Source organism: Vicugna pacos, chromosome 3 (genome assembly GCF_048564905.1).
Source record: "Vicugna pacos chromosome 3, VicPac4, whole genome shotgun sequence".
In the NCBI taxonomy this organism is placed as follows: domain Eukaryota; kingdom Metazoa; phylum Chordata; class Mammalia; order Artiodactyla; family Camelidae; genus Vicugna; species Vicugna pacos.
In genome coordinates, this window is record NC_132989.1 from 76,780,924 (window position 1) to 77,874,267 (window position 1,093,344).

The 1,093,344-nt window shown below is 36.1% G+C and overlaps 12 protein-coding genes, 2 long non-coding RNA genes, 1 other non-coding gene and 1 pseudogene across 48 annotated transcripts; 8 read left to right on the plus strand and 8 right to left on the minus strand.

The window, feature by feature from the left end:
- Positions 1–1,552: 1,552 nt before the first annotated feature.
- ERBIN (erbb2 interacting protein) lies at positions 1,553–103,178 on the minus strand. Of its 7 annotated transcripts, none has more exons than XM_031675499.2 (27): positions 102,909–103,178; positions 69,719–69,766; positions 65,615–65,812; positions 63,090–63,207; positions 53,330–53,408; positions 51,577–51,666; positions 49,397–49,453; positions 45,585–45,648; positions 43,664–43,738; positions 42,697–42,841; positions 41,319–41,391; positions 40,867–40,996; positions 40,431–40,546; positions 38,921–38,990; positions 33,002–33,101; positions 27,477–27,598; positions 26,283–26,444; positions 25,285–25,470; positions 20,806–20,920; positions 18,644–18,827; positions 15,312–16,857; positions 11,028–11,171; positions 8,417–8,536; positions 6,678–6,887; positions 5,496–5,588; positions 4,935–5,009; positions 1,553–4,149 (listed from the first exon to the last, which is right to left on the minus strand). In XM_031675499.2, the coding sequence occupies exons 3-27, from the start codon at positions 65,801–65,803 to the stop codon at positions 4,042–4,044; spliced, it is 4,371 nt and encodes a 1,456-aa protein (XP_031531359.1). In that variant the 5' UTR covers positions 65,804–65,812; positions 69,719–69,766; positions 102,909–103,178; the 3' UTR covers positions 1,553–4,041. The 7 variants fall into 7 exon arrangements, with proteins under 7 accessions (XP_031531359.1, XP_015100599.1, XP_015100595.1 ...); XM_015245113.3 differs by having other exon boundaries at positions 6,678–6,806; positions 26,271–26,444; XM_015245109.3 differs by having other exon boundaries at positions 26,271–26,444.
- Positions 103,179–153,002: 49,824 nt separating this feature from the next.
- Positions 153,003–255,406, minus strand: NLN (neurolysin). Of its 5 annotated transcripts, none has more exons than XR_012071424.1 (14): positions 255,182–255,406; positions 222,203–222,462; positions 218,909–219,057; positions 210,056–210,163; positions 207,694–207,796; positions 206,912–207,072; positions 202,538–202,673; positions 200,054–200,420; positions 192,755–192,956; positions 182,302–182,488; positions 181,832–181,960; positions 180,534–180,670; positions 169,340–171,930; positions 153,003–153,063 (listed from the first exon to the last, which is right to left on the minus strand). XR_012071424.1 is itself a non-coding variant. In XM_072958580.1 (14 exons), exons 3-14 carry the CDS (start codon positions 222,432–222,434, stop codon positions 171,796–171,798), a joined length of 2,046 nt encoding a protein of 681 aa, XP_072814681.1. In that variant the 5' UTR covers positions 222,435–222,462; positions 229,327–229,510; positions 255,182–255,406; the 3' UTR covers positions 168,833–171,795. The 5 variants fall into 5 exon arrangements, 4 of the variants coding, with proteins under 4 accessions (XP_072814681.1, XP_072814680.1, XP_031531382.1 ...); XM_072958580.1 differs by lacking the exon at positions 153,003–153,063 and adding an exon at positions 229,327–229,510 and having other exon boundaries at positions 168,833–171,930; XM_072958579.1 differs by lacking the exon at positions 153,003–153,063 and having other exon boundaries at positions 168,833–171,930; positions 192,809–192,956.
- On the minus strand, positions 166,810–166,916 carry LOC140695746 (U6 spliceosomal RNA). Its single transcript, XR_012071599.1, has one exon. It is a non-coding gene; the product is annotated as a U6 spliceosomal RNA (small nuclear RNA).
- Positions 255,407–255,494: 88 nt separating the features above from the next.
- On the plus strand, positions 255,495–298,287 carry SGTB (small glutamine rich tetratricopeptide repeat co-chaperone beta). 5 transcript variants are annotated; one of them, XM_072958591.1, is made up of 12 exons: positions 255,496–255,682; positions 256,975–257,096; positions 264,979–265,082; positions 268,120–268,189; positions 271,953–272,052; positions 284,279–284,383; positions 289,531–289,669; positions 290,184–290,246; positions 293,372–293,409; positions 293,648–293,731; positions 295,087–295,164; positions 298,025–298,287. In XM_072958591.1, the coding sequence occupies exons 2-12, from the start codon at positions 256,997–256,999 to the stop codon at positions 298,029–298,031; spliced, it is 888 nt and encodes a 295-aa protein (XP_072814692.1). In that variant the 5' UTR covers positions 255,496–255,682; positions 256,975–256,996; the 3' UTR covers positions 298,032–298,287. The 5 variants fall into 5 exon arrangements, with proteins under 5 accessions (XP_031531407.1, XP_072814692.1, XP_031531411.1 ...); XM_031675547.2 differs by having other exon boundaries at positions 255,495–255,682; positions 295,087–298,287; XM_031675551.2 differs by having other exon boundaries at positions 256,953–257,096; positions 295,087–298,287.
- Positions 298,288–299,321: 1,034 nt separating this feature from the next.
- TRAPPC13 (trafficking protein particle complex subunit 13) lies at positions 299,322–330,274 on the minus strand. 8 transcript variants are annotated; one of them, XM_006197524.4, is made up of 13 exons: positions 330,134–330,274; positions 320,286–320,354; positions 319,624–319,723; positions 318,531–318,615; positions 314,028–314,155; positions 311,091–311,163; positions 310,033–310,077; positions 306,924–306,941; positions 304,898–305,031; positions 303,438–303,636; positions 302,277–302,377; positions 299,710–299,857; positions 299,322–299,586 (listed from the first exon to the last, which is right to left on the minus strand). In XM_006197524.4, exons 1-13 carry the CDS (start codon positions 330,177–330,179, stop codon positions 299,479–299,481), a joined length of 1,254 nt encoding a protein of 417 aa, XP_006197586.1. In that variant the 5' UTR covers positions 330,180–330,274; the 3' UTR covers positions 299,322–299,478. The 8 variants fall into 8 exon arrangements, with proteins under 8 accessions (XP_006197586.1, XP_006197588.2, XP_072814686.1 ...); XM_006197526.4 differs by having other exon boundaries at positions 299,710–299,860; XM_072958585.1 differs by lacking the exon at positions 330,134–330,274 and adding an exon at positions 329,055–329,136 and having other exon boundaries at positions 299,710–299,860.
- On the minus strand, positions 325,992–330,270 carry SHLD3 (shieldin complex subunit 3). Its single transcript, XM_031675557.2, has 2 exons — positions 330,134–330,270; positions 325,992–327,227 (listed from the first exon to the last, which is right to left on the minus strand). The coding sequence occupies exon 2, from the start codon at positions 327,110–327,112 to the stop codon at positions 326,360–326,362; it is 753 nt and encodes a 250-aa protein (XP_031531417.1). The 5' UTR covers positions 327,113–327,227; positions 330,134–330,270; the 3' UTR covers positions 325,992–326,359.
- Positions 329,263–358,476, plus strand: TRIM23 (tripartite motif containing 23). Of its 3 annotated transcripts, none has more exons than XM_072958584.1 (11): positions 329,263–329,333; positions 334,702–334,864; positions 336,314–336,435; positions 338,388–338,666; positions 339,260–339,442; positions 342,057–342,272; positions 345,855–345,989; positions 351,737–351,866; positions 352,388–352,498; positions 353,757–353,881; positions 356,139–358,476. In XM_072958584.1, the coding sequence occupies exons 1-11, from the start codon at positions 329,316–329,318 to the stop codon at positions 356,316–356,318; spliced, it is 1,662 nt and encodes a 553-aa protein (XP_072814685.1). In that variant the 5' UTR covers positions 329,263–329,315; the 3' UTR covers positions 356,319–358,476. The 3 variants fall into 3 exon arrangements, with proteins under 3 accessions (XP_072814685.1, XP_072814684.1, XP_031529292.2); XM_072958583.1 differs by lacking the exon at positions 329,263–329,333 and adding an exon at positions 330,848–330,995; XM_031673432.2 differs by lacking the exons at positions 329,263–329,333; positions 334,702–334,864; positions 336,314–336,435; ... (2 more) ...; positions 342,057–342,272; positions 345,855–345,989 and adding an exon at positions 349,889–351,179.
- A 1,323-nt stretch (positions 358,477–359,799) lies between these two features.
- Positions 359,800–380,330, minus strand: PPWD1 (peptidylprolyl isomerase domain and WD repeat containing 1). Its single transcript, XM_006197520.3, has 11 exons — positions 380,120–380,330; positions 376,840–376,942; positions 375,723–375,823; positions 375,468–375,588; positions 372,875–373,322; positions 369,246–369,436; positions 368,226–368,415; positions 364,008–364,189; positions 362,574–362,655; positions 361,461–361,643; positions 359,800–360,447 (listed from the first exon to the last, which is right to left on the minus strand). Exons 1-11 carry the CDS (start codon positions 380,307–380,309, stop codon positions 360,304–360,306), a joined length of 1,935 nt encoding a protein of 644 aa, XP_006197582.1. The 5' UTR covers positions 380,310–380,330; the 3' UTR covers positions 359,800–360,303.
- On the plus strand, positions 360,346–361,400 carry LOC140695671 (uncharacterized). Of its 2 annotated transcripts, XR_012071426.1 has the most exons (4): positions 360,346–360,476; positions 360,663–360,721; positions 361,129–361,217; positions 361,357–361,400. It is a non-coding gene; the product is annotated as an uncharacterized lncRNA (long non-coding RNA). The 2 variants fall into 2 exon arrangements; XR_012071425.1 differs by having other exon boundaries at positions 361,129–361,400.
- A 122-nt stretch (positions 380,331–380,452) lies between the features above and the next one.
- On the plus strand, positions 380,453–436,374 carry CENPK (centromere protein K). 7 transcript variants are annotated; one of them, XR_012071427.1, is made up of 11 exons: positions 380,464–380,522; positions 387,096–387,245; positions 389,118–389,174; positions 392,545–392,617; positions 396,394–396,440; positions 404,870–404,952; positions 405,047–405,145; positions 405,852–405,978; positions 408,608–408,661; positions 417,414–417,639; positions 424,168–424,213. XR_012071427.1 is itself a non-coding variant. In XM_072958597.1 (11 exons), exons 2-11 carry the CDS (start codon positions 387,129–387,131, stop codon positions 436,302–436,304), a joined length of 708 nt encoding a protein of 235 aa, XP_072814698.1. In that variant the 5' UTR covers positions 380,464–380,522; positions 387,096–387,128; the 3' UTR covers positions 436,305–436,374. The 7 variants fall into 7 exon arrangements, 6 of the variants coding, with proteins under 6 accessions (XP_072814694.1, XP_072814698.1, XP_072814697.1 ...); XM_072958597.1 differs by lacking the exon at positions 417,414–417,639 and adding an exon at positions 436,300–436,374; XM_072958596.1 differs by lacking the exon at positions 417,414–417,639 and adding an exon at positions 433,339–433,397.
- A 188-nt stretch (positions 436,375–436,562) lies between these two features.
- Positions 436,563–690,785, plus strand: ADAMTS6 (ADAM metallopeptidase with thrombospondin type 1 motif 6). The gene is made up of 24 exons (XM_015245058.3): positions 436,563–436,678; positions 438,838–439,202; positions 448,540–448,708; positions 454,320–454,531; positions 454,962–455,045; positions 455,560–455,705; positions 530,982–531,025; positions 535,186–535,291; positions 570,938–571,084; positions 579,180–579,321; positions 594,852–594,959; positions 605,532–605,677; positions 607,753–607,816; positions 624,399–624,501; positions 630,732–630,865; positions 632,390–632,513; positions 633,014–633,094; positions 640,948–641,111; positions 641,528–641,666; positions 657,130–657,259; positions 663,853–664,057; positions 671,343–671,519; positions 673,976–674,132; positions 687,598–690,785. The coding sequence occupies exons 1-24, from the start codon at positions 436,582–436,584 to the stop codon at positions 687,705–687,707; spliced, it is 3,354 nt and encodes a 1,117-aa protein (XP_015100544.1). The 5' UTR covers positions 436,563–436,581; the 3' UTR covers positions 687,708–690,785.
- On the plus strand, positions 610,624–615,369 carry LOC116278346 (ribulose-phosphate 3-epimerase-like; annotated as a pseudogene).
- A 29,416-nt stretch (positions 690,786–720,201) lies between the features above and the next one.
- On the plus strand, positions 720,202–815,256 carry LOC107034240 (uncharacterized). The gene is made up of 6 exons (XR_012071428.1): positions 720,202–720,544; positions 726,460–726,631; positions 791,817–791,992; positions 795,042–795,129; positions 799,492–799,597; positions 815,105–815,256. It is a non-coding gene; the product is annotated as an uncharacterized lncRNA (long non-coding RNA).
- CWC27 (CWC27 spliceosome associated cyclophilin) lies at positions 787,752–985,226 on the minus strand. Of its 2 annotated transcripts, XM_006197516.4 has the most exons (14): positions 984,952–985,215; positions 973,491–973,587; positions 968,637–968,749; positions 966,289–966,432; positions 964,551–964,649; positions 963,813–963,916; positions 962,056–962,125; positions 951,638–951,717; positions 950,632–950,665; positions 947,416–947,573; positions 882,277–882,380; positions 831,502–831,611; positions 827,184–827,287; positions 787,752–788,181 (listed from the first exon to the last, which is right to left on the minus strand). In XM_006197516.4, the coding sequence occupies exons 1-14, from the start codon at positions 984,991–984,993 to the stop codon at positions 788,019–788,021; spliced, it is 1,422 nt and encodes a 473-aa protein (XP_006197578.2). In that variant the 5' UTR covers positions 984,994–985,215; the 3' UTR covers positions 787,752–788,018. The 2 variants fall into 2 exon arrangements, with proteins under 2 accessions (XP_006197578.2, XP_031531458.2); XM_031675598.2 differs by lacking the exon at positions 827,184–827,287 and having other exon boundaries at positions 984,952–985,226.
- Positions 985,227–985,444: 218 nt separating this feature from the next.
- SREK1IP1 (SREK1 interacting protein 1) lies at positions 985,445–1,020,405 on the plus strand. Of its 3 annotated transcripts, XM_006197515.4 has the most exons (5): positions 985,445–985,624; positions 995,412–995,459; positions 1,002,869–1,003,012; positions 1,013,573–1,013,645; positions 1,016,017–1,016,811. In XM_006197515.4, exons 1-5 carry the CDS (start codon positions 985,612–985,614, stop codon positions 1,016,204–1,016,206), a joined length of 468 nt encoding a protein of 155 aa, XP_006197577.1. In that variant the 5' UTR covers positions 985,445–985,611; the 3' UTR covers positions 1,016,207–1,016,811. The 3 variants fall into 3 exon arrangements, with proteins under 3 accessions (XP_006197577.1, XP_072814700.1, XP_072814701.1); XM_072958599.1 differs by lacking the exons at positions 1,013,573–1,013,645; positions 1,016,017–1,016,811 and adding an exon at positions 1,019,729–1,020,405; XM_072958600.1 differs by lacking the exon at positions 1,013,573–1,013,645.
- A 1,309-nt stretch (positions 1,020,406–1,021,714) lies between these two features.
- Positions 1,021,715–1,039,377, minus strand: SHISAL2B (shisa like 2B). The gene is made up of 3 exons (XM_072958601.1): positions 1,039,028–1,039,377; positions 1,034,539–1,034,696; positions 1,021,715–1,021,909 (listed from the first exon to the last, which is right to left on the minus strand). The coding sequence occupies exons 1-3, from the start codon at positions 1,039,216–1,039,218 to the stop codon at positions 1,021,773–1,021,775; spliced, it is 486 nt and encodes a 161-aa protein (XP_072814702.1). The 5' UTR covers positions 1,039,219–1,039,377; the 3' UTR covers positions 1,021,715–1,021,772.
- Between the last annotated feature and the right edge of the window lie 53,967 nt (positions 1,039,378–1,093,344).

Genomic DNA, 1,093,344 nt, shown 5'->3' on the forward strand with positions numbered 1-1,093,344 from the left:
GAATCACAGGGGCAGGAAGTGGGGCAGAAAGGCATAATTTTATAGCTTGTATTTCTTCATTTACCAGGGATACATGAACTTCTCATATTTCATTCTGAAATTAGATTGAGGGCTGATTGAGAAGTTAGATGGGCGAGTCATAATTGTCCCTAGGTGTTATATTTGGAAAAAGAATTGTAACAGTAGGATCATTTTTCAGCCTCTTTCTTAAGAATTCTATCTAGAGGCTTAGGATTACCTTAATCGTCCTCTAAAAACCTGAGGACATTCTACTGAGATATCCTCCCAACATAAAAGAGTTTCAGTTTAGAATGGGCTTCTCAGGTGCTCAGATGGTAGGCCTGTACATTTTGGAGACCACGTGTTTTAATTTTGCAAATTGCTTCATGAAGTCCTAAAAGGAAAATAACATTTTCTTAAGAATTACCCCAAACTGTAAATGACTGTGTTTGCTAACTCCTGGGCTTAAACATTCTGCAGAGGTAAAGAAATGGTAGCCTTAGATAGAAGATGGTCAACCTTTTCTGGATTTCTGCTAGAAACAAGGGGAATAACTACAAGTTTGAGCTGGCTGTTTATATAATCTAGGTTACCAAGTGTAGTATCTTGTTCCTTTGTACATCATCAATTATGAGTATTCATTAATGCTTTTGATGAAACAAAATTTTAGTTTTGATCTCAATACCTTTCATAAAAAATCTATTTACTGTACATTAAACCAAACGGATAAACTAATAAGAATTTCAACAAAGAATGAAAAAAATACGCTTTCAAATATACTTGACTGATCTCGAACTAAAAAAATTTCTATCCTAATGGCTTCCTTCAGAAGTAAAAAAACATTAATTTAAGGTAAACTTACACTTTCTCCATACCCAGAAATACAAGGGAATAAATGGTCCAAGGAAACAGTTGTTTATCTTTCTTTGACAATTCTTCTCACCTTGAATTTCATAAAACAAATCACACATCTTTAAACAGCATTAGTTTATTACCTATTTGCTGTTACTTTAAACAATCTAGATTATATATAACAAAAATTTGGAATGTTTTATAAATGCCGATTGATAAAAATATTACATAGCTGCTAAATGGATTTTCTCTTAAGCACAGCAATTACTTAAAAAGTTTAGCTCTGGTCATGGCAATGTTTGTATTTAAAGAATTTTCAAGTATATACACATCTTCAAGTCTAACAAGAGGTCAGAAAAATATTTATAAAATAAATATGTAGGGGGTTTTAGAATTTCATGGACTTAGAGAAACTGATGATTCTTTAATGAATCAGCTTAAAACTTTAGTTTGTGTAAACAACTCTGTACTGGACATATAATTTTTAAAGGCTTAAAAAATATGACAGTTTTGGTTTTGATGGTTTGCTACATAATACTTATTCAAAATAAGTACGTCAATCATCGGTATGGGCCTTAACTACAAATTACTCAGTAATATAGAAACTAAAAATGTCTTCTCTATTTCCTCAAAAGATTTAAATTATTACTTTTATTCAAATTTAAAAATTTTATCATTACCAAAACAAAAATCCTAATGAAGAGTTCTTATTGTTTAATTTTAATTTTCCAGTATTTGAGATGAAAACTCTGGCTATTAGTTTAAGAGAAAGCTATTTTGCTATTCGTTTTTTTATATCATGTGTCACTTTACTCATCTTGGTAGCAAACTTTCTTACTTGACTTTATGTGTTACGAGAACGTTAAAAATTTATTTAACTAGAATAAAATACTAGTGCATTTAACACTTGCATTACTTGCAATATTTCACTATAATATGCAGACAGCTAACTAAAAGGTTAGATCACTGATGAATCAATTGTTCTTTGTGGCTTATTTCCTTTTCCAAAATTATAGTCTGTGTATCTGATTCAAGGTAAGAAATTTGAAAATGTCATAATTATACGTATTTGATATATTCCTTGCTAAAAGCAGAATGTGACTGTGAAAAATTGATTAAAACCAATAAAAAATGATGGGAATAATTTTAGAATGTCAAAGTTAATATTTTAAAATAAACTATGAATAAAGGGAACACCGAGGCTTGTCTTAAAGAACTGTTTGTCATTCTTTTTTTAGAGATTACAACACACATACAATAAATGAATTTTATCAAAATACAGCACATTTCATCTACTATATCTATAAAAATCAATTCCTATGTAAATAGTAATGAAAATCAACTAAAATGAGTTAAAATTTACAAAGAGTTGTTAAAGGGTTTCAATCAATATTATTAAAACTATACAGTACAATAACCAATTGATAACATCTTGAAAGAAGTGCAATATTTGAGTTCACATCTTTTTAAAAGTACTGCCTGTTTACTCTGACTAGCAAGAAACGAACGAGTCCAACTCACTTTCGCAAAAATAACACAGATTGCTGTTTTTGCTAGTCCTATAAAAGTCTTAATTAAAACAAGGTTGAAAAACAAAGCATAACAGACTAAAATTCCAAAATTATATTTCTTAGTAATTAAAAATGAATTGCAATAACCGAATATTGCTCTAATGAAAGGCTCCAGACTAGCCTCGACTAAAAACAGTTATTGGTCTTCTATGGCACTTTGTTCTGGTCCAAATAACCATGCATTAATTCTTACCATTGCATGTTACTCAAATTTTATTTGATTACATAGACAGAACAAAAACAAATAAAATTGATGGTCTGAATAAACAAAATTAATAAACCTCCATCAAATATTTGTTACACTAACAAGGAACGAAGGCAGTTGGTGGTAAAACACTATCACACTGATACACTTAGAAACCCTTTAAAGACTCTGAAGTGTCGAGTTCACATTTAATGTTACCTCTAGGAACAGCCCTTTATTCGAACACCTTTACACACTGGTAGGCCTCAAGGACCCATCCCTTTGCTCTGCAACTCTCCACAGCAATTCTCTATCACTGTGCCAGTTTCACAAACTTGCTTTGGTTTCCTAGCTCCATGCGTACTGTTTCCTTTTACTTTACCAAGGCCATGTGAGGCCAAACAAAATCAAGAGGCTTTCCTAAAACTTCTTACATTTTGTGTTACAGCAACACAATCCTAAAACTGGCCATTTTAATTTCATTCGTTGCTTAAAATAAAAATTAGAAATTAAGATTAAGATGGAGTTCTAGTTATAAAACAGATCATAAGTACCACCATTTGCGAAAAAAATCAAGGTGGATTTCCATATCACAGAAAATGCATGGACAAAAGAAAGAAAAAGAAAATGCATGGATATGCACCTACGGTAGTTAAAAATTTGTGACTAAAAAATTAAAAATTGAATCATAGTAGCAAATGTAATAGTCAATGGCCATGACAAGAACAGATCCTGTGGAGCTCCTAAAATGCAAATTATTGTCTTTTTTTATTTCTTTAAAAAGACATTACATTTTTATTGCATTATTCTATTCATAATACCACAGTAAGAGCTCCCCCCCCCGATTTCTTTGTTTCCAGATTTTTATAGGAAATAACTGTTTTAATCTGGCCTTGGAAAGTGAACCCACCAGCACCACCTTCACCTACTCACTCTTCAATTCAATATGCACATAGCAAAAGCCAACGCTTCAAATCTCTTGCCCACATTAAAAAAAAGTAGTTTTCAGCAGAAAAACATTAATACCAGTTGAATAAAAACAAAGGCATAAAAGCTATGAGATAGACAGCTCTGCCATCTGTCTCTGGGCTACAACCAAGGCTAACTAGAGCCTTGCACAGAGTTCAACCATGTGTATGAAATCCAAAAATAAACCTACAATCTATACAAAAACAACATGTTTGTTTCTGTAGCCTTGATTGCTATGTTTAAAAACCTAACGAGAAGATTTATATGGTATGAATTCATAGTATCCCCTATACACTGTACAGTGGTTCTTTCCCTCTAACCACAAGTTCCATTACTTCATTAATGTACAAATTTGAACATAATTTGAGTTCTTCTTTATATATAAAAATAGTCAAAATATTACTTTCCCCCACAAGTATCTTCCAATAAATCTTGCTGACTCTCCCGTTTTTCAGTCCACAGTTCTTATGAGGAAACCTCTCGTACAATGATGAGTTCTACTGTGTTCTGGAAAGTTTTTAGCAAGGACACTGCTTGTCCATGTTCGATATTGATAAAACTGTAGCCATTAGCCTAGAAGAAAGAAGAAAACTGCTTTAAAAAACCCCAAACATTTCCTGGTAGTTTATTTGCATTTGTGCATTTAAATTTCTGCCAGGTAGTCCACAAACCTGGAAGGAAGAAAGAATCATTTTGGCAATTTAAAACAACATCTATATTCCTGAGCCTTACCCCTGTCTATGGAAATAAAATCTCTGAAGGTGGGACCCAGGAACCTGTATCTTGCCCACATTTTCAGATGATTCCTATATAGCAAGCTGACATTAAGAAGCAATTGTCTAAGACACAAGGTCAGACATGGTGGTGTGTGTATGAACCAGTGTGCAGTGGAGATTCCACGCTGTTAAGAGTAGCTGAGGTCAAGGCCTTCCACTGTCCAGGAGCCACCAGACTAAGAACACTACACTTCTTATCATTGAAGCTTGACATTCATTGAGGTCTTACTATACACCAAACACATTGTTCTAAGTGCTTCTCATTAATTAAATCCTTCAATTCTCATAACACACAAAGGAGATTCTTTCATCATCATATTACACCACTCCTGAACTTCAGCGAAATGCTTAGAGGTATTAAAAAATATCAGTATGACTTTCTAAGGTACAACGGGGAAATATTTTAAACTCTGAAAGCACTAGAGAACAGCTTGTAAAAAATGACACTGTTTTCATTCACAAATATTTAAAGTTAACTTCATAAACTGCTTACTTTCAAATCTGGCATTTAATAATTCCTTGATGAGGAGGGCAGATGTTATAAAATGAAAAATAAAGAAAAAAAGATGTATCTTTAGTTACCTGAATAATTTTATCACCTGGTTGCAATAATTTTGATGCTGGTCCTTCAGGCTGTACTCTTGTTACAAATATACCCTTTAAGAACAACAAAAAAGATAATTACGTAATGGAAAGCAGTATGCATAAATAAAAGAGCACGAAAGAGTAGTCTTTCTTTTTATAGTACACAAATACTTGAATTGTGGTACAAGTTTTCTCCCTGTCTTCTCGGAATAATATTGTGACAATGCTATGTTATTTATGCTTCTGGTAATTTCTTTCTTTCGTATAGTGATTTCTGTTAAAGTGATAAATAGTTACTTATATAAGGTGTGAAGAAAGTAATAACAATTAAAAATCACTTCACAATATGAACATTTACAATTTTTGGTTAAATTTGTATTCCTCAATCCTAACTGATCACATTTCAAAACAAAAAGCTAACCAGTATTGTGGGAAATCAAAAGGCGATGTCTGTCTAGATTTATAGGAATATCTGTAAAGTTTCACTTATGCATAAAAGGCATTAAATTAGTAAATAAAAATTAATGGATATTTCAAGGATATATAAACAAAACTCACATCGTCATCAGGTCTGAATGGGTTTCCTCTTCCCCCAACACCTCCTGATATGCTGAATCCAAGCTCTGGATCCTTTTCAATTCTCACTCGAATCTGAGTTAATATGAAAATAAACTTATTCCTATATCAGAAAAAGCTACAATAACATCCATATTTAAATACCGGTAAATTAAGTTCAAGAAAACACAAATATGTAAGAATTCACCTAAAATATATATTGGGCAGATGAAATGAAGCTACAACATGAAATATTATGTTAATGAGTTAGTAAGTTAAAGGCACAGCTGGGATTATAAAGCACAGCTCCTAAATTAATCTACTGCTATCTTATGAAGATAAGCAACCAATTAATGTTGACTTCATATTTTCTGGACATCACGAACTTGAATGACATAGATCGTACACACAAAACACGTATTGTATTACCAATTTCCATTTGTGAAACACTTAGATTACATAGTATTTCTGACTATTGCATGATTCATAAGTCATCTAAAAGATCCCTGGGTGGTTGCTGGATATTAACTCATTTCCTCAATCTGTTTATATGCTTCAAGGGAGCTGGGATTAATAATCAACTTGTATTACATTTTATAACCAAGCTACAGAAAAAGATGCAAGAATGAAACTTCTGTTATGTATCATTTTCTTTTTCCTCAGAGGACAAACAAACAAAAAGAAGAATGAAGCATTTGCTCTCTGATTCCAATAATATTTTATCAATAAACTATCAAAGTATATAAATATGTGACTGATGACTTTTTAAGTATTCTGTAAGATTTAATTCTCTAAGCAGTTTGGAGACTATAGCCCAGTTTCAAAAGCTGAGTGTCACATAACAATTAGTGAACTATAATACACCATTCAAGTTTAATGGTCTGTTAGGTATATTCTTGAAGAAGGTCTGATTACTGGAGTATCATCAACTAGTTTTAGAAAAACAACCACCTTAGGGAACAAAAATTATGCCCCCAAAATACTACATCCTATGTCAATTTATCAGAATGTGGGAATCATATTGTCAAAGTTTATCACCATATAAACTTAACATGAAAGAAGACCATTAAACAAAATGGTAAAAACTATGTTAAAATTCTATATGGATTTACTGGTAAAGTTAAATAACCTAAAAAATACATTAAAAGCTAGTCTCATATTTCAAATATTGTTGATTATTCTTACCTCTTGCCTTGCCAGTTCATGGCCTTGTCTAGCAGAACAATGGGGCTGTGTGTATGGAGGTTGATGGGCCACTTTCAGCATCAAGTAATCAATTAGTTGTTCTCTAGAGGGATGCCTTGCCACAGATGCCTGAGGAAAGGGGTGATGTATCTGACTATAATTTGCCTGAGGCCTGAGAGGCTGGCCCATCTGTCCATTACTCAAAGGCATCTAAGAAAAACACGAAGTGTCTTAAAATGACCAACAATAATGTCTTATTACAAATATTTGGCTCTTCTTGGAGCATTACAAAAGCACTAGAGTTTAACATTCTAAATCACACAATATCATGCCACGTATACTATTTTCTAAATTTTACACTTTTAAAAGAAAAAAGCTATTAATGTCTTAATTCTAAACCTGAGTGCTTGCTGTAGAGTCACTCTTTAAAGTCTTCAAATGAAAGTTATATCTGTATTTTAAATTATTTTCTTTTCTGTAACCATAACCAAATGTTAAAATGGTAAATAGTATGCTAAATTAAAATTTAAGTAAGCCCATTAAAAGGTCATCTTTCCCCATACTATAGTTAATATCTCACACACACACTTGCTGTTTTCTTCAGAATGAAAGTAACAAGTTTTGGGGTAGAATTTTTTTCACAATCTGAGTATAAATTTCTTTCTTTATTCCTTCCTTTCTAGAGTTAAAAAAACCAATCCATCAATGCAGGAAAAAACTGATTTATTCCTCATGTATCTGTATGTGTTTATCAGTTTGTATTTTTAAAACTCTGTAGGTATTTCCAGAGAATGTTAATCACAAAAATTAAACCTTGACATTCTATTTTATTTTTCACAAGCTAAACAAAAAACTCCAGATTATTCTGTTGTTGTTAAAGGGTTATATCTTTGCTTTAAAGCCTCTCATTTTTTGAGATTGAATTTTAGACTTAAACATCACCTTTGCGGAAATGTGATGATAGCTTATTCTGTTAACCCAAACTACAAAATGGATATTAAAAAAAACAACAAAAAAACCCCCTAAAAACTGAATAGCAGAGCTCAATTAAAAGAAAAATAGTGGAAAAAGAGTAAAATAAGTAGATACGTACAAACTTACATGGCTGGGTTCCTACTCTCAAGAACAATGTAAATGTTTATATAATAACCTAACTGTATTTCACAATTTTATCTGGTTGTATTAGAGATATGGGCTTAGTTAAGAGAAAGAACAGCTGAGGAGAATACTACAGAACTATGTATCTGGCATTGGTGACAAAAAAAAGTAAACTCTAAATGAGTGATGCTTTAGTTATAAAAGTAATGAGAATACAACCATCATTCTACCACATACAAGTCTTTCAAGGTAATTTCCAATTGCATTGAAAGTATGTTAAATGTCTTTGGTAATCATAAAACATCCTCCAATGAAGAATTTAAGACAGGTTCATATTTAACACTGCAAATAGTTTCACTGTCAAGAATGCCAAAAAGCCTTTGATTCACATGACAAAGTAAGTAAGTGATACTACAGAAATCCAAAAATAACAAAATGATTCTTCAGTGTGAAAAAAATCAGGGAATAACTGAGGAACAGCAGAGTGAAATTTTATTTCATATTCCTCAATTATTTAAAAAAGAATCTTAGTAATCAAGAGGGAAAAGTCCTCAAAAAGTATTTTCATACATGATACTTCTAGTCAAAAGCGATACAACACAGTATGCTCACAGATACTACTTGATTTCCTGAGCACCTACTTTCATCAAGCTGTCTGGAGGAACATCTTTGTGACTAAGTGTAGCTGACGAGTAGTTCTGCTGTCCTGAAATGAATATATCATCTTGACAAGGATCTCCTGGACAGGATGTCTGGGGATGCTTCAGATGAGGAGGAAATAAAACAAATAATGATCTTTAAGATGTGAAAGGAAAATGATGATGACACTTGCGAGGAGACTAGGAAAAAATGTTACTAGATAATGGAAAGATGAAGAACTAAATCAAACATTACCATCATAATTGCAATCAATATTTAGTACCTTTATGATGGATGTTAACGAAACCTATTGTGGTAATCACTTTGCAATATATACATATACCAAACCATCATGATGTACAACTTGGACTAATATGTCAATTATATCTCAATGAAACTGAAAAAAAAAATTAGTACCTTAAACAACTTTCCAAAGTTGCATGGCAAAATTTGTTCTTATAATGTGTGAAAAGTATATAAGAATATACTATTAAGCTATTTCTTTATAATGCTTTTAGCTTTATTTACAGTAATACCTAGCTTTTAACATTGTGAACAATAAATTAAGTTATTAATCCAAGTTAAGAGTCCTAATAAAATACACATACTCCTGTTGAGCGCTACAAAAAGTTTTTTGGTAAAAAAAATTAACCGCTGTTCTTTTAACAGCACACTATCACCTGGGAATTTCTCATTAATGATGAGCAATATCAATGAACATAAGGTCTTATAGAACTAGCTTTAGCTTAATTCTATTATACTAATATTAGTTCAGTATTTTCAAAAGCACTGGTCTGGTAAAATGCTTTTAAATTTAATTAACTAGAGTTCGTATTTTTAAAGATCAAATTATATCTTTATATCATAGTTTGTCTCACTGATACCTTTAGAGGACAAAAACAGACTCAATATCTCATTATCTCTGAATATATCTTTTAAATATGTTGGGAAATTAGATGCCTATTTTTCATCTTAATTTAGTTCTAAACACATCTAAGTATATTTAAGAAAACTAAAGACATTGTGATAAATAGCACGATTGTTACTTTCAAAACTGAATATGGCTGGCAACATAGCTATGCAAACAAGATCATCATGTTGAAAAATAATTCGAGATCTACTTCATTATGATATGCAACAGGATACATACATAAATACATAAATCTAAGGGTTTATAATTTAGTCTTAGAATCCACATCTGCAACAGATCTATCACGTGCAGTTTGTTGCTAGTTCAAACCATGGCTTAGCATTTTTAGATGTAGTTTGATCTAATTTGGGTGTTTACACAATGAATATTTTATTTTCCTTCTCCATTTTTGAGAATGCATAATAATCAACTTAGCTCACAGCTTGAAGTTTAAACTCAAGCCTGAATGTACAACTATGTCTGTAAATGCACAAGTCCATTACAAATGAAAAAGTGAAACGCATCAGACACAAAGGTTCTGAATTTAAGAATAACAAGCAAAAAATATTACTGTTCAAGAACTGGGAAGAACAGTTATTCCTGGTGACTATAAAGGTTATCCCTGAGTTAATAAAAGCCCCTGGTTTTTACCCCCACTCCTGTTTCAAACAACTAAGTTATGAAATGATTGCTGCCACTATTACATAACATGGAAACTAGGTGGTGGCAGGTGACAGAGGGCAGAGCAAGACAGGTGAGGCCCAGCCAGAGCAAAGGGAATCCGAGAGGCTGCTCCTATCCTACAATACAACAGAGTAAAAGCCAGGAATGTATTAAAAAGTAGCAGGGATCGGGGGTGACAGGGAAAGGGATGCTCAGGAAAAAGCAAAGCACCCAGAAGTAAGCAGAGTCAATATGTAAATTAAAATATGAGGGAGAGGATACAATAAGGCTATGTAAGGGAAGAAAGAACGAAAGGAAAGGGGCAGAGGAAATATTTATTTAGAGGACATGCTACCACCTCAAGTTTTGTGGAAAGAAAAATAGTAAAACAGTCTTGCAGAATTATTCTGTTCTTCCTCCTTCCCTGTCCATATTCCGTACCCTTAACTTTCATTAAAAAAATTAACTTTTCTTCTTCCCTACTGATGATTATGCTGAATTGTGGGTAATAAAGGATTTTTGCCTTTTCACTGCACTTACTGTAATTTCTCCAGGCTCACATTTAATCATATTCAGGAAATAGTGATTAAACTTAGTTCCAGGTATTTAATACGCCAATTCTCAATCATTAAAGTGAAAATTATTCTTTCCCACAACCCCTCTGTGTACTACGGCATGGCACAGCCTTAAAACCTTGAGTTAGTGAGGGCAAACTACTTTAATTAAGGGAAAACACTGCCAAGAAAAATAATTTTTAAAAAAATTTCTCAGGTGGTTATTCCTCTTGCTCACCCCTTTTTACATAAGCAAGAGCTCTGACTACATCCCTAGTTATGACAACAGAAACTTGATAAAGCCTAAATCAGCTCTGCAGAAAGTTTCAGAACTAAGCCATGGAAGAACTGGGAGGTAATCAGGATTTCTAACCCACAGTAAAAATGTATTCTCTAGAACAGTTAAAACATTAAAATGTGGGGTTTTGTTTTGGGGTTTTTTTTTTTCACTTTTACTGAAAGTACTGGTCTACTACAGGTACTCACTCGAAATATGTGCCCACCAGAACCTCTTCCGTCTGCAACACTCAAGGCAACACTGCCTTGGCTGCCATGCAGATCCCTAGAGCTGCCATAGTGAAAGCTGCTTACAGCAGTAAAATTGGAATTAAAGGACCTTGACAGCATGCTCTGAATAAAGAGGGGATAGATTTAACAGAGATTAGTGCAGCATGCAAAATTCACAAGACAAGTTATATACATAGACATGTATAAAAGTAACCCCAATACCACACAGAAATAGCATGCAACACAGAATTTCCAGTGCCACTGAGAGAAATTGGCACTATTTACCAAATATTTATTTACATGACAACATACATATACACACACCAATTACATGTAAACCCAACCAATCACCTGTTTAAACACCAAATAAGAAAGTACAAACATATAGCTGCTTTTATATTGCCATTATTTCTTTTATTCCTCATATATCTTACTAGAAGTTTGCCAGAAAATAGGAACTAATGTATTTGTATGTATATAGTTATACACAAAGCACAAACTAATTTCTTTATAAAGAGATTTTACCAACAAACAGTTATTAGTCAAAATGGGTTTCTGGAGAGTCTGCTTCATTTAACAGAAATTAATTCTGTCATATTAAATGAAGAGTTCAAACACAATATAGCACAAAAGTATATTTGCAAAAAAATACCTGGCTCAAAAAACAAAACAAAACAAAACAAAACAAAACAAAACCTGGCTCTTGGCTACTGCAATTTTTGATAAAAATTTTCTTCCACATTTTGAAAACTGTCTTACATTAGAGAAAATGTTCACATATACGAAGAGTTTTAGGATATAATATTTAAAAGGCTCCTACTGCTCCACAATTACCAGGAAAAAAAAAAACTAGAAAATGCACATGTAAAAATTTTTTCTCGTTCAAATACAGGTATTATATTTTAGAAGTTAATGGTGGCTTTACTACTTAAACTTGAAGAACCACTGACAGAATCCTTCCACAGACTGATTTTACATAAAAGCCTAATAGCTAATTTCAGAGATGCCTGAAAAATGTACTCCAATAAATGCACTGCCTGATTATCATTGTTCCTGCTTGTTTATTCAGTTAACTGCTCTTCTTCCATGTGGGTTTTAGTCATGTCCCTGAACACTGAGGGTCTGCGGGTCTGAGGGTCAAACTGAGAGAAACAATATTTTGGTCATGGCCTGTTATTAAGAAATGCAGAAATGCCAAAACAATTATTTCTATGTTATTCTTAGGAAATACATACTTTCTCCAGATTATGAAGTTGATCTCTAACACCAAGAAATATTAATGACATTCTAGAATGAAAAGGATCTGTGAAATTATAACGTACACTTACAGTTATTTTGTGGATTCTAAAGTAACGACTAAAGAAAAAGCTAAGTTAATAAGGCAGGCCTGTACTTCCTTAAACCACTTCACAAAGTGTAAGAATTTGGCAAAGGCAATTCAGAGGTTCCACAAAATTTGATTAGAATGTAAAAGTAAATTATACACGTAATCACACACACCCAGAAACATATAAATAACACACACTCATGTGTTATACAGTTTCAACATGTGAACTTGAGTGGTCTGACTGACCCTTTTTTAATGATATGTCAATCCTGGAACAAAGCTTTCTCTGTCATCTTTGAAAACATATGCGATTTTGTAAACATTCCTCTGAGAAAGAAAGCTTAAGCTCAGAACAGGTCTGAATTTGAGTTCAGGCTTGTACACAGACATCCACATAAAACTGCACCCTGTCACAATACAACAACACTTTGTGCAAAGCTCAATTAAGTGCTGGGCATATGTCTTGGGCACTGTTGTTCATTACATGCTAATGGCTGTATAAGAGCAATATTATGGAACATGGCCGAGTGCTCCCTAAGTTTTCAATAAGGAATATTAGCAAATGCTGATATTCTAAGAACTCAATTTTGAAATAAATTTTTATTCTTTCAATATTTGCTGATTAGTTTAATTAAATAAGTCTTTAGAGTTCTGTTTTGGGGCAGGGGGGAGAGGTAATTGAGTTTGTGTGTGTGTGTGTATATATATATGTATATATATGTGTGTGTGTGTGTATACACACACACACACACACACACACACATATATATATAGTATATATAATGGAGGTACTGGGGATTGAACCCAGGACCTTGTGCATGCTAAGTATGTGCTCTACCACTTGAGCTATCCAGTAAGTCTTGAGAGTTCTGAGGTGAGCTCTACTTTATGTTTGTGTTCTAGGTACAGTTTATTAGAGGGTTGGGAAAGAGGGGTTACTACCACAAGGTTAAAAAACCAAGTAAGCTTCAATAACTTATCTCTTCCTGTATTACTACTAAACTCTCAGCTAGGCAAAGTAGTAACTTTTTTTCTAGACGTAGGACAGGTTTTGTGAAATCCCCTAAGGAAGTTTTTCAAATGTCTACCATGCCATTAGAATTAGGTTTAGAGGAGAGTGGAGGAAATGTAGAGGAGCAAATAAAGATCTTCCATCACCCTCCACCATTTTCAACCAATGCTTTCAAGTTTGGAGTCTAAATCATGTTGCCCTGTATCCTCAACAAGGCTTTTCCTACTTTTACTGAATTAATTTTCACCTCTAAATTACCAGTGGGCACAACTGGGTAACTGCTCTCATGTACCCTCCAAGCAATTGTGTGGCAAATTTCTAAACATAAAAAACAGAGCAGTACAATGAACAATGAGATGGCTGCTACTTGCTTCCTATTTACTGAAGTCCAGGCCTATCTCTGTCAGATAAGAAAGCAGTGGGAGAACAGTCATCTGGGATGTCAACTAGTAATATGATATAACCAAACTCATCTCTTTGTCCAAATTCATTATTCCTCCTCAAAATCCAGTTAATGGCATTCCTAACAACCAGTTATTCAAGGCACCAATCTCAAGCTTAATACCTTTCACTCAATGAATGATTATAGGAATACTCTAATTAGAAGTAAACTTTTATAAAGTCTATTTCAGAACTGCCTCTCAAATTTGTTCCTCTGTATTAATTCCACTGAAACATTTCTCATTCCATTTTGTTCTCTGGACCATTAGACAGCCTCATAACTCAAACAATTTAACCACAGTCTTTTCCTCCTCAAATCCATTTCCACACCATTGCCAGAAATTTATTTACAAAACATCCATGTTACTCCTTTGCTTAAGAACCTTCCGAATTCCTTAAAGCACACAGTTCAAAGAGCCTCAACAGTATGTACAGAGTTACTGTTGAAACAAAATGGATAGATGAGAATGAAGTCACCTAATGCTACAGATGATCAGCTATTTAAACAGCTAACAATTACAGAGGTTCAATGTGAACTGATATAAGGTATTATTCATCTTTTAGGCAATGATTTCTGAAAAATTGGACTAAAGGAATTAAAAAAAATAACGATCAATTGAGACTGTATATAGTCAGCTGTTTTTAAAAAGTCTTATATTCAATAAACAAAGTTAAGATAATTCTTAAGGTAAAATACACTAAGAAATATGAAGCTAAACCTTAAAGAATATGCCCGATACACTTGGGCCACAGAACTGTGGCACTAACATATCAGTTTTATAGAATAATTTAAAAAAATTATTTAACTCTTTCTAAAAATGAGTATCTATGCATAAAGTTATAAGCTGAACATGAACATAAGTTATTTTACCAATGACTTCCAAACTACATACGCTAGAGCCACAGACATCTCAGTTCAAATAGGTCAGAAATGCAATTAGGGAAAGTCAAGAGTGAATGCCATGCCAGAAGTCATCTCAGTCAGTGACAGCGTTAGTCATATAACACGAACTGGGAAAAAAATCTTTTAGGTAAAAGATATATATTTACAATACATTTCTGGTTATTCTGTTAACTATATAGTAAATTGTTCTTTTTGTACACATATTTACATAATCAATTATTAATACATGAGGGGAAGGTGGTCAAAATACTAAACAGAGATAAACATGTATATACATGTATTAACTGTCGTATTTGTGGCACAATCTAAAAGAGACACACACATAAATATGTAAAATGAATGTAAGCCCATCAGAAAACACTAAGGAGTAAGTGAAAGAAAGAAGTTTATACTATCATCTCATCTGGGTAAGTCTAAACTTGGACGTCTATTCTCACCCAAGGGAAAACTTCTAGAACATAAGCATATATTCAGTAATTGGAGTATTTTGTTTCACCTTGTTTAAAAAACAAAGTATCAAATTTTTTAAAAGAAAATTAGTAAATTCATAAAGAGAATGAAAAATTCATGTTTAATTACCTTTTCTAATTTTTTGGCCTCAATGTGTCGTAGAACTTGTTCTCGCCAATCATGGGGAACTTTACTTTTTCCTGGAGGATCTAACAATGAATGCTCAGAACCAACCCTTGCATTTGGTCTTTTTGAAGGACTAGTCCGTGAATAATTGAAATCACTAACTGACATAGTTCTCTCTGGTATTTCACTAACAGAGGGTCGAGCACTCTGAGGTCTCGATGCATTTGGACCATCAATGCTGTATGTTCGTGCAGAAAGAGGTCGCTGTGATCCTGACATCATTGGAGGAGTTCTTCCCACTGAATGTAACTCTCTGTATGATAAATAATCTCCTTCAGGAATTTGAGCCCTCCTCGTGGGACCTGGATCACCAAGATTGACAGAGGCTGTGGAGGACACACTACTCTGTCGCTGAATCGTAGTTCGAGTTGCTCCAGGAATGAGTCGGTCATTTGGTGAGATGGCCCACATTTCCCCATGTCTTCCTGGACCAAGTCTCTGATGTAAATGGTATCCAGTATTAGCTCGGACGTTGTTATGATTAGAGAAATTCATATTGGCAGAATGTTTAGCATAACTGTGATTTTCTGTACTCTCTGATCTAGGAAGGCGCTGAGGAGGAAAACTGACATGATCCATTTGGGGGTTTTGTTTGGAGTGCCACAAAGTGTCCTTAACTGCAGCACTGCTACTGTACTGGATATTATATTGTGGAGGACCATATATTTGAGGTGCAGACTGTGGGCCACTTGTTGTGGGGCCTCTTATTATATTTGGCTCTTCAGGATTATGATTTGAATCAAACTTGAAAATTGCCTTTGTACCTGACATTAAATCAGAAGATGAAGAAGAACCAGTAAATACCTGCAATGGTTGATCACACAAAAGCGTAGCTGACTTGCTCCTAACTATATTTTTTCCATCAATAGATGTTACTTTACCTGTTGCACTTGGCTGCTGAGGTCCATTATCACTAAGAATGTCATAGATTTTTAGCCCTCCGGTCTCCATATTAGTTATGCTATGAGATTTCACAACCGATCCAATCGGCCCACTTCTCTGAGGGGAGAGATCTTCAGTGCTCTTGGAAAGACCCATATCAACAGAAGAATTGGGATCATGTGGTTCAGTCCTCCTAGGAGACTGTGGAGTTTCCTCAGAATGTCCATTCACCTTATTTATGCATTCAAGATTAGGGTACTTATTTCCATTTTCCAAGTGCTCAGCTTCTCCTTTAGCACTGTTGCTTAAAAAGCCTGTTCCAAGAACTATATCCTGTGTCTTTGATCTTTCTGCTATCTCAGGTTGAAATGTATCATCATTTACAAGCTTATTAAGATTCATATTGATATGATCTAATTTGTGAGATTCATCAGATGTGGCTGTTGAGTCAACACCTTTCTCAATAAGAACTAATCGCTCTTCAATATTCAACTCATATTCAGGTAAGTTAAAATCTTTTTTATCGGGAACCTTGAAGTTTTCCTCTGTTGAATGATTTAAAATATCTCCATTTTGTAAAAGGCTGTTAAAATTTTCATCTTCTTGCCTAAAACAAAGATAATTTTATCACAAACATCATAAACCCCAGTTTTCTTAGTAATGGGGAGCATTACTAGCTCATTAGCTCATTAGCTCGTGTGTAGGTATACAAAGATAAGTGTTGATGGGACTCACAGATAAAAGGCATTTATTTATTATCAAGCATGTAATTTTAAAAATATTGTAAGAGTCAAATAATATATATTTATATTAAGTGGAGACAAGTTAAACACGCTAATTAAAATTTATAGATAAATTTTCATCAATATCAACCACTTCATCACAAATAGGGCTAAACAATGAAAAATACGAGATTATGTAATGAAATAATTCTCTTCTATTGCTGCCTCTTTTCATTAATGCACTAAAACGTGAAATCCTTGAAAGATGGGCAGATATATGAAAGAAAAGCCAGTAAGCTAGGCACTTGAGTAAAGAGCATGGGATATTACATAAATAATTCCAAAACTTTACATTATTAATCAGAATTAATCATGTTAACTAAGTAGATATTATTACATTCAAACATATATATATATATATATATATAAGGAAATTATACAAAGAACTAAACAATCGCCCAAGACCTACAAAATATGAAGATCAAAAAAGAAGCTGAATGTAATCATTCTATTTGACTACACTGTATTTGGCAAATATTTATAAATGCAGCATTCCAAAATTAGAAGAAATATTTCTACTAGGTGATACGAAAACATATTTGTGTCCTCTCGTGTAAATATTCGAGTTATGTTTCAACAAATAATCTTTAATATTGATCTTCCCATTAGGTAACAGATAATATTATTAGAAATACACCAAAAAAAGGTATGGCTATATCCCTTTCTTAGCTTTTATTTCATTACAAAAAAACCATGATTTAAAAAGTACTAAACTATTTCCCTACAGTATCAGTAAAATTTTATTACTCAACAAATCAATCACTGTCTTAATATCTAAGGGGGTATAAAATTAATATTTTACCACACTGGATCTCAGCTTCAAATTCAGAGGATATAAATGATTAGTTATAACTATAACCACATAATAGTTAAGCTTATTTTAAGACATAAAATCCATCTTCTTTTTAAAGCAATGCAAATCAACAACAGAAAAATTTGCCTGAAATATGCCTGGAATTTAAGAACAACTTAACTCTAAAAAATAGTTAACAATATTCATACAATAAACTTGGGTTCAGTAGTAACCCAGATCTTTCTTTCAAGCACTCTAGCTGATAAATTAACATCAAGGTCAAATGGTAATAGTGTAACTTTGATAACAAAATTTCTTGAGAGCCGTATGACAAAATTGTTTTTACTTCAGCCAAATTCAAGCCTACAGGAAGTAAACCTTGTTTCAGAGAGTTTGACCTACAAATTTAAGTCTAAGCCAAAGACACAGCACTACACAGAAATATCTGACTGAACCCTTTAATGGTATCCCCCAAAGTGACTGCATTTCTAACTCTAAAAATACCCACTTCAACTTGAATCATTCCAAACAGGCTGTTTATACGGTAATGACCAGAAAAATTATAAAACTGTTCAATCTTTTAATGAAGAGAATTGAGTAGATTTTAAATCTTTTCTCCCTCATTTAAAAGACTAATTTAAAATGGAAATGTATAAAAGCTAAATAATTAGCAGTAAAATGGGGAAGAAACCACATAATACCTGAATCACTTGTATATTAATTTGTGAAATCTTTTATGTTTTAGTCCTATATATCTATTTGCCTTACCATCTTTATTTATTATACAAATAAACTGTTTTGTTAAGATGTTCACAAACCTGATTTTGGAATTAATACCAATATGAGTCTGTTTCACTGGAGAGCACAGTGAGGTATCTTGACTGCTGTCAGTATTTAGAGAAACTGAATCAGACATCCGAGATGGAGAAGAACAGTTGCTGTTATTCTGATTGCTATTATGTGTAACTTCATCTGATAAAGAATCTGTATCCTTTGTATCATCTGAAACAAAAAAACCTTAGCTTTGATAAAGCCACGAAGAATTCCCAGTGATGACGAATGGCATTTTATACTGTCCTGGTTCAATATAGAAGGTAAAGAATTATAAGGATAATAAGATAACCAGAGTGCACTCTCAAAATTCAATTCTAAGACATACAAAGTTTAAAAAATTTTAAAAGTGATACCTTTAGTGGTTTTTTTTTTTTAGTGATACCTCGTTTTTTAAAAATATGACCAATGTGAGAGGTACTCAGAATTTGTTTAGTTTTAACTACTGACAAGATGATTCCACACATTGTTTTATAAGGTCATCAGTTAGTTTTAGAAAATATGCTTTTCCACACATTTACAGTGTTAAAAAGTCATAGTACAGTTCACAGTGTTGGTAAACTTATCTGGGGTAGAAATTATTTCATACATGCATGGAATCATTTTCATCTTTTCTGACAATCAAAATGAGCAGTGCAGTCAATCAAAGAACAAACACCAAACAATTCAAGAAATTTTCACAAAGTCAATTCTCTTTAGTTTTTAAGTCATTTCAAAGAATGTATGTAAATAGTGAACTGAGTGAACTCTCAATATGTTAGATGGTTTCATAATAACTGAATAAACAGAAATAGACAATACTCATATTCCATTATAGGTAGGTAGTATAAAAAGTACTATTTTTTAAGTACTGATAAAAAGATAACTTAAAATCTTTACCACACTAAAAGCTATTTTTAACTCAATTCTAGCCAAATCATAGGAATACTACATAAAGACACAGTCAAAGGAGATTCTATGAATCAAGGATATTTTTGCTGTTCCAAATATCTCAGTTGAAGTAGTCGATTGTGTCTACACAACTGACACAACTGTGCTACACAGCTGAAAACAGTAGCTCCTGGGGCTCTGTAACTTCAACTTTAAGGTATTTGGGTCTTGGATTCTGAATTCTTTTCTTTAAATTCATTTTTTTGTCTGTTTTGTTTTGGGGGGAGGTAATTAGGTTTATTTATTTTTTATTTATTTTAATGGAGGTATTGGGGAATTGAACCCAGGACCTTGAGCATACTAAGCACACATTCTACCACTGAGCTATATACCTTCTCCTACCTTGGATTCTGCATGCTTAAAATACTGTTAAGTAATATGGCACTTAAGTTCTTTCCTAGATATATTCCTCTTCTTCTACCTCCTTATCATGGGACAATTGTGACAATTAGATAATAACATGTAAACTCTTAGTGAGTAACAATTAGGAAGTACTCAAAAAATATCACTACCATTATTCTTATGAAACTCCAAGCTATCCTTTAAAGACCAACTTGACAGTAAGTTTCATTAATGCCATAAAGGCAAAGGATAGATAAATCTCTGGTGGAGATAATGTAGATATGTTCAGGCATTTGGTGGGAAGGACTGAGGGAAGGATAAAAGGAAGTGATTGATACTCTTCAAGTTTTCTTTCATTTCTAAGAGTCTGAGATTCTGTGGTATGAGTGGCTGGGATAGGGGAGGTGTGTTAAAAAAAAAAAGTTCTGGGATAGACAAGAAAACAAGCATCTGCACTACATCAGGTACTGTGCTATATCTGAATACACTGAACAATCCAATACATTTAATATTCACAAAATCCTGCAATGGCCTCTCTGCATGTCTAACTAGACCTACACACATGGATAAAATTAAGTAGCTCAAAGATCATATAGCAAACAAGTGGAGAGACAGAATCATAATCTAGGCTGATTTGCCTATAAAGTCCATGCCTCATAAGTAAACTTGCATGAACGAGGAAAGAGAAAAGATCCACCAAGATTTTTCTTTAAAAACACAAGCAATAAGGAATAGATCTTTTAGAAAGGCATGTTTTAGAAATTATTACTAAAAAGTGTTTTAAATAACATGACGACATTTAATGAAATTTATTCTAAAAAATTACTAAATTTTATTCAGGTTATTTCTATTCTTAGTGCTTTCCTTTAAATCTAACCTTTTTTGTTATTACTAAGTGCTACCACTTTGGGTTGGTTAATAGAACTTTCAATTAATGGTGGCCGCATCTCTGCCATTTTCATCTCTTCATCAGAAGACAGTTCTTCAGATTCCTAATTTAAAGAAAAAAGAAGGAAAATATTTATAAAAATAAATTTTGGTTTAAGTGAATAAATATTAAGTCCCAAGAATTTCAAAGAGAAAAGAATACTTAGAACACATATAAAACCTTTATTACAGTAATAGTGACTAAAACTAGCACGTGATTTAAAATTTTCAAGACACTGGAGTAAAAAAACTATGGAAATTATTAACAGTACGCCAAAGTACCTAAGGTATAATTTTCTGTGGTGGTCCTTAATTCAACTGTATTAATGATCAGTATGTGCCTGGTACTATGTCAAATGTCAGAGAAACAGAAATGAACAAAACATAATCCCTGCTCATTGAAAAACTCAGTTTAGCAAAGGTACTCTAACAAAAAGTCTATTCCTAATTCTCAAACTTATTTCCTCAAGGATCTCTGGGTTCCAAGGAATCACAAGGACTGAGGCGTTCTTCCACCAAGTGAAATAATGTCAATTTTTGCCCAATCTGAAGACAGAATTTTTAAAATTATTCTACATGATTTTTTTTCTCTGATAATTTGGCAATTGTCTTGGGTTATCTACCATTGAGTGCTATTAGACAGAAGAAGAAGGAAAAAGACCCCATGGTCAACAAGTGTTAACAGAAAAATTTTAACACTGTATATATTGTATATAAAAATCAGATCTTCTATAGGTTAAATTATTCCTAGTTAATATGATGAAAATAAAAGGTCTTAAAAAGGTGTTCTATTAAAAGTACTAAGACTTCTACGTGCTTTATCTGCCATAATAAATAAGTGGTTTGGAGTCAGAAAACTATCTCAGTTAGAATATCAGACAGTAAATATTTTAACACTTTGCGAGTCAGACAGCCTCTGTTTCAACCAACCAATTCTGCTACTGTGTATACAAGTAGCCAGAGACAATATGTAAACAAATTACTATGGCTGTGTGCCAGTAAAGCTGGATTTCATCTAATTTTTCACATTTCACATAATACACTTTTTCTTTTGACTTTTATTCAACCACTTAATAATGTAAAAGCTGTTCTCAGCTTGTAAGCCATACAAAAATAGGCGGTGGGCCAGATTTGGGCCACAGGCCAGAGTGTGCCAACCCTGTTCAAGATTGTGTTACAAAAGAAAGAGTTAGACTGTTAAGTAGTAGATGAGGGAAAGAATGTAAATGGGGTTTAGTCTTCAAAGGTGAGTTAAGAGGGAAATGACATTCTGAGTAGAGGAAAACATGGAAATAAGGTATGGCAAGTCAGCTTCATGCAGCTGGAACTTGGGATAAAAGAGGCAGGAGAGAGAGAAAAGGTAGACTGGATTGCAGGGTAAAAGGTTATGCTCTGGGTACGAGCTCATGTGTTGGCCTGAAAGTTGCCAAGCCAGGAACTCACAAGATGGGATTAACTTTTAAAATGTAACTCTGGTATTAAAAATGTACAGAAAGAGAAAGAGACTGCTGGAAAGCAATCTAGCTATGTAACAGTTCTGAAGAAAAAAGACTCCACCTGTCCTTAGGCAGTGGCAGTGATAGCCAGTAAAGAAAAAAAAGAATCAGACAGAAAATTTGCAATTAACAAGACTTGACTGACAGAATGAATGCAAAGAATGAGATGACCGGAACGAAGAGGGGCAAATGGTCTATCTTAATCGTTGATACATCTGCAGCATTTAAACTGCTGACCAAACTTTCTCCTTTGTGAAGCCGTATTATACCTGGGCTTCTTGGAACTTTAGTCTCCTAAACCTCCTCCCACCTTTCTGTTTCCTTGCTCATGTCAATTAATCTTCTGCAGTTAGTTCATGTTTTTTTTCCTTTCTCCGTGATTTTGTTTAATGTAGAAAATTCTCCAATTTATAAGCTAGCTTTGCTTTACCTTTTGAGCTAACGATCCATATTTCCAACTATTTATTGAATGAGTCTATCTGATGGTCTTTATCAAGTGTTCAAATTCCACATATCTAAAAACAAATTTGTCCTTCCAAGCCTGTCTGTTCTCTTAATACCACTATTTCTGTTAATGGCATCATCATCCTATTCAGGCATAGTTATGTAATTGTTCCCTCTTCTCTATTCCTTATAGTCAAGGACAGTCGCATCTAGTATCTGTAATTTTCTTGCAACTAACTTCTAGTCCACGATTTCTACTATTGTTATTCAAAAGCCCTCAAACTTGGGAGAATTCAGCTGCTGTTGCCAGATACCTCTAATACATAGCTCTATCACAAGTAATGCTCGGCTACAATGTTTTCAGTGGCTCCCTAAATGATATAGTATAGAACATTAAGTCCAAATGTCTTACCATAGCTTTTAAGGGCTTCAGAATCAGGATCTACTGATTTCATTAGAATTAGTAGAATTCAGAATCTACTCTACTAATTTTATTTCATATACTATCACCCCTGACATATTCAGTCAGAGTGAATGTACTCTTTTCCATATTTTCTAAATCCTATTCTTTGGCTCTCATCATTTCTCATTATTTCATTAAGTTCTCCAACTTCTACTAATACAAACATTTCAAAACACAGGTAAAATGCCTCCTTCACCTTAAAGCATCCTTAGTTCTTCGTAGCCAGAAAATATCTCTTTTCTAAATTGTTGTAGCACCTAATGTTTTTATTAGTACCTTCTTACATACTTAGCACACTCTAACCTTGATTATATTCTATACATTCATTTATCCATTCTGCCACCATAGCCCAAAAGCAGGGCCTTACAATATAAATTACACTAAAGCAGTGTTAGTAAGTTCACTGGGACAATCCTAATAACTTTTTCATAGACTATATTAGGTTCAATGTATATATAACAGTGTATTGAATGATGTGATTCATTTAGTACATTCAAAACCCACGAGTTTTTTCCTGTAGTAGAAACTAGCTTACAGGATAACCTTGAAGATAGATGATATACTCTGAATTCTCCAGAATAAAGATGCTATTATAAACCCACAATACCACTCTTTTTATACACCAGTGCTCTCCAGTATAACTTTCTGTAATGATGGAAATTATCTGTGTAGTTCAACATGGTAGCCACTAACCAACCAAATGTGGCTACCGGGTATCCAAAACATAGCTGGTGTAACTTAGCAGCTCAATTTTTAATTTTATTACTTTAAAAAGCCACTTGTACCTAGTGGATACCATAGTGGGCAATACAGCTATAAATAAAAAACACTTCAGAATTGCATTTTCAAAGGTTATAGCTTTACCATTTTACATTACCTCCAGCAGTGTACGAGGGGAAGGTAAAAGGGTACAATCACTTTTGGAAAACTGTCTGGCAGTTTCTCAAACACTTAAACATAGACTCACTATGATCCATAGAGTTTTCTCTGACCTAGCAATTCTACTGAGGAATACACCCATGAGAAAAGAAAATATACATCCACACAAAAACTTGTATACAAATATTCAAAGAAGTCTTATTCATTACAGCCAAAATGTGGAAATAAATCAAACGTTCATTATTGGTGATTACAATGGAATATTGTTCAGATATTTAAAAAATGGATGAAGTACTGATACATGCTACAACATGGATAACCTTGATGACATTACACTAAGTGAGAAAAGCAGTCACAAAGACCACATATTGTATGATAACATTTATATTAAATGTGATACAACACTGTAAACTGACTATACATCTATAAAAACAAAAACATTTACATGAAACGCCAAGAAGAGCCAAACCTATGGAGGCAGATAAAGCAGATTACTAGTTGTCTAGGATTGCAGGGTAGGGGGTTGGAGAAGTTGCAGGGAGACAACTGAGAAAGTACAGGCTTTCTTTTCAGGGTAATGAAAATGTCATAAAACTGACTGTGGTGAGGGCTGCACAACTTTCAGTATACTAAAAGCCATTAAACTGTACCTCTTATTTAAATGGGTGAATAATATAGTATATGAGTTATATCTCAATAAAGCTGTTTTTTTTTAAGTTAGTTTTTATTGATCCACCAGAAAAATCTCTTTAAAAAAAAGTCTCAAGATAGTCAGGAAAAAAATACTTCACAATCAATGATAAATGCTTAAATAAGTCAAATAATTAAAGTACACCTATGGCAACCTTTTCATTTTCTTTTTTCATTTTTAAGTTGTAGAAATAAAAGCAATTGCTATTCTGTAGTTTACAGAATTAGAAAAGAACTGCCACAAACCAATTTATACAGTAAAAATCTTATACCCATTGTACTCAAATGTTTAAGCTTAAAGTGATAAATGAGTAATATAGCAATTATAAAATTTCTCAATGGCAAATGCATTAGCGTATTTTCTATCAGTATCAGGTTTCTCCTACCTTGAGAACAACAAATGAAATATTAAATTCTTATCAGTTATGACTGCCCCAGAATAATCATGAAGCCATACCTCAAAAACATCATCATGATTAACAATATGCTTCAAGTTCTCAGAGGCTTTCATATTTGCAGTCACTGGTGGATTCCCAGGACTGATCTCAGCTTCAGGTTCACTGGTCTTCTGATTAGAGTTTCCTATCATATACTTTTCTCTTTCATCAGCCTTGCTTCTTACTGGAGTGGTACTTTCTGAAGTCTAAGTAAAAGAAAATAAATCTTGTATTAAAGTTTAGATGAAAATTTAGAAGTAATTTAGTATTTTCCTAGTCTAGATAAATTGAAGAAACCTGAAACATAGAAATGTCTAGCACTCACAGATAAAATGCTCATTTGGGGAACAGGTGGTCCCAAAGGTCCATGAGCCACATTAAACTTTACAATTCAGCTGATTAGATGAAATTACATTTTATCTTAAAAGTTGCAAAGCTGATGTTTATAACTGAGTCAGCTCAGCATGCTCAAACTCAGGTTAATTTTTTTTCTGCTCATTATAGAATGCATAATGACTCTAGCGACATGATAAAACTTCTGTTTCTGTGACACAATGTGGTAGAAAAAGTCCATTAAAGGAACATACAGTTTAGGGGTTTGTGTAAATTTCTGAAATATTCCAACGAAATGCTGATGATCTGCCACAGCAATACATTTAAAATTAGAACTGGGTAGACTAGATCAATATTACCAAGGGAAAAGGCATTTCCAAAACAACGAATTTTCTGGTATGTGTTATCTAATTCTTCCTTCAGACAATGGTTTTTCAAAGTACATGTTGACACTCCCACGCCCATCTGGATAGTCTGTAACTACACTGAAGTGGTAATAATAGCCAGTTAGGGAGTTACTACAGCTTTTAGCTCAGGTATTGGAGAACATCCCCTTAAATGTGGGAGTACATTTTAGTGCATACAAAAAGGATCACTATATCAATTATCATTTTAAAATTTTACAGAACTTGAAATAGGTTTTGGCCAATGGTTTTGAATTGAGTTTTCTAACCTTTACACCCACATCATTATTTACAACTTGCTGATCTTCATGAGGTTTCAAATCTTTCCCAGAGTCTTCATTACTCTCTTCATCTTTTAATCTATGTACAATGGTTTGAACAGTTTTGACCATATTTTTAAGTTCATCTGGGTATGGGGTTGGATATCTCTTTAAATTTCCCTCCTAGAAAAAGAGAATAAGTGAAAATTAAAATATAGATAAATACTTCTAATGTCAACCTCAAAATTTAATCTATAATCCATCTTAATTACATTGCATATCTAGTGCATAGGAATAACTGTGAAGATAGATGATAGGCCTCTGAAAGCATTTTAAACTCAATAAAAGTACGGTTTTATTGACAGTCAAACTTCACAGTTACAGATTTTTAGTGTTTTAAAACCTTTTTTTCAGCTGACTTAAACGTATTCCATTTAGAGATACATGGTGTGGATATTGGCAACATTGTCACCTGGTTTTTAAACAGGTATGTGTTTTCCAGCTAGATAGTTATCCAAACACATAAAAAATGCCTGCATTATATCTTTTTTAAAAAAATTTCTTTGTACAATTTATTTTTATTTACTTATTTTGGAGGAAGGTAATAAGGTTTATTTATTTATTTATTTTTAGAGGAGGTACTGAGGATTGAACCCAGGACCTCATGCAGGTTGAGCATGAGCTCTACCACTGAGCTATATACCACCCCCCCTTGCCTGCATTATATCTTATGTGTTAAGAACCAGACACTTCCAAGGTCAGCCTAATTGTCATCTTCTGGGATTCAGCTAGTTTTATTATATAAGGGGAAGATAATCACATCCATAAGTAACTTGGAAATGTGTACTTGCTGTTTCTGTCACTGCGACACAGTGTCTTCATAAAGAAACAAAACATTCCTATCAAAGAGTTCTTTATCCCTATAGTACATATAAATAAATCATTAAAGAAAGGAAAGGCAGAAAACAATCATCTGTTTTTCTCTTATGTTTACGCATAGTATGAAATTTAACTTTTAATCACACAATTTTATATTGTTCTCAAATTCTTTCACATGATAAATGTATTGGATCAGTAAAATTTCAAGTGCATTGAAGGCAAGGAATGAAACCAGTACTTCTTTGTATCCCCCAAAATAACACAGACTAGCTACACAGTACCTAATAAATACCAGCAGACCTCTCTCAAATCTGAACGAAAAAAGGTCAGACTCACCCTGGGAGGTGCCTCTCTCTCATCTTTGTCTTCATCACATTCAAATGCCACTTGAGCCCGCTGTTTTCTCTGTTCCTCCCATAATGAAGGGTTAAAACTTTCATTATCTGATATGAACATAACTAGAGAAAAACAAAAAACAAAACCCCACTATATTTTACTGTAATTACATATGAAAAACTATTACTTGCTCATAATTTTCTTTATGAGATATGTTCCTTTAGGTAAATCAAGACTGGTCAATCCCAGCAGCTATAAATTCTGTACTAACAGCTAGGCTGTGTGTTGAACATTTCTTTATAATACCCATCATGTATCTTTTCTTCCCTAAAGCTGATTTGTCTTGTTTTGTTACCAAAGGATTCCTGAAGAGAATCCAGCAATCAAAACACTATAGATTAGTGATTTTGTGCAGTGTCCTACAAAAAGTAACACAGTAATATATAAATTATTTCATCCAAGTTCTGGCATTCAGAAATCTTCCTAATTCCAATATTGTTCATTATGTATTGGGATGAGGAGGGTAATTTAAAACAGAAAGAGGGAAATAGTTTGGTAAAAAATGACTATACTGATGGCATGTAATTACATTTTTGCATTAAACATGACATACAATATAGCTTTACTAAGTAAAATGATTATAAGGTATCTTCTACATCAAAATTAATGAAAATTTTAAAAAATAACAAAAATTGAAAATTTAACATAAACTCAACACTTACATATCCTATCTCTGATATAATATTAAAGATTTAACAATAGTGAGTTTTTTGCTTATTAGGTAACTAAAAAGAAAAAAAAACAACAAAAACCAAAGCTTAAAAAAATTAACGCATTTGACTATTATATATCACCTTATAGAAGTCTGTAGAGAAAACAGAAAAAAATCACAACTTATTTTCTGCCCATTGAAAGAAAACAAGAATACCTACTCAAAACAAAAGGGATTAAAAGTACCTAAAATTAGCTAATAGAAAACTTAAATTCCTGGAATACCCAAATATGGTCAGTTTCATTACTTGTGCAAAAGCAGCATAATTATCATTTATTTTTAGTCCTTGTTTTGGACTTCTTTCTCTTTTTTAATCTCATATCCAAACTAAGAATGCCATGAAATGAAATATTATCAATGGGAATGAAGCTTTAGATTTGGCTTTTTCTTTGTTTTTACTGCTAGGCTCAAGAACTTTTTAACTGATTTGTGGAGTTGCTTAACATTAAATGAATTAGTGTTTTTGTTTGTGCAAAGTGGTTCAAATTCCTGGGTAACCCTACTGACGTACTTTTGTGGTATATATGGAAATGCAAGCAGGGCAAAGCAGTTCCAACAAAGTCTACTTCCAGGACTAAGATGATTTCCCCTCCCTTCTTAGGCTTGCTTTGTTACCAGAAGGATTCCTAAAGAGATCTAACAAAAAAACTATAGATATGTGATTCTGTGCAGTTCCTCACAAAAAGTAACATGGTAATATATACATTACTTCATTCAAAATTTGGCATTCAGGAATAATCTTCCTAATTTCTGATATTGTTCACTATATACTGGGGCAGGGGGGTGGGGTGTACGGGTAGACCCCCAATCACCAGCCTAGCCCAGAGATCTCTTAAGAGTTTTTTAGATCATGTCAAAGCAAATTTGACACTAGAAGTTTCTCAGAACCCCAAGGTAACTTTTACCATGCCTCTCACTCCTGTCAACTTTTGGTCACTTGCACTTTCTTCCATTTAGTATAAATCTCACAGATTTTAACATTCAGGGCATTAGGTAATAATATCCTTTTTTTTTTTTTTTTTTTGTATTTTGGGTGCCACTCAACCTGATCACACTGGCATATTCCTTAAGGACTTTACTATTTCCTAGAGTGTTTCCCTCTACCTAAGACCTGGCAATATCTTGAATGATGACCACGTGTGATGACCCCCCCTTGACAGTGCAATTTCATAGTTCTCGATGCCCTCGATTCCACTGTCCAGCTGCACTACACCCATGTGATTCACACCATGGTAATACTCAAGACCTTAGCTTCTGTGATACTTTTCCACTTCACTGACCACTACCCTTGTCCTTCCAAATCATTCACTTCTTTTTTACTGCTAGTAAATACTGAGTTCCTTGATCTCATTTCTTTTTCTTCCTGTAAAACCACTGTAGGTTTTATTTCTCTATTCACCTTAGATTTCATGATGTATCATTTTTACCACTCTCACATTTCTTGTCCTTTTTCCTTAAGTCATACCTATCTCACAAATCCTGTCATGTGGTACTTGAATCATCTACCTTCTTTGCTCTGGAATTCTATCAGAGAAAAATGACATAACCTTGTTGGTTAGAACCACCACGAATTTATGCTACTGCCTCCTCTCTGCTCCATCTTCAATGCTGCTCAGGAATCCTATTTATCCCTACTCAGTCTTCTTGCCCACTTCAAATCACTACCGTTTCCCTCAGACACCTTTCCCATAACCTTTAGAGGCAATTTTTCTCTCTGACTGCACTAAGAAAATAAATGTAATGAAACCCTTAGACTGACATTACACCCCAAAATCTGCTTTGGGCAGTTACAAACTTATTATCATATGAATTCATACTTCCTCTTTTTCCTGTTTAAGACTGATTCCTGTAATGAGGCCTTCTTTCAAATTTCTACATTATTATCCCCCTTTTATATCATGAGCTTCTTGAAAGCAAGGATTTACGATCTTAAATACTTAGATCTAACACAATGCCTGGCACACAGGTGGTAATAAAAATGGAATGAATTAAATGTGAACTAATGTCTACTTTCAAAGTGTTACAAAATTCCAACTCAAGAACATTATGTTTTCTGACTCACCTATTTCTTAGAGGCATGTGATAAAGGAAAAGCTTTTCTTGCAGTTGAAAAATTCACCTCCAGGACCATGATGAATGTAGTTTCTGATTCAGTATCAGTGTAATAGTTACACCACTCTCCTTATAATACCATAATACCCGTAGTGAAATACTTTTAAAAAATAAAAAAGTCTAAGAGGATTCAGAATATTATAAATTTATCTCAGACTTTTCTTCTGACTCTAAAATGCATCTACAAAGTCAAAAGTTAAAGTGGCAGGGTTTTATTTTGCTACTTCTACTCTTCATATCAGAAATAAATTTCTTACCTGAACTATGATCACTTTTAAGAAGAAACAGTAAGAGAATAAATTGAAATGATAGAAAAAAGGAGGCCATGTGAATCATGAAAACAGAAAACCATAAAAAGATCAAGATATATGTATACCAATGATTAGAACAGTTTAGAGCAGGGGTCAGCAATGTTTTTTCTGTAAATGGTCAGATAATAAATATGTTAAGCTTTTGTGAGCCAAAAGACAAAATCGGGGATATTGTTATATAGATACCTTTATAACATGAGAAATCAAAACTCCACAAGATTTTTGATAAATGTAAAATATATTAATAATTGAGTAACATTTTTTGTACTACAGCTGTACTAATGCAAAGACTGAAATTCTTAACTGTTGGAATAACATTTTGCTTAACTGGGGTTCAACATTAGTGTTCACTATTATCAAACTGATGCAAATATTCACCTGCAAAAATTACAAATGGTTTTGAGTTGTTTTATACATGTTTGGTTACTTAAAAGTCAGTATAAAAAAAAAATCCTGAAGTCTCTATATGACAATAACAAAACCAGGGAGGCAAAGCACTAATAACACATTAATATAATAAAAACATCAAGATCAAACATGTCCCATGGAGACTGGTTCAATCACAGGGAAAAAATAATTTTGTTTGTATGGTATCTATAGTTGGTTTTTTCCTAGTATTTTTTGTTTTTATTATTTCTCTGAAACAATAAAAGCAGCAAAATAAAGTATAAGAATTAATTTCCCAAGTTTCCCTTTTCTAAGACAGGGGACAGAAAACTATTAAATGTGACTCACTCCCTATTTTGTATATTATTCACAAGATGCTCACTCTTACTATTTCCTATTATCCAGAAATCATCTTTAGAGACAAAGAAAAGTAGAAAATTGTGATACGAATCCCAATGACCAAAGCAAGCAAGCAAACAGACCACCTACTGACATATCTAACATTTACTAAAATTCCTAACACTGCAAGAGTAGGGGCGTATGTCCGAGTTGGTGTATCTATTCTGAACTTCCTAATTTCTACTGTACATAGAAAGTACTTGCATAAAACAAACACTGACTATCTAAAGCATAGTATACTGTATTCTGTTAGGGATACACATATGGAGATTAGAGGGTAGACTTAAATACATAGAAGAGAAATCTTGCTTATAAACCTGTTTTCTAAGCTTTAATTAAATACCCTCCAATGAGTGAAGCGATTTCTGTTTACATCTGACATCTCTCAAGTCTTAATTTCTAATTCAGTTCTAAAGCTAAACAGTTTTGCTTCATCCAAATAAATCTCATCAAATATACCCAGGAAATAACAACTTACCAGAGCAAGTCTCATTCCTTCTTGCAAAAAGCAAAAAATAATTAGCATAGAAGTAATGAGTTTCTAATTATTTATCATTAGTTACCGAACAAAAGTTAAATATCAGTTTTTAATCTGTTTAAATAGTTCAAAACTGTTAGCTAAACCTGTCAAAACAATGTAAGAATAGTAACAAGCAATTTGATTCTGTCTCAGTGCTAAGCTCTTTATATCCAGTGTTTCTCATGTTAACAAATACTCTGAAAAATAAATACTATTACCATATTTCAAGATAAAGAAAGTGGAAACTCAATAATTTAACCTGCATATTGTGTATTTTAGAAAAATTAAAGTGAATGATTAATTTCAATTTTTTCTTCTTTTTATATGCTCAGTTTTAACTTAAGGCCATAATGACTTTCATTGGTTTCAGAAAAACAGACACAAAAAAATAAACTTTAAGTGTAATATATAATACATATTACACACCCACATCCACATATAGTACAACAAATATTAGAAACAATTTATTCCTTAATGTAAAAGGCATTCATACCATACATGATGAAAAGCATTTGTGGCCAATAGTAAAGGGTAAATTCCCCCTTTTGGCAAAAGGTAACAAAGAAATTAGAAGTAACACTTACAGGCAGAAATCTAGTGATAATTGTTATCTGTTGTGTAGATCCAAGGGCAGTATTAGGTTTACAACAGAAGCAAACAAAATATTTCCTGGCTTAATAATAGTCTTAATTATAGAACACTTAACATGCATTCCTAACATTTAGTTAAATGAGATTTAGAATAGAGAGATCTGTAATAGATAAAGATCACTGTTTAATTTCAAGGAAGCATTTAAGGAAACGCATGAGACAGACAGACAGACAGACAGACAGACACCTGTAAATTCAACTATCTATAACCCTGGATGTTGCCTCCCATTGTCAGAGAACTTTATTAGCCAATTCTCCAAATTCTCTTCAAACTAGTAAAAAAAAAGTCTTTGAGACTTAAAATTCACTTCACACCTTTGCTGTGATTTGCCAGTATTTGGTTTTTAAAAGAAAAGAGATTCTTAAATTCCTACCATCCTCAGTCCTTGGCTGCTGAGGGAACATGTAGTTAGTAAGCACCATTTTTTGGGTCTCTGAATCAGTCTCTTTTTGAAGAGGTATCAGGGGTTTGGACTACGGAAAGAAAATAAATGTTTAATTTTCAATAATCCTAAAGCAAATACATATCCAACAATTCCCCTGAGTTAAGTACTCACCATTTTTTCTATAAAGTATCCATGTGTAGACTACAAAAATATTTTTAATATACATAATAAAACTTTAAACACTGATTTAAAACCTTAAAAACATCTAAAAACTTAAATTTTAATACAAACCAAACTCACACCATATTGTAATTATCAACGATTATCAACGATTATCAACATAGTTTTAAAAGTTCTCATGTACTAAGTATATCCACAGTCCAGTTAATTACTTACAGTGATTTAATAATGCTATAAACTAAGCCTTTCCATTTTATATTACTGTGCCCCTTCTAGTATTCCCCTTTGGGAAGACGCTTTTGCAGAAATGATTGAGAAGGTTTAGTCTTATCTGCAGGTTTATTTTAGCTGGAAAGAGAGTACTTAAAGCAAACATTAAGTTGTAACCTTCTCTCTTCTCCCCTGTGTCTTCTATCTCCACAAGTTACTCAGTGGTGGAATTAGTATCCCAATTATTTCAGACCTCATTCTTCCTTAAGACTTTTTTCCTAACTGGTTATTAAGTGTTCTCAATTTATTTCTTACTTTAACTTGTATTTTTGCCAGCCTACTGACCCAACATCATACCAATCCAAGCCTTGGCTGACTCCAGACAGGCAAGAACTGCCCAACCTTCTCACTCGTCACCCTATCAGTTAGTTCTTTGGACTTACTCTTGTGAAAACCATATAGCTAGCTAATGCCATCCTATAACCTTACTCTCCTTCAAACATTTCCTCAGGGCCCCTGTTCCTGTTCCACAGAAAAGATACTGCACTGCATCTCAAACACCTTCACTGAAAGCTTTCCTTGACCTTCGTAGACGACGGGAACAGTAGATCTACCCCTTTCCCAAAGACAGCACTTCCCTGAAGCCTTCCCAGATCCAGGATGCTTCTTCTCTCACACCTTATAAACCTTAAGTCAGGAGGCAGAGTTACTGTTTACAAATGCTATGAGATCATCACTCCTCTCTCAAGTACAAATACCTCTTCTTTTGAGGAAGATTAAGCCCTGCCCCTATCATTCTCTCTCCTTCCCTAAAATCCACTGACCTCCTGGTAGCACCCAACAATTTTTGACTCTTTTATGCCAAGTCTTCCCACAGTCAGGGGTAATTCAACAGATACAAAATGTAGATGACATAGCTATACTTTTATCCCAGGAATTTCTTAACAGATGAGGAGTGTATGGGAGGAAGAAAGAAGTTCACTTAGATGGACAAATCAAAATTATCTGGGAGTCTTTTAAAAACTAACCCCCCCCAAAAGATTCTAAAATTAACTGTGGTAATGGTTGCACAACTCTTGAATATATTAAAAACCACCAAATTGTGTGCTTTAAAGTGAGTGAAGTGTATACAGCGTGTGATTTGTATTTCAATAAAGGTGTTATAAGAATACAAATCATCTGTTAGAGTGCAAGGCAGAAAGCGACTGAGAACTATTTCACGAGCCACTCCATTCCCTTAATACTTCACTCCAATGATCTTTATTACTATTTCATTTTAGATACTCATTCTACTTCCTTGCCATAATTCCTACAATATAACCTGTTAAATATTCTTCCTCTGAAATCTAAAATCATTCATTCAACAAGTATTTACTAAGTGTCTCCTATATGCCAAAAGCACTATGACAGGAACTAGGTGTAGAGTGGTGAGCTAACCACCTTCACTGATTTTGTAGAACTTAACAGTATATGAGAAGAGGGATAGTATGAACAAGAAATTACAGTCACCCCAATCACAACAATTTTCCACTGAGCTTGAATATAGGTTAGAATACTTCTAAAAAATAGTAATTTATCAAAGTTGACATACAAGATGAAAAAAAAATGTTTACAATCCTCGAAGCATAATGCAAACTCCCTTGCACGGCACACAAGATTCCCCATGCCCTGGTCCCTGTCCACCTCTTTGGCCTCATTTCCTACTCTTTCATCTCACAGGTTACGCTCTAGTCACAAAACCACTCGTAGAGTTACCAAATATACTACACTGCTTCGGTGCTTAGGCTCATGATACTCCTTCTAACCAGAATACTCTTCCCCTTTCTTTGTTTAAATCCTATGACTGCCTTGAGAAGATTTTATTACTCTCTTAGGCACTGCAGGCACCTCCTCCTCTGGGAAACTTGCCTTACTATCCTCAAGTTATGTATCTTTTCTTTGATCCTGAAGCCTACAGTCCTAGCAAGTTTTTAACCATACTGTATTAAAACAACTTTCTTAATATCTGTATTTGGCCCTCCTTAGCCTGCCTGGCACAAAGTAGTTGTTCAATAAATAGTTCTTGACTAACAATGACAAAATGAATGAGGGAATGAACAGTCAGTTATTCTCTTTAAGCCTTCAGAGGGACTTATGAAAAATTATGTCTTTGTATGTATTGCCTATAGATATATTCCCTACACCATCAGTGAAATGTGCAGGAACAATTTATTTTCATAATTCATAATTCAACTATTTTCACATACTTTCTCTCCTACATTTTGTTCTTTTATAGTGAAATGACTACTTCATACTGTAAGGGAGGTTTTATAGCTACACTGTATTTGTTTTAGTACTTTCTACATTACTATTTTGTCAAACCAAGGAAAACAGTGTCCCATTACTACAATTTTTGCTTTAAAGACAGGTGGCAAAACACTGCAAATATGAAGAAGCTGTAAAGATACTAAAAAATTTCACTAAAATAAGTCATTTTTAATCCACATTTATCCACAATAATTTATCCACAGCTCAGGAGATATATCTCATTCATACTGTTTTAAGTACTTGGCATAAGCCAGGGCCAAGCAAATGTTTTGTGAATCCAGCTGCTAAATTTCAAATCCAGTTTCAAAAGTAAATACTCAATTAAGAGAGATGAGATAGTCAAGAGTTCCACATATATGAATTGACACATATGCAGTAATCACTTGTGTTCAAGCTCTAATAAAAGCAAAAGTATCATTTTAATATTTCCTTCCCTAATTCACAGAACAAGTAAATACTACAGTCTGATTTATAAGTGTGGATCAATATCAACTTAAGGCTTTTAAGACATTATTAAGAGTTAGGTGGAAAGGGGCTCTCAGTTAAGTTCAGAGAATCCTGAAACACATACAAGAGGGTTTCTTTACTGTAGTAACATATCAGAGTTGTTAATAAAATCCAAGAAAGGGATACAATCCTGTCTCCCAAGCAAATCTGACTGTGGAACTTAGGACTATCACATGAGACAAGTGCATCTTGAAAAATATAGCTTTAGATAAATTATAAGATAATTTATAAGTCAAATACTAAGCATTAATTTATTTAAAAGATCTGCTGTGTTTAAAAAAAATTTACTAGTAAGAAATACTGAGAATAGATATGGAGAAAGGTTTCCTCATAATTACAGATAATAAGGTCACCCTTAGTTTTTTCTTTTCTTTTTGTTTAGGACCTAGAATCCATTATTTAGGTGACATTATACAGGAGATTTTGTATCCATTAAAGTAGGTTTACAACAGCCTACACTGTGAATCCTAAGACTAAGAATTGGCCATTTCAAATCATACCCAAAGTACACATTTGCAGATGTTTTTTTAACCAGTTAACTATAGCTACTATTTACAACTATGAGACACTAACTTTTAATTCAAACACCAAGGCAAATACAGAAATACATTATCTATGAAGTGTCCAAATGAAACTTAGCTAGAGTATATACTCATCATCCTGACCTTTATCCTTCCCAGGCGCTGTCATACACGTATACCAGGCTTCCATCACCAGCATTCCACTACAACCCCTCCTCCTCCACATCAGTAATTATCTCTATCTTGACAAGCCCAATGACCAGTTAGCAGTCCTCATCCACCTGACCCACCAGCAACGTCTGACACAGCTAGTCTTTCCTTCAGCACTTCCTTCAGATGGCTCTCTGGATAATACACCCTCCTCGTTGGCTGGTGTTTCTCAACCTCCTTTCGGGTTCCCTTTCATCCCTGAGTTCAATGTTTGACGTTCTTTACTTTTCTCTTGCTCCCTAGTAATTTCATGCACTCCCATGTTGTAAAGTCTCTTTGTACAATATTAACTCCCAAATTTTATCTCCAGCCAATACCTGAGTTCCAAACATAAATACTCAGCTACTGTTTTGACATTTCTACTTTAATATCTGATAAGGTTACTAAAATTTTAAACCAAACTATTAACTTCATCCTCAAACTTACTTCTCTCCCATCTCTCTTATCTCAGAAAACAGCAACTTCAATACTGTACTTCTTCAGATTAAAAATTTAAATCATACTTGCTTCTGTTCTTTCTCTCAAGTTCCACATTGAGTCCCTCAGTAAGTCCCTCTGGCAATATTTTAAAGATGCACCCCAAAATCTGAGCTCTTCTCACCAACTCCACTATTACCATATCAAGAGCAGCTGGGAACATTTCCTTCTAAACTAACTGCAACCACCTCCTTACTGAACTTTTTGCTTCCAGTAGAGAGCATTCCACCCTCACTCCCAGCACTCACAGCTCATTCCTCACGTAACAGCCAGGATGATCTTTTACAAATGTAAACCACATCTTGTCATTTCCTGGCAGGAAATACTCTAGCAGATTTTCACCTAACTCAGTAAAGCCCCAAGTGACAGCGCAGCCTGCAGGGTCCTATGTCTTCTAGTTTGTCTTCCTCTCTGATTTAAACGTATACCATTCTCTCCCTTGCTCACGATATTCCAGCCCTCTGGGCTTTGCTCTCTGCCTCAGCTACACAAAGCTCATTCCAATATTAAGGCTTTTACTCTTAGTATTTTTCTTTTTTTTCAATCTGTTTTATTGTATAAGCCTAGAACTCCTTTTCACCTATAAACAAACTATTTTTTGCAGTTTATTTTTTTTTGTGGGGGGTGTAACTAGGCTTATTTATTTATTATTTATTTTTAATGGAGGTACTGGGGATTGAACCCAGGACCTCATGCATGCTGAGCACCCACTCTACCACTGTACCCTCCCCCTTAGTATTCTTTAAATGCCCTCCCTCTCCGAATTCACCGTATGCCTCAGTCTTAATTTCATTTGAGAATCTGCTCTACTCTTTCTTCTTCAGAGACTTCCTAAATCACTCTATTTAAAATATGATATTTACCACAACCCTGCTACTCTTGCAATGCCTATCAAGCTTTATTTTTCTCTGTAGCTCTGAAACATTATTACACAGTTACTTATTTGTCTTTGTCTCCCATGAGGATATAAACTCAATGAGAATGAAAGATCCTATTTGCTTCATCAATATAAAACCAGCTCCCAGAGCAGTTCACGGCCTTCTCTAAGCTTTCGATAAATGTTTGTCAAACAAGGAAAAGTCCAAGGAACAGCTCTTAATTCCTTAGAAACAAAGACTCTTTAAGGTTTGTGAAAGTTCTTGATTAGAAGCATAATTTAAATTAATTATCAACTTTCTATAGACACATGCCACAGAGGATCGGATCTCCATAAAAACTTTAAAAAGTTATGGAGCATTTTGTCTGATTTCCTAATCTATCTTTTCACAGACTGAAGAGAAACTAGACAAGCTCAATAAGACTTACTGTTCATGAATCTACACATATTTCACAAAAACTATCTGTCTAAATACTTCCAATATTTTCCTTATATATATAATACATTTTTACATGTGTACCATAGTAGAATCGCTCTTAAATAATCCTATGTAAATCAGTATGCATAATCATACAGCACAACTGGAATTTTGTTAATGTACAAAATCAGAATGCCTACCTGATTATCGGAGAGCCACATAGCAGTCAATTGCTGTAGCTTTGTAAAGCTAAAGGGCAAATTCTTTAATCTGTGGGAAAAAATACGAACAAAAATTAAACTTTAAGATGAGAAATGTTAAAATGAGAGCTAAATCTGATGGTTTTCTAAACAATGTTGTATTACTGCATATGAAAATAGGAAAAAAAATAGTTAATTCAGAAGAAAACACAATATAGGTGTCTGAACAGGACATAAGACAAACTACTACCCAGTTTCATAGGAATTAATTTTAAATATATAATTCTTTAATTGAATCAACTTGGTTAGGGGGTAAAATGGAAAATCTAGTATCTTCAAAAAAAATTATCTGCTCAGTAAAATTGTTAACTATCCCTACCTCAATGCAAAGGAAAGAACAAATTAAGCAATGTCTCATAAAGTTGCTTTGGATATTTTAGTTGCATTTAAAGAGAACAAACTGTTACAGGAAGCACTCTTAGTAAGAATTTGTTATAAATACTTCATCCTCTTTATTTCATCGTGAGTCAGTACGTTCATACTCAAGAAGACTATTTTAATACCAAAATGAATAAAAACAAACAGGAATACATAGTAGAACACTGAATTAGAATAGCATCCAACTTAAAACAGAACATCTACTTACACCCTCTATCTTATGTCTATCTACTCTTCTATGCCTGACTTTCAAGGAACCTAGGGAATCTAGGTCTCCATAAACCTAGAGTGCTAGAATTTAGGCCTTAGTTTTGGGGTACAAAAGACGGGCTGAAACAGGGATTTAATTTTTAAAAGGCAGGCAGTGATTCTTCTTAAATAAAAGTCTGAATATCCTAACTAATCAGAAAACTGAGTTTAAAGTTCTACCTTACAGGCTGTGTGAATCATCTTAAATCTGAGTCTTAACATTCAACTCCATAAAATGCTAATACCCATTTCATTATTTCATCGGGCTATTTCGAGTACTTCATAAGATACTATTAAAGCAAAATATAAAAAAGCTCTATAAATGCTCTTTTATCATTATTAGTATTTTTACATCAGGAAAAATTATGGACGATCTCTTCTTAAACACTGTTTCAATTTAGCATCCTTACTGATCTATTCGCTCTGCACCTTGGATGTGCTGTCCAGGTTATTTGAGTGGGTGTCTGTCTAATCACACCTCTGCCCTGATTAATACAAGGAGTAGATTAGATTAAAAGTTGTTCTATTCAACAGGATTACTGAGTGAAGATCTGACTTCAGGAATAAAGATGGCTACTGTAAGGAGAGAACAAAGACTGTATGGCTAAAGTCAACACACAGCGAACTGTGGCAAATAATCCCAGTATAATAATTAACTTCAGATAAAATCAAATCATCTTCTCAAAGGAAAATTCTACCCAGAAAACAAACATTTATATGAAAAGAAAAACGTGTATTGTATTTTCTATCACATAAAATGAAACTGAATTTCATCTAACAGGTATCTTCTATAAACCAACTGATGAGTTACATTGTTACAAACCTGTTGTCACTCAAGTTAATGACTTTTAATTTTTGCATATCACCCATTTCCTCTGGAAGTGTCTCAAGTTTATTGGAATGGAGAAACAGCACAGTTATATTTTTCCAGCTTCCAATCTGAAAGAAAAACATAAAATTGGGAACTGAAACTTTGGCCTACTGCCTAACAGACAGTAAGTATCATTTTCAAAAGTTATAAAAAAAAAAAACTCTCCTCATTTATAAACAGAATTATATTTTCCCTTTTCAATTATTAACTTTCATGTATGAAGAAAAGTATTTAAGTATCTCTTGCAAATAAACATAGTTAATTATTCAAAAGTTAAATAACTTAGTTACATAATTATTTCTGAAAGAAAATGAAGAAAACTACACTGGATAGCTATCATAAATAATTGGAAAAAATAAAAATTCAAAACAAATTTAAAAAACTGTACCTCTGGGGGTAACTGTTGTAAGTAATTATGATCTGCAGCAAAGGTTCTTATATTAGTAAGCTGCCCAATAGATGAAGGCAAAGCTTCAACTTCATTGAAGCTACAATCCAGTTCTTCTATTGATATTAACCTTTAATTAAAAAGAAAACACAGTTAAAAAAAGATTTCCTGTATATAATGCAAAACTTAAGAACATACAAACATTTGAATCTGACTTTTAACAAACCTAGAAAAAAATCTATTTCCACTAAGCTAAGTTTCACCAATAAAAATTGGCCTACTTTTACTATAAATTAACCCAACCTGCAACCAATTGCTTATTTAAATGTTTTTGGAATTTCCTTCACATGCTATTTATGCAATTATCTGAAAAACAAAAAACAAAAAACAAAACATGGCATGATGAACTAAAAGCAAAATCTTTTAGTTCTATTAATTCACAAAAATCTTACCCTCCTATAGAATCTGGTAGATACATTAACTGATTTTCATCTATTTTAAGAGTTGTTACATTCTTCAGTGAACCTATTGAGGAAAGAAATAATATACAATTTTCCATCTTGAACTAGAAGCAAGTCAATGAACAGTCAATTTGAACATATTACATTTGACATGAATCATAAAAAACATTTAAAAAAAAAAAATCAGCCTATCTAGGAGATACCACCCCAACCCATCAACTCTCCATTCCCTTACCCTGTATCATCAATTTTCACCCTTAACATATCACGTCTTAACATTAGTGTATATTTATCTATTTAACCCTCACTAAAATGTAAGCCTCAAAGAGTATGGACTTTTTGTCTCCTTTGTTCACAGCTGTAGCCCCGCTCCTTAAAACAATGCCATGACAGCACAGTGAAGACAAACAATACAAACTTGTGGTGTTACTGGATTAAAGAAGTAGCAGCATGAAGGTAGCTTTCACAAGTGTAAAACCAACTATTCTAAATATTGTATGTATACTAAATACTTAAAGAATAAAATGGAGTTTAGCGTAAAGTTAAAAGTGTTGAATAAATTACGGTAGAATTTGCAAAATGTAACCTGAGATAAAACAGTTGTGTAAGTCAACTGAAAAATATGTAAAAATATTTTTGATTCTTATATTCAAAAATCATGCAGATGGCAAAGAATTTAAGTTTTTGGTTCTTTAATAAAATAATTAAATTCCCCTGATGCATCACCAGACAAGCAGCTACACAAATATAGCTGGCCTTTGAACAACACAGGTATGAACTGCATGGGTCCATTTACACGTGGATTTTTTCAACAGTAAATACTACAGTACTGCATGACCCACAGTTGGTTGAATCCAAAGATACAGAACCACGGATAGGGAGGAACTGAATGTAAATACCGAAGTCCAACTATAAGTGACATGAGATTACCAGCTGTGCAGAGGGTTGTCCCCCTAACTCTCTCATTGTTCAAGGGTCAACTGTACAGACTTACATAGGATTTGTTGAATTGATCTGTCTTCTTGTCTATTAGTCTAAGATGAAATCAAGACTGAAAAAGTTACTAGGTAAGGGCTATGTTCAATAGTTAAATCAATTCTGGATAAATTAACCCTTCTGAAGAATTTAAATTTTACTACAGGGATAAAAATAAAATTTTCTTAAAGAAAAACAGTAATATCAACAAGAGTGACCTATATAACTGATTACATCAGGAAACTCAAATAGGATCTGTTACTGCAGAGTACAGTAAAACTACCTCATAATAAATAAAATGATATATGGAGGTTCTGAACCAAGCAACGGCAAAAAGTTTCTTAGATTTTACATTAGTAAAAATTAATCACATGAATTAGAAACCAGTACAAACCAATAGTCTCAGGCAGTTGCTGAAGTGAATTGCTTGATAATAGGAGGTCTTGAAGGTTTTCACATGCTGAAATTCCTTCTTCAATCATTTCAATATTGTTTTTAGAAACATCCAAATAAGTAAGCTGTTTCAAGCCACCGATAAACTGTAAGTAAAAAAAAAAAGGAAATCTAATGACTTCAGCCATAAGCTGTCAAAAGTTTAGATAATAAACCTAACACCAATTTACAATTGTATATATGTGAGAGCATTCATAAATTTTTTAAAAATCCCATTGGGACTGTATTCAGTAATAAAGCCAAGAGCTCCTACTAACTTAAGCCCAGCAGAGTGATGACATATATTTTTCTTTGGAACTTTGCTGACCATCATTGGTCACAGAGATAGCACATACGGAGATTCATATGACTTAAGGTCTGAGAGTGAACAAAATGTCAGCTGCTAAAAAAGCTACATGGAAAACAGCCTACTTTAACAACGAATTCGGATATAAATCAACTGCAACTGCTGCGAAGGACAAAATTCACAGCACTAAGAAGAGACCATAGCTGACCCATGAACAACATAGGTTTGAACTCCACATGGATTATTTTCCAATAGTAATTGTTACACTACTATGGTTGGTTGAATCTGTGGATGCAGAACCTCAGATCCAGAGGAACTGTGGATAGGGAGGGCCAACTGTAAGTTATACACAGATTTTCACTGTGCAGATGGTGGGTGTCCCTAACCCGTGAGTTGTTCAAGGGTCAATTGCATTTTACCAAAATTTATGGAAATTTTCTGATTTTAATCAAGAATATGTTGACAGTTAAAAAAATGTAATTTGCTTCTATCTGTCAAATAGTATTAAGAATTAAATAACCCTTTTTAAACTAATTAAAACTTATATGAAAATGTATAATTCACAAAAATGCAAAGGATAGACAGTAATAATGGAAGTTATTTAAAATGTGAGAATACATACCCCTGGAATAAAAGTCAGTCTATTACCATCCATCCAAAATTCCTTCAATCCACTTAGCTGCTCAAGTACTTCAGGCTGTTTAGATAAGGGGGGGGTGGGAACCATTAATTTACTTACTTACATTTAATTACTAAGAAACTCAAAGATAGACATTCCATAACAGTAGATTGCATAAAACTCATTTAAGCTTTTGATGACATAACAGGGTCAAGTATTTATACAATTAATAAAGAAAATAAGACCCAGTACTTTCAAGAGTACAATAAAAAGTTACTCTCAATCATTATTTGTAGAAAGATGCAGACTTTTAGAAAACCTTAAAAGAACATACACACACATACAAAGATAGTCCTTGGTGACTGAGAGAGAGGAAAAAAAGAAATAAGGCAATATACATTTTAAATGTCCAATATCAAGGGAAAGATAAGTAAACCAGGGCATAATCATACAATCAGCATATTGTCCTATGTTACGCTTCTAGTAATTACATGGTGGAATATTGCTTATAATCTGATGTTGAGGACCAAAAAATTAAAGAGTTGTAGTGGACCTTGGTATTCAAGCAAAATCTGATCCTGGGCATTCATTCTTGGAGGCTCCCCTGAATGTGTCCTTCGAAGATATTTCTGTCACCCCACAAATTTGTGTCCAAACACTGACACTGTGATGGCATGGAGTGCTATCAGCTCTAATGACCATAATAACATGAATAATACAGAAAAAGGTCATTCAGACTTACTGTTAACATATAAATATAGGTAAGAATTCTAGGTGTAACTTGGATTTAAAATAATTCTCTTTTGTGCTTTACCTGTTACAATTCTAATAATAATTTTTTTAAATGTGTAATGTTAGATCTTGATATAAAAATAATAATTCTGATTCATAAAATTAATAATTTAGAATTTTCCAATAGTTAATACAGAAACAGATTAATACATACAAAACAAATACTGAGAAAGAATATGACAGCTGGATAAATTTACAAAGCATAGAATATGCATTTTTTTTCACAAGGAGTAAAAATTTGTACAACACATAGTAAAATGCACCACACAAAATCTTCAATTAAAATAAAGAATATGAAAGAGAATATTTTAGAAAAACCACGAGATACCCAAAACCACTTCTTCTCCAGTGACGTCAGCTGAAAACCTGTCTACTTTGTGAGCAAATATACAATTCAATACCCACAGGGTAACCATGCAGCTGACAGTGATGAGAAATTCTGTTCTTAAGACTATCATTTGAAATTTACCACAATTTAAAAAAACAAATTTGAAAATATAATGTAAACATTCTAATGATGATGATGTTCAGGTTAATGAATTCCTCTTCAAAAAACAATCTGGCTTATTTTCTGAGTTCTCTTGGAGAAACAACTGAAGACCAAAAAAACTGCTTACGTACCACTACTTCCCTTTTTGATTCAGCATCAAGGTTCACTTTGCATACAAAGTAAAAACACCACACAGAGGTCTCATTATCAACTCACAAAGTAACAGCTGTTTCACTCAGTGTTTTCCCTGCTTTTAAGTAAAATTATAAAGAAGTGTTTTATCACTGAATAAATCCCTAAACAATACTCCTGGAGTCATTTTTGACTCAAAAGTATATTTCCTGATGCATTTTAGTTCGATGGAACTTTTCCCCTTATTTTTACTTCTTGTGCTTAAAAACTTTTATTACCTTTACCATGGGTTTCTCATTAATCTTACATTTTTACCCTCATTCCTGTTACACGTTTTTATCCGTTTTATTTTCTCTATTAAGAACCTTCATACCTTGTCTCTCCAAAATATGTGTAGATCTTTACTCAATTTTATACTTTAACAATGCAGAGAAATAAATACATTAGTTTTCACATTTTGTTCTTGGTCAAATATAAGACTTAAAGATGCTGAGGTTGGTGAGAACTTACCACTTCTGTGAATTCATTACTTCCCAAATCCAGTCTTTCCAGCTGGGTCAGTCTATTCATGGTTCTATGTACAATGGATGAATAAAGAATTAAGTATATATATAAAAACATCAATTACATGGAAGTTTTTAAAATTAATACCATAAAATATTCTAATGTATTATCTGATGATGCAAAGGCTTTCAAATGGTAACAAAGTAAAAATAATTTTCTAAGAAAAAAGTCATATTTAAGTTCTAAATAAAATAAAGTAAGTTCTTTAATTTTGGCTTTTCATCAGGTTATTTCTATTCTTAAGTAACTGCAGTAATTTAAACCCACAGGCCAGAATATGAGTAACAGCTTTTCATTTTTTCCACAGAACAAATTTTCAGATATAATAAATCAACTAATGATTAGACTGTTTGGCAGCTTCATATTAATTACTACCATTTTTCAAGACTGGTCATATATTTGTAAAACTTCAAGGTAACACTGAAAATTAAAATTCAGAATTTTAGTAGACATTACATTGTTCGCTACGTTTTCAAAATAAATTCAATACAATACATAATAAAGTTTTATACAAATGACAAACATAATTAGTAGATGGTATTTATTTTAAATTTAAGCTACAATACATCATTTTTAAATTTCCAACTCAATACCAACATTTCTCTGCAACTACAGAAACTTAAAAATGTACAAATTGATTTCAAATGAAATAAACCAAGTTGTACCTTTATCTCTCATCAATAAAGGCATTTTTTAAACTAAAAAAACTGCTCATTAATTCAAGCACATATTTATACTTCTGAAATTTTTTATAAAAACCTATTATTTAATAGATTAAAGTACTACCAGTTTCCCAGATAAGGAATTACATTAATTTTATTTTTAGGATATGACAGAATGATAGCAAAATACAAGCATATTATCAATATATTGTTAATAATTAGGAAATAAACATCATTAAAAACCAACGGGTTCCTTAAATTATGACACAAGAATACAGACTTCATATCTTCTCTTGAAATTTAACAATTTAAAAATAATAAGTAAAACTCACTTAAAACATTTTTCTGCCTTTTCAGAGAAAAAAAGTTAAGAATGTATATCATAACTGTAATGTCATTATGTTACTGATCTAACAGAGGAAGCTAATTTTCCCCACTCCTTCCATTCTATCAACACTCCTTTAATTTAACTGATCCCACAACACCAATTTTTTTCAAAGCTTCTTTATTTAACTTAGGTTTACTGAGTGGCTATTCTCGGGTTCTATGAGGTACTATAATTCTTCTTCCATTATTCGTATCTGTCTTTGTCCAGAAAACCTGTAAGTCAGTTCCAGTTTGCTTCATAACAAAGCAAAGATTTTTCTAGGACCTTTCCCAAGAAAAGATTATAGACACTATGATATTAAACTCCTATGTCCATAATACTATACCAGATGGACATTTGAGAAAGATAAAAAGGGTTGTGAGGAGGGGTAAGATTGAAAGAAGAAAACATAATCTTGTTTTTTTTAATTCAATATTCTTATAACGGTAACAGAAAAATTCACACGCAGCAATTAAGCATTGCATCAACAAAGGTAAGTTATTTTAAAAAGGGTTCAAAAAGAAAAGCAGTGTAATGGAAAATTCAATACAAACAACATCCTTAGAAAGTTAAGTTTTAAAACTGATTTCAGAAAATGTGAATGACACAGATATGTAACAAAAAAGAAATATACTGCAAAACCCTAAAGCATCTCCATCTCAACTTGCTGCAGCTAACATTGGCAACTTTGGTCCTACTCATACACCATAAAAATCTACCTAAGACACAAAATTTCATCTTTTTTATTTTCATTTCACTTTCACGCCTTTTCATTTAAGATCCAGCTCCCTACTTCAAGGAGAAAGTAAAAACAATATCCCTCACATTTTCTCCTGTTTACCTCTAAAATTCCTCTGTACTTAACTCATTTTTACCTTTTCTTCTCCTGTTTCAGAGGAAAAATATGTATTCTTGGTGTTCTTAGTATTTTCCCCTTCAGGATTAAGACAGTATTGAATTTTATTTAACTACATATTTAAAACAGCTTTCCCACTGTTCTAATCTCTGATCATAAAAAGGTCCACTCACATAAACTGAATGCATATGACTTTCCTAACATTTAAAACTATGGCTTCTTTCTCGTTTGTGAGCCCTCAAATATTTTAATCATAAGTCTTAAAATGAAACCAGGAAAGGACTTATGTGTAAATATACTGACAGAGCCCAATCTGTAGTTAAAATGTAAGAAGCTAAGACAACTGAATTACCTATAATATCAGAGACATCACATTAATTGTAGGCTTATCTATTTCAGTAAACAATTTACATTTTAGTTATTCAAATCCCTTAGCAGCCAAATTCTGAGCTAAGAATCAAACCTTAAAAATCTTAACCTTTTTTGAATTTTAATACAGATAATTCCCATTTTAATTTATACTCACAACCATCACTATAAATTCCAATCATCCCAGTCTTTGGGGAATCAAAACTAGATATGCTCTTTGCCCTCAGACTTACATTCACGGTGGAGAGAGAAGGAAGGATCAAGTACATGTGCATATGTTAATACATTATGGGTCAGGTAGGAAGAAAGCAAAGTGTATTTTAAAAATTAGACTAATGTGGTTAATGTCATAATGGATATAAGTAAGATGCCACAGTAGTTTAATAAACAGAACAACCAACTACTGGAGAACTGGAGATGCTTCAATAAAGAGATGCAACAAACTCTTGACAAATAAATTATAACAGGAATCTGAAAAGTTTTTTATACAGGTAGTAAATATTTTAGACTCTTCCCAAAGTCTCTGCACAACTCCTTGACTCTTACCACTGGAGAGCAAAAGCAGCCACAGGCAATATGTAAAAGAATGAATGTGATTCTAATGAAAATTTATTTACAAAAAACAGGTGGTGGGCCATATTTTACCAGTCTGTAATTTGCCACTGCCTAGTCTGTAAAACTGTAGCAATTAATTCAGGGTGTTTTAAGACGTTTCTTCAATAAATGGACAGAGTGCAGTCAGTGCATTTAGAGTTTGTAGATCTGCTCTATCTTACTTGCTCTTGGACTGTCAGCTCTTCTTGACATTAGCTTACCAGTAGGGGGCCCTCCACCCCACTTCTAATTTACAACAGACTACAAAACCAGGCAAGTTCTTAGAATTACGGTCATTAGACTTCACACGAAGACTTCAGGAATCTCTATGTAAGAGCTCTAGACCTTTATTTGAGACTCAGGTGAGCTTTATCTACTTATTGTTTTGACTTTTGTCACACAAGACTGAGTTCCAGAGAGCTATGAAATCTCTATTAAATACCAACAAATCTATAGATTTTTGTACTGAACACCAGTAACTAAAATATATGACCATGGATGTCAGTTTTTTAGAATAATTTGCACTCATATTTTAGATATTAAAATGCTACTATTCCTCTAAGGATTTAAGAATTTAAAATTCTGTATGTAAAGTAAGCACAATTTGTCCTTTATGATTCGATTATCACATTCTGTTGATTCTTATTTTGTGGTTGGCTACATTCCTTTGATAACTATGTTAAGTTTAAAAAGCTAAAGCTCTAATCTGTTCTAAGAAACAATGATCAGTACACATACATAAACTAAAAAAATGTGCAATATTATTATATATATGTATTTACATGCAATATAATGTATAAGTGCAAACTGTAATAATTGAACATAATAAAACTGAAAAAGAAAAAAATTTTTCAAGAAAAAGAATTTAAAATTCTTACCTAAATTTCAGAAGGAAAGCACTATTACTTACTTTGGCAACATTTTCAACTGGTTTTCTCTAAGTTCTAGTATCTGGAGTTTAGTTAATCTGCAAAACAAAGAAAATAAATCATCTATGACAAAGATGAAGAATTTAATTAACAAATTAATACCATACTCTAAAATTTTAAAGCAACCAATATTTATTGTGTAATTACAATGTGCAGAATACTATATTAAAAATTACACAGGAATACAAAGAAACATAAAGGAAGACTCCTCAGAATTGCCTGGAGGGGCAGGGGATGGGGGGAAGAGGTAAACACTTCTAGACATATTCAAAGCACAATCCTAGTGCATTTCATGCCTTTTTGTGAAAATGCCTCCCCAAATTATGAGTCATTAGTACACTAGAGAACAATATTTCAACTCAAGAGTTCAGCTCTGAGAGAGAAAAATAAAAGGGCATGGAAAAGGAGAAATCCTCTGGCATTCCAGTGATACACATTCCAATAAAACTACAGGATAATTATGAGCAGATTAAGTGATCCAGAGGTGCTAACTAATGCTACAATGGCAATCACATTACAATATATAAATGTATGAAAGTCAACATTTTGGATACTTTAAACTTATACAATGATATGTGTCAAGTATATTTCAATCAAAAAAAAAAGTGGTCTAAATGCCAGATACAGAAGAGAAATCTGAAAAGTACATGAAATATATACACGTGTATACACATACATATAACATGTGTGCATGTACACACACATATATGTATATAAATATACAAAGCATGATAATGTGACTCCCGTAGGACTGTCACTGGGCTGCTACAATGCCCAGAATTCTTTTTTCTTCATTGAAATATAATTGACTACAACATTATATTAGTTACAGGTGTACAACATAATCATTCAATATTTGTATATGCGGTTGAATCTTGAACAACATGGGTTTGAATTGTGCATTTCCACTTTTACATGAATTTTTTTCAGTACTAAATATTACAGTACTATACGATCCATAATTGACTGAATCCACAGATTGGGAACCTCAGATACTGAAAACTGTGGGTACAGGGGACTGATTATAAGTTACGTGTGGAATTCCAATGGTGCAGAGGATCAGCATCCCAACCCCTTCATTGTTCCAGGGTCAACTGTGTTGTGAAATGATCACCACAATAAGTCTACTTAACATCTGTCACCATGTATAGTAACCAAAATATTTTTTTCCTTGAGATAAGAACTTTTAAGATCTACTCTCAGAAATTTTCAACTACAGTCACCATGTTGTACATTACATCCCCACAATTTACTTATTTTTTTAAGTGGAAGTCTGTACCTTTGACCACATTTTTGTCCCTCATCCCCCTGCCCCCACCACCTCTGGCAACCACCAATCTGTTCTCTGTATCTGTGAGCTTGGGGTTTTTTCATGCTTTTTCAGACTTCACATATAAGTGACATCATGTGGTATTTGTCTTTAAGACAAAAAGATGACTATAATATTAGTATATTCTTGGAAAGCACTTTCTCTAGTAATTAATTTAAATACAAAAATAATTTGATACCTATTGTTCATTTATTCAATCATCTTTTCATTATAAAGGTTACTCAGTGACTATATATTTTTTATTTCTTTGTTTGTTTGTTTGTTTGTTTTCTTAGTAGAGGCACTAGGGATTGAACCCAGGACCTTGTGCATGCTAAGCGTGCACTCTACCACTGACTTATACCCTCCTCCTTACTCAGTGACTGTAATATAACAAAAACAGTTCTCAGTAAGGTATTGGGGGTGTGTACGGGTTGGGGAGCAATGGGGTGAACCCCAGAAACACATTTTTCTTTCCTCCAGAACTTTAAGTAAAGGCAGATAAACCAGTAATTAGATCATTTTCAAAAGTGATAAAGTCTAAGAATAAAGCATTCTATCTCAAATATACAGAAAGCATCCCCATTTAAACTATTTTTATGTACTTTAAAAACCAATTCAAATTTTAAAACACTTTTTTCTTTTAAATTTTCACTGTTTACTGCTTACTTGGGAAAATAAATTCGAAGTCAAAACAAGTTCTGAAAGAACTATAAAAACCACAATGCTTTGAAATAATTACAGAACAAGAGCCTATGAAACTGTAATTAATAATGTTACTAAAGGAATTTATAGTTTTGTAAATTTTACAGGAACTAAAAAGAAAAGGTTTTAGAAGAAACTATAATTTACCTGCCAAAATTAGCTGGCAAGAACTCAAGGAAAGCATCATTCAGGTACAACTGGGTTAGGTTCAACAGCTGAGAAAACCCGTCAGGAAGCCTACATAAAACATACCAGAATTTAAATTAAATTCATATGCAGAATTTTAGTTTCTTATTAAAAATCTGCCTAAGAAACTGTCTAAGCAACACATGTTCTTAACAAGTAATAGTCATCTCTTTACTTTTATGAGTGATCTTCAAATTTAGATTTGCCTTTTGTACTAACTTACCTGTTTAAAAGTTTACACCTTCACCTTTTTGTAAAAACAATACTTGTCTCAATAAAATCTACACAAGAGAGTCAACTATGAATGAGCCACAACACACAGAAATGTATCTCAGACATAACTATAACGTCAACAGGAACACTTAAAATTCTCCTGATCTAACATCAATCCAAAGGACTAGATAAGGAATTCTAAACTTGTACAGTATTGACTTTTGGGGCTGGATAACTCTTTGCTGCTAGGAGGCTGTCTTCTGTATTGTAGGATGTTTATCAGAAACCCTAGCCTCCAGATCACTAGAAGCCAACAGTACTGCCCACCACCACAGGTTGTGGAAACCAAAAACATCTCCAGAATTTATCAAATAATCGTTAAAGGCAATATGGGGTCCCCACTAATTTAGATCATTTTCAATTTTAATATTCAGCCTCTGAATATTGTACAATTTTATAATAAGCAAATGAGAAGAAATAATATTAAAAGCTGAATAACATTTTAAGGTCATATATGAATCTACAAATAGCTTTAATTTCCTCTGGCTTATAAAACAAATTACAGATCTAGAACTTGATGCTAGACCAGTATTTTCAGATGAAGGTAAAACATTATCTTTCCATGTTTGTCTTGGATTTTAACAAGTATAAAAATGTCTTGAAGTAAGATAGATAAGCCTTTGACTCCTATTCTTTCTCCCCTCCATATTCCCTCACAAGCGAAATGGCTGTATGCTTGGAAAAACTCATTAAATACAGCATTATAGTAATGTGAAAGCTGGTTTCAACTTTCAACTTAGCTATACCAAACTATGCCTCACACTATTCATCGGTTGCTTCACCATTCCATTTTTGCAAAATTTAACAGCTGTGATGCCAGGAAAGTGTTGTTTATAGTCATTATCATCATAAAAGGATATATACGAACACTGGCATATGGTACAACCAATCGCATGGCTTTTCCCTTTTGCTGTTGTTTTTATTTTTGACCTTTCAGTCTCTTTAATTACTTTCAAAAGTCTGAGTGTGCAACACATCAGATTTGCAGGTGAAGACTCACTTATATTGTGCAAGTAACACTGAGATAGGAGACCTGGATTCTAGTCTCATTTCTGACATTAACCATCTGTGAGACCTGAAGAAAAACACTTTCATTATCTGTTTGGATGTCAAATTTATCTTTGTAAAACATAGGGTTAGAAAGATTAATTAAAAAGCTCCATTTTAACAAAGCTAAACTTTTGTTAGACCTTATGGGAATTGAAATAATCCAGGCTATGCTGTTTAAGGCCTGAGGGGGAATGTGTTTCTATGCACTCATTTAAACACCTTGAAACAGATAAAAATATTTCAAGCATTAAAAAAAAACCAAACCACTAAAATTTTGTACAGATTTAAGACTGATACTAATTGTTCATTAAAATGTAGAAAGTAATATTCTACTATTTCATAGTTGCTTTATTCACGAAAGTAGCTTACAATTCAACAGAGAAGAACTTACTTGGAAATAGGATTTACACTGGCCTCCACAATTGTCAAAACTTTACAATTTTTTATATTTTCTGGGAACTCCTGTATTCCTAGAAAATGAACAAATAGTGATCAAATGACAAAGGACACAATCATAACAATACTAATAATTAACATACACCTTTAGATTTGAAATTTACTAACTAAATAGAATCCTGATAAACTGACAACACCAACATCAACCAAACAGAACCACCTCCACAATAAATTTCTCTTTTCTCTTTTGGCACTTTATGATTACCAATTATCTTTTTTCTTTATTAATTTTTTGGGGGGAATTTATTTCTCTCTATTTTATACACACACACACACACACACACACACACGGAGGTACTGGGGATTGAACCCAGGACCTTGTGCATCGAAGCACACACTACCACTGAGCTATACCCTCCTCTCTCTGCCAATTATCTTAATTAGTTTTACCTTCCTTTCCTTCTCTTAGCTGTTCTGAAAAATCAGTGCCTTCTCTATGTGGTGTTAAGGACACAAAACACAGAACATTTAGCATTCTTTTTGTTTTCCTTAAGTAAAAAGCAGCATTACTTTTTAAATGCTGGGCTCCAGATTGAGCTGGCCTCTAATACATATAATACAGCTGAAAGCAAAGCTTAAGATAGAAGAGGCAGAAAATACGCATCAGATATGCTAGTGGATATGCCTAAGGCAGTTATACACCAAAACTTTCATAAAGTACAACACAAATGTGACAAGTTAAATTACAGTAGTTTCCAAGTACTTACTCTTATTTCCTCGACTTACCTCAGCAAAAATACAGTTAACAATAGATTGTGAACTAGCAAAAATCCATAGACCAACTTTAAGTAGTACTGTTATAATTTAGATTAAAGGAATGCTAACTAATGACTTTAAAAAAAGATTCCAAAAGTTCTGTGTTAACACCTATTCCTCCACTAACACAATATGCTTATCCAACAGGGTTGACAGTAGGGGAATCACTGAAAGGTCTTTCATCTTCATCACTGGATGATTTTAAGTAAGCAAGTTTGCCACAGTGCCAAATATAGAATTTCAGATGATGAAAAAATGAATGACAAAATCATCAACTGGAAAATATTACAGTAATAACTGATCAGCCCAATGGATGTTAATTAGAGGGTAAAACAAAGATGAGAAATAATATATTAATATAGTCTCAAAGTTTCTCCCCAAAGGATAGTTACTAAATTCTAAGAGGGAAAAAGTGAAGACATCTCACAGGCACCACTTAAACTGTTTCAAATCTAGTATCAGCAGTTAACAGCACCATTATGGGCAACTAATGTGAGATGCACTGAGAAGGGGTGCAACATCGACTGTCAAATTCCTGCCCAAAATACCCAATCTGAATTTAATCATAAGTAAACATCAAACTATTCCAAATAAAGGGAAATCCTGTAAAATTGGCCAGTAATCAAAACTGTCCGGGTCAAAAAAGACAAAGGAAAACAAAAGAACTACCCAGGTTAAAAGGAGACCTATGAGACCTAACTCTGATGAATATCTAAACCTACTATACACAACACACACGTCCACTTAAACTGGAAAAACCTGATTAAGAGTGGAGGACTGTATCGATGTCAACATCATTTTGTTCTATAATATTGCAAATACTACCACTGGGGGAAATTAGGTGATAAGTACACCACACCACTCCATAATGTTTCTTAAAACTGCACGTGAACCTACAATTATCTCAAAAAATAAAAAACAAAACAAAACAAAACTAGGCTCAATGATTCCTTAAGGGACATTTTTATCAATGTTGTTATTAAATTCAATTTCCCTAACAGTTTCCAGATAATTTGTTTTTTCAATTTTAGTTTAAGGAACTTTTGCTGGAATGTATGGAGTTCATGTAAATCTTCAAATCAGAAAATATAAACACTGATGGATATCTAATGATAATAAGGAATTAATGTCAGCTTTTATTTTTAAGTGTTATAATAGTAGAGTGGTTTCATCCCGAAGTACTTATATATGAAAGAAGTTGTCTGATTTGCTTTAAAATGATCAGAGGTGGCGAAGTAGGAAGTAAGATGAAACTACAACATACTGATAAATGTTGACTTTGGCTGGTAGGCATATCAGGTTTAATATGTTATTCTTTCTATTTAGATAACAGGATTAACCAAAAACATGATTTTAAAACAGTTGTGGTACTTAAAGGGAAAAAATGAACAAAATACTGGGGAGGAAAAGATTAAATCTAAGAAATAAATGGAAATTTTACAAATGATAAATATAATACCCAAGTGAAAAATCCACGACAGGACTGAAAGACTAGACACTGTAGGAGAAAATTTCATCAAGACAGAAGACAGAAACTAGCAATTCTGAAACACAGAGGGGAAAAAATGAAAAAATATGAAAAAACCTAGTGATACATGGGACAATGTTTAGCAGATTCACATATATTTACCTATCTTTAGAAGTTTGCTTACCAGGCACCACTAAGAATACATGCTCTTTGAGGGGAGAACCTTTGCCTCCCTGTTTGCTACGGGAATAAGATGTAACACATAGTTCTGTGTCACCAGATACTTCCAAATTCTTTTCCCAGATGGCAATACCAATTTTCATATTACAGCACTTATTTACATTCTTGTAGACATTTGATTATGTCTTTACTTTTTGCCAATATAAAGGGTTGAACCTCATCAGAAATAGAAATATTAATTAAAACGAGATATTTTCCTGACATTTTCTAGAGATGCTGGAAATACTTTCATGTCTTTACTTACCTACTTTTTAAATTGAAGTCCAGTTGATTTACAATATTATGTTAGCTTCAAATGTACAGCACAGTGATTGAGCATTTTTACAGATAATACTCTATTACGTTATTACATAATAATGGCTATAATTCCCTATGTTATACAAAATATCCCTGATGCTTATCTATTTTATACATAATACCTTGTATCTCTTAACCCCATATCCCCACCTTGCCCCTTCCCCATCTCTCTCCCTGCTTGTAACCACTAGTTTTCTATTCTGTTTCTGTTTTGCTATGTACATTTGTTTTATTTTTCAGATTCCATATATAAGTGGTATCATACAGTATGTCTTTTTCTGACATTTCACCATGCATAATACTCTCTAGGTCTGTACATGTTGCTGCAAATGGCAAAAATTTCATTCTTTTTTACAGATAAGCAATATTCCATTTTATGTATGTATGTGTGTGCGCACGCTCACGCGCCATGTCTTCTTTATCCATTCATCTGCTGATGGGTACTTGGGTTGCTTCTCACTGATAATTTTTATATCTTCTTCGAATTTCATGTTCACTCTACACTTTTACTGGATTACCTTTTAATTACTGGTTGTAAGCACTTTAGAGAAATACTACTATATCAAATGTTTTCTCACAGCCTGTCATGTATTTCTATTCTGTATTTTGTCATGTAGAAATTTCATTCCTTTACTGCTGTGCTTTATGTATTTGCATAAGAAATATTTTCTATCCTGAAATCATAAAAATATTTTCCTATATTTTCTAATAATTTTAACTTCTTGCTTTCTTATTACCTAACCTATCTGCAATTTATTTTAGTATATACAGGTTAGTTCTGTTTTTACTATTTTCCATATAAAAACACTGCAGCAACACTAATGAAATATTTGTTTTCCTTATTCCACTGATTTGAACAGGCATCTTTATCATATTCCAAATTCTCACATGGTAATGTTTCTGGACAGTCTTTTCCATTACACTCTTCTACTGATCTATTCCACAGTTTTATGTTCTTCCTCTGTTTAGATCATACTGCAGATTTTCTGCTAAGTTCACTTCTACGTATGTGTGATAGACTGATTGTATTAACAATCTCAGTCCCTATACCACCCTCCGCAATGTGATGCACCAGCTCCTCCCCTCAAAATGTGAAGTGTAATTTCCCTAATCTTGATTCTGTTCTGTTCTGGCCACTGAAACATTAGCACAGTTGATGAAATCAAAGGTTTAAAAAAGCTCCCTCATTTCCACTAGCTTTCAGGTTCCTCTTGCCGTCCCATGAGAACATGCTTGGGATGCCTGGGCGAGCCTGATGGAGGATGAAATCCACAACAGAGCTGCTCCTGTCATTCCAGCAAAGGATTCCCAACATTTACATTTAAACAGTTTTTATCTAGTTTTGTTATTAAAGTTTTATTACCCTTATAAACTGAGTTGAGTACTTTCCCCCTTCCTCATCTCTAGAACAGTTCTTATAAATTAAGAGATTTTCCCATTCCATGAGGTTTTGCCAAAGTTGTCCCTAAAACTAGGTGAGCAATTTTTCTCACTACTAATTTGTTTCAGTATTTTCAGTTTTCTACTTCTTCTTGAGTTGGTTTTGGAAATTTTTCATTTCATCTAAGTTTTAAACTTTAGTGGCTTTATAGGATTCATTTTCTTTTGAGTGAAAAATCATTTTTAAATAAAATTAAGGTAATAGGGATGTGAGATGTTGCTTTTAGAGGGAATGAGGGACAGGAATTTTCTTAACAGTAAAATTAAAACTTGACAACCCTATTACAAGTCCCAAAAATGGAACTACTAAAAAGCATTCCTTTTACCTGGACATTAAACATTTCAAATGTATATTTTAGGGCACTTATTCAATGAATTACTTAATAGTATCTATTTGCTTCTTATATTACTGGTAATAGGTCTTATTTAGGCAGACTCAAGTCTCTGTTCTAAACACATGTAACTGTTTAGTACACTGTACTTTTGTACAACAATGGTTAAATTTGACTTACCTGCCAATAATAACATCTCTATTATTTACACTAATTTTTCTTCCTTCTTTTCTTCCATTTATGTACATACAAAATATTTAATGTTACTGAATCTTACAAATTTAGGAGTTAATTTCCTATCAACTAACAAATTATTTGTCTCAAGTGATAATTCTACTAAGGATACATTAAAATAAACCTCCTAATACACTAAAATAGCACCCTTTTGCTAAACTGGCTACACATATTTTTAGGAGGGTGACTGCCAGGCCTAAGGGATATATATTTGATGGCAGCAGGGCAGATGTGGCAACAAAGAGAAATAGAGTAAAAAAAGGAAAAGGTTTGGAGTACTATGAAAAAGGTGCTATGAACACTTTTTGAAAATTACTATATTTAATTTCAAATGGTATGTATTTCATTTCTCTTGAGTAAACACCAAAGAATAGAATTACTGAGTTTGTCATATGCCTGCTGATGTGGTGAATAACACTGATTCATTTTCAAATATCAAACCAGCCTTGAATGCCCAGAATGGGTCAGTCCCACTTGGTTGTGCTGAATAATTCTTACCACACTTACAAAAAAAAAAAAAAATCCACACTTACAGGGAGGGTGGGGGAAGGGCATTCTATACTGTTCTCATTTGAGCCACATTTCATTTTAAAAGTTAATAAAAGCCAATAAAATGAGCTATATAGCAAAGTCTATAATGTATCTTGAAATAGTATACATAAATCCTATCATTCCAAGAGCTATAATAATTTCAGTACATGATAAAGTCTATCTAAGGAGAAAAAGACCAAACACTATAGTATGTTCTACTGACCTAAAATTTTATATAAAGAAAGAATAACCTTAAGAGTTCTATGTCAAGACTTCTACAATTTTAATATTTAATGGAAACTAATGCTTGCATCATCTTCCATAAATACAAACATATACTTCATTATTTTTCAAATTTTAAAGTACTTTATTCCATAGCATGTGGTTTATAAAAAGTAACCAATAAGTATCTGTGAAATTAGTAATTCTAAATCATCTTCACTTCCAGATAAGTAGTAGTAATTTTGTCCTAAGGAAGTAGTTTTGAAATAATCATTGGTTTTCTGCTTTTACAAGTTGCCAGCAATGTATTTACTATGAGTTCAGTTCTTACCATACATATGTTCAGGTTCCAAATCTGTACCTCCGACTCCCTCCCCTCTCCTTAACTCCAGGTAACAATTTTCAAATGCCCTTTAGGTATTGTTCAGGTACCTTAAATAAAATATATCCCAAACTAAAATTACCTAGTCTCTGTATTATTTAGCAAATATGTACCAACTAATACACACACAGTGCCAGACACTATGCTATGGACTGTAGGTACTGAGACATAGTTCCTTTTCTTGAGAGCTAAAATGTAGCAAGGAAAACAAGTATTTTCCTTCTAATGGTTTCCTTCCTTCCTCAGCAGTGTTCCTTCTTAGTATCTTCTGAAACTTTCTCCTTCCTCCAGATCTCTTTAGGCCTCGTTTCTTTCATACTCACACCCTTGATGATTGTATCTAATCTCAGGCTTTATATACCATCTATATGCTGGCAACTCCCAAATATGTATAGCTAGCACACTTTCCTCTTGATTGAACTCCAAACTCCTATTAACATTTGGATATCTTATCTTAAATGTAACATGTCCTAAAATAAGCTGATTTTTTCCATTAAAAATTACAACTCCCATAGATGCCCCCATCTCAGCTGGCACCAGCTCTATCCTTCCACATGCATGATAGACCAATACCACTGAGATCTCCTTGACTCTTATCTCACATCCCACATCAAAACCAGCACGAAATCGTGCTAACTCAATCCTCAGGTGTTTCTAGAGTCTGTCTACGTCTGATAACTTCCACCACTATCACCAGAGGTGACAGAAGAGCACCTAAAGTGGTTACTTTTCACCCTTGTACCATAGTGCTCCTGCACAGAGTAAATCTTTAAAATCCAAGTCCAGCTCATGCTCTAAATGGAAGTAAATGCCAAAGTACATGTATGTCATCTTCAATTTCTTTCATTAGTGTCTTATAGTTTTTGGAGTACAGGTCCTTTGCCTCCATGGGTAGGTTTATCGCTAGGTATTTCATTCTTTTTGGTGTGATGGTAAATGGGATTGTTTCCTTAATTTCTTTTTCTGTTATTTCGTTGTTACTGTTTAGAAATGCAACGGATTTCTGTATATTAGTTTTGTATCCTGCAACTTTACCAAATTCACTGATGAGCTCTAGTAGTTTTCTGGTCACTTCTTTAGGGTTTTCTATGAAAAGTATCATGTCATCCATGAACAGTGACAGTTTTACTTCCGCTTTTCCAATTTGGATTCCCTTTATTTCTTTTTCTTCTCTAATTGCTAAGGTTAGGACTTTCAAAATTACATTGAATAAAAGTGGTGAGAGTGGGCATCCTTGTCTTGTTCCTGATCTTACAGGGAATGCTTTCAGCTTTTCACCATTGAGTATGGTGTTAGCTGTGGGTCTGACATATATAGCATTATTATGTTGAGGTGTATTCCCTCTATGCCCACTTTCTGGAGAGTTTTTATCATAAATTTATGTTGAATTTTCTCAAAAGCTTTTTCTGCATCTATTGAGATAATCATTAATTAATTAATGTGGTGTATCATATTGATTGATTTGCAGATATTGAAAAATCCTTGCATCCCCGGGATAAATCCCACTTGGGGAAGAAAACTGAATTTGAAAACACACATGCAATTCAATGTTCACAGCAGCACTATTGGCCAAGACATGGAAACAACCCAAATGTCCATCAACAGATTACTAGATAAAGAAGATGTGTTTACACACACAGAGAGAGAGGAATACTACTGAGTCATAAAAAAGAATAAAATAATGGCATTTGCAGCAACATGGATGGACCTGGAGATTGTCATTCTAAATGAAGTCAGAAAGAGAAAGAAAAATGTAATATGATATTGCTTATACGTGGAACTAAACAACAGGATACAAATGAACTTATCTACAAAACAGAAACAGACTCACATAACAGAGAACAAACAAACTTATGATTACCAGGAGGTAAAGGAGGTGGGAAGGGATAAATTGGGAATTAAAAATTCGCACTTCTTGGGGAGTGATGGAAGCTATCTTGATTGTGGTGGCAGTTTCACTGGTTCATACATCTATCAAAATTCCTCAAATTGTACATCTGAAATATGTGTAGTTTACTGTATAGGAATCACAATAAAAGGTGTTAAAAATAGTAATAAAGGCTAGTAATAAACAGTACAGAATATAACACTGAGTTCCAGTGTTAACAGGAACTGTATACTCAAATGATGATACTGGCTAGAGGTTAAGAGCTGTATGATACGGACCAGGTATAATACAATGAGTGGTAGTGTTTATCCTAAGTCTTTTGGTCATATACAAATTATCTATAACTCCTCAAAAACACTCATAAGCTGATAGAATTGTATAAAGCAGATACAAGCAACAAGGAATTGCTGAAACTAGGACAAAAAACGGGGGGGGGGGGACACTACAGTGCAACAGGCTGTCATAGCTTAAACACATTACTCTTTAAGAAATTGCATTAAAGTCTAAGATATTAATTTAATGATACTGCAGGGCCATAATTATACCATTCTCAATTCTGAGTAATAAATCAGGAGGATATATTGAGCCAAGTAATAGTTTCATACCATGAAAACCAGTGGCATGGTTTACTAACCTTTCCCAGATGCATATAATTTTATCAATAATACCCAGATTCTTTCATGTTTCTTTCCTTACACCTTAACATCTCTCATTTAAAAAGGACAAAAAGTAGAAAAGATACTCCTTTGGGGTAGAACATTGCACTTGATGATTTCTATTGTCACAACAACTCTAAAGTTCTGTAACACTACTTAACTGTCAGCATACAAAGATCTACAATGGTAATGAATCAAGTCCATTTGCTCTGGAATTTATCAAGCAGAAATCATCAGAAGAAAACTCACACAAATTAAAAACCAACTGACCTGAACTCTACAAAAACGACAATGTCATAAAAATGGGCAAAGTATTCCTGATCTTTAGAGATCAAAGAGACACAACTAAATGCTTACAGGAATGCTATAGGTGATCTTTAACTTGAAGGTGGGGATAGTGTGGGCAAATAGTTAAAAAGGACACTACTGGGCAACGGAAAACGAGATGTCAAATTTCTTGAGAGTGATAATGACACTGTGGTTATATATAAGGATTTCCTTGTTATTGGGAAATGCTTATTCCAATTTTATTCCAATATAATATGTTCATTCTAAAATTTAAGTTTCTACTTCTCTCTCCTTCCAAGGTAAGCACTTAACATTTTCGGAATATATCTACCACACTTCCTTCAATGTTGATCAAACTAAACAAAACTAAATCAAGACTATATGCCCCAGGGGAACAGTGACCATATCCTTTTACTTCTCATAATTAACTGTAATTCCAGCTCCTAAAAATGTATCTGGCACAGAGTGATCTCTCAATAAATATTTGTTGTTCAATTCATTTACATTGTACAACCTTTTTTTTTAACCTTTAATACTACACTGTAAATATTTTATGTCACTATTGAGGGAGCTACACTACAGTCCACTCTTATGGATGTATCAAATTATGTAATGAACAAGGGTCATTACAGTTGTTACCAGTTTCTCATCATTATGAACAGGGCAGTGACTATATATAAATACAGAAATTTAAAGATATATATACCTATGTACATGTATGTATCCACAGCATTTTAATTAAATGGTCATTTTAAATTGTTTATACTTACTCTCTACCTTGCTTTAAGCTCTCATTGATCATTTATAGATATAAATATATATGAAATCTAATAGGACAATACATTAATTACAATCTGACTTTCTAGTTTCATCTTATTATTTGCTAAAACACAGCCGAAATTTTAGTAATATAATATAACATGTTCCTAAGTACAAAAAGTTAAGGGCAAAAAAATCTTACCATTCTTGCTGACATCCAGTTCCCTGAGATTAATGAGATTTGCAATAGATGCTGGTAATGCTGTTAAATCATTATCAGGCAAACTCAGCTTGTGTAGAGACTGACAGTTAAAAAGTTGCTATTAAAAAAAGGTGAAAAAGGATTTTGATTATTCCTTAAGATTCCTTAAATATTTCATTTATTAATCTTTTTGCAAATAAGCATTATAAATGTCATTAAAACTGAATGAGTTATACCTACACAAATACCAGAAAAGATCTCACTGTTTTTTGCTTTTATGGCTCTGAAGACATTGGACTACTCAGAATGATTTATATCCTCACACCTCTGCCCTGGGCAAAATGCATTTAGTGAAAATAAGTATATGGTATATTTTCTGTTGAGGTCATAAAAAATTAGTCGCTGTTGAATATGGTGAACTATGGAATATATATTGCAAGCATCCTTATTCCAAAATGGAAGTTTATATAAATTAAGTTCAAATATGTACATTTAAAATGACTCAAAATATAAAATTCTGATTTGGAAGGACAAAATAAATAAGGGAACAAATATACTGGTATGCTAAAATCACAATAATGAAATGTGACCTAAACGTACTTAAACAAAAGCAGTAAGTAAACAGGCCACTTCTAAGTTTCATACCAAAAAAAAACTGTATGGAACACAGAGGCTGTTCAGGCAGTGAAAACACTCTGATAGGATAATGATGAATACATGTCATTACACATTTGTCCAAACCCACAGACTATACAACACCAAGAGTGAACCATAATATAAACTATAGCCTTTGGGTGATTATGATTTTTCAACAAAGGTTCATCAATTTTAACCACTCTGGTGAGTTAACCACTCTGGTACTACTCTGGTGGGGGATATTCATGATGGTAGAGGTTATGCTTGTGGCGGATAGGGTAGGTATTTGGGAAATCATTATACCTTTCTCTTAATTTTTCTGTGAACCTAAACTAATCTAAAAAAAGGGAAGTCTTTAGGAAAAAAAACTTTTGTTAGGATGGTACTATTCAGAAGTACCATCCTATTTAAGAAGAGCATTCTTCCAGAAATGGAATATTCTTAGGCATGATAAGTGATTCAATTAACTGCACTATCATAGTAAGCCTCTCTCCTCTCAGCACAGTCCCCAGACTGAGACCCTGGTGGTGGTGATTAAAGAAAGGGATGAATTTTAGTCTTTCATGTTCTCTGGGAGAACTAGATAAAGAAGATAAATTACCTGATGAAGAACAACACACAAGGAAACAGTCAATTACAAAGCACTCTACCACAGTCTAGGAAAATAATTCATAAACATGCAAACCACAACCTTTAATATTTTATCCTGGGCACACACAGATTTCTTTATAAGATAATCCTGGATGGCACTGTCTTTCAAAATGTTTTTACTGCTGGCCACTGAAAGAAAAGCCTTTTTCAAAACACTGCCAGCCAGTTTGTATATATACACATACACAAATTTAAAATATTGTTACCACTGATACATGTTACACTCTCTATTTTCTACTCTATTATAGTTAGGGTTGTCAGGTAAAACAGGATGACTGATTAAATTTGGATTTCAGATAAACAATAATTTTTTAATAAAATGATGTCATATATTGCATGAGATACACTTATACTAAAAAAATTATTTTTTATCCAAAAATTGCAATTTACTTGGGGAGCTTATAATATTATTTTCTAAATCTGCCAGTCCAAATCATAGTTCAGTTTTTGGAAATCCCACACATATTAAATTGACTTTTATAAGCTACTAAGAAGTCTCCTCCACCCACAGCTTGAAAAACACTGCTGTCTGGGTGGTAAAACTCTCTGAACAAATTAAAACTATGGCAGGTTTTTCCCTCTAAAATAAGAAATTGAGTAGAGGATGAAAAGGGATTAGAATTTAAGAAAAAAAAAAAAGTAGCCACTAAAAATTTTTAGCAAAGATGGTGTCAATGTGAGAAGATGCTTCATGGCAACAAACCAACTTTCTCCTGCTAGTTGTTGTTACATTTCAGAAATGTCAAATCCTCCAAAATCTTTCCAAACAAACTGAAATGGGGCAAACACAATACTACCTCTAAAAGGCTGTTTAACAACAAAACTATGATGTGATAACTAAAAGGAAAATTTATTCTCAATTACAATAATGCACAGATCGATGGCTCATGAAAATTAGAAAGAGAAAACACTAATTTCAATTCTTTGTCTAGTTAAACTGACTGGCTGCAGAAATTGTGTAGTCTTATCTACCCTAGTGGCTATATAAAAACTGGAATTCAATATAACATTTTAAATTATATGCACAAATATTCAAGCAATTAATTTGAAGAAATAAAGGTTAAAAATGCTATTAACAAATTTTGAATTGTGCTGCATACTCTAAGATGAAATTAAACAAAAAAAAACGTTAACAATGCACACAAATGTATCTGCAGCATTAGGGTAATGTTAGGAATATCATCTTTCTAGGCATAAAAATAACCAAAGTCAATTCTTGCAAGAAAGTATTAACATACCTTTGGAAGCTCTTCAATCTGATTAGCATCCAAATAGAGCTCCTCCAAAGTTTTTTCAAAAGTAAAAATCTCTTTGGGAACCTGTTCCAAACTGCAATGAGAATAATCAAGAGTAGTGACAGTCTCCTCTTCTCCACGTAGACAACGACATGGTACCAACCGCACAAACAAACTTCGTTTTGTAGTCATTTTTAGACACTGCAATATTCAAATAAAAATAAACTTACTAAAAACATATGTATTATAACAATGTTTCAAAATGAATCACTCCAATTCAATTCTCAGTTTACCACAGATAAATATCTTCTCCCCTACACACTCAAATGGAATGCATTTATCATTGCTTTGCTATCAAATTCTATATACAATGAATTTGAAATAAAACTCAAGCATTTTAGGACTTTACAAAATGATTCATAAAGTAACCATTTATATACTTTTGTAAGAACCATGCCTTATGAGTCTGCTCACCCTCAACAAGAAAAACTCTAACACAACAAAGATATTTAACTTCTGACTAAGCTGTTTCTTAATTAAGAACTTGACTATATGCAGTTCTGAGTAGAAAGTGGGAGTGCAAAGATATTTTCAGGTCTTCTAACCAGCCATTAACTTTCCTATAACTCTCCCACGTCAAAATTACAATCTATGCCAAACATACTTTGTTTCAATTAATATCGGTGTTTTAATTTTTCTAAAGAGTTTATAGGTCTTATATTTGTTTAAGGTTATACATTAGAGAAGAAATTTGCTTCAATAAAATGCAGAGTTCATTTTCAATCTAATTGAAGGAAAGGTTCAATTCTGAATTAGTGAAAATTCTCAAGGCTAATTTTATTAAGAACACAATGTACGTACATAGGTTAATTCCAACTAGGCTAATGTATCAGCAAGTCTATTTCAATAAATAAGAATGACTGCTAATTAATGTTATCAATTCCTGTAAATAAATAATAGATTCTTGAGCTCAGCAGAAGACTACTAGAATATTAGATTACTTCTAACCAGACCCAAGATCAGGTTGAAGTTAGTGAGGCAAATGCCTCAGGCACAAAATGCAAGAAGGCACCAAAAACACTGAGTAATCAAATTAAATATTTTAATGCAATAACTTTCTTAAGAAAATCAAAATCACTGAAAAGTATTCCATTAATGAACAAAATGGCTAATTTTAAAATAAAGACAGAATCAGTATTACTTTTCTTTTGCCTCAGGCTCCAATGTGGCTATACAAGGCACTGCTTCTAACTCTTCTAGTTCAAATTATAGGATGTTCTTAAAATGTCTGACAATATGATAAATACTTCCCTTGCAATTAAAAAAAAATCTGACTATTCTTACTCAATTACCATAAACGTTAAATTCTTTATATAAACTGTATGCTTATTCTCATTTCATCCTCATGTGTCTTTCTAAGACATGTACTATTATTATCCCTATTTTTCTACAACGAAATTGATTCTGTGCTCCTAAGTGCACATTATATACTGCATTATATACTGCTTCTCAATATATAATGATATACTTGAACTGAGGTTCACGAAATAATTCAAATATCAATAGGTCTTAATCTGGGGAGTATTTATTTTATTTATTTATTTAAATGGCAGTACTGCGGACTGAACCCAGGACTTCATGCATGCTAGGCAAACACTCTGTAACAATGAGCTATACCCTCCCCAATCAACAGGACTTTACTACATACTTCTCCTCTAGGGTTTACAAAAAACAAACTTCTGATGGGATTCAAGCCCAAAACATGGCACCTTGGCATATGGAATATTCTCAAGTGAAGGAGTCTGAGGAAACAGCAGAAGCAGGAAGGGTCACTCTGACCTCCCATGCCCTTCTCCCCTGAAACAGGTCATAAAATCCTCATGTGAAATGTGCCCTCCCTATACCAGGAGGAATCTCTGAAGATGAAGGGACAAGAATCCTAACAAACAGGCCTTACTAAATTTCCCCCAGTTTACTACAATTACTTCATACACTTTGATCCATCATACAGTACACAACTGTCCACTCTTCACAAAACATTGCATAAAAATACTCAGGTTTAACTGTTTCTTTGGTACTTCACTTACTTACAAAGGCTTCCTGTGTCACCTAAAACTTGTATTAAATAAATGTATATACTTTTCTCCTGTTTATCTGTCTTTGTCCATTTAATTTTCAGACCCAAGTCAAGAACCCTAGCAAGGTGAAGGGAAAATTTTTCCTTCCTTACACTACGATGTCAAAGATCAAATGTTTCTACCTAAAATTTTTCTGTCATGGCTATGTAATGCACAGCATATAGACTATAGTTAATAACACTGTTTGGCATATTTGAAAGTTGCTAAGAGAGTAGATCTTGAAGTTCTTACCACAAGAAAAAGAATTTTTGTTACTATGTATGGTGACAGATGTTAAACATACTGTGACACAGTTAGACATACTGTGAGGATCATTTTGCAATATATACAAATATTGAAACTTTATGTTGTATACCTGAAACTAATATAATGTAATATATCAATTATACCTCAATAAAAACAAAAAATTATTTTGTCAATAAAGTTTACTGAACATGCTTTATCTATTTTTATATGAAGCTGTGTTTTATTGATAAGAATAAGAAGTTTTAATGATCTAGTAAGAATTTAATCACTCAACGGGAATTTAGTTTATATTTGTGTTTATGACATAATAAAAAATATTCTGGAGGAGAGTATAGATCAGTGGTAGAGTGCACGCCTAGCATGCATGAGGTCCTCGGTTCAATCCCCAGTACCTCTATCAATAAACAAACAAGCAAACAAATAAACCTAATTTCCTACCCCCACAACCAAGCAAAAAAAAAAACAACCATAAAAAATTAAAATAAAATAATTTTTTAAAGATTCCAAAAATGAATACACAATTTCTTGTTCAAGAGACTCTTTTACTTCAACTGATAATGAGTTAGGGGGTACTAAAGAAAAATGGGAAAGAACTCTATCTGCTCTGTCCAATATGGTAGCCACTAGATACAGTGGCATTTTAACCTTAAAATTCAAGTTAAACAAAATTTTAAATCTGGTTTCTCAGTCACACTAACCACATTTTCAATGGTCAAGAGCCACAGGTGGCTAGTGGCTACCATACTGAATAAGAAAAGATACAGAACATTTCTTTCACTGCAGAAAGTTCTAAGAAACAGCACTAGTACAATGTTTCAAACTATTATTCTGGTTCATATTATAACTACTGTCTGCTTATTTTTTATATGACAGTATCCAGTAATTTGGAAGATATGACCTAAAAACATCCATTTCCCAGAAATTACAATGAATTTGGGAGTATAATTCCTAGCTGAGAATAAAGGACATGAAATGTTATTATCACTTATATGTGATTTAAGAGTATATTTAGTTTAGTATGTTTAAATCATCTGTGCATGGCACTTGATGGAAGGCAATTTACAGGGCAGAGTAACTGTTATCGAAGGTAAAACAACCTCCAAGATTTTCCTGCAGAGTTAATCATAAATACATCAAGTTGCAGACAGACGGTCAGAAACTGCCAAATTTCTCAGAAGAGAATGAATTCAGAGGAAGATTATTAGATGCTTAGCTCTAGGAAGTTGCAAAGAGTTTACATTTCAAATGAAAACAGCAAAACAAAACAAAAATCAAAAAACAAAGAAACTTCCTACGGGCAAAGGTGTGAAAAGAGCAACTTAGACCTCTGATTAAATTCTGTGGTCCTTGAGCCAATATAAAAATGAACCCCCATTTAGCAGACTAAAAACTACTGACTGATGAGAAATGAGGGCAGAGGAGGGAAGTTCCATATGAAAGAGAAACAAATGAATAACAAGACCCAAAGAGACCCTCCTTTACACAATACTACAAAGAAGGAAATCAAAGGGGGAGACACTGGCCTGATCTGAACAGGAAGTGATCAACCACAGGGACTACTTGTTAGAATTTTAGTGTTGTGATAAGAGCGAGCCATTTTATAAACCAGGCTAAAAACAGTAGACATAAAAACATTCTGGTCAAATGGAGGAAGAGGAGCCAATCAAGAATAAAAGTACAATAAGCCGAACACTTTCTAACAAAAGAAATTAAAACTACTTACCACTAAGTTGAATTTATCTCCCTGATGTTTCTTAATTGAGCCAACATTCTATGGAAACAAACAAACAAAAAAACACCAAATTAACAATAAAAACAGATCTTTAAGGGGGGTAGGGTATAGCTCAGTGGTAGAGTGCGAGCTTAGCATTCACAAGGTCCTGGGTTCAATCTTCAGTATCTCCGTTAAATAAATAAACCATATCCCCTCCCTCAAAAGAACAAATTCCTTTAAAAAAAACAAACAAACAGATTTTTATCACTTTAAGAAACACCTCTTCTTATTTACCTCAAAATGTAAATTAAAATTTTCAGTAATTCAGCAGCATAAACTGATGCACACAAATTTACTAACTTTAAAATACGTGGCTACTTTCTTAATCAGTCACTTGATTTACTGTTCAGAATAAACTGGTAAATATTGAGAGCCCTCATCTGTATCCTACAACAGATACCTCTCTATCCACCATTAAAATCCCATTTATTTGCATTTACTAAGAAATAATAAAGTTTTCCTAAGCGAATAAATCCTACTCATCAATTATATTTAAATTTAGTCGTTTTTAACGGTTCTGTGTGGTTTATCAGATTCTGTTCCCCCTTTCTAGAATTCTTCTTTATTCAGGGTGTTAATGGACCCAACTAAATACCCACTTTGGAGCTTTCCAAAAAGGGTGGACAGGTGATGGACAACACAGTTAATATCAATGACATATACTTAGAAGTCTGCTTTGGGGGTGGGATGGGGTTGGTTCTCGGAAAACATTTGCTTTCCTTATCCAGGGACAGATGTGAACACTGTATATCTACTGTTGCGACAACCATCCTATGACCATGAGTTAACAAGCGTGAGGATTAAAAACCAACCAATAAGGGCTGACGGTGTAGAAAGACCGAACAACACACTGGGGGTCTCTAATAGCACTGCTGCGTAGCTGAACCAATGCTAACTACAAAAGTATCAGAACTTCTTGGTATATAAGAAAACGAAATCTCCTATTTGCTTAAACCATTGCTAGGTTTTCTGGACCAGGAGAACAAAACAAAAGAAACTTTGGGCACAATGGTGTAACTAGCTGAAAGAAATTCACTTAGGGTATTTTTCAAAACTGCTGTAGATGACTGTAGCTTCTCTCTCAAGATTCTGATTTAGGAGTTTAGTCAGAAAACTCAAGACTATTTATCATAAATAAAACGCTTATGTGATTCTTTTTTCTAACAGTTTCAGCCATAATCAATGCATAGTCAATATTTCACCTAGACTCAAATCACCATCTTTTCTCTTTCACCATTCTCTACTATTTTTTTGATATACTCCCGGTTGGGGAATTATTATAACAACTGAAAAGTGAAATTACTGCAAGAGTTGTTTAAAATGTAGTATGTTACACTTCCTTAATGATTATGAAGAGATCACAAGTTATACTTGGCTAGATTTAAGAGAAATCTTACGTCAGAACAATCTTAAAATCAGCTCAGAAGTTAAAACGCACAACAAAGGCTCCTTGGGCATGCCCATAGTTGTTAGATGGCATTTAGTAGTCGTGTGAGTTCATTTTAGTTTACTTATGGCTCCCACAGTATTTGCTACTCTGTATTTGGTATATTTGTGCTTAGTTCTGAGGCACTTCATGGATGTTATTAACCCATTACTGTTAAGTACATGAATAGGAAACAATGAAAATAGTTCTATGCAAAAGAATAGGAATAAAAGAAACCTATGTAATGAAAAAAAATGCTGTATAGGAGCATCTGATTCTGAAAGACAAAAATAACGGAATGTATAAAATGCGCAATGCCTACAACATATATAGCAAGAAATGAAGGAAGGAGGCCTGTGTAAAAAGCTAAATTTCATACTTCTAAGATCAATATCACTGTCTGACCCCTACTAGCCTAATTACTAATTCAGGAGAAAGCTGAGAGTTTCTTCAGTCAAACTTTCATATCAAACCATGGTTAGCCTACACATGTCTAAACAATTCTTACTGTGGAGTAAAGTAGTAGAGTGAAGCACACTGAAGTTATAAAGGAGTTTCTACACTTGCAAAAATTTCCACTTTTATATTTTTACATTTTTTACATAATAGCTTATAATTTTTACATAATAGATCCTTATAATTTTGCAAAATGCATACATCCATACAAACAATAGCAATCAAGATACACAGTCCTTCTAACACCTCAGAAAGTTCCCATGCACTACTTTCCCGTCAACACCCTGACCAAGGCAACCTGTCCTGAGTAAGAGTGCTGACACTTGGGTACAAGGGTTATGAGAATGCAGGCTTTGGTTCCTGGGGGTAAATACAGGGGAGTGAAACTGCTAGATGCTAGTCTACATGTGTGTTTAATTTTATTTAAAAGCAAGATAAACAAGTAGTTTTACAAAGTGGTTTTACCATGTAACACTCCCAGAGTTTCAATTACATCCTCACCAACACCTGATGTTCTCAGTATTTCTTAATTTTCACATAGGTAGTAGATGCACATTAGTGTCTTAGTATTTATTTTTATTTAAAAATAGTTGATTTACAATGTTGTGTTAGTTTCTGGTGTATAGCATAGTGATTCAGTTATATATATATTACATATATAATATATATATTTCTTCTCATATTCTTTTTCAATTATAGGCTATTATAAGGTACTAAATACAGTTCCCTGTGCTATACAGTAGGACCTTGTTGTTTACCTTATATATAGTAGTTAGCATCTGCAAATCCCAAACTCCTAATTCATCCCTTCCCACCCCTTTTCCCCTCTGGTAACCATAAGTTTGTTTTCTATGTCTTAGTCTGCTTCTGTTTTGTAAATAAGTTCATTTGCCTCATTGTTTTAGATTCCACATGTAAGTGATACTATACGGTATTTTTCTTTCTCTATCTGATTTACTTCACTCAGTATGACAATCTCCAGCTCCATCCATGTTACTGCAAAATGGCATTATTTTAATCTTTTTATGTCTGAGTAGTATTCCACTGTATATAAGCACCACAACTTCTTTATCTAATCATCTGCCAATGGGCATTAAGGTTGCTTCTGTGTCTTGGCTGCTGTAAATAGTGCTGCCATGATCACTGTCATCCTGCTTTTGTTTTGCACTTCTCTAGTTACAAAATGGCACAGCAGAGCCTCATCTGTACTTGGATCTCATTTAAGTGATAAGATACTGGTCTTATGTCTGACAGACACTCTAGTGAGATGAGACTTTTGGAGAAAAGAGTGATCAAATTTTGTATATGAGAGGAAAGTAAATTACTGTGCAAGAGGATAGACTATTAGAAAATAATTTTTCATGAATATCTCGCATTTCTGCATGGTCTGGGTCCTCTGAGAAACGACATTTATAGCCAACTTGTTTAAATAAAAAGATATTCCAGATACTAACACTAAGCAACACTGAGACAGTTTCATATACTCTCTCCAGAGAAGATCTGTTTAAATTCCAGAGTAAAAACAAGGTTTCTGTCTCTCACTCTCCCGAGGAAATAGAAGACAGGTCACCAGTGGTCCTATGTGAGATCAGAGTTTCCAAATTTGGGTTTCCTCTTCTGTAATGCACACCACTACTTGTGTAGGTACCATCTGACTCTCAGTTTGAAGACTGAGGCTCAGGTAACTGACACAAGATACTGCCCTGGTTGCTGCTTTTGTACTGAGTAACAAATTGTCTCTGATCTGGAGGTTTTGTGTCTTCCGACAGGTTAACATGTTAGCTTGTAAGTGGGGTAAAATCTCAGCACCTTTACTGTTTCTGATTTAACCACTGTAAATTAAGAAACATGGCCACAACGTTTTCTTATACCATCTAAAATCAAGAGATCGAATCTATTTTCCCACTCCTTGAACTTGGGCTTACCTTTGTGACTTGCTTATACCAACTCAATGTGGCAAGTTTGATGGCAAGTAACAGCGCCTATGACTCAAGAAAACTTACAACTTCTGCCTTGCCTTTCTTTGAATGCAGCCCTGAGGACATGACACCATAAAGATGCCACACGTTGATTCACAAATTCAAGAGCAATATAAACTGCTGTAGTTTTAAGCCATCAATCCTAAGTTTATCAATTGTATTGATTTTTTCAAAGAGAAAACTACCATTTGCTTATTTACTTGAGGTATATTTTACATTTCATTGATTTCAATTTTCTCTATGTTTTCTGCCTTTTATTTATTTTGAATTTAACTGCTCTCTTTTTCTGACTCTTAGGGTGAAGCTTATTAAATAATTGATTCTAATACTTTATTATTCCAGATTTAAAGCTATAAATTCTGAGATGCATTTAAGATTTGATATGTGTCTTTTTGTTGAATGTGTTTAAAATGCTTTCTAATTTCCCATTTAATTTATTCTTTTACCCATGAGTCATTCAGAATAATTTTAATTTCAAAACATTCAGAGATCTACTAAACCTCATTTTGTTACTGATTCCTAATTTAACTCCAACGTAGTCAGAAAAAGTAATATTATGATTTCAAGTCTTTCTAGCTTGTTGAAGATTTGACAGTCTCACATAAGAGCTACCTTGGTGAGTGTTTCGTGTACATTTAAGTGTCATATTCTGCATCTCTTGGGTGTACTCTTCAAACTATGTCAAGTTAAATTGATTGATAGTGGTGTTCAGGTCTTCTGTCCCTTACTAATTTACAGCATTCTTTTCCTACTAATTACTGAAAAGTACTGAAATCTCTAACCATAAATGTAAAGATATCTATTTCTCCTTTTATTTCTGTCAATTTTTGTTTCATGTATTTTGAATCTGTTATAAAGTGAATATACACTTAGGGTTCTTCTTGATGAATGGATCCTTTAATTGTTATAAAATGTTCTTATTCTCTAATAATCCTTCTCTTTAAATATATTTTGCCTGATACCACTATAGCCATAGGAGCTTCTTTTGGTAAGTATGGTATGGGAATACTTACCAAAAGAAGTAATAGATGGGAACAGATATAACAGATCTGTTCCCATCTATCACTTTAAACCAAATTTATCTTTAAAGTGTCTATTTGTATGAAACATAGTTGGGTCTTACTATTTTATCCAATCTGACAATTTCTACATTTTGAGGGCAGGCTTAGACCCCTTACATTTAATATAATTACTGGTGAGACTTAAGTCTATTATATTGCTATCTATTTATTTGTTCTTTGTTCCTTCTTTCCTGCCTTCAAATAGTTTTTTTCCCTCCTATGTTATATTATTTTATGGCGTTTAAAATATATATATATATATATACATAGATAGATAGATATAAATTGTCCTAGGAATGTAGAGTATATATTCTTAATTCATCATAGTCCTCCTTCAAACAATATTATACTAATTATACTATATAATATTACATACGATCTAGCAAATGTATAACTTACTTATGTTTACGCTGTCCTATATTTCATGCTATCGTCATAAATTTTACTTCTACATATTATAAATCCCACAATATTTTTTTGCTTTATACTATTCAACTGTCATTTATATATATTTAACAATGAGAAAACAGACTTTTATGTTTATTCACATATTTACCATTTCTTGAAGTCTATTTCTTACTACAGATTCGCTATTAAGCCCATTTGAACACTTTTTAAGATACTGTATTTTTCAGTTCAGAATCTGCATTTGTTTTTCTGCAAAGTTGCCATTATTACTCTTCTGAAATACTCAATCCCTCACATATTATCCTGTAAATTGCTTTAAAATCACTATCTCTTAACTCTAATAACTAGGTCATCTATAAGTCTGCTTTTGTTAACTGTTTTCTCTTAATTATACAATCATATTTTCCTATTTCTTTGCATGTTTCATAGTTTTTCATAGTATTTTAGGTGCTTTTTTGTAAAATGACAGCTGAGAATTGAGTGTAATATTGTTAGGTTTTACTTATTTCCCAGAGAGTCTACACTCTTCTCTCAGCTAGCATGAGTGACTGGTAACTCGGATTCCTAGTAGTGTCAATTTTAGCTGGGGACTGGCTGCAGCTTTAGAGTGAATTCCTCTTTGATCAACTCAGCTCCCATCTTCCCATCCTCAACCACAGCCATATCTTTTTGATCTTGTCAAAATGTGAGATAGGAAGAATTGTGTTACAGTTCCAGATATTTTTGGTTTGGTTTACCTTTAGATTCAACTTCAGCAAGGTCCCATAATTTGAACCATTAGAATTTGCAGGACTATACATTTCTCTAGGTTTTTCAACTCCTCCTCTACTGCTCTTTATGGCAAAGTTCAACGTGGATAAAATTGTCAGGCTTAATGATTTCATTCTTCCTTTGCGGTTCTGTCAGATTCCCATCCCTTCCCCACAGTCCACGCTGTCATTTGAAGACTGAATGATTTATCTTCATCCTTTCCGTCTTTCTATTTATAGCAAGTCCTGCTTCTCCATCCTATACTGAAACCACACAGGGAAACTGCCACACTCTTGGCTCAACTATGAGACGTTCATGTATCTCTGGAAATCAGTTCACTTAGGATTCCTTGATTCCACTGATTTTTTGCTAACTTTTTTTTTAATGTGATTTTTATCTTTTACAGGTTTTTCTTATTTTGAACAGGTCTCCTATATGCTAACTAGAAATATCAGGAGATTTCCAGTGTCGATGAAAAGGTTGTTTATAGAAAAGATAATCCCATGGAAGATAACCAGTCTGACTCATCCCTCTATGAAGAAAATTTGGTCAAGGTAGACAAAAAAAATCTTGACAGTTCTCCATCTTAGTTTAGGAGGAGTGACAATTTATGGAACAAAAAGCGGGCCTAATTATTTTTACAGAGAAAAACCATGCCACAATTAGAAATAAGTCTACAAATGCAAACAATATAGAACTAGTTTACTTAACTCTATCTAGTCCTAGATAGAACTGGTTTACTTAACTCTGAAGGCCTAACATTAGATCATTCTATAATCAGAGGGAAGAAGCAGAGGGAGAATGAGGAAGGAAAACAGCTCAATATGGCACACAACCAATCTTAGGGAAGGTGAAATTGTGCCAAAAAGGAATACTGAAAGTCTATGAGTAAATTTCAACTTTTTCTAACACATAGTTGGTTCTGTTATTTTCAACAAAGGTCAGTAAAAGCTGTGCCAAGAGACATTTGTGGCAATATGTATCACAACGTATATTCACAATGATGGTGCTTAATATGGTAGGGAAATTAAATCTTGGTATTATTTCAAACCTAGAAACACGTTCTCATACAGTCTTGACTGGATTGGAAACTATTCCCATAACACAGTTCCATGGCAGGATGAACCTTCTTATGTGTATTCCCTTATTTCTCTTTACTTCCAAGTATTCATCTCTGCGCCAGAGTAACTCCCAATCTTCCTAGTTTCTGCTAATATTTGTAACAACTTCTTTTCCTCCTTGAACTCATTACACATGATCTGGGGGAACCTTGATGGGAACAGAAGAAGATGGTCAAGAAACCAAAGAGAATCTTAGTTTTCCTCTAAAATAGTCTAAGGAACAACTGATTTTGACCATATGCAGCATGCCAAACCAAGCAGGTGTATTTTTCCTCCTATCTTAAAAAGGACCTCTCCTGAAGATACCTCTCCAGGTAACAATCTCTGCAAGATTCCAAACAAGTTGTCTATATACATTGTCTTAGGTTATTTCATTAATTGTTCTCAAACCCACTCTAGTCACACTTTTGTCCCCACCACTTCAATGGAAACTATTCTTCCTAGGTCATTAATGGCCTACATTATTACCAAATCCAACAGACAACTGTAAGTTCACATCGCACTTGACTTACCAGTAGCATCACTCACCACTATTTTATCCATTTTCTTCACTTAGCTTCCAGGACACGACATCCGCCTAATTTTGTCCCTACAGTACTGGTCACATGTCAGCCTCCTTTGCCATTTGTTCCAGTTTATGCCACCTCAACAGACCATAGTGACAGAAAACACAGACGCTGGCCCTCTTCTCTATCTACACTCAAACCCTTGGTGATCACCAGTTTCAAGTCTTGAAATATTATCAATTCTGTAAATACTAAGTACTCTAATGACACCTACCTTAGTTTGAGTTACCCTAAAAACAAAGGCTGAAGTAAGGACTTGTGTGCAGGTAGGAATGACCTGAGGGAGCAGGAAGATTTTGAAATATGAAGGAAAGGTCAATATAAGTCATCCCTAAGGAAAACAGGGGACTCATTCTACTCAAACTCCCTGAGAAGCACACAAGACTCCCTGAGAAGCATACAAGAGGTCTCAGAATTATCTGTCTATAGTATAAGAGGCAAGCTGTCATCCATCTGCTCAGGTCTCCCACTGATTAAGGACTGCCTCTATGGACATTAGCTTTTCCTCACTACCAGCCCATGCTTGCTTTCTGGTCTAGATGGTCTCCCACAGCAAAGAAATCACTGGGGCTCACTTCCACTAAGAAGGTCAGCCTGAGGTGACTCTGAGCTCTCATGGTACTGTTTCTTTTAAACAAGGGTTAAAATTAGAAGTAAGCCAAGAGGTTGTGATGCTAGACACCAGAATGACCTGCTGCACTGAAGACTGGACCGCTCACATTAACCCCAAATTTGCATATCCAACTCCTTGTTCTATGTCTTCATTTAATGAAGGGAATTAAAGGGGAAAGCAGTAATTAATGATTTAGAAAAAGGAGTAAAAATGGCAAATGAATCCAAGAGCTGGTTCTCTTTTTGGTGGGACTAGAAGCATATAAACATGAAGAATTTCCCAGTAATTATAAAGATATAAAACACCAGCAGGAATCAGAATGGGAACTTTACAGCACAGATAAAAACTATTTTTGTATTTGGGAGTAAATATAGACCTTTATACACCATACAGCAAAACAAACAGGCATTTAAAAAAAATTCTGTTCAAATATATAGTGATGTGTTTTAACTTTTGCATGATTTTTTATATAAGTATAAACTTAAAAACTGTCTCAAGACATTGAAAATCATTGGTGAAGTTTAAAGGTTTATCAATAAATTACTTCTTTGAAAGACACTAAGCATCTGAGCACTTGCAAACTTACAACGAATGAAATTTGATCACAAGGTTCAGGACTCCTAAGAAATACGGAAAACTTCCCAATTCATGTTAATAAATTCAATATAACTGATACCAACACCTATCAAAGTTAGCATAAAGTATCCATATACTATTCATGTTGAAGGATACTTCAAAAAATCCTAAATTATACAGAATAAACTCAAATACAGTAGTATACTACTAAACATGACTAAAGAGAGTCAATTCTAGGAATGCCAAGATTAACAGACACAAGAAATATCTATTAAGAGTATATCAAACAAGCAGATGGAAAAGAATGGGGGGAGGGAGATGGATCTTGCTGACAAGGTCAAAAGGGAATCTAATAAAAGACAACATTCACTCTTGACAAGAATTTAAATAAACTAGAAACAGGTTATTTCTTCAATAAAAAGCCACCATCAGCATCATGTTCAAGAAAATAAAATACTAGATGTTCCTATGAAGATTAGAACGAATATCAGCGCTATCAAGAATGTGAAAAAGATAACTCACAGAATGGAAGGAAGTATTTGTAAATCATATATTTGATAAGGGACTTGTATCCAGAATATAAAAAGAACTCTGAGAACTCAACAATAAAAAGACAAATAACAAAACTTAATAACAGGCAAAGGATTTAAATAGGCATTTCTCCAAAGATATACTAATGGCAAATAAGCATATAAAAAGCTGCTCATTATCATTAGTCATTAGAGAAATATAAATCAAAACCACAAAGAAAACAACAAGGACCTACTGTATAGCACAGGGAACTATATTCAATATCTTGTAATAACCCGTAATGGAAAAGAACATGAAAAAGAATAAATATATGTGTGTGCAACAGAATTATTTGCTTTACACCAGAAACTAATACTGTAAATCAACTATACTTCAATTTAAAAAAAAAGGAAATAAAACCACAAAGAGAAAAATTTTACACCAACTAGGGATGGCTATACTAAAAAAACAGGTACTGGGACAAATGTGGAGAAACTGGAACCCTCATACATTGCAGATGTAAATGTAAAACTGGTGTAGTCACTTTTGGAAAACAATTTGGCAGTTCCTCCCCAAAATTAAACATAGTTACCACAGGACTCAACAATTCCACTTCCAGGTATATAAACAAGAAGACCGAAAACAACTGCTTTCAGAAAAACTTCTAACTAATGTTCTTAGAAGCATGATCCACAGTGGCCAAAAAGTGGAAACAATCTAATATCCATCAACTAATGAATGGATGGACAAAAGTTTTACATCTATATAATAAAATATGTATTATTCAGCTATAAAAAAAGAGAGAAACTACTGTAACATGATACAACATGAAAGAACTTGAAAACATGCTATAGTAAAGAAGCCAGATACAAAAGGCCAAATGATGATTCCATTTTTATGAAATGTCTTGAAATTTATAGAAACAGAAAGTAGATTAGTGGTTGCCAGGGTCAAGGGGCAGTGGGGAACAGGAGTGACTGCTAATGAGTATGGGGTTTTGGGGGGGTGATAAGATTTTTTTGGAATTAGATGATGATGGTTGCAGAGCCTTGTAAATGTACAAAAAAACTGGACTGTACACTTTAAACAGGTGAATTTTTCTATGTGTGAACTATAGCTTGACTGAAAAATATCTTAAAGAAGAAAAAAAGAAAACGACCAGGACACTAGTTAATACCCCTATGGTGAACACAATAGATTCCAAACCGATTTCCTAATCCTGTTCAGTTGGCACCTGACTTTTTACTTAAAATTATCTTTTTCTTTCTCACTAAACAGTATGCTTTTTTTTTTTTTTTACAGGGGAGGTAATTATTTATTATTTTTTTAATGGAGGTACTGGGGATTGAACCCAGGACCTTGTGCATGCTAAGCATGTGCTCTACCACCTGAGCTGTATCCTTCCCCCTTACTTAAAATTATTTTACTACATTTCTTTTCCATTTAAAAACTTAAAATATTTTAAGTTACTTACACCCCAAACTCCACAATCCAATCCCAATTTACAACTTCACTGAGTCAAAGGACCTTTGCTCAGGTGAGGCCTTATAGCTTACTACAGATTCGTTCTTTCCACCTGACACTTCAATATGCTAATTATTTCTTTGGTTCTTTCAGTGGTGTTTTAAATGAAGTTGTCTATAAATAAAATGTTTTTATGCAGTGTGTACACTGCCCTAGAAACTGAGCCAAACCTGTTGAAAAGCATGACCTGATTTGCAAATCCTGGACACAAGTGCCATAGTGCTTGAAATTCCACCATTAGCTATTTATTTTGGACCCTCTCCAAACAACCTCTATTAAAACGCAAATCTACCTCGTGAAGACAAGGCCCTGATTTCTTAAGGTGAATTTCTTTATATTTTTTCCTAAGTTCATGAGAAAAGAAGCTATACGGAAGAAACCATGAGCAGATGAGAAAAAGTTAGAAATCAGCAAACAAACAAAACAAAAAACAAAAAACCACACAAACGAGAGGCCAGGTTGAAATTGCTATGTTACTGTAAAACTAATGTGTTTGTTTTGAGGTTAACTTAGCCTAAGCATGATTATAAACATCACAAACATTCTAAAGAAAACCAGATCAGTCTCAATGCCTTGTTACAAAAGGATTTTAAAAGTTATTATTAACAATTATAAGTAAAGCTTAAACATAATACCACCACTTGATTAAAGTCTTTATGTATTACGAAGTATCACTTTTAGTAGGATTCAGATTAATATTTTAGCTATATTATTTATAATTCTATTTAGTCACCTCCAAAATCCTTTAGAGATAAAGACATTTAATTTTTAACTAAAACAGCATCACATATGTAGAGAAAAACAAAGAAAAACAAAATGTTAAGCTTCTTCTACTACTAAACATCCCACCTAAACTTAAAGCCTCCTGGGCTTACCTAATTCATAATGTGTGGAATTAGCCTTGATTTTTCAAATGTTACTGTTGCAAGTACTTTTTAAAAATAAATTTCTTTAAAATTCTCTGTAGAAAAGAAAGTGGTAAAATGTTAGAGCAGCTAAAAACTGCCAAGTGCTTTATACCAAGTTCATTCACATACTGAACTCTGACTCCATCTAAATTAGGTATTACATACACATTTAAGTATAAACAAAGGTAACAGGACAAATAAGAGGCAAGTCTCAAGACTGGTATAACAGTGTTCCATACTAGCAATGACTCTCAATGAATATCAGGACAACTTAGATCCAAAAGTGTCAAGGGCCAACATGATAATAATTACACTTTCAATATTTCTGTTGAGAAAACATTTATATGCATATGAGTTTGAGAGTCTTTTGCAATAAAACCCCATGGCCTATGGGTGGAAACAGTTCTAAAATTTCAATACAGATATTCTGTCTATACCAAAATGGGTGATAGGAAAAAAAAAACATAGCAGACACCTTTAGTATAACTTCCCAATTCACAATGACCCCTACCTTCTCTGAGAAAAGATGATCACAAATCCATAAAATATTACCTCCATGCAATTTAAAAAATATAGCCTTTAAGGCAATACAATGGAGCAAAGACAGTTGTTTCAATGAATGGTGCCAGAACAATCAATCACAGCTAAAAATATAAACCTAGACACAGACCTTATATCTGTCATAAAAATTAACTCAAAATGGATCATAGGCCTAAACATAAAATACAAAAAACTATAAAACTCCTAGAGATAACATAGGAGAAAACCTAGATGAGCTTGGATATGGTGATTATGTTTTAGATACAACATCAAAGGCACAATCCATGAAAGAAATAATTGATAAGCTGGACTCCACTAAAATCATAAACCTGCTGTGCAAAAGACAATGTCAAGAGAATGAGAAACAAGCAATAGACTGGCAGAAAATACAGCTGGCCCTCCATATCCACGGGTTCTGTAACCTCGGATTCAACCAACACAATAAAAAATATTTGAAAAAAAGACAGCCACTTCAAGCGGTATTGGGAAAAGTGGACAGCAGCATGGTAATCAATGAAGTTAGAACACTTCCTCACTCCATACACAAAAATAACTCAAAATGGCTTAATGATATAATGTAAGACAAGACACGATAAATCTCCGAGAAAAAGACATAGGCAAAACATTCTCGGACATAAATCTTAGCAATGTTCTTCTAGGGCAGTCAACCCAGTCAATAGGAATAGGAGCAAAAATAAACAAATCGGACCTAATTAAACTTACAAGCTTCTGCACAGCAAAGGAAACCCTAAGCAAAACAAAATGACAACCTACGGAATAGGACAAAATATTTGCAAAAGATGAGACTGACAAGGGCTTGATTTCCAGAATATATAAACAGCTCATACGCCTTAATAAGAAAAAAAAACTCAATCCAAAAATGGGCAGAAGACCTAAACAAGCAATTCTCCAATGAAGACATATGAATGGCCAATAGGTGCATGAAAAAATGCTTAATACCACTAATTATCAGAGAAATGCATATCAAAACTATAATGAGGTATTACCTTACACCAGTCAGAATGGCTATCATTCAGAAGTCCAAGAACGATAAATGATGGAGAGGGTGTGGAAGAAAGGGAACACTCCTACACTGTGGGTGAGAATGTAGTTTGGTACAGCCATTATGGAAAACAGTATGAAGATTCCTTAAAAAACTAAAAACAGACTTACCATATGATCCAACAATTCCACTTCTGGGTATTTATCTGGTGGGAACACTAATTCAAAAAGATACATGCACCCCAGTGTTCACAGCAGCACTATATACAATAGCCAAGACACAGAAATAACCTAAATGTCTACCAACAGATGACTGGATAAAGTTGTGGTATATGTATACAGTGGAATACTACTCAGCCATAAAAAGAATAAAATAATGCCTTCTTCAGCAACATGGATGGACCTAGAGATCATCATTCTAAGTGAAGTAAGCCAGAAAGAGAAAGAAAAATACCATATATCACTCAAATGTGGAATCTAAAAAAAAAAGAATAAAAAAAGGACACTATTAACTCATCTACAAAACAAACACTCACAGACACAGTAAACACTCTTATGGTTACTGGGGTAAGGGGGTGGGAAGGGACAAATCTGGGAGTTTGATGTTTACAAATGTTAGCCATTATATATAAAAATAGATTTTTTTAAAGTTTCTTTTGTATAGCACAGGGAACTATGCTGAATATTGTAAAATAGCCTTTAATGAAGAAGAATATGAAAATGAATATTAAGTATATATATCCATGACTGGGACATTGTGCTGCACACCAAAAAATGACACATTGTAACTGTACATATGTAAATAAATAAATAAATAAACAAATTTGAAAAAAAGTTCCAGTAATTTCCAAAAAGCAAAACTTGGATCTGCTGCAAGCTGGCAATTACTTACACAGCATTTACATTTTATTAGGTATTATAAGTAATCCAAGATGATTTAAAGTATATGGGGCAGATGTGCCTTGGTTTTATGCAAAAACTATGACATTTTACAGGAGGAACTGAGCATCCTCAGATTTGGGGACCTTGGAGCAGGGGAAGGTCCTGGAATCAGCTGCCCCATAGATACTGGGAGGACTGCATTTGCAAAAGACACATCTGATAAAGGACTGCTATCCAAAATACACAAAGAACTGAAAACTCAACAATAAGAAAACAATCCAATTAAAATATTGGCCAAAGATCTTAACACTTTCACCTCACCAAAAAAGATATACAGATGGCAAATAAGCATATGAAAAGATGCTCCACATCATATGTCATCAGGGAAATGTAAATTAAAACTAGATACCACCGTAAACCTATTAGAATAACCAAAACCTGGATCTCTGACAACACCAAATGCTGGTGAGAATGTGAAACTCATTCAATGGTGATGAAAATGCAAAGTGGTACAGCCACTCTGGAAGACAGCTTGGCAGTATCTTACAAAACTAAATATACTCTTACCATACAATCCAGCAATCATGCTCTTTAGTATTTATCCAAAAGAGTTGGAAATTCATGACCACAAAAAAACCTGCACATGAAGTTTTATAGCAGCTTTACTCATCACTGCTATTACTTGAAAGCAACCAAGTCCTTCAGTAGGTGAATGGATAAATAAACTGTGGTACATCCAGACAATGGATTAGTCAGAGGTAAGAAGTGTGTTATCAAGCCATACGGGAATCTTAAATGCAATCTGCAAAGCAGAAGCCTGAAAAGACTACACACAAACTCAAATATGATTCCAACTACAAGACATTCCAGAAAAGGCAAAACTATGGAAATAGTGAATAGATCAGACGTTTCCAGTAGTTGGGGATAGGAAGAAGATGAAAAGGCAGAACACAGAGGATTCTTAGGGCAGCGAAACTACTCTGTATGACGCTATAATGATGAATACATGTCATTACACATTTGTCCAAATCCACAGAATGTACAACACCAAGAGTGAACCTAAAAATAAACTAAGGACTTGGGTGATCATTACGTGTCAATGTAGGTTCACTAACTGTATCAAATGCACCACTCTGGTGAGGGATGGTGATGATAGGAGAGACTATGCATGTGTAGCAACAAGGGGTCTACAGTAATCTGTATCTTACGCTCAACTTTGCTGTGAATCTAAATATGCTCTGAAAGATCAAATCTATTTTAAAAAAGAACAACTAGTCCTGAAATTTTACTTATTATGAAAAAAGAATGGCTGTACATTAGCTGAAGAATTACAGTATGTCAGCAGTACTCGTATTCCAACAGGCAACCCCTGGTGTTAAGTAATACCTCACTCTAAGTCACCTCTTTCAATTACCTGAAAAATTTTCTCTTTTTAAAAGCTTAATCAGTCAAGCAAACTGGGACACTACGCTGCCCAAAACTTGAAATTTCTTGAGATTACGAGGATTTTTTTTCTAATAGCAGACGTGATTGGTTATACTATTGGAAATCTTAAAAATCCATTAAGCCAAAATCATGTGCATCATATGCTTTGGTGTTTTAGTGGTCTCAGTAAAGCTTGTACATTAGGTGCCAGAAGTAGCTCTAAATCCATCTCCTGAGGCAACTACAAGCTTTACAACAGCAAGTACCCCCTGCAGAGAAGAAATGGCCATCTAGTCAGACATAAATAAATACTTATCAACTTTCTTAATATGATGATAAACATACCATTTCCTCAACTGATTTTCAGAGCATCAGTAAGCAAAAGAGAATTCTGATATGCAATTCTTTCACTAGAAAGTGAAATCCTGAAATTGTCTGCTACTCAGCTTGCCAAAGTCCATATTAGAACAATGATGGTTAACAGGGTATACAAAATACTGTTTCCATCCATGTCTATTTTAACCCTCAGATCAAGTTAGAGTACCAAAACTGAAAACACACACACAAAAATCTATTAATTTTGAAGCACATTAGCCTAGATCCATTTTTGCTGAGTTTTTCGGTGTATTATATTCTTTTTATTAAATATGTGTATATTTTTATGTGATGACATGATGTGGTACATCTTTTCATATGTTTATTTGCCACCTGTATATCTTCTTTGGTGAGGTGAGAATGTTGAAATCTTTGGCCAGTTTTTTTGATTGGATTGTTTGTTTTCTTATTGTTGGGTTTACAGAGTTCTCTGTGTGTGTCTGTATAATATATACACACACACGTATGTCTGTGTGTATGTGTATATATTAAAAAGAGCCTGAGAGCTACAGAATGTGTTGTTAAATTGTTGTCAACAACACTGTCCATTCATTACTCAATAGCTCTTACATAAGGGAATTCATATCTTATAAATCAATTAGAATTTAATGTAAAGAAAATCTTTTGTCTCTCTTGGAGAACTTGTGACATATTTCTTTGTTTACGGTAATGAGAACCTTGGCTCCCAGGAAGCTTAGCTAAATCTGATGTTCTACCACAGCAATAATGTTAAATTACTTTAAAGTTATTTATTTCCTCACTGTTTTCATTGGATCTGATTCTCCTATTTCTATTAACCAGTACTCACATCCTATCAGAAGTCACCTCAAATGTTATTTTTAAGAATAGTGAAAAACAAAATCAAATTGAACACACAGGGATCTTCATAAATAATTCTGTCATATGGTGAAAAAAGAAAAGAAAAAAAAATTCAAGGTTGCCCTTGAATTATCATTTGACAAGCTCTCCAAACAGACCCCTAAAATGCTTAAGTTATACAGCAAATGGACTGCATAAGAGGCTGAATGACACAACAAATCCTGGCAAGAGAACACCTACGTGCCTCAGGTTATCTGTTTACCAGATTAAAGGTAGAGCTACTCAAAGATGAGGAATATAATTTAAATAGGGCTTCATATATTTGTTCCTTGTCGTCTCCCGAGCCTAGAATAGCTCTTAGCACAAAGTAGGTGCTTAAATGTTGTTATAAATAACTTCTAAAGCTAGAAAGGAACAGAATCCAGATTCTATATTATCCTCCAGAAATCCGCCTCAAATCCTTGCTCCTACGTGGTAAGCAGACTATATATAGGTGAGACACTGTAGTGCAAGAAAAACCTGCACTCCATAAACTGATACACTGAAACCTCTTCACCTTGTATACAATCAAAGGAATAAACACTCTAAGAAAGTGCCCAATGTTAGTAAATACTCCAATGCATGGCAGAAGATAGTAGGTTAAAAAGCAAAGCAGAATTTTTGTTTTGTCTTTTTAAGGTAAATGCTATCTATATTCCACATAAGTAGGTCTAAATTAATTTATCAAGTATAAATCAAGAATCTGTTTAATTATGTTTTATGCTATAAAAATAACAGGTGGAAACAGTATAAAATTCCATCAATAATAAACTATAACAGAGCTACATTATAAAACCATTAAAATGGTGTCTTTTATGCACAAATGGGAAATTGCTCATAATAAAAAGGAAAAAGCTAGGACCAACTTTTTTTTAAACTATAAGTATATAATCTCAGGCATACAAGTTTAAGAAAAAACTAGAAAGAAACACAACAAGCATTAACAGTAATTATCTCAGAGAGGGGTAACTACATGTGATTTATTTTCTGTTTTGTACTTTTCCTCATGTTAAAAAGTGTCTATACACACAAATATTTCCAAGTGATTTTCAACAAAGATGCAAAACAATTCAAAAGGGGAAGAATACATTCTTTTCAAGAAACTGCTGGAGCAACTGGATATCCAGAGGCTGAAAAAAAAATCCTTGACCTAAATCTCACATCTTATACAAAAAGTGACTCAAAATAGACCACAGATTTGAATGTAAAATGATAAAGCTTTCAGAAAAATACAAAGAGAAAATTTTCAGAATGGGTAAGTAAGCATAGAGTCTTAGGCACAAACCATAAAAAGTGACAAAATTGCACTTCATGAAACTAAAAACTTTTGCTCTGCAAAAGATCCTGTTTAAAAGAATGAAAAGGTAAGCTATAGGACACTGCATTCGCAAACCACATATCGAGAAAGAATCAGTATCTATAATACATTAAAACTCTCAAAATTCAACAGTAAAAAAAAGAAATCAATTAGAAAATGGAAAAAAGACATGAACAGACACTGCACTGAAGAAACATACAGATGGTAAAAAACTACATAAAAGATGTTCAACATCACTATAGCCATTACAGAAATGCAAAGTAAAATACGATACCTGTTAAGACTACATACCTATAAGAAAGGCTAAAATAAAAAATAGTAAGAAAGACATGATAAACACATCAAATAAGGATGGCAAGGATGTAAAAAAACTTGATCTCTCATACACTACTGCTGAGATTAATGCAAACCAATACAGCCAGTCTGGAAAACACTGATAGTTTCTTATAAAATTAAACTAACACAGCAATTACACTCTTAGACATTTATTCTTGAAAAATGAGAACATATCTCCACACAAAATCCTGTACAAGAATGTTCAGAGCAACTTTATTCGTAAAAGTCAAAAACCAGAAATAACCTAGATGTCCTTCAAAGTGAAAATATTAAACAAACTGGCAGTACATCCATCTTGTAAAACACCATTCAGTGATAAAAATCAAAGAGCTATTACTATAAACAAAAACTCTGATGAATCTCCAGGGAATGAGGCAATTTGCCAATCCCAAAAGTTACATACTACACGATTCCATTCATAGTTTTGAAAAGACAAAAAAAAAAAAAGGGGGGGTGGAGGAGAATATGGGAGGGAGATGGGTACAGTAGTAATAAAAGGGCAACAACAGGGATTCTTGTGATGATGAAACTATTTTGTATATTGACTATCAATTGTAATAGCCTGGTTGTGATACTGTACTATAATCCTGTGAGATGCTGCCTGCATCTACAAACCAGAAATGGACTCACGGACAAAGAAAACAAACTGGTTATGGCGGGGAATAGATTAGGAGTTTGGGATTAACAAATAAACATTACTGTGTATAAAATAGATAAACAACATGGACCTACTGTATAGCACAGGGAATTATATTCAGTTTCTTATAACAAGTCATAACAGAAAAGAAACTGAAAAAATATATATGTATGTTTATGTGTAACCAAATTATTTTGTCTTACACCTGAAACTAACACTGTAAACTGACTACACTTCATTAAAAAATAAAAATTAAAAAAAAATTTTTTAAAGATGCTGCCTACCTCAAAGGGAAAATCTCACTGTATTATTTCTTAAAATTACAGATGATTCTACAGCTATCTCAGAATAAAAGGCTTAATTCCAAAGAGAAACCTGAAACACTTATAAACTGAAGGAAAAGAGAAGAGTGCTAGCATTTTTAGTTTTATTTAAACAAGAAAACATTTAGTTTAGCCAACCAAAATATCCAAAAATAATTTAAAAACAATACAGTTTATATTTAAGTTTTTTGTTTAAGGGGGAAGGTAATTAGGTTTACTTATTTTATCTCTTAGAGGAGATACTGGGGATTGAACCCAGGGCCTTGTGCATGCTAAGCATGCACTCTACCACTTGAGCTATACCCTCCCTCTATATATTTAAGTTTTAAGTTAAATAGCTAAGCACTTTTAAAAAGTCATAAATCCAAACTAAACTCTTAGAAGAAAACAGGGCAAAAACTTCATGACATTGGATTTGGCAATGAGTTCCTGGCTATGACATCAAATACAGAGTCAACAAAAGCAAAATTAGACAAGTAGATTTCACGAAAATTTTTTTTAAAAAGTACATCAAGCCACTATCAACAAAGTAAAAAGGCAACCCACAAAATGCGAGAAAATATCTCCAAATCATGTACCTGGAAAAGGGATTAATATCCAGAATAAAAACTCCAAAAGCTCAACAGCAAAACAACCTGATTCAAAAAATGGGCAAAGACACTTCTCCAAAGAAAACACAAAAATAAGCACATGAAAAGATGTTCAATATCACTCATCATTAGGGAAATGCAAATCAAAACTATAATGAGAGATCACCTTCACACCCATTAGGATAACTATCCAAAAAACAAAGAAAAACAGAAAATAAAGACTGGCAAGGATGTGTTGAAATTAGACTTCTTGTTAGACCTCTTATGTACTGTTAGTGGAAATGTAAAATAGTATAGCCAACTGTGGCAAATAATATGGCAGTTCATTAAAAAATTAAAAAATGAAATTATCATATGATTCAGCAATTCCATTTCTGGGTATATACCAAAAAGAATCGAAAGCAGGGTCTCAAAGAGTATTTGTACACCCATTTTTATGGCAGCATTATTCACAACAGCTAAAACGTGGAAGGAACCCAAGTGTCCATGACAGATGAACAGTTAAGCAAAACGGTATATACAATGGAACAGTCAGCCTTAAGGAAATTCTGTCATATGCTACAATACGAATGAACATTGATGACATTATGTTAAGTGAAATAAGCCAGACACAAAAGGACAAATATTCTACGATTCCATTTACATGGTGGCTGCCAGGAGCTGGGAGGAAGAGGAATGGAGCAGGGAGTTATTCTTTAATACATAGAGCTGCAATTTTGCAACATGAAAAGAGTTTTGGAGATGGGTGGTGGTGACCAATACATAACAATATGTACTTAATACCACTGAAATGTACACTTAAAAATGGTTAAGACAGTAAATTTCATATTATGTGCATTTTATCACAATCTAAAAAAAAATGTAAGTTAGAAATCCAAAGAATGGATTTCTCAAACATTTGGGGAAGTTTCAGCAGAAACAATAGTACTTGAACTGGGCTGGATGGGTGAGTAGAAAGAGGCCAAAAAAATATTCTTTTTAAATTCTGAAATTACAAATTACATACTGCTTTAGGATTAATCTTTCCATGAAACTTCTTGGCTCAAATATTGATGCTAACATTCTTTGTAAACTGAGCTGTATTTTAGTTATTTCTAAAATTAAAAACAATCATCCATGACGAACTGCCATGTACTGGGGATGAGGGGATGTGTATTAACCCAAGGCGTTCTCATCTATGTGAACTCAGAACTTTTTTTCTATAATATCTGCTAAAAATATCTGGAAAACAGTGCTGTTCTAGCTTCCAGATAGAAATATAGTTCTGGGGTGGAGTGAAACACAAAGGAAGGAAGGATTCAGTTTTGGGGATCTGATGCACAGCACTGTGACTGATTACAGTTAATAAATATTATATACTTGAAAGTTGCTAAGAGTAGATCTTAAATGTTCTTACCACAAAAAGGATGTGAAGTGATGGAGGTGCTAGCTAACTCAAGGTGGTAATCATATTGCAATATATTTGTATCAAATCAACTCACTGTACATCTTCAACTTACACAATGTTACACATCAATTATATCTCAATAAAGGTGGAAGAGGGAGGGGGCAGGGAAAACGAGAATTGAAAGGAGGCACAAAATAAAATAAACCTTTGGCATATTAAAAGAAAAATAGTGCTATTCTAAAGAGACCGTATACTCCACAACATATCTAAGAAAATTCTGGTATAAGGGAAAAGCCACAGAGTCAGGAAACCTGAATTTATTTTTTGAACCTAACTTTCATCACTAACAAACTAAATGACCTCCAGGATTTCACTTCCCTCTCTAGGCCAATAGTTTCCTCGTATGTTAATGAAAAAGAAAAAGCTGGTTACCTTGACTAGACTATTTCTAAGTTAGTCATAAAATCCACTGAATCTGAGGGAAGTATCAGCATCTGGAGGAACACCTTTCACTTACACCAAATTACCTATTAAATATATTACAAGGAAGGATAAGATCAAGGTCAGTGAAATATGTAAATTGACTAGAGTAAACCCGGGGAGGGAGTGAGTAGAGGCAAAGATCTCTAAGGAAACATTTACATAACTGGAGAGTTTACTATTATAATCAAATAAAGGATCAAAATAACTGTCATTAAAAGATATATACATAATTACTACTGTGTATCACACTAAATACTAAGTAGTTCAAGGAAAATGCTCATAAGTAGTATTATTTTTCTCAGAAGTAAATCAAAAAGCAGCTAAGGAACATCAAGGTTCACGACGCCATTCTCACAGCACTGAAGACACCTTCAAGAGGCACTTAAGGAGCAGAACAGTAGCAGAAGGGACCACCTTCTACTTAAATCAGCCCAAGGACTTTTGCTTCTGTAACACAAAATACTCAGAGTTTAGTAAGTTTTCTTCTTCTCCTTCCCATTCCCACAGCCAGACAATGCTAGAAAAAGAAAATACAGTATGATTAAATGGAGGCTTCTGGGTGACGATAAAAATCTCCTATCCCCTTACTGAAGATTAATCAGGCTGCAATACTAATGGTGGTGGATGATCTCACAGACTGGAAAGAAATGAGGGAAGAATTTTATAGTTAAAAGGATGGGTCATTAAGTACTTGTTAGTATGCATATTAAATTATAAAACATGAGACTATACAATTAATATATTTAATTCAATCAATTAATATATTTACAATTCAATTAAAAAATAAGAAGTGCTATTACGAGTGCATCTATAATTATATACCTAGAAGATCTAAACATACCATCTAAAAATCTATTAGCAATTTTTTAAATCTTCAGAATACAGTAGGTAACACAAGAAAAATCAATCTCCTCTATTTATATATCCAGGTAACAATACAATTAAAGAAACAGCTCCATTCATAAGAGCAGTAGCTTTCACCTTTGCTCCATTAAGATTTTTGGAACTCAACTTAACAAAAAAATACGTAATTCTTAACAATAACAAGAAATACGCATGCTATTAAGAAACATGGATATGACAAGAAGAAAACCATAAAACCCACTGAAGGGCATAAACTATTAAGTAAATGGAAAACTTACTTTCCTAGAAAGAGATATGCTATTGTAAAGGTATCAATTACTTCTTAAATTAATCTATAAATTCAAGCACTCTCAATCAACAAGCCAGCAAGAATTATTTTTAGAACTTAATGATTCAAGTCCACCCGGAAAAATGTTTCAAAACTAAAGTAATAAACTGACACTTTCAGATATTATGCATACTGTGAGGAGGAGAAAAACCAAGACAGCACAGTATTTTCATAACAAAAAAACAATAAATAAAAAAGAATATCTTGTCATAGATTAAGTGTATTTGGGAATTTACTACCAATAAAGCTACAATTTTTGAAGTAAAAAGATGAAACAACTGGTTAGAAATTTGGAGAGAACCAATCTAGATGATTATTTCACTTCTTAAGCCAACATGAGAAAATTTAGGTTATTACTTTTATAATCCTTTCTAAGAATATCATTAAAGCCAAAAATGCATAAAGACTGAAAAATGTAAAGTTCTGTATGGCAACACCGTAACCAAAGCATATAAGCAACAAATCAATAAATCCATGTGGAACACAAAAGGCATACAAATATGCATAATTCCTAAAAGAATTTTTACATTTAACTTGCCAACATCACAACTAGTAAGTAGCAATGTGACTCTAAGCCCTATATTATTAGATACTAAACTACACTGTCTGTCTCAGATTTGCACAAGTACTTTAGGACAGCTGATAGCCTATCTGTTCAAGAATGCTCACAGAGAGGTACTCTTACATACTATTGGTAGAAGTATAATAGATCCAAACTCTTCAGAAGGACTTTGAGTCTGTCTATCAATTTCAACTATACATATAGCTAATGTACTCTGGGTACCTGTCCACCAGAAAAAAACTCTTAACAGTGTAAAAATGTTATGCAAAGAGTACAAGAATAAATCTATGTTCTGTAAGCACTGTCTTGTATAACAACGAAACAATCCTAATGCTAATTAACACATGTACATACCTATTATATTCCCTTATATATCATATATATGTATCTCCTATTTTTATTTGAAGATACTTATACATGTACGTACATGCACACTTACATGTTGGAATATATATAGAAGTGTTCAGAAGAATACACAACACACTGAGTATCTCTGGGAGATGGGATTATAGATACTTTTTACCTTCTGTATTATAAATTTCTGCATTTGAATTTGTATAACCAAAAAAAAAAAAATTAAGAAAACTGTTTTAGCCCTTCCCTTTTGCCTATCAAAAGCTCTCACTGATTGCACCTCTAGCCTTCCAAGCCTACACTCATGTATCTCATTCTATAGATACCTAAAAGACAGAATTGACAGAAATGGTATTGATTTCAATAACCAAAGTCAAAAAGATAAGGAATAAACTTCCTAGGGTTCCTGTCTCGGGAACAGTTTTCAAAACAAAGCCAACAGAAGACTATGCTGGTATCAGTTATCTCTGATACATTGAACTGCATCTATTATACATGGCCTCCCATATTCCAGTTAGCCCCAGGACAATTAACTAAATCTTTTGAAGTTCCCAGAGATTAATAAGGCACCCAAAGAATCTATTTGCTGCTGCCAGGATCCTCATCTGTTCCTAGAAGACTGAGTAAATCTAGTCTAGTCACAAAAAGATATCCCAATATGCTTCTTACATCACTTCCCAAATCTCCAGGAATGGGGGAAGTCAAACCAACTTATTCTAGGCTGGGTGACAGCCTTCACATGGAGATTCATTTTTAGATTACAGTTTCTTATGCTGGCCCTAATACAAATGAAAACCTTCTCCCACCCCACCCCACAAGATTCTGGAACTGGTCTAAGGTTTGAAATTCTAAGGGCACCATTATCAAGAAGATAGACCTTGCTCCAAACTTTGGGATCTTTATATGGAATATGAATATATGAATTCATATTCACATAGGCTCCATATGGAAAAATTCAATTGCATCAAAATCACTGCATTCATACTGAAATCAAGCCCCAACATTATCTCTACGAGGAACTTATCCAATGTAGACAATAAAAGCATTAATTCATTCCATCCATCTTTCACATAATAACCTGGAATTACTGAGGAATGAAGTATTTCACCTAAATGTATTTTACCATGTTAATTTTATCCCTTTAGAAATACTTTTGAAATTCATTAGATTATAGAGACTTCTGGCTGAAAATCTTTATCTGAACAAATGTTTACCTCATCTCCCTCACTAAAAAATAGTACAGAAACAAAACTAGTTTTCACTATCAGAGAAAAGTTACAAATATGGAACAGGAAAACACTAGAACGAACCCTGTGGTACTGAATTAGAGTTGGACATATCAGCGAAACCATTTTATATTTATAGAAATACAGGTGTAAATGTGAATGTGTACATGTGCACATAAAAATATCCCCTATTTGTACACTAAGGAGGCATGGAGCAGCGATACTTCAAGAACAACAAGCACAAGAAGTGCCCCGATCTTGGCTTCTAAGTACCATTTTCCACTAAAAATAATCGGAGCAAGTTTGAAGGTTAAGTATGGAACATTATATTGTGATAGATACAAAAAAAGTATTCAGAGATGTATGTCAAAATGAAAATAAACCAGCTGGAAGGGGTTCCCATTAGCCAAATCAAGAACAATATGAGCACCAAAATAAATGATAATGGATTATAACTCAGTGAATATAACAGGCAACCATGAATAGCTGTAAATAAATGAATAAACTAAAAAATCTGATGAGGAACAAAACATTTAACATTTACCTAGCCCCAAAATATTTATTAATTACAAATGAGGAATAAGTACCTTGACATATAACCAATTCCTATTAGCAATGGGACAACTGACATTACCTGACACCTGATAAAACGCAATGAGATGCATGCAAGATCATTTTCAGAATACCTAACAAAGATCTAATCATGAAAATCTAATCAAAGATCTGATCATCAAAATGTCAGAGAAATGCAAATTACAGATTATGCTACAAAATAACTAGATCTATAATCTTCAAAAGTGTCAAGCACCTGAAAGTAAAGATAAAACCCGTTTCATATTAAAGGAGACGAAAGAGACACGACAGCTAAATGTAAGGCATGATTCCAAACTGGATTCTTTTGCTCTAAAAGGCATTAGGATAGTTTGTGAGGTTGTATTCTTGTTAGTAATGTATTCTTGTTAGTAATGTATTCTTGATAACTTCCTAATTTTGATAATAATGATGTTATTACAGAGGAGAATGCCCCTGTTTGTAGGAAATAAACATTAAAGTAATTGGGGGTTATGAGGCATCAGGTAGGCAACAAGGCATTAGGATAGTTTGTGAGGTTGTATTCTTGTTAGTAATGTATTCTTGTTAGTAATGTATTCTTGATAACTTCCTAATTTTGATAATGATGATGTTATTACAGAGGAGAATGCCCCTGTTTGTAGGAAATAAACATTAAAGCAATTGGGGGTTATGAGGCATCAGGTAGGCAACTTACTATCAAATGGTTCAGGAACAAAAAAATTCTTTGCACTATGCTTCCAACTCCTCAGTGTATTAGTCACTGTTACAAACTTTAATATACAAAAAATAAAATTATAAAAAATCTATAGCAGTACTAAAAAACCTGGGAGGGGTATATCTACAGATCAGAACAGAAAGGAATTTGCAGACAGTACAGAGTATGGTGGGGGCTGGGGATGGAAGAAATGACAACAAACATACCCGAAGAACCAGATACACAAAACAAGCATAAAGTGGGATTTCCAAAAAGGCTAAGTTTTCTTAGCAAGAAGGATTGGGAAAAGTGTGTCCCAGGCAGTCTGCCAGGTAATAAAACCACAGTAGAACAGCTGCATGGCTAAGGCCTCTAGCATAGCTCTCTATACTGTGGGAGATCTGACACTTGGACAGTATAACCTTGAAAACAGCGGAATGTTATCTCCCAAGGGACAGGAAATACATGTAACAGGACAAGCTACCCTAAGAAGAAACCCATTAGCTAAATATACCAAAGACATAAGAACAGGGATTCACTTGGGCTGGAAAAATACACTTAAATGACCAATACACTATAGTCTGGACCATAATATAAAACTTCAACTACAATGAAAAAATCTAACATTTGAGGAAAAACCAAAAGCATGATGGATATACCAAACACAATAAGAACAAACTTCCTATATTGTTAATCTGGAAACAGAAGACAATGTAAACACAACATACAACTCAAAGATTCAAGATGTAACTTACATGTAGACCAAAAATACAACTAAAAAATAAAAATCAATGTCTATGGAAAAGTTCTTAGGAACTCTACTTCTCTCCCCAAAAAAGTAATAAAATAATTGAAAAGAACTGATGACCAAATTAAGGAGCTGAACAATCAAGCCTCAGGATTCTCCCTGAATGAGACAGGACAAAAAAAAAAATCAAAGGAACAAAACCTTCACAAATCCCAACATCCACCTAAGTTCTCAAAGTGTGGTCAATGGGCCCTGGATGGCCTGAGACACTTTCAAGGGGTCTTAAAGGTCAAAACTATTTTCAGCATAATATTGAACACCATTTGCTCTTTCCTACTATATCGACAGTGATGGTGCAAAAGCAATGCTGGGTAAAAGTGCTAGCACCTTAGCGCAAAGGCAGTAACATCAAGCTAGACTGGCACCACTACATATTCCCAGATTTCTTTTTAAACACCACTTTCAAATAAAAATATCTTTAATGAAGCAGTAAAAAGTAATTTTATTACATCTCAACTCTTCAATACATGTCTTTTTCATATTCTATGTAGAAAACGGCAATCTTCAGGAAAAGCAGTTGGGTAAATTACTTTGAGTTATGGAACACTATTTCGACCATAAAGAGAGAGTGGCAAACTATGGTTATATAGACTTAGGAATGTGGCAGACATTTTCTCAAAAATAAACCAAGTAAGCCTGCAATTTCAAGGGGAAAACATGATCAGTATTTGTTACCAATGATTAATATTTGAGCTTCCAAGTGAAAATTCAGAACTGCAGAAAATTTGTATCTGCCACCCTGAGCTTGACACCTTCATAACATTAAAGACTTCTGATGAGATTACTGGTGATGTTAACAATTTTTTTTTGTTTCTGCATAAAGAAATGTGTCAACATTTGGTAAAAAAAGTGTAATTCAATGGGCCAGTATTTCTCAAACAACCAATAAATGATGTTACAAAATCATAAAACAGGTAAAAAAAATTCATTCAAAGTGCAAGATATACCATGGATTTTCAGGTAACAAGAAATGAAAAACTCATTGATAGGGTTTTAGATTCAACACTGCAGCTCTCCTTAAAAAACTACCATTTGTTAAATTTTGGTGTGGTATCAAATAACACCCACAATCATCTAAAAGGGCTTAAATATTCCTCCCTTTTCCAACCACCTATTTGTATGAGACTGGATTTTCTTCATATACTTCAACCAAAACAATATATTGCAAGATTGAATGTAGAAGCAGATGAGAATCAAGCTGTCTTCTATTCAGCCAGAAGTAAGACCTGCAAATATATGTAACAATGCCACTTTTTGCTAAAGATTGGTCTTGGAAAAAAGTTATTTATTAAAAAATATTCTTTATTATCACAGTGTTACATTAACATGAAATCACTTATTAGTTATTTTTTAAATGTGTATTACAGGAAATATAATAAATATAACCCACACAAACCAAAGCCCTATGGGGTTCTCAGTAAATTGTAAGAGTATAAAGAGATCCTAATAAGACCAAAAAGTTTGAGAACAGCTGCCTTAGGGCTATTACTATTACTTGTAATTATGCTATAATAGAGTGAATCGTCCCAAGGACAAATGAAATGTAGAACGCCCAAAGCAAGCTGTGTGAGACCACCCTATTTTCTAAGTTGGCCAGTCTTCTTTCCATTCTGTAACGTCAGAGACCATCACTTCATGATGCTGTCAGTGTGCTTTCTCACCACTTCCAGTACATCAAAAAGGCAGGAAACAGCTCAATGTGATAAAAAATAAATGGGCTCTGAATAAGGATGTCCCTATGAATGAAGCCCCTAGATTTTACTATATCCATTTTGATTACTTAGACGTCTTTCTGATTATGTTCTAGTTTTTCTACTACATTCTATATACTGAAAGTCATAGATAACTTCCAGATAAGGAGAACCTTCTTTTATTACTTAATGTTTAGGTACTCTTTTCTATTGTCTTACATACTATCAATTACAAAGGCTGGCATGCCTTCATCCAATGGTACCTGGAACCAAATTTCAAGTGAGAAGAATAAAATGAGTGATAAAATTCAACTCTGCTTATTTCATAAAAACAGACAAAGGAAGACAATGACACAATGTTAGGGACACTGACAGAGAAGACATTTAATTTGAGAGATAGGACAGGAAGGAAAGGACCAAAATGGAGAGGGGAGGTATAGAGATATAAGCTTGTGTGTCTTAAGAGGCCAAAAGCATAACAAAACAAGAAGGCATGGGGGTTAATTAATGTAAGAATAGTTAACAACCTGATATTATCTTCACAAAGGTAATTGTGGAGATATTAAAGGGAAAAAAAGAATTGAGAAAACAATATAAATAGAAACAAAATATATTCATGAGTACTAGGTTAAATACTGACTGGCATGTAAACTGCACTGGAATGAAAAGGGATATTCAGAATTCAAAGATGACGACCAAATAAATTTTTCTACTCATGTTTTTAACAGTTTTGAAGTAATAAGCATGGTCTAGTAAGTTTAGAAAGAGAAGAAGGGCAAAATATAATTAAAAAATAAGAGCTGAACGTGGAGAAAATAGGGGAAGTAAATGAAGCTAACTCTAAAAATAGGAAGCTAAAGGAATCAGAAGAAAAACGTGAGTAACAGTGAGATTTCTTTTTTACAATTAGGAAACAAGACAGAAAAAGTTAGAAGTATATCTGAAAAATGGACAGAGAATGACTTAAGAGTTAGTGACAGGCACCAAGAAAGAAACAAAAAATAATGAGGAGTAAATCATAGAAAAATGGAAGACAGAAGTGCTGAGCTTATTTCTTTAGACAATTCAAAAGTAGATATTATAGAGCATAATTTATGTGCACATCTTCTATGGTAAATAGTGTGAATTCAAAAACTGAATAATCTATTATGAACAGCTAAACAGAGGTAAAATATGTTGTCAGGAAAGGAAAAGAGAAAGGAATCTTTAGGACTTTATAACAGGTGTTCCCAGAAAAAAACAAGGCATGTGACAGAAAAATGAATGGGCAAGGAAAAGAGACAAAATAAAAATGCAAGCAACAAAGTCTTTAAGAGAATCTAAGCAAGCAGCAATTACCAAAAAAAGAAAAAAAAAATTACTTTCCTATCCAACATCACTACAATCTGCGTAATCCCAAATACTTGGTAAACACTGCCATGATCCATTTCTAAACCAAATAGCTTAAACTCTGTATCATGTTATTTAAAATAAATTCCTAAATATGCACCTAATTTTCTGAAATATTCATGTGTTTCTTAAAGTGAAATATTGTTTACTACCAAGAGCTCAACACCAGTATCCCTAAAATAACTGAATTTTAGAGATTTACCAATGATACATCCAAAATGTCTCGTTATAACTTCATCAGGAAAATAGGTGCAATAAAAATTTATTTTCCATATTTGAACCTCTCTAAGCTTTTTATACATGAAAAGTTTGTAACAGTTTGTTCTCTACCAGCAGGCCAACTTCATAACATCACATCTGAATTAATTAGTTGAGAGATTAAGTTTAACACTATTGAAAACTCCAATAAACAGTGCCATTAACTGCATTTTGTACACCTTGTAAGTACTCTAGATCTGTCAATTTAGTCTGAGAAAGCCCACACAATATTACGAGTATGTAAAATTTGATGTCTTTTAAAAATATTTTAAGTATCATCTTTTTAAAGCCTCATTTCAAGCCACTGTCACATTTTAAACAAAACTTTGCAAATATTTATAGTTTGATAATAGTATAAAACCTAAAATTCCTTAAGTAAGCTCAGTGCTAAACTAATAAAAGTCTAAGTAAACCATAGAGCAAATTTTGCCTCTTTGAGAGGGAAAAAAGGAATGAAAGGCACCTACAAAGCTGAACATTCCACTTTTAAAAATGTGTAGTTTGCTTCTACGGCTCCCACAAGAAAAAAATCAAAAACCGTATCTAAAAACAGGGATCTAAACAGGTATTTTGTAGGCATCTCTGTTAACGACTGAGGTTAACTATAATTTTTATAAGTCAAATTTACTAATGCAGAGAAACCTTTTCGCAAAGTGGTAACTCTCTATAAAAGACTTGCTCTATTAAGGCTTTGCTGCTCTGAAGCCAAGTATAAACCATATAAGGAAACTGAAGTTCAATGCCATTTATTTTGTTCCCCTCTTTCAGATGCCCAAGAATAACCTCTTTCGTTGCCCAATGATATGCTCCAAAATCATAAAGTAGATCAATTATGTACTTTAAATTCCTTGGTAAAGGTGCTTTAACAGGAATTACTTGATAGTTCACAAATCTTACCAAGATTTTAAAAAATTTAAAAATTTTTCCAAAAGGAGCTCCAAAGACTAAGTTCTGGGAAAACATACCAAATCAGTAAACAGTAATAAATAGTTAATTTAAGATTCCTATTTTGAAATATACTTAAAGTAACAAAGAAGTTGTGGCATAATTTGATCCTGTCCTTTAAAATTTACCTTTTCTTTGTACTAAAGAAAGCCAATTATATTTTTCTTGGGGTAGCATGGGCAAATAAAATAAATGTCAATTTATATTTAAGATACACCTACCAAGAGAATATCATATTTACTTAATATTTATTCAGAAGCACAGCATTATCTTTAACCTCCCTTTACCACAAAAGTACTGGGGAAAAAAACCAAACTTAAAAAGGCACAAACTAAAACACCACTGAAGAAACCGCTTGTGTTTGCTGCGACCAAAACTAGTTTGAGCCGTAAAGACCACGGATTGGTTCAGAAGTGTTTATATTTATAACTCTGACTGGTGGAATGTCTCTCATGCTTCACTAATCCCTACCCCCACGGTAGACACTCATTACTTATTAGGCAGCACCGGCCAAAACATTTGGGCCAACAGAAAAATGTAAATACTGTACTATTCCAAAGTACAGCTGTTTATCACAATCAATGTGATTCCCATGAAAATCGTTTTAAGCGTTTTACTTCCCTTCTCTTATATTCTGTTCTGAATTGCACAGAACTCCCAATGAACCAAACTACTTACAGGTGTTATTGTTTGTTTTTTAATTATAACTATCTTTATCCATACACTCCTTTCTTTTTCTTCCTACTGGGCCAGTTACAAGGAAAATCCAGCCAACACTTGCTTTCAATTAATTAACCAAATATTATAGAGTTCTGAATGTCTAAAAGGAACACGTTATTGAAAAAATGTATTACCCACTTAGAAAAACGGCAAAGGTTTTTTGTTTATACAACCCAGTGAAATAGATTCACAAGGGCTAGAACTAAAAAATCTCTATATACGATTAAACGCGAAACCCCAATAATCGGTGAGAGTATAAACAAATGTGGCAGCCATCTCAACAGCAGCAAATCGCTCTCCGCAGCGACCTAACTTTCTTCACAAACAAAAGTTGCCCGGTTCAGCAACTTAATACATAAAAAATATACATTGTATATGTCCCGGGAAACTAACACTTCTGGACCTTGTGCTGAACAAAGGCACTCTTTCTTCCCATTGCTTAAAACTTTTCGTCCCACCGCACTCTTACAACCTCTTCTAGAATAACCAGAGTCCAGATGGTAGAAGGGGCAATAAAATCAGTTCTAAATCAGTTCTACTTAGCGCTTAAAACACCTGAATATAAGAAAAGGCGAATTTAAGGCAACTTGCGAAAAAGTGAAAAACACTAAAGTTTCCTCTCTTTCCCGGCCCAGGAGCTTTGTGACCTGTGGACACATTTCTTGAAAATTACCTTTCGGTCGGGCAGTGTCTCAGGGCAGCTTTTTCAAGGCTTCGCCTGACATGATTTCCTTCCCTTCATCAGTCACTTCGGATCCAGCCGAATTTCTCTCTCTGGTGAGAGCGGATGTGGAGTGGCCTCCCGCAGTAGGAAGAGTAGGTGGCTTTGGTGGGGGTTGGGAAGCGGGCTGATTTCCTGGTCTTGAGTTTTGCAGGAGTTTCCCAGCCCCAACTAGGATCTCCGCCGAAAAAAAAAACTTTTCACTCGTGACACCGCCCGGAATTACAGTGCGAAACTCACTTCCTGCCTGGGAGAGCAGCAGGATTCAGCTCGGTCCAGGGGAACCCGGAAAACCAGCTCCACGCGCGCCCGGGAGGGGGAGGGGGAGGGGAGGGGGCGTCAGCCGCGAGCCCGGGACTCCGGGCGACCCGCGCGTCCCGACACCCGACGGCGGCGGAACCCGGCCGGCCGAGGCAAAGACGCCGCCGCGGCGCTGGGCGAGCCTCGGCCGCGCTAGGCCGCCACCTCCTCCTTGCCGCCGCCCCCGGAGCCGGGCAGCGGGGTTATTGTCTCGATAGCGCCTGCCGCGCCCTTCGCTCGCGCCGCCGCCGCGGCCGCCCGGAGCTGGAGCCGAGGGGCCGGGCAGGCTGGATGGCGGCCCGCTCCCCGGGCCGTCCGTCGGGCCGTCCGTCCTTCCGTCCGTCCGTCCCTGTCCGCCTTCCCTCTTGCCCTCGAACCCTCTTCTCCCCCCTCTCCCGTTTTCCCGCCGCCGTCCCCTCGCTCCCCTCCTCGTTCTTCTTTCCCGGCGGCAGTGGCTCCCCCGGGAAGCGCAGAGGGTGGGGGGAGGCGGCGGCTTGGTCCCCTCACGAGCTCGCGGGGCCGCGGCAGGGGCCAAGGCTGCGTCCCGCGCCGCCGCGCCACATTCACTCGAGCGAGAGACTGCGAGGGGCGGGGAGGGGAGGGAGGGAGAGGAGAGAAAGGAGGAGGAAGGGGGCTGGGGCGGAGGGGAGTTACAGCCTCCCAGGCCGCGGCCGCAACAGCGCCACCGCCCCGGCGGCGAGGGGGGGAAGAAGCTGCGCGCGGCGGCGGCTCCGCGACGGGGGCGGGGCGGCCTCCCGCCAGCTTCGCCCCAACCGCCAACAGCCGGGCTGGAGGCCGGCGCGAGCCAGTCACCGCGCGCGGGGGCGGCGCGGGCCGACGTCGGCGGCGTTGGCGGCGGGAGGCCGGGGGGCGGGGGGCCGCGGGCGGGGCCGCCGGCGGCCCGGGGTTCGTGTGCGAGGCGCGGCGTGAGGCCCGCTCGGGCCCAGGGCCCGGAGGCCTGCCTGCCGCTCTCCAGCGGCCCAAGGTGGGGGACGCGGATGACGTCGACCCCGGCTGTCCCGCGCCCAGCCTGGGAGACGGAGAGTCGCCAGGTCTCGGCCACCCCGGCCGATTGAGTTTCTTTGTGCGACAGTAATCGGGTGCGAATGGTTCCAGTCCACCGCGATTTTAAGGCCGCAGGTATCTCAACTGCAGCACTCCAACTTCCTCTAATGGCAAGCTCAGTTTGCAGGAAACCACAGCGGTAGCTCGGAGGAGCTTCCCACGCCGGCCCTTGCTCCGAGCTTGCTTGCACAGCAACGCCGCTGGGGCTCCTCCAAGTCTCAGCCTCACACCAACGGGGAGACAAAGCTGGCGCTGGGAGGGGGAAAATGGCCCGCGAAATTGCCTCAAGATAGTGCCTTTGTTAGAGGAAACATTGGATACATTCCGAACGCGACGTAGGCTTCCAACCCTGGCGGTTTCGGTGGTGCAGTTGTTGAATTACGCTGGCCCGAATGATTCAGCCTGGCAGGGTTTGCGTTTATTGCGGAGAGAGCTGCTTAGGCATTCTATCAACACATATGGCATAAAACGCTTCAACCATAACATTGCACAGTTTTTGCTATTACTGCTTTAAATATGTTAACAGACGAGACGGCCTTGTTTTACCCTAAGGAATGTAATCGGTACGGAACACACCATTCCCCGCCCCAAGTCTCTGCTGTACTTAACCGTGTACGAGGATGGTAATTAGTCTCTGTGTCCCTGAAGTCACTGTTTCAGTTCTTCCGTCTGTGTTCCAGAGATAATTATTTATTACCAAGTTTGAACAAAGAGCTGTATGCCCTACAGATGATTTTTGGCTTGCATCCGAAGAGAGGAGTTGATAAAGTCCATCAAAGAATTATCTACCAAAGTGAGTCGTAAGCTAGTGACAGACACTTGAAATAACTCCAAAGATATTCAAGACATTCTATTAGGGATGGGAGCTTTCGACTACTTCCAGAACTGCTGGAAATAACACGGGTAGTTCCTTAGCGTAGAGTAGAACTGAAGGTTCACAATACCAAAGTGTTCGGACTTACTACCTGAACTGGAGATAAAAGCATTAAACTGGAAGTTAGGGAACGAAGCAGCAGCCAGGCATACTATTGATAGCCAGCTCGTTATCCATTATAAATGAATATGAATCTTGGTCATTGTATAAAAGTTAGCATGTTGTATAACCTATTTTTAATCGTCGTAAGAAAGATTTCCTACTCCACTTTCAAAAACTGCTTTGAGCCTGACCAGACTCTGTGGTATAGTTCTGAACTGAAAGGGTCACTCTTCTGAAGCATCCCAGGATGGCGAGTCTCCCACACCAGCTGGAGACCAGATGGATTTTGAAATTCCAGTGTTGCATTTAGTCTCAGGTTGATTCAAGGCCACTTTAAATCTGGCGTCATAGATTAAACTAAACCCTATACCGCCGGGAGCCACCCTCACCCCCACCACCCCACAGCCCCACTCCTAAATCTAAATAAATAGGACCAGACCAGTCCCTAGGCAAGAACCTGGCCTGGCCCTAGCTTTTTTTTTTTTTTTTTTTTTTTTTTTTTTTAACTTAGACTCCTACTGGGGATGTATCTGGCTGATTACCATTTAGGCTGGAAAAGTACTTATAACCAAAAACCCTTCCTCCGATTCACCTGAAATTTCATCACTAGAGTTTAATCCCTTTGAGTAGTTTATTTCTCTAGCACAAAGCCATAATCCTGGGAAAGGTAATATTTTAAGCCTTTTTAGTCATTTATACCAATTCATCAGATTGTTTCCCCAAAGCAGCTTTTGATGGCAGGGAATATCCAGATAGCATATGCTGATGCCGAGTAGGTAGGAGAGAGAAATGTGATTTCATTCTTGGGGCAATCTATGGAAAGTAGAGAAGTACAGACAATAAAAGTGCCCCCCATTTGATTGTTAAATAAGTCCTACTTACTCATACTGTAAGAATGAGCCCCAAGACACTGGTCTTAAGAGGGTGGAAGCCAGGATACACATCAATATTATCTTTTTTGACAAATATTTGACAAAAATTTATAGCCCCTTTGTAAAATATCTTCAGCAGGGATTCTATGTCTGTGCCCATAAACAGAAAGGTGAAATGACATATGATGAGGGTACTCAATAATCAGAAAAAATGATTCATCTTTATTATTCATCACTGACTACTTAGTTCTAACTCATATGAGCAGCACATACAGTTATAGCTAAATCTTCCATTTGTTCTTTTTCAGAAGGCATTGCATTACAGATTAATTTCCTTTGAAAATCCCCCCACAGTTGAACTAAGATGTACTTAACGTTTTGACTATGATTAAAAGGAGAACTAAAACCCTACTTGAAACAAGACTGCCTTACTGTGATTCTGTAATGATTACCTGAACTCCAGGACCACCTTAGAGAGTAAACTAATAAATATTTGCTAATAGTATAGCTTAATCTCCCCCATTGTGATTCTCTAAATCTCTGTGAAAGTCAGAATTCTTTCTTTGGGATTCCCCCCTTCCTAATGGCTGGGCTCAGGAAAGATCTACTAAAGATAAGCCACATATCTGAAGGAAAGTTTTAAGACACAGCACACAGCAGCCATTAGGAAAAAAGCAGAGAGCCTAGCCACTTTTTTAATTTAAAGGGGTCTCCCTGTCATTTCCCCATGCCTGCCTCGCAGCTGCGCAGAAGCACTGTGGAGACCAAGTTAGCAGAGGGCCAGGAAAAGTTTAGGGTAGTCATTCTCCTTTTCTCCCGTCTCAACACCTAACAAAGAATTGGTTACCTAAAACCAAAGTTTTTATCATAGTGGTATTTGAGGAAAACTAATCTTTGGACTAGAATTCAGTTAGATTTAAAAAGAAAAAAGGTCTAGAATCATTAGATTAATTAGATCAAAATGCATTGTAACATGTATTTTTATTTTATTTTATTTTTTATTTTGCCACTATTTTCTTTAATCTTTTTTTAAACATTTTTATTGATTTATAATCATTTTACAATGTTGTGTCAAATTCCAGTGTAGAGCAAAATTTTTCACTTATACATGGACATATATATATATTCATTGTCACATTTTTTTCTCTCTGAGTTACCATAAGATCTTGTGTATATTTCCATGTGCTATACAGTATAATCTTGTTTATCTATTCTATGTAACATGTATTTTTAATAGGGATTCACGTTCCTATTTTCTTTCATCTTAGCCTCTTGTTAAGGAGAGAAAGCAGGAAGTTAGGGTGGCAGGTGTGTGGGAAAGGGACACTTGGGCTTAAAAGAGGCAGTACATGCAGGAATCAAAATTAAGGATTTAATATTACATTGGGGATGAAGTCATCCCTCCTGTAACATATTTCAGACTTCCAGATATACTTTCAGTAATATTTTATGAATCACAGGGATGTCTGCTTCCATTTGTGAAAACTTCATTAAAAGTTTTGAAGTTTTGCCCCCCTACTATATGCTTGATAATTTTTTTCTGTCCTATACGTTTTGTAGCCTATTAAAGTTAAATTTCTTTCAGATGTCTTACAAATTTTTTTAAAGTATAGAGAAAATAAATAGTGCATGGTGATTATTTGTGTGACCTCTGAAACAATACTGCTTGAATTAGAAATAGCCACTGTATGACCTTGGGCAAGTTCCTGAATATCTATAAACAAACTTGAGCTTCCTCATCTCTAGAATGGGAACTATAATATTTTCCCATAGATTATTGAGAGGACTTCCTGGAACAATGCTCATAAAGTGCTTAGCACAGTGCTTGGCAGACTCAAAAGTGTTAGCCATCATTAGTAGTGCAATTAAGATGCACTGAAAATATGTACCATGCTTCCATCCTTTCTAAGATTATCATATAATGTACTATCCAAAGAAGAATACTTTTTTTTTTTGGTTTCTTTTTCTGGGAGGGGAGGTAATTTAGTTTATTTACTTATTTATTTTTAGAGGAGGTGCTGGGGATTGAACCCAGGACCCTGTGCATGCTAGGCATGTGCTCTACCACTTGAGCTATACCCTCCCCCCAAAGAATACTTTTGAGAGTGAATGCAGACATTAATAATAATTACACAGGGACAAGAAATGTAAAACCAAGACTGTCCTGGGCCAATTGGGGCAAATAATCACTCTAATAATTTCCAACTTTATTACCATCTCCTGTTTCTCTTCCCCACTCAAATCTTCCCTGATATGAATCATACTCTGTTTCAATCATATTACAATACACACACCTTTTTCTAAATCATAACAGTATTAAATCAACAAAACAAAAGTTTAAACACTGCTGTTTATTACTCTTCACAGGCTTTCACTTAAGAACTCATTTTCTTTGAGTAATAACACTGCTGTTTTCCTGCTCATTTAAGCCCACAGTTAGCTACATTTTTCTATAGTATTTGGTTTAAAAAAAAATAAACTGTTTAACATCAAATATGCCATGAAAATAGCCAATACATGGGCGTTAAGCATAATTTGAGATACAGTAAGAAGCTAAATGCCCTGCTCTAAAATGCCAACTATGTTACATAAAAACTTTTTGTTTTTAGTTAAGCAGCATATCACTCCTATTACAAAGTAAGAGTAAATCATCGTTATTTGTTGATGATGGCCATATCATAATCAGAATACTGGATAAATCTCACCTAAATCTGGTTTAATCAGTATGCGGAAAATGGTATTTCTCAGCTGAATTTTCTAAAATAATTGTGAAATATACTTTAACACTCATACCTTCTTTTTTTATTAATTGAGTTATAGTCAATTTACAATGTGTCAATTTCTGGTGTACAGCACAATTTTCAGTCATACATGAATATACATATATTTATTTTCGTATTCTTTTTCACCATGAGCTACTACAAGATCTTGAATAGATTTCCCTGTGCTATACAGTATAAACTTGTTTAGGGGAGAGGGGATGGCTCAGCGGTAGAGCACATGCCTGACATACATGAGGTCCTGGGTTCAATCACCAGTACCTCCATTAAAAATATAAATAAATAAACCTACCTCCCCCTCAAAAAAAAAATTAAAAAAAACAAAAAAAACCTTGTTTATCTATTCTTATATATACATGTCAGCATCTACAAATCTCAGACTCCCAGTCTGTCCCTTCCCACCCTCCTCCCCCCTGGCATACTTTCTTCCCTTGGAAAGAAATTTATTTTCTGGGAACTGACTGCAAATATCCTTCAAAAATGCTGGTCTAAATAATAACATACTTTTCAATGTTTGCTGTCTCTTCTGTATTCCGACTCTAATCCCTTTGTTTTTATGCCATTAAATTTATGCCAGCCATCGGATCAATCACAGTGTTTTAGTTCTCTTAGTTTTGGGTTACTTTTAATTTTCTTGTTCTTCCATTTCTCCTTTAAGAAAGACGCTGAATTTCTCTTCCTTCTACCTCAGGAAACTCCCTCTGAAGGTTTTTGTTTTCTTATATAAAACTTTATATAGTATATTTTTCATATTTCCTACTACATAGCATACCAAACTATTAATAGAAATGTGACTTTCTTTCCAAAAGGTTTGTACTTCTTTACATAAAAAAATATGTAGAGAAGAAATAGCTTTCAACTATTTTATAATTTTCAATGTAATTTTTCTTTTTCATTTTTGACATTTTATTTCATTTACCTGATTTCCAGCCACCCTACCTCACAGAAAACTGATTCTATTTCGTCTCCTATAGTAATGAAACCTAATTCAGACACTGGCTAGATTTTACACTATGAAAATGTTGCTAGGCAAATTAGAAGTGTTAGTTTCAGGAGGAATGTTTGGCCTACTTAAAGAAAATAAGCTTTCAAAACTCTAGAATCTGAGAATTTTCAGTAGTGGTTAAATAAGCAGGAAGTAGACATCAGACATCATCTGATGTCTAGTCCATCTCCATTTTATACGTAAGGGAACTTAGATTTGAAGACTAGTGGCAGAACCATAATGAGAACCCAGTACTCCTCCAGTTCCTTAGGTATTCAGATATACCACATAGCCACCATACATTAATCCAAACATGGACCAACCATCAAAGAAAAGTTTGATAGAACTACTTAACTTTTTAAAACTTTATTGGTAAAAGACACCATAAACAAAGTTAAACAGCAAATGACAGTTTGAGGGGAAATATAACATATATAAGAAACAATAGCTAATATCCATAATATATAAAGAGCTCTTTTAACCCAGAAGAAAGTAACAGTCCAATATAGAAGTATTTACAAAAGCTTTAAACCAGCAATACATGCACACACACAAAATATGAAGAGCCAATAAACATTTGAAATGTGTAAGGGCCTTTAAGATCAGGTGGGGAGCAGCCCATTTACAAACCAGGATAACTGAAACTCTAGCCAGGTTTTGTTGTTGTTATTGTAGTTAGGGTAGTAGTCTCTTTTCAGCAATCTCAGGGAGTTAAAACAACTCCAGTGGGGTATACCAAAGGGTGCTCCTATGACCTTGACAGGAAGGGGAATGAGCCAGTCTGATGACAAGTAAATTGGATTAAACTGACAGAAACCTGATCCCTGAAACGAGACACAGCCTTTCTGGAGCCACTTGCCATGAATGTCCATAGGGAAACACAGCAGCACCCCCAAAAGGGTCAGGCCTGACACAAAGGATGGAGCCCCTCTGGGCCCATTCCCCTATGTCAGACCACCAGGCTTCTGGACATGTGTCTGCTATAGTCTGTGGAATTGCAAAGACAATATACCTTAGAAGCCATGGATTTTAAGATTTTTGTTTCATCAAATAAAAGCTGAACATGGTGAGATGTTAGTAATTTGTCCTAGGAAATCAAAAGTGCTGTTTGTGTAATAAGTTTAAGGCCCTGAAAGGAATTAACTCCCCAATTCCCTCCAGATCCATGAACAAGGTTCCATTGGCGCTGGAGAATCCTGGGAAGGGTCTAAGGAGACAAATGAAGGAGTAGCCACAGGCCTGAGGGAAGAGACTCAAGGAAGCCCCTCTTCTTCTGCTTCTGTAGGGGGAACTCTCTCCACCCTTCACACTTCCTTGGACTTGTTTGCTGACAACTATTACAAAGACAAATAATAGAGAAAAAATATGGGGTTAGATAGGAGAAGACCAGAAAAAAGTAGGCTTAAAATACTTTCTTTAAAAAGACTAATGCAGATGTAAAACTAGGAATAGAAGGAAAATATTTTAATAGACTAAGATAAGTTTGTAGGAAACACAACCAATTAAAGGAGAAAGAAGCTGAGAGTTAAAAATCATTAAAAAAAAAATCCACAAACGATAAATGCTAAAGAAGGTGTGGAGAAAAGGGAACACTCCTGCACTGTTGGTGGGAATGTAGTTTGGTGCAGCCATTATGGAAAAGGGTATGGAGATTCCTCAAAAAACTAAAAATAGACTTACCATATGATCTAGCAATCCCACTCCTGGGCATATATCCAGAGGGAACTCTAATTCAAAAAGATACATCCACCCCAATGTTCACAGCAAAACTATTTACAATAGCCAAGACATGGAAACAACCTAAATGTCCATCGGTAGATGACTGGATAAAGAAGATGTTGTATGCATATATAGATAGATATAGATATAGATATAGATAGATATACACACAATGGAATAGTACTCAGCCATAAAAATGAATGAAATAATGCCATTTGCAGCAACATGAATGGACTTGGAGATTGTCATTCTAAGTGAAGGAAGCCAGAAAGAGAAAGAAAAATACCATATGATACCACTCGTATGTGGAATCTAAAAAAAGACACAAATGAACATATTTATAAAACAGAAACAGACTCACAGACATAGAAAACAAACTTATGGTTACCAGGGGGAAAGGGGTGGGGAGGGATAAATGGGGAGTTCAGGATTTGCAGATACTAACTACTATATATAAAATAGATAAATGTATTATATATATATAAATATATATAAAACAAATAACAAGGTCCTATTATATAGCACAGAGTCCTACTGTATATTCAATACCCTGCAATAGCCTATAATGAAAAAGAATATGAAAATGAATATGCATATGTACAACTGAATCACTGTGCTATACATGATAAATTAATACATTGTAAATTGATTATACTGCAATTAAAAAATGAATAAACAAATAATACTTACTAAAAATCACTAAAAGGAACGAGTAAAGAAAAAAATTTAAGTTTAAACTCTCCTAAAAGCCAGAAAATCAGATTCATTTCAATATATACATGGCAGGTGGCAGGAGTGAGAAGTAAAAAAAAAAAAAAATCACTTTGGCAGTAAGAGGAGTATATAAACTAAAACAATCTATACTATGTGTATATCTATGTGTCTATCTATCAACAGTTGTGAATTAGCTAAAAACAAAAGAAAACTGCTAGAGGCCATTCAGTTTCTGAGTGAGCCTGCTATCCCCAGGAAATGGGATCTTACTGCACCAAGAATCTCCTGGGTAGAAAAGTCATGAAACCAAGGGGTACTTTAAACCTGCCTTGGGACACCCAGAGGCTCATGGGTTCCAAAGGTCCTTTTTAGCTACCTGTGGAAGCAAATACACTCAGCCCTGATGGTCCCATGTCCTTGGATAGGGATGGCTGACTGTCCTATGCCATTATATATACGGGGCTTGAGCATGTACGGATTTTGGTAACCAAAGGGTTCCTGGAACCAATCCCCCATGGATACCAAGGGATGACTATATCTGACTTCTACAACAGATCCAAGCAGCACAGTCTGGCATCCAAAAACTTCTCTCCCAAGCTCTCCACTCTCTCCTCTTCTTCAGTACATCCTTATCAGAATACTAAATTATGACCCCAGTTACTAGATAACCTTCTGCACAAGATCGAGTAGGCAGGAAGTTGTAGAGCTGGAATATGAACCCAGCAATCTGAGACCAAGGCTAAGTGCAAACCAATAAATTCTATGCAGACCTGTAACTACTTTTAATACCTCTCTCAGCAGATTTTCCACATCATATATAAGCCAACATTTTCACTTTTAGTCACTGGGGATCTTTTTTTTTTGTAATTTATAACCTTCTCTCAAATAAAAACAAAAGCAGTCTTAATTTCATCTTGAAATACTTCCTGTTTCTTTGTCTTCCTCTTCCTCTGCTCTTCTAAAACAAAAGCTGGTCCCTTTCTTTTCTTCTCTTTTCTTCTTTCTATCATAAAGGCAATGTGCATCCATTGTAGAAAAGCACACGAAATAAGAGGGAAATAGTCTATCAAGTACAAACAACTGCAAATAAAACCCTGAAAAAGGTGTTATTCAAGTGCCTGGGTATAACTGTAGAGACTAGGTGATTTCAAAGCCTTTTCTCCAGAACATAATGCTCATTTATGAGTAGCAGCAATTAATGATTGTGCTAGATCCACAACTAGAGTTGCATATTCTTTATTCATGGGATTCAATTTAAAAATGAGCCATTCCAATTTGGTACTGCAGTAGTTTACCTTAAAGTGATGATACTGTGTTTTCTCTTAACCTCATCTATAATCATCCCATCTCCTTTTACCAAAAACCATTTGTATTGGAATCTTACTGATAATCATTCTTTACATATGTCTAATGCAGTATAACATAAACAGAGTAAGCATGGCTTCAATATTGATATGTTAAGTGTTGTCCAACATCTTGGTATTCTTCTGTTTTCCTTTCACGTATATATGACTTGTTGATGCTTCTAAGCCACTAGCAGAGAAGATAATTTAAAATCATTACCAATGTAAATTTCCATCCACAGTCTCTACCTTTTATCCAACCACCTCATTTAAAGTCTTTTGTATTTAAAAGTATGTAATAGCCCTAAAAGAAAGTATTATGTGTTTCATCTGTTACTCAAAAAGAAGCAAAAAACTAGACTATTAACCCGCTGTGTAATCCCTGCGCAGACTACAACGCCTTTCAGTGGGAAGCCAGGCTCTGCCAAGAGCAGGGAGGATTGCAGTTTAAACATTACAGGGTCAAGTTCAACATTTGTTCCATTCACAGAACTCCCACTGACATCAATGAGAGTTTTGTGCAGAGTAGAATTTCTTCCTCAGTTAAATGATTTCTGTAATGCCTTCTATTTTGCCAGAACATATTCCACAAAGAATGTAATAAAGAAAATACACGTAATACTGCTCTTTTTTTTTTTTTAGGTCTACTTGTGATTTCAATAAAATGTCATCCACAAAAAAAAAAGCATTTTTCTTATAGAACATGATTTAAAAGGTAAATAAGCCATTTTGCAGAGAATATAAAGAGACTTCCAGATCATTCTAGACTCATCTGTTTGCAATTATATATATATAAGTATGTATTATACATATAGTTTTGCCTGCAATATAAAAATCACAATTGAATTCTGTCAGGAGGCTTTGAACCCCTGAAATTTTATGCCCTATGTTATGTCATCAGCTGATTGGGGACATGGAGTTTCTTAAGCTTATTAGACCAAGGTCTGTGGAACTACATATCAGATCCACAAATATCCCTTGGTAAATAAAGGCTGTTAAATAATAGAGAAGGCCCTGAATTTTTTATATAATGGTTGGAAGGATAAGCAGGGTATACTAGTGAAGAGTTTGAACACACAAAGTAATTTTATTGTTAAGTGATAAAGTAACATCAATGAAAATTAATAAAGTATTTTAATAAATTAATATTCATAGTTTATAATTAGCCCATTGTTTATGTGACTTGTAATTTTAAGGGACTTTTTAAGGGAAAAGAGAATATTAGTATATTAAAATATTAAATTTAGGGTATAGAGAACATTAGATTTTCTTTCTTTGAATAGGTAGAGGAATTATCTATAACATTTCTATCGGTTTGGGAAATTACACATTGATTTACATTACAAATGAATTTCACCCTAATTTAAGATTATCTTTGACTTTAAAGATCTAAAAAGAAAGTCTGAGGCTTCTTACAGACACAAAAATCTGGTTATGTTTTGCTTAATCTTCAGAAATAATTTAAAGCAGATTGGAGTCTAAACATCATTAGTATTCTATAAAAAGCTTTGGCATGACGCATTCTTACTTCACATAAGGGAGATGCTCTTATTTTCTGTTGCTCAGGAAAGTTTTTAAAAAGGCAATCTGGGGAAGAAGAAAGCTGATAGACTTAAAAACAAAATGGAAAATGAAATAGGCACTCTGACCTATGCTACGACTCACTCCCTGTTACCTCCAACTATTACCCAACTGCAACATTTTAGAATGAATTTTAGTTTCTATGGAGGTTCCATTCCTCCTTTCAGAGGACTGCAACTATGTCAAGCCTTTCAGAGAATCACGAGGTCACCCGAACTACTATTTATTAATGGTGCACTCAGCATTAATAAACACAATAAAAACTTCCAAAGAATCTAAATGTGTATCAGCTATCACCATCATCTGTGGACCCAGTACTGGGCTGGGCATTTCATGCGTGAAATCTCATAAAGTAATTTAAAAGATACCAAATTATGAAGCTTTAGATAAATCTATAAACTGCATGGAAATTTCAGAAAGAATCAGTTGATCCATGGTCTTTGAAATCAGCAAAGTCCCCACTTATCAGTAAGCGTGATAAATAGACTGCAATTCTTTTGTGGTCTTTTGAGTCGAGGGCTGTTCACCAGATGTGTGGGATGATGTGACAGTTTTCAAATAAGTCTGCAAAGTCTTTGACATTCCTCTCACCAAAAGTGCAATCTATGAACTCTCTCCTTGAAAATGGGCTGGCTTTTTCTTTGGCTTCGACCAGTAGAAAACAGGAAGTGACACTTATGGGACCTCCCAGGTGAGGGCATAAATGGCAATGTGCTTCGACTTTGTTCACTGGAATACTGGCTTTTGAAAACATCAGCTACCAAGTAAACATTCTGTCTCTCTGAGGCCATTAAGTGTGAGAAGGGTCAAATTAGCCCACATGGAGAGACCACATAGACAGGCCCAGTGACAACATATAGGAACTGAGAAACAGCTGCCTGGCCAGTCTCAAGCTGTCCCAGCCCCTCTTCCCACCCTGCCCTGCCCTGCCCTGCCCCTGCCCGCCACCCCCACTCTGTTACAGCTCTAACTAGCACACAGTAAATTTCAAGAGCCCAGACTACTCAAACTGTTCCCAAATTTCCCTCCCAGAGAAAATATGAAATATAATATAATGATTATTGCATTTAATCAGAACATCTGGGGGTGATATGTTACCTAGCAATAGTAACCGAAACAGGTACTTTTTTTTTTTTTTAGTTTGAAACAATTTTTGTGTTGAAAAATTTCAGATGCTTTCTAGAGTAGAGAGACTATACAATGAACTCTCATGTACATTACTTAGAATCAACAAATTCTGGCCACATTTGCCTCATCTGTTCCCTCTTTTTTTTCCCCTCTGCTGAAATATTTCAAACTGCATCCCAGCTGGTGTGTCATGTCAAGTATCATAGGATGCTTCAGTATGAATCTCTAAAAAAGTAGACAAAAATGACAAAATGTCATTATCACACTTAACAAAATTAAAAATAATTCTCTGGCATCATCTAATATCCAGACCATAATCAAACTGCCTGATTGCTTCAAACATGTGCTTTTACTGTTCTTGGAATAAGGATCCAAATGATGTCGACATACAGGATTTGGTTGTTGTGCCTCTTTTTGTCTAAAACAGTCACCCCCCCACGCCACCCCACCCTCCTTTCCCTTCTGCCATTAACTAGTTGCAGAAACCAGGTAAGTTGTCTGAGGAATGTTTGTTTTCTTACAGTGGCATTTCACTTGCTCCTTTATCCCCTGTAGTTCCTGGAAATGAAAGTTGGATCAAAAGAATTGATTACATTCAGAGCTACCTTTATGTCCCTCTGTAGGGATACTTGATAAGGGCTGTGTGCCTCATAATGCATCACAACAGGAGCTATATGATATCTGGTGGTTCCACTTTCAGAGATGCTAAGATTGATCAGCCATGTGCTTATGGTCTTATTATCCCTCATGGTAAACTTCCCACCCACCTTTCATTCAAGGGTGATCACTGCCTGAACCAAGCATTTGATCATTGCTACTGGGTTGCCATTGCTTCTTTGCCTTTTCAGTAGACAGTAGTAGGAAATGTCTATGTTTGAGAAAGAAAAAATAGACCGATAGTAATAATATTTCTAATCAAATATAATAATGTAAAACTGTCGGATTTTTTTTCTTTACTTAGGCTCTTTGCTTTTCTACCTATTCTCTTACTGAACATTTTGTTCCTAACATCAACATACTTACTTATTTACATTAATCTATAGTATATTTAAAATAGTTTCAGAAGAATAATAGCAATATTGCCTCTACCATGTACATATGGAATATAGTTTATGATTCCTTTGTACTTCTGTTTGTTCTTAGAATAATCTCTGGTAAGGTGTACCCTTGAAATAATCATTGTCTTTGTATTTCTTTAGTTGTGTCTTTTTGTGCTACTGACTTGGTATTGAGTTTGTTTGTTTTAGTTCATTAATTTATTTCAGTTCAAGTTAGGTTTCTTTGTTTCAGTCTCTTTAATTTTTATAAATTGATTTAATTTTTTTATTTTCCCACCACCCTGTTCATTCCTTTTTGAGATAGTCATTATTAGTTTTGGTTTGAGTGTTAGATTTTTAAAAGATTGTCATTTATCTATGGCAATTAAGCTTTGGGCTGAGTTACTACAGTAATTTTTGGGATCGTGACAGCTGTAGATTGAGGAAGAATTAGTCTTCAGATGAAGTGGTCTTCATAAAAAAAAAATCATTTTGGTCTTTCTCTCCTCACTGCTTCTCTGTCAAAACCTTTTTTTTTTCAATTTAACTTAATTTTTTTGTCAAAGCCTTTTTTTAAGTGGAGAAGTAGTTCTCTGCCTCTCTTCTTAATGGTTATTTGCCACATCTGCTGAAATGTGTATTATCTAGGTAAATGATTTGGTTAACGGTTAGAAAACAGAACTCACAACATAGCATTCCATGTTACATATATACGGTTGCAAGAGGAGAACTAGTGACATGATGTACCAAAATATTAATGCTGCTGATTTGTGAAGAGCGAAATTTCACATGCTTTAGTTTCATTTGTATTTTTACCTATATTTGCTAATTTTCTACAGTGATGATACACATATTTGCATAATACTAAAGAGAAATGTGCTTTGCATCATGTAAAAAGATAATAAAATAATCACTTCAAAATGACTGCATGAATTATTGTTATGGGTGTAGAATTTTTGTTTGGGATGATGAAAAAGTTCTAGAAATGGATACTGGTAATGGATGCACAACATTGTGAAAATACTCAATGCCAGTGAATTGTACTCTTCAAATTGGTTAAAATGGTAAATTTTATGTTATGTATATTTTACCACAATAAAACAATAGATAAAGGAGATAAAAAAAAATCACTCCAGATTATTCCAAGTAGTAACTGAAACTTACTAAATACCATGATCTTGCCATACTTCAGTTATGTTCTGTAAAGTGGTATCCAAACATTATTATTTGCTTGGTGTCCAGGAATAATAAATACAAACAAATACAAATAAATAAATATTGAGGGGCTGAACAAGGATTTTATACCCCATGTGTCATTTAATATTCCCAAGATTCCATGAGATAAGTACCATTAGTATCTCCACTTTGAATAGGAAGTAAAGGCTCAGAAAGTTTAAGTCACTTGTCAAAGTCCACGCAGCTAGTAAGTGGCAAAATCAAGGCTTGACCCAATGTCTGTTTGACAGCAAATCACTGCTCTTAACTACCACGTTACAGCAGTTTGACTATACCAGTTCTGTATTGCATTGTAGGGACTTACAACACAATATCTTTGTGGTTATAAAAGTCTTTCAAAACTTTCCAGCTATGAGTTTGCTTAAAAGTCTGCCATGTTTATTTTTAAGCTTTTATGTTTCTGTTATGCTTAAAATTGGTTAATTGAGCTTTCATGGAAATCATTTCTGTGATTATTGTTTTTACAATCACGTTGAATAATGATAATCATGGTACATTTACTCTATTTCAGCTAGAGAGACAGTCAACAGGAAGGTACAATTTAGGATGCATTTTTAACATGTTTTTCCAAGGTGAAGTCAGCAGCTTTCTGGAAATGCTAAAGAAAAAAAAAATCACATAATTATATTTCTAAACCCAGTAACTTCTGAGTCTCCAGGGTCTGGACCAGGGTTCAGGTTAGGCCTGAATTTAAGAAACATAGTTACCTCATGCATTCTTCTTTCAAAAAGGAGGCTTAATATACTTCGTTAGTGTCCTGCCAGGCAGCACACTGGTCCTAAGACCCACTCCCTACTTCTCCTTCATCCTCCCATCAGAAGTGAGTTGGTAGAATTTAGGGCCCCCTCTTTTTTTCCTGGCATGACTCAGAGCTCCTGCAAAGGTCTTGGAACCAATCCATTGCCTTAGATGCTATTATGAGTTTCAAATCTGAACCCGTCCTAGATGGACTATTAATAGGAGCACATTTCTTTGGGCCTTTCAGCTGACCCTTCAGACACTGAAGACTGAAGTTTGGAATGCAGTTAAGTTACCTTGGGTTTAAAGTGCAGATGAACAGCCACAAAATAAAAATGTGTCTGCAGGGAGCCTGCTTATAACTTTGCATTGTACTGAGTTAATTTTCCCTAATAAAATTGAATTTATTCATTTAAAAAAAGAAATGCTGTTCCCAGAACTGTCAAGACAAATGTAAATTTAAGAGCACTACACACTCACTCCTAATGTTAAAAGCAATTAAAAATGATCAATATGAACAAAACTTTTAGAATGAAGAGGAGAAAGTACATTTCATTCCAAGAGCTCGTCCAGTCATGCAGAACTGAAGTCTGAGCATGCAAGTAACTCAGTTAATCAGAGTGAAGAGAGATGACTGAAAAAGGCCTGTAAGGGATAGAAAGAATATATAAAAATTGGATGAGCATGCAGAAACCAAAATATCCAGAGGACTGACGCTTTTGAAGTCCAAAAGATTTGACATTGAGAATATTTTCCATATTCTTGGTTAAGAATCTATGAAATGTTCTCCCACAAATGTCTATTGCCTGTAAACATGCCTCAGTCATTGTGCAAATGTCCGGCACTAGACATTCTCATCTGAAAAGAAGGAGTGCCTCCCACTGTAAGGTATGCACAAGGATTAGTGAGTGTACACTCAACGTCCATTCTCCTTGCTCCTGGAGGGAAGCTGTGGAATAGAGAATACAGAAAAACAGAGGAAAACCCCTAAATCACTGATACTTCAGTTTGAAACATATTTGTTACATGTAAATCACTTGCCTATTTTTATCCTTACTGAGGCCAGGATTTCTCAGTTTCAAAGTTACTGACCTTTTGGATCTGATAACTCTTTTTTGTGGGTACTCTGTGCAATATAGGGTGTTAACAGCCTCCCTGATTCCTATCATGAGATGCCAGTTGTGACAACCAAAAAGTTCCCTGAGGAGGCAAAATCAGTCCCCACTGAAAAGCACTGATTTACACCAGTATCAAAATTAGTCATTTAGTGGGGGAAGGGATAGCTCAGAGGTAGAATGCTCGTTTAGCATGCACAAGGTTCCGGGTTCAATCCCCTCCATCAAAATAAATAAATAAATAAACAAACAAACCTAATTACTTTCCCCTCCCCCCCCCAGAAAAAATAACATGAAAAAAATTAAGTGAATAAAAAAAAGAATGTACTGCAAAAAAATAAATAATAACTAGTCATTTCTGCTGGCACATAACAGCTAGATGGTAGAGAAAGTAGTTTAAGAGATTATAAGAAGAATCTGGCCCAGGAAAAAGAAAATTTATTGCAGATAATCTACAGTGTAGATAATCAACAAGTAATTTAAGGAAATTAAATATAGGGCTGGGAACATCTTATTAGAAACAAGGTTCTCAACTGGTACACAGTGAGTGATTAAGGCTGATATAAATACCGGACACAGCTATAATCACCTTCCGGCCGCCAGACCCCAGCCACTGAAGATCAAATCAAGCATTCCCTTTATAGAACTGAATGACTTGCTACACATTGTGCAATTGAGAGTTCGCTTGTTTTTCATTCATTGACAGCTGGTCTAGCAGAAAGGCTGCCAGACCCTTGGGTCGTGCAACCAAGTCTCAAAAAGCATATTGGGCCTGAGGAGATGAAATGGTGTTGAGAAAGGATTTTGAGAAAGAGGCAGTAGTCACTTCTAACTTAAACAGAAATTTGATGGTGCTGCCGACACATTTAGGCAAAGTATGGTTTAATTTCCTTTACTGTTTTGTATATATTTTATGGACAAAAATCTTTTTTCTATCAGAAAGTCTTAAGCAGGCTGGCATATGAATTAGTGCTCTGAAGACCAGCACTACAAAATACAGGCTAAACCTCCTCATGCCCCCTTCTAGTCACCACGTCCCCCAAGGATACCACTAGACTGATTTCTAACAGCAGAGATAACTTTTACCTTTTTTTGTACTTTATTTAAGTGGATTAATGCCTATAATTTTGTGTTGGGCTTCTCTCACTCAACATTATTTTGTGAGATTTATCCAGGTTGTGGTGTGTAACTGTAATTTGTTCTTTCCATTGTCATGTATTATTCCAATGAGTTACATGCCACAATTAATTTCTCTCCTGTTTGGTTGTTTCCAGTTTAGGATTATTAAAAATAGTGATTCTGGGAACTCTATTCAATATCTTGTAGTAACCTATAATGAAAAAGAATATGAAAAGGAGTATATGTATGTATGTGTGTGACTGAAACATTATGCTGTACACCAGAAACTGACACAACATTGTAAACTGACTATATTTCAATTAAAAAAGAAAGTGTTTCTATGAGCATAACATAGGCTAGAAAAGGTACATTCTTTAGAAGAATACGTATGTTAACACATCTCTTCTGGTTCTTCCGTTAATCACGCTGACTGGGTCCTGAACTCTGTTGTCTGCCCAGTGTGTAGCATTTAACAAAAATGTTGTACAGATGAGCCTGTGGACTAGGAAAACGTGTACTCAGCTGTATTTATATCATATTCAACAACCACACTCTTTGCATGTTCAGCAACAGATTTCTATTTACTTATCTACTTGGAGGAAAAGCTAGAGTTAAGGGATATGTCCAGGGGTTGGTCCTTGAATCTAAGTGTATGTAACAATTTTATTAGTGAATTTAATGAAGACTTCCAGAGAAGGCATTTATTGTATACTTAACATAGTGCCTGGAAAAAGGAAATCACACACTTGTTGAATGAATGAGTAAATAAATGGATGAATGGCAAAATGGATGTTACTTGACTAAGTCAGGGACAAAATCAATGTAGTTTGTAAGAAAAAAAATCACTTAAGAAAATAATAACATTAACAAGGTATAGTAGTTTGCCCAAGAAAGAGAGCCAGAAAATGAATGAGCTGGGTTCCAAGCTCAGGCTGTCCAGCTTCAAAATACTTTACTTCTGAACCAAGTAGAATGATCAGAAAAGAAAAGCTAATAGGGATGAATGTAAGTCCCTAAATTTAAGAGGAAAAAATAAATTGCACAAGTGCAGAATTGTATACTGCTAATGGCCACAATTCATAGAAGAGATCTGATGGTTTTGGTTGATCACAGTCTCGGCTGAGCCCACAGTGTTTTGCTCTACTAAAGTGACTGCCGATGGCATTATTTCATTCTTTTTTATGGCTAAGTAGTATTCCATTATAAATAATGCCATTTGCAGCAACATGGATGGACCTAGAGACTGTCATACTAAGTGAAGTCAGACAGAGAAAGACAAATATCATATGATATCACTTATATGTGGAATCTAAAAAAAATGACACAAATTAACTTATTTACAAAACAGAAACTGATTCACAGACACAGAAAACAAACTATCCAAAGGGGAGAGGTAGGGAGGGATAAATTTGGAGTTTGGGATTAGCAGATACAAACTACTATATACAAAATAGATAAAAACAAGGTCCTGCTATATAGCACAGGGAAATATATTCAATAGCTTTTAATAACCTATGATGAAAAAAATATATATATACATATAACCGAATCACTATGCCGTATGCCAGAAACTAACACAACATTGTAAATCAACTATATTTCAAAAAAAAAAAGGAAAAAAAAGTTACTGCCATCAGAGGCTGCATTAATTAACATAAAATATTCCATTTGAAGCAGGAAAAGTCCTGTTCAAACCAGCTCAACACCTTTCATTTTTCTCTAGCCAATGTCTTGGATAAGATGTTATAAAAAGATTCAGCACCTTATCCCTGTGTTTCTGTGTTTTATGGTCACTGAAAACATACAGGCTTTACTTCATATGGACGAGAAACCAAGAACAGATTAAGACACTCCTATGTAACCATTCAGGATTACTGATCTCTTGTTTCAGGTCCAGTTCTTGCGCTCTAACTGTTCCCCTTACTTGACATTTTGGATTGTCTTTTACTTCTGGCCCACACTTACGTGGGAAGAGGCCATCAAATGTCTTTTCTTATAGCTCACAGACCCAAGCCAGCAAGGTTGACTCTCACAACCAACCTAAAAATCCTGACCTGGGTCAAGCCCTGGGCACTAGTAATTTGGAAAGGAGATTTACTCTAGGTGGAACACTGAAATGGGTTATGGCAGTCTTGTTAAGACAAATACTGATAAGCTAAGGACATAAGATAATCAAAATGATCAAATATCTTGAAGCCATATCACACGTGCACATTTGATCTTAGCCAAAAGACTGAAAAAGAATGTGTCATACAAGGAAAGGCTGAAGAGACTGGAGAAGTATTTTACCTGGACAAGTAAAGGCAATGGTGTGTGATGAACATGAGTGTGTTTTGCATGTGACCAGCTGTTACCCAGAAAAAGAAAGAGTCTTAATCTCATTTTATAAGTAGGAAGTGCAAATGCATGAAAGCTTTAAGGGGGTATTTTGGGTTCATGGGAGGAAGATCTGAACCATAAAGAGGCATCTATTGTAGTCATGTTTACACAATGAAGACAATGTACTGTCCTTTGAAACTGAAAAATTCCGGGGGAGAGTTGGCTTCAGATTTGAGAGGAAAATGGGGGCAAAAATACAACAGAGGTAAGGAATCCACAACATCCATGAGTCACTTTAACTTATCTCTAAAGGTTGGAGAGTTTTACGGTCAATTTCTTGGAAGAGGTTGGTCTTTCAAGTATTCTGAAGAATAGAATGGAGATGATTTTCAGGGAAACAATGGAAGACTGTTCACCACAGTCCAGCTGGGGCTGAGAGAAGAGAATAATGGATGTAGTAAGGGGCTCTCTGACTAGACTGGAATGAGACGTGTGCAGAAGAATGAAAAGATAGGAAATCTGAGATAGTGGCAGAGCAGTCGATGAGTAAGTTCTATTCCAGCTCTCGTGGTATCTATGAAACACTCTAGGTCACAGACTCCTAAAAAGTTCTTAAATGTTTACCTAAATGTAAAATGAGATCTTCTTATCTAGAAAATATAATTATGTATAAAAATATATCACTATGTTATTAAAATATCATATCATTAGGTAATTTGCCAAAAAGTCTATGAGAATATTTACAGGCTATTCCTAAAGAAAATATCAAAGTAATATATGAAATGTTGAGATACTATTCTATAACATATGTTTCTATATTTGTAGCATATCTCTGGGAAAAGATACAAGAAGTTGATAGTAAGTAGAGGCATCTAGGAGGGAGATCCGGGCAGGGTTTGGGGGTGAGAAGGATAATTTCATTTGATACCTTTGGAACTACTTGAAATTTTATGTTATATGTGTAATTACCTACTCAACTGTAACTAAATAATTAATAAAATAGTAATCTTTTATTCCTGTTTTCAATGTCAAAAGTTTGAAAGATGCCATATACATTTTTCCATTGATCTGACTGCTGCTTTTAATCTCCCTCCCTTTCCACATAATTTAGATCCTCTTTTAACATGTTCCTTTTGACAAAGAATATGGCTGAATAAAAATAGGTGTTTGACCTAACTTGTTAATTTGAGGGCAAGCTCTTGAACCAGACTTACCTTCTTTTCCTTGCTCTTGGTCATTGTGGCATCTCGGTAGGAAAATTCCTGGGGTGGTAATGGCTAGAAGTGATTTAAGTGATCACCTCTCAGTGTGTCCAATTCCCCCCAACCCACTGCTACTACTGTCACCTGGGACATCAGATAATGTCTCCTGGCTACTTCCACAATCTTCTCAGTGGTCTATCTTTAGTCCCATCTCTCTCCAATTTACTCTCCACATCGTGGCCAGAGATCTAATCATGTCACCCTTGGTCAAAACCCTAGGATGGCTCACCACTATCCTTAGGAAGAAGTCCAGATCTCAGCCTTTCGGGATGTGCACCCCCTCTTCATTATCGTCCCTTGCCACTCCCCACTTCTGTGCTCCAGTCTTCCCATCCCTGGCCCTCTCTTACTCCTGAAACAGTCTGATACGCCATCTTTGCCTGGCTAACTCCTATCCTTGAATTCATGTAGAGATCACATCTCTTGGAAAGCCTCTCAGCCCCCCAAATCTGGGTTACAAAAACCTTTGCAGGCACTTCCAGAATACCCTGTGCTTTCCTTTCATTGACTATGACTTCTTTGCTCTGTACTCACTTTACTTTCTCTACTTTCCACATGAGACTCTCACCTCCATGAAGACAGGGACCATTTGCGTATATGCCCAGACCTGAGCACAAATCTCAGAATGGATTTAAGCTTAAGCCAACTGGAGGTATATTCAGGAGGAAAGAACTACTCTTCCTCATGTGTCGAAAAATAAGACTGTCATATTTGGTCATGGAGACTCGCCTGACAGGAACCTCAGATAAGAGGGATCTTATCAGTTTAATTCATTAAATTGTGTTAATATAGTTTTGTTCATGAATATTGTCTTTGCTGAATTCCTGGAAGGAAGGCATTAGAATGTTTCCTTTGGGTTGAGGGTATATTTATGTCCAGGACACATATTAACACGACTAGATCTGCTGTTAGAGAATTCTACAGTATAAAAATACCTGGACATCTAATTTTATTTGATTTGAACTTTATGAAAATTTCCTGAAAAGTCCCCTTTGGCTTGCCACCACTCTTATTCTTACAGCTCCTACCTTTTTGCAAAATACTCCTAAATAACCTCTTTCCAGTTTATAGTATTTTGCCCTACTCCGAACACATGCTTTTTATCTCTGAATAAAATGGTTGAAATTCAATTCTTACAAAATCATACGTTTGTAGTTTCTCAATTTTAAGATGTCAGCGTTTTTTGGTGGTTTTTTTTTTTTTTCCTTTTCAAGGAGGAAACAAATACAAAATTGAATGGAGCCAACAGTTTTAAGGCTTATCACAAGTTCAGCTATGTTATGACATGGAAGAGTCTGTGCCTTAAATAAACACACACACACACAAACATGCATTCATTTGAAGATGAGAAGGAAAGAAAATACAGCAAAATATTAAGGTTGGTGGGATTACAGTTTTAAGGCTTATCACAAGTTCAGCTATGTTATGACATAGAAGAGTCTGTGCCTTAAATAAACACACACACACACAAACATACATTCATTTGAAGATGAGAAGGAAAGAAAATACAGCAAAATATTAAGGTTGGTGGGATTTGGAATTATGATTAATTTTTGTTTTCTTTGTTCACTTTTCCCCAATGTTTCTATAGGAGGGAGGACTGTATTTTTTATGCATAATCAGCAAATAATGAATAAACTTTAAAAAAAGGTATGTTGTATTTAACATGTCTTTTGCTTCTCTGCCAGATGCTTGAGGTCTCTGAGTTCTCAATTTATGAAATGAATTTATGGAGAAATAAGATACTCTTGTCTTAACTTTGGGCTACATACTCTATCCATTTGAGCCTAGTATTAATGCCTCTGCTTGTGGTCTTCTCACAGGAATGCCATTTTTCCTTCTGGATGTAATTTCATGCAAAGCTTTAACATAGTCCTCAGCTCACTATTCCTTGCATGGCTGCCCATTTTTGTCTCCATCTGCGTTGCATGTTTTAGGACATTCACAAAATGAATTAGGGCCTCTGACATAACTGCACAATGTGAAACAAATAGGACATTACAGCAATCAGTTACCCAGAGCCTACAGACAATACTAGATTTTGTGACTATTTGATCAAATTAGTTAATGGTGGAAAAATTGCTTAGTGGGTGTTCAGTAAATGTTCTTTCCTTCTCGTGCTCATGATGCCTGAGACAAGAACAAAGCAGCTGAAGAATAATGTTTCCTTCTATTTCTTTTGCCTGAAACATTTCTTGCCCAAACAATCTGTAGATTTTATGGATCCCTTTTCTTTTCTTTTTTTTTATTAAAGTACAGTCAGTTTACAATGCTGTGTCTATTTCTGGTGTACAGCAAAATGTTTCAGTCATACATGAACATACATCTATTTGTTTTCATTATAGGTCACTACAAGATATTGAATATAGCTCCCTGTGCTATACAGTAGAAACTTGTTATCTGTTTTGTATATGGTACTTAGCATAAGCAAATCTCGAACTCCCAATTTATCCCTTCCCACCCCCTCCCCTACCAGTAACCACAAGTTTGTTTTCTATGTCCACGAGTCTGTTTTTGGTTTATAAATAGAATTTGTATCATTTTTGTTTTTAGATTCCACGTGTAAGTGATATCAGAAGGTATTTGTCTCTGTCTGAGGTACTTCACTTAATGATAATCTCTAGGTCCATCTATGTTGCTGCTAATGGCATTATTTCATTCTTTTTTATGGCTGAGTAATATTCCATTGTACATATACACCATAACTTCTTTATCCAGTCCTCTGTTGATGGACACTTATATTTTTGATTTCATGTTTTGGCTATTGTAAACAGTGCTTCTATGAACATGGGAGTGCATATATGATTTTGAATTAGAGTTTCTTCAGAATATATGCCCAGAAATGGGATTGCTGGATCATATGATAAGTCTATTTTTGGTTTTTAAAGGAATCTCCATACTGTTTTCCATAATGGCTGCACCAAACTACATTCCCACCAATAGTGTAGGAGGCTTCCCTTTTCTTCACACCCTTTCCAGCATTTATCATTTGTAGACCTTTTAATGATGGTCATTCTGACCAGAGTGAAGTGATAACTCATTGTAGTTTTGATTTGCATTTCTCTGATAATTAGTGATATTGAGTGGTTTTTTTTATGTGCCTATTGGCCAGTTGTATGTCTTTTTTTTAATTTGGGGGAGGTAATTAGGTTTATTTATTTATGTTTAGAGGAAGTACTAGGGATTGAACTCATCACCTTGTGCTTGCTAAGCATGCACTCTACCACTTGAGCTATACCCTCTCCCCTAGAGCTTTATTTTTTTTAATAGGTTTTTTTTGGAGGGGGGCAGTAATTAGGTTTACTTATTCATTTTAAATTTTATTTTATCATTATTACTTTTAACAGAGGTACTGGGGATTGAACCCAGGACATCATGCATGCTAAGCATGCACTCTATCACTGAGCAATACCCTCCCCTTTGTATGTCTTGATTGGAGAAATGTCAAAGCATTTTTTAAAAAGCTCATTAGGTAGAAGAAACATGGGGAGAAGCATGAGCTCCCTCAATTAGTAGTGCAGAGCTCCCCCAAAAGAAAATTTTTTTGCTGTCTAATGATTTTTTAAAATTGAAGTATATTGATGTACAATATTACATAAATTTTAGGTGTACAACAGAGTGATTCACACTTTTTAAAGGTTATACTCCACACATTATAGTTATTATAAAATATTGGTTATATTCCCTGTGCAAGAAAACTTTCTTACCTACTCACTACATACATGGTCATTCAATACTTGCCCAATCTTGGGCATTTAGCCTCCAACTTAAAATTCATATTGTTTTAGCCATTTTCATGAAAGAAATCAGTTGCTTTTTAAAAAATTAACTTCTTCTTTTTTCCATCATGCATCTATGAAGAACCGTAGCGCCTACCCACTCCCGTGGCTCCAGCTACCATCTCTATGCCAGTGGCTTCCTGTTCTCCATCTCTTGCCCAGATCTCTCTCCTGGGTCCAAGATGACCAACTGCCAGCTAGATACTTCAACTTGGATATGCCAGCAGCATCTTGTGTACTATACATTCAAAACATACTTAGCATCCTCTTCTCAAACCCTTCTCTCATCTTTAATTTCCTACGTAGGTGAACAGCCTCACCACCAACCTAGTTTCCCAAGCCTGTCATCTTTGACCCATCCCTGTCCATCGTCCCTCATATTCAAATACCAAGTCTTGTTGCTTTTACTTGCTACACCTATCTCAAACCCCTTCTCTCCATCACCACTGCCGCTAACAGTCCAGGCTACTAATATTTCTCATCCCAGTTAATGCGTTAGTCTTCTAAATCATGTCCTTGCCTTTGGTCTCTATCCTTGAAGATCCAGTCTGTTGTGGTTGGAGGGATCATTCTAAAACAGAAACCCAATCACGTCACTCTCCTGCTACAAATAACATACTGAATATCCCCTGCCCTCGGAATTAAGTCCAAATTTCTCAACCTAGCTTTACAAAAATTTCATGATCTGGTCCCCACTATTTCTACAGCTTCATCCCCTCCAATCGCCCCTTCTCCCAAACCTTGCTGTAGCCACAGTGAGTTTCTTTTTTGTAGCTCTATCATTTCCTGGTCTTTGTGTACACTATACTCACCACTTGGAACACTCTGCCTTCTCTGCACCACCTGATACCGGTTATCAACTACACTTAGTCTCAGATTCAGTGTAAGTGTTCCTTGGGAAGCCTTACTCCCGCCCAAGACTGAGTGAGGTGCCCCTTCTTACTCCTGACACCCCATACTCGTTCCTCTATTTTAATTTTTTGTTCCCTTGTCTGTATCCCGCTGCTAGATTGTTAGCCCACTAAGGACAAATACAATGTCTTGTTTACTTTTATATCTCTTGTAAAGTGATCTTGTCTTGGAGAGAACCCAGTAAAGTTCTGAGAGCAGTAAGCTCTCAATGAACACTTGTTGAGCTAATGAATAAAGCAGAAGTACCAGGTTTCCTGGCTGCTCAAACACCGATAAATAAAGCTTGGGTTACTTAGACTGCTTGGATTAGCAGGTGAACCTTCAGACACGGGCCAGATTGGGGAAAATCCAGACTCTGACTTTTGATGGAAGACCTGGTCTAGATTAAGTTCTTTTATCAGTCTGAGACATGTGACTTAAAAAGCCCTTACTCCCTGATTCTGACAGAAGAAACTTCACCTTAGAAAGTGGGTTATAAACTAGACAAAGTGAATTTCCTACTCTCTTCTCTGGAGCATTTTTCAAAAGATTAGATGGTTTCAACCTTAGATTCCAGAAAAGCAGATAGGCAGAAGATGAAGATTAGTGCTGGAGGACAATGCAGGGGCTGAGGTTCTGAATGAATGGATTGAATAGTTGGAATATTTTAATGGGGACGTACCAGAATCAGAGGTAAACAAAAGACAATGTCCCTGCTGAATAGAAGGGAGGGGTCAGACAATGGGCAACCAAATAAATCAACAAGTTAAGAAAGTCACCGATGTTATGATGTCAACACAGGGGAGGGAGGGTGGGGGTGGGAGGTGGCTGCTGACTATAGAGGGTCAGCAGAGGCCTCTTTGAAGGACATTTGAGCTGAGACCTAAATGGTGAAAGGGGGGCAGGCATATAAAGAAATAAAGGAAGAATAATCCTGTTGGAAGGAATAGCAAGTGCAAAGAGTAATCTGCAAGTTCTAGGAACAGAATTAAGAGCAATGTGAACAAGGGGACATGGGTGCAGATGAAAGCGAGGTGGTGGGCTGGTGGGCATGGCTGGCTGAGCACCACCTTTAGCTTGTGCCAGGGAGTTTCGGTTTAATTATCAGCTCGCCAGGAAGCCACCAAGGGTTCTAGCAAGTAACTGACTTTACTTAAATATCCTTGAATTTCTAGACTGAGGAGGAAGGAGTTAAAGGTGAACAACAAAAAGAGTATTTTCTAAACCTCTTTTACTTAAACGAAAACCATGCATGTATGTTTTTCAGTATTTTGGTCCTCGGAATGAATTCCTGACATATTAAAATGAATTTAATCTATATTTTATTTCCTTAGTTGAAGGAGAAGTCAGAAATACCCCTGCCATTAGTGACTCTAGCTGAAGAATTAATACTTCCTGCACATTTTTATTTTTTCACTGTTCCTACCCAATGGGAGATTAGAAAGTAATTTTGTCTAAGAACTAAAATTAAAGTAATTACTAATTTTAACCTATTCTGCTCCCATGTGGTTATCACAATTAAAACCAGAATTTATAACAATCACATCCAACCAGAATCCAGGTTTCACAACCTTTCTCTCTAGACCTTTAAATGAACAGCTGATGACTTGCAAACCTTCTCTGCTGAAAAAAACTATGAGATTTAAAGGTGAATTGAATCTGGGTGCAATTAAAAAGTTATTTGGACAGCATTCCTTGCTAAGAAATATTACCTACATAATGTTTGTTGACGATTATAAAGTGTGGTTTGTCATCTATAATTCAGAAACTTTCTGTGGCTCTGTCAAAATAAAAACATAATATACTGCAGTCCTGAGAAAGTATTTTTTTCCTGAGGAGCTCAAAACATTTCACCGATGTTTTCTCATTCGTCCTCAGCATTTCCCTAAGGTAAGTAGATGGAAAGTGTTATGCACATTCAATAGATGGGGGAACAAGGCCAAGAGAAATGAGTGAACATGCCCAAGGTCATGGACTACGTCAGAGGCAGGGGAGGGATGAATCTCAGGTCTTCGAATTCCCAGGGATCTGGTATTTTGTAACGTAGGGCAAGGCACCAAACCAGTTCTTGTTTGGTCTGGTCCATCTGTATCCCCATGTATACAATTACAGGGATCTAATAATCAGACATCTGTTCTAGGGTATATCTCTGTGTCTGGTGTTTACATTGGCAAAGGGTTTTCAGTGTTATTTTTAAATGAATACAGTTGAAGGATCTAAAAATGCAGCAAGATTAAAATATTTATTTCATATATTGCATGTGGATGGTCTGTCTGTCTACAAACCTATCTAGCTATAGGAACTTTATCATTTTGTTAAAGACTAGATCTGTTGCTTGCTATGTATAGGAATTAGAAATATAAAAATACACAACCGCACAAACTTCATTGTATCATTTTCCCACGGAATGTTTTCATCCGTAATAGGATATTTGAAACTTGCGAGCTGCTATAAAAAGTTAAAGACGCTTAAGCTGTGGTTTTAGGTTTTATATGTCCTCTCATATTAGTATATATTCTTGCTTCTCTGCCTTTTTCTCTCTCTTCCCCTCCTACATCTGAATCTTGATTGTAAAAAATTTCAGACACACATAAACATAGCAAGAATAGTACAATAAACCTCCTCCCATCACCCTGATTACAATTATGTATAGTTTTCATTATAAAAACTTTGCCACACTTATTTCATTTTTCCCGTTTTTTGCTTTTGCTGAACTTCCAAAAAGTAAACCTCACACATCATCTCACTCCTATATACTTTCTCTATGAATCTCTAAAAATAAGAACTTTTAAATCACAGTCCTAATGCCACTGTCACACCAAAAACTTAAAAATAGTGCCATTGTATTATCTAAATTCCATTCCCTAATGACATTTCTCAGGGTGTTCAAATCAGGATCCAAACATGTGGCATTTGGTGGCTGTGTCAGCCCCTTGGACGCCAGCATTTCTCTCCCTTTTTCTCCACCCACTGCTGTTAACTACAGTGGGCCTTCCATGTTCATGGGCTCTGCATCCACGGATTCAACTAACCACGGATCAAGAATATTCAAAGAGGGGTGAGGATATAGCTCACTGGTAGAGTGCATACCTAGCATGCATGAGGTCATGGGTTCAATTCCCAGTTCCTCCATCAAAATAAATAAATAAATAAATAAGAGAACCTGATTACCTCCCCCTAGAAAATAAATAAATAAAAATAAATATAAAAAAACTTAAAAAAAAAAAGAATATTTGAAGAAAAAAATTCTAGACAGTTCCAAAAAGCAAAACTCGAATTTGCCACCAACTGACAATGGTTACATAGCATTTACTTTGGTGTCCGTGGGGTTCCTTGAACCAATCCCCTGTAGATTATGAGAGACTATAGTTGTAGTTGCAGGAATCCGTTAAGTTGCCCTGAAAAACACCCCACATTCTGAAATTACCTGTTTGCTTTTTTGGTATTATTCCATTTATTTCTTTATTTCCCATATTAACTAGCTCAGAGACTTGTTTATATTCAAGTTCATTTAAAAAAAAACTGGTGCTGCAAGAACACTTCATGGGAGGTACTGTGCGCATCCTATTATATCATGTGAGGAGGCCCACAATGTCTGATTGTTCCACTCCTAGTGATGCCAAGATTATCAGAGGGTTCATATGGTGACATCCTGATTCTTCCAACGTAAAGTTCCCATCAGTCTTTCGACTAATGTTAGCAACCGTAGGTTATCTTTGCCTCAATCGATTATTCATGGGTTTCAAATAATTATTTCCTTCCACATTTATTAGTAGAAATTCTTCTGTAAAGAAGAAACTTTCCTTATCAACTAAGCATGTTAGGTTAAAGAAAGAATTAACTCTTAATTCTTTCTTTTTATTTGACAAGGGGTTGGTATCCTAGTTACATTCATTGGTGTCCAGTGAGATAGGTTTCAATTAATCGCACTCATGGTTTTTCTTGATACTCATATTCATGCACTGAATTTTTATTTCTAACAACAGCAAATAGTGGAAGAAAATAATATATAATAAATAATAAATCGACACATAGATCTTTGGGGAAGTCAATGGTACAATACATAGACCCCTGTTTCTAGTACAAAGTACCTCCTCATCTCAAACAAACAATTTTTTTTTCCTCCTTGGGCTTTCTTCTGCTCATGGAGCTGAAGGCGATGTAGAAACCAAAGAGGAGGGAAAAGCAGGGAAAAGGCCAGGTGGAAACAAGAGGGGAAGAATTGTGACTCACGGTCCCAAGCCAAGCATCTTGGAAAAAATAAACACAAATAAACAATCATTCCAAAGGAATTAAAAAAATACTTATACACCATCTCCAGCCTTAAAGGAAATGAACAACTGCAGAAGGTTCTTTATACCTCTGTTTAAGGCATATACATTGAGCTTTATCAGTCTCTTGCCTTAATAATTGTATTATTAATTGATGAAAACAGCTAAAATGGGGAGATGCTGATGACCAGGACTTCTTGCAATGCTGAAATCTTTCATGTTGTACATGAGAGCAAGATCCCTAGGAAGAAATACCTTTGTAAACACATAAACCAAGGTAGGTGATACTTTCGGTTTTCCTGTGAGCCCACAGAGCTTGTGGGATGCTAACATTAACAGAGAACATAGCCTAGTTTGCGCAACAACCACTGGCCTAACTGGTTGGGTAAGTTCTTTCTAATAACAGCCCTTTATTCAACAACAGGGTATTTTTTATTGTAGGTATCAGAAATAATTTCATCTTTTGCTCATTTACATGAGGTCAGAGACTAGCTTTCAATAATGAAATTTATAACATTTTAATATCTGAGTAGGGATTGCCTGAGTGTATCCAATATGTAAAAATTCATTAAACCATAGATTTAAAATTTGTATGCTTTATGTATGTTATACCTCAAAAAGAAGTAGGAAGAAAAGTATTTATTTTTAACCTCATTTCTCTTCTTTTCCTTCTACCATCACACCCACACACCCAGACACACACACTCACTCTCACATCACACAAGCTATATGGCCCAAATACCCTGACCAGTTTACATCTGAGCAACTCTTCCTCAGGAAACAGAGTGTGTGTGTGGGGCAACCTTGTGTTTCCCCTAGTGGTTGGTGCCAGGGATACAGTGGCACATAACAGCCCCAGACAAGGGGGCTGGGTATGGTTTGAACTTCATTTCCTGAGATTTGGGAGTGAGGAGGGGCAGATCTGGAACCCTAAAGGAAAGGATATCTAAAGAGATAAGACTAGGTTCTTAAAGGGACTAAAGAGACTTGCCCACAAAAAGCTAGATCAGAGTCCTTTTCTACCCAGAAGTTGCAAGAACAAAAGAGGATCAGAAACAGCGATGATTTTGTGGAACACCACAGAGCTAACAGCCCAGATTCTGTGATTCCGCTGCTCTAAGAACAGAATTAGCTCCAGAATCTGCAGTGGGGTTAAATGACAGGTAAGAATTGTGTGGCCCCATTTCTCTGAAAGGAGTCTGAGCAATCATTAGAAATACCATCTGAGGCCAGAGAAACCAAAGGAAACTAACTCTTACCAAGGGATTAACCTGAAACCTGAGGCTCATTAACACTGTATTTTAATCAAGTGTCTTCCAAAGAGTTAACAGGCACTCAAGACAAAAGCAATATTGAACCTTTTCAGGATATGAGACCTTGTTCATTACCTTCATGGCTTTCAGCTTTGAGAAAAATGTAACGTGTCACTGGCATAGGGCACATAATAGGATGGCGGGATAGAATCTCTCGCTGCAATCAGTAGATCCAGGAATATAAGTGTAGCTTGTCTAAGATCAGACATAGATGCTATTGTAACCCGAAGGACCGAGCAGCTCTCCATTGCAGTCATTTAAGGACAACGTTAGCCATTCTAGCATGCAGAGAACGCTGTCAGAAACGACAGCTGCATCTGAGAATGCACTGCTCATCAGAGACCAGCCGTGGACTGGGTGATCAAATGGAAATCCCGTAATTAATTTAGAGATTGTCCCAAGCTAGCTCCTGATCTTATTGGTCGTTGCCGTTTATTAGAAGCTTTTTTTTTCCAGCCAGGACAAGAGTACAGTTTATAGAAACTACTCCTCCCAAGGACAGGAACTGCTGCTAGATTCCCCTTCCTGAAATGCCATTTCCAGGACGCTGCTCCTCTGCTCACAACTGTTCCCGGCTCTTCTTTCCAATGTGTCAAATATGCATCATTTTAAGTGGTTTTCAAGATAGTCCATTTCTGGCCTCATTCTGTGTAGCAAAAACTTTTTCTAACTGCTTGCATGACTCCTTCTGCTTTGGCCAGTTGAGAAAGCCTTTGCTGGTGCTGATCCCTCACCTGGACCACGCTCTCAGCTTCCCTCTCACCTGTTCAAACCATGAGCAGGCTTCAGAACCCACTTCTAGACCCCCCTCTACAGACGTGCAACTCTTCTTGGCTCAGTCAATCTTCAGTGAGCTCATCCTCAAGTCTCTCAGCATGAAGCCTCCCCAGACAAGTTAGCCCTTCACTTTACAGAAACAATCTTTTAGGTTTTGCTCTTATTTGAGATCATTTAGTCTTTTCTGGGACCTCAGAAAGCCCCATGTGGCACCTTCCTGTTGACATCCAATCTCCCCCACCTAGAAGACCCCTATTGTAAATTTCAGTGGAAGAATTTCTCTAGGGTCCATACCTCAGAATGGAATTGTAAGTTGTAAGGTATATGGATCTTCCACTTTACCAAGTAATTCCAAACTGTTTTGTAAAGTACTCATATCAATTTACATTCCCACCAGGGAAGTAGACTCTGAGACAGAGATTTCATGCTGCAGGTTTACTAGGGAGTACTCTTGGATCAACAGGAGTGGAGGGGAAGCGAGAGAAGCTGGACTGGACAGAGGGACTGCTGCAGTCTCAAGGAAAGCCTCAGCTCGCAAGGAGCCCTGAAGCTGCGACACTCTAGAGCTGTCCTACTAGGGCTGGAGGGCCGGATCTCTGTATCCCCTTTGCCCACTGGTTACGTGCAGGCTGCTCTCAAGGAGAGCATGTTTCTTTGGACAAGACAATTCCTTTTAGCTGTTTTATGATGTTTTCTCATAGATCCAGTTTCTGTAATGTGTAGTTTTGTTTCTGGGCTCTCCACTCTGTTTCACTGGTCTACTTGTCTGTTCCTCTGCCAACACTACATTGTCATAATCACTATTCCTGCATTGTGGCTGTAAATCAATTTGGTGAGAATATTCTTAAAATATTGAGTCTTCCTATCTAAAAAGATGGCTTATCTCTCCAGATACTGGAGTCTGTTTTAATGTCGTTCAATAAATTTGTAATCATCTCTCACATAGGTACTTACACTTTTTATTGCTACTGTAAATGGTGTTTTCCAATAGCTTGTTGCTGGTATTTAGAAACACAATAAATTTTGGTTTTTATCTAGCAATCTTACTAAATGCTCATATTAATTCTAATCATTTTTCTGTAGATTCTTTTCAGTTTTCCAGTAATCATATCTATTTTGCATTCTGGCACTGGCAACTATATGTTTCTAATAATATTTCATTACCAAACAAAGTTGTCTAAAAACAAAGCTAATTATTGCCCCCATCCTCTGTCGCATTCCACATTGTGTGTCTTCATCATTCTGAGTTTACCAGTGTTAACTGTTTTCTATGCTGTCCTCCTGGTTCACTCACCATGTGTACCCATTAGCAGGGGGAGAGGGGGTGGGTCATTGGCTTTTACTGGAATAGGACTATAACTAACACGTTATTCTGCAACCTGCTTTTTTTTCACCTGCCTGTTATCAAGTTCCCTAACTCCACCATTTTTCCTAATATCTTTATACATTTTTAATAAATAAATGCACAAATGATCTCATATCATATATGCTGGCTGTTTCTTGATTGGTTGGTTGGAGTGCCTCGCTCTTTAAAGAAACGAATAATTGATTAAAGAAACAAGTAACAGATGAAATACGAAGGCTTTGACCCTCCATCAAAAGATTGCTGAACTAGTTACACACATAAGTTTTAAGTTTAAACAAAATGCTTAAGGCATCTATGTGTCTTTTGTTTGTTTTGAGGGGGAGGTAATTAGGTTTATTTATTTATTTAATGGAGGTTCTGGGGACTGAACCCAGGACCTCATGCATGCTAAGCATGCACTTTACAACTGAGTTATATACTCTCCCCACTGTGTCTTTTTTAATGACTTTGACTTCTTTCATTTTTGGACACAATGAGAGTTACATACTGCTGAGGGACAAAGTGCTTTTAACCCTAAAGTAGTGAGCAGACACATAAACCAAATAAGAAGCCATGCTCAGCAAAATATGTTTTAGGCCTCCAAAGACAGAATAACAATCTGACTTTATTTGTTCTGGGGAAATGGACTGTATCAGGTGACTCCAGTTGTTTCAATGGCACTTTGCCGGGCCACAAAGATCATATCTGTCCGGTGGGATTAAGTGCAAACAGAAACTGTTCCAATCAGGCTGCCAGTACCTTGACGGAGATCTGAAAGCTGTCATCTAGCAGTGATTTGAAACTGGAACAATGTGAGGAACCAAACATGACAAGACTTGGTCATTTTTGCTATGTCTTTGCAGTAGAGTATTCTACTTCTATGACAGCATAGAAAGTCCCATTATGTCAAAATTCTAGGACACATGGAGACTTTGGTAGAAGCATGACATGTTATCTGCCAACAAGCTATTAAACCAAATTCATCTGCTGTTTTCTGTAAATAATTCACTCTTATTGTCTAGCATCTTGTAAGTATTGACTATGTTTGTGAAAATAGAATTCAAGGAATGACCTCTCCTATTTTCTGTGATTTCACTGAAGAAAGAACCTGTTGTTATTTTTGTACATTTCATGTCAGCAATGTTTCACTATTATAATTCCATGTTAATATGTTATTCTTGGTAACATGAAGTCATAGTATTTTCTAAACTAAGTGATTTGCTATTCCTTTGAAAGTTATGGTATGTGTATTTCATAATCTTCATTGTCAACATTAACAATAAATATTAAAGGCTGAGCTTTAAGACCTGGGTGCACGCCACTCTGTGATCAGCTCTGGCCAACCGTCCCATTCTCTGCCCATCCCTTCCTTCTGCACACCCTACATTACAGCCAACTGAATGGCTCTTGGACACACTGCAACATCCTGTAACCATGTCCTTGCATGTACTGTCCTACCACCTTGCATGTTCTTCCTCCCTCGTCCAAACACAACACTTCTTTTAAACACACACACATGCACGCACGCGCACACACACACACACACACACACACACACACACAAAGCCCCCAACAAATATGAAGTATCATATAGAGAGCTCTACTGCACAGACTCCAGAGAAGGATGCAGGAATATACAGTGTGTAATTTCTGCTATCCAGGATTAGACGGGGAGGGAGGTAAGATGTCAAAAGATGAATAAAAGATAATCACGATACCAGCTTTTTGCACTATGAATGACTATGTTCTGATGTTATGCTAAGTGTTTTTCACAATCCTCACAATGACCCAATATGGTGGGTAGTATGTCTCCATTTTACAAATAAGAAAGTTCAACTTGACAGAAACTTGAACTTGACTGTGAAGATTCATTCCTTCACTTGATAATGATCCCTTCTTGAGTATCACATATTACATAATACAGGAATTCAGGAGGGGGAGCTGTACTTGATCTGAGCTTCACAGCTTGGTTGGATGTTAGTGAATGGAGAGAGAGAAACAAAGAGCATCCCAAGGAAAAAGGCACTTCCAGAAGTTGAAAGCATGAAATTTGGTGAGAACAGTTGAACTCAAGTGAGTCATAAGTAGGAGAGTGAAGGTGAAACTCAATTCTATCTTCAAACATTTCTTAAAGACTGGCAAAAATAGTTTGGGGACAAATTGTTGAATGATTTAAGTATAAAGCTAAGGAGTTTAGGCTTTATTTTATAGAACGTGGTGAGTCAAAAATGATTTAACATGTGTTTAAATTAAGTTATAATAGTCTTGTGTGCATTTAAAAAAATTCAAACAGTGCAGACGTATAGAAAGAATAAGGTAAAAGTTCTCCTTCCTCTCACCATAACATAATTTTACTTCTCAGAAAATATCACTGTTAATAGTTTGGGTATTAGCTTCCAACCCTTTAAAATTAATAAAAATATAGGTTTATTTTTAAACTTAAGTGGAATTATACTATGCCTGCTTTTTGGCCACCTATTTTTTTCACTGAGTAATGTGTCACCAACACTACTGCATGTCACTACATGCTGTGAAGACTTCTGTACAGCCTTCAGCATTTCAAAGCTTGGATGCACTAAAATGAAAGAAGTCTAGAAAACGCACATTAACATAACCAATTTTGCAATAAATATCTTTGTACAATCATTCTGCACTTGTCCAATTATTTCTTTAGGCTAAATTCCTAATATTGAAATTGCTGGACATGCATATATTAAAATTCGATATAAACTTTCAAATTGTCCTCTGAAAAATTATATCAGTTTATGCTCTCAAAGAAGGTTTTTGAATGCTTTTTTTTCCCTGTACCTTCAGCAATACCAGATCTTATCAGCAAAGAAACTTTTTGAGTGAGAATGTGACACTCACAGCTGTGCTATGTGAAGAAGCTGGCCTATTGCAGATCATTGTCTTTAATGCATGATTCATTGTCTATTTAAAGTCTTAAAGCCAACAACTGGGTGAGCAGACACTAAGGAAATAAAGATTTCTAATATATTAGGAAGGTGACTAAACAGAATAAATCTCTTCTGGCAGAAAACTAATCTCTTCACTTTAAGTCAATGGTACTGAAACCTGAATGCACACAGAATCATCTTGGGAGCTTTAAAAACTATCAAATGTCTGGGTGCACACCCCAAATTCTCATTTTATTGGTCAGAACCTGAGCATTGAGATTTTTTTTTTAAAGCCCTTTAGGTGATTGTAATATGAGCCACGATCATGAATTTCCATTTTAAATGTTAATTTTAAAAGCTCCTGAACTCCAAGTCCACCCATTTCATAAAGGTGCCTGATTTAGCTTCCTTTTTCTGAGGCTCCTTGAAAACAGGTTAAGGGTTCCGTGTTTGGGGGAGAGCTCACTAGAACTCTCTTAATTTCATTTCTACCCCTTGAGTCACAGAGACTAGGAAACGTAAGAATTTGCGGGCTTGAGTCAGACACCATGTTAGGCCTCAGGTGAATTAAATAGAGGCCTGGTAACTCCGCAGAAAACAAACAAAATAAACGGACATAGTCCTTAGAATATTCCCTGGAACATGAAATGTACAGGTTAGAACAGCTCTGGCCTGGCTGACGTACAGAGAAGGCAGGGTTTACACAAGGCAGTATTAGCAGATTAATGAGTGACCCAGTCCTGTGGAGAATTGTTCTCAGGTATTTCAGCTGTACGAGATCTCATTTCTCCCATCTGATTATAATATAATCTTTAAACATATTCATTGTGATGAATAATATTGGGAGGAAAATCCCGTAGTGTTTTGAGGGGTGAGTGTCCCCTGACTTTGGTGACCAGGAGAACGAGTCACTCCCTTCCCACAGACCTCAGGATATTTCGGGCTCCACGTCAACCCTTCGCTGCCAAGCGGCAGCTGACACTTTCACGTCAACTTCTGCCCATCAGAAATGGAAGCTGAGCTCTAAGTATCGGTATTCGGAGTTTCACACTTGCCTGGGTCGGTGACTTTCTAGGGACAGTGAGAAACAGGGTGCTGATAAGGCAACAGAGCATCAGGCCTGGGGTGCTTTTCTTGACATCTCACCGGAGAAACAGGCAGGATGGCTCGATCCAGGCTGTGATGGCAAGCCAGCTCTCGGGGTGGAAGCCAGGTGTAGGGGGCTGATGCGCAGCATTTGCCAATTTCTGGGGCGTAAATACTCTCATCACGGCTGACTTTAGGCTACCAGGTTTTAAAAATCAGCACTCAAAATCCTGAAAATTTAACAGTTGGCTCTCTCCAGCTGGCTCCAGCATGACATTGGTTCTCCCTCGCTAAGGACCAACAGTCCCGGTTTTCTGGTGGGTGATTATAGATTGACAGCTAAAATATAGTAGACTTATTACATGTGATCCCATTTTGTTGTTCACAATTCAGCCAAGGTGAGAAGCAAAGCCCAGCTCCTACAGAGACCCCAGGTATCTCAGCATCTCCTTTCAGAGACTCGCAGGGTCTAGCAACACAAGAGCGCAGCCATTAGCCCTTTGGAAAGATTTATTTATAAGAATTAGAGTCTAAAGAAAAACAGCTCTTTTGGGCTGGGACCATGGAATGTATTGAAAATTAGAAGACATTGAATCTAATAACAGAATCGACTTCTCAGCTATAATCGTCCCACACTTGACTGTGCTCCTCTCTTCTCATCAAGTTCAAATGCTCTTCGAGGAGTGAGCAGCTGTTCCAGATCCCGTTTTATCCGACCCAAATAAGAGTTGTAATCTCTTTGGAAGAAAGGACTTCTCTGTTTTCCTTGCGAAGGCCTATGTCCATCAAGTGGTTGGCTTCTAGAACAGAAAGAGGCACTGGTTGGCCTGGCTCCTATTTGGAAAAGGAACCCGTGGACATCTTCCCAGAAAATAATCATTTTTAATGCACATGCTAAATTTTTTATTTAGCGCTGTTCCCTTAAAAATATCAGAAATGTGTGTGTAAAACGTGTAGGTAAATGACAATTTAAAACAATCACCTGCATGTTCTTTCTAACCACCATATTGTAAAACCCACTTATTTTATTACCATACAATAATAATAATAACACCTTGCATTTGTAGAGAGGTTAAGAGTAGTGTGGAGTCTGAACAGACGTTAGTTTGTATCCTCAGTTTGTAAATTAGTATCCTCATTTGTAGAACAGATATCAAAATATGAGGTTCAGCATCTGAAAAGAAAAAAAAAGTATGTATCTGTATAACTGAATCGCTTTGCTATACACTTGAAACTAATGTTGAAAATCAACTATACTTCAATTAAATTTTTTTTAAAGAAACATGGGGTTGTTATGAGGATTAAATGAGGTAATTAATGTAAATAAAGCCCTTAACATTGGCTTGGCATTTAGTAGATACACAAAAAATCTAGAAATTATTATTTTTATATTGCTATTCTTTTGACCTTATGCAGAGTTCTTTAACTAACCCAATTTCATATGATCTTTTATTAAAGTCATGTGAAGTATGTAAGATAAGCATTATTATAGCCCTTTTAAAGATAAGGAAATGGATTAAGAATTTCCCAAGGTGGAATAGCTGGTGACAGAGCTAGGCTGTGCTTTTCATCATGTTATATTTAATATAGGGTTAAACTAATAAATAGCAGTAAAACTGGTATTCTTTCATTCACGAATAAGGTAAATATTGCGAGCTACTGATTTTGGAAATAGTATTATTCCTTAAAAAACAACCAGAAGTTTTTTCTTTAGTAGCAGCAGCAGAAACTATTTCTAAATGTTTTCTATGTGCCAAGTATTATGTTACACCCTGTATGTGTTCCATCCTTCTTGGTCCTCAGGACACAGATAATCATAACACTAACATTTATGATCACTTCATCTGTGTTAGACATTGTGCCAAGTATTTCACGTGCATTCACCTCATTTTAATCAACCCAACCAACTGCTGAGATAGAGAGCCACTATTAATATTATTCCAGTTTGCTAATGAAGATAATATATAGACAAATTTGCTGTTGGAATTACAGAGCAGGAAGCGTTATTAGACGTTATCTCTGTGTAATTATATAGTGTAAGTGTCCTGCTAGGATTATCCTGCTCGAGTCAGTCCCATCAAAAATAATCGTTCAGGTAGAGATTGGAAGGAAAACAGTTGTTGGGGCAAAATTATGTTCAAAGTGTGTTTGTGCGTTCCTTTGACACTACTCCCTCCCCTAGAGCTGTAGAATAAACAGACATGCAGTGAAAAACTTGAATTTGAGGGAGTCATTTGAGGGCGTTTGAGTAGAAATTAGTTCAGTTTGGCAACTGCACACTGAAGAGGAAACTATTCTTAACACTCAGTAACACACCATAGCCTTTCCAAAGATAAAAACGGTATCGGGGTCAAAGAAGTATGTTGTTTCAGGGCATACGTTGCTAATAATAAAACAGTCTCTCTGCAGGAAGTATACACAGACAGCTCACAAAAACAGGAAAGTCACTCAGGAACCTGCTGTAAAACTCCTGGTCTGAACACATGAAATTGCCCACAAGTCACAAGGAGTGGATACATCACACCTTAGAAGTAAAAGGGAAGAACACAGGTTTCCTCATCCTGTGACTCTGACAACACCGTATTTTCAATCCTGTGGAAACTGATCTAGATGGACTAAGGGAAAGAACTTTTTACATCAAACCCATCATTTTCCAGATAAAGACACTAAGATCACAGTTGGATATGATAGACATCTAGTGTTTTTGCCTGCCCAGAGTCCATTTCCCCTTCTCGTAACAACCCGTCCCATGGGATTTTCTCTGGTGCTCCCCCTGACTCATGATCTTCCGGTTTGGAGAGGGCTGGTCACACCCCCAGTTCCAGGGGTGGGAACAGAGCAGGGATGGCCAAACGGGGTGACAGCGGAGCATTCACTGACAGGCACGAGGCAGAATCTGAGTTAATTTAGTACAGAGGTTAAAGTGAACCCAAGACCACACAGTTAATGCCAAAGCTACAACCACATTCCAAGCCCGATGCTCTTTTCATGCTGCAATGCCACAGCACCTATATAAGTGAAAAAAAATTCTTAGCAATTTAAAAAAATAGTTGTAGGTTCCATTTCAGTGCTAATAAGCCAGACTGTCTCAGAGTCTAAGCTACTTCCTGTTTATAAGGTACCTAGAACATATGCCCACATTTTGTTCTATTTCCTTAACAGTTTATACCACGGTAAGGAGAGGACAATGATAATTTGCTTTATAGTCAATGTTCCTCTAAAGCCATTGAAAAATTTTCTCATGCCTCTAGGATACCATGATATATTTTATTCCATTAATGATTACACTATGGTTTATAGCCATGTTCTCATAGCTCCTTTTTCAAAAGGGGCTGGGAAAGAAATGGAGAAAGTATAGTACTCCAAGATGTTTATAGTGGTTGCATTGGAGTGACAGGGTTATAAATAATTCTCTCTGATCCCTTAATTTTCCCATTTTTAAAGTAAAATTATATTTCAAAAATAAACAAGTTTCTATTTTTCTAAAAATATAATTATTCAAAGATCAATTATCTGTGCTTCAAATTATTTTTCACTTTTACAGCTGCATCTTGCTGTTTCTATTTTGACTATTAATTTCCTTCTTAATTCTGCTGAGAGAAAAAGATGTGAGTCTCAAACTAGACAATATACTGCCTGTCTCTGCATGTAATTTTCCTAAGAGCACTGCTGTGAAAGTGTGGGTGGATCAGGACTGGCTGTATCAGGGCTCCCAGGAGAGCAGCCTACTCCCAGGTTATCAGTGAACAATAAAGAGAAGGTTTAGGAATTATCCAAATCAGTTTTAATTAACTGTATCAACATGGTTTTTCATTACCTCAGAAAACATGGAGTTGGCATATCTTAAAATTACATTCAGGAGTCACACACAAAATGTCTGTGCTAAATTCCTTATCTTTCCCTTTCCAAAACAGTTATACACTCTGCACACCCATACCTCTTAACTCTTCTTCACTGCCTGCATTTAGAAGTCATCAAGTCCCAATGTGTTTTCTCCACCAAGATCATACTGCTGCATCATCATTTGCTATTTGGCTAATAGTTTCTCAGCCATCATTCTCCTCCTCCTCCTCCTTTTAATCCTTTATGATGATCTTTTAAATACAAACTCAGCCCTGCCGTTCCCCCGTTCCCCATCCACCCCGACTCAGTATAATTAAATGGTTCTTTATTTTCTTCAGGATAGCACCCAAACTTCCTAGGACAGCTTGCACATCCCTTCAGGATCTGGCCTTTGGCTATCATTTCAGCACCCTCTCAGGCCAGCCCCTGTACACTCACTGACTTCACTCAAGTCACATCAAACCACCTGAAAGACCTAGCTGCAGCTGTACAGTTCACTCTGCACAAATTATTGCCTCTCTCTGGAATAGCTTAGTGCTTCTACCTGGGGTTAATGAATTTACAGTTGTTGATAAACGAGTTTGTATGGTGTTGTGGCTTTGGTGTAAAACAGACTATTCATACATATGCTTTCACATACAGACTTTGTTTCTGGAAGAATACACAAGAAACTGGTCATATTGGTTGCCTCTGGAAAGGAGAACTGTGACACTGAGATGTGGGGATAGGAGAGAGACTTTGCACTGGATTCTCTTTTGTGCCTTTGACATTTTGCGCTGTGTAAACATACCAACAATTTGATTAAAGCTAAAGATATGTCCACTCTGGGTTCCAGTGGGATCCAGGAATTCTGACCCCTGGTAATATACCCAAAAGGAATGAATGCATATGTCCACTAAAAAATGTATGCAAGAATACTTGTGGCAGCTTTTCTCATAATAGACAAAAACTGAAAACAACCCAAAAGTCCATCAGTGGGAGAAAGAATATATAAATTGAAGTATATTTATTTGATGGAATACCACATAGCAATAAAAACAAAGAAACAAACTATGATATAATCCATCAGTGAAAAGATATAAGATCCAATGCAAAGGAGTAAATACTAGATGATTCTAGTTATTTCAGGTTCAGAAACAGGCAAAATTAATCAACTGTGGTAGAAGTCAGAACAGTGATCACCTCAGGCAAGGGTCGGGCAAGGAGAGCCAGGAGGGTCAGGTGGGAGCATACTGACTGAAAGGGAAAATTAGGGGGTTGTAGGACGCTTCTGTATCTTGAGGTGGGTGGTATATGACAAATGAGTATGTACCAATGTAAAATATACATAGTCAATGGATATATACATATGTAAAAAAGAATTGAGTTTTATGCTATAGACTAGCATATTTTACTGTATGTGCATTAATAACATTTTTTAAAGTTTTAAAAAAGCATAGCAAATATATGTAACCAATTTGAAAAAAGTAGATAAAATAATTTTTAAAAATCTCACCCAAATGTCAAGTGACTTCTACCTTTTCATTGATAAAAGTCGATGCAACTCCCATATTGAGTCATTTAAAAAAAAAAAAGCAGTAGGGAAAATACTAAGAATTTCTTTAAAGAAAGAGAAAACTTTGAAGCAAATATTGATTGCAAGAATAAAATTTTGATTAAGCAAATCATAAAACAAAAACAGAATTTTCTATCTTGACCCTACAGCCTCAAAAACTGTAATGAAATGTTTCAGGCCACAGGGGCAAAAAGGTTTCTTTTACAAATGTATTAAGTAACTTTGAGAAATATAAGTGAGATGGAACTCAGACTGTCATTTTATTAGCGAACACCATGGTAACCGGGAGAGAGAATTCAGTTTGCGGAAAAGTGGCAGCTAGAAATGGAAGTGACAAGGGCGATATTGAGTAAATGAGGTTTACCTGGTCCACAGAGGCAGAACAATGGTGAGGTTTGTAGGGAGAAGGACAGAAGAACCAGGTGGTGAAGAGAAAGGGAAAGAAGCAAGGAAGAGACAGAGCTCTAGGCATCCGGAATATTTACAAGTGAATTGTAAAAGGTGCGTGAAACTATAAAAGAAGCTGCTTTAGAAGATACCAGATGAGCTCAAAAACAAGAGGAGGGAAGGGGAGGGTCACCCAAAGTGAAAGCAACATGGGCTACTTTTTAAAAAGACTCCTTTTTGGCAGGGTATAGCTCAAGCGATACAGCACATGCTTAACAAGCATGAGGTCTGGGGTTCAATCCCCTCCACCTCCTCCACAAATAAGTAAGTAACCTAATTACCTCCCCTCCCCAAAAAACTTAAAAAGGCTCTTTTTTCAGTTCAGGAGAGGCAGTAAGACGTCAACAGGAAGTGTTTAGGTCAGCCCTCCCCACTCCCGAGATTTAATACTTTGAACATCTAATTTGTCAGGTTTTTTTTTTTCTTAAGTTTTTTTTTTTTTTTAATGGAGGTACTGGGGATTGAAACTTTTTTTTTTTTAATTAAAAAGAGCTTCATTGTAGAGCATTTGGAAAATACAGAAAAATTTTAAGGAGAAACCAAAAATCACTCGAGATGTCCACTGTAGCATTTCAGTGTAGGACACTTTCCAATAGGCAGAAAGTGGCAAAGCAAGAGCAGGGTCAGAGTTTCTTCTCCCCTAGGAACACAGTTTATCATTGGAGATTTGTCATTTTCATTGTATTGGTGCATTTTTCCACTAGAAGCTCCGTGAAGGTAGAGATTTTTGTCTGTTCTTCACTGCTGTAACCCGGTGCCTGGCACATAATAGATACTCCAGAAATGTTTGTTGAATTATCTACTTTTTTCACATCTACTTATAAAGATTAGCTGCTACTTCTTATTTTTTCTTTAATCATTAAAACCTTTAAAAATCCTTTTTGTGTTCCATTTCATGACTTTATTTATCAGAACAATCTAGTCATTAAATGAAAATGTCTATTGAAGTTTAGGAAAATGTCAAATGTAAGCAAAAGCTTCATGATTCATATTAATACCACATTGTATTTCTTCTGTGATGCCTGGCTGCACACTCTCCCTGAATACTTGTAGAAAGAGTTCCTTCCATTCCTATGTTAATCTATTGCCCACATAACTTATTAAATAGAATTTGAAAACCAATTTAACATTTAGGGCTTTGTAGCTCCTTTCTTCTTAAAGACCAGGATTTCTTTTTTAAAATTTGAGTTGGGATATTATTTTTTTCCCCCAAATTTAAGACTTGTCTTTGAATAGTGAAAAATGATGGAGAAGATTCCATTATGTTTAGAAGTCTCATAAAGGAAGTTAAAAATATTGAATATTCTAGCAGTAAAAATTTTCAGGGAGGGCAGATGGAATTACTCAAGCTTGAAATGTAGCCAGAATTCTGTAGGCAGCATTACTACTCTTGGAATTAAACAGGACCCTGGGAGTCTTCCATAATAAGAGGTAGCCAGGACCCTTCAACCATTCCAAGGCAACCAAGCCCCGCCAGGGGCTACAATACAGTTATTTTGGAAAAAAATATACACCACATAGTTGAGCAAAAGGGGGTTTTATTGGCTTACATAACTGGGATGTCTAGAGGTGGAATGAGGCTGGGTCCAGGGGCTTTCACAATGTCAGGGTTCTCTCTCCCAGGATCCATGTGATCAAATCTAGGAGACCTATTGGTCCTGCTTGGATCATGTACCCTGGATCAGTGACAGTGACCAGAAAGTAAGATATTTGAATTGACAGAGCATGGGCAAGGCCTGAGCCACATACCCATCAATATACGGAAGAAAGTGAATGGATCTCACCCAAACCAAGTGAAGAAGTGGATTCTCCACAAGGGACGTTCTGTCACCACCTGGAGTGGCAAACGGTATTGGAGGCAGTGTTGAAATCCCCTGAGCCCTGTTCTTCTGAAACACAACCCCATCATACACATACTCACTCACTCACCCTTTGTGTTCCAGGAAATGGCTCACTGCAAAAACACTTACCCTTATGACTTAGAGAAGACTCCGAATGACCTCCTTTTCTACCTATGATGAGGCCAGACATAGATTCTCTAAATTCCCATTCTTTTTCTCAAAATGATGAGCTGAACCATTGGTTCCACTGATCAAAATGCTAAGTTGACTTGAATAAGCGTTAGTCGGGCTTCTCTCTCTCCCCTGACCGTGGCCTACCTTTGAGCATGAGAACAAGGAATAACTCCTCCATAACTGCCCCCACCCTTTTTTTCTAATTGAGGTAATGGGCACTGAACCCAGGACCTTACACATGCTAATCACGCGCTCTACCACTGATCTATACCCCTACGCTCCCTTAACTGGCCCTTCTGACAATCAGCTTTCCTCTAGGGGAAGCATTCCCTGATCAGCTGCCTGGTAACTCCACCTACCACGCCAATCCCCCCACCTGGTTCATTCCATCCTTTTTTACTCCTCCCTATAAAAGGACCCATCTGTGTGCTCTCTGAGATGCTTGCAGATCTTATGGCCTATGATCATAAATCACTCTCCCTATTGCAACAGTCCTCCACCCCTTGTTGCAAGAATCCTTTTGAATGAAGTCTCTCCTTACCTCAGTTCATATCTGTGTTTTATCTGGCACTGGCCAGACAAAATAGCTGTCTGCCACAACACTCTCTTATCCAGTCTGATGGATCTCGAAGGGATGAAAATTCATTATACCACTTCTTCCCACTCTAAGTTTTGAATCAATTGAGAAGTAGAAATGGAAGCCCCAATCAGGCAGGTAAGAATTCAAAATGTCATCTTAATTGAAGGATAAATGGATAAAGAAAAGGTGGTATATACACAGATTGGAATATTATCTAGCCTTAAAAAGGAAGGAAATGTTAACCCATGCTACAGCATGGATAAACCTTGAGGATATTAGGCTGAGTGAAATAAGCCAATCATAAAAGAACAAATACTGTATGATTCCACTCATATGAGCTATCTAGAGTAAGCCAGTTAACAGAAAGAGAAAGTATAATGGTAATTGCCAGGCGCTGGGAGAAGGGGGAAATGGGGGAGTTGTTGACTAATGGCAGTTTTGCAAGACAAAAAAAATTCTGGAGATTGATTGCACAATAATGTGAATTCAGTTAAAACTACTAAATTGTACACTTGGAAATGGTTAAGATGATAAAATTTATGTTATATGCACAATAAAAATAATTTTATAAAAAGCTTCATTACTAACAACGCTGGTTGGAGAATGTGACATAGATCTCTGGTCAAGCAGGCTCACTAATACTCATGTTGCTGAATTAAAATATCAACATCAGTAAGCCAGAAAGAGAAAGAAAAATACCATATGAGATCACTCATATGCAGAATCTAAAAAAAAAAAAAACCATAAATACAAAACAGAAACAGACTCATAGACAAAGAATACAAACTTGTGGTTGCCAGGGGGACGGGGGGTGGGAAGGGACAAACTGGGATTTCAAAATGTAGAATAGATAAACAAGATTGTACTGTGTAGCACAGGGAAATATATACGGGCTCTCGTGGTGGCTCACAGTGAAAGAGAATGTGACAATGAATGTATGTATGTTCATGTCTAACTGAAAAATTATGCTCTACACTGGAATTTGACACAACATTGTAAAATGACTATAACGCAATAAAAAAAAAATGCTTAAAAAAAAATCAACCAGGCCTTCCTGTAGGACGGGGCTTACTCTAGTAAGGTTATCACAAGGTAAGTCTTCATGGACAGGCCACTCTGAAGGAAGGAAGGAATAAGTGACACATTAATAATTCCTTCCCTCAATCTTACCAAAGAAGATGTTTATTCCCCAAGTAGAGAGTGAGCAAGGAGGAGAGGCTGGGGTGTGAAAGGGTTGAATTTAAAAAGAAAACTTTTTTCTTTCTCTTTGTACTTTTCAAAGAGAGTATGTTTAAATATATTTTTTTCTTTAATTTGTGGTGAAAGAACCAACTTAAAAAGTTGCAGTTATTTGCAGATTTTAAAGAGAAATAGAATTTATTCACATTGAGTGTAAATTATACCTTAATTTAAAAATTAAAAAAACATAAAACAAGGTTAGGGAAAAAAATTCCTCTGTGAGAACTTCAGACAAATACATGACTGCATTCAGAATAGGCTGTGGTGTAACACTTTGCTTAGTATAGCGTGAAAATAGTTTGCTTCTTTGAAAGAAAGATGGATGCTGTTATATCAAAAGAAAAATGTATATCCTCTATCAAGCCAAAGCACATTTGGTTTGAATACTTTCTACATCCTTAGAGACATTCTTTCTCTAAGGAATTAATCCATTTAGGAAATTACTTCGTAGAACTTGTACCAAAAAAAAAAAAATGGAGAGGCCTTATCTATCACATGTGCTTTGAGGGGAAAATGGTGCCCCTTAGATAAAATATTACAGTGACCAAAATACTTCCCATCTGTCAACTTTATATTCCTCTCATTTAGTTTCACATCATGCACTTTGGCAGGATTCATAGGGGAAAAGCAAACAAAAACCTATTTTTACCATTGTTGAAAGCATGCCAAGTTGGCAAAGGTGTGGGACAATGGGCACTCCATACACAGTAAGGATGACAATTGCTTCAGCCTTTCTGGAAGGTAATTTCCAATATGCAAGTTATCAAAATTTTAAATATGCATATCCTTTGGCCCAGAAATTCAACTTCTGGGAATTTTTCCCAAGTGAATGAATTGGACAAACATATAAGATATACATAAAGGGCCTTCAGGAAACATTGTTTACAACAAGGATGAGTTAGGAACCACCTAAATCTTTTATCACTAGTGGACTAATTAAATACATTATGATATAGCTATTCAGTGGAGTACTTTGTGGTGCATTAGAACAATCATGTATACCTGTGTTTATTGTTAAAAAAAAGTTATAAGGGGGAGGTTATAGCTCATTGGTAGAGTACCTGGCATGCAAGAGGTCCTGGGTTCAATCCCCAGTACCTCCATTAAAAAAATAAGTAAATAAACCTAATTACCTCCCCCTGCAACAAACAAACAAACAAACAAACAGTGTGTTGCAAAAAAAAGGAAAAGTTAAACAGTCTGGGTTGTAAAAATTTTTCCACATGCATAGGAAAAAGCCTAGAAGGATACATAGCAAAATAATGTTTTTACCCCTGAGTTGTGGGGTTTCAAGTCATTTTTACTTTTTTATTCCTTTTATTTATTTATTTTTTGGAACTATGCAGTGAGCATGTGTTCCTTAATTAGTCATAAAATACATGTGTTCTGACTGGAAAAAAATTAAAGCATGCCAACTTAAACAATTGTTTTTCAGGAGAAAATATTTACAAATCTTGTATCTGATAAGGAATTAATATCCAGAATACGTAAGGAATTCTTACAACTCAACAACAAAAACCCCGAACAATCCAATTTAAAAATGGGCCATGGACCTGAATTGAGATTTTTCCAAAGAAGCTATATACAAATGGCCAGTAAGTGCATGGAAAGGGGCTCAACGTCACTGATCATTAGGAAGATGCAAACTAAGCCCGCAGTGAGGTACCACTTCATACCTGCTAGGATGGCTATTGTGAGAAAACAAACCAACCAAAAACGGCAAGCGTTGGCGATGACGTGGAGAAACTGGAACCCTTCTGCATTACTGGTGGGAAAGCTGCTGTGGAAAACAATATGGCGGTTTCTCAGAAAATTAAACATAAAATTACCACACGATCAAGCAATCCCCCTTCTGGACAAATACCCCAAAGAACTGAAAGCAGGAAGTTGAGCAAACATTTACACACTACTGTTCATAGCAGTATTATTCACAACAGGCAAAAGGTGGAAACAACCCAAATGTCCATTGACAAAAGGAATGGATAAACAAAATGTGGTGTGTGTGTATGATATATATATGTATATATATACACATATATATATCAGTCTGAAGAGGAAGGCAATTCTGATCATGCTATAACATGGAAGAAATCTGAAGACATTATGCTAAGTAAAATAAGCCAGACACTAAGAAATACATACTGTTTGATTCCACGTACATGACCTATCGAGAGAGGTTAAATTCTTAGAAAGCAGGGTGGTGGCGGCTAGGGGCGGGGGGAGAGCAGGATGGGGAGTTGTTTTGTGACGGGCAAGTGATGGTTTCCCCGCAATACGAATGTACGAAACACCACTGAACTGTACACGTAAAAATGTTAAAATGGTAATGTTTATGCTATGTATTATTTTACCACAGTTAAAACATTATTGATTGTTACTATTTGTTTAATAAATTATTTATTATTTATTTATTTTCAAGAAGGTACTGGGGCTTGAACCTCGGACCTCACACATGCTAAGCATGTGCTGTACCACTGAGCTATACCCACTCCCCTATTTTACCACAATTTAAAAAAAAGCAGATGTTTTCCACATAGAAGTATCTATTTCTACCATGAGTAAGAAGAATCTAACTCATCCAAAAAACATCTATAGACTTTAGACCACAGAAAACTTATATTCATCTCAATCCATATTCTCTCACACATGACCTGGCCTACATTGGAAGATATAAGTGACGTTAATCCACATGAATAGGAATTGAGTTAATCCTCTTTATTTTTCCCTCAATCCAATTAGGTTTATTTATATGTGACCCCTATTTCTCCCGACTGTACCAGGTACCTGAACGATAAGGGGAGATTGTGGGGTAACCCTGGGCAGACTTGTACTCCAGACGTGTCAGCTGTTTCCGCCCACCTGAAATAGTCTGGCTTCTAAGTGGTTACAGCTCTTGGGGTTCTTAGAAATAGACTGGGGGCTTCCTACCTTTTGCTGAGTCCCTTGTGGGGGTCCTCGACTTGGTTCAACTCCTCCCTGTGTTAAGGCAGCTGCCAGCGGGGTAGCCTGTTGTTTATTCTCCATTGTTCCCTTTTCTCCTGCACATGGTCCCTGCCATTCAGAACTTGGAAGGCAATTTCAACACGTTGTGACACAGGCATCCCTAAGGCCCTTCCACTTTCAGCAGTTTCTTTTGTACACTGGGGCTCTCTGACCAATAAAAGTCATATTAACCGATTTTAAATTCTCTGGGGCCTCAGGGTCTATATCTGTATATTGCCTATAAGCTTTAAGGACGCTTTCTAGAAATTCTGAAGGATCCTTGCTGGGTTTCCGCCACACCTCCTGAACTTGATTAAGGGGTTTTTGTTCTGGCACCCCTCTTGCAGTTCCGCAAGAATGCAGTCTTGATAATGCTCAAGTTTTGGCCTCTCTCCAGCATTCACATCCCGATTCGGCTCAGCTGGTGGTATAGCTGCGCTCGCTGCAGCTCCTATGGGGTTGCTGGGGGTTCCTGTGTGTAGCTGACCTGTCTCCTCCCCAGCTTTATCCAGCAACGTTCTACCTTCCTCTGCAGTGTGGAGGGTATTTAATAAATTCTGAAAATCTGCCCAGGTTGGTTGTGTGTTGCAAAAAATCGGTAAAAAAAGATTTTCTATTCTCTTTGGGTCATCTCTATAAGCTGGCATATTATTCAATTAACTACAATCTGAGCTTGTAAAAGGGGAGTGGACCCAGATCAATCCCGTTGGCTGCTGAGTCTCAGCATCCACACTCACAGTGGGGACTTGCCTTAATGGATACTGTCCCACATGAGTTTGGTTAGCTCCCTGTTCTCCCCATACCTGGTGGGTACAAGAAGGTGAGACAATTCCTAGTTGTCATTCCCCGAGGTGGGGTCTGAGCCTGAGGCTGTTATTCAGCAAAGGAGCAGCAGCACCATCGGAAGGGGGTGGAGGAGGAGCAGTTGGAGTGTTTGAATCAACAGCAAAGTCATCCTCCTTTTCATCAGAATCAAGCAAAACCGGTTTCTTTACCTTCCCTCCTGTTGGACCATAACCTTACATCTTCTTTGCACAGGTTTACTCTGATAACAGTAACATAAAAGACCGTACATAAGGTATTTCATCCCATTTTCCTTCCAGTTAACAGAATAAATCTAGTTGCAAAATTGTATTGTAATTTAAGGATCCGTTTTCAGGCCATTTTGCTCCAGAGTCTCAAGGATATTTTGTCCATGCAGTGTTACAAAAAATAAAATCTTTTTGTTTTCCACGGATTCGTAACTGAAAGTCACCAAATTTTGGAGAATGCAGCATAGAGGACTACAAGACAGAATTAACATTGTCATTTTGAAGAGGCTTTGCTTCCAAGTAGTTGAAGCAACAAAAATCTCTCTACAGATCCTTTCTCCGGGCACCAAGAAGTTCAATCTCCAATAGCAAATTCTTAACAATTAAGACAGTCAGACATAGAGGGACATAGATAAACGAGACCAAAAACCAGAGTTCAGGGTCTCTAACCCAGGTATGAGGTACCTTAGCAGCTGTAACCTTTTATAGTGTCTGCCAAAATCCCCCCAGGTTGGCCTCCAACCCACGATTTGGCCAGGAGTGCCAAAATCCCACCAGGCGAGATCCAGTTGGAAGGCTAGCGGTCCTGTCCAGTCTTAACCAGCTCAGCTCAAACCTGATACAGCTGACTTCTAGTTCCTGGAAAACAACTCCAGCACACATCTTATGGTTTAGGCTACGGGTCTCTTAGAAGACATGCAAGTCTTAAAACGACCTTGATTAGTGAAGGCAGGTGAATAAAGTTGACTAACCATAACCCTTGGTTTCACTCCCCTGTCTCATGGCTATTTAAGTTCACAGAATTTAGCATAGATTTGAAATTAACTATATGAACAGAAAGGTTAAGAACTACAGATAATACAGCAAAATAGCTAGTTGGAAAATGATTTAATTTCTGAAAACAATCAAAGTCACAAAGTTAGGCATGTACACACACAAAGACAATTTTTTTCAGTCTCAGCTTTGGAAAATTGGGTCTTACTTGCTTTTGGAAAAGCTCATATTCTCTATGGCTCAGCCATTCATGGTTAATTGGAAAAGGTCTTTCTAACCATCTTTTATAATTTATGGCATGAGACTTGGAGGCTTGATGCTCTCCGGTGGCTGCATGGAGTTGGTAAGGTGGGAAAGGTTTAGGATCTGCCCATGACAGTTGGATAGCAAGATGGACCGGCTGCAAAGGTTGACTCCAGAAGCCCAGCCAGCTACTTATGAAGTGTCCAAAGGACACAATCATTTCCATTCCAGAAATGGTGACCATGGAGCTTCCAACAAAGCAGGTTGGGCACAGTAGTAGGAAATTCGGATAGGAAATTTGGATGGTGCTCACTGCACAGGACTCAGATGAAAGGGGAAAGGAGCGGCACGAGTTAGAAGGGTAGGGAAGGGCTTAAGTCTAGTATAATTTAGGTATGGAGATCAACACAAAGTCCACTTCATCATAGACATGAGAGGGAAGAGACGGTAACATATCCATAATCATTCAGGGCTCTGGGTTCAATCCCCAGTGCCCCTACTAAAAATAAATACATAAACCTAGTGACCTCCCCACCCTGCCAAAAAAAAAAAAAGAATAAACATAATCACTCAGGGCTCATTCCCATAGACTCCCTAAGTCCAGCTAACAACATGAATACCTAGGGATGAATTAGCCCCAGGGGTCATCATTAGGACACTAATAGTTGGAAGAATTCACACTCATTTAGCACTCCTGCGTGCTTTTCACATAACACACACACACGCACACACACAAAGAGAAAGAGATTTATTGCAAGTAATTGGTTTATGTAATTGTTGGGGGCTAGGTAGGCAAGTCTGGAATCTGCAGGACAGGCCATCAGGAAGGGTAGGCTGGAAACTCTCAGGAAGGAGTTGATACTTCAGTCCACAGGCAGAATTTCTTTTTCTTTAGGGAAACCTCAGTTCTGTTCCTAGGACTTTCAACTGATTGGATCAGGTTTCCCCAGGTGATGAAGTATAACCTCCGCTCCTTAGAGTCAACTGATTGCCGGTGTTTATCACATCTACAAACTATCTTCACAGCAACACCTAGATTAGTGCTGGACTGAATAACTAGGTACAGACTAGCCAAGTTGACAAATAAAACTGGACCATCATACCAGTGAAATATCACTGAGTAGTTGTCAAATGTCTATTTTAGATTTGGAATCTGAGCCTCTGAGAGGTAATGACTGTGGGTTTTTTTGTGTTATACCATGCCTCACAGAGGGAGACATATATATTCCAACTTCTACTTGATTAATGTTTCTAAGACCTTAAAAGTGTGGGAGAGACAGAACCAGAGATGTACCGATTATGTCAGGCAGGTATAATCTGGAAACAAGTGAGACCGAGCCTTCGTGTGAAGAACTCAGCAGGGCCAGTTGTGGAAACGAGGTAGGGCAAGATCAGGGGAGGTGGCATAGCTTCATAAAAAGATGATAGACTTTGGAATCGGACACACCTGGTTTGAATTATAGCTTTACTACTTTACAAATGCTGATACCTTAAGCAAATTGCTAGTTAAAAAAAATCCCTTTATTGAAGTATAATTTACATACATTAATAGTGCATCCATTTAAGTGTATATGTCAACGAGTTTTAACAAACTCATATACCACTAGTAAGGTGTGTTTGAGCAAAGATCTGATGGAAGTTAGGGCATGAGCAATGTGGGTATTAGGACAAGAATGTTCCACATAGAAAGAACAGCAAGTCCAATAGCCCAGAGGTGAGTGTTACTGGAATGTTTGAGAAACTGCAAAGAATCCAGTGGGGTTGGAGTGAGGGGACAGAGATGGAAAGCAGAAAAAGATAAGAGAAGAGGCCCAGGTAGGAGAAGGCTTTATAGTCCACTGTGAAAACCCCAACTCTTAGTGCAACAGGGAGCACTACAGGGTTTTGAGCAGAGGTGTGACATCATTTGACATATTACAAGGATCACTTTGGCTGCTGTGCTGGGAACTGACTGTAGGGGACAAGCTCAGAATTAATGTAAAGTGCCTGATACCCAGTACATGTTCAATAAATTTTAGCTATTTGGGGTTATTGATTTCTTAGAACAAATGATGCTGTGACCTCTTTTTGTTTGTTTCTTTTTGTAGATTGCACATACAGATTCATTCATTTACTCAACAAATCTTTGAAGCATGATTATAGTAGGTGCTGGGGAATACAAATTGAGTTAAGAAAGATAAGACGGCTGCAAATTCATAAAAACAGAAAGTAGAATGGTACCAGGGATGAGCATAGGGGAAAATGGAAAGTTGTTTAATGGGTACAGAGTTTCAGTTTTGCAAGATAAAAAAGTTCTGGAAATCTGCTGGACAACAATGTGAATATACTTTGCTGAACTGCAAGCTTAAGAATGGTTAAGATGGTAAATTTTGTGTTGTGTGTGTTTTAACCACAATTTAAAAATTAAAACAAATTTAATATAAAGAATTGAAAGTTTTATTTTAAAAAGCAGAAAAAAGGGGATGAGTATAGCTCTGTGGTAGAGCACATGCTTAGCATGCATGAGGTCCTGGGTTCAATTCCCAGTAGCTCAGTGGTGGAGCACATGCTTAGCATGCACGAGGTCCTGGGTTCAATCCCCAGTACCTCCATTAAAAAAAAAAAAGTGGAAAAAAGATACCACTATTGTTAGGGAAATCAAAAAATTAATATGAGAAATATTAGGTAGGGATAAATATGATGAAAAAATAATGGTGATGTGCTGTGACCGAAGGGCTACTTTAAATTAAAAAAAAAATAAAGATCAATAAGAAAGTATGACTCTGTTTATATACAAAGTTGTACTTAGATATCTGCTACCTGACTAGACCCTACTCACTTAAAAGAATTATCTCACTATGAAAAAGTTTTACCTCTTTTATCCCTTAGGATGTGGAATCAATTATATAGTTTTAAAAATAATGCCATTTTTCCTTTTTGTACTACTAAAGATAGATGTGTACATATACGCATATAACATGTACGCAGGTGTATCTATATACATGTACACACATGCACACATCTATATGCTTGTGTACATGTATGTGTACATATGTGTACAGGCCACATTAAACAGAGACGTGCCTGGTTGCTTATCCAGAATCCATGTCATAAGAGGTAATTTGGGGGTGACTTTCGTTTTCATTCCTGTACTTTTATCTGTTGTTTGAATTTTTAAAATAATAGGAATGTAACATCTTGAGAAGAATGAAGTTATTTTGAAAATTAGACCTACCACTATGCAGCAAGACTGTTGTGCTGTGGGCATTGATGAACGTGGAACGTAGTAACGTAGCAATGCTACTTCAGAGTTGGCTGTTGTTATTCTGCTTGTTACTATATGGCAGGTCCTGTTCGAAGTATTTACAGTTATTTTCTCCCTTAACCATTGCAGATACTCCACATACTAAGACCCAGACAGGTTAGGGCAGAGATCACATAGTTTTAAAGGAAGAAGGCCGTATTTTACAGACAAATGTCTTTCAACTCCTTTAACATAAATGGCAGTTGACAGTTCCTTGGCCCTGTACTCGTGTAAAAACTCATCCCTGAAGATGTTCTCAACCGATACTATAATATGTAAGTGCTTTATATGATTCAAAAGAATGATGTGTACATGCTCATAAGGTTTCTGGAAGGATCTATCACTTTTAAATAAAGGAGTTGAATAACTCTACATTCTAAGACAAACAAAATTCTTATCATGAAAAAAAAATTGTACCTCAAACTTTATAGCAAAATTAGTAACGATAGTACCAGTTTTCCCTTGAAAGGTAATTTTTTAGTTTAAAAGCACATTCACATACATTGGCTCATCTTGATCTCCAAAAACCACTGAGTGAAGCAGGAGGGCGGAGCAGGCATTAATACCCCTGCTTACAGTTGAGGAAGCTGAATCATATACGTGTGCATCATTCAGTAAGAATGTCTTTGGCCACAAGTAACAACCACCCAACTCTACCTGGTTTAAAGAATACGGTAATAAATTGGCTTGCTCACTTGGATGCCCAGAGGTGAGGTGGTCTTCAGGGATGACATAATCTAGATGCACTCACTCCGTTCTCTTTAACTCTCTGATTTCTGCCCTTCATCCCATGTTGGCTTCATCTTCAGCCTGATAGTTAAATGGCTGCTACTGTCCTGGATCTCAAATCTATACACGACATTGCCGGAGGAAATGACTGTTTCTTTCCGTAGCTTTATCTTGAGAACTAGGGAAGTGCCCTCAGAAGTCCTCAGTGAACTTCTCACTTTTTATTGGCACAGATTAATTTATATGATGATTCCCAGATCAATTATTGGCAGGGGTCATGGGATAACCTTTAGATAAATCTAGATACTTGGTGAAAATCTGGACTCTGTTAGGAAGCAGGAAGAAAGGGAAATTATAATGAATACCGGCGGAGCACCACAACCTGGGAAGGAGCTGTGCAGGAGTCTAACCCGCTCTTTTAGGGGAAGCCTCGGGGCCACTGAGGCCAGGATGGCAGGACTCAGCCCCCTAAAGCCCATGCTTTTCAGATAACCACCTCAACCACTTCAGATTCTCATTAGATTAGGATGTCATTTTTCTGGCTTTTATGGGGGCACCCAAGGGGCATTCTTAAACAGAAAGTTTGAAAGTGGGAATCCAATTTTTTTTTTTGTAAGATTGAAATTGGATGGCCTGGGAAAAGTTTGCTTTGAAAGCTACATTCTGACAAATTCTCATAAGTATTGTTCTTTTTTATTATAAAATATTTCAAGGAATAAAAAACAAAGCTTCAAAAAATTTATTGTATTAGACCACATTTGCATTGGATTTTTGAAGAAAACAAATTGCACTTACCGCTGAACTCCCTGAGCATGTTTCCCAGATCGCATTCTTCCTTTCTCCCTCAACAGAGGGAATCACAGTCCTGAACGTGGTACCCATTTTCATGTGGACTTTTTTTTTTTTTAGAATTCTATAATATTTATTCTCTAGTCAAAAAATAAGTATAATTACTTACAACCAACTCTTTTATTTAAGTTTGGGAAATTTAATCATTTAAAATACAACATTAAACAAAGCCAGCAAGGGTCTTCCTTCATTATGGGGTAATAAAAAATGGTTCAACTTTTCTGATGGTAGTTGGTCAACCTGCATGAAAATCTGAAATAGTTATAGTCTGACTCAGGAGTTTTAATCATGTGAACGTTTTTATATTTTTACTGCTATGTATAGATCAAAGATACAGAATTTTGTTTTGAATATATATATCTATAGATACAGACAGATAGATAGACATTATATTTATCATACCCTGAACAGCTCCTTCTACAATGGGTTATATTTATCATACCCTGAACAGTTCCTTCTACAATGGCACTTTTTGCTCAGCATTGTTCTCGAATGATATCTGTATTGATATATGCAGCTTAGTTCACTCACCCTGATTGTCATATAGCCCATTGTTCAAATACATCCCAGTGCATTATTCACTCTTTGTTGACAGAGGTTTGGGTGGTGTTCACAGTTTTACTATTCCAAACAAAGATATTGTGGACACTTTAGAAGATACCTCACATGCACAGGCAGAAGGGTTCGTCTGGTGGCACACATTCTGGAGTGGAATTACTGCATGTGCTCATCTTCAACCTTAAGAGATATTGTCAGGTTGCTGCCAATCTGATGGCTGTGAATGGAAGTATAATAATTTCATTTTTTGGTGATATTCCCTATGAATTTGAAACTCTCCAGTTTCTTAAATTTAGTCCCATTTTCCATATTGGTAATTTATTTTCTTTCCTTTATCATGGGAAATTGCAGTGACTATTATAAATCGCTTCATTTTGATACAGCCTAAGTTAGCCTGTTTTGTCCTTTGAAATACATTGTACCACTTACTGGACAGAGAAATGACACTGAAAGAAAAGAAATAAGCACATTTATACAGATACTTGTCATTTTCTCTCCGAATTGTTATTTAAGATGAGGTAATCTTTTCCTGATAATTTCTGCTCAGTTGACGAAGCATATAATGTGATTAGAATTTCTGTAAGTTGTGTAGGGAATGGAATTTAGCCCCTTCTTCTCACTGGAGAAATCCCAAGATTAGAACATTTAAGAATAGCATTGGTAACCAATTAATGTGATTAGTATTTGGCAACTGTGTCTGGTAGAATCCTTGGACTTGCACCTGGAGTGTGACAATGACACTATTGAGTGATGTCACTTTAGCATCTTAAAGCACCAGTCTATTTTTATACAGTGTCTACCCAAGAGATTCAGCTGAACTTGGAGTCACTTTAAGCAAGCTCCACGAAGAGCTTCCCTGTATTTAGGGGAAGAAGTAATGTCAGTAAATCAAAATTTACACCCTATTGACCTAGGAAGTGCAAAGGCAACACAAGAAACAAACATGAGATCATATTTTCATTTTGGTTGAGCACAAGGGGAACATCTAATTCTGAGCAGAGTGAGAGAGAGACAGGAGGGAACAAATGCACACTGCCTGAGACTGGACTGTTTTCTCTTGCAGTTTGCTTTGCAAAATCTAGATGGGAAAGGAATAGGCATTTATTTCTCTCATCTTCCATGCTTACCTTTCAAGCATCTTAGCATCAAAAGAAGTATCCAACCTGAAACTGTATTTTCTTTCCTCAAAGAATATGGTGTAAGTGAGAAGGTACATGAGAGGGCAGAGGTGCAGCGTGAGCTTGGTGGGCACAGAGAAATACTCAAGATCAAATCATGATAAAAACGATAATTTCCAAGACATTTCCAGATGCCTTTGATTTGGGAGAGTTCTTTTATGTTGATTACAGGTTCCTAGAGGGTTGAGCAACACCATTTTATCCTTCTGTTTATAGATCGGCTGTTTAGAAATGTTACAAACTGTTGTCAAGTTTGCCCAACAGCTCCTGCAATGCTTCCTCTGGAGTCCCCAGATGACAATAAGATTTTCTGGCATGCACAGCAAAGGTCACCTCTGGTAATGTTCTGTTAAAACATGACTTCAGGACTTTTATACCTAACAGGTAATAAGGAAGTTTTTAGGAGTTTCCTTTTAACTCATACCTTTTATTATTAAAGGTTAGCAAGTCCTGAAAACATTTTGAAAGTGATTTATTCTCTTGTATTGTTTTTAAAAAGTAAAACTTCCCCTACTCCTCTTGAATTAAAATAATAGTTTGTTAATCAAGCGGGTTTTTGAAACACATTTTCTTCTCTTGAATATTAGTGCTCCCCCTTTGATTCTTAAGACAACCCTGGTACATAGTCAGCCCTTCTAACTGTCAAGTTCTCTGCTCTCCATTCGAACACTAACACATTCTAACACTCTCAGCATTTCCCTTCTGATAGACACGTTTAAACTTCAGCCTCCACACCAACCACTGTCATTACCCTCTCAAATAGCATAAACCTCAATGTTCCTTAAGTGACACCTCTGCCTCACCAGCTCCTGGCTGCTAGGACGCTTCCAGCTGATGGACTAGTGATCTTGGCCTGGGAGAGTCAGTGTGTTCAGGGTGAGAAGTGTACTCGTGGGTACATGACTCATTTTCTAGTGTAATGACTTCATTTCTGTTATCCCAGAGGAATGTAGAAGGCATATTGACATTTTGTCTATTGGCCCCACAGAAACCTGTGTTGTTGAACTAACACGCCCAGGCTGGGTCCTGATTGGGCCCCAAGAAACCTACTAGGTGGACAGAGCAACTAATCAGGTCTTTGAGACTTTGACACAAATAGACACCACCCTTGTGACACAAGTTAACTAGGGAAAAGTTAAACTAGGGCTTAAAAATTTAACCAGGGCTTAGCAATTTTTTCCCCCTTAATCTGAACTTAAGTACATAAAGGTCAACCAGGTAGCAGTCTGTTTGTCTGGAACAAGCTTGTAACCTTACTTAAAATTTTGTTGATGAGTTATGAAAAAAGCCATATCTTTGAGAGCCCTTAGGTATTCTACACAGAGTTTTAGGACATTTCCCCAACCAGGCTCCCTCTTCCCCAAAGGAAGAAATATACTGGGATGTATAAGGGCTTGAGAGATGAAGTGTGAGAGATTTTTCTCTCGCCACCTGATCCCAGTTGGAAATTCACTGGCTAACTGTGTTGCTGATGGAACAAAAAAGAGAATAATAGCCTCTGGCTGAAGATTTTATAATTGAAGCTGAGACAGAGTGGGCCATGTGCATGTTCAGAACAGTGACTGCATTGTGAATTACAACAGAAGTCCCACTTGTCAGTCACACAGACGTTTAAGACCGCAGAAAGGCATCTGATTTGAGACAGGGATGACAAAATGGATCTTTTGGTTTTCTCCACTTTGCCCTGAATATAAAGAGACTGATGACGGCTTTGTTCTGGGATAAAGTCTTACATTCCTTTTAGGACCTACCCAATCATTAATAGAGAAAGAAAATTCCTATCTGGAGTCCCTCCTACAATTTTCTGGAAGAAGTAACCTTTAGTCCTCATCACCCAGTGGGGAAAGAAAGCAATATAAATGATACCACGCCAGATATTTTGCTTTGTTTGCTAATCACTTTTCCTTCTTTATCTTCAGCCACTGTCTCAATGTTAAACGACTGTAATAAACAGTGTAAAGAAACATGGCTCTAATTTGACAATCTGCCAACATTTAAAACGCCTCTACTCTGAACCAGGAATTACACTTTTAAGAATTTAACAGACAAATTGACCAAATGTGGAAAACAACATATTTACAAAGATAATCTTGGCAGCATTGTTTTTCTTTAATATCCAAAGAGTGAAAACAACCTAAAAGTTCATTGACAGTGAACTGATTAAATAAGTTACTGTACCTTTATACAGGGAAATAAAGTTAAATAAGGTTAAGTTTAAAGTCCACTTTCAGTCCTTGTCACGAACCCTGGAACTCTGAAGTTTTTACAGTCCTTCATTGATCTAACGTTTAGTTGATTGCTGTTCCCATATAAGGAAGTTACAAATAATAGGCACTGAGGTATTGCAGAGTTCAGTGCTTTCCCTTTGGCTCTTATTAGTAGTAAAAGAACATTAACAACACTGATGGGAGAAGGAAGTAAGGAATCTTGACTAATTCCGGACCTTCTCTAAGCAGCTCAATAATCATTTTAACAGCCTGTTTTCTAGATTAATAGGATGTTCCAATGCCTCTTGGGTATATAATACTTAACCAGGTCAAGAAGAGTCATTCCTCTAAAGGCTAGAGGTTTATAACCACTTGGTCACAATACATAAAAATAGTTAAAGTGAATATTTTCATCTCTTGTTTATGAGTCTTTTAACCACAGGATCTAAGAAACCCCTGGATGTAACAGATAGAAGAACACCGTTAATCCCACTGCTGACACGCTGAAAAGAGAAAATCGACCATTTTGTTAGAAATAAGCCTACGGTGGCAGGTGGATGAGAATCATAAAATTTTGTGGTGCCAAGGTCTAACTGCACAATGGAGTCAGCCAGCGTTGGGGAAAAACAAGAGAAGCTCTGTACGCATACCCTTCTTTGATAATTTATCTCAATGTATTATGAACTTAATTGCTATCCTCACTACACTGTGAACAACCTATGTTCAAGGCTGTTTGTCATTTTTGTGTCCTCAGCACCAGGCACAGCATTTTATAGTCTTCAAGCTGAATTCAAGAACAGAATTTTGAAAACAAATTAAGGCAATAGTTCTTAGATTTTTCTGATTAATGCTAGGGATCCTCTCCCCAGAAAAGCTGCACACATCCAGAAATTTCAATATAATTTCAGGGCAGTCATGGACATCTGCCCTCCTCCTCCTTTCATTGACTTTCTAGGGAACCAGAGGTTCTAGATTAAGAGATTCCTAGGTTTAGAATACATAATCACAGAGAGAAGTGGAGGAATCTTTAGAAACATTCCCCATTCTCTCTCTTTTTTCTTTTTTTACAAAAAGTATGTTTCTTCCATTACTTCACACAGAAGCTTTTTCAGTACACCAAGGAAAAGGGCCCCTTCTTGCGGAAGATGTAAAAACAGTTTATCTATGTAGTTTTAGATTCATTTACAAATTAGATATTTTGCAGTTATTGTAGAAAAATGCATCCTTAGAGAAAAAAGGAATTTTCAAGAAGGCATGTTCATTTAACAAACATTTATGGACTATTCCTTATGAGTCAACAACTGTGGAGGACAGGGGCTAGAAACAATGACCCAAAGAGACCTCAATATGGTGGAGTGCATGCATAATAAAGTGGGTATTTGAGTTAGATTTTTGTCTCTGTGTATGTGCAGTGAAGACAGCGGTGGGTGGAATGGACAGAGAGCAACTGTAAATTCTGTAAAGGAAGAAAAAGAACCTTTATTCATTCTGTAAGAGCCTTTGGCTTTCTTATGGTCATATACAGCTCTTAACCTCCCATTCTCAGTTACCAGATAACCCACAAGAAAACGGATGATAATTTCTGAATAAATACTGGCTGATTATGAGGTCTAAGACAATGCTTAAACTATATTCCTACAGTATAAAGGAGTTGCAGCCATTTAAACGCCATTTCTTTTCTTTTTTTTTTTTTTAAATATGGAACGCTTCACGAATTTGCGTGTCATCCTTGCGCAGGGGCCATGCTAATCTTCTCTGTATCATTCCAATTTTAGTATATGTGCTGCCGAAGCGAGCACTAAATGCCATTTCTAAGAGCCAGCATTGTAAACATTTCTTTCATCTGAGTGATGTATTTTTCTTTTTTTGTGTGTGGGGGAGGGTAATTAGGTTTACTTATCTATTTATTTATTTAATGGAGGTACTGGGGATTGAACCCAGGACCCCGTGCATGCCAAGCAGGCACACTACCACTGAGCTATAACCTCCTCCCTGAGTGATGTCTTTCTGATATTATGTATTTGCTGCATCTTAAACTTTGGAGGAGACCTCAAAGCTGATTTGGTATGAACATCTACTCAAAAGAGGAATTCCTTCTTAAACACTCCTGGCAGCCACAGGCTTTGTTTGAACACTAACAGCAGCAGGATGTATTTGTGATTAACAATAATTATTAGAAACTGCTTCCTCATACTGAGCTAAGCCCTCATATTTTCCAACCATTTCTCTAAAGCTTTGGCTTCTGAAGCAATGAAGAATAACCCTACCCTCTCTTTCACAGCCTCCAAGTATTTGAAAATAGCTGCCATTTGGATGTCTGAATTCATCTCCAGAAAGAACTTTCTTAATTCTTTTATGTATTCCTCTTGAGAAGTATTTTCAAAGTCATCACCCTCCTGTTCCTACTCTTTCAAACGCTGTAATACTTGGCCAAAGTCTGTGACACCTGGATTAGAACACAATATTCTAGCTGTGATTAATCACAATGCATCAGAGTCCAGCGGGACTATTCTTTTGATCTGGACACGTCCTTCCATCAACACTCTTACAAGGCTTCAGTTCTCTCCTCCTGTCCCTTTGCCAGGTGTGCTGTACTATGGGTTTATATTGGAATTTGGTCAAATAAAAATGCTAGGTTTTTTTTTCCTGAAGATACCACTATGAAGGCAGGTTTCCATTCCTTTTACCTTTGCAACGGAATGGGTCCAATTTCATCTTAAATTGGTCTCAGCACTGAAGTAGTTTTAAATCTTAATAATGTCATCATATTTAAACATTCCAGCTCTGTTACATGCAAATTTGATAATACCTTCCATAGAATTCTTCATGTTTTCATCCAAAGGACTGGAAATTTCCTCGTTTAATGTGAATCATTATTCAACTTGCTTAGGAGTTTCAATAGCTAGGAATCCACCTGGCTAACGATTTTCCCATCATAGCCTCCACCTTAGCCTTAAAGATGTCAATAGGGCTGTCAAGTGCCTTGTTGGACTCAGTGAACACTGTACTTTTAAACCTTTCTAAGCCATACAGTTTCTCTGATGACAAATGCTACTGACATTTTATCATGGCAGTAAAATTTTACATGAGCTTCCAAGCTCTATGAAATAAGCAGCTAGAATGGGTGTCAGCTCACAGGAGCAGAAATAAGAGAGCTTGGGTCATATTCACCTATAGTGAACCAGATCAATGGTTCACTGGACCTATGTTTTATGAGGAAAGGAAACTACAAGGTAAATTCAGTGAAATAAAACTCAAGAATCATTCACTGGAGAGGGGTGTTTAAAGGGTTGTGTTTATTACCCCAATTTTTCAAAAAAATTTTTATGAAGTATCCATTTATACAACTTTATTGTGGGTATGTTGAAAAAGGCTACATTAATCTAGTATTTAGATTTTCTAACCTTCACCCTTTGTCTTGATACAGTTGGTACTAGATAATTATTTAGGCAGATTTGTTTCCAGTGGAAATCTCCATTAAAAATAAACTGAAAAAAAAAAAACTTTGGATATTGACTGTGTTTTAAAGAAAATGAGAGGGGAGGGTATAGCTCAGTGGTAGAATGTATGCTTAGCATGTATGAGGTCCTGGGTTCAATCCCCAGTACCTCCATTAAGAAAGAAAGAAATAAGTAAACCTAATTACCTCCTCCCACAAAAAAAAAAAAAAAAAGAAAAAAAGAAAATGAAAGCATGTTTATCTTATTTTGCTTTTATTCTCACCAAACAGTCATAAGAGAAGGTACATTCAGTTTCGAGGGGCTATCCAATTTCAGAAGAGATACATAACTGTGTAACAGTGCTGTGTTGGGGAAAGAACAAAGCTTTGGTCGTTGCATCTAGTCAGAGGGGATAAGGTTTCTCTTTTAACACTCTTTGGGGCTCAGCTAACTCTACCTAAACCCAATTTGGGGGATTAGTATTTTAATGCAATTTTCTCCAAGCATGAAAAATACTTCTTGTGCATGATAGAAAAGGAAAAAAATGAAAAATGCTAGCAGGCTCACTGGTGGGGAGCAGGCAGGATCGCTGTACACCCTCATTCATACACAAAGGCCAAAGGCAAAGCGGCAAAGTAGAAAGTTAAGTCATTCCCTACTAATTAAGGTAAATACAAAGTGCAAGTACAAAATCCTATCATTTTTTTTTTAAGAGCTATTTTCTTGATTTTGGTTTCTTACACAAAGCAGTTTGTCAAGTCCAAAGAGCTGCAGATACCTACCTGTCACCGCAGAAGTTCAAAAAGGCAGCATTTTGATGTAAATAGCTTGGGTGATAATTCTTCAATATAATTTTTAGTTCTCTATCTAGGTAACATGCAACACTTATACTAGAGGAGAAAAAAAAATCTGTATTAGACGGCATCACATTAGGACTTCTCTTTCTCTTCTCTGTGGCATCTTAAAATTAAACCTTTAGGAATCAGGCCTACTACATTTTCACCTAAGATGTTTAAGAACTTGCCCTCAGTGACATTAACAACTGCTGGAAAACCAGAAACAGGCCCAAATCTCCTGGATCGATAACCAAGAGAGACTTTACTATATGCATCTTAGTTCATAAATCTAAAGTGTAGGTTGGTCAATTACAATTTTTTTACAGTTATTTACACCATTCAGAACAGCCACCAACACTCTATGCTCTGATCTAGAAAAAAGGAACAAGCAGATGAACGGCCCATCCAAAAAGGCTTTAAAAAATAGGTCCTTAGTTTTGAATTACGGTAGGGAATGTTTTCTTGATGACCTCTTGATATTGTTGCTCTTCTTTGGCAGATTTTAAATATGGGATGTGGATCCTAAATACAAAGACCACCACAGCACTTCTGTTCTGTTATGCATTTCAGTTTTAACACTGAAGTATGAAAGAAATGTGAATTCATCCTTGTGACAGTAATGTAACTTTATTGTGTGCAGTCTTATTCACATCAAGTATTAGTTTTCCCATGTGAAATAAGTTAAGATTTAAAATGAGAAAGTTATTGTTAACGAGATGCACCGGGCAGTAGAAAAAGCTGAAGAGAGTTTTTGTCTGAAACTAGAAAACAGAACATTCTGGGAAAAAAAAAAAAGAGGAAAGTACCATTAGTTGCTAAGACCAAAAAAAAACAGTTTTAGGGACCCGAGGTGGTGATGCTGATGAGTGTGGGGGAGAGAGGGCCAGGCAACTGTCTTGGGGATGGGTGGGTGGGGGGATTTTCTGTGATGTTTAATAAGGTATTTGCTTGGCAATAATAATCTTTGAATTTTCTTCTGCATCGCTATAGCTCTTGGTTTTTCCTGCTGTTGACACTTCTGCTCCGCAGCATGATATTTTTTTTAGTTAGCACAAAGTCCACTTTGTCCTGGAGAGGGAAAAGGTTCTCATTTTGTCCCTGGCCAGCAAAGTCAAACCTCAGGTACACACGGGGGAACAACTGGAAGTCCTATGCAGAATGCATACGCTCAAAGTTAGTTTTTTAATTAAAAAAAATTTTTTTTTTGATTATCCTAGTTTGGTTTCCTCACTGAGTAGACTCCTAGAGAGAAAATAAGTACAGCGAGTTTCCTGGGCTGCTGCAGAACTGGAGTTTAGGCCCACAGTAAACAGTTAAAGAGCTCCGAAGGTTCACGTAAAATCACCAGACAAGGTAGGCTGCGGCCGAGCCTCTCCCCAGGGCTGAGTGTGAGCACGCCTGACACTTTGGAGCAGCTGTCCTCCCACATGTCTGTGCAGAACCCACCCCTCTCCTGGGCTTTCCGCATTCTTCACGCCCAGGGTCTGCTGCAGCTCTCTTCACTTGTGACGTATCTACCTGCCACGCGGGGTGAGGGGGGCAGCAGAGGAGGCGAAGTCCCTACCACTTATTAGAAACATGAGAAGAGAAAAACATCCTTGGACTTGCTTTCGTGTTCTAATTGGCAAATATGCGGAAAGACTGACAATCTTGTATGCTGAAGTGGAAATGAACCTCCAATCCGAGAAGCAAAATTCTCTAATACAAGATGTAAAAACTTGCAATATCCATTCGACCGTTTCAGCTAAAACTCATAATTTTTTGGTACTGTCTGACTGGAAGTCAGACAGAAAAGACAAAACCAATTGGAAGAACATCATTTAAGTGTGGCAGAAAGTTGGGGATCGTGAGGCCTGAAATACAAAGATAAATGCATTACTGAAACATAGTCCCCTGGCCCTGAGGTGTGTGGGCAAAGAGGTCACACTTTACTGGGAGATAGTGGCAAAGTGGATGCAGGGCTCCAAGAAAATATTTATCGAGGAAAGTGATGATTCATTTATCAGTTCAGAAATCCCAAGTACAAAACTTCAAGATATAAGAAGGATCAAATTATATAATGTACATGATTCAATTAAAAAATTCTTAGCCCTCTTACATTATATTATCTAGATTACAATAGTAAAAAAATCAAATTACCTTCATATGAAACTTTTATAAAAAGAAATCAAATCCATTTTTATGAAATTTTATAGTTACAATTATTTTCTAATGGGTCTTTTCTTAGCTCACAGTATTTATAATTCCATTTACATCTGTATAATTTTTCAAATCAAAAAGCAAAAGGAAGTCAATGGAAACCTACATTTTCATTTGCAAAACTCCCTTCAGTTTCCAGGCCAGTAACACATGGTGATGTCGACTTGTCCTCCAGACATGGACTGCTCCCAAAGATCCCACGTTTATGGGGCATGCAGGCCTCTGCTCATTAGGAACGCTTTTTGGTTTGGCTCACGTTTCAAGAAATTCTGGAGCATGTCCATGCCGTCCAGAGATCCCCCAGGTTTCAGGATTAGGTTTCTGTATTTCATTCCAACCTAATAAAATAAAACATGCCTAATAATTCATGGTTATAGCAATTTTCCAAATCTCCAGATGCAAAAGAGAAAAAGGGACTTTAGCTACACTGTCCGTCTGGAGGCTCTCCTTTGCCGAGACTATAGCTCTGCAGTATTTATTTATTTTGGTAGCTAAGAGATCTGGAGCTTAGACCTCCGGTCTTCCACACTTCCCTCTATTACTGTCTTGTCTTAGATTCTCAGCAGCACACTGGGAATGTAAGTAAACAAACAAAACACAGTCAGATGGAATATATAACAGGTTCCTAATTTGCTACCTCATCTCAAATGCAATTTCAAAAGGGTTAGCAAAGCAAGCGTTCATTGAGGCTAAAAACAGGGGTTCTGTGCTGTCAAAATGGCTTCTGCAACGCTTTTAGGAGGGGCTTATAAACAAACCTTCCTTATGGACGGGGCAACAGCACACGTCCCACGGTGCAGGGTAAGACATTTTTGCGGGCCCAGCATGGGGAAGAGGGACCTTTGTAAAGTTTTCTTTGGGGACAAGGTCTGGAATTTTAAAACGTATCACAATTCCTCTGCCTTTATTTACACAAACAGATGAGCAGATAAAGCGAAAGGGAACAACTGTAATTCAGTATCAGCATTATTCAGTATTTTCACTTCCTTTTCACCGTCCTTTTAGGGAAGTAAGGCAAGACAATTCAATGAAGCATAACTCTAAACCTATGCATAGGACAGCTCACAGGGTAACACTTAAATATACATCCATTGTATCATTTGAGCAATCACTGGTAGTCCTTCTGAGTACAAGAATAGCTTGAGAATTTCCAGAGACAAAAGTAACCTCATTTTTCACTTATGACAATGATTCTGCCTGGCACAACCATCTGAGGTAAGGCTAGTCAAACCGTTGAGGAGAATAAAATGTTGAGGAATGCAATCTACCAGGGAAATGTCTTATAGGGGTCGTAAAATCAAAACTTTTGGGGTTATCTTTTAGCTATAAACAGAAATCTTCTGTACCTTACTACTTATCTACAGGCTAACAGCTAACTTTAAGATGAGCCTTAATCAGGAGTAAACAGTTAGTCAAACAAAGTTACCTTCTGTAAACTCTGGAGAGCACTGTCCAATAGAAACACAATGTGGGCCACATATGTAATTTAAAATTTTCCAGTAATCACATTAAAAAAGTTAAGAAAATAGGTAAAATTAATTTTCATAAAATATTTTATTTAAACCAGTGTATCAGTAATAGTATCCTTTCAGCATACATCAGTATAAAGTTACTGAGATTTATTTTTCGTTGTATGTCTTCAAAATCATCATATCTCACTTCAATTCTTCAGCAGCACTGGCCACAATTCAGGTGCTCAGGAGCTACATGTGGCTGCTGTACTGGACCGGCCTGGGGCCTGGAACACAGACCGTCCTTAGAAGGGCTTGGAGACAATGCTCTAGTTTAACACTGAAGAGGTGAGTAGCAATCTTGTTGCCTTATTTATAAGTTTTGGGTAAAATTTTTTAAAAAGGGCGGCCTGTAATCACTGAGATTGGACTTCTTGAAAATCCTGGTAATGAGGGCTTGGAGGTACATTTATTTTTCTTTAGGAAAAACAAATGATGCGTCATTTTTCGCCTGGTCTGCAGCAATTCATGACTGTTACAGTAGTGATCTAGAACCTAAAATGTGAGTGATGGCCATCACAGACTCTATCATTCTAGCAAGTAGCAGATCAGAGTTCTTGAGACCAACACAATTCACCCCCTTCCCTGTCATTCACTGCCCAACATTTCTAAATTGGACCAGTGTTAAGTTAGTGGGTGGGGCAAGGAAGGTCTGTGCTCTCTGGGCATCGCAGTAGAGGAAAAACTTAGAAAATGAGAATTAAATTGATCTGAATGATCAAAATATTATAAACCACTTATTGTGGAAAAATTTTAAACATACACTAATAATAGAGACAACAGTATAGTGAACCCTCTCATACCCAGCATGCAACCTCAATGACTAGCATTTATCTATGGAAATTCTTAATGCTTGAGATCTGAGAATCTTTTATTTATTCAGAAGACATATTTTGTTGCACAAATATTATAGGAACAGTAGTAAAAATTTAAATAAAGTAAAAAAAAATCAGCAACATGCTAACATCTGCCAGGTATTCTCTTATCTTGTATGGAGGGCTGTTATTGTAGGCAGTCAAGAAAAGCAAGCATTTGGGAGCTGCATGCATGCCAGCTCATGCCTCCTCTGACCCGCAAAGTCACTGCAGAGCCGGGCACTGTTCAGTCTCACAATATGCGGCTCAGTGCAGCGCAAGTCCTCCCCTGCTTATAGCTCCAAACAAGCTGATTCAATTTCCTGAATTACAGAGCAATGGTCTTTTAATAATTTCATTTCCTTTGCAATGAAGTTTGGAGAAGAGTTTAAGAGTCATTTTGGTAATAGGATCTTGTTTTCTTAAAAAAGAAAAAGTGAAGTGAATTTTTCTGCTTTAGGAAGGATCTGGGCTCTCTAGGTGACAGAACACGGTCTGGGAGACCGTGTTTGCAGGTGGCAGGAGTCTCTGCTGTAAGTCATTCTACTCTGTTTATATCATAAGGGAACCTTAATTGTGAGCAAAGCAGGAAGAGAAGCGCTAAGACAACCGCTAGAATTTCTCATGCTAAAAATCCTCCAGGAGGACCTGCGTAGAATAAAAGCTCCTGTTAGCCATTTGATGGAGGAATATCAGCATCGGTCACCTCTGTGGTTTTTAATCCCAGAAGATTAACATGTATCTTCTGGCAGCTGTGCAGGTCCTCCCTAACACTGATGTTTTCTAAAGCAGGATGAGGAGTTCTGGAATGAGGCCCAGGTTTGAATCTCAGCTCCATCCTCAGCTATGTGACCTTGGGCCTTGGTTTCCATACCTGTAAAATGGGAGTCTGCCTACCTCCCTCAGTTTATGGGGAATTAAAGGAGATGATTTCAGTACCTTGTCTGCTCCCTAGAATAATTCCTGCCATACAGGGGTATTCAATACCTCTGAGTAGTCATCCATCCTCCTTTCCTTTCCTTCCTTCTCACACTGCCTCAAAGTGCAGTTACTTATACACAGCCAGGGAAACAAATGCACTCCTGATTCAGCACTTCCTTAAAATTAGTTCTGTCTCCTAATAAAGCAAGAAAAAAAGCACAGAGACTTCATCTCCACTATTAGCATAAAAAAGAATACATAATTTGTAGGAATATTAAGTAAGAGAGACAAGGCACTCACTTGCAAGAATATGTATGCTTTATCTGAGGTAATATTTTAAGAGCAAGCATGGTTACCTGAGTGAAGGATGTCCACCATCCATCAGTACCAAGAACATATAAATGGGAAACAGACTGCGTCTCCTGCCATCTCTGGAGGAGCACATGCAAGCTCCCTCCCTCCTCTGTGACTGACCCTGGGCAGTGGAGCCAGGCGTCTCCTTTCTACACTGAGTTAACAGGCATCAGGGCAGAGGGCATCCACCCACGGGCAGGTACTGACAATCGGGCTTCTAACAGGCCCACCAGCCCGCTTTAAAAGTGGACTTTGAAATCTTTCCTTCCATAGCTCATCAGTAAACTCCTACCCAGCACAGCACACACTTTGTTTTCTACAAGTGAGGGTGGGGCGTTCGTGGGTGGAAAAAGACTACCTTTGACCACAAACAGGAAGGAGGGAGAGAGTGCAGGTTGGTGCTGGTAGTCAGGGAGATACAGACAAAGTACAGTGGGAGGAATCTTCCCTTGATTGGAAGAGGTCTACGGGAAACCTTGAGCAAAGTTTCAGTTTGTGAGGACGGAAGAGTAAATTTAAGGCGTGGGAGGAGGTCTGGAGAAAAATTGTACCTTAGGTAGAAGTTTGTATTAGGATGAAAGATGAGTGGAAGCAGATGGGGGAACTACCATTTGGGTCCAGTAATCGGTACATGTAACAGTTTTGAAGCAGAGGACGAACACAAGGACAAATGAAACAGTTCCGATTAGAAGGGCCTTATGATCTACAAGGTGAGATAAAGGAATAGACAATTAACAAGGCAGATCATTAGGGCCCTAAGAAAGACAAAAAGAAGGGCTGTAGGAGCACAAAAGAAGAAAAATGCTTCCAGTTGGTTGGGATTCAAGGCTAAGAAGGTCTGGTGTTGTAAATATTCAAGAAGCAGGTTGGAAATCAATCCCATTTCCTTCCTTTGTCCCTTAAATCAGGCAAAATTTAAGTCTGTTCGAAAAGGCTGAAGTGTAAGACAAATCAGCTGTGGGGTGGCAGATCAGGGGAGCTGACGCAGAACTTAGTCCACCTGTAAGGACCCTCAGGAGGGGAAATCTCACATTCTCTCTTACAACACATTACAGCAGGCACTGGGCCTAGGATTCTGTTTGAAGAGCTCTGGGATACCGTGCTTTATAACACACCTTCTGTCAGCTAACTCTTTTTCATGTTTAACCAAGACTCTTCATGTGTGTCGCATGTAAGGTCTACTTCCTCATGGCTCGGGGCATAGTCACACTTAACTATCTTGACTTTCTCAGTACTCCTTTCTGCCTGGAATCCTTGGTTGTATTTCTTCTTCACTGATGGAAAAAAAACAAAGCTTAGCAATTACTCTCAACGCAGAAGAGGAGGACATAATTCTAGCTTAACAATATAATTGCCTTTGAATCCACAATGTCTATTACCTCTAAGGAAATTTTCCCACAATGAAGTCGCTTTATAAAAAGAAATGATCCTAGTTAAAATGCCCTCATTCTTTCAACCCTACGATTAGCTGCTGGATTTTGAAACTGTTTGGGAACCTTGAAGGGATCCTGAAAGAGTGCCTACAGTTTGCTGGGAAAATGTTATTGCCAGGCAGTTCCTTTCCATGGTTATTAAAGAGATGATTTGGAAAAGTGAAAGATATGTCTGATAATGACTTCTCCACGTTTACTTAGATAATATTTAACAAACTAAACAGCTAAGATGTTAGCTGTTTGCTATGAAGAATATAGAAAACTACAGATAACACCAGAGCTGGCAAACTTTTAAACTATTAAAGGTAAGTGGCCAGTTCTAACACTTTGATAGAGGCCATCAAAACAGAATGAAAACGACTGTGTGTAAGATATTCTGTTGCTAACATCTGGTGTCAGAAGACTGCAGGTTTACACTTGACCCTTCCTGTTACTGTTTTCCCAGTGAGTAGCGCACTTTCTACAGTTCTGCTTGTTAAGATCTGAAATGGTTCTCGCCCAGACCTGGGCTTTGCAGGATGGCAGGAGGTGACAGAGGGAAGGCCTGGAGATGTTCCTTTGTTGATCCCAGTGACCATGACCAATTATGTCAACAGTATGTGACCTTTCAGCCCCAGCCTGTCTAGAGCTTGGGGACTAAGACTAGCAGGCACTGACTCTGTCACGGGCCATCTTGCTATCTTCTCAAAATCTCCAAATACGTACTAGGGAGGCTGAGGGGCCTTGAGACAACAAAGTCTGCATGATGTACTGTGCCTGCTCTGAGTCCCTTAACTTCTGATCAAACTCAGCATTTCTTTATACCATAAAAATTCTTTCTCTTCATCATAACACAGTTGTAACAATGATCTGTTTCTGTAGAACAGGATTGTTATTCCAAAGTATTAATTTTAAAAGAGTATTTGAATTGTGTAAATCGGGTGTTTATTTTAGAGCAAATATCTGTAAAAAAATAAATAAATAAACAAAACCAAACAAGCAGTACACTGAAGGAGTGAATAAAATGGCTATATTAAAAGCTACTTCCGTATCTGCCAGTGCAGTGAAGGGTGTGAGTGAGGGTCAGTGCAAAGGAATTCTCCTTGGCCAATGGGGCCAGATTAACTATGGCTGTGATGGCAGGGAAACAGGAAATGACATGATATCCAGAATATTGAACAGGAAGGAAAAAAAAGGGATTAAAGCCAGTTTCATGGCATAAGATGAACAGTAATATAAAGCACTGCTGAATCCAGAATTTTACTAAAAATGAGAACTGTTTTAAACATCACAAGGGAACAACTCAGAGTTGTGGGGAATCCGGCTTTCTCCACATTCAACCCAGCCCTTCTGTCTAAGTCAAGAGTAGTCTGGCTGCCTGCCAAGCTGAAAAGCTCGAGAAAAGAGGAGGTACGTAGCAGCATAATAGCAGGGGTGACTCCTGCTGGACTGGCAAGTTCCTTCGGGTCCACTGGGATCAGTATTTTGGCTGTGACCTTGACAGCTGGAAGAGGAGAGGTGACGGGGGAGAGGGTCCTGAGGGTGTGGTCCTGTGAGTGGAGCACAGAGGAGGTGAATGATGAAGCTTCATCGAAAGAGGTGCCTTAGCGTTGATGCCCGGAAGCCTCACCAACTATAAGAGCTAGTGGGAGGTCAGATGGTACCTTTCTATATTTGGACCTTGTATCTCTTTAAAAACTGTTTTCTGATTTCTATAACATACTCCATGTAAAAATAAGGAAAAGCCCCATAAAAAGTGCAGAAAAATATTTAATAATCACTCATTAACTTACCACCCAAAGATAACTTTTGGTAACACTTTGATGTGCTTTTTCTCTAAATGTATTTTTGAAAATAAAAGTTTGCATCCTATGATGTAAAATATTTTATAACTTGATTTTTTTTTTCATTTTGTAGAATAGTTTTGTTGAACATTCCAGATGTTAAGAAGCAGCTTATTGAAACCCTTTCCCCATGCCTAAAACCAAGTTCCCTCTTATGTTTAGAGGATGGACAGATCACTTTTGGTTTCGAAGATCTGGAAGACTTCATAAATGAGTGGCCATCTGAATAAGGGCCTTTACACATGGTAGGATTTTGGAGCAGCACAGACAAGGAAGGTGTACATTTTAGGTGGAAGAAGTAGAATGAATAAATTTGTGAAGGAGGAAAGACCCAAGGGGAACACACAAAATTGGCTAACACGCTGGGTGTTCTGGGAAGTAAGGAGGGGATGTGTTTGCTAAGCTCAGGGCTGGGACAAAGAGAGAAATACCAAGAAGCAGGAAGTAGAACAAAGGTAGGTGAGGGCCTTTGGGACCTGGCAACTAGATTGTCAGAGGTCACTCTGGAGGGCGGGTCACTGTCCAGTTTAGCTAGTGGAGGCAAAAGCCAGGAAACAGAGGGGTGCAAAAATTGTTTCTTGTACCAAGAGAGTCAGCTGTGAAAGGAAGAACAACTAAGTAGGAGCACTGAGAAGATCAGAGTCAGTGCTAAGTTGTTTCCCTGAGATGGCAGACCAGCAAGTCTCAGTATTACAGCCATCTCCTCTGAGACAGGAGGAAAGAAGATAAAGACTGAAGTATAGAAAGAGAAAAAGATGCAGGTACTGACTTTCAATGATCTTAATGTTCTTAGTAAAGAGGAGAGATCACCTGAGAGGTGGGAGGGGTGGGAGGGGTGGGGAACCGGGGACACCCAGTAAGGGAAGGAGGGCAGGACTGCAGAGGAACACTGAGGGTCCAGTGCAGGTTCGACAGGGTGACTGCAGTGGGGCAGGTAAACGGAGTCCCACCATCTTCCCCGGAACACTGAATCCCAAGGGCACTGTCTCTCAATGAGATGGCAGAGGACTGGGGCTGGGCACCGGCTAAAGGTCATGCTGAAAACAGGGTATTTATGAGAACAAGTCAGTGGCTGATCATTGTAAATGCATCGGCTAGGGAATGGAAGGAGACCCAGAGCGACCTAACAGCCTGGGTAAGGTGGAATGGACGATGCAGTAATTGGAAAGGCTAGTGTACACCATGCAGGTACCCTGGAGGGCACTTTCTTGGGGGGAAGGGTTGGGGGAGGGGGTGGTGATCTAAATTACACCAAAGTCTTCCAGTGCATGTGTGTAAGGTACTAGGAAGTCCAGAAACATAAAGTTTGGAGAACAAATCAGTTGGTTGCAATAGGCACAGAAAGCCTGATTTTGATATTGATAATTTTGTTCTTCTAATTTCTGAATCAAACAGAATGAAAAACACACTGGAAAACCCATCAGCCCTAGAAATAATCTGACTGCTGACTCTTCAACAAGAGTGGAGGCTGAGGGACTGTAACACAGGAAGGGTTGGCTGGCAGCCACCTGGCAGTCAATTCACTGTACACGGAAATGAAGCACTTAAATTACTTAAAGGCATTTAGGTTACAAACAATGCAGTAGGTGGGATATGCCAGTCACAGAAAAAAGGGCGCCTTCCACAGAAAATGTATGATAAAAGTGTGTAGAGTACATCAAAACATAGGCAGACCATTTATATCAGGAAGGAGTTCACCTTTCTTTCCCAACCTCCTATAAAACACTTACGGCACATGTCAAAACTAGCAGCTATAAATGCTCAAATGCATAAACAAAGCTTTGAATTTTCATTATGCAATGTATTGGAATGTTAATAAGCAAGAAAATGCAGTAGGTTTTTTTTTTAACTTATAGAATTAAGAGTTAATCATTTGTACACTACACTTAATAAGGTATGATGATGTGAGAAGATGCAAGACTTTAAAGCTAAAAGTTGTTACCAAACCTCTTCCTCTAAAATCGAGCTGTCATTAACATTTTACACTAGGTATTAAAGGGGAGGGGGCAGCTACAAAATTAAAAGGAGGAAAAAAAAAACAATACCTCTGGATTCATTATCCCTTCTTTCTTAAAGCAGCTGTAAAACATGTCCGTGGAAAATACTTCACTCCAAAGGTATCCATAATATTGGCCATCATATCCGCCTGCCAAGTGACCAAAAGTAGCCGGCATATTTGTGCCTTTAAAGAAAGATACTTTTTAATTACAGTGATGGCAAATAAATATCAGATTATCAGCTAGCCAGCTTCCCCATGGAGGGGCCAGCCGTGGGAGGAGTGTCAGGATCACCTCTAGTACTCCCGGGATTTACGCGTGCCGTTGGCTGACAAGTTTAGAAACTTCTCTCCTGTGGCGGCTCCACCTAGGAGCTGGTTTCGGCCCTCAGCTCTGGAATGCCTGACAGTAGTTTCAAAGGCTTTGTCCACACCCATCACACAGCTCAGTCGTCTTATCCCTTAGACACACGTGTGTCTTACAAATACTCTAATATTAAGCCTACTTGTTGTCACACCTATTTATATCCAAAATACATCAGAATGGCTCTTATTCTGGGTTCATAATTACTGGAAAAAAAACTCTTTCCGTGGAAAGCTAAAAAGGTTTTTACCAAGTCAATCTACCTCTAGGGCTATTTTAAAAAAGGATTTCATCAAGTGGCCTGAGGCACAAAGCTGCTGTTCGGCCAACTAGAAACAAATCACAAAAGGAGCCTGGATGGACTCAACTGACTATTCTGACCTTTATTATCTCCATAAATGTGACTGATTCAATGAAGTAACAATTTCTTTGGTGGAAAAAAAAGTCACCTTTCCGTTCCGACTACATGTCTGCATAAAATCTGTAAATATAAATGTAAATGCATTATGGGTGAGCATCCACCCACCCACTCTCATGAATCTCATAAATAATACTAGGTTAGAAGCTGCTAGTCAAACTGCCTTAAGTGACCTCAGGAACAGAATCAGAAGCAAGTTATAAGTCCGTGCCTCTCTAAAGCTGCCCCTTCCGCCAGAGTCTCACTGAAATACTAGGGAAGTCATGGTGCATACAGGGAGGGCGGGGCCAGGCCGGGGCTGCCAAACGTGAACGGCTTTCTCTGCTCTGGGGTGGAGGCCAATTGCTCATGCCTGATTACACTAAAATGCTGCAAAGCTGGAGCCGCCTTTCCTTCAAGCCCTTTTGGACAGGATAACTCACGAGGACATGGTATGCCTATTTGAAAGTCATGGCCTGATTATAGAAATCAGCCCAATAAACTGTACCTTCTCTGGCAGTGTTAGTAGTCTACCCTGTGTAGACTTCACAGGAAAAAGGAACTTACAGTGATAGGATTTACATACCTGGAGTAGCTGCAACACCTAAGATTTCTGTGCAATATTTGGCATATTCGTTTGCAGCATCCAGCGATGTGTTGGTATGGAGAGACTGATCAACTTTGCTCAAAACAATCTGGCGTAAGGTCAGGAGACCTAATAACATAAGAATGTTTGGGCATGTTTTGAAGAGAGAACAAATGTGTTCTAACATCATGGACCACAGATTTCATCAACTGATTCCTGTAGTACTCATTCCAAAATCAGAGCGAGGCATCTCATTCTATTTAAAATTTAAAAGGAAATGTTTTTTTTTTCCTTAGACATAACTCCAGAGTTCAGTATTTAAATATATTTAGCGGTCCTCCTTCCTCATGTTAACACTCTAAGGGCACTACCGTTACAAAAGGGGAAATAAGTTCTACAGAAGCAGAGGCTATCGATTCTCCATGAAGAAGTTCTCATTTATTTTCCTCTTCTAAAATTGTAAGTCATACCTGTGTTGACCAGTCTAGAAGCAACAAGTTTTTCAAGAAGATCATCCGTAATAGGGCTTCCATCTTTATAATGTTTTGACAGTCTTCGGAGGGAATCGATGTCCCACACCCAATTTTCAAGCATTTGTGATGGCACCTCTACAAAGTCAGTTTCCACATTTGTTCCACTAAATCTTGCAAAATCCGTCTAGAAAGTAAACATAAAGGTCTTTTGTAAAAAGCACTGAATGAAAACTACATATATGATGAATTATAATTAAGGCTCACCAAAACTTAAGTCAGAATTAGGGTCAACTACCTCTTTGAATGAAGGGTTAGGATAACCTCAAATTTAAATGAAAATAAGACAGAGTAACCAAGCAGCCTGAAAAAAACCTCCAAATACTCTATATTAAAGTAATATTTAATTCTTCTGAATCACAAACTTGAAATAATCATCAGGAAATCATAAATGAAAAAACATCAGTGTAAGTTAAAAGAAGCCTTAAGCTTTGAAAGTGAAAATATTTTAAAAGAATTTCCCAGGGAAGGAGGGGATAGTTCAGTGGTAGACTGTCACGCATGAGGTCCTGGGTTCAATCCCAGGTACTGCCGTTAAAATAAATAAGTAAATAAATAAACCTAATTACCTACTGCCCCCCCCAATTTTTCCATTAAAAATGAAGAAACCCATAATCTGAGACAATCTCTTCCTACCTCCCCTTTCTATTTGCATACTTCTGTTTATTCAATACATGCCTTTCTGGGGCATTCATCACTCTATTACTTAATTACTCAAGTTTTCATCCAAATCAATTAAAGAGTTACATTACAGACAGATACCCTTTTCATGTGTGTGATGCTTTGTGTTTTAAACTTTAAATAAGTGTTTCTAAGACAACCGTGCTATAGAAAGCCTGAGCTGTACCTCTCGGATTGGGTAGAAGATGTTACCTTAAAACAAAAAGCCACTTCAGTGGGAGTTAGTGCTGTATATTAGTTGGCAAATAAGGTGAGTTAAATGCAGCTATAAGAGAACAGAAACAAAGGATATACTCAAGAGTTAAAGCACCCCTCGTAAAAATAAAGGATTTATTCTGAGGACGTGGGCTAAGAGTGAAAAAAGTTTTTTGTTTTTTTTTTAAAAGGGAATTTTAGTAAGTTGCTGAGTCAATGTCAAAAAAGCTCTTGAGCAAAAAGATGAGAATTCACTAAACAGGCTGGTGTTTTTCAACCTTCACCCCATCCGGAGAACTCATGTAAAACTGCCACTGGCAGGGGAGATTCAACTTTTATCCAACTGGATCATCTGCAGAATAGGGGTTATCATTCTGTTATCTTTCCTGACCCTCTGTCCTGTTTCTCTCTTTAGATGCTTCACATCCTTGTCTCCCTGACTTCATCATCCCCGGGGCTCTAAAGGGAAGGAAGGGAAAGGAAGAGGGGCTGAACCACTGGAGAAGGTAGCAGATGGGATGTTGAATCAGCAGCAAATAACCACTCTGCTTTTGGCCCAAGGCAGAGGCACAGATGTCAATGCCATCTCACACACTGCCTTTCTCTCTTTATGCAGAAAAATGTTTTGCTTGACTTCCCATTATGATTGTACCAGTTCTCGATGTGAAGAGCTGCAAATACTGAAGGACCAAGGGAAACTAAATTCACTATGTACTGGAATTATGGAACCTCCCAAAAAACTCTTATAGAGAAAGCCTCAAGGGTTCCAGAAAACTGAATATTGTGACTCTTTCTTGTATATTATCTTCTAAAAATAACTACATTGTACATTACAGATAAAATAATTTTACACAGTAATTATAACAGCCAACATCTACTGAGACTGTTTACTATGTCAGGCATTTTGCTAGGCTCTTGACATGGATGATCTGATCTAAATCCCAAAACAATTGTATGAAGCACTGTAATCTCCATTTATGAGATAAGGAAATTGAGGCATATGGAGATTAGTGGTAGACCTAGGGCTTGAAACCAGGTAATCTGACTCCAGAACCCCAATTTTAACCACAAATGCTATATAATGCTTCTCTATTTTACAGAAAAATGGGGAAAAGAAGGTTAAATTACAATGTTACAAAATGATGAGATCTTCTTGTAAGGGATCTAAAGCCATTATCAGACTTGCCTTTATGTGAAGAGTAAAAACCAGGCTTCGGTGTGCTTCCTTAGAAATCTGATTCCCTTTATATACTTGAAGCATTTTCAAAGATCAGACATGAGATTGAGGTGTAAAGGCCAGCCTTGGTAGCCGTCTATCCTGGATTTGGGATTCTGTAATACTAATGGCATAATTTTCTAAAGATTACAGTTTTAAAATAAGTACTAACAGAGCAGATAAAGGCAGAATCACACCATCAGCTATTTTGACAAAAATATAAATTTTGATACCCTGCCTGTGTGAACATTTTTTGGTTAGTATTTGCTGTTGAGGGGGGAAATCAACCCCAAATAACAGCAAAATGTGTGTGTATTTGGTGGTGGTGGTGGTGGTGGTGGTGGTGGTGGTGTTTCAGAACCTAGGAAAAAAACATGAACAAATAACCCATGAGTTAAAATTAACTGAGAATTAACACAGTTCTGTCATGCAGAGTAGAGAAGAGAGGGCTCATTCTAGCCAAAGCCACCCTGTAGCGGGGGAGAGAGAGCACAGCAAATGAATGAACAGATCAACAATGTCTTCTGAAGAACAAAAGGAAATGTTTGCAAGGAGTAAAAGCTAAAAATAACTCTACTGCTTACTAATTTCTCGAAAGTCAGTCACGCTGTTTCTCTGGGTGCCCTCTGGGCAACATCATTTAAATATTTTTCAAATGAGGGGAACAAAGAACTTACAAAATCCAAAAGCTCCATTTCCAGCAAATAACTGAATTTGAAAGGGAAAGGAATCCACAGTCGGCCACTATGTGTATGTCCACAGAGAAACTCTGGGCAAATCTTTGGATCCAGCAGCCTGACGGGGCCTGACACACGGAACAGCGTGGCTACTGAACTGCATTACTCATTGTTGACCAGCCAGCAAGTACCACTTCCCAGTATCGAACTGCAGGTTCCAAAGAAGCCAAGAAGCACTTGATGCAGTTTTCAACACGAATAATTCGACAATGCTGAATATAGTATCGTATGGGCATTATTGCTGCAGGAAATATTCTAACAATAAAAACCCAGAAAACAATGTAAATTTAAGATTCCTGTTTGGTTAGAAGTTCTTGAGAGGACAGTGTCTAAAACTATGAGATTTTTCTATATTATCTTTTTAAACAATCAAATACCTAAAATATACTCCGTTATAGATTTTTTCAATAGACGACTTGATGCTACAGAGATTAGCTTCTCAGTTCATACAACACAGTGAGAGCTGGAGCAAAATTATATAAACTAAAGTTCTAAAAGTCTTGTGAGCTTTTGTTGTATTGAGAGACCAAATCCCATGGGTTGTTGTTCTAATTAAGAGACTGGCTGCTCTCAGTATTTACAACTAAAGTGTTATTTTCATGATAGCAAACCTCAACTCAAAAAAAAGGCAGTTGCTGAAATCAGGAAATGCATTGTGTTTAAAGAAGAACAGGACTCGGGAGAGCTGACCTTGCCTGTCTAAGACGATCCCCTATTGATTTCTTAGCAGTCATTCCATGTCCTGACCTGTCCGATCTCCCCCTAAATCCAGAGATGATGAAGATTAAGTAACAAAGCATTAAAAAAAAAAAAAAAGAAAGAAAAGAAAAGTGCCACTGTCTCCTAGGCTTTGCCATAAACAGAGGGTTAAAGGTCATACTTTTCACTTCACATATCCCTAGCAATCACTGGAAATAATAACAGTGATAAAGAGAACCTGAATAACACTTCATTGCCTTTCACAACAGCCCTATAGTTCAACAGGTCAGGATCCACCACCACCATTTAAAAGGCATGTGAGACCACACATTATCTGCAGAAGCCTTGAGTACTACACCTTAAATTCACAGGCTTACCCCCCAAACTGGCTATACCTTCCTGACTATTATTTCTTACATATAAGTTACCTTTTTTAGATGAAAACAAATAAAAGTACTATTCAAACTCAAGTGCTAAGAATAACCTTATATATACATATACCTTATTAACAACTGTACCTCCAAAATACAGCACATGCCGAGAAAGCTGTAGACAGTCAATTAATCTTTGTGAAATAAATGAAGCTGTGAGGAAAATGTTTCTGTATGAAAACCCAACCCTGAATAACTTGAAGAGATTTTCTTTTTATCATACTTGACCCAACCTCTTAGCTTCCAACCTAACATCACCTCTCTACTCTGTCTCCTTTTAATACTTAATATTTAATTTGTATGATTTTACTTAATAATATTGTTTTTAATTTTTTATTTGTTATATTTCACATCCTCAAACTTTAAACATTCAAGATACTATCTCTTTTTCTTTTGAACCCAATGCTACCATATCTAGTATATCATGTCAGACAATAGATAATCAATAACTCTGTTTCTAAGGAATTAACAAAACATTTCTCTTTTAAAAATATCTTTCTAATTATATTAAAAAAACCCACATGGAAAATACAAAACAGAAATAGACTCACAGACATAGAATACAAACTTGTGGTTGCCAAGGGGGTGGGGGGTGGGAAGAGATAGACTGGGATTTCAAAATTGTAGAATAGATAAACAAGATTACACTGTATAGCACAGGGAAATACATACAAGATCTTGTGGTAGCTCACAGAGAAAAAATGTGACAATGAATATATATATATGTTCATGTGTAACTGAAAAATTGTGCTCTACACTGGAATTTGACACAACATTGTAAAATGATTATAAATCAATAAAAAATATTAAAAGAAAAAAGAAAAACAAAAACCCACATGGACAAAATGCAGTAAGAAAATGAAAAGAACAAGTCCCCAAACAGAAATAAACAGTGCGTAGGTCATCACATTTGGTTTATGACTCCAGCATTTAGTCTCGGTATATGTGTGTATGTGCTTGTGCATGTATAAACAAATAAACACAAGAATATTAAAATAACAAAAATGAGACCTTGAAAGAAATTAATTCCGACCCTGACACTGGAAACTAAAACAGTGTGCGGGGTTGAGGGCAGGGAGCAGAGGCTACAAGGCTGTTGATAGGTGTTAGCTGTACTTCAGGACTGAAACCTAAAAGGTCACGTTACACAGAGGGACACCTGGAACTAGATAAACTCATTCACTCCACACAAGCTTACAGGAGATTGACTTAGAGGGAAGGTCATTTAAGAAACTTACGGGAAAGAAGTCCACCCAACAGAATACAGACTTGGGTCAGACCACCTGACGTAATGCCGTCTCCAGTGCACGGACTGGGGGCTTAACGAATGGTTACAGGCAATAAAGTAGAGTGGTGAGGAGCAGGGTGGTCAGATCTTGGGGGGACACTTCACCTTTCTAAGTCTCAGTTTTTTCCACTAGGAAAAAGGGAGCAATAATAGTATAATAGCATAGTAATAGAAGCAGACTGAAGCCCACTTCAGAAATATTGTAAGGATAAAATTAATGAATTTAAGGCACTGACTGTAATGCCTGGCACATGGTCAGTGCTCAGTGACTCTTGGCCTCTGTCATTCTTCTCAGTCTCCCCAGTTTGCCTGACCAGGGGTGGTCTTGGCTGGTCTGACCAAGCCTGTCCTCAGCTTCCTCCAAGTATCTATTCCTTGGTGTTAATACTGAAGATAAATATGCCCACATTTCTCTTCAACTAAACTGCTCATTCTGCTCCAGCTCCAGAAATCAAACTTCAAAGCAGGCAGTGGTCATTAAAACAAAACAAAAATACCAACGTGGTTTCCAATCACCTTCCACAGATCTCCACCCTAAATCCACTGAGGATGAGCATCTGTGAACTCTTTGAAACCAGAAGTGACAGTGCTCTTCCTCCTGGCTATCCTCTCCCCACCTTAAATTCTGACCTGTGTGCTACTTATTGATCTCGAAGGGCTGAATTATATATAAGCATAGTTACAAGAACACTTCAAATATGCATGGCATTTTATGCTTCCCCAAGTACATTTTCACACATTAGTTAATCTCCCAGCACTCCAGGGAAGTAGGTCTCAGAATTGTTGTTGTCCCCACTTTATGAATAAGAAAAAGAGCTGGTTCAAGGAGGTCAAAAAACTTGCCCAAAGTCACACAGCCAGGCTCACAAGTACACGGGTGATTTCTAATCCAGGGTTCTTGTTATAACCCTAGGGTGCCTTCCTGACTGATATAGGCTACGTTTATTTAAAACAGTATCTAATTCAAAATAGTTAAAGCAGACAAGATGATCTACGAGTCTGTAGGCCAAATTAATAGATTATTTGAAATCTGAAGTTTTTTCACCCTTCTATCCCTTTCACTTTAATAAGGCATTATGGTGATTCTCATGTGTTGCTTTAAAATAATGATCTCTAACAGTCCAAATGAGTCCAAAACTCATTCCTGCTTTTAATGCACAACCAACACAGACATCACATGGAGGCTGTTAAGAAGCGTTAGTCTTGTCTTCCATGTAAGTTCAAAAGGCCAGTGGTTACTGAGAGCCCAAACCACAATAAAGCCATGAAACAGGAACAGATACTGGAGATGCCATCTCTTGATTGCTATCTTCAAAATTATCTACTCTGAAGTGTAAACACAAAAAAATATGAGTGAAACTCAGCTCCTGAATGATGAGATGGTAGACACCTTGAACCAGTGCATCTACATGTTTGAAAACTGGCTGTTCCTGCTGACACATTTAAATATTACCATGGCAAGGTCCAACGAGCTCTTCTGGTTATCAAACTTGCAAATTGCCATGGTGGTGAACTCAAACACTGGGCTGTCATATCTTAAAATCAATCTACTGAATATATATGGCCAATTTAAAATTCACTACGTATTTTTCAGATAAGTCAGAAGTTTTACTGAACACAGAGACTATTAAACTCCTCATTCACTGCCATCTAGTTTAGGTCAGTACAAAAGGTTTTGTAATTATTATAAAGCTGCAAATATATGGATCTGTGTCTACTACTTTTAAGACAAAAGCAGAGATCACTGGTTTCAAATGTGTTACCTTAAAAGATCTTAAAATGTTACAGGACACTTGAAAGGATTAACAGACAAACAAAAGATTTTTCAAAGATAATCTCATTAACAGATGACCAGCAAGGGATTGTACTAACACACTATTCATCCGTAAGACACATTTTATGTTCATGAAGGAGGTTAGGCAAATTCTAGGAATTGAATATAGTCTACTGTTTAGAGAGAGAGAGATATCTTCATCCGTTTTTCAGCGTATACACTGATTCACATATATATATTCACATTTTCAGTCATCTATATAATTATACACTGATATGTATAGTTTATTCATATATATGTATATATATGAAATATATATTTCATTCATCAGTATATATACTAACAGAAGTATATCAGTATATATACTGATTCATATATATTCATATATAAAGTTCAGTCATTTATATGTTCAGTCATAGATATACTTATTCATATATATAGTTCATTCGTATATACATATATAAAGAGCAGTCATGAATTACAGAGCTTTAAGATGCCATAGTACCAGGAAAGTTATTTTCCAGTACTAAAATGGGTATTTCAAAGGATCAAAATTAATATAGGAATAACAGAGCTGCAGAGAGCTATATCATGAATGCGTGATAAGCATATGACATTACGGTTTCAGGAGAGCCATGTTTGAAAATGAGAACATGCATCAAAAGCACTGAAAACCCATTTGAGGATCAGTATTATTTTAATAAATGTGATTAAGACACCAAATTACTTCCTCATGAAATCTTTAACTGATAATTAACATCCAACTAAGGAGGAAACTGCTCTAACTCAGGAATTCTTAACTTGGAATTCGGTATGGTCTGGGCTTCAGGGGGTAAAAGAGCTCTTTGAAATTCCATGTAAAAAATTTGAGTGTGTAAGTGTATGTACATTTTTCTGGAAAGGGTATCCATAGCTTAAATCAGATTTTTATACGTTCTCAGATACACAGAAGTTAAGATCCACTGTTCCAAAAGCAGACTATTTGTTTATCTATGTATAGACACATAACTAGATCTCGAATAACCTAAGTAATATCCTTTAAGTCTGAAATTAAGAAAAGTATTTGACTTTTCTAAATTATTCATAAACATACTTTAGAAAAATGAAAACTAAACTTATCCTAATTAAAGGAAATGTCATCCATAGAATGGACACTGATGGAAAATAAGTTATTTCAGGAAATCTATTGCTGTAAAAATAGAATTTTAAAAATTATCTAAGAAAGAAAATTTAGGTTATTTTGAAAGATTTATTTTCTTTGGATTAAGCAGAGGGTAGAAATGGCTATATCAGTATACCAGGATTTATTTGTCTGAATAGATTCATATCTTATTCCCCTTGGTTTTTAAAAACAAAACATGGAAGCATCAGGATGTAAAGATAAAATGTTGAAAGAACTAAATAGCTTTTAAACAAAAATGATAGTAGTATTTTAGAAATGAGTGGGTGCATTTTTGGTTATTTCAATGATTAGGGGCTACTCTGGGAGTGGGATGCTGGATATCCAGGACTGAACTGCACACGTCAGGACCACAAAAAATTGTCCCATATTCTGCTTGTCATTTATATGTCCTACTGGACATGCATATAAATGAACAATCTTTAATTAAGTGAGCCTAGAAACTAATTCCATTGCACATATTTTTAAAGTATTTTTGCACACTTACAATTTCCAAGACTCTAACTACTAGGATGAATCATGCAAATCAAAGCATGATTTTTTGGGGAAGTTTCCCAGGAGGTGTTCACCACTTTGTAAAATCATGTCACCATTGATGCTACAGACTGAAAATTTGTCTCACACCCAAATTCATCCGTTGAAACCTAACCCCCCATGTGATGGCAGGAGGTGATAATTAGGTTATGAAGGCAGAGTCCTATGAATGGGGTTAGGAACTTACAAAAGAGATCCCAGAGAGCTCCTTTCCATTGTGTGAGGACATAGAGAAGGTGCTGTCTCTGAACCAGAAAGCAGGTCCTCACCAGACATCAAATCTGCCAGCACCTTGATCCTGGACTTTAGCCTCCAGAACTGTGAGAAATTTTTGTTGTTTCTAAGTCACTCAATCTATGGTATTCTGTTATAGCAATCCAAACTAAGACAACTGGTTATACCATTCTTGGACTTCGGTTGACAAAACAAACCACTTATATATTAGTGTGTAGTTTTTGCTGCAAGATTCACGGTTATTCTCATATAACCTGAATACTTCATTATGTCATACTGCACAGTCATGCCAGGCATTGCCATTTGAAAAACATTTAAAAAAATGCTTTCTTTTATGTTCAGTGAGGAAATTACATAGACTTAAAAAAATTATCTGTATAGAAAAATACTATCAGGGAAAAACTAGTAAATTCCAAATACAGTGTGGAGTTTAGTTAGGAGTACTGTACCAATGGTGCCTTCTTAGTGGTGGCAAAGGTACTATAATAATGCAAGATGTTAACAGTAGGGAAAACAGGGTGTGGAGTACACAGGCAATGGCTGTACTATCTTTGTAACTTTTCTGTAAATCTAAAACTATTCTAAAAAACATATTATTTTTTCAAAGTTTACCTGCAGAGGTGCATAGAGATTTCAAATTGGGAAAACTGTCCCTCTGCTTCTGTAAATATCAGTCTTTTAAACTGTTAGGCTGAACTACTGAACTAGATGTTTTTATATGTCAATAGTGGTTAAGTATTAGCAAGTTCATATGGTTCATCCTAAAATAGTTTCAGTCTAGTTTACTAGACTGTGTTACAAAGTTGAGAATAAATGCATTTTTTTATTGTCACAAATAAGGAGAAATTAGTTGCAATTCATTGCACACATACATCCTCTCCCCAGTCAGTTCTCCACGTGGTTATACCATGTTACCTGTGATATAATTTAAAGCTAGTAAAGGAAAGTGTTACACAATATTTATTATTAGAAAAGGAGTATAGGGTCTGGACAGTTGAAAACTATTGAACTAAACAAAGCATTAATAAGCAGAAAAGACTATTGAACTAAACAAAGCATTAATAAGCAGAAAAGACAGAGTGAAGCACAGTTTATCTCTGAAGCTTACACCAAATTCCTATGAGAAAAAGAATTAAAAGGAAAAAACAGAGTTGTGTAACCCTTGTTTAATGATAGCCTTCTTTCTTCTTCCATAGGGTGGTATTCAATGGAGTTCTTTCATCAGCAAATTAACCGCTGAATAAAAATACGTTGTGAAAGAGGACCCAGTAAGAAAAATTTTGTGTTTTTGCAGAAGGCCTATGAAATTCCCGAACATGTTCAGCTTCTGAGAAAACATGTTAAGGGTCTCAAACCTGATAGCAGCAGGAAAAAAAAATCTGGAAAAGAAATTGGTAGGTTGACCATAAAAAAAATCCACTCACCTGTGCACAGATCTGATGCATGACATGCCCAAATTCATGGAAGTAAGTCCTCACCTCATCATGCCTCAGGAGAGAGGGCCGACCTGCCAGTGGCTGCGAGAAGTTCACCACAAGGGCAGCCACGGACATCATGCGGCTCCCATCAGGCAGGAGGCAGCCGGGCTGGAGACCAAAGCAGGCTGCGTGGTTGTATTTCCCTTCCCTGGAACCAGAAACACAGCTGGTTAGGTAAAACACTCTTCTCTAGCAACAACGGCCTCTCTCTGTCACCGGTCATACATGATAACAGAAGATGCTCTGAAACATTTAAGTCACCTTTTATACAGTAGGTCTATGCTTTGCTGAAATGAAAACTAAACAAAGAAAAAACCCACCATCACTTGATCTGAATGATATTTCCAAGGTGTCTTTTTTGAAAAATCTTAATGTAAGAATTGAGAATATACAGCACAAGCAGGCTACAGTGGATGTCCGATTTATTTTAATGAGCTCCTGCTTCTCTTCTTCAAAGACGGGAGTCATTAAATGTTAAAATACTGTTGAAACAAATTCAAGATAAAAGATACAGTTTGATTCATTAGGCAGTTTTTCCTTAAAATTAAAATTGATAAAAACTAAATCCCAGACAGCAAGGCGGCTCCTTTTATTCAAGGAGGGAAGACTCCATGCTCACAATTAAATGAGCTCCTTTTAAACTAGATAGGGCTTTTTGGAAACAGAATCCTTTTAGCTACCCTGGGAAAAAGCATGAATTTTACTATAATAAAGGCATCTATTCTAGGACAATGTGATATCAGTGACAGTCTCTCCAAAAGCTATGGGCCATTAGACTGTATCACAGGAAGAGGTTTTCTCCTTTTTTTTTTTTTTTGGGTGTGTGTGCTCAGAAGACTAAACTGTTCAGTTTTGGTGTGGATTTTTTAGTTTGATGTGTTTTGATTTATATATCTTTTTCTATATTATCTTTTCTTGGTGACTTATTACTGTGTTTTTTTTTTTCCTGCTGTTGCTATTCAGGTAAAACAAAAACAAAAACTAGTCTTTTTACAGCTTCCTTTTAAGATGTTGAAAGCTGAAAAGGGCATTGCTTTTATTCTTACAACATGATGGACAACCTGCAAATCACAACTTTTCTTGAATCCATCAGAAAGTGAAGGTTGAGGGGCAAATGACGTATAATCTAAGACAGGTGCCTCCAAGGAAAGAGGGAAAAGAAGAAAGCATTTTTTTTTTTTTAAACCTGGGGCAGACACTTCAGACACCAGTAAGACTACTTTTTAACAAACTGCTGAAGACTGATGGTGGACCAGCAAAAAGAGGAAACCACTAAAAGTTGTTAGATAAGGTTAGATAAGGGAAAGTTTGCATCCATTTGCAGGGTCATCTCTGTGGACCTCACTGGCTGCACATAAAAAAGACAGAGGCAGGGTGACAGCCCAGAGAAAGAATCAGTGCAGATGCAGGCCTGGGAGAAGGGAGTGTTGCCTAGATCCTTCTCAACTCTCCCCTAGAGAACAGCAGCCTTGAGCTTCTAGGGGAAGAGCAACACACCCTGCTGCTCTAAGAGCACTGGTGAAACCCACTGCCAGTGGAGGGAGGTAACAGGAAGAAAACCCTTCTACCCCAGAAGGAAGGACAGGAATACATCCTGGGCCCAGACCTACAGCCAAGTGTGAGGCAGTGTCACTGAATACGCCCACTCCTAAGATCCAGGGACTCAGACCCTACCTAAGACTGAGACGTACTCAGAACAACGAAAAAGACCCTCCCCAAACCAGGCTAACGGGCATCCAGTAACAATAGCAATCTACTACCGGGAAAGGAACAAGAGCATGCGAAGAGACCTCCTCTAAGGCGTAGCACAACTGGAAGACCTCAAATTGAGGGTGGGAGAGACACTGAGAAAAGCTCTGGCAAACCAGCTCTCATCCTAAACACAGAAAGGAATCTGAAGCTTTGGGTTCACTGCGGGTAACTAGCAACAACAAATCCCAAAGCCAGCTCACCTACTAAACAGAATGAGTCAAACACTCACATTAAAGGCCTAGCAGAAGTAAGTATGCGCCCATTGTCAGGTATGAGTAGCATTTACCTTAGTCTTTACTGTCTTACATAAGATGTCTGACTGACTTTCAAAAAAACTGTAAGGCATAGGGAGATGCAAGGAAAACATGAATACAATGTCAAGAGGCAAAGAAAGCAAGAGAAACAAACTCAGATATGACAAAGATGTTAGAGATACCACAGTAAAATAACTAAAATTGTTAAATGTTAAAGGTTCTGGAGGAAAATGCAGACACCATGCCCCATGCACAGTCAGATGCATAATTATCACAGAGAGCTGTAAACTATGAGAATGAAATGAAAATGCTAGAAATAAAAAGCATAGTAACAGAGTAGCAGGTAGCAGGTGAAGAATGCCCTTGACAGTCTCATCAATACACTTGCCACAGCCAAGAAAAGAATCACTAAACCAAAAGATAGGCCAACAGAAATTACTCTATCTAAACACAAAGCTTCTAATTTATCTAATTTAATTTTTTATTAACACAAAGCTTTATAAAAGAGTGCAAAAAAGAACAGAATCAGAGCTGTAGGATAATATCAAATGATCTATTATACACGTAGCTGGAATTTCAGGAGAACAGAGAAGAGGACAGGAAAAATATTTGAAGAATAGCTGAGAATTTTCCAAAATTAATGATGCTAAATCATAGATCCAAGAAGTTCAGAGAACATCAGGGAAGAGAAATACAACAAAAACAGACAAAAATAACACAAAAAAAGAAGAAAATAATCCTACATGTCTAAGTGTATGGAACTATTGAAAAGCAGGAACAAAGAGAAAATCTGCCAAGCAGTCAGAGGAAAAGAACACATTACATATAGAAGGACAAATGTAAGAATTACAGTGGAGCTCTTGTCAAAAACTATGCAAATTAGAAGACAATATAATACCATCTTTAAAGCACTGATAAATATACCTGTAAACCCAGAATTCAGCAAAAACATTTCATGAAAGAAAAAGAAAGATTTTTCTCAAACAAATAAAAACTGGTATTCATTACCAACAGACATGAACTACAAGAAATTTTAAAGGAAATTCTTCAGGCAGAAGGGATATGATATCGCTCTAAACATTTCTACAAAGCAATTAATGCTGAAAATATAATAAATAAAGATATATATTACAATTTATTTATTTTGAATTGCTCTGAATAATAGCTACTTAGATCAATAATATTAACAATGTATTGGGCCTTACAGCATATGTGAAAGTAATATGTAGGCCAACAACAACACAAATGATAAATATAATGTAATATAATATAATATAATATATAATATGATTTGAAGGTAGGCCCTGATTAATTAAAGATGTATACTTTAAAGCCTTAGGCAACCATTAAAAAATTAAAAGGAGATACAAATAATAAGCCAACAGCAGAGAAAAAAAAATCAAAACAAAACCTATCAACCCAAAAGAAGTCAGGAAAGGGGGGAAAAGGATAAATGCGACAAATAGTAAGATGGTAGACACAATCATATAAATAATTATTTTAAATGTAAATGTCCTAAACACACCAATTAAAATTATTATTATTAAGATTATTAGCATGGATAAAAAAGCAAGCACCAACTACACTGTAAGAAATCCATTTTAAATAAAAAAGACAAAGATAGGTAAAAAGTAAAAGGATGGAAAAAGAGATATTTTGCAAATATTAATCAAATGAAAGCTGCATGGCTACAGTAATAGTAGACAAATAGAACAAGGGATATTACTAAAGATAATAAGGGCCATTACACATCGATAAAGGGGTCAGTTCTCTAAGTAGATGTAACAGTTCTACATGTGTATTTACCTAAAAGCAGAGCTTCAAAATACAGGAAGCAACAACTTATAGAACTGAAAGGAGAAAGACAAATCTGTAGTCATTTAGAGACTTCAATTCATCTCTTGGTAATTGACTGAATAGGCAGTCTGGATATAGAAAGTCTGAACAACACTATTAGTCATCTTCACCTAATCAACATCTATAGAACCCTCAACCCAACAACAGAAAGCAAATACTCAAGTGCACATGGAACATTCTAACAAGACTAACTACATGTTGGCTATAAAATGAATCATAACTGTATAAAAAGAATTGAAATGATATATAGTAACTTTTCCAATAATAACAGAGCCAAACTAGAAATAAAAGAAGGATATCTGGAAAATACCAAAATATTTGGAAGTTAAAAATGTACTTTTAAATAATAATCCATGAGTCAAAGAGAAGATCACAAAGGAAAACAGAACACATTTAAATTGAATCAAAATGAAAGCATGTAAGGAACAAGAAAAGGATGTCCTCTTCCACCACTCCTTTCAAAAATTATATTGGAAGTCATAGCTAATGCAATAAGACTAGAAAAGGAAATAAAAGGTATACAGATTGGGAAGCGGGAAATAAAACTGCCTTTGTTTGCATATGACATGATCATCTATGTAGAAAATCCAAAAGGATCAACAAAAAAACTCCTCCTGAAAAGAAACCAAGAAAGAAAGAAAGAAACAAACAAAAACCCCCAAAACCTTCCTAGAACTGATAAGTGATTATAGCAAGATTGCAAGATACAAGGTTAATATAAAAAAGTCAATCACTTTCCCATATACCAGCAGTGAACAAGTACAATTTGACATTAAAAAATATTACCGTTTACATTAACATGCCCCCAAATGAAATACTTGGGTCTAAATCTAATGAAATACTATAAGATCTATGTGAGGAAAAGTATAAAACTCTGATGAATGAAATCAAAGAAAAATTAAAAAGTGGAGAGATATTTCATGTTCGTGGATAGGAAAACTCAGTATTATCAAGATTATTTCTTAAAGTTAGTTCTTCCTAACTTCACCCATAGATTCGGTACAATCCCAATGAAAATCCCAGCAAATTATTTTGTAGGTATTGGCAAACTGAGTCTAGAGTTTATATGAAGAAGTTTATATGGAGAGGCAAAAGACTCAGAATAGCCAACTCAAAATTAAAGAACAACATCAAGGGATTGATACCATCTGACTTTAAAACTTACTGGAAAGCCTTACTAAACCAAAACAGTGTGGTACTGGCAAAAGAATAGACAATAGATGAGTGGAACAGAACAGAGACTTCAGAAGTAGACTTACATAAATAGTCAACTGCTCTTTGACCAAAGGGTAAAGGGTATACAATGGAGTAGAGACAGTTTTTTCAAAAAGTGGTGCTGGGACAACTAGTCATCTACCTGCAAAAAAGTTAGTCTAGACACAGACCTTACACCCTTTAGAAAAAAATAACTCAAAATGGATCACAGACCTAAATATAGAATGCAAAACTACAAAATCTCTAAAATATAAGACAGGAGGAAATCTAGATGACCTTCAGTTTGGCAATGCCTTTTTAGATGCAACACCAAAGGCAGAATCCATGGAAAAAAAAAATCAAGAAGCCGAATTTCATTAAAATGAAAATTTTCTGCTCTGAGAAAGACACTGTCAAGAAAACGAGAAGACAAGCCACAGATTGGGAGAAAATATTTGCAAAAGACACATTTGATAAAACTGTTATTCAAAACATACAAAGAACTCTTAACGCTCGCCAATAAGAAAACAACCTGATTAAAAAATACACCAAAGACCTTAACAGACACCTCATAAAAGGAGATACAGAGATGGTAATTAAATATATGAAAAGCTGAAAAGCTGTTCATCATATGTCATCAGAGAAGTGCAAATTAAAACAGCAATAAGATACCACTACACATCTATTAGAACGGCCAAAATGCAGAATACTGACAACACCAAATGCTGACAAGGATGTGGAGCAACAGAACTCTCATTCATTGCTGGTGGGAGAGCAAAATGGTACATCCACTTTGGAAGATAGTTTGGCAGTTTCTAACAAGACTGAACATACTCTTAGCATACAATCTAGCAATTGTACTCCTTGATATTTACCCAAGGAGACTGGAAACTTACATCCACATAAATACCTGCAAATGGATGTTTATAACAGCTTTATTCATAATTTCCAAACCTTGGAAGGAACCAAGATGTCCTTTAGTAGATGAATGAATAAATAAACTATGGTACACCTAGAAACCAGTTATATCTTGACAGAGAAATAGCAAGATGGGGTGGCAAGAACTGCTATCTTTGAGCATGGAATGAGAATCTGGGGACTGGAGACTCCAAGGTTGAAGGATTTCCTCTGAAAGAATTCTTGGCCTAAAACTGTTATCCCGACACTATTCAATTAAAAACAGACTTACAAACATTTGGCACAGATTTATTTTTGGATAACATCAGAGATGAAAGTAAGTCCATAAAGCACTAGGATAAGACACTTCTGCCCCCTGTCTGGTTGGCAGCAGCTATCCAGCCTCCTTCCTGAAGTCACCCCAAATCAGTAGATTACAAACTTACATGTGCTTCTGATACAGGGAGATGCTATCATTTCCTTTGGCCTATTTAGTAAAATGGATTATTAATTGCAACAGGCTGGCTTTGTTTTAGAAAGCAGCCTACTGAGAAAGTAATCCAAAGCCTTTCATGTCTGATGAAACACTGTGGAGTCCATCGATACCACGTCTTACAGAGACACTACTAACAGCATTTTAAATTCTTGCCACGGACTGAATGCCGAAGCTGGGTGATTACCATATGTAGTCTAATGCACAAGGGATCCCATAGTACGGAGGTGGAAACAGAGACTCGTGAAAGGTTATGTCATGAGCATCCCAACTCGAGTTTGACTGACAGCCAGGATTTCGTTATTCCTTTGTACTGTGCTGCCTTTCAGCCAGATTGAGGGGAGTGGCCATAGATTTAAAAGTACTGGCAGACAGATTACCTGAACAGTAAACATTTTGAGGTCAATGTTAAAGTAAGTAAATGCAGTATACAAACCAGATTTTGAGGATAATGATGATAATAAGCAACTAACATTTACTAAGCACTTGCTATGTGCTGCATAGTCTTCTAAATGCTCTGCACATAATTAACCATTTTAATCCTTACAACAACCTTACAAAGCAAGTATGATTAGTATTCCCATTTTACAGGACCTATAATATAGGTAAGGAAACTGTGGCACAAAAAGATTAAGAAGCTTGCCTAGTAAGTAATGGAGACAGACGTACTGGCTTCAGAGCCCATGCTTTTAAATCTCTTTACTAGGAACCACATATGAGAATTTTGGAAGACAAGAGCCTTAACGTGGGTAGGAGTTGAATCCCTAAGGTCCCTTACAACAATGTGATCCTCAGTACCTTGGATAGAGGTCCAAGTAGAACTGTCCTAATACTTCTCCTGAAGCTTTATCCTTCACAGTGTAGAGTGTAACACTTTGATTCCAAACATGAGCATCTGTCACCTGCTCAAATGAAAGTCCCAACAGCTCCTGGTAGATGTTCAGTAAGCCTTCAGTGACCACTTCAATTGGGAAGTATTCCTTGAGGATCTCTTGGTCTACAGAGTACTTGAGTTCTTCTGTCAGAGTCATGTAGTAATGGAGATCCCAGGCATTGATTCTCCCATCGTATTCAAAACCTCTCTCTTCACATTCCTTTTTCTTCAAATTTAAAATGAACTCTCGTTCTGCCTCACCCAAGGGTTTTAATTTCTGGCTTAAATCATCTGTGAGGGACAAGGGAAAAGTTTTAGCCATCCATCACTCTTGGGGGCAAGCATATTCATACATACCACCAGGATTTTAACATGGCGCTTCCTCTTTTTCATACCCAATGCAGACAGATAGGAGAAGAGGAGGAAGGTAGGAGGGAGGGAGGGGAGAGAAAAGCAGGCTTTATTATGACAGCACTGCTGTTCTTTTCGGGGAAATTTTTTTATGGCTCCCCACGCCCACTCTTTTTTCAACACCCAAACGAGGCCACAACTTCCTCAGAGCATCAACAAAGCCAGAGTTTACCTCAGAGAACTTGGACTCAAGAATGTTATAATTCAGGGAACAAAGCAATAGGCGAACTAAACTCACGTTCGTGATTATTTTTCAATGAGGTCAGGCTCCTCAGAGAGTCAGGGAAAACAAACCAGACGTGACCAGTGGTTAGGATTACTAAAAACTGCTCAACGCCTTTGACAGCCATGGGTTTAATCTATCACTACCCTGTTCCTATGGAGAAGGCCTATTTGGACACAGCAGTTCCACTTTTTAGATGCATACCATAATTTTTATAGTTTGGTCAATTTTTGACTGTTTCACTGTATTTGGTTAAATGAGTATGCTTTTAGCATGTATTTATTCTTCACAACTTGTAAACATACGTCAGAGAAAATGTGTTGGCTCTGTAAGGGGTAAGGCAGTTTGAGAGGCAGCCCCATAGTATGCGGTGAAGGCAGCAGCCTGAGGAAGGCTATGAAATGAAAGAAGGAAATCCATGGAAGATATAGAGATATAATTCTGATCCTATCTATCTATCTATCTATCTATCTATCTATCTATCTATCTATGTATATATACACACACACATATGTATACATACACACATACATACATATATGTACACACACATATATATATATATATATATATATATACAGTCACCACTATAGGAAACATTCTCATCAAACCCATTAAAGCCCTTCTCTTGTATAAGACACATCAGAATATATAGCAATTGCCTCTTCACATCTCTGTTGTTTCCACTCAATGGAAAATTCACTGAAGAAAGGACCTTGTCTTATTCCTTTTTAGAGTCCAACTATGCAGCATTCTGCCTATTATAGGGCAGTTGTTCCATAAATGTCTTATGAATGAGTAAATGAATCGTACAGATTGAATAGCTATCCTTTATGGAGCAAATGCTAGATGCCGTATGTAACACCAGCATATACATTCATAATTCAAGGTAAGGCCACTGAGAACACAGTGGAGTAAACTTCAGGCTGAACACTGTTTTTAAAACATCATTAGTCATCTTTAACTTAGTTAACCTACTAAAATTATACACTATTGTTAAAGGTGAAAAAAATCTGAAAGGGATCAGTGAGAAAGTAAAAAAAAATCATACTCGGGTAAACTCTGATTAGGGAAGATTAAAACAAAAATTAGTGTCTTTACAATGGCAATGTTATTCAAGCATTCTTACTAAAATGAAAGAGTAAAGCAAAGTGACTGCTGAAACAGTGACACCAAGACTGAGAACGGGGTGTGGAAGGGTGACAGAGGGCCAATGACTAACTCTCATGGACATAAGAACCATGGTTTTAAAAAGATGAATAAAAAAGTGACTTTAAATGAATGTGAAGATAGTTACTAGACAGTTTTGATGCACATTATTTTGTATTTTATGTATTAACAAGTGGTTTCTGGAATATAAAATCTTTTTTTACATGCTCTATTTTCATTTATATCCTATTTACCACCTTATTTCATACAAATTCGTAAGCAGCCAAACACCTAGTAACAGTTGAACAAAGCCAGTGGGCTAATCCTCTGTGTAGAGCCCTAGCTGTCTAGTTAGGAAATAGTATAAAAATCCCAATCAAGATACAAGACAGAATGAAGCAAGAACTAAAACAGTAATACAAACAACAGCAACCCTGAGGGCTAAGCATAGTATCTAACACATAGTAGATGGTCAATAAACTTCTTTTGAATGAACGAAAAAAAGCAGAATGTTCTCAAAGGCGTATGAGGTCCTGAGGCCCTCTATCAAATCGGTATCACGTGGAAGAACAGTCATAAGGAAAAAAAAGGAAATACACCAGTGACTGAGAAAAGGAGACCTAACCTAGAAAGGAGGTTACATGGCTTGTACTCTTCGCGGTGTTCATTTCAAGAACAAAGTCAGCATGCGTGCTGTAGCCCAGCAGTTCGGCTACTTTGGCTCGCAGTGGAAGTAGCTGCTGCAGGATTATGGTGTTCTCCTAGTAACAAACAACAACAACAACAAAGACCAAAATGAAGGTTATTAATTAATTGCATCCAAAGCACTCAGAAGATTCATTACAGTATTTTTATGCTGGTAAACCTGTCAAATATTTTTAGACTTTCTCAACTTCTAGTAAGTCATTCCATTTCAGTGTTACACAATTTTATTTCTGAAATAATGGACTTTTTAAACCTCAGGGGATAGAGACTGAAGTCTTAACAAAATTTTAGGTACTGTAAACTTAGAGTACAAATACTTTATTAAGGACTAGAGTGATTCCACATTTAGTCTCATTGAGAGAACTGCACCAAATATTGGTATTTACATTTTTATCTTATTGGTATACACAATACAAAATTTACCACTTTAACATTATGCCCATAAGTATGGCTATTTTTTTTAAGGAAAATTACAAGTATTGGCAAGGATATGGAAAATATGGAGCATTTGTGCATTGCTGATGAGAACATAAAATAGTGCAGCTGCTGTGGAAAACAGTATTATGATCTCTCAACAAATGAAACCTACAATTACCATATGATTCAGTAATTCCACTTCTGGGTATATATTCCAAAGAAGTGGAAGCAGTGACTCAAACACATATTTGTACACCCAAGTTCACAGCAGCATTATTCATAATAGCCACCCCAATGCTCAAAAAGAAAATGTGGTATGTATATACAATGGAATATTATTCAGCCTTAAAAGGGAAAGAAATTTTGACACATGCTAAATCATGGATAAACCTAGAAGACGCTATGCTAAGTGGAATAAGCCAGTCATAAACAGATAACTATTGCATGAGTCTACTTACATGAAGCTCCTAAAGTAGTCAAATTTATAGAGACAGAGAGTAGAATGGTGTGTGCCAGGGGCTGGGGCGTAGGGAGATTGGGGAGGGGGGTCAGTGTTTAGTGCGTATAGAGTTTCAGTTGGGAGAGATGAAAAAGTTCTGGTGATGCATATGGTGCTGCACCACAATGTGAATATACTTAATGTCACAGAACTCTACTCTTAAAAATGTTCCAGGGATTTTTCTTAAATTATTACATTTTCTATATTTTATTTGCATCAAAATGCAAAAAAGTGACATTGTTTTATTAACAATAAAGGAAAAATTATGTAGAGAAATGAAATAAATATTGAGGCCGAAGAAAATGTACTTGTGATGATTAAACCATCCAATTATTTATAGACATGTTCCTAAGGAAAAATCACACAATGAGGTCAGACTACTGGGGTTCACAATTTTGCTCCACCCTTTACTAGCTGTCTGACTATTGGTAAATCCCTTAGCCTTCATAAGCCTCAGTTTTCTCATCTGTAAGACGTGGATAATACGAATAGCTACATCATAGGGTGATCATGAAGATTCAAATAAGAATACAAGTACAGCACATAGAACAATGCCTGGCACAAGAGCAAATACTATATAATTACGTGTTATAATTAGTATTATTTTAAAACTAGAATGGAAACATAGATATAAGAAATGCATAATTCTATATAATTCTACATAATTTAGAACTAAAGTTTAAAGTTTTCTAGTTTGAGTTTTTCTTTCACATTTTTCAGTTTCCTTAGACATTTTCCCTAGACCACCAATTTTCTCCCAGTATCTATTCCCCCATCGTTGTTTTTAGTAATAAAAGAATTCCTCTGAGCTTTTGCTGGACACATGGTCACCTGGACACACTACCTCTCCTGGCCTTCTTTAAAGCTAGTTGTGTAGTTGGGGGAGGGTATGGCTCAGTGGTAGAGTACATGCTTAGCATGCACGAGGTCCTGGGTTCAATCCCTATTATGTCCATTAAAAAAATAAATAAACCTACTTACCTCCCCCCCGAAATAAAAAACAAAATTAAAGAAAAAAAGCTAGTTGTGGCCATGTGATACACAAGGGAGCAAAGGAATGTGAATGAGGTCTTGAGTGAAATTTCTGGATCATCTCTTTATAGATGCTTGTCTTGCTAGCTATGAACTGAAGATGACAACAATGACCTTGGAACCCATATAATCTGAGGATGGCAGAGCTGTCTTCCAGCTCTGGACCACTCACCTCTGTACTGTTAGTTGCAAGAGATATAAACTGTTTTTTAAAAATTGTAGTATAACATATGTAACATAAAATATACCATTTTAACCATTTTACATGTACAATTCAATGGCATCAATTACATTCACACTGTTGGGCAGTAACCTTTACCACTATCTGTTTCCAAAACTTTTCCAACATCCCAAACAGAAACTTAGTAACCATTAAGCGATAATTCTGCAGTCTCCCCAGCCATCGGTAACCATTAATCCTTTCTGAAGAAAAATGACTCACTGTGCTTTTGGTTGACTTTATATCATTCCTTAACCTGTACCCTAATGTCCACAGAGACTAATATTACACATAGGATGTGGCTATAGCAAAAATGAAAAAGGTACAGGAATGGAAGGTGAGGACGCAGACACTGTTGGCTGGGAAGCTGGTACTCCTCACTATACCACGGATAACATTTGTTAAAATTGTTGCTTGCCATAACTTGGAAGGCAGGCCAACCTCCTCCTCAGTCTTAGCTCTAGGCGGAGTGTTTGGACTAATAATGTTGGTGTGTTTGTCAGTATCTGTTGCTTTTAGAAAGATTATGTGAGTGAGATGAGCTCAACTGAGAATTAGTCACTTTGCAAAGATGGAAGGAAAAGAATTTTGCTAAGAAAGGTTCTGTCCATGGCCCACAATCTGGGGTCTCAGAAGGCTGGAAAAGCCAGTTGCTCTGTATTCCTAACGTTGGGAGAAAACATTGTGACTTAGAGTTGCTGAACTGCAAAGACAGTCTGAGAATGCTGCCCTCCTCCTCAAGCCTGCCATATCAGAGGGTCTTGAAGCAGATGCCACTACACGGAGGAAGAGTAGGGTGGACACCATACAGGAGTCACATAGAAGTATACAAGAAAAGACTTGGTAGTTTTAGGACCTAGGACCAAAAGTGGCATTTGGGGGTAGTTATTTTAAAATAAATCTGATTGGAAACAAACAGATGAGAAACCTACTAAATTTCTGAGGAATTTTTATTACCAAAGATATCATAAACATGGCCTAACATGCTTGTGATGATTTGACCCCTAAAGCAACCCTCAGGCTGTAAACTGGCACTAGTAGGAATGTACACTAGCAGCTGCCAGGTTATCATCATGGAGGGTAATGGACAAGAAAGAATTCCCTGCAGGCAGAACCATGGGGCATGGAGTACAGTTACTAAAGGAATTCCTGCTAGAAAGGAGATCCAAATAAGTCCAACGGGCTATCCCAGGGACTTCGCCAGAGCACGGAATCGTCACAATTCTTGACAAACTGTTTCTGAAAATTGGTATGGGTCTGCTATGTCTCTTCTCTTTCCTTTTCCAAACGGGAGTCTTCAGCGTGGTTTTTCTGTTCCTATCTTATCACTGGCTGTGCGTGTTGGAGGTAAGGGGGCCAGGAAACCTGTCTTCCCTTCCATTGGTTTCTAGGTCATGAGAAGTTGTAACAGGGGAGGACTATGTACCACCTAGAGACACTGGTCTTTGAGCTCAAGGCAGTAACTGGTTGGGATCTGATATATGATGAATAGATTTTGTCTGCTGGGGGGAGGGGGAAGAAAAGGTGCCAGAGAGGCAGACTGTGGTGGAGTTACTAGACTCCTGGGTTCCATTTCCAATTCTTCCTTTTTTCCTTTTAGAAACAGGATTCCCTCAGCTGAGCAAATGGCTGTCAAATGGAGACTACGTTTCCTAGCCTCCCCTGTAGCTAGACATGGTTATATGATGGCCTTTGGGGTCAATGGGATGTGAATGGAGTTCATGCATGTCATTTCTAGGTCTTCTCCTCAAAGATGCTCCCTCTGCATTTTACCTTCCCTCTCAATGGGTTGGAAAATGGTGACAACTGGAATGGCCTTGGAAGTCACTTGCTGAGCAGAGAGAGGTACCCCATCAGCCTTGGACTGTTGACTTGGGAGGAGAATACAACTTTTAGTTTATTTAACCCATTCTATTTGTATTAGAACAGCTTAGCCTATGGTCATACCAAGCAGGTTGCCAATGAACAAGGAAAAAGCTGTCTTACAGGCTGGAGGGATTAGGAGACAGAATGCTCACACAAATGGGAATATCAGTCTCCGAGCTGATTTCAACAGTAGCAAACAAAGCAAACCCTTTCCCTAAAGTCCTCCATAAAAACAAAAGGAAGGCAAACATTTATAGTACCTCTTTGCATCTTGTATTAAAAGCCATTTCCATCTTCCTTCTGGTTTCAGGGATACAACATTTCTTCATGACAGGAAAATAGTGTGGGTATTTTAAAGTAATTTTATACTTGTCATCATGTGTCTTTTCTAAACTGTCAATGAAATCATCAGGAAGAGCACCTGCAAAAAATCATTTTCTCACACATCAATTTTCCCACTCATGATTGGCTTATTTAGCACTGGCATGGTGCCTTTAAGAAGCTCTAGGAATTCTGTGGAGTAACTGAAATTAAAGTAAAATAATGATAATTCTTATAATAACGTTTTGATGTTACTGGAATGGGGGTGGTGGTTAGAGGACAGGTGGCCTAGGAGATGGTAATTTACAAGATGAATAGGCTTCAGTGCACTTGTACAGATGGTGTTTTGATGGAGACCAGGCAAAATTAAGCCAAGAAAAACTCATAACAGAACAAGAAGAGACTAGTTTAAGTTACAACGTAGAGGACACTGTGAGGCAAAAAAAAAAAAAAAAAATCAAAGCACTGAAGGGTGTTAAACATTAGCATAAGTTACCATGAACGATTATGAAATTTCTTCTGGACTGTCTCCAGAAATCGTACACACTCCTATAGCCTAAAATCTAGGCATGGTTTGGTTGGGTTTTATGTAGAAGAGGTGGTGGGTTCTGTAGAAGGTATGTTTTTTAAAGAACTCTTTTAACTTTGATTTGGCAAACAGTGAGGTGACATTATTTGCCTAAATTATATGATCTAATCCAGAAAAATAACAAAATTTTACCAAGTTCAGCCTTGGAAAATACAAGGAAGGTATCATCCTCATTGAGGTTTTTGTTAAAGTCAATGCATAGTTCACTCATTCTTTTCTTCATTGCTTTGATTTCCTAAAACAAAGATAAAAATACAGGACATTAACAATAAAATGAAACTTTCATTTTTATCGCCATCAGTGAAGTAAGTTTCACTTTTATGTGAAGACTGGGTTTTGTATCCAACCCTCAGGAAGCACTTTCTAGAGATGTGCTTGATCAAATAGTTTTCTTCAATCTTCTATGTGATGTCAATTAGCATCTGCATGTGACATGTACAATAAGGCAGTCCTGGCAATGTGTTAGAAATTAGGCATAAATTTGTAAGAACTAAACACATTTAGCAGATGTAGTCAAAGCAGAGTCTGGCACATAGTACATACACAATAAGTAGTTGCTGAGTGAGTGAATGAATCTAATAGCCTATTAATAATGAACATTTCTAATCTTTCCCAATTCAGAATTTTAATTTAGCAAATCAATGTTGGGTGCTGAAGTAAGCCAAGAGATAAGAACCGAGTAATTAATTCTATGGTTCCTTTGGAAAACAGGATATGCCTTAATTTTATAGGGTGCTTGCAAACAAACGCAATTTATGGGCCCTAACATTTGTATAGAAAGTATTAGGTGGGAGAGCAAAGGAAGAAATAAGAAGAAAACCACAAGAAAACACATGAGATAATTTACTAATCTGCCATACTCTTCTAAAAATGCTATATAATAAAATTTATGTAAACCACACTCATTCTCAAAGTGTGTACCTGACCAGAAGCACCAAAATCACCTGGGAACTTGTTAGAAATGCCAATTCTTCGCTTTGTTTTGTTTTTCAGGGGGGTAATTAGGTTTATTTATTTATTTTTATTTATTTATTTTTTAATGGAGGTACTGGGGATTGAACCCAGGACCTCGTGCATGTGAGGCATGCACTCTATCACTGAGCTCCCTCATAGAAATGCCAATTCTTGAGACCCACACCAAACCTACTGAAAAACAAACTCTCAAAGTGGGGCCATGTATAATCAGGGCTTTAATAAGCCCTCCCAGTAATTCTGATGCACAGTAAATTTCAGACTACTTATTTAATACACAGTGTCACTTTTAGGCACTCTGCTTGTCTCCCCAAGCCCCCTTTCCCCTTCTCCCCCACTCTACAGTAGCCATGTAGTTTAGGTGGGACCGGAACCCATCTGAAGGTCCATGCATGTGACCTCTACACCAGTTAGGTAATCCCACCCTCACTGCAGCAGTGACTGGTTCAAGTAACCCTGGCACTCCCCTGACTAACGGTGGATTCAGGATTAGGCATACTATCCAGTCTGGGCCACAAAGACATGAGGGGAGGTTTCCTGGGGCGCCTACTTTTCAGTGGTGCCCTCACACGTGTCTACCGTGTTGACATCACTCAGTTTGAATATCTTTCAAACTTGTTTCCAGTTCTCCTGGCTAGAAGAACAACCTGGAAATAAATCATGATTATATTTCCTGTGCAAAAGAATGAGCTAATTCTGCAGTCAAGTTTATTTCTGAAACTGGAAGCTCTCTATGGTATTAGACAACAGAGAAAGTTTGAGAAGCAAATCTCTCCACCTTTAAGGGGCATATGTTCATCATAGGGTGTTCCATTCCAAAATGCTAGTTTTACAGAAATAGACTCATAGATATAGAATACAAACTTGTGGTTGCCAAGGAGGTGGAGGGTGGGAAGGGATAGATGGGATTTTAAAATTGTAGAATAGATAAACAAGATTATACTGTAAAGCATAAGGAAATATACACAAGATCTTATGGTAGCTCACAGAGAAAAAAAATGTGACAATGAGTATATATATGTTCATGTACAACTGAAAAATTGTGCTCTACACTGGAATTTGACACTACATTGTACAATGATTATAAATCAATAAAAAATGTTAAACAAACAAACAAACAAAAAACACAAAAAACAAAATGCTAGTTTTAAAACTCTATGTCCTAAGGATTTTATCACCAGTGCTCTATTCTATGAACAAGGGAGCAAGAATACAAATCAAGTATTAAGATCTGAGCTAGCTATCAGAGAATGTACAACAGAGAAAGGAAAATAAGCTTAGCATATGTGAAACAAATAAAGCCTGGACAGGATTAAAACTAATTAAGCTAACAGTTGTTGGTCAGTCATCATGAGGTTAATAGGAGTTGCAGAATGTAGTCACTACCGAAAACACTGTACGTGGATTCGTATTATGGGCTATTTCTCATGTTATAAACATGTGTTTCCCTAATTCCTGTTTTTTGTTGTATTGTGTTTCATTTATTCTTTAGTTCTTTAATAAGAAAAGGAAACAAACTCACATTTTGTACTTGTTCTGGAAGATGGAGCCCATTCCTTCTTCCCATTTTAACTGATTTTTCCAAGTATCGTCGGGCTTCAGGCTTTATCTTCCCCAGATCACAGGTCTCCTGAAATTAAAGTGTGACAATCTCTCTCATTTCTGTTACAACAGTGCATGGGTAAATCATAAACTATGAAGCCAAAGCAAAATTTATTCATCATCTCTCCTGGGCTATGAAGCACACAGGTGATTATGAGGCAGCCCTTTTTGAAAACCTAATTCCTTTTATGCTTTACTGAGTTTCTGCTCATTTAAAACAGAAGAATAAATAAAGAGCTGACCAGAATTTCCTTGCCTTGCATCAGAATCAAGTGTGCCTGTACCACTTGAAAATGTGACTAGAAACATTTGCATAATCTCATTCTGAGCTTTCTTTATGACTGAGTGGTCTTTTTCACAAAACAGGTTTCTTATCACAAATCATCCGGATTTAATTTTCTATCATTTGCTAACCTGGTTCCACTTGAGAGGCAAGAATAGAAAGAATGGGCCAATTCTACACAAATGGAGAGGAGGATTCTTTTGCCAACATACCCAACATGGACAGCTGGATTGAACGCCAGCAAAGGGCTTCCAATACTTCAAAAATGCCTTACTGTCATTTGGCAAGCGAGGTCAAGGGACCAAGGCAAGCTGCATATGAACAAGCATCTGGGGAAAATGAGTCAGCACTGCACACAGAGGAGGAACGCTGGACAGTATATGCGAGCCTGCAGGCAGCCAGGCAACCACACTTACTGAAAAGGACGAGGGCCCTGGAGGAGAGGGGGACGTTCCCCTGGCCACAGCAAGGCAATAAACACACCAGATGTTTCTTTAAAACAGATGGCAGAATACACATGGCACATCTGGGTAGCGGGTCAGTTCGTAGTCCCTGGGAAGTGGGCTCCAGACAGACTCAGCAGGTGTAAAGGATTCAGTCTGGCCGAGAGCCAATGAGGGACTCCTGTCTCTAGAGGCTTCGAGCCCGCTCAGCCCTCGAGCTCTACCGCTGGCTGCACTCTCTTCAGGAAAGACTCGGGCCGTTCACCCCAAGCTTTATATTTTCCCACTAATTAGATCTTTAAAAGGACTGTGTTTAGCTCTAGGGCCTGCATTTTAGATTGTTGGTAAAAGGCTCTTGCTGCAATAGTTCTGTCATTTTTTACATTCTGCTGCAGCAGGTAAACAGAGTCGTATTTCAGCTGAGGGTACTACCTGATACAACAATCTGTATCTCCCTTTACCTACCAGTAAATAATTCTGAGTCACAGCACTAAAGCGCTTATTGTGCATCCATTACTCACAGTTTCCTCTGACTTTATCCTCAGTGGAGGCTGAGAACAGTTAAGACTCCTTTTTCCATAATAACCCGTTTTGTGTCCTTGGGGAATTTCTGAGCAGGCTGGCATGACTGGAGGTGGAACCCTCCCTAGCTGGTATTGGCACATACTGGGGTCCCAGCAGCAGGTGCCTGCAATGGCAAGAGACCCAGGATGGCTGGGGAGACAGCCGGGCTGTGGGCTGACTCCCTCAGAGAGGGCCAGCAGTTCAAATCACAGTGTTCATCCGGATATGATTAACCTGGGTTGACTGAGCTTCCACAGCGCCAGGAAGTCTGTCCTGAGGCATGGGGCATGGCAACAGGAGTCCCTAGACAGGACAATACCGGAAGTTGTAAGGCTGGGGAGAATCTAAGCAGCAGCTACGTGCAGTGGGGGAGAGGGAAAAAAAATCCCTGGTGAGAAGGGCCTGACAAGGCAGGCGAGCAGGCTGAGACCCAGAGCAGAGAAACCTTCCCACCTGGGCAGTGGGCCAAGGCAGAAGCAAGGCACACAGCAGGACAACAGTGCGGGTTCCTGGGCTTCACCTGGTCACACGTGGCCCTGAGCTTAGCAGAGAGGCTCATCGCAAGCCTCGCCAGCTTATGTACGGCGGATTCTTACTCTACCGCTTGATCAGGATGGGCTCTCATACTAGGTGGGCCTGGACCTGGCGTACCTGGGAGCATCAGGGCTGCTACTTGAGAAAGCCTGTAGGTATACTCAGCATAGGAAACTCACCACTTCTGGTCTAGGTTAGGTAAAACTACTGACCTCCCTAAATAGGTAATCTAAGTGTAAACAGGAAGAAGGATGTTCTGAGAAAAATCAGCCCTGAATTAGGTCTAATTAACTATGACTAATTACCTGTCCTGAAATAGCTGACTTACTACAAAAATGACACTTATCAAAAATCTGATTCAGTTATAACGAGATACCTTGTGCCAATCAAACTCAGGGGGTCGGGAAATCTCCGGAGGCCTCTGGAGGGAGTAAAGCACTTCTAAAACGTGCTTCTACAGCACATTCCTGTCCCAAAGCTGATCATAATAATATTCTCCCTTCTAATCTTCAGGCAAGGTCAGAATTACTGCCCAAGGATTTTCTAAGAGGGAATCAGCCAACACTCTAGAAGGCTCTGCCACAGTTGCACCTTCCTTTCCTGTAAAAGAATTTAATCCCTTGAATCTGAACAAGGTCTCAGGCCTCTTTGGGTAAAGTTTCTTCTCTTTGGGGTTGGGGTGGGGGTACAGGTAGGAGCTAAAGTTCTCTGAAGTAATTTTCAAATTGATATAATCTGACAGCAGGGGATGGTATTTTAATCTATGTGGTGATGAGATTTATTTTTCCCCAACTTCCTCGTATAACTAAGAGCATTTACATAAAAGTATGAATGTGTGCACGTGCGCACACATGCGTTCCTACACATATGCTCATATGCTAATTTTACAGTCAGAAAACTGAGGTTAAATGATTTCTCTAAGATCACACAGCTGTTTAGTGGTACAAATGGGGATAGAAATAAATTCTTCAAAATCTTAGTTTATTACTTTCCCTAATATGCCACACTGCTACATTACCATCCTTAATTCATTATCATTCTTTAAAATTTCATAGTGAAAAAATGAAAAATTGTCTTAAATCGCCCCAGTGCTCTCCACCTTCTGACCCATGACTTTGTCCTTTTCTTTACAAGACTTTCACATTTCCAGTTTCTAAAATATGAAAAAATATTTCAGTGGGATTTCGTGTATTGTGTATCAAACTAGAATTTACAGTTTGTTAAAAGAATGCTGAAGATTAAGATAGTATATTCCTCTGAATATCATTTAGAAAAGCTGATCCATGAGCTCTGAATACACTAAAGAAATCTAACTGAATAACAGTATGATAATTTAGGTCTTACTGCAAAAGCTAAAATAGAGATACAAACTTGTTTAACTCAATGTGTTATATATGCAGTTTCTTTCCCCTTTTTTCTGTGTTTTTTCAATCATTTACTGTCAGGTTTCTAACATTTCACTGTGAAGAGGACATTCTGAGGCAGCTGCCTGCACTCTGGACAGGAGGGCTGCAGAAAGGCCTGCTTGCTGACCACTAACTCAATATGCTCGCACAAGATTCTCTGCTTCTGTGTGGGCCTCGGCAGGGCAAGGACCCGGAGAGGGGAACCACACTACATGGAGACACACTGTAACTGGGACCAGTTCTGTTCCATTCAACATCCATTTACTGAGCTCCAATTTATGTCAGGCACTGGGGAAACAAAGGTGAATATCCTGGAGGCTCCTTAAGTCACAAGAAGGAAAAAAAAACATATATTAGCAAATAATGTTAATATCATGCAGTGAGTGAAGAGAGGTAAGTACCTGGGAAGCATAAAACAGGGGCATCTGGCTAACAGGGAAACGAAGGCAAGGTAGTTGAGGCTTCATAGCAGATCTCTAGGCTTTTAAGAGCCTGACAAAGGTACAAGCTTCAGTAGTATTATGACTGACAATGAGACTTAAGCATTTCAAAATCAAGAAGGCATGGTAAGTAAAGAAAATTACCACCACCATGCTGAATTTTGGAAGTGGCTTTTCCTCTTTAAAAAGTTTTTCTTTTTGTTCTCTTCTTTCTCTCTCTCTCTTTTTTTTTTTTGGTCATAGTTTTAAGGCACTACTTTTTAAAAAAATTTCATTTATTTTAAATTAATTAATTATTTTTTATAAGGCATTGGTTCTTGTATTTTAATTTGGCACTGGGTCTCCACGGCTCAAAGTAGATCACGTAATGCTTAAAAACACTGATATGCAATCTTGTGACTCATTCAATTGCACTAGAACATTAAAATTCTGTTTAAATCACTAATTGGCTAAGATGAATTGGCAAGACCAAAGTCCATAGCTCTGAAAAAACATAAATATTACAATAGGTAATTGTATTTCTCAATTCAGCTTGTGTAATTCAGACTCAATTTCCTTAAAGATTTCTTTTTCTGTACTTACTACTTAGCAGGCTACTGGCATAAAATATTATCTGCCTGGATTGTTTTATAATGAAGACAGTGTACATTTTCTCACCAATATGGCCTGAAAGAGTGTCTATAAAGCCTTTTTGATCTTTGCTGGCTTTTCAGCCAATGATTGAGAAGCCTTTGTCAGGCCTGGGAAACACCAAGACTTGAGGCCACAACTGCTGGCTTTTGATATCTGAACATTTTTCAGCTAAAGGAATAAGGACATCCTTGTTTTCATTTCTTTTTCTTGTTTTTTTTCTTCTGGTAGAATTAGGGATAAATTAAATGTTATATTTTTATGTAATATTTGACATCTACAAATGAATATAACTACATATATATGTTATGAAGACAAATTGAATCCACTCTCAAATTTATTAAATAGAATATTAAAACACTGCTATGAATTATGTGTTAAGCAATTTTTTCCAGTTTTACTACTTACATGTACATTGTTTAGTTATGCTTCTTTTTGACTTTTTAAAATTATATATTGTATGCAGTGTTCTGCAACTTTGTTTTTTCTTTCCTTGTTACTAAAATTTAGCCATGATGTTGCAAGTTGCTGTAGTTTATTTCCTTCATTTGTATAAAATATTTCATTATAAATATACTACAATTTATTGATCCATTTTCTTATTGATGGAAATCTGAGTTGTTTCAGTGTTTTCCTATTATAAATAATGTTGCCATGAATATATGTCCAATTTTACCTGTGCACAAATACAAACGTTGTTTCTAGGTAAATGCTGAGGTGGGAGTGGGGAGGATATGCTAACTTAACGGAGAATGTCAGATCCAACTTCATAATACTAGATTTCCCCCCAAATTAGTTATTACTATTATTTTAAAAATCAATTTATACCTTCATCAGTGGTGCACAAACATTCCCAATGATTCACACCCGCACAGACACTTGGCATTGTTAGATTTGTTAATTTTTGCCAATCTGGTGAGTGAAAAATAGTATCTTATTGCGGTCTTTATTTACATTTCCCTGATTCAATGAGTGTAAATATTTTTTCATATGTTTAATTGCCATTTCATCAGAAAAGTGTTTCATCTGAAATATCTTTCCATGTCACTTCCCCATTTTTCTATTGGGATGTTTGTCTTTTATTGATTGTAGTAGCTCCTTATATATACTAGGTACTAATGCTTTGCTAGTTTCATGTTTTGCTAATTTCTTTTTTTAGTATTTGAGTATTTTTTAGTATTAATGTGTTTTCACTTTCTTTATTAATAAAAGTTCTTTACTTTAATGTAGTCACGTTTATCAGCCTTATATTTTATGTCTTTTTAAGAAATACTTCCCTGCTCAGATGCCATAAAGGCATATTCCTATATAAATTTCCAGAAGCTTTAAAGTTTACCTATTTAAGACTTTAATCCATTAGGAATTGTTTTCACTTGGCTGTGAGGAAGCAATCCAATTTTTTTTCCCCACGTGGATAACCTATGTCCCAGCACCAATTACTGAAGGCCTATTTTTCAGATCTGTCATAGTTTCTCACTTTACTTTGATGAACATTTACTAAATGTTTACTGTACTTTGTACCAGGCACTCTGCCAGTGATACAAAATAGAATCAAACATGACACCTCCCTCCTTTGAGGGTTTTAACATAAAGTCTACATGACTTCTGGCAAGCATTTACCAGCTACTTCTATGCTGAAAAGTTATGACTTCTAAGCCTCAGTTCCTCCACTTATAAAAAGGGATACCTCTGAAGATTGGTGTAAAAGTTAAGTTAGATAATGATAGTGCTATACAAATATAAAGTAGTATTACTAGCCACACTTGGGAAGGAGACAGGAAGACTAGAAGCACGCTGGTTAGTCTCGTGCTCCACTGTGATTTCATCCATCCATTTAGTCAACAAATTGCTATGTTAAAGGTCCTGAAACGTGATTGCAAATTAGTTGATAATCCCTATACTGAGAGGTGGTGTCCCTTGAATCCAGGCAGATCGCAATGACTAGTCAATCAATATAGTACTGTGGAAGTGATGGTATGTGGCTTCTGAGATAGGTCATAAAATGCAATGCAGCTTCCATGTAGTTTGTTGCAACATTTGTGCTGAAGCCCTCTGGCTGCATGAAAGAAGTCCTACCACCCTGATGCTGCCATGCTGTGAGGAAGTCCAAATTAGTCCACATAAAGAGACTACATGGAGGTGCCTGGCAGGGACTTGAAGACAGAGCTGCCTGACTAGCCTCTACATGCTCCAGCTCCAGCCACCACTGCCCACAACCACATGCGAGACTCCAAGCCAGAACTGCCCAACTGATACCTTTCTGAATCCCTGATCCACAGAAACTGTGAGAGAAGATAAAATGATTGTTGCTATTTTTAGCCACTAAGTTTTAGAGTATGCTGTACATCAGTAGATAACTAGAACACTTATTTATTTTGCCATAAAGAACTGTGAAAGGTAATCTCATATTTCTGTTCATCAATCTTAAGTGAAAAATAACGTAAGAGCTAAAATAACACATTCTGTACCTAATGAAGATAATACAGTTGATTATCATCCACATTGGTGGTATCTTGAGACTTCAGTATTATTTTCAGCACCCTCATTTTTGTAGAGCATGCCTGAAACTGATGACTCTACATAAATTTACGATTCTATTACCCAGCCTAATGAAGGCTTTATGTATCATATCATGGTTGCCCTATTTTACTTAGTGTTACAGAGAAACATAAATGTAAGATTTAGATATATTTAACTTTGTTTTTTAAGTATAAATGGGATGAGTCCATTAAAGAGTCCATCTCTAGCAGAAAACTGATACTGGTAGTTTTAGATTTTTAAAAATATTGACTAAAAAATTGTAACTATTTGCCAAGAAAAGTATTTAAAGGTAACTAAATTCAATCACCAAATAAGCTCCAATGCACAAACAAATACAGTGGCTACTTTTTATTATTCTGAAGTAGACTTAACATTGTAAATGTTCTTAAAAATGTTCACACAATAATCCACATGTATGAGAATAAACTACTTTGGAAAGAGGAAAAATCATGTAACCAAATCTGAAACTATTTTAAGTTAATATAATAAATCCTGAAGTGAACGAGCTCAGATAAATGAACAAATCTAATGAATACAGTGGTGTTTATCAGGTCACTTATAGTGTGCTAGGCTACTGTCTAGTCTACTATCCAGGCAGCAATTTTTTTTCCAAATTTAGTGGTATCAGAGCCCAATATATAAAAAGTTGAGAAGTATAAAAGAGAAGTCTAGAGTGACAAACCTCCCATATTCTGATAACATTCATAATAATCAGAGAAGGTGGAACAGTAGCAAGAACATTGAACTCAATCAATAACATTAAGACTGCAATACCTTTTTGAGGCAAGAAAACCCCAAGTGAGAACTTAGAAGTCAGGATGAAAGCAGAACTAATCAAAGGAAAGTAGAAATGCTGAGGAAAAGTTCTAAAGAACATATATAATATCCATATGGAAAAGAAATTAAATTATTTGGGGATGAAATAAAAATAGGAGACTATAAGGGCCATGATTTGAATCACATAGAATAACTGGGGTCAAAAGGAGAAAAGAGAACAATTTACCTAATAAAGAATAACCATAGTTATTTTAACTTAGGTTATTTTTATAGAGCCAAAGATGAACGATTATGAACCACATAGATGAATATCAATTATAAGGTGAAAAATGTCTGACATGAGAAAACAGACAGTAGGCACATCTTACATGTCTAAATAAAGTCTTGATTACATATTCAGAGTGAATTACAAATAAAACATTTGAAATAAAACTGCTTTTTATTTCAACTCTTGTTGTAGTTTGCTGAAAGGAACACAGTTTTTGAGATTTTGCATGTTTTTATGCAAAATTAAACAAAAATGCCTATGTGAAACATAAATTTAAATTGCTGAGTGCCATGACAATAAAAAAAAATTTAAAAAAAGTCAAAGCAAAGACATGATGAAAATGCTATGGAGCAAATTAACATCGGTGATGAAAAGACCAAAAACACACATGGCAGGCCCACCTAGAGCATTCATTATCCGTAATCTCTGAATCCTGAAAAATGTGAGGATGACAGATAGGAGATCCTCTGGCCTGCAGCATCAATACTACGTCATCAATATTATGGCCAAAACCACACGATTTTTACAGATAATTCAATTTCATTTGCTTCTAGTTGATCTGATCTAATATAGATCTTGCAATATTTTAAAAATTCAAAGATGTTTTTACATTAAACCAGTAAGTTCATGATGGTTAGAAAGCCTTATATTTATGGACGTACACTCTTTTATACTTAGTCTTAATAATTTTAAGTGAATGTAATTAGCAATTCAACATAAACCTAAGTGGTATGACAACATTATATAACACTGTGCTGCACCCATTATAATAATTAGAAACAAAATCTAGGAACATTCAAATACTTTTTATCGTTGGTTAAAGGTTTTTACTTTTTTATTGTCAGGTTTTTTTTTTTCCTTTTAAAAGGATTTATACCATCATTTACCTTTAAATGAACAATTCTCAGAAAGATATCTTCTCTCATGCTCATCTCGATATCAAAGCGAGAGAGTTTTTTGTCCGCTTCTGTACTTGCTGCTCGTACTTCTTTGTCAGAGGAGACGTGCTGGGGAAAGTCTAGCATGGTTCGCTCCACTGTTAACAGAAGAAGACACCATAAGGACTCATCAAATCAGTATCAAGAAAAATATCTCGCACCTAGAGGAAATATTATCCCAATATAAGTTTTTCATTTTATACTTTCTGTAAAGGCTCCTGAGGCTAATGAGAAGCAGTCTCTAATGCAGGACTTGGCTATTCCAGCGGCACTGTAAGGAACAATAAGGGTGTGCATGGAGTACTTACCAAAGTATGTCTAGCGTGTAATTTAGTAACTGGGAATGTAGATTTAAAAAGATGTGGTTCTTATACTGAGGCATTTTATAGTCTGGGAGTCGGGGGTAGGGAAGAGTACTTAAAAAGATAAAGAACCATACAGGACAGACCAGCTTAGCTGTCAAATGAATGGGACAGTAACTCAAAGGCAGCAGCATGGAGGACTGGAGCACTATGCGAAGTCTGAGGGAGAAAGCGGAACCTAGAAGATGGGCAAGAGGAAGAGCTCCGTCAGGACTGGAGAAGCAGAGACTGCAAGCCTAGGGACTCCCAAACACAGAGGATGTTTAAGAAATGAGCAGACCCATTTAGTGGGATGGGGTTTGTTTAGAATAGAAGTTCTCAACTTCTATGACAGATGTCTTAGAAAATCTAATCTAAGTCATGGACCCTCCTTCAAATGTTAACATTCATACAAATATAAAGACTTCCATATAATTTCAGAAGATTCCTAGAAATCTCAGTGGACAGATCCAGTAAGCAGCTGAATATTGGGGCTATTCCTGTTAAATGATGGTGGTAATGTTGTCCACTCTCATTTTCACATATTAAAGTTGGTTGTTGGATTTTTCATACATTTTTGGTTTTGACTTCAATAAATCAGTATCGTTTATAGGTATCGTTGGAGTTAAGCTGTGACAATGAATAGATTTCAACTTTAATATCTTTAGCACTTTGAAGGTATTGTAAATAGGTAAAATGTACACACATGATAAATGGTTGGCAATAAAGCTATCCTTTACATACGAAGAAACTACCCAGTTAAACAAGCTACCTTACTCGTGTCAGTCCTCTTAAGACACTGTTACAAAGAAAGCTGAAAAAAAAAATCACCACAAATACCTGAATAAATTCATAATACCTGTTTAAAAAATCAAATTAGATCATTATTATTTTAGGATTTAATACATCATTTTTTGTTCCTTGATTAAAAAAAGAATGAAACATAAGATTTAAAATTTAATATATACAGCACTTGTTTAAGTGAGTTCACTACAGAGTTACAATTTCTGTTTACTTTTAAAAATTAGCTCCAAAAGGTATTAAGAAGGAATCAAAATTGCTCAAGAATGTAAATGAGCAGAACAACATGCAGGAGTCTAAAACTGGAAACATATTCTTAAACAAACAATAATACTGAAAACCATTTCCTTCCTTACTTTGCCACAAAGACCTGGAACCAGACTTATGTTCTCACTGCCAAACTAGAAACAATGCTGGTGCCTGGTACCCGACACTAGACAAATGGGGTTTTAACAGCTACTGCAGGAGAGAGATTGAACTCTGAGAACATACACATAAAGTTAGTCTTTAAAAATCTATTCTGAAACTCAAACATTTTTATGAATACCCCACAAAGATAAATTTGCGGGAGAGCAAGAACGAATGTCACAAAACTAAAGGTATACTTAAAAGATGAATGATTGGGAAAGAAACTGAATTTAAGATAATTCTGTTTTAAAAGGTTTCATTTTTTCCCCCACCAGTTTTTACATTTGTTCAATGCACAGGCTACCAGGCTGGCACACTGTCTTAACCATAAATGACTCAAGACGTGAGTGAATATATGAACCAAGGGCAAACCACATACAATCTGGGAGCTGCACATGAACCTGCCTGCTGGGAAAGCTCTGCTGAATGGGGACCAACCCCATCCTTTTGACACTGACTATGAGATCAACCAGACCTTTTTTATTCAAGAGTTTAAACTCAAGGCTCATAGCAAGATTTAGTGGCTAAAAATGAGAGGGAAGCAGTGGGTAGCAAGAGGCAGAAACAAACAAAAATGCAGAGATAAGAGAAGGTAGCCAAGCTCTGCTATGGTAAGACATAGGGAAAGGAACTCTTAGTGAGGGTAAAGAGTCACTAGGTCATTAGGGCTGTGCAGGATTCCGGACAACCTCCCAAATTCCAGAACACATGCAGATGTTTACGATATCCAGTTCTACAGATAGCCTTTGTTCTTACAAAGCCTGGGTACACAGCCAAGGTTTAGCCTTAATTATCCTACAAAACATATCCAATCCTTTGAAGTAACTGGTATGAATCTTCATCCCTTATTATTCAAAGGGTCTTATATTATAGAAATAATATATTTTAAGGGGGAGGGTATAGCTCAGTGGTAGAGCATGCACTTAGCACGCATGAGGTTCTGAGTTCAATCCCCAGTACCTCCATTAAAAAATAATAATAAATAAATAAACCTGATTACCTACCCCCCGACACACAAAAGCAAAAAAAAAAGAAATAATATATTTTAAGTGTAGGAAATATGGAAAATAGAGAAAATCTTAAAGAGTAAATTAAATATCAAGTATAAACCCAGGACCCAAGATACCGGCCTTTATTAAATTTTTTTCTTCTGATTTTCTTTCTCTGTGCTTTAAAAAAAATGTTATTAAATACTGTCCCTAAACATGATTTTAATGGCTACATAATGTTACAGAATGTGAATGTATTATAATTTATTTAGCTATTCTACTGACTGCCACCTGGGGGTTGTTTCCAAGCTTTTGCTATGGTAGAGTACCTGTTTATACATAAACTTATACATGATTTTTCCTATATCTGATTATTTCCTTAGATTATGTAAATGCCTAGATGTGGAATTAATTACTGGGCTAGGGTATGAACTTCTTACAAATTTTGATATATATTGCTCTCCAGAAAGCAGTTATAAAGAGAGTGTACATTTTATAGCACCTTTGCCACATAATAACAATTTTTAATCTTGGTAATATAATTCTAAGCAATTATGAATCATTAACCATTTAAGCAGTTACAAATCATTATGCAAAAATCAATGTCTTGTAAAATTGGAAAATGAATTGCCAAGGCAGGAAGGATAAAATGGTTTATGATGACCACAAAATGAAATATTGATGTGCTTTTGCATCCTACTCACCTATATACTTCACTTCCACATCTGCTAGGGCTTGCAAACAGTTCTCGTAAGTTACTTCCTCAACGTCCAGCATGCCAATAGAATCATACACCTGTTTGGTCTGTGCAATGAGCTCCTCAGTTCTTGTTTTGATTTGCTCTGGTGAAAGATCCCACCTTAAAACATTTCTACCAGCTGCAGTGTAGGAAGACATTGCCTGAAGAGGAGACATCACTTCTCTTCCTAAAGTCATTCTCAATAAAATCCTGGAACCACCAACTCTAAAAGGAATCAGAAAAAAGGATAAAAATCAGGCATTTCTGTTGATCCAAAGTTAACCCACAAATGTATATTACCTAATTAAATTTTAAATTAAAAAGAACTTTTTAATAAAATTAAGCAAGTTTCTTTCAGGGGAACACATATACACAAAACTAAATGCACTTGTATTTTCTTTTTTTCTTGCATAGTTACAGAGTTAATGGAATCTGTACTTTCCAAACACTGAATTGTTTATGTAATTAAATCACACAGAGAAAAAAAGTTAGGTGCCAAAGACATAACAACTGTCCTTTATAAATTAAACCAGTTATCTTTCTTATTTAAACATTTTTCCTGTGCTAATGTCCACCTACTATGTATGTAGACTCAAAAAATATTTTGAGATTCAGCAAGGAAACATTTTCAAAATTCTCTTTTTATATGGAACAACAATTTTAAAAATGTTTTACCAAAATTTCAAGAGAATCAACTATGGCAATTTGAATTTAAGACTTGGAAAATAAACTCTGGTATAACTATGGTATTATCCTAAAAGAGAAAAGGAAAAAAATTAAGAATCATGATACCCTTCCTTTACCCCCTTAAAACACTGAAACTAAAAATTGATGCCGTTATGTGTGTACATACATTTATAACATATAATTATGTATAATGTATGATTCGAGAGCTTATAAATAAAAATATTATAATTAATAGGTAATATTTATTGTGTTTGGGCACTGTACTAAATGCTTTCTATTTACTAACTCAGTTCTCACAACAACCCTATGAGACAGATACTGTGGTTATTCTCATTTAACCAAAGAGGTAACTAAGGCAGAGAGAGAAGTAATTTGCTCAAGGTCACACAGCTGGCTATATGGTGGAAGCTAGGATTAAAAACCAGGTAGTACAGATCCAGAACCCACTCTTCTAACCACAGTGCTAAACTTACTTCCCATTATTGTACAAGACCTCAAAACAACCTTATAATGTAGACAGGACAATACTCTCTTTTAACAGATGATGCAATTGAGGCTCAGAGAGGCTGTGACTTGTTTAATGTTATTTGTTTTGCAAATAAGTATGCACTGTGTCTGGTCATTGTAACAGGCACCAAAGGTTAAAAAAGGCAAATTGACTGGGACCCTGCTATTTATAATATAGTGGAGAAGACAAATTGATAAACAGGCAATTGTACTACATTGAGATGAGTGTCATGATAGGGTAAACAGGGAGGACTTTGAAAGACCACAGAAGGAGCGTTTCTAGAAAGATTTTCTAGAAGGAGTAAAGTAAGACAAGATCTGCACAAGATGCAGGAATTATCCAAAGGCCAAAGGCTGTAAGGCAAGAGAAGTCTGAAAAGGTTAAGTGGGACTAGAGAATGAATAGCTTTGGGAATCATTTAAGAGTTCAGACTTACTTTGAAGGCAATGAGAGAGCTACTAAAGGGTTTTAATCAGGTGAGAGATGAGAAAAGATATGCATTTTAGAGAAATCACTCAAATTACAGTGAGTTGAAATGTTTAGAAAACAGGGATCATTTGAAAGGAAAGCTCCAAGTGTAACTGGGGAATAATATTATAGTATACCTAATTAGGAAACACAGGGAATTGGAGTGATGTGAAAGATATTCAGGAAGTAGCATCAGTGTGATCTGGTACTGAATGGATGTCAGGAGGAGGTGAGAGAACAAAAGATGATGTCCAGGCTTCTATATTGGAACTGGAGAGATGGACAGAGGCGCTGTTGCTAAAAAAGGGAATTTAGATGAAGGAGGAGGCTCTTTCGGGGGGGAGGGAAAGAAAAATTCAAGTTTGGATTTGTCAAGTCTGAAGCAGCTGTGGTACATGTAAGAGGAATTCATTAATACTAAACGGTAATTGGAGTTACATGGGTGGTTGAACTGGCCCAAGGGAATCTGCAGAGTAAGAACAGAAGAACAACTGAGCTCTAACTCTAGTTTAATCATTAAGGTAAAAGGAAAACCAAGTAGGATGGGCTCTAGGAATTGTGAAAAGTAAAACTGAAAAACGGAGGGAGTGAATAACAGTATGAAATGCTGTACAAATCTCAAAGACAGAAGACTCTCTGCTGAATTTAGCAGCAGGAATGTCACTGGTGACTCTGGTAAGAGCAGTGTCAGTGGGGTAGTTGCAGGGGTAGAAGTCAGATTTCTGTGGTTGGGGGCTACAGAGAAGTGAAGAGCTGGAGAGAGCGTAGCTCAGCAATTCCCCACAGAGCTGGCTGTGAAAACAAGGAGACCTAATGCAGTATAAGAGGCTGAGACACAGGAGGGTGCATTTTAACACAGGAGAAACCAGAATACTGACCCCTTAACTGTCTCCACAATAACTGATGTCCCCCATGTGAAACCTACTGGCTGATGGTTACACTCAAGATTGGCAGACTATTTTCTAATGCATTTCCTCATTTTTCCTTCAACCAGTTTACATATTTACCAAGAGTTAAGTCTTTTTGTTCCTAAATCTGTTTATGCCTATTACACTTGTTGCCATGTAATTTAAATATTTAACTGATTAAATGCATGCAAAAAGAATGATCTGTTGTTTAGGTAAACCATATGGGGAATACTTTTAAAACGATAGTTACTAAAAAGCTAACCCCACCCCCCAAAAAAACACACCAAAACTGCTGTTACAGAAGATTGAGGAAAGAATTATGAAGATTCAGAAGACTTCTAAATTCAGATTACTTATATATGTCTGGAGTGCTCTTTTTCTACTTTAAAGAAACTGAAATTGGAAATGAAAAATTTTCAGTAGAGTTTATACAAGGACAGTGAGGAATGCCAATCAAGTGATTCACACTTAACAAAAAGGCCTTGGTCCTACATTAAAATATATGAAAATAATTACACATTTATATCTTGTGTGAATACACTGTTTGAGCTATTTATCTTTTTTTATGATTCTATTTGAAACCAATTTTTAAAATTAATTATGAAATGACATACGGAACAAGGTCCTAACAGAGGTCGGAAGAAACAGTATATAAACCATGGGCAGAGCAAATTGTTTTCGACAGGAAGATACTAAACTGGGTAAAATCAATGAAACAGGTAAAATGGAAGCAGTTAGGGTATAGTAAAAAAGTGAGATGTTTGAATTTAAGAAATCAGAGGTTAAGCCTGACAGAACCTAGATATTTTTCTAGAAGTGGATGGTTGATATAAACGAGTTGAAAAGAGCAAAGAACCGACAGCCTCGTATTGGACAGACAGTCTGTGTGAACACTGGAGTCAGCAGCTTGACAGCTGGGCCTGGGAGTGGAAAAGACTGAACCTGGAACCAAAACCTTCAAAGAATGAAGAGGAAAGACCAGGTGGGTGGGAAAGGACACATGAGCCGGGGTAGAGAATGGTAAAATCAGACAATGGGCCTCGAAGGTGTTTTACACAACGGTGAACAAATGCTGGTCTGGGAGCACAAGGCAGGAGTCTGGGAACTAAGATGCAGATCTTTCCTCCTTCTTTGTGGTCTGGGGTAGGGAAGAAAGAGGGATGTGGGGAAATATTTTCCTCAGGGTTGAGTCTATTTCAGGAAAGGGTAAGAGAAGAGAGGATCCAGAAAGTATGGAAATGGAGGGGTTTGCTTACTAAGCTACAAGGGCTCCAGAAATAACAAAGGAGGAGTCCTAGAGTATAACTGATAGATGAGGACGTGCTGGTTGTCCAGCCATTACCTCCTCCCCCATATGATTACCACACTCTTTCCTCCCCGTACTCATGCATCCCCCACAAAGTTCATGGTCTGAAGGTGGCTGCCCCTGCCCTTCGAGCTCCTGTGAGAGAAAGGGGCCTCGTTCCTACCGAGTGTAACTAAGCAAACTTGTGTCCTTAGTGCAGCTGGCATCCACCTTATGAGAAAGAGTGGAACCTAATTTATGATGAACTAAACGCTGTGAACAGAAGAATAAAGGAAGGAAACCAAATATTTACTGACATCACTGACCCCTTAGCTCAACTAAGTCTGAAGCCTGACCTAGAGCTAGACTTTCTAGTTATGTGAGTCTATTGTTTATGCCAGTTCAAATGTGGTTTTATGCTATTTGCTTCATACAGGATCTTAACTGACAAAGGAATAAAAATTGATAAAGGAATGAGCTCAGAAAAAACAGAGTATGAAGGTCAGGGTATAAGAAATGATGGCTGACTGGAGGGTCTTACATGCTTGGTGGTGGCCCAGCGTAATAGGGTTATGAAGTCCAGTGTGTGGAGTTGGCTGAAAATTTCCAGAACAATTACTCCCTTAACCCCTCATGGATACGTATGACTGAGGCCTTGGCCATGACTGGTTCGGCTTCCAAGGAAGTTCCAGTGAAGAGGCTGGCCACGGGATTACTGAGGTAAGGAATAGTGACAGGACGGACAAACAACATAAGATTTCTGCATCTCAGTACCGTGCTCTTGTCACCATTCCTCTCAGTACAAACCAGTTATTCTGGGCAAATTTTCATTACTGTTAAACAGCTTTAAAAGAAAATTACATCAACCATTTCACTGATAAGATAACCTCCACTGGTCTTCATTTACTTCCTGACATTTATCAAAAGATTGTTATGTCACAGCACCCCTGATTTCAACTCAGGCAAGCTGATAAAGACGTCAGCACCTCCATTTCGGCTAAACAGCTATACCCATAACCACACTTGCACAGTTTCTGTTGCAAGTACTGAAAAGCTACCACCCCTTCCTATAAGTGGTATTATTCCTAAAGTGTGGAAGGGGTAAAAAGAAAGGGACAGAAGTTAGAAATCATGATTTCATGGGTCATCAGAACACATGGAAATTTTTTATCTTTAGCCTTCTGGGATTTTGCCTCAATTCCTTTCAGGACTTATAATTCTTGTTACCAAAGAAAATGAATGGAGACAGAAGGATTTCCTTATACTTTTAACTAAAATAGTTTGATTTATTGAGAATTTTTGTCTCTGCATCGTCTCTGCTTTTCCTCTTCCATTTTATTTTGCTGAGGATCCCTCCTCTTCTCTTTTATTATGATTTCAGGCTCATTCAGATGCTGGTATGTTTGTCTCTTCCTCCTGTTCAGGCTCTGCAGCCCTGGAGAACCAGACTTGGGGGGAAAACCAGTGTACCTGCAGTCATTCTAACAACTGTGCTTACACCCTTGAGAATCTGGTGAGGCTTTTTTATTGATTTTCTGCAACTGAGAGCTACAAAATTTGAAAGCAGGCAACATGCTGTGATCCTGTCTTTCTTTACAGGAGTTCTTACGTGCAATTATCTGAACATGAAAATCTAGATTAAATCTGAGATTCCTACTATCTAATTAAACACTAGGTTTTTTTCCCCTACAAACTTCCAGGCTCTCTGCTACTTCAGTTGCAACCACACTGTCTTCATTCTCTCCTTTGTCTTTAAAGCACTTTTCAACATCCAACTCTGAAATTTCTAACCAAGAAATAATACAGAATACCTCAGTGGAATTGACAGGAAAATGCATTTGTTACGGGTCTGGTCTCCTGTGTCTAAAAAACAAATAAAGTACTTAGCGAGAGGAAACAAATGGGGCAGATTTTGATAGAGATCACCGGGTTACAGAATTTCATTTGGACAAATGAGCACGCCACAGTTATTCTGAGTTAATTATTGTCTTAAAAAGTTTAGCAAAACACTTTATGGAATGTCTTAAAAAGTTTAGCAAAACATTTTCAGAAATGTTCTGATTTGCTGGATTCATTTTCTTTTGAAGCATAATTTAAAGGCCTCCACTCCCTCCTACCAAGGTGTCTTTGACCATTCCAGTTCATACAGATCTTCTATCACCTTTTATCTGTGCCATTCATTTTAGACACTTAAGTAACTGTCATCCACCTGTTTCACTGTTTGTGTTGTATTAAAAGTTAGACTAGGACTTTCCCCCACAATAACCATTGTACATTTCTTGTGTCACAACCCTGGAACACTGCTGAGCACACAGCAGATGTTTGATATATCTGAAATGAGATGGCGCTGACATGGCTAAAACATTACTGCCAACACCATCTCTCTTCATCACCACAAATAAACATCCATACAGGGAAGTGTTTTATCAGAGCCAGGATTAGAGAGAAACTCCATTGTGGTAAATATTATAACTCCCATTTCCTCAGAATTTACATTTAATCCACGTTCCCACTCTTCCCTTAGAGTGTTACTGTGTTGTAGTACATGGTTCGCATGGCGTTTCCTGAAATGGGCCCCAATTCTTTGAAATACTTAACAAATATTCCTAGAATTTACTTTGGAACTAATGTTTCTCTGCAAGCTGCTGTTGAGGGCTGCATTTCATCAACCCCTCCCTCATTCCCCTGACTGGAATGCCTTTATGTTCCTTTTGGGGGGGGGCAGGGTAATTAGGTTTATTTGTTTGTTTATTTAGTGGAGGTACTGGGAATCGAACTCAGGGCCTCGTGCGTGCTAGGCATGCATTCCACCACTGAGCTATCCCCGCTCCCCACCTTATGTTTCTTTTAGTTATTTCTCATCTGGCTGTTTTGTCAGAACCATTCCTTTCTAATGTTGATTCCTAGTGTTCACAAAGTTGTGTTTTTCAGCCACTGACTTAACTAAGTCACCCCTCTCCTTACAACGTACAGGCCACAGCTCAAGTCCGGGCTCCTTTCATCAGAGCACACAGGGCTCCTTAATTTCGGATTTCACCACGTGCCTCCTCCAGGCTTACCTCCTCCTTCAGGCACTTAGCCCACTTCTACCATGAAGCCTTCAGCCAAGCAGCACTCTGTCTGCTGCATCTGTGCTGTCCAGCACAGTAGCCACATGTGGTTATTTAAATTTAAAGTAAACAAAATAGAAAACTCAGTTCTTCAGTTGCAGTAGGCACATTTCAAATGCTCACCAGCCACCACGGTAAGCGGCGACCACACTGGGCAGCACAGACAGAGAGCATTTTCATCACTGCAGAAAGTTCCAGTGGACAGTGCCGCAGCAGACGATCTCACTTCAGGAAGGAGATGTGCGCCTGTTCCCTCCTATGGGTATCCTTTCTCCTTCCCCTCACAAAGCAGCTCCCTCAGTGTCTTCTTTGGAGGAAAGAAAGAACAGAGCAAGTGAGGAAGGGAGAACTCTTTACTAAATAGTTCCTACGTACCAGGCAGTGTTAAAAACACTTATTTAATCCTAACACCATTCTGAGAAATACGTCTGTTTTCATGAGCATCAGTGTAGTAGAAAAGACTTTTAGTTCTTTCCACAAGAAGCAGGGCCAAAAGATACCAACAATATAATTAAAATATAAAAAAGGCTTTTCTACATGATCGTTTAAATTTTACAAATCTTTTTTTTTTTTTTAAATAACCGGGAGTTAATCTTAGCTGTGCTTACCAAGATAGAGGTCAAGTTACAAAATTTGACCTGCAGGTTCCTGGTGCTAGTCCCTCCACATATCAAAAACTTACTGTTTTCTCTTGACTGTAAGTGTTCTTTTCTCTCTCATATTCCTGCCACTATCCCAAAGGTTAAAGCATCTCCAACTGGTGAACCACTCCCGTAGTCCCAGTCTCTCTCCTGATACTCAAACTTCAACTTTCTCATACCCCCGGTCTCTTCACAGAGCACTCTCTTTCCCACTCTGTCTTAACTGAAACCTCCCTGGAGAACATCACCTCCACTATGAAGCCTCTCCTTCTTTCAGGCTCCTCATGCTACTGGGCCTTGTGACAGGGTGAACTTTCTCCTAGATCCCCAGCAGTTTCCAAATCACTACTGTACCACAACCCTACTCCTCTGAGGCTGTTGCCTTTCTGGACCACTCACTGCCATCAAGTGATCTCTCTGCTACTCCCTCACATTTATCGAAGATTTGGCTCTATAGCCTTTCCATCTTAAGCTCCAAAATCATGCCATGGAGACTCTAAGGGTAGAGGGATGAGCCAGACCACTCCCTTAACTTCAGTGTCTTGACCCACTTCACTCCAAGAATCTTACCACCACTTGCAGATGCTCCTAAGAAATGACAAATTCTGATACTCCACTCTCTGACCACAACCTAACTTTTTAGCTTCCATTTCGCTATTGCTATGAGACCTTTTTTTTTTTTTTAAACCTCATTTCGATCTCAGGTCCTTTGATCCTTCCCTTTCCTCACTCTAACAAGCCTTTTCTGCAGCTCCACTTAGACCTGGGGAATTTCCACACTTTCAAGGGGCCCACCCTGGCCTTCCTCCATCTGCACTCTGATCAAAAGAACTAAGAGGAGGTGCCCATGCAGAGCCTCGCCCCTGCCCACCACACAACTATGCTTTGAGCAGCCAGGGCTCCAGGACTCCTTGCTCAAATGGCTCCCAGAGCCTATATGGGCTCCTTCCCTGGGTCAGCACTCCTGAGGTTGAACTGCACCATTGGTGTGTACACCTGTTGGACTGAGGGGTGTCATAGGTAGGAGAGAGTGTGGCTGGAGCTTGAACTTACAGGTGGGGGTGTCCATGCACATATGAGGCCCCTCAAGGTACAGGAGGGGGCCAGGGTGGACTCCCGATTGGACTATTGTCCCAGGTTACATAAATGTGAGCAGTGAGCCTTATGTATTAATCCAACATCCTTCTCTAAAACCCAAACTGCCCTGCTCCTAGTCCTTCTGCTATATCCATCTGCCCCAAACCATTTTAACTTCCCTATTCTTACATCTAGATTACTGAACAAGGTGGTAGATTTTGATGCATTTATATCATGGTCTCTGATTCGAGCTGGACTCTCAAGGCTTTAAGAAAATCCATCCATCAAGATCTGCCTCTCATTCCCCACACCACTTATTTCAAACTATGACCAGCCTCCCAACATTTCTCAGAGCTCTCACTGCTGCTAGCTGACCTTGCTGCCTATGTTACTGAGGCCATTACACAGAAATTCCCTCAATTTCTCACCTAGAAACATAGCTACATTGATAATCACCCTTTCTTCTTTTCTCCTAACTAGTAGAGGAGGCTATCTGTCTTGTCCAATTTCTCACTCTGTGCTTGGGTCCTCTCTCACCTCTTCTGGGAAGAGAAGAATTTTAAGTATCTCCTTTGTATTGTCTCTTTACACACATACACATGCCTGAGTCCTTAGTTTCCTCATCTAAATAAAGCAAAACAGTAACTTCCTTGATCCTGGGTCTCTCACTAGAAAACACCTTCTATTTCTCCCCTTCCCTTCATCACCAAGATTTTTCAGAATGGTTGAGCCAGCCTTGCTGTCTTCATGTTCTCACCTATCTTTGATTCTTCAATCTACTTCAGTCTGGGTCTTGGCCTCATAAAAAATGAAAACTGCTCTCAGAGGGTCCCAATTTCTATTAAACCCAACTGATGTACTTCAGTACTTACCTATCTTGACTTTTTGTGGTATTTGACAGTGTTGCAAGCAATTTTTTACTCCCTCTTTTTTGCAGTTTTCCCTTCTCTTAGCACCTGTGATAATAATTCTTTTCATTCTATGTCTCTGGCTGTATCTTCACAAGTTCCACCATCTGCTCTTCTTTTATCTTCTTCTTTAGGATTCCCCAGTATTCCTCAGGATTCAGTTCCATGCTCTCTTCTCCTCTCTTTTCATTTTATACACCCTTCTAGGTGTTCTGGTCCCCTTGTGTGGCTACATATGCAACCTACAGCTAAAGACTTCCACATCTGTATATCCAGCTCCAATCTCCTGAACTTTAGACTCACATATCTAACGCCTATTGGATAGCTCCACCTGGATGTCAATGGTCACCTCAAATCTACTGTGTCCAAAAATAAAGTGACGACCTTCCTTAGTTCCTAGAACCAAACCTGTCCTCCTCCTTTATTCCTTATCTCAGTTCAGATCACCAGCATGCATTCAGTTGCCCAAGTCAAAAACCTAGGAGACTTTCCAGATGCCTTCTGACATATCTTCCAGATCGCCTGCAGAATAATTCTTCTAAAATGTAAATCTTGTCATGGCACTTTCCTTCAGTGCCATGGTTCGGGATCAAGTTCTGACTTCACTGACTTCAGGATCAAGTTCAAGCTACTTACACAAGGCCCACTGGATCTGCCCCTATGTCACCCTTCTGCCCTTGAATCTATGCTCTTGGCATAAATAACTACTTTCACATCTCCCTAAGACTGTTAGGCTCTCTTCAGGCCTTTCCAATGTCTCCCCCTCTGCCTGGATACCTTTCCTCTCCCTTTCCTGAGAAACATCATTTCTATCATGTCTTATTTACCTTTTATATCTCAGCTCAGATTTCATTGGCTCCAGGAAGCCTTCTCTAACTACTTACAGCTGTTTTATTAATTCTTCCTCTGTGCTCCTAAACTATCCCACATGTACAGTGATCAAAGCACTTATCACACTGCATAGTATTCACTTATCTACTCAGCTGTGTCTCCAACAGACCCTGAACAGAGACTGCGTTTCAGTGATATTAGTAGGCCCTGAAATTAACATAGTTTGTGGTATATTTATATTTTAACAAGTTTACTCCCCAAATTCCACTTAAGGTTATTTGTTTAATACTTTTCTTCCATTATCTATATGTCCAAAACACAAGTTCCATCTGAGAGCGTTTAACTTCCATGGAGTATTATATAAAGTCCTGATATCCAATTAGGGAAGATGACACAGGTTGGATAGAATGGCATATAATGGATATGCAGGCATTCTGAACGTTGCCAAAGGTTTTTCTTGTGAATGAACTGCCACGCTGGGGAATCAGAGTCAGGAGCAGTACTCAACAGTTACTGAGCCCTCCGCTTTGGGTACTTACAGCCCTTAACAAAGGAAAGCGTTTGGTATTCAAGTTACTAGAGTTCCAGACAATAGCTTTTTCATTTGTGGGCCTTTTAATTTGGCTTAGGATCCAACTGTTTTATGAACAGAATGTTCTAAAGTTAAATGCCTAAGAATAAGTCAACTTTAAAAGTAAACAGAGATTTGCATTTTTAGCCAAAATTGTTTGTTTTGATGTTCTTTAGTGGAATTAATGTCCAGAAAGATCATTCCAGCTTTGTTTCTAAGTTTACAGAAAATGTAATTAAGTATGATCAAATGTGTTTATATCTCTCCTTATTCCCATTTTATTCCTGAGTTTTAAAGAAAAATGTGTGTCCTCCAACCTATGGTCTTCAGCTTTTCAGTCCTGCAATTTTCCCATTTACTGTCTTCAATTCCTTGCCTATCACTAATTCTTCCACACTAGTACACCAAAATTGCTCTGGCAAATGTCATTTTCCTGCTTTCCTAGTACTTCTTCCACTTCTCTGACCATTTCTTCTCAGACTCCTTTGCTGGCTCCTCCTCCTGTAACCATTCAAAAAAGTTGGGTGTCTCGCAGGATTCCAGCCAGATCTCAAGCTGGAGCTCCAGATCCACAGACATCTCAAATTCAGCATGTGCAGAACTTGACCTTTCTCACAATTCCCAATCTCAGTTTACCACTCTTCATCTAGGCTAACTTAGAAACACATCATGAATATGAATGATGATTATCATCATCAACCCTAATATATATTAAGAGTCTGTTCATGTGCCAGGTACGACATCAAGAGTTTATTACATGCCTTTCCTTATTCTATCCTCCCAACAAGCCAAGAGGCAGGTATTATTAACCCATTTTTACTGGGCACAGAGAAGTAAAGCAGCTTGCTCAAGGTCACGCAGCAGGGGCGGAGCTGGGATTTAAACCCAGGCCTGACTACACAGCCCATATTCTTAACTACTGTGCTATACTCCCGTTGCACCTGCATCCTAGAAAAGGAAAACATCAGGTTTCTTACCACTTGCAACTCCCTGATCTTTCATCCTGCTTGTAACGAGGAGAGAATAAGGTAGGCAGTTAAAGCATACACATTGACATCACTTATCTGATTTGTTACCCATTCTGCTCCCTGAAGGACTGCTGCAAGGGTTGTGGAGGAGTGCCCCACTTCAGCTTTCATGCAGCTCTGAAAAACAGGCTGTGTAGGCATGGGCAGCTTTTAGTCACCCATTTCCAAAGAGTAAAACAACTCAAACTGGGACAACCTGATGGCTACCGTTTGTACCCAGGCCTCATTTTTTTCCAGACTCCTTTGATTAACTATTTTTTTTTTAATTGAAGCATAGTTGATTTACAATGTTGTGTTTTTGGTCTAAAGCACAGTGATTTAGTTATACATATATATATATAATTATTCTTTTACAAGATAATGAATATAGTTCCCTGTGCTGTACAGTAGGACCTTGTTGTTTATCTATTTTACATATAGTAGAGTGTATCTGTTAATCCCAAACTCCTAGTTATCCCTCCCCTCGCTCTCCCCTTTGCTAACTTTATTTTCTATGTCTGTGAGTCTGTTTCTGTTTTGTAAATAAGCTCATTTGTATCATTTTTTAGATTCCACCTATAAGTGGTATCATATGATATTTGTCTTTCTCTGTCTGACTTACTTCACTTAGTGTGATAATTTCTAGGTCCATTCATGTTGCTACAAATGGCACTGTTCCATTCTTTCTTTTTAATGGCTGAGATGACTAACTATTCTTAGGTAAGCAGTGAACCACTTTTGATAAGGCACTCCTAGAAGCTGCAAACACTTTCTTGAAGTACTCATGCAGACAAATAATCTACATTTCTTTTAGATGAAGTTTAGCTGAGGCATTCTAAGAAATTTTCTATGCAACAATTGCTACTTCTTTATTCCCTGGTGATTTCTCAGATAAGAGATATTGACTTGTTACTATCATCTATGATTATACCTAAATTGTAGATTATATTCCCCCCTAAAAAGGCTTGTTATAAAGGGATTTCTCATAAAGTAAAATGGTTGATTCAGTCATTCCTTCAGTAAATATTTGCTGAAGTTACAAAGGCAAGACATAGTTATTGCCTTCTGGGAACTTACAGACTTGTAAAGAAGAGACATAGAGATGGATGAGAATCCAGGCAGCAGATTTTATACAAATAGAGCAAAGGGGAATTTAGAAAACAGAGCAAGTAACTACCTCAGGGAGGTTCTTAAATTTCTCTCTCTTTACACACACACACAAACACACACACTTTAGAATTTGGTTCTTCTCTTTCTTTTATATCCTTTGTATAAAATACTTTATTATTATTATTAGTTGTCAGTAAACAGCTAATAGAATTGATAGAGAATATCTTATTTTTATTTTATTTCAACTAATGTTTGTGGAAGGCCTTCTATGTATATTTCTGGAAATGTTACTCACGTTAGCTACTTCTAACTTCTAAATCCTTCAGTTTAATATTTTACGGTTTATGTCAACTTTCTCTATATAATCTGTACTGAGAAATTTAAAAATTAAAGATAATTCTGTGAAGAGTGTTTTGATCTTCTAAAAGAAAATCTGTTAGAAAAAGAATATGTTTATAAACTAAGCCCCTATATAGTACCTAGTACTCGGTAAATATTTGTTGCATGAATTAAAAACTGTGTGAATACTGAATGCCGGCCATAGGTTAGTTGGAGGTACACTAGGAAGGCTGAGTGGTATGTTATCCTAGGCCAGAGGGGAATGAAGAAGACAGCCTCCTTCTAATTCTACTAGAATGTAAGCTGTTTCAGAATGCAGATCAGGTCTTAGTCATCTTTTTATTTCTTGGCGAATGTGGAAGAATGTATCAGCACATAGCATGTGTTGTAAATGTTTAATCGAGTACAAGCAATGAAAAATCTAAATTAGCCTGTCTTAGAATGACTATTAAGTTCAGCCTCAGACACTAAGTAAATAAGCTGATAAAGCAATCAAGAGACAATTGCTAAGACAATAAAGTTGTTGAAGAAAAGTAATTAAAGTGAGGGATGTATCATAAAGATACTCTGAGTCATGGATAGATTATCTACAGGACATGCCAGTGTACTTAGAAAGCAAAGTACAATTTGACTGCTCTTGCTTCCACCTGCTGGTATGGGAAAGTAATTTTTAGAATTGTTTCTAAACAACAGAAAATGTTTAGCAGCTCTGGAAAAAAAAAAAGACTTTATGAAAAGATGGAACTTTCAAAGTACTCCTGCCAAGGTAACGCAGTGTATCTCACATAAACAGCCATTCACATAAATGTACACCATGAACTCAGCTCCAAATATTTTGAGTTCAGAGCAGAACTACCCTAAACATGGAGATATTCCAGTGGCCTTTATTCTGAGAAGTCTCCAGCATCTGATAAAGTTAAAAGGATTACCCACTTTCATTGTGCCATCCATTTTTCTGTACTCAAAAATGTAGCATTTAAATTTGAAGACTAAAATGATCAGTGCAACAGAAATGGTCCAATCTTGGGCTTATATCATGAAAACATACTATTTTGGAAACAGTGCCACATACAATCTCAGTTGTGTACAACTTCCTCTATAGATAAGGCTTAAAGGTAGGACTAATTATATCATACAAAGGCTCCTCTAGGAATAAATGACTTACTTTCAACTCTTTTTTAAAATGTTAGTGATCCATTTTAAAAAAAGGCAATTTTATTTTAGATTTTGGAATGTAATGGAAATAAGCTGTTTCCAAATTTCACTGTAAATAAATGAAAAGGACTATTCAAAGCCATCTTTTCCAACAAATAGGAATGAAAATTTAAAATGTTAGAAACTGCTTAAGGTCAAGTGAAGAACTATGTGACACTAGAAATATTTATAATATTTCTGCTGTAAAAAACAACTTTTAGAAAAGGCTCATATTACTAAGGTTATAAAGAATGAAATAGAAAATCTCAGGTTCTGAAAAATAAGAAGCAGAAGAAGATAGTAGTCTAATTGATTTTCTCCTAACTTTCTGTACAGGACAAGTAGTTTTATAATTACAGTTTTTAAAACAAATTTATTATAAATGGACATGAAAAAAATGACTCTTCTTATTAAGTCATTTGACTGGATTAAGTAAAGCCACCAGAGACCACAGAACATCTAAAATCAAGTGCTGTGTCACAAATGAAATCAAGGCTTCTTTAATAATTCATAAGTAAAGCGCCTACCACATACATGGAAAACCACAACTCAAAAAAAGACATTCTGCTTTTATTTTTCTCTAGGAGGATGAATAAATTGCTTCTGGCACATTTAATTGGTGTTTGGGGCATACTTTCTAGAATTGAAATTCTTAGTAAATTATTCAGGAGAGACTTCTCTCCTCAGTACATTATTTAACACTCAGGCTTTTTTTTTTTTTTTTTTTGGGTCATTGACATGTGGATATTTTGTTGAGTGAATGATGATGCCTGGGGGAGGGTATAGCCCAGCAGTAGAGTGCCTGCTTAGCATGCACGAGTTCCTTGGTTCAATCCCCAATACCTCTGTCAAAATAAATAAATAAAACTAATTACCTCCCTTCCCTAAAAAAATAAAAATTAAAAAAAAAAAATGATGACGCCTAAATCCTCATCCTAGGCCTGGCTAATATCTCGTTTGCTTTTCTTTTTAAAGACTGGTTCAACCACAAATAGGTGTTTATTATTTTTACATGTGACAATGGTGCTGTGATTATGTATTTTTGGAAAAAGAATTTATCTCTTAGAACTATAGATGGAAATACTTACGATTATACTTATGATTCAAGTAATATAATGTTGGGCATATGTTTCAAAATAATTAGTGGATGGAGAGGTATATGAAAAGAGTCGTGAGCTGACAATTTTGAAGCTTGCTAATGGGGAGGTTCATTATACTAATTTCTTAACTTTTATTTATGATTGAAAATTTACATAATAAAAAGTAGAAAAAATAACTGTTCATGTGCTTAGCTCCAGTTGCTATTCTAAATTCAGATATGTGGTTTAAAAAACATACAAACTCAACATTAAGACAACACTCATGCTGACAAGCATATTAAAAGGGATCATAAGTGGAGCCAACCCCAAGGGGAAACTAGAGCACAAGTGAGAATAAAAATATTTAATCAAAAAATGAAGATTTCATAAATTCACAGTTGAAAGGGGTCTAAGAAACCAGCTAGTTCAAGTCCTATAATTTAGGATGAAACTCAGTGATGCTAAATCACAAATAATTAACTAAAGGCCTGTGCTTAAGCATTTAACTTTATTGCAAAGACAGTGAATGTTCTGCGATAAATGGATTATAAAAGAAGATTCAAAGTGATTCTGCTTTCTAGATTCTAAACCTTGAGGCTGACAACTTTAAGCACAGCTATCAAATACTTCAGCTAGTTATGAATAAGCCTCTAGCTGCTGTTTGGCCACTGCCAACCACCACCACAGCTACCATCAATAATAACAGTGTGAGCCATTTACACAGCAGGTGTGGCTTTACATATACTAAAAACACTGCGATATAGACTCTATTACTATCTCTACTATCAGAAATGATGAAACTGAGGCACAGAGAGGTCAAATAACTTACCCAAGGTCACACAGCTAGAAGTGGTAACGCAGGCAGTCCAGCTCTGGAGTCAGTGCTATTAAGCACTATACTGTATCACCAGTCACACTAATCACTGTGGCAGTTCTGCCGTTCTCTTCAAGTTGTCCACAGCTTTTAATCTAATACCTCATCAATGTCTGCTACTTTTCTTTATTCTCTCTTGTCCTTACTGAGAGACAGACAGAGACAAAATCACAAGGCGCAGCCTATATGGCTCTGTGAAGATCCTTGCTGTGTCCCAGTACTCCCGCTGGTCTGGCACAGCAACCCCCAGAAGACAACTGTCATTAACTTATGTAAGGAGTGAGTAAATCCACAGACTATGGTGAGAGAGGAAAACACCGATGCCTTGCATTTCTACAGTACATAAGCATACTTAGCAGATTTTACTTTAAGATGACAAAAATGATTTCAAATTCTTTGCCTACATATCAAAAGGCTAATCTTCCTCACCAATAAAAGATAAAAGACAGGTTTTCAAAACATTTCCTAACGAAGATGAAAGACCAGCCTTAAGTCCTTTAGATTTGCAAGTCACAGTGAAAGCAGGGAAAGCATCTACTTGAATATAAGGCAGAGTTGTTCACGCACTTATGAAGTGCTAATTATGTCCACGTACTGCACTAAGTGCTTTTATGCATTATCTCATTTAATTGGCAGTCTATAGATGAAGAAACTGAGGGATAGAGAGGTTGAGTTAATCATGCCAAAGTCACACAACTAAGTTAAGTGGTAGATCCAGCATGTGAACAAGGCGATCTTAATCCAGAGTCTGAAATATTAGCTATTTACTAAGCTGCCTCTTTCAACCTAAAAATGTTCTATTATTTTGTATCAGCCAAGCTGTTGCTTACCAACAGAATAATAGCATTTCAGAACTGGAGGTCATCTAGATTGAGAGTCCCTTCGATAGCAACCCAGTAAGACCTGGTGAGATGAAGGTGGGAGGAGAGGGGGAGGCTATGATGATGACCATGTTTCTGCTTTGTGTGGATGGCAGTGACAGCCAAAGGGTTCAGGAGGAAAAGCAGATTAGAATGTTTCTTTTTTCTTTTTTTGGTGGGGAGAGTGGGAGGGTTTGGGTGAACAGGAACTTTACATACATTCAATTTTAGACACACTGAGTTCCTAAGGCCAGGAAGACATCCAAGGAGAGATGCATAGTAGGCATTTGGAATTCAGGAGAAAGTGAGCACAGGGCTACTTGCTAAAGGGAAAAGATGAATAAGGCTTCGAGGAGCTTACCGGCTAATATGGCAGAAAAACACATTAGAGTTAGTGGAGCAGATACTTACTGATTTTCTGTGTACCAAAGATAACAACAATATAGTGGTGTAAATGCAACTACAGAGTTACATACAAGAAGCTACAGTTGGACAGAGAAACAACACTCAGACTGGGGAGTCAGAGCAAGTTTCCTGGAGAGGGAGCATGAATAGGAATTACCTAGGAAAGGAGGCGGTGGGGTGTGTGGAGAGGTGTAAAGAGCAAGCCTGGGATAGAAGACAGGACTAGCAAAGAGCCATTTTCAATCACTGGCAGTGTATTCCAAGAATTACAACCAATTTGGAAGTTAGAAATGGAAATTAGAGAAGAGACATGGCTGGAGAGGATGACAAACAAAATTCCTTGGGCTACTTATGTCATTCTGGTGACCTTAAACTTTGTATGGTAAGTCATGGGAAGCCCTGAGTGAGAGGGTAAGATCTATGTTTTAGCCAGGCACTCAGAGGGGAAGTGCGGAAAGTCAAATTTAGGAGGCAATGGAGATCCTTTAGGAGGCTTCAATAATTCAGATGCACAACTAGAATTAAAAGCGGTAGCTGAAGTGGGAGAGGGAACCATGGATTCAAGAAATGCCCAAGAAGTAAAACTGGCAGGACTTTATGAAAGATGGGATGCCGAAGTTTCTAATTTGTGTGAGATGGTGGTGGTACTACTACTGATAAACACAGCAATACTGAAACAAACAGAAAGTGCAAGAACAAGGTCAGGTTTGGAGAAACATTACTAGGTAAGTTTGGGCCATGTCGATTTTTCAGTGCCTGTGAGATATGCCAGGGTGTAGAAGTGTGGTGATCTGGCAACTGGATATATGAACCTGGAGGCAAGGAGAGGGCGGGCTCCAGGTAGGTGACACAGATGCAGATGTCTTCAGGTGTGTACAATTCTTAGAATAAAGTGGGGCATCTAAGGACAGTATGTAGATAAGAACACCGGGGAAGTCTGGAACAGTAGGGAAAGGAAAAGAGCATGCTAGGTGGGCTGAGGGAAGGTTTCAGACAGGAGGGTGTGTGGAACAGACTTCAGCATGTACGTATGTCAGCTCAAGGAAAGGGGACAGAAAAGAGACCGAATAGACACTTGAGAAAAACCAAAGCTTGAGAGGCAAGTGTCAGGAAAAGGAAGCTTGAAAGAAATTTGAGGAATGCTCATAATAGAGGAAAATTAGGAATTTATTTCTCTAGAAGTTGAGCAAATGTGTCTGTTGGTACAAATGTAAATTGGTGCAGCCACTATGGAGATCAGTACGGAGGTTCCTTAAAAAACTACAAATAGACTACCATATGATCCAGCAATCCCACTCCTGGTTATATATCCAGAGAAAACTCTAATTTGAAAAGATACATGCACCCCAGTGTTCATAGCAGCACTATGTTCAATAGCCAAGACATGGAAACAACCTAAATGTCCACTGAAAGATGACTGGATAAAGAAGTTGTGGTAGATACACACACACACACACACACACATACATATACATTTCAGCCACAAAAAAGAATGAAAGAATGCCATTTGCAGCAACACGGATGGGCCTAGAGATTATCACACTAAGTGAAGTAAGTCAGGCAGAGGAAGACAAATATCATAAGATACCACTTACATGTGAAATCCAAAATATGATATGAATGAACTTATTTGCAAAACAGAAACAGACTCACATGCATATAAAACAAACTTATGGTTACCACAGGGGAAGGGGGTAGGGATAAGTTAGAGGAGTCTGGGATTAACATATATAAGATAGATAACCAACAAAGGCCTACTGTATAGCACAGGGAACTATCTTGCAACAATCTATTAAAAAAAAAAAAAGGATCTGAAAAAGAAAAGATTTATATAAACATGTGAAACTGAATCACTTTGCCATACACCTGAAACTAACTTAACATTATAAAGCAACTATACTTCAATAAAAAATTAAACTAAATTAGAAAAAAAAAAAAAGAATGTCTGGCCAACAGTGTAAATGTCACAAGGACACCAAGCAAAGTCAGGACTGAGAAGTATCCACTGCATCTGGCAACTAACACCCAAGGATTAAAGTGTCATCTGATCAGTGGCTCTTTCCTCCCTTGTTCTTTGGCAGCCACATCAAGCTGCTAATTCACACTGAACCGGAAAACAACTCAAGTTTCTAGTTTTTCCCACGTGCTGCTCTTCCAGCATCCTGTTCTCAGGCAGGTGATGTGTGTAGCTTAAATATGAGACTTCATATTTGATACTCCTAAGAATCTCCTCCTTACTAGAATGGTGTTGCAGCGAGCTGAGAGCCTCTGGAACTTTAATTGTTTCCCCTTCACTTAGAGTCACCTAAAAATTTCATCAGTAGGTCACTTCTATCTTCCCCCAGTCACTGATAAAGCATTCGTGAGCTTCAGTAGCCACAAATACAGAGTGTCCTCCACCGATAATTGCTAAACCTAAGAATTTTCGGCTTTATAATGCAAAAGCTATATGCACCTTCTAGAAGCCATACTTCAAATTGTTAATTTCATCTTTTCCTGGGCTAGTGATACCCGGGACGATCCCCTGCTATGATGCTGGGCGGCAGCAGCAAGCTACAGCTCCCAGTCAGCCAGGCGATCACGAGGGTGAACAAATGATACACTTACTATCACTCCATACCCACACAACTGTTCGGTTTTTTTACTTTCAGTACCATACTCAATAAATTACATGAGGAGTTCAACACTATTCTAAAATAGGCTTTGTGTCAGGTGACTTTGCCCCACTGTAGGCTAAGTGTTCTGAGAACACTTAAGGCAGGCTAGGTTTGGTTACGATGTTTGGTTAAGTTAGGTGTATTAAATGCATTTTGACTTATTTTCAACTTATGATGGGTTTATCGTGGCATAAGCACACCATAAGTTAAAGAAGATCTGTACTCAGTTCTTAATTGTACAAGTCCTCAGGACTACATTTTTCTTCTACCTTGAATGGAAGGGAGGAAACTATGTCACTATGTACTTAACTTGGTATCAAGCGCCATGCTAGACGTTCTCACATACATTAGTTGCTGCAATCCCTACAAAAATTATGAGAGATGGTTAATATTATCTCTATATTAGGTTTGAAGAAACTGGGACTTAGATTACACAAGCATTTGAAACTAGATCTGCCTCTAAAGCTATTCTAAGCTATATGGTTTGCACATCCTCTTTTCTTTTTTTTTTTTTTTTGTGTAAATCTTTACATACTGAGATTTGAGGGTTTTTTTTTTTTCAGGCTTTATTGAGGTATAATTCACATATAAGATTACATAAGTTTAAGGTGTAGCATTTTCCTTCTTGGAGTCATTTCATTAATTTCTAGCATGTTTGCCTTGGACATTGAACTTACTCAGTGTGCTTATTTCTAAACTTGGGTAAATAGTCTGAAAATCCACTCCCCTGATCTTCACATGTCCAAAGCCTTCCATCCTGCAGTTACGACCTCACCCCTCCCTTTTATCCTGAAAGTCATCTCTTGCACCCCGAGCTCCCGTATCAGTTTCTCTGTTACTCTCTGTGATAATTATCACCTCTAGCTTGTATTCTAATTACTTATGTATGTACCTTATCACCCTAAGTAGCCTGTACTGCCTTGGCCTTTTAAGAAAAGTCAGAATAAGAAATATCCTTTATAAAGTCTACTTCTGCATTTATCAAGTAAGTGTTCTTGCGACTATTATTCATTGCATTTACTCAGTTTCCTCTATACAATGCATCTACATGATAAATTTATCTCACAAACAGTACCAGGAAAAACTTTGTTCCTGATCATTTTTAACAATATGTTTTCCCTTTGCCTTTATTGCTAGAAAGCTCACAGCAAAATTCTGAACCCAGTTAAAACGACTAGACTGACCCTAACGGTTTAAAAATTTTTTGCCTAATATACTTTTCTTTTTATTAACTGTAAGGTATATTTTTAAGTAAGCAATCAAACATTAATTATGGTAAAGAGGGGAGTAAAAGTAAATTTGAACAAACAAATAATAGCAGCCTAGGTGCCTTGCAAACAGGGTCTGAGTTTGTTTTACATCCATCCTCGTGATATTTAGCACAGTCCCTGGCATATAGTAACTGCATTCAGTTAATATTTGTGGCATGACTGAATGAAGATTTACAAGTTACACATATGTTTCAGCCACATTCTACTACTACCATTTCTGTAACTTCACAATTTTTCAAAGTCATTAAAAACATTTTTGATGAGCTGCTACACACCTTACTGAGCAGCCTTGGGTCTTTTTCGCCATTCCGAGAACGTTTCCTTGTTTTCACTTCCCTTTAGCTACTTCGGTGCAGTTATGGGAGTACAGTTCTGATGGCACAGAGATGTGTTTTCAGGATATGAATTCATCATCATGGCTTTTTTGGGTTCTTCTGGGTACTTTTTCTGCTGGGTAGGGCAGGCTGCATGTCATTACCTTCTTGGTGTGACTAACAAGTATTTCTGCTTTCCTTAGGATTATGCTCTGCGCGAAGTTATGTACTTTCCCAGTCTCAAATAACTCCCACATCATACTAGTCCAGAGAGTCTGGTTTCCCTGCCCTGAGCTGGCCCAAGGCCCACTCATGAGAAGTTCACCTTCTATTCTTTCTCAGCTTGGTTCCTTCTGACCCAGTAATTCAGAGCCTGACGCCTCCTCCAGTTTCTTCCGTATCCAGGTTGTAATATATGAGATAATATATATTATAATATATTAATATAACATATTAACATATAAGAGATAATATACATTATATTAATATATTAACATATATTAACATATAGAGGATTCATTAATTAGACTGCTACTCTATAGATCTCCCAACTAGGTCTGTGGGGGTACCAAGTCACTATTTGAATGCTCCCAGTGATGACAAGGGAATATGACAAAGATCATGTCTTTTAATATATGGTTTCTCTTTTGCCTCGTATACCTTGTATATACACAAAATTCCTATAAATCTGTTGGTTAAGTTAGCTTCCTACTGCATATTACTCTACTCTGTAATTTTTATTACACAACTAGGTATAAATTAATACTTAAGACATAGTCATTTCCTCTGGCAACTTTTTTTTTTCACATAAAGAAATTCACAGTGAGCTATTTCATACAGGATTTGAAATATTTACTTTCTACTGAAAGTTATACCTGTCATTGTCAATATAAAAATGCCAAATCTAGGCCTTACTCCTTAAACATCAGGAATGAATGCTGAATTTTCAGTTATTATCACAGATAACATCTTTTTATCCAGCCACTCAAAAAATACATTTGTTAAGTAACTACTCTAGGAACAACTCCATGCTAAGTGCTGAGGTACAGACATGAACAACCACCAAAAAATTGGCTCCTGATCTCAGAAAACTTGTGAACTAGTGAGGAAGACAAACACTATTAATAATAATATGTGTGCTATGAAAGTCCTTGTAGCTGTCAGAGGAATCAGATTTAGCAGGAGTTCAGTGCAGTGGCAGGCACAGGCAAAATACACTATAAATATGCATTTCTGAATGGAAATCAAATGAAATGTATCTAGAATATATAAACAGTACTTAAATTCAATATGAAAAAAATAAACAACCAAATAGGAAAATGGACAAAAGACACAAACAGGCATAAAATACAAATCGCAAATGAACATGAAAACATACTCAAACTCATCAGTAACAACGGTAATGCATAGAAAAACCAAGATGTACCATTTTACAGCCATTGGATTGGTAAAAGATCTGACAACACCAGGAATTGCAAAGGACAGAGGATCAATGGCTACTCATTAATGCTACACAGGGAAAGGGAGTAAATTAGGATCGCCACTTTGGAAAAGGACTGGACATCATTTGGTAAAGTTGAGAATGTATATAAATCCTACAAACCCAGCAATTTTTCGTAGGTGTATACCCTTGAACATATATCAGGAGAGATTACAAGAATATTCACAGCAGTACTGCTTATAACAGCAAACAACTGGGAGCAACCCAAATATTCATTGACAAGAAAATGGAGAATAAATTTTGGAATGGCCATACAGTGAAAGATCTTACAACCATAAAAATGAACCACAGCCATGTCAAATTAGTTTCAGCATGTGAATCTAAACCATATATTGTTTTGGGAAACATACATTTGTGGTTACATTTTAAAGAAAAGCAAGAGGATGATAAATGTAAATTCAGGACACGGATTATCTCTGGGATGAAGAGGAGAGATATGGTTGGAAAGGGGCTCACAAGAGCCTTCAAAGATACTAGAAATATCTTTTTGGATATATAGATACCTTTGTTCTATTCTTTTAAATATATAGATACAAGACATTTTATGTACAATATTTTACAACAACTTTTAAGATGAATGACAGGTATTAGCCAGGCTGTGTAAAGATAGGGGAAGAGAAGAATGCTCCAAGTGAGGGATTAACATGTGTAAATTTAAGGCCAGGAGATGAGGATATGGACTCCGGCTGAAACCCTGAGTTCATGGAGTGAGAGAAGCTGGGAGAGCTAAGTCAAGGTCAGAATGTGTAGGGATTCTGTGTAGGGATTTATAAACCATGTGAACGAGTTTTGATTTTTTCCTAAGATTAATGGCAATCAAAAGAAGAATTTTAAACTGGAGTGTGACACATCACATTTGCATTTCATAAGGATCCCTGTTTTCATAAGGAAAGTGTACTAGGGGGAAGCAAAACTTGAGGCTGGGACTCATGATGAAGATTTAGATTATAGTGGTGGTACCACAAATAGAGAAAAGAGAAAGAATTTGAAGACTTGGCAGTTGATGGAAAAAGCAGAGAGAGGAAAAGGCCAGGAACAGCTTTGAGGCTTCTGACTCGGGTAAACAGTAACGTTCAGTGAGACAGAAAACAACGGCAAAAGAGCAGATTGTTAAGGGAAGGCTGTAAATTTAGTTTGGGATAAGGTGGCATTGAAATTGAAATTAAACAATAACATAACAGGTGCTCAATAAATATCTGTAAAATGAAAAAGTGTCTGAATATGAGTTCTCCAAAAAAAAAATCTGTTCAATTGGTAGCTGGAATCTAGTATCAGTCACCTACTTCATTTTTACATAAATAATTCGTGTTTCTCTGTTGTGCCTTGGCAGAAAAGAATTCCTGTGAAAACCATAAAGTTGTATATATGTAAAATCTTCAGTATTAGAACAATAAGCTCTAACAATGTAGCCCTTATTGTATAGATGTTACGCATTGCAGCAAGCAGGCTTCACCTGAAAGCTGTGATTATTTCAGTCACTACAATTCTGACTACGACATGAGGCAGAGAAAAAAAATAGGTATCAAAGATACCAGCTAAATGTGGTTGGGAAATAAGAGGGTACCTTCTGAATGCTATGTAGGAGGTGTAGATAATCTCAGAGTAGGTGAAATAGGACAAGTCTTCCAAACTGAGCTACGGTGAATCAGAAACCTGTATTTTATAGGCTGAACTTTCTCTTATACTTACTGCAGCTTCTGTGTTGATTTTCTTTTTGTTTGGCATAATAATTAGAAAATTTCTTTCAAAAAAAAGTCAGTCTTCATGACAGAGAAAGGGTTTAATAGCGAAAAATGAAATATAACAGAAGAAATCTAGCTGATTTAAAAAACATAATCTTGGGGTAGGGCATGAGACCAGAGGGAGAAGTCATAAAGGAAAAAAGAATGATATGCCCTATTGCAGTAAAAATTTAAACTTTTGTAGGGCAAAAAACCAAAAAGCAGTAACAGTCCACCTCAAAATTCAAAGACAAAAAAAAATTTGCAACATCTACAAAAGGCTCTTACAAATGAATAATCTCAATTTGAAAACCTCCGAAATACAACTAGGCAACTCACAAATATAAAAATAACAGCTAATATTTATTGAGCTTTTAGGTGCTATTGTGGACTAACTGCTAAAATGGCCTCTGTTCTCCATCCTTCTATGTATCTATGCCTTCTGTTAATTTGAGTTTGCTGTCCCCCTCATCAAAAACAGGGTCTATTTCCTTATTTTTTAAATCTGGGCTGGCCTTAGGACTTGCTCTGGCTGGTAAAATGTGGCAAGTTGAGGGTGTTCCAATGCTCAACCGTGGCCTTAGGAAGGCTTTGTATAGTCCCACACTCATGGAATCCTGCCACCGCCAACAGAACAAGCTAGGCGGCCTCCTGGAGGAAGGGCGATGATGTGAAAGAGAGCCAAGCGGCCAGAGCTTTGGCCACCCTAGAGCCTCAAACACGTACGAGAGCTCAGCCAAGATCAGCAGAGCTGCCTACACAACGCACGGCTGATTGGAGGTGCAGAATGAGCCCAGCCAAGATCAGAAAAACTACGTTAACAAACATGTAGATCTGAAAAATATTTATCATTGTACTCTACTGAGATTTATTTATTATACAGCATTCTTGTGGCAATAGTAATTGATTAAGCCAGGCAATGCTCAAAGTGCTCTATATTTGTTATCTCTCAATCTTAAAAAGGTGATATGAGTTAATAAAAAATATATATATACAGTGGCCTCTGCCTTTAGTTTCTGGCACAGAGCTCCTAAAACCCTTGTAATTTCCCAAGTGATAAGAGCACCAGGAACATATTTTGTTCCAATAGTTGGTCTCTGACCTTGGTTCCTGACACAGGACTCCTGAAATCCTTATAGTTTCCTGGGTGATAAGAGTGCCTTTTGTTCTACTGATGTGACCCTGAGTGGGCTCCTGGATGGGAGCTGGTCAATGGAAAGACCAAGCCATAATTAAAAGCTGGGCATTTTCAGCCCTGCCACCCCCCACCCTCATCATGCCTACCTGGTGAAGCCTCCACAAAATTCCAACAGTATGGAGTTTGGAGAGCTTCCAGGTCAGTGAACATATCCATACCCACAGGATGACACACCCCAGCTCCACAGGCTCCCACGCTTGGGATCCTCCCAGATCTTGCCCTATACATCTCTTCATCTGGCTGTTCATCTATATCCTTACAATATCCTTTAATAAACTGGTAAATGTAAGTGTTTCCCTGGGTCCTGTGAACTGCTCTAGTAAATTAATCAAACCCAAGGATGGGGTTGTCGGGACCCCAGATTTATAACCAATGGGTCAGAAGCACAGGTGACAACATGGACTTGCAACCGGCATTTGAGTGGGATGGGAACAGTCTTACAGGACTGATTCCTCGAGCTGTGGGATCTGATGTTATTTCCAGATAAAAAATGGCAGAATTAAGTTATAGGACACTCAGCTGGTGTTGCAGAGAATGTTGTGGGGGAAAAACCTACAGACGCTTGGTGATGAGAAGCGTTGGAAGTGAAAGGTACTGTGTGAGCAGTAAAGGAGACTCACAGGAGAAGGGAGACTAGGGTTTTCTAGCATAGGTGAGTACAATTTTCCCCTCTCTTGTCTCATCCCCTACTCACCTGTCTGATCTCTTCCATTCTAGTCACAGTGCCCTCTCCGCTTTCTCAAATACACCATTTGAGGCACAGCATCAGCTTAGCAAGCGCTTTCCTGTCAAATCTTTAATTATGTTCTGACCAACATATACTAAGTACACCCTTTCCTCCTTCACTTTTGCTCCTTAGCACATTTCCCCATCTAACATACTCTATATTTTCCTTAGTTGTCTCTTCTTCAAAGGTAAGCTCCATGAACACAGGGATTCTGGGCTGCTTGGTCCATTGCTGTATCCCTAGATAGAATACCGTTCGGCACATAATACTCAATAAATATTCGGTGAGTGAAGGAATCAGCCAAATTTACTGATGAGGAAACACACAAAGAGAAGCTAGGTAACTGCCTGAGATCACAGTGCTAGTCAGTGGCAAAGCCAGCATTCAAACTTAGACAAGCTGGCTCCAAATTATTGCAGCCTACCTGTCTAGTCCAGACGACTTTGCTACATGTCTTCCTAACGCAGAGCTTAGCATACACATATGTACCCAATAAACATCACCTTCCTTCATTCTTCATATTTTAATCTAGGTGCTTCTCCCCATGGAAGTTCCGTGCTTTTTCTTAACCAAAGAGGCGACAGAACAACAGCAAAAATAAACCCTCCTTTACAACTTTCTAAAATTCATTTTTATAAATAATTTCAGTCTAGCATCTGAAACTTGAAACTTAACACCTTTTCTTCTTTAAAAAAACTTTATTAGTTTATTTTTCTTTTTCTAGCACTGTTGTTCTAAAAATTTGGGGTATATAGCTACTGGATTTGGTGGGAAATTTTCAAGTTTATTTAATTACAGTCAGATACATAAACATTATTACATTTATGAATGACTGTAATTTAATTTGTCTAACTTTCTAATATTTCTCATATAAATAATTTCTCACATCAGAAAACAAACAACTTTCTTGGTTTCTAAATCACAAGTTCTTAATTTTTGTTAAGGAATTATAGTCACCAAATAAACCTTCAATAATATAAGTAAATGCAAATTATAATAAGAGGAGTTTCCACTTATTAAATTGGTAATGATAAAAAATATTAAAATGCCTGGTGTTGGTAAAGGTGTAGGAAACTAACATTGTATATTTTGCTAGTAAGAGCATAATTTGGTAGAAACATTTTGAAGAAGGGTACGTAGTAAGTACCAAAAGCCTGAAAGATGTGTGTACCTTTTGATGTACAGATTCCATTGCTAAGAACTCATACTAAAGAAATAATTAAGGATTTAGGAAAAAATTTAACAGCAAAAACGTTTATTTAAGCACTGCTACGCATAGCATGAAGTTGGAAATAGATGACACATCCAACAGTAGGCATAACTTGGATTGTCATCCATCCCCAGATAGACTACATTATAGGTGTTTATAGTATGGAAGGATGTTTATATTACATAAAAATTACAATAGAATGGATTATATAATCTCATATTTATTAAAAAATGTCTGTACATGGAAAAGATTTTGGAAGCTATTAGTAATTGGTTCTTCTGGATGGGTGGATTGTATATATTTTCTTTTGCTTCTCAATATTTTCCAAGTTTTCTACAAAGAACATGCATTGCTATTATAACTTTATAAATCAAACTTCCTTTTCTAGTTGAAAGAGGAAACTAGGGCTATTCTAGATATAATTGGACAAAATACTGTTGAATCATCTCTCTCATTTCTTTGACCATGCCATCCATCCCTCACTCTATAGTACACATTAGATTTTGCTTGGCTCGTATGCTGTACAATCTGGCCTCAAGGAGGGGACATTCTCCTGATTTAATTTCTGTGGCAATAAGAGTTGAAAGAAACCTTAGATATCATTTAGTCTATTCCTTTTCATTTTACAAAATAAGGAATTTGAGAGAAATCCAAGAAATTGGATGATTTAACTAAGGTCACAAGGCTACCTAAGCAGCAACTAAAATCCAGTCTCCAGATTCCCCATCTGCTTATTCCCAAGTAATTGGCTTAACAGCCCTCATCAATGATCCTGGCTGCCAAGTTGGCTTTGGGGAGGGGGTACACAGCAGCTCCACCAACAGGAAAACCCAAAAGAAATCATAAGCCAGTTGAACAAAAACCTAGTTACTCTTATAACACTAAAATGAACTCCCAAGTGTCAGAGGAACATGAAAAATATATCAAGAGTACATAGAGGTTCTTCCATGTTGTCAAGTATTGACTCCTTTAGGAAGATACAGATGTTGAAACAAAGAAATTTTGTGATTAAGTCACTCACGAACCACGCGTTGATGACTGCTACTACTACTGTAGGAGTTGATTAACGGCAATATATATCCTTAAGTAACAAAATAGTTCATATATTTATGGTAGATTGTTAGTGTCTAAAAAAGCAATAATTATATGGCTTTTAACATTTATTTTCTTCCATGCATAAACAAAGAATATGAATAACACATATCAGTGGTTCTCAAAATGTGGTCTGCCATCCTGGGTGGGTGTATGGGGAATAGTTGTTGAGACTATTTCAGTAAGTATGTGAGGCTGAAAGTATTTCGTAATAATACTAAGACATTATTCACCTTTTCACTTGGTTGATGTCTGCACTGATGGTGAAAAGCAATGGTAGATAAAATGGTTGGCACTTTAGAACAAATCAAGGCAGTGGCACCAAACTGTTCTAGCAGTCACTATGTTCTTCACTGCCACTCCCTCAGGCTAAAAATAATGTCAACTTCACTTTAAAATGTCCTTGGTGTGATAGTAAAAATTATTAATTTTATTAAATCTCAACCATTTAATATATATGTGTGGCAAAGTAGCCATAAAGCACGCCTGCTGCATACCTGGGTACAATGGTTGTCCAGGGGCTCTGGCTGTCCGAATAAAAAGCACTTGTGCAACTGACTGAACTTTGAGCTGAAATAGCTGCTTTTTTCACAGAACACCATTGGTACTTGAAAAAAACGAGTGGCAGACAAACTACGGTTACTCAGACTTAAGTACTTGGCAGAGATTCTCTCAAGAAAGCATGCCTGTCACTTCAAGGAAGACTACTGAAAGTATTTGTTACCAATGAAAAAATGCCAGCTTTCAAATGAAAATTAGAATTTTGAAAAATTGTATCTGCCACCATGAGCTTACCAGCTTCCTAATATTTGATGACTTTTGCAATGGGATGATGATATTAAGGAGTATGATTGCTTGATACTGTCTAATGAAATGTGTCAACATTAAGGAAGATCTGTGTAACACAGTGAAGACTATTTTCGAAATGATCAGTGTTTGATATTACAAAATCACTCAAACTGTAAGACAGATCTTTGGATTTTAATGTCACAGTAGGAAAAGTACATTGATAGTTTCATATTTCATGCTGCAATCATCCTTTAAAAAACTACCACTTGTCACACTTTGATGTGATATCAAAGAATACCCATGATGATCTTAAAAGATCTATTAAAATACACCTCTTTTTCCAACTATATATGACAGGTGGGATTTTCTTCATTTTCTTAATCCAAAACTAATCAGTGCAACAGAGTAAATGCAGAAGCAGTTGTAAGAATCCAGCTATCTTCCATTAAGTCACAGATTTGTTTTACAAAAGTGCAAAACAATGCTACTCCAAGGGTGATTCTTATTTAAGAAAACAAAACAAAACCCAGAAAACAAGTGTTGATGAAGATGTAGAAAAACCAGGACTCTTGTGCTTTGTCAATGGAGTGTAAAATGGTACAGCTGCTGTGGAAAACAGTATGGTGGTTCCTCAAAAATTAAACACAGAATTACCATATGATCCAGTAATCCCTTTTCTATGTATATACCACAGAGAATTGAAAGCAGAGACTTAAACAGATATGTGCACATCAATGGTCATAGCAGTATTATTCAAAATAGCCAAAAGATGGAAACAATCCAGTGTCCAAGGATGGATGAGTGGACAAATGAAATGTGGTATGTCCATACAATGAAATACTATTCAATCTTAAAAAGGAAGGAAATTCTGACATATGCTACAACATGGATGAACCTTAAAGACATTATGCTAAGTGAAATAAAACAGTCACAGAAGAACAGATACTGTACGACTCCACTAGCATGAAGTACTTAAAATAGTCAAATTCATAGAGACAGAAAGGATAGTGGTTACCAAGGATTGAGAGAGGGGATAATTAGGAGTTATTGTTTAATGAGTTTGGGATGATAAAAAAAGTTCCAGAGACAGATAGTGGTAATGATTACATAACAATGTGAATGCACTTCATGCCACTGAACTATGCACTTAAAAAAGATTAAAATGGTAAATTTTGTGTATATATTACAATTAAAAAAAACTGAAAAAAAAATCTAAGGAAAAAAAAAACCCATGTCACTCTTCTCAGACATTTTTGGAAACATTTTGGGAAATAGTTATTTTCCATTAAAAATGTTATTTATGCATGTAATGAGTTTATTATTGTTTTTAAAATAAACTAATAAATACTTAAAAAATCTCCCTGGTTTCATTTCTAATATGGTAAATATGGAAATATACAACTCATGTAAACAGAAGCTCTTAAGTCTTCAGTAAGTTTTGAGTGGTAAAGAGGTCCTGAGACTAAAAAGTTTGAGAACTACTGTCTTATTTGAAATTTATTCTCTTTTTATACCTGCGTTATATGAAGACATACATTTCTTCATTTGTTGGTTTAGCTTCATTTGACAGCTATATCACTTGTAGCCTGCAGACTAAAAGGACATCCTGGAACATGGTCAAAATCATCACATTAACTCTTTATGATTTCTATTGTTCCTGCATGCACCAAAACTACAAGGACTGAACAGCAAAAAGCTCCACAGATGACTGGAAGCATACAACAGGAAACTGTTAAAAAGCTTACATGCTGATTGGTATGTTCTAAAGTAGTTTTATAAGGATCTAGCAAGAAACACACATTTTCCTTTTTCTGTTGGATCTTCATTCGGATTTTCAGTTCAAGGCTAAATTTGGGAATCGGGGTGGTAGTGGCATTGTTTCCGAAAACCACTCCATCCAGCGAATCCGTGCTAAGAATTTAATTCTCTCACCATCTTACTCCTGGTCTATTGCAGAGGGGTGTGGTTAGGGAGCTAGGAAGCAATCCAAATCAGCAGCTGAGGCTGCCCCAAACCCTGTGCAAGCAATCATTTCCTCCATTTTGGGCCAAGTCAATTTTCCCCGGCAAGAGGCAGACTGTTTCATGCGGAAGAATTAAATTAAAAGGAAACTAGAAAGCATGGGCAGAAATAAGTAGCAAAACCATAGCGGCTTTATCGTGTGTGGATGTTAAACGATTTGTAAGCCAATGGTATGCATGAGGGGCAAATGAAAATTGTTATTCAAGTCTATAGCTGCTGGCACTTTTAATGACAGATCTGCAGTTCCGGGTGCGGGAGAAAGTCAAATGATTTTCTTATCCCGATCATCTTTCTGCATTCGTGTGGGGCCGGCCTGTGACCAGTCTCGCTGCTTGCGGCTGAGGCAAGTCCCAAACAAAGAGGAATGGATGCCCTCCCAAGGGAGCGGAGGAGGGAAAGGTGGCCCCAAGTTCCCGCGCCAGGTGTCCTTTGGGGTAGACTACGCGGGCCATGGGGAGGGAGGGTTCCAGGAGCGTTGTAGGGTTGCTGCGGTGAAAGGCTGGGCCGGGGCGCCCGGCACTGACCGGGCAGAAGACCCCGCCCTGCCCACGGTCAAGGTTAGCCCGCGCAAGGGAGGTACCTGTGGAGGCCTCGCACAGCCGAAAGGCACTGGGCGATCATGGGAGCGCCGAGAGGCGACGGCGGCGGCGAGCGCGTTGTCCTCGGGTTTGGTGAGGGGGGAGCGGGGCGCCGGGAAGCGGCGTGGCGGCCTAGCGGAGGCGACAGCAGCTGCGGCGGCCGGCTCTGCCCGCGCCCTCCCACGTGCGGCAGCCCCACGCCCGCGCCCACTTCAGCCCCGGTCCCGCCCCCGCCGGAGCCTCGGCCCCGCCCCGCCCGGCGCCCCGCCCCGCGCGGCTTGTACCGCCCCCGGGGGCGGTTCTGGCGAGACCCAGCAGCCGGGAGCAAAGCGCACAGCCGGGTGGGCTGAGGGGCGGCGGCGGCCTGGGAGCCGGGGAAGTTTGGGCCACCGCTGGCAGTGCTGCGAAACGGAGGCAGGCTCAAGCCCGTGGACCAGGGGGCAGGAGGACCGGCTTACGGACGCCCTCGGGACCGCTGCCACCGTCTCGCGTCCTCTTGCCTGGTAAGGGGCTTCCTTCTGGGAAGGGTGCGTCTCCCGCCGCCCCAGACTGGGCCTGCACCACGCAGCCGCAGCAAACCCCGTCAGGGCCAAGGAGAGGCCGGGGTACCGAAGGGAGGGAGAAGGAGGTCGATGTGCTCTAGGGAGAGGAAGAGAGAAAAGCCCGGAGGAGGTTGGACTTCTCCATTTCCCCTTCGCACTCCTTTCCCCCTACCCTTCCATTCTTTTTTCACCCTTCTGCCCTGGGGCCTTATTTAGTACTTGCAGCCCCGTAGCCTATAGGCTGGACTCGCCTTTAAAATAAGCACACCAATAATAAACATCCTAGCGGTGGGTACCACACCCTGGCTTTGAATTAGGGAGCCTGGGGCACAGATGGATGATGCGATTTAGTGGAAATAAGCCATTAATGCCGGCTGGCCCTGCGCCACTGTTTGGATGTGATAGTATTCCATGTGAATGAACACGACCCGGAGCTTCCAGGTTGTCCACGAGAGCATAGCTACTGCAGAGAGCACTGGTCGGTTTGTAGTATCATCCACTTAGGCAATGATTCTCTGACATTGTCTGTTGATTAAATAGAAATGCCATTTTTATTAAAACTGACATTCAGTGGTTGAACAACATTTCATTAATATATTTCCTCTTCACATAATTTTCTCCTTCAAAAGTAGGTGGAATGCAAATTATGCATACATTTAAAAAATCTCATGAAATAGAAGAAGATGCTCAGCGTGGATCAGCTTCTGAGTCAGCAGTATGAAATCTCCCTCAACTTAGTACTAAGGCCTTTGGGGGATTTCTACACTGTATCTATACCCCTGGCCTTATCTGGATCTGTACCATATATATAACGTTAAGACACAGCAAGCTATTCGATGAGAGTCTCAGCTTATGTTGTACATGTTTTGAGAAAAACTTTGCTTTTGCAAGTTTAACATAACCTAATATTACTGGGTATAAATGAACATATGTCATACATTTCCATATGGATACTTCTCTAGAACTCTTTAAAAAGAGGAAGGAGTGAAAGTAATACAGGTTTTTGTTCTTGCTTTTTTTTTTTTTTTTTTTTTTGGTTGGAGAAGGTAATTAGGTTTACTTATTTTATTCTTGGAGGAAGTACTGGGAATTGAATCCAGGACCTCCTGAATGCTAAGCATGCACTCTACCACTTGAGCTGTACCCTCCCCCCTTGCTTTTCACTTTTAATGTAGCTTATGATCCTTGTTATTTATAATCTTCACTGATTCTTTAAAATTACTCAGTTCAGTGTTTTCCTTTTTCTTATTGAGGAATAGTGTTTACGCTTTTAAAATGTCATCCATCAAGCACCTGGTTTATGCAGTTATTCGTTTCTTACGGGAACAAAGTCAGATGGATGCTTATACTTCAGATGAACAAGAAAGTTTGGAAGGTAGGCCCTGTTCTCTGTTCACTTGTGTTATAAGTATAAATAAAGACTAAATTAGTTATAACACTGACTCTGTGATCTGTAATGTCAAAATCAGAATATTTTGTTGATTTTTTTCAAGGAGAGAGACCTAACGATAAGGTTATGATGTTTTTATTCTCTGAGGCTTGTTTTGTTTGTTTCAATTAACAACAAGAGGACTGTTATTTATTTATTGAACAACTGTTATGTGTCAGAACTATGCTATTCAGATTAGATGGAATTTTTTCTCCACAGTGACTGTTAGTACTTAATAGATCCCCACTTAACAGATAAGTAAGTGAAACTAGATAGATTAAGTAACGTAACACAGCTAATATGTGGCAAAGCTGAGATTTAGATCCTGGTTCTTACTCTGAAGGTCTTGTTGTCTCTTTCTGATAGGAAAACATCCAGTTTAGAATCAATATGGAAAAACACTTTAGTCATCATAGAAGCACTATGTAAAAGTCTAATAATTATATCATTATTAAGCTCTGATGACTTACTATTGGGGAAGAGAAGATTTCACTCTTGTTTCATGTGGGCTTTAAATATTCGATTCGATAATCTGTAAAGTTGAGCAGGATTTGGGTGACAGCATCACGTTTCCTTGACACCATTGTTTCTGCTTCATGTTTATGCATTAGAAAATTTAAATTCAGCTGAACCATAACAAGAGAGAATTCTGCAGATGGGCTTGTGGATGTTCGATTAGCCCAGCTTCCTTGTGGCCTAAAGACTTAATTATTACAATGAGACAGTGCATTTGGGAGAATTTAATAAATAACAGTACTATTTGAATTTCCCATCTTGGGGACATGTCTATCAATTTCAACAAGGAGTTCCCTTGTGAATATGCTTTTAGGAAGTGGAGATGAAAATTGGGCATTTGCTCTAAATCTGCTTGCAATCTGGTGAGATGATATCTTTCCAGGTGGCAGTGAGAGGAGCAGGTGACACACAGTTGGAGAACATTGCAATCAGTCCATTTAATCAGTCCTTTTGTCCTCCTTGATGGTTAGACTGTGTGAAGACAAAGGTGATTGGTTATCTAAAGAAACTGTGTATGGTTGCTCGGTAGCAAACAGATCAATGAAATCATTTAATAAAAGATGTTTCCTTTGTAATTAAAGGCATAAAATACTTTCAAGGGCCAGAAAGAAAAATGAGAGTTTTTAAAAAACCAAGATGTTATGTCCTATTTTTAGGATGGTATTCAGCCAAAAATGTGTGCCTTCAGCTGTGTGTTATATATGGCAGTCAGAAATGGTGCCAGTTGTTTTTGACCGACCCCTATTTTTGACTCTGTGAGTCTAATTTAATTGAATATGAAATCATGTGAAAATGTCTGCCCACCTTCTAGACATTTAAAAAAGTCCTGGGAGAGGAGCCTGAGTTTTAATACCAGCTTTGCCACTATGGTGAAGCTGGTATATTATCAGCTTTGAGCCTTATCATCAGACTATGTCTGTCCTAACTGTTGTCATCTACTGACATCTGCTTCATGTTTTGACTGCTGTGGCTCCTGTTCACTGTCTCTCTAGCACTACTCCTATTGTAATTGTTGGCAATTGCAGTACACTCATACATGATTCTTCCCGTTCTCTCAGCACTCAGTTCCTTAACTTTCTCTCCTCTAGTAATCTCAACCATTTACTTGCTTTGTCATACCCTGGACCAGTGGTTCTCAGTGAGGGGCAATTTTGCAATATCTGGACATATTTTTGACTGTTACGATTGGAGGGCTGGTATTACTAACATCTAGTTGTTAGAGGCCGTGGATACTGCTGACGATACTACAATGCACAAGTTGGCCCCCAACAACAACAAATGGTCTACTACAATATGCCAGTAGTTGCTGTGATTGAGAAACTCTTCCCTAGATCTTGTCACTATCCTCCATAATCTCTGTCTTAAACATTTCACTTCCTGACCACTACTGCCTGCCTGTCCAGCCCACTTCCTCTAGAATCCCTACCCCAACAATTCTTTGACCCTACCAATACCTCCGAGCTGTTGATCCCTTACCATTTCACACCCCTCTTCCTACCCAGCTTAAATTCCATGGTTGATCATTAAAATCATGACCTTGTTTATCTCTCCCTTTCTTGCAGAACCCAACCTTGTTTAAATCTAGCTCTCCACCTACTCTGTACCCATATCCACATGATTATGTATAGATGAAGCAAAGCACACCACTTTGCTAACTAGCCCTAGTTTGAATTTATGACCATGAGCCTCAGGTGGACCTTTAATGCTACCCTCTGTTCCAAGTTCATAGTTTTGCTTTCCTAGATGACCACTTTAACAGTTTCTTTTGTCTTCTAAAAACCCCAAACGTCCTCCCTTGTACTCACTTTTAGTTGATGACCTTGCTTCTTCACCAGAAAAACTGAATTAATAAGAAAACAACTTCCACAGACTCCCCCTGCCCCATCTGCCCACTCACCAGCATCTATGCTCACATATTCTGCCTGCCTGCCTAGCTATTACCATGTACTATGGACTAAATATTTGTGTCCTCCCAAAATTCATATGTTGAAACCTATTGCTCAGTGTGATGGTATTAGGAGGTGAGGTCCTCACGATTGGGATTAGTCCCCTTGTAAAAGAGACCCCAGAGAGCTCCCTTTTTTGTACTGGGTGAGGACACATCAAGAAGGTGTCATCTGTGAACCAGAAAGCAGATCCTCACCAGCCATCAAATCTGCCAGCACCTTGATCTTGAACTTCCCAGCCTCCAGAACTATGAGAAATAAATTTCTATTGTTTATAAGCCACCCAGTCTATGGTATTCTGTCATAGCAGCCCAGACTGACTAAGACACCGTAGATAATATACATTGTCCTTTCTAAATGGTACCCTCTGCTAGCAGACTGGATCCCACCCTGTCTCACCTACTCCAGGCTCTCACTCTAATTATTTACCTTCCTTGTCTTACATCAGTAATTTTTCAACTTCTGCTAGCTCATTTCCATCAGAATATAAACTTTCCATTATTGCTCCCTTCTTAAAACCATCAAAAACAGCCATTGATTACTCTTGGCACACTACCACCCCTTCTCCTCCCCAGACATTGCCTACCTTTTTGATCTCCCTTTTGATGGGAAACTCTTTGAAAGAGTTTATACTTGCTTCTGCACTCTCTCTCCTTCTATTCATTCTTAAACCCACTCCAGATAGGCCTTTACCTCCATCTCTCCACTATACTGTTCTCATCAAGGTCATCAGTGATTTCTGTGTTATGTAGTTCAATGGCCCGTTTTCAGTCTTCATTTCGCTTACTAGTTGCCATTGATAAAGTTGACGATCAGTCCCTCATCCCCATCCACCTGTATACTTTATTCACTTGGCTTCCAGGATACTTCATACTCTCTTGGATTTCTTCTTATCTCATTGTTTTCACCTTCTCCGTCTCCTTTGCCGATCCCTCTTCTTTTCCCTGACCTGGAGTACCTAGCATCTAGTGCTTGATCTTCTTTTCATTATCTACACTCACTTTTTTGGTGATATAGTTCAGCTTCTTGGCATTAAATATTTTCTGTTTATATGCTGTTATCTGTCAAGTGTGTACCCTCAGCCCTTTCTTCTGAACTCCAGACTCCTATATCCAACTGCTTACTAGCTACCACCACCTGTATATGTAACAAGCATCTCAAGTTGAACATTTCCAAAACTGGACTCCTGATCCTCCCAGCAAAATCTGTCCTATTCCATGACTTCCCTAACTCAGTTGATGACTTTCCTAACTCCATCTTTTCAGGTGCTCAGGCCAAAAGTTTTGTTACCATTCTGGACTCGTCTCTTCTTAGACTCTGCATCTAATTGTTTAGTCAGTCCTGTTGGCTGTACCTTCAAAATATATCTTGGCTCTTACCCACCTCCACTGAGCTCACCCCTGGATAGAATTAAGTATTTCTCATCTGTTTTACTGTGATAGCCTCTGATTGGTCTCTCTGCTTTGATATTTGCTGCTTCATTGAGTATTCTCAACACAGCTACTGGTGACCTTTTAAAACAGAGTATGTCAGATTCCATCATTTTTCCACCCAAAATCTTGCACAGACTCTTCATGTTACTACATTGTTTAAGGAATCTGTATAATTTGGACTTCTGTGATGTGTTGTTTACAGACTCCTCTTTCTCATTTGGCTTTAGTCAGATTAGCTTCCTCACTCTAAATGCACCAAAAACTCTTTCCTAAGGGCTTTTGCTGTTTTCTCTACCCCCATCTCCTTCCAGTACCTGCCAAACCTCTTTTCTGAATGAGGATCCATTAAATCTGCAGCCTGCTTCCCTGCTCTGCTCCCCACACTCTCATCCTCTTTGCACTGTTCTCTGCTCTTTGCCTTTTGTAGTTTACTGGCTACAGTCTACCTCTCCATCCCCCACTAGAATGGCAGCCCCAAGAAGTCAGGGATCTTTTCTGTTTTATTCACTGGTATACACAAAGCATCTAGAAAAGTGCCTGACACACGGTAGGTGCTAAGTAAATATTTGTGGAATTGAATTGATGAGTCGAGTCAAGTGATCTTGAGCATCTCACTTAGTTGGTCTGTATCTTTATTTCTAAGTCTATCAGGTGGAGCTCTCTGCCCCCCTCCTGCTAATAGATTTGTCAAGAGAATCAAAATCAGTGATAGCAGGTATATAGTATATGGGAGCTTTGGTATAAAGTGCTATGCAGATGGGATATGGTGGTATTGACTAGAATTCTTCACTTGTCTTTCTCTTCATTGGTACCAAACAAACTATTATTGTCTGGTGTTAAAGTGGAACAGAATTGTATACAGAATTTCCTTAGATTTTTATGACTTATTCCTGAGTAGAACCTCTGAAAGGAGGATCACATGTAATAATCCCCATTTCGTAAGTGAGAATCTTGAGGTAAAAGCAAGATAAATTATAATACCGAGGTTATTTGTTTTTTTTTCTCTCGATTAATAATGATAATGAGATAGTCCTGAGTTCCAAGGCTGTGGTGGTTTTTTCAGTAAACCATATGTCTCTCTAAATATGTGTTAATGTTGAACACTAAACAGTTTGGCAGCAAGTTCACTTACCAAAACAATGGTGTTTACTTAATGAGGAATCTAAAATAGTCAAATGCATAGAAGCAGAGAGTAGAATGGTTGTTGATACAGGCGAGGGTAGGAGGAAATGGGAGATAATGGTCAAAGGGTTCAAAGTTTCAGTAATGTAAAATAAATAAGTTCTAGAGCCCTACTATACAGCGTAGTGTGCTATAGCTAACTGGATTGTATACTTAAACTCTGATAATGGGGTAGATTTTACGTCAGGTATTCTTAACACACACACACCCACACACACACACACAGCATTAGAGGGGACAAGAGGAAGTGTTGGGAGCTGATGGGTATGTCTGTGTCCATGGCCTTGATGGTAGTGACGGTTTCATGGGTGTGTGTGTATCTGCAAGCTCATCGAGTTGTGTCCATTAAATATGTACAGATTCTTTCATGTCATCATACTTCAGTAAAGTGGTTTAAAAACAATTGTGTTTAAAACAAAACAAAACAAAAAGCAGTTACCTCCTTTAGTGATACTTGATTGTGTCTAGAATGTGCCAGATCTGTGTTTTCAGGTTAGTGGCAGCAGAGATAAAGGAGCTGGACTGGATTACTCTGACAAAATAGCACGCAAAAATCCCCCCGAGTCCCCCCAAGGACTTTTCACCTGTCAGTGTGTAGCTCTGAAGTTTCATACTCTGGTTCTGGTTAAAGATTTGGTGGGGTTCCATCCATCTTTAACAAGGGTATTAATTAATAATTTTATTAATTAATTAATAAAAAATTAATCTTTCCCACAGATTTTATCACTTTTATTTCCTCAGAAATTAAACCGTTACTTCCACTGTAAACAAAGAAGTAGGATGTACTGAGCATCTACTATTTGTCAGATTCTATTAAAGTCAAAGATGAAAAAGAAGTCAGTCTTATCCTCAAGGAGACAGTCTAATATGAGAGACAGACATTTAAGTGCATATAATATAATGTGTATGATATGTACAAAAATAGAAACATGAAATGACGGATCTGATCAGGGAGGAAAGATGCTGATACAGAATAAATAGATACGTATACATACATACATACATACACACATACATACATACATACATACATTAATTGTTTTTAATCAATTGTCTTCATGGCCACAAGAAAATAGGATGAGAGCCTATTTTCTTGTGGCCCAGTGTTTTTAGTGTAAGTACAAGAACACCTGCTTGGTGTAGGGATAGAAAGGGAGAGAATGAAGGATGGGTAAACAGTGGATTATTTTCTATCGAAAAGACACTTTTGACTTTTGGTAGTTGCTAACTTAGTTGCTTATTCAGTGTCTTTTCTAAGGAACATTTTTCTGTGAATAGTGAAAGTAATAATATTTCTTTTTATTTTCTCAGAACAACAGTGAATGCATAATATATCTTTTAAAAGTCATACACAAATGTACCTGAATCTGTAAGTAACAGATAGACAAATACCCTATGATCTCTCTTATATGTAGACTCTAAAAAATAAATACATAAGTAATCATAAAACCAAGCTCATAGATACAAACAACAGATTGGTGGTTGCCAGAAGCAGGGGGTGAGAGATGGGAGAAATGGGTAAACTGTTTTTGGTTTTGTTTTAAGTAAACCGAATTTTTTAAAAAAGTCATATACAAATGTAAGTGAATCTATTCCACACTGTCTGGAAGTACACTGGATATTTTGGCTACATTCTCATCTTGTTGAGCCAGGAGAGAATTCCTTTTCAAAGGAGAGCATTCCCAGGATAAGAATCTACCTCTCTTTCCCTCACTGAATACTTGCAGAAAGGATGGGATGTGCTTTATTCACTGCTCCTGCCCTAGTTTAGGCTCCTTGTCTGTTTAGGTCATTGAAGTAGGAATCCACTTGGTTTTTTGCTTCCATTTTCTTCTTCAGCTTCCCTCTGTAATCCATTCTCAACATTCTTAACGAGACTTGTAGATCTAAAGACAAATCCAGTTATGTTCTTCTTCATGAAAATCTTTAATGGCCCTCCATTGGCCCAGAGCATGAAGTCCACATCCTTTAAAAATCATATTCAAGGTGCCTTATCATCCAGTGAGGCACGTCTTTCTACCTGGTTTGTACCCAAGCCATACTGGTTATCTTGTCCTACACCAAACGTAGATGAGGCATGTGTCACCACCTAACATGCCATGGATTTTACTTACTGTGTTTGTCTGTGTCCTATGAAGTGTAAGTTTTATCATGTGGATCCTGATTTTTGTGTTAGGTTAACTGTTGTATCTCTACCACCTTAGAACAGCATCTTGTACACAGTAGGTACTTGATAAATTTGCATGCATGAAGGAATTTTTAAAAGCCAACCTATTGTCACATAATTAAGTACACCAGGATTAATATTTAGTGCTTCCTGTGTGCCAAGATTGTTTCTCTTACTATTCTTAATCAGGTTGAGAATTCTACTTCCCACCTTAGAAAAAGATAATTGTAAAAATTTTAATTCAAGACGTTAGGACATTGGTGGTTAATCAGATATTGGTAATGGGGAATGTGGTGTTAATGAGTTCCTTTAACAAGAATATGATGTAATCCATAAATTGAGAAGTTGTATTTTAGGTAACGTTTTTCTTTAAGTGAGGAATAAGAAACCAAGCTCTCTTCCCTCAATAGCTGGTCTATAAACAGAAATCTCTGCAGCTGAACCGTTTAGTTTTCCTTATGTTCTGTGATCATAAATGCTGAATTACCACAGATTGCACAGTACAGAGTTCTACCAGGAAAAAAAAAAGGTTGTTTCTTTTTTAGGTTGCTAATGTTTTTTTCACTATTAAAATTTATTTCAAGTTGCGATCCAGTGCTTGGAGACAGTTTTTAAAATCAGCTCAGAAGATACACATCTAGCAGTTTCACAGCCTTTGACAGAAATGTTCACAAATTCCTTCTGTAAGGTAAGCTGTCATTGTTCTCTCATTTATCATCTGATTATCTAAGTAAAACTGCAGTATTATGTTGGATTGTTAGTATTTGAGGGACCAGGCCTATAAGTAACTAACTTCTTCTTGGGTATAAGATAGTTTGCCCACATGGATATTATTTGGAACCTAAAATATAACTTCTAATATGCTTTAAATTTTCATATTAGTAACTCTTCTCATCCTTTCACCCTCTTATATTTAGTATGTCTTAGTTGACTTTTTAAGTCCTTTATATTATCTGGGTGTTTTTAGGTTTCTTAGATCTGAATTAATATTCCCCTAAAACATGACATAGAAAACAGAAGTTTAAATGTTTAGGAGAAAACCATATAGAAAAAGATTCATCAGGATTTGAGTCATCAGTTAGAAACAGATTTTATCAAGTTTGGCCACTGATGGGGATCTTTAAAACATGGAAAGGTTCAGGGTCAATGTGCAAAATCAAGACTGAAACCCAAGTGTTCTGATCCCTGTTGCTGACCACTGCCTACATGATCTCTGGTTTCTGGCCTTTTCAGGAAATATGGACTGTAAGACTGAAAAATTTTAAGGCTAGTGAGTTTAGGGCCTCAGGGGGACCTCCCATGTGGGTTTTCATTACATTTCGGTGCCACGTGAACTTCTTTGATTATTCTAGCTCTGTATTCATGCTTCAGTACAGAATGAGGAGCTCAGGAGAGGAGCTGCAACAGGCAGGGTGTCCTTCAGCCTGGCAGGGACATTGCCGAGAGTGCTGCCATGACTGTTTCTAGAACTCGTTGGGAAGAGGTTCTTAGAGTTGCAACGGAGATGGTAATTTGGCAGTAAACTGCTTGCTCCCTCTTTTCATACTGGGAAAAAAGATAATGCAGTTGTACGTGAACTCATCGAATAGACAGATGAAATGTATGTTTGCGACAAGATGTAAGGAGACAGTGGCATGTCTCTATGTTCCTTATCAGGGAATCCCTTTTTCTTCTCTTTGGTTTCTGTGGTTATTTCATTGTCCCAGCTTGTGGCCTCCTTAGGGAGTCCTATTTCAGGGGACTCATGGTCTGGCTATGGCCAAAGCCGACCTTCTTTACTCCTTGATGCCCGAGACACCTGTGCTTGGGACAGCACTTGGATTTGCTCACTATGTCTCCTGTCACCACTGACCTAGTACTGCAGAGAGTGTCACTTTTTTTTTCCTCCCCACAAAGCTCAGATTGACTTATTGACTGTTATACTCAGTTTGAATAGAGCTCCTTTATTTTTCGGTTATTTCTCTCTGATTGTATTTAATTGTATCTAAAATATAGTTTCTTAAGACTGGCTCCGTAGTATATCTACCTAGTTGTATTTGTGGTGTCAATCCTTCAATAGTCCTTAACAGCTATGGCTTCGTGACATATGTTTGTTAGCAGATTATGGCGGAGAAAGTCTAAAACTTGGTTGAAGCAGTATCACAACTGTTACAACTAAAGAAGTTATTGACTTACCAGTTGTATTGGGCTGTTATATTGGGCAGTTTATTTCTGGGATACTGTTTTTTCTGCCCCCGCCCCCCCAATTAAGTTTATTTGCTAAATGGATTCCTTCCTTTTATATAAAGTGGCAAACACTTCTCCTCACGTCATGGGCTGCTCAAAAAGGTGTTCAGTGAGTATGAGAATTAAATTTCAAAGTTGTAAAACTGTGGCAATTTCATTAAAATAATCCAGAAGGATGTAGAAGACAGAATGAATTATAATTCATTTTTCAATATGCCATTTTTCTGACCTCCAAAAGTCACTTTTTTCATGCATAAGCTGTCTAGGCTTGTTAAAAGATTTGAAATAGATGGAACCCTGGAAGCGAGTACTGCAGGGCAGTAATGTGTCTTTGAACTACACTTACATCCTGAGTGACAACACAGTCACTTTTAAGTAGTGACCTCTGCTTATTAAGGTTCTCATTTTTATTCTATACCGTTTAGTCTAATACTTTATGGTTGATAAAGACTTTTTTAAAGTAAGAACAACTCTATACTTTATCAGTGAGCTTGTACTTGTGAATGTTTATGTGTAACTAGCACAGTGTATTTCCAGCGTTAGCGCTATCAAGTTTATTGAAATTTTACTCAAGACAAAGATAATGGTGGATCTATTTTAAATATGGTACATAGGTATATTGGTTACAAACCATGCTTTCTTGAAAATTATAAACATTCATGAACTTTAAAGTCAAGTTTAAGAACAATGCCATTTTAAAAAGAATCTTTCAAATTGGAAAAATACATTGTGTTCTCAGTGCCACTCAAGACATTTCTAAATTTTTATTTAGCTTTCCTAGATACCTTTAGTTTGAACCTTATTATTGCAAAACAGGTTTGAGGATGATAGTAGGTGCTAAGAACAGGAGTGTTATACATTTTTTTTTGTCTTATGGGGAAATAAATATATGTCCATCATTTTAAATAATTTGGACAATATGGAATGAGAGAAAGAAGAGACTGAAAATCCTACTTCCAAATATTTCTACTGTTAACCTTTTTTGTATACGTTTCCCATCTTTGATTTTCAGCCTGTGTGCATGTGTATGTATGTGTGCACATATTTACATAATAGGATCATATTATAAATGCTTTTTTTGGTACCTGTGAATTTGACTTAGTAGACTATCTCTTAGGATATTAACACTATGTTTGGAAATGATCACTAATATAAACAATCCCTTGAACATGTTTCTATTACCATTCTTTATATACTGATTCCATTTTTTACTTATGAAGTAAGATTTCTTGGTATGGGGAAAGCAAATAAAAAAGGTTTTGATTCACAGTTGCCCATTTTTTTCTAGAAAATTTCCACATAGTCACTCTTCTAATAAAAGTAGATGAGAGGACTTCCCCCCTTTTTCTTGCTAACATTATTATTTAGATACTTGATTTCATGGCATGGAATTACGGGTGATTTGCTATAGTGATGGGTAAGTCATGATTACTTAATGTTCTCTGGGATGACTCTTTATGTATCTAAATGGAAGTACATTGTATTTTATTTAATTTCAGAATGACATTCTGCCCCTTTCAAACTCAGTGCCTGAAGATGTGGGAAAAGCTGACCAATTAAAAGATGAAGGTGAATATTTCATGGAAAAATTACTTATTTAGTAAAACTTACTGTAACTCTGGAGAAAGTGACTCTGTCAACTGGTAAGATTCTGGTTTACACTGCCAAGACTGGATTGTCATAAGTCCACGTGGCATTTGTGAAACAGAAATGAATGTGATAAGGAAGAAGCCTGGAAATATAGAAATGGCTTGGGGACAGTATAGGTATGGCTTGCTTCAAGAGGAGCAGATCTGTTGTGAGTAAAACTAATGAAACGGGTAACTGAAAAGGTGATTGTGTTTGCTGTGTGTACTCTAGGATCCTAGATTCTTTATGTTTAATTAAAGACATGAAAATGATTTTCAGTATTATTTTAACTTTCGTGTATTTAGTGTTTTTGAGTTTTTTGAAATTTGTTAATGTATGTGTATGGCCCTTGACTTAAGTGTTTATTAGCCAGCACGTTTGATGACTATGTTATTAAATTTTCTAACAGTGGTTATTGAAGCCTACTTGGTTTTAATAAATGAGACCATTGAGGATCTGTATTCAGGTTTTCCATCGTGTCAGTTATGTTAAGCTATAGAGGCAAGCCAGGTCAGGCCTACGAGATTTGTACTAAGAAACTGTAGGCAGAGTCCTGATCGTTAGCAGTGAATGAGAACCGACAAATACCCTGTCCTATAGGCAGAGAGTTACTAGGGAATATGCGATACTCAGAAGCTATACAAAAATGGTTCACAACCATTTTCTAGCCTTTTCTTTAGTGCATACCTTGAAGAAAGCAGTTGAGTTAAAAAAAATCATTTGTTGTCCAAAACGGTAGATATCGAAAGAGTATACTTTTCCTATTCCTTGAGGCTGGTCCTCTCTATTAGGCCTATAAATGTTCACTGTATCACTACTTTTAATGGCTGTGTAGTGTTCCACAGTACTGAGACCATGATTTTCTTACCCAGACAAATAATGTTGTAATTCTAAGTAACATTGTCTTAATGTCTTTGTCATTATTTATTTTCACTCTGGGGTGATTATCTTCTTTGGGTTACATTAGAAGGTGCTGTGTTTCCAACAGACAGACTGGCTTCAATTTTCAATTGTTTATTTCCTCTAAGAAATGATACCACTACAATGACTTAAATTTTACAATTATGACTTTCATAAATTACATGCAAAGTAAAGTAACAACCAGATCCTCATTGTCATTTGAGTTATAGTATTCCCTGAAAAATTTGGATTTAAACTATCCAGAGACAAATGCATTTTTCATATAGTAGTTCGTAGTGGAAACAATTGAATTGATTTTTCTTCCTTCCACTCAGATTTCTGCAGTGGTGAAATCCTCAGTGATGCGTCAGATGCTCCACTACCATTTCACTTTTGCAGCTGTCTTGCTTTAGCTCTGATCCTAAACGGCAAATTGAAATTTTCTTTTTGCCTTTCATGTTTACTCCCACTGCATGGCAGAACACTGGGAGACTGCATTCCCTGTAGAGTTTGTTTTGATGAAATGAACGTCAGTAAATCTAGGATTGGAAGGTGCAGAATGAGACTCCTTTACTGTGGCAGCATGAGTAGACTGAATTCCTTACTGCTTTTGCCTTTAACCAAAAGCTCGAATTCTTTGTTTTCACCAAGACATGTCACATGTAAGACATGCTACACATAAAGTTAAAGTAGTTGACATTTAAACAGGTGTGCTGTTCATGTGAAAACGGATGGCCGGGTAGACTCTCAAGCACAGGATTATTCCAGGCTGCGTGTTATACTTACCTGTGTCAATTAAGGCTTCCAGCCAGCTAGTACTTTCTGGTACACACAATATTTTTGTGTGCTTTGCTTCTGAAGTGCTGCAATAAGATCAGACAAAACCAAGAAGGATTCATTGCTGTCATTCCCTGACATGTCACAGAAATGCAGGCATGTCTCATAGGGTTATCTTGCTAATTAAAGGAGACAGGTGAGTACTGTGTATAACTGTAAAGTGCTCTGCACTGCTTAGTTATATTTATCTTCACAAATATCTGTGTCCGGAGCTTTTGTATATTGAATATTTTGTCACTTGAAGCTTTTTATCATTAATATGTATCAATATGCATATGTATATATACATACTATATATATTATAGTATCTATACATTTGATGTGGTTTACAGGAAAATACATACAACAGATTTTACTCCTCCTCGTCCTCCTGAGATGCCATCCCAAGATAAAAAGACTCAACAGCAACAAGAGAATAACCCCCAAAATTTAAATTTTTTACAAGGAAGAAGCAAATCTATTTAAGTACCGAGGCTAATGTAATTTCTTGCTCAAGTCATAAAAATTATGTAATCCTTTTAGCTTCCTTAGAGGCGTTATATCTGTTTCTTTTTGGAGGTGGGGATCTAAATTATTGTTTTAACTTTTAAAAAACGGCTTCATTGAGCTGTAATTGACATACCATGTGATTTACTCCTTTGACATGTACGAATTAATTGCTTTCTAGTATATTCACAGAGTTATGTAGCCATCACCACAAGTACAGAACATTTTTTATCATTCCTGAAAGAAATCGGGTAGAAATTGCTTTTTATTTTCATTTAGCAAGCACTCTTTATACTCACTTCTGCATCCTAATTTGCAGTAACTTTCGTATAATGTTAAATGCTTTCACCTACCTGTCTTTCCTTTAACCTTCCTATTCCTGTTCTCTGCAAATTTACACTCTTCTTCTCTCATTAAGTAGCTAATGATCTATTAAAAAAACAAGGCTAATAGGAGAGCTTCTGGTTTAGAGAAAGCTGGAAGGAATGATAGAGGCTTTTGTGATATAAATCCTTCCTCCTAATTCCAGTGTTTTAAAAATTTCAATTTTGACCATTGGTTCTTAGAAGCAAGCATGACACTTTTTTCTGTTTAATGGAATAGAAATGATAACTACAGGAAATCACTTATCTTGCTGACCAGTTGTTAACGTAGCTGAATATTGCCAGATGTATCTGCAGATGCCCTTCCTGAAGATCAGTACCCTGTGGGCTAGCTGTGGTTATCTGAAATTCTTTCTAGAAATTAATCTCCAATAATCCCCCTTTAAAAAGAATCTGTCTCCAGAAGGGATAGCACATAAATATATTATCTGCTGGTAACATATTAACATGATTAGCTTTACTGGCTTAACCACACAGCATGTCCTGAGGGCTTGGTTGTCAGCAGGTATACATTTTGACAGGGAGGACCAGGTCCAGACTGAGATGGTGATTGAGGGGGGTGTTCCATTTGGAACAGGATGGGGCAGCTCTAAAAGGAAAGAGAGATGCAGATAAGGAAGGTAAGAAGAGATTAGATTTTGCTATGAGATCATCATCATTGTTGCATTTACTCACTTATTGAAGTCTGGTTTTATAAGATACATAAACATTAATTTTTAAAGACTGCACTGTTAAAATAATTCAAGCACACTGAAGGCTAAGGAGTATCAACTCTATAGTACATATAAAATTTATCTCCAGTGTGGGGAGGGGAGGGTATAACTCAGTGGTAGAGTGAGTGCTTAGCATGCACGAGGTCCTGGGTTCAATCCCCAGTACCTCTGTTAAGGAAAAGAAAATTTAAATTAAATAAATAAATAAACCTAATTACCTATCCCCCCCGCCAAAAAAACAAAGAATTTATTTCCAGTGTGACTGAAAACTCATGTTGCTGACCTTCATGTTATTGTGGTTTCTGTGATTAAAATTTATCTTTCAGACCTTGTATTTTTTCTGTATATTATACCTACTGTGCCTATTGATTACTTCTTTTTTAGGCAATAACCACATGAAAGAAGAAAATTATGCTGCTGCAGTGGATTGTTACACACAGGCAATAGAACTGGATCCAAATAATGCAGTTTATTATTGTAACAGGTAAACTGGCACTATTGTGACAGAGTTATAGTTCTTAAACATTTGCACTAATAGCTCTGAAGGAGAACTGTAAAATTTGTTTTTTTATTTAGGAAATTTTGAAAGTTTGGAAAAGTAGAAAGAAGGAAAAAAATAAACCCATAAACTTACCAGTTAGAGGAAGCCACTGTTACTAATAACCTTTTTGGCATATTTTATTTGATGTAACTGTAATTTCAGATTAATCTTTATTCACTAGGCATATCATAAACATGTCCTTATTTTACTGAAATCCGTCTTAAACATTATTTAAATGGTGTAAATTAGTCTAGTATCACCTCTTAATCTTTTTTGTCTTTCTAGCACCTATCATTACAGCTGGAAAGCAGTACTATTTTTAAATAAATGGATAGATGTATCTTAATTTGCTTAACCCTTGACCTACTGGTGGACATTGAGGTTGCCTTTTTTTTTCTTTCTAATATTATAAAGCTGCAATGAACTTCTTTGTTTCTAAAATGATTTTCTGGACTCAAGTTTTTCTAGACTTTGGATCTATCCTTGGAAATGCACTTAATTGGTCTCACAGTATAAATAATTTAAAAAATTGGTTGATGCTAATTTCAAAATTGTTCCAACTGCTTTGAAAATATTTTGAAAACTAGTTTCCTCCCAAGCATATATGAGTATATTTGTTTTTACCACATCTTATCAGTGCCAAGTACTTGAGTTATTATTTATTATTGTTAATTTAATATTAGTCTTATTTTGATAGTAATTTTTCTGATTTACATTTAATTACTATGAGGTTGGGCATTTTTCAAATATTGGCCATTTGTGGTTTTTTTCTTTAGATTATCTGTTTGTACCTATCCCAGCCCTCAGCCTATTTGACCTCAGACTCATTTCTTTTCTTCCCTGTTGTGCCCCAGGGTCTGACTCCTATAGGCTGCATTTCCCAGGCTCCTTTGTCACCTGGGATTTTTCTCTGTATTCAGCCAAAGGAGGTGCTGGCAGGAGATTATAGGGCAGAAGGAAGGGAGAAGTTGGGTATTTCTTCCCCTCTTTTTACATCCGAGTATTAATTCAGCAGGGACTGCTTCTCCTCATCTCCAGCTCCCACCCCAGACACCTGCTGTGGTCCCAGCTTTTGCCAGGCAATGTGGGGTTTTGGGCTCTGCACTCTGTCCCGTCTTAGGGATGGTAATGGCTTCCTGCTCTTGCTAATCTCTGGACTGCTACACAGCCCCCTGTTTGGCATCTCAGCTCTTCTATCAGCTATGTAATGAAGTCCCTGTGCTAAATTATTCTCTTTTTAAATATTAAAGTTCCAATTGAACTTTCTGCGGTGATTGACATGTTCTATATCTATATTGTCTGATACAGTAGCCGCTAACCACAGTGGCTGTTGTGCACTTGAAATGTGGCTCGTGGAATGGGGAAACTAAATTTTTAATGTTTAATTAATTTAAGGTCAATTTACATAGATTAATTTAAATTTGAATAGCCACATGTGGCTTGTGGCCACTGCATTGGACAGCAGAGCTCTATGTTAAAGATGGGATCTCTGTTCTCATCACAGAGCTTATTGTTTGACTTTTAATGTTTTCTTATGTAAAAGTTCTCAGTACATGTGTAGACAAATTTGTTTTCCTTTTCTTTTGAATTTTATTACAGGATTTTTAGGCTGAAATCTCTCCCCATTTATAGACTTGGCAAATAACTTCTGTTTTCTTATTTTTCCTTTACATTTAAATTTTATCATCTTGTCTATTTTGGTCACTGGTGTGACTATTTTAATCAATCTGATGCTTTTTTATGACAGATTTATAAAGATTGTATTTTATTATATAGTAAGTTCTTAGATTTGAAAGAGATCTTTAAGTTAATTTGGTCCAATCTTTCATTTAGTTTTTTAAGGTATGTTCATATGCTTCTCCCCACCTTTTCTTTTGTGGTTATATCTGTTAGAAAAGTCCTCCTTATGTTGACATTGAATTTGTTTCCCTGTAGCTTCTGTAGCTTCTCTCAGTTGACTTTATTTTTATTCTTAAGAGCAATTACAGAGTAAGTATGATTCTTCTTTTTCATGACGAAACCTTACAGTTTGAAGTGTGCTACTTTGCTCATTTGAGTTCTTTTCTCTGCATTAAGTATTCACAGCTTCTCCAATTATACTTTACATAGTTCAGCTTTAAATCTTGCGCTTGTGCTCTACACTTGTTCCAGTTCACCTGTATCCATTATTGTGTAGCTCCCACAAGTTAGCATGGCGTATCTGGCCTTGGTCCGAGTAGAGCAGTCTTGTGGTGTGCTCATTTAACCTACCTCTAGATAACATCTACCTCTAGATTAGTGTTTTTTTTTTTTTATTGAAGTATAGTCAGTTTACAGTGTTGTGTCAATTATAGCTTAGTGTTTTGTAGCATTATTTATTAAATTTATATTTTGCTTTCAGTTTATTAAAGCCTGCCCTTCTTTTTCACACACTCTGTCCATCCTGTCGCTCAGTCATATATTCATTTGAAGGTTCTTGCCCAACACCTGCTGTGTGGCAGTGTTGTCACAGGAGGTAAAGTGGGTTGTCTGGACTCAAATGCAGGATCTTATATTTTATCCCTATAGAACTGTATCTTGTTACTGTCTTTTATTCATTTGTCCCTTAGTTGTTTGGAATAATTTGTAAAGTAATATATTTGCTTTTGCTCCTAGTTTCATGTCCTCCACAAACTTGAGAAGAGTACCATATGTTACATTGTGTCAGTGTTATGAAGTCGACAAAGGGAGCAGTCATGGGGAAATGGTGAAGAGCAGGGGTTCTGACCCAGGCTCTTTGGATTCTAATTTCTGACTCTTTCACTTAGATCTGTGTGACCTTGAGCAAATTATCCTAACATATCTTAGTTTCCCCCATTAGTAAAATGTGGATAATAGTACTTATCTCATAGGATTGTTGTAGAAATCAAATAGTTAATACATACTAAGTGCTAGGAAAGTGTCTAGTAAAGAGTGTACACAACAATAGCTATTATTATTGTTATTATTATTATTTATGCAATCTGGGTTTTTATTGCCTTAATCAGCATATGAAAAGAGATCCAAATTTATTGGGGTCCAAATATGTTGTCAGTTGTTTTTCTCTGAGTTACCAGTCTGGTGGTAACACTATTAAAATAGAAAGGAAATGATGTTAGCCTGATAGGACTTGTTCTAGATTAATCTACTGTCATTTTTCTTCTTTTCTTGATCTTGTAACATTTTTTAATGAAAATTTTCAAAGTAGAAGGCAGTTCACAGTGAATATGCATATACCCACACCAGGACTGTACCATTAACATTTTAGCATGTTTGCTGTATCACGTTTATTCATCTCTCTGTGCCTTTCTATTCATTATTCCATCTTATTTTTGATGCGTTTCAAGCTAAATTGCACGCATCAGTACACTTTCCTCCTAAATATTTTAGTACTCATATCATTAACTAGAGTTCAGTATTTTATAATTTTTCTTTTGAGGTAAAACTTACCTGCAGTAAAAAGCACAAATCTTAACTGTATGTATGTTCACTGAGTTTTGACAAACGTGTACACCTATATAACTCAAAACCCCTATCAAGACAGTGAAAATCACAACCAGCCTAGGAATTTCCACCTGCCCCTTCACAGTCAGCTGCCTAACGCACTCACCAGAGAAAAGCATTGTTTTGTTTTGTTTTGTTTTTCCACTGTAAATTAGATGTTAGAATTTCATACATTAGGAATCATACTATATGTACCTTTGTGTGTGAGTTTTTTTGGCTTAGCATAATTGTTTTGAAATTCAACCATGTTGTTGCATGTTTTTTTTTTTTAAACTGCTTAGTCATAGTTTGAATGTATCACAGTCTGCTTAGCCATTTTCCTCTTCATGGGCACCAGGGCTACCTTTAGTTGTTGTTATTTTTGTATCTTGTACACAGTTTATAGTTGTTATTTTTGGAAGAGTTGGATCCATAAGGAATTTAGTTGGCCATATTGAAAACCTACATTTTCTTTTATCACAAATAAATCTCTTTATTAGTCTCAGCTCAGAAAAATAGAAAGTACAGATAATTTGTGGAGAATTAATTCCCCAAGCTGTGCTTTTATGTTTGAATTTTATTCTCTATAATCATATGAATATGCATGCTTTAATTTAGCATATGAAATCTTGAAATAAATACATTTAATAGTATAATAAAATGTTATTAGCAGATAATGACTGCTACCAGAAAATTGAATATTTACAGAGCTCAGTAAGCCATATACTTCTAACTATGAATATGATAAATCTGAGCCTAAATAAATCATTTACTTTTAATGAGATTAAAGTTTGGTAATAGTCTTATGTCCACTAGTCCTGTATTAGAAGAGGTTTTTGGCAATACCCATGCTTGCTTTTCGTTTATTGTTAAATTGAAATGAATAATTATGCTCCTTTTTTTTCATTTAAATAGTATTAAATAGTATCTTTTTCCCTGAGGAGTTCAGTAATAGAGCATGCAATTTAATATTACATAATTAGAAAACTTTGTTTGTGTATTTAATACAAATACTGAATAAAGCTTTAGGATATGTTTTAGAGTCTAGTGGCTGTATCTCAATAGTCTATAGTCTTGCCAGCTACCCCTTGCCGTTTTTCTTAGCCAGCTGACTGCCAAAGGTTTGGAAGCTCAGAATGGCAGATCTCAATCTTTCTTTTGATATTCATTTGCACAGTTTTATTACTAAACAAAATATTGGTCACATATTAAACTTGCTAGGATGAACCAAAGTTTATTTTTCGTAGAAGTGACTTTTTTTATATGTTATAGAGTGGTCACTTGGTACATTTTTTAAGCATGTCTTTCTTTTCTAGCATTTATTTCTATTTTGACCTTTTAGGATCCTAATGATGCTTTAGGCTCAGCGTAGAGCCTAAAACCTGAGTTCTTCCTTGAAAACCTGGGTTCTTCCTTGAAAATCTCTTATTTAGTTTTGCTTCTCTTCTGTGCTCCTAGTACTTACCACCACATATAACATTTGTATGTTTATTGTATTTGTTCTGCCTTATTTTATAATTATATGCATACTTGTTTTATTTCTTCTGTGGAGGGCAGAGATTGGATATTGTATCTATTCATATTCCCTATGGTACCTAGCACTGTGCCTCACAGGAGTTCAGTCAGTTTTTGCTGGATGTCTGGAAGACTATAGAAGAAATAAAAGAAATTTCCACTGATGTTGAAGTTATCAGACACTCTAACACTTTAATACAACAAATGATTGAATATAGGTCTAAAACATTTCCAAGTCTTTTATAATATGAAATGACATTTCATATTGAACTAGCTAGTTCTGTGACTTCTGTCCGTAAACAGTACAGATCTCCCTCAACCTGTGATGAGGTTACATCCTGATAAACCTGAAAATGTCATAAGCTGAAAATGCATTTAATACACCCAACCTACTGAACAGCATAGCTTAGCCTAGCCTACCTCAAATGTGCTCAGAACACTTGCATTAGCCTCACAGTTGGGCAAAATCATCTAACACGAAGACTATTTTATAATAAAGTATTGAATATCTCATGTAACTCATTGAATATTGTACTGAAAGTGAAAAACAGATTGGTTGTGTGGGTACAGAATGGTTGTAAGTGTACAGGTTGTTCACTCTCAAGATCGCATGGTTGACTGGGAGCTATAGCTCGCTGCCACTGCCCAGCATCATGAGGGAGTATCATACCATATATCACTAGCCCAGGAAAAGATCAAAATTCATAATTTGAAATACAGTTTCTACTGCATAAATATTCTTTCACACCATCATAAATTAAAAAAAAATTGTAAGTCAAACCATTGTAAGTCAGGGACCACCTGTATTTGAAATGAAATCCTTACAGGTATCTCTTTTGTGCAGCCTCATTGCTGAGTACATTACCTTACCCAGAGTCTTCTGATGTTTTGGGGATGGACAGATGGTTGAATGTCTGAGGCAATAAGTGGAATTAAAAATATCAGGAAAGAGAGAGAATGTGATGGAGGGAATTTGTCGGAAGGTCTCTCATGTGATGTGGGGCATTTGCGCTGAAGGTGGATTTGATGGACAGGTGGAGCTGGAATAAACAGAGGAGAGGGGAAGGCATTTAAGTTGGAGAGCATAGTTTGCAAGGCAGAATTAGGAAGCAGAAAGGCATTGTACCAAGGAATGCTAGTGACAGTGTGAGCTCTGAGAAGGATGGGAACAGAGATCACATTGTTTTCATTTTGTTTTCCTCCACCTCCGTAAGCAGCATGTAGTCATTAGGTTCACTGGGATTTGAACCTGGTTTGTTGAACTTGGAGTTGAATCTCAGTTCAGCCACTAACTAGCTATGCGACCTTGGGAAGCCACTCAACCTTTTTAAGCCTCAATTTCTTCACTGGTAAAATAGAGAGAATACTAACCACTTCACAAGGTAGTTGTGAGCAATAATGAGATATATATAAAATCCCTAGCATAGTTCTAGCTTTTCAATATTTGCTTCTTTCAAAAAACGATGTAATTCCTAGTTGTAGGAATAGATTTTTGTTATAATTTATGCGTAGTATACAATATGGGAAATGTTAGGTACCTGTAATTTTTTCTGCCTTATTTTTCATAAAAATGGAGCACAAGTTATATTCATGCTCTTGCTCTAACAAAGTAAAGAAAGCGAGGGTGTCTGCAAACATGATGACTCTGACTGTTTTGTTCTGCTGGAATTTCATTAGTTCTGCCCTGATAACCAGACAGCAAGGGCAGAGAGAGCAGACCACATTGTTATTCAGTTCAGACATTGGCGTGTTTGGCTTCATCTCACAGTAAATTCAAATACAGCCTGACTTCGCTTCCCTTTCCTAGACACAGATCCAGACGCCTCTCCTCTTTCTTTTGTGAGCCACACAAATCTCCTTTCATCCCAGCTTGCCGTTTGAGATCTTTTAAAGCTAACGCCAGCACAATTGAAACATAGTTGTACTCTTTCCTTCTGCCCACTCTTCTTTCTGATCTGAATTTCCCTGCTTTATTCCTTGTCTTATCAGTATCTGAAGCTAAAGATCAGGGAGTCTTCCTCTATGATTCCCTTTTCCATATATCTCCCAGATAGCTCATTTGTTCTCTCCTTCATTCTTATCGCTACTCCTTAGTCCAGGTTCTTAATTTTTGCTAACCTAGTACCATAGTAACTTCAGTTGGCTTCCCGTTTCTACTTGCACTCATTCCAGTCTTCTGTCAGAAGGATTTTTCTAAAATGTGAAATTAATCATTAACTCTTGCTTTCTGTTCACTAGTTCCGAATACCTACAGGACCAAATTTAACCTCCTCTGAATGATACATAAGATCTTTTATAATCTAGGTGCTCTCTTTCTTTTTAACTTTATTATCCTCACTTTTCTTCCTACCCGATTCCTCTTCTCTCTGCTCTCTATGCACATGTAATGTGAAATTTACTGACTTCCTGCAAATGCCATGTTGGGACATCGCTTCATGCTTTTATGTGCTCCTTCCTCTGCCTAGAATATTTTCCTCCCTTATCTAATTGGTCAATTGCTAGTCATCTTGCAAGATTCTGTTAGGTGTTGCTCCTTTTAGGAAGACTTTCTTAATTTCTTCTCTCCCCAGCCTCCTGACTATGCTCCCTTCCCTGCCATGCCCCATGGAGAGGTGCTGCCCCCGTAGGGTAGCTCCTAGCCACATGTGGCTGTTTAAATGTAAATTAATTACAATTAATAAAATAAAAATTCAGTTCCCAAGTTGCACTAGCATATTTCAAGTACTCTTTAGTCACATGTGGCTAGGGGCTGCTGTGAAGAACTTGTCTATCACAGAAAGTTCTATTAGACAGCTCTGCATAGGATTAACCATCCCCTTCTCTGGGTTGCCTCTTCCTTTGGTATTTCCATTGTTGCACTTATAATATTTTTTATTTATTTATGTATATGCTTCCCTATCAGACAGTGAATGTTAGAGGGCAAAGATGTATCCTCTTCATTTCTATATATTTGGTTTTGAGTTGGGTTTAGTTTATTATAGGTATTCAACAAAATTTTAAGTTGAATTGATTCAGTGAATTTTAGAAAGGAGAATAGCCCCTACTTGAGGACTTCTAGTAGTGAAACAGCCACATGGCAGCATGTTGCATATGTATATATTCACAAATAATGTATATTTAGTATATGTACTTTTTGTATGACATATATATTTAGAGAAACAAATTATTTGTGTATGTATATATACATGTTTGTACACACACAGACAATTTTCTTGCTGACCCTAAATACTTTAGTTATATTTCCTAAGAATAAGGATATACTTTGCATAACTATCTTACCATTCACATGTAAGAAAATTACCATTAATATGAAATTTCTCCAGTTGTTCTTCAAATAAGCAATCTAACCTTACACGTAAAGAAACTAGAAAAAGAAGAACAAACAAAACAAAAAGTTAGTAGAAGGAAGGAAGTAATAAAGATATAAACAGAAATTAATGAAATAAAGACTAAAAAAAATAGAAAAAATCAATGAAACTAAGAGCTGGTTCTTTGCAAAACAGTATGGAGGTTACTCAAAAAGATTAAAAATAAAACTACCATACAGTCCAGTAATTTAAGTTCTGAGTCTTTATCCAAAGAAAACAAAAATAGTTATTTGAAGAGATATATGCAGCCCAGTGTTCACTGTAGCATTATTTACAATGGCCAAGATATGGAAGCAACCTAGGTGTCCATCAATAGATGAATGGATAAAAATGATGTGGTATTTTTATATAATGGAATATTACTCAGCCATAAAACCCCTGAAATCTTGCCATTTGTGACATGTATGGATCTAGAGGGTATCATGCTTCATGAAATAAGACAGAAAGACAGATATTGTATGATCTCACTTATATGTGGAATCTAAAAAACAAAACAAATAAACCCAATGAGAACAGATTCATAGATACAGAGAACAAATGCATATTTGCCAGAAGGGAGTGGCATGGTGGGTTGGATGAAATAGATGAAGGGGATTAAGTGGTGCAAACTTCTAATTATAAAATAAATAAGCCAGAGGACATAATATACAGGATAAAGAATATGGTTAATAATATCGTAATAGCGTTATATGGGGACAGTTAAATACTAGAATTGTTGTGGTGAGTTTCATAACAAATGTAAATAATGAATCACTATATAACTTACCTGAGACTAACATAAGATTGTACATCAACTGTATTTCAATTAATAAAAGGAAAAAATTATCTTTACTGTCAGATCATGTGAATAATCCTGTTCCCCAATAATCTTTTACTCACTGTTTTATCAACCATTAATGATCTGTCCCTGAATCATTAATACACTGATGGTTACAAAATGGTAATTTTCTAATTTTATCATTTTCTTAATATTTATTTCCTCTGTATTTCTGTACAGAATATTTTCTTTCCTTTTCTCCCTTTTCTGCTTTCCTCTTCCTGTGTCCTCCCAAACTTTTTGAGTATTTATTGTATGGAGTCATGAATTTTAAAAACTTCACTATCCAGTGTGTTATCACCATAATTATTATTTTATGCCCTTAAATCATATGATATTTTGCTAGTGGGAGCCCCTTTAAAGCTGGTGTGTGTCCTTTTATATACCTTTATTTGTTTTTGCACACTTTATTGCTTTCTGGGACAATAAACTATTCCAGATTTGCCTTGCGCTGTCTCTGCCCTAGACCTGGGCTCAGCTATTTCTGCAAGGAGCTCCTGTTTCTTTTAGTGGAGAATAGTTTCTAGGAACCAAGATCTGGTTGCAAGACAAGAACATTGCTACTGAAGTGTTACTGCTTCTAGGTTCTTTCAGAGGACAGAGCTAGGAAATACATTTTTTGAAAAGTCATCAGGAGGAGGAGGAGGAGGAGCCCTCAATTTGTGTCCAGTGTCACAGAGATCTTCCTTACCTTCTGCCCTTTTATGTTTGTATCTCTCTTCTGCCAGAGGAGAGCCCTGCTTTCCAACAGCACCAGTGTGTGTACTCATTAGCTCTGTCCGTCAATTGGTATTACAACACCAGTGTTACACCACGAGCAAGCCTACTAAATAAACTTCAGAATTCCTTTGCAATTTATTTTTTTGTCCTTGGAACGCATCTCACCAAGGATATATACTCAGAATACAATACTTGAAAGTTATGTAAATTCTTTCTTTTTTGATACACAGTTAGCTTCATTTGTTTCCGTTTTATTCTGTTTTAAGGTTTACCTTTTCATCTTTTTGAAGTGTCATTCCCATTTCAGTCCCATCTGCCCCTGTCCAACCATCCTGTAGAGGATGAGAGTGAGGCTTTTAATGACTTCTGAGTCATGTAAATCTTTTTCATAAAATTAAACTAGAAAGGATGATAATAAGTAATGACTCTCACTATCCTTAGTAATGTTCTTTGCCTTACATTTGATATTAATATTTCTACACCAGCTTTTTATTGCTTGGTTTTCAGTTTGCCTGATTGTCTTTTTCTATCCATTTAACTTCAGCTTGTGTGTGATTATGTTTTAGGTGATATCTTATGTATACAATTTGAGAATCTGACATTTATCTAAGCAACTTTATGACTACTTATATATTTGAATTACTTTTTGTCTTATATTTTGTTTTCTTCTCTCTCTCCTCTCTCTTTCTTTCTTTTGTATTGATTGTTATTTTTACTTCATTTTTTTCTTTCTAATTATTTGGAAGTGGTACATTCTATATCTCTACTTTTCATTGTCATTTTAATGCACAGTCTTGTCATCCTGTTAGTTTTGTGTCAAGTATTCAGTCAAATAAACCCATACCTCTTTTTTGCATGAACTTCCAAAACAGGTTTGTTCAATCCTATACTTTCATATTTACATTTTTTAACTCAAGCAAATAAGACCATGTGTTTATTTTTCCCCCACATTTTATAGTCTTAATCAGAGAAGTAAGGGTCTCAGTCATGCTGTCTAAAGAAAGGTTGACAGAAACCTGGACTCACCACAACCTTTTCTTTACAGTCTGGCAGCCCTCAGCTGCACCCCTATCCCCCCACCCCAGGAATCTAAGCACGATTGAGGCCAGGAATATTATTTTGATTACTGCTCTATCCATTATATCTAGAAAAGTGCCTGTGCATTAGCTAGCCCTTAATAGATGTATCAGTTGAATGAATAAAGTGAAATACTTAGTCTGGACAAGAAGGAGTGAGGTAAATGGTGGATGCAGGGTCGGAGACATTATGGGAACTTTTAGTCTGAAGGACTTGCATGTTGAACAGTAAGTCTGCTTGTTGAGTGAAGCCCTGAGGGTTGAGGTGAGCATTACTACAGAGAAACAGAGAGCTATCTACTATCTGGGTTGCGTGGAGGGGAGTAAGTGGCTTCATTATATTGTCAAGTCCCAGTTTTTCTAGGAGAGTTTTGCTAGAGATAACTTGGAAGGAATTAAATAGTCCTTAGTTGCTCTGAGAGATTCTATGCTAAGTAGATGGAATACGTTGCCATACTTTCAGGCAAACTGAAAAACAATCAATACAAAAGAAAGAAAGAGAGAGGAGAGAGAGAAGAAAACAAAATATAAGACAAAAAGTAATTCAAATATATAAGTAGTCATAAAGTTGCCTAGATAAATGTCAGATTCTCAAATTGTATACATAAGATATCACCTAAAACATAATCACACACAAGCTGAAGTTAAATGGATAGAAAAAGACAATCAGGCAAACTGAAAACCAAGCAATAAAAAGCTGGTGTAGAAATATTAATATCAAATGTAAGGCCAGATTTGGGCACCCAGGTAAATTTCATTTTTCATCTTAGATTTGGAGATTATCTTAACCCTGCTAGTAAACTGATCACATAACAGTACAGCACTGTGAGTAGCCATTCACAGCAGTCACTTAATTTTTGTTCCTCCTTCGTAATCCCAAACATCCTGGTGTTTTCCATTTTCTGTCTGGGAGAATTAGGAAGCAGTATGTAGGTAGATCAGCTGTAGGATTCTCATATTTATCTTGTCTATAGCAAAGCAAACTGTGAAAAGCAGCCTGCATATTTTCTCTGAATTGTGTTTCTGAGTTGTCTTTTTATTTGATTATAGAATTATCTTGATTTGATTTAGATATTTACTGGGAGTGATATACAAATTGGGACAAGGAAAATGTAGTTTTATTACCACCTGAAAAAATCTAAATTAGTGCCTTGAATGCTGCTTGTATTAAAAATCTCTTCTTTTTCTCTTAGGGCTGCTGCTCAGAGTAAATTAGGTCACTACACAGATGCAATAAAGGATTGTGAAAAAGCAATAGCAATTGATTCCAAGTACAGCAAGGCCTATGGGAGAATGGGGTAAGTTCTGGGAGAATGTTCAAAATAATATATCAAATAGTATCAGATATGCTGTTCTTAATGGCTTGGTTGTGAATTTCCTGCTTAATATTGTACCCTCTAAACTAATAAGAAGATAAACATGACATAGAGAGAGGAAATAACTGCAATTTCTGTAACTTGAGAGAGAAGATTAGTTGTGTGATGAATGGTTGGTTGCTGGAGAAAGTCATACAACCATACTGAGTAGATCCACTTCATATTCAAGGCCACAAATCTCAAATGAACTCTCAATATTTTGGCAGATAATCCTACTACACTTCCTTCTAAATTCACCTTACCACTCTCTGAGTTGACCATTTCATACCTACTCTTCTCTTCACATTTCCCCCATACATTCCATGGTGACTCTCAACCTTTTAAAGTTGAAAAAATAAATGCGTTTAGAAGAAAAGTAACTCTTCTTACTTGTAAGTCCACCAATCTATCTGCATTTGTATCTGTACAGATTGCCTTTTTTCCTGTTAAAATGGAAGGGTAAGACCACTTCCCTTCCCACTCACTCATGCTTTAGGGCTCATCCCTTTGTACCTTCTCCAGGACGTTACACTTGTAATCATCTCCTTTGTCTTTACAGCATTAGTTTTTTCTGTCTCTAACAATGATAATGACTGCATGTAAAAAGATCATCAGAAATCATCGGTTAGAACCATCCTTTTACTCAGCTACATAATTTCCCAGTTCCTGTTTCTCTGCAAAGGCCCTGATAGTTGTTTGAACTTGCTGTCTCACCTTCACCATCTCTTATTCTCTCTTCAGCTCACTCTCATAGGACATTTGTCTGTATCACTCTGTTGAGAGCGCGATTCAAGGTCTCCAGTTGTCTGTATTTTCCCAGGGTCAGTATTCAGTTCTATATCCTTACCCTACTCTATCTCTTAGTATTTGGCATGATTAACTACTTTTTGAAATACTTCATTCTCTAGGCATCTGTGACACCACACTTCCTGGTTTTCCTTCTACTTCACTGGATGTTCTTTCCCAGTCTCCCTTACTGGCTCTTCCTCCTCTCCCACCTCTAAATAATAGTGTGCTCCAGGGCTTCTTCCTCTGCTGCTACAGTTTTTCTGTCCATATTCTACTTTTGATTCCAATGTGTCCCATGCTTTTAAATTCCATCTTTAGTCAATATGCATTATTCATGAATTTCTTTTTGTGAATTCACCTACTTGCTAAAGCTTTTTTTTTTTTTTTAATGTAACCCCAAATCTGTACTCACTGTGCTTTTGTTGTCATCCACAGAGTGGTGAAAAACTTGAGTCACCTGACGTGCAGGATCTCAGCTGAGGTCAGATAAAGCAGTGCTCTGCCTTTTGGTTTCAGCTCTCATGCTGTAAAATGAGTGTCTTTCTCACAGTCAGTGTAGTGCTATATTGCATTTTTGTGCTTTTTGTTGTTGATTTCCCATTTTACAATTGCCCCCGTACATAGGTTGAAGTATTATCTTAGTGTTCCTAAGGGCAAGAAGGCTGTGATGTGCCTCACCGAGAAAATAACATGTATTAGATGTTTTGTTCAGGCATTCTTAGTGCAGTTGGCTGTAAGTTCAATGCTAATGAATTAGTGATATGTATTAAATAAGGCTGCTTTAAACAGAAACACATGTAAAACAAGGTTGCATATTGATTGGTTGATGAAAATCTTGTGACCAGAGGCTCACAGGAACATAACCTTATACTTCTTCTAGGAGCAGTTGTTCAGTGTTTGCTAATTCAGTGTTTGCGGTGACTTTGTAGAACATAATTACTGTGGATAGTAAAAATAAACTGTATATGTTGGTGAATCTCTGAAGTTATACGTCTGAACTCCATACTCATATATTCAACTACTTTTCATCTCCACTTGGATGTTTCATAGATATTTTAAACTTAACATATCCCATACAGAACTCTTGTTACCTTCTTAAATCTCTCTCATCTGATTAAATGTACTATCATTCCACCTACCCAGTGTTCAGGTCAGAACCTAGGAGTCATCCTTCATTCTTACTACACCGACACATCTAATCTATCAGCACATCCTGCCAATTCTAGTTTCCAGATACTCCTTGAATTCAAGAATTGATTGCTATCTTGTTTATAACCCTAGTCCAAATTACTGTCTCTTACTTAGGCTATTGCAATAGCTGCTTAACTGGTCTCCCTGCCTTCACTCCACTCTCCCCACCCTTGTTGGTCCTTTGCAGAGAAGTGAGAGGGAGCTTTATAAAGCATAAATCAGATCATGTCATTCTGTTGCAACCAGAATGAAATCCAGACTCCAAACCATGGTCCTTTATTGCCCTGACGTCATCTCTTCCCACACTTAGTTTTCTGTGCTCCCTCTTCCTCGCCCTTGTCCTGTTCCTTAAGCATCCCAAGCTTGCATTGTTTTCAGGGCCTTGGTGTTGATTGCTGCTTCTGTTTAGAATGCTTTTCCCCTAACTTTCATGACTGCTTTCTTTTCATTGCTCACATCCCTTGAATGTGGCTGCCTTTGAGCAGCTCCCCTATTTATCCTCTTTAATATTAATCTTTTTTATTTGCATGTTTATTGCTTTGTCTTTCCAGGTAGAATGAAATTTTCTTAACCTCAGGAACTTTACCTTTTTCATTGTGGAATCTAAAATAGTGCCTGCCACACAGCAGGATTCCAATAAATATGTACTGACTGTTGAGTAATTGAGGATTCTGATGAAGTATCTTTCATGGTTGACTGGTAGGAAACTAATTAGGCTCTGAGTTTTTTTTTTCCTATGGCTAGGCGTTGTATTTTATCTAGATCAGAAATCTGTTAGGTAAGTCAGCCAAAAAAAAAAAAATAAGAGTAATGCTTAAAAATAAACTAAGAATTTAAAAAGAATTTAAAAAACCCTCAATACTATCTTTCCATGTGTACCATTATTGTTTCATTCTCAAGTAATTTTCCAATAAATAAATTCTAACTAGGTAGAGGAAAACATCAAATTTGGTAACTCACTCTTTGACCTGTTCTTGGGGTAATAATGTGTTATTCGAGTTGTAAAGGCTGCTAATTTTATCTATTTCACAACTAATGTGTCTTACCCAGTAGTGACCAGCTAACACCCCCACGGCCTACTTTGTGTATTTATTTAAATTATTTTTTTAATTGAAGCGTAGTTGATTTACAGTGTTGTGTTAGTTCCTGGTATACAGTATAGTGATTCAGTTATATGTTATTATTGGATTATTATAAGTTATTATTGGATATTGAATATAGTACCCTGTGTTATAAGTTATTACTGGATATTGAATATAGTTCCCTGTGTTATACAGTAGGACCTTGCTTTTTATCTATTTTATATATAGTAGTTTGTATCTACTAATCCCAAACTCCTAATTTATCCCTTCCCACATTCCCTTTCCCCTTTGGTAACCGTAAGTTTATTTTCTTTGTCAGTGAGTCTGTTTCTGCTATGTAAATAAGTTCATTTGTATCATTTTGTAGATTACACATATAACTGATATATATGGTATTTGTCTTTCTCTGTCTGATTTACTTCACTTAGTGTGATAATCTCTAGGTCTATCCGTGTTGCTGCAAATGGTATTATTTCATTCTTTTTTATGGCTGATTAGTATCCCATTGTACATATACCACATCTTCTTTGTCCATTCAGCTGTTGATGGACATTTAGGTTGCTTCCGTGTCTTGGCTATTATAAATAATGCTGCTTTGAACACTGGGGTGCATGTGTCTTTTTGAATTAGAGTTCCCTCTGGGTATATGCCCAGGAGTGGGATTGCTGGATCATATGGTAAGTCTATTTTTGGTTTTTTGAGGAATCTCCATACTGTTTTCCGTAGTGGCTACATCAAATTACATTCCCACCAACAGTGTAGGAGGGTTCCCTTTTCTCCACACTCCCTCTATCATTTATCATTTGTGGACTTTTTAATGATGGTCATTCTTACTGATGTGAAGTGATACTTCATTGTACTTTTGATTTGCATTTCTCTGATAATTAGCGATATTGAGCATCTTTTCATGTACCTGATGGTCATCTATATGTCTTCTTTGGAGAAATGTCTCTAAGTTTTCTGCCAAATTTTTTTGATTGAATTGTTTTTTTGTTATTAAATTGTATGAGCTGTTTGTATATTCTGGAAATTAAGCTCTTGTTGGTCGCATATTTTGCAAATATTTTGTCCCAGTTCATAGATTATCTTTTGGTATTGTTTATGGTTTCCTTTGCTGTGCAAAAGCATCTTCTTTGTATGTTTGGTAGAATTCCACAGTGAAGCCATCCAGTCATGGACTTTTGTTTGCAGGGAGTTTTTTTGTTTTTTGTTTTTTGTTGTATTACAGATTCTGTTTCACTTCTAGTGATTGGCCTGTTCAAATTATCTATTTCTTCTTGTTTCAGTTTCATTGGACTTGTTTCTATTTTTTGATTTTTAAGGTAAATTGATATGTATTGTGGCTCAGTGTCTCTGCTAGCAAGGAAGAAAGTGAGATATTATGAAGTACAAATCTAGCTCAGAGTTCTTAAAACGGTTTTAGCATCACAGTGTTAAATGGCCATAGAATTGTTAGTCAGCTCACATCTTTATGGAGCTTAATCATTCATAAAGCAAATTGTTTCACATATTAGGCTTAAAAATGGAAAGATAATGTAAGGTTCATTTCTAATCATTTAGTCTTGATTCATGTAGGAGAGCCAAGGTTATCACCAAGCAGAATTGAGAGAGTGCAGATTTACAGAATCTTGGAATTAGAAGGAAGTGATACTCCTGTGAACTATGGTACAATTGACCCTTGAACAATGTGGGGTTTAGGGGTGCTGACCCTCTGCACTCGAAAATCCACGTGTAACTTACAGTAAACCTTTTGTATCCACAGGTCGTCCGTATCTGCAGTTCCTCTCTATCTGCAGATTTAACCAACCTCAGATTGTATAGTACTGTAGTATTTACTAATGAAGAAAATGCACATATAAGTGGACCTACACTCTTCAAACCCATGTTGTTTAAGGATGAACCGTACATTGAATAAATTAAGTGTAATCTGGATTCAAATTGAATACAAATTAGGTGTTTGATTACATTTATGATGTCCTGATATTATTTAATTATATATCCTACACTCTTACACTGTATTCTTTTCAGGCTGGCCCTCACTGCCATGAATAAGTTTGAGGAAGCAGTTACAAGTTATCAGAAGGCGTTAGATCTTGATCCTGAAAACGACTCCTATAAGTCAAATCTGAAAATAGCAGAACAGAAGTTAAGAGAGGTATCCAGTCCAGTAAGTTACTAATGCCAAATGAGTGACTTTGTCATTCACAATTTACTGTAATCAACTTGTAGTGGTCAGACCATATTCTGAAGAGAAAAAAAATCTCACTTTTAATTGTCATAGGTTTGGATTACTGTTTTATACTGAATAACTTCTTCAGCAGAATAGGTAACATTTATTATGTTCTAAAGGTAATGTTACAAATATGCTAGTCAAAGTAAGAAAAATAATTCTAGTCAGAGTTAATTGCATGAATAGAATAAGGCAGGGAAGTGAGATAAAGAGTCTATATTTCAAATCCCTCCTTTATTAATTTTAATGAGATGAAAATTCAGAATGCTGCAAAAATTTCAGCTTTTTTACCATGTCTGAAGTTCTCAAGAAAAATAGTAATAGTTCTTTCTATGGAGAGGTCAGCTTTTTCACAGTATTTTATAGAATATTTATAAATATATATATATATTAGTTTAAATTAAAAAAATTGTAGTGGTTAGTATAATTCTCAGATATAATTGTTTTACAGACAGGAACTGGACTGAGCTTTGACATGGCTAGTTTAATAAATAATCCAGCCTTCATTAGTATGGTGAGTATATTTCCTTTTCTGCTTTGCTGGCTCTATTTTCCATTAGAGCTGTATAGTTCTAAACTTTTTAGAAACAAACAAGAGCGCTTTTGTGATGGTGGTGGCAGGAGAGAGGTAATATAGTGCTGTGGCTGTTGTCTTTAACCTGCCCATGTACTGCTTTGTGGAAAAGCCAGGGGTGGACTTCAGGAAGGCCATGGAGTCCATGAAATTGTACATGAAAATTTGTGTCCACGTGAATATGTGCATTTTTCTAGGGAGAGAACCATGTTTTTCATCAGATAGACAGAAGGGTCTGGAAATCTACAGAAGTTTAAAAACCACCCTCTTACATGAAAGTGACCCTAGGAAAGTGTCTGATAATCGAGGTCTGAGGATTCTGGCTATTGTGGTTTCCTAAGCTCTCCTCTCAGCATTATTTACTGCCTTTCTATTTTGAGTTTATTTGAACTTTTAGTATAATTCTCACATCTATGTATTCCATCCTTCAAACCAGCAAAATTACCTATGGATCTTTTTGAAAATCCACATGCTCTGGTCCTATAAGTAGAAACTGATTTAGTGGGTCAGGGATGTTACCTGGGCATATAAAGCTCCTACAGTGACTGCATACTGGCTGAGAAGCATTCTGCAAATGCTCTGCCCTTCAGGGCAGTACTACTTCTTACTCATTTTTGTTTCCCTCAAAAAAATGGATCTGTATTCACTAAATCTTCAGTTGAATTGAAATGGACTGATGGCCCATTCCCAGTGAGATAGGAGTGCTTTTGAACAATTGGTAATTTTGTAGCAATTGGTAATTTAAAATTGGTAGTTGAACTCTTTGTAGACAGAAGTCAATTTTTGAATCACTGACTCTAAATGAGGTATTGGCAAAGTCACCAGTTGCTTTTATTACCAAAGAAATAGTTATTTGACTGACTTGCAGATAATTCAGGAACTCCTTGAGTCTCATTTAGGATTCACCAAATTTAGGTTGGTCTTCCTACCTAAATGCCAGGAAATACATGTCTCTTTGCAGGTGTTGTGACGTTTTTAAATACTGTTACCCATTTCCAGGCCTCAGGCTATCCTACTGTAGCAGGATATAAAAATGGGTTTCTCTTAGTTTCAGATTTGGCTTAGCCCTCAAGGTGCTGCTGTGTACACAGATAAGTACCATGTAGGAGCTGCAAAAAGTGGGGATGAAAAACATATTGTGTGACTATTAAAAGGGTCAGGTTGACAGAAATTAGAAGAGGATTTTTGGAGAGAGTTCTTGGAGTTACAGAGCCCTGTTCCATGTGAGAGGGAAGTAAAGGGGCTGCCCTCCTCTCAAGCCCACTGACAGTGGGCCCTTCATGCCCACTCAAAGAGCTTTCTATATGACCTTCAATTTGGACGACAATAGACTGGTGTCTGACCTGCCAGCTAAAGAGGCCAGTGGCAGAATTAGCTATGTGGTTTAGGAAGTAACTGTACTGATGACAATGGAGTGGAAGTGTGTTTCCTGTGGACCAAGGTAAACACATACGCTTGTAAGATAGTTTGAGTCTAAGTCTGCACAAGATGGCCTCCTGGAAGGTGTCAGGAGCCCAACACGTTGTCTCCAAAGGAGAAATGCTAAGAACCTGGGACTCAACCAAGAGGCATAGCATCCATCCAGAGTAAATTACCCTTCTCAGAGGAGAAGTGGGAAATGCCCGGAGGGGCTGGGTGGAAGTGTTTGAAGAACAACAGAAGGTGCTCCACAAGAGAACCAGAGTCGTTTTAAACAACTTGCACACCTGAAGAGCACCAGTGCAAACCACTAAGATAATACCAGTCATCAAATAACATTCCTGTTCCCTTTATTCTCCTCCCTCCGCTTCACCCTGACCCTGGAGGCCAGAAAGCTGAGGGAGGAGGAGTGGAAGCACTGTGGGGAAAGAACCAACTATCCCCTCATTTCTGGTGCAGCTGGCTCATCTGTCACAGGCCCGTGCCAGGGAGAGGAAAACTTCTACCTGGAAATGCAGTTCTGTGTACTTGGTACTGCAGTGAGCAAGGAGTTAAGTACTGAACTGGAGGTCATTTTCTAACTTAAAGTGACTGCAGGACTGCTTACTTAAAGAGACAAAAAAGCAGTAAGATCTGCTCTACATTTCTTCTAGGTCCTGGGTTCTAGGAGAAGAGGTAGAGCTACTGCAGAACAGATTAAAGGGATTGTGAAGCAGATCGCTTTATGTTTATAGCTCATAAATCCTGCTTTTTCTGTGTAATGCCCATAGACCATATTTTGACTTAGAAGCACCGATCCTAACCAAGACCCAAGGGAAGTTACTGAATTATTTTTAAGTCAGTCAAGCGGTTCTCTTTATGGTAACAAAAGCAAGTGGTGTTTTTTTCCCAACACCTCATTTAGGGTCAGTGAATCAAAATTAACCAATGTTTTACAAAGATTCAGACTAAATTTAAAGTTTACATGAATATTGTTAACAGTACCAATCTGGGGCCAAAAAATTGTTATGCGTTTAAAATAAAAAGTTTTAAAAGTGTATGTGTGTATAAAAACAATTCCCCTCCCACTGTGAGCACGGGAAGGAGTGAAACTACTAAGTCCTATGGAGCAAGGTCACGTCTCTTACTTTTTTAAAGAATTATTTATTTATTTGTTGGTGGCAGAGGCAATGAGGTTTATTTATTTATTTATTTGGTGGCAGTACTGGGGATTGAGCCCAGGACCTTGTGCATGCTAAGTATGCATTCTACCACTGAGCTATACCCTCCCCTCTTCTCTTACTCTTTTGAAGTGGCCCTTCTCAAATGTAGGAGGTTCTTTATGCTTTACCAGCTTGTAAAGAAGTTTGTAAAGCTTCTGTTTTCACTTTTGGCTTTTACTGGTCTGATCAGTAGTTAGTAGTAAGTAAACTGCTGTCAATATCCTTAGTCCATAGTGTTACTTGTAATCTCTTTTTCCTTGAAACGTATTTTCAATACCATTTTTTCTAGTAACTCCTCTTTTTTACATTCCCATTCACTTTGTGTAGCACACTATAACTCAGCAAAATGTTAGGAAATACATGGTTTAGCTTTCATTCCAATGCTTTTAAAAAAACTGTTACTATGAACTGCCTTTAATGATAGATGCCGTTTTTCAATTCCAGGCAGCAAGTTTAATGCAGAATCCTCAAGTTCAACAGCTGTAAGTATATAGAAAGAGCATATTATATTTCCCGCTTCCACTTGTCGGCCTCCTAATTTGAGCATATCAGCTCCAAAATGATAAAACTGGCCCGAATGCTGGTCAGTGGGAACTTAAAGTCATACCCATTTGGTCCAACCTACACAATGTGTGTTTATTTACCTGCTTTTCTTTGGCCAGTATCCTACTTGCCAAGCGTATATGCCAATTCCAGTGATACATCTCTTGCCCACTGTAGAATGTCAGGAATGATGACAAACGCTATTGGGGGACCTGCTGCTGGAGTTGGGGGCCTAACTGACCTGTCTAGCCTCATCCAAGCGTAAGTATTATTTAGAATAGAAACAGTAAAAAAGTATTTCTTGTTTTATAGTTTGTGTCTAAGGTGAGGGTACCAAGGCTTTCTTTTAAATTTTCATCTTTTACTGTTAGTATCAGTGACCTCATTAATTATTAAATCTAAAAGTAGTTCATAAATTGAAATTTTCTGATTGAAGGGCAGGAATCCAGAAGATCTGGGTCCAAGAAACATTTTTTTCAGCAGGTTTGAATAGCTATTCAAGGATGTATCTGGAAGTCAAATATCTACTTAAAGTATGTGTGAATTTAGGTACACAAACATATATATACTTTAAGAATTTATTTATTAAATTAGGTTTATTTATTTAATAGAGGTACTTGGGGATTGAACCCAGGACCTTGTGCGTGCTGAGCATGCGCTCTACCACTGAGCTGTACCCTCTCCCCAAGAATTTATTTTTTTAATTTTATTTTTTGAGGGGTGGTAATTAGGCTTATTTATTTATTATTAGTTTTTTTTTTTAATGGAAGTTCTGGGCATTGAACCCTTGTGCATGCTACCCACTGAGCTACACCCTACCCTTCACACATACATATTTAAAAATCATATATTATAAATATGAATGTTTCAGACCACTTAGGAAACTTTTATTCACTTTTTCAGTGCCCATCATTACTAAAGGAACTTGTTTCATCTTCTTGAGCACATTACCTTTACCTCCAAGTTGCTTAAGCTACTGTGCTTTTTGAATTGCTTTTTGAATCTGTGTGATGCTGCCAGTGGAAACATATGAAGTGAGAAGTACCATTTCCTGTTTGTGATCATAACTATGTAATCCTACTTGCATTTTTAGAGTGATCTTTAAGTGGCATGATTATAGTGATACCTAACACTTGCAGTTGTGAGTCACACAGAGGAATTTGGATTAAATTTCTTTACCTGTTTAAAGATCAGTGCTGTTAGGTGACTTCATAAGCATCCCCAAATGGGTGTAACACCTGCCACACGAGAGATGATTAAGACTTGACTACAGTAACAAATACCTTGCATTATATTTGCAGACCTATAAAAGCACATACTTGTTAGCCATTGGCTCATTTGTGGTTAAGCACTTGGGGATGGGGTGGTGGAATTCACCTCATTCAGGAACTCACTTTTTAGCTTGGGTGTCTCATTTCTTATAAAGAACACTGCACTGTAATAATGCTGTATGGAGGCATTGGTAAACTTGCAGATACTAAATTTATGAATCTAAAACTTGTTTCTATACAAGACGTTCCCTTTGGGTAGTATCCATATCTTTTGCAGTTCTTTTTGCATGTGTATTTTGTGATTGGAAATTCCCTAATTCATACTACTTTTCCTCTTTACTATAGGGGACAGCAGTTTGCTCAGCAGATACAGCAACAGAATCCTGAACTTATAGAGCAACTTAGAAATCACATCCGGAGCAGGTCATTCAGCAGCAGTGCTGAAGAACATTCCTGACTTAACCAGAATGCAGACAGTTATGGCTCTGAAGTGTTTGCTGTAGATAGTGGCCAAAACAAAAACAAAAACAATCTAAAGAATATATCTGTCTAAACAATAGGTTTATCACAAACAGACCTGCACATAACATGATTCCTTTGTAAATGAATGATCAGTAGCCTTGTTAAGTGCTAGTATAGCACTTAACTGGGCAGGGTTCCATTTTCAAATCTTCATCATATTTGTATATTAGACTTAATAGCAGAGTATATTTATTGAACCATAGGGCTGTTTATTGGTGAGTTGAGTTCTCTAGCTTCAAATTCCCCTAAGCAAACTTTTTGAAAGGGGACCAAAGAGGAAGGGTTTCTCATTCTGATTTAGGAGAAATATACTTGCCACTGAGCAGCGTATCTGGAGAGAAGTTTGTTACCTGGGTTTAGCTTTGACAGCTATTGGTAATGAATGTATGTCATGGGGGCAGGTGCTATCTTAATGCTGCTTATTCTGATGGGTGATGAAATCTTAAGAGCTGGTGGAAAGCAGCATTTGGTGCAAGGGCTGTTATTTTGAAAAGAAACAAATAGATGCTGTGAATGTATAGAAAGTGGAGGTAGGATGCTCAGGTTTTCTGTGTAGTTCTTAACTAACCTCGCCTGCAGTTTGGTATTGGTAACATTAGCATGGCCAATTATGCTAAGTACATAATAAAATACATTTAGAAATCCTTAATGATTCTGGTTAGGTCAGTAGTATAACTGTTCGGTTTAACTATCACAATTTCCCCAGTGGTGACTTTACTGTGGAAACATTCCAATACATCAATATTTAAATAAGCCAATGGCTTGGCCCTTAAGTTAAGGATTTTCTAAGTGGCATTTAATTATGTGCCTGTAAACACTGATTTTTTTTTAACTCAGTACTTATTTGATGGGTTACAAAAAGCATCTATTGCTAACATTGCTTGTTCATGTAATCCTCTGCTATAATTTGGCTTGGCATGTTGCTTTTATCCTTAACCTTACTTTGATGCCACTTAAACGTAACAGGGGACTTGAAATATTTTATTGGAATTAGGATACATATTAGTGGAGAGAGGTGTTAAAGTACCATGGGAGTGGCTTTAACTACAGTGATGGATGAGGCCATTCTAATCGCAACTGGAATTTCTTTTGTTTATTATGAAATTGGTAAAGTTGGCAGACACATAATGATTTCACAAGTGTTGTGAGAGAAAACTGAAATAGAAAGTAATATAAAATTAAGTCAGTAATACTGATGATCAGAGCCTTACTATAACTGTCCTCCTCAGAAGGCTAATTACTTGGTATCTTGAAATTTAAAAACCAATTTTCCCTTTGTGAGATTACAACAGAGGTTCTATAATTTCATTGTTAAGAATAACCTGGAAATTCATTAAAAATGCAGATTCAGGGGCACAGCTTCAATTTTTATTTAGTAGGCCCTTTAATAAGGTCTGGGAATCACCATTTTAAATAGCACCTATATTTCTGGCCAGAGAGAGCAGGACTTAAACCTAAGCTAAGCCTTCTGAATTAAATCTGCTGTATTGCATCTAAACCAGCTTCATTTTTCATGAAGTTAAATTCATCTCCTAGAGTTCAGTGTTATACAGAATGAAGTGCTAACTAACCAAAGGAAAATGATGACTGCAATGGGAAAAAAAAAAAAAAAAACCAACAAAAACCGCAAAGTTGATCCTTAATAAAAAATTAGTCACTCCTACCCAGTGTTGAGTAAGGAAAAGTCCCCAGCATAACTATCTTGAGCTTATTAACAATGCTTTCAGATCAATAAAATTGATGAGCCTCTAGCTGACTGACTAGGAAAACAGAGAAAATAGGTATCAACAGTATCAGAAGTGAAAGAGGAGATACCATTACAGACCCTGTCGACATTAAAAGGATAATTAGAAAATAAATACTATGACCAATTCTAGGTCCCTATATTTAACAACTTAGAGGAAACAGACAAATCCCTTGTAAGGTACAAACTACTAAAGCTCACGGAAGAAGATAACCTCCAGAAAAGACAGCCACAGGCCCTGGCAATTTCAGTGGTGAATTCTCCCAAACATTTCATATGAGTTCTACACAATCGCTTCCAGAAAAGAGAAGAGGAAACGCTTCCCAACTCTTTTTGTTTAGCCAGTACTCTTATACCAAAATCAAAGACATTATAAGAAAAAAACACTTTAAAACAATACCTTGATTTGCTAATATCTGTAGTTAAGGTAGGCATTCTTTTTACATGAAGTAATGGGAATTGGGCTATTTCTTCCATTTTACCTTCTGGTTTGTTTGTTTTCTAATATATCACCCATTATAAATTAAATCTAGGTATCTGTCCATTTACCTGGATTTCCATTCTATTCAAGCCGTTTTTCCTCTTTAAGTGCTTTCACCACTTTGGAATCACTGCATTGCATGCTATTTCAAGAAAGTTTTCTCTGAAAATTATAAGTAATGCTCTAAATGTTACTTAGCTTGTCTGAAACAAGAGGATGTTAAAGAATATCTTTATATACATTCTACCTGGGAATGACTGACTTCTATTAACCACATTTCATTATAGTAGCTGTAGCTGTTATACTACTGTGTAAAACTTATAATGTCCTTTTTATGCAAATGACATTTTCATTTAATGTACCAAACTGTTTATCTAATTTTTATTGTATGGTTTAAACAGATCCTTTCTAAGATGACATTGTCTAACCTTAAAGAATGAACAATATGTGTCTAGGTTATTGCTTATAAAAGGATACTTTGTAATTAAATCAAATTATATAGCAGATTTTAAGTGACTGTTAAACTTTACTTTCAGAATTTGAAACAGAAGGTTCAGTCATGAGAAGATGCTCGGAAATCAATAGAAGTATCCAGTGCAGTGGCTATAAAGTTTTATTTCATCATTTACTCAATTGTGCTCATTTTGGAGGAAAGGCAGACTTCAGTTTTACTGCTTGCACTTTATTTTCATTAATTACCTCTCCAATTTAAGGGCAAATCTCATTCTGAATATAGCTTTCATTTTGGACCAAACAATTTGTCATGGCAATAAATAATTATGCATTTAAGAAAAACCAATTTCTGTATTTGACTTACTGCATTCTTACATTTAAGCAATTATATATACATGCTTGAAATTCAACTTACCAAAATAAGTCTTTATTTAACAGCATTAGTTTTTGTTTTCAAAATATTGAAACTTTTATTACACTCATGTTGCAAAGTTGTATACATTCTTACCATTCTCAGTTTTGTTTATGGTGTAAGTAAATTAGTATGATTACATGCAGAAATACAAAGTTTTATAATATCAATACATGATTTACAGTTCAAAATTAAGTATCAGAAGCTGGAAATCCTGTAAATATGCCTTATGAAAATAAGTGGCTTATTTTTCAAAGGGAAAAAATCCAGGACTTTTTAACTTGGAAAATTATCAGGCTTCTTAGTTCAGAATTAACAGAGTAATCAACAACTTAAGAAATAAAACCAATTATGATCTACTGTAACTGAAACTTAGACGGGCGTGTTTGTATGTACACACAAACAAAGATAAACACCAATACAATAATTTTGAAAACAACTAGAAAAACTCATACTGTTAGCAAATACAAGGTTACAAGAGGACTACCTAAGTTGTTTTAAACGTTTTTGTTACTGACCAGCTAGGGGAAAAAAAAAAAAACTGGGGTTAACTGAAATATTTCTAAATAAAGTATGATAAGAATTCTGAAGTTTTAAGAAATGACGGTATCTTCTAGATCGAGGCCGGTACACTACGGCCTGCAGGCTGGACTGGCGGCTGCCTGCTGTGAACGGACAGCTGTGCTCGGTCTGCCTGCTGGCTGCTTTTGCCCAACAGCAGCAGGGTTGAGTATTTTCAACAGAAACCACACGGCCTGCAGAGCCCAAAGTATTTAGTACCTGGCCCTTCACATGAAAATTTTGCTGACCCCTGTTCCAGATACCTGCTAGGGACAAGTGGTCTCAAATATAGACCTCTTGGGGAATAAAGTCCAATGGTCATTTAAAACGAAACAAAATAGCATATGTGTAGAAAACGTACAAATGTTCATTTAGAATATAACTCACAAGATAAAATCAGCAGATGGTTCTTTTCAAAACAAACATTTAATATTTAACTGCTTTACACGAAAGAAATTTAAATAATACATACTTATTTTTGCGGTTGACTTGATCATTTTACAAAGGTGACGGAAGTACACAAAGTTCCTGGAAACTCAATGAAAAGCACAATAGAAATTTTCTTCAGCTTTCCACTTTAATGGCCGAAGATACCACACAGACTTGGGCGATGTCATCGTATTCATATGTTCTCTTTAAGAATGTGTCTGTGAGTCTTAAGCCGGAGACGCTCTATTGAGACAAAAATATAGATCGAAGTTTTCATTCATTGGTAATAACCAGAGAAAATGTGGGTTAATATTTTCTAAGGGTTAACAGTCCCCAAATACTGAAATTACTGAAACGAGAGCATACTTGCAGTCCCTGTACTGAAGACAGTAGTGTAAGTGCAAGGCAGAGGGAGGAACTGGGATGTAGTTTTCCAAGCTGTCTTCCTGAAATGCCACACCAGTGGATGGAATTGGTATTGCACATCTCCAAAACCAGATCCATAGTCCTTTCACTGCTGGAGGAATCAGAAAAACAGGAATAAATCTTGTTCCTTTCACAAAGGGGTACTGCGATATTTATTCCACTCTTGCCAGTGAATTCCTTTTTTGAGTGTCCAGTAGAAAACCAGAAACAGAAATGAAAAGCTATCATTTCATTTTCATTTCACTTAAGATAGAATCAGGAAAATGAAAGGAGACAGCATCTTCTAGGATGCTCAGAGGCACTGAGACTAATCTGCCTGTCTGGATGCGGGCTTTCCGGTTCTGTTAGCAGACACTGGCTCCCTGATGCTGATCGGTTAACAGTTTTGCCACTTCTCTGAGAGACTTCCAGGCATCTGTGTTTAATCTTATTGCTATATATTCTTCCTATTTTTGTTAGGTACTCTACAAGAAAGAAAAAGAGAAACGGAGTCTGGTCCAGTGCTTTTTCTGTTTAATCTATGCTCCTTACCATTCAGATAATATAGAAAATGACCAGCAGGATTAATAAGTAAAAGTATTCAAAATTGTAGAATAGATAAACAAGATTATACTGTATAGCACAGGGAAATATATACAAGATCTTATGGTAGCTCACACAGAAAGGAATGTGACAATGAATATATATATGTTCATGTATAATTGAAAAATTGTGCTATACACTGGAATTTGACACAACATTGTAAAATGATTATAAATCAATAAAAAATGTTAAAAAAAATCTTACATTAGAAAAAAAGAAAAAAAAAGAAGTAAAAGTATTCAGGTGTTCAGTGTTAACATGAAAAGACTACTTCTGTGTATAACTGATATCATGAGTTCAACTTAAACTTATTAAGTTAAAAAACTTTTAATGAAAGTATGCACATTAAAAAAAAATAACCAAAAGCTCATAATGAAAAACAGTCTGCTACTCTACCACCATTCATGACTACTTTCATCTCCTAAAGCTCTTTTCTTCTTCTCATAGTTGGCTCTACATTTTTCAATTTAAACTTGATTTTTAGACATACTGATTTAATTTAGCTTTTACATGCCTGTCTGCCCCCAACAATTTGAAATGTCCACTGTGTGCCCAGACCAGTGTACATGCACTACATGAATTTTCTCATTAAGTTTCACAAAAATCCAGTAGGTGTATGTTGTGTGTGTATGTCTGTGTGTCTGTATGTGTTGGGGGACGGTAATTCAATTTTTATAGATGAGGGAACTGAAGATCTGAAGCACAAATGCTTTTTAGAAAGCCTATTTGAATCACCAAAAGGTAAAGTACTCAAAAATAAATAAAATTTCTTTATTTATTACAGCACTTTGTCATCTGGTCAATAACTGATTTGTTATAACTTGAAAAATGCAAAACAAAAAATCCAAAAGTACACCTTATTAGGTACAGGGTCTTTTATCTTGTGTGTGTTATTGTTCATTGAGCTCCTATGATGTGGCAGGCACTACATTTATAATGCTAGGTAAGACATGGTCTCTTCTCTTGAATTAGTTGCAATCTAGCGAGGAAGAGATTAATAATTATAGCAATATATGAATGTCACTAAAAAACTGCATTAAAATTTGCTAGACAGAGAAAGGGATGATTGTACATGGGAAGGTCTAGTTATCTTCACAGGGAAAGTAGGTATTTTTATCATTTTGAAGGATGTATATTTCCTATCTCCCTAATATCACAAAGTCGGGATGGATACAGAATTGAAAAGGATTATATATTCAGACCATGAGGACTGGGATTCATCACTGCAATATTATCAAAGTGCCCCAAGTAGTAATACAAGTAGCAGCAAAAGTGACAGGACTGGGGTTTAATTCTAGGTTTTTCTGGCTTCAAAGCCCTATCCTCTTTGCTTCCCAATAGCTAGATTATACTCTATTATCAAAGCCTTATTTTGAATCTATGATTATTCCTTATATTAAATTCATAACCAATTTTTACTTTCTTAATACTAAAGATACAACTTGGGTATAAGTATGCCTTAGAAAAATCTATCTTATTATAGTAAATCTATAATGTACTGTTCTGTAAGAACCTAGTGGTTCATGTTTTAGTAATCTGAAGTGTGAAGGAAGTGTAAACAAGGTAAAGAACATGGACTTTGAAGTCAAATACACCCAGTTTCAAATTCTAACCCTATCTCCACTAGCTCTCTGAGCTTGAATAAGTCACAACCTCTCAGTTGGCTTTCTTTTCCATAGAATGTAAATAATTAATATCTACCTCATAGATATGCAAATAAAATACAGAAAATGTCTAATATTGTAGGACCTCTAAAAAATTTAATATACAGCTACGAGATGGAGAACTTCACAGTATTCAGTGTCAACATCAGAGATGGATATATGGCAAGAGGAAACTTAAAAGGAGACAGTGTGTTTAAAAGATTTAAAAATTCTCTCTTAGATGAAGAAGAAAGGACATCCATCCACAAACACTGGCATTACCTGCAGTTTGTTATTTTACAAGTAATATGAAAAGGTTCTTCTAGGTTTACAGTATCTGGAATTGCCTCCAAAGACAACCTAACATCTCCATAACCTGGAGCCTAAGAGAAAAAGCAATACAGTTAACATACATCTATTACAAAACCTTTCCATTTTAATGAAGGTATCAGTCATTCTGATGTTCTTCATTCTAACTTCTTTTGTTGCTACTACATGTAGAATAGCACTATAGCTCCTGACATTTTTGTTATAATTACTCCACGTTTAGGAGAAATATAATGAATCTCACAGGTAAACAGTAAAGAAATTTTAGGGGGTTTGATCTTAAAGGTATGCTTTCTAAAGATACTGTAGCTTATACATACTCTATAAGGTTACTGCCTGCACAGAAAGAGGAAATTCACTGAAATGATCCTGGAGGAAAATCATGTCTGTTCACAAGATACACCGGCAGGGACAGACCACAGAATCAACATGCCATGGTGGGGAGGGAAACAGCTCAGTGGTAGAGCATCAGAGATGATAGCTAATGGCTGTATCCAGAGGTAATCCTTTTTCCCCAATTATTATCTCAAATAGTATAAGAAAAATAAATTTTAGAATGTATCTCAGTAGGTACTATTCAGTATAAAGTGAGGATTCTGTAGCATATTCTCACTAGCATAAGAAAAGGAAGACTGGCAGCCGTCCATACTATTCGAGTAGAAATCGGGCCAAATATCCAACCAATGTCTACAAGATAACTTGAGTGGGACTCACCTGAGTTTCAGATGACCTAGACCTAAACATCTTTAAAAAATGTAAGAACTGAGTAGGTAAATGTAGTGTAAGTCCAAGAGTTCCAAGACATTGCAAAAAAAGAAAATGTTAGTACAGTGGAAGTCAGATGAACAGCAAGCATGAGTTATCACATTCATTTAAATTGTTTGGAAAAGTAAAAAATCATGTATTATGGACAAATTAACACGTGAACATTTCTCCTCATCTAATACCCATTTTCTACCTAGAGAGCACTGTAATAACTAGTCTTTTATTCTCTAGCAATATTAATGCTTTTTATAGTGCTCTGATTTTTAGTGACAGATCTAGGAAAATTTAAGCTGTTCTAACTATTTGCTCCCGACATACCAAAACCCCCACCAATGTTTTTTCTAGACTCACCATTCTTTGAAGTTGGCTGGTCTGCAGTCTTCCTCTTTCACCTAGATTTGTTTTCCATACTATATCCAATTTTCCAATTACTGTTACTCCCTTAATGATGCCTGCTTTTTCTGCAAACTCCTTCTTGGGTTTTAGGCAGTACAAGTATTGGCGTGTATCCATTGGCTGCAAATACGCTCTTGACCCAAATGTAGTTACACTGAGGGGTGGAGACAGAGATGGAGACAATTCTCTAGAATCTTTTAAAAGAGAAACCATGGCTGTGATTGTTCCTTTGAATATGAATTGAATGATTTACCATCCAAAGATCTAGAATAGAACAGGTCATTGGTTTCGATACAAATGAAAAGGACTTGTACTGAAAAGACTTATTTTTCTTTAATTTGTTTTCAGTTTATATGGAAAATCTTGAAATTCTCTATAACAGAATGTAATATACTACCTAAAGTATTGGACATGTATCAATTAATTGAAAAAATGCAACAGAAATCAGAACCTTAAGTATCCTGTTCCTTTTCTCTAAAACTATGAAAGAAAATAGTTTAGAATAAGAAACATACCATTCTAAACTAAGTAATCATTTTCAAAATGAATTAAAAGATCAGGAAAAGAATGGAAGATTATTGTTTTTCTCTGTGGGGGTATGAGAGGCTAAGAACTCTACTTTAGCCACCATAATAAGATAAAAGTAAATTTTTCTTTCTTGGTTAATAAAATCAGGTACTTTCTACAGGTATTATCTTCTTATCCATGTAAATGTCAAACCTACAATTTATTCTTCTTCTGAATTACCTACAGAAACACATGTGTATCTCATTTTCATAAAAAATTAAATCCTTTATTCTTATGTTCACTCTTTTTGATGCTGAGAGAATATTTCTTCTGCAAACTCACTGCTTACTCTTACCCTAACTTCTCCATCATCATTTCCTTTATCATTTGCAGCATAAGGATGAACTGTTCATACTCACCTCACTGAAATATTATGAAAATTAAAAGAATAAATGCTTCAAATAAAAATGGCTAGTACCTTTTTTTATGTGAAGGGAGGGACGAATAGGTGGACTACAGGAGATTTTTAGGGCAGTGAAACAATTTTATAAAAAAGTCATGATGGCTACATGTCATTACATCTGTCAAAATCTATAGAATGTACAACATAAAGAGTGAACCCTATGTAAACTATGGAATTTTAGTTAATAATAATCATTATTGGTTCATTAATTATAAAAAATATGTCACATTAAAATAAAATATAAATAATAGGATGGACACTGTAAGTGGGGAGGAAGGCATGTGGGAACTGTACTTTCTGGTCAATTTTTCTGTGAATATAGAACATCTCTAAAAAAATTAAGTCTATTAATTAAAAAATATATACAAACTAACCAAGAGTAACAATGTTAGAAAAAGTTCATGTCCTTCAAAATAAAAACAAACACTTCATAATTCATATTTACCATTCTCCAGCTTGGTTGACTGAATTTAATTCTGCTACATTGTACATTATAGATGGTTCCAGTGAAACTTTCTCCATAAACATGGGTGAGGTTGTAATATTCTGAATCTGGGCTTCGAGAAATACTTCATCAGTCTGAAAATATGAAGAAAAAATCCACCAAAGTATGATGGTGTTTAAAGTATTTACCTCAACAATAATATCTAATTTATATGAAGAAAAAACATTAACCACAAATGTGATTAGTTCATGCCTGCAAATCAAAGTTATCATAATTAATACAAGAAAAGAAATCTTCATCCTACCATAATTAACAGGGGTAAAGTCAATTGTTAGTCAACTGATAGCTTTTCAAACAATGGATAGGGGATAACTATAATAATTTTTGTATTAATGTCCAAAAATATTTAACTGGAATTTCATTTACATATATCTTAAATTTTCTAGTAAGTTATTAAAATGTTAAAATGCAATTTAGTATAATGAATATACCTGTGCACCTATCATTTCAGTGCTATGTTAAGATAATGGGTCTTCATTAAAATATTCCTGCATAATTTAGCCTCAATTTTCATCTTACTTCGATTTAGACAGTATAGGGACCACTAGTATAGTTGAATGACCCATTTTATAATCTTATAGAATTTAATTTTAATTAAAGCAACCTTTTTAGTGGTCATTAGCTGGATTTCTTGGTTCATTGTAAATGTATATTTAGGGCAAAAGCATCTGAATTATACTAGATAATCTTTGAGTTTTTAAGTCAAACAAAAAGTACTATGTAGCCTTAGTGACAGATTTGAAAACTAATGCTATACTTCAGTCAGTGGGTAACTTAAATATGTACTTTTTCATAATTTTTTCATTTCCTGATTATGCTAAACATCTTTCGTTTTATGCTATTTAGTTTTTTTTGTGTGTTTATAATTAAGGATAACAAACAACTTGGCTCATTTTTGAAACAAACCTATATACAAAATGGTACACTAAGGATATTTAAGAATTATTTTGTTCAAAAGTTTCGTAGTAATAATATAAACAGAAATAAAACAAAATCAACTACGACCAAAACCAAATTGGCTCTTACTCAGGAAAATAGAAATCATTTGCAAAATTATAATGATAAAGTTATAATTTAATGTATTATTAATCTAAAATGAAAGAGTTTCTTTAGTCTTTGGCACATGTGCTCAAATGAAAATATAAATACAATGATTTACCAGTTTAAAAGAATGTACACATTTAAAAGCATTTTTCTGTTACTTTTTCTCAGGAAAAAAAAAGTAAATATATCCCATCGATCCATTGCTTTAAAAAAAAAAAAAAAACCACAGACCCACATTTCAAATTTTCAAATGCAATTTTCTGCATAAGTTTAGAAGCGCTTAGATAAAATGAAAGAAAAACAAGCAGCATAATGGAAAATTAAGTTAGTCTGAACAGTTAGTATGAAGTACTTTGACACCTGAAAAATTAATATAAGAATTCAGTGCTAAGGCAGTTGATGTTATAATATATGTAGTGTGTTATAAGCAAATGTTGCTTATATTTAATAGAAATTTGAAAAGATTTTAGCCAACTTGGGAAAATTTAATTTTCTCCCATTTACTGTTGTCAAGGGGCCATCTTTACCTGACCCAGACTTAAAACTAAAACCACTGTGCATTTGAAGATGAATTTCAACTACATACATAGTTTATTCAAAAAATTATAGTATGATATTTTATATTAAGGCTATTTTAAAAAATGTTAACATGCCTCTTTTAAAAAATATCTACAAGAAAAATACTAAAAATGAGAATATAATTGTTTCAATATGATCATTTTTCTTTGGTTTATTTTTTTCCCACAGAATAAGACAATCAATATAAAATAAAAAGTACAAATCGTATATATTTTTTTGAAGTCACATAGGTAGTATTCACAACTAACTTTGTTTTTCCACTATGTTTTGTAAAGAGATTAATTAGGCAGAGTCAAAAAGTGGTAAGAAAAGCATATAAATTTATAATAAAAAATCAAATTACCACAGAACTGAGGTCACTCTAATGGAAAAATAAAAAAGAAAAATTAGAAAAATCAGATTAAATGTTAAAGAAAAGGAATAACTTTAAAATAAAATGCATTTCTGCATTTTAAAAAATTTACTAAACAAGACAGCATTAGTAAAACAAGGAAGTAAACAGAAAGTAACATAAAGAAATATGACAAATCATTTTTCTAAAAAGGTGAAACTGCTAAGGTTAAATGAATAGAGAAGAACACTATATGTGAACACTCAGACAGGAGCAACTATTCAAGGGCGTATCTTGGGGAAAAGAGGTACATCCCATGCCTTTCTAGTTCTAAAAATTCTTTACCTACATGGTAATTCTTCATGGATTGCATAGGATGGATACACACGATCTGCCACATTCAGAATATATACTGTACGCCTTCTCCTAAACTTATCTAATTAATAAAGGAATCATTTTATCAAGGAGCACCTTGGATGATCAGAGTTCCATTGATCCCACTTTAGGGAATGCTGGGCTAGACTACTTTAGACAACTAAGAGTTTATTCTCTTCTTACTAACAGATTTCAGTTTGTTTTTTTCATATATATTTCTAAAGCAACTTATTTATTAAGGGCCATCTCAAATGTCAAACACAGAGCTGGAAATCATTTTTCACCTTTTTATGTTCCCAGAGTATAATAACACTTCATGATTGTGGTGGGGGTGTAGTGCTTAACTGTAGTTATGTCATGTTGTCTCCTCCACCAGATCTAAGTACCTTGAGGATTGGGAGGAGGTTCAGTTTATATTCATTTCTCTTCAGTACCTGGCATGGAGCTCTGTACCTAGCAGGTGACCAAGTGTTTGAAGTGCTTCTAATGTTACCAATTTTTTTTTTACAAGTTTTTTCTATTTTAGAAGACTATAACAAAGTGTCTCATGAAATTTGTTTTCCTTTAGGTGATTCACATATTAGAATTATTAGAAGCAGCATAAAAACCATGTTTGAAACAAATGTGGGCTAATACTAGTCATCGTGTAAAGACTCTGGCATAGAGTAATAAACATAACCTATGGATATTACTGTAGTTTACTAACTCCTACAATTTACCTGAATTGGGGACCAGAGATTCTGCGTCATGCTATAGGCTGAACAGTATTTGTTTGTCTAATTAGATAATATCAAATATTTTAGAGAGACACTAAATGCTATTTGTCCACTCTTCACTTTAAAAGAAATGTCTATTTTCAAAAGTTCAGAATTTTAGTAAAATTTTTTTAGCTGAAGTTCATTAGCAAAGTTGAAAGATTATGTCTGTATTTAATGTTAGCTGAAAAGCACAGCCAATAAAATTGTTACTGAGTATAAAAACAGAGTATTATATATAAATGAGTAAAGACTGAAAGAGGATATTGATTAATAAAAAACCAATTATTTTTTGGTGTGGTGGAATAGTGGGTTTTTCCCTTTGTTATGGGGGAGTGTGCTACTTTTACAGTATTACTCATGGAATAACCAGCAATTTAAAAAATGGTTTGCAACTCACTCTGAACATCAGTGTGATAAAACTACTTGATAAGCATCTTAATGTACCACCATATTTCAACAAAGAAAACCTAAAATAGCTTAATATATACTCTCCTAGGAGCTAAATAGAAAAAAAAGACCCACCTACAGTCCTGTTTGCTTTCAATTTTCCAATATATCTATACCAGCAGAATAGTTAATCAATTTCGCCTCTCACTATGAATGAAAACTTTCCCAGTAAAGACTTTAAAATTCCCCAAGCTGGATAGCTGTACTATAATTAATCAACAGTACATTATTAATAACAAAAAATGATAGAACAAATATGTAGTATCTCAACTCCCCTATGCCTCAAAAAGAAATGTCAATTCTTTAAACATCTAGTAATCTCCTTGATGAGACTGTATCCTCCCATCAAATACGTATACTCTTCATTATGTAATCAATATTCCATGTGCATTTGCAACTCTGCTTGGAATGGCTTCACGGCTCTGACACTTGGACATTTTTAACAGACTTCTTCAGACTACTCTAAAATCTCATCCCCACAGTTCCTGTAGCACACCTTTTTTATCATCCTCTTTAGTTTCACTATATACTACTCTAATTACCTTTGTTATATTATGTACTTTTTTCTTTTCTCCTAATAGGTCTTTACTGCAGGTCAGGTTTCTTATCTTAAGACATCTCAGTATGGCCAGTTGTAGCACAAACTTTATACTGAATAAAAACTCAGCTGCTGATGGTAAAAATATGTATCAAATTTGACATGTGGCTGCAAACTTCTGGTCATCTGGTTTTAGAGTAATAAAAATATACTTTTAATTTCAAAATATTGTATCTGAATATCTTCAAGTTTATCAATGTGTTATGAAACAAGTGAGTTTTGGAGGGGAAGAGGCTTGCTAGGAAATCTGCTTTTTCTGGCGCTCTAGATGCCAGGATAAAATGGAATTTTGTAAAATAAATTTAAATAATAAAACCTTTCTCCTATGGCAAATTCCATTTTTATCTCTTTTGTTAAGATACAAGATAGTCTGCCTTCTATTCTAAAAGTTACTTCTTTCTATATTTTTGCCAAATTTGTTTCTGCAAAGGAGCATTTCAAGCCATTCACCAAATGGCAACCTAACTCTGGATGGCACAATGACTTCACAGGATAAAGAATTTAATGAGCTGAGCTCTATTTAATATTTTTCTACATGAATATTAAATTTTTCCAGGGTTAGATCTACTACTTTAATTTCTGTAATATTAGAACCACATTTATAAATATATTTAACAGACTGCTAATGCTTTTTGACAGTAAAAACCACTATTCAGTGGAAGCATAGGGCAATCATTTAATGAAAGGGATTGAAAGCCTCACAAAATTAACAAGAATAAAAATCAAGGCATACTGATTCCATGTAAGTTGAAAACAGCAGATTAAAAGAGATCTACAATGAAGTTATTCACTTTTGATTGAACTTTATGCTCATTTTTCACAAGTAATTTGTAGTCTTGTCAGCAATTTACTTTAACATGAAAAGAAACATAATAAATCAGAATGTTGGTCAAATAAGATCTTAAGGTTGAATATGAAATACCATTAAGTGCCCAACACTTACCTCTGCATTGTAAAATTTGGTTTTCACATCCAAAGGTTTGAGAACCTAATTGAATAAAACAATCAAAGGAGATTATTATCATTTGACCATTTATTTTTGTTTATTTGTTTTAAATCATAGGGCTTAAAGTTGTCAAAGGCATTTTCCAATTTTAACTTTTCTAAGCCTTTTCTACTGGATATTTAATACTCTTGTAAAAACAAACAAAAACAATCCCAAATGCATTTTTTACAAAGCAACCATAATTTTTTGACTGGGTTATAGTTAAGTTATAGAAGTTATATGGGTTTGTAGTTCATAGTATTTTGTTAAACGAAACATATTTTATGTATTTTTCTTTACATATTTCACTAAAATGTTTATCAAAATAAGTAATTAAACCTTTCATTTTCTTTTATAAGGCATACAAAATCTTAAACAAGTAAGTGATGCAGCAAGACAACAGCAAAATTTATTTTCCTATTGATAATGCTTTTTCTTCCACTTACAAAGAGGGGGATAAAAAATACATATAGCATCATATCTATGTAACTATATATGGTCATCTCATCTCCCCATCCATATGCATACATGTGTTAAACCAGGGGTTTCTGACATTTTTTTGATATGGACTTTGAAAATTGTGTATAAATACAAAATTCTAACTACAATTTCAGTGATTTACAGAGTCTCTGAAGGCAGCTTGGTCCAGTTAGCCCAGGTCAATAAACTTTCACTTCATACTTCTTTAGAAATTTGACATTATTTACACTTAGTTTGTCTAGAATTTACACTCACTTTATCCCTCTTCTAGATTCTTGTATATTTAGTTAAGGCATGAATAACAGTTTTTTTGGATAAAAATCTTCAAGTAAAACATTACACTGGTGATGACAGTTTCTCTGCTTTTATTTAACTTACTTTTGTATGACTTTAGATTGCTAGTAATATGACAAATCCTAAGATATTAAGCTATTTGCTTTATTTGGAAGCCAGTTTTCACTGCAGATAAACAGGAATAACTTCCTAAGGGGGGGAAAAGGCATCTAAAAACTATTTACCATTGTCATATTCAATACCTGAAATTTGAAGAATTTTCTAAAATACATTTTTTCTCCACCCTGAGTTGTATAACTCACTGCACACACCAAGCTGAAACAGAAAGACGTTTTAATGATTTTGAATTATTTTCAACTTTGTTTCTTAATAGTTAAAAATTCTATTCACAAATTTGGAAAATATTTATGCCAATGATGCGAAAATGTAGCCAAATGAACCTAGAATAGGAAAAAAGGAGTTCCAGCAGAGATTGATATAATTCTATGAAGAAGAAAGCTCTGATTAGTAAAGGAAGATATACCAGTTTTAGAATAGGAAGTCAATAACTTTTCCTTCAAAAGGTGAAGTATAATCCAGTATGTATGCCAGAATAACGAAATAGCTGAATGAAATATAAGTTCATATAAACTAGAATATAATTTTTTAGAAAGACACCAGAATAGAGAAAGACTTTTTAATATAAATACACTGGAAAGAAAAGGTCTCTTAAAAATGTATAAATTGAATAAATCAAGAACACTAAAACAAAATTAAAAAACAAACTGGGATAAAATATTTCTAACAATACGAAGAGAAATTCTTGTAAGCAAAACTTTAATATCTCATTCCAATCAGGACAAAAGGATACACAGGTCAGTTGAGCACCATAATCAGCTAACAAAAATGTAAAAGTGTTCAGCCTCACAAAGCAGTCGAAGAAACAAATTAAAATAATGAGAGAAGATTTTTCCATTTCTTAAGATTTGAAAAAATTCTTTGTAAGAGATGTCAGGGTTGGTAAGGAAAACTGACTCTCTTTACACTGCTAGTGGTTTTAAGAAATTCAGAAAACAATCTGTCAGTAAAAAAGTCTTAAAAATGCTTATATACTCCTATACTAAACCCATTTTAAGTAATCTATCATAGGAAATATTACAGTGTTAACTATTGTGTTATTTATAATAGTGAAAGACTAGAAATAATGTAAAGTCCAACATTAGGGTAAACGAATTACAGTACATGGTCCAAGTGTATAAGGTAAAGCCATTTTAAAAACAGTATTTTCAAATAATACTGACTCAAGGAGGAAAATGTTCACAGTGCATTGAAAAAGATAAAACCATGGTAATATAATTAAAATTTTATAAAATATTTTAATATTTTAAATATATTTTATCAAAATAAAAATATTTATTCAATATGCTTTAGTATTTTGATTTTTATTTTAATATATTTTTATTTTAAAATTTCAAATATATTTAATATTAAACTATTCATACACATCTGATATATATATATATACATAAACAAGATTAGAACATAATATACCAATATTTAATAGTGATTATAGTAGGAACACAATATACCAATTTGCTTAACAGTGATTACAATGGTGACCAATATACGTAATTAAATTTCTCCTTCATACTTGTACCTAGTATTAAAACAGGTGCTAGGGACTTAAAAAGTTCACCAAAACTCGTTACTTGCTCTCAAAGTGCTCACAGTCAGAAGCAGGATAGCAAGGTATTGCACTGGTTTTGAAGCTAGATTAAGATTTGTATTCTATGTCATCATGTACTAGCTATTTAATTCTACAAGAGTCTCATTTTCTGTAAATGGGGATTTTACACGTTTAATATTATTTCAATAAACTCAGTTCCAACAGATACTAACCACTGTTCTCTGTAAATCCTGGAGATACAGCCAATTTTACAGAACTCACACTTCAATAAGGACAACAGGCACTCAGTAAGTAATTTTAAGTACAAAAGATGCAGAAAAAAATGGCAAGTTGTGGATGCTCCAGAATGTGCAGAAAGGGAGATTTAATCTTGTCAAGGAGGTCAAAAGAGCCTTTTTGAGGAAGTCATGCTAAATCTGAGATATGAAGAAGTAACAGTAAACTAAGCAAAACGACACGGGTATTCTTTGTCAGGGAAGAACACATTTTAAAACATGGGAGAGTTCAGAGATAACAGAAGACAATATGACTGCAGTGCAGAGAGGGAGGGAAGCATGATGAAGGGTGAAACCTAGGGTATGTTGCGCAGAACTTTGGAAAACCTACACAAAGTCAGAATTTCCTAGGGCTTGCGGGAGATCAGTCAAGTGTTAAGTAACTTATCCAAGATCACACAGTTACATAAATAATTGAGCTGAAATTTGGACTCCAGAAAATTTGACTTCAAAGCATATACCAACCACAGAATATATATTAAAAAGTGTCTGCAACAGAGCTTATTATCAAAATGAATTAGTTAAATAATAGCTAACATTATATACTTCTTTAAGACAAAGAAGAGAAGCAAAAATGGTGATGTAAGTGGAGATGAAGAGGGGATACTGAGAGACGGTTAATAAGAACTAACAGGACTTTGTGAATCAATCGGATGTGGGGGTGGTAAGGCAGATAGCGAAGTCTAAAATTACTCGAGATGGCTCAAATTTTTATATTTGCCTCTCAAAGAGAAATAGAGCATTCACATTCATATACATACAGAGGTTCAGGAATACAGAATTTGAGATTATTTCCTCATAGCTTCTCTGACTTTGGTTCTGTATTTTTTGATCTCTCAGGGCAGAGTGTATTTATACACTGTTAAATACAGAACTGAAAATTTTTGAATTTCAAAGTAAATGCTATTAACACCAGTTGTTAGCAATTCAAGGGAATAAAGGTGCTTTTAGAGTGCTACCTGGGTTTTAAAGGTTTGCATGGATTTTGATTTTTTAGGTAAGATTTTCTGTAGATGCAAAAATGAAACTAGAGATAAATGAGGGTAAAATACGTTTTTTTTCCCTTACAAAACAAACACTTGTTTGAAGTTTGTTTCTGGCAAGCATGTTAATGTGGAACATAAAATTCCTTCTGAAGTAGGTTCTTAGGCTTAATAATACATGGAAATAAAGCAAAAACTTCAAATAAAGGCATATATAAGTAAAAGCCTCTGAGATATAGTAAAATTAATTCTTACATGTGTGTTCCAATCTCCTTTACTTCATGGTGTATGACATCATCAATACAACAATCAGGTTTTAGTTCAGCCACTGCAGAATTGGAGGCTGACAGATTTAAACGCTGAGAACTTGTCTGAAGATCAGCCTTGAAAGAGAATAAAATCCAAATGAGACTGGTTACCTACTGAGTATGGACAAAGTATGGGTGGACAAAATAGGGGAACAGGAACAAGGAAGCAGGGATAAAGGGGGAAAAACACTTCTCTGTGTAAATCTTTCTGTATAGCTTGATCTTAGAACCATGGTAATACCTTTATTATATATTCTGTCTCTTACATATTCAGTTATTAAACAGTAGTAGCTCACATTTATTGGGCACCTTTCTACATGCAAGGCCATGTTCTAAGCACTCATTTAATGCCCACAATCCTGAAATAAGTAGTTGCACCACCCCTATTTCACAGACAAACCAAGGCACAGAGAAGGAACAACTTACCCAAGGTTATACAACTAAGTAATGAAGCTGAAATTCAAAATTCTTTAACAAACATTTTAGAAAGTAGAGAAGAAGGGAAAAATAAGAAACTAAAATCCACAGGCTTTCGGCCCAATATATTTTCCTATGTGTTATTTTTTAAACCATAACTAGTGTATATATTATATGTAGCTGAGCACTTTTACATTTCTCCTTTTTCATGTTACAAATAATGCTGCACTTAACATTATCTACCAGGGTTTTTCCAGGAGCTGGAGATATACTAGTGAACAAAACAGACTAAAATCCCTGCCCTTATATAGTTCAAATGTTTGTGGAAAATAAAACAGAATATAGGAGGAATGGAGGGTTAGCTTGAGGTAGGGGAATACAATTTAAATTGTAGGGTAGGCTTCATGCTGCAAATTCGTTCTTGGATGAGTAGAATTAAAAAAAAAAAAGCCAGAGAGGAAAGGGGAGAAAAGAAATCATGCCAAGTAAGTTAAAAAGAGCTAGCAAAGCACCTTAAGTGTAAAAGCTCAAGATGCATCAGAGGCCATTAAGAGTTTGGTATAATTAAGCGATTCATGTTAAAAAGTAGGGAAAAAATATTTAAAAACATCTAGAATAAGCTTCAAGAGAATAGAAGCCTTGTCTATTTTGTTTCCTGCTATAACTCTAGTATCTAGAAATTCTTCATGCCTAGAACATGGACTTGTTGAATAAATGAGCAAATGCCTATTATACACCATTCGTTCTCAGAGTATGGCTCCCAGACTAACAAAATCAGCATAACCTGAGAACATGTTAGAAATGTAAATTCTTGGGTACCATTTCTGATTGATTAAATCAGAAACACTGAGAAGTGAAGCTCAGCAACAGTGTTTTAACAAATCCTCCAGATGACTTTAATAGCTTCTAAAGTTTGAGAAACAACGATACGGACCATAGGAGTTATCTACTATTTTTTTTTTATTTATAGCACACTATACTGTTTTTTGTTTCTAGAACACTTTATTTTTTTTTTTTGTAGCATGCCGATGTTTTCACACTTACTGGTGAAAAATTCTTTTCAATTAAAAAACAAAAAACCACCCTAGTAGTTTCCAGTTAAATATAATAGATTATACAGCATTTTTATTCTCAAAAGGAACAGTAAGATATCAACGAAGGAATAAAAGAAAGTAAAGATTCATAATCTGTTTTCCACATTCCAAAATTTTAAAAGCTATAAACAAAGTTTTGAGGGCAGAATTCTGAGTAGCTGAAGTAATGGCAGTAGAGTAAACTGTGAATCTCCTAAGTAATCCTCAAATAAATCAAATAAAATAATTAACCATACAAACCCTGTGTTAGCATAACTAGAGGGCAGCAGATGTATGAACTTCAAATTACCTGTAAGGAGATAAATAACAAATTTCTGCAAACAAATTTCTCATGCTCTTGCCATGAGCCTTCACATCGGACAACAGAAGTTCAGGAAAAAATTGAGCTTAAGAGAGAAGATGAGAGTAGATACGGGCCTAAGAATGATCAAACCCACTGCCCGAAAGACAAAATCTAACCTAAGCATGAAAATACTCAGAAAGTGCATTACTGGAAAATGAGAGCAAGTCTACAGGGAAGAGACTTAACTGTATGTTTGATTGTGGAGAGGCAATTTTGGAAAGACAAGACTCCAGGGGAAAAAGAGAGTTAAAAAACTCAGGAACCTTTTGCAAACTGTCAGTGAAGAGAAAAAACAGCAAGAGGAAAAACATTTAGGATGCTGCCGTTCGTAAGAAAAAAGAAAAACTGAGGAATATTCAACCTTTTCTTCCTCCACCACTGTACCAAAAGCCACTCAGTAAAGAAAACATACTTTGCTCACAATGCTGCAAGAGGGTGTATGTGAACTAGGAATAACAAAGCATGCCAAAGTGCATTTTACAGAATGCGAAGCCACCCACAGTCGTCAGCTATACAAAAATACTATAAAAAGAAAACACAATGATAACAAATAATTCATTGATCAAAACTGCTACCCAAAACCAGTGGCGAAACAGAAGAAAACTGTATCACAATATTCAAACTGAATTAAATATCTCTTTAAAAAAACTGGAGATAATTGCAAGGCACCCAAGGAAATACAGATCTGAATGAAAATTTACTAAGGAGAACTAAAGAAAAGCAGACAAAGAAGAACAAACTTAGATGCAATTGCAGTTTGTAAAATGACAAAGAAGAACAAACTTAGATGCAACTGCAGTTTGTAAAATGATAAACAAAATGCAAGTTCTTAGTTGAAACTAAGATGACTCGGTGGCCTACCGCACTGCTCAATAAACATTAGCTATTGCTGTTACTATTCCAAATCGCACTGCCTTTATAGAAATTAACACCAAGTAAAGCCCACGGATACATAAATACATATTTTATAACAAATATGTTCTTGTAGTATCTGCTTTTTAAATATTGACTTAAATTATACACATTTGCTGATTTATTCACCTTATGAAAATAAATTTAACATTTACTGAATGCCAACAGTATGCCAGGAAAAAAGTATACGTTCTCAAAGTTCTAAAGTCAGACTTTTTCATAATTAAATGCAGAGGTCGGCAAACTTTTTCTTTAAAGGTCAGACAGCAAATATTTTAAACTTTGAAGGTCATACAGTATCTCTTGCAACTACACAATTCTACTGTTGTGGCCTGAAATTTGCCACAGATAATAAACAAATGATTGAGTGTGGTTGTGTGTCAATAAAACTTTATTTATGGACACAACATTGTAAAATGATTATAACTCAATAAAAAATGTTAAAAAAACTTTATTTATGGACACTGAAACTTGAACTTGATATAACTCTCACTTTGCAAAATAAGCTTTTATTTCCTTTCTATCATTTGAAAATGTAAAAACAATTCTTAGCTTAGCATTAAATTGCTTTACAAAAACAGGCAATGGACCAAATTTGGCCTGCAGGCTGTAGTTTGCCAGTCTCTGATAATGAAAAGCAGAAATTCCAACCACAGTATGCGAACCATACGCACATGTATGCAAAAATGTGCATCCAGTTTCTCCAAGTTGGGTCCTGTATGAAATTTGGAATATTTGCTCTCTGAGGTCCTTTTCAATTCTAGTACTTGATGATCATGTTCATCCTCATTCTAACTGGACTTCCCTTTTGGCAATGCTCTGGTGACCTAAACTTCACTTGAAGACAGTTTTGACAAAGACTTCTTCCCTACATACAATGATTTTTTACTTTCTTTATACCCTTTCTCCTTGTGAATAAATTTCAAGTTGTTTAATTGAGTTAGCATATTCCGTCTCTTGATTTCTAAACTACTACAGGAATTTTCTTATTGATCTATTTCCTACAAACCATCTTATACAATGCTTTCATGTTAGTCTTCCAACACAGTATGACTACCTCTGCTCAGAAGTCTCCATGGACTGTCCACTGTCTTAAAATATCCTTAGCCTTACCTTTGCTTTTAAGATGCTCCACTGTATGGCTACTACATATCTCTGCAATCTTCCCGACTCTTGTCAAATGAATTTTGTTCACTGCTACAAGAACACATTATATATTTCTATGTCTCTTCCAATTACATTCCAATTACCAGTTGCTTCCAATTACCAGTTGCTTCCAATTACCATGACCCTCTTTGTCTTCTTCTTTAAATCCTGCCATTCTTTCAAGATCCTCTTGTGTTCCCTCTCCTTCAATAAGCCTTCCTGAATGATGCAGTCCCCTGTGATCTTTCCTCTTCTTTCAAATTTTATCACGCTAATCACAAATTATTAACAAAATAAAAACAAAACACTATTTACCTTTGGTACATTTTCTCACTCAAGCCATCACAAAATTTGAGGATAGGGAAAAATGATTCTGTGCTTAGCATAATATTTTATTATTTTAGATGTTCAATTAGTGCTTGTTATTAATGACAATTGAAAGCCTAGTATCAAATGTGGATTTTAATGAAGTTCCAAAACATAAGAATAGAAATTAAAAAGATTTTTTAAAAAGTCCCAAGTTAAGAATGTCACTTACTTTTACCAATATATCTTTTACGACTTGATTGCTATCATTATGAACGCTGATATAACTGGAAAAGGTCTCTCCCAAAAATATATTCCTGTGAAATAAAATTAAATTTTAAGCAGAAATCCATTCAAGTTTGAGCAGCACTGTGAACTTCAAATGGAGAAGTTACTGAAAGATCGAGATCAGGTGAGATACTATTTCAATATTTCTTTGTTTACACTAGGCTGGTCATTCATTACCTAGTGCAATTCAAAATACTAATTTAATCTATAAAACATGTCACATATCTTGGCCCCCAACTACTGCACAAACTGCCTGTTCTCCTAGAAATAAGTCACTGAAATCAGATCCATCTTAAGAGTCTTAAGATTTGTTACTGAAGAGGCTAGACAAAGGCAATTTTTGAAATAACTTATGCTCTGAATCTACAAGAGACCCAAGTTATTGATGTAAGAGTATTTTTTACCAATTTATTTTATTTTTCCAAGTTATTCTAATGAAAATGACTAGTGACATTGGTTTATATTTTTATAAGTATATATTTTATACATATAAATACATAAAGATACAAATATATATAAGTGACCACATTCTATAAACCTTTTAAAAAAACCTGAAAAATTCCTTTCGGTATTAAATTGTCTCAGTTGCAAACAGAGTGGAACCAGGAGCTTCTACCTCATTAACAATCTAGAATAAGAGAACAGTTAAGAGCAAGAGAAGGAACAAAACATTTACAGCTCCTAATTAGCTGACTGGTCTGATAATTTATATTGGGAGAGGGCTCTGAAGATGTACAAAAAAAATGCTTCCGAATGACATTTAGACTAAGTCAGTTAAAATAAAAGGAATTTGTGGGCATGAAAAAAATATGGTAAGGTTTAAAGAAGAAAGTTAAAATCCTATCATCCTAGGAACCACTATTAGTATTTTGGAATGTGTCTTTTTTAACTAAAAAGACCCAGAATCCCATAATATAATTTTTGTTAAGACTTATTTTTTAAACCACTTAAATTGTATCATGAGCATTTTTCCATCTTATGGTTATTTTCTGAAAACATCATCTGTAATGGCTTCAAAGTATTGTTGCATTTCTTACCCAAAATTCTGTGGTAATGTCAACATTTCTCCCAACATTAAAATTTCTGCACCATTTACAGTTGAAGGATCATCTCTCATAAGCTGGTTAAAGAGATCTCCTGTAGAATGAGAAAAACATCAAATTTTAACATTTACCTTATAAGTAACTTTTACTGACCTAAAGAAATAGCTGGGAGAAATATTTTAAGAAATAATCTCTTAACAAAAACTGTATTTTAAAAAATCCAATTTCTAATCTTTAATACAACAATGCATGCCCCAAATTCTGTTTCCACAGAGAATGAACACTCCAGAAACAAAGAAAAATGTAGGTCATGAGATATAAAATACAGACAGCTCCAATAATTTAAATAAAGGAAATGCTAACATATATTGATGGAACATTTGATGATAAATGAAATTTTTATAGTGTCATTACGAGGAATGTATTTTTATCAAAACTAAAATAAAAGTCTCTTGCTGCCATGAGGTATCAATAGTATCCTGAATTATAGATATGAGTGAGACCTGTTACTCAGGTAACTACCACTCACAGAACAGGCCACAAAGAATGCAGCAAAGAGCATAAAATTGGAAAGGTTAGGCTTATTCCAAGGAAATACAGACAATCCAGGTTTCAACTTTTCCATAGGTGCAAGTAGAATAAAGCATGTGCCATACCAGGTAAGTCTTTCTCTTCACATGTTACTGGAATATTGGTGAATAAAGTAGGTTTAGTCAACCGCATCACTGTGATTTAGGAGAGGAAAAAAAAAAAACAAAAAGAAAAACTTAGATGCAATAGCAGTTTGTAAAATGATAACAGAATGCACCTAACATTTATCTAGAAAAACAAATAAATTGCTTAATATGTGCCTTCGTAGGAGCCAAACAGGAAAAAAGACCCACCTACAGACCTGTTTGTTTTTAATTTTCCAATATATCTATACCAACAAAATAGTTAATCAATCTCCTTTCTTACTATGAATGAAATCTTTCTTAGTAAAGACTATTTAAAATTCACCAAGCTGGATAGCTATACTATAATTAATCAACAGTATATTATTAACAACAAAAAAAAGATAGAACAAATATGTAGTATCTCAACTCCCCTATGCCTCAAAAAGAAATGTCTATTCTTTAAACATCTTTAAAAAAAGTCCTAAGTGACTTCACTATAAACAATATCAGGAAAGTATTATCCAATATTAGCCTAAGAGGAAAAAAAGTTTAGATGTACCATTTTGAATATGAACAATAGTTTTATTCCAAAAAAATTCCTTGTAAGTTTTATCTCTTGGTTATAATCATGGGCCACTGGAAGTTCAGTAAGTGGCCCTTTACGTAATATTAATTCTATGTAAAATTTATGAAAGTATCAGTTAAATGTATAGGTTTATAGAAGTCCAACCAAAATTAATATTTGTTCTTGGACTATAACAGAATGTATCTAACATTTATCTAGAAAAACAAATAAAAGTAAGCTAAGGAAATTAATGGGAAAAAAATGAGAAAGAAATGGACTAACATATATTACAACATTTCGGCCCATAACCAACTAATTGGCTTACTAATGCAAGACCATACAGATATACTAGGTAATTTTAAAAAAATTATTAGGATGCGGCAAGAAAAATCAACATTACAAGGTGCTAGGACAAGTGGTTAGCTATCTGGGAAAAATAAAATTAGTTTACAAATTCATTTCAATATCAATTAAATTGTATATACATCAAATTAAAATAGACAAAAATTAAGCTATAGAAAACTAGAAAAAGTACATGAATGACTGAAAATTGTGCTGAACACTGGAATTTGACACAACATTGTAAAATGATTATAAATCAATAAAAAATGTTAAAAAAAAGAAAACTAGAAAAAGTGAAAATTTATTAAACATAGTCTAGCAAAAATAGGACACTCTAATTAAAAAAATCTTTTTCAATTAATTATAGATTAACATTTTGATCACATCAAAATAATATTAGACAACATACAATACAAAGACAAAAATATAAAATTTAAAATCACACAAACTTGTAAAATATTTCAGAAAATGAATCTCAGAAGACTCTCTTTATGCTCTACCAAAAATGCTCATTTTAATCAAAACTAATATCTTTAGATTGACCTAAATAACCAAAGCACAATATGTGGTATTCATTACCATGTGTAAAATTGTAACACCTAACTACTAATTAACTAGCTCTATCATTCATATAAAATTTAGTGCCTTTTTCATCTTGAGCTTAGCTTAAATGTCATCTTTTTCAGAAAAAAAGTCACCCTGTTTCTCTCATAGCACCTTGTATTTCTCATGAACTGTGTTTACTAACTTACTTGTTTATGGCACTCCTATCCAACTCCTTGAGGATTAGGATCATGCTCGGTTTTGTGGCCTCGGTGCTTGACACAGGTTCTGGCACATAGTATATTCCATGGATCTTTGTTGAAAGAATTAGCACCTCACCAAAATCCTCAAGTGGCATTATTTTGAAATTAAAGTTTTATGAACTAAGACCATTAAATAATTTTATATTAAATAGATGGCTTTTGAAATAGTCAAAAGTGCTAATGTTAAACTTTCTGAAGTCACTTGGGTAGCTGGAATCTACTGAGCATTTACTAGTGCCATACATTATGCTAAATACTTTACAAGTATTAACACAATTAATTCCCATAACTTCAAGGTTGGTATTATTATCCCCCTTTAACAGATAACGACACTGCCTACGGAGGGTAATTTGCATATGAAAGATTACACAGCAGATAGATGATAAAACTAGATTTGAATTCAAGTGATTTCCCTCTGTTTAAAAATAATTTTCCCTATTAACTATAAGCCCAGGGTCATAAACCTGGAATCATGCCTTATCAGAAACATCCCAAGGGAACTCAAAGTAGGACTCTATCTCAAACGAACATTAACCATCAACGGTGTGGCAGGGAAGTGGTTAAGGAGGCGTTTCTGACTTTCTACTTTATTCTTATGTTCAACTAGGAAAACAGATTAAAATTAAGTCCAATCTGAAGGGGATAAAAAGATGTTCTGAAAATGATATACAGGAGATAGTTCTTCTCAGTTTAAATATCTGACTCTAAGCTCACTTTTAATACCAATTGGTGTTCTCTAGTCTCCATTTTTTTTTTCATTTCAGATGAAACCAAATATTAAAGAGGAAAAACACTCTCAAGGGAATTATGAAACACTCTTAAAAAACTATTCTTGAATTCACTCAAACTGTGTAGTCAGCTTATTTGCCTACTATATGCTCAAATTTCCATTATGTACAAAAGTCCTATAAAGCTTAGTTTTTGGTGATTCCATGGTTTTCTAGGGAATGGAGACAATCGAGAGTGAATAAACAACAACCCTCCATTACAAGTAAAAAGATCCCAAACTGGTACTTAAAACACCTGTTCATATTTTCAAAGAGGGTGAAAATTAGCAGAGGGGATAGCAGTTTATGTAAAGTACTATCATCTTGTAGACTCAAAAAAAATTACTATAAAGCACCATTTGTCATACTGCAGACATTTAAACACACACTGGGAAAGCCAAATTAGTGACATAAAACTAACTCACTGCTTGAATGATAATACAAAGTATGCCCACATCAAATATAGGTTTAAAATTCAGTATTTCCTGTCTTAATATGAATTAACGGACCTTAAAAATTAAACTGTTGGAAAAGAGCAAATATCAATAAAAAACAAGGTTAAAAAACTGGCAGAGGAACCATAAGAAAGCTCTGGTTATTAAACAGTGAATATGTACCCAATTTTGAATGTTAAAGCAACTTTTTGGTCAAAATTAAAAACAGAATATGTGTTTTTAGTTGAGTGACAAGTATTCACACACATTGCACAGTTAGTGCCATGTGTAGAAACGCTCTGAGTGGAGCTTACAAAACAAAGACATTTGATTTACTTATGAAATTCAGGTTTCATCTAAAATATTCCAAAAAGCTTTTTAAAGTCTTCAATAAAGGTAAAGATAGGCCTGAGGTTACAAACTAATGAATTAGGCCAAGTTCATCTTGCATGTACATTTTGCTTGCCCAGCACATTAAAAAAATATTATGGAGATTTTCTCCAGAGTTTCATAGTTTCAGAGTCCTTACCACAGTCTTATTTGTCTAGTCCCTGAAGGCATTCAAGTTTGTGAACGTTGAAATAATTTAGGGCATTTTCAGCAGATTAAATCAAAGTGAATCATTATGCAGGAGCTCATCTTAAAATTTTTCAAAAAATGTTCTTTAAGATATTTGATAAGTCGGCAAAGTTAAATTCGTGTGATGCCCTCCACACCTTTTTTCTTAGAATTTGAGTTAGTATTTAAGGTAGATAGCTTGTCAGGGAAAAATAAAATTATGGTACTGTTGCTACTTTCCCAGAGTAAGTGCTTTGGCATTTTACCAAATGGTTTCAGATTCACCTTCCTGTATACTTCTTTGTTCCCCTGATTTGTTTCCTTGCCTATGACTTAACAGTGGAACCCAGAAATACTGCCGAGCCCGACTGTTAGCTAGTGCTAGAATCATCAGTCCTAAGGTTCTAAATACTCTAAAAGCCTCAAAGATTCTAAATTCTTAGGTCTTGATTACTCCCTAAGTCCTGTCTAGATAGATAAGAAATGAACCTCTCCTTCCTTTTAGATCATAGCACTATTTGCAGTAAAACTCAATCTTCATATTGTCAGTTTAAAAAAAATACTTATTTATTGTTTACTTGTCTTTTTTTTTTAGGGGGGAGGTAATCAGGGTTTGTTTGTTTGTTTGTTGTTGTTGTTGTTGTTTTAGTGGAGGTACCTGGGATTGAACCCAGGACCTTGTGCATGTTGGGCATGCACTATACCACTGGGCTATACCCCCTCACTTCATATTCCCAGTTCTTAATCACCTTTTCATTGTTTTTCAATGGGGTAGAAAGTAATTTATATAGAGTAAATTAGAAAATTTTTAATCTGCCACATATGAAGACAAAGAAGCTCTTTTTAACGTGAGATTCTTAAAAAGCTACTCATGAGACTGTCATATAAGAAAATATTCACAAGAATATTTTCAGCTCCATATAAAATCATTTCAAAATAATAAAAATGTATCAGAAAAACCTCACTGTGGTCTATGTAAATGACCTTGACTTAGGATTACCAACTTTTAATCCTTGATTAGCAACCTAAATGCTAAGTAAGACCTAACAATAAAAATCAAATCCACCCTTTATGACTGCACAGTAATATTAACCAACTCTTGTTTGCAAAGCTCTCTGGCAATTATTCTGCATTCTGATTTTTCTTCAGCAATCTTGAAAATTGAGATGACTTAAATGAATGAAAAGAGGAAGTAATGACTGAAAAAGTTATCTTGGAAACTCCCTCTACACCTGGTGATTTTTTAAAGACTTCTGGAAGCATTCAAGGACATGATGATTATTTTCTACACAGCAGTCTCAACTGAGACAATAAAAAGGTACTCAAAGTCGTTAAAAATAAAACAATGTTTGGATAGTGTGAAACCTAATTAGAAAAGATTACCTCTTTAGTTAAAATTGGTAAACTCCTTGTGTTTTAAGCAAGCTCAGCCAGGTCAGGCTATGAGAATCCCTCCAAAGGGCATATTTACTATGTATTATCAAGTCCCTACAACGCCAGGCACTGTACCACAAGGCAAATGTGTTTCTGCCTTCCTAATGAGTACAGTTTTAACCGGTTTTTTTCAGGAATGTGGTTTTACTTAACAGTAGTGACTCCATGTAAGCTCTGTGAGGGCAGAGTCCATGTTTGTCTCCTTCCTTACTTTATTCTAGCACCAAGCTCATATGAGGCATTTAAATTTGTTAAATAAATATAGTTTTTTAAAAATAAAACTTTTATCATATAATCACTCTGGGTATTTTTATGAAGTCATGTATAAACCCAATTTATAACATTTTGCTATGGGGAAACCACAGTGACTCCAAGAACCAGAGAACTAGTACTCAGCATTAATGGTCATTAAGACTGAATTACCTATATTAGATTAAATAAATAACAACTTGATCTCTTACCTTTATTTCATACTTTACTTCAAAAGAGGCTGCCTTATTGCCTTAGAGATACATTACAGTCCTAGGCAAATTATATATTTTGTACTTGTGTTTCATAACAACATATCAACTATTGTCTATTACATATCTGTGGAAATATCAACAGAATCTGGGCTGGTCTCTCAATCTGAACTACATTCATGCCACTTGAATATCATTCATGCCACTACATTCATGCCACTTGGAGACCATTCCCAACAGAATTGGTTTTAGTTTTATCTGGGATAAAAAATCATTACATTTTAGGTGAGTAAAGAACAAATACTGTAAAATTAGATTTTGGGGATTTATCAAAATTCAAACTATTCACTATATTTCACTATAATTTGACCAATGGAAAGATGAACAAAAGGAATAGAACATTTTACCTCTAAATTCAGTATAAATAATAATTTATCACAATTCACTTAAAAGAAGGCTGCTCAAAGTGGAACCCAGAAAGTTCATGACTTAACTGACAAGCCTATGAATTCACCTGATATTTATTTCTGGGATATAAACTGCACACATATTACCATACAATTATTTTTCACAATGTTAGGAATAAATAGCTTATATTAGAAAGGGGTCAAATAAAAAAAATTAACTCATTAAAATTTATCTCATTGTTTCAGTTCATAATCAGATCATTCAGAATATTAATTCTTTTTGACAATCAGTGGAATTCATTACATACTAAAAATAACACCATATTTATTCACAAATAAACTTATTTCCCCAGTAAGTGCTAATCTTCCTTTAAGAAGATTTCCTACATATTCACAGTACATAACATCACAGAACACCCATATCTCGCCTAAATGTCTCTGAATTGTAGCATTACAAGACGGAAGTTCATTATGCCTGATAATTCGATTGAGTTTTGCCCAAATGTCTTCCAGACTTTGGCTGTTACAAACAGTGTGTTCTATTATCCATCTTGCTCTATAAAATGAGTGCAAATTTAGTGCCTTTAAACTATCTTGCAGTTTTTTAGACAAAGGAAAAATATTTTCAGTACAATTACTGCTGGGAAGTGAAACACTCCAAGACCTCCTCTTGTGTTGTCTTCCTTTCTCTGTTCGTTCGTCCAGGTTTCCAGGATTAGTCTGTTCACTCAGTGTGTGTGATCGGATTAAGTGCCTCTTTTTTGTCAAATTAGGTTGAAACTCCAATAGATCTACTGTGCAATCATAACTCTGTGATTTAACATCATGTTCTGAAATGGTTAAGTATTGTCTCATATCTTCAGCTGCCTCTTCAGAAATCACAGGTGGTGATCTTCTAGGTTTGAGAAGTTTGGACTTGTCATGAGGAAACCAAGGAATAAATCTTGATAGTGGCCGAGTAGGAAAGTCTTGAATTGCTTTCTCTGCAATTTTTGGCAGTTGTGTGGGATCCCTCTCACTTGGTCGATAATGTATTATTACTTCTGTAGTCATTCTGCAGTAATCCAGTTACTCTTAATGAAGAGAAAATTTCTTAGCTGAGTTCCTCAGAGCTAGAATGTAATTTATAATTACAAGACTCTCTTTCCAAATCAGAGGGAAACAGGACCTAAAGTGGAAGTATTGCAAAGAATAAGATATGGTAGGGATAGCCTATATATAGATAGGCAGAGGAAAAAAGGAAAATCAAAACCAATCTCAATGTATTTTACCAAAGGGCTACTGGTAAATGTGAATGTAATCCACACACTGGAAATTCTTTCTCTTACCAAAATAAGGGATCTGGATTAGATGCCCTATAAGATCCTTTCAGCCTAAAACTGCTAGTAGTCAACATGTTTAACTGAACAGATATAATGGATCTGGGAGTATTGATATTAATATATTATACAGTAATGATCTTAAGACTATAGCAGAAACAAAGAGTAAATTAGTAATATTTAAAATGCTAAGTTCATAAGAAGATAACAAAAATGTAATAATCCTTAAAAATGTAAGACATCTGAATTGAAGACAACAAAAATCACTGTACTTTTTAATCTCTTGAATAAAATGCATATTATATGTTACAATTATATGAATTCTACCAAACAAATATACAGACAGAATACTTAATGATTTTATTTCATTTTTAGAACACTGAAAACATGAAAATGGTTTAACTTTGCATTTTAACAGGCTAGGAACTGGTTTCGTGACAGTCTCGTCTGTATAATTGGGGCACTTAAGCACTATCAAGACCTTAGTAGCATGGCTCTTAAATTCCAATTGGGAGGATGAACAAAAAGCCTAAAGTCTTATTTTTTTTTATTTCTTTTTGCTCTTAGAACAAAGAAGCCCTCAAGTTGCCCCTAGTTAAGTCACTGATAATAAGTTCTAGCACACAGTACACAGGCTCAAGAATGGAGCCTTCCAGCATCTGCAAGTTAGGCTTCCTAATCAGGCCCAAAGCTGCATAAGCTGTAATGCAGGCTCCTAACTACTGGAGACAAAAACAAGTAGAACCCCTTCTCCCATAAATCATTAGAGAACTACTTGATGGGGGTTTTTCCTTTGCCAGGACGACTGTGAGTGGGGATTCCTTGCCATGATGTCACAATACTCATTCGACCAGATTCTGAAGAGTCAAAAAAAGTAACCAATCTCAAAATGATTCTTTTCATCTACTGTTAATGTTCGCTGAGTAACAGATTTGACAACTCAAATTCATAAATGACTGTGATCCTTAACATCCAACATTTTTAATATGAATCTAAATATAGATAGTACATTCTTTCAAGAAAATAATGCTTTTATCTTTTTCTTCCCTCTTCCTTACATTTTCACATTTTAAGATATGGCATTGAGAATTCTTTCATTGTTGTCTGAACTTAGTTGTATTCGAGGGACAGTCAAGTTGTGAGAGCACCTTAGTATTTTACATATATAAAAAAGCAAACTTAAATGACCACGTATTTGGCATCCAACATTGGTAAAATTAAAATCTGTGAAAATTCTTGGATAACTATGACAACAGGGAAGAGTGGTATCAAAGAGTTTTAAGAAAGCTGAAACTATCAATGATTTTGAAGCACTTGTCCTTTTAGGTTGCTGAAATACTCTTCCCAAGGAATCTTCTATTTTGGAAAACAGAAGATACCTGGGAAAGACTATTTTATCAGCCTTGAAGGACAATGGCAGTTAGCTTCCACTCTCTGGAATTTAACTGTGTTTAATATCTTCCAATTTGTATAAAATGACACCTAGAAGCTAACGTAACTGTTCCAAATTCCTATCAAATTGTAAGGGAATGATGTCTGAAAATGCTGTTTCCTTCATTAGGAGGCAACTTGGAGTCTTGGAAAAATGAAGACTTTGTGTTAAAATATTACCTCAATCACTTACTAGCTTTGTGATCTTGAAAAAGTTTAACTTCTGAATTATCTATTCCACATACTTGATGTGAGATGACCGATAAAGAACATGACAGTTTCTTCTTTCCTCAGAGAAAACCCATTTCAGTCCAGGATATTTGCTCAGGATAAATTTACAGGTCCTACTGCTGTATCAGTTAACATTTCAGTTTCTTAGTTCTACAGTCAGAGACAGTTTTGATAACCCCAACTATCAGAATATGATTTTACGTTACAAATGGAACTGGTGAGCTTCTGGAATGTTTGATGCTTACACCACAACTGAGGGGTAACGGTCCCTCAAAATGGACACCACAGGGAAGGTAAGTGCAATTCAACTGAATTCACATGTCTAACGAGTATTTTCTCAGCTCAGTGCAAGAAGATAATGGTAACCACACAGTGGTGCCTCAAAGAAATAAGTGCATTTGTGGTAGTAGAAAACAAATGAAATAAACTGAAAGCATTTCAAATAAAAGTATTAAGAAAACAACAGGAGTTCCAAAAAAGTATGCCCTGCTGGTTTTCCCACAATAATGATCCAATTAAACCATCAAAACTGTTTGCTGTGGACAGAAAAAGAAAATTGACCTGAATTTTCTCATATACACACAATACTTTGAAGTAAACGGCAGTGCGTTTTAACAAATCTAAATTGTATGTTGTACTACTATGTATCTGTAAATTCTTGCCACGATACTAGAGTAATTTCACAGATGAAGCGGAAGACTGGTAACTGCCATTGCCGCAGGAAGAGACGAGACAGAAAAAAACCACTTTAGATACCCGCTGTTAATCATACTGGTTTACAGGGCTCTCCCCGGCTTGGGAGGGGACGCGAGCTTCTGAGGCTAAAATCTGTCTGGTGACTGCAGCAACACGTAACAGAGTAAATAATTCACCAGTTATCTACTCCATTCTATAGGGAGGCTCTCAAACCTAAAAAGCGAAGAGAAATCCCTTTCTTCCGCTCAGCGCCAAGGAACAGAGCAGTAGGAGAGTACTGACAGTGTTTAAAAAGGACGAGGCTTATATCCCAGAAGCCAGGTCTATGTGCCAAAGGCTTCGAGAACTAGTGAGAGAAGGAGGGAAATTAAGGGGAGTTGGGCTCGCAAAAGTTTACCTTTCAGGGCCAGCAGGTGCTCCTGTTTGGGGGGATTCACTTCCATTTTGACCGGCACTTTTGACCCGCTGGCTACGGAGGCTGAAGAGGTTCAACCAGCAAGCATGAAAACAGAAAAGCGCACGTTCGGGAAGACAGGGCATCAATTTCTCTCCGCTGCCGGTGGTGCCTTAAATTCTCCTCTTACCACGTCCTTTACGGACTCAACGGCTTTCTTTTACCAAAGCCATCTCTTGCCTCTTAGAGACTATTCGTAAAATACTTCACTAATTTCCAGCCACAGTCAACACACCGCGACTTCAAGAAACCACTCCTCGGGAACTACACACGGCCTCCCAAGTATCTACACTGCGGAGTAAAAGATGGAGATGGGGCCTCCTGGGATTTGTGGTCTAAAAGCCGCACGGCATGCAGGGAGATGTAGTCCCCCGTCCCCGGTCCGTTTTACTGTTGGGAAGACTATATGGTTACTGGAGCGGGAGTTACCTTCGTCAACTTTACTTCTGTTTTACCCCTTCTTTTCCTCCTTAACTTTATTCCTTCCATCAACTTAAGACTTCTCAATAATAACAAGAATAGTAACAAAGGCCCCACACCCATGCCTGTGAAGCCAAACATCTAATGATCGGCGGGAGGAGGAACGAAGAGGCTGGCCGAGCAGCATCCCACGTCGCACTGCGCCTGTGCGCAAGCGGCGAGCGCAGAGGCTTCTGGGTGGCTCTGCCCCCGGCCTTCAGGTGAAGGCCGTGAAGGCTGCTTCTGCGGCACCGCTCCTCCTAGGATGGCTGCCCTGGTTGTAAGCAAGCCTGGAGCGGGACTAGACAGTGGCCGTCAGGGCAGCCGGGGGACGGCCGTGGTGAAGGTGAGGGACTTTGCGTGCTCTGTTCTCCACCATCGGCCTCCCGTCGTTTCATTCCCGGAGATCTGGCGGCAGCGCCGCGGCCCTGGCTTTTTTGGGCGGGATGCGCGGCCTCTGGGCCTCCTTCGGCATTACAAGGCTTGCCCTTCCCACCTCGACCCTTATAACCCCAGGCCTGAGGTTACCTGGTCTTCTGCTCGTGCCAGTCCTCTGCTTGGAGTCGCCAGTGGGGACATTTGTGTATCCACCTGCAAGAATGACCTGGGCTTGTCTTTCCCCAGGTCCTTTGCTTTTAGTTAAGCTCAACAGGCATTTATTAGCTTATTTTTTGTTAAATTGAGCCATTAGTATTGTCAGATGTAGTTAGATATTTTAACTCGTTCATGTCTACTTATGAGAAAGGTTAATTCCCGTTTTACAGGTGAGGAAACTCAGGTTTCAGTTAACGCAGTGTGTAGCAGAGCCAGAGTTGGCTGGCTCTACAGTATGCTTTTCGCTGTTGCACTGCTACTATAATCAGACCTGTATTATTGCTTGACCTGCTCTTGGTAGGACAGGCTGTCAGCACTTTTGAGAAGTCTCCAACAGCACCACAAATGCTGGGGGATGTGAATTGCCCTATGCTTGAAGTCTGAAATTCTACCGTATGTAAATGCTCTAAAATGTATTTACTGAAAAATCAGTTGAAATATGAGGAATTCATTTTCCCTTTGATTCACACATACACAGCAAAGATCTGGAAGGGTTAACTGATCTCAGTGGTTTGTGAATAACTTTTCAGGATCATCTATAATTTGAGATATTAGTAATTCTTGTTCTTTTTTTTAAAAAATCTTAACTCTTTATTACATATTAGAATCACTGAGGACTTAAAAAAAAATCTACTTAATCCCCCAGTTCTGATTAAGTTGAGACCAGTATGTTTTTTGCATTGCCAGAGTGATTTTAGTTTGCAATCAGGTTTCAGAACCACTGGACCAAATATCATAAATTCTTTTAAGATCTTAAATAATAGGCACCTATGATTTTTCACCTAATTTTGGTTTTATATGACAATAAACAATATATTTCTGCTCACAACTGTATTATCAGTCAGTATTGGTGGTGGTTGATTCATCTGACCATGAGGTATTAATGAAGTTATTCTGAAGGTACACAACATATCTGAGATGCAGGGGAGCCCTCTTATTAGGCTTGTTGTAAAGTTGAGATTTTATTTATTGAATTTTTTCTAAGTAGAGACTTTTTCTAAGTAGAGACTACCTGAAGATTATTTTGTGAATTTACTTGAAGCGAAGTTGTAATTGGAATGGTTATTACTCTGTAACTACTTTTCTTTTTTCTTTTTTTAAACTTTTTTAGGTTTATTTATTTATTTATTTTAATACAAGTACTGGGAATTGAACCCAAACCTCATGCATGCTAGGCAGGCACTCTACCGCTGAGCTATATACCCTGCCCCTGTAACTAGTTTTATTATCCTATTTGTCTTAAAATCTCAAAAATAAACCAAAGCCTAATGTAACTCCAGTTTATTATAGCACAGAGTTTGATATATTAGAGGATGATTTTGTTAATTTTCATTTTTGGCATATTGTGAAGTTTATAAAATTAAAAGCTTTTTTCCCTACCTAGGACTTAATTTCTTATGCTGTTAGCCACAATTTCTATTCATAAATACTGAAGAAAGAATTTCTTCCTCTGTTATTTACTGCATTGATGCAAAATAGTCTCATAACTATTTTTGGACCCATGTTTGGTTTACTAATCAGTGGAATTTTACTAGTGCTTTTGGAAAAAACCTAGGGTAGCAACATGAGGAAGTTATTTTATCTTGTGTAATGATGGGATCAGAGATATAAGGTATGAATGAACAAAGTAAAATTTTAATTTGGTTCTTTGGAGTTTTTTGTCATGTAAGTTTAATGTATTATGGTGTCACTATAGTGAGAACATTTATTTAAAATGTTGCATTTATTTTATAATATCTAATTCTTTTGTGAATACCTTTTCTGTATTTAACTGAATTTGTTATTTAAGTGAGGATATTTAAGTGAAACTTTTAAAAAAAGTAAGATAAATTGAAGTGTGTATTATGTATATATGTAAAATTTATGCAGAGCTGTTCCCCGCTTCCCTTCCTTATCGAGAAGCGCAATTCCAATGTAATGTTTCCTGTGTATCTTGCCAGAAAGATAGTATGCTTGTAAAACAATATATATAAAAATATATGCTCTTTTGCTCACCTCCTTTATGAAAAAGTTAAATATTCTATATGTCACTTTCCACTTTGCTTTATTAATATGAAATCATTTTGTGTGTGTACATAAACCATCCTATTCTTCACTAGACTGCATAATTTTGCAGTATATGAATGTGTCCTAATTTATTTTCCATGTATATTTGCTTTGTTTCCAATCTTTTGCTAATGCAGAAAGTGCTGTAAGGAATAGCATATAAATCTCACACACGCGTGATATATTTGTAGGATAAATTCCTGGAAGTAGAATTACAAAGCTACTCAAACATTTGATGGATATTGCTAAATTGCCCTCCATAGTGGCTGTATTAGTCAATAAACATTTCACAGCAACAGCAATGTATTTGCTCTCCCACATGTCTACCAGCACAAAGTGTTACCAACCTTTTGATCTAATCTGAAAAAAGTATACTGGTGTAGCTTTAATTGCATTTCAAAATGTTTTGGGCGAGGTTGAACATCTTTTCATATAATTAAAGAGCTCTTTTCATTTTCTGTGAACTGCGTTACATTTAAGCTTCTTTTGAACCATACTGGGATGCAGGCCAGTTATGAATTATTTGAATTATCTGTTTACAGTGAAAGATGTTTGCATTTTAAACACTGACTCCAAATTAATTGCAGAGTTAAGATTAAAATTTGTAGTAGGTCATGGGTGGCAGGCACAGGAATTTGTGGTACAATTGAACAGTTCAGGGTGGGTATTTTTTAAAAAGTCAATTTGTGAAACACTTAAGGTATATTAAGACGTAAGAGTACCTTTGGTATTTACACTTTGTTGACTACTTATAAAACAGACTCATGAGCCTGGGGATCAGAATATGCCAATTCCTGTCACCTTTGTTTTTTGACTGACTGCATGACCTTGAGCAAATCATGTACTTGTAACTGTAACTAGATAGACAAAATATTTTCTAACCCAGTGGCATATCTATTAATTGAGAACAAGGAATTGAAATTTAAGTCCAATTGTATTCTTACCTTTATATTATATAATGGAGTGGCTACTAGAAGATAGTTAAAAATTACTTATTTTCTTAACAAGTTCTTTATCATTTACAAGGTAAATTGTCATCCTAGCAAATATTTCAGATTACTTTTATCCAAAGTAATGATGATTCTTTGAGAGTTAAGTAATTGCAGATAAATAGTTTAAGAATCCAACTTTGGTGGAGTTATATTTTGTTACGGATTTAAGTATAATGAATCAATTCATAATTTTCAAAAGCTAAAGATGTTAATATACAATGTTGTCTTGGTCCCTGACACTTAGCATTTCAAGATTTCGCTATGTAGAGTCTGTCAGAGAAGGTGATAAAAAAGGTGATTTAAAGTTTTACACCTAGACAGTTTTTTTCATGGAGAAATAAAGTAACTTAACAAGATTAATTCATTAAGTTATGCTTTTAAAGTCATTTAAAGATCACATGTTTCCTTTCCAATTATTAGGTGCTGGAGTGTGGAGTTTGTGAAGATGTCTTTTCTTTACAAGGAGACAAAGTTCCTCGCCTTCTACTTTGTGGCCACACAGTCTGTCATGACTGTCTCACTCGCCTGCCTCTTCATGGAAGAGCAATCCGTTGCCCTTTTGATCGACAAGTAACAGACCTCGGTAGGAAAATTTACAATTGTTCATGTAATACAAATGTTATAGAAAACAATTTCTTTCCATTGATTTTTAAAAATTTTAAATTCCAAGGAGGTTTCAAGTCCTGTTAAGGCTAGTAGTCTTAAAACTATAAACTAGCTCACTTTTAGGTACTAATTTTATTTCGCCTTCTGAGATGTTTATATTCAGTGCTTATAGATGAATAGTTTTAAGATACCTGAGAAGAACATTCTAACCTTATTCATTTGCCTAAAGCTATTAGTCCAGGAAAACAATGTTTACCTTAGAAATGAATAGACCAATAATGGAAACACAAATAACTAATTTGAGTCTCAGCGTGTTGTTGACTGATATCAGAGACAGAAGTGTTTGCAGCTTGTGATAACTACTCCTTGTTTTCTGTTAAAATGAATTTAAAGGTCTGATGGATTTTTTTCAGTTTCTTGCATACTTTTAAAACTTCACTGTATTTCAAAATGAGTTATTGCTGTGGGAGATCAGATTTGGAAATAACAACATTTATTAATATTTGAACAGTTATTTTACAAACATAAATTCCATGTTTATTCTTCTCGATAATGGAATTTTCTCCAAAATTAATAGTTTGAGGTTGTCATTTTTTTTCAGGTCAGTAGCACTATTTGTTTTAAGCTTGTTTCCATGTATTCATACTGTATGTCAAGTGGAACACATTCAAAATAATTTAGCCACCAAAAAAAGAAAGCAGAAGTGCCCAGATTTTTAGACTGTAAAGCTTTAAAATGCTAAGAAACATGATTGTAAAATGTTTTGTTGTAGGGGATGAATAGGTTTCTTAAGGTTTTGGTAGTCTTTGAGGGTATCAGTCAAGACCAGATTTCCAAGCTAGCTAAATTAGGAGATGGCTGTGTTTTTCAAGAGGGCTTAAGGCAGCGTCCCTCCCCGTGAGGGCTAGGAAGGTTGATGTGGGAGGATTCAGAAACTGTTCCATTACCTTAAGTGAGTCATAAATCCCTGAGGCCTGTCTGAAAGTAGGAGGAGGAGCCCTGATTTCCGTGGAGGTTGCTTTTCTGTCTCAGATGGGGAGGAGTAGTCTCTGAGGACCTGAGGAGGGCGTCCCGTCAGCAGGGCCTCCTCTGGGGCCTCCTGTGGGGCCAGGAGGCTGTGGGATCCTCAGACGGAGGCATCTGTTGACTGGGCCATACAGGAGAATAGGATTTATAAAGTTAAATGGTAGAAAAATATAATAGAACTTTCAAGTGTGTTTCTACTTAGAATGCTAAGGAGTTATGTATTTTAGAGAGATTATTAAGACAATTGTTCTAACATAAACAGAAAATGGAGAAATTTTGAATTTGTAAAATTTAGACATTAATAATTATTAAAGTATGTGACAGAAATTACTATTGAGTTATGAGGTAGAATGAATAATATTCCATTTTGTTAGATTTAGTTTTTATTTTTATATTCCAGGAGATTCAGGTGTTTGGGGATTGAAAAAAAATTTTGCTTTATTGGAGCTTTTGGAACGATTGCAGAATGGACATATTGGTCAGTATGGAGCTGCAGAAGAAGCTATTGGAATATCTGGAGAGGTATTAACTGAACCTGGTGAAATATTTGTTATGAGCATGAATTTTGTCTTTTAATTTAAAATACTTGCCATTATAAGTACAATATTACCTCACTTACCTAGCAGGTAGGATTCCAGAAACACAACTTTTCACTGCATTACAGTTCTGAAGGCAGTGATACCACCAAAAGAACACAAAACTGAAACTTGAATTCTCTGAAAATACTATACCCAAACTATGTTTTAGATTTATCTCCTCATCATCATGAGTTCTACCTAAGGATAAAGTGAAAGAGTAAGAAGATTGTGGAAGAATAAGAAGGCTGTGTAAGCTCCAGTAAAGCAGAGGTTGCAAAAGTGAATCATTCAACAGTAAAGCACAGAGGAAGAAAGAGGATCTCCATGAAAGAGGCCTTTAGTGTAGAGGCAGGATGCCTTAAAGATAGCAGTAGCTCCTGGTGGATTACTATTAAATATCTTCTTGAAAAGGTTAAATTGTGTGTAGGTATAGTCTCTTTATCCAGACATGTAAATATCCAGTAAATATTAGAAAAACCATTAACACAAGTTAAACTACATTTTTAACACTTAAAAAAATTGTCTGTATAGCTCATAGACTGTTCTGAGCATAAGAATAATTGTAGTAAATTACTTAATAATTTTAGTGATCAGCTTTTTTTGGTTTATTATTTTTATTGACAAGGTTTATAGGAACAAATTAAATAGTTAAAACCAAAGGCCAATTCTTAAGTCTCATTTAGTTGTTTATTTCACTCATTCGTATTAAGTATACGTTTTTCTAATATGTTAACTTTATCAAGAAACAAGTCAAATCTGTGAAAATATTTTAAACTTTAAAACCACATCTTTAGTACCAAGGGAGAAAATGTCAGATTGGTTTTTTTTACTGCTCTTTGATTAGATCATGATTTCTTAATAAAAAGAAAGTTAGTGAAATGAATTTCAAACTGAAACACTGTTTTCCAAAATTTTTGCAGTTCCTTTATGTGATTTATCTTTTATTTTGAAAGACATTAGAATATTATCTAATGTTGACCTTGTAAGTTATTTGCCAGGTCTGGGAAACAAGATGCGACATTTCTATTTTACATATATACATTTTTCGTAATTGCAAATAAAACTGTTTAACTTTGGCTTTATTTTTTATTTAATATAATATTGAATGACACCACTGATGTATTTGCTAATTTTTATTTCTGGAAGAATTTGTACCAAATCTTTCCCTTTCCAGCTATGACCTTCTAGTAATCAGTGAAAGTTTTCAAAGCATTCTTGATTATCTGACATGTAGAATTTTCCATCTCAAAACGCTTTTTAGTAATTTGTAAAAATCAGAAATAATATTTAAAAGCTTATATATAACATGCATTTTATTTTATTTTTTCCCCCTAAATCAAAGGTTTTCAGCCAGAATAGTGCAATGTGGAGCTTTAGAAAAAATACATAGCTCAGACTTCATCTACAACCTATTGAGAAAGAAGTATTTCTCAGGTTGAAGTCTGGGCATTTATGCTTTTAAAAGCTTCAAGTTATCTACATAATGTTTGTGCTTCTTTTCTTCTACATATCATCATGACAAGTAATATTTAAAGCAGTGGGGAGCTATTTAATATCAGTTTTTTCAGCCATTAAAAAAAGACTTCTAACCTTTATTGTCAGTTTCTTGTTTGAAAAGTGAGGGGATTTAGTGGAAGATATGTTTTCACTGACTGAATCAATAACGATAGTTTTATTTTTGGCCTCAAATTCATAACATACACTGATGATTTTGGAAATAGTTTCTCTCTTATCCATAGAAATGAATAGCGAATGAATTTTGTATTTAATTACTGGTATATTTTTATATATAAAGGCTGATAAGTTAAAAAAGAAGTATGGACTTTTATATTTCAAAATTTTGCATGTTATAATGATTGGGGTTTAGTTTTAATATAAGACTTTTTTGTTTATCAGAGCATCATTCGTTGTGATGAAGATGAAGCTCACGTTGCATCTGTATATTGCACTGTATGTGCAACTCATTTGTGCTCAGAGTGTTCCCAAGTTACTCATTCTACAAAGACATTAGCGAAGCATAGGAGAGTGCCTCTAGCTGATAAACCTCATGAAAAAACCATGTGCTCTCAGCATCAGGTGCATGCCATTGAGTTTGTTTGCTTGGAAGATGGCTGTCAAACTAGCCCACTTATGTGCTGTGTCTGCAAAGAATATGGAAGACACCAAGGTCACAAGGTATGTATATAGTTAAAGTGGGTAGCTCTGCCTAGTTTACCAGCCCACCATTCATTTTCACTGACTTGGTTCTTTATGCTGGAAGTAGAGGTTGAAGGAGAGCTAAATGATGAATGAGCTGAGCTTGGTAGTGCGAAAAGAAGTGAGAGATTTATTTTCTGAATGTCATAACAAGTTTCAGAGAGGCCTCGCTCTTGGGAACGAGCCTGATTCTTTCTTTACTCAAAGATGGCTTTCCAGTAGGAAACAGAAGTTCTTTTCTTTGTGTGCATGTTTTCATAATGCACTGGATTGTTTTGATAATATTTGTGTCTACTGATGAATTAATGCTTGTGATAAAATTTTAGAGAGAGTCTTTTGGATTCTTGTTTAGTGATAAATGGACTTCCAAATTTTAAAATATTTCTTTGAAGCATAAATAGTTTTGAGGTGAAGGTGAATTAGTATTTCTTAAGCTCTGCTTTTTGTAAATGTGTTATAAAAGCTGCTTGCAGCTGATGCTTTTTTTTAAGTAATAGGAATGACTTAAATAGCATTTTATGTCATTAGTCACTACTGTGCATTCTTTTCTATAATTATGTTGCATCTTATAGCATTCAGTATTGGAACCAGAAGCTAATCAGATCCGAGCATCAATTTTAGATATGGCTCATTGCATACGGACCTTCACTGAGGAAATCTCAGATTATTCTAGAAAATTAGTTGGAATCGTTCAGCACATTGAAGGAGGAGAACAAATAGTGGAAGATGGAATTGGAATGGCCCACACAGAACACGTATGGATGTTTTTCTTCCCTACTCTTTTCCCCTCATCTTTTCACCTGCTAGTGTTTGTTGAGCAATTACATTGTGCCAGTACTGCACTAATCATTGGAAATAAGTTTCTAAAAAAAGTCTGTCTTCATGGAATTTATAATCCATCATGGAAGAGAGACAGTTTCAAGGGTGGTAACTGTGTACTTTGTCGGGGAAGTACAAGATGCCCTGGCAGTGGACATTTCGAATGGCAATAATTTAGGTGAGGCAGGGAAGGCTTTCTAGAAGCTATGACATCTAAACTGAGACTTGAAGGATTTTAGCCAGGGAGAAGAGTAGGGTGGGGAGTGAGTTGTCCCAGAGAGGGAAGCATATGTTAAAATGCCTGGCAGGGAGAATTGGCCATACTGTAGACATTTAACTAAGTTCACTATGGTTGAAGCTTTGAATAGGGTGGGGCATGGCAAGCAAAGATGTTTGAGTGTTAAGGGCCAAATCATGCAGGATCTTGTTTGCCATGTTAAAGAGTTTGGACGTTATCTTGGGGGCAGTAATGAGCCATTAAAGAACTGGCATAGGAATAACATAATCAGACTTGCATTAAGAAAGTTTGCTCTTTAATGTAGAAAAGGAATTGGCAGAGCAACAGAATTGGAAGCAAGGAGACCTATTGGGAGGTTGCTGAAATTATCTGGTTGAGAGACTTGTATGGCCTATAATTCTAGAGTGGTGAGAATGGAGAGAAGGAGGTGGATCTGAGATTTAAAGGAAGTAGACTAGGTAGGTCTTAGTGACCAATTGATGATACTGATTGGATAGGTAACTTAGAGGGTGAGGCATGATGCCTAGGTTTTTACCTTGCTTAGCGTGGTGGATGGTGATATCAGACACTAATGGAAAAGAAAGAAGAGTTTGGGGAGGGGAAAATGGACCAAGGCAATAAGTTTAATTTGGATGTTGAATTTATTATTTCTGTGAAATAAGGGGAGATACCCTCCAGGGAATTAAAGGGTAGGTGGTGTTGGGAAGTGAGTGTGTCTAACTTTTAAGAAGTTTGGCAGTGAAGAGAAGAAAGGAACTAAAGTGGTAGTGGTAGTTGCTCTTTAAAATTGTGCTATACAGGAGAAAGGGATCTTTTCAGATGGGAATATAAAACCCTGGGACAGACAAAATGTAGTGTTTTTCTTTGGTAAACGAAAAGTTAAAGCTAAATCATTGGGGAATAATGCTAGAACTGCTTTCTGTCAAATATAGTAGCCATTAGCCTCATATGGCTATTTAAGTTTAAATTATTTAAAAATTCAGTAAATACAAAGTTTAATTCCTCAGTCTCACTAGTTACTTTCCAAGTACCTTTTAAGTAGTATAGCTAGTGGCTATTATATTGGTCAGCATAGATGTAGAGCATGTCCTTCATCACGGAAAAGTATATTGGACATTGTTGTGCTGGAGTGGAAATATTTTATTTATTCCTTCAGCAAAACATACTAAATGCTAGACACTGTTCTAGCTAAGGAGGCACCACTGTATAAGTCAAAAATACCTGCCTTTGCAGAGTTTACATTTTAATGTGGGGGAGAGAGACAACACATAAGTAAAGTACTTATGGCAGAAATATGTTAGGTGCTTTGGAGAAAAAGAAGGGAAAGGGGGTTGTGCCTTTTTATGTCGTGTTTGAGGACAGTCTCCCTGAGAAGGGCCATTGAGCAAAGACCTAGAGGAGATAAGAAAGGGAACCATGCCTAATATTTGAGGAAAGAGCATTTCAGGCAGAAAGAAGGCAGCACAAAGGCTTTGAAATTGGAGTGTGCCTGGTGTGCTTAAGAAACTGTGAGGAGGTTGAGTGTAGCTAAAGTAGAGTGATTGGTGGGGACCATAGCAGGAGCTGAGATTAGAAAGGGCCTTATATGCACTTGCTCTTCTTTCTGCCAAGAACGCTCTTCTTCATGATTTCTTCAGATTCCCTCTCTTACGTCCTTTCAGTCTTTGCTCAGATGTCTCTGTCTCAGGGAGTCTGTCCTTGAACATCCTATATAAAGGATTTTGGCATTTACTCTTAGTGGAATGGGAAACCGCTGGGGAGTTTGAGCAAAATAATAATTGTTTTTCTGACTTAACATTGAAAAAGGGTAAGTTTGGCTTCTGGGTGGAGAATACATTATAGAGAGCAGGAGTAGATCTAGTGAAGACTATAGAAGACTGTTACAGTAATCAAGTGAGAGATGATAGAGGGTTGGATCACACTGATAGAGGTGGAGAGGCATGATCGGATTCTGGATATATTTTGAAGTCAGCAGAATTTGCTGAAGCACTAAGTTGTGGGATACAAAAGAGAAGTATTAAGAGTAACTCCAATTTTTTTAGCTTGAACAACCTGAAAGATGGAGTTGCTATTTATCGAGATGGAGGAAGCTAGGTTTGGGGTTGGGAGAGACTGGAGAGTAGGTATTCCATGTTGCTTGAGATGTTGTTTAAACAGTTGGACGTCCAAAGGCTATGGTTAAGAGGAAAGATCTAGTGTGGAGATACAAATTTTGGAATTCTTAAGGGTTTAGATGGTATTTCAATTTTCATTATTTCACATATAAAATATTTGTTAAGGTTACAGTTTAAAACTTATTTTTATTTCCTTAGGTACCAGGTACTGCGGAGAATGCCCGATCATGTGTCCGAGCCTATTTTTCTGATCTACATGAAACTCTGTGTCGTCAGGAAGAAATGGCTCTTAGTGTTGTTGATGCTCATGTTCGAGAAAAACTGATTTGGCTCAGGCAACAGCAAGAAGATATGACTATTTTGCTATCCCAGGTTTCAACAGCCTGTCTCCATTGTGAAAAAACTTTGCAACAGGTAGGTAGTTTAAACATGTTAGGACGTAGTTTAAGAAAGAGGATTTGTGAGCTTAAGTAGGTAGTTACCAGAGGTACACACCAGTCTATTTTATTAATTTAATAAATTTTTTGTATTATTACTGTATGTTACTGCGGGCATTAACGCTGTGCTTAGGACGTGGTCTCTAACCTCAAATTGCTGCACTCAGCCAAATCAGTGTCTGCTTCTTCACATGTCCTCCCCACCATAAAACCGTGGGTTGTAGAACCTCTCTAACTTCTTGTCTATTCTTCAGTCACGCCAAGCCCTGTGACCCTTCTTTGCCAAGCATGTACTATTCTTTCTGCTTGGTGGGCTTATATCTCCCTTTTCTGACAGGAGAAATCTTTCTTCAAAGTTTAGTGTGAATGTTTGCTATTCTTTGAAGCTCCTCTTCATTGTTCTTTTTTTTTTTTTGGGCGGGGAGGGGAGTGCCTCTCTAGCATGTACTATATTTCTGCTCTAATTTAGTGGTTCTTAATTTTGATGTCACACAGCAAAAGTAGGTTTTTTGATGGTTGAAGTAGCATAAGCAATTTGTTACCTAGTTTGCAGATGTTGTGCTTTTAAAATACATTAGATTTAAGGCTATTCTAACAAAAAGTCAGTCTTTCTTGTTACTTTTTTGAATCTGTCTTCATGAGCATGTGATATAAGGCTAATTGTTGCCCTGGGAATTTCCAATAAGTTGCAGTCTATCTCATCTTTACTCTGTTATTTCTAATGATTGTGTTGATTTCAAATCATTGTAGAGCTAAACTTTCTACTATTATAGAGCTTTTCCACTTAAATATCTGATTAGACTTATATGAATGTAGCCAGGCTGTAACCATATCAGTCTTGAGTCCTTTAGTCCTTATCACATTGAATTGTAATAATTGATATTTATGCCATTTATTAAGTTGTCTTTGAGCCCCAGTCCTATTCTTCCATCCTCTGCTTTGTGATGTTGGGACTGGAACTCTACCAATCACATACCTACTTTGCCAGCTGACTCCAGGCTAGTTTAGTGAAGTAGAGGGAGGCTGGAAGGTGGGAGACAGTTTCCTGTGTCTGCTTGAAGTTCTTGTGGATGTCACTGCTCACACAAAGACCGCTTTTCTTAGAGAACAGACTTTCAGCTCAACGTGTCCCTCCTGTAAGTTTCTAAGTTTTAATAATTCTAGCATCTCTACTTTTTCCCCTTCTCCCTGAGGGTGGTAGCTGTTTCCTCCACAATACCTCAGAATTCTTTTTACGCTTTCTGTTACCTAGTTAATAACTACACCTAATTAACAGGTCTTCATATTAATTTTTTTTTTGTTCATGTTACTGGTGTGTTTTTTGTCTCCTCACTTGAACCTAATGATATAATATACACATTTGTCCCTCTGATTGTTGATAGGATATATCTTTGTATCTCTAAATTCTTTGTATCTGGATAGAAAGAGCTTCATACTTGTTCGGCTCATGATGAATTATCAAGCTATACAGCAAAATCAGAAATGGATCATGTCCTAAATCATACTTATGTGAATATTTCAAAGTATTTTTATATTTATTTTATTAAAAAGTATGTTCATAGTTACTGAAACATTTAGAAGTATTATTAAGAGTTTCTGAAGCATTTTGTCAGAGTGAACAATAATTAATGACATGGTATTATCTCACTATGTTAATGCAGATGAAATTGGGATCTTGGATTCATACAGACCTGTTAGTTTTGTTCTGATTTATGGTCACAGGACTCTAACCTCAACCAATAATCCTTAAAGTTCCTGGTACAGGGACAATTGAATGGCTGTAATATCACATGTTTATTACCAATTTTGAGGACAAAACTTAATCATCCTTCCCTCTTCTCCAAAAAAAAAAAAAAAAGAAGATATATCATCCAAGTTCAAGGTGTGATGCTGAATGGTTAGGATTTGTTTATTTATTTAGCAAGTATTTGTTGAGGGTCTACTACGTGCTATGTATAGTCTGGGTACACAGAATATGTCAGTAAACAAAACAAGCCAAAATCCATAATCTTGTGGAATTAACATCCTAGCAAGAAGACAATGAGCCATAACCATATCTAAATAAGTTAATTATATAGTGTGTTAAAAAGTGATAAGAGCTAAGGGAAAACACAAAGTGTGGGGATACTGCAGATTGCATTTTTAAATAGTCAGGGTAAGCATCATTTAGAGAAGGTGAGATTTGAGCAAAGACTCAAAGGAGAAGAAAGTGAAGGAACTGGTTCAAGCCCTATTGGAGGGAAGAAGATTTCAGCTGAGGAAATGGTTAAAGCAGAAACCCTAGAGTGACATGCCTGGTGTGTTTGAGGAACTGCAAAAGAGGGCCCTGTGGCTGGAATAGAGTAAGCGGCAGAGAGAGTAATAGGAGCTGATATGAGAGGTAACAGGGAGTATATGTAAGGAGGGCCTTGTGGGTAATTGGAAGGACTTCAGCTTTTACTGATTGAAATGGGGAGACCATTCTGGGGTTTTGAGCATAAAAATTATTTGGTTTTACTTAAAAGAATCACCCTGGCTGATGTGTAAAAAATACATTGAAGTAAGGCAGAGATGGAAGGAAGGAGTTCAACAGCGAGGAGACTACTGTAGATTCCAAGTAAGAGAGAATAGTAGCTTGGATAGTCGGGGCTAGAAGTGCCCAAATTCTGAATATCCAAGAGGATTTGTTGACAGATTGTGTGTGAGGCATAAGGGAGGAGAGGGCAAGAATGACTTCAAAGTTTTTGTTCTGAGCTATTCAAACAACTGAATTGCTGTCAACGAATGTGAATGTGCAATAGTGAGCAAAAACTGAACACCACTTCTCTCATGGAGCTTACATATTGCTGGGAGGTCTCTGTCTTATGATGAATGCATTAGTATAGAATATCTCTGGAGTAATATTTGAGAAACTGGAAAGTGCTTGACTTTGAGGAGAGGGAGACATCACAGTTTAACCTTTAGTCCTTTTTTTTTTAATCCAATACATGTATATCTTAAATTATTTAGGAAACTTTTCATAGAAGTACAACATATACATATAGAAATACGTGCATAAGTGTTCAGCCAGCCAAATTTTCAGACCGGACATTACTGTGTAATCAGTGTCCAGATTAAGTTACAGAACATTTCCCGCACTCCAAACCCTTCAGACGCCCTTCTAGTAACTATCTGTCTTTCCTCCTAAGGATAAACCACTGTCCTGATTCTAATGCATACTTTGTTTTTGCCTGTTTTGGTTATTAATATAAATGGAATCATACAGTTCAAACTCTTCATGTCATTTCTTTTTTTACTCTACATTATGTTTGTGAAATTCTTTCATCACATGTAATTGTGGTTCATTCTCATTGTAGTAGTGTTGCATTTGTGAATACACAACAATTTATTTATCCATTCTTCTTTTGATGGGCTCTTAAATCATTTATTAATGCCTGGTTATTATTATCTTAGTGAAATTTACATATAAGTTAACTCTGAATACTGTAATGTTGAATGAGTTTTCTTGAGTTTTGGTGATATCTCTTTTTCTTGTCTGTCTTTAAAAAGTTTACAAGACATACTGTCTTCTCTTTTCTAGGATGATTGTAGAGTTGTCTTGGCAAAACAAGAAATTACAAGATTACTGGAAACATTGCAGAAGCAGCAGCAGCAGTTTACAGAGGTTGCAGATCACATTCAGTTGGATGCCAGCATCCCTGTCACTTTTACAAAGGTAATATACAGTACTTCATTTTTAGGTGTGTTTTCTGACAAATAATAATAGTTTTACATTCCATGATAATCTGCTTGAAGAGACAACTAAGAAATTAATGAACCATAGATTAAAAAAAAACTATCAGAGGGAAATAGAAAGTGGTGTAAGAAGTTCCCTGTACTCATCACCCACTTTAACAGTTAAAAACTTTTTATTTCATCTGCTCTTTCCCTCAGTCTCTGTCTACCTGCAGCCTCCCAGGTTGCTTTTTTTTTTCAGATTTTAAAAACTTTTATTTTTTTTAATTTTAATTTTAATTTTTTTAACATTTTTTATTGAGTTATAATCATTTTACAATGTTGTGTCAAATTCCAGTGTAGAGCACCATTTTTCAGTTATACATGAACATACATACATTCATTGTCACATTCTCTTTCACTGTGAGCCATTCTCAGGTTGTTTTAACAGATTCTGACATTTTTCATCCTAACATCGTATCATTCCATCTATGTAATATTTTTGTGTGTATTTCTAAAAGGTAAGTTCTCTTTTTAAATGCACAACCAGAATACTATTATCACACCTAAAAATTTTAATAATACATCTCTATTATTTTCTGTTATCCAGTTAATATTTAAATTTCCCAGATTGTTAAAAAAATATTTTTTAGGTTTTTTTTTTTTCTTTTGAGACAGAATCCACACAAGGTATGTATTTGGCATTTTGGTTGATATATTTTGGTCTCATAAAGTGGATTCTCCCTAATCTAAAAAGGCATATGTTTTCCATTTTGCTTTCTATTTTTAGGGACTGATTTTTTTAGATTTTAATCTTGTTTTATAATTATGTGAAACGTTTACATGATCCAGAGTCAAATCTACAAAGCAAGGTTCATTCAGAGAAGTCTAACTTCTCTTCCTGCTGCCTCCAACCTTTTCCTTCCTTCTCCAAAGAAAATCATTAAGAATTTTTCTTAGTTTTATTCATCATTTAAAAAAAATAGAAAAATCTATTTGTATGCACACTCCCCACATTTAAAGGTAGAATACCTTACACACTTCTTCACCTTGCACTTTTCACTTGGGTGTTCATCCCATAGCAGTATATAGTGACGTTGTCTGTTCCTTTTTACAGCTGCAAGCTGCTTTATTGTGAGGATGTACCACATTTGTTTTTATTGTGGAAAAAACACATAATATAAAATTTACTATCTCAACCATTTTTAAGTATATAGTTTAGTATCGTTAAGTATATTCACATCATGTGAAACAGCTCCAGAAATTTTTCATCTTGAAAAACTGAAACTATACCTTATAAACAATAAGTCTCCTATTCTCCCCCTTCTCATCAGTGCCTATAATTACCATTATACTTTCTGTTTCTTTGAATTTGACTTCTCTAAATTTCTCATATAAGTGGAATCATATAGTTTTTTTCTTTTTGTGACTGGCTTATTTCATTTAGCATAATGTCCTAAAAGTTCATGCATGTTGTAGCATGTGACAGAATTTCCTTCCATTTTCAGTTTAAATAATATGCCATTGCTCGTTTATGAACATTCTGTTTTTCCATTCATCTATTGGTGGTTATTTGGCTTACTGCTACCTCTTGGCTATTGTGAATAGTGCTGCTGTGAACATGGGTGTACACATACCTCTTTGAAACTTTACTTGTAATTCTTTTGGATAAATACCCAGAAGTGGGATTATTGGCTCATATGGTAGTTCTATTTTTGATTTTCTGAGGAATTGCCATACTGTTTTCCATAGTGGTTGCATCATATCATATAAATCCCACCAACTGTGCACAAGGGTTCCACTTTTTCCACATTTTCATCATTACTTGTTATATTCTGTTTGCTTTGTTTTTGATAGTAGCCATCCTAATGGGTGTAAGGTGGTTTTGATTTGCATTTCTCCGATGATTAGTGATGTTGAGCATCTTTTCATGTACTTCTTGGTAAGTTCTTCAGAGAACTTTGTACATGTCCTTTGCTTGTTTTTTAATTGAGTTATTTTATTTTTTGTTGTTGAGTTGTAGGAGTTCTTTGTGTATTTTGGATATGAATCCATTATCAGACATATGATTTGCATATATTTTCTCCCATTCTTTAGGTTGTTTCTTCACTCTGTTGATTGTGTCTTTTGAGTCACAGAAGTTTTTAGGATTGATTTAATTCCATTTGTCTATTTTTGCTTTTGTTGACTGTGCTTTTGATATGATATCTAAGAAATCATTTCCAAATCCAATGTCATGAAGCTTTTCTGCTGTTTTTTCTAGGAGTTTTATAGGTTTGGCTCTTACATTTAGGGCTTTAATCCATTTATTTATAATCCAAATATTTGTAATTTTTATATATTCTTTCTAAATTTACCCTTTTATCATTATATAATGACTATCTTTGTCTTTTATAACAGTTTCTGACTTAAAACCTATTTTGTCTGATATTACAGTAGCTACCCTTGCACTCTTTTGGGTGTGATTTGTATCCCAAAAGATCTGCATCTTTTTCCATCCTTTCACTTTCAGACAATGTGTCCTTAGATATAATTTGAATCTTTTGTAGACAGCATATTGTTGGATCTTGTTTTTTTAATCCATTTATTCAGACTAGGTCTTTTGAGTTGTGAGTTAAGTCTAATTATATTTAAAGTAATTATTGACAGGTAAAGACTTACTATTGCCATTTTATTCATTGTTTTCTATATAACTTGATAGTTTTGTTTGTTTGTTTCTCCTTTCCTCGGTCATTGCCTTCTTTTGTGTTTTATTTACCTTTTTATAGTGTCATGGTTTGATTCCCTTCTCATTTCCTTTTGTGTATATTCTATGGATTTTTTTGCTTGTGTGTTTACTATTGCTATTACATAAAACATCTTAGTTATAACATTGTATTTTAAATAACAATTTAACTTCAGTTGCATTCAGAAAGTCTACTCCTTTACAGTTCTACCCCTGTATTTTGTTACTGATGTCACAAATTAGGTCTTTATATATTGTATACCTATTAACACAGGCTTCTAGTTTTTTAAAAAATGTTTTTATTTCAATTCTATGAAGAATTAAATTTATGCACCCAAATTATAATAATACAGGTTGCTATTTGTCCATGTAGTTTTCATTACCATTTTAAATTTTCTTCATGTTGCTGTCTAGTGTCTTCATTTCAACTTGAAGGACCCCTTTAGCATTTCTTATAGAGCACATCTAGGGGTAATGGCTCCTTCAGCTTTTGTTTTTCTGGGAGAGTCTTGATTTTCCTTCACTTTTGAAGGACTTATGCCATATATAGCATTCTTGGTTGACACCTTCTTTCTTTCAGCACTTTGAATATATCATTCCCACCCCTGAGAAATCTGCTGATAATCTTATGGAAGCCCCCTTATATGTGATGAGTCACTTTTCTCTTTCTGCTTTCGAGATTCTGTCTTGACAGTTTGATGATAATGTCTCAGTAGGAGTCCCTTTGGGTTTATCCTAGTTGGAATACATTGAGCTTCTAGAATTTTTGTGTCCATTTTCTTTCCACAGATTGGTAAGCTCTCAGCCATTATATCTTCAAGTAATTTCTCTCTGCCTCTTTATTTCTGTATTCTCCTTCTGGGACTCCCACTCCTGGAAGTCTCTTAGGGAGCTTCACTTTTCTTCACTCTTTTCTTTTTCTTCCTCTAACTCGATGAGTTCAAATGACTTGTCTTTGAGTTGCTTATTCTTTTCTTCTGCCTGATGAAGTCTACTGTTGAAACTCTTTAGTGAACTTTTCAGTGCAATTATTTTATTTTCACACACAGATTTTGTTTTTTTTAAGTTTCCATCTCTTAGTTGACATTCTTATTTTGTCTATTCAAAGTTTTCCTATTTTGTTTATTTATTTGTGTTTCTTTTAGCTCACTGAACATCTCTGTGACAGGTTTTCAAATTCTTTGTCCAGCAGTTCATAGATAGGAATTTGTTGAGTGTCAGTTACTTGAAGTTTATTTTGTTCCTTTGATTGGGCTCTTTTTCCCGTGATTCTTGGTATGCCTTTTGATCTTTTGTTGAGATTTGGGCTTTTGAAAAAACCACTGCCTCCCCCAGTCTCTATGGGCTGTCTTCGTGCCTGGGAAGCCTTTCATCTATAAGCCCAGCTAGAGATTCTAAGACTTCCCAAAACTCTTCTGAGGAGATGCCTTTGAGCTTTTGTGTGCTGCTTTTACCTCAGGTTCCCTGCTCAACTTGCCCCTGTCTTCTCAGAAGCCAGTAATCTCTTGCTTCCTCTGGTGTTTCCCCAGGGAACTACAGCTCTAACATGCCATGTCTTTGCCTCTGTTTCCAGTGGCTTCCGAACTATATCACCAATACTAAGAGGTCCAAATCTGGTGAAACCGAAACTAGTGTCTAAGGCCGCCCCCAGATAAGCCAGAACACTGGGCGCTCAGGCCGCTCTCTCTGTTTCTGTCCGGAGGAAGGAGCCTGGTATGAGAGTTTTCCTCCCTGTCACACCATGCTATGCCAGGTAGGGGGAGGGCCACAGATGGGTGTGTAGAATTCGGTGAATTTTCCTAACCCTTTTGGTGGAATCCCTCCTTGGTTTTATGGCCTGGGTGCTGCAGCTTCTCAACTGGTCTCTAGAGTTCTCACAAAGGTATTCTGATCCACATATTGTTTCTGAACAATATGTATTTCTGAAGCTTAGGACTGGACTGAATTGTAGATTTGGGAATCGGCATCATATAGATGGTAATTCAAGTGCATGGAGCAAAGGAAAACATGTAGAATGAGAAGGAGGCCTCATATAGACTCTGCAGAATGCCAACATTAAAGAGGTGGATCAAAGGAAAATGACAGGGAGCATCCATAAAGGTGAGATGAAAACCAGAAAAATTTGTATCACCAAAGTCAGAAAAGAGTGGTCAAATGAGGAAGGAGAATAATTTCTGACACTTAAATAGCAGTTACCATATCCCAGGGACTGTTGTGAGGATTTTTAGAAATCTTATAAAAAATTAATCCTTGCAGAAATCCTATGTAAGTTAGGTACTATTTTTATCCTCGTTTTATAGGTGAGAAAAGTGAGACAGAGAGGTCATGCAGCTAGCAATATATACAAGTATGTTCATTGCAGCATTGTTTATAATATCAAAAAATCAGACATGACCTAATATGTATCAGTTGGAGACTGGTTAAATTGTGGTTCATGGAACATAATGAAGCAGTTGAAAGAAAAAGGTAGGTCTGTATGTTTTGAAATGAAAGGACTCCATAATGTACTATTGAGTGTAAAAAGTTAGTCTCAGTGTAATGAGGGTTTTTTTTTTTTTCAGTATATTTTTGTATGTCAACCAGTGTGTGCACAGGGAAGTGTCATGGAAGTGTCATGAAATTGTTAACAGTGGATATTTATGGGAAGTGAGCATCTCTTTTCATTTTTAATTAATATATTTAGCACAGCATAAAAAATCTTAAAGAAGATTCAGTTTAGCTATAAAATCTGGGAAAATTAAGTGGGTGAGTGTATTTTTTTAACTTACATAAAAATGAAGTACGTAGTCAGTTTTCCTAAGCTGAGATTTAGCAAAGCAATAAGGAATGATTCTAAGAAGATCAAGGGTATTTTATTTTATTTCTAAAGGTATTTTAATAGGGAAATTCAACTCAGATTTTAATGGGTTAAGGAATGAATAGGAGACAAATAATTTAAGATATTTTGTAAACAAAAGTATTAGTGCTGATACTTTCTAACTCCCTGTCAAAATAAAAAGATTAAAATTTTTTTAAAATTATAGGACAATAGAGTTCACATTGGACCAAAAATGGAAATTCGAGTTGTTACGTTAGGATTAGATGGCGCTGGAAAAACTACTATTTTGTTTAAATTAAAACAGGATGAGTTCATGCAGCCTATTCCAACAATTGGTAAGTATGAATATTGCTTTTTACCTTAATGGACATTTTACAGACAAACCCTAGCTTACAGCTAAGTTCTTGGGAGTCTTATTTCGTGCCAGTGTGGTGGGGAGATAGGCTCTTAAGACAGCAGCATTTCAGAGAAAAAAATGCAAGATTCGTGGCTGTGGGATGAAATGTGGCTGGTGGGATAGTTAGAAGGAGCAAAACATTGGTTGATGGGATAGTTGGAAGAAATAAAGGATTGGTGACTCTGGCTGAGGTTTAGGGGTGAGGAGGTAGTAGTGGTACAGAGATGACATTTGGGTGCTCAAGGTCCTAAGGACTCTGATGGCTTAGAGGGCTAACCCTGGTTACAGGTATATGTTTCCCTATGTATGTTTATTAGGAGTGGAATCAGTTGGGCAGCAGTAGATACTGCTGTATGAAAATAATTTGTAAGTCACATTTATAAATGGGGTTGCCTGTGTTTGGTGTGTCACTTATTATAAATATACATTCAGTATTAAAGTAACTTTTTTTTGAAACAGGTTTTAATGTGGAAACTGTAGAATATAAGAATCTAAAGTTCACCATTTGGGATGTAGGTGGAAAACACAAATTAAGACCATTGTGGAAACATTATTACCTGAATACTCAAGGTAAGAGTGTAAAAATGACATCTTAATTTTTCACATTATTAGGATGCCAGTTTTCAGTAGTTTGGCTTATAAAGCTGATATTCTAGCATTGATTAAATATATGACTATACTTTTAAATATAAAAAAACTATACTTTTAAAAATTGGTAGCAAGCCCCACATTATTAGGAAAATTAAGGTGGAAATCCTGGATATGTACTCTGGTTTATTTCATGAAAAATTATAGCATTAAGGTAGTATTTAAACTATATATGTAGGCAGTTAACAGTATTTACCTCTTGTTGCTCTTAACACCTAAAGTATGTTATTACTGTTCATATGATTGATCGCTGGCAATATTGTGGTGTAGGGTAGAATTTGTGGTGTATAATTCTGTTTAATTCAGTTCAGTGCAACATTTATCTGATTATAATCTCTCAATAGCTCCACTTCTTCATTTCTATTCACAATTACTTGCTACCTGCAGAAGAACCTATAGTAGTTTGCTTTTGACCAAACTTTGTTATATCACATATATTCCACCTAGCATTTATTCACATTTGGGCTCCATTCTACACCTTGCTTCCTTTATGCCAACGCAAATGTTATGTTCATGCTGCCTGTTCCATATGTCATCCTGTTTTCTACCTAGAAGAAAGACTAGATAATTTTTACTTTGGGATTTTTTATACTAAGTTTAATATGAGCCAGTGATTAAGGGGGAAAAATGAAATTTTGAACATAAGGAATGCTTGAAAAGTCTGGGATGTTTAGCTACAATAAGGTAGCTGGAAAGATTTCAAAACAAAATTAATTCAGTAGATATTTATGAAGTTTCTGCTGGTATTTTGAGTACAGTCTATGGAAAATGCTGTACTAGACACCTAGAGAGAACACTCTGGAGAGATACAGATGGTGATCTATTTGTTTTTAAAAGACTATTTTTTGGTAAAGGCAGTAGTAATTGAAGAAGTAGCATCCACAGGTAGATCATGAGAACTACATTTTCATTTATTAAGAGAAAAATATTCACACAGCAATATGTGTTTGGAGAGCAAGTGTTGTAAATATTGTTATTGATGGGGAAACAAAATTTGAAAGTTATGTGAACTCTTTGAGATCATATTATTTCTAGGTGATCCTATAATAATAGGCAGCCTTTCTGTGAAAATAATGATGGTAGACTAACCATAATATAGTAATTAGAACATTAAAATATTTAGTCCATTCACTGAAACTTAATAAGTGACTGAATATTTTTGTTGTCTTTTTTTTGGTAGCTGTTGTATTTGTTGTTGACAGCAGTCACAGAGACAGAGTTAGTGAAGCACACAGTGAACTTGCAAAGTTGTTAACGGAAAAAGAACTCCGAGATGCTTTGCTCCTGATTTTTGCTAACAAACAGGTAACACATTTCAGAATACTTATTTTAGCATTCCACATGAGGTAGCTGTTACTATTTCAAGAGAAATAATTCAGTAGATATTTATAAATTTTCTGCTCTTTATTTTGAGTACAATCTATATGGAAGGTGCTATACTTGGTACCTTGGAGTTTAAACAAAAAGAAATAAGGTAGTTGATGTCCATCAGAAACTTTTATGTACATAAGTAAGCCTGTTAAGTGTATTATTTCTAATACAAAGAAAACTGGTAACTTCAGTAATATTAACAAAGTATGGTGGGAAATTAGAGAGTAGTTCTAAAGGTGGAATTCTAAGATTTATAAAAAATTTGAATTGAAATTATGATGAGTTGAAATTAGGGGTAAGACTTTGAGTCAATATGTGAAGGAAGGAACACTGCAGGCAGAAAAAATAAAAGCATGAGTATTTTTAGGGAGCATCAAGCAGATCTGTATGTGGGGGAGTAGGCAGAGGATGAAAAAATCTAAGAGTAACAGATGACGCCATGTCGAAAAGGCCTGACAGGGTCTGACTGAGAAATTTAGGTTTTATTCTGTGAGCAAAGAACCATCAAAAGGTTTTTGGGCTAGTTGGTGATAAGATCATATCAGTGTTTTAAGATTGTAATCCTGGGGGTATGATGTAGAATTCATGAGGGTCAAGGGAGTGGAGACAGGCAGATGGAGTAAATTGCTGCAGTAATTCAAGTGAGAGTTAACAAATTCCTGAATTAGAGGAATAGAAGGGTAGAAGCAGATTGAAGAGACTTTTTCATTGAGATAGAATTGTTAGAATTTGGTGCCTGAATGGGGAGGATGAACAGGAAGTAGCTGGGTTGCTAGATCTTGAGCCTAAACTTCTGGGATGAGGAGAATGCTTTTCTTTAGTGTAGTAAGGGGGGCTTAGATATCATAAGAAGGAAGAACAGGATGAACAGTAAAGGATTTTCCCCTTAATTAAAAAAAAAGAGGCAAACTATTAAGAGCTGATATACTTTATTTATGATTAAAAACATGCAAATAAGGCAAAGTGAAATACCATTTTCCACTTACCGTAATTGTTAAAGACAAAATGTTTGATAATCCTCAGACTTGCATATACTGTTGGTGTATTAAACTGAAACATTTTCTTGGAGGACAATATAATACTTGTCAAAGTTTTAGATGTGCATGCACTTTACCCTGTATTTCTATCTCTAGTAATGTATCCTGCAGGCAAATATCCTAAGGTTATTCTAGGGACAATTTTGCAAATGTACGTATGTAAAAAATATATACGTTTGCATCTATTTGTATGTATTTGTAATAGCACAGAAGCACATGACTTCAACCTACATATACAGTATAGGACTGGTTAAGAAAAGTGTGTTCCAACTAGTTGGCCATATAGCAGTTGCACTGTGCAATATTACAATAAGGACTGGGAAAATTTTAATGGATGTAAAGTCTATTACGGTTTGGGATAGTATTTCTCTCTAGTTCTCAGTGATTTAAATGTGACCAAGCCTTCTGTACTTGGTCACAAAAAGCGGGTTTTCCAGGTGTCTATTTTGGTGAGTGTCAAAATAAGAATTTATGGTGTATTACTGTCAATTCACTTTGAATTAAAATATATATATTGCAGCAAAAAAAAAAAAAAAAGAAAACTATGTTCCACCTACACAGTGGAAAGCAACTCAGATGTTAAAAATAATGTGGAAAATCTGCTTGTCCTGATAATGGAAAGATACCTATATCTTCAAGATGTGTATTAACTAAAAAAAAAAAAGAAAACTAGAGTATGTTCCTACTTATTTTGCATGAATGTGCATGAAAGTTTTCTGGAAAAATATGAAATAAATTGTTACTGATGCTTGCTTCTGGGAAGAAGTAGGTATTCAGTAGTGTTAGGAGTGAGAATTTAATAAACTCTTCTTATATAAACCCTATATAAAAGCCATTTTTTTAATGATATACATGTGTTAATTTCTTTTTAAGTTGATGCCTTATAATTACCTAGGCAGTTTCGTTCATTTAGGGGGCATGGCCTTTACTGATTTCATTGTGAGGCTCTTCTTACAAACTATATTATAACCAAAACTCTTAATTTTTTTCTATTCTCATTAATCTCAGGATAATTACTGAACGGTGAATTTAGGTTTTAACTTTAGGCTTTTGTTAGAATGGTACCAACAGAATTCTAGATAGCAATAATTACAAAAATGATAATTTTGATGGGCTGATTAAAAATAAAATTCTGATGTGTATATATCTTTCAGGATGTTGCTGGAGCTCTGTCAGTAGAAGAAATCACAGAACTTCTTAGTCTGCATAAGTTGTGCTGTGGACGAAGCTGGTACATTCAGGGCTGTGATGCTCGAAGTGGTATGGGACTATATGAAGGGTTGGACTGGCTCTCACGGCAACTTGTGGCTGCTGGAGTATTGGATGTTGCCTGATTTTAAACGCAGCAGCTGTTTATAGTTTTGTGATTAAGAGTTATTTTGCACACAGTATGTTGTAATAAATTCTGTATCTCAAAGATAATTAGTTAACTTAGGATGTGTATATAAAAGGACTCTTGGATTGGAAATTCAGTACAATATTGCTTCTAAAATATTCTGTAGTGAACTGTATCTGATTGAGTAGATTAAATTGGATTAAATAGGAATTCACTGAGTATACTTTTTTGAGACATAATTTGTTATTTAAAATTTTCAGATTATATGTGACCCATATATTGGGAAAGAAGTAATCACAGAGAAAGGGTAGGTGAAGGTTTATTCTTTCAATGAAAAAAGACTATCTAACTGAGTGCCTAATGGAACCTCTGTATGAAGCAAGCGAAGCATGGCTTCTTCTTTAACTTGCCTTTTCACTGGGTTTGGCAGTATTAATTTAGTGACAGTGACTTAATGAAATAAAATCCAAACTGCATCTTTGGGTAATAGGATTAATTTAATGTTCAGTATAACAGAACACCTTTAATGCTAAGAACTATAAGCTATTGAAAATTAGTATTTTATACAGTGTTTTACTAAAAGTTTCTTGTAAAACCTTTTGTATAAAACTCAGTGAGTCAGAATGAAATGTTACCTAACTAGGCCTGTCAGATTAGTACTACACTGAAGAACAATTCATAACAGAACTGTGAACGTCAGTTATATACTAGTTGATCTTCACTTATGAAAGACTCATTTGTAGGGCTGAGCCTGGATGTAATAATTTCCTAGGTCAGACCTCTAAATTGGCCCTTATATTTTTCCAACATATTTAAAGTACTTAGTGTGTTTCTTTTTAACATAATATTGCATCTTTAGTGAGAGTGGCTACAGGTAAAATGTAGTAAGTTACACATAGAAACCTGGGTTGGTTTTGCATAAAAGGTAGAGATCTAAGTAGCAAACTGCCTTTACCTCAAGAGAAGTCATTTAAGCAGTGGAGACTGCTTATTACCTTACTTTAAAATGTTTTCCCAAAATAAGTGCATTTATCTTGACAATAAAACATGATCAAGGCTTTTCATGACAAGGCCTTGGAAAGTTGTTTGAGAGAGAGAACGTGTAGAGGAAGGAAAAGAAATGTTCAAAAAGTTTATACCACATTTATTATGCAGTGTTCGAAGTAAAAGTTTAAAACTTGTGCTCTTTACTGTTTTTCATTTTTTAAGGAAACTCCCTTATTATGGCAGTACAATTTATATTTAAACATAGCCAGATTGGATTTTATGGGTTTTTAAAAAATGCTCTTTATATTTTAGGATGAAGTTGAATCCTAAATCTTATTATTTGAATTCCTATAAGGACATTGATGTCTGATGACAAGATGACTTTTCGGTGGCAGTGTTCTAGTTCAGTCTCTTCAAATGTATTTTTGTTTAAAACAAAACTTTGAGAAAACAATGCATTAAAAAAAGTCCATCAGTGTTATGGGCAGTGTGTAAATATGTAAATATAATATTTCATCCTTTATTTTTCAAGTAAAAGGTCATGCCATTACACAGGTAGCTTGTGCATATAAGTCATTCTTCTGAATTAGTATTTGACTGATTGCAATAACTGTGAAAAATTTAAAACATGCTACCTTTACCTTGAGCCCTTGAACTGTTTTCTCTACTAGGTAACTGAAAAAAAAGTCTGACACTAACATGTAAACTTGCTTTCCTTGTAAATTATTTCACCAATTTAGCTAAACATTTAAATTCACGTTCCTAGCATATTGTTAAAACATAATTTAAAAATTGCTTAGAAGTGATTATAATGTACATAACAGTAGTGTTTGCGTGTGAATTTTTTTTTAAGAAATATTTTTCTCAGGTTCTTATTACTATTTGTGGTTGTATTTTTTCACTAATTATTAGTTAAGATTGTGTTAGTTCCCTCTGGGAAATGTCAAATATAAGAATAAGAGAAAGGTTTTAAATACAGCCTATTAGGATTTGTCTCCTAGCTCTGAATTTCTGTATTAAGCCTTAATAGTATTGTATGGTTTATGAAAGCAGGCTTTTTTAAGTGTATAGCCCTGGTCTGTAATTCTGGAATGCTTTATAATCACCAGAAGCCATTATTTGCATTACATATATGATCAGTATAGACAGCAATAAAATATTGAAATTATTTTAAAGTCCTATCATTATTCTAAAAATTCTGTTTCTTGAACTATTTATCTAGTACTATTGCTAGTAACCAGTTAGTCATATTTCTGCTGCAGTTAAGAAAACCAGTAAGACAAAAAGGGGAAGGGATTGACTTGCATGTCCAATTTGAGATGCAGTTTATTAAAAATTTAGAAATAACTTACTATTTGCAATTTAGGTCCCATTACATGTTTTATAAATGTAGTGTTTTGAAAGTAGAGCTAAAATTTTGCACTGAACAAAGTAAAACTTGCTTTTTAAATTTAACCTTGTTTCATGCTGCATTTTAAGTAACTGTTTTGAGAAAATGGCTTGGAAAACTTAGCTATATCCTATAGGCTAATAATGCTAAAAAAAAAAAAAAAACTTTTTCTGTAACATTGAGATACTTCTCAATTTTCAAAGTGGTAATGAGGAAGACAGCTGTGCTTTTCCCTAAAAGAATAATGAATGAAAAGGACTAATGAGTATAAGTATCAGATGTTATTTGCTAATAATTTAAAACACAATTAAAAAAAGACATCTGGCAGTGTATGTTTTTAGGTCTACTGATTAAATCTGTGATATAGAATAGAAAAATTCATTAATCAAAGTATTTTGGGGAGAATGAGGCATTACCACCACCACTTGGTGGCAGTATTACCAAAAATTTAGGATTTAGCGTTTAGGAATGATTAAGTTGCTAGGTAGGTAGGTCAAAACACCTAAAATTAGGGAGAAAAGGCAAATGTCATAGTGAAAATCATCTTGTGTCCAAATTTTAGTTCTACTTTTTAAAAGGAGGACACAATATTAATTTAAAGTAGAACAGTTTTGCATATTCTTCTATATCACAGTTTGTGGTACAAAGTGGGTAAAGGAAATAATATTACTGATCAATAGAAAAGTCTAAGTTTACATTTACAGCATAAGGATGCGAAGTCTATTGAACATGTTCCTCCTAAATGTTCTTAAGAGTCTGGAAAGGAGAAGCAGTGGTTCTGAATAGCTACAAAGTAATTTATAAGGGTAAGTAAAGAAGAAATGATATCAATGTAAGATTGGACTCATTGTTTTATTGCTCAAATTTCTACTAATCTATTATTAGATAATATTTTTACTCAATATATACTTTCTTGACTACATTTAGTAAGGTAAGAAAAGATATACTATAACTTGGAGACAAAAATTGTTTAGCTACATTAGAAAAATGATGTGAAAACAGTAAATGAATCAGTATATAAAACCAAGGACTCAGGTATTCATTTATTCTGATTCTTATATTTGAAAGAATATTTCACAATTATTAAGGAATTTAACACTTCTGACTAAAGGTACTTCCTATTTATTTATTGAAGTTTTACTCCCACTACTTACTACTTAACTAATCAAAAAACAAAATTATTTGGCATGACACACAAACCTTGTAAGAGAAAGGATATAGTATATTACTATCAGATCCTGGTATGCTTTTTTAGTGGATCTAAAGAAGCATATGAGGGCATATTTCTAAAAAGCTAAGGAACAAATACATAACCATTCTTATCACTTAATATGGTTTTAAGTCTCATGAGAAATACATGTAAAGAGTGCTGTGTCTCAGTTTTAGTCCATTTCAATTAATCACCTCCTAGGATGAGAAATACTGCAAGAAAACTCAAAGGCAGAATTTTTTTTTTTTTAAATAGCCTTTAATGAAAAATACAATACTGAATCCTTGAAACATGATTTGTATATTCAGCAAATCTTAAGGGCTTCTTCGTGTAAAATAATCCTATATTTAATATATGTGTATTTTTATTTACACATACAATGAGACAAATCTTATCTTACTTGACAGTAATATTTATGATGCTGACATCCTCATAGGGCTTATCTGTTTTGGGATTGACTTTGACGTTGGAGATCCTTTGTACAACTTCCATTCCTTTAGTCACTCGTCCAAATACTGTGTGCTTATTATCAAGCCAAGGCTGTGTTGGAGGACAAATGGAAAATCTTGGTAAGCCCAGATTTCTTTAAACACACCCTCTGAGCAAATTAAAGAGAATTTATACTTTGGCTTTGCTTTTTAAATATAACTTAAAAGAATACTTCCACTTAGCATCTTTTAAGAGTGATTTCCATGTTTATATGACAAAATATAAAAGCAAAGTATAATGTCTAACTAAATATCTGCATCTTTCAGATCAAAGGGAGTTGGAAGATGTTTGCTAAAGTTTCTTCACATGGTTTAAAGAATTATGGGTAAGGCTTTAAAAGTTCTCTGCAGGAATCCTACCTGCACAGTTAAGAGGCAGTAAGGAATAGTTTATGCAGCATGTTCTTTGGTATCAGACAGATGGGAGCTCAGACACTGGCTCTGCTACTTACTTGATCTTTGAAAAGTTAATCATGTCTCATTGTTTCTTCATGTAATTTTTTAAAACTGGGTATACTGATATTAGAACTACTGTGAATATTACATGACACCATGTGCCTGGCAGATAGTAGTTACAAATATTTTCCCTTCATTGCTTGGTGCTTAATTCCAAAAATAAAATATAATTTTTATAATTTGGTGGGACTGCATAGTGATGGGGAGCTAGATATTCTTACATTGTATTTCATCAAATCTACAATGTCATTGATTATGGGTTCCACTCTGATTTCAGAGATAGAAAAATGTGGAAAAGAAGTGTTAATATCAGGAATTCTTGTACTCTAATCCTCCCATTCTAAAGATGAGGAAACAAGCCCAGAGGTAAAATAATTAGTAGTGGCAAAGTTCGCTTAAACTCAAGTGTCCTGAATTACAAAATGATTGTTATACAAAGTTAAATCTGATTTGTTAGGTAATTTTAATTTTTTTCTAAATTGTTTCCATTTTTATATTTTGGCAGATACAAATAATGGTAGAGAATAAAGCAGCTCTCTCTTCACTGAATTCACTCTCTCAGATCATAACCTATAAATCTTCAGCTTATAGCAATGCTGTTCTACTTACCGTTGGTACTACTGTTATGAAAAACTGGGATCCATTAGTGTTTGATCCAGCATTGGCCATGCTGAGTGTATATGGTCTGTCATGTCGCAATGTTGAATGAAATTCATCTTCAAATTCTCCTCCCCATATGCTTTCTCCTCCCATACCAGTACCTGTTGGATCTCCTGTCTGAATCATGAAGCCCTAACAGAAAGTAGACAAAACTGTATTATACATATTACATATACGTATGCTTTGGAGTCTGTTTGTCAAGTGTTTTGCAGTCAGTGAAATCTTAACTTTATTAAGTCATCCTATAAAGTGATTAAACCCATAGTTATATTTTAATTTGGGTAATGTATTTCCATTGCTTAACTAGTACACTACTTCAGTGACTGAAACAAAAATGCAGAGGTCTTTCCATTTATAAACATGTAGTATCTTGCTCATCTAGTTAAAGCCAATTATTAGTGTAAATGAGTTTTAGGATATTGTATACCATGTTAGGTCTTACATAACTACCCCACTCTTCTATCCTCCCTTTCCCTACTCTGGATTTCCTAGTGAGTAATTTCACCACTTCCTTCAGAACCCTGAAAGCTGATTTTTACTTCCAACATTTTTCCTGCCATTTCTGACCTGCAAGTAACCAAGAACTACATCACTGCCCCATCCATTTTACGGAATGCTGCTCAGCAAAATCCTAGGCTGAGTTCATTCTGCTCTTTAGGTATTAACAGTTGTTTTCACAGATAAAATGGCAACATGGCTCTTCTATTATTTAATCTTATCTTCTAGATCTAGACCTTATCTAACCACTAGGAACATGTTACCCTGGCTATAGGTTTTATCTTAGCAAGACACTTTACTCATTATCTGACCCTTTGATTTAGCTGCTGACAAAAATATTGCTGCATTGTTTCTAAAAAGGTAACCATGCTACTATCCCTATATCCTTGATTCTGGATCTGATATTCATGACCATCCATTTTTCTTTGGGCTTCGATAGTCCGTTTCTTCTATTCCTTTCTAATAAACTCCTAAGTGGGAGAGAATAAGATTCTTTACATTTAAACCTCTTGTTATGTAATAACATTACTATTCCTTAAATCATATAAAATTTGTATAACTTACCTTAATTATACGGTGAAATGTATGCCCATTATAATAACCATTTCTGCTGTGAACACAGAAGTTTTCCACTGTCTTAGGGCACCTAGTAAGAAATATATTAAAAATGTGAAATCTATTGGCAGCATCTTAGGACAGTTTCCTTTGTAGTTTGGCTTCCTAATGGGTGTTTGCAGTATCTTTTGAATGCTTCAGAAGGACAGGCTGTTTTTCGTAACTTCTGATTTCAGGACAACCAAGAGTTGGAAGGGCATACAGGCAGTAGCATATTCTTATAGTTTAACATTTTATCTTTAGATATGATTGCTTTTTACAGTTGAGTTTTACAGTATTTAGATTCCAAAGTCATTCTGCAGTTAAAAAAACATAATCATAGCACTATATGTATATAGTTAACTGCACATAGTGGGGTTAAGTTCCTGGGAAAGGTAATTTTCTTAACAATGTCATAGTATGGTGACATATTCCTGACCAAGGACTTATTCACTGAAATGACAGCTTCTAAATTTAACAAACTTTAAATGACAGTCACACACTCACACACACTCAGAGTATGAAGTTTCTAAATAATATTAACTAATCTCATAAGATGATTTAATATAGTACATTATCATGTCGTAACTCCTAAAGCTAGGAATGGCAGACAGATTCAAAAGAATCTTGCACCAAACACATTAGGGAATAGGCTTAATGGATGCATGGGTTCTGAACACTTAAAAATGAGATGGTCCAGGAGTCTAGAACTGCCTAGTTTTTGGTTCAGTACCAAGGTACGGTTTGGATATAAAACATTCATGTCCAAAATAAATAAATGCTTTCAAGTCAAGGTGTTGTAAAAGATGTCCTCTTTCAGATCAAGAACAACCAGTGATATTGTACTGTATTTGGTATTGCATATTCACTTTGCAAACTTTTAAACTGTCCAGAATACTTTTCTGCTTTTTCAAATGGAAGCCCTTTTTTTTTGTTGTTGTTGTTGTTGAAATTTATTTTTAAAACATCGCTACTGGGACTAAAGAATAGGTAATATATGTCTAGCAAATGTCAGGAAGGAAAAATAATTATCATTCCTTTTAAAGATGTGCTTTGAGAGGAAAGCTACTTACAACAAACAAGCCACAAAACTTACAAAGTGTAAATTAATGATAATGGTGGTATACACTTGTATAACACTTTATAGTTTACATTCAGTGCTTTCACAGCCAATATATTTTGATCTCATAATAATAAACCTGTGAAGTATGTGTATATATGTATAAAACTTTCCCATTTTCTAGCTTAACAGTTAACAGAAAGCTCAGGCTAGATGCTCAAACATTTAAATTCTTCAAAATTCCTTAAGTCAAAATAACAAGAACTTTTAAGTTGTATAATACGTTTCTTTGAATATACATATTTACGCTTGTGTGTATTCACAACAATGAAAATAGTACATACTCAACAGGAAAAAGTTTGATGTGAATGTCTCCCATGCTTGTGTGGATAATGGCACTATCTGACACTCGTTTAGGTCCCTCAGCTTGGGTAGCTGCCATGACTTCTTCTTTAGAAGGTTTCTCATTAAAAACGTCTCGGTCAGAATCTGCACTTTTTGTATCTTCTGGTTCTCGTTTAGTAAACTCAAGGAGGAAAATAAAAAGTGAATTAAACTTTTCATCTGGTTAAAATTTAGGACAAGAAAATTTCACTTCTAATGAAGTATTTGAGGAAAGTAAGAATTCCCATCAGAATAAATCCTTATTTTAGTAATCACTTCCTATCACAAGCTGTGTAAGGCAGTTAAATTATTTCTATACTTGTCTAATATGAAAATTCATATATTGAAGATATATGATTTCAAATGGAATTCAACTTTTTGGGGTGGAAATTTTTTTGAGTATACATTTGACAAGATGCAGTTTTATTGGAGTAGTTCTCTGCTTCTGCCATATAGTACATCCTACCTAACCTGCCGCCTGTTGCTTATTCTTCACTATTTAGATTGTCTGGGCTTGGATTCTGGCTCTGCCTCTTACTAGTTACGTGACTTTGGTGAAGTAAATTAATTCCATTTCCTCATTCATAATGGGGATAATAATAACTCCAAATGGTGCCTGCTGTTAAGATTAAATGAAGGAGTGGAAAGTGCTTAGAGAACAGTGCCTAACAGAAGAAGGTGCTATATACACATTAATAATTGTTATTACGATGAGCAGGACTGGCTGCTGGTAGGATGAGGATTCAAAAATGAATCAGTAATGGATCTTGACCTTCCACTTTTTTCTTCTTTTTTTTTCAGCACCCTATCGATCTATCTAAATCCTAAAATGTACATTTTGAGTGAAGTTGTGGAAATCTCAAGATCTTCATGTTTTAGGGTGAATTGAGAAAAAATTTTTTAGTTGTTAAAACTCTGACTTCTCAAGTCCTGTTTCTTTTATTTGACTCTTAGTAAGCAGAAATCTTTTTCTCTAAGACAGCTCTAACTGGGTATCAACTAGTGCCCAGGCCCTGTCTTGCCCAATGTCATTCCTCGGTCCACCTGGATAGATTCCAAATAATGGAACAATCAAGCTAGGATGTTACTGCCTTAACATCTTACTCTCCAGTTGTCAGAGGAATGGCATGTCTGTTGTACTATTTAATTATATGAATTTTTAAATAGTTATCTTGATTTAGTTCATATATGGAACTATTAAAGTTCAAACTTTATAAAATTTTATTTCATGATACTTCATTTGAAAATTTTAGTTTTGCTAAAGAATATATATGCCTAATAAAACAATGAAAATTCATGAAAATGTTAGCTGTATAAATACACAGTGAGTGACAATTTTTGTTTTTCTATTTCTTTGAAGTTTATAGGAACAGACATGGTTCAGTCAACATAAAAATAAACTCTGGGGTCCCTCACACCATACACAAAAATAAACTCAAATTGGCTTAAAGACTTAAAGAAGACATGATACCATAAAATTCCTTGAAGAGAACACAGGCAAAACATTCTCTGACATAAATGGCAGCAATGTTTTCTTACATCAGTCTCCCAAGGCAATAGAAATAAAAGCAAAAATAAACAATGGGACCTAATCAAACATAAGCTTTTTGCACAGCAAAGGAAACCATGAACAAAATGAAAAGATAACTTACACACTGGGAGAAAATATTTGGAAATGACGCAACTGACAAGGGCTTAATTTCCAAAATATGTAACAGCTCATACAACTCAGTAACAAAAGAACAACCAACCCAATCAAAAAATGGGCAGAAGACCTTAATAGACATTTCTCCAAAGAAGGCATCAAGATGGCCAATAGGCACATGAAAAGATGCTCAACATAGCTAATTAGTAGATAAATGCAAATCAAAACTACAGTGAGGTATCACCTCACACTGGTAAGAATGGCCATCATCAAAAAGTCCACAAATAGCAAATGCTGGAGAGGGTATGGAGGAAAGGGAATCTTCATAAATTGGTAGAGCCACTATGGATAACAGTATGGAGGTTCCTTTAAAAACTAAAAACAGAGTTATCATATGATCCAACAATCCCACTCCTGGGCATCTATCCGGAGAAAATTCAAATTGGAAAAAGATGCATGCACTCCAGTGTTCATAGAGCACTATTTTCAATGATCAAGACATGGAAGGAAACTAAATGTCCACTAACAGATGACTGGATAAAGAAGATGTCATATATACACACAATGGAATATTAGTCATAAAAAAGAATGAAATAATGCCATTTGTAGCAACATGGATGGACCTAGAGGTTACATACTAAGTGAAGTCAGACAGAGAAAGACAAATATATGATATCACTTATATGTGGGATTTAAAAAAAAATGATACAAAGGAACTTATTTAAAAAACAGACTCATAGACATAGAAAACAAACATAGTTACCAAAGGGGAAAGGTGGGAGAGGGATAAATTAGGAGTTTGGAATTAGCAGATACAAACTACTATATATGAAATAAACAAGGTCCTACTGTATAGCACAGGGAACTATATTCAATATCTTGTAATAAACTATAATGGCAAAGAATCTGAAAAAGAATACGTATGTGTGTGTTATATAATTTTATATATATATAAAATTAAATCACTTTGTTGTATACCAGAAACTAACACAACATTGTAAACCAACTATACTCTAAAAAAACAAAAACAAACCCTCTGGGGAAAGAAAAAGTAAACGTGCTAATATTTTTTAATAGAGTGGATGGAAAATTAGTACATGTGTTTTTAGTGTATATCAAAAATTATCATTTATGATTTATTTTTACCTTCAAAATAGTTAAATTACAGGTAAAAACAAGAAAATTATTTTCCTTTAACATGTATTAATAAATTTTTAGTAATGAGTTTGAAAGTTAATAACAAAATCCTCATCTTAAAAGAATGTACCCATTTTAGGTTAAAAGCTTGGTTGGGGTAGGTAAACTATTTCCTACATTTACCAAATGCTGGTAACCTTTAGAGCATCACAGCTGCTTATAATATATAGCTAAATGAATGATTATACTACAATAGGCCACTTTACCAAATTCCATGGATTCAACAGTGAAGAAAACACACTGCCCTTTATAGATTTCATATCATCTTGAGGGGAGAACAGTGTCAGAGACCAAAAACAAACAAAAAAAAACCCCGAGCAAAAAAACCTCAAAATATAAAAAACCAAAACAGCAAATTATTCCAACAAGTGTAACACATAATACAAGGAGGCACACCTAATCCAAATTTGATGTCAAGAGAAGGCTTCCAAGCTGAGACATCAAGTATGAGTAGGAACTGGGGAGACGTGTGTGTCTGGAAGAAGAAATAGCCTGTGCAAATGTCTACAGGCAAAAAAGAACATGCAACTATTGCAAATGGGATCAAGTTCAGTATGGTCAGTATAGCAAATGAACTAAAAATGAAGAAAGATAAACTCAAAGCGCAGCTATTGTAGATAGCTGAGGAGTCATTAAAGGATTTTAGGCAGAAGAATTATCACCCGTGGGTCTTAGAAAGTCTCTTCCTGGGGAGTGAAGGACAGAATACAAGCACAGAGGTCTCTATACTTTAGATTTTTCTGCTTGGCTGAACAATTAGAATGGCGCTATTCCTAGACAGCTTAGGAGTTTGATTCTGACCTCCATCGTAGGTCAGAATGTTTTATTTTTACGTGCAAAGTACTTCTCATTCTCCAGAAAAAAATTCTTCAGGAATTTACTATTCCAGGGTAGCATCATTACAGTGGAGTCAAAAGGTAAAAAGAGATGTAGTTAGAGAAGGAAGTATGCAAGTTCAGGGGAAAGAAGTTACGTTCAAGAGTAAAAGGTGAAAAATACTAAAACTGAAGAATTTTAAAATCTTCACAGCAAGAACTATTTTGGATCCAATTATTACTACAACCACTTACTTCCTATCATCTTAGACAACACAAATAGTTATAGAAGCTGGGCTGAAAGTTTTTCACTACAGGATGGAAAACAGTACAGAAATACTTAAAATCAAGACCTAGTTAAAAATTCTACAGTATTAATTTTGTAAAATGGTACTATGGTTGTTTAGAATGTCTACAATTATTGCCAACATTCTCTTCAGATGAAAGCACAAGCTAAGAAAATAAAACTCCAACCAAACTGGAAGAAATATTAAGGTGTATCTCCTAGTACTTCCACATACCATATAAAATCTGTTCTTTTTGAAAGAGGTACACACTATTGTTGGGTCAGCTTGAATATTCTGAAGAACTGGATTTTCAGAAGCTTTCATTTCTATAGTAGTTGCAGCACGATGTTTTTTGGCTATTCCCTGAAACAAAGCCAATTGCATCACTCTAATATTCTCTTGCTTGCCTAAGATCCGCACACACCTGGAAAATATGTTTTATACAATAAAATTATCAGGATTCACTCCAATTATAACAACTTTACAGATTAAAGTTCGGAATCAACTATCCTTTATCTTTGTACAAAATAACTAGTAAAAGGTTTATAAAAAGTGTTTCTTTACCCCTCCCACCACCCACAAAAAGTTATTTTAAATTGGTAGGTATCTATAATTTTCAGGTTAAAAAAATACAATCATTCATACAGTTTTAACCTGTCCCTATTATCTTAATCTTCCTGCAACCCTTCAAAGATTTTGTATTGCCAAGAACTACAGAATAAATTTGTTTATATGTGAGAATGTACAGCACAAGATTTTTCCTCCTTTAAATATACTGTAAGTTCTTTTCATTTACATTCAGTGATAGTATCTGATTATAGCAATTTTGTTCTAAGACCAAATGGACTGTTTGCACAAAAGGCTTATTGTGGTTTCATGCATTTTAGCTTCTGATTTTATGTCTAGCAGGATGTAATGCTGAATTCTGTGGTTAAAATATTTGGCAACATTTAACATGAACCAGGCTAATTTAAATCAATAAGCAGGAGACAGACTGAAACTTGTTAAAAAAAAATTGCAACTATGCATATCTTCCTTCCATTTCTTTTACAAACATGAGTGGAAACTTTTTACATAAGATTATAAACAACCAAAAGACCACAGAAAAATCCAGTCAAAACATTTGGTTAAGTTTAGACGTTTGGGACCATTCCACTTGTCTTGGAACAAACAAAACTCCCATTGTTTCTCAGAAGGAGGAAATGGTCCTCCCAAAATGCATTTTTAAAAAGCACACATCATATTAAAGCTTACCGGTTTGTTTCTACATTTATAACTTTAATGCCCAGCATTGTTCCATATAGCACGAAGTGTCCAGTTTCATCAAAAACTATATTAATTAATCTTACTGCATCCACCTTCTCCAGTTCACGTTCTACAGCCATTCGTCGGCCAAATTCCATGTCTGGTAGCTGTTGCCTCATCTGCTGCAGTTCAGTAAACATCTAAGAAACAAACCATTTATTAACAAAAAAGCTACGTGATAAAGGGAATGAGAATTTAAACAGAAGCAGAGTATACATTAAGAGCCACTGACAGGATTCTAAACACTACAAGCAGGAAATAAAAAGGCATTAATAAGTTCAATTATTAAAAAAACCCAGTATTTACACTAACTAGTTCTTCTAATGAAAAAGATACATAACTATTGCTTTCTTTACAGAAACATACCTGGTACTTTTATAAGCCACAGACTAGCACTTTCCAAATGAAACATAATGCAAACCACATATGTAACTTTAAATTTTTTAGTAGCTCCTTTAAACAAAGTAAAAATAATCAGGTAAAATTAATCTTAATGTTTTTTTCAGTCCAATATATACAAAATATTATCAAAAGACCTTAAGCAATATGAAAAATATTAAAACATTAAGCAATATAAAAAACGAAGTAAGTTATATTCTTTTTTTCCTTAAGTCTTTGAAATCCTGTGTGTATTTTATACTTTTAGCCCATCTCACTTTGTACCAGTCACATACCAAGTGCTCAACAGCCATATGTGGCTAATGGCTATTAAATTGGACAATGAAGCTATAGATTGTGAGGTCCTTGTACAAGGATCATGGGCCTGCCATATTTTTGTTGAATGAATGATTCAATTCATTTTGCTGAATGAATGAACTCTCTAATGATTTCACTAATTTATTAAAATTTGATGATATCTCAGAAAATGTTTCAAGTTGTTTTGGTGTATCACTACAGTTATATCATTAGGTAAATGTGATTTGGGATAGATGAATATTTTTATGAGTGTCCTTTAGTTTGGACATTTGGTTTACTTTTATTGAGATATTTAATACACCACTTCCAAGATAGGGGGTCACATCTTAATTACTATGTACTACCACACTCTAAGTCTCTCAAAATATGTAATCTTTACATTTAGTTTGCCAGCCATTTAGAGCAACAAACTGGAGAAATCAAAAATAGCTCTCCACTGCAGATGAAAAGAAGCCAGGCTTATGTCCCATCTATTTCCTATTTTCATGCCTGCATTAATAAAATCTCCAGTTTTTCTAGGTATGGAAAGAACAACAATATACACAACTTTAAAAATGAAAAAGCGCCACGTGTATTAGGGAACAACATGAGGCAAAGGTCTTCTAGGAGAGCTAAAAAGCCTGGTCATTAGGGTTTCTTGTCTCCAGTCTCTGACACTGATGTGCTGCTTCACTCTTTTGCTGGAAACAGCCTAGATGCTGGACTACATTTTTGTAGTGTGGGACTCCGATTATTTTTGCTAGAGAGAAGATTCAGTTTCAAGACTTAAAAGTTTGCAGATGGCCATCTGCTCACATATAAATATTTTATAAATGTTAATTCAGCCTTTTAAGCAATCAGTTGTCTTTTTACAGTATTCAAGCTTTAATAGCAGGGCTTCTATGACTTCTATTACTGCATGGTCACAAGCAGTGATCCTAGTTAATAAAAACTAGAGGATAAAACTTTACATCATCCAATTAAATTTGTCTATTTTAACTAGGACTCTAACCAGCTAGAAGCTCCCTCCCTTAACATGGAACTATGGGATTCTAGTCATTAACTAGTCACTAGCATTGTCACTTATTTGATTGGCATTTGGCCTTTTTTCCTGCAAACTCTCTCATTCTCAATCTCAACTTCTCTCATATGCTTTGCTACTGACTTCCTCTTATTACCCTAGTCCTGTAACTTCAACTTGTTGAAGACAACAATGAAGAAAGAGTGGATTAAACAGCTCAGAGAATAGATTTTAAGTATTTTTCATAAGGAATCTTGTTAGACTTGTAAGTTATAAAGAGTTTTAAAAATTACATTTAAGTTGAAACTAATATGTAGTTACCAGCTACCATAAAGAAGAATACATCATAAGAGAAGATCTTCCTTTAAAGCATAATGGAAAGCTATCTTGTTCCATCAAGAAAATGAGTCATGAGGATGACCTGACTAGCAAATGAATTTTTCCTTTTGTCTGGATTCATATTACTTCAGGTAGATAATCCACCCAACTTACAACCACTTGCCACCTACTAAGAGTATCACCTGAATGGTAGAATTTTTGAAGAGCTTAATGCAGGAACCTAATGTAAACTGGTGACTACCAAGACTGTAGAATTGACATTATTATATAAAAAACACTATTGCTACAAATTCAATCCACAGACTTTCAGAGGATTTGACATACCATTAGCAGTTAGAGAACCACTTGATGGAAACAGGTGATGAGACTCAAATTTCCACGAAACCTAGTTACCTTTGTGTGGATAAAAACTCTTATTCCACAACTACATGCTCTAACAAATTCTCATTAGCAGTAATTATGTATTAGGTACTATTCTTAGTGCTTGAAATACAATGATGAGCAAAACAGATACAGGGCCAGAGATCACACTCAGTTGAGTCTATTGGGGGTGGGTATACATTAATCAAACAATAAGATCATACAAAATACTGTAAGAGAAAATAAACAGAGTGATACACAGCCACATAAAAAAAGTTCTCCTTTCACTATTGGATGAATAGTGAAAGATTCCCAGGGGAAATGACTCTTTGAGATTTGAAGGATGAGTTCAATAGGTAATGGGAGGAATCACTCCCGCCACCAGGAACAGCATATGCAAAGACCCTGTGGTGGGAGGCATATTCAAGAAATTAAAAGGCCTAACTGGCTAGAGTAAGAGGCAGGGAGAAAGGTGATTTACCGTAGGTTGGAGTGGTAGGCAGGGACACAACACGGCAGATCTTAATCCTAAGAACAACAATAGGAGAAAGCAGAATAGATACAGGGAGCAGGAAATGCAATAGGCCAGGGAAAAGATTATGAACTAGGATAATGACAGCTGTGCTAGAAGGAAATGGATGGATTTAAAGTACATGTAGAAAATAAAATCAACAGGATTCATGATGAATTAAATAGAGGGGTGAGAAAAAGAGTTAAAGATGACTCAGGTTTCTGGCTTGTGCAAGCAGACAGATATTGGTGTCATTCATGAAGACAGCAAAAAGAAAAAGAATAAAAGAACAGGAGACTCAGTCTGTTTATAATAGAAAGCTGGAGAAATAAATTTGGAAGCAGTCATACAGACAGACAAGAATGAACAGCGTAAGAAGAAAAGGAGGCCTAGCATGAATTTTAGAACCTCAAAAGAATGAGTTTGCAAACAAAACTGAAAAAACAGCCACATTAAGTGTAAGTGGCTCAGAAGATAATACATCCTAAACGTAGGGAAGAAAGTTTTACAGAACAACAATGCAAGACAGCAGACAGCTGAATAATATCTTTAATATCTTAAGAGAAAATATCAATCTAAATGTCTGTAACCAGAAAAATATCTTTAAAGAAATGGCAAAAAATAAAGACATTTTCAGAAAGTAAAATTAGATTAAATTTATATTGCACTTACACTTAATGATTCATCAAAGACTCTCATGAGTTTTCCAGTTAAAAATCTGAAAATTCTAACTTTTCTATCAGAACCAATAGTAGCTATTTTCTTCCCATCAGGTGAAAAACATATGCTGGTCGGATAAGACTTGCACTTGGCAAATTCATATAAATCTGTGTCAGTTTTATATTCCCAGTTCACATTTTTGGGGAATTTATACTCATGAGGAGGACCAGTCCAGTATTCAATCATTCCAGATTTGTCAGAAGACACTATTGCTTTGTAAACTGGGTTTAGCCGTATCTGAGTAAGAGGTGATGCGTGGAGTTTGTCAAAAATATGTAATGGCTGGTTATCTCCTCGACCATCGTAAATGAAGATTTTTCCTGTACTCTTCTCAGAAGCAGCAACTGAAGATATGGCATCCCCTGGGCAATAGATCCACTCACATTGTCCCGGAAAATAGCTAAAATAGTAAAGAATTGAGGGGGAAAAAAGAGGTCAATACAAGTAAGCAACCCTCCCCACTCTCATCAGCAAAAAATATCCTGGCCAATGATTTAGCTTGTTTTGGATTCCTTGCTCAAAAGTAGCAGAGAGACACAGAAAAACAATGAAGAATAGCCTCTGTTTTTTCTCTTTCTGATCACATCAATGCAACGATAACTTCTGAAGATCTATCAAACCACAAGAAGGGAACTGTATACAGCAGATCATTTATAGGGAAACCTAACCAGACCTGGGCCCTAAAATATTCTGTGGTATAGTTTTTTAGATCTCTGTGTCTTGATCTATGTATAACTTACTTTTAAATAGGTTAGCATGTAACAGTATACTTTATAAATCCATTCTTGAAATATTTAAGATCAAAATATTTTAGTCATGACTATGCTCCAAAGAAAAACATTCTGATATTACATTCTCATTATTGGTAACTTGATCTTAAAACCATGAGCTTTGAACATACTACCTGATAAACTATACAAGAACTGGGACAGATTTAATCAATGCACCAAACTCAAACTCAAATGTTTGTTGTCTCCTTCAAAGTAGTCAGCCTGAGAAGTTACACAGTTATTCCAATGATTGAGCTAAAGCTCATAACTTTTTTGGGGACTCTCAGAATTCCTACCAAAGGTTAAAAAATTACAGGCACACCTTGAAGATATTGCAGGTTCAGTTTCAGACCACTGCAATAAAGTGAAAATCGCAATAAAGAGAGCCACACAGATTTTTTTGGTTTCCCAGAGCATATAAAAGTTATGTTTATATTATCTGTGGTCTATTAAGTGTGCAACTGCACTATGTCTAAAAAAACCAATGTACATATCTTAATTAAAAAATCATCTGAGCCTTCAGCAAATCATAATCTTTTTGCAATAGTAACATCAAAGATCACTGATTGCCATAACAAATATCGTAATAGTGAAAAAGTGTGAAATATTTTTAGAATTACTGAAATGTGAAATAATGACACAAAGTGAGCAAATGCTTTTGGAAAAATGGTGACTTGCTTAACACAGGGTTGCCACACACTTCAATTTGTAAAAAGTACAATATCTACAAAGTGCAACAAAACGAGGTATGCCTGTACTCTTTCAACATCCTCAGAGGTAGCAAATGTTCAACATTTATGAATAGATTTAATTTTTTTTTAAATAGGTAAACCATGGGGGAAACAAATCTGGGGAAAAGGAGATGATCAACAGGTATTTCTACTTGTAGTCAAAAAATAAGTTCTGATCATACATAACAAGACTGATTTCCTTTAGTGGCTCATAAATTGGTTTTGGAGGAAATTCCAAAAGAAGTTCTGCTACATACTGAATAGTGTAGTTACATTCCCACCCCTACCCCTCACTGCTCCCTTCACACCTTGAAGCTCTAATCCCTAATCCCTTTCTCTGGAGAAAAGGTCTTTAAGAGCTAATTAAGGTTAAACGAGGTCATAACCATAGGGCCCTAATCCCACAGGCCTGTGGCCTTCTAAGAAGTGAAAAGCAAGATACCATCCCTGCCTTGTTCCCAATGATGATAAAGTGTGAAACCCAGAAGAGTGCTCACAGGAAACTACACCCTGCTGGAACCTCGGTTTTGGACTTTCCAATCTCCAGAACTGTGAGAAAATAAATTTCTGTTGCTTAAGCTACCCAGTCGATGGTCTTTTGTTTAGTCTCATTCCCATAGAGTCTAACCACAGAGTCTGGGTATCAATGTACTTCAAAGTTCAAAATCACTAACAACTCCAAAAATGTGCATAAGCCTTATAAGAAAACAATCCCACATTACTGAACTAAGCACAGCAAGGACGTTGATTCCAAGTGCTAATAAATTAGACATGAAGGATCCTCATTAATTTACTAAGTCGTATTAAGTGGATATAACGACTCCTTGATGCTGTTTGGAAATTTCTGCTGTGATTAACAACAAAAACCACAGCAGAAGTTTTCAAACAGCATCATAACAAGGATTCATAATATCTAATTTTTCTGAGTAAAACCTAAAGGCGCATTTTCTAATGGAATAGTAATATATTCTGTTCATGTAATGGTTAAGTTCAGTTTAAAAATTATTTCACTAAGTAAAAAACTATACTTTAAAAAAGACTTACCCAAGCTTTAGCATATTGATCATGTCAAAGTTCACTACATCAAACACCTTCATTGCTTTATCATCACCCACAGAACAGAACAATGCTCCCTCAGAGCTAACTGCAATACTCTCGATAACTCCTATTTAAATAAATCAAATTAAAACAGTCTAGTAAATACCAATGAAATAAATGGACATGATTCAAAAAAAATTTTTTAAAGAAACTTCAACGAATACAATTTAAAAAGAGAGAAAAAAAAAGTGAAATTCTTACCGAGGTGACTACGAAAATGTTTAACAAATTCAATCCCCTCTTCTATTTTTTTCCAGAATTTAACATGTCCATCATGACTGGCAGTAATAATAAAGTCTGTCCTGCATATATAAATTGTGGGAATTAATTTCTAATGCAGATATAAGAATCACTTAGCAACTGCAAAGCAATCATTCACTGAGAATCTTGGACTCTTTTGTAACAGATTTGTAAAAAACCCCCAAAAAACCCAAAAAACTTTCTTTATGCAGACCACTAGATTAGGGTAGAAAGAACACAGCAAAATCTGAAGCTTTTTTCTGTCTATCATAACAACTGCTGCTGCACTAATTTCAACCCTAAGAGCTAGGCTCAGAATTGACCTAGGACTTGACATTAAAAAAACAAACCAAAACAAAAAAAACCTCACTGGGAATCACTAGATTTTGGGAGTTCTTTATTGCTAAAATTACCTTATAGGCAGTTTTTTCACAGGAAAAATGTACCATTTTTCCAAAGCTGATAAATAATTAAATTGCAATATACTACTTTCATATACAGCAAGATTCAATGTAAGTGTGTTTTGTATCTTATCCCAAGTATTTTGATTGTTGGTATGAAAAAGATTTTGTACAGTATAGCTTTCTCTGTCAGCTATATAAAAATAGAAACCATTTATTGAAACGTGGTATGTAACTAAGATAATGTGTACTATTATTATTATCCTTCTACAAATCCCCATTTATCTATTTTGAAGGTCCTGTGACATTTCCACAACGTCTTAGTTCTCATCATTTCCCCCTTGAGTACTGAGGATGTCAGCTACCAACTACTCCCATCTTAACTAATACACCCTTCTTCTGGGAAGCTCAGGTACTACCTGGATCATCCTCTTTTGGCATTTATCTCCAGAAGACATATACACAAAATAGGGAATTTTATCTTAGAGAAGGCACTCCCTGTATGATACAGAAAAGAGCATGTAGGTCTTTATTTAACTTAAACTAATACAAAATCTATGGAATTGAAAAGAAATCCATTAATACACTAAAATTACTTCTACAAATCCACCTCAAAATTGAAGTGTTTAAAACAAAATTAAACTTTTCATAAAAAGATGAAGATGTGATAGACTTACTTGGTGCACACCACATGGGTGATAACATCTCTATGCATGTAGCTCCGTTCATACATGGACGCACTGGGGAGATTATCAAGATAGACTCTTTCAAACTCTAGAACTAAGGGAAAAAAGTAAAGAAAAAATTTTATTTTTTAACAACTGGAACTAAACACTATTTTGTATTTTCTTCTAGATTTTAATTTCTCTCAATTCATGTGTAATGAAAAAAATGTCTGTTATGTCAGTTGTAACTTTTATTATTTCACAGAACTGAGTAACATCATTATTTAATCAGTCAGGACAGGTTCTCAGGCATTATATAGATGTTTAACTGTTACCAGAACTTAAGAATTGAGTGGTTCTGGCTTAATGTAAAGCTTTCATTAAAAACAAAAACCTTAAAGTTTCATGAAAATATCACAACCATCTTTCTAATCACGTAGATTCAATTTTTGTGCTAATTTAAATAAATAATGAGGTCAGTGGTCATCTATATTTCTCAATTTATCTTGAAGGCACTGACCCTCTTTGAAGTCACTGATACCAGGTTTGAAACAAATAGACACAATAAAAACTTAGATTTTTAGAGCTGAGAAAGTCCTGGAGAGTATCTAGTTGAGTGCGTCTCAAGCTTTTTACAAGAACAAAATATTTTTAAAGTGGCAATCTGAGTAAATATTTCATTATATGAGCTATGAAAAATTTTTCCAGTAAGAAATAACATTTTATGTGTACCTAATAAAACAGTCCAATGATGGCCAAAGTTGCTATAATAAGTTGCTAAATGAAACACAAGCTGTTTCATAGTTTTTTCTAATTACTAAATAGCAGACTCAAAGTTGTGTCCAACAAGCTACTTTTGCCTTTTTAGTAAAAGAATTCCCATTTTTGTATGGGAATATTGACATCCAGCTATAAGAAGACCTTCTCTACAGTTACATGTGACCATGTGCCAATGAGATAAAAGTGGAAGTATTGTATAACAGTCAAGAAGTCTCCTTGAAGAGATGTGCCCTTCTTCCTTTCCTCAACCTACAGCTTGGAACCGGGAGATGAGCACTGTAATTCTAATAACTGCTAAGGACAAAGATGAAGTCCATACACTAGTGATGTTAGGGCAGAAAGCTGGAGAGAGCCTACGTCCCTTTGGAGCCTCCACACCAACCTTAGATTGTCTATTTTAGGACTTTTACTCATGAGAGAAGTATACCTCTATCTTTTTAATGTTACTGTCATTTTGGATTTTTCTATAATATGTAGCTAAATTTAATTCTATCTGATACACATTCTTTTTTTGCTGTTTGTTAGTTCACTTGTTGAACAAATATTTATTGAAAACAAAATAGGTCACAAAGCACAGGGACAAAAAGAAGAGTAGCACATAGTTTCTGTCCCTGAGAAACCATCAGTTTAATTAAAGGTAGTGCCACATAACTAAGAAAAATGTCTTTCTGGAAATGTCTACAGAAGCCCAATGTCCAAAGGACATATTAAAGGGGATGTTTCCATTTCTAGAAATTTAAATATATTACTAAACCCCTGTCCTTTTAGACAAAATCTTCTATGGCATTTTTCTAACATTTCATATGTGTTTTTAAATTACAATTCTTTTCTTCAAGCTGAATACACTACTGACTGGCTTAACTACAATAAGCATCTAATTGTCTCAACTGTAATTGCGTTTATAAGCTCTTTGTCTCCTAATGCTAATAACAGCACTTTAATATTTTGGGATTTTTTTCCATTTCCTCCACTCTTTTCCATAAAAAAGGACATGGAAAAATACTGTAATACAATAAAATAATTAAGAGCATTAACATCGTAATATTCATTCATTCATTCAATACTTACTTAGCACCTACTATATACAAAGCAATGGAGCAAAATATGCAGTCCTTGTTTACATGCTCAGTTTTAACAGTGGAGAGAAACATTAATCAGATAATCTCATGAACAAATATACAATTATAGAATGTAGCAAATGTATTGAGGAAACAATTTCTATGGAAGATTTAAAAGGAAGACCTAGAAGTAAAAAAGGTAAGGCACTTCAAAGGTGTTAATGTACAATGTTCAAAAAAGTATCTTCTTCAAATTCGGATACATAAAATTTGAAGGCTACCTATAAATTCAGTGTGATAAACATACCTCAGAATTATGATCAGTGTGCTTTAGAAACCCAGCTAGACTGGAGAAATCACAGGCTTCCCAGATGAGGGGTGATAGCTGAGCAGTGCTAAAGGTTGAATAGTTAGCCAAGTGAAATGGGTGAGGGAAGTTACTCCAGGCAGAGACACCATGATACTCACCTCGGCATCCACAGGAGAAAAAAGAGCATACCCCATTCTCAAGTGTTTTAGTATGACAGGAGCACAGAGTAAGGAGTAAGGGTTTGGGAGAGAGAAGTAATGGAACAGTGCTGAGAGATGTAAGGAGAGATCCTATCAAGAAGGGAGGGCCTTGTATGCTATGTTTGGGAGTTTGGAGTTGTTTTGAAAATAGTAAGAAACCACTTTAGAATTATAAGCAGGGAAAGTAATAAAGATTTGAGCTTTCAGAAAAGTCACATGTTAATGGTCTTAAACGTTTAAGGAAAACATTTCAAAGAACTTGAAAGATAAAATCTAATCTATCCCTTTCATCACTCTTTCTATTCGATAAAATTCTGTCACTATTTCACGCCATTGGCAAAGTGCTGCGGGCCATGGTATCCCATAAGTATGGTTTGAATACCACAGATCTCTCGGTTTTTAGATGAGAAACTTGTGATTCAGGAAACTTACATAATTTTCCCTAGGTCAGAAAACTCATCAGTGTAACAGTCAGTACTGAAATGATTTTTACCTATTCTTTACGATTCTAAATAGGCACCGCCTACCCCGGCGGCCCAACACACTAACACCACTCTTGAACTAAAAGCCTTAAACAGAAGCAGTATTCTTTTCCACATCTATTGAACGGAGTTAGAAATTCCAACCTCTATAGTTGCTGTACGGATTAAGTGCGAGGCGCCAAACGCGTTAAGTATCGGCGTAAGTTACCTTTAGTGTCTGTTATAAGAAATCAGCGATTAATAGTGTTAGATACCATCTAAGAGACGCTTTACTCCGACCAAATCACTATTTCGGGAGGATCTACAAGTACCGAACGGCCAGAAGTGACAAGAGGACCCTCTGTTCCGAGGGCACAAATCCTCACAATCACACACCCTCCGCTCTGGGGTCCGGCTTGAACTCTATCAGTACTAGGGGGACGCAGCATTCCAACTCTCCCCTGTGCCTATCTCTGTAGCTACCTTTCCTCTTCTTAGCCAACGTTGCCTCTACAGGTAAAGGCCCAACCCAGCGCTCTTCATTTTCCTCGTCGTTCTCTTGGGCCACCGCCACTGCCAGCTCTCTTTCGCCAAGTTCCGTTTTTTCCGGTTCCTCCGCATCCCGGCGCCTTCTCCTTCTCTGCTGAGAATCACTACCACCCTCGGCGGCCATGTTGTCCGCATCGTCAGAAAAAGCGCGACCCTTACAGCTGGGCTACCAATCCTGAAGCAGTGGCGCAGCCTGTTCGTCAGCGGCCGAGCGAGTTCCGGGATTGGCTGGGGTTGGTGGGAGCAGATCCAATCAGCAAGCAGCGCGCGCGTTCCTGGGCGGTGGAGCCGCGTCTCGCGTAGGCTGAGGCGACCTGAGGTCCGTACGGCTGTGGTGGTAAGCGGTGGGCAGGGGAGAGGCCTAACGGTTGAAATTTGCGGTCAGGGTTGGCAGCTCCCGAGGTATGGAGGGGGCTGACCTCGGAGGAACTGGATGCCAGACGTCCAGCCAGGTCTTGAGTCCCTCTCTTCTCCTACTGTAGAACCCCGGCCTGTTCGGGGAGAAAGAAGGGTGGGGAATTGAAAGAACTGCTTAACTTGGCGGGCCTCCTTTCAGGTGCTCCAAACATGTCTTTTTTTCCTGAGCTTCTTGGTTGTTTCACACTCTGAAGAAAGTGTGCCCGCTTGTTACTGTTTGGCGGGGGGAGGGGCGAGGCAGAAAACGCCTGGTAACCTAAGTGGCCGGGGCAGGACCATTCTCCCTTTTGCCTTCACCCTGGTCTAGATTTCAATCTCTTAATGTCCATTTGGACTTAAGCTCTCGTCTTTAAAAACATTTTTTAAAATTGTGGTGCGCGCACGCACACGCGCGCACACACACACACACACACACACACACCAAAATTTACCATCTTAAAAAAAAACAGATTTAATTGACGTTATATTAGTTTCAGGTGTACAGCATAATTTAGTATTAGTACTGGGAAATGATCACCACCGTAAGTCTGACATCCATTACTTTACATAGCTACAGAATTTTTTTTCTGTGTGTGAGAACTTTTAAGACCTACACTCTTAGCAGCTTTGAAATATGCAATACAGTATTATTAACTATAGTTACCTTGCTGAACATTATATTCCCATGATCTATTTATTTGATAACTGTAAGTTTGTACTTTTCAGCTCTCTTCACCCATTCCCACCCCGCCTCCTGCCCCCTTTTCTGGCAACTATCAAACTGTTCTATAAGCTTAGTTTTTATTTTTTCTTTGTTTTTATTTTTAGATTGCACATAGAAGTGAAATTATGTGGTATATCTTTCTCTCTCTGACATTTCACCTAGCACAATGCCCTCAAGGTCTATCCCTGTTGTTGCAACTGGCAAGATTTCATTCTTTTTTACTGCTGAATAATATTTATCCATCTATGTATTTTACATTTTCTTTATTCATCAGAGGATGGTCACTTAAGTTGTTTCCGTATCTTGGCTATTATAAATAATGCTGCAGTGAACATGGGGCTGCATATATCTTTTTGAATTAGTTTTCATTTTCTTTGGCTAAATAACCCAGAAGTGAAATTGCTGAATCATTTGGTAGTTCTATTTTAAACTTTTTGCAGAACCCCGTATTATTTTCCGTAGTGGCTTTATCAGTTTACATTCCCACCAATAATGCACAAGGGTTCCTTTTTTTCTACGCCCTGTCAACACTTGTTTCTTATCTTTTGGATAATAGCCATTCTAACAGGTGTGAGGTGATACCTCATTGTGGTTTTGATTTGTATTTACCTGATGATATTGTACACCTTTGCTTGTAACTGTTGGCCATCTGTATGTCTTCTTTGGAACAGTGTCTATTTAGATTATTTTTCATCTTTAAATCATAATGTCTTTGGTATTGAGTTGCATGAGTTCTTAATGTATTTTGAATATTAGCCTCATTTCAGATACATGATTTTCAAGTATTTTCTCCCATTCAGTATGTTGCCTTTTCATTTTGTTGATGGTGCCCTTTGCTGTGAAGAAGCTTTATAGTTTGATACAGTCCCAGTTGTTTATTTTTGCTTTTGTTGCCAAACCCCCAAAAATCATCACCAAGACTGATGTCAGGGAGCTTATCAGTTATGTTTTCTTCTAGGAGTCCTATGGTTTTAGAGCCTACATTCAAGTCTTTAAACCAATTTGAGTTAATTTTTGTTTTGCATGTGCTCTCCAGTTTTCCCAACATCATTTTTTGAAGAGCCTCTCCTTTCCCCATCATATCGTATATTCTTGGCTCCTGTGTTGTAAATTAACTGACCATATAAGTGTGAGTTTATTTCTGGGCTCCCTATTCTGTTCTGTTGATCTATGTGTAAAATTTACCATTTTAATTTCTTCTTTTTATTCATTACATGTAACTTGTAAAATGCCCTTCCTAAAATGATGCTTTCAAAAGCCTTCTGGTTCCCTATTTCAAACCAGTAAATCTCTACTTTAGTTTTGAGGTAGACACCAGATACAAGGAAAGAACTGCCCATAGGAAGCACTTGTTAAAGGTTTTTATTTTTTCCTAAATTTTAAAGACTCCCATTTTTGACTTACCCTACCTACTCAGTTTCTTTTGTGTCTCACAAATTTTCCATGCTCATACTTGCCTCCAGGCTTATTTTTAAAGCCTTGAGAGCATCTCCACAGCAAATGCAGCTTTCACTTTTACAGCTTCTCATCTGTTGGAGCCTATGGCAACATCATGAGGGATAGCATTGTTATCAAACAATGATAATAATGATCATTATCATTTCTAGGGAGCTGGTACTGTGTACCAAGCACTGTACTAAGCCATTTGTTCTTCCAGGTAGCATTCTCTCACCTTCTCTATCCTCAATTCTGAAAGCACTTGTAGTTATGTTGTAAAATTTACCACATGATAGCACTTCCAACTACCTGAAATCCTGTCGGCTATTTAGTTGTGCATTTGTTTATATTGTCTCTTCTCAGTGAGAATGTAAGCTCCATGAGGACAGAGACTTTTTCACCTACACTGCTATAGCCATAGTGTCTGACAAATGGCACACATTAAGAATGAATACAGCTTAGAATTACATGGGTACTTTCTATTACTTTATTTCGTATATATTAGTCTTTTTCCAGTAATAGTATGAGGTTCTTTAATTAGTGTTAGATCTTTTAAGTTTGTATGCCATAGTATCCCTAAATATAGCAACAATATTGTTCTTCAGTAAGTGGCTGGAAATTGAAATACTAACTGAGGGCCTCAAAAGATTGACTTGTTCTCTTTCCGGAAAAGTAGTTTAAAGGGAAGGGGTAAATTTGAATCCTGAAATGTTTTTGTTTATTTATGTTCTCATACTCCACTGAGCTGCATTTCAGCTAACTTGTTGAATATATTTCCACATGCACATACAAAGTTTCAAGTTACTTTTGTGTACTGATAATGTATTTTATTGGTTAGTATTCTACAAAGTGGGGAAAGATCAATTTGCACTTAAATTCTAAACTAAGATATATTTAAAACAAATATTTATGATTAACTTTTTTGCTTAAAAATATTTTGAAATTATTCATGACTGTTTATGGCTTTGTGAACTTCACTATATCTTTTGTGTACAGCAAGTAAGATGTTTAGTGTTAACATTTTGTATAATAAGTTTAACAACTGATGGGGCATGCCTTCCCATCTTATTCTTCGTGAGGATCTTGGCTGTTTTTTGCCCTTTGCACTTCTGTATAAATTTTAGAATTAGCTTGTCAAGTACCACAAAAACAAATAAAAACTTTTAGAATTTTGAAATAGATTCAATAGATTAACTTGGAGGGAATTAACATCTGTACAATATTGAGTCCTCTAATATATGACATAGCTCTCTTTTTATGACTTCTTTAAAACCTCTCTGTTGATAAATAGTTGATTATTAAGCAATATAAAACTTAAGTTCCATATAAAAAAAATTTCAGGGAGTAGGTTTTTCTGGTTTGCATTTCATGTTGTGGGATAGATGTCCTCATTGTTTTTTATTTGCTCTATTCATCTCTTAAAATTACCCAACTTTGAATCTTACGCCACCAAACTCTATCACCTGTCATTCCTCCTTGCAGCAGTTATCTATCTAACAAGATTGTCGTGCTTCTTCATTCCTTGAAGATTTTTAGCTCCTGACTCACTGTCACCCTCTGTCACACTATTATTGTAAATCTTGATTTTAATATCCATGTCTTTCTGGTAATGTGGCCTCTCTTTTTCTTGACCTCCTTTCCTCCAGTGATTATATTCTCCATCTTATCTTAGCTAGTTGGTCCTATAATCATACCTGAGAGACTTTGTCATTCTTTCACTTTGTCTCTGTCTGCACCTATGCTCCTACACTGTAGAGGAAATACACATCCATGTTCTAGTTTCACTTTAAATTCATGGCAACTAATCTCAATTGGGCCTTTAATGCTACACAGTAATCCTATTGTTTCACTCTCTCCCACTCTCATACATCTATTTTATCCACTTTTATTTTCTGTTCTTAAAACTCCAGTGCTTTTTCCCCACCCTCATTCGTAGCTGATGGCTTTAGTTACCATTTCATTTAAAAAAAAAGAGAAGCAATCCAAGCAGAACTTCCACAAGTTGCTACCAACACATGTACTCACCTACCTGTATCTGTGCCCCTAATATTCTGTCTACCTTCTGTTAACTGTATATACATCTGTCTTAAACCAAGCCCTCTACTTGTGTACTACATCCAATTCTTCTCCTTCCTCTTCTTTATCTCCTGCATCAGCATTATTTCCTTTTCTTAGTGTTTCATATTAAATGCTGTATTTTCCTCCATCTTAAAAAAAAAAAAACTCTTGTCCCAATATCTCCCTCCAGCTGGTGACTAATTTCTCCTTTATGGAAAAAATTTTGAAAATGTTATATACTGGATTGCCATAGTTCCTTGCCTTCTAGTCTCTCTTAAATCAACTCCAGTCAGGCTTCACTTCCACCATTCTACTGAAACTACTTTATAAAGGTTAAGAATAGCCTTCACTTTTGTGTATTTACTTTAATGAAATTGTGTGACAAATTTCTATAAAACATTGAGGTATGAAACAACCATTTATTATGCTCAGTGATTCTTTGCATCAAGAATTCAGGCAGGACACACATTGTGTCTCTGCTCCACAATGTCTGGGTCCTTGTCTAGAAGACTCAAAGCCTGTGGGCTGAATCATTGGAAAACTTCACGTGCGTGTCTGGTGGTTGATGCTATCTTTTGTCTGGGAACCTCAGTTCCTTTCTGTGTGGGCTTCTCCACTTGGAGAAGGGCTAAATGTTAGTTAGCCCTAACATCTGTGCTAATTTGGGCTTCCTCACAGCATGGTGGGTGGGTTGCAAGGGTGAGTATTCTGAGAGAGAGAGAGACAGATGTAAGCCTTTTATTACTTAGTCTTGGAAGTCATGTGACATCACTTCCATTGTATTCTATTCATAAAAGTAGTCAGAAACTCATTCTCAGATTCAAGGCTAACAGGCTCTGCCTCTGAATAAGGAATGACAACCTGAACTATTGTTGTGACTATTTTTGGAAAATACAGTCCCCTATCCATATTGTCAAGTAAATTGTCAATTCTCTATTTATCTTATTGACCTACTTATCACTAGTATTTGATAGTTCATTATTCCTTCCTTGGACACTTGTCTTGGACTTCAGGCTATCACAGTTTTGTTTTTCCTCTTACCTTACTGGTCATTCCTCACATTATTTAGGTAGTTCTTACTCATCTCCTTAATCTCTCCAGGTCTGGAACTCTTTTCATTTCTATCTGTACACTCTTTCTTTTCTGATCTCACCCAGCCTCATGGCTTTAAGTATCTGGATGGGAATAACTCTCAAATTCTAGCTTGAAACTTTCCCATGAACTTCAAACATATATATATATACACACACACACACACATACATGCGTGTGCGCATACACACACAAACACACACACACACACACACACAGTTACCTAATTAGCAGCTCCACTAATAGACACCTTAAATTTAGCATGTCCTAAACTGAATTCTTCATCAGCACTCCCTCATGTCTTGTTGAATCTATTTTCTTCTGCCATCTTCCTCATCTCAGTAATTGGCATCTTCATGTTTCTAATTGCTTAGGCCTAAGCTTTTAAAATAATAATCGATTCATCTTTTTCTTTGACACTTTGTATACAGACTGTTAGGAAATCATGGTGACTGTATCTTAATATATTTACACTTTGACATTTTGTACCACCTCAGTGTTATTCTGGTTCCCATCTTACCTGGATCATTGCAGTAGCTTTCTAACTGGTTTTCTTGCCTCTCTCTTTACTGGCTATAGTCAACCAGAATTATGTTAAAGTGTAATTCAAATCATGTCATTTCTCTGTTCAAAACCCTCTAATCACTTAACATCTCAGCCTCAGTTCTTAAAATGGCCTGTGAAGCCCACATGATCTCATCCCTATTGTCTCTCTGACCTCATCTTGTATTCTCTGACTTTCTTAGTCTGCCCTGATCACAGTGGCAACTTTACTGCTTTAGGAATACAGCAGTCATATTCCTACCTCAAGGCCTTTGTACTTGCAGTTCCCTCACCAGCATCTCTTTCCCTAAATATCCATGTCTTACTTTTCTCTCTCCTTCATGTTTTTGCTTAGTTGTCAACTTCTCATTGACCTTATATGACCACCTTATGTAAAATTACATTGCCCTTGTCTCAGCACTCCCTATGTTTTTCTTCCCTGCCTTGCTTTTCTTCACAGTACTTATAAATTATTTGATTTACAATGGTATATATATTTTAATCTTTTTAATTTATTGTTTTTCTCAACTAGACTGTAAACTCAGTGGTAGGAGGGGTTTTTGTCCACTTTGTTCACTGTTACATTTTTAGCTCCCAGGTGAGTATCTGGCAGGTCATGGGTATTCAACAAATACTGTTAAATGAACAATTTTTACTTTAGGTTTTCTTATAAGGTTGAGAAAATCACAAGCACATGTCATTGAATCAGCAAGATCTAGATCCAGATAGTACTACAGATATGGAAGATGTTACAGATGCTGAAGAGGAACTTATTAAAAAATGTGAAGAAATGTGGAAAGATATGGAAGAAGTAAGTATCAAGAGATGAAAGTGATATATTAATTACTATAAAAATTAATTCCATTTCAGTAATAGACTTAGGAAAGAAATAATAGTGCTGGTTCTTGAAAGCCATTAGATTATGATATATATTTATATAGTTTTTAGACCTATATGCTTTCATTCAAGAAACATTATAGTAGGTAAGCTGTAGAAAGAGAAAAAATTATGGCAATCCTTGCCCTCAAGGAGATTATCATCTAAGGAGGCAATAGCAATTATATTAGAAGTATTGTGTTAAAGTGCAAAGAATATGTGTACTTAGGAGAAGTACCAAGCCTAGACTGAGAGTCAAAGATAGCTTTCTAAAAGCTATCTAAATGACTCAATTCATTTCTAAGGGATAAATAGGAGTTAGCCTGTGAAAATGAGGGAATACAAAGCAGAAAGGACAAAATATATAATGGTTGGAAGAGGTTAGAGAACTCTAAGTAGAATAGTTTGATTTATGTAAATTAGGACTCATTTTGTTGAGTGGATATTATGGTAAATTAGTAAAGAATTATAAACATGAAGATATATGGTGAGGTTTGGGAAAATCACTCTGGTGATTTTGGAAAAGATGGAATATGGAAGAGTGAGACTACAGGTAGAGCCTTCAGGAGGCTCTAGTAGTAGTCCTGGTCAGAAGTACTGAAAGGCTCAATACTGTCATTGCAAATAGAAGAATAGATTCAAGAGATATTAAGACAGTTGGACCAAAAGGACTTGAAAGTTAATTGTTGTGAACTGAGGAGGGGGAATTACAGATAGTTTTAGGTTCCTGGTTTGGGCCACTGAGTGGTCAGTAGGGTTATTTCCTACGACAGAGAACACAGAGGTGGGGACGGTATAGCTCAGCGGTAGAGTGCCTGCTTAGCATGCACAAGGTCCTGGGTTCCCAATAAAATAAATAAAATAAATTTAATTACCTCTACCAACAAAAACTAAAACAAATTAAAATATATATATAGAAAGGGGAGAACACATACTTAGGGAGTTTAAGTGGAAGTATGATTTAATTTAGAAAATGTTGTGTTTGAAAGGTGTGTACATTTTCTAAGTTAATGAGATAGAGTCACTTCTGGTACACTGTATGCTGGTAAAAATTTGTTGTGCTTAAAATAGTGTAATGTATGATATAGGCCATAGACATTTTTTGGATCATATTCTTCCCAGTAAAGTTAAGGCAGGTTAGTGGGTTTTTTTCCTTTTTTTAAAATTATTTTTTAACATATAGCCTTGGTACACTGGATCATGACTGTATTTTGAAAATACTTTATATAATCTTGTTTTTTTACTTTTGAAAATTTTTTTAATACAGAAATTTAAATTTAAAGGTAACAAATTTTACTGCAACTAAAAATAAACACAAAATTTAAATTGTCCATATTTTTACACAGATATAAATCACTATTAACAATTGTGGGTTTTTTTTTAATGGAGGAGAAGCAATGTGTCCTGAAGGCTTTATTTTCTTGTGATCTTAACTATCTTCTTACCTCTTTTCTTATTTTTCTATAGTGCTTTCTCTCTTGTTTTTTTTTATATTTCCCATTTTTCCATTGTATAGTTTCTAATTCACTCAAGTTGTTAGTTTTTTTTTTTTTTCAATGCTCATTTTTTCATTCTGTATTGAGTCTGGTATCTACTTTTACTTTTGATGTATTCACCTTGTTTGGCTGCCTTCCTGATCTTCTTGCTTAGGAAGTGAGGAATTTAAACAAACTCTTCTCTTACATCAGATATTTGTGTATTGTTTTAGTGGAATATTACACTGACTGATATAAAAGGACAGGGAAAGGAAAAATTGTCTGTGGGTTATATAGTGTGTGACTTGTTTTTCTTTACTTTTTAAATCAAGTGTCAGAATAAATTATCACTTGTTGGAACTGAGACACTCACTGATTCAAATGCTCAGGTATGAATCCTTTTGTTCTTCCTAAAAAATAGGTAAGTGGAATTCATTGTGTTTAGATAAGAACTGTGTCCATCTATATTTATCCCAAGTATAATAGCTTTGTTAATACCTGTATGCCTAATGATTTGGAAGATTTTCTACTCTTTCTGATTTAAGAGAAGTATTCTAAAAATTTTGAATAAGATGTTATAAATAAATAAGGTAATATTTTCTTTATTGTTTATCTAACAACCGTATACATTTAACTTTGAGTGAATTGCTCATTGGCTGCTATTATGGTACCTTGTTAAAAATTAGAATGAAGACCATCCTACTTTATGTTAGATGCAGTAGCCAGTTATTTTACTGTCCATGTGGAATCTTAACTAGTTTTACCCTAAGCTTAAAAAAAAGATTAAGATATTCACTTTAATAATCAAAGACCTATGGAATTAGTTTTGGAATATACTAGTGGATCAGTGCAACAGATTAAGAATTTAGAATATGACAAGGGTGATAATTCAATCTTTGCGAAAGGGATGAATTAGTTGATAAGTGGTGGTGGTACACCTAGGTATCCTTCTGGGAGAAAATAAAATTAGACTTCTCCCTTTCATTATATAAACGTAAGTTCTAGATAGATTGCTGTAAAAATCTTATAACAAAAGCTTGAGACTATTTATGCAATCTAGGTAGGTACAGGGGAAAACGTCTTGGCTAATAATAGAAAACTAGATATTGTAAAAGTAAACTTAGATGTATTTGACCAAATAGATTAAAATGTTTTCGTGACTAAACGTCTAAGAACAGAGTACAAATAATTCCCATGAAAGTTCTCCGAAACTGGTAGGAGCATGTCAGAAGACAAAGGAACCAATTAAAGGGACTCTTGCAGTCCAAATTTGGTATCCTTTGAGCATCAAAAGAAATAATGGCTTCAATTGATTATAATGATATGAAAACATAAAAATATATGAGTGTAATAATAGTAATAAATGAGAATGAGAGAGAAAGAGAAAGAAATGGGGGAAAAACCTACTTTGTCACTTTTGGAAGTGCCTATTACACCAGATCTTCAAAAATTGGTGATAAAAAATTAAGCTAGCTTTTGTAAAAAGAAAAAATTGTATCTATCGATTAATAAAGTGTTCTGTTATACCAGGTAAAACTAAATATTGTATTTGGAAAAACATACAACATATTAATTATCATCTGGTTTCCTTCGGAAATGTCATTCTTGTAGAAATTGAGACCTACTGAATCAGAATTAGAGGGATGAAGCCTGTAAGTTTCCTGAATAATTTTCAGGCAGTAAGCCAAACACTGGTTTTGACTCTATCGCCTTATGTAGTTGTGAATAATCAGTATCCTGAGATAGTCAATAATAACATTATCTAAAGAATCCACAGATTGTCTTTTCCTACTGTCTTCAGTGTCCCCAAGATTATTTCCAGGTTTAATGATTCTCTAGGAGTACTCATGGGACTCAGTTTATAGTCATACTAATGGCTGAGATTTATTATGTTGAAATGATGTGGAGTAAAATCAGTAAAGGGAAAAGAAGCATGGGGTGAAATCCAGAGGAAACCAGGCACAAGCTTTCAGGAGCCCTCTCCCAGGGGAGTCACATAAGATATGCTTAATTACCCCAGGGAGTTGTGACAAGTGTGAAATGTTGTCTAGCAGGGAACCTCATTAGACACTCAGAGCCCAGTGGTTTTTGTTGGGGGTAGTCATATAGGCACTCTTTGCCTAGCAGTTGTCAAAATATCTGACTCTTGGAAGGAAAGCAGGTATTCAGCATAAATTAAATTTTTGTACAGTGAACTACTCTTATCAGTTAGGTTGGTGGGAACCATCTCAAGATCTAGGTTCCCAGATGCAAGCCAGGGCCCAACGTTGCAAGCAAGCCTTTACAGATAATCTCAGGCTTACTTTTTAACTCTTTTCTGCATACCTATTAACTCCAAAGCTTCCATATTAAAACTCAATCCATTTTCTAAAGCAAGAAGTTAGATATTTAAGTGGGAAAATGGCAAGATTAAAAAAAATCGTGTTTAAATCATTTTAGAAATACTACTGTTATTTTCTTCTTTAGAAAGGGTTGAATTTTATAGCAGGGTCAGAAATAATTTGGGTGTTTGCTTTAGCTGGGCTTTAGCAAGGTAAGAGCTGTGTTTCATCGGTATAGTATGAGATTAAACTGAAATTACAGTTTTTTAATAGGTTAAAAAATAAGTATCAGTAATTTTATATATTTCATTCTAATATATTCAGGAAAAGTGATGTAGATTCCTTTTCGTTGTGATAGTTTTGCCTAGTTTAAATACTGCTTTTTAAGAATTTTTTCTAGTAATAATAATAATAAACATTTATAAATCACTTTATAGTTCACAAAAAACTTTTTTACATTCTTATTTAATTATCTATAAGAAAATAATGTTAAACTCTGTTTTGTAAAAATTTTAATGCATGGAAATGCATTTTTATATAATTAAACCTTTCAAAGAGACTAGGTTTTTTTCCTCTGACTGTTCAACAGACAATATTATGATCGGGAGGAGGGTCTTAGAGCTACCTGCTCTGTATCATAAAAATTGGTTAAAGAAAGACGGGACTTGGTGTCCTTTTAGTGTTATTACAGAAATATTTACTGCATTTCTGAAATGTGAATTTTTGATCTGTTTTGCTACCTATAAGAATTACATAGAAGAGATAAATGTTCTGAAATTTAACTTTAAGCATACACAGATTTTAATTTCATGGTCTAATCGGACAACAGATATATCACATAGGTTTGTAATTATTAAATTACAGTGATTAGAACTACCTAATATCAAAAACGTTTATCCTAATTTATCTTTGGCTAAAGGGGTACACAATTAACAAACTATTGTGCTGTAAAACTGGTTTTTATATGTGACTTGTGGAACCAGTCTCATTTTATAATTGTCTCTATGTATGTGTTTAAATTTATTTTTAGCTACTCAGATAAATGTATTTGCAAGTTTTCTGAAAATGCATAGAGAGGAAAAAGAGCATCTTCAAACCAAATTTGTCTAAAAAACATTGGCAAGAAATAACATATTTTTAAAGAATATTAACATAGGGAATAAACTTAATGTACTCAGGTTTTTTTAGGTTGAATGATGAAGTTAGAATTGATCATTTTTAATACTCTCTCACTAGCATAATGGCAGTTGATGAGCTATAATTAGTGTAGTTTAAAGCAAAAATTCTGTTTGGAGTGATACTTTTTAATAGTTTAGATGGCTGTTATATTAGCCATATGTGCTAGGAACTTGTATTAAAGAATTAAGACTCTACACTTTCTTCTATGAATACATGCAAGAAGTGACTGTTTTATTCCCTTGTTTGTTTTGTTTCATAGCTGTCATTATTAATTATGCAAGTGAAATGTTTGACTTCTGAACTCAGTCAATGGCGGAAAGAAACTCCTGAAAGTAAGATTCTTATTTTTAGGTTTATATTTTTGTGAACAAATTAATGGTGAATTAATTTAATGGTCGCAAGAATTCAAGATCCATTTAGCTTTCTTGAAATTACCTAAATTCCATTGATATTAGGAAGTCACCTTAATTTTCTCTTCTTACATTTATTATTTTATGCTTATTTTATTATTATAGATGAATGTATCTGTCTCACATTAGAGTATAGTAATCTTCATTATGGAGACTTTATTAATAGCCATCATTTTTTTATATGCTCCAGTAGAAACTGTAAATTGTTTCTTAATGAATGAAACTTACCTAGTGGAAGAGAGAAATTCTTTTAGATGCTTATTTACATAAGGGCCACATAGATTTTATGTTGCCTTTTGACTTGTCCAACTGAGGCCAACTATATTTTTGCTTTTAGTTGAGAAAAAAAGATGACTTAAAAATTTGTAGTTACAATAATAGAAGATATTTTTGTCTTATGAAAGCCTACATTTCTCTGTTGGATTTTTACATCTGTATTTGATCTTCTATATAGATTGCACCCTTTTTTTTTTTGTATGTCTTCCTTCTTTCTCCTGTCCCCTGTCTCCTTTCCTTTAGTTCCCCCTACTTCCTTTCTTAGTTTCCTTTGTAGGCTTATCATTCTCTATTCCAGTTATTGGAATTCTTTTCTCCTCATTCTCTTCCTAGACAATTTTATCTGCATTCTTTTTTTCAATTACTATATTCATGCCAATGTCCAGCACTGTTCTCTGTCTTCACTGCCATCTAGTAACCTTTTTAATTTTAGCACTTCTGCTAGGTATCTATATACAATTGTGATTTTAATTTGCATTCAACTGTGTATCATATTGCCTCCTCTAGCATTATATTGACCATCTCAGTGACTACTCATACTCTGTTGTTAAAATGTTGGTGTTTTCCAAATGACTACATTCAGCTTTTTTCACTTCTTTCTTTTTATGCTCTTTCAGGATTATGTTTTCTGCTTCTATTTTTATGTGTTATATTTGTATTAGACTTCTATATTAGCTTGCTAGGTCTGCCATAACAAAGTAGCATGGACTGGGTTGCTTAAACAACAGAAATTTATTTTCCCATTATTGTGGAGGCTAGAAGTCCAGGATTAAGGTGCTGGCAGGAATGATTTCTTCTGAGGCTTCTCCCTGTGTCTTAACAGGGTCACCTGTCTGTGTTCTAATCTCTTTGTATAAGAACACCAGTCATAACTGAGTAGGGCTTACCATGATGACCTCATTTTTACTTAATTACCTATTTAAAGATCTAGCTCCAAATGCATTCACATTTTGAGGTACTGGGGATTAGGATTTCAAATTATGCACTTAGACAGGGTGGGAAAGGGTGGAGGAATGGGGAAAGGACATAGAATTGTTGTAACAACTCTCAAGTCTATATATCCAAATCAGACTTCTTTGTAACATCACACTTTACATATCCCTCTACCTTCTAGATATCCTTTCCGAATTATTCTACAGATGCCTCAGATTCATGAATTGATCTCCATTCCTTGACCCACTGAATGGGATCTATTTGATCAGCCATGATTTTAAGAGTCCTTCTAGATACTTCTAGATTTTTCGTATTTCACATATAGTCTGTAAATATTGAGCCCTACTGCCACAGATTTACTTTAGGCCTTTATCACCAATCCACTACTTTATTATAATAAACTTTTTATCTCTTGATCACGTTTTTTTTTTAGTTATAGAAATGTTCAAACTTAAAAGTTGAAGGTCCAACTTCATTCTTTCGCGTATGTATTATCTAGTTTTCCCAGTACTTTTGCTGAGAAAACTGTTCTTTCCCGTATTGAATTGTCTTAGCACTCTTGTCAAAAATCAATTGATCACACAGTGAGAATTATTATTTCTGGGCTCTGTTCTTTTCCATTGGTCTGTATATGTGTGTCTCTATGCCAGTAGCACATTGTTTTCATTACTATGTCTTTTCAGTAAGTTTTGAAATGGGAAATATGAGACCTTCAACTTTGTTCTTTTAGGAAGGATTTCTCTATTTCTACAAAAAACATTATTGGGATTTTGATAGGAATTTTACTGACTCTGTATATTGCTTTGGTGTTGACATCCTAATAATATTAAATATTAAATCTTATAATCCTTGAACACATGATTTTTTTTCTATTTGTTGGTGTGTCTTTAATTTGTTTTGTCAGCATTGCATAGTTTTCAGTACACAAGTTTTTTGCCTCCTGAGTTAAATTTGTTCTTAAGTACTTTATTCTTTTGAATGCTGTATGTCAGAAAATTTTAAATTTTTATTTTTCTAACTATCATCACCCCTTACATACACACATTGTACTGGTAACACTGAACACATTGATCTGTTGGTCAAATACCTACTGTGCTTAGGGTTGCGAGTCCCATAGGCTACCATACTGGAAAGACTTCTAAAATCTTTATATTCTTAGAGCCTGCCATATTGTACTGGTTGAAATGATTGAATGAATATTGAAATGCTACTTTTGGCCACACTGGCCAAGAGGGAGATTTTTAAGCTTTATGTTCTTAGTATCCTTTTCATTGTATAGCCTTCCTGGGGCTGCCTATAATTAATTCAAATATAGGGCCTATGAAGCACATAGCTTTTTCCTGTTAAAAGACCTTCTAGAATAGCAGATAGCTTAGAAAGTTTTCAGTAACGTATCATTTGTGAAATTTTCAATAACACTTTATTAGGAAAGGTAAACTTTTTTAAGTATAAGGGTTGAACTTTTCCAAGTGTAAGGATTTGATTTTGCTACCAAAATTACAATGAACTCTTAGTTCATGCTCATAAGACTGGCAAAAATTTTAGAAGTCTTTATAGTATCTTTTGCTGTTTCTTATTTATTGCTCCTAGAAAATTTTAAAACAAGAATCCAGCATCCTGTTTTAAAATTCAAAATACACATTTTAATCAGTGAAATTTCATTTCTGGGAATCTGTCCCACAGAAATGAAGGCACCAGTATTAAAGACACAAATAAAAGAATGCTTCCTGCATTATTGTTTTTTGTTGCTAAAAATTAGACACAAAGTCATAGCTCAGTCAACAGCAGAATTACATAATACATTATGGTATATTCACTCTGTGGAATATAATGCAGCATAAAAAAGTATGAATTAGGGGGAGGGTATAGCTAAGTGGTAGAGTGCCTGCTTAGTATGTGTGAGGTCCTGGGTTCAATCCCCAGTACCTCCATTTAAATAAATAAATAAATAAACCTAATTACCTCCCCTTAAAATTTTTTTTGTTTTAATTTATGAATTAGACTTTTACCAAATGAACAGAAAGGATTCCCATGGGGAGTTTTGTTGAATGAAAATACAAATAATGTGTATGATATGATCCTATTCTTAAAACCAGCAATGACAAAATTAATAACCCTCGTATGTATATGTACATATATATATATGTATGCATAGAATCATATGACCACAGAGAACTATTTAAGCAATATGCTATAGATTATTAATTTTTTTTGAGGGATAGGGAAAACAAAATGGGAAAATAAAAAGGCACTAAAAACAAAATGCATAAATGTCACATTAAAATTATATTTAAGTTGGCTATATGTGTAAAGATGTTAAATAAAACTAATTTCATAGAAACTGTACACATTTTATTAAATGTTCTATAATATATAAATGGAAAGAAAAGGGGGTATCTTTGAAACTACAAAATCAAATTCTTGGTTTTTGAGAGTTAACTAAGTATATGTATAATTTTGTTTCATTTTGTTCCATTTTGTTCCTGTAGTGATTCCACTGAATGAAGAAGTTCTGGTGGCATTAGGAAAAGAAGAGGTAAGTCACTTAATGAATTTATAGTGATCCCAAATAATTTGTAAGCAGAAATGTTTTGGATAAGTTCATGCTGTGACGAGTAAGATAAAACCATTTTAAAATCGTATTGTTTTATTGAACAGAGTATTTTTAAAAATTTGGATTTTGAATTTAATATGTAAATTTTACTCTTGTGTTCAATTTTCAGCTGATTAAACTCTCCATAATAAAAGCAAAAAGGTTAAACATAGCTATGTGTTCATACATATATCTGTCCTTCTCAAAAGTTAACATAAATGTTGATAAAGACATGTTTTTAAAGTGTAAGGTTTTTAGACCAAAGTGTAGGAGGGAAGATAGAAACAAACAAGAATTTTAAAGAAGGTTATAGAGCATGGAAATAGTATCTGTGTGCCTAGAAACAGAAATAGGGATGATAAGAGAGATTATCTACCCTACAGAACTGAAGAAAGTCTTCGGATTTGAAAGAACTTGGTACTTCAAAATTCAGTGTTTAAGTGCGAAATTAAAAACAAGGACCATTTGCAGCAACATGGATGATCCTAGAGAATGTCATTCTAAGTGAAGTAAGCCAGAAAGAGAAAGAAAAATACCATATGAGATCACTCATATGTGGAATCTAAAAAACAAAAACAAAGCATAAATACAGGACAGAAATAGACTCATGGACAGAGAATACAGACTTGTGGTTACCGGTGGGGGGGGGGTAGAGGGTGGGAAGGGATAGACTGGGATTTCAAAATTGTAGAATAGATAAACAAGATTACACTGTATAGCACAGGGAAATATACACAAAATGTTATGATAAATCACAGAGAAAAAAATGTGACAATGAGTGTGTATATGTCCATGAATGACTGAAAAATTGTGCTGAACACTGGAATTTGACACAACACTGTAAAATGATTATGAATCAATAAAAAATGTAAAAAAAAAAACAAAAAAAAAAAAGGAGATTTCTTTAAAGTAAGAACAGACTATTAGACCCCGTCTCCCTTTCTCTTTCACTGTCTCTTTTGCGATCAAGCAGCTAACTTTTACCCACAAGCCTGAAAACTGGAAGTATATGGTATGGAGACATTAAAGTATTGAGAATCTGGACTCAGTGATACCAGGTTGGGTGTTTAGTAGATGTGGTGTGAGGTCAAAAATCAGAAGGTTCAAGTCAACAATTTTATACTTGTATGGTGTAAGTACCAACTCCTGATCTGTCTCTTGAGGCCCTGCAGTCCGGTATAAAAGAAGCCTCAGACTGGAGATAAAATAATCTTCTCTGAAAAATCTAAATGGCTCAAGGGAAAAAAGCCTATAAGTATTAATGTATGGGGGTTCCCAGTGAAAAGCAAGGCGGCTATACATCAGAAGCCTCACTCATAAACAGAGTATGTTTTTGAGTTTTAAATGTGAATGGCCAACTTTTATTCAACTTAGTATTGGAATTCCTAGCCATAGCAATCAGACAAGAAAAAGAAGTAAAAGGAATCCAAACTGGAAAGGAGGAGGTAAAAGTGTTTTCAGATGATGTGATAGCATACATAGAAAATCTGAAAGTCATTACCAGAAAACTACTGGAGCTCATCAGTGAATTTAGTGAATTTATGGGTTACAAAATTAATATACAGAAATTTGTTGCATTTCTATACGTTAACAATTAACTATCAGAAAGAGATATTATGGGAACAATCCCATTTATCATTTATCATCACATCAAAAAGAAAATACCTAGGAATAAACCTACCTAAGGAAGTAGAAGACCTGTACTTGGAAAACTGTGACAGTGATGAAAGAAATTGAAGACACAAGCAGATGGAAAGGTATACTATGTTCTTGGATTGGAAGAATTAATATTGTTAAAATGACCATACTGTCCATGGCACTCTGTAATCCCTATCGAAATACCAATTGCATTTTTTTCACAGAACTAGAACAAATAACTTTTAAATTTGTAGGGAAACACAAAAGACCCTGAATAGCCAAAATAATATTGAAAAAGAAGAACAGTGCTTGAGATATTACACTCACTGACTTCAGATTATACTACAAAGCTACAACAACCAAAACACTATGGTACTGGCACAAAAACAGACACATAGATCAGTGGAACAGAATAGAGAGTCCAGAAATAAAGCTACAGACTTATGGTCAATTAATCTACAACAAAGGAGACAAGAATATACAATGGAGGAAAGAGTCTCTTCAATAAGTGGTGCTAGGAAAACTGGACAGCTACATGTGAAATGATGAAATTGGCACATTCACTAATACTATGTATATAAATAAACTCAGAATAGATTAAAGACCTAAATATAAGATTCGAAACCATAAAATTTCTAGGGGAAAGCATAAGCAGAACACTCTTTGACTTAAATCATAGCAATATTGTTTTGTATCTGTCTCCTAGAGTAAATGAAATAAAAGCAATAATAAACAAATGGGACAATACCAAACTAAAAAGTGTTTGCACAATGAAGAAAACTATCAACAAACAATAAGACCACCTATTGAATGGAAGAGGATGTTTGCAAAGGATATATCTGATAAGGCGTTAATATCCAAAATATACAAAGAACTCACACAACTCAACATCAAAAAAAAATAAACAAAGCAATTAAAAAAAGAGTGGAAGATCCGAATTAACATTTTTCCAAGGAAGACATTCAGATTATCAACGGGCGCATGAAAAGATGCTCAACATCACTAATCATCAGGGAAATGCAAATCAAAAACCACAATGAGGTATCACCTCACATCTATCAGAATGGCTGTCATTGAAAAGGATACAAATAACAAGAGAGGATGTGGAGAAAAGGGAACCCTTGTATACCATTGATGGGAATGTAAATTGGTGCAGCCACTATGGAAAATGGTATAGAGGTTTCTCAAAAAACTAAAAATAGAACTACCATATGACCCAGCAATTCCACTCCTGGGTATTTATCTGAAAAAAGGAAAACACTAATTTGAAAACATATTTGCACACCAATGTTCATAGCAGCATTATTTACAACTGGCAAGATAGGGAAGTATCCTAAGTGTCCATCAACAGATATGGATAAAGAAGAGGTCACGTATGTATGTGTGTGTGTGTGTATGTACACACACACACACACACACACACACAGGAATACTACTCAGCCATAAAAATGAAAATTTTGTCATTTGTAGTGACATGGGTGGACTTAGAGGGTATTATGCTAAGTGAAATTAGTCAGATGGGGAAAGACAAATACCACATATCACTTATACGTGGAATCTAAAAAAATATGACAAACTAGTGAATATGACAAAAAAGCAGCAGACTCGCAGATACAGAGAACAAACTAGTAGTTACTAGTAGGGAGAGGGAAGAGGGAAGGCAGGGTATAGGATTAGGGGTTTAAGAGGTACAAACTATTATGTATAAAATAAGGATATATTGTACAGCATAGGAGAGATAGCCAATATTTTATAATAACTATAAATGGAATATATCCTTTAAAAATTGTGAATCACAGTGGGGAGGGTATAGCTCAAGTGCTAGAGTGCATGCTTAGCATGCATGAGGTCTTGTGTTCAATCCCCAGTACCTCCTCTAAGAATAAGTAAATAAATAAACCTAATTATCTCTCCCTACAAAAAAAAAATTGTAAATCACTATATACCTGTAACTTATATAATATTGTACATCAACTATAATTCAGTTAAAAAGAAAGGCCAGCCAATGATATTGACATTTGTGAAATACCTCCAAATAGAAAGGCAGAAATCCAGAATAATTGACAAAGATGAATCATAAGGAAATAGAGACAATTCAAGGAACAAAGAGAACTTAGTAAAATAACATCTTCAGAGAGATAAAAAAATTTTTTTAGTCCACTAAATAACAGGATGTAAATTTTAAAAAGGAACAATTTTACACCTCCTAGGAGGACTATCATCAAAAGACAGATAATAATAATAAGTGTTGGTGAAGTTGCAGAGAAATTAGAGCACTTACACACTGCTGGTGAGATTGTGAAATGGTGCAGCCACTTTTGATTACAGTCTGCTAGTTCCTCAAAAGGTGATAAAATTATTCTTTGAACCAGCAGTTTCTCTCCTAGGTATATACCGAAGAGAAATGAAAATATGTGTGTCCGCACAAAAACTTACCCATGAATGTTTATAGCAGAATTTTTCTTAATGACCAAAAAGAGGAAACAACCCAATGTTCATAAGCTGGTGGAAGGATAAATAAAATGTGATATATCTGTACAATGGCATATTTGTCAATAAAAAGAAATAAAGTATTGATATAAGGTCATATATATTGATATGGATGTACTTTGAAAACATTATGCTTAATGAAAGAAGCCATTCAGAAAGGATCACGTAAGATTCCATTTATATGAAAATTCTATAGAGACAGAAAATAGATGTTACTTGTTGATTAAGGCTGGATATTTGGAGAGGAAACAGGGAGTATCTGTTAGATATTAATGGCTACTGCTAACAAGTGTTCCTGTGAGATGATAAAAATGTTCTAAAATTGGTTATGCTGATGTTTGCACAACTCTATGAATATACTAAAATTACACACATTAAATGGGTGAATAGTATGGTATGTGATTTATATCTCAATAAAGCTGTTACTGTCAATCAGAGGGGAAAAAAGAGCCCTCTGGGTTTTTTTTTTAATGGAGGTACTAGGGATTGAACCCAGGACCTTGTGCTACTAAGCATGTGCTGTACCACTGAGCTACTTCCCTTCCCCATTTTCATGTTAACTATTACAGATAAAAATAACAAAGGAGTCAGATAGTTATCTTGTCTCTCTTTATTTTGCATTTTCTTGTGCATCCAGTGAGCCAACTTTCAGAGAATTGTTTCTATTATTTTTAACTTTCAGTGATAATTTCTTCCTACAGTAACTGACCTTAGAGCAGCTGATGCCTTAGATCTTTCTTGCACACTTCTTTTTATTCTCTTAATGGTGTCTTTTGAAGGGTTTAAATTCCTAATTTGATTAACCCAACTTAATCAAGTTTTTTTTAAAGATTTACACTCAAATATAAAAATATTTGCTCAACTTGCAATCACAGATTTTCCTGCATTTTTTTTCTTTTTTTAAGAAATTTTAAAGTTTCACATTTAGTATTTGGATCTGTGACCAATTTTGAAATAATGTTTATATGTGGAATGAGTTATTGATAAAGGTTCTTTTTTTTCATATGCATACTAATTGTTCCCGCACAAACTGTTGAAAAATTGTTTTCTTGCTTTTGAATTTTCTTTGCACATGCATTGAAAATTAATTGACCATATACATGTGGATCTATTTCTAGACTCTCCATTTTTCTTCCATTCTGTGCTGTGGATGTTTATCTTCCTTTGTTCTCTGCTTCTGTCTTTAGGTCAAATACCATATTGTTTTGTTTACTGAAGATTTTTAATGTCTTGAAATTAAATAGTATGAGTTCTAACTTTGTTGTTCTTTACCAAAATTGTTTAGTATTTTCATATAAATTAGAGTTGGCTTGTCTATCCCATAAGTAAGCTAACTGAAATTTTGACTGAGATTGCCTTGAATCTGTAGTTTTAATCGAGGAGAAGTGACATCTCCTACATACTGAGTTCAGTTCAAATCCATGAGTACTGTATGGTCTCTGTATTTATTAAGGTCTGCATTTATTTGGTATTTTGAAAGTTTATCTCACCAATGTTTTGTAATTCACTGTATCAACAGACTAAAAAAGAAAAAAGCATTTGATGATCTCAATGAATTAAAAAAAAATGACAAAACTCAATATTCATGATTTTAAAAAAGACTTTATAAATTATAATGGAAGTGTGCAGGTCTTGTACATGTTTTAACAAATTCATCCATTTAGTATTTCATATTTTTATGTTATTAAAATTGTATTCCTTTTTAGAATTACAATTTCCAATTATTTATTGCTAGTATGTACAAATACAGTTAATATTTATATATTAATCTTGTCTCTAGTGTTCATGATAAAGCCCTTTTTCTAATAGCTTTTTTGTAGATTCTGTAGGATTTGCTATATTAGCTAGTCATATCATTTGCAGTCAAGGCAGTTTTATTTATTCTTTTCCATCTGGATGCTTTTTATGCCTTTTTTTTTTTTTTTTTGGCTTTTTGTACTGTCCTAGAATATTTAGTAATATATTGAATTCAAGTGGGCAGAATGGACATTTTTGCCTTATTCCTAATCTTAGTAGATAGCATTTGCTCTTTCACCATTAAGTGTATGTTAGCAGTAAATTTTTCATAGATGCCATTAATAAAATTGAGAAAATTACCTCTGTTATAATTTATGAAGTCTTTTTTAAAAATCATGCATTAATATTGAATTTTGTCTCTCTATTTTTTCTGAATTTGAGAAGATTTTTTTCTTTTTCAGTTTAATATAGTAAATTTCATTGATAAATATTTAAAAACTGACTTCAACTGTTTAAGTTTATTCCTAAGGATAGACTCCACTTTGCTGTAATGTATTAATCTTTTAAATTTATGGTTGAACTTAATTTGCTAAAATTTTTTAAAGACTTTTGTATCTATTTTTTGAGAGATACTGGTCTGTGGTTTTCTTTTCTTGTAACATCTTTGTATCAGGGTAATACAAGGCAAATAGAATGATTTCAGAACTAATCTCTCTTCAAAAGAATTTGTATAAAATTAGTATTACTTACTCCTTAAATGTTTGTCAGAATTTATAGGTGAAGCTGTCTGAGTCTGGAATTTTATGTGTGTGTGAAAATGTTAAACTGTAATTTCAGTTTCTTTATGGCTAGTCAGGTTTTCTGTTTTTCTCTGAGCTTTGGTAGTTTGTGACTTTCAAAGAGTTTGCTCATCTATTTTTCAAATTTATTGACATAAAATTATTCATAGCGTCGCTCCATTACCATTTTAATGTTTATAGTAATGCTAGTTTTCCCACTCCTGATGTTGGTAATTTATGTCCTTTTTTCTCCTTTCATTAGTTTGGGTAATTTTATTGACCTTCTCAGAGAATCAGCTTTGGGTTTCATTGCTTTTTTCCTATTTTTGTTTTTCTATTTCATTGATTCAACTTTTTATCATTTTTTCTTCAGCTTATTTTTTATTTTATTTGCTCTTTTTCTAGTTTCTTATGGTGGAAGCTGAGGTCATTAAATGACAGCATTTTTCTAGTATAAGCTTTTAGTAGTGTAAATTCTCATCTGAGTACCTCTTTTGCTTCATCCCAGAAATTTTAATTTTATTTTTATTTTCAGACAGTGTATAATACTTTTTTATTTTCCTTCTGATTACTTCTTTCATCCACAGATTATTTAGAAGTGTATTTTCACTATCCAAATATTTGCAGATTTTTCCAGGTATCTTTCTATTATTGATTTTTTAAAATTACATTATTGGATCATATTTAATGTAATATCAACATGGCTGCATTAAAATTACATGATTTTTCTTTCCTATTTGTCCTACCTTTTCTCTGTTCCTGTTTGCCTCTCTTCTTACTTTCTTGGATTGTGTATTTTTAAAAATAAGCACATTATTTATATTATTAGCTTATTAGTTTTATCTCTTTTTTCATAGTGACTCTAAGGTTTATAATATACAGCCTTATATTACCACTGATTTAGATTTATAAAAAGCTAATGGAAACCCTTAACATCAGGGGAATGGAACTAGCTAATGTATTCTAGAAACTAAAGGATTCTTGAAAATCTAGAGCTTATTGTTAACCCCCTATAGCCACACAGCCTTCTTTTGTGTTCCTCAGATACCTTCAGCATACTCCTGCCTCAGGGCCTTTATACTTACAGTTCCTTTTGCCTAGGACATTCTTTTGCTAGATAGTGACATAGGTTACATTTGCCTTCTCTCTCTGCTACTAAACTGTTAACTGATTAGAGAGGTCTTTCCATATCATCCTACCTAAAAAAGCCATCCCTGCTCCTCATTTCTATACTCTTGTTTTGACTTATTTTTACTTCATGGTACTTATCCCTCCCTGGACTTACAAATTTGTTTCTCTGGATTCCTCTCTTTGTTCTGTTCACCTTTACATCCCTTTACATCTCTGACTCCTTCAACAATGCCTGGTGGTCAAAAACTGATCAATAAATGTTGACTAAGTGATATTAATTTGTGTCTCTTTTGTATAGTCTCCTTAGAAAAAAGACCTAATCTTCCTTTTTACTGAAAATTCACCATTAAATTGCCTTTCAGTATGAAATTAAAATTTATTGCTCAAACTCCTTATTTTTTTAATTTAACAGTGAAATATTACAAAGAACTTAGTACCTGCTGTATATTTCCCTTTCAAAGACTTTCTCCTGCGCTTTTTTGCTGTTGATGTCTGAATATATATTCTAGACCAATATGTAAATTTCACCATTGTTCAGAAATATAATTATTTATAGGATTAAAGACTAAGCAATTAATTTTAATTATTTCATTTTAGTTCCAAAAATCGAGAGGTGACCTTGAATTGGTACTATCTACTATTCAGTCAAGGAATGAAAAGTTAAAGGAAGATTTGGAAAGGTATATTTAAAAGTACCATTAATCATTGATATATATTGACTTGTATTAATATTTTATTTGACTATTGTTTATTTTGTTTTTCCATGTTTTAAAGGGAGCAAAAATGGTTGGATGAACAGCAACAGATACTGGAATCTCTTAGTGTACTACACAATGAATTGAAACATCCGGTTGTGACATTTTCTGAATCAAGGTATTGATTTTGTGTTCCAGGTTTTTAAATTAGGAGAAATTACTTCCTTTTACAAACTACATGAAACATGTAGATGAAAAAAAAGGTAAATTTTACCAGAAATTGTGAGTCTTACTCTAACTTTTGCTAATTGTTAGATTATGTAATCTTTTAATAATTCTTTGAGTAATTTGAATTTTAGTTTTCCTACACATTAAGTAGAGAATATTTCTCTCAAAAAAATGATGTAAATGAACTTATTTACAAACTGGAAATAGACTCATAGACATAGAAAACAAACTATGATTATTACCAGAAGGGAAAGGGAAGGAAAGGAGGGATAAATTAGGAGTTTTGGATTCACATATACACACTACTATATATCAAATAGGTAAACAATAGGACCCACTGTATAGCACAGGAAACTGTATATTCAGTATCTTGTAATAACCTATAATGGAAAAGAATCTGAAAAAATATATATATACGTGTAACTGAATCACTTTACTATACACCTGAAACTAACATAACATTGTAAGTCAACTATACTGCAATTAAAAAAAAGCCAGTTATTTGATTTGAAAGTTTTGGGAAAAAAACTGAAGTTTGAAAAAATATTTTGAAGTTTTAAAAATACTTTTTGATCAACTTTATGAGTAACCAGTTGCATATACTTTTGTATTTTATCAGTGAAATATTTCTCTTAATTTATTTTGAAATCTGTTAGAATCTTTAATGAGCTGAAAACTAAAATGCGTGACATAAAAGAATATAAGGAAAAAATCTTGGTTACCTTGGGCGAGTTTCTAGAAGACCATTTTCCTCTGCCTGATAGAAATGTTAAAAAGAAAAAGGTAAGTTTCAAAGAAGACATTAATGTAGATATTCTTATGTGAAATTGTTTCAGATAGGTTCAAGTGTAAATTTTCTGATATATTTTTGTACATTATACATTTCAAAGATGTATACACATGGATGCATGTACAGAAATATTCAATGTACAGAAATATTCAATCATCAATCATATTACTGTATTTGTTGAAAAATTAGAAGCAACCTAGTTACTCAATAAAATAGGACTAAATACTTTGTTTACATTGTATCCATATGATAGCAAAAATGCAGCTTTTAAAAATAAGGTATCCAGCACTATCAAAGGAGTTTATAAAATGCTCACAGATTATTGTTAGATGGGAAAAACTCAGATGATTGAATTGTATGAGTCTAATTTGTACCAAAAAATGTAATAATGCTTGTGTCTGGGGCTAGAATTGTAGGTGAGATTTGTTTTTGTTTTCATTTTTCCTTATGTTCCAAATTTTCCATAAAAAACATATGTAACTTTTAAAATCGGAAAATATCTGTTAATTAGGGTAAGTTACTAGCTATTTTAATAGTAGTTATGATGGAATAAACCTTTTCCACAAAAGCAAATGAGTATTTCATTGGGTGACAGAAGATTGGGAACAACACTTTAATTCCTTTTTTGAAAACAGTAAATGCACAACATTGTAAACTGATTATACTTCAATTAAAATAAGTAATTAATTAAAAAATAAAACCAGTATATGGTATAAATAAATGGAACTTGTAGAAATGAAATAGACACAAAGGATATCTTTGGCATATTTTTTAAAAATCTCAAGACTTGGTGGGGGATTTCTCCATTCTTCTGGGATGGAATGTTCTCTGTAGAAGTCTGAGGGCAGCCTGTAGATGTCTTGTTGCTTCTGACTATATGCCCGAAGAGTTCTTTATCTTTGAACTTCAGTAACTTAACAGGGATATGTCAGTGTTGATCATTCAATATCAGTTTTGCTTTGAAGATGACATTGTTTCCAGGGGCAGATTTAGAAATCATTTCATGGAAATTTTATTTTATTATATCATATTCTTACGTTGAAACATTTTTTCTTTGTCTGCTTTCATTATATTTTTCCTCTGGATTTTCTTGGATTGTCTCAAAGCTTTATATTTTCATTTGTGCCTAGCTGCTTCTTATTTCTTTATCAGTTCTATAATTGTGTTTACTTTCGTTACTAGTGAATGATATGCTGCTTTTTGCCATTTTTTCATTTAGTAAGGTATTAGGGGACAGATTTTGAGATCCAGCTTTACTGTCTTTAGTCAGGAATCGCAGTTATTTTTTTTTTTAACTGTTTCTTTAATGTGTTTGTATTTCCATAAGACCTTATAAGGACTCCATGGCAGTCTTTGACTTTTGTCAGGAAAGTACTAGATGTCCCCATACTTGGAGACTTTGCAGTTAATTGAATAATTGAACTTAAAAGTTAATGATTAGGTTTATTATTATCCTGGGAGATTTCTAGCAGTTTCCCTTAGAACCTTGTCCTAATGAACATTTTCAACAGTAATTTGGATAAAGAGGTAGAAGACATGGTCATTAAAGTTTACAAATGATGTGAAACTAAGAGGACTAGATAGTAAAGTTATTGGATGACAGAATTAAAGACTATGTTTTTCAACTGGCCAAAATAAAAGAGGATGGCCCAAATAAAATTGGATGATACTTAGTGGAGATTAGAATATCTTTCTTGGGTTTAAAATGTTCAGTAATGAAGGAGACATATCTTAGCTAAATATAATGAAAGAGACTTCAGCATTTTAGCTGATGGTGTTCTTAGATAAAGGTCGGCAGGGTGAAATAGATGTCCAGAAGCTAATGCAATCTCAAACTTAATGAATAGAATTCCAACATCTACAGGTATGGAAATGAGTCTTTTCTTTTCATCTTTGATTTTCAAATCATACCTATACCATTGTGGAGACTGGATGTTTTTAAAAAGGCAAATGAGAGCACATTCAGAGAACAACCATGATATTGAGGAGCTGCAAGTCTATGAAAAATAATTGAAGAAACTCCTGAAGACTAATATGGAGAAGACATGGAGCTCATAACAGCTGTCCTCAAATATTTGAGGAACTTTTGGATAGAACTGGAATGAGATTTATTCTCTGTCATTCCAAGGAAAAAATAACTACTGAGTTGAGTTAACATTAGGAACTGTCAAAAACTATAGAAAGATGAACAAGCCTCCCTGGGAAGCAAGTTTCCTGTCCTGAAGCTATGTAAATTTAGCCTGGAATGTCATTTGATTGAGATATTTTGATTCAGAGGGTTCAAACAGTTTCTTTCAGGTGTGTTATAATACTTATAATATAATTTATCCATTATATGTTTATAGATAGACAGCCTGAATTGTGTCTTCTGGTAATTGCAAAAGATTTCCCTGTCTTAGAGGTTGTTTCAACTATATTTTTATGAACCTTACTATTTAGTATAAGCAGGTTGCTTTTTTCAGAATTCTTAAATCATATAATTATAAATGCCTGGTTTTAATATAACTTGTATCATTGTGATTGAGAAATATAATTTAAAAATTTTTAAATAAATACAGTCTAGTATTCTGCCATTGGCTGAATCAAAATGTTAATTCTTTGTTATTCGTACTTCTCTCAAAGAAAAACATTCAAGAGTCAACTGCACAGCTGATAACACTGCATGAAATTTTGGAGGTAAGCGTTTTGTGTGGTTGTTTTGTCTTTAAGATGTCTCTTAATTAGTGATTTGTGAGCAATTATATGTAGGCTTGAAAATGAAAAAATGTGGCTTTAGTTCTTAAGGTATACACCAATTTTTATTAAATATGTGTATATTTATTTGTCTTTAGAGTAAAATTAGTTTCTATTTTCTATAAAATACTAGAAAGAATATTATTTTTTAAAAGAAGATGAAATTGATGCTTGCCCTTAATCATATTATCAAGTTTATTACTTTAAGAACATTTTAATAATATTATTTATTATCTACACAGTGAAGCCCTATGGTTTTACATTGATGTAATCTTTAGTTGGCAACTCTGTATTCTATCTAAAATACGTAAGTTAGTTTAAGGATTCTTTCCACAAAGTTGCAGACATTTGTGCACAAGTTTTCCGTAAATAACACCACCTCCTTTTTTTCATAATGTTAGGACTGAGTAATTCCAATTTCTACTTCACATTTACTTTTTTTTTTTACCAATATCTTGGACCTTTTTAAAAAAAAGTTTTGAACTTCAGCCAAATTATTAAATATATTAAATATTTTAGAATATCTTGATAAGACAATCTATTGCAAATTAGACAGACAGGAAAGTAAATAGTCTGTGAAGAGCTATTTAATGACTAATGTAGCTTTTAAAAATCATTGGTAAGTTTAGAAGAAAGTAGTTTTAGAAAACTTGTTTTATTATAACTAAATTGGATGCCAAAGTTTCTAGTTTTTCCAGCTAAGTGGTTTTGATGCTTCAGGATATCTTAATATAAAATATTGCTTTGAAAGCAGAATGCAAATATTTATTAGATTTGTGGTTAGAATCTTTTTAACATATTTCTATTTGCTCCATTTTATACTGAAACTAAAAATACTACTATTTCTCATGGATGACTTAACTTTTTAATAAAGATTGTCATATATGTGGCAAATATTGACAGTTATTAACTGGGAAGTACATGTGTGATTTTTCAGTAGTGTACTATGGGATACTATATAAAACTTAGAAACCATTTTTGTCTCTAAGGATTATGTTATCAATGATAGAAGGAAAAATTTAAACTGCAGTCAATGAAGAATGAAACAATATACATGTTCATCTTAAAGTAGAATTTTTAGCATTTAATTGTTTCTGGCATCTACTATAATTTTGATTAAAATAATTGAAGATAGACATGAAAAGTAAGAAAGATTTTAAATCGTGTTAAAATAATCAGTTGCTCTAAAATAGGACTAATATTTAATTCTTTTATTGCCATACCTAATAGAAATGAGACCAAAAGCTTTTTTATCCAGGATGTGGTAGTTGAAATAGCTAAAGTTAATGACAAATGAAATTTTATTTCAAGAATTGAGATATTGATATTATTATGAAATGTCATTGAGATGAGAGCTTTATAGTTGGTTTACCATTTAATTTTCTGTGGAATTTTATATTTGTATAAATTGTACTTTTCCTTTTCTGTGTTTCTTAAAATAATATCTTTAAGTTAAAGCCTTGGCCTGGCAATTCAGAGATACAGAGTCTAATCCATAAATCTGCTATTACTTATGTGCCCTTTGAGGAATCTTTTAACTCTTTTGAATTCTGGCTTTGTAAATTATGAAGGCACTGTGTGGGAGCTGAAGAGGTAGAGTAATAATTGATATACATTTAGTATTTTTAAGTATGTTTCATAGAATGTCAGTGTCCAGAGAATTTAAATATGTCCCCTTGGAAAAACTTCTATAATGCCAGTGGATCTGAGAAAGACGGGTGATTCTCAGTGCACATTAGCAATCTTTGCTCAGCTTGTTTAACCACAGAACCCTGTTTCTCAAGACTAAGAGAATTCTCATGGAGACCAATTCCATGGAATGCCCTTTGGGAAGTGTTAGTCTTATATAATTTATACGAATACTCAAAACTTCTCAGTTTGTGGTTATAACCCCTCAGTATCCTCAGTGAAAAAAATCAAAGGTATTTAAGATGAATTTGAAGGAAATGATGATGATAGAATTATTGTTTTGAGGATTTATGGGATGAGTCAGTGGTTTTTTTTTGATGTGAGAGGTGGGGGAAGGGTTGGTGATTTCTTTCCCCCAAACATTAAGACATGCATGCTGTGTTTTTGAACTCTATGTGTATTTTGTTGAGTATTTAATTTTTAATTTTTATTTTTAAGAAATTGTTATAACCAAACTTCTAACATAAACATAAACATAACATAAAGAGAAGTGGGAAAATTGTAAATGCCTTTTAACCAGTGTTTAGGAAATGTTTTTAAAAGTTAAGATGCAGCGGTTCATTTTAAAGCTTTTTCTATTTACTAATATTTGCAATTAAAAAATCAATAATTGAGTACATAGAAATGATAAAAAGTTCAAAGAGAAAAGAGACCAACATTCTTTGGTAAAAAACTTAATGTTTTATTATGGCTATATCAATTTTTTCCCAAGTAAGGTATATTTTGAATGATATTTTTTCCTAGATTCTTTTAAATAGATTATTTGATGTTCCACATGACCCATATGTCAAAATTAGTGATTCTTTTTGGCCACCTTATATTGAGCTACTCCTGCGTAATGGAATTGCCTTGAGACACCCAGAAGATCCAACCCGAATAAGATTAGAAGCCTTCCATCAGTAGAAGGATGGTCTTTTTTCACAGTACTTAAAGAATCTTGTCATTCAAGGATAATGGAAACACTGAGGGCTACTTGGAGAAAGAACATTATTTGCAAATCAAATGATATGGTTTTGAAATTTTAACCATGTAAATGTCATTACATATTTTTTAAAAGATCAAAAAGTGAAGAGCAAATTATGAAATTCAAAATAAACTGAAACATGAACCAAAAAAAAAAAACATTATTTGCAAATCAAAGTACATAGGCCATCTTCCTTTTATGCTTAAAATAACACATGCTGCCGTCTACTATTCATTTAAAAATGGTCCTTTCACATTCAGTCAGTGCTTTGGTGTTTTCAGCTGGATGGACAAGAATGCAAGTAAAAAATACTCTAGAATTAATCATTATAAAACTTTAAGTGTACTTTACGTCTATGGAAAATTCTTTGTTAATTTATAATATTGTTAATGTAACATTATTCTTTTGAAATTCATGAATTTCTTTCACACATTTTGATTTCTATTTGGTGCTTACATCCTTTAAATTTAGAATTATAATGGAAAGTCCACTTAACTTGCAAGATGTTCAAAAATTGACTTAGTGTCTCACGTAGAAGGAAGTATAATTTAGAATTATTTAGTAAATCTGTTCCATGTATCCTGCCATATTTCTTGACTTGTTAAAAATTGGAATATAAAAGAACTAATGGATAAAGGTAGCATGAAAACTATATTTTAATGTGTATTATATTACAGGTGATACTGTGTATTAAACCATTCTTGATTCTGTTAATTGTTTCTAACAAAATTGTGTTCATAAAATTTTGTTAATCCTCTGTGACTGTTCTGGAAATAAAATTCTCATTTTAAAATCTATCTTTTTTGGTGATGTGGCATGATATTTTAGAAGATTAAACAGACTTTTTCATAGGTTGATGAATGAAGATATTCTAGAACTACATACAAGCTAAACTAGAGAATTCCAAACCCTTTTTGTACTAATAATTTTCTAAGAGGACTTAGTACATACTTTTGTATTTGAAATGCTTTCTACTGTAGTATATTATCCACATTTCTTGCTTACCTTCAATACTTTATCTTTTCCAAAGTAAACAAATACTATTCCAAGTATACCATGTCCCTTTTTTAGCAAATACAAATACTGTTCAATATTTTAGAAAATGTAAGTTTTTTTATGGGGAGATGACACATAAAACCAGCTTCCTCGAATACTCCAGGTGGGAGTCAAAGGAATGAGCAACTTTATTCCTTGAAGCTGCCGCAGAAGGGAGAAGTCTGGCATGAATTCTACAGAGCAGGTAGTACTGTTGTCCGTGAACTTCTCTGTATTGCAGGTTACAGAAAGAAATAGGTAAAGACAAAAAACAACTTGATGACTTATTCAGCAAGCCTTTATTTCAAATAAATTTATCGGTTAGGATCTTTTTACTACAGAATTTCTATAAAAGTTTAAAGAAAACTACGATGATTGCATCCTGCTTCTTAATTTGTTAACCCAGGCTTCTTATGTAACAAGATTTTTGTCCGCTTTTGATCTCAATCATAAACAAGTTAAATTGTAGTAGAATGAGTCTTAACTTGTATTCCATCTAAGCTTAGAGCCCTTGAAGCTTTTGTGGCTTTGAGTATGTTGGAGAAGATGTTTCAAGTTCTGAGGACCTATACGTAGGAGCCATCAATACTGATGACAGAAACATTAAGAGTGTAATAAAGGAGTATTACAAGTAACTCTGTGCCCACAAATTTTATAACTTGGATGAAATGGGCTAATTCTTTGAAAGACAGAATCTACCAAAACTCACACAAGGAAAGATAACTACTCTCCAAAAGCTTTTATCTGTTGAAGAAATTGAATGAATAATTAATAAGCTGCCACAACAGATAACATCAGGCCCAGGTGGTTTCACTGGTGAATTTTACCAAACATTCAAGAAGAAAGTAATGCCAATTCTGTATAATCTCTTCCAAAAAATAGAAGAAAACTCATTCTGTGAAGCCAGCATTACCCTAATACCAAAATCAGAGAAAGACATTTTAAGAAAGGAAAGCTACAGACAAATATCTTTCATGAACATATATAAAAAAAAATCCTCAACAAAATAATCAAATTCAACAAGAAAATCAAATTTAATTCAACAAATAATCAAAAAAAATTATGCACCATGGCCAAATGGTATTTATTCCAGGTATGCAAGACTGGTTCAGCATTCAAAAATCAATGAATTTAATCTATCATGTCATCAAACTAAAACAGAAAAATCATACCCATGGATTACAGAAAGGCTATTTGACAAAATATGATACCCATCCATGATGAAAACTCTTAGCAAGCTAAGAGTAGAAAGGAACTTCCTTAGCTTGATAAAGAACATCTACAACCTTATGTTGTTATTAAAAAATTCTACAGAAAACTAAGAGCTAACATACTTAATGGAAACTATATTCTTTCTCTCTAAGATTAGGAACAAGGCAAGAATGTCTCTTCTCACTACAGCTAATCAACATTGTACTGGAATTTTCTACCTAATCCAGTAAGGCACAAAACATCCCAAGAATCAACAAAAAAATCTCTTAGAACTAAAGACCAATAGCAATATTGCAGGATACAAAGTTAACATAAGAAAGTCAGTTGTTATCTGTATACCTGAAACTCAAAACATTATTACAATAGAGCAAAAAATATGTACAAGATTTACATGAGGAAACCTACCAGAGTTATAAAAGAAATCAAAGAAGATCTAAATAGATGGAAAGATATTCCATGTTTATGGATAGTAAAACTCCATATTGTTAAGTCTTAATTCTTTCCAAATTGATTTATAGGTTTAATGCAACCCCAATCAAAATACTGGCAAGCTACTTTGTGGAAATCAACAAATTAATTTTAACTATATGGAAAGGCAAAAGACTCAATAGCTGCCACAGTATTAAAGAAGAAGAACAAAGTGGAAGGATTGACAGCAACCTCAAGACTGAGTATAAAGCTACAGTAACCAAGACTGTGATATTGATGAAAAAGCAGATCACTGAAACAGAATATAGAGCTCAGAATTATACCATACAAATATGGTCAGCTGATCTCTGATAAAGAAGCAAAGGCAATCCAGTGGAGAAAGCTTACACTTTTTCAACAGATGGTGCTAGAACAACAATACCTTGACATGCAAAAATGAAAAAAAGAAAGAAAGAAATTAGACACTAACATACTGACATTACATCTTTAAAATTTATTTTATTTTCATTTTTTTGGAGGGGAAGGGAATTAATTTATTTATCTTAATGTAGGTACTGGGGATTGAACCCAGGACCTCGTGCATGCTAAGCAGGTACTCTACCACTGAGCTATACTCTCCCTTTCTGACATTACATCTTTAACAAAAATTAACTCAAAATGGATCAGAGACATAAATGTAAAATGCACAACTATAAAACTTCTAGAAAGTAATATAAGAGAAAATATAGTTTGACCTTGTGTTTGATGAAGGCTTTTTAGATAAAACACCAAAAGCACAATCCATGAAAGAAAAAAATTGATAAATTGGACTTTATTAAAATTAAAAACTTATGATCTGTTAAAGGCACTGTTACAATGGAAAAACTAAGCCACAGGTTGGGAGAAAATATTTGTAAACCATGTATCTGAAAAAGATAACATAGAATACATCAAAATATACAGAGAACTCTTAAAACTCAACAGTAAGATAACAGAAATCCCAATTAACATGCACAAAATGTCTAAACAGACAACTCACCAAACAAAATGTACAGATGGCAAATAAGCAGATGCAATGATCTCCACATTCATAGAAATGTAAATTAAACAACAGTGAGATACCACTGCACACCTATTAGAATGCCCAAAATCCGAAACATTGACATCAAATGCTGACAAGGATGTGGAGCAACAGGAACGCTCATGTATTGCTGATGGGAATGCAAAATGATACAGCACTTTGGAAAAAAATTTCGCAGTTTCTTCCAGTACTAAGCATACTTTTTCTATACAGCCCACCAATTATGCTCCTTGATATTTACCCAAATGAGTTGAAAACTTATGTCCATACAAAATCCTGCACACAAATGTGTGTAGCAAGCTTTTTCCCTAATTGCCAAAGGCTGGAAGCAACCCAAATGTTCTTTAATAAGTGAATGGATAAATATACATCCATAAAATGGAATATTATTCAATCATGAAAAGAAATGAGATATTAAGCCACAAAAAGACATGGAGGAAACTTAAATGCATATTGCTGAGTGAAAGAAGCCAATCTGAAAAGGCTACACATACTGTGTGATTCCAGCTGTATGACATTCTGGAAAAGGCAAAACTATGGAGACATTTTAAAGATCAGTGGTTGCCAAAGGTGGCTTCAGGGGGTTGGTAGCAGGGAGGGCCAGGAGAGATGGAGTAAATAGATGAGAGTATTGTGAATATTTAGGGCAGTGAAACTATTCTTTATGATCCTGTAATGGTGAATACATAACACTATGCATTTGTCAAAACCCATAGAACTCTACAGTACAAAGAATGAATCCTAATGTAAACTATGGACTTTAGTTAATAGTAATGTGTCAATATTAGTTCATCAGTTGTAGCAAGTGTAAAACACAAATAGAAGACGTTAATGATAGTGGAAACTGTGCAGGGGGAAAGGGATCCTAGAACTGAAAGTGTATGTGAGTTAATGTTTTAATGTGAAACACTTTATTATAGCACTGCAAATAACAGGAGCATCAACATTGTGCTGGGTTTCTCTGTACCAAGTCACACTGAGCAATAAGGTGGGTGCTACACATGCAGTGGGTTTTGCCATAGCTAAGGAAGCCAGGACCAAAGAGTACTTAGCAACCTCTGTAGCAAGCAGCAAACAAGCCAGTCCTCCTTAGGGGGAGCAAATACTTAGGTTAGTCATGCAGTGGTTACCTTGACACATTTAGTTGTCTATGTGACTAGTTCCAGAAAGTGCTCAATATTAGAATATGGGTAAACCCTGTAGTTTTGCACTTAGCAAAAGCATGCAGGAATGCTCTTGGCCCAAGGAGGACTGCCTCTTCTAATATATATACCAACAGATGAGACCAAACATTTTAATTATATCAATGAGAATCCTCTTAACTCGCATACCAAAACCCAATTACCTTATGCAAGAGATATACCCAAAACAAAATAATTCAGAAAGGTTAAACATAAAAGGATAGAAAAAGTCTATAATGCAAATGGAAATTTTTTTGCCCACTTAAAAATTGAATTGCCTGTCGTTGAGTTTTGAAAGCTTTTGTGCATTCTGAATACAAGTCCTTTATCAGATATAGAATTTACAAATATTAGATAGGATTTACAAATATTGGATAAGAAAAAACCAATACTGGAAAAACTACTGAAATTTGAGTAGGGTCTACAATTTAGTTAATAGTATTGTACCAATGTTGGTTTACTGGATTTAATAGTTTTAATGCAGTTATGTAAGATGTTTATATTAGGGAAGCCACATGAGGGACAAATGGAAACACTACTTTTGCAGCTTTAAAATTACGTTAAAATAAAAAGCTAAAAAAAAGACTTCAAAGTGATACAATGAGTTCTCACATTAGTGTACTCTTCTAAGATATGACATGTACAGGTAAAATTTCAAAGAGCAAAGATGAGGAGAAATACATAGAAAGACTTAAGAACTAGGTAAACATATTAGTGGATCAGAAATCAGAAGAGAAAGAGAAAGTTGTGAGTGGAAGTGATGCCACAGTCATATATGCCTCTGGATTTAGAAGTACTTACTGTGAGAATTTGGTTCTTTCCTGGTAATGAATATTAAAACTTTTCTAGATGAGAAACAGGAGTAGAATCAAGGTCACTGATTGAAGCTAAGGGCTTAAGTGAGTCTTTTCACACCCAAAACCTTGTGAAAGGAGGTTTAAAACAAAAACAACTACTACTATGGCTTATAACGTGCTGTGGTACTCACATCCTTGAGTAGCCCCACGTACACAGATTATGTCTGCATTAATCTCTGTGACCAATAGCATTTGGTGAAAGTGACAGTGTACAGCTTTGAAAGTAAGATCATAGAACACATGGCCTCTTCCATCTTGATCTCACTAGGACTTTTGGCTCTGGGAGAAGCCTGACACCATGTCATGAGAACACTCGAACAGCTTGAGTTGATGGCCACATCAGGAGGAACTGAGATCTACCAACAGCCAGCAGCACTTGGTCAGCTGTGTGAGCGAGTCACCTTCAGCCTTCAGATAACCGTGGCCCGGACCAGAATCTTGACTGCAACCACGTGAGAGACTGAGCCAGAACTGCCCAGCTAAGCTGTTTCTCGGTAAATGACGCACTGAAACTGTGAGAAAATAACTATTTGTTGTTTTAAGCCATTTACTTTTAGATTATCTTATTATATAGTCACATATAATTTTATCATGCGAATGTTAAAACATCCTAACTGGTTATGGGTTTGAGGATGGGACAGACTAAAGCAAGGAAAAGGAGTCAAAACATAGGGGGAGAAGGAGAATAAAAATGACAAACCATAACATAAAGCACAAAACACTTTTCCTAGGAAAATGATCACACAAATAGAAATGTTAAATAAGTAAAGAAAATTAATCAAAGATAGCCAAGGCACAGCAGATTTTGTTTTTGCCTCTGCTTTTCCTGATTTCTAACAGAACTAAATTTTGTTTGGGTAACCCACTCTTCTCTATACAACCACGCATTTAACTAAACCAAACGTGGTTTGTGTGAATTCCCTTCTTAGTGATTTATTTAGGAATACATTTGCTGCAATATTGACTTAATATATATGTGTCTACTGAGGAACTTTAGGAGAAGACTTTTCTTACTGATTAAAATAATATATAGGAAGAGATGGCTTCTCTTATTCTAGTGGATGTAATTGGGACTGCATGGAACATCTGGAACTCTTTAACCATAAAGAGATTGCTATGGACAAATCTGGCATATTTAGTATGGCAGAGTCTCAAAAAAGAGAACAAATTCTGATAATGCTTTTGAGCCAGGGAATTAATTGGCCCTAGAGCTACTGTACTGGGGAACATGATATACAAGATAATAAATTTTCCTTCTGGTTTAAGTCAATTGTGACAGGTTTTTTATGTTACTTGAAACTGAAGACATTCAAGCTGGTAGCAATAGTCAATAAAATCATCAAATGAAACTCTCACTCAGGATGAAATTAATTTTATGAAATAGTCTGAAAAAGACTTTAAAATGCATATTTTGGGGTTGTTGGAAAAATTAATTTCCTTTTAAAAAGGGATAGGCACTGTAACACAAAAATAGGAACAAGTGAAGTAACATTTGGTTATGAAAAGGAATTAATTACAAATCCCATATCTGCTTAAATATAATAATTTAAATACAAATTTTACAAGTAGGATAAACTCTTGACTGGATAGTAAAAGACTCAATTAAAGAATTAAAAGATAATTTGAAGAATTCACCCAGAAATATAAAGAGATAAAAATTATAAGAGCAGATAAAAGATGCAGAGGACAAATTGAGGAACTTCACCAACATAGAAGTTCCTGATGAAAAGAACAGAGGGAATGATGGATAAGTAGTATTTGAATAGATAATAGCTGAAAATTTTTCTGCAGTAGAATAGAAAGTCTCAGAAAAACATGTGCACTGAATACTGTGCAGGATAGATAAAGCTGAAATTACACCATGAAACAGTTTAGTAAAACTATAGAACATCATGGAGAAAGAAGAAAAAAGAAAAAATCAGTGCAGAACTGGTCCTGCAGGGAGGGAGTGGCATAGGAAGAAAGGCACCCTCGTGCTAGGACGCCCCCTCTCAAGCCAGGACGTCATCAGGGACAGCAGCGGAGCTTCCGAAGCTTGGAGGAGAAAGTGGCAGCTGCTTGACAGACAGAACTAAAACAAACTGGCATGGAGGGACCCTGCGATCCCCAGCCCCAGACATGAGCTAGCAGGGATGAGCCAGGACTGGCTGCTGGAGATTGGTGAGGAGCCCAGGCAGAGGGCTGGAGCCCACTGCACAGAGGCAGCCTCATGGGACTGGAGGACAGTGTGAGCTCTGGCAGGGGGTGTGTGTGGAGCAGAACAGCCTGGGACCCCCATAAAAAAGCACCACTGCCGTTTTATGTGTGGGGAAGGGGTGCGCAATGCAGTCACGCCATAGCTGCTTTCTCTGCTTGGCTCCGTCGTTGGTGTGTTCTTGTGAGAAGAGAGGTGGGGCTTGGTTATAGCCATCGCTGAGGCGGAGTTGAAAGCTGAATCTATATCCAGCGGCCCTGCAACTTCACAGGCAGGACTGAGATATGTTTACAGCCCTAGGCAGAGAGGGTGGATTTGCTCTCTCTGGACCCTTTGTGGACCCACGCCTCTGCTCACAGGCAGGGAGTGGAGTTCTGGTGCACAGTTGGGCCAGTACGGGTATTTACAACAGGCAGGTGAAACTTACAGTACATGGAGGTGGGGCTGAGGTCTGCACTAACCCAGTGGTGCACCACGGATTGAGGCTTGTAACTGCACACTCACTACGGCAGGCCCTAGTGCCTGACTTTGGTGGATCTGCCCAGGTGGTTCCTGGGGCCCAGAACCTGGGGGACACCAGAGTGGGTGGCCAACATTCCCACAGCTAAGGCTGGGACAAAGGCAGCATCAACAAAGAGTATTCTGTAAGCCACATAACAAGTGACAGACAATACCATTAGGGCACTTCCCAGTGGACAACTCCTGCCTACTCTTCTTCCCAGCTGAAGCACTCCAGCCCTGCCTATTACACATCATAGCTCAGAAACGGGTCTAGAAGCCTCTATTCCAGCAACAGGGGAGCAGACCAGGCCCCTTTCAAGGCTGTGACAACCATAGAACAAAAAAGGAAGCCCTGCTCAATAACAACAATCAGAGCATGCTCTGAATAAGACAACGCCAACCACATTCCCCAGTCAAAGGGATAACAGCCAACACACACAGAAGGAAGACAACCATCCATACTAAGAACAGTTATCACAACAAAAGTATCAGATGCACACAGTCTACACAGGAATGCTCCCATTTTAAATAAAAACAGATAAAACAGACTTTCAAGACAACAGTAGAAAACTGACACTCCTAAATCCATACAGTGAGAAAATATAAGTAAGTGAAGAAGCAGAGGAACCACTCCCAATTAAAAAAAATAAAAGAAATCCCCTGAAAGAGCAGTTATTGAAATAGACCTCAATAATCTACTAGATCATGACTTCAAGAAGGGAATGATCAATGCACTGAAGGAACTACAAGAGACTGTCAATAGAGATAGAGAATACTTTAAAAAAGAAATTGAAACTATAAAGAAAAGCCAATTAAAAACAAAACTCAATGACTGAGATAAGAGCCAAGCTAAAGGCAGTCAAAAGCAGAGGAGATAATGTAGAGGAATGATTAAGTGACTTAAAGACAGGATAACAGAAGTCACCCAATCAAAACTGCAGACAGAAAAGCAAGTAAAAACCAATGAGAGCAATATAAGGGACCTATGGGATAATATAAAGCATGCCAACCTACACATAATAGGGGTCCCAGAGGAGAAGAAAGAGAAAAGGAGATTGAAAAGGTATTTGAAGAAATCATGACTAAAAACTTTCCAAACCTAAAGAAGAAAACAGTTATCCAAGTACAGGAGGCACAGAGGGTCCCAAACAAGAAGAACCCAGCAGACCTACACCAAGACATATTATAATTAAGATGGCCATGGTTAAAGATAAAGAAGGGATTCTAAAGGCAGCAAGAGAAAAACAGTTAATTGCAAGGGAACCCCCATAAGGCTTTCAGCTGATTTTTCTACACAAACAGTGCTGGTCAGAAGGGAGTGGCAAGATATATTCAAAGTCCTAAATGAGAAAAGGCTGCAACCTAGGATACTCTATCCAGCAAGACTATCCTTTAGAGTAGAAGGAGAGATAAAGAATTTCACAGACAAGCAGAAACTAAAAGAGTTCAGCAATACTAAACCTATGCTAAAAGAAATATTGAAAAGTCTACTCTAAATAGAAAAGAAGCAGGAAACTATAGAAATGAGAAAACCATCATTAGAAATGTGATAACTACAGGGAATTGCAAGAGAATAAACATGAAGATATGAAAAAAAAAGACATCAAAATCATTAAAGGTGGTAGAGGGGAGCAAGAAAATAGATTTTTTTTTCCCTTTTCTTTTTTCCTTTTTTTTCTCTTTTTTTTCCTTTTTTCCCCCCATTTTTTTAGGATGTATTGGAGCCTACATAACTACCAGTCTAAAGCAAACAGATATAGTAAGGGGTTAACACACTTGAAAAACAAGGTAACCACAAATCAAAAGCATATAATAGTCACAAAAACTAAAAAAAAATTAAGCTAATACAAAAGAAAATTATTGAACCAGAAAAATAGCATATGATACCACTTAAATGCGGAATCTTAAAAAAAAAAAAAAAGGACAAAATAACTTATTTACAAAACAGAAACAGACTCATGGACATAGAAAACAAACTTATGGTTACTGGAGGTGGGGAAGGGAATAGGAAGGGATAAATTGGGAGTTTGAGATTTGCAGATATTAATATATATAAAATAGATAAACATCAAGTTCATACTGTATATAGCACAGGGAACTATATTCAATATCTTGTAGTAACCTATGGTGAAAAAGAATATGAAAATGAATATATGTAGGTTCATGTATGACTGAAGCATTGTGCTGTACACCAGAAATTGACAACATTGTAAACTGACTATACTTCAATAAAAATATATATTAAAAAAAATAAAGAAGCCAATGTTTTTTGCTTTTTTTGTAAGAAAAAATTATAGGAAGTAGGCAAAAAATTTCTTTAAGAGAATGCAAAGAGTCTAAAACATAAAAGAACAAAGAGTTAAAATTGACTATGTTAAAATTAGGAATTTCTGTCTATAGCAAAGGAAAACACCTTTAGAGAGCGTTAGAAGGCAGCCCAAAGAATGGGAGAAATTATTTACAGTATCTATATCCAACAAAGAAGTCAAATCTGAGATATATAAAGACTGTCCCAAAATCAATAAATAGAAGACATTCATTCCAATTAAAAATTATACTGGTAAAAAAGACTTAAGAGACACTTCATAATAGAGAAGAAGTATCTTGAAAATATTTTTAAAATAAAGGAGTAAGAGTGTCTTAGTTTGTTTGGACTGCTATAAGAAAATATCACAAACTGGGTAACTTGCAAATGATAGACATTTATTCTCAGTCCTAAAGGCTGGAAGTCTTGAGATCGAGATGGCAGCATGATCAAGTGAGGGCCTTCTTCCTGGTTCACAGTGACTTCTCCATATGTCCTCACATGGTGGAAGGGATGAGGGATCTCTGTGTGCTCTCTTTTATAAGAACACTAATCCTATTTACAAGGGTTCCACCCTCATGACCTAAGCACCTCCTAAAAGCCCCATCTCCTAATACTACCACACTGGGCATTAGTATTTCAACATATGAATTTTAGGGGGACACAAATATTTAGACCATAGCAGAGAGGAATTCTAGTTTCTGACTAAGATGGAATAGACACACTTCTCCCTATTCCTCCTGCTAAGTGCAGCTGAAAACTTGACACGTTATGAAAATATTAAGAAAACTGAAAAGTAGACTGAAGAGGGCACACTGGCTAAGGAGTTCGTGAATTGCAGTTCTATTTAGTAGATGGAAAAGACAGAGAAATAAGCTGAATTCTGTTTATGTCTCATGAAGTTTGTATTCCCCATCAGATACAATGAAATAGACATTTAGATGGAGGAGCTGTTGACATATAGATGATTTTTAAAGCTGTGGAAAAAGGGTGCATTAATCAAAGGAAAAATTAGTTGACAGGGAATAGAATGGGTATCAGGAATGGGCATTTAAATATTTAGTGATTGAATAGAGGAGGAAGGACCATTAGGGGAGGAGGAAAACTAGAAAAGTATAGTGTCAAGATCCTGAGGGAAGAACATTCAGCATTTCCAGAATTTGAGAGTGATCAACTGAGTTGGATGTTGTTGGGAGTTCAAGAACTACAAAATTGACAAGATTTGGCAACATGGATGTCTGAAAAATCATTATTTAGATTTCACTGAGTTCCCTTATTTGAAGCCCATAGCACTTACAAAATATGTCACTAAGTTATGTAACTTATTGCAATTTTTCTGTAACCTTATTGAGGAAAGGAACATTGCCTTATATTTTTATACTTCTTTGCCTTTTACACAATGCTGAAGAGCAGGCATTTGTTATTGGCATATCAGGGTCTTTGCTGTTAGCTCAGTGATACTCTTTGCATCTTCTCCTCCTTTTTGAATATTAGATATTTGTATAGTAAAGTTATAAACCATTGATTATACCCACTCTTTCCTTCTCAAGTTTTAAAAAAATTCCTGCTATTGATCTCATAGTCTTAATAAGAAAGTAAATAAGGAAAGAGAGGTTAAAATGAAATTATTTTTTGCCCCTATCTAAGGTAAAAATTTTGGGTATAAAGACTAAAATTGTAAGGTAAAATTTAATACATGAATTTTAATTTGCTTTGCTCACCTGTAGTGTATCATTATATTGGTAATTGCAAATTTTAACTCTTTTTGAAATTGCCAGATGAATTGTAATAACAAATCACAGTAATCTTTCTTTTTTCGCCTTTTTGTAAAACTGTAAATGATACCAACTATACAGAGATTAAAATAATAGATACCTATGTACACTTGATACCCTGAATTGGTAGATGTTAACATTTTATAATAATTTATGTTGTTTTGTTTTTCAAAGAAACTTTTACAGATTTTGTTGATGCCCACTTTGTGCTCTTCCTTAATTCCATCCTCTCCTCTTTCTCCCCTAGGTAACTGACCTTCAAGATACTGTACGTTCTCCCTATGCATACTTTGGTAAGTTTGATATATATATATGATGTTAAAAATAATCATAATTTTAAAATTTTATAAATTATACATTTCCTATCCCAGTATCATGTTAAATTTTATACATCGTACCCAGTTTGAATCATAATATATCCTATTACAGCATTTCAACTTAATATGTAATTTATCCACATTGACATGTGTAGATGTAGTCTGTCATTTAACTGCCATATATTATTCCATTGTAGGAATAAATTATAACTTACTTTTTTCCCAATTGATAATCATTTAGGTTGTTTTCAATTATTCACTGCTACAAATAGTGTTGCCATGATTATTAATGTGGATTCTCAAATGCAAGAATTTCTTAAGATTAATACTTAAAAGTGAAATGGCCAAGTCAAAGACTATGCTATTCACATATTCCTCTTTATTAGATGTTGCCAAATTCTTCTTTTTGATGCTTGCCCTTAATTTACACTCCCGTCAGTGGTATATCAGATGTCCAGTTTCCCCAGTCCTCCCAAACACTTGATATTTTCAAATTTTAACATTTTTGCCACTCTGATGAAAGAGAAACATTTACATTTCCATGATTCCTAGCAAGACTGAACATTTCATTTTTCATTTATTGGTCATTAGCTTTTTTCCTCTTGTGACTTTCCTATTTATGCCATTTTCCTTTTTTTTTTTTTTTTTGGCCTGTCCCTTATAGATTTGTGAGAGATCTTTCAATATTCTAGATATTCATTATGTCTCAGTTATATGTGTTGCAAATTCTTCTCCCACTTTCTGGCTTTTGTTTTTACTTTTTAATAGTTTTAAAATTTCCATTTAATAAATTTTAACTTACCAGTCTTTTCCTTTATGCTTTGAGCCTTTGCACCTTAAGATATCCTACAATAGTCCTTTAAAAGATTAGTAAATATTTCACCATATCAAATTCACATCCAGTCTCATTGAAAGAATAAAATGTTTTGTGTAGAAAACGTATTGAATTTGGTTTTAATGTGTTAAATCTGGTTTTAATGTCTGGGAGGTAGAATTCAAAATTTATCATCTTTAGAGATAGTCACCTGCTCCAATTTAGTAACGTCAAGCAAGCATAAAATCAGAATTCTTCATCTAATTTTTTCTGAAAATACAAGCCAACAATCTAATTTTAAGAAATGCCTTAATTTTTAACTTGAAAACATTAAATTTCATTCACTTGCTAATATATTAAAAATTATAAGGTAGAAGTTTATTCTTATCTCTGAAAGTTCCTTAGTCCCTATTCTTTGGCACTCAAACTCTCCTGCCTTTCTGTTTTTCAGTTTCTGAAATACATACACATATACATGCATACTTACAAATTCATTCCTCTCCCAAATTTCCATTTTTTCCTTCTATGATTTTCTGAAAGGGCCTGTCCACTTAGATTTAATTAGGCTTCTAAAGACTGATAGCAAAGCTCTTTTTTAGATGTAAGTAGTGGATTTGCTATTTACTCTACTTTGCACATAAATCTTCATCTCTTAATTAAACAGAAAGAGAAGGAAAGCTGGAGGGAAAAGTTTTCAAAGAGTAAAGGACTGGTCATATCAACTTAACTTCTCTCAGGGTTTGATTTAAATTTGTTTCATTTAATTCAATTTCAATCCCTGGTACCGCCTCTAAACAAACAAACAAACAAACCCAATTATCTCCCCCAACCAAAAAAAAAAAAAAGAAAGAAAAAGAAAAAGTAATAATGCCTGGATATTACACTAAAGCATGTACATGCTAACAGAAGTGCTACACATAGTATTAAGATGGCAAGATATTAATATAGTATTTATATTACAAGATAAGAAGTGAGGAGAAACCAATAGATTAAAAGAATTACATGGTTACATGGGTAGGTTCCTTTGTGAAAATTTATTCGACTAAATACTTTTCATCAAATTATATATTTGTGTACTTCTCTATATGAATATTTTACATTAATAAAAAGTTTTTTTAAAAGGAACATACAAGATAGATCAACCTAATTCAGTATATAGATCCTGGTTCCAATAGAAAGTTTTTTAAAATCTGTATTTGCAATTGAGGAAGTCTGATTTTTGATGAAATTAAGGAATTATTAATGTTTTAAGAGTAATAATAGTGGTATAGTAGTGGTTATTTTTTAGTCTTTATATTTTATAAATACAGGTAAATATTTAGTGGACTCAATGAAATGCTACCTGGGATTGGTTTCAAGGTAAACCAGTGGGGTGGAACAAGCAACAGGGTTTGACACTTGTTGAAACTGGATGGTGGATACATTGGGGTTCATTGTACTATTTTTCTACTTTTGAAAGTGTTTGCATTTTATGTAACACAATTAAAATGTACACATACGCACAAAAAGTTATTAGCCCTTCATCAGTTCTCATGCTAATAATTTTTCACCCTTACTCATACTGTTTTTCTTACCTCAATCATTTGAAGGAAAGGAATCTGTTGGAAATTTTTCATTACTCTGTTTAGACGCAGGATGGCACTCTTTGAATAAGTAATTAGCCAAAGTCCACTTCTCATTGAGTAAGCTCCTTTCCTTTACAGTACTGCTATTTCCTAGGGCAGTTTGTCTTAGTTGAGAGTAAAAACTTTTCAGATGGTTTATATAGATGATTACTACTCATATCTTTACTTTAGTTTTCTCTTCTGGCTGTATCTATCTACTGCTAGTTTTTAAAAAATTAAGGGTAAAGTTCAACAACTATTTAAAAGGTGGTTTGATGCAAAACCAGCTCTGTGCCCACTGTATTTTTGCTGTTTACAATTATTGCTAAGAAATTAACCATCTTGTGTATTTTAATGCAAGTATCTATCTATGTATCTATATCTAAATAGCCCCATATGAATCATCTTTATTTAAAACTGTCAATTCCAACCATAGGACATATTTCTACGTTTTAAATGGCACTGAGCCAAATACTACTGATTAAGGTCAAGATGAGGACTATTGACTGTGGACAGATGCTTTCCCCTTTCAGTCCTCAAAGAAGAATGGAAATAACTCTATTCTTGGATGTCCTCAGTCTGATTCATGCCTTCTTTTAGCCAACTATTCATGTATTCACCAGAAGAATTACACCTACTACCTCCGGTGTAGGAAGGAAAAAAAAAAAATCGAATGAGCAATAATGTTAACAGAAGCTTGAAACTTAAGAGCTGGTATTCAGAAAGGTCCTTCTCCCCACCCCCTTCCCTCCGGTCCAATTCCCCTTTCTGGTTCTGGCCATCGGAAATTGACTTGGCGTTAACTGCGGACTGGAATTTCAAGGCGTCAATTCCCGCCCCCCTCGGGCCCACCACCCCCCCTCGGAAACTCTTAAACCTCTGCCTGCCCTATTCTCTACTGTAGAGACAGATAAATGATGCAGCAGATTACACCGCTGAAAGGCAGCATTTGTCCTGAGCTATTTTCACATTTTTTCCTGTTTCCGATTTGTGTGCCAAACTTTTGTTTGCTTGCTTAGGACATGGATAACATATTTGGGTATGCTCCCCACCGTTTAATGCCAGTGGCTTTCTCCCAGCAAATGAAAGTGAAAGTGCGACGTTGTAGCTGTGTTTTATTCTTAAAGTATGGACTGGCAGCTGGTGTGTATGGAGTGGTGGGGAGGGGGCGGGGAGGGTGGATTTAGGAAGCTTGAAGAACCAGTTTTGAGGTTTTGTTTATCTTGAGATCGCAGCAGGATTCCTGACCACCCCCCTTCCCCTTTTGGGGTCTGACTTCGGTTTTATTTTCATTTGGGCAGTCACTGAAGTTTCTTTTCATTCAATGTACTGACTTTAAAAAAAAAATACAGTCCTCTTGTAGCTTTCCCCGGTTGCACTTTAAAACACCATCCAGTCTCACCCTCATCTGGAAATAATGCAAGCTTCTCTCTCTTCCCCCGCTCCCTCTCCTCCCCCACTTATTCTTTTTCTCTCTCTCTCTCTTTTCTTTTAAAGCTCCACATAACCTGAAGTCGGTAATCAGATGGAAAATGTGCTGGTCTTAGTTTATTTTAGTCTACTCTCCCTTTTGGTGACAATTTTATTTGTTGAGATATATAAAGACAACACAGGCATTTTGTGCACATGTAGCTACCGAGCCTTGAAATCTGCCAGTGATCGAAGTTTGTTGTAGTTTCCCCAAAGACACTGTTTATGTGCAACTTTTAACATTTCTGTTGCGTTGATTTTTTGAAAAATACATGGAGAAGGGCACCAGAGATTTTAGCAGTGACATTAGTTCATCTAAAGCCATTCATCCTCCCTCCCCCTTCCCTTTACTAAGAAACTAATCACAAACCAGGCTAGAATTTCTAAAAAGAGGTTAGAGGAGGAGGAGGAGGAAAAGAGGCGGAGTGGGGAAGGGGACTGAGGTTAGAAGGGCCAGAATTTCTCTCATTCACAGGGTGGAAAAGTTGACATTGTCTAAGCCCTTCTGAATGGCTGGTAGTTGGTTACCCCGATTGTACCTCTACCTCCCCTCCCCCTCCACGTGACGGCCCAGGACACATGCGCACCCGACGCAGCCCAGCACATCTGCAGACTGACGTCAGTGTGCTCTGCCTCCGAGGAAAAGCTGCCAAAATTTTGCTGCAATTCAAGTTGGCTGGGGGCCGGTAGTGAGATCTAGGGCTACTTCAACAAAACTTTGCTGCCCTTCCTGCTCCTCTTGTCTTCTTTTCTCCTGATACCTTTTGATGCTCTTCACATGTTATTTGCATAGCAAAGGCACTAAAGCTGTCCAGGAAGAGAGGGCACCACTTCCACCCCCATTAAGCCTTTTTTTTTTTCCCTTCCTTCCTTTCTTTTTTTTTTTTTTTCTTTCCTTTTTTTGGAGGGGGGTGCGAGAGAGAAAGGGGGTTTTGCAAAGGCAACATCTCAGGATGATAGCCTGGATGTATTGAAGGCATCTCTTTTTCTGCCAAATCGGAAAGTCCGTTCTCTAAAGCCCGGGTTAGTCAGACTATAGGGTTTTATTCTGGCTGCAGAATAACTAACTGACTGCTGTGGCTTTGCAAAGGGGGGCAGAAAAAAAAGTTAAAGAGGAGAGGGAGTACGTGAGTCGTCCAGTGCAATCTCTATTGTTTGAAACTTACTTTTTATCAGAATTTGAAGATGAAAACGGTAAGGAAGACTTCACAATATTCAATGAAACCGTTTTTTTTTAAATTAAAACTTGTGCTTTGCTTGTCTTCCGAATAACGCGTAGAAAACTTTTTTCTGTGTCTGTTTTTTTTTTTTTAATGGCAATGAGTGAGCTTGACTGAACTCATTTTACAGATAGAAATCTTTTAACTCCAGACTAGTCGGGGGATGGAGAATTCTGGGTCTTGCAAATATTTTATGATGCGAAAAAGATACGTTTATTATACAAATAGACGTGTTTTGTGAAGTGTGACTTGATTATGATTTTTGTGGTCTTTAATCACCAAAAAGTAATCGGGAAAGTAATAATGATGTGTATTTGAAACTGATTTCCAGTTTTCTTAAAGAAAAACCTTCTGCATTTTATAGTTTCAAGTCAGTGTCTTAAGTAGTCAGACAAGTGCATATTTTATGCCTGGGCTAGAGGGCAGAATTAATGTGCTAGCTATAGCCTCGATGCTCAAGGATATGTTAAGCTCTTAATAGGCTAATCAAAGAGATGGAAATGTGTGTTTTTGATTTACTTTTGGTCACTTGGGACGTGCTAGAGTCATAACCCTCCGGAGCCTTGAATATGGGGGTATGTCTGTATATATGGTATATGAGATCAAAGTTCAGAGATTGGTGGGGGTGGGGGTTGTGCTGGAGGGGTTATTGGAAAGCTGCCTTGTGATAATGTATACTACAATTCCTGTCTTTGGTAATTTCTTTCCTTGTTGTACTGGAGGCAAAGAGAGCGAGAGAGTGAGAAAGCGCACTGAGAGGGAACAAGAGAGTGAGTTTCTTACTCTTGTTTTTATTTGAGCTGCCGGTGCAACGCGTTTGGGCCAAATGCCAACTGTCTGGGTCACACGCGTTTTATCCAAATAGATTTAGCGCTGCTGTCTGGAAATGGGCTGCTGAATGTTAACTTTAGGATCAACTCAACCAGGGCAGCTCAGACTGTTACCCTCTGTCTGGGTGAAGTGGGATGGGGGGGCGGTGGGGGGTGAGGGTGTGCAAAACGGGGGCAGGAAAGGGAAAACTGAACCATTGCTTGGAATTTTTAAAAACATTCTGGAGTGTGATTTTCAACATATTCTTTTATGTTCAAATTTCTCATACAAATTTTCTTTTCTTCCTTTTTCTTTCCTTTTTAAGCTTATATTGATTAGACTGAAATTTAGATGTGTGAATGACAGTTCTCAAAATTCATGACAGGAAAAGATATGTAACATAAAACTGGTATAGTTGAAAGGAAATTGAGAAAATTATTTTTGGAGATAATTGTTTTCCTGTGTTTCACCAAAGTGGTAGCTGCAGTTCTGGTTTATATTAATTTAGTGTTTATATGTGATCACTGGTGTTTTGGATTTTTGAAAAATAGCTGTAGAGGCAAATACGTTGATTTCAAACAAGTCCAGTTTCATTCATTTCTCACAAATGGCAGCAAATGAAATATATGTTGTGGTATTAATATTTTTGTGATTCTCAAGGGGAAAACCTCTAACCTCAAGACCTTAAATATTTTAATACTTTTCATGTCTGGGCCAATACGTGTAAGATTAATTGCTACTCTTGTCTACTCTTACCACTTCCTCTTCATTTCCTTAGCAACCATTGGTAGCTACTAGTGGTTTAGCACAGGCCTCTATGCCAGATCTTACCCTGTGTATGCTTTTTGTGAGAGAATAAAGAGAGGTAACATATTAAGAGAGTTAACAGCACATTCTTTGGAGCATTTTTTGGGGGGAAGAGTAAAAGATGGAAGAGATGGATAGCTCTTTTGGTTCTACCAAAAGGCATAGTTGATTATCAACATTTTGAGCTAACCTCAAGAGAAAAATGTGTTTCTATTTTTCAGGAGAGAAGTTTTAATACAGATAACATATATTTAACTTTCCATCTGGAAAAAAAGTTTGGGACTACATTTAATTTAGGGCTTGATTTTTATAGAATAATATTTTGTAATTTTGCTTTTGGCTCATTACCTTTTCTTGTTAGGTAACTTTTGAGTGTCTTTAACTACATCCTTCCTTGGTAACCAATCTCACAAAATTGATGAATGACCTGGAATCCTTTGTACTTCAAGCCTTGGCATATTGTGGGTGACAATAAATATTTGTTGGGAGAATAAATGGAAAATGAGATGAGAAGTTAATTTTCACATATAAAAATTAAATAACCTGAAGGAAGCACAGTATTGTTGCTTCCTCTGTGAAAAAAACGAATCAGCTTTAAAAGAAATAACCAGACTTAAGATGGATGAGAGAAGTTGAAAAGGATGTTAGATGTGTTCTTTAGCTCCATAATAATAGTTCATGGGAGGAAATCATTACCTTGGCTACTCCTAGATCATTTGAGTGGGAAGTAAAGATGATAGAGGAAAAAGACAAGTAAGTACTCTTCAACCAGGGCAGACTACTGAGGGAGTCACTGAAGCACAAGTTGTCTGATCTTATTTCTACTTAGCTAGTTTAGCTTTGATTCATGGAAGCAGGTAAATGATCCCTTAACTTACCAGTAGGTGCATTTGTATTAGGGGAAAAAAAGCATATGTGAAATCAAAGTAAAATGCAAGTTCTGATTCTCTTTTCAAATTTTAAATAGTTGTAAGCCCAATTATCATGACTTTTTCTTTACTGTTTGCTCTGAAAGAGAGTATAACCTAGTTGGTCGATTGATTACATCATCATATTCAGCAATTCCACATTTTTAAGGGAAGGAGGAACATGAAGCTATTTTTTGAAGGAAGGCCTTTGAAAAGTGATGACTCAGATAAGCAGAAGAAGGGGGCTCATATTTATGTAGCCATTAAAATGAAATGTGTGGACACTTTACATCATGTGTAATCTAATTTAATCTCTCAACAAGTCTTTGTAAGGTAGATAACATTATCATGGTTTTAGAGATGAGGAAGCAGATCCAGAGAGGTTAAGTTGGAGTCAAGCCAGGACTCAAAGCCTTTGTGCTTTCCGCAGCATAATCTACCATACTATTTAAAGAATTAATGCATTATGATTTTGGGACAATTGTGTAGTATTTTAATGTTCATCTGAATTTTGGAAACCATATCTGGGAAAGCTAGTGCCTATGTATATTTATTAATGATGTCCAGATTAACCTCACCAGTAGGTGCGAGAAAGTAGGTTCTCCCACTTATTTTTATTGTGTACATGACTAGCAGTGGTTAGATATGTTAATTGTTATGGATTGTAATTGAGCTTAAGCCAACTCATTTTCTTATTGTAAGTTTCTTCACTGACACTGGGGCCCTGAAAAATGTGGAGTGGGAAGAGGGTAGTGAGAAAGGAGAAAGAAATTCAAATTTCTTGAGTGCCCATGTGCCAGGTATCATACATAGTGGTGGAACCACGACTGTAGCTCTGGTTTGCTTAACTTCAAAGCTCCTGCTCTTTCTATTATACATCAATGCCCTTCTTACTACAGGTCCTTAAAAGAACTGTTAGTTTACTTCTGGCCAAGTAGTTACATACTACTTTTCCTCTCAATGCCACTGACTTACTTATCTTGAGCATTTATAGGACAGTTCTAGTAATGGTGAGAGTGGGAGTTAAAAAACTGTGAAGAGCAGAAAATTTCTCAAGGGGAAAAAAAATTGTTCCCTAAACCCAGCTAACTATATTGTAAGTTTGTCAGTTTCAGAGCCCAGGAAAATTGGAAAAAAGAATGAATGATTCACTACAAATCTATCATCACTACTAGAAAATTAACTCAAATGTGTTAATTATATATTCCTCTTTAAGTGGAAGATTAAATTATATGAGGGGCTCACTCAATGTCAGACAGTTTTATGCAAAACATTCAAGTAATCTGATAAATATTAAAACAATGAAGAGTAAGTGTTTATGAAGCAACAATTATGGAGTAGCAGATTGTAGGTAAGTAGGTTGGAAAACAAGATAACTGGATTATTTTCTTTACAACTGACACTTGAACAACACAGGGTTGAGCTGTGCAGGTCTACTTTTACAAGGATTTTTTTTTTTTTTCAATAGCAATTCTGAACTACTACATGGTCCTCAATTAGTTGAATCCCCTCTGAAGGAGCTATTCATGTGGAGGACCAATGATAAGTTATATTCAGATTTTTGCAGAAGGTCAGTGCCCCTAACCCACATTTGTTCAAGAGTCAATTCTACTGTTATTAAATAATGGTGTGATTTAATCTCTTTAGAGTTTTTTTTTTTCCTGAGAAAGGATATATAGTGTCTGTTGTCATTTCTAAATCATCACAGAAGTAATTTTGAGATGAAGTAATTTTTTGTATCAAGTTACTTAAAACTGTTCATGTTAATTAACCTGTGTCATTTATGAATATCTGATTGTATGCAATTGCTACTAAATATTTAAATTCGAGTAGCTAGAAATGGAAGTGTGATGTAATACAAAGAATTTTGACTTTGGAGCCAGGTAATCTTATGTATGAATTTGGGCTCTGCTGTTTTTGAGCTGTGTGGCCACTATGGGCTTCAACTTCTTTATTTGTAAACTGGCAGCTGTATTAGTTATCAATTGCTGTAAAAAAACCAAAAACCAAAAACCAAAAACAAAACCATGGACTTAGCAGCTGAAAACAACACACATTTATTAACTCACAGTTTCTGTGATTTCAGGAGTTCTGTGGTTGATGGCTTAGCTCTGTGTTGTGTTTCAGGGACTGTTGCAAGGCCACCACAGTCAAAGCGTTGGCAAGGACTGGGGTCACCACAGAAGGCTTGAGTCGGGAGGGTATGCTTCTAAGTTCACATATTAGCTGGCAGGATTCAGTATCTTGTAAGCTATTGCCCTGAAGGCCTCAGTTACTTGCTAGTGGTTATCTGAAGGCTGCTCTCAGTTCCTTGCCTTGTGAGCCTCTCCATATGGCGACTTACTTCATCAAAGCCAATAAGGAGAGACTACTAGAAAGGTGGAAGTCGGAATCTTTTGTAATCTTATCATGGAAGTGACATCCCATCAGTTTGGAGGTATTCTATTGGTTAGAATCAAATTACTCAAAGAAAGAGGATGGATACAAGGGCAAGGATATCAGGAGGCAGGATCATTGGACCATTGTAGATTCTGCCTGATTCAGGGGCAATAATACCTACTTTACAAGATTTTTGTTAATGTTAAAAGAAGTAACGTATATTTAAAGTTCTCTTTATTTTTGGTCTAACCTTAAACTACCTTTCTATTACCTGTTAGTCTTCTGCACAATGACCAAACTTACTATTACTACTTTTACTGATACTATTTTCCTTTTTTTCTTGCTATCTAGACTTTGTGGAATCTGTTTCTTTAATTTGTTAGGATTGCCCCCAGCAACTGGACTTGCGAAAGTACTTCCATCTTCCAGAGCCTATCTCAAATGCTACTTTTTTTCATGAACTTTCTTCACTCATTCTTATTTGACTTACAACTTATCCCCCTCATCTGATCTCTAACACCTTTCATAACTTTATTATGGCATATGTCGGTCTGTCCTAATTTTTCCTTTGTTCCTTAGATTATGAGCTCCCTAAGGACAACGACAGTAACTTAATCTTTTCTTATCCCCATGTTGGCATAACATCATTTAAAAAACATAGTAAGACAATATTTGTTGATTAATGGATTAGTTTTTCCAGGTTGAGCAGTTTAATAACTTGTAGAGACAGACATAAGAGACTAAATGATTGTGGTTGTAATTACCAATATTTATAGCACTATAGGGAATGAAGTATTCCACATTTGTTAATTTTACAATCAACCTTAAATATCCTTTAATATACCTAAAGTGACTGTATTTTAATCACTATTTATTTATTCATTTACTCATTCTTTTTTTCAACCAACCAATATGGGATTATTATATGATAATACTATATATTAAGGATTTGGGATGAAAATCTTTCTATAATATCTTTTGTGTACTTCTCTATCATAGCAGTAAGTTATCTTATTAGTAGTAATTTAACCTTTTATTCCTGACTCAGGCATAGTGTTTAGAATATCAGATATTGAACTGTAACACAGTCATATACACAATATGAACTGTTAAGCTATATAAGGGCCATTTGCCTCTATCCCAAACTGTATTGCTTTGGGGTTCTAAAATTATTTTCTAGTTTTTCCTCTTCTTTTGTCACTTTAATGCTTTCAGAGAGCTAGTTTCTAATCCCATTATTTTTTTCTTTTAAAGTGCTGTATGCTGGGAAGTCAGGTAGCCAACTACGCTACTGTTTTGTATAAAATGTGAATTCATGGACTCTGAGTGAAGTTGTAAGTCGAAAGGAGAGTACATAAAATCTGTTGTGATACCTGAGATGAATTTTTAAAAATTCTTTTCATAAAATTAATTTCTTTTTTTACAGTTACATTCTAGATTAAATTGTTTCATATGTGTTGCTTATGACTCATATAAGACTTCCCAGATAGAGTCCAGGGTTACTGTAAATATGCTTCAACTTTTTAGAAGTTTAGTTTATGCTACTGTGTGAGCTTTCACAGACAGCTGCTCAGTGCCACTGTGTATTTGTAGATGTACTCTCTAAGAAAAAAATGATAAGTGCCTCATAAAGCAACAAGTCAGTCTCTGGATAGGAGAGTACTGAAAAGCATGTTAAGGAATGAGATCACATACTGTTTATCACTTTCATAAAATGAACTCTGTGAAGTCAGCTTGTTTTTTATTTTATCAGAAGGAGGTTAGATACTTGTACAATATCTTCAAAGTTCTAAAAAGAGAATTTTTATGATTCCCTTTCAAATTCCATCTTTGATTATTAAGTAGCTCTGGCATTATCCTGCTAACCATTTAGTTTTCTAATTCTGTGTTTAGTCTTGTGAATGTTTATTTAAATTACAAATCACAACATTGATCTGATTTAATTATATTATTGTATAGTATATGTCCTTTGGCAAGCATTCAGCAATATAGATCTGTCCATTCAGTATATTTTTCATTTACCTTAAACTTTTTTTGTTTGTTTTTCTAGGTTAGAAAATGGCCGTACTTTCATAGCTAATCAGCTTAATGCTCTGCTTATGAAAATTTCACCATCTTTTTTTTTTTTTTTCATTTTGGATTGAGAAAATGAATCCAGATATAGAAGAAAGTATGGGATGTTGGAAAAAAGTACCTGTTAAATAGTGGAACATCTAATAACTCATTCTCAAGAAGTTTTAAAGAAATAAAGTTGTTATGCTTCGATTTTGGTATGGTATTGACTCTCTAGCACATAGGTAGCCCTCTAAAAAATCATCCAGTTTTCTAAATTATGGAAATTTTGTGGAAGTCGTTGACCTGGATTTTGAGCCTCATCATGGCTTCATCGGAATTTCATAGTGACCACAGACTTTCATACAGTTCTCAAGGTAGGATTCCTGCTTTTGAAACTGACAAAAATATTGCTATTAATCTGACGAGAAAAGACTAAATATTTAGGTTGGGTGAATGTCTTCTATGGGATATGCAGTGGTAGGAGTAGAGTCCTACTGTGTCAATTCAGTGCTAATTTCATAAGTGTTAAAGGCTTTAAGAGTCTGTCTACTAGTGTTTCACATCCACTGCAATTTAGGGTTGACTGGTCTTTCTTAGAAGATAGACTCAGGACTCTTCTTTTGAATCCTAAACTTTAGTAGGCTCACTCATTCCTAGGGTTTATAGGCAAGGTATGTTCAAAAGGAATCCAAAGGTTTGTCCTGTAAAAGCAAGAAGCCAGACAAATTCTGATACAATATCCTTCTGATATGGACCTTTAGTGAAAAAAAAAAAAAAGTCTCCAAACTTAAGAACTCTGATCTAAGGAGTAAGAGCTGGATTAAAGAGTAAGAGTTATAAGAAGTTTAACTTTTCGAATTTGAATCCATAAATCCCTATAATTTTAATACATAGAATTGAACTTAATATCATAGAAAAGATCTTAACAGAGGTCCCAGGAAGGGAAGGTCATTTTGTTTTCCTAGGTCAGTCTAATTACAGAATTATTGAAAGCATACCTTTTGGATTTTCCTCTCATGAATGTATAGTAACAGATCATTTTTTGGTGCTAATGAGCCAGATTTTCAAGGCTGTTACAGATTGATGTAGAAATCCAGAAGTCCATGTGTACAAAATGTGGCTCTCAAGGTAGATCAACAAAGTCAAAGCATTTAGTATGAACTTTTATTTATAAGAAGTGAAATAAATATTGTCTTTCATTTTTTTTCCCATTTGATCATGGTTTCATGGGAGTTTATATTTGTGGATGAACTCCATGTATAGATAGTGAAGTAATTTGAAGACATTTGGTTCTTTTTTAATGGTAAACTTAGGTAAAGGGAGATGTGATTAAGGAAGTAGACTGGTAATATTTAGTACGCCTAAGTGAGGAAAATATATTTAATAGTACTTTGAATTTTTTTGTCAATGTGATGATTTTTAAACAACTTTATTGAGGTATAATATACATACCATATAATCAACCATTTAAAGTATACAATTCAAAGGTTTACAGTAAATTTGTAGAGCTGTACAACCATCATCACAATCAATATTAGAATATTTTCATCACCCCCAAAAGAAACTGTGTGCTCATTAACAGTCACTCCCAATTTCCTTCTAAACCACCTTCCCTGCCAGCCCCAGGCAACCTCTAATGTATTTCTGTCCATAAAGATTTGCCTATTCTGTATATTTTATATAAATAGAATCATGTGACTGGTTCTTTTTACTTAGCATAGTGTTTTTATAATATTAGATAATGAGTTTTGGTTTTGAAGGCAGTTATTATGGAGGTTCATTCATGCCATAGCATGTATCACTACTGCTTTCCTTTTTATTCCAGAGTAATATTCCATTGTGTGAATATACCTCATTGTATTTATTCCTTCATCAGTTAATGAGCATTTGGGTTATTTCCTCCTTTTGGCTATTATGAATAATGCTGCTGTGAACACTCACATACAAGTTTTTGTGTGGCTATATGTTTTCATTTCTCTTGTAAAGATACCTAAAAGTGAAATTGCTAGGTCAGATGGTAGGTAGTTCCATGTTTAGCTTTTTGAGGAACTGCCAAAGTGGCTGCTGTATTTTACACTGTGACTGATAATCTAAAAAAAAAAATCACCAAGGCTATAGAGATTCTATATAACCTCCTTTGGATAGCTTTTATAAATATATTTTATCTGAATGAAATTTGTTCTTTTACATGTGTACTTTTCACTGTTTTTTATTTCAATATAAAATATTCATATTTACTGTAGAATTTAGCCCTTAGAATTAATGTTTTTAAAATAAATTTAAAAAAGAAAAAAGCCTTTTAAAATAATATTATTTTAAAGAATGAAATAATTGGAGCTCCATTCATCTTTAGATTTTAAACTTTTACTATTTCATTTTTATTTTATGTAACATGTTTTGTTCATACCTCTCATGTAATGATGCATAGTTTTAACTGATATATTTGTTATTTATACTGCTACTTCTTTGTTCTGTTAAATTTTCTTTTCTTCCATGTGTTTTTTTCTGGATTCTCTGCCTTGTGACTACAAAGAGGAATTCCTGACTTATCTAGAACACTACCAGCTAACTATTCCAATAAGGGTTGATCAAAATGGAGCTTTTCTCAGCTTTACTGTGAAAAATGATAAACACTCCAGGAGAAGACGGAGTATGGACCCTATCGATCCACAGCAGACAGTATCTAAGTTATTTTTTAAACTTTCAGCCTATGGCAAGCACTTTCACCTAAACTTGACTCTCAACACAGATTTTGTATCCAAACATTTTACAGTAGAATATTGGGGGAAAGATGGACCCCAGTGGAAACATGATTTTTTAGACAACTGTCATTACACAGGATACTTGCAAGATCAACGTAGTACAACTAAAGTGGCTTTAAGCAACTGTGTTGGGTTGGTAAGTAGATGTTATATTTTAAATTTCTGATGGGGAAATAAATTCACAATGTAAATGTCTTTCTCCAGATTAAAAAAATATAAATGGTTTACCTAGGGATGGTAAAATTATTAAAATTATTTCTGCTGCCTTTGCTCTTAAGCTTTTTAATAATGTTTGCATTGACTTTTCAAAGTAAGAACTCTTTTTAAAACTCCGTATTACTGAGTAGAAGAATGAGCGAAACTTCATGTTTCCGCTTAGATTTTACATTTTTCTGTTCAAATACGATATCCTTAATGCATAAACAAAACTCAATCATTGATGAAGAGCTTAAGAGCATATGTATATGTATGTGTATTATGGCAGGAAACCATGGCACCGATTGCCTCCTTAGGTCTCTTTCTATAGTATCTTTCTCTGGTAATTAACATAGCTTAAAACTACTTATGACCTACTTATGTTTATAAATTCTTGAAGAAAAACCTTTTATACCAATGTTTCTTTTATGAAATAATTTTCCTTACATTTATCTGAAGATTGATAATAAATCTTATTTTATTTAGAAATTAGATTTCAAAAGTATAAGGTCTATGCTGAGCATTTGAGTTCATTTAATGGTAAATACACAGTTCAAGGTTGCACATAGTAATGCTTGTAGAACAAAGCATAATCTTCTATTTCCTCTACTTTTTCTACTCTGCACTTGTGCTACTGCTTTACCCTGTTCAGGCTAATGTAGATGTTCCACTGAATCTTTGTGTAAAAGAGTACAGACATTTTGATGCTCAGCTCATATTTTTCAGAAACTGTTTTTCTTCTTTACTCTGTCACATCCGTATCCTCATTCCTACTTCAGTATAAAAAACACTTAATTGGATTTGGGTTTAAGTAAGTTCTAAATTTGAAAGGAGTAAAAGAACCATAGAGTGGAGAAAAAAATTTTGCTGTAGATAATGTGTATAAGAATTTGCTCAGATTGTCTGTTTTCTATAACTTAAACAAATTTTTTTATTAAAGTGTAGTTGATTTACATCTATGTTGAGTCAAAATGATTACTTAGATTTTAATATTTAGATTTAAAATAGGTACATTGAGTAAATTTATCACTAGCTTGTTTCTCTGTAAGCAATTGTTAAGCGTTATATACAATAGAGACTTATCTTTGTGAATAAAGATAAATTATTCAGAATAAATTTGTTTTAAAACTTCTTATATGTTAAAATGACATTTGTTGTTAAATATCATAGAAAAATACTGCTCCTTGTGATTGACCAAGCTCTTTAAATTTGGCATTAACATTAATTATGCCATTGATAATCTTAACAGCGTGGTGAAATGAACAGATTTGAGATTTAGGGAGAAAAAAAAAACTAATTCCATTGTGAGATTTGAGGGAAGAGGAGTGATTGGAGATATGAAGATGAGTTATATCATGTAGGAGATAATGAAGGCCTTTACAAAGACTATGGCACTGGGATTGGAAAAGATAGGATGAATTTGAACCATATTTTGGTGAGAAAATTTATAGGATTTGTGTCTTATTAATCTTCTCTTCCCTGGCATATAGTATATAGTAGATATTTGGTAATATTCTAAAAAATTGACGTATTAGTGAACTCAGTGTGTGAGAGAAAGAAATTGAAGATAGCTGAGGTTTCTCTTTTGGATGAGGCTGTATATGAATTTTGCTAGTTGAGAAAGGGAATCCTAGTGGAATGTTGGATTGGAAAGGAAGATACAGAGACTGATTTTGATACAGTAAATGTGAGGAATCTGAAGAAATAAAGGTTAAAGGTGTCTAGTTGACATTTGGGAACTATAGCTCTGATCAGAATTTAGAAAAGAATTTAATTCTGGAAACAAGTAATTTGAGAGTCATTAATATAAGTGACTACTGATGAAATTGTGAAAGATGTTGTTGATGAGTCAAAAGTGAGAATAAAGTTGAAGCTGGAAAGTTTTCTTTACTTAAGGTGATAGTAGAGTGTCACCCAACTATTCTTCATCCTCATTGAGACTTTCTGTGTCTCTTGTTCTTGTTCCTTCTGTTTGTTAACACCTGTTTTGCTTTGCTTCCTATTGAAACTGCATGGTCCATGTTTACTAACTTTGATTACTTGATTAAGGTGTGTGGTCTGCCAGGTTTGTCCACTAAAGTTACTATTTTCCCCTTGGTAACTAATAAGGAATTTGTGAGCAGATACTTGGAGATTATGTGAATATCCTATTCATCATCACACTTTTACCCACCAATCTTAGTAATCCTCACCTTCGTTCTTATTTTATATCATGTTACATTTTTAATCAAGTGGAATATGTAAACAAGTTTTTTTAAACCCCACTTTTCTTAGGCTCCTTTTGACCAATTCTGTTTTTAATTGTTTTATATAAAATAGTTTTTGATATTGAGATCATAGTGTTTTCTAATCCTATTTCCTTTCCCATAGTTTGTGTTACAACACTTGCACCATTCAAAAAAAAAATTCCTTGTGTTATAGTTTATCAGTTGTTCAAAATAATGTCACATTTTAGTTTACTTTATATTTGGACCATGGCTTCTTATTCAGGTTTTGTTTTTCTGGAGTTTCTAGTTACTTTTATTTTTGTCTTATTGAGAAAAAAAAAGATTTCTTTACCAACTTGTCAATATTATCTAGTTCCTTAGTGCTTATATCTATTGCTTGTAATATATTCTGTTCTTCTTTGGAGGCATTTTTCTTGGAGTCTACTGGTTAATTAATTTCTTGAGCCACTGCACATCTTTCATCTTGGGATTTCTTTTCTCCTAGGTTAGTTCCACATCTTCTTCTTTCTGAGTTTACACCCTGGTTTTGTTGGAGAACATCTTCAAGTAATTACCTCAGAAAAGGTGCCTGAGAAGTAAAATTTCTAAGTCCTTGCCTATTTGAAAGTGACTTTATGCTACCCTCATGTTTGGTTAGTAATTTAGCTAGATATGGAATTCTAGGTTTAAAAATAATTTTGCTTCAGAACCATGGATGATGGAATTGGGAAAGGAAAATAGGAGACATCAAATTTATCTATATGGTTTTATATCTTAGGAAAAGATTTAAAGATCTTAAAGAAATAGCATTGATTCATCTGGGGTGACAGATAGAAGATTGCTTCTTGTTCTTTTCTTCTTTAAAAAAATTTTTTTTCAAAATGGTATGAGTTTTTCTTTACCCTTCCGTTTAAAACATAATAATGTGGTGAGCTGTGGGTCTTCTATCCTGATCCCTACTTTGTATTTGATGGGCACTTTCAATTTAAAGACCCTCCTTCAACTTAGAGAAGTTTAAAAAAAAATTTCCTTAATAATTTTCTCTCCTTTCCTACCACTACCCTGTTTTTTAACTGGTTCTCTGCTTCTCTTATCTCTCTCTTTTTCCATACTTTTCTTTTTTTTGTTCTAAGTTCCATGGGATGTTCCCAATTTTGCCTTCTTTTTCTTTAATTGATTTTAAAATTGTGACATTCATATTTCTAATTTTCAAGAGATTTTTCTTTTCTTGATTGTTTCTTTCTTTATATTTTGTTCTTATTTCATGAAAAGTGATTTTTAAAATATCTCTGTAGATACTAAAGACTATATCTCTAGTTAGAAAAGACTAATGACCCTATTAGACTTTCTAGTCACTTAGTTATGTCCACACTTGCCTCTCTATGTTTTCCATTATTCATTCATTCATTCACCAAATACTTCAAAGTACCTATCATATAATAGGCACTGTTCTAGGTAGTAGGAGAACAATAATGAACAAAACAAGAATCCTTGTTATCATATAGCTTGTATTCTAGTGGAGGAGATACACAATAAGAGAAATAAGTAAAAACTATAATGTGCTGGATAATGATAAGTTATAAGGTAGAAAAAATGTTGAGTAAAGACCTTAAAAAATGAAGAAAGGAATGCTGACATCTGAGGGATAAGATTTTCAGGTGGAAATCTTCAAGGACAAAATTCTGATCTGGGAGTGTTTGAGGAACAGCGAGGAGACTACTATCATGACTAGAGCTGAGTGAGAGAGGAAGAGTAATGGTAGGTGAAGTTAGAAAGAGAACTGGGGGCCAGATGTTAGGTTTTAGAGGACGCAGGATAAAATCAATGAGGACTCCAGGCTTGGGGCCTGAGCAACTAGGATAGTATAGTATAGCAGCCCGCAGTTTTGATGAGAAAGACTCAGGCATTAACTGAAATGCAAATGCTGTAGGGGGAGTAGGTTGGGGAGTGGTGTATATCATAACTTCAGTTAGACATGTCAAACTTGAAATGTGTGTAGGATGCTGGATATGCAAGTCTGTAGTTCAGGAGAGAGATGTAAATTATGAAGTTATAACTTTGGGAGTCATCAATGTATAGATGACATTTAAATCCAGGAGATTATATGAAATTGCTTTGAGAGGATTATATATAGAATAATGAAGAGGCCTAAGGACTGAGCCTTTGGGCTCTCCAAGGGCTTAGGGAGGTCAAAAAGATGTAGGGGAGACAGCAAAGATGAGCAGGGTAAGAAAGTTGAAGGAAAACCAGACAAATATCCTAGAAGTTAAGAGAAGGAATTATTTCAAGGAAAAACTGCTGCTGCGTAGAGCAAAATAAGAGTAGGACTGAAAACTGACTATTGAATTTATTAATGAGGTGTTACTGATGACCTTGACAAAAGCGGTTTTGGTGAGTCATAGTGGGATTTGGAAAAGAGGCCTGATTGGAGTAGATTTAAGAAGGAATGAGAGAAAAGAGTATATAGACAATTACTTTGAGGACTTTTGGAAAAGCAAGAAATGATCAGTTGCTGCAGGCAGAAGTAGGGTCTTCATCATTTTGTTTGATAAAGATGAGAATCATGATGTAAAGAGAAGGGAAGTTTCTTGAGTGAGTTTTTTGATAGGTGAGAAGGGATGAAATTATCCATATAAATGGAATAACTGTTCTTATCTTGAGAATGGACAGTTAGGAGGGAAGTAAGAACATGAAGTGGATGGAGGACAATGAAAAGGTGATGGGACCACTGGGGCCTAGTGTGTGTGAAAGAACTGTCTCTTGGAGTTAGGATACTAGAGGAACAGTACTAGAAAGACAAAAGAATGAGATATTTGAAATTGACATTATGGCAGAGTTACAAATATGGATAATGTTGAAATCTAGGGTTCATAACTCTGGGTATGAGTAAGGTCAGGTGAGGGACAAGATATTTGAAGAAGAGGAAGCCAAGGAATTGAGAGGACAGGGATTGAAGAGACCATGTATGTTAGTAGTTCCTAACCTGGGGTCTATGGATGGAATTCAGGGGGTTTGTTAACTGGAGTGGGGAAAATTTCATCTTTATCTTTACTAATTCTTATCTGAAATTTAACATTTCTTTCATTTAAAAATATAGATAGATAACAAACCAATAAAGTAATAGCAGTACCTGTGACTTTGTCTCTAATAGAAATTATAGATATTTTCATATTATGTTGCAGTTTTTGCAGGTCCTTTAAAATATTGCTGTTAATCACTGTTGTTAAGTTATGGTAGTTACTAGGTCTACTGCAAAACTTCTTATTAAAGTGTTATATAATGTCATATGTGTTACTATGTTACATTTAAAAATATTTTGATAACTATATTTCATTACAATTATTTTTTTAATAATCCTGTATATTCTTTTGCATTTAAGATATTATTCTGAGAAGTGGTCCCAAGGTTTCACATCTAGACTTCCAGAGGGGTTCAGGGCACATGTACATACACACAAATTTTAAGAACCAATGGTATAAGAAGATAATGAAATCAGCAATTATTCAGGAATGGTTTTGCAGAGAGTGACTGTGATCCAGAAGCTAAGATCTCTGAGTAATGAAGAAAGTGACTCTGGGTCAGTAGATAACAGCAGCTAGCAGAGGGAGAAAGTGATGCTATGAGATTCAAAGGTGGTGAGGTTTCTTCTTTTCTGTTTATTTTCTCTCTCTCTCTCTCTCTCTCTCTTTTTTTTTTTGAGAGAGAGGGAGAGTTGTTTAGAAATGGCATGGCAGTGAGTCACAGGGACTCTTACCTTACCTCCAGGTCCAATAGGAGGCATGTAGAAGAGAAAGCAGCCACCATTCCAGAGGTTTTCAGGGAAGAATGAATGTTATTTAGGGAGATTCAGGTTTTTGTTTGAGCAAGATGAAGTGAACATTCTTGGATGAGGCTGAGGGTATAGGAGATTTTGTAGGTAACTGACCTTGAGTTTGAGAGGGCACAGTAGAAGCATTTTAAATAGTGAAGGGGGAAGTAGGAGATGGGATCAGAAAACACGATGTGCATAACCATACAGGGAATAGCATCCAGGGGATGTGTCTTGGGCTTCTTGGAGGGACTAATGTGGTAGGGAAAGGGGGCATGATGAGATTAATCCTGATGATCCTGAGGCCAACAGTATAGAGATGAGTGGGGACACTGAGGGAAGTGAGAGTAGGACACTTGCTAGGCATGCACGGATTTCTGGGACTCCCCCTTAACTCAGGTTCATCATCTGGACTCCAGTACCTTTCCAATCTTAACATCATTTTCCCCTTCTCTCCCTTTAGCCGCAGTAGCTCCTTGCTTTCCTCAAATACTGCACGCATATTTCTTCCTGATTGCCTCTGCACTTGCCTCCTATTGTCTGATCTGCTCTTTCCCAAGATATTTGTTTGGCTTGCTCCTTCACCTTATTCACGATTCTGTTCAAATATCACCTTACTAGACAGGATGTTCCTGACCATCCTAAATAGTTTGTATAATTCCCTCTGTGCTCTGATTATTCTCTGTCCTCTTATGGCTTTGTTTTTCTTCTTAACATTTCTTATTAACTAATTGATTATTTATTTATCTAATGAGTTCTTTTTTTCCTGGCTCCTCCCACCAGAATGTAAGCTCTGTGATAGAGCCAGAACTTTGTTTTGTTCACTATTGTATTCCCACCTCCTGAAACAGAACCTGCTCTGTGATAGGCACTCAAAACATACTTGGTGAATGACTAAATAAAGTTAGAGAAGCAACACTCAGAGGATGAGGGAATTATAATATAGTGGCTAAGAGTCCAGGCTCCGAATTCAGTTGAATGAATTTGTTACTTAACTTTGCTCAGTATAGATTTCTCATCTGCAAAGTGGAACTGATAGTAGTAACTTACTTCAAAGAGCTATTATGATTAATGAGATAATGTGTGTAAACATCTTACAGAGTACCTAACACGTCAAGTCTCTGGGTTTTCTTCCAGGGTCTTTCCATTCTTGAAATTAGAGATTTTGTTTACTTACGCAAACCAGGTGTCTGACTCTGGTTTTCTCCAACAACCTACTCAGGTTGCTGTTGGGGACTTTTCAGCATCCTTCTGCCCACAGTCCAGCATCACATGACTTTAGTGCTCTGCCCTTTCTTGGCAGCACTCTAGACCCTGCTTCCTACACTTCCCTCTTACCAAAATTTCATGTACAAGCTCTCTTCTGCACGTGCCCTTCTTTCTTCAGAAACCTTGCTCAGTTTACTATCACAGTGTTAATGTTTCCGGTAAAGTAATTCATGATCATGTATTAGAGTTTGTTAGTGGCATATTATATTACTCCTGACAATATTTGCATGTAATTTCAAGACCGATATCCTTAAAGTAAAGCAAACAATGGTGAAAATAATGTGAAGTGACTAGGACTGCTTTTTTTTTTTTTTTGCGTTCTCAGGAATGCTCATTTCATGTAGGTGGTTGCCAACTTCATCTGTAAGTTAGGGAGCTCTGATTATGTCTTATTTTTCTTTCTAAGCATGTGGTACTTAACATGAATTTCCCTAAACACAATCATAGGAGTTTAGATTCAAAGGGATCTTAGAGGCTATCTGAACCAGAGGTTTTCAGCAAAACTCTATTCTCAAATGAAAATATTATGTGGAAACTTAATATATAAATTAATAAAAGCACAGTTGATTCCTAAGCCCAGGAATCCAAGACGTGTAGGTCTCCCTTTGTTGTCTGGAGCAACCCCTGCAGGCACTTTCATGGAACCCTTATGGCTCCCTAGAGTGCTGTTTTGAAACCACTAATTTACACCAACTCTTTCATTTTTCCAGCTGAGGAAATACACCCAGAGAGTTTGTGTTTTGTCCAGTGTTATAGGGTAAATTACTTGGATTAAGAGCAGTCCTCACATGTGCCATTCTTGGGATAACAGTATTAGAGAAGAGAGGAAGTTCTTACTTCTGGTGCATATAACTTTTACTATCTCATTTCTTTTAATCAGCAAATTTTACTTGATATATATACTGCATATGAGACACTGTCTATGGCTGTAACTGATACAAAGAAATATGAGACATAACTCTTTGCCTTAAGAGAGCAAATAGTATGGTTGGGAAGATGAAACATGCAGTTGAAGTTTACCAAATTTATGGCTTTTTTCCTGTACTTTATTATTATAATTTTTTAATTGAAGTATAATTGGTTTACAATGTTGTGTTAATTTCTGGTGTACAGAATAGTGATTCAGTTATACATATTTATATATATATTCCTTTTCATATAACAAATTTAAATATAGATGCAATACTTGAGATGCAGCAAAGCAGTGTAGAATTAATTAGAAAGAAAGGATACCAATGATATGCTTTGCTGGATCTGAGAAGAGGGTAAAGTTGCTCCAGTTGGGCTAGAGAAAGTTTTAAAGAGGAGCTATGGCTGAGTGAAGTAGGACTTGGCTAAGTAAATAGGTGTGAGGCAGTATAATACTGTGAATAAGAGCAGAGCTTTGTGTGAATACCTGCTCCTTCACTTAATTCTATACAGTATTAGACAAGTTCTTAACCTCTGAGCCTATTTCCTCATGTGCAAATGGGGATGTGTGGGATGTATATTAATTCAGGACATACTAATTGATGTAACGCAGACCTTAAAATGTGAGTAGTTTATCAAAATAGAAGTTTACTTCTCTCTTGTATCAGTGTCTAGATTGGACAGCTTTCCATGAGGTCACTCAGGGACCCACGTTCCTTCTCTTTTGGCTTCCACCTCCCCTAGGTCTTTTCTCAGAGAGAGTGGAGAATTCCACTGGGGAGATTCTCAGAGGCTGGGCCTGAAAGTGGTATATGCTCTGCCCATTTTCTGTTGGCCAAAACTCAGTTATAAAGCTATATCTAAACAAGGCTTATAGGATGTAGAGACATTTAAACATGCTTTTTAAAGAATAGGAAAATTTATATAATATTTTTCTGAGTAAAAATAAGTCACCAAATTTTTATTATCATGTGTTTTAACCTCCTTTTTGAAGGAGTATCAAGTTATTTTTGACTCCTGATAATAAGGTAATTAATATTTAAAAGGATTCTTCTTGGTAAATTCTTTGCTTTGTTTTCTTTTAGCATGGTGTTATTGCTACAGAAGATGAAGAATATTTTATTGAACCATTAAAGAATACCACAGAGGATTCCAAACATTTTAGTTATGAAAATGGCCATCCTCATGTTATTTACAAAAAGTCTACCCTTCAACAACGGCATTTGTATGATCACTCTCATTGTGGGGTTTCGGGTGAGTGTGTGGTTTTAGAAACTGTAATATTGTATTGCCATTCTCTTTTTTCTGGCATGTATAAGATTAATAGTTAAAGTAAATATAAATTTGAGTAATTAGAATGATGATGTCCAGAGTCCTCTTAAAAGATTTGACCTATCTATAGTTTTAAGTCAATTCTGGAAGCTCTTTAAGAAGTCCTTAAAATACAAGTCTGTGTAAAATTTGATTTTCTTTTTTTTCCTTTGAAGGGGAAACTCTATTTTATCCAGGTAATAGTTACAGCTTTTGTGCACAGGTGTCCCATAGCACTCTGTGCTGTTTAGTTCGCCTGATTTTTATGTTAGTGGTAGGAATCTAAACCCTTGAATAAGACTTGAAGAGTCTTTAGGTAGTATTCAAAGACATTATTGGTTAGGGTACTATAGAAATTCATAATAGGGACAGCAAAGCCAGACTTCGGTGGCCAAAGAAGGCTTCATGGAGATGACTTCTGAGCTGAGAGAGCAATGGGTAGAGTGTTCCATATGAAAGAAATAGCATTTTAAACATTTCTGAACCAAAAGAGAGAATGTCACATTCTAGTGCCTGACAGTTCATATAACTGGATATTAGAATATGGATTGGAGAGAGAAGGGTGAGATTCGTAGTGTTTGGGGGCTGTGAGGTGAAACTGGAGCGATAAGAAGGGACTAAATCACGAAGGACTTGTAAACCATGTTGAGGAGTATATCTTTAGTGTACTGGAATCCCACTGGAAGGTTTTAAACAGTAGAAATCACATGATCATATTTGGGTTTTAGAAAGAGTACTCTGGCAGCCATTTGGAGACTGAATTAGAAAAGAGGAAGACTAGATGTAGGGGGTTAGATGGCTGTTTAGTCTAAAGATTAGAAGGCTTGGTGAAATAGAGGGCATATAGCATAGCACAGTAGAAAGAACATGGACTTTGGCAATGCTGTGGACAAATTACCCAACCCCTCTGAGTACTCCTCTCAGTACACATTAGTTACTCAGACCAATTGTAGCTGTCATTATTATTGGGATGATTGTTTCTAGCATTTAAAAAACCACTATATTAAAATAAAAAGATTAGATTTATTCTATGTAGTTCTAGTAGCTGGAACTAGGAGCAGAATATTTCAGAGGCAGATTTCAGCTTACTACAAAGAATTCACTAACAAGTAAATTTGCTAAAAAATGGAATGGACTTCAACAGGTACATCTGTAAAAACGGAATGTGGATTAGTGAATTCTCTTGTTTCTTCTCCATATCCTTCATGGCCTCTTTTTCTTCTCTATCAATTGTAAGTGTTCTTTGGAGTTCTTTCCTCAGCTGACTGTTCTTATTTTACATACTCTCTTCTTGGGTAACCTCTGAGGCTTTTAATCATGGGAGGTCCTTGTTGGGCAAGAATAATTGATTCTAGAAAAAGACCACTTAAAGTGAATCTACTTGAGACACTAAATAAAATTTCATAGTAAGTAATAAAAAAAAGGTTTGATTTGTCTTTGGATTGAGTAAGAAACTAAACATTATGGAAATAGTTTATCTTATATTTAGCAAAATTTAGGCTGTAAGTACACTATATATAAATTCTTTGAAAACTAGGATTCAAATATTTAGTTGTTTATTGTGATATGATTTCCCCATAATTTTTTCCATAACATAACATCCTTCATGTCATGATTGCAAAGATCACTTTTTGCAGAAGTATTTAAATATTTCATCATATTCTGAAAGGTATCTCTTAACCATTTGATGTTCAAATTATCCTCTTTTTGAAGTGACTATCTTGTTATTAACTGGTATTATTAACTGGTAGTTCCCAGGCAGATTCTTATTTTTCAGTGGTTTAGGCATGAGTCAGGCAGTTCTCCAAATCATACTAGCCATTTCTACTAACCCTAACACCAGTCCATTTAGTTCAGACCCTCATTATCTCTTGCCTAGAACACTGTAATGACTTTCTACCTAGTCTTCCTGTTTCCACATTTGTCCTTTTGTCTTTTGTCAAGTCTGTCTCCTAATTCTGTCTTATATATCTTCACTGGCTTCCCATTAGTGGGAATGTAGTAATAGTTCTCTAAGTTCCATGGGAATGTCACTAGATGTTATTGGGGAAAAAGCATTTTATGTTTAATATGTTTGGGAAATGTCTGATTAAAAGAAATACTTATCTTAATTGTGATACTCTTTCAACAGTGTAGTTCAAGTGATATGTGCATTTACAGGCATACATTGTCAGTTAACTTGTTCTCAGGAACTGAAATTTATATCCGAATATAAGATATAAAAACTCTTTTGACAGAGGGTGTATTTATGTCATATTCTGATATGAATGTTCCCATTTTGATTTTTCTTTAATGGAGGAACTGAGGATTGAACCCAGAACCTAGTGCATGCTAAGCACATGCTCTACCTCTGAGCTATACTCCTACCCCCTGAATTTTCCCATTCTAATTAGATTTAAGCTACTGATTAAAATTTTTTTCTGAAAACATATCTGTTCTCTGTAGAAATTTTATAAAATACAGGATAGAAAGAAAAAAGAAAATGAAAGTTGCTCTTATATCACCACCCAGAGATAACTGAGTGTTCTTGTATTCCATTCTTATAGGTATTATTATGTCTTTATATCTGCATTATCTACTTATGTATTTATTAAATAAGTATTCATTTAGCATATATATGCAAGACTATTCTAGGTGCTGGGATGCAGCAATAAGTAAAGCAAGAAAAGTCCTTACTCCCAGAAGTCTTACACTGTAGTGAGGGGAGACCCTTACTAAATAAGCATTTAAACAAACACATGGCCAACTATCAAGAAGTAATAAGTGAATAATGAAAAATAAGGCAGATCAGTGAGATAATGTTGCATGGCCATATATATATTAAGAATATTTTGAGATTGAGATTGAGCAAAAACTCAAAATAATATTTCCGTTGACAAAGAGCCATATATTTGGTTTCGGGGAAAAGTTCTTTTTTATATGTGTTTGTAGAGGAATGTTTTCTTTAACATTCTATTCAGAATTAAACTGAGCAAAAGCACACGTAATGAGTATCATTTGAAGAACTACTAATCTCTAAAACAAGTCAATTGTGTATTCTATTTTAAACTAAAAATATTAATTATATATCATTAAGCTTAATGTTAAGCAGTCAATTGACAAATATAAAATGTAGATATTTTATAATGATCAAATCATGCATTAAAGATGTTTAATTTAATCTTTGAATTGAAACTGAAGATACTCTCTCTTTAGATCTTATTCGTTCATTATGCATGTGTTTGTATTATATATATTTATTAGACTACAACTTTTTGTGTATAGGGATTATACCTTTTTCGTTTATGAATGTCCATCAAAGACCCTGTATTTTATATCTGATAGAGCAATAGCCAAAGCAAACTAACAATTGAAAACATAAAAAGTTGAAAATTATGAAAAGGGTGTTAGTAACAGCAGCTACCTTATACTAAATGCTATCAGATGAGAAGCACTATTGCTAAGTGTTTATTTTGCCCAAACGTGTCTAATTCCTTTTACAATACTTTAAGTAAAAATAAGGAGAAATTGAATGATTCAGAGAAGTGAAAATGATCAAAATAATGGAAATTAAAACTTATATTTAGACATTTAAGCTGTCCAGTCAGAGGACGAGAAGACTAGGCATGATTTGAATACATGAGTAGTTTCATGATCACAGAAGACTGAGCAAGAGAAATTGAAGTAATGTTAATTCAGAAAAGATTTTGGCCGTCTCATAATGATATTACCACAAACCCAGTGGCTTAAGCAATGCACTTTATTATCTCATGGTTTCTGTGGACCATGAGTCTGTACCTGGATGGGTTATTGATTTAGCCTCAGCCAGGACTGGGTTCTTATCCAGTCTTTATTGGGGAAGAATCCACTTCCTCATCCCCATAGTAGTTGGCATCATTCAGTTCTTTGTTGTGATAGGACTGAATGCTTTAGTTTTGGACTGATTGTCTTCCAGAGGCCACCTGTAGTTCCTAGCCAATTACGGTTCACCAGCTTGGTTGGTTGCTTCCTCTACATCAGCAAGGGAAAAACTCTAGTAAGAGAGATGCTACGATAGTATGTAACATAGTTATGTAGTCATATACATGTGATCATGTACATTCATCATCTTTGCTGTCTTCTGTTGTTAGAAGCAAGTCACAGGGCCTGCTCATACTCAAGAGGAGGAGATCAGGAGGCAGGAGGTTATGGGAGTCACCTTGAGAGTCTGTCTGCCACAGTGGACATAGGGGAATACTGGCTGTCTTCGGGATATGCTGTTAAAATAAGAAGCAGTATGTTTCTGCCTCTCTTGACCATTAGGAAAAAAGACACTCATTTAATTTATCTGTGTTTCAAAAGTGTTTGATGCTTCTTATGGTCATTTCTGTCTTATTTCTTAAAATTTGTAACTTCTGTCAAAGTAATTTTTAAAAGGGAGAGGCTATAGGAAAACAGAATAGTGCCACTTTCTGTCAAATAAATTCTATAAATTAGTCTAATTTTTCCCTCACTAAGTTTTTCAGTAAGAAGAGGTTAGAAGGATTTCCTGTTCATTATAAGAATATGAAAGTGGGGTATACAGAGGACCTGTACCTGCTCAAGTTTATTAAATGAAGATGAATATCAATGAGGCAAATGTTTACAAATACCACAGTACTAAAATGTTTCCTCTGTCGTAAAAGACCAAATGTCTAGAAATCAAAGGATAGATCTACAATCCACCCTAAAATGTGATTTAAACTTAGTCATGCTCATTCTTGGAGTCTGCTTTAAGGTAGTCAAAGTAGCCAGTGACTCTCTTTTGGCTTTATATAAAGGCATGAAGGAAAGATCAAGATCATAAGTTTTGATGGTGAAAGCATGACAGTAAACAAATTTTCATATGCCAATAAACAAACAAACAAACAAACTTAGTCATGCTTGAATCGTTGTCTTTCAATCCTCATGCTAATGCCATTTACCTCTAAGTTTTGGAAAGGGAATACTTTGGGTACTTTGTCAGCGTGAATAGTTGTAGATTGCAAAACTAAGTGAAAAAGATAATTCACAGCCTTTTAGAATTGAGATTTCTAGAGCAGTAGAATTGCCCTAATTAAGATAGTTTAATAAAAGCATCATACTTTGCAATAAATGTGCAAAAGCATTTTAAGAATAGATTTTTGCAACATTAATATACTTCATCAGAACTGTCTTAGGCTGTTTAGAAAGTTAATGCTCTAGTTGCTTTTTAAACAACTTTAAATGATTTTTTAAAATACCAATTCTAAATTTAAAAGTATTGTGACATAATCACTCACTAGAATAATATGAAACGATTATTTGAAGATTCTTTTTTAAAGATAATTTATTAGATTTATTTTGTTTTGTTTTCATGAGCAGTTGGAAGTTATTAATGTTTAACTTTTTAAGATAATATGATTATTTTGAGAAATTTGAATTTAATTTTTTTATTACTGCATTTCCTCATCTCCTTCCCTCACTTTGAAAAATCTTAGTACATTAAAGAATTTATGAGAAGTATGTCTACATGAAAGCTCTATAAAGAAGTTTAATTAGTGAAACTATCTGAATGAGTTAACTGTTTTTATTGTAGATCTCATAAGAAGTGGCAAACCTTGGTGGTTGAATGACACTTCTGCTTTTCCTTCTTCGCTACCGATTAATGGCACACATATCCGCCAGAGACAGAAGAGATCAGTAAGCATTGAGCGGTTTGTGGAGACATTAGTAGTGGCAGACAAAATGATGGTGGGCTACCATGGCCGCAAAGACATTGAACATTACATCCTGAGTGTGATGAATATTGTAAGTTTGATCCCTCTATGTAACTTTTTAACTTAATAGTTTATTGTGGTTTTTGACTATTAGTGTTTCAGTTCCATAGAACATGAATTTAAAAGTGACCTTATTGTTCATTTTCAGATATTATGACTTTCTAATGGATTATGGTAGATCTTATTTAAGAGGTTTCCTTTGACTTGAAATATCAGCTCACCCTCTTAATTACTATGTTGTAGTTCATCTTTATGAGAAAATATTTCTTAAGATAGACTTGTATAGCAAACCTTTTACTGAAGCATCTTGGAGGTAGAATTCTAAGTGATATGGGATAAAATACCTTTTAGTATACACAGTGGTTAAATTGATGAAAAATTGTTTTACCACTCTAAAAAAATATCAATCACCCTATGATTTTTGTCTGACTTTGTGTCTTTTCTTATTTTCTGGAGGTCAGGTTGCCAAACTTTACCGTGATTCCAGCCTAGGAAACGTTGTGAATATTATAGTGGCCCGCTTAATTGTTCTCACAGAAGATCAGGTAAGAGTGAATTTAGTTTATAAATCTAAAACTCTTAACAGAGAGGCTATAGAATTATATATTACAAATAATATACTTTATTATTGCTTCTCTTAACAAAGTTCTAGTTGAATATGACTTTCAGCTCTAAGCATTTAATATTTTAAGCAAATTTTAAATAGTTTACAAGAGTATACCTTATGTCATGTTAAAGCTATATATGTATATCAGCTACCCGTTTCGATATAAAGAAGAGCATTTGCATGACAGACCTTATAACAGTGGTTTTGGTTGGTTTTGTGTGCTGATAATCATATATATTCATGTTACCATTAAAGCTGGAACTGGGAGGAATATCTGTTCAATAATACACTAAATTAACTCTAGGTCAGATATTACAGAGATAAAAATTGGCAAGAGATTATTCCTAGAAACCACTACTTCTAATTATAGTCCCACTTTAGCCTTCAAAAGTTTTAACAACTGACCTTAGTAATTTGTTTGGAACATTTCTGGTATGCATGTTGTATTGCAGCCAAACTTGGAGATAAACCACCATGCAGACAAGTCCCTCGATAGCTTCTGTAAATGGCAGAAATCCATTCTCTCCCACCACAGTGATGGAAACACCATTCCAGAAAATGGGATTGCCCACCACGATAATGCGGTTCTTATTACTAGGTATGGTTTGTTGCAAGTATTTTACCTTTGATTGTTGTGTTTGATATTGTAACTATATTTGGTTCTAGCTAAAGCCTCATTCAGGTAATGAGTATAGAGAAAGCAAAATAGTAATTTATTATTCACCTTTAAGAAAGAATACCTTACACTATTACTGTATTTGCATCAAGTGAAGAAAATAATAGAAAAGATTTAGAGTTGACCTAGAAATTTAATAAGTATCTTTTCTTCTACTAAGATCTATTCATAAGTTTTAATTGGAAGCACATATATGTTTTATTAATTGAACAAAATACATACTAAAAGCAAGATTTAAAGTCTGAGAAAAATAAATTTTAAAAATAAAAATGAGTCATCACTCTTAGTTATAAACTATATTATTCTCATCTCCAAATTGTTAAAAGTGAGAACATCTGTAGTTACAGAATTTACTTAGTTGAAAGTTTATTTAATTAAAAATATTTTACTTAAGAAATGTAAGTATAAAAAAGCGGATTTATGTTAAACATCTTGTCTCTCAGGCAAAATTATTACTTGATGATTACCTGATGAATATTTATATTTCTTTCCAGTTTTACAAAATTGTATTCAGATTTATTGTTTTCCTTTACTCGCCAACAATTCTGTGAAATAGATAGTGTTATTATTTTTCCCATATAGAAAATGAGGAAATCAATTCAAAATATTTAAGTGAAAGAACAGGGCTCAAGCCCTGGTGATCCTGTCTTTGATTTTACTATGCTGTCTGTCTTAGTTTTTTTAATACTCTGATTATGGTTGATTAAAAGCATGCCTAAATCATTTAAAAATCTTTGTCTTTTGACTTCTTACCAGTATTTAAAAATGAGAACAAAATTAATAATTATAAATTAACAGTAAGCAAAATGGAACATTATTCTATCTTGGCTAAGTGAAATGGCCTTTGTTATCTCAGGTATTTCTTTTAATTTGCAAGGCAGTATTTAACATATGTTTCATCTCTGTTGAGCCCAGTGGCTCCACACTAGACTCTATCGAGGGGGAGTATAAAGTATATGGAATCAGAATCTTGAGATCCAGTAAGATCATGTAAATTTAGCTTTTTGAAGACTGTTCCTGTTAACTTAGAATGTTCCTGTTAAACATTCAGGGAAACATTGAGTTAAAGTTTCTGAGTTGACTATTTTTTTTTTCACAATTATACTTGTTTTAATTGACTGCATCTACCTGGCATCATAAGCCAGAAAATTTTATGATATGCTTGCTGAATAAAACTAACATTGTAAGTTTCTATATTCAAGTGTGTTGACACATCAGTTTGACAAATTCTACAATTCCTCAGAGTCTTGTGGTCTGGAATGATTTCCAAATATATTTGAGGAGTTAAAAATATACTAGAATTTGCAAATATAGAAACTTTTTTGTTAAAATATGTATGATATGACTAGTGTCAATGAAATTACTAAAGGAAAATATCTCTTATATATGGTTAACAGAATGGTCACAGATATTTACATTGGCTTCTGTGTTTATATTTATAAAACCCTACCTCTCCCTAAAAAAGTAATCCCCAGTGGGCCCCTGATGCTTCCCATTTTTGTTATTGTATCTTCACTGGATTTTTAACTTTTGCATCAAATGACAGGAGTTGTACTAAGACTACACATTTGTAAATATTCGATTAGTGAAATACATCTGGGCAGTTAGCTATCTTTTCTTTGTATTCAGCTGACTGACTTGTTTCTCTGACTTGGCCCAGATATTTTTTTGATCCTCTGCAGAGCTCTTCTTTGCCTCTGTAAACTATTTTGAGTGCCTTTTTGATGTCTGAGATTTGAACATAAAATTTTCTTTTTAAACTTATCTCCTAGTGGTCAGATAACACTAGAAATGATCTCAGGATTTAAAGGACAGTACTACAGAGAGTTCTTACCTCAGATCATTTTAGATTGATTATGTAATGGTGGTTAGAAACATGCCTCTTTGGGACAGCATAGAATGCCTTTTTGAATTGTTATTAAAGTCTCAAAGTAACTCTTAACTTATTTAAAAGTCTACAGTTATCTTTGAATTATTAGGGCCAAAGAGGACTTAACTAAATGAGATGACTATCTGAGTATTATTTCTAATAATTAGGTGTTTTTTTTTTTTGGTTGAGGTTTTACCAGGGCTCGGCTCTCCTTTACATATTTTTGATTTGTGAAATTGAACATATGTTTAAATCATACTGCTACTTTTAGTAAAAGTAATTATGAGAATTCCATAAATGATTTTATATCAATGTTGAAAATTATTTCATATAACTCACTTATTAACATGTTCAGAGTTGTGACTCCACCTTTTAGAGGTAAGATAATGATTTATATTTGCTGGAAATGTCAGCTCACCAGGGAGAATGTATAATGTGTTTATTGAGAATTTCGGAGAAAAACTGATGGATATGTTTATCTCTACTAGGCCAAATTTTGTCCTAGGGATTTAAATGTTTTAAGCAGAAAACCATTTGGAACTGTAGTTACTTAGGTAATAATAGTTACTTTTGAAAAAAAGCATAAAAACTCAAAATATTACCTTCTCTTAGCAAATGATATTTTGTTTTATATTACTGATTTAATTTTAAACAAACTGTACCCTACAAAACTATCAGATCACCATGACTATAGACAGAAAGAAAATAAAGAAAATTAAGTCCCCCTTCGAAGAAAATGAAGACAGAAATGTGTCCTCAGGGGCAGCCTGTCAGGTTTTCAGGAAATGCCAACAATATTAAGGAAGAGGTGGAAATGAACTGGGACATAATACAGGTATGCATAGCCTCTTTCTGTCACTTCAGTTCATTTGATTCCTTTTTTGTTGACAAGGATGGCAGTGGCAGTGGCACTGGCTAGGGAAGGGCTGGGAGTTTTCTGTTCTCTTTTCACTTTTGCCAGTGGTTCCTTGAGGCTTTGGCACCTGATTCCTTTCCTGGGTATTCTCTCTGGTATTTTAGCTTATTGTCATCAGTTGTTCAGCTCAAAGCTGTGACCTCAGGCAGGGTAGGTCTTCGCTGTGGTGTTCTAGTGAACATGCACTGTATCAACAGATTGCACTAACAGATAGGGCCCTCATAAGTTTGTTGTTAAGTTTTTGCTTTGAACTTGGACTGTATTTCACCATGAAAGCAATGCAAGTATATCTATTTGTATATCTATTTAACTCTTAGTGTAATTTTGTAATATACCACAAACAAGGCCTAGTAATTTCTTTTTCTTTTCTTTTTTTTTAAAGGGAGGTACTGGGGATTGAACCCAGGACCTCATGCATGCTAAGCATGTTCTCTACCATTGAGCTATACCCTCCCCACAAGGCCTAATAATTTGTTAAAGGAAAATTCAATCCCAATTCCAATCTTAGCTATCATAATTATATCTCTTACTGCAGGAGAAATTGTTACTTCTCCCAGTTTTTTGGCCTGACTTTGGGGATGGTGAACAAGACCTGAGGGGTGACTCTTAAATAGTGGTTGGTTCTCAGACTTTTGTCTGTTCCAACACACTCTGGGAACATTTTGCAGTCATAGCAGTGCCCCTTATTGTAGATGCCGTAACCTCCCTCCTTATTGTCTGTCCCATGGTGATTCTGAAGTATACTCCTTTGTCTGCTGTGGATTACTGCTCTGGAGCCCAGGACTTCTGGATCCTAATACTTCTTCTCAGTCTGGGATCATGTGTGTGTGTGTGTGTGTGTGTGTGTGTGTGTGTGTGTTTGTGTGTGTGTTACCTTTTCCTTCAGAGGAACTTCTTTTTACCCCTGCTGGGTTTTCTATTACCTATTAGTCCAACATTTCCAGTAATTTTTAATTATGATTTTTCTTCTCTGTGTTTCACTAAGGAATAGAATGTTGCCTCATAGCTTTCTTCTCATTCTTGTTCCTGAACTAAACAGTCCAAAGTTTCTTGGAGAAGCACTGTGTAATAAGGCTCCTTTCTATGCCTCTTTTTCTTTTTTCATTTAGACCTACAAGAAAATGTTTTAAACGTGTGGTTCAGGGACAGCCTGCATCAGGTTCACCCAGAAGGCTATCTTAAAGTGCAGACTCCCTGGTTCTAGTCCAGACCTACAGGGATAGGTGGACATGTCCCACTTCCCTTCTCTACTTTACTTTTTAAAAAAATTTTCATTGAAGTATGCTTGATTTACAACATTGTGTTGATTTTGAGTGTACAGCAAAGTACAGTTATGTATATATGTATTTTCAGATTAGTTTCTATATAAGGTATTACAAGATATTGAATATAGTTCTCTGTAAAAAAATTAAAATTTTGTTGTTTGGTATCAAAACTATTGGATTAACACCAAAGAGCATACAAAAACAATTAATATACGTATATATTTTAATTTTTATATATATTTATGTTTATTTTAATATATAATATATAGTGAACATCTGTTATAAATCAGCTAGCTTTAACTAACCTTTTTTTGAAAAAACTGAGGTATAACTGACAAAATTGTGTGTTTAAAGTGTACAATGTGATGATTTAATGTGCATATACATTGTGAGCTGATTGATCTAATCAAGCTAAGTAACACATCCATCATCTCATAGTTATCTTGTTTTTTTTTTTTTTTCTTTTCTTTTTTTGGTGAGAATGCTTCAGATCTATTCTCTTGACAAATTTCAAGTATACACATAGCATTATGATTAGTCACCATGCTGTATATTAGATCCTCAGAATTTATTCGTTTTGTAACTAAGTTTGTGCCCTTTGACTAATATCTCCCCATTTAACCTACTCTCCAGCCCTCGGTAACTACCATTCTACCCTTGGTTTCTATGAGTTCAACTTTTTTTGCTTTTTTTTTTAAAATACCATGTATAACTGAGATGTCTTTCTCTATCTGGCTTATTTCACATAGCTAAATGCCCTCCAGGTTCATACATGTTGCCACAGATGACAAAATTTCCTTCTTTTTTATGACTGAATAATATTCCTCTGTGTGTGTGTGTGCACGCGCGTGTGTGTGTGTGCATATTTTGCCTTTTCTTTATCTCTTCATTCATTGATGGACACCTGAATTGTTTCCATATCTTGCCAGTTGTGAATAATGCTGCAGTGCATTTAAGGGTATAGATAATTTTACTTCCTTTGGATATATACTGAGAAGTAGGATTGCTGGGCCATATGATATTTCTATTTTAAATTTTTGAGGAACCTCTATACTTTTTTTCCATAATGGCTGTACCAATTTACATTCCTACCAGCAATGTACAAGGGTTTCCTTTTCTCCATGTCCTCAACAAATTTGTCTTCTCTTATCTTTTTGATAATAGCTATCCTAATAGATCTGAGGTGATATCTCATTGTGGTTTTGATTTGCATTTCCCTGATGATTGGTAATGTTGAGCACCTTTTCATGTACCTGTTGGCCATTTATGTATCTGCTTTGGAAAAATGTCTATTTGAGTCCTTTGCCCATTTTTAAATTGGATTATTTGTTTTTTTATTCTTGGATTGTAGAGTTTTTTTTTTTTGGTGGGAGGAGGTAGTCAGGTTTATTTGTTTATTTATTTTTTAAATTTTTGTTTTTTTAAATGGCAGCTCTGGGGATTGAACCCAGGACCTTGTGCATGCTAGGCATGCATTGTACCACTGAGCTATATCCTCCCCACTAAGTTCTTTATATATTTTAGGTATTAATCTTTTATCAAATGTATGGTTTACAGATATTTTCTCCCATTCCTTAGATTGCCTTTTCATTTTGTTGATTGTTTCCTGTACTGTGCAGAGCTTTTCAGTTTGATGTCCCACTTGTTTTTATTTTGTTGCCTATGTGTTCTGCTGTCATATTAAAAAAAAAAAATCATTTCTAAGGCCAATGTCAAGGGGCTTTTCCTATGCTTTGTTCTAGGAGTTTACAGTTTCAGGTCTTACATATAAGTTTTAAAATTCATTTTGAGTTTATTTTTGTGAGTGGTTTAAGATAGGGGTCTAATTTCATTTTTTTGTATATGGATATCCAATTTTCCCAACACTATTCCAGAGACTCTGCTTTCCCCATTGTATGTTCTTGATGTCCTTATCAAAGATTAGTTGGGCATATATGCATGGGTTTATTTCTGGGTCCTTGATTCTGTTCCATTGGTTTCTCTGTGTCTATTTTTATGCCAGTACTGTGCTATTTTGATTACTTTAACTTTGTAATATAGTTTGATATCAAGATTTGTGATGACCCGAGCTTTGTTCTTCTTAAAATTGCTTTGTTTTTTCAAGATATTTTGTGATTCCAAATGAATTTTAAGACTTTTTTCTATTTTTGTGAAAAATACCATTGGAATTTTAGTAGGAATTATGTTGAATCTGTATATCACTTTGGGTGGTATGGATATTTTAACATTAATTCTTCCAATCCAAAAACAAGTGATACTTTTCCATTTAGGTGTTTTGTCTTCCATTCCTTTCATTAATGTTTTATAGTTCCCAGTATAGACCTTTTACCTCCTTGGTTAAATTTATTCCTAAGTATTTTATTATTTTTGATGCTGTTGTTAATGGGATTAATTTCTGAATTCTTTTTTAGATAGTTTATTGTTAGTATATAGAGATGTGACTGATTTTTGCATGTTTATTTTGTATATTACAATGTTAGTAAATTTGTTCATTAGTTCTAACAGTTTTTTGGTAGAGTCTTTAGTTTTTTTGTGTATAAGATTATGTCATCTGCAAACAGACAGTTTTACTTCTTCCTTTCTAATTTGGATAAATTTAATTTTTTTTTTCTCGCCTAATGACTCTGTGTAGGACTTCCAGTACTATGTTGAATAGAAGTGCAAAGAGTGGGCATCCTTATCTTGTTCCTGATCTTAGAAGAAAAGCTGTTAGATTTTCAGCATTGAATATATATATAATGTTAGCTGTGGGCTGTCATATATTGCCTTTGTTTTGTTGAGATACATTCTATTTTTAATTTTGAGGGAATTTTTATCATGAAAGTCTGTTGAGTTTTGTCAGGTACTTTTCCTGCAGCTGTTGAGCTGATCCTATGATTTTTATTCTTAATTCTCTTCATGTGGTATATCATATTTTTTGATTCATGAATGTCAAACAATCCTTGCATCCTAGTGATGAATCCCACTTCATGGCGTATGATCCTTTCAAAACTCTGTTGCATTCAGTTTGTTAGTTTTTGTTGAAGATTTTTGCATCTATGTTCACCATGGATATTGGCCTATACTTTTGTTTCTTGTAGTATCCTTATTTGGCCTTGGTATCAGAGTAATTCTGACCTCTTAAAATGAGTTTGGAATTGTTCATTTCTCTTCAGTATTTGGGAAAAGTTTAAGAAGGATTGGTATTAATCATCTTTAAATGTTTTGTAGATGTCACCAGCGAAGCCATTTGGTTCTGGGCTTTTCTTTGTTGGGAGATTTAAAATTACTGATTCAATCTCCTTACTCATTACAGGTCTATTGATATTTTCTATTTCTTCATGATTCAGTTGATAGGTTGTATATTTTTAGTGATTTATCCATTTCTTCTAGATTATTCAATTTATTGGCATGTAATTGTTCATGTAGTCTTTTATGATCCTTTGCATTTACATGATTCAGTTTTAATGTCTCCTCTTTCACTAGTCATTTATTTGAGTCTTCCTCTCTTTTTTTCTTAGTCAGAGAGCTGGTGGTTGAAGTGCTAGTGCTTGCAGAGTGACAGCAGCAGCTTTGGTGTTGGTGTGCTGGCTGTCCCACAGCAGCAATAATGTATGAGTTGCAGGTATAGGTGAAGTGGCCATGAGGATGAAGTCTGATTCATGGGCACCTAGAGGGCAACAGTAGCAGTTGGGTCTTGGTGCTGGCTAGCTTGAAGTGATAGTGGCCCTGGTTCTTGAAATGTAGGCATGTGTGGAGTAGCCATAGATCTAGGGTCTGGAGAATGGGTGTCACAGAGTGGCCCTACATCCAGAGGCTGGAGTTTGGGAACAAGTGTAACAGCTGTGGCTCTGGAGTCTGGGACGTGTTCAGGGTTTGGGAATGCTGGCAGTTCCATTTCTAAAGCAGCACAATAGCCACTTCTTCTTGGAGTGGGCACAGCAGCATCTCCTTCCCCAGGGTGTGTGGCAGCAATAGCTTTTGGTTACTTTGGTGGTGGATGCTGCCCGTCTTCTCTGGAGCAGGCTGCTGGGCCCTGTGCCAACCAGCACTACAGTATCCTCCACTGTGAAAGCTGTGGGGAGTCCGTGGCAGTTGTGAGGACTGTTGAGGCTTGTTCCCACCCTTCCTCTTTGTTCCTGGTTGTCTCCAGACATCTCTAAGCCAGTCTCCGCAGTGATCCTTTCTGTGCAGTTATTCTCCATTTTTTGCTGCTCTATGTTGCTCTAGGTTCCCAATTGGACTCTTGAGCCCTCCCAGAGCTATTTTCCTTTGTGGATTGCTATCTAAATTGTTGTTTTCTGTTGGGTAATGAAGGTTGGTATCTCCTACTTCACCAGGTTGCTGATGTCACTCCCCTACCTTTATCAAATCTTAACATTATGCCATACCAAAGAGCAGTTTCATGTCACTTTCTAAAGTGATATACTTTAGAAACAATGGTTACTTCTTGTAGTATACTAACTATCTGACATTTTAGTTCTGAATACCTGAGTTAGTGCTATAATGTATAAATTTGTGGAAATATGGCGATATGAAATAAGTCAACATTAATGGTGGTATATTGAAACTGATCTTTCATTTTTATGATTTGTTTTTAGTTAAAATATCAGTAGTTGTAACTTACATTGATTGCTTCTATAGGCTAGCTCTGTTACAGTTATCTGACAAATATTAGTACTCATCTAAATCAGCTTGACTTGACATCTATTAACTCTTTAAAATAATGGAATATGACACTATATAATTAAGTCAAAAAATGATTAATATTTTGTACTTGATACTTTAGAAACAGAATTTAAGAAGATAAAATAGGACTGTATGTATATACTTAAAATGTTACACTTGCTACAAAAGTTTTAGATTACCCTCGTTAAACTTTATACTGAGAAATTAATGAATTGTATTAGTTAATAGTTACTTAGGGACATAAGTCTAAAATTTTTCAGATTATGTTGAAATTATTTATATTTTCACATGAAGTCAGGAAACATCCACCACAAATTTAAAGTCTAAGCCAATTTCTAAATTTATTTTGTTGCAAAAACATTCAAGAAATCCTTTTATGTCTGAAAATAAGTAGGAATTCAGTCACAGAGTGTACATGCATCAGTGTTGAGCAATTAACATGAATAGACGAATGTGTGCATTTCCTTCCTGGCTTTCCATCCTATCAAACATTGGAATCATATTTTCCATCTGTAAGATATTATTATTTAACATACATGTTTTGAATAAGAATTATAACCTGAGTTCTTCCTTTTGGTAACAGCTTTATTGAGATATAATTCATAGACCATACAATATACCCATTTAAGCTGTAGAATTAAATGGTTTTTAGTATATTCAAAGGGTTGTGCAGCCACATATAATTTTAGAACATTTCCATCATTCCCAAAAGAAATCATCCCCCATTCCTTTCATCCTCCCCACCCCAGCCCCAGCCTTACGGGTAAGGCTAATCTGCTTTTGTCTCTATAGCTTTGCTTATTATGTATGGACTTTTCATATGAATGCAGTCATACAACATGCAGTCTTTTGTTACTGGATTCTTTTGCTTTGCATAGTGCTTTCAAGGTTCATCCATGTTGTGGCACGTACCAGGACTTCTTCCCTCTTACTAGCCTAAATTCTTGAAAATTCAAGGAATAGATCTTTTAAGAGTGTCTCTGTTAATAGGCTATTGTTCAGTAATTATACTTTCTTTTCAGTTTTTCATTAATGAAATATACAGGGCCTATAAATACAACTCAAAATACAGATGCAAAAATGCACACAAAGTCACATAATTTAGTCTTTAATTAAAATGAGCATATTTATCCTCTTAAGGGATCATGACTATTTGCTTTGATGCTGCTGGATTTTAAAGGGATTAGAATTTCCAAAGTCAAACAGTGTTTTCAGGTGGGAGATTAAAAATAGCTATAAAAATGGTTTCTTGCTAAAACTTGGCCTGTAGTATGTAGATTTAAACAAGTTTTTAAAAAATATTTTGAAGAATATATCAGAATTGTATGTTGACTTCATGATCATATTTTAAAACACAGGAAAGTAAAATTAATTATGGTACTTTATGTGGTATTCATTTACAGATTTTCTTAATCCTTAAGAAAATGCCAGTTAAATTTTTTTTATGAAGTATTAGTAAGCTTTTAAGAATATGCTCGGTTCACAGGCAGCAGAGGAACTTTGAATTCAGATTTTGGGTGAATTGATTTTGGTATTTGGACATTTTGTAACATTTATTATTCTCTTACCACTCTGACTCTACCATTCTTTCTTATCTCCACTGCCTATACCTTTCTCCTTCCTTTTTCAATTTTTTTTTCCACTTCATCCATTGTTTGTTGGTTCCTTACTCAAATATGTTTATCTAGATTCAATTTCCATTCCAATCTAGGATTGTGACACACTTGAGTGACCTTAACTTCTTGTGCAATCTGGGTCACTTTAAGAGTGAAAGAGGGTACCATTGACAGTTAAACCTAGACAAAAGGCGCAAACTAGGACCAGGCAAAACAGGATTATAGTAATCCCAGGCATTGCCTATGTTTACTTGTTAAATTTTAATTAAAAATAGGAATAAGAAGATACTTTTCCCTCAGTGCCTAATGTTGACTAAATAACATGTAATTTAGTAAATAATCTTTGTACACACCTGGACTAAAACTGTACTTTATTTGTGATGGGCATTATTAAATAGTTAAATCCAAGAAGGGTATGTTGTAATCAACACTTAACTTTAAGGAATAGTAAGTTAAATATTTATGTTGGTTTTATGGATGTATTTATGTTGTTTATTATGTGCCAAAACCAGATATTTACTCATTTAAACCTCACATTAACTGCATGAAATTGGTTCTGTTATTATCTCCATTTTATAGAGGAGGAAACTGAGACATAGGGAAGTTAAATGATCACACATTAATTAGAAGACTGAGGACTTAAACCAGATAATCTGGCTCCAGATTCCTTTTGGAGGAATTATAAGAATGTTCAACAAAAATTAATGTGGAAATACTTTACTAATATTAGTGCCTGTGGTAGACAGTCTTCTAAGATGGCTCCCAGTGAGCTCTGCCTCCTGGTGTTCATGAGTTTGTGTCATCCCTACCTTTTGGATTTGGGCTAGAACGAGTTAGTTGACATCTTAACTGTTAGAATTCTTCCTACCTACAACCAAGGTGTATCTCTCCACTTATTTAGGTCTTTAATTTATCTCAGCAATGTTTTGTGGTTTTCAGTATTTTCACATTTGTCCTTTTTTGATGTTATTGTAAATTGTATTGGTTTTTTAAATTCATTTATAAATTATGCATTACTAGTATATAAAAATGCAATCGATTTTTGATATTAGATGGGTAATATTGACCTCACAGAATAAATTAGAGAATATTGTCTGCTTTTCAATTTTCTGAAAAAACTTTAGTAGAATTGGTATTACTTCTTCCATAAATGTATTTATTTATTTATTTTTTTACTTGTTTATTTATTTAAAATTTTATTTTTTTTCATAAATGTTTAAGAGAATAAGTGAAGCCATCTAGACCTAAAATTTTCTTTGTGGAGTGATTTTTAACTGCTATTCAAATTGTTTAGGAGATCCAGGTACCTGGTAGGGAGGCATGATAATAATTTGGAGCTATTATTAACTTTATGTTTTGAGAGCAACCAGGTTTTGAGAAGAGAAAGTATAGTGGGATCATAGAAGTAGCACCTGATTTTACATGGAGGTATATTTGATCAGAGACCTCAAAATTTCATAGATATTTGGATAAACTATAGGTGCTTATTCAGGAAGGAGACAGTGCATATGAAGGATGTTGAAAATATGAAAGAGAAAATTTAGATAACCAAAATCTCAGTATTTTGGGGGTGGAAAGTGAGTAAGGAATTACAGGAGCTGAGGTTAGACAGGTAGAATGTCATTCATTGATTTATTCATTTGATCTTTATTTATTGAATTGAAAATATGTCATGTGCTGTTAGCTGCCAGGTATTCAGTGGTGAATGAGTCAAAGACTGAGCTTGATGGGTATGAAGAAAAGAAGTGAAATGTAGTGAATAAAGTGGAGAGTGATATGCAGTAATGTTAGAGATGTTGCAGGGGCCCTAGCATGAAAGGTTTTGTATGCCATGCTTATAGGTTGAACACCATAGATATAGATTTAGATATGTAGATAGATAGCCACTTCCCCTATTCATGAGTATTTAAACTGATTTCTTTTGTTTATTTTTTAGTTATTAAAAACAATGTAATTCTTTTTGTGCGCAGGTACAAGTATGTCTGTATTATATGAAGTGCTAATTAGGAGTATATGGAAATGGAAAATTCTTCAAGACATAAAATAAAGCAAACAAACAAAGCCACAGAATAATACAAAAAATCATTATTTCTTTATTTTTTAAAGAATCAACTAATAAAAAAAGAAACTTAGCTTTTATTTTCTTTACATAATGGGTGACATTGGAGAAATTTAAGCGGAAAAGTGACATGATCAAAATTTTAAAGTATCCCTGGCAGGGGTGTGGAGGAGAGATTGTGTGTGTGTAATTAAGTGCTAATATATGCAAAGCAGTGAAAAATGAGTAGAAAAAAATCAATGCCTCTTTTCTTTCTAGTTCAGAAAGGCTTTTTAGAACCCTTTGAATTAGCATTTCACTTTCCCTTTTTTTTCTTATCCCAAAGAATTGGATGCTAGGAAAAAATCTTTGAGTTCTGATGCTGGAAGATGAGGACTTGTTGATGAGTGAGATAAAAGAGAAAAGGGAGATTTGGGGCTTAAAGAAGGGGGGAAACTCCATTTAGAAGCAGGTATTAGAAGTTCTTTTTTGGTTAAGTTTTTACACTGGGTTCTTTTGGGACAATATTTACTAAATTAGCTTTACCTTTCCTCCCTCACTCCCCCAAATTTATCAAAAACCAGCATTCCTACAAATGATATCTTTCTCACTTCATAAATTCTCAGACCTGATAATATGCCATTGTTAAAGAAATATTGATAGAGATAATTCTAGAAAGTCTTTCTAGAAGAAGCAAAAGCAGCATTTGAGTAACTTACCCACTTCTTTCACAGTCTTTTCTCGACTTACATTTGCGATTAGTGACCTCATTCATTTTCATGATTTTAAATACCATTTATATGGTTAGGTACATTTATCCTTAAGTACCATTTATATCTAAATATACATCTTTAGCCTGGACCCCTCCCCTAAACTCTTTATTTGTATATCAAGTTGTCTAATTGACATCTCCATGCCTCTCAAACTTAGCATGTCCAAAACCAAATTCCCAGTCTTTCCTTTAAACCTGTTCTTTCTGCAGCTTTTCTCATTTCAGGTTCTCCCTGAATGGCAATTACAATATATTTTTCTGTGATAAAAAGCAAAAGAGGCTCCAATTAGGAAACTAATTATGAAGAAATTAATAAGTTGATACTTGGAAATTAATATATATTAGATTCAGCTGTCATAGAATTCTCAAGCCTTTTCTCTGTTTCCTTCCTTTACATTGATTTTTTGTTGTTGTTAATCTCCCATATCTTTGGTCTTATCTCCTAATAGTTAGCTTACATATGTCATGAGCTATTTTAGCAAAACATACATACTTAAAAACACTATTAAGAGGGAAGAAGAGGAATTATAGTGCTTGCAAAGGTATGTGAGGTATTTAGAAGATCCTGCCAATCAGTCCATTTTTCTGGAGTTCTAGGTTTAACATTCCCAATGGGTTTAGGGGCCTGAAAGATACACTTAAAGTAATACAGCAACTTTGTAAAAGTTCCTTTAAAAAATAAATTGTTCCTCCTTTTCATCTATGATAAAGGCTAATTGAGAAAGCAAAGACTAAGAGACTTATGTAGGGCTCTATAGTGCTGCAGTGGAAATACTGGAAAAATAAATAGATAAATGATTAAAAATAATCTTGAGATGTACAGAAATTGTCATCTCCTCTAAGAAATATTGTAAAGCTGCATTCATTCATTCACTGAGATATTCAGCAAACATTTATTTATTGAGTGCTTACTATGTGTAAATTGTTGAGATCACAGTGACCAAAAGTCTGAGCTCTTAGCTTTCACTCTAGAGAGAGAAATAGATTATGAAGAAGTAAACAAAGAAATACATACTTTCAATGTGTGATATGTATGTACAGAGACAAACTACGTATAGTAGATGGTAGAAAAGTGTCTTTAATAAGGTGGTTTGATTTAAAAGTTCTGAAGGTGGAGGAGAACATGACAAGGGCATGTGTTTTAGGCAAAAGAAGTAGCATGTGCAATGATTTAAAAGTTCTGAAGGTGGAGGAGAACATGACAAGGGCATGTGTTTTAGGCAAAAGAAGTAGCATGTGCAAATAATAAACACTAGGAGGTAAAAGAGATGGGGAAGAGTTTGGCTTGTATGAGAGTATTTGATACAAATGCATACATATGCACTCTTCCCCCCCCCCCCGTTTGTTTTTACTTTCTCTTTCTTTGAGTACTCTTGGCTGTTCATTTTGAAGAAATGCTAATTGGGAACATTATTTACATTAGATAGGACTTGTTGACTAACTTTTTCCCTTAAGGTGATTTCGTATTGGATGACTTTTTTCATGGGAGCGAAAGTGTCAGTGTCTATGGGTCTTTTCTGTGAGACCTTTCAATTTATCCAGAAAATAACCTAACAGTTTCCTATCTAATTACATGTGTTCTGAAAGATGGGGGAGAGGTGGAAAGGTTTCCTGTGAGGACATTGTCACTTTTTTCAATTTTGGGCTTTGCTATTGCCTTCCACTGGTTAAGATGTCCTTGAAACTAAGCCTCTCTAGTTTCATTTCTTCAGAAAACAAAACTGGAGTTCAGCGGTATGGAGGGGAGCTGTTTTCTAGAATTGCAGAGAATTATCCAATCTGTTGTATACAGATTTTTGAACCAATCCCTGTTTTTAGCCTCTCGTCTCCGTCCTTTCAAAGGTGGTTAATTCTTAATTTTCCACTTCCTTTTAGCAAAGATAAATTTAAATCATTCAGAAATACAGAACTAATGTTGATAGTGATAGCCGAAGTTAACTATCATAGTGATAGTTGAAGTTATCAACTAATATTGATAATGAAGTATGTGGAATAGACAAAATTTTGTTAAATTTAAGACAGATTAGTGAGTGTGGTTTTGTGACTTCATGTAACCATAGTAACATGTTAGTTGCTGAGTAATAGTTATTAGAATATCTACTTTCTTAAAATCTGCTTATAAAATCAGACATGATTGGAGTACATAGAATGTAATAGTTTCTAATTTTGTATTTAAACTCTTCATTATTAAAATAGAATTATTGTGTATTTTTTCTACGTAGAATGTATTAATTACTAGCCTTTCATTTTATTGACTTTCTTTTAAAACATCTCCAAATTAGTGATTTAATTTTGTTATTGCCTAGGATTGGTTAATTCTGATTCATCACTCAGTATTATATTTGTAAATAATGTTATATCTATAGTAAATTTGTTTTCTATAAATTTCACTTTCTCATGTTCACTTTGTCTTTCTCTTTTCCCATTGACCCTGTACCTCCCAAAGGCAGTTCTTCACTTCCTCAGTTTTTTCTTAAGTAGTTTGTTTGTGATCCTTAGTCTGGTTAGAAGAAAGCTTTGATTTCCTACTTTTTGTACAAGTGTCATATCAACACAGACTGAGCATCCCTTTGGACTTCTCGCCACTAAACTCTTTAAGAAGCCATCAGAATTGATAGATATCGTGGTACTTTATTGCATAGTAGGGTCCTCAGGAAAAGTCAGACATGTAAAATAAGTTGTTTAATAGTTTTCAGAAAAAAGCAAGTAGTTTTCTACCCAACTTGAGTGTAGAATATAAATTACTGAGTCATTTCGGTGCTTAGTAGGCATGTACTCCCTGAAGCCCTTTAACTCTGCTCTGGCTTTCCTCCATTGCCATGTAAGTATTATTTTTTTCCATGGAGTTTGTAGAAGAATAATGATAATGTTTGCTAAGTGAAGGGTGACTAAAAATAGTAATGCTTTCTCAGTGTGTGCTTAGTGAAACTTTCTAGTGGGAATAGAGGTAATGATACAAGTAACTTTCAAATCATGGATTTTGAGCTTTTGAAGTAAACCTGTTACATTACATCTCCTTTTCCATAAATAATTTCTTAAAGGAAGAGAAGTTTGTAGTAAAAATTCTTGTATTAACTTAATTGTGACTAGAGTTTTGATTAATTATGTTTTCTTGCTTTTAAAACTTACCCCTTTTTGCTAGAAGTATAGCTGTAAATTAAAGAAAAAAATCTTTTCAAATATTCTGAGTCATACTGGCATTTGACTAATACGTGCATTTAGCTGTGTTTGGTTATCTATCTCCTCTTATTCTAAACTTTGGGGTTTTTGTATTCCAAATATGTATTTGCACTCTCAGTAAGCTCTCTTTCGTACCAGTATTGGTTTTGTGCTTTTTTTTAAGCCAGTTACGTTTGCCACTTGCTATAATCAGTCCCAATTTTAGGAATCAGTGCATTTATGGAAAAAAACCAAAACATAGTTGTATTATTTCTCTGGGATTGAGCTTTTTTGGTAATAATTTTATATAGATGCAATCCACAGACCATATAGTTCACCCATTTAAAGTATACAATTCAGTGGTTTTTAGTATATTCACAGAATTGTGCAATCATCACCACAGTGTATTGATTGAAGTTATTTCAATTGTATTTTTTTAATGGTTACTTTTGAAATTTTATCAAGCATATGTAACAAAGTAAAGTTAATTAGTATTATTTTTTCCTGAACAAATCAAATATATTAAAACATTTAAATATGACCACTCCTGTTGACTTCTGTGGTATTGTTGTTCTGTATTTTATTTCAAATTTTTTTCTAATTCCACAAACTAGACACCACCACCACCATGCCACCATCACCACTACCCCTTCATTATCTTTGCAATTTTTGTATAGACAACAGTTGTTTTCATTCATTTCTATATGCGTCAACTCCTTTCTTGACTGTATTTTCTTGCATATTAGGGATCATTTTCCTTCTTTCTGAAGTGCATTTTTTAGGAGTTTCTTTAGAGAGTCTGTTTGTAGTAAACTTTCTCTGTTGTTGATCTTGAAATATCTTTATTTTGGCAGAGTTCTTGAAAGATAATTTTGCTGGGTTCTCAATAGTAGATTTATGATTACTTTCTCTCAACATTTTGAAAATAACATTTTGTTCTCTTTTCGGTCTCGTTGGTAATGTGTGAGATTAGCGTGATTGTCAGTCATTGTATGTGTAATCTATCTTTCTAGCTACTATCAAATTCTTCTCTATATCTTTGCCATTCTGAATTTCTCTTGAGGAATATATTTCTAAGTATTTCTGTTACTTAATATAGAATGTGCCTTTTGTGCCTTTGGATTCATATATTTCATCAATGCTGGAGGTTTATAAGGTATTAGATTTGCAAACATAGGTTTTCTTCAGCTTTTTGTATTTCCTCCTGGGTCTTTTTAGGTGTACGTTTAACCTTATTTAGCCTTCTATTCTCTTAATCTTTTTCCCCATAATTTTCATCTACTTGTGACTTTGTGCTGCAGCCTCTGTGATTTTTTCATATCGACAAGTTTCTTAATTCTCTCCTTGATTCAGTTTTGGTGGACTGTATGTTTATAGCAACTTGTCCATTTCTTTTAAGTTGTCCAGTCTATTGTCATATAGTTGTTTGTAGTGTTCTCTTAGGAGTTTCTGTATTTGGTGTCGGTTGTAGTCTCTCTCATTTTCATTTCTTATTTTGTTTGTTTGTGTGCTCTCTCTTTTCTTCTTGGTGAGCCTGGCCCAGGTTTGTCAATTTTGTTTACTCTTTTAAAAAACCAGCTCTTGGTCTGATTGATTTTTTCTATTTTTTTAAATCTCTATTTTATTTATTTCCTCCCTGATCTTTATTATTTCTCTCCTGCTGATTTTAGGTTTTGTTTCTTCTTCTTTTTCTAATTCTTTTAGGCTAATTCTCTCTTCAGCTGTGATTAATCTGCTATTTAAGTCATTAATAGATTTTTTGTTTCAAAATTATACATTTTTTCTTTTTTAGAAGTTTTGTTTTTTTCTCAAGTCTGCCTAGCCATTTTGACAGCTCTTTTTCCTTGTTTTTATTTAATTTCATTTTTTTGTTTTTAATATTTTACATTCACTTTCATTTTGTTCATGTGGCCAGTTCCCTATATAAAATAAAAAGTGGATTAATCTTGGATCTAACTGAACTCATGTAGTAAATTTGCCTTTCCTCTTTTAAGTTTATTTATTTATTTACTGCTTAATAATAAAGAAATGATATTTTAGGACGATATAATAATAATGGCTAAATTACACTAGGGACAGAGTGACCAGTTAGGAGGTATCTACATGACATATATATCGTATTGTTGACTTAGAGAATGGGAAGTATATGTTAAGCAGAAACATTGTAAAGACAATTCTATGTGAGAACTAAGAAAGATTAGGCAAAAATAACACCAAGTTTCACCTTCTGGGATGAGAATGATTTTTGCATTTACAAGTATGGAAAAATTGAGAAAATTATTGGCTTTAGAATGTAAGAATGATGATGGGACATTAGGATAGAAAGATCTATTTGAAGAAAGTACAGATCTAGCATTTAAAAAGTAAAAGATTGTGTATCATGAGGAAAAAGAGAGCTGAAACAAAGAGTATAAGTACCTCCAAAGGAATTAAATTTGGAAGAGCCTGAGACTTCTGTGTAACCGGAATCAGGTCCTAGAAATAGATGTGGAGTCCATTGAACAAGACAATTTGTGTAATTAAGAAATCAGGTTAAATAAAATCAATGAAACAATTGATACCATAAATTTTACAGTATTTTTCTATGGAGGTGACGAGATTTTGGGGGTGTGCATGTACTTTTGTTTTTTTTTTCTAAATAGGTCAATTTCAAGAAAGCCCAAGAAAAGATACTCAACATCACTACCTTTAAGGAAACACAAATCAGAACCACAATGAGATGCCACTACACATCTATTAAAATGGCTAAAATTAACAAATAAACAGCTAATAGCACCAAGTACTGACATATACCTGTCAGGGGCAACTGGAACTCTCATACATTGCTGATGGGAGTTCAAATGGTACAGCCACTCTGGAAAACAGTTTGGCGGTTTCTTATAAATGGACACTTACAAGTGACCCAGGAGTTATGCTTCTGGGTATTTATCATTGTTAAATGAAATTTGTGTTCACACAAAAACCTATATGCGAATGTTTACAGGAGCTCTAGTCACAGTCATTTAAAAGTGGAAACAACCCAGTTCTTCCACAGGTGAATGCTACCCAGCAATTCAAAGGAGAGAGCTATTGACACATACAGCAATTTGGAAGAATCTCAGAGACATTATGCTGAAGCTAGTCTCAAAGATTAGGTACTACTACAATTGCATTGATATGACATTCTTAAAAAGACAAAAGTACCGTTTTGTAGTCACCAAGGGTTAGGGTTAGGGAGATGGTGTGAATATAAAGGAATAGCAAGAGGGAGGGTTTTTTAAAAAACAGTAATAGAATTGTTTGTGGTAGTGGTTATACATTTATATATGTGTTAAAATTCATAGAGCTTTATATAAAATGTTAATTTTACTGTTTGGTAATTGTTAAAATAAAAAAAAAATTTTAAGTGCCTTTAAGAAAAAGGCAATTTGGCAACAGTCATAAAAATTTAAGGACATGCTGTTTTAAGTAGTTCAGCTTCTAGGAATGTATGTAACCGATACTGTCCATATGGTAGCCAATAGCCACATTTGGTTAATGAGCACTTGAAATGTGGCACATCTGAATAGAGATGTAATTTAAGCATAAAATAAATGCTTGATTTCAAAGATACACTGCAAATAAAGGAATGTATAGCATCTCATTACTAATTTTACATTGATTGACATGATATAATGATATTATTTTGGATATAATGAATTAAATATAATATACTTTTAAAATTTTTAAAAGGCCATCTTGTGCTTTATAGAGGCAATCTTAATGCTTATTTGATCCTTTACTGTTTTCCAAATGCACTGTCATAGAATCATTTGTGGAAATGTCTTCTCAGAGCTTTAATCGGAAATGCAACTATAATGGAAATGTCTGCTTTCCCAACAATGCTTATTTAGCACTGTTAAATGTATAACTATTTACATATTATTCCAAGAGTTTTGATATAGAAAGATCAAGAGACTTTGTTAATTTCATGCACCTATTCTCTAAAGCATCCATCGACAACATGATAAACTAAGTTTGTAAATTCCTAATTTAAAAACAATAAATTTGGTTCATAAGTGAATGACATTGAGTACATTTAGTTGTTACATATAAATTTGATTTTCCAACTAAAATTGCCCACTTAATTGCCTACTTCGAGTTCTGCAGTAGATCCTTTGTGGAAAAGACCGTTTCAGAAAACCTTTGATTTATTCTTTTTTCATGATCTGTACTTCAAAGTAGAATTTTTCTTGCTTGATTACACTTAGGGGAAGGGGGTTGGGCAGAAGGAGGAAAATCAAAGTAAGCTATACTTTAAAAAGAAAAGAAAAGAAAAAAAAGAAAAAGCAATGACAACCTGGAAAATGAATTTGCCTCTTTAGTTTTATATTGTTTCAGCTAAACCCTGTGATGAGGTAATTCCTGGTGAACTACTTTACAAATACTGCTGTTGTCTTGCTATCTTCATATTTAGGCAAGAGCAAATTAGGATGAACAGTCAATGCATATCTGATGAGTTAGATTTATTCATTGTTCTTAGATGTGAAATGTAGAATGGTTGTGAATACTGGGCTTTGAGATTCCCTTTTTTAAGTAGCAGCTATTAAAGTGTAAAATAAATACTTAGTAAAATGGTATTCATAGTTTCATGTTGTGTATATTATGGTTAAAATTGGTCAGGAATCTGAAAAGATGTATAACTTCAAATGCATTAATGTCCTATTTTTGTTTATTCTTTGACGATTTTTATCCTAATATGAATTTGAGTTTAGTTTTGCTGAAACAATAATAACAGAAAAAATCCAAATAAAAATATTTTATCTTAAACAATAAATTTTATATAGACTTTTGCTATTAACTGCTATTGATTATCAGCTGAACTGTATAACCTTAACTTTAGGAAGAGGGCCTTCTCAACTTTTGTTTTATTTTAAACCAGCAATGTTAAAGTCTTGCCCTGGAAATAAAAATATTACATTATCAGCTTCTGGAAATATAAATTATAAGATAGAATTTATAAAACTCTCTCCCTTTTTTTAAGTTAGAGACACTGCAAGTTGGGTTTAGAATGCTTTTCCTTTTTTAGAAAATAGTCTGATATGTGTTTGCCTCTATCTAATTAGTTGATAATTTAATTTGAATTTGGAGTATGTATATAGAGATCATATTATTATGTAGTTTGTTAATATTTTTGAATTAGTTATTTTACAGTAGAAATGCGCAGAACCTTTTGATTTTGCATGCAAACACAACACACACAGTTTTAAAGAAATTTATATTTCAGACTAATCCAAAAGTGGGGTTGAGGTGTCACTTAACATATATTTCTATATTATTTTGTGTGTGTGCCAGGAGGATATTACTTGAGAAGAAAGAAAAACAATAAAAAGACATTTTTAAGATAGTAATTTTTATGGGTCTTACTACAAATGTGCTTTTCTTTTCACTTTTATAGTAGCTTCTAAAGGTAGATTTTTCTATTCATTTAAGAAAAATATGATGCACAAATACAGACTTAATAGTTTAAGACTCATTATGTTTTCTGTGTTGCTCTCTTGCAAGCTGCTGTATATTTCTTGCTATTTGCTCTGATTTCTTAGAAATCATTGTTAAATGCTTTTATTGTTTCTGTATAATTGACCAGCCCATAAAAGAAACTTATTATTATTATACCATCTTTTTCAGAGCTTTAATTTTCTATTTTTCTTTCTGATAACATGCTCACTTAATTGTAAGCTGCCACTGATCATTTTTGGAAAGATAATAAATGAATGATTAATTACTCTCCTATGATAATCACACTTATGGGATATAGAAGTTTCTTTAAAGTATCTAATAAATTTAGAGACAGGTATCCAAACTGGTATTGAGGAGTGAAATACAAAAATTTATATCTTGTGACATTCATATTGACAGCTTGGAATGAGAAAGAGTTCGAAGTCTCATTCTCTTCACAATTGTTGTATCAATTATTATCATTCATGCTCATAAGTGTGTAATATTAATTTATATCTGACCAAAGAATTGCCTTTACAAAATTGTCCTTGAAATTCAGTAGAAGTGACCTAAATAGTTTTCCCCTCCAATATCAGAATTATTGTCCAAAAATATCGAGAAATGTTAAGAGAGTAAAAAGAGAATGATTGCTGTTGGAATATTTATTTCAATTATGATTAAAGATAATATAGCCTAATTTTATTGCTAAGTAATAAATGCTTCCTACATGTAAAAGGAAATGCTATCTCAGTTCATATTTAACTTGTGGCTCTAAATTGAGAATATAAATTTGTCTAAGAATTTTAACTTTAACAGATTTCCAAGGAAAATTTTGACTTTTATTTCTAACTTCTGAATTACTTAAAATGATTTTATGACAGGAATGCTGAACAGTGGAAACTGATATGAAGAAGATGCTTTAAGATTTCATGTAATGTTGCACTTTGCCTTTTAAATTATTTTTTTAAAAATTGATTTATAATTTGGCTTTGTGAATGTATTGAATCCTAGTAAGGGCTCTACTGGAGCTTCAAAAATTAAGGAAAGGGACTGAGAGAACAAGGTCCATAAAGAGTGAGGATTAGATTTTAGGGGCTAAGAAAGACACAGGAGACTTGAGATAGAAAGGAGGGGAAAGGGGATTTAGGATAATTTTATACCCATGAGTTTTTGGTAGCATCACCTTTGTGGGAGAATGAGGGAGACGTTGAGGGAGACAAGTCAGAGACCCTGAGAAGTGTGTGTGGAAGAATTTTATGAGCATGATTGGGCTGACTCATTTGGATGGATGGAATTTGAGAGGTGATATTAGGGTAGGGGGACCAGAAACAAAGTGCTACTTTGGAAAAAAAGATTAGTAATGAATTTCTAAAACACTTTAATTTGAATGTAGAATGAATTGGTGATTACTGTCTGATATTAAAGTACAAAATAAAGAGTTTCCCTAGATTTGACACTAGATATTCTTTAATCATTATTATCATCAGCAGAGACAAATATCTTTTTGAGTTGTTGATTTTAACTTTGGTTAAAACATTCTTTGGAGATTGGTTTAAGAGAAAATAAAAGCCAAATGAAGTTATCAAAGATTTAAATCTAAAATACCAAATTACAGGTATTGTTTGTAATGTTAAAAATTTACCAAGAACTACATTATAGTTGGATTTTATCCAAATTTTGCTTTATTACTATTAATGAAAGTTGGGGAACCTAAACAGAATTTTATCTTTACTTCAATAAGTCACCCAACTTATTTGATGCTTACTTAGAGGGAGCTTTTTAAATAGCCTATTGATTTTTCCTTCCTATAATTATTCTTCCTTACTATTACTTTCACTGGTACTCTTTTGCTCTTTAAACAGTATTCAAACTTTACATTAGAATTTAATTAAGAATTGAATAAAAGATTCAATAGACAGTTCTCTAGAGAAGATATACAAATGACCAATAAGCACATTTAAAGATGGTCAGCATCATTAGTCATTAGGGAAAAGCAAATCGAACTACAGTGATATACCACTTTGTACCCACAAGGAGGGTGGTAATCAAAAATGACAGAAAATAACAGATGTTGGTGAAGGTGTGGAGAAATTGGAACCCTCATATATTGCTGATATAAATGTAAAATGGTATAACCATTTTGGAAAACAATTTGAATTTGATAGAAAACAAAACAAATTGGCAATACTTTAGGGGTTAAATGTACAATTACCTTATTATTCACCAATCCCATTTCTAGGCATAAACCCAAGAGAACTGAAAACATGTGTCCACACAAAAACTTCTACACTAATAATAGCATTATTCATAATAGCCAAAAAGAGGATACAACCCCAGAGTCCATCAACAGATGAATGAAAACTAAAATGCAGTATCTATTCTTATATTATTCAGTCATAAAAAGGAATGAAGAAGTGACTCATAGTATCATATGGATGAACATTGAAAACATTATACTGTGTGGAAAAATGTCAAACACAAAAGGCCATATATTATATGGTTCCATTTATATGAAATACCCAGAATGAGCAAAACTATAGAAATAGAATATAGATTAGGGGTTGTCTAGGACTGGGGAGAATTAGAGTGTGATTACTAGTGGGTAGAAACTTTCTTTTTGATATGAAGATGAAAATGTTCTAGAATTAGATAGTGGTGATGGTTGTATGTGCTGAATATAATAAAACAACTGAATTGTACACTTTTAAAAGGTGAGTTTTATGTGAATTCTATCTCAGTTAAAAAAAAAAGAATTAAAAAGTGGAGGAAGATAGAAAAGTAGGCTAGAGTCAGATGATAAAATTTTTATTGTTGATTTATAATATTTCTTTATATATTCTGTATACTAGACTCTTATCAAATATATGATTTGCAGATTTTTTTCCCATTCTCTGGATTATCTTTTCATTTTCTTGATGGTGTTTTTTGGAAGCACAAGTTTTCAAATTTTAATAATTCTGTCTTTCCCCTTTGGTTCTTGTGCTTTTGATATCATAGCTAAGAAACCATTGCTTAAAATAAGGTCACAGAGATTTAATTCTGTGTTTTCTTCTAAAATTTCTAAAATTTTTTTTCTAAAATGTTTAGGTCTTACATTTAGCTCTATGATCCATTTTGAATTCACTTTTGTATGATTAGAGGTAGGAGCAAGGGGCTCTTCTTGTCCTTCATTCCTACAGAACACATTTTCCCAATTTTTGCCTTTATTTAAAAGTGTTCCTGCACTTGGGTTAGTTTTCTTCTATTCTGAATCATCTCTAAATTCTATCTTTCCTTTATGGCCTATTTCACTTGCCCAGAAATCCTTTAAAAACTTTTCCCTTTTATCCACAAGAAAACAGGAATAATCATATCTCTCATATGGCTTTATCTGTATTTTTCTTACAGCCCCTTTGTCACTTTCCATCTAGTACTATAGTTATTTATGAAAATGTATTAGCATTCCTCCCCTTAGGGCAGGTTCATAGTTTGATTTGTTTTCCATAGTTTAGCATTTAGTATATATATCTGTTGATTGAATTATATAGTGAATATAGAGGAGGCAAAAGGAAATTACAATTGTTTAGAGAAAGAATAAAATTAATCTCAAACACCAGTAGTCTAATAATCTTCAGTGACCATTGAATTTGTAGAATGTATATTGGTCCTTTATTAATTTTGTTATTTTAATGTGTAAGAAAAGGATATATACTCTTATCGTAAAATGACTTTTTCTTGTGGCATCAAGTTACAAACGCAATTTTTTGTGGGATTAAAAATGAAAGTCATTCGATGAAAATGTTCCTTGGGAATGGAGAGGAATCTTTCATTATTTAGTTTAACTGGCCAATTAGGAATAGTTAATAATATTGCTTATATTTTGTCTTCTTTTAAATATTAATCTTCTTTTACAAATGGTCACTTATAGATAATAGTGAAAAGTTTACTTAAAAAATATCCCTGCAGTGCTTATTGGAAATGTTTCTGGAAAACCTGAGTTATACATTGCCCTACTGAAGAAAATTGCCTGGGAAAACTGTGACTGACAGCTTATGCTAAGGTTTGCAATCTTGCATAGGTATCATGCCAAGTTTTCATTTATTCATTTTCTTGAAAGTGGAAGGAGACTTAGGAAAATGTAGGCTTACTGCAGAGTTCCTTTAGAGAAACCATTGTCATCTGAAAGGATGTCCCACTGAGCCTGCCTCTAGTTGTAATCGGTGATTCTTTAAGAAGATATGGAGCCTCTTTCTATGTTTTTTATAGGGTCATTTTGAGAGGATATAAATTGATCAAAACTGCAAGTTCTTCTTTCAGTGCTTTGGAGAAATAAATGCAGTTCCATGAACTTTGATTTTTGATGTGTAGTTTAGAGCAGTTTATTAGCAAACTACTAAGCAAGGTTTGCTAAAACTTGATATTCATAAAATTAATCAACATATTAGAAAGTACTGAGATACATATGATTAGGGACTTGTAAACTAGTACTAAACAGTTTCAGCTGGAAATAGTTGGATTTTCAGAAAAACACTTTATCAATGTTGTTTTGAATTAGTCGTGGTCTCCAATAACTTCATTGTTGCTTTTCAATCATACTAATAATTTATGTTTATTTAATTAGGTTTGTTATTTGGTATCATATATATATATATATATATATGTATTTCAAATATATATTTTGCATAAGCAGTCTTTACTGTTTGTTTTTGATGTATAATATTCGAATAACTATCATATTCTCAGTATGAATCATCCATAGCTTCACTGCTAAAGCATATGTACATACATTATCCTCTTCTCCAAATATATTTGTATAGGCATATATTATTGGTGATGTATGCTATGAGTGTGTAACATGTAAATAGCTTACAACATATTGTCAAGGTATGAGAATAAGATTATTGCCTTAAAAATATTTGACATTGTTTTATGATATAAAATCATGTATATATGGTCAAGTGATATGTGTTTGTGTATGTATGTTTGCTTCCACAAAAAATGCTTCTACATGACTCTACAATCCTAATTTACTCTTTCAAGGACTAACTTTGTTAATAGGTAAAATTCTGCATTCATGTTTGCCATTCTACTATTACAATTTATCATTTTGGTTCTTAAAGGCTTTTAGCATTTGCTGTTTCCGTTTTTACTTTTTCAAATAAATGTTCTTGTAGACTATATAACATCTTAACCATTTGCTGCATTAAAGATCTTTATTATTGTTATTTTTTAATTAATTAATTTAATTTTTGAGTAAACAAAGTTTATTCTAGGAAGAACAACTCATTGAGAGCTAAAACCGTTTTAAAATTTACATATATGTACTGTTCATTGTTTCTAAGGCTTTATTTATTATCTGTCTTATTACTTTCCTAACTGTATCCTTGGGCAAGTTATTTTACTTCTTTGTAATTAACTTTTCTTACCTATAAAATGGGGATTATCATAATGACCTACCTGATGGAGTGATTATGAAGATTAAATAATTCTTGTAAATATCTTAAAACAGTGCCTGGTACAAATTAACACTCAATAAATGATAGCTATTATTAATATGTAGTCCCCTTGTGGGATTAATTGACTTGATAGGAGATTTACAAGTGGAATACATAGTAAGAAAGGTCTAATTTCCTACTTCCCCACCTTTTATGGCATAGGAAAGTGACCTACAGGAGAATCTAGAACTTTTAGCTTGTGACAACCTTCAACAAAAGCATAATGTCTTTCAAGAATTCTGTGCACCTGTTACTCCATAAAATATACCTATGTTTATTTTAATAATAAAAATTTTCAGTTACCTTTTAAATTGTTTTTCTCTTTTCCCCCTCCTCAATGTACCTCTAACTTTTAACAAAATTGAATCAACAAGAAGATGCGCCATATTTATCTTATGGTTCTACCTATCTTATGGCAACCTGCCAAGCACCTCTAGTTACTCATACTCCAATTTGAAAAGTACAGGGACCAGATAGACTATGGGGAAGAACTGGCAGCAAAAGATGGACACAGCTAGAATAGGAAGAAAATGCTGATGAAAGAAATCATAGGATTGTATTAGAGTTATTTACATATTTGGCTTTTAGACATTTTTATTTTCATTTCAAGTTGTCTCAGCTGAGGCTGGAATGACAAAATACCACAGACTGGGAGGCTTAAACAGCAGGAACTTATTTCTCACAGGAGGCTGAGAAGTTCAAGGTCAAGGTGTTAGTCTATTCTGGCTCCTGACTCTTGTCCTGGGTTGCAGACAGCCACTTTTTCACTGTGCCCTAACAGGGGAAAGAGAAGGAGGGAGAGAGAGAGAGATGACCTCTTTCTTTTCTTTTAAGGACACTAATCCTATTATGGAGACCCATCCTCAAGACATCATCTAAACCTGATTACCTTTGTAAGGCCCAACTTCCAAATACCATCACATTGGGGGTTAGGACTTCAACATAGGAATTTCAGGGAGGACACCAACATTCAGTCCATAACATAAGAAAAAGAAAGCTTATAACTATTATTAGCTGTAACTTGTATCCATAATTTATTCAATTTAATAAATTGTGCATAGTTATATATAAACTGTTAAGAATAACATGACTGAATTTGTATATAATAATTTATAGATAAATAAATGCTATTTTTTATAATACACAGACATATTGCTTAGTTGGTTACCTGTACTACCTGGGACTTAAGCCCCTGTGACATGGCCAAGTTTGTAATTGGGATTCCCAGCTTCTCTTTTTGATGCCGTTTCTCATTCTTTCCTTGCTCCCAGTATTGCTTGGGAGCCTAAGTATGTATTTTGGAAAGAATGTGATAAATTCAGTCAAATGAAGTTGTAAATAATTTTCTGAAATTACAAATACTATGTTTTCTCTTCTAGAGTATGTGACTTTCATAGAGACCAAAGCCTTTGAGTAACTACGCTGCTTATGTCAAAAGACTCAGTCAAATATAGTTTCTTAATTCATTGATGAATTAATATCAATACTAAGATGTGAAATTTTATTAGAATTTTTCCAGGATTTGATACATTACATCTGGATATAATGAGCAACTTGGATAAAGATTCTTAAGCAGTGATTTTTAAATTGGGATAATGTGTAATACTCATGAATTTATTTTTATTGAGCCCTTGTACACTGTGCATTCTAAGAGCTGAAGTACAGCAGTGAACAAACAAAATTCCTGCTCTCTTTGGGATAGCTTGCATTTAAGTGGGAACGCAGATAAAAAGCAAGACAAATGAATATAGAGTAAGCTAGTGATAAGTGCATGAAGACATTAGAGACTGTAAAGTCACAGTGTGTGTTTAGATATGTGTGTAGTAATTGCTGTTTTACATAGTGTGATCAGGAGGCTTCTCTTAAGGTGATACTTCAGAGACTCAGTTGAAATGACAGAGTAAGCCAGGTGGATTTGGGGAGATATTTATGAGAAAGGCATCTGGTCAAATGATACAGGAATAATAAAGGCCTTGAGGTAGGAGCAAGCTAAACATATTCAAGGAAAATCCAAGGGACTAGTGTGGCAGGAGTGGAGTAAATGATGGTGAGTGAAGTAAAAGGTAAAATCGGAGAGGTGCATGGACTAGATCAGGTATGACCTTGGAGATCATGATAAAGATAGTATTTAACTCTTAGTGAGAGAGAAAGACAATGCAAAGTTATTTTGACTTCCAGGTGGATAACATGCTGTATAAGAGCAAGTGTGAAAGCCAAGTTACCAGTTAAAAGTTATTCAGCATTTCCTGTCAGACATAATAGGAGCTTGGACCAGTGTGGTGGAAATACAGTCGCATTCTAAATATATGCTTAGAAGGCAGAGTAAATAGATTTTTGCCATTATATTGGATAGGGGCATGAGAGAAAGGAGTAAATGAAAGCTCTATAGTTTTAGACTGACTAACTGGTTGAATGGAGTTGCTTTTTACAAGAAATGGGGAAGCATGCTTGAGGAGCAGGTTTGTAGAGGAAGATCAAGAGTTCTTGGTTATTAGATAGCCCAGACGAAATGTCAAGATACATGAGTCTGGATTTTAGTAGGCAGTATAGCACTGTAGTTAAACATTTGAGAGACATCAGTATATAGGTTGTATTTAAAGCCCTTGAACTAAATTAAATCACTCCGAAAGTAAGTGCATGTAGAGAAAAGAAGTCATCCAAAGGTTGAGTCTAAATTACTTTAATGTTTAGAAATCAAAGAGAAGAGGAAAAATCAAGAAAGGAAACCAAGAAAAACAGACAGTGGGGTAGAAGGAGAACCAAGAGAGTATGGTGTTCTGGAAGACACATTAAGAAAGTTTCAAGGAGGAGACCATGGTCAACTATATCAGATGCTCTTGACTGAATAAAATGAGGTTCTAGAAATCACCATTAGATTAGGAAAGATGGAGGCCATTGTTAATCTTAAAAAGAGCAGTTTCAATGGAAGAGTGAATTGAAAACCTGATTGGAATGGGTTCACAAAAAAAAAATAAAAGGAAAAGAAGTGAAGATGGTGAATGTACAAGAGGGTTTTTTTCAGTGAATTTTGCTATAATCAGACAAGAGAAGTCAGACAGCAGAAGGGATCATGGAGTTCATGGAAATTTTTGTGTTTATTTTTGCTTTTTAGGATGGGTGAATATTATTACATGTATGATAGTGAGAATAACCAAAGACAGGTAAAAAATTGATAGTATTGAAGAAAGAAGGGAAATCTCCAATAACAATGCCCCTGAGAAGGCTTAAAAGCATGGGCTCCAGTACTCAATATGAGATAGAGTCCTTGGGTGGGAATCTGTTGAAGTTATTCCTTGTAACAGGAAAGAAGGCAGAGCATGTACATCAGAATATTGTTGGTGAGATTTGGTGTGTGAATATCTGGACATTTTTTTCTGGTTCCTTCTACTATCTCAGTGAAATAGGAAACAATCAACTGAGAGCACATAAGAGGAAGAAGAGGTATTGAAGATTTGAAGAGAGAGGCGTGTGAAATAATCATTGATGAGAAGAGTGGAATGTAGTAGCATTGCTGAGAATTGCTAAGGCCTTACTTGAGGTTACTTCTTGAATTTAAAGTGAAATCAGTCACCATGATAATGTTTCTTTTCTTCATTCAAATTCTTCTGGTTGGGTGTAGGCATAGCGTAGAAATTTGAATTTCTTTAGGATTGGACGTTTTGCAAGTGGGTACCTTGGAGAGAGAAAGAGGAAAGGAACATGAAGGTTATAAGCAAGAGGGTGATGATAATGTGTGACCATGGTGTCTAAGCCTATGAGGGAAGTAATTGCACAAAGGTGGTGAGGAACAGTGGAAAGTGGGAAGAAGCTGGGACGACAAAAGATGGTGGTCAGAAAGTAGAATGCTTGAAATTAGCAGTGACAAAGTCTTGAATATGACCATGGGATTAGGTGGCTGAAGCAGAGGGGGGACAAGACTATTAGAATTAAAACTATTAGACAAAATTAGAATGTTGAATAAATTTTAAGAGGCCAGGATATAAGAAAGATTTTAGTTGATACTGAAATTATTAAGAGTTATGGCAAGTGACAGTGAAGACAGTGAAAGGAAGAGAGGGAGGGAAAAGTAGAAAAGGAAGAAGGGTGGGTGGAAAGATAGAGAGTGATCTAGAAAAGTGCTGTCTTCTCTGTGAAAATTATTTTGTTAGGTATTATAATAATTACAGAGAAATGTAAGATGTAAGGATCTGGGCAGTGAATTTTTTTCCTATTATTTTATTTATTTATTTTAATTGAAGTACAGTCAGTTACAACTGGGCAATGAATTTTTATGTAAAAAATACTCATTCTAAAAGAAGAGGTAAGATGAAGTAGTGAGATTGTCTGACAGGAGAATAGAATAAAGATTGATTTAGTTAATTATTTTAAATACCCAAATGACATTTGAGTGTGGGGTGCTAAACAGTTACTTTCCATTTTCATATAGGATGGAACATGTGTTTATGGTTTATGTTTCCTGATTTAACTCTGCTTTAATGCACAGACATGATACTAAGAAATCTGCAAAATAGCGTGTATTTTTATTCTTTTGCTTTTTATGAATATAGGAGATTTTTAGCAAATTGCTGTAAAATGTTACTTCCATAGGGAGAAAAGAAAGTTCCTATGAGAGTATCTAAAAGAGATTGAAATTATCCTATTGAGAAAAGATATTATTTTTTTCTTTTTGTATAAGCATATTAGAAGTTACCTAACAAATTAATTGGTTAAGACGGAATTGTGGTGGAGAGAAGTTAAAAATTTTATGTGTCTGAAACACCTTCATAATTAACTTGGAAGATTTTAATGAATGGAGAACATTTTTAATGAAGATCTCACAAGTTCTTATAAATTATGCCAGTAAATTAATTAATTAAGTATGTGGTTCTCCTGAGTTATCCATAGTCTCACAGTTTTATACTTCTAGAAATCCTTCTTCATCTTCCAATTCACCACACAGGCAAAGTGCTGGCAACATCACTGAAAATCATTTAAGAACTTGAGCTTGTAGGAACATCATGGCCCACGGTGAAGATGGGACTTTGAAGGTACAGGACTTTCATCTGCCTCAGTTGTTAATAGTTTTTTTTCCCCCTTTGGAAGTACTACATTTATTATTTAAGATATCTCTTAGTATTAGAAGTCTCTTAAAAATTGCCTTGCCCAATTTTTGCTAGTATTGCAAGAAACTAAGGGAAAAAGAGGAATTTTACTCAGATGCTAATTCAAGGGAGTGAAATCTGATTGAAATATTTAGACATGAAACAAAAAATTATGCATGACCTTATGGAATCAAAGTGGTCTTCTGACCACTCAAAATAGTCATCAAGTGTACAGGAAAAGACTGAATCCTCTTGAAAATTGTGGAACATGACTACCATAATTCATATATATTTATATTTAATATATAAAATTCATATATGTACAATTCATTAACAGTATGAATGAGATGGGTTAGGTGAAGAGTGACCAGAGGAGAAACTGGGTGGCTATAGATAGGAAATGTCTGTTTTAATCAAATAGTAGTGTAATTTTCTTTCTTATCTTATGATCAAGACATTTTAAGCCCTGTAAGTTTTATCATAATGTTTCTTTTTCTGAATTTAAATGTTTTACTTAGTTAAGACTGTTACCGCTTTCTAATACTTGGCAAGAATTCTTAAAATGGCTATGTACACGCATAGAAACAGGGTGGTAGTAATTGAAAGTGACATCATCTGGGCTATTTAATCACCTTCCAAAAACAGAGGGAGGAACAAAGTGTGTTTAGAGTTCTAGTTTGCTTTCTTGAGATAACTAGTTTACCTTATTATTTTTCATCGCTGTAAATTTTCTAAAGGGAAATAATCCTGTTGAACTCTCTTGGTATATTACTTCGATTGTGTTTGTTTGTTTACTTTTTAGACACCGAAGTGCCATTCTGGTGATTAAGCAAGTGCATTGTGGCCTGTGGTGGGCTAATGTGACAAGTATGTGGCTTGAAGCCAGTGAACTGTCTGAATCTTTCTAACCATATTTAGTTGTTTTCAGATATATAGCTGTCATGATTACTGTGCTATACTATTATGATTGTGTCTATTGTAATAGTACAACTTCTCTTTAACTGTCAAAATATAAGTTGTGTGATTTCTTTGTACCATCAGTTGGAAGATTTTTTTGGTATATCTTTTCAATGTTGCAAAAGGGACCAGGGATTTACAGTAGAACTACCGAAGCTTTAAAATATTAACAGCCCATTAAGTACAGGATATGGTTCATGAGGTTTAATGGAAAGTTGTTAAAAGGAGATGGAACTATTCCAGTGGTTGGGGAGGGTGGTTAGTGGCAAAGAACAAGGCAAAGAATAAAAAAGCTTGCTTTTCCTATAAATAATCAATGTTTGTAGATGAACAGCAACAGCAACACAGCAAGCCTCTTTTGATCCTGATAAGCAGTACTAGGAGCTCACTGAGAAGTCCACTTGGTTCGTATGTTAACTTTCCTGTTCAGAGGATATCCAGCAATGTTGTATTAAAAAAATGTCCTGTGGATTTGAGATGCTTGGCATTCATTAAATCAAACATTTGGACTTTGAAATAGCACCTACTTTGTGTAACATTTTAAAAATTACAAGGCTCCTGAGACTACTCCTTGGAATAGACTTTAGTGATTATCAAGAGAATAATAAAAATGCAAGTTTTTCCGAAAAGGATATTTTTAAAGCAAAAGAGTATAACACTTAAGAGCATAATATTTAATATACACCTGAGCCTTTTTCCTTGGAGAGTGGTACACTTCTAGTGTATATGTGACAATTAGAGTCTAATATATCATTTGTTTCCCATGCACATACTTAGGTCTTGGGTCCTAGGTCAAGGTAGCAGGTCTAGTCTTCTACTTGCTTGAATTAAATACACTTTTTCCCACAGCTCTTCAATCCTGAGTAATTTATGTAAATTCTCCGCGTCTCAGTTTTCTCTCTCTGAGGCTCTGCTACTTAACAGGATTATTTATAAGATCTAGTGAAATCATATACATGAAAGCACTTTGTAAATTATTATTTACTAAGTATATATAATGAGTAGGTAAATCAGAAGCTAAGACTCTGGAACTTTGGAGATAGATCCAATTATTGAAATCATAACTCTACTTAATGCTGCTGCTAACTCTTTTCAGCAGACCAAGGTTAGCTTTACCACTTAGGCTTCATGGTTTTTTTTCCTTTGGATTTTATATTAAATCAGTGTTATTGAATGAACTTTGAAAAAACTGAGGGCCCTGTGGACACTTGAATGACAATTACAATGAACATTCAGCCCCACTTTCATACCTTTAATTCTTTACCTGACATTCCTTTTCAAACCAGTCCATGGTATTATTGACTGTTCACTGTCTGGAATGCCAACATGTTCTAGTTGTCTATGGCTGCATAACAAATCACCCCAAAACTCAAGGGCTTAAAACAACAATCATCATCATCATTATTATTATTACTCACATATGCTGTGGGTCAGAATTTGAGAAGGACTCAGCCGGCAGTGCCAGCTCTTTCTGTAATGCAGTTGCAGTTAGACTATGACCAGCATTGATAAAGGGGGCTGATGCAGCTTTTTCTCTTCATGTGGTTTCTCCATGTTGTCTAGTTTGGACTTTCTAACAGCATGCTGGCCTTAGGGCAGCCAGCCTGCTCACAGGAGGCTCCAAAAGACAGTGTCCTGAGAAAAACAAGAGGAAGTGTAATGTTTTTTATGACCTTGATTTTGAAGTCACAAACCTGCTAAGACTCTAAAGGGAGAAACAGATCTTACCTCTTGAGAGAAGTGTCAAAGTCACAGGTGCATGGGAGATGTTATTATGACCTTCTTTGGAAAAAACAATCTGCCACATGAATGATGATTGATTCTGTCACTTCATATATAGCACTTGTTCCCTGTTAACCTGACCTCTCTAGGACCACAATATGGAATGATTTACTTTCCCTTTTCTTTTGTAACTACACAATTTTCCTGCTAGACATGAACAAGGAAGCAATAAAAGCTAACTAAAAACAATAGAACTAATCTTTATATACTCTTCTTGAATCTTAAATCAGCCTCGTTTTAGAAAGATTATTTACCATATCAAATGAAAAAAAAACCCAATTATCTCTGGAGTCATACTTAAAAAAAGATGTGCTACTAAATTAGCATTAGTTTAGAAAGTGCATTAAAAGCATGCATTATCACTGATTTGCATTAAAACTCCAGAAACTCTTGTTGGAAGAACAGTTTGTGCTATGACAGATAGTGAGGATGTTTATCCTTATTTTATTTGGCACTTTTATACACTTTTCTTATCAAATTTATCACTTCACACTACATTATAGTTATGTGCATATCCATCTTCCTTGTATGTTGTCATCTCTTTAGGGGGAAAATTTGTTGCTGATTTATTACTACTGTAGAGTGCTTGATAAACATTTGCTGAATTTGAGAAAAATAATCTATATGTTCAGGGAGTTGACAAGAATGGCTTCTGGGATGGAGATGATCACCCTGTTATGTTAACATTCCTCTCCAGCCAGCAGTGGGTAGCCCTAGGTAGTTACAGTTATTCAGTATTAAAAAACATTAGTTATTAGCACATTTCTGGTGTTGAAACCCCAACCTATTAAATCAGGGATTAAGTAATTCGGTAATTTACCCATGCTAAGTGATACTCATTCTGTTTCTTTCTTCCCCCCAGATTTATTGTGATGTAATTGACATATAACATTGTGTAAGGTTAGGGTGTACAATATAACAGTTTGATATAGTATGTATATATTATAAAATAATTACTAGAAAAAAGTTATTTAACTCATCCATCACCTCACATAGCTACCTTTTTTTTTTTTTTTTACCTTTTGTGGAGAAAACTTTGAAGATTTACTTTCTAAGCACCTTTCAAATTTACAATACAGTGTTAACTATAGTCATCATATTGTACATTAAATCCTAGAACTTCTTCATCTTATAACTGGGAATTTGTACTCTTTGACCACCTTCATTTCCCTCCTATTTTTCTACTTCAATCTCTGCCACTCCCTGACAATCACTGATCTAATCCCTGTTTCTATGAATCAGGTTTTTTTTTTGGACACCACGTGTAAGTGAGGTCATTTGGTATTTGTCTTTCTCTGTGTTTTTTATTTCACTTAATACACTTATTTCACTAATCACAATATCCTTAAGACCCATGCAGATTGTCACAAATGGTAGGATTGCCTTCTTTTTTATAGCTAAATAATATTACACAAATACCCACAACATTTTCTTTATCCAATCATCGCTCACCTATGTGTTGGCTATTGTAAATAATGCTGCAGCAAACATGGGGGTGCAGCTATCTCTGAGACAGCGATTTTATTCCCTTTGGGTATGCACCCAGAAGTGGGTGTCCTGGATCATATGGTAGTTCTGTTTTTATTTTGTTGAGGAACCTCTATACTGTTTTCCATAGTGGTTGCACCAATTTACATTGCTATCCAAATTGTACAAAGGTTCCCTTTGCCATCACTTGTTATCTCTTTTTGATAATAGCTATTCTAACAGACATGAGGTGATAACTCATTGTGGTTTTGATTTGTATTTCCCCAGTGATTTGTGATGTTGAGGATCTTTTCATGTGCCTATTGGCCATTTTTATGTCTTTTTTTGTAAAAATGTCTATCCAAGTCCTTTGCCCAAATTTTAATTGAATTATTTGTTCTCTGCTATTGAGTTTATGAGTTCCTTATATATTTCGGCTACTATCCCTTATCAGATATATAGTTTACAAATACTTTTCCCATTCTGTTGGTTGTCTTTTCATTTTGTTGATTGTTCTTTTGCTCTACTGAAGGTATTTAGTTTGATGTAATCCTGCTTGATTTTCTGGCTTTTGGTGTAATATCCAAAAGATCATTGCTAAGACCAATGTCAAGGAGCTTTTCCCCTTTATTTTTCAGTTTAAGGTTTTTAACATTTACATCTTTATTCTGTTTATTTTTTTCTGTTTTTATTCTATTATACCTTTATTCTATTTTAAGTTATTTTTTGTGAATGGTGTAAAATAGGGGTCTAATTTCATTCTTTTGTATGGGAATATCAAGTTTTCCTAACACCATTTATTGAAGAACTATTCTTTCCACATAAATTTCTTGGCTCCCTCGTCGGGTATTAGTTGACTACATATATGTGGGTTATTTTAACAAATTTAACTCTTCTCATCCGTGAACATGGGATATCTTTTCGTTTATTTGTGTCTTATTCAATTTCTTACATACATGTCTTACAGATTTTAGTGTATGAATCTTTATCTCCTTGGCTAAACTGATTCCTAATTTTTTTTGATGCTTTTGTAAATGAGATTGTTTTCTTTATTTGTTTTTTAGATAGTTCATTATTAGTATATATAAATGCAACTGATTTTTGTATGGTGATTTTTTTGGTATCCTGTACTTTATTGAATCCATTTATTAGTTCTAACCATTTGTTGGTGGAGCCTTTAGATTTTGTATATGTATAATTATGTCATCTGCACACGAGGACAGTTTTACTTTTTCCTTTCTGATTTGGATACTTTTAATTTCTTTTTCTTGCCATATTGGTCTGGCTAGGACTTCTAGTACTAAGTCAAATAGGAGTGATCAGGGTGGATAGGTCACCCTTGACTTGTTTCTCATCTTTGAGAGACTGTTGTCAAACCTTTCACTGTTGACTATAATATAACTGTGGGATCGTCATATTTGTTATATGGGCCATTACCATATTGAGGTATGTTCCTTCTATACCTACTTTGTTGAGAGTTTTTATAATGAAAGGATGTTGAATTTTGTCATATGTTTTTTCTGCATCTACTGAAGTGATTATATGATTTGTATCTTTTTTATTAATGTGATGTACCACATTTATTGATTTGTGTATGTTGAACCATCTTTGAATTTCAAGGATGAATTCTACTTTATCTGGTGTATACCTTTTAATGTGCTCAGTATTTTTGTTTGCTGGTATTTTGCTGAGAATTTTTGCATCTATATTCATTAAGGATACTAAAAGGAATTTGTAACGGCATTTTCCCTGTAAACTTCTTTAAGCAGTTTTACAAATTGTCAACTATCTGTAGGTTCAGTAAGTGTAACATTGTAAGCAAAGAGAGTAATAAAAAAGCATTCTTTTTATCTTACTACCTATTTGTCTTCTGGAGAAAGGATAATTTGTTAAGTACTCTTTGACTTCAATATTTGAATTAATTTTCAAGATTGCCTTTAAATGAACAACTATAAAGTAATACATATGTCAGCACTTTTTGAAAATCAGTTTTTAACAAGAAAAATAAAGCATTGCCAATTTGAAATGTTGATAAAATTTGGTAGAGTTGGCAGGAAATGGTTGTAGTATACTTCTCACATCCTGAGATTCTAAGTAAGTTAGAAAGAAATATAAAAATCTAATGTTTTTAAAATTGCATGATTATCATGTTTTAGATGGCTCTAAAGTTACTTGATAGTTGAGACATTTAAACCTTTAAACAATCAGAGAGTTTTAAATTTTTAAATCACTGGGCAGTTTTATAATGTTGGCTTCTCCAGTGTTTTAGAACCTACTAAAGTAGATTGATCTTTAGATTCCAACAATAAAAATATTCTAACTTTGCAAAGAAAAGGAGGACTTAGAGGCTCCTCAGAGAAATGGCTGATTTCAGGAGTAGGTTAGGATCAGTGTTAAAAAAATGATAGCATTATGTAACAAGAACACAAGAGCCCGATTGAAGGGGTTCACATTTGCCAACTTGGGACCAACTGGGCATCAAAAGAATTAATTACAGTAATAAATTATAAACCATTGAAAAACTAGTAATTGATGTATCCATAAATAGAAAGAGAGGGTCTTCTAATAGAATGCTGAGGGTTGACTGTAAATATAGAGGACGTCTGAGTTGGAAAATCATCATGGTAAAAGTTAGATCAGGCAAAGATCATGTATGAATGTTAAATCTAGAGAGAAATTTTGATGAGGATCAGGGCATTCGAGTGACTTCAAGTAACAAGTTACTTATTAGGTTTCAAAAGTGGAAAAAAAAGTCCCAGAAATTATGCAGCGGAGAAATCAGGCAACAGCTTGATTAGGTAATAGAAGTGTACAGAATGAATGAAGGACAAATAGACCTAGTATATCTCCAGATGTGATATTCTGGTCAAGAATGCCTGATTTCATCCTAATCACATTAGACAAATGCAAAATGAGGAATGTTTTATTTAAAGAAAGGAAGAAGGAACATGTCCTTTAAAAATGTCAGTGTTATAAAAGACAAAGTCTGTGAAAATGGGTACATAAAAAGATATTGAAGAGACATGACAACTAAACATAACACATGACCCTAGACTGTTTTTCCTGCTGGAGGAGAAAAAATAAGTACTATTTAGGGCATTATTAGGTCAACTGGCAAAGTTAGAATATTAGATAAAAGTATTTTATAAATGTAAATTTATGTAGTTGATATTCTTTGTGGCTATACAAGAAAATATGCCTAAGTGAATTTCTTAGGAAATATACACTGACATTTTAAGGGTAAAGTTTCATGATGTGTGTAACTTACCATCAAATGGTTCAGAAAGAGATTTATGTGTGTATATAGAGAGCAGGGTGTGAATAATAATGCAAATAGAAATTGTTAACAGTAGCTGAGTCTGGGCTAGTCCCTATGATTTTGGCAGCTGGTATAATCAAAGCTGTGAGAAAGGTTGTTGTAGTAAAGATAAAAGAAAAATAGCAATGAGCTTATTGTTAATGTCCTCATCTCTATTATTTTGGTGTATTTAGGTATGTAAGTAAGAAGGGATGCAAACTATTATCTGTTCTTTTAGCATATGTACAGTTAGAGAACAAACAGCATACTTACTTTCAATGACCTGAGTGACTATGAATTTTACCGTTACTTGGGAAAGTATTTGCCAATCTGTGCTTGTGTACTAACCATTCTTCTGTTTATACCTTACTTTGAAAGTTCCCTTTGCTTCTGTCCTGCAGCCCTGTAGCTAATCTTCTAATCTACCCTAATTTTCACCAGTTTACTGAAATCTCTGGCAGCCTATTCTCAATCACTTCTTTACTTATTTTCTCTTCTAGTCTTTGACCCAGAGTTCCTCTTATGAATTAGTCAGGAGGATTCCTGACCAATTCAAACAGTTTTAAAATGCTTGACTAAGCAAGTCACAACACCAGGTGATCTCTCTCTCTGTAGTAGACCTGGTCTCTGATGAATTTTGTTGTATTTGTGTCTTTGTTATTCTTAATATGCTTGTATCAAACTATTTATGGAAAGAGTTTATTAATTAAATGAAAAAACTACCTTGTTTTCAGTGACTTTCTACTTCTTTCAGGATTGTTGGAGAGGGCTAGAATTATTTTATAACCTGTTGAGCCCTAGCTACTTCAGCTTCTAAGAAACTTCATGATTTCAAGCTTTGAGGGTTCTCTTGAATACCTGTTCAATAGAACAGGTTCTCTTTGTTAGAACCTCCTGTTCTCTTCATTAAATCAAAGAAATACATTTCTAATGATAAACTCCCAAGAATGGTCATTAAAGGTGACTTTTTTTCACTCGAATGATGCCACAAAAATGAGTATTAAATCTGCCAATCTCTACTCATTTGTTAATTTCTGCTATATCAAGGCTGAAAATGGAAATCAAATCATGCCCATCAGACCACCCTTCTCCACCCCCCAACTATTACCATGGACTGGGAAAAACAAGCACACCTAGCGAAATGCCAGATAACTATGTAATAATAGATATGTACAAGGAAAGGGGTGGGTACTACATTTTAATGAGATCTATCTTGGACTAAGCACTATTTATGCATTATCCCAGTTTCAAAAAAAAAAAGAAAAGCACTAATTCCTTTTAAAGAAAAAAATATTGTCTCAGATACTCAATATGAAATCTAAATATTTTATTATCATTGTTATTTAAATATAAATGTGCAAATATAAAACAAAGTATGATTTTCTTATGCTCATAGGTCTTATAGAATCATAAAACCAAAATGAATTATAAATATAATAACAAGTACAAAACCAATAAAAGTTACATCACCTTCAAGGCAAAAAGTATTATTGGGGAAAAGGGTATACCTCAAGTGGTAGAATGCATGCTTAGCATGCACAAGGATCTGGTGCATGTACCTCCTCTAAAAACAAACAAACAAACAAACAAACCTAATGACCTCCCCCCACAAAGACAAAACTATAAAAAAAAAGTATTATTGATACTAAATTGCCTCTCAAAGTGATTATGACACATGTTCCTGTGAGTTCAGCATGCCTCTACCATTGTGTGATGATGATTCTCCCGCTATTTTTCTTTATTCAAACTGTTAGAAACCTTCATTTATAGAGAATTATGACCTCACTTGGCTTTCACTTGGCACAAATAAATTTTTTATGCAAGTTCCTCTGCTGGATTCTCATTAAACTATGACAATTAAAGTAGTCCTTATGGAGGACAATGTAACCCAAAACACAAATGTGAAAGCAGTACTTTAAGAGCTGAAAGTTCATTCACTCTATATGCTTATTTTTATCATACATATGTTCATTATTTTATGAAAGATTGTCATCAGAATGAAGATCTAAAACTAAAAATAATAGATCATCCCTGACCAGGGGGAGTTTGTGCACCCCCTGGATGAGAGACTGCATTATCAAATTTAATCCTTGTAACAACCTTAATAGATTGATATTTTTTTCTCCATTTTACAGATGAGAAGACTGAGGTTCAGAAAAATTAAATGCTTCAGATCACATAGTAGAAAGCATATTTAGGAGAACACTTAGGTGCATTGGACTAGAGCAGGGTAGTAATGGAGGAGCGATAAGGGTTAGGTTGCATGTTATACTTAGTGTACCAGTCTTATAACATTTATTGTACAAATTTTATCATTTATTTTTTTTCTTTGGTCTCACACCTTATATAGATATGCTAAGGCAGAAGAATGCTATGTTAAGTTCACTATTGTTTCAATTCACTGAGTAGTCTTTTGTATATGGTAGCATACGGTAATCAACAAATTTTTTGGCCAAAAGATTAACCAACAAACCTCACTGTGGAAATTTTCAGGGTAACCCATGAGTTTAATCCAATGAGATGCACATCAAACAACTTACTGATGATCTCCTTCATCACCTCTGAGACCATACATAAACGTCACTACTATAAAACTGTTGATGATTACCTATTTGTAGAGTAAGAAACTTATTCCTGAAGTCAAGTGCCCTGTTCCATCACTCAGATATCAGGTTGACTTGACTTAACCATGAATCTAAAGTAACAGTGACCTTACTGTTAACCTGGCAGACATTTTAAAGCCTTCAATTTAAAAGTTACATTGTCACCATGTATAAAGTATAAAATTCTAGTCCTGTGCTGGAGGTAGAATTATAAAATTTGAAAAGTGTTAAAAAATGTATAAAATTTGAACAGCTAGTTATAATAGTTTAATGATGGAAATAAGGGATGGTGGAATTAGCTAATCTGTGAGCTACCTTTTCTTTCTTATTCTGAATGTGCTTTAAATGAAGTGACTATGAATTTTTTTGTGTGTTCAAAGGTAATTACATATATGTGTGTGTGTGTGTGTGTAACTAGTTTTCTAGCATTTACACTAAAATTCAGACTAGTGGTGTAGGCTTTATTTCTTAGTACTGAATATTTTTATTAAAATAAATAGATTACCTATGCTGGGATCAATAAATGTCAATTATCGTGCATATTTCCCCATATTTTGAACCGAAGAATGACTCTACTGAAGAAATTTCAAGTACCATGGAAGGCCAATATGAGGTAATTTTGAAATTGTATGTTATCCAAATAATTAAAATAGAAACCGGCTTGCATTGTTGTTCTTCCTTCTTTAACAAATCAAATGAAATCATCTTTGTTTCTCAATAATTATTTTGTATTCATCAGGAGCAAAAAGTTAGTGCAAGTTAATGGTTGTTAAGATGTTGATTAAAGAAGCTAATAGCAGTGCTTGTTAAGGTCACAGGCCCTCATATCCCCTGTGTTTGGGTAAAATAAATTGATATATCATTACTGAAAGGCATTTTGTCAATACGAATCAACAGTCTTAACATTTATATACACCTTGGATCCATCAAGTGCATTTTTAGGAATCCCTTTTAAGGGCATAGATAGATACATCATCAAAGATTTATTTATAAGGATATTCATTGCCTTTTTTTTCATAATAGGAGAAAACTGGATGCAATATAAGTAACCAATTAAGGAGGATGTTTAAATATAAAATTTCAAATATATACAAAAGTAGAATAGACATACTCATTAACCAATGTCAATAAAGGCACTTTTTTAAAAAAAGAAAAATGTGGGATGTTTTCAGTGTTAGGCATGATGTCATAATATATGGGTTTAAGTTCAGTTAGAAGAAAAACATCTAAAGTGTAGCTGAGAAACCATTGCTATAATTCTTTGTTGAGCACTCACAAACCTGGTAGAATATAACTTAATTAGTAAATTACAATCTTTGTTGTTAAAATATTCAATTATCAGGCTAGAGGGGTTCTGATTAAATAAACTAAAATCTGATTACCATAAACACTTTTTCTTTTCTCTGACCATAGAAGTCATCACTGCCCCACAGGTCTTAGTCCTTCCTCTATGCTCAGCCAAAATGAGAGTGGTAAATTGTAATCATCATGTTGAACCTTATGTTTGGGCAGTGCTTATACTCTGAGATATTTCACATACTGCACTATTCCTTTTGATAATTTTTAAATTCCTGCAACCACTTCTTCTCAGGTATTATAAAATTGGCTGTGTTTGCTCCTTTATAAAACACTCAGTAATTGGATACAATATTGTGCTGTAGCAAATAGGAAGGACAAGCATCCTTCTATCCTGATGCTTTTAAAATTCATTGAGAATCAGATTTATTTTGAGAAATTGTTTATCGTAATATGGAAAGGATTATTCAAAATATAAATAATAGTATATGAAATACTAAAAATGTAAACAATAAACATAATAATAAAATGATAATTTTTTTTTAAACTAAGTAATACCATGAGCCAGTCCTCTGCTAAGTACTTTATACATATTAGTGGAGTTTTTTTTTTTTTAAGGGGATTCACATGTTGAAGAGAAGTGAAGAAAGTGGTATATACAGAGTGGATTGCTTGAATGGGGATACATTAAAAATAGGGAGGCCAATTCAGAGACTGTTGGGACAAATCAGACTTGAAAGATTAAACTGAATTAGCACTATCTTGAAAAAAAGATTGATAGAATTGATGGTTAATTGGATATCAGAAGATGAGACGGATAAGCTAAAGATTATTCAAGATGTCTAGGAGCATAATGATAGTATAGAAAAATTTGTTGGAGAAAATAATGTATTTTGTATTTGATGGGATAATCATACATCTAATTTGAAATGCCCATTTGTCAGATGCTGTATGGTTGGATTGTATCTCCCTAAAAAAAGAAACTTTGAAGTCCTAACACCCAGTACCCCAAGTGACCTTACTTGGAAATGGAGTTGTGGCAGATCTAATTATTTAAGTTAAAGTTATGTCATTACTGGAATAGCATGGCCCTTACTTCAGTATGACTGGTGTCCTTATAAGAAGAAGAGAAGAGACAAAGAGACAGAGACAGAGACACACAGGGAGAAAACAGCCATGTGACTACAGAGTCAGATATTGAAGTGATGCATGTATAAACCAAGGGGTCCCAGGGATTACCAGCGAATAAGGGAAGCTGGAAGAGGCAAGGAATGATTCTCCCCTATAGGTTCCAGAGGGAGTATGGCCCTGCTGACCACTTAATTTAGAATTTCTACCCTCCAAATTGTGAGGCAATGAATTTCTGTTGTCTTAAACCACCCATTTTGTTGTACTTTGGTATACAGCCACAGGAAACTAATACAAATGCTAATGCTATTGTTTGATTATTCTTTTTAACCATTCTCTTTCCCCAGCTTCCTCCCTGGGAAGAACTTAAAAAAACAAAACATAAATAAGTAAATGAAGTCAAAAGTAGAGAGGAGAGTTTGTTAAATTTTTAAAAATATCTTCGCATTTATTAGTGTTTTATTTTCTTATCATTATTCTTAAATGGAATTTTAGTGTGGGCCAAATCATCTTGTTAAATTATGCAGGGATAGCTCATTAGAGTGTTCTGCATATGCTTTCAGGAAATAAAGATAATAATGAGTCTTTCCAGCTTGTTTGGCAGTTTAAAATCCCATAACCTACATTTTCAAGAATATCAGATGTCAGAATGAAGTGGAAATTTAGCTATATGAAATGGGAAGAATATGGAGATAACAAAGTAATCAAAGGAAGCATGGTCACAGGGCATGTGGTAATGACATACGCTCAAACGCTTTGAGGACTTGCTATAATAAAAAAAAATTAAACAGGGAGAGAGTAGTAAATGCTTGTCTTTGTCACTCTCTTTAAAGAGGTCCCATTTAAGTGCTTGTATTAATGCTGGTGTCTTAACTGTCAAATTCGGCTTTTTTAATGATTGAAAGGATATCCAGGTTGTGTCTAGTTTTAGACACTTCCTTTTCCCCTTAATAGGCTTTTCTGGCTTGGTTTCTGGTGTCAGTCTATCTGTCTGTCTGTATCTATCTATCTATCTATATATCTTTCATGCAGGAATATTCCTCTTTTTATTTTGCTTTTTAATTTTTGAAGATTGGTCAGTTAGGCTACCAAATATCTGACATAATTTGGGAAGAATAACTCTTTTAAGTGCATGGAAACATTTGATGTTTTGGAACTCACCATGCCTAGGCCACAAGTTTTTATTCTTTTTTAAGTGAAAATATAGACTGTGACTCTCATTGACCTTGCTACATAATTTCCTTTTCCCAGATGGTATACACTATCCATTTAGTTTCCATGCAAAATTCTCCCTTTGATCATTTTAGTAAAGAACAGTCTTTATTTCCCTAAGTTCTATTATCGACTGTGAAACCTGAGTGACTCTATAGTTTTGTTGGTTTAGATGATTTCTAGAATTGTTATCTTGCTGCAGAATTAATCATAGCAAGAGAAATTATGCCAATGTGGAAAACTGTAGGCTGAAAAGTAGCCAGGTAACTCATATTTGTATACTTGTTAATATACCTAATTTATAGTACTTAATATCTTTATTCAGTTACTAATTTGATTAAATAAAATGCAAAAAAACTTCAATATTCACTCTTAATAAGATGCCATAGGGTTGTTTAAGTGGATACTTAAAATTTTTTTGAGGTATTAGTTTTCTATAAAATATGATTTGGCTGTAATCATAGTTCATTTTTGCTTTATTCAGATTCTACTGTTTTGTTTTTTAAAAAATGAATCATAATAGTGATTAATGGCTCAGCTGGCTAGGAACATAAGAAGATTTGAATGTTTAGCCTCCATCAAAAAGATAGTTTGTCTGTCTGAATTTGTATATTTCATAGTTTGAACCATATGAAACCGCCATGTTGTATGTCCAATAGAGAACTTAATATGATTCAACTTGTTACTTAGCTTAGAATAATAAAGACTGTGGTCTGTCCTGCTTTTGATGCTTCTTCGCAAGACTGTAACACATGAACTATAAAGCAACAGTTTATCCCACTTAGGCATCTTTTGGTACAATTAGGATAGATGTTCATATTTGAAAGATAGTCAATTTTTTAATCCAGTACTTTAATTATTTTACACTTTAAGATCAATTCATATTTTGAAATCACGGTTCTACAGCTGATGAAACTAGTACTCTGTATAAAAGTAAAAGTCCCCTCTTACTGCTTAAATGGATATTTGATTATTTAGTTACAACAAATGAAACAAAGACAGAAAACCGAACTATTACCACTGGCTTCATTATGGAATTAGATTATTCAAATAAAACAACGTTCTGGAAATGTAATATTAAATTAACTTTATTTGAACAGATACAAAGCTGCTTCCTAAGGGGAAATTCTGTTTTTTCCTTTATCACTGCATACGTATGATAAAGAGTTTTGTTTTGTCAGCAACACAGAACACCTGCACAAATGACATTTCTTAGTAACCCCACTCTTGCAGAGTTAGAAGGGATTATCCAAAAGGAAATGTTACCCATTCATTCTTCTAGGATAGCCCTTATTGTAATCAAATTAGATTACTAAACTAAGTGATACACCTTACAAAGACTCAGATTATAGCTTTGTGTCTCCTTTCAGTTTATCCCTGGTTCAGGTTCCTTCTCTCCCTCCAGCTTCTTCTTCCTTCCTTTCGTTCATTATTGTGCCGAGAGTTGGTAAGTATTGTTCAGTCCCAGACAGCTCTTAACACATCGTCTAATTCAGGGAAACTTGAAAAGAAAATGTTATTCAGTGTCCCTGTGTAAAAACTTGGTGAAATTCTTTGTATACTTAATGTTAGAAGAAGTTTGTTTCTGTTAGCACACAAATATGCATCCTGTAATTAAATAATGAGTATAATGGAAAATTAAAAGTAAATTATTTACTGGTTTAAATTATTTCTTTGTGTGTAAAAAGAAGAGTGGAGGTAGCCAGTCCAAGGACAGATATAGTGGCTCCCTCTAGATTTCCGTTCTGCTGTACTTCGCATGTGGCTTTTATTTTCTTTCTTCAGACTCAACATGGCTGCTGCATTTCCAGGCATTACGTTTACTTTCCAGGCAGGAAGAAAAATAAAAATGGTCTTTTTCATGAGGCTTCCTCCCACTCTCTACAAAGAAGGGGAGTTCTCACCAGGGAATTCTACCTGCATCTCATTGTCTAGGATTGTGTTACATTCCTAAGAGTATTTTTGCTTTCTAATTCTATAGTAGAGGAAGGCAAGGGAAAGTGGCATTGAAATGGGTATTGAGTGACACCATGAAGCAACAAATGATAAACCATTCCAGACTAGTAAATTCCAGGCCAAATGAGTTGATCTTTGCATTCTTAAAGCAGATGTGCTTTGAATAGCATCAGGATCCAAAAGAAATCTTGTTATAGGTGAAATGATAGCTTAAATAAACAAAAGGAGTTTCTCCTCTTAAACATAGAAAGACAAATTGATTTCTGATGATCATATTTGCTAAAGGAAAATGTAAAATTAGAATGGGGAGGCAAAACAGACACACTATGATCAACTCCACAAAGTTAATTGACCTTAAATCTTATCTTTATGGAATCTTTCATTTCAAAATATAGCCCTCTAAAGCTTCTGAATTTCATGGCTTTAATGAAGGTAGATTTTCATCCTGTGATTTTTTTACATCTGTCTGTCTGTCTATCAATGTGTCTATCTATCTATCAATAAAGTTGACATACACTATTATATTAGTTTTATGTATACAACATAGAGATTAGACGTTTATGCACATTATGAATTAATAACTCTAAGTCTGGTAACCATCTGTCACCATACAAAGTTACTGCAATATTATTGATGGTCTTCCCAATGCTGTACGTTACACTTCCATGAATTAATTATTTTATAACTAGAAGTTTGTATTTCTTAATCCTTCTCACCTATTTCACACCCCCCACCTGTGGCAACTACCCATTTATGCTTTGTATATGTGAGTCTGTTTTCATTTTGTTTTATTTGTTTTGTTTTTTAGATTAAATATGTAAGTGAGATCATATGGTATTTGTCTTTCTCCATCTGTTTTATTTCATTTAGCATAATACCCTCTGAATGTGTCTTTTAGCTTGTGTTAGCCTGCTAGTGGGCAAGGCCAGGGCACTGGGGGTCCTGGGGCTGGTTCTGGCTTCCTGATGAGCTCAGCAGGGTCCTAGGTTCTCTGACTGCAAGCCCTGGGGGCCCAGGAGTTGTATCAGCCTGCTGGTGAGTGGAACCATGGCCAGGAGCATTCTAGGGGGGCCTGCCCACTGGTGGGCAAAGCTGGTCCTGGGCTAATTCCTAGCCTACAGGTGGGAGGAGTCAGGTTCTGGGGACTCTGGCTGCAGGGCCCTGGGAGTTCTAGAGTTGGTGTTGCCCCACTGGTGGGTAAGGACCTTCTTAAATTTACTGAGATTCATTTTGTGGACTAACGTGATTTTTTCTGGAGAATGTTCCATGAACTTGAAAAGAATGTGTACTCTGATGTTTTGGAGTGGAATATTCTAAATCTATTAAGTCAATGTGGTATAACATGTCATTTAAAGACCTATATTTCCTTGTTGATTTTCTGTCTGGATGATCTATGTAAGTGAGGTGTTGAAGTCCCCTATTACTATTGTATTAATGTAACTATCTCCCTGTATGTCTGTTAATATTTGCTTTATATATTTATATGCTCCTATGTTGGGTGCGTACATATTTTAAAGTGTAATATTTTCTTGTTGCATTGTTCCCTCTATCATTGTGCAGTGCTCTTTGTCACCCTTTACAGTCTTTGTTTTAAAATCTATTTTGTTTGATATTTATATTGCTACCCCAGCTTTCTTTTCGTTCCTGTTTACGTGGAGTATCTTTTGCAATTCCTTCACCTTCAGTCTGTGTGTCTTTAGATCTGAAGTAAATCTCTTATAGGCATCATATATATGGGTCTTGTTTTTTTCCTCCATTCAGCCACCCTATGTCTTTTGATTGGTACCTTTAGTCCATTTATATTTAAAATGTTTTTGATAGGTGTGTACTTATTGCTTTTTTGTTATTTGTTTTCTAGTTGTTTTTGTTGTTCTCTGTTCCTTCTTTTGTTCTTTTTTCTTGTGACTTGATGTCTTTCTTTAATGTTAAGTTTATATTACTTTCTCTTCAGTTTTTTGTATGTCTGCATAGGTTTTTGGTTTGTGGTTACCATGATGTTCATGTATAACAACCTGTTCATGTAATAATTGATAGCTGCTTAAGTTCATGTGTATTCTAAAAGCACTACATTTTTAATCCCCCCAACATTTTATGTTTTGGACATCATGTTTTACATCTTTTATTTTGTGTATCACTTAAGTGATTATTTTAGATATAGACACTTATGATGCTTTTGTCTTTTAAGCTTCATACTAGCCTTATAAGTAGTTGATCCCCTACCTTTACTATATGTTCGCCTTTACCAGTGAGTTTTTTTCTTTCATAATTTTCTTGTTTTTAGTTATGGCCTTTTCTTTTCCATTTAAAGAAGTCCCTTTAACATTTCTTCTGTGGCTGGTTTAGTGGTGATGAACTCCTTTAGCTTTTGTTTGGAAACTCTATTTCTCCTTCAATTTTGAATGATCACCTTGCTGGGTAGAGTATTGTTGGTTCTAAGTTTTGTTTTGTTTTTGTTTTAGTCTTTGGGTATACATTGTCAGACCTTTCTGGCTTGTAAAGTATCTGCTGAAAACTCAGCTGATAGTCTTTGGGGGTTTCCTTGTATGTACCTAGCTGTTTTTGTCTGCTGCCTTTAATGTTTGATATTTTAATTACAATGTGTCTTGGTGTGAGTCTTTTGGGTTCACCGTGTTTGGGCTCTCTGTGCTTCCCAGACATGGATGTCTGTTTCCTTTACTAAGTTAGGGAAGTTTTCAGGCATTATGTTTTCAACTGGGATTTCTGTCCTTTTCTCTCTCCCTTCTACTTCTGGGACCTCGACAGTGTGAATGTTAGTATGCTTGATGTTGTCCAAGACGTCCCTTAAATTATCTTCATTAATTTTTTTTTTTTTGCTGTTCCCATTGGGTGATAATTCACTACTCAGTTTTTCAGATCACCAATCCACTTTTCTGCATTCTCTAATCTACTGTTGGATTCCCTCTGGTTTATTTTTCATTTCAGTTATTCTATTCTTTAGTTCTGATTGTTTCTTTTTTATATTTTCTATCCCTTTTTGAAGTTCTCACTGAATTCATACATTCTTCCTTCGAGTTTGTAGAACATCTTTATAACTATTTCTTTGAACCCTTTATCTGATTTTCTCCCTGGAGAAAGTTCCACCAGATCTCTACCTCTGGTACATGTCCTAAAATTAGTCAATGAATATCCTTCTTGTATGACCCAGCTGCTTATCAAGCTGTTGGCTCTGCACTGGGACTCGGAGCAAGTGAGCTTGTGCATGAGCCCTTCAAGAGTTGAGTCTCCAGTACTCACAGCACTCTGGCTCTCTTGGACCTAAGCCCCACTGGTTTCAAAGCCAGATATATGGGGACTCCTCTTCCTTATGCAAATCCTCCATTCTGGGGAGCCTGATGTGGGCTCAGACCCCTCACTCCTCAGGATGACCTCTGCAGTTGTGATATCCCTCCTGTTTATAAGTTGCCGCACTGGAGGTGTGGGTTCTAATTAAACCGTGTCTCTCCCCTTCCTACTTGTCCTGATGTGGTCATTTCTTTATATCCTTAGTTGTAGAAAATCTGTTCTGCTCATCTTCAGGTCCTTCTCAGAGATAGTTATTTTATAGGTAGCTGTAATTTTGGTGTGTCTGCGGGAGTAGGTAAGCTCAGGATCTCCTTACTCTGCCACCTTCTGATAGTTTTTTTAAAAAATAGAAATAAAGCCTGAAGTAAGAAAAGAATTTTGTGCAGTAGGATATGATATAATAGTATGATCTTAAGTAGAATTTTATGTGATTGGTTATATGTGTAGTCTTGTTTGATTTATATATAATTCTATTTGATTTATCTACAACAATTACAGGTTGGTTCCCCAGGCGGCAGAATTAATATGCAAGGAGGCAAGAAATCTTTCATGATGATAGTGTAACAAGGGCTGAGTTTCAAAACTCCAGGGGGCATACTCATATTGTATTCTGTATGAATGTTATCCTCAGGAGTTGTGCGACACGACAGTACTCCATGATATATTAAGAATACTAAAAGAGAGTAGTTATTCAGTGAAGAAGCTCTGAAGACTGAGAGGTCTTTTATTCTGGCTAACTCTGATTATCAGTAAGTCATTTTCCCAGACAGAATCTTTTGGTCTTAAAAGGCTGAGGTCAACTCTCACAGCTGCAGTTTCTCCAGGGAAAAATAGTCCTTGTACTTCACCACAGGACTTTCACATCAATATTTGAAGAGAGAGAACCATGTCCTGCAGTCAAATTGAGGATATTTATACCCCTTCCAAACACAGAGAGGTTGGGTTTTAAGATGGTAAGCTGTTTGGCAAGATGACAGGAGTTCAGAACACCAGAGTCCTTGTCACATCTTCATGTGATTTTTGCACTTTAATCTTTTCTAAAGTCAAACTGGATTGTGAAGATAGCTCTCATTTGGCTCTGAGAACTTTAAGTTATGGTTTAGACAAACTTGAAATATCTTGGAATGATTTTTAAATGATTCATATTTAGGTACAAGCTTTTCACGATGTTAACATTTCTATTTGTCACAGAAAATCATTCTTTTTTGAATAGTTGATGATTTATTTTGATTTGAAATTATAAATCCCAAAGATAATTTTCTTACCATGAACATTGTATTGTTTGGCCAGTGGCTCTCCCTAAAGATTTTTTAAGTCTCTTACCTTTAATTGAATATGTAACACAGCATAAAAATTCACTAAGCAATGCTTCCAAAAGTTATTTGGTTTTAGTGGATTATGTATAACCCCCTTTCAAATTTGATGAAAGGAGTCAATAATAGTAAAATGAATTTAAATACATTTTCAAGATGTAGAAACACTCGTTGCCAAAGAGAAGAATGAGTATTGGTCTGAAATGAATTAGTAATAAACTCTGTATCTTATACCAGAAAGTATCACTTTGGAGGGAGGGAAAAATAAGGATTTTAAAAATTCATGTTAATGCTAAAACTTTCTTTTACTTTGCTAATGCTAATTTTTAAATTTGCCAAAGTGGCATTATTTGCAGTCTAAACATAAAGGTTACGTAATTTTCCTAGCATAAAAGAGGTTGAAGCTCTTGTTACATCCTTGTTGGCCATAGATTACTGTCTTGGAATCTTATCATATTGACTTTAAAGTAGAAAAATAGAGAAACCAGCATTTGAAGCAGCTTAAGCTGAAATTACATCAGTAACATACTATCTATATTCTCTGGTTTTTTCCTTCAAAAAGGAGAGTATTAAGTATTGTATCTATATGAGAATTATAATATTTTATCTATGGATTAGAACATAGAACTAGGCTACAATAAATACTTAATATGAAAATTACTTTAACTATATTTTAATACATGATAGATCAGAAATACTGATAGACTCCTGCATTGTGTTGGGTACATCTTTATGCATTCTACATACTATATAAGACCATGGGAAAATGTTAGTTGTTTTAATTTGATCTTTTGAATTTTGGGTAAACTGGGGTTTGTTATATATTCCTTCTACATTCTCTGATGTCAGATATTTAGAAACAAATTATTTTTATTCAATGATATTTAAAATTTTCCTTTTTAAAGAAGTTCTTTACTGAAATAGGATAGTACTCTTTAGTTTTAAAATCACATTTATGAATGACTTCTCTCCTGGAGTGAAAATTGTAGACTGGGCTCTATTTGTCTCTACCCCAACTGAAGGCAGAAATCTCTTCTGGAGTCAATCAAAGGTTAGCAAGATAGAAATAAAATAAACGATTGGAAGAATTGAGTCCAGTGGTTCCTGCTATTATGGTAACTTTCAACTGAAACGTGGAATACTCTTCAAGCTCTATTTCCCATTGTTAAGTTAATACACTAAATGTCTTTAGAATATGATTGGGACAATGTTTACTTTTCTAGATTTATAATTTGATTTTTTAGGAAACAGTCTCATAAAAGTACTTACACTTGGATAATTTGTTTTGGAGAAGAAATAATGTTCATTGACAGAATTCTCTCTGGGTTAAAAAAAATAAAATGAGATGATTTTTATTCATTTTAATTGGTTAGTTTACTAAGCTCATTAAGTACTTTTCTATTCATGTGGAATATTTTCATCTGGCTCTCCTGGCAATACCATGAAATTGAGAGGGTCACTATGAGAAAATTATGGCACAATGAGATGACTTGCCAAAGGGTATATGCTAGTTACTAGTAGTTCCAGGACTAGAACCCTGACCTGACAGGCTAACTTCATGTTCTCTTTAGCCAACCACTGTCTTGTTTTATAGCCTGTTGATCACTATATGCCGATTTTAACATCATAAAAATGAGCTCTTTAAAAAAAATCTACTGAAATGATTCTTTTGAGTACACTACCATTACTTCATACAAAGCATGTTTTTTGAGTGATAAATACAAAATTACCATGATTAAATAAAATAATTTTTTACTCATGAAGACAGAGAATGGAAATAAGGTGATGCATTGAGTTGAGGCATCAATTTCTAGCCCAACCGACTTAGATCTTTATCCTGGCATGAATTTGGTGGCACCTCCTAGTCCCTCATGGACTTTTTTCCACATCAGACAAAAACCACTGGATGGTTTTGTGCAGTCTGGCAGGATTGTTAGTTGCAGTGGTGTAGAAATGGAAACAATTTGGGAGTTGTAGGTTGAAACTGAGGTGCCTGGTTCTATGAAGTGGTATTGGTACTGAACTTTGAGTACCAAATTTATGTATATATTTAAAACAGTTTTTTTTAAGATGGATGCTAGTGGTGACTATTTGAATGTCTTTGGAATACTGAGACAGTCAACATAATTGTATATCTTATAAAGAAGAATTTTGGCACAGGATGGCTTGTAAATTCACTGCAAATTTAGAATCCAAACAAAATTCATTTCATGTTTGTATAATCTATTTTAAGCCATCTTGTTCTTACTAAAAGTTTTTTTTTCTCTAATCTGTAGTTTTTGTTTTTAAGGCCTTTTTCACTATGGGATTTTATATTCATGAGCCTGCTGAGTCACTTCTAGATGGTCCCCAAAGAGATTGATGCTGCTCAATTTGCAAATCTTTATTCGCAAATCATTTTCATGGATTTACAGATTTCACCAAGTTCTTGGAAGAGTTTACATGGTAGAGATAGGATATGATCAGTACCTTCCAAAAGCTCATTTTCAAGGGGCGTTAGACTAACATAGTAAACTATTTTAAAATGTGATACATTTTATAAAAGAGATTCAGCATTAAGGTTGTATTTTTAGCAACTTCTTTATATGAAATAGATAAATTTGGAGATCTTTCAAGGACATAGTCTCTTTCTCCTTTGAAGTCTCTTAACATTCACTATCTTAGATCTTGGATCAAAGGACCATTCACAGTGCTTTGTAATGGTAGACTTTCAATGTATGAATGAAATAAGGGAAACAGTTTTGAATTACAAATATGATACTGTCTTAAAATCTACAATTTCATTAATTTTTTACAAGATCATCTTATCTAATTGCTGCTGAGGTAGTTATAATACATGCAGTAGTTTTTGTTTTAAGTCTTTTGGTTTTATTGAAGTATAGTACAATGTTGTATGTTACAGGTGTACAATATAGTGATTCATAATTTTTAAATGTTATACTCTATTTATCATTATTATAAAATATTGGCTATACTCTTTGTGTTGTACAACATATCCTTGTAGCTTATTTTATACATAATAGTTTGTACATCTCCCTACTGGTAACTAGTTTGTTCTACCTGTGAGTCTGCTTCTTTTTTGTTATATTCACTAGTGTGTTGTATTTTTTAGATTCTACTTATAAGTGATATCCTACAGTATTTTTCTTTCTCTGTCTGGCTTATTCCTCTTAGGGTAATACCCTCCAAGTCCATCCATGTTGCTGCAAGTGATAAAAATTTCATTCTTTTTAATGACTGAGTAGTATTCCATTGTGTATACATACTACTTCTTTGTCCATTCATCTATGAATGGGTATGTATCTTTTTAAATTAGTATTTTTGGTTTTTTCAAATATATGCCTAGGAGTAGAATTCCTAGGCCATATGATAGTTCTATTTTTAGTTTTTTGAGAAACTTCTAACTGTTTTCCAAAGCGACTGCACCAATTTATATTCCCACCGAACAGTGTATAAGGGTTCCCTTTTCTCCACATCCTTGCCAGCATTTGCAGTTTGTGTTCTTTTTGATGATAGCCATTCTGATGGATGTGAGGTGATGGCATTATGGTTTTGATTTGCATTTCCCTGATGATTAACGATGTTGAGCATCTTTTCAAACGTGCCTGTTGGCCATCTGCATGTCCTCTTTGGAAAAATGTCTGTTTAGGTCTTCTGCCCATTTTTAAATTGGGTTATTATTTTTTTTTTGATGTTCAGTTGTGTGAGCTGTCTATGTATGTTGGATATTAAACCCTTATTGGTCATATAATTTGAAAGTATTTTCTCCCATTCAGTAGATTTTCTTTTCATTTTGTCTATGATTTTCTTCACTGTGCAAAAGCTTTGTGTTTAGTTAGGTCTCATTTGTTTACTTTTGCTATAATTTCCTTTATTTAGGAGATAGATTCCCCCCAAATATTGTTATGACTCATGTCAAAGAGTGTTCTGCATATGCTTTCATGTAGGATTTTTATGGTTTCTGGTCTTACATTTAGGTCTTTAATCCATTTTTATTTTATTTTTATGTATGGTGTTAGAGAATGCTCTAATTTCATTCTTTTACATGTAGCTGTCCAGTTTTCCCAGCACCACTTATGGAAGAGACTGTCTTTTCTCCATTGTATATTCTTGCCTCCTTTGTCATAGATTAACTGACCATAAGTGTGTGGATCATGGAGTAGCTTTATACCTAGTTTTGAGTGCAGTAAATTCTATTAATTATGCTTTTACTATTTGCTTGACACTCTTCTTTTTTACCTTCATCCCTACCCACACCTGCAAGCAAACTCCATACCAAACCCAGTTAGTGGCTCCCTGTCTGAAGTAGTGGCTATATCACTATTAATCTTATCACTCCTAAAAAAAATGTGACATCGTCATTCAAAATTAAAAGCTAAATAAAAGTGAGTTGAAATATGGAAGGAAAGCAAAGATGGAGAGCTGAACACCTTCAATGTTCATTCTCCAAAATACACGATTTGAACATTCTCCTAAGACTTTAGGGAGCAGCTGCATCAATATTTGGTTGAAACTTAAAATCCCTAATAAATTCCAGCTTCCCAGCAAAATAGAGTTTGAGCAAAGTGATAAATGTTAATATAGTGTTATTCGCTGGAGTTAATTTGAAGAGACATTCACAGAGGGGATCCCTGGAAGGGATAAAAATGCATGTAAACAAAAGACATAAAATGCTAAACGAGAAAGGTGTAAGATGTTTTCCCTAAGACAAGAACTGGAAAGCATGGCTCTTTGGGGCTAGCCAACTGCTCTCTGGATCCTGGGGGATGGGGTCCTGTTGTTCAGTGCTTCCTTCATATTGCATGCTTTCCATTCTTATGCAGGAAAAGAATAGCAATCTTCATTTGACATAATTGTGGAGAGGTTCACCGACACACCACAACCAAGAACAGGATGCAGTTCTCCTTTTGCAGAGATCAGGGCGCACGCACTCTCTCTCTCTCTCTTTTTTTTTCTGAGGAGAGCTAATTAGCATGAGACCTACAAAAATGTTTTACTTTTCAAGATAAAATATTTATAGCTGACATTATTTCAGTGAATTATTATTAGAAATGTCTGCCTTGCTCTATTTTATTTTTGTGATTCCTTGTCATGCTTGCAAAATAATTATCATATTGATGAATTGGATGTATGAAATACATTGACAAAACCTAAAATTACATACATTTTTTAACTATTTAAATGTAAGCTAAAAATATGTCTATTTAAAGTAGGAACCCTGGTACTAAAAAAATTTCATTCAAATATGAATGGTTTCTTAGCATCACTTTATTGTATGAACGTATGTGTTTGTGTTTGAGCTAGGAGTCAGGAATGCAATAATGAAATTAGGGGATGGAAGGAAGCAATTTAAAAAATAAAGAAACAGAATTAAATATATATAATTTAATGTTATGACAGTGATGATCAATTCCAGGCATATTTTCTGAAATAACTTCATTCCTGAAGAGTATGTATTTTTAGTTTTATTAAATGTGTTCCTAGACCTATTTTAATACTAACACAAATTCTAAAAAATTAATTTAAATGAAGCTGATAATGTTAATGTTATTAAAATAGCATCTTTACCATGCTTTAGAGAGAGTATTTCATTTCCTTTTTACTCATTTCCCATGGGTAGGGTAAACCCAATTCTGTTTATCCAAGGTCGTTTTGTGTTTTATCTCTCAAGTGGTCACTATTTTGAAACCTTAGTGGCTAAGTGCCATGACAGGCTAAAGATGGATTTAGAGAATTCATTTGATTTGAGTGGGTAAAATACTATCTTTACTTTGGCTGAACTTTTTTTTTTTTGGTTCAGTAATGTTGAATATGGGTGTCACAGTTTAATTTCCCTTTTGCTATTATAATTCCTTTATGAAAGGAGAATCATGTCCTATGTAGCATAGGAATTGAGTAAGTTCATAATGGAACTTGAAACCTTGGATGAAGATAAATTTTCCAACTATTTTGGTATTTTGAGGGTCAGTCTGAATTCTGGAATGTTGTTCTTTGTGTCTAAAAAATTTCTACCTGGGGTTATTATTGCTTTGCCTTTGTACAGTTTTAACATATCATTGTCATTATATTTTTAAACTATCTATATAGACTCATTTTCATGTTATATTCATGTTGATGTTCCCATCAATATGATGGTTTTGTGATAGAACATTGCAACACACCTTTGTGTTATGATGAATCCATGAATGGACATTAGGACTTTTGCTCAGAAAAATTTTTAGTCTTGGAAGCAGTGTAAGGGGCAAGAAACAAGAGGAATAAACTAAAAGATATACTAGATTTCGCCAAAAAACAGCAAGAGCACTTTGGGGATTTAAAATTTGATTTATAACTATTCCAAAAAAAAAAAAAGCTGACCACTTTTACAGTGCTCATGAGACTAGAAGAATAGTTGTTTTGGAAGAAAGGTTAAGGATTCTTTTAATTGGCAGATCGAAAATATTCACCAGCCAAATAGGCCTTCATACTTGCCACAAAACCTTTCCTGACAATTCATTTATCTTAACTACATTAAGGCTAGTAATTTTTTAGTTTGGCAACCTCCAAGAAAACCTTATTGAAGATTCAAAATAAATTGTGAGGCAGTTCCTAGCTTGTTCTTAGTTTCATTATAATTCTACAAATATCATCTTTTAGTGTCCGTTTTGTGAATTTAATTGTGACTCTACAGAAAGTAGGATATTGTTAATTGCTTCATTATGTTTAATAAAAAAGTTATTGTTATTTCTAAATTATGCAGTTTACTGACGTGAAATTTGGAATTTGCGGTTAAGTTTTAATAAAGAGATGAAAGAAAAGTCAGTTAAAAAGTCAGTTACTAGCATTGTCAAACATAACTGCAAAAGACCAATTCCCAGTAAGTACTGAATGAGACTAACCTAATCAATTAGTTCACAAATCTTATTAATATTAACTAAAGCAATAATAATTAAAATATCAATAACATTTATTTTAAGCTCTTAGTGTCCTAATATGGACAGTACATATACAATACCTAAGTTTATCCACAAAGCAATTCTAGAAACTGTAGTTACTATTTTTCACATTTTATAGATGAGAAGACAAGTTATTCATATAGATGAGGGATGGGGTTATTCTAGAATCTGTGCTGGAACTCTGTTAAAGAAGATACTAGGGGAGGGTATAGCTCAAGTGATAGAGCGCATGCTTAGCATGCACAAGGTCCTAGGTTCAATCACCAGTACCTCCTCTAAAAATAAATAAACCCATTACCTGTTCCCCTGCTAAAATGAAATAATTAAGTAATATAATAAATAAATAAAATATTTTTAAAAAATAAAGAGGATACAGAAGCAATAGAAATCATTGCCTTTTCTCCCATAGGCTTGCAAACTAATTGGAGAGATAAAACTAAATGGAAAAAAGAACAATGAAAAATATGAGGCAAGATATAGTTTTTGTTTGTTTTTGTTTGGAGGGGGGAGAGGTAATTAAATTTATTTATTTTTAGAGGCAGTACTGGGGATTGAACCCAGGACCCTGTGCAGGCTGTACATGTACTCTACCATTTGAGCTATACTCTCCCCCTACAGGATATAATTAATCAATAATTTAAGTGCAACTGGAGCTTAAAAGAGAGACCACCAGAAGAATCAGAAGAAAATTCTTCCTGGATGAGATGAATCTTAGATAGGAACATAGTACTGTCAAGATAGCACGGTCAGATCATTTAGAGCCGTATAGGCAGTGATATGTCATGGGTTTTTTTTGTGAGTGTAATATTACCATTATGCTTATTTGAAATACAGTACTTGTCATCTGGGAATGGCAATGTTACCCTTTTTTTTCTTTTAACTGAAAGAGGAATCAAGATAAGAGATCTTAAATTTCATATATACCCAAGAAAATAATGAGAAAATAGAGATTATATATATGCCTGGAGATACCCTGCAAATTTTTTTTGGCTAAGAAAAACCATTAATGATTCCCTGTGATTATTGAATATTCTGTTTTATATTGAAATGTATTTGTATCATTGTCATCTAATCTGTTCTAAATTTCTTTTAATCATGGAATGTGTTTTAATCAAACTTGTGTAGAATAGAATTTTTTTCATTAAGTTTTTTTAACATCAAAATAATGTATTATTATGGTAATAAACAATAGTGTCTTGCCCCATTCTTTGTCAGCTATTATTTCTGGGAGTTAGTACTCTATCTATAAATAATATGATTTCTATGACAATTTTTGATTTGTCAATTTTATATACTTTTTGCTTCTTTTACAGATAATAATTTCACTGATTCAAACCACTGACTGTATGCCCATCTTCTTAATATAGTTAATCATTTTTAATTCCTCTTTTGGTTACCATTTTCACTTTAAACAATGAATTAACCTTTATTTCTTATTTTATCAGTTATAAACATCTTTTGCTTCTGCACTTTGTAGAGGACAATATTTGTGTTCACTTAATATTTTTTAAAGTTGACTAGAAGCTTTGTTCAGATGGAGTACAGAACATCATGATTACTTTTCTTCTCCATGGCAGTTAAGCACTGATCTTTATCTTTCATCTCTTAAGTACACTTACTCTTGAATAGTATTTAATATATAATTCATGTCTTTGTGATAGCAATAAGTGACTTGCTGGACTTTATATATACTTCCATGTTAATAAGTTCCTAATCAGTGGAAACCACGTCAATTTAATTTTCTTGGTATTTTATCTGATGTAGCTCCACAGATAATAAGGTCATTATGAAAATACCTTTTTTGATAAACTTGTTCAAACAAATCTTTTTCAGTTAATGACAGAATAGAAGGCCTAGTGGAGCAAGGTAACCCAATAGTTATAATGTATTGTGATCCTGCAAGCTTTTCATTGTTTTCTGCAAAAGAAACTGGTCAATATATTGGGAAATTTTTAATCTAGCTTTTTGAAATTATGGCAGCATTTTGGTTTTTCCGATCTTCTACCCACTAGCCTCTGAGACAGTGAGTGTTGGGCTGAAGGTGATGGAGCAAATTTGACAAGGCCTCCATAATCATATTTCTTCAAAGGATGATGAATTTTGGCATGTTGGTTTTTTTAAGAACACTTAAATTCCAATTATAGACTTGTGATGGTTAGGTGTTCTAATATTCTTAATAAATTATTGACAATTAAAATTAGAGCAAAAAAATAAAAAAACAAACAAACAAACAAAAACAAAGCATACAGACTTGTGGTTACCAGGGGGGTAGAGGGTGGGAAGGGATAGACTGGGATTTCAAAATTGTAGAATAGATAAACAAGATTACACTGTATAGCACAGGGAAATATACACAAAATGTTATGATAAATCACAGAGAAAAAAATGTGACAATGAGTGTGTATATGTCCATGAATGACTGAAAAATTGTGCTGAACACTGGAATTTGACACAACATTGTAAAATGATTATAAATCAATAAAAAATGTTAAAAAATAAAATAAAATAAAATAAAATTAGAGCAAATATGGTAAGAGACATCAGTATCTTATATCACAGTATAAAGTGGTGTTAGACTAAAATAATTTAGCAAATTGGAATATTGGTTAGAAACTAGGATAATGAAATATTGTAGGGAACAAATATAAAGCAATATGGATAAAGAGGAAAAATAGCATAAACTCCAGAGGATGAGTAACTGACTATATTTAAGTTGAAAAGCCCCTTAGTAGTAAAGGCATATAGTATTATTATGGGTTAACATTGTAGTGCCGTGGTTAAAGCAAGCACAATACAAGGTCACATAAGTAATAATCAAAAATGTAGGAAACTTGAGATTATTTTCCCATTGTACTTGGTCAGACCCTTATGAGAGCATTGTTTCTAGTTCTGGGCTCTACCACTAAAGAAGGACATGGAGAACTTGGAGAAAGTTCAGAGGAGTACCACAGAGATGATTAAAGGGTTGAAAAAGAAACCTAAAAGAAAAATGTTAAAGTAGCAGGGATTATTATTATTCCAGAGAAGAATTAGAGGTATTTAATTTATGTGTAAAAGATGGAGAACAGATGTTCTCAATCTTCACTGAAGGTTAAGCAAAAAGAAATCAATTTACCCTGTGGCATGAATAATTTAGATTAGATATGAGGAAAATTTTACACGTAGAATGTTAGAATAAGTGACTTTGGGACATACGAAATCTTCTGCAACACTGTAGATTCTTGCTGATTACATCAGGCTGCTCAAAGGGCATTTCAGGCATTTATTACCCTAGTAGCTCATTAGGTAAACCTACGTATTTTTCATTCTTTTTTTTTCTGACTGAGAAAAACTAACAGTTAATGGAGAAATTCTGACTTATCAGTTCTTAAGGAAAATTTGTCTACTTGACTTGATAGAGGTAATGTAATTAAAATTGTAGTCAGTTCTATTAATAAGACAGTATAATATGATGTTCCTATAAATAAGAAGGGTAATCAATATGACCTTTTTCCCCACTTTCTTTAACTAGACCATGCTTTAGAAGACACATGGCAGTTGTTCATTATTCATTGGTTTGATGGTAAATATCAATAAAAGAGAAATGATTGGGTTGAAGTTTAATTATATTTCTATTTTATATTTAACTTTTATATATATACTCACAAATGATAAAGTGCTTGATGGTGGTTTCTCAGAGTCGTCCTTTCATATGCATTTTTAAAACACAGTCAGGCTTTTAAAGTCAATGTTGTTAAACAGTTTGCTGACTGACCATAAATAAAAAATTGTTTACCTTTACAAATCAACTACTAAAGTACTGACAAGCAGAACTAGACTATTGGTTGCTTGTGGCTAGATTTTAAGATCCATATACTAACAATAGAAAAATTCTTCTCCCTATTGAGCAATGCTTTACATGTATATTATGCTTTTCCTTTTTTTGCTTTAAATAGCTTCTTTGGTTTTGAGGTTTTTGAGGAAGAAGACAAAATAAGCTGTGTACTTTACTTTAAGGCAAAGAGCTGTTGTGGTCTACCATGTTCTGTAAGACTGAAAAGATGTTATAGTAACAATTTAGAAAGAAAAAAGTTTTAAATGTAGTAAATTGTAAAGTTATTTGTATTAACCATCCTTATATATAAATAATATAAAATGAACTCATCAGTTTTTATTGTTTCTAAAGCATTTCCATTTTATGTTGATGTCAAATATCGTTTTTTCTTAGTATTGAAGGAAGTTGTAGTTTTTTTAATACGTAGGTAATTTGTTTTCTAAGCAAAGAGCAACCTGTTAATTATTTTATTTTTAGAAAACCAACCTTTTATTTATTTAACAATTTTATCCATTTTTGTTCTAGGTGTAATGGTTGTAAGTATTTTAATATTAAAAGTACGTAATATGTTTCTTTATGTAGCTGTGAAGGAATATTGAGATTCTTGTTATTTACTCCCTAAAGAAGAAACTATATATCTCAGGGTGGCATTTATTAGTTGGGTGAATTTAGTATACTCTAGAACCTGGCCCTAACCTTACAGATTAAAAAATCTGATTTTTGTCAGCATGGAAATCCACTTTTAAAGATATACTCACAATTACCCAAACTCTTAAAACTGATCTATATGAAATCAAAATGCCCCATTCATTGTAACTTACAGGGAGAAATATGACTGACAATACACTAAAGTCCATTAAGTTAACATAATCAGTGCTTTTCTTCCTTGTGACTAAACCACATGAAAAGCTTAATCATAATCTGAAGACCATTTAGGATTTTACAATGAGAAATATAAGTATTCTAAAGGTAAGAAGCCCATAAAACTCTCATAGTCACTGTCTTCTGTTCTGTATTCTCTCTCTCTCTCTGTTTGTTTGAATGTTTGGGGGGTGATGGACAGACTACATTATATCTCTACTTATGTTAGTATTTGGGAGGAAAATGACATTATTTATATAAGTAACAGTGGTACAAAACAAAGTGTGAAACCCAAGAATGCTGTAATAATTACAAAAGGGATAGGTCACTTCAGGCATAATGAAGGATGAGGTATTTGAACTGGGGCTAAAGGTTGTCTCCAATTTCACAGTAGAAATGGGGAGGATATTTCATGATCAAAGTGTGGGGTGTAAGAAAGTTCAGGGCATTTTTAGAGAGTAATGAGTATCTAGTCAGATTTGGCTAGAGTAAAACACGTATGTGGGGAGAAGTAAAAGATAATTCCAGTAAGGTAAATTGAGATTTTTGAGGGGTCTTGAACTCCAAGCTAATGTGTTTAGATTTTTGGAGACAGTTGTATTTCTGAGTGGGTGAATAGCATGAACACATCTATGCTTTGGTGATAATATATGAGAGTTGGATAAAAGATACTTGCATTCATCCCAACAGGAGATACTTAAGGATGTAAGCTAGGAGTTATAAGTAGAATTAGAACTGACAGGATGATGCAGCTACACTGGGAAAAGGTTATCCAGTTCATGTGAAAGAAGAAAAAAAAGGAGGGCACAAAAATAATTCTAAAGTGACCAAAGTTGAGTCCAATAAATTGTACTCCAGTGGTGTAAAAGAGTGAAAAACACTTTCTCTTCCTGGTGATGCCTGACTAAACCTTTATGATCTTAGAAAAGTCCTAAGCTTCTTCAGATAAGGGGTATGTTAGTCTTGTCCTTGTTTTTCCTTACCCTATCACATGGTAAGCTCTCAGTAAATATTTGTTGAAAAAAAATTTTTAATTTTCTAATTTGTTAATATGAGAGAATCCTTTAGCAGATAGATTTTTAAGGAATCAAACTTATTCCATTATCTACTTACCAAGGCAACACTATGTTAAATGTACCTTTAAAAAATTTCTGTTTCCCAGGTGATAGAAATAAAAGCAAAAATAAACAAATGGGACTTAATTAAACTTACAAACTTTTGCACAGCATAGGAATCCATAAGCAAAACAAAACAACAATCTACAGAATGGGAGAAAATATTTGCAAATGATGTGACTGACAAAGGTTTAACTTTCAGAATATATAAACAGCTCATACAACTTAATAACAAACAACACAATACAGGAGATGGGCAGAATACCAAAACAAGCAATTCTCCAATGAAGACATACAAATGGTCAATTGAAAAAAATGCTCAATATTCCTAATTATCAGAGAAATGCAAATCAAAATTACAATGAAGTTTCACCTCACACCAGTCAGAATGGCTATCATTTAAAGGTCCACAAACCATAAATGCTGGAGAGGGAACCCTCTTACACTGTTGGTGGGAGTGCAGTTTCGAGCAGCCATTATGAAAAACAGTATGGAGATTCCTCAAAAAACTAAAGTTAGACTTACCATATGATCCAGCAATCCCACTGCATATATCCAGAAAGAACTCTTAATTGGAAAAGATATTTGCACCCCAATGTTCATAGCAGCACTATATACGATAGCCAAGGCATGGAAACAACCTAAATGTTCACTGACTGATGGCTGGATAAAGAAGATGTGGTATATTTATACAATGGAATACTACTCAACCATAAAAAGAATAAACTAATGTCATTTGCAGGAATATGGTTGGACCTGGAGATAGTCATTCTAAGTGAAGTAAGCCAGAAAGAGAAAGAAAAATAGCATATGCTATCACTCATATGTGGAATCTAAAAAAAAAGAAAGAAAAAAAGAAAAAAGATATTAATGAACTTATCTACAAAACAGAAACAGATTCACTGACATAGTAAACAAATTTCTGGTTGCCAAGGGGAAAGAGAGTGGGAAGGGATAAATTGGGAGTTTGAGATTTGCAAATACTAACTACTATATATAAAATAGATGAACAATAAATTTTTTCTGTATAGCACAGGGAACTACATTCAATATCTTGTAGTAACCTCTAATCAAAAAGAGTATGGAAATGAATATATGTATGGTTTATATATGACTGAAACATTATGCTGTACACCAGAAACTGACACACTGTAACTGACAAAAGAAGTTTTTTCTGCTTCCCTGACACAAACACACAAGAACTTCATTATTTAACTTTGTTTCGACCCCTTAAAATAACTTTCTTCTTAACTGGTGACAAGGGTATTGGGAAATGGGCTTGTGGAAGCATAAACTGATATGACTTTTCTAGAGGGCATTAATTGTATAAACACTAAATACTTACTGTGCTCCAAGCATTGTGCTGAGTTCTGAGATACAGTAGTGAGCAAAACAGCCCAGTCCCTAATCTCAAAGAATTTGCAGTCTAGTGGGAAAGACACTTACATGAAAGTACCAGTCTGGTAAGAGCTATGAAGGAAAATTTTAGGGAGTTTGACAAGTATTTATTAGGGGAACCTCATCTACTCAGGGAAGGCTTCCTTGAGGAAGTACATTGACTAGGAATATGTAAGATTAGTAAGAGTAACTTAGCAAAAAGAGTAAGGTCAGTAAAAAAGTATTTTAGAAGACGGAAGAGCAAGATCAAAGTTCATGAAATGAGAGGAAACCAAAAGAAGGCTAATATGACTTGAGATTGCAAAGAGGTGGAAATAAGGCTAGAGGAGTGGGCAGGGCCGAGATCATGACCATCTGAATAATAATCCTTAAATGTGTTTCGTTCCTAGGAATTTATGAGAAAATGGTCAGACAAACGTGTAAAAATTTAGTGATGTTCATTGTGATTAAGTTTCTATCAGTGAAAACCTAGAGTCTCAGTTATATCTGATTTAGATGATATTCAGGTAAGACTCTGGGCTTTAGAGTTGATACTGGAATGAAGTAAGACTATTGAGGCTATTGGGATGGAACAAATGTATTTTGTACATGAGAACGACATGAATTTGGAGGGTAAGAGTGAAATGTCATGGACTTAATGTTTGTCTCCCCCACCTCCAATTCCAATGTTGAACATCCCCAATGTGGTGGTATCTGGAGGTGGGGTCTTCGGGAAGTAATTAGGTTTAGATGAAGTCATGAGTGTAGAGTCCTCATGATGGGATTAGTGCCCTTATAAGAAGAGGAAGAGACACCAGAGCTTTCTCTTTTCATGATCAAGCACCAATGAAAGACCGTGTGTGTGCCCACAAGGAGAAGGCAGCTCTCCATATGCCAGGAAGTGAGCACTCACTAGACACTGAACATGTGACCACCTTGATCTTGGAATTCCCAGCCTCCAGACTTATGAGAAGTAAACATCTGTCATTTAAGCCATCTAGTCTGTAGTTTTCTGTTATAGCAGCCCCAGCTAAGACAGGTCATTTTATAATCTTTTTCATTTATCATAAAGAGCAGTATATATTCTCACATATATTGGGTTAAAATAATTTTTCTCTTCATTATTTTATTACAGTTGTCTTTAGAGGTGAAGTCAGTTTTAAAATGCTGCTACCTCAGGACATGTAAAGAAAGCAGGAAAGTGCTGGGTCACTATCATTTGGCTTTTGCCACCACATCTAAGAGATCAAAATGGAACAGCATAGTACATAGGACATTCTGTTTGGAAGTTAGTCTATGACTTAGTGTTAAACAAATGAGACTCAAAGTTTAGATTTTGGTTCATTCCATTTTCAAAACTAAATCATTGAAAGGAATGCTTCTTTGCAGTGATTGTTTCTCTTACATAAGAATGGAATGGATGAAGAATGGAATGAAAAGATTTTAAGAACCCATGTAGGTATTTCATCATTGTAAGGTGGTGCTATATATTGCAGGCCTTAAAATGGAATTTAATCATGTGGTTTGGTCAGTTTCTCCTGATAGCCACACCTAGCCAAAAATGATTAGGAGATTAAAGAGTTGAAAGTACCCACCACAGAAAAGTATACCAGAGTTATAGTAACAGATATTTAACCAACTGTGGTTTCGATCTTGCTCAATCAATTCAACTTACGAATTTAGGGTAAGGAAATGACGTGTATGCATTCATCTGCTCATCCAAAAGGAACCCTGACTTCCCTTAGGTATCTAACTTTATGTCAATTTCCTATGATCACATTTCTTAGCTCTTTTCCTTCTGTCCTAAGCCCTTTATTATTCTTTCATGAAAAGAACACAAAGAAAAAAGCACCACAATGATAAGGTAATGTTTATCTATCCAAATTCAGAATCCAGAGAACTTTTTCTAATAATATTTCAGCTTTTCTCTCACTACTTGTACTCCTTAGCCTTGCCTGTGGCTTAGACCAAAGGCTGAAGTTTAGGGGCTCCTGCCACAATTGGTTTGGTCAAGAGTTAGCAGAGATTGATTTGTTTGAAGGGTGCTGAAAGTGGGTAAAGGAGAACTCCTTCTCCTTGGTCTCTTCTTTCTTCAATTTGTGTGACAGCAAGATAAGTCCTAAAAGTACACTGATTATACCTCTGGGTTAAAGCAAGATTCCTGCAGTTTTTTCCTTTGCAGTTTTCCCTGAAATGGCTCAGGTTTGGAGGAAAATAAGGCAAAACCATAGTATGTTAGAGAAGAGTTGACAGAGTATAGAGTGAATTTGATGTGAGGTAAAAATGAGAAAGGAGAAAGGGTGCAATGTGAAGATTCTTATGGCATAATGTTGAAAAATGATGTTTAAAGGTAACATGTGAAAAGACTGAGGGATATATATTTAGAAGCTGAAATGAGCTGGTTCATACTTGGCCTAATTTGAGAAGTCATGGTTTAAGTGTAGCATAGCTTGAATTAGATAACTCCTCAAGACCCATCGTCTGTTTCACGGGACTGACAGCAAAGAGATTGTCAGAAAGGAAAGAATCAGGAATTTATGCATGAAAAGGAAGGATAACTCCTCAAGACCCATCGTCTGTTTCACGGGACCGACAGCAAAGAGATTGTCAGAAAGGAAAGAATCAGGAATTTATGCATGAAAAGGAAGGAAGAATAGTTATGAAATAACACAAAAAAAGACATTTAAAAGGTAAAATGTGAAGGACGAAGTTTACAAAAATATGGAGGTAACGGAATTAAAACAATTTTTAATTTTTAAAAATACCTCAAATGATTACCTTCACTCATACTGAGCCTTTTGTTATGTACAGGTTACACAGTGTTGAGCAAGCACACACAATCAAGGTGTGGGAAAACATTTGTATTTATCAATTCCGTGTTGAAGTGGAAATTCAATATAGTTGAAGTTTACCTTGAATAGAAACTTAGGCTTTTCAAATTTATCATTCCCAATTTTGATACAAACGTGATTCTATATTATGTAATTCATGGATAAGACTGTGTAAAGTTTTTAATCCATGGCTGAAGTCTTCCTTCTCCTCACAATTACAATAATATCCGAAAGAAGAGAGATCTTTTAGAAGTATGTATCATAGTGTATATAGCTACATGTAAATTATTTTTTCTTATTACTGTATCACCTCTTCCTTCCATCAATTAGGAAATTTTATTGTTTCAAATAGATCTAAGCTAATATGATGAGACATACTCTTTAATTAGGTTTGTTTGTTTGTTTGTCTGTTTATTAAATGGAGATACTGAGGATTGAACCCAGGACCTTATGCATGCTAAGCATGCACTCTACCACTAAGCTATACCCTCCCAGCATTGTTATCAGTTATAATGAAGGGAAGCTTTATATCAAATTTCATTAAGCATACAAATGTTTATTTAAAAAAAAACGGGAAGCACAAAATAGTTTATGCTCCTTTTTTTATAAGCTTGATAACATTCCAACTGCTATTTCGGTGCTCTGACAATACTTTGCATGAAAAATGCACTCCGTATGTATGTGAACATATTTTAGGGACAGACTTCTGTCCTTATAGTTGTCATCTGGCACCATGATCCTTCAAACCAATGAGTGGACAAAGAAGACATATCTCTGATGCTTTACCTAAGTGTATAGCCTACAAAGTTTGCTGGATTCTTTTAAGTATTCATGCAGAGTAGTGGAGTGCTTCTGAAATCTTTTGGCCAGTCTACAGATCTGGAACATCACTAACTTTTTTCTTTAATGAAAAACACATTTTCAACATTCATCAAACGTTAATTAGGCTAATTATCAATTATCTTTTCTGTTGATCATCAGAGACTGGCATAGATGAAACGCTTTCTGATTAAATGTTGGCTATACAGAAATCATTATATTCTTCCTATTCTCCTACCTTTTCCTCAGATAACCCAGTTATCCTCCCAGGTTTTTATCTGTATATAAACTAAATCTGTATACACATTCATGTAAACATACTTAAAAAAAGTTTCCTACTATGCAAACATATTTTCTAGTTTCTTTTGCCTATAGAAAAAAACAAATCTGGTTTGGTATTTAAGATACCAAATTCTGAATTCATATTTTGATATTTTGTCCTATACATTCAATGTTTCAGCCTCTTTGAACTTTTCATGGTTCCCTGTATTTACCATATTCTTTCTACACTCTATTTCTTTGATCTTTCTGTTCTGCCTAGAATGCCTTTACTTTTGTGTTTTCTCTGGCTAAGTCTTTAAAATCTGTTTCAGATGTTATGTACTATACGAATCTGTTTCCTCGTTTTCTATTGTGGAGTCATTCCTCTGTATTTCCATAGTATTTGATATATAACTTGACTATGACAGTAATCATAATTATAATAGCTAACAAGTGTTGAATCTATTGTGTGTAAGTAAGTTTAACTGTTAAAAATTTTTTTATTGAAATGTTTAGTTGATTTTCAGTGTTAGTTTCAGATGTACAGCAAAGTGATTCAGTTATACACATATATACATATATATCTATTCAGATTCTTTTCCATTATATGTTATTATAAGAAATTGAATGTACTTCCCTGTACTATAGAGTAGGTCCTTGTTGTTTATCTACTTTACTTTTAGTAATGTGTGTCTGTTAATCCCCAACCACTAATTTATCCCTTTCCGCCCTTTCTGTTTTGGTAACCATAATTTATTTCCCATGTCCGTAAGTCTGTTTTTGGTTTATAAGTAAAATTTGTATTTTTTTTTTAAGATTCCACATGTAAGTGATATCATATGATGTTTGTCTTTCTCATTTGTCTGACTTACTTCACTCAATATGGTAATCTCTAGGTCCATCCATGTTGCTGTGGATGTTTATATTTCATTCATTATTTTTATTTATTTATTTATTTTTAACAATATAGCATTTTTTATTTCAGTCATTATTATGGCTGAGTAATACTCCATTGTATATATAAACCACATCTTCTTTATCCAGTCATCTGTTGATGGACACTTAGGTTGCTTTCATGCTTTGGCTATTGTAAATAGAGCTGCTATAAACATTGAGGTGCATATGTCTTTTCAAATTATAGTTTTCTCCAGATATATGCCCAGGAGTGGGATTGCTGGATCATATGGTAAGTCTATTTTCAGTTTTTAAAGGAATCTCCGTACTGTCCTCCATAGTGACTGCACCAATTTACATTCCTACAAATAGTGTAGGAGGGTTCCTTTTTCTCCACACCTTCTTTAGCATTTATTATTTGTAGACTTTTCATAGATGGCCATTCTGGCTGGTGTGAGATGATACCTCATTGTAGTTTTGATTTAAATTTCTCTAATAATTAGCACTATTGAGCATCTTTTCATGTGCCTGTTGGCCATCTGGATGTCTTCTTTGTAGAAATGTCTATTTAGGTCTTCTGCCCATTTTTGGATTGGGCTGTTTGGTTTTTATGATATTTTGATTTTGATATAAAATAACTTTTATACATTTATTTTATATAATAATTTTTTCACATTATTTTGTAATTTTTCTGCTTATCTGTCTTTTCCCAAATAGACCACAACTTACTTATCCATCTTTAGATTCTAGTATATGGCACTATACCTGGGCATGATAGGTGCTCAGTAAATCCCTGTTTGAGAGAATGAATGTAAAAATGTTGCTCTTCAGTACTTGGTTTTAAAGGTGAGGCATAAATCAAAATTGTTCTCTATGAATATTGAATAGAGGAGGATACAGTGTGAACTCAATGCAGAAGCCACTGATGAATGGTATGTCTTTTCCCTATAGAATGGCTTGTAGAGGATTCTGTAAGTATGTCAGAGGATTGGGTAAAGCTAAAGAAAAGGCAGGTAGAATTATCTTAGTCTAAGATACTTTAGCTTTTGTTATTTGTTGATGGCTTTAGCTTTTGTGCAGGTATTTTGGGCAGTCATGACAGAATGAAATAATATTCATCATGAGCATAACATAAAGGACGCAGGCAAAATGAGAACAAGGAGAGGAGATGAGAAAGGACTGCTGTCAGGTGGAAATATAAGTTGTATTTATTTGTGCTCTTCAATTTTTTTTTGCTTAATTTGCCTCCTAAAATAATTTTTAAAAGTGATGTACCTCTTTGCATATTTTAAAGCTGATATCTAAAATACTTCTTATCATAAGTTTCAGGCTACAGAGACAATATTTTTAAACATTTTGTACTGTATAAATTTTTTCAAAACTTTGGAGGTGCTTGTTTCATTCAGTCTTGAAAAATGTTCACCATAAAATCTAATTGGCTAAATCCGTCCTTTTTGCCAAACTACTTAGCTAAGTCAGACTTACTGTCTGTCAGTAACAAGCCTGACTTCACCTTTTAGATCAAATCAACCTGGTAATACACTCCACGACAACCATTCTCACTTCTGAATTCTAATTGTGAGATAGAATTAGATGGATATTTTGATTGATTTGTAAACAGTCAGATAGACTGATAGACACAGGGTCTTGTCAGGATGAAACAAGCATCATCCCCTTCAATTTTTGCTGCTTTGTTTAAGGGATTATCCTTCAGGATCAATGAATTATTGAGTTTCCCCTTTGTATTATGCTCTGGTGACTTACACCTGGGAAGACAATGCACCATAATAAGGTTTGCGGTGGGTGAGAAGTATGTTTTCTTTTTTATAAAGGAGAAAGAGGACAATTGTGAAAGGCAAAAGAGAGACAAAATACTGGTGACTTGAAAGTGCGTCCTCAGGCAGATCAGTTTTAGGAAACCGTACATATGAAAATTAAGGATTTAGAAATGGATTCTGTTTAAACATTTATATCTGCATTACCCATGAGAAGACTTTATTTACATTTTCTTGAGGACTGCTGGTATGGGTTGTTTCTATGTAACATCATAGGCATTACACACTATGATCACAAGATAAATTGATTGTGACACCCAGAATATACTTTCTGTTGCTTTGAGAAATACACCAAATACACTTTATCTTACATTCGAGAGTATACCAGATACTGCAATCCTGTGGTTTACCAATTACAAGAGAATAGAGAGGATGAATGTATGAATAGTCAAAAGAGAAAGTTATGCAGTAGGAGAAGAAATCCTTTTCCTCAAATGTAAAGTGAGCAAGATGAAGATTTTGAAAAATTCAAAAATAGGGAAAGGAAATCTCCAGGTATTTTAATGAGCATAACCAGTGGTTGTAATATTTGTTTCTTGAAAATACATTTTGATCTGATGAACAAGAATGGGATTAGTTGTTAACCCCTTCCTCCTGTAATATGACTAATCATTATGTATACACAATGAAAGGGAACTTTTGCAACTTGAATTTTCCTGTAGTTTGTGAAATTTTATTTTTTACCCAAAAAGTTTTTCATTCCTAGCATAAAACATAAATAAAAATGTCCAGTCTTTATTTTTCCTTTTTTTAAAAATCACCCAGGCCCACCTGACACTGTAAGGTTAGTGCCTTTGATATCACCAGCAAGAATTCACCAGGTACAGCTTCACAACCTCCCAGTGTGTGGTGGGTAACAGACTTTACTGAAGAAACAGTCCAGAGACTTGAGCAGATACACTGTGTGGGTTTTGGAGAGTAGGGCACTGCCCACTTTGCTCTCTGTCCTATGGGACAAGTGTAGGGGAAGTTTTGTGTTCAGTCATTAAAAATTTTTTTTCTCACTTTAAAACTCTGATTACTTTTTATTTTAAAGATTAGTTTACAAGGATATTATTAAAATACTTAAATGTCCATATCAATACTTATTTAGCATTCTAAATGTAATATATTTTAAAATCTGCAACATTACTTTATGAATTCTAACTTTTGTATTAAGTTATAATGCAGTACAGCATTAGAATAAGTATTTGACCAACGTTACGAAAGCTTCCTATTGAGCTGTTTATTGGGCTGTTTGTGAAATATTTGTGTTTTAACCACACCTTAAATTGCTGGTGTACAATTAGGAAAACTGTATGATATCAATTTTATTCCCATTGCCGTATTGCCCTAGTTTTTTTTTTCTTTAATAACAACCTGTGTTAGAGTTGAAAGGACTCCATATATTGCTTATAGCTCAGAAGTATAAAATACAGTCTGTGGCTATAATAAGAAACTATTCCAACAGGTCCAAAAGATACTGGGAATAAAAAGCCACCCATTTTCTTTTTGTAAAAGCAGTAGCAATCTGCAGACAAGCTATTCTAGCTTCAAAACAGCATGGTAGATGGTTTTATGGAACTCACAATTACAAAAATCCACTTTAACCTCTCTTTCTTACTGGCAGGTGTCCCATTGGCTTGCAGCCAGAGGCTGTGAGTGTAGTACAGCCGGCGTGTCCCCCAGAGTGCTGAAAATGCCGACACTCCAGCTGGCTGCTCATAATTGCACTGATTGTGGTCTGACAACCAGAGCTCCATGAAAGAAATGTGATGAATATACAAAAATATTTTACAAATTTGATCAGATTACAAATTTCATTTCTCTTTTTTCTTCTCTATAGATATGATATCTGCACTTATAAAAATAAGCCCTGTGGAACACTGGGTAAGTTTTTTGTAAAGGGAGGATAGTTCAGATTGTCTTTTGGTTCAATGGCTTTACTCTTTATTATTAATAATTTTGTAATTTTCCTCTCTGGCACAGTTGAAATTATTCCTATAAATTGTTAATCCTGACCTTTGTGGATATGTCACTTACTGGGAAACAAGTAGAATGATGATTTAAAACAACTTAGAAGATGATTCAAAATCATCAAACAGTAATGATAAATCAGAAGTTACCACTTATTTTCATATAATCTATCTCTACAATGTTTTTCTCAAATAAGGAGTTTGAGAGCAAATTAAAGCAACCAGCAACTTCAAATCTCAGTCTAGGAAAGAGAAGGAAAAAAAAAACTTGGAGGATATTTATTGGAGAGGCATTAAGAACAGTACTTTTGGGCCAATTTTGTGGAAGAGAATATCCCCATAAATAAAGATATTATTGGAAAATTTTATTAGCTGAATCGAAAAAAAGCAATTTTGTAGAACATTGAAGCCAGAGGTGGAGAGAGGACAGAACAATAATTCTGCCCCCCAAATATCATTTGTTTTTTAAAAAGCAATTTTGTAGTATTCTAGAATTTAAAAAATCATATTTGTTGTAGAGCATAACCTCATACTGGTTAAAAATTAACTGCAAATACAAATGGGGGAAAATTGTAGCTTTCAAGTAGACTAAATTTTAAGCAACTAGAGTTATTTTAAGAAACAGGTGCTTTTTTTCTATGATAATATTTTTAATGTCATAGAGACTTTTTACAGACTCAGAAGTTAAGCAACTGAAGATGAATGCCTTAGATTTTCTGACAAGCCTCACTTTTCATATCTGTAAAGAAATAGTTATGAAATCTGTTCCTATGTACCTCATGAGAATTTTAGAAGATCAAGTTTAAAGTAGAGGTGGGAGAAAAGGTGTTACCCAACTTCCTGGGGGAGTTCAGTGAACCATCTCTTCAGAAATTAAAATTTCTTTTAATGATTTACCTGCCTTCCCAGGCTTCTCCTACCCCATTTCCCTCAGGATTTATGGCTAAGGAAGAAACCCCAATTTGCCAGTGACAAGTATTACGGTGGAGAAGTTTGCTATTTAAAAAGCAGAACAGAGAAAGAGCTCTTTGCTGAAAGAGCTCACTTCAAAGAGATTTCTTTGTAGTGTTTTAGGTTAAAAAGACCAACAATAATCCAAAGGAGGGAACCTGAACTGTAAACCAACAACTGGCTTTGACAGTTTCAGTGCATTACCTTTTACAGTTTATTTAGCTTTTTCTTCCTTAGTTTCCTTATCTGTGAAGTAGGAGTAATATCTGCCCTTATGCTGCAGGGATATTGCTAAAATCATTTAAGAAAATATAAAGGTGTTTAGTAAAGAATATTGTAAAAATAAACTGGTATTATTATTTAATGTAGAAATTATCTGTACTGTTTAACTCCCTCCCTCACTCTATTTTTGTTCAACTTCTATAAGCATTTACTAAGTACTCAGTTTTAGATACAGTATTCACTAAGCCTCAAAGAAAGTACAAGCTAGAGTTTGTATATTCTAGTGTATATATATTTGAGGAAATATGTATGTAAAGATATACACATGTATACATCTATGCAAGTTCTATTCTGTCTTTTGAAAATAGATTATTTACACTGAGGTATGTTCTTCATAATACTGCCTAGTACTTTTATTGTCATTTTTGTCAAAATAGTATTTTCTTATCTTACCTCTCCTTTTATTTTTTTTCTAAATAATGTGTTCCAATTTTGATTATTAATTTCTAGAATCAATACGTTAATACTTGGGTACCTGTCAATGCATTTTCAAGCCTAATACACTTCAAATTTAAAAAAAATCATTAATTATTTTTGTACTCTCTCTTACTGGGAAAGCTGTATGAACTGTATTAAATATACTTGTATTAATTTTCGTATGTGGAAAATATATTATCAGCACAGAATTGATCAGGTTGTTTTCTTTTTGAGTGGTCTTTCTAGTAACTTTCATATTGGTTTTCATGCTGATTCTTGCATATTCTCTTGCTTAGTACTTCTGGTGACCAATTGTAACATGGCTAAATAGATTTAAAGGTGCAAACTGTGACCATCAAACTGAGGAAATCTAAATGACCCGAATAGTAATCAAACCCCTATTAACACAATCACACATAAGAATTTTGACAGCTTCAATTTTACAGGAATATAAAAAATGGTGGGGAGTTGTGAAAAATACATTAACATCTAAATTATTCTTTTACTTTTAGTTATGATTTACCTTTGTATTCTCAACAAGTAGTAGTTATTTCCCAAATATATTTTTTCTTAAGTTGCCCTGTTAGTGGAGCTAACAGTTTTATATCAGATGCAGAGGTAAATCTGTGTTTGCAGATACACCTTGGGGAGTCATTGAGAATTCTCAATTAAAAGTACAGCCGCATGAAAACACACACACCAAACAACAAGAAAAAGTTAATCCATGGAGTAATATATTTCAGGAAATATAAGAAATGTTAATTTAACAGTAATTATTCTTAGTAACCATTTTTTAAAACCAAATTTCTTAAAGCTCAAAACAGAAACAGTGTTCAAAGAGTGACTTTGTTCTTTCCATATCATGGAACATATTGAATCCAATAGCTTAAATGCAGATAATGTACTGCAGACTTTCTTGTATTCTCCCTCTCTTTGTGTCTAAGTGGAGTTCGGAAGTAATACTCATTAAATATATTTGGTTAACAACAAAAAACTTAAGTCATCTTGCCCCAGCTAGTCCTTCTTTTTTTACCTCCTCTTCTTCAGGTCTCAAGAGTTCTAAGTGAATGGAAGGGCAGAACAAGGGTATCAATATTTATGGTATCTCTGTGAGGCAGAAATCAACCCTTTCCTCAACTCCTGCCCCTCCCACATAAAACAGTAGGAAAAGCAAGCAATCTATTAGCAAATCCAACACTAACCTCAACTCTGTTCCAATGTAGTTATTATGTTGATATTTCATATTAGAGGAAACAGAGAAACACAATTTTTAGAGCTTGTCAGTAAAAATATGAATTCAACAGCTTTTACTGTTCCAAATTAGTGCAACTGGGACATTGTATCTAGCACAGAACATTGTTTATTGCATTCAATAAATACTCATTTAGTTGGATTGAAATCACTTTTGGTGGGTAAATAACTATTAATATTCAGGTGATGAAAGTAGACTACTAACATGTAAAATATTTTCCTTACATTTCTTTCAATTTCTTCTAAATAATTTTAGTACATATGTGTGTTAAGTATGATTTGGCATCTGTTTCCTTATAACACATGACATTTTATGTTTCTCACAAAAATTCTTTTTTCTCAGCCCTATTTTAAAGCTGTGTACTAATTCACAGAGCATGATATTCATTTGGAAGTATATATTAAAGCTTTTACGTACTAAAATTCCCAAGGGAAGAATACCTTGAATAACATAACATTTCACTAGAATCAGTGAATTAACACCATAGTTTTTGCTTTATTACTAAAACTCAAATGCATTTAAGGGGGATGGGAGAGAGGAGACTCACACTGAATGTGTGAATGACTTTCCACCCATTAAAATACTTAAAGAAATTGCTGCATCACTAGCAGGACTAATTTCAGAAGATTAAAAAAATGTGAAAACCTCCCATCTTTAACAGTTTTCCTTTTTCTCTTTTGAATCATTCATTTTTGTTTTTATAAAAATGTCATTTAAAAAAACCATTTGGGATTCCCTTTTTTTGGTAACTCAAAAGTTGCTTGTATATTTTTATGAACCCACTAAACTTAAACAGATCTCTTTAGAAAAATAATGTGGATATATTTTGCTTTCTACAGGCTGAAGAATGTTAAAATAGAAATGCTTTCTTGAATTCCCTCTTCTGGCTCAAGTTACTAGGTGGTCCCAAGTTACCAGAAGTAAAATTTATAAATCTAACCCCTAGTCTAGACATTTTCCAGCACTGACTGCAGTTCAAAAAATATTAATGTCTAGCCGGCAAAGGGAAACTCCCCCCAGTGATTTTGCAAATGACTAGAAAGTTAACCTTTTGCCAACTGCTCCTTCTGTGCATGGAGGTTATTAAAAAGAATCCAGGCATTTATAAGTATGGGCTTTTTAAGACAGAAACACCTTGGCTTGACCCTTTGTGTCTCCTTCTGTTTATTCAGGCTTGGCCTCTGTGGCAGGAATGTGTGAGCCTGAAAGGAGCTGCAGCATTAATGAAGACATTGGCCTGGGTTCAGCTTTTACCATTGCACATGAGATTGGTCACAAGTGAGTGAGTTTAAGAAAATCAAAATAAATTTTAGAACTCCACTCTTTTGAGCAACTCATAACTACTGTGTGGAACGCCTGTGCTCAACCATATTTTACAGGCTTTTTGCCTGATTTCAGTAGAGAATGTTATCATTTAAGATACTGGGATAAATCATCTTAAGAATTGGAGACTTGTTAAATAATTTTTTTGATTCAGTGACTAGTGTCCTTGGAGTGGTGAATGCACCACACTTAAATTTTGTTATAGACATTTAAAATAACTTAGCTTTGCTGTGGTCCACTCAACACCCAGTTTTTCAAAGTCAAAGTGTTTAAATGATCTTTCTTTTCCTCTAGTGACAATACATACATATTTTAAAATCATCATTGACACCATTACCATAAAATGTACTTTGAATTTTCACTCTTCATACAGCTGTGAACATGCCTTTTCCAAGTTTGTGTAATCATTGCTTTGCAACTTGTATTTTCAGGTGTACTTGTGAAAAAACAAACAAACAAAAACTAATGTTACAAGAGTAATGAGCTATCATCCTCACTAATTTTTAGGAGGATCTTGAGTTTTTAATATTTCTTTTAAGTAAATCTGTGTCCCAAACTATCCTATGATTTCCCCTTCCCCCAATACATCCCTCCCAATAGCAATAAAACCCCTTCTTTCCTTCAAACAACAGGCAATACTAAATGTAAAAGCTACCTTATATGGAGGGAGAGAAGTTTGAAAACTTTAAAAACATAAACATTTTTAACTAAAACAAGCAGCCTATTTGTAAGAACTTCTGCTGTTTGTATGATTTAAGTTTTACAATTTGCTTTTTTGGTAGAGAAATGGATGGGAGTAAAAACAGGACAAGTAAAAATGAATGTTTATTATATACCTGCCTCAGAGGTCATTACTGAGATAAATCTATAGTTTAGCTTTTTTTTTTTTTTACAAAGTGGAGAGTAAAACTGGATCAGTCTGTTGCATTATTATAAAACTTGCGATTTAAGTTTTACCAAACTGGTATTGATTTATGTGTGAATTCAAGGAACCAACAAGTTTCAAATCTGACTTAATTCAGACATGGGGAAAAATCAGTATTATACTTTTAATGAAGTCCTAACAATATTGGTAACCTAGTTTCCATTGCAATAAACAGCAGAGGAATAAAAGGGAAAAGGCCTCTTAACCACGCAGTTTATCTTCAACTCACTTAGAAACCTGACTCATTAATGACTGTCATAATCGTATGCAACCAGACTGGATTTAATTGGTTCTGTTAGATTCAATTAAACTGAAAGTTTAGGACAAGTAACATGCAGTGGATGAATAATGTGTGTATAAGAGCACCATTACCTCATGCAGCCACAAGTTAGTCCATGTCAACATATGCATTATAAGTCGCATCCTTGTATATACTTACATAGACACGGTAAGAGTTTATCTTTTTGTATCTTTTATTAGGATTCTAACTGAGCTACTCTCAGGCTTCCTATGTTTTCTTGTTGACCTTGTGGATAATCCTTTTTAATTCCTTCTAAGATGAATGGTTTGTACCTTATGTAGAAGACATGTAAAAGAGAAGTAGAATATACCTCTTAAGATTGATGTGCCTTAGAGTAACTTTATTTCACAGCTAATTCGTGTTTGATGATGTGAGGGTTAAAAATGAGGGGAAAATCCACAAAACACTTTATATTGAAAGCCAGAAGAAATGCTTCCATTCAAAAATGTTATTTAGCACACTAAAAATCAGCTTTCTTTCTGTGTTGATTACTATATCACTATCCTCCTATCTCCTTGTCCTCAGACGACTAGGTAGAATGTGTTTAACACACCATCTTTTCCAATATGTCGAATTATTATCAGTCAGTTAAGGGACATCTAATTCATGGATGAAAATCCTTTTCTTGTTTTTATGATCTTAGGGTTTAGCTTTAGGAAACTTAGGAAGCCAACTCTGGTAAACTCATGTCACCATTAAAATACAGAGCTCTCTATTTTTCCTGAAACAAAACAATAATCATGGTAGATGTATCAAGTATTCTCTAGGTAGAGTATAATGTACTCTGTACTCCATGGAGTATAAAACAGACGTTTTATTGAAGTGACACGACTTCTGAGATTTGCTTTTAAAAGAAAGAAAAAAGAGAAAGATAAAACAAAAATAACAACATCTTTAATTTTATAATGTTGATGGTATGTAAATGAGAGTTCATTACGCTACTCTCACTACTATTGCATCCTGATATTTTTCTCACAAAAAAAAATAGGTCCTATGATCATAAATCTTTTAGATTGGACTTAACTCATTTATGAGTTAATAGTGATTGAGTGAACTATAACTCTAATTTTGAAAGAATTAAAAGAAGTGTCAACAGTTGTATTGAAAGCTATTTGGGTATATCATTCTTGCTTTTAGAAAACCAGTATCAATGTTTGGTCTCACAAACAGGGATATACTTTCTATAGAAGATTGGGTAGGAGATGCATGTTTTTTCAAAAAGGAGAAATTTAGCAAGACTTCAGGATAAAATTGTAAATTAGGTTACCTATGTTACAAGTTCTTATTACTCTTTCCTTATCTAAACTTTCCTTCTCCTGCTGTAACTACCTAAGTGTCTTTAACTGCTTGATCAGTGCTGTGCTTTCTTAATAGAAGGCTAGTACTAAACGTATACCAAGGTAGTTGGAACATTTATCCCTTTGTTTCGTTTTGGTATCAAAATAATGTGAGTCTTATAAAGTGAGTTAAGTATTCTATTTTCTGGAAGAGTTTGCTTTTCTATGAGTATATTTCAAAACATTTGGGTATAATTTCCATACGATAAATATGCATACATTTTGTGTACCGTTTGATGAATTCTGACAAATATATGGAACCATGTAACCAACACTATAATCAAGATATCAACATTTATATTATCTGAAAGAGTCCTCTTGTTCCCTTTTACAGTCAGTCTTCACACTCCTCTCCCATTCCTTGGCCCCAGACAACCACAGATCTGCTTTCTATCTTTATAAATTAAGCTTGTCTTTTCTGTAGGTTCATTTAGGTGGACTCGTAGAGTGGTTACTCTTGTGTCTGGGTTCTTTCCCTCAGCACAGTTGTTTTGAGATTCATTCATGTTGTTCTTGTGTATCAATAGTTCTTTTTTTTTTTTTAAGGTTATTCCATATCATAATAATACGCATCAGATTTTAGGTTGTTTCTAGTGTGGAGCTGTTGAGTAGAATTGATGTGCACATCCATGTACAAGAATTTGTATGGACTTATGCTTTCTTTTCTCTTAGGTAGTACTACTGATACTGTGGTATGGGTTAGTTTCACTTTATAATAAACAAGCTTTTTTAAAGTGTCTTTTTTTTTGCCACTTTTTTTTGCATTCCTACTAGAGAGTTCCAATTATTTCAGATCCTTGCCAACATTTATTATGTCTTTTTGATATGACTATTATTATGCATTTTAGTGATATCTCATTGTGGCTTTAATTAGTTGATTATCTGTTTTCTGATAAATAATGATGTTAATGATGATGAACATCTTTTCATGTGCTTATTTGTCATTCATTATCTTCTTAAATGTCTATTCAAATCCTTTCCCATTTAAAGAAACTGAGGTATTTTCTTCTTATTGAGTTGTAAGAGTTCTCAGTATATTCTGGATAGAAAGTCTTTATCATGCACACATAATGTGAATATTTTCTCCAAGGCTGTGGTTTGCCATTCACTTTTTTTTTTTGCGTTTTTTTTAATTGAGTTATAGTCATTTTACAAGTTTGTGTCAATTTCCAGTGTAGAGCACAATTTTTCAGTTATACATGAACATACATATAGCCATTGTCGCATTCTTTTTTGCTGTTAGCTACCATAAGATCTTGTATATATTTCCCTGTGCTATACAGTATAATCTTGTGTATCTATTCTACATATGCCTGTCAGTATCTACAAATTTCAAACTCCCAGTCTGACCCTTCTCATCCTACCCCCCGCCTCCCCCTTGGCAACCACACCATTCATTTTTCAATGGTGTCTCATGAAAAGCAGAATTTTAAAATTCTGATGAAATCTAATTCATAACTTTTCTTTTGTCATTTGTGTTTTTTGTGTTTTAAGAAATCTTTGCCTTCTTCAAGACTGTGAAGATTTTCTTCTATATTTTTAACCTAGATGTTTTGTACTTTTAGCTTTTACATTAAGATCTATAATCCATTTTGAGGGCTTTTTGGTATGCTATGAGGTAAGGGTTTAAGTTCCCTTTTTCTCATATGAATATCCAGTTTTATTTCAATACAATTTGTTTAAAAAATTGGTTGGTTTGCAGTTTTCTTTTAATGTCTTTGTCTAGTTTTGGTATCAGGATTAAGTTAGTTTTATAAATTGAATTAGGAACTGTTCTACTTTCTGTAATAGTTTGAATACATAAGTTTGATATTGCTTCCTTAAATGTTTCATAGAGTTCATGAGTGAAGCCATCTGAGCCTGGAATTTTCTTTGTGGGAATACTATTATTAGTTTAATTTTTAAATTAGATAAAGGATAAGATATTATCTAAATCCTTTGAGTCTTTTGGTTAATTATATCTTTCAAAGTATTAGACTATTTCAGCTAAATTGTCAAATTTGTTATATAATTGTTCTTAATATTCTCTTATTGTCTTCTTTAATGTTTGCAATATAATGTTCCATCATTCATTCCTGATATTTGTAATTTGTGTTTTCACCTTTTTTCTTTTTTTTCCCGGCTTTATTGAGATATAATTGACATATAACATTGTATAAGTCTTAAGGTGTACAACGTGGTGATTTGATACATGTATATATTGTGAAATGATAAGGTTAGTTAAAAGATCCAACACCATATAATTAACTTCTTGTGTGCGTATGGTGAGAATATTTAAGGTTAATTCTCTTGGCAACTTTTAAGAATACAGTACAGTATTATTAACTATAGTCACTAGGCTTTACATAAGACCCCTAGAATTTATTCATCTTATAATTGGAAGTTTGTATACTTTGAACAACATCTCCCCATTTCCCCCAGTTCCCAAACCCCTGACAATTAGCTTATTCTGTTTCTATGAATTCAGCTTTTTTACATTCCACATATAAGTGAGATCATACAGTATTCATCTTTCTTTGTCTGACTTCTTTCACTTTTTGTAATGCCCTCAAAGTCATGTTGTTCCAAATGGCAGGATTTCCTTCGTTTTTATGACTGAATAATATTCCACTGTGTGTGTGTGTGTGTGTGTGTGTGTGTGTGTGTGTGTGTGTGTGTGTGTCTGTGTGTGTATCCGTCCGTCTGTCCATGTGAGTGTCTGTGTGACATTTCACTTATCCATTCATCCATTGATGCCAGCAAGGTTCTTTTCATATCTTGGCTGTTATGAATAGTGCTGCATTGAACAAGGAGGTGTAGATATCTATGTGAAATAATGATTTTATATCCTTTGACTATATACCCTGAAGTGGGATTGCTGGATCATATAGTAGTTCTATTTTTAATTTTTTTGAGGAACCTTAATACTTTTTTCCATAATGGCTACACCAATTTACATTCCTACCAACAGTGCACAAGGGTTTCCTTTTCTCCACATCCTAGTCAGCACTTGTAATCTCTTGTTAGCCTTTGTAACACATGTAAGATGATAATCTTATTGTGATTTGTTTTGCATTTCCCAGATGATTAGTGATATTGAACACCTTTTTATGTACTCATTGGCCATCTGTATGTCTTCTTTAGAAAATCATCTATTCAAGTCCTTTGGTCATTTTTAAATCAGATTTTTGTTGGTTTGTTTTGGTTATTGAGTAGTATGAGTTCCTTTATATTTTGAATATTTACCCTTTATTGTATGTGTGGTTTGCAGATATCTTCTCCCATTCCGTAGGTTGCCTTTTCATTGTGTTGATTGTTTCTTTTGCTGTGCAGAAGCTTTTTAGTTTAAAGAATCCCACATGTTTACTTTTGCTTTTGTTGCTTGTGCTTTGGATGTCATATCCAAAAATTCATTCCCAAAATCAGTGTCAAGGTGCATTTCCCCTGTGTTTTCTTCTAGAAATTTTATAGCTTCTGGTTTTACCTTTAAGTCTGTTAACTATTTTGAGTTAATTCTTGTGAGTTGTATAAGATAGGGGTCCAATTTCTTTTTTTTACCATGGGAATGTCCTGTTTTCCCAACATCATTTATTAAAGAAACTGTCCTTTTCTCCTCGAGTATTCTTGTCTCCCTTTTCAAATATTAGTTGACGATATATGTGTGGATTTTTTTCTGGATTCCTCATTCTGTTCTATTTGGTTTATGTGTCTATTTTTAAGCCAGTACCATACTGTTTTGATTAATATACCTACTTGCAATATAGTTTGAAATCAGGAAGAGTGATACCTCCAGCTTCATTCTTTCTCAAGATTGCTTTGGTTATTTGGGGTGTTTTGTAGTTCCATACACATTTTAGGGTTATTTTTCTATTTCTATGAAAAATATAATTGAAATTTTGATATGAATTGCAGTGAATCTATACTAGATGGTTTAAGTAGTATGGACATTTTAACTATTAACTCTTCCTATCCATTAATATAGGATATCTTTTCATTTGTTTTTGTCTTCTTCAATTTCTTCCATAAATATCTTACAGTTTTCAGTGTATAGCTCTTTTACCTCTTGGCTAAATTTATCCCTAAATATTTTATTTTTGTGCTTCTGTAAATGAGATTGTTTTCTTTATTCATTTTTCAGGTAGTTCATTATTAGTGTTTAGAAACACAAATGATTTTTGTATGTTTATTTTGTATCCTGCACTTTATTGACTTTATTAATTCTAATCATTTTTGGTGGCATCTTTAGGTTTTTCTATATACGAGATCATGACATCTGCAATTAAAGATACTTTTACTTCTTCCTTTCTGTTTTAGATGCCTTTTATTTCTTTTTTGTACCTAATTAGTCTGGTTAGGACTTTCAGTCCTATGTTGAATAATAGTGGTGGGAATAGAGTGGGCACCATTTTCTTTTTCCTGACTTTAGGGGAAAAGCTTTCAAGTTTTCATCACTGAGTATAATGTAGATATGGGCTTGTCATAAATGACCTTTATTATGTTGAAGTAGGTTCCTTCTGTACTCACTTTGTTGAGAGCTTTTATAATGAAAAGATGTTGAATTTTATCAAGTGCTTCTGCATTTACTGAGATGATCATAAGATTTTTAAATCTTTCATTCTATTAATGTGATGTATCACATTTATTGGTTTATGTGTGTTGAACTGTTCTTGCATCAGAGATGAATCCTAGTTGATCATGGTGTATGATCCTTTTAATGTATTGTTGAATTTGTTTTGCTAGTATTTTGTTGAGAATTTTGTGTCAGGGATATTGGCCTGGAGTTTTCTTTTCTTGTAGTGTTTGGTACCAAAGTACTGCTAACCTTGCAAAATGAATTCAGGAGTGTTCCTACAATTTTTTGGAAGAGTTAGAGAAGTATTGGCATTAATTATTTTTTCCTAAATGTTTGGTAGAATTCACCAGTGAATATATCTGGCCCTGGGCCTTTCTTTTTTGGAAGAATTTCGATCCCTGATCAGTCTCCTTACTTATTATTGGTCTGTTCAGATTTCTACTTCTTCATGATTAAGTCTTAGTAGATAGTATGTTTCTGGAAATTTTTTCTTTTCTTCTAGGTTATCCAATTTTTTGGCATATTATTGTTTGTAGTAATCTCTTATCTTTTTATTTCTGTGGGATCAGTTGTAATGTCTCCTCTTTTACTTCTGATTTTATTTAAGTCTTTTTTTTTTTTCTTCTAGTATTCTAGACATAGGTTTGTCAGTTTGGCTTATCTTTTCAAAACACCAGCTCTTGATTTCATTGATCTTTTCTATTATTTTTCTAGTCTTTGGTTTACTTTTGCTCTGATCTTTGTTATTTTCTTACTTCTCCAAAATTTGACCTAATTTTTTTCTAGTTGTTTGAAGCATAAAGTTAGATCGTCCATTTGAGGTTTGTTTTTTTTTTTAAATGTAGGCATTTATTGCTCTACCTTAAGTTTTGGTATATTGTGGTTCCATTTGTATTATTTTCAAGGTAGTTTTGATTATCCTTTTGATTTCCTCTTTGACTAGCAGTATATTGTTTAATTTCCATATATTTGTGAATTTTCTTGCTTTATCCTGTTGTTGATTTCTAGTTCCATACTATTGTAGTCAGAAAAGAGACTGAAAATGATTTCAGTCTTCTTAAATTTGTTGAGACTTGTGTTGTGACCTATTATGTGATCTATGTTGGAGACTGTTCTATGTACACTTGAGAAAAATATGTATTCTATTACAGTTCAATGGAGTGATCTGTATATGTCTTTTAAAATTATTTGATATAAAGTGTAGTTCAAGTCTAATGTTTGTTTCTTGATTTTCTGTCTGAGTGATTTACTATTGTTGAAAGTGTTGGTATCATAGTCCCCGTCAATTATTGTTTTGTAATTTATCTCTTTTTAAAAAATTTGCTTTATATATTTAGGTATCCCATGGTTGGGTACATAAATATTTACATTTGTTATATTCTCTTGATGAATTGGCCCTTTTATTATTATATATAATCTACTTAGTCTTATGTTGCAGTTTTGATGTTAAAGTCTATTTTGTCTGTTGTAAGTTTAGCTACCCTTGTTCTATTTTGGTTAACTTTTTCATGAAATGTCTGTGAGTGTCTGCACTTTGAACCTATTGGTTTCTTTAAAGCTGAGATGAGTCTCTTGCAGGCAGCATATAGTTGAGTCTTATTTTTTATCCATTCAGCTACTCAATATCTTTTGATTGGAGAATTTAATCCATTTACATTTAAGTAATTATTGATAAGAACTTAGTAATGCCATCTTATTTTTTTGTGTGTGTTTTTTTGATTCCTTCATTACTTTCTTGCTGTCTTTGTGAACTGATGATTTTCTGTGGTGGTATGCTTTGACTCCTTTCTCTATCTTTTGTGTATCTACTGTAGGTGTTTGCTTTGTGGTAACCATGAGCCTTGCATAAAACATTATGGATATAGCATTCTATTGCAAGCTGATGACAACTTAACTTTGATTGCATACAAAAAACTACTCTTTTTTACTGCTTCCTATATTTCATATTTTAGAGGTCATTTTTATTTATATTGTGATCACTTAATAAATTATTGTAGGTATAATTTTGTATAATTGTGTTTTATGTGTTCTTTAACTTTTATGCTCTAGTTAAGTGATTAGCACTACCATATTATAATATTGGAATATTCTGAATTTGACAATATATTTGCCTTTACAGTATGTTTTATATGTTCTTATGTTTTCATATTACTTATTAGCGTTCTTTCTTTTCAGCTTAAAGAATATGTTTCAGCATTTCTTGTTTGGCAGGTGTAGTGGTAATGAACTCCCTCAGCTTTTTTGGTCTGAGAAAGTCTTTTTGTCTCCTTCATTTCTGAAGGAGATCTTTCCCAGTTGTCCATTGTTAAGTGTGTTTTGTTCATAGTTCATTTCTTTCCACAGTTTAAATATACCCATTCTCTCCTGGTTGCAAGTTTTCTGTTGAGAAATCTCCTTGTAGCCTATAGTATGTGAGTATAGCCCTTGTATGTGAGTAATTTTTCTCTCTTACTACTTTCTATAAATAAGTTTGCTGCCACATTCTCCTCCCTCCTCTTTCTCTAATAGTGTATAGATAGCTTCTTTTAAATGATATTGCATAATTCACATAGGCTGTCTTCACCTGAAAATTTTTTTTTTTCTTTTTGCTCCTCTGATGGGATAACTTCCATTGACTTTTCTTCAAGTTCACTGATTCTTCTGCTTTGTCAAATCTGTTGTTGAAGCTCTCTATTAAATTTCTCCATTCAGGATTTCTGTTAGTTTTTTTTTAAATGGTCTCTATTTTTTCATTGAATTTCTCTTTTTTTTTTCATGCATTTTTCTCCTAATCTCATTTAGTTATCCATCTGTGTTTTCTTGTAGGTCACCGATTTCTTTAAGAGAATTATTCTGATTCTTTTTCAGACAATTCATAGATTTCTGTTTCTCTGTGGTCAGTTGTTGGAGCTTATTAGTGTCCTCTGATCCTGAAAGTTTGCCCAATTCTTTGTGATCTTTTTATCTTTGAGCTGGTATCTGTGCATTTGATGAAGCTGTCTCTAGCCTTACACAGCAGTTGTTTGGGGCTACTGATGTGCTTCCCTGTCATGACTTAGTATCAGATGTGCTACACAGCTACCTGGCATCACCTGGTTGGGTGGGGCTGGATGTGGTGGTCAGCAGTTGAATAGGACCTTGCTTTCCTCTGTGAGTGAGGCTCTAAAATGGATCCATGGCTAGGATAAGTCAATAGCTGGGGACTCATACCTGGAAAAACTGCCAATCATGTTACCTAGCCAGAAGGAAACACTAGCTCGATTCTGCAGATAAGCTGAGCCACTGTTTGGGAATCTCTGCTCAGGTATCACCTCCACCAAGAATGCAAAGTGTTCAGTGCTGTGAGCCTCTGTCTCCCTTATCCCATCTTTATCTGATTCCCAGAGTGATCCCTATGAGGCAATAAGTAAGTGGTTCTCCTGGTATATGTCCTGGAATGCTGGGAAAACTGGATGGCCAACCTTAGGTCTCCCTTTTCCACTAAGGAAACTATAGGCCTAAGATTACCCACTTGGTGCAGTGCTGTGCTGGCCTGGGACATTTTAATTGTCTTCAATAAGAGATTTTTAAAACATAATGCATAAAATTTGAATCTCAAAAATCCTTTATTGTTGTCATAGATTTTTACTTCTTTGTATGTTGCAAATCCTACAAGTCCTTGTTATTTTTTGCTTTAGATAGTCAATTATATTTAATAGAAATTGAAAAAAGTAAGAAACAATGTATTTTATATGTACACATGCATTTACCATTTCAGGTTCTTTTTTAATTCCTTGCTGTAGATCCATCTATTATGTTCATTCTGCCTGAAAAACTTCCATTAGTATTTCTTATAATGCAGTTGTCCTGACAACTTATTCTTTTACCTTTTCTTTGTCTGAAATTTTAAAAATTTACCTATACTTTTGAAAGATATTTACATTGACTTAAAATTCTCCGTTGGCAGTTTTTTTTTTCTTTTTTGAGCAATGGCACTTGAAATATCAAAGAACATGATGCTTCATGATGACCGTATGGAATTTAATGATGATGAATGGTGAAATACCTAAACAAGAACTTGTGAAATGAAACTGGTGAGGTAGACAAGAAGTAGATGGCAGATTGCTGTATATACATAGTAAGGAGCTTATATGTTATCTCTTTGGACAATGGAAAGCCACTGAGTAATTTTGAACAGAGATGGCATGATAAGATTTTCATTTCAGATAGATCACTCTAGAAGCCATATGGGTTATGACTTTCACGTAGGAAACCATGTAGCTGCAGTTGTCCAAATTAATACTACTCATTATTTGGTGGGGGGGGGGTTGCCATGTTCCAGCATCTGTTAAACACAATGGCTGCATACAATAATAAATATTTTCCCCACTATACAGGTGAATTAATTGAGACACAGCAACATTAAGTGGTTAAGCCCTCTGGCTCTAGGATGGCTCCTAAACCTTTCTACTGTATAATTTAGGGATAATGATGATTGGAACTAGGATGGTGGCATTTAGATGGATTAAAGACATGTTGAAGAGATAAAATTAGCAGGATTTGATGACAGAGGGAAAGCTGAGGGTTAGTCTCATCTTTCTACCTTAGAGGGACGCTGGTCACATCAGTACCACCCAGTTGAAATAAAGATGGAACCCATTTAATTGAAGAACTAATAAGTTCAGTTTTAGATGTTTAAATTGAGATGCCTGTAGGATATATAAGTGGAAATATACAGAAAGAAATTACAAGGTTAAAATTAATAAGATAGGTGTAGGCTGAATATAAAAATTTGGGAGTCATCCATAAAAGTAAGGCTCTAGAGAACTGGCATAAATCAAAAAGGCAGAGGGCTCAGAACTGCATACATAAAACCTTATTTTATTTTAAAGTTTAAGAATTGCTGTAAGTTGAGAAAATTGTTCCTCTACTCTAAGAATCAAGGAATAGTGATTTCCTTAATGTATCCTATCTCTGTTATTTTATTACAGTTGTAAAACATATAGCTTATGTAAATAAGAAAATACTTTATGACTTTGGTAAAAAGGATTTATTATCAACACAGACTAAAATATTTCAGTTTTGAAGTTTGATATATCATGAATCTAGTCACTGTGATGTAATTTATTTTTAACCCTTTATAAAAGTTATTTCTAAGTTTAGCATTACATGATTCTTAAGTCAGTAGTCTTATATTAAAAAATCTGTGTTCAATGAAACAATACAGTTTTAGTGCATCTTATTAAAAGCATAAAAGATTTGCATGTGTGGAGGTTAACAGAAGAGAGAAACAACATGCAAGTTTTGTTCATTTTGGTTTCATGTTCTGAAGAGAACTTTTATAGTAAATCTTATTTGTTTCATTATTTGAGTAAGTACAAAATTGTCTATTCTTTTTATCAAAGATCAGTTCACTATATTTGTGTGCATCTATTTCTGGGTTCTCTACTGTGTTCCCTTGGTCTAAGTGTCTCTTCTTTTGCCAATACTACGCTGTCCTAATTACTGTAGCTTTATAGTAAGTATTGAAATTGCTAATGTGAGTTTTCCAACTTCATTTTCTTCAATAGTGTGTTGGCTTTTCTAGACCTTCTGCCTTTACATATAAACTTTAGAATCAGTTTTTCAATAACTGCAAAATAGCTTGCTGGAATTTTAATTAGGGTTTAATTTAATCTGGAGATCAAGGTGGAAAAATTGACATCTTCAGTACTCAGTATCAATATTGATTGTTCCAATTCATGAGCACAGAATATCTCTCCATATATTTAGATCTTTGTTTTTTTTTCTTCAGAATTGTGTTGTTTTTTGTATATGAATCTTCCACATATTTTGTTAGATATGTAGCTAATATCTTTTTTGGTGCTATTGTAAACTATGCTTTAAACTTGTAATTCCAATTATTCTTTGCTAGTATATTGAGAAGCAGTTGACTTTTATACATGACCTTACTTTCTGAGACCTTTCTGATTCATTCCAGAAGTTTTTTGGTCTGTTTGGAATTTTCTATTGAGGCAGTTGTCATCTGTGAATGAAGACAGTTTTATTTCTTTCTTCCCAATCTCTATAACTTTAAAAAAATTCATTCATTCATTCACTCATTTATTTTTGTCTTGCTGCACAAGCTAAGATTTTCAGTATGATGTTGAATAGAAATAGTGAGAAGATAGAACTTCCTTGAAAGTCTCAGTCTTAGAATGAAAGTATCTAGTTTCTCACCATTAAATGTAACTATAGTGTTTCTTCTTAGATATTATTAATGAAGTTAAGGAAATTGCCTTGCGTACCAAGAGTTTTAGCATGAATAGGAGTTGGGTTTTGTCGAATGGTTTTTCTGCATTAATTTTTGGATTATTTGATTTTTCTTCTTTACCCTGTTGATGTGATAGAATACATTGGTTGATGTTTGAATGTTAAACTAGCTTTAAATACCTGAAATAAATCCCACGTGCTCTTAGTATATAATTCTTTTTATACATTGTTGGATTTGACTTGCTAATATTTTGTTAAAGACTGTTGCATGAGAGATATTTCTCTTTATTTTCCTTTCTTGTATAATATCTGTCTTCCTAGAATGAGTTATGAAGTACTCCCTCTGCTTTTATTTTATGGAAAACATTGTGGAAAATTGGAATAATATCTTCCTTAAATGTTTGATATAGTTCATCAGTGAAATCATCTGGCTCTGGTGTTTTCTATTTTGGCAGGTTACAAATTATTTAATTTCTCTATATGCTGTGTGAATTTTCGTAGTTTGTGTCTTTTTTTGTATATATATATATATATTTATTGAAGTATATTCAGTTTACAATGTTGTGTCAATTTCTGATGTACAGCACAATCCTTTAGTCATACATGAACATACATATATCCATTTTCATATTCTTTTTCACCATAAGTTACTATAAGTTATCGAATATAGTTCCCTGCGCTATACAGTATGAACTTGTTGTTTATCTATTCTATACATGTCAGTTATTATTTGCAAATCTTTAACTCCCAATTTATCCCTCCCACCCCACTCCCCCTGTAACCATAAGTTTGTTCTCTATGTCTGAGAGTCTGTTTCTGTTTTGCAAATAAGTTCATTTGTCTTTTTTTTTTCAGATTCCACATATAAGTTGATGTCATATGATATTTTTCTTTCTCTTTCTGGCTTATTTCACTTAGAATGACAATCTCCCAGTCCATCCATGTTGCTCAGATGACATTATTTTATTCTTTTCTTATGGCTGAGAAGTATTCCATTGTATAAATATACCACACAGCTCCTTTATCCAGCCGTCTGTTGGCAGTTTGTGTCTTTCAAGGAATTAGTCCATTTCAGCTAAGTCATCCAATTCGTTAGCATAATATACTTTTATTATTGTTTTTCTATGTCTAAGGGATCAGCAGTGATAACCCACATTTCGGATATTAGTAATATGTGTCCTCTCTCTGTTTTAGTTGCTTATCTTGGCTAGAGATTTATCAATTTTATTGAGATATTCAAAGAATCAGCTTTGGTTTCTGAATTGTTTTCCTGTTTGCAATTTCTTTGATTTCTGTTCTCATTTAGATTATTTTTTTTTTCTGCTTGTCTTAGGTTTACATTGGTCTTCTTTCTTTATTTCTTAAGTGGAAATTTAGATGATTGATTTTATCTTTCTTCTTTTTTAAACATACGCATTCATTGCTATACATTTCTTTCTGAGAACTGCTTTTGCAAAAGCATCACACAAGTTTTGATAAGCTGTATTTTCCTTTTCATTTAGTTCAAATTATTTTTTAAATTTCTCTTGAAACTTCTTCTTTGACATGTGTTATTTAGAAGTGTGTTCTTTAACCTCCAAATATTTTGAGATTTTTTTCAACCATCTTTATGTTATTGATTTCTAGTTTAATTCCATTGTGGTCTAAGAACATATTTTGTATGATTCCTATTCTTTTAAATCTTTTATTAAGGTGGCCTAGAGTATGGTCTATCTTGGTGAATATTCCCTGCAAGCTTGAGAAGGATATGTATTGTATAGTTGTTATATGGAGTATTCTGTAAGTGTCATTTGGATCAAGTTGATTGATAGTGCTGTTCAGGTCAACTATAATCCTTACTGATTTTTTTTTCCTGCTTGATCTATGTATTACTGAAGAAGAGGTATAGAAGTCTCCAATTATAATTGAGGATTTATGTATTTCCCCAAGCATTTCTATCAGGTTTTCACTCATATATTTTGACATCGTTATTAAATGCATACACTCTAAGTTTTTTGTCTCCTTAGAAAATTAGCTGCTTTATTGTTATAAAACTAATTCTTTATCCAGAAAAATTTCCCTTTCTAAAGGCTTTGTCTGAAATTGATATAGCTACTCCAACTTTTTTTTGATTCATGTTAGCATGGCATACCTTTTCCAATCCATGTCTTACTTTTAGCCTAGCTGAGTCTTTATATTTATAGTGGATTTCTTATATTCAACATATAGTTGGCTTTTGTATTTTTATTCTTCTGATAATTGATGTCTTTTAATTGATGTATGTAGACTATTCGTATTTAAAGTGATTATTGATATAGTTGAATTGGTATCTACCATGTTTATAACTGTTTTTGTTGCATTTTGTTTCTTTTCCTTCGCTTTTTCTCCCTTCTCTATTTTTAATTGAACATTTTATATGATTCCATTTTATCTCTTCTCATAGCTCATCTGTTAGTCATACTTCTTTTAAAAATTTTAGTGGTTACTCTTGAGTTTTACTATAACATTTTTACCTTAAATATATTTAATAGTATAGATACATATATAAATGATTATATATATTTATAAAATTTATATATAATAACTAAACTAAGTCCACCTTCTCATAGCAGTATCCTCCCTCATGTTTAGTATAGGGGCCTTTATGACAGCATACTTTCAATTTCGTATTCATGTCTCTGTGACATTGCTGTACTTCATTTCACTTAACCATTTATTATAATTACCAATATATTGCTATTATTTTTAACAGTTATCTTTTATATTAAGAAGAATAAGAAAAATATATTTTATTTTTGCTTTATTTATTCCTTTTCTGATGCCTTGCTTTTCTTTATGTAGGTCCAAGTTTCTCACTGATATAATTTTACTTTTCCCTGAAGAACTTCTTTTAACATTTCTTTCAGTACAGGTCTGCTGATAATAACTTTCCTCAGTTTTTGTTTGTTTGGGAAAGTATTTATTTATCCTTCACTTTTGAAGAATAATTTTACTGGGTATAGAATTTGCATGGTGTCTGATCAAAAATTGCTGTTATTCCTCCCCTTGTTCGTTTTAAGACTTTAACATTTTCTTCTTTTAAGATTTTCTTTGTGGCTTCCATAGTTTGAACTGATATACATAGGTGTAGGATTTTTTTGGCATTTTTCCTGGTATTCTCTGAGCTTCCTAGGTCTGTGGTTTGGTCTGTTGTTAATTTTGGGAAATGCTTGGCTATTATTACTTCAAATATTTGTTCTGCTCCATTCTTTCTGTTTTCTATTTGTAGTATTCAAATTACATATATATTATACTCTCAGATATTGTCCCAGAGTTCATGAATGTTTTATTGGTTTCTTTTCTTTTTCTTTCTTTTTTCTCTCTGCCTGTCAATTTGGGAAGGTTCTATTGTCCTGTCATCAAGCTCACTGATTCTTTCCTTAGTGAACACAGTCTCTTGTTTGATATCTGAACGTAGTTTTGATGCTTGTTTTGTCTCTTTTAATTGTGTTTCAGCATGTCTTGCCATTTTTTATTTAAAGCCAGACATGACGTATTGGGTATTAGGAACAGAGGTAAATAGACCTTTAATATAAGCTAATAGGCATTCTGTCAGTAATTGTTAATGAATGAATGAATGAATGATGAATGTTTGTATTGTAAGGTCTAACTCTTAAAATGAAAGTTGTGGTTCTTTTTAGGTTTTATGCCCTTTGGAAGAAGCAAACGAACTTATTCTTTTCTGCTATGGAAATATTTTTAGTCAATTTTACATTGACAGTTGATTAAGCTTTAAAGTTGTATAGTGTGGCGTTGTTATTTACCCACACTAGTGGTACCATACATAATATTATTTCTTATTTCTTTCCATTAATATTAGATTTATTAATCCAGTACAAAATTTTATATATTTCATATTAGAACAGATTGTTATTATTATTAAAATACTACTTCATTACTATCTTTTAATAAATATTGCCTTTTGGTCAGGACAAGGACAATGCCAAAATTATGTTACCTATCTGTCCACACACATATATGCACATACATACACATACATGTGTATGTTACATATACAATATGCATTTTCATATATAGGCAGTCACATATGCAGCCATGTTCCTAGTAGATAAAGCAAGTGTTTTTTAAAAAACAACTGTTTTTTTACAAAAGTTATTATAATAAAGTCTGACAATTAAATTATTTCAGTCATTAACTATTTCCCATGATATGCAGTAATGACCAAAAAAATAATCAAAATGAGGTAATTACTGAATTAAGTATCTGAATTACAGAATGAAGTAAGTGTATGGATGTATGTATGTGTTGTAGAAATAATAAACCTACTAAAGTAGAATTTAGTTACTATCATCTTTAGGAACTTTGATAAGGCATTCCTTTCATTTTGCTGGAAAAATAGAAATGAATTCGTAGGCAGACACCACTGTATTTGGTGATATGAATTTCAGCTACAAGAAACTAATTCAGTTACATTTTACCCATCGTACAAAAAAGATTATAATAACAGAGGTTTCCCTGTTCAAACTACCTTACATACTTTTGCTATGATTTCCTTATCTTCCCTGTCTTTTTCCTATACACACACACACAGAAATGCACGTACGCGCATATACCACATCTAAAATATTAACATATCTCAAATAGCTTGTTTCCTCTGGTCCCTGGCATCTTTGCAGTTAGATGAATGGAAAAAAGTGTAAAGTAGTAGTAGAAAAGTTGTAAATGGATTACAGGGAATTCATTGGCTTTGGAAACCTAACTTTCAAGTCAGAAATATTTATACTGACACCGCTTTTTACACATGTGGAAAGAGTCTAGGTCCTAGATTTTGCTAGGCATCCCCCCTCATTAAATATCTTTCTAAATAAGTTCAGAATCTTGAGTTCACTTAGTTTAGTAAATTGTATATGAAGCCCAAAAGTAGAATTGAGTTCCAAACTCTGTTTCAGAAAACACATGAACAAATTGTAATAACTATCCTAGTGGGTAACTATTAAATCTAAAATGTTTGCCAGATGTGGGTATAGAAGTTTCTGAATACATCCTTTAAATTTCATCTTTGCTTTTTTATAACAAGTGATTCATTACCAAGATCAGTTATGAATAAGAACATATCAAAGAGATTATAAATGGAAAATAACTGTAAAGAAACATGTCCCTTTGTTCTTTTCTATTTTTCTGCTACAATGAGAAAACTTTAGTCTTCAGATTTTATGGTTGTCACAACTTAAAACTGTATCTCATCACTTCTTGAAGAGAAATTTAACCATATTTTAAAAACATTAGGAAACTATTCTTTAATTTTGCAATTGTAAATGTGTTATCTTTTTGAAGAAGTGAGTGATCTTTTATTTATTTTTTTCTTTTGGTGGCAAAGTTTAAAACTACATGCTTAATGTACTAGTTATCATTTAACAAAATGCAATACAGGGCTTAAAGTACCATAGTTATCTAACAAAAACAATGATGTTGATACATTAGCCATATGGTAAAATTAAGATTGCTTAGACATAAAAATTGAATTAAGCATTTTAAGACTTTGCTTACCTATACAAATTTCCTGTTAGATTTGAAAACATTTGCTATATTGTAAAAAGAAATACAGACTAAATGCATATTTAAAAAATTTACAAAGTAAATGCATATATTATACTCAGTAGTTTACGTTTACTCTATTTTAGTTTTACAAGTCTTCCAAAAGAACTAGTAAGAACTGTGTACCAAAATCAAGGGAGTAAGCTATTATTTTGTGGTACAACATACACTATGTTACTTTTTCAGTGTTAAGTGGTCATATAATGTATGGTGAAATGGCGTCAAATATAATTACAAATTAGCTGTCTCTTATATATCCTAAAAAATAAAAAGATATAAGAAATTCTCTCTCTCTCTCTCTCTCTCTCTATATATATATATATATATCTCCTTATCTATCTACCTATCTATATATCTATGTGTTTATTTCAAATCTAACTGAAAATCTTACACTTAAACTTTTAATCCATTTGAGTTTATTTATTTTTTAAACTTTTTTGGCGTGAGGGGTTATTAGGTTTACTTATTTATTTATTTTTAGAGGAGGCACTGGGGATTGAACTCAGAACCTTGTGTATGCTAAGCATGCACTCTACCACTTCAGCTATATCCTCCCCGCAAGTTTATTTTTGTATACGGTGTTACAGAATGTTCTGTTTTCATTCTTTTACATGTAGCTTTCCAGTTTTCCCAGCACTACTTGTTGAAGAGACTGTCTTTTCTACATTGTATATTCTTGCCTCCTTTGTCATAGATTAATTGACCACAGGTGTGTGGTTTTGCTTCTGGGCTTTCTATCCTGTTCCATTGGTCAATATGTCTATTTTTGTGCCAGTACCTCACTGTTTTGATTACTGTTAGCTTTATAGTATAGTCAGACAGCATAATTCCTCCAGCACTGTCCTTCTTCCTCGAGATTGTTTTGGCTGTTCAGAGTCTTCTATGTTTCTTTACAAATTTTTAAAATTATTTGTTCTAGTTCTGTGAGAAATGCCATTGATATTTTGATAGGGATTGCATTGAATTTGTAGTATAGCCTTGGGTAGTATGGTCATTTTAACAATATTAATTCTTCCAATCCAAGAATACAGTATGTCTTTCCATCTGTTTGTGTTATCTTCAGTTTCTTTCATCAGTGTCTTATAGTTTTTGGAGTACAGGTCTTATGCCTCCTTCGGTAGGCATATTCCTCGGTATTTTATTCTTTTTGATGCAATGGTAAATGGGATTGTTTCTTTAATTTCTCTTTATGTTGCTTCGTTGTTAGTGTATAGAAATGCAACAGATTTCTGTGTATTAATTTTGTATCCTGTAAATTTACCAATTCATTGATGAGCTCTAGTAATTTTCTGGTGGTGTCTTTAGGAATTTCTATGTATATGCAAACAGTGAGAATTTTATTTCTTCCTTTCCAATTTTGGTTTCCTTTATTTCTTTTCATTCTCTAATTGCTATGTCTAGGACATCCAAAATAATGCTGAGTAAAATTGGTGAGAGTGGACATCCTTGTCTTGTTCCTGATCTTAGAGGAAATGTGTTCAGCTTTTTACCATTGTTATGTTAGCTGTGGGTTTGTTATATATGGCTTTTATTATTTCAAGCTATGTTCCCTCTATGCCCACTTTCAGGAGGGTTTTTATCATAAATGGATGCTGAATTTTATAAAAAAAACTTTCTGCATCTATTAAGATGATCATTTGGTTTTTATTCTTCAATTTATTAATATGGCATATAATATTGATTGATTTACAGATACTGCAAAATCCTTGCATCTCTGGGATAAATCCCACTTGATAATGGTGTTTGATCTTTTTAATGTGTTGCTGGATTTGGTTTGCTAGTATTTTGTTGAGGATTTTTGCATCTATGTTCATCCATGATCCTGGCCTATAGTTTTCTATTTTTATGATATCTTTGTCTAGTTTTGGTATCAGAGTAATGCTGGCTTCGTAAGATGAATTCAGAAGTGTTCCTTTCTCTGCAATTTTTTGAGATAGTTTCAGAAAGATAGGTGTTAACCATTTCCTAAATGTTTGGTAGATTTCACCCATGAAGCCATCTGGCCCTGGACCTTTGTTTTTTGGGGAGTTTTTAAATTACTGATTCAGTTTCATTACTGGTAATTGGTCTGTTCATTTTCTATTTCTTCCTGGTTCAGTCTTGGGAGATTGTACTTTTCTAAGAATTTGTCCATTTCTTTTAGGTTGTTCATTTTATTGGTGTATCCTGTTTGCAGTAGTAACTTATGATACTTTGTATTTCTGTGGTGTCAGTTGTAACTTCTCCTTTTTCGTTTCTGATTTTATTGATTTGGTCCCTCTCCCTTTTTTTCTTGATGAGTTGAGCTAAAGATTTACAAATTTTATTTTTTCAAAGAACCAGCTTTTAATTTCATTGATCTTTTCTTTTTTTGGGGGGGTCTCTACTTCATTTATTTCTCCTCTGGTATTTATGACTTCTTTCTACTAACTTTGGGTTTTGTTTTTTCTCTTTCTCCAGTTGGGTTGGGTGTAAGGTTAGGTCGTTTATTTGAGATGTTTCTTGTTTCCTGTGTAAGCTTGTATCACTATAAACTTTCCTCGTGAAACTGCTTGTCCTGTATCCCATAGGTTTTGGATCATTGTGTTTTCATTTTCATTTGTCTCATATTTTTTAATTTCCTCTTTAATTTCTTCAGTGTTCTATTGGTTGTTTAGTAGCACATTGTTTAAACTCCATGAATTTGCATGTTTATTTTTTTGCAGTTTTTTTTTTCTTGTAGTTGATTTCTAGTCTCATAGTATTGTTGTCAGAAAAGATGTTTGATATGATTTCAATTTTCTTAAATTTACTGAGGCTTGTTTTCTGGCCTGGCATGTGATCTATCCTGGAGAGTGTTCCATGTGCGCTTGAAAAGAATGTGCATTCTATTGCTTTCAGTTAGAATTCTCTACATGTATCAATTAAATCCATTTAGTCTAATGTGTTACTTAAGGCCTGTGCTTCCTTATTGATTTTCTGTCTAGGTGATCTGTCCATTGATGTAAGTGGAGTGTTAAAGTCCCCTACTATTATTGTGTCCCAACAGTGTACTCCCCTCCAATCAACCAAGCTGTATGCTCTTGGGGTTTCCGCTAAGAGAGCGGCATTGGTCTTTCTGTTGCAGCAGGCTGACTATGTTGGTGGTCTGGTAGGTTTCAGTGGCCCCTAGCCCAGTTAGTTGGTTGATAGGCCATGCTTTGTGTGGATGCTGCTGGCTACTGTCTAGTGGGGCCTGGTCATGAAGCAACTGGCTGCAGAACCCTATGAGACCCAGAGCTAGTGCTGGCTCACTGGTGTGTGGAATCAGGGTCCCAAAGACTCTGGGGCTGTTGCCTGCCCACCAGCAGGTAAAGCCAAATCCTAGGGTTAGTGCTGGACTGCTGGCAAGAAGAGCTGGTTCCTAGAGTCTGGCTGCAGGGCCCAGGTATCCCAGAGCTTGTTTCAGATTACTAGGGTAGAGGTGTTCTTGACATAGCTGTGTTTGGGGCCCAGCTGGTCCAGGGTAGGGTCTTGTGAGCTGTGAGTGGGCTGGATTTACAGGCTGTTGTATCACAATTTTCTTGCATCTGTTGTCTGCCCTCTGGTGGGTGAGGCTGGACTAGAGGCTAGTGCAGGCTTCCTGGAGAGCAAGGCTTATACCTGCCAGCTGGTGAATAGAGCTGGGTCTTAACCGTCTGGTGGGTAGGGTTGTGTCTAGCAGCAGTTGGTGGCTCAGGAAGTCTTTAAGTAGTCTCTCTGCTGATGTGTGGGGCTGTGTCCCTGCTCATTTAGTTGTTTGGCCTGAGATGTCCTAGCACTGGCACCAACAGGTTGTTGGGTGGGACCAGGTCATGATGCTAATGACTCAAGATGGCAGCTGCTGACAGCAGTGTTCACATGGTAGAGTGTTCTCAAATATGGCTGCCACCATGTCTGTGTCCCCAGGTTGTGCCACAGCCACCCCGACCTCTCCAGGAGACTCTCCATGACTAGTGGATGGGTCTAGTCCAGGCTCCTATCAAATTACTTCTTTTTCCCTGAGTCTTGGTGCATGTGAGATTTTGTGTGCACACTTTTAGGGTGATGTCTCTATTTCCCTCAGTCCTGTGGGACTTCCCAAATTAAACACTGGCTTGTTTTCAAAGTCAAGCACTCTGTTGGATTGTCTTCTTGGTATAGGATACCCAGGCTGGGGAGCCTGATGTAAGACTCAGAACTCTGACTTTTCTGGGAGAATCTCTGCAATATAATTATTCTCCAGTTTGTGATTTGCTCACTCAGAGGGTATAGGATTTGATTATATCCCGAGTCTGCCCCTCCTACCTGTCTCATTGTTGTTCCTTCTTTATGTCTTTAGGTGTAGAAGGTCTTTTCTGGTATGTTCCTGTCTTTTATATCACTGGTTGTTCTGCAGATGACTATGATATTGGTGTGCTCATGAGAGGAAGTGAACTCAGGGTCTTTCTACTCCACCATCTTGTCTGATCCCCTCCCAATTTTCCATCTCTTGGTCAGTTGCTTCAAGAACATCTTCTAAATCACACAGTTTTTTGGGGTTTTTTTTTGTATTCTTCTTTTCTTCGTTTTATTGAGATATAATTGACATATAGCATTGTATAAGTTTAAGTTATACAGCATAATGGTATGACACATACATCGTGAAGCAATCATCACAATAGGTTTAATAAATTTCTATCATTTCATATCGGTACAAAATTAAAGAAATAGAAAAATTTTTGTGTGTGATGAGAACTCTTAGGATTTACTCTCTTAGCAGCTTCCATATATAACATATGGCAGTGTTAATTATATTTATCATGTTGCTACATCCCCTAGTACTTATTTATCTTATAACTGGAAATTTGTATCTTTTGACCACCTTCATCCAGTTTTCCCTGCCCTTCCCTCTACCTTTGGTAACTACAAATCTGATCTCTTTTTCTATAATTTTGTTTTTGAAGTGTGATTGACCTCCAATACTATGTTAGTTCCTATTATACAACATAGTTATTTGGTATTTCTATATATCCCAAAATGATCACCACAATAAGTCTTGTTATGATATGTCACCATACAAAGATTTTACATAATTATTGACTATATTCTCCATACTGTACATTTCATACCCATTTCAAACTCATTTATTTTGCAGCTGGAAGTCTACCTGTAAGCCAAAAAAAAAGGCAAAACTACTAGGCTGAGGTTATGTAGTGTTCATGGTATATCTTTATGAGGGAAAGTAAGAAAAACACAAATTTTTATATTTAGATATAAAAGAATCAAAACCATTTACCTACAGGACTTTTTGATAATAGGTACAAGTGCCTTTTAGAACTTCAGTAACTTTTACTTATCTTTTTCTTTGATAAACCTGCTCTTCTTCAAGTATTATTAATTCTACAGAAAAAACTTAAAATATATTCCATTTTGCTTGTTAATTCCAACAGTGTTGTCATATACTATTTTCTATTTCAGAGGCACAGATTTAGTCTGTAAAATAGGTTAAATAGGCTTATGTAAGTTATCCTGGACATATAGTAATAATTTATACCATTATTTGTGAAGTAAAATGTTTAAAGGTACCCAAAATTAGCTTCAGAACTATAGAACTAAGTCATTGTACAAAGCTGAGTTAGCTATCTTATATAATTGGTCTGAAAGGAAAATTTAATTGCTGAGTTTTAGAACAAAGTATTCTTTATATATTCAGATACATGTAATTAACTATATAAAGATTTTCTTTTAAAATGTTTTACTTTGAAATATTCTGTGTGTGTGTCTATGTGTGTGTGTATTGTAACAGACATCCATGTGCACACCATTCAGATTTAACAAATGTTAATATTGTTCCATTTTTATTTCATACCTTTTATTATTGTTATTTTCAAAGATTCCCTGTGTGAGGACATGTTGCTTTAATTACTTTAGTTTTATAACAGATATTGAGGTTATCCCCTCCTTCTTCAACACCCTCTTGGTTTTTTCCTGAGCCTTTACTTTCCTATGTTAATTTTGGAATCTTAATGTCAGTTTCCATAAAAAATACCTGATAGAGTTTTAATTAGCCTTTATATTAAAATAGCATTGATAAGTTAACAGGCAATTTTTATGATTCCTGATTGTTTCTCCATGCACTGAATGAACATCTGTACTCACATGAGGTGAAGTCAAGAACCTTGGTTGAGCTTTGGAGAGAAGGACCATCCAGGAAGTACTATGCCCCACAGAAGAGAAACTTTGCTGGATAGGGTGGGTGATGAAATCAGGCCAAATGAATAGAGTGCCTTTTTTCCCCCTCTAATGACATAGTTGCAGTTGTTAAGATTCTGTGTTATTTAAAATTATATTTAAAAATATTATCTGCATATGAAAAAATTGATTAGAAGCCAGATTTTCAACTCATTATTTCAAAATCATTTTTCCTACAGAAATTAAACTACTGAAGTTTTTGATCAAGCCTGACAAACAAACCTAATCACATCAACTTTTTCCTTTTAACAACACACCATAGCTATTGTCTTTTCTGTCTCATTGGCCTTGACCTTATATTTCTGCTGAGAGCACAATGCTTAAGCATCAGTAGTTCTTAACAAAAGCACACAAAACCATGGGTAAAATAACACTTGAATAAAGCAACTCGAATAAATCAACTATGTGTTCCTATGCTACAGTCATAAGCTTTTATTTTCTAAATTGGACTAGTTCCCAATACACCCTGCTGTATAACCAACAGGAGTCTATTTAAATTATGGTAACTAATTAAGCACATTATATCCAACTCATGTTGTGAGAACTTTACTAGTTTAGTCTGCCAGCAGTGTTTAGATAAAAATTCAGTCAGAAAATTGTCAATATCAGGGAAGTCCTGTGGATTTCTATAAGTATGTATCGCAGAGGGTGAAGCATAAGGCAACCTGAGTTACATACCTAGGGCTTTAATACCCCGAAGCCAAATTAAATTCCTCCTCAAAAAGAATTGGAATACTGGTCAGGGTCTCAGAATTTCAGGAGCAGATGAAATAAACAAGGATCTCAGGTGTAAGATAGTGTTTTTTTCCACAAGAAATAGGACCAGAGCCCAACAACTACAGTTACCTAAAAAACTGGAACTGAACTGGACAACATGCCATATTTGATGCTGTTCCACAAGTCTATTGGCTTCAATCTCTTTAAATTCTCAGTGAATAAAATGGATCCCAGAACCCATAAGCAGAGTTGAGCATTCCTGTACTTATGAGTTACATATCTCTAGTTACAGTCATTGCAAGAAGTGCAGAAAAAAAGTGAAGTTCATTGTGGTGAATATGGAGTGTCAAATTCTATGTAGTCCATGCTTAATCAGAGAATGTTTATTAGATCTGCATTTTAACCTTGTGAGTCTCCTCAGTTTATGTGAGTTAAATGTCAGCTGTAGATTTTTCGTTCACTAAGCCTCTAAGTCATCATCCCCAATTATTAAACTCTGATCATATGCTTAGGATTGTGAACCAAACAAAATATTAAAAAATACTTTCTGCTTGGTGAAGTAACATGTGAAAATGGATCCCTGTGTCAAGCCATACATAACCTTAGGATTTATTATTAACAGTCACTTTGGAAGACAGTTTGACATTTTCTTATAAAACTAAATATACTTTTACCATAGGACCCAACAATACCTAAATGTGAAAATCAAACTATTAAAGGTTTTAGAACACATTGTAGAGGTAAATCCCCATGACCTTGGGGTAAAGAAGGATTTTTTTTAAAACAAGACATAAAGATCACTAATCATGAAGTATATGATTAGCAAATTTAACTACATTAAAATTGTAAACTTAATCAAAAGATACCTTAAAATGAGAAGATAGGACACAGCATAGGAAAAGATGTTTGCAGCTGATATAGTTGATATAAGGAATTCTTACCACATAAAATGTACAAGGTACTTGAACATTTTACAAAGGAAGAAATCCGAATGGTCGATATATGTATATATATAAAGATATTCAACCTGATTAACAATCAGGAAAATGTAAATTATATCCATCATGCTTAGTCTGACAATACCAAATATTGGTGAAAATGTGATACAACTGGAATTCTTATAATACAGGTGAGATTGGTGCAACCACTTTGAAATCTGTTAGATATTATCTAGTAAAGTTGAAATTTTATATAACTCATGACCCAATAATTTATTTTCTACATATATCCTAGAGCAGTGATTCTCAAATTGTGGTCAATAGACCCTGGGATTCTCAAAGAACTTTCAGATTAAAACTATTTTCATAATAATACTAAGACTTAACTTGCCTTAAAAAGAAAACTGTTGATGTTTATACTGATTGTGCAAAAGCAATGATGGGTATGTACTGGCACTTTAGCATGAGTCAAGGCAACCATACTAATAGTCGTATTTTTCCCCATCTTGCCAGTTTCACTTAAGAATGATGAAGCAGAAAGATTATTGACTTTATTGAATCATGATCCTTAAGTACATCTTTTATCAAATCATCTATATTACAAAATGGAAAGTATGTAAAGCACTTTTCGCTCCATATCTTAGTCTGATGGTTGTCATAATGAAAAACACTTGTACAATTGTTTAAATTGAACTAGCTGATTTACTCCTGGAACACACTTTTTATTTAAAAGAACAAACGAGAATCTATGGGTAGTTGACAGAAATACACTTGAAAAGTGAACAGATGAGCTTATTATTCAAGGAAAACAACTGACACTGTATATTGCCAGTGACTAAACTGGAACTTGTGAGCAGAAGTTCAAATTTAGGAAAAGTTCTGTCAGTATGAGCTTGACAGTTTCCTCATACTTAAAGATTTTTCCAATGAGATTGGTGATACTAATGAAATGGGACAACAAAAGATCATTGATAATGGTTTCAGAACCCACACTGCAGCTAACCTTTTAAAAATAAACTACTAGTTGTCAAGTTTTATTGTAGTATTAAAAAATTTACAATTATCTGAAAGGGCTGTGAAAATACTCTTGCCTTTTCCAACTGTATATGAGTGTGACTCCATATTTTCATCATATACTTTAATCAAAACAAAAACCACCCTAGATTGAATGAAAAAGCAGGTATGAGACTCTAGCTGTCTTCTAGTAAGCCAGAAACTAAAGAGATTAGCAAAAATATAATTAAACAATATTACTCTTCTCACTGACATTGTTTTATTTCTGAAGATTTTGAAAATTTAAATGGTTATTTATGGGTTTATTATTACTTTAAAAGAATTAATAACTATTTTTAAATTTTCTCAATTTTAATTTTTAATATGATAAATATCACTACATACAGCCTCGTAAACAAAAGTTCTTTGGGGTCATCAATATTTTTAAGAGTGAAAAGGATCCTGAAACCAAAAGTTTTAGAAACTGTTCTAGAGATACTCATATATATGTGACTATGAGTTATGTTTAAGAATGCTTATAGCAGCATTGTCCGTAGTTGCCCCCTACTAGGAGCCACCCCCAAATCTTTCATCACAGAATAGATAATTAAATGGTATGTATATGAGGAAACCTATATAGCAGTGAAGATGGGTTATGTATATAGCTAGACAGCTCAGCACAGATAACAGTTTCTAACAAGTTGTTGAATAAAGGAAGCAAGTTTTCAAAGACTGTATACAATGTGATTCCACTTTTATAGATTTCAACATCAGGTAATATAGAGGTTTGGAGGTGCATAGGGAATGATTACCACAGAAATCAGGATAGTGGTTCTCAGAAGAGGAAGAATATAATTGTTAAGGCAAATATAAGAGGCAAGGCTTTATTCTGAAAATGTTCTATTTCTTAAGTTGGTAGAGATAACAGTTTTTATTTCCTTCTAATTTTCTTATAGCAGTTTTTGTAAGAATGATTCATATGGCCTCTATTTCTTGAGTTCTTGTTCAAATGATTTTATACTCAGTTTTGGCTGGATGCACAAATCTTCCTAGGCACTACTTCATGGTATGTTGGTATTAAATATCACCATAGAGAAATCTGAGGTTAATCCAATTGTTTTACTATTACAGGTAATTTGTTCTTTTGCCCTGATTCCCCAGAATATATTTTATTTTTGATGTCCAGTAAGTTTACTAGGATTTGGCTCAGGGTGGATTCATCTGTGTCAGTCTTTCCTAGGACATAGAATAGTTCACATTTCATAAGATTTTAGCAGTTTTTATTTCCTACTACTTTTCTTGTATTTTTTAAACCACTTTACTTTCTGTTTATTATTTTGATTCTTCTCTTTGGGGACAACAGTGATCCATATATTGGATTCCTTTGATCCTTTTAAACTCCTTGTCCAATTTCATTTTGCTTGCTCTTTTCATTTGTGAGGAATGTTTTAGCAGTTACCCTTTTTTTTTCTTTCTTTTGCCACCTGAGCATGGCCTTTCTCCTGTGATGGTTTTATTCCCCCTTGCCTCCACCCTCCAAGGGATTTCCTCACAGTTCATGTTTTCATCTCTTCCCTGATTACTTGTATCTCTGCACTGAATTCTCATTTTTATAAAGTGATGGTTTCATCAAGTTTGTTCAACTTCATTTTTGTCCAATTATTATCTTTCCTGTAGCAACATTTTTTCCACTGAGTGCCCCTCATTCTAGTTGTATTTTCCTATTCTTTAAAAAAAATCATTTAATACATTAATAGATGCACCTCTTATTCCTTTTGAATCACGTGTCTTTGAATGAGTTTGATTTTTCTAGGTGAACTGCTTGTTAGAAGGTTTATGTTGGGTAGGGGCCAGAACTACTTTCTCAGCAGATATTTGTTAGTGATATACAGTATTGTATGTGATTCAAATTCAAATTCTTTAACACTACTGTATCTCTTTAAAAAGTACTGATAAGGTACAATCTCTCTTTCACCTTTCCTCACTGACAGACTGATTCCTACAAATATGGTTTGTATGGCTCCCCAGTTAGGCCAATCTACTCTTCTTCTGACAATTATAATAAGAGTGTATATTTCAACAGTTTTTGCACCCTTACTCTGTAGGAAACTACTGTTGATTTTGTTCCTCAGATTGTTGCACTTAGCTTTGGAGAACATGCTTGGCTTGTTTTAGCTTTAGATCAGTTACTGTTGTCCCCTCTGTGTCTTTCTGCATTCCTCTCTGAGTTTTCCGTATTCAGCCATCCTCCCACATATATTATGATATTGTGGTTTATAGTTTTAGAAGTTTCCTACCTTTCAGTAAATATAGATTTTGAATTTCTGTTTCTTATTTTTCTTACTGCTTTTTGGTGATGTCTTAGAGAAAAAAGGGGGAGAACTTTTTACTGAATAACATAGAAATAAGAATATCCTTTAAACTTTTGAGATAGAATCAGAAATACTAAGATATGAGAAAGGAATCTCTGGTCTTTTACTTGTATCCACTGTGAGGTTCAGTTGAAAATCTTCAACTTACAATTTATCTTCCAGGAAAGAAACAAAACAAAAAGCTTACTTTGTTTTAATAGTTATTTATTTTTGAAATTTTGGGCTTCATTTCCTGAAATATTAAGACTAATTTTGAAGCCTTTAGGATTACTTAGCTTTCCATAATTCGGTATGAAATCCTAATCAACTACAAACTTCTCACTGGATTTGAGATTTGATTTTACACTACTTTTAAGCTAACAAGTTAGCCTATTACTTTTGCATGGATGCTAACAAAAGACATGAGATTCCTGGGTCAGAGACAAAGGACTTCATTAATTCAGCACAGCAAGCAGCATGAGCATCAGCATATTTATTTTGGTTCCTTTTGGCCTCAAATCTCATGTAGGCAATACAATACGGTTTGGATAAATGCCACACATGCAGTGGGTTTGCATCAAAGCTGAGAAACACTGAGCTTGGGCAATCTACTACTTTCATAGCAAGTAGTAAGTAAATCTACTCTTGTCCAGGAGGAGATGTTACCTCATTTCTCAGAGTTATCTGGAGGAATGGCCTGGGTTAACAGCAGAGCTTGCAGGACTTGGCATGCTCAGCAAAACGTGGGAAAATCACAAGAGGCCTAAGGAAGACTGTCTCTCCCAATCTCCCTCTCTCTCTTAAGTCCTCCACAAGTGAGAATCATTACCTGATCTGAAATGTTTTCTTAAATACATAAAACGAACCATGGAAGTATTCTCTTGTTACCACTGTTCACTTATCTCGGTGGACCCCAGGTTTACCAAACTCTCTTTTATTCTTTCTTTTTTAATTATTATTTTTGAAACTCAAGAGTAGAGACTTAGGAGTTTATATTACATTTAGCATCTATCTATTTATGTATCTATCAGACATCTTTATCTTCATCTATCTATCCATCCTTTGTTCTTGGTGCAACGTCACTATCAGTCCCAGCAAGGAACCTTCTTGTTTAACATGTGTGTGTGTATATATTTTATTTTTTCATTTATTTAATTTCTATATTCCCATTCCCTACTTCCATGTCTTCCCTCCCAGATAGTTCATTTAATAAATATGATATTTATATTTGAATTCATATGTATCCTTGCAAAAAATTGCAGGTTGTTTGTATATATATGTGTTTATTTGTTCACTTTTTAAGTTTTGAGACTTACGGAAAATTTGGCATAGTAGACAGATTTCCTATGTGCACTTGACTCAGATTAAAAAATTGTTACTATTTTGCAACATTTCTTTGTCTCTTTTAGTATGTGTACATGTATTTTTTTCCTGAACTATTTGGAAGTTGTAGACATACCTCTTATCCCTTATTTTCAGCATCTGTTTCCTAAGAAGAGAAGATAATCTCTTACATAACCTCGGTACAATTATCAAATTAGAAAATTTAACATTGATATACTACTATTATCCAATATACAGGCCATCTTTACATTTCCTAAGTTGTCCTAGCAATGTTCTTTTTAACCTCCCTCCCCCTCAATTCCAGTTCCCATTGTATTTGGTTATAGCCCTTCAGTCTTTAATCTGGAACAATTCCTTGGCCTTTCTTTGTTGTTAATGTGTATGTAATTTTTGTTTACATGTGTGATCTACTGCTATAAATCTTGTTCCTTTTCTTAATTTTTTGTTCACAGTTTTTAAGATCTAACTGTATTTATACATGGACATACATCTTGTCTGCTGCTTCCAACTTCTGCTTAGTATTTCATAATAACACATCTGCCAAAGTTTTCTTACCTATTCCCCGGTGTCAAACACCTAGACTGTCTTCAACTCTTTGCTATCATAAACAATCCTGTCATGAACATCCCCATACATGTTCCCTCTGGGAATGTTACTGGGATATCTCTCCAAGAATAGGATTGCTGGGTCATGGTGTATCTCCCATTTAATTTAACCAAATACTGCTGAATTGTGCTCTGAAACAGCTGCCTGACCACACTAGAACTGTTGTGTACTAAGATTACAGTTTCTCTACACCACTGCCAACACCTAGTCTTAGGTAGCATTGTAATTTTCCAGTATGATGGTTTTAAAGTGGACTCTTGTTTATTTTCTCTGACCACTAGTAAGTTTCACTTTTTTTGCCAAACTCTTCACTGATTGAGTTATCTGAGGAAGGAACTTATCTTTAAAATATATGTATATATATATACTCCAACCTAGTTGGCCTACTATAGGGATCTTTTGAAGCTGATGTCGTGAATGGTAGTTGTAAACTCCCATTTCACTATGTGTTACTGTCAGTGAACTAATTGACATTGGTTAGGTTATTTCTTGGATTTCTTATGTTTTATATATAAGCTGCAAATGTATACATTCTTTTAGACAGCTGAAACCTAAATCCTTATGACAGCTATCTGCATCTGACACCTAAACTATAAAGATTACAAGTATAAATAGAATTTAAGATTTCCTCCTTCAAATACTTGAGTTCATTAGTTTTCAAATCTTTTCTCTCATGTACTTCTGAAAGAATTTTTAAAAACTATATACCCTATTACTTATTTTTCAGTTGAGGTCCAAAATTTTTTATCTTATGCCTAAGTAATTTCAAAGGCTGGAACTTTGCAAAAGTTTGTATGTAAATAAAAACCTCCTTTAAGTATGCCTGAGCAAATCTAATTGCCATAGCAATTTGGTAACTGTCATCATGCATTTAAAAATTACACAAACAGGTTCTTCTTTTATAGTTAAAATTTACATCTTTTTCCTCCTTCTTTAATTCAATATGTATGTACCTCTTTCCCTCCAGGAATATTAATCTTAATGTATATTTTAATATTTCTTAATATATTTTAAATGTTTTATGCTTAAAATTATTTTAATTATATCAAATATCACTATAACAAAAATATTTAAATTGCAGTTGCATTTTTAAAATTTCCTGTGATCATAAAAAATTTTTTTTCTGGATCATATGTTCATTACATTATAATCATTAGTTAATGAATGATCAGAAGAGCATGTAATATTACAAATTTTAATACACAATTAAAGTTTTTGTTAGAACATGTATATTTAGATGTATGTTTTCAATTTTTGCAGTTATCTCTGTATTGCTAGAATGAGGCAGAATTTTAGCACCAATTTGATTTATTTTGTTCCTATAGATGTGAATGCTAAGAAAATTTATTCACATAAATAAATAGATAGATGGAAGAAGTTTATTATAGAAATATCGCTCAGTTCTTTGAACTCCTTTTGAATTATTTGTCCAAATATAACCATTATGATCTTCCATCAGAATTTGTAACAACCTATTGGTTATTAATTTGACTATGCCCTCTTGTAAACTTGGTGAAAGCAAGAAACTACATTTGTTATTCAATCATTAAAGCCATTCTTTTTCTCATCCTGACTCCAAATGTTTCCAATTGCTTTTTTCCTTAACACCCATATTCTTATATCCCAAGGCAATGAACTATTATAAAATTATGGATGGGGGAAAAATAAGTTTTTCTTTTGTAAGATGGGAGAAATATGATTTCAAAAAGAAAAGCTTTTCTTTTTTTAGAAAAGAATACATAAGGAAGTTGAGGATCTCAAAAATGATTTTCTTAAAGCCATCTGTGCCTGCGTACACCTATCTTAACATGCCTCAGGGATATGTATGAGACTGCTGATAAAAGGAAATAATATTCTTAAAACTATCATCATTTGAAAAGAATCATAGCAGTATTCATACAGTAACATTAACTTTTGAGAGAAATATAGAATATTGTTTATTGAATTATAAATTTACAGTAAGGAGCTTTTTCTGTAAATATGTAGCTGATTGTTTTGACAGAATATGGGTCTAATTCAGCAAACAGTGAACTCCACCACTGTGTTCCTAGAAGACCCTTCAGAGATGTTGATTTTAGTATATTTATGTCAAACAGGAGAAGACTAAGTATTGATGTTCTTGGGAAGTTATTTGGTATTTTAATCTAGGAGGTCTCATATACTTCTCTTCCTTTGCTTATATTAGTTCCCACACCTGAATTACTAGTTCCTTCTCCCTGCTCCCCATATATGGATATATCATGTATCTTTTTTATAGCTCTTTAGTATTGTATTTATGTAGGCCAATTCATTCAGTTTCCTGAACATGTCTCAAATCTAATCCCACTTCTCTATCTAGTGCCCTAGTCCAGACTTACATCATTTCACAATTGGTTATCATCTTCTATCTGTGCTCCCTGGCTCCATTCTCTTTCCACTCCAGTGTCTCCAACACAGAATTACTATAATGACCTGTCTAAAATACAGATCAGTTCCATGTAAGTCAGGTACTCTTACTCTTGCTGAAAAATCATCGAAGTCTGTACACTGCCAAAAGTATTAGTATTTATTTGCATTTATTATCTTGTACTTATCTGTTCTCAACTATCCTTCCAAATTTTCCTCCAGCAACTATCCTTATCTATTTTATCCTCATGTCACATAAATTACTTATTTCTCTGAGCACCTATCATGGTGCATTTATTAGAATGACACAGTGGAGACAATAGTGATGTTTTTAAAGTGATTTTCAACCTAAACTTTGGCTTCTTGTGAAGGAAAGCTGTAATTTATTCATATGCAGTAGGTGTATCCTTTACAGAAAAATTTTGTAATTTGTCATTGAGATATGTTTTCAGATCACATTGATAGTACTAAGCACAGCTACAGGACACAGGAAAAAAATTACAAAGAAAAGCTTTGAAAAACCAAGGGAGACTGTGGTAGAGAAAGGGATTGTGTGATACATAATTCTTAAATGTATCAAGATTTTTTTCAAAAGGTGTTTTGTAAACATATATACACACAAACATAAATTACATATGTATTTAATTCTTCTTTACCCATATTAATAAAAGAACTGTGTTTGCCCTTTAACTTAGAACTCTGTGAATCGTTAACTATCTTTTCATTATTCCCTTTTGGAGTCAGCATAGGGAGGTAGCTTGAACTCTAGCATGTTAAAGGTAGATTCTACTAAGAATTTCAGCACTTACTAGCTGTATGATCTTGGACAGGTCAATTGTCTTTACTAAATCCCAGTTTTTCTCATCTGTAAGTTGAGAATTAATGTGAATCCCCTGTCTGTTCAAGGAGAGATTGTATCATATGAGATAATATGTGAGAGTATATGATACATTTAAAGAGAGTTAGAAATATATTGCATCATTAAATTATTCCTTAGTCTCTTTAACTTTAATCCTATATTTCCTTAGAGGATCTGGTCCATCCTGATGGAAGCCATATGTTGATAAGGCTAATAAATGATCAAATAAGAAAATAAAGGATGTATTGAGGGTTTATTTGTTTTACTTTTTTCTAATTTTTTTCTTTTATGTTTCTTATGTTTATTCCTTGTTAAAACAGTTTTGGTATGAACCATGATGGAATTGGAAATTCTTGTGGGACGAAAGGTCATGAAGCAGCAAAACTTATGGCAGCTCACATTACTGCAAATACCAATCCTTTTTCCTGGTCTGCCTGCAGTCGAGACTATATCACCAGCTTTCTAGAGTAAGTAATCTCTGGAGAGTGATGATGAATTGCTCCAGAAGCAAGCCACTGATAGAAGCCTAGTATGTAGTGCTTTAAACTTTGCATAATGAGTAAGTTTTATAGGGTCCAGTGATATTTCAGGCTGTTCCCAAAATATTTTAATATATCATTGTGGCAAAGGTTTTCCTTCATACTCAAACAGAACACAAACTGAACAGATTAGAGGAACTGGAGCTAGGTTATAAGAGGGGTTGATGATGTGAGTGTTAGAAATGTTCAATAAATGGGAAGCAATGTCATAAGAATTTAGATTTACATAATTTAATAAATAGAGCATAAGCCAAACTTTAATTCAGTGATTGCATATTTCATTTTGTTGTTAAAAAACTGAGTTCTATAGGAAGGCCAAAGTATCTAATAGTAACAAACAACAACAACAAAAAAATCAAACACCCAGGAAATGAACATGAGAAAATGAAAATTTGTCTTTGAAAATTTATTAAGTGACTAATCTTTTCTACAGTTTGGGAACTTCTTTGCTGGTCCCATAATCTATATTCCAAGCATCTGGTTGTTTAAATATGAAGAATATAAATTAGCTCAGATATAACTATGTTTAGGAAAGCAGATGTTCTTCCACTTCTCACCTGCATAGCATAGGGCTTCAGGATTGAACTTCAGAAACTGGTCGACTTATGTCACACTTTCTAACTGTGTGACATATAACTTTACCTTTCTAATCATCAGTGACTCCATTTGTTAAATGAGTTTAGGTAATAATACACACATTATCTGGTTGTTATATAACTAATTATGTGTAATGCTATAATTTATAAAAAACACTTAATAGACATTTCATTAAATGGTAAATATTATTATTTTAAATAGTATCAAGGTTTCAAGCTTTATTACTCTATCATTACCTTCAGCTGTTTTGTGCCATTTTTTTCTTGGGGAGAAGAGATGAAATACTCTGTGAAAAAGTGAGTTATATATAAACAGGTGAGCAACAGAAGTTCTCTTTAAAAATTGTCTTTGTTCAAGTTCACCTTAACATGATTGTAATGTAAAATTTTAAAAATTCAGATAGGTTATATAGTATAACATTATTCACTAAAATTCTGGTTTATATCTGCTAATAGCCAGATCGTATTCTGAAAACTTATAATTACATATTTTTAAAAGCCCCAAGCAAGAGATTTTAAATTACCTAGCACAAATGCTTTGCTCAAAGATCAAAAGATAAATGTTTAAAATGGGCTCGTTTGAATTAATTACTGTATTAGTGAAACTGAAGGAATTTGAAATTTATTTTAGGATGTAACTCTTCTGAATAACCATACTATAACCAACAACTTTTGATCTTAGTAATAGATAAATTATAACACTGTACTTGATTAGTGCCAAAACTGAGTGAAGGGCTGTTAAGATAGATAGACCACAGAGAATTTGTTTGACATCTTTTGGTAGTTTTTAACACAAAGCACTAGCAATATCATTTTCTAATATGTTTTTAACATGATCATATTACTTAAATTTTAAACATTGTTGAAGATCTGCTCTCCCCAGAAGTCAAGCCAGATCTGGAATTTCTCCCTTGACTTGGCTCATGTTTTTATAATGGAATCTTAGTGTCCATCATATGCATGCTCAGTACTTCTGCGCATTTTCAAAGGCTTTCCTCCTTTTTTTTTTTTTTTCCAAGTACCATTTCTCTCTCCTCTGTCCTATTTGTTAGGACTGTCTCTGTATACTGTGTACTAGGACAAACTGTGATCTCTTGCCAGACCCTGCCTAGTTGAAACAGTATTATTAAGACCATTAAAACACTCCAAAGGGGAATCCCTAAATTGCTGATAAAATACAGTTAAGAAATCACCACTGGTTTGGTGAGAGATGTAAAATTATTACTAGTTGCAATAAACTGTTCCGTTGAATTAATTGAAAGAATTAATCCAAAAAGCATTATGTAAGCCTTATTGCCTCTTTGCATTTTCTACGTGTAAGCATGATTAGTGTTGACAGGGTTCTAATGGGCTTATTTATCCGGTATTTTATCAAAATGTTTCTCTTGTGTGTCCTCCTGGGAATGCTCATAAAGTTAAAACAATTAGTAAAAGATAGATGTGAAAGACAATGGGTAGAGATTTGGGAGAAGATTGGGTATTTTTCCCCCCTCTCTAATAGAAAACTAAACAACTTTGATTATAATCTGACCAAGCAATAAAAGTTTTTTAAACACAAGGCCCTTTAAAAAGGTCAGTTCACTGGAGCACAAAGACATAATAGTAATTTTCTTGTATTTCTTTGTTCCTTTTTCTTAATGCAGTGGACTTAATTGCTTTAACAGCTATGTGTGATATTTTTAAAAACCCTGTGATATTTTGATCAGGATTGAGGTTACATTTATGTTTTATAGTTGGCTCAAAAAGACTCATAACATTTTATTCTAGTTTCTCTTCTCAAGAAAAAAGAAATCTTGAAAGATGAATTGTTTAGGAACTGCAGCCCAGCCAACAAAATGCATACTTTTCTCTACTTAGTGACTGTATACGCCAGAGATGATGGTGGATTTTAACAATGAGTTTCCTATGATTTATAGAGATTCACTATTCACTATGTTCAACTGAAAACAATTCCATGGCCTTTAAATGCCAATAGAGTAAAAAGTCTCTCATGTCATTCTGAAACACTAGGTGCTATTGATCAGTCAGGAGATGGTGTTTACCAACTCCCAATATTTTTTTTCAGATTTCTTAAACTCGGTGATTCAATAAGTGGTTCATGAATCGCCCCGAAGCCGTCCTGATTAAATAATAAAGAACCCATTTCCGTTTAAATGGACGTGTTATGCCAGCTTCTGATGTTTTCGACGACGGCTTTGCAGGTAGTGTCCTTCCTATCTGCCTGCGGGACTTACTTATTTATTATTTATTTATTTAGAAATTATAGAAAGATGAACCTGGTATGATGGCTCACACTCACTGATGTCTATGGGCTAATTTACCAGGCAGTGGAAGGCAGCCAGAAGTAATGTAGGCCAGTTTTTCATACATTTTCCACCACTTAGTGGTAGTACAGAGTAATTTCATATAGTCTTCAAAAATTCTGGGGCCTCTGTGAATCAACTCTTGTTCTATTTAAATTAAAGTCTGTTAAATTGTTTGAACTGTCAGAGATCTATAGCAAAATTTCCTGCAGTTCCAAATTAAATACAGATTAGCTATTTTCACAGATAGAATGGATGCTAAAAAGAGACAGTTATAGTTGATGATGAACTAGGAAGAAAGGTGAGCGTAGAATTCAAAAGAAGTGATAAAAGATGAACAGGATTACCAAGACACTAACAGATCCTCTGTAGCAATTACCTTTGAAGATCAATATCGATAATCTATTAGAAAACATTTTATAGATGAGGTTGCCTTTTTTATGGGGAACCCAAGAAACAGCTTAGCAGAACAGATTTCTCCTCCTTCTATTATGTGATATGTTTTGGGGACTTCACTCTAACCATAAATATTTTTGGTAGGTTGTAATTACATATGGAGAAAAAGAGCATAACTTAGTAAACATTATCAGTATAGTGTTTGTGTATTGAAAGCCTCAAGTTGAATTGTATTCAGGTACACAGAGGGCAAGAGAGAAAGGTCTGACTTAGAATGACTCATTTTAGAAGGTAATATATTATTAGTTTTGTAAAGATTGATGGAGCAGTTTATGAGAATGTAGACACTTGATTTGCCATAGATAATACAACATAGTTCATTTTTACTTAATTTAGATATATTAGCACAATTTTGTGGGAAAAAGTAGGAGATAGTATTATCTATTAACTTTTTGTTGTTGTTGTTAAGAGACTGTTAAGATATGTACAAGGTTATATAGAAAGATTTATTTCTTAAATTGACCTACTGTGTTGTAGACTAAAGGTCTATACTTTATAGTATAATTGTTTAAGTGAAAAATAAATCTTAAATTACAATTAGGAGTACATCTGTATGTATTCTGGAAACAAAGCCAAGAGAGCATATTTTACATAGAGATCTGTAAATTTTAGTTGAAGACTCAATTCTGGCGCATGTTCCTATTTTCAAGGCTAATTTTTGAGCTATGTAAATAAGAATTTTCTAAATTAGAAGTAGAATACATAAAATATGACTTTGCTATCATGCTGCAAAGATTTCTGGAAATGTAAATATACTTTGATTTACTGAGAATATAATCGAGGGAAACACATATTCTTAAACTAATATACATCTTTTTGCCTTGTCTTAGAAGTGTAAACAAAAGTAGAGTGTATTAATTCAGTAATTATCTATATTGCTGTAGGTATTAACTAGGATTGGGCTTTTAGTTGTGAAACATATGCTGCCAAGGAAATAATCATACTTCCACTTTTTGTATATACAGTTTTCCACAGGACAAGTATATCTATGCCTAACAATAGTAAGTTGTAATAGCATCTCATAGATGGAAACTACAGTGTTTATCATTTCATTTATTAATGAGTGAGGTTTATGATTTCTGAGTGAAAAAATTCACATATTATACAAACCAGCTATGCTTAAAAGTGGCATTTAATGAGAAAATTCAAGAAGACCTATATATAATATTACCCCAATTATTTTTAAAATAGTAGCATAAATAACACTAGGCTCAGCATCATAAGAATTGTATACTTGTATTGATTGACTAGAAACCTAGATTAAATAAAAATTACCCATAGATTCCATTTTGTTAAAAGAAAACAATTGTAAAATAAAAGACAATACCTTATATCTAATATTTTTGAGAAAAGAAAAGCATTTGTACCAGAAGACTATACAAAAATGTTTATATCAGCATAATTTGCAATTTCCAGAAATTAGAAATAATTTGCATGTTCATTAATAGAAGAATGAATAAATAACTGTGGCACAGTCTTAAATGGAACATCAAAGGACAGTATAAATAAACAGCTAACAGTTATTCTCATTAACATGGGTATATCTCACACTCATAGTAGTGAGCAAAATAATGTCAAAAAAAAAAACCTTTCAGCATGTCTCCTTTATATAGAGTCCAAAAACAAGCAGATAATTACTAAGAAGACCAAGGGAATTATTATTTAAAAAATCATAATATTAGTTACTTCTTGAAGAGATAGAAAGGGATGTGATTGGGGTATGCACTTAGAAATTTTCTAAGGGAAAAAAACAAAGAAAAGCACTTCGAGGGTTAAATATATATTTCTTGGATTCATGTCCTCAACCTTCTATACGTATATCTGTGATATTTCATAATGGTAAATAATGATGCAGAGGCATGAGAATATCTGGAATTATCTTCTAAGAGTTAATTAATAGTTGTGATCTATAGATCTAACTTACATGAAAGTAGCAGGAAAGTAGCAAATTTAATAACATTATGGGGAAAGTATTTTTGTAGCTTAACCCTCAGTTAAGAATTAAAGTATGAAAATTGCCTCACTCCTCCACCCCAAACACTTTAATCAAAGTTTTTACTGTACATAATGTATATGGTTACTGGGAGGAAATAGGTAGTACATTTTCTACCCAAAATGTAGAACCAATTTACATCAGCCTTGCAAATATCCCATACTTGCTTTCCCAGAGCCAATACTAGTAGGTAAGTCACTTGCAAACATTGGTAATTTGTACAGATACAACCAAATCCATTTTAAAAGGTCTTTGTTGATGCCATATTCCTAAATATGTATTCATTAGTTAAAGATCTATATGATTTTTCACTTACATTGTATTTCATGTAGTGTTTTATTCTATAAAAATATACTGGAAAAGAGAATGAGACGTTTCTAGATATTTAATTAGACCACATTAATACAAAGCAATAGGTACTTCCAAAGAATTGAGACACAAATCACTTTTGAGATAAACTTTCTTAGAAAAATTTGTCCACAGGTGACCACAGTGCATGGCATTCTTTGTTGTCTGAAGTTTCCTGCAATGGTCATCTGATTTGATATTTTTTAAGGATCATGAACCATGACTTGAAGACCACTAATGCCTGGAAACAAGAACTTTAAATGAAGTAATTATTGTTGCTTCCTCCTAAGTTAAGCCAATTTTCAGTTTGCTACAAGAAAGAACTTTTGCCTCAGTGTATCTGTTCTTAAACTTTTTTGAGGTCCACATATTTCTAAATTTTTAGGTTAATTTTCTGTATTCCTAAAAGTAATTGTGTCTAATAATTTTTAATCGACTTTGAGTTGGTGCCACTTAGTTGAATATATCTTATACTTTCTTTTGTTACTCTTTGGACAGATATTCTGCCTATAGGATTCTGTGCTTAAGTAATTCAGGAAATTTAAAATTCTCCCATTGATTTATAGTAGTGCTTAGCTTTATATTTTTTTGTTATATACTTAGCTCCCTTCATAGAAACTTTTATCATTTTTTTGTAGATAGAGGTAAAACTAATATTTCAGAAGGGAAATTAGGAAAGTAAACTACTAATGCAATGATCTCATAAATTCTTTTTTCATTATACTTTTCACATTGCCCTCTTTATCATTAACCTTAATATAGAATTTTGAATTTACTAGTAGAATTGCACTTGCCTAAAATTTGTATACCCATATGAAGATATTTTACATAATAAAATAGAACTTTCTAATTTAAAAATTCAACTAAAATAATTTTTCTTATTGAGTTACACATCAATTTCTAAAAGTACAGTAAGCAAAATAAAAAGCATTCTGTCATAAAATCTAGATAGCTGGGTAAAATAAAGTTGTTCTCTATTAGTTAGACACCTTGAGCAGGGACAAGTGAAATGATAATAGTCAATATAACATCTATCTATTCAGTACATTTAATATTCCATCTGATTATTTTTATTGATTAAAAAATTAATCAAGAGGGACATGAATGAAAGAAAAAGGGCATAAATATTTTGTCCCTTGGGTCTTTGAATCTATCACCTTATTAATAGTATGGTTCAATTTTTAAAAGGTATGAATTTGCTACTGTGTAAATATATATTTTCATGTAACAAATTAACTTTTGCATTTTAAGGATATGATAAAATTTTAACTGCATATGAAACTCATTATTATGCATGGTTCTTTCTTACTTATCTATAAATGAAAATTTGTACTGTCCTAAATAATAGTTGAGGAACTTCTACTTGTGAAATTATTTTGCTTTGGCAAAGTGGATGGAAAAGATTTGGAAAAAAAAACACAAGTGCTGGCACAATTGACAGGAATGTTGGAAAAAATTTTTAAATGTTGGCATAGGAATTCTTTAAAAATTCTAACTTACTCACATGTGAAATGAAAGTAAAAAAGCATCTGTCCTATTTTATGCACACTGGCTAAATAAAAATGAACAATTATATTTAGCAAAGTATAAAGCTCTTTAAACTAAGGTATTCTGTCTGGCTTTTGGCGATCTTTATGTTATTTGTTCCACTGAATTAAAATATTATGTTTGAGTGCAAGCATACTTTGAAAAGCAGAAATTATAAAGAGAAGAGAACATTCTCTTTTCCAACTCTGATGACCCTAGATGAAATATGAAATATTTGAGAGACTAAACACTTCTAATATACTGGAGAGGAGAACTTTGGATCTTGGCCTCATCTATCATTCAGCCCATTTGTTATTGAAATATTTCAAGAACCTTTGGACATGTCTTACCAGAGTATCTATTGTTCTGCCCAAGATGGAAGTATATAGATTAGGTCTTTAAGGATTACAACCACAAATTTTTTTTCACATTTTGTGTTTTTGATTCTACTACCAGATGTGGTTATATTTTCACTGAAAACAAACAAGAAGCTGAGAGCAATATGAAAATGTTTTGATTCTTTAAGAAATTAGTTTAAATCAGTGTTTAAAGGCCAACATGACATTTTTAGGTTGTTTTGTGAGATTCTTTTATTGTGTCTTGGTGCTGGAAAAAACTATTGGAGCTCTTATTTAAATTTTAGTAAAGCAATTCTGTTTTGCCATATGTTTTTTTTTTGTAGAAAGTATTGTTTTTCATGCATCAATTATTAAAACAAAGAGCTTAACACATGGTTTCATAATTGTGATTGAAACAGTGCATAGTGTACCTAATTTCCTTTGATGCTTTATGTTGAACAGTTCAGGCCGTGGTACTTGCCTTGATAATGAGCCTCCCAAGCGTGACTTTCTTTATCCAGCTGTGGCCCCAGGTCAGGTATATGATGCTGATGAACAATGCCGTTTCCAGTATGGAGCAACATCCCGCCAATGTAAATATGGGGTAAGAAGTCCTAATCCTTATGTTTAATTATTTATATGTGTGGTTATGACACAGCTTTCAAGATGCAATTTTGATGAATGTACTCTGGTAACATCATTAACACAAATACGGCCTTTGACACTGCTCTTTTTCTGGTATCATTTATATAAAATTTATTATACAAATATTTACTTCTAAATGTTTGAGTAATCAAGTAAAACAAGTTTCAAATGTCTTGTGAAGGATGCAGGTAGAATTTTTAATGTTTCTAATTATTTCTTTTTTAAGTTCTGATTTTCTGATGCCAACTCTTTGTTTGTCTTAGAAATGTTATAATTTTGAAACCTCCCCCTACTCCCCGCCTTTTCTGGTACTCTAATAATTGGATTAAGGGCATTTTTAACATTGGCTAGGAGCCTTTAATTTATACTTTTAGTATTGAGTAATTTCAAGTTACTTTATCCACTGACCACATTCTAACGTAATAACTGAGTGGGGATAAGGTGACGTTAACCCAAATACAGAAACAAGGAAAAGTGCTATGGAAAAAAAATGAAGGTATTATAACTGACTCTTCTCATCTGCCTAAAAAAGTCTCAGTGTCTATCTCAGAAAATGTAAAAAAAGAAAAAAACAGTTCCATAGAGAAAGATTTCAGAGTCTAGTATAGAGAGATGTTCATAGTAGGTACACAGTATAAGCATGTTGAATGAAAGAGTCACATTTTAAAATGACAAGTTGTTTGTCAAAATAATTCAGATTTTAAAAAGTAAATTTAAGGCTTAGTTTCTATTTTTATGTAAATAGTGTGTTTAAGATCCCTTTTTAAAAATAATAACAATAAAAAGAATAAAGTTTTAAGGTAGTTAAGACCAAACAATATATACATTGTACTGTACCAGTTATTCATCTTGGGTGCAGTACAAAGGAAAGTGATGTTTTAAATAGCCCTTAGTGACAAGTATATTATTATTCCTGGTAGGGTTTGGCAGCACATTTTGTGCACTAGATTTAAAGATTGTGTGCAACCATCTGAAAATCTAGAGCTTTGAGTAAAACTTTGGCATTTCTTGTCTCTCTGTAAAGAGTCTTTACTTCTATTCTTGTTTCTGTATAGTTTTAGTTTCTTTTTTACCTTGGGTTGCTTTTTGCCTCAGAAAAAGTCAGTCAAACTTTAACCACAGTCTTTGATATACTTATAGCTTACTGAGTTGAAATTCATGATCAACTGAGTTTACAGATTTTCTGTTAGATTTATTCTTACCTATGGTCTCTCATTTCTTTGTTAGCAAGTAAAAAAGTTCATCTACATTTCAGTTTTTCTATGGGGAATTGGGTTTAACTCCACCGGTACATTTCCCTATTAGATAGTTTATATTATCAGTTTTGCAGGATCTCTGGATGTTTTTTTTCCTTCAGTAAATTAATTAAAAATTTGACCTGATTTTTCTGTCTCAATATCTGTATATCTCACTCATTTCAAACTAGCTGGTTTGAAGTGCAATAAATAATTGATAAACTGTACATTTTCATTCTATGATCCTTATGTGCAGTTTTTAGATTCTATTTTTGTGTTATGTTTATAAAGATTTTTACAATAGTTGTAAAATGAAATTAGAAAACTTGGGGAAAGATTTTAGCATCTTACAACCCTATACAATTTCATATATTTTATTATGAATTTTTTTGCATCTACAATCCTATATAATTTCATATTCTTTCTGGTGAATATTTTTCACTTTGATTTGTAACAAAATGGTTTCCTTAAACTTATGTACTATATGAAAATGCTTTTGCTACTTTTTTATAAAGTGCTATACATTACTAACAGTTTCTTGGGTCATAACAGATTCTTTATAACCACTCCCACCTCTTACGCTTGTGCCTGAAGAGTTGAGTTTACACAATTGATAGCGCAGACCAAAACTCGTGGGCTTTATCTGGATTATCCCTAAGGTTATAAATTATTCTAAATGGTACTTGAGAAAACAATAGTGGCTTTGGAGGTGAAAGTTCAGTCAGGTAAACAAATCATGCTTCAGATCATAGTTGAAGGGAAAAACAAACCAGTACTGATTTAGATAGCTACCTGAGTGTAGCATCCTGAGATGAACACTAAAATATAAGTAGTGGAGTTTTAAAAGAGCACGTAGCCTTTTATGGAGGAGATACTTCTGATGTTAAAGCATCATGAAATGATCCTCTTTCAACTATCAGGGAAGATTTTAAACAGTGATCTACAGGATGACCCATAACTGCAGCAGTGATCAGCATTCCATCTCTTCTACTTTGGTCCCCATGTGGTCATTGTGGGGATTAACAGTGATTACATCTGTAGTTATGAAAAATCTTGCCTGAATTCTTTGTAAGTACGTTCATTAATATACATTTTAGATACATTTGGAAATTTAATTTACCAATGGAACAGAATAGAGACCCAGAAATGAACCCATGCATAAATGATCTGATTTTCAACCAGGGTGCCAGGAATACAGAATGGAGAAAGGATAGTCTCTTTAGTAAATGGTGTTGGAAAAACTAGACCCTTATCTTACATCATATGCAAAAATTAACTCAAAGTGGATTAAAGACATAAATGTAAGACTCCAAACTAAAATACTCCTAGAAGAAAATGTAGGGGAAACGCTTTTTGATTTTAGTCATGGCAGTGATTTTTCAGATATGACTCTAAAAGCACAGGCAACAAAAGCAATTATAGACAAGTGGGACTACATCAAAATAAAAAGCTCTACACAGCAAAGAAGTAGTCAACAAAATGAAAGGGCAATTTATGGAATTTTGAAGAAATATTTGCAAACCATATACCTGATAAAAGGTTAATGTCCAAAATATATAAGGAACTTAGTAACAAAACCCTAGAAAACCCAATTTAAAAATGGACAAAGGAACTTAATAGACATTTCTCAAAAAAAGGCATACAAATGACCAACAAGTATATGTAAAGGTGCTAAATATCACTAATGGAAACAAAAGATAGCCAGTGTTGACAACAATGTGGAGAAAAGAGAACCCTTGTACACTTTTGGTAGGAATGTAAATTTGTGCAGCCACGGTGGAAAATAATATGGAGCTTTCTCCAGAAATTAAAAACAGAACTAGCATGTGATCCAGGAATCCTACTTCTGTGTATATGTTCAAAGGAATTGAAATCAGGATCTCCAAGAGTCATGTGTACTCTCATATTCATTGCAACATTATTCACGATAGTTAAGACATGGAAGCAACCTAAATGTTCAATGGCAGACAAATGAATAAGGGAAGTGTGGTATATACTTACAGTGGGATATTATTCAACCTTAAAAAAGGAAATCCTGCCATTTATTACAACATGGATGAACCTGAAGGACATTATGCTAAGTAAAATAAGGTAGACACAGAAGAACAAATACTACATGATACCATTTATATGAGGATGTTAAAAGAAGAGATTAGAGAAGTAGAGTGGTGGTTGCCAGGGTCTGGGCAAATGGGGAAATGAAGAGGTATTAGTCAAAATGTACAAAGTTCAGCTATGCAAGATGGTTAAATCCTGGACATCTATTGTACAGCACAGTGCCTATAGTAGACAAAACCATACTGCATATGTAAAAATTTGCTAAGAGAGTAGATCTTAAGTTAAATGTTCTCATCACACACTCAGAAATAATAATAATCAATAAAGAGGATGAGAGGAAACTTTTTGGAGGCGATGGATATGTTTATTGCATAGTTTGTGGTAATGGTTTCATATACATATCTCCAGACTCATCAAGTTGTATACATTAAATATGTGCAGCTTTTAGTATGTCAATCATACCTCAAGAAAGTTATTTTTAAAAGAAAGAGAGAGATGATTGTTCATCCACAGGTAGATTTAAGCCCCAGGACAAAACCAGAGAAATTTTTCAGACATGGCTTTGTTTGGCTTATGGGGAATTTTTATTATCTATGAAATTTGTCACTTTTCTGTTTACATAGACTTGAGTTAGCACATAATTGCTAGTATTTTGTACAATAGTTATTACTTAATCCAGTGTAGAATTGAGCAATGTTTCATCCATGGACCTTATATTCTGAACCATAAAGGGGAACACATGATCTAAGATGTGGTTCCATGGTAAAATGGAATGTCTCTTAACAGAATACTTTGAATAAAAGTCTGCTTGCCACTAATTATTACCTATGACCTCAAATTTACCACCAATAGATTTTACTCAGCCACTTTTTTTCAGTGGATAGCAGCTAACTTGTTCTTGTAAACTTCAGATAGCTAAAGAATATGACAAGCATGCAAAGTACCTGGCACATGGGAGACATTCAATAAATGTTTCCTTTTCCTCTATGAATATCTATGTCATCCATGTTAGCATTCCTACATAGCTGATATGCTAGTCATGCTTTAGAAGCAGCTGAGCCATCTGCACTTTGGGGAGCATATTAAGATACTCTAATGGTCACATTTTGACTCATTCTCATCCTTTAATTTCAGCTCAAATGCATTTCTCTTCAGACAGGCTTTCTGTCTGATCCGTCTGCAAAGGCTTCTCTCGGTTACTTACCTTTATGCTTTCAGTTAAAACATAAAGGGAATTATGCCTTTTATTTCTTCGTAACACTTATTGCAATCCATATCATTTCACTTGTTTGATTACTCGTCTAGTTAAGGCCTTCCCTAACAACCTTACCTAAAATTGTGCATGCTTGTGTGCACATAGGCACACACACACGCTCACTTTCTGTCATTTTTCCTTGCTTTATTTTTTTGTTACCATTATTACTTTGTAACATACTATATATTTTACTTGTTCATCTTGCTTACTGCCTGCTTTCCCGACTAGAATCAGTTTTCCTTAGGGGCAGAGATTTTTGCCTATTTCATTCACTGCTCTATCCTTAACACTTAGAACAGTGCCTGGCTCATAATAGGTGCTCAGTAAATATTTGTTGAGTGAATGAACTGATAATTATGAGAATGTAAGTTCCATGAGAGCAGGAATTCTACCTATTTGTTCATGGTTATTTATAAAGTAAGTAGCATAATACCTACCTCATAATAGGAGCTCAGAAAATATTTGGTGAATAAATGAGTGAGAAGAATTATCTGGTAAAGAGATAGTGGAGGGGTTAGGGTATAGCTCAGTGGTAGAGTGGGTGCCTAGCATGCACAAGGTCCTGGGTTCAATCCCCAGTACCACCATAAACAAACAACAAACCTGATTACCTTCCCCCACCAAGTAAAAAGAACCCTGACAAGAAAATATTGAAAGAAAAGAAAAGAAAAAAAGATAGTGAAGCAAGGACCTTTGTGAAGACCCTGAGGCTGTGTATTTGAAGAGCTGAGACTCTGAAAGCAAGCATCATATACATGATGCAAGAAAACACTAGGAGCCAAATCAGACTGCACTTTATAGGCCATGTGAAGAATTCTAGGTTTTTATCTTAAGAGCAGTGGGAAACTATGGAAGGATTTTTAATGAATGAGACCAAGAGAATTTATTGATGTGTGATCACAGAATTTTGAAGACACATTATCTTAAGAAACAAATATAATTTTATAATCTAGGAAAATCATATTGGGAAATTGGAGATTTTTGTAAAGTGATCTGTGTCCTCTTACCTCCCCTGTTCCCTTCCTCTCCAAACACACCCTACACAGAGTACTAAAGCATCTCTGCTCTGCCACTGATGATACTTCCTTGTGCGATGCCCTTGCTTTCCTGTATAAATTCAAATGTACTTTTTGTACTGGAGGGTACAGCTTCATAATTCTGAGATGAAATGAATGGAAGTGTTTATGTGTAGAAGTGTGTGGGCTTAATAATTTTGACTTTAAGATTGCAGAATTCCAGTATATTTTGGTGGAAATAGAACTTACAAAAAGAAAATATGACATAACTTTGGAGACTTTAAGACTTCTCATTCATTCTTAATCTTTCCAGGAGAAATGTATTTGTGGCAAGGTCTGTATTTTACTTACAGATCATTAAACTTTTTAATGTTTCTCTTCTGCATACCTCAATTAAGTGATTAATGATAGAATAATCTATAAATGGCTAAGTGTACCATATTTGCAAGACACTTTGTTATAAGAGACTTTTAGAATCTAATATTAGATATGAAAGGTCAAAGGGAATATATATTTCTATATAAAATTAGATTTATTAATTTATAGTAAGAAATATAGCCTCTCAGTTTATATTCAGTCAACTATACTAAAATTTGAACATTTTATTACCTAAGGAAATCTACTCAGTAGATCAGTTTATTATCAAAAGTTAATTTGGTAAACATAGAATTAAAATACAGGACAGCATAAATTATTTTTATTCACATGTTAATTAATGACTATAATAAGTATGCCATCAAGCTATGTCTGCCTGAAGTACAGCTCTTTGCATTCAGGGTAACTGACTTGAGATAAGATAAATTTGAGTTCTCTAATCAGGGTATTATCCCCTTAGAGAGTACTTAATAAAGACTGACCTATTTTTGTCTCTTAGACTCTAGTTTTTAATGTTTTTTGTGCTCACTCAGTTTTGTTTATTATTTTATCATTACCAATTAGATAAGATTCAAGTCATCATTCCAGTAAAAATATTTTATTAGTCTTCTTAGGGTACTGTTGGCTATCTATTTTTTTTAAGAGATGCAGATAACTTGGGAGAGGATAATAATGAAATACTTAGAAGTACATATAAGGGAAGTTTAAAGAAATTGAGTATGAGTAGCCTGTGAAAAAGAAAGCTAAATGTTGGCTTCAAAATCACTTTCAGACTTTGGAACATTTATTATGGTTTGACTGCTGGTAACAAATTGTTCTCCTTACCCACCAAAAGCATAAAAAAACACAATTGCCTTAATTTTTACAGCTGGAAGGCAGACTGTAGATTAGGTAGTAGAAAGAATTTCAAGTTGTTAAATATTGGAAGTTTGTACTCAGGGAGGTTGTAGAATCATTTTCCTTGAAGATTTTAAGATGGTGTAAATATTCTACAGTATGGTTTAATATGGGTTTAGGGAATAAAAGGCATGGGATTATTTTAACACATCAGTATACTTTTGGAGTCCAGACATATATATTTATCAGGCATATACTCGACAAGAAGTTGATTTGACTTTTTTTCCTTAAATTTCAAGCCAAAATCTTAAGTTCATAATCATTTATATTCTTAGAGATCAGTAGTTTTTACTCTGGGTTTGCTTCTTAGAAGTATTTTTTAAAAACCTTTTAATAATTTTTAACCCCTTCAAATTGATGATTAGTTATTTAATCTGAATTTCTAGATTAGTTTTTATTTATATATGTATTATATCTGTGTATATATAATACATATATAACAAAAATATGTATAAAACTTTTTTTTTTTGCCTTTCTAGGATCTCTTATACTTAAATTACCCACATAACAGGATTAACCTATTTAAAGCTGAAATAAGGGTACATTATTCTCTTTCTTCAGATGGCTACCCAACACCTGGAGCCAGGCCACAGGGTCACCATATGTTGGTTTTCAATTTTCCTTTGTGTGATACAATGATAAGTAACCTTTCTAATCACTGATGCTCCTTCTTGACCTCTTCAGTGCTCCGCTCTCCCCCTTGGCTGTCACGATCCTTTATTGCAAACAGCTGTTGAAAGATGTTACTGATAGGATAATGAGGATGAAGAGAATGTTTCATATCCACAACCAAGGACCCAAGATGGCATAGGGTTTAGGGTTTCCCAAGGGCAGAAAATCTGTGTGAATCTCTATTGATCTTTACAATTGTTTAAAAAAATTAAAAAACAAAAACCATCTAGCAATAAAGATGCCATTTTCCCTTCATATACTGTTTTATTTCCTTAATATAGCAATTATAAAGTGGTTTTGTACTTTTATGATATCACTTTCCCCCTTATGTAAACTGCTAATTTTAATTTTTTCAGGTAAATCTAAGAGCTTGTCTTCCCAGTTTTCAGTATCATTTAACAGCTACAGTTACTTTAAAAAGGATGGAAACATTAGAAAAAATAGTTCCAATTTCTTTTATTTTCTTGAAAGGGTCTTTTACTGTAATCAATTATTTTATTCTGATCAAAGGAGCCCTAGTTCAATTCTTTACAATGTTATTTTCTTAATATAAGTTTTATACTAATTACTTTTATTTTATACTAGATAATTAATTTAAAACTCCACTCTCTCTGTATATTTTTATTATGATTCATACTTGCTAATATTTTTTATTGCTGTTAATGTTCGAAAGTTAAATAGACTAGAAATCTGGAAGTTGATATTAATTTTAAATAAGTAGGAATAGTTTAAAAGTCTTGTATTTTGGAAAACCATGTAATACTTTTGAGGAGTATATTAACACTATTTTTATGTGGTGTTGTTACATTCAGAAGTTCCAATAATGTATGAGTTGATGCCTAAGCTCATACATTGAATGAATATGTTATGAATTAGTACATAATAGTCTTAATTTTGAGATATCGTCCTTTAAAATACAGGTAAAGGGTAAGAAGATATTAAGAACATTTAGTGGGATTTTGTATTATATTAGAATGCAAGTAAACCTTTACTAATCAGCCTTAATTGGCCAGTGACTTTATTCAATTCTGATACATTTAAGAAAAATGGAAAAGTAGCTTAACTGTGTGGAGATATTTTGGACATTGCTATCAGACAGCTGATTCAAATCTAGATTTAGTTAGGATTAAAGCAAATTGCTAAGTCTTTCTGAACCTAAATTTTCTCACACTTTCTAAGAGGATTGTCATGATGATTAAATGAAAAATAAAGGTGAATATGCCTGGCACAGTAGTTGACAGTATACCCTGAAAAAATGTTAGTTCCTTTCTTTTTCTTTTCTGCCTAAAACATTGCTGCTAAGAAGTCATTTAAGTGTATGCTGGAGTATCTCCAGTGATGGGAGATTCAGTTTTATTTTATCATTATTCAGCTCTGACTTCTGGAAGATTTTTCTGTACATTAAACGGAAATCTGCAGACTCCTCAGCATTTAAAAATTTTTTTTCAGTTTTATTGAGAAATAGTTAACATACATCACTGTATAAGTTTAAGGTGTGCAGCATGATGGTTCAATTTACACATGTTGTGAAATGATTACCACAGGTAATAGGTTTAGTTAACATCTATCATACTGTATAAACACAATAAAAAGAAAAGAAAAAAATTTCTCCTTGAGATGAGAACTCTTAAGATGTACTCTTTTTAGAACTTTTCTGTGTTTCTCTTAGCTTTTACCCATTGGTTGAACTGAATTCTAAATTCTAAATTTTGTCTCCAATCCTTTATATAATTGGCTTTTTAAAGTCTTGGGGAAAAGTTTCAGTTTAAAAAACATGACAGAGTAAACACAATCACTTCTTTAGGTATGAAAACAGAATATGCTAGATAAATAAAACTAACAACATACAATTGAATATAATTTATTTAGCTACAACATGTATTTCTGTGATGAGAAGATACATAGGTAAAATAAACAAATTGTGGATTGATTCCAGTGTAATACATAAGTCTTATTTGTTCATTTATGATTGTTCCCTAGTGCATTAATGATGTGAAACTATCAGCAAGTTCTCCCAAAGAGAAAAACTATAGCAGTATATAAAGACCTATAGAATGGTCTTTCTTTGCTGGACATAATGGATAGCTTAGTGCTTTCATCTCCAAAACACTAAGCTATTGAAGTCATGAGGGCAGGTTAAGAATCTGTGATGATGCATCTGTTTGTGTTATTTTTTAAAAGTTGATTGATAACGAAGCTGTACCCTGAAGCCACTTCTTAATTTTTATGAAAGTGGTCTCTGTTAGAGGCAGATACTCTCAAAGACCTACATCTCTAAAAAGGAAGCATCACAAGCCACAGAGTTTAAGCCTACAAAGGATTGACTGATTGGCATGCTGGGAACAAATGCCAGTCAAGATTTAACAGTATAAATGTTTAGTACTGTTGGTGTTTTTCTTTGTTTTCTGGCTACAAGTTTACATAGGTTTTGAGTGGTCTTTTTTTTTTCATAAATCCTATTTTTTTCATAAGTGGTATAATATTGATTCATGTATCATTTTTCAGTAGAAAGCTTGTATATATCAAAACCAAAAGATGGAGAGGTAGGGATGTGCCAGAAATGAAGGGGAGTTTTAGTTCAGGTGGTAAACTAGTGAGCTGATACTGTTCATGTTGGGATAGGAGATATCACCTTGGGCACGAACTAAGAAATTGGAAAGGAGACCCTTTCATACAGCCAGAACTTGAGAAGAGTCAACTTTCTGTGAAGAAAGAGCTAAACGAAAATGATAAGTAAGCTTGTCTGCCCTTTGCTCTGGATAGGGAATAATAGTTCTCATGAGAAATTGAAGCCCTAGGCTTGTGGCTCACATAAGAACAGGGTAAGACTTTATACAGTCTACGTACATGGTGTGACCAAATAAATCGACAATAAAACCGTGAAACCTTGAAATTGAAGATGACACAAAAAGGTGGAAAGATATACCATTTCTTGAATTAGAAGAATCAATATTGTGTTAAAATGACCATACTAGCCAAGACAATCTACAGATTCAATCCCTATCAAATTACCAATGGTATTTTTCACAGAACTAGAACCAAAGAATCTTAACTTTACATGGAAACACAAAAGACCTTGAATAAAACAGTCTTGAAGAAGATGAACAGAACTGGGAGAATTATGCTCCCTGACTTCAGGCTGTACTACAAAGCTACAGTAATCAGAACAGTATGATACTGGCACACAAACAGACATACAGATCAAAGGAACAGTATAGAAGCACAGAAGTAAACCCCCACACTTATGGTCAATTAATCTATGACAAAGGAGTCAAGAATATATAATGGAGAAAAGACAGTCTCTTAAATAAGTGGTGCTGGGAAAACTGGACAGCTACATGTAAATGAATGAAATTAGAACATTCTCTAACATCGTATACAAAAATAAACTTAAAATGGATTAAAGACCTAAATTTAAGACTGGATACTATAAAATTCCTAGAAGCAAACATAGGCAGAACACTCTTAAGATAAATCACAGCAATATTTTTTTGGATTCATCTCTTAAAGTAATGGAAATAAAAGCAAAAACCAGAAGAGGGGACCTAATTAAACTTAAAAGCTTTGCACAGCAAAAGAAACCATAAACAAAACAAAAAGACATCCTGTGGAATGGGAGAAAATATTTGCAAGGGACTAATTTCCAAAATATACAAACATCTATATATAGCTGAATTACTTTGCTCTACACCTGAAACTAACACAACATTGTAAATTAACTACACTTCAGTTGTTTAAAAAAGGGAATAAAATGGAAAGAAAAAAAAACCTGTGAAACCTTGGAATGTATGATAGAAACAAATTCATGAGGATATAACTCTCCAACTCAGGAGATACAGGATGCTCAAAGAAAAAACAATATTCACTGAGGATAAGCTCAAATACAAAATAACAAATAGTATGAGGGAACAATACACCATGAAGTCAACAAGCAGAAAGATTAGCACTCCGTGAGAAAAAGATACGGAAAATATGAAGAGAGGTTAAGAGACATGGTGGTTAGAATTAGAAGGTTCAATACAAGTTGAGTAGGAGTTCAGAAGAAAGAATGGGGAAGAAGTATATTAAAAGAAATAATGACTAATAATTTTTCAGAATCAAAGAAAGATACGAATCCTCAAGGTATGGATCCCAAATAGAGAAATAAAAAGAACACCCAGGTGCAGTGGTCAGACTGAACTAAAAGAAAGACAAAAAGAACTCTTGAAAGCAACTAGAAAGACTTTATCACAAAGAAACAACAATTAGACTGGCAGGTTACTTTTCCTCTGCTCTCTAAAGTCCAAATGTCAAGGGACTTAATACCTTCAAGTACTGAAGTAAAATAAATAGATTAGAATTCTACATTCAACTAAAATAATATTTTTATAGTGAAAGTAAAATAAATATATTTTCAGACAAATAAGAACAAGAGTCCCTTGCTAAATTAACTGCTAAATAATGTGTGTCAGGAACAAAGAAATTGAATTCAGAAGTTAGTGGTAAGATATAAGAAGCAATTAGTTATTAAAGGCATTGAGTAACACATAACTACATCTAAATAGACAGTGATTATCAAGTTTTGGTCAATGAGTGGTTCATAAACTTTTAAATTTTTGTAAGCTATGAAAATTTCTCTCCAAAAATTAATGCACCAACATAGGAATGCCAACTTTTACTTCTGCCAAATATTTCTATTTGTGGTAAGCACACACATCTTGGCTTTTGTAAAACCTAAAAATTAAAAATAATAAAATGTAATGAACAAAGACAGTTCATTAAAATTTTGTTTCATGAAAAAAATTAATCACATAGACATCATTCTTCTAATTTCATCACAGAATATATCACAGAGCATTACCAATCCACGGCATTTGGAAATATGTGTCAAATTATACACTGCCTTCTTTCTGGTTCTCATAAATTCTAAGTGATAGTGTTATTTTTTCATAACACTAACATGTTGCCTGATGTATAGTAGATGCTCAACAGATATTCTTGGATCAATGGGAAATAATGCTATTACTTTTGTTTTACTATGCAATCCTCCTAATTGGTTAGAAGTTGACCCCATGAAATAGGAGATTCTATTTCCAATGGCTTTGTGTCATGTAACAGAAATTTTCCTTAATGGAGATTGTTGTTGATTTCTCTTTTCCTCCTTAAGTTTAAGGGCAAACATCAAGACCCAGATTTCTCCTAGAGAATCTCTAAAAAATGAATTGTAGGCTTAAGAATGTAATTGATTGCCCTAACAAACAGGCCATGATTTATTAGTTCATAGAGGTCATGAGACTAATCTTAACCAATCTTAACTTCTCCTGTAAAGAATCGTGAGTATGTGAAAGGCAACTATGGTCTACTAGAGCTAAGATGGTGGGCAGTCAAAAAAATCATCAGTCCCTCTCACTAATTATACTTCATCACTTTATATATTTTATTTAGGGAAATTAATCCACCTACTATGATGGTTATACAAATTCCCCAAGAGGCAAAAAATTTCAGCATACATTTAACTTACTGAGAGATTGGGACCTACCTTAGGGTGCTTATTCAGCAACTGATACACATGTGCAATTAGAACTAATATTCCTTTGCAAATATATCAGCCATGTTCTAGGACCCAGCAGTTTAGAGAAAAAGGAGTAATTCTGAAAGTGTGAAATTGTTCTCAAATCTTTCAGCAAGTGTATCTCTTGCTTTCCTGGCATAAAATAAAATTTTCTTGGTTTTTATCTTCCAAGAGAGTATTTTTTTTATCTTGGGAGATCTTAATTGGAATATCAAGATCTTTCTTACTCAAGTTGATATTCTAGATGAGAAGTCTATCTGAGAACTCTTTAGAGCCTTCTCCAAGACTGCACTTGACAATACTTGAGAGTATTTCCCATTACATAGATTTCCAGGCTTATACTTTAAACAGAAGTTAATGCCCTAGCAATTCAAATCCCAAGGAGCCTGGATAAAATCTTCTTAAAAGTGGGAATCAACCTTTCAAAATATGTCATTCCCTAAAGGAAAAGAGGGCTCTGTCAGAGGACTCTAATTGTGAATCTTGAGATTAAAGTTTCAGAAAGAGGATCTTGAGCACTTGCCATTTTGGTTAGAGATTTTCAAGGCACTTTTGGAAAATAGTTTCTATGACTTGACTAAATAACTCTTTTTCCTAATAGATGCTATGATTATTGTCCTTTTCAATGATAGAATTTTCATTGTGTAGTTCTGTCTAAAATAAACCTTAGGCTCTTATTTTTCACTTCTGTCTAAAGTAAGATTTAGACCTAATAAAAATCATAGAAGATCAGGAGTATGATCCAGGATTATGGATTTTTTTTTTTGGTAATTTCTTATACATTGTTCTAGCAATGCTTCTCTATTTTTGTGAACACATTTCTCTTTGACTATGGGTATTTTTGACACATGGGATAATATTTTAAGAGCCTAAAATATTAGTCCTACTGCTTTTAAAATAAACTAGAATAATATATTTAGGAACATATAGTAAGAAACCATCTCCTATAGAAAAGGAAGAATAAAGTAGTATAAATATCCTTCTCTTTAAGCAGAAACTGAAGCTTTGAAAGAAAGTAGAAAGTTTTATCTTTGTATTAAAATCCACAGCACATGTTTTTCTTTTCTGATGTCTTTTAGCTTTCTTCTAGCTCAGTATTTCTCCACATGGAGTTTAAAGTAGACAAATAAATTAGATATAATACACAAATTTTTTAAGTAGTTTAAAACATTAATTTTATATCTTTTTCTCTGGTGGAGGGGGGCACCCTAAAGAGGGGCCAAAGAGTTACCTTCTTTTTGCTGTATTCTGTGGGGCATCTCCATTTGTAGCAACGGATAACCAGTGAATTAAATGTTATCACTATATTTCTGAATTGTGTTTATGTGACATAAATTATTTTTTAAAATCTTTATTAAGATATACTTGATATTTTATATTAGTTTCAGGTGTACAACATAATGGTTCAATATTTATATATATTGCAAAATGATCACCGCAGTAAATCTGTTTAATATTCATCACCATTCATAGTTTGTAATGATATGTGGCATAAGTTCTTACAATTATTTTGAGAGTGAAAGGGCAGTTGGGGAATAGTAACAATAGAATTGAATGTCATATATAATGTTACATACAAACGTTATCTTTGCATTCCAGAATAGTATATTTTTATTGCAAATATGTATTTTATACTAAATGGTTCTAGTTTAAAAACTTTTACTATTAATAATGATGTTAGTTGGTGATCATATATATGAAAAGAAATGAAAAAATTTGGGTATTTCCTTCAAAGTAAGCTTGTTTTTTTGCTATTCAAACACTTAGGGAAATGTTGGACAGCTTATTTTAAAATTTGATAGATTAATATGTGTGAACAAAATGAGGTATTTTGTATTGCCAACATCACAGTAAGTGTAGTAATTCTCCCATGCTGAGGTGGAATAATGAGAAATTATAATAAAGAAGACAGGGCACTCCAAACAACATCTGAAATATGTCAGTTATGAAAATGGCACATAAGTAGCAACATTTTTTGAAAACCAAATTTCCCTTTCATGAAAGTGTACTATATTAATAAACTGCAAATAACATTGCTAGATTTTTTCTTTAAGCATATATGAATTTTAGAAATTACTCCATGCACATTCCCATAGTCTCTCTTTTTTTAAAAAAAAATCTTTATTTGAATATTACAATAGGTCTAGGAAGTCATCCACCTGTCAACATGCTATTAGTAATTGGAAAGTTTGTGCTATTGTGTACTTTGAGGAGTAGTAAACATGTATTTCCTTTCTACATATTCATTCATTCTCACTATTTTTTTCTATTAATGAAATTTCTGCCCGTTATTTTAAAGATTCTAATCAATCACCAGCAAGAGAGAATTAATGCTGAGTACTGCTTATCTACTGTGGATATATTTTATGGACTAGTAGACATGATTTTAGTTTCTACTTCTGATCAACTTGCTTTTGCCTTCTTTCCTAGGAAGTGTGTAGAGAGCTCTGGTGTCTCAGCAAAAGCAACCGCTGTGTCACCAACAGTATTCCCGCAGCTGAGGGAACACTCTGTCAGACTGGGAATATTGAAAAGGGGGTAAGCGCAAATGATTTATTAGCTATTTGATGTGTAGACTAACCTGATAAATTTCTGGTTTTGATATTCAACTACTAGGAAATCAAGCGTACTAATTAAAATGTACTTGAAACAGTAAATTCCTAGGCTAGTGAATTTTCTTGATATCTGCAAATATATATTGTTTAGGAAATTATATTGAATGTTTTCTGGGTCAATTTCTCCTTCTATACATGTATGTTTGAATTGTATTGAACAAAAAAATCCAACAACAAACTTACGTAATAGACTCTGTTTAGTCATATGTCTGTTTTTTTCTGACAAATAATTTCCAGGAAAGTTATGTGATCCTCAATAGATTTTACAGCTATAATCTAATGAGTCATTTTTAAATTGCAGTATGAGAGAAAGAATTAATAGTAGAAGAAAAAAATTAAACAATATATTGAGCATAGAAATTGTTGCTAAATAATTTTAGTTTCATCAGCCTAGTTTTCAACAACTATAATTATTAAGAATTGTTCAGCAGATAAGAATAATTTATGCTATTCCTGAAATTCTTTAGGAATTGCTATATATGTGGATTCTAGTATTTATCGCCATGGACTAAATTTACAACAATAACTACTACTATCATCTGTTCTCAGTTCTGACTTCTTCCATGTTAGTTGGGCTGGTTTCAACAGAGATTACACTGAATTTCAGCTTGCAATCTGATGTTTAAATAAAAAGAATGAAAGCTTTTGGGCAGCTGTCACAGTTTATTAATCCTTGCTGACGGCTTCATTCAGGACCCATGACCTAGTGCCGTGTTGATGGCTTTTCCATTCTGAGTTTGGAAATGTTGGTAAATTATGCTAAATGTATGAATTGATAGGGTCATTTTTAAAGGATTAAGGATCTTTTTTTGAAACTTTATAAGTAGCCAATAAAAATACAGAGACCTTTACACACTACCAAAAAATTCCTTCTTTTTTTCACAAAGGTAATAGAAAATATTAGGAACCACATTCTTGAAACAACAGTCTGGGTTTCTTTTGGAACCAACAACTCTTGTCAATGACAAGTAGCAATTTACATCAATCTGTACTTAGAAGAAATACACAACTGTAAGGGGAAAGTCACAGTGTGAATCTCTCTCTTTGTTTACCGTTGATTGATTATTATTCTTGTGATCTACACCAATGGGCTACTGTTTCTAATTGTCTATAATAATACTATCATTAGGCCTGATGGCTTTTTTTATTTTACTTTATTTTTCAACCCAAAGCATAAAGAACTCATTCTTTTAAACACCTCAGAGCTCTCCTAAAAGCATTCTGTAAATTATATAATCACTCTAAGTTAACCACAAGTAGTGGCTATCTGAGAACATGTAATTCAACTCAGTCATCTGTCTGATAAATATATTTAATACCTTATCATTTGTGCTTAATAGCAAGACTCTCAAATGTCGTATCTTATAGCTTATGTGCATATATTTGATAAAGATCAAATTTTCTTTCAAATTATAGTTTGAAGGTTACTTAGAAAATACTCTAAATAATATCAAAACTAAGAGTATTGAATTTAAATTTAGATAAGCAAATAGAGGGAAATATAATTACATCCAAGCATAAATAAGAATAAGCACAGACAGGAGACAGTGAATAAAATGGGGCAAAAATATATTTGATTTCTAAAGATTTGCATTCTTAGTCTAGGTTAATGGATGTCAACTTTTTGATCCTTAAACTCTTCTTTAAATGAATCTACATAACTCTGATATATTACATTTGAAAAAAATGGGTATGGTCAAATTAAAAGAACCCCTTGCCTGCCTCCTTACCCTGTCCTTAGAGTCTTGTCAGCTTCCAGCATATCTCAGCAGAACATCTTGGGCTCCATGAAAATCTATTTAAAGAACTTGTACATGTAGCAAAGTTTGTCTACCAAGAAGTCGTTGATATTCACATTAGAGTGTAGTTTCATAAAGTCAGTATGTTGGATTTCATTATCTAAAATTAACCTACAAAAAAACCCTTAGCCATTCTTCCATAGACATGAAGGCCAATAGACAGCTTTAGGTATAGCACTAGGAAGTTTTTAAATGAATGAATGAATGAAAAAACATACACATGCAGACTCCTAGAAAGAAAAAGACAGAGTGCTAGGCAAAAAGCCTCAAAATATCCCTATCATTAATACCTCTATCACTATTAATTTATGAAGAGACTTTCAAAGAACTAGATCACTCTACATTTTTTAAAGGAGAAAAGTACCAAAAACTACTCAGTGGGCTGAGCACTTCTTTAATTTATTTTTTTTACTAACTGCATTTGCCATGTTATCTATTTATGGATTGTTGTTGATCATTTCAGTTATTTTCTCCTTTAGGGAGAAGCATGTTTACAGTTGCCAAATGCAGATTTTCCTCCTAAGGCTATACCTATTTGGATATTAAACCAGAGTTAGAGTTCAGAAGTTTGACTCAAATCAAAACAGCCATGCAAACACCTAGTGACAAAATTAAAGTGAAATTTTCAATTGGTGTAGTCAAATTTGTGTGGCCAGACTATATTCTTGCCATAAAAAAATAATTGACATTATCAGTAACAATGATGATGATAGTAATGAATTGTTTTAAAATGTTTACACTGTGCCAGGAACATATTTGTTCTGTTTGCTATTGAGAAAAATCCTGGGAAATGGGGACTATTTTAATTGTTTTAGAGATGAAGAAAGACTTGAAAGCCTAAGATTACACAGCAGTTTAATAGAGAGCTGAGATTCCAGCCCAAATTTTCCTGATTTCAGAGTGAAATCTCTTTGCTGCTTCTGATCATACTTTACTTTCAGATGGGAAATTTTGCAGAGAAAAAAGAAAATTTTCATTGTTACACTGAGCCTGAGATGGGTGGTAACAATGTATTTTACCCCTTTAATACTAAGTTGATTTTTCATTTATTTACGTGTAACAGTTTCTTATCTCAAGACTCACAGTAAAAAGGCATCTAGACAGAACATTGAGCCTAAGACTATATGATAGTGTTACAACTGGCAAAAATAATGAATCTCTACTTTAAAATGAGAGAAAATCTATATCTTTCATACAAGTATTGTGAGGATGGAATGAGAGAATATCTCAGTGACTTTCTGTGGGCTTCCTCAGAGGTGCTAGTATATATTACTAGAGCATCATCATTACTTTTTATTATTATTTGCCAATCTTAGATGATGGTGGGCAGAAAATTCTTTGGCAGACAGTCTTAACTGGCAGTAACGAGCATCACAGACTATAAACATGAATTTATGTGTCTCAGAAGTATGAATGGAATATCCACGACCTCTGATCTTAACTCTGAATTTCAAAACTACTCGCATCCGAAGGAACAAAAAAGAACCTACATCCTGTCTAGCCAGCAGGATAAAACCAAAGCTGCTCTTAGTTTTTTTTTAATAAATCTTTTTTTAAAAGGTTGGAGGAGGGGAGAAATGTGGCTCAAATGATAGCTTAGACATATCCAGAGGACTGGATCCACAATGATCTCGTCAAACTCTGGCTGCAAAAGATATGGGATCTTTGCCCGGGGGCACAGTTCCACAAATGTTCCATGTAAGTATGGGAACTGTTCCATGCACATTTAGCAGATGGAGTAAGAAATATGGCCAAAAAATTAAAAATTGATATTTGCATGAGTCCTGGGGGGTCTGACATCGCTATTACAGCCATTGGATGTTTGCCTGAATAAGCCATTCAAGGACTGAATAAGAACCATATGGTCTGAATGGATGTGCTCAGGGACAGTAGCATTAACCAAAGGAGGAAATTTGATGAGCCCAGACAGTGCTCTGGTACTGTGTGTCCATGGGTCAAACTCCTACAAATCAATCAATATAACTTTCAGCCAAAAGAACTTTCCTTAGTCGTGGCATCAGCAATAGCCTTGGGACAGAAATCAGAGATATACCATATTTGACAAGATAGTAAACAAAGATTTAGACTATAAAACTCTGATAGTAGCATTGGCATTTTTACTGCACAAGATAGTAAGGGTAATCAAAACCCAATCCTTGCAAGCCTGATGGTTACCACAAAGAAGGTTACAGATACTTGGTTTATTGCCAAAAGATTGATTTAATAATTCTACAAGGCCAAATCAGAGACATAGCCCAGCATTTGGGCTTACATATACATGACATTGATTCCTAATATTTTTGCATGAGAAACATAGGACAGGATTAGAATAAGATTATTACATGCCCTTCTGAAAGCCCTGCATGTATAATTGGACATTTACAGCCTTAGATCTTAATTCATTTAGAGTAGAATGTAATATGTTTTGACTTGGTCCCAAACTATAAACACAGAAAGTGGAGAAGGAATAGCTCTTCCAATTGCTCTAGAAATTTAAATTGTACAAGATGACAATTTCTGATTTAGAATTTGGGCTGAAAGAAGCTTTAGTGTTCCTGCACCTGGACAGCAGAAAGATAAGGCTTTTAATAACACTGTGCTCGAACTCTCAGCTTTTCTGATTTGGGAAGGATGTTCTATATTGCATCACCAAAATGACTTCCTTTAAAGTCTTAGCTTTCCTTAGAGGTATCTCATTCCAGATGCTGGCTAGACCCAGTTGCTGGCTATGGTGCAAGATCTACCATACACATCTGAAAATATCTCTAGATTAAAAAAATGTTGAAATACTCTGTGTATATGCATTTCAAAATTTTTCTTTGTAGAATTTTGACAATTTTTCAAAGTTGGATTGTTTGATTTATAATATATCTTGCTTAAGCCAATTCCCATATGGAGATCATGAAATTCAGTGGTCTAATAGCAAGAGGTGTTGTTTAATGATGAGTAAGTGTTTCTTAAGAAATATTTTAAAACCTGACTGGAATATATCATCTTTCTAGATAGTTTTTAAAACATATTTCTTTTATTTAGAAGGAATGTGAAAAGCAAGAATGAACAACTTGGGATTTTATTTTTGGAATGTGATAGTTTCACTTCATTCACCTTTCTGAATCTGGTTAAATACACCTGAATTAGCAAAAAGATGAACAAATTTATCCGATTTATCTGGATAATTTAGGTTGAAGTAACATGACTGATATTTAGAATAGTTCAAAATCACTAGATTGGCTATTACCCTTGGGAATAAAGATTTAAACCTGGTTTTCATCTGAATATTTAACTTTTCTAGTTTAAGAAATGAAGTAAGATTCTACTCCTGTGGAAATAGAGCTTTTACAGTTTTGGCAACTTCAGGTTTAAAAAGATAAAAATAGAAAATACAACTCTAAACAGATCAGTGAGCTAGAAGACAGATTAGTGGAAACCACTATTGCAGAACAGAAAACAGAAAAAAGAATGAAAAGAAGATAGTTTAAGAGAACTCTGGGACAACATGAAACACACTAACATTTGCATTATAGGGGTCCCAGAAAGAGAAGAGAGAGAGAAGAACCTGAGCAAATTTTTGGAGAGGTAATAACTGAAAACTTCCCCAACTTGGGAAAGGAAACAGTCACCCAAGTCCAAGAAGTGCAGAGAGTTCCATATAGGATCAACCCAAAGAGGAACATACTAAGGCACATAGTAATCAAACTGATAAAAATTGAGGATAAGGAGAAAATATTAACATTAGCAAGAGAAAAGCAACACATAACATACAAGGAAACTCCCATAAGGTTATCAGCTGATTTTTCAGCAGAAACTCTACAGGCTAGAAGGGAGTGGCACGATATAATTAAAGTGATGAAAGGGAAAAACTTACAACCAAGAATACTCTTTCCAGCAAGGCTCTCATTCATATTTGATGGAGAAATAAAAAGCTTCACAGATAAATAAAATCTAAAATAATTCAACACCACCAAACTAGCTTTACAACAAATGTTAAAGAAACTTCTTTAGTCATCAAATCATTAGAAAAGAGAACAAAAAGAAGAAGAGAAAAAAAAAAACCTACAAAAGATTGCTTTGAAAATTTGGGATCTTTTATGGTTCCATATAAATTTTGGAATTGTTTGTTCTAGTCCTGTGAAAAATGTCATGGGTATTTTGACAGGGTTTGTGTTGGCTCTGTAGATTGCTTTGGGTAGTGTGGCCATTTTGATACTGTTGATTCTTTCAATCCAAGAGCACAAGAACTCTTTCCATTTCTTTTTATCATCTTTAATTTCCTTCATCAATGTTTTACAGTTTTCAGAGTATAGGTAACCTCCTTGGTTAAGTTTATTTCTAGGCATTTTGCTCTTTTTGATGCAATGGAAATGGCTATTGCCAGTTATAAAATTCTGGTTTTTGAAGTGAAAAAAAAAAGTGAATGAAGGGCCACAAATGGCAAAAAATTAAAAGAAAGAAAGAAAAAAAGAGAAAATACAACACTAAAAACTCTCACCTTTATTGTGCTTACTGGATTTATATACTTCAAGTTGCTTTATTTGGTATAGTCTAATTATATTATGACTTTTGCACATTAATATCTTAGTATATATTGACTAATATAATCCTCTAGAAATTAGCTCAAATAACTTGATCCACATGAATTTCTCTATAGACTTCTTAAAGCACATATTATGAAGTTTCTTTAACTTACTTAACTTTATTTACCTTATAAATAAGTTTCTTCTCTTAAAACCATGTACTACATCAAGATACTTAGTACTACTACTACTACTGCAGGAGAGAAGTAGAAAAATCCCAGAGAGATTCTTTTCTATAAATACAAGATAAGGGGAAACTAAATAAGCACAGAAGAACATTGTGCCAGAGAGAAGTTAAACAAGTCCTTTGATAGATTTTTAACTTCTTTGAAGGTATGTTTGCATAGAGCTAATTTCTTAAGTCATCCTAATCCAACTATATTATAATTGAAAACTAAAGGTAGTCCCCATTTTATAGTTAGAGAAACTAAAGAAAAGGAACAAATGACTTTCTTTGGACCAAAAAAAGATATTGCTATAATGAGAACTCAAGTTTGTAACACAGGCTACACACAGACTGAAGTTGTCCCTACACAGACTAAGTTGTTAATTAGTTGTTAAACTAGACGCTAATCTCTTGTCAGCTGCTAGATGGCTGATACTTATATTATCGTTATGAATTCTTCATTCTTTACCCATTAATCTGTGTTATTTAACTTTCTGATATAATTGTCTATTATGTCATAACTCCATGGAATAGATATAATCAGTATCATGAATTTATGTAGTAGAAGGTTTTAGCCAACCACTCATGAAATATTATTGTCTTGTAGATGTTAATTAATTGTAAGAAATGAGCAATATTTAACAGACTGAATATTTGTATTTATCTTTTACCTTAAGAATAAGTTTTAAAAGGAAAACAAGAAAATTTGTGTAATTTCTTTCCCTGTTCTACATGTTGTGAGCATGCAGGAAACGTATAACAATATTATTAAATACTTTAGAATCTGTATCTTTCAATATTTTTGTGGCTTTCACAATTTCGTCCCCTGAAAAAATGCAGAAAGTGAAATTTTTTCTCTACCAATTATAAGAATACTTAAGGAAGTATGAAATAGCCCGTGGGTGTATATTTGCAGCTAAATGGGTTTAAAAAAAAAACCTCTAGTGTTATTTTGTACTTTATGTAGTAAATACAGTTCAGTAAAGTATATTAGAGTATTTTTTAATGTCTTCAAATGTATAATCCTACACCTCCAGTTGATGTTTTCCACTGATTTTTGTGTATGTTTGGACAGATAATCCTTTTCTGCCAGTGAGTGGCCCTGGGCAAGTCAACCTCCTTCAGGTTCTGGTTTCCTTATTTGAAAAAATGAAATGCTTAGATCCCATAAATACTAGAGTCCCTTTGACTTGAAGTGCTGCTCTGCGATGATATAAAATAAATGTTAAGTTAAATTTATTGTTATTTGAAATCAATAATGCTAAAAATTCTAACTTAAAAAAAAACAGGCAGATTTTAAGATTTGGAATTTTTAGTGTTAATTGTCACTAATTGAAACCAAAGAAAAAAAATCAGTAATTGCTGGTTAATACTACATTGCTCAGTTACTCTTATAGGAAAATAGGTGCAGGCATAAATATTCTTATGCACAGCTATTTGTAATAATAAAAATGAAAATCAGGAGATTACTTGATCCACCACTGTGAGTTTATATAAGTGAAGGTCTGACACAATTAGCATATCATTATACAGATGGTTGGTCTTCAAGATCAATTCAAGGTAAATCATAAGCTGGCAACTGGAATGTTCTCTTCCTCTCACACGTGCACTATTAGCAACCCTGCTCTCAGAGCTGATACTGTATTATCGGTTCAGCTAACTACCTCAGCTTTATCATCTTGGACAGCTGATTTTTTTTCTTAGTGGTAATTTTCATTGTCCAAAATTCATAAACTTTTTAAAAGTCCTACTTTAATATTTATTTTATTTAGGATCAAAATGTTTGGCTTTATAGCCAGCCACATTTTGACTTCCTCTTGCCTGATTTTTTTATGGACAAATGTTAATTGCTCAGCACTTCTGTAAAAAAGTCCTTTATACTGTTACAATTACTGAAATAGTCACTGAATGCCAACCACCAGGAAAACAAAGATAAATTTGACTTTCTTTACCCTCTAGTATCTCCAGTTCCTTCCTGACATATAGTAACCAAAATAAGACACAGAATTCTATAACTTAACTAATTATTCATTCATTCAATAAAGTTTTGTTGCATATTTATTATATTTTAGGCACTGTTCTAGACATTCAGCATTTCTAATTAGAACATTCTGTGATGATAGAAATGTTCTATATCTACTCTGTCCAATGTTGTGGCCACCAACCACATGTGGCCATGAAGCCATAGAAATGTGGCTCGTGGGTCTGAGGAACTGAACTTTTAATTTTAATTAATTTAAATTTGAATAGCCATGTGTGCCTCTCAAGGCTTTTGCATACTAAGTAAAGGAGACAATAAAAGTAATAAAGAAGTAATTTGAAAAATAAACAGAGTAAAGTAGTAGTAAGTAGTAAGAGGGGACTGAAACAGGAAGATGAATCTCTGTATATCCTGGAATGGGCAGGAAGGATAGTGCAGTACCATAGTTTCAGAATAAGGATGGTCAAGGAAAGACCTCTCTGATGAAGTGACACTTGACATGAAACCAAATGACGGGAAGACAACAATATGAGGAATCAGGAGAGGAGTCTTCCCAGGAGGACTAGCAAATGCAAATATCCTAAGGACAGAACAAGGTTAGTGTACTGAGGAAGAGAAAGGTCACTGTGTCTGGAGCATTCCATACAAGAGAGAATAAGTTCAGGGAAGGAGGTAGGCGCTAGATCACAAAGGCCACAGTTGAACATAGTTGAGGGAAGGAGGTAACCACCAGTCTTTTAAGCAAAACAGCAAAACAGTGACATGAAGCAATAGTATGTTTTTAAAAGAGCTCTCTGAGAGCTTACTGGAGAATAGACTGATTATAGGCAGAAGAAAGTGAGGCGGGAGGACCAGGTAAGAAGCTATTCCATTTGCCAGTTTAGTCTAGAGTGGTAGCAGTACAGACGGTGAAAGTGACAGAATTGTAGATACATATAATTAGTATAATAAACTGATACATAACATAGTATAGAGTAATAAACTTTCTAAAATCACATGGCATACTCCCTTCACATTTTAATATAAGGGTTGAAATTTTATTTAACAATCTGACATTGCTGACAGTTACTCAGCTCTAATAATGTTCCCTATTATTCATATAAAGAAATGACTTTCATAGCATCAGTATGGTTCATCAAATTTTTATAGCTCAGAAAAATGCACCAATAAAAGCCTAGAAATGCTTGTTTTTTAAAAAAAAGTTTCATTTTTACCATATTCTGCAAATAAGATTTATCATGTTAGAGTTATGAGCTGATTATGCGATGTCTGCGTCTCGATAAATTATTCCTGGCTTTCTACTTATGTGCAGTATGTGTGGTTTATTGCAGAGAGTAAAGCTGAGAAGAATTCCAGTACACATGTTCATGCAGGGGCTATACACATGGCTAGTCATTGTATATAAGGGTTTTTTTGTACCCTGTCCCTAGTGTCTTGGCATTACTTTTATTATGTCTGCAGTACTCATGTAGATGAAATGCCACAACACATTCTTTTACTATTGTAGCCTCAACCAGGCTTTTTTTTTTTTTTTTTTAAGAAAAAGCAATTACCATCATAAAAATTCCTTACTGGGGAACTTTCCATATTGCGTTATCATTCCATGAGTCTAATAATAGTGGGATATAAAGAAAAAAAATTTTTTTAATACTGAAATATCTAAAAAAGACTTTTGAGGTCTCTATAATGAGAAACACTAAAAGTCTGGAGGAGGAGAAATAAGAAAAAAAGAAGTAAAGTTTTTTAGACTCCTGGTACTTGTTACAGATTTATAAAGCATTGCCTAGCTAAAGATAATTTACAGATCACATGCACCTTTACCAATGTCTAAACACAGTTAAAGAACTCTCAGTCTGTCATCTGTTGGGAGATTGCTAATGCCTGTAATTGGTCATTGCCTGACCTTTATGTATTTCTATCCTGATAGCTCTATCTGCCTAAAAGCTAATTCTGTGTTTTCTGTGAAATCTTGCAGTGGTGTTATCAGGGAGATTGTGTTCCTTTTGGCACTTGGCCCCAGAGCATAGATGGGGGCTGGGGTCCCTGGTCACTATGGGGAGAGTGCAGCAGGACCTGCGGGGGAGGCGTCTCCTCATCCCTAAGACACTGTGACAGTCCAGCGTAAGTAGCTAAAGTAAGCCGGAGCCAACAAAAAGACACAGTTGGAAATGATTCAGAGCTGTGGTTTCACATGTTATCTGTAAAAACGTTTCACTAGTGAGCCAAGTGCTTGTCTTCAGAACAAGTACTAGGCATAGGAAAGTGGAGGAGCCTTGTTAGACAGACTTTCTTTTTTTTTCCCTTTCACCTTACTATGTAATCAAAAATAAAAGAAAAAGAGAAAAGCAAAGCATAGTGTATCTATCCCAGGTATAGCCAGACTTTCAATCTAGTAATAATCAGATAGATTTCCTCCTGCAAAGACTACTGAATTATGGATGGATCCAGGTCTGGTCTTAGCTACATTACCATTATTCCCAGGAAACCTAAGTTCTTTTCACATGTCACAGAAAATTATTACTGCTACATTAGTATCAAAAGGACCAATGAGAGCACTTCAAGGTTTGAAACGCCCTGATTCACATCACAAATCACAATGAGAAGAATACTGCCCATGTGTTAAAATAGTTTCCATTCACATGCCCCCATTAATCATCTTCCAGGGCTGCCGCCACTTTTCTCCCTGTGACTGTTTTATGTAGGTCAGACTGCTCCTCTCCCACCACTCCTTTTCGCCAGCCAGAGTCCCCCTGGCATAAAGCCAGCCCCATCAGTATTCCTTGCTAGCTGTATTACTTCTCCCTCCCACCAGTGCCCACTGCAGGTGGACAATTCCTCTGGTTGGTCTTTCCTGTCCTCCCCGGGCCTGAACTGCTCCTTAGCTGCTACAGGTCAAGTGCTCTCATTTTTGTCTAGAGCTCAGGTCGAGGGCCTTCCTTCCTGACAAATATTTGGTACAGAATAATGTTACAATATCACTTCTTTTTTTCCCCTTTCTGGGGTAAAAGATGATCTATTTTAATTTTTCACTTTTTCTCATTTTAACTCAGGATCCCTCCCTTTGGTTTCTCTCTCTAATGTCTCTTTTCTTCATTTTTACTCTTTTTAGCTTGAAATTGCTTCCCTTTATATTAGTTCTTTGTTTCCATTCTCCCACTTTCTATTCGATTATTACCCACCTGCTATATAGACCTCTCTGTCACTGACTCATGAACCAGCCTTGCCACCACCACCCCCCTACCTTGTTTTTATCTGACCAACCCATTTCTCCCATGCTGGTTCAAGCTGGGCCATTTTTTCCCCTTCCATAGAGTCAGCATTCACTGGCATTCAAAATATATTACAAGTGTAACTTTGATTTTCCCGCTGATACCAGTGAGCCAAAATTATAGTTTAGACAATCTTTTTTTAACAGTTACAGAATAATTAACCTAAGTTCAACTGCAGGCATAAAAGCATAAAACCCTATGATAATAAATTATATACCCAGATACTTAAGAGAATGACCTAGACCTCTCTAAGAGAACAAGTTATTTTTTTTCCATTCAAGAATAGCATGCCCAAGGAATAATACATGGCTTTTCCTAATGTTAAATACTTATAAATGAATTTATGTAAAGCAAATATTTGACATCCTAATTTAAGTGTAATATAAAGTATTATAATGCAGGCCCATCTCATGTTTAGATTTAATTTTTTAAAACTTCATATAATGTTTGAAATGAGATATAAATTTATTTCTGCATTTTATACTTTAAACTGAAGCTATTCCCAATCTGGAAAAAAAGCACTTTCCATTTCCTACTTGGTGAATATATAGCATCAGATTATGTGTTTTGTTGAATATGATTCAAATGGCTTTTTGTTATAAATGATTTTTAAACTCGTTGCATTGAACTGAGCACCTATTTACTATGATAATTAGAAAATACATTGATTTAATTGTATTATCTTAAGAATGTAAATCATCACAATTAAAAGCCTTATAAAGTTACAATAAATTACCTTAGTTTTTGTGCTCAACAACCGTAATCATTATTACTATCACCAGCATGATTATTACTTTAATAACTAATAAAGTGTCAAATTTTGTATTTTCTTAAAGTAAATGTTAATATGTTTTCATCAAGCAATTTATGTACTCTTCATGTGGTTAGATATATTATATTCACATGTTAAACAAAATGTGTTTTCAGACCTTCAGGAGGTGGAAAATATTGCCTTGGGGAAAGGAAACGATATCGCTCCTGCAACACAGATGTAAGTAAAACCAAATTCTGCTATGAAAAATTAGCTTACATTTCCCCTAGAGCAGGGAAATATTTTAAATTGTAAGCTATTTGATCAGAAATCCATGTGTGTGAGGGTCACATGAATTTTTGAAATTGAATGGAACCAGCCTCAAATTCATCAGTTCCATCAACAAGAGTCAAGAGGAAACTTCAGTACTAGAAGCAAATACACTCTCCTGCAACAGAGGCAAGAGAGAGACACACACACCCTGAACTTTCCTGACCCTCCAGCACTCACAACTTTGCCCCCATTATCTTTCTTGAGTTCAAGAAACAAGGATTAATCTTATTATGCCCTTTATTCCATTTTATGTTTGCTGTGGCAAGAAGTCCCAGACTCCCTCATCACTCCTCATCTCTTGCCATCCACGCCCATAAATCTTTATATCCCCACTTCTGTTTCCTAACCCTGCCGAACCACTGGAACTCTTTTGTGCCCTCAGAAACTCACAACCCATCATCAGCAAAATCCCTCATATCCTGACATCTCTGAATTTTCCTTCCCTTCATCTTCTTGTTCTCATGGAAACTAGCTCTGTGATACTGCTTCCTCTGCAGCCCTCAAAAGTTGAGGACATGTATTTTCTCCCTTAGCTCTCGAATGACTGGGCCTGGAAGTGAATTGACTGTCTTCTCTATATCTCATTACTCTTTCTAGATAGTTTTTCCTTCCTTATATCTAAAAATTACAGCTTTTAATTTCATGTCATCAGAGTAATACCCACACTTCCGTACTATTTCTCACTCTTATGCTCTCCAACCCTATACTTATCTTAATTCTTGATTATTCATAAATATGTAGATGATTTTTCCAACATCTTCTCTTCTAGGTTTTTCTGTAAGCGTACAAACTTGCTGTTATTTGTATCTTGAAAAAACCTGCCATTTAGTTTTCCACTTTTTTGCTCCTTTTGAAAGAAAATTCCTCAAAAGACTATCTATACTTAGTATATCTAATTCCTCTTCTCATTTTACCCTGAAATTGTTCCTCTCAGGATTTCACCTCCATCATTCTATTGAAAATGTTTTTATCAAGTCACTGATGTCTTCCATGTTGTGAAACCCAATAGTCAATTCTGAGTATTTATCTTACTTGATCTTCACTAGGTTTCCATGACACTATAACTTTTTGGTTGTCACTCTATATTGCTGCTTATTCTCTCTCATTCTTCTTTGCTGGTTCCTACTGTTTTCTCTGACCTCTTAATGTTTGGGTACCCAGGACTCACCCTTTGGCCTTTTTCTCTGCCTTATCAATACTGTTTTCTTAGTGTCCCATCCAGTTTCTTTGCTTTTGATACTATTCATCTATTACTGACCCCCAAATTTATATTTTCAGCCCAGACTTCTTCCATGGATTTCAGGCTCATATCTTACCATTTATTAGACTTTTAATGGACATGTAATATTTAACATGTCCAAATGTTATCTCCAAAACATTTCCGCAAACCTATTCTTCCAGCAGTTTTCCCATCTCAGATGTCAACTCCATCTGGCTCAAGCTAAAACCACTCTATCTTTCACTGGATTACTTTTAAGAACTTTTTCAGTGGATTTCCCAATACTACTCTTGCTCCCTGCAGTCCTCAGTATAAGAGGCAGAGTGATTCAGCTGGAGTATAACCTTTACTCAAGACCTTTCAATGGCTCCCCGTTTTACTTAAATCCAAATTTCTTACAAAGGCTTGCAAGGACTACACAATCTGGTCTTCCATTACTTCTCTGAGCTTATCTTTTACTGTTTTCCTCCTTATTCACTCTGCTCCACACAGGCTGCCTTCCTTGTCTGTGCCAGGTGTACTCTCACCTTAAAGGCTTTTGCATTGGCTATTCCCTTTGCCCTGTATACTTTTCCACTGAAAATATCTACATCACTAGCTCCCTCACCTCACCTTTACTCAACTGCCATCTTCTCAATGAGGCCTAGCCCAAATGCCGCAGTTAAAATTGCAACCCTCTCTACTCCTTATAACCCTGGAACTCCTAATCTTCCTTCCCCTTCTCTATTTCCCCTCATACTACCTCTAACACACTCTATAGCTTATTTATCATTTTTACTTCTATTAAATTTTCATGTTGAAGTAATTGCAGATAGCTTCAATTACAATGGTTATTTTAAGTTATCGGTATTATTCATTCACTCAACAAATAATTGAGTGCTTACTTGGTATCAGACTGTGCTAGAGTGAAAAAGACAATCTCTGCTCTCAAGGATTTTATAATTTCTTGGGAAATCTCAGAAAAATCACAATATAGCAAAATATGCTAAGTGATATGATATAGTATGATATGATAGGATAAGTATGGGGTGCTATAAAACACGTGGAATTGGCACAGCCTGATTAGGGATTTAAGGAATTCTTCCCATTGGAAGCTAAAGATCTGAAGGGCAAATTGGAGCTGAACAGAGAAGAAGAAAGTAACAATGAGAGCATTCTAGGCAGGAAGAAAATTAAGTGCAAAATGTGGTGGTTAAAAGATTCAGCCTCAGATTTATGCTTTAGATGAAAGTGGATTAGAGAAAGTGAGATTACGACAGAACAGTAAACAAATTAAGAAGAATTTGAGGATACTGGTGAGAATGATTGAAGTGCTGAGCCATGTGCTATGCACTAGGGAATGATAGTAGAGTCTAAAGAGGGCTAACGGGGAGAAAATTAAGGATCTGATTTTGAAAAGTCCACAAAAATTAAAGAACCAGTGTTGTAGGAAAAACAGGGTATGAGAGACAGCAGTTGAGGGGATCAGAGAATGGAATGTAGTTGAATTTTAGATATGAGAAGTGAGGCCATTCTCGATGAGGACAAATCTGAAGTGTGGCCATGGCAGTGCTTGCCTAACCTCGAGTGGAGGTGAGGGGGTTCCGGGAACATTGAGGCTAGGGAGTTTGGGGAGTCTTCCATGTGGAGGCTGAATTCATTCAGCATGTTATTAGGACTTGAAGTGTACAGTGAGACTGTTAAGAAGCAGGTATCAAGCTCTTTAACAAATGAGGGGAAGTGACCATCATGAGGTTAGCAGGAAGCAGTGATGAAGCCAGATAGTGATTTGGATAGATAATGTGAATCTCAGAAAAATAGAAGTTTGTGCAAGGGTAGAAGAATTGAATACCTACTGTATGTTAGACTGTGTTAGGTAGGAATGAGAAAGCCAAACCCACCTCTCAGTTCCTATCCATTTCCATTGTTACATAATTGTAGGGATGGGCACACATTTTGGCCCTAATAACACAGGTGGTATGTAATATGAATAATATGTGACAGGTAACAGAAAAAGAAAAAACCATGCCAGCCATTTCAGGCTAGTCACGTTTTACCCATGATCTGTGCTTTAGATGCTCAGGTTGTAGAGCTTGCTATTGGTGGGTTGCATTTCTGTTACTATCTTTGTCTTCTGTTTCAGCTTTTAGCAAATGTTAAGGGGGTATATTTAACATATCTATATCATGGATATACAAATAATTATGTTTTTTCATTAATCTTGACTCTACTAGTTTAGAATTTGAGGCAATTCAGTTACCACACTGAAATTTCTTTTCATGCTATCCAAGTTAATAAAGCTGTCTAAGCATTAGCTGTGTAACCTGGAGCCTTTTAAAATGTAATGTAATACATGAGAATTTAAACTTTCAAAACACATAATCTAGCCCAATGCTGTCCAAGAGAACTTTCCTCACTGATGGAGATATTCTGCATGTGCACTGTCCAGCCTGATGACCAACAGCCAAATTAACTATTAACCACTTGAAATGTGTCTAGTGCAACTGAAGAACAGAATTTTTAAGTTTAGTTCATTTAAATTTGAACAGCCACGTGTGACTATTGACAACCATATTGGGCAGCACAAAGCTAGTCTAGCAATGCAGTAGAAAAATAATTATAAAGAAGATTGTAAATATTATATATAAAATCCTTGAAACAAGTCAGTATTAATACTGATTTTAGAAACAAACGTGAGACTTCTATTTTTGGTAATGACATTATTCTGAATTTTAAGTTGCTGAATAAGATTTCACACGTTAAAATCAGCCAAGAGCTAACAGGTAGTGTGGGAAATGCCCTAAGGTCGTACTCTTTGAAGGTAAACTCAAAATATAAGTGGAGCATCAGAGCAAGTAAGGCACTTTTACCCTGACAATATTCAGAGGAAGAGAAGAGATAAAGATATCTCCTTAAAGACAGAGATAAAAATCTAGTGTCTCTTTTTAAGTATAAGGAAAGGTGTTTTTTTGTTTTTGTTTTTCCAGAGGTCCTCCCCTGCTACCTCAGCAGACTTCGTTCATGTTTTGTTGGCCAGAAAACCACATACCCACCCTTAACTCAGTCATAGGCAAAAGGAATGGTGTTACCATAATTGGTTTAGACTAATCCAGATATGCCCCCTAAAATGGGGTTAGAGTCACCTTCCCTGAGAGGTAGATTCCTGAGCAAAAATCAGAATTCTGTTGGCAAGAACGTAGGGAGTAATAGATATTGAGTATGCTACAGATGTCTGCATCAGCGCTCTTTTACTTTCCATCTTTGCTAATGGAAGCAGCAACAGAAGGAGTAGTAGCTGCTGCTAACATTTATGGAGCACTTACTACATACCAGACCTACTGTTTTAACCATATTTTCTTTCCATACTGAGAGTTCTCCTCAGTTGTGAGTTGGCTTGCTAAGATATTTTTAATCTCTGTATGTTCAATATAAATCTAGAAAAAACAATGCTAATTTAAGGTTTTGAGATAATCTGTTCTATAACAACCTTGTTTCTGCAACACAGATTAGTTAATAAGTGATTGAGCGATTTTGTGCCACATTTGTGCCACTGAGTAATATAGCAGTTGAAGTCAAACTGAATTTTGACTTTATACAGTTGAACAGGAGACAAAAATTGTACATGATGACCATTCACCCCACATTCTTCTTTTGGTTCAGTTTAGCCTCATGCTCTGTCATTTCTATGTATGTGTTATTGTGTGTTTCTGCCTGTTCTTTGCACATTGGCCTTTTGTCTCTGTAAGTCAGCAGTCTCAGCCCTTTCTCATTAACTTATTTCACTTTTTTTCTTTAAAGATAAAGTGTTATGTTTACTTCAATATTTCTTCGTTAGGAATTTGCCATGTATTTTTTAAATTGTGCTGTTATTTTATTAGAATTATCACTGTTTGTGTTAGTTTTCTGTCTTTGAGTTGTCTGCCTCTAACACTGTTTTTCCTGTGTGCCAATTATTTTTAGTGTGCAATTTTTGCAGAAAGAGGTTTTTCAGCAATGTATGTATCATATTAGAGCAGAAATGCCTATACTGTAGTTTTAAAATCTGTTCTAAAAGTTTCTATTACATAGACTACATTATGGGACAGATAATTTAATTATAAATCACGAAGGGTGAATTGATTAGAGTTAAGACTGACTAATCCAAATGCAAGCAGCATTTTAGTATTTTCCAGTTAGCATATAATGGGTGTTACTATAGGAGCATTATAAGGTTATTGTGTTTGTATCCTTTAAGTTAACCTTGGTCCTCTTTTCTAAATGTATAATGGTTTAAATGTTCTTTTTCACTATAATGACTATATGTCTATTATGTACAAGCTAATTTAAGGGATTCAAAAGAGTATTATTTGTCTTTTATCATGTCAGCCTCCTGCCATAGTGCATGTTTTACTTAATTTAATCCTATGCACATCATATTTAGTGACCCTTTAAATAAGAACTTAGAGAAACCTTTCCAATTAGTTAGAATCACTTTGACAGTCGAGAACTAGAAAAAAAGTCATAAGCATTTTTGGCTTGGTCATTTATGATTCAAGAGCTTTTCTTGACACTTAAGTAGGAGTAATACAAAGGATAAATTCAAATGATCCTGGAAGAACTTTTAATGTCATGAATCTCTGAGGCTTGCTCTCTGCTTTCTAACTTAAGCTCAAAATGCACATTACAGTAACAAATAGAAAATAGAAAACCTAGGAGATATCAGGCGGATTCACATATATTTAATAGGTCCTACTTGCATTCCTTTTAAAATCTTATGACTCATTTCACCCATCCTATCAGTTTGCCATATACTATAGCAGCCTTGACCCTCTCTTTTCTGTGATTAACCAGCTGGTACTATGGATTATTGCATAGTTGTCTTGCTTTTACATACAATAATACTCATTATTAGTTGTAACTCTCTTATTAGAGTTGAAGTAGCTTCATTAAAATAACAACAGAAAAATAGAATAAATCAGAAAATCAGAGGAAAAGGAAAATGATATAAAGCTGGGATTAGTACCTAAAAAATGTACCTCAAGTTCCTTTCACTTACTAAAGGTGGGCCACAAATTTTGCTTTGAGTTTCCTAGTAACCTAAGTAAAGAGGCGAACACTATCAGTTCTAAGATTCATAATGTCTGGTAGCCATGACAAAAGGAGATATGTCCACAATGTAACACTTCATTATTCTGAAGCTTTGATACTCCTCCTTTGTGGATCTCTACACTTGTGAATCAGATTGAAACATATAAGGTTGACAGTATTCTTCTTGCTGAGGTTTGAGGAGGAATTGGACCTAGAACCAATGTAGACCAATCTTAAAAAGTGGCAAGCACTAAAACAAGATAGCCACACTGTCTCCCTAATGCTGGTGTAATTCCCACCACGGACATTTGAAGGGTATAGGAGTGGTGCTCCATTAACTCCTTGTCCCACTTTCCCCAGTTTCAGAGAAAGAGATCTACAAGAATAGAAGAGACAACTTATAAAGAGAGAATCTCAAATCTTTAAGATTTTCAAATAAATCAGAAAATAGCCAGCTGTAAAATTGGCCTGACCACTCTCAGCAGCAACATAATCACCTCAAGGCCAGATAATCACACGCTAGACCCTGAGGCTGATTATCTGTATCAGGATGTATTGGATGTGCAGTTTGTTCAATACATCACCATTGGTCACCCTTAGAAGCCTTCAAAAGCATCTAAACAAGGACTCCTTCTTTGACATCCATATGATGGTCTCCAGGACAGAATAGCAAGTAAAGATAATAGCTGTGGCAGGAACAAATGAATGTGCTTTTCACTTTGAAGTTGCTGAGAAATTGGGAGCACCTATTAAAGACAGGATAATTGGATGAAGTTTGGTCTCACCATTAAACCAGGAACTTCAATAGAATATTTGGGATCATAAACTAATCTAATAGATACCATCTTGTGGAACTTGTGTTTGGAGAGCAGAATTTCATGCAGGTCATGAGGCCTGGGGTTCGTTGGTTGAGGACACAATTCCCCATTCTGGACATAAAAATAAATAATTGATAAGGTCCTGACAGTTTTTATAAATGTGAAAAGTTAGGAGCTAACATGATTATCAGGTAGTGTCATTATGAGACATAAAAACCCCAGATCTGTGCCCAAATCTTCTAAAATGTGTTTGCTCAAGAGCTGCTCAAAAATACTTTATTATGTATATGGAATCTCCTTTTAACTGGCATAAAAGAATTTTGACTATTAACAAGCATTTTGGCTTTCCTGAGCAATTTTTCACTGCAGTGACTTAAAATTATCATGCAAAATGTTCTAAGAGGGTAAAAATTGTACATAGTGTAAGTATTTTAAGTAGCTGAATATGTAGGTCAGTGTTGTGAGTACTTTACTTGAAACTTGATTTTTTTTTAATAGCACAGGGAACTATATTCAATATCTTGTAGTAACCTATAGTAAAAAAGAATTATGAAAACGAATATATCTGTGTGCACAGTTTTTCCTGGAAAGATAAAAAGCATCAATAAGTTTAACATAGGCTCACACAGGCACCTCTCGTCTGTGTGGCTGCTGCTATCTATGGCAGTGTACCCTGATAAACTCCTTTTCTATTCTCAAAAAAAAAGAGGTTTAATATAGACTGAGAAGGTTGATTCTAAACCCTCTAATTACTGAACCATCTATATGTCTTCGGGTAGGAAAAAACATACACATTAATGGGATAATTGGAGATCACATTGATAAATGAAGGAAAATACGTGACTTTTTTTTTCTTTTAGACAATGTACGGTAAGTTTTCATGAAAAAATATTTTATTCTTTAATAAATATCCAGCAAAGTGGCTGAAACAAATGAAAACTTGATTTTTGTAAAGAGTAAAAATATGGCCATATTAAGGTTATAAACCAAATTTTATATCTAAAGCTAAGGAAGTATTAACTACCATGAAAAGGAATTTTCTACATTTCTAAAAAGACTGTCTGGGTGTTGCTTAGCTGTTTTCCAAAACCAAGAAAATCCTTGTGTTTTTCCTATTCCACATTATTTGCGATTTGTGTGTCTGCTTGACAATGTGACTAGGATAGAACTTCTGGTGAAAAGCCTAAGATCCACTTTGGCTGGGATGAAATCACATTATTCTTACATCTTAAACATCTCGTTTCCTCCTTTATTTTATTCATCAAGACTATAAAAAATTGTGGAGACAAAGGGTTTTCCAGGTCATCTATAGTCTATTCTAAAATTTAAGCATAGACTGGGTAGTACCTGGGTATTTTTTCAGTCAGCTTTGCTAGAGGGGCATGCTATTCTGCAGTCTTTTTCTTCTTCAGTCCATTGCTTAAGGTCATTAAACAGTGTTATTGCCTTGATTGTGGTACACAGGAAAAGTATAGTCTATATTTGCGGTAGGATTGTACTGAAAAAAGTATAGACTTTGGATTTATATTGACTTAAATTTAATCCTGACTATAGTAGGATTGGTGTTAGCTGACTTTGGCAAGACACCTGGCTGCACTAAACTTCAGCTAACTCCTATATAAGTAGAGTATAATTATATCAAACTAGGAGGTTTATTTAAGAATTAAAAGAAGTAACACATTAAAACATCCACTGCCCCTCCTAGTACTGAATCTATACTCAGTACAGTGTAGCTATCATTGTATCCATTGATGTTTTATAGATTACAAAGTACCTGTATATATAACCTCATTAAATCTTCAAATCACTTTTATAAAAGGGAAGGGCAAGTTTTTTTTCAAGTATTTTAAAGCGAGAAACTGAAGTTCAGCAATAGGCCAGTACCATGGAGGGCACTCAGTAAGGCATGGGATTTCTGAGTAGCACTCTAGTCCTCATATAACAGATGGAGCCTTTGGGAGGTGGGTGTTGCACAGTAACCTTCTCTGAAAGAGATTGGTCACCTGGGACATTGTCTTACTTGTGGTCTAACCTTACCCTGCAGCAGAAACAGATAACTGAAAAAATTATGAAACTTACAGACTTTGCCCCCAGGGTAAGGTGTGGGATAAGTGATGACAAGGTACAAAGGGGATCCATTAGCTAACAATGTTACAACTGTGCCCCAAGTTATAATTAGAAAACAAATATGTATCAACTGTGTTATTCTTGTAAATATACTTTAATATTAATTTATAAAATATATTTTCATATACATTATAAATGTATATATGTACATGTATAATGGCAAAAGATAACAGGAGCAGTGCCATTATCTTTAGATTAGTATGAATTTTATAGTGTACATCTTGTTTTGAGGAAAAAAGACTAACTTTTAAGCACCTGATAGAGCTTGCTTATTTATTTTGTTTTTTAAAGAGACATTTAAAAAATCACAAAGTAAAAGTTTGTTTCTTAACACTTTTATAGGCTATGGGGAAAGGGTCCTCCTATGGATAGATGGCATTTTCATTAAATTTAGACTAACAAGGCATATAGAAATAGCTTTAATTTTGAAAACTTGCATAGAAGATTATGGTATCAGACATGACAGCTAGATTCAAGTTTGTTTAGACAATGTAGGTTTATCAAGCTTTTGTTTTCTTTTTCTTTAAAAGTAGATGTACAGTGAAACTACCCCCCCCCAAAAGCAGAAAGTATTTGAGGGAGAAAAGATGAAAGATTTGCTTCAAAACTGTGAGATGATTCACAACATGCACTGAACCTTGGAAATGCCCTTGTGAATTACTTCAAAGGGATGATAAGAAAGTACCTGATAATTAGGAAATCAGGAATTTTGTTTGCAACTTGTAAGAGAGAGTCTGGAAGCATGGCCTCTGTTAGCCTGTGTGGTATCTTTATGCAATTTTTAAAAAGACACCTGTCTGGGTGAACAAAAAGAAATAAGTCCCTTCTTCACAGCCCCATGTCAAGTGCATGACTTGCTAAGCATAGCAAGGTTTGGAGTCCAACCTCCACTTGTGTTCCCTCAACTAACAGGGTATATCTGGCTAAGAATATGTTGCTATCCTGGAGAGGAAGAACATTAAATTTGGGGAGTGTAGAAGGTTGGTCTAATGTAACAGTGAAGAAGGAAAAGTCCATTGGGCATGGAAGTAAAAAAAGAAGAAGCAGAAGGTTGGAAAAAGAAAGAAAAGGAGTAGAAAAATAAAATGCCAGTTTTGCTCATTTTGCTGTTTCCCCCAAGCCCAGAGAAATCCTGGTATCTTCCCAGCCTGCCCATCTTTTCTAGGAGAAAGAGAGGAAAGGAAAAGGGGAAAAGAGTTTTCATTCTCCACCTGCTTCTCATTCTTTATTACCCATAAGACATAGTACAGTATTTGGAGAATTTTCCTCATTTGCAAAACATTTTGAGATATGTTTCTCTTAACGATAAGGGCATATTTTGCAAATGAAAGAAAGAAGGCACAAAGCGATTCCAGCACTTTCCAAGGTCACCCTATTCTTTCAGACAAAACCAGGATTACAGCTCTGGTAATAGAAATGCCACTGCACAGTTTATCAGCGGAAACTGGGATTTCTTTCTATAGCAGTTTTTATGCCCCAATAAATTATTCTTTTTTATTTTAGATTTATCCACCAATAACAAGCATTGAGTTTAGTCAAGAGGAGATTCTTTAAAGCTATCAGTATAATTGAAAGCATAAGGTAGCTTATAGAATGTGCTAACTTACACAAATCTCTGAAAAAAAAGTGGTGATAAAGGTGCCAATATTAATTTTTTTTCTATCTTTGAAAATACTAAGATCAAAAGATGCTGAGACATGTAGTATTGCTCTCTGGATTTATGTGGGGCCCTGCTGGTTGCTTTTTAGAAGGAGAGGATGTTTGATTAGTTTAACACTAGGAGGCTGAAAACCTGTCAGGCTTTACATAAAAGTTTTGTTGCTTATGCCTACTGCTTTCTGTTAGGATTTCTGCATAGTGTCAGCATTTATTTTACTTAAGTAATTTAAAAAGCATTACTCCTTAAATTCTCCACTACTCTTAAACAAAACAGAAATATATTTCATGTAATTTTTCCTTAAGAAATTCCTGTTTTCTTTGATCTCTCTCATTCTTTGGAACTAGAATATACAACTCCTACTGAATTTATTTCTAATCAACACAGATTCAGAGCATTCACTGAAGGAAATATTGAAATCAGAAGCATAAAGCCCTCACTGACATATTCTAGAAACAGGCATGGGATTGAGTCCCCAAGTCTACTATAATTTACACTTTAGAAGACCTTCCATCCTCCATGCCACTCACTCCTGCCTCAGGGCTTTTGCATTTAATATTTCCTGGAACACTCTTTTCAAAGTTATGTACAGAAGTCACTCCCTCAGTTTCTTTTAACTCTTTGCCCAAGTACCACTTTATTGGAGAGAATTTCCCTTACCCTACCGTTTAAGACAACTCTCCCGACCCCCACCACCTTACTGTCAATTCCATACCTGCTCTATTTTTCTTCCTTCTCATTTTCAACTAGAGTGATCTCCGTGGAAGTAGGGACCTAATCTATTTTGTTTATTGCATTACCTCCAGAGCCTAGATCATATGTGATATAATAAACATTTTATATTTATTTGCTGAATGTAAGAAAGACATTTAAAGCCAGTTCTTGGTGCCTGGTTTTAAGGGGACTAATGTCAAGTTATTATGTTCCCATAGGAAAGCCATCAATGCCTACTGCCTTTCAGTTAGAGATTAGATTTGTTTGGTGTGGGTCCAGAAGGGGCAAGACCACTGGGTTATGATTTGCGCTGAAAGTGACTAAGTTCTGGTGACTAAGTTCTTGTCGCAGAAAGAATTCAGAGATGGGACATGGAGGTTAAGAAAGTAAAGTGGGGATTTATTATTTATTAAGGGATGGATCGTATACTCTCGAGGGGAGAGTGGGCAGGCTCAGGTGAGCAGCTGCCCTGAGTCTCTTTGGCAAGTTGGTTACCTACAGTGTGAAAATGAATGGGCCGAATATTCAATGGGAAGGGAAAGGTATGAGATTATATTCCCTGATTTCCACCCCAACTCCATCTTTCCAGAGGGAGGAGGGATTTTTGTCCTTATTTAGTCTGAATCAGAAGTGTCATGGCATCAGTGCATGATGGGTACTTCTAATCTACAAGGCTGATTTTATTGTAATAAGGGCATAATGAGCAAAAGGTTACGTTTGGAAATTGCCTTTTCCCACCTTTCTTTGTTGGCTTCCAGGCCACTTGTCAGTCCAAAACGTATGACCACTTATCATCCCAGAGGTTCCTGCTTTTCTCTCTCTGCTGAGGGACTCCTGTTGTTTATATAGTATATGGTTTCCTGGATTTGGCCTGTGCCCCTCCTTTTTGCCCAATTCCTGCCATTTGGCTTGTGTCCCCCTTTCTCTGCTCACATCTAGCTATCTGCCTGCTCTAACAAAAGTGAGAAAGAACCTGATAATAATTTCAGCTGTCTGAAAAGTGACCTGTCTTTCTATAGATGTTTATACAGATTGTGTGACCACTTTAGAGAGAATTAAAGAAAAAATATAAGCATCTTGTGCAAATTATATTCTGACATCAGTTCTTAGAAGTATATTATTCTGTACTGACTCAAAAATTAGCAATCGAGCTTGATTCTTCTACAAAATGCTGCCAGACAGTTGTATCTATAACACCCTAAAATCAAGGGGTGGCAAATCGCACCTCCTGGGTCAAATTTGGCCCATCGTCTCTTTTTGTAAATACGACTTTAGTGGAACACAGCCCTGAATGTTCATTTGCATATTGTCTGTGGCTTCTTTCACACTATAACGGACAGTTGAGTAGTTGTAACAGAGACTGTATGGTATCCAGTCTGAAATATTTACTATGAGGCCCTTTACAGAATAAGTTTGCCAACCTCTGCTCTTAACCAGTAAATTGTAAAACATAACAAGGAAATGTATCTCTATTCTCTAGTCTCCCAAGTACTACTATTACTTGTACTACCATTTTGTCGATCCTCCTCCTTCTTCTCCATCATCATCATCAACTGTTGTTACCTGAAAAGATCCAACCATGATAATATAAGCCATTCTGAACATTTAAATAGAGGGGATTTAAAGCAAAGAATTGATTACATGGATAATGGAAGAGGCTGACAAGTCCGTAGATTAGCATCAGCAGAGAGATGCCACCACTCCTATGAGAAAAATGTAGGAAGGGAGTACTTTTATTTAAGCCTAGAGAATCTGGAAGCATAGGATTGAAAGTGGGTAGAAGTGGCTGTTGTCCGAAGTTGGAGCCACAAAAATATTCTGCTTCTACCTAAGATGCTGCCTGCGATAGAGAGGAAATGAGAGAAATACCCTGGCTTCTCCCACTAGTGCCTTTTATTGCCTGAACTCAACCTGAAGTCAACTGACGTAGAAACCTAGGAAATGGTCCCAGCAGTGTTGTTTCCCTGAAGTAAAAAGCAGAACAAGAGAGGGGTGAGGATTTAGTCTAAGGGTGTCTAGACCAAAGACCACACAGCTGCTAATAGTTATTAAGTGCTGCCATGTACCAGGTACAGAGCTAAACAGTTTATACAAATCCTCACCTACAGGGTAAAACTAGTGTTATCCCTAGTTCATAGATGAAACTTGGAAAATTAAGTACATTGCTCAAGGCTGTGAATTAAATAAATAACTAAATTAGAATTGAATCAAGGTGTGTCTTACTCCAAAATTCTTACTTTTAGCCCCTCTTATTTTGTAAATCAGAAAATAGTAGCTTGGAGCAGATAAGAAACTTGCAGCTGGTAATGGCAGGGCTAGGTCTAGAATGCAATTTGCTCTTACTAGGTTTTTGTACATTTTAACAAAGCTAAAAACCTATGCTGTTATTGTAGCATTTAAAGAGTCCAGAGGTGGCTCCCCCTCAGATGAAAGAAGTGTCTTGACCCTGAAACTACTACTAAGCAGCCTTTCTGTATCCAGTTTACTCAGCTGTAAAATGGGATTATTAATTATAATTACCTCTTAAGAGTGTTGAGAGTTAATAGATCTAGAGCCCTCTGAACAGTGTGCTGTGGAATAGGTACTTACTAAATGCTTAGAAAATGGTAAGTAGGTTTTGTTATTGTTAATATTTTTACTATGCTAACCCTGGGAGTGGTTATCACAGGAAAAGAATAGATCAGAAATTTTATGAAGTGTTATCTAAGTATTCCATTAAACAGTATAATATCTTCCTGTTGGACCTTTTACATCCCTTGTATTTTGAAGACAGTCAAGAATAGGACTTTTGTTTGTTTTTAAGTGAGTGGTTCTCAAGATGCCTTAGTTTATTAATTCAGGGCTTTTTTTATTTACCAGTTATTATCTTATCTATGAAATGTTATCTCTTATACTTCCATACAGTTTCTTTCTTTTAGCCAGGATGGCCTTTATCCAGCTACCCCCAAAATATGACCTTTTCCTTCCTGTCTCCATGGCTTTACTTGGCTTCATTCTTAATAGTTTTTCCCCTTTAAAGTCATTTTTATTTCTTAATCAGCTCAATTCCTATAATGCTTTATAATAGTGTAAAGAATATTATGATACTTTTATTATAATTCTTATAATACTCTCAAGATTTTTTTCTCAACAAATACTTCCTTAACTAATCACATGACACATTGATCATTTACCTATATACAGCACCTAGAGACAACCTGTAACATGCTGTCATAAACTTTATTGCCTGAAATAGAGCTATAATTTTTCTATTTTTATCTTGTTTCACCAAATAGATCAAAAGCCATGCTTGGGTGAACTTTTAGGTGGTTGGTGCTTTACAAATACGTAGGTATTATGAGAAAACTTGTAGCTAGAGTTCAGATTACTTGCATTTTTTTAAAATTGATAATATTTTCTTAAAAACTAGTCTTGCTACATGGCAAAGCCACTGACCACCTTGGTCCTTGTGTGAGATTCCCTGAAAATGACTTGTAAAGGAAAGCATATACTTTCATCGAGATGTACTGTGTAGCCTACGATAAATAGTTGTTTTCATTTTTTTAAAGGCAAGAAAGAAGGATAATTTGGCAAGAAGAATCTTTAGGTTTAGCATTGCAATGTCATATTTTAATGTGCAGAAAATATTTTAAAATGCAGGGTTCATAACAAAATGCTGACCTGCTGCCACTATTTTAAGAATCTGAGACTTCGGACTTGATATGATAGAAATTTGAACCGCAGTATAAAAGAAGTAGTGATGACTATACAGATATTTGCACATTGTGGTCTATTATTTTGCACATGCTTCAAGGGACCGTTTGCAATGTACTGACCTCAGGAAACTGTACAAAGTAAATGTAGAGATCCAAGGGAGGGCAGTAAAATGTCTTCAGAATGATCTCTGACAATGTCTGTAACATACTTGTCATTTATTCACAATTGAGTATTTTATCTAAAGACTTGTTCCATTCTGTCATATTTAAGAGGACTGTTTCCCCATGAGTGTTTCAAAAGCACTAAAAGATAAGTCAAATTAGGTCATATTGCTCAAACACTATGAGAAGTTACACTTTTAATTCTTTGTAAACTTAAAGATTGAATTTTGGATGACCCTGTGGTATTTGGAATCTAGGCCTAACTAGATTGGCAGAATTTTCTTCTTTAAAAAATTTAGGTAGAAGAAGCATTCCAAACTTTTAAAAACAAATAATCCTCTCTTCACCCTCTCCACATCCTTCTCTCCTCTGCCACTCGATTCACGTACATATTTTGAAATTTTGGTATTTTATTTCCTGTGATGTCAAGATTAAATGTAAATCTTAGTAAGTCCAAATTTCTTGAATTTTAAGGTGTTTAGACTTGAGGCCTAGCATTTTGCCCAGTTCATTCCACATCTTAAAATATGTTTTTTGTCAGGGCTAGACAGTAAACAGCTATGGTAGTTTGGATCCAAACCACAATTAACAGTGCTGAATGTCATGTAACAAACCTGCCTCTTGATTTCTTAAAATAAAGAATTGGGAGTAGCTGTGGCAACTGGACCTCAAATACTGTTACCGAAAAGGATTTTGTGTTTTGGTTTCTTCACTAAGTTTTTATGTATGTTTATAAGGAGATACCTGATGGATTGATTGCAAAGTGGACTATGACATGCATCTGAGTGTAAATTTATATGGAAACTGTCTAACATTTAACTTTGTTTAAATTACTTCAGTTATTTCTTCTGTGGCTAAGATTACAACTCAGACACGTCAGTCTGAATACTGGTTATAAAACAGTAAAGCAAATGCCAGAAAGATAGCCAGAGAGCAAGGAAGGGAGTGAGCTAATGTGATGGAGTTCAGGCACTTTTAACTTTAGGGACATTGTTCCTTGGTTTTGGTATTTTTCAACAATCACACCATTTATGATTTTATTTTATTTTAGCCATGTCCTTTGGGGGCCCGAGATTTTCGAGAGAAACAGTGTGCAGACTTTGACAATATGCCTTTCCGTGGAAAGTATTATAACTGGAAACCCTATACTGGAGGTAATGTATAATCTGGCAGAGCATTCATCATACTTGAGAGCTTTGCAAATATAAAAGAATATGTAAATACATACAAACACACACATACATTCATATATATACTTGTAAAAATTAGTGTTTGCAAATCAAAGTAGGAAAGGACTTATAGTACTATAAAGGTCTCATGTTTTAGTTTCCCTATAATTAGTGCAAGTGATCAGAAATCATTTATTAAAACCTAATTCTATTTTACAAGGAATATATGTCTTAGAAAAGATACAAATTCAAATAATATTTCTGAGTTCTTGAGACTTCCTTGGGGTCATATGGACATTATACTATAATAATAATTTATAATCATTGACTATTTGGAATTATCATCCAAAAAAACAAAATATAACGATGTAAATCAATTCAAAAGAGGCCAGGAAAATCTGTTATTTCTTGGTCAAAGGCCAAGAATCTTTCCATAGATGATTATTGTTTTTTTAGGGAAACATTTTTTGCTCTTTAATTTGGCCAAGTATCAAACACTAACTGCTCAGGAAGCACAAGTAGTTTTCTTATGCTCCCAAAATACAAACTAAATCTTGTTAAAATTTTCTCTTGCAAAAATAGAATGTACTGTTTAAAAACTTGCTGTTTGGTTTTCCAACACAGCCAATAATGAAACAATTTTTCAGTAATAACTGTATACCCACCACTAAGATTCTATCATTAATATTTTAACATACTTTCTTCATTACATGTTTGCCCATCTCTCTATCCATTCATTAATTCATTCTGTTTTTTACGTGTATAAACTGTAGTCATCAGTATACTTTCCTCTAAATACTTCAGTGTGTATAACATTAACCACAGTTTGATATTTATTTACCTTTTTGTTTTGAGGGAAGTTTATGTACAATGAAATGCACAAATCTTAACTGTACTTTCCCTGACTTTTGATAAATACATCCACCTATAAAACCTTATTGAAATACAGATCATTATTATCATTACCTCCAAAATTCTCATAGTCCTCATAGTTCTTCCCAGTCAGTGGCTGCCTCTACCTACTTCTTCCAAGAGGCAATCAGTTCTGATTTTTCTTTCTTGACATGTGTTCCAGAATTTCATATAAATGAAATTATGCCATATTTACTCTTTTGTGCAAAATTTCTTTAAGCGTAATGTTTTTGAGATCCTTCCAGGTCATTGCACATGTAATTAGTTCATTCCTTTTTATTGCTGAGCAGTATTCCATTGTACTAATCAGTTTGTTTTTCCATTCTGCTTTTGATGGAAACCTGGGTTGTTCCTAGTTTTCATCTGTTATGAATAAGCTGGTTTGAACATTTGTGTGTAAATCTTTTTGTGGGCATATGTTTTCATTTCTCTTGGGTAAATACTTAGGAGTGGAATTGCTGGGCAATAGGGTAGCTGTGAGTTTAGTTTTAAAAGAATCTGCCAGATGTTTTTCCAAAGTGATTTTACCGGAAATATACACAAAATGTTATGATAACTCACAGAGAAAAAAAAATGTGACAATGAGTGTGTATATGTCCATGAATGACTGAAAAATTGTGCTGAACACTGGAATCTGACACAACATTGTAAAATGATTATAAATCAATAAAAAATGTTAAAAAAAAAAGTGATTTTACCAGTCACACTCCCACCAACAATGTACGAGAATTCTGCTTGCTCCACATCCTTGCCAACATTCAATGTTTTCAGTCTACTGGTGGGTGTATAACGTTGTCTCAGTGCAGTCTCAATTTGCATTTTCTGATATTGATTATGTTGAGCACATTTTCATGTGCATATTGAGCATTTATATATCTTTTCATGTAAAGTGTTTGTTCAAATCCTTTGCCTATTTTTAAATTGGCTAATTATCTTTTTATTCTCAATTCGTTCATTTATCAGTTTCCACAAATATTTTCTCATAATCTGTGGCTTTCTTATAACTTTTTTAGTGGTGTTTGGATGAATATAAACTCTCAATTTTGATGAATTCTAATTTTTCAATTTTTTAATATTTTGTGATCATTGTGTTCTGTCTCCTCTCTTAAAAATCTTTTGCCGATTATAAATCAATAAAAAATGTTTAAAAAAATCTTTTGCCTACCTTAATTCAAGAAGGTATTTTATGTTTTCTTCTAAAAGCCTTATGGTTTTGGTCTTTATATTTAGATCTACAATCTAAAACTAATTTGAGGGTATGGTATATATTTGTAGTGTATTTGTGGACTCTATTTTTTTCATTGATCTATTTATCAATCCTATGCTAATTTTTAGGTTGATTTTAACTATATAGTTTTGGACATAGGTAATGTAAGCTCCCCCTACACTTTTGATCTCTTTTTTTTTGAGATTTATTTGAATATTCTAAGTGTTTTGCATTTCCACATAAATTTTAGAATCAAGTGTTAATTTTTATGGAAAAACATCCTGGGCTTATGACTGCTGTCATGTTGAATCTATACTTCAATTCAGAAAGAACTAATATACTAATAATATTGAATTTTCCAATTTATGAACATGGTATATCTCTCCATATTTTTCTTAATTTCTCTCAGCTGTGCTTTGTAGTTTTAGATGAAGCTCTTGAAAAAATTTTTTAAACACTTTTATTGTGGTATTGAAAATCTTTTGTTCCATCTATTTCTAGCAATTTATGGCTTTGACACTATTATAATACACGTTTAAAATTTTTCATTTTCAATTATTTGCTCTAATATATAAAAATAAAATTGATTTTTGCATATTAACTTTGTATTCTATAACCTTTCTAAATTCCCTATGAGTTCTAATAGTTGTTTTGTAGATCGTTAAGAATTTTCTTGCTAAATAGTCATGTTATCTGGAAACAGATTATTTATTTCAATCTTTATGCCTTTTATTTTATTATCTTGCCTTAATTCCCTGCCTTGGCCTTTCAGTACAGTTTGTGCATGTGTTGACTGTATGTGTTTTTCTTCTTTATTCTATTACTATAGTGACATAGTTGATAGTTTTATAATGTGAAACCAACATTTTATACCTGGGATAAACCCCATGTGGTGATGATTTATTATCTTTTTATGTGTTATTGGATTTAGTTGCTAATATTTGATTAAGGATGTTTGCATCAATCTTCATAAGGAATACTGATTTGTAAATTTTTTTCTTGTTATATTTTTGACAAATTGTGGAATCAGGGTTATTCTGGTTTCCAGAAATAGAATTTTTATTTATTTTGAAAGAGTTTGTAGGACTGATACTATTTCTTCCTTAGGATATATTTTAATAGTAAAACCACCTAGGCTTGGTGTTTTCTTTGTGAAAATAACTTTTTATTATAAATTCAACTTCTTTAATAGATAGAGAGCTATTCAGAATTTTTTTATACTTACATCAGTTTCTAAATCTGCGTCTTCAAGAAATTTATGTTACTTCTATGTTGTACAATTTATTGGCATGAAAACTGATTATAACATTCTCTTATTATTCTATTTAATAACTGTAGGATCTGTAGTGATGTATACTCTTTAAATTCTGATATTGATAACATGTATTTTCTCTTTTTCTTGATCAATTTTGCTTGAAGTTTATCAATTTTATTATTCTTTTCAAAGAATCAACGTTTGGCTTTAGTACTTTTCTCTAATTTTTGTTCTTATTATTGGGGGTTTGTTTTGCTATTCTGCATTCCTAAAATTTTATGTATTCTTATTTCCTTTAGTTCAAAACATTTACTTACTTCTGTTACAATTACTTCTTTGACTCATAGGTTATTTAGAACTATGTTATTTTTATTTCCCAGTAGTTGACATTTTCTAGATTTTTCTGTTATTAATGTATAATTTAATTCTTTTATGATCACAGCATACTCTGTATGATTTAAATTGTTTTAATTAATTGAGATTTGGTTTATGGTATAGCTAATTGTCTATGTTGTATACTTGAAAAGGATGTGTTTTCTCCAATTATTGGATATAGTGTTCTGTATAATAATGAGGTCAACCTGACTGATAGTATCATTCAGCTGTTTTAAATTCTTTCGGATTTTTTTCTGCTCTGATTTTTCTGTCAATTCTACAGACAAATGTTAAAATCGTCAACTATTATATGACTTTACTTTTTTTTTGTGTGTAAGTTTTTGCATCATGTATTTTGAATTACTTTTAAAGGGTGCATATACATTTGGGATTGTTTTGTCTTACTGTAGGAGGAGAAGTAAATTTCTGAAATAATTAACATATTTAATAATTAGCATCTAGATAATTGTATACTTAGTAAATTAACCCTGGGTTTATAATAAGCATTAACTGAAGGTAATCAGTAATGTGACTTCCCTTTTAGGGAGGCATCTTAAATCCCTTCTGGAAATAATAGTGGTACCTCTTCTGAAAACTTATTGTAGCAGAGGAAGCTGAACATATCTTCAGCTGTAAAAAAAAAAAAAGAGAATAGATTTATTTCTATTATTATCACATAGAGTGGGCTAAGGAATACAACCATAGCATTTATATGTCCTGCCTATCAAATACCATCTTACAAAATTAATGCTAAAATTGAATAAGTAAAAGACTCATGTTCTCTTTTTAAAGCTTGATACATAAAAAGTTACATTAAATTTCAAAACATTACAATAAAAAATGGGGAAAGAACTATACTGTGTAGCAATGAAAAAAAATCCCAGTAAGGTCTGTGGAGATTTAGAGCAATTTTATTCATGAGAATCTTATAAAAATAAATATAATACCTTGATTATCAGTTCAGGAAGAAATTATTTTATTTATTATTTGTTATTTCTGTGCTCAGTAGAGCAAAATTTATCGTTAATGTAAGCCTAATAGTAACGTTATAAGTTATATAGATGTTCTATAGCCTGTAGACATTGAAAATGGAAGAAAACATGGACTTCAGCCAAAAGTTGTAAACTGACGGTTTAGGAACCATTTTTACTTATATACATGTTTTAGCCTCCACATTTGAAAACTTTAAATGAGTTGCCAAGAAGAGTTTATATTTTTAAAATCTATGTTTTTAATCTTCTGAAAAAACAGGCTGTCTGACAACAGTCAACTGTAACAGGAATCTCCTTTAATGGACTATTCTTTCTCTAATTTATCATTGTCTCCACCACTCAGTTGATTTCCCTTTTACTTCACCCTACAGAAACCTAGTTTCCACCTTTACTAAGACCTAGACATGTCATTTCATCTTGCTGCATAATTTTCCTCATTAGAGGTGGTCTTTATTTCAGAGAAGTTTTATCAGCATCATTAGAGTAAGGACAAAGTGTTCTTCATGAAACTTCATGAAATTAAGGTTCACAGAAAGTATTTTTAAGTCATAATTTCAATCAGTAATTATATATTTATAAATAGCTTTATATGTGCTGTTTTGAATAAAATAAATCTATGTTTATTGCTACTTTTCCAATATACTAAGAAGTTATGATACAAACTCTGCTTGATTTTTTTAAATTGCTACCATTTATGCCTATTTTTCACATCAGCCTTAAAAATACAAATTTCAATGACAAAATGAAAATGCTCAAGTTATTATATGCATTTATTCACAATATAAAATTAGATGTTTTAGTTATTTGAGTTTATTTTTTAAGTTTTTATTAAATTATTTCAGCTAAAAAAGTAACACTATGTAATATTTATCTTTATTAATCTCATAAGAATTATTCAAATTTAAAGCTATAATTAATTTTGACTTTGATTTGCTAATCTTATAAGAATTTATCTCCATGATAAAGCCATGTTCATGGAATATGAGATGTTTAAAGCAAGTACAAGTTTAGTTTTGTTTTACAACTAGCATATCTGCTTGAAGTAGCAGTTTTCGTATCATCTTCAGTAACAAGTGACAATTTGCAGAAATTCCTATTTGTCATACAAGGTCATTCTCAAGGCCTTCTTAAACTGTATTTCCTTAGTTTTTTTTTTTTAATAGCTTTTATTTCATTCATTTTTTCAACATTTAGTTACCTCCACTGTGATGCCTTTTGTCTAAAATACATTGAAAATATATATGGGAAATACCTGAAAATTTCAAACCTTAAGATTACTCATTGGGTCCTCCTTCCATTTGCATAAGCGATGAAAATAAGCATGAAACTTAAGCAAAGGAGGAGAGAAACCTACACAACTAGGTTTATAATCAGGGAATGATGTCTGCATCAATTGTAGATTTGCCATGGATAATGCTGAATCACTGTTCCTTAGAACCACTCCATTTATTCCTCTATTACTGTATTTGTCCAGGTGGGGTAAAACCTTGTGCACTAAACTGCTTGGCTGAAGGTTACAATTTCTACACTGAACGTGCCCCTGCGGTGATTGATGGGACTCAGTGCAATGCGGATTCACTGGATATCTGTATCAATGGAGAATGCAAGGTTTCTCAGATTATGAATTTCATTTCTTTATGTTGGGGTTTTTGAGACTTTCGTCTTTTTTCTCAGATGGTAGCTCCTAATTAATACTATGCTTATTTTTAATAAAGAGAGCTACATTTTAGAGTAATTTAATTTTTAATAAAGAAATATACATAGTTAAAGATAGAATTATCCATTCATATTCAAGCACCATGTAAATGTGATTTATTGTGGTGTTTTAGTTATGTTTATAGTGATTGCTAGAGCTATGAAAATATTTTGGACTTTAATTTCTATTATTCTTCCGTTCTGTTTACAAACAACATGCTAGAAGACAGAGATTCAACTCTTACTTCATATGGCTGCCATATGTTCTTAATGAAAGATTATTTGATATATTTCATAGCAAAATTTTTCCTAGAAGTGTGAAACAACTATGCTTCTCCCACTTTGTCTTCTTTTGAAGCATTTATAATGCTTTTCATTATAGAGTTAGTCTTTACCTTACCAAAGTGTTTACTTCAGAGAATTAGCCAGACCGGTTGGGAATTGCAGGAGCAAATCCATGCTGTTTTTCTAGACCTGTGTATGAATCTTTTCATAAGAAAAGCCACAAAAATGAAGATTACCTTAACTTTTTGCCTTGCTTGTTTTTGTCTTACCTTAAAAAGAAGCACAATATTAAGTGCCAGAAACTGAGAAAGATGAGATAAAAACACTATTTTACTTAGTCTCATAATTTCTTGAAAGTTTCTATCCTTCTGGTTAACTTGCTTCCAAATATATCCAATGATCCTGTGTGTGTTTGTGTTATTTCTGGGACAGTATTAAACTTTTTTCAGATAACAAAGATCCAGGTACATGTTGAATTCAGCCATTACTTGCCTAGTATCAATGGCTAAAGGTCAAATTACATATGTAAGTGCCAAAGTATGTACTTAAAGTATATAAAAATCCACATTTCTATGGTTAAATTTAAAATTGAAAGGTAGAATTTCAGCCTCTAATGTTGCGTGTTTACATCTCCTTTTTGTTTATGGTAATTTTCTTCAGCTAATGGAAATAGGTATTTAGTTTTAGAGATACATCCAAGTATGAATTTCGCATCTAATCCTTGACACTAACACTAACAGTTGGATATCCAGTAGAGCCAGTGGTCTAGAAAGGGCAAACCATAATGCCCAGTCAAGACTCTTGTCCTTACAACCCTCAGTAGGCTCATACACCATTTTCCTTAGTTCTTGCATTTCTTGATTGAGGGCATAAGTAAGAGCCCACGTACAATATCTATAAATGAAGAAGAAATCTAGGTTAGAAATATAGGCATGCATAAGTTCCTGGGGAATCAGAATTTTTTTTTCTTTAAACTAATGAGTTGAGAAATGTTAACTAAATGAAAGTGTGAATGTAAAAGTGGAAAGAAGAAAGTATTTCCTGTTTTGATTTCCTGTACTGGAAAAACAAATAAACAAATTATGTACTTGGTTAATTATGGGTTCAAGAGTTCCTCTTTTTGTCACACTGAATATTACTCTCTCTTTTCAGCATGTAGGTTGTGATAATATTTTGGGATCCGATGCTAGGGAAGATAGATGTCGAGTCTGTGGAGGGGATGGAAGCACATGTGATGCCATTGAAGGATTCTTCAATGATTCGTTGCCCAGAGGAGGTGAGTGTATAGAAAGAACTCTTCCTCAAACTGCTGGTATACTTGGAATAGCCAAAACACTTGATTTCTCCTCTTATTTAAAAAATTTCTTTCTCTTGGCAGACAATGTTTTTTCCCCAAATTTCGTTCAGTCCTTTAAATATTAAACGCGGCTTCCTGTAAGATATTTTAAGGAAGTCCTATTCCCTTCCTACTTGATTTCATTTAGCCACGTTTCTTTAAGATGAGAATTCCCACAGAGCATTGATGTGGAAGCCAATATTATACATGTTGAGACTTTAATGATCTCTTGAGATAGTTTTAGAGAAAAAGACAAATATTGTAGAAATATTCTTGAACCCAGAGGCAAACTTGCTTATTATCATAGTTTATAAATTGTAAAGTCAAGGATAGTGTGGAAAAATAAGGAAACTTATTAACAACTGAATAGTTTACTAAATGCTCATTTTCTGACAAAAGCTCCAGAGGCTGCTTATCACTGGCTCTCTTTTGTGTTCCAGGCTACATGGAAGTGGTGCAGATACCAAGAGGCTCTGTTCACATTGAAGTCAGGGAAGTTGCCATGTCAAAGAACTATATTGGTAAGCAGCATATTTTGCTAGATTTTAAAAACTAATGAGGAAAGGAGCACAGTATCATGAAGGAAGACATATACTACCTTGAGGTAAAACACTTTTCAGGCTAAAAAGAAGGAAGTTCTATTTGAAAGAACTAAACAAAAATATTAGTAGTTTATAGCTTACTCTTCACTGGGTTGGTTATTTGATTTTTTAAAATCAATTTTATTGATGTATATATATATATTGTATGTATATATTTGATTTTTTTAAATCAATTTTATTGATGTATATATATTATTGTATGTATATTGATGTATATATATATATTATATATAAATATATAATTTATATATAATAAAATATATCCATTATGAGTGTACAGTTCAAACTGTATTTACAGTTCTTTATCTCTATATATCCATATAAATACCACAACCAAGATGTAGAACATTTCTGAGTCTAAAACATACTCTAAATACCCTTTGCCATCAGATACCCTGAGCTTTAGCCTCAGAAAACATTGCTCTTTCTTCTGACATTATATTATTATTTTCTGACATTGTTATTTTACTTTAAATTATTCTGGAATTTCACATAAATGGAATCATACAGTACATACTCTTACATCTGGCTTTTTTTTTTTTTGGTTCAGCATAATGTTTTTGATATTCATTTGTACTGTTGAGTATATCTGAAATTCATTGCTTTTGACTGCCGAATTGTATTCCATTGTGTGGATATACTGTAGTTTCTCCATTCACTTGTTGATAGAGATTTGGATCATTTCCAGCCTCCATTATTATGAATAAATCTTCTATGAATGTTCATAGACAAGCTTTGTGTGGACATGTATTTTTATTTCTCCTAAATAAAAAGCCTAGGAGTGAAATCAGTGGGTCATATGATAAGTACATATTTAACTGTATAAGAAATTAACTGTTTTGCAAAGTGATTTTATCATTTATATCCCACCAGTTATGTGGGTTCAGTTGCTCTACATCCTTGTCAATATTTAGTATTGTCAGTCTTCTTAATTTTACCCATATATATATTTTTTTATCAAGTATCTAAACAAATATTTTTGCCTTTTTATTTTTTTCTTTCTATCAAGTTTTAAGGGTTCTTTATGTATTCTAGATATGTCTTTGTTCAAATATATGTTTTATGAATATTTTCTTCTAGTCTGTGATTTGATTTGTTTATTCCTGTTCTTAATGATTTCTTTTAATTTTGATGAGATCTAATTTATTAACTTTTTATGGTTTGTGTTTTCATGTCCTACCTTAGAAATTTTACCTACCCCAATGTTGCAAAGATTGTCCTCAGTGTTCCTTAGAAAAATTGTGGGTTTAGCTTTTACATTTAGATATGTGACCCATTTTGAACTTTTCTGTCAGATATACATTAAAAGTTGATTATTTTAATTATTTTCATGTGGATATTCAATAACTATAGCACCGTTTGTTCAAAAGACTATTATTTCTCCCATTAAATTACCTTGACATTTTTGTTAGAGATCAATTGCACATGAACATATGGATCTATTTCTCTTCCCTCCCATTGATCCTTATGGCTATTCTTAAACCAAACCACACTGTATTATAGAGATTTCCACTAGGTCTTGAAAACAGGAAGCCTTAGGTCCTCAAATTTGTTCTTCTTTCTCAAAATTATTTTTGCTTTTCTAGGTCCCTTACATTTCTATTTACATTTTAGAATCAACTTGTCAATTTCTACAAAAAGATTATATGGAATCTATAGATCAATTTGGGGAGAATTGACATCTTAAACATATTATCTTCTAGTATGTAAAAAGATTTACCTATAGATTTATGTAAGTCTTTACATGTGTTCACTAATGCTTATTTTTCCATGTACAGTTCTTGCACATACATATTTTAAAAGATCTATCACTAAATATGTCATTCTCTTTGATATTATTGTAAGTAATATTGATATTTTAATTTCATTTTCAAATTATCAGTTGTTGTACAGCAACACAATTTATTTTTGTATTAGCCTCATGTCCTGTGACCTGGTTATGTCACTTATTAGTTCTAATACTTGTTTTGTAGATTTCTTTGGATTTTCAACATAGATTATCATGTCATACTTGAACAAAGGCAGTTTTACTTCCATCTTTCCAATATTTATGTCTTTTATTTCTTTTTCTTGTCTTAAAATAGTAGTCAGGATTTTCAGTACAATGTTGAATAGAAATGAGGAGACTGGACATCCTTTCGTTGTTACCAATCTTAACGGGAAAATACTGTTTTTTTATCATCAAATATGTTAGCTAGAAGATTTATATAGATGCCCTTTATTAGGTTCAGGAAGTTCCCTTCTTTTTCTAGTTCTGGGAGTTTTCTTCATGAATGGATTTTGAGGTTTATTGTGTGATCATGTGTTATTTTTCTCTTCTTTTCCCTGTTAATATAGTAAATGCATTGATTGGTTTTCAGATGTTATATCAATCTAGCATTCTTGGGATTAAAAATCACTTTGTCATAAATGTATTATCCTTCTTATATATTGCTGCAATTGGTTTACTAATATTCTATTAAGAATATTTGCATCTATGTTCATGAGGGACATTGCTCTATAGAGTTTTCTTGTAATATCTTTGTTAGTTTTTATATCAGGATAAACCTGGCCTCATAAAATGCATTGGGAAGTATTCCTTTCTCCTCTGTTTTCTGAAAGAGTCTGGGTAAAATTGGTATTATTTCTTAATGTTTGATAGAATTCTACTGTGAATCCATTGGAGCTGGAGTTTTCTTTATGAGAAGTTTTTAATGAAAAATTAAATTTCTGTAATAGCTATAAACTTGTAGAATTTATTGGCATAATGTGCATAATATTCCTTTACTATCCTTTTAATGTCTGTAGGCTCTGTAGTGATGGCTCTTCTTTCATTCCTCACATTGGTGATTTGTGTCTTCTTTTTCTTGATTATTATAGTGAGGGGTTTGTTAATTTTATTGATCTTTTCAAAGAACAGGCTTTTGGTTCAAAAGGCTTTTTTCTGTAATTTTTCTGTTTTTCATTACATTGATTTCCTCTCATCTCTTTATTATTTCCTTTTTTGCTCTTCACTTTGTGTTATTTTTCTAGCTTCTCAAGATAGAAACTTAGATTATTGATTTTTAAAATCATTTCTACTCTAAAATAAGCATTTTACACCATTAATTTCTCTCTAAGCACCACTTTAATTTCATCCTATGTATTTTGATGTGTTATTTTTTCATTAACACTTGAATTAAAATATTTTCTTGTTTACCATGCGGCTCATGGCTTAGAAGGTATTATTCAATTTCCAAATACTTGAGGGGTTTCCAGATGCTGTTACTGATTTTTAGTTTAATTCTTTTATGGGCACAGAACCTTCTCTGTATGATTTTAGTTCTTTGGTTGAGGTTTGTTTTATGACTCAGAGTATTGTCTATCTTAGTGCATGTTCCATGTGCACTTGAGAAGAATGTATATTCTGATGTTATTGTGTTTAATATTCCATAAATGTCAATTAAACAGGTTGATAGCTTTATTCAAGTCTTCTATATTCTTATTTATTTTCTGCCTCCTTGCTTTAGCAAAAATTGAAAAGCCATATTCAAATCTCCAACTAGAGCTGTGGATTTGTTTATTTCTTCCATTAATTTGTAAGATTTTGCTTCATTTATTTAGAACTTTGTTGTTAGGTGTATAGACATTTAAGATTGTTAGATTTTCTTGATATATTGAGAATTTTATAATTATCAAATGTTCCTCTTTATCTCTTATAATATTGTTTGATCTGTGTCTATTCTGTCTGATACTAATCTAGCTATTCAGATAACTTTTAATTAGTCTTTGCATGGTAAATTCTTTTCCATTCATCCACTTTTCACGTATAAGTGTTCCTGAACCTAAAGCATATTTATTTCAGACAACATATAGTTTGATTCTTATTTCTTATTTTGTCTAACCATCTTTGCTTTTTAAATTTCAATCTCTAGTAGCGGAGGGAGTTGACACACCTTTTTCTGTAATGGGCCAGAGAGTAAATATTTTCAGCTTTACAAGACAAGATATCTCTATCTCAGCTATTCAGTTCTGTTATTATAGTGTGAAAGCAGACATACATAATACAAAAATAAAAGTTTGTAAATAACTTTATTTATAAAACAGGTAGTGGGCCATAGTTTGCCAACTCCTTGTTTGGATCATTTATATTTAATATAATTATTAAAATCATTGGGTTTAAGTCTACCATTTTTGCTATTTTTGCTATTTTTCTGTTTGTTCCATGTGTTTTGTCCTTTATCCTCCTTTTATGTCTTCTTTTAGATTTGTCAAATGTTTTATAGTATTCTATTTGATCTCTAGTAATGGCTTATTAGCTCTTCTTCTTTGTTCTGCTTAATTAGTGGTTGGCTCTAGAGTTTACAAAGTGCATCTTTAATTTATCACAACACACCTTCAAATAATATTACACCATGTTATTTATAATGTGAGACCCTTAAAACAGTTTACTTTCATTCTTTGTGCAATTTTTTTAAAAATACATTTTACTTCTTAATATGTTATAAAACCCATAGTACATTATTTTTTGTTTTAAAGAGTCATTTATCTTCTTAAGAAATTTAAAAATAAGAAAAATTACATTCTATTTTCCTACATGTTTACTGTATCTGGCATATATTCTTTCTTTATATAGATCTGAGCATCCATCTATATATATCTTCTAGTTTCTCCTCACTATATTCATTTTTCTTTAAAATCCTATTTTAACTATTTAAACAGTTAGAATAGCTGCTTGAAAATTATTTTCTGCTAATTCTATAATTTCTGTTATCTCTGAGTCTGTTTCTTTTACTTGGCTTTCTTCTTGGTTTGGACCATATTTTCCCCCTTCTTTCCATTTGTAGTGGTTTTTCATTAGATGTACAGTGTGAACATTTTTTTATTGAGTGTATGGATTCTGTTTTTTTCCTTTAAAGATTGTTAAGTAACTTGTAGATGAGCTTGATCCTTTTGAGGTGTGTTTTTGAGCTTCGTTTGGGTGAGTCTCAAGTGGTCTTGAGTTTAGAGTTTGCTCAGCTCTACTAAAAAGGCATGATTCTCTACTTAATGCCCTTCTGGTTGAATCTCTCTGAATTCTCACTCTCGAAATTTTTCTGCTTATGGCTCCATAGCAGTTTTTTGGCCTGGCTTCATGGAGTTGTATCCTATGCATACACAGATTACTATTCAGCAACAAATTCCCTCCTGTAATTCTCTGGTTCTACAAATTCTGGCCATCTTAGCCTTCCCAACTTCTGATCTCTGTCTTCTAACTCATTGAGACCACCATGCTCTGCTTGGGTTCTTCTGGTCTACACTGACAGAAAGTGCCTCCAGGCAGAAAGCTGGAGAGATTATATGACGCACCTTGTTTCCTTTTCTGCATGTCAACAGTCCTGCATAGTCTTATAGCCAATGTCTAAAAACTGCTGATTCATATATTTTGTGAGTTTTCTAGTTGTTTACAATTAGAGGAGAAGCTAATCCCAGTTATGTTACCATGTGAAGAAGTGGAAATTCTGTTTATTTGATTTTTGATCCCTTGAGGTTTAGATTCTAGAGACTGTTATGAAATCTGGATGAATTCTTATTCCCCTTAAAATATCATTCCTTTTTCCTTATATGTTTTAAAATTAAGACTACATCTAGAATGCATATTTAGATAGAATACCAAGAAGACTCCTTTATTTTTATTTAAGAAGACTCCATTATTTTTATACCATAATTTTAGACTCTTTTCTGCATCAGCAAAACAAAAATAAGGTTTCTAATGTCAGATTTTTCCCTTTGATAATTCTCTGTTCCTAATGCCACATCCTCCTCCCTTATCAAATTCTTATTCAGCCCCTCTTAAATGCTTAGTGTTTTTCTAAACTATGTTATGGTACCAGCAAGGGTGAGTTAGGATTCCTTCACTGAGTAGTTAAAAAAATGGAAAGTGGGAGCTTAAATTGAAGGAGAATTCAAAGATGCTAGAGATTTTGTTTTTATTTTTGTTTTTACTATTCCATATTATACATGCTCAAATGTCCTTATATAACCTAAGTAATTCTGATGTTTCAAATGAGACAGAGAACCACTGTAAGAGTTGAAAATAAAAATTTTGAAATACAAGACAAATTTAAGACTAATTCTTAAAATTGGTTGACATGTTCCTATTGCAAAAAGTTAATTAAATTTATTTTTGACTATTAAATGGATTTCACAACATATCTGAAGTAAAGAAAGTACAGGTATATTTGCCATGCAGATGGGGGTTGGGGAATGAAAATGCTCTATATTCTTAAGGACAAGTGGTAGAAATCCGGAGAGTCAGACACTCTCTCCCGTATGACACTTTGGGACTGTTTGTTCATCTCACCTGGTGAAGTTTTTGAAGAAGCTAGCATACTAACAAAAAAATTAAACTGACATTTTTGTTACTGGCAAAGTATGGTAATCATTATCAAAATGATCACTCCTATTTATTTATAGAAGTTTTTGTGTAGTAGTGCTAATAGCCCTTTTTCTATCACATATTTTAAAACTTTTTAATGTATTTTTCCTATAAAAGTTTTAAAATTATGCATACGTATCTATTAATCTTTTTCTTTATAGTTTTTGAGGGTTTTGTCATGCTTAGAAAAGCTTTTCATACCCCAATTTTTTTTAAAGTGCTTCCACATTTTCTCCTAGCATTTTATGATATAACTATATTTACATTTAAATATTTACTCATCTGGCATTTATTCCTTTCTCTCTTTTTTTAAAACTTTGGGTTGTTTTTTTTTTTGAGGTAAGATTGAAATGCTTCAGTCACTTCAAACATTTTAAAGTGAACAATTAGTGGCATTTAGTACATTCCAAAATATTTTAATGACCCTAAAAGGAACTCGGTGTCCATTAAGCAGATACTTTCTCTTCCCCAGCCCCTGGCAACCACCAATATGCTTTTTGTCCCTATGGATTTACCTATTCTGATATTTCATATAAACAGGAACATATAGTATGTGACCTTTCCTGTCTAGCCTCTTCCACTTAGTGTAATGTTTTTAGTTTCATCCTCACTGAAGCATGTTATCAGTACTATTCCTTCTTATGGCTGAATAATATTCCATTGTGTTGTATGTACCACAGTTTGTTTCCTTTCATCCACTGATGGACATTTGGGTTATTTCTACCTTTGGCTTTTGGAAATAATGCTACTATGACTATGCATGTACAAATATTTGTTTGAGTACCTATTTTCATTTCTTCTGCATATATAACTAGGAGTAGAGTTGTAGTATTTATTCTTATATAAAGAATGAGACATAAATTCAGCAAATTTTTTTTTTGCCAAAAAGCTAGTCTTTTGTCTTAGTTCCATTTCTTGTTATCTTTCCTTTACTAATTTAAGATGCTTTCTTTGTCACATAACTAATTCTCAGATGTACTTGGCTGTTTGGTTCCATTTTTCTATCAGTCTGTGTGCATACCACAGATTGTTCCCACCCCGTATTTATGTGATTACTGTTTTAATATTTGCATAGGAAAGTCTGCTCCCTACCCCCACCCCATCCCCAGTTATTCCTTTGTCATAATTTTCCTTGCTAGTTACACATTTTTATTCTTCCAGATAGGCCTTTCATTCCCTCCTATCAATAGCATTATAAATACGTAATATCTTCTTGACAGTCACATGGAAAATTACTATTTTAATTTGTATTTGAGAAAATGGTCAAGAATCCCATCTCTAAATGGAAGTGGATATTTGTTGTATACTTGAGTGCAGTTATTAATCTGTGACATTGTGTTAAATGAAGCTTTACATTTTTAGGTAGATAGTGATTTAAAAAAATTTTATTTTTTAGCTTTAAAGTCTGAAGGGGATGATTACTATATTAATGGTGCCTGGACTATTGACTGGCCTAGGAAGTTCGATGTTGCTGGGACAGCTTTTCACTATAAGAGACCAACTGATGATCCAGAATCCTTGGAAGCTCTAGGTCCCACCTCAGAAAATCTCATCGTCATGGTAAATATGTCTTTGCCACGTCATTTGTACTTTTTAAATCTGCCCTGTGAAGTAGGGAGGGGCAGGTTTTATTATCTCTGTTTGACAGGTGGTGAAATTAAGATAAATAAGGTAAAATATTATGCCCAAGGATATAAAATCTAGGTAGTGTTAAGGCCATAGGGCTCTTTCTGTAAGACTGTTTGGTCTTTTCAGTGCCTGCTTGAATAATAGTTTTGGAACCAAACAACGCATGTGAGAGAAATGGCTCCAAAGTACCCATGAAAATGGAAGGAGAAAGTTCAATATAAGTGCATGTGTTCTAAAAGTTGTAAATTTCCTATAAAACTTACAATTTCTTCTTCAAAAAAGCCCCTAATATCTGAATAAAGGCTCATTGTATTTTAATTATCTTCACCAGTTGTTTTCAATGGCAGGTTCTGCTCCAGGAACAGAATTTGGGAATTAGGTATAAATTCAATGTTCCCATCACTCGGACGGGCAGTGGAGACAATGAAGTTGGCTTTACATGGAATCATCAGCCTTGGTCAGAATGCTCAGCTACCTGTGCTGGAGGTAAGACACCCACTAGGCAGCCCACCCAGAGGGCAGGATGGAAAGCAAAACATTCTGAGCTATGCTTTGTGTTTGCTAAAGAAGCTAATTGGAAACATTTCTTGCAGGTTTGCTTCAAGCTGTAATTTAGCAAAAGAAACTTTGCTTTAATTATATTATATTCCGTTTGTTTTTAATCTCATGTAATTTGTACAGATTTGTTGGTAAAATACATCTTGGCACAATGAGTGTCTCTGCTGGTGCTTCTCCCAAGACTATCTTGAAGGTGGGCTGTTTGCTTTTCGTGAACACATTCTTGGTAAAGAACATCAAGAGTTTTAAATAAGAAAATGAGCAAGAATCAGACGGCACAGATGCAACGTCTTGTAATGGGGGATGAGAATGTATGTCTGTGTGCTTGTGTGTTTGTGTTTGTGTGCTTGTGTGTTTCCCGCAATCCTATTCAAACTCCCTTCTCCAGCCATCAAAGTTAAGGGGCTATATACTGGGATACTACAATAATTACTGGTGTCTGGGTCTCTGAGTTAATGGTGTATGCAGACCCCATGATAGTCCCTCAGAGAGGTAGCTGTAGGCGGTGGTTGGTGATGTGTTGGTTGTCCCATGTGCGTTTTTCATGGGTGCCTTTTCCCCACAATTTACTCTATTCCTAATCCTCCTCCCTCTAGTGGCCACCAATGCAATTCTTTACCTCTGGCTGGGAGAGCAGGACAGTTGGCTTCCTTCAAAGCCAACACCCTTGCTGCTGCATGGACTGGTGAGTAGAAGTGCTGTGCAAGCAGCATCTTCCTTCTCTCTGGAGACTAAATGCATCGCCTCCACCGTACACCTTGATCCCAATAGGCAAGGAAACAACTCTGTCCCTCAGGCCTAGGCTGGACTAGAGCACCTCACCATTCCAAAAGCAAAGATTAAATTTTGAGTAGTGATATTTAGAATGGAAGAAATGGAACTAAAGTGAATCATCCCATTTTACTTCATATTGCCACGTTTTGCCTACTTTTCTTTTCTAAACTACTCAGAGACGTGATTTAACATGGACTTTATCCTATCTTGTCCTGTACTCACTAAGTCTCTAAACATTTCTGATTCTCAAGGCTTGAATCAGAGAAATTATTTTCATGGAAATGATTATCAGATAATAGATTCAGTTCCTTTAGACTCATACAGAATTAAATCATGAATAAACTGCAACTCCAACTTCAGTAGTGAACATTGTACAAAAGCAAAAACAAAAAAAGCAAATGAATAATAATAGTAATGTTTTCCTCTTGGTGAAATGTCATGAAACATGGTTATGCGTAATTTGTGGCATATTTAAAAAGATCTCGAATTCCCATCCGTTTTTTGTGTGAAATGGCTGGTGATTTATAATGTAAAGTTTTTAAAACTATAGGGAATTAGTATTTCTTTTAATTAAATAGAGGATATTTGAAATTAATTGTTCAAGTGAATGCCATTTTATTTTAGTGGCATTTATACATATATATATTTCTTTGTTCCAATTAAATTCCTTTTTATTTAATCTATAAATTAACTTTCCCCTTTTCACATACCAAAAAGAAGTTTTTATGATAATAATAAATACATAATTTGGGCCCTGAGGTAAGGTGGGATAAACTTATTAAAGAAGAGTCAAAATAATTTAAAATTAATTTAAAATTAATCTTAGAAAATCTAATGAGGAAAGTCTAAATGTTGAGGTTGATTAGCTTGGAGAAGAGAAGGTTAAGGAATAGGAAACTGAATAGGAAATTCTTAGTGCCTGTTCATGTTTGTACTGAAATGTTTTATATTTGGGGGTGGTTTAGATACAGTCTTATCTGAAGCCAAGGAAGGATTAAGTGAATTCTCTATATTCCTTCTAACTCTATGGTTCTTTTGTTCAGAAAGGAGATAGTTCAAAAAAGAGCTTGGGAGGGAAAGGCCATGAGAGCTGAATTTAGAAGAAAAACTCTGATTTTATTAAAGTAAAGAAATATGAAAAAAATCTGAATGTGTGTTATTCTTTTCCATAACACTTGTACTGAGAAATCATAATAGAAAAGTGATTTCTTATGATGGGGGTAAAACGCAAGAAAAAGAAGGAGATAGCAAAGCCCCTGGAAGGAAATTTTTCTCTACTTTGTTATTTGTACTTCTTTCTTCTCTACTGGAGCTACTGATCCTAGATATTTGAAGTGGTTCTAGGAACCAGAATTCTGCTCAATTGTGAGTGATTATGACAAGCCTTTATAAGGCTATTGCCTCTTTTGGAAGAGAGATGTACAATGTTTGAAAGGCGGCAGGTACGGGTGATGAGCTACCATTTCTCGGTGAGTGGGTCTCCAAGTGTGGTCCCCAGATCAGCAGCATCAGTGTCACCTGAGTATTTATTAGAAATGCTAATTTTGGGGCCCTATCTCAGACGTACTGAATGGATGGATACTCTCTAGGTGGGGCCCAGCCACCTATGTTTTAACGAGCTCTCCAAGTGATTCTGAAGCTCACTCAAATTGATGTAGCACTGGTCTTGGATGACAGAGAAATTGAAACCTAGCACCCTAGACACATAGAGTTCATATCCTCATCACTGAAGTCTGTGCATCTCTCTAGACCCATTTTGCACCTAGAGCAATGTCTGGAACATACCAGGCACTCAATAAATGTTTATAGATAAGTGAATGAGCAAAAGGAACTAATTATTTTGGCAATTATATAATCTGTGTTATTCTTTCCAGTGTGGAAAATTAGAGTTTAGAATTGCTATTTTTCTTATGAGGTGAGGCAAAGCAATTGCCAGGGAAAGACAGTATAATTCTGATTAGCATGCATAAGTAAAACCAAGTTCCTCTCTTTTGTTCTCTTTACCTTGAGTAGGTTGAAAGTATTTCCTAGGGTATAGTGATTAGATGTCAGTTATTAGAGTTATTCTTCCTATATGTACCCCCACTTTTTAATCCCAAGTTCTTTAAGTATAGAAAGCTTATGATTGAGGAAGTGAAATCCCTTAGGACTCAGGAATCTTGATCAAAGAGAGAACCAGAGTCATCTGCAGGTAATGTTAATGAAACTTCATCTATAGTTAAGGAATCTTTTAGGAAAAAGTCACTTCTTAGTTTTCACTCAGGAACTAAGGATGAATACCAACATGAGTTCTATACTCTAATCTTTGTAGGGTAGTGCTAGGTATCTTGAGGCTGCCAAAACTTTTAAAATGAAAAAAGAGAAAACAAGAAATCTCAAAGAACTTTCTATTGTAGTCTCAAGACTCCTCAGTGTTCTCGCCTATACTGTCCTGCGTGTGTCTTATTAATGGCAAGACCTTTGGACTTGGAGTTTGGGAGCAATGTTGATAGTTTTCTCTTATGAGATCTTTTAAGATAAGAAGTTTTGAGACTGTTTTTCTGTTGCTTAGCAGACCCAATGACAACTGCAAGGCTGTAGGAAACATTGCTGGTGATTCAGTCCGAGTAACGGTCTTTTCTCTGAGTCAGTGATGAAACACTTCCTTAGCCTGAATAAGAACATTGAGATGCTGTGGGGTGTTGTCTTCAGGATAAATGCGATTTTTAAGATACGGTTGTGACTTTTCCTCTGAAAGAAACCCAAGCCCAGTGAATTAAAACTTGACCATTTTCTAAACTATTGTTTCTTTATTGCTTATTCAAAGTGCTGTAGTCTCTATAATTTATCTGACTCCCAAATTTATATACTACCATTGTATTCATGATTAATGTGTCAACTGATAAATCTTGGCTGGGTAGTGGGAATTGTATTATTTTAAAATACAAAGCTTTAGAAGCTTTCTTTTTAAGTGGTAATTTATGCTGGTGTGCCTTTGCACTATGACTTTTAAAGATTTAAATAATAAGTAATGTATATTCATCCTTTGATTTTAGTCATACATCTCTTTTTACTGATGTTTGGCTAGATGTGTGGTTTTCAAGTTTTAGCATGCATAGGAATCACCTGGAGGGTTTGTTCAAGCACGATTGATAGGTTCTGCTGCTAGTTTCTGATTTAGTAGATCTGAGGTAGATTCCAAGAATTTGCATTTCTAACAAGTTTCTAAGTGGTGCTGGTGATACTGATTCAGAAACCATACTTCTAGAAACATTGGGCTGGACACTTGGATTTTATAAAGCAAATGTCTTTTAAAACAAAGTGGCAAATCTTTTAGGTGATAATCCATATTACAGGTGTAATCCACATTACAGCTAGTCTTTTTAATGATAAATGGTTCTATTGCTCAGCTATGTTATAACAAATAAAATTTTACAGCTTATGAAACATTCTTTGGTACCCTGTTTCATTTGCTCATTCTCAGAAGCACCATGAGATAGGCATTGCTATTGTTATTCCTGTTTTACAGGTAAAACTCAAATGAAGTTAACTTGCTGAAATCAAGACTTAAAAATCTAGTGATTTTTCTAATGTAGCATTTTCTCTTATATTAAAAGTTGTCCTTTATCTTGGACAGAGCTTTTTCATCAGTCGTTATCCTCAATAGAGCAACATGATATATCCCCACTCAAGAATTTCTTCTTTACTACCTTGAAATTTCACTTTTTCAAATGCTTTCCCTAAAGCAGTGGTTCTCAGCTTTGGCTACATATTGGAATCACCTGGGAAATTTTAAGCAGTTTTGATGCTTGGGCCCGCCCCCCCAGAGATTCTGATTTAATTGCTTTATAGTATGGCCTGAGCATCAGATTTTTAAAAGCTCCCTAGGTAATTCTAATGTACAGCCAAGGTTGAGAAGTATTGTCTTTGAGGCTGATTGAAAAGTTTATTTAGTCCTCAAGTAAATTTACATTCAGATGCAAATATCTCTGAGAACTCAAATCTCTGTTATTAACCGGCTACAAGTTGAATGCAAAGGTCACTGAGATTTAGGTATATGTATCTGGCGTGGGGAAGTAGCTAGGGACATCAGAGAAGGGAATGAAAAACGTGGTAGAATACCAATTAATTTCATAATTTTGTTTAGTGTGGCCATTGACCTTGGACATGCCTTTAGAAAACTTTTATTGTAGTTTAGTTTATTTACATGCTTTTTTCTTTACCTAATGGATCATTTATAAGCATCTAATTAATACTTTTAAAACTGGCTGAAATTGTGCTAAGTAACAGTTCTTGGCCTTTTGGCTAAGATCAAGTGAAATTGTGTTAACAGATTTTCCAAACTTTCTTCTAATTTCAAGTTTCTGTGGTAATTAGGAAGCTAAAATGAATAAGTGGTTATATACTCAACCAACTTTAATTTAGACCCACAAGTCAGAATATAAGAGGCATATGGCCCCTGTTTTTAACTCAACATTTATAAAAAACTGATAACAAACTTTTTTTGTCTTTGTGGCATATAGTTCTAATCAGAGAAGGCCTTTTATTGTTTTAGGAAATGGTTGTTTTTGTTAGAGAATGAATCTTTGCAAAGTGCACATTCATGATAATTTCCTACCCTATCTTTCTGGATGTGCTCTCATTTCCCACTATTCAAACCATTCCCTTTCCACCTTCACCATCCCCCTAACTCCTCCTCTTATTTAATACAACCCTTAGACCTAAAGCAAAAGCTTCTGAAGTCAATTAACTGGGAGTTGACACTGTACTGTTACATCTGTTCTGTTACAAAAGAAACTTTAAGGATGCTTTAGTTGTGCAAAGGAAGGTCAGAAATACATACGGATGTTGCATATATTCATTCTCTAAACATACAGTCTTTGTCCTGCAGTCGAGTCTATTGACACTTCTGATTACTTTCTTCACATTGTTCCTTCTAGGTTTTTCTTTCTTCCTCTTTGTGTAGAAGTACACAAATTGCATACCAATTTGGTCAGGTTTCTACTGACTGAGGCATCTTTTTGCTAAACATTCATTGCTTGGCAACTCAGAAAAAGAAAGATAAGCTAAAGCTATGATAAGATGGAGGACTAGAAAGGGGAGACATGTTTATTTTTAGAGGCAATTTTTATTTTGTTTGAAGATCAGAAAGGATAGATTTTTCTTATATGTACTATGGAGTGTTTCAGGAATGTTTCTGATCAATTGTCTTTGACAATTTAAAATGTTATCATTACCTTTTCTCTTACATTTACATACCTTAATTAATTTTTGTTGTATGTTTGATGCCTAAACATGTATATGGATGCTTATTTTATTTGTTTTTCATTTTCTTCCCTGGATGTCACCTTAAGCCTAATTAATGTGTGTGTGAATGTGTGTGAATAGTATATGAACTTGAAAGATATTCTATGCTTTTTTTCTAACTAGGACACATTCTTTTTATTTTACTTTTTGTGATTTCACTTAGTTCACCTGGATTCTTATACAAATTGGAACTGATTTCTACTCTTTAAGATATTTAAGATACTTTGTGTAGTTTCCGACTAGTATTTTGTATTTTCCTGATTTACGGCCATATATTTCACACTGCACCGCGGTACCCCAGGACACTGCAGCAGATTCACAGAGGTGCTGCAGACTACTGTGTGTTTCCAGTGGAAACACAGTGACACAGGTCATGCACCACACATAGTATTGCTATTGATTTGTTTGAACCTAACTACTTAATAAATGAAACTCTTAGATTTTTTTTTTTCTGCCTGGGAGGGCTCTGAAAAAATTACTGAGATACTAAGGGTGCTATGAAGCCAGAAAGCTTGAGAACTCTTGATTTAGGGTAAAATAAGTATCAATAAAGTTGGATAAAAACTAGTAACCTCACTTTCTTACAGTAGATGGTGAATTCTATTTCATAAGAGGGGGAAAATGCATGTAAATTTCTTACTCAGAGTCCTGGTGTTGTTCAGAGTTTAAAAATGGAGACTCTTCCGCACTTCTATTAAGAAGCTAGAGGTTTTGAGGAATATATACATTTCTCCTTCATATCTGTATTAAGCATTTCTTCTAGACATGCTCTCGTGAGTTCCTGTCTCAGTTCAGTTTCAGGTTAGTGGGTGATTAAAGCGAAAAAAGAAAGAAAAAGAAGAAGAAAGGAAAAAGAAAAAGAAGCTATGTATTTAAAAGAGCCCCTGATAGCAAATATTTCCTTAAAGTTTACCGCCTAGCAAGTTAGTGTAATAGCCCACACTATTCCATTTACTAATAATAGAGTTTAAAATTATTTAGTGAATCTATCATGTAAATTACCTAGTCCCTTTAAAAAGTAGGATATTTTTACATTATTTCTATGGAAATATTATATGTTAATGTCATATATTTCATTGTTTTCAGGAATGATACAACACAGCCATAATGTGTACTTAAATGTACAGTAAGTGCATTCTAAAATAACAATTAAAAAATAATTATTAGAAAAATATAATGGGATCTTTAGGCCAGTACTAAAATCTGGCTGAAAGAGAACAGTTCTCAAGGTACTAGATAAAACAGAGGCAAATGCTTTACACTTTTCCCAGGTCTCTCTTTAATTTCTATGCTAATTCTAACATGTTTAACATATTAAACATTACTAATAATGGTCATTTCACATTATTAGTGGCCTAACAGAATGTTAAATAAGGATTTTGAGATTTGACTGTTACAGGTATAATAACAATAGTAATGACTCGCACTTGTATTGTAGCTTATGAAGGACATATACACTGTAACTTGGACAGAAACTCAAAGTGAAGGAGTCTCAAAATTGAGCCGAGGAAAACAAAATCTGGTTGTTTTTTGAGATTAAAAATAGACTTGATTAAAATTAAGTGTGAAGGATGTTAATAAGTCAAATTTTATAATTCTTTGCTTTTCTTTGATTTAGGAATTACCATCCAAATGTTACTCTCAGAGTTAAGTAAATGCCAGTTGATAACAATTGGAAATTTTAGTTTGAATAATTAAAAGCCCTTTAGCCATTGCCAATTCTTTCCCTTTGACGAAATACTGTTTTTAAGAAAAATTCCCTATAGCAGATATTTTCTGTGTGAGGTTGCACGATGTACTATTGTTTAAAGCTGTAGGCATCCTTTTACTTTGATTCCTGTTATATACCAAACTTATCACTGTGATATCACTGATCACTGTGATATTTTTACTGATACAAGTCCTTTGTAAAAAGTGACTTGAGTTTACAAGGAATGAAGATTCATATTCAGCTTTGTTTGTTATTCCCTAATCTCTCTTTGGCCTTTGAAAAATAAAATATTTGTAAGACTAGCAATAGTCTGTCATTGCATTGACCGTGGCATTCCCTTATTCACTCTCTCCCACCATCCCCTTCTTCAGCTCATTTTCAGTGTTGGGAAAGAAGAGCACCTTTAACATAAGGGATTAGTTGTACCAGGCATCACAGCAGGGCACCTGTGAACATCACAGCTCCCAAAAGCATATGCTGTGTACCCATCAGTTGCACCTGACTCAGTTCTCAGATAATATGCCCTTGAGAGGAATAACTCCTCTAGGTAAACTCATGCTCTTGGCTGGTTCACACTTCTGTAAGTTATTCTTTTATTTGTCTCTAATAATTATTTTTGTTTATTTTTTCCTTAAGTATATGGCTTCCTGTATAGAATATACTTTAAAAAAATTCTTTGAATTGTCCTGTATATTTTCAATATACTTTAAGCTTTCTAACTTCTTGTAAAAAAATCTTACATATAAAAGTTTAGTTTGATATTCTGACATTTTTTATGGTTACCCCCTGCATATTGTGGCTTAAGTTTTCTCTAATGTTAAGGTATGTAACTGAAGGCAAAAAATCTCTGCTAACCCAAAACATTCCTCCTAATGCTATTCTCCTTTCTCTCTCATTTTATTTCTATTGCTTTAGAGATTATATTCTTCCCTAACATAAATAGGGCCTAGGTTCATTTTCACTCACTGAAAAGCCTGGGTAGAATTTTGATGCATTCCAATTGTAGTAATGATCTGTGTGTCACAGGTCATGTTCCACTTCCTGAAACTTTTGTCCTAAATCTCGTTTTTGGCAGTCAATAGCATTATGCACCTTTACAAGATATTATGCATAACATACTTTTGGAAAAAATAAAATCTCATAATGATAAGCAATATCATCCCAATTTTATAGGACCTTTTGATATTACTATTCCCTGTTTTTACCTAAACAAAATGAATGTTTTAGCTTAAAAACTATAGACCTTGTTTATGATTGTGTCCTTGTTACTCTTTGGTTCCAAGAAAAAGGATTTTATATATAATTAAAGAAAAGCTTCTTTATTAGTAATAAGTCCATCGTGATATGTGGAAGAAGATCAAGAACTCCTTGTACTCCAACATCATTCCTCTAAAATTTTTAATGAAATAATCCAAAACAAGTAAGCTCCTACTTCCTAAGTTCATGGAAATTCTTTTTTAGTATAATATGAGTTAATTCTTTGTATTAGGAAACTTGCCTCTCACAAATTCCTATTTCCACTTAGTGTTTTGCCTTTTGACATGTCTAACGCTTTTGATATGTACCTCACACTGGTAAGAACTGAGGCACTGAAATAAGACTACAAAACCTAATGAAATCTAACAAATGCCTGTTTTCCAGACTTACTATTTTGTAGAGTACAAAGGCAAAGCAGACAGAGGAGAGGAAAAATGAACACTTGAATTCTGAAGGAAGAAAAGACAACTTTCACAGAATTTTCAATCTGGAAGAAACAATTAGAAATCATCTAATTTGATTGTCTCATTTTACAAAAGAGAATGAAAGCTTGCCTTTACCTAACTGCCTAGAATTCAAAAAAAGTTAACGAAACATGGCAGAAGTTGGAGTGAGAAAAGAACATAGTAACAAGATAAAGTGAAAGGGAATGACATCATAGACTTTTGGCTATGAAAAGAGTTCTTAAGATCCATGAAGATCAAGGAAAGAGAAATCAGACAGAAACATAACAAAATGGAGGAACTATAAAATTAAAAATATTAGATCTGAAAATGCATTATTTTATTAGGTAAGGTAGCTTCTATAATATAACTATAATGGTACTTGCCTTATCCCCTCCCCCCATTTTAATGTAATCTCATTGAGGTCAAGTCTGTCTCACTCATTTTCACCCTTATGATAACAAAAACCCATGGCTTAGACATAGTAGGAATTCAATGAGTCAAATTAAGTTAGACACTTTCCATGGAAGAGATTACTGTTAATATATAATGAGTAGTACGAATTCCCTCCAGGAATAGTGTGATTTTGAATAAACACAGTATATGTATGCTCCACCCTACTTTACCATCACTAAACACAGTTGCTCTAGAAAAATAAATATTTTTAAAGCTTCTTTCCTTTTCTTAATCCTGCTTCCTTGGGACACTTAATTTTACTTCAGACAGAAGGGAAGACACTGGAAAGACAGAGAAAGAAAGCCATTAGAAGATAAAAAACTAGCAGGAGTCTCTTCAGAAAAAGGAAGCATATGGGTGGAGCTGACTGGTACCCTGATGCCAGCTGTTAGATCCAAGGCAGATGGGCTTTGCTCTGCCCTACAAGTGCTTATGTCTGGCCAATAATCACACAGCACAGCAGCCAGATTCCAGCCATGAAAGGCAGAGCAGAGAGACATTTTTTTTTTTCCTGGCATTTGTTGTTCTCTGGATGCTATCTGTACTGAAGATTTAGATTAAATTAATATTGTTGGCCATATGCTCTGTATACTGTGGTTATAGAGCATTGTCTTGGTTGCTAACTACTTTGGATGCTGTGGTTAAGCAAATTGTTGCCCTAGCCACCGACCATATTTTTACTATCAGCTCTGACTTACTAACTTTTTCTCCCCTCTTCTTCAGAAGACTATTTCTTGAGTAGATATGATGTGCTTTGCTCCTAGGTTAAATTATCTAGATGTTAATAGCCCACCAATCCCAAAGTTACATTTTCCTCTTTTTCTTTCCCTTACTGACTCGCTCATATGTGGTTAAAACTGCTCACTTACCAATTGAATGGTCTAGGGCTGAAATGCTGGATCTTATGAGTAGATTTGGGAAGACTTAGATGGACTTCCTCATGCACCTAACCTCTCCCACATCCCTCTTGGTTTATACATATTACTCTTTCAAGTGAAATTCAGGTGGTAATTTCTGTGCATCTGGTGCCCTTTCTCTACTTTTAAAATGGTGAACTGCCCTAAGAAAAGTGATAAATTACTAAATATTATTACACATGGATTTATAAAATGATGCTGTTATATGAAAGAAAAGAAGTGAGACATAGAGGAGGAGCTGAAAAGGAGGCAAGAAATGAAGAGGAGTTATGATCTCTGAAGTCTTCACTCATGACTGATCCTAGGACTGCAGCTAACACACAAAAGACGCTCTATTCTTGAACCATCATCACCCTTTCCTAGAGTAAGCACAGCATATGAGGGATTCCACACAGGACTCACTTGCAGCTTGGTGGACTTCTTGCTCATTTTCTTATGGAATATGCTATTTCAAAATACTAAAAGCCATTGCTTCAGATGTGGCTAGAGTAAGTGTTTCAAGTTAGATATTCCTCCCAGTGGACAGCAGAACCTTTGGTGGGCAAATAGATCATCTGTAACTTTTAACTATTGGAAAAATTTAACATAAGACCTCACAAATTTAAACTTCCAGGCTAAAAATAAGGGTTATGTTTCCATGTTAAGAATCATCAGATTTGATGAATAAACAATAAAAGCTTCTAAACAGGATAGTTTAAAAGTAAATTTATGTTGGTGATTTAAATATTTAAAGTAAATATATATTGGTGATAGCATTTTTTTCTTTAGTTTTATAATATAAAACCATTCATTTTTTTAAACATGGAAGTGAGTTTGTATTTAAAAACAGAATACATATAGAATTTACATCCCATTAACTTTAGGTGTTTAAGAATAAAATATAATTTTAAATTTGACCAATTAAATTCTCCTGAACATTTGTATATCTCCACGGGATATGGACGCTGAACCACCAGAATTTTGTTTTTGATTAGCTGTGTACTGAAAGGTCATGTGGACGTTTTATATTTGGGGTTATAAGCTGTAAGTCTTCAGATTTGAAAACATAGTGGCTTTGTGTAACTGGATGTAATTATTCCCAACAGGGTTTAAATCAACTTCTTAGCAGTGTTTTACAGATTACTTTAAAAGAAGCTATGTACAAGAGGCTTGGTCATATAAGAAGATTCTAAACTAAATCATTTCTCTTGTTGATTTAGTTTAGATTATTTCCAGTTGATCTGTATTTTCTAATTTCTAAAGCTAAGAGCTGTATTTTCCTTAATCCAAAAGTATGTGTTGAAAAATTCATCCAATTAGGTGCACTGGCTTAGACAGTTATTCTCTTGCTACTGACTTTTAAAGAAAAAAAAATCTGTAAACCTGCTAAGAGTGGGAGTAAAAGTTGGAAGGAGATTTGTATGCTGTTGAAGGAAGATAATCCATAGTTTAGGAAGATTTGGAATAGATTACCAGCATAGTCAGTTCTTGAGTGTGAAATATACCACACTGTATAATGTAACATTTTAGAGGAAAATTAATAAAAGATGAATGCAAGCAAAATGCATCTCCATAAAATTATTTCAGCTGTTTATTCAAAGGCTTGATTTCTTCTTCATTAAAAAATTGCATTCTAGGGGAGGGTGTAGCTCGAGCGGTAGAGCTCATGCTTAGCGTGCGTGAGGTCCCAGGTTCAATCCCCAGTACCTCCTCTAAAAATAAATAAACCTAATTACCTCCCCCACAAAAAAAATTTTTTAAAGCATTCTGAAATTATAACACTGAAATACATCCCCAAATACCGTAATTCCTAGTTTTTAAGGAGAATGACCAAATTAAATCAACTTGTAATTCTTAGCAGTTAGCTTCGTATCTCTTGAGAACTATAGTGCCTTGTATTTTGTAATTATTCTCTGTTGAATGAATGAATTGATGAGTGAATGAATGAATGACCTGCTAACCACATTTAGATGGCATTTTAAGTTAGTGTATTATGTAATTGTAAATTAATTACTGGATCCCACCAAAACAAAATAGCCTTAAAATGAAGGTCCAGAGCAAAGATAAGAGATTGTGGATAATTTTTATTTTGTTCTTTCTGGTTTTGTGTATCTTCCAAATTTTTAACAATAAATGTTATGTAGCTAAATTTTTTCAGGATCATACATGGCTAGCATTTGTCTTCAAATCAAATATCAATCTTACCTTTAATAACTGATATCTCATCTGTGGTTCAAATTTCAGAGCCCTTGCTTTTACATTAAAGGCTGTTTTTTAAAACTAATGTCATTATTACCAAACAACATTTCTAAGATTAATTTAAAGGAAGTACAATGTTATGTTAAGCTGTAGAAATTGAATTAATGTTTCTGCCACTGATATAAAGCAGCATCAATTCCATTTTGTAATGTTTATCCTCCCTCAATAAAAACAAAATAAAAGAAAAAGAAAAGGTTTATCTTTTTCTGAAAAACAATCAAGCTACTAGACTGAATGCCAACTTTACTCTTGCAAGTGTAATCATATTTTTTAAAATATTAAAACATATTTATAAAAGTTGGCTGAAGTTGTAAGTTCTTTGTATAAGTGGATGGTTTGAGTCTCCCTGCCAAGTATTATTCTATTTGAGAGACTTAGAAAAAATAACCATGCTAACCTGTAAAAACAATCCCCAGCTCTTCCTGATAGGAACAAAACATTGAACCTGGGGTGGACGGATATTTTGAGCCACTGTGGCAGTTGGTAGTTGAATCCTGTGACTAATGGTAGAGATGTTTGTCTAGGTGAATCACATGGGCTTAGTTATCACTGAAATGACACAGTGGGGTGATATCTGGTGAATATTATGGAACATCTGTGAATGGCTCACAGCTATGCCTGATATGAATCATTCTTCCCTCAAAAATCTTAAGTTTAGTAGTTAAAAAATTCCAAACTGTTGTCACATAAACTGAAATGCTTGGCCTATTCAGAGGTTGAGAAGGAATGAATACAATGCATACTCTGAGACATTTTGCCAGTAAGTTGTTCGGCTGTGTTTTAAACCCCTAAATTTAGGAAAACCTAAAAATTGTTGAAGATGAGCAGTAAGAGCCTTGGGTCACTGCAATGAATAAAATATACCTTCTTCAACTGTTTGCCACCATCATGGAGATTATGTGACTTAATGGTTTTCCTCATCAGGGAAGTAGATTTCTCTGTCTTTTAAATTCAGAGGGCTTAGTTTAAAATGCATGTAACGTGATGACTGAGGCCCTCCCACCTGCAGAATTCCCATGATTCTTAAGGGACCTTGGGATGAAGGGATGAAGCATTTGGTGCTTCTTCAGGTGATAGTTTCCTTCACTGAATGATCCTGTTTCACATTAATTTCCCTAATTTGGGATCAAACTCTTTTCTTTAGGATACTGTTAAAACTGAAAAAAGAAAGAAAGGAAAGCTGAAGGTTTGTGTGGGGCTTAGCTGAGTGTGAAGTTGTACTTTCCTGAATACTGCTAATGCTGGGTTTACAACTGGTTCTGGGTAATTTAGCCATCCTGATTGCAGAGATGGGGTGGGTGAGTAGGGGGATAGCTTAGTTTGTGCTTTTGTTTTCAATTCCAGGAGAAAGCTTCTACTTCTGCCGGATCTGAAACTTTTAGCATTGTCTTGTAGTTTGACTTTTTCTCTGAGACCTTGATATACCTATCTTTGCTTATTTTGATTCCTTGACACTGAAGAGAAAATGTATAAAGCCTAATCACTGGGCATGTTTACAAATAAGAGTGTGTTTGTGTGTGTCTTTGTATTTTGTGAAATGTGAGCAAGTTGTGGTGGATATATTTGCCAATAAATAATAAACAAACATTTAGAATTTTACAAATTTTACAAGAATATGTTTAGCTATGGCAAACAGTTCACACAGACTAATTTTTAAGAATGAGATAAGTATTTTGTAAGTCAATATTTGATGGAATCTGTGTAAATCTGACAATGGTGTCATCAACAGAGGCCGACTCTGTTAAAGCAAACAGACTACTAATGGGTTGCAGTCCAAAGAGGCTCACTGCCATCTTTAAATTCTAGACTTTGTGTGGGCTTTCAGAAAAATAAATCTCTAAATGGAGGGAAAAAAAATGTCATGTGTGAATGTTATGTGTTCCTAACAAAAACTAAATTGATGGGATTTGTTCTACAAAATATTAAAAAGTAAATTTGTCCCTAATGTTTTGTTTCATACATTTTATCTGATTATATTTTGGGAAAATAAAGTTTTTGTTTTTGTTTTTTTAAGGAAAGCACGAAGAAGAATATACAAATGGGAGTGCTAATTATTTAAAATGACCAATAGTTTCTTTTCTGAACTTGAAAACAGTTATGTTTCTAAATATGAGAACAATAATTTTGCCTAAATTTGCAGTATAATGACCAGGACTTCTCTCCTTTTTAGAGAAGCAGTCAAGTGTTTCTGGAACAGATAAGACAGCAGCGATCCAGTGAGGTTGATTCCCCACAGAGGAAAGCTATGCATACCTAACGTACTGGAAGGTAAACTACTCTTCAATTAATGATGTCCTCCTTTTCTCAAGGTGTCCAAAGACAGGAGGTGGTCTGTAAAAGGTTGGATGACAACTCCATTGTCCAGAACAATTACTGTGACCCTGATAGTAAGCCACCTGAAAATCAAAGAACCTGCAACACTGAGCCCTGCCCACCTGAGTAAGTAAGAGAAAGAAGTGAGAATTACTTTCTTCAAGTACAAAGAGAAAAAACATTAGATATTCATATTTACAAACATACATATTCATACAATATGAATACATTAGGCTGTGAAAAGGGGGTAAAAACATCACAGAGGGTGAAGTTTTGATTCCTGTTTATCCATAGGTTTTAGTAATTAATTCCTTTAAAGCGGGAACTTCAATAGATTGATCCTGGCACAGTGCTGGAAATGATCATATTTCATCAATTCCAAGGCATATTTCTTTTCACATTTTAACATCTATGAAATTGGATTCATTTTGTAATTGATGGTGTCTTATAATAATAATTGGCATTATTTTTTCTATCTTCATGTTACCTAAGATAATGGTATCTTAGATTCAGTAAAATACAGTCAATTAGCGTGTAATCATGTCTTTTCCAGATATTTATCCTAAAGGCCTAAAGACTTTTTAAATAGTTTAGAAATGTTTTGTAATGGAATATCTTTGCTTTAATTTGCTGGCCCAGTTTCGAGTTCTATCACCCTAAGGCATCCTATCTTCTGAGTGTTGAGCACAAGCGTAGAGGTACACTTCAGTCCCTTTCTGTTGATTAATGTAGCAATTACAATCCACTGTAAAGGGAAGCACAAGAAGAGAGCCCATCCGTCTTAATGGTGACTTTTGAAAAAGTAAAATTTAAAAATATGAGACCTGCTGTCAGTGGGCCACATTTTATAATCTGTAAGAACAGAAAGTTTTCTTGATTGAGCAAAAGGCAATGATTATGTGAAAAAAAGACAAAGATGCTGAGTTGATCTTGAAAATACTGATCTTTGTAGGGATTTTGCCTGATTGTGAATGGCATTTCATTCTTGGTTGAGAAGTCAGAGTAACCATTACCGCCCATGTTAGCTAATTATCCCAAAAAGAAATTAATATAGACAAAGAAAGTAGGCCAATATATGTATATATCCCAAGCTTTCTAGAGCTGGCAGGGAATGCTCTATAATAAAAGTGATCCCTTTTTCCAAAAGTAGAGTCACAAAATCTTGAGACTCACAGTGAATAAAGAATTTAGATTCCTAATATGGCTGGAGCAAAATGCATTTCCTGATACTTGTTCCAAAAAAGTAATAATGCCTTATGAACTTTTATTATTCAAAATCACTGTCTGCCTGAATGAGTCTTAAAGGGAGATATTCACTCCTAGTCTCTTGAAAAGATTTAAAGCAAGTAAAGAACACATGGAATCTGGATTGATAGAAATTTTTATTCTAAGACTTAAAATTTCATAACTCTTCTTTTTGAAATGTGATCACCATATAACTAACTCCTTAAAATGCAAGCACAGGAAAGTACAGAAATACAACCTATGATATGTATTAACAAAGATAAGATATTTAGTTGTTTTTTGATTTTCCTTTCATTTGTTAATTATTTTTATAAATTTATCTCAAGAGAAGCTGAAAAACTATATAAAACAAAATGATGCTCAAAAACTATGGACTAATTTTTGGCGTTTCCAATAATTTCAGTATATTTTCATATAATCGTGAGTCTCAGCCTATCAAGTTAATTCTCTGACTCTGTATTGTAGGTATTATGTTTGGCATGATCAGCCATTTAAGCCATCTGAGTGGGCCTGGTCACACCTGTTCCATTTTGGCAAGCTTTTTTATTTGTTTGAATTTAAATGCTATTCAAATGTCCTTTGAAATTTCAATGGTTGGTCATTTCATCCCATATATTGTGTGTTTGGATATTATGTGGGATTTTTTTTTTAACACTTTAAGGATAATTGACATATTTGAATTAACCTATGTGATTAAAACTAAGTTTTCTATTTCCCTTCCTTTTGTAGTTCTGAAATAAAAAGTTATTTATTACCTTTCTTTTTAACTTTGGAGAGAATGGAATTTGAAAAAGAGAAAATTTAAGCTGACAGTTTTTTTTGGAAAGTGCTAATGATACATATTTAAAATATTACTCTTTATTAGTCCATTTTTTCTTAGTTCCTTTTTAATTTATCCTTTATTCCTTCAAATTCAGACTATGAATTCTTCAGAATTGTTAGTGGTATTATAGAGATAAAACTCACTGAAAGACTACTGAATTCAATTAAACTTTGAGTGTGGAAGGAAGGAAAGGAAATAAGTTTTTTCAGATGACAGTGTGATAATTGTACTTGTTTTTTTGTAATACATATTAAAGCATAAAGGTTTTTAAATGCAGGTAAGTAGAAAGAAGAAACACAAAAAACACTTAAAATACTTGTAAAACCACTGTTAACATTTTGATCTATATATTTCATCTTTTTTCTGTCTACATAGACACGTGTATATAACAAAATGGTATTATACTGTTTATGATGCTTTGTAGTCAGTTGTCAACACATTGAACATTAAACACTGTCTACAACATTTAGTGGATATGTCACTGTTTATTTAAATTAGTTTTCCACTGTTGAACAATTTTGGCTGGGTCCTAGCTTTTGATCCCTTTCTATTCCACAGTGTTAACCATTTTTGCTACTAAAACTTTGCTGTCTGTAATTATGCCCTTATGCTAAATGAATAGGAATAAAATATCTGTTTCAAATGGAATTATATTTTAGTCTTTGAGACATATTGTCGAATTGTTCTCCAGAAAGAATATATGAATGTATTTTCCCACTGACATTACATGTATAAGACTGTCATTTCTCTGAACTGAACAATGCTGGGTATTACTATTTTAAAAACAATCTTTAACTATTTTATATTTCTATAAACACAGAGTTTACATTTTATAGAAATGTTTCTAATTGTTGTTTAATTTTATATTTCTGGAATTGCTAGTGAAGCTGACCATTTAAAAATCATGTTCAGCAGCCATTTGTATTACTTTTTTTTTGTTTTCCTCTTCATGATCTGTCTCATTTTTTTGAAGTATACATTTTGTTATTGATTTGTATGAACCCTTAATGTATTAAGAATATCAACTCTTTTGCCTATGTTGCAAATATTTTTTCCGTGTTATTTATGGTGTTATGATCTATTTTTAAATATTATATAGGAAAACTCAAACTTTTATGCTCTTCATTCATGTAATGTTTAGGAAGATCTAACTCACTCTATGATTATATTTTCAAAAAAATTTTTAATGTAAACTTTAATCTATCTGAAATATGTTTGCCTGCTTTGAGGAAAGGATCTGTATTTATTTTCAAATATTATTGTTTTCCCAATACCATTCATTTAAGATCCTAACTGGTATTTTTTTTTTATCAGAAATTGTCTTTTCAAACAATGAAATATTTTAAATATCTTTTAGTCATACTGGAGACTTCGTAAGTAGAGTATGGAAAAATAGAGGACAGTAAGATTTATCCTTGTGTGTTATTGTTATTATTATTTATTTGGAAGACCTTGGAGAGCCAGTGAAAGCCTTGCTGGGAGAAAGCAGTGTGCTCAGAGCAGTAGCACTTTCATAAGAAAGAGAATGGTTGTCAAGATGGTGAAGTGACTAAGGACAGGGAAAAAAATGAGAATTCTAGAGGCGTTGAATGAAAATGGTGAGATTCATGCGATAGGCGGGAGGAAGCTGATAGGAAGCTAGTGCCCCACCTTAAGAAAAGGAAGTAACGCCCCACCATAAGAAAGGAGAATCCAAGAATTCAGTTTTGACCATGCTGTCTTTTAATAGCAAGAATATTTCTACATATGACTGTAATGATTCAGCACTTGATGTTTTCAGAGAAGATTTTTGTGTTCATATTTTTACCACTGAATCTAGAGGAGGAAAAAAAATGAGGAGAATGTCTTCAGAGGGTCAAATGCATGGAGAATGAAGGTAAAGGAAACAGTCTATCTTAAACTGGACAGAAGAGTGGTGAAACTGGGGAAAGCAGAGGCAGTGGTAAAACTGCAAAACTATTTACATAACTAGATGGTGACTTAATCCTTCAGAGAGATATGGAAAGGGATGATTTGGTGAGCAATAAAGATGCAACAGGGACTAAATGTGAAGCCTGAAATCAGAGTTAAAGACAGAAGGGTAACTGGGAGGGTAGTTAATACTTTTATACATTCTGAGTTAATGCTATAGTGATACATCTAGTCTAAGAGGTGGTTGGCAATAAAAGAGAGGAGAACAAATGAGAAGGCGGAGATAGCCCTGACCTCGTGCAGCAAAGAACAGCAACACCTCCTGAATCACTGCTGTTACTCTGGGCACCTGTGTTTAATTTGAAGGCCTCCATCCCTCTTACATTATGAGACCTAATGAGATCATGGCTGGAGGTGGTATGAGTGAACTTTTTGTGGATGAGTGACACATATTTCTGTTTTATCCCATTATGCTGGTGATGAAATCACTCTTGTGCACTGAATCAGAGTTTCACTATGGCTGGCATGCAAGTATTATTCTCAGTACGGGTTTTCCTCTTTACCAAAAATGGTACTAACAGCTTGGGAATCCATGTTCATCTGTGGAAAATAAAACAGAAAGAATTATGAAAATCACTTTAAATCTCCCCTAGAAAATGACCTAAAAAAAGAACATATAATGTCAGATTTTCAAAATTCAGGATTAAATTGTCATTCTTCAAATAAACTTTAGACTGAATTTTTTAGATTTTGACAAAATATATTTTAAGTCTGAGAAATTGATTGATTAATTAATTGTAATTAATTATAATGTTTCTACCTGTAGGTTTCCCGCTGTAAGTAAAGATAATACAAATAATAATGAACAAAGGCCATTGTGATTTATTTGGCCAAGTGTATGCTCAAATTTAGGATACTAGTACTCTGACTTTACTAAGGTACCATCTTCCACATACAAAACTGGCACAATGAGCTAAGCTCATGAAAAGAGTTAGAAATTTGTTCCTAAACTTTCATACTCTCCTATCTGGATAGTCTCCTCCCCAAGAGCATAAGCATATCCATTTAGGGTAGGTGCATGACTTATAATCATAGATTGAAGAAATTTTCTGACTTTGTGCTTTTGATCTAGGTTCTACTATTTGGCAAAGTTAAAAATGAAATTCAGTAGATGGCAGTTGATGGGGATCTAGTCCTAGCTCCATCATGGCACTTTTCATGATTTTGGAGAATGGGGTCTTACTTTCTTCTATAAAACACAGTGCCTTGGGTTCAGTAGGCATGCAGCATGTATTCATTACATTAAATACAGTAATACATCAGTCAGGACTCTGGTTGGAAGTAACACTGCTTCAACTTTAGCTAGCTTCTGCACTTAGGAGGATTTATTGGTTTATATAACAAAGCCGAGGGAAGTACAAGAGTGGACCCTTCAGGAATGGCTAGAATCAAGGACTCAAATACCTTCAGGACTCTGTAGCTCCTTTGCATTCTTTCAGATCAGCTAATTCCACTTGACAAGGACATGGCCACTTTATATACCTTTGTGACCAGAGAGGAAAGGGTTCCTTTTGCTCTCACTGAGATATAAAAATTCTAAGGCCAAACACTTGTTGGTCTGATTTGGATCATGATTCACATCATTGGACCAATTAATGTACCCAATAGAGTGAGTCCTGCAGAAGTATTACACACACAAACGTACTTGTGCACACACATACACAACCCTGAAATTATATATATGAAAGTTTATTGATGAATTTAGGCAAAAGGAGTGGTATACCTACAGACTTGAGACATGTTCATTTATTAAGACATTTCAGTTTCTTCCACATTAGCTGTGTAGAAGCTGTTTACAAGACTAAAGGGGCCAAAGCAAGGAATTTCCATTTTCAGGGAGCTGGCTCAGGGCTCTGCTCTTGCTGCAGGGTTTTTAAGACTCCTGTCTTCAGGATGGATACCTGGGCTATCTCTATCCCTATAAGGACAGTAAAGTCATCCATCTTATACAGAGCCTGATGTTTATTTCTGGGAATCAGCAAACAAATCCATAGCTCCTGTAGTGTGGCTTTGTCACAAAATTCTCAATTGTAGGAGAGCCTGTCTCAATGTAGTAATAAAAATAGCTACTGTTTCTTGTTTGTTATGTATCAGACACTGTTGCAAGCTTACCAGCTGTGTGCTGAAGCTGTCTAGGACTGGCTCCTCAGACCACGTTAACTAGTGTGTCTTCTCTTCTTCATGTTCAATATGTCAAGGTGATAGCTTGAAATTGGCCATAGTGAAGTATTTATACCATAAAAATTGGCAAATGCAACAGATCAGAATTCCCTCACTCCCATGAGGAGCCAGTTGTTAAACATTTACCAGCACATGACTAGGAACTTCATATATGTTACCTTGCTTATCCTCATGACAATCTCATGATTGATATTGTTATCATTTTAGAAATTAATTTAAAAAAGGAGAAAAAGAAGCTTAAAAACATAGTGCATTGCTTACTTGAACCTGGGTTCTGCCTGCTCCAAAGCCCATACGCTACACTCTAGAAGGCAGCTGGCAGTGAGTTACCTCTTCCTTAAAAGATCTTCCATTTGTCATTTGTCACATCAACAGACACTGAAATGTTGGCTCTTCTGGGAAGAAGAGATAGTCCACTGATAATCTGCCTTCACTCAGCTGCAATCTCTGGCTGCACTGAGGAAATGCTTTTCTGTGTTTCTTCCACTTCTTGCTGCAGGTGGTTCATTGGGGACTGGTTGGAATGTAGCAAGACTTGTGATGGTGGCATGCGCACAAGGGCAGTGCTCTGCATCAGGAAGATTGGACCCTCCGAGGAGGAGACACTGGACTACAGTGGTTGTTTAACACATCGGCCTATTGAAAAAGAGCCCTGCAACAACCAGTCATGTCCACCTCAGTGGGTGGCTCTGGACTGGTCAGAAGTAAGGAAATCTGAGGCTGTATGTTTTGAGATGTCTTAACTATCAATACCAAAGCATTTAATATTAAGGACACCTGAGCATGTGAGCATCTTAGAACTCAACAAGTAAGGACTGCGTAACAGTGAATTTGGCCATGTTGTATTTTATTGCTAATTGTCAGTGAGTAAGGTTTTTCTGGGTCAGGGAAATCAATGAGAAGCTAGTCACCAATTTGACTGAAAACAAACATAAAGTGAATTTGAGGCAATATCATAGTGAGTGCTCCTATAAGAGGTTTTTCTCCTTGGCTTTTCTTGAACAGCATTATAGGCTCAGAATTAGTGTTATAGTGTGTCTTTTTTCCCAAGTAATGTTCCAGCTTAACTATAGAACTTTTGGATATGAGCTTGTTAATGTATTATCACGTGTTATTTGTCTATATATGTTTTAATTACCTCTGTTGTGTCTGGGGAAGAAACTTGGAGTTGTGGGTTGTAACATATCAAAGAGTCAAAATCAGATTTTATCATTACCTCACTTACATGATCAGTGAGGAAGATCTGACTCAGATAGTGTTCTTCTGGCACACATATATATTAAAAAGCCTAATATAATCCCAAGGCCTCAGAAAAATGGCCTTATGAAAAAATGAGGTAGGAGGTAGAGTAAATTCTTGACTCCTCATTCTGCATGAGACATACACAAATACGCACTATGTCGTTCTTCACATTTCCCGAAGAAGACCTGAAACCTTCTGTAGGGTTGGTTACTGTTAGAAAGAATGAGTACCTGGATATATAACTACAGGTCATTCTTCCAAGTAGCAAAACAGGATGCATTTCCTGCTGGAAACATTGTGGTACTTGCTTTAGGTATTTCCTGTAGACCTCATAAGTTTGTCAAAAACTAAACAAAAACCAAATTAAACATTGTTCTTTAGGAAACTCTGGATGTAACTTTTCTCCCTTGTGAATCTTTCTGCCTGAATAGCCTTATTTTGCTAGAGGCATGGGGCTAAAAGAGGGAGTGTGTTTAAGATGGTGCATGGAAATGGAGCTTCTGCCCAGTTGTGGTTATCCGTGGAATCTGGCAGGAATTGGGAGTGTTCTCCCAAGTTTCCTGGCCATAGTCCAGCTTCAGTAGTTACATTCTGCCTACCTCACTTTTGTTTGTGTTTCAATCAAATGTAGAGATATTCTTGGTCTTATCACTCAGTGGTTATGAAAAACAATATGAACTCTTCTGTTCCCTAACAGTGGGTGTATTAGCTCCTAAATTCACTTGGAAGATAAAATCCATTGATAAAGAATAGACATTTTACATAATTGTACATGTTAGTAGTTATTTTACTTGCAGTTCAGTGCCCATGACCCTTACAGAAGTCCATAAGTAGTCTTTGATAATGATGACAATGTTGTTATTGGAAAATCATAATGGGAGACCTGATGATTGACTGCAGCATTTTTAGGATTTCAGGCCAAGTCAGTAAGTATAATTGGGTGCTTACTAAACACACTGGGATAGGCACTATGGAAAATACAAAAGAACCTTGTAAGTTTGGGAACATAAGAACTATCCAGGAAACAGCTAAAGCATAACATAAGACAGCGTTTAATAAAATGGTGGATTGTGAGGTATAAATGTGTAAGTAATATAGAAATTCAGAGCTGAGAAGGTCACAATAGACTGGAGTAGGATCAGAAGGCTTTTTAGTTGGTGGAGTTGAACTGAATGTTGTAGGAATATAAGATTTGAAGTAGGGGAGAGAATAGGGAAGCTAGAGAAGTATTTCCCATAAGAGAAACAATGGAACAGAAACAAAGTTCTTGTGAAAATAGGGTGGGAGAAAAGGGTTTGTTTTAAAGAATAAATGGAAGATAAGATTGAATAAAGCAGTGATAGTTAACAAGGAGGCTTGAGTATAAAACCCTATACCACATCATCTTTCTAGAAAAAGTGGAGAAAAATAGACAAGTTCAAAAAGAGAAACTAGAAAAAATTTGTGCCAACCACTGAAACACCAAAACTTCTTCATGTGCAGACTCGTTTCACATTGGTCTCTTGACCTACATTTTTCTGTATCATTGTATTTTTAACATAAAACACCAAGTATATATTGCCTTGAGGAATAGATTATATATATTATTGTATGTTTCCATTCCAAATATCATTTTCAGATTTTCTTCCTAATTCAATCTCATACAGATTGTTGTTACCCTACTTTTAGCATTTGGATTCTTTTTAAAAAACTTTTTTATTGATGTGTAATTGATTTATAATTGTTAGTTTCTGGTGTACAGCTAAGTGATTCAGATATATATTCTTTTTTGGATTCTTTTCTATTACAGGTCATTACAGCATAATTGAATATAGTTCCCTGTGCTATACAGTAGGACCTGATTTATCTATTTTATATAAAGTAGTTTGTAACTGTTAACCCCAGACTCCTAATTTATCCCTCTTCTGCCTTTCCCTTTTGGTAACCATCAGTTTGTTTTCGATGTGAGTCTGTTTCTGTTTTGTAAATAAGTTCATTTGTATCATTTTTTTAGACTCCACATACAAGTGACATCATATGGAATTTGTCTTTCTCTGTCTGACTTACTTCACTTAGTATGATAGTCTCGAGGCCCATTCATGTTGCTACAGATAGCATTTTGATTCTTATCTATCCAGGCTTAGAAGTGACTTGCTCAAATGGCTCTCTGAGGCTCTTAGGCTCTCCTGGAAGCTGCCTCAGGAGATATGTACAAACTAAGGGGACTTTTAATTACATTTCTGCTATCTTCATTAAGAGAGCTGAGTCAAAACTTAGGGGAAGGAAGTGGAGATGAGGGCATGGAGTACACATGTTAAGACTATCACCTCAAAAAAAAAAATTAGTGGATGTTGTTGTCTCTCCACAAACAATGCAGGAAGACTCTTCTGGGGTAAGCATGAGTCAAGAAATGCTGCCGTCACTGTCTCAAACATTCTAGTTAAATATCATCTGTACCATTGTCTTCATCCTTTGTTCAGGAGGAAAGAGATGATTTTTGTCCCATACAGTCTCTCCTGTTTATTTTCCAAAGGAGAGGGTGTGCTCTCACACTTCCGGCTCCTTACTTCACCACAAAATCCACCGCTTCTCTAGATGAGTTGAAAATAAGTAAAAGTAGATAGCATTAATTGAAATAAATGTCTGAGTAGCTATGGAGAACAAAGTGAGAACAAGGACCCTGTTCTTCCCAGAGGGATAAAAGCTCTCCTTCTAATGAAAAGAGGAGGCCCCAGCAGAAGAGCAGACAGGGTGCAGCCTCTTTCGGTTAACTTTTACAAAGATATTTCACACAATATCTTTTTGACACACCCATGAAAACTTGCCTTCTCTTTCTGCCCCATTCGCACTTCCAACTATCTGCTGTCTGAGCTCTGTTAATCAAAAGGTGAGGTTCAACTGGCGAAAACATGTTGCAGCAAGAGGAATGTACCCTCTGACCTTTTTCTTTTCTTTGCCGGCTGCTCTAACATAAAATTTCTATTGTTGCAAAGCCAGGAACTGTTTTCATTTTCCCCATCAGTGAAACTCACCCTGTGCTTATGGCAAAAAAAAGAGAGAGAGAGAGAGAGAGAGAGACCCAAATTAACTTGGTGGAAAATGGGTCTTTTGCTGTCTTTTGTGAAACCAGCGAAGCCACGGCTTTCCCATTTCCTACAATCTAGTCTCACTCTTGGGATCACCCTTGCTATGGCTTTCTGTTTTTGCCCTCTCTTGGCATGTGACTCTTAAAGCATTGCCGTGCACTATGGATGAGCTCCAGCAATTCTTAGCAATTCTTTTGATGTACCGGAATGGTTTCTTTTGACTCCCACAGAGTACCCATTGGAAAAGATATGCTTCTTGTGCTTACCCTTGGACAAGTGGATAACTGGCATCATACTCAGTTGAGTTTGTGGGACTTAACATTTAGGTAGCATTCCTGAAGAAGGATGGGGGCGGAAATGTACCTACCAGGGGACTGGGCTTTGTTTTAGTAGGCAATTGTGCTACCACCTTGTTTACTCCTGGGTTCTACTCTGGTACCATAACTAGGTGAATTAAACCCCTCTCTCCAGAAAGAATTCAGTCTAACCCCAAAATGTTAATATTCCTATCCTTTACAAATGAGAGCCAAATTGTTTTCCCTGGTGTGGTTTCAAATACTTTTTTTCTGCAAAATATGTTTTTGCTTCTTAATCATAGAGCATTAAAGTATACGTGTATCTCTAATAAAAATTACCTCCTATATCCCACTGAAATGAGAACAAAAAATAAAGGGTTTGGTCAGGCTGTAAAGAATTTTAAGATTCTGATTATATGAATAAAAGAAAAATAAATATTTATCTGCAATAAGGGAAAATAGTGAAAAATAATTTTACTAAAGAATGACTATTTCCTGAAATAATATCTTCCACCCACCTACCTAATGGTTTACTATGAGTATGAATTGAGTGGATTTTGGTGTTTATAACTATATTTTAATCTAAAGAATGACTTTTTATTACTGAACTAAGTATTCAATTTCTAATTATTTCTAAGAATTTTGCTGCAAACTCAAAAATTCTGCAAAAATATATCCTTTACATGGGTATAGACTAATGATTGTCTCTGAAGAATGCTCTGAAGCCTTCATGATTAATTTAATGCCTATTAGCCATATAAATAATCACAGTTACGCCTTGCTTTTCTGGAATTTTTTTAAGATAATTAAATAAAACTGCAGCTATCATATAGATAAACATTTATTTATCAGAAGGCTAAAGAGAGGCAAAGATGAAAGGTAGGCTAAATAAAGCAGAGGGAAGAAGTAAAAATAAAAACGAGGTGAGGGCTGTCCCTGCTTGAACACCGCTGACATAAGGTCAGAATTTGCAGGAATGGAGTTCTACTCGGAACTAGGCTGGTCTGAGGGGCATCCTTGTGCCTTTACTATTTTTTGCAAGCAATTTCTAAACATTTAATTTTACAGTCACCCTTAAGAAGTGCAATATTTGCAGAGACCAGAGCTGAGATTCCAACTATTGACATGTAATATTTGTGGCTAAATCTGCAGGGCTCATGGCTGGTGTATTCATTGAATCTGAATGTGGCAGAAATGTCGCTTTCAGTCATTTACTATTTTGAGAATCCAGTTGATTATCTCTCTACTTCCAGTGCCGTAGGATAGAATATTCCTGGCTTATTAAGTGGAGCTTGGGCTTTAATTTTCTAAAATTATTTCTTGCTAGTAGAAGATGTCACTGTATGTTCGGCTTTGCATGTAACTTCACATTGTCCCACAGAGGATTTGTGTCTTTTTAGATTTGTCTTTCAGAGCATTATCTTTTACAGAGCTGCCATCTGAGTTTACCTGTACTTCTTAGTGCTTCAGTTTCCCACTAGTAACATGGGTGTGAAAACAGCACCAGTGAAGTTTCCATGAAGTTTAGGTAGATGATGACATGCAAGGACTTAGAACACCGTCTGACACTTAGTAAACATTAATGTTGCTTTCTCTTTTTATTCTTCTCTGTATTATTATCAATCTTTTTTTGTTTTGTCTTGTCTTTGGCCCCCTGGGGACTTCTCAGACACAAATGAATGAATTGTCTATCTTTGCATTGTCTGCCTCCCCTAATTGTAAAAGTTTTCAGGACTTTGGTATAGGCTCTTAGGAAAGACTGCTAGATATTACCACAGTCTTCAAATAACAGCAGAAGCTACTTGCTACTGGAAAGAGGTGTTAAAATAAGCAAGAGACATATGTCCCAGGCTTTACTATACATACATGTGCTTTTAAAATGTGAAGGGGGTAAGAAAGTGGCACAAGTGCATTTTCAATAAATGTTCCCAATGTAGAAAAATTAGCCTCAAAATACTAAAACTGAATTCCCTATACATCCTGTGCATTTCTGCCCATATCCCTAAAGTCTGAGGTACTCTTCTATTCTCTTGTACTTTACCTCATTTGTTTTTCATAATAATACTTCTTATGTATTCTCAAGACTGTTTTTGTCAATGCTAAGAGCTAAAGTGTGGATGGGAAGGCTTAAGATTTAGTTCCAGCTCTAACACTTGCTATCTGTTTAAACTTAGATTAAGTTGCTTAAGCTTTCCTCATCGGTAACAAGACTAAAAGCTTGTATCAAAATAATGTATTGAAAGCGTTCTGTGAACTATCAAGCTCTAATGGAATATAAGGTAGTAGTGTTGTTATTATAATCAATAATAATATTAAGCATTAAGAAAGTGACAGAAATCCTTTAAGGCTGTGTCTTCTAACATTGGTGGACAGTGGAAGAGATTTAGTGTGAATTTAAGAGACCAGACACAAGTGGAGCAAACTCAAAAGACTCGAATCAGGGCTTTATTCATTCTACGGAATGCATGATTGCAAAATAAGATTGCACGTCTTGACTTCTTGAACCATAAAATGACAGTGGTTGTGAGGATTAAATGAGATAATATATGCAAAGTACAAAGTGTAGTGCCCAACAGCCAGGAAACGCTCAGGAGTTAGCATGAGGTCTGCCATTTAATCACTGCATGACTTTCTACCAGTCACTTTACTCTCAGGTTGTTTCTTCATTTTAAAAACAGAATAATAATTGTCATCTCACAGAACTTTTGTGAGGCCTGTGTGAACTACAGCCCACAGCACAACACTCAGTGTCTACACTGTTTCTTGGATGGCCGCTGCTGCCATCATCCTTATTAGCAGCAGCAGCAGAGAAAACTGGAGGGCTTCAGCCAGCCACCATGTTAAACAGGTGCCTCTGGAACAGAGCACTCCAATTAACTTGAAAAAGAGGTCAATCATTGACTTCATGATATAGGGAGAAGCGTCTTTCCCTCGGTATGAAGAACAGACTGGTCCAACTGAAGAACAGTCAGACCCTAGCTTGCTTCAAAAAACAACTTCTCATCTAGTAACATAAGTATTCTTTTCAGAAGACTGTACCTAGCAAGTAATAAACCAAGAATTCCATGTACCAAAAATTAGCAGAATCTTTTCATCGCTGAATATGGCCAAGGATAAGGAGAAATTGAGGAATAAACCTACCCACAATCAAAGAAAATATGCTGCCAAGAAAAGCAAACTTTGGATTTAGCTCTTAAAGACTTCAGGGAAAAAGTAAAAGTTCTTCTGCTTAAGAACTTAAGGAATCTTCATATCTGAACGACTTTGCCTAGAATTTAGTGTGTGTGTATGTTTTATATCCAAACACATATTTACTTGAAGAAAGACTTTCCTCAAATTTTCCTCTTTAGACTGTTGTTATTCATTAGTATTTCTTTTATTTACAGTGCACTCCCAAATGTGGCCCAGGATTCAAGCATCGGATTGTTCTGTGCAAGAGCAGTGACCTTTCTAAAACATTCCCAGCAGCACAGTGTTCGGAGGAGAGCAAACCCCCAGTCCGCATCCGCTGTAGCTTGGGCCGCTGCCCTCCCCCTCGCTGGGTGACAGGAGACTGGGGCCAGGTAAGGCAGCTGGACGGTGGGCTCCTGCTGAAGCAGCACCTTGAGACACTTGAGGTTCCTAATTGGGTCGTTGCAGGGGCTCAGGAGATGAGTAACAACGCACAGAAATCCAGGTGTAAGATGTGAGTGTGAGGCAGTGTACAGGCAGCCCCAGTCACACACAGACACATAGCCATGTTTCTCCCACACCTACACACTTCCCACTGTCACCTTCTCCTTGGATCCTAACATTTTAACTTAAAATTAAAAGAGAAATAGTTTAGATGCCCAGAGATTTGAACAAGCTACCAAAACTTTGAATTCTAGTGCCAACTCTCTCCACTAATTTAAGAACAAATCAGTTAATACTGTTGTCTTAATTTTCCCACTTGCAAAATAACTCCTCTTAACCTCATAGAAAATATGTGAGGTTTTAATTAGCTTGATAATGACTGACAATCTTTGAAATATTATTAGTATTTATTCTTTAGTGGATTTATCTGATGGAGACTGAATAGGGAAACAGTATATAGGGCTTTTGGTATGTATTTTTGTATTGATTGTAATCATTTCTATTTTATGTTCCAATTCCTATTTTTTCTTTCTTCTTTCTCATTTTTAAATTGTGTTATCTTTCTGAAGGTCACCTTAAATTCCTTTAAAAGAAAACTGATGTATTTGGATAGAAGGAAAATTAAGTATTGTTCTTTTGAATGTCAAAAATCAAATCTACTAGGTTATATTAAAAAATAATGCTCCAGAAAGTAAATTTCTAGCCAATCAATACCCTTTCCCTGTGGTTTTATAATTAAACTTGTAGATGGCCATTTTTAAATATGAGACCCAAATAAATCATAGTGGCATATAACTACACCAGCATGATTTTGTTTGTGCTCTGAGCCTGCCATTACTTATTAAAAATGGCATTTCATAGAACTAGTTACCAAAACTATGGCCAAAATTCAGTATTGCTAGAGTTAGCAGTATCCACAGAGCTTTTAGGGGAGCAGGCAAAGATTTTGAGTCTCCACGAAGGCAAAGAAATATACTTGCTCTGTGCTCAGCCCTGTGAGGGAAACAAAAGAAGTGTGATCATAAAGCAATGAATATTTGCATTTGTATAACAAATAGGTAATAATTTGCTTTTGTTTAACAGTATTTAGTTTAATTTACAAAGTGCTTAAGTGGAATATATATACATCATAAGCTTAAATAAACACTGAATGTAATTACCTCCCTGTAGAAGTGTGACCATTTCATAATTTATAATTATTATGCTATTAAGGAATCAGTACAGACATGCTCTCATAATTTTTATTTAAACCAGATAGGAATTTCCTTTTTTATATATTCTTTGTTGCAATGCACTCTTATATAAAGATCATTTAAAAGTTTTTGCATATTCATAATTTCACCAAATTTACAGTTATGAATTTGAGATTGTTCCTAATGTTGTCAAGTCCTTTTTTTCTCATCTATGTTTTCAATTCAGTTTTCTAAAATTGAAATTAATCAGTGCAAATACATTTTCAAAGATGCTTTAATACATCTTTAAGGTGCACTTATTTGTCACTCTGTACTTAGAAACTTAAAAATAAAAGTGTCTGTGAATATCCTTGCAAGTCCTAAGTGCTTTGAAAGTTGTTGCAAATAAATTCAACAGAGCCTCGGTCTGTTTACCTTGTAAACATCACCATCACCTGTCTTCCCACCATTAGCTCCTCATCCCTTTAATCCCAAATCTCACAGGCTTTCTGGTATTCTGGGCACCGGGCCCAAAGAATAGATGCAACTTCATTCTTCAGCCTGGACAGCGGATCAGTCCCAGCTGAAACTAAGCCTCTCACACAGTAACTTCAGTTCTAAAGTATCTGAATCTACACATAGATGAAAAAGGAGAGGGAGACATGCTAACTGGCTGACACCAGACCTCTTTTCAGATTTTTGTGACTTTCACTGCTTTACAAAACTCAAGATACTTACTGAAACTCTTTTTTTTTCTCTTAGCTGGCCCCATCACCAGGCCCCACAGCAGTCACTGCTGTTATACTGAACCAGGATTTTCTTCATTTTCAGAGCACTCCAGTAGACCTTCAGGTGGTTTTCCCACAAACCTGTGATAAATAGGGAGCAATAGTGGAGTCCCAGCCCTAGAATCTCTGATTATTTCTACTTTGTCATAAAGATTTCCTCATTATACTCCTGTTAAAGTTCACCAGCACTGCTTGGGACTGTTGGAATAATAGCCCAGGAAGTCTCCATTTGTTGTCTTCTGGAAATTCTACTGCTTCTATTTTCTAGAGCAATAACATGATCCTTGAATTTAGTAGAATGACCTAATCATATACCTCTCCAAAATGAGCTACATACAGGCTTTAAAAACTAACATATATGTTATTTGAAATGACATAGTATCTTTTTTACCTCCTGAAAATTGTTGAGATCAGTATTTTGTTTCTCCCTGTCTTTCGGTGTAGTGTTCTGCTCACTGTGGCCTTGGACAGCAAATGCGGACTGTGCAATGTCTCTCCTACACTGGACAAGCATCGAGTGACTGTCCGGAAACTACTCGGCCTCCATCAATGCAGCAGTGTGAAAGCAAATGTGACAGCACCCCCATTTCCAATGCTGAAGGTGAGTTTCCCGTAGAGAAGGGGCCCGTGGTCTCTGGTGACTCACCTATGCTGATTCCCAGAGTTCGAAGAGCCCCATCAAACCACCTTTGTAGTGTGCTTATACAGGGCATTTGTGAAAGCCACATGTGTATGGATATGTAATCAGGAAACTAAAGTGTTTTTCCTGACTCTTCCACTGACTATATGACCTTGTTAAGTCACTTAAGCTTTCCAGAGCTAAGTTTACTTATCTCTGTAATGAGAGATTGCAGTGGATAATCTCAAAGCTTCCATCCAACCTAACATTCTATGTTTAACTTGTGCTAGAAATATAGAGATGATTTCTAATGAACCAAGCTTAAAAGTAAAAACTTGTTTCTTTTTGGCTGTAACAATGGATCTCTACCATTGTGAAGATTAAAATTCATGCTTGTTATACATATAATGAAAGCATATGTTTGAAACTACTTATGTTTCAAATGTTAATTTTCTCATTGTAGAAAAGTAGAGAAATATGATTATACAGTTGTTCATATAGGTGGACAAAGGTCTTCAGACTTTGAAATTTTTCTCTTTTATATATGAGGAAATCCTTTTATTAGCAGATGCATGCCCAAACCCTGAATTTTCTTATATCTTATTTAAACAGACGTACTTTGTTTATTCAGTTAAGCATTCATTTGAAATTTCCTGAATGCCACTATATACAAGGCACTGTGTAACAGAACCTACGGGGAGTGTAGAGACAAATATGGCATAGCCAGGAAGTTCAGACTGCTTTCTCATTTGACAATAGAGCCATGATCAAATACACGAACATCTGAAGTCACAAATTTTTATTATGTAAGAAACCCAGCCATAAGGCTCTGCTTAAAAAAACAACAACAAAACCAAAAATGAAAAGCTATGCTGAATATAATTTGTTAGTATTTTTCAAATGAAAGTGATATGCTCACAAATCTATTAAAAAAGACTGTTCCTTTTGACCAGATTTATCCAGTTTGAGGAATTTTTTTAAATCCTGTTTTTTAATGTTTAAAATCCTATTTTTAAATTTTATTTTAGGAAGAGCAATCATCTTCTATGACAGGAGGCAGACCACTTGCATCTTTGCATCTTTCCAAGTGGTCTGGTTTTGATATCTGAGCCTCAACACAGTATACTTACTGTGAAATTTACTCTTTCAAAGAAGTATAGCCTTACCCTACTTTAATTCAAAATCACAATTTTAATTTGCGAAATCTCTGGCTCTAGTGCCAGTTTGGTAAGGGACATTCTAAAAATCTAGCTTTCCTTCTCTTGAGAAGGGCTCAAAATCTATGACAAGCAGAAGTATTTTTATAGTCATTATCCATTTTACATACCTTATGTACATAAATATCTGTGTGTCTTGTATAATCATGATCACAACTTTGTGAGAGTTGGTATAAGCAATGCGGAGACCGAGGCACAGGGTAGTCACTTGCCCGTGTGACGAGCCTAGGGAGTCATGGAGTCAGGATTTGAACCTAGATTTGGAAGAGCCCTGGGGCATGTTATTTTCAACTACATTTATACGCTATTCGTAATTCACTCTTTAAAATCGGGTATTTTAACATGAAAACAGAGCTTCTGATTATGAAATACAGAAACTTCTGGCATGACTGTCAGCCTGAGTCAAAAGATTAACCATTGCTGAAAGAATTGGCTTTTTGACATGCCCACAATAATGTCTGTTGAAGTTATGTTTGTAACTTCATTTTAAGCCATTTTAATAATTTCTCCAAAAGCTTCTCTATAGTGGGTAATTGTCATACATAAGCTTTGCAGCTTAAGATGTAATGCTGTTTTTAGAGTGGGCAGAATATCATTTGCCCCTGCACTTATTTCTGCCTTAAAGAAATTTCTTAAAATGGATAGGTGTTAATCTGATGTTTCTTGTATTATTTGGAGAAATACCTCATACCCATTTCTGCCTGGCCAAATCACCTTTTATTAATAATAATCTGAAGTAAGCAGTTAGAATAATATTTTTAGCCTTCTCAGTAAAGGAGGAAATTTTTAGGAAATTATTAATCCTGCAAGGTATGACTAATCTTACAATTGTTATTCTCTAAAGCTGTTGACTCATTTAAAGCAGGATCACTTTCTTTTACAAAATTAGAATTGAAGTACAAACAGCATATATGTTGTAACTTGTTTTGTGCTCTCTTTATCTTCCCAATAGCATATATTGAATATATTTAAATATCTAAAACTCTGTTCATTTCATCAGAAGCTAATTATTTAGTGTTTGCTATGGCCAGCTTCTGCCACTTATTATAAAAAATCCAAATATATTACAAGTTCATAATCTTACAGGGAAGATACTTCTGTTTTAAAAAAGCACAGTGGGATGTATTAAGTTCAGCAGTTTATGAAGTGCTAAGAGTGTTCAAATAAAGGACTAATGACAACCTTTTGGATTAAGGCAAGCTTCATAGACTAAGTGGTCTGTGAGCCAGCCGTAGTGCGTAGTTGGAAAAACCCAGCGTGTACCCTGAGAAAGAGGATGAAACAATTGATTTGAATCATAACTTGTCATCCATAGGAATATGAAATGGGCAGATAACATGAATTTCAAAAGAGAAGGGGCTCTTGCATGAAAGTAATGTGAGAGTGACCTGAGAGGGCTTCTGGAAGTCAGATTTCATAAGAAGTGCCTCTTAGGAAAGGAAAGTTTGGAGGAAAGTCCAGTCGTTGGGAAAGGAGCAGGTTCTGGTTAATGCAGGAGGTAGAAGAGTACCCCTCTTTTTCCAACAGAATCAGGTTCCCTTGACTCTTAGAGAGGAGGCTGCTGAGAATCTAGTTCATCTCTACCCCAAACAAGACAGGGTAGGACTAAGGGAAATTTCTTGGGATCTAAAGTACAGTCCTTCAGTGGGGTCTCTGTGGCTAACATAGGCCACCGATAGAACCTTAAGCATTGTTTCAACTACCATAATTTAGGAGATGATTCCTCTCCTAACATCTTGTTATGAAAATAATAAAAAGTTTCAAACATATAGCAGAGTTGAAAGAATTTTACAGTGAACACTCACCTCCTGTATTCTAGCGTTAACATGTTACTGAACTTGCTTTATCACATAGATATCTATCTGCCCTTCCCCCAAGGTGATGATGTTCAAATTATATGCTCTAGTCATCCAACCATTAATTCATTTAATTAGTCAACATACCTACTATGTGCCAGCCATTGAGACTATGAAAGGTCCCTGTCCTCAAAGGAAGTGCAGTTTAGTAGTGGTGGTAACTTGCAAACAAACGATTTTCACAATGTGGACAGGACTGTAACAGGGGTAGAAAGAAGCTACCATGAATACACAGAGGAAGGGGTAATTAGCAGCAGCATCATGCAGGAGGAAGGCTTGAGCAGGGCACAGGAAGGCTGGCCACAAAGACGTTAAGATGCTGGGCATTCCTGGCAGAGGACGACTGTGTGCAGTCACAGGGCTGTGGAGTCAAACATGATTCAGTATGGTCACAGTGGGTGGCAGATGAGCAGGCAGTGGAGATGAGGCTATAAAGAGAGAGACAGGGACTTGGTTTTGGAGGGTCCTATATGCAGTGGAAGGAAGTTAGGATTTTATCTATGAGTTCTAGGGAACAAGTGAAGGAAATTGGGGAGTGACATACTTAGGCTGGCAGGTGTATAAAGGGGCAGCTTTGTGTGGGAGGAGAGTTAAAAAGTTGTTATAAAAGTCCAGGCTAGAGATGATGAAGACTAGAACTCAGGCAGATATAGTAAGGATCATGAACTGGGGGAAAAGACTAACACAGAAAGGAGAGTGAAAAGATCCTGATGAACAATTAGACAGGGATGAGAATACGATATGCCAAAAAAAAAAAGAGAGAGAGAGAATACGATATGCCAGTGTCCACTATGACTCCCAAGTTTCAGATTTAGGTCACTGGACACTATTGATCATGGTAAGAAATTTAAGCTTCTATATGGAAATTAAGCACATTAGTCCCCAAAAGCTGTACAAATATAATGGAGTTTAAATAAGATTTTTAAAAATAAACACTGGAGAGAGGTTGAAGAAATGGAGGGAAGTTAAGGCAACAAAGGATAATAAGAAAGAAAATCAGAAGTGGAACATCAAGAAATCAAAAGTAAGTAGTGAGAGGGAAATCGGTGGAGGAGGAAGAAAGGCGATACAATTTGCCATGTTCAACATCTGCTTTAGTTTTTTATTCCTGAAAACCTTCAGCTAAGGACTAAGGCGATATAGGCTTGATCTTGACAGACTGCCACTGCCACTGATGGGGGTAATACTACATCTGCTAAGAGTGAATTATAGACATACTGAGTATCACTGCATTTGAAATACTACTCAGAGTAATTTTTTTAAAAAATACATCTGGCAGTTAGGACTAGCCTACTCAAGCTCACCTGAAATTCTGTCCCAAATGCCATTTTATTCTTTTTTATGCAGTTTCAAGTTCCCTTGTAGTTTATATGGTAAGTCTTTTCAGCCTCTCAAGAGCACAAGGCACTCTGTCATCTAGCATTTATTGCTGCCAGGTAATGATTCATGGTATGGAAAGGTGAGCAGGAAAGATGTGGTTAGTGTACATTGGTTTACCAGCCCTGGCTGTCTAACAGTGGCTTTGGTGGGTCTCAGTCTGCCTCAAGTAAGGACTCTGAGCAGCTCCAGAAGTCTCTTAAGATCCCTGGAACAAAACAGCTACTGAATTTGGGTTTTAAAGTCAACATCTAATATATTAAAATCAGTGAAAGACATGGATAGTGAAGGTCATTTGAACTTTGATTTTAAGGAGATAAGGAAGACCAGTCATTTTTGTGGCCATTTTAAAGAACTCATAATCTACCTTAGCATTCAAGTTCACATTGCTGGCTATCTGGTTTGAAAAGAACCCTGGATTTGTGTTGGGCTCATAGCACCTCAAAGTTGACTATGGTACCCAAAGAATAAGACTGGATAAGAAGAAACTGAGAAAGCAAAGAAAGAAAGGAATGGTTTAGTCCATTCTAAGATGCAATTAGAATAAAGTTCCACAGTTGATATCACCTTGCTTCAAGGATAAAAAATTTGATGTACTATTCCCACTGCAATGAATAATACTGAGTTCCCAAGCAAAGCCAGTCTGAATATATAAACTGTCAAGATCTCAAGTACAATTTCATCAGGAAAAGTATGCTGAGTTCACATCCCCCAGCCACAGCTCCCTCCTGCACCACACATGCACATGCACATGCACAGCCTTTACCATCTCACTTCTCTCCAGGCTCTGCATCTCCAAGGGCAGTTTGACAGAGATACAGCTGTTTGCACTTTTGTAATCCAAAAGATAGACCCTTAAGTGAGAGTCATAACTCTCTGCTTACTGGTTCTTCCTCTGAATCTCATAAAGAGTTTACAGGCACAGGGAACATGCATTCTCCAGTGAAAGATGCTGACTGGTCCAACCTGGTCATGGAAGGATACATCCCTGTGTATCCCAGCTCCTCCAATGATACAATTTAGGCAGGCTTGGCAACATTTTATGAAAATAAATACAAGAGCGCTGCATTTCAGGAGTTGCTCTTGTACTCCATGGATTAAGTCAAGACATCAGAGTCACAATGAATCTGAATCCAATTGCTTCCTAAATTCATAAGCCTCTGTTCAGCTATTTTTGAAAGCATGCCTCTTAGGTGAGAGTTCTGAAAGATTAATGTAAAGCACCTGGGGAAAAAACCCATTGGCATATCAGTAATAAGTAGATTCATGTGTTGCCTTTGAAACTGTTTGCCTAATTTTGTCATTCAACTCTACCAAAACCCAGATTACCAATGAGACCCACTTCAGCATATGTGGCAAGTTACTTAAGATTCTAATCATGGGTTTAGTTCACATCGTAGGGCCTAGGGGCTGGCTTCCAGCCCTTGATATATTCCCAAATCTCTCTGAGAAGAATTTAGGTATATTCCATAAATTGTCATTGCCACCAGAAATCTCTGGCCTTGGGTAAAGTGAAACTATTTTCGGTCAGGTGGATGAGAAGAAATGTAAAAAAAGAGAAACTAGTTAGGTCCACAGAATATGTCCTAGAAACCATACAATAAGGACCTCCACCCTTCCAATAGCCTCAGAAGAAAAAAGCTATAATGTCTTGTCATTCCCCTCCCTAAGAGTATTTAGCTGGTACATGATGATAGTCGAGGAGAAAATCAGGCTCCTTCATCTGAAAATCTTTGACCCTGCTGGATCAGATTCCACTACTCAAAAAGCAGTAGATGTAAGTGTAGCTACATGAAAAAAATATCATAGTAAAGACCAAACCTTCAAGACAGTTCAATTTCAGAGTGATTGTATTACAGAAAGATTCAACCTAAAGAATTCCTTTTAGTAACTCTCCTAGGATAATTGTTTATTTGCAGATTATGTATTACTTGGATAGAGAAAAACCAATCGTTAGGTATTTTAGATATCAGCTAGAAATCTGTACTAACTCAAGATCATTCAGAAATTAAACCAGAACATGGTTATTGTTTTGGTTTCAATGGGAAGATGTGACCTATTTTATGCACAACTTTTCCAGAATGGTTTTATCACAAATGTAAGCTGTATTATGTATTGGCTGAAGGATGGGAATGAAAAGACTGTTTAATATTTTCAATGGGCTTTGAGGATGAGGCAGACAGACTAGTGAATAATAAGTTTTATAATTAAGACCTCTTAACGATTTACATCCACAAAATGTCAGTGAGTCAATCCAAGGGCTAATCAAGTAAAACCTCTCTAGCTAAGCTCAAAAAGTGACACGTAGGCTGAATGCATCAATATAATTTAAACCTTGTGCTAATATTTTTAAGATTACATTCAGCTTTCTGTAATGATGGGGCTTTAAAACTTCTTGGTGTGTTAAAATTACCTTTCACTCATGTAATTTTACAAAATTTGGGAAGAAAGGGGTAGCTGAAGAAATGTAATCAGGCTGTTCTGAATGCCTGCAACCTAGAAACCACCTTTAAAAAATATATATTTTCACCTTCTCTAAGGTGCAGAGCAAATCTCCCAATATTGATGTCCCCACAGGTTGGCTTATCACTAATATCAGCCAAAAACGCAGAAGCATTGACAGGCAGAAACCTTTTTGCATTAAGATGCCAAGAATACTCCCAAAACCGAGTGGTTTTGGAGTCAGACAAACCTGATCTGTGGTTCCAGTTCTCAGACCAGCTAGCTGTGTGACCCAAAATGAGTTTTGTAACCTTTTTGAGCTTCAATTTTGCCATCTATATAAGGCTGACAGGATTAAATTTAGAAAGGTTAAACATAAATAAATACGTAAAACTGCCTAAGGCAATGCCTCGCATATATATTTTTTCTCTTTATTTTATTTATTTTATTTTATTTTTTAATTGAAGTATAGTCAGTTACAATGTGTCAATTTCTAGAGTACAACATAATGTCCCAGTCATACGTATATATACATATACTCGTTTTCATATTCTTTTTCATTAAAGGTTGTTACAAGGTATTGAATATAGTTCCCTGTGCTACACAGAAGAAATTTTCTTTTTATCTATTTTTATATATACTGATTAACCTTTGCAAATCTCAAACTCCCAAATTTATCCCTTCCCAACTCCTTTCCCCCAGTAACCATAGAATTGTTTACTATGTCTGCAAGTCTGTTTCTGTTTTGTAGATGAGTTCATTAGTGTCCCATTTTTCCTTTTTTTCTTTTCTTTTTTTAGTCTCCACATATAAGTGATATCATATGGCATTTTTCTTTCTCTTCCTGGCTTACTTCACTTAGAATGACAGTCTCCAGGTCCATCCAGGTTACTGCAAATGGCATTATTTTATTCTCTGTTAAGGCTGCGTAGCATTCCATTGTATAAATATACCACAAATTCTCTATCCAGTCATCTGTTGGTGGACATTTAGGTTGCTTCCATATCTTGGCTATTGTAAATAGTGCTGCTATGAATATAGAGGTACATGTGTCTTTTCTCATTAGAGTTCCCTCCAGATATATGCCCAGCAGTGGGATTGCTAGATCATATGGTAAGTATATTTTTAGTTTTTTGAGGAATCTCCATACCATTTTCCATAATGGCTGCACCAAACTACATTCCCACCAGCAGTGTAGGAGGGTTCCCTTTTCTCCACACCCTCTCCAGCATTTATTGTTCATGGACTTTTGAATGATGGCCATTCTGACTGGTGTGAGTTGATACCTCATTGTAGTTTTGACTTGCATTTCTCTGGTAATTAGTGATATTGAGCACTTTTTTCATGTCCCTATTGGCCATTTCTGTGTCTTCATTGAAGAATTGCTTGTTTAGGTCTTCTGCCAATTTTTGGCTTGGGTTTTTTGTTTGTTTTATTATTAATTTGTATGAGCTGTTTATATATTCTAGAAATTGTCTTTGTCAGTTGCATCATTTGCAAATATTTTCTCCCATTCCATAGGTTGTCGTTTTGTTTTACTTATGGTTTCCTTTGCTGTGCAAAAGCTTGTAAGTTTAATTAGGTCCCATTTGTTTATCTTTGCTTTTATTTCTGTTGCCTGGGTATACTGCCCTAGGAGAACATTGCTGAGATGTATGTGAGATAATGTTTTGCCTATGTTATCGTATAGGTTTATTGTGTCTTATGTTTAAGTCTTTAATCCATTTTGAGTTTATTTTTGTGTATGGTGTGAGGGAGTGTTCTAACTTCATTGATTTACATGCTGCTGTCCAGTTTTCCCAACACCACTTGCTGAAAAAACTTTTCTCCATTGTATATTCTTGTCTCCTTTGTCAAAGATTAATTGACCATAGGTCTGTGAGTTTATTTCTGGGCTCTCTATTCTGTTTCATTGATCTATATATCTGTTTTTATGTTAATATCACAATGTTTTGATTACTGTAGCTCTATAGTATAGTCTGAAGTCTAGGAGGGTTATTCCTCCGGCTTTGTTCTTTTTCTTCAATATTGCTCTGGCAATTCTGAGTCTTTTGTGATTCCATATGAAGTTTAAGATTATTTGTTCTAGTTCTGTGAAAAATGTCCTTGGTAATTTGATAGGGATCACATTAAATCTGTGGATTGCCTTGGGCGGTATGGCCATCTTAACAATATTGATTCTTCCAATCCAAGAGCATGGATTATCTTTCCATTTCTTTAAGTCATATTTAATTTCCTTACTCAGTGTTTTGTAGTTCTTCATGTATAAGTCATTCACTTCCTTGGTCGGTTCTATTTCTAAGTATTTTATTGTTTTGGATGTGATTTTAAAAGTGATTGTTTCTTTACTTTCTTTTCCTGCTATTTCATTGTTACTGCAAAAAAATGCAGCTGATTTCTGTATGTTAATCTTATATCCTGCTACCTTGCTGTATTTTTTTATCAGCTCTATTAGTTTTTGTGTGGAGTTTTTAGGGTTTCCTGTATATAGTATCATGTCATCCACATATAGTGACAATTTACCTCTTCTCTTCCAGTTTGGATCCCTTTTATTTCTTTTTCTTGCCTGATTGCTGTGGCTAGGACTTCCAAACTATGTTGAATAGAAGTGGTGAGAGTGGACATCCTTGTCTTGTTTTAGATTTTAGTGGCAAGGCTTTCAGTTTTTCACCACTGAGTATTATGCTGGCTGTGGATTTGTCATAAATAGTTTGTATTATATTGAGATATGTTCCCTCTATACTCACTTTAGTAAGAATTTTTATCAGGCTGTTGAATTTTATCAAATGCTTTTTCTGCATCTATTGAGATGATCATGTGTTTTTTGTCCTTTCTTTTGTTGATGTGTGGTGTGTCACGTTGATTTGCATATGTTGAATCATCCTTGTGTCCCTGGGATAAATTATTTTTAGTAATCATTACTAGACTAATATCTCATGGAGTTTAAAAACTTATAAAATGGAAGACCAGTCATGGTCGACTTTCTTTGGTGGATAGGTTTTCATCACCCTGAAGACCAATTCTTCCAGTCCAGGCAGTCCCTAGAAGGAAAACCCAAGAAGTAGGAATGAGGTCTTCCTCAGGGCCCCTCCTTCATGGGAACCCCCTACATTCCATCAAGGCTAGGTGTCCTTCTTGAGTGCCCAGGAGTCACCATTTAATGGGCCCATTATCCAAGGCTTGGCAGTCCCCAACCCCTGGATCTTCCCCCGGATCTCTCCTCACTCCCACCTTATCATAATTCACCTGCTCTTTGTTAAAATCTATTCATTAATTTGCTTCTGTGTGCCAATGTGTAGCCCTTACTCAGAGCCTATATACCGCTTGACAGGGATCCCAGAGAAATAATACAGAATAGTTGTTCTCAGAGACACATGTGTTAGTGGTAACAGTAACAAGAGGTAATAAACTAAGTGCTCACTCTGTAGGCATTACCTCATGTAAGCCTCACAACACCCTATGATGAGGTGGTCTTATCACTGTCCCCATTTCATAGATGAAAAAACTGAGGTTTGGAGAGGTGAAGTCATTTGGCCAAGGACAAACAAATCCTGGGAGGAAGCAGCACCAGAATTCATCCCCAGATCTGCTCCCCTCAACCCCTGGTGCAGGCAGGTCCTGGGACACTCATAAGCAGTCTTTGCCTCCCTAAGCTTGATCTTGCTCCCAGGACCCAAATGATTCCCTGCTTTCAATCAAGTTACTTGGAATCAAATTAGCTGAGAACTAACTTAACAGGTACTGGGAAGTTCAGAGGTGGCTACCTTGGCAGCTGCCTTTAGCCTTTCCCTAGACTGTTCCTGGACACTGTTCCTGGCCGAAGGGCTGTGCTGGAGCCCCTGCCTGCAAATGAATCTTCTCATTTCCAGCAGCCATCTCAGGAGCTGAATCCCTGAGTATTTATTTATACTGGTAACAGCCTGAGTACGTGGACGGGAGGGGTAGTTGGAGGAAAAAATAATTTATGAATATTTTATTTTATTTATTTGTTATCTATTATTTAATCAGATTCCAAAGTCTAAATCTAAAAGAAAAATCTGTGAATTTTCTTGTATTTTGCTCATCTCAGAATTTCCCTGGTCCAGAAATTCTTCCAAAAATGAAGTAATGAATCTCCCAATAAACTAGTACTTCAGAAAATATTCTTATTTTGTCTTCAAACTGACGTACCTATAGAACAGCATTTTCTCAGCAGTGATCTAAATATTACATCCTCACTGAGAAATTCAGAGTACAACTTACTGTCATCAGGTGGTAAGAGATAATAATAACTAGTAGTGATAATAATAATAATAATAATAATAATAATAATAATAATAATAATAATAGTAAGTCAATGTCCTATACTTACTGAATGCCAGTGATGCGCTAAGTGATGACACAGGACACACAGGCTACATGTGGGAGCGGGGAAGCTCATCATCCCTATTCACAAACAGGGATGCCTAACTTCTTATGCACAGAGAGGTTAAGTAACTTGTTCAGAGTCATAAAGTTACTAAATAGTAAAGCTGGCCTTAAACCCAGGCAGTCTGGCTTCTAATTTTATTTCCTTGTACTATTAAAACAACCAATCCTTCTCTATTTGTTTATCAACTAAATCATTTTTATATTTTGGCAAAGAAGACCAAAGCCCAACGTTTATTTGGTACTTTAAGCCGTCCCACCAAGCCCGGTCACAGAGCTTTGAGAGTGGTAGTCTCCGCCGGCGGGCTAACCCATTAGGATGACGATTTGAAATTAAAGATGAGTGATATTGGGTCAGCTTTTCTCATCATTTATACTTAGCTTTTCTCATCCTTCTAATAATTGCATTAACTGGATGATATATCCCTCTTGGTAACACTAGAACAACTTTTTTTCTTACCACAAAAATATTCTTAGTCTTAATGTTTTCTTGGTTACCTTTTACTGGTCATGACGCAGAGGGGAAATAAGTGACTTCCAAGTTAAAATATATGGAAATATTTTCATCTCAACTTCAAACTTGATTCACCAGGTATCATAGATTTTTTTTCTTATTCTTTTTCTTTTTCTTTTTTTTTTTTTTAGTGCAAAGTTTCGAGAAATTTTTCATCTCTCCTACCTTCTTTCAGCCAAAACTTAAATTTATTGAGAATCCTAGTGTGGAAAGTTTCTGTTCAAATTTCTAACTCCTACTCTCTCTGTAGCTCACATCTCTGTTAAGGGAGCTTCGTAGTGGCAGAGCTCATGCTTTCAGAGGATTGAGGATTACAGCGTAACATTTTACGTCTTTCATTGAAAAAGCCATGAAAGTGAGATCAATAAAACTGTTACTTTTCAATAATGAGAACTAGAAACTTTCCCATTTCTTTGCATTTAATTTTCTAAGTTTATCATATGGCTCATGTACCACGTACATGATTTCTTAGAACTTTAGTGGATTTCTGAAGCCAGGGGAAAAACAAGGCAAATAAACAAGGAAACAACAACAATGCTGCTCTGTTACACTGAATGTTCCCCAGTGTTCTGCCTGATTCTAATTACCTTAAACAATTTACCCAGAATGCTTCAGTGTAACCACCTGGAAAAGTGAGGGTGGAACTTTGGTTCTGGGAGGCACATGGAAATTTAATTACTAGATTTACAAAGTATTTTAAAATCCCCAGATAAAAGTGACCAGAAGACTGGAGGAAAGTATCATCGTTAGCAGTATGAGCCTAGGCAGGGTGGCGGGGCTTTCTGAGAGTCGGAGGCCGACATCTCTTTCTCCACACTGGCTCCTCAACCTTGTCTTCAGCAACCAGCCTTGAGGGGAGGCAGAGAAAGAATCATTTATTCACCTTCTGGCTGCAAGAACTGCAGACTTCAACTGGGGCAATTCTAGCACTGAGGAGAAAACACACATAGGAAAAAAGAAGGCCATGTCTCACTTCCAAATTAAAAAAAAGACATTTCTACATGTTTCCATAACCCACAGACTGCTGCCATTTGAGGCCAACCCCTCAGAGTTTTCCTCTTTGTCTAGTACAGTTGCTGAATCTAGGCCACTGTCAGCAGTCCTTTTCGTTCACCCAGGCCCATCCCCACACCCCACAGATGCAGAGATTCTCCTGAGACGTGTACTTTGGTATCAAACAATGCAACTCATGTTTGATTTTGGATAACCTTGCACTGCTGAATAAAATAACCCTTGAGAAAGAAGCAATAAAAGCTCTGTAAGAAAAATGACTCATGTTTCCAAGCTGTCTAAAGTGATCACTTATCCCAACAAATGGTAATTCTTTCAAGACACAGTGGGCATGCACCATACTTATAAAAGTCTGGGAGAAAAGCCTTGCAATCATTTTTTTTTAATTCGTGTTAAAATATATCAAAAGACTGTTCCTGGTAGGCTGTACCAGACAGGATATGCTTAAAAACAAAAGCAAAACCCATATGGATGTGAAAGCCAAGGTGGAACTGGCGCAAGGGGCAAGGGTGTGTGTGGGGCGGGGGGGACTGGTCCTTGCCGAACATCCAGGCTCATCGTCTTGTGTATGTACTTGTTTATATGCCTCTAATTGTTTTCCCATTTCTGCCCTCACTCGTTAGAGTGCAAAGATGTGAACAAAGTGGCTTATTGCCCACTGGTGCTGAAGTTCAAGTTCTGCAGTCGAGCATACTTCAGACAGATGTGTTGTAAGACCTGCCAAGGACACTGACCCACGGAAAGCCAGAGAGAGCGCCTTGTCATTCATCATGGAAGTGCATCCGTCACAGAGAGCCACCCAGAGGAAGAGGATTGATGTCCTTGCAAATGCATTACCCTGTGGAAAACGTAACCACTGGTCAGCCCGAGCTGACAGGATTTCAATATTATTTTAACTTCTGTGAAGTGGGATTTATTGATCCAAAGTGCTGGACACAGAATTAGGAGGGAATGCCAGATTGGAGAGATCCAAACAACACAGGGAGACTTGCTTACTGTGGAACGTTTGTGTTCTTTCGAGTAAATCCAATAGCCTGTTTACCTCCTTGGACCATTAAGATAATTTTTATTATGGACTTAGCAATGACACTGAATCCATTTGTATTTAAAACTGTTTAAAATGTAGCTGTTATGACTTGGTCAACTATGGAAGTAAAGAAGATTCAGAAATCTTAAGTCATAGCTTAAAAATATTTACTATACTTTATCTCACTACAACTGCACCACAATTTAAATTCTAAAATGGGCTTTGAACTGTAATTTAAGGAGCAATTATAAATCAAAAGTAATGCAAGTTTGTATTATTCTTCTTCATTCCACTTAATTTCCTTAGGAGTCAATCCCCCTGTTCTGAACACTGCTGTGAGCCATGTAGAAACTACATTAAGCCGAACAACAATGAAGGACTTAGTTGAAAGCAGTGCATCAGTTACTGCAGCTGTGCAAGTCTGTAAATTCACTGCTAAAGGACTGGCCAACTTGCCATTGTGCAAGTGAAGCTGAGATTTCCATTAAAACTTTAAGAGAAAAACATTTCAATTTCATGCAGAAGCCAGACCTGGGGTATGGTAGAGACTGAAGTGCCAGCCCTCTGGTGCCATCACACAGGATGCCTCAATTCTTACTTGAGTCACCCCAACTCACTTGTGTTTACATCCTCTCCAGCCACAGAACGGCTTCTGCCCTGTTGGATTGTTGCATATGCATGTTGAGCTTACCGAGATGATACCATGCAAAAGATAGACTGGCTCAGTGACAACCAGGCAGACCCTTTTGCTGACAATTACGATGGGTTCCAGATGTCCCTTCTTTGATATGGCAGAGGGGCACTTATTTATATGAGAGCAAGTGTGTGTGTGTGTGTGTGTGTGCGGGCGCTTTTGGGTGTGTGGGTAGATGAGTGTGCTTGCACATGAATGTGCTATTTCTGTGAGTTTTAAAGTAGGCAAGGGATAACAACCAAAGAAGAAAAACTCATGAAGACTAGAGAGCATAAAGCATAATTTTAACAGTCACTCAACCAAGTATTTTGTATTTTTTATGGATACTCTGAATGGCAACTAAATGTGAAACCCAGTTTCTTGGGCGAGTCAAATTGTAGAATCAAATCCACCTAAATTAAGTTGACTGGCTTATATCCTCCCTGTCCACCAGTATCACATCATGCTCATCAAAAGATCTGACATAGAGAATTTAAGAAGAGAGAGAAAAAGAAGAGGGTACTTGCTTATATGAATATTTTGTACTTGAACACTTGCAGCAGGTTCTTGATGAATGTGTTTTGTGTCCTACACGTGTGTGCGCCATGTGACAACACCTCAGACTCAAACCAAACAGCTACTTTTAAAGATACTACCTGCAGTAAAAGAGTATGTCTGACTTAAAGCCATCACTGTGCTCTGAAACGGCATGTCAGGCGTGTCACATATGCTATGACCTAGAGTGGTTGATTAGGTTTTTCAGAAAGAAAGAGAGACTCACAAACATCAGAAACCAACCTAAACATCAGGTATGCTGTGGACAGTCGGCACGGAACGTTCCTCTGCATGCTCAGTCTGTCACCCGGCGTTCTCGCCTGCTTTCTCAGCACCGCAGCTCACGGCCCTGAGTTTCCAGAGAGAGCTCCTGATGATAGACGAGTGGCCAGGGCCCCCATCAGTGCTGCCCTAGAAGGCAGCCCAAGTGCCTCCTCAGCCATTCAGGGAAGGGCAGGCAGCCCACACTTGGGCAGCACGGCCCCAGCACTGGCTTCCCTTGGCCCCTTGCGAAGAGCAGTTAACTTGGTGCTAATGTGCCCTGGTGACGTACAATACACGAACAAAGGATGAGTGGTTTCTGTGGCATTTTAGGCTTACGTTTGCTATCAGAATCTGCTTTTCTCCAACACAAATATCAGCTCATGTTTTTATTTCCAAAAGATTTCTTACATTACTAACCAAAGGCAACTTTTCACCTCACCTGGGAGCTAACGCTGTGAGGGCCACCCCCTGTGCCCTGTGCAGCACCCCGACTGGTGCTAGAAGAGGAGGACAGCCAGTGTCCCTCTGGGGTGTGCAGGCGCACCAAGGCCAGGAGGCAGAGGACTCCTGGGGGCAGCGTCAGATCACCTTTCTAGAAAGCGCCAGGCATGGGATGGAACATGACCAAACACTTTCAGTAGGCCTTGAATTTAAACCTGAGTGGGGAGAAATCATACCCCACAGTGCACCACGGCACTGCTACTACCCTGTAGTCACCACGTGGCACATGGTGCTCTGGCCCTGAACAATCACAGTAGGACAGTCGCCGGACACTGAGCCGCCCGGCAGGCCCTCCAGGAGCGGTGAGCTATGTAGGCTACTTAGGGAGCCCTAAGGAAACCGGTGCCCGAGGCCAAGAGCAGTAGCTGCCACTGGCACGAAGGCCCACCAAAAAAGGCAAGGCAAACACACCCAGCAGATTAAACCCCTGACATACATATGACTCCCCAAACAGTCCATTTCATTAGGAATTTTATTATCTGAGTGAATGTCACATAGGTATCCTTAATAATACAGAATGAAATTACCTTTGTATTATTGTGATTAGTTGTTGCTTATTATTTTATACTCAGTATTAATGTGGTACACTGTTGCTTTTTTTTTTTTTGCTTTTGTAAATTATATTCTAATTTATTGCCATGTTTCCTAACACTTGTCCTACATTCAATCTCCTGCTTGTAATGAAAATGAAAAAAGTCATTGTAACACTTGATGGAGTGAAATTCCACACCAGGCACAGATTTTTTTTAACATAGATAATTTAGTGAAAATAAAATTTCAGCTTGTAAGAATGATTCAGATGAAAGTTGTCTATTCCCTGAAAAGCTGGTGTTAACTCACAGTAGGAGGAATGTATCCCTTGGAACACCACAGTACATTATCCAGATTTTCCAGGTAGCATCCAGGATTGAGATACTTTGTTGCATCATTGTTACCCTCCTCAGAGGATGCATCTATTTGTGGTATTTCAGTAACATGTAAATGCAAGGCCTCAGTTATTTCTGGGGGGGGGGGTCTATCCCCAGATGCCACTAGCCAACTATTCTGAGGCTAGAAAGGAAGTCCCGATTGGCCACTGCCAGATACCTTCAATCACATGGCCCACAATTTTCTTGCCCTCTCCTCCTTTTGCCTCCCATGTGAATTCTTTAGACTAGAAGAAGATGCAAAATACTTCACTGTGGAAAGGGTGTTGAACAAAGGGTTCGTGCTTGAGGGATTTTTCTACTCAGACTCAGTTGGGAGCATAGAAACCTGATGGGCATACCTTTCCACCTTCAGGCCTTCCACCTTCCTCTTAGGCTGAATCACTTGGCTGAACTGGGGGACACTATCATATGCAAAGGCAGCTCACTATGTGGTTAGAATGAAGCTCAGCAGCTAATATGAAGGTGGCTCTCCTGCATGATTAGCTCTTTGAGTACTTTCATAGTGACAGCTTCATCAGTTACATAAGATGTGCAATGTCCAAGCATGGTTGTGCTTTAATCCACCTACCCCATGCCCTTCCTCTACACATTCGATCTTATACATTAGAAGAAATCAGGTAAGCCGGTTAGATAGTCCCTAAGTCATCCTAGGAGCCAAAAGTCCTGGGACCAGCTATTTTAACCTACTGCATTTGCAAAGAGTGGTTCTGCCAGGAGTCAGGGAGAAGGGAATAGCAAGAAACGAGGCTCGCCTTCGCTTGGATTCCTCGGATTCAAGCCTATCTTCTCAACTACATTTGTTCTCAAGCTTCCAGTTAAATGTTTCTCTCCCTGTGAAATGTCTAAAGGGCACTTGCCTGCTTCACTGACAGCGAGGACAGTCTGCCTGCATAGAGAGTGTGCCGCTCTCCAAGGAGCTCTAGGGTCATCCTTAAGGCCAGGCAATGTTTTTTCGAGTAAATTAGGAAGAATGTTGGGTATTGATCCTGGTAACAAAAATGTGTGAATTTGTGTGGTAGGGTAAGAGTCGTTACTTTTAAAAGAAGGGAAAAGAAATGTAATTCAGGAAGAAAAAAAAAAAGCATAACCCAGGAGGACTGGAAAATTCTAAACAAGTGATGACAGAAAAAAAGATCAGTCACTGAATAAAAAAGTGACAGATAAACTGATTTGCAATTCTGTCTCATTCATATCATCAGAATGTTTGGGATAAGCTAACATATGTTTTTAAAAAGAACAGCTGTTCACGATGGTTTTGTGCTTCAGACTTCAAAACCTCAGGCTGGAACTTAAAAGGAAATGATCTTCTCCCATCTCCTTCTCAGAGTGTTATTTCTAGCATTCCTTGTCCCTCATTTCATCCACAGACAACGTCTGAGGCCAGAAATGAAACAGTGGTTTGAGGGCTGGCTCCACTCTCGGGGGAACCCAAGGTTATGCCCATATTGTCTCTTGGTGACGGCTTTCCTTAGGCCACTGAAAGCCTTTAGCTGCGTAGGTGATGAAAGCTAATTTCCATGATAATGTCCTGTCTTCTCCTAAACAGCACCCTGTGATTACAAGAGGACCTACTAGCACCTGATGTCCCCAGGTCCAGGGATTATGGAGCCTGAATATTCTCGTTCACCTGAAGACGTGGAACACCATTCCTGACTAGTCAGGTTCCATTGTCCCAGACCTTAAGGCTTGTGACATGCAATCAAGAGGCCTCTTCTTGGATCTTGGCTTGGATACCTTTCCTTACAGAGAGGTTTCACACAGGAGAAGGCAAGTTGTCCCACCAGCTCCAGGCTTCCCAGAAGTCAGAGTGCTTCTTCAGGTCAGTGGCTCAAGAGTGAGTGGCATCAGCCAGCCCAAGGCTGATGTATTTTGTGGGGGAGGGCCCAGTCGGTGCCTTCAGCAAGGGCAGTTGTGGATAGCAAGCAACCTTATGGGCCCATAGAGCAGTAATGGTGAGATGAGGACCCTGAAATCCCAAGCAAAAGTAGCAGCAGGAAGCTCCAGTCCAGGGCTAGAGGTGCGGCCTGTTTCTAGAGGGTAGCATCAGCCAGGATCAGTTACTTACACAGTCTCCCATGTCCCTGTTGTGCCCAGGTGCTGTGCTAGGCACTTAACACATGCGCTCTCGTGGAATGGCCTCTCAACAAAACCAGGACAGTACTGTCAGTCCCCACTTACAGGTGCCAAAACTGAGGCTCAGAGAGGTTAAGTAAGTTGCAAATGGTCACAGGCCAGTGACAGAGTGTCACCTCTTTGGCACATGTCAGGGAGCTGCCTGGTCTGCCTCTGGGACAGGGGAAGGATGCTTCTGTACCAGAGAGAAAATGACTCAGGCCAGAGGAAGTGGGGTCCTCCTTCCTGGGAGGCAGTGGGCCTGAGGCCTTGGAAGGGACCTCGGGGGTCAGGGAACGGTGAACTTTGGGCTCCTGTCTGGTAGGTGGTAGTGTTCACTATGAAAATTCCAGTGTGTGGTGACAAAATTACAAGTGGGGACCAAAAGTGGTTTCTGAGCATGTAGTTAGGGTACGTGGGAAGAGGAGGAAAAGGAAGGTCAGAGACACTGGAGGATGGACAGTGTCTGTGATGGCAGCAGCCAGACAACGCGAAGGCTCTTCCTGCCCATGAAACGTCCTGTTTTGAATCGCGGAGCCTATTCCTGCCTGACAGCTCCCACACCATTTCCAGACTTGCCAGATGGCCTTGCTGACCTGTTTCCACACAACTGGAGCAGAATAATTCCCATGTTGGCTTTGGGGTAAGTTTTGAAGAAGAAAGGTGGGTTTTTCTCTGTTTAAGTCAGAGCAGGACCATCGGGGCTTGAAAGCTCAGGCCATCGGGTTGCTGCCAACAAGCACATTCTTTGACCTTCTGCGGTGGGTCCACAGAGTGGAACCAGGTGCTCTTTCAGCCCATGCCAGAATGGACTGACCGCCCAACTGGCCACCTGCCTCCACCCCACCGACAGGGCTTTGGCTGGCCCTCTACCAAACAGCTGTGCTGGGAACCACAGGTGGCCACCCACACTTGTGCCCAGGCCAGCAGCTGCATTGGCCTGACTCAGCCTGGCAAGATGGACCTCGTGTGCCTTTGCCCTCTGCCCCAGCCCCTCCCCGAGCCAGGTCACTCAAGGGGCTGGGGAGAAGGAAAAGCAAAGCTCACAGACACTAAGGAATTGCTTTTGTGGTCCAAGGGCAAGCAAAAGCATACTGTTCTCTTCCCCTTCCTTCGGTAGCATCAATTTTGGTATTTTATTTTTAATCATTCCAATTAATCTGATACAAATGAATACTCATTTAGTTCCTGTGTGTTGGGTGTATTATTCTTAGAATAAAAATATCCTGGTGCTATGTATCTGTATAAACGAAAAGGCAAAGGAAGATGACATCCCAAGTTCAAAAACATAGTATGTAGTTATTATCGGGATAATAATAAGCATTACTTGATATCCTGAAAAAAACAACCAGAGAAGTGGCTAAAATATAATATGAGTTTGAATTAAAGTGAATAGCAAAAAAAAAAAAATTATCACAGCTGAATGAATTGCAATAAAAAATAATTTAATTCAGAGTTTTAAACTTTCAAACAGAAAAAAAGTAAAATTGAGAAATGAGATATATTTTAATTTGAGATTAAAAAGAGAAAATGTAAGTTGGAATTATGAAAGAAGATAATAACCTGGAGCCACTTTTAGCTTTGAGGATCTTCCGAGTGTAGGCTGGGCTAGGAAGATGTCATTCTCCACTGAGCTCAGGGGCCAAGCCCCCACCAAGGTGGAGAGCTCCTGCTGATGGGAGGGAAGAGGGGCTCACTGTTTCATTTCATCTCATATTTAATCTCAATTGCAGAAACTACATGTAACAACTCTCTTTTATGTCTGGCTTTTTAAATCAATGCATTAGAACTTAACTCTCCAAATGAGCACAGTTCCCTTCCATGTAATCACCCGAGATCACTCTGTACTCATTCTTAGAGCAAAATCATCACTCAAAACTGTTTACGAATTGCTTGTTTAGACTATCTCCCAGGGTAAGATGGATTTGATTTTCACAAAAGTCCAAAACCAAATGTGGTGAGTAATTTGCATATAATCATTCTGGCTACAAATATCTTCTTACAGATTGACCCCAGGTGATACTACAAAGCAACTCCAAATATGCTTTAAGTGACTTCTTTGAAGACTTTCACTCATTTGGATACAAGGGTGCTAGTGTTTTGTCTAAAAATTATTGGCATTGCTCTATAATCCAATTTAAGATTACTATAACACATTTCACTCTTTGCAATTCTAAAATTAGCTAGAATCTGGACCACCTAAACTGCTGTGTTATCTGTTAGGGAAAAGAAAGATCTCTGACCTCTCAGGGTTGAGTAAACCCTTCAGTCCAGGAAGCCAAACCACTTCTCAGACCCTGGAGGTTAGCAAACAGCTGTCCTTCCAGGATTCTCCTTCCAGTGGGCTAATTAAGCAAGGTCTGCCAGCAACATTAGGGAAGCAGCCACCGCCAAGTGAGCAAGACTCAGTGCTCTGCTTCCTCCCCACTGGGGCAGGGTGACCACACGGATGTGCAGCAACTGACACAATTGTAGATGTTGTTCCATTTCTGAAGCGCGATTCATTTCCCATTTGCTTAAATGATCATTCCAAGATGAGCCTGTGCTTGGATCCTTAACTGGCCGTGTGTGGGGCTGATAACCCAGCACTGAGTGTCCTCTCCCTTAGTCTGAAGTTGTTAATGATGTGTAAACAGATACAGATACTCAAACATGTGGGGGAGACTACTGTCGTAAGGAATTCCAAGAGTGGTCTTTTGAAGAGGATAGTTACTCCCTTATTTGTTTAATTTCAGAGTGAATTTTCACCATGCTTTTTTTTTTAATGAAACAGATACCCATGTATCTATCAAGACAGAAACCAAAGTTTCCCCCCCCCCAAATTTTTGCTGAAACTGCCTTAAATTCCACAATTTTTATGTCTTTTTTCCCCCTGAAAGAACTGAATGATTTTAAATTCACACCCTCTCTTTCTCAAGAGCCTCAAAAAGTCTCCTTGGGTGGCCTGGAATTCTTGTTCCTCAAAATTAGCAATAACAGCCATAGTCAGGGACACTTTTGGAGTCCATTGTCACTCCAAATTAAGAAGAAAACTTAACTTTAAATGTATTTACAGTTTCCCCTTCAAAGAGGCTAACCAGATCAATCTTTTCCATCAACTTCATAATAATCTAATTGCTGGTTATTGCCTAGGAGAAAAGCCCTGATGAGGCAGACAGATGGGGTCCCTTCAAAGAGTTCTAATGAAGAAAATGATGAATGAATATGTATTTACTTAATGCAATGTCCTTTATAAGAGTGAGAGGTGCTGAGAAATTAGAGGTGTTTCCTGCATCGCTGAAGATGTTTAATTCAAAATTTTTTGCTTTTGGTAAGAAATCATTACCTTTGTTTCTTTACCTTGTTTTTATTTATTTTGGAAATTTTCAAACATAAGCAAAAGCAGAGTAACTTGTTTGACGACTCTGTCTTCTCACCCAGGTTCTGGCAACTATGAACATGTGACCAGCCTTCTTTCCATCTCTACTCCTCTACTATGATTTATTTAAGAAACATTATATCACTTCATCATTAAATATTTTGGAATGTGTCCCTAAAAGATAAAGACTCTTAAAAATGACTACGTTACCATTAAAAAATATTTGCATTTACAATGTAAAATTTGCATTTGCTCTTTTTAGAACTACTGTCCCCACACTCAAAGAAAGTAATAAAAATTGTGTGTACTACTTAATGGGCATCTATTGTGCACTCTATTCCAGGCAGTATAGTAGGTGCTTTCTGTCCATTATCTTATCATCATTGTTATTGATTTTATAAAAGAGGAAACTGAGGCTAAGAGAGGTTGAGAGACTCACCCACTGACAAGTTGAGCTCAGCAAGACTGTGGAAAACCAGGATTTATGAGAAAACAGCTCTTCCACCGCCAGTACCTATCCTGTTTCTCTGTTGCGAATCACATTTAGGAAGAGGAACATCCAGCACCCCTCTCTGCTTGCTGGTCCCCAAAAACAAGTAACTCGTGGAGAAAACAATCCTCCTTCTCTGGCCCTTCTGGACCATTGCTGCTTCCAACCTTAGTTGCATAAGATATTGCTGCCTTCACGTAACTACCTTGTTGCTACAAATGATTTCAGCCATATTTTCCTTTATAACCAGCTATAAAAAGCTGCCCTAGTTAATAAAACTTCTCTCAAGTTTCCCCTTCAATCTCCAACTCCATTGTGAAATTTCCAACTGTGACCATAATTAATAACTAACTGTAACAAGCTCAACTGTGGAATAAAATGTGTAAATAAAAGTTGTCTGTAGAGAAGTGTCATGATGTCTGCAAATAGCTTTCAAAGAACTGATTTTTTTTTTTAATGAGGGGAGGTGTAGAGAGAGAGCAGAAAAACAAGTATGGCAAATGTTAGTAATTGGGAAATAGAGATAAGAAGCAAATAGGAAGAAAACGGCATAGAGTATGCGTGTGTGCACATGTGCATGGGTGTATGTGTGTATTCATATGCATGCGTATGTATGCATGTGTGCTCATGGGCCCCACGTGTATGCACATGCTTGTGCACATGCGTGTGCGTGTGTGTGTGTATGGAGAGAGGACGGGAGGAAATGAGCAATGGTGTATTGATATCTCAGTCAAAAAAGTTAAAGCTTAGTGAAATACTGTTTCCTATCCTTTTTCATCTTTCTAAGCAGGAAACCAAGTCAAGGGCAGGACTTGAAGTCACAAGTCTTTCATGGGAAGACTGGCCAGAAAGGAGAGCAGCTGGGCTAAGACCCAATTCTGAGTCCTAGTCTAACAATGAGTTTTTCTCAAGTTGGAGCAGTGGTTCCTAGACTTTCAGATTTCATGGACCAGTAAAATTTCAAACTACTTTGCAGACAGATGTAGAGTGGCTACCTTTTATTTTGCCAAGCAAAGACATTTTTTAAAAAATCTATTATTTACTATTGCCATAAAAGGTACCTTCCTAAAAGAAAGGACATTTTAACACCAAATACACAAATAACGTTACTCTTCAGAAGTTTCTACGTTGTTCTTATTTTTCCATTTAATGTCTTTTTCAAATAAGAAGGCTTTTAGCTCCAAGTATACACAACTACACGACAAGTGACCTGACCACTAACGGCAGGGCGGTTCCAGTTCCAGATGCAAGTCCACTGTCCACACGATCCTGGAGGACCGGGGACACCTTCTCCCCTCTGCTTATCTCCGTGTGCCCATGGCTTCCCTCATCTGCAAGACGATGGCGGCAGCTCCGAGGGTGCGTGCAGAAGAGACAGCAGCTAGCACAGAGAGGCAGCCCCTGCTGCTGTGTCACTATCACGGAGGAAGAATGTTCGCAGAAGCCCCCAGCAAAGGCACCCTCAGAACCCAGCGGCCAGGACTGAGCCACACTCCATGCCCCAGTGCCAGGGAGGCTGGGACGATCTGCAGTATCTTTGCCTCTCTACTGAAGCTGCCTCTGCTAACCCGGAGCAGGGATCAGCTGTTTATAGGGACCAAGGGACAAAATCAAATTTCTGAAAGCCCCAGCTGGGGCTCACATGAGTCTGAAGCCTGATACTTGGGAGCTATTCACTTAAAGCTTCCCATGCTGAGGCCTGCAGCGCCTGCTGAGCATATATCCACGGTCTAAGAAATGCTTTATTTGGTTTCATCCAAGTTGAGAGCAGAGATTTATGTCAATACCTCTCAAAGTCTTCCTGCATTGCAAGGGAGCCCGAAGCAGCCTGGCCAAATGATATCATAGCTCTGCTGAGAAAAGCTTGAATAATCTCCCATCATTTCACCCCCAATTGCACGTGAATAATTCCTCATCTTTGTTAACTGCCTTACTGAATTATTCATGAAAGCAAAGGTATTCAGACCCTCGGAACTGGCCTTCCCTTGCTATATAAAGGAAATTGTAACAGCTCCTAGTGAGAGTTGTTAGTGTTACTAAAATGAACCTTTTACTCTCTTGACAAGCTATGGAAAAAGTGATAACCTACAGATAATTTTAAAACAACATTTTAGCCTGGAGCTGCACTCTCTTTCGAGATGCGTACCATCACTGAAATTGTATAAAAGAGAAATTACAACTGTAAGCAAAAACTGAGGAAACAGATTTCTAGGGTAAAATGACAGAATGAAGCAATAATATAGAATCTCTCATCCCCTAGTTTAATAAAATAAACAAGGGAATTTTTAAAAGGACACACACACAAAAAATCACTAGCAACAAACAGGCAGAATCATATTCTGCTGTCAGTATTGAAAAATGGTAGCTGGAGGAAAGTCTGGTGCGGCCCACGGTTAACATGGCTTCTAACACTGCCCCCACCCATCATAACTCGTGCTTAGAAAAGAAAATGAGTCAACAAGATCTTGAAAACTCTCACAAATATCCTCAAACATAGGAAGAAGCAGACTAGGGGGCTGATTAAGTGGCTCTGGGAAAAGCAGAGGAAAATCATCGAGAGTTGAAGTCCGTGCCTACCGTGACCTCAGAGATAAGGAAGGCCACGATCTATGAAAAACAGTACGGCCGTTCCTCAAAAAAATTAAACAGAGAATTACCATGTTTTCCAGCAGTTTCACGTCTGGGTATATACCCCAAAGAATTGAAAGCAGAGACTTGAGACGTTTGTACCTCCATGCTCGTGGTGGCATTGTTCACAGCAGTCAAAGGTGGAAACGACCTAAGTGTCCATCGACAGATGAGTAGGTAAACAAAATATGATGCATACATACAGCAGAATATTATCAGCCTTAAAAAGGAAGGAAATCCTGACACCTGCTACAACACAGATGAGACTGGAGGACATTATGCTAAGTGAAAAACTAGTCACAAAAAGACAAAACTCTATAATTTGACGTGAATGAGGTACCCAGAGTCAAATTCATACAGACAGAAAGTGGAATGGTGGTTGTCAGGGGCTGTGGGGAGGAGGAGTGAGGAGTTAGGGTTTGGCGGGAGCTTGAGTTGAAGAGAATGGAAAAGTTAGGGAGACAAATGGTGGTGGTGGTTGTACACCAGTGTGAACGTACTTATGCTACTGAACTGTGTGTATTAAAATGGTGGTTGTAAATTCTGTGTTAGGCATATTGTACCACAATTTTAAGGAAAGAAAGTCTACGAGGACTAGCCATCTCCTAAAACACTGTGGAGATTTTGGGAGAAGATCCCAAGCCCGCAGGGTAGGGATATACTAGCTACATAAGGGGGTACATACAGGGCAGTGGTGGACTGTATTGTCCTTCCCAGCTGCTCCCCCTCTTCCCTATCCTTGCCCTTTGCCATGGGACTTGAAGTGGCCCCTGCTACAGAACAGAGTCTGTGTCCCTGCCTGTTGACTTTGAGCTTGGCCATATGACTCTCTGTGTTTAGCCAATGGGATGTGAGCAAATGTGATATTCTCTGTATCCTGGCCTTTGGTGGTTGGCTCTGTCCTTTTTCCCTTCTGCCATGAGATTGGCTTGTCCAAAACAGGCATTGTTTGGATGGTTTCTATTTTGGATGTTCATTTGAGTGTGTTGGAAGCACACATCCACACAATGAGCAAGAAGAAAATGTTGACGTGTTAGCACAAGGTACCCTCTTTCCCTACCTTCTCTTCTCTCTGTAACCCTCTCCCTCTCTTCCCCCAGTAGAGGGGACACTTACTGAAAACATTGCCCTAGATAGAAGGTTCTTTTCTGTCACATGCCTGGCTTCCCCATCTTGTGAGCCAGGTCCTAGCTGAGGGTGACTATTCCGAGATTCCGTTGTGAAATCTGTCTTCCTCCAGATTTATCTAGAGAAATGAAAACAGCCCATCCTTATGAGCTCATGGGAAAATCCTGGCACTCTTGCCAGAGCATCGTAAGGGAAAGGCCATTGCTTCAGACAGACAGGGGCGTTGGAACCTGGAGTGGAGCGATCTCTCTTCACCAGAGCCCCACGTCTCAACTTTCCTCCTCAGCTCGTATAAATATACGTTGTGCTTGGTTTGCTGCTTATTCTAATATTCACAATTTGCCTACTCCTACTTGAGATGTGTAAGTTGCTAAATCCAGGGCAGGTCCAAGATCTTTCCCGATCTAACTCAACAGGAATTCTTGCCTATTCCCTCAGTGTCTGCCCAAAATAGGTACAGTTATGAGAGCAGCTGCCGCCCACAAAGTGCAGGCTGCCGTCCCCTGGGCTGTGGATCAGACAGAGGGAATGAGAGAGGGTTCTTGCTAAGAAGGCCTGTGGCAGAAGCCTGGAGGCACACACTTGCCAGACAGAAAATAGCCCAAGATGATGATCTCAGCTTATTCCTGATTACTGCTAATTTCTAGTTGCTGTACTGAACACAGAGTTAGAAACAGTCTGTGCTTGGAGGGTTTGCAGTCTAGGCTGCCAGTGGCATGCCCCGTGCACGAGGCTGGTCAATAAATATCACTTGATGAGCCGGGGGTCTGGCAGGGGCATGGTGGGGGGGTGACGGGGGTGGAGGGGGGACAAACTGGCTCCCTGAAGAGTTCAAGCACTCAGTACAAGAGGAGAGAAATGGGGATTCTGCCAGCAGCCAAAGTCTGGCCTGGTTGAGAAGGAGTAACAAAATGATAAATAATCATTCCTGTTTATGAGCAAGGAGATTTTAGGCCACAGGACTCAGGTACTTCTGAACTCCTGCCCCTGCCCAGCAGCCTCAGGAAGCATTGGAGAACAGAATCTTCCCAATTTTTGAGAAGGAGTTGAGCATTATGGAGACCTGAGCCAGCTTTCCCATGGTTGGATCGTTACAAATTGCCCTCAAGGTAGGTTTCGTGGCTCCCAGCCAAGGGATGCAGTTTTCAGACCTCATGTCTCCTTCTCGGGACTTTTCTGATACAGTGTCACCTGTCAAACATTCAAAAAGCTCTATGGCCCAACCCGGTTTGGCTTTGAATTCAATTTGGCAACAGTTGGCGGTGTGAAACGGAGACCTTTCCCCAAGAGGCAAGAGTAAGCGTGGCCCTGGAGGGGTGTCCCCTGCGGGAGAGAAGCAGGCAACACCAGACACCTCTGCTTCCCTGAAGTGTGGCCTCCACAAGTGACAGACATGACAGACTCACTCCCTAGTACTCAGATCATCTTCTGAGACACTGGATGACAGTTGGCCAAGAAGAGGCTCCACACCTGGCTGGCCCAGCTCAGACCTCTCTCTGAAAATAGTATGTGACTCCAAAACCTCCATTCAGCTAGTCTGGGACAGTTTGAAATGTCTAGAACCTGCTTAAAACAACAAGAAAACTAAATGGCTTCCCTACAGACATGGCTGCCAACTTGATCATCAGCAAAGGGAAAAAATCAATATGCTGAATTACCCTGAAAAAATGAAATGGAAGCCAACTAGATTAACCAAAAAGGCAAGATCCATAGCTCTTAAAAAAATAATCACCAGACACCACCAAAAAGGCTAAAATATAAAGTCAGGAGTTGCCAGTCAGTAGAGACTTGGCATGTTGAACATGACGGACCAGCCGTCCAAGATGACGGGACTGTTGTTGACGGGTACAGGCCTCCAGGGAGATGGGCTTTGGATGATGTTGTCATGGCCCAATCATAGTTGTTTACATCTGTTCCTTGGAATATTAAAGCAGCTTTGTCCTCCAAGCCTCAAGCCCCCTTGGAAGCGCAGACAGCCCTGTCTTGAGAAGATTCCTCCAGGCACAGGTCAGCTAGAGGGCACAAGGGGACACTGTGGCAGAAGAAGCATTAGATGAGGGGTCAGAAAGGCTGTTTTCCACTTCTGCCTCTGTCAGCAGAGTTTCCTGCTGACACTGCTTCAGTTTCCTCTGGGCAAGGTGGGGCTCAGACTTCCCTACCCTCTGTGTGGATGTGAAGCTCCAGTGACATCTCACATGTAAATTGCCAGGTCCCGAGGCTTTCGGTATCCCAGGGCAATTCCACCATCACCTTGGTTTGCAGTAGATCTTGAGTTGATCCAGTGTCGCCATGTCAGTCACAGAGACGGGCTTCGCCTGCCACCTCCCCCCACCAATTCTTGGAGTGTGAGTATATCTTTAGATGTTCCTGTGAATTATTGCTCCTGTTGGATGATTGCCAACTAGAGACGGAAGCGATACCCCAGTCTATGCCCTGTTCCTGGATGTGTTTGCTAGAATCTAGTGTTCACTCTACTCCAGGCCAAGATACTGAAGATTCTGGCAAGGCTTAGGGTGTCTCCTAAACCTACCCCCAAGAATCAATCCCACAGAAGAGCATTTGACAAGTCCTCAGAATCAGCATGATTATCTCCGTGGTAGAGGGGGAAACTGAGAAGGCAGGACTGAAAACAGAGATGCAGCTCTTCATGAGAGGAAAAGTTTGAGGTGATCACAGGGAATGCATGAAAACAAATCAACACATGGAAACCGTGAGTTGAAATCAGATTGGGATAGACTAGACTCGATGCACTTTGGGGTGCCCGCCCAGCCCCTCTTCTCTGAGAAGGGCCCCCTCACCCGTCAGGTGGGGGCCTCGCAGCCATATTTGTGTAGTGTGGCTCAGCTTCCGTGGCTTCAGCTGATCAGGTGGGGCCTCAGTGTGGATGGGCTGATGGAATTTCCCTGGGAATGTGGAGCTGGGATTTAAGAATGCAGCCAGGCTCTGGGCATGGCCGGACCTGCAGGTCATATAAACTTGTTCTCTGCGGAGCAGACATCTACTGCCATGTGCATGGTGGTGCAGGAATGCTGACCTAAATAGAGAAGAGAAAAAACAGACACATAAGGACAGCCAGAGGGGAGAGCCCCCACAGCCTCAAGGAGAGAGTGGCTGCCTTAGTTCCTGGCAGCCACCCAGGGGCTGATTCCAGTCCCTTGGGAAAGCAGCTCCTTCCCTGCTATTCCATGAGACACTTCTCAGTCCTTACACCACATCCTCCTTTCATCACTCACACTAGATTGAGTTCATTTCTCTTCTATGCAATTCTATAATATAATTCGGCAATATAATAATCCAAAGGAACTCAAGACCCTTGCTGATCAAATAAAGTTTAGACTTCATTCTACAAGCGATAGGGACAGTGCACAGCCAGTAAAGTGGTAGCTCCTCAAACCACCACTTAGAGAAAATGTTGAAATGTATCTGACACAACATCTTCACATAACAGCCACTCAGTGAATGGTTCCTGAGTGGTACAAAGTCAGGATAGGACTTAAGTCATGTGTAGGATGCTATATTTAGTATAAGAAAGGAAGATGATGAGAAAATACTGCTGGTATGTCTGACTAATCATCATGATAATTGAATGATCTGTTACTTATGGCACAATACCTGGGGACCTCCATCTCCTCTAGGTAGTGTATTTGTAGAGTATGTCCATATATTCTGGCACCTAGTGGTGTTCAGACGGTACAAGAAAGGCAATATTTATGGAATCTTCTTTTATATATGGTAATTACAAACAGATGGATGTACATTTCAAAATACTTCCAAGGAAAGATGTTTCCCCAATAGATATAAATATTAGACAGATGCTAGACAGGGGAAACCTAGACATTTCCTCCCCAGTGACACAGGACTTCTCAACCCTCCTCCCATTACGCTATGCTCGAGACCGTGCTAGGGACCAAAGAGGAAGAGACATGGGCAAACTAGAGATTGACCACATAAATCACCATATGAGGGGACTTTACATTAAGGCGTGAGGTCCTGGACCAAAGAATGCTTGGCATGGAGATTAATTCTTAGTCTTTACTCCTGTCTTTAAATATTTAAAAAATTTTCAAATTGGAGAGGAATTAGACTTTGCCATAGGCTGATCCAGAGGAGGCAACTGCAGGGGCACATTTCCCATCCAAAAAAAAGGCAATATTGTCCCAATATTATATATTTAGGATGGTTTTTCTACTCCTTCAGATAGCAGCTGCCATGCTTGGCCTCACGGCGGGCCAGTCACGGACCCCCTGCCTTGGCCTTTCCCGCTGTTTGGTACAGGAATTCCCCTTTCCATCAGTGTCTCTGCCTGTTCAGGCTGCTGTAATAAAACACCACAGACTGGTGGCCTATAAACCGCAGAGATTTATTTCTCACAGTTCTGGAGGCTGAGAGGTCTGAGAGCAAGGTGTCAACACGTTCACATTCTGGTGAGCACGGTCTTCTGGGTTCAGGGCCAGTGCCTCTCCCTGTGTCACGTGGTGGAAGGGGCCAGGGAGCTCTGTGGGACCCTTTTTTATAAGGGCACTAATCCCATTCACGAGGCTCCACCCTTAGGACCAAAGCGCCTCCCAAAGGCCGCACCCCCTCCATACCATCGTCTCTGAGGTAAGAAGCTCAACATATGAATCTGGGGGGACACCAACATCCAGACTATAGCAACTGGGTTCTTGTTACAAGCAACTGAGAGAGTACTGCACAGGAACTAACTAAAAGAGCTGCCTAACCAGACGCAGGCTGTCCCTCAGCAGTCAGCTCCCGCGACGGGGCATGTCCACAGAAGGGCTGGAGGCAGCTTAAAGGGGGCGTTGGGGGAAGGGAAAGACCAAGACGCCCTCTGCACGAACCGTGGTCCTTCCAGCTTCTTGAGCACTCAGTAATAGGAAAACTCTTCTTTCACAAATCAGCCATTGGCAACTAGGAAATAATACATGTCACATGCCACACACACATGCACACAAGTCAGCGAAATGCTGTAAATAGGTTAATTTTGTACTCAATTACAATTTAAACTTATTACTCAACTCCCCTTGATTAATTACCTCTCTTCCTAACCTCTAAATTCCTTGAGGACAGGGTCTGTGTCTTTCTGTGGTTATTTGGGTTTGGGGTTTTTGTTTTTCTCTATCCAGCACCTGGCTTAAACATTTTGTATAGAATTGAATATAGGTGGATCTTTGTTTTTAATAGTTTTCAGCTTTTAAAGGAAATGACTTACTTGGATTCAGGAATTTAACTGGTAAGTGTACTATCCTGGTTGGCATGGGCTACTAAAGCAAGGTATCATGGACGGGAGACTTGAATACCAGGTATCTGTCACAGTTCTGGAGGCTGGAAAGTCCAAGAACGAGGTGCTGACAGATTCAGGTCCTGCTGAGGACCCTCCTCTTGGCTTGTAGATGGCCACCTTCTCTCTGGGTACTCACGTGGCAGAGGCGGGGGGAGAGAGTACTCTAGTGTCTCTTCTTCTTCTTACGATGACACTAATCCCATCATGGGGGCCCCACCCTCATGACCTCATGTAACCCTATTACCCCTCAAGGTCCCCAGCACCAAATACCATCACACTGGGCTTAGGGCTTCAGCATACACATCTGGGGGGCAAATATTCTGTCCATAACAGGCACTTATTAAGAAAAGAAACTCTCACTAGTCTCACCCAAGAACCAGACTTCCTCTTGGAGGAAGAAGAAAATGCTCATTAAAACTGTGCACTGGGTTGAGTTCTGCCTTCCCACCTCCCCGAGGGCAGCCTGCCATCTGGGGGTGTTAGGAGCAGACTCCTTCCTACCCCAGGGTGGGGCTGGCCCTCGTGGCAGGTTGTCCCACTGCTATGAGATGACATCAGTGTCAGATTTCTTACCTTAGCCCTAGACATGACAGGACATGGAGCTTCCTTCCAGAAATCAATCATTATAAAGTGAGCCCCACCAAACCCCCAACAGAAAGCACCACATGACCACGGGCTGAACCTCACAGGCCGACACAGGGCAGCAGAAGCTGTGAGAACGCAGAAGCAAGAATTCTTGAGGATTTGGCCCCTTTGGAAGCCATCTTTGCTCCCCTCTGACCCCAAATGGCTATCCACGAGTCCTCACAGATCACCATAGGGAAAAGGCCTCAGATGACCTTTCCACAAACAACTGTCAATCACCATCCAACAGCGCCCACTGGGCCCTGGAATTACGGAGCATGGGGAAGCACTGGGGGAACTTGAGGGGTCGTAATCTTTTTCTTTCTTTTCTTTTCTTTTTCTTTCTTCTTCTTCTTCTTCATCTTCTTCTTTTTTTTTTTTTTTAATAGAGTACAGGCCTTTACAGGGTGAGGGTGACCAGACATAACTGTGATCTCCGTTCCTGGAGAGAGAGAAAACTTAAAAATCACTTAATTATGACATGTGGGCTTAATATTAACAAGCTCAGAAGTTTTCCAACACCCTTCCACAAAGCTTCTCAGCCTCCAAATGACTTCAGCTGCTCCGAGACAATTCACTCTGTGTCTGGAGCATCAATTTGATTTACAAAGCATTTCAAAATATTTATATATTTTTTAGGGTTTCCATCACAGCCTTAGCCAGTAACCTGCTGTGTTTGAAAATGTCTGGGCAGTAATTGTCATTGTTTGCAACAGCTATTTTGGACTCCAGCGAGTGCCATGGTATTTTGTAGAATCTAGGAATGCAATTACCAAAATTGTATACATAATCCAAGTGACCTCCTGGCTTCAGAAGCTCAACCCCTAGGAAAAAAAGGATAACAACAGCAAAACGTTTGTTTAATTTTTCTTCTGCAGTTGGTCAGTGGTAGGTGGATTATATTATGGCCAATTTGGCAAAAAGATGATTAGTGCAACAATTCCTTATAAGTACAAAACAATGTTGAATTAAACATACAAGAAAGAATATGGCTGGGATGACGGGCTCTTCTGACCCACTTTCTTACCTAAGTGTTTGTGGAGGAAATTGGATACAGAGGGGACGTCTGGGTCTTGTAATGACTCATCCTTCATGATGCAAGAGATTGTTTTTTACCAATAAAGAGAGGGCTCTCTAACGTCATTTAAAAACAAGTGGCTAATAGTCAAGATGCCTTCATAAAACAACAACAGTAACCAAAAAGCCAAAAAAACCCCAAACACTTATTCGGTAAGAAAGAGGTCATTCTGAAGGCAGTAAATGAATTTGCAAGTTGCCACGACTGTCATTAGGGATTTAGGTTTCTTGGATCTTATCAGTTTCTGACAGGCTCGAGTTACTCCCAAATTATTTTTCCCTCTCCTGTGTTTTTCTGCTTTCAGATACTATCTGGAAACCGTGAAAGCCCTCCCTTAGTGTGAAACAGAGTCGCTGGACCTAAGTAAGGAATCGGTGAACACAACTTCTTGATTTCCAGCAGATCAGTGGCTTGGGTAACTCGGTTGCTAGAAGTACAGGATGGCCAAGAACAATTTCAAAACTTCCAGGCTTCCTTTAAGAAAAAGCCAATAATTTGTCAACTAGAAATGACCAGGATCGTTTTGCTAGTCCTTTTCAGGCCTAAGCAGCAGCTCCCCTCTCCTGTCTGTCTGCAGGCGTGACAGTGCCCGTTGTCTGGACCCGGCGAAGGTCAAACCTTTCCCTCCGATCTAGCGCTAGGTGGGTGACATGCCCCGCCTGCTGCCCTGGGCCTTCGCTTGGTGGCGGTCCTTGCTTTCCGGCTTGTTCCGGAAGTGTCAGGAAACTAAAATGAAACCAGCCCTAAGCAGGTCCTCTGAAGCCCTCTGGGAGCCCGAACCTCCCTGAAGTGACTCAAGACCAAAGAAATGGGACCCGGCTGACCCAGGGTCCTCTCGCAGTTTGGGGTTCATCTTTATTTAATCTCCTTTACCAAACCCTTCCCTTCCTCTCCGGTTTCCTCACTCCCGCGTGGGGTTATACCAAGTGTGGACAAACACCCTCCAGCCTCCACACCGCCTGAAACGCCGCTCTCAGCCCCGGCCTGGCTCCCAGACATCTCCGGGGACAGCAAACGCATCGCGCCAGGAGCGCACACAGGGCCTGTCTCCGAAGGGAAGCTCTGCCAGCGAGTTTCTGTTGGGGAAGGGCTCCGTCAAGACGGGCTAATCACTCCCAGGCGAGCTGGGTGCCGCAGGATGGTGTGTAGACAGCTGTCGGCCCAGAGAGCCGAGGGAGGGGACCTGAGCCCAGACTCGGGAGGTGCTCAGATAGTGGTAATAATAATTATATCTAAAGTGCCCGCCACCTCGAGAGGTGACCTCATGCGCAGTCTCTTGATAAATCATCCCCCAGAGCTCCAGCGGGAAGTTCTCTTCCAGGAGGCTCTCCAGTTTTCTCTTTTCAGATTATGCACAAGACCAAGATAAAATATCTTCGTGGCTACTGTTCACATAAATTATATGGCTCCGAAATGCCAATTTTGCATCCAGACAGGCAAATCTTTCAGCCAAAGGAGCTTTTATAATGTAAGCTTTACTAGGTACTTCCTCCCGCTTTCATGTCTACTCAGTTCCCCCGGTTTGTCTTTTATTACTGTAAGCATGGCTTTTGATGAAAGGAAATGAAAGCATTGACATTTTTGTTCATTCATTCATTCATTTTAAAAGGAGACTGATGCTTTTGTGATGTAAAGATGTTCCCTGGGAAGCAATGACAGCCCTGCTGGAAGAGTGGATTTAACAACAAATAGATTACTCTTGCAGAATTTTTCCTTGTGCCAGGAAAGCAAAGTGATGTGAGCTTCACGGCGGGGGGCGGGGGGGGGGGTAACGCTGCCCTGTCCCTGCGAATTCAAGGCAGACCCTCTGGTGTTCCCTCCAGCTATCCACTAAAACGCCCACATCAGGAGGGAGCTAGCAAATTAACCCTTTAATGTGTCTGTAACTCTCTAAAAGTCTAGATAGCAGAGGAATGGGGAGGCCACAAATTTATCTCCATCACGTAGGCCTCCATCTGAATGAAAGATTTCAGAGTGGATTTTGACAGAAGGGAACGATAGAATGTTAGGGTCTAAAGAATCTCTAGAGGAGATCAGATTCCACCTCTCAGTCCTGCCTTCTACTTTCTGAAAGGCTCTGGTAATGCCAGCCAGTCTATGGGACAGGTTTGTGGGAGAGTTGTTCTTTAGAATTCTATCACCAGGTGATACTGGTCCTAATTCTGTTGTTTGGAGCAAAATACAAGACATTCTGTTTTCTACCTAAGGGCCTTCAAATATTTGAGGATAACCAGTGTTCCCACTCCGTCTTCTGTTCTCTCGGTTTCTGTCCCTTTGATCTCTCTTCATATGGTATGGTTTCCAGATCCCTCAGGTCCTACCTCATCCACTAAACCTACTCCAGAGATCAGTGTTTCTAAACTGCGATGCCTCGACCTGAACGCAGTATTCTGGGTGCTCTGTGGATCACATTCTCTGCTCCACACAGTACAATTCTCTTCCCAGAGCTGGCTCACTTGTTGACCTCAAAGCCAACTTTCTTCCTCAATGAACTGGTATCACGCCATGTTACCCCTATCCTGTACTTACTTTTAATGTAAAATTTATATTTATCCATATTTTTAAAAATCCGCTTGATGCTTCTGGTCTTGGTTGTGTCTCAGTTCTGACATTTTTGTGTACTTGCTGACTTTCTCTTACTAACATTTATCAGAATCCTGGGTAACAATGTTGCACAGGATATGGACAATGCCTGAGATGTGTGGCATGCTGCTGGCCCTCCCTCCAGATAGAAACTGATCCACTGGATGGCATTTCGGATTCTGCTCTTACTCACTTCCTACCATTCAATTTGTCCTTCTATGTCCCATACTTAGCCCAGGGCCGGGCACCGTGTAACTCCACCGTTTACTGAATGAATGCCATCCACTGTATTTCTCCACTCAGTGCACAAGAGTAGACACTTTACATAAATCTTGCTAAGTGGAAGATAAACTGTCTGCATTGCCTTCCCTAATCTGTTGACGTGGCAGCCCATGTAAGAGGAAACAAGTTTGTTTAGAATAACTAACTCAGGGTCGCATTCTTTCCCAACCACGACCTGTGCTTTGGCACAGTGTACTGGCTGTGGCTGGGAGCTCAACCTTCTCTGGAGTTTGCCTAATCTTCTGATTAAGTCCTGGTCCTCAGTTTTCTCTGCCATCCTGCAGGAGCTGGGAGCCTTTCTGTATGATACCTGGAAGGCCCTTTGCTTTCACACTTCATTTTCTATTGCCTTTATTTGCTTTCAGCCTTTTATTGCCTCTTCCTAAGGTCCATGGAGCTGAGCAATAGCCATTCAGTTTCACTGGCTTTACAGTTACTATTTGCCTCATAGACCTCAGAAGCCTGATACTTGGCCCCAATCTGTGTATTCCCTTCTACCAGTATAACATCCCAGTGGAGTTTTTAACAATCAGACTTCCACCTGTGCTAGGTGTTATTTTGTGCTCGACCCACCACCAGACAGGCTATAAAATGATCCAGCTCCAAAACCCAATCTTATCATTTGTGCTCCCAGACCCGTCCTGGTACCAACCAGGAAGCAGACTGAGACAGAACACATCATGCAGGATGTTTATGAGGGAGTACTCTTACCATAAACCCCTGAATGACCCCCAAATGCAAGTCAGCTGTGTTATCAAGGTTCAATCAAGAAATAGTAATGTATTGGAACTCTGGAGGGAGAACTGGCTGTGTTAAACTTCCTAACAGACGATGACTTTTGGTCCTGAGATAGCATCTTCTTGAGGAAATGTCAAGGGGGATTTGACTTCATATGAACCTCATATTGTACCGAGGAAAGGAACCCCCATGTGAGCCTGTGCCACTGCCCTCCACTGTTTCCCTGGGACCTTTGGCTCACTCGCCTTCACCTGTTCTCTCTAGTCTCACGTCATTCCCGAGGGTGGAAAGCAAACATGAGTGCACTGACACAGGACTGAGGGGAAACCTGCCCACATCACAATTGTGTCCACATTCAGAGGTAAATAAGCCACAAAGTATTCTCACTGCTCACCATACATTCACTGATCTACTCAGTCATTCAACAAGTATTTACTACCGTTCGCTATATGCCACGCACCGGGAGTCAAATGTAAAAAGCCACAGGCCCTGCTCTTAAGTTACTCCCTCATGGACAGACAGAAATATAACCAAATAATGTATTAGTGATCAAATAAAACATGTCTGTGCAATATATGTACAGAGGTACAGAAAGAAACATGGCATAATGAACTTGAGCCCAGATCTTGGAGCTGTGAGACCTGGGTTTGAATCCTGGCCCTGGAAACTAACCATGAAGACTTGGGCAGGTCACTTAATTTATCTAAACCTCAATTCCCAAGTTCTTTTTTGGACATAACAATCCATATAGACTAATGGTTAGTGGCAGAGAAACTAGTATATAACATATATGTGATACATTATTATCATTATCATTATTATTCACATTGGCCACCAAAGGAAGACAAAGGAAGATTACTCTAAATCTGCTTAAGAAAGTTATGGCAAGCATCCCAGATCTCAGTTGTCTTGAGCTGGCCAAGTTGACATAGGAAAAAGCACATTCTAAGCAGAGGGAAATACACATGCAAAGGCGCAGAAGCCTGAAAGATAATGACAAGCATCAGGAACAACACTGAGATAATCAGGGTGATGCACGTCCAGAAGGGGCATGAAATGAAATGGGAAATGTCCGCTTCTGCCAGATCATAAAAGAGAGGGACACTACGCTATCTTGGGTACATCACATAAGAACTTTAAGAAGAGGAGGAACACAACTGGCTTTGCGTTTTTATAAAGATAACTCTGGCTACAATGGAGAGAATAGACTGAGTAAATGAGCCAGTTAATCAATGAGACCAGTTAGGAGGCTACCACCTCTACTGGGCAGGGTTGGCAGAGACAGAGAGTAGAAAGGATAAGAGATAAGCTATGTTGACTGAATGGATACTGGAGGAGAGAGAGGGAAGAGTCAGAAAGTGACTCCCTGTCCTCTAGATTGTGCTTCTGGGGGAATATGGACCACAAGGAGTGGACTAGATTGGGATGTAGTTGGAAATATGCATCTGGAACCCAAGGAAGAGATTCTACAAATGGACATTTGAGAGCCGTCAATGACTAGGTGGTAGCTGGTGTAATTAATTCACCAAGTCCAGCGCTGAACTAGGTTCTGGAGATGCTATGACACGGACCTTATGGACAAGTAGGGAAAGGTAATACATTTAATAAGTCATTTTCATAAGAATTGTGATGAGCAGTGCTGGGATCAAGGAAATATGGAACACCTAACCTCGTTTAGGGTTCAGAGTCTCTCTGACAAAGTGGTATTTTACACTTTGACTTTAAGGACAAGTTGCGACTAGCTGAAGAAGAGTGATGCAGCAGAATACGTGCCATGTACAAAGGCCCAGAAGTGAGAGAGAGTGCACAGCACAGTGGGGAGCACCAAACACGACAGCAGGAACGTAAGAGACCAGACAGGAGAAGCAAGCAGGAGCGAGGGTGTGCAGGGCCTGGTCAGCCTTGGGCAGGAACTTGGACTTTTAAATCAGGAGGGTCTTGATAAGGCTTGAGTTCTAGGAAAGTCATGGCAGCTGCACTAGGGGAACGACACAGAAGGGAGGGAGACTCTTCGCAGAAATCAACCAGAAGGATTTCAGTGGACTGATGAGACTGATGGCAGGAGGTACACACAGAATTAGCAGAGAACAGGACAGATTTGATTTATTATATTAATCAGGACTCTCAAAGAAACAGATACGACCTCCAAGAAGTTCTGCTAAAGATAGGAAACATTTTGGCTCCTGCAAGCAAATCACAGGAAGGCAAGGGAGCTGGTGGCCCTGCAGGGCTGGAGAGGGGAATGGAATCCTGCCGTTTCTTTCTATTTCTGTTCTCATCTCTGCTTATCTCTGGAAATCAGCTGTTCACTCTTTCAGGCCTCGGTACATGACTTGGTGGTGGCTCTGAAATCATGTCTTCACAGATTCTGATGAAAGGAGGAGTCCTGCTCACTATGATTCAGAATAGATTCAGAATATAGGGTCCCCCCTGTTATTGGCTGGGCTTGGATCATGTGCTTACACGTGGGCTCATCTCTGGATCCAAGGGTTCTTTGTCTAAGGACATGCTCTCATCAGTGCAGTGGTCAAGGAGGTAAGTGCTTTACCAGATAAATGGAGGAGAAATTCGGGCGGCCCCGGGCAGACAAAAAGGCACCGCAGAATTAACTGAACTTGGTGGTTGATTGAAATTGATTGATTGATTGACTGTGGAGGAGGGGCAGGAGTGAGCCAAGGATGACACTTAGATTTCAAGCTGGGGTGCCTGGGAGGAGGCTGGAGCCATTCTCTTAGGAGACAGGGCAGAAGCAGATTTGAAGGGGAAGACCGGAGTTCAGATTTGTACCTGGGGACTGCTAAGGAGCACACAGAATCTCCAATATGAGAAGCCTAATAATAAGCTTGGTGCTCAGGAGAAACAGCTAAGCTGGACAGAGATTTGGGATTTGTCAGTGGTGAGAGGGTGCTGGCAGCCCCAGGATTGGAAGTGACCTTTCAGGGAGAATGTGGAGTAAGGAGTGCTTGAGGAGTTATTCTAGGAAGATGCAACATCCAAAGGGAAGACAAAAAACTAAGGAGCAGTAGGGAGGGAGAAACCAGGAGAGAACCCTACTGTTACATGAATTCTGGTTCACGATGGTTGAAAGATCTGGCAAAGAAGAATCAAAAAGCTAGTGGCAAAGTGGAAGTGAGAAGACACACTCCCCAATCTCTAAGAAGTTCACCATGTCTCTAACAAGATGAAAACCATCAACAAGTAGTGTGTCATAGGTGCCAAAATGAGTTCCAGGAGGGAGGGAGAGAGAAGGAGCTCTATGACTGGGGTGGCCAGAGGATGCAGGACATGAGTAGGTCCAAAGTATTGAGTAAGATTTGAATAACTGAACACTTGGAGTGGGGGAAGGAATTCCAAGTTGGAGGATTTCATAAACAAGGGAGGAACCACACCAGGAACATTCAGGAGACATATTTATATTGAGGAGTGATGAGGGAGAATTTGGGGAGGGCAAGCTCAGACCAGAAGGAAAGAGCCTTGAACACGAAGCTGAGACATCTGATAATCAATTCTAGTTAGTAAGGAGCCTTCAAAGATTTTGTATACGCCCTAAAAGAAATTGTCTTCTGTTGCCATTATTTTTTCTTTCACAGCATCTCTGTCAGCCCAGTCCCTGTTATGTAAATGTATTTCTCTCCTATCTCCCTCTGTTGACTTTGCATTAAAGAACATGAGGTGTGACTCTGACACTCCTTGAGTGTCCAAGTTGATCTGGGACTGCTCAGAAGCTTTCTCCAACAGGTAGTTAAGTTTTCTTTCCTTCCATCCTATTACTTCCAGTTACATCCCTGAGGGACCGTGTGAAACAATTCTGTGCTCTCCTCGTGTTTATGTTCTGGGGATGCTTATAGAGTTTCCACATTCCCTCTGCTTTGCGCTTAGCCAAGGTATACATGTTTAATTCCTTTCATCTCTCCCCCGAAGTCACTCCCTCTGGCCTCTTAATCATCCTAATTGCTCTTCTCTGAACCGCAGCCAACTCAGTGTGTGCATCTTCCTCGGGAGGAACATAGTATTCCACGTGTGGTCTCACGAGACCCATCTGTTACCTCCCAGTTTCATCATCTGATGGCTGGACCTGTGGGGCTGCACCTCTCCTGCTCTGCCCCACCCCAGTGTGCACCCTGGGCCTTGGTAAATCCCTTATCCCAACAGGTTGTCTTTCCATTTCCAGGTGGCCTGTTCCAGAGCTGGGAACCTGTGTTCACCGCATGTTCTCCCCCAAACTCCCATCCCCGGAGGTTTCTTCCTGGGAAAGGTGGCCCGGAACCAGGCAGAGTATCTGTGGAAAACTGCAGCTAAGCTTGCATAAATTAGCCTTGGAAGAGGGGAGGCTGAGGAGTGCCCAGGATTGAAGGATGCTGCGGCCTGCTATGAGCTGTGAGCCTATGAGAAGGTGCAACTCGGAGGCTGCTTCTCTGTTTCCAATTATCCTTTTTATCTCTGCTCTGGCCCCTCTCCTTACCTAAGTGTTTTCATAGCTCTCAGCCATTACTGTTTAGCTTTGGGGAATAAACGTGAAACCAAACAAATTATAAATATCCTGTTTCAAGATGTGTTATCACGCTGTGAATAGAAACCCCCAGAAGCCCGAGTCTTTTGAAAGCTCTAGCCTTTTTTTTTTTTTTTTTAAGCCTTGGGGGTAAAAAAATCCTCCGCCACTCTAAGGATGTGGTGGCAGAGGTTAAACTGCCTTTGAGAAAGTCAAATGTTTGGATTTCAGTGAAGGTTGACATGGAAACCCACCTGAGGCTTCCTGAGGCGTCTCGGGAGGAAATAAAACCCGAGATGGACGTTCCTGCAGCAAGAGCAAGAGCGGCTTGGTGGGGCTGCAGGTACGGCCCGCCCCGGGTGAGGGAGGCCCGCCCCGGCGAGGCGACGGAAGTCGGGGGACAGGAAATGTAAAGGCAGAGAGGGCACCCGTCGCGCCTGTGCCGCAGCCGGGGCAGAGGTGGCCGGCCCGGGACTCGCCAGGGTGGCCGCTGGGAAGCTGATGTTGTTTATTCAAAGCCTTTTCTGGGAGCAGTTTAACAAACAGCAGCCACCGCCGCCCCAGGGATGGCGCCCACCCGGGGCACCATCCTCCCGCAGAGTCCGGGGCCGCCCCGCCCGCCTCACCGACGAGGGTGGGGACACGGGGGGAGGGGGTTGCACATCCTGATCAGGCTTCACGCACACCATAGGGTTAATTCAGCCATGGCTACACATAGGCACAAGGGAACCACAGTGAACATTTGTTTGTTTGTTTGTTTGTTTGGCTTTTGGGGGTCCTGGGGCGGGTAGAGGAGAAGACGGAGCCGGGCAGACGGACGAGAAGGGGAGCAAGAGAGAGGAACCCTTAGGAAGAGGAAGGGGCGTCCATCTGCTCGCTTCCCCCCTTTCTTGGATTCCTTGCCCACCGTGGGCCAGGTGGACCAGGCTTCTGGGATGGACTAACCCTTGCCCTCCAGGCCCTCTGGGACTCTCCGCTTTTACTGCGGGTACTTAAGGATGCCCTTGAAAAGAAATCTTGAGAACCTTTTTCTTTGGAGTTTTGAGGGCCTCATACTTCTACAGCCCCTGTTTCTTCCAAATGTGGGTGATCCATTCCATAGAAGGATTGTGAGGACGCCCGGTGCCATTTGAACATCAGAGAAATAGGGACGACGTTTTAGTATAAGTATGTCCCACACAATATTTTTCGTTTGTTTGTTTTGCCAAACCTGGCAACCCTAGTTCAGTTTGTGTTTATAATTCTTCTAGTTCAGTTCCTGTCCAGACAGCAACTCTTTAAAGCAGGAAGGGGGCATGCTCTCATGCCAACCACCAGGCACAATCTCCTGTCTTCTCCTTTGTCCCCTCTAAAACTGGTGCAAGTTGACCTTTACTCTAAACCCTCAGGTGTCTTCTGGGGCAGTCGAATGGAGAGAACTGAGGTGGGAGTAGAGATTTAGGGGGCAGTAATTTGGGTCACCTAAACCAGCAATTGGAATTTCCAGCGTGAGGTAACATTGCTGGTAAGTGCTGTGTTCTGGTTTATTGGAGACATTTACAAGATGTGCTGTGAACATAAGAGTTAAATAGTAATCGCCTTTTGTAAGCGGCAACTCTAACTGGGGTTTACATTTGGGATTAATAGTAAACACCCCAGGCCTTGCTGACCGAAGAATGTGGTTGCCCGAATAAACAATGTTTTCGATCAGGACTCAGGACCAACGCTCAGAGTACGCAGCCTCTTCCTAGGAAGGAGTGTTTCCCAACTGAAGTAATCTGTAATGTGCTGGGAAAATATTTTTTAAAAATGGCTATCTTAGATACCATATAAGGGAAAACAGTTCTCTCTTTTGAAGTAATAAATACCATTTGGAGCAGAATTCCTTCAGTTTGCATTTTTCAATTATTTCCTGATAATGCTCGGCTTATAGTGCCCGAGCGGTGCGCACTGCCTAGTAAGGAAGAGCCTCATGGAACAGTGTGGGTCTGGGGTTTACTGTCCTCTGAATGCTACACATTCTTCTTGGGACGTAAAACTCAGACTGCCTCCCACGTACTGGCTTCATGGGGCTGGCTGTTCAGATACGGAGTGGAAGGCCTCTCAGACTGTGGAATTCTGTTACGTAGTCCCCCAGCAGCCATTGTTCCTTCAGCCTCCCCACCAAAGGGGTAGAATGAATTATCAGTATTTCCCAAGGAATACCAACTTTCCAACTAACTAGCTGCCTTCCTCTCCTTCCCATCCTGGCCTGGACATCACACACTGGATTTCAGAGACACTGCACTTTGACTAGAAACATGAATGTGCCGAGAAGCACAGAAAATATGTTGTTGTTCTACTGGGAGGTCTCAAACGGCTCCAGGAGGACTCTCTTGAAAGGGCTCGGGCTCTCAGTCAGCTCCACAACTGCTGCTTGCTCTGCCCCCTGGTGCATGTGTGTGCGACTCAGCTGGTCCACTAAGGAATTCCTTCCTCCCCACTTCCAGGTGATGCTGTGAGCAGCTTTGGAGGATCCTGCTTCCCAGGGGCCCAGGGAATGTTTCCCACTCTTTGTGTCCTGTGCCTAAGGCTTGGAGGGGAAACCAAAGACTTGGATTCCTTTCCAATTCATTCCTTCAGCAAATATTTGTTGATTTCCTACTGAGTCCACATCACTCTTCACCACGCTGTCAAGGGAGGCAGGCTTGTGGATAAATGTAGGGTTCTGAGTCATGGGGGGGAGTGGTGAGGGGTTGGGGGTGGCAAGGAGGAAGCTTGGGAATGTGGGACTTCAGCAACAGTAAAGCTGCTGTATGCCCAGAGCCTTGCACTGCGCTTGGCACTAAGCGGAGGCTCAGAAAAATATCTGTTAAATATTTCTGAGGATGAAATATTCTGGGTGGTTTTTTGTTATCCCTAAACTAACTCTTTTTCATCTCATTAAATAACTCTTTATTAATACTATCTTAGTAATATTATGTACTAAACAAAGCGAATTTTCTTTTTTTTTTTTGAGTAAAAGTAGATTTATTTAGAGAGGTGTACACGCTGGGGTGGGTATACACTCCATCGACAGAGTGCGGGCTGTCTTCATGTAGTGTTGCTACTTTTATATGCTAACAAGTGAGAGGATTATTCTAACTACTTTAGGGAAGGGGCAGGGATTCCCAGGAATTGGGCCACTGCTCTCTCTTTGACCTTTCATGCTTAGCTTGGAAACTGTCATGGCACTTGTGGGTGTGTCATTCACCATGCTAGTACATTATAATGGGTATAATGAAGTTTAAGGTCCACTGGAGGTCAAATCTCCCGCCATCTTGGGCCTCCAGGTCTATTGGGAGTTGACTTTTCCATCTTGGTGCTAATTGCTGTGTCATTACTTTAATGGCTGTGTCCTGCCCCCTTCCTTCCTGTCTCATTCCTTTTTTTTTTTTTTTTTTTAGGTGGTTAAAAACCTGGCAGCATGTCAGACTCGTTCTAATCTTGGATGGTGTCTGCCTGGTAGTGAGGGAGTCCTTAGTCAGAGGTGTTGTATTTTATTATTATTTTTTTTTAAGATTTTTTTGTGGGGGAGGTAATTAGGTTTATTTATTTTAATGGCAGAACTGGGGATTGAATCCAGGACCTCATGCTTGCTAAGCATTCTACCACTGAGCCATACCTTCCCCGCCAGAGGTGTTGTAGAAGGCTGGGTGAGTGTGCACTGACCCAGGGACAGGTGTGGCTCTTCTGAAGGAATCCCTTTCTTGGTCGAGATGCTGTGTCTCACTGAATCCAGCATGTGAGGTTTGGGGTCAGGATGGGAAGGAGAGTAAAGTAGTGGGTAGAGAGCTGTTACTCCCTGGGAGCCCTGCTAATTAACACTGTCTAGCCCATGGCAACACACAGGTGGTTTAGGTTTGCTTGAGTAAAGTGGGCTGGCCTCTCTTCAGTCTTTGGCTGGCTCTTGAGAACATATCTGGGAGACACCTATCAAATCACATGGCTGGCTGCACCTTGCATGAAATTTTAAGAAAAAGTTTGCCCAAGAGCTAACGTGTGAAACAATGCTACTGACTTTTCAAACAATTAAATACTATTTTGCAAACAATTAGATATTTAAGTCTAGAACGTGAGTACATTCCACAGTGACCAGTGTGGTGGGAGAGGGAGACAGAGTAAAAGGCTCTGTCTCTACCCGCTGGGAGCTTGTAGTGTAGTTGAGGATTCACAGCAAAAACCCAAAAAACAACCAAGTACCATTTTGGGGAAGAGTAGAGAAGGCAGAGAAAGGCATGGGTCTAAACTTAAAAAAAAAAGATCTTTTGTGCTGAGTCTAGTTTCACTTGCTCGCAGGGCACCACGTTCAGAGGCCTCACACCTGGCCCTTCGGACCAGCGTCCTTAGTGCAAACAGCTGCGCGGACACCACTTCTCCAGCCGAGTGCGCATGACACTGGCGATTCAAGGTGGCGGCAGCGGGGGGGTGGGGCACGCCTTTGCGTGACCCGCGAGAGCTCCGCCCCTTTCCCGCCCCCACGAGGCGAACCCTATATAAAGCAGCGCTGCGTGGCCCGCGCTTTGGCGTCGCCCTTCTCTGACCGAGGTGCCGTGCTTTTCTTTGCTTCTGAACCCAACTCGGTTTGCTTGAACAACACTGGGCAGGAAAACCCTTACTGGGGTCCCACTGGTAGGGGCGATAACAATAGGATACTAATCACCGGCCAGGCCCTGTGCTAAAAGGACTGAGCAGACGGTTTCCACAGTCCTCATAAGAGCTCTGTTGTACCTGTGCTGCTGGGGCCCCATTTTCTACGTGAGAAAACTGAGCCATGTGAAAGTAACTGGCCCCACGTGGGGCATGGAGGAGAAAACACGTGTGCTGAAGGTAAGGAAGGGGGGGGGATTGTGGCTTAGAGCGAAAAACACCGTTTCCTCTCCCCCTTCTCTTTACAGCGCAGATAATAATTCCGACCTTTCAGGATTGGTAGGCGGGATAAATGAGAGTGTTTGTGAACCTCCTGAGCTGCCTGGTGCTCAGTGGGGAGTCAGACCGCATTAGGAAAAGGGGGGCGAGGACCGGCAAGGCACAGAGGCGACTTTGACGTGGCTAATGGAGCAGTGGGAGGTAAACGTGGAAAGGAAGAGCAGCCTGGTTCATAGAGAACTTTGAAACCTGAAAGGGAGGGTGGGGATTGATGTGGCATTAGATCCTTTAACAAAAGTGATTGTTCTTTTTTTTATTTTAAAAGTAGTATCTACTCATGAATATTTTGGGGGAAAAAAGTAGAAAGTATAAAGATAAAAATAAAATAGTTTTACCACCCGGAGATACCCACTTAGAACTTTTTTGTATCCTTAACTTTGATCCTAACTTTATGAAGTGTGTTACAAAATATGAAATTATGGTATTAACTTTATGAAATAAAGTGTTTATAGGCATAGTGTATAAATACTTAAAATATTCTTTATGATTATACTGTAGAAGAAAGACCTTTTTTCACTTTGTTGTGAACATTTTTCTCATCACTCGATAATATTTTTTAAAGAGTTTTTAAGGCTATAGAATATTAATAAAGTAGAAGAACCATTATATACTTAAAAGTTTCTGTTGGCTATTTATATTGTTTCCAGTCTTTCACTATTAGAAATAGCACTGTGATGAATATCTTTATACATGAAAACTTTAACTGCATTAAAAATTATTTCTTTAGGCTGAATTCCTAGAAATAGAGACACTAGGTCAAAGAGTGTAAGTGTTTTTAGGTCTCTTGATTCCAGTTGTCACTTTCCAGTTACCACCCCCGAAGGTAACTACTCTTCTGACTCCTGTCACCATCTGTTAGTTTTGCCCGGTTTTAAACTTTATATAAACAGATCCTGGAGATTATTTTGTTTCACTTGTTTAGTTATCCTGAAATAAGAGAGAGATCCAGATCTGGTGTTAGCCAAAGTGGTGATTCCCTTGTCTCTTTCACTGTATTCTTGAGTAGATAGGTTCTCCTTCTCCGAGTCCCAGCACTGGTGCAGTCAGCAAAGTATACACCCAAGTTTCCTAGAAGGTGGAATTGTTACACTCTTCTCTCCCATCTCTCTGATTCCTTAATACTCTGAATCTATGGTGCATGAAAAACATAAGTTCCAGCACATACAAACCCAAAACCATAGGATTTGGTTCAGGGTATGAAATAGAAAAATTACAGCCGCTTACGAGAGATAGAAATGTATTTCCTTCTCACACAGGAGACCAAAGACATGCAGCCCAAGGCTGACGTGAAAGTACTGTTCCACCGAGTCTTAAGACAACCCAGGTTCTTTTCAGCTTTCTGCCTCACCATACCTTGGGTGTGGTACTCATTCTTGGGGTCCAAAGCAGCCATTAGAATGCTGGGCAGAATGGAAAAAGGAATGAAGAAAAGGGGGCAAAGAGAATGCACTCTTAAAGAGACTTATGCATCTTTGACTTAAATGCCACTGGTTCACGGGGACACCTAGGTGAAGGGGGAGCTTAGGTATGGAGTCTCCATTCTTGGAAGCCATTTTTTAACTATGCACTCTTTCCAGAGAAGGTCAGAATAAATATGGGGGAGGGCAACCAGAAGTCCCTGCCTCCATTTGGCCCATAGAACACAGCATCTTGGAAGGGGTGGTCTCAAACCCACTTCCCTGTATTTCCATCCCATTGTAGTCTGGTAGCCTCAGTCCTAAAAGGGTGTAGAAGGGGGCACACTTATGAGGACACAGAGGGACTGTAATGTGCTACTCCAAAAAGCAGTACCCACACAGTGCAGTGACAGCTGCCTGACTTTCTAAAGTACACACCAGAATGTCAGACAGGGAGCAGGAAGTGGGAAAGAAACGATGTCTTTGCCTTCTTTCAGGCTTTGGTTTGTTCAGTTTGAAGTGGCAAAAATAAGTCACCTTTTATAGAATTTCTCAATTCAGTTCCAAAGGTTTTGTAGTTAGGACAGTGTCCTCCCATATTTTAGGAATAGATTGACTGTCAGTCTTGCCTTTGATTTTGCTCTGTTCATAGATATACAAGCATTAGGAATCGTTAATCAAATACTACATGTTTTCCTCTGTGTTAATAATTAATTTTTGACCAGAAGTTGAGATCATGAGAACTATGTTTTAGAAGGAGGCAGAACTATACAGAAGACGTTTTGGAAGAGTTTAAGCTTGGAGACGTGGACACAAGTTAGGAGGCAATTGCAACAATCTTAGACCGAGGCAGTAAGATTCTTGACAGGATAGGGACACTAGGAATGGAGCACAAAGCATGTGCCCACAAACAATTCCTCTCAAAGGAAACACTGGGTCTTCGTAAAAAGTTGGACATAGCCAATGAAAGAGTTGACTTAAATTTCTCTTATTTGGTGGATAGAACTTCTGTGCGGTATTGCCTCACCTAAAAAAAAAAAAAAGGGAGGACTGTAAATCTGACTTATGGGAAAATGTTATTTTAATTTGGGATATACCAAGTTGGAGAGAAAGCAAACCACTTGAGGAAGAAACTGAAGATTAGCTCATTTAACATCCGTTCACTCTCCCTTCCAGCTTGTCCTCTATCACAGGGACTAGAGAGCTAACCAAACACACCTGTTTTCTCTCAATCTCCTCAACAGATAGGCTGTAAGCATGTGACCTAGATCCCACATTAATTGCACCTTGTGAAATTTAATTTCGGAATTGATCACACAGGCTTGTGGAAGAGGTAACGTTGGAGCTTAACCCAGTAGTTCTGTGCTGAGAGTAGTGGCATGGAAGGAGGTGCGCTACTCAGAAGAAGAAATATGTGTTGGTAGAAAGTGTGAGGACTGTCGAGGAGATGCTTTGCAAAGCATAAAAGGACTGATTAACTGCAGTTGTGTGGCTGGTTGAGGCTCAAGGGCATGAAATTGTAAGGGCCGTAACAATTCAATTTTAAATCTTTTTCCTTTGGGAGCCAAAGCAGTGCCTGGCAGGGTAGTGTGATCTGTGTTTGCTAAGGCTTTATTATTACTTTCAGCAAGTTGCTTAGAGTCTCTGGATTTAGTCTTCCTCATGTAAAATGAAGATCATCTTACATATGTAACGAGTTTTTGCCAGGATTAAAGCACCCTCCAAAGTGAATATTCAGTAGCAGTTCACTGCCCCTATGAATCAGGTAATGGGCTGGGCAGTCAAGATACAAAGATTATTGTGACAAATCCCTACCCTGAGGAGCTCACATTCTACTGGGGGAAACAGACAAGTAAACAATAACTACGGCACAAATAAAGTCTATGAAGAAGGCGCACGCGAGGTGCATCTCTGCTTGGGTGGGGCTGGGTAATTGCAGTGGAAACCAGAGGATTCTCAGAGGAGGGTGGATCTGCACTGGATCAGAAGGGTGAATATAAGTATGAGACAGAGAAAGCAGGTCCAGTCATTTCTAGCTGATAGAACAGTGTGAACAATGGCCTAGAGATGTGAACATTCTTGGCCCACCTTGGGGGAAGGGCTGGTAGTGTGTCAAGGTCCCCGGGAGGAGAGGTAGCCATGATCCATCCCTTCTCTTGCTCCTGGGACTGGCTCTGTCAGTTGACTCCTCCCTTTCCAATATCTTCATAATTCCTCTCCGTTGGCTGCTTCTCTTTGGCCAAAACCTATAAACTCAGATCTGAAATACTTTTCCTTGCTTGATCGTTTCTCAGGCTGCTGTCCTTTGTCTCTTTCATTTCTTTCCACCCTTAGCCTCCTTTTCCTCCCTTCTCATTTCTCAATGCACTGTGTTCTGGGTTCTCTGTCCATTCCTGTCCTGAAGTGGTCCTGTAGGTCACCAGTGGCCAGAGTCCCTTACCATGTATTCTAGTCCCTTCTTATTTAGCCTTTTTCCACCACTTCCTGTGTTTTCTGTCTCACTGTCCTCTCAGGTCTCCTGAGTCTTCTATCACCTTTGACAGTTCTTCTCTGCCGCCCAATCCTAAAGGCTGATGTTTCATGGCATTTTTTCTGGGCTCCTTTCTTACAATCAACTACTCTCTCTGCGTAATGTCATTCACTCTTAAGATTTCAGTTACTTCTCCTAATTACTCCAGTGATTTCCAAACCTTGATCTGTGGCCTCTGTCTCTTTCCTGGGATTCCAACTCTCATGTCCCATCTCCTCCTGAGGACTCCACTTCTTTGACCCTTATGCACCTCCAAGTGAACATATTCCAAACCAAACTTCCCATCTTCTCCAGCAGTCCTAGCTCCTAGGTATCCTATCTCCATCCCCTTTACATAGTCCAAACCTGGGAGTGGTCCCCCCCCCCTCCTCCACATCCAATCTGTCAACACATCCTCCTACTTTCTATGTACGTCCTGAGTTTATTCTCTCCCTGTCACTGTTAGAGGGCTTAGTCATTGTTCACCTTGACCAGCTTTCGAACTAAAGTCTTGCCTTCCCTTTCGCTCCACTCAGATCCGTCTTTGAATATCTTTTAGAGTGATCATTCTAAAATCCTCTCATTCCTACGGTGAATGATTTAAATCATGCTACAGTCCTGATTGAAAGTGTGTAACTGTTTTCTGTGACCTACAACAGTAGTTCCCAATCCTTTTTGCATGGGGCTTTTTTCTGTCAGAAAACATTGTGGCTGCCCACATGGTAGCTGCACTCCTCTTCCCTGCTCGTGGAGCAATTCCATAAAACAAAAGCAACCATTTACAATTTATTTTGTTTCTAATAAATCATTAGTATACATGGGACCAAGAGTAATAATATATACAGAAACGTAAGATGTGTTCGGTCTGTAGACAGCGAGTGGTAGATTCTTGGCTCCTCGCAGTACCTACTTAGCATTAGTCAAGAGCCCCGGCCTTCAAGAGGACATCCAGATTAATCAGTCACCCAGAGAAGCTGCTTTAAACTCTTGAAGCTAATGTTTCCAGTCTCATCTCCAGTCATGCTGCTCTCCTCGCCCTGCTTCTCCACGTCAGCCCCACACGCAGCTCCCATTCCTCCCTCTTCTCACTCATCGCTCTTCCCAGGAATGTCCTTCCCTCCTTTTCTTTGCCTCATCTGATCCCACAGAATATTTTCCTTTTTTTCCACGCAACTCACAATTCATGCACCATCTCCAGTGAAGCATTTATTACGTTGTCCTGGGGTGGTTTTTACGTTTGTCTCCCTCACCAGATTCTGGGCTCCTAGGTGCAGAGCCTGGATCCAATTCATCTGTGAATCCAGGGCTCCTAGAAATGTGTCTGTTACACAAGAGGAGCTCCCGTGGTGGAGGCGGAGTCACGGTGACGGTCAGAATACCTTTCTTTCACAACCTCAGAAAGAGCAGTTTCCTGGCAGAAGAGAAGTAAAATCGCCCTGCCCCCGTGCCCAGGTCTCTCCCTTGGAATTAGCCCGCTCCACAGGAACAAGTGATAATCACGCCCGCACTTGGCCACAGAGTGTAGAAGGTTAGAGCTGGGAGGGCCTGCAGCTCCCATTCAGCACGGCTTCCTCATGTTGCACATCAGGGAGCAACACCGAGCCCTTCCTTTTCCATGTTCAGCAACACGCTTTTCAGCTTTCTCCATGTTCAGGTCTTGACTCATTTTCTTTGGCTCCTGACTTTTCTACATTCCTCCTCGTTTGTTAGAGCAAGTTACTCATTTACAGAAGGTGTAAAATTTGTTTGAGGCCTTCACACGAATGCCTGCAACCCATAGATAATTTATGTTTTAAAATGATTTAGACATGTCAGCCTTCTTCCTGGCCAAGTTCTTTACCCAGCAGTGTCCTGAGGAGGAATGAAATTGGCCGATTTGAATTCTAACTGCATTTACTTCTCTTGCCCAGGCCCTGGTAGAAGTGTGAATGGGCAGCAAAATGCCAAAGGCAAGGGGCCAGAGGAAGAGCAGCAACCTGGACATTCAGCCTCTGGAAAAATGAAAATTCTCTGGAGTCCACTCATTTCAGAGAGAAGAAGCTGCCTGGTTTCTACTTCTGCGTATTGAGCGTCAAATGCCAGGTATCAAACAGGAGACGGGTATTTATGTGGTGACGTGGATGAATTTGTGTGGGGGATGATTTGTATGGAGCTGTGAAGTAAGTAGATTGGGGAGAATGTGGAGAGAATCTGTCTTTGGCAAGATGCTGAGTGGCTGAAGTATCTTCAGGGCACTGCGTACAACATGGAAAAAATGACACACTCTTCTGTTGCATCCAAGTGACTGCACGGTCGCTTTGAGAACAACAAAGTGGTAGTTACTTCTGAAGTGTGTAGAAGAAAAATTAGCAAAAGGAAGTTATGACCTAGGATTTCTGAAGCGCTTGCCCAAGATCTAAGATACATTATCGCCTTTCCAAAGAGAGGAAGCCTGGGTGTCTCTCTGAATTTAAATGAGGTATTACTGCCAGCCGTTAAAAATAAAACTCCTACATCCAGTAGCCTGTGGGTGTGCAGGCATCCTTACCAATCTGTGTTCCATCTTTTGGCAAGTAAACATGACCTGAATTCATTTGTCTATTTATACTTTATACAGAATTCCTAATTCCAAGGGCTTAAAAGTTGTCAGGCTCCCAGATTCAAGTCTAGAGAAGTTAGAATCGTGGATTGTTTACAAAGCTTCTCCATCAAATGGAGCTGGTGTTAATTAACTCTGGCTTCCCTAGGTTCATTTCATATATTCCATGGTTGCTATGAAAAAATGGATCTGAATAACAAATGTACAGGCGGCACCATGAAGCAGAGTGTAGGCATGACATTTTTTCCTTGGGTTGCTTCTGTTACCAGTCAAACTTGCAGATGTGAGACTAGAGCATTTCTGACAATAAGTCCCACAGAAAGATGCTGCTCATTTATTTTGGGAGTGGGTTGTACTGTTGTGAGACGGCAGCTGTGTGTGGCAGAGCCCAGCATTATAACGCAAAGTTTGTCCTTTCTTAACACTTGCAAGACATTGGGTTATGGCATTTTAGAGGGAGATGGAACAGACAGAAGGCTGTGTTGAGAAGCAGCAGTTAAAATGCTGTAACTTGTAAAAATCCCTTTTGTGCAGTGTAATGTTTTCAGTTATTAAATGAGCATAATTTAAAGGGCAATTTACTTTTCAACATTTGTCCTGTTGTATATTCCTACCATGTTGGTCAGTTTTATTTCTTTGTAGACAATTTTCAACTTATGCAGTTCAATAGGAGTTCATGGGTATATTTAAATCTTAAGCCAAGAGGTTTACGTTGGTATTTCAGCAATTATATAATGTGAGCACTTTCCAAGTTTATTAAGTTCTACAAATACTCTATTGAAATGGAATATTCTGGACATAAAAAAGCCAGCAATGCATTGGTGGAGAATTGGACCTTTCGTTTTTCGCCCGATACATTTCTAGACAACACAATTGCGAACTCATTCTAAGGGGATTCCAAGGCAAAAGGGGGAAATAACCGTGTGTACCCCCCAGAGCAGGCTGACCTACTGTGACCAGCATGGCTTTGCCTGGGTTCATGTGGCAGAAAAACGCACGCACGCTCTGATGACAGACACATCTTTTTCCTTTTGGTTGTTGGCAGGATGCTCGCTGTAAACTGAAGCTGACTGAGTACTAAGCCGAGGCAGGGGGTGAGAAGGAAAGGAGAAGATAACCGAGTGCCCCAGCAGGAAAAGTGCACAATGTGTGTTTGTTTCCTCTATAAATCACCAGGCAAATGTCTAACTGTTTTTATATACACTCAAATCAAGTGTTTTGGGGGTCAGTGCTTCTGGAATAAAATGCTGCAAGCAGCCGGGGCCGTGGATGTACATCATATATTATTGTACTATTGTCTTGGTGTAGATGCTAGTGTCTGCTGACTCCGATTGATTCCGCTGCCTCAGTGTAAGTACGTAGTAGTGTCTGCGTCTTATGGAGCTGAAATTGAGATTTGGGTTTGGAACTGAGGTCACTTCACGTATTTTTTAAAAATTCTTCCTTCTGAGATTAGTCACTTGTATTCTCTTCTGCTTTAAGCCAGACTCTCCTAAAATAGTCTGCACTTTGAACAGACTGGGCATTGTTGGGTATTCATACTGCAGTTCCTTGGAAACCACGTTCATGAGTCAGAAAGCAAACAGCAGGCCTGTTGTATTGATACTATGATGTGTGTTCCTAACGTAGCACCTGACGTGTGTGTGTGAACTGGCCGAGTGTCACTCACCCACGAGTTGCTGTGCAGGATGCAGGGGAGGCTGGAGGTAATTGGAATATAACCCATGACTGTTTGGGTAAGGTGAAGGCATGCCATCTTAGAGGCAGGCCTTCCCTTCTGTTTCTCAGTGGGGCTCCTCTTTCCTTAATAGCGCTCACAGGTTTATTGCAGTGAGTGGAAGACAAGAGGCCATTTGCTTCCTGCACATCAATCACTATGGACCTGAGACCTCAGAGTCTGTACGTCAGAAAGCAGGCCACACAAGCCTTGCTCCTGAATTCTCAGAAAGCCCTCAGATATGTCAGCCAACTCCAAGAGTCCAATTAATCAGGGTCTATGGTGGGAAGAGGTGAGAAGAAAAACTCAAATGTGTTCAAATGATTAAGCAAAACAGATTGCTTATCTTTTGCCGTCTAAGCCAGGGGTCGGCAAAATACAGTCTTCAGCCTGATTTTGTACAGCCCACAAAGTAAAAATGATTTCTTACATTTTTAAAGATTTGTTTAAAAAGAAACACTAAAAGCGAAAAATATGGGATAGAGACTATGTGGCCCTAGAAACCTAAAATATTGACTATATGGCCTTTTACAGAAAAAGTTAGAGCTAGGAGGGTGCAATAATGAGAAATTTTTCATTTTTAGCTGCCACCCATTTCACTTCTCTTTGTCCCTTGAGTCCATCTGTATTGTCTGTCAGCACAGGAGAGGACTTATGCTTTGACTCAAGGGACCCTGTGAGACCCATGTGGAGTCTAGGGGTTTCTGGCCCCCCTTTCAGGCAGGCCTCACCACAATCCGAGTCTTCTCTACCTTGCATCCAGTAGGTAAGTGAAGGGAGAACCAAGGGCTTGCAGAAAGTGAGATGGAACATGGATTAGAACAATCTGCTCTAACTTCCCAGGCGTCTCAGGGCTTCCAGAGCAGCCCAGCCTCTCCGCAAGCACACGTGTTTATCAGATCTCCTGAGCCATTTGATACCTGGGTGTTTTTCTTCCAATACCCTTCTTAAAGAGCTGGCTCACCTCCAAGCTTTGGGGAAGATAAGATTCTAAACTAATTCCTGAAGTTTCTGGATGGAGAGAGACTGCCTTTCACTCCAGGCTGCTCCTCTTTGTTCTTTGATCTGACTCCCAGGAGAGCCATGAGCGTTTCTCCTGCTGCAGCTCTGCCTGAATATCGCCAGTAAGCTCTGCTCATGTGCCCACAGGTTGGTGACTGGGGGCTGGGGTTGGAGAAGAGGAACACCCTTTGTCTTGCTTTCTTTTTGGGCCAGACTTTCTCTTCTTGAAGGAGCACACTCCCAGGGCTAACGTGCTCCCTGAGATAGATATTTCCCACGTAAGCAGACTGAACAGCAAACCTAGGGTTTAAACAAGCTCTGGGGCTGGCATCAGTCACCATTTCCTTGAGAATCTCGACTCCCCTACTCTTCTTCATCCTCTTTGAGGTTGCCCGAGCTTAGGCCCTCGTCATCTCTCACTGAGACCAAGGGAGTGGTCCCTGCACTGGCGGCTTGAACCTAGAGTCCAACTCAGGCTACTCTCCACACTGCTCCCGGGGACCTGAAAACCTGGTCATGTCCCCGGAGGTTGGAACCTTTCTTCTGGTTCCCCACTGCCTACAGAGTAGAAGTGCAGCTCTGCTGCAACCTTGTGAGATCTGTCTGCTTTTCTGATAAGTTGCCCACTCCCTTCCCTTCCCATCTGTTTGCACTTACCCTCCAGTGGTGGTTACTGAGAAGTTGCTAAAGCAGATTGCATCATATGCACATACCTTTACTCACACTGGTTCCACCACCCAAAATGCCCTTCCCTGCTCTTTCCCCAGTTTGTTTCACTAATCCCTAGTCATGTTCAAGTTGAGGGGTCAAGGGTCATGTTAAGGACTGAATTGGGTCCCCTGAAGTCCTAACCACCAGTCCCTGTGAATATGACCTTATTTGGAAATAGGGTTTTTGCAGATGATTAAGTGAAGATGGGGTCATTAGAGTGGGTCCTAATCCAAAATGACTGGTGTCCTTATGAAAAGAGTGTATTTGGACACAGATGGACTTAGAGGAAAGACACTGTGAAGATTGTCTGCAAGCCAAGGAATGACGGAGGCTGTCACAGGTGAGGAGAGAGGCATGGAGCTGGTTCCCTTTCACGGCCCTCAGAAGGACCCAAGGCTGCTGACACCATGATGCTAGATTTTAACCTCCAGAACTGTGAGAAAGTAAGTTGTTTAAGCCGTCCAATTTGTAGTCTCTTGTCAGGGCAGCCTGAGAAAACTAATTCAGGTCATTTTTAGTGGAGAGCCTTTCTCGGTCCACATATAGTTAACATGACTAGCCTCTCATGTGCCCCAGCTTGTTCCTGATGTATCCCACAACCCCAGCTGTCATAACACAATAAAGCAGTACTTTTCAAATTATAATGTGCATAGGAATCACCTGGTAACCGGTTTAAATGCAGATTCTGGTTCATGAAGCCTGGGTCGGGCCTGAGACGCTGAATTTCCAGCAAGCTCCCCGGTGATGCTGATGCTGGTCCACAGGGCACATGCTGAGTGCCAAGACATAAGCACGCTTGTTTATGGGTCTGTCCATGGTACTGTAATGTGCCTGAGGGCAGGGACTCTGCCTTTGAATATCCAGTGCTTGGTGCAGTGCTGGGAACGTGACAGGCACATACTAAATGCTGGTTGAATGGTTGATGAATGAGTGAATGAATAAATGAATGAATCTGTGTTATTAGGTATGGAAGGGTTCACGGTCATTCCCAAGGTATGTTGGGCATATAATAATTAGACTGCCAAATGTCCCCTAACTTTCCTGCCCTTCAACATTTTTATTCATGTAAAACTCATCTTGGAGAGGGAAAGAAGCTCTAATCGTACACTTGAGGGAAAACATTCTGGAATGCCACACAGATGGTAGGGAGGTGTATCACTAATCTTTCAGCTGGATTTGAGTCAACCTTTTAACACCAGTTGGCAAAAGCCACCCCTTCCACCATCCTTCCTCCACATCTGCCCTTTGGGTAACTGCCCAGAACCTGGTCACTGAGAGCAGAGGGCAGGCAAGGAATGTAGATGACTAGATTCGTAGTAGCGTAGGAATCTGGCCTTGTACACTTAAAACGGCTCCCTGGGGTAGGTATCTCTGTTTATAGATAGAAAGTGGAGGCTTGAAGTAGTTTGTCCCAAGCTATCAAACTAATGAGTGACAGAACCAGGGGACAAACAGATTTAACAAAGCCTGTGTTTTTTCATCACACTGCAAAAAAGAGATCTAATGGTCTAACCGGCCACACTATTGGGATATCTACGCTACGTTCCCTCCTCCCAGTGGGAAGCTGAAAGCAGTAGATACTGCTCCGTAGCTCAGAGGCAGTTACTCAGTTGCTTTCCAGAGTATTCCAATTCTGATAGAGAGATGCCTCATTTTTCCGGTATCTTCAAAAACATGATATTTCTTCCTTTAGATGATTTCTTCCTATAATTAAAAAAAATTTTTTAACAATTTTGGATAGAATAATTCTAATATAGAGTACATTTGCTTTGTCTTTTTAAGTAAGATAAATCTTCTCTTAATGCTTCAGGGCCATTGTTAAGGATTGTCAGTCCCAGCACTATGCTGGAATTCATTCATATTGTTCATACAGATGTTACTGTAATACAGTGAACTGTTTGCCAAACATTAAGTGGTCTCAGATTTAATCTGTTTTGAGACAATAGTTCTCCTCTCATAGCTTTTTTTTTTTGTCCCTCCCTCAATATAAAGACTATCAGTTGTTCCTTTCTGCTGCTGTCAATGAATCTGCTTCTAACATGGTCTTGTTTCTAATTTGTTAATTTGTTTCTCAAGGATGAGAAACACTGATATGCAAGCTTATTAGAAATATAGGCGAAGTAAGAGTGAGGATATGAAGTGAGCATCTTAGAGGTTTCCTTCCGAGTTAGCACGTGAGATTCAGCACCTTTAAAGAGTTGCTTTTGGTTCCCTAGAGGTTTCTGTTCATTTCTTGGTTCTGAACATTACATTTTCAGGTTAAGGTCTTCTGAAAAATAAGATCTATACATACGCAATGGTGCTATTCAGTATAGTGGCTTTAGATTCCCTGTTGCCTATACAAAAGCTAATGACAGAAAAACCTCACTAACTTGGGACAACACTAAAGGGGAAGACATCCTGAATTAAACTTTTAAAACTTGATGTAATGTACTTTTCAAAATGTATGTCTCTTGCTTTCAAAATCAAAAAATGACTCATATTTGCTGCTAAGAAAAGGTTACCAAGACTTCTTGTTGGATGCTTTCTGTTGAATAGACAATCTTCATCTAGTTTTAAACAGTATGTCCACACAGTTTATTGTCTTAAGTAATTTAATGCTATTATCTTTTACGTTTTTACTTCCATGTAAAATCTAAAGAGTAAAAAGATGAACTCTAGTCTCAACCAGGTTGAATTACTGTAAATCCCTAATGAATAGGGTCTAGCTTTACTAGATATATGTATGTGTGTATATATCTACCTATATATTTTTTTAACTGCTAAAGAGTCACCTCAGTAACCTTTTGACATTTCACAATTAAATGTTTTCCTGTACCTTTGGGAAACAGTTTTAAAGCTGAAAGTTAATTTTATTTATATCTACTTACCAAGTTATATGCTATAGCTTCTCATTTAGAAAAATGAGAAGAGAACCAAGGAAGAACAAGCAAAGATGAAGAGCGGAAACTGGCCAAAATTAGATGTGATATATGTAAGGCAGGCTGGGGGCCAGAGGACGGCCCTGCTTTGATTGACTGGAATGTTTGGGCAAGAATGGATGGAAGGCGCAGCCCCGGGAGGCAGCCAAGTCCTTATTGTTACAGACAAATGACCCTTAGTTTCTTCCAAAAAAATAGCATTTGGAAAGTCAGTGTGGTTTATCTAAAAAGAAATCTGTACTAGTAAATTAGTTCTTTTAAAAATACAAACAAACCGTAAGGGTTATTTTCTAGGCTGCGTTTTCATTCCAAATAGCTTTTGAATAAAGAGATCCACTACAGGCTAAAAGTACATTCATCTCAGATAATGCAACAAGGTTGAGTTCTAACAGGATTTCCTGGTTTAACAGAAGCTTTCCATAACAAAATAACTGTAGTCTAGCAAAACAAGGAGACCATACTTTAAATGTCTCTTTTCTTACATTTTATTCTTTTGAAATAATAGCACAGTTTTTTTTTCTTGTTTCAAGAAGTTTTTATGATGAATGAAATAGGCTAATACATTGGAATTTAGAACGAAACACTGGGCAAACATGCAGCTTAAGAAAATTTACAGCTTGCTAGCCAGAACCACATCTGTTGGGCAAGAAGTCTTCATAAAATAATTATGAATATAAATAGTTAACTTTGGTTTCTGTTGATCATAAAAAAAGTTAAGGGCCATTACTTTGGCAATAATAGTACTATCCAAAAAAGAAAGAAAGGAAAAATAATATAGAAAGGACACTTTTATAAGATGTATGTTCACACAATCTAAACAGGCTCTTAAAGAAATGCAGCCACTTAGGTGCAAATTAAATAGTCTCCTCAACTTCAGTTGTTTTTAACCACTATTTTACTGACCTTGTTTTTTATTATTCTGATTGAAGGAAAAAGCTGTTTGCACAGAGTGCTTCAAAGAGCAGGAAACTCTATCAATAATCTCCTCTAAGCTTGCTGCTCATCCACATCAAAAGGGCTTAACCATCTATTTACTTGTCCCCCGTCAGAGAGATGGCCTTTTACTGCTCCAAAAGGATCTAGACTCCTCCCCAACTGTGGGAGAGGAATCTGCATTCTACTAGGGAACATGTAAATTGTATTTGCCTACACCTACAACTCTTGTATCTTTCCTTTAGAAGCTGAAAATTGCTAAGTCATCAGAAACCCAGGGGGGAAAAAGGAAGAACAAGATGTCAGCGAGACTCCCCATAGCCTATGAAAACTCCGTGATAGTTTCTTACTAACTAGAAAAGATTTCGCAATAAAAGGCATTCATTTTATATATATATATACACACACACACACACACACACACACACACACATATAAAAGCTTCCTCTTCTTTCTGTATCATTGAAATTAAAGTTTGTATACAAATTAACTTGCATTGAATTACCACGCCCCTCGTTTTCAAAATTGCTTCTCAGAGAAGCATAGACCTTTTTCAGAACATTTAAAAATAGATTTAAACAGAAGTTCTAATTTTAAAAAAGCCATATAGAGAAAAGCAGTGTTATCACAGAGTCCATTTTGCAGGTGAACAAGGACAGTCTGTTAGAGACAAGAATTACTCGTGGCCCTATGATCTGACTACAGGAATGCTTCTAATACTCAGGTCACTCATGTGATTACATTTGATGTAGTCTGTATCTCTATCTGCGTCCAGGATAAATTAATGGACATGGTTCATTGACATTGTATGCTTTGGTTATCTACTTTTCCACCCACTTGAAAAAAAATTCCATACGTGTGCTAAACTCTTCCTTAGTCTTGTGTTTTATTATGAGGAATGAATTTTAATTGCTTTTTGGCCAAGAGAAAATGTTTGGCTTCAATATCATGCCAGACATTTTTTTTTTTTAAGTTTGTAAGACCTTAGTGACTTGTCCTTGGAAAACAGGGTCGTGTGTGTGTATTGTTTTTAAGTAAATGCTGAGACATTTAAGTAAATGTTTTTAAGTAAATTTGATTCTTTATTTTAAACAATCTTAATCTCCCTGTTACAGTTGTGGTTATGGGTGAGAAACTCATGGCCTCAGTGTTCCAATGATCCAACTTTCTGATTACTCAGACTGCACCTCCAGAAAACCCCAATGTCTTCCCTCAGGAGAGGCTACGCCAACCAACTCTAATGTCCTGATTGATCTTCCTCCGTCAGCGAGTCGACAAATAGTTCACGTGCCAAAGGGGACGGCCTCTTTCCCATCCATCCTCAACTACCTCACCCATGTGCACTGTAGAAATGGATTTTTTCTTTCTGTGAGAATCCAGGTCATCTGAATTGGGTGTTCTGTCGGCTTTTTGTGGTAGGGGAAAAGCACTCTGCCCTTCTGCTGGAAAGTGTGTCTCACCCTGGTCTGTTATCTTCCTTTTGTGTAGAGTGAGGTAAAGAAATGATTTATCCTCTCAACAGCATGCTCCGCCTTGTCTCGCTGACTTCCCTTCCAGCCTCTCCATGGGATTTGAGAATTTATATTTCCTTGCTTTTGTTTGCTGATTGTATAAAGGATTTTTATCTTCTTGTTTCAAGTAAAGTCTCACAAGATAGGATTTCCTTTCTTTAGTAACACTTTGTCCCCTAAGCATATTTTAAGGTTTTTTTCTTGAGTTTGTTCACACTCAGTTTCACTCTTACTTTGTCTCTTTTCTCGTGTCTACTTTAAGAAGGCATGGCTTTTCAGCTCTATCTGTTGTCTTTTCCTTCCCCACCCCCCTCCCCTCCCAAGGGCAGACTCTTGGCTCTCTGTCCCCTGTCTTCCTTCACTGTTATTTAACGTGATCTAAAAGGGGAAGTGCAGCGTCCACCCCACAGGCTACTATTTTTTTGTTTCGAAAAGTACCGCCAGTCAGAACTTAAACCTGTACTGAATAGCTGTTCTCAAATTAGAATCACCTACTGTCATCCACCTAGTGTCACTGGTCCTTGGGGTGTAAGCTTAGCTCCACAGGTGAAATGGAATATGCACCAGAGGGAACAAAAGTACAAAGACTGTCATTCTCTGGGCTCCCACCTCCCTAATCACTAGCCGAGCAAGACTCAGCACAGCAAACACTTTAGGCCTGGGACGTACAGTGTTTCACACCAGACTGTGTGTGTGGAATAGATATTAATTTTTGTAAGAATGAAAACGTGATGAGTTTCATAGAAGACAAAAGAAATAAGATTGCAAGTTAAATTCAGTTTGTATAAAATAATTACGACAGAAGTAGTATTTGTAAGATACTTTCCAGGCTGCAGTTAATGGCTTACATTTTTTAAAGAAAATATTCTGTATAATAAAATTCCCAGTCAATGAAATTGGAAGGTGCCTAGAATTTGCTGTAGGCAAATTTGCTTTGTATTTAGTTAACTCACTGGTTTTGAAGTTTTTCTGTTAAATAATACTTTAAAAAAATTTAACTGATAGGTGGTAGCATTAGTTTGATTCAGGTTTATCACAAGGTATAAAGTAAAAGACACAATAAGTTGTATTTGAGGCAGCAATGAAAGGTTAAGTTTTAAGGCAGCAATGAAAAAGTCTGGCTCTAAACATTTCTCATGTTAGCAAAAGCAGCAAAAAGTTACCATCAGCATTTTCAAACATTAATTAACTCTACCATCTTAGAGAATCAGCAGGAGAAAAATCATTGCCCTGAGCTGTATAGGACAGCATCTTATGAGATAATTCTTGGTATGCAGTAAGGAGAAAAGGCCAGAAAGGGCTAACTAAAAAGCAAGAGGTTTCAGAAGCACAGCAAAGGTTTATCTGACTTCCTCCATCCCACTTCAGAATCACCAGCTTTTATGATTGTGTCAGGTGTTTTTTATGTGTATGCCATCGAGGCCTTACATCACGGTCTAAAGATACGTAAAAAAATGTGCAAGAGGATTTTTAGGGCAGTGAAACTATAAATGCTTCTGTATGAAGCTATAATGCTGGATACACGTCGCTCAGTATACATATGTCCAAACCCACAGGATGTACATCACCAAGAGTGGTCTTTCAGTGGTCATGTGTCAGCGTAGGCTCAGTTGTGACAAATATACCACTCTGCTGGAGGATGTTGCTGGGAGGCTCTGCGCGTGTGAGGACAGAGGTATAAGGGCAATCTCTGTACCTTCCTCTCAATTTTGCTGTGAATCTAAACTGCTCTAAAAAATAAATCAGTTTTTAAAAATGTACATAGCAGACACCTTCCCACCTCCCCTGCACCTTCTTTTCAGTTCAGCTTTTCAAATGCTTTGTAGTAAAAGAGAGCACGTAAGTAGCCTCCAGACATGTCCTATATCTATAGGACCATAGAATTTGTCAACTACATAAGGCATTTTGGGGGAGAGGAGGGACCACTATTAATAATTGTGTAGAGACAACAGGCACCTGGGACTATTCCAGCAAAACAGGATGTATGATTCTACTGTTTACCAGCATTTTTAGACTATGAAAGTAATGTAGCAACATAATGGAAAGTTTGAAAACTAGGAGGAAAAACATAATCTCACCATCCTAAAACAACCACTCAGTTAATAATTTTGGAACATTCACTTCCAATGTTTTCCATATTTTTTTTTTTACAGTGGCAGTCCTACTATGTATGTGATTTGGTGTCCTGTATTTTTTTTAATTTTATGTATACTTTTTCATATTTCTAGTTTTCAAAATCATTTTAATGTCAATTTTAGTATTCCAGGAAGTGTATCTACCATTTATTTAGTCATGTGTTTGATTTATTTTAGATGCACATAAAGAAAGCTCTTGTTACTCAAAGTGTGGCCTACAGACCAGTAGCATGGGTATCACCTGAGAGCTTGTTAGAAACACACAGTCCCATTGCGAAAGCCCCAAGCAAATCTGAATCTGCCCGTCAAGAAAACCTCCAAGGGGTGTACATCAGAGCACTGAATTCATCTACCTATAAATAATGCTGCTGTGAACATCTTCACGCACACGTATTGTGGATAGTTTAGTTGTATCCAATCCCGAGAAGAGAGATTATGAGTTGAAAGGACTTGCAGATTTTTATGATGGCCAGAATTGCAGGGGAGTACTTAAAGGGCCAGAAGGGCAGGTGTGACTGAGTGCTGTAGCCTGAGGACTGGTCCAATTAGTACCATCTGTTGGCTGGTGGATTATGACTGACCCGTTGGGGCCCTCTGGTGCTAAAAGCTCTACCGTTTAAAGAACAAGCCTCATACTCCCATCTGGAGGCAGAGCTGGAGAGAAACTTTCTGTTCCATCTCCCTGCCCCATAGACTCACAGAGCTCGTTGCAGTGCCCATCAGATTGCAAGGCTGACAACTCCTACATCTCCTAGACACAGGCCAGAAACCTCCTTAAGTTTCATGTGCAGGGAATTCATTCCTTACTTTCTCGGAGTCATGAAGAGAAACGCTTCTTCGGGGGGCCTTTAGATTCACCTTCCAAGCCACAGTAATTTTAGCTTGGCTCTGGCATCTGTACCCCAGAGGATCACTGTGCTGCCTCCCTGACGGCTCCTAAGTCTCTCTTCCTCCCCAGGAGCTGCAGATACTTTCCTTAACAGACAATCCCAGCCCTTTAGGGGGTCTGTGATTCCAGTGCTTGTGCCATCCTGCTGGATTCCGGCATATTATCTGGACTTTGCTCATCACTGCTTTCATGTCTGACCTGGTTTTCTGCTCCGGCGTCTCCAGTTTTTCATCTGGCCTGTGGGTTGCTGTTTTTCTTGGGACAATGTCACATGTGAGTTTTATGATACGCTCTCCTGATAGTGATATTGTCCAGACGCTCAGTTTGTTTCTTAGTGGTCTTAAGCCTGCCCATCAAAACTGCCACCCATCAGGCCGGCTTATCTGTGAAGATGTCTGGGGTAGAGTCTGGCAGCTTCATCCTGCTGCTTCACCTTCATTTAAGGATGATCTCAAATGAACATCTGGATTTGTCTTAAGATAACTACGATATCAGTGTCCATCCTGACAGATTTGAGCAGGTCACTACCATGCCTCCGCTATTTCTTCTGAAAACGTTTTCCCTTTTCCATCAATGACAGAGCTTAGCATTATCTCAGAGAGAAATGGAAGAGTGTTTTCGGTGACCTGCGTTTCTTTATGGGATTCAACCTGTTCAGTCTCACATGATGTTTATGTAATCACCTTTGGTGTTCAAGCATGATGCTGTAACAAGCATCATTTGGAACTCTTTGTATGAGAGAGAGAGAGAGATTGAGAGTCTGAGCGTTACCTGGAGTTCATTTTGCTCTGAAATAGGCCAAGTGCAGTAACTTGTCCCCAAGATGATTTCCACCCATTCCTTCCTGTATGCACATTCTACTGCTCAACCATTCTCCCGTTGAGCAGTAGAATCTATGCCTCCACCACTTTGAATCCAAGCTGATCTGTGAGTGCTGTGACCAGTTGAATGCCGAATAAGTGAGACTAAAGCATAAGAATGCTGATAGCTTCTTGCAGTGCTCACGCTGGGTGGGGGAATTCGGCCATGATGTAAGAAATCTGACTACCCGAAGGCTGCCATGCTGTGAGCAACCCCAAGGTAGCCAAGCGGGAAAGCTACGTGGACAGAGGTACGACCGATAAGCCCACAGCCATTTCAGCCCATATGCGAGGCATGTGAGTGAAGAAACCTTTAGAAAACTCCAGTCTCCGTCTCCAGCCAGCTGAAATTATGAGGGAGCCCTGATGAGAAGTACCCAGCCGAGCCCTGAGAGCCTCAGAGCCATGAATAGCTGTATCAGCCCTGATTTGGGGGCGGTTGGTTAGGCAGCGGTGGGTACCTGGAATACCGAGTGTCTGTTCTTTATAAGGGAAAAATAGATCGCTGCCTCAGATCCAAAGTAGTAAAACAGTTGCGTCTGTAATTATGACCTAGGGTTTGAAGTTCGGCTTCAATTTGTCTTTAAGAGCTACAGCAGGCTAAATTACTCCAGAAGGGTCAAGTGTTACAGCTGCTTTATTTTTTTATTAATTTTTTCTTTTTTCTTTTTTTAGATGTATTTTTGTTGAAGTATAGTCAGTTTACAGTGTTCTGTCAATTTCTGGTGTACAGCACAATACTTCAGTCATGTGGGAACATACATTCATTTTCATATTCATAAGTTACTACAAGATACTGAGTCTAGTCCCCTGTGCTATGCAGTGTGAACTTGTTTGTGGCTACTTTAGTTTGCTACTTGGTTGTGGCTTAGATGTGCTGGCTGATGGAAGACTTCAGTTCAGCGCTGATGGACTAGCAGTGTTCTAGGACTTCACTCTTGGCGCGTCTGAAATTACTAATGTTAACTACAGTGTGAAAATAGGCGATAGTCATAGAAAGTTAGAGGAAGAAGGAGTCATATATATAGAAGTCACCTAGTCCAGTCACCTATTTTTTTTAGATGAAGTAAACAGAAAGGCACAGAGGTGAAGTGTCTTGCCCAGATCACAGAGCTGGTTGGTATCAATGTCGAGACTAGAATTCGGGTCTTCTGGCCTGAGATGAGCTCCTTTCACCATATCCCTCTGCCTCTTGAATGCTGAAGAAACACCCTGGAAATGAGCATGTCGTGCGGCTTTATCGTCCCTTCCATTTATTGTGTATGTCCTTTGTGCTATTGATCTATATGATGATGCTAAAATACTGACCTTATAGGTTTATTATGAGGGTTAAAGACACAGCTTGTGGAAATTAACTGGCACTGTGTACTTCATAACTGGTAAATATTGTCTTCCAGAGCCTGGTAAGACAAATTCTTTGGATAACCATCTCAAGGGCCTTTAAATTGAAAGAATTTCCCCCACAAAGGGTACCCTAGGTGTGAGAAATTCACCACTGGGGAGGGCTGCAGAAGGGCATTGAGTATCAGCCCAAGTTCTAACCCAGACAAGCAGACATTTAAACGACCTGTGAGAAAAGAAAAGAGTGGGATGTGTATAATTAGCATGAGCGCATGGAACAACTCACCATCCTGCAAAGGGAAACGGGGCTGAGTCAGCTCTGGTCACGGGAACAAGAAGGGAGCGGGCTGGGGGTCTGGAGTTTTTTCTGTCCACTTTTTATAAAAAGAAGGACCTCTAGCTGTCTGTCTGTCTGCTGAGGAGGCGATCCATCACCCGGTCTGTGAAAGGAGCTTTCTTTGGGCCCATCTCTCCAGACTTGTGTTGTGGTTACTTGTCTCACTGTGGTTATCCCCACGTCTGCCTCTCTGTCTCCCTTGTATCACATGTACTGTGTGTGTAAAACTCTTTAAGTGGAGTCTGGGAATGGTTTTGAATACATTCAGAGCAATAAGCCAGAACCTCCACCTTTTAATACCTGCTTCTGCCATTTCTCATCAGTGGGGCTGTGCGCACATGTGGGGAGCAGCCGCCCGTGACGGAGCGGGGCCTCACTGCGCAAAGAGAAGCAGATGGGGAGAAAAGGGAGCTTTTGTACCAACACCTGTCTGGCCGCTGGGACCAGGAAAGGGGTTCTAGCAGCCGCGAGGGACAGAGTCCAGGTTGTGGACACAGTCACCAAGGATGCCACAGGCTATCATGGCGATTCAAGTGATGCGCAGGAAAAATGATTCTCACTAGTTTTCTGCTCACCGCGTGGTACGGTGAAGTTGTTTCAAAGCTGTTGGCAGACACCTTTGGAGTTAGACTGATGGGTTCAGTTTCCAGGTCTGCTGCTGGTTGGCTTTATGATTTGCGGCAAGCTATTTGACTTCTTTGAGCTGCAATTTCCTCACCCCGAAAAATGGGGGTGATAAGAATGCCTGCTTTATAGGCAGGTTGTAAAGAAGATTATGTGAAAATAGTGGAAGGAAAGTGCCTATCACTGCCCTGGAATATTGCAGATGCTTCATAAAGTATAGCCATTAGTATGTCGGTAATGATTTTCAAAATAAAAGCAGGGAAATGCTGTAAAGTGAATAAAATTAGCTTATTCAGTTAGGCTCAATCTTCAACCTAACACTTAAAACATCTCTTAACCTCCCTGGACCTATTTAATAAGGATCATTTTGTTTGACCCATTCACAGATTTGGTGAATCTTAATCTTAGGTCTACCTGGACTTTCTTTTCTCTGCAACATCAAGAGGTCTAACTCCAGAAGATGTGAGGGACCACAGGATTTTAACCTGGGGGTCAGGATTGGTCTGAATTTGTTTATGAGACAAATTCAGGGATTTTTTTTTGGTGGGAAATTGTTTGAGCTCCTCCTCAAAAGGATGCATTATAAACATTTACTACTATTGTTTATGCTTCTAAAATGTTAATGTTCTGTATAAAGAGTGCAAAAGGAACTTCTAGTCCTACGTATTTTGCTAACAGTTTTGTAATAAGTATAGCAGTGAATTGTGTTTATAGCCTCAACTAATAATAAAAAAGAAAAACAACCATTCAGTGAGTGCCTGCTATGTGCCAGGCATGTCACAATCCTCCTCTGAGGACTGTCGCAGTCCCATGTTACGTAGGAGAGATCTGAGGCTCTGAGAGCTTCAGTCCTTACTGAAATCCCTGTGGGCAATTGGTGGCGTAGGGGTTTGGATGCAGATCTGTCTGATTCCAAAGCTCTTGCTCTGTCCAGCCCATTTTATTGCCTCCCGGTTCAGCTGCATTTGCTTGACTTTTATGAGGACCCAATAGAAACAGCCTCACAGTTTTCTTAGGCTGTTGAGATTCTGTAAACCATCCTTGCTCTCATCTTTGGGATGGCTCTGCTGCTTCCCCTCAGTCCAGACAATAGAAACTCTCTGTGCATATGTCAGTTATTTCAGGATGCTGAGTGTGAAACTTTTAATCAAGTATTTCAGGGGAAGGCCACATCTGGAAACAGTTGTCCAGATGTTATAAACTACTTTAGCCAGCAGTTGCCAGACTGCTGTCCAGGTGATGAGTATAGGACCCCTCTCCATATGTGGAAGATATTCTGGAGGGACTGAGAGCTGGGAAGTTTTTAACTACTAGTCTGTGTTCTTCCCTGGAAGGGACGACAGTGACTTGTGTCCCCAAGACCAAGGGTGACCTGATGACTCAGAAGAATCTCTGAGCTAAAGAATAAATGGCCCCCTTTTTCTCACGATCCCTAACACCTTACCTACCCTGAAAGAGGGGTTGGGAAGTAATCTGTACAGCTACAGTGCTGTGGGCACCTGCACCCCACACCTCAAATTCAGGACTTTGTTTATGGGTTGCTTTCTTTCCCCTCGATCTTCTGCAGAGAAAGCTCTGAGTCCCAGAGCTGCCCCAGAGAGAAGCACTGTGGAGTTAGAGAGTTACTGCTGCTGAGAGAGAGGGCATAGGGCAGTGCTTCTGCCGTGAGGTCCAGAAGTTTTAAGAACTGGAATCACCATCTGCAGGTGGGAGGGCTCCCTGTGACTCACACAGCTATGTTGTAGGACAGAAATGACACAGGCAACTGAGTTCTAATCAAACTTTATGATTTGTTCTATATCACACAGCCTCTTGGTTTTGATCTCCGTGTTCATTGCTACTGTTGTCAGTTGAAGCCAGCCTACTCATTAAAGAAGCAATAGGGCATCAAGCAAAAAAGAATGAAAAAACATAGATTTGGAAGTTAAGCTATCTGCATTCAAATCTATTGTTTTCTACCTGTGTGCCCTAGGATGAGTTAACCTCAGTCTCTCTAAGCTTCAGTTTTCTTCCATGAAAAATTGGTAACATGACTAATATCAAGCTTCATAGGGTGGCTGTGAAGATTATTATTGGTAGTAAATGTACAATAGAGGACTGATTAAACAAATGAGCCATGTGATAGAATGCCATATAGTCATAAAAAACCATGCTGTAGGAGATGATGCATGTAGAGCAGTTAGCACTTGCAATACCCCCTGAACATCGTTATTGTGGAGGTGGCGGCTGGTGACCATTTGTTCCAAGAAAACTTGATGTCTTCCTGTCAGCTGGAAGGAGAATGGCAGGTGTTGGGGTCACTTGCATTTAAACTCGATTGGCTAGTGATTTGGGCCAGAGAAGGAAAGGCTGACGGGAAGGGACTGAGACCCAGTGATGCTGTTGACATTCACACTAGCAGACTCAGTTTGTAATCTGGTCCAGCCAGCTTGATTCAAAATCAGTCTCTCCACAGGAATTTCACACATGCAAATGAGAATTTCGATGGTCCTTGGAAAATAACCTCTAGTTTAGTCTACACAGCCCTGCCAGTTGAGAGCCAAAGTCCCCAGGGGGTCCAGGTACACTGCACAGTTGCTCTCGTCCAATCCCAGCCTCGGGAACCACAGGGCCTACCTTCCAGTCCTGGAGGACACTCTCAGCATTGCTACTGAGTGAGCAAGCCCTGTGCTTATTTCTGAGCAGAGGGAGCCAGGTAGCACTTAGGCTAGGAAACAAAAGTGAACCCTCATTAGCCCCCAGTGTTAAGTGATATGTTCAAGCAAAAATGTCAGTTTAACCTTTAAGGATGAGAATCTTTGGTCTATAAAGCCAGCAGGACCCTTTCAAGGTCTACCCATTTACAAACTTTTCATGATACAGTCAACATTTTGGATCAGGATTATATGCCTGTAATTATTCACTTACTCCTTGAGAACTTTTATAGATTTTTTTTAACTTTTTTTTCAGAAGAGTAAAATAGTTGAGCTCTTGGAAATATTTAAGTATAATTTTGCTTTGTTTTATCCAATACATCTGGATTAATTTAGCCCCAGACAAAGATCCATTAGCATCAAACAAAACTGTTGCCTTCAAACCATATTTTTGACTAAAAATTTCCACCTTAAAACAAATGATTTTTATATAGTTTGATACAGAGGAGACTCATGCATGCTCTTACTTCTTGGATAACCCCTTGACATTTACTTTTTTCCTTCTTTCCCTGAAATGTGGACTATCCTTGGTCTTCTCCCCTCATCTTGTGGTGTGACTGCAGGCATCTTAGTTACCTCTGTTGGTTTACCTGTCACCTCTATTCAGGTACCATCCAAATAGTGACACTAGGAGAAAAAACAGAATGAGCACTGCTCCACATGTATCAAGCCTCCGGGATGTTCAAATAGAAAAGTCTAGCAGATGCATGCAGAGACACTCTTAAGCAAAAGCTTTATTCAACTTTCTCTCATCTATAATCATTCCTTGAAAAAGCTCCTGTTTGAATAAATCATGAGCCATATCGGTTTGCCAGAGAGACTGATGAAGCAGGTCTATTTTTCTAACTCCTTTTTTTTCCCTAGCCTGTGGGGTCTCCCATTTCATGCTTCTGTTTATCCAAGTTTTATTTACAATATCCTAATAAATCTCTGTGCTCTAGGATCATGTGGACATGAAGACAGTTTCAGGGGTTACCCATGAGTGTTGTAACGTTATGAACCATATGGCAATGCTTTACTGTCAAGGACACGGGGATCTCACTGTGTGAGACTGAAGTCAGGCTTCTTGCTCTGGACTTAAGGAAAGCGATTCAGACAGAGGACCAGATGGAGTCTTACACAGACCCTGTCCAAACCACCACTGGGCTAGGAATAGTGAGAAATGCCCATGTTACCCCTTCGATGATGACACGTAGGAAGCAAATTACTTCCATAACAAAAGTGTAAGTAAAAATTCTTATTGTGCAAATGTCCCCAAGTCTCACCTGCCTGCAGGTATAAATGAAGTCAGATCAGTGTCACTTCCTTAGCCTCCTTCCAAGGAGACTCCCCTCCATCATTTAGGGGAGTCTCCAGGACTGTCCTACATGGGTTAATATTGATATTATTCTATCTGGACATACATTTGGTATATATTGTTTTGTCATCTCCTTTTTCACTTAGTGTACTGTGAACTTTCTCCTATGGGTAGATATTTTTTCTGTAGCATGATTTTTTACGACTATATGGTATTCCATCACATGGCTAATTTGTTTAATCAGTCCTCTATTATTGTACATTTACTACCAATAATAAGTAATTCTTTGGTGATTGTCTTTGCACACACCTCTAATTGTCCTGAAATAATTTCTGGGCATAGAATTGCTTGGCCAAGGCTGTGCTCATCATAAAGTGTTAATTCTATTATTAATAAATCATGATAATGATATTAAGTACTACTAAACGTTGGGCCAATGGGGCAATTCCTCTGGAGAGAGCTCTTGAAAACCAAAAATACAACACTTACAGTCTTTTAAAAAATGCATTTTAAGAAACAAGAACCATTCCAAATTGATCAATACAAAGGAACAGTTTTGAATTTTTGAGACCCCTTTGTAATCTGACATTTTTGTTTCCTAAAATTTAATTTAGGTACAGTATTTTTAGGTAGGAGTGGTAAACATCCATTTAAAATGAATAATGTATAAATTGTTGATTTGCAATATTTATCATCAATAAATCGGGCAAATCTGAACAAATATTTTCAAAAAAAGCTCAGCATCCGGAAGTTTGTTACTTCTCTGCTAGAGAGATTTAAAGTTCCAGTGGTCCATAAGGAATTAAGTGGAATGTATGACTTGTATCCTTAACTAGATCTTAAGAGAAAGGAGTTGTCACCAATATGATTTGACCAAACGTCTTATAAAAGACACCACCAAGAACGGCGCTTGGAAGCACGGGCAGCCAGACACCCCTGGCAGCTCCATCCTTCTGTGCTTTAATAACTCACTGGCAACAGGATGAAGTAGTTTATGTTCCAGACTTTGCCTCCTGGTATCTAGATTTTTATAGGTGTTTTGACTGAGGTGTAGAGGAGGCATTTTTTTGGCTGCTGATTTCTATTCCAGATTGTGGGATGTGAATAATTTGGTAAATTAACATCAATGGGTTAGACTGTTCTTTGTTACCAAATGCCCCTAGGCTGCCTGTTCCACTGGATGCTCACGTTAATTTGCAACCACATGAGGATGGCTGCTGGGCACACACGCCCAAGTTAAATTTCCTTTTGCAGGCTTTCCCCCTATTTTGGATATTCAGGTAGCCACTGAAGTCTGAGGCAGCCCTCTCTTGTGCATTCATAATTCTGGCTAAACCTAGGGCTTCCAAAACTAATATCAGGGAGGAAAGATCCAAACCTTAGTGCTTTTGTGGCTTTTTTTTCCCCCTCGGGGCCAGCTTTCAGCCGTGATCCCAATGATCAGTCTGTCCTCCTAGCTATATAAGAAATGCATAAACTGTGTGTGCTACAAATGATGTTTTTCTAGCCTGTCCGTATAGCCTATTAAACCGGAGTTGGCAGTTTTCCATCTCTTAGGAGAAGCATTTGGCATAAATAATATTGTCATTTGGGAAGGCTAGACGTGGTTTGAAGAAGTGACCTTGTATAAATATTGTCTGAGGTATGACTGAGGCTAAATTATATGACAGGGAGCTAGTATACTCTGGGCTCTGGGCCCTCCTGGTGATGAAGTTGCTTCTTGTAGGAATGGAATCATTTGAATTGAAAATGTAATCAAATACATCAGAGGCTATTAAAAACACACACACACACACAGGAAACAGCCTATTTGTGAACCCCCAGGGTCCAGAGGATGGCAAAAGGGTGCTGAATTTCTTTGTTATTCAAATGGCTTTGCTTTTTTAAGGGACAAGATGTCCTAGAAAGTGCCTTTGTCCTTGCCATGGGACTTCCCTCAGTGTGGAGGCTCCCGAGCATGCCAGACGTTTGCTGACTCGCCACCCACGCTTGAGGGGAGCGGCTGGCACTGAACACAGGGTTGCTGGCTGTTTGCGGGTGACCTGGCATATCAGCACAAGACAGTTACTTTCCATTCCCCTCTCTACATCCCACTTGAGGATTTCGTTCTTCTTTCCTGGCCTGTGTTGCTCTGATCGCCTCCTAATTATACAGAACTTCTCTTCACTTTCTCTTCCTTCTGTTAGATGATTGGCCAGAGCTGTCTTTCAAAAGCATGATTTTGTTTTCATCAGTCCATCAATGTATCCATTCACTCAACAAATATTTATTGGGTGCCAACCGTGTGTCAAGCACTTTGTTCCCTGCTATAATAAGATTTCTGGTCTAGTGAGGGAGAGAGATAGTTGACAAAGAATTCCAGTACTGGATATATGTCAGTATAAATTAGTGTGAGCATTCTGTAGGAAAGAAGGAGGGTTCTTTGATGGTACGTAGAAAACAAAGGAACCTCATCAGGACTGAGGAGTCAGGACGGCTCCTCTGAGGAAGTGAGTAGGTTGTAGTGTGAGCTTGCATAGTTGTGAGTCTCCACTCAGCAAAGGAGAGGCCTTGGGGAGTGGGGGCAGGATGGGGTGTGGAGTGTTTTCCAAACAGAGTAGCATGCAGGTCAGGGGAAGCACGGGGCCAGGGGAGAAATGGAGAGAAGGTTGCTGTGGCTGGAAGATGGAGAGTGAGGGCCACACAGGGAGGGATGTATAAGCTCTGTAGAGAATTGTGGTCTCTATCTAGAGCAGTGGGAGGCCATTAACGAGCCTTTGAGCCGGCTGTGACTTGATCAGACTTGTGTTTGGAAAAGACAATGTGGGCTGCAGTGGGGAGAATTAATTGGTGGTGGACAAAGAGCTCTGGAGCGAGAGGCCATAGTGAAGACAGGTTTTTAGCAGTGGAGATGAGAAACAGACAGGCTTGAGCTTTACTTACGTGGGGGAAAAAACCCACAGGGTTTGACAATGCACTGGACATGAGGCAAAGGGAATCATCAAGGGTGACCCCGAGACTCCAATTTATGCAACTGGATTGGCTGAGGTGCGATTCACTGAGTGAGGGATCACTGAAAGAGAGGCTTAAAATCATGAGCAAAGGTGGCCTTGAACTGGGGAGAAAACTTGATGATGTTCAAGGAATAGCAAGGGGGAGAGCGGCAGATAAAGCCACAGAGGTGTGACTGGGGAAGGCAGCAGATGTAGGCCACCAGAAAAGGATGCCAGCTTTCACTTGAGTGGTAGGGGAAGCTATCGGAGGGTTCTGAGTAGAGGAATTACATGATCTGACTTTCATTTGTGAAAGATTACCGTGGCTTCCGTATGGAGAAAAGACTAGGAAGGTAAGACCAACATCAGGGAGGCCAGTTGGGTGACAGTTACAGTAATCCCAGTGGAAGATGGTGGTGGTGACTGACTTCAGGGCAGTAGCCGAGAAGGTGGTGAGATGCGGTTAGGACCTGGACAGATGTTTAATACAGAACCAGCAGCATTTCCCGACAGATTGGATATAGTGGGAAGGAAAGAGAGGAGTGAAGGATGATACCAGGATTTTTGGCTTGAGCTTTTTGCCATTCACTAAGATGTATTAGACTACTGGAGATTAAGGAGTTTGGTTTTGAAAATTAGGTTTGAGATCCTTTTTGTATATTTAACTTAAAAGAGTAAGTAAGCTGTTGGACATACGAGTTAAAGTTTAAAGGTGATCCAAAATAAAATACTTTTCATTATGTTTGGGGTAGAAATAGATGACACTCAAACCATGAGAAAGGATGAGCTTACCAAAGGACTTAGGGTCGAAAAGAGGAACAATAAAGTTCAGAAGCTAAGCACAGAGAAGACAGTTCTAGTCAGTAATCAGGGTTGACAGCAGCAGTAGCAAGACATACTGACATCACACACCCCAAGATGCGAAGCCCTGAGAAGAGTGTGACGTCACTTCTGTGGAGTTTTTGCCAAAAACCCATACTCTCAATCAAAGCACGAGAAAACATCAGACAAATCCACACTGAGAAACGTTCGACGACATAAGTGACCAGCCCTCTTCAAAAACGAAAAAATGAATGACTGAGAAACTGTCACGGATTAAATAACTAACTAACAAGGCATGAAAACTAAATATAATGTGGGATCCCAGATCGGATCCTGGGCCATAAAAGGGGTGTTAGTGGGAAAACTGGTGAAATTCAAATATAGACTGCAGTTTAGCCAGTCGTGTTGCACCAATGTTGTTTTCCTGGTTTTTGATGGTTGTACTATGCTTATATAAGATGTTAACATTAAGGGGAGCTGGTTTAAAGAAACAGAGGAACTTTGTTTTATTTCTGCAACTTGTCTGTTAGTCTAAAGTTATTCCAAAAGAAAAAGTTAGAGAAAATTCAGTTTCTGGCTTTTCGCTGCTTAGGCGCCGAGGACATGGCTGTCCTCGAGCCCGGCTCAGAGATGCCGGAGCAGCAGGCAGGGCCATCCTGCAGGCCTTTAGGCTGTGCTAAAGACTTCGGACTTTCCTCTAAGAGCCAGTGAAGGATTAGGCAGGGAATGTGGAGGAAGATGAGAAACTAGACATGTTTGTTTTAGGCAAAAAGAGACAAGAAAACAGAATAAATACTGGGTTAGGCCCAGATTCAGGCAAACACCCAGTTACTCTCAATTATTCATCCTGTTCTCCAAACAGAATTGACCATGAGTTAGTTCATGACTCACAGGGGTGTTAGCACATTGTAACGTCTGGCTGGGAAGATTGCTCAGATCCCAGAGGATTATCCTTGAGGGGCCTCGCAGTGTCCCGTTTTCTCTGGGCGCTCCTACAGTTCAGGCGTGGAGGGGGTTTGAAGCTTGTGGGCCTGAAAGCTGAATTGTGTGTTCATCACATCTGACCCTCCCTGTCCGGAATGATTCCAGAACAGAGACTGCAGCTGGCTTGAGATGCCAACCTGCAGTGAGTAAGGAAATGACCCACTAGAAAGGAGAGGGCAGACTCCTCCTGGGCCTTCTCGGCCAAGTCTGCTGGGGGAGGGGTTGTGGCAAGGTGGGGTGGGGCGGGGCGTGTTCAGGGTTTCATCACGTCGGAGGTCCCAAGCGGGTTGTAGAGCAGTGGGAGATGGTGACTGGGACCTGCTAATTATAAAATTATATATTAAATGTTAGCCTAGGGAACAATGTAAAAGGGGTTCATATAGAAGACAGAGGGTTGGTTCCCTGAAGCTGGGGAGTCTGTGCCTCTGCCCAAAGAGGAGGTGAACCTTGGGAAAGGAACCTTGTGCCCTTTAACTTCCCAGCTGTCCTATGCAGAATGGGCTAAGAATCAGGAGAAGCCATGGAGTCTAGGGTATGACCACTCCCCGCACTCCCACCACCAACCCACCCTCATCGCCTGGCCTGGCAGGAAACTGCCCGTCCACCTTGACGGCTAGCCCTGCTCGCAGAAACTCTCATGCAGTCCAGCATTGTGAGGCTCAAATACTACAAATGTGATTATTGACCATTGCTGTCGACTTTTGAATACTTACTGCATGCTAGGCTCTTTATATAATGGCTTCTAATCTTTTCAACAATGCTTCAAAGCAGTATCATCATCCCCATTTACAGGGGATTTTCTCAGTGAGGAAATAGAGGCTTAGGTCGTGTGAGGTCACACAACAGTGAGGGGCTGAACCAGGATTTGAACCCAGGTCTGGCTTCCCAGAATTGCATGAGTGCGTGGTGCCAGGAGTGAGGAATCCTCCGGGAAGGGCTGTGACTGGCACTGACCAGCACTCCCCAACTTCAGAGACACACACCGATGCGCTGGACTTGGGGAAATTTCACTGGGGATGTGGCATCAGCAGCCTGTGACTCATCGGGTGAATCTGAGGGTGGTGGCCCGATGGTGCTGCTGGCGCCAGTTTGCAGTGACTGAGGCCTGTGAAGAGTGAAGCTGGGGGGCATCAGAAGTCCTGACCCGCACACCTGGGCCCCTGGTGTTGGAAAACCATGGGGTTATTCTGTCTGTGTTGGCCTGCAGCTTCATTTCTGGCTTAAATTTTGGGTGGCTTTACCAAGCCTCCAAAATGGAAAGAACACATCGTATTAAGAGTCGGACAGTGAAAGAGGTCCCGGGTGCTAGCTGGCGCCCTGCCACGGGCTTGACATGTGAAGAGGAGCAGAGAAGCTTTCTTGTTCCCATCAGAGTCTGTCGTCTGCTCTGGGCATCCCACAGCGGAAAGGTGGCCAGGCCTCAACCCCACTCCCTGGAGCGAACCCCTTTGGGGTGGAATTACAGAGGAGTCCAGGCCCACAAAAGACCTTGTGTAACCACCTAACATGGTGACTAAGTAGATCTGCTCTGCGCTGTTTTCGTAAGCGCAAGCAGTGGGGCAAGAGTGGTTTGCATGTTGGAGACATTTTAAGAAGTAGCTTTTCCCAGAAAAGTTGAGGGAAGAGAAAAGTCGATTCTTGTGGTAAGTGCTGAGAAGAGGGAGCTGAGAAGGACTCCCATGCACTCCTTATTCGGTCAGACCGCACCTTGTCCTTGTTTAATCTCCCACTGTCCCCTCCGCAGCCACCGTTCCATCATTTTGCTCTCTTGCTGCTCTGCTTTTGCACACTTTCTCCCTCCCTCCGAGACAGCGCCTGCCTTACTCCTGTCGCTGCCCCATCACCTGGGTACCCCCTCCTTGTCCTTCCACCTCGGCTTCCCTGCCCTCCTACACTTAGGTGGGAGCCATCCCTGTGCCTCCTGTGGATTCTTCTAGCAAAATACACACCACTTGATTTTGTTAGCTCCTCCAAAGCAGGAACTGAGTCATTGGTCCCGGCCCTTCATGTGCTGGGCTTCAGGGATACTCAAGAACAAGAAAGTAAGGATATCCAGCTGTAGACCAGCCGTGAATGTCCCACAGGCTCCTCCACTGAGTTCCTTGTCACTTCAACCCCCATCAACCATCTTGGACCCTTCTCTCCCTGACTTCTTTTGTTCAGGCACCCACTAAGTCCTGTGCATTCAAATGGCAGTAAGGTTAAGCCCTTAGTATATGTTAGATATTGTGAGCAGTTCTATACACGTGTTGTCATTATGCCTCACAACAACTTTATAAGGTGGATGTTACCATACTATTGCTTTACAGAGGATGAATTGAGGCAAAAAGATTAAGTAACCAGCCTGAACGAAGACTGGGACCCAGGTAGTCTGGCTTCAAAGCCCAAAGTCCTAAATATGCCTCAGTTCTCACAGGCAACCATGATGTCACTTCCCTCAGCAGTACATCCCCTATAGTGCGGCCAGAGCAATTGTTCTAAATGAACTCTCTTTAAAACCTTCCCTAACTCCCTATTTCCCTCCAGACAAAGTCCAGATTTCTTAGGCAACAGACAAGACCCTTCCTCTAGCTGCCTCTGCCCACCTTCCAGACTTGTCTCTTGCCACTTCTCACCTCAGTTCCTGGGCCCAGGACTTTGTGTGTGTGGAACACTGTGGCGTCCTCCTCTCTCTGCCCGGCTAATCCCCACTTGCTCTCAGGTCTCAGCTTAGATGTCCCTTCTTCCAGGAAGCACTCCTTGACCTCCTGACTCAGTGCTGCCACAGCATCCAGTGCTTACCCCTTTAGAAAGTCTGGCCCATCCCTAAGTCAAAGTTCTGACCTTGGCTGATTCTGTGAAGGCCTTTATCCCTGTCTCTTCCTACCTTATTAACACAAATTTGATCAGATTCATGAGTGACGATGGTATTAAGGGCAGATGACATGGAAGAGCTGACCACAGAGGGAAGCATACATTCTCCTCTTGACATAATATCAACTTCTACTTCCCAAAGGATACAGAAGCCCTGCCAGGACTTTTGCTTGAGAGTCTCTGGCTTTAAATCAAATCCCCTGCACCTGTCCACCAGCCAGAGTGCCGTGTGAGCGGTCGGGCTACCTGTGGCTCCTTCCAGGTGTCAGCACCGTGCACTTACTGGCTTTTGGACTTGCATATAGCTTTAGTAAACTTTATTTTAGTTACCTGGAAAAAACCACCTGGGTTTCGGTTTCTGGCACTGTAACAGATTAGATACACTGAATGACACTTCCAACTGAAGCAACTAAAATGAAAGAACAAAAAAAAGGTGTCTCTCTTTTTTAAAGCACACATTGTTTAAAGTGTCTTGAAAGTAAACCAAGTGAATCCCCAAAGGGAGGTAACAGCAGGAATCCAGAAGTCACTGAGGAACAAGGTGATTTTCACCCTGAGGTTTTCTGCCTGGGCCAGGGAACTTGAACTTCTACTTTGTTGGATGCCCAGTGGGGAGACTGAGTAAGACACCCTGGCACAAGCTGCGATCCCCGAGGCATGAAAACACTGCCCCACAGAAAGAGAGCAAAGAGACTTGCCTGCCCTGAGTTGGTTCTGAGTGGAGGGACTACATAACTCCTCCCCCAGATCGTATGACCACAACTGAGCCCTCCTAAGGATTTATCAGCCCGAATCCATACACCTTGGGTCAAAAACAGCTTTGGAGAATTCAACCTTAAATAGTACCAGATTCGTGCCCCCAGGAGACTGGCTGAAGCAATTTGAGTCCTCTTGAGAGGAACTGACCTTCCATCCAAGCCTTAAATAATTTTTTTTCAGATAAAGTTACAAGGAAAATGAAAAACTCACAATAAAATCAAACCCCCAAAACACACTGGGAAAACAGGACACTATGAGAAAGGAAAGAGAGAGAGACAGCAGAAACGACTTCAGTTATGAAAAAACTCCCTAGATAAAAAATTATGAATAACTCTATACCAGTAAATTTGAAAACTTAGATGAAATAGCAAAATACAACAGAAAAACTGACTCAAAAAGTAGAAAATCCAGATAGTTCTACAACAGTTTAAAACAATGAATTAGTAATTTAGTCTTTCCATATACAAAACAAAACCAAAAAAGTTGCCAGGCTTGTATGACTCAGAAAAAGCGTTTGATAAAATTTAACATCTATTCATGATTAAAAAAAAAAAGTAAATAAAAAGTTTTGCCTAACCTGGAAAATGGTGTCTGTAAAAATTTCTGTAGAAAATATAATTATTTAAAAGGAAAAAGAAAATATAATGATTTATTAAAAAAAAATTGAAAATGTTCTATTTAAGATCCAAAACAAGGAGGCCTATTAGCTATCCGGTGTTTTACTGGAAACCCTAGACAATGCGGTGAGACAGAATTAGAAAAGAAGATAGATAACATCATTTGCATACCCAGTACTTGAAAATTTAAATTAAAAGAAAGGCTTTAAACTTGTCAAGATCTATAGTTTGAGAATGAATAAGTGAGTTTGCAGAAAGACTGGGTCTAAGAGCAACATAGGAACAGCCAACCACATTCAGTGTATCATCCTTGCTCAGTTGAAAATAAGCATTTAAAACATAATAATTTATGGGAACACCCAAATATATGTAAGAACCAGTCGAAGAAGAAAGTGTGAAAGTGTTTTGTGGAGAAAATTATAGAACTTTATTCAAAGAGATTGAAGAAGATCAAAATAAATGGAGCAATAGAGCAGATTTTTCAACAGGAAGCTTCAATAGCTTACGTATTGCTAAATACAGAAATTCAGAGGAATTCCAGTCACTTTTCTCTCAGAGCTTTTCCTAGAACCTGACAATTTGATACTAGAATTTTTATGAAAGGATTTTTATGCCTAGAATAGCCAATATTCTATGGAAGAAGAAATGCCGGGGAACTTGCCCTACCAGATAGATTGCAAGACCTAAGAAAGTTACAGGCATTGAATCAATGTGGTATTTGTGCAGGAACAGACTGGTGGAACAGAATAGAAGGCCCCAAACAAACATGTACATACAGGAACTTGAAATAAGACAAGGTAGCCCTTATAGCATGGAAGGAAATAAATTCTGTTGGGACAATTGGTTATCTGTATCCCAGCTTGAACCATACACAAAAATCAAGTTCAAGTGGAATAAAGACTTAAATATGAAAGGTAAATGTATAAAACTTTTTTAATTGAGTTATAGTTTACAATGTTGTGTTCATTTCTGGTATACAGCACAATTTTTCAGTCATACGTGAATATGCATACATTTGTTTTCATATTCTTTTTCACCATGAGCTGCTACAAGATCTTGAATATATTTCCCTGTGCTATACAGTATAAACTTGTTTATCTATTCTATAAATACTTGTCAGTATCTATAAATCTTGAACCCCCAGTCTGTCTTTTCCCACTCCCCTCCCCTCTCGTAACTACAAGTTTGTATTCTATGTCTGTGGGTCTGTTTCTGTTTTATATTCAAGTTCATTTATCCTCTTCTTCTTTTTGTTTTTTAAGATTCCACATATGAGTGCTATCATATGGTATTTTTCTTTCTCTTTCTGGTTTACTTCACTTAGAATGACATTCTCCGGGAATATCCAGGTTGCTGCAAATGGCGTTATGTTGTCATTTTTTATGGCTGAATAGTATTCTGTTGTATAACTATACCATAACTTCTTTATCCAGTCATCTGTCGATGGACATTTAGGTTGTTTCCATGTCTTGGCTATTGTGAATAGTGCTGCTATGAACATTGGGGTCTTTTTGAAGTAGGGTTCCTTCTGGATATATATACCCAGGAGTGGGATTGCTGGTAAGTCTAATTTTAGTCTTTTGAGGAATCTCCATACTCTTTTCCACAATGGCTGCACCAAACTGCATTCCCACCAAACCCTCTCTAGCATTTATCATTTGTGGACTTTTGAATGATGGCCATTCTGATTGGTGTGAGGTGATAACTCATTGTAGTTTTGATTTGCATTTCTCTGATAATTAGTGATATCGGGCATTTTTTTCACGTGCTTTTTGGTCATTTGTATGTCTTCATTGGAGAATTGCTTAAGTCTTCTGCCCATTTTTGGATTAAGTTGTTTGTTTTTTTTGTTACTAAGTTGTATGAGCTGTTTATATATCCTGAAGTTGAAGCCTTTGTCAGTTTCATCTTTTACAAAAATTTTCTCCCATTCCATAGGTTGTTGTTTTGTTTTGCTTATGGTTTCCTTTGCTGTGCAAAGCTTGTAAGTTTAATTAGGTCCCATTTGTTTATCTTTGCTTTTATTTCTGTTGCCTGGGTATACTGCCCTAGGAGAACATTGCTGAGATGTATGTGAGATAATGTTTTGCCTATGTTATCGTATAGGTTTATTGTGTCTTATGTTTAAGTCTTTAATCCATTTTGAGTTTATTTTTGTGTGTGGTGTGAGGTAGTGTTCTAGCTTCATTGATTTACATGCTGCTGTTCAGTTTTCCCAACACCATTTGCTGAAGAGACTGTCTTTATTCCATTGTATGTTTTTGCCTCCTTTGTCAAAGATTAATTGACCAAAAGTTTGTGGGTTCATTTCTGGGCTAGGTATAAATCTTTTAGAAGACAAATTAGCAGGATATCTTTATGATGTTCTAAGGGTAAAGAAGGATTTCTTTAAGCAAAATACAAAAACATAAGCCATAAAGAAAAATGGAAAACTTCAGCTCTTTTAAATGTCTGTCAAAAGACACCACGTAGAGCATAAAAAGAGGTCTAAAGATGAAGAAGATATTTCCACACGTAAAATCAATAATCAAAAAGGATCCAGAGTATATTAAAAATTCCTACACATCAATAAGAAAAAGACAACATGATCCAATAGATGAAATGGATGAAAATAGGTGCTTCATGAGAGAGGACGTCAACTTCATTAGTGCTCATCCTTTTCAGTAATCAAGGAAATACTTATTAAAATTACAGTTTCCTACTCACTGGATGGGCAAAAATTTTAATTCTGATAAATCCAGATGGCAAGTCTGTGGAGTAATGAGACCTCTGATCCACTGTTAGCAGAATGTAACTCGTATATGCATTTCAAAAACACTTCGGCATTACCTAGTAAAGTTAAACTGTGCGTAGCCTACACTCTCCAGCATACTTCTGAGTATGTACCCTGGAGAAGCCCTGCCTGTGTGCACTAAAAGCCGTGTAGAAGAATGTCCTAGCAGCACTGCTCATGGTAGCTCCGAATGTATAACACTCCAAATGCCCATAAAGAGTGGAATAGATAGATTGTTGTTTATTTATACAATGAAAAATTACACAGCAGAGAAAAATGATTGACTACTCTGACATGTATCAACATGAATGAATCTCAGAAAATAATGATAATAACATAAAGAAATTGAAAACACAAAGAAAAACATAACAAAATAAGCTACTAAGACTACAACAGCATGATTCCATTTCCATGAAGAACAAAAATTGGCGAGACTAAGTATTATACTTTAAGAGACATATGCATAGTTGGTAAGTTATAAAGAAAAGCCAGGCTGTAATTAATATAAAATTCAGACGCTTTTCTCTAGTAGGGAGAGAAAGCAATTTAACTGCAGAGAGGTCTACAGAAACCTCTGAGATCCTGGTAATGTTCTGTTTCTTATCCTGGGCATTAGCTACACATTTCATGATTATTTTTCAAATTCTACAGATAAAATTTATTTATTTTTATAGACAATACATTCTGGAATTAAATGAAAACTCTGCTCCATGGTATTATGGCAAAGATAGAATGACACAAGACATATAAAGTGCTGGGCATCTAAGAAGTGCTCAATATAATAAAATATAATAAAATCATTCTTCCCTGAGGCCTGACAAGGGTAGGACCAGAGGCACAGCAGAGTGGGCTGTGGACAGCAGGACAGATTCTCATGGGCCCCAAGTAAGGATGCAGAGCCTCGGACATTGGCTGGAGCTGGTCCAGCCCTTGAGGAATCTGCCAAGCGAAGCAGGCAGACACATTCCAGAGGATGGCATGTTTACAACCTCTTGGCCCGACACCACTGCCATAAAAGCAGTCAGCCCAAATCCCTTTCTTCTTATCTGCAGATGAGCCCCAGGACATTATACCCTTCCTAGGAGAAAATACTGACTGTTTCCTAAGAGAAGACGACCTGCACTCACCACGGCTCCTCGCCCCCCACCAGCCAGCCGAGATTTTCAGGGAATGATGTGACCACCAGACAATGCTTACCCGCCTCACTCCTGCCTGTGGGTGGAGGGTCTCGGACATACTGGCTGCAGGCCAGGTCTCACTCGTGCTCAAGGTCTTTTAACAAACCTTCACTGAGTATGTTGATGACCGCAAGACACTTGCTGGATGCCTGGTTTCAAGGGTTGAATTATGTCCCCTTGAATATGTTGCAGTCCTAACCCCAGTCCCTGTGAATGTGACCTTATTTGAAAATAGGGTCTTTGCATGTGATCAAGTTAAGATGAGGTCATTAGGGAGGGCCCGAGTCCAAAGTGACTGGCTCCTTATAAAAAGGAAATCTGGACACAGAGACCAGGCACACAGGGAGAAGGCCATGTGAAGATTAGTGTTCTGCTGGCACAAGCCAAGAAACTACCAGAAGCTAGGAGAGAGGCCTGGAACAGATCCTCCCTTAGTGTCTTCAGAGGGAGCAGGGCCCTGCCCACACCTTGATCTCAGACTTCTAGCCTCCAGAACTGTGAGACAATAAATTTCTCTTGCTTAAGCTGCCCAATTTATGGTACAATATTTGGGCAACCCTAGGAAACTAAATACAAGTAGGCAAACATAGAAATGAAAAAGATAGGACTCCCTGCCCTCAAGGAGCCACCCTCTGAGGGCATGGAAAGAAACAGTGGTATTTCAAGCAGAATGAAACAGGTAGAATAAAAAAAAAAAAAAAAGCAAGGAACCTGTTCTGGCTGTGCAAGCTCTAGATAGTAATTCGAAGTGCAGAATGCAGTGCAGAACTTCACACTTCCATTTATTTATTCTTTCTTCCACAGAGGCACATATTTACTTATAGGGGACTGGCAAGTATATTGATTAAAATTATAGGCTTTGGAATCAAGTAAATCCAAGTTCAAATTTCAGCTCAGTTCATTTTTACTTGTGTGATACTAGGAAAGTTTATCGATCTTCATAAAGGCTCATTTCCCTCATGTATATAAAATGAGGATAATTTTACCTACCTCATGGAGTCATTGCCTGTATTAAATAACATACAGGAATATATATTTGATGTGTGTATCATACAGGTAGATACCTCAGTTCTGTGCTGGCACACAGGAAGTGTTCCATAAACAGAACTGACCACCTGCAGCAGTGGCAGCCGCTTTACTGTCCATCCAGTGCAAGTTTATTGTGTCTGCTAGGAGTCAGACAACAAGTTGGATGTAGAAATAAGGCAATGGTTCCTGCCTTCAGGGAGCTCACGGTCAGGCTCCTTCCTGTCAAGGAGACAGATGTGGAAGGGAAACAATTACAAAACAATAGAATGAGTAGTGCTAGAGGTGGGTGTCATGGGAGAGCCACATGGGGAGTGTCTCCTTCTGAAGGAGGGATCAGGGTAGAGGCAGAGAAGAGGTGATGCTTGAGATGAGTTTTGAAGGACGTGTGAGAGTTTATTGGGAAGAAGGCCATTCCAAGGAGCAGGAAGGAGTATGTACAAAGAAGTGGCAGCAGGAAAAGACAGGCAACGTTTGCAGAAGGACAAAGAGTTTGGTGCAGCTGAAGCACAGGATCTGGAGCGAGGAGGGGATCTGGGCAAGATGGACAAGGGCCATGGTACAAAAAGCTCTTTGTGCCAGTCTGAGGAGTGTGGGCTTCATCCACAGGCAATGAGAGCTTTTGAGGGACTTTTTGTTTCTCAGTAATAGGTGGTAGGTAAGGGTGAGATTTGCTTTTAGACGTATTGTTCTAGCATGATTATAGAGGTGAGGAACAGGGGAAACCAGTTAGGAGGTGATCACATTAGTTAAGACCACAAACTATGAAGCCCAGGGCTGAGTCAGTGGTGGTGGGTGGGCTTGGGAAATAGGAAATAGTGTGAGCTGACATCTGTGATGCCTTGTGGCTGCCCAGCATTTCTTAAGCACTCTTCCTATGCTTGGGGAATTTCCTAAGAAGCCAGAAACTCGCTTTCCCAGCCTTCCTGTCTGATGGGGAACAGGCATGTGATCTGGGCTCTGTCCATCAGGACTTGGTTTTAGAAAAGAGGCGTGCAAAGAAGGAGATGGCACATGGAACCCATTCTGAAAAGGAGAGTGGTGGGACATTGACTTGTGAGGGACAGTGCTCCTGGCAGTCATTATCCGCCCTGGGCTTTGTTGTGATCCATGGGGTCTGTGCTGGCCGTGGCAGCCGCAGGATTTCCACTGGACAGCCTGACAGGGTGACTTGAATATTGTTCCTGTCTGCACACACTCTGAGTTGGGCCCTTGGGCCCTGCTGAAGATTCTGTTTGCTACCTAATAATTTAATAAATGCTTTTAAATTTTTTAGAACTAGCTAGAGTGGCTTCTGTTGTTTGTAACCAAGAATACAATCTGATACAAGTAGAAATGAAAGAATTTAGTGATAGATTGGGGGTGAGAGGGAGGGTGAAGTCAAGAATGATGCCTAGGTTTCTGTCTTGGGGGCTTAGGTGAATGGTGGGGATGGGCAGCTCAGGGAAGGGAGTAGCAAGGAATAGTGAGCTCAGTTTCCAACATGCTGACTTTGAGTTTCCTTTGGATGTGTGGTCATAGACAGGGAGACATATGGATCTGAATAGCAGCAAGGAAGTCTAAAAACAGATCTTGGACTAGTTAGAATTTATTCATTCATTAAATTAGTATCAGTTGAATGCTTACACTGTGCCAGGCACTGGGGAAACAACTGTGAATAAGATAAGATCCCTGTTATCATAAAGTTTATAATCTAATAGGATAAATGAGAAATAAGTAAATAATTAGATATAAAATATGATTTTGGGCATAAGTGCTCTGAAAGAAAAATAGAGCAGAATAGAGACATAAAAATGGCAGTTGGAGGTGGGGTTGGAACAAGTCTGGGGAAAAGGAAAAGCAATCTGAGCAAAGGGAACAGCAAATGCAAGAGGAAGATATGCAAACACGTGAGAGTCTGCGTTGTTGACTGTGATGGGGAATTTGTATTTTATTCTAAGTTTGGTGAGAAGCCGTTAGAGGTTTCTGAACAGGCAGAGAGAAATGATGTGACTTATGGTTTTAAAGATCACTGTTACCATGTGGAGTAGAGTCTTTGGGGGAGCAAGAGTAAGAGAAAGTAGCCAGATATAAGGCTAGTGCAGTAATCTAGGTGGGAGATGATGGTAACTTAGAGAGGTAATGGGGATGACAGGGTGATGAGAAATGGTTGGATGCTGGATATCGTTAGAAAGTACAACCAATAGGACTTGCCAATGGAATTGGTGTGGATGTTAGCGAGAGAGAAATCTAGAATGACTCGCATGGTTTTGGCCTAAGGAATGAGGTGAGCAGTGGTATGACTGAATGAGGTGTGAGAGCAGGTCTGGGGAACGGTGGTGGAAATCAAGTATTTTGTTTTGGACTTAAATTGGAAATGTCTATTAGATACCAAAATGGAAAGTTTGGGGCAAGATTTATCAACTTGGAACTCCTCTCAGAGACTGTTTAGCCATCTCCCCCCCACCCCCACCCCAATCCCTTCCCAAACCCCCTGCAGCCCTGGGGAAGCCCCCTGCCACGGGCGAGTTACGGAGGGAATCTTCACCTTTCCTCTGGCACAAGTCTCTCCCCGGGGGTCTGTGCTGAGCCTACCACAAGAGGACTGCAGAAAACCAAGGCAAGACATTTTAAAGAAAAATATATTGCACTGCCTTATGAATTTAAAAATTGTAGTTGAGTGAGTACATAACACATGTGTGCTACATGTTGTAGGGTTTAAACCTCTGCAAGGGAGCCGCTGTTCTGTTTTGTGTCTTCCTGGGAAGCAGCTTGGAGAAGTGGTTAAGATCACTGGCCTCGGAACCTCACTTCTTGGGTCCAACTTAGAAATGCATGATCTTGGTCTAGTTGGTAAATCTTTCATTCTCCTCATCTGTAAAGTAGGGGTTGTACTAGAACTACCATTTGGGGACTGTTGTGGAGTTTAAATGACTGAATGTGTAAAGCCCTTGGAATGGGACCCGACCTGAATGCACTCAGTAGCCACTGGCTCTTAGTATTATGTATTCTGTAGGAACGCAGGCAAACTGAACCCCTCACAGGAAATGCTCAGGCAGAGGCTAAAATACTCCTGCTAAAATGTTGTAGGAGAATACTGTATTGGGAAGGGAGGGGGCAGGCGTGTCTAGATCTAATACCACCTCAGATTATTTTTCGTTCTGTGAAATGACTCCTGTGTTGCCTGGGAGCACAAGTGCTAACCTGAGGACAAAGGATGAGGTTGGGAGCAGGGAACTTCGCAGGCCCCTTTCAATGCCTCTTCCTTTCTTGGGATGCTCACTCTTATCCCAGATGCCAGATGATTAGCTGTGTTTCCTGCGTATTTGGGTTCCTTGCCTTTCCATGCCTCCCATCTGATGAAGTCCCTTTGCCACATAACCCCGCTCCCCATCAGCTTGAAGAATTACCCATCTCCATTCTTGATTCTTCAGGTGAGAGTCTTTGCCAGCCAGCTGACCGTAAGGATGACTCTTTCATCCTTCCTTTTAGGCAGTATTTGCATTTTAGCAAGAGGCCACTAGGACGAGGTTGCGGAGGTGAGTGGCGATGAGCTTGTGATGCGAGGGAGGGGATTGCAGAGCCCACCCTGGACAGTGTAGTGGGATTTGGACAGGTCCCTGTGGCCCACCCTGCTGGAGCCCTTGGGAGAGTTCTAGAAGAGATTAAAATTATCTAAACTAAGCTCTGGAAAATAGGAAATGAAGTTTTTACACCCACTCAGTGTCACCATGCTTGTATGTAGTGCTGGACTCTGATTTCTCTGGAGAGAATGGATAAGATCTTTAAGGCTAGAAACAAGGACAGTAAAACTCCTTTGCAGCTATGTTTGAATGTTGTGCTGCTATTCTGAGGTAGTGACTGTATCCCTGCACTTGCCTCAGAAAAATCCAGCCATTGTATGTGGTTTGCATAAAAAAACAAAACACATAATATTACCTAACCATTATGGTGTCATCTCCAGGTGATTCCTTCCAGATGTAACTGGACAAGACATCACTCCCTCCTCTGGCTCTCCCTCACTGAGACTGTGAGGAGGGTGGTCCTTGTCCAAGTATTTAATGGAGGATCTCACAAGGGGAAATGTCAACACTTTCCCTGGGTCTTTGTGTAATTAAATGAGCAGCCAATGAAAAGCTCACATCCTGTGTCTAAAGGGGCACGACAGACAAATGTAATGCATGATTACTGACTGGATCCTGAATCAGAAAAAAATAAACAAAAAAACACCAACCCCAAAACCCTGATATTTTGCAACAGTTGAAGAATGTTGAATATGGATTGCATATTAATTAGATCCTTGCTGTTTAGAGTGTAGGCCACTGACCAGCAGCAGCAACAACACCTGGAGGCTTGTTAGAAATGCAGTTTTAACATCAACCGGGTGGTTTACATGCACATTAAAGGTCAAGGAGCACTGTGTTAGGCAATATTATTGTATCAATGTTACATTTCTTGCTTGTGATAATGGCATGGCAGGAGAGTGTCTGTGTGTGCTGGGGTAGGTGGGCCTTCCCAGTGGAAGAATTCAGAGGCATGTCTACAACCTAGGCCAAAGGTGAAGCCTCCAAGGGAACTGGACCCTAGACTCTTGCGAGTCACTGTGGATTGTTGCTGAACCATTAGGTCTTCTTTTGGCAAGATAGGCCAGGCATGGAGATGGGTACCACACAGAGAAGAGGAAGAATGATGGAGGTAGACCAACCCTCCCCCCCAGGAGGAAACTCCAGAGTCCCAGTGGTGTCTGGGGATTCATTTCCACTATGTGACAGCCAGTCAACAAAGTTCGGGTGTGTCCCCTTAGCTCAGTGGGGATTTTTTTCCCTTTGTTGGATGACACAGATTAAAATTCCTTCCTTCATATGTTGTAATTCCCTTTGGTTTTTCCCCAACACTTTTCTGAGGTCTGACAACACCCCTGCAGCTTTGTGCCTTCGTGACAGGAGAGACGAGACTGGCCTTTGCAGAGGGAGCAGCACCCCTCCAGGGGCAGAGGCCCAGGGCTCCAGCCTGTATTTCCCAGAAGGGGAGTTGAGCTGCTGCCAGCTCCTGGGCCTCAGTTGAGTGTCTGTCTCCTCGGCAGGTCAGAGTCTTGAATTCAGGCTTACTAACCTTGAGACCTTTTCCCTACTCGCCAAACACATAAGGGGAGTCATAAGGACGAACCTCCCCCAAGCCCCACATTTCCGCAGCTGTAGAAGATTTGATTCATGCTGGGTGTTTATTTCAAATAAAGACTAGCACAAACCAAAAAACTGAGAAGTTACCTCCTCCCACTCGTTTGCAAATTCCATTCAGGTTTGGGAGTTATTTGAATAATTTTCTTTTTGAAACTTAAAAAAAGGCAGAAGAATCAGCCTCCTGCTAGCAGGAGACAAAGATGAGCATCGCTACATAAAGGTACCAGATTATGTTACCCTTCTGGAATCCTGGTAGCCAATTCCAGTTGTTTTTGAAGCACAATGCTACCCATGAGGCCTAAACTAAAAGAACCAGACATTCCAGATTGACTCAAATAATTCCATTTTTTAAATGTAATGTTCTGGCACCTCTGTGATTTCCATATTTGTTCCAGTTTTCATCACACCCTGTGATACTGAATGGCAAGATCAAGAACAAAATGCTTTTTTGAATGACTCAGCAGCCTTCCCACCTTGTGGCTGTCAGGTATGGGACACAGTGTGTCAGGGATTAGAGGAAAACAGAATTCAAGAATTTAATTCTCTTTAAGCAAATATAAGGAAGGGAAAAATTGTCTTGTGGTTTTGTGGGCATGGGAAATCTTATTTTAAAAAAAATGGAAAAAAGAAATCCTCAATAGAACCTATGGATCTTTGATGAATTTTTCTTTTCTGCATGATTTGAGATTTATCAGGAACCAAACTAAAACTTACTGAGTTTCTCACTATGTCTCATCAGGAAGCAGGGAAAGGACATGAGTAACTATTGAGCAATATGACTTTCAGATACGTAGTGACTTGGCTTTGCAGGCAAGTTACAATGCCTCTAGAACCCCAAGATAGGAAGGTTAAGTGCTTTTTATTTTCTTTGGAACTGTTTGGAAACATTCCCAGTTCAGAGCCGGGATCTCCATCTTATGGTAGTGCAACATAGCTGTGCTGTCTCTGACTACACAGAACAAGTTTACAGCCGAACTGGAAAACAGTTCTCCTGTGCTATGTCTAGTTCGTGCAGGCCAGGCTTTATCAGTTTTTGGTGCTCCATGTGATAATTCCCGCTTGCCAAACACGCTTGTCTGAATTATTCCATAAAACAACTTGATAAATGGACTTATCAAGACCATTAGGTCTTGAAAAACTTAAATTAATCCCAGATGACTCTCTTTTCAGTTAAATAATAAATTTAAATAAAATGTGAATGTAAATATATTTTCAACTCACAGTTCTACTTCAACCACTGAAGCACATTCTGGCGCTAAGCACTGTATCTGTTTCTGACATTTATGACTTTTGTGCATGTTGGAAACAAACAAGATCTCAGGTGCCTGTATTTATTTTTTTTACATTTATGACTCTTTTGTATTTGCTGGAAATGAACAAAGTTCTCAATTTTTTATCTGTAAAATAATAACAGCTGTTTCATAAGGATCTTAGGATGATTAAATAAGATAGTGGACATAAAGTGATTGTCATAGTACAAAGTACATAATGAGTGCTTAATTAATGTTGTAACTTAATCCTTTGGTTCATGGTAGATGGACAAAGACTTGGGAAGTGATTTAACCTATAGGTTTCTCTCACCATCTGAAAGTAGAGCGTTCCTACAAAACAGTACACAAACTGAAATGGTGAAAAGCAAAGAAGCAATTACCTTAGGATAGTCTCTTGCTAAGGATGCACAAAATAAGTCAGGATAGAGCACAGATGCTCACAGACACAGTTCAAAGCTATGGCATCTTTTCTTTTTTGATTGCAGTATATAGTTGATTTACAATATTGTGTTAGTTTCAGGTGTACAGCAACGTGATTCAGCTATCTATGTAGCAGATTATTTTCTATTAGAAGTTATTACAAGATATTGAATATAGTTTCCCGTGCTCTACAGTAAATCTTTGTTGCTTATCTATCTGATGTATAGTGGTGTGTATCTGTTAATCTCACACTCCTGATTTATCCCTACCCCAACTCCCTTTCCCCTTTGGTAACTATAAGTTTGTTTTCTATGTCTGTGAGTTTGTTTCTGTTCTGTATGCAGACAAGTATTATATTGCTATCACTTATATGTGTAGTCTAAAAAATAATACAAAAGCTATGGCATCTTGTTGCTGAGATGCTGAGTGTCGTTCCTGGGGAAGGAGCTCGGTGGTGCCCCCTCTCACTGCTCGGGGTGAGCGCTGCCTCTGTATGTCAGATAGCTGCAGAACAAACAAGAACAGTGTTTTTGCTTTTTCCCTTTTTTTCATAAAAGGGATTTCTTTTGGTTGGCAAAAACAGGTACTAATTTAGGCCTTTTGTAAAAGTGAAGTGGCATAAAGTGAACTTGCGAAAAGCGGAGGATACCTGTGTTCATTTCCCTCAGTTTTCAAATTAACGTATTTATTTTTCACTGTAAAATAACAGATTTTGATAGCAAATTCAGAGCTACTTTTTTTGTGCATTAGTTAAGTTTTAAAATTTAAGGCTTTTCGTGATCCGCTTTTAGGGCCCTCTGCTTTTCCAGACCCACTCCACACCACTTCTTTCCTGTTCCCAGCTCACTGGTCTGACAGAATCATGTACTAGTCCTGTTACACATTCCACAGTTTCTTTTCTGGCTTTATTAAGATATAACTGACATGTAACACTGTGAAAGTTCAAGGTATATACGTGTTGATTTGATACACTTATATGTTCAGAAGGATGACCACCATAGCGTTGGATGTGACATGACACCTTGTCACATCACACAATTACCATTTCTTTTTGGTGGTGAGAACATTTAAGATTGACTCTCTTATGAACCTTCAAGGCTGTAGTACAGTATTATGAACTGTAATCACCGTGCTCCTTGAAACTTACTCATTTTACAACTGAAAGTTTGTACCCTTTGTCCATCATCTCCCTATTTGCTGCCATCCCCAACCCCATGGAAACCACCATTCTACTCTGTTTCTATGAGTTTAGCTTTTTTAGATTTCACATGTAACTGATATTATACTGTATTTGTCTTTATCTGGCTTATTATGACTTAATTTCATGTAGCATAATGCTTTCAAGAGCCATCCATTTTGTCAGAAAGGCAGGATGTCTTCTTGTGGCTGGATTAGATAGATAGACAGATAGATAATATAATCATCTATTTATAGGTATGTATCTTCTTATCCATTCACCTGTTGATGGGCACTTAGATTGTTTCCATATCTTGGCTATTGACTCCACAGTTTCTTATGTCGTTTTTCACCTGTGTAGAAAACTTTTTCCCAGTTCCCTGAATTATAATCTCGTTCTTCCTTTAAAGTTCACACACCTTTTCTTCTACAAAATCATCTCTGATTCCCGTGGTACAACAGTAATCTCTCCCTTACTGTCATTCTTATGACATTGCATATATTTAAAATTTAAATTTAAATTTAGAACAGGATTAGATTTACAGAAAAGTTGTAAATATTGTACAGAGAATTTCCATATACCCTTTTGTTTCCCCTAACATTTACACCCTACATTACTATGGTACATTTGCCACAACTAAGAATTGAGCATTGCTACATATATTAAGCCCTTTAACTTACACTGTAGCTTTCTCTTAATTATAAACTCCTTGACACCAGGCCATGTGGCCACCAACTTACTCATTTCTGTAATATGTGCAAAGTCTGTGCTTACCATTGTGCACAGAGTGGGCCATAAAACAGTATTTGTTGAATGAAAAAATAACTGCCTTCATCGCCTTATTGCCTACCTCAACAAAAACCCTTAGTTTATGTCAACTTTCTATTAAAGTGGAACATAACATAACATGCAGAAAAATCTCACCGTAAATTAAGAGCTTAATGAATTTTCACAAGTGAACACATTCATATAATCATCACCCAGATTTTTGAATAAAACATTTTCTGCATCTTTGCTTTCCTCACAAGTCCCTCATGTACCCCTTCTGATCACTACTGCCATCCATTCTGACATTTTGTATTGCCTTTAGTTTTATTTTAATAATGGGTTCACAGTATCAAAGTACCATGGTATAACCCACTTTTATATTGTTATCATATCCATGCATAGTGGCTTGAATCTATCTATTAAAATAACTGCTTGATTAAAGGAAGTACAATGAAGTAGATTTTCCAACAGCCAAACAATGTCCATTGTCTTTGTAGTTTATATAGTTTCGGCATCAAGGCCCAGCTTATGGTTGGGTGTACCCACTCTGGGCCGAAGGACAATTCCACTCTGACAACATCAGTCAGGTTAGTGTAGGAAGTGGGACGTAAACCATTTGGGTTTCTGTTCCCTTAGAAACACACGGAACAAAATAGAGTTTGCCAAATGGAAATATACAAAACCACCAGGGAAATAAATGTTATTTTTAAGCTTCTAAGAGGCTATCGCAAATAACTGGGAGGAAAGTGGAAAGAATTCAAAAAGCAGGTGACCTTATAACAGGCAGAACACAGCAGGGTCAGCAAGTGCCTAGAGAATGTTGTGACTTGGAGAAAAAGACATGGAGAGCTGAGGCCGAGAGGCACTAACCTCACTGGACATGATGAGAGCTAGCCATGAACGAGCTGGCTTTTCCCCAATCCTCCGAGAGCCAGAGAGCAAAAAGGAAACCATTCTCTAGAAATGGGAGGTTCAAGAATCCCTGGGTACTAAAAAAGGAGCAGATTTGGAGATCTGGGAACTGGTGGGTTTGCCGCTGGCAGCCAGGTCTGGAGTGTTGCCCTCAGCAGGCAGGTTCTCCTCTCCTCTTAGAGCAGATACCGCCCTGTGTCTTCTAGGTGGAGCACACAGAGGCCGCACAGTGGGCGAGGAGGCAGGGGAAGGCTGTACTGTCCATGGAAGGAGCTGCCCCAGAGGCAGACGGGGAGAAGGGCAGGCGCCTCCTCTGGGTTCAGAGGGAAGAGAAAGCCACCACGGCCTGTCTCTGCCCTTCTGAAGTTCCATCTGTGCTTCACGGCTAGTTCTCAGAGGGGTCAGGAATCCACAGGTACTTTGCAAAGTGCATGCCAATTACACAAATTGCCCGCTTTGTGGTGTGTATTTAAATCAAGACAGAACGTTGCCAGTTGGTCTGTCTAGCTTTTCTCACAGAGATAGCACTAAGAAAACTGGCTCCACCAGAGACAGAGTTTGTGCCACACTTTCTCTCATAAAGGGGAAGCCTCCCCAGACCCAGCAAAGAGGGAGGTGCAAAGAGCGGGATGCCAAGAGCTGGCTGCTCCTGTTTTGCACTTGGGTCACAGACAGTCACAGCTCCAAGCACAGCCGGGACCTCTGCAGTGTTTTGGTATTCACACAACTAGCAGGACGACATGCCCAGACTGCAGATGACAGAATGCACAAGAGCTTCTCGAAAAAAGGGCCTGGGAGTCTGAACCTACTCTCCAACCACCAGCCTTTCTCCCACCATCCCATTCTATCACAACTTTCAGTCCAGGTGACTTGCGGGAGATAAACAGAAGTCGGCTTATGCAGGAGCGCCCAGGGAAGTTCTGGATGGCTTATGGGCTCTCCTTATCCTAGCTATCTGGAATCTTACAAAGACATGACACCAGGCTCTCATAAAGTGGGAAAGGAACTTTCCAGAAGGGCAGATCACAGCAAGACAGAAAATGCAAGTGGTGTTAACTCTTCCTTTAACGTAAGCCGAGTTCTTTCTCTTATATTTCTCTATTTTTTTTTTTTAAGTAAGAGAAAGAGACAAGAGTTTTCCCAAATACTACATTGGAGCTTGTGACCAAGAGAATTAAAATAGAATCTTTGACAATGATATTTTAAAAATAATCAGCCACTTATCTTTATGGGGAATTTCCCCCTCAGGTGCCAGATTGCTGCCTTCCTGGCTTCTCTTTCTCACCTGACTGGAAGGTGCATCCTCTTCCACTACCAGCCTCCATCTCCATTGCAAAACCTGTGATCTCCCACTTCACAGACACAAAAGCTCATCCTGCAATCAGCCCCCACCCTAGTTCTCCACCATCAGCAGTATGGAAAAAGGCAGTTTTCAAGTTTCTGCCCTCTTTACCATATATTGGGTAAAATTCTCAGTTTGCGGTTGTATGCTCCACTAACCAACAATCCCAGGCAAACACAGGACAGGGAGCGGGGCTGGTCTACTTGCTTCCAATATACCAGTAAAAATTGGAAATATCCTAGATACACATAAATAGAAATAATTTTAAGTATCTGATAGTACATCCCCTAGGGAGACTCTCCAGGAGCTTTACAGAAATGCTTGCTAGAAGCACATTCAATGCTTCTGCTACAACGTTAAGTTTAAAAGGTAGGATGCAAAATTATCTGTCAGTAACTGGACTGCAGCTGAGCAGTGTTTGACACCTGAAATTCTGTTGCAAAGAAAGAGAAGAAAGACCGGAAAGAAATGCATCAAAATTAACAGATTGAGCCTGTAGGGTGAGTGAGATTTTGGTGGATTACTTGTCTGTTTATAATTTTCCGCCTTTTGAAGTGAGCATGTCCTGCATTTATAACAATGAAGAAAGGTGGTGGGGATAGGACCCTTTGACTTTCGCATTTAACCAGTGAGCAAAAGCAATGAACAGCAGAGGTTCTGTGGCGGGCACCCAGCACTCCCGCGGCCCCGCCCATCCCCAGCCCGCGGGGCACAGGACCCTGCTGCAGCAGGAGTCTTCAGAGAGGAGCCTGTTTTATCTCTGCGCAAGGGTGACGTCACCCCAGGAAAACCAGAGAGTGCCGATTAATCACGAAGTCAGGGCTAATCCCTGAAAAGAACTCTGGTTGGGGTGAGACGAGAGGGTGCCCCTGACGGAGGGCGAGCTCAGACACCGCCGCGGGGCTGCAGTCTGCGTCGCCAGGCCACGCTGCCCGCAGCCGGCGGGCTGCTCAGGGGGCGCATGCGCAGCAGCCACAGAACCCCCCTTCTCCCATCCCCCCGCCAGCCGGCCACCTGCTCTGTCTCCAGGCTCGCACCCAAGCCGGCAGGTTCGCTGTGTACCACGGCTGTTCATGGTCGTGGGCCCACGACGAACAGAGCTCTTAAAGATGACTATCACCACGGTCGTGAGACAATTGTTTGGCTGAGGTCTGTTGTAGTATCAGAGCCCAAAAGGGTAAATTAGATCCTGGACCGTAACTGGAAGACGCTTGGAGAGAGAGAGAGGCCATTCTTCTTATTTTTAAAGTTTAGGGTTTTACAGCCGTCTGTTTTAATGAGATCTGTAGTATAGATACATATTATTCATGACAGAATTTTATTAAGATTGTTTGAACGATTTCATTCCGTTGTTTGCACACTTTGTCAGCCCGTTGCTGGAGGATGGCAGGGCCCCGGGATTCAGAGCCAGGGTGCAGGCCCACGCTCCCCACGGGCCCTTGCAGGAGTCACGGCAGGGAGAAAAGAATGGGCACCTGGCAGCACTGTGGATTAGAGTTGCTGATCCCTGAAGAGGTCCTCTGAGGGTTAATGAACCTTGGATGCCATCAGTTTCCCTTAGAGAAGGTCCTCACACGGGTCTTGCCTGAAAGCTGTCTGTGCCCTTGAGGAGAAAAAGTGACCAAAGTCTTCTGGGGGGTCTGAGATGTCAGAAAAGACACCTGGCTGTGAAATGTGTCGTTCTTAAGAATGGCTTTGTAGAATCTTCTAAAATACTGGGTGATGTGACACACTCTTTTTAGGCTGGGCAAGCAAAGGACTTGAAGCATTTTAAGTGGGGAGCTGCCCGGCTCTGCTGAGAAGGAAATGCTGGTAAGAGTGCCCAGGAGCAGGTGGTGTGAGGGAAGTCTCCATCTTGCCTTTAAGCAGATTCTTGCACTAACTTGGCCTTATGGTCAGTCTTGAAGGAGCTCCCAAGCAGTCCTGAAGCTAGGTACTCCAGCCCGCCATCCTGTGTTTGGTGTCTGGTTTATCAGGCAAATGTTAAACAGTGAGCCACAGAGGCCTCTGGCCCAGTGGGCAGGGATTAGGAAAGTACCTGGAAACTGAAGATGAGTGGAGATAGAGCTGAAGTTGGGGTGCAGGTGAGCAGAACAGGTGCCGCAAACACAAATTGCCCTACTGATTTGTTTTTCATCACATCACTTGTCACACACTTTCTATTTTTTCTTTCTTCCTTTCTTTCTTCCTTTCTTCCTTTCGTCTCTTTCTTTTCTTTTTCTTCCTTTCCTTTCCTTTTTTTTCTTTTCTCTTCTCTTCTTTTCTTTTTCTCTTACAAAATAAAGGTCTCGCTAGGGTTGCTTTATGAACTTCCACAGTGCAGTTAGTGAGTGCCACATGGTGTTAGATTGCCTTGGCAGGGAGAAGGGTGCTTATCTGCTTTTGATCACTGTTGGAGTCTCAGGCCTTTAAATCTTTTGAACTTGGATCCATTGTTCCATACCAGCTGCTACTGATTCTACAACCCCGATGCTCTCTTGATTATATTTTTTTGGCTCAAGTATGTCTTTTCTATCTCTTGGGCCTAAGGGGCTGGGAATGTGGAGTTTGGTTCCTTGGCCATAATTAGTAGCTTGAGTCCCTGTGACCTGTTCAGAGTTCATAGTAACTGGAGTCAACAACTAACTGGGTTTAGGAGAAGTAGCAGCAGGTTTATGTAGCTTGGGAAAGATAATCCAGCTCCAAGGCATGGGAGGAACAGATAGGGATATTTGGTGGCTGCTGAAATCAGAGTTTCTCTAGCTGGGGTAATCATCATAATCACCCAGGAAACTTAAAAATAGAGACTTCCAGGGCTGGGAGTCGGGTAGACATCTGTGTTTTTCGAAACTCTTGGGTGATTCTGACATCAGCCAAGGCAGGGCCCACTGGTTTATGGCTTTGGCTGCTGTGAATCAGGGGCAGAGCTTGGCTTGGGCAACACAGTGTGTCTAGGGGTGGGGTTGACGATCAGAAATTACGAGGTTTTAGACATTTGGCCAGTTTTCCAGGATTAGAGCCTTCCTGTTGGGGATGAGTTTAAGATTTGGGACTCAAAGCTGAAAGGATCTGGGAAGAAGACAGAAGTACCTACCTCCTGAGTGACTAGATCCCTAGTCACTAAGGTTTGCAAGTCCCTAAGCCTAGGGGAAGGGGGTCAGGCTCAGGTCAAAGAACTAACAGTGGAGGGGAATAGTAACAGGAGAATCCAAGGCGGCCTCATATCTCTGCAGAGCATCCACCCACCTGGTTCCCAGCACAGCCAGCAGGAGGGGCTGTAAGGTTAAGCTTACAGGAACTTTGTTAGACAAGGATCCTAATCTAGTAACTGTGACTGAAGGAGGTAATAATAATATTAATAATAGCCATCACTAAAACAAATGCTACTGTGGTTAGCATTTATTGAGCACCATATGAAACACTTTACAAGTATTAGCCAACTGAATCCCTCACAACAGTCTTCTGGGGGTAAACTCTATGTCCAGATTACAGATGAGGAAACCAGAGCTTAGAGAGTTTAAGTGAATCATCCATCTAAGGATTCCCGGCTAGTTGGTGGCAGAGACAGAACTTGAGCTTACCGCTGTTTGATTCTCGAGTGTGAGCTTTTTGATATCAGATTTCCATTTCAGAGTTCTGTTTAGTCCCAGAAAGGAGCTGAATCCAAGTTGAAGAGTTGGGGTAGTGTTGGTGAGAAAAAGTTAGGGAGTGAATGGTAGTCAATGCTAAAAGATGCAGAGTATTTATTTTGAAAAGTCACATCTTACATATTTGGAGTTGTTTCAGTTTGGTTATTCATAGTCTGAGATCTTAGTATGGCCATGGTATCTTAAAATCAACCTGAGAATTAGGTAGAGGGCATAATAAACCGAATTAGTGGATCTAGAGGATAATTAGGTTCTAAATTTTATTTTAATAAATGATTCGTACTTTTTCAGAATCATTTAAAAGGAAACTGGTATAGTTTTGTTAATACAGCCAGCCTTCACATTTTAGCAGTGTCTCTAAAGTGCTGACCAACTTGGTTTGAGGAGATTTGCAATGACTTGTAAACCATGTCGTCCTTGTGACATGGGCTTGGGAGTCCAGTGAGGGAAGAGTGAAGGAAATGACCAAGCATCCTTTGGAGGATGATGACAGAAATCCACGTAGGAAAATAATCACACCTTAGGGATCTTGGAGGGTCTGCAAGCACTACTGATTACTCACCAGTTGTAAGATCTCCCAACATTAATCCATCTTGGCAGTGGGAAGGACATTACCAAACAGCTACATCGCCTGCTGGCTTCTTCTAAACTCTAGGCTGGAAAAGAAAACAAGTGAATATTAACTCTGGAAGATGGAATTGTTTCCTGTATGGAGTCTACCTCATGGAGGTCCTTCAGGCAAGTAACCCAGGATTTGAAATTTTATTTTTCTGTTGACCACATTCCAACAAATTCTGAAGAATCTAAGTCCTGTCTTGGAAGCAGTTTCCTTAAAGCTTAACCAGACTCATGGCAGACCAGTGACCACCAAGATTATTTTTTAGCCTTATGTTTTAAATGCTATAGAAATGTCAAACTTTGCCCTATCATATTGGATGAGAAGGAAGAAAAAACTTCTTGTTTCTTGAAGGTGCTGTAACATTTTTGGTTCAATGTTTACTTAACTTCCAGCACATAAAGTGCACTTGCCGAAGAACGAAACGAAACAAAGCTCTTTTCCCCTGTTGGTGGGATACGTTTTACTTAGAGACTGTGAGGATGACATGGGCTAGAAGGCTGAAGGAGCTAGCCTTCAGGTACAAGGAGAGGCTGGAAGACTTTTTTGGCCACTATGGATTTTGAGACAGCTGCCTCTTTTTTATGTGGTACTTGATGGGATTATTAGAAAAAAAAATTCCCATTATTAACCAGTAAACCTCAGGAGACACTGAATGTCTTGGATATTTGAAGGAATGCAAGAGAAAGAGGTAACCATGCCGTTCTAGCATATTACTAAGCCTTGTTAGCAGAGAGGACTTTCTTTGAAGAGAGGTACTAAACACATACCCCATGTTATGCATACAGAAAGAGTTCACCCAGAGGCCAGAGACAGGTTATGGACCACATCTGAATGTCATCCAGGAGCTTGATTCATCCCAGCTCCAAAGGTCATGAGGACCTCGTTCTGAAACCTGGGACTATCGCCAGCCTGTGGAGAGACACTTTAGCTATTCATATAGCTCATAGGCCTGGGAAAAGTGTCTTTTTTCCAGAACTTGCTGGGTGGCCATTGTAGTGTAGGTCTGAATCATCTTCTTCTGAATGCTGCAGAAGGTTGAGGGCCAGAGCCAGAGGGCTGTGGCCCTGGACAATGAGGCTCAGAAGTCTCTAGTTTTTTTAGAGTCTGAACTTCTAGGTCTATTTCCTGAACAAGCCATGGGCCTCTTCCGGTGAGATGGAACGTCATATGGCCCTAGTCACAGATTATTGTCTTGTCACTAAATCTGCTAGCCTGTGCCGGAAGTTGTACAGGAAGCCAAGTATTTGACTGGAGTATCTGCTGTGGGAAACGGTGAGGTGGTACCGGCTAAGTCGTCAAGAACAGGCAGCACTTTTCGCTTCTACCTGTTAAATGCTTGGGCTCCAAAGGCCATTTTATGTTACTAGTGACCAGATTCTTCAGAACTAGAGTCTAAGAACAGAGACCACAGAAAACAGGAGCAGAACAAAAATTGCTGGTAGGAAAGGGAGAGAGTCAGGATGAAAAGAGGGAGGGGAGAGTGCCAGGAAGGTGGTGCTCATGGTGCTTTCCTGTTGGGCCCGGACGAGAGCCGTCCTGCCCAGTGTTGCTCTGGCCAACAGAAGGAGACCGAGTTTGGTTCAGAAGCAAAGGACAGCTTTATTCTTTGATCAGAGAGTGGAGAGGTGGGAGCTTTTGCTCTGAAGCACACTGTCTCCCCACTTGCTGTGGGCGGGGTGCCCTGTAGGGATCTGGTCAGCGGGGAGGGGGTGGAGTTCTCGTGAGGTGAGCTCAGGGGGCCTGCTCATGTTCCAGATCGCAATGCAGGCACAGCCTCTCTGTACGTGGCCCACCACCGCTGTCTTTTTTTTTTTTTTAATTATATTTATTTTTCTTTTCAATTTTTTTTGAGGGTAGTTAATTAGGTTTATTTTCAGAGGAGGTACTGGGGATTGAACCCAGGACCCTGTGTATGCTAAGCATGCACTCTACCACTTGAGCTATACCTTCCCTGCTCCCCGCCGTCTTGAATTGCAATGGTCCACACAGTGCTTCTCCCCGGGGCTGCTGAGTAGGGGTGTCAGCTCAGTGATTCTGTGCTGGGAACTCTCATCCCACGTGTTAGATGCAAGGCCTCTGCACGCGACCCCATACAGGCAAGTGAAACTAGACTAAGCACAAAGGAAGAGCTTAGACCTCATCACCTGGATTTAATCTCATTTTTTCTGGGGACCTTAAGGGGCTTTGCCGGTGACAGTAGGTATGAATTTGGCAGGAAGAATTTCATGCATGGACTTTGAGAGAGCAGTTACAGTTTCCGTAGGGCTCCAGGGAGCATTTGGGCCGGGCTTGCACATGGAGGTGGCCGACAGTGAAGAGGGAGCCTTGCTGTTGAGCTTTGCACAAGGGCACCACGTCTCCGGGGACGTGATTCACATCATAAGCGACACAGGTTTGACGTTTGATATGGTGACCTTTCTTGCAGATGTGGTAAAGTGTCTTGTTCAAAGAAAACCAGTATGTTAGCACAGTTTCTGACATATGGAAGCGAAGTGTTTTGGGGCATGGGTGCCTTTTTCTGATTCACACAGAGGCACCCGTGGGCTAGCAATGGCCCTGAGGAGGAAAGCACAGTACTGGAAACCGTTCCATGCCATGGATGATGCTAATGCGGTAGAATCCATGGAAGACTCTAAGGAGAATCTGTCTATTTCTTACCCTTATCAATACTGTGGTTAAGATGGAGGCATTGAAGGTTAGTGTTTTTATGTGGAGGAAGAAAAGAGGGTCACTGGAATTGAATCTTTCTGTTTTAACATGTATCAGAACAAAAGGACTTTATCTGTTCTGAAAATTCTTAAGGGTTTTCTTTTGCAGTCCTGTCTTGTCCCTCCCACTAGAGCGCAAGACCGCTTCCCGTGGTTGCTAGATGAGATTTGAAAGTGGCAGGAGAATGGTAAATGGGAAAGAATCATTACTTAAGTCAGAACCACTTGACTTACATATGAAACCCTTGATTGTTTCAAGACCATCATTCAAAGCACAATAAAAGTAAGTTTGATCTTCAGTTGTGACACCTTAGGTAATGAAAAGCTTCTAACAAAATCCTTCCGTTTTACTCTCTTTCCTATATCCTTGGGAGAAGATTTAGGAGAATAAGTTGAGTTTAAGGCAGATGGAACCATGGTATCAGAGAAAAAAGAAAATCCACTAATCTTTCTTGTAGTAGAATGAATACTACCTCCAAAGGGGGTGCCTAAGAGATTATATGCAGAGAACAAACACTCTAGTCTTTGATGTTATGATGGGGACATTTCACTGCTTAACCTTTTGAGTTACTAGTTTGCTATCTACCAACTTTGAGGTATTTCTTCTACAAAGATGGCTGTGGGAAGGTTGTATTCAAACACAGCTGGATAAATCGCCCATTGTTTCAGTGAACTCAACTGTTTTTTTTCCATCTGATAAATAGGTGACTCACTTAGCCTTGGAGCACTAGAATGACTTACCAAGATCATTAATTACATTTTCCCATTATGTAAACATTGTGTTCGGAAAGGGCTGTGGTGGGCAGTGCTGTGAAATGAGGACAGACAAGCTGTTCTGCTTACCTTCTGGGCTTCTAAGTTTATTGCATAGGGTTACTTGACTTTATGCAGTTTCTATGAAAATCTGCATATCCAAGAACACAGTGAATTTACTTAGGAGCTTATTACCTAAAGGAATAATTAAGTGATGGGTAAGAAAAAATATTTTAATCTTATTTTACCGTTTTAGATTTGCATGTCTAGTAGAGGCTTTTCATTCTCTAGCTTTCTGCTTTAGGGCAGCATCTAAGTCTGATTTTCAGAAAACAGACATTGGAATTAGTTGGGAGAGCTTGTTAAAAATCAAACAAACAAAAAACCCCCAGCAAATTCTTGGGCTCCCACCCCAGATCAACAGGCTTGTCATTTCTGAGGCCTGGGAAACTGATTTTAACAAGTTTCCTGACCCTTCCACCTCCTCCAGGGTGATTTGGAAACACATTAATATATTTATGGTTTCATGTTCCATGTTGTTTCTCTGGTGTGGGGAGGGGGAAGGATTGGGAGGGTTGGTAGGGGGAGAGAGATTGATTGATTCTCAGTTTTGTACCACACCATGAGCAAAGAGAGTAACCGCTGTTGAAGGTTCTTTGTTTGTTGGAATGAACAGAAGGCAGTTCAAGAAACCCGGGGTGTATGTTTGTAAAGGGCACAAAACCGGTTGTGTGGGCTGATAAGCCTGGGGCTGAAAATATTTGAAACTGCAGATTTGCAAAACCCTGAATTGCAAGGTTATTTAGAATTTTTTTTTTAATAAGTGGGCACACACTATCATACGACTATCATGGTTTGAAGCCTAGTGAATTGGAATTTGTGACTATTTATAAATAGAAACTTGATTCTTATCAAATAAGATATTTGAAATTTAAAAAAAAGTCTGCAAAATATCTAAACCAAGTGAACAAATCCAAGGTTTCATAAATGAAGGATTTTTTGAAAAATAGAAATTCTTGAATTCAGCCATTAATTGTGCCTTTTAACAGGCTTTTATGATACCAATCTGTCAGGTAATACAGGTACTGTATAATTTCTCTTAATCTCATCTAACTTATTCATACCCCAATACATCTTAGTTTACATTATATGCTGTATAAAAGTAAATGCGGGGCAGGTAGAGTGGTGGTGGAGAGTGTAGCTCAGTGGTAGAGTGCAAGCCTAGCATGCATAAGGTCCTGGGTTCAATCCCCAGCACCTCCATTAAAAATAAACAAACTAATTACCTACCCCCCCACAAAATAAAGTTCTTATTAAAGTAAGTAACATTGAAGTATTGTCTTAGACTTTTCACTGAAGTTGTGTCTACCTGACAACTTCCCAACCCTTTCATGAAGTTGGACTTGAACAGAAATCCGTTTAATTCAGGTGGCTCGCAAATGATTAGGGAACCTTATACGGGAGTTGTGTTTGTGGTCTCCAGGTTCCCTCTGCCTGGGCCTGGCTGTGGCCTGTGGATGGAGGTTGAGGGGAGGGGGCTCTTGGGGATGCCTTCTTGGTTTACTAGTGTGGTGAGGCTGACGGCAGCTGCTTTCCCAGGCCTCCAGGCTTCCAGCCTTGGGGTGATGTGCATTCACTCCCTTGTCTAGCCCATCATGACTTCCTGTTCTTTTTCTGTAATGTTTTTCAGATCCACTCCTTCCTGTTGCATTCCCAAGCCCAGTTCTGGTCCAGGCTCTAATTACCTCACACACACCTGCACTCTCCTAACATCCTCTTTCCTGTCTACAACTTTTCCTCTCACCGTTATTTTTTTTTTCCCTTTCCTTCACATAGTTGTTAGAATCCTCTTCCTTAAGCATCATTTCCATCACACTCCTCCTCTAGCAGCTCCCAGTTGCATCAGATCCAAGCTCCAGGTCTCTGCTTCAAAGCCCCCTCTCACTGCCTGGACCATTATCTTCTTTACAGCTGGACTTCACTCCAGCCAAGCAAACGTCCTGACACTATGTCTATACACTGCTACAACATCTGGTTAATACAGTCAGCTCTGTCAGATCTTCAGTTAATCATCTGGATGTTTTGTCTACAAGATGCCAAACATCTGGATTGACTGAAGAAATCCACTACATTGATGGAGGCTTTAAAAAAAAAACTGAATTAACCAGATGTTTTGGCATTATGTAGACATGTCACTGTCTCCTACATTTGTCTTAGTGGCTTGTCTGCATAACATTCTCTCCACCTGGAACCTGACCTCTGTCCTCGAGGCCATGCTCTTTCTTCTTTTCATATTATGGTCAGAGTTCCCTCTACCACAAAGCAGTTCTAGATTAATCCCACTAAACCACAATCTTGATTCATTCTATCACTCACTTAGTTTTCTATGCATAGAATTCCTTACAACTGAAATCGCTGTGTTTTGTGTTTTTATTCTGGGGTGTGAGTCTCTGTCCCTACCCACCGGATTACAAACTCTATTGGGAAATATAAGGTCTGGCTTATGTACCGAGAGGCATGGTAGTCCGGTGGTCAACTGAAACTCTGGATTCCGTCTTGTTTTAAAATCCAGCTGCTCTGCTTCCTGTGTGACCTGGACAAATTATTTAGCTTTGCTAAGTCTCCTCATTTCAATAGAGATAATAATAGAGCTTGCCTCATAGAGTTGTTTATAAGAATTAAAATAGTTAATACAGATTAAGTGCTTAGAAGAGTGTCTGGTTTAAAAGAAGTATCCATTAAATGTTAGCTCTTATTGTTATAAGCTCTGTGAATGCCTGGTTTTCTTGTGTATTCTTTCTTTTGCCTGTGACAGCTAGATAGGTGAGGTGGCTGTTGCTGTTCCCATGAGAGAGAAGACTGATATTAAGAGGTTAAATCATTTTCCTGTTAAATCTGTTGCAGGTCTGAAGCCTTAATAAGCCTTGCTTTCCACACAGTACATGTTGGCCCTAGGTTCCTTCTAGTTTCAGGAATTGAAATGTTGCTGTCTATAAAGAGCAGGTACTCAAGGAAGCCTTTTGGTAGAAGTGTGTTTTCCTGCAGACCAGGGTTTTCCCAAGAATGGTCTTTGGAGCTCTTCCACCTGTGACAAGTGTCTTATGTTAAAATGAGAAAAAGATAATGTAGTAAGGTTTTCCTAAAGCTAACTTTATTTAAGTGTTACAGCTGTCTGTGAACTGAGGTTGTATCCTTCCTTCATTTTAACTGTAAAAATGTCCTGACTTTATGAAGTGATGGTGATATTAAATGATAAAGCATGGAATGGCCCTGTATTGGACCTTGTTGGGGGAGGGTGCTGGTTTATTCACTCATTCAGCAAATGTTCATTTTGTGTCTCCTACTTGTTAGGCATGGTTCTAGGCACTGGATCCGTAGTAAACGAAACTTACAAAAATCCTGGTCCTTGTGGAGGGCATTCTAGGCTAGGAGATGGATGATAAATAAGTAATTAAACCTACGTAAGGCTCAGTTTTCTTATCTGTAAAGTGGTCATTAGAGTCTGTACTAACCAGAGAGTTGTTTGTGAGAGTGAAGTAAGTTAATAAGACAGAGTGCTTAGGAGTTCATAGTGCCACTGAATATAACTGGATAGGGAGATGAAAAGAGTCCGAACATGTGCGGGTGGGGACGGGTTGCAATATTAAAATAGAGTGGTTACTGTAGAACTTCCTGAGAAGGTGCCACTTGAGCAGACCTGAAGGAGCTGAGGGAGTTGGCCAGTTGGACACCTGGGGGACGAGTGTTCTGCGTAGAGAAATTGGCCAGTGCAGAGCACCCGAGATGGACCACTCCTAGTGCATTTGATGAAGTGCGGAAAAGATGGGTGTGGAGAGTGATGGGGAGCCTGGTAAGGGAGGAGGTCAGAGGTTGAGGGGAGGGCGTGCTGGTTATCTAGAGCCTCCTAGATCATTCTAAGGATGTGGGCTTTTACTGTGAATGAAATGGGGAGCCACTGAAGGATTTTGAGCAGAGAAGTGTAACAATGTGATTTATGTTTTAAAAGATCTCACTTGGCTGTTATGTTGCTAATAAATTTGGGGAAACAAGGGCGAAAGCAGGGAGGTTGGTTAGAGCACTTCTAGAGTAGTCTGCATGGAAGACTAGTACTGCAGAGTGGCCAATAACGGTGAAATTCTGGACATATTCTGAAGGTAGAGCCAACAGATTATCATAAAGGACTGATGCGGGGTGTGAGACAAATATAGGAATCCAAACTATTTGGCCTGAGCAACTGGAAAACCGCACTGCCAATCGCAAAGATGGGGGGAAAGTGCAGGTGAAGGCAGTCTGGTGGAGGCAGGGCTGGCGAGTGTAGATGAGTTCAGTGTTGGACATGCCAGGTTTGATGGGACATAAAACCCACGTGATGGACGTTAGGATACTTCAGTCAGAAATACACCCAGGCCTCACATAATATCATGTGCAACTTTTCTAAATTAACTCAAAAATCACTTGTGGAATTCTTTGGTTGCTTGGGAGATAGTGCCCATTCTTAATCAGTCTATTCATTTATATCAATAATGTAATATAACTTAAGAACAGAGATAAAATGATCACAATCCTTTTACCCTAAATAAAATGTTCCCTCAAAAATTGCAAATTAAAGAACAGTTTATGCACATCACACAAAAAAGAGGAAACTCACAAACTTTAAGGTTACTCATAACCATTGAGAATTCACCACAGAATATATACTTAGTCATTTATTTTCAGTACATGCCCTTCATTTCAAATATATTGTTATTAAAGCATTTGAATATTATAATAAAGCTTCAGAAGATAAATGGGAAAGTCACTTGGGAATTCTCTGCTCTCAACGTTATCCTGATTATTAACAAAGTGCTGGAACTTTTGCAGTGATTATTGTTTTTGGTGTTGTGAGAATGAGAAAATAACAATTTTCTGAAAGAATAAGAACACCTTCTTTTTGACTGGTGCTGTGAAGAAAGCCTCCAGAAGATGTTTTTGCTGATCAAATAGCATGAATTCATATCATGAGCTAAACTTAAAGGGATAATTCCCAGCAGATGTGGAAGAGAGAGACTGTCTGCATTTCATTTAGAAGCCAGTCTTCTCTTCAGGTAGGATTCTCTATTTCTAACCCCAAATGCCTTCCAAAAAAACTGATGAATTTATACATTATCAGTGATAGGGAACAATTCAAAGAAAAACTATAATTAGATCTCCTTCCTTCTTCCTTTCTCGTGCCTTTTTTTTTTTTTTCCTGTGAGATTTGGACTAAATTGAGGCAAAAGCAAAAGGAAGAAATGTGAGCCAAGTGACTTTGGAAAACTCCATCAACAGAGAATCTAAAGATACAAACTAGTGATAAAAAGCATAGGGTGCAGACGATGCTACAACTTAAATGTTGCTACAGCTTCACCCAATCATGTGAAGTAATCACATAAAACAAATACTCTTGAAGATTGTGACCTTGAAAAAAGGTTAAAACCCTTTGTGAGTTCTTATAGTGCCAGTGCAAGAGTTACTCTGGAAGCTTTTAGCAACAATGAAACAGAATGGGGAAAACGACCAGTTGTATCCTGGACCTACTTTTGGTGGCTTGAAATCAGTTATGGTGAGAGTATTTATACCACAGAAATCCTACAAGTCAGGGCTTTCCTTTCTGTTTTTTTTAGGAAGCCAGTTTATCAGCGCACCACTGAAAACAACTCCGCACAGGGATGAGCAAAACCCTTAGCACCTGTGACAAAGATTTTCATGCATGGCTTTGTCAAGGAAGATTTTGGGGAATAAATGAGTGTTCTTTCTACCAGCAAGGACTTCTAACATCCATCTTAGTAAGATTTGGTGTTGTATTGTTTCTCTAGGAACTCAAATTTCATCAAACCCCCCTATTAGAAAGAATTTCTCTAAAGTATGGCTCCTGTTTCAGTTCTCTGCATTAAAATCTAACAGGAGAAAGGAGATAACATATATGGGACAGGAAAACATCCTGGTTTCTAGTAATTAGAAGTGGTACCACCTGATAAACTGTAGAGTCACTGGAATGGAGTTAAAGTCATGGAGAAACCAGACTTTTTTTTTTTTTTTTTTTTTTGTGAATGACGGCGTTAAAGAATGTAACCCCTCTTAACTTCTCTACACCCCGTACATACAAATTGCTTATACTGATAGAACCCTCAATGGTAACTCACTTCACACATTCATTTTCTTTCTTGTTATCACTAAGATTAAACAGCATGTTGGGGCAATATTTGCATTTATCTAACCTTTTCCATTCAGGCCCCAGTGATACCACAGAACAGGTTTATGTACCTCACACGTCAGATCCTATCAAGAAACTTGGTAGTGACAGTTTGATAAGGACACCATAGCTTATTGAACTTGTTCTAAAAACAACAGCAGTGAACCACTCATCTCCTCACACGTTTTAATGACCTTGTTCTAGGGTGTCCCCATTTTTAGATGCAGCAGATGCACTATGGCTGTGTGGCCTCGGAGCTGCGGGCCTGGGATAACGTGTGCTTTGATATTATACCACTCAAAAATTCTCAAGAGATCTGTATTTCCTTCAATTACCTATTGAGAAAGGAGAGGTCTAGAGTTAGTTTTAACTTTCACCTTGCCAAAAGTTTCAACCAAAGTGAAAAAATAGCTTGTCAGAAAATGAGAAAAAAGAACTGCCAGGAGTTGTTTTTCTCTCTGCTCTCCAGAATGCCCGGCACAGCCGTAGACAGTGAACAGGAAGGCTGACAGACTTCGCTGTCTCAGGATAACATCCCTAGGGTTAGCACATAGAGGAACATAAGCTCAATATAAATATAAAATTAGAGTGAACTATAAAGGGTAATTTTCTTATCTGTTTTCATTTTTTTGTCTTTGAACTTTCTTTTGCATTTCACGTGGCACAAACATGCTCTTGTGAAATTTCCAAAGACTTGACTATAAGCACATTTAATACCATATATAACAGATAATTAAACCATATTCTTAAGCTTTTGAAAAATTATTATTGCTATAATTCAGTTAAATTCAAAGTGGGTTTTATTATCATGGTGGAATTCTTCTAGTAAGATTCTAATCTTGCTAGAATTTCAGATCTTTCGGCTCCTTGCAATTAAAGCAGGAAAAGGAACATTCAGCCAACCTGAGGTTTTAATTTTGTTGTTCAGTTATCTTTCTAAACTTACAAACATTACTCTTCTAGTTGTGTCCCAGAGGCCTGGGGCTCTCTCTGTCCTTGGGATGAGACCACACTGGTTAAGGGGACACATTCTAGGAGGAATGGTAGAGAAACCTATGGGGTACTTCAGCACAAACAGATTCAGTGTTTGTCTTGAAACCAACAGAGACTTTGTGAGTTTAGAAAACATTTTGCTTTGTGACCATCTGAAATACAATTGATATTATTGTGGTGAGGGAAAGACAGAGCACATTTCCAAACACTGGCTTATTTTTTGGTGGTTTTGCGTCTGTTCCCCAGGACACCTTTATCATATCCCTCTCCTCCTCTCTGAAACTGTCTCCTACTTCTGAAGCCAAAAAGTATTGAGAGACCTTCTGTCTTCTCACATCAGATTCTAGCTATGATGATAAATAACAAATTATGAAATATTTCAGTTATACCACAGTGTATAGAGAACAATATAAAGATTGATTACCCAACATCTGTATTAAGACATAAAATATTACAAACACAAGTGAAGCGCCCTGTGTATTCCTTCTGCCTCCTCAGAGGTAGCCACTATTTTTATAGGCATTTTTATACTTTTACTATATGTGTTCATCCACAAACAATATATAATGCTGAGCTGAGTGTTTAGAATTCTTATAGAGGTGGTTTCCTTTTTTCATATTATTTTTAAAGCTAATACCCACAGCTCTGGTTTACTGATCTTCACCACTATAGTGTATTCCATAGTATGGATATACAGTAACTTATTTATCCATTTTTTGGTTGATGCTTTAATGGATATTTAGTACAGGTCTCCTTGAGCAGTGTGTGAGAATTTCTTTAGGGGACAGACCTAGGATTAGAAATTTTGGATCACTGGATATGAACATCTTTGACTTCACCAGATATTGCCAGTCTCCAAAGATTGAATCACCAGCAGTGAAGCCAGCAGCCTGTTTAACAAGCCCTCTCTGATCCAAGTTTCAGATCCAGTAATCTGGATTGGGGTGGTGGTGGTGGGTAGTGTGGAAAAAATTTGCATTTCTAACATGTCCTTCAGTGCTGCCGCCACTGCTGTAGTATAGTATCTGGGACTACGATTTGAGAGCAAGTGCTCTAGAGAATGCCTGTTGGATTCCATTTCAAAAGAGAGAGCCGATGAGGCATTATCTGAAAAAACGTGGCTGGTGGGAATTAGGTAACTGAAGTTAGCCTGTGGTATAATTTTGGCATTCAGTATAGATAATATACAGTAAATAACCAGCATGACTGATTGACATAAAAGGCTAACGTTACATTCTTAGTGAGTTCTCTTGCCAGACTGGGACCCCTGCATGCTCTCCTGCTGTTGCTGTGCTGAGAGGGGGAGGGGAATGGGCAGGTGGCTTGGTGTCAGGCCAGGGTGAGCAATAAGCTGGGCTGACCTTACTTGTGGTGTGTTGAGTGTCTTGACTGCAACAGTAAAACCCAGGCATGGGCCTAGATTCAGGTGTGAATATTCACTTAGGGGTTCCTTAAGATTTAACTCATGAGACTATTGAGTCTTACTGATGGGGCTATTTTTAGATATTTATATGCAAAAGAGAACATCAATCTTTATATTATATAATTCTGAAATTATATTTCAAAGTTAGTACTGTGGTAACAGAATGGCAAGAAGGTTTCTTTCAAACATTCTTTCTGTAAGAACTTCTTACAAAAAAATCCTGAAAATGAAGCCGTCACACATTTAAGGGTAAAAAGACACAGATAGGTTTGCACGTCTGCAAATGGTTAACATGTAAACTGGAAGGAAAGTGATTTTATTTGCGATTTAGCAATGTAAAAGGTCAATTGGGGGGAAAAGGTACCAGTAACAAAAAGCATTTGCTTACTTATGTCACAGTTTACGTAACAAGATAACTGTTTTTCAAAACCAGACAACAGGTTCAAAAGTACCCCTTTTCACACCCGTAAGCGATGCTGTCGGGAACAACGGCTGCTCGGAGGCCATTTATTGCAGGCGCGTTTCCAGCGAGTTCTGGTTATCATTACTCCATTTTATCGTCTTTCTTTTTTCTCTCTCATCAGCTTTTTGCTTTCTTCCCGTCTTCTTTTATTCACTGGATTCCGAGGATCGTAGATTTCAAACGTGTCTGAGTCTTGCATGCTTGCGTCTTTCACTTTTCTCGTTTTATCCTCAAACTGAAGTACATGTGACATCCTAAGGAGGGAGAGAGACGGGTCACTGACTTGGCATGAGAACTCAAAGCAGAAATACCCTCCACGGCACTATGCTTGGCATAAGGAGCCAGCGGGTACCGAGCACCACGACGGGCTTGCTGTTTACTGGTGCTTGTGCCACATGGAAGCCAACTTCTCAGAAACCGCTTAAATTTGAAACCATGTCTGGAGTTTGCTTTGTTGGTTTGTATTTCTAGTAGCGAGTCTCTTTCCCTCAGTCTTCACTTAAGGTTCCTTCCTTGATGGGGGGTTAAAAGAGGTCTACTCTCAAGGCTTCCTGTAAGTAAACTCAGAAAATTCTGCCAGCTTCCTTTAAAGGGCACGTTCACTTAGCCAGTGAGCCAGGATGCATAGCAAAACTGACAATAAACCAGCCCTATCTGACTTTTTTTCTTCAGTAGTTAAATGGGTCAAGTGTAGGGAATGTGTTCAGAAAATTCCTGTTCAAATGGTGTTATGACTCCCTTCTCTGGGGGAGTTGATGGCTTTAATTTTTGTGTGTGTGTGCAAAAAGAAACTAAGCTTTTGGGCACAGCTCCATGGACTAATATCCTCCTCTTACTGTTGATTACAACAAGTCTAACCACCCTGCTTTCCTACTTTATCAAATGCTTACAGGTCTTAAGGTATCAACATGTGCTTGAATCCTAAGTGGTCATAAGCTGGCTATGCTTAGCAGCAGGGAAATATGTAAGTGATTAGTTCTGCCCCCATTAGGAGGTGACAGGAATAAATAGGGAAGTCCAAAAACCAGATTCCGGGGCAGCTGAGTGAATCTGAAAAGAGAAAAGTTCAGTTTTTATATATAAACAAAACTGCTAAGGCTTTTCCCACTAGTTATTAAGCAGTTTTTAAAACAGATGTACCCAGCACTTTTCTTTATCACAGCAGATAGGGCTAAATTGCCTAAAGGATTAGCACTCCCCACATGCCAGTTGTAACTTTCAGATGAAACCCAAATATTGCAGTGATTTCTTTTTCCCTGTAAAAGCAGAGATTGGGCAATAGGCACTAGCAGAGATCCCCCACCCTTTTTTCTTGCAGTATTGAAAATACTGAGTGAAGTTTACTTATGTTAAAAACTCCCATGGATATACTTAGATTTTGAAGAATCCTAAAAAGATTTTGGGAGGGAAATGAAATGTTACAATTTTAGTGATACTGCAATTCCTAAAGGCTCAGTAGGGTTGACTGTTCACCAGGGTTGGTAAGTTGAGTCTTAAAACCATTCCCACCCCTTTCCATTCCAGAAAAGCTTATTGGAATGCAGTGAGCACGAGTGATATTATTATATGGATGATGTAAGTCTACTTCAGTTTACTGAGGTAAAGCGCATTTGCATTTCTATACTTTATTAACAATACATTATTTGCATCAGATTTCCTAACATGACACATCACACATGAGAACTGCTGACTTTTTATACTTCCATGACTTTAACTTTGGAAACAACCTTATTTAGAAAATGCATTATAGGATTATTGCTTATTTAGATGGAGTCCTCAGGGTCTGATTTTCTTGTGCTTTCAATTTCCTACACTGTATAAGTATAAAGCAATCTCTAACTCCTAGAAAAAGGTGATTGTTCTCCAGCTATGGTAGCAAGTGACCACTAGAGCCAGATTGAATCTATCAAATAGGACTTAATCAATTAATGATGGCTTGCCTAGGCCAAAATGATCAATGATAACTCACTTCAGTAAATACACCTCTGAAAGCCAACTAATCAGTGACAGCCTCATAGTTTTGAAAGTTGGCCAGTCAGTGGCAGATTCACTCCAGTGAACATACTTCTGAAAGCCAGCCAATCACCAACAGTCTCCCCTGAATAATGGTACTTCTGGGGCTGATGTCAATCCCTAAACAATCCCTAACCCCAAAATTCTACGTGAGATTTGCAACCTGCTTTGCTCAGAGAGACTGTGCCTAAAAGCACGCTCTTCCTTACTTAAGTAGTAAATTAAGCTTTTTTTCCTCAGATATTGAGAGGTGGTCTTTTTCTTTGATACTTCTTATCATCTGTGCAGCATTCCCCACAGCATGCACGCCTTAGAAATTCTAAGTGTATTGCCACTGATGAGGATCAAGTTTAGAAGCGTGGCAAGACTGTACTGTATGTATCACACGTCATGGGGCGCCCAGACCCTACGCTGTACTTCGGTAAGTGTTCAGCAGCTTTCCAAATGACTCGTGCTGATGCCTAAGCCCAACTTGGAAATAGCTGGAATTACATGCCCTTTAAAACAATTTTATTCAATATTCCTATGATGTTATAAAAAACCAGAAACTACTATCTTAGTTAACTTAATACTTTTCCATTAAAAACACTCCACTATTTTAAAAATCGTTCCTGTCTCTGCCCCAAAATACAGATGGACTTTTTTGGTAATATTTGTTTCTAGTAGGGACTATCCATGTTTCAAAAATGACTACCAGAATTTGTCAAATAAAACCATAAAAAGGCACCTTCCTCCTTTCTATGCCATGAGAGAATCTTGCAACTGTTGGATTTAGTTCTTCTGGTATAGGAAGTGAAATCTAGACATGTGAACAACAGCACAAAGTCCACAGAAAGAAACAGACATTCCTACAAATCTGAAAAAACAGAAAACCGTAAGTTAAAGTAGCTGTCTTTTTCAACTGTTTGTTTCATACACCACTGCACTAAACAAGTCCAACGTTTTGATTAATAACAAACCTAAACCCAGGGGAAAGAAGGGGCTATCGGCTTACAAACTACTTCAGCTTTAATATCATAATACTTAGTATGGCTGGTTTCTCAGCAATAATATTTAATCTTTAATAGAAATAAAAACATAATCAAAATGCTTCACCCTTTTATCTTTCAACATGCTTTGGTCACTTCATTTTAAAAAGAAAAACAAAAGTTATTATGATTTTCAGCATAATAAACTCCTGACCTGTGTGCCTCCATAAATCACAGACTGCATGAATTGAAAGCATGCCCACACTTTATAGCCTCCTGTGGGAGCAGACATGCAGACTCAGAATAGAGACTTAATTCAAATGTACCAATAACTCAATACTATCCATTCTGTGGCTGGTCATAGAATTGGCCCAGCAAGAGCAACAGCAGCGAATTGTTTTGAATTACACACTTATCTTTTACATATGAAAATTTTAGATCTCGTTCTGTTGATGGCAAAGACAAAAATTTAGTTGTGATTAATAAAAAAATTTTACATAACATCAAATTCTCAAATAAGAACACTGACTTTAGTGGTTATAGAAATACGGAGGCTTACCATCCTCAGAGGTGTGTGTGGTGGCAGTTCTCCGCTCTCTGTACATCCCCTGCTCAGCCAAGGCCCTGCTTTACCTGTATCCTGCTCACATGACTGACCTTCCCTCTTTAATCAGAAGCCTAACAGTGACTGCCTACATGTTTGCCCCCGCCTCAGCTGCTGACTGTTCTAATGCTTAGACCAGAAGGGCTCCACACTGCCAGGCCGTCACAGGGAACCATCTGCCCTCCGGTGACTGCTAGCTCGAGGGGCTGTGAGGCACGTGCCCCTCTGCTGGTTTCCCTGGTAACCGATGAGCCAGCCTGATGCCAGTTCCTCCTATGAATGGCGATCTCCTTCTCCACCCCAGGAGCTGTACCCTGCCTGCTCAACACAGTGGGCTGTCGCTCTAGGACCTTTTGCGTCTGACTTGTAAGATTCCCTATCCAACAAATCTTGGACGTCGCTGTCTCTGGACTCTTTCTCCGGACTTGCGGCTGGGCAATTGCAAGGTTCACAGGCCTGTGGGGTGCAGCCCACCAACAGGTAAGTTGTGTTTTTGTATGAGACTGTGGAATTATAAACAAAAGTGAATACGTGAGTCTTTGATAGGGACCCACACTTTGACTAACCTCACTAATTTGACATCCAGTTTTTAAAGTTCTCATATAATGGTGAAATAAAGATATGACAGCAATTAATATTAATGGGGAAAGCAAGAGAGGTACTCATTCTCCAACATAAAGTAGTACAATGTAGAATTCAACACGAACAACTCATTTCTGACTGAAATGCATTTAACTTACTTATATTTGTGTATACATATGTATATGTGCTTATATTAATGTAAACAGCTTTTTCACTGGGATTTCTATAAATCACTCCTCATTTCCAAGTCTCCCTAATGTAGGGATTTACACCCTACCCTTAAGTTGTCGTAGGCGTCCTAACTGTTCTGTGTACTATTTCTCCTTCTAACTTCCAAAGGTTCTTAAAAAAAAAACTTTCTTACACGTTTCTTTTATAGCATTCCTTTGAGCAGGACTAAAATCCCTCAGCCTGATCCGAAAACCCTCCAACAGCTGGATCCTCCTATCTATCTCACCAACCTTGTTTCTTTCATCAGCTCTCACCATTCTGTAATTGCCTGTTTACTTAATTGTGAACAGACTGTCAGTTGTTGGAGGCAGTGTGAGTCTTGTTCACAGCTGAATTCCCCGTGCTGAGAATGGTGATCTGTGCTGGGAATCAAAGCCTTCAGACCTTCTGTACCAGCCAGGCCGTCTGGCTGGCACTAGCTGGTTTGCTACACTGACACTCAACCTCCTTTCGTGGGCAGGGACTATCTTTTATTTCTACGATAAACTTCTAAAATGTCTAACAGGCTGTGCAGAAAGTGGCGAGCTCAGCACAGGTCCACCTTTCATGACCTCTCACAGCTCGGCACACCCTGATGGCTGTGTTTCCGCTGCTCTCAGGTCAGTGACAGCTAGTTTTGATTCCCTGTAGACTGCGGTGGGAGCAGGCCTTATGTGCTTTCCCATTTCCTCTGATACCTAATGTAGAACTAGACAGGATTTCTTTCAAAGCAACGTTTCTCAAAGTCTGATCCTAGAGCCCTGTATCAAACATGGGCTGCCCAGCAGAATCATCTGGGTAGTTTCAAAAGCCATGAATGCCAGGCTTCCACCTCAAAAGGTACTGATTTGATAGTCTTAGGACGGGTCCCCGGCATCAGTGATTTAAAATTTTTTCCTGGTGATTTAAAAATGCCGCTGAAGCTAAGACTACAGCACTAAAGTTTAAGAACCTTTACACTTTCAGATTGATTGATTTCATCAGCCATTTGTTCTGGCCCCTTCAGAGATGAAGAACAGCTGGTTCCTACTGACAAACTACTCACGTACTTAAAGAAGCTTAAGTGGCTTCTGAGCCTAATATTTTAACTAAATAATCTCAAGTGTATAATGCATTTCTTATATATGGTTTAAGGATAAGGCAAGGAGCTAGATTTAATTATTCAATAAACATCAGAGCCTTTTTACATGTAAGACCCAATGTCATACACTGGGGGGACACAAAGCCAAATATGACCCAGGCCCTGGTCTCCTAAAGTGAACAGTCTGTTAGGGAGATGAACACACAGACACCAGGGCAAATGTACATTTTGGAACTGCCAGGTGTGAGGCAACAATAAGAACAACACCCTCTGACACAGCAGCCTATAAAAAGCTTTCACATGTCTGATATTACCTTCACAATAACTACAGGGTATAGGCAGGAAGGGTGTTACCACCCATTTCACAGGCAACCTGAGAGATTTATGGTCAAGACACTTGTAGCTGGTAAGTAGTTGACTAGGTATTTTATTGAAAGTCTTTAGAGGTGACAAACTTTCATCTTGTGAAGATGTATTTAACTTTAGGAATAAAATCAAAAGTTAATTCAGTGTTAAGTCTAGTGAGTAAGTTTAAAAAGTCAGATTGGGTAGTGCTTATTTTGGAATAGAACATTTTGAAAATGCAACTATAAAGAGATGAGAATAATGATTTTTTTTTTGTGGCTCCAAGACTAGCCTTTAAAGCAGTTACAAAAGAGAAGAACCAAAAATGTCTTGAGGCATGTGGGAGGCTCTTTGGGAAAAGGCACCTCTCCATTAGGTGAACACTTGCTTAAAAAAAAGGCAATTAATTTTCAATGTAAATTTCTATCCCTTTATTGCCTTTAATCATTGCTCTCTGGAATTAGTCCCAGTTTCTCACTAGATTTCCTAAAATGGGAACATTAGGTAGGGTCACCCCATTCAGTTGGAAGTCCAAGAAGGGCAGAGCCAAGGGCCCACAGCCTGACCCCATAAGGGTGGATGTCTGGCAGTCTCTTCGCAGGCACCACGTTACTAAGGGTGTGCCTTGTGATTGATGATACTCAGGTCTTTTCTGTTACAGTTTTCAAAAATGCATATTTAGCCATGAATTGAATCCTTTAGTGGTTCCCCGCTGTCTAAAAAATGAAATCCAAATTTCTTAGGTAGCCTCTAAGATTTGGCTTTTGTTCCTCTCTCTAAGCTCCTATGAGGTCTTCACATCTTATGCACTAGACACCCTGAATCACTTGCAGTTTCCTGGTTAGAACTTTCTTTCTCTTGCTTCCTTGTTGCCTCTCTGTGGTAGTACACTTCTCTCCCCACTACTAGTGAGGTGTCATTCCCTCTGAGAACCAGTCCCTGGCTCCTCTCCTGGCTTGTCTTGTACTTTTTCCACTAGGGTTAAGGTCCTCTTCTGTATCTCTCTCTAGTTTAGTCTCCCTCACTAGAGTGCAGATGGCTCTATTTTGTTGGCCTTTGTGCCAACACTGGTCACCAATGCTTGGCAAGAAGAATGCCCTCAATAAATGCTGAATAAATAAATGTTCCTGCATAGCCAGTCACCTCTAAAAACCTTTGGCAAGAATTCTCGTTCTGTTCACCTTTCTACTTACGAGTATTTTTATAACAAATATATAATTCCAAATTATATAGCAATTATAGTTAACCCTTGGACAATGCAGATTTGAACTGTGAAGGTCCATTTATTTATACGTGGATTTTTTTCAACAGGAACTATTACAGCACTACATGGTCTGTGGTTGATGGTGCAGATGTGGAACCACAGGTATGGAGGAAACAAATAAGTGGAGGGCTGATGGTAAGTTACAAAAGGACGTTTGACTGCATGGAGGGTGGGTGCTCCAAACGTCCACGATGTTCAAGTGTCAACTAGATATTTATAAACCCTTCAGTTTTCCAGATAAGCAACTTCTTTCAAACTCCACAATACTAGAAAAAAGGCTAATACTCCAGGAGATAAAACAAAATATTTCTACCACCATTAAGTTTATGCAGTGAAACTCTAGCACATCTTTCTCAAATGGGCCAGTTAAACTGCCTAATGATTGACATTTTGTCTTCTGTACTCAGACTTTGAAGCAAAAGTGGAGGAAAGATGCATATATTGTCCTCAGACAGCCTTCCTCTGCATTGTCTTTAGTATACTGTGTCGACAGCCTCTCATTTCTCTGTTCAGTTAAAATTCTTAAGCAACCCAACTAAAACTGGTTATTAAGTTTCTCATTCTTCCAGGGCTATGGATCAGAAACGTAAATGATCTGGTTTAAAGTTTTTTTGTGTGTGTTTTTGTTTGTTTTTGTTTTTGTTTTTGGTAGGAAAGGGCCTGAAAGGAGACTTGTATTTGAAAAGCAAAACCAGACTGTTTTTAAAGAAAACTGTGAGCAAGACAAAACAATTTTCAAGTTTACCCACATTTGATCCTCTGAAAGGACCACACCCTGCTCTGTATCAGAGATGGGCCACAGCATATTTCTCTGTCCATGTCACTTCTCTGGAATGTCCTACCACCTCCTTCCAACTGGTCTATGTCCCCTGAACTTCCAAAGCCCAGTTTAACTCCCATTTTCTCCTAAAAATCTGACTGCCCTGGGCCCCAGGACCTGCTTTTGCCTTTGGATTTCTCTAACACTTCTGTTGGAAAATTTTTGTGGACTGAAGTCAGAAGTCCTGGGTTTAAGTTAGAACTGAGTGGCTAAATGTTTCTTTAGGAAAGTCACATTGCTTTTCAGGTCTGTTTCCTCATCTGTGAAGAGTGGATGGTAATATGCACCTGATTTACCTTACATAGTTAGAATAAGGTTCAAACATCATGCCTAAAAATGTGTGGTCCAAACACTTAATCTCATTTTAACTTATTTTGCACTTTGTGTGTATGGGTGTTGATATAAACTGTGCTTGTATATATTTATCACTTTTTAATACTCTGTTACACTGCATAGCCTTTTTCAAAATGTTTTCATGTATATATATATATAACATACTTGATTCTACTTAACTTTGTAGGTTTATATGTATATTTTTAAACATGTCCTGTCTCTTACTAGACTGTAAGCCATTCAAACGGCAGAAACTGTTTATAGAGTCAAAGAATTATACAAATCTTACTTTATTTTTATAACTTGCACAGCATGATTAACATATACTCACTGTTGTATTTGTGTGTGTGTGTGTAAAGCAATCCTAAGAGGCATAAGGAAAAAACAAAAAAATTACTTGTAGCTCCACAGCTTCTCAGTAACTACTATAAATGTACAGGCACACTGCTTCCTGCCCTTTCTGTGCATGTCTAAATATGTCCATGTATATAGACTTGCGTGGATAGTAAGGCATGTATTTTACAATTTGCTTTTCATACCTGACTATACCACAAACATCTTTTTAGTAACTTATACTTTTACATCATTGTATTCATAGTCTAATACTTGGTCCTATGGATAATTTACAATCAACCCCTTTTTATAGGATTCTTACTCTTGTTCAAATTTTCATCTGTAAATACTTCTATCCATGTGAATAGTACATATTTGGATTTTCTTATACATAGTAAATCTCTCTCTGCAGGGTGGGGGGCTGGTTCAGCATTCTTTCTTTTGGTAGATTGTTCTTTCAGAAGTGACCCTTCCCTCTGCCAGTCCATGTGGTTGGGACCCCTTTGTTTTTGTCTGAAGAAGGGAACACGTAGTATAGGCCTGCGCAGACTAACCAATGACTGGATCAAGACATGGGCATTTGAATCCAGCAAGGTCAAACCAGACTGGCTCAGGACTTTTTCTGGGTTGGCCATCATGGAAATGTAATAAGCCAACACCCCTGCCCCTGGCAGGAAGCTTGCCTGTGAAATGAGGCCAACTGAGAGAAAATAGAGTCAGGAGACAAAAAGAGAGATTCCTGACATTGATTGAACTCTATGAACCAGCCATGTCCCAGTTCCAGTTCTTAGGCTTCCCATGCTGATAAATCCGTTTTTAGTGGAAGATACTTCTATCATTTGTAACAGAAAATATTAGTGATTAGGATAAATTCCTACAAGTAGAATTTTTAGGACGAACGTGTAATTTTTAAGGTATTTCATGTGTATGATCTAACTTCCCTCCAGAAATGATACAGTTCATACTCATCGGCAGAGTGCCTTATTTTGTTTTAACAGCTTGAGTTTTGTTTTCACTCCCCGCCCCCATGTTTTTGGCTATTTGTATTACTTCTTTGGTGATATGTACATTTTCTCCTGTGCCCTTAAAAAAAAATTCATCTTTTCCTCATAGGCTTGTGAGAATTAATATATTAAGAATATAAAGCCTTATCACATAAAGAACAAATGACAAACTAGAAAATGTGTTTGCAATTTCATTTTGTTTTGAGTTTCATTATATCCTTTTCTTCCCTCCATGTAGTTCTCCCTCTTTTCCTTCCTTCCTTCCATATAGAAGTTTACAATTTTGTATATATTCCTAGTGAGCAGTGTCTTCCTTTTTAAGTCAAACTTAGGAAGTCTTTCCTCACATTAAGACTATGTAAATATCCAGTTACATTTTCTTCTAGCACCTTTACAGTTCTTTTTTCTCTTGTTAACTTTTTATTATCAATTTAGAAATTTCTTTCTGTATCTGGGTCAGAAAGTTCTGTATTTTCCCCCAAATAGCTATTTACTTGTCCCAATTTTATTTCTTGACTAATCTACCCTGTACAGTATCCCGCTGCTTTAATTACCATAATTTTCTTATCTTCCTGGGAGAGACCATTACCCTGTCACTCTTGAAAAAAAGTATTTCTTAGATTTTATTTTATAAAAAATTTATTTTCAGAAGATTCTTAGATTTATAGAAACCATTGACCAGATAGTATAGAGTTAAACCCCTTAAACCTCCAAACCAATTTTCCCTATTAAATTATTACCCTCTAAAATTAGTATGCTACATTTCTTACACTTAACCAATACTGCTACCTTACAACGTCCATAGCTCATTTAGATTTCCTTAGTGTTACGTACTAAATTATGTTCTCCCAAAATTCATAGGTTGAAGCCCTAACTTCCCCATGTGACTGTATTTGGAGGGCCTTTAAAGGAGATAGTTAAGACTAAATGATATCAGAAGGGTGGGGCCTTAACCCAGGAGAACTGATGTCTTTAAAAGAAGAGACAATAGGAGCACAAGCAAACAGGAAAAGGCCATGTGAAGAAACATCAAGGAGGTGGCTGTCTGCAAGCCCTGGGGAGAAGTCTGACCAGAAATCAAACCTGCTGGCACTTTGATCTTGGACTTCTAGAACTGTGAGAAAATATATTCGTTGTTTAAGCCACACAGGCTGTGGTATTTTTGTTATGGCAGCCCTAGGAGACTAACACATTTAGTTTTTACCTGACATCCTTTTTTCTGTTCCAGGATCCCATTCAGGATACCACTTAACATACTTATTTGTCATGTCTCCTTACGCTATTCTTGTCTATGACAATTTCTCAGTTTTCTTGTTTTTGACCACTTGGACAGTCTTGATGGTTGCTGGTTGGGTATTCTGTAGGATGCCTCATTACTGGAATTTCTTTGACCTTACTCTCATGATACAACTGGGCTTAGGGTTATTGGGATAAAGATCATAATGTAAAGAGCAGTTTTCATTACATCATATGAAGGGTGCATACTATCAATATGATTTATAATGTTGATGTTGACCTTGATCACCTTGCTGACATAGTGCTTGTCTAGTTTCTCCATTGTAAAGTTATTTTTTTTCCCCTTTCCATTTTGAATTCTTTGGAGGGAAGTCACTAGGTGCAGTCCACACCTAAGGAGTGAGGAGTTATGCTTCCTTACTCTTCTTATTAAAAGTTTTCTTGGCTGTTTTTGCTTACATGTTTCTCTCCCTCCTACTGGTATTTTTATTTGGATTATATTAGGTTTGTGAAATAATTTTGAGATAATTTGGTTTTGGTTAAAAATTAAGCATTCTAGAAACAGTATATATGCACATATCTATTTATGCCTATCATAGGTTATATTTCCCTTAATTAAAAAATTGTTTTCTAAGTGGTTATTTCAGACAACTGACTTTTGTGTATTGATTTTATATCTGGCCATAATACTGACTTCTTAGAACTACTGGTAGATAGTTTTGGATTTTTTAGATCTTCAGGTAACTTGGTTTCTTTCACTCTGTTTTCTAGATAAGCAACTGAAGAAAAGCTATTGAAGTTAGTTACCAAGCTGAAGCCTGATTCCCAGTTAATGCCTAGAAGTTTGGAAGCCTAAATAGGACTAATACTTTTACAGGTACTTTTGTTTCTAATGAAAAATACAAGACAAAAACAATTTCTGGAGAACTTGGATAACTATGTTAAAAAACATTTGGTATTTAATACAGTTTCAAGATTAATTAATTAAAAATTACAAACTAATCAAAACTAGCTATATAGAGAATGACATTATCAACCACAAACATCACAATTATTTTTTCTTCTATGATTCTCTTAATGCTATTGAAAGTAGAAAAGGCAATTTTGTCTACAAATTGTATTCTAGAAATCATAAGAAAATGTCAATTAAAAACATCTATTGGAAGATTCATTCATTTCTGTATTTCAACTATCAAGATGTAATATTTAGGTTAAAACATTACAAACTTCTGATTTTGAGACTTGTCTCCATCACTGATTGATTACACAAGAAACTTAGGGTTCTCCTTGCACAAATGTTCAAAGTTTCTCTAGGAATTGAGACGTTAAAGGGTTAAAGTACCAGCACATATAAAAAGAAATGTGTATCTTTTTTCAACACGAAGTAGATAGTAGAGATCATAGTAATTCATCTGAAGAGATAGACAAAATGTGAATGAGTGCAGAAATCAAAGTATATATGTTTAAAAAAAAAAAAAGTCCAGGAACATGAGGTCACTAGCTTTCTTCATGTCCAGCAAAGCAGGGCAGCCTGGGACAGAGATGACTGAGAAACAAACAGAAGAGACTAAGGAAGAGGAAGAACTCAAGGACGAAAAGATGGAAGAAGACTCAAAAGGGCAAATGAGTATGACTTAAAAGGAAGCCTAGAAAAATGGAGACAGAAATGGCCAAAACTCAGAAATTTACAAATTAGGAAGAAAATAGGAACAAAAAAGGAACAAAAATAAATGTCTGAACAAACAAAAATAAATATAGGAAAACAGTATTATGTAAACCAAGCAAAGAGGAAAATAGATACAGGCCTTTGGAATAAGAAAACAAAGATGAAAACCCCTTGATTTTCTTTCCCAGTTTGTTGTTCACAAGGGAAAATCTTCTTTGTTTTGAGCTATGAATGAGTGTTAATATTGTTCCTTTAGTTTGGGATTTTGAAAAGCCAATAATGTCTTTTGTTTCCTTTAGTTAAAGAGAAAAACTCCAAATATTACAGTGTCTTTAAATATTGAGTATTGTTGAAGCAAATGTGAAAGTTGTAATTTTCAGAGTAACTTTAACAGCATAATAGTTTCTCAGCTTTCGTGCCTATCATTAGCATCACACTTAGCAGGACACAGGTGGAAAGATTTAAGAGGCTTTCCAGAATAAATCTGTAATATGCATTCTTACACCTGCCCTGAGATCTAACCGACTGCTCAGCCAGTAACATTTAATCTATGGCCAATGAACTAATAAAACAACATAGGGAAGATAGATGGAGTTCCCAATCAAAAAGGCCTGGTAAGCAGCTGGGGTACATGGCTATCTGCCCGTCTCTCTTAAAACAAATCCATGAACAAAGCAAACTTCCCTAATGTGATTGATAGAAACTTATTTCAGGGTAAACAGTATGAAAGCACAGAGTCAATACTGAAGAATTTTCTTCATCCAAAAGAAAAAGGCAGAAAAAAGTGACTTCGAGGATTGGACAGAAGGCTTAGAATTAAAATAATCATAATCACCTTTCCAGGCTCAGCAACTCTGACAAGGTCCTATTTATAAAGAATCATGTTGGTCTTCTGCAGCATTATTTATAGTCCTGTATAAGGTGAACACTAAGTAGGGAACCTGGTCCATAATTATAGTCCCTCTTTCTGCATTTTACTACTGCTTTAGAACTGGGCTAAGAGGGAAGAATGGAAGAAAAACATTCATATTACACTGACCTTATAATTCTGTGCTCTCCAAAGTGATAATACTCTTCTGCTTTAAATTTAAATTGTTTTTTATCTACCCCTCTTTTTTCTTTTTCATACTAGCCTCAAGGAAAAAAGCAGTAATTCATTACTGTTCACAATAAATACCAGATCTCAAATTTGTTTTATCTCAATATTAGCAATTATGATAGAAAGTAAACTACTGTAACTTATGAGTTAATTGGGAAAAGGTCATAAAAACGATCAAACATTATAGAAATGGTATAGATTCTAGTCATCTTGATTTACTGACAGTAGTCAAATATAGAGAGATTAATTCTTAAATACCAATAACAAGATGGAAGATGAGAACAAAACATTGATTTTCTGGAGCACAGATTGTTCCAGATACCCTGCTAAATACTTTAAAAAATAAGTTTGTTTGTGGAATAAATAAAATACCATCAGGAAGGTACTTTAAGGAACAGGGTAAGAAAGGTTATATAATTTATCCAAGATCGCACAGCTAGTAAACTTCCAAGCTGGCATTTAAATTCAGGTCTGACTCCAAATTCCATACTCAACCACTCTACTGTTTATATTCCTATGAAAAATTATAGGTGAATGTGGCAGGCACTTCTTGTTCAATTTACAGAAACTGTAATAACTTTCTGAATTTTAATTCTTCAAATAATACAGACATAATATTAGGACCATGAACTTAACATCTTCCTTGATATAAAGGAGCCAGATAATTTTTGATCAAGAATTAGCAAAGTCCCGAAGTCACTTGTTTGGCCATGTTATTACAGTTTGAAACAGCAATAGTGCTTTATTAGAAAATACTAAAAACATGCAAGCTAGCTCAGTTAGAGTAATTGTTGCAATACAAAACTCACAAATAAGAGAGAATGTCTTTGAAAACAAATGGAATCAAACTATTGAGTCAAGCATGATTGGTTATTTCTGAGATCTACTTTCTAGCTATGAGATCTTGACCAAAGTTATGTCACCTTTCTGTGCCTAAGATTCTTCCCATCTAATTTGGGCATAAGAACAATATCTAGCTTTTAGGTTTAAAAATGATTAATGCTTTGTAAATGTTCAGTAAAAGTTGGCTTCTTTCTCTGACTTTTATTTCTACTCAGAAAAATGTCTCAAACCCAACACTTTACTTATAATAGTCAACTGAACTATTTGCACACAAAGAACAAAACATTGTTACATTTAACTTGATTATCTCCATTAATGCCAGAGAATATAAAGGATGTTAATAATCCAGTATGGCAGGTGGTAGAAAGATTATTAATGAATGTCTTTGGGAGAGGATTTTGTGACTTGCATTTATACATAGCCATCATAGATGTCTTGGGAATTTGCATCATGAAAACAGTAAGATGCTGTCTACTCTGACTTTGTTGAACCTTTTGTTCAGTACCATGGTGATGGAAAAATTCTGATCAAACATCTCATAAAGAAACCCGAGCCAGAAAATGGCAATCAAATACCCAAATTTCACGCTACTTACATTCCTCATGCTACTTACTTTCCACATGCAATCTTTTCCATTACTTTGAAGGTAGGAGGTTCGTCTAGAATTGATTACTTCCTTTTTGGCACTAGGGCCACAATTCCGGTAGTGGCCACCTGCTAAATAATGAGGGCTTTTTATTGATTCCATGGTCAATTGTCTAAGCTTTTTCCAGGTGTGGTTAAGTAAAAGAAAATAAGAATGTAGCACATTATCCAGTTGCTTAAGCTTTTAAAGTAAAAATTTAAATGTGGAACAGTAAAGGTCCAACTTGCTTACCAGATATTAAATAGGATTATATTGCTACAGTAATTTAGCAGTGAGGTATTGACACAGGAATAGATAGAAAAATCCATTCAAAATAATGAAATTGACTCAAAATATACATAAGACTCTATTATAAAGGATATTTTTAGTATCAGTGAGGGAAACACAGGATTATTCAATTGTGGTGATTAGTAATTTTCAAAAAGTTATAACATTAACCTAATCTACCAAATCAATTCCAGATGATTACAGATATAAAATAAAAATAAAACCATAAAAATAATTAGAGAAAGGTATAACTTGGTATTTATATAATCCCAGGATTACAAAGACCTAAAGAATGACAATGGACAGAAAATATGAAGAAAAGACTGGCCGAGGTGGCAATGCAAATTTAAAACTCTATGTTGATGATACTATATATAGAAAACTCTAAAAGCTCCACAAAAAATTACTAGAGCTAATAAAAGAATTCAGCAAGGTAGCAGGATACAAGATTAACATACAAAAATCAGTTGCATTTCTTTACACTAACAGTGAATCAACAGGAAAATAAAGTAAAGAAACAATCCATTTTAAAATTGCATCCAAAACAATAAAATACTTAGGAGTAAAACTGATCAAGGAGGTAAAGACTTACACATGGAGAACTATAAAACATTGATTAAGGAAGACTTCAAGAAATGGAAAGATATCCCATGTGATTCCTATCAAATCACCCAGGACATTTTTCACAGAACTGGAACAAGTGATCCTGAGATTTTATATGGAATCACAAAAGACCCAGAATTGCCAAAGCAATATTGAAGAAAAAGAGCGAAGCTGGAGGAATAACCCTCCTAGACTTCAGACTATACTACAGAGCTACAGTAATCAAAACATTGCGATATTAACATAAAAACAGACATATGGATCAATGGAAAAGAATAGAGAGCCCAGAAATAAACCCACAGACCTATGGTCAATTAATCTTTGACAAAGGAGGCAAGAATATACAATGGAGAAAAGACAGTCTCTTCAGCAAGTGTTGTTGGGAAAACTGGACAGCCACATGTAAATCAATGAACTTAGAACACTCCCTCACTCCATACACAAAAATAATCTTGAAATGGCTTAAAGACTTAAATATAAGACAAGACACAATAAATCTCCTAGAAGAAAACATAGGCAAAACATTCTCTGACATAAATCTTAGCAATGTTCTTCTAGAGCAGTCTACCCAGTAAATGAAAATAAGAGCAAAAATAAAATAAGACCTAATTAAACTCATAAGCTTTTGCACAGCAAAGGAAACCATAAGCAAAACAAAACTACAACCTATGGAAGGGAGAAAATATTTGCATATGATGTGACTGACAAAGGCATAATTTCCAGAATATATAAACAGCTTATACAACTTAATGATAAAAAACAAACAACCCAAGCCAAAAATGGTTAGAAGACCTAAAGAAGCATTTCTCTAATGAAGACATATGGAAAGCCAATAGACATATGACAAAATGCTCAATATCACTAATTATCAGAGAAATGCAAATCAAAACTACAATGATGTATTACCTCATACCAGTCAGCATGACCATCATTCAAAAGTCCACGAATGATAAATGCTAGAGAGGATGTGGAGGAAAGGAAACCCTCCTACACTGTTGGTGGAATGTAGTTTGGTGCAGCCATATGGAAAACAGTATGGAGATTCCTCAAAAAACTAAAAATAGACTTACCATATGATCCAACAATCCCACTTCTGGGTATATTTCTGGAGGGAACTCTAAAGCAAAAAGATACATGCACCCCAATGTCCATAGCAGCACTATATACAATAGCCAAGACATGGAACCAACCTAAATGTTCATCAACAGATGACTGGATAAAGAAGTTGTCGTATATTTATAAAATGGAATACTACTCTACCATAAAAAAGAATAAAATGATGTCATTTGCAGCAACATGGATGGACAGATCATTACTTTGAGTGAAGTGAGCCAGAAAGAGAAAGAAAAATAGCATATGCTATCACTCATATGTGGAATCTAAAAAAAAAAAAAAAAAAAGACACTATGAACTCTACAAACAGAAACAGACTCAGACTTAGTAAACACTCTTATGGTTACTGGGGAGAGGCGCTGGGAGGGGATAAATTTGGGAGTTTGAGATTTACAGATGTTAGCCACTATATATAGAAATAGATTTTTAAAAAGTTTCTTTTGTATAGCACAGGGAACTATGTTCATTATCTTGTAATAGCCTTTAATGGAAAAAATGAAAATGAATATATGTATGTATATGACTGAGACATTGTGCTGTACACCAGAGATTGTAATTGACTGTACTTCAGTTAAAAAAACAAAACTATACGTTGAAATAAAAAAAACAAAAACTTCCATAAATGAATTGTAAAAATATTTAAAACAAATAATATCCTTAATATTTAATAGCTTTTTGTATGGCAATAAGGAATATATAATCATATTAGACTATACAATTAACCACCATCACTAAAACAATAATGAAATGTAAACAGCCAATTAATATATTTAGAAAGTTCAACTTTACTAGTAAACAAAGAAAAAATATTGCAAAGTAGAAGCTGACAAAGATTAATATGTGTTATTTGGGATATACTTTAACACATACATACATAATTCTTAGAATAAGGAGAATCCAGCAACTTCATACATTGCTAGTACAGGTATAAATGATTCAACTTTCTGGCATGCACTCTGGCAAAAATGTCATAAGAGGCATACCTGAGTTGACAAATCAGACTGGTTTGGGGAGGGGATAGGTTGGAAAGAGGCATGAGGGAACTTCCCGGGGTGATATAAATATTCTGTATCTTGTTTTGGTGGTGTTTACATGGGTGTATATACAATTATCAAAACTCATCAAAGTGAACAGAAAAGAACTTCATTTTTGGATCTATAAATTATACCTCAATTTGAAAAAAAAAAAAAGCATACCTGGCTCAGCAGTTTTAAATCCATTAGCCTAAGGAAATAATAGTGAATTTATAAAATATTTAACTCCTGGATTATTCACTGATGAAGGCTGATAATGAAAAGCTGTATGAATTTTTCCAGTCTTGGGAAAAGTGTATATGAGGACAGACAAAAGCATCAATGATTATCTGTGGGATATGAGAATAAAGTGATCTTTTCTTTCCTTGTTCAATGTTTTTATATATATATATATATATATATATATATATATATATATATATGATATATAAAAATATATATATATATAATATATAAAAAAATATATATATATAACATGTATTATAAACACAAATTAGGTTATTTGAAAAAAATCAGTATGACAACTAGCATTAATTCCATCTAATAACTATGACATAAAGAAAAAAATGTTTAAAACTGTGTTTAAAGAAATACAAACAAAACTATGTACAATTTATGCATCTTCTTTCATTCAGTTTCACCTGGAATCTTACTACTATGGTTCTTCTATCCTGGTTTATGCATTATTTAACTTAAGGTATGGTTAAAGTATCAGAATGCTTGTTGAGAATTTCTTGATTGCTGGCATATGATGGCAACTTTCATTCTTTCATTTTGTACTGGCTTGGAAAATATCTGTAACTACCATTGTGAAATGACTTTTTTTTTTTTTTGACTACATTGTGCTAATCCCAAGGACCTTTGCTTGCTTATTCAAGAAATAAACTAGAAATAAACTACTTCTGCCTACACAGTTTTCTGTTTCAAAATGCTGTGAGCTAAAAAAAAAAAAATTTCTGAAGAAGGTCCACAATCTATGACTGTACATTCCCAGCATAAAAAGTTAATCTTCTCTACTCCCCTTCTCTTTCTCTAAAATGCTAAATTTACATTCGCTAAACTCTGCCAGCCTCAGCATTTTATAATCTGGATTCAGCTAAAGAATCTGCTTTACTATACTTTTCTCAACAGAATTTAAAATAGAACCATCAACACTATTAGAAAATTTAATAAATGTATCTTCATTCCTTCTAGGTCACAGATAACATAAGTAAACATTTGCCTTTTCCTTATATACTATATTTTCTTTGATGTTATTATGAGAGAACTATATAACTAACATTTTGCTTGTGCTGCTTAAGTAATTTGTCAGACTTTACCAGTACTACCCCAGTACCATGTAACCTCCTCCCTCTCTCTCACCTAATATTTCCTGAGCATCTCCTAAGAGTGAGACACTGTGTTGACTACTTTACATGAATTATCTCATTTAATTCTAATAATAACTCTGAGGTAGATGTTGTTATCTCCATTTTACAGGTGAAGAAATGGAGGCTTCAAGAGAGGCTGCTTGCTCAGGTCATTCAGCAGTCATTGTCAGAGAAGGGATTTGAATCAGGCAGTGTGATTTAACAGCACATTGTGTAATTAGGAGATAATTCAATATGTGGGATTACAGAGAGTCTCCATGATGGTACATTTCCTCAAAGGAATGTGGAATGTATTCCAAAGATGAGAATGGGTGATACACACTGTAACCAGCACCAGAAGACAGAAAGTATTATTTAGAAATCAAAAGTCTCTGAAAGTCAAGTTGATTTTTTTTCTTATCCTACTAATTATTACTTCATGTTGAAGCCACTCTTGGTAGAAGCTTGTGTTCTTAGAAGCTCATGTTCTAGAAGTAGCATGGGCTCTGAAGTGTGATCGACAGCTTCACCATATATTACTGTGTGATATGGAACAAATAATTTTTTTGAGCCTCAGTTTCCTCATTTATAGGATGAAAATAATGCTAATTATCTAATGGAATTGCAAGAAATAAATCCACCACAGTTGGTCCCTAACCTATGAGTCTTATGAGGCTCTGATGAGAGTTGAATAAGAGAAGCTGGCATAAAAGATGACAGGGTGCCTGAAATATAGCACATGCAAATACCTGTTTCAAGAATGAATTAGTGGGATCGAGAGCCACCTTAATCTCCTACTACTGGTAGAACAGCAAAAGTGAAAAAGCATATAAAGAATGTTTATTTACTTTAAAGTTAAGTATAAGTGATTTTGATTGTCAGTTATTTTGTATAATTTTACTAATTAATCTGAAAAACTGATAATTGGGTAAAAATATACTTAATAAGTGGTTTTAAAAGGAATGAAGAGATTTCACATTAAAGTAACTCTGAAGACATGCCAAAACAAAAAGTCTGTGAAAATATAAATATTCCTTAAGCAAAAAACATGAATCCACACACACATACCCTTCATGAAAATTAAATCAAAATTGATCATGGACCTAAATGTAAAATGCAAATGTATAAAACTCCTAAGAGAAAACCTCCATGACCTTGGATATGGTGATGACTTTTTATATACAACTTAAAGGGTGTGATCTACAAACAAAATAATGAATAAGCTGGACTTCATTAAAAAAAAAAAAACCAACCAAAACCCAAAACAAAACAAAACAAAACAAAACCTTCTGCCCTGTGTAAAACAATGAATGTCAAGAGAATCAGAATACAAGCTACCAATTGGGAGAAAGTATTTGCAGAAGACATGTCTGATAGAGGACTTTTATTCAAAATACACAGAGAACTCTAAAAACAACAATAAGAAAAGGAACAGCCTAATTAAAAAGTGGGCAAAAACCGCTGTAGATACCTCATCAAAGTAGATATACAGATAGCAAATAGAATGTGAAGAGATGATCAACATCATAGGTAATTAGGGCATTGCAAATTAAAGCAACAATGAGATACCACTCCACACATATTAGAATGCCCCAGATCCAAAACATGACAACACCAAATGCTGGTGAGGATGCAGAGCATCAGGAACTCTCATTCATTGCTAGTGGGAATACAAAATGGTACAGCTACTCTGGAAGAGTTTGCCACTTTCTTACAAAACTAAAATACCATATAATACAATAATCATGGTCCATGACATGAAAAAGGGGGTGATAAAAGCACTGAAGGAAATAAGAGAGACTATGAATAGAGATGCAGAATACTTTAAAAAGGAGCCAAATAAAAACAGAAAACTCAATGGCAGAGGTAAGAGCCAAGATAAAGGCAGTCAAAAGCAGACTAGACAATGCAGAGGAATGAGTAATTGACTTAGAAGACAGGATAACAGAAGTCACCCAATCAGAACATCAGACAGAAAAGCAAGTAAAAACCAGTGAAAGCAATATAAGAGACCCATGGAATAATAAAAAGCATGCCAACCTACGCATAATAGGGGTTCTAGAAGAAGAGAAAATTTAATGGATTGAAAAGGAATTTCAAGAAATTATGTCTGAAAACTTCCCAAACATAAAGAAGGAAACAGATATACAAATACAGGGGAACACAGAGGGTCGCAAACAAGGAGAAACCAAACACCAGGACATATAATTAAGATGGCCAAAGTTAAAGATAAAGAAATGATTCTAAAGGCAGCAAGAGAAAAACAAAGGGTTAGTTATAAGGGAACCCCAATAAGGCTTTCAGCTGATTTCTCTACACAGACACTGCTGGCCAGAAGGGAGTTGCAAGGTATATTCAAAGTCCTTGGCCATCATTAAAAAGTCTACAAACAATAAATGCTGGAGAGAGTGTGGAGAAAAGGGAACCCTCCTACCTTGCTGGTGAGAATGTAGTTTGGTGCAGCCATATGGAAAACAGTATGGAGATTCCTCAAAAAACTAAAAATAGACTTACCATATGATCCAGCAATCCCACTCCTGGGCATATATCTGGAGGGAACTCTAATTCAAAAAGATACATGCACCCCAATGTTCACAGCAGCATTATATACAATAGCTAAGATATGGTAGCAACCTAAATGTCCATCGACAGATGACTGGATAAAGAAGTTGTGGTACATTTATACAATGGAATACTACTGTGCCATAAAAATAATAAAATAATGCCATTTGCAGCAACGTGGATGGATATGGAGATAATCATTTTAAGTGAAGTAAGCCAGAAAGAGAAAGAAAAATACCATATGCTATCACTCACATCTGGAATCTAAAAAAAGGAAAAAAGAGGACACTAATGAACTCATCTACAAAACAGAGACAGACTTGCAGACATAGTAAACAATCTTACGGTTATCAGGGGAAAGGGGATGGGAAGGAATAAATTTGGGAATTTGAGATTTGCAAAAGTTAACCACTATATATACAGATAAAAAATAATTTTCTTATGTATAGCACATGGAACTAAATTCAATATCTTGCAGTAACCTTTAATAAGAAAGAATATGTGTGTGTGTGTATATATATATATACACACATACACACACACACACACACACATACATACAAGACTGGGACATTATGCTGTACACCAGAAACTGATACATTGTAACTAACTATACTTCAATAGTAATAATAAAAAAGATATATTCAAAGTCCTGAATGAGAAAAAGCTACAACCTAGGATAGTCTATCTGGTAAGACTATTTTTTAAAATAGAAGGAGAGAGAAAGTAGCAAAGAGGAAATACCAAATTAACTGCAAAAATAAGTTCAAAATGGCAATAAACACACATCTATCATTAATTACTGTAAATGTTAATGGACTAAATGCTCCAGTCAAAAGACATAGAGTGGCAGGCTGGATAATAAAGCAAGAACCTTCAATTTGCTGCATACAAGAGACCCACTTTAGGGAGAAAGACACACATAGATTGAGAGTGAAAGGATGGAAAAGGATATTCCATGCAAATGGAAAAGCCAAAAAAGCGGGTATAGCAGTACTGATTTCAGACAAAACACACTTTAAAACAAAGGCCATAAAGAAAGATAAAGAAGGACATTTTATAATGATTAAAGGAGTAATACAAGATGAAGATATTACACTCATTAATATATATGCACCCAACATAGGAGCACCTAACTGTATTAAACAGTTACTAACAGAGATTAAAGGGAGAAATTGATGGGAATACAATCCTTGTTGGAGATTTTAACACCACATTAACATCACTAGACAGATCTTCCAGACAGAAAATAAGTAAGACAACAGAGAAATTAAATGATACAATAGAAAAATTAGATTTGGTGGATGTTTTCAGAGCATTACACCTCCCCAAAATAGGATATACATTCTTTTCAAGTGCAAATGGAACAGTTTCTAGGATTGTACTTGGGCACAAAGGAAGCATCAAGAATTTTAAGAAGGTAGAAATTATCTCAAGCATCTTTACTGACCACAATGCTATGAAACTAGAAATCAACTACAGAGAAACAAAGGGGAAAAAAAGGGAAACATGGAGATTAAACAACATGCTACTAAAAAACAAGGGGTCAATGATGAAGGCAAACTTGAAATTAAAAAATACCTTGAGACAAATGAAAATGAAAACACAACCACACAAAATTTATGGGACACAGCAAAGGCAGTACTAAGAGGGAAGTTTTTTAGCGATAACAGGCTTTCCCCAGAAAAGAACAATCTCAAATAAACAATCTAATCCACCAGCTAAAAGAATTAGAAAAAAGAGCAAAACCCCCCAAAAGTCAGCAGAAAGAAGGAAATAATAAGGATCAGGGAGGAAATAAATAAAATAAAGATTAAAAAAATCAGTCAACCCAGAGCTGGATTTTGAAAGAGTAAACAAAATTGACAAACCTCTGGCCAAGCTCATGAAGAAGAGAAAAGAGAAAGCACAAAGAAGCAAAATAAGAAAGGAAAATTCAGAAATTACAGCCAATACCACAGAAATACAAAATATCATACAAGAATACTACGAGCAACTATAGGAAACAAAATGGACAACCTAGAAGAAATGGAAAAGTTTCTGGAAACATACAGTCCACCAAGACTGAATCAAGAAGAAACTGAACACTTGAACAAACCGATGACTAGAAATGAAATCTAATTAGCAACAAAAAACTTCCCTACAAATACAAGTCCAGGACCAGATGGCTTCACTGGGGAATTCTACCAAACACACAAAGAAGAACTCATACCGGTCCTTCTCAAACTCTTTCAGAAGATTGAAAAGGAGAGAATACTCCCAAACTCATTCTATGAAGCCACCATCACCCTGATACCAAAAGCAGGCAAAACACTACCAAAAAATAGAATTACAGACCAGTATCACTGATGAACTTGGATGCAAAAATCCTTACCAAAATATTAGCAAATAGAATCCAACAGCTCATAAAAAAGGTTATACAACATGATCAAGTGGGGTTCATCCCAGGGACACAAGGGTGGTTCAACGTACACAAATCAGTGTAATACATCACATCAACAAGAGAAAGGACAAAAACCACATGATCATCTCAACAGATGCAGAAAAAGCATTTGATAAAATTCAACACACATTTATGATAAAACTCTCACCAAAGTGGGTACAGAGGGAACATATCTCAACATAATAAAAGCTATATATGACAAACCTACAGCCAGCCTAGTACTCAACGGTGAAAAACTCAAAAACTTCCCACTAAAAGCTGGGACAAGACAAGGCTGTCCACTCTCACCACTCCTATTCAACATAGTCTTGGAAGTCTGAACCACAGCAATCAGGCAAGAGAAAGAAATAAAAGGGATCCAAATTGGAAAAGAGGTAGAAGTGTCACTATATGCAGATCACATGATACTATATATAGAAAACCCTAAAAGGTCCACACAAAAACTACTAGAACTAATTGAAGAATTCAGCAAGGTAGCAGGTTACAAGATTAACGTACCAAAATCAGTTGCATTTTTTTACACTAATGATGAATCAACACAAAAAGAAAGTAAAGAAACAGTCCCTTTTAAAATAGCACCCAAAGTAATAAAATACCTAGGAATAAATCTAACCAAGGAGGTGATAGACTTTATACATTAAGAACTACAAAACATTGATTAAGGAAATTAAAGACTTTAAAAAATGGAAAGATATCCCGTGCTCCTGGATTGGAAGAATCAATATTGTTAAAATGGTCACACTGCCCAAGGCAATCTAGAGATTGAATACAATCCCTATCAAATTACCCAGGACATACTTCACAGAACTAGAACAAATCATAATAAAATTTATATGGAATCACAAAAGACCCAGAATTGCCAAAGTATTACTGAAGAAAAAGAAAGAGGTTGGAGAAATAACCCTCCCAGACTTCAGACAATACTATAGAGCTACAGTAATCAACACAGCATGGTATTGGTACAAAAACAGACATATGGACCAATGGAACAGAATAGAGAGCCCAGAAATGAACCCACAAACTTTTGGTCAGCTAATCTTCGACAAAGAAGGCAAGATATACAATGGAATAAAGACAGTCTCTTTAGCAAATGGTGTTGGGAAAAGTGGACAACAGCATGTAAATTAGTGAAGCTAGAACACTCCCTCACATCATACACAAAAATAAACTCAAAATGGATCAAAGACTTAAACATAAGATACAATAAACCTTCTAGAAGAAAACATAGGCAAAACATTATCTCACATACATCTCAGCAATGTTCTCCTAGGGCAGTCCACCCAAGCAATAGAAATAAAAGCAAGAATAAACAAATGGGACCTAATTAAACTTACAAGCGTCTGCACAGCAAAGGAAACCATAAGCAAGACAAAATGACAACCTACGGAATGGGAGAAAATTTTTGTATAAGATGAAAGTGACAAAGGCTTGATCTCCAGAATATATAAGCTGAAGCTCATATGACTTAGTAAGAAAAAAACAAAGAACTCAATCCAAAAATAGGCAGAAGACCTAAACAAGCAATTCTCCAGTGAAGACATACATGATCAATAGGCACATGAAAAAATGCTCAATATCACTAATTATCAGAGAAAGGCAAATCAAAACTACAATGAGGTATCACCTCACACCAGTCAGAATGGCCATCATTCGAAAGTCCACAAATGTCAAATGCTGGAGAGGCTGTGGAGAAAAGGGAACCCTCCTTCACTGCTGGTGGGAATGCAGTTTGGTGCAGCCACTGTGGAAAACAGTATGGAGATTCCTCCAAAGACTGGGAATAGACTTACCATATGACCCAGGAATCCCACTCCTGGGCATATATCCAGAAGGAACCCTACTTCAAAAAGACACCTGCACCCCAATGTTCATAGCAGCACTATTTACAGTAGCCAAGACATGGAAGCAGCCTAAATGTCCATCAACAGATGACTGGATAAAAAATATACAATGGAATACTATTCAGCCATAAAAACCAACAAATAACACCATTTGCAGCAACATGGATGTTCCTGGAGAATGTCATTCTAAGTGAAGTAAGCCAGAAGAGAAACAAAAATACCACATGAGATCACTCATATGTGGAATCTAAAAAAAACCAAAAACAAAAACATAAATACAAAACAGAAACAGACTTATAGACAGAATACAAACTTGTGGTTGCCAAGGGGGAGGGGGATGGAAACGGACAAAATTCGAAATTTGTAGATACTGACATGCTTATGTAGAATAGATAAACAAGATTATACTGTATAGCACAGGGAAATATATACAAGATCTTGTGGTAGCTCACAGTGAAAAAGAATGTGACAATGAATATATGTAAGTTTACGTATGACCGAAAAATTGTGTTCTACGCTGGAAATTGACACAACATTGTAAACTGACTATGTAACTCAGTAAAATTTAATTTTAAAAAATGCTTAGAAGGAATCCAAATAGAGGTGCACAGTAGGAAGCTGAATACAGGCAAATCTTCTTTTATTATGCTTTGCTTTATTGCGCTCCACAGACACTGCGTTTTGTTTTGTTGTTGTTTTTTAATTGAAGGTTTATAGCAATTCTGTGTCAAGCTAGCCTGCTGGCACCATTTTTCCAAAAGTAGTATTTTAAAACTAAGGTATGTACATTGTTTTCTTAGACACAATGCTCTTGCACATTCAACAGACTACAGTATGGTATAAACGTAACTTTAATATGTACTGAAAAACCAAAAAATTAACATGACTTACTTTATTGTGATATTCTTTTTATTGCAGTGGTCTGGAACCAAACCCATAATACCTCTGAGGTATGCCTGTATGTGGCTGTATGATTTAGCAACAAAATCTGTGTTGGAGATCCAGATTTGGCGGAGAATTGCTTTGGTGTATACATAACTGTATAGGTAAATAAAAGTGGATAAAGTCACCCAGTGGGTTGAAGTGGATGAGGTGACCTATGGAAGAAGTGAGAGGTTTGAGAAGAGGAGAGGAACTCGAACATTAAAGGGGTGGGAGAAGGCGAGTATTCAGTGATGGGTGCTGGGAAGATGTGGCTAGAGAGACGGGGGGAAATCAGGTCAGGCTGGTGTCATAGAAAACAAAGGAAGAGAGCATCCTAAGGAGGAAGAGGTGATGTATTAATATGATGTCTAAACTGAACTATGTCTCTGGCCTGAGAAGCATCTTCTGGATTTAAATGAAAATGGTGTTCAAACACTGGTAAGAACACTGTCAGAACAGTACTGGTACAGTCAAGGGGCTGTGCATGTAAGTCAGTGGAGACGGTGAGGAGAAACACTACTATACAATTCTGCCCAGAAGACCAGGGAGAAAAATAAGAGGAAGAGGTTTGGCCTTGTTTTTTTTAATCGGCAAGAGAGTTTAGCATGTCTAAATAATAATGGGGAGAGGTCAAGGGAAGGGAGAAGGATACAGGAGAAAGGGGGGATAACTTATGAACTGAGATCCTTGAGGAGAGAAAAGGTAAGGGATCAACAGTATAGGGAAGATATTAATATTCACTGGAACAGGAGGTAAGGAGAAAAGCATAAGTGCAGATGATTACCTCAGAAAATATTAGAATTAATAAGGGAATTTAAAAATGCCCATATACAAGATAAAAAAATTCAGTAGCTTCCCTCGATCCCAGAAATCACCAACTACAAAATGTATTGCAAAAAACAGTTCACGATAGCACCAAAATATATAGAATGCCTAGGAATAAACAATGAAAACGTGTAAGACTTTAATGAAAAAAGTATACAACTTTTCTTTAAAACTATTAGAAAAAATAGAGTTGATACTCTTATAACTCTGAAGGTTTTATGATATCCTTCTAACATTGGAGATAGTAAAGGCCTTCTTAAATGAGACATTAAAAAGCCCAATAAAGAAAAAAGTTGATAAATCCAACTAAATAAAAATTTAGCCACAGAAGTGCATGCCAACAGCCAAGGCCCTCACAGCTATCTTGTCCCTGGTCTGACCACTGCGTGCACCTGCAACCGGCCCCTCCGGCTGTGCACTTGCAAGCCCCAACCCATCACTCACATCCACTGCTGTGTGCCTGTGGGGAGACCCCATGGCCACAGGAGTGTGTGTCAACAGGCAGGGCCCTTGCAGCTGCTTATGGGTCGAGATTCAGCCTTGTCTCCTGTCACTGGCCTGCACCACTGGGCTCACTTGTAGCTGCCCTGTGTACCTGCTTACCCCTGATGCGACTCCTGACACTAGTTTCCACTGCCATGTGCCTGCGGTGTGTCCAGGCCCTTGTAGCTGACCCTGGTCCCTACCACTCTTTGTGTGTCTGCTATTGGCTTCTAGCACTAAGGAGGCACCTGCAGCTCACCCCTACAGCTGAGTGTGTGCATACCACTGGCCCTGGCCACCACTGCTGCCTGCCTAGGTCCCTAGCAGCTGGATCTGGAAGGGCTGCTGAGAATCTGAACAGCCCTTGTAGCCACTGTGGATGCCCTACACTGCTCATCATGGACCAAACAGTTTTCAATCCTGTGAACGCCTGGCCTGAGGTGATGAGACATCATGCCCTGCCCCACCCCCCCGAACCTGGAGCTGCCACATGCCCCTGCACTTGATGTGCTGTACCACTAGATCTGGTGTCATGGTATGGCCCCCCAGACAAGTAAAGGTCTTTCCTTATTGAAGTCAGTCCATGAAGTCTGGAAGAGGTGACAGCTTCCTCAAATGTGCAGACACCCACCCAGACTACAGGAATTACAAAGAATCAGGGACACATGACACTATCAAAGGAACACAGTAAATGTCCAGTAACTGACCCCAAAGAAATGGAGATACAGGAATTACCTGATAAAGAATTAAAAATAATTGTTCTAAAGATGCTTAGATAGCTACAAGAGAAATCAGATGAACAATTTAGAAAAATCAGGAAAATAATATAAGAACAAAATAAGAAATTCAGCAAATAAATACAAAACCAAAAAGAATCAAACAAGTTTTAGAGCTAAAGAATACAATGACTAAACTGAATTATTCAATAGAGAGCTCTGAAAGCAGACTGGACCAAGAGGAAGGAATTAGCTCAAAGACAGAGCATTTGAAATTATTCAGTCAGAGGAACAAAAGCAGAAAGTCTGAAAAGGAATGAAGAATGCCTATGACAATTTTACCATTAAAAAAAAAACAACACTCTATGTATCACTGGAGGCCCTGAAGGGAAGAGAAGGAGACACGAGCAGAAAGCTTATTTGAAGAAATAATGGCTTTGAACTTTCCAAACCTGAAAAGAGATTAACACATCTTAAGTTCATGAAGCTAATAGGTCACCCTATAATTTCAGTCCAAAATGATCTTCTCCAAGACACATTATAATTAAACTGTCTAAAATCGAATACAATGAGAGAATTTTAAAAGCAGTAAGAGAAAAATCATTCACTCATAAAAGGGAACCCCCATAAGGCTATCAGTAGGTTTGTTACCAGAAACCTTGCAGGCCAGGGGACAGAGAGATGATACATTCGATGTGGTGAAAGAACTGCCAACCAAGAACACTTCACCCAACAAAGTTGTCCTTCAGAAGTGAAGGTGATATAAAAAAATTCCGAAATAAACAAAAGTGGAGGGAGTTTATCACTACAAAACCTGCCTTACAAGAAATGCTGAAAGGAGTTCTTCACATAAAAAAAAGGATGCTAATTAGTAACATCAAAACATGAAAATATACAATACACTAGTAAAAGTAAGTATATAGTTTGATTCAGAATACTCTAATACTGTAATATGGTGTTGTGTTAGCCACTTAATTCTCTAAAGGTTAAAGAACAAAAGTATTAAAAACAACTATAGCTACAATAAGTTGTTACTGAATACACAATATAAAGTGATATAAATTGTGACATCAAAAACATAACATGTTTGTGGGGGTAAAAGGGTGGAGTTTTTTTTATGTGACCAAAGTTAAGCTGTTATCAACTTATAACACTGTTATATCTTTAAGATGTTTCAAGTAAACCTCAGGATAACCACATAATAAAAACCTATAGTAGATACAAGGTAACAAGTAGGGAATCAAGGTATAGCACTACGGAAAATCATCAATTCACAAAGACATTAAGAAAGGAAGAAAGGAACAAAAGCAATACAAAACAGCCAGAAAACAACTAATAAGATTAAGCATAGTAAATTCTTACCTATCAATAATTAAAAATAATTATTTTAAATGTAAATGGATAAAATTCTCTAATCAAAAGGCATAGAATGGCTGAATGGAAAAACAGACCCTCAACTACATGCTTCCTACAAAAGACTCACTTCAGTTTCATAGACACACATAAGTTCAAAACGAATGGGTGGAAAAAGATATTCCACACAAATGGAAACAAAAAGAGAACAAGGGTAGCTATACTTATATCAGAAAAAATAGACTTTAAATAAAAAATGTTAACAAGAGACAAAGAACCTAATTATATAATGATAAAGGGATCAATTCATGAAGAGGATATAACAATTGTAAATATATATGTTTGGATTTTCTTTTGAAGGAGGAGTAATTAGATTTATCTATTTATTTTTTTTAATGGAGATACTAGGAATTGAACCCAGCACCTCATGCATGCTAAGCACACACTAAACCATTGAGTTATACCCTGCTTTGACAATTTTAAGTATATGTGTACCCAACATGAGGGCACCTAGATATATTAAGCAGATACCAAAATCAGATAAGGACACGACAAGAACTTAAAACTATAGGCCAGTATCCCTGATGAATATGAGTGCAAAGATTCTCAACAAAATACTAACAAACTGAATTTAATAGCACATTAAAATCATCATACACTATGATCAAGTGGGATGCATGAATGGTTCAACATATGCAAATCAATAAATGTGATATATCACATTAATACAATGAGAGAAAAAAATCAGAGGGTCATCTCAATAGATGTATAATAAGCATTTGATAAAATTCAACATCCTTTCATGATAAAAACTCTCAACAAATTGGTTATAGAAGAAGCAATACTCAACATGATAAAAGCCACATATGACAAACCCACAGCTAACATCATACTCAATGGTGAAAGTTTGAAAGCTTCCCTTCTAAAATCAAGAAAGACAAGAGTGCCCACTGTTAACACAACTACTCAACATACTGGAAGACCTAGCCTAAACAATTAGGCAAGAAAAAGAAATAAAAGGTATCCAAATTGGAAAGGAAAAAGTAAAATTGTCTCTGCTTGCTGATGACATTATCTTGTACACAGAGAATTCTAAAGATGCCACTAAAAAACTGTTAGGACTAATAAATGAATTTCATGAAGTCTCAGGATATGATACAACCACATACAGAGTTAAAACATTTCTGTAAACTAACAGCTATCTGAAAAAGAAATAAAGAAAACCATCCCATTTACAGTAGCCTGAAAAAAAGATACTTAGGGATAAATTCAACCAAGGAAGTGAAAGATGTATACATCAAAAACTAAGACACTGATGAAGGAAACTGAAGAAGACACAAACAAATGGAAAGATATCTCATGGATCAGAAGAGTTAATGTATTTAAAATGTCCATATGATTGAATGATTTCTATAGATTCAGTACAGTTTCTATCAAAATTCCCATGGTATTTTTTGGCAGAAAAAGAAAAAAAGTCCCAAAATTCATATGGAACTACAAAAGACCCAGAGTATTCAAAACAATTCTGAGAAACAAGAATAAAGCTGAAGGCCTCACACTTCCTGATTTCAAACTCTAAGATGAAGCAACAGTAATCAAAATAGTACAGTACTGGCATAAAAACAGACACATAGACCAGTGGAGCAGAATCAAGAACCCAGAAAAAAACCTGTGCATATACTGTTAACTAATATTTGTTAAGGGAGCCAAAAATACTCAATGGGGTAAGGACAGTCTCTTCAGTAAGTGGTTCTGGGAAAACTGAAAAAATCACATGCAAAAGAATGAAATTGGACCCTTATTGTACATCATCCACAAAAAACTCAAAATGATTAAGGACTTAAACATAAGACCTGAAACTGTAGAACTTCTAGAAGAAAACACAGAAAAATCTCCTTGGCATTGGTCATGGCAATGGTTTTTTGGTTATGACATCAAAAGCAAAAATCAACAAGAAGAACTATATTTAAAACTAAAAAGCTTCTGCACAGCAAAAGAAACTATCAACAAAATGAAAAGGCAAATTACAGAATGGGAGAATGTATTAGCAAGCCATATACTGAAAAGGGGTTAATATCCAAAACATATAAGGAACTTATACAAATCAAAAACAAAATACTCCAATCTGATTGAAAAATGGGCAGAGAATCTGAATAAACATTTCTCCAAAGAAGACATATAAATGGCCAACAAGTCCATGAAAAGATGCTCAGCATCACTAATCATCAGGGGACGCAAACCAAAACCATGAGAATATATCACCTTATTACCTGTTAGAATGGCTATTGTCAGAAAGAGAAGAGGTAACAAATGCTGGTGAGGATGTGGAGAAAAGGGAACCATTATGTGTTTTTGGTGGGAACATAAATTAGTGCAGCCACTGTGGGAACAGTATGGAGGTTCCTCAAATTAAAAACAGAACTACCATATGATCCATCAATCCCACTCCTGGGTATATATCTGGAGGGAACAAAATCACTGTCTTAAAGAGACAGCTGAACTACCATGTTCCAAATTGTAGCATTATTCACAATAGCCAAGACATAGAAACAACCTAAGTATCCATCGACAAATGAATGGAGAAAGAAAATGTGATATACACACACACACACACACACATATACATATACACACACATACACATATATACACAGTGAACTATTATTTAGGCATAAAAAAGAAGAAAAACTTGCCACTTAGGACAATATGAATGGACCTTTAGGGCATTATGCTAAGTTAGATAAGCCAGAGAAAGACAAGTATTTTCAGATCTCACTTATATGTGGAACCTAAAAACAGTGAACTCATAGAAAGAGGGTATATAAATTTTCCGTTACAAGATGAATAAATTCTGGAGGGTACAGCAACAAACTGGTCTTTATGTGAGGTGAAGGATGTATTAACTAACTGTACTGTGGTAAACATTTCAAAGGGTATATGTGTATCAAATCATTACACTGTACTCCTTAAACTTACACAGTGGTATGTGTTACTGTATCAATATAATTGAGCTGAGGACTAAAAAAGAAAACAAGAATAATAAAATCAAATGGCATGCCACAGACCATTTCAAAGCAGTTAAGGGCCAGAAAGGGGTTGCTGTGGGAGTGGTAAGAATTGTGCTGTAACAAGTCTAAGCCAGTGGTGCTGGGCACATTTAATTCAGAAAGCACTACTTTGGTACCACTTGAGAACAAGGATCACAAATTGGGATTCTAATAAAGCTTCCCAGGACCTATAGACTGGGTCATGACCTCTGATAAATAATCATCATGACACACACAGTAACTAGAGATGCTACAGCTTAGCAGTTCTCAAAGTGTTGGGGATCAGTGTGTCTGCAATGTCAAAATTATTTTTGTATGAATACCAAGACATTATTTGCCCTTTCATTCTCATCCTCTTATGAATGTACAGTGAAAATTTTCAGAGAATACATGATGCATGAGGTCAAAACAGAGTGAATGCAGAAGCAGATTTGAGAATCCAGCTGCTCCTGTAATGCTAGACATTAGAGATATGGAAAAAAAAAAAAAGTAAATCCATGCCACTCTTCTCACTAAATTTGCTGCTTTGAAAATATAATTATTCTTCATAAAAATATTTATGTTAACATGTAATAGGTTCATTATTGTTATTTTGAAGTATTTTAAAATTTCATAGTTTTAATTTCTAATAAGGAAAATATTGATAAATATAATTCCCATAAACAAAAGCTTTTTGAGTCCTCAATAATGTTTAAGAGTATAAAGGAGTCCAGAGATCTACAGCTTGAGACCTGTTGTCCCAGTTATCACTAAAGGGTAGCCTGGCTTTCACGGGTCTCATGGCCTTCATCCTTATAGGTGTATCTGTGTTTGTCTACACCAAGTTGTTATCCATGCCTGGCAATGCCCTGCTTGAATGAAGTGGGGACTATAATCAAAGTCTCCACATGTTGTCATAGCACCCTTCACTCAATACATGACCAAATCATAGGCAGAATGTATTACACTTGTAATTACAGTATTACGTATAAAAGGTGATTTAAGCTTTGCCAATATAAGCAATGAGATGAAGCTGTGTTTTTTAATGGTATCTTATAATGAGGTCTAAATTGGTCTAACAGTTAATAATCTTTTTTGTTTTTACATGTGCGTTATTAAATTTTCACTGTTTTTCATTCTGAAGACAACTGGTACTTGTTGCTTCTGTGCTATGCTAACTCCAGAGGAACACTTGAAAACATCTTCATGCTAAATCTTGGTTCTCAGAACTCTAGTCGTTAGCAGAAACAAACTGTCTGGCTGATAGACAAAACTGATTTTTAATGCAAGCCAAGGTGCAGTAATAAAACTGAAAACAAATTCCAGATCCAAAAGTTCTAACCCATTATCTTAGAAGAAGACTTTTCCAGAATCGAGAACAAGAATACTTAGAGGTGATGATCTTGAGGAGTTACACTGAAATTTGTACCAGTTACATTAAAAACAGAAGCAAAACAGACTGTGTTTGTATTTTTAAAAAGTTTACAAGGGCAAAACATTTCTTCTAAAATGTTATTCTTTTTCACTAAGCACTGTAAAGTACCTTAATTAATTCTTATGATTCTAACAGCCCTAAGAGCAAGTCATAAAAATGGTATTTACTTGGGAGTATAAATTGGAATGACATTTTGGGAGGGCCATTTGAAAATATTTAGCAGAGCCTAACATGCATATCCACTGACTAAGCAATTCCAGTTTTTGAAACTTATCCTGAGAAAACTGGCAATGACATAGATGAAAGGATGTTCATTACAGTGTTGTGTATAATAATAAAAACTGGAAAAAGTCTAAATATCCAACATGGGCTGATAGGTAAACTGTGGTTCAGCATATAATGGGATACTACTACATGGCCATAATACAGAATATAAACATTATATTCTAAAATTATGTATGGCAAGGAAAATCATTCACTGTATTTTGCTGAGGGAAAAGAAGCAAGTTATAAAGTTATAGTATTATATGATCTCATTTCTGCTTAAAAAATATAAATGCAGAAAAGGATCTGGAAGTACATATATATGTATAAATTAATAGTTTTTATTGTTGAGTTTGGGATCACAGGTGATTTTATTTACTTCTTTTGAGGGTTCTATACCCTAGTTTTTCTACAGTATCTTTTCCTTATATAATAAAAATTATTAAAATATTTACTTGAGGCAGACATTCAGTTGTCAAGTGTTTTTCTATTCTTATATTACTGAATACTGAATGTACTATGGAGAAGTGGCAGAGGGGAGAGAGAGGAAGAGGAGGAGAGAGGAGAGAAGATTGACATTTATATTGATAATACTACTTTATCAGGTATGTTTGTTGTGAAGTTTTAAGTTAACCTTAGATTTAGCAATCTGGAAAGAAATTTCAGTGGACATAGTGGTGAAGAGATCACATTCACAAGCTTGCAGTCTACCCTCATAGATCTAATTTTTTCCTCCCCTTGGAATGCCAGTTTTGTTGTATTAGGAGCAGGTGGCTTTCCATTTTTTTTAATAAGTCTCTCTACTGCCTTGTCAGACACAGCTCTCTCAAAACGTTTTTGGGAGCTAACCAAGCTCTATCTAACCAAACCCAAAATGGCATATGGACTTCATCCACATGGTCATGTGAATCCTCTGGCTGATGACTCTTGCTATGTATCTAATCAGCTTTACAAAATCCACGTCTGAAGGAGGTTTCTATAGCTATACGAGTGTGATGCTGTGGGATGAAGGAATGTGGTGGCAAAGAGGCTACTTTAGCTGCTACACTAGAATCTGGTGCCCGTCAGCACCACTATCAAATACTGGCAGTATTCATCCCAACAAAGGAAGAATGCTAATAATTTTGAGCAAAAAATTTCTATCATGCATTTCAGCTTAGATCTACTAATAACACTTCTTTAAATGCCTTGTTAGACAGTGAAATCTGGGAATAATTATCAAACACCATATACCATGTTTATAATAGAATCATATTTCTTTTCTTTCTCTCCCCCTCCCACTCTTCTTTTTTTTTCCTGCATAGAAAGTAGAATGCTGCTGAATGGTACCCAAATGTCTGTTGTATACCATGCCAATACAGCAGCTCAGCCAAAAATGCGAATAGAACAGTTTGCCAAGTAAAAGAAAACATAACAAATTGGTAATGGTTTCTATCTTGACAGAAAATGAAAATGATCCCTCAATGTGTGGTCACTCATGTGGACACATAAAAATGTCTTAGAAGCAATCATTTTGCCTCAGATAACAGACCCTGACGGTGCAGTACAGCACTGGCTGACTTTCACTTCTTAGAAAAGCGGCAAGCGTGACCTACAAAATAGTCCGGGAACCATGTAATTTATGCATAACACACATGCACATGCCATGCACTCATAATATTTTCTATAAATCATTCTGAATACAAGACTTCTTTTCTGAGTGGAATATACTTTATGAGAGATGATCTAAATCATCAGAGACTTGATAAAGCTGAACTGGTTTATTTATGAACAGAAATGATGTTGATTTTCAGTCTACAAAATTCCAGCAGTCTATACTGCAGCAAAAAGGCTATATATAAGGGCCTCATGTTTTCTATATGAATACTAAAGGTATTTTAATTAGATGTTAGATAGAACAAATATAAAAAATGTATAGATACATGGTGTAGAGTTCTGACTTTCTGGCTAGGTGACTGCAATTAAAGGCAAAAAGGAACCTCTTGAAGACCTGGTAATGGTTCCTTCACCTTATTTCCCCTTCCTTTACTACTTAGCTTTGTCCCCCAGATGGAGAACTAGCCAACATCACTGACCAATGATTTTTTCCCTCCCATCTGGTGAAGTTTTCCCATTTGTTTAACTTTCTAATGAGGATGTTAGAACATTGATTGTATTGTGAAATCACATCAAAAACAAGAATGACACTTAAAACAATACGAATTAATATCTGATGCTAATGAGGAATTCAAAATGAGAGAATATTGAACCAAGGGGCTAGGAAGAACCTTGGGAAGTTAAATGTTCTTTGCCAAGTTGAAAGTAAATTTGAATCCTGTGGGTTATGAGTTTCAAATGAAACTTCTGGGTTTAAATTTGTTGGTGACTTTCCTGTTCAATAAAAAAGGACTTAAATGGCTTATAAAAAGGTTAAAAAAACTTATTGGGCATCAAACTGCTCTTACAAAACACCATCTTGATGAGTTAAGTGTAAATGAATCAGAAACACATGGATCATATTTCCTTAAAAAATGCATATGGATTCAAAAATAAGGGGAAGAGGACTTGGCAAAGCATTTTTTTGTGTGGTGGCTGAACCCAAAACATTTGAAAGATATTTTGAGACATTCAAGGAATCCAAAATAAAACTAAACCTGTCCAGTCATATAAAAAACAGAAGGTTCTTCTGTGCAATGTGCACTTATCTCTATGGGTCATTCAACACTCACTGAGCCTTCACCTTTGGCAAAAAACTATGGGAGGAGCCAGCTTCTGCTTTAAGCAACTTTGAATTTAGATATAAACAAATACATATAAGTAACAGAAATCTATTAAAAGAGAGCTAGGGTTTTACAAAAATTGACATCATAACCTATAACATACAGAAATTATATACTGAGAAATACATAAGTACTTTCAGGGTCCTATGGTAGGTAGGAGTCATTCCATTCAAATCATCATCCCCTAGTCTCTTTTGATTAAAGTTATATATAGTTGCAGGGTCTTTCTTGCTTGAATGTTTTCTTAATAAGTGTTTTTATGTCTTTTTTAATGTGTGTTCCAGTCCTCTTTCCTCCACCCTCTAGATTTGTGAGTGCTCAACAAATCTTGCTGACTGGTTTCCTGGAGGATGGGAGTGTTGAACAGAGTTTTGAAATAGGGGAGAGGTGCTGTTTGGCAGAGAGGAGTGAGGCTATGATTCTGGGTTGGGGTAATGGCACATGTGACAGTTCAGAGGCTCCAGAGGGTGAGTCATGTGTGTGGGGTGACCCATTGGCTGGCTTGCTTGCAGTGATGTGACTGAGCCAGGGTGTCGAGGGAGGTGGAGGCAGTTAGGTGTGGGGAGGCCTAATATACTACATGTGAAGTCAACTGGAGGACAGAGGAGTGTGATAAGAGAAAATACAATTCTTACTCTTTTTTTTTTGTTTCCTTTTTGCTAGTATAGGATAAAGTGCTAAGCACAGGACACAGAGAAGTCATTAATCCCTTTATTTCTTATCAGTGTCTTAAAAAGCTGAAAAGTACTCAAAGGTAAAAATAAGTTAACCATTTTATGTATTGCTGTGATCCTATACATTGTAAATTGGAAGAGGAACTTAGTAAGATTATGAAATGGATTAATGAGTTCTCAAATGTTCATAGGAAAGTGTAAAAAACTCATGATTTAGAATCTTTTAAGGCTGTTTTCTAGCTGTTTAATGTGAGTCTTATCTTTTCCACAATATTAGAAAGTTATTTAAGGCAGGGATAGTGTCAAGTATTTCCTGTGTATTTTCCACTGGCTAGCCCAATACTGGGAATACACCAAGTACTCAATAAATGCTTACTGAACTGAAATGAAGAGGCGCTGAGGCCCTATAATGATGAGGCTATAACTGAAGATAAAGTCTGAAAAAAAAAGGGGGGAAGATATCGTAGAGATGTCCTAGTAGTGCCTCTGTGCTGAGCCTACTTGTTCATGGTTAAAATAAAGAAATCAAAGCCCTTACCATCCTTCATCATCTTCTACCTCTGTTTCAGAAATGTCATTTTCAGGAGTTTCAGCAATTGCTTGAGTGAGTTTAGATTTAAACTGGTTCAGCAGTGCAAGTGTCTGAAATAAAAATTAGACTGCTAAGTTTTCTGATAGGGACAAATATAATTTCAGAAGAGACACCTAAATTTTGTAGAAAAGAAAATATCCTACCAGGATAGAAAACACTTAAATTTTTAATTTGGAAGCAAAGTAACAAAACTGCCTTCAAGTTGCAATAGTGATCGATATTCACAAACTTTGACATTGCCTTGTCTGCATCTGCACTGACATTCTCCCTCAGGGATATGTGGCTGTTTTCTGATATGGGGAAACGTAAGTTTGTTTACATAGAAGATATTTAAAATGCATGCTTACTAATAGCTAAGTTTTTAACGACCACAAGATAGGGATGTACTTCACTAAGATATCTGAAATCAAAACAAAACAACAAAGAATATTTTTCACTGAATAGATTTCCAAAAGTGTAAAAATGTCAATGTTGGTGAAGATGAAATGAATGAACACATTAATTGTTGGAAGAGGGGTAAATTGGAGTGGTATCTTTGGAATGCTGCTTTTACGTATCAGAAACTTTAAAATGATGATTCCCTTTGATTCAATAATTCCAATCTTGGGAATACATGCAGAAAAATAACTTGAAACACTGAAAATGCTTATGCAAAAGATGCACTGCAGCAATATTCATGCAAGTGGAAAGACAGAAACATGTTAAATGTCTTATCAGTAAGGAACTACATAAATTTAGTAAAAAGTAATGAATATGCTATTTATACTATTATTAAAAATTGTATACATGAAATATTATAATCTATTGTTACGTGAAAGAATTAGGATATAAATACCATGCTGAGTATGTTTTTTAAAAAAGGGGATCATTCCTCTGATTTTTTTTTTCCACTCCTATGCCCTTTGTAGTTTGTTCAGTTTGCTCAGAATTTGAGCAGAGAGTCAGAAATTAGAAAATGTTCTTTTATTCTATAGTTTTAAGAAGTACATAACTGTGAAATGGGATAAAGTACTACCTGTCTAAAAAATCAAGAGTCTAATTAAGACACTGGTACATTGACTTCACTATTAAAAATACAGTTGACCCTTAAAAAATGTGAGCGTTAGAAGTGCCAACCCTCTGAGCTGTTGAAAATCCATCTGTAGGCCGGCCCTCCATTCTGTACCTGCAGTTATGCAACCAGCTGTGGTCAGTCTACAACTGCAGTATGTATTTATTAAAAGAAATTTGCGCATAAATGGACTTATGACATTCAGAGCTGTGTTGTTCAAGGGTCAACTGTACTGACATTTCATAAAGAAAAAGATGTGTGATACTACTTCAATGTGAATAACAGAGAAAACAGTCACAATAACTTGAATTCTCCAGAATTTGTCCAGGAAATATCATTAACATCATAGTTCACAAAAAAATTAAGTAGGTTTGGTGGTCTAGAACCTAACTCAATACAGACAGGGGGTGACAAAATAACTGCAAGAAACAAGGCAGTTATGGCTAAAAACTGATAGTGAAAAGTGCCTTATGTCTTTCTGCAAAATTCAACGCCCACACAGACAACAGCTCAAAATATACACATTACTAAGTTGCTGAATGAGGTAAGTTTTGAGGAAAAACTATAAATTCCTATAGAATATCCTCAGGCATTCTGAGGGTTCCTAATGTGTTAGGGTTTAGATATTTTATCTGTTTCTAGGGTAGTAATTATAGCACTAAGCTCTTCAAACAATGTTAACAGATAAAGAAAACATCCTTTGTTTTAAAACCTTATTCATTAAAAAAAAAACTCTTGCTTACAAACTTTTATTGTATTTGTTGTATTTTATTGTATTTGTTTTATAATAAGAAAAAAAGTTACTGTAGAAATATCAGAAAGTAAAGAGAAGCAAAACAAAAATATATTATTCCACCACTGATAATTACTCTTGTGGACATTTGGTATATATCTTTCAAGGCTTTCAATACGTGCTTCTGTGTGTATAAATGTGTATGTGTTTATGTGTCTGTATATTATATCTATATCTACCTATCTACCTATCTATCTACCTATCTATCTATCTATGTAGTTAGCTATCACTTAAAAGCAAACTCCATCAGTTTTTGATGGTGGACTTTCACACACTTGGAAATGTCTGTTCTGAGGGTATAAAGAGAAATGAAAAAAAAAAAAAAAGGGGGAGACTTCTTAGTAGAATGAAATTTTAAAACTTCCTAGAAAATTATGCTAGACTTGACTCGTACTTTTTTGAGTTGAAAGTGGCAAGGCAGTCTGTTTTTAGAGCCAATTAATGTGCTACTGGCATTTGCTCAAAGAAGAGGGACTAAGACTATGACAAACAGAAAACATCCTCTTGGCCTTTCTTAACATCTTCAATACTCAAGATTGGACTTTCTGTAGCTTCAGTCTAAAGGCAAGAGAGAAAAGCAAACATCACGAAAATAATGGCACAATATTGGTTGAAGAAAATAGGATCTGCATGGAGGCTTTTCTGTTTGGCATTTCCAGGGGAATCAGTCTTCTGGCGTCTGCTGAAGGAATGAAGGGCCAACCACTAACAGCGTGGTCTCCAGCACAGAGTGAGCTTTCCCAGTGTGAAGAAGCTTTATTGAGGGGGCCTGCCCTGGCAGACTTTGTGCATGCAGACCTACACATAAGAGTCTCTCAGATGGCCTAGGTGCCTCCAGCCCTGCCCCAGGTCCAGTCTACACTTCAAGCTGGAGCCAGGTTGGAGGGATCTTCCCACACTGTAAAGGAGATCATATCGCCTCCTTCCTTCAATGACCCCCCATTGCTCTTAGGGTAAATCTAAACTCCTTAATATGGCTCAGACATATCTTATGTGAATTGGCTCCTGCTTACCTCTCCAGCCTCATCTTTTTCTGTCTCTTAGTTTAAGTTCTAGTCATATTTATTACCTTATAGTTCTTTGCAAAGAGGACAGAGACTTTTCATATACTGCCCCTTTTGTCTAGCCATGTATCTCCTACTCCACTCTCAAAGCTCAGCTGAAATCATTTTCTCAGGGAGGCCCACCCAGATTCTTACGCTCTATTAGGTCCTACTGTTATACATAGTTTCCTGTACCTAACCTGCAATAATGCTCACCCTCTTTCACTGGTATTACTTGTTTAACTGCCTCCTTTTCCTGATAGCTCAGAGAAGGCAGGATGTCTCTACCTTGTTTATTATCTCCTTGGAGGGAAGAAAGGGGAATGCAAGAATAAGAGTGATCCTTAACATCTTTGGTAGTATATTTACCACTACAGTTGCTAATCAGAGGCCTTTGTGACTCCATGAAAACAACTTAATAAAGCACTTTTTCTTAATTTCATTTGATGTGCCATTTCTTTTTAAAATTACACATAAGTTAGTTCTCTAATTACAATTTCCTATACCTGAATTCTTGTTGAATTTTCCCTGTGATTATTTTCATGGGAAGCACTGATGCATGATCTTCCTTACCAGTAATTAGGTGTCATTTATAATACAGTTCCTGATTAGATTAATTTATTCAAACAGGCTTGGGCTTTGATATTTAGTTTTATTTTGCCTGTTTTATTTATTCACCAAAAATGGTGTGTTCTCACATACACACATGGCAGCAGCAAAAATAAGTAGCTTTTGGTCTGCCCCCTAGCCTTTCAACATAAAGGGCTGCTGAAGAGATTCATTTTATCAAGTTCCAAGTGCTGCATGGCGTGTACGATTGACTCCCAAATTGAGGAGCTAGCTTTCTATCTTTTTTTATTCTTCATTTCTGACAACCTTAAGTTACTAAAGATTCAGTTATTACTTTCAGTAAGCAGAGTTTTGCATTATTTATGGTAGAAGTCAACTAGTGGACCAAGTGCCTTCTTCACAGGCAATGTAAAGCGCAAATGGAGGTGTCTAGGCAGCATATGAGATGCTGATCCAGAAGCGATCCTCTCATCATTCATAATCACCTCATTCCTCTCCATCTCATAACAGTCACATAGTCAAAGGTTCTATTTGATAATATGTGGCTTTACCAGGTTCCTGTGCTTGACAGGGGAGTACAAGGTTGAGATCTGAAAGTTTTAGGCTTTACGTCTATTGTGTGTCTATCAGCTGGGTCTTTGCATGAGTGGCCAAGGTCCTTGTCAGCTCACCTTAAATATATGTATCCTTTTTCATTTTAAGAGGCAATGTTTCCCCTCATGTATAATCTAATTAGGCTCCATTAACAACACTTGAAGACAATTAAAAGGCAATGAATTGCATATGCATTTTGGTTTGTGAAGTTACCTGGTCTTCCCGGGAAGTTCCCTTCTTTGCCTGCTGCTTCTTCAAAGCTGCGTACTTTTGCTTTTCTCTTCTGTATTCTGCAACAGCACCATCTGGAGCAGCCAATTCCTCTGAAGAATAGAGTACTTTTAGGATACATAGTAAAAAGGCTCGATAGATTCATGCTTATGTCTACGAATGTCCATCATTGAAGAGGAGGTCAGAACCTGGGATTGGTTTTCCTCCATTAAAAAAAAAAAAAAACAACCAATAAACTCCACAAGCTCTACAACTATTTCTTAGACTAGAAAGTGACTGATGTTAATTTAATCAACCATTTTATAAACATCTTTGTTATATACTGTACTATTATAGCTGTTCTCACCTGTACTTATTTGACTATAAAATCAACTGTCTGTCTCACTCTTAAAATAAGTAAGATTTTCCTAAAATTCAGCAATTCCATTTTACATTATTCCCTTGCCTTGTAAGATATAACCTTTCAATACTGGTTGATTTTCTGCCACCTTTGCTCCTCAGTTGAAATAACAACAACAACAACCACCACCTTCAATTTTATGGCATCATAAAATATATCTAACAAAAAATCAGGACAGTCACATAGAAGCAGGCAAAAATAATTTTTACTAAATTAGAAATTAGAAAAATTATCTATAGATTTGATCCTACAGTAATCCCATATGAAGGTTAGTTAACATCTGCGTTCACAGAATAGTTTTGCCTCAAAATAAAGTACTAACATTTTATAATACTTTACACTTATATATGTTAGTGAAAATTTGTGACTTAAACCCACAACCTCTCTCTTCTCATCTTTGTCTGGCAAACCAAGATGAGCCAGTTGTAACTGAGTATATCAGTAATCTTTCTATTTAAGCCTTGGCTTGTTGTTTGCCTCTTTGTTACCTAGTCTGAGGAATGTAATCAATGTGCCGTGAGTCAATGTGCAGTGCAGCCATTTTGTTCAAGAGATTGTCTGTTTAAAAAAATATGTGAACTAAGAAACAAGTAGTCTTATGGTTACTTAATACCATGATTTTGATGTTGGTCAAAGGGTGCAAAGATTCAATTGTGTGGGACAGATAAGTTCTGGAGATCTAATGTACAGCATGGTGACTATAGTTAATAATACTGTATTGTATATACAAAATTTGCTGAGAAAGTTGACCACCGTTCATACACATATACACAAAGTGTAACTGTGAGGTGATGGATATGTTAGCTAGATTGTGGTAATCATTTCACAGTGGTTTCTCTAGTTCTTGGTGTTCTGAGAGTTTTAATTGTCTGCCTAGGATGCCTTTCCTCTCCTGTTTTTATTTCTAGCCCAAATGAACATGCAAACAGCTTGAGGACAGCTGTGAGGTCAGCTGGTCTTTCATTACATACACCTGTGACAGCAGGATTAAGCCTGCTTAGGTTCCATCTGGAGTGCGTGGAAACTGTAACCCAAACACTGGTACATGGTACACATGACCAAACAATGACATCTGCTGCACCAACCCAACTGTGTGAAAAATACGGTCAACTCTTCTATTTCCTAACTGGGTATATCATATCAGTGTGCATCTGCTTATAGTGTGATCAGCTATGAATGTTCACAGCACATTCTTTTGTGTGTGTGGCTTTATTTCTCAACAGTATACTATGAGTAATTTCCTTAGCTTTATATTTCAATTCACTAATTCTCTGTTTAGTTGTATCTAATCAGTTTTTAAGACATAAACTGAATCACTGACTTTAATAATTATATTTTAAAATTCTAGATATTCTATTTGGTCCTTTTTCAAATTCACCCACTTTTTTGATAGCCTCAGTCTTTTACTATGATTTTATACCTTTAAAAACTCTAATTATTTAAAACACACACATTACATTTTATATTTCAGGTTGTTCTTGAGGCTCCTTTGGTTATGCCTTCTAACTCTATCCCTAGAGTGGTCACTTCTCTATGTGTTTTCTAATTTTTCACTCTGAGTGTACCTACAGCTAGAGCTGCATCTCCATCACACTCCATAGGAATCCCTGGCACCCAGGATTGTGTAATGGTTCCTACAGAGAGCTTTTATATTTGCTTCTACTAGGAAATTAAGTGGTTCCATTTAGCACACAGTTATTTTTTCCATAGTTAATTTCCTGGCTTAGGATTCCTGTACCATATAGGTAGCGAACATTCAGACTTTATAGCTATGCCTGGTAGAGATTTAGAGTTTTGATTTTTTGCGATACTTTTTTTTCCCTCCCACACATACCTCTGAAAAATGACAAGCTTCCTGTGACCTTCCTGACCAGGTGACAGTTTTTCTAGTTCCTATGTCTCTTGATTCAAAGCCATATCTCTGTCTAAGTTTGAGATTAAAACCTCAGTTTCTAGCTATTAGAGCCTACATTTGGTTCCAAAATTCCCCTGGTCAACGATAGCATCAACTTGCCCCCTTAATGCCTCTTCTTTGTTTCTTGTACCTTGGAATTTTTCTTTTCTTTTCTTTCTCTGCCTCCTCATTCTCTCTCTCTTCCCCAGCCCCCCAGGTCCCCCTCTTTCTCTGTCTTTTTCAAGCTTAGCTAAGTATTTAAATTGGGCTGCATCATATTTTATCCAGCATTTCTATATATTTGTAGAAGAAGGAAGTTCTGTGTTAACTCAGTCCATTTTGCCAGAATAGTACATTCATTTCTCATGTGCTTGAATCCCCCTGAATAAAGAAAAATTGAATATGTGATGGGATGACTTTAGTGACATAAAACTGGCTTATAACATACAAAATGAGTTTGAAAAAAATCAGTTTCTTTAAGTACAGAGTGCACTATACCTTTTCTTAAAACTCAATATATGCTGAGTGATAATTCATAAACAATGATGCACTGTGAGAACTATTTGTCACTAAAATTTCTATAAAATGTTTGTTAAATAAATAGGAATAGGAGGAGAAAAGAACATTTACTAAAGACCTACTATATATTAGATACCATGCTAAAGTGCTTTGACTGTCCATGAAAAAAGTATCAATAAACCATTTTACAAATGAGGAAACAGGATAGGACCACAGTTAGAATATACTAAAGCTGGAATTTGAACCCAGGTATCCATGATACTTAAGTCTTACCCTGTGCCCTACTATCTTCAATTAAAACTTCAGATCAGAAAATAAAGTTTAATAAGTGTTCCCTGTATGCCTGACACTCTAAAAAATGTAATTAATGATATCTAAAACATACATGATATAGGCTTTTCACTCTAGAAAGTAATGTAAAGGGTAAAATAAACATTATATATGTAAAAAGTTAAGAAATTAAGCCATTGACTGTAAGTATTACATTGCTGATTCTTGGGTAGAATACTAGCCACCTAGAGGGCTTAGAGCTTACCTGTGTTATAGTATTAGAATAAAACTCTTTAAATGTCTTAGCAATCTCTAAGATTAGGTAATATATATGAAAAGGTTTGATGATGAGAATGTTTGACACCACTATAACCATCAACTTACTACTAGAGCACTAGTTTGCCGAAGGACCAGAGCTAGAAGCTACCCTGATGATCTTCAAATCTAACTTCTTAGTTTATAGGTGAGGTAACCAAGGTCCAGGTAAGTGAAGTTACTTTACTAGTGTCCCATTTGGAACAGCAGCAGAACCTGGCCTAAAACTTGTGTTCTGACTCTTAGTTTAGCAGACAATCTGTAGTAAAACTGAAGTTTTGTCCCTGTGTGTCATAAAGAATGTCCCCTAAGAGATAGCTGGGAACATAATCCTTACTCCACTTGAATATCTTCATTACAAAACCTTTTTGTTCTGAGCATAAAAAGGGCAATGACTACTCAGTTATTAGTTACTTAGCTAATGAACTAATGGTATCCATCTATACTCATTTTATAGATAAAAAGGCTTATACTCTCTACTGCCTCAGTACCAGAGCTCCAAGTTGTGCATATTCACTCACTTTTTTAAAAAAGCTCATTAAGTGATTATTATGTGTCAGAACTGTTTAATAAAGCTGCTTAGAAATGATTTTAAATAGATCTAGATCCATTATTTCAAGGAAATTTTTCAAAAAACTTCCATAATAAATAAAAACTTTTATATAAATGAAGGTTATGTGTTAGTGTTAATAGTAAACAACATTTGAAAACAAAAGGGATAGACTTTAATGGACACAGAAGAAAATCAAAGCCACTGACATCTAGTTGTATCTCATCATACTTTCTGGAAGCTACCAAGTATGTTTTTATCAAGTTTTATATATATCAGATCTTAAATTAATTCTAGGAAAAGTATCAGACTTGAAAATCTCTAATATGATAGCTAACATTTCAAGTACTCACTATCTGCCGGATACTAGCACCTTGAATTACTTGTTTAATCCTCATAACCAAGAACCCTATGAGAAAGGCGTATTATGAACCCCATTTTGCCAATAAAAAAATATGGGCAGTAAAAGGTTAAATAATTTTTCTTCGGGATTATAAATACGGGAATAAAACCCCATACAGTCTGGCTGTAAAGTACAAGCTCTTAACCAGCTTGGTTATTTCTTCTTCATGTCTGAAACACAAGAAAACGTAGAAGAAAATATTCCAATCTGACATAAAAAGGCATCAGGTCACCACAGTGGATGTGTCCTGATAAAATAAAGTCCTAGCAAAAAAAAAAAAAAAAAAAAAAAGGTTCAAAATTCCTCCCAGACCATAGTAAGTGGGAAGTACAATCTGCCAAACAGTGGATTAATGTAAATAACTTCCACCTAGGAAGAGTCTTTTAAGGCTTTTTCTTGATTCTCCTTAAATAATCATATATTTCCCTCATTTGAACCTTTGAACACTTTGCTAGCTACAGCAAATAGCCAGCAATAGCTGCTAACCCTGTTATATCATAACTACCTCTTTGTATTGCCCCTTAGGCTATAAATTCACATGGCAGGGACAACACCCTGTTTGTCACCTGAGCTTTCTGGGTACAACCCCTGTAAGAGCTGCATCTTGACCATTTCCTTCAGGGGCTACTGGGGATAAATGACATCTCTTCTATCCCAGTCAAAATGCCTGCTTTTGGTTTGTTTTATTAAGAAAATCCACTATAGAAATAACAGTGGGACTATTTGGTGACATTAAGATAAGAGTCTTTATGTAATATATTCATAATTATAATCCATACTATTTATGAGTGACCAGAAGTTGAATCTGTATTTTGTTTTGAAGATAATTGAAAGTGCTTAGATAATGCTTTAAAAGGTGAATATTAGAAGAAAACTGGTTTCTCTATCCAATGAAACTGCTAAATAAAAACTTACTCGCAATAAAGAAATTATTTAATAGAGATATCTATATGCACATTTATGAAGACTAGGCAGAAATCTAGGCAAGATTAGGCTAAGAGTTTAATTTTTTCTGTACTATAAACTGAAGTAAGAAATCTATAATTTATTAATTTCACTTAACCAATTTTTACTTTCAGCATATTTTTCATTCTACAAATCAAACAATGTTGGCTCCATCTGGTGGTCAAAATAAGCCTCTATAAGCTTTAAAAATTGGTTAAGTAATTTAGAGGCTACCTGAAATGTGCTTGAACGTTGAACACTGAACATCGAGGTGTGCTTCAACACTGAACGTTGGTTAAGTGGAATTGTCTACACTTACACAAATTTTTAATTTTCCTTTCCTTGTTGTTTATCCTAGCATATTTCCTTCATGTTATTTTGGGGCTTAAAACAATTCTCAAAATAAAATAATAAAGAATATTTTCCTCTGTGTTTTTCTGTTAGTTCAGTTAAGAAATGTGAAGGCAGTAAGTTATAATAAAGTTAAATCTATCCACATTTTCAGATTGTATTCCATTTTGGAATATAAACTATAAAAATACTTACTGATTTTCAGTTGTATTTTCTATTAGAACTTCCAGATGGGGTGGCTAGTGAATATACGGGAGTTTATATCTAGGGGCTCTATATATTTGTATTCTACTGGCAGCTTAGTTTTAAAATTTAGTTATCAAAGGAGTATGTCCAGAATAGCAACACAAAATATTAGTACTAATAAGTTCTTAGACAGTAGTAACTTGCTCACTTTACAGACTGAAAAACCTGAGGTTCAGAGGGGTTAAATGATTGTGCTAAGCTGGGAATATCAGAAAACCGATTTTTCCACAACCCAAAGTTTTTTCCTCTCTATATGCACTACTATGTGTAGTTTTTCTTTGTAGTGGAGATCACTGCAGATATGTTTCATTATAATCTAATAATCACTTTGGAATTATATACAGTTGTCCTTCAGTATCTGTGGTTTCACAATCCTGGATGCTCATACTAAAATCCATGGATGTTCAAGTACCCTTAAATAAAAGGCTACACACATATTTTAAGTAACATGTGCATTTCTTCCCTGCACATCCTCGCATATACTTTAAATCATCTCTGGATTACTTATAGTAGCTAATACAATGTAAAAGCTATGTAGATAGCTGTAAATACAGTGTAAATAGTATGTAAAAGTTGCTGGTGTGTGGTAAATTCAAATTTTGCTTTTTGGGACCTCCTGGAAATTTTCTTTTTCCAAATACTTTCTGTTTAAGCTTGGTTGAATCTATCGATGGGAAACCCATGGATACGGAGGGCTGACTGTACATTTATAGTGCAGTGTGACCATTTATAAAATAGCATGAATACCCAAAATAGATTAAAAAAACTTTTTTTAAAAAATTGAAGTATAGTTGAGTACAGTGTTGTGTTAAGTTTCTGGTGTACAGCATAGTGATTCAGTTATCCACATATATACATACATATTCCTCTTCATATTTTTTTCATTATAGGTTATTAGAAGATATTGAATATAGTTCCCTGTGCTATACAGTAAGATCTTGTTGTTTATCTGTTTTATATATAGTAGTTAGATTTAATTCTCTAATTAGAAGCCTTCATCACTTTTACTTTTATTATACATATAAAAAATTTTATCTTTTTTTCCCAGAGTATTTTGCTTTGTTTAGTTTGTAATTCAAACAGCAGTCATGTTGGTAATCACTTGGAGTCATAACAGCACATAAATTCATTACCACAAGGTATACACTATACTAAAAATCAATTTTAAAAAAGGTAAGTGAATTTATCTAATAAATTAAGAAATAAGAAAAGTTAGACTAGTAAAGATAGGTTTTGAATAATACACATTAAATTGATTTAAATTAGGCTTAATTGCCTTATTTTTACTAATGAAGTTTTTAATGATACAGACTTTATCTAATAACTTTTTAATCAGATGGTTCTCCATTCTTTTTAATGATGATCACAAGAAACAATTACAGTATATAAGTGGTTATCGGGAATTACTGAGGGACAAGAATGGCCTTTCTTCCGGGGGCTCCAGCTTGCCACCTGCTGGCTGTATGCTACCTCACGATCCCTCACCAGGACCTCGGCGCCGGCACAAAGGCTGACTGATGTTGCCCCCAGGCCCCTCAAGAGAGCACTCTGCACTTCTGGATGGCGTGACCCACAGTTCTTATAGTTTGATGGCCATCTTGACAACATCTCTATGTTGCCCTGTCATTCTGGATGTGGAAACTACAAATTATACACTCCATGTTGTAGCAATAAGGAAAACCCCCAAATGTTTCAAAATAAATAGATTTCATGAAGACACTCAGGATACTAAAGAAAGAATTGCCATCTAAAAATCACCTAAGACTATGATTGCCTTAGCAAATTCAACCCTGCGGTGTACCATGCTTGCTAACAGTACTTAAAGGAGGGTTTTATTGTTTTGTAGTAAACTCCTTAGGTACTTTTCTTCAAGTAATTATGAGCATTTACAAACTGGCTCAAAATAGTCCTTAAATACTTGCATGTGTGGTATGGCAGAGTATTCTTCACAACTTCTATGTGATGGAGGAAACTGAGGCAATAAAGTGGCTTCTAAAATACAAGAAGATGACTCCTATCAGCACCAGCACCAGCACCATTTTTTAGGACCTAGCATGTCTGAGACACAACACTAAGAACTCTGTGCCTGCTTTCTCGCTTAACTGAATGCTGTAACAACAGAAGGGATATTATCAGCTCTATTTTATGCGTGAGGAAACAGAAGTTCAGAGAGGTTCAGTATCTTGCCCAAGGTTATATGACTAATAAATGACACAGCAAGGATTTGAAATCAGAGCTGTCAGACTTCAAAGACTGTGCTCTTTCTCTTCTATTACACTGCAAACAGTTACGGGGAGGGGGACACCATTTTGTATGAGAGTAAGGGAAACAAAGACAGTTCTGATGTTAAGGAGCTTTTAGGCTAGAAAAGGGATAAGCCACACTCTTTAACTGTGCTGTGGTACAAATGACATCTGAGAAGTCCTGATAAAGTACTTATGAAATTTATGCAGAAGAGGGGGAGGGAAAGTTGGGTGGAGGAAGTGGCAGTAAAACCAGGTCTTGAAGGAGAAACAAGATTCAGCCATTCAGAGCAGGGAGAAGAGACATCATAACCAAAGCATGAAAACAACATAGCACAGGAGACACACGAGGAAGAGGAAAATCGTTTTGTGAAAACAAAGAACAGTTGAATAAGATGGGGGTATAAGGAAAATGAGATAAAAATTTGATCATGAAAGTCTCTGAGTGCCAGATTAAGGAATCCGAACTTCATTATGGTAAGCAAGCAACAGCACAACTGTACCTTGCAGGTTTCTACTGCAAGGAAATTGTTCACTAGTGTTCATGAGCCTTTTACAAACTGAAATGAAGTATGTTGAGCCATGCTAGATTTACTCATTTCTAAGACTTTTTTACAGGGTATTTTCTTATTATGAGACTAGCTTGAGTTAGTTGATAAAATTACAGTTCCAAGTTACAGTTCTAATATCCACATTTCTTTTAATCAGTACAAACAATGCACTTCTCAGTGGTTCAATGAACAAGAGAGCACAGGCAAGAAAGAGAGACAGTGAGAAACTGACTCCAAAATCTTGTTGGGATTTCTCCCTAATTATTCTAGGAAAGAACTTTGAAAAATATCCTGGTAAAATAATTTTCCCACATCTATCAGAATATTCTGATTTAAGTGTGAAAATATGTGCAGTTATTTGAAAGGACCATACTCAGTGTTTCTGGCTCTGTTCAGTGTCTCAGAATTTTTTTTTTTTTTTTACCTGCCTAGACCATGTTCTACGAATTCTGGTTCAGATTTCACTCCTGCTTCCCCAGTCTCCATCTTTAATGATCTCTCTCTAACAACTGAATTTTGAGATAAAATGAGAGCAGAAAAAAGGTCATCGAACTCTTCTTCATCTGAAATTGACTGTGTCCAAATATGTTTTCTGAAACCTGGGGTTAGTGGGTGAGTTGGATGGGGGTCACCTTGCTCAATTCTAGTGGTAATGTTGTGAACTGTAGGCCAGCCTTCAGTCTGCTGATTCTGGCTTCAAGCTAACAGGTCATATTGCTTGTGGCTTCTTTTGTTTTATTTTTAAAGGAAACAATGTTTGCAGTTTTATAGTGGAAAGAGCATTGGACAGAAGATCTGCCTCCTCAAATCTACTGTTTAACTTAGGGTGAGTACTAAATATCTTTAATACTTGGTTTCTTTATTTGCAAAATGGACACGATAATACTTGTTTAATCTACTTCTCAGGACTGTTATAGAACTAAATGTAATGAGGCATGTGACAGGACTTTGTAAACTATTCATGTTATATAAATATGAGGTATTATTACTTGGCAGAGAATACAGGGTAACATATTTTATGTCTATAAGCTACTTTATAGTTATGGTTCCCTTCGAATGATTAAATCTCATTTGAAAAAGCAAGGAGTAGACACAATATTTTTCATTTTATTAACATTCTTGTTTGAATAAAAAATATATCCATATATTAAATCAGATTTTCAAAGGACTAATAAAACTTACAATTGGAAGAAATGTGGAAAATCCTTTTGTGAAGTGAATTATCAAGACAATTTATATTTCTCTAAATTTGAATGTTCAATGTAGCATTCTTTTTGAGGGGGAGGTAATCAGGTTTGTTTGTTTGTTTATAGAGGAGATACTGGGGATTGAACCCAGGACCTCATGCATGCTAAGTATGCACTCTACCACTTGAGCATTCTTAATTATGAGGCTTTCCTATAATTCTAAATTTGCTTAAGAATAACCAGTATCTGCCGGTATTCTGATAGGATGGAAAATGCTTTGATCCTATCTGTACTTGTAGCTACCCTTATACAAACAGTGCTTTCCATGTGCCATTCAATGTTTGAAGTGCTTCATGCATCATAACTCATTTAAATCCAATAGGGGAGTAGTGGCCACTAGAAAGACCAGGGCATCGCACTTGGAAACCTATCCTTTCGGAAAAAGCTGAAAACTAAAAAAAGTATGTAATGAGTGAATGTCAGTGAGCTCTGACTAAGAAGTGCACCAAAGTTGGACCCGAGAATGTGAATTCCTTGAAGGAAGAACTTCTCTGCTTTATTTGCCATTTTATGTTGAGAGCCTAAAGCAGTGCCTGTATGGTTTCAAGCACTTGATAAATACTATTTGAGTGAATAAAGTTTAATAAGAGAAAGTGTTATTTCAGAGGAAAGTGGCTTCTTAAAGAAAGTAATAGGAAGGGAGTGGGAAATGCTAGTATGACAAAGCAGAGTGGGCTGATAAACGTGATATCCCCAGCTGTGAGAAGCTGCAATCATCAGGTGCCATCTTAGGCTTAATGTCTCTGAACATTTCTTATGTGGTACCTACAGTCAAAAAATGATCAGGAAACAAAAATATAATACTCATTGAGGTGGCTTATCAGCTTAAAGTCTCTGAACTCTATAGTATGAAAACTCATTTGCTGAAGAAGAAAATTATTTTAAATGTGCCTGTTTTCAAAAGGCGTTAATTAATCCTTTAATGAAGAAGGATTATTTCAGTTTGTTTGTCTGATTCATTTCATAAACTAAAGTCGTTACCAAAGCAATCTTAACACTTTTTTCTGGGTGAAGTGGAAAATTTCTCACCCTCTTATTTTGGATTAGAACATAATTACAGACACATTCTCACTGATTAATTTTTAAAAAATCTTTGGCTTAGTCACAAAAAAAAGTCAACACATTGGATGGACTGGTTCAATATTTTGAATTAGCAACTTTGCATTCTATTCCCAGCTTTATTACTCACTGGAGTAAAGGCTTAAGTCAACATCACAAATGCTTTGTCTCTATTTTCTTAGATGGTAAGCTCAGTATTAATTATTATCACCTTAAGAGTATGCAATGTAGTAAATTAATTAGTGTGATACACTGTTAAAATACCTAGAATAATAAGAGTGTGAATAACAGAAAAATAAGCAAGCCAACCTTGAGAAATAATTTCTGAGAAACTAAGTTGATTGGATTCTATCCCAACAGTCTTCCCGGAATCATCACAAGATACCACAGGCTAACAGAGTCTTTGGCTGTAGTAGAGTAAATATTACAACCATGTTCTCTTCAACTACAGCCAAACTGGTAAGGATAAACATAATTATTCTTCTATATATGCCTCATATGCAACACAGTACAATATGGAATAAAGTGTAAGGGACTTCTTCATGGATTTTGTAGAAGGGAAAGACCAAAGGACTTATTTTTGATGTTGTTTTGCTATAGCAGACTCAGCCAGTCTCCTTAAGTCATAGAAAATTCTGCAACTAAGGTATTCAGGAATAAATAAGCCAGAAAGGTGTGGTAAATAGACGATGAATGCTAATTTTGGGTTGGGATTATTTGAAAGGTGCCCAAACTATAAGGTTGTTTCCAGGGATAAAGTGTCATAATATAGTGCCTAATATACCCTGCCAAATAATACAATTGACCTTTGAACATTGTGGAGAGTTAGGGGTGCCAACACTCCCAGGAGTTAAAAATCCAAGTATAACTTTATAGCGGGTCCTCAGTATCCATGGTTCCACATCCACAGATTCAACCAATCGCAGATTATGTAGTAATGTAGTATGCATTTATTGAAAAATCCACATAAGTGGACCTGTGCAGTTCAAACCCTTGGTTTTGAAGGGTCAACTGTAATAACAAAACTTAAATATTATAATAAAACTTTTATTAAATATTTTTATTAGGTATTCATATATATGTATATATATGTAAATACATAAACAGATATATATATATACATATATATTTAGAGAGAGAGAGAGAAATAGAGAGAGAAAGAATATAGATATTCTCGCCTTAAATTATTACAGTGAAGGAGAGGGTAAAAATGACTACATGAAAATTCCTTTCCACTCTATGTTCCAGACACACAACTTGCAAGACAAGAAAAGTTGTCATACCTTCTCTCATTCCCATGCATTTGTATGCACTGCATCCTCTGTCTAGAACACCCTTATTCAGCTGACTTACTCACCTGAACCAGAAGCCTCAAAAATTCATAAAAGTGAAAGGTTTATAGTATACAAATGACTCACTGAGAGGTGAAAAAAAATGTTAGAATGCTACTTGTGCTATGTTGTATCTTTTAAACTATTATTTTTGGGCATATGTTATGTATAGTACACAATATATTCATTCAGTGGTACTTACAGGAGTCTTAAAAACATTTTAAAAATAGATATGTTGAGGGTAGGGGAGTATATATGTGTGGGTGGAGAGGGCTATATGGGAACTCTGTATTTTCTGCTCATTTCTGCTGTAAACCTTAAACTGCTCTAAAAAAATAAAGTCTATTAAAAAATACATATATTGGAAGTGTTCACAATTTATTTTACAATCAAAATGTCCATCACTTGACAAATAAACAAAATGTGGTATTAGCCATAAAATGGAATGTTATTTAACCAAAAGGCAAGTGAAGTACTTGATACATCCTACAACAAAGATGAACCTTGAAAACATGCTAAGTCAAAGAAGCCAATCACAAAAAGCCACACATTAAATGATTCCATTTATGTGAACTATTTAGAACAGAGAAATCTATGCAGACAGAAGGTAGATTAGTGGTTGCCTGTGTCTGGGGAAGGGGAGGCTGAGGCTGTATAGGAGACAGTAGAGGTACTATCCATCCCTCTGGAACCATAATTTCTTTTTAAGATGATGAAAATGTTCTAAAGTTTTGGTGATGTTTGATGATATCTTTGAATATACTAAAAATCAATAAACTGCACACTGTAAATGGGTGAACTGCATGGTATGTGAACTTTATCTCAATAAAATTGTTAAAAATAAACAAACAAAAAACTTTATTCTACAGGTGTAATAAAACATTTTTTGGAGATTACTGGTCTCAGTAACCAATGACCCTACCAGGTTTAGGGTATCTAGAAAGATATGTTGCCACCTAGATTAACTGCCTTTTCTTTACTCCCTCAAACCTTTATGAGAATGCATACCATGCCATATTAACAACTGGTCATTTGTCTCTTTTATCTGCTCAACTACACACCTTAAATCGTCACCCCACATCACAGTCTCAAATAATTTTCAGGTGGCTTAAGCAATTAAAAGTAAAAATAAAGTAACAGAATAACCATAGGAAGATATGGATGAATATTTAAAACCATATTGACCAGATACCTGGGGAGCTTCAAAACATACTGACACCTGGGTCTCACTTCCTGAGCCTTGGAATTTCCAGGTGATTCTAATGTGCAGAAAACCACTCGAGAACCATCGGTCTACTGATGAAGGAGAGATCAGGGACGATATCTTAGAGAAACGATCTTAAACAACAACTTAAATATGAAGGCAATGTTTGTTACGTAGAGAAGACTTTCAGAAAGAGGGAGCTGTGACACAAAGGCTAGGGAGGGTGATAGGTTGGTATGTAGAAACACTTAGCCTGTATGGAGCAATGGATCCACAGTGAGAGATGGAACTAGTGTGGCAGCAACGTTTAGTCCATGTGGGGCCTTGTATGGCATGCAAAGGATTTTATCCAGTCGGAAATGAGACGCCATTAAAGAATTTTATGAAGGGGATTGACACATGATCAAGTTTGTGTTTAAGAAAAGCCACACACAGAATGCACTGGCAGGATCTGAGATTAGCAACAGAGATCTGTTGGCAGCCTGTTAGCAGGTTGTTAAAATAGCCCAACAGAAAAAAAAAATTGTGGCTAAAATGGTCACGGTAGGACATAAGGTATGGACTAGAAACCAGCAGTAAAAGAGGTGGATTTTGCAAGAGAAATGTATGAGGAACAGATTTTTTTTTTTTGAGGATATTGCAGTATTCTGAGATCTAAATCTAATTCTATCCATTCAGAAAAATATGCAAACACTAATCCCTCACTGACACATGATAAATGATGCTTTTTTTCTAAAAATACTTCTAGGTATCTAGACAATAAAACAGTTTCCAAAATAAATATACCTGAGGTCTTGGATTTCACATTCATTTTAAGAAATCTGAAATTTTTAAATTGCTAAGTAAAATAATAAATTTCCCTGAGGTTATAATTTCTACATTTTCCAAATTTCTTAAAAGAAAATTCAAACTTCAAAAAAAGAAAAAAAGAAACAAACAAAAAAATCAACTAAGTAAAATTAAAGCTATCTTCTAAGGTACCATAAGCTCTGAAGCAAGATTTCAAGTCTATCCAAACAGTAGGTCCTTGACCACATTAAAGCTAGTGGTTTTCAAAGTGACACTGTTTTCTGATTCTATTTCATCAAAATTATGTACTACTCATGATTTCTCCCTTATACTGGTTATTTCTTCTACGTTGCTTCAAGCTTCAATAAATTATTGAACTAGTGAACTCGTGTTACAGACATAAAGATGTCACAGAAATGAGCCCTCTCATCTAGTCAGACCCATTTCTTCATTTCACTTCAAGAAGGAAGCTTTTTTTGACTATAGCAGTATTTCTCACTGTTCTGAATGTCTCTAAATCTTATAGTTCATCTGCATACTAGACTTAGCATTTGAACTATCTATTAATTATGAATACTGTTTATTACTAATTATTAGTTATTAATACTGTCTATTAATTATAAGTTTCTCATGAATTGGTCTTCCTCTACCCAGCAGAGGATAGCTATTTTAGAATGAAGAGGAAGAGTTCTGTGGAGTTTTTTTCTGGCTTAGCACAGTGCTATTAGACATTTATTCTAACCCAGTGATTTTCAACTCTCTGGACTGTGACTTATCATGGAAATAAGTTTTTCATCTGAGCTCTACATGCATATATGTTTGGTATATATAGCTAATATATAAAACTGTAAGACTGAACCATATGAAATTACTGACACTATTGTTTACTTACAAAAATGGGAATTTCATATTGTTACTAAATATAATGAAAAAATTTCACAGAATAATATTTACCCTTACTATATGTGATGTACTTTGATGTTTTCTGGTCTATGCCATCCCATTAAATAAAAAATGTTGATTAATATACAGAGAAAACTATAAGCCATTGATGAAGGAAATTAAAGAAGACTTTAAAAAATGGAAAGATACCCCATGCTCTTGGATTGGAAGAATCAGTATTGTTAAAATGGTCACACTGCCCAAGGCAATCTACAGATTTAATGCAATCCCTATCCAATTACCCAGGACATATTTCACAGACCTAGAACAAATCATAATAAAATTTATATGGAACCATCAAAGACCTAGAATTGCCACTCCTGGGCTTATATCCAGAAGGAACCCTACTTCAAAAAGACACCTGCACCCCAATGTTCATAGCAGCACTATTTACAATAGCCAAGACATGGAAATGGCCTAAATGTCCATCAATGGATGACTGGATAAAGAAGAGGTGGTATATTTATACAATGGAATACTATTCAGCCATAAAAACTGACAACATAACGTCATTTGCAGCAACATGGATGCTCCTGGAGAATGTCATTCTAAGTGAAGTAAGCCAGAAAGAGAAAGAAAAATACCATATGAGATCACTCATATGTGGAATCTAAAAATAAAAATAAAAAAACAAAGCATAAATACAAAACAGAAATAGACTCATAGACACAGAATACAAACTTGTGGTTGCCAAGGGGGTGGAGGGTGGGAAGGGATAGACGGGATTTCAAAATTGTAGAATAGATAAACAAGATTATACTGTATAGCACAGGGGAAAATATACAAGATCTTATGGTAGCTCACAGAGAAAAAAATGTGACAATGAATATATATATGTTCATGTATAAATGAAAAATTGTGCTCTACACTGGAATTTGACACAACATTTTAAAATGATTATAAATCAACAAAAAATGTTAAAAAATGTTGATTAAGATACACTATTGATTTCATGTTCCACCAGTGAGTTACTGGCTACAGTTTGAAAACCCCTGTTCTAACCTCTGACCTACTGTCTAGGCTTGCCTCTAGCTTAAGACTTAAGCTAACAGGATAAAAAGGTTTTGAGAGACTCACAAGTGGCCCAGAGCAGCAGGGTAAAGATGAAGTAACAAAGGTAGTGAAGCTGCCTGGAAACCCCATGATCCCTGAGCACTTAGCAGAACTAGCAAGATGGAGAGAATTCAGACTGGAGATTTTTGACTAAATCTTTTCTGATTTGACACAATTGATCATGGAATACAGAATGTGATTCAGGATGGTCAACTGGTAATGTTCAGAATGATAGTTATCCCTCGAGACACAGTGATACGTTTTGTGAGGCTCTCTCCAAAGTCCTTTTCTGAATCCAAAAAAACTTCACGTGTAATGCCAGATTTCTTTCCACAAAGAGAGGAAGCCCATAGGGAATATTTCTGTCTGATACTTCTTTTCCTGCTTTCTAGAAGACCATCATTATGATAGGTGAAATGAAACTTTCCATGCTGCATAACATTTTCTTAAAGTGAAGCTTATCCAGTTCTGTTAATAACTGGTGAAACAGTACAGATGATAACAGATTGCAGACATACTGCTTATATTCTGATTAGGCTTTTAGCTTATTAAAAATGATGTTTATATAAAGATCTTGTACAAGCACTTAATTATTAACTATTTTGTCAATGAAAACCAGAAAACATGAGTTCTTATCCAAGTGACTCAAGTATTATCGGACAGATGCTGATACATGCTTGGGCAAGAGTCACTCCCAGCACTAAGGTACAGCTAAATTAGACTAGACTTTAGGCAAGAGCACAGGCTAACATGGGAGCAATGAGAATGCTGCTAACCCCTCTTTAGTGCCCGAAACATGTGGATACACCCTCTCATCCTTCATGTTACCAACAGCTTTATCTGATGGAACAGTGTTGACAGAGCTTGAGCTGGTGCCAGCCCTCCTGATGAGGAACAAGGTGGAACAGCTGCTGGCTGGAGGGAATGTTTCCTTTTTTGGAAGTAGCAGTAAGATGATATATGAAAATATGGTTGAAACGGACTATCACAGATTGCTGATAGAAGAAATGTTCTTAGTTTTTAGACAACAAAGGATCAAAGAAAGTCAAATAAATGGCCAACATATACAAAAAGGCATCCAAACATTGACATGGAAAATATAAATCTGAAGGAAATAATAATTGGCCACATAGATACCAGTACTAGCAATTGAACTGAGTTCTACTCGATGCAAGATTACGTTTGGTCCTTTTACACCAGCAGATTAAGCTTGAAAAGAATAGTAAAGACAAGAATGCTAAAGTCCTAGTCAGGTGGGAAGCTTGACCATCACCACGTCAGTCAAATCACACAGACCTGTGATGCCAATATAAAAACCAGATGGAAAAGAAACTGCTTGTCTAATTTCAGGGAAGAAGTAAAACCTGAAACAGGTAACTTTTATAACTGTAAAAGCTAAGAAGGGCAAATGGAAACAGTAGTTTCATTAATAAGCATCTTTCTTAAACTCAGCAAAGATGTATTCATTCTCAAGTCTGAGACCAATAGAACCCAACTGCTTTCATCTGCTCCTTTCATCTCATGTGAGAACAAAAGTTACTGTGTCTTCTTCACTTAATAGTAAACACGAATGGACTCTATTCTTCACAAGTTTTGTGAATCTGAACATCTGTTTAACCAAGATGCAATGATGAATAATGTCCCTAATGTCCACCAAAAGGAGCTACAAAATTCCTAAATGCATCTTGAAATGTCAAAGAGGGAATAAATCCCGTTTGGAATAGCTTTAGTGTTAGATATTTTATTATATGCAGTTACTGTATCTCATGCATTATATAATGTGTACACATTTATGGTACGTGTCTATGTATCTATACATAGCTAGGATACTAGTAGCTCAGCATACCTGAATACTTTAAATAATTCCTTCTTGGTGGAAGAGTTTACAAATATCTTCTTCTCTGCTATGTAACAAAAAAAGGTGACAATTATGCCTGCTCACCCTACTTGACTGATTAAAAATAACAATTTTATTTAGTATTTGGGATATTTTGGCTGTTGCTCTGGCTTGAATAGTTGCTGGAAGAGATGATTATGGGTGGGGAAGAGAAAGGAATGATGTGTGCAAAATATGAAGGAATCTGATGGCAAAGGATACTCTACATCCCACTGTGTAAAAAGTACACACTGGCAGTAAATAAGATATCAGTACCTAATGTATAAATTATTACAAAGGTACTTTAATCCAAAATACAGAAAAGAATAGACTTATATTAAATATTCAGTGTTTTCTTTTTTTTTTTTTCATTTTGAGACAACAGGCAAAGAAAAAGGCAGACTCATAATCACTTTTCTGGAGGTGAAGGCTTTCTTGGTTCACATGAAGGACTACACAGTTTTTCACAAAATACTGTCCTAGATACTGTCACCTCTATGGAAAGAGGACTGCAGCTGTTCTCAGGCAATTTAGGTCCTACCAGCATGTTGTTCTTGGGTAAAAATCAATGACCTTATCTCAGCCACAATTTCCTTGTGCAAAATACCATCTAAATACCATCCTACCCTCCTCATGGGTCCTTGTAAGAAAGAAATGAGGGAGAGGAGAAAGGGAAAGAGGCAATAGGTTATTCACAAGTATGGGCTTATGTTACACAGTTGATTGCCCAAGTAATAATTAATTCTTTTACCTTCTTTTTCACAAACAAAATCCAGACTTGCTTTGGGCCACAGGATGCCCAGACAAATTAGAGGACAAATCATGACTGTTTTACACCAGTTAGTTCATCTTTCATCTTTCATTTCACTCAGTTTCCAAATATCTTTTTTTGAATACCTACCACATACTAAGCATTGTTTAAAGTGTTAGGGAAACAATAATAAAGAAAACAGACAAAAATTCTGGTAGGGAAGACAGAAATCAATAAATAGATAATACAGAGAAGAATGAAGTAAGGAAGGGACAATTAGGGAGTGCCAAGCAGAGGTGGTCAAAGAAGGTCTCAATGAGAATAAGACCTGATCGGTAAGGGAACGAGTCACATGATCTCCAGAGGAGCTGCAGTCCAGACAGGGGGTGAGCACATACACTGGCCCTGAGGCAGGGAGTATGCCAAGCATGTACTCAGATCAACAGAGGCTGCTGTGCCTAGAACAGAGTGAATGAAAGGGAGCTACAAGCACGTGGTGGGGGCACAGATTATATACACCCTTGTAGACAAACACTGGGACTCTGGCTTTTAGGAGACCCACTGGTAGGTTGAAGAGAGAGAAGTGACAAGATCTGACTTATATTTTTAAAGGACCATTCTAGCTACTATGTTGATAGCAGACTTTCCCAGGCCACAGGCAGAAACAGAGATCAGTTAGGAGACAACTGCCCTAATCTAGGTGGGAGACGATTATGGCTCCCACCGGAGCAGTAACATTCGAAGCAGTCAGATTATATACCCTGGATTTCCTGAATGAGAGGTATTAAAAAACAAGAGAAGTCAAGGATGACTCTAAAACTAACCGAGAAAGTAAGATTTCAAGAGGAGCAGGTTTGGGAGATAAGATCAGTAGTTCAATTTGGGACATGTTAAATTTAAGATGTCTACTAAATATGTTGCAGATTTTTAGCACCTAGAGTGATAATGACATCCATGAGACTAAAAGACACCATGAAAGAAGTAAGTGCAGTAAAAGAGAAAAGAAAAAAGAGGCTAAGTAAAGAAGGTGACCGAAAGAAGGGGAAGTGATAAACAAGGCAAAATGCTGATGACTGCTCACTTAAGAGGAGGACCACGCAGCTGACTTGTGAGGATGAAAATCTAATGAGCACATTTAAGAGGGATCGGGAGAGGAGAGGTTGGAGATGGTGACCACATACTTCTTTCCTGGAGTTTTTCTGGAAAGAGAAACAGAGCTAACAAACAAGAGCTAAAGAAGAATGTGGGGACAAAGAATTTTTTTTTAACGGACAAAATACTACATACGCTCATGCTGATAATAAATGATCCCATAAAGAGGGCACAGGAGAGAAAAAAAGAGAACTGTTGGAGTGACATCAGCAAGGATCTGGTGCACAAGTGGAGGAGTTGCCAGGAACAAGCTCATTCATAGTTCTAGGAGGACAGGAAAGCTGACGGCACAGGGGCAGGTGAGCTGGTAGCTGTGGTAACAGTCTTCTTCTGGTTGCTTACCCTGAAGAAGCCCCACTCCTCTTTGCCAGTGATTAGTCCTGTAGACCCAGATTTGGCCAATAATATGCAAAGGGAGGTCTGATAAGGGATTCTGGGAAAGAAAATGGTGTGGACATCTTATGACTGAGGGGAAATCTACAATGCATGTGCCAGTAACTGTGCCAATATGGGTAGAAGATAAGATCTATTAGGGCAGAAGTCTTTTTTCTGCCCCCTCAGGTTTATTGACAAAATTGTAAGATATTTAAAGTGTATATTGTGAAGATTTGATATACGTATACATTGTGAAAAGATTCCAGAAGTCTTTATTTTGTCATCTGGTGTATCCAAAATGTCCAAAGAGTGGCACACAGTACATGTCCCAAAGATATTTGTTGAGTAAATAAACTATGATCAAGATGGGCCATGTTTTTCAGAAACTCACAGTATAGTGATATACACCAGCAGATAAAGAGAGAGTCACACTCCCGTGCTCTAAGCGGTAAGATGGGGTAAAGTACAGGACACTAAGAAGGCCCGGCCGATTTAGTTATAACCTTGACTCTTAAACACAATGAACTTTGCAGACTGTGAAAATAAGCTTGCCACTGTTTGAATGTTAATTATAAAATGTTTTGTCCTGTATCAATATTTTGATAATTTCCTCAATTTCTTTATAAAAATAAACAAAAAATAAATACATCTCAAATAAGCCTTATATTTTTCCTTAGTAAGACACGAGGGCCATGATCTAGGGTAACATTTGTTTTATTCATTAACTTCATTTTTCCCCTGTCTCCATCCTTTTTTTTTTTTTTGACCTAGGAGTACAATCATACTGATGAAACTTTTTACCACAGCCATCACCAGTTTTTATTGAAAAGCATACAGGATGCCCTGTTTTAAACATTTCAGAGCTTCAGTGTCTGCTTTTTTCTTTAGAAGAGTTATATTTCTATGTTCCATGCCAGCATGCTTTTTCCTCATTTCATTTTAGCAGATAAACCATTATCTTTTTCTTTGGGAATAATTTTTGTATACCTGAGTACAATGAGTTCCTTTACTATATAACAGAAGATAAAGTATTTCCAATTTTATTATAGGCGCACACATGTGGCATTATATGCACAGAAATAAAATTAAAGCTGAAGTGTCCAATGCTTGGAATAAAACCATATTTATGCTGCTGAAGGCAAGAAAAATTATTTAGTCTACAGTAACGAGTAAGTAGCAGCAAAACAAATATTTGGTTGACTGTGGAAAGCCAATGTTTTCATTACTTGTTATAAGCATAAAAGCTAAAAACAGGCTGACCAAGCACATTCTGACAGCAAATAACACATGCTTTCATCAATTTCTGGGTGTCTATAAAACTGTGATGATCCCTAATTATGGATTTATATGTACTGAAGGTGTAACTGACTTTGCCTTAAATATATTATATGCTGTTATGCATATACATATATATTCATATTATCCATTTATTTTAAAAAGCTCTATTGCCAATTTTTTCTTTACTAATAGAAGATACAAAACTTCCTGCCCTTAAAAGTGCTTTTATCTAGTACAATATATTTAACATACTAACAAATTTGTTAATGAATTGTCTACACATGTAAATAATTGCTTTGATAATCTGCAAAATGGTTATAACTGAGTGCTTACTATGCTAAGAAGTCTGTAATTGGTGATTTTTATATTATTTAATATGTAATATCAAACTTATTTATTTATACCTAGATCTTATAGATAAGGACAATGAGTCTTAGAAATGACTTGCCCATCCCCCAAATCAGAGTGAGTAATGAAGCCCACGTATCTGAGAATTACTTAAACTCATACTCCTGATAGTACAGCAGAGGGGCTAAAATGTCTCATAAATGTAAGATTTTGCATTTAGCAATGTAATTCCCAATACTAATTTAAAAATTGAAATACAAATATACATTATTTCTATATTTATATACATATTTGTACAGAGTAAAAAAGAATAGAAGTATATACTGCAGTGGTTAGTTTGGAGTAAGAATAAATGTGTTTTGTGTTTTATGACAAAAATTTTCTTTAATAAATATCTTAATTTTCAAATAATATATTTGCCTGAAGAAAAGAAATAACAGAGGAACAAGGATTCTCACTATTGGAGAACACAGTTACAGATACAGAAGGGGAAGACTAGAATGTACCCTGCGGTATGGGGCTGTAACAAGACTGTCAGCATATCTCCCAGCTCTGTCGGCTAAGAGAGCCTAGAAGCAATAGGAATGAGCACACCTAGCACTCAGAGCTTGATTTCTAAACACTATTCTCTACTTCAAGAAAGCAAAGCTCCTTAGAGAAAAGAATGATTTCAGGATGGGGTAAGGAAAATACAGTCATCCCTTGATTATCTTCAGGGGATTGGTTCTAGGACCCAAGGCCACCCCTTCCCCCACCAACCAAATCTCTAAATGTTCAAGTCTCTTATATAAAATGCCACAGTATTTGTGTATAACCTATGCACATTCTTAACTTTAAATCATCTCTAGATTACTTATAATACCTAATACAATATAAATGCTACGTAAGTACAAAGTAAATGCTATGTAAATAGTTTCCAGAACACAGCAAATTCAAGTTTTGCTCTTTGGAACTTTCTGAAAATCTTCTTCTCTGACTATTTTTGAGCCACAGTTGGTTGAATCCACAGATATGGTGGGCCAACTGCATATTATGAGTCTAGAACATTTTATTAAATAAGATAAGGAAATGCTCAAGTATTAATGGGAAAATATCAAAAGAACACAGGAGCCAGCTTGAAGGGACTCCCATTGACCAAATAAAAATATTCATTTTGAGCATCAAAATAAATAATGATAAAAACAGACTATATTGATATGCGTAAATAAATGGGACAGAAAGGAAAGCTCTTTTTAAAATAATGAAATATAAACTATAAATATAAAAGGAATGATAGTTAGAAAATAATCAGTAGATACTAAAACTAATGGTTGAAAATCTGATGAGGAATGAGAATATTTACATAATCTTAAAAATATCTCCCTACAACTTAATTCAATGCATTGTCTTCGACTAGGGGCAAGAAAAAATGGGTCTAAAGAACATTATTTGGATGAAAGACAAAATAAGGATTTTGACTGTGAATCAGCTAACAGTATTATATCAATGTTAAATTTCCTGGCATTGGTAGTTGCACCTATTATAAAAGAGAAAAATCCTTGTTTTTAGGAAATACGTACTTAAGTATTTAGAGGAAAGATCTGACATCACTAAGGTACAATCAAGTAGTTCAATAAAAAGATATTATGTGTAGATACATACACACACATACACACATTCATTCATTCATATATACATTCATAATACAGCACATGCAAATGTAACCAAATGTAAACCACTGGAAAACCAAGGTAGAAGATGTATAAAGGGTTTGATGTACTGTTCTCATTAACTTTTCTGTAAGTTTAAAATTTTCAAAAGAAGTAACCATCTCTTATGATTTGAATGCTTAGTCCCTGGGATCTTTGGAAAATGAGTTTTTCTAGGCTTTAAAAAAGAGATTTAGTTCTATTCAATATATATCCAGTGAGCAGCTCACCTCTCCATGCCAGGTCCTGCAGATCAACTAGAGCAGTGGGTCCGAGTGTGGTACCCAGATTGGACCTGCATGATCAGCTTCACCTGAAAACTTGATAGAAATATAGATTCTTCAGCTCTACCCCAGACCATCTATGTTCTACTTATAGAATATAGGGCAGTTATAGGGAGTAAGATGGTAAACCACTGGAAAGCAAGATTATGGAGAATAGAGGTAGATGATTTTAAACTTAAATTAGTATACAAAAGATACTATAGAAGGTTTTTGAGCAGAGAAATAATATAATAATTATATGAAGAAGATCACTCTAGTAGAAGTGTATAGAATGGATCATTTCTGGGAGATTTTAGAGGAAAAGATCACTTTAAGTTTTTTACAATAGTGCCAAGAAAGTTGTATTAAAAACCCGAACTAGCCTCGGGGACTAGAACAGGGGAGATGAGAGATTCCACAATGCATGAGTATATAAGATCTGTTGATTAGCTGAATGTGGCATTCAGGCACGGGGTAAAGAATTGGGGTGAGGACGGGGAAGAGGTGAGAAGGAGACAAGAGCGATCAAAGGTTACTGAGATTTCACGCCTATATGGTTGATAGAAGAGTTTGGGTACAGATGAATTCAAGAAAACTTGCTATAGCTAGGCCTTTTAAAGGCCAAGGATCCCAGCCTTGTAATCCTATAAAAGCATGCTCTTCTAAACAGTGTCAAGTAAAGGAGCAGTGATTCCAGCCTTATGATTCTATAAAGCATGTTCCTCTAAACAGTGTCATGTAAGGAAGTGGTTTTCAGACTTGCAGATTTTAGAGATCTGTAAACATTCCAAACAAACTTAAATGGATGAGTTGCTTTTTTAATTTTATAAATTAAGAACTTTAAAAAACACTTCTATTAGCTGTTGAGAATATAAATTGGTAAAACCACTTCAGAGAAAGATGTCAATATCTAGAGAAGCTGAAAGTGTTCATACTCCACAGAACATGGCTTATGTATTATGTGTTTGCTAAGAACATACATCATTTGAATAAGGGCTCTGACACTTCCTACCTGCTGGATTTTCGACAATTTTACCCAATCATTCTATACTTCAGCTTCTTCAACTGTAAAATGTGGATAATAGTGTCTACTTACTGTTTTGATGATTAAATAAATTAATACATATAAGGCACTTAGAACAGTTTCTGGTACCTAGCTGTGGTAAATATAAATATTACCTGTCATTATGATCATCATGATGATGAGAACCGAGACCCAGCAATTTCATTTCAAGACATAATCTAAAGAAACTCCTGTTTATGTGCACAGGAAAGGCACAAGGATGTTTTCCGTAAAATGTTTAAAATAGAAAATATATGGAAAGAACCTCAAAGTCCATGAACAGGTATAAGCATTGAGTGAGTATATCATTTTAAACGAATAAAGATGTAGTATTTTTTAAGAAAATAGACAAGTGTGGAAAGCATAATGTTAAGTGGAAATAAACCATTTGATAACACTTATTTTAAGTTGCACACTAACAATATTATTTTTAATGGCTACATACACATTGTAAAAGAATAAAAACATACACAAGAAGGAAACAAATTTACTTCTGGGCAGTGGATACTTTTGGGGAGTGACAGAAATGAAACTGGAGAGTATACACAAGACTTAAATGGTATCTGTAAAGTTCACATTAAAAAAAACTACAACAAATATGAAAAAAATACTATTCGTCAGATAAAAAAGGTTAAATCCCTGTACTTTTCTGTATGTTTAAAATATTTCAAAAAGTAAAAAAGGGAAAAAAACAAAGAAAAAAAAAACAGTCCATCAATTTGAATAATTTTTTAAAACTTACTACATTTTAATGAAATGTAGAATTAGAAAAGTTGAACAATATGAAAATACGTTTTCAATGCAAAAATCAATTTTTAACATTATGCCACAAGTTTTATTATTTTCTCTCCCTTTGCACATACACATATATATTTTTTCTCAACCACTGGAAAGTAGTTTGCCACACATCATGGTCCGTTAGTCCTTAATACTTCAGTTTGTACTTAAGAACAAGGATAATGTCTTACACTGTAACTCTAGAATGGTTATCAAATTCAAAAAATGTAATATTGATGCAATACTTTAATATACCATCCATATTCCAATTTTGTCAAGTGCCCCGTTGAGGTCCTTTTCAGCATTTTTTTCCCTTTGTTCCAAGGGCCAGTTCAAGATCATGTATTGCATTTTGTTGTACTGTATCTTTAATCTCAGCCTTTCTTTGTATTTCAAAACATGGACTTTTTTTTTTTTTTTGAAGGAACAAGGAAGTTGTTTGGGGTTGTCTGATGCTCCCTTATGATTAGAATTCAGGTTATGCATGCCTGACTAGAACACCATACACATGATTTTGTGTCCTTATCAGCGTATTAGGAGCTATGTGGTGCCCCTCATTGCTGATATTAATTCTGATCAGTATGTCAAGGTGTTAACCTAGTTTCTCTACTCTAGAGAGAGAGATACTGTATATAGTTTCAAACTGCAACTAATAAGCAATCAGTGGGCAGACACTTTAAGATCATGCAAATATACTGCTCTTCATCAAATATTCCCCCTAGATTTAGTATCCACTGAAAATTTTTCACCAAACCAACCTTTACTGGGCAAATAGTAGTTTTCCAATTCTATCACTCCTTCTACATTTAGTGGTTGCTATCTTACTATAAGGAGGAGACTTCCCTTCTCTCCTAAGTATTCATTTATTCACTTGTAGCATTATGAACATTATTTTTCCTAATGGTTTAAATTTCATTACAGTTCTAGATTACTATTTTTTGCAATTTTTATTGAGATAAAATTCACATAAAATTCACCACTTTTAAGTATATAAGTCAGTGATTTTTAGTACAATCACAATATTGTACTACCATCAGCACTATATTAACCCACAACACTTCTATCACCCCAAAAAGAAATGGTACCTGTTAGCAGAAACACCCTCAGCAGTAAGCCACAATTTTCACAGCCCCTGCAGCTCCTGGCAACCACTCATCTCTCTGTCTCTATGGGTTTGCCTATTCTGCACATTCTCTAACAATGGAATCACATACTATGTGACCTTTGTGTCTGGCTTCTTTCATTTATCACAATGTTTTCAAGATTAATCGATGTTGTAGCATAAATCAGTACTTCATTCCTTTTAATGACTGAATTACATTTCTTTATATGGATACACCACATTTTTGTTAGGTTGTTTTGTCTGAGTTGTTCCCACTTTTCAGCTATTATGAATAATGTTGTAAACAAATGTGTACAGTTTTTGTGTTCTTGACCTGTACATCATCAATTATTTGAAGTTCAAGTTATCCCAGATTTGAAATGGGAGTGTGGGAGGAGCCTTTCAAGATGCTTTCTATGACCTCTTGATACTTGTTTGCTTAACAGGTGTTCCAGTCTTGGAAATACTCCATTTCTCTAAAGAGCCCTGGTTCCTTTCAGTGGGAAATAATATAGCAGAACTATACACAATAGTCAAGACGGGGAAGCAACCTAAATGTCCATCGACAGATGAATAGATAAAAAAGTTGTAGTATATTTATACAATGGAATACTACTCAGCCATAAAAAGAATAAAATAACATCATTTGCAGCAACATGGGTGGACCTGGAGATCAACATTCTAAGTAAGGTAAGCCAGAAAGAGAAAGAAAAATACCATATGATATCACTTACACATGGAATCTTAAAAAAAAAGAAAGAAAAAAGAGGACACTAATGAATTCATCTACAAAACAGAAACAGACTCGCAGACATAGTAAACTATCTTATGGTCACCAGGGAAAAGGGGGTGGAAAGGGATAAATCTGGGAGTTTGAGATTTGCAAATGTCAACCACTATATATAAAAGCAGATAAAACACAAATTTCTTCTGTATACCACAGGGAACTATATTCAATATATTGTAATAACCTTTAATGAAAAAGGATATAAAATGAATACACACACACGACTGGGACATTATGCTGCATATCAGAAACTGACACATTGTAACTGACTATATTTCAATGAAATTGAAAAAAAATTATCAAATGCCAAACCCCACACCCCTCACCAAAAAACCAAAAACCAGTATCTGGGTGCCAGGTGTACTCATCGCTATTAATTCTTTGCTTTTAGGCCGTTTTAGCAGAGGTAGGAAATATCTATCTATCTGTCTATCTACCTACCTACCTACCTACCTACACATACATACATACATATACATACACACACATATGTAATATATTAATATATATATTAAATTCCATATATATATAATTATGAGTTCATGCAAATCCAATCCCTCCCCAAAAGTTTTTCTTTGTCTTCCCTCATTCCATATTTTTATTCCTATCTTCTATAATGAGAATTCTGGCTCTCAACAACATCAACATATGTATTCACTTACTAAATGTTATTCATAAATACGAAAGTTTTATAATTAGTATGTCAATAGTACAACAAAAATAAAACCTACTAAGAAGAGTTCAAAATTTGTTTACTATTCTTGTTTCCCACCTAGACCAAAGATAGTATGATCAAAATACAAAGTTTAAAGTTTGAATTAATTTTCTCTTTCTTTCACTTCTCATCAGTGTAATGTTATTCATTTGACAGATATTTGGGTTTGTTTGTTTACATTGGTTTTAGTTTCTTTTTTCTTCCCATGCTTGTTGGACTTAATTTAATTAAAAAATATATAGAACACGAATACATTTCCCAAAGTCAAAACCACACCAAAAGATAAACTCAGAGCGGTGTTATTGCCTCCCCATCACTTCTACCCATTCTCTCTCTCCTACTCCTTACAAATAACCAACGTCACTATTTTCTAATCTTTCTGACGTTTCTTTTTGCAAAAGTAAGGATGTACGTGTGTGTATTCTTACTTATTCATTTTCCCTTACATAAAAGACTACATATAGATGGTCCCTAGGAAGGAGGTAGTAAATTGTGAGTTCTTCTCTGCCTTTATTTGAAGCAGTCCCCTGATAATGCCTTTTCCAATATGAGCCTTGCAACATAGAGATTGCTAATAACAATTGAAAACAAGCAGTACTGTCATTACCTAATATTATATTGTACATTTAGACTTTTAAATGTTTATTTTTGCTATGGAAGAGTAAAAAATGTATTTCAGAGAAGTAACAGAGATCCCTAAGTTATAACTCTGAAGAGGCAATGGTGCTAAGAAAAAGACTCAAGTTCCTCAGGGGTCTATGGGAACAAAGAGGCAGTGAGTATGGGTGACTTTTGTCTTTCAAAAGGACAATTTTTGCAGCCACTATGGAAAACAGTATGGGGGTTCCTTAAAAAACTAAACATAGAGCTGCCATATGATCCAGCAATCCCACTCCTGGGCATATATCTGGAAAAATGAAAACTCTAATTTGAAAAAGTCATATGCACCCCAATGTTCACAGCAGCATTGTTTACAATAGTCAAGACATGGAAATAAACTAAGTGCCCATCAACAGGTGACTGGCTTAAGAAGATGTAGTATGTATATATATATACACACAATGGAATATTTTCAGCCATAAAAAAGAATGAAATATTGCCATTTGCAGCAACACAGATGGACTTAGAGAATATTATACTAAGTGAAGTAAGTCAGAGAAAGACAAATGTTATACGATATCACTTATATGTGGAAACTAAAAAATAATACAAACAAATCTATACACAGAACAGAAACAGACTAACAGACACAGAAAACAAACTTATGGTTACCAAAGGAGAAAGCAAGAAGAGAAGGGATAAATTAGGAGTTTGGGATTAACAGATACATACTACTATACATAAAGCAGACCAGCAACAAGGATTTACTATTAAAGCACAGGCAACTATATTCAATATCTTGTAATAACCTACAATGGAAAAATAACCTGAATATATATATACCTGAATCACATTGCTGTACACCTGAAACTAATATAATATTGTAAATCAACTGTACTTCAATTTTTTAAAAAAGGACAATTTTGGTACAGCTGTGAAGTTAAGAACCTGGATTCCAACAAATAGAAGTTGTAAAAAGGAGAGGTAGGGATTTAAGATTACTCTTTTCAGAAGCAGGTCAATAGTGGAAGGCAGAATTTGGAAGAGCACACAGAAGAAACAAATTAAAAACTTTATCTTTAAGGTTGGGGAAAAATGAGCAGATGTGAGACAGAGAGAAAACTGTTTGTGAATATGGAGAGACTTTAGCAAAAGAACAAGGAAGGAGAAGAGAAAGTTCCTGAAGACAGTGGGAAAGGGTAGAGGAATAGTTAGCCTTGAAAAGAATTAGGGTCACCTTATCCTACTAAGACAAAAGATTGACTAGAAAAATTCGTGGGGAAACAGGAATTCTGTGGTGGGGAAGAGTAAAGTTGAGCAAGCTCATATTAGATGATCTTTTGAAAAAAGATGAGGTAATCTGTGAAAAGTTGGGGCACTGGCGATGTGAGGACTGTGGAAAATTCTTGGCAGAGAGAGACCATGTGGAGAACCCAGTACAGAATGAACAATATAAACATGACAATCTCTGTACTGGAATCTACTCAGCTTTGAGTTTAATTATGTAAAGTACACTTACCTACATTAAAACTGGTGATGTCAATAACAAGTAAACTTTTGATTTTTCCCTCTTTTAGTGGAACACTTGCCAGATACTAAATGATGTGACTGTTCTGAAACTGCTGTCATCTTTTTATTATTCAACTAAAAATTTTAAGCTAACCCATAAAATCACAAACAATACATCAACTCAGCTAAGAGCGGAATTTTTTTAAAATATAGCACTTGCTAAATCTGAATTAGAAATATGCATTTTTGTGATTATATGCACACATTATATTTACATGTTATTTTAAGCTAGTAATACTATTAAATATCTAAGGAATCCTATTCCCCATTATAAGTACTTAAATGAATGAACTGACTTAAAGGTTAATGCTCAATAAACATTGCTATCATATAGTAAAACACCATTCTTTAAGAACAGTTTCTAGGAATGCCTCTTGATTTTTAGAGCAAACAAAGGAAGCTGACTGCTTATAATATAAAATGGTGGCAAATCCCAGCTCACAGAGAGATTAAAAAGTGAGAAAGTTAAAGAAGGTGAAAAGGTATTCTCTGGGAAACCTCTGTGAAGGAAGTAGTGTAGCATGCTCTTCTCCTTCCTTTATTTGAAGTCTGCTCTCTGACAATTTCCTCTCCAACACTACTCTTACAACGTAGAGATTTTAAAAACAAACCAACAAGCAAACAAACAAACTTTCTGGCAGTTTAAAACTAGCAGAATTGTCATTACTTTACATTATATCATGTATTTACTTCTTTATTGCCTGTCCCTACCCACCCCATGCCCAACTGGGATGTAAATCCCATGAGAACAGATACTTCATCATTTTGTTCTGTTTTATCCTCAGTGCCTTGAATAATGCTTAGAATATAGTAGGTACTCAATAAATAGATTAATAAACAGAAAATCAAATATAGAGTCCCAAGGCATATAAGGAACAAGAAACCTAGGGAAGAAAAGGGTTTTATGATATAAATAATATCAGCATTGTGGATTACTAAGAATTGACTATATATTTGGTTTACTAGATCATTGCTAAATATCTAAGATATACTAGTCTAGAGTTTATAAAATTCCATATTAATGTAAGACTAAAATTTTGTTTTGAGTAAAACAGTTTAAAGTTTCATAAATATGTATAATTATTTGAAATTATGTTTAATCCAAAGAAAGACAATTACTGTGAGCTTTTAGAATACATGATATAGATTGATACATAAGATTAATACAAGGCAGAATATGCTAAGTATTATGTGAAAATCACTGAGATATCCAGGGAAATGTGTTTTGAAATGTGTCTGAGGTATGGAGCTAGAAATGAAGATTGGTGAATCATCTGGCAAAAGAATCAGCAAACACATCTTTTGTAGGATTCTGATTGGAGTCTAAGGGAGTTTGGGAAAGGTTCATAGGAGGTGGAGTGTTTGAGATGGGACAAGAAGGACAAAAATTCCAGAGACCAAAATGGCAGAAGAATGGTACAATAGAATCGCATAAGCAATATGACACAGACAAGAAAGGGTGGAGTATAGCCAAGGATCCATGAAGGGCAGTTGGGGGAGAATATGAAATCTGTCTGGGGAAATAATGAAGAAAAGACTTTAAATCTGTATTAGAGCAGATCCTGGGGACTCTGCATACAGTTTTCTAGAGAACAGAATGAGGACAGATCAAGGGTTTTTGCTTACTTCATCTGATTTAATCCTCTGGACAATCATGTGAGGTTGGTGTTACCATTGTGGTCAACACACCCCTCCCTGAGTCCACATGACTCTAGTGGTATTGCCTCTATCTCTGGCTTAAGCAATGGCACATGACTCAGAACTGGTCAGTTAGAGCCTTTAATTCTACAGCTACAGTAATCATTTCAGGATGGGCACACGACAGTATTAGAAAAATGAGATGGTATGAGGTTTTTGTGGAGACCTCTGGGACAAAGGCATGCACCTTATGTCCACTGGATTAGAACCTAAGAAGCTGTGAGGAGTTGATATGACTACTCAAACCCTCGTGTGGAAAGCGTAAATGGCACAAATAAGGGTGTGTACGTGGGGGCTGTGGTGGGGATGCGAAAGGAGAATCAAGAGACAGAGACACAGAGAAAATCTAGGTCCACCTGACATCATTTTAGCCTCTGATTAAGCTTCGCCTGAAATCAGTTCTACATAGAGCTGCAATAGAAGCTTATAAGACTAAGCCTGATTAACTATTTGAAATTATAAAATTCCCAACTGATAGAATGTTATCCCCATTTTACAAATGAAGAAGCTGAAGGATAGAGAAAGTAAGTAATTTTCCCAAGATCACACAGGTCTTAAATAACAGATCTACAGCTCTAACTCATATTTGATGGCTCCAGGCCCATGTTGCTAACTAAAGATTTTTTATTTTGTGTTTCATATGTATGTGTATATATGTGTCTAAGAAAGAGAGGGAGGAAGAGAGAAAATCAGGGCTTAACTTTATTTTGGTATATAAAAATAATGACTATTCATTGATTACACTTTGCTAAGTACTTTACTTAAAATTTCTATAGATGCCGATCATTACCAGCTTGTCCATATTGACTTGTAATGAAATCTGTCTTGTCCACAACTGCTGCTCCCTCTATTAGCCTCAGAAGCTGGGGTCAGGGGTGGCATGTGAGCCATTCAAGGTCACAAGGGACTATGACTTGTGTAGCTAGTCAAAATATGAGATAGGCCAATCAGATTCCTTTCTTGAAAATATGGTGAGACTGAGCCAGCTGGCTGTAGGCAAAAGGCACATTCAGACTTGGGGTAGTCATTAGGAGATCGTGTGCAAAAAAAAATTCTAAAGGAGAATAAAAAGAGGAGACTGTCTATAGAAAGAAGAGTACAGGGCAGATGTAGAAAGAAAAGCAGAGATACAAAGAGAAAATGAGATTACATATCTTTGGAAGGAGAACAGCTTCAGTTTCTGGTCACATTCTATATCCCTACTCTTAGGTTTCTGTCTTTGGATATTCATGAGATTCCTCTCTATGGTTGTAAGAATCTTCCTTTTACTTAAGCTAGTTTGAATGGCTCTTGAACCATGAAACCAATAAAGTACAGACTAGCATAATGTATCATTCTAGTCAATTATCAGTGACTTAACCCATGAGGTAACTGTCTTCAAGATAAATAACAGGTTCAGAGAGCTTAAATTTCCTAAAGGAGACAATTATTTGAGATGAAGCTAGGATTAAACCTCAGGTCTATGTGTCTTTACTCCACAAGTATAGGACTAATTAAAATAAGGAAACACCAGACATAAGGAAATCAATTAGGAATTAATGACAATACTTTAGGAAGAGGTAGTGAGAGACACCTAGAGCAATGGATGAGGAATAGAAGTGAAAGGACAGGTAAAAATGTACAGGGATGTCTATGGGGGTAGGGATGAGGGGTGAGCAGGGATGAGGGGTGAGTAAAAGAAGATGAAAAAGCAAAAGATGATACTAAGATTTTTTTAACTTGGCTGATTGGAAGAACAGTGGTACCATTAATGACAGTAGAGAAATTAGGCCTGGGGCTTGTTTTTGTGGGAATAAAATACACTTAATTATGGTCACTATTAGTTTTAAGCAAATGTGTTTAAAATGAGAGTTGGAAATGCGGGTCTGAAGCTCAGACAGAAAAAGGGATTTGAGAATTATTTTAATAAGTAACTTCACTAAAGTTTTTGTAAAACTCAGTAAGTCACTGTACATACAGAAAAAAAATCAGTATTGCACAAGAACAAAGCTTTAAATTAAGAGATAAACACTATATTTAACCTCAAAAATAAATTACTTTAGATTTCTAATTTTACTCCAGCCAGTCAGCATTTATGGTGACAAATTTATTGTACTCAAATGAAAAAAATGAAGCAACAAAATAAAATATACCTATTTAGTCTATATGTACACACACACACACACACCCCCCCCAAACAAAACATTTATATCTTTAAAGGATATAATAATGCTTTAAATTGTATAGCAAAATATATGGATATAAATAATAAAAATGACTTGTTTTTATGCCCTACATTTCTCCATGGAACTTTAACAGACATTATCTCATTGTTTTAAGACCTGTTATGAAACAATCTGACATTTATATAACACCATTCATTTTCAATAATCCCAAAGGGCTTTACAAACCCTGGAAGAATGACTTTTTGCTCATGTTCAATATGCAACCACTGAGGGATGGAGCTAGGGTGGGTGGGAAGAAAAGTGGACAGGACTGTGATAGATATTCTGTGAAACACAGCAGTAACATTATACAACCATTCAAGAAAGGAAGTGAAAGACATTATTAAACTGAAACCATGAAGAAACAAGCAGAAAAGATCCAGAATAAGATAGCATTACACTTGTTAAATTTGAGAAAAATATTAACACTAACTGGTTTTACTTTTATCATTTATATCTTATTAGAATAAAATATAGATACCACCAAGTTTAAAAAAATGGGTATCATCTGCTAAATTGGGACTTCATTTTCTACAGTGCTTTTTGTATGGGTAATGACCTATTTTCCAACTGGGAATCAGGATGCTAAAGCATTATTAATTTAATATATTTTGTAAGGGGACTATATTATCTAAAGACTTCTCTCCTCCTTCCTTCCCTTTTTTGGACTGAGACTAGATGCTGAAAAACAAACACTCAGCTGGAAAAATTTAAAAGGGGTTTTTGTTTTGTTCTGAATCTATCAGGTGTATTAGCCAGGATTCTCCAGAGAAACAGAACCAATAGGATGATATATGGAAAGATTTACTACAAGGAATTGAATCACAAAATTATGAAGGTTAAGAAGTCCCAGATCTGCAGTTGGCAAACTAGAGATCCAGTCCGAGTCTGAAGTTCTAAGAAACAGAAGAGCTGATGGTTTAAGTTCCATTTAAAAGCCACAGCCATGGCCATCATTCAAAAGTCCACAAATGACAAATGCTGGAGAAGCTGTGGAGAAAAGGGAACCCTCCTACACTGCTGGTGGGAATGCAGTTTGGTGCAGCCACTGTGGAAAATAGTATGCAGATTCCTCACAAGACTAGGAATAGACTTATCATATGACCCAGTAATCCCGCTCCTGGCCATATATCCAGAAGGAATCCTACTTCAAAAAGACACCTGCACCCCAATGTTCATAGCAGCACTATTTACAATAGCCAAGACATGGAGACAGCCTAAATGTCCATCAACAGATGACTGGATAAAGAAGAGGTGGTATATTTATGCAATGGAATACTATTCAGCCACGAAAATGACAACATAACACCACTTGCAGCAACATGGATGTCCCTGGAGAATGTCATTCTAAGTGAAGTAAGCCAGAAAGAGAAACAGAAATACCATATGAGACCGCTCATATGTGGAATCTAAAAAAACAAAACAAAACAAAACAGAACAAAAAAACCCCAAAACAACATAAATACAAAACAGAAACAGACTCATAGACATAGAATACAAACTTTTGGTTGCCAAGGGGGAGGAGGTGGAAAGGGACAGACTGGGATTTCAAAATTTGTAGATACTGACAGGAATATGCAGAATAGATAAACAAGATTATACTGTATAGCACAGGGAAATATATACAAGATCTTATGGTAGCTCACAGCGAAAAAATTGTGACAATGAATACATGTATGTTCACGTATAACTGAAAAATTGTGCTCTACGCTGAAATTTGACACAACATTGTAAAATGACTATAACTCAATAAAAAAAAGTTAAAAAGTAAATAAATAAAAGCCATAGGTTTGAAACCCAAGATGAGCTGACATTTCAGTTTGATTCTGAAAACAGGAAAAGACTAATATTCCAGCTCAATGTGGTCAGGAAGGAGGAGTTTGAGTTCCCTCTCATTCTCAGGAAGACCAGCCTTTTTGTCCTATTCAAGCCTTGGACTGATGGATGAGATCCATCTACACTAGAGAGGGCAATCTGCTTTACTCAGTCTACCGATTCAACTGCTAATCTCATCCAAAAACGCCCTCACAGGCATACCCATAATAACATTTGACTAAGTATCAGGGCATCCTGTGGCCCCATCAAGTTGATACATAAAATTAAACATCTCATCCAATTAAAAGCCTTTGTCCTTTCCATGACAGAACTAAGAGAACTCACTTTTCTGAAGCACTTCAGGTCAATGTAATAATGCATATAAAGAAGATAGTGCCAGATTCCCTGCTTGGAGCAAAGAAATATGCCAACTGATGCCAAAAGGCTGTAGTACCTCAGTGTTGTTTCCTCTACTCACAATATACACGAGGTGGACTACAGAAGATGGATGGTGTCTTTGTTGGACATATGGGTAGAGGGAATTCAGGGGAAGAGCTGGATATCGCAAAATACTGCCGAACTACTCTCCTAGCACCATCTCATATGCTTATGGAGGGAATAGAGCCAATTTTCTGGAGGAATGAGAACATAAGCCTTAGAGGTACACTGAGACTTTGACTATCTCTAGCTAACTCATAGGAGAAAGGGGGAGAACACCCCTGATAAGTCTCCAAAAATGCCACTTAATGTCCTGAACCTGCAGATCACCTTCCAGCACAGAGCAAATTCTCTAAATCATTACTGCCACTATCACTACTGCCACTAAAGCTACCACCTAAGGTACTATATACTTTACATACTTAATCCTTACAACAAACAAATAAATACACCCATTTCACAGATGAGGAAACTAAGAGAGGACCAGTGTTGGAGGTATATTTTTGTTTGTTTAGTGTATTTTTGACCCCTTCCTCTGATAACAGATCCTGTCCCTGGTGACTGAGTGGTATGTGACCAATCAATCAGTGTCTGTCTTCTAGGAGGTGGTACTCAAGAAAGCTACAAAGAAGCTAGGGTGAAATGTCTGATGATAGATCCCGGTAAAAGTCCAAGATGTCCTGTATCCACGGACTTTGGTCTTCCTGCCCTTCCTGAAGCTTGGCTATTCAGTGCTTTGCTCCATTGTGTGTGCCATCTCAGGATCCTAACCTGTGGCTTAAAATGTAGTTGGCTGGGAACCTTAAGAAATACACAGGTGTATTATATAATTTATCCAAGAGCAGACAGGTATCAGTGGAAGAGCTAAGACTCAAACCTAGATTTTTCTGACTTTAAAGGCCATGCTTTAAACCATGACACCTCACTGGTTTTTAAAAATTGAGATCCTGTAATGTTATCTGCCACCAAAAGAAATTATAGCATGCTCCTGATCATATATCTTGGCTTATTGAGCAAAGTTTTTGAAAATAGTTAAGCTAACATGAAAAATCTTTTAAAAATTACTCTATAAAATAAAATTTCATTGTTGAAAAGGAAAAATCTTTAGTGGGCATATCTGAGTTAAGTTATTTGAATATTGTATAAAAGGGACAGCCAGGGTATAAGAAAGAGATACTTGAGTTGTGGTATTTCTCGGTTAGTGAGAAGAAATGAAGAGTAAAATTTTCAAAAACCTCCCAGAGAAGCAGGTGAAGAGTTGAAAATAGCATGGAATGTACTGCAGGTTAATACAATGGAAAGACCCAAAAGTTCAAAAGTAAAACATACCAAAAATACACCTATCTATCACATGGCCTAGCCATTCCTCTTCTAGACAGTTACCCAAGAGAAATAAAAGCATATGGCTATATAAAAACATGTGGTGTATCTGTATCATGGACTACTACTTAGCATAAAAGGAGCAAACTACTGATATACGCAATAACATGGGTAAATCTCAGAACACTTTTGCCGAGTGAAAGAAGCCAGATCAAAAAAGAGATACATACAGTATATGATTCTGTTTAAGTAAAATTCTAGAAAATACAAACTGTTTTATAGTGATAGGAAGAATTTTAGTGGTTGGCTGGGGATTGGATAGGATTACTATGGGGCATGAAAATGTACTGGAATTGAGGAATATGTTCACTATGTGGACTGTGGTGAAGGTTTCACAGGTGTTTTTAAATGTCAAAACATGTCAGTTTGTTCACTTTAAATTATTCCTCAATCAAGCTGTTAAAAATTTTTTTCTGTGTTCAAATTACTGTGTGGATTCTGTCTGTGACAGGGTTCTTCTGATAACTATCCAATTTAAAGCAGTCCTCCAGTCACTATATCACACTGTCCTGTTATATATTATTTTCTTAGCCCTTATTATCTGAAGTCACTTTGTTCACTATTTGTTCATCCGTGCTCTTCATTTTAACATGGATTTATGCTTAAAAAATTATCTTTAATTTCCTTCATTCTAATTTTTCTCTTTCCTCTTAGCTTATAAATTATATTAGCCATTTAAGAAAAAGTTAATTTCATTAATTCCTTCAGCAAGTGTTTCTTGGATGTCTATTATGTTGCCAGTCACTGAGTCAAGGACCAAGCACCGGGAGATGAATCCGCTAAGACGCCTACCCTGCGGGGCACCCTTCCAACTATTGCTGTACTTATTGCCCTTCATCTTACAGTAAAATCTTATTCATCTCTCAAAACCTGGCTCAGATACTTGGTCAAACTTTTCCTGACCAAATGGACTGCTGCCTCTTTGGTTCTTACTAGGCCTTTGTTTATATTATGTAACAGAATCTGCTAATTTTTTCCATGAATTCATTCTCTCCTTTTACCTTTTAGTGATAGAACCATCCCTCATCTCCTCACTCCTGACACTAAGTTCTAGCTAGGCACTTGGCTACCCAAATGTGGTCTAGCCTTTCCTAGAGCTTGATATGGCCATGTGACGTCAAGATAATATGATTTGAGTGAAAGTGCTGTGTGTAACTTTTGGGTCATCTTAAAGATGAAACCATTTGTCTGGTACTCAGGAATCTTTGCCCTTCCCTCTTGCTGGAACACTGACATGAAGGTGAGCAATGTGGGACATGCTCACCCCTAGGACATGGTGGAATAACAAAATGAAAGAAACTCTGGTCTGTGAATCACCTGTTAGCCCTTAAGTGTTCACCCCTTGATGGTGTACACCAGAGAAATAATCCCCAATCTTATCCACAGATTATATTTTTGAGTCTCTGTCTGCTTCTCTCTCCCCTCTTTATAACAGCAAATTTTTCTGTAGCTAATAAAATCAGCTCTTAATAGAACCTTCCCCTATGGAACTCCTTGCACATAGCAAGTAGATCTTATTTTCTCTGAATTGGAAGGACATTCAATAAAGAGTAAGTGACAAATGTCTAATGCAACAAAATCAAATCAATTTTCTGGTTATCTACTATGTGTGAGGGATTAAGAACTTATGCTACTGGTAATTTATTACGGTATCTCCATTCTAAAAACTGTTTTCTATTTTACTGATTCCTGCTCTTTATTTCCATCCTTCTACTTCTTTGGATTAATTTTGCCTGCTTTTTTTTTTAGCTTCTTTACATGGGAAACTTTAATTTCTTAAATATATGTATCTAAAGCTATAACTTCCATTCTAAGTACAACTATAGACATATCAACATGTTTGGAAACCAGTAACCATTCAAAATCAATTGTTACTAATTATTCACATCTGCATTTTGTCAGAGAGGTAGTCTGTTTGAAAACAATCATCTGAAATCTTTCTTTATAGTCCACTATGTGGCCACTTTCCATTAATGTCTCAGGGGTGCTGGAAAATAGCGTGCATTCTAAAGCTGTTGAGTGCAATATTCTATTTAGATGCATTATATCAAGCATGTTAACTGTGTAGTCCAAATTATCTATATTCTCATTAATTTTTCCATATGCTTTTAAAATCAGTTACTGGGAATAGTATATATTAAAATATCCCACTATGATAAGCTTATTTACTTCTTATAGGTCTATCAATTTTTGCTTCATACATTTTGAGTCTGTGTTATTGGGTCCATTCAGGTTTAGGAATGTTAAATGTTTCTGGTAAATTAAAATTTTTGCTATTACGTAGAGACCCTCTTTATCCCTAAGAATACATTTTGCCTTAAAGATTTGATGGTCCAATATATTTAAGATGTTTCTCATGTAAGTAGTATATGAATGACTTTCTTTTCAGCCCAGCTTGACACTCTTGGTGTTTTAAGTAAAGTATTTGGCCTTTCGTATTATTTCAATAAAATTAATGATATATCTACATCTTATTTTCCTATCTTATTCTGTACCATTATTTTTAATATCCTGTCCATTCTACATTTCTTTTTCCCTCTTTTCTTGTCTCCTTTTGAGTTCAATTTTTCCTTAATCTATCTCTTTCTCTAACAGTTTGGAAGTTATGACCTTTTCATATCCTTTTAATAGTTTTCTTTAAAATATTAACATGCATATTTAGTGTGTTAAAGTCTAAATTTAATTTGTATCTTTATGCGCTTCCCAAATAAGAGTCCATACAAGGACCATGGAATGCTTTTCCAAACTCCTTTCACCTGCTCTCCAAACTTTTATGCTCTAGTTATATGCATTTTAATTTTATCTTTAACACAAAACATTATTATTTTACTCACTCAATGTTTATCTAGATTTACTCATATATTTATCACTTTCTACATTCCTTTCTCTTTACAGGGCAGTTTTTCCATCTAGGTTCTCCTATCTTTTGTCTGAATTAGGTCTTTTAGAATTTCCTTAAGTGAAGGTATGCAGGTAGCAAAGTCTCTCAATTTTTGTTTCTCTGAAGAACACTTTCCCTCAGTACCTTGAAAATAATATGTCCTCATGTCCTCACTTGCTGCTGTTGAGAAATTACCTCTTGCTTTTTTTAAAGATAACATTTTTTCCTCTCTAGCTGCTTCTAAGATCTCTTTGTGTTGAATGTTATGAAGTATTATCATGATGTGTCAACATCTGGATTTATTTTTATTTATCCTCTTCTCATTTTTTTAAAAACTTTTTTACTCTGTGCACTGATCTCTTTCAGTTAGTTAAAGAAAATTTTCAGCTATCATCTCTTCAAATACTGTCTCTACTTGCCCTTTGATCTCCTGGAATATGATTAGACGTTTATTAGGTTTTTTCTTCTTCCAGGTCCCCTATCTATTTTTGGGCTGAATTGTACATAACTTTTTCAATTCTACCTTTCAGTTCACTAATGTTCTTTTTAGCTGTGTCTAATTTGCTATATAAAACCTCTTGAATTTTTAGTGTCAACTATTTTTTTTATTTCTAGGAAATTTCCTTAGTTTGTTTTAAACAATTTATTCTTTATATTTTAAACACCATTTCTTGAAATACATTATATATACTTAACATTTAGTGTCTGAATAAAATTCCAAGAATTTATGACTGATTCTGTTGCCTGTTGTTTCTGTCAGCGTTTTGTCAGAGTGCCTGGTTTGTTTGTTTGTTTGTGTGTGTGTGTGTGTGTGTGTGTGTGTGTGTGTGTGTGTGTGTTTTCAAGTTCATAAGAGCATGTAAGAAGAATTTTTATGGTATAGCCAACATTTTTAGTTGTTTTTAGTGGGAGGATCAGTTTGGACTCTCAGTCCACTATGTTACTAGAAACTGACATTTTCTATAACATTACAATTTTTATCATTCATTCCAAAATTACATGTTTAGTCTTTGAAAAGGCACAACAAGTATAATACTAATGTGCTCTTTAGAGGACATTAGGTTTGTTAAGAAGGTTTTAGAAACAATTATTCTCACTAAAACCAAAGTAGATTTTAATAAATACCAATTAAAAATGTACAGACTGTATCTACTCGAGGTTGGACCAAATTGAAGAACAGATTTGTGGAAGGAATATTGGACTGGAAGCCAGGGGGCCTCAGTTCTAGCACTACTACTTTGTTGTGTGATTTTGGGTAAGCCCATTAATTGACTGGCCTTTGGTTTCCTATATATAATGGACATGTAGGGCTGGATGCTCCTTTTAGGACCAAAACTCTGTGATGACTGCACAGAAGTATATGATGTAGACTATACTCAACGTAGAAGTTTCTGATGGTTTAGAGCATTGCTTAAGTCTAGCCTACTTCCACATTTTAAACATACTGCAGCATAATGTTTTAAATAAGCTTACACTCTGGTGTGGTCATTAAAAAAATCAATATAAATTACTTTTGTAGTTCAAAATAGATTCTTAATGACATACTCTGAATATTTTGACATCTTCTTAGTTCAAAGAACTTCATTATTCTGTTTGCCCATTCTGGCATTTCTAAATTTTTAATGTAGCTATTAATACAATTTATGAATTATCTGGTTTTTGCATGAAAAATTACCAATACTCAAAAACTGCATCTGTATGTTCTGCCAGGAGTTTATGTGAAGAATTTTGAAAATAAAACCATTTATAACTGATTATTGCATTAATCATTAACAAAAAATCAACCTAATATTACACAGATTAAACTGTCTAAAGTAAGTTTTAATGTAACATATTCACAGGTTTACACTATAAAGTTGTGAAAGAGTATCTTTTTTCAAATTTGATTAAGTGCTGCAAGAGGTTGAAGAAACTCAGCACTCAAATGAATTATATGTTTGATGTCATTTTTGGCCAAGCTCAGAAAATGTCACATAAAAGAAAAATATCTTACTTAAAATAAGGTCTTGACAGCAGTCTGGAATAGTTAACAGCTCCATTTCCAAATGGGATTTCTGGTTATAATCAAACTTTTAATGATGATATTAGTTCCCCCTTTGAGACAATTTCAATACCAAAACAAAACCAAATAAAAAACAACATGAGCATGCACACATAACACAGCCCTCACCTCTTTTGTTTTCTAAAGTGGAAAAATTTACAATTATTTCAATTCAAGCTCCAAATATCTAATCTGATTATAATGTTTCCCTGCAGATTTATCAGTGGCCACTTGAGAAATGAGATGGTAGGCTACCAGGCAATGTCAGTCAGTATTTTCTTGTTTTGTTTTAACTTATGAGAGGTATAGTCCCTGAGTGTGCCCTCACATTTTCTAAACCCTAGAGCTGAAAATGGTGGGGATTTTTCATCTCACATCTCATTTATTCAGTCTTCACATCCATCATCTTCTAAATCTCACTCTGTCTGATATGAGAGAATTAAGAGGAAGAAATACCCCCAAGAGCAAGTTGTCTATTTAAGAGTTACTGGTCAATTTGACTTGGAAAGTTTGAAAAAAAAAGCACATTACAAAAAAAGACTATAATAAAATAACATTATAGAAAATAATACACATGTGTGTTTCTGGCATGAAGATTAAAAAGTTCAGAAAAATAAATACCACAAAGTTAACCATGGCTCTGCCTTTGGAAGTATTATGGGGTGATTTTTTTTTATCCTTTATACTTTTCTACATTTCTGATATTTTTCCAAAGACATATGTTATTTTTATAATTGGAAAAAATACTATTGCTTTTTTTCTTTATAAAGAAACAGTTATGGTCAAACGTTAATACTTACCTGTATCAATTAACAAATCCATTTTTAAAGGGTTAGAAATGGCATTGATATTAATAAAAGAAAGGAAAATTACAGTTACTAAAAATATGGCTTAAGGCTTTTGTCAAATCTCCCACATTGGAATTACATCAATCACCAGCCAGAAAGAACGTTTATAAAAAAAAAGACTATATTAAGACAGTTTAGGGCAGCAAACAGATACATCTAACACACTGGTTCTTAAAAGTAGCAATAGATGAGTCCTATGTAAACTAGGAGATCTGCAAGATGGGACAAAATTCAAGAGATATAAAAGTATATGGATTGGTTAGAGTTTATTTTCCATTGCACATAAAAATTAAATATGCTCATGATGTACAGTTCTCAAAGTAAAGCTCAACAAGATTTGCTCATGGGGGCTAGTGGAAAGTTTGAGATGGATTGTCCAAAAAAGAACAGAGTACTTTACGAACTCTCGAATTAAAGATGATCATCTCTTATTCACTTTACCAAAAGATTAAATTTTTGGTCTAATTGTGAGGGTATGTATATTTTTATACTTGCTATACACCTTTAAAAGTCTTTATTATTTAAAAAACTACATTTTTGAAAAACATTGTTAAAAATATAGCATGTTTTCTGGCACATAAAGGAAGTAACATGTATTCAGTAAAATTTCACTTGAGAAACTGTCCTAGCTACAAAGGGAAGCTTTATTTTTTTACAGAACTTGCAGGAAATGAGGTGTTCATGTAATTGAATATTTCAGATAAGAGAATCTTATCTTTAATTGATTAAAATAATTTAAAACATTTAAAAACTAATTAAGTTAGAATTACTGTCTGTTCTCAGCCTTATAAAACAATAATAAATACCATCTAAACTTTTCTTAATGAAACAAGATCATTATAATAAGCATCAATAATTTTAACACTGACATGCTCTCAGACTATAATCAAGTATCATCTACAGCAAACGTATCCATATTATTCCACTGTGGTGTTCTTGTGTTTCCTTATCTAGTGTCAAGGGGATAGGTACCATCTCTTGCTGCTACGTGAATGGATGGTCCCTAGCTCTGACTTTTTCTCTCGCTTTTAAAATTAAAAAAAATTTTTTTTTGTTTTTTGGTTTTTTTTACATTTTTTATTGATTCATAATCATTTTACAGTGTTGTGTCAAATTCCAGTGTTCAGCACAATTTTTCAGTCATTCATGGACATATACACACTCATTGTCACATTTTTTTCTCTGTGATTTATCATAACATTTTGTGTATATTTCCCAAAATTTTTTTAGTCCAATAAAGTAGATGAGAAAGATATACAGGCCAGTCCCTGACCTAGCTTTTCTTCTGCTTATTTATTTTTTAATTCCTGAGGTAAACTTTATATACCATCAAATTTGCCCTTTTAAAGAGTACTCTCCCATACTTTTATTATTCTTTCATCTGTTTTGAGCTTGAAACTAGATAATCAATTTGTTAGCACCATGCCCAAAGTAAGAATAAATAGAACAGTATTGATGGCTGGACTGAGAGCCTTTCTATGCGTCAAGGGCAAATTTACTTTGACTTTTCCATGTAAGTAACATTACATGCTATTATTACATATTAGCAATACATTAGGAGTAGATTATGGGAAAATAAGTCTGATACTTCTTGCCTCCAAGAAAAAAAAATGATGATTGAGAGTATCTGAAGAAAGTTAACTGCTTTGGAAAAAAGGACCAGTTTGCTCAAAAAGAGGAATTAATTCTATACGATATCAGGCACAACCCAGAGCTAACATTCCAAAAGGGTTTCTGTTTCTTATAAAAACCAAGATTAAGCTAGTTTAACATTAAATGTTAGACAGACAAAAAGTAGTCAAAAACTATATACTTTCACAACCTATCAAGCCTGAGGGGCCCTGGTCTGACTTAATCCAGCATTAAAAAGATAGTTTGAAGAAACTTGAAATGGCCCACTGCAATTTGAGAGGTACTAAGCACCTCAGGGATGTGTCTCATGAAGAGGCTTTAAAATTCTTTCTTGATTTACAAGCTCAGATTGCTTTTCCTCCTCTAATTTCTGGCACTAGTCATAGAGCAGGTATTGTGTGCTTAGAACTTTGAAAAGAGGATCTGACACCTTATCTCCCCAAAGCTGATTGGAGAATATGTCCAAACCTGTATCTCTGTGTGACTATGTACAATTTGGTGCTAGTTTTAATATGATGAAATTTGAAGAAATCTGGAAAGGACTTAGAGACATAATTTAACGAAAAGGATTATATGGTTTATTAAAGAACTTGACAGAGCCAACACAGGAAACCAACTCTACCTCCAATTAACTATCAATCTTATTCGAAATTTATTACCCCTACAAAAATCCTGTGCACAGGCCTGGATGATTTACAGTGGGACTAAAGACTCCCAGGCTGTACACAAGACTGTCCTGCAGTATATCTCTTTTGACATTGCTGGTATCTAAAGTAAAACATCACCTTCCTTGTTTACCTAAACTGCAGTGTCAGCGCCTACTGCAGATTCTGTATTCAGCTAAGAAAGGTAACTGTTCTGAATTTTAGAGTCAAATTTCATGCTGCTATAAAAATTCCCATTATATGACTATAGTAATGGTTTTATTCCTTGACCTTCTATTTCTTTCATTTACCAAAGCCTTCTTTTAAACATTATCTGAAGCCTTTAAAAAATAAACAGGTGACAAACAATGGCAAAAATTATGAGATTATATTTATGTAATGCTTTTCTTCATACACAGAAGCGTAATCATATCTATTATTTGACAATGTGATATAAGGAACAGCAGACCTTGAGCTTTACTGGAAAGACTGAAGAAAAAATGGATGGTCCTATATACATTTTTACTACATAGGGAATCTTTTTTCTACATTTCTGTTAAAAAGATGAATACATTGACTCAGTTATAAGTGTATGCTTTCATAGCAGGGCAGAGATGTTAAGAGGTTTCTGGATTGTAAATTAATATTATTTGGGGGGCAGCTTTGTTGAGGCATAACTGGCATACAAAAGAGAAGTACACGTTTGAATGTGTATGGTTTCATGGGTTTGAACATGTGCATATACTCACAGCACTATCACTACAATCAGGTAATGTCAAACGGCAATGTATTTAGCATCATTCAGTTATAAGGGGCCCAAAGTACATGTTGATGTAAAAGCAACAATTTTTCTTTCAAGTGACTTTTAATTATTTTATTTTCTGTCATAGTGGAACTGAAGGAATTAATAATTAATAATTAAGACAGTAGATCCTATTTATCTTAGAATTTCTATATGGAGAAGTAGATGAGTCCTGATTTTAAAGTAATTTGCCTCAGGTGATAGAATAGATTTAGAAGCAGAACTACAGGAGAATATAAATTCCTAATTACCTATACAAATCTGGCTAAGGATCTAGCTCAGGAAATTAGATACAGATTATAAAACCAAAGCAGTATTACTCCCTGATCAGAAGTGATTTCCTAAGATGGCAGAAGCCCTGCAGAAAGTATAACACCTATTAGAGCACCTGGGTAAATGGGAGACCTCCATTCACGCAAGGACAAAACTAGGTAAATTAACTCACGGCCATTTGAACACAGTTTTCTTGTTCTTATGGGTTTCTTTCCAAGTGCTGTTAATCTGAGCCTAATACATTAAATTCTAAAGTAAAGTGGCAACAGTCAGCAAGTGTTAGACTTGCCAGTTTAATTCATAAAATCAGGAAGTAATACTACTAGAAGTTTTACTTAAGAATATATCCAAGTTCACAAACACACATACACCTTTTAAGAAAGAATATGATTATAAAAATGCAACTGCGAAAGCACATAAAAGGAAAGCTTACTCTGAGATTTTCATCTATGTCATGTTTATATGTGGCCATACTGATAATATAGGCTTTAACTTTAACATGGTATTAAAGTCCATAATTTCAATGTGTAGGATTTGGATAGGAAACAAAATAGAGCCATGAATAGCTCTATTTTTCTTTTATAAATGTAAAATTATTATTTTTCTATAGCACTGTAAATTTATGAAAGGTCTCCTCATTATGTAATTTGTATCTTACAAGCAACCTGACAGATGCACAAGGCATTTTATCCACGGATTTATTAAGAAAACGGAGTCACAAAAGCTTAAATAACCTTACCACTAGTAACTGAAAGTGAGTCTTAATACTTTTCTGTTTTTTTAAGAAAATATAATATTCCGAAGCATTCTTATAATCATTACTCTTTCATATGATGAGCTCCTAGTATTCCTGTCAAAATTAATATTAAAAATAGCAAAACCTTCTTATAGAAGAATTCCAAGTAATAAAAATAGTAGTCATCAGGGAAATAGTCACCATTAGAACACCACAGTAAATAACTGTTGCCTACAGGTAAGATTCATCAATGGATGCTAAAATTAGGAAGAGGACAATTGAAAAGAGACAGGGTATTTGTACAGTCTCAAGGTATCTTCTTCCAAATACCTATTATCTCAAAGGGAAAGAGAGCAACTTCACAGTGTAGCAACTCAGCAGAAACCACTCTAACCAAGTGACCATGATAACATCACCAGTAAAAAGATGACAGATACCTTACTATCTCTGATACAATGCAGTAGGAAGGACACATCACTTGTGCGGCAATCTTTCCAAAACCTCAATCTGATCATGAGAAAACATGAGACAAACTCAAACTGAGACATTCTACCACATATCTAACCAGGATTTTTCAAAGCATTAAGGTCATGAAAGAAAAGATTGAGGAAACATATCACAAATCAGAGGAGACTAAGAGACACGATTACTAAATGCAATATGGAATTCTGGATGGAATCACAGAACAGACAAAGGACATTAGTGAGGAAACTGGTGAAATTCTAATAAGGTCTGCAGTTAGTTAGTAGTATTGTATCAACACTGGTTGCTTGGTTTTGATCATCATACTATGGTTATACAAGACTTTAAAATTAAAGGTACACAGAAACTCTCAATTTTTGTAACTTCTTTGTTAAGTATAAAATTATTTCAAAATAAAACAATAAAAAATAAAATAAAATAAGATGATCCATCATGAGACTAGAAGAAAAATGACAGCAACAAAATGTTCGCATTTTTTTGGAAGCTAATTTTAACTGTCACTCAGATTTAGAGAAAATCCAGGGATTCCTAAATGATATAAAGAAAATTATATTCAGGAAGTAATTATTAATATAACTCGCTTTGTAGTTATGGCATAAAAAGATTTTTAAGCTGACTAACTTTTACATAAATAGACTGAAATAAGCTCCCCGAAGAATCTTCTCTCTTGTGTTAAGAAATCACTCCTTTAAGAGTCAAATCTTTCTTTGCCTAATCACATCAAGTATTTCAAAGGCAGATAAACAAACACAGCATTGCTTATGCCTAATATAGGCCTTAACCATAAAGTTCCATTTCAGTAGTTATCTATTTGTAATTCTCTCACTCCTACTAGACCATGAGCTACGGACGGAGGCAAGAACCATCCATCAATTGCCAACTTCAAACCCCTAGTCCGTCACGGCTCTTGAGACATTGCTGGGGGCTGGGGCTGGGGAATAATAATTATTTGCTCAAAAATAAATTTAAAAACTTAAAAGATCTTTCTAGTTAAAAAAACTACTTTCATATATTTAAAAAATTTTTAATTATATGAAAAAAATCCCCTGGGAAAATCATAAATAAACTTGAAATTAAATAATCCTCACTGTACTCTTCCCAAATTGCAACACTACCAATATAGCTTATTTCTCTTCTGGGTTATAGTTCACCTATGTGATCTAGTTACACGTAAGTTTAACCTTCCTTTTAAATTCAGTTTATAATTTGCGTCATTATGGTGAGTTAACTTTTTAATAATTCGTTTCATTCAAATATATTTTGGTGATTTCAAGTTCTTCATCAAGTACCTGCTTTTATTGTAATAGTCACTGGGGACAAAACATGAATCATCTAAGAACTGTGTGCTTTAGATAGTTACGTGGTATTACGTGTCCTACTTAAAATAAATAATAATGTCTATGGGTAAATGCTGTACCATTGTTATATCTTCTTCTTTGATATATGTCCAGTGACTGTTACAGACCTAGTAGGTAAAAACACCTCATACTTTCTAAAAGCATGAGACTATATAAGACATATGCACAAAGCAAATTCGTTACGCCAAATTTAGTATACATCACTGAATCTACAATGTAATTTATTATTGTAAAAAGAAGACAGGTTTGAGGGTTTCAATTGCTATTTTGGAAATTAAATATTACAATTCAAATATTACAATTAAACCAAGGATCATCGGTGAAATAGCTTTTTTGAAGTTATTCTAGCTTTATAAAAATCACAGTGAAATAAAGAACATATTTAACCTGTATAAAAAGTGGGGCATTATTTTGATTGGCTTTTGATCAATTTTATCAATATTTCAGATTTTCTGTACCTAAACACAAGAGCACAATCAAAAACAAACAAAAAAGTGTATTTAACACTATTCAAAGCAATGTACACATAATGTTTATACAAGGCTCAAATATAGGGCCTAAACACTTTTCTTGAATGTTTTAAAGGATTTGCAATACAAAAAATGAACATTCTCTTCCTATGTACTTCTCCTAGATATGTGCTGTAGCAGCATTCAAGTTTTGCCTGTCAAGTTCTCTGTTCACTAAGGAACACTAGCTACGATCATGTTTGACTGAATTTACTTCTCAGACAAAAGTTCTAAGGGAAACTTTATGGTATTGGCTAACTGCCCAAAGAAAGTATTTAAAAATAACAACACAACTCAACTCAGGAAGGAGGGAGAGAAGAAGTATCAAGTGAAGATACAAGCTTCAGAAGTACACTTACCTTCGCTTCTTTTTTCTGCTTGTTTTGCTGCATTTTCCACTTTTTTTTGTTTCGCTGCTAAGAGTGCCCGCTTTAGCTGTCTCGCTTCTTTTCTGAGCTCTTCACTATAAAGCAAAAATAGTTACGTAATTATATAATAGACTGAGAGGGAAAGTTGCTTAGCAAAAACAATTAAGTCTGATTATCAGGTATACTAAATCTCCAGGAAGAACAAAGTGAATAATATAATTCATTTTGCTGCTGTGTATGTGTATTTGTGATATGGAAACATACTGAAAGGATATTTTAAAAGATGAAGTTTTCATAATAGCAATATAATACGAATTACTATAAAATATAGCCCCTTTCAAGTATATCAAACAGAAATAGACAAGTGATAAATGAACCACTGTTCTTCCTCTAATTTACTTGAAAATTTAACATTCTAGTTTCAGTTTAATAACTCATGGAGATCTCAAATCAAAATATAAAAACTATTCACTAAACCTGGGCATACACAAAAAGATTTGGCTTCAAACCTTATTGAATTCCTGAACTGGCACCAATAACTACCATTTATTAAGTAATCATTATGTGCTAAGAGCCATGCTAAAATTTTTTTTAAACTCAATTTTTTCACAATTAATTTTTTAACTCATTTGATACCACAGTTTGCCAAATAATTTCCTCTTCTGTAAAATCTACTAAGCTGAGGTATTTTGATAATTAATGCAATCATATATTAAAGGCAAACTAAGATATAAGTGTTGAGTTCACTACAAGTCACCAGTTAAGTGACTAGTTTCTACAAGCCACTTTTAAGGCAGGGGATTCAAACTCATGCCTTGGAAAAAATTACTAACTACTCATGTTATGAACCTTAGGGTCACTTGTAAGTAGTCAAGACTGTGTTTTCCATGTCTGTGAATGTCAGGAATCCACTCTGTTCTTGACAACAGCTAGAGTGGATCACAGAGGCTGTGAACACTGTAGCCCAAGTAGGCACCACTGCATTCTGGAATGACCTCTCAAGACACCTAACCAAGGTTTGCCAAAATCTTAAGTCAAAATAGTTCGATACTGATTCAGCCTTTAGGGCTTCCTTCTGAACCCTAAATCTTATACTTAAAAAAAAAACTCTGTCCTGTAAAAGAGTCACCAAACTCATAGATCTTACAATGTGCATGACAGTTCTTTTTACCTTTTTTCCATATCAAACACACACAACCATATTTCATATCTGCTTGGCCTCCAAGATCCTGAATTCTGAAACTTCCCTCTCCGATCAAAATCTGCTGTTTTTAGCTTTCTGAGCCTTTCATTCCTACTGAACCTGTGCTCACTATTTTTATGATGAAAACAACTCCTTAATGGTCTACCAGACTTATTCTAACCCCAACTGGCTCTTTATCCATTCTGGATACTATGATCAGCCATTTCACCAATGTCCTCACCTTAATTTTCTTGACTTGTTTGCCATGGATACATCACAATTACCTAGAAGAACTTGTTGAAACATGTTTGGGGAGATACACCTCCAGAAAATATGATTTCTTTACATGTGGGATGTTGCCTGGGAATCTGCTCTTGTGACAAGTTACCCAGGTGACTCTAATATGCACGCAGGTTTGGGACCCAATGCATTAGGACTTCACTATAGAAATTATCTTCTCTTTCTTCCAACTTCAAGCACTCCTACTTCACTGATCCTTTCCTTCAGCAAACAGCCTGCTCAGATTTCCCTGTACTCTGCTCCAATCAAGTGATTATCTTTACAAGTAGACTCCTTGCCCGAAAGAACAGCTTATATACAGAGTCTAATTCATCAACCTCTAACTTAATCTCTTGCAATCTATCCTTCTTATCTTCTATTGAAACTGTTTCTGTGTCAACCAAATTCAATGGCCTTTTCTCAGTTCTCCTCTTCCTCTTTGGCCTCTCTACCATTCAATGATGTTAACTACTTCCTTCTGAAATTCTATGCTAAGCAGACTATGTACCACTTTAGAGAGTCCTGATTCTTCAGTCCTCCTAGTTACTCTTTCTCCTCTCATCCTGTAACGACTGGCATTTTCCTCATTCCTGTACCCTGCACGCTGGCATTTTTATCTAATCTCATAACTTAAGCTATCACTTTTATCATAGGTTATTTCCAAATCTAGATGTTTTACCTTGATTTTGATCCTGCAGATTTACCAGATAAAAAATATATACACAGTGCAATATTTGCTCCAATAGACAAAAAGAATTCCTTAAAAAAATCATCTAATAAAATGTCAGGAGCCTAGAAATTATAGTAGTCTTTATCTACTTAGTATTGCAAAGATACTACTAATTCATTCAGCAACTTCTGATGCATCTAATATTTGTACTGTACCATTCTGAGTGATGACACAAAAATCAAGATGAATAAGGAGGAGAAGAAGCCTAATTTTGCTATATTCTTTAAATCAGTTACCTCCCTCACCATTTAATTTCTCAATAACCTGTGATATATACATTTTACAGGTAAGAAGTCCGAGGCTTATGGAGATTAAATACTAAGCCTGAAGTCACATAGCCTATCAAAAAATGATAAAGCTAGACTCTGAAAATAAGATTGTCTGAATTCTAAGTCTATGCTCTTTCCGTTATGGTATACCGATACCTTGAGAAAGTCTCCAAGGAGTCAAAATTCCAAGGAGAGACAGAACTCATGTACACAAATAATAACAATGGTACCTAATAAAAAGCAGTAACTGCTGTGACAAAGAATGACTGAAGCATTCTGAAGTTCAGAGAAGGATCGAGTACTGTTTGCTTAATAAGGGATGGCTTCATAAAGGAGGCATTTGAACTGGGCTCTGAAAGATGAGTAGGAGTTGGCTAAGAAGAGAGTCAATGAAGAAACATCCAAGCCGTGTGTCTAATCCAAGACAGGGAAGTGGGAAAACATAGGGTGCATGTTAAAACATCATGCTACAGCATAAATGATTTAAAGAGGTGCCCAGGACTAGTAACAAAAGCTAGAGTTATGAAGAGAACCTACAGCAAGGTCTAAATGCTACGCATTTGTGAATGGCCCAGGTGAGAATATTTTCCTGTCATTTTCCCATATCTTTGAGCTTCCTTTTTTTTTTTTTAACAACCAGTTTCTCAAAGGCTCTATGATCTTCATTGTATCCACTATCTACCTATTTCAGTACCTTACCAATAACCCACACAGTCCTTAAATTGCTGTCTTAGAAGAAGTAACTTACCACCTCCTAATCACAAACTTCAATGGCTTCCCTAAGACTGTAACTTAGATTTTCAGAAGAATCCAACTTTGCTGACCACCTTACCTCTGACCTTTTGCGATCTCAGACCTAGTGCCATGCCTGATCGCTTCCTAACCTTTTGATAATTCTTTCTGTTTCCACTGGCTTTTATTATTCCACCTCCTGCTCCTTAAATGTAGGTGCTTCTTAGTAGCCTAGTTTCAATCCTCCTTCTCTCTTTAGAAATTTCACGCACATTCAGGACTTCAGTTCCATCTATCTCAATTCAGTCAACGTACAAAATCAAGATCATTAGCCTGATGCTCTTCGTACAGTTCCACTTTAAAGCTAAATTCACATTTTTAGCTGCCAGATGGATACTTCCATTAATATTCCACAAATGCATCAAATTTGCCATTTCAAAAGTCATATCGATCATTTTGGCTCCTCAAAAAACATCACTTTTTTTTTTCTATTTTTCCCTTTTTTTTTTGATAAATCCACCAGAATGCCGATTGTCAGGTTCACCTTCTAGATGACTCTCTCACTTTCTGCGCCTGTTTAGTTGTCCCATCCTTTCTCTTTATAAAGTCTCTTCCTTTCTGTGGTTGGTGACCACTGTTTCAGCTTTCATGACCTCACTCTTATCAGTCTCCTACTTGGTCTACGGGCCTCTGGTCTGACTTTTCTTCCATTCATTTTGCACACTTGGGCCAAATCCTACAGTTCTACTCCCCAATCTTCGTAACTCCCAAGTCCTACTGAATAGTGCCCCAATTTCTTCCTAAGCATTTAAGTCCCTCTCACAAGTTACCTTCCAATTACTTTTTCAACTTTATCTCTCAGGGATCCTCTATGGTTACTCTAAATTTCAGCCAAAATATACGAGTCATAATTGCTTTGGCTAACTTTGAGCTTCAGCACACATACCCCTTTGTTCATGCCATTCCATTACCCAAAACAGTCTTTCCTTCCTATTTCTGCTGATGAAAATCTTCCTCATCTTTCAAGGCTTCGTGGAGAAAGTGGCACTTGAGCACAGTCTTGGGGCATAGTTGTCAAGCTCACTGAACCTAGTTTTTTCATCTATAAATTATGACTATATTCAGCATATGTACTGCAACAAGGCTGATGCAAAGACTAAGGATAAAAATGAGTAAGAGCACTATCAGGTGCTTAGAAAGCAGGGTTTTTTTTTTTTAACAATAATATATAACCTTATATAAGCAACTTAAATAATTAAAATTTTAAATAAAAATCAATGATTTTAAGTAAGAACTGATGATAAAATAATGCTAATTACACTATTAAAGATATCTACTCTAATGTCATTGATGGGTTGTTTTCTCTTTTTAAACCTCATGTCCATTCCAAAAGATTAAACAAAACCTTAAATTAAAAAACAAAAGACATGTTTATCACAAGACCCAGACCCAAAATCATTATATGGCCACAAGAAAGCAATTAATCCTCCTTCTTTGCTTCAGTTTTATCATCACCTAAGAATAGCCTAAGGAAGGTCTATTTCAGTATTTCTGAAATGCATAATCACAATTGTAAGTGAAAAAAAGTGTTATACTCTGCAGACCATTCTATGTCAATTCTTTTGGATTCTGGATCTTAAAGTCCATTATCTAAGGAAATGATGAGATGCTGAATATAGTCTTCATCTTAGACACAAAGAAACTGAAGTGTAGAGACACTAAGGGATTTTTTTCAATATTGCTTAAATTAATGATACTGTAAACATGATACAGACATCCAAATTCTTTATGCAGTTTTTCACTTAATATGTTTACTATGCACTAAATGAACAGTACATTTAGAACTGAATATCTTATTTTTAAGTTGAACTCTTTATGTAGCAAGACACTGAGTAAGTAACTACACAGGAAAGTTTTTATAACTACAGTATGTTTACATTTTTATCAGACTGTCTACATTACTCTATAAAAATAGTTTAAAAATCTTGAGATTAAAAAATTGTACAGCTTTTCAACTTGAGATTGAGGATTTAAAATGGCAACGGCAAGTATCTTGCATAATTTTCAGTCAGTTTTTATTTCTTCCCAGATGCTTTTCTCACTTTCTCCAATTTCCAGGAATGTACCAGAAGAAAATTTTAGTTCTATCTGTTCTTTTTTCTTATGGCATGAGAAATACTATCTTACTATAAGGGTGGTAAACACTGACCTCTTCTAACATTCACTTTCAGAAAAAAAAAAAAGGTAACGTTATCAAGACTTGAGCGCTTGACATGCTTTTGAAGAGAACTTTAATCTACAAAAGTGAGATGGAATATGTATAAATTTCTTGCATAAGATAGCGAATGAATTTCCTTACAGACCTGTGAAACCAGCTGATGGCTAAACACATGTCCATTACAGATCATTGTTTCTTGGACCATGGACAAAGTACTTGTAGTCAACTTAAGCCTACTATTTCCCAACATCTGATAAGAATTCATAACACATGGAAATGATTGCAAACCCAACAGTACAGCCTGCATGGTTTTTAGTCTGCTGTTTTAATCACAAAGATACTGAATCTGTTTGTAATGAAACAACAGCTTGGCTGTTGATGAAACCATAAAATAGCCATAATAAAAACTCATCATAAGTGTTAAAACTATAAATGTGTGGCATGATTTTTAGGCTTATGGAATCATCAGCAGGAGCAGAGATGCAGATTCAACATTATCTGAAAGTATCATAATATGCTATAGTTTATACATTAACTTTGAAAATACATACAGGAAATTAAAAAAACAAATTAAATCAGGGAACCCCTGATTTGCGTGTTCAAAGCCCTGTTCCACCTATTTCTAGCACTATGGTCTTAGACAACTAAGTTAACCAATCTAAGGCTGTTTCCTCATCTTGAAATGAGAGTAACAGTAAGGTTGTAAGAAAGAAATATGATTCCATGGACATTACTTAGTATACTTAACATGGTGTTTGGCTCAGAATATGTCTCACATTAGTTGGCTTCTTCTATTATTACCATTATTGTTCTTGCCTCCAGCACCAACACTACTTCTATTCTTACTATTTACAGAATCGATTAGTGACAAAATGAGACCTCAGGCTAACTATAGGGAGAAAAAAGGCAAATCTGTTTTTCTCATGAATGTATAGATTTCAAATGCTTACTGAAAAGTTTAGTGTTTGATGTACTGCTTGGATTAAATACCACGTGCTATGAAAATAAGAAATGTAATAGTAGAAAAAAGACTAAAAATTACTAAATTCCCATATCCTAATTCTGGGCACTAGACACTTGGAGCTGAATTGCTTATTTTCATTCATTATAAACTAGTTGAGAAGGTAAGGAATAAACAAGTCAAAAAAGAAATATATATATATATTTATATATATACATATACACACACACACTTACAAATTCTATGAGGGAGGCTAACAGAGAACCTACATTATTTTAGTCTAAGTGAACCTAAAAGCATCTATCAGAAGATAAAATTTAGTCTGAGAGATAGATAATGTTCTGTATACCCTCTACAATCTGTCACACCAATATGTAGGAATGAAGACTATATCCCTATCCATATGTCACTGCAATTTGAAAAGAAGGAGAAATTTAAATGCACCTGCATCTAGCCTTTAGACTTACATTCTTACTCCTTTCATATAAAAGATCACATTTGTTTTTAAATAAAAAGTTTAGAAATCTGATATAGATTGTCATTACTCTTTACAAATCCTCCTTCAAATCTTAGAAAATTTTCCAAAAGAGACTAAACAAGAGTGACCCAGCACAAAATCATAAAATGTCCATGATAACCATAAGTGATACTGCTATTCTGTCTAAATACCAAGTAAAAAGTTCTGAATCAAACATGTTATTTCACAGCAAGAACTTGGCTTAGCCAGTATTTCACAAAAGTGGAGTAAATTTGTTGTGGCAGAAATTCAGTCCTTAGCCATATGTCTATTCCACAATCCAACTTTACAAATAATATTAACTCAATATGAAAAAGAAATGAGATCTCCAATTCCAATAAGACAGCATATCAGGTAACTCAAAAACTCTTTTACAATAAAACACCTATAAGTGCTGAATAAAGTACATTTTAAAAATACCTTTAAATGCTTAGCTTAGCTCACTAAAACCCAAGAGGTTGAAAACAAGAAGATGTAAAACCAGAGCAAGTAGCATTGGAACTATTACTGGAACACCTTGGGTTATGGGTCTCAGTATCCTAGGAATGTGGATCTTAATCATGAAGATGGAACTCCTACACATAAAGCTAAAGATTTACTGGAAGGGTGGGAATAAACATTAAAAAATGCAGGAAGACCACAAAGAAGCTTCTCTGTCTGAGGTCTATGTAGGTAAGTAGGCTCTCAAGCTAATGAACAGTCTCAGGGCATCTAAGGAGTACTTTTTATTAAAATCACCAGTGATCTATGGTACTCCAATGCACATATTTGAACCAAAGAGAAATCCTCTCTGAAGGAAAGAACCTTGATTTAGATTTCACAGAACTATGAAAAAGAGTTGGTTTTTTTAAAAACACAATTAGCTCCTAATAAAACGAGTTCATAAGACACAAGGAAACAAGGCATTGTTTGTGAGAATCAGAGGAACAACAAATAATAGAACCTGACCCTAAAAACTTCAGATACTGCAAAAATAAAACAACTGTTTATTGTATGGAGAGAATGAAATAAAATAAAGAATGGAATACAAGATCTGCAACAGTAACTGGAAAAACCATTTAAAACCTTTTAGAAGGGATAAACAGAATAGCTAAACTTAAACTTAAAGAAAATTTGAATAGCTAAAACGAGAATGAGTCAATTAGGAGACAGATCTGAAAACACACATAACACAGGATGCAAAACACATGGAGAAAAGCAACAACAACTAAGAGAGGTTAAAAGACATGCAAGACAGAATGAGAAGGTCCACCACATGTATAAGTAGAATTGCATAAAAAGAACATAGAGAGAATGAGATTGAGACAATAATGTCTGAGAATTTTCCAAATTGATGAAAAACTTTAGTCTTCAGATTCAGGAAGCTCAATGAATTCAAACAGGATAAGTAGAAGGAAAATCCAAATGCAGACATATCACAGTCCAAATGCAGAGTACCACAGACAAAGTGACCTTAAAACGACCAGCAAAAATTAATAAGGAGAAATCACTTAAAATTAAATTCGTATTTTTTTTGACAGAGAAAGCAGACTGACACATTGTGAGAATAAAGTAGTCATGGACTTAAGCAACATAAGACATAAATGACATCTTTCATTACAGCCATTAAAGCAAAGGACAAATAACATTTGGATGCTTAAGCAAAAATAATTATGGTTTAGTCCTAACTAGTGCAACTATTCCAAGAATGCTAAATAAGAACTCAAAGTCAAGCCTGAGATATATTTCTACTAAGATACTGTAGACTAGGTCCTTGCCATAGTCTGGAATATGATGCTGCACTGAGTATAAAGCAGAAGACAGACCAATTACAGGTGGAGGGTATATGAATGGGTCCAGGAGGTAGGAGGAGTAATAGCAGCAGCAAGGGTGGAAAGGACTGTAAAGCATTTAGTTGACAGCACTGTGATATGACTGCCAAAGAGAATGTATGATCACAGGTCCCATTAAGAGAAGCAAAGTATTCCCAATATGCATATGTCACACTTTGTCTAGTTGTTCTGCAGTTCTTGGATGTTCTCTTCTGTTTTGTTCTTTGTTCTCTTGGCTTTTCATTTTTTGAGGATTCTACTGATACATTCTCTCAGAGATTCTTTCCTCTGAGTCCAGTCTGTTAACAAGCCCACCAAAGGAAATCTTTTCTCTTACAGTGTTTTTAATCAGTAGCTTTTCTTTTTGTTTCTTTCTTAAGATTTCCATCTCTGCTTACATTGCCTATCCACTCTTTCATGCTATCTACATAGAGCCCTTAGCATATTAACCACAATTGTTTCAAATTCTCAGTGTGATAATTCCCATATCCCTGCCATGTCCAGTTCTAATGCTTGCTTTATATCTTCAAATTGTGTTTCTGCCACTTGGCATGCCTTGTAATTTTTTTCTTGATAGCCAGATATCCTGAACCAGGTAAAAGGAACTTCTGCTAATAGGACTTTAGTACTGTGATGGTGAGATACGGGAAAGAGGATGTGTCCTTTGGTCCTATGATTAGCTCTCAAGTCTTTTAGTGATCCTATGCCTGTAGACTGTGAACTTCACAAGTGTTTCTCAGGTTTGTTTTCTCCCTTCTCCTTTAGGTGGGGCAGGATGGTTAGAAGAGGCTCGGGCTGGGTGTTTCAGAGCCAGCTGAAGTAGGCTATTTCCTTTCTCCCGGGTCCATTAAGCTCTGATAATACCCCAGCAGTTTGGGCTCTGGTTAATTAGTTTTCCCTGAAGGAAAACAAGAACAGAGTGCTTTGGCATTAGTCAGGTTCCTTTTTCCTTCTTTCTGCAGGAAGCAGTAGGGGACGTTTTCTGTGATGTTTACTATATGAACCTAGTTGAGCTCTCAGAGGTAAATCTCGCAATATTGTGGGGACCCCCCCGCCATGACTGGGTGCCCCCCAGAATTTTTAACTCTTAGACTTTTCCACACTGAGCCTCCAGCAATTCGTCAATTATAGTTCAGGCTTCCTATCCCAGCACTGGCTCCCATGGCAATTTCTGCTTGTGCTCAGACAAACTGCAACTCCCTGTATTCACCTGTCTCTAGTCCTCGGGGAAGTGGTCTGCTCTGTGTTCTCACCTTTCTGAGTGACCCAGGAAGAGGGCAAAGCAAGGTTAAATAGTTAATTTTGTTAAAAGAGAATATTATATTTTACTTGAATTTAACATAAAAATACTAAAGGAAAGTAGACCAAAACTTTTCCTATTATTATGTAAATGTTTCTTTGTCTCAAGTGATTTCCTAAAAAATTTTTCCATTTTATGAAAAACGTTATGAAAATATTAAAAGATTGGAGTCTTTTTTCTTTTAACTACATGATTTAATTTTAGGCTATACTGATTAACTTCCTGCCCTAAAGGTTGAAAAAATGACTATACTTAACATTTTTTCCACTTTTCTTTCCTCCATTTTCCAGTTTGGGTTGTATTAGTGTTATTAAATTATCAATGTTCATAGCATCTATGCACAAAATTATCAGTTTTATAGTCTTAGTTTTATATTTAAATAAATTAATTGGTCACTGCTATCTTTTTTATCCCAGTATCTCTGGTCCTGAGTTCAAGAGACTGGAATATTGTTAACCTACTGTTAATGATAATTATTTCTGGATGTTTTAAGATGAGTTGTTGTTTTGGGTTTCCTACATTCTTCTGTCTCTGATATACTGCCTTAACTTTTTATGAGCAGACATCATTTTTACCAAAAACTAAAGTCATTTAGAAAAAAAAATAATGAGCTACATTTACCACAGTATCTAACACTGTGACTGTGCTATGTAGTAAATGCTAAATAAATACAGACATAAATTAAGGGAGAAATGGTATCAGAATACTAATCCTGGAAACCACCAGAGGAAGGTGTGAGAGTCAGAAAGAGGAGGTATTCTGTGACAAGAAGGACATCTCAAATATAGCACATGGGATAAAAATCCTAAGAAAACTACTTCAGAAAATAATGCCTATCTAAAAAGGATGAGGTCATTTTTGTGAAGGTTATATTTAATGACAGAAAAGCATTATGTAAAGTATTTATTAAAGATTTCCCATCTTCCACATTATTCTTGCCTTGTTAAATGTGCTTTTCTGACATCAAAACAATTTCAACATTATGTGAAAGAATGAAAGCGTGAACAAATGACTTTAAGTAAAAAACATGGTATTAAATAAGGGAACATAGATTGAATAAGGAAAAAAAAATTGAGGCAGAAGTTTTTCTGGCATCCAGCTAGACTTTTTATCAGTATGAATTAGAATTATACAAATTGGCCTCTAGAAAATCATAAGGTTTTACGAAGTATTTCACAAATGGGGCTGCATGTACATTTTCCTCTTAGATCACTGAAACTTTTCATATTTTAAGTTTCGGGACTGTTGGCCCTGCCTTTCTAATCCAATGCACATAGAGATGCTGAGGTCCCTCCTTCACCTACAAGCTCATTCCACATGGCTCCTGAACCATTTAGACAAAGAATATATTATGAGCTTCTATCCCACTGGAGAATATCACTCTGTTTTAGGTCTATAATCAAGTATACCTAAGTGTAGCCGTTGTGGTAATAACCACAAGATGATGGTGGTGGTGATGATGACGACGATGATATTATTAATGCACCTTGTTTTTCTAATTCTAATTTCAGACTCTCCTCACTGGCAGGTGGAAGTTCCCAAGCCCTCCAGGAAGTACTTTTGTGAGCTTTTTCGTGACAGAAGAATAGATAAATAATGATTTGCTTATCTGGCTTTGAAAATTGCCTTTCCTCACTGCCTTGTCTATTGGCAAGCCTGAACTCTTTTGGTACAGATGCCTTTCCAAATCAAGTTCATCACATCCTTTTGGTCTTGGGGCTGTGATTTGCCAGACTTCAAATCACTATCCAAACCAGAGGCAGGATAATTTTTCAAAGCTCAAATCTGATCTCATTGCTTTCTTGCTACACAGCACCCCTTAATTCTCAAAGTCCATACTCATTAGCTCTACTACAAGGTTCTTCATGGTGTCAGCTCTGATTCACCCTCAGGCTCTATCACAGGTGCTTCACTCCCTGCATGCATTCCACACATTCTGAAATCCTATTAGTTCTTAGAACGAATCATCATCTTTGGCACCTGCTCCTCAAGGCCTAAAATACTCCTTCCTTCCACTTCCCTTCTCCACATAACTCACATTTATCTTCAGATCTCGTTTCCATGCACTTTGCCTACAAAGAGTTCTGAACTCCTGGTATACTGGTATACAAACTCCCGATATTTATCCTTCCTGTCATACTTACCACATCATATTATAACTGCCTGTTACTTCTTTGTAATCTCTATGAATCCAACAAAACTGAGTCATTTCACTTTTGCAGCCCTAATAACTCTCATAGATTCTAACACATAACCAGTATTCAGCCCTCAGTAAATATGTCAAATTGAACTAAATTGCTGGTAGCACTAATTTTTCTTCTAGATTGCCTAGTGTGGCAATTTATCTTCATCCTGGTAGGTAAAAACAGTAGATTTAAAACTAAAAAATAATTCCTTTCTCTTAAGCACTGACAATACGTATCAATACTAAATGTGCATATCCCCTTGAACTCAGTAATTCCAGCCATTCATCCTAAGGACCCAAATGTGTTCAAGCACTGAGACAAGAGCAAAAAAAGAATGTTCTGGCTATTGATTATAGCACTGTTAATTATGGGAAATGTCTATTTAAAATAAGTAGACTGCATAATACAGATTACATAAAAAACACAAATTACTATTCCATTTATATAAAATCAAGCATGTCAACACACAAAAACATAAAGATTTGAAATGAAAATAATGATTAGCTCTGCAGAGTACCATTTGACTTGATTTTATAAACTCTCAATTCTGATTATAAAGATAAATCTGTTTCTGCTTAAAAAAAGAAAAATTTCTTTTTATTTTTAAACTTTTTTGTGGGGAAGGGGCAGTTAGATTTATTTATTTTTTAATGGAGGTATTGGGGAATGAACCCAGGACCTCCTGCATGCTAGGCATGCACTCTACCACCAAGCTATACCCTCCCCCAAGAAAAGCTTCTTTTCAAATAATTTTGTGAAATATTTCAAATAATTCTCCCTGAATATCCTTGGTAAGTATTATGATTCAATGTTCCTTCCGTGCCCTTCTCTAAAATTAAAAAAATTTACAATTAAGAAGTTAAATTTAATCAACTGAATCTTCTCTGGTGTCCAGGAACATCATTTTTACCAATTTAATAATCCAGTTGTCAATATGTTTTGATTTCCACAATGGTCTCATTGCATAATCTCAAATATTTTAGAGCTTATTAATAGAGTGTAATAGTCAAGAGGAGATTGTGTGGTTTATTTGAATGTTTACACAACATTTAGATTTTTCTATCTGCAAGACAAAAGGCTTCTATCATAGGGCATATTCCAATTGTACTAAGTAATAAGTTTACTATCACAATGGCAGGATTGAGACGTTTTAAGAAGAGGTTTCTTAAATTTTCCATTGCAATTTTATTATCCATCACTATGGATAAATAAACTTGATGTATGAATTCAAGAAAATTACAAGCCCAAATCACAAAAACATTTTGTTCAAATTTGATCTCACATCTCAAAAGTATTTTGGGACCTACACTGAGTTATGCTTCTGTCCCACAGACACTATGCCACTAAGAGAGTGTTTTGGAGAATGAATACAGACTTTTACATTTTTTAAAAAGCTTCTTTCATATCCTAAGAGCCATTGGGGCAGGGGATGGGGAAAAAAGCAAAGAGACAAGACAATAAGAGAAGAGAAAATATTTTTGTAATTTTTCAACAGTAAACAGTAAAGCTCTAAATTTAGAAAAAGAAAGTCTTCTTTCCTCTCTGTCTCCATAACACACAGTACAGTACAGAAGTATTATGGATACAATAGGCACTAAACCACAGCAGGGGCCATTCAATCTGTGCTTCCCGACTTTTGTAAAACTCTCAACTACATTGTGGCTTAAAGATTTGCTCTAAATTAACTTGTTGATTTTCTGTTTCTAGAACCCTGGCTGGCTGATATTTAGCTGAAAACAAGTTGCATCCTCAGAGCATGAATGATTGGATGCAAGAGCTGACTCATACCCAGGCTAGTGCTACAGAAAACGCCAGTTATTTCTAAGTCTGTGCAGAATTAACCTCTCCAGGTTTCCTATTCTGTTACCACCTGGCAGACAAACAGGACCAAAAAATCTCTTAAACTGTGCTAGACCAACCCTTCAAGAAAAAAGGACGAGATGTGAGCCAGGAAAAGCACTTTGGAAACTACTGGCACCTAATAAAAACATAGTTTTAATTTGGTTAATGTGAAATCCAAACTAGCTCAGTCCAAATGGAAAAGATGTTTTATTTATATTTATGTGCATTCTTAATTTAGGCTTGATTCATGATTCATGAATAAAAGCTACCATTTCATAGAATAAGGTGCACATTTGGCCTTCATGTACCCCTACTGCTTTTCGTTAAACCAGTATGAGACATGTGGAAAGATTCAATATTTGTCCTTAATTTTGTCAATAAACTAAACTTGTCTCCTATGGAGTAAATTCATTAGAAAATTATAATCAATAAAGTAATATGATCAGTTTCAGACAGTTACTTTTATCTATTCCAAAAATGTTCCAAGTGTTGTGCTAATAAGTATATCCACGTATATTCTCTCATTTAGATCTCACATCAAACTCTAAAAAGTTTTTACTTTCATAGGTGAAGACTGGACAGAGGGAATGCTGTGGGGAATTAGACAGAGGAAATGGTACATGCAAAGATAATGAGGCAAGAAATAGCAAAGCAAATGAGACAGCACTTCAGCTTACCTGAAAGCTAGCATACAATAACCATAAACACAAGTATAAACCTGGGAGAATAAAAATGACATTTCACACACACTGCACCGTCAGCACCAAAAGTCTGATTGCACATATGAGCTTAAATACCACTTATGATAACAATGGGGAAGGGTGGAAAGTGTTTTCATAGTGTTTTAAGTGGACTACAGTTTAAACAGTGGTTCTAAAACTTCAGCACATATCAGAATCACCTGAGGGCTTTGTTATACCAGACTGCCAGTCTCTACTCCCAGGGTTTCTGCTTCTGCAGGTTTGAGGTAGGGCCTGAGACTTCTGTTTACAGTAAGTTCCTTGGGGAAGCCGATGCTGCTGGTCTGACAACCACACTTCGTGAACTAATACTTCAAAGAAATGTCACATATGCAAGCCCTAAATATTAATAATATTTGCTTAGCTCTGAAAATAAACGTAAGTCAACTGAACAGAATGTTACTTTATATTTGATAAAACCTCATTATTTATAGTTGAGAATACAAAAAACCTAAGAGGCAAGTGGGAAATGGTAGATAAGTACGTACATGAAATTTTGCTCTCAAGTAAGGTCCTCAATAAACAAACTTAGGTATTTTTTAGGCACCAGAGGAACACACATACGTATACTCTTTTCCAGAATCTTTTCCATTATAGGTTATTACAGAAGATACTGAATATAGTTCCCTGTGCTATACAGTAGGTCCTTGCTGTTTATGTATTTTCTAAATCTCTCTTATGTCATAAAACTTTATAACATATTTATTTGTAACAACAATAGCAATAATACCAAAAGGAAATACCACATGTGTTCCCATTTGTAAGTTTTATAAGGATAGATCCAAAACTTTGCAATGAGAATGATAGTTTGAATCCTGACTCAAACATTCCCAAGGTGTGTGACAATGAGAAAGTTAACATAAAATTCTCTGAAGCTGCTTCCTCATACATAAGGAGTAATGCCCGCAGTATTGCTGGGAATTTTCAACATTTGAACTAACTTGAACTGTTTCCTCTTTTTTGCTAGAAGCTGCTTAACTGTATTTATCCATCATCCTTAGGTTTGTTAAATGTTTATAAAGTACTTTAGTAGAAATGTCAAAGCAAAGTGTCATACTTTTTTCCTACATTCCTCCCTATACCTTATGGTGAGTGATCAAAAGTGAGGACTCTAATCTGTAGAGCACTTCACCCAACCAGGGCAGAATATACATTTTCCTCAAGTGTATATAAAACATTCTTAGGCTAGACCATATGCTGGGCCATAAAACAAGACTCAATGTAGTTAAGAGAAAAGAACTGAAATCATACAAAGCATGCTTTCTGACCACATGGAATGAAATTAGAAATCAGTAACAGAGAGAAATTTGGAGAATTCACAAATAAATGGAAATTAAACAGCACATTCCTAAGCAATCACTGGATCAAAGTTGTCCCAGGGAAATCAAAGTACTTCAAAATTAATGGAAATGAAACCACAACATGCTCAAAACTTATGGAATGTAGCTAAAACAATGCTTAGAGGGAAATTTACAGCCATAAATGACCATATTAAAAAAGGAAGATCTCTACTTGATAATATAGAACTGAAAAAAGAAAAGCAAATTAAAACTAAATTGAGCAGAAGGAAGGAAATGATAAAGGCTAGAGCAGAAGTTAATGAAATAGAGAATATAGAGAAAATTAATCTAACCCAAAAGTTGGTTCTTGAAAAGATCAACAAAATTGACAAACCATTAGCTAGACTCACCAAGAGAAAAAAACAGAAAAGACTCAAATTATTAAAATCAGAAACACAAAATGGGATATCACTGACTCTACAAAATTAATAAAAGATTATAAGGGAATGCTATAAGCAATTATATGCCACCAAATTAAGTAACCTTGATGAAATGGACAAATTTCTAGAAAGATAAAAAACTACTGAAACTAAAACAAGAAGAAACAGAAAACCTGAATAGACCTATAACAAGCAAAGAGACTGAATTTGTAATTTTAAAATTTCCCACAAAGAGAAATCCAGGTCTAGATGTTTCATTGGTGAATTCTTACAAATACTTAAAGCAGAATTAATAATAATTCTTTATAATCAGTTCCTCAAAATAGAAGAGGTAGGAATATTTTCCAACTCATTCTGTGAGGCCAGTATTACCTTGACACGAACACCAGACAAAGATATCGCAAGAAAACTACAGACCAAAATCTTTTGTGGCTATAGATTCAAAAATCCTCAACAAAATACTAGCAAACTGAACCCAGGAACAGATAGAAAGAATTAAAACCATGACCAAGTAAGATTTATCCCAGGAATGCAAAGTTAGTTTAACATCTAAAACCCAATTAATGTAGTATGTCGTATCAATGAGATAAAGGACAAAACCCATATTTTTATCTTAATAAATGCAGAAAAAGCACTTGAAAAACTCAACCCCTTTCATGATAAAACCACGTGACAATCTCAAAATAGAAGGGAACATCTTCAATCTGATAGTGTCTACATAAAACCCACAGCTAACATCATACTTAGAGGCAAAAGACTGAATGCCTTTCCCAAAGGTCAAGAACAAGACTATAATATCTGTTATCACCACTTCTATTCAATAATTATACTGGAGACTTGGCCATTGGAATTAAGAAAGAAAAAGAAATAAAACACATCCAAATTGGAGATGACATGATTTTATTAAAAAATCATAAGGAATCCGTAAAAATACTATTAGAATTAATAAACAAGTTCTGCAGGGATGCAGGATACAATCATAAGCAAAAATCAATTATATTTCTATATATTAGCAATGAATAATTGAAAAATGAAAATAAGGAAAAAAATTCATTTATAATAGAATCAGAAGGAGATTACTACTTAGCAATAAATTTAACAAATGAAGTACAAGGCTTGTATACTGAAAACTATAAAACATTGTTCAAAGACATAAAGAAGATGTAAATAAGTGGGAAAACGTCCCATGTTTATGTACCAGAATACTTCATATCAAGATAGCAATACTCTTCATGTTGATCTATTGATTGAACTCCATCCCCATCAGAAGCGTAGGCTCTGGAGTCAGTCTGCTGGGATTTAAATTCCAGGCCAGTCACCTGCTAGCTGTGTGGCCTGGGGTAATAATTTTTCTAAACCTCAATTTCCTCATCTGGAAATGCGAGCAATTACAGTACCTATCCCATAAGGATGTTGTGAAGAATAAATGAGATAATAATTATGAAGTGCTTTTACTACTCTGGCACACTGTAAGCCTTAAGTAAGCACAATGATCAGTGTGATACTCATAGCTTAGTAATTTTTTCTTATGTTAGACCATCTAATATATTAAAAATCAGCCAATGATTTACTTCCTTTTGTCAGTTGCTAATTGGGAATTATATTTCTGCGGGGGTTCCTAAAAGTTAATGTGATAACTTGGAAATAAAAATCACTGGCCTTGGTCTCTGAATCTCATGTTCAAATTCTATCAGCCAAGTTTGTGTACACACATAATCTCACAGAAGGCTCAGAGAGTGGGCAGGGTATGAGCTTATCATCTGTTCCATAGATGAAACAACAGGCTAACTAAAAAAGCTTCTTGACAGTGTTCTCAACTTCCAATAATGTTTGAAATCTATGTTATGTATGTTTGTGATTATTTTAACTAAGACTTTCTAATGTGCTTTGGCCATAATAACTTGTTTTGTGTTCCAAACATTTTAAATCTAGATCAATTTTCTTATAGTCACATACATGACAGATGTGTCTAGAAGACTTCAAAATAAGTGGAGCTTCAAAAAATGATTCTAGATGTACTATTATCTTAAGATTACTATTTCAATAAGGTAATAACTAGAAAGATTCACTAATATATAAAAGTCCATGAGTCATTAATAATGTTCATAAAAACGAAAGCCAAGACAAACAAAAAACTCATTTACCATCTTTAGAGATGACTATATCTGTTATTATAAAAATTGGTAATGAAAGGAAAGAAGGATTTATCCTGTTTTTCCAATAGTAACAGTAACTCAAAGTAACCAAAAGCCTCAGCTAAAGAGTAAAAGCTCTTCTTTATAAAATAACGTAAGCTAATAAATATAGAAGGAATGATAGACAAAGAAAACCATTCTTTTACAACTCCTACAGAAGTAACTAATTCAGGACAAGAATCACCAATGGATGCGAAAATCTTTACATAAATGTTTTATGGGACACTAGATATTCAGGTGATACCAACCAAAGTACCACCTCATAGGATACCTGCTAGGAAAAACATAACTATACAATAGAGAAGACTGGCTATAAATATCTGAACTTGATTCATCAATCTTGAATAAGTGAGAGATAACCAGGTATCATATGCTCCCTGACGTGACACTGTAGGTAGTTCATAGTATTACTCATCCCTGGAGTATTTAATTGGAACCATACTTTCAGATCTAACTTTTAGTTACTAGAAAATACAAAGGATATAGGAACAAAGTTAAAAGATACCATGTAGGGGAAAAAACCTGGCAAATCTAGGTTAATCTATAAGACAAGTGGCCTGGGCTTGTCAGCAAGTGCATGGTATAAAAAAAACCAGCATGTCAGAGACTAAAGAGACGAACAGTACAGTTCAACACATGAACCATGACTGATTCCTAACGTGTACAGAACAGCTGTGAAAGATACTTGGGGAACAACTGGGAAAATCTGAGTGTGGACTGGGTATTAGATGATTATTAGGGAATTATTATTAATTTTATTAGACATGAAAATGGTATTACTATTACAGTTATATAAGTCCTTTTTTAAAGGGATTCATGTTGAAATTTTAGTGGTAAAACATGACTTCTGTAATTTCTTTCCTGAAGTTTTTAAAAGCAAATAGGGCAAACTATTAATAATTGTTAAATCTAGGTGATGGGTACATACTTTTTTTTTTTTTTGGTACTACTGCCTCTTACTTTCTAGTGTGCCTAAATTTTTTTTATAATAAAAAGTTTTAAAAAGATTATTTGAGCTGAGTTGGCCATAGTGGCATGGAGTACAGAAACACAGTGGTGAATATCCTATGGGGCTGTGCCAGTACCCACAGTGGCAAATACATAGCAGTGATGTTGCCAGAAGGAGCAGTCTGCTGGAGGAACTGAGGCTGTGCCTTGCATCCTGCCTCAGCCTGGCTCTCCAGCCTTCCTATCAATTCTATCAGTTTGCTGATACCTTTCTGGTATGTTCATTTGTGACTTAAATTAACCAAAAGGGTTTCTGTTATATGCCTCCAAGAACTTGAAATAATACCCCAAACCTACTTGACGTCTTGTACTCTGTGCACTACACATAAAACATTCCCCTAAGATAGATTTTTAAACCTTCCTACCAAGAGACATAGGATATTACAAGACATTATCTAATAATATTGGAAGACACTGTATTAAAATCATTATGATTTTAGACTTCAAATAGCATGACACTGAACATTCTTCTGGAAAGTAATGAGAGTGATACTTTAATTACCTAAATTCTTATAGAGATGCAAATGCTGCACTGAGGTGTAATATCAGGCAGCACAATGGCAACTGGAATCTGGTATCATCTCTGCTGCTACATTATGCACATAGAAGCACCTCTATTCAAGGAGAGCCATGTAAAACAGTCACCTATTCAAGTGCCTCCATTTTTATAACCATATTCACATATTAAAGGTAAATATGGCAAAATACAATAATTCATACAAATAATAATAGAAAAAGCATATCCCTAAAATGTCCTTGACTTTTAAATCTTAAGTACCAAGTACCTGATATGAATTCAGAAGAAGTGTGCTAAGCACTTTTAGTTAAACTGTTACATTGGTGACTTCCAGTAAACCATGACTCCTGGTATTCACACCCTTGTGTAGTCCCCTTCCACACTGATTCTGGAACTAACCATGAGATTTACTCTGGCCAATAAGACACTAGAAAATGTGATATGAGAGGCTTGATAATTACTAGAACATTATGGTTGTATTCTGGAATATGCCCTCTTGGAACCTGAGACCACCATGTTGTGAGATAACCCAAGCTAGCATGTGGAGAGGTCAAACATGGAGGAGAACTGAGGAACTGGTCTGAAAGGCAGAATCAAGGCCTCAGACACATGGCTCCAAACTGAGCCATCCCAAGCAGTCTCTAGCCAACTGAGCAACTCTAACAAGGGCCCCAGATCTAGTAGAACAGAATGAACCATCCCCTTTGTACAAATGCCTGACGCATAGAATTACAGTTTCTTATTTTAGTCACTAAGTTTTAGGGTGATTTCTCTTAGCAATAGATAACTGAAACAGGACTACACCATGGTGCATAGTCATTTACATACCGGTAACATACCAAGAGTTCTTGTAAGTTAGCAACTAATGTTATCTTTTGAAAAAATTTACCATTGTTAATCATTCCAAATGATGCCTACAAAAAGCTGTATCAAAGTATTTGAAGTCAAGAGGAAATACAAATGATTACATTACAACAGTTTAAAACACACTGTAATATATGTAAAATACTCACTGAAAAATTTGATGGGATTGATGCTGTTAATATTAACATTAAAACCCGAAAGACCCCAATGAGATTCCTGTGTTGAACATACTCATCATAAAACAGTCAAAATGACCAAAGATAAAGAATGAAAATCTAGCCTGAAAATCAGGAGTCTGGACTAGCACTTCAGCCTTATCTAATGACATCTATCACACAGTGGTAGTGCGCTTTAAAATCGCATGCAGGACCATGTGTGGGGTGATGGAGGCACTCAGCCCCAACAGCCAGGGCAGGCAAAAGCTCTATTTTAGACAGATTTTTGATGCTTTATTTACCATAAACGTTAATGACTTTTGTATTTTCTTCACATTGAGGAATTAAATATATTCTAAAATCTGATATTATCATATTAATTTGTGATTCTTCTATACATAATATTTTAATTTATTTAAATATCAACAAATGAATAAAACTGTTAAAATGGGACTACTTGTTAGGGTTAAGAGTGTAATGGTAGGGTAAGTATAGCACAGCAGTTAAATGCATGGTTATCTTAAGTGAGACCATCTGGGCTGGAATATTGCTCTGGTACTTTTTAGCTTTTGATCATGGCTCCTCAACTCAAAAATGGGTCTAGCACAGACAACTATATTCAGTATCTTGCAGTAATAATGAAAAAGAATATGAAAAGGAACATATATACGTGTATGTATGACTGAAACACTATGCTGTATACCAGAAATTGACACAACATTGTAAACTTACTATACTTCAATTAAAAAAAATAATAGGTCTAATCATAGTAACTACTTTGTAGGGCTGTTGAGAGGGTTTAATGAATTAATATAGAAGAATGCATACATAAGATGTGCCAAATAAACACTTGTTATCATTACATTTCAATTTTTCCAACAGTCAAATGCAGACACTAGTTTTAAAAGTGAAAATTAAATGAACAATCACATTTCAAACCTTCACTGGAAAAGGTCTCACTAAGAAAGATAAAATCCACAATTTTCAGGGAAACAAAATAAAACTACTATGAAATAACACCCACCCGACTGACTAATATTAAAAAAAAAAAAAAAAGGCTGAGAAAACCTAATTTTAGCAAGGATGCAACAAACCTGGAACTCAAACACCAATCACTGGCAGGAGTGACAAGCAATTTCACAGTTTTCTATCAAGTTAGGCATACATGTACCCTGTGTCCCATCATGCCTATGGTGTTCATCAAAGAGAAAAGAAAGCATTTATCCCCCAAAAGACTTATACATGTATTTTCATAACAGCTCTATTCAGAAAGTCCAAGAAACTAGAAGTAATCCAAATGAAAATAATTAACATTTTTTTCATGTATTTACTGGTCACCTATTTGTCTTCGAGTGAAATCTCTGCTCAAGTCCTTTCCTCATTTAAAAAACTGTCTTCTTATGGTAAGATTCTAAATACAAGTCTTTAACATGTTGCAAACATTTCTTCAAATCTGTGGTCACCTATTCATTTTTTTTTAACAATGTCTTTTGATATGTAGAAATTTTTAGTTTTGTGGAAGTCTTTGCTATCCCTTTAAAGTGCAACTGATACTGACATGATGAAAAGTGCAATCACAATTCTAATAATCATTTATTAAATCCAGAAGAAAACATAATGAGGCACAAGATGAGTTTTCAATAGGAGACCTAGATCTGTCATTGACTTAACCAGGATTTCTTCCTCTGCTTTGATATATCTGATCTAAGTAGCTTTCCATTTTTAAGTCTCTTTTTTTTTCTTGACTTATTAAGGCCATTTTGAATGATTCCCTGACTTCTATTATTTTAGCAATGCTACCTTATTTATGCAAATATATTGAAAATTACCTTGACTCCTTCTTTCAAAGTTAACAAACTGGGTACTCACATGGAACAGGCACTTAATATACCCTCCAGATTGCCAAAAGCTGCCAACAGGTCCTCTGTTGGTGTGATCCTTAAATTACCTAACAGTAGGTCCCTGTAAAGGGTTCCACTTTTGTAGGCATTGTATTGTTGAATTTCTTGAATCTGGTAGCCATCAGGTGAAATCCTGACTGATCATATCCTGCCCACACACAGGCATCTGTCTTTGTCTTTTTTTGGACAGTGGTAGAATATCAGTCAGTGAGTAAATGGGGTGAAAAAAGAAGCAGTCTTTACTAGGCAGGGATGAATGAACTAAATACTGAAATTTGGACTGCTAATAAACGGTGCTGCCTAGACTTACTTCTTTAAAACTGCAAACCCAGCTGTTAACTTACTCAAAACTTAAATCAAGTGAGAACTTACAATGTCTCTAAACTGTTATCTTCTCAGACAGATCGGCCTGGAAAATGCACGGTCAACCGACACTTTTCTCTTTGCTACTAAAATATGACTATTTTAATAGGCTTTTACACATTTACAGATTTTTATCAACATACTTATATTTTCAACCTGGACTAGTTACATTAGTTAGCAGCATCTGGTACATCACAAAGTGCTATTGTATGGAGATCATTTACAGAAATAATAAAACTCAGTGCAGATTTGATTTTCAGAATTATAAAAAATGAGGTTTATTATAGAGAAAGTCTGTGACAAGATAACTAAGAATAAGCCAATTTCTACTGCCTCCAAATACCCCTTCAAATGCTTATCTTTAACTCAATGTCTACCCCTTAAAACTACCAGTGACTTAATATAATCTTCTTTTCTTCTAATGAGCATATCCCTGAATAATCCAAGCCCCTAACTTCTCCCAGAATTACTTTTTGTAACTAGAGTAATAACAGAACCTCACAAATTTCTCACCCCAAATGTTTGTTTTGTTTCAGCAAAAAACAAAAGCTTGCTAAAAAGCTAAACTATTAAATGTTCAAATTAAAATCTAGGAAACTCTCATGCATATATACCCTAAATTTCTTTAAGGCAAGTATGAAAGTGGCAATAACAGCTCTTAAAACAAGCATAGGAGACAGTTTTGAGAGAAAGTAAAAAGCTAACTCTGTAAATTCTACAGTAATGCTTCATAGTATTTCTTACAGTTATGAAAACTGTTTTCATTTGCTTTTGAAGATACACTCCAAAAAAGCTTTAATTAAAGCATAAATATGTTAGCATGAAAAAAGCTAAAATAATTAGAACAAATCAATTATGTCTGTAAATACTGATTTTAGGTGCTGTGTGCAAGTAATATAATTGCCCATCAAAGGACCATTTTCTGCTTTTTTAAGAGAATGAGAAATAATCTGCTAAAAAATTATTAACATTGGAGACTGCAGTCATCTTAAAAAAAAACTACAAAATCTGCATCCAAAAAGAATAATCAGTAAGCTTTTGGACTAAAGGGGATGGTGATGTTAATAATAATTTTCCCTAAGCCAAGCTTCCTCCTGATAGCTGATTTTATGTTTGACCTGTTCATTTTATGGATTTCTTACAAATAGCCATTTTCTTTCTTTGCTTACCCCTTGAGGGCCTAAAACAAGACTGCATTAAATCAGGAAAGAATTTTCTTCTATAAAAGCAAGTGTGAGGGAAAATGTCTGAATAAAAAAGGTTCCTCCCATGTGATCAACCTGAGAGTTATTCATATTTCCAAATCCTCCTCTGTCTTGTCCTATTAAGCAAAGAGGAGAACCTGAAGAAGCTCACTGAAGAATCTATATTCAACCAAGTATTATTTGTGAAACGGTCATGCTGGAACGTTACTTAAGTAGGCACATTATTATCACATTATCCCCAAGAGCTCATTGTGTAGGCTTGCTTTGGTTATTATTCAATAAGCATTTATCCCTATGAGGCTAAAAGATGTCCTACTTGTTTGAGCCCCATACTACTTGGTTTTGATTCATAAATAGAGTACAACTATACCTTACACACTTCTCACATGCTCTCAAAGAAGCAATAAATTAATTGGAAAGTCCTCATTTTAAACACAGAACAGAGCCCTGCTCTGTCAACATTACCTACATAAGGTGAAACAGCTGTAAAAGAACCTGTTTATTACACCAACATGTTCAGAGAAAGATATGTATCTTCTAGCTGCAAACACAAAAGTCTCCGAGAATGCTAATTTCACTCATTACCAACAAAGTACTACTTAAAACATTCTTCTGCAATAATTACTTAGGAGTGAAAACTTTCTGCTTTTTTACTTACTTATTTATTTCCAAATAATTTTTTTTCAAATATGACAACAACAACAAATCTCTTTTTCAGAAGGCCAACAACTGCTAATTGTTACACCATTAATACTGAGGTTACCAAGCATTTATTCAAGATAGCAAAAGTTTAAACACGACCACACTAACTATAAACTTGGCTCAGGGTACCGGTGATCTCATGTCAGCCTGTACGCACTGCAGGGGAGGAAAGAAGGGAAAAACTAAACACCACAACTCTAGATGTAGTAAATTCAATTCTTTTCTTGATGAGACTCTTTTTTTAATCAAAAAAAAAAAAAAAAAACCCAAAACCTTAATTCCTAGGTACACTGAATCATTTTCTTGCAGAGGAATCAGTATGTTTGCCTTTCACAAGTGTTATTTAAAAACTACTGAAATCGAAGAGAGAAGCAGAATATTGAAGCCACAGATAGTTTATGACCCTAAGCTAGAATGTGTATGGGTACATATAAGAATAACACATAAAAGTCAGCATCAGTGCTGGAAATTGGAATATTAATAGAGTAATAGCTGTAAGAAGATCTATTTTTAAGATGCGTCTTCTTTATTTTATCCTAAAGCACAGAACAGTGACTCTATTAATAATCTTTATCCAAAATCAACTTTATAAAGCAAACAGTTTATGAAAATATAAAGTTTTAGTACCTCTCCAGCATGAGCTTTTAGAAAGCAGCTGCTCTATGTAGGGCACCACACAACACACTGTCTACTGAGTTAAAATTATGTCAGTTCTCTTCACACCCATTAGGATGGCTACCATCAAAAAAGCCAAACAGAAAATAACAAGTGTTGGCAAGGATGTAGAGAAATCAAAACGCTTGTGCACTGCTGGTGGGAATGTAAAATGATTTAGCACTGTGGAGAACAGTATGGCAGCACTTCAAAAAATTAAAAGTAGAATTACTTTATGACCCAGCAATCCCCTTTGTGGGTATATACCCAAAAGAATTGACAGCAAGATCTGAAGGAGATACTTGCACACTCATGCTCATAGCAGCATTATTCACAACAGCTAAAATGTGGAAGCAACTCAGGTGTCCACTGATGGATGAATGGATAAACAAAATGTGGTACATAAATACAATGGGATGTTATTCAGTCTTTAAAAAGAAAGGAAGTCTGATACATGTAACATACATGAACCCTGAGGACACTATGCTAAGTGAAATAAGCGAGTCACAAAAAGAAAACTATTCTATGATTCTACTTTCATGAGGTATCTAGAGTAGCCAAATTCACAGAAACAGAAAGTAGAATTATGGCTGCCAGGAGCTTAGGGAAAGGGAAAGTGGGGAACTGTTTAATGGGCATATACTTTCAGTTTTGCAAAATAAAAAAGTTCTGGAGATTAGTTCTACAATATGAATATACTTGACACTACTGAATTGTACATTTTAAATGGTTAGGATGGTAAATTTTATGTCATCTATGTTTTACCACATTTAAAAATTTAAAAAATTAAAAAGTGAATTCCAAAGGAAGGGGGCAGATATGTTAATATTTTGCATAAGACAGTGTTCAATAAATATTAAGTCAATTAACTTCTTTTTTAATGAAGTATAGTTGATTTATAATGTGTTAGTTTCTGCTGTACAGCATAGTGATTCAGTTATACATATATTCTTTTTCATATTTTTTCATTATATGTTATTACAAGCTACTGAATATAGTTCCCTGCCCTATACAGTAGGAATGTGTTTATCTACTTTATATATAGTAGTTTGTATCTGCTAGTCCCAAATGCCTAATTTATCCCTCCCCACCTTTCCCCTTTGGTAACCATAAGTTTGTTTTCTGTCTGTGAGTCTGTTTTGTAAATAAGTTCATTTGTGTCTTTTTTTTTTTAAATATATTCAGTATTTTTCTTTCTCTTTCTGGCTTACTTCACATAGACTGACGATCTCCAGGTCCAACCATGTTGCTGCAAATGGCATTATTTTATTATTTTTCTTTTATGGCTGAGTAGTATTCCATTGTATAAAGATACAACTTCTTTATCCAGTCATTGGTCAATGGACATTTAGGTTGCTTTCATGTCTTGGCTATTGTAAATAGTGTTGCTATGAACACTGGCATGACTATCTTTTTGAATTAAGAGTTTTCTCTGGATATATGCCCAGGAGTGGGGCTGCTGGATCATAGGATAACTCTATTTTTAGTTTTTTAAGGAATCTCCATACTGGTTCCCATAATGGTCTCAGCAAATTACATTCCCACCAACAGTGTAGGAGGGTTCCCTTTTCTCCACACCCTCTTCAGCTTTTACTGTTTGTGGATTTTTTAATGATGGCCAATCTGACCGGTGTGAGGTGACACCTCATTGTAGTTTCGATTTGCATTTCTCTGATAATTAGTGATACTGAGCACATTTTCATGTGCCTATTGGCCACCTGTATGTCTTCATTGGAGAAATGTCTATTAAGGTCTTCTGCCCAGTTTTGATTGGGTTGTTTGTTTTTTTGTTATTGAGTTGTATGAGCTGTTTGTATATTCTGGAAGTTAGGCCCTTGTAAGTCACATCATTTGCAAATATTTCTCCCATTCTGTAGATTGTTTTTTCATTTGGTTTTGGTTTCCTTTGATGTACAAAAGCTTCTAAGTTTAGTTAGGTCCCATTTGTCAATTAACTTCTTTATAATACGCTGAAATAAGGTCCAGAAGTTTTGCACTACTCCCTCAGAGGAAAGCAGGGGTTCATCATTTGAGTCAAAAGGAGCCTTAAAGTTCATTTCTTATACCCACAAATAAAAAGTCCACTCCCTCTCTGCCCACACCTCACTCCCAGCACCACTGGCAAAGGACCATTAACTCCCATTTGAACAACTGTACTGTTTTGTGATATGGCAACCCCACTACATTTTGGGCCTGGTCAACTTGTTAGAAAGTTTTTATTTATGGTTGAACCCAAAGCTGCCTCCTAATTTTCACTCATTAATCCTGGCCCTGTCCTTAGGAGTTTCAGAGAGAACAGAAATAACCTCGCCCTCCTTTCATATGAACACCCTTCAATATAAAGGGGTTAGGGGGCGAGGCCATAATACCACAGTCTCTAGTTTCTTCCCCAGCAAGTTCATTAGCCCTCGGCCCTAAAGGATGGGTAACAAAACCCATGTAATTCTAAGCCATTTTCTCTTAAAATAGAATTCAAAATTTTCCGATCAGAAGTTTCAAAGAGATGCTAATTCATTTGAAATAATTTGTAATTTTAGATTTTCTTTCTATTTGAAAATGAAAGCCTTTAATTTAATTACTAAAAGCAGTTTTCTTCTGGTATCACCAGCAGGCAGATTTTGAAACTCCATTTGGTTCTTGCGTCCTTCCTCCAAGTAGCCCCCAGACATCCATAAATGCTGTTGGCAAAGTGCTTTAGGCTGAAGGTTGTGGCAGAAGCATAGTACCTAATTAGTAACCATTTATTTCATTTTCATTTGTGCTGGAGATTTTCATTGTTCAGCACTTACACCATCTAAAGTGACTAAAATGTTCACTGGGTTCACCTGCGCACATGGAAACGCGAACTAACGCGAGGCAATGGTTAGCAGCGGATCTGAATCACTGAAGCACTCCGACCAATTACTTATGTCTTCATCTCTAAGGAAAGCTGTGTTTCAGTCCCAGTGAAAGTTCATTTCAGAAACTAAGAAAAGTAATTTAAGTAACTACCATGTTCTCTTAATTACTCTGATAGGCTACGCCTTCTAAACTATATTGATAGGCTACGTTATCCACTGAAACAATTGTTTATAAATTTTTCTGAAAAGTCTAGCTTCAAGTACTTCACTGAAATTTGAATTAGCTTCTAAAGGGGTTGGAATTTGCCTGAAAAGGGAAATGAAAATGAGTAAGAAAAATTAAATGTGACTAAATTTCCAACAAAGTATTGAGTAAATGAGCATCCAACTGCCTTGCATTTACTAAGTAGTCAATAAATCTTAAATTGAAGTGAGCAAAGATTTTTGCTATACCTTATGTTTAGCATTTAAGTTGTATGATTAAGTTTGATATTTCTCAGAAACTTTTAAATTTTATTTAAAAGAAAAATCTATATAGGTATTTGAATGGCCACAACTATATTTCCATTTTGATTTTCCAGTACTATAAAATGTTCAGAAAGAGACAAGCAAATTATTTCCTTCTTGAAGCATCTATGACCTTCCTCAAAATCAAAATCTATTAGTTTACTTTCATTTTCAACCTAGAAAACAAAGTTCTCTTCTATTAGTTTTTTCCTACTTTATGCAGACATACCAAAACATTTACATAGTATTAAGTTTTATGGGATGGAGGGGAAAAAGAAGACTGATTTCTGGACACTGCCAGTCTCTCCTGGGAATATGTCATTAATGGAGTCTATTTGAGACTAAACTTGCAAACGAAATGCCTTAATATGGCAAAAAAAAAAAAAAACCCTCAATATGATTTAATTAGAATTGAGATGTTAAAAAGAATATTCTCTCATATATGCAGCAAACTTTGATTCTATTCTTTCTTGTGTAGAAAGCTATCTCTAACTTTTCCATTGTAGCGAATTTGAAGCCCATAAAAGGCTCTCTGAGTTTCCTGATAATACGTAGTAGTGTTCTTTTCAGAATCACAAAATTAATGAAAACAGCAGAGGTGTTAAAATCTTAGCAAGCTTCAGAGTTCTTGAGCAATAAGTAAAGCTAATGTCTGGCAATAATATTTACTCTTTTCCTCTTTACTGACATATGTGACTGACAACCAATGGGCGGGGGTTTTCCAAGAAATAACATCACATAAAAACAGATTCATCAAAGAATCTCTATACAAGACCTTGAAAGATTAAACTTCATAACATTAACATTAAGGGAGATTGTTCTCATGTAAATGATCCCTTTAAAGTGAACCATTACAAAGGACTTGCCAACTGAGACCTAGGGTTTATTGGCAAAGGCATTTTGAGGAAGAACTGGGATGTGAAAAACTATACTAGAACTCATCACCTGCTAAACTAAGGAGTTGTAGATTTAATTCTGTTGGCTGCAGGGAGTCAATAAGGAATATGAGCAAGGAGGGCTGACATGAATAGAACCGGGTTTTAAGAAAATCACTCCATAAACACAGTAAAGGCCACACTGAAGGCTGAAAGCGGGGAAACCAGCTATATTACAACATTATAAGCCAGGGACCAACAAAATTTCTGCAGAGTACCAGACAGTAAATATTACAGGCTTAACAGGCCACATGGCCTGATCACAACTACTCAACTCTGCCCTTGTGGTGTAAAAGCAGCAACAGACAAAATGTAAACAAATGAGTGCGGCTGTGTTCTATTAAAACTCTTGCCAACTAAAGAATGTCACTAGACATCTGCTCTGCAAGGACTGAGTCACTCACTAGCCACTGCAGTCGCTGACCATCAACACACCCTGAAAGGAGCACAGGGTGGGGATCAGGAATGAGGTATTCCGTGCTCTGAAAAGACTGGCAGAACAAGCCTTCAGATACTTCGGTATTTTCAGGGGAAAATTTTATGAGCCCAATTTCTTGCATCTTCCCATATTTAGAAAAGCACTACAATCATTAATCAAGAATCTGTGCCTTGTGACTAGCAGCAACCTTCTACCCAGATGTTTGTGCCTGATTACATGTACCCCTTTGCCAAAATCACATGTACACTGACTAGCTCGTTACCTCTTCGAAGCAGTTTTTTCAGAGCTATCTGAGAGGCTGTCTCCTGGGCTACAGTCCTCAGTATGTCCTCAAATAAAAGTGAAACTCACACCTCTCATGTGCATTTTTATTTTAGTCAACACTTTCAAAAACAGGTGATTCAAAAATAAGTGGCAGGGCAGATTCGGTCTGTAGGCTGCAGTTTGCCAATCCTTGTTCTAAGTCATCAATTAAAGCTAGAACTTGGCAAATAAAGTGACAGTGAAGATGTAAGGAAACTGATCTTAAAGACTGAAGTGGAAGATCTGGTAGGTTTTGGTGACTGACTAGATGTAGAGGTAGACATTAGAAAAATGAGTCTAGAACGACTTCCAAATTTCTAGATTGAGCAGCTAGGTGGGAGAGGACATAGTCAGTGAGACAGGGAATCTAGGATAGGGAGTAAGCTTGGTAAGAATAGTGATAATTTCTGTTTTGGACATGCTGAATTCGAAGTTCCTGTGGGACATCTAACTGAGACAGTTTCCAAGTTGAGGGGATGTAATGAAGTAGTAACAGTAAAGTATAGCAGACTTTTCCACATCTGATCAGTCACTACATTTTGTTGATTGTTCCTTACAGAACTCTCAAATTCCTTTGCCACTCCCCACTCCCAGTGCCTTGGTTGGCTCTTTATGACCTGGGCTATTGGAGTGGTCTCAGAACTGGCTTCCAGGCATCAAGCCTCAGGCACTCTAATACACTGTCTACACTATGGCCAAAGGAACCATTCCCAAATATAAATCTGATCATGGTGCTCCTCTGCTTAAAACTCTTCAACAGCTTCCCAACAATGTATAAGCCCTTTATGATCTGACTTCTATTTACTTGTTGTTGACAAACAATAACAAACAATTGTAGCAGTTCTCTTTTGTCTTTGTGTAGTACATACTGTTACCTTCAGCTGAAAAAAACCTGCTGCATAGAAAAATGTAGAAATTATGCCAAAAATATGAACAGCTCTATATAAACAGTAAAAACTTTCTTCTTTTTAAAAATTGTCTGTTTTCTAAATGTCTTAAATTAGTACACATAACTTTTTTAATTCTCTTAAAGAAAAGGCAGAGAAAGTTAAAATACACACATAAGAACAGCAACAAATTTCCTTTTCTGCCAAATCCTGCTCCATCCTTGGGAACACTGCATCTTCAAAACTAATATCCATTAAGGACACTGGTCTGGGGCTGTGGAGTCATGCCTCCTGTCTGGCTACCACTGCTGGTCCTTCTGGACACCCTGCAGAGCTCAGATCTCTGCTTGGCACACTTGGCTTCTGGGCCCCACCACGCTGACTCCCAGACCCAGACTTGGAGATTTAGTTCTGAAGAGGGCAAGCCTGAAGGGCTATGTCCCTGCAGGGAGCTCATCTGCAGCAGTTTCCTCCCCAAGAGATTAGAGCTTAGCCCTTAGAGCTTAGCCCTTAGACATTAGGTCTAAGAAAGTTTATAATATGCAGTCTTCTGGCCACAGATGGCCTTGCTCAGACAGTTACCACATCCCCTATAATAAGTGCCAGGAATCCTCCTTGATTCTGTCATCTTTGGGCACTCAATCAGTTGCCAGGTCTAGTTGCCATTTCTTTCACAACCAACTTTCCCCCCATCTCTTCCTTTGTATGTTCTTTTCAACTGCTTTAATCACTCCCATGTATAACTGCCCAGATGCCTAATGGATTTTTCTGACTTTAGTCTTCTACTGCTGTAATCCATCTTATTACCATAGTGTTCAGAAACCTTAAATAGATATCTAAAGAAAGTTTAAACAGTCTGCCTCAAGATCTCCAGACTCCAGCCCAGCACTTTGTTTCCCAACATTTGCCTATGGAGACAGCTGGGCCTCTCCCAGTTCCCACACCAGGCCTCATGCTTCCCCGCTTCCAGGAACTTTCTCAAATCCCCTCCAGAGAGGAATGACCTCCCTCCACCTGTATCTATCAACTTGAATTCTTTCAACACTGCCTATTTTACCCTCACCTTCTTCATTCCTGGAATCTTCACAGAGGCCATCATAATTCAATGTACACTAGATGAGTACTGAATGAATGCTTCTTCTCAACAAGTGTTTTAAGGACCAAGACTTTGTCTTCACATCTCTAACCTCTGTACACTTATTTAAGAACCTAATGAAGGTACTTAACAGATAAAGGTACTTCACTTATTCACTTATTCAATAAACATTTCCTGAGCACCTAGTACATGTCAGGCACACAGGTTAGGAATTCACAAAGAGAACAGAATTTAAATTATGAAAATGGTCTGTGACATAAGAAGAAAAATACATATTTGGTCTCTGCCCCTGACAAAGATTTCCTAAAACCCTTGTAATTTCCTGAATGATGGGGCTGATAGAAGCATCTTATACAGTACTCCTAAACTCCGTGGAATTTCCTGAGTGTTAGGAGTCTATCTTTTGTTCTAATGAGATGACTCCAGGTAGGCTACCTAGACAGCTTCAGGATGCAGGCTGGCAACAGAAAGGCCAAACCATGATAAGAACCTTGGAACTTTTAGCTCCATCCCCCATCCTCTGGGGAGGGGATAAGGGCTGGAGACTAATTAATAAATCAATCATGCCTATGTAATAAAGCCTTGATGAAAATCACTAAACTGTGGGGTTCAGAGAGCTTCCAGGTTGGTATAAGCATCCATGTGCTGGGAGAGTGGTCCACTCTAAATTCCACGGGGTCAGAATCCCTTGTGCTTGGGACCCTTTCAGATCTCATGCTATGTATCTGTTCACCTGTATCCTTTACAATAAACTAGTAAACAAAAGTGTTTCCCTGAGTTCTGTGAGTCATTCGGGTAAATTACTGAACCCAAGAAAGGGTTTGTGGAAGCCCCAGATTAACAGCCTAGTTGAACAGAAGCGTGGGTAATCTGGCAACCCACTACTTGCAACTGGTGTCTGAAGCAGGGGGCAATTCTGTGGGACTTTAGGCTGAAAAAGCTACAGAATAAGGAAATATGCAACTAGGCAGGGGATGGAAGTTGGGGGGTAAGTATGTCTGAAACCTGTGGAGTGTTTGCTAACTCTGTGTAGTAAGTACTAGAACTGAATTAAACTGTAGGACACCTAGTTAGTGTTGGCAGAGAATTGCTTGGTATAGAAAATCCACACCTTTGGTGTCAGACACGTTGTGAGTAGAGAAACAGTTTTTTCTTTTATGGTGCAACCTTACATTGTTTTGAAAGAGTCTTTTCTTATCAAAGAAGAACTAGACCAGAAAGATTCTCAGTTCCTCTTGAGGCAAGTTTTTATAATACGATTCATTATTTCTCATAAATACCCTAAGCACATATGACCACATTCAAATCTGAGTATAAGAATCATTCTAAATCTAAAGAAATGATTTTACAAATTTGGTCAGTTTAGGTTACCATACTTCTGTTCCTTTTCTTTGACAAAAAAAATCAAGAGCTTACTAGGTTATTCTAAGACTCAAAGTTATAAATTTCAGCTTTAATACTTATGGGGAAATGGGCCTTCCAGAACACTTGTAAGTTAAGAGGCAGAGGACACCTGTGTATTAACTCTGCTTTCTCCCTCTGGATGAGAAAAGGTCCTTGCTGACGCTGAGTTTGGTTCAAGAACCAGGAAAGTCTGGTAATTATAAACATTCCCTTAAAAGGAAGCCCACAGAGTGTTAGTTCAAGTTCTTCTGGAATAGTGATGAAAATGGAATAGCTCACAGATTCTTAGTTCTTTTAGAATAGTGACTCTAAAAGGGTAGTGACATACCAAGAAATGACTTTTCTTGATTCAGGGACCCTATCTCACATGTATATTGTTATTGGCAACTGCTGATCCCTATTAGGGGCTAAGAGAAGCTATGCTGAGATATGTTGCACCTGCTTCCGCCTGATTTTATCTCTGATAAAATACTGGACCTTTGGTTAATTAAATTGGGAACTGAAGGTAAAAAGCACACACGGGTGTATGTATATATGTTATCCTCTTGTCAATCTGTAACCCACCCAAAACATTGCATTTAGAGAAAAACTAAAATAGCAAAGGTAATCTAATTGCTTTGACTGAAAGGTAACGTTAATTATTCAGGAATAAATCAATTATGTGATCCATACTAATTGTGGAGAATGTTCATTTGATTAATTGAAGAGAGTTACTCTTCAGTAGGGAGAACTTCTGGTCATGAAACAAAACGTAGATAATTCAGGAATCTCTAGGGAAAATGTAATGTAGTAAGGTGTTTTATACTTCAACTTTTTCAAAATGATACCTCAAAAGATAGAAGATGTTAAAAATGTCTTCCAAAGGAATACTATTAAAAGTTTGCAACTTCAAAAATACTTTGAAAGAAAAGGGTTTTCTAGAACCAGCAACAACTACTTCAGATTTTATATTTTGAAAAATGCTCAGCAAAATTACACATTGAAGTAAGTTGCAAAGTTGTAAAACTAAATAAGAAAGATCCTATGAACTCTTTTTTTTTTTTGTCTATGTTTGTTTTTAATGTCCAACATGCAGAAAAGAGTAGTAAAATGGATTTTGTTAAGCCTGGACTTCTCTCTTGTTGGCCTAAGAACAAGTCATTTTGCTATACAGCAAAAGATAAGACTAATGCTAGATATTAAACACGACTTCACTGACATCTTTTCTGGTTTCCCCACGAAAAAGAGACTGATTAAAATCTTCTCCTGAGGTTTGAAACCAAATTTGGCAGTTTAGTAGCCAAAGTAAGCAATGGAGTCACATTAAAAACTTATCAGTGTACAAAGTTCTTTTTAAAAGTTTAAAAGTTAACTAAAATAAAGTAAGCTATTGAAGATTTTAACATCTTTAAATCCCAGTCTCAACAACCAAAAATGTAGTTACATATGATAAAGATTATAATAGTGCCACTTTGCTCCAAAGGCATTACAATTCCTTCCTGAAATAAAGTAAGCCTCTGATATACTCCTTCCCCTCCCCCCAAAATTATAAATGTTAAAAGTTAAGCCTCATTTCAGAAATGCAGAAGGAGGGCAAATTTTCTGAGGGTTTCTCATTTGTACCTGGAAAAATCTTGAGCTTGAATGGCTTGAGAACTGCAATTACGTACACCCACAAATGGCCCAATGTAGACATGAGTATTTGTTTGTAAAATTTGGTGCGTATGAAGTGGCAAGTACAAAAGCCATCCTTTTGAAACTTTTCCTGGTGGATGGAAAATCTTAGTTTCTCATTTATGTAAACCAGTTCTGTAACTCAGATAAATACAACTTTTTTAGAATAGGAACATTACAGCAGCCTTGCTTTTCCTCGGCTAAACTTAGAGCATTCAATGATGGGCACATTTTCTGAGCTCCACCTTCTGCAAACAAATTTAAAAGTACTGAAAAGCAACCAAGGCTTTACATCACAGAATAACAGATTTAGGAACGAACACTGGAGAAAATGTTACGAACAGTACTGTTACCCTTTTGGGTGATTTAAACAGTAAGATTTATTGTCTCTTTCTAGTCTAAATTTTAAACCATGGATTTTGTCAAAGGTTAGTACTAACTCACATCAAATTAGGATTGATGTGAATGGGCCAACTCACTCCTAACCACATACTAAAAGTAAGAAAATGATTTGCCTTTTTTTTTTTAAAGGTCATATGTCTGGGACTACAGCAAAAAGCATTATTATTAAAGGGAAAACTCCATGTGGTTCCAAGAATGGCAAAAACATCTTCACAGAGGAAACTCTTGATTAGCAATTGAATGAAAGTAAAAATACAAAAGTTAGGTGAAATCTAAAAATAGAACACAGCATGTAATACACTGCAAAGCCCCAGCAAACAGCCAGTGCTATTTGTGCCTGAATGCTTGGGATTCACCTCTTTTCTCTTTGTCTTCTAGAACCATCAATGACCATTAGATTACCTCAAAAGTACAGGACTTGTAAACACTTTGAAATAATGTGGTACCTCATTAGTATTCAAATTTAATTGTAAGCCTCTTCTGTATGTTCACTAGGTTCTGTTATTATAAATGGATAAAAATAATATACTCTCAGTCGAATGCCTTAAATGTGATCATTAAATAATTATCTGAATAGAGTACTTAAATATTTGTTAAACTGGATGTAGAATATAATTCATAAACTAGTTTAATTCTTCATTAAATATTTTCTTCTTGAGTTAAGCAATTTATCGTCCATCTAGTCTATCATCAAAATTAAGCTAAATCTTTGTTTGGGTTTGACACATTTCAACAGTCCTGAGAATTAAGATAGGCTCATAAAGAGACAAGAGATATGGAAGCAACATGTATAAGGACAAAGCTTGAGTCTTTTTTCCCTAGGCAAGAACACAGTGGCCTCTCTCATTAAAATAAAAATAACTAACTAAATAAATAACAACAAGGATATACTGTATAGCACAGGGAATTACAGCCATTATCTTGTAATTAATGGAGCATAATCTGCAAAAGTACTGAAACTCTATGCTGTACACCTGAAACTAATAGAATGTTATGTCAACTACACTTCAATAAATAAATAATATGAAGCTATCCTATAAAACAATTCACCAGAGAAGTCTGACTAATTGTTTGCTAGAGGCTGTAATTCCAGAGATGGTTTAGAGGAAAAATAAATTATTTAAAGACACTGGATCTTCCACACAATGAAAGAATATTAACATAAAATTTTAGTTTTACCAAAAATTTAACCATCAATTCATGGCAAACTACTCCTTCTAACAGAAATGAATCCATATTACCTATATCTAGCAAGATAACATCATACATAAATATACAGCTATTTCCACTGCTAATTTACATAATGGAAAGTGGAAAACTTTGCTGTTTCCAAATCCCAAGCCAAAGTATATAATTATCTTTGCCAAACATTCAGCAATCTACAGAGTCTGAATGCGTAAGATATCCATAGCCAGTATTACATCTGTTTTATGGACATGCCTATAATGGGAAGGAGGAACACAGATTTAGCCAATAATCCTCTATAAATGTGATTTAGACTTTTACTTTACATAGAAATTTATCATTCATTTATTTAGCAACTTTTTGAAAAGTAAATTTTCCAATTATAATATTGGAAGATGTTCACTATTTAAAGACATGATGTTAAATACATCCTGGAGAAGTTGAGTGGAAATACTCTATTGTTAGGAAAGTTCTTCAGTCTACTATTTATGTGCCTGAGAGACTATCTTTTTATCAAAATAAATAAAATTTATAAATCTGAAAACCGTAAGAAAATATAAACTTATTATAATGTTCTCCCTTCAGTTTTGTTAATTCAGATTTTAAAAGATGTTTCTCTGTACTGCTAAGAGGGGGACATTTGCAGGCTCCAGAAACCTTCAGTTGTTTTAGCGGTGGGAGCCAGGGGAACTCCCAGAATTGAAAACTCTTTTCCTGTTCTACAACTGAATCCAAGGACAATCTTTAGAAACAATTCTTGCTTCACCAAATATGAAGCTTGCTTTTGGAGATGGCTCAGGGGAAAGGATTAAGAGCTTAGGTGTACACAAGTCTGAAGAAACAGCGTTGTATAAGCATATGAATGGGAAACTTTTGGACCCTAGGTATAGAATACATGTGTCCTTGGAATTTACAAAGAAACTTTAGTTTCAATCAAAACAAACAGCAGAAAATACAAGAAAGGACATACATCAGTAAAAATAAAATTAAGATAAATGCTTGGAAATCTCTCCACTTGCCTTTTGAATGTGTCACTGCACTGAGCATTACCTTTTGGCCAGGCTGAGAACAGTGATTATCATCTAGTCTAACTTAGAGTGAAAGGCGTTTCATAGGACTCCAAAAACCAAATTATAAACATGAGGTTAAAACAAAACATAAAATTATTCCAGATCTTTTGTAGGGTCCTAGCAAATTACATCAAGGTTCCTTTGGTTAAAAAAAAAAGTTCCTTTTGTATTTGTGATATGTAGAAGAATACTGAGATAGTATGAGGAGATGTAGTATTAGAGCTTCATAAAAGGGTTCATCTAAAGTTCAAATCAGAAAAGAACAGAGTTTTGTTTCTGGTTACAAGGATGGCAGAAAAAAATTCTACTTATTACCCTTTTATGCAATGAGATGTAATTCGAGAAATGTTGAAAAATTTCAAAGAATTAATTTGTTTTTACTTTCTTTAGAATTTGAATATTAATGATACAACATGATTTCCTTTAAAAAAGGTGATGGGTAAATTTTGAGGTTGCTTCCAAGAAAAAAATTCACAGTTGATTTTCCCCCATCTGATGTTTAGTGATAATATTCAAATTTGGATCATGGTTATTTACTATTCTAACAGAATAATTTCATTCGATGTGATTGATCACTGGCATGAAGTCTCCTGTTGGCCTCAAAAATATGGTTAAGCTACTTTTGTATTCAATCAGAAGTTCTGGCAAATATGTTCAAAAAAGATAGAAGCAATCAACAGCTACTGTGTTCTGGATTAATGATGGATTTAGCTGAAGCAAAGACTAATTTTGACTATATTCAGAGACTCAGCACTTTCCCCCTACACTGTGTGGCAATGATGATAACTAGCCTTTTAGTACAAAGCTTTGGGGGAAGGCCATAGGAAAAGAATCACAACTTTGAGTTATGTCACAGAGCTAATAACAACTTTCAAAGAAATGCAGATTGCAAAGAAAATACGAGCTGAAAGCAAAAGCCTACAGAAAGCAGTACAAATGGTTGTTTAACTTCAAGACTAGCCAAGTTGTGTTATCATTTAGCACTGAAGACCAAAACAATTCCCCAACCCTTTATAACCACTGAAAATACCTCCTGAGGCCACTGAACCTGCTGAAGGAATCATTTCAAAAGCACAAATTGGTCAATGGATAAATAAGAGAATCCAGTTATAGCACATGGACGAAAGCATTCACTCCTTTGTCTCTGCTTTCAAAGCAGTTCATAGTGTACTTTTCAAACTAAAGTAGTCTAAACAAGATATACAAAGAACTGATTCTGAAGGTCTTCAGAAATAAAATGTGTCATCGATTTGATTTAGTTTAAGTATGAGCTGATTTGAAAGCAGTGAGAGAACCTGGGAGTTTCCAAACATCCAGAATTAATGGAGTACATATAAAAATCTACAGAATGCAAAATAATAATTTGCAAACACACAGGCTGATTTTATGCCAGGCAGTGTTCTAAGAGCTTTATCTCTACATACACATTAACTCATCCTCACACAAATCCTATGACATAGTACTATTATAAGCTCACCTGACAAATAAACTGAGGTAATTACTTGCTCTGGATCCCACAGCTAGGCAGAGCCAGATTCATTTGGTTCTAGTCTCTGCTCTAAGCTTTTAAATCACTACATAAGCAGTTCTCAAAGGATGGTTCATAGATCCTGGAAAACCCGAAAACCATTTCATAGAGAGTACACAACCTCAAAACTATTTTAATAATATTATAAAGATGTGATCTTCCCTTTTCTATGTTTTGACATTTGCACTGATGGTATAAGAGCAACTGTGGGTAAAACTGCTGGAACAACATGAATCAACTTGCAGCACACTGTGCTAGAAGTCATTGTATTTGTCACTGCCAGGCACTCACAGTAAAGGGGAAAAAACAATTAAACCAGTTTCACTGAAGAATCTACTTGATGAAACAGTAAAAATTATTAATTTTATGAAACTTCAACCTTTGAGCACCACACTGTGTGATGAAACTGAAGCATGCATAAAGCACTTTTATTGCACATACAAGTATGATAGTTCTTTTGAGGAAAAACAGGTGCAATCATTTGAATTGTGAGCTAAAACAGTTTTTTTTTTTTGCTTTTTTTTTAATGTATCACTTTATTTGAAAGACAGATTGGTTACTCTAATTTAGGAACAAAGTAATCCTCTCACTTTAAGGAAAAAGACTGAAAATAAATTTGTTGACAATAATAAAATTTGAGCTTTCAAGGAAAAAACAGAATTTTGGAAAACTCAGAACTATACTACCACTACCCTGGAAGAAGCTGGAGATTAGTGATGATTTTTAACGAAAGTGATTTTTTAAAAATCATATGGCAAAATGTATCTACGTTTGGAAGGTCTGCATAACTCAATGGATTAATACCTTCCAAATGGCCAACGCATAATGTTACAATATTATGCATGGGTGAACGATCCATTCAAAGTGCAAAATAAACCAATGGATTTTAATGTATAACAGGTTATGAAGAATTCATTGATTTCATTCTGCAGTTAATCTTCAAGAAATTTGTACTTGTTGAGTTTTGGCATAATATCAGAGAAAAATAACTATAATTATCTGAAAAGGCTATTAAATACTCAAAGTACATATCTGTGTGAGGCCATATTTTCCTCCTATAATTTAACCAAAACAACACAGTACATGTGACAGACTGAATGAAGAAGCAGATATGGGCATCTAGCTGCCTTTTACTGAGCCAGTCATTAATCAGATTTGCAAAAATGTGAAACAATTCTACTCTTCTCACTAAATGTTCTTTATTTTGGGAAAAGGTTACTTTTTCTAACATATATGTTATTTATGTTAAAATATAATGAAGTTTATTATTCTTATTTTAAATTTAAATTAAAAGATATTTTATAAAATTTCTCCATATTAATTTCTAGTAAGATCAATATTAAGAGATATAATCCCCCAAAACCAAAAACTCTTTGGAGTCCTCAATAATTTTTAAGAGTATAATGGGTTCTGAGGCCAAAAAGTTGAGAACTGCTGCCCAAAGCTATACTGGTCACTCTCCTGCACATGTGAGTGTGTGTGTGTGTCCATCTATGTACACATAGGGGGATGGAGGAAGACCAACAGCCTTTGGCTGCTTCCATATTTACTTCTCAACTTCTGCGGCTTTGTTTTGCTTCTGAAGTAGAATTCCCTGCTTCCCTACAAGGAAGGGAAGCAATTATAATTATTGGCAATTATAATTCTATAACTCAAGAAATTGTTATTTAGCATTAAAAAAAAAAAAGTAGTACTCTGACTAAGCAGAAAGTAGTAGTAGTAAATTAGACAGCTATGAGGGTCTAATGACCAGTAAACCTATTTGAGTACTCCTGAATATTTGAAGAACACAAAATCAAATGTGTGATTCACAAACAGACCATGTTTATAATGTAAGGCAAATACTTATACAAATACAACATAATATAATACACCACCTATTCAAATCTCACCCTCCTTGAAGATCCAGCTAAGATTTAAGATTCTTAAAATATGCCCTAATCACACAGCAGATATTCATTAAATATAAACTGAAAAAAAAATCAAATGAATACACTGATTAAAATGATTCTCCTTCCTCAGACCTGCCATTGAAATTATTGTCAGGATACGGTCAGCAATCATGGATGTGTGGCCTTATGTGTGCAGTTCTAATGGCATTTCATAGCTTTTAAACACACACGTGCACATACACACTTTTGTATATGTATACAAATAAAGTTACATATTTATCTCCTGACACTTTTTTTCCCCCTTAGTGGCATACCAATACACCCCAGAATAAATTTCCCAAATTTCCCAAATTGAGGAAAACCAATTATAAGTTACAGCCTGTTTCTATAGGAAAATTTTCTTAAATTCTACATAACACACAAATAAAATTGCAAACATGATCCATTTATGAGTCAGTAAATACCCTGACATTGAGCAAATAATTCTAAAATTGGAAGTTGACTGAATTTCCTGGACCCAACAAATAATCTAACAAAACAAGAATGAAACACATGAGTCATAAAAGGTATAGGTGAGGCAAGTTTTTAGAAAACCCAAATCAAGAAAAATCATTTCATAAGAAATGACATTAACAGCTTAATTATTCTTTTGTAATCAAATTTATCTTAAACATAAAAATACTAAAAATCACACTTTCATTTTGTACAGTCACTGAGATTATTGTTTGCATAATCGTAGATTCTACATTCACTCATTCCTTTAACAATGGTTGAATATTTACCACATACCAAATGACCATTGGTAGAAGCTATGACTGCTTCTCTAGATGGCTTACTGGCCTTTTGCTTGCATATACCCTTTTTATTAACTAGTAAGTGGAGGAAAAATAATAGTTGCTTTCACAATATAATGCATTGTTGTAGACTGGTGAGTGGTTTGGAAGCTTTCAGAGGGAAGTACACACACACACACACAAAAAGGAAACAACCCATATGTCCATCAACTGATGAATGAATAAACTAAATGCTGTATATCTGTACTATAGACTTATTCAGCAATAAAAAGGAATGAAGCGCTGAAACAAAAAGTATGCCAGATTCTCATTCAGATATTGAGACTACTTAGGTTGACAGTAACAAAACGAACTTGATCAAGCCACATATCCTCTAAAAGTTTATCTGTTAAATGAAGAAACAGAAAGACAGTTGATATAGATCTTCCAGCTTTAAACTTCCGTAATTCTCTTTAGGCACTTTGAACACGTGGCGTAGAAAGATTAAGTGAGACAGGAGATTTCATGCTACTTAATGGAGAAAAAAAAAAGGTAGTAGAAATGACTCATCCTAGCTATTTAATAAATGTATTATACATTAACTGTTTTTTCTTAAATTAAGAAATAGTAAAATAAACAGTATTCAGAAAGAATTACTTGGAAGATTCCAAAAATATATTAGAAAATATCATAAGTATATTGTATCTTGAAAATAGAAAAAGAAAATATTATAACTGATAGAATTTTATTAACTATGATTTATTGAATGCCTACCCACTCATCTCATCATACAACAATCTGCTAAAATAGGTACTTCTATTTCTATTTTAAAATGAAGAAATTGAGACTCAGGTAGATTAAATAATTCATCCAAAGACACTAATTTAAATAAGGCACTGCTGGTATTCTGACCAGAGTCTGTCTGACTACAAAACAATACTCTTTCCACCGTAACAACATAGTGCATTTAGATTCCCACAAATGAGTCCCTTCTTTATAGTTAAGCTTTAATTACTAGTGGTAATGGGAAAAGAAACAAATTGAAAAAATAAATCCCACACCAGCGTGTTATAATAGTTTATGACATGGAATAAATTCCAGTAAAATGAATTCTGGGGCTGGGTGAGATTCTAGATCAGATGGCTTCTGAGGTCCCTTCTAAGTCTCAAATTTAAGCAATATTCTCAATTCATTTAGTTTAAACAGGTTCTCTAAACCATTTCCGCATATATTACATAAATTTATAATTTTATTATATGAAATATAAATTAATCACAAATTGTAAGCATATAATTTAAAGGAATAATACTGGGACTCTTCTAAGGAAAGGATCCAAAGACTTTCTTTTTTTAAACTTTCTATTTTCTTTCATTGAGTTTGTTTAAACGAAACACATTGAAAACTCAAAAGGCTATTTTAACCCTGGCTAATAATACTTTCATAAGTTGGGAAAAACTTGCTCCAAAGAAGAATATACAGATTTGATTTTTCATTTCCATGTACTTTTTCTGTTTTTAGGGTGAGACAACAAAACTGCCACACACACACACAAAATGTTCTGAAGAAAATTAAGTACGACAAGTCCAAGAAAATTTACCAACTAAAAATTTATTCTTGGATAATCAAGAGGAAACTGAGAAAGATTTCTAAGTTTTATGCAAGATAAAGAAAATGACATAAAACTAACAGCTGCCTTATATTATGACCTACTGCAAATAATCAAGTAGCAAGAAACAAAGCTAAAAATAACTTAACTTATTAATTGAAATAGCTAATGAAGTACAAAGTCAGAACTTACTACTTAGTCTTAGTTTTTTTAGAAATAGGGTCATTTAAAAAAATCTGATCTAATAGTAAATTTAAAGCTATAGGTATAATTTAAACATTAAAATGCGAGTCTAAGGTGCCATCAAAAGTCCTTATAGAGCATTCCAAACAATCACAGCAGAATACATATTCGTTTCAAGTACACCTGGAACATGCACAAAGATAAGCCATATCCTGGACCAAAAGACAAGTCTCCATAAACGTAAAATAACTGAAATCTTACAGAGTATGTCCTCTGACTACAATGAAATTAATTTAGACATTAGTAATAGAAAAATATCAGGAAATTTCCCAAGTATTTGGAAAATAAACAGTCCACACAGGGCAAAGACCCACAGGGCAAAGAAGCAGCCCCAGGGGAAATAAATTAGGAAGTACTGTGAACTGAATAAATTGAAAGCGCAATTGTATCAATCCAGGTTTAACCAGAGAAGCAGAACCAATTGAATTTCTTCTTCAGGGAAGACTCAGCTTTGCTCCTCAGCCTTTCAATTGACTGAATCAGGCCCCCAGATTAGTTTGGATAATCTGCTTTACTTTAAGTCACTGATTATGGACTTTAACCGTATCTATATGGAATACCTTCACAGCAACAGCAATATTAATGTTTGATTAAACAGCTAGGGTCCACAGCCTAGCCAAGTTGACAGTTGATGAAACCGACTACCACAACAACATGTAATAATTGGTGAAACGACAGAATGCAGTGTGCTTAGAGGGAAATTTGGAGCTTTAAGTGCTTATACTAAAAAAGAAAGTCCAAAATCAACTATCTAAACTTCCAGCATAAGAAACTAAAAAGGAAAACACAGCAACAAAGAATAGACAAGGAGAAAAAGGAGAAGAGAAAAAGGAAGAGCAAATTAAACAGAAAGTAAGTAGAAGGAAGTAAGTTAGAGGACTACTTGATTTCAAAACTGTTACATATTACAGACTGTGTAAATCGTTATCTCAAAGACTTTTAATAACATATGAGATGTGCCAATTTGGAAAATTCTCAGTTCCAACTTTCCCCTGCTGACCATGCTCCAGATAAAACTTTCACTGAAGTTGAAAGCTGGATGCACCCTTGAAACTAGAAGGTAGTTTAATCCTTTCGTTTTTAAGAAAAGAACATCCAAGGTCAAACAGCTGGGGAAAAGTTGTGCAAGGACTAGCATCCTGGTTTCCAAAACCTCTTCCCAAAGCTCTTCCCATTATATACTGTCTCCAAGTTGCCTTACATGTCACTAAAAATATGCCACACCAAGGTCACTGTTCTGCAGAAACCATGGAAAAACACCACGATACCTATGTGCCTGTTTTCTTTTATTTCTTAAATTTATCCACATTAGCACATAAAGCACCTTCCCCTCTGGGGAACCTCCTAGGAAATAAACACCTTTTCTGTGCTGAAAGATTAGAAAAAGGCACCCAGTGCTTTGGACTGATGTGGTCTCTGAGCAGTGCACAAGGCTTGGTGTGGAACTCCAGCTAAATTTCAGCCCATGCTCATACTCCATAGCTAAGTCCTGTTTTTCAGGTCACAATGGACACAACTGTCTTCAGTAGCCCTGCTTATTGATCATCTGCTATCCTATCAAATGCAGAAAATCCAGTAATGTCACTTCATAAAAATACTCCCTTCAGAAGTCAAATATATATAAAAACAAACTTTAAAAACCACATCTTAAAACTCTTAAGCTGTATCTTAAAACTCTTGGCATAGAGAAGTTCTAATATTGTAAATATTCAAGGAGAATCACAATGTTAAGAGTAGGAAGAAAAACTTTATTACTAATACTTCATTTTAAAAATGATATTTTATGTTTGTTTTGTTTAGTAAGATTTGAAGTGTTTCTGTAAGTGCTATATTAAAAATCACATAGAAGGAAAAAATAAACCAATGTTTTCCTAAGCAATAAATGTCATCATTGACTTTTCAGCAAGGACATTTATCTTTCTAAAATAAAACAGTTGCATACACTAGCTAAAGTTAGAATTTTATCTTTTAATTTTGTTTCCTTAAGTGAACATGTCCATAATCACATTCGTAGAACAAGCTATTTTTGTTTTATGAAGTTGTCATTAAGTTTTTATTATAAACAGGATGTTCTCAAAAATACTTCCATTTTTTATAAACATTCAAAATGAAACAAATGAAATAAAAATAGTAATTAACAATTTCAGTAAAATGCATTATCTTAGAAGATTTCTTTTATTAGCAAAATTACTCCTACAATGTACTTGCTCCAGTTTAGATTCTGGCTGTTGGCAGTATAAAGCTGCCTTAAAACACACCTTCAGGAAAACTAATTAACCTCATCCGACTTAACAATATTTTACTTGGGATTTCCTATGTATTTAGAGTACTCAGTCTGTCTACACCATTTGGTACTTTTTAATGTATTCCCTTCTGAAATCACTTCATGTGCTCATGGCTTACAGCACATGATTTAGGCAATAACTGCATCTGATATAGACAGAGTACATTTTCTATAGCCAAGAGAGGGACGTAGGAGGTGAGCGAACCAGGATGTTTATGAAGAACAGCGGTTACTAATTTTCTTTCTAGGCAGGCTTGGCTTGTCTCTACATTTTCCCCATGGAGTGGGTTCATCTCTTCTACTTCATTGGTATCGCACTGCTTTAACACAGACATCCCCTTAAATACTGCTCTGGTTGCCATATATGCTTAATAATTATTGTCAATTACCTAACAAATTAATTTTTTCATTTTATTTTGAAATATGCCATGGCTGGAAGGCGTGCCAAAAGGTGGGCTGTCCTATGGTTGTTAAAGAGGGCTGGATTGTGTGGTGGGTAGCAAAAGCACTTTAAACTATGTAATCATAGGCCACCAATGGCATCATGTTTTAACAGTAGTCTCATACACATAATTTCATTTGACCTAATCACAATCCTATTGGGATAGGAAGGGCAGATATTAATTGCATTTTACAGATTCAAAAATGTTGACTTGTTCAAAATTTACTTAGGATAAATTGATGCTGGGACCAGAATCTAATCTTTATAGATCGCAACTGTCATTAAATTTGAGTAACATTCATCTTACAAATGAAATTTTTAGCACAGTGCCAGAAATAAACATTTGTTTTCACCTTGCTACTTGGTACATTCATTCTTCTCCTTAAACTACAGCCTCAGTTACCACAGGGATTTGGTATTCATCCTCAAATTATAAAAGGCAAAATAAACGTAACAACCTGTCACAGGAATCTCACCAAACCCCCTACTCATACTGCTCCTCTGGAGGAATGTAGAAATCCAACATTCATCCATCCCTGAGTCTTTCAAATTGACTTACTCTAAGTGAAAAAAGAAGTTGATCGATGTTTGTCCGTACACTTGAATTAACACATAAATCAAGCAAAATGAGTTCTATTTGCACTTTACTATCCTGGAAGGTACTTCATGAGCTGGTCCCAACCTATCTTTTCAGTTCTATTTCCAACTATATCCTCTCCTCTAGTCACAACAGATTGTTCCTCAAATACACTCTGTACTTTTCTCAGTTTCCTTTACTGGAAATTCCCTCCGCACCCATTTCCTCTTATTCAAACTCTACCCCTTCTTCAAGGACTGGTATTAATGCTATCTTCTTTGAATACATGCAGACTTCCTGATCCCTTAAGTCAAAATTAATCTCTCCCTCCTCCAGGAAGCTACTGTACTTTCTCTAAACGTCTGTTTTATATAGAGTTCATTGTGTTCTAGAGTTCACAGCTATCCATCTGGCTTAGCTGTGAGCTTTGAGGGGGGGTAGTATCTTTCTTTATATCTACCACATACATATTGAAGATGTCTGAAAAAATGTTTACTGAATGCAAATTATCTAGCAAAGAGAACACTGTCTTAGTTCAAGTTTTCATCATATCTTATCTGGATCTGGACTACTAAAGCAGTCTCCTGGTTGGTCTCCCCAACCTCTAGTGTTGGCTGTCTCCAGTTTATTTTCCATATTATTACCACAGTGATCCTCTGAGGCAAAAACCTGATCCTGGCAGTTTCCAATTTTACTTTATATTGTTCTCTATCATTTAGAAAGTCCAGTTTCTAAACATGCCATCCATGACCCATCTTGATTTGGCCTCAGTCTACTTCTCTAATAACTTTGTACATTAATTCATGCAGATGTGCATCCATGTGTACACAAGTTCCCAGGTTATCAGGATATCAAACTCCTACCTATCCCCTTGAATGTACTATTTGCATCCTTGGTCCACCATTCAACTGTCTCATTTTTTATGCCCTATCTCAGGGGAGGGATAATATGGCAGGTAAGTCAAACATATCTGTGTTTAAACCTAGATTGTCCATTACTTGGAGAGTAATCCTAAGTTAAACGTTGCAAATACAATTGCAGGAAGATGGGAAAGCTCTCAAACTTCACCATTCTTTCTCTACTTTCTTTGCTATACCACTCTGCTCCTATGCTTAGGTGGGCAACTTTAACATTCTGTGTAAAATATAAAACTAGGAGCTGGTTCCAGATTTAAAAACTAATAAGCTGTAATCTTTGTTTCCTTCTACCTGCTTATTCACTAAAACTAAAATATGAGGTAACAATATACAGAAAAATTTAAATCTTTTTTTGCTTATTAATAGTGGTCCAACTCAGCAAAGATGTACATATAGCATATTTTCATATATTGTTTGCCTCACATATCTTTGGTGAAATATCTGTTCAGATCTTTTGTCCACTTCCTAATTGGCTTGTTTAAGAGTTTTGGTTTAACTTTTAAGAGTTCTTTATATATTCTGGATACAAGCCTTTTATCAGATGTGTGATCTGCAAACATTGCTTCCTAGTCTGTGGCTTGTCTGTCCATCCCCTTAACAGCACCTTTTGCAAAGCTGAAGTATTTTATCACTGCACTTCATGACTTTTATATCTAAAACCTCACTATCAAACCAAAGTTCATATGGATTTTTCTCCTGTGTTTTTTTTTTTAAATGGAGGTACTGAGGATTGAATCCAGGACCTTGTGCTACTAAGCCACACTCTACCACTGAGCTATACCCAACCTACGTTTTCTTTTAGAAGCTTAGAAGTTTTACGTATAGGTTTCTGATCCATTTTTGAGTTAATCATTATTCAAAATGCGAGGTATGTGTCAAGGTTCTCTTTTGGTGGCGCACAAAGAACTCTATTCTAGCACCATCTGTTGAAAAGCCTATCATTTCTCAATCAAATTGTCTTTGAAATTTTGTCAAAAATCAGTTGACTATGTTTGTGTGAGTCTATTTCTGGGCTCTGTATTCTGTTCCATTGATTGATCTCTCTATCGTTTAGCCATCTATTTCTTTTCCTTCTTTAAGGTTTAATAGGTATGTAACGCACTAGATTTGTTAAACAGCATATACTTAAGTACTTCCTTCTAGTTCAAGGTATCATAACTCTGTATATAGATTTCCTTCTGTCCTAAGAATCAGAAATGGAAATCTAACAGCAAAAAAAAGTTAACATAAGCAGAACTTAATGGTGAAGCAGAAAAAGAATACTGTAGAGCATGCAGTAATATACTAAGGCTAGGCAATTGCTCTGCCTGAAAACTGGGAGTTTTTTCAACCTTAAATAGCCCAATTGAGGTGAATCCCTTTGGCATAATCTATTTCCGCGTCAGATTTATAGCTCTGTAGGGGTTTTGATAGCTTGCATTTTGTTTTAACCTGGTTTAGGTGCCAGGTATTCATCTATTCTAAACTTCAACAGTAACATTGTTTTAAAAAATAACAGTTCAAAGACATATACAGTATGAACTTACAAATATTCTTAAAATAGTACTTTAGAAACTTTTTAAAAGAACTGAAATTAATTTTCTCTTATGCAAACATGCCTTATATGCTTTTTTGATGGAATAGCAGTATCTTATCAGTGTTTTATGAAAAAGACCTTGAATTAGGATTTTCTATACATCATAAAAGGCTATTACCTTAAACTCCATGAATTAAGGTAATTCAAACATTTCTCCATATTATGGCCCTAGCACCAAAGACCCAAAGCAGTGATGTTGCAATTGAACCATCCTTAGGTTCTAAACCCCCACTGGCGGCCAGGGTTCTAGGTGCTCAATTCTTGTTGACAGTTGTGTGTATTGTAACAGGATTATGTCCCTTTCTAGTGAAAATTGTTTGCTATTCACTGGCACAGCTTAGAAACAAGGCCAGTTTGGCTCAGAGAAGGGACCCTCTCACTTTGTCTCCCTAGACTAGAGTAACCAGTGTCTTCTGCAAACATCTGAGCCACTGAAAAAGATAATCTAGATTCAAACTTGCTCTTTAACCCTTTTATCTTAATTCACCTATGCTTTCAGTATATAGGAAAATGTCAAGTAACATGTGTATTTTCATCACTAATTGACTTACTACAAAAACTATGAGCAAAGACCTTTAAATACCTACTAAAATGTAAACACACTTTGTCCCAAAATTCATTCCATACTACACAGTACAGTCTAAAACAATGAAAGGTACACATCGTAATTTTTAAAACTTCACTAGGATACTGATAAATCCTACCTAAGAGTATAATGATGAACATAAAGCAAAATAATTAGGACTGGGGAATAACTCTGCAAGGTTATCCTAGCCTTCAGTTTCTGGGCTACTCTCCAGTAGCATCAGGATTAGACATTCTCACCTTCTATCACACTAAATATGCTTTCACAGGTCAGCTATATATCTTTTTTCCTACGTGACTAGGCACGTTCGCATAAACTGTACCTAAAACTGAATCCTACCAAACAGCAGCAAGGATATAAAATACAAGAACAGTAACACTCAAGTCTTTGTCTCAGGCCTACATGATATCATTCTAAACTCTTTGAAGCCAAGCCAAGGGTTTTTCTTTTTAACTCCCTTACACAAAGCCTGTCTTTAAGATATTTCAAGTTATTGTCAATATTGTGAGCAAATAAGCATATCCGGAAATTTTCTATTAATTTGTAATGATTAATATAACCAAAAAAGTAAATGGTTATCTAAAAGGAGAAATTGGCAGGAAGTCGTTACATAACTTTTGAAGTTAAGAAAACATTCTTTTTCTTAGAATCAAGAAAATCAAATATACAGCAAAGAACAAATCTAACTTCCTATCTGCTAAGTACATATACACCTTTGATCTGATGAATTTCTAGAACAAATTAAAAATACAAATTAAAAAGAAATGATTCAGTACTTAGGCTCACATGCCAGTTAATAACTGTCTTTGACCACAAGAAAAGTACTTTTCAGTAGGAATAGAATCCTACCCATTATCATATAATAAATTTGAGACTGTTTAAACAAGATAATTCTTTTAAAAAGCAGCTAAATCAACACTATAAATTTTAAAATGTAAAGCAGACTATGCTGACATCACAAAATTAGCAATTAGGAATACCAGGAAAATGTATTAAGGATCTTTAACAAAAATAATTGAGTAGAAGATAATATAAGTAAGACTTATATTCATTTCCTCCCTGCCCGCATTCCCACCTTAAAGATCCCACTCTATTCACAGCCCTGGAAGAAACAGTCTTACTGTACTTATCGGTTTACTGAAAAATAAACCAAATATAAAATTACATTAAAAATCTAGTAAGCCACTGAAAGCATACCTTAGAGTGACAATGGAAAAACTCTCTAAGATTTAACACTCCATAGGTGCTTTTAAATAGTACATTCATTGAAATCAATATAAATGTGCACTTACATTAAATAAACTGATACACACGGTTTAGCAACGTCTCAATAATAAAGACTAAGGAGTGGGGAGAGATCAAATATTACTAACATATTAAAACTGGCAAAAAGGTAGGAAAGAACTGTAATGAATTCTATGAGATTCCTCTTCAAAGTAGGTCATTACTGAATAGTTTATATTGTGTCTACTTTTAAAAAGACAAGCTTAAAGGAGAAGATTCAATAACGCTAACAAAATCCATTCGTTTGAAGATTAATGTTGATGAAACACTACAGCAGCTGTTCTTAAAAGACGTAGAACTTCTTGGAAAAAAAAAAAACTGATTTTGGCTAGGAAAAGGGATCCTCTAACTTCATCTCCCTGGAATAGAGTGACCATTGTCTTCTACAAACATCTGAGCCTAGCACTGAAAAGGACAGTTCCAAACTTGCTTTTTAAACTTATCTTCATTCACCTATACTCCCAACATATAGGAAAAAGTTATGTGTATTTTCATTAATTAACTGACTATAAAAATATGAGCAAATCACATTCTAGACCTACTGAATGAGATTTTTGTTTGTTTGTTTTTTGAAGGGAGTAGATCCTAGCATACACATTTTGTAAAAATCAGACAAATTTAAAAAATTCGTCCCAGGTCATTAGGATATGTACCCTTGGTAGGGATGGAGGGAGTTATTTTAAATCATGTGGTCTGAAAAGGCCTCTCTGATGAGACTCTATTTGAACAGGGAATTGAATGAAGAGAAAGAATGGTTACTAAGAATACCTTGGAGAAGGTGGTTTCAAGCTGAGGTAACCCCAGGTACAGAGGCCTGAAAGACCAATGAGCTTCACGTGCCGGTGGAACAGCAAGAAGGACACATGCCTGGTGTGAAGTGAGCAACAAGAGTAACGTGGAGAACAGTTTGGCCACAGCGTGTATGAAAGTGAGGACCAGAGCACAGAGTGGAGGGGTTGCCTTTGCTAGAAGAATATGGATTCAGGTGCAGATGGGTAGATTTGGTGGTGGAAAATGAGAAGTTCTCTTGCTATTTCTGTTTCTGTAATGAAATAAGCAGCAAGATGATCAGCCACAAGTGAGAAGGCGGTGGAGATGTTGGGTGTTGTTAGGATGATTCTTTTCCAGGAACAACAAGAAAGCCAACTAAGAAAGCTATTTGAAATAGTGAAGCAGCTACTTAATTCCTGCCTGCCCACATTCCCACCTTAGAGAACCTACCCTCCTCACAGCCCTGGAAGAAACAGCCTTACACTATCAGTTAGGTTTAGGTTCTATCGCACTTAACAGAAACTCCACATAATATGGCTTTAACAACTTTAAGGTTATTTTATCTCACACAGAAAAAGTTTGAGATAGGCGATCCAAGATGAAACTGTGATTCCATAAAGTCTCCAAGGATCCAGGCTCCTTTGGTTGCTCCATTCTGCCATTCAAAGATCCAACCTGTGTGTCAGGTTGGTAGCAGGAGCAAGGGATGAAGAAGGGCTAGCCTCCTCCTTTTCTTTAAAAAAAAAAAAAAAAAAAAAAAAAAGACTGCCTGAAAGTCTCACACATCTCTGTTGCATCTCATTAGCCAGAACTTGGTCACAAGGCCATACTTAGGAAATTGGTGAATGTCTTTTAGCTAGGCAGTCATGAATCCAGCTAAAAATTTGGGTTATCTAGAAACAGACTCACAGACATAGAAAACAAACTTATGGATACCAGGGGGAAAGAGAACGGGAAGGGATAAATTGGGAGTTTGAGATTTGCAAATACTAACTACTGTATATAAATAAAAAGAAATTGACACAATATTGTAAACTGACTATACTTCAATAAAAATACACATACAAAAAAATAAACAAGTTTCTACTGTATAGCATAGGAAACAATATTCAAGATCTTGTAGTAATCTATAATGAAAAAGAATATGAAAAGGAATATATGTGTGTTCATGTATGACTGAAGCATTGTGCTGTACACTAGAAACTGACACAACATTGTAAACTGACTATACTTCAATTTTAAAAATTGGGGTTCTCATTAAGTAAGAAGGGAAGGACAGATGATGGAGGGACTAGTCATTTCTGTCACCTACACATCTCATGGCTTTTAACTCCCCTCCACTATCATTATCCTCTCCAATAATACAACTGAATAGACACCTAACTGAAGCTGAGCCAATAAGATTCTGTGTCCCAAGAATTTGGATTTGGGACACAGAAATCAAGTCAATTTACTTCTGAAGAGCTGAAGTACAAGACAGAGCAGACTAGAGCTTTACAGAGAAAATACAAGATTGTACAAGATAATGGAACAAATGAATAAAGGAAAGTAGAGAGATGAGGCTGCAGAGGGAGAGAGAAAAATCTAAGTGTCTGACAACTTCCTTTCCCATGAGGCCTGTATGCAATTCTTTTATCTGGATTCTGTATAACTTCCCTGTTCCTTTATACAGAAATCCCTTTACTTGAGCTAATTTACGTGGGTCTCTATTCCCACCTACAACGAAACGATCCTTAAGATACTTACTAAAATAGATAAAATAGAATTTCCTTTAGAATTTTATACTTTTTAAGTGTCTGAGATAATTAGGAATTGATACCTTTCTTTTAAAAATTCAGATAACGGCAGGTAAGCTTTATAATGCCTCTTTTTGTCTTGCCTGCCAGGAAGATGATTAAATTTATTACACAGTCACATGGCAATTTCTGGCTAAAGCACAGAGACTGTAGTAGATTATATTACTGCTTCTAAGCACTCAGTGAAAAGTTTATACTTCACCATGGATATCAGGCTTGGCCAGATCATTTGCTCTGGCCAACGAAATTGTGTATATATGCCACTTCTAAGCAGAAGCTTTAAGTGCTGGTGTATGATTCATCATCACTCTTTTCCCTCTGCCATGCCTCCTCTCAGAAAGAGGCTGTTCCTTCATCCTCAACCCTTGAAAAAGATGATATGGAACAGATCCCACCAGGATGTTGACCTAAACAAGCATTTCTCCAGTGAAGATATATGAATGGCCAATAGACATATGAAAAAATGCTCAGTATCACTAATTATCAAACAAATGCAAATCAAAACCACAATGAGGTATCACCTCACACCAGTCAGAATGGTCATCATTCAAAAGTCCACAAATGACAAATGCTGGAGAGGCTGTGGAGAAAAGGGAACCCTCCTACACTGCTTATGGGAATGTAGTTTGGTGCAGTCATCATGGAAAACAGTATGGAGATTCCTCAAAAGACTAAAAATAGACTTACCACATGATCTAGCAATCCCACTTCTGGGTATATATCTGGACGGAATTCTACTGCAAAAAGATACATCCACCCCAATACTCATAGCAGCATTATATACAATAGCCAAGACACAGAAGCAATCTAACTGTCCATCGACAGATGACTGGATAAATAAGTTGTGGTATTATTTATATAATGGAATACTACTTGGCCATAAAAAGAATAAAATAAGGCCATTTACAGGCCATTCCCTCCCTTGGAGGGACCTAGAGATTATCCTTCTAAGTGAAGTAAGCCAGAAAGAGAAAGAAAAATACCATATGATATCACTCATATGTGGAATCCAAAAAAAAAAAAAAAAAAAGAGGACACTATGAACTCATCTACAAAACAGAAACAGACTTGCAGACATAATAAACAATCATATGGTTACCAGAGAAAGAGGGTGGGAGGGGATAAATTTGGGAGTTTGAGATTTACAAATGTTAGCCACCATATATAAAAATGGATTTTTAAAGTTTCTTTTGTATGGTACAGGTAACTATGTTCAATATCTTACAATAACCTTTAATGGAAAAAATATGTAAACGAATATATGTATATAAATGCATGACCGGGACATTGTGCTGTACCTCAGAGATTGACACATTGTAATTGACTCTCCTTCAATCAACCAATCAATCAATAAGAAACAAATCAGGATGTTTGTTTATGTGTTGGGACATCGAGGTATAACAGAAAGGACAAACAGGACAAAAATGTGAGGGAAGCACTAGGAACAACCAGAGTTTCTATCTCAGTGCTTATCACCACCACTTAGCCAATTATCTAAGCCAGAAGAGTCATCTAGAATATAGCCAGAAATATAATATACCTCCTACATCCAATCTATCACCTCTTTATTATCTCAAATCCCCCACAGACACTACCTTAGATCCTGACTACCTCTCCCTTGGGCTAATGTAGTAATCTACTATTTTGTCTATCTGCTTCAATCTCCTTCCTCTAACCCATCCCCTACACTTCTATAGAGTAATACATATTCCTAAAATGATGTCACACCTTTGCTGGAAACATTCCACACAAGAGTCACACTTCAGCTGGACACGTAGGAGTTGGCCCCGAACAACCCCTCTCCAGGCTCCCTAGAGGTGTCACAATATTGCAGATTCAGGTACCAGCTATGCCACTTTTTGGCCACAAGTCACTTTACCTCTTTAAGTCCGGTTTTTTGGTTGTTTGTTTTTTATAAAATGAGAATCATGATGCAAATTGTACCTTGTACCTTTCTTCTGGGCATTAAATTAGAGAAATAAAATAGACTCGGCAAAGTGCCCGGTCACACTGTCGAAGAACAATAAACACTTGTGGAATAAGAGAACAAATTCTCTGGCTAGATCACCCATGAACACTTCACAGCCCAGCTTATACAACTGTTTCCCTTCACTAGAAACTAAGCAACTTGAGAAAGAGGCTGCGACTTACTAATCTGGGCATCCTGGGACATAGCACAGTGCCCAGTATAAAGGAGCAACTCAATTAATGGGTAAAAGCTAAGTAATCTTTGAAAGGTAAAATCCCTAAATAGAGGAGAGAGAAAGGCTAGTCAGACAAAATAAAACCACTAACTGTATCTCTCCCTCAGGCCCTTGTGTAACTTCATGTGCCTTTAACTGTGTGCTAAACAAGAACTTGGCCTCTTGGGTGGCTCTTCTGTATTTTACCCAAACTCACACTTGCCAATTTAATTACAGATGAATTCACAATGTACAGACAAGGAAGGCAAGGAAAGTAAAGAATATTTCAAAACTCTTAAATGTGGCTATATTTGTTTCAGAGTAGAGAACATTTCCTCAAATCCTGAATAACTTAAAGAATGTTTGCACATAATCTCAACACTACATTTCAAATGTACAATTCCATTCCCTATAAACAACTGACACTGCAAGATCAACAGAATGTCACTCTCAAGGGTAATACAAATCAATACATTCTGAAGAGATGCAAATATCTTTTTTCCATTTTGACAGCAGAATCTCCCCTACATGCGCATTTCATTGCTTCCTGTCTGCCATACAAAATATAATTGTAAAAACAGTAGGGTTGTCGTATTTCTGAAATATATAACTGAAATTCAAGAGCTTTTTTGTTTTATTTTGAAGGTGATTCCTTGGATATGGATTAAGGTTTTCAGTGAACTAAATGGACATTTTTAAAGAGGTATTTTATTTCAAACAACCCAAGAAACAGTTTTGCCCAGAACATCCAAAAATTCTTGCTATAAAGATCCAACAAGAAGAAAAATGGAAGCTTGCCAGAAATGCCAAATGATGGTATGGTTTACACTATAATTGTTACTATTCCAAAATTGTAAACATAACAGGTAAAGGCAATAGGATAAACCATCTAGTCTACACTGAGAGATTATCCAACATTAATTTAAAGGATTTGACAATGATAAAATGTTATTTCTCTTAAATAGTGGTTCCCAAAAATTGTTTATCTTACTACCATTAGGGTGAAACTTAAGAAATTGCTGTATTTGACTATTCCTGCCCTATAATAAAGTGGCAATTTTATACTCAACCCTTTTTTAACCTGGTATTTTAATCTTTTCCTGAAATACACATTGTCTATTTGACATCTATAATGTTCTGCATGAACTTCTTTTAGAGCATTTGCCATACTGAATTGTAATTAATTGTGGTGTGTGTGCATTGATGTTGTTTTTAATGGAGGTACTGAGGACTGAACTCAGGATCTCGTGCGTGCTAAGCATGCACTCTACCACTGAGCTATACCCACCCCTAATTAATTGTTCGTAATTCTTACTCTTAGGCTAAATTGTGAACATTTGCAGACAGAAACATTTTCTCCATTGTCTTCATGTTCCTGGCCCCTGGCAGTGCTCGGCACATAGCAGTTCTTACACAGTAACTGACAACCAAAAGTAACATATATTTGAGAACAGAATGATTGGTTAGGAAAGAATATATAAAAAAATAAAAGGCAAGTTCTAGTAAAAGTATACAAACTTCATTAAAGTCAATGGCTTCAAAGCTTAATATCTGCTGTTAAACCCAAATATTTCCTGAAAATACAGCATTTAGACTACTACTACTCCATACCAAAGAAATAATACTTGTGAATTTTCAGAGAGCAATTACCCAGTATAAAGATCTCACATTTCTTTCTCTTCCTTTTTCATTCTTTCTTTTTTTTTTTTTTTAAACTGTCTGCTTCAGTACAACACCTTGGGGCAAAAGGTGAAAGGAAGCAGAAATGCTCTAACAGGTTAATTTCATTCCTTGCTTAGACATGTTCTGATGACATAAAGGGGGGACTTCTTAGAGATGATTCTAATGGTTTAAATAGGGTTGTTAAAACACCTGTGGATTTCAATCTTTGTTGTACTACCTTTTAAAGTTAGTACTATCATTTTTTAATGTGTATATCTTTTAAATGTTTGAAATTTAAATATTTTATTATCTTTTTGAATTGACTAAAACAAACCTAGTTAATGTACTAAAGACAACTATGTACTTCCTATAGTTTGATCATAAAAGAGAAACCAGAATACAAAGTATATTAAGACTCAAAGAATTCACTGAGGCTGAAAGAAAGCTTATTAATATTTTTGAGAAGGCTACAAATATTAAGGAAAAAGTATTCGAAGTTCCATAAGAAATCCTGGTCACAGATTTCAAAGCCAACAAAAGGAGACTTGAAAGACTAAAATGAGCAACCGTTCATCTGGCTGTTCACCCAGGCCTCAGGAGGTATATTATGACTGTGTTACCCCTGGCTTCATAATTTAAAGTTCAGTCCTACTCATTAGGTTTCAAACTCAACTTCAATATTTTTATCTAAATTTCTGAAGCTATCATATAGTAAGATATTTCATATCCCATCAACCAAACACAGCTCATGAATAAAACACAAATTCTACTTAACTTTACCAAAAAAGATGCTTGTTATATGAAAAAGGAATAGTGCCACAGTCAACTAAGTATGACAGGTCAACAGAACATAGCTGATCAAACCAGAACATGTTCAAATATCAAAACTAATGCCACTCTAGTTAACCTTAAAGATTACTACCAAAAGACTGTGATTTGAGGATATATGTGTCAAGATTTCTTTGATTTATATTTCAATTTGATGAAAATAATTTAGAAGTTAGAGTAATCACAACAAAACTAAAGATGATAGAAATTACACGATAAAAGACAGAATTTCCATAATGATTGTAATCACCATAACAAACCACTGATTTTTGACTAGCCAACTTGCTTGCTACATCTGATTTTACTGTTTAGCCATTTATTATAAATCAATACACAGATGATAAAAACAAGTAGGGTAGACAACTGTTTGGTTTATATGATTAACTTGCAGCAGCTGAGCTCCACCTACAGGCAAAATAAGTTTCTCTAGAATGTTTTAAAATAGTACTTTCTGGAAGAGGCTGCAACTACCACCACACTGCAGTTAACATTCAGTGCACATTAGAATCACCTGTGCTTTTTAAAACTTATGGTCCCATACCAAAAGTTCTGATTGACTTGATCAGGGTGGGGCTTGTTCTCAGGTGATGCAAATTATGGAAAAGCTTGAGAGACTGATTTGAACCTTTACCAGCACAAATCTTTATAAACATTTAGAATACGCAAATATCGTATTTTCCTTCTTCTAAAATTACTTGATTCCCACTATACCGACCCTTTATCTTTTTCAGAGATTAAATTAAGTTCAGTTGATATGTCTTATCCCTGGTAGACTGCAAAAGACCTGAAGTGACACTACACTTTTTCTAAATTACTTTTACATGATTCTATGCCTCAGAAGTAATAAAGAGAGTGGTGGGGATTAGGGTTCTTTACCCTATATACACACATTAGAGTATCTGGAGAGATTTTACAAAATATTATTGCCCCGAAGTTACATTATGTTCTTAGAAGTTAGAAACGTGGTACTATTAGGGGATGAGGGGAGAAGTAACCAGAACAGCACAAGAGGGAGACTTCTGGGTAACGGTAATTTTCTGTTTCATGATCTGCGTGATGGGTATATGGGTGTATTAAGTTTGTAAAAATACACCAACCTATATACTTATGATATGTGCATTATAAAATACAGCTCATACAAATATATCCTGAATGTACATTACACTTCAATAGAAAGTTAACAAGTTAAAAAGGACATGCCCAGGCTTCACTGCAGACCAAGTGATTCAGGATCTTTGGGAGTGGCCTGGGTGTCAGTATTTCTTTTTTAACATTCCTCCAGTTAATCTAACATGGAGTCAGCAGTAAAAACCATGCCTCTAATGAATCACAAGTGTTTTCATTCATCTACTCACCCACTCACTACACAAATCTTAATGAACAACTGCCATATACCATATGCTTATTTTACTAGACTCAAAAGACTTAAAGGTAAGTAAGACAGTCTCTGCAGGAGCTCACTCTAAACACAGGAAGCGGGCAAACCCGTAAACCTCATGTGATAAATACAAGCAAGGTACTTAAAAGGTCTCGAGGACAAAGTGATTGGTCAAAGGATTCACTCACTTTTTTTGTTCATTCATTTATATACATGTCAGCCGCCAGAGGCTGGAGAGGGATTCGAGAAGGTGAGCTGCCCAGCTGGAAAAAGGCGCGAGAAGCTGACATAATGCGTGAGGAGCCGACATGGAGCAGACCAGCACTCCACCGCAGTACAAGCGAGCGGCTCACGCGCTCAGGCGTCTGCACTCACTGGTCCTTTTATTATGCCCGTGCATGCGTATTGTTCAAAATGCGTACTCATGCTATCAGCGCATGCTTACATGTACTTCTTACCCCACACACATGCAAGTTATTGTGAACTTTAACCTGGGTCCCACGACCTACTCACTTAAGACTGCGACAATACATATTTGGGAACCTGTGATGTTTGACCATGGATAAATGGACCCAATCTCTGCCTTCAAGAAAATTACAGTACAAGGGTACACAAAGAAGAAAAAAAAAGGTATAACCTGTTGTCATACTGACCATCACGGAAGTGTGAGAAAGGTGCAACAGGAATACCCTGGGGAGTCAGAGAAGGTACTACCAAGTTGCTGACCCTGGAGGTAAGAGGACATAAACTTGAACTAGTCCAGGAGCCCTGGTGGTAAATATTAGTATTCTAGAGGAGTGCTTCTCAAACTCTCCTAACGTATAAATCACCGGAAATCCTATTAAAATGCAGAGGCTGATTCAGAAAGTGTGAGGTGGGGCCTGAGACTCAGTATTTCTGAAAAGATTCCAAGTGATATTAATGCTATTGGTCCACAGGTCACAATTTAAGTAGAAGGTTTTTGAGGAAGATGGGTTTTCAAGAAGGAAAAGACCAAAAAAAAAAAAAGAAAGCCAAATTCCATAGCAGAGACTAAGAAAAACAAAAATTGGAAAGCAGCCCTTAGATTTGTCAAGGAGGTAGCCTTAGTGAGGAGTTTTAGGGGGTGATGAGGGAAAAGCTAGAAGATGTATATGTAGAAATAAATGGGAACTAAGGTGGTGGGGACAGGAAATAAAATAAGAGGTTTTGTTTTTACTCTTAAATGCTCCAAGAGGCTCAAGTCTATGCACAAGCTGAAGGAGGAATGAGTGAAGAGGGAAAACTGAAGACAAAGGAAAGAGGATGGAATAATTTTGAATGGGTAGAAAGATTCTCAGCTTTAAAGAGAAAGAAGAAAAGGGGATAAAAATTAGTCTGAAAGGGTAGAGAAAAGGATAAGAATTTCTCCTGTTTCATGGCACAAGCAGCCAGGTGACCTGATGAGAGAGTGAATTTAGGTTTAGAGGAAGCACCCAGGAACAGGTAATGAAGAAGCATTGGAGGCAGAGCAGAGGTGGGACTTGCACTTGTCTGTGTGATTCTGCTCAGCAGCATCCAATGGTCAGTATAGGCTTAGAGAAGGGGAATGGATAAGAAACAGAGTGAGACTGATAACATTTTGAAAAGGAAGGAGGCAAGGGACAGAAATCCTTAAGAAGCCTTAAGTACAGTGAGAGGAAAGAAAGGGGAGAAGGGCGAAGAACTTTGGATTTTTCCTTATTGAACCTCTAAGTATTTTTCAACAGAACATTTAGGGAAATATTGTACTCCATGAAAATTTGTTGGAAATATATTGTTAAATATCATTCCCCAACTTACATATTAAGTACTCGACAGATCTGCTCATAGGTTTAACATCCCAAGTGATAAACAACTTCAACATAACTGATTCCAGATGTTGCTTTACCAATAGAAGCAATACCACCAATTTTCAGTAAAATTATACTTTGAATGGCTCCTTGCCTAAAAGGCTGGTAGGCTAGTCTAGTCCCTGATCCTACTACTTGAATCAGAAAATGACCTGAGGATAACAAGAATATTCAAGCACATCCAGACGAAAAGTTTGTATACACCAAGAGCACTGCTTTTTGAATACGTAATGATTTCATACTGACATCCTATTTGGCTGGCAGCTATACCCATTATAATTCAACTTAGACTGAGCAGTAATTTTCCTTTAAATATAATTATCCTTTCTTACCACATTACAGTTTTTTAAGACTCTTAGAGGTTTTTTTGTTTGGTTTTTTTTTTTTAACATAAAATTAACTTGAGACTTCAACTACAGTGAAGCTGGTATAACTGACCAAAAGCACTAATGATTTTGGTAATTTTTTGTACTCTAAGTAAGTGGTCATGAGACAATCATAGAAGTTTCTAGACAAGAGACAAAAAATTGTATTTTCCTTTTGAGATTCTGTACTTTCTCCTCTATCCTGACCTTATTTTTCTTTTATTTCTCTTTGTAGGTAGGAGAGACAGGATGAAAGAGGGAGAGAGGAAGATGTGAATATTGAAAACCTGGGCAAAGAGGGGAAGAGTTATAAATGGATGTTTGGTGTTCCCACAGTTTACTAAGGCAAATTTATCCAAATAAGCTTTATTTAGTTCTTATAGAAAATTGCTAAATTTTAAGTTATATTAATTATAGGGTATACAAGTATTTGGAACTGTCTTAACACCAAAAGAACAGAGTAGAGTTGAGAATTTAAAAAGCACTTAAACATGACAAATTTTTGGTTCATCTATTAAAAACTCAAAATGTATTTTTGTCACATTATAAATGAAATCTTTAAAAATTCATTGTTCTTAAAAATCAGCAAATGCATGTCTTAAATGAGAGAGAGATAAAATATCTTTGATTATATCTGATAAGAGGCCCTCAGCTCCATGTATGTATAAGCATATACATGATCAACAAAATCTTCAGGCAGTAGTGGCCCGAAGTTAATCTACTATATTAAATTATTCAATGGTGATTACTTGAGTATCAGGTGAATGTTGCTGGGAAAAAGATATTTAAGGTAACTTCTAAGTACCATTTCTGAATGCGAAGGTTATATCATTAGCAGAAATTTCCGAGAATTACTTTTCTAGTTACATAAACAAAAAAAAAAAATTGAGGGAGCTAAGTGATGACAACATGGAAATGCTTTTCATTTTTAAGTTTTTCTGATGAGGATGGGAAACAATGAAAAAAAGAATGTTGTTTATATATAGCTAGGTCTATTTTATCCCCAAATGTAGGCCATCCAAAGAAAACAAACACTACTATTTTTAAAGCGGTATTATTTAAAATATATACCATAAAAGTTGTAATAATAGAGTTACAAAGGAGAGTCTTTCAATTAAGCTGAATTTCAGGAGAATAAAATGTTGAGTCAAAAACTTCAACCACTCTTTACCATCAGACATTTGCTGAGATTTCTTTTATGATACCACTAAGATTAGGAGAGACAGATAGTATAAATCAGACTTGAAAAGACATCAGTATTTTCAGGCCCACACATTTCTTACCAGTTTTGACAGACTTTACTCACCTAAATCAGAGGACATCTCCTTCTCTTCTATACCATTACTTTACTGCTTTCTGAGGGGGAGGTAATTAGGTGTCTTTATTGATTTCCGCTGGGAGGAGGTACCAAGGACTGAACCCGGGACCTCTTGGGTGCTGAGCATGCGCTCTACCACTTGAGCTATACCCTTCTCCCACCATTACTTTACTTTTCTTGTTGGTTTTAAACAAATAGAACCTTCCACATCTAGCTAATACATCTCTTTCCCCAAATATAAGACATTTTAGAGGCTTTTAATGAAGACATCAGAAACAAATGAAGTTGAATTTGACTCATAGAGTACTGCTGTGATTAAAACTGGTCTATTTGCTTTTAGGCCTCCAAGTGGGCTAATTTAACACAACTGATACATATATCAAATGTTAAGAAAATAGTATTTTAGAAAATAAATTGGAAAGAGGACTCAATCTTAATTTAAAGTAAAGAACAAGAAGACAAAAACTCTAATACCGGGAAGCGCCATGCCTGCCTTACCTGCGGCTAACTGATTTCTTCCCCACTTCACCCTCTCCAGCTGACTTAACATTTGCACTTGTGTCCTTTTTCAACTTCTTTGCAATTCTCTCTCTCATCAGGTTCTTCTCATCACCATCAGCATATTCCTCATGCTCCGCACCTTCACAGTCTGCATCCTGCAAAAATTGAAATGGAGGATTTGCTGGGCAATCCATTCTCCCCCTTCACTTCCAGAGGTCCATCTCAGACTCTCCTCACTGCATTCTCAGCCAGGTTTACTTCTTGTTTTGTTTAGTTTTGAATGAGTAAGGGCTTGAAGAATTGGCTGCAGGTGGGAATACCCCTTGGGGTCTGCTGTAGGCCAGCGAGGTAAGTACAGCAGGGCCCAGGAAGGGTTGTTGCTCAGTCCACACCCAGCCCCTCTGCGCGGCACAGACTGTGCTCACTCTGCGTCCCCCAGGATACTGTGGCCATCTACATCCCTACTCTTTCCCAGTGGGAAACGTGGCTTCTGGAGGCAGTTGGCCAGCATACTGACCTCTCCCAGGGACTAATTCAGGTAAAAGAGGTGGAGATAGAGGAGCTGAGATTTCTTCCTGTAATTTAAGTCATAGCAATTACTTCTCTTCTCAAAACCCTCCAGTGGATGCCCAATTCACTCAAGACCGTATACAATCTGTACCTCCCTGACGTGATCTCCTAGATGCCAGGATGGCAACACTAGCCAACTCTAGAGCTGCTGTTCTCTCCAGCCTGAAACACTCCCACTCCCTGCATCTGCAGCGCTCGCTTTCACCTCCTGCAGGTCTCTGCTCAAATATTACTCTCTCAGTGATACTTCTCTTGATCCCCCTATCATGGCAGAACCACCTACTTACCTCCAGTACTTTCTATTCCCCTTTCGTGTTTTTTATTTCCTCCAAAACATTTACCACTCATCTGATTTACTATATATTTTAATTATTTATGTAATGATTGTCTCTCTCCCATAACTAGAGGAAGTACTCCGTGAGAGCTAAAATTCTGGACTTTTTGCTCACTGCTGTATCTTCAGCTTCCAGAACAGCTCCCAACATTAGTAGAGAGAGGAAAGGAAGGAGAAAGGAGGAGAGAGAGAGAGAAGAGAGGACAGAAGAAGAAAGAAACTACCCCAAGTGGAACTTCTCGTGTAATTCTCTGAGCAGGTGAGCCATGGTGAGACAGGATTCTTAACTTGAGGTATGTGGACCCTAGAGCAGTGGTCCTCAAAGTCTAGTCCTCAAACTATAAAACATGGATTGTTTGTTTAAAAATATAGAATCTTAGCTCTCATCTCAGTCTTACTGAACTAAATCTCTAGTGATAGAAATTGTGAGAATTTTCAGCAAGATGTTTAAGAAATTCTTTAGCCTTAAAAGTTAATAACCACAGACATATGTCTTCCATGCCTGGTCCTCAGGAGATCTAAAAAAATCCCCTGTAAATTCATAAAATTTTGTTTGTGGATATCATATATTTCCCAGAAGAAGGTGCCCAGTTTTAGTCACTGCAAAGGATCTAGGACACAAAACAGATTGGAGACCACACACTATTCTTAGGTGACCTCACCCCCACCAAGACCATAAGAACATATCAATCAGTTTACATCAGGCCTCGATCCTATCTTCCAGACCCATATTAATGTTATACAGATTCTTTCAAGTTAACTGAATCTCAAAATGCACAAAATTAAGCACATTATTTTTCATGTCTCACCCCACCTCAAGCCTAACCTTTCTTTTGTACCCACGTAACAAGTTGCCCAAATCAGAAACCCTGTGATTGTCCTAGACTCCTACTTCTCCCTCACCTCAGAGAATGGAATCCATCACCTCTTAGACCTCTTTTAAGTCTCTCTCTCTCCCATCTCACAGCTGTGGTCTTCTATCAAGTTCTCCTCTTGCCATAGCTTCCCGATAGGGCTCCTTGACTCCAGTGTGTTTCATCCAATTTCTCCTCTATCATGTTGCCAACCGTGATCTTCCTAAAATGCACAGTTGACTACTGCACTCTTCTTTTTAACTAATCCCCTTCAATTGTTCCTCATTACTTTTAGGGTGAGATTTAAACTCCTCTCCATAGCCTGTGAAGCTCTCTAATATTTGGCTTCTCCCTACCTCTCCAACCTCAACTCACTCTCCCTCCTGTCACTACGCTCTGGTCACACTGGTCTGCTTTCAGCTCCTGGAACACATCAAACTCACTCCTTCTTCAGATCCTTTTTGCATGCAGTTCCCTCTACCTTTAACACTCTTCCTCCCTGCTCTTCACAAGGCAGGCTCCTCCTCAAACTTTAATGTTAGCTTGGACTTCCTAAATAAGGTATAATTTCTACTTGTCACCATGTTTTAACATGTGCTGTTCTCTGAGATAGAGGAATCCCACCCTTCACCAGTTTCTTTTTTGACTTAGTTAACTCCTAATTCTCCCATAAGACACAACACAGCATCATTTCTTCCAGGAAGGTTTTCTTGACCAGGTTAAATAGCCATCCTTTCTCTATTATACATGGTGAGAGGGAACCCTCTCTTTTGACCGTGGTAATAGATGAAGCTGCGTTCATGCATGGACACTTACGTACTTCCTTCTGAATTACTACAATACACAGATCAATGGGTTCTTACATAAAGTGACAAATGTATGACCTGAAAAACTTGATCTCTCATATATAAAGGAAACCCTGCCTTCTGTTTTATCAGCTTTAACAGCCAGTACAACTAATGAAGAAAAATCACTAGAGTCTCGAGAGAGAATCTTCTGAAATGTGTGTATAAAGAAGGAATGCTACTATAAATGACTGATCCAAGAGTTTCCCATACATCATGTAAGATGGGGCATCTATGTTTTAACTAGATCAAAACATAATAAAATAAAATCAATGACATCTAAATTTTGAGTATTCAAATAATGTCAAGTGAGGAGAAAAAAATAGGCTAGAAATTCATATATAAGATTCCAATTTTGTAGGGAAACACACGCACATACATATACTTGGAAGGAAAATTTCAATACCAAAATAATTTAGTTTTCAAATCTTTCAATTTTTTTCAAAATTATACACATATAATTATAAAAGTTTACCTTTTTACCTTTTAAGGAAAAAACTACCTTTTGTAAAAAACATTATGTTTAAGGAAAAAATAATTTAATCTTTCATACAAACCTTGAATTGTCTATAAATTGTTCAACTATATTTATACTAAAATTAATACTCACATCATTTAAATCTCCTGCTGCATCCCCCTTTTCACTACAAAAACAAGAAAAATAAGCAAATTTTAGCTTTTAAATGAGACTAACAAAATTACTCAGTTATCCAAAAATTTAGAATATTTTGCTGAGACTAATAGTTCAAAAACACTTCAACATAGAAATTTTCAGAATAGCATTGTAGAGCAAATGGAAACATTCTAAAAGGAAGTTGTTTTTATAAATAGAATAAAAGGTATGCTTCATTAGGACATATATGAATTCACTAGAATTCTTTAAAAAAAGGAAACAACAACCAACAGTGCTATTTTTATGAACAAAGGGCTGCAGAAAACAATTTCTTCTATTGGCTTGATGTATTCTGGCTGAAGAAGCCAAATCCTTCAAATACAAGGACATTAAGAAAAGACTATTCTGAAATAGTTTTTGAAAATGACCTAAACTCAGTACAATAGTATTTTAGTCCCCCTTTGAGACATTGGCCCAGTATATCATGTGTAGTTACATTCAACAGTAAGACACCTTCCTTTTGCAAAGAGAAGAAACAAAAATAGTAAGAAACTTTTCTGATAACTCCTAAAATATGTAAGAAATAATACTCAGTGAACTGGCCCAAAATGTAGCAACTTCTTCACAAAACCCTTCAAATCTAATTTGCTTACCCATGATTCTGAGACAAAAATGATTCAAGGAAAAAGTTAGCAATGCAAATCTGAATTAACCATTAAACTGTTAAAGCAGTTTCCTAGTATTCAAACAATCCCAAGATTTAAAAGTTTAACAATTGATTTTAATTAGTTCAACAGAGGTAGCGAGCAAGAAGAGTGAAAGTGACTAGAGTGGTTCTCCCCAGTATGCTGGAAGCTCTGCTGCTATTGTCACCAAAATGCTTTAGTTCTTTAGTTAGGTTGACAAAATTTGACTTATGAGAACTGACTGTTTACTTACAGAGGAAGCAAGAAAATTATCTGAGCCAGAAAATAACTTAGGATCACACGAGCACCATACTAACCTTTCAACAGCTGGGACAGAGCTGAGATGTGGATCATCCTTAAGCAAGTCATGACTACTCTTGCTTTTTCCCTTCATGCTCTAGAAGGGAATGTGTGATATAATCATGAGTGGGGAAAAAACAGTCTTCCAAAAGGACAAGTTAGCAAATTTGCATAACATCTAGTACTGACATACTGTGGTTAGCAAAAGGTATATGGCTCCTAAAAATTTCAGTATCAACTGAAGCTTTATAAGTAAGAACCTTATTCTTCCATTGACCAAAAATATTTTTAGAAATACCTTTTATTTCAAAAGGCTATATATCCTTTAAAATAAGTTTACTGATTACTATTTCCAAATACTAAATCCTTATTATGATTTACAACTAAACTAATTAATTTTAGTCCCATTCTTCACTGTTTAACAATTTTGAGAACAGGTTTCTAAATTTGATAGGCTTTACTTTGAGGCAAATGCATCAATTCTGAAATTTATTTCCATAATGAAAATAATAGATTTTTAAATTTCTGTATGAACATGGAGTTCACGTTTCAAAGACCTCATCAGTTTAAACATGCTTATAGTCTATTTTCACAAGGCAAAACAAACTTTTCTCAGTTAATCTAAAGATGCTATTTATCTACAGTTTTAAAAAGTCAAAGAATCTGAATTATGCAATTAATCTGTATTTCTACCTTACACACACCAAGGAGCAATTAAAAAAAAAAAAGATAAAACATCAAGTAATTACTTGGTAATACATTTGTCCAACAATGAATACTGAAAAAAAAATGTTCAAAATCAGAAGATGGTGTAGTAGAAAGAACACAGGGTAAGAAGAAAGGTGATAATTGGGCCAAATGAGTTTCAAAATCTAATATTCAATAATTCTATGGGTTTTAGTCCAGAACTTGTACCATTTGGGGAAAGAAACTTCAGAACCTTTGCCTACAAAATAGAAATAATACTAGCAGCCTTGCCTACTTCATGCAAGAGAGTAAGTGCAGATATGTGCAAAAGCGTACAAGCGAATATAAAGTGACCTCAACTAAAATACAACTTGAACATCTTTTTTTCATGCTTTCCTTCCCTAAAATTTCTTCCTCCTGCATTTCTAGCCATGACTGTTTATTTTCATCTACTCTAAGAAAAATTTTCTTATTAATTCTCCTCATGTGGCTCCCTCATGGAGTCATAATCACAGACATTATAGCCATAGTTGGCTTCAGACCCTCTGGTTAAGCCTCTTAGTTAACAGATCAGAAAATGAGAATTACACTAATAAAGAGCAGGAGTAAGATTAGAATTCAGGTCTTTAAGTTAGCCCATTAATAAGCTACACTATTTCATTTACTTGTTAGTTTACAGCTGTTAGTTTAATTAACATTTTTAAAATGGGTTCTTATTTATCTCCCAACACTTAAATCAGCTTGAAGGGAAAAGAAGAAACTTGCCTTACATTAACTTAAAATAAGACTTAACAATAGGAGGAAACTGAATTAATCTGAAAAATCATTACTATTTAAAATTTTAATTAACTTTTTAAGTTAAATTAGCATAGAAATGTATGATCAAAAGCAATTTTTCAGATGGCCCTTCCCACTATAGTAGACTTTGAATCCTGCTGGCAGAGAAAACAAATTATGAAAGAACTGAAGAAATTTGGAGATAGTCTCAAAGGGTGTAAAAATGAATTCAGATATTTCTCTTTTATGTCTGTTCTTTCTGAAAACCTATTTTAAGGTTCTTATTTATGCCATCAGGTAACAATAAATTTAGAGGAAACAAAAACCTAATATATTTAAAAATAATTTTAGAAAAAATTACATAAAAGTCACTGGCTAATTAAAAGGTTCAGGGGCCGAACAAAATACTAAATATACTTAGTGAATACAGTGTAAGGAGCTCTGTAGTAAATTCAAAACTATCTGTAAGCAAATCTGAAAATGAACATCAAAGAGGATGTGGGAAAATCACATTATTACTTGGCACTTGATACCTAAGAATACAGAGGCAGTGAAACAGTGGGAACTAAACAGAGTACAAGTAGAAAGAAAAAAAGCAAGAGGCACGGTAGTACCGGGGAACAACACTGGTCAAGAAGTTGGAAGGTCTGGGCCTCAACCTCTAACTATCTCTGTGTTAATTTTATGCTACAGTACCCAGTTGTTCGGTCAAATACCAGTTTAGATGTTGCTATGAAACTATTTTTTAGATGTGATTAATAATTTAAATCAGTAGACTTCAAGTAAAGCAGATAGTTTATCCACCAAAATGTAAGTGGGTCTCATCTAGTCAGTTGAAGGTCTTAATAGCAAAGACTGTTTTCCAAACAAGAAGCAATTTGGCCTTAAGACAGTAACATAGAAACTCTGCCCGACTTTCTGGCCTGCAAATTTTGGACTCAGAACTGTAACATTAACTCTTCCTTGAGTCTCCAGCTTGCTGGCTGGCCTACTCTATAGATTTTAGACTTGCCAGACCCCATAAGCACATGAACCAATTCCTAAAAATCAACCAAATCTATCAATCTCAAACTCTACCTCTCATTACCCTCCCCATGACACACACATACATACATATATATATAAATATATTGTTTCTTTGATGAACCATACCTATTATATTCTGTGACCTTCAGCAGAGAATCAGAAAACTTAACAGTTGGAAAAAAATCATACAGGCCACTTAATCTAGTCTCCAACCCAATGCAGGAATCTCCTTGACATCACTGTTAGTCAACCAGTATCTCAACACTTGAAAGGAGTTTAATACTCTCACACACTCCCACATAAAAATCACCTCTTTTTAGATGGCTCCCACAACTGGACAATTCTCTAACTGGAGGAAAAAAAAAATCTATCCATGTGTAATTTTCAATCGCCTAACCCAGAAACAATGTCTGTTATTAGGTATACTCTGTTGAGTTTAGGTACAAATAGATTGGCAGGCAGGGTAACAGCCCCTAAAGATGCCCACATCCTAATCCACAAAATGTGTGACTGTGTTACTTTACTCGGCAAAAGGGACTTTGTGGATAAATTAAGAATTTTAAGATGAGGAGATTGCCCTGGATTATCAGGGTAGGTCCAATGTAATCACAAAAGTCCTTACAAGAAAGAGGGAGGCAGGGGAGTCAGGTGCAGAGTGATAAAAGATGAGAAAGACTTGACCCGCTATTGTTGGCTTTGAAGATAGAGGAAGGAACCACCAGCCAAGGAACACAGGCGGTCTCTAGAAACTGGAAAAGGTGAAGGAATGGATCCTCCCCAGAGCCTTCAGAAGGCAGGCGGGCCTACCAACACCTTGGTACCTAACCCAGTGAAGCCTACTTTGGACTTCTGCCCTCCAGAACGCTATGATACGAAATTTGTTTTGCTTCAAGCCACTAAATTTATGGTAATTTGCTAGAGCAAGAATACAAAATAATACAAATATGTTAACATCTTTTTTAAATTAGTTAAATATAAACAATTAGAAAAATAAGAAAAGTTTAATACAATTTAATGGAGCAAAAAATATTTTATAAAATTAAGACTGTTTAATACTCCTGACAACCTCTGTACAAGTGGTCTAGCAGCATTCTCCAGGCCATGCCCAACCCACCTCCCAAATTTGGCGGACACTTTAATTTCATAGGATAAATGAGAATAGGACAAAAATATTCTTATTTTATTCTCGAAAGTGGTATATGTGTCTTTCAGGATAACTTTTTCTGGGTGGGAAAAAAGCCTCTTTATAGCCAACTCTGGAGTTGAGGTTAAAATGTTAATATATCTTATAGTGAGAGAAACACTGTGTATCAATGTGACTGTGACACAATTTGATCACTATTTTCAAATTTAGCTACTGAGATACTTTTATACTGGACCTACCATTTACCTTGCCTCAAGAAAACTACTTGTCTGATTGTAAGCTTTCACTTGAAAAATATTTTCTGACATTTGTAATTAAGTTATACACAAAGGGTCAGGAGTAAACTTAAAACCAATACAGACATTTGAATGAAACTATTATTTAAGAAAGCAATACAAAGGGAGGGATCTTCCAGATAAAAACCTTTCAAATGTTTGAAGCCGAGGATCACATTTTCACTTAGTTTTTACTTCTCCAAAGTATATCAAGTTCCTCAAGCAGTCCCCAAGGAAGATCCTTTTTGGCATCACCCCCATCCTCCTCATGACCCTTCCTTCCTCTGGATGCATCTAATATGTCAGTATCCTTCTTAAATGTGTTCAGAACTGAACAAAATGCTGAAAATGTGATCCCCCAAAATGCAAAGAATGTTAAATTCCTCATTCCAGAGACCTTACTCTTAATAACTCAACTAGAGCTTACAGGCTATTAAATCTGATGCCTATTCAGCTGATTTCATTAAACCAAAGGACAGAATATACACATACTCCTATTACATTTGAACTTACTAGTTCAAAAAATCAGGCAGAGGTTGACAACAAAGCTCTCTTTGGGCAGAAGTGTTCAGTCAGCTATAAATCCATCTGAGTGTACTATCTCCCAGATCACATTTCCTTGTGTTGTCCACAAGAATAGCATGAGAGACTCTGACAATGTGCTTTCCTGAACTCAAGATATGTTATTACAGCATCCTCCTATCATGCAATCCTATCAAAAAGGAAATGAAGTCAGTCTGGCAAGTCACTTAACCAGAGTCTCAGTTTCCTCATCTATGAAGAAAGGAAGTTGGACTAGATCCCTTTGAGCTATAAAATTCTATTATTCTAAAAGAGATTTTATCAGGTAGTAAGAGATACTGAAATAAATAGTCAAGGAAAGCTAACCTACGTGGGAGAGGCACCTTGTCATGAATACTGAGTAGGGTGAAGCAGTGTCTGTAATCCCACACTGGTAATCCATAAACCAGAGACGACTCGACCTTATTTCTCCTTTCACAGAAAGTAAAGCCTCAATACAGACTTTACCAATTATTAACTTGTGGTGTTAGGTTCTGGAATAAAGCTTAACACTGTGGAGTCACTGAAAAAAGAAATGTGATAAGCAAATAAATAATGAAACAATTATTTTCAAGCCCTCTAGAAATATTTAATTCTATGCAACCACTGAAACTGCAAATTGTTCTTAGTCATTGTCAAAGACACTGACTTGACTTGGCTCTAGTTATTTACATTTGAAAACAGCAAGGCTAAATTTTAAAAAATATATTGGTCATAATTTTCTAGTATTCAGGCTCGCCTTCTCTTTTCTTATCAAAGTCTCATTTTACCCAAAAGGTAAGAGTATCTGAAGGGTGCTCGTAGTCTGAAGAACAGTACAAAAGCAAAATAAAGAAAATACACTTCCATTTCTATTCTCTCTAGAATTTATCTCATGTGCTTCAGAGAAATTTCCTTTTCTCTAAACCAGTAAGTTTCGACAATTTTGTTGTTGCTCTCTTTTCTCAAGCTAAACTCACCTATGACTCCATTATATAAACACACAGAACAGCTAAATTCTGCAGGCCATCTGCATGGTGTTCCAAGACCCAATCGTACATGAAGAGTGGGTTGCTGGTGGGTCACGATGTACAGGTGTACACCCATCCTCTCCAAGACTGCTCAGGCTACTTCTCAGGACCCTGTGGGAGTGCTCAGGAAGGGTACTAGGCCAGCTGTGCTGAGCTTACGGCTTCCTACCTCAGAAAGCTGGACTACTGCGGAAGTTTCTCACCAGCCCTCTAGACTACCTGAGCATGAGGGCAGCAGCTGCTGCATGATGATCATGATCATATTAGTGGCCAATATTCTTTAGCTCTCTGAGAATAAAGTACAAATTATAACATAGAGTATATTGTTTATTTTAAGACGTTTGACTTTCAAAACTGCTTTTTAGGATCGCATGATGTATCAAAGTAAGGACTAACCATTTATTTATTTCACAGCTCTAAATGGTACATGTTACTCCCATGTCACAAAGAGGAAAATGGAGGCTCAGAGAGACTAAGTTATCCAAGGTCACAGAGTGTCTATAGAAAGTGAAGTGCCAATATGAGTTTGTATGATCCCAAATCCATGCTATTTTTACTTCAACACACCGCCACTCAAAGATGACACAAAGTTTACCATCAAGGAGCTCACAGGCTAGGACCCTATATAATTAATGAGTTAGAAAAGGGTATAAACCTTGAATAGTATACTATGAGAACATAGGCATATGCTTCCACGTAATAAAGTTAAAAGAATGCTTTCAAAAGGAAAATATAAGTATCACAAGAAAGGCAGAAGTTAGATCAGAAAAAGAAAAGATTAGGGAAAACTGGAAAAGTCATTTAGAAAAGATAGTATTCTAGGTGTTGAAAATAAATATGACATTGATATTCAGAAGTGGGACGGCACACTTCGCAGGGAAAAGGACATGAACAAAGACATACAATAAGGAAAACACAAGGCGTATTTGTAGAACAGCAAGTAGTTCAGATCTGCTGACAGTGTTTCCTACAGCCCCCAGATAAGGTTTCCAGGGAATTCACTACATGTATAGATTCCCTGGTCTCTTCCTTAGAGATTCTGATTCAGTAGGTCTGAGATGGGAACTAGGAATATAAGTTTTTAAAAATTACTACAAGTGATTTTTATCAGTAGGGAAGTTTAAGAAATATTAGACTAAAGGACAGAGTTAATCATGAAAGCAGAAGCTTGAAATAATAGGCCAAGGAATTTGGCCTTATTTCTACAGACAACAGAAAGCAACTTTAACATCTTAATGAGACTTCAGGAATTTATTCTGATAATAACAAGTGGAAGGGGGAAAAAGAGAAGGGAGATGGGAGACCAGTCTGTAGTCCATGGCAGCAGCCCAGGCTAGAGATAATGAAGGCCTGAACAAGGGTAGTAGCGAAATAAATTAAAAGGAAAAAATAGATTTGAGACACAGCATAGATGAAAAATTGGTAAGAACAATGCAGCTAACTGGTTGTGCAAGGAAAAGATAAGAAAAAAGTTCGAACTTAATCTAACATTCTTCAAGGGACACTGGTATCAGGGAATTAGAAAGAGAAGTCACAGAACAGGGAGAAGTTTAGGAAGAAAAGATAATAAATTAAGCTTTGGCTAAGGCTTAGGTAACTAGTGAGACATCAAACAGAGAGATGTCCAGTAGGCAGCTAGATAAAAGAAAAGTCAGCCTAGAGATACAGATTTGAGGGTCACAAACAAACGTGATAATTTTATCACACAGCACCATCAATTAAAAACTCAGATGAGAGAAATGTGATGACACACAGTAGGCTTAGACCACCTATTTGATAATGGACTTTTGGTTGCAATGTTCTTGGCAAAGAGGAAAGAATTTACTTGGTCTTTCTACTGTTTAAAGTGTTTTCCAGGTTTCAGAGCAAACGTAAAGAGCATGCTAGAAATATCTATGGTGGTATCTTCCACATTTTAACCTTGTAGCAAACACAAATTGCTTTTGGAGTATCAAGTTCACTGTATTCAGTATAAGTTAACCATTTTTTCTTTATTTTGTGCAAAATTAAGTCGCAGGAGGAAGATAAGCCTTAAACATTTAACACACGCTGTTGTTGCAAACAGAAAAAATTCAAACTAAATTTCCGAGAAAAGTCCATCTCAGAGCAATTGTGAACAAAACTTATTTTAGACCAGAAATTTAATTCAACAAAAAGATTGATAGAAAAATTCCTTTCGCCCACCCTTGTTCTCCAAGGCTGCTCAACCTCATACTATGTAGGGCCCTCTGGGAGGTAGGGAAGAGCAGTGGGCCAACTGCACTGAGCTGCCCTTCACCCCAGAATGCTGTGCTGCCAGTGGAATTTCTTGCCAGCCTTTTAGATAGGTTGGGCTTGAAGGAGACAGTTTCTGCAGTATTCAAAAGCACATTAGATAGAGACTTTAATAGCTATAGAAACTTAAGTTCAAAATTCTGATTCTATGACCTCCTAATTACATGGTCTTGGTCAAGGAACTTGACATCTCAGCATTGATACCTTCACTTACAAAACAGGAATAATAATATCTATACCACATGGTTGCGATAGAGATAATACAAAATAAATACTTAGCACAGGGAGGAGGTAAAAAAAAAAAGAAATCATGATAATGTAGTATAAGTGCTTTGATGGCCACAGACAGATTATTATGGAAAGAAGTTAAGCTCAGCCTGAGTGGAAGTTGGGGGTAGGGGAGGGAGGTAGAGGTAGTGAGGAGTTAATAATGGAGCTAAATCTTAAAAGGAAACACAAGAATTAGCCAAATTTGCTTTTTCAAGCAAAAGAAAAAACAGGGGTGGATGGACTCAGGGGAAGGCATGGATATGCAAGGGAACTTGACATCTTTAGAAAACATCAAAGGGAAACTTGACAATTCCCAGATCTAACATTCGTGGTTTTTTCCATTTACAAATATACCCACAGGATCATGATACATAGTAAATCTTTCATTTTCATTAAGGGACAAATTTGAATCACAAATAATGTAAGACTAGTACACTGACATCTAAAGAAGATGACTTCTGAGATACCGGGGGTGACACAGTGATGATGCTGAGAAGGAATAGTAAAAGGAGGTTTTCATAGAAAGATTAATTTAATTTTGACACCTAAAATAGAGATGTTTCAAAACACTAATTCAAAAAATACATGAACCCCAATGTTCATAACAGCATTTTTACAATTGCCAAGATACAAAGGCAATTTAGATGTCCCTCAACAGATGAATGGAGAAAGACGTAATACACACACACACACACACACACACACACGCACACACACAGAGAGAGAAATATTACTCAGCCATAAAAAAGAAGGAAAATTAGCCATTTGCAACAACATGGATGGACTTAGAGGGTATTATGCTAAGTGAAATAAGACAAATACAAATACTGTATGATATCACTTATATGTGGAATCTAAAAATGTAAGAAACTAGTGAACATAACAAAAAATAAACAGACTCTCAGATATAGAGAACAAGTTAATGGTTACCAATGCGGAGGGGCAATATAGAGGTGGAGGATTAAGAGGGAAAAAGTATTACATATAATAAGCTATAAAGATATAATATACAACATAGGAATATAGCCAGTATTATATAATAACTATAAATAAAGTATAAACTTTGAAAATTGTGAATCACTATACTGTATTCCTGTAACTTATATAATACTATACATCAACTATATTTCAATTAAAAACATTTTTTTAAATAAAATAAAATAAGAGACGTTTCCTAAAGGCAACTCAGAATGTGGGATAGGAGCCTAGAAAAAATATCTGGCCTTGTCTGCTAGATCTCAGAATGTTAGTATACAGGTGGTAATTGAATCCATGGTATCAAATAGATCAATAAAGGATACTGAAGACAGAGAAAAATAAAATTGTGACCAAAATATTTCTTACACGTGCCCATTTTAATTCAGTTTTAATGCAAGGAAGAGCGCTCCTATATGCCCAATATTAGACTACCAAAACCAGGCTCAGTGATGAGGGAGGCAAACGGATAAAGAAGTAAATACAAGGGTGACAACAATGTGCTTCTTGGTCAATGCTACTGTTAGTGTCAGTGAGAAACAGGTGACTATGTTAAGCAAGTAAAGCAGTACTAGGTTATGAACTTGTAATTATAGACTATAATAAAGCCTTTGAACCTCATCCTTTAGGTCTCAGAGTTCACTAATTTTCAAGAAAGAAAGACATCAAAATTTGGGGGAGTAAAAACCCTTGAAGATGATTTTCTTCAGACATATTTATCAGAATCACTGCTCTAAACAACTGTAGAGCACTGTATGTGTTTCAAAAATTAGCTTTGTGATAAAAGTAATACTGAGGAAAACCATACTTAAAGGCCTGTGGGAAGCATGGTGGGGTAAAAGGCAAAGAGGCAATGTATACTCCAAAGACATGGACTTCAAAGTGAGACTGACCTAAGTTTATAAGTTCAAATCCCAGCTCTAGCAACTTACTAGCAGTGAGACTTTGAGCAAATTATAACCTATCAACACCTTCATTTATTCATAGGTAAAATGGGAATGATAATACCTATCTTAAAGGACTGCACTGAGAATAAAATGAATTAAATATATATAAATGATATTAAAATGAATATAAGAACTTTTGCTTGTCACTGTTTATTATAGTAATGATAATAATTATTATTATCCAGCAAACCAATTAAACCAATAACAATTAAAATCTGAATCATAAAATTGAATCATTCTTTAACTCTGGTTCTGATAAAAAATGCCAGATTTTTTTAAAAAACTATAATTTTAGGAGGGCAAATCATCTCAGAAGTTGTAAATATTAGAAACAACAAATCATTTTACTAATCAGTTCAATGGACATTTACAGAATGTGTACTATGTAAAACATGCTGTGCTATTTATAGCAGGAGATACAAAAATAAGTGAGACACAGATCTGAATCTCCTTCAACATTCAGAACAAAGGGCAAATTAAGACTTTTACCTGACTAACTCGATTTACTTCCTCCTCTTCTTCCTCGGCTTCCTCTCCAAATGAAAGTAAACTAAAATTCCTAATCAAAAAAAAAAAGAAAGAAAGAAGAAAGAAAAAAAACGAAAAAAACAAAATCAGGAAGAAAAAGTTAAACAGATCTTATACATATCCTATTTTCAAAGCAACAGAATGGAATTTATAAGAAGAAACACAATCTATCAATAGACAATATTACTTAGTATTCAGGGGAAATAAAATATACTAAGGATCTATATTTCTATATTTTTAGCATAATATTAAGTGTTTGGCCCAGATCACAGATGCTTCATAGACTAATGATCAAAAATTCATCCTTAGTACTACCATTAAATACACTGAGTCAAGCATGACAGAAATAATGAAAGCTTTTAATTTTTATTAAAACTGGTTAGCAAAATGGGGATTTCTGAAAAACTAATAAACATATAGCACTGAGAGCACTAGAAATGGGAAGCAATTAATCTTGTGTCTGCCAAAATAATCTTAATATTTTAAAATTAATAAGTCATAAAAAATTATCAAATATAAAAACAAGCAATACACTTAGCTAAAAAAAAAAATCCCATGGTAAGAAAAAACTAAGTTTTATCTTTTTTGAGTCTTCAAACTAAAGCATCATAAGGAAGATAAATAATAAGTTATTAAAACTCTCTTCTCAAATACTGGAAAAATAAAAGACTTGGCAACAGAAGAGGAATTTTCATTTCATAACCTAGATGCAATCAATGACTACCACATCATCCCTAATATATTTGCTACACATTAAAAACAAAAATAAAAACACCCAATTTTTGCACTTATCAAGATAAATCATAATAATGAAATATTGTATCTGAATATAGTGACAGTGACCTTTCTCTCAGAGATAAATTAGTTAAAATAAATGAATAAAAAACAAAAGGAAATCAAATATAAAGCTATATGTTATTTTGCCACAAGATATCTACTGCTTATTAAAATGTCTGGCTCACATTTGACAGTTTATAAAAGCAACTTAACTTATTTACATTGTAGGACGTCAAGGAAAGAAACGAATATGTATTGAATACCTACACTATTGGGTTTTTTCAAATTCTCCTCATTTAATCTTCATAAGAACCAGGTGTTGTATTATAAATCTTCCGTTTTATAAGATGGGGAAACTGAAGCTCAGAAAGATTAATAAACTTTGCTTCTTATAACTGGGGTAGGCAGGATTATACTTAAAGCTGTCTGAATCTAACACTTACAAATACAAAAAAAATCCCTAATACAGATGTTACAATTCAGTAAAAGAGTAGGTTGAAATCTCTAATGTCTATTTCCACAAAATGGACAAAATTAATAATGTAAAGAATTTGTTCACAAAATACTGAAATATATTAAAGAAATTTCTATTTTTTTGAGAAAACTATCCTCAGGAAATAATCCAGAATACAGAAATGGCTTAATTTTTTTAAATATTTACAATAAGATTATTTTTAATAGCACCAAAAAAGGGGGAGTAAAATAATGTAATAATTTTTTAGCTTAAGTTTTTAAAGTTATATATGGTATCTGAATACAAGAAATGCACATTTAGGGGAAAAAAGATACACGCACACAAAAGACATTCATATAGATATTATCCCTCAGTCCAAATTTGCCTCCCCTTCACTAATAAACAATTGTGACAAAAGGAAATAAAGTGAACTAAATGAATCAGTGTTGCTTTTCAAGCTGAGTCAAAATGTTTCTACTATGATTACTTTGTGCCTTTGGGTCTCAATCTCTTTACTTCTTCGTCTGGTTTGTCTCTTTTTGGCCTTTTTGTTTCTCTTGGAGTGATGTCATCAAAAGGATTAAACAAAACCTATGAAAAGAAATATTTTGAAAACATTATTCAATTTTTTTTAATTTCACAAAAAATTAAAATCAATATTTAATTATGTTGCTATTAGTGTCTATAATTTTTCCTCACATAACCATTATAACTGTAGTGATATATATATACTAGAAAAAGTGCCTCCATTTCCATGGCCTCATTGTATTTTCCCAGTAATCCAATGTGCTACTAAAAGATGTTTTATCCCTATCTTAAAAAAGGGGAAAACAGTCAAGAAGGCATAATACATAACAAGAGAGACAGACTCAGGTATTTTGACTACAAATCAGATGCTCTATGGTTCTTGCTTCCTCAATGAAGGATCACTTAAATTACCTAAGAAATCACTTCATTGGGCTAAATAAACCTAATTCATCCAACTTTCTATTATGAGTTGAGCTTCCCATTCATTGAATTATCAGCTAAAGTTTCATCCTTGAATTCAAAACCTTCAATTAAACAAAATTCTTAGCCATCAATTGTGCCTAAATTACATAGATAAAACCTGAGCCATGATGTGAATTTATTATTAAGCCTATATCTGATAATTTAATAATGCAAATAACCAATTTCTCTTAAGTGATAATTTAAGTAATATATCTCATAATAATCATGTTTCTACCTCACAGCTTTTTATTTTGTGTGGATTATGTGGTCTGTCTTCGTCATCAATGTCTACTTCTGTCAGTCGCAGCATGTTATATATTGTATCCCCCGTAACCTATCAAATAAAAAGGAAGATTTAATTGCAAATTATTAAATTCATTCTTTGAAATAAGGAAAGCTTTCTGAAAGTATTTTTAAATAATTAAAAAGAGAATTTCATATTATTATATGAATACATGCATTAAATAGTGTAAATAGAGCAATGTCATCTTAAGAGGAAAAGGCATTGATGAAGTTTAATCCCTCAGTAAGATTTTTGGGAAATTTCCAATATATACTTAGTATCAATTTTATTAAAAATAAAAATATAGTGGAGGGGGAGGGTAGAGCTCAGTGGTAGAGCACATGCCTAGCATGCACAAGGTCCTGGGTTCAATCCCAGTACCTCCATTAAAATAAATAAATAAATGAACCTAATTACCCACCCCACAAACAATCTGAAAAAAAAACATAAAGTAAAACAAAAAACATAATGCCAAATAACCTCCTTCTGAATGACTACTTTTTGTTCAAACATTATAAATAAATTTAGACTTCAGAATATGGTATAACAAGGAAATAACAATTACAATGTGGTAAGTGCTTTGCAGACATTATCCCATTTAATCTTCACAAATATCCTAAAAGTAGACACTATCATTATCTTCCTTCTCCAGGTAAGAAAATCGAGGATTCTAGAAGTTATAGAGCCAACAGTCATGGCCTTTCTGACTTCTAACCACCATGCGATACTTTGTCTCTAATGTGTGAGTTATACAACATCAATTGTAAACAATGGTGCACAATGGAAACCTAAATCTCGTTTTATTTTTATTCTTTTTAAATAATAGAAAGGAAAATCTATGAACAGACAACCGTGTTGGAGTGGCTCAAATATGCCCATGCATTTCTTAATCCATGTGCTTACATATTAAGCAACGATATTGTATTGCATGCTTTTGGCATGACTCCTTTCATTCAACATTTCTCAAAAGTTCTAAAATGATACCAGTTTTCCAGTTGTGCTAAGTTTGTGTTTTCCCTTTCATATTCATAAGATCCAGTTTTGACTAGGATCTGGGGAAACCATTCTTACTGAACCAGCAGAGGGAGCCAATACACTAGTGATGTCTAACATGCGTAAGTCTTCAAACGGGAATATATTTAAGAAAAGGGAGAAATGTGACCAAAAACCCCGAAACCAAAAACAAACAAAAAAAACTTCAGAATCCCTTTTAAAGAAAACTACTGAAAATTCTATGAAAATAACGTTCCCTGATACGATGTTAAATGTCAGCAGGATTAAATAGGTACTATTCAAAGTTATATTTTGGGTAAAAAGTTTTAATGTTAACACAACTTCCATTTTAATTTAAGGAAATCTGTTATTAACAAAATAAACTTTAAACTACTAAATGTTATTACCTAACTGTCTTTCTAAAAATGTGAAAACAATATCAGCTGAGTGACACGGTAGCTAATAATATTGTTGATGTGATTTTAGAAAAAAGAAAAGTTAAAATTACAACCAATGACGTATTTGAAACACACATATACAAACTCCGGTGGTCCCTCAGAATTCATTATAACCGGAATATATAGTATTCCATCATTTTTAGAAATAAACAAATACCCTAGGGAATATCTTTATGAAGGCAGCTCTTGGATAACTTGATCATATATATCACTGAAGCCTAAGATAACGGAACACAAACCTTTCCAAAGATGGTGTGCTTATTGTTAAGTTCATCTGCTCGACCCAGTGTAAAGAAAAACTGGCTGCCGTTATCATGAGGGCCAGCATTTGCCATGGCAACCAGTCCTCTCCGATTAAAACGTAACCGTGAGTGGAATTCATCCTGAAGCATTGAAAAAAAAAGAAAAGAAGATTTAGTGAATGACCTCAGTTATAAGGCCCTTCATATTCATCTAACAAGCAAGATCCCATACAACTTCTAAGCCAAAACGCTTCAGTTTTACTTAACTGATTTTTCACATATAATCAAATCCAGTAGCTGTTGTTCCTTCAATGCTATTAAATTTGACTTCACTAACCTGTAAGAATCCTCTAAATATACTCATCTCAAATTTAGCCTATTTTGTGGAAATCTGCCTATTTACACAGAGGAAGGGTACTCCACGGTAATGGATTTCTAAAATTAATTCTCCTATTCTTCCCATCTGCCAAAGCCATCTAAGCTTTTAGGACCTTCTACTTTTCCTCTAGGATAATTAGTTTTGAATCACTGCAGAGTCTTCAACTATTTCCTTCCCAAACCCATTCTAAATGTCATGAAACAATTGTTTTCTTATTTTTTAATTCAAGGACTCTAGTATGATTGTGTTATGTGCTTTACTGTGTTTTTTAAAGTCTTAAGTTAAATCTTCTCTGAACTGGCACTGGTCCCATTTGCCAGTTTTCAAAAGAGCAGGAGTAAGCCCTTCTAAGGTAGTTTTCTTGCTGTGGTGGGGCTACATAACATGTACATTAGTCTTAGTTAATCGAATTTCTATCAAGACCTGAAATGACTAGACTCATTTATAATATAGCCATATTATGTAATCAATGCTTTTCAGAAAGGAAATTCTTTTTCCTTAATAAATTCTCAAGATATTTGAATTCAAAGGACCATAACTTTGTATATTGTATAAAAATAACTTAATTGAAAAACTTACCGAGATGATTGTATGACCTAAACATAATAAGCAAAAATCTCAGTTTAGAAAGAAATTATCACAAAGATCTATTCTGTTACACCAAATAATAAAGGAGTGCATCATACTAGATGAAGAATCTAAAATAATGAGATATCTCAATTTTTTAAATATAAAATAGTCTAACAATGACATTTGAGACTTTTTAAAATAATCATTTCACATGCTCTAAGGCCATTATCATCTGAAAGTTAAAGCAAACAGTTCAAGCATTTTTCTCAAGAATCATACAGTAACCTACCATAAAATTAAAGGATACTCCAGATACTCTATCCCATTAGTATAAATGTGAAGTTTGCCAAAATTCCCATATTTTAAGAGTTATTGATGTTTATTCATTCAAAAAACATAATATTGGTAACAACAGATTAATAAGTAACGTGTCCTTTAGCTTTTACTTGAACCCACTGTTATTTTTTAATATCTTAACTATGACATTAACTCTTTTTTTTGTTTTTAGATCTATGTCGGCAGCTAACAAAGCATTGACCTCTCTTGATTAAAATTCACACCCTTTTCTAACATTTTTTATGTTGCTTCTATCTTCTGGTTCCCCTTGTGATTTCTTGTTATGGCATGCATTCTGTGCTACAAAGGTTTATGTGTACGATTTATAATGAATTCTGCTATGGACTGAATTGTGTCCGCACAAAGTTCATATGTTGAAGCGCTCAAGCCCAATGTGACTGTACTGGAGATAGGGCCTATAAGGAGATGAAAAAGACTAAACGACTTTGTAAGGGTGAAGTCTTAATCCAATAGGGCTGGTGCCCTTATAAGAGGAGGAAGACACCGGAGCGATCTCTCTCTACCATGTGAGGACACAACAAGAAGGCAGCCATTTGCAAGCCAGGAGGAGAACCTTCACCAGGTACTGAATGTCAGCACCTTGATCTTGGACTTCCTAGACTCCAGAACTGCAAGAAGTAAATTCCTGTTGTTTAAGCTACCTGGTCAGATGTGTTTTGTTATAGCAGTTCAATATAAATTCTATATAGTGTTAAAAAAAATGTTTGAAAATAGGATGGCATATGCAATGTTCTAAGAGCTGCAGAGATCAGACACAGTCGGATATACGTTTTATAGCCTTTTTTCTGACTCATATTTTCCTTACTACCACTTTTAACTTTACCTGAATTCAATCTAGCATGAAAGTTTGTGATAAGACAAATGAGAGAGAAAGCTTGACAAGGTCTAAGTGCTGCTCTTACTCTGTTTAGTCCTAAATGTGTAATAACCCTGATTTTGTGCACTGATGTAAAATGCATTTTCTTCTTGTAGGACGCAATCATTTTCGATTAAGCAATCCAAGCTGACTTGAAAATTAATAATAAAAATTCAGTCTCACCTTGAACGGGGCTCCATAGACAGACTCTCCACCAGTCCCTGTGCCAGTAGGATCTCCCCCTTGGACTATAAAACCAGGTACCACCCTATGAAATATGGTGTTGTCATAATATCCTGGGGGAAAAAAATAAAAGTAATTTATCAATGTCTAAAACTAAGTGTATCTACAGTTAATACAACTAGTCACAAGATTTTTTCCCCCAGAATGTTAAATAGGCTCCTAAACCAAAATCTTTTCTTCCCTACTTATAAAATATCTACTTAAAACAGCACAATTTCTACAGAACCAAGGTAGTTGTTGTTTTGTATCTATTTCCTGGATTCTCTCAAACTCTGGATAAACAGTTTTCAAAATAAAAATTAGACTTTTGGTAAAGCTCTGTGGTTCTCAACTAGAGGGAGGAGGAGTAGCAATTATGTTCCCTGGGGGACACTTGTCAATGTCTGGAAATATCTGGTTGCCACACATGGGAGATGTTACTGGATTCTAGTGGGTAGGGGTCAGGGATACTGGTAAACATACTACAAAACACAGGAAACCCCTACAACAAAGAATTACTGGCCCAAAATGTCAACAGCACTAGAGGTTGAGAAATCCTTGCAGAGATAAACAACTTATTTCCTAAGTCTTCCTAGTCTCCCCATAGAAAATTAATTTACACAAACAATATACAAATCCAAAATACATCAAAATTACTCACTGATTATAGGTCTAGCATCATCAATGCACCCTCATCAAGAAACTTCCAATAAATGAAACAAATACTCAACACAATATATAATTGAGCCCAACTAGACTCTTAGTAAGTTTGCTAAATGATTTATATTTATATATCATATATTATTTGGAAGCTATAAACATACGAGAGATCATATATGATCTCCTAATAGGTTGAGGTGAAGTCAATTATTGAGTGTAGTCATAACTCAATCCATGCTGAGGACTGCAAAGCAGAGAGATGCAAAGAGCATACACAGTTCCCTAAAGGCTTCACAGAGCTACAGAACTGCCTGACACCAGATTTCTGATCCAACAGGATGATAAATGTCTTTATTATTTATATACAACCTAACTGAATACGACCTAACTCATTCAATAACAAATACTAAGTGCCTACTGTGGGCCAGGCATTTTGCTGCTACAACTACTGACATCACTCATAAAGACCAATGACATGGGTACTTTGTGATACTTTATTAGTCAAAACATGATTGTGGTTTATCATAATTAATAAAGTACTATAATACTGGAACTTGCAGACACCCTCATATTACTTAGATTTGCAAGCCATAATTGTATATAAAATCCACATTTTAAAACATGTGATCTATAATCTAACAACCGTATCCAGTATATAGGATGGATTGGAAGAAGTTGATAGAAAGAGTAACTGATTTTTTCAATCCCTTCTCCCTTGAAGAACTGTTGGGCTATATTCACAAAAGCTCCCCAGTACAGTTCTCCTTGTGGTTGCAAATAGAAACTATAAAAACCAAGAAGTCGAAAAGTATCTCTCCTGCATCTCTAAGTAACCATTTACTCAGATTAACATTGTACATAGCAGTCAGGCGTTCTGAGCCTTGCCTCTTGTTAGCTATGCAACTTTAAACTCAATTTTCTTTCTTTTTTTTTTTTTCTTCTGTTTTTTTCCTTCAATTGAGATATAATTGACATATAACATTAGTTTCAGGTGTACAACATGATTCAATATTTGTACATATTGCAAAATGATCATGGACAATAAATCTAGTAAACATCCACTACCATATATAGTTACAAATTTTATTTTACTTGTAATGAGAACTTTAAAGATCTACTCTGTTAGTAACTTCCAAACATGTAACACAGTGTTATCAACTATGGACATCATGCTGTATAGGCAATTTCTCATTATAAAACTAATAATATAAATTAACTTGGTGGTGTTCTGAAGATTAAGTAAGGTAACGTGGAGGTAACCTATAAATTTTCAAATTCAACATAAATAATAAACTTAATTATTTTCACTTAAACCCTACAAATTCATATTCAAATCTGAATATAAAACACACACCAGTCTATATCAAAAAATGAAAATAATCCTTGAGGCTCATAATGTGCAGCCAATCAACATTTTTTTGAGCACATGATCAGATTCACTTTTTCAAATGGGATCACTTCAAATTCCAGTATGAAGGAATGACTAGAAGTGACAAGATTGAATAAAAGAGGGAGCAACTGCTGTCCCAAGACAGGAGCATGGCTTATCTTGAAATGCACAGATTCAAGAATTCTCTAGGAAGCAGGATCTTTAAGACTCAGAGATCTATTATATGTGAGGGAAGGGATCATGAAAGAGGTCTTTACTACTGTGCTTTCAAATTGGGAAAATGGTCAAAAAGATACAAATTATCACTTATAAGATGAATGAATGCTGAAGACTGAACATACAGCATGGAGATTATAGTAATAATACTGTACTGTATACTAGACATTTGTAGATCATGTTCTCACCACATACACACACACAAAAAGGTAGCTGTGTGATGGGATGGATTTGTTACTGAACGGTGATTGCGGTAATCATTTTACAATGTATATTTAATCATCACATTGTACACCTTTTAAAAATCTTTTAAAAATGACATTGTCTATATACAATTTTTGTCAGTCATATCCCAATAAAGCTGGAAAAAAATGACTAAGAACCTCCCTTTAACTGTGAACACCATTTTAAGTGAGAGCTGTATCTGAGGCTGTGCTCCCATTGGCTCATTTTTATTCATTTGCTTTTTAATTTTGGAAATTGTACCTTTAAAAAATATGAATATTAAAAGATCTAAAAATATTATGACTTGTTTAAATCATATAATCAGTGAATTAGAATGAGGTTCTCTAAATTAAATTTTTAAAACCTTGACTTTATTCATTTAGGAGCATCTTAATTTAACTTAGAGTCTTCTCAAGCATCTTGTTAGCCTTCACAATACTATTTCTTACCTGTTCAATTAAGAGACTTGCTCAGTTATTTTTCTATTATTTTTCTATTCTTTTTCCTTTCTCCTTATATTCTCAGAAATAGGGAAATGTTTTTTTTGATGTTGTAATTAAGCTTCATCATCACTTAACTTAAGAACCTTATTTCTTCTTCAGTGTCATATTATATCCAGATGTTTTCTGTTTCTTCCATTCACCTGGTCATGGATTATAATTTACCATTTATTCTTTCTATGTTTTTATACTTTCATTCTTCTGTAAAATTTGAGCTATTGATTCTTCAAAACTTCTTTCCAGAAACAGTCTGGCTTTTCTGTGTCTACTGTGTTTCACGGCTCTGTTGACAGTTACTTGAGGCTTCTCTGCCTGAACTACCTGTCTGACTCAACTTCCTTCCTGCCTGCCATAGCAATTATTAATAATGGTCTTTACAGATGCCTTCTTTTCTCTTTTTCTTTCTAGTCAGTTTGGGGGTTTTTTGTTTTGTTTTGAAGGGTTTGTTTTTGTTTTTTGGTATAGGTATTTTTATTTCTTAAGTCTTCCCCTGGTAATTTATCTATTTGTCTAACTATCTATTTGGGGAGCTCTCACTGTACCCTAATACAGGTTATTTTGTGCTCTCCTTCACATTTTGCTTTTGACTCAAAATGCTGTTTTCTAATATCTTGATTAACTCTGCCTATCACTAAAAATCAGATATAATTTAGAAGGACGATGATTTGCCAACACTGGAGATATCTGAAACAATATGCAGTATATTCTGAAAGTCAACAAGCTACAATGTTTAGAACATTTAATTCCATAGAATATAGCAATATAGAATAAATTATCTACATAGGAATATAAAATAAATAAATAACATTCTATAGAATGAAAGAATATTTTGAAGGGGAAAACACTCAAGTAGATGTAATTCTGTAAAGTTCGTTAGAAAGAAAAACAATTATTTTACATCTCAAATATAAGAATCATTATTGACATTGATAATAACATCACTGAATGCTGCATGGAAGGCTTCATGGAGAAAGTAGAATTTCAAACAACATTAAAAAGTGAGTTGACTTGAACAGTACAGAAAGGAAGAGAAAGTAGTCCAAAAAGGCAAGTGAGGATATGAGAAGATTCGGGATATGAAGGAGGTATGAGTGGAAATGGGAAGGAACTGCTTAGGCAGTAAAGATTATAACCAACTGAAGGCACATAGTTATTTAGTACGATAAAAAATAAAATTGGAAAGCTAGGAAGCTAAGCTGCCTGAGGATTCAACTACCAGGTGAATAACTGTCAGGGCAAAGTGATTAAAAATGAGAGAAAGGAAGATGGGGTAAAAGGCAATCACAATCACACAGCTGAAATTCAAAGCAGTCTGGTGAAGAAACTGGCAAATTTGGTTTTACACTAGTTTAGTTTCAGCTGATAGTGGAAAACTTGAGTAAAAAAGTCCACTAGGCAATTAGATCTGTAAATTAGACCTCAGGTGAGACAAAATGGCTGGAATTCTAAATTTGCTAGCCATTTGGATGGAAGTAACACCTGAAGCATAAAGACAACAGACAACTAGAGGCAATCTTAGGGATGCCCACATTTAGAGAATGAAGGAACGAAGTGAAAAATGACCAAAGAAACCAAAAAGGATCAAAGAATTATTTGATGAGATAAATTTCTCTATTAAAGATATAAAGATTTATTGGGGGGGACTTTTTATCTCCTCTCTCCATTTCCTTGCACATAGCTCCAGACCTTATCAGTCATATCAACTCTCATCATTCATTACCACCATTTAACACTAGTTTGCAACATCGTGGAAAAATATGCTGCAGTTTATCTTTAAATTAACAAAAGTTCTTCTACAGAATAAAACTCAAGAATTATAATTACCTTCCAAACAAAGCTGAATGAAATTTCTGCAAGCTTTAGGAGTTTCTTTTGGCCACAACTCTATATCAATCTCTCCAGCTGTAGTTTTCAATAAAACCTGTAGAAAGCATATAACATCATTAAATTAAATTATCATTTTGCTTGATAATCAGTTGATTGGCTGCTCACCTTGAAGCATTCACTACTGAGTTTTCAACTTAAAAATAAAAATTAGAAACTTTGCTTGGCTTTTGCTATCCTCAACAAATTTCAAATATTCAGTGCAAGTCATTATACATTTTTATCTTTCAAACACTATTTTTGGAAATAATTTAGGCTTTAAGAAAAAAATAGCATATATGTTTTTTAATCACAGGGAAAAACCCTCATTCATCTCAAAATCAATAACATAAATTTGGTTTTGGGGTTTTTTTTTTAACATTTTTTATTGAGTTATAGTCATTTTACAATGTTGTGTCAAATTCCAGTGTAGAGCACAATTTTTCAGTTAGACGTGAACATACATATATTCATTGTCACATTTTTTTTTTTGCTGTGAGCTACCATAAGATCTTATATGTATTTCCCTGTGCTATACAGTATAATCTTGCTTGTCTATTCTACATTTTGAAATCCCAGTCTGTCCCTTCTCATCCCCCACCCCCATAAATTTGTTTTAATTAAGAAAGTTTCCCATGGCAACTTCTTCCAATAAAATTGTAGCAAATTAAGAAATTCAAGACCTATCCCAGGAAATCACAATACTATAAGACAATTTTACAATTACCTTTTAACATAGAAACACTCTACTTTTTCATTCAAAATCATGCCATTTCTTACTTACAAAGGAATATTCTTAATCTAATTCTGGGTTGTATATTACTAAACTGATACGTCTTTAAATTACCATCTACAGTAAATAGAATCTTTTGGTAGCCTCCTTCCTACAGCTCATGAAGGCAGTTACTCTTTGGTGGAACCAGCCATCTGGCAACAACCAAAATCCCTACTGAGCCCACAGGAGGAAACAGCTTATAACTGTCTTATTAATAACGACAAAAAACCAAAAAGAATGTTAGCTGGAATTCGACTTCTCTAGTAATACATACCCTACCCCCACCCCTACTCAGTGTACCAAAGTAGATTTATGCCAATCCATGATCAATGATTTGTGACCATCACAATCACTTTTGCTACAATTATCTTTCAATTTCTGTTTCAAAATCCCAAATTATACTGTCACAAGTTATATAACATTGATGAATTTATTGTATCTTTTTGGGCTTTTACTAGCTACATAGTCCTTTTACAATTATGCTTCAATGACCATGGGGGTGGGGTGGAGGATGTGAAAATATCTATATTGTGGAGGCTTTTCAAATGGTTTCCTTAACCTTTAAAGAAATATGAAAGAACTAGAAATGCAAATGTACATGATTTTCTCAATCCAATACACTTTCTCTACGAAAAGAAGGGAACATTTATCGAGCGCCTTCCATGTGTCAGCTTCTCTGCCAGACACTACATATCCTATCTCATTTAATTCTAACCTACAAGGTAGGTATTATTGCTCCTATTTTATTTATGAAGAAACAGAGACTCAGATAAAGAAACTTTATCCAAGGTCTCACAGTAAACAAACAAAGCCAAAGGCCGTCTGGCCGCAAAGCCCATGCTTTTTCTATACCACCATAGTGCCTCCACAAAGTTCTCCATAAATTCCATGCTACACTGGAAAAAAGGTCTATCAATCTCTAGGGCCTGCCACATGTCTCACAAGAAATCCTCAAGTTACCCTGGTCACAATTTATTTGAATAGAGAACAGTGCCAAAGTCAAAAGCAATCATACATTGGTTGGACATGAGCAAGGCCTTCTAACTTGGTTTGGGATGAAACAATGCCCAAACAAGATACTCCATATTGGATGGTGAAAAACCAATCCAACTGGATTCCCAGTCTCCTGGGAAGTATACATTTGGGATGCAAACTGAGAGGCTGAGTAACTCCCTCTCCCTCAGACTGTATCTAGAACAACACTGTGTAACACCTTCTGATTTTCCATGAGGCCTGATGTACCTCCCAATCTTAAAAGCACAGTGTACCTAAAAAAGACAATGCCCTGTCTACCTCTTCCCTGTCTATTTCTTGTATACTAGAAATAAAGTGCTATTGTTAAAGGGAACCTAGACACGTCCCCTCATCTTTGCAACTCTAAAGCAGTGATCTCCAAACTCTTGGTTAAGTGTGCATCTCTATTAGCAAAGGAGAAAAGGGGGGTGGGAAGGGAGGTAAGGCCTTGGAACATACATACCCAAAAAGTACATATTTAAATCCCACATGTAGTACTATATTGCTCTAGTATTACAAAAGAGTCACACAAAATAAAAATTTTAAGCCATTACATAGAAATACTATTTTAAAATAATTCTTAATTTAATTTTATTTACTAATGATACAATGTAACTTTTTAAAAAATAACAGCTCTATTGAGATATAATTCACATATCAAAGATTTACTCTTTTAAAGTGGTTTTTACTATAACCCACAGAGTTATACAACCACCACCACTATCCAATTCCAGAACATCTCATTACCCCAAAAAGAAACACTGTACTCATTAAGGGTCACACCCTATTTCCTCCTACTGGCAACCACTAATCTACTTTCTGTCTCTATGGATTTGTCTATTGAACATTTCATAAATAGGCATACCTCAGAGATACAGTAGGTTCAGTTTCAAACCACCACAATGAAGTGAATACTGCAATAAAGTAAGTTACATGAATTTTTTTGGTTTCTCAGTGCATATAATAGTTATATATATGTATAATATAGTCTACTAAGTATGCAATAGCATTATGTATTAAAAAACAACATATATGCCTTAATTAAAGAATACTTTATTACTAAATATTGCTAAACATTTGCTAGTCATCTCAGCCGGTCATAATCTTTCCACTGGCAGAAGGTTTGAAATACTGCAAGAATTACCAAAATGTTGGATCAAAGACTTAAACGTAAGACAAGATACAATAAAACTCCTAGAGGAAAATATAGGCAAAACATGATCTCACATACATCTCAAAAATGTTCTCCTAGGGCAGTCTACCCAAGCAATAGAAATAAAAGCAAGAATAAACAAATGGGACCTAATGAAACTTACAAGCTTCTGCACAGCAAAGGAAACCAGAAATAAAACAAAACGACGACCTACAGAATGGGAGAAAAGTTTTGCAAAAGATAAAACTGACAAAGGTTTGATCTCCAGAATATCCAAGGAAGACATACAAATGATCAAAAAGCACATGAAATAATGCTCAATATCACTAATTATCAGAGAAAGGCAAATCAAAACTACAATGAGGTATCACCTCACACCAGTCAGAATGGCCATCATTCAAAAGTCAACAAATGACAAAGCTGGAGAGGCTGTGGAGAAAAGGGAACCCTCCTACACTGCTGGTGGGAATGCAGTTTGACGCAGCCACTGTGGTAAACAGTATGGAGATTCCTCAAAAGACTAGGAATAGACTTACCATAGGACCCAGGAATCCCACTCTGGGCATATAACCAGAAGGAACCCTACTTCAAAAAGACACCTGCACCCCAATGTTCATAGCAGCACTATTTACAACAGGCAAGACATGGAAATAGCCTAAATGTCCAACAACAGATGACTGGATAAAGAAGAGGTGGTATATTTATACAATGGAATACTACTCAACCATAAAAAACGACAACATAACACCATTTGCAGCAACATGGATGTCCCTGGAGAATGTCATTCTAAGTGAAGTAAGCCAGAAAGAGGAAGAAAAATACCATATGAGATCACTCATATGTGGAATCTAAAAAAACAAACAAACAAAAGAACAAAACAGAAACAGACTCATAAACATAGAATACAAATTTGTGGTTGCCATGGGGGCAGGGGGTGGGAAGGGACAGACTGGGATTTCAAAATCTGTAGATTTGACAGGCATATGCAGAATAGATAAACAAGATTACACTGCATAGCACAGGAAAGTGTGTACAAGATCTTGTGGTAGCTCATAGTGAAAAAAATGTGACAATGAATATATGTATGTTCATGTATAGAAGAAAAATTGTGCTCTACACTGGAATTTGACACCACATTGTAAAATGACTATAACTCAATAAAAAAAAGTTTTAAAAAAAGAATGGAAAAAAAGGTTAAGATAGCGAATTTTGTTATGTATATTTTTAAATAAATAAAAAATTAATAATAGTTACCAAAATGTGACAGAGACACGAAGCAAACAAATGCTGGGAAAATGGTGCCAAAAGACTTGCTCAAGGCAGGATTGCCACAAGCCTTCAGTTTCTAAAAAATACAACACCTGTAAAGTGCAATAAAACAAGGTCTGCCTGTAAATGGAGTCATATAATGTGTGTGCTTTGTCTTGCTTCTTTCACTTAGTACAATGTTGCTTACAGATTGGAGAGGTTCATCTTTCTATTCTATATACTTCATTTTTAAATGTCTTGAAAATCACAATAGCATTATGTTCTTACTGATAAATATGTCAAGGTAGAGAATACATTGATGACAAAAGTTCACCATTAACAATAATAGAAACCCAAAGTTCAAATGATCTTCATAATAATTTCCAATTTTTGACAGACTTCCCATGCTCCACCTTTTTTAATGATTTGCTTATATTTACATTATTACTATTATTCTGAGAGCTGGTTTAGTTAATCTAGATAGCATTTAGATGGAATGGAAATTCATCTAGCAAGGCATTAGGAAAAATTACACTATGATATATAAAAACTGACTGACTGAATCACTGAATTTATACGTTCCTTTATATGTATAAACAGTATTGCATTTAAACACCGGCAAAAATAAATTTATAAACAGAAGTATGCACATTCTCACCCTGCACCCTATGGGTGGTTTGGCACACTCCCTGAAGTGTGCACTCACTAGTTTAGAAACCACTAAAGAACAAACTAATGCACATCATCCCTCCCTCTCCAGGCTCTGGAGTCAGGCTGCCCGAATCCAAATAACGACCCATGTATGAAGGGAAAGGGAGCTTCCTTACCTTGGACATATCAGACACTACTATGACTCAATTTCCTTATCTAAAAACAGGGTAATAACTGAACAAGCAATGGATCACTGAAGAAATCAAAGGAAAACTCAAAAAATGCCTAGAGACAAATGAAAACAGATATATAACATACCAAATTTACAGGATGCAGCAAAAGTATTTCTAAGAGAGGTCACAGCAATACAGGCCTACCGCAAGAAACAAGAAAATCTCAAACAATGTAACTTTACACCTAAAGGAACCAGAAAAACAAATGAAGCACAAAGTTAGAAGGAAGAATACAATGAAGAACAGAATGGGAAGAAATAAAACAGAGACTAAAACACAACACAAAAGATCAGTGAAATGAAGAACTGGTTCTCTCAAAGGATAAACAGAAGTGACAAACCTTTAGCCAGACTCATGAAGGAAAAATGGAGAGGGCTCAAACAAATAAAATCAGAAATGAAAGACAAGTTACAACTGATACCACACAAATATAAAGGAGCACGAGAGACACCCTGAACAATTATATGCCAACAAACTGGACAACCCAGAAAAAAATGGATAAATTCCTGGAAACATACAATCTTCCAAGACTGAATTATGACAGAACAGAAAATCTGCAGAGACCAATTACCTGTAAGGAGACTGGATCAGTAATCAAAAACTCCCAACAGACATAAGTCCAGGACCAGATGGCTTCAGTAGTGAATTCTACCAAACATACAAAGGAGACTTAATACTTCCCTTCTTAACCTCTTTAAAAAAAAAATTAAAGAGAAGGGAACATTTTGAACATATATTCAAAAAATCTCAACAAAATATTAGCAAACTAAATTCAATACATGAAAAGGAACATACACTGTAATCAAGTGGGATCTACTCCACGGATGTAAGGGTGGCTCGGCATCTGCAAAACCAGCATGACACACCACATGAGCAGATGAAAGATGAAAACCCTGCGGTCATCTCAGTGGATGCAGAAAGGGTATCTGGCAAAATTCAACACCCATTGTTACGACAAAAACTCTCAACAAAGTGGGTATAGAAGGAATTTACTTCAATGTGATTGAAGCCAAGTATGACAAACTCACAGCTATCATACTCAATAGTGAAAAGCTGAAAAGTGTTTCCTCTGAGATCAGGAATAAGACAAGGATACCCACTCTCCCCACTTTCTTTCAACACAGTACCAGAAGTCCTAGCCACAGCAATTAGGTAAGACGAAGAAATAAAAAGCATCCAAATTGGATAGGAAGAAGTAAAACTGTCACTATCTGCAGTTGACATAATACTATACAGAAAACCCTAAAGACTTCAGCAAAAAAATTGTTAGAACTAATAAATGAATTCAGTAAAGTTGCAGTATACAAAATTAATACACAAAAATCTATAGCATTTCTATACATTAATAACTATCAGAAATAGAAATCAAGAAAGCAATCCCATTTACAAGTACACCAAAAACACCCAAAAAAACAAAAAACAAAAAACACCTAGGAATAAATTTAACCCAGGAAGCAAAAGATCTGTATCCTGGAAACTACAAGACATTGATGAAAACACTGAAGAAAGGTACAAAATAAGTGGAAAGATAGTCTGTGCTCATGGCTGGAAAGAATTAATATTGTTAAAATGTCCATACTATCCAAAACAATCTATAGAGTCAATGTACTCCCTATCAAAATTCCAATGGTATCTTTCACAGAACTAGAACAATTCCAAAATATGTATAAAACCACAAAAGATCCCAAATGGCCAAAGCAATCTTGAGAAAGAAGAACAAAGCTAAAGGTATCACATGCCCTCATCTCAAATTAAACTACAAAGCTAGAGTAATCAAAACAGCACGGTATAGATCAAGAGAAACAGAATAGAGAGCCCAGAAATAAACCTACACATACATTATCGACTAATTTACAACAAAGGGGGCAACAATACACAGTGAGGATACAACAGACTTTTCGATAAACAGTGCTGAGAAAACTGAACAGCTGCATATAAAAGAATGAAACTATCTTACACTCATAAAAATAAACTCAAAATGGATTACAGACTTGAATGTAAGACCTGAAACCATAAAAGTTCTAGAAGAAAACATAGGCAGTAATCTCCTTGACACTGGTCTTAACAATTTATTTTTTAATCTGACTCCAAAGCCAAAGTTAACAAAAGGAAAAATAAACAAATGGGACTACATCAAAATAAAAGGCTTCTGTATGGCAAAGGAAACCATGAACAAAATGAAAAGAGAATGCACTGAATGGGAGAAGACATTTGCCAATTATATATTGAATCAAGAGTTAATATCCAACATAACATTGTAAACTGACTATAACTCAATAAAAAAAATAGAAGTTATTTAAAAAAGAGTTCATATCCAAAATACATAAAGAACTTATACAACTCAATAACATAAAAACAATCTGATTAAAAAATGGACATGAACCTTAAGACATTCTTCCAAAGATGTACAGATGACCAACAGGCACATGAAAAAATGCTCAACATCACTAATCATCAGGAAAAGGCAAAACAAAACAAAATCACAATGAGATACCACCTCACATCCATCAGAATGGCCATTATTAAAAAGACAAGAAACAAGTGTTGGTAAGGATGTGGAAAAAAGGGAACCCCTGTGTACCACTGGCGGAAATATAGATTGGTGCAGCCAGTATGGAAAATAGTGTGGAGGTTCTTCAAAAAATTAAAAACAGAACCACCATAATACCCAGCAATTCCACTTTAGGGTATTTATCTGAAGGAAATGAAAACACTAATTGGAAAAGATATATATACCCTATTTTCATGTAGTATTATTTACAATAGCCAACATACAAAAACAATCCAAATGTCCAATAACGGATGTATATAAAGAAGACATACTATGTATATATACATACACACACACACACTAGAATACCACTCAGTTATAAAAAAAAAACAAAGGAATATTGCCACAATGTGCCAATACGTGCCACAATATTTATGGAGCTTGAGGGTATTAAGCGAAAGTGAAATAAGTCAAACAGAGAAAGTCAAATACAGAACGATTCACTTACATGTGGACTCTAAAAAACAAAACAAACAAAACAAAGCAAAATCCAGACTCTTAGATACAGAGAACAGACTTGTGGTTGCCAGAGGCAAGAAGGGGTTGGGATGGGGCTGGAGGGTGGAATGGGTAAAGAGGATCAAGAAATACAAACTTGCATTTATAAAATAAATAAGTCATGGAGATGAAATGCACAGCTTGGGAAATACAATCATTAATATTGTATTAACTTTATACGCTGACAGATGGTAACTAAATTTACTGTGGTGACCATTTCACAAGGTATACAAATGTCAAATCACTATGTTGTACACATGAAACGAATATAATACTGTATGTCACATATACTTCAATAAATTGTTTTAAAAACCAGGATAATAATATTCTCATAGGCTTGTTGTGAGGACAAAATGAGTTATTACACATAGATTACTTAGAATAGTACCTGACAAATAGTTAATACTCAAAATATGGTAGCTATTATTGTTGTAATTAATGTTCTTATACAATTTTTAGGCCACAGGAAACTTACACTCGGTAAAAAGAACACATATATGGTAGGGCCACCTTGCTCACCAGGGTTTCTTAATCTTTTCACTAATAAGATCCTGAATTTAACAGAAGGCACGTGGCTCCTCCACTGGCCATACATTCCTAGTGGCCATAACCACTTTGCCAGGCATCAGTGATTTCTCTTCTTAAAGCTTAAATAAGGCGACACTTTGATAATAAAATGTTTCTTAAGAACAAATATTTGAGTTAATATACAATTTAGATTAAATCATCATAAAATGAGGAAATTTCTATCAAGTGGTATATTTCTGTGACTTGTCTGCAGAGGCCAGAGTTATAGCACAACACAGCAAAACACTGCACATTTATGGACAGTTGCCAGGGATCAACCACTGCTATAATGTGTCAATTACTTCCCCAGTTGATACTATGCTCTTTGATGAGAGAAATTTTGTCCCCTTTATTCTGAATAGCTTTCTATCAAGTGGTATATTTCTGTGACTTGTCTGCAGAGGCCAGAGTTATAGCACAACACAGCAAAACACTGCACATTTATGGACAGTTGCCAGGGATCAACCACTGCTATAATGTGTCAATTACTTCCCCAGTTGATACTATGCTCTTTGATGAGAGAAATTTTGTCCCCTTTATTCTGAATAGCCTGAATCCTTTCAGTACCTAATGCAGCATTAGGCAATATAGGCACTAAATGAACATTCATTAAGCAAACTTGTTATTACATCTGCTTTAAATTCCTTCCAGGCCAAAATTCTTACCAAGCTCTCCACAGTACAAAACGCTGAAGCTTCAATGTCTTCATTCAGCCTTATGCTGGAAAAAGTCCCAAACTGTTTCTGAAGGAGAACTTGGGCCATGCCTAATATTCTCCCTCAGCCCAATTCTGTTCAGGAGGACAATACTTATCACAGTTTGCATAAACTTATTTGCATGATTATTTCACCAATATATATTTCTCTTAAGTGACTCTGTGATAATAGAGGCAGTGCTGGTTTTTCTTTCCACTGTATGCCTAAAACTTAGCATAGAGCCTGGCATGTGCTAGGTGCTCAATAAATACTTGTTGAATGAAAGGTCTCCTATTTAGGCATGAATCCCTGTTGAAGTTTCTCATCTTTATGACTATATCGAATCTTCCACCAGAGTAAAACAACTAAGTCTGCCCTCGACCAGTAGCAATATAACCTCAAGCTCACTGATGCTTAATACTTCTCAGAAGTTAAGAGAAATACATTATTAATTTATTCATCCATCCATTCACTCAGTACATACTTAAACTCCTCCTCCTATGTGTCGAGCACCCTTGTACATGCCTGTCTCTGCCTGCATTCTGTGAAGGGAGAAAGGGTGGAGGAGACTACAACAATAAATACTAAGTACTGCAGAAAAAACTAAAGAGGTTATGGGGGCCAGGGAACGCTGGGATGTAGGGCATGAATGAGGTTTTCTATTTTATAGGAAGTTGACAGGAAAGGCCTCTTTCTTAAAACAACATCTGAGCAGAATAACGAGCAGGCTAGAGAAGGGAACAGCAAGTGTGAAGGCCCCACCTAGCAAGATGGGCAATGTATTCAGTCTCTACCAGTGTTTATCAACTGGAGGTGATATCACTTTCAAAAAGTACTGGGATATATGAAGACATAGATATTCTGGGTTTTTACAGTGATGGGTGAGTAGGGCTGAGAAGTGGGGGTAGTTCCGACAACAAAAAACGGAAAGAATTGCTCTGCCCAAAATACCTACCGGACTTTTGCTGGGCACATCAATTACAGCATTTTTGTTTTTGTTTGGGGTTGGGGCAGGTAGTTCGGTTTACTTCTTTATTTTTAGAGGAGGGACTGGGGATTGAACCCGGGACCTAGTGTATGCTAAGCATGTGCTCTACCACTTGAGCTATATTACCAAATGTAAATCATCAAGATTACAATTTATGACATAGTCATGCAACAGAATTGTACCTGATGCAAATTTAGTTTATCCTAATTCACCTATATACTTTCAGTCCCACTATTTTCTCCATTATGCTGGTCATCACATTCTGTATGTGATATAGACTAGGTCTCAGTTTATCAGGTGACACTTATTCCATTATCGACTCTGCCTCATACTGCACATAAACACTTCGGGAATTAAGATACTCTGACCATCAAAATCCATCAAAAAATCATTCCCTCATTCTAATGTGGGAACACTTCTCAATCTCCACTTTCTCTCACAATCATCTCATGTTTTAAGACCAGCTCAAAAGACACTTCCTCCATGAAGCTTTCCCCTACTTTCCCAATTGCTAACCTCTTAGTTCTACCATAGCCTTATGCTCCTCTCTCCATATGCACTCCTATCAAACATATCATAAGGTTTTTCTTTACCTGCCTGCCTCCCAAACTAAACTGTAAGCTCTTCTAGAGCAACAACTAGACCTCATCCGTCCATCTTTGTAGCCCCAGCATCTACGCACCTGGGGCCTAGTAAGCACTAATTAAAGGACTGTAGAACGAATGGAAGGAAAAAGAGCCATCTCCAAGTTAAACAAACAAATATCAATTTTTAAAATGTATTTGGCTTTTTACCTACAACCCTAGAAAACACATGCAGAGTTAGGTTGAAGCAAGAAATGGGGCTAGAAGTTTGGTAGATGGAGAAATCTCCATTTGAGGGCTTTTTCAATTATATGCTGAGAAGCGCCAATAGGTGGTTTTCGCCGCAGGCTGTTTAGAGGCAAGGGTAAAGATAAGACTTCTTGTCATCTCTTCCAAACCCCAGAACTCCCTTAATCTGTGAGGTATCACTTTGGAGAACCCAGGTACCCTGAATGAGGCTCTCACCTTCCCGTTCGTGGGAGGCTCCTGGATGTAAATGTTGCTCATACTGGTCCGTGCTCGGGTCTCAGCTCCTAACTGGGGATAAGAGCGGACGGCCGATCACTAAACTTGTCCACCTATCGGTACACGCTTCCTAAAATCGGGAGGTCGCGTTTTGAAAGCTCCAGCCTGTCAACACCCCGCAAGGCAGCGACACCAAACACCATCCTTTCAAAGCTCGCCCCTCACGGACGCCGCCATGTTGCTCCCGGCCCCGAGCACCGCTATCCCTGACAAGGGGGGACTCCAGTGGCCTCCAGGGAATCGAGAAAAGATTATGAAGCCCCTATAGATTAATTTAATTTGCATTACAATTTGCAAAGTAACCGTTCGTAAGTCTTGGTGGTGTTTACTTTACTACACGCGTGTGCAGGTTTCATTACCCCCCCCCGAAGCTGGCAGCAATGGTTTGGCCCGCGTATGGTCTACAATAGGATTCCCCTGGAAACTGCAGCAGCAGCTACTTGGTTCCGCCGTGCGATAGGCTTTCAGGGCCTCCCGCGACTGTCACGAAGGCTCCCCAGCACGGGTGGGAGAAAGAGGCCGCGCTCGCTGTGTTGGTCGTCGCGGCCAGCGGGAAGCCAGCGCGTTCTCGGAAGCCTAGGAGTCCGACTTACCAGGGCCATGGCAGTCCCAGGTAAAGAACAACTGCAGGGCCCCTGGGTCTGGGCGAGGGAGGTGGGTAGGGGAGGTTGGGGTGCTCTGGGGTAAGGAGTAGCGCCGAAGGGGTTTAGGTGCAGGCGTTAAAATTAACAGGTTCGTTTGGTTTACATGCAAACGTTTACAGTTCAAAATTAAGCTTAGAAAGAAAGAATCTGCTCCCCCGCCGCATCGGCTCCCACTGCGCTGGATGGATTACAGGGTAAGAATGGGGGTGGGGGGGGGTTGGGTGGAGACGGACTAGTAACTGTAGGCCTAGGAGGCGGTTGGCTGAACAAACCTGACCTTAACTTTGGTATGGCTTGAACTAAAATTTGAAGTGGCAACACTTGGCGAACCCAAGCAAGCAGAGGCATTGTTTGCAGTGAAAGCCGCAAGGCCGAAATGGACGTCTTGGGTTCTCTCTCTCTTCCTGTTGTATGTGTGTGCTGTGTGGCCCTGGACCGGTCGCTTTGCCCTTCTGGGCCTCAGTTTCTGCATGTGCAAAAGAAGATTTGTTGATATATGCGTACGGTTCCTTCCAGCTCGCAGATTGTGTGTCCAGTGGGTGCCGACCTAAAAACAGTGAACCTTGTGCAGTAAGTGCTTCAGAGACTTCCAGTCCACAACTACCAGCTTATTTGAAAGTTCTAGTAGAGGAGGGTACCTCCTTCAGCCTACTTTGCAACGACGTGTTCTGCTGAACACGCCGTGTTCCCCCGCCAACACACACACAACTTGGAGATTCACAACGCACTTTTGTATCAAAAAGATAGAATTGCCATGGTTCAGAAGCCCTAACTTTGTTTTAACATGCCCTTCCCAGAATGAGCGGACCATGTTTGTTCTGTGGCAGCCTTTACCGAACCATATTATACAGATAGCTGTTATGGGAGGGGTGTGCTATTCTACCAACTGCGGTTTTTGGGGGAGCACAGGGGGATTGTTAGAAAGAAAACATACATTCGTTCATACATAGGACAATTTTTATTAAAAGCGTACCGCCTGCTAGGCTATGTGCTAGGCATTGGGAATAGTTGCTCTTCACACAGAACTTAGTGTAGCCATGAAAGGAAAGTAGTAGAAAGTGGACAAGTGTATGGCAGGGAAAGTACAAAGCCTTGAGGAGCAAGTAGTGAGGGCACCTAACAGGAGACTGGAGAGGCCAGAAGGACTTTCCAGAAGATAATGGCATTTAGGATAGATCTGAAGAATTGTGAAAGGTGTTGCAGCCAGAGGGACTGAATATGTAAAGGAAGAAGTGTGTGAAAAGAGGAAATGAAAGATGTGCTTTATGGATGGAACTCAGAATACAAATGGGAGAGAAGGGAGAAATTAACTAGAGAGATAGTAACAGTAGGTAGTATTTACTATGTACAGTACTAACATTTACTATGTGTCGATGTTTCAGATACTGTGTCAAGGGTTGTACTTTCTCTCATTTAACATTCACACCCACATATTTCCATTTTACAGATGAGGATGCTGAGGGACAGAGTGATCAAGTAACTTGACTGAGAGAGCTAGTAAGTGACAGGTCAGGCCCCCACAGACCCCCTGAGCTTATCCTTGTTGCCATGTTTTGGTGTAATGTACAAGGTAGTTTGCAATTCTTAAAGGATGTTTTAAGCCGTGACAAGGAGTTTACATGTTTTCCTAAGTACCATAGGAAGATATTTAAGCATTTTTAAACATATTCACATTTTGAAAAGCGCATTATGGCTGCACAGTAGATAGGAGGAGAGCTAGTTTGGAGGCAAAGTCACCAGTTAGGAGTACTCCTGTTAAGTTATGATGGTGCCTCACGTGTGGTCTCAAGTAGGTGAGGAGAGAAGCAGATAGATTGGAGATACATTGTTGGTGGTAGCCTCACTGGGAATAGATACATTGTTGGTGGCAGCCTCACTGGGAATCAGTTTGGATTTGATTAAGGTTAGAAATGAAGTATGCCTGGGTTTCACTGTTAGGCAGTTGGGTGGAGCTGTTTACTAAAATAGGCAGCACCTGAAAAGGAGTAGTTTTCAGGAGTAGATCATGGTGGCTTCAGTTTGAGGCTTGTGTTGAGGTGTAATCAGGGAATGGAAATATCTAACAGGCAGGAAGGGATAAAATTCATAGCTTAGGAGGGAAGCCAAAGTCAAAGACAACTAACTACTTGGTGTCATCCACACATGTAATAAGACATGAGTCCACAGAAATGGAAGTCTGCTCAGGTGCAGGGCTTGGAGTGTGAAGAGAATGTCTGTGGTTGGAGCCTGGAGAATATTAACTTGTAAGGGGCCAGCAGAGAAGGGCCAGTCTGCACAGTAGGTTGCCTAAGCACCTGATAGGCCCGGGTCAGCCCTGGTGATCTTTGCACAGCTGCATCCAGAATTGGCCTGCTGTTTCATTATGTGAGCAGGCATTTTGAGCACTTATGTGGTATAGGGATTGTGGAGGGGTACATTGTCACAGTCTGTGTCCTCATAAAACTTTAGTAATGAAAATGTGCTGCTTAACAAAGAGGACAAAAGTGACTTTTTTAAAAAGTCGTTATTGAAATTCCCTTAAACTTAGACCAGTATTATAGATACGTTAACTTTCTTTCAATTGAAAATAATGCTTCAAAGTGTAATAATTTTAAATTGTGCCATTAAGCTAGATGGTAAGACATAGATAAACAGTTTAAACTCAGCAAAAATTGAAATAATAGGCATGTAAAATAATAGCAGTGTATAAAAGGTACAATGCAAGTGCCATTAGAAAATACAGATACAGAAAATGTTAAGGCAATTTCTTGGATGATCGATCCAGACAGTGTATTACAGGAAAATAGGGCTCCAGCAGAAACCTTTAGAGGTAATCATCAGAAAGGACAAGAATGCTCTTTTATTTTTAGGTATAATGCTCGTATGGATGCAGTATGGCATTTCTTGAGTGGTCCTGCAAGTGATTATTACAAGATATGACCATAAAGTATCAAGGTTGCTTTCCACAAAAATCAGCCTCATCCGTTTTATGGTCACCTACTTCAGCTGTTTTTCCACAGCAGTGTGTATAAGCTTACACCAGTATGTAGGTAACAGAACGGAATGTGTGCTCTCTTAGAGAAATCATAGACTCTTCGTTGTTGTGAAAGAAATGACATTTAAACACCTCGAAACTCAGTGAAGTTTACTTTCTTTTAAAACTGCTTTTCCCGGTCATAGTTGTTGAAATTAGTTGTGACATTCATGTTAATGATTCACCATTCCCCATGAACAGTTACCTGGCCCAGGTGGCAATATATGTTATTGATGTCACTGGCAGGAAAACTCGTTTTTCTTTTTCTCTCTCTCTCCTTCAGTAAAATCTATATAGCAAGATAGTGAATTTCTTACAGCAAAATTAACATTACATTTGAGTCAAATTCTTAACACATTACTATAGCATCTTAGTAATAGAAGAATTCTAAATTCTACCACATCCAGTTTGTTTTCACTCCTCAGCTATACTCCACACAGTTTCTTTTCTCTCTAGTCTATGCTGCACATCACTGGTGAAATAATTTTCCTGAGTCGTATGTCTGATCCTGTCCTTCCTGGAAGCAGGAACTTAGTTCTTGACCCCTATCTGTCAATTTTTTATTTCTTTTCAAGCAGCTTAACCTTTCAGAGGCTCTGTTTCCTTGTTTCTGTAAATGAAGGATTTGGTGACTGAGCTTCCTTTCATGTCTAAATTATAATGCCGAAGCTCCCCACCTGCAGGGATGAAGTGCTCACTCCGAGGCATGGCCAAATCACTCTGGCTGCCCTTTCCTCCCACCACTACTCTCATGCTTTCTACAATCTTCTGATTTGGCCAACTGTTCCCAGAACTTCTCATGTGCTTTTCTGCCTACATGCTTTTGTTACCACTGTCCTGTTCCACTGGCCATATCTACCGTGGGGAGCTTTCCTGAGCTTTCAACTGCAAGTTGTACCTGCTCGTTCATCCTCCTTACTACCAGAGCTGTCCCAGTCTAGCATGTGTTCCAGCTGTGGGTGATTAGCCTAGGTAACCAAGTATATTGTAAGTTTACTTTAGTGTAAGAACTTTTCTTTATTTATCTCCCTGGCTTCTCTCACATCTATTTCAGAGTTATGCCCATAATAGGTAAGTAATATTTAGAGGGTTGATCTCTAGAATTGCTGCTGAGCAGAATCTAGTACCAAAGTAAATAGACTAAACTAGAGAGCAGTCTGGTTTCTGTTTCATTAGATAGTGAATTTAAACTTCTCCATGTCTCTTCTTATCTTAAACTGGTAATGTCTATAACCTTTTTCTTCATAGGTTATTTGTGTTTTTTGAGACAAGTGGTTGAAAGCACTTTATACATTTACTTGAATGTTAGTTCTTTCATGTCAGTAGTTTAAGCCATTCTTTGATTTATTTTCTTCTCTCCTTTTGAGGGTCAAATGATTATGAAGGCATTATTAACTGAAGGTGAGGACATCTGCTCTTTTAAAATGTTTATATCAAGGAATTTCATTTAACCAATTTTTTTTAATGCACAGAGACTTAAATTTCTGCTGTTCTTTCTATTTTGCTCTAAGTACAATATTTGGGGATCCCAAAGAAAGGGTTATATCTATGAATTCTTAGTATAAATCAGTAGAAAAGTTTAAATACTTGGAGTTTTACTTTGCATTCAACTTTAGCAGAGTATATATATATATATTATGTAGATATTAGCACCTATATGGTTTAAAAATGTGGCCCCTATTTGAATTTTAAAAGCAGAGAAAATTGAAGTTATCTTTAAGGGTTACCACATTATGATGACTAAAATTATAATGAAGCAACCAAATGTAAAACTTAAAGTTTTTCAAAAGGAATCTAATTTAAGCCTAACCAAGTTAAAAATGAAAAGAATGGACAAAGGTAATTGCAGTTGCTAATTAATTAATACAGGGAAAACTTACCTAAGCTATTTACTTTTAAATTTAAATGATTATAGAAAATGTTTTAATAGAAAGAAAATTTTGACAGGCTTCCCTAAAATCTAAAATATACAGCACAAGAGAAATAAAATATTAAGTTTCAGGCATCACTGTTAAAGTTCTTAGTGATGTTGACTTTGGAAAAAGGTGATGTGAAATTTCAAGAGAATAGATTGAGGTCAGTATGATGGCTTACCATACCTTTGGGGGCCACTGAACAACCTGAGGCCACTCCATCCTTTTCTCTCTCATTTTCTCATTCCTTTTATTTTGTTGCTACTTTTTCAACTTTTCTAACCTTTCTCTTTTCTCTCACTTCTTTGCCCTACTGTTACTTTTTTTTTTTTCATTTTATAGCTTGGAGAATCATATACAGATTTTCATTATTTCCATCACCCCAGGAAGTCCCCTTGTGCCTCTTATCAATTCCCCTTTCCCAGCAATCATTATTCTGATTTCAATTGTCCTTTTATTCCTTTTCTTCTGGTTCCTGTCATGCCTCAGGTGGCCACTGACACTGCAGACACTGTCTAGTTTCATAGCTGGCAATTTGGAGCTATAGAAGTTACTGATTTCCAACTGCTGAACTCTTTTCTTAAGTTTATAACCTCAAAGCAACACATAATTGTTGAGGACCTCCTAACAGCAGTACACCATGCTAAACACTGACATGTGGCATGGTCCCAAATCTAGAGAAACTGACATTCTCTTCTCCTTTAAGTAACTGGGAAGGGAAGGACCCCTGCCACTCAAGTTGTTCAACAGAATTCTAGGTTCAGAGTAAGCCTGTGTTAACTTGTAACAAATACAAGAAGTAAAGACCTCTAAAATTCATTCCTAAAACCATCAGTTAATAAAATGTTATTGAAAATCTGCAGTGTAGCTTCTCTGAAGAATTTACAAGTGCAATCATTGCCTTTTGTGAAAGAATGTGTGCATGACAGCAACTCTTCTTAGTGTTGGGGTTTGGATTGTTTGAAGGAGGTTTTTTGATTTGGGTTTTGAGAAGACAACTCATCACATTTCAGATTTTAAAAATACCAGGTGTATAATGACATGTCTCTCACCCTTTTTCCCTTTGGACCCAGGACTCCTTTCTTCAGGTAACCAGTGTATATCCCTGCAGAGACACTTTTTACATATCTCCATCTATCTATTAATGTAATCTGTATTATACATGTGTTTGTATATCTATGAATTTCCTTTCTTTTATACAAATGGCAGTGTTTCATAAGCATAGTTCTACACTTTGCTTTTTTCTCTTTAAATCTTAGAGATCAGTGCATACCATTAAGTAAAGACCATCCTTATTCTTTCATACAATAATTGATGATTAAATTTTACTTCTTATAAACAACGCTGCAGTGAATAACTTTGCACATAAGTCCGTATGCATTTGTGCAAGTAAAGTGAAAGTATCAACTCCCAGATGTGGAAGTGCCGTATCAGAAGAGTATGTACATTGCTAGTTCTGATAGATTTCGTCAGCTTACTTTCCATAGAGATGGTACTAATTTATACTCCTACCAGCAATAGATGGGAGTGTGTCCCCCTACACCCTCATCAACCTTTTTAATTTTTGCTATTCTGCTAAGTGAAAATGGAATCCCAGTATAGATTTTAATTAATTTCATTTATTATGAAAAATGCTGAGCATCTTTCCATGTATAGATTTTAATTAATCCAGTATAGATTTTAATTAATTTCATTTATTATGAAAAATGCTGAGCATCTTTCCATGTTGCAGAGTTGTTTCCGTTTCCTTTTCTGTTAACTCTCTGATCAGCAACTTTGCCCGTTTTTTCCCCCTCTTGGTTATTGGTCTTCTTCATGGCTTGGTGGGTTTTATAGAGTAGGGATAACACCTTTTGTTGGTGCTGTGAGTTGCAAATATTTTTCCCATGTTTTCATTCGTCTTTTGAGTTTGCTTTTGGTGTCTTTGACATTTAGATTTTTTTTATGTAGTCAAATTTATAAGTTTTATTTAATGGCTTTTGAATTGTGGGCCATGATTAGTTAATGGATTTTGGATTGTTGGAAGATTTTGAGGGAAGCAGGGTCTGTTACCCCAAACAGCCTTAGCAAACTTTAAAGCTGAGTGAAACAAGAACAGCATGGGAACTAAGATGGGAAAATGGATAACTTGTCAGACTAAGGGCCTCCTGATACAACCTTGCTATTAAGTTTGACATGGATCTCAAGTACCTTTATATTAGCAGAGTTCTTATTCCAGGCAACAGAAACTGACTAGTTGATTTAAGTGGAATAGGAAAGATCTCAGGTAGCTCACAGAATCTAAGAAAAGGCTGGATGGTAAAGGCTCTGAAAACAGGCAAGACTGAGGGAACCCATAGCCAAGATCTGCACAGGCCCAGACCTTGTTAGAGCTGCTGCTGCCAGTGGCATCACTGCCTCCAGAAGCTGGATCCTTACAGCAAAATGAACTGTCCCCATTTCATTGTGTCTCAGCTTTATTGTGTCTGTTGCATCAGATTCAAGTTTCAAGTAGAAGCCTTTAGTTGGCCAGATAGTCCTGAAAATTACAGGCAAATGAAGCTTGAGATCTTAATGTAACCAGAGGCTGGTGGGGAAGTAGCTGACAGGAAATTATTTGGAGTTCTTGTTATAGTTCCCTTTCATGTAAAAATTACACCCTTGTTGAAGAAGATGAACTGCTCTGAAAACATTTTATATTTTGTTCATTCTAAAAATATGAGACACTTGAATGATGAGTTTTATCAGTGTCTTTAGTCATAAATGAGTTACTTTCTAATACATGCTGAGATGAGATCATTTTGAATCTGTCCGTTACATCATTTTTAGTTTGTTGTAGGAATGGTAATGGTGCATTTAGCACAGCTTTGTTCAGTATTATTCAGTGTCTGTGGTTTCTATGGGAACAGATTTAACATTGACCTGAATACTGAGCTTTTTTTTTTCAACATGCAGTTATTTCATAATGAAAGAGCCTCAGATTTCATTATTAATCCAATTTTGTTCCATAGTTCTGCTACCATGCAGCATATGTGTTCCTACACTCTGCAATAAAAACCATAAGGTTTATGAAAAAAATAAAATGAGTTTGGGTCACAACACTCAAACTTCATCAGTGATACATCAAAATCATAGGAGCTTATTTGCATATGTCAATTGGTTAAAAGATATGTGAATACTGAAACAAATAGGGCGCTGTACTTTTAAAAGACCTGAAGTTTGTTGTGGAAGTGGAGACCAGGAGAATTGCAGCTTGTGAGTTGTTTTGAAGTAATGGTGGGAAGGTGATGATGCCAAATCAGATGGAAGGTCGTAACACCAAATATGGGTGGTGCTGCTCAGAGCACACGTGGTGAACTGAGGTCGCTGGAAATGTTTTGAGGTGTGTCTATGTGAGGCTCAGAGCAACTGGATGTGGTTTTCTTTATTCACCTAGTATATTTTGTGGACATGCTAAGCTCAAATTGTTCCCTCTTATAGCAATTGCATTGGAACAAATCTATGTTTTTAAAACAAGCATTGTAGCAGAACTGACTATATTTTTACTAAAACAACTAAATAATGTATATTTTAAAGCAAGATTGGAGTTGGGGAAAATGACTAATATTTGACCTTCATAACATTAAAGAAATGATTGGAAATGATCTTTTAAAATTAGCTATATTAATTTATACTTTATGTACTTTATTATTAAATTGAGATTTCACAATTTGAAGGATTTAGAAGTTAGATGCCCTTCATTAAGGAAGTAGAGTAATACTGTACTGGCCCTTTGATTGGTTGATGGGAGCCCTTCTTGGAGGCTAAAATCAGGCTATATATACATACAATGGAATATTAGTCTGTCATAAAAAGGAATGTCATTCTGGTGTATGCTACAATATGGATGAATCTTGAAAACATTATGCTAAGTTAAATAAGCCAGGCACAAAAGGATAAATATTATGTGATTGCACTTACATGAGACACCTAGAATAAGTAAATGCATAGACACAGAAAGGAGAATAGAGGTTACTAGGAGCTAGAGGGAAGGAGGAATGAACAGTTATTGTTTAGTAGGTGTAGTTACTGTGTGGGATGGTGATGAGGTTTTGGAAGTGCGTTGGTGATGGTTGTGTAACATTATGAATGTACTTAATGTCACTGAGTTGTACACTTAGAAATGGTAAATATGGTAAATGTTTATTTTCTGTGTATGTTATCACAAACATCAGTTTTAATTTATTTCATCTGTTATTTGTATCTTTAACATTACCTGCATGCACCAGTAATTGTACAGAGATACTGTAAATATTTCTGAACATTGATCAGACTGAATATGTGACTAGTTTGTTTTCTCTTGTCAAAACTGGAGTCCTGTGTTGAGATGTTTCTAATAATACCTAGCAATTAAAGTGTTCTGGAATTTGACCAATTCTTCTAAGAAATTTAGACATTTTTTCTTCTAAGGAAAAGCAGAAGAACATGTGTTAACCTGAATGTTTACATATATATCTAGCCAATTAATTATCTTACATTTGAGGGACGGGCCAAGGTACCCTGGAATTTCTTCCGCAGTGTTACAGAATTCCTAGAATCTTTAAGTTCTCGACTATAGTATTGCATTTCTGTTGAATGAATTACAGAATAATGTGTCCTTGAACTATTTGTCAAGGGAATAGTTTGAGTAAACTGGCTTTTCTAATGATTTCTAATAGTCATAACAATTGAGTAGTGTTCCTAAGCTACGTCGGAGATGATTTTTTAAATAAATTCTACAGCAGGTGGTTTTCTTAGCTTTGCCATGTGATGAAATGCTTATGTTTTTACTTGTTTGTATGTCTCCTAACATGTTCTCCAATTGTATTTCAGGTTGCAACAAGGACAGTGTCCGAGCAGGCTGTAAAAAATGTGGCTACCGTGAGTACATTTTAAAAAGTCGTGTTTTGTGCAGTGAATTGTTGCCCCTTTAGGCAGTATGATTTAGTATCCTGATTTCTGGGCCCTGGGCATACTCTTTTAGTCCTGTTATTTAGCTTAGGATTGCAGATAATTCAGAAATTCCTCTGTCAGCACTAAATACTCATTTTTCTTCCCTGCTGTGGACTCAGTGACAGGGGGCTGTATATCTGGTGACTAGCGAGGATGTCGTGAAGTGCAGGTAGGGCAGTAGATTTAAGAGTCTGGAGAAAGTATATTCCAGAAAAAGTACATAGATACTTACTCTTTTATTCCTTATCCTTCTAGATACTAGGTGAAGAGGGGAAGGCAATGAAAACTGTTTATGAATGGTTTTCCTGAACTATGAATTGTTAGTGACTTAATTCTTTATAAGGGTGAAATTGCTCCCAAAATTTCTGTTCACTGGCAACAACTTGATTTAAACAATCGTTAATCTCCATTATGATTAATCGAATGGAGTGGAAAAGTAAACTTCACCGTGTATAATTAGGCAGTCTAAATTTGTACTTAGGTCCTATATAACCAAATATAATTTCTCTAAATAAATATAATTCCTAAAGCCTTGCTTACAGCTCTAACATTACACTGTTTTCTAAGTTGTTTGGAGAACATGCACATGAGCCTGGATTGTCATTAGTACTCCAATTCATAGCAGAGTTGTTTCGTAACAAAATAAAGGTGATTTGAAAAAAAAAATTTCCGTACGAAAGCAGGTAGTAAGAGAGCACTTGAGGCATAAGTCTCCATTAGAAGGGCTAAGAACAAAAGCAAGCTGGGAGAACCAAGTCACATGCCTCCAAGGAAAGGCTGAAACCTGGGTCAGTTGAAGCTTGCTCAACTAGCAACAGTGGGGTGTAGGTACACAGATCCTTCAGATGAATAAAAACTCCTGAAGGATATGCTACACCCAAGAAATCTTTTCTTTTTTTTTTTTTTTTAAGTTTGTTTACATTTTTTTCAGATTTCGTTACATTCTTTTAATCCTTGCTAATTTCGTTTCTTTGTTCAAGATTTAACCTACATATGGAGTAAAACCACAAAGAAAAGACATGCATAAGTGAGGCTGGTGGGAGAGGTTATGTGGGGGAGGTGGGAATGTGAAGTGGTTGTGGAGGAGGGACACATAGAAGGTTAGGGTTCTGGTAACAGTCTGTTTCCTAACCTGAGATGGGTATGCAGCTATTCACTTTATTAATTCTCTTTCAACTGTAAATACTTATTTTATATACTCTTCTCTTTATATGATGTACAAGATTGTTTGTTTGAAGTTTTACATTAAAAAGAAAAGACTTAAGAAAATACAGTATATATAAATGCTGTATTTACTTCAAAATCTGGAATGGGTTTCCTAGTTTGTCTACTATTACCAGTTTATCTACTTGGACTTCTTTTAACTTAAGACTTGTAGGAAAGCAATTAAAGTCATCTTTTGGAAGTAGAATATTTGATGATCTAGTTTCCTCTTTGCTATTTTATTTTAGACAGTAATTGAAGCATGTGTAGTAAGTATAATTTTTTTTAGGAAAGCCAAGTAACCAAATAGTTTTGACAGTCTCTCCAACTTTAGTGCCTTTTGTTATATTATTCAGATCTTTTGATTTTAGTGATTAAATTATAAACAATTTGTAATTTGTCTCCTATGAGAAAATTTTGTAATATTCTGGGTTAAATTTACATCTTATGGCTGCTAGAGATGAAAGGCTTTGCAATTTACATGTCTGTTTAATAGAAACTACATTTAAAAATGTATCTGTTATTTGAAGGCCAGAATCTGTATTGCTTTTAGAGGTAAGAGAAAGATCAACAAAACCCTTTCAAATGTTTTCAGCACCTAAAAATTTGAATGTTCATCAGTCAGTTACAAAAGAGTGTTGTCCCACTATTGTTGTAAAAAGAGTAGTTTAGATTGTACAGTTTTTTAAAATTTTAATACTTGATTGAAAAACATTTTATTGTCCATATGTTTGAATAGTGGTTATATTGGTTTTTAAAAGTTTCAAGTTAAGCATGAATGTGTTGCTAGGTAACATGGATCTCACTTTTTCATGGCAGAATTTCCTCAGCAAAATTAGAAGAATGGATATTTCTATAGTGAATTTTTATTTGAATTTTTTTGAAGTTGGCAACTTCTGAAGTGGGAGATGAACAAGCAGTTAAAATACTCAAAGAAATCTGATTGCAAACTCCTTCTATCATTAGTTCTCAATGTGATATTGCTTCCATGGGTATCTGTGGAGGTTTTTGTTTTTGTTTTTTTAGTTGCTCATTACAGGGTGGAAAAGAGCAGTATGACGTTTAGTATGTAGGGTCCAGGGATTATAAACATTCTACAATGTATAGGCCAGTCCTGGACAACGAAGAATTGTCTGGCCCCTTTACCAGTGGCACCCACCTTGAGAAAAAAGGTAGCTTTTCTCATTGTTTTAGATTTTTTTCCCCTAATGTTGAGCTGCACCCCACCGGCATAGAAAACCTGGACTTGCCCAGCTCAAGACCAAAGAAAGAGCTGAAGTCAGCAAGAGACATCAGTGGTTTAGTAGATAGAGGGATCTTACACGTATAAAGCAAGATCCTAGAGTGACACCCTATGTGTCAGGCAGATGGCAGGCGGGAAATGGCAGCAGTCTTTGCTGAGGAAGGGAGGGTTACAGGGGAATAATGTCAGGTTGGCTTATCTACGTGGTGCAAGGGTCTGCACTAAGCAGTTTAAAGATACGATTAATGGCATTTCATTTCTAAAACAACCCTGTGAAGTAGGTTTCATAGTCTCCAGCTGTGTGACTTTACACAAGTTACTTAACCACTCTGTGCTTCAGTTTCCTATCTGGAAAAATGAGATGATTATAGTACTTAGTTCCATAAAGTTGTTGTGAAGATTAGTTAATGCAAGTTTGAGATCAATGGTTTGCCATAGTAATTCCTCAAAAGTTGTTGATATTGATTATTATTGTTATTGTTACATATCAGAAAACAGACTCAAGAGGATTATTCTGTTGTTAAATTGGAAAACTGGAGATTGAAATCTTGTTATTTTTAAGATTTTACACTATGCTGGGGTCCTTTATTTCCCCATTAAAAAAATTATGGTAAAATACATGTATCGTAAATTGCCATTTTAATCATTTTTAAACCATTTTAAGTATACGATTCAGTGGCATTAATTCCATTCACAGTACTATACAACCATCACCACAATCTATTACAAAATTTTTAATCACTCCAAACAGAGACTCTGTAAACATTAAGTACTAACTCCCCCACTCCTCCCTTCCCCCAAGCCCTAGTAATGTTGAATCTACTTTCTGTCTCTATGAATTTGGCCATTCTAGACATTTAGTGTAAGTGGAATCATGCAGTATTTGTCCTTTTGTCTCTGGCTTATTTCCCTTAATATAATGTTTTCAGAGTCCATTCATTCATGTTGTAGCATGTAGCTTTGTTCCTTTTTATGGCTGAATGATATTTCATTGTATGAATATAGTATATTTTCTTTATCCATTCATCTGTTGATAAGACACTTGGGTAGTTTTTACTTTTTAGCTATTGTGAATAATGGGCAACAAACATTGATATACAAGTGTCTATTTGAGTCTTTGTTTTCAGTTCTTCTGGGTATATACCTAGGAGTGGAATACTGAGCCATCTCTGTTCAGCTTTTTGAGGAGTCGCCAAACTGTTTTCCACAGCAGCTCCATCATTTTATGTTCCTACCTGAAGTGTACGAAAGTTCCGGTTTCTCCACATCCTTGCCAACACTAATTTCCCTTTCTCTTTTTTTCTTTTTATTTGTAGTCATCTTAGTCAATGTGAGATAATATCATGGTTTTGATTTACATTTCTCTCATGACTAATGATGCTGAGCATCTTTTCATGGTCTTAATGGCCGTTTGTGTGTCTCATCTGGAGAAATGTCCATTCAAGTTTTTTTTTTAATTGATCCGTCTTTTTGTTCTTGAGTTGTGGAAGTTATATATGTATTAACTATTAAACCCCAGCAGATATATAACTTACACATATTTTCTTACATTCTGTAGGCTATCTTTTCACTTTCATAATAATTTCTTTGCACAAAAGTTTTAAATTTTGATGAAGTCCACCTTACCAGTTCTTCTTTTATTGCTTGTGCTGGTGGTGTTTTATATCTAAGAATCCATCACCAACTCCAAGGTGAAGAAGAATGACCCCATACTTCCTTCTAAGAGTTTTGTGGTTTTAGCTCTTACATTGTCATGGTCTTTGATCCATTCTGAGTCAGTTTTTGTGTATGACGTGAGATGAGGAGTTCAACATCTTTTGTATGTGGAAATCCTGTTGTCCCAGCACCATCTGTTGAAGAGACTATTCTTTCCCCACTGAACAGACTTGACATTCTTGTCCAAAATCAGTTGGCTATATATGTATGGGTTTATTTCTGGACTCTAAATTCTATTCTACTTGTCTGTATGTCTATCCTTGTTACAGTATCACCGTGTTTTGATTACTATAGCTTTGTGGTAAGTTTTGAAATCAGGAAATGTGAGTCTTCCACCTTTATTCTTTTCAAGATTATTTTGGCTATTCAAGTACCTTGGGTTTCTGTATGAATTTAAGGATCAACTTTTCCATTTCTGAAAAAGCCATGTTACATTTTACAGTCAGCTACTGAAATGTTATAACTTGAAATGCCTCTACATATCTGTGGTTAAAATTTAAGTTTCTGGTCACCTAAGAATTTTCTGCTCATTGTCTTTCGAGGGTCTTTTAGAAAAGTCAAAAGAACTATAATTTGGAATACAATTATTTCCTAAATTCGTTCACTTATTCCCCAATTTAAAAAAAATTAAAAGGAAACTTTATGTGTAGATTCACAAGCAACTTGTCTTATCAATTTAGGGTCCGTTTCATTGAAGTAAAGCATTTTAAAGTGAGTGTAAGACAGCCTGCTACCCGTGTTGTTATTAATTAAATATTTTATTTTTATTAAATATTCATTACGGCATAAGGTATTTGGATGAAAAGCAAGCTTAAGTAAAGAAAAAATTGTATCATCAGGGGTTCTGATCAAAATGGCAAGCTGAGCCAGCGTATAAAGTCCCCTCCTTTCTGCTCCAAACACAAGGATGCTGGAGAAAAAGAGAGTAACAACAACAAAAATAGCCCAGCTGAAAAGAATAAAAAGGAAATTCCCAGGTGTTGCACGGGAAGGGAGGATGAAGCCAGAGCAAGGAATGATAGCTGAGAACAACAGTGAGGTCCACAGGCCTACTGGAGAGACCTTTATGGGATACAGAATGAAGTCTTAGACACCTGTCGGGTGGCAGCGTGGCTGGAGAGCAGGCTCCTGGTTGAAGCTCAAAAAAAGCTATGAGGCAGGGATTCAAAGAACTCCATTTACTGTCTAGGGAAAGTGGTGAGAAAGTTTACTGTGTGTTTAAGTTTCCATAAAATAATAATTGGAAAGAAAAGAGTAATAAAAATTTGGCAACCCAAGCTTCTTACACCATGTATAGGTATGAGGAGTGAATATACACTTCCTTCAGTGAGGCAGGAACTTTTTTCCAGGCTGAGAAAACATGAAAAATTGTTCTGTTTCAAATTAAATTTAAAAAATAAGTCCAACTGCATGTCATTACTAGTGAAACTACTTAGAAAAGTAAAAATTACATAGAAAATTTCAAAATAATGGGATGGGGAAAAAAGAACACGTAGGTAGTATGTTGAATATTGTGGATATTCAGCTGTTTTATGCCCAAAAATTGCAACTTCATATGATTCAACTAATAATAATCAAAAGAGCACGAGTAGAGCAGTTTTAATATCAGACTTTCAAGGCTAGAACAGTACTTAAGGATAGAGATTAAAGAGCAATCAGCCTAGAAGAGAAAATAATAATGGTTTTGATCGTGCTTATTAATACAATCTCAAAACATGTAGAGCAAAAACTGTATTACAAGGAGAAATTGACAGATGTATAGTGATAAAGGTCAGAAGTTATTAGACAAAAAAAGATGGAAATTTGAACAGCAAGATAGATATAGAACCCCACTCAACAGTGATTTATATTCTTTTGAAAGACATACCAAATTTTTCTCTAAATTTGCTACATAATAGGCCATAAAAGAAATCTCAGCAAATGCCAGAGAACTGGTATCAATACAGACGCCATTCTCTGATAACAGTGTAAAAAATTTAGAAATCAACAAGAGCATGATCTGAAAACCCAGTGTTGAGAAACTAAAAAGAACACTTCTGAATGATTCATTTGGAAGGAAATTTCAACAGAGACTTGTTTCCAGCAGTATTGCAGACTGGACCCTCCTGTAAACAACTGAGAAACATGTACAAAATATGCAATACATATTAGTTATATATTGGTGTGCTGGGAAGAAAATAAAGAATTAAAGAATACTTGGAGGCCAACAACCAAAGGAAACAGAAACTCTAGGAGGTAAGTCTTGAGGTATTTGCTGAACCCAGAGTTCTTAAAATTCTATTTCTCTGGATTGGCAGGGTGCAGGGAATAAAGGCAAGGTGCAGGGCCCTGCCAAAATTGGTACTCCGATAGAAGGTGCTCTTGTATAAATCTAGAACTTTCAAAGGACTTCACCCTCAAGTAAGAGACGACTAGAGATAAATCCTAACACTGGGTTGTGGTGAATCATGAGTGGGTTGTGAAATCAATTATGTGGTTACTGTCAGCGCTGTTTTTTTTTTAATACCAAATGTAATAATGCTTCATGTATTGTTTTAAATCTTGTGGGCTAGTGTATATTTGTATAAGAACGTATACATGAGTATACTTAGTTGCATTGTTATTTTTACCATCAGTCAGGCCTAGTCAAAAAAATTTGAAAGCTACTGTGTTAGAGAAGTCGCAGCATACATGCACAAAGAGGCATGTGTAGCTACTCTTTTCAGCATTATTTATAATAGCAAAATACTAGAAGCAATTTAGCAGCCTATCGATTGTAGAAAGGATAAATAATATTTTTATACAATGAAATTAGATGAAAGCTGTGTAACTCCATGAGTATAGTAGTCAAGCTGAGAAGGGAAAAGGAATGAGAAAGGAATAAAATATAAGATCCTAGGTAGAGGATATTTTCTCTAGTATATAGAAAGGGAAAATACAGTAATTCAATACCATGAAGTCCATAAGAAGTAGCCAGAAAAAATGCTTATTGAATTAGAAGCCATGATAAAAAAAAAGAAAAAGTTCTCTGAGTACTAACATTCAGGGAAAGCAAACCACCACTCACTGAATAAAAGTTAAAACTCAACATTATATTATTAAAATTATAACTTGTTGCTTGTTATGACACAACAAAACAAAAAATACACAATGCATCCACAGTGTTGCGTTTACATTTTTTATGTGTTTTACTCAGCTGGTCACCTGACTTTTGAATGCCGCAATTTTCTCCGAGTGGACCCCAAAAGGGATATAGTCTTGGATGTCAGCAGCACCAGCAGTGAAGAGAGTGATGAGGAAAACGAAGAACTGAATAAATTACAGGCACTGCAAGAAAAAAGTAAGCAATACTCCTTTCCCCCTCCATCCTTTAAAAGTGTCTTCAAATGTTCTGCTATATAATGTCATGTTTATCTGTTGTTCTCTTGAATTTATCATTAAAGTATCTTTTTCATCTTCTGTAGGAAGTACTGCATAGGTAAGGGAACAGTCTTCAAACTTTGCAAGTAATTTGCCTCAAATCAAAACAGTTGGTCAGTGATAGAACCAGGAGGCAAGTCTATTTCTGATTCCACAAACCAGGTTTTATTGTGTTTTATTTTGTTTTGTTTTCTCATCTCACTTGAATGTGTCACATGGTACAGAGAGTCTGATTTAAGATTTGGTTTCAAGTCTGTTGGCTACTTTTTAGCAGATGACTTTTAGCAAGTCACTTACTCACTCCGAACCTTATTTTCCTTGTGAGATAACACAAAGGATCAGATTGTCAAATCACACTCATTCAAATCAGAGATGTTAGCAGTATCAAGCTTTACTAGTACAGTTGGCCCTTGAACGACAGGGGTTTGAACTGCATAGATTAATTTTATGCTGATTTTTTTCAATAATATATATTACAATACTATACAAGCTGCAGTTGGTTGAATCCCCTGATGCAGGCAGAACCATGGATGCAGAGGAACTGCATATATGGAGGACCAACTATAAGTTACGCTTGAATTTTGGACTGCATGGAGGGGCACTTTCCCTAGCCACTGAATTGTTCAAGGGTCACCTGTAAGTTCAAGTATACAGGTGGTCGTGAGGCGTGGTCGTGAGGCATGGGCAAAGCAGCAAGAGTTCTGGGACTACCAGCACCACCCCCAGGTACTCACTCTGGCCAAGGTTAACACAAAAGGCTTCTACATTACTTATGCAAAAGAAAGTCATTTTGGTCATGAAACATCTCAGTTTTGTATCCAGATAGTTACATCTTCCAGGGAGCCATGCCCCATAAATCCATAGATTCCAGGATTACTTAATCATTAACAGCCTTAGACAAACCAGATATGTTGTGCTATAAGCAGATATTCTCTTCCCAACAGCTTGGTCATGGACTTAGAGCTTTCAGGACTGTGAAGAAGTAAATTTCTGTTTTTAACACACCCTCCCCTCAAAAAAACCACAAAAAATGATTCTCTGGCTAGCAAATACTATTAATTTGTTTCCAGGAGGTCTATTACAAAGCAATTTGATCAAGTTACCTTCTTTCTTTCCTGGGGCCTCCTCCTCTCCCTTCAAAAAGAGAACAGATTTCAAACCAACTGTTTAACCGTTTCTTTCTCATCTTGTGTATAAAGTGGTCTATCCTCGCAATGGGGTTTTTAGGGATAAAATGTGATGATGTGTGTGAAAATATTTTGTAAACTACAAAATGCCATTATGGTAACTCTCACGCAGAAGCAACATGCAATTTGTTTAAATACGGGTTTAGGCATGGGGTGAGAGAACTACAGAAAGATTAAACTTACCTTATTTTAGGTTATTAGAGAACAATAAACACTCTACAAATTTTTAAACTTTCCATATTATGTCCAGTGAAGGTAAGCGAAAAAGTTGAATGCCAGGCACAAGCTGAGAAGGCAGAAGAGGGTAGAGTCTCAAAGCAGGCAAACAAGAGTAACAGTGAATACGACTATATACAGCTCCAAGGTAAATATAGCTGCTTGGATATACACACTTAGTTTTGCTCCCTGCCGAAACAACACAAAAATGATAGTAGAAGAATTTTTTAAAAGCATATATCCACAGTGACAAAGAAAATAAGAGTAAGAAAATTTTGCTGAAAAGCAGATGACTTAGTGAACATGGACTACTCAGTTAAGAAAGCTTTAACCCTTTAACAGTGTGGAAAGCTGAGAAATAACATGATTATACACTTTAAAACCTCCTAAAGTCTTGATAATGAGTATCCTTAGAATCTCTGAAAGTGAGAAAGATTTTAAGGCTAAAAACAGAGGGAGTGGTTAAAAACCTAAAGTAATTAGATGCTCTGTTCCCTTCCCCTACTGTGTGAAGCCCTGTTCCCTCAGCAGACTGCCACAGGTCTGTTTTCTAGACAGGGTAAAACAAAAGGGTCTTTAAACTGGGATACACTAATCAAAAATGAAAATAGTTAAGTTAAAGTTAGATACAGAATGGTGAGTCTATTTTTTTTAATGATAGAATAAAAATAATGAACAAGGAGAAAGTAAATAATTTTTAGTGTACTTACATAATTAGTTGTTTCGCTGTTATGAAATAGAGACATGAAAGGGAAGAAAGAAATGTTACAAAAAACAAGGCTCAAAACCTATTTTTGTCTAAGTTCTGTTTTCTATTTTGTCTCTACATATTTGCTTCTATTACACTGCATATTTTTAAATGTTGGTTTAATATCTTTCATTGAAAAGAAAAGAAATCTAAATGAGAAATAAATCAATTTTTGGTGCAAATTATTGCAGCATAATCAATTATTGACACAAATTAGAAAAGACTGAGACCTGTGAAGCCTTAGAAAATATATCACCAGTTCTAGGAGCAGAAAAAGATAGAACAGCACAAGGATTATAAGCTCTTACTGACTCACTGTACGTATGTGTATATATGAACATGCTTGCTGTCCGGTGGTACTACAATTTCAAGATTATTAAGGTTTTGCATTGTGCTTTGAACTTCCTGAAGAAACTTGCTTTTGAATTGTAAGTGGTAGTAGCAAATATCTCAAAAGCTGTTTTTATGTTACAGTATGCATAAAGTCAAGTAAAATGATTTTACTGTTTACAAAGGACCAAAGAAATTCAAGAGTATGAAAATTTTTTCCTCATTCAATTTACCTAATGTTAACATTAATCAGCAACTTGCATATAATTAGAAAGTGGTCCTTCCCTCATATCTCATCCCTTAATATTTAACAATATTCTTTTAGTTCAGTACAGAAATGTTGTATTTTGACAGATTTGGAGGATTTTGGCTTAGTTTGGTTTTTGTTTTGTTTGTTTAGGAGTATTTATGTTAAATTCATATGTGATTTTATTTAAGAATGATTAACACTGAAAAATGCCTAGGAGAGTTACTGCTAGAATCAGGTTCAAATGAACGACTTAAAATGGTGGTTTCAAGCTTCATAAACATAGGGCTTAAATTAATCCACAGGATAATTGGAGTAAAGCCTATATTTGGCTCAAAATGTACTTTTTATAAGAGAGCTGCAGAAGATACTTGCTAAGTGGTTGATTGGAAGACACAAGAGAGAATGGGAAATTTAGATTAATGGGTCTAGGGTTGGAACTGCATGGTTAAGTATTTAAAAGCAGCGGGGATTGCTGCAACCTGGTGGCAGATTGGCACATGAACATCTAGCCGAGTAGGCTGGCACTGCTAGGATGTCTAGTCTTCCATACTATCCTAAAGCTGTCTCTAAACACTGGATCATGACCTCTGACACCTGTGTGCTACACAAGAGACAACCACTCTTGCTGATCATTCCAAAATGTAAGTACATAAGGACCTTCTTGCCTTCTATTTTGTACTACAAAGGTTGGTTGTATCACTTCCCAAGAAATTATTATTTTGCAAAAACTTAAACTCTTTTCCCTGCTATGCCTGTGTATATTTCAGTATCCTGTCTCAGAAGGAACCTCAGTAAATAGAGGTGAATAGTTTTAATAGTGGTAGTACAGAAACACTGAACTATCTAAAATAAACTTTGTCTTCAGTGCTTGAATCCTCAGAGCCTTTACTATCATTACTGCTAGTTTCTAAAGATAAATGGTCAGGAAAAAAAATTCCTGAATTCTAGAACTAATTTTGTTTATAATCTGATCAATGGATTCCTTATGCATCTTTCCATAATGGAAGAGGAAAGTATTCCCAGAGCTACTTTTATTTCGCTTAGTATCTCATAACTTTTTATGACATATTTACAGTAGTTATTCTGAACTTATTATAGCTAAGAAAATAAGACAGCTATTCAAGAGAAAGCTAACGTGACTATTTTAAGATCAAATCATGTAGATTTCAAAACTAAGACAAGGAATAAGGAAGAGTTTTTTAATAGTGATAAAAGGGTTAGTTAGCCACAAGGGCATAAGAATACTGTTTCTGCACCTAGTAACAAAATTTAAAATATGTGAAGCAAACCTGGATGAAACTACCAGGGAAAGTCCTTGTGGATTAAAAAAAAATCTATATTTATAGTCAGACTTCAACACAACTCAGTAATTGATTGAACAAATAGACAGTAAATCAGAAAGGATAGAGAATATTTGAATAACACTGTCAGACAACTTGCCCTATTTAACATTTATAGAACACTTCACCCAACAACAGCAGAACACACTTTTTTTAAGTACATACAGAACATCTACCGAAACAGACCTTATTATAAGGTGCTATGAAACAAGTCTCAGTAAATTTTATAGGATTCAAGTAATGCAAAGTATCTTCTCTAGCCACAAGGAAATGAATAACAGCTTCCTGTTAATTCCCAAATAACTAATTTAGCACATTTCTAAATATTTCATTGGCTCAAAGAAAAAAAGCCCAAAGGAAATTAGAAAGTATTTTTGACTATGAAAATAAAACACAACATAACATTTATGAGATGTCCCTAACGCAGTACTTAGAGGCAAATATTTGGCACTCCATGCCTGTATTAGAGGAGAAGAAATGTCTCAAATTTATGACTTCAGCTTCTACCTTAGCACATTAGAAAAAGAAGAGTAAATGAAACCCAAAGAAAGCAGGAGAAAGGAAATAATAAAGATCAAAAGTGAAATCAGTGAAACGGAAAAAAAAAATTGAGAAAAATCAGTGAAGCGGAGTTTGTTCTTTGAGAAGATCTATAAAGTTAAAAATTCACTATCCAAGCTGATCAGGTTAAAAAAGAAAGAAAGAAAGGAAAGTTATAAATTACCAATATCAGAAATGAAAAAAGTGACAACACTACAGATTATACAGATGCTAAAATAGAATAAGAGAATAGTATGAACAACTTATGCCAATAAATTGGACAACTTAAATACAATGGACAAATTACTTGAAAGATAAAAACTATCAAAACTCTTTCAAGAAGAAATAGATAAACTGAGGGGCCTGCATCTGTTACAAAAGTTAAATGTTATAAAACTTTGAACAAAGAAAACCCCTGGTTAATGGCTTCTCATGAATTCTGCTAAACATTTAAAAGAGAAATAATACCATTTCAACATAAAATCTTCTAAAAATTAAAGAGGGGATACTTTCCAACTCAGTTTATAAGACCAGCATTACCCCCATAACAAAACCAGATAAAGACACTACAAGGAAAATAGAGACTTCTGTAAACACAGACACAAATGAGAATTTTAAGCAATTAAAAGAGTTATAGTAAATCAAATCCAACAACACATAAAAAGGATATTTTGACCAAGTGAAGTTTATCACAGGAATTACAAGATTTGTTTTACATTCAAAAGTCAGTCAATGTAATTTACCATTTTAATCAGATTTAAAAAGAAAATCTAGATTATTTTAAGAAAATTAATATTTTAAGAAAAATTATTTGGGAAATCCATCTTCCATTTCTGATAAAAATTTTCAGCATGCTAGAAAAAGAAGGAAGCTTCATCAGCCTGTTAAGGGACATCCATAAAAAACAAAGATTACACTGTACTTAATGGTTAAATCCTGAATGTTTCCATAATATAAGGAAAAAAACCAAAGATGTCCACTCCTGCCACTTTTATTCAACATTATAGTGGAGATTCAAGCCATGTAATAAGACAAGAAAAATCAGTTAAAGGCATCCAGAGTAGAAAGGAAAGAGTTAAAAACTGTCTTTGCAGATGACTTGGTCATCTCTGTAGTAATCCTAAGGGGTCTACTCAAAAAGATTCTAGAACTAATAACTGAGTTTAGCAAAATTGTAGGATGAAGATCAATCAATGGGCAAAAAAAATCAATGTATTTCTGTATGCCAGTAGTGAACAATCAAATTAAAACTTTTAAACTACCTATTATAATAGCATATATGAAATACTTAGGGATAAAAAAGACAAAAGATGTATAAGACTGAAACATACAAAACATTGCTGAGGGAAATTCAATCAATCAGTCAATCAAAAGATATACCAACTTGATTTATAGATTCAATCCAATCACAGTCAAAATTCAAGCAAGCCATTTTAGAAAATGACAAGTCAATTCTAAAGTTCTTGTAAAAATGTAAAGAATTTAGAGTAGCCAAAATATTTTGAAAAAGAACCAAAGTTGGGAGATTAACACAACCTACCTTCAGAACTTTCTGCAAAGCTACAAGTAGTCTGGACCACGTGGTATTGATGTAAAGATAGATTAGTATAACAGAACAGCCCCATATATACATGGCCAATTCATTTGTTAGTTAAACTTTTTTATTTTGAGATGATTGTGGATTCATACGCCGCTGTAGGAAATAACACAGAGAGTTCCTTGTACCCTTTACCCAGTTTCCCTCAGTTGTAACATCTTCCAAAATGTATTACAGTATCACAATATGAACATGGACATTGATACAGTCTAGATATAGATTATTTCTAACACTACAAGTATCATTCATATTGCCCTTTTATAGCCATACCGTTTTCCTTCTTGTCCTTATCACCTTCTTAATCTGGCAACCAACATTTTGCAATTTCTATCATGTCATAATTTCAAAAGTGTTTTATAAGTAAACCATTTGGTATTTAACTTTTCCAGATTGGATTTTTCTCACTAGCTCTAATTCTCTGGAGATTCAGTCAGGTTGCTATATTTATCAATAGTTTGTTGCTTTTTATTGTTGAATAGTAGTCTATGGTATGAATACCAGTTTTTTTAAGCATTCACCCATTTAAGGACATCTGAGTTGTTTCCAGTTTGGGGCTATTACAGATAAAATTGCTATCAGTAGGATTTGGGTAAATATAAATCTTTTATTTCTGTGAGTTAAATATCCAAGAGTGCAATTGGCTGGGTTTTATGCTTTAGTTTCTTAATAAACTGCCAAACTGTTTTCCAGATTGGCTACACTGTTTTACATCCCTACCAGAAATGCATGAGTGATCTATCCTCACCAGCATTTAATGTTGTCAATATTTTTAAAAATCTTAGCTTTCTGATGATGTATAATTATATCTCCATGTGATTTTAATTTACATTCCCTTCTGACTGGTGATGTTAAACATTATTTTATTAGTGTTGAATGTTGAGTCCTTTATATATTCTGGATACTAGTCCTTTGTTAGATACCTGGTTTGCTAATATTTTCTCCCAATATGCCCAATATGTAGCTTGTCTTTTTATCCTCTTAATAAATCATTCACAGAACAATAGTTTTTAATTTTGAAAAAGTTCAATTTATTAATTTTTCCTTTTATGTGCTTGGTTTCAAGTGTAACTCATTGCTCATCTCTGGGTCATGAAAAATGGTCTCCTTTACTCTTTTCTAAAGGTTTTATAGTTTCATATTTTACATTAAGTTTATGACCCATTTTGAGTTGACTTTTGTATAAGATGTGAAATTTAGAGCACTTACTGTTTTGCTTAAGAATGACCAATTGTTCCAGCACTGTTTGTTGAAAGGCTGTCTTCCCTCCATTGAAAAATGCTTTTGTGCTTTTGCCAAAAATCATTTTGTCATATTCATATGGGTTTGCTTCTAGGTTGTCTATAATGCTCCATTGATCTGTGTACCCCTCCACCAACTTAACTAATGCAGCTACGTTAAGTCTTGAAGTTGGATAGACAGGTTTTTTCCACTTTATTCTTCTTTTTCAAAGTTGTTTCAACTATTCTAGTTTCTTTTCCTTTTCATAGATATTTTAGAGTAATGTTTCTATATGCAAAAAATCTTGCCTAGATTTTGGTAGGAATTGCATTAAACATGTTTATCAATCTGGGGGACAGTTGACATCCTTACTGTATTGAGTCTTCCAGTCAATGAACGTGATATATCTCTCCATTTATCTTTGATTTCTTTCCTCAGCATTGTGTAGTTTCCAGCATGTTTTAGTAGATTTACACCTATAAATTTTCTTTTTTTGAAAAATTGTAAATGGTGTTTCATTTTTTTTTTATTTTGCTGTCTGCATGTTCACTACTAGTGTGTAGAGATACAATTGAGTTGTGTATGTTTATCTTTTATCCTTACTGAACTCACTGATAGTTCCAGTTTTTTTTTTTTATAGATTCTTTGGGGTTTTCTATATAAACCATCATGTCATCTGCAAATAGGAACAGTTTTATTTCTTCCCTTTTTCTCTGTAAGACTTTTGTTTCCCTTGAGTTGTTGCGGTGGCTGGAATTTACAGCATTATGTTGAAAAAGAGCAGTGAGAAGTGACATACTTACCTGGATTCCAATCCTAGGGGGCAAAAACATGCAGAGTTTAACTATTAACTGCAAGGTTTTCTTGCGGATACTCTTTATCAAGTTGAGAAAGATTCCCTCTATTCCTATTTTTTAAGAGTTTTTATTTTGCCAAATGTGTTTTCTGCATCAATTGATAGGATTATATGATTTTTTTGTTTAGTCTGTTAACAGTGGATTAAGAGTATAATAGTGGATTACATTAACTGATTTTTTTAATTGAAGTATAGTTGATTTGCAATGTTATATTAGTTTCTGGTGTACACCATCGTGATTCAGTCATACATATTCTGTTTCATATTCTTTTTTTTTTTTTTAATTTTTCATTTTCCTTGTTTTGGAGGTGGTAACTGGGTTTGTTTGTTTGTTTATTAATGGAGGTACTAGGGATTAAACCCAGGACCTCATGTGTGTTAGGCACATTCTCATTCAGTGATTATTTCCTGCCATTGTGAAACCTTCCACTGAGCTTTTTATTTTGGTTTATTGTATTTTTAGTCTAAAATTTCTGTTTGATTCTTCTTTGAATTTTTTATTTCTTTAAGGTTTTCTATTTTTTCATTTGTTTCATGCATGTTCATAATTGCTCATTGAAGCATTTTTATGATGGCTGCTTTAAAATCTTTTTCACATAATTCTAGTATTTCTCTTACTGTGGTGGTGTCACCTATTATTTAATTTTTCACTCAATTTGAGATCTTCATAGTTCTTGGTTTGATGATTTCTTTTCAGTTGAAATTTGGGCATTTTTATATTATACACAAAACTCTGGCTTTTCTTCAAGCTTTTTGTTTAATCTGATTTTCTCTGGTACCATTCCAGAAGGGAAATTGAGAATGCCACCTTGTTACTTACAGGTGGAAATAGAAGTCCAGTTTCACCACTCAACCTCTACCAACACCCAGGATGGACATGCCTTCTTATTACTGCTGGGTGAGGGTAGCAATTTCAGCTCCCTGTGTGGTATCCCCTGACACCACGGTGGGAGTGGTCTTGCTGCCATTGGGTGATGGTAAAAGCCCTGACTTTCATTAGATCTCTTCTGACAATACTTAAGCATGGATGAGAGGTGTGCCTCAGTGCTACTGGGTGGGGGTGAAAATCCAGGCTCCCTGTGTGGTCTCCACTGACACTGTTAGTGGAACTCTCATAACTGGTCAGTGAGGATGAAAGTTTGGAACATCTTATCACAGCCCCACAAGAGGGGAAGTCTATGTTCTCCACTTAGCCTTTGATGACGTGTGTGGGGGTGGTGCCATATTCTTGTCTGTGGTGTTTGGCTGGAGAATGGCAGTTATTATCTAAAAGTTTCCTGTTACTAGATTTTCCCTTTCCTGGTCCTTTGGCTAGAGAGAGCAGACTTTTGTTGGGGCTTTTTTGTTTGCACCAGGTTGCCAGCTTCTTCAGCTCTAAGTCTGGGCTGCATAAAGCAAAAAGAAATTCCAGGGAACTCAGCACTGCGTCATTTTCTGAAGTTCAAGATCCCTAGCTAGTGTTTGTCTTTCCACCTTTCAGAGTCATCTTCTGTTTGTTTTTCTAATGTCTGGGTTTTTAGTTATACTTAATAGGAGGAATAGGAAAAGTACATCTACTTCATCTTCTCAGAAGATGTTAAGTGAAAGAAATAAGTTGGAAAATATTATATATGCCACAGTCCATTTTTCAAATGAGAAGAAAACTTGAGACTTATGTGTAACGATGTTGGTATAAGTGAATGTTTTAGTTATATACCGAGAAAGCCCAGAAGAATACACATCAAATTGGGTATTTAAAAAACAAGTTATAGTATGTATTCTCTCCTTCCAAGATACTGACAACATGAATATTAGATTTGTTGTTATTGTCCCATGATCCTAGGATTTCATCATCCTAATTTTGCTTGAAAAAGAAAAATTTTTAAATTATGCATGGTTATATTGTTTTGTTTTTTAAGATCTGAAATAGTACCCACCAAATTGTTGACATTGATTTGCTTTAGAAATTAGAAGTGGAATACTTGAATTTTTTACTTAATGTACTTAGTAGTATTTGAAATTTTTATTCAAAGCGTGTAATACTTGTATAAGGTTTCTAATGAGTACAACAAGAATCAAGAAAGGGGACATTGTTACAAGAAAAGTACAGTAGCCTGACCAGTGAAATTCACCAGCCAACAAGCCAAATCAAAAAATGTGTACATACCATATTAGTATATAAACTCACGATGACCTGATTCTTTCCCCTCAACACACAGGAGTAAATGAAGAAGAGGAGAAGAAAAAAGCAAAAAGCAAAGAGAAAATCAAGTTGAAAAAAAAAAGGAAAAGGTATTAAAAAAATTGTTTTTTGAAAACCAGGACTGTGAGTCCAGGATGGATTATAAAATTTTATTTTTCATGTTATAGTACAGTTAGTTTATATTAATTTTAATGAAAGTTAGATGTTTAATTGTTTCAGTAAAAGAACAAAATCCTTCATGTTAGGATTCAAAAATAAAGTCAGCCCTCAGCCACCTTAAATTATCTTTTTTGGAGCAAATCAAGGTAAAAATAAATAACAGGCCCACCCCCTTTTTTATGGATTCTATTTGTATTCTAGAATTTTTAAGTTTTAAGACATCAGTTTTTAATTGAACATAAGTCCAAATTCTTCACATATGTATTTTGTTCTCATATATATGAAGTTGAAACTTAAATATTTGTATTCTCAAAATATCATTGCCATGGCTTAGACATTGATTTATTAGTAGGATTTATGTGCTCATTGGTCATGCTAAGAATTCCTTCGGATCTTTCAGAATTTTCACCAGCCACCTATGAATTTTTACTATGAATTCTTTTAACAACTGGTTAAAGAAATTGATCAAAAAACTTAAAGAGGCAACTTCTTCCATAGTTAGTGAGTACACTTTGGTTCATACTAAAATAAACATGTACATATAGACAATTTTTAAGGTGCTTAGCAGGTAGGAATGTCTAGCTTAGACCTTGATTCTCTGACAGAGTGTGTTCTGCAAATCAGGGGTTGTCACTTTGTAGTTTTTATAGAGCATGTGATATATGCAAACACCCCAGCTACTTTATAAATTGGAAAAATTAGCTCACTTTCAGATGTTGGGAGTTAAATAATAATGCTTAATGTAAAAACTAACATAGGAAGGTAGAGCTCAGTGCAATCTGACTGGTGTGTTGTTGAATCATTTGTACTAGCCCAGCAAGATGGATTGCTTACAGGAAAAGTGAGATTTTCTATTTTCTTCCAAATTCTAATATACTTGTTGTGTAGTAACGTATTGGTTATTCAAACCTCTCTACCTTGGGCCTCACAGACCACGGGTAGGGCCCGAAATTAAAAGACCTTTTTTTTTCTAAGTGCACTTAGAAAAGATAATGCCACCAAATGTGGTTGCTGTGCCAAAGTGTAACATTCTGCCTTAAAAAAGAGAATCCAGGTCCAAAAAGCCAAAGAAAAAAGTGCAGGCAGAGAAGCAGCTCTGGTCAGAATGCAGAGTTCAAGCAGGTCTTTAAAACAGGAAAGCACACAAGAATTGAGAACAACAGAGTTGAAGAAGGTGCGAAAGAATGCAAGAGAAGATAAGCTTAGGAAATGGGGGAGTCTAAGTAAGTAGACAAGGAAGAGGAAGGAGTACAATGTTACAGCAACAGGGCAAACTCAGAGTCCCCGACCAAGAAAGGCAGCCAGGAAATTCACACAATGAATCACTCTGCAGACACAACCTCTCAGTCTCATGTGGTTCCTTTTTCTTCTCCTGTAGATCTCTGCCAGGTTTCCTTAGCTTGGATTTTAACTTATAATGTTTAAATCACTGAACTATCTCTTGGGAAGCCTTTTTTTTTGTTGTTTTAAATTAACTCAGTTTCTGTTTTGTCACACATGTTTGGGGTTTGGGTATTGGTAGAATGTTGGACACCTTTTTATAAAAGATCTTAAGAGTTGGTGTTCTTTGTTCTTTTTCATTAGAGGAAGGAATTCTACAGATTTTTTTTCCTAATTTAATATTAGAGTAACATAAGAAAAATAAAGTATAATGATAAGTCATCCTTATTTATATAGAGGATACATTTAAAAACATCCTTTCTCTAACTAGTGGAAATTATTTTAGAATGCAGATGTTCATCTGTATCACTCTCCATCTAAAAGAATCAAGTGCTTTAACTTGAAAAATAAAAAAAAAGAACAAAAGTGCTCTTATTTTGTTGATTTTCAGCTTTCATCCATTTCTATGGAGGTACAATTATAGCCCTTTTTATATAATTGCATTCTTTGTGTCTAAAAGAATTTGCTAAGAAGTCATACATACACAAGTGAATTGTGTATATAAAGAGGGTTGGTAAATGCCACTTTCTTTGCCTTATAAGAAAGATTTTGAAGGGTACACAGGATGAAAAACAAAAAAATCACACAAAAATTACTTCATCCTTACTGAACTGAAAACCAATAACTAGAAATGAGCAGAATAGAGACAATTGTTTTATTAGTTTCTCTGGCTAAGTGGCTAAAATTCTGAATACAGTATTTTAAGAGAATACAAATATATAAAGCACATTTTATTTGCGTTTCTTTATGTTTATACCCTCTCCCTTGCTCCAAGAAGGATTTAAGGCAGTTCAAATCCCATTTAAATTTCCCCATCAGCCATAAATACAGTTATCAGTCAGTATGTATTATTGCCCGTAGGTCTTACTCATCCAGTTCCACTGAAGAGGACACTTCAAAACAAAAGAAACAAAAATATCAGAAGAAAGAAAAGAAAAAAGAGAAGAAGAATAAGTCAAAAAAGGGGAAACATCACAAAAAGGACAAAAAGAAGAGAAAAAAGGAAAAGCATTCTTCTGCCCCTAATAGTTCTGAAATCTCCAAAAAGTAACTGAGACTTTGGCCTAAGCCATTATATTTAAAAATTTGGTTTCAAAAATTATTTTACCTTCCTTGAAATTTGCTATATAATTATGCTTTGCAATAAATCACAGCCTTTTCCATGTAGACATTTTTTCATATATGGGACCATTTTTGTCTGCCAATATTTTGATACGTTATGATTATAAAGTGCTGAATCAGTCTTACTACTTGATAGCCATGCCCCAAGTATGAATAGTTGTGCAACAAAACTCACCAGTTTTGGTGTTTGTGTCTGTGTCTAGTGTTACTACTTTGTCAGTTGATTGTAAACGGCTTTCCTACAGTCAACACAGGTAATCTACCTAACAGTTAATGAGTATTGCTGAATTAAGTATCCACCTTCCAGTGATAAAGTGAGGTAGCGGATTATGCTTTGCTCTTGACACTGAAAAATTTAACAGCTTTATATCCTATGATAATGTACAAAGATAGTGAAATTCTTCACTGCTGTTTTTAAATCAGGCTTTTTTTGGGAAGTCATAGGAGATGAAGCTGCTTTATTGGTCTTGACCAGAACTTTTTAAATGAATGGTGTCGGGCAGGAAGATGATAATGAAAATATTTATAACAAAATTTCACTGTTTCCTGAAATGCAGAGTTTCTAATACCTGCCTCCTTTGTTTTTGTAACAAAATATTTCTTCCTTGTTTAAAATTACAAGCCTAGTACAGCCTATTTGTAAGTCTCACAGAGATGATACTGTGTTGGGCAAGATTTTTAGGATAGACTCCTGGGTGTTTTTACAAATGTGCCATATTGGCACGTCTTAAAGAGATACCTCAAACACAGAACTTTTTATTTAGAAGGGTGACAGCTAAATCTTCATTAGAATTGATTTTTTATTTTAATCAGTATGTAAATTTTATGAAGCTTGTTTCTATGAGTAATGTGGAAAATTTTTATAAATGTAAACATATATATATTTATTTGTCTGAAATAGTTTGTAGTTTTGAAGCAGGTTTCCACTGAATTTATGATTTCGTAAATGACCAGTTTGGGGTGTTTCTCTCTTTTACTTCAATCATAAACCTCAGGAGTAGTGACAAAAATTTAGGATTAAGATTTTTATTCTGTACTTTTTAAAATTTTAAGAGCCAGGGAGTTACATCATGAAAGCCTTTATATAGCAATGGAAATTTTGTATGAGTAAGCATTTTCAAACACGTATTAGCAGATATAAATGTTTCTACATTTTTAATTTCACAATGATCAATGTTACTTACTTTGCTTAGTACTTGGGTATCCCTTATGTCGAATAGTTAAATACTTACTGTTGTAGCAGCATCAAAAGTCAACTGGTTATCATGGCACAGCACCAAAGATTGTAAGTACCTCACTCTGGTGCAGGTATAAAATCTCAAATTGGTGACCTACAGACGTGGCTGTAGGTGACGTCATTATGATGAAATCAGGTGAGTACACACAACCTCACAGGCTGGAAAGGTGTACTGATTACTTCCTTCACCCAGCATCCCTACCTGGCGTGACCTCAGTGAGACTGGGAGAGCCTCATAACTCCTCTTAACATACGCTTTCCATGCTCAGATTCTAGGGAAGATACATCCACGTCTGTATCGTAGTATTACAGCCATGGAAGCTCTCACGCTTCTAGCTTTTCCGAAACAACTCAGTCCTGTGGCCTCCTTAGAAGTCCTTTTGTTTAAATAGCTCAGTCAGCTGTTTGGAGAGAAACACAGAGCTCTAGGTTCTTAAGGGTAATTTTTGCCTCTGCTGTAGTTGATGTATTTTGGGGAACTGGATTTTATGAAAATATAATTCTTTGGTTATCAGGATGAAATTAGTAAAAATAAGTTTTTAAAAAAACTTTAAAAAATGATTATAAAATGCTAATACATGCAAAAAGATGGTCTTACCCTATTGAGTGTGTAACATGATTAAAAATGATCATTGTAGTGACACAATTAATCCAGTTATATGTAAGTTTTACTTCTGTTAATTATAGAGGTAATAAATTTGCTCATCCAATTTGTTTTCTGAATGGTGACACAATCAATGACTCAGAGTCATGTAAAATTCAGCCTTCATTAACCAATATAGTATGCAAATTAAAAGATTTTAATGCTCAGTAATTTTTCCCCCCTGGAAAGCATCTTGGAATTATTGAGTAAATTTCCTATAGCATGATAATAGTTTATGAAAGATCTTGTCTGAATAAAAGTCATTTATTTTTACTAAAGTAATTGTCTTCTAAAGTGATCTTGTTATTATTGTTGGGATTGGATGCAGATCTCAATATTATAGGAGAAAATTAGTGGCATTTCCTCTCAGGCAGTTTATAGCAGAAGGAAAACTGAACTGAATAGTAAAAATCCAAAAGTCCTGGTCGTTCTAACTACCTGTGTGACCTTCAGCAAAGTCATTGACCTTCTCTGGGCCTTGATGTCTTTCATCCATAAAATATCGTACCAAATTACCTCTGAGATCCCTTCTAGCCCTGTATTTACAACTCACTCTGCCAAAAATTATATAGCCCTAGGTTGCCTTCAATTAAACTAGATTAAAGAGTTATTAGTAATAGTCTTGTTAAATGCCACTGAGTCCTTTCCTGAGCAAACATTTATGGAGTGGCTGGCATGGCAAACAGTGTGTTAAGTACCAGGGATACAAAGATAATAAGACACATTTGCTTCCCTGAAAAGAATTCGCAGTTTCGTTGGTAGGAGAAACAGCAGAACTCATCATTACATGTTAAGCACAGTACTTGTGTTTATAGAAACACTGAGGGGTCCCTAACCTAGTCCAGAGAAGTTAGAAAAGGCTACCTAGAAAAAGTATTACCTGAAGTGCATTTTGATAGAGGATGAGTGGGAGTTACAGCAATTCCAGACAGAATGAGGGCTGTGAACAAAGCCCACAGTAGAAAAACGAGTGGGGGCAGGAGGGGATGTCGAGAATTACAAGCATGTGTGAGGCAGGAAGTGGTAAGAATTGAGACCACCACTCTAGGTTCTTAGGTCCCAGAGAAGGAAGGTTTATGTTCCATGTTTGGGAGCTTGGACTTTATCTGTAAGGAAGAGACACCATTAAGAGAGTTTTAAGGAAAGAGATGATTTGTTAGGGTTGGTTTCATCCATTTCATAATCCAATTCTGCAGTTTTTAAAGGATGAAATTGCTCTCATTAGAAGGCCACATAGAAAGTAATTTGAACCTTTTGTATTCTATTATTTGGTCTCTTCATCTAGACCCTCTTTTCTTTCTAAGATCTGATCATTTCTAAAAATTACAGCGACTGAAGTCTTCGAAAAAGCTCCTGTAGTCTTTATCAGACCCGTTCCCAGAATTATATGCGTATGTACGCAATTTGAAACGTGTTTGCTTTTAATTTTATTCTAGGTTATTTTTGACTGACTTAAAATATATTCTGTGCTATATTAGTATTTTCAGTCCAAATAAATCATTTAAAATATATTTTTCAATGCACAGACTGTCATAATTTGATAAGGCTTCAATATTTTGTCTCTATATTAGGAATATTACGAAGCACAACTGCTTCACAGTCACAGAGACACATATCAGCTGGTCCACCAGATGAGCCCTGTCGCTCTCCCTCAGATAACCTGGCTCAGCAGGGAGTGCTCCAAGGACCCCAACTGATGTTTGTACTGAGATTCAGTTTTCCTGGGCAGATGGCATCCAAGAACGGTAGGGTTTTTTTATGTCAGCTTGACGATAATTTCACTTGCAAAGCCCAGGGTCTTCAGACTACATTTGTATCCTCCCAATTCCTCCAAAACTTTGCAGAGTGCCAGAGAATTGGGTTGCCTCTCCCAGAAGCACAACGCATGGTGCATCCAGCCCTGCCCAGCCCTACTTTGCCTGTCCCACCAGTTAGGAAGAGTCTGGGGGACTAGGAGCATTTTGCTGGCCCGAGTCTCTAAGTTTCCTGCTTCTTGTGTCATTTATGGCATCTGCTCTTGCCCTTGAGCAGCAAGAGTAGACTGTGCCAGTGCCTTAACTAAATTCTGCCAGCCTAGATTTTCACCAGAGGTAACATCTCATTAGTAAGAATTATTAATATGTGTATCAAGGTAGCCAATTTTCTGGAATTGATTTGTTTTTCATCAAAGCTGTATAAAAGATCAAGCACCCACAAATGCTTTATGTGATTTTTCACAAAAATAAATAAAAATTCTTTGCTTTTATAATCACATAAAATGTCATTTTTGTAATGGAAATGTTTTAACCTTCAGACTTCACACACCGAGAAATTTTAATATTTAAACATTGGCAAAACTGTGGTCTTTTTGAATGTGAAATCCAACACAGGCAGAAGGATGTTGCAATAATGATCTGGAACTATGTTGTCAATTTAGTCACATGTGGCTAATTAAACTTAGATTGTTTAAGTGAAAATGTATTTCTTCAGTTGCACTAGCCACATTTCAAGTGTCCAGTAGCCACAGGTGGCTAGTGGCTACTGTGTCACAGCACAGATACAGAAAGAACATTTCCATCATCACAGAAACTCCTACTGGACAGTACTAGAATCTTCAGTTCTTGGTAAAAACTTTGACAGCTTGATGATCAAAAGTTTCTAACCCTGAGCTTTGCATGCCTGAGAGCAATAAGACATAGCTTTTTTTTCTCCCCTCAGCTGACCAGAAAAGCTGTATTTGGCACATTTTGAAAGGCTAGTCTTCCAGCTACAGAAATTGTACAACACGGTAGATGTGTTAAGGAGAGCCAGCTTAAAATTAATCCTTTTTTCCTGCTGAATTCCATTATAAGATCAGGTCTGTGTTGCTATAGCAGAATCACATTTGTGAATAAAAATCTTTTAAAACAATTATAATTTGCAAACACTGTAGTTTACTTCTAGAGGTCTAAGATATTACTGCAGTAGCTTAGATGGGACTGGAGAACTTACTTGGTTTATAAATTTCATCATAGAGATTCCTTAGGAACTTTATCAGTGAACGATTTTTGTTATGGTTATCCTTTGGTATGCAGAAAGTATCTATCATGCAGATTATACATTATATGTTTTGTTATTGAATGTTAGCTTTCATAAAGGCAATAATATAATTTGTGTGCTAAGCAAGTCCTCTAAAAAAGGCATGGGTTGACTTCTAAGAGACTTAACAACGTGCCTTAAGAAACTTCTGGTTTATAAGGCCACCCACCCTGAGATTTACCTGAGATTTATCCAGTACCATCCCATCTCTTCTAAAAAATAACTGCCTCTAAGTATGAAAAACTTGTGAAATTCTAGTAATGTGATATAATTTCATTGTTCCTCACTGACATAGGTTTGCTTATCTGTGTTATTGATAAATTCTATGGTTTCTCTTGAAGTATTAGTATAGTTTCTTAATTAGCAAATAAAAGTAAACTTACGCACATGGAAATCTATCAGAAACGTTAGTGGGTGTTTAATAAATGAATTGATCAAAACTGCAGCTGTATCTTGCTTTGTGAGTGGCGAGTTTTTGACAAGTATTATTACAAACTGTATTTGAAATGCACTCTTTATTGCTTCATCTCTCCAGCGAGCTTTTACAACACGGGATTTTTAATAATAAGCAATGTCGCTTTGTGTCATATCCATTGTTTTTTCTTGAACGATATCATCAGCTACATACAATGTTTCATTTATTGAATTTGATGCTGCATTTGAATTGAAGACTTTGGTTTTTCTGTTTGAGTTGCCTGCAGATACACAAAACAAAATGAAATTAATTATTTGAAATTATGACATCAAATTTTATGTTAAAATTTGTTCTTAAAAGATAAATTTTGTGGGAGTATTGGAAATATGGTGTCCTGAAAACACTGTGGATGAGTGAGAATTGAATCATTTCAAAGTTGTTTTTGAGCATTTCCTCCTGAAAATCAAACAGAAGTCAGGATATCATTTCATGCTTACCTTTTTTCACACTTCCATGAAAGAAACTATACATTTGATAAGAAGGTTACAGTTTCTGTGTTGCTTAATAAAAATGTGACTGTCCCTATGCACAAAGTGAACGAAACTAAAGTCAATCGTAATAATTTGCAACAATCTTAAGGCTTTGCCATTATAATCAATTTAGATGTAACTTCAAAAGAGTGTATTTGTTCCACCACCCCATTCACTCATTCTATATTAACGAGTCCAAAATGCACAGGGGAAAAGGAATGTGAATCCTTGCTCATCAGAAGGTAAACTAACAAGCTCATAGCAAAGAAACAGACTATTACTGAATGGTGTTAGAAAAATTAGGTGTGAAAATAATATATTTCACCAATATATACATATTTAAATATATTTGAATAATATATAAATATGTAAATATAGCACAAGAAATCATAAATGTTACTAATAAACTCCTGTTGCTAAGTCCACAGTCCAGCTCACAATCCACACCTTCCTCGGCCTATCAGAGGCCTGTTTTCCCTTGGCTTCCGGGATGCCACCCTTCCTCGATTCACCATCTCTCTTTCTTGGTCTCTCTCTCTCTTGTTGGTCCCTATTCCTCTCCTGGGCATTTTAGGCTTAGGAGTGCCTGAGGGCTCAGCCATTAGTTCTTGTCGCTGGCTCTCTCCCTAATTATCTCATTAGTCCCACAGTTTTTAATACCATCTCTGTGCTGATGACTCCCAGATGCATATCTCTGACCCACATTCTCCTAAACTCCAGGTTCAACTTCCTAGTTGCCATCTCCACTGTGATATCTAATAGACATCTCCAACTTTGTCCAAAACTGATATTTGGATCATTCCCAGAAAAAAAAAAAAGCCTACTCATACCACTCGTTGCCCCACATTTTAAACAAGATATCTTTAATATTAGCCCAGAGAACAATATCATGCATTTTTCAGTCCTATAGGCAAGATCTGGGAGCTGTAGTGAGACATCCTTCACAACAGATAAATAATATTGCCTGTTGAGTGCTGATGATGGGAGTGTAAACTGGTACATTTATTTTAAGTCTGAAGTGTTCCTACCTTGTGATTTTAACATGAAGTACCAAGGAAACCATAGAAGGTAAGATCTAAAATGTATATATAAAAATACTTGCTGGTTATTTCAATATAAAAAATGTGAGTACCTTTCATATTTTTAATAAGGAAACTGCTAAATTATCGTGCATCAAGTATCATGCAGCCATTTAATTTGAAAAAGCGGTTTCCAAGAAATTTTTAATTATGTTCAAAGTGCTCAGAATACAATGTTAAGTGGGAAAGGATGCAAAACTATCAGCAGTACAATCACAGCTGATACTGAAACAGCACTTACTGTGAGCTTCTCTCTACTTAAAATCCTTAGGAGTGAATCTGAATTTCTTGGTTAGGCTGAGGATCAGCCCTACTTCCCTCTCCCAGCTCAGCTTACCGCCATCCCCCCCGTCATACTGAAACCCTGACAGGCTCCCCACACGTGCCCTGCTCTCTCTCGCTGGCTTTCTCTCTCTGCCCTAAACCTTTGCACACTTCCAGCTGCCTAACTCTCTAATCATCTTTGTTTGAATAACGCTTACCTGTCCTTTAGGTTTTAGAACATCTCCAAACCTACCAAAGGGGAAGGGGGACGCACTGGCCAAGAGGTTCCACTATTAGAAGTAGCTTTCCTCTACTTTTTAACGTCTAGTCTATCTTCATTATAATTTTTTCACTTCTTTCCTTTAGGTAAGTCTAAGCCCTCACCTTTAAGTGTGTTCATACTGCCTGGCTTTGCCCATTTGTAAGTAATCATATAGGCTGCTTTCCAGGCCAGTCAGGACATCCCCCACTACAGGTTGATTTCATAGATCAACACTCAAAGGGCAATTATTATTTACAAGTTGTGAAGGGCAATGTCTCACTACTGCTCCCAGATCTTACCCACAGGACTGAAATATGTGTTGTTTGTTCTCTGGGCTAATGTTAAAAATATGTTTTAAATGTAGGGCCTAGAGCAGTACAGTACATGTCTTTATTTCATTACTTGTCTTCTAAACTTTTTTGGTAAAATAATGTTCTGCTTCTAAACATTCACTCATAATGTTTCAACCATATAGTTTGAGTTTGAAAAGTTAATTTGCTGTAAGCAAAACATTTTCTAGCCTGACAAGTAGCCCTTTGCCCAATCAGCAAGCAAAACTGTTTAAGATAAATGCAGTAGGAAAAGATGGCATGAAAATTTGATAATCTGATAAATTCTTGACTGTTATTTGCAAAGCAAACTTTAAGAAATACAGTAGATTCAGGGGGGAGGATATAGCTCAAGTGGTAAGAGTGCATGCTTAGCATGCATGAGGTCCTGGGTTCAATCCCCAGTATCTCCTCTAAGAATAAATCAATGAATAAACCTAAATACCTCCCCCCACCAAAAAAAAAAAAAAAAGAAATACAGTAGATTCAAATTCAACTGCTAAGTAAGGTGTGGAATATATACATGGGGGCCTTGAAACCATCTTCCTTATATAGCATTTGAAAAAAATGTAGGTTTATTTTTACTTGTTTAGCATTGTTTTTACTCTTCAGTCTCATAGCAGGTAAAGGTAAAAGATCAAGAATTTAAGATACAAATTAATTTCATATTATCTGGATGCAATTTGTATCTTATATAAGCACTTCCTTTTTTTTTAAATTGAAGTATAGTTGATTTGTATTATATTAGTTCCAGGCCATACAACATAGTGATTCAATATTTTTATAGATTATACTCCGTTTAAACTTACTATAAAATATTAGCTATATACCCTATACTGTACAATGCATCCTTGTATCTTATTTATTTTATACATAGTAGTTTATGCCTCTTAATCCCCTACCCCTATCTTGCCCCTCCAACATTTCCTTAAACATCTAAAATTTTAACATTTTATTCAAATTCCTTGAAGTCTGAAGATGTCATGTTGGCTAATTCAAATCTGTCATGTTTCCTAAGCTTTGTACATATTTAAATTTATAATATTCTAATGAGAGTTTCAAGGTAGTTTTTCTGCCTCATCACATACAGAGTTTTTTGTTTTGTCTTTTTTTAATGGAAATTAAACTCAAGAGGTTACTTCCTAACTTAGTTTGGGGTTCTCTCAAAGAACCCCTTGGCCTGGGGTTCTCTCCATTCTGACAGCTCCAATTTCTACTGTGTATTTTTCTGTCAACAACTGAAAGAGTTTATCTAACCTGTCTGCTGCCTTTTGAGATGTACAGGCTCACAAAACACATTCCAGTATTATACATTTTCCTTCATCTAAGACTTGTAAACTCCCCCACTCCCCAGCCACACGACCGAGAAAAGATTTGATATAAACAGTACACTGCCGTCACTTGAAGCAGGAGCTCTGATTTGCAAGTTAACATCCTGATGTTCATTCTCTCTCTCCCTGCAGCTGATGAAAATCCAAAGATGCTTTCAATATATACGTCTCTGGTAAGTTAGAATAGTTGGACACGTTATGGAAAAACCAAGTGCAGCAAGTGGGGCTGCACTGCCTTGGCATCAGAGTCCCACTAACTGCATCCCTTTGGAATGATTTTAAAAGAGAAAAGAGGAAAAATCTCAGCAACCTCAGGCTCTCCTAATTTTCCTTTAATAAACAGAAACTAACTTCTTAACCAGCAACGTAGAGATAAAACCAGCTGCCTCTTCTGTCACAAGGTTACACCATGGATCCAATTTTAAGTAAGAAATGTGTAATACTACTAAGCTCTCAAGGGGTTTGTTACACATGGAGGGTTTTACTTATTTAATTTCTCCTTTCCTTTACCCGAGAACAGACTGCAAAGGGCCAACATCACTGTGCTTTCCTGGGTGAACATTAGTAGCTCTTTCTGCTGCTCGCGTTCCACTTTTCCCTTTTTTTTTTTTTTTTTTTGGTCTAGTCATACTACGTAAATCTCAACCTTCTTTTAATCCTATACCTTTCAGACTGGCATTTAAATTAAAGCTTTGGCCTCTCCAAAATTGAAATCCAATTCACTAAACCAATCAAATTCACCCTTTAAAGCAAATTCATCAAACTCTTTCCACCTACCCTCATCACAAACTAGGCCAATATATTTTTTCTGATAATAGTTAAATTTTGCATTCATTTTCAGGGATCCATTTATCCTATAACTCATCTTTGAACTCTGCTCTTGCCTGACATTTCAAAATATCAACAGAACGCTGGGGCCGCTCGCTGCAGGACTTCGTCTCCTGGCTGGCAGGCAAGGACGATAATCAAGCTTTTCTGCTATTATCTGCCTGGGTCTTCCCGGCCTCTGCATCACCATTCTGCAGTCCTACAGCTGTTCCAAGGACTAGTCAGCTAGCTCGCTTTACTATTTAGTAGAAAAGCTACACACCCCACTCATCCTGCATTTCCTTCTAGTGGAGGCACAAAATTTTCCATTTGCACCCTAAGAAAGTGTTTTTTATTTACAAGGGGACATGCTCCCATCGAATTCAATATGATGCACAGGACAGGATCTGAGGTAAATGGTGACGTGAGCAAAACTTGCTCAGTGACCTACTGATCAAGTGACCACCCCTTCTTCCATGCCCTGTCACCCCGTTGAGAATATATAAGTATCTTATGTAAATACAGCTAAAAATTCATTGTGAAAGTTAGAATCTTAGACTTGCCCTTTTGCTTTGCCCATCAATCAATGAATGAAGACAGTTCTATCCAGAAATTTTCTAAAAGAAAATCTATTTTTGTCCACAGTTGGACCTTTTTTCTTTTCTGCGTTGTTAAACTCTTTCAACCAAAGATGACTAACATATCTCACAAAAGAATTTAGCTGATATTTTAAATCCTTTAAATGAATTTTCATAATGAGAGACTGGCTTCTGTTTTGCTTATTGGCTCCAACACGGGCTAGCATCGCCTAACCCTGCACCCCGAGGAGGAGACTCACAGATGCTAAAAGGAGCAGTGGTTCTGCTGAGCAAGTTGACTTCCTACATTCTAGGAACAAAAAAAGTCACAGGAAATTCCAGACTCATTAGAGAAAGGCCTAATGTAGAAAGGTCCCTTTAGGAGACACAAGTGGCTTTTTCTGCCATTGAGTTCAAATTATTCCATCTTCAGCTAATATCTCAGTGAGTTCTTAAAGCTATTCTGAAACAAAGAATAGCATTAAAAATTAATTTGGCAGCATAATTAGTAAGTGTTTTGAGCAGAGTTTGGTTGAATTGGTGTTAACGCTACTAAGAAAAATAGCTCCTAAAGTTATTTGCAAATTTAGTACAAAATCCATCAAAATACCCCTTGATTTTGAAAAACTGGACAATATGATTCAAAAGTTAATTTGGAATACCAAACGTTACAAAGGTAGCCAAGAAACTTTGGGGAAAAAGCATAATGGGAAGGGAGAGAAAGTCTTGCCTAATCAGATATTAAAATAAACTCTATAGCTACAATAATTTTTAAAGTATTTTACTACCTGAAGAATAAACATACTGATAAATGTAACAGAACTGAAAGTCTAAAAACAGATCCTAGGATATATAAGAATTTAGTTTATGACAAAGGTGACATTTTAAATTGGCAAAAGAAAAAAGATAAATTGTCCAAAAAATACTTGAACAATTGTCTCATTATTTGTAAAATAAAAATAAAGGCAGATCCCTACCTCAACACAAAAATAAAAATTCCAGGACTATTAGTGATTTAAATGTAAAATAAGAATTACTGTATTAGAAGAAAATATAGGTGAATATCATTATAGCTTAGAGGGAGGTAAGAACTTTCTAAGCATGAAACTAAAGGGAGAAATTACACAAAGAGAAATGTCAGTTGAAAAAAACGTTACACATAAAATTAAAAAGGCAACAACTATGAAAAAACATTTGCAATACATGCGGGAAAAACTTGAGTTACTGTATGGAAAGTTCTCATGAAGTAATGAAAAATGAACACCCCTATAGAAAAAAATGTATATAAGATACAAGCACCAATATGCCACAAAAGAAACAATGACAAAAACACTTAAAATGTCCACTCTCGCTCCTAATTAAGATAAATTAAAAATAAAACACCATGTTGTTTCCCTCAATGAAATTAGTGAAATATGTATCTTTTGAAATAAAAATACCCATGACATAATTATTTTCCGGAGGACATGAGCAACTTGTAGCCAAAGCCTTTAATATGTGCCAATCCTTTGGTCAGCAATTCCACTCCTAGGGATTTATGCTAAAAAAAAAATACTTAGATGTTCAATGCACATGTGTAATGGAAAAAATGGAAGCTAGTTCAAAGTCAATCATTCAATAAAATAGAATATACCCAGACTTGGTTTCTAAACACCAATCCCAACTAAAATGAATTAAACTTTTTGGAGAAATGGCAGATTTCAGGGCTGGAACAGGAAAAGTACAAGATGCCCTAGAACATTTTGTGACTGAAAGCAAAAAAATGCTCAGAAAAGGATGGACACATTTCAAAAGGACACAGGACCCAATTTGAAGGGGCTCCCAGAGGCCAAATCTGAGATAATTTAAGGGCCCGAATAATGACAGTAGTAGAATAAAGAATGATTCCATACTGATATTAGTAAATAAATGAATAGGTAAATAGAGGAAAGGGAAAAGTCTTCCTTGTAGTAGAGTAACAACTAATATACATAGAAGGTTAGAAAATTGCCATTTTTACAACTATCATAATAATAATTCTGAAATTATTTTGAATTTTGAATGAAAATAGTCAGCCAGAATGATCAATGGTTGGGTGAAAGTCTGAGGAGGAACAGGATATTTTCATACCTCCCAACGTATTACTTAGTGATGACAAAAGGAAAAATAGTGACTTCACGATGGATTAATCCAACAAATACAACCTTTACCAAAGAATCCAAGTTAACATTATACCTGGACAACCCAATATTATGTGCTTCTTGATATGATGTCCTGAGAGTATAACTAATGTGGTAGTCCTGTCAAAATGTATTTCTCTCCAATCATGAGAAAAAACATCAGACAAACTTACATTGAGGCACACTGTACAATATAACTGGCTTTTACTTTCCCAAACTGTCAAGATCACCAAAGACAAAGTGAGGCTGAGGATTAAAGAAAACTAAAGAAATATGACAACTCATTACAAGATGTAATTCTGGACAAGAGTCTAGATAAGAAAAAAATAGCTATTAAGGATATTGGCAAAACTTGAATATGAACTACAGATGAGATAATATTACTATATCAATGTTATACTTCCTGACTTTGATAAATGTACCTTAATTATGTGAGGAAAAAAATCATTGTTCTTACGAAATATATGCTGAAATGTTTATGGTTAAAAGGCATGTTATCTGCAAATTATTTTTGAAATGGTTCAGAAAATATACATCAAAAGAAAGTCAAGATGAAGAAAATGAGGCAAAATATTAACAATTAGTAAATCTGACAAAAGGTATACAACCTTATACTTTTCTTGCAACTTTTCTGAAAGTGTGAACTTTGTCAAAATAAAAGAATAAAAAGTCATAGCACTCCATCAAGGTAATAAATAATGAAATCATTAAAAGTGATGACATAATGGAAAGGAATCTAAAAAATAATAATATATATGTGTGTACAACCTAATCACTTCACTGTACACCTGAAACTAACACAACATTGTAAATCAACTATACTTCAATTAAAAAAAAAGAAAAAAGTGATGGCAAAGGAGTTTATTTACTGGCAAACAACAATGTCAGTATTGGTCAGTTTAAAAAAAAGCATGTTATAGGATTCATTTTTTCCCCATTTTGTCATATACATGTATCTATAGAGACATAGAAAAACAATCAAGGAAGGATATTCACCATGGTGTTAATATCTGTTATCTCCATGTGATGGGATCATGGGTGAAGTTATTTGTTTGTTTTTCCATATTTTCTAATTTTCCTAAACCGAAAGTGAATTTTTTAAAAAGTTTTCTTTCTGGGGGTGTGAGGATGTCTTCTAAGAAGAAATATAGCAGACCACTCTGAGCTTGTCTCGAATCTGCTTGCTTCCTCAGTATTCCATATATAACTTACATTTTTCTCTTAGACAACTGTGCCTTACTGATGACTTGCTTAGCCTTTTCATTTAGACTGCCTGCCTTTGCAAAAGAGACCACCAAATAATAGACAATCGGAGCTATTATTCCTATACAACACCATTATTTCACTTGTGTCAAGCAGCTCTACCCTCTGCCCTTCTATTTCATCAATAATTCTACTTCTAAGAACCCTCTCCTCAATGTCTCAATGCCTCTCACAACCCTAGCGGGTCAATGGATACTCAAAACCACAGAATGAGTATCTTTTCTCTTTCTGGAGCATCAGTTTTACTCAGAAATGGAAAGGAGATGATGTTACCATTAGAGTTAAACAAGTCATTATTTTAGCAATCAAATTTAAAATTCTCATAATTTAAAAAATACAATGGGCAAACTCAAATAATTTAAAGCTCACAAGGCAGGCCTTTCCACTATAACCCCTGGAATTCTAGAGGTACAAATTCCTTTCTTATCTACCTTTAAGGATTCTCCAACGGAAAAGTTTGAGAAGCAGGGACCTAAGACTTGCATCCCTTCAATTGTTCCCCTATTTATCATAAATGCTTCCATATCAGACGAAATGAGCCCTCACCCCAAGAATGTCGACTCAGAAAGATGCCCTTCACATAGCTATCTTCTTCTCAGAACTGTTTTGAGATACATGCATAACTCAAAACACAGAAGTTAAAAGGAAAAAAAAAATGATTATGGGACACAGTTTAAGGACCAATCAATTGCTTAGCAATAGGGACCTCTACAAAGTGAGCCCTTGGAAGTAGCCCAGCCGCTACCAGAGACCTGGTGTTCTCGGGATCAACTTAAAACATACAAAGCCTTAAATTGTATACATTAGAAATAATGAACCCTAATAAAATAAAGATACACAAAGGGAAAATCTTGGCAAAATAGTCTAAAGTTAGACTATTTTAGACTTAAACTATTGTTAAAAAAACAAAATTCAGCTGAGTAAATTTGAAGATGTAGTTGGCTTTACCCAACAATTCAGTATCTCTCTCTTTTTTTTTAATTTTTAAAATTTTTGGTGTTGGGGAGGTTAGGTTTGTTTATTTACTTATTTACTTATTTATTTATTTGGGGAAGTACTGGGGATTGAACACAGGCCCTTGTACATGCTAAGCATGGGCTCTATCATTTGAGCTATATTCTGTCCTCATCCAACAATTCATGAATTGGACAGCATCCAACATAGCAAGTAGAAAGGGGCCCTGAGAAGATGTATGAAATGGAAGGTTTTATAGGCAGAAGTCATAAACGAAAGAAAGGATATTTTCAAGCAGTCACCTTCCATTAGGGGAAGGGTGGGTGAGGCTATCCTGCAGATCGCCTTGGCGCCAGTATTCATCAGGAAATTCCAGACTCATAGGTTTAAAATCCCACTCCTGGGAGAGGCTGAAGCTGCAGTTAGGTTAGGAATTAAGTTTTGGTTTGCTGACGTGGGGCTTAGCACAACTGACTCCATTTGGGGCCTGTTGTTTCTTTAACACTGCTGTCATTTATAGAAATTTGTAAAAAGTCCAGGCCTTAGGTCAGTTTTAGTAATGTGCCCCAAAACTCGTTCCCTTCAGGCCATTCAGATTGCCTGTAATGAAAAATGTCTCAATTCTAAAAATTAATCTAAAATAATCTAAAATAATTAAGAACAGATAGTTTTGAAAGAAAGGAGTGGAAACTGAAACCAATTTTCCTCTGATGTAATTTTACTTGCTTAATTATTATGCAAACATAATATTATGTTCCTAACCTTTAAGACATTCCTTAAATGGAATAAAGACATGTTTTCTCAGTAGCTGGAACACTGGCATCTATCCCTAGGTGGGAGAGTCACTGGAATGGAGAATGCATATTTAACAAGAGGTACAGCAGTGGTTTTTAATTACCACTTCAAAGGGTCGCTTTCAAATATAAATCATTTCCTCTTCCTATTCCAGTGACGTTTGGATGATCTATTTTGTTTTCAGCTCTCTGCTATATCTGATTTGGTTAATATCAAACCAAGGGTCCAAAATCACCTAATTTGAAAGCAGCAGAAGACAACAATCAGATAAAATCCTGCCTTACCAAGAGTAAGCACTCAGCAAAGATGTATTGAATTAATTTGCTGACTTGGTAAACATAATGTTTTTGAGAAGGGTAGAGTAGGGACATTTCATTGTAAGAAAGTAGCCTCATCTAACTACATAGGTGGTGCACTAATGGATCTCCTTAGCTAAATGGCCGTAAGACTGTAAGATTTGAGCTAACTACTTCTGTTGCTGGGTTTCGGAGCCCACTTGAAATAAAATTTTGGAGTAGTCCCTGAGCTAACTAAGGAAAAATAATCAACTTTTATTTAGCACAATGCATTGTTATAGAAGAGGAACTCAATGAATGTTTGATGACTGTAATAATGACAATGAACATGCTCCTTTGATCACCTATAATAGAGGCACACTGCTACTTCACTCCATTCAGTGAGTAAACATTTGTTAGGTGTGCTAGGCACTAGGGACACATAGTGAGCAAGCAAGACAAAAATTCCTACTTTCCTGGAACTTACTTTTCTAGTTGGAGTGGAGAAAAGTCGGACAATAGATAAGTGAAATATATTCATATATTAGTGGTAAGTGCTTAGGAGAAAAATAAGGCAGGAAGGAGGTATTTAAATGTTGAAGTTAAAAATGCAGGTAGGGTGACCAGGGAAGAACTCCCTGAGAAGGTGACTTTTAGTAAAGGTCTAGAGCAAGTGAAAGCGAGGGGAAAGCATTCCAGACAATGATGATGGCATGAGCAAAGGCCCTAAGCCAAGAATTTCAAGGGCATCAGATGCAAGAAATAAAGGTGAAGAGGGCAGACCACAAAAACTCTGCCATATCTATTGAAAGAAATGGGGAGCAATTAGGGTTTAGAGTAGAGTAGAGACATGACCTGATTTAGGTTTTAATAGGCTCCCTCTGGCTTCTCTGTAGAGAGAAGACAGCAGGGGAGCAAGGACAGAGCTGGAAGAGGAGCGATTTGTTTTAAAACTCAGAGTCTGGAGTTTGCGGTTTTAACAGGCTCCCTAAGTGATTCTTATGCACAATAACATTTAAGAACTGAGATTTCAAGTTATCTGAGCAACTGAGACAAAAATTGATTTTACTCTCTGATTATCTGATAATCACTAGTCCACTACTTCATTTTACCTGGGAGAAACAGTCTGAGTCTTTGGATTAAACTCAGCGAATAACCTGTCAGTTCAGCCATGCACTCTCCAAACAGTGCTTCAGAAAGCAAACTCCAACGGGAGCTGGACTCCTGTGAGGTGACACAAGGTACCCTCTAAGAGAGACCTCCACCGAGAAGCAAACTACAGCTAATGCAGTCATGTGGTGGCGGTGCATTTGAGAAGGCTCCAGAGCATGTACTCCATAAATATGTTTCCGGATTCAGCAAAAATAGATAAAGCCTATGGAAAGGGAATTTTCTCAATTTTTTAAAAAATAAAGTTCTTCATTTTCTTTTTAAATGGAAGTTAGTGAGCATCTGTGTCTTATTATAAATATATAATATATATTCTAAATTTTTATTCAAATATATTAATACATACCAAAATAAAATTCATGATGACTACTTTTAAAATATACTAATAGAAATTTACATTCACAAAATATTTTAACAGTGCTGAGTGTTTCATAATGATAACACTTAGCACATATAGCACTCATAAGTCAGATAACAGTGAGATTTCAGTTCCAAAAACCACACATAAACATTTCTACTTTATAGATGTGCTACACACACAAACTCAGGCACACACAGACCCATCTATCTGAACTAGTTTTTGATCTAATCAAGAACAAAGACTGTCTTCTATTTATTTTTAAATTTCTTTTCTTATGCCTCCAAATTGCTTTGTATACTTCCTCTGAATTGTGCACACCACAGGCACACAGATAAATGCTTAACTGACCATCAACTAACTGATCTAGAGCAATGCAACACTGAGAATTAACTATCAGATATTTTGTTCCTCTATTTATTTGACTTCTCCCGCTCCATCAAAAACAAAATTTAAAAATTCCAAGAAGCTACAACCTTTATAACTGAGAGACATATAAATAAAGTAGATTTGTTGAATCAATGTAATATTTTTCATGAGAAAATTTACATCCCACCGCTATTTTGACTTGGGCACAATTTCTCTAAAGTATTTCATCATTAAGGCCTTATTTAACGTGAATTTTTATAAAGACACATAATAAACTGAATTTTTAAGAAGCATTCATTGTTAACAGTATAATCTGTTTCCTAGGCACAGGTGATTACTTCGAATAGAGTACAGGTAATTGGTTACAAATAATGGATACTAATTACCTTCCTGAGGGGAAGCAGCCTCTAGATGTTGAAGTTTAAGGCCAGTGTCTAATCTTTGAGGCTTTGTGTACAGAAATAAGTAGCAAAGGACACAGACGCTGATAACAAAGGCAAGTAAAACCAGGGCAGCAACTCCCAGTCCAATCAGGGCTCCGACGCTGAGGAAAAGAAGCAAACAAAAAACCCACCGTGACTGTCACACAGACTGGCTTGCACACGAACTAAAGAAAAGGTTTAAATATTATTAATTCTTGCTTTAGTCATTCATAACCATACTTTTTTTTATAAATAACATACGATTGAAATCTACAGCTCACTTTCTCTACCATCAAATTCTTACTTTTTCTCTCTACATTTATATGTTAATGTTAGTATAGAATACCATGCAAATTCTTTTTTTTTTTTTTAATGGAGGTACTGGGGAACCCAGGACCTTGTGCATGCTAGGCATGCACTCTACCACTGAGCCACCCACCCGCATGTAAATTCATATTACAGGTAGAAGGTCACATGATTCTCTATGGATGGTTAAAAAATATCTCAAAGAAACCTATTATTAACAAATTTTAGGAGGAAAGACTGGCTTCACCAATAAAAGATGAATAGAAAGATAACTACTTCTGTAAAAGTAGTGAGATGTTTACCAGAAATGTAGAACTTTTCTTTTGGAGACATGTATGGGAGTTATCATGTATTAATACCCCAAACCACAACTATTACAAGAGAGAAGACAGTTTAATGAAAGGAAAGCAATGTTTATGAAATGTATAAAAAGTTCATGTTCAATCTGAATTTTTCCTTTCTAAAAGAGCATAGCACCAATGGCTTCTAGCATTGAAGAAGAAGTCCTTGTACTTTTCTCTAAAAATGCAATGTATATCTGATATTATTTGCTTTGCATTAAATTTGTAATAATTCTGACACAGTTATCTATAAGGCATTTGAGAAATAACAGCTTTCATAAACCTGTAAACTTAATATTTTTAATGGGAAAAGAAGCTTGGAAAAAAGAAAATGATCTTGAAAGACTAATATGCAAACATACTTACTTTACTTTCATGAGTCCTATGTACGTGTGAATGTAATATATAATGTACATATAATCAGATTTTAAGCTGCTCAAGAGCAGATACTTCTCTTGACTTTCCCATAGTGATGTGCACACTTAATAAAAGTGTTTAATAGAGTACTTAGCTTGTACTAAATGTTTCATAAATGACAGTAAATGATGATTGACTGGTGATTGATCCATTTGTAGTAATTGAAAAGTAATGACCATTGAAATGATCATTGAAAAGTAATGATCTTTTTTTTCATTCTCTTCCTGACTTGCCTTTCGACTTTCTGCTATTTCCCAGAGATTAGGGTCCTAACAAATTTTACATGTACCAAAAGGTTAGGAAGGGGAACTTGACCAGGGATGCTCAGTGTGTCAATGCTTTGGGAGGAAGAACAGAATTAAACGTGAGGGGCTAAGCTCATCCCACTTTTCCTTGGTTTTAGGAGACAGAGCGCCCTGGCAGTTTAGAGATTGCCTCTTGAGACACAGACATGGAGTCAGACTTCAAAAGATTCTTGTGCTTGGTTTATTACTATCAGCCCAATTCTTCTAGCCCCCCACACATGTGAAGACTGGGCAGTTTTGTGTCCAGAGTCGGTATGTTGTTATACATTTAAATCGGCGTTTACCCTCACTTTGTGCTCTCTCTTCCAAGGGGTATATTCCTTGGCTCCGGCAACCCCTTTCATGCTTGCTTGCACCAAAGCTGACTTTTGTAGATCATTATGTGTCAGGGAAGGTTGCAACTACACACCGACACATGGGAACGTAATCCTCTTAATTAATATTATCTGCTTCACAATGCAGCTAGGAGGCCAGACATTTGGAAAGAGTCCCGAAATGAGAATCTAGTAATTAAAAAATCCTTGAGGGGAAGGTATAGCTCAGTGGTAGAGTGCATGCTTAGCATGCACAGGGTCCTGGGTTCAATCCCCAGTACCTCCATTGTAAATAAAATAAGTAAACAAACAAACTTAATTACCTCTGCTCTGCTATGAAAAAATTCTTCAAAGTGAAAAAGTAATTTATTCAATTTAAAAGTAAAATTGTCAACTTAATTAAATTCAATGTATATATTATGGGCTTTAAACGTACACAATTTAAAAAGCACACCACGTGAGCCGAAGGAAAAAGCATGCTATTTCTTTCTGTTATAAAAATAGGTTCTTCATAATCCTGATGAACTGTTTCAATGTCACAATTCTACTTTATAGAAATGTTGCTTTATGCATGCAAAACTCCAGATGAAGATGGAGCTCTGGGAGTCTCTTAAAATATTCATTTCAACAAATACTTACTGAATGCATGCATAGCGCTGCGCAATAGGCATTCTTTTCCTAGGTCCTGAAGAAGGGTACCAAAGGAAACCCTTAGAGGTTAGGGATTTAGAAGAATAGAAGAGATGGGAGTGGACCAGACACAGAAAAGGGAGAATTATCCTTTCCTCACAGCACCATGGGGCGGTCTGCTTTTCAATCCCTGAGAAAGGGTCTGAAGCTGCCGCCACGTTAACACCAGATCTCTCCTATTTAGCAACTTCATTTACCTGGAGGTTTTATACCTGTGCCTTTCTGTAGCAGCTACAGAATCCCAGAACAAATACGCTAGTGACTTTGGGGAGATTTTTCACAGTTGGACTATTTTAAATTAGGGGAGCGAGTAAAGAATGCAAGGGAATTGAAGCTCTGAATTTTTACCTCCCCATTGTGTTCTCAGAGCTCAATAACTAAGAAGAGACCCAGGTCTAACAGTGCCAAGTGATGCCATCAGTTGAAATGATTTTTCTATTTCCCAGGAACTGAGTGCACCACCTGAGTTGAATGAAGACCCCAGCCAGCTGTTCATTCCTCTGTGCCCTCACAAACCCAAGGGAGGGTTTCTATCCTCTGCTGCTTGTCACTTGGGAACAATTCAGGATTCTGAGAATCCCAGGCACCTTTCCAACTGAGTTTGACTTAAGAGTAGCCAGTCTCATTTGGAGGCACTGCTACCATTATCAACACTTCCTAAGACTTAGAACTGGATAACTATGTTATTTTCCAAAAGGTTAGATAATATGCCAGTGCAATTCAGACTGCTTCCCCAAATAATAAGGATAAGCTGTCATTCTCTTCTGAGATTTTGCCCTGTTTTGGCACAATACAACTTTGTCGGTTGAACTTGTTGGTAAGTAGGCACTCCTTTAGAGATTTTTTTTTTGAAGCTTGCAATGCATTAAAAAAATTACTTTACTGCTCTAAGAAATAACATTTAAAGTAATTTGCTGTAGACTTGACATGTGTGCCAAATTCTGGACCATGCTAGGAGACTGGGAGAAATTAAAGTCTTCTTAGCAGAGTCAATCCTCTCTCTCTCTCTCTCCCCCAGATATAAGCTAACTTGTTTACAAAAAATAGTTTCATATGGGGTGGCAGTTCTTTCCTACCATCAACCCACCCCGTGCATTCTCCAGGCAAAATGAAAGAATCAAGTTCTAAGTTTGCCACCTTTTGCATTTGGGGGAACTGGAAGCACTTCATAATGAAAACATCTGCATAAACACAAATTGGAATAAGTAAAATTCCCATCATAGGGAAGAGAAGCAAGAAAGACACCACCTTACAAAGTCTCTTCACTTTCCAACAATGCTCAAAGAGCTGAGGTGTTGAGAAAGGGAGTGCCCTGGAAAGGTTCTACGTGTGTGTAATCAGAGCAGCTAAAACTCTCCCTCTCTGTGAGTCTCCAGTTAGGTCCAGGACCAGCGTGAGAGCAGCTGAGAAGGGCGAATTATTAAGTCCAGTCCTCTGTGCGCCCCCCTCCCCCAACACCTTTTGTTTGTTTGTTTGTTTTTTGATATTTTAAAGAATACAGCCAAATCCTTCTTACTGGCTAAGAGGCTTAAAATACTCTGATCCTTGATTAACGCCCTAAAATGAGTCTCAAAGGAGCCCCCTTCTATTCAAATGCATCAACTGCCCAAACAAATCAAAAAGAGAAATCAAACCATCTCCTTAAGTTACCCGCGTGTCTTCAGTCTCCGCCCGCAGAGCCCGCCGCCCGGGACGGATCCCTGGGGAGGGTGAAGAGCCGTGCGCTCCCGCCAGGCGGCCCAGCGTGCGCCCTGGGCGCAGAGCCTGCACTCCTCCCGCGCGCTCTTCGCCTGGGGTCCTGGGGCGGGTTCACACCTCTGGGGCCACCGCCCGACCCTCGCCGGACGAGGGTGGCACCGAGCGGGTCCTGGCTCCCGAGGGAGCTTCGGGCCGGGGGAGGTTTCTCTGCAGGCCCTCGCCTGCCCTCGGAGGTTCCTTTCCTCCCGGAGGGTCCCGACCTGAGTGGGTCGCGGGGACGCGGGGACGCCGGGACGCGGGGACGCGGGCTACCTCCCTCCTCCCGGCGTGGCCGGCTCGTCGCCTCCCCAGCCCCGGGCCGCCAGCCCCCAGCCCTGCCCACCTGAGGCTCCACATGTAGCTGTGCTTGTAGGGGAAGTAGCTGCCCGGCTCGCTGCAGCAGTATTTGAGGTCGGCGAAGCCGCAGCAGTAGAGGAGGGCCGCCGCGTCGCCGCGCCGGGGGCACTGGAAGGGCTCCACGAAGCTTTGGTTGAGGCTGTAGTAGCCGGAGCACACCCGGCTGGCCTGGCTCATCGCGCGCCGCTGAGGGCAGGGGCGCGCGAGGCCCCCGACCTGCCCCTGCTGCACGCTTCCCACCCGGCCCGCGCCCGCGGACCCCTCCTCCCGGGCTCCCCTCTTGCGATCCGGGGGCTGACTGGGCGCTCAGCCTCCACGCGCCTGTTCTGCCCGCTCTCCGCCGTCCGCGTGGGGTCTGGTCACTTTACCCGCGCTTCTCCCTCTCGCTAGTGAGTGGTCCTTTTATCTGCCGATCTCCGGCCCTGTAGCTCTTCTCCCTCACCGTCGCTCCGCTCTCGGCACGTTCCTCTGACTCCCCTACACTTTCCCTCGATTCCTGGAGCGGTCGCCACTCCATGCCAGAAAGATTTCACTTGAAGGAAAACGGGAGGTATAGGACACATTTGCCATTTGGACCCATGCAGCCAAAGTTGTAATTCTGTCTACCGAGGGACGGGGCAGGTGGGTTCCAGGCAAACAGAGCAGGGCTGGCGGGGAGGAGGGGGGCAGGGAAGGCGCGTGGCGGGAAGCTTTACCCGCCACGGACCGTCGACCCTCGGAGCCGGGTGGTGGGCCGAACAAAACGCGCTGAACTACCGGTAACGGGCTGTTGAGACGTACCCCTTCTCTTTTGAAAAGCATGTGTGATACAATAAAATCTGCCAATTTAAGTATCAAAAACAAGAACAAATTTTTCTCCAAAAACTAGCCGTACGTTCTGTATTCAGTTAAACAACCTGCAAAAGGAAGGAAAGGCAAGAGAGTCAGGTAAAGAAGGTGTAGACTTTCTGCAGGGGCAGGGGGAAAGAGGAGGAGGCAAAGGAGGTAGAGAGAGAATTTCATCCTTTCTGAAGCGTTGTAGAAATTTACCTTGTCCCCTTTTTATTTGATATTCTCATTACAGTGATTCATTTGTTCACCAAGTTTTTAAAATAACAATAGTAATGGATACTCATTGTAACAAATCAAACAATACTATGGTGTGTAAAGAAAAAAATGTTAATGGCCTTGTGATGGGAGAAGAGGCAACTATAACATTCATAGAATTTCTGAGATTGAGCGTTGTTCCCTCTTCATTCTCTGCTGCTTTCCCTCAGGTGGGGGTTGATCAGATGCCAGAATCATGAGTTTTACCCCGTTGGGTGCTGGGTAATTTAGCATTCCCATACCTACTCTTGGGCTTTGTTCTGAGGTGCAGTTAAGTTACTTGAACACTCTTTCAGGTTTGATTCTGAGCTTCGTTAGGTGGGACCAGAGGACTTGAGGACTAAACTAATGATTCTCTTCTGAATATTCTACCAGATACCTTGTGAATTACAAGGTTTACCATTCTGACTGGTGGAAACAAACTATTCTAGGCCTTGTAAGGGCTCCAAGAATATTCCCTCTGGCCCTTTTTTGGTGGCTCTTATCCTAGCTTCCAGTAGTTTCCTTATAGGCACATACTGATCACCGCTTAGTTGAAGACTCACAGACATCTTCCTATGATCCAGATCTTAAACTAACTGTCCCTCTCTCTCTCTGCAGCTCTCTTCTCTCTGGTACTCTGTCCTGCTACCTCTAGCCACCATGGCTTCCCTGGACTCCTAGCTCTGTCTTCTCAATGCAGCGAGACCACTGGGTTCCACCTGGGCTCCCCTTCCCCGTACTGCAGTCTGGAAACTCTCTGCAGGCGGCAAGCTGAAGCAATCTTAAGGCTCACCTCGTCTGTTTCCCCTCTCTCAAGGATCACTGTCCTGCACTACTGGATATCTGTGTTCAAAACCATTGCTTCTGTATATTGTGTGTTTAATCTTTTTCAGGCAGGAGGGTAAATTTGGTCCCTGTTAAGCTTTTCTAGCTGGACTTGGCCAGATCCAAGCTAGCCGGTTGGGTTCTCTGTCTGGAACTGGGATTCTGACACATGGACAGGAAGCCACAGCAGCTAATGCATAGGAATGAGAAGAATGAAGCAACGAGGAGTGACCAAGAAGGGTGAAAGGCGGGCTGATGGCTTTGCAGTTCTTGTTCAGGTCCTTTCCTGAGACCCATGACATTCCTACTATTGAGTTTTTTGATTCCTTAGAATGAAATCCCATTTTTGGGCTAAAGTGCATTCAAGTTGGATTCTACTGCCTACACCAAAGGGCACTAACTCAAAAAGCACTTAGATCTTCAGGCAAAGGTGAGGGGAGAAGGCAGTTGAAAGGGTAAAACCAAAGCTCTTTAATCAATGGCGCACATTCCCTTGGAAAAGGAAGTGGTTGATAGACAGCACAAGTGCACTTTTCTTCTTCTTGTGTGAGAGGAAGAGAAATTTCGAGATGAAACGGAGGAAAGATCTTCTGGACAATTAAATTGTCTCAATAAAACATACAAGTCTTCTTGGAGCATGAGACAAGAAGGTGGAATTTGGGTACTTGAATAGAAGGGAAAAGACTGAGAATAAACACTGGGAAGCATCCTGGTTGAAAAGGATCGGGTGCGTCGTTGAGGGCCCAGTTAACGTTTAGAAATCAGAACTTTCTGGTGGAACTAACATATCGCTCATGTGATTTTCTCCAGTGGTAACTGTTCCATAGTCCAGGAACAAGAGAAGAGAAATGGATGGCAGGATTTGTCAGGAGGGTTCCTTCGCCTGTACGCTGGCCCATCACTGCCTCTGCAGTCACAGCAGCACCTTAGCCCTTTCTGGCCCCCAAACACTCACAGAGGAAGGCATGCCTGCAGCTGACAGATCCTGCCAAGACTGGAGTACCTTGAGGCCTTTGCAGTTGAAGCAAACAAAGGAGCCTTTTAACACAGGAGGCCCAAGGGCACTTCCAACAGCACCAGTTCAGTAAGTTCCTATCCCTTGCTTGACTTGCCTATTGTGTCGTCCCAAGTGAACCAATTCTCAGCTCTGCCTCCAGGCAGAGGGAGCGCTGGCAGGGAGTGGGGGTGGGGCTGGCCCAACACTAAAAGAGAGCCACACAATTACATCTTTTATTTTCTTGCATCTCACTGGTTCCCAACCAAGGTGGTGCTCCCCTTTAGGTAGTCTTTAGGATACATTCTAGAAATAAGGAGACATTTTTGTTTGTCATGATGACTGCTTACTTACTCGACTGGAGAGAAGGGATGTGGACCAGAGATGCTAGACATCCTGATGCAACTTGCAACATGTACCGAAAAATGAAGAACTGGCTGTGACTTTCAGATATTCCATAGGACATTCATAGAGATGAAAATTCTATTATAATTATCTGCACCTTGCACCTGTTCCTGGGTTACAAATAAATACCACGTATTTCTTGACCTTTCCAGGAATCTAACTATCCTGTAAATTGAAGGAAGATGGTTGTTTTGTTTGGAACTCTACCAAGGGTTTTCCACTTTTCGAGAAAATCATGTACCAATGTTAACGTTGCTCGAAATTTTGTATTAGAGTTGCCAATACTATGTGATGTCTGTGTCAGCCCGAGTTTGTACCATTGTGTTTATAGCCACTACATGCCCAGTATTAGTGTAAACATTACATCTTTCGGTATAGTTGTGCTTGAGCATTTACAAATGAAAATGCATAATGTACTGTAAATTACATTCCATTTATTTCTTCTTGATATGACAATCAAGGCATTATATACAATCAGTGTATTCATTTATTAGGTCCACCATAACTAACTACCACAGACTAGGAGGTTTAAACAACAGAGAAATCATGTTCTCACAGTTGTAGATGCTTGAAGTCTGAGATCAAGTTGTTGGCAGGGTTGTGCTCTTCTGAGGGTTGTGAGGGAAGGATCTGTTCCTGTGCCTTCACTCTGCCTTCCCTCCTTATTTAGGGAGGCTCCTCCCTGGCTCCTCTCCTAAAAACCCAGCGTGATAGAAGCAGTAGCCAAAGTTAGAATTCACCATCTGATGTAGAAATAAGTGTCAGATTTCATCCCAAACCTGAACACACCTGGTGAACATTCTGGCCCATGAATAAGATGAAAGGGCTCACGGCTGATGGTCCAGTGGATGCGGCTCATCGACACCCTCCTCCTTTGGGATGAGCATTACCATGTCAAGATGTCCAAAGAGTCTGTGCCCCTCGCATGAAGAATATGACTGAACCAGTGCTGAGTCACTGTGAAGGCAAATAGCACTTCAGCAGGAACTGGTGGCTGTCACCAACAAACGATACAAATATTTTATCCACCTCACACCACAAAACACTCAGGACTCGAGCTGAGAGAAGACTCTTTCCCAACGCCTAGGGGACTCCATCTTTCTTTGGTCCCTGGGGTGGGGCAGGAAGGAGACCAAGTTACTGCATCATACCAGCCTAGTAGCTGTTTTCTAGCCCTCCTCGTTTCCCTGGAACTCTCAGGATGTGGAGAGAAGGAAGAGAGTCTCTTCCTCACTTGAGGGGGCAGTTTCATTAGAGTTTCATTTGTCAATATGTTACTTTCTAATTTTTAAGGGTTTTCTCTTACTGCAATAACCTAAACTTAACAATTACTAACCTACTTAATAGTCACTGTTTAAACCGCCCTCCCATCCAAGAAAAACCAAAAGGCTCTCATTCATTTAGCATTGACTATGACTCAGAAGTTGTCAAAAAGAGTAACTCATCCTCCCCCTACCCCACATTAGAATGGAGCTAGTGATTTGTGTTCTTAGGGTCTGATCTCAGATTAGAGAGGCACAGGCCAGACTGAGGCTAGTAAGTATGGTGAGAATGGGTGGTTCAGGGGCAGGTAGGTCCCAGAGAGTGGCACAAGTTGGGTAGCCTCATACATCTGCACTTTTAGCTTTGGTTCTTGGAACCATCACGTAGTTCCCAAGGACAAAATTGGAAGTCAGTCTACCAAGGCTCTGTTTGATATGTACAATGGGAGAAACTAGTCTCAACTAATATTTACTCCAAGATTCTGTCTCTCTCTCTCTGCTAGATTATGTAAGTGAAAATCGAGGACCGGGGATGGGCTCCTCTGGTCTGAAAGTTTGGGGACCTAGGCAAGGGATGCTCCTATCAGGAGAAATGATCATGTTTTCTACAAATTGGGACCTGAGACTTCCTCTTGTCCATTTCAGATCCTTCATGCTTCCTAGGGAACATTCTGCCCTTGTTACCTCCTGGTATTAAAGAGGAAACTTTGGTTGTAATTTCAAGTGCTGCTACCCATATTCACATGTCACAGGGCAAGCCCAAGCCAGGTCACCACACCAGTGATAGCAACAGCTCTGAGAGGTGGCGCAAGTGTTCTCAGGGGAAGCAGAGGGCCACTGTGGCAGCGCAGGTGACCTTCCATGGCTCCAAGGCTGTCAGGGGCAGTAAAGATTTCTGAATTGATAAAGGCTAAGAGGGCTTATTTGTTTGCAAAAATTAGCTGCCCCTCTGAATGCACCGCTAAATAAGTGCAGGTAATTTGGAGAGCAGAAAGTGCCGGGAAGTACTCAAACAGTGGGTGGAGCTGAAGCAAAGACATGGTGTTAATTACTGTTTATATGAAATCATTTTACTCCTATGAATGGTTTGATCTGGGGAAGCAGGCTGAGTGAATTTCAAGCCTGAAACGCTTTTAGTGACTACCATGTTGGAGATGGAAAAGACACAGTTTTTACCATAGCTCTATAAGGTTTTCTGGTAGGAGAATTATCTAGAAAAATTATCTAGAATCATAAGTTCTATGATTGATTCGCTTTATAAAAATTTGAAAATTTGACCACCTCCTTCTACATTTTACCAGAAAAAAAATCTAAGAATGCTTAGAGGTTTTTTTTGTTGTTGTTTATGTAGAAAAAACAAATATTTAAACATGGAATATGTCACTCATGTTAGTTATGTTATGGCAATATTGTACTGTATTATCATAACCGATACAAATTTACAACATTCAAGTAAAGAATCATTTTTTGAAATCAAATGAAATCTGATGCAAACATCAGTCTGGTAGGAAATTTAATCTCAGTTATATTTTGGGAGTCCTTTTTCTCTTCTCCTGGTGATGCAAATGTGCTGGAGAGATTACGCAACTTCAAACAATCGGTAGATACCGAGAGTGGGCTCGTGGGACCAGTCTGCTCCAGGTGCAGGCAATAAGAGTGTGCCCTTTTTGTAGGTAATTAAGAATAATAAATACTGATTTAGAGGTTGCTCTGATTTTAATTATCACCAGGCAGTAACAAGTTTAATCACTCAGTGACAGATATTCCATTATGAGAAAAAAAATCTTTGTGCGCCTAAATTATAAACAATTGCTGTGAACACTGTTGCGTTTTACTAATACATATTAAACTACAAATTAGTACTTTGATTACTTTCTTTTTGATAAATAGTTCATTCTTCATGGACTTCAGTTAGAAGGGCCTTTAGTTAGTTCTCCCCCTCCCCCCAGCCCCGCTGCTGCCTTGGATACAGCAGACAGGTTTGCTTAGTGATAAATTCCTAAACATTAGGATCACCTGCGTGAATCCCTGCGGCAAGACACATTCCTGCATTTAAACAGTGGATTCAATTCAGAAGAAGCAAAGGTAGCACACTGATTATACAGATGAAGACAGAAAACTTCGGATACTTCAATTCTCCCATTCTATGTGAGAGCTTGGAAATTTCATTTGTGTTTAAACGTTTAAAACAGTCAGAGTTCAAGTGGTGATGCATGGTATTTTTGTTTGGTTAGTGCCTTTTTAGCTCCTACATGCAAGATCCTACTGACTCTGCATAACTCTTACTTTGAAATTTTATATTTTAAATGGTTCCCTGTTTTAAAACTAAGGAAGGAGTCAAGAAAATAGTTATTATTATGTGATTAATTCTTTAAAAATTTGGCTTATGGAGGTAAAAATGCTAGGCTCCTGGTGTCAAGTGTACTGATATGCTTCTGCTCTGGTGTTGGATCCATTATAGATACCATTGCTCTTGGCAATAGGAGTTGTTTCAAGGTGACAGTCTGCCCATCGCCATCCCTGGAACAGTTTCTGTGGCCCATCAGTAAAATAGCCACTTTCCGACTTGCTTTAGGCCATGTCGGGAACGTTGGTAACTGCCATCCCCTCCTTATTCTAGTATTGGGTCGGGTCATGCCCCTTCCCCTTCACCCGTAGCACTGCACCCTTCCTGAATAATTTGGCTTTCTGCATAGGTTTTTGAAAACAAAATTCCCATAGCACCATTCTGGGGCAGGGAAAGCTCAACTTTCTTTTCTTTGAGTGTGTGTCATTAAAAGGAGATGGGTCAGGATGGAAACAGAGAATTTAGAGGACTATATCTCATTGTTTTGTCTTGAGACCATGGAAACATGAAACATTTAATTTTTCTCTTAGGTTGTCTTGCTACCTTAGTCAAGAGGATCATCATGGAATTGTATTTAGGCAGCAATTCTTGTGAGTACTGTCAATTCTGAGAGATAAAACGATTGCATTTGTAGTACTCTTAAATCACACAAGCTTTGAAATATTATAGTCCACTCGAGTCGCTGAGTTTGTTAATTACATTTTGGCTTCATTTTTGTGGGCTATGGCAGCATTCATCATTGATTATGTCATTGTCCTGTCAGTAGAACATGTTATTGTGTATAATGTGGGTTGATGGTGTTTCTTTGAAGATGACCAAAAAAATCACATTTTTGTAGGTAGAATTCATTGATTAAGTCCCGGGGTATTAGCTGAACATCCAGTTGTGCATAGTTATGCAAGGTGCTTAACTCACCCTACAGAGTGTTGGGGATTTGTCTCAGGATCCTTTCTTCTGCTCAGCACTGCCCTCTGTTTTCCTTCAGAGCACTGTGTCTGTTCAAACTAGATGGTTTTTTTTTTTTTTCATCTGCATGTAGAGAACAAGAAGTTACTAATGCTCGGAAGTTATCCGTGGAGATTCTCTTAAGTCTGCTGCTCTCAGCAAGGGAAGGAAAACTTTCTTTAATGGAAGGAATGGGACCCTGGGAGGATACTCCAAACAGGTAAGGTGCGTCCTTCATCCCTGACTCCAGTTTCTGCCAAATTAATCATCACAGCCAAATTATTCTATCTACCGATTATACGACCCATTCCTGAACCATCTTCTGGTTTTCTCTGCAGCCTCTGTATCGTTTCCTGTTTAGTGCATAACCAGCCCTAACGAAACATTAGTTCCCCTCCTCTGCCTTTCCTTTTCCCCTTCGCTGAATGAATGAATGAACAAATGAATTAATTCTTCTCTGCTCCGAGTGACCACATGGCAGAATACACCTAGGCAGAGTCCTGAATTTTTGTATTTTGCATTCAGGTATACTGAGAGTACCTCAATTCTGCTGATCTTAAAATCAGATTCCCGGAAAGGGGGAAGGTTATCCTTTGTCTAACCTATTTTGTTCAGGGAGAGTCATTGAATTACCCTGGGGGCCCCAGCATATAATGACATGGCTGTGGCTGGGGTGGGGAGTAGTGAACAATTTCTCCAAAGGAGGTTCTGGGCAGAAATCCCCATACTTTACACAGCTCCTTACATCTCTCTTATTCATCACTTTGGTCCTGTCTCAGGTTTTCCCTGTCCTGGATTTGATACATCAAGTCCCCCTGCGACCATCCTGGGTCATGTTAATTTGCCGTCTCTCCACTCGGTCAATGACACTGGCTGCTCAGGCCGGAGGGTTCCCAGTAGCTAGTGCCTTCTCTACTCCCCTCCTCCACCAGGTGGGCTCCCCCAACTCAGTTTATAGCCATAACTGAGGTCAAACTGCTTGTAACCCTTCCATTCCTACCGCACCTGTCATTAGCTCCCTGTATCTCAGCTGTGCCTTTCTGATTCCACCGTCTCTTGTTAGAAACTAATCAAGTTTCCTTTTCAACTGCTGGAACTCAGGGGCTTGATCCTGAAACTACTAGTTGGAACCTCAAACCCCACTTCTACACAGAAATTGGTTTTGTCAGAGTTGAAGGAATGCTTGAGCACATGCATCTGGTGCATTTTGCATCCGATAGGCTTTTTATAGGCTGGCCTGAGAGCCCACTACAATTTATAACGTCAGCTCTGAAATTATTGTTCCTGTGGACTCAATTATTGTCATAGAAGTAGACTTTTCTGGGGAACAAAACCCATTTGTAAATTAGAAACCCTCTGATACTTCATATACAGTCTGGACCATGCTCTCTAGGCTAAAGCACCAGTGTGGGCCTCTACATTCAGAACAAAGGTTCAAAACCAGGACATCAAAGCAAGGCATAAACAGACACTAACATCCTACCTCAGGATTTATCTAAGGCATGGACGCTGGCGTGTATATGGAAAGGATTGCAATGGGGAGGAGGAGTGAGGGCTGGGGTATTGGACCCTTCTGGTCAGGCAGAGAAAAAACTAGGGTGAGGCCCAGGAAAGGGCTAGAAAATGATTACTGTCAGTCACAGAGCAGGGAGGATATAGGATGTCCCCACCAAGTGGGGTGGTCAAGCCAGGGCAGGGATGACAGCTAGAAAGTACAGTTGTCATTAGCAAGGCATCAGTCTCAGGCTAGGGTGAAGATTGGGGACTCTAAGCAGGATCTCAGGAGTGAAACAGGATCTCCAACTGGGAACAATGAGAAGCTTGGTCCTCAGAACTAAAACAAATCAGGAGAGAAAAGAAGAAAATGTACTGGGGAGAAAAGATGCTTATGGAGGCACAAGAGCCCTGTTATCAGAATGAGGCATCAGGGCAGGGAGTGGTGATAAGCTGCAACCTAGGGACCCAGAGAGGAGCCCAGATGCTAGTGCTGGGCCCACCCTGCTCCTGCACGTTAAACCGGTCCCCCGAGGACAAGGAATGACTGGCAGGTCTTCTTTTCCCTAGTACACTGGCAAGACCCAAGTACAAGGCATCCTGCTTGCCTTTCTGTTGCCTAGCAACAGCCACCTCCTTGATTACCAGAGTTGTCATAGTTTTTCTGCATCTATCTCCTCTGAAACTAGGTACATGGGACCTACAAAGAAGGCGGCAAATTCCTAGCTGTTCAACCAAGTACAAGATCACTTGCAAGGCTAAGAAAGTACACTCTCAGTACAAGCTCAGAGTAGGGGGATCTGAAGGACTGATTTCATGCTGAATCCAAAAATGGAGCAGGATCACTGGTGGTCTAGTGGTTCAGATTCGGCACTCTCCAAAATGGAGCAGGATAGAGAGATGGGAAGAAGGAAAGTCTAAGGATTCTGTAAATCTGAGAATTATCAGAGACAGAGAAGGTGAGAAAGAGAAAAAAAAAAATAAAATGTCAGATAAAGTTATTTTAAATTTCAGAAGATGTTCTAAATGTATATTGAAATATCTATCTTCATCAATCATTCTCTTTCTAGTACAGAAATTATTTAATTCTGTCAAACACAAAGAAAAGCATGTAGCTTGCCATTCAAAAAGCCAAAACTTCCTAGATTAAAGTGGTCATAGTTATTTCTCAATCGTTAGAATCATTAAATGCCAACATTTAAAACTGTTGCGTAAGAAGGTTTAAAAAAAGATGCAAGAAATCCTCAGTCATATGAGGTAATGCCTCAGACAATTTGGGAAAGTCAAGGGTGGAGAGCTGCAGGTTCTCCGCCCACCCTAAAGATCATCAGATGGAAAACACTTCACTTTCAGCGATCAAGTTTAGGTTGGGAGGCACTGTGCTTAGAAGAGCATTGAGTTGAAAGAGTCCACATGTCTGCGATTAAAGCCGTTAAACATGTGTTCATCGATCACAGCCTGTTGGAAAATACGCCTGCACATTATTCTTCTTTTAAATCAGGGATATCGAATCATCTATTTTTATTAGCTATTGTTGACCCTCCCACCAAATCAACATTCTCATGCAAGTAAGAAATGTACATAGTTCTTTCAGTCTTTGTAGGTTTTTTTAAAAAAATCATTGTTTGGCTTACACAGAGAAATTTTTACCATTTCATTCATCACTTACGTAGTCAACGGGGTATATCTAAAGAGAGAAATTTTTCTGGTATGGCTAGTGCTGATAAAGATTGAAGTGGGGAAAAGGGGACAGGAAAGGAGAAGGGAGTGGGAGGAGGAAGGCAAAAAGCATGGAAGGGGGTGAGGACCTGGGGGTGAGAGGCTCAGTAGTGACCTGGATCTCACGTGCCCCAGGCAATCAAAGCCACAGATATAAGTCTGAGAAAATTCTTGTCATTACCACCCCTTGAAGTTTTTTATTTCTTTCTTGTAGTAGAAATCATTGCCTGGTTTCTTTTTTAAACTTCAATTTACTTTCTCAAGGAATTACTAAGATATTTCCTCCCTGAGGCTTCATCTAAGGATGTAACTAGTTTACTGGAAAATATTGGAAGCGGTGACCAATTTAAATAGCTATCAGCACAAAAGTCCTTGCTCTTTTTCTGTAATTCAGAAAACTGAGCATTGCCAACTAAAATACTGTATCTGGGTTTTTTTTTCTGTGAAATTAATTTTTATTCTTTATGATAGTAATACCTATGAGTAATTCAAAATTCAAATAGTGCTAAAAGGCTTAAAATGGAAAACAGTAGTCTTCTATTTGGTTTGCCTTCTATCTGCCCCTTCTTCCCATCCTCATCCCATTTCCTGGAGGTGGTCACTTACAACATGCTTAGATGTTAATTTTGATAACTTTTGATAGTTTTCTCCACATTTTAAAATAATATATTGGCTATTTATCGATTCATCCATTTGAGACATTATAAATTTATTTTATTGTTTTTAAAATATATTCCTCTCCTCCTCCTTTCCCTCTCAATATAGTTATAATACCTTATTTAGTCTGCCTTTACATTGTATTAATAATTTTATATATAACATGTTATGATTAAAAATAATTATTATAATTGTTCACTACTGAGTCAAATCATCTAATATCATTATGCTTTCTTTCTTGTACTATGTTTTGTTCTCCTTGAAGTTCTTTTGTCCCTCACTGTACATGTCTCTTTCATTTTTCTCCAAGTGCCAGGTGTGTGTTTGTATGTGTGTGTGTTTGTGTGTCTTTCATGTTAGAACACTCCTGAATGTCTGGAGATCTTTGACTCTATTCAGATTGAAATGTGAGGTGACTAAAAATCTGAACTGATATTCTGTGAGTTGTGTGGACTTGCCAGATTTGGGAAACCACTAAATGTCATTTATGGGAGTCTGTCTTTTTTTTTTTCTGGGGTATTCAGTTTTTGAGAAAAAAAAATCTGAATTTTCTGTGGGTGAGGATGGTTCTGTGTGTGTGAGATCTTCCCTGCTTTTTGTCGGAGCAGGGAATTGGGTGAAGGAGGCTACATATCCCACCATTCACTGTGAAGAACATCACTTACTTACCCTGTTTTTAAGACCCATGCCGCTCCTCCAGTTGCGGGGAGTCCCTGAGTCCTGTGCCAGGCTCCCAGGTACCTGTGCCTCCAGTAAGTGATGGCTATGTGGTCTGAGGGGAGAGTGTCTCCCACACGTCTGGTTGGTAGCCCCATTACAGGCCCTGGGGTGTAGCTTCCTCAGCTTCTCCAGTCTTCTAGGCACTTCCCATTGAAATGACCCTGTTTCACGGGGAGTCCTATGTAAGGAATCCATCATGAATGAAAAACACAATCCAAAGCCATTAAATTTAAATGGGTAAATTATATCTCAATAAAGCTTTAGAAAAATAAATGATCCTTACATCAAAAAATGGTGGAAAAAATGGTGGAAAACAACTGAGCACTACTTTTCTAATGAAATAAATTGGGAAGGTCTATATGTGCATTTAAATAATTTTAATTTTCTTTTCATATTGGAAATGAAAAAAGAGTAAAAAGGCTACAGAGAACAATCACTTAGTAGCAATAAAATAATGTGAATCAGAAACTGTCCAATCGGAATGTACATCATAATTGACATGGAAAATGCTGGAAAGTCTGAGAAATATCATGGACATATACAGCAATGAAAATCATTTTCTGTGGAAGTTCCATATCCTATAGAAGTTGCTCTCATAGGAATAATTCCCAAAGAAACTAAGGAGCAAAACAACAACACAAAAAACACCCAACAGATAGAGGCAACTTCTGTAATGAACGGTGTTGGTGGCATACATATAGCCTGGAACTAAAAGGCACTGCCATGTTTAAATTCCTGAGTTAATAAACCCTGGCTTCAAATAACTATAGAAGACACATTATAACAAGAAGCCATGCATATAAAGATGTAATACAAAATGAGATCTTGGATGCAGCATGATGAAACTTGCCAACTGAGAAACATGGTTTGAAAAAAGTCCATCTTTCATAAACGTATGGTTAAAATAAAGTTTAGAAAGTCTATCTCCATCTACAAATAAAACCAGAACATTAATAACAAAGTCTTTCACTTTTATTCTGAAAAACATTAGGAGAATAGGAGAATCAAGAGAAATAGTAAAAGCATACTAAAATAAGAGGAATATACATCTTAAAGGACAAAACCACAAGGTTTCATATGTGAAATGATAACCTCCATGCATATATTATACATTAAGGACTTTTATATACTATTGAAAACTTAAGATAGAAATGGCTAATCTTACAATTTTAATAGGCAGATGGAAACCTCTGACTTTCTTATCTTTGCTCTTTAAGAGATAATGTCGCTGTTTCCTTCCACAATACCTTCAGCATATCATTTTGATGCAGGAAGATCAAGTTCCCAACCACAGTGCTCACTGCTCTTTTTGTTTTGGGGAAATGATGGAGAGTTGTATCAGTTTCTTGTGGCTGCTATAACAAATTTCCACAAATTGGACATCTTAACACACAGAAATTATTTTTCTCATAGCAGGCTGAAAGTCCAGATTCAAGGTGTCTGCAGACCAAACATTAGAACAGAAGATGTTTCTGCTGTTCTTATTACTTAGAATTTTACTTATAAGAATCTTAGGAGCTTAGGAATTTATAAGAATCTTTCTATGCCAGAAACTGGGGGCAGAGACAAATATATACATTTCCTATTATTTTATGCATAACAAAGTTTCAAGTCCAAAGGCAGTCTGTAGGAAGGCTTCCCTCTTCTTTTGGGATATATAGAACTTAATGGTCTATTGTTTGCATATTGAACTTACAGACTTATTTAGGAATTACATCCTCCATTGCTTTTACTGGTCTTTTGATTGTTGAGAACATTCACTTTATTTTTTTTAAGAAAATTAACTTTCTTATAAGAATGACTTTCACCCAAGGCGACTCCAACATGAAATTGTCAATAGGTAAAGAAATGAGAGTAGTGTGCACCAGGGAGAGAATTAGCAGAGGAGGTTAATGACATAACTTCACGGTGTACGCATGATCTTTAGGACAGCAAGTGAACATGCGAAGAACTCAGGTACATAGTAAAACGTTCAGTGTTACTTAGAAAAAAAGTCTTGTATTAATAGATCAAATTTATCATCTATGTGATTCGAGGAACCTGAGGAGTAGGTGTCTAAGAAGAATGATCACATCAGTTTATACTGCCAGTCTCTAAACTTCAGCTCCTTTGTTCATTCTTTCTTTCATTTATTCATTCAGCAGACACACTAACAGCCTGCAGCCCGAGACAGAGAGAGGAGAGTTAAAGGAGTGGGTGAGGGAACGCAAGGAGGGATGTCTTTGCATCACGCAAATGACTGAGCCTGAAGTAATACTGAGATCCAGAGAAAACCTGCCCTTTGGCCCGGTGGGCCCATGTCTGCTTTGCATGGTTTTCCTTACGCTGAGCCTGATCTTTTTTTTAGGGCCAGCGCTTGGACTGTGTTGTTAAAGCTGTAGAAGTTTCCGGTATGAGTTCGCATTGACCAGAGCAACATTGGTAGAATCTCTCATGCAGCCTGTTTTCCTATACTTGGAGTCATCTACCCTTGAAAACACTCTTATCTGAACCTGTGTACACTATTTTTTTAAACAAGTCAACTGTACCTAAATGTTTTGCTGAGACAAAAAAAGCCAAATTTCATGCAATATTCTATTAACATTGTCAGTGTTGTGGGCAATTGGTATTGTATAGATTTGGCCTTGAAACAATGTTTTCCAAGACAGAAATGCCCTGTGACTTCTAAAAGCAAAGTGCCCCTAACAACTTCTGATGAAGAATTTGATGGTTAGACCAGTGATATCTGCAATCCTAAAATGAATTCAACTGAATAGTAATATCTACAAGTTGGCAAACTAAAAAATGATTCTTATAGATTTGGAGTCCTTGTGTATCGAGTTTCAGGAGAATTTAATGAACTTTACATAAACAGAAATAAAATTTAAACAAAAGTTTATATGTGATATGTTCTAGCTCAACTGTGCAATTTTCTTAATGCTGACGTGGCATTGTAATCACCTTATCTTTAATAATCATCATTCTATTATCCCTTATGAAATAGCTACTGTTATCTCATTAGCTTATTACAAAACAACATTTATTTTAGGTATGTCCCACTATGGGGTAAAAAGTTGTCATTCTTAGTAATTTAACTTAGGTGTGTTGACATAGGTAACTGATTTTCTTTTTTCCTTAGATTCAAGGATCACTTTTTAATAATAGCATTTATCTTTGTAAGACAGAAAATTACCAACGAGCTAGCCAGTTTAACCATTCATATTTTCATATGGTGTATTGGTTATTTGTTACTGTGTAACAAATTATCCCCAAACTTAGTAGCTTAGGACAACAAACATTTATTATCTTACAGTAGGTCATAATCTGAGTGCAGTTTAGCTGGGTGACCCTGCTTTGAGGTCTCTTGAAAGGCTTCAGTCAAAGTCTTGGTCAGGGCCACAGTCATCTGGGCTCTCCTGGGCTTCTAGGCTTACTCATGTGACTGTTGGCAGGTTTCACTGGCTGTAAGATGGACCCATTTTTGGTTTGCCACATCAGCCTCTCACAACATGGCAACCTGCCTTCCCCAGAATGAAAGCTGAGAAAGAAAGACAAAATAAGGGTCTTTTTGTAACCTAATCTCGAAAGTGACATCCCATTATTTTTGCCATCTTTTACTTGTCAGAAAAAAGTCTGAAATAATAGAAAAACTATTTAGTGGATCTCTGTCTTTGGTTCATGATACAGAGCTTCCAAATCTCTTGGAATTTCATGGGTATTTTATAAGAGTGTCTTTTGTTATAATGAAGTGACTCTTGGTGGGCCAACTGGGTAGTCAGGACAGGGGCTGGTCACCAGACAGACCAAGCCATAACTAGACGCTTGGAGCTTTCAGCTCTATCCTCCATCCTCTGGGGAGGGGGTTTGGAGAGCTTCTGGTTTGTTGAAAGCATCCATGTGCCGGGAGGGTGGTGCACTCTGAACTCCTTGGGGCCCTCCCAGATCTCACTCTCACTATGCGCTTTCTTTCATTTGACAGTTCCTCTATCTCCTTTGTTCTGTTCTTTAAAATAAATTAGTAAATATGTTTTCTGAGGTTCTACAAGCCATTCTGGAAAATGACTGGATTCAAGAAGAGGTTGTAGGAACCCCAACTTATAGCTGATTGTTCGGAGTGCAGGTGACAACCTGGGACTTGGGGTCAGCATCTGCAGCGGGGGTAGTTGAGACAGCTCTTGATTTACGGATCTAGGCTAACTCCAGATAGATAGTGTCAGAATTGACTTATAGGACACCAGTTTGTGTTGCAAAGAATTGTCTGTTGTGTGGAAAACCCACACATCTGGTGTCCGAAGTACCGTGAGCATATGAATAAAGGAAAACACAGGAGTATTTTCCCTAGACGGAGTTACTAGGTCCAGTCCACGCTCAAGGAGAGGGAACCGCACAGGGCATGAACACCTGGAGGCAGGGATCACAGGGGGCTATTTTAGAGATTACCTACCACACGGTAAAGTGAGTCAGCTTTACTATTCATGTTTTCAAATGGTAAGCTGCACCATATCGTATTATGATAATTATTTTTAATTGGATTTTATGTTCTGTGATAAATATTTCTGTGAGAGCCCCAGCCCCGGGGAGATGGGCCTTTACCTTTTAGGGAGATGGAGTGGTGGCTCGCACTAGGTTTCACAGTTTGTCCCCCCGTCCATACCCTTGTCACGCTCCATTGTGGGACAGTGACATGTTGACTCATCACTAACTTTAGTCTTGGCCACGTGACTACCTCTGGCCAATGGGACACGAGGGGAAGGAACACTGTGCTGAGCAGAAGCCGTAGGGGGTTGCGCGTTCCCACTCTCGCTCTCGTACTCCAGCCTGTCGGAAGGAAAACCCCAGGATGAGAGACACGAGATACAGACCTCAGCTAGAGCCAGGCCCGAGCCAGCTGAGCCAGGCAGCCTGCAGACCTGCTAATGAGAAGTCTATGTCTGCAGTGGTAAGCCTCGAGAGTTTGGGGGTGTGTTACTGCTGCAGCAAAAGCTGACTGGTACAGGTGGGTCAGCGGGGCTACAGCAGACATCCCAGAGGCTGTCTGCTTCCGTTCATGCCTCTCTGTTGCCAAATCCTGTTGAGACTGACTGAAGCCCAGTCCCCACAGGTAACTATATTGGAGGATGCTGGTTTTGAGAGCATTCAGTCCCCAAGGCTGGCTGTAAGACTTTGGGGAAATTGTTAGGACTCTTGGTAAAGTTTTGAATACAAAAGATATATAAAAACATATACGTATAGTTAAATCATTGATTTCAAGCTGTTGTGTTTAAAACTTGGCAAATGTTCAATTTTCTAAAATTTCAGATATTATATTTCATCTCTGTCAAAACTTTTCAATTGGGTTTACTTTGTAATTGAGATAATTGCCATTGAATCCAAATAGTGAAAGAGGAAACTTCTAAAATGAAATAATAAGTGTGCAATTATTAACTCAGTACGATAGCTGTTTAGACAGTTATCTGATCGTTCTGTATCCCTGAACACTGAGGGAAAAGCATGAAAAAGATCCGTAAACAACACGTTGCCTCTAAACAGCTCAGGGAACACTGATGTAAATCCAGCAATTACTTCCCTCACCTGAAAAAGAAGTGTTGAACAGCATGGAAGACACTCACTATAGAGGTTAATTTAAAAAAAATTTTTTTTACGTCTTTGTTTTGTAACTGCTTGCCTGCATCTTCAAAGAAAAGTCAAGAGTTGCAAAATTATTTGATGCTATCAGGATGAGAAATCATCCTGCATAAAGCATTTGGGTTATTCGGGTATATCTAGTGTGCGTGTGTGTGTGTGTGCGTGCGTGTGTGTGTGTGTGTGTGTGTGGTCTAAACCTGCGTATCTGGAGGGATAGCTAGTGCTTCCAGAATTCATTTATTGATAGATCAGCTTTCTATTCTGTGACCCAATAGACTAATTGCTATGTAGCGTGTAATTCAGGGACAGAAAAGTAAAATATCCACAATTACATTAGGAAAAATTATTCAGATGGTAAATTAAAGCTTGTCAATGAATGAGTGGAATAGAGACCAATTTCCACATAATTCTCTATATTGAGATGACTTATGAATCATCTCCCCCTTAACTCCAATTATTCCTCTGTAAACTTCATAAAAAATTTTAGTACAAAAAGAATAATTTGGATCAGATACAATTAATTTAATCTTCCCTTCCTTTCCCTGCCCCACCCCTGCCCTTTCCATTCCGTTTCTGTCTCACTGTTACCAGCCTAGTTACAACCTACTGCCTGGACCTTACCATGGGTTCCTAGCCAGCCTTCTATTCCAGTTTATCTAATCTTGGGGTGAGATGCCCCCTCACCCCAAGAACTTGAAAATGAGGGAAGCTTTGCCTACTAGGAAAAGTCACGTGAACCCTGCGTGAGTAAGAGCAGAGACGACGTGAGTTAAAAGCAGGATGGCTTCAAAGCCTGTGGGAAACCTCTCCTCTGAAGCACTTAGAATGGATTAACATATCCAAAGAAAGTGTCTGGTACCAAATTGTGTCAAACTGACCATGGCTGGTTATTCTGGAGACTTCAAAAAGGACGTTCCTGAGGCCGCTGACCAGGTGCCCTTTGAAGTCTAAGGTGGACCAATCCAAAACAGTTCTTTTGGGACCTCTTAGAAACTACCGCTGTCACACTAAGGCCTGGGCCCCACCGCAGAGATTCTGATTCAATTCACCCACCCAGCTTTGGTATTTTGTTTTAACAGCTTTATTGAGCTATCTTTGACGTATAATAATTGTATATATTTAAGATGTACAACTTGATGTTTTGATATATGTATACATTGTGAAAAGATCGCCACAATCGAGCTAATTAACATATCCGCCACCTCTACCATTACTGCTGTGTGTTATGTGAGTGTGTGTGTGGGCATGGGTTTGTGTGGAGCCTTGGCATCTTTTACATGCTCTCCAGGAGTCTCTAATCTGGGTTGAGAACTTTCAATAAACTGTAAATTCCAGTTCTAAGACAGGCTCCTCAGGCTGCCCTTAGGTTCACGTCTGCCACGAACCCCAAGCCAGCTGACAGTCCACCCTGGTTCCGTGTTCACTGAGCAATCCCCTGGCTGCCTACAGTCTGGCTGTAGGAAGAGTTCACAGTCATCAGGCAAACTAAACTTGGAGTCCTGGGGATGTTTCTCTTGCACTTTCTAAGAGTGTCCTGTTGTGATTTTTCCATTCCATTCATGGAAACAATGAGCTAAGTTTACTAACATGAGAATTTCCAGTCCTAGTGACAATTATAGTTCTCATAATAAATAAATAAATAGGGACCCCTGTGTTCCTTCTGATGCCATGTAAATTTTAATTATCATGATTTTTGTCTTTCACCTCTTAGTGCAAACAGAGTCCTTGTCTGGGGCTTTCAAAACAGAAGAGGAGATTTAACAGGCTTTCTCTGCAGCACTTAGACCTGCTCCCCGTGTCTGCATCCTGCAGCCAAATTAAATCTCTCTAAAGTGCAGTTTTGGTCATGTTACAATTCTGCTTGTTTCCGGGACTTCCCTACTGTCTTCTGGTCCTAGTCTACCTTTTTTCTCCCAGTGTTTTCCAACCCTCTGCTCCAAGCGAACTGAATCATATCAGCTCCACACTTGCCTGTCTCTGAATGTTAAACTTGAATTGGTCCCTTTATCTGAGACACTCTCATTTCCACCCTTTTATCAATCCTTACCATCTTACCTGGTTAATCAATTTTTAATAGCTAATTTATTTTTAAATGTGATCTCAATCGTGTCACCTACTCCCATCACCCATTCTTCCAACCTCTCGTCAAGAATGAAATATTCCTTCCGGACATGCATTTATTGATACCACCCCAGCTTGTTTTCTCAGGCTAGTCCTCTCTTCTTGCCATTTCCACTAGCTAGCGAGTTCCCACTTTTATTTTATTCAGGTCCGAATTTAAATCTTTTCCTTTAGGGAGGCTTTTCGGACTCCCAAGCCTCAGGGAGATTCCCAGGACATGTTCCCAGAAGGCTCCCTGCTCCTCTGTTGGAACAATCCTCACGTTGCAATGATTTGCTCAGAGTCTATGATCCCTGCTAGTTGTTGAATTCCATGAACACTGCTAAATATCCAGCCTCCAGCACAGTACCTGGCGCATGGCAGATGCTAAATAGGTACTTGCCAAATGGATACTGAACAAATTCAATTTCAACTGAGCAAATTTTATTAAGCATCTGCAACATGCCAGACAGTGATCGAGGTGCTTGAGGTAGGTCAGTGAATAACAAAGGTCCCTTCCCTCATGGAGCTCAGATTCTAGCAGGGAAAGATAGACAATAAACAAGTAAATAAGTAAGTTATAGAGCGTGTTAGAAAGTGCTAAGTGCTCTGGGAAAATGAAAAGGTGAAGGAAAATGAAATTGAAAAATAAAGTAAGAATGAAAAAGTAAAGTACGAAGAAACACGGGGGTGCACAATGTGCAGTAGTAAATCGGGTGGTCAGGGTAGGTCCCAGTGCAATGGTGGCGTGTGACCACAGACCTGAAGGAGCTGAGGGAATCAGTCACGCAGACATCGAGGGGGAAGGATGTTCCAGGCAGAGCGGTGTCCAGTGCAAAAGTCCTGAGTATCCTGGTGTGTTGGGGAAGTAGCCGGCGGCGGTGTGTCTAGAGCAGAGTGGGCAAGAGAGAACAGCAGGGGAGGAGTTACCATCTGAGGCCCTTTGGGCCATTTGTAAGGACTTTGGCTTTTATGCTGCGTGAAAAGGGAGGCCCCTGAAGGGTTTTGAACATCTGATATGATCTGACTTGTTTTAAAATAATTCTTCTGGCAGCTAGGTTAATGATAGACTACAAAGAAAGAGGGTAAAAGTAGAAATAGAGAGACCAGTTAAAAGGGAAGAGGACCTGGTTGCCTGGACCACAGTAGTAGCAGCAGAAAGGGTGAAAAATGATGAAACTTTGAAAAACAAAATTTTTTTTTCATGATAGAGCCAAGGTTTCCTAACAGATTCCATATGGGATATGAGAGAAATCACAGATGACTCCAAGGTTTTTAGCTTGAAAAATGGAAGGATAGAGTTGCCAGAAGCTAAGAAAGGGAAAAGTTGTGGGTTAAGTAGTTTTTTTGGGGGGGTAGGGTAGGAGAAGAGATCAGGACTTCAGTTTCAGTATATAAACGTGTCAAATATAAGATGTTTAATTAGGCATTCAGGCGAGGGTGTTATGAATCCAGTTGGGTATATGAACCTCAGGTCGGGAGGGAGATACAAATTTGAGTGTCACCAGCAAGAAGGTAGTATTTGGAGTCATAAGCCCAGAGGAGACCATCCCGGGGGTAAGTGTGGGTGAGAAGAACAGAGGACCAGAAGCTGAGCTCTAGGACACTCCAGTCACAGAGAAACCTAAGAGGAGATGATGGACCAACTGAGAGAGGCCAGAGAGAGAGGATAAAATCCAAGAGAGTGTGTTGTCCTAGAAACCAAGGAAGGGCAGTATTTCAGGGGGAATGATGAATTGTGATAAATGCTGTGAGTAAGTCAGATGAGGCCATTCGACTTAGCAGTTGGTTGTTCGTGACATTTACGATAGCAGTTTTGGAAGAGCAGTGTGGGAAAGAGCCCTTTTAAAAGTGGATTTAAGAGAAAATGGGGGGAGAGGAGTTTGAGGATGAACGAATGGATAACTTTTATCTCATTCTACCTTCTGTTATCATCATTGTGTCTTCATCTTGTCTCTCCTTGAAGACAGGAGGAAGCTGTGTCTGTGACCACAACTACATGCCTGTGGAACCTGGCACAATGCCAGCACACAGCAGGCACCCAATAAATGTTGGTTGACTGACTAATTGGTTGAATGAACATTAAGGGTGAAATTAAGTTGCTTCCTCATCCTTCTGGTGTTCCTCCATTTCCTTCATAATCCTTCCTTCCCTCCCTCCCCCTACACCTAGGCAGATACTCAGTGTCTTCCTGCTACCTTCTAACTGCCTCAGCTTTTGTTTGTCTTCCCTTCACCCTCTACATGTTTGACAATTACCCATATTGAGTCTATCCCTCAAGAAGGCCACAGGGATAGGAACAGGACAGCTAATCTAATAAGAGATCTCCGGCTTGGGAATCTACCGTTTCATGGGGCTTCTTTTGGATAAAATCCACTAAAGTTACGGTATTCTAATACTAGGCAGTAAAGACCAGTAGGAGTCAGATCTCAATACAATAAAAAGAGCTTGAAATATGCAAGTGTTTCCTTTTCTTCATTTAATCTGAATTACACACATCTAACAGGAATAGTGATCAGCTATTTCTAGTAGAATGAGAAACTAAAATCAATCAAAGCCCCAGAGAGCTGTTCTTAATTGCCTTCTCCTGGTATTAGCCTTTATTTTATTGGTTGTAAAATAGTATTAGATTCTTTTCAAATGAGGCATGGACCTACCTGTCTAATGAGCTAATGTACTTTCTTCAAATTAGTCACCGGAATGTGCTGATTTTAGGCTGTCGAGCAGCTGTTTAGTTAATTTTGGATTGTAGAATCTGGATTGCTGGATTTCATTCATTCAGTTATTTAAGGGAAACCTGTATGTTGGACACTGCAGTATCAACAAAAACAACAAGGAAACAACAACGGTAAAAAGTACCTTTAAAGCAAAGGCCAGTTACCATTGCTTTAAGAATTAGCAGCCACTGTCACCCATCAGGTTAGACAGGCTAAAACGAAACAGAAGTGTCCTCTTGTTCCTTTTCTAAACTCTCCTTTGCAATTACGAATACTATTCAACTGTGTCCTCAAACATTTATACAAATACATTCTGAATAACTGAATCCTCAATAGATAGGCGCTATATGCTAGTGCAAATGAAAACATTAGGGAACAAAGCGGGAAGCTGACTTAGTTCAAGTCATTTGACAACCAACGTGCAGAAGAGCTTAAGCAACAGAATTACCCAGGCGTGGAGTCTGAAAGCAGTCTGATAAACACCTTCCACCAGGCTGATAGCAAGAACTGTACAAATTTAATAAAGCAAATTATTTCCACACGGAGAAAGCACACAGGAAGTGTACGGAGAAAGTCTCCGTCATCTGGGTGTGGGGTTTTCTCCAGACAATTAGCACAAAGTGACCACGTGATTTTTCCTTGGTTTGCAAAGACTGCCTGAAGGTCAAAGATCAGTACTGAGGGTGGACGACAGGTCTCAGTAAGGTGAAAGGAGCTGAGTATAATCTGAAAACACCATGGTCATCAGAGAATATAGATGTATACACATTAGATTCATTAATATTTGAATCAAAGGAAAACAGAAAAAAATGAAGAAGCGCATCACAAGTACTGACTTTATTCAGGAAATAAAAGGATTGTTAGCTCAGCAAAGTATAATAGTCATTGTTCAGTTTATCCCTGGAATTCCATGTGGTCCAGGCTAGGCTGCACCAGCTGTTGCAATTCAAGTTTGCTCTTGTATTATTCAGGCAATTTTGCAATAAAAACAGAGTTGAAATGAGCCAGCCTTTTTCATTTTCCTTTGCAGCCCTTCCCCCACAATCCAGCCTTCAGAACAACAAAATAAGACCGCACAGCATCTCGGTAAGAACACTTTATGAGTTTCCCCTCTATCATTATTCTCTTTTGGCTGAACAATCTTTTTTTGACAACAGAGTATTTATCTTCTTTGCGATGCCTGTACTCATGGTCTTATGCCATCCACTGTGGTGATAATTTAGCTGGATAAAAGGTGTACAGTCCATTTTGAAAGTCAGTTCGTAGTTTTTGCATTTTAAACTATTTTTCCTCACCCCCAAATCCATTTCAGATGGGTTAAAAGATGCCTAATAAAATACTAAAGGTTAGAAATCAGAATAAAATACAATTTAACAGCTTTGAAGATTGTGAAGAGTTTTTTTTTTAAATTATAAGCTTAGAAACAGCAGATAAAATAATAAAGGAAATATTGACAGATTTGCATGCATACAAATAGTCATATTTGCACATAAAAACAGATTTACAGTCTTTATTTCATAGAGAGCTCTTGGAGGAAAACCCATCTCTGTGGTATCATCAGATTTTCTATTATCACTCTTATACTATGAAGACCTTTTATAAAATACTTTAAAAAATCCTCAATGTCAGTCAAAATGTATGGATAAATCAGAACAAATTATGAATCAAAATAAATCATAGACAACTAAATAAATGAGAGGAGAACACTAACCCTTAAAAACGTCAATGACCAAATGCCACAAACAGCCAAATTCTCATGACATGCAATCCATGGACTTAATAAACATATTGGAGAGAACTTCCACCGAGAATCCTTGTCTCAATTATTACAGTGAGAGTTGCAAAAGGTTGATTTCCTCCTTCTATTGTTTTATCCATGTTTATTAGCTGCTTTTTTTTTTTATAAAGAACAGCATTCCTTCTTTCTTTTAAGTGTAACTGTGGACTTTGGGTGTTATAATCAATTGTCATCGTTATTCTTTTTAATGCTCAAATTGTTCCGTATTTGTCCAGTGAAAGTTCCTGTAAGTTAAGTCCTACGTCCCTTTGACATGACACAGTTTTTGAGCACTTCTTTGACTTGTGAGACAAGGTGTCCCAGGTTCAACTTGACTACCCCTGACCCGGAATCAGCAATTTTCCAAGATATGCTATTTCTCTTAGTGGGGAATGGTATTTAGAAACACAACTGGGCATAGATAAGTCTTCAGTGATGAAATTTCAGGCATTGCCAACAGTCTTTTGCAAGGGTCTTTTTGGAGTAGTCATGCCCTTCTGAAAGCTTCTCTGATCACACTGTGTATAGCACTGCGTGGAATATTGTTCCTCAAAGGCATAAGGGGACCTGGGAGCCACACACCTTCCTGGAACTTCACGGGGCTGGATGGGATTGAGATGGGGTGATGAGAGGAGAATCTACCATCATAGTCTCAGCCTCAGTGCCCTAAAACAAAAACAACTTTAGGGAAAAACTAAGAAATCTCCCTCCTGACTTTTCTGCCTTGTCTGGGTTATTGAATAGATGTAGTCCAAAGCTAAAACTTCTCGATGTTTTCTTTATTTCCTGATTGACTCCACCTGCAGAATTCACTCTATTCTAAGGTGAATTACAGAACAGGCTTATTTGTTTAAAGGCCTTGTTAGTCTTCAGGCCTCGGACTACACCAGCATAAACTCGTCTCTGGCCTTAAGAGGAGAACGTGGAATACCCGGTTACTGAGCGTGAATCCGTGTGCTTTGTGTAAACTCTAGGTACCATAAATATCAATGTAGCTATCATACCCAATTTCATTTTCCACCTTCAGATTTCTTGCTCCAGCCATGCTGACTGGACAACAGGAGACAAGACTCTTCTGATCCTTTCTAGAGTTCACTGGACTAGAGATATTTACCTCACCCAATCTCACCCAATCAGATTCCTTCTCTTAATGATTTGAACAAAGATACCTAGAGGGTCAGTCATCAGTGGTCTATTGTGGAGTTGGGCCAACAGCCACATATAAAGTGAGGAAGGTGGGGGAACAGTATAGCTCAGTGGTAGAATGTGTGCTTAACGTGCACGAGGTCCTGGGTTCAATCCGCAGGACCTCCATTAAATAAATAAATAAATAAATAAACAAACAAACAAACAAACAAACAAACCTAATTACCTCCCCCCTCACAAAAAAATAATAAAAAGTGAGGAAGTAAAGAAAGATGACCGAGAGACTGTGACAAATGGACTAGTCTGGAGAAGGAACCAGGGATGAAGGAGACCACACTACCGCTACGAAACAGAGAGCTTCTGCCTGACATTCGAGCTCTCCGTGCCATGCCTTGTCCTTGGAGTCTGTGAAGTTTCTGTATCCTTGAAATTAACCATCTTCTTTAGTAGAATTAGTTCTCTCTGCAACTGATGATCTTGGTTCTAACACTATACGATATAACTGTGCACATCCTTTTTTGTTAGAGGGAACAGTTGTACTTTGGGTTATTTTGTCTGCAGTTATCAAGTGAATAGGACATTGCCAAATATTTGCATAGAAAAAAACTGCTTTATCAAGTAGTAAATGAATACTACACCTACTTCTTTTGCAAGAGCTATCAAATTTCCGTGCCTCAAATATCTGTGCCTCTATAGCTAAGATTTGAACCCACCAATTTACAAGCAATTCAACCAATCAGAACCCAGTAATGTCATGAGCTTATGTAAGCCTCACACATCTGTCTAGCTATGTTATTTATCAGAATTTGGTGGCTCAATTGTAGTAGTAGTACCTATTGTGGAACCGAGCAATACTCACAAGATCAACATTTACGGTTAGTCAGTCATAATAAAACAAAAATATAAACTATGATAAAAAATGTGGGAGGGGTAGAAATTTTGAATTAAGTTAGGGAAGGGAAAAAAATGGAAAAGAGAGCAGCTGGCAGAATGCAGTTCAGTGTATGTTTGATCTTCCCCTGTTCTCGCTAGCTGCAGAGCTGCCCCTGTCAGCTCCAGACCTGGCGCTAGGATGTCAGTTCTGCTGCGAGGAGTTGGACATCACAGCAGATGCTGTCGTTGCCCCCACCCCCAGCCCCTTCATCTCCATGCCCCATCCCCCAGCTGCTTCACGTGTTGGTTGGTAATGGCTCACAGGTGCATCCTTCTCCTGAGAACTGCCTTCTGCCAGCAAGAACCACTTTACCTGGAAATGCCTGGGAGGCTACACCCTACTCTCGGGGGTGGCCCACAGTACCTGTCTGACTGATAATGCAGGTACCACAGCCTAGGACCCCTTGTCTCGAGTTAAGGTAACTTGTCCTTGCTCCAGAGTTCCCTGTGGGATCAGGCTAGGGATAGATTTTGACTGAACCCTTCCCGCTTTCCTCATTTCCTCTGTGGGTTTCCCCTGAGGGTGTTCTGGGCATCTCCACTTCAGTTCTGTTTCTAGGGCATCCAATTCCAGACAGTCATCTAACATCTAACCTGGCTAAGCAGGCCATCTTCCACTTTGCTACTGTCTGTAGATATCCCAGCACATCAGTGGGGGAGTCACTATTCGGGCTGATCCTCTCGTAGTCACAGTTTTCCTCTGTGACGCTGTTCCTCTCCACCCCATTATATATGCTCACCATTTAGCACCTGGCATCAGCGTTGTCTTTAGAGTTCTTCTGATGCCTTTGTGTAGGAAAATGCCTTAATGAGCTGTTTGAGGGTGGAAGGAGAGACCCCGAGGGCATGTATTTAAGAGGAGCATGAAACAAAAACATAGACAAATTGATCTGCAGAAGAATAAACAAAGATTTTATACCAGGGTGAATCTAGAAGCATAGAGAATTTCAGGGGAGAAGGACAGAGAGAGATTTGGCAATAAGACAGGGGAAGGAAGAAAGTTCCCAGTCGTGGAGTAGCCAAAAGACATTTAAGACCAAGGGCATTGAGTGATCAATAAAGAGGTGTGTTGCTATGAAGTAAACTCCCCATAATGCTAAATCTTCAGTGTAAATTTAATTTGCCAGGACAGCCTTGTGGGCTGGTGATGTGGGAAATAAAAAGTCAGGGCAGTAAATATGCCAGTCCCAGAGCCACCCCTCTGCTGACACCGACAGTGAGTAGCAGCATCCTTTCAAGGGGGCAAGAGGTGCGTGTCCTGGCAGCAACAAGCAGTGAATGGTGGCCCAGGGGACACTAACAGAGGCAGAGAGTAGCAGCTGTGGCACGAAACTGACTCAGGGCAGGTAGGAGACAAACCCTCCTTCCCCCCAAATAACCTAGAAGAAAACCACGACTTAGAAGCAGGGAGAGAAGGGCTGCAATAAGGATTACACACCCACACACCCACAACGGGTACCGAACTATTATGAACACACAGTCTTTAATGGAATTCTGGCAAAGTGAAACATAAAGCATTTAAATTTGTAGCATGGTTACATAATCTTCATTTGGCTTTCTCTCTCTCTCTCTCTTTTTTTTTTTTTTTTTGCCCAGAATAGACAACATCAGAGCCTATTAGTGCTGTCCTTGGGAAGATTAAGTGCTTTTAGAAAATGTACTCTGCAATAAACAAAAGAAAAGCACAATCTGGTAACTAAAAACGATTTCCTAAGAGGAAAGACATGTACCTTTCCTTCCCTCCTCCTCTGAGTCCTACTGATTTTTTCATGTCGACTCTCAAACACCCACCTTCCAGACCTGTCCCCAATCAGCAAAGCTTTCTCCCTCCCTTGGGCACACTGTGAACTATAGTGTATGCTTCACAGTGTTCTATCCAATCAGGACTCATCTCAGGAAATATAAACTAAGACAGAGACATACAACTGGCAGAATTTCGAGAGTTTTACTGACCATTTACTTCACCTCAAGAAAGTCAATCTGTGTGCCAGGCCAAGCCTAATTCAGAGACAGGATTTCATAACTGTAACCCAGCAGGACCCTATGGGGCCTTCCCAGGACAGACCACCCCCTCCCCGCAATGTCCTTCACCTGCCTCTTGTCTGTAGAAAAATTCAGTTTCCTAGGCTTCCCTGAGTTCCAAAGAGTATGTTTCATCAGAGAAGTGGGAAAATGCAGAAAGAAAGGAAAACAGTCAAGCAAGACAAAATAGTAACAGTTTGGCCGTTAAAGTCAGGACCATTATTCACTCCTCAAGGGCTATGTATAATATTCTGAGCCATGGCCTCTGAGCTGTTCTACAGAGACTGAAACCCCCACCAGGTGGGAGAAGTTGACTGTAATGCTGCCCACACGCACGCAGACCCCAGACCGGCTGGAACCAGAAGGCTGACGATGTTGACTCCTGATCGCCTCACCACCAGCCAATCAGAAGAATGTCCACGAGCTGAGCACACCCCCCGCAACCGCGCTCCCTCACACTGTCTTTAAAGATCTTTTCCTGAGAACCTTTGGAGAGTTCGGGCCTTTTAAGCACCAGCTTTTCTAGACTCTTTGCTTGGTGCCCTGCAATAAACGCCGCGCTGTCCTTCACCACAACCCGGTGTCAGTGGACTGGCTTCGCCGGCAAGCGGACCCAAGTTTACTTCGGTAACAAAACGACTTTATAAATTCCAAGAATCCAGGAACAACAGTTACTACTTGAATAGTGTGTGCCATGTACAAGTTCTTTGCTCATGTTAATTTGTTTCATTCTCATTGTGGTCCTGCGAGATGAGTACCGCCCTTGTCCTCATTTTACAGACAACTGAAGAGCAGAGATGCTGAATAGCTTGTCTAAGGAGGAGCCGAACCCAGATGGAAGGAAAGCAGTCTACCCTGAGCTGGTAAGCCATGCTGCCTGATGTAAGATGTTTACAAATCCTGGTCTACAATTGCCATTCTTCTCCCAACAAAACACCATAATCTCTCATATTACAAAGCAGAGGCCGGTAGACAAATAGGAACAGCATTAGAAAAATGTGTACTCTCTCCCTCTGTCCTGGGAAATCTCGAACTGTATAAATCCTGGAGCTCTTGATATTTTCTGATTTTTAACAAAAAAACAAATGTGAAAGTGGCACAGTTCCTATGGAAAGTGATGGTTTACATTTTGGAAATGATTTGTAATGGATTGTAACCAAAAAAAAGCTGTTACTTTTTAAAGTGTTCCCACTAGTATATACACATGGTGAAAATGGGCTTGCAATGGAAAATGACAATTCACTCTTCTGTCTTCCTCACATCACTCCTTCTTAGAGGAAAAGTCTGCTTAATTTTGTGATAATCTACGTATCTCTGAAAACATGATTATACCAAAATTTTGATTGATCCACTGTAGACACTATTGACTGACTTCAGGAAAACAGTCCTGGAGAAAAGACTTCCACTTAGTAACGGTCGCAAACCTGGTCTCTCTGGCTGGCTCTCTACCCAGGCACCCAGAGTGGAGGTCACCAGCCGAGAAGCTCCATCCAGGTCTGCAGAAACTCCAGTCAGTTCCTCAGCAGCTTCGTTAGAATTTAATTTTAATTTTTTTCAAAGTAATACATCCATTACTTTAAAAACCAATTGGTATTACAAAGATTTATAATGAAAAAATAAAAATGGGCCCTTCCAATTGCCATTCCATCTTCATTTTCCTCTCCACAGAGGTACTATTTCCAAATCTTTTAGCTGTTTCTTCTGGTATTTATCTCTGTATTTCTAAATATGTAATGGTAACAGTTGGACTTATATATACATCAAAAATAGGTAAAATCATGTTTATATAAAAAATCTTTAAGCTTTGCTTTCATTTTTAGTCTTTATTTCATCTGCTTTTTAGCTCCAGTCTTTCCGCGTCTCTGGATGAGGTTCCCAAGTGAAATTTTAGTACCTTAAAGATTAACCAATTGCAATAGGACATAAAGAATGTATCTCAATGTCCACAAAGTATTTAATAGATATATTCTTGAGATACACATAAACTACCTTAAAAATTGATTTTAAGTTCATTTAAGGAAACTTTAAGAAGCTTACTACACTTTCCCATTGGTATTTGAAGGAGGTTGGTTCCAGGTCCCCCATGGACAAAAACCAAAATACCAAATTCCACAGATGCTCAAGTCCCTTGTATAAAATGGTGCAATAGAGTTGGCCCTCCATATCTGTGGGTTCTGCATCTGGGGATAAGAGTGGAGGGCAAATTGCATTTTAAAATAGACCTGTGTATGAGCTCTTTGTCAAGAATTATCTTGTTTTCAGATCCCTGTTCACTAGTACGTATGCCTTATTCATTCTACCCCAATATCATATTCAGTCTAAAAATACCCCCATATTCAATTTATGACCTATTGTGACATGAAGGTAATCTCTTTATTTTCCTGTCTTGTGTTTTGTAAGGTTTTCCTCTCTTAAGTGTATTACTCAGTCTCTGCCTCTATTATCTCATTTGGATCCTAAATTTATTTTCCCCTCGGAAATAGCCATATATGCTAGACCTGTATGCTTTGTTCAACAAATTTATAAGAAGTATATTATGTTCCGAAGTTGTTTTTTCAGAGAACAATTCAGTCCCATTGCTGAACACCACCTTTCCCCATCATTACAAAAACCCTTCTGAAAGCCTTCTTTCTGCTAAATGATTTGATGTGCTGTCTATTTTGAGCATATGAGCAAGCACAGTTGTTTCTAAGTCAGAGCACAGTGTTTAAGTTAGAGTCGAAAATTCTATTCAGTTCCGTCAGCCTTTATTAGAGCGTATGTGAATGAGGTGCTGAAATATCAAACACATCACCTCAGTTCAAGAAATGTGTGGTGTTTACAGTGACACAGACATGAAATAAGCAAAAGATGGATGGAGTTTGAGAGCCAAAATGAGTGATGCAAGCAAGCATCCAAAAAAAGGAGAGATGAGTGCAGGTTGAGGTTGTTGATGCAAGTTTTCATGCAGTGGTTGGGATCAGAGAGCCTGGGAAAAAGAGGAACTGAGCAGAGAGTAGACATGGCGGGACGGTGGAGAACGAGAGACTGTTGGTGGCAGAAGTGACGTGTGGTATCTGGGAGACAGGTATCTGGTGTGTTGTATTGGAGCAGAAAGCTAGAATCAAAAGGGTCAGGCAGGGAGAGCTTCCTCGCTGTGGAATCCATGACATAGGATGATTTTAAGTTTAAGGATGTATTACTACTCCCAGGGACATGAAAATCTCAACTTACGCAAAGTAAACCTTAGAAAAAAATGTTGCGTACCAGGTACCAACAAAATTTAGCAATGAGAAAGACTTCTGTTTGGTGCAGAACTACAAAGTGGCTTGAAGTAAGGATGATTATCTCAAAGTGAGCCCAAGGCACGAGGGCTGGAAAATCTGTGGATTTTCATGGAATCAGGGTGTGTTGCTTCACAATTATTTTTTATAACTCAACTTCCCCTTCATCTTCCCCACCCCATTTTCCTCCTTTCCTCTTCTAAATTCTGATCATGCCTGGAAGGGCACTGGAAAGACTAGCACTGTATTTGGAGAGCCACTCACACCAAATTTGACTAGTCATACATGGTTCATTAGATCTCATGTTTATGCCAAGACGGTGAAGCTGCAAGTGCTGATATGAAAGCAATATAATGTGTCTTCAAGTGTGTTCGACTAGTGCAAAATGTGTGTTAAGACAACACAGAGCCAAAATAAACATCATGGGAGAGGGGATTCTCTCTATTTTCTTACCAGTAGGCTGCAACAGATCCATTCACCAGACAGCAATTTATCAAAAGATCAGTTTGCTGAAAAACCAATTTGCTGAGTGCCAGTTCGCCAAACCCTGATTTATGGACTAGTAATTAGCTGATTGAGTAATTCATCAAAAGATCTATTTGCTGAATTAGCGATACACTAAAAACACTATTCTATTAACTACTACAGCAGAATGGCACATTTACTTATTCTAGCCACAAAAGTGCAAAGAAAATGTGGTGATTTTGTTTTTCAACAAAGATCCGATCTTCCTTATCATGCCCCTCCCCCCACAGTTTTTACCCTACTGAGTGGTATAGGCCAGGGGAATGCAAATGAAGGTTTATCGTTATATTCTGATCTCAACTGTTTCCTTTTAGTTTATGCCTTTCCAGTAAATGTTTATTTTTTTCATGGTTCTTCACCCTCCACCTTGGCCTGGACAAAGATGGCTTCTGGGATCACTGCCTTTCTGTGTGCTTGTGACTGTAGCTGGGGGAGGGGGCAGGGCTCTTATCCGTGAGTGGATCCTTGTCCTTCTGTGGAAAGAATGTTCCTTGTCCATCTTATCCCTGCTCTCTTCGCTGGCTCCCGTTGCTGAAGTTCCTGGAGAACTTGTGGTCTGGTTTCTCTTGGAGTGGTCTAGGCTGTTGGCTCAGACCTCCCTCCACTGTGGCTGATGCCTTGTGGGTCACCCGAGATCTAGCTGTGAACTGCCATTTGGCTCTTGCCCTGGGTCACGGTCCTGGAGACATGGCTCTCAGTAGGGTGACCTGGGGAAGCTCACCAGCCAGGAACATCAACTCCCTTTTGCTCTGTCACAAGCCACTAGGGAACTCCTAGCAACTTTTTATACAACGGGAGCTGAGAGAGGCTCGGCAGCTCGCCAACAGCGTGTCGTCCCATAACCCTCCCACATGTGCCCTGAAGAGCTACCTCGAGTTGCTAACAGGGTGGAGCACGTTGTGCCGTACAAGGGTCCTTAGACTCTGAAGTCTGCGCCTTTCTTCCTGGCCTGTCTTCTCTGTGATTCAGCCCAGAAATCAGACAGCGGACATCCCAAGTCTTGCTTTTCCTATTGCTGTTCTCTTCCCTTCTCCATCATCTCCCGGAGGCCGAAAGGGGCCAGATCACCACTTCTTGACTTGTTGGAACTTCCCTCCCCTCATACGCTTCTTCCTGCCAGGGCCTTCTCATTCTCCTCCCTTCTTAGGGTCTGTAATGACAGAATGGCTCCCTGCCCAACAACTTAATTTACGGGAGAGAAGAGAGAGGAAAAAAATACGTTTTCAGCTGATGTTTTTAAAACTTCATTTTCATTACATTTCCTCCCTAATCTTCCTCCTCCTCACCACGGTTGGATTTGTAGGGCTGATTGCCCTTCGTGGGGAGCAAACTTGAATTACCATTAGACTTCAGGAGGATGTATGGCGAGGGTGGTGGCCAACGTGGGATCAAGCCAGGAGGGAGGAACGTGAGGCCCAAGCCAGGCTAAGGAAGACCCCTCACAAGTTCCCCAGCCCCTGACTTCATGGGCCTCCTGCCACCAGGGGGTTGGGAGGGGAGGCGCACAGCTGAGAGAGTCACAGGCCCCTGCAAGGACATAAATCCAAGTGCCATCTCGGCGATGAGGCTGGGGAGGGGGTTTTGGAGAAACAGCATCTCCCTAAAAGGGCTGTTGATACTGAAAAGAAACTGTTGAGACTGAAGATATTAAGACATCTCTGGGTGGGTGAAGATTAGAAAAATTTTTTGAAAGCTACATTTACTTTTCATATTTGAATTTTAGTTTGAGTAAATGTGTGGCACTACTTTAAATGTTTATAGCAATTCACTTTTCACAGAAGCTACCTAATGTTCAGGGGTTTTTTTTGAATAGCATTTTGTTGGATATTTTTAAAATCAGGTCACAAATATGAAGTTTTTTTTTTTTTTTAATATGATAGGGTTGATTTCTTTGGTTCAAGTAATGTACATCCAGTCTCTTGGCTTTCCAAATCCAGTTAATCGACTTTGCTTTCTGGAGTGGAACAGAATGGGGCAGAGGCACAGGGGTGTACAGGGGGTTGTGTTTGGGGATGTTTTCCTACATGTATGTGTGTCCTCTGCCTCCTGTGTGAGTGGGTTCACATAACACACACCCATATGCCCTTCCTACTTCACCTCTGGGTAGACTCAACTTCGCTTTTATTTTCCCACGGCTGTGTTAATCCTCACATGTCTACGATAGTTGAAAGGGTAATGAAAGACTGACCATTTGTGTATCATGCATTCAACACTGAAGTGCCGAAGTATCTGAAATGGGAAAGAACTTAGTTTTGCCTTACGTTGTGTTAGAGCAGAGGCAAGTAGAGGAAGGTCCTTTTCTTCCGCACAAAGTATCTGTCAGCTCCTGCATTTTGCTGCCCCCTCTCAAAAAGCAGCCTCTGAATAGAATATTCAAACTTTAAGGGAGTTTGATTCAAGCTGAGACTAGGAGCGAGCAGAGTGGAAAATGATGCCAAAATGGGCTGAGCCGATGAGTCTGGAATCAACAAGTGAGGCTCCAAAAATTATATCTTATCTAGGAAACAGTGGAAAAGATTTTTTCCCCCAAATGAAACACGAAGCTGAATTACAATTTCATAAATATTTATAGAATAATATGAAATGTAAAACGACGTTCTGGGTCCCACTTAGTAGAGCTTACAGAACTGTTGGCCAACTACCTGCTAACCAGTGGGCAGGGTGATTCAGGGCAATTTGTCACCAAAGGTCCTGGTTTGCTTGGGACTGAGAGGGTTCCCAGAACACAGGGGTTTCTGTGTTAACATTGATGAAGTCTCAGGCAAACCAGGAGGAGTTGGTCACCCTACTTACAATACAACTTCAGCTCCAAATTCTGTGACTCTGACCTTAAACGTCTTCTGGATCATAATAACCTGTGATGTTTAAAGTAGATTATGACCCTATAGATGTTTGCTTTTTGCAAAGCAGAGGTGTGTGGGAAAGAGTTCAGTCTTTGGACAACTGGTTCTGCTGCTTTACTAGCTGATTGGCCCTAAATTAATCATAATTAATCTCTGAACTTTATGGTATAAAATGAAAAAAAAATCATACAGGTTTGTTATGAGGATTGAGAGAACTCATGTAATGGTGTTTTGCGTATTTTAAAGTACTGTGCAGATGTGTGATGTTATTTATTTGCAGACAGGCTCCTGTAGCAATAATAGAATAATAGAAAACAAAAATCCTATTTTTTCTGAGTCTCTCATGATGAAGTTTTCCCCTAACATGTTTTCTAATTTAGCAGAGTTAAACATAGTGGAAGGCACAGTGGAGCACAAAGTATTATTATACTGCCATCTTTGGGACACATTTTGAACTACACTCTCATGTAGTTCAAGTAAATTGTTTTTCAAAAGCAATGTATCAGCAACAATGAGTATGATCACCACTGCAGAGCCTGAAGTCTTTTTAGCTGCTAGATCAATGATAAGGAATTGAGTCAATGATAAGCACCTGTCACAGAGCTACGACTATGGATGAGGCTGGTCTCCTGGAATGATTAGCTGGTAAAGCTGGAAGGGACATTAGAAGGCAGTCTTTGCAGATGGCTTCCTGTTCACTGCCCCAAACTCAACTTGAGAATTTAGCAACAGGAAGATTGCAGCTCTGGGAGGTGCCCAGGAGGAGGGGATAGGCAATCTCTGGCACAAAGGAGAGATGACATTGAAATCCAGATTCTACATGCATGTATCATCCATGTATCTATTATATGTGAGTGAATGAATGAATGAATGAAAGAAAGAAAGAAAGAAAGAAACTCTTGGGTTAGGGCTTATTCCTTTCTGACCCTCAGCTTTGTCTGGAATGAGGGTGGAAATCAGAAAAATCAGCCTTAGATTCTCATCCTGGGAATATGAGGGCTGGCCCTGTGGGGGAACTTTGTGGGGGTGGTGAGAATGGTTTTATATCTCCATCTGGTATTGGTATATATAAATATGTGAAGTTATCAAGCAGTACACAAAGGTTTGTACATTATTTTACTTTACTTTTATTTACTTTAAATTGTGGCTCAGTAAGATACTGCTAAAATCTCCTTTCCCCTCCATCAGCCTTTCCACCAGTTACAATTCTGTTTGGATTTATTGGTTTCTCTTTTATAATGTCCTGGTGGGATGGCAAGAAGAGTTAAGTTAGCCTGGAGTGTCTAAGTTTTAGGAAGCAGGAAGGGGGGTATGAAATGTCTAAAGACTGCTCATCCCCACTTTGTAACTTTATTCAGGAGTCACGCAATGGCAACTACTTCAAATATCACAAAAGGAACGTCTCCACCTACTCCTCACCTGTCGCCGACGGTCCAGGCTGGAGAAGAAACACAGCTGTGCTAATTTAGTCTTACATTACCTTTATCACTACAAATCTTAAATGGGCCCCTCTGCAATTCCTTGCAATCCTATTGTATTTTGTAAATAAATTTGCTTTCTTACTTCCTAGAGTTATTCATACCTCAGTCCTTTCTCTCTTCAAACCAACCACATCCTCTCAGCTCAGACCTTGTTTCAGATTTCACTGAGAAAACAGAAGGCATCAGGGGAGAAATGCCTCTTCGTCCCACCACCAGACTACCTGTATTTATATCCAGTCTGTCTTTGCTTCTGTTTCAATGCATTCGTGGTTATCAACGGGGGCTTGAGATTGAATTTTGTTTTTGTAATTTATAAAGAAATTTAATTTGTAATAAGAGTTTTTCCCACAGTAAAAATCTTTGCCCAGATAGCTTCACTGGTAAATTTAACAAATATTTAAGAAGCAAATAATTCCAGACTTGTATCAAACTTGCATCGAGATTGAATTCTTAAAGTGCTGATGCCCGAATGCCACTTCCAGAGATTCTGAATTAATTAATCTGGTGTGGGACATATAAAAAAAAATTTATTTATTTATTATTGTATGATTTAATTATTTTTTTTCGTGGGGAGGTAATTAGGTTTATTTATTTAGAGGAGGTACTAGGGATTGAACCCAGGACCTCGTGCAAGCTAAGCATGTTCTCTGCCACTTGAGCTATACCCTCCCCTCTCATCTTTTTTTTTTTTTAATTCTTAAGGGAGTCTAATATACAGATGAAATTTAGAATCAAGAATTTAGGATGTCTGAGCTCCTATAAGTGGGCAACTCCTCTGCTTATCCAGTGGCTCTTTCTCTCATCTCCTCAAAATCTTATTCTTTCACTTACCTCCCCTCTTTCTTACATGACCAGTTTTTCTCTGGGCTAGATAAATCCCATCAGCATATAAACACACTTTCACACCTCCTGTCTTGACAGCAGCTCCTTGCTGCCACCTTTCCCTCTCGCTGCTCCACTTACAGCAAAACTCCTGCAAATAGTTGTATCTGCTTGTGCTCTTCATTCTATAACCTCCCACGTTCTCATTCATCTACTTTTGTTTCTATCATTCAGTGTTGAAATCATCACCATCCTACATGTTGGCAAGTTCAGTGATTTAATTTTCAGCTTTGTCTTACTTCACTTTCCAGCCACATTGAGCACAATTGGTTTTTCTCGAACACCCTTTCCCTAGGTGATGGAGTTCTCAGTCTTACATGGATCCTTGTCCCCCATCACTAGCCTCTTCCTTCTTCCTTGCTGGTGCTTTTTCTCAGACTTCTCTGCTGGCTCCTCCTCTTTCTCCCAAGCTTTAATCCCAGCTGCTCTTCCTGGCTCAGTCCCTGTCCCTAATCTTCTCCAGACACACTGTTTCCTGGGGTAACCTCATCCGGTCCCACATGTGTCTTGAACTCTCATCTCTTTCCTATGAGCCAGGCTCATAAGTGCCTCTTCAACATCTCAATTTGGATATCAAGTAAATGCACAGATTCTTCCTTCTCCATAGCTGTCCCAATACGCAAAAACCTGGTATTCTGCATCTCAGGAAATGGCATCTGAGTTACTGAGATCAGAATTTTTAGCAGCATCCTCTTCCTTTTCCCCTCACTCCATTTCCAATTTGTTAGTAAATTTAGATACTTCCTGAGTCCTGTCACTTCTCCCTATCTCCCATTGTCACCAGCCTGATCCATGCCACCATGATCTCTGCCCACAGCTATGTCGTGACTTGTCTCTGCTGCCACTCTTGCTTTACAGTCCATTCTCACACAGCTGCCGATGACCCTGAAAATGCAAATCAGATCATGTTACTCCCAGACTCAATCATTCCCCCAGCCCCACCCCCGCGGGCTGCCCATTACACTTGGAACCAAATCCACATCCTTTAACACCGCCTACAAGGGCTCCCATTTCCTACCATTCCCACCATTTCCCCTTTCATTCACTCTGGATTGAATCCACATGGATTTGTATGTCCCTGAAAAGGACAACCTTGTTTCTGCCTCAGAGTCATTACTCTTGTTTGTCCTTTGCTTGGAAAGTTCTTCCTAAAGATCTTTGATGTCTGTTTTTTTTCACCTTGTCCTGAAATCTGCCTCTGTGTCATCTCCTTGAGAAAGCCCTCCTTAGTCACCCATCTGAGGACAGAGGGAGAGAGTTTATTTATGGTTTTCACTGCTGTATTCCCAAAGGCTTGGCACCAAGGGGTCTCTCAATGAATATTTGTTGAAGAAATAAGTGTTTTGTGCTGCCTTTAGCATAAAAGCATCAGAGTGTGTATATCAACTATAGGATATGAGATACAAGGTTTACTGGGAGGGGGGAGGGGGTGGGAAGGGATAAATTGGGAGTTCAGGATTTGCAGATATTAACTACTATATATAAAATAGATAAACAACAAGTTTCTACTGTATAGCACAGGGAACTATATTCAGTATCTTATAGTAACCTATAATGAAAAAGAATATGAAAACGAATACATGTAGGTATATGTATGACTGAACTGTTATGCTGTACACCAGAAATTGACACAACGTGGTAAACTGACTATACTTCAATAAAAAAAAAAAAGATACAAAGTGACTCTACCTGTAGGGAACAGATGGCTGGTTTGAAGAAAGTTTAATAAAAGGACTTATAAAATGTAGACAGGGTATGGGGGAGCCACAAGAGGGAATGTGGCACGCCAGGGCTACTAAAAGTGAGTTGGCGTTACCACCCCTACGGAGCAGAACCTAGAGAGAGCACCGCATGGGGAGGGCCATCTGTTAGGAGCTGAGATGTTCGGGTCGGAGAGATAGGCTGCCCTGTGGGGACAGAGTCAGGGTGGTACATACCCTGACTTCATTATCTTTTTCCCCTCCTTTCTCCTTCCTGCCAGGGCTCCCCTTTGACAGAACACATTTGGAAGCCAAAGACCAAGACAGCCCATTGATGGAATTCCCGGGGGTCATCCTCCTGGGGCGTAGGGCAGGTTGGAGAAGGATGGAGGTGGATCTGAAGGGGCAAAAGGACAATATCTGACACTCACATCGGGGGTTACAAAGTAGCTCTTTTCTCCCGTTAAGCAAGTTGACCCTAATTATTTAAATGTTTGCTTACGTTAACAACATAGTATTCTTCTCAGGGCTGCCCCTGGCACAGGGAGCTGCTTGAAATCAGGCACTGCTCAGTCAGCAGTGCTGTGCACTCACTGTGTGGAGGAGATTTTAAGATACTCTTTAGGATGTTAGTGATTTCCCCAACTGCTTGGTGAAGTTCTGTCAGAGGTCTGCTGCATTTGTATAGAATCTACGGGTAGTTTTGGAGATCAGCAGGACAGATATTATGGTCTTTACATGGCTGATAAAGAAATGGACTTGTTGGTGCTGCACAGCAGATGGAGCTGGAGTTGAACCCTAGAACTTTTGACTTCTAGTCCATGCCTCTACTGTAACATGCTGCTTCCTTTAGGGGGTCATTTTTGTGGGTTATGACGAGTTATTTTCAAGATTCTACTTTGTAAAAAATTTAGGGAATGGCTGCATACGAAGCCATTACCACTTTGTAGCTTGTACAAGGAAATGACAAGGAAAATTCCCCTAAGAACCTGGAAGTGAAGTTGCCCTGTAAGAAACTGTGACATTAGCTCATAATAAATTACAACACAGAGATGCAGTGTCGCCTTAAAGGGGCAGAGTTGTTCCCAGGTCTGCCAGACTCAATTATGAGTCAACTGAAGGTATTACCATTTAAGAAGGAGAAGTTATCAGTCAGAGCTGAGGTTGGTCATCCTTCTATCATTAAGAAAATGAGAGTCACAGAAACCAAAACCCAACTATCTTATTATAATTTTATTTCCCATGAAGTATGATCACAGGGAGAGAACAACTTGACCAGAAAACCTAGGTTATCTATTAACATTGGCAATTCTGTGTCTCATTACAAACAAATCAATTGGCATTTTGGTTTATGTATCAATTCTTGTAAACTTAATGTGATTCTTAATGTATTAACGTAATTCTCTTGAGACTCTGCTGACAATCAGGTTTCCAAGCTGTAAGACTAAGAACTAGAATCCCAGATTGAAGTAAATTCAGTAAAGAAATGAGTGACACTTTAGCAGATTTTCTAAGTTATGTGTATTGGGTATAATTTACATACGGTTAAATGCACCCTTTTTTTGGTGAATATTTCTGAATTTTGACAAACCATACACAATCAGGTAACCACCACAAGCAAGGTGTAGAACACTGCATTCACCCACAAAAGTCCTCTCATGCCGTTGCATAAGTCAGTCGCCTCCCTTTTCCCTAGTCCCCAGCGACCACTCATCTCTTATTTGTCCCTTTAGTTCTGCTTCTCCAGAATATCGTATGAATAGAATCATTGAGTAGGCACTTGAGTCTGGCTTCTTTCACTTAACATAATGCATTTGAGACTTGTTCATATTGTTGCATATCCTGGTCATTTTTATTTTTCATTTTTTTGCGACATATAACGTTTTAATGTAAGGTGTACAATGGGCATTTGAGTTGTTTCCAGTTTTGGACTATTATAGAACAGAGCCATTATAAGCATTCACATACAAGTGTTTTTTATTTTTTAATTTTTATTTATTTTTTTATTGAAGTATAGTCAGTTTAAAATGTTGTGTCAATTTCTACATACAAGTTTTTGAGTGGACATGTTTTCACTTGGGTAAATGCTTCAGGATAGGGTTAATGGGATGGTAAGTGTATGGTTTTTCTTGACAAGAAGGTGCCATACTGTTCTCCAAAGTGGAGGTACCATTTTGCACTCCCATCAGCAATGCTTGGAGTTCCAGGTGCTCCATATCCTTGGGAGCACTTTGTATTGTCATTTTTCACCACTCCCCTGCCCCTAATAGGTATAGAGTGTGATCTCATTGTGACTTTATTTTACATTTTCTCAATGACTGATGATGCTGAGCATTTCTTTTTGTATGTTTATTAGCCATCTGTATATCTTCTTGGATGAAATGTTTTATCAATCTTTTGCTTATATTTTTATTTGGGTTGTTTGTTTTCTTATTGAATTTCAAGAGTTCTCTATATATTCTGGATATCAACCTTTCATCAGATGTGTATTTTAGAAAACACTTTCTCCTAATCTGGGGCTAGATTTTTATTTTTATTTTTAACGTCTTCCAAAGAGCAGACATTTTTAATTTTGGTGAATTCCAACGTATCAATGTTTCTTCCACTATTTGTGTTTTTTGTGTCCTAAGAAACCTTTACCTTAGACTCGCGTCAGAAATATTTTCTTCTGTATTTTTTTCTAGAAGTTTTTATGGTTTTAGATTTTACATTTGAGTTTAAAATTTTAAGTTAATTTTTGAGTATAATACAAGGTATGGGTCATTTTTTTGCATATGAATGGCCAGTTGTTCCAGCACCAGTTGTTGAAAGGACAGTTTCTTCTCCATTAAATTGGCTTGGCTTCTTTGCTGAAAATGAGTTGACTTGTGAGTGTGTGTGTGTATGCATTCCTGGACTCTGTTCTGTCCTGTTGTTTCATGTGTCTGTCCTTTTGCCAGTACTACCCTGTCTTTATTACTGTAGCTGTATATTAAGCCTAATCAGTTATTGTGATTCTCCAGTTTGGTTTTCCTTTTCAAAATTATTTTGGCAATTCTAGTTCTTTTGCTTTCCCATATAAGTTAGAATCAAGGTATCAATTTATACAAAAAATTCTGGTGGGATTTTGATTTGAATTGCATTTAATCTATAAATCAGTTTGGGGAGAATTAACCTTTTAATAATATTAAATCTCTCAAACTATAAATATGACATATTGCTTCACTTATTTAGATCAAATTTGATTTCTTTAATCAGTTTTTTTTTAGTTTTTAATATAGATATACTACACATATTTTCTAAGACTTATACCGAAGTATTTCATAGTTTTTGATGTTATTTCATATGATACTTTTTAAAATTTCAACTATTGACCTTATATTCTGTGACCTTGCTAATAAGATCACTTTTTAGATCTAGTACCTTTTTGTAGATTCTGTGGAGTTTGTGACATAGACAGCCATGTCGTTTGCAAATAGAGAAGTTTCATTTCTTCCTTTTCAGTCTGTTTGCCTGGAGTTCCTTTTCTGGCTTTGTTTCACTGACTAGGACCACTGGTACATTTGAACAAATAAAACCTTTATTGAGATATAATTCACATACCATACTATTTATCTATTTAAAGTATAGAGTTCAGTGGTGTTTAGTGTATTCACAAAGTTGTGCAGTTATCATCACCACAGTCAATTTTAGAACCTTCTCCTCACTGTTAAGAGAAACCCATACCCATCAGCACAGTCACTCTCCATTTCCCCCCCACCTGCCAGCTCTAGGCAACCAGCAATCTAGTCTCTGTCTTTATAGATTTACCTGTTCTGGACATTTCACATAAATGAAATAATACAACATGTGGTCTCTTGTGACTAGGTTGTTTGGCTTAGCATAATGTTTTCAAGGTTTGTGTATCTTGTCGTATGTATCAGTACTTCATTTTGTCTTACTGCTAAATAATATTTCATTGTATGGCTACAAACCACCTTTTATCTATCCATTCATTTGTTGATTGATTTTTTTAGATAACATTTTGGCTATTATGAATAATGGTGCTAAGAATGTTTGTTTACAGATTTTTTTGTGGACCTATGATTTTCATTTCTGTTGGGTATATACCTAGGAGTGAAATTTCTGGGTCATATGGTAACTCTATGTTTAGCATTTTGAGAAACAGCCATACGATTTTCTAAAACAGCTGCACCATTTTACGTTCCCGCCAGCAATGGGCTAGTATTCCAATTTCTCATATCTTAGCCCACATTTATGATATTATAGCTTCAGTACAATTTTGGTAAGAGTAAACATTCTCACCTCTGACTTCTTAGAAAGGAAGCATTCAGTCTTTTACCATAAAGTATAATGTTAGCTGTAAGTTTTTTTTTTTTTTTTGGATACCCCTTATCCTTTTGTGGAAATTTCCCTTAATTCCTAGTTTGCTAGAGTTGTTTTTTTAAAAATCATGAATGGATGGTGAAGTTTATCATATGCTCCCCCACCTCCCCATCTACTGAGATTAGCATACAATTTTCTCCTTTAGTTTCTTGATACAGGGAATAACAGTAATTGATTCTTGAAAACTGAACCAGTCATTGATTCCTGGGATAATCTCCCCTTGGTCTGGCTATATTATCTTTTCTCTATATTGCTGTATTTGATTTAGTAGTGGTTTGTTCAACAATTATTATGAATTTTTATTTCAGCAATTGATTTGAATTTTCATTAGCTCCTTTTTACTCCATAATTGTTCCTTTTTCAGAATATCCTGTATTTGTTTGATAGGGATGCAATATCTTTTCAAACTTATTTGAGTATATTTAGAACGATTGCTTTTTTCTCCAGTGTCAGTGTTTTTAATTTGTTTGTCTGATGATAGTCTTTCTCTTTTAAGTTGTAGACTAGCCTGCATGTCCGGTGAGCCTAGCTGGTTCATGGCTAACAACGAGTAGTTAAAGCTGGCGGTGAGTGGTGGTGGTTGACTAATGGCTTCATTTTCAGGTTAATGTATCAGGAGTGCAGCACAGGTTCTAACGTTAGAATTTTGTGGCATAATAGTTTTTGAACTACTTACCTCATTTCCCTTTGTCATTGTGCCAATTTTTAGCAGAGCTGTTCACTGCCATAATGATACTCTGTCATATGTTTGTGAAACAAAACTAGTGTATGTTCAGTAAGCACATGATCTTCCGGTTTGGTATTTTCTAAGCCTCTTACCTTTAATTTGAAGATGGCTCCTGCTCTATAACAAGTCACACAGTCTTCCCAGCTCAGAGACAGACTCACCCTAGCAAAATGTAGCAAAAACAAACTTTCGTTAGGGTCAAAATTTGGAGAAGTATGCAGTGTTCTAGAAGCTCATGGGTATGTAGAAATCCCCTTGAAAATCTGTGAGAAAATGAAACAGAGAAGTGATTTCTGAGTGGAGGGGGAAGCTCAAAGAACGGTGGGCTGCTGGAGGAGGTAGGGGGAGGTGAGCCTGGATCACGTGCTGCAGTTAGAGTTCAGAACATGTAGGGCAACATGAACGCTAACTTGGGGTGAAGACACCTCTCATTATTCTTATGGAGATTACATTCTGATATAGGTGGGAGACAAGCTGGGGCCCTCAGAGACAGACAATGCACTGTGTTAAGAGATGGAGTTTTAGTAGGAGAGTCGAGGGGATTTTTAGAAATGGAACTAGATTGGAAAAAATTCTCCATAAGAAAGCTTTTCTGCACGATGTACTTAATTCTTTTTTTTTTCCCTTTCCTGTCAGACATCTAGTGAAGTAGGTAGATTTGGGAGGGCTTTTCCTTAGACACATCACTCCACCTTACAGAAGTGGTGACTGAAACATAGTGACCCAGGATCACATAGCATGAGATGGGAATCAACTTCTGCCATCATGCAAGAGCTAGAATGAAAACCCTTATACTGTGAGGCCAAACTTGGAGCACTGTCCACCAAGTCAAGTTTCCTACATTGAGTAATAGGATGGTGACCTTCATCCAGTGCAGTTCTGTGAAAAATTTTTTTTCGTATGAAAGTTTCTCTTGGGTGGAGAGTATGGCTCAGTGGTAGAGTGTGTGCTTAGCATGCAGGAGGTCCTGGTACCTCCCTTAAAAACAAACAAACAAACAAATAAATAAATCCAATTATCCCCCCAAATAAAAATAAACTATGACTTTAAAAAATAAAAATAAAAAAAATTAAGTTTCTTTTGCAGAGTCAAAAGGTAATAGCTGAGGCCCAAGCACTGTGAACTTGTAACTTAATGATGCTACTTTTGACATCTATATTAATTTATTGCTTTGGGTTATTTTCTCCTAACACATATTGATGAGGACAGAGCTTAAAGAACTTAGGAGAATACATAGTTAAATCTCTTGAACAGTCTCAGCCTTACTGCAGATGGGAAAAATAGTAGTTGCCAATTAAAGAAGAAAATTCTCTGAGGAAAGTCCAGGATAGAGAAATGATTGTTTTGTTGATTGAAAAGATATCCATCTGTTTGACATGCCAGCTGACCAGACAGTAATATTAACAAGCTATTCATTCAGAATAGTTATTCAGGGATGGCTGTGTGCCAGGCACTCTTTGGACAGTGATCCAATCCAGACAATAAATTCTGCCCTTATGGAGCTGGCATTCTAGTCAAGGGGGATATGAATAAAATGAGTCAATATTAGAAGTTGATAAGCTCCTTGGAAGAAAATAAATCAAGGAAGGGAGCTGGGGAGTGCTGGCCTCCTATTGTAAATAGGATGATCATGTGAGACCCCAGTGGAAGGCAACTATAGAAGATGCTGTTGGTACTCTGCTCAGATCTCCTTTCCTGGGCCATCGCAACTTCCTCCACTTGGGTCTATGAGTCACAGAGAACTGCCATCGGCTGATGGGCCATCTTTCTCAAGAGGTTACTCTGCACAGTCCCCTTGCCAGGTGGCCCACATCAGTGACTGATGAATGCTAGGATAAGAAGCTGGATTCCTTGCCTCCGGGGGCACAATTAGGTGATGCAGTTTAAGCTCCAGACCCACTCTCTCCCACCCGTGGCAGCCTAGATTTTACCTGAGACAACATTCTTGCTCAAAATCTTTCCTCTTTACTACCCTGCTTCCATCTCTCCCTTCTGGAATTTTCCAAAAGAGCATCCTTCAAAAGAAAAAAAAAATCACACGCACACAAGTCCTTCTTTTAGAATCTGCTCCTATGAAGCCTACCCTAAGACACTGGGTACCAGAAGTGGTCCTAGGAAGCTGACTCTAAGGACGGTATTACTCTCCAGGCAGATGGCAGTGAGGTCCCTCGCCTTGATGGTGGGTGCAGTGGGCCCCAGGATGTTGCAGCAGTGCAATTGCTGAGACCTTCACCTCCCGTGAATTTGGACAGAATACAGGTAGGAGGGATTGCACGGGCTCACGAGGTATCCCTGGCCTGGGAGAAGCAGCAATTAGGGGGCTGAGGCAAAGGTGCAAGAAGTGTGGGGAGGATCAGGATTTTAGAGATCCTGTGAGTCCCCAATAAGAATTACTACTTCAATCTTCCCTACAACAAATTAACTGTCCTTAAGTGTCCCCAGCAGAGGTTTTCCTTGGGGCAGGTGAAGAGGGAATTCCTACAAGCCCAGGCTGAGTTTAGTCAGCCGTTAAGTGCCTATGCACTGTTACAAATTATGCCGTATTGTTATGGGCCTTTATCTAACAATCAGAACATAGACGATAGAACTGTCTGTTACTCGTTGTCTAACGTTACTACTTAGCAGCTGTGTACCTGGGGTTCAGCCCAACTCCATGTCCTCCCATGACCTTTGAGAATCGGCCTTCTCTGTCTCTAGCAGACCTCCCAGGTCTATAGCTCCGTATGTTCTCATTTTATAATGTTCACTTTAATCATTAAGTGGCTGCATACCTGGGGATTAGCATAAAGCCATGTCCTCAGATGGTTTTTTGAAACCAGACTTCTCTGTTCCTATCAGGCCTCACCATTTCTCACAACAGCGTAGTCCAATCCTTTAGAGACCATCACATTGGTCCATCACTAAGCTGATGACATCATGTTCCTTGGACTTGGGGAGCATGAAGTGGTAATTACTCTGGTAAGACACGTGAACTCCAGAGGATGGGAGATGAACTTTACAAAGATTAAAAGATCTGCACATCAGTGACTTTTTTTTTTTTAAATGGAGGTACTGGAGATTGAACCCAGGACCTTGTACGTGCTATGCATGCACTCTACACTGAGCTTTTTCCCTCCCCCCCTCACCTTAGTGACTTTTTAGGAGTCCGGTGGTCTGGGGTTGCTGGGCTATCCCATCCAAAGTGAAAGAAAGGTATTGTCCCTTGCATCTCTTACCACTGAGAAAGAAATGTGAGGCCTGGTTGGTCCTTTCAGGCTTTGGAGGCGGTGTATTTCACACTTGGTAGTAGACCTCTGACCCAACTATTGGGTGATGCTGAGAGTTCTAGTTTTAAATCAGCCCCAGAGCAAGAAGGGGAAGTGGCTCTGCAGCAGGGTTAGGCTTCAGCATAAGCAACCCGGTCCCTGAGGCCATACCATCCGGCAGAGTGCTGCTACAGGTATCTGGGTACAGAAGGATGGTGTGAAGACGCTGACAAACTCCAGTAAGAGAGTCTCGGCACAGATGCTTAGGGTTCTAGAGCAAGGTCATGCTGTCTGCAGCAGAGAAAGATACACTATTCAAAAAGCAGCTCCTGGAAGAGATGGAGGCTGTGAATGTGTCCAACAGCATGTGTTTTGTGGGAGACAGAATAACGCCCCCCTCCAAAGATGTTCACATCTGAATCCCTAGAACCTAGAAATATGTTAGTTTACTTGGCAAAAGGGAATTTGCAGATCTTATCATGTTAAGACTCTGGAGGTGGGAAAATGATCTATCCTAGGTTGTCTCAGTGAGTCTAAGGTAACAACAAGGTTCCCTATAAGAGGGAACCAGAAGAATAGGAGTTGAGGGAGGATGTGTGATGATGTAAGTAGGAGTCAGTCACAGCCATAGTCAGAGAGAATTGCCGGCTTGAACATGGACAAAGGGGCCTCTAGAATCTGGAAAAGGAAAGGAAATAGATTCTCCCCTCAAGTCTCCAGAAGGAATGATTTTAGACCATTGAAACTGATTTCGGACCTCCAGCATTGTAAGTGATTAATTTCTGTTTTAAGCCACTCAGTTTGTGGTAATTTGTTACAGCAGTGGAGTAAGAAGCTAAGACAGGCTTTTCTCACCAAGACTATTTACAGCCACTGCTGAGTGTCCAGCCTGTTTCCAACAGAGACTGACACTGCGCCCTTGAAAAAATACCGTTTCTTGGGGGTGAACAACCTGCCACTCAGTGACAAGTTGATGACACCAACCTAACTGGGACTGGCGTGGTTTCTGGATATGGGTTTGCCATGACCATCTGCAGGCCTTTAGCCAGCACCATTATCCGTGGACTCAGTGTCTCACCTACCCATATAACATTGCCTCAGACCAAAGGCCCCACTTCATAGCAAAGGAGGTGCATCCATATGACTAGGATGCACTGTTCGCACACCTACTCCACCAAACAGAAGCCATCATCCCAACAGAGTGGCAGCATGGCCCCTTAAAGGAGAGGATACCTTGCAACACTCAGTGCGCTATACACAGGACACACTATATTTCTTAACTTAGTGGTCACTGTTTGGCTCTGAGTCACCAGTACATAGAATATATGGGTCCAAAAAACAAGGGGTGAATGTAGGAGTGGCTACAATGATCTACTGAGAATTTGTGCTTCCTATTAAGGGGTATAGAATCTGTGTGTCTAGAGGGCCTGGGTCACAGAGCAGAGAAAATAAGAGCCCCACTGAACTTTAAGCTACCTCAGCTACCTGGTCGCTTAGGTCCCTCCTGCCAGAAACTAGTAGGTGAAGGAGAGAGTTACCCCACTGACAGGTTACTGGCCCTGATCACCTTGAGGAAGGAGGGCTGCTGCAGCATAATGAGGTCCCAGAGGAAGATTTTTGGCACTCAGGTGACTGGGTCACCTCTTGGTGTGCTCATGGGTTTTTCAGGTTTAACTGTAAGTGGGCAAGTACAGCAACCATCCAGTGGTCTGGTAACCGGGTCTCAGACCATTAGGAGGGAGGATCTGGGTCATCATACCAGGAAACTCAGAAGTGCCAGACTAGGATGAAGGGAATTTGGGATGGGTGGTAGAAGAGAGAAGTGATGAGTATCAGCCATCTATGGTCTTGGGACCAACTGCTGTGCTCTGTCCACTATCCTTCTTCTTGTGTTTGTGAATTGCGGTAACAAATCACAAAGAATCCAGAAGCAGCTCTACCTGGATCAACGTGAGTAGCCAGTGGATCTGAGCTGTGCTAGGGGTGAACTGTAGTAGCTACTGTGGTCCCTGCCTATGTTTGTTTTACTCAACCACAGTATCCATTTTGGCTACTGTGAAGTTGGCTACCAAAGGTGGTTTGCACTTTTACACCTAGGTCTGTCCACTCAGCACTATAACGGTTTTATTCCTTTGTCTAGTTGTAGATAGCTATAATAGAGTTCATTTCTTTTTTTTCCTATTATTAAAATATAGTCAGTTTACAATGCTTTGTCAATTTCTGGTGCATAGCATAATGTTTCAGTCATGTAAATACATACATATATTCTTTTTCATATTCTTTTTCATTATAGGTTACTACAAGATATTGAATATAGTTCCCTGTGCTATAAAGTAGAAACTTGTTGTTTATCTATTTTATATATAGTAGTTACTATCTGCAAATCTCGAATTCCCAATTTATCCCTTCCCACCCCATTCCCTCACTGGTAACCATAAGTTTGTTTTCTATGTCTGTGAGTCTGTTTCTGTTTTGTAGATAAGTTCATTTGTGTCTTTTTTTTAGATTCCACATGTAAGTGATATCATATGGTATTTGTCTCTTTCTGGCTTACTTCACTTAGAATGACAATAGCCAGGTCCATCCATGCACCACAATATTCATAGCAGCAGTATTTACACTAGCCAAGACACGGAAGCAACCTAGATGCCCACTGACAGGTGAATGGATAAAGAAGATGTAGTATATACTTAGAATGGAATACTACTCAGCCACAAAAAAGAATAAAATAATGCCATTTGCTGCAACATGGATGGACCTGGAGATTGTCATTTCTTTTTATTGCTGTATAGTACTTAGCTGTGTCTGTATAATACAATTTACTTTGCCATTCTTTTGTTGATGGGTTCTTTGTTGAATTGTTTATGGGTTAAGGCTATTACAGATAATGCCCTTATGGATATTCTTTTACCCATGTTTGAATCTGCACACAGGTGTTTCTGTTGAGTCTCTACCTAAGAGTGAAAATGTTGGGTTATAGGGTACACGTATGTTCTACGATAGCAGATAATGTTGAACAGTTTTCCAATGTGGCTTGTGTCCTGTTAGGAACTGTTCCATAACTCTTGTCTATGAAGATATTCTCCTATGTTATCTTATGGAAGCCTTATTGTTTTACCTTTCACTTTAAGGTCAGTAATCAATTTGAAATGAGGCAAGGGTGAGGTTTAATTTTTTGTTGAACAGTTTTCCAATGTGGCTTGTGTCCTGTTAGGAACTGTTCCATAACTCTTGTCTATGAAGATATTCTCCTATGTTATCTTATGGAAGCCTTATTGTTTTACCTTTCACTTTAAGGTCAGTAATCAATTTGAAATGAGGCAAGGGTGAGGTTTAATTTTTTTCCAAATGGAAATCTATTGACCATTTGATTTAAAAGTACTATTTATTTCAAAGATTTCCCCTTTTCTGATATTCTGCAACACATTATCTTGCAATGTTTGATGAGTTTGATTTTTCTCATAAAAGAGCTTTGATTCTAAGCAAGTAATTGGACAGTCATTTGGTTGAACCTTTTGTGATACTGATGAATTATTTCTGTTTTGCCCGGAGGAAACTGAGGCTTACAGAAGTTAATTCATTTAGTGAATGAGTTCTTCTATACACAGATTCACGTTATTAAATGCCTTACATGAGATAGAAGTTATGAATTACTTAATCGGTTAAGCAGATAACAGGATGAGATAGGTCATCTCTGCTAGGGCGCTTCTGTCATCTTCATGTGGTATCAATTTCTGGGTCCAAGACAGTTGTTTCAGCCCAGTGATAAGGGGAGGGAGAACAGGGAAATGCAGGTCTCTTATTTTAGGGCTGTTACCTGGAAATTGCACAATTCCACTCATATCCTATTGGCCAAAATTCAGTTCTATTGCCACACCCACAAGCAAGGGGGCCTAGGAAATGGAGTATTTACTTTTGGTGACCAGTGTCTCCCTGAAATTTGGGATCTGTGTGGCTAAGGCAAGAAAGGAGAGAACGGATGCTGGAACTGGGCGCCGTAGTTGTGTGCTTTGTTGCAGCACTTGTGAGAGTCAGACAGCAGTGTGTAACGCCAGGCTCTACTGCACAATCCTGACAACTAGCTGGACTGAAGAGTTTGCCTTTTTTTTAACACTTCATGGGATACATTCCTGTCAGAATTTAATTCCTAGATGTTTCTCCAGACATGTGTATCATATGTTAATAGAAAATAAAATTATCCAACTCCGTGTATTTTTTTTTTTGTCCTATCAGGAAAACCGAGCAAAATTTAGACACATTGCCGTGGTTAGTGAAGGAGTTTCCAAAGCCTGTTCTGATACTTCCTCCACTGACTTCACTTTCACTTAATTCTTTCTTCCCTCCCTCCTCCCTTTGTCCAGTCTTTCCGTCTTTTCTTCCTCTTTTTCCTCCCCACCCTCCTTTGCCTGTCTGTCTCTCTCTTCTATCTTCAAAAGTTATGATGCCCTGGTGTTTTCTCTCCATATCACCACTGCCCCCATTGTGACAGGTAATATGTCAGTGGGGTGGGGCAGAGGGGGTAGGTAGGGTCTGGGTGAGTGGTGAGTCACAATGTCTCTTTCACTTTTTCATTTTTTTTTATAACTTTTATTATTAGTTTTTATTACACAAGTAATACATATTCATTGTAGAAAAATTAGAAAACACAGAAAAGCAAAAAGAAAAAATAATCACCCATAATCCCACTACCCATAAATAACTACTATTAACATTTTCGTGTGTGTCCTTCTAGCTTTCTTATGCATATATATATAATACATAGATATATTTATATATATTTTTCTCTTTTTTTACAAATATTGTGTCATTACTATACATACTGTTTTATAACATGTGTTTTTCACTTTAATATATAATGTGAACATTGTTATTTATTCCCTGAAAAAATTATACAGACACTACATGCTCATTGTGGAAAAATCAGAAATTACAGATATGCAAAAAGAAAATAATATAATTGCTCCAAATCTCACCTCCCAGAGATAAATGCTGTTGACATTTTAGCAGATATCTTTTCAGATTCTTTAATGCACACACATATATGCATATTTTAAAAATGGGATGATACTGTAGATATTCTTCAATAACTTTTTTTCATTTAACAATATAGTTCATTTCAATAAATATATATATATGGTGCTTGTTCTTAACTGGTGCACAGTATTCCACTGAAAGGATATACTGTATTTAACCAACCCTATACTGTGGGCTTATTTACCTTTTTTCCCATTCTTCCAAATAAGCATCCTTTTTTGCATTTTTTTGAATAATGAATGAATATGTCTTAGCTCATTTTCTCCCCTGATCTTTTTAAGGAGAACTTCTCTACAGTGGAATTACTTGGTATAGGTGAAAACTAGATTGCCAAAATATTTTCCAAAAAAGTGGACTCACTTTACATACTTGTTGGCTCTGTAAGAGGTTGTTCATTTCCATACTTCCTTGTTGTCTCTGGAAACATTAATTCTTTATACGGTTCCCTTTCTGATACATGAAAAAGTATATTGTAATAATTTATATTTTTGCTTACTCATATAATAATACTATGATAAATGAAGTAAATAATTTCATATTTAGTATCAGTGCATTGTTTTGATTTATGGTACACTGTCAGTTTGTGTGCTTGGCTAGTTTTCTACTGGAAAGTTTGATTCTTTCTGAGTCATAAAATGTCATTTATTCATGCATTCATTATTCACTCATTCAGTAAGTGTATTTTCAGTATTTGCTTTGTGTTTAGCACTGTACTGAGGATATAACAGTAAGCAAAAGTGATATAGTTGCTGCTTTATGGAACTTCCAATTCAGTGTAGATAAACAATTCAACAAGCAATAATGCAAAAGGTATAATAAGGAAAAGGACAAATGAAATGGGAACACTTGGATGGGAAGGGGGCTGTAGATCATGGAAACTTCCCAAAGGTAGTGGAGTTTAAGCTCTTGATCTGTATTAGAGATCTACGTTCTTTGTTGCATATGTTTCAAATTTTGCTTTCTCTTAATCTGGTTTATTTTTTACTGTATAGGAGTTTGCATTTTTAACTGGTCACATCCATCCATCTTTTCCTTTAGGGTTTCTTTCTCTTCTGTCTTAAAAAGGCTTTACTTTCCTACACTAAAATTACATAAGCATTCACCAATATTGCTGGCTGGTCCTTTAACATAAATATTCATCAGTATTACTGGTTTATTTATGTGCTTTAACATTTAAATATTTACTTCACCTACAATTTATTTTGATGACAGTTATGAGGTATAGATCTAATACTTCCTCCAACAGAAGGCTATTTATCCCAATATAACAATTAATAATCCAACCTTTTCTCACAGATTTGAAATGTCATCTTTATAATGTTCTCAATTCTTCTATGTTCCTGGGTTTATTTCTCATCTTCATATTTAATTTTAGTTGTTTATTCTGGACCAATAGCATCTCTGCCTTTTCTCATCCTTTCTATAATCACCTGAAAGTTGAATATTTTGTATTTTGTGATGTTCTAGAACACAAAGAGATGGTAGACATTGCTAAGATAAGCG

Coding starts and splice junctions, on each gene's coding strand:
- ERBIN (XM_015245109.3), bottom strand. CDS start 65,803: ATGACTACAAAACGAAGTTTGTTTGTGCGGTTGGTACCATGTCGTTGT. Junction 51,667..53,329: donor AGTGTAAATCCTATTTCCAA/GTAAGTTCTTCT, acceptor TGTTTTATGTAG/GCTTCCTGACGGGTTTTCTC. Junction 5,010..5,495: donor CATTCAGACCTGATGACGAT/GTGAGTTTTGTT, acceptor TTGTTCTTAAAG/GGTATATTTGTAACAAGAGT.
- NLN (XM_031675522.2), bottom strand. CDS start 255,222: ATGATCGCCCAGTGCCTTTCGGCTGTGCGAGGCCTCCACAG. Junction 222,463..255,181: donor GCTGTGCGAGGCCTCCACAG/GTACCTCCCTTG, acceptor GATTCCTTTTAG/AGTTGGTGGTTCCAGGATTT. Junction 210,164..218,908: donor TGAGAATTGTTCATTTAAAG/GTAAATGATGGT, acceptor CTTTAATTTCAG/GAGACCTGTGATCTGGGGAA.
- SGTB (XM_031675547.2), top strand. CDS start 256,997: ATGTCATCCATCAAGCACCTGGTTTATGCAGTTATTCGTTTCTTACGG. Junction 272,053..284,278: donor GCAGTTTATTATTGTAACAG/GTAAACTGGCAC, acceptor TTTTTCTCTTAG/GGCTGCTGCTCAGAGTAAAT. Junction 293,410..293,647: donor AATCCTCAAGTTCAACAGCT/GTAAGTATATAG, acceptor TGCCCACTGTAG/AATGTCAGGAATGATGACAA.
- SHLD3 (XM_031675557.2), bottom strand. CDS start 327,112: ATGACTACAGAAGTAATAATACATTATCGACCAAGTGAGAGGGATCCC.
- TRAPPC13 (XM_006197526.4), bottom strand. CDS start 330,179: ATGGAAGTGAATCCCCCCAAACAGGAGCACCTGCTGGCCCTGAAAG. Junction 303,637..304,897: donor GTCAACCAAGCTGGAGAATG/GTAAATATGAAT, acceptor TCCACCCCTCAG/TGTAACTACATTTGGGTCAA. Junction 299,861..302,276: donor TGTAAAATAACAAACTGCAG/GTAATGCCAGTG, acceptor TGATTCCTCCAG/CAGTGAAAGGACTATGGATC.
- TRIM23 (XM_072958583.1), top strand. CDS start 330,915: ATGGCTGCCCTGGTTGTAAGCAAGCCTGGAGCGGGACTAGACAGTGGC. Junction 336,436..338,387: donor CTATTGGAATATCTGGAGAG/GTATTAACTGAA, acceptor TTTGTTTATCAG/AGCATCATTCGTTGTGATGA. Junction 351,867..352,387: donor GCAGCCTATTCCAACAATTG/GTAAGTATGAAT, acceptor TTTTTGAAACAG/GTTTTAATGTGGAAACTGTA.
- PPWD1 (XM_006197520.3), bottom strand. CDS start 380,309: ATGGCCGCCGAGGGTGGTAGTGATTCTCAGCAGAGAAGGAGAAGGCGC. Junction 373,323..375,467: donor ATCAATATGCTAAAGCTTGG/GTAAGTCTTTTT, acceptor TTACTATTTTAG/CTATTTTCCGGGACAATGTG. Junction 369,437..372,874: donor TCTTTGATGAATCATTAAGT/GTAAGTGCAATA, acceptor TTTGTTTCTTAG/ATGTTTACTGAACTGCAGCA.
- CENPK (XM_072958593.1), top strand. CDS start 387,129: ATGTCATTGAATCAGCAAGATCTAGATCCAGATAGTACTACAGATATG. Junction 387,246..389,117: donor TGTGGAAAGATATGGAAGAA/GTAAGTATCAAG, acceptor TTTTAAATCAAG/TGTCAGAATAAATTATCACT. Junction 392,618..396,393: donor GCGGAAAGAAACTCCTGAAA/GTAAGATTCTTA, acceptor TTGTTCCTGTAG/TGATTCCACTGAATGAAGAA.
- ADAMTS6 (XM_015245058.3), top strand. CDS start 436,582: ATGGAAATTTTGTGGAAGTCGTTGACCTGGATTTTGAGCCTCATCATG. Junction 455,046..455,559: donor TTGTTCTCACAGAAGATCAG/GTAAGAGTGAAT, acceptor GTTGTATTGCAG/CCAAACTTGGAGATAAACCA. Junction 674,133..687,597: donor CCCCATTTCCAATGCTGAAG/GTGAGTTTCCCG, acceptor CTCACTCGTTAG/AGTGCAAAGATGTGAACAAA.
- CWC27 (XM_006197516.4), bottom strand. CDS start 984,993: ATGAGCAACATTTACATCCAGGAGCCTCCCACGAACGGGAAG. Junction 973,588..984,951: donor AGCCTCCCACGAACGGGAAG/GTGAGAGCCTCA, acceptor TGCTTTCTACAG/GTTTTATTGAAAACTACAGC. Junction 951,718..962,055: donor AAGTAAATCGAGTTAGTCAG/GTAAAAGTCTTA, acceptor ATTCCCTTCTAG/AGCATGAAGGGAAAAAGCAA.
- SREK1IP1 (XM_072958599.1), top strand. Junction 995,460..1,002,868: donor CTGTAAAAAATGTGGCTACC/GTGAGTACATTT, acceptor TGTTTTACTCAG/CTGGTCACCTGACTTTTGAA. Junction 1,003,013..1,019,728: donor ACAGGCACTGCAAGAAAAAA/GTAAGCAATACT, acceptor TCTCTATATTAG/GAATATTACGAAGCACAACT.
- SHISAL2B (XM_072958601.1), bottom strand. CDS start 1,039,218: ATGAGCCAGGCCAGCCGGGTGTGCTCCGGCTACTACAGCCTCAACCAA. Junction 1,034,697..1,039,027: donor AGCTACATGTGGAGCCTCAG/GTGGGCAGGGCT, acceptor TCTTTTCCTCAG/CGTCGGAGCCCTGATTGGAC. Junction 1,021,910..1,034,538: donor GGCTGCTTCCCCTCAGGAAG/GTAATTAGTATC, acceptor GTGTATCTGCAG/GCAACTCAAACAGAAAAACC.